The following is a 1153433-nucleotide window of genomic DNA, read 5'->3' as shown; positions in this document are numbered from 1 at the left end:
CTTGCGGACTGGAGTTGGGGAACCCTGTTCTAGAGCACATTCACCACATATTCCCCGACTTCTTCATTGCGCCAGATGAAGAAAAAAAGTGACATAGTGCTGCCCTGAACAGTAACAGGACCTCCCTTTTGTTCCCCCCATGGAAAACAGTATCCTCAAAAGTAAAATATATTACAGTTGTAATAATGTTCTCCATCCTGTAATAATGTCCCAGTTATGGGCCCCTTGTTGCAAAAATGTCCCCCTTGCTGTAATAATATCCTTCATACTGGCCCCTTGTTGTAATAATGTCCTTCATCCTGGGCGCTTTACTGTAATAATATGCACCATCCTTGCACTTTCCTGTAATAATATCTCTCCGTTCTTGGCCCCTTCCTGTAATAATGTCCCCCATCCTGAGATCCTTTATTTAATAATGTCCCCCATCCTGGCTCATTCCTGTAACAATGTCCCCCATCATTGACCCCTTTATTTAATAATTTCCTGAATATTGGGCCATTCTTGTAATTATGTCCCCATCCTTGCCCCTTTATTTTATAATGTCCTCCATCCTGGGCCTCTTTATTTAATAATGTCAGCCACCCTGGGCCTCTTCCTGTAATAATGTCCCTCATCCTGGCCCCTTCTTGTAATAATGAGAACATTCTGGGCCTGTTTATTTAATAATGTCCCTCATCCTGGCCCCTTCCTGTAATAATGAGTCCATCCTGGGCCCCTTTATTTAATAATGTTCCCCATCCTGGCACATTTATTTAATAATGTCCTCCATCCTGGGCCCCTTTATTTAATAATGTCAGCCATCCTGGGTCCTTTCCTGTAATAATGTCCCTCATCCTAGCCCCTTCTTGTAATAATGTCCCCATCTTTGGCCCCATTATTTAATAATGTCCCACATCCTGGCCCTTTCCTGTAATAATGAGCCTATCCTGGGCCCCTTTATTTAATAATGTCCCCCATCCTGGCACATTTATTTAATAATGTCCCCCATCCTGGCTCTTACCTGTAATAATGTCCCCCATCCTGGTACCATTTATTTAAGAATGTCCCCGATCCTGGTGTGGCGCCCCTGCTGCTCATTGGTGCCACAGAACCTAGAAGGGTGCATAGATGGATTTCTCCACAAGAGGCCCTCACTACATGCAAACACCTCCACCTTCCACCTCATACCAGCAGAGGGAGCCCTGATAGGGATATATAAAGGGAAGGTGGAGCCAGGCAGCTCAGTCAGTGTTCAGTCTGCAGAGAGACAGGATGCAGCTGCACGCAGGCTGCTGTGTGAGGCAAGCTAGGCCTCCAGCAGCCATGAAGCCTAGTAAGGGCCCCGAGCGGCCAAAGGCAAGTGGAACTAAGGGGGCAGAGGAGCATAGTAAGCTCACCCCAATTTCTATACCGGACACCGGGTCCGCGCCTACAGGGATCTTTATGACCCGTAGGAACAACCAAAATCCCTGGAGAACTACAAGTCTCAGGTTAACCAACCGCTGACCACAGCAACAGGGTTAGGTACCACTAAGGCTCCAGCGACCAGGAATAGTGGGAACCAGGAGAAAACCCTACCGCCAGGTCAGTAGGTACAAGAAGGAAGCAGTAAGCAAGCCAGGCCTAGCTCCAGGCAGGCCCGAAGCTTAGAGAGTAAAAGACACAGATCAGGAGGCCTTACACCCACTCACTGGGGAGAGTCCAGAAGTGTACCCTTCGCCCTGAGTGCCCTGGACCGTACCTGCATCACCACCAGTAAAGGTATTGAAGTTTGCCCTTGTGTGTGTGATGGTACTTCCTCTGGGACCGTCCTGCCGTCTTTCTCCTGCTTCCACCATCTTTCTACACCTCTACACTGCCCTGAGGCCTGCTCCACCTGTGGGGAGCCGTCCCATCATAGCTGCCCCTAACATCAGCCTCAGTGGACTGCTGCAGTGCTGGTAACCTCTTACCAGAATCCACAGGTGGCGTCATGAATTATTCTAAAACCCCTATAAATATAATCATTCCCCATTTTGTTGACCGCCTTGGTCCACGGACCGGGCCAGCCACCGTGATTTCCCCCAAGCATCTGATGGCCCGGCTGCCGAGTACCCCACGGCCCTGGGGGCGCGTCAACTTCTGGCGTCACGAACAGGATTTCGTTCCCGTCGCAATGAACAGGTTTCCGTGCCCGTTGCCACCTGGTACTGTGCGCCTTTAATAAGAACTGTGTGTTTAACTGTGGCGAAGATCGCCGCCATTACTGTGTTGCAGCGCGGGAAGAAGGGCGGGAAACTGAGAGGCGTACCTGCTGAAGCGCGCGAAGCACAGGACACGTCCCACGCCGCGATGACGAACCAGGAAGCGCAAGGTCCTGAAAGGAGTCCAGTGAGCGCCCTGACGTCAGACGCAAGCGACGCAAGGTCCTGAAAGAAGACCGTCGCCTGCGGAGCTGCGGCCTACCGGAAGAAAAGTAAAGAAGGTAGGCCACGGTTCACTAGGGGGGCGCAGCGATGTCCGAAGCCCAGCAGAACGCCGCGGCCCTCGACAATGCCCCCGCAGGAGTCTCTTCGTCTTGTGCTGCTCAGGCAGGAGCAGTCACCGCACCAGCAGGAGCTGTGGCACGGATGGTGCCCATAGCTCTACAGCATGCCCTAAATGTTCAGAGGGTGAGGGAACTGTTGGAACAGGACACCCTGACTGAACGGGAGGATGACCAGGGCGGATCACCCACCTCCCATAACCAGGCACAGCCCAAGAGGGGGCGCCCTTGAGCTACTAGTTCCACGGTAGCTCTCATGTAACCTGAACTTGGAGTCCGTGAACTATGAGCGGTTCCACCATTGTACATAGTTTGCACCTCCTAAGGTGCCCCCTGGCGGTTTTCACAAGACCACCACCACTAAAACCTGCTTGGCGTGCCCAAACCAGTGGTCCTACACCAGTCCTCCAGCCTGCCCAGGACCTTCGTTGGGGGTTTGGAGCAGGTCCCCCACAAGCCAGTTTACCCGGATGAGAGGGACGCACCCGAGGAGGGATCTCATCAAAACTGGTCATTGCAGAACGTAACGTTGTGTTGCTGCTAATGTGCGTGTGCAGCCCACAAACTGTTTCCATGTACATAATTGCACTCCCTGGAGTGCCTCTAAAGCTACCTATGCAGTGAAATGGACACCCTCTTAGGGGACTCGCTAACATTTGCTCAAAAACTTTAACTATTGTATATCTGTGTATTATTGATTATGTTTTTGCAACGTTCAAGAAAAGTGTCTCCCATAAAGGGAAGAAATGTTATTGTTAACCTGTTATGAAAATTGCTTCAGTCCAGGAGTACTGAGTTTTACTAGGGGGGAATGTGGCGCCCCTCCTGCGCATTGGTGCCACAGAACCTAGAAAGGTGCATAGATGGATTTCTCCACAAGAGGCCCTCACTACATGCAAACACCACCTTCCACCTCATACCAGCAGAGGGAGCCCTGATAGGGATATATAAAGGGAAGGTGGAGCCAGGCAGCTCAGTCAGTGTTCAGTCTGCAGAGAGACATGATGTAGCTGCACGCAGGCTGCTGTGTGAGGCAAGCTAGGCCTCCAGCAGCCCTGAAGCCTAGTGAGGGCCCCGAGCGGCTGAAGGCAAGTGGAACTAAGGGGGCAGAGGAGCATAGTAAGCTCACCCCGATTCCTATACCGGACACCGGGTCCGCGCCTACAGGGATCTTTATGACCCGTAGGAACAACCGAAATCCCTGGAGAACTACAAGTCCTCGGTTAACCAACCGCTGACCACAGCAACAGGGTACCACTAAGGCTCCAGCGACCAGGAATAGTGGGAACCAGGAGAAAACCCTACCGCCAGGTCAGTAGGTACAAGAAGGAAGCAGTAAGCAAGCCAGGCCTAGCTCCAGGCAGGCCCGAAACTTAGAGAGTAAAAGACACAGATCAGGAGGCCTTACACCCGCTCACTGGGGAGAGTCCAGAAGTGTACCCTTCGCCCTGAGTGCCCTGGACCGTACCTGCATCATCACCAGTAAAGGTATTGAAGTTTGCCCTTGTGTGTGTGCCTGTACTTCCTCTGGGACCGTCCTGCCGTCTCTCTCCTGCTTCCACCATCTTTCTACACCTCTACACTGCCCTGAGGCCTGCTCCACCTGTGGGGAGCCATCCCATCATAGCTGCCCCTAACATCAGCCTCAGTGGACTGCCGCAGCGCTGGTAACTTCTTACCAGAATCCACAGGTGGCGTCACGAGTTATTATAAAACCCCTATAAATATAATCATTCCCCATTTTGTTGACCGCCCCGGGCCACGGACCGGGCCAGCCACCGTGATTTCCCCCAAGCATCTGAAGGCCCGGCTGCCGAGTACCCCACGGCCCTGGGGGCGCGTCACTGGCACATTTATTTAATAATGTCCCCCATCCTGGTACCCTTTATTTAATACTGTCCCCCATCGTGACAACTTCCTGTAATTATGTCCCCATCCTTGCCCGTTTAGTTAATAATGTCCCCCCATCTTGGGTGTCATTGTATTCTGAACCTGTGCTGCCTGAACCAACCTCGGACTGTCTGACTACATCTCTACTTGTGCCCTCTGTACTACGTATCCCTGCCTTGACCCATTGGTCAGCTGCTGCAGCTCTAGGCACTGCCTTTGAGTAGCACCTCTTGGCTACCCTATGACCCAAGCTTATCCTCACCACAGGAGGCTCTAGTGAAGACCAGATAGCCACTTAGTCATGCCCCTCCAGGGTAAGCCTGGCCAGTGGCACACTGGGTTCAAACCAGGGCCAGACTGTCAAAAAATCAGCACTGCCACACAAATCACACATACCCTTATAGTATGTGCACACGGTCGGTATTGGCAGCGCTTTGAATGCAGCATACTTTATGCTGCGTCCAAAGCGTTGCACGCAGGTGAATTCGAATGTGTTTATTGAACCATGCAGATTCACCGCATCCTACATTACAGTGATAGAATTTCTCTTGCTAGCATCTCCGCAAGAGAAATTTACATGCTGCGGTCTGGAAAGACGCGCCACATATCCATGTCCGCAGGTGATCCGCAGATGCACAGAGATGCATAGTGGACATGGGATTTCTACAAATCCCATCCACGATGCTGTAACATCTGGCTGCTGCGGATTGCACGCAGCGCAAGTGCGCAAGTGCAATCTGCAGCAATTATTGATCGTGTGCACATACCCTAACACTCATTACCCCCGATCAGTGAATTTTGCTTTACTTTGTCATGCCCCTCACTCTCCTAAAAGGAGTTATTTGAAGAGCCGAATGTGAATGGCGCCACAGTGCATATGATCAGCCACAGCTCCATTTACATGGTGCTCTACAGAGCTCTGATTCTTGGGATCATGGGGGTCCCAACAGTCGGATCTCCAGCGATTGGACAGTTATCCCCTACCCAGAAGAGAGGTGATTACTTGGGATAATCAATTTAAACAGGTTTTCCAATATTTATTTTTATTTGGCCATAGTAATATTGAAAATACTAAACCAATATTGATGTCGCTCCGACAACAGGACTGGAGAAGTGGTACTGTGTAGTGTATATACAGGACAGGAGGACTGGTACTGTGCAGTGCATATATACAGGACAGGAGGAGTGGTACTGTGCAGAGACTCAAGGAGAAGTCATTATTATGGGAGACTTTAACTACCCTGAAATACATTGGGGAACAGAAACCTGTAGTTCAAGCAAAGGTAATAGGTTTTTGACAACTATGAGAGACAATTACCTTTCACAGCTGGTTCAGGACCCAACAAGAAGGGGGGCACTGCTAGATCTAATATTAACCATTAAATTCTAAATAGTTCATTTTTTTCTCATTAATGTACACTGTGCACCCCATCTTGACTGAAAAAAAAACAGAAATGTAGAAATTTTTGCAAATTTATTAAAAAAGAAAAACTGAAATATCACATGGTCATAAGTATTCAGACCCTTTGCTCAGACACTCATATTTAAGTCACATGCTGTCCATTTCCTTGTGATCCTCCTTGAGATGGTTCTACTCCTTCATTGGAGTCCAGCTGTGTTTAATTTAACTGATAGGACTTGATTTGGAAAGGCACACACCTGTCTATATAAGACCTCACAGCTCACAGCGCATGTCAGACCAAATGAGAATCATGAGCTCAAAGGAACTGCCCAAGGAGCTCAGAGACAGAATTGTGGCAAGGCACAGATCTGGCCAAGGTTACAAAAGAATTTCTGCATTACTCAAGGTTCCTAAAAGCACAGTGGCCTCCATAATCCTTAAATGGAAGAAGTTTGGGACCACCAGAAGTCTTCCTAGACCTGGCCGTCCAGCCAAACTGAGCAATCCTGGGAGAAGGGCCTTGGTGAGAGAGGTAAAGGAGAACCCCAAGATCACTGTGGCTGAGCTCCAGAGATGCAGTAGGGAGATGGGAGAAAGTTCCACAAAGTCAACTATCACTGCAGCCCTCCACCAGTCGGGCCTTTATGGCAGAGTGGCCTGACGGAAGCCTCTCCTCAGTGCAAGACATATGAAAGCCCGCGTAAAGTTTGCTCAAAAACACATGAAGGACTCCCAGACTATGAGAAATATGATTCTCTGGTCTGATGAGACGAAGATAGAACTTTTTGGTGTTAATTCTAAGTGGTATGTGTGGAGAAAACCAGGCACTGCTCATCACCTGCCCAATACAATCCCAACAGTGAAACATGGTGGTGGCAGCATCATGCTATGGGGGTGTTTTTAAGCTGCAGGGACAGGACCACTGATTGCAATTGAAGGAAACATGAACGCGGGCAAGTACAGAGATATCCTGGATGAAAACCTCTCCCAGAGTGCTCTGGACCTCAGACTTGGCCAAAGGTTCACCTTCCAACAAGACAATGACCCTAAGCACACAGCTAAAATAACAAAGGAGTGGCTTCAGAACAACTCTGTGACCATTTTTGACTGGCCCAGCCAAAGCCCTGACCTAAACCCAATTGAGCATCTCTGAAGAGACCTGAAAATGGCTGACCACCAACGTTCACCATCCAACCTGACGGAACTAGAGAGGATCTGCAAGGGAGAATGGCAGAGGATCCCCAAATCCAGGTGTGAAAAACTTGTTGCATCATTCCCAAGAAGACTCATGGCTGTACTAGCTCAAAAGGGTGCTTCTACTCAATACTGAGCAAAGGGTCTGAATACTTATGACCATGTGATATTTCCATTTTTCTTTTTTAATAAATTTGCAAAAATTTCTTCATTTCTGTTTTTTTCAGTCAAGATGGGGTGCAGAGTGCACTTTAATGACAAAAAAAAATGAACTTTTTAGAATTTACCAAATGGTTGCAATGAAACAAAGAGTGAAAAATTTAAAGGGATCTGAATACTTTCTGTACCCACTGTATATACCCTATGGGAATAAACATGCTAGAAATAGGAGGAAACCACTATGGCTAAATAGAGCTGTAAGGGGTGCAATAAATGACAAAAAGAAAGCATTTAGAGAACTAAAGCAAGTAGGTAGTGATGATGAGGCATTAAATAAATACAGAAAATTAAATAAATTCTGTATAAAACAAATCAAGGCAGCAAAGATTGAGACAGAGAGACTCATTGCCAGAGAAAGTAAAAATAATCCCAAAATATTCTTTAACTACATAAATAGTAAAAAACTAAAAAATGATAATGTTGGCCCCCTTAAAAATAGTCTGGGTGAAATGGTGGATGAGGATGAGGAAAAAGCCAATATGCTAAATGTTTTTTTTTCAACAGTATTTACACAAGAAAATTGCATGACAGAAAACATGATCAGTGATAACAAAAATTCTCCAGTAAATGTCACTTGCTTAACCCAGCAGGAAGTACGGCGCCGTCTAAAAATCACTAAAGTTGACAAATCCACGGGCCCGGATGGGATACACCCGCGAGTACTGCAGGAATTAAGTAACGTCATAGATAGACCATTATTTTTGATCTTTAAAGATTCCATAATAACAGGGTCTGTACCACAGGACTGGCGTATAGCAAATGTGGTGCCAATATTCAAAAAGGGGACAAAAATTGAACTTGGTCATTATAGGCCAGTAAGCTTAACCTCTACTGTGGGTAAAATCCTGGAGGGTTTCCTAAGAGATGCTATACTAGAGTATCTGAAGAAGAATAACCTCATGACCCAATATCAACATGGGTTTACGAGGGACCGTTCCTGTCAAACTAATCTGATCAGTTTTTATGAGGAGGCAAGTTCCGGACTGGACCAAGGAAATGCAGTAGATGTTGTGTATATGGACTTTTCAAAAGCTTTTGATACGGTTCCACACAAAAGGTTGATACATAAAATGAGAACAATGGGGATAGGTGAAAATATATGTATGTGGGTTAAGAACTGGCTCCGTGATAGGAAACAAAGGGTGGTTATTAATGGAACGCACTCATGCAGGGTCACAGTTAACAGTGGGGTACCACAGGGGTCAGTATTGGGCACGCTTCTTTTTAACATATTTATTAATGACCTTGTACCAAGGTCAGGTTATTACACTTGGGGTTATTTAGTTTGGAAAAATGAAGGCTTAGGGGTGATCTTATTACTATGTACAAGTATATGAGGGGACAGTACAAAGACCTGTCTACTGATCTTTTTACTCTGAGGCCTGAGACGGGGACAAGCGGGCATCTTCTTTGTCTGGAGGAAAGAAGGTTTAATCATAATCACAGACGCGGATTCTTTACTGTAAGAGCAGTGAGACTATGGAACTCTCTGCCACATTGTAATGAGTGATTCACTACTAAAATTTAAGAAGGGCATGGATGCCTTTCTTGAAAAGTATAATATTACAGGTTATATATACTAGATTCCTTGATAGGGCGATGATCCAGGGAACTAGTCTGATTGCCATATGGAGTCAGGAAGGAATTTTTTTCCCCAATGTGGAGCTTAGTGTTTGCCACATGTTTTTTTTTGCCTTCCTCTGGATCAACATGTTAGGCTATGGGTTGAACTAGATGGACTTAGTCTTCCTTCAACCTTAAAAACTATGTTACTATGTTACTATGTATACAGGACAGGAGGAGTGGTACTGTGCAGTGTATATATACAGGACAGGAGGAGTGGTACTGTGCAGTGCATATATACAGGACAGGAGGAGTGGTACTGTGCAGTGCATATATACAGGACAGGAGGAGTGGTACTTTGCAGTGTATATATACAGGACAGGAGGAGTGGTACTGTGCAGTGCATATACAGGACAGGAGAAGTGGTACTGTGCAGTGTATATATACAGGACAATAGGAGTGGTACTGTGCAGTGTATATATACAGGACAAGAGAAGTGGTACTGTGCAGTGCATATATACAGGACAGGAGGAGTGGTACTGTGCAGTGCATATATACAGGACAGGAGAAGTGGTACTGTGCAGTGCATATATACAGGACAGGAGGAGTGGTACTGTGCAGTGTATATATACAGGACAGGAGGAGTGGTACTGTGCAGTGTATATATACAGGCAAGGAGAAGTGGTACTGTGCAGTGTATATACAGGACAGGAGTATATGCAGGACAGGAGAAGTGGTACTGTGCAGTGTATATATACAGGCAAGGAGAAGTGGTACTGTGCAGTGTATATACAGGACAGGAGTATATACAGGACAGGAGAAGTGGTACTGTGCAGTGTATATATACAGGACAGGAGGAGTGGTACTGTGCAGTGTATATATACAGGACAGGAGAAGTGGTACTGCGCAGTGTATGTACACAGGACCGGAGAAGTGGTGACAAACTCTTCAGAGCAAACTCTGCAGTTAGAGGCATTAGAAGCTATTAATTAGTGCACAATATACAAGACCAGCTTTTCAAAGTCAAATCTGTGTCTGGATTGCCCATCCTAAACTCTTAGAACTCTGAGTTGTCCAGTCATTTGCTTATTTACCTACCATAAAGATAAGTAAATAAGCAGATGACTTCAGACTCCACACAGAATGCATGACTCACTGATACACAATGGTACACTGACAACAGTAGCCAGGCAGCCCATTTTATGACCTAACAGACGAGCCCACCGGGCATCTGCCCGATAAGGCAGATTAGCAGTCCTGGCCTGGTTCACACCCACTGTCATCACAGTAAGTTCAGGCCATGGACTCCGCTGGCAAATCAGGACCTAGAGACACCAAGTGTAATATACAAGTCCTGTACGAGGAAGTCCATGCTCAACGTGAATGTCAAGACCAGCTGATGCAGGCAATCAATGTGGTGGCCATTCAGATGCAGGGTTTGTCCTCCTCAGTCTCCACTCTGTCCCACACCTCTACCGTGTCACGCCATCCTTCCTCTTGGACTGGCAGCCTCTCCAGGGGAATCGCGCAAGGCTCCAGTTTCAGGTGGAGCAGCTAAGCTCCAGCTTCCACTCCCATCCCGCTACAATGGAGATCCCAAGAAGAGCCGCGGCTTCATAAACCAGTGTCAAATCCATTTTATGTTCCACGCCCATCTTTCTCCATCAAACCGATTGGGTTTATGGTCTCTCTGCTATCCGAACAAGCCCTGGCTTGTCCAGATAGTTTCTGGTGATGTTCCGTGCCGTGTTCGAGGAACCAGGCCACACCTCCTCATCCACCGCATCCCTTTTGACCTTAAGACAAGGTGCAGACACTGTGACTCAGTATGCTTTATGCTTCTGTACCCAGGCTGCAGAGCTGGCGTGGAATGAAGAAGCTCTTCTAGCAATGTCTGTTCGGCCGTATAGGATGAATTGGCAGGCATAGATCTACCATCTTCCCTGGTTACCCTTATACATCTGGCTACTAGGATCAATCTCCGTTTTCATGAGCGAGCTGTAGAACAAGCTCAAGTATCTTCTTGTGTCAGAAGACCACACAGGCTGGCTCTAACCTTCCAGTACCCCTTGCTCTCGCAAGCCACACCTCCTGCTATAGAGCCAATGCAAGTAGAAATGGCCAGACTTTCTGTAAAGAGCAACATGGAAGGTATAGAGAGAATAAGTGCATATACTGTGGAAGCAAAGGACATTATGTTCATCTGTGCCCAGTGAGGCCGGAAAACTGGTAGGGGTGGTAGGAGAGTTGACCTGAGGTGAGAAAGTTTACTCTCCAAAACTATTAACCGAGGTCAACCTATTTAGACTCCAGATCCACTGCCAACTTCGTCCATCAGGATCTCGTTCTCCAACTTCAGCTTCCTACACAACAACTAGATCAAAATTTTGGAAAGCTCTTTGCAAGCTGCTGAAAGTCCAGCTGGATTTCTCCTCTGCGTACCATCCTCAGACAAATCGGCACGTCGACAAGGTCAATCAGGTTTTTGAGAACTACCTACGTCACTTCATCTCTGCCCATCAGGATGATTGGGTGCAGTTTCTTCCCTGGGGAGATTTTCCTACAACAACCACGTTGGGGAGTCTTCCAGAGCATCTCCATTTTTTGTTGGATACTCCCAGCATCCTCAAGTGTCCTCCCCTATGTCTGCTTCCTCTGGGTAATCGGCAGCTGACCCCTTTTATGGCAAGTTCTTCCAGATTTGGCAGCAAACTCAGGCCTTCTTCCATAAGGCAGTGTCTCAAATGAGGTCTTATGTAGACAAGAAGAGAAGTCCTCCGCCTATCTACCAACCTGGAGATAAAGTCAGATTATCTTCCTGAAACATTCACCTGAAGGTACCCTCCTACAACTTCAACCCTCAGTACCTTGGACCATTCAAAATCATCAAACAAATCAATCCGGTTACTTAGTTCCAGCCCCCAGTGAATCTATGGATTCCGAACTCGTTCCACGTTTTGCTCATGAATCCAGTGGTCTTGAATCATTTCTCTAGACTCCATACTCATGCCTCTACTACTGCTCCTGAGGGTTCCTCAGATGTGTTTGAGGTAAAGGGCATGCTGGATTCTAAGAAGGTTCAGGATAGAGCCTTCTACTTGGTCGATTGGAAGGGCTTTGGTTTTGTGGAGAGATCTTGGGAGCCTGCTGAAAACCTCTATGCCCCTACCATTCTTGAGAGGTTTCTCCATCGGGCTGGCCAGAAAAGGATGGGGTATAAGGAAGGGTGCTATCAAGCTGGTAGCTCGCACACCTTCTCAGTGCCATCCTACTCACTGCGGTCATCATTCTGCTTCTCCCCGTGTCAGGCCGTCTCACTGAATTGCCTCTTGAAGCACTCCCATTACTGCCACAATGAAACTGTGGCAGTTAGGACTGACACCAGACAGTAAGAATATAAGGCCCACATACAGCTAGAGTCATTAAAGATAAAGTGATCAGTACATAGCCCCAGTGCCAGGTTCGAATAGAGTGCCAAAATCAACCATACACCAAAAAAATGGAACTCCATCCAATGGTGAAACATTCCTTGTTAGTCCAAATACCTATATAGCTGGTGGATGGATACAAAATGAGAGTATGGATCAGGATTAACCAGCTTAGCGTCATGTCACCCTGTGTTTCATCACCTGTTTCTTCTGGGGGCACCTTTGGATGAAGTTCTATTTTTCTGTGCATGGTGGATTTTGGCACTCTATTTGATCCTGGCACTGAGGCTGTGAACTGATCACTTGATCTTTGACTCTAGCTGTATGTAGCTTTATATTCTTACTGTTTGGTGTCAGTCCTAGCTGCCCAAATTTCATTTGTCTTCGTATAGGATTTTTTTACCTCTTGGATGTCATACTCTAGGTTCTATGATATATAATTGTTTAGATGGGGGGGGGGGTCACAGGACTCTATTTACTATAGCACCCCAAGTATAATTGTATATCTCTCACTTGGGATACTATACACCTAATGTTGACAGGATTCAGTAGTGTCCCCAAATGGCATTCTGCTTTTTTATTGTTGTTTTTAAATATTACGGTCATTTCTAATAAAGATATTTGATTTTATATTTTCTTCACTACTCAGGCTTTGCATTTTAAGCTGGCGTTTACTTTGAATTAGCCTTTGAGAAGTGCCATTTATGTGGACATTGTGATTAACAGGAATTTAACCCTACTGTGTCCTGCAGAGTTAAGCTTCCCTGGCCTATCCCCTGCCAGCAGGGAATAGTTTAGGCAGCTCCTCCCTCCACTCTTTGCTTGAGCTTAGGTTCCTAGTGCAGTTTGTCTCCTAGTATCCTGTCTATGCGCATGTTTGTATTTATTTTCCTGTTACCAACCCGACTTGTATACCTGTTCTCTCTCACCTCTCAGCTTCTGATCTTGGCTTTGTATTCTGAACTTGTGCTGCCTGCCCAGACTTTGGACTGTCTGACTACGTCTCTGCCTGTGCCCTCTACACCATGTATACCTGCCTTGACCCGTTGGTCAGCTGCTGCAGGTCCAGGCACTGCCCTGGAGTGGCACCTGGTGGCTACCCTACTATCCAAGCCTATCCTCACCATCAGGGGCTCTAGTGAAGACCAAGTAGCACCACTTAGTCATTGCATGGTAAGCTCAGCCAGTGCCGCAGTGGGTCCACACACAACTCTGTCATACTGGGCCCCTTTATGTAACCCCTTCATGACCGGAGCATTTTCCGTTTTTGAGATTTAGTTTTTTTCTCCCTTCTTTCCAGAGCCAGAACTTTTTTAGTTTTTTGTTCAATATGGCCATGTGAGGGCTTATTTTTTGTGGGACGAGTTGTACTTTTAAACGCCATAACTGGTTTTATCATATTGTGTATTAGAAAACAGGAAAAAAATTCCAAGTGCGATGAAATTGCAAAAAAAATGAAGTTCCACAGTTGTTTTTTTTTTCACCACGTTCACTGAATGCTAAAACTGACCTGCCATTATTATTTTCCAGGTCATTACAAGTTCGTAGATACCAAATATATATAGGTTATTTTTTATTTAAGTGGTGAAAAAAAATTCCAAAGTTAGCTAAAAAAAAAAAAAAAATGGTGCCATTTTCCGTAGCGTCTCCATTTTTCGCGCTCTGGGGCTGGGTGAGGGCTTATTTTTTGCGCGCTGGGCTGACGTTTTTATTGATACCATTTTGGGGTAGATCCAAGGTTTTTATCGCCCGTTATTGCATTTTGTTGCAAAAAACTAATTCTGGGAATTTTTTTCTAGTTACACCGTTTACTGATCGGATTAATTATTTTTTTATATTGATAGATCGGGCGATTCTGAATGCGGTGATACCAAATATGTGTATGTGGGATTTATTTTTTATTATTTTATTTTGAATGGGGCGAAAGGGGGGTGATTTAAACTTTTATATATTTTTAATTTTTTAAAATATTTTTAAAAACATTTTTTTTACACTTTTTGCTTGCTTCAATAGTCTCCATAGGAGACTAGAAGCAGCAGCAGTCTGATTGCCTCTGCTACATAGAGGTGATGAGAAGATCACCTCTATGTAGTAGAAATGCTCATGTGCTCGGAGCGCCAACCATTAGGTGGCGCTCATAGCAATCTTTACATGACAACCACAGGGGTTTGCTGCAGACCCCGGGTTGTCATACCCATGCATTGGTGACCCGCGATAACGTGACAGGGTCACCGATGGGCGGGACTAATGTCACACTTCCGGTGCGGCGATGTTAAATGCCGCTGTCAGAGATTGACAGCGGCATTTAACCAGTTAACAGCTGTGGGTGGATCGCGATTCCACCCTCGGCTCTTGCGGGCACATGTCAGCTGTATAAATCAGCTGACATACGCCCGGTTCAGTGCGGGCTCACCGCCGGAGCCCACGCTGAACAGGGGGTGCCGACGTGGTGCGTACTATTACATACCATGTCGGAAAGGGATTAATAAGGTCTCCTATCCTGGGTCCCTTTAATTATGCCCCCCATCTTGGGCCCTTCCTGCAATGTCCCTCATCCTGGCCCCCTTTTTTTTTAATAATGTCCCCCATACTGGCCCCAATGTCCCCATCCCTCCCCTCTTCTACAACAAAGATTCTTCTTACCTGTCTGCACTCAAGTGGCAAGTTGTGTTCTCTTGCTGCTCCATATGCAGCACGGAGGGGGTGATGCATGGCCTTTGACCAGTGGATATTTTAACTATTGCGGTGCAGGAAGCTTGTGACTTTCATCACTACAATACATTTCAACTGATTGTGCATCCGGGGATGCACCTTCAGTTGAAACCAGCGTTGCTACCAGCGGGCCCCTTCTACATCCTGCTCAAAAGCTCACTGAGGACCCGGGGCCCACCAGAGATTCCTCCGGTTTCCCGCCTGGTCAGTGTGACCCTGGGCATAATGATAACCAAGCCCGGGGCCCAGCCACTGGCTGTATGCACCGTAATGGCTATAGATGCTGCTGACCAATTAGAGGACAGCAGCTGACATTGGCGTGCTCGTTGAATGATGTCACTGCTATTCACAGAACTACTCCTCTACATTGGCTATGAAGTAGGAAGAGGAAGTTAGTTTTTTTTTTATGTCTATGTGAAGAGCGTCAGGATAGGGTCCATGGCGGGGTGGGGGGCATTATTACAGGATGGGGTTCAGAACAGAAACATTATTCCAGGATGGAGGCCAGGATTGAGTACTTTATTACAGGATAGGGGGCATTGTCCCTTTGCACTGGCTATGAAGCAGGAAGAGATTGCTGCTTGTCATTACAGGATGGAGGGTATTTTTACAGGATGGGGACAAAACAGAGGACATTATTATAGGATGAGGGCCAAAACACAGGACATTATTACAGAAGGCTGGACATTATTATAGGATAGGTGCCAGAATGGGGGATATTATTACAGAATATGGGCCAGCACTGGGGACATTATTACAGAATGGAGGACATTATTACAGGTTAGAGGCCAGGACAGAGCACCATTACTACATAATGGAGGCCAAGATGGAGGATATTATTACAGGATGGGGTACATTATTACAAAATGGGGGACATTATTACAGGATAGAGGCCAGGACAAAGGACCATTATTACATAATGGAGGCCAAGATGGAGGATATTATTACAGGATGGGGGACATTATTATAGGATAGAAGACAGGAAAGAGGGCATTATTACAGGATAGATTCCAGGATGGGGGACATTATTTCATGATAGGGGCTAGGGCACAAGACAATACTACAATATGGAAGACATTATAACAGGATATGGACCAAGATGGGGACAATATTATTAATTGGAGGACACTATTACTCCACAACGGTGGACATTAATAGTTGCCATGGCAATACGAGGCCGAGTAATGGCCTTCGGTCAGCCAACTACGGTGGCCTTTAAGCACATGCAATAAGCAGGGCCTAACAGGCAAAGTGTCAGTGTAAAACTAACAGATCTAAAATCTTGCAGTAAAAAAGTATTTCAGGATATTAGATTAGCAATCAGACATGTAAAAGGTAAAGCCCCATACTGTATAGCAACTAAGTAAAGAAATTAAAAAAGAAAAAAAAAGTAAAAAAAAAAAAAAAAAATTCAAAACAAAATATGACAAAAAATAAAGGAAAAATATAATACCACTAAAAGCGCTGTTTTATGTAAAAACTAAAGTAAATAAAAAAGTCCGGAATGACCCAAGATATAGAACTGTACTATAACCAATATGATGAAAACCATAAAAAATAAATCAATAAATACGACAAAAATGTAGCTTTTTCATTATACTAATGTGGCACCCCAGGGGTCTGGTTTCCACAGTAACAGCAATGTTATGTCTGAGAGCAGGTGGGAGGTCTCTTGGTCAGGAATCCTATGCATGCCACACCTCCTGCCCAGTCCTGGGAGGGGAAGAACTTCCCCTATATAAACCTGGGGCTGAGGCAGGGTTAGAGAGTTCAGAGGGAGAGTTCAGCCAGGAGGGCTGACAGGGAGCTGTGGCTCCGGCTGGGCCCAGCTCCTGGGCCATGCCAGAAGTAGAGACAGAGAAGAGAAGCAGCTATGGGAAGAAACAACAGGAGCTCTGTGGGAGCAGTGTTACAAGGAGTCAGGGGCTGGCAGCTGCAGAGCTCGCCCTGACTGAGAAGAATTCTTACCGGACCCGGAGTCCGAGGCTGTGGGGACTAACTCCTACCCAGCAGCAGAATCCGTCAGGCAGGGGATTTCAGGTCCTCTGGCCAAGAAACCCGAAGGCACGGTCACACGCATGGGACCAGCACCGCCGTCGTGGAGCGGAAGCTACTAGAAGGCCCCGAGTCACCGGCCATACGGGTGAGCACCACACGGTACACTCAGGGACGTGGGCTACTTATACCCGCCTCTAGCAAGGTAGCCAGAAGAGTACAGTTAGTTTGGGAGGCCTACAACTCCGCCTGGCCAGGGGAGATCCCATCTGCTCAAGGACTGACCAGGCCCCAATCGCTAGCCAGTACTCCGGGAGGGTCTATCTTTGTCACCAGTAAAGACCCTGAACTACACCATACCGTCTCCGAGTGGTTCCTGCTACCCCCATCATCCACGTCGGCTGCCCTGAGGCCATACCCCTCCCATTGGGGGTTATACTATCACGCTGCACAAACCTACCACCGGCCTCAGCGGTCTGCCCTGCAGCAGCAGCTCCTTAGCTGTACTCCAACATCTACCGCTGATACAGCGCCACTTAGTCTGACTCCCTGGGCACGGACCGGATCACCGCCACGAGACTACAACCCTCAACAGATCCGGCTCCGGGTAAGCTCCCGCGTGCGCAACGCTGCGCGACACAGGCCCAGGGGTGCGTCACTAACACACAAGAAATGGAATAAAACGTGATCAAAATGTCGTATAGAAAGAAAAATGATATCACTGAAAACATTTTCCTGTCCTTCAAGGAATGCAGCCCATCAACTTAAAATTTATTGTATATACGGCCCATTTAACTGGCTAAGTTTGAGACCCCTGCTTTAAAATTTAAAGTGATTTACTCTTAGTAAAAAGCATTTTTAAGTGATGGGAGTGAGGAAAGAGGTTGTGTACCATTTAGACATTTTTAATATTTGTTTGTTTTTTTCAAAATGCAGTACCCTTGAGGTATGGTGTATTTTCACTTTTTTCTATTCACAGTGGCATTTAAATTATTATTATTATTATTTATTATTATAGCCATTTATTCCATGGCGCTTTACATGTGAAGAAGGGGTATACATACAAGAACAATTACAATAATCTTGAACACAATGTGACAGCAACTGGTACAGGAGGAGCGAGGACCCTGCCCGCGAGGGCTCACAGTCTACACCACCCTGTGATTCACTGATTAATACCCTCTTCTACCCACAATAAATAAATTGCTGTATGTGACTATGTGATTCCCAAGCTACGCACTCCGGATTCAATCATGATTCAATCGTGCTGAATGGCACATATCACGTGCATTCTGCCACGATACAGACAAGCACACAGAGCACATAAAGCACATAAAGATATGGACAGTCATTTCCACAATCTCTGAGAAATCACAGGCTTAAGTAATTGGCCTTTGAATAATTAAGTTAATTCCTTAATCTTCAAAGCATCGTTTCTAAAACTTAAACGTTGAGATGGGTGAGGTTTTACAAGGAAGGGGTGAGGTCCTCCAGAAGTAGATGGATTGGAATGCGGTTTTGGTTACTTTTGATTCCACAAAACATTATAACATTTGCATAAAATTTACATAAAGTTTACATGAAAGAGGAAGGGAATTCTTTAATGGAATTAGTGTCACCTACTTTTTTGTTTTACTAATTAGAACCAGATACTGATAAAATATTCTTAATTTCTAATGTGTTATCTCTGCATCATAGATTTTTTTATTGGATTTTCTGTAGATATGCTTTATGACTGCCATATGCACCGTAGGAGCCTGTAGTCTGGAGATGACTCATTGACTTCTATGGTAGAGTGTCCTGGGTATGTGACCTTCACAAAGGCGAATGTGCAGGGAGGGGAGCTTTGTCCATCACCTATTGTCAATGGTGGATTCTATGTTGTTATCTGCCTCCAGTTTTATAGTACAGGTGTTTCCTTTTATTGTAATCCTGTCTGTGAGGATAACAAAATAACAGCTAAGAAGGAAGAACAGGAAATAGCCTATGTTCAGGCTCACTAGCCTGAATTAAAACAGATTTTCTTTTTTTCCTGAGATATTTTATTTTCCAAAACATACAAGATAGTAAAGAAACAGTACAAACAACTGGGACCAGGGCCGGCCTTAGGGTATATGGCGCCCTGTGCGAAATCCCTCTTGGCGCCCCCCCCCAAAGAAAAAAAATTAAACTCATGTAGGTGAAAACAACAAGTGCATTTTTTATTAATCAAATGATCAAGTAATAACAAGCAACAAAAGTTGAAAAGTTTTAAAGCCGCCACCACGATAAGGTAGACTCTTCTGGCAGGGCCCTACTCTAACCTATTAAAATTTTCTTAAAATATCCAATACTCTTTTTAGATATATTTTTATTTAGTTTTCTTTAAGGGAATGTGTCATATACATTTTTTTTTAAAAATGACCAATAATACCACATACAGGGAATACTGCCACACCATGACCAGACCACATATTACCACAACATAGTGACCGAATAATACCACACAGAAGGGGGAAAAACTGCCACACCATGACCAGACCACATATTACCACCACATTACTAATATTACCACCACATTACTAATATTACCATAAGTGTCATTATGCACGGGAGCTCTATACATGGTATGTATAATGTAAGTGTCCAGGTAATCTAGTGATCACCAGTGACATTATACACAGGAGCTCTGTATATAGTGTCAGTGTACAGGTAATACAGTGATCATCAGTGACATTATACACAGGAGCTCTGTATATAGTGTCAGTGTACAGGTAATACAGTGATCACCAGTGACATTATACACAGGAGCCCGGTACATAGTATATAGTGTAAGTGTACATGTAATACACTGACTCACTGGTGACGTCTCTAGGTGAAGTCCTTCAGCTACGCTTTTCTCCTTCATCCAGCACAGACCGCCATTACGTCTTCCAGCCAGGACTCGTCTCTGCATAAAATAACACAGTTATCTAGAGCACATTCCCCAACTTCTACATTACGCAGCTGAATACAGACGTGTATCCACCATCAATATATGGTTAGTTATTATACAACCTACCATTCCAAATATAAATTGTAATCCACCACGGTGCCCCCATTAACTGTAAATAGGCACTTAATATATAATTTAATTAGAACCTCTACTCTTTCCGCCAATTTGTTACCAGTTACACTCCTGCATCCGCAACGCCCCCTACTCTATACTTCCTGCTCCCCGCATTCATTATTTACATGCACCCCCTGCCCCAATTCATTATATCATGTCCTGCTCTCCCCACCCCATCATCATTTACTGTCCCCCACCCCACATTCATTATGTGCAGCTCATTATCCCCCTACTCCCAATTCCCCCATGTGCAGCTCATTTTCTCCCAATTCCCCCATGTGCAGCTCTCACCCCCCCATGTGCACATCTCTCATCCCCCTCCCCCACATGTGCCCCTCTCTCATCCCCCTCCCCCACATGTGCACCTCTCTCATCCCACTCCCCCACATGTGCACCTCTCTCATCCCCCTCCCCCACATGTGCACCTCTCTCATCCCCCTCCCCCACATGTGCACCTCTCTCATCCCCCCCATGTGCACATCTCTCATCCCCCTCCCCCACATGTGCACCTCTCTCATCCCCCTCCCCCACATGTGCACCTCTCTCATCCCCCTCCCCCACATGTGCACACCTCTCATCCCCCTCCCCCACATGTGCACCTCTCTCATCCCCCTCCCCCACATGTGCACCTCTCTCATTCCCCTCCCCCACATGTGCACCTCCCATTCCCCCCACTCCTAGTAAATTGTATTTAAAAAAAAAAAAAAACTTGTTATACTTACCCCCATGCGATCCCTGCAGAATCCTCGTCCAAATCGATGACACCAGGTTCTCCTGACTTCCGGTCATGTGACGGTGCCGTCACATGACCGGAAGTCAGAGAAATCATGACAGAGATGTTCCGGCCCCGGCGCTTAGCATGGGGCCGGGGGCCCCATGAGGAGAGAGACACACAAGAGGGGGGCCCCCAAGGGGGCCCCTACCGGCCGGGCCCCATACTGGAGTCAGGGCAGTCATGCCCTGATGGCGGCCCTGCTGGAGGCTGAAGGGGCCCCCTCTCCCTCGGGGCCCCCGTTCAATGAACCGGCTGCACGGGCGGTAGTTCCGCCCCTGTGTGTGAGGAGGAGAGAGTGCAGCGCGCCCGGGTCCCGGCCGGACATTTCAGAGCAGAGAGGGGGCGCCGGCGCCTGAGCACAGAAGAAACGCTGGGCGCTCCCTCTCTGCTCTTCCATAAGAAAAATACCGACGGGGAGGGAGCCAGCGCAGCGCCCCCCTTCACTCTCAAGTTTGAGGCGCCCTGTGCAGTTGCACAGCTGGCACGCCCCAAAGGCCGGCCCTGACTGGGACATAATTATTCAGACATCAATGACATTTTGACAACTACTTCTGCAATTTCTCTCCAGTTTTATGATCAGTAGAATGTAAGCCCGCAAGGGCAGGGTCCTCCTCCCTCTGTACCAGTCTATCATTGTTATTCATTCACTGTAAGTGATATCTGTATTTTGTATGTAACCCCTTCTCATGTACAGCACCATGGAATCACGCCGGGACTGTGTGTGCGGGGAGCAGTGACTTCATGCTCCTTAATAGCCGGCACATAGCGTAGCCGCAGCACGGCTCCTGCTGCTGCCGGGCGATAGTGTGTGCCCGCTATTAAAGGACATGAATATTCACCACCTCCCCACGCCCATAGGCGTGGGGAGCACTGAATATTCATTTTCTTTAGCAGCGAGGACAGTGTAGGCTGCTGCAGATGGCTGCTGCCTCCTGTGCCCCGCTCCTCCGCGGCAACCACTCCCCCCACGCAGTATATATATACCCCCCCAGCAACATTCTGACTATAAGATGCACCCCCCATATTCCTCCAAAATTTTGGAGGAAAAAAAGTGCGTCTTATAGTCCAAAAAATACGGTAATTATGATACTAGTTATGTAATTACTATTACTGTATTAAATGTACTACTCTAGGTGTAATATTTTGACTAATTTAACTGTAGCCCTCAATGTTATGTGTTTCGAAGAAATCGTCCAGCCCTTTTTTGAAAGCGGTTTGTTATAGTGCCTGCTAATGATGATCTCACTGCTCAAGATGCTAGGCGCTCACCGAGTATTTCCGGGATTGCTCGTCGGGAGCTCGGGTCCCCTCCCTGCATGTTTGGCGATCTTTAATGGCACTCATTGTAATGCCGCAGCCATGGTGGTTGTGGCATTACAGTGATTGGATGGCCGCACAGCGTCATCAGGTCTATATCAGGCCTGGCTCCGCTGTGCTCGTCACAGTCACTCCGGAATCAGGCAGAGTAGGGAGAGGTGCTGCTGAGCTAGGGAGAGATTTGCTTGTGTATTAGGTAGTCTAGGGAGAAAAACCGTACATTACACATATTCATCTTAACAAACAGTCCTTCTGAGGACTAATCCATCTGCAGAGATATCAGGCAGGCAGGGTATATAGGCAGGCAGTGTATATAGCAGACAGCAGTGCATATAGCACAAGAGGCTCCATTCCAATTCTGCCTTCTGCTGCTGCTAGATATTTTTAGACAAAGGCCCAGGAATACTTTTTTTTGGATCTTAATCCTCATTATTTGCTTAAAAAGCAATCCAGAGAACACCGATTTTCTGCGCCATTTGCTTGTTGGCACTGCAGGATACAGAAGGGTCCTTTCCATATTACAGCGCTAGAAATCCAGCAATTCAAAACTGTGTTTTCTCCGTCACACGGATCACATATACGGTTTAAGAAAATACTGCCATTTTTGGCCTCCATTCCATTTTTTTTCACTGTGTCAGCGAAGTTTTTGACACCGGTTTGCTGTTCAAACTAGTTACCTACAGGCCAGGTATTTAAAACGGTGCTTTCTCCGTCACACGGATCACATATACGTTATCAGAAAATACTGCCATTTCTGGCCTTCATTAAAAATGTCTTTCAGTGTGTCAGTGAAGCAATTCACACCAGTTTGCTGTGCAAACTACTTACCTACAGGCCAAGTATTCAAAACTCTGTTTTCTCCGTCACTCGCATCACATATACGTTGTCAGAAAATACTGCCATTTCTGGCCTCTATTAAAAATTTCCTTCAGTGTGTCAGTGAAGCAATTCACACCAGTTTGCTGTTCAAACTAGTTACCTATAGGCCAGGCATTTAAAACTCTGTTTTCTCCGTCACACGGATCACATATTAATTCACTCCAAACTCAGTCATTTGTAGTGAGCGTGGAAGACACTGTCCTCTATTTAAAATGGGCAAGGCACGTGGCAAGGGACGGGGAACTGGACTTGATGGTGATGGTGCATGCAGAGGCCGAGGACAAGGCGATGGGCAAGCTGAAATTATGCCACAACAAACACCCACATCTTCTCGCCCGACATTCCTGTCCCAATTCTTAGGGGACCGCAGCACACCACTATTGAACCCAGAGCAGTGTCAAAAGGTTGTTGGTTGGATAGCGGATAATTCTTCCAGTCACTTAGCCACCACCACCACGCTGTCTTCCACATGGTCAAGTCTCAGTAGCTGTGAGTCTGGACCGCATATTCCTCACCCTGATCCTCCTTCCTCCCACCATGCCGAGTACCCGGAGACCACTGATCCCACACTTGGACACTCTGAAGAGCTGTTCACTTTTCCATTTATAGATTCGGGCCTCTCGCCCGGTCCACTTGAAGCGGGGCAAGAGGAGATTGCGTGTAGCGATGCCCAAATATTTGAGCAGCCATGGTCACACGAAGGCGACGGTGGAAAAGTGTCACAAGAGGTGGACGATAATGAGACACAATTGCCAGAAAGTCAGGAGGAGGACCAGGGTGCGGAAGTGGAAGACGAGGTGGTGAATGATATAGTAACTCACCCAACCTGGCAGGAGGACATGCAGAGCGAGGACAGCAGCACACAGGGGGAGGGAGGCAGGGCACCCCAACAGGCAGGAAGAATCAGTGTGGTGGCCGCAGACAGAAGGCAGGCAACCGTTCCCCATAACACCAACACAAAGGAAGTTGCCAGTACAACTCTTAGGTCTTCCCGAGTCTGGTTGTTTTTTAAAGACTCTGCCGATAACCCCAAAAAGGCCATTTGCACCACCTGCCAGGCCAGCATTTGCAGGGGTGGCAAAATAACCAGCCTGACCACCACCAGCATGATCAGGCACATGTCAGCAAAGCACCTGACTTTGTGGGCCAAACCCCAGGGTCCAGGAACAGTGTCTGCAGGTGGCTCCATTGCTTCTTCCACTGTTTGCATGCAAGCCAATCCCCTGTCCATGGTGATTGCGAAGATGCCTCCGGCCCTGCACCTGTCGCTGTGCACTCTCGAGTAGCAGCATCAGGAAGCACATCCATGTCCTTGTCCCAGTGCAGCATTCAGTTGTCCATACCCCAGTCCTTGGAATGCAAGCGCAAATATGCAGCCAACGCCCCACAGGCCACACTACTAAATTCTCACATTTCACTACTGCTTGCGCTCGAAATGTTGCCTTTTAGGCTCGTGGAGATGGAAGCATTCCGCAACTTGATGGTGGCGGCTGTCCCTCGGTACTTGGTTCCCAGCCGCCACTATTTCTCCCGGTGTGCCGTCGCCGCATTACACAAGCACGTGTCCCAAAACATTAGCCATGCCCTCAACAATGCAGTTACCGGGAGAGTCCACCTAACCACGGACACGTGGACAAGTGCTTGTGGGCAGGGACGATACATCTTGCTGACGGCACACTGGGTTAACATAGTGGAAGCCGGGACCCAGTCGGACCTTAGGAAGGAACACGTCCTCCCAATGCCAAGGATTGCGGGACCTAGGTCAATCAGGGTTGACCTCAAGGTCTCCTGCACCTCATCCTCCTCAGCCTGCTCTTCAGCCTCCATCTCCAAAATGACCACATCAGTCACAAGCTGGAAGCACTGCAGCACTGCCTCGGTCAAGCGGCAACAGGCTGTGCTGAAGCTAATATGCATAAGTGACAAAGCGCACAATGCTGAAGAGCTGTGGACAGCTCTGAAAGAGCAGGCAGATCTGTGGCTCACACCACTGAACCTACAGCCAGGCATGGTCGTGTGTGACAATGGCTGGAACCTGGTGGTGGCTCTGGGGCGAGGCGAGCTCACACACGTACCATGCCTGGCCCATGTGCTTAACCACGTGGTTCAGCGGTTTCTCAAATCCTACCCGGAGCTGCCGGATCTGCTTGTTAAAGTACACCACCTGTGTTCCCATTTTAGAAAGTCGGCTACAGCTTCCGCCGCCCTTGACGTGTTTCAGCAGTGTTTGCAGCTTATGGCTTACAGACTGGTGTGTGATGTCCCCACGCATTGGAACTCTACACTGTAGATGTTGGGAAGGATTTGTGAGCAGAAAAGCCAGTTGTTGAGTACCAGCATCAACAAGGCTGTCGGTATTCAGTTCAGACTTCACACATGAGACCTCAGGAGTGGACATGGATGTCAGACATATGTACCATCCTCCAAAACCTTGAGGACTCCACCAAGATGGTGAGCGGCTATGACGCCATAATTAGCATCACCTTCCAGCTTCTCTGTCTTCTGAAATGCTCTCTGCTCACAATCAAAGAGGATGCATTGCAGGAGGAGCACGATGAGATGGAGCAAGAAACCATACAGGGTGATTACACACAGCCCAGCCTCATCTCATCCAAACGTGGATTGGGTGACAATGAGGAAGAGGAGGAGGAGGAGGAAGGACAGGAGCTAGTTTCATGGGCTATAGATGGTACTACCTTCACAGCTGTCATACCGTCTGTTCAGCGTGGATGGCCAGAGGACAGAGTGAAGGAGGAAGAGAGCATGGTCAGTCATCCTCTTTGTGAGGACACAGAAGTTTTGCCTGTTAGGAGTCTGGCACGCATGGCTGAGTTTATGTTACGCTGCCTTTCCCATGACCCTCGCGTTCTCAAAATTTTGGGTGACAGTCATTACTGGTTCGTGACACTTCTAGACCCACGCTACAAGGAGAACTTTATATCTCTTATTCCGGAGGCGGACAGGTCTACAAAAATGGGGCTGTACCAGAATGCCCTTATTTACGAACTATTAAAAAAATTCCCATCTGAAAACGCTGGCGGCAGAGGGCACACTTCGTTGGACAACTAAGGAGTACAGGCGTGAGAGACACAACTTCAATCCAGCAGAGGCAGGGGAACACTGTCAAAGTTCTGGGAGAGTTTTCTCAGCCCCTCCCATCACACAGGCCCTGAGGCGCGGGGTACTCTCACAAGTAGTGCAAAGTTTGGGAAGATGCTGATGGAGTACCTTGCCTACCGTAACAACGTCCTCCGTGATTCCTCTGTGCCTTATAATTATTGAGTATACAAGCTGGATACGTGGAATGAACTGGCTCTCTATGCCTTGGAGGTCCTGGCCTGCCCTGCCGCCAGCGTTTTATCCGAGTGGGTTTTTAGTGCCGCTGGTGGAATTACAACTGATAAGCGCATCCGCCTGTCAACTGAAAATGCTGACAGGCTGACTCTTATAAAAATGAACAGTGGCTGGATTGGGCCAGGCTTCTCAACACCACCAAATGATAGCAACGTAACATAAACTCAAATCCAGTGTCTTTTCTTGGGAGGTGTATTCCCATGCACCTTTTCACAACCAGACATGGGTATACGCTTCCTGATTTTGGCTATTTGCTCTTCTCCTACTCCTTCTCCTCATCCTCAACCACCATATCACCAGGGTGACCGTGGTCCATGATGCAACACCCACATAATTTTTTTAAAGGGTGTTTAGGATGCTGGTAAAAAAAAAAAAATTATACAGTATGTTCATGTATACCCCCCAGGGGTAAATGTTTGTCAGCCCATACACTTAGTGCATGGGCATTACGAGTATAGGAGGCCCGCTCCTTTCCAAGGGGCATTGGAGTGCCTCCAAATTTTTGGCAACCCTTCCATTCACTGCATAGGCCAACACTATGGGAGACCCACTTCCTATTAATGGGAACATTGTTTTGAGGAGGCCCTCTGACCTCCATGTCTCTTCCAAGAGGCATTGAAGTACCTCCAAATTTTTGGCAGCCCTTGCATTCACTGCATAGGCCAACACTATGGGAAACTCTCTCATTTCTAATGGGAATTTGTCGTTACTGTGGCCCTGCTCTATGTGTCTTTAATTTCTTAGTGGGTTTTTTCCTAAATTTGGTCAGCTGTTGGACTCACTGCATACCCTATAACTGTATAGCAGACCCTCTCCTTTCTAATGGGAACATGTCGTACTTGTTACTGTGGCCCTACTCTATGTGTCTTTAAATTTTTAGTGGGGTTTTTCCTAAATTTGGTCAGCCGTTGGACTCACTGCATACCCTATAACTGTATAGCAGACTCTCTCCTTTGTAATGGGTGTAACATACCTGGCGGCGTCCTTGCATAGTGGTCCATCTCTATGCAAGAGCGCGCACTTGATCTTCAGTCTAGACTGCCACTTTGGCTTCTTTCCATGTTGTCTGCTTTGCTTTACTCTTGCTGTTTAGGGCGACGCCCGCCGAACTTCCTGATTCTTGTAGCTGCTGCAGACACACCCCTAATGTGTCCTCAACCTATTGCTGTCTGTCACCTGGTATTTAACTCAGCTCCTCCCTGGAATCCATGCCTAAGCATCTTGTTCTGTCAGTTGGCTTCTGGTCGCTGACATGCCAGGTCCTGTCTATGTTTCCTGCCTTACGGTATCAGTTACCGTGTCTGAACTGTGTCCTGTCTGTGCACTCTAGCCAGCTGTCTCTCTGCCTTCCTGGAGGCTGTATTTCCAGGCCTGTCTGAACACGCTCCTAGCCTGTTTGTCTCGCCCTCTGGGGGCCGCATACCCAGACTCGCCCCTGTATTTGTTGCAGTACAGTTCCTGTCTGAACTGTCTCCTAGCTTCCTACCTGTTTTGTCTTTATGTCCGTTTGTTCCCTTTTTCTGCAGTGTCTGAACCAGCACTTGGCTTTACCTAGGCTCGTTCCGGCATTTTGTTGCAGTAACTGTTCTTGTCTGAACTGTTTCCTAGCTTCTTACCTGTTTTGTCTTTATGTCCGTTTGCTCCCTTTTTCTGTAGAGTCTGAACCTGCACCTAACTTCTACTCGTTGTCATTGTACTTCCGTTTGTGAGTTGGAGTCCTTTCGCTTCTTCTTTGCAAGTACCTTGTGTGTATCTGGTTCTGCTTTTCTTTTCCAGTCTGTTCCATGTGAACAGAGCCCTATCCCTTTTGCTTTGTCTTTGTTTACCTCTTCGGCGATTTATCTCAGCCTTGTCCACCGCGTCTGCGGTTTCGCTCTGCTCAGCCTTGTCCACCGCGTCTGCGGTTTCGCTCTGCTCAGCCTTGTCCACCGCGTCTGCGGTTTCGCTCTGCTCAGCCTTGTCCACCGCGTCTGCGGTTTCGCTCTGCTCAGCCTTGTCCACCGCGTCTGCGGTTTCGCTCTGCTCAGCCTTGTCCACCGCGTCTGCGGTTTCGCTCTGCTCAGCCTTGTCTACCGCGTCTGCGGCTTCGCCTTACTCTGTTTGTTTACCGCATCTGCGGCTCTGAACTCGTCTCCCAGTCTGTACTGGACCCTACCCAGCCTGCGCTCTAGTCTGCCTGTTCCTGTATTCCCTGGTGTGGGTCAACAGCCGTGTCCGGAGTCTGACCTGGAGTAGACCCTGGTCCCTCTGCTCGGTTCCTCCCTGGTGCACTGGCGTCGTATGCCGTCGTGCGACCTTGGTCGGATCGGGCAGATACTTAGTTACGCCCCTCCAGGCACTCTCCGGTTCATGGCACAGTGGAACCACTAAACACGCACACGCCAGTCAGTCCGGGCGTGTGCATTACAATGGGAACATGTCGTACTCGTTACTGTGGCCCTGCTCTATGTTTCATCAATGAAACAGGATGTGTCTGATGATGTGTCACACACCACATTGCCAGGTAAGGTTGTAAAATGTTAAAATGACATTTCCCGGTGAATGCATTTGCCTTAAAAAATAACGTAAAAAAAAAAAAAACAGTAGGATCTTTCTTTAGTATAAAAGCAGAGTCGCCAATGTAACCTCAATGTAATCACATTGTTCAACTCCTGCACCTCCTCCTCCATCACTGAAATGACCACATCAGTCACAAGCTGAAAGCACTGCAGCACTGCCTTGGCCAAACGGCAACAGGCTGTGCTGAAAATAGCATGCTTAAAGCTTAGGTGACAAACCACCCAGGGCTGCAGTGTTGTTGAAAGCTGTAACACAGCAGCTTGATCTGTGGCTCTCACCGATGAACATACAGCCAGGCATGGTCGTGTGTGACAATGGGCGGAACCTGGTGACGTAGAAATGACAGCCGGAGTAGATACGGTTTCCCTCTATGCCAGTCCTTTAACCGAGCTAAAGAATATGGCTGTGGTGAAATACAACTCCCACTGAGAAGCTGTTTCAGATTGAAAAACATTGTGCCCACCAGAGCATTTGATTCTGAGGACTCACCTTTCTCCCCCGCTCAAGAGCCCCATAGTAGCTGCAAAGTTAGCGCTATCATGAACTCTCCTGATGTAGAAGCCAGGGCACACCAGAGGATTCTCTGGTGGGACTGTCCAACCCTGCTGAGAAGCAGTCCTGGCTAAGAAAAGTGTGTGGGAAGGTTCTGGAACCCTGTATGGCTGCTTTTTTACTGGAAAACCCACGCAAACATGGGGAGAACATACAAAGTCCTTGCAGATGTTGTCCTTGCTGGGATTTGAACCCACGATCCCAGCGTTGCAAGGCTTCAGTGCTAACCACTGATCCAATGTGCTGCCGTTCACCCTCTGATATCTAACAGGCTGGAGAAACTTGCACCTACTGCCACTCTATCTTCAGCTCCTTTGTGAGAAACTAATGTATTTGGGCAGCCACTCAGTCTACCAAATAAAATTCCTGAGAAGGAAATTGGGGATGGCTTCGCTACTGTTACTGGGGGCAGTGGTAATACCATGGCGTCGTACCATAGTTTACTAGAAACATTTCAGGCTGGTAGGAGGCAAGCAAATTCCCACAGAAAAGTACCAGCAGTAATGTTCAGGGACCCGCGCTTGTAGAAGGTGGAGACAACACCGGGAGAAATAGTGACGGCTGGGGACCGAGTATGAACACGAGGCATGAGGTTGTGAAAAGCTTCCGCCTCCATGAGCCTAAAAGGCCACATTTACTGTGCAAGCAGCTGCCCAGAAATCTGGCAGTTTAGTTTTGCAGCCTGTCACTGGGTGACTGGCTGTATACTTCCGCTTGCATTCCAAGTAACAGAAAACTAAGCAGATGGTGGCCTCTGTCATCATCATGGCATCACCTCGGCACTATGAACTCTCCTGAAGGAAAAGCCAGGGCCCACCGGAGGAGTCTCCGATTCTCTGGTGGGTCCGTCCAACCCTGCCGAGAAGCAGCCCTGGCTAAGAAAAGTGTGGGGGAAGGTTACCGGACACCCTTTGGCTGTTTTTTTAATGTGGATCGGACATGCTTATGCATGTTACTTCTCAAACCGGATTGCAGATCAGGCCATTGCCCAACTCTGTAGTCATGAAATTAAATGCGCAAAGAAAGATGTTTGTGTGTCAAAGCACCACCAAGAAGTGCGAGTTGATGTTGGATGGGCTGCCATTGCTTCTGCAAAAGCTGCTTTAGAGGACTTCCTGGGAGAAATGACACCCAGAGTAGATACGGTTTCCCTCTATGCCAGTCCTTTTACCGAGCTAAAGAATATGGCTGTGGTGAAATACAACTCAGCAAAAAAGGCTGTGGACTGGCTCTGTACCATCCCTGGCCGCATTCACCTGTCCACGTGTTTGTGGTTAGGTGGTCCTTCCCAGTAAGTGCACTGGGGAGGTCACGGGTAATGTTGTGGGACCCGTGCTTGTGGAAGGCGGAGACGATACCTGGAGAAACAGTGGCGGCTGGGGACCGAGTATGGACACCCGTCCGCCACCGGCATGAGGTTTTAAAAAGCTTCCGCCTCCACGAGCCTAAAAGGCCACATTTCAAGTGAAAGCAGCTTTAGAGGACTTGCTGGGAGAAATGACAGCTGGGTAGATATGGTTTCCCAAGTCCTTTCACCAAGCTGAAGAATATGGCTGTGGTGAAATGCAACTCAGCAAAAAAATCTGTGGACTGGCTCTGTACTGTCCCTGGCCACATTCAACTGTCCACGTGTTTGTGATTAGGCGGTCCTTCCCACTAACTGCACTGGGGAGGGCACGGGTAATGTTATGGGACCCGTGCTTGTGGAAGGCGGAGACAACACTGGGGGAAACAGTGGCGGCTGGGCATTGAGTATGGATACTCGGTCGCCGCCGCCATAAGATTGTGGACAGCTTCCCCCTCCACTAGCCTAAAAGGCCACATTTCAAGTGCAAGCAGCTGTCAAAAATTTGTCAGTATAGTATTGCAGCCTGTGGGTTGGTGGGTGGCTGGCTGCTTACTTGCGCTTGCATCCCAAGTAATGGGGTAGTGACAACTGAACCCTGCACTGGGACAAGGACTTGGACGGTGATTGTTGCAAGTCTGCAACGACAGGTGCATGGCGGGAGGCATCTTCGCATGCGCCAAGGATCACTTATGATGGGCACACTTTTAGGCAGTGACCTGGGAGTCAGAGATGCTTCCAGAGGTCTTCGCCATGCTGTTCCCATGTCTTTTCAGCACTGTATGCATGTGTCTGATGATGTGTCACACACCACATGGCCAGATAAGGTTGTAAAATGTTAAAATGACATTTTCTGGTGAATGCATTTGTCTTGGTTGAAAGCAATGCAAAAGTGCAAAAACACATCAAAAACGCTACGTGTGAACATAGCCCAAGGTGTGGAGGAGTATTTTTGCTTTTGGTTATTTATTTTACCTTATATACAAGGCATTACCCTGGAAAGGATGTTCCTTAACATATTTCCCAGGAAAATCCATTTTGGTTTAGTTTTTGTATGTTTTATTGTGAGTCCGTAAAAGTGGCGTAATACTCTGACAACGTTGTTGATAGCAGTATAGCAGTGATCTCGGAGTCAGAGATGCTTCCAGGGGTTTTCCCCATGCTGTTCCCATGTCATTTGAGCACTGTTCCTATCCATTTGGGCAATTTTTAGGCCCTCTGCAGACTGTCAGGGGGAGCCGCCTGAAAAATGCTTGAGTTTCCCATAGACTTACATTGGGCTTGTTGCTCGGGTCGAGCACCCGAGTATTCCAATGTGCTCGACCTGAGCAACGAGTACCCGAGCATTTTAGTGCTCGCTCATCACTAGTGCCTGCCATTACTACCTCTTGTGGTAGGGCATTCCACAGTCCAACTGCTCTGACTGTAAAGAACCTTTTCCTGTTTAGGTGCCAAAATCGCCTTTCTTCCACCCGTAATGAGTGCCCCCTGGTCCTTAGTATAGTCTTTGGAAGGAATAAGTAATGTGCTAGTCCTTTGTACTGACAACACATATGTTTATACATGTAAATGAGATATCCTCTGAGGCGTCCTTTTTCTAAGCTAAACAGACTCAACTTTTTCAACCTCTCATTTTATGAGAGGCCTTTCATCCCTGTCATAATCGAGTTGCCTGCATTTGAACTGACTTTAACTTCTAAATATCCTTTTTAAAATGTGAAGTCCAAAACTGGATCCCATATTCCAGATGTATCCTTACCAGGGGTAACAGTACATTGGGATCGCGGGATTTTATTTCTCTTTTTATACATTCTAAAATCTTTTTTGCTTTTGCGGCTGCTGCTTTACATTGAGTACTGCTGCTCAGCTGACTTGTAACCAGAATACCCTTCTCCTGTTCTGTAGTCCTGAGTATATTCCCATTTTTATGTGTATGCAGCATTAGGATTACTCTGTCCTAGGTGTATTACACTACATTTATCTACATTAAATCTCATCTGCCAAGTGTTTGCCCATTCAGTCATCTTATCCAGATCGTTCTGCAATATTGTAATGTCAAGATCAAATTTTAATATCCTACATAGTTTGGTGTCCTCAGCAAAAACTTACACTTTACTCTTAATCCCATACCCAAGGTCGTTAATAAAGAGGTTAAAAAGAATCTGTCCTAGCACAGATCCCTACGGCACCCCACGGCTGACTATATCCCTACGGCACCCCACTGCTGACTATATCCCATTTAGAGAATGTACCATTTATGACGACTCTTTGTTTCCTATCATTTAGTCAATTCTTTCCCCATCTGCATATAGTTCCCCCAAGTCCTTGCTTCTGTAACTTCAGTATAAGGCTGCTATGTGGTGCAGTATCAAATGCCTTTGTAAAGTCCAGATAAATCACATCAGCTGCATTACCAACATCCAGATTTGCACTTACCTCCTTATAGACAAAAATAACATCAGAGAAAACTCCTAAGTCAGCTCACCTGCCCGGAGTCCACTGCGCGGAGAATCAGGGATTTAGGAGAGACGAGAGAAATTCCAGCAGCAGGCAGGTCCGGTAAAAATTCCAAAGATTTATTCAAATAATTAATAAAATCCACTGACACTCCTCACCCACCATCACATGTACAGTTAAAAGGTCTGGCAGACACCTGGCAGATTCAGCCTGGGGCATGACAGGCCGAGCCTGCCTCCCAAACAGAGCTCCTGCAGAGCCCCTGCTCCTCTCACTTCTCCTCCTCTGACTCACTGACCTACTCCTCTAAGATGGCTCCCCTTTATATATATCTTCTTTAAGTGCTCCCCTGTACTGCTTCCTCCACCAACACCCACTACTGGTTCCCCCTCACTTTTGGCTCCCCCCACTCCAGCCAGGGACGGGGCAGCAAAAGAAGTGCATAATGCCCCTCCAGCCGGCCTGGAGTAGTGTAGTGTTGAGTGCATTTGTTAGGGTCCCGGGCAGTACTCCATCCTTACCTGAGAGAAGGAGATGTCACACCTCTGGGTGAGATGCAGGGTCGCCACATTCCACCCCGGCAAAACACAGCACGTCCGCGGGCTGGAACAGAGTAAAAACATGGTATATTACAGACATGCAATTTTTAGATGCATCACATATAAGATCATAAACAAATGCTTTCTTCCCTTTATGGGAGGCACTTTTTCTTAAACGTTACTGGTTACTTTTATCAAAACATTATAAAACTTTCTTCAAATATATAAAGCCATTTTTCATATAAGACATTCTTCTTAAAGTTACAGTGAGTCCCATAACCAGGTGTCCATCTCACTGATGAAGGTGCAACATGAGTAGCATGAGGGACCCGTCTGAAAACCCTCAACGTAGGCCCTGGGCGTGGCTACAGGGCATAAGTGATCCAGGTGTTGGACCACGTCTTCGGCAACGCCAAACGGGTTTTTGTTCAGTGGTCTTTTAATATAAAACCAGTAGGGGGCACTTTAATAAGTGCAACTATTTACAATGGACAGTTTTTGGTTGCTCACAGTCCTCAGCCTGCAAGTCTTTATACCCTCACGGGTAACTAAAGGCACACATTTAACTTTTTCAGTTCACACACAACTTTTTCCTACTGTACCCTTACGGGTAACTATTTACACTGTTCAGTCCCACTTACTGTTACTTAGTAGTGGTGTCCCCGCCGGGTGTATGCTTGGTTTTTGCAGGCTGACCCAGCCGGGTCCGCCGCCTCTGACTGCGGGGGCATGTCCCCTTCCTCCTCAACCACGCGGTACACCTGGAGGGCATACCACCCGCGTTCCCCGTGGTGTCTGGTGTAAGTGACACGGTCACCGGGGTAAAGGTTCCTATCGAGATGGCCCTGCTCGAGGTGGGGCTCGACATCTCGCCGATTGACGAAAATATCCCAATCAAATTGTGGATCCCGGATAAAGCCCCATCCGGCCTCCAGGTCAAATTTAACTATTAATCCCTCCACACGGGGATTGGGCCGGACGGATTCTGACTGGCGTACTTGAGCTTTGGTGGCCTTGTTCCGGGACTCCATTTGCTCCCAGTGCACCCACCGGGTGCGCCGTTCCTTCGCCAGCTGCAGGAGTTCTTGTTTTCAGAATTCCTCCCTCTGAAGAGCTTGGGCCTGAGTCTCCTGCGGGAACCCCATGAGGTCCCCCTCCCGGTTTTCCTACCTAAATTCTTCTCCTTCTTGGCGGGCAGCCGGGGGTGCTGGTGCAGGGATTAGAGGGGGTTCTTGCTGGTCCTCATATTTGGCGGACCAGTCAAAGGAGGGGGCTCCGTACACCCACTCGGGTGTCGGGGCTGGCGGTTCTGGGAGGGAGCCGAGCAGCAGGTCCGCTGAGTCAGCGCCCGGGGTTGGAGGTTCTAGGCTCTAGGGCGTACGCACTCGGGGAGGGTTCTGCAGGAGGCCCAGGAGCAGGTCAGCGCTTTCAGCGCCCAGGACAGGGGAACTTCTCCTACCAGCTCCTGTGCTGCACGCGGCCTCCTGGCGCTCATCAGGCTCCGCCGGGGCTGGGGTGCCGCTGGCGACATGCAGCGCTGGCTGCCCCCGGGCTACGATCTTTGCCAGCAGCTCCTCTTTCTACCTTGCATCTGCTGCCTGTTGGGCCTTCTCCACTTGCTGGCTCAGCTCCTGCACTTCGGCTTGGAGGAACTCGGCATCCTCCGGGGACAGTTTGGATATCGCACCCTCCAGGGTGAGGGGGGGTCGCTTGTTGCTGCAGGCCAGGGGCGGAGGCTCGGTCCTGGCTTCCGTCCATGTTGGCTGCCGGGTGCAGTGTGTCTAGACTGGTTAAGACCACACCCTTTCTCCACTGCTTCTCTCCTCCTCCTCTCCCCTTTCGAGGGCGGTTCCATGGCAGCCTGTTGTCGGTCACTCCAGGAGCGGCCCCCCCACTTTGATAGACATATCTACATACATGGTCACTGTTGCTTGGGGCGGGCCTCGCTTTTGGCGCCATTCTGGGAGCTGGCCCACGATGGGAGGCGATTCCTTGTTGTCTTTGATTACGCACATAATGGCGCCCGTTCTTCTGGGGCGGGCGCCACATTCAGTGAAGAAAAACAGTCTCTAGGCGCACAATACCCGGTGATAACGGGTTTGTTTGAATCCTGTTCTTGATGCCAGGAAGATATGGTGGACTCGGTACCCGAGCCTTTACCTTCTTGGGATGTCACGGCGGTCGGCTCCTGGACCCGTACCCTGGGGTCACTCTTTAAAAGGGGTTTTGTTACTTGATGGGATGAATAACAGTTTTTGTCTCGTGACGCCACCTGTGGTTCCTGGTAATGGGTAGCGCCGCTGCTGCAGACCTCTGGAGCAGATGTTAGGGCAGCTGGGTTGGTGCGGCTCTCCACAGGCAGAGCAAAGCTCCAGGGCAGTGTAGGTGAAGATGGTGATGCTGGGCGTTGTAGTGCAGGAGCGATGGCGTGGTAGAAATAACTGACAGAAAGAGTGGGGTGCAGTCATCTGAGTTTACTCACAGTTATTTAAGTTCCTCAGGTGGCACTATTCAGCTGATAGTCTTCCACGTTGTTCTGCGTTTACCAGGTAGGGGTTCAGCACTCCCTCAAGTATCTCAAGAGCACTTAACGGGACCCCTCTCTGTATGTTCCTTTCTTAGCCGACTTCCCGCGCTGGGTCTCTCCCTCCTGCCCTGCCTTGAGATCCCTCTGGGCAACTTGAAGTTCCTGAACCTGGCTTGGTGCCCTTTTCGGCGGCTTAGGTGCGGATGTGGCAACTGTACCTTGAAAGTGCAGAAGCCTCCGGTTTTCCAGCCGAGACTTGAAGTAACTCGGCTAGTCCAGGGACCCGTTCCCTTCTTGTGGCCTGATCCCTCTGACACCTGGCAGATTCGGGCATACGGGTGCCGTCCTGCACTCACCGTACCCCCTGGGATCCCTTCAGTTCCTGGAGCCTTCCTCCCTTGCTCCCACTCCTCTCTCAGCCTGGGGCATGACAGGCCGAGCCTGCCTCCCGAGCAGAGCTCCTGCAGAGCCCCTGCTCCTCTCACTTCTCCTCCTCTGACTCACTGACCTACTCCTCTAAGATGGCTCCCCTTTATATATATCTTCTCTAAGTGCTCCCCTGTACTGCGTCCACTACCCACACCAACTACTGGTTCCCCCTCACTTTTGGTTCCCCCCACTCCAGCCAGGGACGGGGCAGCAAAAGAAGTGCATAATGCCCCTCCAGCCGGCCTGGAGTAGTGTAGTCATGAGTGCAGGTGTTAGGGTCCCGGGCAGTACTCCATCCTTACCTGAGAGAAGGAGATGCCACACCTCTGGGTGAGGTGCAGTACCTCTGTGGTGACTGAACTCTCAGGGGCGCCACAGATACATGGCCTTAATCATTGCACTAGACAAAGTAAAAACACGGCATGTTTTATGATATCCTGGACATACCAGCTGACCTGTTTGAACCAATCCTTAAGGAGACTCAAAGCACAGGTGAAATATAATTAAACTGGGTTTTACTCACAATGGTAGATCAGGTCTTGCCTGACGTTCATACCTAGTGGAGAATGTGTTTTATGGATATACAGTATAGACAAAAAGTTTGGACACACCTTCTCATTTAAAGATTTTTCTGTATTTTCATGACTATGAAAATTGTACATTCACACTGAAGGCATCAAAACTATGAATTAACACATGTCGAATTAGATACTTAACAAAAAGTGTGAAACAACTGAAAATATTTGATGACTGCTTTGCACACTCTTTGCATTCTCTTGATGAGCTTCAAGAGGTAGTCACCGGAAATGGTTTTCACTTCACAGGTGTGCCCTGTCAGGTTTAATAAGTGGGATTTCTTGCCTTATAAATGGGGTTGGGACCATCAGTTGTGTTGTGCAGAAGTCTGGTGGATACACAGCTGATAGTCCTACTGAATAGACTGTTAGAATTTGTATTATGGCAAGAAAGAAGCAGCTAAGTGAAGAAAAGCGAGTGGCCATCAGTACTTTAAGAAATGAAGGTCAGTCATTCTGAAAAATTGGGCAAACTTTGAATGTGTCCCCAAGTGCAGTTGCAATAACCATCAAGTGCTACAAAGAAACTGGCTCACATGAGGACCGCCCCAGGAAAGGAAGACCAAGGGTCACCTCTGCTTCTGAGGATAAGTTTATCCGAGTCACCAGCCTCAGAAATCGCAGGTTAACAGCAGCTCAGATTAGAGACCAGGTCAATGCCACACAGAGTTCTAGCAGCAGTCACATCTCTTCAACAACTGTTAAGAGGAGACTTTGTGCAGCAGGCCTTCATGGTAAAATAGCGGCTAGGAAATCACTGCTAAGGACAGGCAACAAGCAGAAGAGACTTGTTTGGGCTAAAGAACACAAGGAATGGACATTAGACCAGTGGAAATCTGTGCTTTGGACTGATGAGTCCAAATTTGAGATCTTTGGTTCCAACCACCGTGTCTTTGTGCGACGCAGAAAAGGTGAACGGATGGACTCTACATACCTGGTTCCCACCGTGAAGCATGGAGGAGGATGTGTGATGGTGTGGGGGTGCTTTGCTGGTGACACTGTTGGGGATTTATACTGAACCAGCATGGCTACCACAGAATCTTGCAGCGGCATGCTATTCCATCCAGTTTGCGTTTAGTTGGACCATCATTTATTTTTCAACAGGACAATGACCCCAAACACACCTCCAGGCTGTGTAAAGGCTATTTGACCAAGAAGGAGAGTGATGGGGTGCTACGCCAGATGACCTGGCCTCCACAGTCACCAGACCTGAACCCAATCGAGATGGTTTGGGGTGAGCTGGACCGCAGAGTGAAGGCAAAATGGCCAACAAGTGCTAAGCATCTCTGGGAACTCCTTCAAGATTGTTGGAAGACCATTTCCGGTGACTAGCTCTTGAAGCTCATCAAGAGAATGCCAAGAGTGTGCAAAGCAGTCATCAAAGCAAAAGCTGGCTACTTTAAAGAACCTAGAATATAAGACATATTTTCAGTTGTTTCACACTTTTTTGTTAAGTATATAATTCCACATGTGTTAATTCATAGTTTTGATGCCTTCAGTGTGAATGTACAATTTTCATAGTCATGAAAATACAGAAAAATCTTTAAATGAGGTGTGTCCAAACTTTTGGTCTGTACTGTACATCCACCATGTTTCTCTGTTAATGAGTTTTTTCTTGTGATCACCTCCTCTATGGGGTTGGAGGAGTTTATTAAGCATTTAGTCCAGAGCGATTAGCAGCAACATCAGCAGCACCTGCAACAATTACAACAACACCGGGAGCTAAAGCAGCAGCAGATCCTGCAGCAGCAGCAAGTTCAACAGGAGACGACCAAACTGTTACTACAACAGATCCAGTTGCAGCAAACGGCGTAGCAGCAGCACCAGCAACATCAGATACAGCTTCTGGCGGACGCCATCCAGGGAAGAGTGACTGCCCCACCCCCCAGGGCCGACTGATGACTCACACGTCAGGAAGGCTGTAAGACGGGCCATGCAGAAGATGACCCCCGGGGATGATGTAGAAGCATTTCTGACAGTCTTTGAGAGGGGAGCTGATCGGGAGAGACTTCCATCAAAACAGTGGGCAGAGGTTCTGGTGCCATATTTATTGGGTGAACCCCAAAAGGCATATTACGACTTGGCACTGTAGGATGCCAAGGAATATGCCAAGCTAAAGACAGAGATCTAAGCACGTCTAGGAGTGAATAAGGTGGTAAAAGCCCATCGCGTCTACCACTGTGCATGCGCCAGCGACAAACTGTCACGCTGTCTCAACGTACAGGAGGTCAGGGGCCTGAGCTGACCCTAAACAGGGGCCCTGACTAATCCCTCAACCTGGAGGTACTGTTAATGGTACAGAGGTCCAGGCCGCCAGCGTAACCCTAAACTCCTGAATATCCCTGAACCTCTGTAATCTAGTCCTGAGAAGGACCCCGATCACAACAATGGGGAACAGGATAGAAAATGCCCAAACACAGTACTAAACAAACGAGACAGTACAAGGGGAAAACCAAAAACCACCTTGCATACAAAAAACTCACACCACAATTACAGAGGGAACAACAACAGGTTAGGAGATAAATGATAAAGGGAGGAAGGGAAGAAACCACACCGTATACTCTTCACTCCGAACCCCACCAAACAACGATCCGCTCTGTAGGTCTGCAAGAAATGCTTTCACCGACAACTTCCCTATCAGACCAGCAGGTATTTGAAGGAATCCCAATCCAGCAGCATTAACTGCAGCTGGGTGAGGCAGAGCCTCGTCAAGCACAGAGGGAGAGAATTAACTCCCTCACTACCAAAGCACAAAGCACCAAAAACTCAGCTGCGGGAAGTCAGGCTGTGTAGTCGCGACGATCTTCGTGGCGACACACCTGTGACACAAACCCCCTTTCTCGCAGATGTTTGACCTACTGCATCTCGTTCAGAAGTGGTTGCAGCCAGAGTCCTCCACTCCGGCCCAGATGGTCGAGCGGGTGGTGATTGATCGATCCATACACTCTAGTGTTGAGTGAGCACTAAAATGCTCGGGTGCTCGAAGCTCGGACCGAGCTCGCCGTGATACTCGGGTGCTCGACCCGAGCAACGAGCCCAATGTTAGTCTATGGGAGACCCGAGCATTTTTGCAGCGGCACCCCCGGCAGTCTTTTAAAAGCCTAACAAGTGCCCAAAACGATAGTGACAGTGCTCAAATGACATGGGGACAGCATGGGGATCGCCCCAGGAAGCATTTCTGACCCCCAGGTCACTGCTGTCAACAACGTGGTCAGAGGTATTAAGCCACTTTTAAGGGCTCACAATAAAACGTTCAAAAACGAAACTGAAACTGCTTTCCTGTGAAATATGTTAAGGAAGTTCCTTTCCAGGGTAAAGACTTGTGTATAAGGTAAAATAAATAACCCCCAAAAAAATACTCCTCCACACCTTGGGCTATGTTCACAAGTAGCATTTTTTATGCGTTTTTGCACTTTTGTATTGCTTTCAACCGTGACAAATGCATTCACCGGGAAATGTCATTTTAACATTTTACAACCTTATCTGGCCATGTTCTGTGTGACACATGCATACAGTGCTACAAAGACATGGGAACAGCATGGGGAAGACCCCTGGAAGCATCTCTGACACCCAGGTCACTGTCTAAAAGTGTGCCCATCAGAAGCCATACTTGCCGCATCAGAAGATGCAGACTTGCAACTATCCTCGTGCAAGTTCTTGTCCCAGGGCACTGTTCAATTGTACCTCCCCCATTCCTTGCAATGCAAGCGCAAATATGCAGCCAACCACCCACCCACCCCCAGGCTGCAATACCATACTGCTTGCTTGCACTTGAAATTGGGCCTTTTAGGCATGTGGAGGCGGAATCTGGCCACCACCTCGTCATGGCTGCGTTGGCGGCCTGGAATCCATACTCAGTCCCCAGCCGCCAGGGGGCGGCCGGGTGTCCATACTCGGTCTCCAGCCGCCCCGCGGCCGGGTGTCCACACACGGTCCCCAGCCCCCTGGGGGCAGCCGGGTGTCTATAAACGGTCCCCAGCCGCCCCTATTTCTCCTTGGAACATTCCCCCACACACTTTTCTTAGCCCAGCCTGCTTTAGGGCAGCATTGGATGAGCCCACCAGAGAACCAGACTCCTCCGCTGGGCCCTGGCTTCTCCATCAGGGGAGTTGAGAGTGCCAAGGTGAGGACCATGATGATGATGATAGAAGTTAACATCTGCTTTGTTTTCTTGGAATGCAAGCACATGTATGTAGTAGCGGCTAGGCCTGAGGTGGTCAGTGTTTTGGCGCATATCCTACCTCCTCCGAGGATTGCTGGATGTTTTCCTGCTACTATCCCAGTTCTATGACTCCCGTTAAAACAAAGCTTCAGGTGATAAATGATGGATGAAGTAGTGGCAAAGGAGAAAGAGCAGGAGGAACAGGGACCATTCACATCAATATCAGGCCAGTCAACCACATATGTCTTGTAGGATATGTTTCTGTAACAAAATGAGCCGTTCGGCTACACAGTTATAGGGTATACAGTGAGTGCAATGCCTACCAAAAATTTTGAGGCACTCCAATGCCCTTTGGAAATGACATGGAGGTCAGAGGGCCTTAACTAAACCGTTTTTTCCATTTATAGCAACTGGGTCTCCTGTACACTGTTGGCCTAAGCAGTGAATGGAAGGCTTTCCAAAAATTATGAGGAACTGCAATGCCCCTTGAAACAGACGTGGATTACAGCGTACTAAAAACCTTCTACCCATTATTGGGGAGTGGGTCTCCCTTAGTTTTCTCTTTTTCATTGAAAAGCAAAAGCTGACTAAAATTAGGAGTAAATGCAATGCCCGTTGGAAGAGTCGTGGAGGTTAGAGGTAATTAAAAACAACATTTCAATGCCCCTTTGAAGAGCTGTAGAGTTCAGAGCTTAAGAAGACGCTTTTAATGCCCCTCAGAAAAGACGTGGAGGTCCCAATAGCTTAACAAGACGGTTTGAATGCCCCTCAGAAGAGACGTGGAGGTCCTAGTAGCTTAACAAGACGCTTTTAATGCCCCTCGGAAAAGTGGTGGAGGTCCCAGTAGCTTAACAAGACGCTTTTAATGCCCATCAGAAGAGACGTGGAGATCCCAGTAGCTTAACAAGACGCTTTTAATGCCCCTCGGAAAAGTGTTGGAGGTCACAGTAGCTTAACAAGACACTTTTAATGCCCCTCAGAAGAGACGTGGAGGTCCCAGTAGCTTAACAAAACTCTTTAATGCCCCTCAGAAGAGACGTGGAGGTCCCAGTAGCTTAACAAGACGCTTTTAATGCCCCTCAGAAGAGACGAGGAGGTCCCAGTAGCTTAACAAAATGGTTTTAATGCCCCTCGGAATAGTGGTGGAGGTCCCAGTAGCTTAACAAGACGCCTTTAATGCCCCTCAGAAAAGACGTGGAGGTCCCAGTAGCTTAACAAGATGCTTTTAATGCCCCTTGGAAAAGTGGTGGAGGTCACAGTAGCTTAACAAGATGTTTTTAATGCCCCTCGGAAAAGTGGTGGAGGTCGCAGTAACTTAACAAGACGCTTTTAATGCCCCTTACAAGAGCCCTACAGCACATCATCTTAAAAACATTTTTCACATTATTGGGGAGTGTGTCTCCCATAGTATTTGCTTATGCCTTCCAAGCAAAAGCTGCCAAAAATTAGGACGGAGGAACTTGCAATACCCCTTACAAGAGCCATGCGGTACAGCATATTACAAACATTATTCCCATGATTGGGGAGTGGGTCTCCCATAGTATTTGCTTATGCCTTCCAAGCAAAAGCTGCCAAAAATTAGGATGGAGGAACTTGCAATGCCCCTTACAAGAGCCATGCAGTACAGCATATTACAAACATTATTCCCATTATTGGGGACTGGGTCTCCCATAGTCTTTGCTTATGCCTTCCAAGCAAAAGCTGCCAAAAATTAGGATGGAGGAACTTGCAATGCCCCTTACAAGAGCCATGCAGTACAGCATATTACAAACATTATTCCCATGATTGGGGAGTGGGTCTCCCATAGTATTTGCTTATGCCTTCCAAGCAAAATCTGCCAAAAATTAGGATGGAGGAACTTGCAATGCCCCTTACAAGAGACATGCCGTACAGCATATTACAAACATTATTCCCATGATTGGGGAGTGGGTCTCCCATAGTATTTGCTTATGCCTTCCAAGCAAAAGCTGCCAAAAATTAGGACGGAGGAACTTGCAATGCCCCTGACAAGAGCCATGCAGTACAGCATATTACAAACATTATTCCCATTATTGGGGAGTGGGTCTCCCATAGTATTTGATTATGCCTTCCAAGCAAAAGCTGCCAAAAATTAGGACGGAGGAACTTGCAATGCCCCTTACAAGAGCCATACAGCACAGCATTTTAAAAATATTATTCCCATTATTGGGGAGTGGGTCTCCCACAGTCTTTGCTTATGCCTTCCAAGCAAAAGCTGACAAAAATAAGGAAGGAGGAACTTTCAATAATGGCAACACGGACCATGTTCACCCTGTTGGTATAGTGGTGGTGGAGGCTGAGGATAAGGAGAAGAACATAAATCAGCCGAAATGAGGAAGCGTATACCCATGTGTGGGTGTGAAGCGGTGCATGTGAATACACCTCCCGAAAAAACACAGTGGATTTGACTTTATGTTACTCTGCTGTCATTTGGTGGTGATGAGAAGTCTGGCCCAATCCAGCCCTTGTTCATTTTGATAAGGGTCAGCTTGTCAGCATTGTCAGTTGACAGGCGAGTGCGCTTATCATTTATAATTCCCCCAGCGGCACTAAAAACAAGCTCCGATAACAAACTAGCGGCAGGGCAGGCCAGGACCTCCAAGGCGTACAGAGCGAGTTCATTCCAAGTGTCCAGCTTGGATACCCAATAATTAAAAGGCACTGAGGAATCACGGAGGACGCTGGTATGGTCGGCAAGGTACTCCCTCACCATCTTTTGAAACTTTCCACTCCTTGTGAGAGTACCCCGCGCCTCAGGGCCTGTAAGCTGGGCGGGTCTCAGAAAACTGTCCCAGAACGTTAACAGTGTTCCCCTGCCTCTGCTGGATTGGAGTTGCCTCTTTCTCGCTTGTACGCCTTGGTTGGTCAACGAACTTTGACCTCTGCCGCTAGCGTGTTCAGATGGGAACTTTTTTAACAGTTCTGCAGCAAGGGCCTTCTGGTACTGCCCCATTTTTGTAGACCTCACCACCTCAGGAATAAGAGAGTGAAAGTTCTCCTTGTAGCGGGGGTCGAAAAGTGTCACCAACCAGTAATGACTGTCACCCAACATTTTGACAGCGCGAGGGTCACGGTTAAGGCAGCGTAACATAAAGTCAGCCATGCATGCCAGACTGGTAACGGGCAAGACTTCCATGTCCTCACTAAGATGACGACTGACCATGCTCTCCTCCTCTTCCTCCTCCTTCCCCCTGTCCTCAGGCCACCCACGCTGAACCGACGGTATGACAGTTGTACAGGTACTACCGTCTACAGCGCATGATACAAGCTCCTGTTCTTCCTCCTCCTCCTCCTCCTCTCCCTCATTGTCCCCCAATGCATGTTGGGATGAGATGAGGCTGGGCTGTGTGTAAACGACCGCTACGGCTTCTTGATCCATCTCATCATACTCTGGCTGCCTCCTCTTTAATTCTCTGCAGAGAGCGTTGCAAAAGACAGACAAGTGGAATGCTGACGCTAATGATGGCGTCATCACCACTCACCATCTGGGTGGACTCCTCAAAGTTTGTCAAGATGGTACAGATGTCAGACATCTAGGTCCACTCCTGAGGTCTTATGTGTGGAGTCTGACCTGAATATCGACGGCCTTGTTGCAGCTGGTACTCCTCAACTGCTCTCTTCTGCTCACAAATCCTTTGCAACATGTGGAGGGTAGAGTTCCAATGTGTGGGGACATCACACACCAGTCGGTGTGACGGAAGCTGCAAACGCTGCTGCAACACAGCAAGGGCGGCGGAAGCTGTAGCCGACTTGCAAAAATGAGCTGACAGGCGGCGTACTTTGACGAGCAGATTTGGCAACTCGGGGTATGATTTAAGAAACCGCTGAACCACAAGGTTAAGCACATGAGACAGGCATGGTACATGTGTGATCTCGCCTCGCCTCAGAGCCACCACCAGGTTACGGCCATTGTCACACACGACCATGCCTGGATGTAGGTTCAGCTGTCTCAGCCACAGATCTGCCTGCTCTTTCACAGCTGTCCACAACTCACAAGCAGTGTGAGGTTTCTCACCTAAGCTTAGGAGTTTCAGCACAGCCTGTTGCCGCTTGGCGGAGGCAGTACTGCAGTGCTTCTAGCTTGTAACTGATGTAGTGATATCTGAGATGGAGGCTGAACATGAGGAGGAGGAGGAGGATGATGCGCAGGAGCTGTACACTGTGGGGGCAACTCTTACTGACATAGGGCCCGCAATCCTCGGTGTGGGGAGGATGTGTTCCGTCCCAAGGTCCGACTGGGTCCCGGCTTCCACTATGTTTACCCAGTGTGCCGTCAGGGAGATGTACCGTCCCTGGCCACAAGCACTTGTCCACGTGTCCGTTGTCAGTAACTGCGTTGTTGAGGGCACGGCAGATGTTTTGGGACACGTCCTTATGTAGTGCGGGGATGGCACAACGGGCAAAATAGTGTCGGCTGGGGACCGAGTACCGAGGGACGGCCACCGCCATAAGGTTGCGGAAGGATTCCTTCTCCACCAGCCTAAAAGGCAGCATTTCCAACGCAAGCAGTCGTGAAATGTGCGAATTTAGGACTGTGGCCTGTGGGGCGTTAGCTGCGAATTTCCACTTTCGTTCAAAGGTCTGGGATATGGACAATTGAACGCTGCGGTGGGACGTGGACATGGACGTTGATGCTGTTTCTTGAGAAACTGCCATAACAAGTGAAGACTGAGAGGAGGCGGCATCTTTGCATGCAGTATGGACAGGGGATTGCCATGCACACACAACAGGGGGTTCTATTGCACGCACAACAGTGGAAGAAGCAGTGGTGACACCCGCTGACACTGGTCGTGGACCCTGGGGTTCGCCCCACAAAGTCGGGTGCTTTGCTGCCATGTGCCTGATCATGCTGGTGGTGGTCAGGCTGGTAGTTTTGTCACCCCTGCTGATGCTGGCATGGCAGGTGGTACAAATGGCCTTTTTGGGGTTATCAGCAGATTTCGCAACCTTGGGTTTTGTGGTTTTTGCATTTTCGTTTTTTGCCCCCCTTGTTCACAGAGCCATAGCGTTTTTATTTTTTGGTCAATATGGCCATGTGAGGGCTTATTTTTTGCGAGACGAGTTGTACTTTTCAACGCCATCACTGGTTTTACCATATCGTGTACGGGAAAACGGGAAAAAAATTCCAAGTGCGGTGAAATTGCAAAAAAAGTGCAATACCACAGTTGTTTTTTATTTATTTTTTTTACCACGTTCACTGAATGCTAAAACTGACCTGCCATTCATATTCTCCAGGTCATTACGAGTTCGTACACACCAAACATGTATAGGTTCTTTTTTATTTAAGTGGTGAAAAAAATTCCAAAATTTGGTTAAAAAAAAAAAAATAGCGCCATTTTCTAAGACTTGTAGCGTCTCCATTTTTCGGGATCTGGGGCCGGGTGAGGGCTTATTTTTTGCGCGCCGGGCTGACGTTTTTGTTGATACCATTTTGGGGTAGATCTGATGTTTTGATTGCCCGTTATTGCATTTTATTGCAATTTTGCGGCGACCAAAAAACATAGTTCTGGCGTTTAGAATTTTTTTCTCATTACGCCGTTTACCGTTCGGATTAATTCTTTTTTATATTGATAGATCGGGCGATTCTGAACCTCGACGATACCAAATATGTGTATGTAGGTTTTTTTTTTAATATTTTATTTTGAATGGGGCGAAAGGGGGATGATTTAAACTTTTATATTTTTTTATTTTTTTTATATTTTTTAAAAACTTTTTTTTTTCACTTTTTGCATGCTTCTATAGTCTCCATAGGAGACCAGAAGTAGCAACTATCCGATTGCCTCTGCTACATACAGGGGATCAGCAGATCCCCTGTATATAGCAGAATTGGCCCTGTGCTATGAGCGCCGACCACTAGGTGGCGCTCATAGCGACCAGCTCATGACGACAGCCGGCGTCTGCTGCAGACCCTGGGTTGTCATGCCCACCCATCGGTGACCCGCGATCACATGACGGGGTCGCCGATGGGCGGGGCTTAGGACGCACTTCCCGGAAGCACGCGTTAAATGCCGCTGTCGGAGATTGACAGCGGCATTTAACATGTTAACAGCCGCGGGTGGATCGCGATTCGACCCGCGGCTGTTGCGGGCACATGTCAGCTGTAATAATCAGCTGACATGTGCTCGGTTCAGTGCGGGCTCAAGCTGGAGCCCTCGCTGAACCGGGGGAGGTAGCCTGTGACGTACTAAGACGTCACAAGTTGTAAAGGGGTTAAAAAAATTCCAGATTCTGGAAGACCTACCGGTTGTACTGGCAACGTCCCTCGTATTGATGTTACAGGGAACGGTTGCCCGCCTTCTGTCTGCGGCCACCACACTGCTTCTTCCTGCCTGTTGGGGTACTCTGCCTCCCTCCCCCTGTGTGCTGCTGACCTCACTCTGCATGTTCTCCTGCCACGTTGGGTCAGTTACTAGATCATCCACCACCTCCTCCTCTTCCACTTGCACACCACGATCCTCCTCCTCACTTCCTGGCAATTGTGTCTCGTCATCGTCCACCTCTTGTGACAAATTTGCCTGCATCGACTTCCTGTAGCCGTGGCTGTTCAAATATTTGAGCATCGCTACATGGGATCTCCTCTTCCACCACTTCAAGCGGAGCAGGCGAGGGGCACAAATTTGGAAATGGACCAGTGAACAGCTCTTCAGAGTGTCCAAGTGTGGGATCAGTTGCAGTCTGACGACACTCAGCATGGTGGGAGGAAGGAGCATCAGGGTGAGGAGGAGTATGCGGTCGAGACTCAAGGCTACTAAAAGTCAACCATGTGGAAGACAAGCCGGAGGTGGTGGTGCCCAGGTAACTGGAAGTATTATCTGCTATCCAATTAATAACCTGTTCACACTGATCAGTTCGCAATACTGGTGTTGTTCTGTGCTTCCCTAGTAATTCGGTCAAGAAGTGGGAGCGAGAAGATGTGGCTTTTGGTTGTGGCACATTTTCACGGCCCCGTCCTCTGCACGCACCATCACCAGAACGTCCACTTCCACGTCCCTTGCCACGCGCCTTGCCCATTGTAAAGTAAAATAGCTTACACTCGCACTATCAATGGAAAAAGTGTAATAAAAAGTAGATTAGAACCGTGGAAGAGGAAAAACACAGTTCTATTTCTCTGGCCTACACCCGACTCTTTTAAACAATCTGAACAATCAGGGAGAAAATATTACTGTTTTTCTTTACGGAAAAAATACCAAAAGCTGAATAATAGAGATTTTTTACCGTGGAACAGCAAAACCACAGTTATAATTTACTGGTGTATACGAGACTTTTTTAAATATATATATATTTGCGGCTGAACAGTGAGCGACACACTCAAACTGGTTTTTTTAGATTCAAATGGCCCAAAAGTGGATAATACAGAGGTTTGAACCGTGGAACTGCGAAACCACACTTGTATTTCTCGGGCCTACACCAGACTATTTTCAACAGATATATTTGTGTCTGAAAAATCAGGGAGACACTATTATTTTTTTTTTTACGGCAAAAAATGCAAAAAGCAGGATAGTAGAGATTTTTTACCATGGAACAGCAAAGCACACTTCTGTCTCTCTGGCCTACACCAGACTATTTTCAACAGATATATTTGTGTCTGAAAAATCAGGGAGACACTATTATTTTTTTTTTTATGGCAAAAAATGCCAAGAGCAGGATAATAGAGATTTTTTACCGTGGAACAGCAAAAGCTCACTTCTGTCTCTCTGGCCTACACCAGACTATTGTCAACAGATATATTTGTGTCTGAAAAATCAGGGTGACACTATTATTTTTTTTTTTACAGCAAAAAATGCCAAAAACAGGATAATAGAGATTTTTTACTGTGGAACAGCAAAACCACAGTTATAATTTACTGGTGTAACCAGACTTTTTAAAATATATATATTTGCAGCTGAACTGCAAAACCACACTTCTATTTCTCTGGCCTACACCAGACTATTTTCAACAGATATATCTGTGTCTGAAAAATCAGAGACACACTTTTTTTTTTTGGGGGGGGGGGGGAGGGGACACCAAAAGGTTAATAAGACGGGTATTTGTACAGTGTGAAGGAGGAAAAAAAAAGAGGATTTAGATGAAAAAAAAAGGATTTTTCCTGGCCCCTGAGACCTGGAGCTAAGTCCAGCAATTTCAGCAACAGGAGCGCACAGGACTGTAATGCAGCGTTTGCTGGTATAACCACTGCGTCTCCTATACAGCCTGCCTGCCTGCCTGATGTCTGGGATGGATATTAGTCCTGAGAAGGACTGTTTGTTTGATCTGGCAGCCTTTACAGACCCTACACTAACTATTTCGCAGGATATATCTCTCCCTAAATCAGCAGCGCTGTCCCTACACTGTCTGATCCGAAGCGACTGTGTCCAATATGCCGGCGTCCGGTTTTAAATACTCGAGGTGACGCTGTGCGGCCAGCCAAACACTGTAATGCCCACAAACAACATGGCTGCGGCATTACAGTGACTGGCTGGCAATCCCTGCATGTTCATTGGCTCTGTAAAGAGCGCCAAACATGCAGGGCGGAGACCCGAGCTCCCTCCCGAGTAACCCGGAAATGCTCAGTGCTCGCCGAACATCATGAGTAGCGTGATGCTCGGGCGAGTACCAAGCAGTGTCGAGCATGCTTGCGCAACACTAATACACTCCCTTCCCAAATCGGTACAGACTTGGGTTGCCCAGGGCGATTCCCAGAACGCAGATTACTTCATTGGCCTGATAGAGAGGTACCAGGTGGTTGAGAAATCCCTTGGGAAAGTGGATATAATCACTGCCCCTTACTGGGATACCCAAAAGGGGGCGGGTTCACCATGGAAGGGGTTTAGAGTCACCACTGGGGGGGCCGCAAGAACTGTTGTTAAGGATATAGTCTGTTGGTGGTGTCACAACCCTGGACACATAGCCACCCGGTGTCATATGTCCTCTGAACCCATGGACTGCTGCCTAGGCAGACGAGGTTCCTATTATGCTTATCCAGCCTGCAGTGTGGACTGTTGACCCGGCAAGGGGCCGCAGGCATGTGCCGTGTCCATAAATAGAGTAAAGGTGCTTGGGCTGTTAGACTCTGGAAGTCTGGTGACCTTAATCAGAGCTACCTTTCCCCTCCAGTTGGTCCCTTCCAAAACTGTGGGCATTCGGTGCATCCATGGGTACGCCAAGGACTACCCCATGGCCACAATAACAGTGGGAACAGACTGCGGTGACCAGTCCCACAAGGTCGGGGTGGTTAAGGACCTGATACATCCCGTCATACTGGCCCATGATTTTTCTTTGTTTTGGGACTTGTGGGGGAAGGAAACCGGACTAAGTAGCGTGAGCACAAGCCAGGTCCCTGGAGAAGAACCCCCGAAGAAGTCTCAAGTGGATGAGTTCCCACTGTGCGTCCTTGCCGGCGATGAAGGTGAGACGGTGACCGCGGAGGCCAACCTCCCTGAGTTAGATGTGTCCGGAGAGAACTTTGGGACTGCTCAAGTTCGGGACCTGACCTTAAAGTGGGCGTTTGACCAGGTTACTTTATGTAATGGGCTTGTGCAAGAGCCGGGGGGCCGATACCAGGTTCCCCCACTTTGCAGTTCAGGGGGAGTTGTTATATCAGCCAAACTAAGTTGCGGTGAGATAGTGGAACAGCTGCTAGTCTCAAGGCCATACACATGGAGGGTGCTATATATAGCCCATTCACATGTTCTGGGGGGACACCTAGAGGTCAAGAAAACTCAGGAGAGGATATTAAGAAGGTTTTATTGGCCAGGATGTTACTGAGAAATTCTGAACTATTGTAGGTCCTGCCCCATCTGCCAAATAACCGCTCCTTCTTCTCACTTCGGTAATCCACTAGTTCCACTACAAGTGATAGAGGTCTCCTTTGAGAGGATTGCTATGGACCTAGTAGGTTCCTTAGTCAAATCAGCCCGAGGCCACCAATACATTCTAGTAATCATGGACTATGCGACCTGGTATCCAGAAGCGATACCGCTAAGAAACTCTTCGAGCAAATGCAAAGCCAGGGAACTGGTTCATATATTTGCCAGGACCAAGCTGCTGAAGGAAATCCTAATGGATCAAGGGACCCCGTTCATGAGCAAGGTAATGAAGGAGCTGTGCAGGGTCCTTCAGATTACCCAGCTGCGGACATCTGTTTACCATCCGCAGACACATGGCTTACACTGTGTGCAGAATTATTAGGCAAATGAGTATTTTGACCACATGATACTTTTTATACATGTTGTCCTACTCCAAGCTGTATAGGCTTGAGAGCCAATTACCAATTAAGTAAATCTGGTGATGTGCATCTCTGTAATGAGGAGGGGTGTTGACTAATGACATCAACACCTTATATCAGGTGTGCTTAATTATTAGGCAACTTCCTTTCCTTTGGCAAAATGGGTCAGAAGAGAGATTTGACGGGCTCTGAAAAGTCCAAAATTGTGAGATGTCTTGCAGAGGGATGCAGCAGTCTTGAAATTTCCAAACTTTTGAAGCGTGATCACCGAACAATCAAGCGTTTCATAGCAAATAGCCAACAGGGTCGCAAGGAGCGTGTTGGCCAAAAAAGGCGCAAAATAACTGCCCATGAATTGAGGAAAATCAAGTGTGAAGCTGCCAAGATGCCATTCGCCACCAGTTTTGCCATATTTCAGAGCTGCAATGTTACTGGAGTATCAAAAAGCACAAGGTGTGCGATACTCAGGGACATGGCCAAGGTGAGGAAGGCTGAAAAACAAACAGCTTTGAACAAGAAACATAAGATAAAATGTCAAGAATGGGTCAAGAAATATCTTAAGACTGATTTTTCAAAGGTTTTATGGACTGATGAAATGAGAGTGACTCTTGATGGGCAAGATGGATGGGCCAGAGGCTGGATCAGTAAAGGGCAGAGAGCTCCACTCCGACTCAGTCGCCAGCAAGGTGGAGGTGGGGTACTCGTATGGGCTGGTATCATCAAAGATGAACTTGTGGGACCTTTTCGGGTTGAGGATGGAGTGAACCTCAACTCCCAGACCTTCTGCCAGTTTCTGGAAGACAACTTCTTCAAGCAGTGGTACAATAAGAAGTATCGTTCAAGAAAAACATGATTTTCATGCAGGAAAATGCTCCATCACATGCATCCAGCTACTCCACATCGTGGCTGGCCAGTAAAGGTCTAAAAGAAGAAAAAATAATGACATGGCCCCCTTGTTCACCTGATCTGAACCCCATAGAGAACCTGTGGTCCATCATAAAATGTGAGATCTACAGGGAGGGAAAACAGTACACCTTTCGGAACAGTGTCTGGGAGGCTGTGGTGGCTGCTGCACGCAATGTCGATCGAAAACAGATCAAGCAACTGACAGAATCTATGGATGGAAGGCTGTTGAGTGTCATCATAAAGAAAGGTGGCTATATTGATCACTAATTTTTTTGGTGTTTGTTTTTGCATGTCAGAAATGTTTATTTCTAAATTTTGTGCACTGATATTGGTTTACCTGGTGAAAATAAACACGTGAGATGGGATTATATTTGTTTTTTTTTAAGCTGCCTAATAATTCTGCACAGTAATAGTTACCTGCACAAACAGATATCCTCCTAAGATAGCCAAATCTAAAAAAAATCCCACTCCAACTTCCAAAAATATTAAGCTTGGATATTTATGAGTCTTTTGGGTTGATTGAGAACATAGTTGTTGATCAATAATAAAAATAATCCTCTAAAATACAACTTGCCTAATAATTCTGCACACAGTGTAGTAGAGCGCTTTAATAAGACCCTGAAAGCGATGCTCAAGAAAGTCGTAGAGAAGGATGGACGTGAATGGGACTACCTGTTGCCATTCCTGCTCTTCTCGGTAAGGGATGTTCCGCAAGCCCCTACCGGCTTTTCTCCTTGAGCCTCTGTATGGACGATATCTGCAAGGGTTCCTGGACATCGCTAATGAAACTTGAGAAGCCGAGATTACGCCACACCGGAGCATCATTGAACATGTCTCCCAGATACAGGAAAAAATAGCGAGAATGATGCTGATCGTGAAAGCACATCTCCTCCAGGCGCAGGAAGCCCAGGCAAGAGTCTATAACCGATCGGCGAGGCTAAGGCCGTTCTAGCCCGGGGACCGTGTTTTGGTGCTAATCCCTACAGTCGAGAGCAAGTTCCTGGCCAAATGGCAATGTCCATACAAGGTGGTGGAGAAAGTCAACGAGGTTAATTATAAAGTCCACCAGCCGGGCCGAAGAAAGCCACACCAAATATACCATATGAACTGGCTCAAGCCGTGGCGGGATAGGGAAGCGGTGGAAACTCCTTGCCTGCGATCCGCTCCCGAAGGCAAGGTGGAAGAGGTCACTATAGCAGAAACTCTATTTCCGACCCAGAAGCAACAATGTTGAAAACTACTACAGCGGAATCGGGAGCTGTTCTCAGAGTTGCCGGGGCATACTCAAGTGGTAGAGCATGATGTACAAACAGAGACTGCGTTTCAACAGATGAAGCTAGCACTGTGTAAGCAGCCAGTCCTGGTCACACCAGACTTTAAGAAAGAGTTTGTGGTCCAGACAGATGCTTCCAAGGTTGGCCTAGGAGCCATACTCTCTCAAGAGATAAATGGGCACGAGCAACCCATTCTCTATCTGAGCCAAAAACTAAGTAATAATAGAGAAGGAGTGTCTAGCCATAAAGTGGGCTGTAGAAACTCTTAGATATTACCTACAAGGCCGGAAGTTTAAGTTGGTGTCAGACCATGCCTCATTAAGATGGTTGAGGGAAAAGAGGGATAAAAATGCCAGAGTAACTAGATGGTACCTAGGTCTTCAAGACTTTAACTTCCAGGTGGAGCTTAGGCCCGGGAAGTTAGATGGTAACACTGATGCCCTCTCTAGTATTCCCTGTCTGGTATCGGAAGGTGCCCAAACCCCTGGCTTTGGGCAGAGGAGGGGAATATGTGACAGAGTCACTGGTCTGATATACTGTTATGATCTGCTACAAGCACTAAGGAAAGAAAGGAGATCTGTCCCTACAATAGAACTAAGCTAGATCCCTACGATGTAACGGGGAACCTGATCCTGCGATCAGACCCGCTAAAGTCCTTGGCTAGTCCGTACAAAGACCTATAGATGCAAGGGAGGTATCCCTACAAGAACTAGGGACTGGGATAAAGTTGGGCGCCTCCTAGCAGAAATTGTAGCAGTAAAACACAAACACACAACATAGAACATAAACGTCCGAAGACCAAGCTAAACAGACTGAGAAAGGTAGCTAAGCACCAGGCTAACTTAAGAGTAGAAATTACAATGAAGTCCAGCAAGGCCAGGAGGGTGGAGCAGAATTAAATAGGCAAACAAGGTCATGTGACCAGCAAGATAGAAAAAACCTACCAGGAGAGTTCTAACAGTACCCTCTCTTCTATGAGGATCCTCCGGATCCCCTAGGCCCAGGCTTATCAGGAAACCTCTTGTGAAACGCTTTGACAAGTCTGGAAGCAGAAACATCATCCGCCCTCACCCATGAGTTATCCTCGGGTCCGAAACCTTTCCAAGCAATGAGATACTGCAAACTCCCTCTATACCGTCTAGAATTTAGGATGCGGGAAATTTCGTATTCCCCGTCCTCCACCACCGGAGGAACAGTGGCAGAGACGTCTCCATCCGACACACAAGCTCTTTTCAACAGAGAAACATGAAACACCGGATTAATCTTCCAGGAGGTAGGAACCTCCAACCTAACAGCAGATTGGTTAACTACCTGAAGCACCTTAAAGGGCCCTACAAACTTGGGACCCAATTTTTTAGAAGGAATCCTCAACCGCAGATTCTTAGAGGACAACCAAACCATGTCACCAATAGCAAACAAAACCTCTTGCCGTTTCCTATCAAAGTACCTCTTAGATTTTTTGTTAGCCTCCTGCAGATTACCACGCACATCCGTCTAAACTCTCTCCAAGTCACCGGAAAAACTCTCCTCCTCAGGCACAGCCGATACCAATTTGGAGAATGACCCAAAAGACGGATGTCTTCCAGAACAACAAAAAAAGGCGAACAACCAGCAGAAGAGGATGTATGGTTGTTAAGAGCAAACTCAGCAAGTGGCAGAAACTCAGACCACCCCTCCTGATTGTCTGCCACAAAACAACGCAAGAACTGCTCAACATCCTGATTCTTCCTTTCTGTCTGGCCATTAGACTCAGGATGATATCCGGATGAAAACTACAAATGAACTCCCAACCTGTCACAAAAAGCACGCCAAAAACGAGCCACAAACTGAGGTCCCCTATCCGAAACAATGTCAGTAGGAACGCCATGTAGTCTGACAATTTCCTTGACAAAGGCCTTAGCGAGTGTCTTAGCGCAGAGCAGTTTGATGAAAGGAACCAAATGACACATCTTGCTAAAACGGTCCACGACCACCCAGATGACTGTGAAACCCTCAGAGGGGGGAAGATCAGTAATAAAGTCCATAGCCAGATGTGTCCAAGGTGCACTAGGAACCTCCAGAGGGCAAAGCAACCCTGCTGCAGGAGTATGTGAAGACTTAGATCTAGCACACACAGTACATTGACGCACCCGCTTAATGACTTCCTTCTGCCATCCAGGCCACCAAAAACTGCGACCCACAAGTCTCTTGGTCTCAGAAATTCCTGGATGACCTGCCAACCGAGACTCATGACACTCAACAAACAAATCTCTCCTAAAGGTCCTAGGCACAAGCAACCTCCCATGGGTAGTGTTAGATGGGGCATTCTCCTGTGCTTTAAGAATCTCATCTTCCAAAACGGAGCCCAATGCAGCAATCACAACACCTTCTTGTAAAATGCTCCCCTCCTCCTCAGCACCGACCATGGAAGAAAAGCTGCGAGACAAAGCATCAGCTTTAACATTCTTGGTACCCGGGATGTAAGTAACGGAAAAATTAAACCGCGAGAAAAAAAGTGCCCACCTAGCCTGACGGGCATTCAAGCGCTTGGCAGCATCAAGATAGATCAGATTTTTATGATCAGTGAAAACCTGAATGGGAAATTCAGCACCTTCCAAGAGATGACGCCAGTGTTCAAATGCGAGTTTAATAGCCAGCAATTCCCGATTACCAATATCGTAATTAAGTTCAGTCTCAGAAAATTTTTTGAAAAAAAAGCACAGGGATGTACTCCATCCTTGATTTCCAGAGACAACACCGCACCGACCCCCACCGAAGAAGCATCAACCTCAACCAAAAACGGCTTAGTCACATCAGGCTGCATAAGGATAGGAGCAGAGCTGAACCTCTCCTTTAGAAACGCCAAAGCTTCAATGGCCTCAGTAGTCCATTGAACCGCATTAGCACCTTTCCTGGTGAGATCGGTCAGTGGTTTGACAATAATAGAAAATTTTTTAATGAATTTTCTGTAATAATTGGCGAAACCCAAAAATCTCTGTATCGATTTCAAACCAATAGGCCTAGGCCATTCCTGAACCGCCTGAACCTTCACAGGGTCCATCTCAAAGCCTTCGCTGGAGATAATGTAGCCCAAAAAACTAATTCTCTGTACTGCAAACTCACATTTCTCCAGCTTAGCAAAAAGCGAATTGTCAATTAATAACTGTAATACCTCACGTACGCTCCGCCAATGAGACTCCAGATCAGGCAAATAAATCAAAATGTCATCCAAATACACAACCACATTTTTGCCGATCAAAGGTCTAAGGATGTCATTAATAAGATTCTGAAAAAATGCTGGAGCATTGGTAAGACCAAAAGGCATAACCAGATTCTCAAAATGACCCACAGGAGTGTTAAAAGCAGTCTTCCATTCATCACCCTCCTTCATGCGCAACAAATTGTATGCCCCCCGGAGATCAATTTTAGAGAACCACTTGGCCCCCACTAACTGGTTAAACAAATCAGGAATCAATGGCAGTGGGTAAGGATTGCGTACAGTAATTTTATTAATCTCACGAAAGTCCAGACAAGGACGTAAACCGCCGTCCTTTTTTTTGACAAAAAAAATTCCAACAGCCACAGGAGACTTGGAAGGCCTAATGTGACCGGCGGCCAAGCTTGTCTGTATGTATTCCTCCAAAGCCTTTCTCTCAGGAATAGTAAGATTAAATAAACGACTTTTAGGAAGAGTCGCTCCAGGGACAAATTCAATGGTACAATCATAGTCTCTATGGGGAGGCAATATTTGTGACTCCTCCTCAGAGAAAACTCTCCAAAAATCCTGAATAGGTACAGGTAATTCCCCTTTTTCCACCGCAGCAATACATCGGTTATAACACTTGTCATAACACTTAGGACTTCAGGACTTAATTTCTTTGGTAGACCAATCCAGTACAGGATTGTGCAATTTTAACCAGGGTAACCCCAAAATTACTGGAGAAGGCAAATTATTTAATACCACCAAATCCAAATTTTCTTTATGAACACCATTAATAGTGAGGGGAAATTCACAGACCTTGTGAGTAACACTCTTCAAGGGGGAGCCATCGACAGAAACCACAGCAATAGGGGATGACAAAGGTTTGGGTTTTAATTTAAGTTTTTCCAAGAATCCCCCTTCAATCACATTCAGAGTAGAACCACAATCCACAAATATCCAAAATTCAATTAATTCTTCCTGAGCAGTGGTAGTAGCAGAAAGAAATACCCCCTTAGAATTTAAACAGGCAATACGGGCGTAACTGACCTTTTTTTTTTCTTTGTTCATACAAAGTACACAGTTCTTAATAAAATGATCAGATTTTCCGCAATAAAAGCACAAACCTTCAGAAGATCTGCGGTCTTTTTCCTGAGAGCGGGGTGCCATCGCCCCGATCTCCATTGACTCACCAATGTCAGTACAGACCCTCTCAAGACTCGGAGCTGACATCGCAGAGAATTTACTTTCATTAACCCTTGCACGCAGTCTCCTGTCCACCCGTATAGCTAATTGCATAGCCTCCTGCAAGTTTCCAGGTGTGGGATAAGCAATCAGAAAATCCTTAACCCTTTCACCTAGCCCCGCAAGAAACAAACTTTTCAAAGCTGAATCGTTCCACCCCACCTGGGCAGACCACCGACGGAAGTGAGAACAATATTTTTCCACATTACCTGATCCCTGCCTCAAATGTCTTAATTCAGTCTCAGCTGATGAGACACGATCAGGATCATCATACAACAAACCCAAAGCAGAAAAAAAACTATCCACTGATCTACAGCATGGATCACTAGGTTTGAGAGAAAAGGCCCATCCCTGAGGTTCTTTGCACAAAAGCGACATTATGAACCCTATGCACTGTGATTCATCACCAGAGGATCTGGGTCTCAAACGAAAATACAATAAACAAGCATTTTTAAAGGAAAAAAATTCCTGTTGATCACCAAAGAATAAATCAGGCAAACGTACCTTTGGCTCCACAAAATGTGCTCCAGAACAGCTACTCACATGTTGTTGGAGCTCGGCCACCTCCAGAGAGAGTCCCTGCAGGCGTTGAGCCAAATCCTGAACCAACACCATGATGGAAACTGGAAGTCTTTCCTTAGAGATATTTTTGGGCTGGACTTACTGTTATGATCTGCTACAAGCACTAAGGAAAGAAAGGAGATCTGTCCCTACAATAGAACTAAGCTAGATCCCTACGATGTAACGGGGAACCTGATCCTGCGATCAGACCCGCTAAAGTCCTCGGCTAGTCTGTACGAAGACCTATAGATGCAAGGGAGGGATCCCTACAAGAGCTAGGGACTGGGATAAAGTTGGGCGCCTCCTAGCAGAAATTGTAGCAGTAAAAGACAAACACACAACATAGAACTTAAAGGTACAAAGACCAAGCTAAACAGACTGAGAAAGGTAACTAAGCACCAGGCTAACTTAAGAGTAGAAATTACAATGAAGTCCAGCAAGGCCAGGAGGGCGGAGCAGGATTAAATAGGCAAACAAGGTCATATGACCAGCAAGATAGAAAAAACCTAACAGGAGAGTTCTAACATATACAAGGGGAGGTATGTGTCACTCAGGATGCTCGTCTGTGTGAACTGAAACCTACTGAATTCTGACAGCATGTTATATGCTGGGCGGTTAAATCTCTTAAAAGGGTGTGGTTCTATGAGAATGGAAAAGATGATGGGAGGCCATTCCCCTACCTCCCCTCAGGGTGTGGCTGAGGAGGGTTAAATGCTCAGTCAGCTTTGTTTCTCTGGACTGTGTGGTCTGGAGAGGAAAGACTCCAGGCTGTGTTTTGGTGAAAACAGAGAGGACTGGTGTTGACTTCACTGTGCTACATGCAGCGGGCAGAGCCTCACTTACTATTGGACTCTTTCATACCTTATCTTTTTATTTTCTCATTAACCTGGAAAGGTCTGTTTATTTTTATGGGACACTGCTGGAGTTTATTGTGACATACAGAAGTAGTGCTGTTGCTTCAAAAGCATCCAGCAACTATTAGAAGTAACACAGTCACAGGACACAAGGAGTGCTTTAGCAGAGCCCCACGGGGATTGTGGGAAAGCTGTTTACTGTCTGCCTGCAGCCAAATGGAGAGGTGGTGTGTGTGATCTGTATCTCACAGAAGTGCAGGAAATAGAACAGGATTCAAGTCCAGGGTGAAGCTCAACACAGGTCAGATACCCTGCACTGTTAGTTCAGGAAGTCTATCATCAGGCAGGAAGATAAGGACTGGAAGGAATCCTGTTATAGGGATCATCTCCCTCATCAAACCCTCCCACCCTCCATCTCCATGCAGGATAAAGAATGCTGTGTACTATTGAGTCCTTGTGAAGGAAAAGCCTGTAGTTGTGTATGCATTAAAACTGTGCTGTACTGTGCTACTGGATAGACTGTGTACTACTGTGCTGCGAAGGAGATTGTACTGTTGTTACTGGAGCCTGTTGCTCAAAGAGACACTTAAATTGCACTGGCCGTGGCTCATTAAATGTTACTGTTCTACGGTTTCTAAGGACTCTTGTCAAATGTGTCTGGTCAGCAACTGAATCTATCCTGTGCCTGAGAGAAGCTGCAGCCTATGGTCGCCCTGAATAACGGTTCCCCCAGGATTCCAACAAATTCATGTAAACATATCTGAACTTAGGCGGTGTACGTGTAACATTATGCCACAGAATAAACCAGCAGGAAGTTAACCCAAACAGTGTGTCCTGTGTCTGCCTTTGGAGAGACGAGCAAGTCGCTTTACCACAATATATATTGTATTTTTTGCTTGACACTGTGGAAGAAAAACATTTAGTATTCTGCATATACTTGCAACATGTGCAGACGGTGTGTCCACACTTATATGACTCTTTCATTGATAGCCAGGTGTTATTAACATTTGTAGATTCAGTTAAACACGGACTGGGTGAGAGAATGTCTCCAATTGTGGGGGCTTTTTTTGGCCACAAACTGCACAGGTTTAGATAAAATAGATTTGAGTTTTTATCTTGGTATAATATAGGGATATGTTCTGTAATAAGTTTCTAATCGCTCCAAACTGGGGGCTATATGTTGATACGAATGTCATTGGATTATTTTCACATTTTTTATCTGCTACCAGCAATTTATTATCTTTCATCATGTCATCTCGATTTTTTTCATTCACTATACTTTCTGCTCTATCCAGTGTCCATTGTGGATAATGCCACACTCGTAGTCTGTTTTTTAACTAAATACTAAAAACATTTCGTATTCTGCATATACTGGGTGGATGAGGAGTGTCAGTAGATTTTATTAATTATTTGAATACATTTTTGGAATTTTTACCAGACCTGTCTGCTGCTGGAATTTCTATCGTCTCTACCTCCTCATGGAACCCCAACATGTTGGTCAGACACAACCTATTTTTCATGAATCCATGCATATTGTCATTTATTATATTATTCTCTGCAATATAACTGTAATGCACACGCCCGGCTGAGTGGCGTGTGCGTGTGTATGTAGTGATTCCACTGGACCGTGCCGGAGAGTGAATACCTGGAGGGGCGTAACTAAGTATCCACCCGATCCGACCAGGGTCGCACGACGGCATACGACGCCAGTGCACCAAGGAGGAACTGAGCAGAGGGACCAGGTGCTACTCCAGGACAGACCCTGGACACGGCTGTTGACCAACACAGGGGAATACAGGAACAGGCAGGTTAGGCTGGCACACAGACTGCTGGGTATAGGCAGACACGGCTGGTATGCAGACTGGCGGATGCTGGTAAGCACGACTGGTATGCAGGCAGGGAGGTACTGGCAGGTACGACAGGTTGGAGCACCGAGTGGATAGGACCCAGTACAGACTGGGACTCAGGAACAGAACCGCAGATGTGGTGGACAAACAGCAGAGTGAGGCCGCCCAGAGCGGCGAGCAAGAGCAGAACAAGACGAGACCGCCTGGAGCGGTGAGCGAGAGAAGAGCAGGACAAGGCCGCCTGGAGCGGTGAGCGATAGAGGAGCAGGACGAGACTGCCGAAGCAGCGAGCAAAGGGTCAGAGCAGAGCAAGACTGCCGGAGCATCGAGCAAAGGGTCAGAGCAGAGCGAGACTGCCGGAGCAGCGAGCAAAGGGTCAGAGCAGAGCGAGACTGCCGGAGCAGCGAGCAAAGGGTCAGAGCAGAGTGAGACTGCCGGAGCAGCGAGCAAAGGGTCAGAGCAGAGCGAGACTTCCAGAGCAGCGAGCAAAGGGTCAGAGCAGAGCGAGACTGCCGGAGCAGCGAGCAAAGGGTCAGAGCAGAGCAAGACTGCCGGAGCAGCGAGCAATGGGTCAGAGCAGAGCGAGACTGCCGGAGCAGCGAGCAAAGGGTCAGAGCAGAGCGAGACTGCCGGAGCAGCGAGCAAAGGGTCAGAGCAGAGCGAGACTGCCGGAGCAGCGAGCAAAGGGTCAGAGCAGAGCGAGACTGCCGGAGCAGCGAGCAAAGGGTCAGAGCAGAGCAAGAACCACCGGAGCGGTGAGCAAGGCAGAGCAGAGGGGACAGGGCTCTGTTCACACGGAACAGACTGGAAGGGAAAGGCAGAACCAGGTACACACACGATACTTGCAATGAAGTAGCGAGTGGACTCTAAACTCACAAACGGGAGTACAGGGACAACGAGTAGGAGCTAGGTACGGGATCAGATTCTGCAGGAAAAGGGAAGGTACGGACATAGAGAAAAACAGGTAACAGGCTAGGAGAGTATTCAGACAAGAACAGACACAGCAGCAAGATACAGGAGCGGGACTAGGTATGCGGCCCCTAGAAGGTGGAACGAAAAGGCTAGGAGCGTGTTCAGACAGGAACAGGCAAGATACAGGAACGGGTCTAGGTATGCGGCCCCTAGAAGGCGGAAAGAACAGGCTAGGAGCGTGTTCACACTGGCCTGGAAATACAGCCTCCAGGATAGGCAGAAGACAACAGGCTAGAAGATAGTTCAGACAGGACACAGTTCAGACACGGGAACTGATACCGCAAGGCAGGAAGCATAGACAAGACCTGGCACATCAGTGACAGGAAGCCAACTGACAGAACACAATGCTCAGGCATGGATTCCAGGGAGGAGCTGGGTTAAATACCAGGTGACAGACAGCAATAGGCTGAGGACGCACAAGGGGTGTGCCTGCAGCAGCTACAAGAAGCAGGAAGTGATCAGGCGCCGCCCTTAAGCAGCAGAAACAGAGGAAAGCAGACAGCATGGAGGGAAGCCAGGCTAGCAGACTGGACTGGAAATCAAGTGCACACTCTTGCACAGTGGGAGATGGACCACTATGCAAGGACGCCGCCAGGTATGTTACAATAACTCTGCAGGTCATCCCTTATGATTCCCTCTGCACACTACTGATGTCAGACATACCAGACGGTAGTTACCTGGATCCACCTTATTGATGATAATGGCTTCAGATTCACAACTTTTAATTGTGTAAATGGAGAGGTTGCAGTGTCATTCCAGTTCTGAAAGTAATTGGACTAATAGGAGAGCAATAAAGGGCAGCCCTGACGTGTTCCATTTTGTATATGAAAATAAACAGAGAAGAACCCATTTACTTTAATCGCAGCTGTAGTGTTAGAGTAGACGGCACCAATCCATGAGAGCATCAAGTCAATATGCTTCAACATTGTGGTGATAAACTCCCAATCCACTTGATCAAATACCTTCTCGGCATCAGTAGAGAAAAGACACATCGGTGTAGAATGAATGTTAAAACAGATAAATTACCTTTAATCCCTTAACCACCGCCGATACACATTAAAACAGCGTCCATTAAGGGGCCTTATTCCCTCATTGCCGTTTTAAAATGGCAAAAGGGAATAAGTCTATAGCGCCCCCCAGAGTCTGAAAATCTCTGGGGTCTCAGCTAACGGGGGTAGCTGAGACCCTGGAGAACACAATCAGGGCTGGATTTTCCAATGAATTATTCATTCAATAATTATTTATTTTCAATATTATTTATTCAATGAATAACGGCGATTACGTAAAAAAAAAGTGTGCCCACTATTAAAATCATTTCTCTCTCTTCTGACATGATATACATGTCAGAGGAGAGAGAGAGAAATTATGTCCCCCAAGCCACCCCGGTACCTGCGCCGTCCCCGGGTTCCTCCTGCTCCGTCCCCCAGCCCTCCGCCTATTGTTCATGAAAAAAAAAGAGGGTGCATGCGCAGTGTGCCCGCCGAGATCTGCTGGCCAGCAACAGCAGAGAATTTTCTAATTGTTTCCTTTTGATCACTGTGATAGACCCTATCACTGCAATTAAAAGCCAATAATTAGTATGTCAACCCCCACTGTGTCATTCTCTTAGTCAGATTATTTTTTTTTATCTTAGAATTTTTATTTCTTTCTTTCATAGCAGTTAGGGTTAGGATTAGGCTTAGGGTTTTTTTCAAAAGAAAAAAAAAAAGACGATATAATGACTAGTGTTGAGCGCAAGTGCTCGCTATTCGAGTTTGCATCGGGTGTTTGGGTATGCAGCGAGTATCGCGAGCGCTCGAGTGACATGCTCCAGTCTCCGCTACGCATGTTTTGGAGCTGTAATACAGCCAAAAAAAAACATGAAGAGATTGCCTGCCATACACGGGCAATCCCCGCTTGTTTCTTTCAGGTGTCTAACAGCCACAAAACATGCGAGGTGGAGACGCATGTCACTTAAGCACCCGCGATACTCGGTGCATACCCGAGCACCCGATGTAAACTCAAGTAGCAAGCACTTGCGCTCAACACTAATGACGACATATTCAATATGATGACCTAATGTTATCAAATTCTGTTTAGTACCTTTGGGTTCAAAATCCTCATGATACCCCTGGATAAAATACATGAGGGGTGTAGTTTAGAAAATGGGGTCACTCGTGGGGGGTTTCTGCTGTTTGGGCGCTTTAGGGGCCCTTCAAATGTGACATGTCGCACGCAATCTATTTCAAGCAATTTGTTTTCCAAATTCAAATATTGCTCCTTCAATTCTGTGCCCCGCCGTTTGTCTAAACAGAACTTTTTGACTACATGCGGGGTATTGCCGTGCTCATAAGAAATTGAATAACAAACAGTGGGGTCCACTTTTTGGTGTTACTTCTTACAAGTGAGAAATTTGGGGCTAAAGCAAGATTATTGTGAAAAAAATGAACTTTTTAGATATGACGACCTAATGTTATCAAATTTGTGTCGTACCTGTGGATTAAAAATGATCACTATACCCCTGGATAAAATCCTTGAGGGGTGTAGTTTCCAAAAGGGCGTCACTTGTGGGGAGTTTCCACTGTTTAGGCACATCAGGGGCTCTCCAAAAGCGACATGGCGTCCGGTCTCAATTCCAGTTATTTTTGCGTTCAAAAAGTCAAATGGTGCTTCCCTTCCGAGCTCTGCCATGTGCCCAAATAGTAGTTTTCCCCCAAGTATGGTGTATCGGTATACTCAGGAGAAATTGAACAACAATTTTTGTGGTTCATTTTCTCCTGTTACCCTTATGAAAGTAAAAAATTTGGAGTGAAAATCAAAAATTTTTGGAAAAGCAAAAATATTCAATTTTTTCTTTCCACATTCCAATAATTCCTGTGAAGCACCTGAAGAATTAATAAACTTCTTGAATGTGGTTTTGAGGACTTTGAGGGGTGCAGTTTTTAGAATAGTGTCACTTTGGGGTATTTTCTGTCATATATGCCCCTCAAAGTCCCTTCAAATTTATTGTGTATTGGGAAAATGAGAAATTGCTGATCAACTTTGAACCCTTCTAATTTGCTAGCAAAAAAAATGTTTAAAAAATGATGCAGATGTAAAGGATACATGTGGGAAATTGTATTTATTAATTATTTTGTGTGGTATAACTATCTGATTTAAGGGCATAAAAATTAAAAGTTTGAAAATTGCTAAATTATCACATTTTTTGTAAAATGTTTGATATTTCCATAAATAAACTCAAATCATATCGACCAAATTTTACCACTAACATAAAGTACAATATGTCATGTAAAAACAATCTCAGAATCACTGGGATAAGTTGAAGCGTTCCAGAGTTATTACCTCATAAAGTGACACTGGTCAGAATTTTTAAAATTTGGCCTGCTTATTAAGGTCAAAATTAGCTCAGTCACTAAGGGGTTAATATACTTTTCAATATTTGCTTAAAAGAGTAAGACTTTGATAATATTAATACACACACCAAGAGTCACATTACAAAACAAACTCAATTATAAAATAGGACCAGTTACATTTTTATATTTCATAAATACAATCACCTATCAAAAGAAAAACAGGCATAGGACCAATTATTTGCAATAAAAATCAAATGTAATAAATACATAGTAAACAGATTAAAACGACATATAGTGAAGTATTAAAAAAACCCCACTAAGGACAAGTCTAAATTGTCTTATTACAGGTGATCACCATATTTGTAATGTGACTTATACATATATATATGACTATATATATTGTAGCATCGGCGTCTCTGCCTCCTGCCAGGCAGAGACGCCGTCCCTCTCACCTCCTCTCTCCCCGCGCTCCCCGCTCTCCTTCTCTTCCTGCTGTCGGCACGCTCAGTCCCCCGGGCACTGTGCTTAGGGCGCGCACACTCGCCCCCTCTTAAAGGGGCCGCGCGCGCCGTCCTAAGGAGTCCCCGGCCAATAGCCGAGGGTCCTCCCATATATAGGGCACCTCCTCCAAAATGGAGGTGCCCGAGCAAAGTTGTTGCACAGTTACTTATCTCTGCTTCAGCCCTCAGGTTCCGCTGCTAGCCTGACTCCTCGTCCTGCCTGCCAGCCTGTTACCTGCCTGTTACCTGCCGTGTCTGTCTGCCCGCTCACCTGGGAGCGCTCGCCTGTTACTTGCCTGTTACCTGCCGAGTCTGTCTGCCCGTTCACCTGGGAGCGCTCACCTGTTACCTGCCTGTTACCTGCCTTGTCTGTCAGCCCGCTCACCTGGGAGCACCCGCCTGTTACCTGCTGTGTCTGTCAGCCCGCTCACCTGGGAGCGCTCACTTGTTACCAGCCTGTTACCTGCCATGCCTGCCAGCCCGCTCAGCTGGGAGCACTTGCCTGTGACCTGCCTGTTACCTGCCGTCACTCGCCGTGACCACCTGCAGTCCACCTAGAGACTCCTGCCGTCACTTGCCGTGACCACCTAGAGACTCCTGCCTCACTTGCCGTGACCACCTGCAGTCCACCTAGAGACTCCTGCCATCGCTTGCCGTGTCTACCTGATAGCCTACCTGGAGGCTTCCGCTCGCCAGCCTGCCTGCTGTGCCTACCTGCTATTCCGGTCAGTCCCTGCCATCTGTACCATGGGAGTCACCTGCTCCCTTACAAGGTCGTCCCCAGAGTAGCACCTGGTCCCTCGGCTCGGTCCCTCCCTGGTCACGGAGTCGTTAGCCGCCGTACGACCAGGGTCAGTCCGGGTTGATACTTAGTTACGCTCCTCTGGGTCCCTCCTTGCACCGTAGCACAGAGGTTCCACCCCCCGGACCCATTACCGTTTGCTCGAGCCATGGAGCCCGGTGGCCCCCAGACCCCCGCAATCTCCGACCTGCACCAGGAGGTCTTACGTCAGAGGGCTCAACAGGAGTCGGTCCTGTCTTTCCTGCGGTCTGTTAACTCTCGCCTAGGTGCATTGTCCGATCCGTCTGTGTCCATCTCTGGTCAGGCAGCGCCTACTTCTGTGGCACCACAACCTAGTCCTATGATGGCGTCCGGCTATGGACCCTAGCTCTCGGCACCTCCACTTTTTGCTGGCAACCCCGCCTTGGCTCGAGGTTTCATAAACCAGTGCACCCTGCACTTTGAACTCTTGGCACATCAGTTCATCTCCGACCGGGCCAAGGTGGCATTCATCATGTCCCATCTCACTGGGGAAGCACTGGCATGGCTAAATCCCCTGTGGGAGAGAGGGGATCCCCTGGTGTCCGACCTATCGTCTTTCCTCGCTGCTTTCCGGAAAGCCTTCGATGAACCAGGACGAAAATCCTCTTCAGCCTCCTCTCTGCTACGTCTCCGTAAAGAGAGTCTCACCGTGGGCCAATATGCCATACGGTTCCGTACCCTCGCTTCTGAGCTTGCCTGGGACAACGAGGCTCTGGTGTCCATCTTCTGGGAGGGTCTTTCCGGTCGGATTAAGGACGAGTTAGCCGGTCGGGACATTCCTACCACCCTGGAGGACCTAGTGTCACTAGCTACTCGGATTGACATCCGTTTCCAAGAACGTACCAAAGAGACTACCCGGGAGAGAAAGTTTCCTCGCCTTGCTCCTACTTTCCAGAGACCTGCCTCTCAACCAGTCACTCCCCGGGCGAACTCGCCCGAACCTATGCAGATCGACCAGACCAAGATGGTCAAATCTCGCCAAGAGTCACGCCGAGCCGAGGGGAGCTGTTTCTACTGTGGCAGTAAGGTGCACTTTATCCGTTCCAGCCCAGAGAAGCCGGGAAACTCCAGTGTCTAGGACCGCTCGGAGAGGTTCTCCTAGGCATAAGTAAGCCCTATCCGTCCCTGACTTTGTCTGTCTCTATCTCCTGGGGAGAGAACCGTCACTTTGAAATTGCTCACCTGGATTCTGGAGCTGCTGGAAACCTCATTTCCCAGTCCCTGGTAGAGATATACCGGATTCCCACCAAACTTCTGGCTGAACCATTGTCAGTTGCCTCCGTGGATGGAAGACTCCTTCCTGTGACCATCCTGCTCGTCACTGAACCCATAACCCTGCAGGTGGGAATGCTGCATTCTGAGAAGATCTCCTTCCATGTGCTATCCGGACTCTCTTACTCCCTATTGCTAGGTCTAGCCTGGCTCCAGACACATGAACCCGTGCTGAACTGGCAATCCGGTGAAGTACTCCGGTGGGGGCAGGACTGCCATAGGACCTGCCTGGTTCCGGTTCACCCGGCTCGTCCTCCACCTACCCCGGCTAATTTACCTGGTCTGCCGGCACCCTACTGGTCCTATGCAGATGTCTTCGGTAAAAAGGAAGCAGAGACACTGCCACCTCATAGGCCATATGATTGCCCGATCGACCTGGTACCCGGCGCCACTCCACCCCGTGGGCGTATTTACCCGTTGTCGTCGGCCGAAACCCGGGCCATGTCGGAGTACATCGAGGAGAATCTGGCCAGGGGATTCATCCGGAAATCTACCTCCCCTGCTGGAGCCGGATTCTTCTTCGTTAAGAAGAAAGATGGTTCATTACGCCCCTTTATTGACTATAGAGGACTCAACCAAATCACGGTAAAGAACAAATACCCCCTGCCGCTCATCTCCGAGTTGTTTGACCATCTTAAGGGAGCTAGGATCTTTACCAAGCTAGATCTACGTGGGGCGTATAACCTGGTCCGTATCCGTCAAGGAGATGAGTAGAAGACGGCATTCAATACCCAGGACGGTCACTATGAATACCGCGTGATGCCCTTCGGTCTCTGCAATGCTCCTGCCGTCTTCCAAGAATTGGTCAGCGACATCTTCCGTGATCTCCTTTACTCTTGCGTGGTGGTGTACCTGGACGATATCTTGGTCTTCTCTCCGGATCTTCCCAGAGGGATGTTCGTCAGGTCCTGCTTAGGCTCAGGCAGAATCACCTCTATGCTAAGTTCGAGAAGTGCCTCTTCGAGCAGACCTCTCTTCCTTTCCTGGGCTATGGAATCTCCCAGACAGGCCTATGAATGGATCCCGAGAAGCTCTCTGCTGTCCTTAAGTGGCCCCGTCTGGAGGGGTTGAAGGCGATTCAGCGATTCATGGGCTTCGCCAACTACTATCGTCTCTTCATCCCGCTCACCCGTAAGGGAGCAAATCCCAAGGAATGGTCGCCCGAAGCTGAGGAGGCCTTCCTTTCCTTAAAGCAAGCCTTCTCCTCTGCCCCAGTGCTGCACCATCTGGATAGCAATAAACAGTTCTACCTGGAGGTTGATGCTTCCTCCTCCGGAGCCGGAGCGGTGCTCACCCAAAAGTCTTCATCCGGGAGAATGGTAACCTGCGGTTTCCTCTCCAAACTCTTCTCCTTGTCCGAGCGCAACTACTCCATTGGAGATCGAGAACTGTTAGCCGTTAAATTGGCGCTGGAGGAGTAGCGCTATCTGCTTGAAGGGGCTCTATACCCGGTGATCATCTATACGGATCACAAAAATCTGGCATATCTCCAAAATGCCCAAAGACTCAATCCGCGTCAGGCCCGGTGGTCTTTGTTCTTCGCCCGCTTCGACTTCGTTCTACATTTCCGCCCGGCGGACAAGAATGTCAAAGCCGACGCCTTGTCCCGATCCTTCCTGTCCTCCGACAAGAGGAGGAGCCTATGCACATCATCGACACCCTCCAAAGTGATGCATGTGGCCCCCTTGGATCTTGCTCGTCTTCCGCCCGGTAAGAGGTTTGTAGCAGTACCAGATAGTGAGAAGGTTCTTCACTGGGGTCATTCATCTAAACTAGCCGGCCATGCTGGCCAAAAGAAGACCTTCCTGCTCATTACCCGGCATTACTGGTGGCCTACCCTCCGCAAGGATGTGGTGGACTTCGTCTCGGCCTGTTCATCCTGTGCCCGCAACAAAGTTCCCAGACATCTTCCAGCCGGTCGCCTCCTGCCTCTTCCTGTACCTGCTGCCCCGTGGCAGCACATTGCTATGGACTTTATTATTGATCTCCCAGCTTCTGCCGGTTGTACAGTCATTTGGGTGGTCGCCGACCGCTTCTTTAAAATGGCACACTTCATCCCTCTGCCTGGTCTCCCGTTTGCATCTCAGTTGGCCAAGGATTTCTTCCGTCATATCTTCCGTCTCCATGGTCTACCTCTCCACATTGTGTCGGATCGAGGGGTTCAGTTCACCTCACGTTTCTGGAGAGCTACCTGTAAGCTACTGGATGTCACCCTGGATTTCTCCTCCGCCTACCATCCACAGTCCAATGGTCAAGTGGAGCGAATCAACCAAATCCTTACCAGCTACCTCCGGCACTTTGTTAACGCTCACCATACCGACTGGGTGGAGCTCCTACCTTGGGCCAAATTCTCCTACAACAACCATGAGGGCGAATGCACTTCAAAATCCCCGTTCTTCGTGGTCTATGGTCAACTTCCTCGGATTCCGTTTCCCATCTCCGCCTCGGTGGACAACCCTGCCGTGGAGGCTCTTGTCAGCGAATTCTCCACCATTTGGGAGAATACCAGGTCCGCACTTCTTCAGTCCTCCGAGCGGATGAAGAAACATGCTGACAAGAGACGTCTGGAGCCGCCTCAATTCCGCCCAGGAGATAAAGTCTGGCTCTCTTCCAAATATGTCCGACTCAAAATACCCTCCTATAAGTTATGTCCTCGGTTCATCGGTCCATTCGAAATTCTCAAACAGATCAATCCAGTGGCCTACAAGTTAAAACTCCCAGCCACCTTACGGATTCCCAACTCCTTCCATGTATCTCTTCTCAAACCAGTTGTGTTTAACTCGTTTTCCAACTATCCAGGTACTCCTCCTGCTCCGGTTTCCGCTGAGGACATTTTTGAGGTAGAGAATATTCTGGCCACTAAAAGGGTAAGAGGAAATACCCTTTTTCTTGTGGATTGGAAGGGGTTTGGCCCAGAGGAGAGAACTTGGGAACCCAGGGAGAACATTCTTGCCCTGCTTCTCCTCGAAAAATTCCTTTCTGGCCTAAAAAAGAGGGGGCGTAAAGGGGGGGGGGGTACTGTAGCATCGGCGTCTCTGTCTCCTGCCAGGCAGAGACGCCGTCCCTTTCACCTCCTCTCTCCCCGCGCTCCCCACTCTCCTTCTCTTCCTGCTGTCGGTGCACGCAGTCCCCCGGGCACTGTGCTTAGGGTGCGCGCGTGCTCCCCCCCTCTTACAGGGGCCGTGCGCGCCATCCTAAGGAGTCCCCGGCCAATAGCCGAGGGTCCTCCCATATATAGGGCACCTCCTCCAAAATGGAGGTGCCCGAGCAAAGTTGTTGCACAGTTACTTATCTCTGCTTCAGCCCTCAGGTTCCGCTGCTAGCCTGACTCCTCATCCTGCCTGCCAGCCTGTTACCTGCCTGTTACCTGCCGAGTCTGTCTGCCCGCTCACCTGGGAGCGCTTGCCTGTTACCTGCCTGTTACCTGCCGAGTCTGTCTGCCCGCTCACCTGTTACCTGCCTATTACCTGCCTTGTCTGTCAGCCCGCTCACCTGGGAGCACCCGCCTGTTACCTGCCGTGTCTGTCAGCCCGCTCACCTGGGAGCGCTCACCTGTTAGCAGCCTGTTACCTGCCGTGCCTGCCAGCCCGCTCACCTGGGAGCACTTGCCTGTGACCTGCCTGTTACCTGCCGTCACTTGCCGTGACCACCTCCAGTCCACCTAGAGACTCCTGCCGTCACTTGCCGTGACCACCTAGAGACTCCTGCCGTCACTTGCCGTGACCACCTGCAGTCCACCTAGAGACTCCTGCCATCGCTTGCCGTGTCTACCTGATAGCCTACCTGGAGGCTTCCGCTCGCCAGCCTGCCTGCTGTGCCTACCTGCTATTCCGATGCAAAATAGAGAAACTACCGCACTCCTGGAGTAGTGAGGTGCTCAGGTAGGGTTGCAAGCCCGACGTAATATTAAACCAAAAACCTGGCACTCAAATAGACTTGAAGATTTCTTTGAAGATTTTTATAAAAAATAATTGCTTAATGATAATGTAGTACAATAAGCAGACGTTTCGGTCCCACGGACCTTCATCGGTGTACAGAAGAAGTCTAGAAGAGATGAGCTGTGGGGTATAGTGATCAAGGGTGGCTGTGATGGAGGGAGAACGCGGTGTCCACCGCTTGTTCAAGGCTATGAACAAGCGGTGGACACCGCGTTCTCCCTCCATCACAGCCACCCTTGATCACTATACCCCTCATCTCTTCTAGACTTCTTCTGTATACCTGCTATTCCGGTCAGTCCCTGCCATCTGTACAGTGGGAGTCACCTGCTCCCTTACAAGGTCATCCCCAGAGTAGCACCTGGTCCCTCGGCTCGGTCCCTCCCTGGTCCCTGGTCACGGAGTCGTTAGCCGCCGTACGACCAGGGTCAGTCCGGGTTGATACTTAGTTACGCCCCTCTGGGTCCCTCCTTGCACCGTAGCACAGAGGTTCCACCCCCCCGGACCCGTTACATATATATAGACTTACACATATATATATAAAGTATAGTGACAGAGTCACTGATATGATATATGAGGGGAGGTATGTGTTGCGCAGGTTGCTAGCCTGTGTGAACTGAAACAAATTAACTTTCTGCCAGAATGATATATGCTGGGGGTTAACTCACTTAAAGGGTGTGGTTTTATGGGAATGGCAGAGGGTGGGAGGCCTTTTCCCTACCTCCCCTCAGGATGTGGCAGAGCAAGGTTTAAATCCTCAGTCACCATTTTTTTTTCTGTTGTTGAGTTTGAAGTGGCAAGGACTCCAGACTGGAAGGCCACAGCTCAGAGAGGAACTGGAAGCTGGGACTACAACCTGTGTGGGCGAAACCCACATTGCTATTGACTGTGCTATTGTTTATCTTTGGTTTTGTTGTTTTGCCAGTAAGGCTGTGTTTATTTTTGCTGGAGCTGCAGGGCTTTATGCCACATAATAAAGCCTACAGAGAAAACACTGTTCTTGAGTCTACTTCCGGAAGCGGCCGAGTGAGGCGTCTTACCACAGTTGGTGCGAGAGTGGGTGGAAGATTCCAGGAACACATGTACCTGCTACAGAGACCAGTGGGTGTCTTGGGAGAAGGCGGCCAGACAGCAGGAGATGTCCATCAGCATTGATGAGCTAATTAAGTACCTGGTGCAGAGCCAGCAGAGCATGTGTGGCGCCCCTGAGGGTTCAGGCGCCACAGAGGTACTGCACCTCACCCAGAGGTGTGGTGTCTCCTTCTCTCAGGTAAGGAGGGAGTGCTGCCCGGAACCCCAACACCCACATTCATCACTACACTGCTCCAGGCCGGCTGGAAGGGCAAGATGCATGTGCGCAGCTGCTGAGCCCTGTCCCTGGTTGGAGTGGGGGGAACCCAAAGGTAGGGGGAACCAGTAGTGGGCGTGGGTGGAGGAAGCAGTTTAGGGGAGCACCATAGAAGGAGGTATATAATGGGAAGCCATCTTAGGGTGGCAGGTCAGATGAGTGAGGGGAGTGAGTGAAGACAGTCAGGGAGCAGAGGCTCTTTAGGAGCTCTGCTCCACAAGTAGGGCCCAGTCTTAGAGCCCCAGGAGGGGAGCAGAGGAGTAGGCTCTGTTGTATGAAAGGGATCCCAGGGGGTACGGCGAGTGCAGGACGGCACCCGTACGCCCCAAATCTGTCAGAAGACAGAGGAATTGTAGGCCGCAAGAAGGGGACCGGCCCCTGGACCAGCCCTGTTACTTCAAGTCTCGGCTGGGAAAAACGGAGGCTTCTGGCTTATATAGTCCAGTTGCCAAAGCCTCATTCTAATCTCCGTGAGGGTCAAGCAGATCCGGGAACTCCAGTAAGACAGGAGGGACTTCAGAGCACCCGAGCGGGATTGAGAGTGGGGAAACGCAGGGCAGGAGGGAGAAGACTCAGCGTGAAGACGGTCTAGTGAGGTACACAAAAAAGCGGGGTTCCGTCAGGTGCTCCTAATCTGCCTGAGGAAGAGCTGAACCCCTACCTGGTGAACGCAGCGTGACATGGGAGGCTGGCACCCGTACAGTGCACCAGTGGAACTTTCATAAGAACTGTGAGTAAAGAGTTGGATGACTGCACCGCACTGCCTCCGTCCATTATTTCAGCTGCGCCATCTTTCCCCCTGCACTACAATGCCCAGCGCAACCAACAACACCTTCACTGCCCTGGAGCTAGCTCTTCCTGTGGACAGCCATACCATCCCTGCTGCAGTGACATCAGCTTCAGAGGACTGCTCCGCAGTGGCGGCTCCCTTTGGCCACATTCCACAGGTGGCGTCACGATCACTTTACAAATCCCCTATAAATAATTCCCCTTTTTGTTGACCGCCCTGGGCCACGGACCGGGCCAGCCACCGTGATATCCCCCAACAGCAACCATAAGCCCGGCTGCCGAGTACCCCACAGCTCTGGGGGCGCGTCACATGCAGCAGCAGCACTTGCAGAGCCAACAGCAGCAACAAGAGACCACTAAGCTGCTGATACAACAGGTTAAGCTCCAGAAATAACAGCAACAGGATCAGCATCCCCAACAGCAACAGCAGATCGAGTTACTTGCAGAGGCGATCCATGGCAAGGCGACGGCTCCAACAAGTCTAGGTGATGACGCATATGTCAGGAAGACGATAAGGAGAGCGTTACAGAAGATGACCGCAGGCATTCCGGACTATTTTTGAGAGGGTGGCGGAACTGGAGAAATTGCCGCTGGAGCAGTGAGCGAAGGTTCTGGTGAGATACTTGACTGGGGAGCCGCAGAAGGCTTATTACGATCTGACTTTACAGGATGCAAAGGAATATGCCAAATTAAAAACCGAAATATTGGCACGCTCAGGAGTGACTATGTCTGTCAGAGCACAAAGGGTCCACCACTAGGCGTATGCTGGCGACAGACCTCCACACTCACAGATGTTTGACTTGTTACATCTTGTCCAGAAATGGCTGTAGCCAGAGTCTTCTGCTCCTGCCCAGATGGTTGAGCGTGTGGTGATGGACAGGTTCATCCATTTCCTACCCAGGCCGGTGCAGACCTGGGTTGCCCAGGGCGACCCTCGGAACGCAGACGACCTTGTAGGTCTGGTAGAGAGGTACCAAGTGGTCGAAAAATCCCTGGGGAAACCAGACATAGCCACCTACCCTTACTGGAGTGCCCAAAAGGGATGAGTTCACCATAGAAGGGGTTCAGAGCCACAACTGGGGGGCGTCCCACTTCCTCTGAAGGAGTTGCAAGGACTGTTGTGAAGGATGTGATCTGTTGGCGATGTTGCAATCTGGGACACGTAGCTGCCCAGTGTCATACGTCTGCTGAGCCAATGGACTGCAGCCTAGGCAGACGATGTTCATACTATGCTTACCCAGCCAGCAGTGTGGACTGTCATCCCGGCGAGGGGCCACAGGCATGTGTTGTGTCCATTAATGGAGTGATGGTCCTGGGGCTGTTAGACTCTGGGAGTCTGGTGACCTTGATCAGCGCCACCCTTCACCACCAGCTGATCCCCGCCAGATCTGTGGGTGTCCGCTGCATACATGGGGGTGCCAAGAACTACCCGGTGGCCAGAGTGACAGTCTGAACAGACTGTGGCGCTCAATCCCACGAGGTCAGGGTGGTCAAGGACCTGATATATCCCGTCATATTGGGGCGCAATTTTTCCCTTGTTCTGGGACTTGTGGGGGAAGGGATCCAGACTCAATCACAGGAACAAAAGCCAGGACCCTAGAGAAATACTCGACATCGGAAGTTTATGAGTTTCCACTGTGTGTCCTTGTCGGTGACGAGGACGAGACTGTGGCTGAGGAGGCCGACCTCCCTGAATTAGAGGTGCCCGGAGAGAACTCTGGGGCAGCTCAAGTTCGGGACTTGACCTTGAAAGGGCATGGAAACATGTTACTGTCTGCAATGGTGTTGCCCAAGATCCAGGGGCAGACACCAGGTACCCACCAAAATTTGAAAAAAAATTCTTTCCAAATCAGACAATGTGATTTTCAGGATTTGTTCTCTCATCTTGTCTCTCACAGTTGAGGTCTACCTATGATGTCAATTACTGGCCTCTCTCATTTTTCTAAGTGCGAGAACTTGCACAATTGGTGGCTGACTAAATACTTATTTTTCCCCACTGTGTATACTGTATATATATATATACACTACCGTTCAAAAGTTCGGGGTCACCCAGACAATTTTGTGTTTTCCATGAAAACTCATACTTTTATTTATCAAATAAGTTGCAAAATGAATAGAAAATATAGTCCAGACATTGACAAGGTTAGAAATAATGATTTTTATTAGAAAGAATAATTTTCTCCTTCAAACTTTGCTTTCGTCAAAGAATGCTCCCTTTGCAGCAATTACAGCATTGCAGACCTTTGGCATTTTAACTGTTAATTTGCTGAGGTAATCTTGAAAAATTTCACCCCATGCTTCCTGAAGCCCCTCCCACAAGTTGGATTGGCTTGATGGGCACTTTTTGCGTACCATACGGTCAAGCTGCTCTCACAACAGCTCAATGGGGTTGAGATCTGGTGACTGCTCTGGCCACTCCATTACAGATAGAATACCAGCTGCCTGCTTCTTCCCTAAATAGTTCATGCATAATTTGGAGGTGTGCTTTGGGTCATTGTCCTGTTGTAGGATAAAATTGGCTCCAATCAAGCGCTGTCCACAGAGTATGGCATGGCATTGCAAAATGGAGTGATAGCCTTCCTTATTCGAAATCCCATTTACCTTGTACAAATCTCCCACTTTACCAGCACCAAAGCAACCCCAGACCATCACATTACCTCCACCATGCTTGACAGATGGCGTCAGGCACTATTCCAGCATCTTTTCAGTTGTTCTGCGTCTCACAAATGTTCTTCTGTGTGATCCAAACACCTCAAACTTTGATTCGTCTGTCCATAAAACTTTTTTCCAATCTTCCTCTGTCCAATGTCTGTGTTGTTTTGCCCATATTAATCGTTTCCTTTTATTAGTTAGTCTCAGATATGGCTTTTTTTTGACAATTTGCAAAGTGGACAATTACATCTAAAAATGTACCAAAGAAGATAAAAAGAGATTGAAGTGATACATCTAGGGTAGGTGATTCACATATAGAATCATTGCTAAAAGTGTTGATACCCTTGAAATTGTCCCAGAAAATGAAGAATTTCTCCCAGAAAATTATTGCAATTACACATGTTTTGTAATACACATGTTTATTTCCTTTGTGTTTATTGAAACATCACAAAAAAGTGAGAAAAAAAGGTAAATTGGACATAATTTCACACAAAACCCAAAAAATGGGCTGAACTAATTGTTGGCACCCTCAACTTAATATTTGGTTGCACACCCTTTGGAATAAATAACTGCAATCAATCGCTTCCTATAATCATCAACAAGATTCTTACACCTCTCAACTGGAATTTTGGACCACTCTTCTTGTGCAAACTGCTCAGGTCATATATATTTGAAGGGTGCCTTTTTAGCAACAGCAATTTTAAGATTTCTCCACAGGTGTTCAATGAGATTTAGATCTGGGCTGTCCACTTTAGAACTCTCCAGCACTTTGTTTCTATCCATTTCTGAGTGATTCTTGAAGTATGTTTGGGGTCATCATCCTGCTGGAAGACCCATGACCTAGGACGGAAACCCAGCTTTCTGACACTGGGCACTACATTGCGACCCAAAATCCATTGGTAATCTTCAGATTTCATGATGCCTTGCACACAGTCAAGGCACTTAGTGCCAGAACCCACAAAAAAACCCCAAAACATCTCATGACCTCCATCATATTTGACTTTAGGTACTGTGTTCTTTGTAGGCCTAATTTCATTTTCGGTAAACAGTGAAATGATGTGCTTTACTAAACAGCTCTCTCTTGGTCTCATCTGTCCACAAGATGTTTTCCCAGAAGGATTTTGGCTTACTCACGTACATTTTGGCAAACTGCAGTCTAGCTTTTTTATATCTCTGTGTCAGCAGTGGGTTCCTACTGTGTCTCCTGCCATAGCATTTCATTTAATTCAAATGTCGGCATATAGTTCATGTTGACATTGATGCACCCTGAGCCTGCAGGACAGCTTGAATTTCTTTGGAACTTGATTGGGGCTGCTTATCCACCTATCCTATCCTGAGTTGCAACTTTTCATCAATTTTTCTCTACTGTCAACTTCCATGGAAATTCGCTGCAGTGCCATTGGTTGCAAACGTCTTGATTATGTTGCACACTGTGGACAAAGGAACATCAAGATCTCTGGAGATGGACTTGTAACCAGGCTTGGACTGGCCCACTGGGAAGTCGGTGGATACTCCGGTGGGCCTTGACTCTGAAAGTTTCTCTCTTCTCAGCATACAGCACATGCGTTGCATACCCAATTTAAACCCCACCCCTATCCATTCATCAGAAGAGGAGAAAAATGCTGGGGAAAATGCATTTTCCTCACTGTCAGCTTCTCCTGTTTTCCTGTTCAACACATAGCTGAACAGGTGGGGATCAGAGCCTGAGCAAGCTGAGACTGCAGCATCAGTGAACCATCAGCCGGTGAGTCTCCACTCTCCCTCTCTCCCCCTCCCCGGGAGTCTCTGTGTAGGATATGGGGGAAGGAGTCTCAGAACAGCCATCCCCTGAATTACACTCACTATGCTGCTCCCGGAGCCTTATGACAGGAAGCCCTGCCCACCAGCACAGACCTGCTGGAATGCAGATAGGAGAGTTGTGTAATCCGTACTACAGAAATAAGAGAAAGATCTAGAGAGATGTGTCTCCTCTCTCCTGCAGTACTGTTGTAATGACCGTAACGCCAGTCGTATGTGTGTGAGGATGAGATGCGGCGCTGCTATAAATGACTCCGACCACGATATGGTACCAAACAAACTTCTTTTTATAACTTCCAATAAATAACAGTATTTCACTTCCAAACAAAGTATGGGCCACGACAGGCCAAAAAAACACAAGATACAATTTATGCAGCTTGAGAGATCCCAAGTGCCCACTTCACAGACAGGAGAAGGAACTATCCCCAGACTGTACCACTCCCACCCTTATCAGGTACAGGGCCTACCCGTAGTTCTACTGTGACCGTGACACATGGTTCTCTCAGGAATACAATCTTAAACCCTCCTCCCGCCTAAATTACCCTGTTTCCCCTCGATTTATATATATTTACACGATTAATAACTTGTATCAACACAACATTTACACAGTACACTGTCCTCTTTGCGAGCGCTAGGAGCGGACGCCCTGACAGAATATCTTCAAACAGAAAACTGAACTTGTTATTTTGATGTCCTGCCACAAGATTTAATAAGCTTCCTAGGTCACCGAATTCTTTGGTACAGGTGTAGGTGTAGATTCAGATTAGTCCCAGTAATATTTCACGGTACTCTCCTATGGCATTTACGTTCACCAGAGTTTAGAAATACTGGAGCTCACACAGCCTCCATCAGTCCATCTGTAATCTCAGTAACAGGAATGTTCTTTGAGATGCTGCGAATCCTATCTAACTCTCCCTCCCTACCTACTGTATCTAAACAGTAGGTGACCGGTCACACATCAAAGTTTACTCACGGAGCCACTTTCACTGGATCACACCATCCAATTTGGATCACTTCAGGCTCCCAAATCTCCTGTCTCTCTCACGCAGCACGTCTCCACACAAAATCACCTCAGGAAAAAAAAGACCCTTATTTCTCCTTCCTGTTTTCAGTGTTTTCTTCTCTTGTATATCGGTGACCTCGAGTGGCCGAACTAAGTTACTACGGCATCAAATCTTATAACAGAAAACATTAACATACTACACTGTCAGCTAAACTCTGTAGTCGGCACTAGCAGGAGGTTGAGGGGTGGTTAGAGAGTCGCACAATGCTGGACTTGTTACCTGTACTATGTCTCTATCCCCAACACCCTCTCCTGTCCTCCACTCCAACAAAAGCTGCTTTGTCCTATTTGACCCACACAGCTGTATTTTCCTGACTCCCCCTCCCCCACCCCTTCCCACTTCCATCTAGTTGATAATACAGTATAACAATGCTTTCCACCACTGCTGTCCTGTGATGGTGACAGGGGATCCCCATATTTTTCATGGTGCTTGCTGTCAAGAGATTCGACCAATCTCTTTGTGTGTGTATAGCGTACACATAAATGCACACATGTACACTATATAAATATTTATAATTATAGTGCATACAATATGTGTGCAGTTGTGTGAATAAGTGAATGTATATATGTGGGCCATTTTTAGTGATACAATTCAGGCATTAAAAGCATACTTTATACTAAAAGCACCACAAAAAAATGATTAAAAATGCTAAAACACATGTCCCTACTTGTAGCTTTCACCGCTGTAGCATCGGCGTCTCTGCCTCCTGCCAGGCAGAGACGCCGTCCCTCTCACCTCCCCGCTCCCTGCGCGGCGTCCTCCTGCGCTCCTCTTCCTGCTGCGGCCGGCGCGCGTTCTCTCACGGGCACTGTGCTTAGGGCGCGCGCGCGCTCCCTCTCTCTTAAAGGGGCCGCGCGCCGTCCTAAGGAGTCCCCGGCCAATAGCCGGAGGACCTCCCATATTTAAGGCACCTCCTCCAAAATGGAGGTGCCCGAGCAAAAGTTGTTGCACAGTTTCTTATCTCTGCTTCAGCCCTCAGGTCCCGCTGCTAGCCTGACTCCTCGTCCTGCCTGCCAGCCTGTTATCTGCCCGTTACCTGCCGAGCCTGCCAGCCTGCTCACCTGGAGCGCTCACCTGTTACCTGCCTGTTACCTGCCCTGGCTGTCAGTCCACTCACCTGGGAGCACCCGCCTGTTACCTGCTGTGTCTGTCAGCCCGCTCACCTGGGAGCACCCGCCTGTTACCTGCTGTGTCCGTCAGCCCGCTCACCTGGGAGCACCCACCTGTTACCTGCCTGTTACCTGCCTTGTCTGTCTGCCCACTCACCTGGGAGCACCCGCCTGTTTCCTGCTAGCCTACCTGGAGGCTCTGCCGTCACTTGCTGTGACCACCTGCCTGGTAAACCTAGAGACTACTACTTGCTCTGCTGTCACGTACCGTGACCACCTGTCAGTTAACCAGAGACTTCTGCCTGCTTGCTGTGTCCATCCGTCATACCGGTCAGTTCCAGCCATCTGACCCGTGGGAGCCACCTGCTCTCTTACAAGGTCGTCCCCAGAGTAGCACCTGGTCCCTCTGCCCGGATCCTCCCTGGTCACGGAGTCGTTAGCCGCCGTCCAACCAGGGTCAGTTCGGGTTGATACTTAGTTACGCCCCTCTGGGTCCCTCCTTGCACCGCGGCACAGAAGTTCCACCACCCGGACCCGTAACAACCGCTGAGCGATTTTCCGTTATTTGTTTTTGGTTTTCCCTCCCCTTCTGCCAAGAGCCATAACTTTTTTATTTTTCTAGCCATATAGCCGGATGAGGGCTTGTTTTATGTGGGACGAATTGTACTTTTGACTGACACCGAATCAGTGAAATTGCAAAAAAGTGCAATTTCACAATGATTTTTTTTTTCTTTTTATCTACCATGTTCACCATATGGTAAAACTGACCTGGCAATATGATTCCCCATGTCAGTACAAGTACGTAGATACCAAACATGTATACTTATTTTTTTTTATTATTTAAGTGGTGAAACAAAATTCAGAAATTTGTCAAAAATAAAACTTTGATCACCATATTCTGAGACCAATAACATTCTCATTGTTCATGATCTGGGGCTTGATGATGACTTATTTTTTGTGCCATGATGTTTTTATTTATACCATTTTGGGGTAGATACGATGTTTTGATTGCCTTTTATTACATTTTATTGCAATGTTGCGGAGACCAAAAAAAGCTGCCATTTAAAACTTTTTTCTCATTACATTGTTTTACAGATTCGATTCAATTATTTTATATTTTGACACATTGGACATTTCTGAACGCGGCGAAACCAAATGTGTATCTTTTTGTTTGTTTTGTTTTATTTTTAATTGGGCTAAAGGGGAACGATTTGAACTTTTGTGTTTTTTTTATTTTTTTAAATATCTTTTAAAACTTTTTACTTTTTGCTGTATTTAATAATCCACTTAGCAGACTTGAAGCTGCGATCATTTGATCGCTTGTGCTATAGATAGCAGGGCTTCAGCACTGCTATGTATAGCAGAAATCATGATCTCCTATGAACGCCAGCGACAGGCTGGGGTTCACAAGAGTATCGTAATGACAGGCACGGGGGTCTTCATCAGTCCTCTGGCTGTCATGACAACCCATCGGCACTCTGCGATCATGTAACAGACAAGATCAATGACACGTTTCCTGTCTATGTGTGTTAAATGCCGCTGTCATTGATTGACAGTGGCATTTAACTAGTTAACAGCTGCGGCTGGATCTGAGACTGTTAGAGGCACTTGATGGGTAATTAGATTAGCCATCAAGTGAGGGGACAGATGCCAGCTCAGTGTATGAGCCCGCATCAAAGGCAGGGACACGGCCGATGACATAAATATACGTCATCCATCATGAAGGGTTAAAAAATTATAATTTTTACATGCAGAATTAATAAGTTAATATATCTATAATGTTATTTATAGCAAAAATATGGAAGAAAATAATTCACCTACCCAACCCTAAAGAAGTTAATAATCTTTTTTGGGGTTGCCATTTCAACAACTACTTCTTACGGTTTAGGGCAAATAGAAAAACTAACGTTTTACTCTTTCTATGCTCTTTGTTCATTGGTTGCTACACTGTAGTCAATCACTCGACTCATCGTTTGATATAGATGTCACAAAGTACTGAGCTCGGTGATAGCGCTGTAGACATGCAGTCACTAGTGTTGAGCAAGCACTAAAATGCTCGGGTGCTCGAAGCTCAGGCCGAGCTCACCGTGATACTCGGGTGCTCGACCCAAGCAACGAGCCCAATGTTAGTCTTTGGGAGACCCGAGCATTTTTGCGGCGGCACCCCCGGCAGTCTGTAGAAAAGCCTAAAAAGTGCCGGAAACGATAGTGACAGTGTTCAAATGACATGGGGACAGCATGGGGATCGCCCCAGGAAGCATTTCTGACCCCCAGATCACTGCTGTCAACAACGTGGTCAGAGGTATTAAGCCACTTTTACGGGCTCACAATAAAACGTTCAAAAACGAAACTGAAACTGTTTTCCTGTGAAATATGTTAAGGAACATCCTTTCCAGGGTAAAAACTTGTGTATAAGGTAAAATAAATAACCAAAAACAAAAATACTCCTCCACACCTTGGGCTATGATCACAAGTAGCATTTTTTATGTGTTTTTGCACTTTTGTATTGCTTTCAACTGTGACAAATGCATTTACCGGGAAATGTCATTTTAACATTTTACAACCTTATCTGGCCATGTGCTGTGTGACACATACATACAGTGCTGAAAAGACATGGGAACAGCATGGGGAAGACCCCTGGAAGCATCTCTGACACCCAGGTCACTGCCCAAAAGTGTGCCCATCAGAAGTGATCCTTGCCGCATCAGAAGATGCAGACTTGCAACTATCCTCGTGCAAGTCCTTGTCCCAGGGCAGTGTTCAATTGTACCTCCCCCATTCCTTGCAATGCAAGCGCAAGTATGCAGCCTGCAACCCACCCACAAACCCCCAGGCTCCAATGCCATACTGCTTGCTTGCTTGCACTTGAAATTGGGCCTTTTAGGCATGTGGAGGCGGAATCTGGCCACCACGTCATGGCTGCGTCGGCGGCCTGGTATCCATACTCAGTCCCCAGCCGCCTGGCAGCCGGGTGTCCACGCTCGGTCCCCAGCCGCCAGGGGGCGGCCGGGTGTCCATATTCGGTCCCCAGCTGTCCCGTGGCCAGGTGCCCACACACGGTCCCCAGCCGCCTGGGGGCGGCCGGGTGTCCATAAACGGTCCCCAGCCGCCCATATTTGTCCCGGTAACCTTCCCCACACTTTTCTTAGCTTGGCCTGCTTTAGGGCAGCATTGGCCGAGCCCACCAGACAACCAGACTCCTCCGGTGGGCACTTCTTCTCCATCAGGGGAGTTGAGAGTGCCAAGGTGAGGAGCATGATGAAGATAGAAGTTAGCATCTGCTTTGTTTTCTTGGAATGCAAGCGTAAGTGTGCAACCTGCCACCCACCCACCCCCAGGCTGCAATACCATACTGCTTGCTTGCACTTGAAATTGTGCCTTTTAGGCATATGGAGGCAGACGCCGGCCACCATGTCATGGCTGCGTCGGCGGCCTGGTATCCATACTCAGTCCTCAGCCGCCCGGCGGCTGGGTGTCCTTGCTTGGTCCCCAGCCGCCAGGGGGCGGCCGAGTGTCCATAAACGGTCCCCAGCCACCCCGCGGCCGGGTACCCACACACGGTCCCCAGCCGCCTGGGGGTGGCCGGGTGTCCATAAACGGTCCCCAGCCGCCCCTATTTGAAGGACAGCCTAACCACAAACACGTGGACAAGTGAATGTGGCCAGGGATGGTCCATCTGACTGACGCCTTCACACTGGGTTAATATTATGGAAGCCGGGACACAGTTGGACACTGGGATGCAACACGTCCTCCAGACATAGAGGATTGCGGGTCCTGGGTCAATCAGGCTTCAACTCAAAGTTCAGAAGGTAGACAGCAGCAGTAGTCGGCCTCCTACACAACGAGTAAATTATTCATGATCATGAGGCCATCCATCTCCTTAGCTTTCTGCTCCTTGGAATGCAAGCGCATGTATGTAGAAGCGGCTAGGCCTGAGGTGGTCAGCGTTTTGGCGCATATCCTCCGAGGATTGCTGGATGTTTTCCTACTACTATCCCAGTTCTATGACTCCTGTTAAAACAAAGCTTCAGGTGATGAATGATGGATGAGGTGGTGGCAAAGGAGAAAGAGCAGGAGGAACAGGGACCATTCACATCAATATCAGGCCAGTCAACCACACATGTCTTGTAGGATATGTTTCTGTACCAAAAGGAGCGGTTCGGCTACACAGTTATAGGGCACACAGTGAGTGCAATGCCTACCAAAAATTTCGAGGCACTCCAATGCCCCTTGGAAGTGACATGGAGGTCAGAGGGCCTTAACTAAACCGTTTTTTCCATTTATAGCAACTGGGACTCCTGTACACTGTTGGCCTAAGCAGTGAATGGAAGGCTTTCCAAAAATTATGAGGAACTGCAATGCCCCTTGAAACAGACGTGGATTACAGCATACTAAAAACCTTCTACCCATTATTGTGGAGTGGGTCTCCTTGGAAAAGTGGTGGAGGTCGCAGTAGCTTAACAAGACGGTTGTTATGCACACGCCCGGGCTGAGCGGCGTGTGCGTGTGATTGTAGTGATTCCACTGGACCATGAACCGGAGAGTGCCTGGAGGGGCGTGACTAAGTATCTGGCCGATCCGACCAAGATGGCACGACGGCATACGACGCCAGTGCACCAGGGAGAAACCGGGCAGAGGGACCAGGTGCTACTCCAGGTCAAACTCAGGACACGGGGGTTGACCCACACAGGGATTACTGGATCAGGCTGGTTAGGCTGGCGCACAGACTGGAGGGTATAAGCAAACACGGCAGGTATGCAGATGGGTGGATACAGGCGAGTATGCAGGCAGGGAGGTACTGGCCGAAAGGACGGGCTGGAGCACAGAAAGGTTAAGACCCAGTACAGACTGGGTCACAGAACCGCAGATGCGGTAGACAACCACAGCAGAGAGGGAACGCCCGAAGCGGTGGGCAAGAACAGAGCAGGACAGGGCTGCAGGAGCAGCGAGCACAAGCAGGGCAGGACAGGACTGCCGGAGCAGCGGGCAGAAGCAGGGCAGGACAGGACTGCCGGAGCAGCGGACAGAAGCAGGGCAGGACAGGACTGCCGGAGCAGCGGGCAGAAGCAGGGCAGGACAGGACTGCCGGAGCAGCGGGCAGAAGCAGGGCAGGACAGGACTGCCGGAGCAGCGGGCAGAAGCAGGGCAGGACAGGACTGCCGGAGCAGCGGGCAGAAGCAGGGCAGGACAGGACTGCCGGAGCAGCGGGTAGAAGCAGGGCAGGACAGGACTGCCGGAGCAGCGGACAGAAGCAGGGCAGGACAGGACTGCCGGAGCAGCGGGCAGAAGCAGGGCAGGACAGGACTGCCGGAGCAGCGGGCAGAAGCAGGGCAGGACAGGACTGCCGGAGCAGCGGGCAGAAGCAGGGCAGGACAGGACTGCCGGAGCAGCGGGCAGAAGCAGGGCAGGACAGGACTGCCGGAGCAGCGGGCAAAGGAGTCAGAGCAGGCTAGGCTGAGTAGGGGGGACAGGGCTCTGTTCACACGGAACAGACAGGAAGGGAAAGGCAGAGCCAGACACCCACAGGGTACTTGCAGTGAAGTAGCGAGTGGACCACAAACTCACAAACGGGAGTACAGAGACAACAAGCAGGAGTTAGGTACGAGTTCAGACTCTGCAGAAAAAGGAAGGGAACGGACATAGAGGCAAAACAGGTAAAGGATAGGAGAGAGTTCAGACTGGAACTGAGTGTACGGAGGAGACCGACACTGCAGCGGGATACAGGAGCGGGTCTGGGAATACGGCCCCCAGAGAGGCAGGACGAACAGGCAAGGAGCGTGTTCAGACAGGACAGACAAGATACAGAAGCGGGTCTAGGAAATCAGCCCCTAGAAGGCGAGAGGAACAGGCTAGGAGCGTGTTCAGACAGGTCAGACAAGATACAGGAACAGGTCTAGGTAATCGGCCCCTAGAAGGCAGGAGGAACAGGCTAGGAGCGTGTTCAGACAAGATACAGGAACAGGTCTAGGTAATCGGCCCCTAGAAGGCAGGAGGAACAGGCTAGGAGCGTGTTCAGACAGGTCAGACAAGATACAGGAACAGGTCTAGGTAATCGGCCCCTAGAAGGCAGGAGGAACAGGCTAGGAGCGTGTTCAGACAGGCCTGGAAATACAGCCTCCAGGATAGGCAGAAAAGAGAACACAGAATGGGACCTGGCACCTTCAGAGTGCAAGCACAAACTGAAAGAAACACTATGCTCAGGCAGGGATAGATGGGCGCAGCTGAGCTATATACCAGGTGACAGACAGCAATAGGCTGAGGACGCACAAGGGGTGTGACCCACAGCAGGTACAAAAAGCAGGAAGTGATCGGGCGCCGCCCTTAAGTAGCAGAAACAGACACAAACAGACAGCATGGAGGGAAGCCAGAGAGACATTCTGGACAGGAGATCAAGTGCGCGCTCTTGCACAGTGGGAGATGGACCACTATGCAAGGACGCCGCCAGGTATGTTACAGTACCCCCCCCCTTACGCCCCCTCTTCTTCAGGCCTGCCAGAATCTTCCGCACGGAATTCGAGGGCCAATTCTTCACTTCGAAGAGATCACTTCCACTGTCCACCGGAAAAACTGGTCTCCTCTAGGTAGCTAGGATGCTACCTCCCATCCGGCCACCCTTAGCAACAGACGAAACGGGTGGAGTACCAGGAACAGCACACAAGGAAGTCTCTCTCCACATATTTTCAGGTGGCACCCCAGAGGGTACAGGAGACAACTGGAAGTCCTCCACCGGGTTGGAGGGGGACAGAGACTTGGGGGTAATCTCTGCTTCGAGGTACATCTTGACAAGCTCACAGGAAGAAATAGACGGGTTATCAGGTACATAATGAGGAAAAGTCACTGTCTCTTTGTTTTCTGGTGGTACCCCGGAGGATTCAGGAAACAACTGGAGGTCCTCCGCCGGGTCAGAAGAGTGCAGAGGCTCAGAGAAAACATCTGCTTCAGAGTACACTAGGTCGGACTCACTGGACGAAGCAGGCGAGGTATCGGGTACCGAGTATAGGAAAGTCTCTGTCCATTCTCCACCAGGTGGCACCCCGAAGGGTTCTGGAGACAACTGGCGGTCCTCCGCCTGGTCAGAGGAGTGTAGAGACTCGGGAGTAACCACTGCTTCAGAGTACACTAGGTTGGACTCACTGGACGAAGCGAGCGAGGTATCAGGTACAGAGTATAGGAGAGTCTCTGTCCTTTCGCTACCAGGTAGCACCCCGAAGGGTTCAGGAGACAACTGGAGGTCCTCCGCCTGGTCGGAGGGGTGTAGAGACTCGGGGGTAACTACCACTTTGGGGTACCCATTGTCAGGCTCACAGGACGAAGCGGACAAAGTATCGAGTACCGGGTGTAGAGAATTCTCTCTCCATTTGTCATCGAGTGGTATCCCGGAGGATTCAGGAGGCAACAGGGGGTCCTCCGCCAGGTAGTAGAGGTGCACAGACTCTGAGGTAACCACAGCTTTGGAGCATCCTTGGACATGCACACCGGTTAAAGTGGGTGAAGCATCTGATGCCGGGTGCAGGAAGTTCTCCTGTGTGGAGTCTGGATGGGCAGAAGTCTCTTCGGGCAGGAGAACTGGTGCACTACCCACTCACATTACCCGTTGGGGCTTCTCCGGGATACAGGGAGATGAAGCTTCAGTAGGGACTTCAAGGTTGGGGTCAGGAGGTCTCAGGGAGGACAGACCCTGGCGTGACGGCTTGCCTCTACGTCTAGCACGTCTGGACTGCCTCTTGAGGTTGGGAGAAGTATTCCGGAAAGCGTAGTCACCCTGTGAGGATTCTGGGTGGGCAGTAGTCTCATTGGGCTGGAGGACTATTGCGCTACCCACACACATTACCCATTGGGGCTGCTCCGGGATATTGGGAAGTGAAGCTTCAGCAGGAGCCTCCGGGTTAGGATCATCGAAGACCATTAGAAAGGCCACCAGGAAGGCCATTAGGTCCAGGAGGATCGGATCCTGTGTTTCATATAGGGGGTTGATCCATTCCAAGGCATCACCCGCCAGGTAAGACATAATGAATGCCACCTTAACCCGATCGGTGGGAAAACATAGAGGGTAGAACTTGAAGTGTAGCATGCATTGCTCCACAAATGCACGACTTTGTCTAGGATCCCCATAATAACGTAGCGGAACCGCGGGAACGAGAGCAGATAGATCCATCTGGACGGGTGCGTAATTCGCCTGGAACTCAGCTAAAGGAAAAAAAAATATATTTATTTATTTATTTTAATGCATGTATTCGCTGGAAAACTTCTCAGAGAGCGAAGGCCGTGGGGCTCAACGGGAACCATGGCCTGAGCATGCTGTTATGCACACGCCCGGGCTGAGCGGCGTGTGCGTGTGATTGTAGTGATTCCACTGGACCATGAACCGGAGAGTGCCTGGAGGGGCGTGACTAAGTATCTGGCCGATCCGACCAAGATGGCACGACGGCATACGACGCCAGTGCACCAGGGAGAAACCGGGCAGAGGGACCAGGTGCTACTCCAGGTCAAACTCCGGACACGGGGGTTGACCCACACAGGGATTACTGGATCAGGCTGGTTAGGCTGGCGCACAGACTGGAGGGTATAAGCAAACACGGCAGGTATGCAGATGGGTGGATACAGGCGAGTATGCAGGCAGGGAGGTACTGGCCGAAAGGACGGGCTGGAGCACAGAAAGGTTAAGACCCAGTACAGACTGGGTCACAGAACCGCAGATGCGGTAGACAACCACAGCAGAGAGGGAACGCCCGAAGCGGTGGGCAAGAACAGAGCAGGACAGGGCTGCAGGAGCAGCGAGCACAAGCAGGGCAGGACAGGACTGCCGGAGCAGCGGGCAGAAGCAGGGCAGGACAGGACTGCCGGAGCAGCGGACAGAAGCAGGGCAGGACAGGACTGCCGGAGCAGCGGGCAGAAGCAGGGCAGGACAGGACTGCCGGAGCAGCGGGCAGAAGCAGGGCAGGACAGGACTGCCGGAGCAGCGGGCAGAAGCAGGGCAGGACAGGACTGCCGGAGCAGCGGGCAGAAGCAGGGCAGGACAGGACTGCCGGAGCAGCGGGCAGAAGCAGGGCAGGACAGGACTGCCGGAGCAGCGGACAGAAGCAGGGCAGGACAGGACTGCCGGAGCAGCGGGCAGAAGCAGGGCAGGACAGGACTGCCGGAGCAGCAGGCAGAAGCAGGGCAGGACAGGACTGCCGGAGCAGCGGGCAGAAGCAGGGCAGGACAGGACTGCCGGAGCAGCGGGCAGAAGCAGGGCAGGACAGGACTGCCGGAGCAGCGGGCAGAAGCAGGGCAGGACAGGACTGCCGGAGCAGCGGGCAAAGGAGTCAGAGCAGGCTAGGCTGAGTAGGGGGGACAGGGCTCTGTTCACACGGAACAGACAGGAAGGGAAAGGCAGAGCCAGACACCCACAGGGTACTTGCAGTGAAGTAGCGAGTGGACCACAAACTCACAAACGGGAGTACAGAGACAACAAGCAGGAGTTAGGTACGAGTTCAGACTCTGCAGAAAAAGGAAGGGAACGGACATAGAGGCAAAACAGGTAAAGGATAGGAGAGAGTTCAGACTGGAACTGAGTGTACGGAGGAGACCGACACTGCAGCGGGATACAGGAGCGGGTCTGGGAATACGGCCCCCAGAGAGGCAGGACGAACAGGCAAGGAGCGTGTTCAGACAGGACAGACAAGATACAGAAGCAGGTCTAGGAAATCAGCCCCTAGAAGGCGAGAGGAACAGGCTAGGAGCGTGTTCAGACAGGTCAGACAAGATACAGGAACAGGTCTAGGTAATCGGCCCCTAGAAGGCAGGAGGAACAGGCTAGGAGCGTGTTCAGACAAGATACAGGAACAGGTCTAGGTAATCGGCCCCTAGAAGGCAGGAGGAACAGGCTAGGAGCGTGTTCAGACAGGTCAGACAAGATACAGGAACAGGTCTAGGTAATCGGCCCCTAGAAGGCAGGAGGAACAGGCTAGGAGCGTGTTCAGACAGGCCTGGAAATACAGCCTCCAGGATAGGCAGAAAAGAGAACACAGAACGGGACCTGGCACCTTCAGAGTGCAAGCACAAACTGAAAGAAACACTATGCTCAGGCAGGGATAGATGGGCGCAGCTGAGCTATATACCAGGTGACAGACAGCAATAGGCTGAGGACGCACAAGGGGTGTGACCCACAGCAGGTACAAAAAGCAGGAAGTGATCGGGCGCCGCCCTTAAGCAGCAGAAACAGACACAAACAGACAGCATGGAGGGAAGCCAGAGAGACATTCTGGACAGGAGATCAAGTGCGCGCTCTTGCACAGTGGGAGATGGACCACTATGCAAGGACGCCGCCAGGTATGTTACAACGGTTTTAATGCCCCTTGGAAGACATGTGGAGGTCGCAGTAGCTTAACAAGACGGTTTTAATGCCCCTTGGAAGAGACATGGAGGTCGCAGTGGAATAAAAAACAATATCAATGCCCCTTGGAAAAGTGGTGGAGGTTGCAGTAGCTTAACAAGACGGTTTTAATGCGCCTTGGAAGAGACGTGGAGATCGCAGTAGCTTACCAAGACGGTTTTAATGCCCCTTGGAAGAATGGTGGAGGTCGCAATGGAATAAAAAGACAATATCAATGCCCCTTGGAATAGTGGTGGAGGTCGCAGTAGCTTAAAAAGATGGTTTAATGCGACTTGGAAGATTGGTGGAGGTTGCAGTGGAATAAAAAGACAATATCAATGCCCCTTGGAAGAGTGATGGAGGTCGCAGGAGCTTAACAAGACGGTTTTAATGCCCCTTGGAAGAATGGTGGAGGTCGCAGTGGAATAAAAAGACAATATCAGTGCCCCTTGGAAGAGTGGTGGAGATCGCAGTAGCTTAACAAGGCGGTTTTAATGCCCCTTGGAAGAGACGTGGAGGTCACAGTTGCTTCACAAGTCAGTTTTAATGCCCCTTGGAAAAGTGGTGGATGTCGCAGTAGCTTAACAAGATAGTTTTAATGGCCCTTGGAAGAATGGTGGAGGTCGCAGCAGCTTAACAATATGGTTTTAATGCCCCTTGGAAGAATGGTGGAGGTCGCAGTGGAATAAAAAGACAATATCAATGCCCCTTGGAAGAGTGGTGGAGGTCGCAGTAGCTTAACAAGACGGTTTTAATGCCCCTTGGAAGAGACATGGAGGTTGTAGTAGCTTAACAAGACGGTTTTAATGCCCCTTGGAAAAGTAGTGGAGGTCGCAGTAGCTTAACAAGATGATTTTAATGCCCCTTGGAAAAGTGGTGGAGGTCGCAGTAGCTTAACAAGACGGTTTTAATGCCCCTTGGAAGAGACGTGGAGGTCACAGTAGCTTAACAAGTCGGTTTTAATGCCCCTTGGAAAAGTGGTGGAGGCCGCAGTAGCTTAACAAGATGGTTTTAATGGCACTTGGAAGAATGGTGGAGGTCGCAGTAGCTTAACAAGACTGTTTTAATGCCCCTTGGAAGAATGGTGGAGGTCGCAGTGGAATAAAAAGACAATATCAATGCCCCTTGGAAAAGTGGTGGAGGTCGCAGTAGCTTAACAAGACGGTTTTAATGCCCCTTGGAAGAGACATGGAGGTTGTAGTAGCTTAACAAGATGGTTTTAATGCCCCTTGGAAAAGTGGTGGAGGTCGCAGTAGCTTAACAAGATGATTTTAATGCCCCTTGGAAAAGTGGTGGAGGTCGCAGTAGCTTAACAAGACGGTTTTAATGCCCCTTGGAAGAATGGTGGAGGTCGCAGTGGAATAAAAAGACAATATAAATGCCCCTTGGAAAAGTGGTGGAGGTCGCAGTAGCTTAACAATACGGTTTTAATGCCCCTTGGAAGAGACGTGGAGGTCGCAGTAGCTTAACAAGATGATTTTAATGCCCCTTGGAAGAGACGTGGAGGTCGCAGTAGCTTAACAAGACGGTTTTAATGCCCCTTGTAAGAGACGTGGAAGTCGCAGTGGAATAAAAAGACAATATCAATGCCCCTTGAAAAAGTGGTGGAGGTCACAGTAGCTTAACAAGACGGCTTTAATGCCCGTTGGAAGAATGGTGGAGGTCGCAGTGGAATAAAAAGACAATATCAATGCCCCATGGAAAAGTGGTGGAGGTCGCAGTAGCTTAACAAGATGGTTTTAATGCCCCTTGGAAGAATGGTGGAGGTCGCAGTGGAATAAAAAGACAATATCAATGCCTCTTGGAAAAGTGGTGGAGGTCGCAGTAGCTTAACAAAATGGTTTTAATGCCCCTTGGAAGAGACGTGGAGGTCACAGTAGCTTAACAAGATGGTTTTAATGCCCCTTGGAAAAGTGGTGGAGGTCACAGTAGCTTAACAAGACGATTTTAATGCCCCTTGGAAAAGTGGTGGAGGTCGCAGTAGCTTAACAAGACAGTTTTAATGCCCCATGGAAGAGACATGGAAGTCGCAGTAGCTTAACAAGACAGTTTTAATGCCCCTTGTAAGAGACGTGGAGGTCGCAGTGGAATTGTTAGAACCTTGCTCTTAGGTTTTTTCCTTTGCTGGTCACATGACCTTGTTGGCCTATTTAATCCTGCTCCGCCCTTCTGGCTTTGCTGGACTTCATTGTATAACTACTTTCTAGCTAGCCTGTGCTCTGTATCTAACTCTGTTAGTTTGCTTGGTCTACGGACCTCTATGTTCTATATATTTTGTTTGTTCGTCTGTCTGCTACTATTTCTGTTAGGAGGTGTCCCATTTTCCTCCCAGTCCTTAGTACTTGTAGGGATTCCTTCCCCACATCTATAGGTCTCCGTACAGACTAGCTTAGGACTTTAGCAGGTCTGATCGCAGGATCAGGTTCCCTGTTACATCGTAGGGATTCAGCTGAGTTCTATCGTAGGGACAGATCTCCTCTCTTTCCTTAGCTCTGGTAGCAGAACTTAACAGTAAGTCCAGCCTGCAAATTCTCTAAGGAAAGATTTTTCTGTTCCATCATGGTGTCGGTTCAGGATTTGGCTCATCGCCTGCAGGGACTCTCTCTGGAGGTGGCCGAGCTCCGTCAGCACGTTAGTAACTGTCCTGGAGCACATTTCTTGGAGCCTAAGGTATGTTTGCCGGATTTATTTTTTGGTGAACACCGAGAATTTTTTTCATTTAAAAATGCTTGCTTATTGTATTTTCGTTTGAGACCCAAGTCCTCTGGGGATGAATGCCAGCGCATAGGGTTCATAATGTCACTTTTGCGCAAAGAGCCTCAGGAGTGGGCCTTTTCTTTGCAACCTAGTGATACATGCTTCAGATCAGTGGATAGTTTTTTTTCTGCTTTGGGACTATTATATGATGATCCTGACCGTGTCGCATCAGCTGAGACTGAGTTGAGACGTTTGAAACAGGGATCAGGTAATGTGGAAAAATATTGTACTCATTTCCGTCGTTGGTCTACTCAAACAGGGTGGAATGATTCTGCTCTGAAAAGTCTATTTCTTGCTGGGCTCAATGAAAGGGTTAAAGACCTGCTAATTGCTTATCCTACACCTGAAGATTTGCAACAGGCTATGCAATTAGCTATACGGGTGGATAGGAGACTGCGTGCAAGGGTTAATGAGAGCAAATCCTCTGCTATGTCAGTTTCTGGTTATGAGAATGTGTGTACTAACAGTGGTGAACCGATGGAGATTGGATCGGTGGCACCTCGCTCTCAAGAAAAAGACCGTAGATTTTTTGAAGGCTTGTGTTTCTATTGCGGAAAATCTGGTCATTTGATTAAAGGCTGTGAGCTTCGTATGAAGAAAGAAAAAAAAATGGTCAGTCATGCCCGTATTGCCTGTTTAAATTCCAAGGGTGTATTTTTAGCTGCTTCCACGATTGCTCAGGAAAAATTAATGGAATTTCGGGTGTTTGTTGATTGCGGGTCTACTCTGAATGTAATTGATGGGGGATTCTTGGAAAGACTCAATTTAAAACCCGAACCTTTATCATCCCCCATTGCTGTGGTTTCTGTGGATGGTTCCCCTTTGAAGAATATTACTCTCAAGGTCTGTGAATTTCCTCTCACTATTAATGGTGTTCACCATGAGAAATTGGATTTGGTAGTTTTGAATAACTTGCCTTCTCCAGTAATATTGGGATTGCCCTGGTTAAAATTTCACAATCCTGTACTGGATTGGTCTACCAGTGAAATTAAATCCTGGAGCCATAAATGTTATGACAAGTGTTGTAACGGGCGTATTGCAGCTTTGGATAGGGGAGAATTGCCTGTTCCTATTCAGGATTTTTGGAGAGTTTTTTCTGAGAAGGAATCGCAGGTTTTGCCTCCCCATAGAGACTATGATTGTTCTATTGAATTTGTCCCTGGAGCGACTCTTCCTAAAAGTCGTTTATTTAACCTTACTATTCCTGAGAGGAAGGCTTTGGAGGAATACATACAGACAAGTTTGGCCGCCGGTCACATTAGGCCTTCTAAGTCTCCTGTGGCGGTTGGATTTTTTTTTGTAAAAAAAAAGGACGGCGGTTTACGTCCTTGTCTGGATTTTCGTGAGATTAACAAAATTACTGTACGCAATCCTTACCCACTGCCATTGATTCCTGATCTGTTTAACCAGTTAATGGGGGCCAAGTGGTTCTCTAAAATTGACCTTAAGGGGGCATACAATCTGTTGCGCATGAAGGAGGGTGACGAATGGAAGACTGCTTTTAACACTCCTGTGGGTCATTTTGAGAATCTGGTTATGCCTTTTGGTCTTACTAATGCTCCTGCATTTTTTTCAGAATCTTATTAATGACATCCTTAGACCTTTGATCGGCAAAAATGTGGTTGTGTATTTGGATGACATTTTGATTTATTCGCCGGATCTGGAGTCTCATTGGCGAAGCGTACGTGAGGTATTACAGTTATTAATGGACAATTCGCTTTTTGCTAAGCTGGAGAAATGTGAGTTCGCTGTACAGAGAATTAGTTTTTTGGGTTACATTATCTCCAGCGATGGTTTTGAGATGGACCCGGTGAAAGTTCAAGCTGTACAGGAATGGCCTAGGCCTATTGGTTTGAAATCGATACAGAGGTTTTTAGGTTTCGCCAATTATTACAGAAAATTCATAAAAAATGTTTCTAGTATTGTCAAACCTCTGACCGATCTCACCAGGAAGGTGCTGATGCGGTTCAGTGGTCTTCTGAGGCCATTGAAGCTTTTGTGTATCTCAAGGAGAGGTTCACCTCTGCTCCCATCCTTATGCAGCCTGATGTGACTAAGCCGTTTTTGGTTGAGGTTGATGCTTCCTCTGTGGGGGTTGGCGCAGTATTGTCTCAGGATAACGGGGATGGATTACATCCCTGTGCCTTTTTTTCAAAAAAATTTTCGGAGACTGAACTGAATTACGATATTGGTAATCGGGAATTGCTGGCTATTAAACTCGCATTTGAACACTGGCGCCACTTCTTGGAAGGTGTGGAATTTCCCGTTCAGGTTCTTACGGATCATAAAAATCTGATATATCTTGATGCTGCCAAGCGCCTGAATGCCCGTCAGGCTAGGTGGGCACTGTTTTTCTCGCGGTTTAATTTCTCCGTTACTTACATCCCTGGTACTAAGAATGTTAAGGCGGATGCCTTGTCTCGCAGTTTTTCTCCCATAGTCGGTGCTGAGAAAGAGGAGAACATTTTACAAGAAGGTGTTGTGATAGCTGCTTTGGACTCCGTTTTGGAAGATGAGATTCTTAAAGCACAGGAGAATGCCCCATCTAACACTCCTCATGGGAGGTTGTTTGTGCCTGGGACCTTTAGGAGAGATTTGTTTGTTGAGTGTCATGAGTCTCGGTTGGCAGGTCATCCCGGAATCTCTGAGACCAAGAGACTGGTGGGTCGCAGTTTTTGGTGGCCTGGATGGCAGAAGGAGGTCATTAAGTGGGTGCGTCAATGTACTATATGTGCTAGATCTAAGTCCTCACATACTCCTGCTGCGGGGTTGCTTTGTCCTTTGGAGGTTCCCAGTGCTCCTTGGACACATTTGGCTATGGACTTTATAACTGACCTTCCCCCCTCTGAGGGTTTTACTGTTATCTGGGTGGTCGTGGACCGTTTTAGCAAGATGTGTCACTTGGTTCCCTTCGTCAAACTGCCCTGCGCTAAAACTCTCGCTAAGGCCTTTGTCAAGGAAATTGTCAGACTTCATGGCGTTCCTACTGACATTGTTTCTGATAGGGGTCCTCAGTTCGTGGCTCGTTTTTGGCGTGCCTTTTGTGACAGGTTGGGAGTTCATTTGTCGTTCTCGTCCGGATATCATCCTGAATCTAATGGCCAGACAGAAAGGAAGAACCAGGATGTTGAGCAGTTCTTGCGTTGTTTTGTGGCAGACAATCAAGAGGGGTGGTCTGAGTTTCTGCCACTTGCTGAATTTTCTCTGAACAATCATACATCCGTCGTTTGGGTCGTTCTCCAAGTTGGGATCTGCCGTGCCTGAGGAGGAGAATTTTTCCGGTGATTTGGAGAGAGTTTGGACGGATGTGCGTGGTAATCTTCAGGAGGCCAACAGAAAATCTAAAGACTGCTTTGATAGGAAACGACAGGAGGTTTTGTTCGCTGTTGGTGACATGGTTTGGTTGTCCTCTAGGAATCTGTGGTTGAGGATTCCTTCTAAGAAATTGGGTCCCAAGTTTGTAGGGCCCTTTAAGGTGCTTCAGGTTGTCAACCAATCTGCTGTTAGGTTGGAGGTTCCTACCTCCTGGAGAATTAATCCGGTATTTCATGTCTCTCTGTTAAAAAAAGCTGTTGTGTCGGATGGTGACGCCTCTGCCTCTGTTCCTCCGGTGGTGGAGGACGGGGAATATGAAATTTCTCGCATCCTTAACTCTAGACGGTATAGAGGTAGTTTGCAGTATCTTGTGGCCTGGAAAGGTTTCGGACCCGAGGATAACTCTTGGGTGAGGTCAGATGATGTTTCCGCGTCCAGACTTATCAGAGCGTTTCACAGGAGATTTCCTGATAAGCCTGGTCCTAGGGGATCCGGAGGATCCTCTTAGAAGGGGGGGTACTGTTAGAACCTTGCTCTTAGGTTTTTTCCTTTGCTGGTCACATGACCTTGTTGGCCTATTTAATCCTGCTCCGCCCTTCTGGCTTTGCTGGACTTCATTGTATAACTACTTTCTAGCTAGCCTGTGCTCTGTATCTAACTCTGTTAGTTTGCTTGGTCTACGGACCTCTATGTTCTATATATTTTGTTTGTTCGTCTGTCTGTTACTATTTCTGTTAGGAGGTGTCCCATTTTCCTCCCAGTCCTTAGTACTTGTAGGGATTCCTTCCCCACATCTATAGGTCTCCGTACAGACTAGCTTAGGACTTTAGCAGGTCTGATCGCAGGATCAGGTTCCCTGTTACATCGTAGGGATTCAGCTGAGTTCTATCGTAGGGACAGATCTCCTCTCTTTCCTTAGCTCTGGTAGCAGAACTTAACAGGAATAAAAAGATAATATCAATGCCCCTTGGAAAAGTGGTGGAGATCGCAGTAGCTTAACAAGACGGTTTTAATGCCCCTTGGAAGAGACATGGAGGTTGTAGTAGCTTAACAAGACGGTTTTAATGCCCCTTGGAAAAGTGGTGGAGGTCGCAGTAGCTTAACAAGATGGTTTTAATGGCACTTGGAAGAATGGTGGAGGTCGCAGTAGCTTAACAAGACGGTTTTAATGCCCCTTGGAAGAGACATGGAGGTTGTAGTAGCTTAACAAGACGGTTTTAATGCCCCTTGGAAAAGTGGTGGAGGTCGCAGTAGCTTAACAAGATGATTTTAATGCCCCTTGGAAAAGTGGTGGAGGTCGCAGTAGCTTAACAAGACGGTTTTAATGCCCCTTGGAAGAATGGTGGAGGTCGCAGTGGAATAAAAAGACAATATAAATGCCCCTTGGAAAAGTGGTGGAGGTCGCAGTAGCTTAACAATACTGTTTTAATGCCCCTTGGAAGAGACGTGGAGGTCGCAGTAGCTTAACAAGACGGTTTTAATGCCCCTTGTAAGAGACGTGGAGGTCGCAGTGGAATAAAAAGACAATATCAATGCCCCTTGAAAAAGTGGTGGAGGTCGCAGTAGCTTAACAAGATGGTTTTAATGCCCCTTGGAAGAATGGTGGAGGTCGCAGTGGAATAAAAAGACAATATCATTGCCCCTTGGAAAAGTGGTGGAGGTCGCAGTAGCTTAACAAAATGGTTTTAATGCCCCTTGTAAGAGACGTGGAGGTCGCAGTGGAATAAAAAGACAATATCAATGCCCCTTGAAAAAGTGGTGGAGGTCGCAGTAGCTTAACAAAATGGTTTTATTGCCCCTTGGAAGAGACGTGGAGGTCACAGTAGCTTAACAAGATGGTTTTAATGCCCCTTGGAAAAGTGGTGGAGGTCACAGTAGCTTAACAAGACGATTTTAATGCCCCTTGGAAAAGTGGTGGAGGTCGCAGTAGCTTAACAAGACAGTTTTAATGCCCCTTGGAAGAGACATGGAAGTCGCAGTAGCTTAACAAGACCGTTTTAATGCCCCTTGTAAGAGACGTGGAGGTCGCAGTGGAAGAAAAAGATAATATCAATGCCCCTTGGAAAAGTGGTGGAGGTCGCAGTAGCTTAACAAGACAGTTTTAATGCCCCTTGGAAGAGACGTGGAGGTTGCAGTGGCTTAACAAGACAGTTTTAATGCCCCTTGGAAGAATGGTGGAGGTTGCAGTGGAATAAAAAGACAATATCAATGCCCCTTGGAAAAGTGGTGGAGGTCGCAGTAGCTTAACAAGACGGTTTTAATGCCCCTTGGAAGAGATGTGGAGGTCGCAGTAGCTTAACAAAACGGTTTTAATGCCCCTTGGAAGAATGGTGGAGGTCGCAGTGGAATAAAAAGACAATATCACTGCCCCTTGGAAAAGTGGTGGAGGTCGCAGTAGCTTAACAAGATGGTTTTAATGCCCCTTGGAAGAATGGTGGAGGTTGCAGTGGAATAAAAAGACAATATCAATGCCCCTTGGAAAAGTGGTGGAGGTTGCAGTAGCTTAACAAGACAGTTTTAATGCCCCTTGGAAGTGACGTGGAGGTCACAGTAGTTTAACAAGACGATTTGAATGCCCCTTACAAGAGCCATGCAGTACAGCATATTAAAAACATTATTCCCATTATTGGGGAGTGGGTCTCCCATAGTCTTTGCCTATGCCTTCCAAGCAAAAGCTGCCAAAAATTAGTACGGAGGAACTTGCAATGCTGGCAACACGGACCACGGTCTCCCTGGTGGTATAATGGTGGTGGAGGCTGAGGATAAGAAGAAGAGCAAAAAACAGCCGAAATGAGGAAGCATATACCCATGTGTGGGTGTGAAGCGGTGCATTGGAATACACCTCCCAAAATAACACAGTGGATTTGACTTTATGTTACTCTGCTGTCATTTGGCCCAATCCAGCCCTTAATTATTTTGATAAGGGTCAGCTTGTCAGCATTGTCAGTTGACAGGAAAGTGCGCTTATCAGTTATAATTCACCCAACGGCACTAATAACACGCTCCGATAACACGCTAGCGGCAGGGCAGGCCAGGACCTCCAAGGCGTACAGAGCGAGTTCATTCCAAGTGTCCAGCTTGGATACCCAATAATTAAAAGGCACTGAGGAATCACAGAGGACGCTGGTACAGTCGGCAAGGTACTCCCTCACCATCTTTTGAAACTTGCCACTCCTTGTGAGAGTACCCCGTGCCTCAGGGCCTGTAAGCTGGGCGGGTCTCAGAAAACTGTCCCAGAATGTTGACAGTGTTCCCCTGCCTCTGCTGGATTGGAGTTGCGTCTCTCTCGCCTGTACGCCTTGGTTGGTCAACAAACTGTGACCTCTGCCGCTAGCGTGTTCAGATGGGAATTTTTTTAACAGTTCTGCAGCAAGGGCCTTCTGGTACTGCCACATTTTTGTAGACCTCTCCACCTCAGGAGTAAGAGAGTGAAAGTTCTCCTTGTAGCGGTGGTCTAAAAGTGTCACCAACCAGTAATGACTGTCACCCAACATTTTGACAACGCGAGGGTCACGGTTAAGGCAGCGTAACATAATGTCAGCCATGCATGCCAGACTGGCAACGGGCAAGACTTCCGTGTCCTCACCAAGATGACGACTGACCATGCTCTCCTCCTCCTCCTCCTCCCCCCTGTCCTCAGGCCACCCACACTGAACCGACGGTATAACAGTTGTACAGGTACTACCGTCTACAGCGCATGATACCAGCTCCTGTTCTTCCTCCTCCTCCTCCTCCTCTCCCTCATTGTCCCCCAATGCACGTTGGGATGAGATGAGGCTGGGCTGTGTGTAATCGCCTGCTATGGCTTCTTGATCTATCTCATCATACTCTGGCTGCAATGCCTCCTCTTTAATTCTCTGCAGAGAGCGTTGCAAAAGACAGACAAGTGGGATGCTGACGCTAATGATGGCGTCATCGCCACTCACCATCTTGGTGGACTCCTCAAAGTTTGTCAGGATGGTACATATGTCAGACATCCAGGTCCACTCCTGAGGTCTTATGTGTGGAGTCTGACCTGAATATCGATGGCCTGTTGCATCTGGTACTCCACAACTGCTCTCTTCTGCTCACAAATCCTTTGCAACACGTGGAGGGTAGAGTTCCAACGTGTGGGGACATCACACACCAGTCAGTGTGCCGGTAGCTGCAAACGCTGCTGCAACACAGCAAGGGCGGCGGAAGCTGTAGCCAACTTTCGAAAATGAGCTGACAGCTGGCGTACTTTGACGAGATCCCAAAAAGCTCTACTTTTGTCTCATCTGACCAGAGAACATTCTTCCAAAACGTTTTAGGCTTTCTCAGGTAAGTTTTGGCAAACTCCAGCCTGGCTTTTTTATGTCTCGGGGTAAGAAGTGGGGTCTTCCTGGGTATCCTAGCATACAGTCCCTTTTCATTCAGACGCCGACGGATAGTTGACACTGTTGTACCCTCGGACTGCAGGGCAGCTTGAACTTATTTGGATGTTAGTCGAGGTTCTTTATCCACCATCCGCACAATCTTGCATTGAAATCTCTCGTCAATTTTTCTTTTCCGTCCACATCTAGGGAGGTTAGCCACAGTGCCATGGGCTTTAAACTTCTTGATGACACTGCGCACGGAAGACACAGGAACATTCAGGTCTTTGGAGATGGACTTGTAGCCTTGAGATTGCTCATGCTTCCTCACAATTTGGTTTCTCAAGTCCTCAGACAGTTCTTTGGTCTTCTTTCTTTTCTCCGTGCTCAATGTGGTACACACAAGGACACAGGACAGAGGTTGAGTCAACTTTAATCCATGTTAACTGGCTGCAAGTGTGATTTAGTTATTGCCAACACCTGTTAGGTGCCACAGGTAAGTTACAGGTGCTGTTAATTACATGAATTAGAGAAGCATCACATGATTTTTCAAACAGTGACAATACTTTTGTCCACCCCCTTTTCTAGGTTTGGTGTGGAATTATATCCAATTTGGCTTTAGGACAATTCTTTTTGTGTTTTTTTCATTGAAGACAAATTAAATGAAGATAATAATACCAAAGAATTTGTGACTGCAATCATTTTCAGGAAGAAACTGAGTATTATCTGACAGAATTGCAGGGGTGCCAATACTTTTGGCCACCACTGTAGTTGTCAAGCACTTTCCAAGTGATGCTATCGCTTGGAAAGTGCTTGTCAGTCCGCATGCGGAAACACATGCGTTAACGCATGTGGGTACGCATGTGAATCCGCATGTATTCCGCATGTATTCTGCAGGGAAAACGCATGCACAATCTGCATGCGTTTTTTCTGCCAGGGAGATGCAGAAATGCTGCAGAAATTTTCTGCTTCATTTCTTCATCGTGGGCACATAGCCTAACACACACAATAGAAAACAAAAAGATGCCTGTAAAGACGCGCCTCCGTCGTGTTCCTGAAGACTTCTCTGTAGCAAAAATGTGCATAATATCATAGAAACTCATTTCTTCTTTCTTGTGTCCCCGAGCCTACGGAATAATAATCTTTTATACTGGACAACCCATGTAAATAATATGCACCCTCAGTTGATGACATCGAAAAAAATTAAGCCCTTATGTAAACTTAAAAATAAAAATTATATGACTCTGGGAAATAAAAAAAAAAAGCATCCTGAAGGCCTAAAAATGAAATATGATCACATTGGATCTAGGATCATATTAGCGTTCAGGGCTCTTTTTTCTCTCTTGTATTGTTATAGGAACAGAAAAATTGAATTCCTAAAACAAACGGATCTGTCACATGACAAACACAAAGGCTATGTGCCCACGATGCAGAAATGCTCCGGCTCTTTTCCTGAGCGTTTCTGCATCTCCCTGGCAGAAAAAACGCATGCGGATTGTACATGCGGATTGTACATGCGGATTGTACATGCGTTTTTCCTGCCAGGGACATGCGGATATGAAGCGTTCTTCACATCCATTTCCGCATGCGGGTTGTCAAGCTCTTTCCAAGCGATTTTAGCATCACTTGGAAAGTGCTTGTCAACTTGGTCACACTATATAAATCCATGCAAATGGCATGGATTTATATAGTGTGACCCCAAAGAATGGTTAAAAAAAAAATATATATATTATACTTACCTTCTGTCTTTATTCGCTCCGTCCTGGCTTGCCGGCAGCTCGCGGTACACTGAAGGACCTGCTGTCACATGACTAAATGACGTCAGCACAGGTCCTTCAGTCCACCGCGATCTGCCGGCAAGCGAAGACAAGCGCAGCGGGGGCCATCAGAAGGTAAATATAATATTTATTTTTTTATTTTATTCTTTTTTTTACAGGTTCCATGGTACCCGGGTCTGGAGGAGATTCTCCTCTCTTCCAGACCTGGGTACCATCCGCACATTGAAACGCATGGATTCTGCATGTACAGATGTAGTGATGCGGAATCCAAGCGTTCCAATGCAAGTCAATGGCGGCGAAAACGCAGCGCTTCCGCAAAATAATTGGTAATGCTGCGTTTTTTTCCGCAATGATAATCCGCAGTGGAAATTTCCACAACATGTGCACAGCACATGCGGATTATCATTGGGGAACATGGCAGGCCTTCTACCATGCGTTTTTTAAGCATTTCTGCAGCGTTTTTGCCGCTGCGGAAACGCTTAAAAAACGCATTGTGGGCACACAGCCAAATACTGATGGACAGAACCAATTGAATATAATAAGGTCTTTTTTGTTTCTATTAGGGTGTCCATGTTTTTAACGGAAAAAAATGTGGAGCATTGTTGCTCCTGTTCTTCCAGTAAAAATGATGAAACTTACAACTCAGTCTCCTAACAAATCAGTCAACTAGCCTGAGTTTTCAAATTTAGAGTGGGCCCCTAGAGTTAGTTCTACTGGTGGGCCCTAGGTACCCCAGTCCGACACTGCTTGTAACCTTGGAATTGTTGATATTTTTCAACAATTTTGGTTCTCAAGTCCTCAGACAGTTCTCTTCTGCTCTTTCTGTTCTCCATACTTAGTGTGGTACACACAGACAGACAATGCAAAGATTGAGTTAACTTATCCCCTTTTCATCTGGTTTGGAAAGGTGCCAACAATTTTATTGGCCCATTTTTGGGGTTTTGTCTAAAATGATATCAAATTTGCCTTTTTTCTTTGTTTTTTTGTGTTGTTCCAATACACACAAAGGAAATAAACAATTTCAAGGCTTTCAACCATGACTGTATATAGATTTTGTAGTTATGTAAAGAAAGGGGAATTGATGATTCTGATGCATATTCAAATGGTGATGGCTAAAAGCACTATGATGTTCAAGTTATATGTTAACCAGTTATTATTATTATTATTTATTTATATAGCGCCATTGATTCCATGGCAGTTAATGTACAAATATGCAAAGGAAATTCCAATGTCACCAAGGACTGCTTGGAAGATAACTGATATTATACCCACGTGTGGAAAGAAAATACAGTATATATGAAGTCTCAATAGTTTACTTAAATAAGTGAGTTAATGGCAATAAAAACCTTCAAACATTGTTAAGTGTCAATGCATAGGGTATGAACTCCTTAGTCCCTAGTAAAGAGAATACATGTAACATTTTGTAAAAAATAAATCACATCCATCTCATGATATAATACATTGATGTCCGACTCGCATTTTACCATGGCTTCTACCAAGAGGCGATGCTTAATGTGGGAACAGCTGAGGTATAAATATTTTTTGAAGCAATTAAAAGGACTTCTCCCAAACTAGGTGCATCTGGCAATGGTTCACATGCCCAACCATAGACTAGTATGCAGTCTTGGACTGGTCCGCAGGAGAATTCGAGAATCCTCCGGTGGGCCCCTGTGCAAGAGTGGGCCATCACCTTCCTATATGAGCAGTACTTGGCACCATATACTTGAATCATTTTGTACAGACAGAGGCAGCATCTTATTTATTTAACCAGTTCATCTACCCAGTTCATTGTTATATAAATTTGTGATTAACGAGAATATCGTATTTGCATGTAGTTGAAAAGTAGGCCCTGAAGTTGGTTACTGGTGAGCCCTTGGCACCCCAGTCCGATACTGGCAGTTGGTCACATAGGGAGGTGTATCATTAGGCAGAGGTGGGGTATCAAGGTGTGTGCGCCGATAGGATGATGCATTTGACGCACCCCCTGGGCCGTGTGTGCACGTATGTGGGATACCCGGAGCCGGGTCTCTGGGGGTTGTAGTCTCCGTGGCGGCGACCCGGTCCCGTGGCTCAGGGTCGTCAAACCAGTGGCAGTCTTTTATAGGTTTTAGGTTAATTGTCCGACTACGCCACTCGTGGATTGCAGCCAGGGTGTACTGCCGCTGCGAGGCAGACCGCTGAGGCTGGTGTTGTATGCACAGCAGTGAATGGGATGACTCCCCACAGGAGGAGTATAGCCTCAGGGCAGTGAGTGTGGATGATGGGAGTGATGGTGCACGAGTGCAGCAGGAACGACTCAGAGTCTTTGCAGTGCAGTTTAGGGTCTTTACTGATGATAATAAGGCAGACCCTCCCGGGAGTACTGGCTAGCATAAGAGGCCTGGTCAGTCTGTGAGCAAACAGGAGTTCCCCTGGCCAGGTGGAGTTGTAGGCCTCCCCGTCTGTCTGCACTCTTCCTGGCTACCTTGCTGTAAGCGAGTGGAAGTAGCCCACGTCCCTGAGTGTACCGTGTAGTGCTCACTCGTATGGCTGGTGACTTGGGGCCTTCTGATAGCCTCCGCTCCTCGATGGCGGTGCTGGTCCCTTGCTCGTGACTGAGCCTCCGGGCTTCTATGGCCAGAGGACCTGGAATCCCCTGCCGGCTGGTTTCTGCTGCTGGACTTAAAGATCCTTGCAGCCTCGGACTCCGGTGTCCGGTTCTTAGATTCTTCTGCCAGGGCGAGCTCTGCTTAGCTCCAGCCCCTGGTCTTCAGCTCCTGCTCCTACAGAGCTCCTAGCTGTCACTTTCCCTGTGTCTGGAACTAACTCCAGGCTCTGACTGTCTAACCTAACCCCGCCCCAGACCCAGTTTATAAGGGCAGATTCCTCCCCTCCCAGGACTGGGCAGGAGGTGTTGCATGCTTAAGGGCTCCTGACCAGGAAACCTCCCACTTGCTCTCAGACGTAATATTTCTATTACTGTGGTAACCAGACCCCTGGGGTGCCACACATTCATGCTAGTTACGACGACGTGCCAAGAACTCATCCCCGAATAGGATATGCGTCACTGCTCAGTCGAGGTGAAACGCTGAAATGCTGAATGCACATCACCTGACCGGAAAGCACGTCATCAGCTGGAAGTGACATTGCGGTAATTGCGTTCCCACATAATACTTTCGGTCCAGTGATACACACAGGGAGAACGCATCATCAGGCCGGAAGTCATGTGTTTTCGAGGATCACAGTTCATATGGACTACAAATGGAACGCATTTTGAATATAAGTAAGCAATTGGTACTATAACATTGCAACAGATGGAGACAATATACGTGAACAAAGGAGTAAAAGTGAAAAAGGAAAACAACCCAAAAATATATACAGTGGTGTAAAAAAGTGTTTGTCCCCTTCCTGATTTCTTATTCTTTTGCATTTTTGTCTCACGCTTCTGGGCGTGCTCTGGCTCTCCAGCGGGTCACCCATCGCTCTTCACGGGCCATGAGGGGCAGAGTGTCACCTTCGGGTGGCAGAGCTAGCGGGGGTGCTCGCTCAATCCGGATATCACATTCTAGTAGACACACTCCTAGCATCGCTGGGAGGTGGGACGCTGCTATATCCCAGTGATTATGCTGTGCGGGGACCCTGGGACGTCGGGTCCCCTGGTGTTATCTGCTGCCAGCAGATGTGGGACGCCGTACCTGCTGGCGCAGTCAGATGGTGGGAGGTTACCTCTTGTCTTCTCTCTCCTCCCCCGGTGTCTATAGTCTGGGAGTGGAGATTGGGTGTTGCCCCAGCGTGGTCAGGTGACTGCTGGGAGGCATATTTAAACCCTTCACTTCCTCGCTTTTTTGCTGATTATTTTCAGTTCTGGTGGGTGATTAAGGTCGGTGTTTCTGTGTTGGTTCATGCTTTGGTGCCTGTGCTTGGTTTATCATTGTTCACCTTAGTTGATGCTATTGCACTGCGTTTTTTCGGTTCTGGTGTGTTTGCCCTTACTGCTGTTTGTGTGTTCGGTCACCAGCCACCATACTGATCTCCGTCTGGGAAGGGCTCTGGTGAAGTTTCCTCTTGCCAGGACCAGGAGATGGGTGAAGAGTATACCCGGTCCTCAAGGGCATGCAGCAGTGCGGCGGCTAGCGCCAAGTGTGACCGATACACTGCTCTTGCTGGCTAGCAATGGGTCACTTCACCATCACCCAGCATTACATTGTCACACTTAAATGTTTCAGATCACAAAACAAATTTAAATATTAGACAAAGATAACACATGTAAAGACAAAATGCAGTTTTTTAAATGAAGACCTTTATTATTATTAAGGAAAAAAGAAATCCAAACCTACAGGGCCCTGTGTGAAAAAGTGATTGCCCCCACCCTTAAAACATAAATTAACTGTGGTTTATCACATCTTTGGGAAGCTGAGTTCAATTTTCCTAGCCACACACAGACCTGATTACTGCCACACCTGTACTCAATCAAGAAATCACTTAAATAGGACCTGCCTGACAAAGTGAAATAGACCAAAAGATCATCAAAAGCTACAAATTATGCTGCCATCCAAAGAAATTCAGTAACAAATGAGAAACAAAGTAATGAAGATCTATCAGTCTGGAAAAGGTTATAAAGCCATTTCTAAAGATTTGGAACTCCAGCGAACCACAGTGAGAGCCATTATCCACAAATTTTGAAAACATGGAACAGTGGTGAACCTTCCCAAGAGTGGCCGGCCAACCAAAATTACCTCAAGAGTGCAGCGATGATTCATCCAAGAGGTCACAAAAGACCCCACAACAACATCCAAAGAACTGCAAGGCTCGCTTGTCTCAGTTAAGGTCAGTGTTCATGACTCCACCATAGGAATGAGACCAGGCAAAAATGGCATGCATGGCAGAGTTCCAAGACGAAAACCATTGCTGAGCAAAAAGAACATAAAAGCTCATCTCAGTATTGCCAGAAAACATCTTGATGATCGCCAAGACTTTTGGGAGAATACTGTGTGGACTGATGAGACAAAAGTTTAACTTTTTGAAAGGTTCATGTCCCATTACATCTGGCATAGAGGTAAAACAGCATTTCAGAAAAGGAACATCATGCCAATAGTAAAATATTGTGTGGTAGTGTGATGGTCTAGGGATATTTTGCTGCTTCAGGACCTGGAAGACTTGCAGTGGTAAATGGAACCATGAATTCTGATGTCTACCAAAAAATCCTGAAAGAGAATGTCCGGCAATTTGTTCGTGACCTCAAGCTAAAGGGCAATTGGGTTTTGCAGCAGGACAATGATCCAAAACACACCACTACCTCTGAATGGTTTAAGAAAAACAAAATTAAGACTTTGGAGTGGCTTTGTCAAAGTCCTGACCTTAATCCGATTGAGATGCTGTGGCATGACTTTAAAAACGCGGTTCATGCTCGGATACCCTCCAATGTGGCAGTATTACAACAATTTTGCAAAGATGAGTCAAAATTCCTCCAGAACATTGTAAAAGTCCCATTGCAAGTTATCGCAAACGCTTGACTGCAGTTGTTGCTGCTAAGGGTGGCCTAACCAGTTGTTAGATTTAGGGGTCAATCACTTTTTCTCCCAGGGCCCTGTAGGTTTGGATTTCTTTTTCCCTTAATAAAGACCTTCATGTAAAAACTGCATTTTTTGTTCTTACTTGTGTTATCTTTGTCTAATATTTAAATTATTTGTGATCTGAAACATTTAAGTGTGACAAACATACAAAAGAATAAGAAATCAGGAAGGGGACAAACACTTTTTTCACACCATTGTATATAATATTATCATTAAGACAGATGCAAACCATATATAATAAAAAAAAAAGTGGTAAAATGGTATAAGTGCTCCCCATGTGCAAGTGAAAATGCATAAAAACACACACTGTGAGATTATCAGACATAAAAATATAAATAAAATGACTGTAGAATTATGTGATAATAAAAAGGGTTCCATAAGTGATTGGCATTACACATATTGCGTAAGTAATTCCATTCTGTTGGTGCTATATTCATTTGTCCAGTAAGTTAATTGGGAGAACAATCCACTGAAGGCATACATATCAATCTATTTGAATCACATGAACTCATCAAAAAACAATATTAAAATATTAGGAGATTAAAAATGAATACATGAATAAAAACAGAAGAAATACAGCTAAAGGCTGGGCATACTGGTTAGTGGACAAAATCTCACAGAAATGGAACAAAGCTAATATTTTTGTTAAGTCCGTATGGGGCTAATGTTTTTCACATGTCTATCCATTTAGCTTCTTTGTGTGCTAGGATTTTTTTTCCAATTGCCCTCCAGTTACTAATCATTACTCTGTCTATCCCTCAAATCTTCAAAAGTGAAGCGTTGCATTGGTGGTGCGATTTGAAGTGTCACGAAATGGAGGTCAGTTTGGAGGGGTCCTTTTCTTCTTTAGTGACTTTTACAGATAAGACATGTTCTAATGCTCTCCTATGAAATTCACCAGATGCCAGACCAATGTACTTTAGACTACATAGGCAAGAGGCGTGATATATTGCACCTTTGATGTTACAAGTGCTTCTGTGTGTGATTTTATATGCCCTCTGTCCTTTGTAATCAGAAAACTAGTTATATTTTCTATGTTAGGGCAGGGAATGCAGTCTCCACATGGTTTACATCTCGAAGGAACTCATTAACATCGGCACTTCCCCTCACTGCTTACCACACTGCTCCTTCTGCCCTGTCAACTGATTCCTGTGTGCTCAGTGACATCGCCAGTTCTTAATGTTATTCTGTCAGCTGCTGGCTCCTGTGCTGCCTGTGAGATATGGAAATTCCAAGTAAATGTGGCTCAAGACAACCAATAACACTGAGAAGTGCCAATGTCACTAATCACACAGGAACCAGTTGACAGGGCAGAAGGAGCTGTGTGGTAAACACTGAGGGGAACTGCCCATGTTACTGAGCTCCTTCTGCTGTCAGCTGATTGTCTTATGTGTCTGTGCTATACCCTGAGAAAACAGCCGAGGTCTCTGTGCATGCAGGAACCAGCTGACAGAGGAGCTTTGTGCCGAAGAAGTTTTAAATTTCGAAATGCGTTAACAAATAAACTGCATTTCTGGATACCAATGATATTTCATACTTGATCCACTGGCGGCGCAGAATTAACCCTTTCCTTCCATTTTTCCAATCTTGTCAACCAACAGCTGACAGAGCTCAGCGCTATGCCGAAGACTGATGGAAGCTGCCGCTGCACTGATTTACAGGGCATGGGATTCAGCCAGGAGTGTGCACACTGTGTAGTGTCCGCCCCCACCCTTAGAAAGTCATATTTAATGTGTGCGGAGCTGAATACCGATTTGCTTCAGAAACAGTATAGGGGGACATCTTCTAGAAGGTTTTTAAAAGGTTTTCTTTCAGATTTAATTATAAGGTATATTTGAAAGATTATTAAAATCGCTCTACATTATTATTCAATAAAAATTAAAATGACCTTTAAAGTTTTATTTGTTAATACCCCAATACTTGGTTAGTGCCAACTGTATCTCATGTGATCTTGATCTGAATGTTGATATGAAACTAAACATATCTTGTTATTGTTTTGTAGTTCTGTGTAATATTCAGGATTTTTTTCGTTCCATCGATTTAGCATGTCTGTATCCTTTTTTCAATGGTAATATCATGATAGCCTCTTGATTTGAATCGTCACTTTAGATCCAATACCTGTTTTTCAAAAAGAACATCATTAGAACAGATTGATGTACTTTTGATTTCTGAAAAGGCCATTTAAACCTCTGATATACCCACATTAAGCATCACCTCTTGGAAGAAGCCTCAGCGAAACGCTGGTCAGGCGTTAAGGGATGTGAGACTTTATTTATTTATTTTTTACAATATGTTTTGTTTACTCTCTTTACCAACTAGGGACTAATGAGCTCATACACTATGCATTGAAACTTGACTACGAGTTAAAGAGTGTTTTTGTAAATACCTTCTGCTGTGTGTCTTGCCTGTGAGCAGCGCTATTGCTCACTGCTCACAGGCATCACGTGACCACCGGCTGCAGCCGGCTCCGACACCCGCTGATGTCACATCATGTTCCGGCTTCAGCCGTTCGTGACCCAGTGACAGCCCAGCATCCACCGCTTGCTTTCCCCATCCTGCATGAGTAGAGTTTTAATTATCCTCCAAGCAGTCTTCAGTGACATTGAAATCTTCTTTGCATATTTGCACATTGACTTGTTAATATATACAGTGGTGACCAAACGTATTGGCACCCCTGCAATTCTGTCAGATAATACTCAGTTTCTTCCTGAAAATGATTGCAATCACAAATTCTTTGGTATTATTATCTTCATTTAATTTGTCTTCAATGAAAAAACACAAAAAGAATTGTCCTAAAGCCAAATTGGATATAATTCCACACCAAACCTAAAAAAGGGGGTGGACAAAAGTATTGGCACTGTTTGAAAAATCATGTGATGCTTCTCTAATTCGTGTAATTAACAGCACCTGTAACTTACCTGTGGCACCTAACAGGTGTTGGCAATAACTAAATCACACTTGCAGCCAGTTAACATGGATTAAAGTTGACTCAACCTCTGTCCTGTGTCCTTGTGTGTACCACATTGAGCATGGAGAAAAGAAAGAAGACCAAAGAACTGTCTGAGGACTTGAGAAACCAAATTGTGAGGAAGCATGAGCAATCTCAAGGCTACAAGTCCATCTCCAAAGACCTGAATGTTTCTGTGCCTTCCGTGTCATCAAGAAGTTTAAAGCCCATGGAGGCTAACCTCCCTAGATGTGGACGGAAAAGAAAAATTGACGAGAGATTTCAACGCAAGATTGTGCGGATGGTGGATAAAGAACCTCGACTAACATCCAAACAACTTCAAGCTGCCCTGCAGTCCGAGGGTACAGCAGTGTCAACCCGTACTATCCGTCGGCGTCTGAATGAAAAGGGACTGTATGGTAGGATACCCAGGAAGACCCCACTTCTTACCCCGAGACATAAAAAAGCCAGGCTGGAGTTTGCCAAAACTTACCTGAGAAAGCCTAATACGTTTTGGAAGAATGTTCTCTGGTCAGATGAGACAAAAGTAGAGCTTTTTGGGAAAAAGCATCAACATAGAGTGTACAGGAAAAAAAAAGAGGCATTCAAAGAAAAGAACACGGTCCCTACAGTCAAACATGGCGGAGATTCCCTGATGTTTTGGGGTTGCTTTGCTGCCTCCTGCACTGGACTGCTTGACCGTGTGCATGGCTTATGAAGCCTGAAGACTACCAACAAATTTTGCAGCATAATTTAGCGCCCAGTGTGAGAAAGCTGGGTCTCCCTCAGAGGTCATGGGTCTTCCAGCAGGACAATGTCCCAAAACACACTTCCAAAAGCACTATAAAATGGTTTGAGAGAAAGCACTGGAGACTTCTAAGGTGGCCAGCAATGAGTCCAGACCTGAATCCCATAGAACACCTGTGGAGAGATCTCAAAATGGCAGTTTGGAGAAGGCACCCTTCAAATATCAGGGACCTGGAGCAGTTTGCCAAAGAAGAATGGTCTACAATTCCAGCAGAGCATTGTAAGAAACTCATTGATGGTTACCGGAAGCGGGTGTTCGCAGTTATTTTGGCTAAAGGTTGTGCAACCAAGTATTAGGCTGAGGGTGCCAATACTTTTGTCTGGCCCATTTTTGGAGTTTTGAGTGAAATGATCAATGATTTGATTTTTGCTTCATTCTCTTTTGTGTTTTTTCCTTGCAAGCAAATTAAATGAAGATAATAATACCAAAGAATTTGTGATTGGAATCATTTTCAGGAAGAAACTGAGTATTATCTGACAGAATTGCAGGGGTGCCAATACTTTTGGCCACCACTGTAACTAGAACATCATAGTGCTTTTAGCCATTACCATTTGAATATATTTCAGAATCCATAATACCCCTTTCTTTACATAACTACAAAATCCATATGTATGTGAATCGTCTACCCTAGATGTATCACTTCCTTCTCTTTTTATCTCCTTTGGTGCATTTTTAGATGTAATCGTGCACTTTTTAATGCATTTTTATTATGTATACTCTAATATTGTGATTAATAAAGTTTATTGATATTATACATTTTGTATGTAGTTATTTTTGTAGGTTTTGAATGTGAGATTGTGCAAAAATATTGTGACTTTTGGCATTTTCACGCCAGCTGTATGAAAATGGACAGAGCTGAGACCAGTCGTGGTGATGTCCACTCACCTAATTCATGATGAGTTGTGGCAAACCTTACCTTGCTCTGACAGGAGTAAGATTTATGGTCAGGTGCACAAAGGCGCACGCCACTATTAAGATACATCAGGGGGAGAGTGTGAGGGGACAGTATGGGGGAATGCTGTTGACGTCACTCTGGCGCTACACTGGGGATGGAGAGCAAGAAGGTAAGTGTGCCTATGGAGTCGAATAACAAGTGTTTATTGCCGGGAGGAATCTTGTGAGGGGAAAGTTTAGGAGGGAAGTCTGAGGGGACAGTATGGGGGAGAAATGTGCAAGGGGACAGTATAGGGGGGAACAGTTTGAGGGGAGAGAATGGGGGTGTGGCCACAGTATGGGGGTTATGAGGGAACAGTAGGGAGAAAGTCTGAGGGAAACAGTTTGGGGGAAAGTGTGAGGGGACAGTTTGGGAGAATAGTATGAAGGGAGAGAATATGGGGAGAAAAGTGTGATGGGCATAGTACACAGTTTGAGTAGTGTTGGCTGCACAGTGTGAGGGCACAGTATGGAGGAGACAGTATTCAGGGGTAAATGTGAAGAGTGGGCAGAGTAAAGAAAGGCAATATACGTGGAACAGTGTGAACAGGAAGCACAGTATGGAAAAGACAAGTATGGAGGAAATATTTTGTAGGATAGGACTGTGTGAAGGCCATGTAATATAAGATGGACAGTATAGGGCTCATATTTTGTGCAGGTAGCACAGTGAGCGGCAATCACTCATTGAGGGGCACAGTGTAGGGCACATTTTTTTTAACAGCATTGTAATGACACTGTTACTTTTAAGGGCACCATGTCTGAGTGTGCTGCAGAAGACCTGGAGATGATGAAAGTTTTCAGAGACAAGCTGTGAATGTGAAAAGTCATCATGGCATCTGGACAAGATGGAGAAGAAGAAAAAAACAACCCCAATTACAGAAGATTTCACTTATAAGGTACTAGGACGTAAATGTGTATTTGTGATACCGACTGCGTTGACCTGACATTACAATTGATCACTGCACTAAGCTTGCCAATGTCTTCCTTTAGTGATTGTGGTTCTGCTTATGTTTTCATGTATTGATTGTGATTCTGGTGATGCATTTTTATACTGTTGGTGGTTCTGGTGCTGCATTCATGTATTGATGATGGTTCTAATGATGTGTTCATGCACAGATAGTGGTTCTGGTGATATATTCCTTTACTGTTTTTGGTTCTGATCCTGAACACATGTAGAACACATAACTTGTCAGATAACCTGATACATACAGTGTTGGTCACCATTATTGGCACCCCTTCATTTTTGTCATTGACTGTACAATATCTTCAGAAATAAATGGAAATATACCAAAGTTACATGCTCAGGATTTTTTAATTAGTGGTCCAAAGTAATACAACAATAAAACATTGTTTTTCAACTTCCATGTTGCAATTTCAAAGAAGAAACAGAATAAACAGCATATGCAGCAATAAAGGTGTGTCACCCCAGGCCTGGATGCCACAAATATTAAAGGCTGTGTCTGAGAGCAGGAGGGAGGTTCCCTGGTCAGGGACAATTAGCATACAGCACCTCCTGTCCCAGGCCAGTAGGGGGAGCTGGCTGCCCCTATAAAAGCTGGAACTGGGGGCAGGGTTAGAAAGAACTGGACGACCTAGCTCAGGACTGAGACTAGTCCCAGAGAAGGAGGGACAGTTCAGCTGTAGCCGAGGAGTCCGTGAGGCAGCGGAGAAGCTGCGAGCCAGGGACAGAGGCGACGAGAGCCGGTCCTGGCTGAGAGAACTACACTACTGGACATTGGGGTCCGAGGCTGTCAGGGTTGCAAGCCCAGCAACAGAGAACCAACCCGCAAGGGATTTCAGGTCCCTTGGCCTAAGAAGCCTGGAGGCTCCGCCACACAGAGGGACCAGTACAGCACGGAGAAGCAAAAGGTACCTAAGGCCCGAGTCGCAAGCCGTACAGGCGAAGTACACGGCCAGCTCTGGGACATGGGCTATTACACCACGAAAAAGGGGATAGTCAGCAAGGGCAGAGAGAGAACGGTAGGCCTTCACACTCACCCTGACCAGTGGGGCTCGCCCGAATGCTCTCAGATACCCAGGCCCATTCCTAACCGGTACTCCTGTTGGGTCAGTAATAACATCTGCAATAAAGACCCTGGACTGTTTGAAGCGGATTCTGAACTCTTATTATTGCGGCCTGCACTATCACCCCTAGCATTCACATACGCTGCCCTGAGGCTACACTCTTCCCGTGGGGAGTTATCCGACCCCTGTGCTGCACACCAACATCAGCCTCAGCGGTCTGCCTTGCAGCGGCGGTCATCCTTGACCGCAATCCACGGGTGGCGTAGTCGGACATTCATAACTCTACAAATAGACTGCCACAGCATTTGGTCTGACCACCCTGAGCCACGGGATCGGGTTGCCACTACTACCCCCATCATCGCACTGAAGCCCGGTTCCGGGTACCCCACGGCCCAGGGGGCGAGTCAGCTTTGGCGTAGTCGGCAGGATTGTGACCAACCCGCCACAAACGGGTATTGCGCGCCTGAAAAGACTGTATACGTACCTTAAAAAGAGATATCCCGCCATTCGGAGCAGTTTCCCGCCATCTTCAGCCGTTTTCCCGCCATTGGACGCCATCTTCGGGATGCCGCGCGGGAAGAAGAGGGGCGTGGACATCAAAAACGCGCGAGACTTGAAGCTCCGCCCTACGCTGCGACGCTGCGCAAGGTGCTGGAAGGGGAGAGAGCGACGCTGACGTCATCACCCCGCGACGCAAGGTCCTCACCCAGAGCATCGCGAGCGGAGCCGTGGCCTACAGAAGAGGATCGTTGGAAGGTAGGCCATGGTTAACTAGGGGGGAGGAAGATGTCGGACGCGGAGGGGCCCTCTACCACCAGCGTAGCCGCTGCAGCTGTGATGCTGTTTTCCATGCCCTATATCCCCGGAGCGGCCTGGCTGCCACAGTATGCTGGCGAGTCGCATACCTTGGGCGACTTTAAAGAAAGACTGTATAGCTTATTCAAGGTTTATCCCCTGACAGAAGAACAGAAAGTAAGCTTACTAATAGGGCAGTTAACTGGTGCGGCCCAACGGGAGGTAAAGTCTTGGACAGCTGAGGAGAAAAGGACCGTAAAGGGGGTTCTGACCCGTCTGCGGGACACCTTTGACACCCGTACCTCAGCAGAAATCAAAATGCGGTTCTATGGCTGTAAGCAGCGAGCCCAAGATAGTATCAGAGACTATGCCTTAAACCTGTAAGAAGCCCTGGGAGCAATCAAACAAGCTGACCCTGGCAGCGTGCAGGACACCGATAAACTGTTGACTGACCAGTTCATAGAAGGTCTGCTGTCCAGCGCCCACAGGACTCAGCTGCGCCTCATGGCCCTCCAGAACCCCGATTTGACTTTTGCGCAGTTCAAAGATAGGGCCATCCGAGTGCTCCGAGAACCCGCACCAGGTGGCGCTGTAGCTTCCCGGTGCCCTGCCATCACTTACCATCAGGGGGCGGCGCCCTACCCCGCAGACCTTGTGGGGGCTGATGCACAGACCCTAAATCCATCCCAGCCTGCAAACCTGCACCATCAGGTCCAAGAACTAACAAAGAGTGTGGCTGCACTGACCAGGACCGTACAGTCGTTGCAGGTGGAACCGTCAAGACCAATCAAGCTGGCTTCCAGTCCGGAGGATGTCCCATGGCGTCGACAGAGGAGGATCCCGTCGTTCAGAGGGAGGCCCGCCGTCCGTTACACTGAGGATGGACAGCCGGTTTTCCGCCGTTGCAGCCAGCCAGGACACATAGCCAGGTACTGTACTTTAAATGGGTCCGACCTGGGGCAGAGGGCCAACCCCCAGGCATAAGGTCATCAGGCCCGTCTAATTGGCGTGATAAGTACGTGGGGGGACGCCCGGTCTTACCCGTAGTGCTGGACGGTATCCCCATGAGTGCACTGCTGGACACCGGGTCTCAAGTGACTACCATCCCGTACGTACTTTTCAAGCGGTACTGGAGTGACGCTGACATAACCCGCTATCCAGACGATGACTTAAGCATCATCGCCAGCAATGGCCAACCCGTGCCGCAGGTGGGGTTCAGAGAGATGACCATCAAGATTGGTAAGGTTGAACTGTCGGCACAGGGAGTGATCATTGTGGTCACTGACCGTCGTGAAAGTCACCCTAAAATAACCTTGGGCACTAATGTGATTGAAAACTGTCTTTCAGAAGTAATTGTGATTTTGCAGCAGGTGGCGATGAATGCGAGCTCCAGCCAACAGAGGGTCCTCCAGAAAGAGATAAGAGCCCTGAGGAGACGGCAACAGGTAGAACTGTCTGGTGGTGAGATCGGTAGCGTGAGGATGAGCGACCCGTTCCCCATTGCCATGCCTCCCAAAAGCGAAATGATGATCTGGTGTCGGACTGCAATCGGGTTAAGAGGGAGAGACTACCAAGCCATGGTAGAACCCATGTACTCAGACAGCAGGCCCACCATTTTGACAGCCCGGGGGGTGATTGATGTCCGCCATGGAAGGGTGCCCGTCCAGATCTTAAACATCGGGGAAAGGGAAGTACACTTGCCCCGGTACGCTACACTAGCCAAATTGTTCGCCGTCGAGCACAATGCTATCAGGGTCATGGAACCCTTGCCTCCATCTCCCCCAGTGGAGGGTAAGGGCTCCCAGAAACACAAGGAGGACTGGTGCCAGAAACTCCACGTGGGTGCTGACTCTACTCCCCTGCACCAAAAACAAGGAGTCTACCGGGTGGTTCAGGAGTACGAGAGAATTTTTAGTAAGCACCCGCTAGACTTCGGCCGAGTAAAGGGAGTAGAACACCACATCCCCACGGGTAGCCACCCACCAATAAAAGAGAGACACAGGCCTGTACCCCCTGCACATTATCAGAACGTAAAGGGCATGCTGAGAGAAATGAAAGAAGCTGGGGTCATTAGAGATAGCTGTAGCCCCTGGGCAGCTCCCTTAGTTTTGGTAAAAAAGAAAGACGGTACCATGAGAATGTGCGTGGACTATAGAAAGGCCAATCGTATCACCCATAAAGACGTGTACCCGTTACCTAGGATAGAGGAGTCTTTGGCCGCATTAAAATCAGCTAATTTCTTTTCTACTTTGGACCTTACTAGCGGGTACTGGCAGGTTCCTGTGGCAGAGGCTGACAAGGAGAAGACCGCCTTCACCACCCCGATGGGATTGAGCGAATTCAACTATATGCCCTTCGGGCTCTGCAACGCACCAGGGACCGTCCAGAGGCTGATGGAATGCTGTCTAGGGCACCGAAACTTCGAGACGGTCCTACTTTACCTGGACGACGTGATTGTCTATTCGAAGACTTACGAGGACCATCTAAAGCACCTGGCCGAGGTGTTCGAAGCCCTGGCAGGCTATGGCCTGAAGGTGAAATACTCAAAGTGCCACCTGTTAAAACTGAAGGTACAGTACCTAGGGCACGTGGTGAGTGCTGAGGGAGTAGCCCCCGACCCCGACAAAGTTACAGCCATCAAGAGCTGGCCAAACCCCTCAAACATCAAAGAAGTGAGGCAGTTCCTCGGGTTGGTAGGCTACTACCGAAGGTTCATCCCCGGGTTCACTAAGATGGCAGCCCTTATGCAGGACCTCCTGATAGGCCAATCCAAGACCAGAAGCCAAAAGCCACCCTTCAAGTGGGACAAGCCGGAAGAGGAATCCTTCCGCCAGTTGAAGATGGCCCTCACGGGGGATGAGATCCTGGCCTACCCTGATTATGGCCAGCCTTTTATCCTCCACACTGACGCCAGTAATGTGGGGCTGGGAGCCGTACTGTCACAGAACCAACAGGGCAGAGAAAGGGTGATCGCGTACGCCAGCCGGAAGATGAGGCCCACTGAAAGAAACCCGGAGAATTACAGCTCCTTCAAGCTAGAATTCTTGGCAGTGGTGTGGGCCGTCACAGAATGGTTTAAGCATTACCTGGCCTCCGCAAAGTTCACTGTGTACACGGACAACAACCCGCTGACACACCTGAACAATGCAAGACTAGGTGCCTGTCACGCTGTCTCTGTATACTGGAGGTAGGGGGCCTAAGCTGACCCTAAGCTGGGGCCCTGACTAATCCCTCAACCTGGAGGTACTGTTAAAGGTACAGAGGTCCAGGCCGCCAGCGTAACCCCTACCTCCTGAAGATCCCTGCACCTCAGTAATCTAGTCCTGAGAAGGACCCCGATCACAACCAAAGGGAACAAGAAATAATATGCCCAAACACAGTATTTAGACGAACGAGACAGTACAAGGGAAAAACCAAAACCACCTTGCATACAAACAACTACTCAACTACAACAGAGGGAAAACCAACGGGAAAGGAGATAAATGATAAAGCGAGGAAAGGGAAAAAACACTTCCAAATACACTTATCTCAGCAACTCCAAACACCACGATCCGCTCTGTCAGTCTGAATGAAATGCTTTCACCGACACCTCCCAAACAGACCAGCAGGTATATGAAGGAGTCTCACTACAGAAGTATTGATTGCAGCTGGGCGAGGCTGGACCTCATCTAGCCCAGAGAGAGAGAGAGAATTAACTCCCTCACTGCCGAGAAACACAAAGCACCAACAAGTCAGCTGCGAGAAGTCAGGCTGTGTACTCGTGACGATCTTCGTGGCAACACACCCGTGACAGTACCCCCCCCTTCTACGAGGGGCCTCCGGACCCTCAGGGCCAGGTTTATCTGGGTAAGTCGTGTGGAAGGCCCGAACTAATCGGTCTGCGTTGATATCCGACGCAGGAACCCACATCCTCTCCTCAGGACCATACCCCTTCCAATGAACCAGGTACTGAAGGGACCGGCGATTAAAGCGTGAATCAATGACCCTCGATACCTGGAACTCCAAGTTACCATTGACAACCACTGGAGGGGGAGGTAAAGGTGACGGTACCACCGGCGCCACATACCTCTTAAGCAACGATCTGTGGAACACGTTGTGAATTTTAAACGTAGGGGGGAGGTCAAGACGGAATGCCACCGGATTAATAATAGAACTGATTCTGTACGGCCCGATGAACCTGGGACCCAGTTTCCAGGAGGGAACCTTAAGTTTTATATTCCTGGTAGACAACCATACCCGATCGTTCACACTTAGGTCCGGACCAGACACTCTCCTCCTATCAGCCATACGTTTGTATCGGTTCCCCATAGTATTCAGATTCTTCAGCACCCCTCTCCATACTGAAGCGAGTGATGAGGAAAATCGTTCCTCCTCAGGAACCCCCGAAGAGCCCCCCCCACTGAAAGTACAAAACTGGGGGTGAAAACCATATGCCCCAAAAAACGGGGACTTACCAGTGGACTCGCTCCGCCTATTATTAAGAGCAAACTCTGCCAGAGGTAAGAAAGAAGCCCAGTCCTCCTGGTTCTCTGACACAAAACACCGGAGATATGTCTCCAAGCTCTGGTTCATACGTTCCGTCTGACCATTGGTCTGAGGATGAAAAGCCGATGAGAATGACAACTGCATCCCCCGCCGTGCACAAAACGCCTTCCAGAACTTAGACACAAACTGAGACCCCCGATCAGACACCACCTCGGAGGGTACCCCGTGAAGCCTCACAATCTCCCCAATGAACACCTGCGCAAGAGTTTTAGCATTAGGGAGAGCCGGAAGAGCGATAAAATGTGCCATCTTGCTGAACCTGTCCACTACAACGAGTATGACCGTTTTACCCGAAGACGGAGGGAGGTCCGTAATAAAGTCCATAGACAGATGAGTCCAAGGACGCTCCGGGATCTTCAAAGGTAAGAGGGCCCCAGACGGACGGGTATGTGAGGTCTTAGAGCGCGCACAAACCCCACAGGACGCGACAAAAGTTACCACCTTCTTATGTAAATTAGGCCACCAAAACCGACGCGAGAGGAGATCCACAGTAGCTTTACTCCCCGGGTGTCCTGCAAAAACTGAGTTATGGTGTGCCTCGATCACCTTTTGTCGCAACTGATCTGGAACAAACAATCTCCCTGGAGGTCCAACAGGGGCGTCCCCCTGAGCCTCCAATACCTCCTCCTCCAGCTCAGAGCATACTGCCGAAACCACCACCCCCTCCTGAAGGATAGGAATCGGGTCGTCCGTATTCCCGGCCCCCGGGAAACTACGAGATAAGGCATCCGCCTTTACATTTTTTGACCCAGGACGATATGTAACGACAAAATTAAACCTGGTAAAAAACAATGACCACCTAGCTTGTCTGGGATTCAGACGTTTTGCGGACTCCAGATATAGCAGGTTCTTGTGATCGGTGATGACGGTGACCGGATGAACAGCCCCCTCCAGAAAATGGCGCCACTCCTCAAAAGCTAACTTAATGGCCAAGAGTTCCCTATTGCCGACATCGTAATTCCTCTCAGCGGACGACAATTTTTTAGAGAAAAAGGCGCACGGATGCCACTTACCAGGGGACGAACCCTGTGACAATACTGCTCCCACCCCTACCTCGGAAGCGTCTACCTCTACAATGAATGGCTGAGACGCATCAGGTTGAATGAGTATGGGCGCCGAGGCAAAACATTTTTTCAAAGAGGAGAATGCTTGACAAGCCTTGTCAGACCACCTAGAAAAATCCGTCCCCTTTTTAGTCATGTCAGTGAGAGGCTTAACCATGGACGAGAAATTACGAATGAACTTCCGGTAATAATTAGCAAACCCCAGGAAACGTTGTAGTGCCTTAAGATTCTCTGGCCGATCCCACTCAAGAACTGCCCGCACTTTCCCAGGATCCATACGAAAACCGGACGCTGAAACCAGGAAGCCTAAAAACTGGAGTTCCTGTACGGCGAACACACACTTTTCCCACTTGGCATACAGTTTATTATCCCGCAAGATCTGTAACACCTGCCTAACGTGCTCCTGATGAGACACCAGATCCGGCGAGTAAATTAGGATATCATCCAGATATATGACAACAAACTGTCCCACCAAGCGGCGAAAAATGTCATTAACAAAGTGTTGAAACACCGCCGGGGCATTAGTCAGACCGAATGGCATGACAAGGTTCTCATAATGCCCCTCCGGAGTGTTAAACGCCGTCTTCCACTCATCCCCCTCCTTCATCCTAATCAGATTGTACGCCCCCCTGAGATCCAACTTAGAAAACCATTTGGCGCCCACGATCTGATTAAAGAGATCGGGAATAAGTGGGAGCGGATACGGATCTCGGACCGTAATCCGATTAAGTTCACGGAAATCCAGGCAAGGGCGTAGGCCTCCATCTTTCTTCTTAACAAAGAAGAACCCCGCAGCCACCGGTGAAGATGAAGGTCTAATATGCCCCTTAGCCAGACTTTCTGAGATATAATCCTTCATGGCCTGCCTCTCAGGACCAGAAAGGTTATACAACCTAGCTTTAGGTAACTTGGCCTCAGGGAGCAGTTTTACAGAACAGTCATACACGCGATGAGGAGGTAGTTCCTGACACCCTTTCTCCGAGAATACATCCTCAAAGTCCGCCAGAAATGGAGGTAAGACCCAAGGAGTAACCGCACCAATGACCGTGTTCATGCAGTTTTTATTACAGAATTTACTCCATTGGCTTATCTCCCTGGTTTGCCAATTAATAACCGGGTTATGCTTAGCTAACCAAGGAAGGCCCAACACAATAGGAGTGGGAAGATCCTCCAACACATAGCAAGACAACAGTTCTTTATGTATTGCCCCCACTTGAAGTTTTACGTCATGCACAACTTGCAAAAAACTTCCCTGCCCGAGAGGCCTGGCATCGATCGAGAATATGGGGATGGGTTTAGCCAACTCACTCAACCGCATACCTTGAACCCGGGCAAACCGAGCATCAACCAGATTAGCCCCGGCCCCACTATCCAGAAGAACAGATATCCTCTCAGTTCTCGTACCCACCACCACCTCCGCCGGTACGAGAAACTGAGACGAACCTAGGGACGAAATACCTACTCCCAGATTGCCGTCCACCACACAACCTGGGATCAACAGTTTTCCGACGACTCTTCACTCTGCAAGGGACGGGATGGACACCCCCCAATAAAATGTCCCTTTCTCCCGCAGAAGAAACACCTTCCTGCCTTATGGCGCACCACCGGTCCCCTCCCCCGAAATGATGTCCCTCCTAATTGCATAGGCTCTTCTGGACTGACCAGGGGAACCACCATATGAGGGGACCTTGTAGGAGGTGGAGTCATCACAGGGGGTAGAGTTATCCCGCACCTCTCCCGAAGCCGTCTGTCCACGCGAATAGCGAGGGCCATAGCGGCTTCCAGAGACACGGGAGAGTCATACTGTGCCAACACATCCTGTAATTTGTCGGATAAACCATGACAAAACTGGCTCCTAAGAGCCGGGTCATTCCACTGGGTGTCCGTGGCCCACCTACGGAACTCCGAACAGAATTCCTCTGCCGGACGATCTCCCTGCTGGATCCTACGTAACTTAGACTCAGCAAGGGAGATCCGATCTGGGTCATCATATACGAGTCCCAGGGCAGCGAAAAACCTATCCACTGACTGGAGAGCCGGGGAACCCGGGGGAAGAGAGAACGCCCAAGATTGTGGGTCCCCTTGTAGGAGCGAGATGACAATTCCCACCCTTTGTTCTTCACTCCCCGATGACCGAGGCCGCAGCCGAAAGTACAATTTACATGCCTCCCGGAAAACAAAAAACTTGTCCCGCCCCCCAGTGAACCTATCAGGGAGAGCTACTTTAGGTTCTGGTCCGGCTTGCTCCTGAGGATGCAAAACCTTGGACCTAACGTCCGCCAGCTCCATGGACAAACTCTGCAATTGCCGAGCTAGACCGGCTACTGGATCCATAGTAACTGGAGAAAAACTAAGTGGGTCGGTGAAAATGTCACGCTGTCTCTGTATACTGGAGGAAGGGGGCCTAAGCTGACCCTAAGCTGGGGCCCTGACTAATCCCTCAACCTGGAGGTACTGTTAAAGGTACAGAGGTCCAGGCCGCCAGCGTAACCCCTACCTCCTGAAGATCCCTGCACCTCAGTAATCTAGTCCTGAGAAGGACCCCGATCACAACCAAAGGGAACAAGAAATAATATGCCCAAACACAGTATTTAGACGAACGAGACAGTACAAGGGAAAAACCAAAACCACCTTGCATACAAACAACTACTCAACTACAACAGAGGGAAAACCAACGGGAAAGGAGATAAATGATAAAGCGAGGAAAGGGAAAAAACACTTCCAAATACACTTATCTCAGCAACTCCAAACACCACGATCCGCTCTGTCAGTCTGAATGAAATGCTTTCACCGACACCTCCCAAACAGACCAGCAGGTATATGAAGGAGTCTCACTACAGAAGTATTGATTGCAGCTGGGCGAGGCTGGACCTCATCTAGCCCAGAGAGAGAGAGAGAATTAACTCCCTCACTGCCGAGAAACACAAAGCACCAACAAGTCAGCTGCGAGAAGTCAGGCTGTGTACTCGTGACGATCTTCGTGGCAACACACCCGTGACAGTGCCCTAGAACAGCGGTGGATGGCCCGGCTATCCAATTATGACTTCACAATCAAATACCGGGCAGGCAGAACCAATGCCAACGCAGACGCTCTATCAAGAATGCCCCACCTACCTGAAGGAGAAGACGACTCGGAAGAGCTGGAGGAAGTAGAGCTCCCTGCGTTCCACCGGTATGGGGCCACTCAGTACTCTCACCGGGTAAGAGACAAAGACCTAACCACCGTCATGTTCAACCCCTTACCCCACCACGGCTGGGCTGAAACGCAGGATAGTGACCCTGCAATTCGCCTGGTGAAAGACCTGTTAACCCAGGCAGATGCTAGCCCTGGCCCGGACGCTCCAGGGGAAGCCAAGCAGTTATGGAAAGAGAAAAGCAGGCTATTCCTCTACGAGGGTAAACTGTGAAGAAGGCTTGTCAACCACAGGACGCACGAGCTGACCTGGCAGGTAGTGGTCCCAAGGCGAGATGCAGCAATGGTCCTGGAGGCCTACCATGACAGAGCGGGACACTTCGGGTGGAAGAAACTGGAGTTCCTACTGAGAGAGTGGTCCTACTGGGTCGGTATGAGAGGGACCATAGAGAAGTGGAGCAGGGACTGCGGCCCATGCCACCTCAGGAGGAAGGACCGTACCAGCCAGAAGACACACTGGAGGCACATCGTCACCAGGCAGCCTCTTGAGCTAGTAGCTCTGGACCATGTGAAGTTGGCTCCAAGCCGGTCCGGCTACATCTATGCCCTCACAATTGTGGACCATTACTCGCGGTTCCTGGTGGTGGTTCCTGTTAAAGACCTGACAGCCCAAACAGTGGCCAGAGCCTTCCAACAACACTTCTGCCGTCCACACGGGTATCCGGAACAGGTCTTGACAGATCAAGGTCCAGCGTTTGAGGCTGAAGTATTCCAGGAGTTCTGCAACCTCTACGGCTGTAGGAAGATTCGGACAACGCCTTACCACCCGCAAACCAATGGGCTGTGTGAGAAAATGAATAATATCGTGATTGATCTCCTCAAGACGTTGCCCCTGGAAGAACGCAGCCTGTGGCCGGAGAAGCTGCCAGACCTGATTGACTTGTACAACCATATCCCGGTGAATGCTACAAATTGCACCCCGGCTTACCTGATGCGGGCAAGACCAGGTAAGCTGCCGATAGACCTGGAGATGGGAATCCTGACACCCGAGGACACCTCCGCAGACGCAAACTGGGATACGGAGCGGCGGCTACAGTACAAGAAGGTACAGGAGAGTGTGGAGAGGAGTCTGGCTCAAGCGAGAGAAAAGCAAGAGAGGCTCTTCAACCAACACGCCCCTGCTGGTCCCCTGGAACATGGTGAGCAGGTCCTGAAGCGGAAGAGAAGGCTTCACAAGCTGGACAACCAGTGGGAGAGAGACCCGTACACAGTACTGCAGTCCGACCACAACAACCGAAAGGTATGTGTGATTACCAAGGATGGAGGAGAAACCACTAGCACCGTCTCCAGAGACCACCTAAAACGGTGCCCCGAGCAACTGCAGAGTCCAAGTGAAGATCAAGATGACCTTGAGCCCGCAGTGGACAAGGAAGAAATGATCAGCACAGTTCTCGGAGAGTTCCCCCGGACCTGGACTCGAATAAATGACGCGATAGTGGTACCCGTCCTACACTTCCTTCAACCTACCCAGCAGGAGCCTACAGGAGAGCAGGAAGAACAAGAAGAACAAGCAGCCCCAGAGGCAGAAGAACCAACGCCAGCAGCCCAGGAGAGTCAACCCTCTGCTGACAGTGAGCCTGCCATGCCTGCGGTAAGCCAAGGAACCCGCAGACAGCTGCCTGCCCTGCCTGTGAACCCAGCTAGTAGCTGTACCCTAAATGATAGTGGGGAAAGCCAGGTTAGACCACCACCAGACAGTGGGTTACGGAGGTCAACCCAGATCACTAGGGGTCAAATACCAGCTCGCTGGAAGATCTAAATGCACAGTGTATATATTTAATGTTTTTATGTTTGTACCCTGGTTATTAATACTGTTTTCCCAGTTTTCCTAGATACAATGGACTGACAGGTTATGGACGGTGAATAACCGGAACTACCATGTAGATAGTTGCATCTGGTGCCCTCTTTCGAAGATGATCACGGAAGAAAAACCTGTCCGGCGTGGCCTCCTTGTGGTCCAAAGTAGTGAGCTTTTACCTTGCCGCCACGCCCAAGGTCAGGAACTTGGGGTTTGTAGGGACAGGTCCCCACATTGTGGAAAACTACACCTAGTTGGGTGATATGGACACCCGGTCACGGAAGCACCGTGACCTTAAGGACAAAATGCACTTGTAAATATGTTATTGTTTATACCCTGTATTTGTGTTTCCTGTTTAGTCCCGGAGTACTAAATTTTATTAGGGGGGAATGTGTCACCCCAGGCCTGGATGCCACAAATATTAAAGGCTGTGTCTGAGAGCAGGAGGGAGGTTCCCTGGTCAGGGACAATTAGCATACAGCACCCTCTGTCCCAGGCCAGTAGGGGGAGCTGGCTGCCCCTATAAAAGCTGGAACTGGGGGCAGGGTTAGAGAGAACTGGACGACCTAGCTCAGGACTGAGACTAGTCCCAGAGAAGGAGGGACAGTTCAGCTGTAGCCGAGGAGTCCGTGAGGCAGAGGAGAAGCTGCGAGCCAGGGACAGAGGTGATGAGAGGCGGTCCTGGCTGAGAGAACTACACTACCGGACATTGGGGTCCGAGGCTGTCAGGGTTGCAAGCCCAGCAGCAGAGAACCAACCCGCGAGGGATTTCAGGTCCCTTGGCCTAAGAAGCCTGGAGGCTCCGCCACACAGAGGGACCAGTACAGCACGGAGACGCAAAAGGTACCTAAGGCCCGAGTCGCAAGCCGTACAGGCGAAGTACACGGCCAGCTCAGGGACATGGGCTATTACACCACGAAAAGGGGGACAGTCAGCAAGGGCAGAGAGAGAACGGTAGGCCTTCACACTCACCCTGACCAGTGGGGCTCGCCCGAATGCTCTCAGATACCCAGGCCCATTCCTAACCGGTAGTCCTGTTGGGCCAGTAATAACATCTGCAATAAAGACCCTGGACTGTTTGAAGCGGATTCTGAACTCTTATTATTGCGGCCTGCATTATCACCCCCAGCATTCAGATATGCTGCCCTGAGGCTACACTCTTCCCGTGGGAAGTTATCTGACCCCTGTGCTGCACACCAACATCAGCCTCAGCGGTCTGCCTTGCAGCGGCGGTCATCCCTGACCGCAATCCACGGGTGGCGTAGTCGGACATTCATAACTCTACAAATAGACTGCCACAGCATTTGGTCTGACCACCCTGAGCCACGGGATCGGGTTGCCACTACTACCCCCATCATCACACTGAAGCCCGGTTCCGGGTACCCCACGGCCCAGGGGGCGAGTCAAAGGCACCCCTAATTAATACTTGGTTGCACACCCTTTGGAATTGATGACAGCCTCCAAACGTTTCTTGTAGCCACTTATACGGTTCTTGCACTTCTCAGATGGAATTTTTTCCCACTCTTCCTTTGCAGTTTGTTCAAGCTCTTGAATGTGTGCAGGGTTCTTTTTTCCAATGGCAGATTTCAGCTCACCCCAAAGATTTTCAATGGGATTGAGGTCAGGACTCATTTTAAAGCAGTCCATTTTTCTTTTTAAACCATTCCTGTGTACTTTTGGATGTGTGCTTTGTGTCATTGTCTTACTGGAGGACCCATGATCATCGACTCAAACCAAGTTTTCTTACACTGGGTAGAACATTTCGCTCTAAACTCTCTTGATAATTCTCTGATTTCATGATTCCTATGATAAAATCAAGGCCTCCAGTACCATATGCAGCAAAGCAACCCCACAGCATTATGGATCCTCCACCATGCTTAACTGTTGGTAAGGTGTTCTTTTCCTTATAAGCTTCATTGTGCCGTCGGTAAACAAACTGTTGCTTTGCATTGCCAAAAAGCTCTATTTTTGTTACATCTGTCCACCGATCATTTTCCCAGAAGGATTGTGGTTTGTCAAGGTACTCTTTAGCAAAGATCAATTGTTCCTTTTTATGTCATTTCTTCAGCCATGACCCCAGACTGTTCCAGGTTGGCCTTCAAGTCTTTGGATGTTTGGCATGGTGTTTTTTCCATCATTTATACCAACCTTTGAAGACATCTCTTGTCAATTTTCCTCTTTCCCCCCACGTCCAGGGAGGTTCTTGACGGTTCCATGCTTGGCAAACTTCTTATTAACTTTGTGCACTGTTGAAACTGGGATACCAAGGTCTTTGGAAATGGCCTTATACCCTTTGGAAGTCTTATGTTTGCTAATAATAGCAGTTCTGATGTTCTCAGACAGCTCCTTTGTTTTCACTATTGTCACAAAGGAACCGGGCCTACCATGTGGCTTATTAAAACACAAATCATTATTCATATTATTGGCTAATTCATGTCACATGGGCTCTGACAATTAATCACAAGTGAATCTCTTTTGTGATTTACCACAGACGAGTAGAAATGTGTTTCCATACTAAATTAATGTAAAGGGTGCCAATACCAGTGCACAGCAAGCTAGGTTTTTCTCTTTTTCCTTCCCATTGTTTTTTGTTTTAAATTATTAGATTAGAAGAAGACCTATATGGTTGAAACGCGTAGTCTGTTCCTAGACAGCTGTGTCCTCTATACTGCCATAAAGTGCCCACTGTATGTACATACCTGGTCCGTAAAGGAATGATATTTTTTTAAGGATTATTGAAGAATAAAAAGATTTTAAGAAAAATGCCAAAATAAGGGTTCCTCTGCGGGACTTTATTTGTTTTGGTTCCAAGTGATTGCAGGAGGGTGTGCCTCCCTCATTTCCGTGCGGATCCCTGGCAGATGATCGGACCAAGGAGAAACTACGATCTGGGTAAGCTGGCTACTATTTAACTTTTGCAGGTAAGAGGAGTGTATGGCGCCGGAGATCGCGGTATGCGTAGGCACTTAACGCATACCGCGATCTCTGGCGCCATACTTACTTACCTGACCGGGAGGAGTGTTGCCGCGGTGCCTCTGTTCGGTCCGGAGGCTGGGGGAGGAGTGCGGCATCAGAATCGACGCATGCGCATGGCGCTATCCAGCGCCATTTTACTAAAGACACATTTGCAGTGTGTCTTCAGAAAAATGGCGCCAGACAGCGCGGTATGGGTACACGCATACTCCGGCATCACACTCCTATCCTGGCCTCCGGCAGAACAGCACGCAGAGCTGAAGCACAGGGAAGAAAGGAGAGTATAAGTGTTTATTTTTTTTGTATGTGCAGCGTGATAGGGATGAGGGATGGGGTACCATGCATACCTGGATATAGATGAGGGGGTGCCATGCATAGCAGTATGAGGGATGGGGTACCATGCATACTAGGATAGGGATGAGGGGCCACCATGCATACCAGGATAGTGATGAGGGGGTGCCATGCATACCAGGATGAGGGATGGGGTACCATGCATACCAGGATAGGGATGAGGGGCCACCATGCATACCAGGATAGGGATGAGGGGGTACCATGCATACAAGGATGAGGGATGAGGGGTGCCATGCATACCAGGATGAGGGATGCCATGCATACCAGGAGAGGGATGAGGGGGTACCATGCATACCAGGACAGGGATGAGGAGGTACCATGCATACCAGGACAGGGATGAGGGGGTACCATACATGCCAGGATTGGGATGAGGGGGTACCATACATACCAGGATTGGGATGAGGGGGTACCATGCATACCAGGATAAGGATGATGGGTGCCATGCATACCAAGATATGTGTAACATACCTGGCGGCGTCCTTGCATAGTGGTCCATCTCCCACTGTGCAAGAGCGTGCACTTGATCTCCTATCCAGAATGTCTCTCTGGCTCCCCTCCATGCTGTCTGTTTGCTTCTGTTTCTGCTGCTTAAGGGCGGTGCCCGATCACTTCCTGCTTTTTGTACCTGCTGCAGGCACACCCCTTGTGCGTCCTCAGCCTATTGCTGTCTGTCACCTGGTATTTAAACCAGCTGCTCCAATTAACCCATGCCTGAGCATTGTGTTTCATTCAGTGTGCTCTTTCACTCTGAATGTGCCAGGTCCCCTTCTGTGTTTGCTTGCCTGCCCTTCCTGGAGGCTGTATTTCCAGGCCTGTCTGAACTCGCTCCTAGCCTGTTCCTCCCGCCTTCTAGGGGCTGCATACCTAGACCCGCTCCTGTATCTTGCTACTGTGTCTGTTCTTGTCTGTATACTCTTCTAGCCTGTTTCCTGTGTTTCTCTATGTCCGTACCTTTCCTTTTTCTGCAGAGTCTGAACTCGTACCTAACTCCTGCTCGTTGTCACTGTACTTCCGTTTGTGAGTTTGTGGTCCACTCGCTACTTCACTGTAAGTACCCTGTGGGTATCTGGTTCTGCCTTTCCCTTCCTGCCTGTTCCGTGTGTACAGAGCTCTGTCCCCCCTGCTCTGCCTTGCTCACTGCTCCGGCGGTTCTAGCCTGCTCTGCCTTGCTCATCGCTCCGGCGGTTCTAGCCTGCTCTGCCTTGCTCACCGCTCCGGCGGTTCTAGCCTGCTCTGCCTTGCTCACCGTTCCGGCGGTTCTAGCCTGCTCTGCCTTGCTCACCGCTCCGGCAGTTCTAGCCTGCTCTGCCTTTGCTCACCGCTCCGGTGGTTCTAGCCTGCTCTGCCTTTGCTCACCGCTCTGGCGGTTCTGGCCTGCTCTGACCCTTTGCTCACTGCTCCGGTAGTCTTGCTCCGCTCTGACCCTTTGCTCACTGCTCCGGCAGTCTTGCTCCGCTCTGACCCTTTGCTCACTGCTTCGGCAGTCTTGCTCCGCTCTGATCATTTGCTCACTGCTCCGGCAGTCTTGCTCCGCTCTGATCCTTTGCTCACTGCTCCGGCAGTCTCGCTCCGCTCTGACCCTTTGCTCACTGCTCCGGCAGTCTCGCTCCGCTCTGACCCTTTGCTCACTGCTCTGGCAGTCTTGCTCCATACTGACCCTTTGCTCACTGCTCCAGCAGTCTTGCTCCGCTCTGATCCTTTGCTCACTGCTCCGGCAGTCTCGCTCCGCTCTGACCCTTTGCTCACTGCTCCGGCAGTCTCGCTCCGCTCTAACCCTTTGCTCTCTGCTCCGGCAGTCTCGCTCCGCTCTGACCCTTTGCTCACTGCTCCGGCAGTCTCGCTCTGCTCTGACCCTTTGCTCTCTACTCCGGCAGTCTCGCTCTGCTCTGACTACTCTTGCTCACCGCTCCAGGCGGCCTCGTCCTGTTCTACTCTTGCTCACCGCTCCAGACGGCCTCGTCCTGCTCTACTCTTGCTCACCGCTTCAGGCGGCCTCGTCCTGGTCTACTCTCGCTCACCGCTCCAGGCGGCCTCGTCCTGCTCTACTCTCGCTCACCGCTCTAGGCGGCCTCGTCTTGCCCTGCTCTCGCTCACCACTCTGGGCGGCCTTACTCTGCTGTGTTTGTCCGCCACATCTGTGGTTCTGTTCCTGAGTCCCAGTGTGTACTGGGTCCTATCCCGCCTGTGTTCCTACCTGCTAGTGCCTCCCTGTCTGCACTCTAGCCGTGCTTGCCTGTACCCCCCTGCCTGCATACCCGCCTGCCTGCATACCAGTCGTGCCTGCCTATACCCACCAGTCTGTGTGCCAGCCTAACCAGTTTGTTCCTGTATTCCCCTGTGTGGGTCAACAGCCGTGTCCGGGGTCTGTCCTAGAGTAGCACCTGGTCCCTCTGCTCGGTTCCTCCTTGGTGCACTGGCGTCGTATGCCGTCGTGCGACCCTGGTCGGATCGGGTGAATGCCTAGTTAAGCCCCTCCAGGCATTCACTCTCCGGCACGGTCCAGTGGAATCACACGCACACGCCGCTCAGCCCGGGCGTGTGCATTACAGCATGCTCAGGCCATGGTTCCCGTTGAGCCCCACGGCCTTCGCTCTCTGAGACGTTTTCCAGCGAATACGTGCATTAAAAATAAATAAAAAAAAAAAATATATATATTTTTTTTCTTTAGCTGAGTTCCAGGCGAATTACGCACCCGTCCAGATGGATCTTTCTGCACTCGTTCCTACGGATCCGCCACGGTACTATGGGGATCCAAGACAGAGTCGTGGATTTGTGGAGCAATGCATGCTACACTTCAAGTTCTACCCTCTTTGTTTTCCCACCGATCGAGCTAAGGTGGGATTCATGATGTCTTACCTAGCGGGTGATGCCTTGAAATGGATCACCCCACTATGGGACGCACAGGATCCTATCGTCCTGGACATAATGGCCTTCCTGGTGGCCTTTCTAATGGTCTTCGATGATCCTAACCCGGAGGCTCCTGCTGAACCTTCACTTCCCAATATCCCGGAGCAGCCCCGATGGGTAATGTGTGTGGGTAGCGCACTAGTCCTCCTGCCCGAAGAGACTACTGCCCATCCAGAATCCACACAGGTTGACTACGCTCTTCGAAATACTTCTCCCAACCTCAAGAGGCAGTCCAGACGTGCTAGGCATAGAGGCAAGCCATCACGCCTGGGTCTGTCCTCCCAAAGACCTCCTGATCCCAACCCTGAAGTCCCTGCCGAAGCTTTACTTCCCAGTATCCCGGAGCAGCCCCGACGGGTAATGTGCGTGGGTAGCGCAACAGTTCTCCTGCCCGAAGAGACTGCTGCCCACCCAGAATCCACACCGGAGGACCCCCTGTTTCCTCCTGAATCCCCCGGGATACCACTTGATGACAATTGGAGAGAGACTTCCCTATACTCTGCACCTGATACCTCGCCCGCTTCGTCCAGTGAGTCCGACCTAGTGTTTTCTGAAGCAGAGGTTACCCCCGAGTCTCTGCACTCCTCTGATCCGGCAGAGGACCTCCAGGTGTCTCCTGAACCCTTCGGGGTGCTACTTGATAGTGAAAGGACAGAGACTCTCCTATACTCGGTACCTGATACCTCCCCTGCTTCATCTAGTGAGTCTGAACAAGTGTACTCCGAAGCGGAGGTTACCCCCGAGTCTCTGCCCCCCTCCAACCCGGCGGAGGACTTCCAGTTGTCTTCTGTACCCTCTGGGGTGCCACCTGAAAATATGTGGAGAGAGACTTCCTTGTGTGCTGTTCCTGGTACTTCACCAGTTTCGTCTGTTGCTGAGGATGGCTGGATAGGAGGTAGCATCCTAGCTAACCAGATGAGACCAGTTTTTCCTGTGGACAGTGGAAGTGATCTCCTTGAAGTGAAGGATTGGTCCTCGAATTCCCTGCGGAAGATTCTGGCAGGCCTGAAGAAGAGGGGGCGTAAGGGGGGGGGTACTGTAACATACCTGGCGGTGTCCTTGCATAGTGGTCCATCTCCCACTGTGCAAGAGCGCGCACTTGATCTCCTATCCAGAATGTCTCTCTGGCTCCCCTCCATGCTGTCTGTTTGCTTCTGTTTCTGCTGCTTAAGGGCGGCGCCCGATCACTTCCTGCTTTTTGTACCTGCTGCAGGCACACCCCTTGTGCGTCCTCAGCCTATTGCTGTCTGTCACCTGGTATTTAAACCAGCTGCTCCAATTAACCCATGCCTGAGCATTGTGTTTCATTCAGTGTGCTCTTTCACTCTGAATGTGCCAGGTCCCCTTCTGTGTTTGCTTGCCTGCCCTTCCTGGAGGCTGTATTTCCAGGCCTGTCTGAACTCGCTCCTAGCCTGTTCCTCCCGCCTTCTAGGGGCTGCATACCTAGACCCGCTCCTGTATCTTGCTACTGTGTCTGTTCTTGTCTGTATACTCTTCTAGCCTGTTTCCTGTGTTTCTCTATGTCCGTACTTTTCCTTTTTCTGCAGAGTCTGAACTCGTACCTAACTCCTGCTCGTTGTCACTGTACTTCCGTTTGTGAGTTTGTGGTCCACTCGCTACTTCACTGTAAGTACCCTGTGGGTATCTGGTTCTGCCTTTCCCTTCCTGCCTGTTCCATTGGTACAGAGCCCTGTCCCCCCTGCTCTTCCTTGCTCACCGCTCCGGCGGTTCTAGCCTGCTCTGCCTTTGCTCACCACTCCGGCGGTTCTAGCCTGCTCTGCCTTTGCTCACCGCTCCGGCGGTTCTAGCCTGCTCTGCCTTTGCTCACCGCTCCGGCGGTTCTAGCCTGCTCTGCCTTTGCTCACCGCTCCGGCGGTTCTGGCCTGCTCTGACCCTTTGCTCACTGCTCCGGAAGTCTTGCTCCGCTCTGACCCTTTGCTCACTGCTCCGGCAGTCTTGCTCTGCTCTGATCCTTTGCTCACTGCTCTGGCAGTCTCGCTCCGCTCTGACCCTTTGCTCACTGCTCCGGCAGTCTCGCTCCGCTCTGACCCTTTGCTCACTGCTCCGGCAGTCTCGCTCTGCTCTGACCCTTTGCTCACTGCTCCAGCAGTCTCGCTCCGCTCTGACCCTTTGCTCACTGCTCCGGCAGTCTCGCTCCGCTCTGACCCTTTGCTCACTGCTCCGGCAGTCTCGCTCCGCTCTGACCCTTTGCTCACTGCTCCGACAGTCTCGCTCTGCTCTGACCCTTTGCTCACTGCTCCGGCAGTCTCGCTCCGCTCTGACCCTTTGCTCACTGCTCTGACAGTCTCGCTCCGCTCTGACACTTTGCTCTCTGCTCCGGCAGTCTCGCTCCGCTCTGACCCTTTGCTCACTGCTCCGGCAGTCTCGCTCCGCTCTGACCCTTTGCTCACTGCTCCGGCAGTCTCGCTCCGCTCTGACCCTTTGCGCACTGCTCCGGCAGTCTCGCTCCGCTCTGACCCTTTGCTCTCTACTCCGGGAGTCTCGCTCTGCTCTGACTACTCTTGCTCACCGCTCCAGGCGGCCTCGTCCTGCTCTACTCTTGCTCACCGCTCCAGGCGGCCTCGTCCTGCTCTACTCTTGCTCACCGCTCCAGGCGGCCTCGTCCTGCTCTACTCTCGCTCACCGCTCCAGGCGGCCTCGTCCTGCTCTACTCTCGCTCACCGCTCTAGGCGGCCTCGTCTTGCCCTGCTCTCGCTCACCACTCTGGGCGGCCTTACTCTGCTGTGTTTGTCCGCCACATCTGTGGTTCTGTTCCTGAGTCCCAGTGTGTACTGGGTCCTATCCCGCCTGTGTTCCTACCTGCTAGTGCCTCCCTGTCTGCACTCTATCCGTGCTTGCCTGTACCCCCCTGCCTGCATACCCGCCTGCCTGCATACCAGTTGTGCCTGCCTATACCCACCAGTCTGTGTGCCAGTCTAACCAGTCTGTTCCTGTATTCCCCTGTGTGGGTCAACAGCCGTGTCCGGGGTCTGTCCTAGAGTAGCACCTGGTCCCTCTGCTCGGTTCCTCCTTGGTGCACTGGCGTCGTATGCCGTCGTGCGACCCTGGTCGGATCGGGTGAATACCTAGTTACGCCCCTCCAGGCATTCACTCTCCGGCACGGTCCAGTGGAATCACACGCACACGCCGCTCAGCCCGGGCGTGTGCATTACAATATGGATGAGGGGGTACCATGCACATCAGGACAGGGATGAGGGGGTACCATGCATACCAGGACAGGGATGAGGGGGTACCATGCATACCAGGACAGGGATGAGGGGCCACCATGCATACCAGGACAGGGATGAGGGGCCACCATGCATATCAGGATACGGTGAGGGGGTACAATGCATACCAGGATGAGGGATTCGGTACCATGCATACCAGGACAGTGATGAGGGGGTGCCATACATACCAGGATGAGGGATGGGGTACCATGCATACCAGGATAGGGATGAGGGGCCACCATGCATACCAGAATAGTGATGAGGGGGTGCCATGCATACCAGGATGAGGGATGGGGTACCATGCATACCAGGATAGGGATGAGGGGCCACCATGCATACCAGGATAGGGATGAGGGGTATCATGCATACCAGGATGAGGGATGAGGGGTGCCATGCATACCAGGATGAGGGGTGCCATGCATACCAGGATGAGCAATGCCATGCATACCAGGACAGGGATGAGGGGGTACCATGCATACCAGGACAGGGATGAGGGGGTACCATGCATACCAGGACAGGGATGAGGGGGTACCATTCATACCAGGATAAGGATGAGGGGGTACCATGCATACCAGGATTGGGGATGAGGGGTATCATGCATACCAGGATAGGATAGGGATGAGGGGTACCATACATACCAGGATAGAGGTGAGGGGTACCATACATACCAGGATTGGGGGAAGAGGGGTGCCATGCATACCAGGATGAGGGATGGGGTGCCATGCATACCAGGATTGGGGATGAGGGGTGCCACGCATTCCAGGATTGGGATGAGGGGTGCCATGCATACGAGGATTGATATGAGGGGTGCCATGCATACCAGGATTGGGATGAGGGGTGCCATGCATATAAGGATTGATATGAGGGATGCCATACATACCAGGATTGGGGATGAGGGGTGCCATGCATACCAGGATTGGGGATGAGGGGTGCCATGCATACCAGGTTTGGGGATGAAGGGGTACCATGCATACCAGGATTGGGGATGAAGGGGTACCATGCATACCAGGATAGAGATGAAGCGGTACCATGCATACTAGGATACGGATGAGGGGCCATACATACCAGGATATGGATGAGGTGGTACCATGCATACCAGGATAAGGATGAGGGGGTATCATGCATACTAGGATAGGGATGAGGGGATACCATACATACCAAGATAGGGATGAGGGTACCATGCATACCAGGATGAGGGCTACCATACATGCCAAGATAGGGATGAGGGATGGGGTACCATGCATACCAGGATGAGGGAGCCATACATGCCAGAATGAGGGATGAGGTGCCATGCATACCAGGATTGGGGGGTGAGGAGTGCCATGCATACCAGAATGAGGGATGATGTGCCATGCATACCAGGATTGGGTTGTGAGGAGTGCCATGCATAACGGGATAGGGATGAGGGTGCCATACATACCAGGATAGGGATGAGAAGAACCATGCATATCAGGATAGGGATGAGGGCAGAATATAACAGGATGGGGTAACAGGATTGGGAAGCACATAATAAGATGGGGGCAGCACATAACAAGATGGGGCAGCACAAAACAGGATGGGAGCAGCACATAGCAGGATGGGGGCAGCACATAACAGGATGGGGGACCATATACCAATAAGAATGCTCGCCACCCGGGCGTAGAACGGGTTCAATAGCTAGTTATACTATATGGAGGGTTAAAAGTTTAGTAGCAATTTCTCATTTTTTCAAGAAATTTACGAAATCTGTTTCTTTAGGGACCTATTCCGATTTAAACAGACTTTGCGGGACGTGTATATTGGAAATTCCCCAATAGGGATATCATTTTAAAAGTCACACCCCTCAAATACTTTAAAACTGCTGTCATGAAATTTTTTAACCCTTTGGGTGGTACACAGGAATTAATGCAAAGTCGACTGAGAAAATTATTTTTTTAATTTTTGCTATAAAATGTTGCTTTAGCCCCAATTATTTCACGAGAAATAGCACAAGAAAATGGACCCTACAATTTTTTACCTAGTTCCTACTGAGCATGCTGATACCCAACCTGTGGTCAGAAACCACTGTTTGGACAAACGTCAGTGCTCAGAAGGGAAGGAGCGCCATTTGAATTTTGGAACACATATTTGGCTGAAATAGATTGCGAGTGCCATGTCGCATTTGCAAAGCAGCCCCTAAGGCACCCAAACAGCATAAAACCTCCATAAGTGACCAAGCATTTTATCCAGATGTATAGTGAGCATTTTGTACTCACAAGTACTACACAGAATTTGATAACATTAAATCATCATATTGAAAAATTTCATTTTTTTTTCACAAAAATGTTGATTTAGCTCCAAACTTTTCTGTTTTTCAAAGGGCAACATGAAAAAGTGGACCACACAGTTTGTTACCCTCTGTCTTCTGAGCACGGCGATACCCTACATGTAGTCAAAAAGATCTGTTTGGACAAACTACTTTGCTCGGAAGGAAAGAAGCGACATTTGGTATTTCGAATGTAAATTTGGCTGGAACAGATTGCAGACACCATGTCTCATTTGCAGAGCTCCTAAGGTATCAAAACAACAGAAACTCCCATAAGTAATCCCATTTTGGAAACTAGACCCTTCAATAAATTCATCTAGGGAGTTATTGAGCTTGTTTTACCCATAGGTGCTTCACAGAACTGTTTAACATGTGGACGGGAAAATGAAAAAAAAAAAAAAAAAATTCTGCTGAAATGTTGTTTTATCCCCAAATTTGTAATTTTCACAATGGATAATAGGAAAAGAATGAACAACATAATTTGTTATATAATTTCTTCCGAACAAGAAGATACCCCATATGGGGTGTAGTGCACCGGTATTCACACAGTATGGCAATTAGACAGTGACAAAAGAAAGTTCAACTCAAATGTCTATTTTCAAACTCAGAAATTAAAGACAAATGGTATCCTCTGAATCACAGCAGGGTCTACCAAACAGTCCATGTCAAAACTCGTTCCCGTGGGCAACTGCACTGCTGCATCACTCTGAGGTGCGTCAGTGGCTTTGTTTCTCTGGCTCTGACCTGTGTTCAGCTTCACATAGACCTGTTCTGCAGAGAGAGCTCCTGCTCTATGGCTTGCAAACCAAACACTGACACACCCAAAACCTTGCTGCAGGTTTAAATGAAAAGCTGTGGCCATGAGCCACTTGTAAAACTCAGGCTAGGGAGTAACCTGACCCACTACCATTCTGTAGATCACTCCAAAAATAAAAGCCCATGTCAGGTTTTCTTAATCTGACTTGGTCAAATAGCTTTACCCAGTCCACACTTACTTTTATTTTGCACTGCAACCACAGCTGTGTCTGTGGTTGTAATGAACTCCAGTGGGTTCAATAAGCCTCTACGCGCATCCTGGGGAATACATACTGTCCCACGCATATGATTCCCCTTACTGTCTCACAGTGGTCAAAAACTGCGGTTTAGGCACATGGCAGGACTTGGAAAGGAAAGAGCATTGCTTGATTTTTGGAGCGTAAATTTGTCTGGAATAGATTGTGAATGCCATGTCACATTTGTATAGCCCCTGACATGCAAAAACGACCCATAAATGACCCCCTTATAGAAACTAGACCCTTCAATGAATTAATCTAGGGGTGTACTGAGCATTTTTAATCTACAGGTGAGTCATGAAACTTTATAACATTTAGATGTTAAAACAAAAATTTTTATTTTTTCCACTAAAATACTGTTTTAGCACCAAGTTTATAATTTCCACGAGGTGTAATAGAAGAAAATAGACCCCATAATTAGTTATGCCATTTTTATTGAACGTGCCAGTACCCCATATGTGGTTGTACACTACTGTTTGACCACACGGCAGGGATTGGATGGGAAGGAGTGATAATTGGCTTTTAGAACGCAGATTATGCTTGATTGTGGGCACCATTAACTGATCCCCTGAGGTGCCAGACCAGCAGAAACCCCGCCCCTCCAGGTGACCCCTCTTTAGAAACTTTACTGCTTAAAGGGGTTGTCCAGTACTTTTAAAAATATGCCAATGTGTTTTAATGAAAAATAGAAGCTTATTTCTAATTACCTCCTGGTGCTGTTTCTGCCTGTGAGCGGCCCTATCGGTGGCCGCTCACAGGCATCAAGTTGTAAAGGACATATTGCTACTCATGCTAGAGCAACTCCATTTTGTCTGCTTGCTTTAAAATCATGTTATTATCACTCCTTGCATAACATACATTCTTTCTTTCTCTTCCCATACTAACTTTTCAGTTCAAGAACATTTTGTCAGTGTTCGTCTGGGGCTGGATTTGAAATGGGTCCAAGACCTTCTGTGGTCTCCCATTCTGGGCTAGCCAGGGCTGATGCTGCTCAGCATTGTTGTCAGTCCCAACACCTAGCTGTTCCACAAGCCCTGCAGATTGTCTCCCAGGCATTTGTGCCTAGCAGTGTTAAGCATAGGCTGCAGAGGGAGACAGGGCTCGTGGAGTCTAAGTCCAGGATTCGCCGCACTGAGCATGTCCGTGACCTGGCGGATCATGATTGGTGGGTTGGCACCCACCTGACTCAGTGACCTGGCACTCCCTGATTGGTCCACGGGTAACGTCACCAATAACGTCGCTGGGCAGGGCTTAGTCTTTAAAAGGCCCGCCCACAAACATGGCGGCGCGCTCAGATCATTTGAGCTAGCTGTTTGTGGTGTGCACGCTTACTCTGGGCTCCTCGAAGAGCCATAGCTTTAGCTAGGCAGGTAGAGAAAGTAGGCATGTAGCTTCGCCTCGCTGACTGGCTCTAACCAGGGGGTTCGCCTTACACCCCGAGCCTCCTGTGAGCTAAATAGAGCAGGTTTGCTCAGTCCGGTAGCTCGCCAGCTGAGTGCTCGAATACCCGGCGGGAATCACACCCGCACGCTAGCGCCGTCTCCTTTAGCGTAGCGCCTGTACCGAAGACAGGGCTAGTGCTCATAGTCCGGTCACACGTCTCCCTGCGGTTCTTGGAGATTGTGTGAACCGCTTTAGCGCCAATCCCCATAGTGTAGCGCCTGTATCAAAGACAGAGCTACTGCTGTTCCCACGGTCGCACGTCTCCCTGTGGTTCTTGGAGATTGTGCGAACCGTCTTACCCTTCTGTGTGCCTTAAACACGAAGGGCTAAGATAATTGTTAGGTGCGTCGCCGTTCGCTCTCTCCTCCGTGCAGTTAACGGAGATAGAGCGTACCGCTTTACCCGGTCCGGTGTGCTGTTAACACGGACGGGTTATCTGTTTAGTTGTCGCTTTGCCTTTCCACCCGGAGAGTGTTCGGCAGCAGTCCTCTAGGCTGCATCGTGGACCCCGGGGTCGGTTGCGTTCCATTAAATAAAGTTGTCTGCAACCGCTCCCCTTAATAGTATCTGAGCGCCAGGGTCTTGCCGAACATGTCCGACAACAAACAACTGCAGCAGTATATACAGCAACTGGAGGCCAGACTTAAATCTCTGGAACAAACTCCTCCGGTCGCTGATATCACTGCAGTAGCCACCTAGGCGGCTTCTCTAGCGGCTAATATGATAAACTCGGCTGCGACCACTGCAAGTGCCCCATTACCCCGTTTTGCACTCCCGGAAAAATTTTCTGGGGATAGTAAACTTTGCAGGGGTTTTATTAACGTATGCTCCATTCATTTGGAAATGATGGAGGCACGGTTCCCCTCCGAGAGAGCCAAAGTGGGATATATCATTTCATTGCTCTCCCACAGGGCTCTGGAGTGGGCCACTCCTCTATGGGAGCGGAATGACCCGGTTGTAGTAAATGCGGGTCTATTCCTTAGGACCCTGAAAAGTGTTTTCCTGGGTCCTCAGGTTACGCATGACACGGCTCTTAAGCTTCTTGCGTTAATGCAGGGTTCTGCCACCGCCAGTCACTATGCCATCCAGTTCAGAACCCTAGCGGCAGAACTGGATTGGTCTCAGCGGTCGCTTATCCCGGTGTTCTGGAAGTGTCTAGCTGGGCATATTAAAGATGCTTTATCTACCAGAGAGATTCCGACCTCTCTGGAGGAGTTAATATCTCTCGCTGACCGTATTGACCTACGTCATGCGGAACACAAGTTAGAGCTAGAGGTTGCCAGACCTCCGTATCTGTTGACACCGTCCGTCTTTAGACCCGTTTCCAAACCCGAGACCCTGGCCCCGGAACCTGAGGCTATGGATATTTCCCAGACTAAGTCTAATTCCTCTCGTTCCCGACCTGTTCATCTCTTGGAGTGTCCCGTAAATAAGGGTTCCAAGCAGTCGGTAAAACGAGTAGGTCTTACCACCATTGGAGGAAGTGTATTAAAATCCGGGACTTCTTCCTCCAAAGTAGTTTCTAATGTGACACTGTCCTTTGGTAAATCTGCAGTTTCTGCCAAGGCATGGGTGGACTCTGGTGCTGATGGCAATTTTTTATCATCTACGTTTGCCCTGAGGCATGCCATCCCTACTGAGTCACTCTCAAGACCCATGAACATTGGTGTGGTCAATGGTTCTCTCCTGGATGTGCAAATCACCCACCAGTCGATACCCCTCACCATGTCGTTTCCTCAGGGTCACCGGGAGGTCATTTCATTTCTTATTATTCCCGGTGGATCAGACGAGGTGGTATTGGGCCTCCCCTCGCTACGTTGTCATTCTCCACACATTGACTGGAATACGGGGAGAATTTCTTCCTGGAGTGAGAATTGTGCATCTCAGTGTTTGATCAAAGTCACCCGGAGGGTAGTCTCTGATTCTCCTATCATTGCGACATCCGGTACAGATTCTTTGTCTGTCTCCAGGACCCGGGTCTTGTCTGATTATGTTGCAAAGAACTCTCAGAAAGAGAGGGTGGCTGCAGTGTCCTCCAACCCGGTTCCGTCGGGGAGGACGTTTGTTTCCCCTAATCTACGGAGTATGGTGCTCTCCTGGGCTCATGCCCCTAAGACTGGAGCTCACCTGGGGGTCAAACGTACCATTAAGTCCCTTCAACGGTCCTATTGGTGGCCCCGGTGGCGCCAGGTCATCAAGGACTTTGTTCTTGCATGTTCCGTCTGTGCGAGAGATAAATCTTTCCGCCAGAGACCGGCGGGTCTTTTCCATCTGTCACCCGTGAAGGGTTCCACACATAGAGAACCGGTTGTCACCTCTTGTCCTCTTGTCATGCTGCTCTCTTCGCTAAAAAGGGATACCCTGTACACCGGAGGGGTCACGGTCCTGTGAATCCTCTCTGTGACCCGGTTAACCACATTCTTGCCCCCGGCTCATGGTGGAAAATGAGAGTCAAGTGGAGGGGGATGTTAAAGGGGGGGATAATGTTAGGCATCGGTCTGGGACTGGATTCGAAATGGGTCCAAGACCTTGTGTGGTCTCCCATTCCAGGCCAGCTGAGGTTGATGCTGCTCAGCATTGTTGTCAGCCCCAACACCTAGCTGTTCCACGAGCCCTGCAGATTGTCTCCTAGGCATTTGTGCCTAGCAGTGTTAAGCATAGGCTGCAGAGGGAGACAGGGCTCGTGGAGTCTAAGTCCAGGATTCGCCGCACTGAGCATGTCCGTGACCTGGCGGATCATGATTGGTGGGTTGGCACCCACCTGACTCAGTGACCTGGCACTCCCTGATTGGTCCACGGGTAACGTCACCAATAGCGCGTCGCTGGGCAGGGCTTAGTCTTTAAAAGGCCCGCCCACAAACATGGCGGCGCGCTCAGATCATTTGAGCTAGCTGTTTGTGGTGTGCACGCTTACTCTGGGCTCCTCGAAGAGCCATAACTTTAGCTAGGCAGGTAGAGAAAGTAGGCAGGTAGCTTCGCCTCGCTGACTGGCTCTAACCAGGGGGTTCGCCTTACACCCCGAGCCTCCTGTGAGCTAAATAGAGCGGGTTTGCTCAGTCCGGTAGCTCGCCGGCTGAGTGCTCGAATACCCGGCGGGAATCACACCCGCACGCTAGCGCCGTCTCCTTTAGCGTAGCACCTGTACCGAATACAGGGCTACTGCTCATAGTCTGGTCACACGTCTCCCTGCGGTTCTTGGAGATTGTGTGAACCGCTTTAGCGCCAATCCCTATAGCGTAGCACCTGTATCAAAGACAGGGCTACTGCTGTTCCCACGGTCGCACGTCTCCCTGCGGTTCTTGAAGATTGTGCGAACCATCTTACCCTTCTGTGTGCCTTAAACACGAAGGGCTAAGATAATTGTTAGGTGCGTCGCCGGTCGCTCTCTCCTCCGTGCAGTTAACGGAGATAGAGCGTACCGCTTTACCCGGTCCGGTGTGCTGTTAACACGGACGGGTTATCTGTTTAGTTGTCGCTTTGCCTTTCCACCCGGAGAGTGTTCGGCAGCAGTCCTCTGGGCTGCATCGCGGACCCCGGGGTCGGTTGCGTTCCATTAAATAAAGTTGTCTGCAACCGCTCCCCTTAATAGTATCTGAGCGCCAGGGTCTTGCCGAACATGTCCGACAACAAACAACTGCAGCAGTATATACAGCAACTGGAGGCCAGACTTAAATCTCTGGAACAAACTCCTCCGGTCGCTGATATCACTGCAGTAGCCACCTAGGCGGCTTCTCTAGCGGCTAATATGATAAACTCGGCTGCGACCACTGCAAGTGCCCCATTACCCCGTTTTGCGCTCCCGGAAAAATTTTCTGGGGATAGTAAACTTTGCAGGGGTTTTATTAACGTATGCTCCATTCATTTGGAAATGATGGAGGCACGGTTCCCCTCCGAGAGAGCCAAAGTGGGATATATCATTTCATTGCTCTCCCACAGGGCTCTGGAGTGGGCCACTCCTCTATGGGAGCGGAATGACCCGGTTGTAGTAAATGCGGGTCTATTCCTTAGGACCCTGAAAAGTGTTTTCCTGGGTCCTCAGGTTACGCATGACACGGCTCTTAAGCTTCTTGCGTTAATGCAGGGTTCTGCCACCGCCAGTCACTATGCCATCCAGTTCAGAACCCTAGCGGCAGAACTGGATTGGTCTCAGCGGTCGCTTATCCCGGTGTTCTGGAAGTGTCTAGCTGGGCATATTAAAGATGCTTTATCTACCAGAGAGATTCCGACCTCTCTGGAGGAGTTAATATCTCTCGCTGACCGTATTGACCTACGTCATGCGGAACACAAGTTAGAGCTAGAGGTTGCCAGACCTCCGTATCTGTTGACACCGTCCGTCTTTAGACCCGTTTCCAAACCCGAGACCCTGGCCCCGGAACCTGAGGCTATGGATATTTCCCAGACTAAGTCTAATTCCTCTCGTTCCCGACCTGTTCATCTCTTGGAGTGTCCCGTAAATAAGGGTTCCAAGCAGTCGGTAAAACGAGTAGGTCTTACCACCATTGGAGGAAGTGTATTAAAATCCGGGACTTCTTCCTCCAAAGTAGTTTCTAATGTGACACTGTCCTTTGGTAAATCTGCAGTTTCTGCCAAGGCATGGGTGGACTCTGGTGCTGATGGCAATTTTTTATCATCTACGTTTGCCCTGAGGCATGCCATCCCTACTGAGTCACTCTCAAGACCCATGAACATTGGTGTGGTCAATGGTTCTCTCCTGGATGTGCAAATCACCCACCAGTCGATACCCCTCACCATGTCGTTTCCTCAGGGTCACCGGGAGGTCATTTCATTTCTTATTATTCCCGGTGGATCAGACGAGGTGGTATTGGGCCTCCCCTCGCTACGTTGTCATTCTCCACACATTGACTGGAATACGGGGAGAATTTCTTCCTGGAGTGAGAATTGTGCATCTCAGTGTTTGATCAAAGTCACCCGGAGGGTAGTCTCTGATTCTCCTATCATTGCGACATCCGGTACAGATTCTTTGTCTGTCTCCAGGACCCGGGTCTTGTCTGATTATGTTGCAAAGAACTCTCAGAAAGAGAGGGTGGCTGCAGTGTCCTCCAACCCGGTTCCGTCGGGGAGGACGTTTGTTTCCCCTAATCTACGGAGTATGGTGCTCTCCTGGGCTCATGCCCCTAAGACTGGAGCTCACCTGGGGGTCAAACGTACCATTAAGTCCCTTCAACGGTCCTATTGGTGGCCCCGGTGGCGCCAGGACATCAAGGACTTTGTTCTTGCATGTTCCGTCTGTGCGAGAGATAAATCTTTCCGCCAGAGACCGGCGGGTCTTTTCCATCTGTCACCCGTGAAGGGTTCCACACATAGAGAACCGGTTGTCACCTCTTGTCCTCTTGTCATGCTGCTCTCTTCGCTAAAAAGGGATACCCTGTACACCGGAGGGGTCACGGTCCTGTGAATCCTCTCTGTGACCCGGTTAACCACATTCTTGCCCCCGGCTCATGGTGGAAAATGAGAGTCAAGTGGAGGGGGATAATTTTAGGCATCGGTCTGGGACTGGATTCGAAATGGGTCCAAGACCTTGTGTGGTCTCCCATTCCAGGCCAGCTGAGGTTGATGCTGCTCAGCATTGTTGTCAGCCCCAACACCTAGCTGTTCCACGAGCCCTGCAGATTGTCTCCTAGGCATTTGTGCCTAGCAGTGTTAAGCATAGGCTGCAGAGGGAGACAGGGCTCGTGGAGTCTAAGTCCAGGATTCGCCGCACTGAGCATGTCCGTGACCTGGCGGATCATGATTGGTGGGTTGGCACCCACCTGACTCAGTGACCTGGCACTCCCTGATTGGTCCACGGGTAACGTCACCAATAGCGCGTCGCTGGGCAGGGCTTAGTCTTTAAAAGGCCCGCCCACAAACATGGCGGCGCGCTCAGATCATTTGAGCTAGCTGTTTGTGGTGTGCACGCTTACTCTGGGCTCCTCGAAGAGCCATAACTTTAGCTAGGCAGGTAGAGAAAGTAGGCAGGTAGCTTCGCCTCGCTGACTGGCTCTAACCAGGGGGTTCGCCTTACACCCCGAGCCTCCTGTGAGCTAAATAGAGCGGGTTTGCTCAGTCCGGTAGCTCGCCGGCTGAGTGCTCGAATACCCGGCGGGAATCACACCCGCACGCTAGCGCCGTCTCCTTTAGCGTAGCACCTGTACCGAAGACAGGGCTACTGCTCATAGTCTGGTCACACGTCTCCCTGCGGTTCTTGGAGATTGTGTGAACCGCTTTAGCGCCAATCCCCATAGCGTAGCACCTGTATCAAAGACAGGGCTACTGCTGTTCCCACGGTCGCACGTCTCCCTGCGGTTCTTGGAGATTGTGCGAACCGTCTTACCCTTCTGTGTGCCTTAAACATGAAGGGCTAAGAAAATTGTTAGGTGCGTCGCCGGTCGCTCTCTCCTCCGTGCAGTTAACGGAGATAGAGCGTACCGCTTTACCCGGTCCGGTGTGCTGTTAACACGGACGGGTTATCTGTTTAGTTGTCGCTTTGCCTTTCCACCCGGAGAGTGTTCGGCAGCAGTCCTCTAGGCTGCATCGCGGACCCCGGGGTCGGTTGCGTTCCATTTAATAAAGTTGTCTGCAACCGCTCCCCTTAACACCCCGCTCCTGTTATCTAACTAGTTTAGGCCAGGATTGACCTTGTAAAATTTCCATAGTGCTTCGAACTAACGATAATAATATGACCATATATGTGTTTCCGTAATAATTGTACTAACATTGGTTCAAGCCTGTAGTACGGCAGTAGATGATTGGACATTAATAAACTCAAAACAATATAAAATGCTAAGCAAAATAAACAGGATCAGAGATTCTTTGAATCCTCCCAATACAGAGCACGCATTGCCTCCGTTTGGTTTTCTGTGGATTGCACAATCAACATAATTTGACACTCACTTGGTCAACCGTGAAGGGTTATTGCCCTCCCTTAACAGCTGGTGCCGTGACTCGGATCCCTAACCAGGGACGCCCCTCCTCCTCTGGACGTCCACAAAGAGAGACTTGCTTTCAGCCTCCCCCACTGAAATTGGGACTGATCATCCCCACAAAAAGCCACGGTAAGTGCACCAGTTCTTTACTGATGATACTGACCATTTCGCGTGGTTTCCACGTGGTGTGTGGTTGTTTGCAGTATCTCCGGACGTCCTGGTTGGATATAGTCAAAGGTGAGACTATAAGGGGTGTAGTCCCATTAGGGGTCTGATATTATTTACTTTTAAAACAGTATCACCTCGGATTGACAAGTGAATATTGTGTGAATCTTTCTCAACTTCTGACAAAAGTCCTTAGGAGACTGAACATTGTTAGTTTCCGTCACGGCAGGTGATCGAAGATTGAGTAAGACACGCAAGTAGATATACGTATATCGAGTGTCCGGAGCGCTGCAAAGCTGCAGGAGCGCTCCTCCTTTCATCTGGCCGTTCGAGACTCCCCGATGGGAAGGGGTGAAATAAAGTCAGTGGAACAGCAGCTGAGGTCCGGACTCGTGCTGTGCACAAATTAAGGATCTTTTTGTCAGTTGTAGTGATTAATCAATGTTTCCGTGAAGCAGAAAGAATTAGTCTCCCCTGTGAGAGACAGGAGGGAAGAGAGAAAGACAGGAGGGAGAGGATGTGATGAATATCATGATCGGTCGAGAAGGGAAAAGATCTTTTAAGAATGCACCAAAAGTGTTTAAGGTGTTAAATTTTCCTGTGGAGGGGAGGCTTCAGCCTGTGTTGTGGGATGAAGGCATCCGGCAGCAAAGGGGTAGATTAGTTGACTGTAGATTGTTGGAAGACGCTGAGAAGTTCAGGAAAGTCGCACATGAGATTTGTGATGAAGGATACGTTGAAATAGAGGAGGAGATGAAGCCTGGTTATTTCAAATACTTTTATGTCAAGAATAGAGATGAGCGGTGTTCGACTAGAACTGTTCGCCAATCTCAAATTCGAGCTGTTTTGGGCGGTGTTCGAGTTGTTCGACGAACCCGAACGATTTGCAAAAAATTCGGCTGTTCGAGGTTATGTTCGATAACTGTTCGTGCACCAAAAGCTTGTCCTGCATGTCTGGCGCTATTTAGAGCACCAATCATGCAGGGATTGTCTGCCACTCACTGTAATGCCACAGCCATGGTGGTTGTGGCATTAGAGTGATTGCCCAAATCGATGGGAACAGTGCTCACAGTGAAACACGAAAAGCCCGCAATTCATCAGCGGCATACACCGGTACCCGACAATTTAGAACCGAAAGAATAGAGCTTCACACATAGATTAGATAGATAGAAACATGTCAGTCACACATATAAGAAGCACAGTGACATTGTTGCTTACTGTACTTGTCATTTAGTGTAAAGGATTTATCAAAAAAAATAATAGTGTTTTCATGCACCGTCTCTTTAAAAAAACCGGCCGGCAATTCAGCAGCGGTACCCGACAATTTAGAATAGAAGGAATAGAGAATCACACATAGATTAGATAGATAGAAACATGTCAGCCACATATATACGAAGTACAGTGACAGTGTTGCTTACTGTACTTGTCATTTAGTGTAAAGGATTTATTTAAAAAAATAATAGTGTTTTCGTGCACCGTCTCTTTAAAAAAGCCGGCCGGCAATTCAGCAGCGGTACCCGACAATTTATAACAGACAGAATAGAGCTTCACACATAGATTAGATAGATAGAAACATGTCAGTCACATATATATGAAGTACTGTGACAGTGTTGCTTACTGTACTTGTCATTTACTGCAAAGGATTTATTAAAAAAAATAATAGTGTTTTCATGCACTGTCTCTTTAAAAAAGCCGGCCGGCAATTCAGCATCTGTACCCGACAATTTATAACAGAAAGAATAGAGAATCACACATAGATTAGGTAGATAGAAACATGTCAGTCACATATATATGAAGTACTGTGACAGTGTTGCTTACTGTACTTGTCATTTACTGCAAAGGATTTATTAAAAAAAATAATAGTGTTTTCATGCACCGTCTCTTTAAAAAAGCCGGCCGGCAATTCAGCATCTGTACCCGACAATTTATAACAGAAAGAATAGAGAATCACACATAGATTAGATAGATAGAAACATGTCAGTCACATATATAATAAGTACAGTGATAGTGTTGATTACTGTACTCGTCATTTAGTGTTAAAATAAAGGATTTATTATTAAAAAAAATTGGCGTGGGGTTCCCCATAATTTTAGTCTCTAGCGGAGGTTAAGCAGACAGCTGGGGCAGATGTTTGAAGCCTGGGAAGGGGGTAATACCCACGGAGCTTCCCAGGCTACTAATATCAGCCCCCAGCTGAATACCTAGCCTTTACTAGCTATTAAAATGGAGGACCCCCCCCAAAAAATGACGTGGGGTCCCCCCTAATTTAATAGCTAGCAAAGGCTAGGCAGACAGCTGGGGGCTGATATTAATAGCCCAGGAAGGGAGCCATGAATATTGGCCCCCTCCCAGGCTAGAAACACCAGCCGTCAGCCGCCCCAGAAATGGCGCATCCATAGGATGCGCCAATTCTGGCACTTAGCCTCGCTCTTCCACGCTGCCCTGGTGCGGTGGCAGGGGGTAATAGGGTTGGGGTTGATGTCAGCTTATAATGCCAGCTGACATCAAGCCCAGGTTAGTAATGGAGAGGCGTCTATAAGACACCCCCATTACTAACCCCATAGTCAAAGTTAAAAGAAAACACAAACACCCAGAATAAAGTCCTTTAATTGAAATAAAGACACATTCCTTTATTGTTCTAAATTAAACCATACTTACCATCACGCCCATTCCAGCTGAAGCCAACGATCTCCTGCAATAAAAGAAAAATAATAAAGCAACCTCATCCTTACCTTTCCATGGTTCCCACGACAGCTTCAGCTCTGCTACATCGAGATGACAGGCTGGACCGCAGCAGAACGCTGCCATCCAGCCTGTCATCCCGCAGACACTGAGAAGCGCAGGCATGCTTGCGCTCTGCAGTGTCTGGCTGTGACGGCATAAAGATGAGACGAGTTCATGTCCAATGAACTCGGCGCACCTCATGCACGTCACTGACAGCGTGGGAGAATTCTCCTGCACTCAGCACTTCAGCGTGAGAATTCTCCCACGCTGTCAGTGACGTGCATGAGGTCAGCTGAGTTCATTGGACATGAATGAGCTCACCTCATGCACGTCACTGACAGCGTGGGAGAATTCTCACGCTGAAGTGCTGAGTGCAGGAGAATTCTCCCACGCTGTCAGTGACGTGCATGAGGTGCGCCGAGTTCATTGGACATGAGCTTGTCTCATCTTTATGCCGTCACAGCGAGACACTGAGGAGCGCAAGCATGCCTGCGCTTCTCAGTGTCTGCGGGATGACAGGCTGGATGGCAGCGTTCTGCTGCGGTCCAGCCTGTCATCTCGATGTAGCAGAGCTGGAGCTGTCCTGGGAACCATGGAAAGGTAAGGATGAGGTTGCTTTATTATTTTTCTTTTATTGCAGGAGATCATTGGCTTCAGCTGGAATGGGCGTGACTGTAAGTATGGTTTAATTTAGAACAATAAAGAATTGTGTGTTTATTTCAATTAAAGGACTTTATTCTGGGTGTTGTGTTTTTTTAAATACTTTACTAGAAATTCATGGTGGTCATGTCTAATATTGGCGTGACCCCATGAATTTCGGGCTTAGGGCCAGCTGATAATGCCAAGCTGGCCTTAACCCCTTTATTACCCAGTGAGCCACCGCACCAGGGCCCTGGATGAGTTGGGTACAGCGCCAGAAGATGGCGCTTCTATGAACGCGCCATTTTCTGGGGCGGCTGCGGACTGCAATTTGCAGCGGGTGGGGCCCAGAAAGCTTGGGCCTCCCTGCGCTGCGGATTCCAGCTCCCAGCTGCCTAGTTGTACCTGGCTGGGCACAAAAATAGGGCGAAGCCCCACGCATTTTTTTTTTAAATTATTTCATGAAATTCATGGAATAATTAAGAAAAAAAGGGCTTCCCTATATTGTTGTGTCCAACCAGGTACAAATAGGCAGCTGGTGGTTGGGGGCAGCCCGTTCCTGCCTGCTGTACCTGACTGGACACAAATATAGGGCGAAGCCCCACGTCAATTTTTTTAAAATTATTTCAGGAAATTCATGAAATAATGAAAAAAAAATTGATGTGGGGCTTCGCCCTATATTTGTGTCCAGTCAGGTACAGCAGGCAGGAACGGGCTGCCCCCAACCACCAGCTGCCTATTTGTACCTAGCCGGACACAACAATATAGGGAAGCCCTTTTTTTCTTAATTATTCCATGAATTTCATGAATTTAAAAAAAAAATACGTGGAGCTTCGCCCTATTTTTGTGTCCAGCCAGGTACAACTAGGCAGCTGGGGACTGGAATCTGCAGCGCAGGGAGGCCCAAGCTTTCTGGGCCCCACCCGCTGCAAATTGCAGTCCGCAGCCGCCCCGGAAAATGGCGCGTTCATAGAAGCGCCATCTTCTGGCGCTGTACCCAACTCATCCAGGGCCCTGGTGCGGTGGCTCACTGGGTAATAAAGGGGTTAAGGCCAGCTTGGCATTATCAGCTGGCCCTAAGCCCGAAATTCATGGGGTCACGCCAATATTAGACATGACCACCATGAATTTCTAGTAAAGTATTTAAAAAAAACACAAACACCCAGAAAAAAGTCCTTTAATTGAAATAAACACACAATTCTTTATTGTTCTAAATTAAACCATACTTACCGTCACGCCCATTCCAGCTGAAGCCAATGATCTCCTGCAATAAAAGTAAAATAATAAAGCAACATCATCCTTACCTTTCCATGGCTCCCACGACAGCTTCAGCTCTGCTACATCGAGATGACAGGCTGGACGGCAGCAGAACGCTGCCATCCAGCCTGTCATCCCGCGGACACTGAGAAGAGCAGGCATGCTTGCGCTACTCAGTGTCTGGCTGTGACGACATCCAGATGAGCCGAGGTCATGTCCAATGAACTCGGCTCACCTCATGCACGTCACTGACAGCGTGGGAAAATTCTCACGCTGAAGCGCTGAGTGCAGGAGAATTCTCCCACGCTGTCAGTGACGTGCATGAGGTGCGCCGAGTTCATTGGACATGAACTCGTCTCATCTTTATGCCGTCACAGCCAGACACTGCAGAGCGCAAGCATGCCTGCGCTTCTCAGTGTCTGCGGGATGACAGGCTGGATGGCGGCGTTCTGCTGCGGTCCAGCCTGTCATCTCGATGTAGCAGAGCTGAAGCTGTCCTGGGAACCATGGAAAGGTAAGGATTATGTTGCTTTATTATTTTTCTTTTATTGCAGGAGATCGTTGGCTTCAGCTGGAATGGGCGTGACGGTAAGTATGGTTTAATTTAGAACAATAAAGAATTGTGTGTTTATTTCAATTAAAGGACTTTATTCTGGGTGTTTGTGTTTTTTTTTTAACTTTGACTATGGGGTTAGTAATGGGGGTGTCTTATAGACGCCTCTCCATTACTAACCTGGGCTTGATGTCAGCTGGCATTATAAGCTGACATCAACCCCAACCCTATTACCCCCTGCCACCGCACCAGGGCAGCGTGGAAGAGCGAGGCTAAGTGCCAGAATTGGCGCATCCTATGGATGCGCCATTTCTGGAGCGGCTGACGGCTGGTGTTTCTAGCCTGGGAGGGGGCCAATATTCATGGCACCCTTCCTGGGCTATTAATATCAGCCCCCAGCTGTCTGCCTAGCCTTTGCTAGCTATTAAATTAGGGGGGACCCCACGTCATTTTTTTGGGGGGGGTCCTCCATTTTAATAGCTAGTAAAGGCTAGGTATTCAGCTGGGGGCTGATATTAGTAGCCTGGGAAGCTCAGTGGGTATTACCCCCTTCCCAGGCTTCAAACATCTGCCCCAGCTGTCTGCTTAACCTCCGCTAGAGACTAAAATTACGGGGAACCCCACGCCAATTTTTTTTAATAATAAATCCTTTATTTTAATACTAAATGACAAGTACAGTAACCAACACTGTCACTGTACTTCATATATATGTGACTGACATGTTTCTATCTATCTAATCTATGTGTGATGCTCTATTCTTTCTGTTATAAATTGTCGGGTACAGATGCTGAATTGCCGGCCGGCTTTTTTAAAGAGACGGTGCATGAAAACACTATTATTATTTTTAATAAATCCTTTGCAGTAAATGACAAGTACAGTAACCAACACTGTCACAGTACTTCATATATATGTGACTGACATGTTTCTATCTATCTAATCTATGTGTGAAGCTCTATTCTGTCTGTTATAAATTGTCGGGTACCGCTGCTGAATTGCCGGCCGGCTTTTTTAAAGAGACGGTGCACGAAAACACTATTATATTTTTTAATAAATCCTTTACACTAAATGACAAGTACATTAAGCAACACTGTCACTGTACTTCATATATATGTGACTGACATGTTTCTATCTATCTAATCTATGTGTGATGCTCTATTCCTTCATGTCTAAATTGTCGGGTACCGGTGTATGCCGCTGCTGAATTGCCGGCCGGCTTTTTTAAAGAAAGCGTCTTCTGAGCAGTTTGTCAGCTTTTGGACACCTTTGAAGGTGTTTTCTATGTGTTCCTATGTGTTTTTGTTTGCCTGCCATTGGTTTTAACGGTGTTCGACGGTGTTCTAAGGTGTTCGACGAACAGTTCCACGAACAGTTCCTCGAACATCCCGGTGTTCGACGAACCGAACCGAACCCGAACACTACAGGGGTGGCTCAACACTAGTCAAGAAATGAAAATTACCTAGCCCTGTAACGAAGACTGGCTGTTTTGTTTTACAAAATGAAGCTGATTGGAAAAAATAGAGGTGGAAGTAGATTCCCCTTCCCAACTTATGTGTCCACAAACCAACTCCGAAGCCCCTAAAGAAGCATCCCCTACCCCCACAAATGTAGCAGTACCCTAGCCCCCCTGAATCCGGAAACTGAGCAATTTATACCTAAGGAGATTAAATACCCTGCACTTCCCACTGAGAGCCAGCCACCATCATATAACCCAGACGGTTGGCTCTGTAATGTGTGTTGGGTCACTAATCCAGGATGGCGCAAGACGTGCTATAATTGTGGAGCACGTAAACCCGGTGTTGTAGCACCAACCTGCCCATTACTTAACGTTGACGGGGGGTATTATAAATCACTACCCCCACCTGCCCCTGCCATGGTCCATACTCCATTCAGAGAGGTCCTCTGAACTCTTCCCTATTCACCCTCTCCCAAACTGGGGAAATAGAACATGGACACGAGTATCAGGAGGTGGCGTCTGTTTTACTGAATGGTCCTTCGGATTTCTCCACTATACTGAGTATAGGCATGGGGAGTATACCACAACAGCAAGTTGGGATCATTGTAAACGCAGCAAATGCGAAACTGCAGCATGGGTGGGGGCTAGCTGCAGAGATATGTCGTATTGGGGGACCTACAATACAAGCTGCATCTAATGATTACATCCGAGACCATGGTCCGCTAAGAGAAGGAGAGGTGATGGCTACAAGAGCAGGACAGCTATCATGTCAGTTTGTTATACATGTAGACAAAACCAAAAGAGTAACGTGTGTGGGTTATACGTACTGTAAATTACAGTAGAAGATGTTAAATGCAGCAAGGAAGAGATAATGGAATGTTGAAAAATAAAGTGAATGCATGTGAAAAAAAAGGTTGCGCTGAGTTTGTTGACAGAAGGAAAAAGTATGTGGATATGTGGAGGAACTTAAATGGTTAACTGAAATATGCGCGCTGCCAGATAAGCGCCCAGTTACAGCTGCTAGCATAGCAACATGGCCTTGGCTTGATACGGAACAGCAGAGAATTTGTCCAAAAAAAAAAAGGGTGAATGGAGGAAGAAAATACAGACAATAAGGGAAATACGCTATGTTATGTGTATTACAAAGATACTGCTCTCCGATAATGGCGGCGTAATGAATTTTTGGGAATGTTCTAATTGTGGCCAGCAGAATCCATTGTCAGCAGATTATTGTGTTGCATGTCACGTGCCCCGTCCAGGAGCCCCACCCCTCGCTACTACCCAAGCCACTCCTAGTGCCCCATCCTCATCTGTTATACCTATGTCCGCCCAAAGTTCCAACCCTTCCTGCAGCGGCCATGTTGCTACACCCATTGTATCACCTCCGGCCTCTGACCAGATGTCCCTTTGGTGGTGGCCATCTTGGTGCACCCTTCCTGTAGTATGCTTCCTTCTGGTGGCGGCCATCTTGGCACACCCGAAATACAGGCAGCAATACACATTACACCCGGAATGTGTATGAGGAAGATCATCATGATCAGTGTGTGACAGAGCCTTAGACGCCAATACATATTTATGTCCACTTTGACATTAGGGCTAAAATATGGTGATGTAAACTAATTTTCTAGATGGTCATATATCCTTAAGTCTCTAATAGATGCACATACACGTTGTCTGGTTTACAGTAATTGATTTAGCAAACTTTTTTTTTTATTAGCATTCCACTACACAAAGACTGTCAGTTTCTGTTTGCATTTACATATAAGGGCAGGCAAATGACTTGGACGGTCATGCCGCAGGGTGCGCAGAATAGCCCTAATCAGTTTGCAAAGAACATGTCTAGCTGTCTGCTGCCATGGCAGCTGGACAACTCTGAGGTAGTACTTTTACAATACGTGGATGATCTTCTTTTGTGTGCCCCCACGGAACAAGTGTCCATCAGGGCCAGTGTTAGCCTCCTCAAGCATCTAGCAAAACTGAATTGTCGAGTCTCAGCCTCGAGACTTCAGTTCTGCCTCAGTCAAGTGGTCTCCTTAGGCCACTGCCTTACTCAGGGTGCCAGACATCTCACAGAAGAAAGGAAGATGGTCATCTACCTACTACCATTCCCAAAAGATCCCATAGAGCTGCAACGGTTCCTCGGACTATGTACATATTGCAGACAATGGATCCCTGACGCCTCACGTCTGATGCAGCCCCTATATGATGTATTAAAAGAAGACACTCTGGCTGATGTAAACAACAAGGACCACTAAGAACAGCTGCAACAAGCCTTTGAGCAACTAAAGTCAAGGATAATGACAGCCCCTGCCCTTGGAAATCCGGACTATGCTCAACCTTTCCATTTGTATGTCTCTGAGACTGGAGGGCATGCAGCCGGAGTAATCATGCTGAGACACTTTACGAAGCAGCACCCGGTCGGGTATTACTCAGCACATCTGGACCCGGTAGCCAGGGCCTCCCCCAGCTGTCTACGAGCGGTTCACGCCACACAGCAACCTAAACATCTATCTATACAGAGACACCAGAGACTGCAGGTTCTCCAGTGAAAAATGCTGAAAGCGTCAGACAATTGATGGAAGCGGTACCACTACCAAGACAGTTGGCTGTCGTAAAGGTAAAAGCTCATACCCGACCAAATGCCCCTGAAGCAAGAGGTAATGCACTTGCTGATCTCCATGCTAAGCGAGCAGCTCTTCTTCCGACATCCATGTCCATGGCTGTTACGCGGCAAGAGGCCAAACAGCTACATTCTGTGCCAACCCAGGATCAACCTGCAGAAGAGCATCAACCAGTCCCTCCAATCACAAAGCTACGGTCCACACAGCAAAAAGTCTCTAAACAAGAACGCCAGTTGTGGAAGGAGGCGGGTGCTAAGTTGATAGATGGGCTATGGAAGAAGGAACAACTGTATTTTTTGCCTCGACTTCTATATCCAGCCGTTGCGGCCTGGGCCCATGGACCGGTACATCGAGGGAAGAATCAAGCTTTGCTACTGGTACAGAAGCTGTATTGGGCTCCAGGAATTTCCACCGTGTTGAATGCACAGAACAAAGGTTGCACAATATGCCAAACCTGCAACCCAGGTAGATTACAGAATGTACCGACAAAACACCTTGCCAAACCAGAGTATCCGTTCCCACAGCACTCTCCTTAAAGCAGGACGATATGAATACTGCTTAGTGGTAGTGTATATGTTTTCCAGTTGGCCAGAAGCATTCGCCATTCCAAACATGACTACCAAGACTACCGCCAAGAAGCTGATCTCTGAAGTTGTTTGCCGGTATGGAGTCCCAGAAGTTATCAAAACTGATCAAGGACCAGCTTGTTCCTCATGCGTATATCAAGAAATACTTACCATGATTGGATCAACAGTGGCTTTACATACTCCTTACCATCCACAGTCAAGTGGCAAGGTGGAGAGATTGAATGGCACACTGAAAAGGCAATTAACCAAAATGATGCATGAGACTACGGCCCAGTGGCCTGAGCTCCTTCCCATTGCACTGTATCACATACGCACCACACCCATAGGGAAACACAAACTGTCACACTATGAGATACTATTTGGGTCACAACCAGCCATAGCTAGATTTACCCCACAACAATTATCAGAAGAAACAGATTATGTTGTGCAATATGTGATTCAGCTTGCCAAAGCCTTAACTAACACCCATGCGTTAGTATCATCTTCTATTCCAGATCCAGCTGATGCAGAAGGTTGTCATACCCTCAAGCCTGGAGATTATGTGTATGTGAAGAAGCTTGTTCGGAAACACGGACTAGAACCATTGTATGACGGACCATACCAAGTGTTGCTGACAAGCCCAACAGCAGTAAAACATTAATTTTCTGAATATAAGTCTAGTGATCCAACATGTGGCAATCCGAATGTTGGATATTGTAGCCCCCTGGGACAAATGCCTTCATGGTGTATGTTATCAAATAACACCGTTTTTATTGATTTGGTACATAAATTAGTATTACAGCACTCTGCTTTATGGGATCTACCATCAACCACATATTGGGTCTGTGGGAATAATGCGTATAAATGGCTCCCAGTCGGAGTAGGGGGGACTTGTACGTTGGCCCGGCAAACTCCAGCCACTTATCTTATTCCCCATAGTAAAGTAGATATGAGAACCATCCCTCTTCATACCATTTATAAACGTGCTAAGGACAACACCCCACGCCCATCAGGAAGACCTCATTTAGTACAAATGAGTATGCCCAATAATATAGTCAGTACTGTCTTCCTCTACCCTATGGTAACACAAATGTGGGATAAATTAGCGGAGGTCACTGATTACTTAGATGACCAGATTTGGAATATTTTGGAAGCAATTAATACTACTGTTGCAGTGCAGAATCAACTTATTATAGTGGCTAATCAACATACTTTAGTGCTGGACTATTTGACAGCAGCTCAAGGAGGGATGTGTCAGGTTATAGGCCCAGCCTGTTGTTACTATATTGACCCCGACTCTACCATATGGTTAAAGACTAAAATGGAAGACATTACGAAACTCAGGGAAGAGTATAACAAACATAATGAACATAATGAATTGACCAAAGACAGTTGGTGGTCTGATAAATTTTCCTTTTTAAATCCTGCTAATTGGTTTAAAGGGATTGGTGGATGGATTGCTGGAATATTACAAGGAGTGTTGCATATTGCTGCTTGCGTCTTGTTAATATATGTTTTACTAAAACTAGTCTTTTATTGTATCCCATTTTGCATGAGGAAAACCTGCCAGTCATCAGAGATCAAGGAGGACGCTGTCAACCGACATCCAGTGCTACTATACACGGACCTCCCAGATGTAACCAGCATTGAGGACCTGGATGACAAGGGAATGATGACCTTTACCCGCATGCCCCAACCAACCTCACGTCTGAAGATCTGAGCTTTATGATTATGTCAACTAACAAGGGGGGATGGACTTGCCGCGACAGCCTCAATTGGTAACAAGGGCACTAACTGGGTGAAGACCAATGTCCCTCAGGCTCAAAACATGACCCTGGGAAAGCACCTTTATTGTTGATAATAACATAATTTTTAGGGGGGAATGTAAAGGACATATTGCTACTCATTCTAGAGCAACTCCATTTTGTCTGCTTGCTTTAAAATCATGTTATTATCACTCCTTGCATAACATACATTCTTTCTTTCTCTTCCCATGGAACTTTCCCACACTAACTTTTTATCTCAAGAACATTTTGTCAGACACCCCGCTCCTGTTATCTAACTAGTTTAGGCCAGGATTAACCTTGTAAAATTTCCATAGTGCTTCGAACTAACGATGATAATATGACCATATATGTGTTTCCGTAATAATTGTACTAACATTGGTTCAAGCCTGTAGTACGGCAGTAGATGATTGGACATTAATAAACTCAAAACAATATAAAATGCTAAGCAAAATAAACGGGATCAGAGATTCCTCCCAATACAGAGCACGGATTGCCTCCGTTTGGTTTTCTGTGGATTGCGCAATCAACATAATAATTTGACACTCACTTGGTCAACCGTGAAGGGTTATTGCCCTCCCTTAACAGCGTGACCTCCAGCTGCAGCCGGCTCTGACTTCCTCTGACATCACGACAAGTCCAGGCTGCAGTCGAGGGTCGCTCTTCTACGTTCCACCGGTAGATGCTGGGTTGTGGGTGGAGTTACCCTGAGCGTCACACCGGCAACCACCGCGCGTTCTCCCTGTCCCCATTCATAGGGAAAGCGGGCAGTGAATGCTGGGTGTGACGTGAGGAATAACCCCGCCCACAACCCAGCAGCCACCGCGAGGACCCCAGTGCTGAGTCACGCCTCACTTGACGTGACGTCAGCGGGGGGTCACATGCTGCCTGTGAGTAGCCACCGATAGCGCCGCTCACAGGCAGAAACAGCACCAGGGGGTAATTAGAAAGAAGCTTCTATTTATCATTAAAACACATTGGCATAGTTTTAAAAGTACTGGACAACCCTTTTAAGGAATTCAACTGGGGGAGTATTGTTTTCTTTTCAATGTTTTATTTATTGAAGAAATAGACATAGCAGATATAATAACATACACACATTTTTTAATCAGAATCAAATCGTATAAAAAAAGTATACAACAAATTTTAAATATTTGAAATGTAGGTACACAGATTTGTCATGAAGATTGCAGCAAAACATAGTAATACAAATGATGCAATTTGAATATATGATCAATCTATAACATAAAAGAGAGACGTAATTGTCTCTACATATAAGTAATGACAATATAAGAAAAAGCTTTAGTTATTTACCGGTAACGGGATTTTTCGGAGCCCATGACAGCACCACGAGAGAGAGGATCCACCCATGAAGGACAGGAAACCTACAGGTTAAAAAGGGCGGCACCTCTCTCCCGCCTCAGTTTAAGTTAACAGAGCATGAGAGGACCGCCAATGTTAATTACAACAAGACAAAAAACACAAATTCATTTTAAGCCAATGACTTTAACTAACTTCCCCCGGGGTGCAAAAAAGGAAAATACCTTAAGGGGGTGCAAAACACCAGTGTAGGGAGGGAATATAAGGGTGCTGTCATGGGCTCCGAAAAATCCCGTTACCGGTAAGTAACTAAGGCTTTATTCGTACTCCCATGACAGCACCACGAGAGAATTACAGAGACGAAGGAGATTAGGGAGGGACCACAGACTGAAGCACCCTTCTCCCAAAGGTGAGATCAGAGGAATCACCCAAATCTAACCTATAATGCCTATAGAAGGTGAAGGGAGAAGACCAGGTGGCAGCCTTACATATGTCTTCGATGGAAACCCCCGTTTTCTCGGCCCAGGATGTTGCTACTGCTCTGGTGGAGTGTGCCCTCAACCCTTCTGGTACTTCCTTATCTCCCGAAGAGTAGGCGAGGGTGATGGCCTCTCTAATCAACCTCGCAATTGTAGATTTTGAGGCTTTACAACCTTTCCTAGCCCCCTGATGGCATATAAATAGGGAACTATCTTTTCTAAAACTCTGTGAGACCTCCAGATATTTAAGTACGCACCTCCTGACATCTAATGTGTGTAGTTTCTCCTCTTTCTGATTTTTAGGAGGAAAACAAAAAGTTGGAAGATTTACCTCTTCAGTCCTATGAAATCGTGAGACTACTTTTGGAAGAAAAGCCGGGTCAGGCCTTAGTTCAATTCTATCATGCAGAATTTGAGTAAACGTTGGGGATATAGAGAGAGCCTGTATGTCACTTACTCTTCTGGCCGAAGTTAGGGCAACTAACAGGGCTGTTTTAAGAAGAATAATTTTATGGGAGGCTGAATCTAGGGGCTCGAAGGGAGGGTTAGTCAAGGCATTTAAGACCAGGTTTAAATCCCAGGGAGAGGATCTGGATTTAATAATAGGTCTACACCTGAAAGAGGCTTTTATAAACCGTGCTACCCAACAATTAGCTGCTATATCAAAAGAAAATAAGGCTCCTAAAGCCGAAACTTGTACTTTCAATGTACTAGTGGTTAGGCCCTGTTCTAAACCCCGCTGTAGAAATTTTAGTATCTTCCCAATAGGGATCCCATCCTCTGGTTTGAATTCTGAAAAGGACAGGAACTGCCTCCAAGTTCTAGCATAGATGTGGGTAGTAACGGGCTTTCTGCTACATAGGAGAGTGTTTACTAAATTTGTGGAAAACCCTTTGCTGGTTAACAGTGCCCTTTCCAATTCCATGCCGTTAAATGGAGAGTTGAGGCTGGAGGATGGGAAACCAGACCCTGAGTGAGAAGGTCCGGAATCTCCGGAAGGAACCAGGGCTCTGATATTGACATTCTCCGGAGACAAGAGAACCATGGTCTCTTGGGCCAAAAGGGGCATATGAGGATTATTCTGGATTTGTCTGCCTTGATTTTCCTTAGGACTGACGGAAGCAGGACCATGGGAGGGAATGCATATGCCAAAGGAAACTCCCAGGGGATATGAAGGCGTCCACTGCCAGGGGCCTTTCTCTCTGGGGTTTAGAGAACAAAACGTTGACACCATCCGATTGTATTTTGTTGCAAACAAGTCCACTGTTGGAAGACCCCACATTGCAACAATCTTGGAGAATATCTGAGGGTTCAAGGACCATTCTCCTTCTTTTAGGGAATTGCGGCTGAGAAAATCTGCTCTGACGTTTTCTTTTCCTCTTAGATGTACAGCAGAAAGGGAAAAAAAAATGTTCCTCTGCTATCTGAAGAAGTTTGTCTGCTACTCTCATTAAGTCTTTTGAACGGGTACCCCCTTGATGATTTATATATGCCACTGTCATTTGATTGTCCGAGAGTATGCGGACATCCTGGCCCTGTAAATATACAAGGAACCCATTGAGCGCATGATCAACTGCCAAAAGTTCCTTAACATTCGAGGAAAACTGTACCTCATTGGTTGACCAGGTCCCCTGAATTAAGTTACCTTCAAAATGAGTTCCCCAACCTGTAGCACTTGCATCTGTAGTCAAGACTGCAGTAGGTTTACTTTCCCAAGGGACTCCCCTAGAAAGATTAGTGTATACCAACCACCAACGAAGGGATTGTAAGGAGCGAGGGGCCAAGGTGAATTCCCGGTCTAGATGTCCATCTAGAATTGAGTAGTTATTTAATATGTCCCATTGAAGTGCCCTTGAGTGAAATTGGGACCAACGCACCACGGTAAAACTTGAGGTCAGGGTCCCCAATAATGACATGGCTTTACGGAGTTGATTCGGTCGACAGGGTAGGAGTACTCGGATACCGGGATGGATGGGCTACTTCGGTGGGGATCACGGTTGGTCAGTTCCCGGTTCTGTGCCCTGGACCCTCAGTGAAGTGATGGGGGTTAGGATGATGGGAGTACTGTGTCGTGACACCTCCTGTGGTAACTGGTAAAATCGGTTACCAGTGCTGTGAATGGTCGCTGAGGTGATCGGCATATGGCTTGTCCGAACACTATAGGCAATAATCGCAAAGTAGGCACACACACACACACACATTAAGTCTTTGTTTCAGTACCTTTTTTTTTACTGATGTCCGGTAACAAGTACAGTTCAGGAGGGTAACAAGTACAGTTCAGGAGGGTAACCAGGTTTTCGGTGCAGGTAGAGTTATTCACCTTGGGGATTTGTGAGGCCTCCTCTAACACTGTGTGCGTTGTTTGGGGTCAGTCCTGCCTTAAGCTGAACCTGCCACCTTGACTTTCTTTGGGGTCCTTCTCCACAACTGACCATGAGGACCTTTCCTTGGGGCCACCAATTCTCTTTTTGAGCCCCTAGTCCTATACTTGGTCAAGTTTGGCAACTCTTTCCCCTTCTTCTTCGGGGGGAATAGATCCTCCTGATCTGTCCGGGTTTTCTATGCTATTCCTAAATTAATAGCACTCTCGGACTCCGGTGTCCGGGTGAGCTAAAGGGATAATCGTTTTATCTCTTTCTTTCTCCTTCTAGCCTCTGTCCCTCTCTCTAGGGCACTTTGACAACTCAGTCCGGTTTCCTAGTTCAGGGCTTAACTGGTCCCCGGCCAACAGCTCTCTTCTTCATCCTTCCTTCACCCCTGTTTTCCAGACTAACTGCCGCTTTGCTGTCTCCCTGGAAACTGACTCCTCCCCTCAGACCTGGGGTGGAAGGTATTGTGTGTGCCCAAGTGTACATCTCCCCCTTCACCTATGGATCCTGTGGTAATCCCCCTCAGGGGAGCCACATTGTGACATAGAGGGTCTATCCATAGAATGTTTCACAAGGCCCTGGATTTTTGCTATCTTTTCTTCTGATAAATGGCATAACTGTCTTTCTGAATCTAAAATGACCCCCAGAAACTGTTGAGCCTTTTGTGGGGTCAACCTAGATTTTTCCAGATTTAGAAACCAACCTAGGCCTTCTAGGACAGAAATTGTCACTTTAAGGTGGGCTTCGCATTGTTCAAAGGAGTTCCCCACTATCAGGAAATCATCAAGGTAAGGGATTATTAAGATGTCTTTCTCTCTTATATGGGCCATAACTTCTGCCACTAGTTTGGTAAAAACTCTTGGTGCTATAGCCAATCCAAAAGGAAGGGCGGTATACTGGAAGTGTTTAACTACCCCTCTTATTTCAATGGCCACCCTTAAATACTTTTGATAATCCTTATGAATGGGAGCAAGGTAATATGCGTCTTTAAGATCCAGGACTACCATATAACAGTGGGGAAAAAGTAATTTTATTATCGTTTTTAATGATTCCATTTTAAAGGTATCTATTTTAAGAAAGCTATTTAAGGATCTCAAATTTATGATTGTCCTGAAGCACCCATCTGGTTTGGGGACCAGGAAGAGCGGGGAGTAGAATCCGTGTCCCTCTTCTTTTATCGGAACCTCAATCAGGACGTTTTTCTTTATTAGGTCTTGAATCTCCGATACGAGGGCAGTCTGCCGCTCTGGGGAGGAACTAGAGGGAATAATCACAAATCTTCTGTAAGGAAGGGCTTGAAATTGAAATTTATGACCAAATCTAATTAGGTTCAAAATCCAATTGCTATGTGAAATACATTCCCAAGCCGGGAAAAACAATGACAATCTCTCTCCCACCTGGGCCGATTGTGATTCCCCTGGCTTCTGTTCATCTTTGGAAGAAGAACCAAAGAGTAGGCCTCTACCTTTACGACCTCTTTCTTCGAATTTCTCCTGTTCTTGAAAAAATCTTCTTCAGACAAACTTCTTTTTCCGAAATGATTTCTTAAAAGAGGGTAGAGATACAGACGGAAACCCCTTCTTAGGATCTCCAGCTTTTTCCAAAAGTTCGTCCATGGTTTGGCTGAAAAGATATTCCACCTCACAAGGAATTGTACAAAGTCTAGACTTTGTTTGTACATCTCCAGGCCAGCATTTAAGCCATAGGGCTCTCCGAGCAGCATTCGATAGAGCTAATGATTTCGCTGCCAGTCTAACGGAGTCCGCAGACGCGTCAGCAAGAAAGGCCGCTGCGCCCTGGACTAGGGGGAGGGAAGAAATAATCTCCTTCCTGGAGACACCCTCCTTCAATTGGTTGTCCAGCTGTTCCAGCCAGACCATCAGGGTTCTGGATGTGCAGGTGGCTGCTACTGCTGACTTCAGGGCTCCTGCAGCTGTCTCCCATGCACCTTTTAAAAAGGTATCTGCTCGTCTGTCCAGGGGGTCTCTTAATGCTCCCATGTCGTCGAAGGGGAGAGATGACTTTTTTGATGCCTTAGCAATGGCAACATCTAGCTTTGGTGCCTTTGACCAAGAGGAACTTGCGGCATCATCAAACGGATACCTCCTTTTGAAGGAGGGAGGGATGCAGCCCTTCCTGTCTGGCTTTTGCCACTCTCTATCAATGAGATCTTTAATTTTAGTATTCATGGGGAAACATCTCTTCTTTTTCTGACCTAATCCCCCAAACATTACATCCTCCAAAGATTTTTCTGGTCTAGCGTCCACAATGCCCATAGTAGTTCGGACAGCTTTCACCAAGGCACCAACTTCATGCAGAGGAAAACATTGTCTATCAGACTCGCTATTAGATGAAGAGAGTCTGAGCCTGGCTGAGGGTCCTGAGGAGAATGCCTGGGCTCAGAATTCCCTTGCAAAGCTTTGCCTATTTCCTCTTTAATTAAAGTTTTAGACCTAAGGAAAACCCTGGGGTTTCTTCTGTCATCACCTTGTCAATACAAGGTTGGCACAATTTCTTAACATATGCATCAGGGAGCGGATTGCTGCATAGGGCACATTCCTTATGTTTTGATTTAAATGAACATTTCTTGCTCTGAAAAAATTACAGACAGAGAAGTAGAAGAAGAATTAGTAGAACTTTCACAAAGATTCCACTTACCCCCTGGAATACGTGGTACCGTAGAAGCAGAGGAATCCTTCTTAACCAGCGGAGAATCATGCCGAACAATAGGACCTTCCTTCCTGCTTTTTGCGGTGAAATTCCTAGTCAAACGATTGGACCCAGACCGGGAACGACGTTGCACTGCCTGTTGTGAGGGCTCCCCAGAGGGCTGCTCCTGCAGCAGTTGTTCTTGCTGAGGTGATGGCTGCTCTTGTGAGTCCCCCATGTTGAAAAAACAATGTGCTGTGAAGCTCCTCTGTATGCTGCCAGGTCCTTTTTATACTGGCCATACCTGGTACCTGTGTGGTGGGTCCCCAGAAGGAACCTCCCCCCCCCAGGTGGGCTAATCACTGCCTCCCAGCAGCACTGGTGGACGCCCTCCGTCAGCGGTGAACAGGCTTCCGCTCTGGCGTCCTCCTCGCTCGCATGCGGTCCCATACTTCCTGGTCTTGCGCGCGAACCACGCCCCCTTCCGGCAGAGCCTCCGGCGCACCGGAAATACATCACAGGGCCGCGCCTGTCACGTTCCCTGCCGGAGCAGCCCAGATCTCCTGCATAGTGTAGCAGGGGAGGGTTGCCCGCATGCGGACCCACACATAGCGGACCATCCATCTCAGCAAGAGGGGATGTCACGTTCACCGCAACGCACACGGAGGTGCCCCAATGAGCCCTGCCGTGGAGTCTCCAGAAGTCCAGGACCGACTAGGGCAGGAACTTCATCGCCCCCAGCCCTGTCTATTCCATCTGGGGCAAGAGACCTTTTCTTCTTCTGCAGGTAAGCCTGATAGGTCTTCCAGCAAGGACAGGAAACCTAAACTGAGGCGGGAGAGAGGTGCCGCCCTTTTTAACCTGTAGGTTTCCTGTCCTTGATGGGTGGATCCTCTCGCTCGTGGTGCTGTCATGAGAGTACGAATAAAACAAGGATAAGGATGCGTAAAAAAGAAATTAGAGAATCAAAAAATCAACTTGGTAATGAGGAGAGAGAAAACTTGAATATAAAAGGGGGGACCAACAAGGTAGGCGGAAGAGAATGAGAGGGGGAAAGTGAAGGGGGTGGAGGGGGGAAAGGTCCAGTCACTGTATGAAGAGGTTAAAAATAAAAATAGCATATATTAAAATGTTGAGACGGTTTATGTGATAGAGGATAGGTAGGAGGCAGAGTTTCTAAATTTCTGCCAAGGAGTCCAAACCCGATAAAAGGAGGTGAGATTTTGCATTGACAAGGCTGCCAGTTGTTCAGCTTGGAATAATTGGTCGATGTTTAGAAGCAATTGCTTCTTGCTTGGTAAATCAGGTGTAAGCCAAAGAGGTGGTATGAGCAGCTTACCCGCTGATAGAACAAGAGACTAATTTTGATGGAAACTTTTTGTCTGATTTAATGGAGAGATTTAAGAATATGTGTTCAGGGGTTAAGGTCAGGTGTATGTGTAGTAATTCAAATAGGGTTTCAGCTATCATTTTCCAGAATCTTTGAATAACCGGGCAATTCCACCATATGCGTAAGTATGATCCTTTATCTTTTCCACACCTCCAACAAAGGTCTGGGGTAGTAGAAAAACATTTATGAGTCTGAATAGGTGTTGTGTACCATTGAGAGATTATTTTATAGGAATTCTCTTGAACCCAGACACATTGTGAAGGACCATGAGAGAAATTGTATATTTGTTTGATTTGGGAATCAGTAAAAAAGGTACCTAACTCTTTTTCCCATTTTAACAAGAATGCTCTCTTCTGAGAAATATCCTTCAAGAGTAAGATATTATAGAGAGAAGAGAGGATTTTCTTTGGCAGGTTTGTTTGAGATTCATAAGCAGTGAGTGGTCAAGAGGGATCTCCCTTTATTAAGGCTTGATGAATTGCCATTTTTAAGGATTCGTAATGGAGAAAATTAAAGTTAGACATTGTAGGCAAGGTTTTCATTTCTTGGAAAGTGAAGAAGGAGCCATCCTTCAGTAATTGATCTATTAAGGAGGAGGTTTCTATATGTCTTTCTGCATTAAGTGATTTGGGTTTTCCTAAGCTTGGGGTGTGGAAGTCCAATGCTCGAGATAATGGAGATAGGAGAGGAGCTAAAGAGTCAGCGGCTGTTAACCAATGTTTGACCGTCGTGTGGGTTAGTTGGTTGTGAAATGTAATTTTATGTGTCAGAATGAGGTTAGACAGTATTATTGAACGCAGTGGTATAGGTGACATATGTTCTTCTATGGAGAGCCACAGCTTCTCCCCCCGGTTTTCTGATCCAATCCGTAGTTCTGGAGAGTATGGCGGCTTGGTAGTATTTATGGATATTGGGTACTCCCATACCACCCGATCTCTTGGGGAGCGATAAAGTTAGAGAGTTCAATCTTGGTTGGTGTTTGTTCCAAATGTAATTAAAAAAGAGTGAGTTAATTTTGGATAAGTATGTTTTGGAAAGAGAAATGGGAAGCATTTGAAAAAGGTAAATGAATTTGGGTAAAAGAACGCTTTTAATTAGTTTTTTTCTACCAAACCAAGAGAGATAAGGAGCTCTCCATTTCTTGATGTGGTCTGGGACTGTAACAAGAAGAGGTTTATAGTTAAGGTTAAATAAGTCTTTATAAGATGCACTAACCCAAAAAAGTGATGTGACTTTCTGGCCATCTGAACGGGAATTGGGTGTTAAAGCGGTTTATGGTGTGTATTGGTATGTTTTTTCCCAGTGCTTCAGTCTGGGACTGTAACAAGAAGAGGTTTATAGTTAAGGTTAAATAAGTCTTTATAAGATGCACTAACCCAAAAAAGTGATGTGACTTTCTGGCCATCTGAACGGGAATTGGGTGTTAAAGCGGTTTATGGTGTGTATTGGTATGTTTTTTCCCAGTGCTTCAGATTTGGGAAGATTTATTTTGAAGTTGGACAAGGAACCATATTTGTCTAGAATCTGCATAAGGGCCGGGATCCCTTTGTGGGGTTGTGTCATTGAGATGAGAAGGTCATCAGCGAAGGTCATGGTTTTATGCCATCGATATTGACCCCCACTATGTCCTCACATAAATTAATGGATTTAATCAAGGGTTCCATCACCATAATAAATAAAAGTGGTGAAATGGGGCAGTCTTGCCTTGTTCCATTATGAATGGTGAAAGGATTAGAGAGGGAATTGTTGATTTTAATTTTAGCTGAGGGATGGGAGTACATTTGGAGTATGGCCGATGTCACAACTGGAGGAAAATTAAAACTATTAAGTGTCTCTTGTAAGAAGGTCCAGTCTACCTTGTCAAAAGCTCTCTCCACATCGGTGCCTAAGCGCACCAGTGGAAGTTTATGGTGGATAGAGTACTGCAGCAAATGGAGAACTCGCCAGGCATTATCCTTACCCTTCCTTCCCTTAATGAAGCCAGTTTGATCTGGTGATATCAATTTTGGCAAAAGTTCCGCTATACGTTTTGCCAGCATGCTAGCATAAGTTTTGAGATCAACATTTAATAAGGAGATAGGTCTGTAGTTACTACAATATTCAGGATCTTTACTTTCTTTATGTATGAGAGAGATGTGGGCTTCAAGCGTTTGGGGAGGAAAGAATTCACCCTGGAGTACTCCATTGCACATATTAAGAAGGTGGGGTTCAAGTATCTTGGAGAAGGTCTTATAATATGCAAAAGGGAGACCATCAGGGCCCGGTGCCTTCCCTTTTGGGCTATTTGACAGGATAGACCTAACCTCCTTTATATCAAATGGCCTAGAAAGTGCTACTTGTTGGTCCTTAGTAAGTTTTGGTAATTTGAGTTTTGTTAAGAAGGATTGTATGTCTAAACGTTTCCTAGTTTTTTCTTGAGCAGATTCGTCAGGAAAAAGATTATATATACAGTACAGACCAAAAGTTTGGACACACATAATCATTTAAAGATTTTTCTGTATTTTCATGACTATGAAAATTGTGCATTCACACTGAAGGCATCAAAACCATGAATTAACACATGTGGAATTATATACTTAACAAAAAAGTGTGAAACAACTGAAAATATGTCTTATATTCTAGGTTCTTCAAAGTAGCCACCTTTTGCTTTGATGACTGCTTTGCACACTCCACATGTGTTAATTCATAGTTGTTATGCCTTCAGTGTGAATGTACAATTTTCATAGTCATGAAAATACAGAAAAATCTTTAAATGAGAAGGTGTGTCCAAACTTTTGGTCTGTACTGTATTTGAATAGTATTTTAAGAATTCTGATGTAATAATGTTGTGATCTGTTGTACGGTGGCCGCTGGAGGTTTTCAGAGTATGAATAAAGGTTCGGGCTTGCCTAATTTTAATTAAGGACATCATCAATTTGGAAGCCTTATCACCATGTACAAACATGCGATTTTTCCAATTAAGGTATTGTTTAGCAGATTGCTTATTTAATAAGTCTTTTTATTGTTGGCGTTCAGCTGTAAGTGCTTCAAAAGTTTGATGTAGCAGAGTTCTTTTGTGTTTTTTTTCTAGATCTGCTATTTCCTTGTAAAGGGTTTGTGTATGTTTTTTGCGTTGTTTTCTTTATGTAGGACGCCATGGAAATCAGTTATCCTCTGATCACTGATTTGTGATCTTATCATAGGGTTGAGAACTTGATTTCTGTTGTTGTGTTGATTTTGAAGAAATTGGTTAGGGTGGTTTGGATGCGCTTTTTATTGACGTCAGACAGTAAGATTGATTCGTTCAGTCTCCATATGCGGTGGATAGAAGGGGGTTTAGAGAGCGAGAAGCAAACCAAGACTACTGAATGGTCAGAATGAACCGAGGGAAGTATTTCTGATTTAATGGTTGATGAAAGGAGAGACTTGGGTAGGAAAACATAGTCTATCCTATGATAGGAATTATGCGCGTGAGAGAAAAAAGTATAGACTAGCTCAGTGGCATGACAAAATCTCCATATGTCAATGAGTGAGAGTGTATGTAGTGATTTTTTTTATCTTAGCTAGGTCCCTGAGGGAAATATGACTTTTGTTTGAAGATGGAAAAAAAAAATAGAGAAAGGGGCGCAGATGGTGCCGTTACCAAATGACAAATCTATAATATAACCGGGGATGCGTACCTCTGTCTGAAGCCTCGATAGACTGCGCATGCGTGACGCGCAGTCTGGCTCCCAGCAGAATCACGCATCCAGCCGTTACAGGTAAGAGTGTATGGCGCCGGAGATCGCTGTATGCGTAGACACTGAACGCATACCGCGATCTCCGGCGCCATACTTAGATACTTACCTGACCGGGAGGAGCGTTGCAGCAGCGCCTCTCTTCGCTGGAGACCGGGGGCGGAGTGAAGGCGTCGGAGCGGCGCATGCGCATTGCGCTATCCGGCGCCATTTTACTGAAGACACATTTACAGTGTGTCTTCAGCAAAATGGCGCCGGACAGCGCGGTGCTCCAGCGCAACACTCCTCCCCCGGCCTCCGGCAGAAGAGGACGCAGCAGCGCTGGAGTACAGAGAAGAAAGGTGAGTATAACTGTTTATTTTTTTTGTATGTGTGTACAGTGTGAAAGGGATGAGGGGGCCACACATAACAGGATTGTGGGGTGAGGGGACCATGCATATATCAGGATTGGGGGGTGAGGGGTACCACACATACCAGGATTGGGGGGGTGAGGGGTACCACACATACCAGGATTGGGGGATGAGGGGACCATGCATATACCAGGATTGGGGGTGAGAGGTACCACGCATACCAGGATTGGGGGGTGAGGGGTACCACACATACCAGGATTGGGGGGTGAGGGGTACCACACATACCAGGATTGGGGGGTGAGGGGTACCACACATACCAGGATTGGGGGTGAGGGGTACCACGCATACCAGGATTGGGGGGTGAGGGGTACCACACATACCAGGATTGGGGGTGAGGGGTACCACGCATACCAGGATTGGGGGGTGAGGGGTACCACGCATACCAGGATTGGGGGGTGAGGGGTACCACGCATACCAGAATTGGGGGGTGAGGGGTGCCACACATACCAGGATTGGGGGGTGAGGGGTACCACACATACCAGGATTGGGGGTGAGGGGACCATGCATACCAGGATTGAGGGTGAGGGGTGCCACGCATTCCGGGATTGGGGATGAGGGGTGCCATGCATACCGGGATTGGGGATGAGGGGTGCCACGCATGCCGGGATTGGGGATGAGGGTGGCAAGCATGCCGGGATTGGGGATGAGGGGTGCCACGCATGCCGAGATTGGGGATGAGGGGTGCCACGCATGCCGGGATTGGGGATGAGGGGTGCCACTCATACCGGGATTGGGGATGAGGGATGGAGTGCCATGCATACCGGGATGAGGGATGGGGTACCATGCATACCAGGATGAGGGATACCATACACACCAGGATAGTGATGAGGGGTGCCACGCATACCAAGATAGGGATGATGGGTGCCACGCATACCAAGATAGGGATGAGGGGTGCCACGCATACCGGGATTGAGGGTGAGGGGTGCCAAGCATAATGGGATTGGGGGTGAGGGGTGCCACGCATACCGGGATTGGGGGTGAGGAGTGCCACGCATACCGGGATTGGGGGTGAGGGGTGCCACGCATACCGGGATTGGGGGTGAGGGGTGCCACGCATACCGGGATTGGGGGTGAGGGGTACCACGCATATCGGGATTGGGGGTGAGGGGTGTCACGCATACTGGGATTGGGAATGAGGGGTGCCAGGCATACTGGGATTGGGGATGAGAGGTGCCATGCATACCGGGATTGGGGATGAGGGGTGCCACGCATACCGGGATTGGGAATGAGGGATGGGGTGCCATGCATACCAGGATGAAGGATACCATACACACCAGGATAGGGATGAGGGATGGGGTAGCATGCATACCAGGATGAGGGATACCATACACACCAGGATAAGGATGAGGGGTGCCACACATACCGGGATTGGGGGTGAGGGCTGCCACGCATACCGGGATGAGGGGTGCCACGCATACCGGGATTGGGGGTGAGGTGCCACGCATACCGGAATTGGGAGTGAGGGATAGGGTGCCATGCATACCAGGATGAGGGATACCATACACACCAGGATAGGGATGAGGGGTGCCACGTATACCAGGATTGGGGGTGAGGGGTGCCACGCATACCAGGATTGGTGGTGAGGGATGCCACACATACTAGGATTGGGGGTGAGGGGTGCCACGCATACCAGTATTGGGGGTGAAGGGTGCCACGCATACCAGGATTGGGGGTGAGGGGTGCCATGCATACCAGGATTGGATGGTGGGGACAGGATGGGGGCAGCACAAATACAAGGAGGGGGGCAGCACATACCAGCATGGGAGACCATATACCAATAAAAATGCTCGCCACCCGGGCGTAGAACGGGTTCAATAGCTAGTAATAATATATGCAGATAAGTTGCTCACCTCGTAGAGTTGTGTTAATGCACAACACATGTAGAGAGCTGCAGACAACACCAGCCCAAATCAGGGTTCCAAAGTACATTAACAGGTGGATATGGCAGAAGAAAGGTGTATAGATATCTGCGCTCCTCCGTATGAAAAGATGATCCGGTGATCAAAGGGTAAATGGAAATATTTTTTATTAATAAACTACATTCATACGCGTTTCACGGACATCCTGTCCGCTTCCTCAGTGAGCAGCTGATACACAGATGTTCCTAGTATCCCTTATATACAGGTAATCAAGAGAAAAAAAAAAATGTGCCAAGGCACCAATACGTTGCGTTTAGTATAAAAGCAAATCGATATACAGTACAGACCAAAAGTTTGGACACACCTTCTCATTTAAAGATTTTTCTGTATTTTCATGAGTATGAAAATTTTACATTCACACTGAAGGCATCAAAACTATGAATTAACACATGTGGAATTATATACTTAACAAAAAAGTGTGAAACAACTGAAAATATGTCTTATATTCTAGGTTCTTCAAAGTAGCCACCTTTTGCTTTGATGACTGCTTTGCACACTCTTGGCATTCTCTTGATGAGCTTCAAGAGGTAGTCACCGGAAATGGTCTTTCAACAATCTTGAAGGAGTTCCCAAAGATGTTTAGCACTTGTTGGCCCTTTTGCCTTCACTCTGCGGTCCAGCTCACCCCAAACCATATCGATTGAGTTCATGTCTGGTGACTGTGGAGGCCAGGTCATCTGGCGTAGCACCCCATAACTCTCCTTCTTGGTCAAATAGCCCTTACACAGCCTGGAGGTGTGTTTGGGGTCATTGTCCTGTTGAAAAATAAATGATGGTCCAACTAAACACAAACCGGATGGAATAGAATGCCGCTGCAAGATGCTGTGGTAGCCATGCTGGTTCAGTATGCCTTCAATTTTGAATAAATCACCAACAGTGTCACCAGCAAAGCACCCCCACACCATCACAACTTAGCAGTGGTTTCCTAGCAGCTATTTTACCATGAAGTCCTGCTGCACAAAGTCTCCTCTTAACAGTTGTTGAAGTGATGTGTCTGCTGCTAGAACTCTGTGTGGCATTGACCTGGTCTCTAATCTGAGCTGCTGTTAACCTGCGATTTCTGAGGCTGGTGACTCGGATAAACTTATCCTTAGTAGCAGAGGTGACCCTTGGTCTTCCTTTCCTGGGCAGTCCTCATGTGAACCAGTTTCTTTGTAGCGCTTGATGGTTTTTGCAACTGCACTTGGGGACACTTTCAAAGTTTGCCTAATTTTTCGGACTGACTGACCTTCATTTCTTAAAGTAATGATGGCCACTCGTTTTTCTTTACTTATCTGCTTTTTCTTGCCATAATACAAATTCTAAAAGTCTATTCAGTAGGACTATCAGCTGTGTATCCACCTGACTTCTGCACAACACAACTGATGGTCCCAATCGCATTTATAAGGCAAGAAATCCCACTTATTAAACCTGACAGGGCACACCTGTGAAGTGAAAACCATTTCCGGTGACTACCTCTTGAAGCTCATCAAGAGAATGCCAAGAGTGTGCAAAGCAGTCATCAAAGCAAAAGGTGGCTACTTTGCAGAACCTAGAATATAAGACATATTTTCAGTTGTTTCACACTTTTTTGTTAAGTATATAATTCCACATGTGTTAATTCATAGTTTTAATGCCTTCAGTGCGAATGTACAATTTTCAAAGTCATGAAATTACAGAAAAATCTTTAAATGAGAAGGTGTGTCCAAACTTTTGGTCTGTACTGTACATATGTTCAAAAACATGTTAACAAGTCTTATTATGTTATAATCCAATATAAATTAATTAAAATGAATAAAAAATCTGAAAGTTGTTAAACTGTGTCTTCATGCTCGGAGTAGTATGTTAAAAAAAGAAAAAAAAAGAAAATGGTATGACCATCACACAGAGAGAGAAGGATGGGATCTGTTTTTTTGTATATGTGAATTAGTGAAGAGTACCTGCTCCATATGCATGGAACGCATATGCCGCTCACCCATGTGTCAGAGGAGCAAGGGCGGGAGACAGCACGTATAGATAGCATCCCGCATGTATAGCCAGGACGCGAGATGCAGTCATAATCATAATTTTTACATTATTTCTCATTGTGAAAATAAAATAAAAAAATAAATAATAATAAAAAAAAAAATAAATAAATAAATGGGAAAAAAACATTGGAATTAACTTAAAACAAGACTCAATAAGATTTGAACAAATTTAAATAGATCCAGTAAAAACCACACTAAGTGAGGGCTAAAACATTGAAATTGACTAAAAGCAACTTTTAGATGGAATTTAGATAAAAACCTCTGAGACTTCATTAAGTCCACGGGGTTTTAATGTATCTAATTTGTAGATCCAGTATATTTCTTTTCTATTCAACACTTTAATCCTATTAGGTATATTGTTAGAAATGTGTTCAATGGGCATGATACTCAGACAACAAAAGTCCCCATTATGACAATTGATCACATGTCGCGAGAGGCCATGTTTCAAAAAACCGGTATTGATGTTGTGCCTGTGTGAGTTGAGTCTTTTGTGGAGAGGTTGTGTGGTTCTTCTTGTATACTGTTTAGGACATGTGCACTCAGTTAAATAAATTACAAATTCAGTGCTGCATGACATAGTTTTATTAATTTTGAACTCTTCTTTACTAGAGACAGAGGAAAATATTCCTGTTCCATGTTTAATGGAGTTGCAGCATAGGCACTCCTCTTACCACATTTGTGAATTTCCCCTCTATGGGTGCTATTATCAGCAGAATTGTGCTGATTATATATCCTGCTAAGTGCTAGGATATTCCTCAGGGTGGGTGCTCTTTTGAATACAATAGAGGGTTTCTCAGGTAGAACTTTCCGAAGAACGGAATCACAGAGCAAAATGTGCCAGTTTTTTTGTAGAATTTCCCTTATATGTTGAGAGCTAAAGTAGTAATGAATTTTAACGTATGCTCAAAAGAAAAGTCTTCTGGCTTCTTATGTTTGGGAGCAATATTCTGATCATAAGAATCCCTAGCTTTTTCATACGATGCTTTGATTAATTTATTGGGATAGCCTCGCAAAGAGTTTTAGATTGTTCCATGAAATCTGTTTTAGCTGTACAATTCCTTCTAATCCTATGAAATTGGTTGAAAGGTATATTCCTGAGCCATTTTCTATAGTGTCCGCTGCTATAATAGATATAGCTATTTGCGTCCACCTTCTTGAAGAATGTTCTGATGCAAATGGTATTCTCTTTAATAAAAAGTGTAAAATCTAAGAAGTTTATGCAGTCTTTGTTTATGTCTGAGTAAAAAGTAATACCCCATTGATTATCATTCAGATGGTTAACAAAGAAGGTGGGATCGAACTGGTCCCTGTCAAAAATAAAGATCAGGTCATCAATATACCTCTTGTAAAATATAATACCCTTGCGATATAAGCCTTGATACACAAATACTTTCTCAAAGACTCCCATGAACAGGTTAGCGAAGGTCGGCGCAACTTTTGACCCCCATAGCGGTCCCTTTGATCTCGTGGTATCTATGTTGTAAAAAGCAGAAATAATTGTTTTCCAGAATAAAGGATAAGCCTAGAAGGATAAAAGATTTGTGGGAGGACGGCAGACTATTGTCATCCTTTAGGGTATGTTCTATACAAAGCAGTCCAATGTTCCAATCAATATTAGTATAGAGTGAGGTGACATCAAGACTCATAAAAATATAAGAGTATTTCCATTTAATATTTTTTGTTAAGTTGATGAGATGACCTGAATCCCGAAGGTAACTTTCTAGTTTTTTAACAAAAGGCTGGAGGAGATTATCCAAATATTCTGCCAGGTTACTAGTGAGTGAGCCAATCCCCGAAATGATTGGTCTCCCCAGAACATTCTTCAAGAAGGTGGATGCAAATAGCTATATCCATTATAGCAGCAGACACTATAGAAAATGGCTCAGGAATATACCTTTCAACCAATTTCATAGAATTATAAGGAAATGTACAGCTAAAACAGATTTCATGGAACAATCTAAAACTCTAAAAGAAAAATTTTCTTTGCGAGGCTATCCCAAAAAATTAATCAAAGAATCGTATGAAAAAGCTAGGGATTCTTATGATCAGAATATTGCTCCCAAACATAAGAAACCAGAAGACTTTTCTTTTGAGCATACGTTAAAATTCATTACTACTTTAGCTCTCAACATAAACTTATAAGGGAAATTCTACAAAAAAACTGGCACATTTTGCTCAGTGATTCCGTTCTTCGGAAAGTTCTACCTGGGAAACAATCTATTGTATTCAAAAGAGCACCCACCCTGAGGAATATCCTAGCACTTAGCAGGATATATAATCAGCACAATTCTGCTGATAATAGCACCCATAGAGGGGAAATTCACAAATGTGGTAAGAGGAGTGCCTATGCTGCAACTCCATTAAACATGGAAAAGGAATATTTTCCTCTGTCTCTATTAAAGAAGAGTTCAAAATTAATAAAACTATGTCATGCAGCACTGAATTTGTAATTTATTTAACTGAGTGCACATGTCCTAAACAGTATACAAGAAGAACCACACAACCTCTCCACAAAAGACTCAATTCACACAGGCACAACATCAATACCGGTTTTTTGAAACATGGCCTCTTGCGACATGTGATCAATTGTCATAATGGGGACTTTTGTTGTCTGAGTATCATGCCCATTGAACACATTTCGAACAATATACCTAATAGGATTAAAGTGTTGAATAGAAAAGAAATATACTGGATCTACAAATTAGATACATTAAAACCCCATGGGCTTAATGAAGTCTCAGAGGTTTTTATCTAAATTCCATCTAAAAGTTGCTTTTAGTCAGTTTTAATGTTTTAGCCATCACTTAGTGTGGTTTTTACTGGATCTATTTAAATTTGTTCAAATCTTATTGAGTCTTGTTTTAAGTTAATTCCAATGTTTGTTTTTTTTTCCATTTTTTTAAAATTATTTAGTTATTTTCTTTTCACAATGAGAAATAATGTAAAAATTATGATTATGACTGCATCTCGCATCCTGGCGATACATGCGGGATGCTATCTATATGTGCTGTCTCCCGCCCTTGCTCCTCTGACACATGGGTGAGCGATGGAGCAGGTACTCTTCACTAATTCACAAATACAAAAAAACAGATCCCCTCCTTCTCTCTCTGTGTGACGGTCAGATTCTGTGGAGCAGCGGCTCTTACCAGTATCCCTCAGGGTGCAGTACTGCAATACTGACCTGGAAGCATGGATTCTATTCCATGAGAAGTGTTTTAAACCATTTTCTTTTTTTCTTTTTTATTTTTTTACATACTACTCCGAGCATGAAGACTAGTGTTGAGAGAGTATGTTCTATTAACCCTTTCTTACACATTCCTCACATGTAATAAAGCTGTGAAACAGTTGCAAATCATGCACATGGGAGCGATTTAAACACATAACCGAGCAGCTGTAAATACTCGGAGCTCGCCCGATCATACTCGGAACAGAACATACTCGCTCAAAACTAATGAAGACACAATTTAACAACTTTCAGATTTTTTATTCATTTTAATTAATTTATATTGGATTATAACTAGAGATGAGCGTTGTTCTACTCGAACTGTTCGCCAATCTCAAATTCGAGCTGTTTTGGGCGGTGTTCGAGCCGTTCGGCGAACACGAACAATTTGAGAAAAATTCGGCTGTTCGAGGTTATGTTCGATAACTGTTCGTGCACCAAATCATAACTGGATTTTTTCTCAGTAATGATGAAAATTAATGTTAATACGCAGTTTGAGTGTACAGCGGGGTGGGGGGAGGGGCAGGGGATGGATCTCTGCAGGAACAATGAAGATCTCCATTTTTTTTTTCTCTTTCCCGCATTTACAGTGGGGAGGTGCAATCTGTCAGCCTATCAGCAGCGCACACACGGAGCGAAGTGCTTTTTTTCACACAAGCAAGGGCATGTGTCATTGGCAGTGTATGTCACATGTCCTTGCCCTATAAGACCAAGCCATTTTCCCCGTCGCCACCATTTTCTCACTGCTGCAGCTGCGTGTTAGACGGCACCGCTGTTGCTGTGTGCGCTATACCTTGTTAATTTCAAGCCAATTTTCGCACAAATCTACAGATAGCTTGGGAGTAGGGAATAGTTGTGATTGCAGTCCTTTTAAGGACTAGGTTACAGCATTTTCTACGACTTTTATCAGGCAGGTCTGTGCTCTTAAATAGATAGATTGTGGGAGTAAAGACTAATTGTAATTGGAGTCCTTTTCAGGACTAGGTTACATCAGTTCCTATCAGTTTTTGCCAGGCAGGTCTGTGCCAGTGCTGTGCAAGTTTTTTTCACAGCATTTGGCTGAATCTAGCAAAGCTAATACTTTTTGGCCTATTGCAGAGTGTGTTAGTCAGTGGAGTAGCCTATCTGTGTTGCAAGATATACCACCTGTGTATAGAATACCAATTTTTTTACTGCACCTAGTGAAGTAAAATCTTTTGGGCATAGCACCATTCTATTAGTCCATCTATACTGACCTCCATCAGGTTGCAAATTGAATATAATTTTTTTCTGCATCTAGCTCTGAAAAAAAATTGGGCTTCTAGCTGTGTGTGGGACTTGTTGTATTAGTCCATCTATACTGACCTCCATCAGGTTGCAAACTGCATATATTTTTTTCTGCATCTACCTCTGAAAAAATATTGGGTTTCTAGCTGTGTGTGGGACTTGTTCTATTAATCCATCTATACAGACCTCCATCAGGTTGCAAACTGAATATATTTTTTTCTGCATCTACCTCTGAAAAAATATTGGGCTTCTAGCTGTGTGTGGGACTTGTTGTATTAGTCCATCTATACAGACCTCCATCAGGTTGCAAACTGAATATATTTTTTTCTGCATCTACCTCTGAAAAAATATTGGGCTTCTAGCTGTGTGTGGGACTTGTTGTATTAGTCCATCTATACTGACCTCCATCAGGTTGCAAACTGAATATATTTTTTTCTGCATCTACCTCTGAAAAAATATTGGGCTTCTAGCTGTGTGTGGGACTTGTTCTATTAATCCATCTATACAGACCTCCATCAGGTTGCAAACTGAATATATTTTTTTCTGCATCTACCTCTGAAAAAATATTGGGCTTCTAGCTGTGTGTGGGACTTGTTGTATTAGTCCATCTATACTGACCTCCATCAGGTTGCAAACTGAATATATTTTTTTCTGCATCTACCTCTGAAAAAATATTGGGCTTCTAGCTGTGTGTGGGACTTGTTCTATTAATCCATCTATACAGACCTCCATCAGGTTGCAAACTGAATATATTTTTTTCTGCATCTACCTCTGAAAAAATATTGGGCTTCTAGCTGTGTGTGGGACTTGTTCTATTAATCCATCTATACAGACCTCCATCAGGTTGCAAACTGAATATATTTTTTTCTGCATCTACCTCTGAAAAAATATTGGGCTTCTAGCTGTGTGTGGGACTTGTTGTATTAGTCCATCTATACTGACCTCCATCAGGTTGCAAACTGAATATATTTTTTTCTGCATCTACCTCTGAAAAAATATTGGGCTTCTAGCTGTGTGTGGGACTTGTTGTATTAGTCCATCTATACTGACCTCCATCAGGTTGCAAACTGAATATATTTTTTTCTGCATCTACCTCTGAAAAAATATTGGGCTTCTAGCTGTGTGTGGGACTTGTTGTATTAGTCCATCTATACTGACCTCCATCAGGTTGCAAACTGAATATATTTTTTTCTGCATCTACCTCTGAAAAAATATTGGGCTTCTAGCTGTGTGTGGGACTTGTTGTATTAGTCCATCTATACAGACCTCCATCAGGTTGCAAACTGAATATATTTTTTTCTGCATCTACCTCTGAAAAAATATTGGGCTTCTAGCTGTGTGTGGGACTTGTTGTATTAGTCCATCTATACTGACCTCCACCAGGTTGCAAACTGAATATATTTTTTTCTGCATCTTCCTCTGAAAAAATATTGGGCTTCTAGCTGTGTGTGGGACTTGTTCTATTAATCCATCTATACAGACCTCCATCAGGTTGCAAACTGAATATATTTTTTTCTGCATCTACCTCTGAAAAAATATTGGGCTTCTAGCTGTGTGTGGGACTTGTTGTATTAGTCCATCTATACTGACCTCCATCAGGTTTCAAACTGAATATATTTTTTTCTGCATCTACCTCTGAAAAAATATTGGGCTTCTAGCTGTGTGTGGGACTTGTTCTATTAATCCATCTATACAGACCTCCATCAGGTTGCAAACTGAATATATTTTTTTCTGCATCTACCTCTGAAAAAATATTGGGCTTCTAGCTGTGTGTGGGACTTGTTGTATTAGTCCATCTATACTGACCTCCATCAGGTTGCAAACTGAATATATTTTTTTCTGCATCTACCTCTGAAAAAATATTGGGCTTCTAGCTGTGTGTGGGACTTGTTCTATTAATCCATCTATACAGACCTCCATCAGGTTGCAAACTGAATATATTTTTTTCTGCATCTACCTCTGAAAAAATATTGGGCTTCTAGCTGTGTGTGGGACTTGTTCTATTAATCCATCTATACAGACCTCCATCAGGTTGCAAACTGAATATATTTTTTTCTGCATCTACCTCTGAAAAAATATTGGGCTTCTAGCTGTGTGTGGGACTTGTTGTATTAGTCCATCTATACTGACCTCCATCAGGTTGCAAACTGAATATATTTTTTTCTGCATCTACCTCTGAAAAAATATTGGGCTTCTAGCTGTGTGTGGGACTTGTTGTATTAGTCCATCTATACTGACCTCCATCAGGTTGCAAACTGAATATATTTTTTTTTGCATCTACCTCTGAAAAAATATTGGGCTTCTAGCTGTGTGTGGGACTTGTTCTATTAATCCATCTATACAGACCTCCATCAGGTTGCAAACTGAATATATTTTTTTCTGCATCTACCTCTGAAAAAATATTGGGCTTCTAGCTGTGTGTGGGACTTGTTGTATTAGTCCATCTATACTGACCTCCATCAGGTTGCAAACTGAATATATTTTTTTCTGCATCTACCTCTGAAAAAATATTGGGCTTCTAGCTGTGTGTGGGACTTGTTCTATTAATCCATCTATACAGACCTCCATCAGGTTGCAAACTGAATATATTTTTTTCTGCATCTACCTCTGAAAAAATATTTGGCCTTCTAGCAGTGTGTGGGACTTTCTCTATTAGTCCATCTATACTGACCTCCATCAGGTTGCAAATTAAAAATAATTTTTATCTGCATCTAGCTCTGAAAAAATATTTGGCCTTCTTGCAGTGTGTGGGACTTTCTCTATTAGTCCATCTATACTGACTTCCATCAGGTTGCAAATTAAAAATAATTTTTATCTGCATCTAGCTCTGAAAATATATTTGGCCTTCTAGCAGTGTGTGGGAATTTCTCTATTAGTCCATCTATACTGACCTCCATCAGGTTGCAAATTGAATATAATTTTTTTCTGCATCTAACCCAGCCAATAGTTTTGGCCTAATACCACAGTTTGGCCACTCAGCTCTGCTCGGTTCCCATCCATTGTTTTTTTGTGCAAACAACTCCAGAGTTGTTAATTAGTTAACCACCAAAATGAGTGGAAAAAGGCCTGCTGCTGGTGGAAAGGGGAATAGGCGTGTTGGGAAGGGGAAAAAAGGTTGTGTCCGTGGGGTAGGTGTTAAAGCAACAGTAACATCTGCAGAAGAAAGACCATCTTCCAGCCAAACTAAAATGTCTACTTCTTTTAGCGGACAATGTGATAAGATCCCTTTCTTACGGCCACGCCAATCGCTACAAATTCCAGATGAGGCACAAAAACAGCAGGTGCTTCAACGGATATCAAGTGCTCCTTTAAGTGGGCTCTCCTCCACATCAACTTCAACATCACAAATACTCCAGTCCTCAAAGGTGTCACCCCAATCGCACTTGCTTCCTCACAGCTCCCAAATCTCCAGCTGCCCGTCTGAGTATGAGGTAGAACAGATGGTTGAGTCTGCAGAGCTGTTTACTCATACTATAGCCTGGGAATCAGAGGTCGACTCCAGCGCTTCTGTGAATCCAGACGAGGAAATGATCTGCACTGATGCCCAGAATCTTTATGAGTCGCATCCAGGACCAGACGCAGAAGGTTCTAACCATAATGTAGACCCTCATTCCCAAACTGTAACTCCTGTTGGTGGAGACAATGAGGAAGACGATGATAAGACTCAAATACCTGATTGGAGCGACAACTTTAGTTTTTTGTCAGGGCAGGAACAGGTTGGCTCTGAGGACGACGGGTGTGATAACGCACAGAGTGATGATGATGAGGTTGGAGATCCCACTTACTGTCAACCGACAGTCAGCCAAGAGATGAGGTCAGCAGAGGAGGTGGAGGAAGATGCTAGTGACGACGAGGTCAGGTTGCGCCTTCCTGGACAGAGACGTAGTACTGGAAGCACGTCAACAACTGCATCCTCAAACACAACTCTGCCTCTCACCACAAGTCGTGGTGGCTCTTCAGGTCGCATGGGTGCTAAGCCTTGCATAGCTTGGGCATTTTTTCAGATCGATAAAGATGACCCAACTCGTGTTATCTGTAACATTTGTCAGCAAAAGCTAAGTAGAGGCCAAAAAATACATAGTTTGAGTACTTCATGCATGAACCGGCACATGGACATGAAGCATAAGTTGCAGTGGGAAGCTCAGTGTGCTACAATGCGGCCTAGCCGGCTGGACCAACCACCGTCTGCCATATCTTGTGCATCCGCGGCCTTTTCATCTTCTGTGACTGGGGGGACAGCAGTCACACCTGTTTTGGGGCACAGACCTGCCACCTCTTTACCCGCAACAGCCAGCGTGATTGGCAGGTCATCATTTTCTTTGGAGGTGGTAACACCAGCTGGTGTTGAGCGCTGTCCGACATCGATAGCACCACCTTTGGATCAAGGCAACCTAACATGTCCGCCTGCATCTTCCTCACAGACCGGCAGTTTGCCGGGGACACCCTTATCAACCCCGTCTAAGCACAATAGCCAGCCCTCGGTCCCTCAGATGTGGACAAGTAAAAGACCATTTCCTCCTAGCCATGAGAAAGCTAAGAGGTTGAATTTCACCATCTGCAAGCTCTTGGCTACAGAAATGCTGCCTTTCCGCCTGGTGGACACAGAGGATTTTCGAGACCTTATGTCTGTCGCAGTGCCCCAGTACCAGATGCCCAGTCGGCACTACTTCTCAAAGAAAGGTGTGCCTGCGCTCCACCAGCATGTCGCACACAACATCACCGCTTCTTTGAGAAACTCTGTGTGTGAAAGGGTGCATTTCACCACAGACACTTGGACGAGTAGGCATGGACAGGGGCGTTGCATGTCGCTGACTGGGCACTGGGTAACTATGGTGACAGCAGGACAAGGGGCTGCTGTCCAAGTCTTGCCGCCCCCACGAGTTGTGCGTCAATCCTCTTTATCTCAAAGTTCCTCCACTGCTTCTGCCTCCTCAACCTCCTCTCGGTCTTCCACCTGCACCCAAAGCCTGTCTGGTCATGCCACAAGCTTTCTAACTGCGCAGAAGGGATCCTGCACACCTCCTTACTATGCTGGCAGTAGGGCTCAACGTCATCAGGCGGTTTTTACATTGAAATGTCTGGGAAATGTGAGTCACACAGCTGAGGAGTTGTGGTCAGCTCTGGAGAACCAATTTCATGAATGGTTGTCTCCACTGGACCTGAAACCAGGGAAGGCCGTGTGCGACAATGCTGCAAACCTGGGTGCGGCCCTTCGCCGGGGCAATGTCACACACGTGCCTTGTATGGCTCACGTGTTGAACCTGGTTGTCCAGCAATTTTTAGCCCACTATCCCAGAATAGATGGCCTTCTGCAGAGGGCACGGTCGCTGTGTGCTCACTTCCACCGTTCGCATCCCGCAGCTCAGCGACTTACATCTCTACAGAAGTCGTTGGGCCTGCCACTTCACCGGCTAAAATGCGATGTGCCTACCCGGTGGAATTCAACTCTGCACATGTTGCAGCGACTGTGGCAGCACCGACAAGCCCTGGTGCAATACGTTCTGACGTATAGCCTGGGCCAACGAGATCCAGAGGTGGGGCAAATCACGCTGGAGGAGTGGTCTCAGATCAGGGACCTATGCACCCTTCTGCACAGTTTTGAAATGGCGACGAAGATGTTTAGTGCTGACGATGCCATTATCAGCATGACTATTCCGGTGATTTACATGCTGGAGCACATGTTAAACAGAATTCGGAGTCAGGTGGTGGCACAAGAGGAGGTGGAGGAAGTAGAGGAGGAGGAGTTGTATGCGGAAGGGCTAACATCTGCAAGGTCCAGACGGTCGGCAGCACCAAGGCGGCAGGCATGTGAGGGTGGGGGAGATGGTTTTACCAGGGCGCATGGTAGCAGCCAAACTAGTGAGGAAGGTGCAGGAGCCCAGGAAGAAGTGGAGGACGAACTGATGGAAGACTCATCAGATGAGGGAGACCTTGATCACATTTCTGTTGTGCGAGGTTGGGGGGAGAGGACAGAGGAAGGAAGCATGATTGTTACCTCGCCACCAACACAACAGGGACTTGGTGCTCCTGGATGCGCAACACACATGAGTGCCTTCTTGCTGCACTACCTGCAACATGACCCTCGAATTGTGAGAATTAGAAATAATCCTGACTACTGGGTTGCCACACTGTTAGATCCCCGGTACAAAAGTAAATTTGCAGAAATTATTCCTGCCATAGAAAGGGATGCACGCATGCAGGAGTATCAGCAGAGACTGTTGCAGAATCTTACATGTGCTTTTCCACAAAATACCAGTGGTGCACGTAGTGAATCTCACAGTTCCAACTTGCCAACCGTGGGACCGTCAAGTGTTCAGCACTCAAACCGTAACAGAACCACAGTATCTGCTGGTAACATCAATTTTGCGGAATCATTTCACCACTTTTTTAGCCCATCCTTTGCAAGGCCACAGGAGACAAGAAGTCTGACACATAGTCAACGCCTAGAGACGATGGTACAGAAGTATCTCCAAGTAAACATTGAAGCCATGACTGTGTCACTGGACCCTTGCTCTTTTTGGGCTTCCAATCTGGATAAATGGCCGGAGATAGCCACTTACGCCTTGGAGATCTTGTCATGCCCCGCAGCCAGCGTTCTGTCTGAACGTGTGTTCAGCGCTGCTGGTGGTGTGCTGACAGATAAGCGCACGTGGCTCTCCACTGATAATGTAGACAGACTCACGTTCATAAAGATGAACAAATCATGGATCCGAAACGACTTTTCTACCCCTGTGTCATCCTGGGGAGAGTAAAAGCTTGATGATTGGTTAAAATCACCCTACCAACCATTTTAAGCTTTCAAATTACTAATCATGTTTATCTGTATCTTGGCTGGAAAATAATTTGGGCTTTGTAGCAGTGTGCAGCACTGATCCTATTAGGCCATCTATACTAAAGCTTCACCAGATTTAAAATTAATAATAATTTTTAGCTGCATCTAGCCCGGAAAATAATTTTGGGGCTCCGAGATGCGCAAGACACATAAGTGCCTTCTTGCTGCACTACCTGCAGCATGACCCTCATATTGTCAGAATTCGAAGTAATCATGACTACTGGGTTGCCACACTCTTAGATCCCCAAACTTTTCGATCAACCTTTTCATTTTAATAAAGACCAAAAAAATGGTCATTTTTGAAATTATAAGCATTAGCAGGTTGTTAGAAACTGAAATCAAACAGTTTTCAACTCAAAACTTTATTCTAGGTGATGTTACATTTTCACATAGGACCCCTTGTTCGAAAGGAGCTTCTGAACTCTCTCGTCCATTGAATTTGTCAGGTTTTGGATGCTTTCTGCTTCAATTGTTTTGCATGAGGACAGAATACCCTCCCAGAGCTGTTGCTTAGATGTGAACTGCCTCCCGCCATCATAGACACTCCTTTTAATAATGCTCCAAAGGTTCTGAATGGGGTAGAGGTCAGGGGAGCATGGGGGTCACACCATAAGTTTGTCCCCTTTTATGCCCATATCAGCCAGAGATGCAGATGTTTTATGTGCAGCATGAGATGGTGCATTATCATGCAGAAAAATGATCTTGCTGTGAAATACACGGTTCTTCTTCTTGAACCATGGCAGGAAGTGCTGTTTGAGAAAATCCACATACATTATGGAGTTCATCTTTAGCGCCTTCAGGTATCCTAAAGGGGCCGACAATCTCTCTCCCCATGATTCCAGCCCAAAACATTACTCCACCTCCTCCTTGTTGGCGCTGTAGCCGTGTTTGCGTGGGGTGTCCATCAACCAGCCATCCTCCACTCCATCCATCTGGACCATCGAGCGCTGCACGGCACTCATCCGTGAACAAAACAGTTTTGAAATCAGTCTTCATGTAATGTTTGGCCCACTGGAGCCGTTTCTGCTTCTGTGAAGTGGATAGAGGAGGTCGACAGGATGGCGTATGCACAGCTGCAAACCTCTGAAGGACCCTGCATCTTGTTGTTCGGGGGACGTTGGAGGCACAAGCAGCTTCAAAAACTTGTCTGCTGCTATGACAAGGCTTTTTTGCCGCTGCTCTTTCAACCTGACGTAATTGCCTGTAGGAAAGAGTCCTCAATTTGCCCTTATCAGCACGCACACGTGTGTACTATGAATCAGCTACATACTTCTTGATTGCCAAGACACTTCATCCTGATCATCGCACAATGTTGATTGTAGTCATGCCTTGACCTAAACACTCCACAATTTGTTGCTTCTCAGCAGCCGACACATCCTTTTTCTTTCCCATTTTGGCAGAAAATGTAGGCTGCTTAATAATGTGAGACAGCCTTCTTAAGTAGTCTTGCCTTTCATTGGACACACCTGCCAAACTAATTAGCACAGGTGTCTGCAATTGCTTACAGTGATATAAAGAGCCCTGACACACATCACCATCAATGAGTTTAACTGACAAACAAACAAATTCTTCCCTTATCACTCCTAAACACTTTTTGCATAATAATTTGGAACACAGTGTACATGTGCTTTTCCACAAAACACCAGTGGTTCACGTAGTGAATCTTACAGTTCTAACTTGCCAACCGTGGTCTGTATGGAGTTGTTCAATAAAGGGCCCAAAATTAAGATAACATAGATGGGAGAGGTCTCTATGAATAGGAATAGAGATACCCTGTGAGGGCCAGGCAAAGGGAAAGTTGGACTGGATGGAATCCTATATGGATTTGGGGAGGGAGACATCGAGGGCCTCAGACTTCGCTGCATTGATTTTAAAATTTGACCATGTAACAAAGTGATCTATTTCAGCCATAACAGCATGGATGGATATATGTGATTGAGTGATATATACTAGGACATCATCAGCAAATAGAGAGCACTTGTACTCGGTGCCTCCCACCTCAATCCACCTAATATTGGGGTTATGGCGAATTGATGAGAGCAGGTGCTCCGTCACTAGGATGTATAAGAGAGGGGACAGAGAACATCCCTGCCTTGTCCCATTGGTGATTGTGAAAGGTGATGAAAATGTTCTGACGCGCCCCCTGGGCATTGGGACACCCGGAGCCGGACCCTTTTTGGTGGATGCTGGTGCTTGTAGTCTCCGTGGCGGCAACCCGGTTCCGTGGCTCAGGGCGGTCAAACCAGTGGCGGAACTATTTATGTGGTTTTGATTAAATGTCCGACTACGCCACCCGTGGATTGCGGTCAGAGTGAACCGCCGCTCCAGGGCAGACCGCTGAGGCTGGTGTTGTGGGTGCAGCAGAGCGTAGCATAACTCCCCACGGGAGGAGTATAGCCTCAGGGCAGTGTATGCGGAGGATGGGGGTGATGGTGCAGGGCAGCAGCAGTAATGACACGGAGTCAGTGATGCAGTCCAGGGCCTTTACTCACAGTTCTTATTATCCAGACCACGTCTGCAGGTAACGGCTGCCCACGTCGTACTGTGCTCACCAGGTGAGGGGCTCAGACAACTCCCAGATAACTTTGGAGTGCTTCACAGGACCCCCTTTGTGTGTCCTTTGTCTGGCCTTTCTTACCAACCCTTCTGTCTGGCTGCCTCGGGCCTCCTCTTGGTAAACTTGGCGCCAGTTTCCCTGACCCTATGTGGTGCCTTCCTAGCGGGTGTAGCGAGGGGCTGCGCCACATAAAATGTCACAGCCTCCTGTTTCTAGCTGAGGGTCGTTTCCTGCCTCCACTAGTTTCGGGGACCGGTCTCCCCCTTTGGCCTGACCCCTCCACGCAGGTGGATTCGGGCGTGCGGTGGCGACTCGCCCGTCCGTACCCCTGAGATCCCCTCGTTCCTCGTTCCTGGAGCCTTCTCTGCTCCTCTTCCTTCCTTCTCCCTCTTCCAGGCCTGGGCCTCTGTTACTAGGCCCGCCTCCGGAGCAGAGCTCATGCAGAGCCCCTGCTCCCTGCCACTTCTGCTCAGACTTCACTGAACTAAGATGGTGCCCACCTTTTATACTCCCTTCTCAATGCACCCAGGAACTGCTTCCTCCCTGCTCCTGCACTACAGGGTTCCCCTTCCTCAGTGTTCCCTCCCCCCACTCCAGCCAGGGACAGGGACTGTCGTGCCCATCTCAGGGGCATATTGGTCGCCCTGCCCCACGGCAATGTGGTGTAATGCATGCAGGTGTCGGGTCCTGATCCACACTACATCCTTACCTGAGAGTGAGATATCACACCTCTGGGTGAGGAGCAATACCTCTGTAGCAACCGAGCCCTCAGGGTGCTACAGTTCCATTTATCTTCAGCCTAGGTGACGTATTGCGATACAGGGCCGTGATTTTGGCTATAAAAGGGTCCCCTAGACCCCTACCCCAAGCTTTTTAAGAGAATCATATATGGCGTGCCAGGAGACTCTATGGAATGCTTTCTCAGCATCCAACGAGAGTATCTAATTACAAATTTTTAACTGCATCTAGCCCAGGAAATACTTTGTGCCTAGTAGCAGGGTCTGCTAGTCAGCGGATTATCCCGGCTGTTAAGCAAGCTACACCACCTGTAGTTTGGACACTTCATTTTTTCAAAGGAAATGCTTCGGGACCACGGGATACTCAGTGAAGAGCATCAGGAGGCACCCCAAGGCATAGGGGCTGGGACTGGCAGTAGGATGCCTTGCGGTGGACAGCCGAGCTCGATCCTTATAAAAGCTTTTTAACTGCAGCAGCTTTAGTGGACGCTACTGGAGCTGGAATTACGCGGCTGCTGGCATGAGACTTGCCCTCCAATAGATCCTTGTAAATGGATTTAAAGTGTATTTATTCAAATTAGAGAGACAATTTAAATTAAAAAGCTTAGAGCTGCCTCCACCACAGGGGGGCTCGCTCGACCCACCAGCGGACAGGCACCAGTATTGGGAGAGGGGGGCTGGCCGTCAGGGTTCACCGCGGCTCTGGCACAAACCCGGCGACACGGAGGTGGCACGGGCAGGAGCGGACTGAACGTGTCGGCTTCTCACTTTTTGGATTTTAGAAGGGCATGACATGCCTATATCTGTGTCTCCCCCTCCTTTTACTCCTCCACCTCTTTTCTTTTCGCATGACTATATGTACTTGTCACTTTTCCATGTGTTAGTTGTGTCTTCTGAGCAGTTTGTCAGCTTTTGGACACCTTTGAAGGTGTTTTCTATGTGTTTCTATGTGTTTTTGTTTGCCTGCCATTGGTTTTAACGGTGTTCGAAGGTGTTCGACGAACAGTTCGGCGAACACACGGGTGTTCGACGAACCGAACCGAACTCGAACACTACGGGGGTGGCTCAACACCAATTATAACTAGTGTTGAGCGAGCACTAAAATGCTCGGGTGCTCGAAGCTCGGGCCGAGCTCGCCGTGATACTCGGGTGCTCGACCCGAGCAACGAGCCCAATGTTAGTCTATGGGAGACTCGAGCATTTTTGCGGTGGCACCCCCGGCAGTCTTTTAAAAGCCTAACAAGTGCCCAAAACGATAGTGACAGTGCTCAAATGACATGGGGACAGCATGTGGATCACCCCAGGAAGCATTTCTGACCCACAGATCACTGCTGTCAACAACGTGGTCAGAGGTATTAAGCCACTTTTACGGGCTCACAATAAAACGTTCAAAAACGAAAGTGAAACTTTTTTCCTGTGAAATATGTTAAGGAACATCCTTTCCAGGGAAAAGACTTGTGTATAAGTTAAAATAAATGACCAAAAACAAAAATACTCCTCCGCACCTTCGGCTATGTTCACAAGTAGCATTTTTTATGCGTTTTTGCACTTTTGTATTGCTTTCAACTATGACAAATGCATTCACCGGGAAATGTCATTTTAACATTTTACAACCTTATCTGGCCATGTGCTGTGTGACATATGCATAAAGTGCTGAAAAGACATGGGAACAGCATGGGGAAGACCCCTGGAAGCATCTCTGACTCCCAGGTCTCTGTCTAAAAGTGTGCCCATCATAAGTGATCCTTGCTGCATCAGAAGATGCAGACTTGCAACTATCCCCATGCAAGTTCTAGTCCCAGGGCAGTGTTCAATTGTACCTCCCCCATTCCTTGCAATACAAGCGCAAGTATGCAGCCTGACACCCACCCACCCCCAGGCTGCAATACCATACTGCTTGCTTGCTTGCTTGAACTTGAAATTGGGCCTTTTAGGCATGTGGAAGCGGAATCTGGCCACCACGTCATGGCTGTGTTGGCGGCCTGGAATCCATACTCAGTTCTCAGCCGCCCGGCGGCCGGGTGTCCATACTCGGTCCCCAGCCGCCCCGCGGCCGGGTGTCCACACACGGTCCCCAGCCGCCTGAGGGCAGCCGGGTGTCCATAAACGGTCCCCAGCCGCCCCTATTTCTCCTTGGAACATCCCCCCACACACTTTTCTTAGCCCGGCCTGCTTTACGCAGCATTGGACGAGCCCACCAGAGAACCAGACTCCTCCGGTGGGCCCTGACTTCTCCATCTGCTTGCTTGCTTGCACTTGAAATTGGGCATTTTAGGCATGTGGAGGCGGAATCTGGCCACCACGTCATGGCTGTGTTGGCGGCCTGGAATCCATACTCAGTCCTCAGCCGCCTGGTGGCCGGGTGTCCCCGCATGCTCCCCAGCCTCCAGGGGGTGGCCGGGTGTCCATACTCAGTCCCCAGCCACCCCTATTTGTCCCGGTAACCTTTCCCACACTTTTCTTAGCCTGGCCTGCTTTAGGGCAGCATTGGCCGAGCCCACCGGACTATCAGACTCCTCCGGTGGGCCCTGGCTTCTCCATCAGGGGAGTTGAGAGTGCCAAGGTGAGGAGCATGATGAGGATGATAGAAGTTAGCATCTGCTTTGTTTTGTTGGAATGCCAGCGCATGTGTGTAGTAGCGGCTAGGCCTGAGGTGGTCAGCGTTTTGGCGCATATCCTACCTCCTCCGAGGATTGCTGGATGTTTTCCTGCTACTATCCAAGTTCTATGACTCCCGTTAAAACAAAGCTTCAGGTGATAAATGATGGATGAGGTAGTGGCAAAGGAGAAAAAGCAGGAGGAACAGGGACCATTCACATCAATATCAGGCCAGTCAACCACACATGTCTTGTAGGATATGTTTCTGTAACAAAAGGAGCGGTTCGGCTACACAGTTATAGGGCATACAGTGAGTGCAATGCCTACCAAAAATTTTGAGGCACTCCAATGCCCCTTGGAAATGACATGGAGGTCAGAGGGCGTTAACTAAACCTTTTTTTCCATTTATAGCAACTGGGTCTCCTGTGCACTGTTGGCCTAAGCAGTGAATGAAAGGCTTTCCAAAAATTATGAGGAACTGCAATGCCCCTTACAAGAGCCATGTGTGGCACCCCAGGGGTCTGGTCACCACAGTAATAGAGATATTACGTCGGAGAGCAAGTGGGAGGTTTCCTGGTCAGGATCCCTTAAACATGCAACATCCTCCTGCCCCAGTCCTGGGAGGGGAGAATTCTGCCCTTATAAACTGGATCTGGGGCGGGGGAGTCAGAGAACAGTCAGAGTCAGAGTGAGAGCAAGGGAAAGTAACAGCAAGAAGCTCTGTAGGAGCTAGGAGCTAAAGACCAGGGGCTGGAAGCTGAGCAGAGCTTGTCCTGGCAGAAGACAATAGGAACCGGACACAGGAGTCCGAGGCTGTGAGGACTTATATATCCAGCAGCAGAAACCAGCCGGCAGGGGATTTCATGTCCTCTGGCCATAGAAGCCCGGAGGCTCAGTCACAAGCAAGGGACCAGCACCGCCATCGTGGAGCGGAGGCTAACAGAAGGCCCAAAGTCACCAGCCATATGGGTGAGCACTACACGGTACACTCAGGGACGTGGGCTACTTCTACCCGCTTACAGCAAGGTAGCCAGGAAGAGTGCAGACAGACGGGGAGGCCTAAAACTCCACCTGGCCAGGGGAACTCCTGCTTGCTCACAGACTGACCAGGCCTCTTATGCTAGTCAGTACTCCCGGGAGGGTCTACCTTATAATCATCAGTAAAGACCCTGAACTGCACTGCAAAGACTCTGAGTCGTTCCTGCTGCGCTCGTGCACCATCACCCCCATCATCCACACTCACTGCCCTGAGGCTATACTCCTCCCGTGGGGAGTTATCCCATTCTCGGCTGCGCACACAACACCAGCCTCAGCGGTCTGCCTCGCAGTGGTGGTACTCCCTGACCGCAATCCACGGGTGGCGCAGTCGGACAATTAACCTCAAAACCTAAGAAAGACTGCCACTGGTTTGACCAGCCTGAGCCACGGGACCGGGTCACCGCCACGGAGACTACAGACCCCAGAGACCCGGCACCGGGTATCCCACACACGTGTACACACGGCCCAGGGGGCGCGTCACATGCAGTACAGCGTATTACAAACATAAGTCCCATTATTGGGGAGTGGGTGTCCCATAGTATTTGCTTATGCCTTGCAAGCAAAAGCTGCCAAAAATTAGGATGGAGCAACTTACAATGCCCCTTACAAGAGCCATGCAGTACAGCATATTACAAACATAAGTCCCATTATTGGGGAGTGGGTGTCCCATAGTATTTGCTTATGCCTTGCAAGCAAAAGCTGCCAAAAATTAGGACGGAGCAACTTGCAATGCCCCTTACAAGAGCCATGCAGTACAGCATATTACAAACATAAGTCCCATTATTGGGGAGTGGGTCTCCCATAGTATTTGCTTATGCTTTCCAAGCAAAAGCTGCCAAAAATTAGGACGGAGCAACTTGCAATGCCCCTTACAAGAGACATGCAGTACAACATATTACAAACATAAGTCCCATTATTGGGGAGTGGGTCTCCCATAGTATTTGCTTATGCCTTGCAAGCAAAAGCTGCCAAAAATTAGGACGGAGCAACTTGCAATGCCCCTTACAAGAGCCATGCAGTACAGCATATTACAAACATAAGTCCCATTATTGGGGAGTGGGTCTCCCATAGTATTTGCTTATGCTTTCCAAGCAAAAGCTGCCAAAAATTAGGACGGAGCAACTTGCAATGCCCCTTACAAGAGACATGCAGTACAACATATTACAAACATAAGTCCCATTATTGGGGAGTGGGTCTCCCATAGTATTTGCTTATGCCTTGCAAGCAAAAGCTGCCAAAAATTAGGACGGAGCAACTTGCAATGCCCCTTACAAGAGCCATGCAGTACAGCATATTACAAACATAAGTCCCATTATTGGGGAGTGGGTGTCCCATAGTATTTGCTTATGCCTTGCAAGCAAAAGCTGCCAAAAATTAGGACGGAGCAACTTGCAATGCCCCTTACAAGAGCCATGCAGTACAGCATATTACAAACATAAGTCCCATTATTGGGGAGTGGGTCTCCCATAGTATTTGCTTATGCTTTCCAAGCAAAAGCTGCCAAAAATTAGGATAGAGCAACTTGCAATGCCCCTTACAAGAGCCATGCAGTACAGCATATTACAAACATAAGTCCCATTATTGGGGAGTGGGTGTCCCATAGTATTTGCTTATGCCTTGCAAGCAAAAGCTGCCAAAAATAAGGACGGAGGAACTTGCAATGCTGGCACCCTGGTGGTATAGTGGTGGTGGAGGCTGAGGATAAGGAGAAGAAGATAAAATAGCCGAAACGAGGAAGCGTATACCCATGTGTGGGTGTGAAGCGGTGCATGTGAATACACCTCCCGAAATAACACAGTGGATTTGACTTTATGTTACTCTGCTGTCATTTGGTGGTGATGAGAAGTCTGGCCCAATCCAGCCCTTGTTCATTTTGATAAGGGTCAGCTTGTCAGCATTGTCAGTTGACAGGCGAGTGCGCTTATCAGTTATAATTCCCCCAGCAGCACTAAAAACACGCTCCGATAACACGCTAGCGGCAAGGCAGGCCAGGACCTCCAAGGCGCACAGAGCGAGTTCATTCCAAGTGTCAAGCTTGGATACCCAATAATTAAAAGGCACAGAGGAATCACGTAGGACGCTGGTACGGTCGGCAAGGTACTCCCTCACCATCTTTTGAAACTTTCCACTCCTTGTGAGAGTACCCCGCGCCTCAGGGCCTGTAAGCTGGGCGGGTGTCAGAAAACTGTCCCAGAACGTTGACAGTGTTCCCCTGCCTCTGCTGGATTGGAGTTGCATCTCTCTCGCCTGTACGCCTTGGTTGGGCAATGAACTGTGACCTCTGCCGCTAGCGTGTTCAGATGGGAATTTTTTTAAGAGTTCTGCAGCAAGGGCCTTCTGGTACTGCCCCATTTTTGTAGACCTCTCCACCTCAGGAATAAGAGAGTGAAAGTTCTCCTTGTAGCGGGGGTCTACAAGTGTCACCAACCAGTAATGACTGTCACACAACATTTTGACAACGTGAGGGTCACGGTTAAGGCAGCGTAACATAAAGTCAGCCATGCGTGCCAGACTGGTAACGGGCAAGATTTCCGTGTCCTCACCAAGATGACGACTGACCATGCTCTCCTCCTCCTCCTCCTCTTCCTCCTTCCCCCTGTCCTCAGGCCACCCACGCTAAACCGACGGTATGACACTTGTACAGGTACTACCGTCTACAACGCATGATAGCAGCTCCTGTTCTTCCTCCTCCTCCTCCTCCTCTCCCTCATTGTCCCCCAATGCACGTTGGGATGAGATGAGGCTGGCTGTGTGTAATCGCCCGCTACGGCTTCTTGATCCATCTCATCATACTCTGGCTGCAATGCCTCCTCTTTAATTCTCTGCAGAGAGCGTTGCAAAAGACAGACAAGTGGGATGCTGGCACTAATGATGGCGTCATCGCCACTCACCATCTTGGTGGCCTCCTCAAAGTTTGTCAGGATGGTACATATGTCAGACATCCAGGTCCACTCCTGAGGTCTTATGTGTGGAGTCTGACCTGAATATCGACGGCCTTGTTGCAGCTGGTACTCCACAACTGCTCTCTTCTGCTCACAAATCCTTTGCAACATGTGGAGGGTAGAGTTCCAACATGTGGGGACATCACACACCAGTCGGTGTGCCGGAAGCTGCAAACGCTGCTGCAACACAGCAAGGGCGGCGGAAGCTGTAGCCGACTTGCGAAAATGAGTTGACAGGCGGCGTACTTTCACGAGCAGATCTGGCAACTCGGGGTACGATTTAAGAAACCGCTGAACCACGAGGTTAAGCACATGAGCCAGGCATGGTACGTGTGTGATCTCACCTCGCCTCAGAGCCGCCACCAGGTTACGGCCATTGTCACACACGACCATGCCGGGATGTAGGTTCAGCTGTCTCAGCCACAGATCTGCCTGCTCTTTCACAGCTGTCCACAACTCACAAGCAGTGTGAGGTTTATCACCTAAGCTTATGAGTTTCAGCACAGCCTGTTGCCGCTTGGCGGAGGCAGTACTGCAATGCTTCCAGCTTGTAACTGATGTGGTGATATCTGAGATGGAGGCTGAACATGAGGAGGAGGAGGAGGATGCGCAGGAGCTGTACACTGTGGGGGCAACTCTGACTGACATAGGGCCCGCAATCCTCGGTGTGGGGAGGATGTGTTCCGTCCCAAGGTCCGACTGGGTCCCGGCTTCCACTATGTTTACCCAGTGTGCCGTCAGAGAGATGTACCGTCCCTGGCCACAAGCACTTGTCCATGTGTCCGTTGTCAGGTGGACTCTCCCAGTAACTGCGTTGTTGAGGGCACGGCAGATGCTTTGGGACACGTGCTTGTGTAGTGCGGGGATGGCACACCGGGCAAAATAGTGTCGGCTGGGGACCGAGTACCGAGGGACGGCCACCGCCATAAGATTGTGGAAGGATTCCGTCTCCACCAGCCTAAAAGGCAGCCTTTCCAACGCAAGCAGTCGTGAAATGTGCGAATTTAGGACTGTGGCCTGTGGGGCTTTAGCTGCGAATTTCCGCTTTCGTTCAAAGGTCTGGGATATGGACAATTGAACGCTGCGGTGGGACGTGGACGTGGATGCTGTTTCTTCAGAAACTGCCATAAGAAGTGAAGACTGAGAGGAGGGGGCATCTTTACATGCAGTATGGACAGGGGATTGCCTTGCACACACAACAGGGGGTTCTATTGCACGCACAACAGTGGAAGAAGCAGTGGTGACACCCGCTGACACTGGTCGTGGACCCTGGGTTTCGCCCCACAAAGTCGGGTGCTTTGCTGCCATGTGCCTGATCATGCTGGTGGTGGTCAGGCTGGTAGTTTTGTCACCCCTGCTGATGCTGGCATGGCAGGTGGAACATATGGTCTTTTTGGGGTTATCAGCAGAGTCTTTAAAAAAATTCCAGACTCTGGAAGACCTACCGCTTGTACTGGCAACGTCCCTCGTGTTGGTGTTATGGGGAACGGTTGCCTGCCTTCTGTCTGCGGCCACCACACTGCTTCTTCCTGCCTGTTGGGGTACTCTGCCTCCCTCCCCCTGTGTGCTGCTGGCCTCATTCTGCATGTCCTCCTTCCACGTTGGGTCAGTTACTACATCATCCACCACCTCCTCCTCTTCCACTTGCGCACCACGATCCTCCTCCTCACTTCCTGGCAATTGTGTCTCGTCATCGTCCACCTCTTGTGACAGATTGCCAACGTCGACTTCCTGTGGCCGTGGCTGTTCAAATATTTGGGCATCGCAACATGGGATCTCCTCTTCCACCACTTCAAGCGTATCAGGCGAGGGGCCCAAATATGGAAATGGACCAGTGAACAGCTCTTCAGAGTGTCCAAGTGTGGGATCGCTTGCTGTCTGACGACACTCGGCATGGTGGGAGGAAGGAGCATCAGGGTGAGGAGGAGTATGCGGTCGAGACTCACGGCTACTAAGAGTTGACCGTGTGGAAGACAGACCAGAGGTGGTGGTGCCCAGGTAACTGGAAGTATTATCTGCTATCCAATTAATAACCTGTTCACACTGATCAGTTCTCAATACTGGTGTTGTTCTGTGCTTCCCTAGTAGTTCGGTCAAGAAGTGGGAGCGAGAAGATGTGGCTGTTGGTTGTGGCACATTTTCACCTTGGCCACGGCCCCGTCCTCTGCACGAACCATCACCAGAACGTCCACTTCCACGTCCCTTGCCACGCGCCTTGCCCATTGTAAATGAAGTAAAATAGCTTACACTTGCACTATCAATGGAAAAAGGGTAATAAAGAGTAGATTAGAACCGTGGAAGAGGAAAACCACAGTTATTGTTTACTGGGGTATACCACACTTTTTTAAATAGAGATATTTGCGGCTGAACAGTGAGCGACACACTCAAACTGATTTTTTTTTAAATACCAAAGGCCCAAAATTGGATAGTACAGCGATTTGACCCGTGGAACTGCGAAACCCCACTGGGATGTCGGGCCTACACAAGACTATTTTCAACAGATATATTTTTGTGTCACAACAGTCAGGAGACACTACTGTTTTTCTTTACGGAAAATATACCAAAACCTGAATAATAGAGATTTTTTACCGTGGGATGGCAAAACCACAGTTATTGTTTACTGGGGTATACCAGACTTTTTTAAATATATAGATTTGCGGCTGAACAGTGAGCGACACACTCAAAATGGATAAAGAGAGGTTTGAACCGTGGAAGTGCAAAACAACACTTCTGTTTCTCTAGCCTATACCAGACTATTTTCAACAGTTATATTTGTGTCTTAAAAATCAGAGACATGCTTTTTTTTGGGGGGGGGGGGGGGGACACACCAAAAGGTTAATAAGACGGGTATTTGCACAGTGTGAAGGAGGAAAAAAAAAGGAGGATTTAGATGAAAAAAAAGGATTTTTCCTGGCCCCCGACACCTGGTGCTAAGTCCAGCAATTTCAGCAACAGGAGCACACAGGACTGTAATGCAGCGTTTGCTGGTATAACCACTGTGTCTCCTATACAGCCTGCCTGCCTGGTATCTGGGATGGATATTAGTCCTGAAAAGGACTGTTTGTTTGTTCTGGCAGCCTTTACAAACCCTACACTAACTATGTCGCAGTTTATATCTCTCCCTAAATCAGCAGCGCTGTCACTACACTGTCTAATCCGGAGCGACTGTGTCCAAGATGGCGGCGCCCGGTTTTAAATACTCGAGGTGACGCTGTGCGGCCAGCCAATCACTGTAATGCCCACAACCAACATGGCTGCAGCATTACAGTGACTGGCTGGCAATCCCTGCATGTTCATTGGCTCTGTAAAGAGCGCCAAACATGCAGGGCAGAGACCCGAGCTCCCGCCCGAGTAACCCGGAAATGTTCGGTGCTCGCCAAACATCCCGAGTAGCGTGATGCTCGGGTGAGTACCGAGCAGTGTCGAGCATGTTCGCTCAACACTAATTATAACATAATAAGACTTGTTAACATGTTTTTGAACATATGTATATCGATTTGCTTTTATACTAAATGCAACGTATTGGTGCCTTGGAACAATTTTTTTTTCTCTTGGTTACCTGTATATAAGGGATACTAGGAACATCTGTGTATCAGCTACTCACTGAGGAAGCGAACAGGACGTCCGTGAAACGCGTATGAATGTAGTTTATTAATAAAAAATATTTCCATTTACCCTTTGATCACCGGATCATCTTTTCATACGGAGGAAAGCGGATATCTATACACCTTTCTTCTGCCATATCCACCCGTTGATGTTTTTTTTGAAGAGAAATCCAGAGAAGGCTCCAGAGGAGTGTTAAGGACCCCTCCAATAATTGGAGTGCCTTCAATGAAGGCCTGAAATTTGTTTAATTTGGATAATATCCATCTGATTTGCTTCTTGTTAGGGGCGTATAAATTACCAATCGTAACCAAGGATCCTGCTAAGAGGCCCTTCACAAATATAAAGCGTCCCTCAGAGTCAATTAAAGATTCACTTAATAGAAAAGGCGTATCTTTAGCAAAAGCTATCGAAGCACCTCTAGAACCTTTCTGGGGTGAAGTAGCATGGTGCCATTGGTTGAAATGAGCTTTTTCAAAGGAGGGTAGTTCCCCTGTTTGGAAATGGGTTTCTTGAAGAAGAATTATGTCAAAATTTTCTTTTCTGAACCTAGCTAATGTTTAGGATCTTGGAATAGGTGAGTTGAAACCATGTGTGTTGAAATTTGCTAATTTGAATGTTTCTTGTTTAGCTCCCATGGTTAAAGGGAATGTGGTGGGGAAGAATTATACTTATTGTCAGTTGAGTTGGACCAAGGAGTGGGTTGAGTCATTGGGGGAAAAAAAGGGGGAAAAAAGACAGTCATTAGAACAATGGAATTAGTGATAGAACAAAAAACAGTTGTAGTTACGCGTAAGAGCAGCGTTAACCAGTAAAGCTAGAGGGGGAAAAAGGAAGTTTTAAGCATAGAGGGGAACATGATAGTGCCACAGAGGTATACTCTGTAGATCTTATGAAAAATCTGAGTCTCCTATGGGACTAACCGCACCACATCTCTTCAGCGTGAAGGTAACTATGGTGGTAACAAAAAGAGTTCCACAGGTGACAGAGGTCTAATTAGTATGCTGAAATACAGAGTTAGGAATCGAACTAGGCAAATTGCAAATAATTCAATACTTATAATTCAATATTTGTATGACAAAGTAGTGTCTCAGAAACCCTTTCTATTTGAATGGGTAAGAGAAAAAGAACAAATAGACAACAAACTGTTAGGTTAATACCAACAATTTTTTCGATGAAAGGTTGTAATACTAAGGGTATTTTAAATGATAGGAAAAGACCAGATCTTGAAAACCTTGGATCAGCCATATTCACCATCTTTAGGAGCAGACAGATGTCTAGCTGATTTGCGCCTCTGGCGCTGTGATTTAGAAGTTGGAATGGCGCTCCATGGTGGAGAAGGGGAAATGTGCTTTAGAGGAGCTGTATATTGGGATGCTTCTAAATCTGGATATTTTTCCAGAGTGATTCCCAGCTCTTTGCAGGCTTCCTTGATTTCCGTTGAAGATCTGGCTTGGATACGTTTGTCTTTAGTGGTAATTGCTATGCCAAAAGGATACGACCAGCTGCATTGGCATTGGTTTCGCATAGGCCTTCAGTGAAGGGTTTCAACAATCACCTCTTATTTAAAGTTGAGGAGGCCAAGTCCTGAAAAATCGAAATCGATGAGTCTTCAAAAGATATATCAGTTGCTTCTCTCGCTCTTTTTAAAATTAAGTCTTTGGTGCAAAAATCCAAGAAACGACAAATGACATAACGTGGGGGGGTCATTCATTTTAGGTCTGGGTCTTAGTGCTCTATGGGCTCTCACTATTTCAATTTTTGGGTATCTTCTGAATTTAGGATTTTGGAGAAGATCTCGAGAAGTGTTGGAGTGATTATTTCTGATGCTATACTCTCTGGGAGGCCCTTTATGCACAGATTGTTCCGTCCTTCTCTGTTTTCATGGTCCTCCAGGATGGAATATATTTGGTTGATTTGGCTTTCTTGAGACTGAGCACAGGTTACCATGGCATTAGTTTGTTGGATCATCATAGAGGACTGTGTGGATTCTAGAGAGTCACCTCTTTGGCCTATTTGTGATATTTCTTGTTTAATATCATTAAGATCCTTTACAATAGGTTCTAGTGATTTGGCTAAAATCATTTTAATGAAGGAGCGGGATACTGGATGTTCATTTGATGATCGACAGTCTTCTAAATCACTTTCCACTTCAGAGTCTGAGTCATGTGTTGAGAAGTGGTCTGTGGGTGGGGGTGATGTAGACTTTGATGTAGATGTTTTATTCTGTTGTTTTTTAAGAAATTTGCCCATGTCTATTTGTGTGAGAGATGTAGACGATTTAGAAGTGGCCCCCAATTCTTTGTTGCCGATTTTGACCATTGTGAAGAAAAAAAATTAGAATTGCCTAGACTATATTGAAGTAGCACCTGTCACATTCCCCAAAACATGTTAGTGGTGGTAGAGGATTAATACATGTTCAAGATTTGTATTGCCACTCAATTACATCAGGAGAAAATTGGAAGTATGAAGAAACTATTGAGTGGTCATGAAATACAGTTCTTTCCTTTATCCACTAGATGGCAGCCACAGCCTAGTTATGAGATTTATCTCTCTTTGCTTTTTCACTTTTAAGTTGTAGTAGTGATCAGTGTGTAGTTTTACACTGGTATCAAAGCTATTGGGATGAGAGGGGCAGGGGGGGGGGCTGATGCTAGTTATCACCTTACTTTGAGGATTGTATCAAAAATAAAGTGATATTGGTATCAAATGTTGAGCACCCTCTTCATCCCACAGTCTCAAGGGTCTGGGTGGCTTAAATGTCTCTATGGATTCTCTTTACAGAGAATAGGAGGGGGCAGGGGAGGGTGGGTTGTAGCTGTACGGAACTGGAGCGAGGAGTAAGTCTTGCACTATGATGGAAGGGGGTGGGGGAGTACACACCAGGTTTCACTGGGTGTCCCGTTGTCACACCCCACAGTCCCAGCTCCGCAACCACGCGTGGAGGGCCCCGGGAGCGTCAAAAAAATGGATGAAGCGTCCTCAGACCCAATCTCCCTGCCTTGCAGCGTCATGGTACACTGCCACTCGGCGGGTCTGCGGTCATGCCACGTCTCCAGGGCAGGATAGCCTCTGGACTCCCCTTTCTCTCGCCGTCTCCAGGCGTCCGGCGGTCAGTGGTCCGGTGTGTGAGAGAGGCAGAGCCACGTGCAGCATGCAGCGTGCGGCCTCCAAGGAATCCCCAAACACAAGCACCAGCTGGCGCGTGAGGGAGCAGACCACAGGAACCAAACCTCACCTCGCTGTTTTCTCCTCTCCGGTGACCCGGGACAAGCGATGCAGCGGCTCCCGCGTGCGGGTCTTGCAATGCCAGGCTCCAGATCAGGTAAGCGCTGTGTGGCGTGGGTCCGGTGTTCCGGCCTGCAGGATTTTCAAGACCGAGCTGCTACGGGTACGTTCTCAGGGCACGGGTGGTCTCCGCGGCATGATCCCTGCACCGGGAAGGGACGGGTGTGCGGTGGAGAAAAAAATCTAGGCTGAGGCTTCGGGCCTATAGGCCCCGATTAGGCCTTGAGCTCAAATGAGACAAATTGGCTCCAGGGGAGAAAGTCTCAGGGTCATACAGTCTAGAAGATCCTTTTAAAAGGGTATAGGATGCTGGATGGTGAGTAAAATCCCGTGATTTGGAGGGACTTTAAGCAGCAAGGCAGAGAGCTCTCAGATGTGTCAACTGGGGGTGTATTGAATATTATAACATTGAGACGTGGAAACATGACATTTTAGTGGTAAAAATTTAATTTTCTTATTTGCTGCAAATTTGTTAGTTACACAAGGGTTAATAGGTGAAACTGGACCGTTCAATTTATTGCACAATTTCTTCTGAACGCGGTGATACCCCATATGTTGTCAGTAACTACTGTTAGGCTAAGTGTCCACGATGCAGAAATGCTGCATATTTTTTACGCTTTTCCCTGGCAGGAAGAACGCATGCGTAATTTAAATGCGTTTTTCCTGCCAAGTAGAAGCGTTTGTCAAGCGTTTTTGCATGCATTTCATGGAAGGTCCTTTTACACCATCGCGAGCCATCGGGGAGCCAGGACGCATCGGAGAGAAGACCGCGGGCCATCAGAAGGTGAGTATAATGGTTTTTTTTTATTTTAAGTTCTTTTTTTTTACAAGTACCATGGTACCCGGGTCTGGATGAGAGTCTCCTCTTCTCCAGACCCGGGTACCATCCACACATTGAATCACTTAACCCCTTTACCCCCGAGGGTGGTTTGCACGTTGATGACCGGGCCAATTTTTACAATTCTGGCCACTGTCACTTTATGAGGTAATTACTCTGTAATACTTCAACGGATCCCCCTGATTCTGAGATTGTTTTTTCATGACATATTGTTCTTCATGATAGTGGTAAAATTTCTTCGATATCACTTGCTTTTATTTGTGAAAAAAAAAACAGAAATTTGGCAAAAATTTTGAAAATTTTGCAATTTTCAAAATTTTATTTTTTATGCCCTTAAATCAGAGAGATATGTCACACAAAATAGTTAATAAATAACATTTCCCACATGTCTACTTTATATCAGCACAATTTTGGAACCAAAATTTTTTTTTATTAGGGAGCTATAAGAGTTAAAAGATGACCAGCGATTTCTCATTTTTCCAACAAAATTTACAAAACCATTTTTTTAGGGACCACATCACATTTGAAGTCACTTTGAGGGGTCTTTATGACACAAAATACCCAAAAGTGACACCATTCTAAAAACTGCACCCCTCAAGGAGCTCAAAACCACATTCAAGAACTTTATTAACCCTTCAGGTGCTTCACAGGAATTTTCGGAATGTGGAAGAAAAAAATGAACATTTAACTTTTTTCACAAAAATGTTATTTTAGACCCAATTCTTTTTATTTTCGCAGGGGTAACAGGAAAAAATGGACCCCAAAATTTGTTGTGCAATTTCCCCTGAGCACGCAGATACCCCATATGTGGGGAAAAACCACTGTTTGGGCACAGAGCAGAGCTCGGAAGAGAAGGAGCGCCATTTGACTTTTTGAATGAAAAATTTGCTTGAATAATTAGCGGATGCCATGTTGCGTTTGGAGAGCCCCTGATGTGCCTAAACAGTGGAAACCCCCCACAAGTGACACCATTTTGGAAACTAGACTCCTCAGGGAACTTATCTAGATGTGTGGTGAGCACCTTGAACCCCCTGGTGCTTCACAGAAGTTTAGAACATTGAGCCGTAAAAATAAAATTTTCACATTTTTCCCACAAAAATGTTTTTCAGCCCCCAATTTTGCATTTTCATAAGGGTAACAGGAGAAATTGCACCATGAAATTTGCTGTGCAATTTCTCCTGAGTATGCCGATACCCCATATGTGGGGGAAAACCACTGTTTGGGTGCATGGCAGGGTTCGGAAGGAAAGGAGAGCCATTTGACTTTTTGAATGTAAAATTTACTTGAATACTTAGCGGATGTGCCCCTGATGTGCCTAAACTGTGGAAAAACCCCACAAGTGACACCATTTTGGAAACTAGACCCCTCAGGGAACTTATCTAGATGTGTGGTGAGCACCCCGAACCCCCAAGAGCTTTGCAGAAGTTTATAACATGGAGCCGTGAAAATAAAAAAATCAAACTTTTTCCACAAAAATAATGTTTTAGCCCCAATTTTTTTATTTTCACAAGGGTAAGAGGAGAAATTGGACCCCAAAAACTGTTGTGCAATTTCTCTTGAGTACGCCAATACCCCATATGTGGGGAAAATACAGTATTTGGGCACACGGCAGAGTTCAGAAGGGAAGGAGCATTGTGTGACTTTTTGAACGCAAAATTGGCTGGAATTGAGAGCGGACGCCATGTCGCGTTTGGAGAGCCCCTAATGTGCCTAAACAGTGGAAACCCCCCCACAAGTGAACCCATTTTGGAGACTACACCCCTCAGAGGTACGACACAGAATTTGATAACATTAGGTCATCATATTGAATAAGTTGTCATTAGTCGCTACATGAGTTTGCATCGGGTACTCGGGTATGCACCATGTATCGCGTATGCTCGAGTGACATGCTCGAGTCCCCACTCGCATGTTTCATGGTTATTAGACACCCAAAAAACACATGCGGGGATCGCTCGTGCATGGCAGGCAATCCCCGCAAGTTTTTTTTGGCCACGAAGCATATGGGGCAGAGACTTGAGCATGTCACTCGAGCACCCGCGATACTCAGTGCATTCCTGAGCACCCGATGCAAACTCAAGTAGCGAGCACTTGCGCCATATCGTCATCTTTTTTTTTACTTTTGAAAGAAATCCCTAGCGCAACCCTAACCCCACCCTAACACAAACCTAACCCTAGCGCAACCCTAACCCTAACCCTAGAGTTTATTTTTTACGCCGTTCCTCGTGCGGTATAAGTGATTAGACGACTTTATTCTTCGGGTCGGTGCGATTACAGTGATACCAGAATTATATCGAGTTTTTATGATTGACAGCTGTCACACACTAAAAGATGCATTTTTTTGCAAAATCTAGTTTTTGCATCGCCATATTTTGAGAGCTATAATTTTTCCATATTTTGGCCAACAGAGTCATGTGATGACTTGTTTTTTGCGGGATGACTTGACGTTTTTATTGGTGCCATTTTCAGGCACTTGACATTTTTTGATTGCTTTCTATTCTGATTTTTTAGGAGGCAGAATAAACGAAAACCTGCAATTCCAGAATTTTTTTTATGTTTTTTTTTTATGCTGTTCTGCGTGTGGTAAAATTGATAAGGCAGCGTTATTCTTCGGGTCAGTACGTTTACAGCGGTACCACATTTATATCGTTTTTCTATGTTTTTGCACTTTTACACAATAAAAACTATTTTATAGAAAAAAATATTTTTTTGAATCGCTTTATTCCGAGAGCTATAACTTTTTTATTTTTCGGCTGATGGAGCTGTGTGGCGGCTTGTTTTTTGCAGGACAAGATGACGTTTTCAGCGGTACCATTTTATTTATATTCGTCTTTTTGATCGCGTGTTACTTCATTTTTTTGTTTGGCGGTATGATGATAAAGCATTGTTTTTTTGCTTTGTTTTTTATGTTATTTTTTTACCGTATTCACTAAAGGGGTTAACTAGTGGGACAGTTTTATAGGTCAGGTCGTTCCGGACGCAGCGATACCAAATATGTGTACTTTTATTTATTTATTTATTTTTTTCATAATAATATTTATTGATGGGTACATAATATTTTTATTTTTGGTGGATTATTTATTTATTTATTTTTTCATTTTTTAACACTTTTTGGACTTTTATTTTGTGTCCCACTCTGGGACTTTCACTTTTTTTATTCTGATCGCCTGTATAGCACAGGAATGCAGCACCATTCTTGTGCTATACAGGCTGTCAGTGCTGCACAGTGAGAAGATAGTTTGGTCATGCACTGCGCATGACCAAAGAATCTTCCTGCTGTCTGGTGACCCGAATGTTGTCATGACGACATCGGGTCGTCATGGCAACATCCGGGAAGCCGCAGCAGACAGCGCTAGAGGCCGGAAGAGGAGGTGAGTATCCCGATCACCTCCCCTTGTCACCGCAATGCTGCGATCGACTTTGATCGCAGCACTGAGGGGGTTAATGTGCCGGGAGCGGTGCGGCACCGCTCCCTGCACATAGTACCGGGTGTCAGCTGTGACAATCAGCTGACACCCGGCGGCGATCGTCCTGCACCGCTTGTGTGCGGGCGCGATTGCCATATGACCTAATAGTACGTCATTGGTCCAATCGGTCACCAAGACGTACTAGTAGGTCATACGTCAGAAAGGGGTTAATATCCGCATATGCACATGTAGTCATGCGGATATTATGCGATTCAATGCAAGTCAATGGCGGCAATTACGCCGCGTTTCTGCAAAAATAATGGACATGCTGAGGATTTTTCCGCAATGATAATCCGCAGCGGAAATTTCCGCAGCATGTGTACAGCACATGCGGATTATCATTGGGGACCATGGGGAACGTATAACCAAGCGTTTTTAAAGCATTTTCACTGCAGAAATTCCCCAGTAAAAACGCTTGAAAAATGCATAGTGGGCACGCAGCCTTAAGCCACGTGTCAGGGCTCAGAAGGAATGTGCACTATTTGGCTTTGTGGTACAGATTTTTCTACAATAGTTTGCGGGTGAGCCTTTAACCCCTTTAAAGCCCATGACGTACTAATACGCGTCTGTGCCCTGGAACTTAAAAGCCTGACCCGTATTAGTACGTCATCATGATCGCGCACGCACACAGGCTGTGCGGGCGCGATCGCCGCCGGGTGTCAGCTGATTGTCACAGCTGACACCCGATACTATGTGCAGGGAGCAGTCCCGCACCGCTCCCGGCACATTAACTCCCGCAATGCTGCGATTGAAGTCGATAGCAGCATTGCGATGGCTAAGGGGAGGTGATCGCAATAATCACCTCCTCTTCCGGCCTCCAGCGCTGTCTGCCGCGGCTTCCCGGGTGTTGCCATGACGACCCGATGTCGTCATGACAACATCCGGGTCACCAGACAGCAGGAAGATTGTTTGGTCATGCTCAGTGCATGACCAAACAATCTTCTCACTGTGCAGCGCTGACTGCCTGCTTGGCACAGGGATGGTGCTCCATCCCTATGCTATGCAGGCGATCAGAATAAAAAAAAAGTGAAAGTCCCAGAGTGGGACAAAGTAAAAAAGAAAAAAAACTTTCAGAAAGTGAAAAACAAAAAAAAAAAAATTGTAAAAATATTTTAAAAAAAATAAAAATATAATCCACCATAAATAAAAATATAATGTACCCATCAATAAATATTATTATGAAAAAACAAACAAACAATAAAAGTACACATATTTGGTATTGCCGCGTCCGTAACGACCTGACCTATAAAACTGTCCCACTAGTTAACCCCTTCAGTGAACACGGTAAAAAAAAAACGAAGCAAAAAACAATGCTTTATCATCATACCACCAAACAAAAAATGGAATAACACGTGATCAAAAAGACGAATATAAATAAAAATTGTACAGCTGAAAACGTCATCTTGTCCCGCAAAAAACAAGCCACCATACAGCTCCATCATCCGAAAAATCCAAAAGTTATAGCTCTCAGAATAAAGCGATGCAAAAAAATAATTTTTTCCATAAAATAGCTTTTATTGTGTAAAAGCGCCATAAAATGATATAAATGTGGTACCGATGTAAACGTACTGACACGAACAATAAAGCTGCCTTATCAATTTTACCACACGCGGAGTAGAATAAAAAAATTTTTAAAAAAACAATTCCTGAATTGTTGGTTTTTGTTTATTCTGCCTCCCAGAAGCTGGAATAGAAAGCGATCAAAAAATGTCACGTGCCTGAAAATATCACCAATAAAAACGTCAACTCATCCCGCAAAAAACAAACCGTCACATGACTCTGTCGGCCAAAATATGGAAAAATTATAGCTCTCAAAATATGGCGATGCAAAAACTAGATTTTACAAAATATGTGTCTTTTAGTGTGTGACAGCTGTCAATCATAAAAACCCGATATGATTCTGGTATCGCTGTAATCGCACCGACCCAAAGAATAAAGTAATCTCATCACTTATACCGCACGAGGAACGGCGTAAAAAATAAACGCTAGGGCTGGGGTTGGGGTTGTGCTAATGTTAGGGTTGGGGTTGTGTTTTTTTTCAAAAGTAAAAAAAAAAAGATGACGATATGGCAACTAGTGTTGAACGCAAGTGCTCGCTACTTGAGTTTGCATCAGGTGCTCGGGTACGCATTGAGTATCACGGGTGCTCGAGTCTCCGCCCCATATGCTTCGTGGCCAAAAAAACCTTGCGGGGATTGCCTGCCATGTACGAGCGATCCCCGCATGTTCTTTTTGGGGTGTCTAATAACCATGAAACATGCGGGCGGGGACTCGAGCATTTCACTTGAGCACCCGTGATACATGGTGCATACCTGAGTACCCGATGCAAACTCAAGTAGCGAGCACTTGCTCTCAAGACTAATGACAACTTATTCAATATGATGACCTAATGTCATCAAATTCTGTGTCGTACCTCTGGGTTCAAAATGTTCACTATATAAAATCCTTGAGGGGTGTAGTTTCCAAAATGGAGTCACTTGTGGGGGGTTTCAACTATTTAGGCACATCAGGGGCTCTCCAAACGTGACATGGCGCCCGCTCTCGATTCCAGCCGATTTTGCGTTCGAAAAGTCACACAGTGCTCCTTCCCTTCTGAACTCTGCCGTGCGCCCAAACACTGTATTTTCCCCACATATGGGGTATTGGCGTACTCAGAAGAAATTGCACAAAAGTTTTTGGGGTCCATTTTCTCCTCTTACCCTTGTGAAAATAAAAAAAATTGGGCCTAAAACATCATTTTTGTGGAAAAAGTTTGATTTTTTTATTTTCACGGCTCCATGTTATAAACTTCTGTAAAGGACTTGGGGCTTAAAGGTGCTCACCACACATCTAGATAAGTTCCCTGAGGGGTCTAGTTTCCAAAATGGTGTCACTTGTGGGGGGTTTCCACTGTTTAGGCACATCAGGGGCACATCCGCTAATTATTCAAGCAAATTTTACAATCAAAAAGTCAAATGGCACTCCTTCCCTTCCGAACCCTGCCGTGCGCCCAAACAGTAGTTTTCCCCCATATATGGGGTATCTGCTTACTCAGGAGAAAGTGCACAACAAACTGCATGGTGCAATTTCTCCTGTTACCCTTATGAAAATGCAAAAGTGGGGGCTGAAAAACATTTTTGTGGGAAAAATGTAAAAATTTTATTTTTACGGCTCAATGTTATAAACTTCTGCGAGGCACCTGGGGGTTCAAGGTGCTCACCACACATCTAGATATGTTCCCGGAGGGGTCTAGTTTCCAAAATGGTGTCACTTGTGGGGTTTTTCCACTGTTTAGGCACATCAGGGGCTCTCCAAATGCAACATGGCGTCCGCTAATTATTCAAGCAAATTTTACATTCAAAAAGTCAAATGGCGCTCCTTCCCTTCCGAACCCTGCCGTGCGCCCAAACAGTGGTTTTCCCCCACATATGGGGTATCTGCTTACTCAGGAGAAATTGCACAACAAATTTTGGGGTCCATTTTTTCCTGTTACCCCTGCGAAAATAAAAAGAATTGGGTCTAAAGTAACATTTTTGTGAAAAAAGTTAAATGTTAATTTTTTTCTTCCACATTCCAAAAATTCCTGTGAAGCACCTGAAGGGTTAATAAAGTTCTTGAATGTGGTTTTGAGCTCCTTGAGGGGTGCAGTTTTTAGAATGTTGTCACTTTTGGGTATTTTCTGTCATAAAGACCCCTCAAAGTGACTTTAAATATGATGTGGTCCCTAAAAAAATGGTTTTGTAAATTTTGTTGGAAAAATGAGAAATTGCTGGTCAACTTTTAACCCTTATAGCTCCCCAATAAAAAAAAAATTTGGTTCCAGAATTGTGCTGATGTAAAAATTGCAAAATTTTTAAAATTTTAGCCAAATTTCTGTTTTTTTCACAAATAAAAGCAAGTGATATCGAAGAAATTTTACCACTATCATGAAGTACAATATGTCACAAAAAAACAGTCTCAGAATCAGGAGCATCCATTGAAGCATTCCAGAGTAATTACCTCATAAAGTGACAGTGGTCAGAATTGTAAAAATTGGCCTGGTCATTAACGTGCAAACCACCTTGGGTTGTAAAGGGGTTAAGGTGCCACAACAGCAGAAAAACCCCAAAAGTGACCACATAGTAGAAATTGCACCTCTCAATGAATTCATCTATGGCTGCAGTGACTATTTTGTAATGCCACACCATGCTTAATTCTGGAGAATTGCTAATGTACCAGTTTAGTGCCCATACATTGTGCCCCATACAGTGTAGAGCCCTTATATATTGTAGCGCCCTCTTTTAACCACTTAGATACCACTGTCACAATTGACAGCGGTATTTAAGGAGTTAATCTGCCCCGATCGGCTCCAAAGCAGGCAGGGACCCATACCACGGGATGTCAACTGTCATGTAAGGCGATCAGGAATAAAGCCCCTTAACACCCACAGTTTTAATGTGTATTAGTGGTCCTTAAGGGGTTAAATGTATATACTCTCTCCTGGTAGTAGATACTGGAATCAGCATGCAGCACTCATCAATGGTTAACCCCTTCAGCTCGAAGCCTGTTTTCATCTTCCTGACCAGGCCAAATTTTACAATTCTGACCTGTGTCAATTTATGTGGTAATAACTCTGGAACGCTTCAACATATCCCAGTGATTCTGAAACTGTTTTTTCGTTAGACTTTGTACTTTACGTTAGTGGTAAATTTAGATACAGTGCCTACAAGTAGTATTCAACCCCCTGCAGATTTAGCTGGTTTGATAAGATGCAAATAAGTTAGAGCCTTCAAACTGCAAACGAGAGTAGGTTTTATGAACAGAAGCATAAATCTTACAAACCAAAAAGTTATGTTGCTCAGTTGAATTTTATTAAATTTTAAACATAAAAGTGTGGGTCAACTATTATACAACCCCTATGTTTAATATTTTGTGGAATAACCCTTGTTTGCAATTACAGCTAATAATCGTCTTTTATAAGACCTGATCAGGCCGGCATAGGTCTGTGGAGTTATCTTGGCCCACTCCTCCATGCAGATCTTCTCCAAGTTATCTAGGTTCTTTGGGTGTCTCATGTGGACTTTATTCTTGAGCTCCTTCCACAAGTTTTCAATTGGGTTAAGGTCAGGAGACTGACTAGGCCACTCCAACACCTTGACTTTTTCCCTCTTGAACCAGGCCTTGGTTTTCTTGGCTGTGTGCTTTGGGTCGTTGTCTTGTTGGAAGATGAAATTACGACCCATCTTAAGATCCTTGATGGAGGAGCGGAGGTTCTTGGCCAAAATCTCCAGGTAGGCCGTGCTATCCATCTTCCCATGGATGCGGACCAGATGGCCAGGCCCCTTGGCTGAGAAACAGCCCCACATCATGATGCTGCCACCACCATGCTTGACTGTAGGGATGGTATTCTTGGGGTCGTATGCAGTGCCATCCAGTCTCCAAACGTCACGTGTGTGGTTGGCACCAAAGATCTCGATCTTGGTCTCATCAGACCATAGAACCTTGAACCAGTCTGTCTCAGAGTCCTCCAAGTGATCATGAGCAAACTGTAGACGAGCCTTGACATGACGCTTTGAAAGTAAAGGTACCATACAGGCTCGTCTGGAACGGAGACCATTGCGGTGGAGTACGTTACTTATGGTATTGACTGAAACCAATGTCCCCACTGCCATGAGATCTTCCCGGAGCTCCTTCCTTGTTGTCCTTGGGTTAGCCTTGACTCTTCGGACAAGCCTGGCCTCGGCACGGGAGGACACTTTCAAAGGCTGTCCAGGCCGTGGAAGGCTAACAGTAGTTCCATAAGCCTTCCACTTACGGATGATGCTCCCAACAGTGGAGACAGGTAGGCCCAACTCTTTGGAAAGGGTTTTGTACCCCTTGCCAGCCTTGTGACCCTCCACGATCTTGTCTCTGATGGCCTTGGAATGCTCCTTTGTCTTTCCCATGTTGACCATGTCTGAGTGCTGTTCACAAGTTTGGGGAGGGTCTTAAATAGTCAGAAAAGGCTGGCAAAAGAGAACTTTAATCCACACATGTGAAGCTCATTATTCTTGGTGCCTGAACTACTTCTTAATACTTTAGGGGGACCAAACAGAATTCTTGTGGTTTGAGGGGTTGAATAATAAATGACACTCTGAATTAACTTTTAACGTTTTAAAAAAAAAATAAAAAATTTGCTGCAGTGCATTTCCCACTTCCAGGCTGATCTACAGTACAAATGTCGCAATGCCAAGTTAATTCCGCATGTGTCAACCAGCTAAATCTGCAGGGGGTTGAATACTACTTGTAGGCTTTGTACATTTTTTGAGTTTATTTGTGAAAATATCGGAATTTTGGCAAAAAATTTGAAAATTTCACAATTTTCAAACTTTCAATTTTTATATCCTTAAATCAGTTAGCCAGGCTGTACAAAATAATTTATAAATAACATTTTCCCATATGTCTAATGTACATTACCACCATTTTTGAAACATATTTTTTTAGTTAGGAACTTAGAAGGGTTAAAAGTTTATCAGCAATTTCTCATTTTCCAACAAAATTTACAAAACCATTTTTTTATGGACCACATCACGTTTGAAGTGACTTTCAAAGGGCCTGTATGACAGAAAATACCCAAAAGTGACACCATTTTAAAAACTGCACCAATCAAAGTGCTCAAAACCACATTCAAGAAGTTTATTAACCCTTTAGGTGCTTCACAGGAATAAAAGCAATGTGAAAAGATAAAATTAACATTTACATTTTTCCCACAAAAATGTTCAATTAGCCCAAAATTTTGCATCTTTACAAGGGTAACAGGAGAAAATGAACAATGCAATTTGTTATGCAATTTCTCCTGAGTAAGCTGATACCCCATATGTGGAGGAAAACTACTGTTTTGGCGCACAGCAGGGCTTGGAAGGGAATAAGCGCCATTTGATTTTTGGATTGCAAAATTGGCCGGAATAGATAGCGAACACCATGTCGTGTTTAGAGAGCCCCTGATGTGCCTAAACAGCGGAAACCCTCCACAAGTGATCCCATTTTAGAAACAACACCCCTCAAGGAATTCACCTAGAGGTGTGGTGAGCACCTTGAACACACGGGTGCTTCACAATAATCTTATAACGTTGAGCTGTGAAAATGAAAAAAAATATTTTTCCCAAAAACATATTCCTTTTGCCCCAAATTTTTCATTTTCACAAGAATAACATGAAAAAATGGACCATAAAATTTGTTGTGCAATTTCTCTTGAGTATGACGATATGCTATATATGGTGGAAAACTATTGTTTGGGCGCACAACAGGGCTCGGAACCGAAGGAGCATCATGTGACTTTTGGAGTGAAAAATTGGCTGGAATTGATAGCGGATGCCATGTTGCATTTCTAGAGCTCCTGATGTGCGTAAACAATTGAAACCCCTTACAAGAAATTCCATTCTGGAAACTTCAACCCTCAAGGAACTTATGTAAAGGTGTATTGAACACCTTGAACCCACAGGTGCTTCACAGAATTTTATAACGTTGCGCTGTGAAAAAGAGAAAATAAATTTTTCCAACAAAAAATGTTGCTTCAGCCTCAAATTTTATATTTTCACATATGTAACAAGAGAAAATGGACCATACAATTTGTTGTGCAATTTGTCCTGAGTACAGCGTTACCCCATATGTGGTGGAATACTACTGTGTTAGCAAACGGCAGAGAAAAAAGCGCCAATTTAATTCTGGAGCGCAATTTTGGCTGGAATAGATTGCTAATGCCATATCATTTTAAGAGCCCCTGACATGCCAAAACAGTAGAAACCTCCACAAGTGACCCCATTTTGGAAACTACACCTCTTGAGTAGAGATGAGAGAACCTTTCAAGGTTCGATTGGGTTCCAATCAACAAATTTCATGATGTTCGCCGAACATATCCGAGTCCCATTGCATTAATTGGGAGGCAAAACCAAACGCATAGACAACACCTTCAAAGGGGCACAAAAGATGCCAAAGCAGCTCAAATTAGGGGTAGACACCAGGAAAAGTGGCATCAATTGACCCGCAGTAGAAATTTTATAATGGCACAGCAGCAGTCATCCATGGGCCATGCATGAGGTATCGGAGTCTGGGTCAGCATTTACGGCTTTGAATTGAACTTCAAAGTAAGACGAGGTGGGTGAGGGATCGGTGTACGCCTGCTGTGCTGGGAGCCCTGATACCTCATGCAACAGCTCAAGCTGCTTTTCTGCTCAGCCACACTCAGGTGGCACAAACATCAGTTTCATAAAATACTATTGGTATTAAATTTTAAGGATAGTAACACAGGTAGTTGACTGAAAGTAAGTGCCGGCCTGCAGGTATGGGAGCCCTACTGCTAGCGGCAACACACATGAAGGAGACCCAACTTGGGTGGCATCAATTTCACCAGAGTAGAAATAGTATAATGTGGACTGACACCCCTTCTATTACAGGAAACATGCCAAATGGAGACCCAACCAGGAGTCTCCACATGTCAAAAAATTAGGGACAGACACCACCAAAGTGGCATCAATTTCACCAGAGTAGAAATAGTACTGTATAATGGGGTCTGACACCCCTTCCACTACAGAAAACACACCAGATGGAGACCCAACCAGGAGTCTCCACATGTCAAAAAATGATTGATAACATCAACAGCAGTAGCAACAGCAGGCACAGAAGCAATAACCCGAAATCAATGAAGCACACTAAAAACTACACAATCGCCTAGTCTGTACAGTCTGCGATTGGGGTGCAAAAGTAATTGGAGATCCATGACTTGTTAACCTTGATGAAAGTTAGGCTGTCTACACTTTCAGGGGACAGCCGGATGCACTTATCCATCAGGACACCACCAGCAGCGCTGAAGACACGTTCTGCCGGGCATGACAAAACCTCCAAGGCGTGACAGGCGAGCTCAGGCCACTCTTCCATTTTTGAAGACCAAAATGCAAAAGGGTCCAAACCCTCCCTGATGGCATTGATATTGAGCTTGAGATACTCCTGCACCATCCTCTCCAGTCATTCACTACGTGTCAGACTTGGACTCTGTTGTGCTGGTGCATGGGCTGGTCTAAAAAATGTGTGGAGGGACTCACAGAAATTGCTTCTGCCACTTACACTGCTGCTGCTAATGTTTTTTCATTGACGAATTGACGTTCAAAAAGTTGGAAGTCTAAATATGCGATGCACACTGTGTGCCTCACTGATGTCTTGGGGAAAACCTCTCTTTAAGTTGTGTAAAATTGTGTTTCGATACTTACCAGGGCGGGAAGCATCTGGCTAAATTTATTCTTATACCGTGGATCTAACGGAGTGGCAACCCAGTAGTCAGCACTATTTCAATTCCTAACAATACAGGGATTATGTTGCAGATAGTGCAGCAAGGAGGCACTCATGTCTCAGGCTCTTCCATGAGGTCAAAGTCCATGGTGTGTAGGTTGCGGGATAACACTGAAGTTTGCTTCCTCCGACCCCTTCTGCCAACCATGGACAACAGAGACGGGATCATTATCCTCTTCATTTCCTGACTGTTGCACGCCCATCACCTCTTCCCCCTCGTCCTCCTCCATTTGTTCTTTGGTTCCTGCACCTTCACTAACATTTTGTCTGGTACCATGAGCACCCCTCGATCCACCCTCCCTTGGCACCCGCCTGTGCAATGACAGTCTGGAACTTAGAGATATTGTTATCCCTTCCACATCCTCCTCTGCTTCCTCCTGTTCCTCTGGGACTACCACCTCCTCCCACAAACTATTCAAAGTGTGCTCCAGCATGTAGATGACCGGAATAGTGATGTTGATGATGGCATAATCAGTGCTAACCATCTTAGTAGCCATTTCAAAACTGTGCAGAAGGGTGCAGAGGTCCTTAATCTGTGCCTACTCCGCAAACATAATTTGCACCACGTCCGTACAGCGGTGGCCCCGGCTATGCAAAATGAGATATTGCGTCAGGGTTCGTCGCTGCTTCCATAGTCGCTGCAACATGTGCGGAGTGGAATTTTACCATGTTGACACATAGCATATCAACCGGTTTACCGGTATGGCCAAAGACCTCTGTAGTGATGCAAGTTGATGACCTGTGGGGTGTGAACGGCAGAAGTGAGCACACAGCGACCATGCTTTCTGTAGCTGCACATCCAGGCCGGGATAGTGGTGGACTAATTGCTGTACCACCAGGTTGAGGACGTGAGCCAATCAAGGCACATGTGTGAGGTTTCCCTGGCGTAAGCCCACCACCATTTTCGCACCATTATCATACACGGCCTTCCTTGGCTCCAGGTTCAGTGGAAACAGCCATTGCTCAAACTCGGCCTGATTAGCTGTCCACAACTCTTCAGCTGTATGACTGCGATCACCAAGGCATATTAATTTTAAAACTGCCTGATTGCGGTGAGCCCTAGCTGTGCAGTACAGATGTGGGGGGATTCTCTCTGCACTGTTGGAACACGTGTCTCATTAAGGCTCAGGTTGAGGGCGCAGGTGGAGGCCCTAGAGGAGGGGGAGGAGGCAGAAGCAGTGGAGGAAGTGTTACATACAGAGGTTTGGCCCACAAGCCTTGGGGATTCCAAGACTTGTGGAGAAGCCCCTTCCCTGCCTGCTCCCACAGCCACTAGAGTCAACCAGTGCCCAGTCAGCGAGATGTAACACCCCTGGACATGCTTGCTTGATCTGGTGTCTGTGGTGAAATGCACTCTTGCAGACATGTAGCACGGTAGTAACAGAAAAAAAATTGATTTTGTACTGTGGAGCCCTGGATAGAGCAGAATCTCAGCGCAAAACAATTACAAGGTCAGATGTGGCCTGCTTTATGAAGCACGGTAGTACCAGAAAAAAACATAATTTTGTACTGTGGAGCCCTGGATAGAGCAGAATCTCAGCGCAAAACAATTACAAGCTCAGATGTGGCCTGCTTTATGTAGCACGGTAGTACCAGAAAAAAAATTTGAGTTTCAAAAGTGTACTCCTGCTTGAAGCACTATATCAGCACAACAGAGTTCTATGCTAAAATGTGACCTGGTGTCTCTGTCTGGACCACACTATTAGTAAAAACTATTGATCTGCTTAAGGTCGATTTCACAGCCACACAGGATCCTATCTATCTAAACTATCTGACTTACAAGCAACTGCCTAGCTAACTTTCTCACTCTCTCAGTGTCCAGGACCAGCAGCAGGAGCAGCCTCTCTGCACTGTTACACTGACAAAATGGCACCAAAACAACATGTCTGCTCTTTATATGGAGAGGGACAAGTGACATCGGCAACCAATGACACAAGCCCTTGTGTCTGGATGTTGTGCATGGTTCCTGCGCCCTGATTGGTTTGCCGGAATCTCCACACATTAAGTTAAGAAAAAAAAAATTAAGAATAACAGTTCCGCTGCTCCTCTGACCTCACCCCACACCCTCACCTCATCAAACACGGCCCCCCCCACTCATCATACAACATCACTATCCTACTCAAAACGTGGCCAGCAACCATGCTGACATGTTATGAATATTGTGACATATCAACTATCTGATGATATCTTGCACTATTTACACTTTAACCCCTTTAAAGCCCATGACGTACTAATACGCGTCTGTGCCCTGGGACTTAAGAGCCTGACCCGTATTAGTACGTCATCGCGATCGCGCGCGCACACAGGCTGTGCGGGCGCGATCGCAGCCGGGTGTCAGCTGATTGTCACAGCTGACACCCGATACTATGTGCAGGGAGCGGTCCCGCACCGCTCCCAGCACATTAACCCCCGCAATGCTGCGATTAAAATCTATCGCAGCATTGCGGTGGCAAGGGGAGGTGATCGGTATACTCACCTCCTTTTCCGGCCTCCAGTTCTGTCTGCCGCGGCTTCCCGGGTGTTGCCATGACGACCCGATGTCGTCATGACAACATCCGGGTCACCAGACAGCAGTAAGATTGTTTGGACATGCGCAGTGCATCTCCAAACTATCTTCTCCCTGTCCAGCGCTGACTGCCTGCATGGCACAGGGATGGTGCTGCATTCCTGTGCCATGCAGGCGATCAGAATAAAAAAAGTGAAAGTCCCATAGTGGGACAAAGTAAAAAAGTAAAAAAACTCCCATAAAGTGAAAAAAAAACAACAACAAAAAATGTAAAAATATAAAAAAAAAATAAAAAAAATAATCCACTAAAAATAAAAATATAATGTACCCATCAATAAATATTATTCTGAAAAAAAAAAAAACAAACAATGAAAGTACACATATTTGGTATCGCCGCATCCATAACGACCTGGCCTATAAAACTGTTCCACTAGTTAACCCCTTCAGTGAACACGGTAAAAAAAACAACAAAAAAAAACAAAGCAAAAAACAATGCTTTATCATCATACCGCCAAACAATAAATGGAATAACACGCGATAAAAAAGATGAATATAAATAAAAACGTCATCTCGTCCTGCAAAAAACAAGCTGCCATACAGCTCCATCATCCGAAAAATCAAAAAGCTACAGCTCTCAGAATAAAGCGATGCAAAAAAATTATTTTTTCTATAAAATAGCTTTTATTGTGTAAAAGCGTCAAAACATAAAAAACGATATAAATGTGGTACCGCGGTAAACATACTGACCCGAAGAATAAAGCTACCTTATCAATTTTACCACACCTGGAGCAGAATAAAATAATGTAAAAAAACACAATTCCTGAATTGTTGTTTTTTGTTTATTCTGCCTCCCAAAAACTGGAATAGAAATCGATCAAAAAATGTCACATGCCTGAAAATGGCACCAATAAAAACGTCAACTCATCCCGCAAAAAACAAGCCGTCACATCGCGGGTGCTCGAGTCTCCGCCCCATATGCTTTGCGGCCAAAAAAACCTCGCGGGGATTGCCTGCCATGCATGAGCGATCCCCGCATGTTTTTTTGGGGGTGTCTAATAACCGTGAAACATGCGGGCGGGGACTCGAGCATTTCACTTGAGCACCCGTGATACATGGTGCATACCTGAGTACCCGATGCAAACTCAAGTAGCGAGCACTTGCGCTCAAGAGTAATGACAACTTATTCAATATGATGACCTAATGTTATAAAATTCTGTGTCGTACCTCTGGGTTCAAAATGTTCACTATACCGCTTAATAAAATCCTTGAGGGGTATAGTTTCCAAAATCGGGTCACTTGTGGGGGAGCTCCACTGTTTAGGCACACCAGGGGCTCTCCAAATGCGACATGGTGTCCGCTAACAAATTGAATGGAAAATCGGCTCAAATTGTTAGCGGACACCATGTTGCATTTGGAGAGCCCCTGTGTGCCTAAACATTGGAGCTCCCCCATAAGTGACCCCATTTTGGAAACTAGACCACCCAAGGCACCTATCTAGATGCATAGTGAGCACTTGGAACCCCCAGGTGCTTCACAAATTGATTCGTAAAAATGAAAAAGTGTTTTGAGTAAAAACGCTCGGGTGTCCAATCACGAATCCGAATATGCAATGTTTGCTCCGAATTTGAAATTACCGATTGTTTTCCAAACATGTTCGCTCATCTCTAGTGGAGATTTGCTTTTTTTGTGAATTCAGTTGAAGCTTTTATTGGGAACATTTTACATTTATCCGGCGCTCTACACTCAGCACTTACATCGGGGCTTCCTTCTAAATCTACGAATGACGTGATGCAGATGAAGCCCCGATGGATCCATTCACTAAAATGAGGCAGAAGAGTTACTCTGGACTCTGTTCAGCCGTGTCCTTCTTTTCAGAGGTGCACAAATCTGTGGTCGGCCGCGCTGTTATGCACATTTAAACAGAAGGACACTGCCGGATCATACGCAAGAGCATATCCACAGTGCATCCATCTGACTCATTATAGGGAATCTACCACCCGGGGTTCTGTATAAATCACGTATTTCAGAGGTTTACACGGAAACCAAGGTGTAAGCATTTAGTGTAGCACACAGGATGAATGGGAACCGAACCTTACTGTGATCTTTCTGAGGCAGAATGAACAAATCAACAGCAGGTGAAGAATTTGGTCTATTTATTTGTTACGCCGTTCCTTGAGTGATTAGACGACTTTATTCTTCGGGTCAGTGTGATTACAGTGATACCAGATTTATATCGGGTTTTATATGTTTGGCAGCTGTCACACACTAAAAAACGTTTTTTTTTGCAAACCAAAGTTTTTGCATCTCCATATTTTGAGAACTATAATTTTTCTATATTTCTGCTGACAGAGTCATGTGATAGCTTGTTTTTTGCGGGACGAGTTGAGGTTTTTAATGATACTATTTTCGGGCACATAACATCTTTTGATCGCTGTTTATTCCAATTTTTTGGAGGCAGAATGAACAAAAACCAGCAATTCAGGAATTGTTTTTTTTCTTTTATGCAATTCACCGTGTGATAAAAGTGAAGAGACAACTTTATTCTTTGGGTCACTATGATTACAACAATGCCGCATTCATATACTATTTTTATGTTTTGGCACTTTTACACAATAAAATCTATTTTATAAAAAAAAAAATTGTTTTTGCATTGCCCTATTCTGGGAGCTTACGCTAAATAAAGTGGCGGGGTTATTACATCTATAGACCTCAGGAGTGTACAGTACAGACCAAAAGTTTGGACACACCTTCTCATTTAAAGATTTTTCTGTATTTTCACAACTATGAAAATTGTACATTCACACTGAAGGCATCAAAACTATGAATTAACACATATGGAATTATATACTTAACAAAAAAGTGTGAAACAACTGAAAATATGTCTTAAATTCCAAGTTCTTCAAAGTAGCCACCTTTTGCTTTGATGACTGCTTTGCAGACTCTTGGCATTCTCTTGATGAGCTTCAAGAGGTAGTCACCGGAAATGGTCTTCCAACAATCTTGAAGAGATGCTTAGCACTTGTTGGCCCTTTTGCCTTCACTCTGCGGTCCAGTTCACCCCAAATCACCTCGATTGGGTTCATGTCTGGTGACTGTGGAGGCCAGGTCATCTGGCGTAGCACCCCATCACTCTCCTTCTTGGTCAAATAGCCTGGAGGTGTGTTTGGGGTCATTGTCCTGTTGAAAAATAAATGATGCTCCAACTAAATGTAAACCAGATGGAATAGCATGCCGCTGCAAGATACTGTGGTAGCCATGCTGGTTCAGTATGCCTTCAATTTTGAATAAATCCCCAACAGTGTCACCAGCAAAGCACCCCCACACCATCACACCTCCTCCTCCATGCTTCACGGTGGGAACCAGGCATGTAGAGTTCATCCGTTCATCTTTTCTGCGTCGCACAAAGACACGGTGGTTGGAACCAAAGATCTCAAATTTGGACTCATCAGACCAAAGCACAGATTTCCACTAGTCTAATGTCCATTCCTTGTGTTCTTTAGCCCAAACAAGTCTCTTCTGCTTGTTGCCTGTCCTTAGCAGTGGTTTCCAAGCAGCTATTTTACCATGAAGGCCTGCCGCACAAAGTCTCCTCTTAACAGTTGTTGAAGAGATGTGTCTGCTGCTAGAACCCTGTGTGGCATTGACCTGGTCACTAATCTGAGCTGCTGTTAACCTGCGATTTCTGAGGCTGGTGACTCGGATAAACTTATCCTCAGAAGCAGAGGTGACTCTTGGTCTTCCTTTCCTGGGGCGGTCCTCATCTGAGCCAGTTTCTTTGTAGCGCTTGATAGTTTTTGCAACTGCACTTGGGGACACTTTCAAAGTTTTCCCAATTTTTCGCACTGACTGACCTTCATTTCTTAAAGTAATGATGGCCACTCATTTTTCTTTACTTAGCTGCTTTTTTCTTGCCATAATACAAATTCTAACAGTCTATTCAGTAGTAGTAGTCAGTATCCACCTGACTTCTGCACAACACAACTGATGGTCCCAACCCCATTTATAAGGCAAGAAATCCCACTTATTAAACCTGACAGGGCACACCTGTGAAGTGAAAACCATTTCCGGTGACTACCTCTTGAAGCTCATCAAGAGAATGCCAAGAGTGCGCAAAGCAATCATCAAAGCAAAAGGTGGCTACTTTGAAGAACCTAGAATATAAGACATATTTTCAGTTGTTTCACACTTTTTTGTTAAGTATATAATTCCACATGTGTTAATTCATAGTTTTGATGCCTTCAGTGTGAATGTACAATTTTCAAAGTCATGAAAATACAGAAAAATCTTTAAATGAGAAGGTGTGTCCAAACTTTTGGTCTGTACTGTATATATCCAAAAGAAAACCCACACTAGTAAATAAGGTAATTTGGGAGATGAATTACCCCAAATATGCCCAGTGGTTGTAGATATTCACCAATTGTATTGGTTAATAATTGCTATGGTAGCCAATGGACATATGAGTACAGGGTTTTAAATCTGTCAGTGTGCAGACTTGGCAGCGATACTGCAGTAAAATGAACTAATGTTCTTTTCTATAGGTCAATTATCAACCTTTAACTGAATACATCAAAATAGCATGGGCACTTCAAGGGAGTCACCATAGAATAAAACGGCCTTGAAGGCTTTTATCTTATGTACCGGAAAAAGCTCTTGCTATATATTTTATCCAATACTTAGTGTCTCTGTAGTTCAATAGTTGAGTGCAATGCCACCATTGCTGGTCAGTAGTACTTTATCCAACAGTTATGCTCCTGTTATTATGGTAAATACCTGATGATTTGAACTGCCAGTTTGTTAGTCCGCAATCAGGTGGGCCGTAGCATAGGAATCCTATGCGTGCTCCCCCTGTGGCGGCGCTCAGACCGTCAGCGTGCATGAGGAGAGCGCTGATGAACAAGCAGGCAGCCAGAATCCTCTGTCGTTGAAGCACGATGAAGCATGATGTCACGTTCTCCGGTATGGATCGTAATTAGTGTTGAGCCACCCCCGTAGTGTTCGAGTTCGGTTCGGTTCGTCGAACACCCGTGTGTTCGCCGAACTGTTCGTCAAACTGTTAGTCGAACACCTTCGAACACCGTTAAAACCAATGGCAGGCAAACAAAAACACATAGAAACACATAGAAAACACCTTCAAAGGTGTCCAAAAGCTGACAAACTGCTCAGAAGACACAACTAACACATGGAAAAGTGACAAGTACATATAGTCATGCGAAAAGAAAAGAGGTGGAGGAGTAAAAGGAGGGGGAGACACAGATATAGGCATGTCATGCCCTTCTAAAATCCAAAAAGTGTGAAGCCGACACGTTCAATCCGCTCCTGCCCGTGCCACCTCCGTGTCGCCGGGTTTGTGCCAGAGCCGCGGTGAACCCTGACAGCCAGCCCCCCTCTCCCAATACTGGTGCCTGTCCGCTGGTGGGTCGAGCGAGCCCCCCTGTGGTGGAGGCAGCTCTAAGCTTTTTAATTTAAATTGTCTCTCTAATTTGAATGAATACACTTTAAATCCATTTACAAGGATCTATTGGAGGGCAAGTCTCATGCCAGCAGCCGCGTAATTCCAGCTCCAGTAGCGTCCACTAAAGCTGCTGCAGTTAAAAAGCTTTTATAAGGATCGAGCTCGGCTGTCCACCGCAAGGCATCCTACTGCCAGTCCCAGCCCCTATGCCTTGGGGTGCCTCCTGATGCTCTTCACTGAGTATCCCGTGGTCCCGAAGCATTTCCTTTGAAAAAATTAAGTGTCCAAACTACAGGTGGTGTAGCTTGCTTAACAGCCGGGATAATCCGCTGACTAGCAGACACTGCTACTAGGCACAAAGTATTTCCTGGGCTAGATGCAGTTAAAAATTTGTAATTAGATACTCTCGTTGGATGCTGAGAAAGCATTCCATAGAGTCTCCTGGCACGCCATATATGATTCTCTTAAAAAGCTTGGGGTAGGGGTCTAGGGGACCCTTTTATAGCCAAAATCACGGCCCTGTATCGCAATACGTCACCTAGGCTGAAGATAAATGGAACTGTAGCACCCTGAGGGCTCGGTTGCTACAGAGGTATTGCACCTCACCCAGAGGTGTGATATCTCACTCTCAGGTAAGGATGGAGTGTGGATCAGGACCCGACACCTGCATGCATTACACCACATTGCCGTGGGGCAGGGCGACCAATATGCCCCTGAGATGGGCACGACTTTTCCTGTCCCTGGCTGGAGTGGGGGGAGGGAACACTGAGGAAGGGGAACCCTGTAGTGCAGGAGCAGGGAGGAAGCAGTTCCTGGGTGCATTGAGAAGGGAGTATAAAAGGTGGGCACCATCTTAGTTCAGTGCGAGAAGTCTGAGCAGAAGTGGCAGGGAGCAGGGGCTCTGCATGAGCTCTGCTCCGGAGGCGGGCCTAGTAACAGAGGCCCAGGCCTGGAAGAGGGAGAAGGAAGGAAGAGGAGCGGAGAAGGCTCCAGGAACGAGGAACGAAGGGATCCCAGGGGTGCGGACGGGCGAGGCGCCACCGCACGCCTGAATCCACCTGCGTGGAGGGGTCAGGCCAAAGGGGAAGACCGGTCCCCGAAAATAGTGGAGGCAGGAAACGACCCTCAGCTAGAAACCGGAGGCTGTGACATTTTATGTGGCGCAGCCCCTCGCTACACCCGCTAGGAGGGCAGCACATAGGGTCAGGGAAACTGGCGCCAAGTTTACCAAGAGGAGGCCCGAGGCAGCCGGACAGAAGGGTTGGTAAGAAAGGCCAGACAAAGGACACACAAAGGGGGTCCTGTGAAGCGCTCCAAAGTTATCTGGGAGTTGTCTGAGCCCCTCACCTGGTGAGCACAGTACGACGTGGGCAGCCGTTACCTGCAGACGTGGTCTGGATAATAAGAACTGTGAGTAAAGGCCCTGGACTGCATCACTGACTCCGTGTCATTACTGCTGCTGCCCTGCACCATCACCCCCATCCTCCACATACACTGCCCTGAGGCTATACTCCTCCCGTGGGGAGTTATGCTACGCTCTGCTGCACCCACAACACCAGCCTCAGCGGTCTGCCCTGCAGCGGCGGTTCACTCTGACCGCAATCCACGGGTGGCGTAGTCGGACATTTAAACATCAAAACCACATAAATAGTTCCGCCACTGGTTTGACCACCCTGAGCCACGGAACCGGGTCGCCGCCACGAAGACTACAACCACCAGCATCCACCAAAAAGGGTCCGGCTCCGGGTGTCCCAAGGCCCAGGGGGTGCATCAGAACATTTTCATCACCTTTCACAATCACCAATAGGACAAGGCAGGGATGTCCTCTGTCCCCTCTCTTATACATCCTAGTGACGGAGCACCTGCTCTCATCAATTCGCCATAACCCCAATATTAGGTGGATTGAGGTGGGAGGCACCGAGTACAAGTGCTCTCTATTTGCTGATGATGTCCTAGTATATATCACTCAATCACATATATCCATCCATGCTGTTATGGCTGAAATAGATCACTTTGTTACATGGTCAAATTTTAAAATCAATGCAGCGAAGTCTGAGGCCCTCGATGTCTCCCTCCCCAAATCCATATAGGATTCCATCCAGTCCAACTTTCCCTTTGCCTGGCCCTCACAGGGTATCAAATACTTAGGAATTCCTATTCATAGAGACCTCTCCCATCTATGTTATCTTAATTTTGGGCCCTTTATTGAACAACTCCATACAGACCACGGTTGGCAAGTTAGAACTGTAAGATTCACTACGTGAACCACTGGTGTTTTGTGGAAAAGCACATGTACACTGTGTTCCAAATTATTATGCACAAAGTGTTTAGGAGTGATAAGGGAAGAATTTGTTTGTTTGTCAGTTAAACTCATTGATGGTGATGTGTGTCAGGGCTCTTTATATCACTGTAAATGTGACACCCCAGGGGTCTGGTTGCCACAGTGATAGAGATATTACGTCTGAGAGCAGGTGGGAGGTCCTTTGGTCAGGGATCCTGTGCATGCCACACCTCCTGCCCAGTCTTGGGAGGGGAAGAACTTCCCCTAGATAAACCCGGGGCTGAAGCAGGGTTAGCAGTCAAGGAGAGTAGAGACAAGAAACAGTCACAGGAAGAAACAGCAGAAGCTCAGTGGGAGCAATACTACTACAAGTCAGGGGCTGGCAGCTGCAGAGCTCGCCCTGACTGAGAAGATTTCTTACCGGACCCGGAGTCCGAGGCTGTGGGGACTAACTCCTACCCAGCAGCAGAATCCGTCAGGCAGGGGATTTCAGGTCCTCTGGCCAAGAAGCCCGAAGGCACGGTCACACGCGTGGGACCAGCACCGCCATCGTGGAGCGGAAGCCATTAGAAGGCCCCGAGTCACCGGCCATACGGGTGAGCACCACACGGTACACTCAGGGACGTGGGCTACTTATACCCGCTTCTAGCAAGGTAGCCAGAAGAGTACAGTCAGTTTGGGAGGCCTACAACTCCACCTGGCCAGGGGAGATCCCATCTGCTCAAGGACTGACCAGGCCCCAATCGCTAGCCAGTACTCCGGGAGGGTCTATCATTGTCACCAGTAAAGACCCTGAACTACACAGTACCGTCTCCGAGTGGTTCCTGCTACCCCCATCATCCACATCTGCTGCCCTGAGGCCATACCCCTCCCGTTGGGGGTTATACCATTTACGCTGCACCATCCATCCACCGGCCTCAGCGGACTGTTCTGCAGTGGCAGCTCCATAGCTGCATTCAACGGGTGGCGTAGTCGTACAACATCTACCGCCGATACATCGCCGCTCAGATTGACTCCCTGGGCACGGACCGGGTCGCCGCCACGAGACTACAACCCTCAAGAGATCCGGCTCCGGGTAAGCTCCCGCGTGCGCAACGCAGCGCGACACAGGCCCAGGGGCGCGTCAACTTTGGCGTAGTCGGCAGGATTTCGTGCCCGCAACCACCGGGTACTGCGTGCCTGAAAAAGAGACTTTTCAAACTTACCTGTGGTGAAGATTCCCGCCATCCGGCGCCATCTTCAGCCTTCTTCCCGCCATCGGTGAAGTTTCCTGCCATCCGGCGCCATCTTCTGCCTTCTTCCCGCCATCCGTGGAGTTTTCCCGCCATTGGACGCCATCTTGAGGACGCCGCGCGGGAAGAAGAGGGGCGTGGACTCCGAAAGCGCGCGAGAACTGAAGCCCCGCCTCACGTCCGGACGTTGCGTAAGGTCCTGGAAGGAGCCCAGCAGACGCCGACGTCACAGGAGCGCGACGGAAGGTCCTCAACCCTGACGATCCACTGCGGAGCCGCGGCCTACGGAAGAGGATCATCGCAAGGTAGGCCACGGTCCACTAGGGGGGAGGAAGATGTCGGATACGGAGGAGAGCTTCACTGCCTCAACCCCCGCCAGCGCTACCGCTGCTGCAGTTATGCCCTTCACCATGCCCTATATCCCGGGAGCAGCTTGGCTACCCCAGTACTCAGGGGAGTCACATACCCTGCATGACTTTAGAGAAAAGCTGGATAGCCTCTTCCAGGTGTACCCCCTCACAGAAGAGCAAAAAGTGAGCATCCTGGTGGCCCAACTAACCGGGGCAGCCAAAAGGGAAGTAAAATCCTGGCCACCTGGGAGGAAGACTGTCGCAGGGATACTAACCCGGCTGAAGGACACCTTTGATACCCGCACCTCAGCCGAGATTAAGCTTAGATTCTACGGGTGCAAGCAGCGAGCGCATGAGAGTATAAGGGACTATGCACTAAACCTACAAGAGGCCCTGAGGGCCATTAAGCAGACCGACCCTGATGGAGTGGGAAACGAGGACAGGCTGTTGACCGAACAGTTTATAGAGGGACTATATTGTAATACCCACCGAACCCAGTTGCGGGCAATGGCCTTGCAGGATCCCCATCTGGGATTTGCACAGTTCAAGGACAGAGCCATCCGGGTGCTCCGAGAACCGGCACCAGGTGGCGTTGTGACCCACAGGCGCCCCACTACCACTTACCACCAGGAGGCGGCGCCCTTGTCGGCAGGGCCTGTGGGAGCTGATGCGCAGGCTTTGGACAATGACCCGGCTCCAGACCTACACCATCAGGTCCAAGAGCTAGCTAAGAGCGTTGCTGCGCTAACCCGAACTGTGCAGTCTTTACAGGTTTCCACTCCAGGGAAGATCCAGCTGGCATCCGGACCGGAGGACATCCCGTGGCGTCGACCAAGGAGGACCCCACCGGCCAGAGGAAGACCCAGTGACCGATACAGCGAGGACGGACGACCCATCTGCCGCCGCTGCAATCAACCCGGACATATGGCAAGGTACTGTTCTTTAAACGGGCACAACCTGGGGTAGAGGGCCAACCCCCAGGAAAAAGATCACCAGGCCCATCGAACTGGCGCGACAGATATGTGGGAGGACGTCCAGTCTTGCCTGTGGTACTGGATGGCATTCCCATGAGTGCCCTACTGGACACCGGGTCACAGGTCACCACCATCCCGTACGTGCTCTTTAAGCAATACTGGAATGACTCGGATATTACCCGCTACCCTGACGACGACTTGAGTATCATCGCCAGCAATGGCCAGCCCATGCCACAGATCGGATTTAAAGAAGTGACCATCAAAATCGGTAGAGTCGAACTGGCAGCACAGGGACTGATCATTGTAGATATTGACAAACATGAGAGTCACCCAAAAATAACTCTAGGAACTAATGTAATTGAAAATTGTCTTGCAGAGGTGATTTTCCTTCTACAGCAGGTTGCCAAGAACGCCAGTTCCGGCGAGCAGCGGGTGCTCCAGAAAGAGATCCAGGCACTGATGCGACGGCAACAGGTGGAACTCTCCGGCGGTGAGATTGGTAGCGTAAGAATGTGTGACCCTTTTCCTATTGCCATGCCCCCAAAAAGTGAAATGATGATTTGGTGCCGGGCAGCTATTGGTCTGAGAGGTAGAGATTACCAGGCAATGGTAGAACCAGTTTAATCAGACAGTAGGCCCACCATCTTGACAGCACGGGGGGTGGTTAATGTAAGCCATGGGAGGGTGCCCGTTCGCATAATCAATATCGGGAAGAGGGAAGTGTACCTGCCCCGGTATACCACGCTAGCCAAATTATATACCATTAACCAAAATGCTATACAATCTGTGGAACCCTTGCCTCCATCTCACCCGGAGGAAGGTAACGGCTCTAAGAAAACAAAGGAGGACTGGTGTCAGCAACTACATTTGGGTACTGACTCCACTCCCTCACATCAGAAACAGGGAGTCTATCGGGTGGTTCAAGAGTACGAGAGAGTGTTTAGTAAACACCCGTTAGACTTCGGGCGAGTCAAGGGGGTAGAACACCACATCCCCACGGGAGACCATCCTCCCATAAAAGAGAGGTATCGACCCGTACCCCCTGCACACTACCAACACGCCAAGGGGATGCTTAGAGACATGAAGGAGGCTGGGGTGATCAGGGATAGCTGTAGCCCCTGGGCAGCTCCACTAGTTTTAGTCAGAAAAAAAGACAACACCATGAGGATGTGTGTAGATTACCGAAAAATCAACCGTATCACACACAAGGATGCGTACCCCTTACCAAGGATAGAGGAGTCATTGGCTGCTTTAAGATCTGCTAACTTCTTCTCTACCTTGGATCTCACTAGCGGGTACTGGCAGGTTCCTGTAGCAGAGGCGGACCGGGAGAAGACCGCATTCACCACCCCGATGGGACTTAGCGAGTTCACCTGCATGCCGTTCGGACTCTGCAACGCACCAGGAACCTTCCAACGACTAATGGAGTGTTGTCTGGGCCACAGAAACTTCGAGACGGTCCTGTTGTACCTGGACGATGTCATCGTATATTCCAAGACGTATGAGGACCACCTGAAACACCTGGCGGAAGTGTTCGAAGCTCTGGCAAGTTACGGCCTAAAGGTGAAACCCTCCAAGTGTCACCTCCTGAAACCAAAGGTGCAGTACCTGGGACACGTGGTGAGCGCTGACGGAGTGGCTCCCGACCCTGATAAGATCACCGCAATTAAGGAATGGCCAAGCCCCTCCAGCGTAAAAGAAGTGCGGCAGTTCCTCGGGTTGGTAGGCTACTACCGAAGGTTTATTCCCGGTTTCACCAAAAAGGCAGCACCTATGCAGGACCTCCTGATAGGCCAGTCCCGGAAGGCCAAGAACCAGAAGCCGCCCTTCAAAAGGGAGGAGCTGGAAGAAGAGTCCTTCCGCCAGCTGAAGATGGCCCTCACGGGGGACGAAATCCTGGCGTACCCGGATTATAGCCAGCCCTTTATCCTCTACACCGACGCCAGTAACATCGGGCTAGGAGCCGTACTGTCCCAGATCCAGCAGGGGAAGGAACGAGTAATCGCCTACGCCAGCCGAAAACTGCGACCCACCGAAAGGAACCCCGAGAATTACAGCTCATTTAAGTTAGAGTTCCTGGCCGTAGTATGGGCAGTCACCGAGCGCTTTAAGCATTACCTCGCTTCTTCCCGGTTCACCGTGTACACGGATAACAACCCGTTGACACACCTGGACACGGCAAGACTCGGTGCCCTGGAGCAGAGGTGTATGGCCCGTCTGTCCAACTACGAGTTCACAATCAAATACCGGGCAGGACGCTCCAATACCAACGCGGACGCCCTGTCCAGGATGCCCAACCTGCCGGACGGAGGAGAAGATCCGGAGGGACTGGAAGAAGTTGAACTCCCTGCGTTCCACCGTCATGGGACTATCCAGTATTCCCACCGGGTAAGGAGTAAGCAGGCTGCTACGTTGAACCCCTTACCCCACTACAACTGGGCGGAAACGCAAGACAGCGACCCTGCCGTCCGACTGGTGAAGGAGATGCTGACTCGGCCGGAGGCTCGCCTTGAACCAGACGCTCCGGAGGAAGCCAAACAACTATGGGCAGAGAAGAGTCGACTGTTCCTTTACAAAGGGAAGTTGTGCCGCAGAATGGTTAACTCCCGGACGCATGAATTACTCTGGCAAGTAGTGGTGCCACGAAGAGACGCAGCCATGGTGATGGAGGCATACCACGACGGAGCTGGACACTTCGGGTGGAAGAAGCTGGAGTTCCTGCTGCGCGAGCGGTTCCACTGGGTAGGCATGAGGGGAACCATCGAGAAGTGGTGCAGAGACTGTGGCCCGTGCAACCTGAGAAGGAAGGACCGTGCCAGCCAGAAGACTCCCCTGCAGTCCATCGTCACCCGGCAACCGTTGGAACTGGTAGCCTTGGATCATGTAAAACTGACCCCAAGCAGAAGTGGCTACGTCTACGCGTTAACCATCGTGGATCATTACTCCCGGTTTCTGGTTGTCGTCCCCGTCAAGGACTTAACGGCTCAAACAGCAGCTAGAGCCTTCCAGCAGCACTTTTGCCGTCCACACGGGTACCCGGACCAAGTGCTGACGGACCAGGGACCTGCCTTTGAAGCGGAGGTCTTCCAGGAATTCTGCAATCTGTATGGCTGCCGGAAGATAAGGACGACACCCTACCATCCGCAAACTAATGGACTTTGTGAGAAAATGAACCAGGTGGTAATGGATCTTCTAAAAACGTTGCCCCTGGAAGAACGCAGTCTGTGGCCTGAGAAGTTGCCCGATCTGGTGGACCTATACAACCACATCCCGGTAGGTTCCACCAACTGTACCCCGGCTTACCTAATGAGGGCAAGACCTGGTAAGTTACCTGTTGACCTGGAAATGGGAGTCCTGACACCCGAGGACACTTCACCAGAAGCAGACTGGGACACAGAGAGGCAGCAGCAGTACCGGAGAGTACAGGAGAGCGTGGAGCGAAGTCTCTGTCAGGCTAGGGAAAGACAAGAGAAAACTTACAACCAGTATGCTCCCGCTGTTCCCCTGGTACCCGGAGAGCAGGTCTTGAAGAGGAAGAGACGGCTCCACAAGTTGGACGACCAGTGGGAAAAGGACCCGTACACCGTACTGCCCTCAAGCCACGAGAACCCGAAGGTTTGTACCATCAGTAAAGACGGAGGGGAAACCACAGCTATTGTATCCCGGGACCACCTGAAGAAGTGTCCCGAACAACTGAGGAACCCTGAAGAGGAACAAGAAGACCATCGACCCGTAGAGGAAAGGGAAGATATGGTTAGTACTGTGCTCGGGGACTTCCCTCGGTCTTGGACTCAAGTCAATGGTGCAGTTGTGGTACCCGTTCTCACCTTCCTCCAACCAGCATGCCAAGCACCTACGGAGCAACAGGTAGAGCTGGAAGAACAGCCGGTCCAGGAGGCAGAAGACTCCACACAAGCAGAACAGGAGGATCAACCCTCTGCTTATAGTGAGCCTGCCGTACCCCTAGTGAGACAAAGAGCCGGTAGACAGCTGCCCAGTTTACCCTTGACAGCTCCTACACCCTGTAGTTCAGGGCCAGACAGTCAGCTCCGTAGGTCCACTAGGGCCACTAGAGGCCAGTTACCCGCACGCTGGAGGATTTGAAGTGTATAAATTGTTTTATTTATGTTTATCTGTGTATTGTTGCTTGTGTATAATTTTGTGTTTCCAGTTATTTTTAGGAGTCCTTGGTGGATTTACCGGGAATCCTTGTACATAGTTGGAGCGTAACCCAGGATGGACTAGAGACTGTTAAGGACTCGGGGTAGGACAGACCCCTACCTGGTTACGTCTCCCTGTTTTGGTGAAATGGACACCTTGCTTTCTTCAAAGACTGCACCCGGTTGCGGACACGCCGCAACCATCTTATGTGTTTTTCTTATTGTATTGTTATTGTTATACCTTGTTATGTTTTTCTAAAAAATATGTTTAGTCCCGGAGTACTAAATTTCACTAGGGGGGAATGTGACACCCCAGGGGTCTGGTTGCCACAGTGATAGAGATATTACGTCTGAGAGCAGGTGGGAGGTCCTTTGGTCAGGGATCCTGTGCATGCCACACCTCCTGCCCAGTCTTGGGAGGGGAAGAACTTCCCCTAGATAAACCCGGGGCTGAAGCAGGGTTAGCAGTCAAGGAGAGTAGAGACAAGAAACAGTCACAGGAAGAAACAGCAGAAGCTCAGTGGGAGCAATACTACTACAAGTCAGGGGCTGGCAGCTGCAGAGCTCGCCCTGACTGAGAAGATTTCTTACCGGACCCGGAGTCCGAGGCTGTGGGGACTAACTCCTACCCAGCAGCAGAATCCGTCAGGCAGGGGATTTCAGGTCCTCTGGCCAAGAAGCCCGAAGGCACGGTCACACGCGTGGGACCAGCACCGCCATCGTGGAGCGGAAGCCATTAGAAGGCCCCGAGTCACCGGCCATACGGGTGAGCACCACACGGTACACTCAGGGACGTGGGCTACTTATACCCGCTTCTAGCAAGGTAGCCAGAAGAGTACAGTCAGTTTGGGAGGCCTACAACTCCACCTGGCCAGGGGAGATCCCATCTGCTCAAGGACTGACCAGGCCCCAATCGCTAGCCAGTACTCCGGGAGGGTCTATCATTGTCACCAGTAAAGACCCTGAACTACACAGTACCGTCTCCGAGTGGTTCCTGCTACCCCCATCATCCACATCTGCTGCCCTGAGGCCATACCCCTCCCGTTGGGGGTTATACCATCTACGCTGCACCATCCATCCACCGGCCTCAGCGGACTGTTCTGCAGCGGCAGCTCCATAGCTGCATTCAACGGGTGGCGTAGTCGTACAACATCTACCGCCGATACATCGCCGCTCAGTTTGACTCCCTGGGCACGGACCGGGTCGCCGCCACGAGACTACAACCCTCAAGAGATCCGGCTCCGGGTAAGCTCCCGCGTGCGCAACGCAGCGCGACACAGGCCCAGGGGCGCGTCATAAGCAATTACAGACACCTGTGCTAATTAGTTTGGCAGGTGTGTCCAATGAAAGGCAAGACTACTTAAGAAGGCTGTCTCACATTATTAAGCAGCCTACATTTTCTGCCAAAATGGGAAAGAAAAAGGATGTGTCGGCTGCTGAGAAGCAACAAATTGTGGAGTGTTTAGGTCAAGGCATGACTACAATCAACATTGTGCGATGATCAGGATGAAGTGTCTTGGCAATCAAGAAGTATGTAGCTGATTCACAGTACACACGTGTGCGTGCTGATAAGGGCAAATTGAGGACTCTTTCCTACAGGCAATTACGTCAGGTTAAAAGAGCAGCGGCAAAAAAGCCTTGTCATAGCAGCAGACAAGTTTTTGAAGCTGCTGGTGCCTCCAACGTCCCCCGAACAACAAGATGCAGGGTCCTTCAGAGGTTTGCAGCTGTGCATACGCCATCCTGTCGACCTCCTCTATCCACTTCACACAAGCAGAAATGGCTCCAGTGGGCCAAACATTACATGAAGACTGATTTCAAAACTGTTTTGTTCACGGATGAGTGCCGTGCAGCGCTCGATGGTCCAGATGGATGGAGTGGAGGATGGCTGGTTGATGGACACCCCACGCAAACACGGCTACAGCGCCAACAAGGAGGAGGTGGAGTAATGTTTTGGGCTGGAACCATGGGGAGAGAGATTGTCGGCCCCTTTAGGATCCCTGAAGGCGCTAAAGATGAACTCCATAATGTATGTGGATTTTCTCAAACAGCACTTCCTGCCATGGTTCAAGAAGAAGAACCGTGTATTTCACAGCAAGATCATTTTTTTGCATGATAATGCACCATCTCATGCTGCACATAAAACATCTGCATCTCTGGCTGATATGGGCATAAAAGGGGACAAACTTATGGTGTGACCCCCATGCTCCCCTGACCTCTACCCCATTCAGAAGCTCTCGAGCATCATCAAAAGGAGTGTCTATGATGGCGGGAGGCAGTTCACATCTAAGCAACAGCTCTGGGAGGGTATTCTGTCCTCATGCAAAACAATTGAAGCAGAAACCATCCAAAACCTGACAAATTCAATGGACGAGAGAGTTCAGAAGCTCCTTTCGAACAAGGGGTCCTATGTGAAAATGTAACATCACCTAGAATAAAGTTTTGAGTTGAAAACTGTTTGATTTCAGTTTCTAATAACCTGCTAATGCTTATAATTTCAAAAATGACCATTTTTTTGGTCTTTATTAAAATGAAAAGGTTGATCGAAAAGTTTGGGGGATCTAAGAGTGTGGCAACCCAGTAGTCATGATTACTTCGAATTCTGACAATATGAGGGTTATGTTGCAGGTAGTGCAGCAAGAAGGCACTTATGTGTCTTGCGCATCTCGGAGCCCCAAAATTATTTTCCGGGCTAGATGCAGCTAAAAATTATTATTAATTTTAAATCTGGTGGAGCTTAGTATAGATGGCCTAATAGGATCAGTGCTGCACACTGCTACAAAGCTCAAATTATTTTCCAGCCAAGATACAGATAAACATGATTAGTAATTTGAAAGCTTAAAACGGTTGGTAGGGTGATTTTAACCAATCATCAAGCTTTTACTCTCCCCAGGATGACACAGGGGTAGAAAAGTCGTTTCGGATCCATGATTTGTTCATCTTTTTGAACGTGAGTCTGTCTACATTATCAGTGGAGAGCCGCGTGCGCTTATCTGTCAGCACACCACCAGCAGCGCTGAACACACGTTCAGACAGAACGCTGGCTGCGGGGCATGACAAGATCTCCAAGGCGTAAGTGGCTAGCTCCGGCCATTTATCCAGATTGGAAGCCCAAAAAGAGCAAGGGTCCAGTGACACAGTCATGGCTTCAATGTTTACTTGGAGATACTCCTGTACCATCGTCTCTAGGCGTTGACTATGTGTCAGACTTCTTGTCTCCTGTGGCCTTGCAAAGGATGGGCTAAAAAAGTGGTGAAATGATTCCGCAAAATTGATGTTACCAGCAGATACTGTGGTTCTGTTACGGTTTGAGTGCTGAACACTTGACGGTCCCACGGTTGGCAAGTTGGAACTGTGAGATTCACTACGTGCACCACTGGTGTTTTGTGGAAAAGCACATGTAAGATTCTGCAACAGTCTCTGCTGATACTCCTGCATGCGTGCATCCCTTTCTATGGCAGGAATAATTTCTGCAAATTTACTTTTGTACCGGGGATCTAACAGTGTGGCAACCCAGTAGTCAGGATTATTTCTAATTCTCACAATTCGAGGGTCATGTTGCAGGTAGTGCAGCAAGAAGGCACTCATGTGTGTTGCGCATGTGGCACCCCAGGGGTCTGGTTTCCCACAGTAATGTAATGTTATGTCTGAGAGCAGGTGGGAGGTCCTTTGGTCAGGGATCCTGTGCATGCCACACCTCCTGCCCAGTCTTGGGAGGGGAAGAACTTCCCCTATAAAAACCCGGGGCTGAGGCAGGGTGAGGAGTAGAGAAGAAGTAGAGACGAGAAACAGTCATAGGAAGAAACAGCAGAAGCTCAGTGGGAGCAATACTACTACGAGTCAGGGGCTGGCAGCTGCAGAGCTCGCCCTGACTGAGAAGCTTTCTTACCGGACCCGGCGGCCGAGGCTGTGGGGACTAACTCTTACCCAGCAGCAGAAGCCGATCGGCAGGGTATTTCAGGTCCTCAGGCCCAGAAACCCGAAGGCACGGTCACACGCGTGGGACCAGTACCGCCATCGTGGAGCGGAAGCCATTAGAAGGCCCCGAGTCACCGGCCATACGGGTGAGCACCACACGGTACACTCAGGGACGTGGGCTACTTATATCCGCTTCTAGCAAGGTAGCCAGAAGAGTACAGTCAGTTTGGGAGGCCTACAACTCTGCCTGGCCAGGGGAGATCCCATCTGCTCAAGGACTGACCAGGCCCCGTTCGCTAGCAAGTACTCCGGGAGGGTCTATCGTTGTTACCAGTAAAGACCCTGAATTACACCGCACCGTCTCTGAGTGGTTCCTGCTACCCCCATCTTCCACGTCGGCTGCCCTGAGGCCATACCCCTCCCGTTGGGGGTTATACTATCACGCTGCACAATTCTACACCGGCCTCAGCGGTCTGCCCTGCAGCGGCAGCTCCATAGCTGCAAATCAACGGGTGGCGTAGTCGACACTCAAATAACATCTATCAAGACTGCCACACACTGAGTTTGACTCCCTGGGCACGGACCGGGTCCCCGCCACTCGGAGACTACAACCCTCATCTGATCCGGTTCCGGGTAAGCCCCCGTGCGCAGACGCTGCGCGACACAGCAGGCCCAGGGGCGCGTCAACTTTGGCGTAGTCGGCAGGATTTCGTGCCCGCAACCACCGGGTACTGCGTGCCTGAAAAAGAGACTTTTAAAACTTACCATCCGTGAAGTTTTCCCGCCATCGGTGAAGATTCCCGCCATCCGGCGCCATTTTCAGCCTTCTTCCCGCCATCTGTGAAGATTCCCGCCATCCGGCGCCATCTTCAGCCTTCTTCCCGCCATCCGTGGAGTTTTCCCGCCGTTGGACGCCATCTTGAGGACGCCGCGCGGGAAGAAGAGGGGCGTAGACTCCGAAAAGCCCGCGAGAACTGAAGCCCCGCCTCACGTCCGGACGTTGCGTAAGGTCCTGGAAGGAGCCCAGCAGACGCCGACGTCACCGGAGCGCGATGGAAGGTCCTCAACCCTGACGATCCACTGCGGAGCCGCGGCCTACGGAAGAGGATCATCGCAAGGTAGGCCACGGTCCACTAGGGGGGAGAAGGATGTCGGATACGGAGGAGAGCTTCACCGCTTCAACCCCCGCCAGCGCCACCGCTGTCGCGGTCATGCCTTTCACCATGCCCTATATCCCGGGGGCAGCCTGGCTACCCCAGTACTCAGGGGAGTCACATACCCTGCAGGACTTTAGAGAAAGGCTGGATAGCCTCTTCCAGGTGTACCCCCTCACAGAAGAGCAAAAAGTGAGCATCCTGGTGGCCCAATTAACCGGAGCAGCCCGAAGGGAGGTAAAGTCCTGGCCACCTGGGGGGAGGACTGTCGCAGGGATACTAACCCGGCTGAGGGACACCTTTGATACCCGCACCTCAGCCGAGATCAAGCTTAGATTCTACGGGTGCAAACAGCGGGACCATGAAAGTATAAGGGACTATGCCCTGAACCTACAAGAGGCCCTGAGAGCCGTTAAGCAGACCGACCCTGACGGCGTGGGAGACGAGGACAGGCTGTTGACTGAACAATTTATAGAGGGTTTATATTGCAATGCCCACCGAACCCAGTTGCGGGCAATGGCCCTACAGGACCCTCATCTGGGATTTGCACAGTTCAAGGACAGAGCCATCCGGGTGCTCCGAGAACCGGCACCGGATGGCGTTGTGACCCACAGGCGCCCAGCTATCACTTACCACCAGGAGGCGGCGCCCTTGTCGGCAGGGCCTGTAGGGGCTGATGCGCAGGCTTTGAACAATGACCCGGCTCCAGACCTGCACCATCAGGTCCAAGAGCTAGCTAAAAGCGTTGCTGCGTTAACCCGAACTGTGCAGTCTTTACAGGCTTCCACTCCAGGGAAGATCCAGCTGGCATCCGGACCGGAGAACATCCCGTGGCGTCGACCAAGGAGGACCCCACCGGCCAGAGGAAGACCCAGTGACCGGTACAACGAGGACGGACGACCCATCTGCCGCCGCTGCAATCAACCCGGACATATGGCAAGGTACTGTCCTTTAAACTGGCACAACCTGGGGGTAGAGGGCCAACCCCCAGGAAAAAGATCACCAGGCCCATCGAACTGGCGCGACAAATATGTCGGAGGACGTCCAGTCTTGCCTGTGGTACTGGATGGCATCCCTATGAGTGCCCTACTGGACACCGGGTCACAGGTCACCACCATCCCGTACGTGCTCTTCAAGCAGTACTGGAATGACTCGGATATAACCCGCTACCCTGACGACGACTTGAGTATCATCGCCAGCAATGGTCAGCCCGTGCCACAGATCGGATTTAAAGAGGCGACCATTAAAATTGGTAGAGTCGAACTAGCAGCACAGGGACTGATTATTGTAGACATTGACAAACACGAGAGTCACCCAAAGATAACGCTAGGAACTAATGTAATTGAAAATTGTCTTGCAGAGGTGATTTTCCTTTTACAACAGGTTGCCAAGAACGCCAGCTCCAGCGAGCAGCGGGTGCTCCAGAAAGAGATCCGGGCACTGATGCGACGGCAACAGGTGGAACTCTCCGGCGGTGAGATTGGTAGCGTAAGAATGTGTGACCCTTTTCCTATTGCCATTGGCAGCTATTGGTCTGAGAGGTAGAGATTACCAGGCAATGGTAGAACCAGTTTACTCAGACAGTAGGCCCACCATCTTGACAGCACGGGGGGTGGTTAATGTACGCCATGGGAGGGTGCCCGTTCGCATAATCAATATCGGGAAGAGGGAAGTGTACCTGCCCCGGTATGCCATGCTAGCCAAATTATATACCATTAACCAAAATGCTATACAATCTGTAGAACCCTTGCCTCCATCTCACCCGGAGGAAGGTAACGGCTCTAAGAAAACAATGGAGGACTGGTGTCAGCAACTACATTTGGGTACTGACTCCACTCCCTCACATCAGAAACAGGGAGTCTATCGGGTGGTTCAAGAGTACGAGAGAGTGTTTAGTAAACACCCGTTAGACTTCGGGCGAGTCAAGGGGGTAGAACACCACATCCCCACGGGAGACCATCCTCCCATAAAAGAGAGGTATCGACCCGTACCCCCTGCACACTACCAACACGCCAAGGGGATGCTTAGAGACATGAAGGAGGCTGGGGTGATCAGGGATAGCTGTAGCCCCTGGGCAGCTCCACTAGTCTTAGTCAGAAAAAAAGACAACACCATGAGGATGTGTGTAGATTACCGGAAAATCAACCGTATCACACACAAGGATGCGTACCCCTTACCAAGGATAGAGGAGTCATTGGCTGCTTTAAGATCTGCTAACTTCTTCTCTACCTTGGATCTCACTAGCGGGTACTGGCAGGTTCCTGTAGCAGAGGCGGACCGGGAGAAGACTGCATTCACCACCCCGATGGGACTTAGCGAGTTCACCTGCATGCCGTTCGGACTCTGCAACGCACCAGGAACCTTCCAACGACTAATGGAGTGTTGTCTGGGCCACAGAAACTTCGAGACGGTCCTGTTGTACCTGGACGATGTCATCGTATATTCCAAGACGTATGAGGACCACCTGAAACACCTGGCGGAAGTGTTCGAAGCTCTGGCGAGTTACGGCCTAAAGGTGAAACCCTCCAAGTGTCACCTCCTGAAACCAAAGGTGCAGTACCTGGGACACGTGGTGAGCGCTGACGGAGTGGCTCCCGACCCTGATAAGATCACCGCAATTAAGGAATGGCCAAGCCCCTCCAGCGTAAAAGAAGTGCGGCAGTTCCTCGGGTTGGTAGGCTACTACCGAAGGTTTATTCCCGGTTTCACCAAAAAGGCAGCACCTATGCAGGACCTCCTGATAGGCCAGTCCCGGAAGGCCAAGAACCAGAAACCTTCCTTCAAATGGGAGGAGCTGGAAGAAGAGTCCTTCCGCCAGCTGAAGATGGCCCTCACGGGGGACGAAATCCTGGCGTACCCGGATTATAGCCAGCCCTTTATCCTCTACACCGACGCCAGTAACATCGGGCTAGGAGCCGTACTGTCCCAGATCCAGCAGGGGAAGGAACGAGTAATCGCCTACGCCAGCCGAAAGCTGCGACCCACCGAAAGGAACCCCGAGAATTACAGCTCATTTAAGCTGGAGTTCCTGGCCGTAGTATGGGCAGTCACCGAGCGCTTTAAGCATTACCTCGCTTCTTCCCGGTTCACCGTGTACACGGATAACAACCCGTTGACACACCTGGACACGGCAAGACTCGGTGCCCTGGAACAGAGGTGGATGGCCCGTCTGTCCAACTACGAGTTCACAATCAAATACCGGGCCGGACGCTCCAATACCAACGCGGACGCCCTGTCCAGGATGCCCAACCTGCCGGACGAAGGAGAAGATCCGGAGGGACTGGAAGAAGTTGAACTCCCTGCGTTCCACCGTCATGGGACTATCCAGTATTCCCACCGGGTAAGGAGTAAGCAGGCTGCTACGTTGAACCCCTTACCTCACTACAACTGGGCGGAAACGCAAGACAGCGACCCTGCCGTCCGACTGGTGAAGGAGATGCTGACTCGCCCGGAGGCTTGCCTTGAACCAGACGCTCCGGAGGAAGCCAAACAACTATGGGCAGAGAAGAGTCGACTGTTCCTTTACAAGGGGAAGTTGTGCCGCAGAATGGTTAACTCCCGGACGCATGAACTACTCTGGCAAGTAGTGGTGCCACGAAGAGACGCAGCCATGGTGATGGAGGCATACCACGACGGAGCTGGACACTTCGGGTGGAAGAAGCTGGAGTTCCTGCTGCGCGAGCGATTCCACTGGGTAGGCATGAGGGGAACCATTGAGAAGTGGTGCAGAGACTGTGGCCCGTGCAACCTGAGAAGGAAGGACCGTGCCAGCCAGAAGACTCCCCTGCAGTCCATCGTCACCCGGCAACCGTTGGAACTGGTAGCCTTGGATCATGTAAAACTGACCCCAAGCAGAAATGGCTACGTCTACGCGTTAACCATCGTGGATCATTACTCCCGGTTCTTGGTTGTCGTCCCCGTCAAGGACTTAACAGCTCGGACAGCAGCGAGAGCCTTCCAGCAGCATTTCTGCCGTCCACACGGGTACCCGGACCAAGTGTTGGCAGACCAGGGACCTGCCTTTGAAGCGGAGGTCTTCCAAGAATTCTGCACTCTGTATGGCTGCCGGAAGATAAGGACGACACCCTATCATCCGCAAACTAATGGACTTTGTGAGAAAATGAACCAGGTGGTAATGGATCTTCTGAAAACGTTGCCCCTGGAAGAACGCAGTCTGTGGCCTGAGAAGCTGCCCGATCTGGTGGACCTATACAACCACATCCCGGTAGGTTCCACCAACTGTACCCCGGCTTACCTAATGAGGGCAAGACCTGGTAAGTTACCTGTTGACCTGGAAATGGGAGTCCTGACACCTGAGGACACTTCACCAGAAGCAGACTGGGACACAGAGAGGCAGCAGCAGTACCGGAGAGTACAGGAGAGCGTGGAGCGAAGTCTCTGTCAGGCTAGGGAAAGACAAGAGAAAACTTACAACCAGTATGCTCCCGCTGTTCCCCTGGTACCCGGAGAGCAGGTCTTGAAGAGGAAGAGACGGTTCCACAAGTTGGACGACCAGTGGGAGAAGGACCCATACACCGTACTGCCCTCAAGCCACGAGAACCCGAAGGTTTGTACCATCAGTAAAGACGGAGGGGAAACCACAGCCATTGTATCCCGGGACCACCTGAAGAAGTGTCCCGAACAACTGAGGAACCCTGAAGAGGAACCAGAAGACCATCGACCCGTAGAGGAAAGGGAAGATATGGTTAGTACTGTGCTCGGGGACTTCCCTCGGTCTTGGACTCAAGTCAATGGTGCAGTTGTGGTACCCGTACTCACCTTCCTCCAACCAGCATTCCAAGCACCTACGGAGCAACAGGTAGAGCTGGAAGAACAGCCGGTCCAGGAGGCAGAAGACCCCACACCCGCAGACCAGGAGGATCAACCCTCTGCTTGCAGTGAGCCTGCCATATCCCTAGTGAGCCAAAGAGCCGGTAGACAGCTGCCCAGTTTACCCTTGACAGCTCCTACACCCTGTAGTTCAGGGCTAGACAGTCAGCTCCGTAGGTCCACTAGGGCCACTAGAGGCCAGTTACCCGCACGTTGGAGGATTTGAAGTGTATAAATTGTTTTATTTATGTTTACCTGTGTATTGTTGCTTGTGTATAATTTTGTGTTTCTAGTTATTTGTAGGAGTCCTTGGTGGATTTACCGGGAATCCTTTGTACATAGTTGGAGCGTAACCCAGGACGGACTAAAGACTGTTAAGGACTCGGGGCAGGACAAACCCCTACCTGGTTACGTCTCCCTGTTTTGGTGAAATGGACACCTTGCTTTTCTTCAAAGACTACACCCGGTTACGGACATGCCGTGACCACCTTCATGTGTTTCTTCTTATTGTACTATTATTGTTGTTATATCTTGTTATGTTTTTCTAAGATATGTTTAGTCCCGGAGTACTAAATTTCACTAGGGGGGAATGTGGCACCCCAGGGGTCTGGTTTCCCACAGTAATGTAATGTTATGTCTGAGAGCAGGTGGGAGGTCCTTTGGTCAGGGATCCTGTGCATGCCACACCTCCTGCCCAGTCTTGGGAGGGGAAGAACTTCCCCTATAAAAACCCGGGGCTGAGGCAGGGTGAGGAGTAGAGAAGAAGTAGAGACGAGAAACAGTCATAGGAAGAAACAGCAGAAGCTCAGTGGGAGCAATACTACTACGAGTCAGGGGCTGGCAGCTGCAGAGCTCGCCCTGACTGAGAAGCTTTCTTACCGGACCCGGCGTCCGAGGCTGTGGGGACTAACTCTTACCCAGCAGCAGAAGCCGATCGGCAGGGGATTTCAGGTCCTCAGGCCCAGAAACCCGAAGGCACGGTCACACGCGTGGGACCAGCACCGCCATCGTGGAGCGGAAGCCATTAGAAGGCCCCGAGTCACCGGCCATACGGGTGAGCACCACACGGTACACTCAGGGACGTGGGCTACTTATATCCGCTTCTAGCAAGGTAGCCAGAAGAGTACAGTCAGTTTGGGAGGCCTACAACTCTGCCTGGCCAGGGGAGATCCCATCTGCTCAAGGACTGACCAGGCCCCGTTCGCTAGCAAGTACTCCGGGAGGGTCTATCGTTGTTACCAGTAAAGACCCTGAATTATACCGCACCGTCTCTGAGTGGTTCCTGCTACCCCCATCTTCCACGTCGGCTGCCCTGAGGCCATACCCCTCCCGTTGGGGGTTATACTATCACGCTGCACAATTCTACACCGGCCTCAGCGGTCTGCCCTCCAGCGGCAGCTCCATAGCTGCAAATCAACGGGTGGCGTAGTCGACACTCAAATAACATCTATCAAGACTGCCACACACTGAGTTTGACTCCCTGGGCACGGACCGGGTCCCCGCCACTCGGAGACTACAACCCTCATCTGATCCGGTTCCGGGTAAGCCCCCGTGCGCGAGACGCTGCGCGACACAGCAGGCCCAGGGGCGCGTCACGCATCCAGGAGCACCAAGTCCCTGTTGTGTTGGTGGCGAGGTAACAATCATGCTTCCTTCCTCTGTCCTCTCCCCCCAACCTCGCACAACAGAAATGTGATCTAGGTCTCCCTCATCTGATGAGTCTTCCATCAGTTCGTCCTCCACTTCTTCCTGGGCTCCTGCACCTTCCTCACTAGTTTGGCTGCTACCATGCGCCCTGGTAAAACCATCTCCCCCACCCTCACATGCCTGCCGCCTTGGTGCTGCCGACCGTCTGGACCTTGCAGATGTTAGCCCTTCCGCATACAACTCCTCCTCCTCTACTTCCTCCACCTCCTCTTGTGCCACCACCTGACTCCGAATTCTGTTTAACATGTGCTCCAGCATGTAAATCACCGGAATAGTCATGCTGATAATGGCATCTTCAGCACTAAACATCTTCGTCGCCATTTCAAAACTGTGCAGAAGGGTGCATAGGTCCCTGATCTGAGACCACTCCTCCAGCGTGATTTGCCCCACCTCTGGATCTCGTTGGCCCAGGCTATACGTCAGAACGTATTGCACCAGGGCTTGTCGGTGCTGCCACAGTCGCTGCAACATGTGCAGAGTTGAATTCCACCGGGTAGGCACATCGCATTTTAGCCGGTGAAGTGGCAGGCCCAACGACTTCTGTAGAGATGTAAGTCGCTGAGCTGCGGGATGCAAACGGCGGAAGTGAGCACACAGCGACCGTGCCCTCTGCAGAAGGCCATCTAGTCTGGGATAGTGGGCTAAAAATTGCTGGACAACCAGGTTCAACACGTGAGCCATACAAGGCACGTGTGTGACATTGCCCCGGCGAAGGGCCGCACCCAGGTTTGCAGCATTGTCGCACACGGCCTTCCCTGGTTTCAGGTCCAGTGGAGACTACCATTCATGAAATTGGTTCTCCAGAGCTGACCACAACTCCTCAGCTGTGTGACTCACATTTCCCAGACATTTCAAAGTAAAAACCGCCTGATGACGTTGAGCCCTACTGCCAGCATAGTAAGGAGGTGTGCAGGATCCCTTCTGCGCAGTTAGAAAGCTTGTGGCATGACCAGACAGGCTTTGGGTGCAGGTGGAAGACCGAGAGGAGGTTGAGGAGGCAGAAGCAGTGGAGGAACTTTGACATAAAGAGGATTGACGCACAACTCGTGGGGACGGCAAGACTTGGACAGCAGCCCCTTGTCCTGCTGTCACCATAGTTACCCAGTGCCCAGTCAGTGACATGTAACGCCCCTGTCCATGCCTACTCGTCCAAGTGTCTGTGGTGAAATGCACCCTGTCACACACAGAGTTTCTCAAAGAAGCGGTGATGTTGTGTGCGACATGCTGGTGGAGAGCAGGCACACCTTTCTTTGAGAAGTAGTGCCGACTGGGCATCTGGTACTGGGGCACTGCGACGGACATAAGGTCTCGAAAATCCTCTGTGTCCACCAGGCGGAAAGGCAGCATTTCTGTAGCCAAGAGCTTGCAGATGGTGAAATTCAACCTCTTAGCTTTCTCATGGCTAGGAGGAAATGGTCTTTTACTTGTCCACATCTGAGGGACCGAGGGCTGGCTATTGTGCTTAGATGGGGTTGATAAGGGTGTCCCCGTCAAACTGCCGGTCTGTGAGGAAGATGCAGGCGGACATGTTAGGTTGCCTTGATCCAAAGGTGGTGCTATCGATGTCGGACAGCGCTCAACACCAGCTGGTGTTACCACCTCCAAAGAAAATGATGACCTGCCAATCACGCTGGCTGTTGCGGGTAAAGAGGTGGCAGGTCTGCGCCCCAAAACAGGTGTGACTGCTGTCCCCCCAGTCACAGAGGATGAAGAGGCCGCGGATGCACAAGATATGGCAGATGGTGGTTGGCCCGGCCGGCTAGGCCGCATTGTAGCACACTGAGCTACCCACTGCAACTTATGCTTCATGTCCATGTGCCGGTTCATGCATGAAGCACTCAAACTATGTATTTTTTGGCCTCTACTTAGCTTTTGCTGACAAATGTTACAGATAACACGAGTTGGGTCATCTTTATCGATCTGAAAAAATGTATAGGCTATGCAAGGCTTAGCACCCATGCGACCTGAAGAGCCACCACTACTTGTGGTGAGAGGCAGAGTTGTGTTTGAGGATGCAGTTGTTGACGTGCTTCCAGTACTACGCCTCTGTCCAGGAAGGCGCAACCTGACCTCGTCGTCACTAGCATCTTCCTCCACCTCCTCTGCTGACCTCATCTCTTGGCTGACTGTGGGTTGACAGTAAGTGGGATCTCCAACCTCATCATCATCACCCTGTGCGTTATCACACCCGTCGTCCTCAGAGCCAACCTGTTCCTGCCCTGACAAAAAACTAAAGTTGTCGCTCCAATCAGGTATTTGAGTCTCATCATCGTTTTCCTCATTGTCTCCACCGACAGGAGTTACAGTTTGGGAATGAGGGTCTACATTATGGTCAGAACCTTCTGCGTCTGGTCCTGGATCCGACTCATAAAGATTCTGGGCATCAGTGCAGATCATTTCCTCGTCTGGATTCACAGAAGTGCTGGAGTCGACTTCTGATTCCCAGGCTATAGTATGAGTAAACAGCTCTGCAGACTCAACCATCTGTTCTACCTCATACTCAGACGGGCAGCTGGAGATTTGGGAGCTGTGAGGAAGCAAGTGCGATTGGGGTGACACCTTTGAGGACTGGAGTATTTGTGATGTTGAAGTTGATGTGGAGGAGAGCCCACTTAAAGGAGCTCTTGATATCCGTTGAAGCACCTGCTGTTTTTGTGCCTCATCTGGAATTTGTAGCGATTGGCGTGGCCGTAAGAAAGGGATCTTATCACATTGTCCGCTAAAAGAAGTAGACATTTTAGTTTGGCTGGAAGATGGTCTTTCTTCTGCAGATGTTAATGTTGCTTTAACACCTACCCCACGGACACAACCTTTTTTCCCCTTCCCAACACGCCTATTCCCCTTTCCACCAGCAGCAGGCCTTTTTCCACTCATTTTGGTGGTTAACTAATTCACAACTCTGGAGTTGTTTGCACAAAAAAACAATGGATGGGAACCGAGCAGAGCTGAGTGGCCAAACTGTGGTATTAGGCCAAAACTATTGGCTGGGTTAGATGCAGAAAAAAATTATATTCAATTTGCAACCTGATGGAGGTCAGTATAGATGGACTAATAGAACAAGTCCCACACACAGCTAGAAGCCCAAATATTTTTTCAGAGGTAGATGCAGAAAAAAATTGTATTCAGTTTGCAACCTGATGGAGGTCAGTATAGATAGACTAATAGAACAAGTCCTACACACAGCTAGAAGCCCAAATATTTTTTCAGAGGTAGATGCAGAAAAAAATATATTCAGTTTGCAACCTGATGGAGGTCAGTATAGATGGACTAATAGAGAAAGTCCCACACACTGCTAGAAGGCCAAATATTTTTTCAGAGCTAGATGCAGACAAAAAATTATTTTGAATTTGCAACCTGATGGAGGTCAGTATAGATGGACTAATAGAGAAAGTCCCACACACTGCTAGAAGGCCAAATATTTTTTCAGAGCTAGATGCAGATATAAATTATTTTTAATTTGCAACCTGATGGAGGTCAGTATAGATGGACTAATAGAGAAAGTCCCACACACTGCTAGAAGGCCAAATATTTTTTCAGAGCTAGATGCAGACAAAAAATTATTTTGAATTTGCAACCTGATGAAGGTCAGTATAGATGGACAAATAGAGAAAGTCCCACACACTGCTAGAAGGCCAAATATTTTTTCAGAGCTAGATGCAGATATAAATTATTTTTAATTTGCAACCTGATGGAGGTCAGTATAGATGGACTAATAGAGAAAGTCCCACACACTGCTAGAAGGCCAAATATTTTTTCAGAGCTAGATGCAGACAAAAAATTATTTTGAATTTGCAACCTGATGGAGGTCAGTATAGATGGACTAATAGAGAAAGTCCCACACACAGCTAGAAGGCCAAATATTTTTTCAGAGGTAGATGCAGATAAAAATTATTTTTAATTTGCAACCTGATGGAGGTCAGTATAGATGGACTAATAGAGAAAGTCCCACACACTGCTAAAAGGCCAAATATTTTTTCAGAGCTAGATGCAGATATAAATTATTTTTAATTTGCAACCTGATGGAGGTCAGTATAGATGGACTAATAGAGAAAGTCCCATACACTGCTAGAAGGCCAAATATTTTTTCAGAGCTAGATGCAGAAAAAAATTATATTCAGTTTGCAACCTGATGGAGGTCAGTATAGATGGACTAATAGAACAAGTCCCACACACAGCTAGAAGGCCAAATATTTTTTCAGAGGTAGATGCAGATAAAAATTATTTTTAATTTGCAGCCTGATGGAGGTCAGTATAGATGGACTAATAGAGAAAGTCCCACACACTGCTAGAAGGCCATATATTTTTTCAGAGCTAGATGCAGACAAAAAATTATTTTGAATTTGCAACCTGATGGAGGTCAGTTTAGATGGACTAATAGAGAAAGTCCCACACACAGCTAGAAGGCCAAATATTTTTTCAGAGGTAGATGCAGATAAAAATTATTTTTAATTTGCAGCCTGATGGAGGTCAGTATAGATGGACTAATAGAGAAAGTCCCACACACTGCTAGAAGGCCAAATATTTTTTCAGAGCTAGATGCAGACAAAAAATTATTTTGAATTTGCAACCTGATGGAGGTCAGTATAGATGGACTAATAGAGAAAGTCCCACACACTGCTAGAAGGCCAAATATTTTTTCAGAGCTAGATGCAGAAAAAAATTATATTAAGTTTGCAACCTGATGGAGGTCAGTATAGATGGACTAATAGAACAAGTCCCACACACAGCTAGAAGCCCAAATATTTTTTCAGAGGTAGATGCAGAAAAAAATTATTTTTAATTTGCAACCTGATGGAGGTCAGTATAGATGGACTAATAGAGAAAGTCCCACACACTGCTAGAAGGCCAAATATTTTTTCAGAGCTAGATGCAGATAAAAATTATTTTTAATTTGCAACCTGATGGAGGTCAGTATAGATGGACTAATAGAGAAAGTCCCACACACTGCTAGAAGGCCAAATATTTTTTCAGAGCTAGATGCAGAAAAAAATTATATTCAGTTTGCAACCTGATGGAGGTCAGTATAGATGGACTAATAGAACAAGTCCCACACACAGCTAGAAGCCCAAATATTTTTTCAGAGGTAGATGCAGATAAAAATTATTTTTAATTTGCAACCTGATGGAGGTCAGTATAGATGGACTAAAGAGAAAGTCCCACACACAGCTAGAAGGCCAAATATTTTTTCAGTGCTAGATGCAGACAAAAAATTATTTTGAATTTGCAGCGTGATGGAGGTCAGTATAGATGGACTAATAGAACAAAGTCCCACACACTGCTAGAAGGCCAAATATTTTTTCAGAGCTAGATGCAGAAAAAAATTATATTCAGTTTGCAACCTGATGGAGGTCAGTATAGATGGACTAATAGAACAAGTCCCACACACTGCTAGAAGCCCAAATATTTTTTCAGAGCTAGATGCAGAAAAAAGTTATATTCAATTTGCAACCTGATGGAGGTCAGTATAGATGGACTAATAGAATGATGCTATGCCCAAAAGATTTTACTTCACTAGGTGCAGTAAAAAAATTGGTATTCTATACACAGGTGGTATATCTTGCAACACAGATAGGCTACTCCACTGACTAACACACTCTGCAATAGGCCAAAAAGGATTAGCTTTGCTAGATTCAGCCAAATGCTGTGAAAAAAACTTGCACAGCACTGGCACAGACCTGCCTGGCAAAAACTGATAGGAACTGATGTAACCTAGTCCTGAAAAGGACTGCAATTACAATTAGTCTTTACTCCCACAATCTATCTATTTAAGAGCACAGACCTGCCTGATAAAAGTCGTAGGAAATGCTGTAACCTAGTCCTTAAAAGGACTGCAATCACAACTATTCCCTACTCCCAAGCTATCTGTAGATTTGTGCGAAAATTGGCTTGAAATTAACAAGGTACAGCGCACACAGCAACAGCGGTGCCGTCTAACACGCAGCTGCAGCAGTGAGAAAATGGTGGCGACGGGGAAAATGGCTTGGTCTTATAGGGCAAGGACATGTGACATACACTGCCAATGACACATGCCCTTGCTTGTGTGAAAAAAAGCACTTCGCTCCGTGTGTGCGCTGCTGATAGGCTGACAGATTGCACCTCCCCACTGTAAATGCGGGAAAGAGAAAAAAAAATGGAGATCTTCATTATTCCTGCAGAGATCCATCCCCTGCCCCTCCCCCCACCCCGCTGTACACTCAAACTGCGTATTAACATTAATTTTCATCATTACTGAGAAAAAATCCAGTTATGATTTTGGTGCACGAACAGTTATCGAACATAACCTCGAACAGCCAAATTTTTCTCAAATCGTTCGTGTTCGCCGAACGGCTCGAACACCGCCCAAAACAGCTCGAATTTGAGATTGGCGAACAGTTCGAGTAGAACAACGCTCATCTCTAATCGTAATGCAGGCCAAACTTCAGCGACAAGTGGATCTACTGCATTATTTGCTGCTTATATAGTGGGCACCTTGTAGCGCCATTGGGGACAACCAAATAAACTATTCTGAGAGCAACAGTTTTTTTTTATGGAGCCTTATGGTGGCTTGTTTGTTGTGGGACAAGATGACGTTTTCAGCTAAACCATTTTTATTTACATTCGACTTTTTGATCACATTTTATTCCACTTTTTGATCAGCGGTACAACGAAAAAGCATAGTTTTTTCCACCTTTTTTTTACAGTGTGCACTGAATGGGTTAACTAGTGTGGCAGTTTAATAGGTCAGATTGTTCCAAAAAAAAGCGATACCTAATATGTGTTCTTTCTGAACGGAGCTCCATAGACGAGATGAAGAAGACTAAGATCATCGTGGGACCTCCATATTATGGATTACAGCGGATCCTATGGATTATTTATTTTTTATTATTATTATATTTTTTAATTAATGGGGGGAAGATGGGGGAAATTGTTGTGGAGTTTCTTTATCAAATAGAGATTTTTTTCAGTTTGTTTTCTTCTCTTTTTACTTACTAGGTTAGTAATGGGGGAGTCTTATAGATGCCTCTCCCTTACTAAACCTTGGGCTTGATGTCAGTGGACATTACACAGCTGACATCAACCCAAAAATATTACCCCGCTTGCCAACACACCAGGGCAAGCAGGAAGAGCCAGGCAAAGCATCAGAATTGTCGCATCTAATGGATGCGATTGCTGGACTAATGAGTGCCGAACTCGCAGTCACTCATTAGTCCGGCACTTATGAGAACCAGCTGCTGTGAACTGAGGTGACATCAGTAAGGTTACCTCAGTTCACAGCTGCGCTGCCCTCATGAGAAGCAGCCACTGTGAACTGAGATATCATCATGCTTTATATACCAATTTTGAGTTTATCATGTCTGTGTACCCCTGTGTGGAGGAGAATATCTGCCCCAAACAATTTTAATCGGAGATGTAGCCTGCTTTATATGCCAAATTTGAGTTTATCAGGTCTGTGTACCCCTGTGTGGAGAACAATATCTGCCCCAAAGAATTTTAAGCTGAGATGTAGTCTGCTTTATATACCAATTTTGAGTTTATCATGTCTGTTTGCCCCTGTGTGGAGAATATCTGCCCCAAACAATTTTAAGCGGAGATGTAGCCGACTTTATATACCAATTTTGAGTTTATCAGGTCTGTGTACCCCTGTTTAGAGAAAAATATCTGCCCAAAAGAATTTTAAGCTGAGATGTAGCCTGCTTGATATACCAGAAAAAAAAACAATTTCTATTTTATCAAGTGTTCTCCTGTGAGAACAATATCTCAATTTATTTAAATTGAGTATAAGTATTATAATGGGGACCGGCACCTCTTCCACTACAGCCAACCCAGCAGATGGAAACACAATCAGGAGTGTTCACATTTAAAAAAAAATAGGGCCTAACACCACCATTTCCGTGGCCAACAGATTGGAGATGGTAGAGTTCCACCTCTTAGCTTTCTCATGTGTAGGATGAAACAATCTTTTACGTGACCACAACTGCGGGACTGAAGGCTGGCTGCAGTGCAGAGAGAATACAGTGAACTGGACAAACTGCTGGACCGTGAGTGAGGTGCAGGCGGAGATGTTACGGTGGATTGAGAAAGATGTGGTGTGCTCAGTGAAACAAATACAGCATGTATGTCCGCTTCTGTTACAGCTGACGGGCTCTCACTCAGCCTGACTGGAGCATGTAGAGCAGCAGTGGTTCTGCGGTGGGAGACCTGCGTGTCAATACTTGGCACGTTAACAGAGGAGGAGGAAGAAGCAGCGGATGTGATTGATGGGGCAGCTGATAGTTGTTGAGTTCCGCTGGTTCGCATTTTAGTCCAGTGAGATTCCCTGTGTAACGCATGTTGTGTGCGCATGTGAACGTTCATGCATGTAGTAGTCAAATTATTGCACTTTTTCCCTACTAAATTTTTTATCGTAAAGTTTGCAGACAATGTGAGCTGGCTCATCCTTTGCGGTCTCAAAAAAGGCCCAGGCTAGGCAACCCTTGCCGCTCCTGCGAGCTGCAGACCCGCAACCGCTGCTGGTCACTGCCACGGTTTTGGGTAAGGATGCAGTGCTCCTTGTGCTTGCATCACTCCATGTCTGTGCCATAGGATGCAACATAACCTCCTCGTCTTCCTCCTCCTCCACCTCCTCAGATGAGCTACTCAGCTGCGTGCCTCTGGGTTCACACCTAGTTGGATGTACACCCTTATCTTCATCCAATGTGTTATCCCATTCCTCACCCTCACAGTCACCCTCCTCTTCTTCATGCCCTGACAGCACAGTTCAGTCGAGGGTCAGGAAGCTGCTCGGACCCAACCATCCCCCTCCCCCCTGTATGGAGAATAATATCTGCCCCAAACAATTTTAAGCGGAGATGTAGTCTGCTTTATATACCAATTTTGAGTTTATCATATCTGTGTACCCCTGTGTGGAGAACAATATCTACCCCAAACAATTTTAAGCGGAAATGTAGCCTGCTTTATATACTAATTTTGAGTTTATCATGTCTGTGTACTTCTGTGTGGAGAAGAATATCTGCCCCAAAAATTTTAAGGGGAGATGTAGCCTGCTTTATATATCAATTTTGAGTTTTTCATGTCTGTGTACCCCTGTGTGGAGAACAATATCTGCACCAAAAAATTTATTTCACTAGAGTATCAATCAGGAGTGTTCACAGTTGAAAACATTTCAGCCTAAAACCACCAAAGTGGCATCAATTTCACTAGAGTATAAGTAGTATAATGGAGACCAACACCTCTTCCACTACAGCCAACCAAGTAGATGGAGACCCAATCAGGATTCCCCACATTTCCAGACACCAGCAAAGTGGCATCAATTTCAATACAGTAGAAATTATAGAATTAGGAACGACAACTCTTCCACTACAGCCAACCCAATAGATGGAGAACCAATTAGAAGTCTCCACATTTCAAAAAATTTGTGGCAGACACCAGTAAAGTGGCATCAATTTCAGTACAGTAAAAATTGTAGAATTAGTAACGACACCTCTTCCACTACAGCCAACCCAGGAGATAGAGACCTAACCCAGAGTGTTCACGTTTCCCTAAATTAGGGCCTAACACCAGCAAAGTGGCATGAATTTCAGCACAGTAGAAATTGTAGAATTAGGAACGACACCTTTCCACTACAGCCAACCCAATAGATGGAGAGACCCATTCTGGATTCTCCACATTTCAAAAAATGAGGGCCTAAAACCTGTGGCAGCAGCAGCAAGAGCAGGCACACAAGTCATATCACAGACTGCAATTCCGCTAGATCAATGCAGCACACTAAAAACTACAACATCGCCTAGTCTGTACAGTCTGTGATTGAGGTGCAAAAGTCCTTGGAGATCCATGACTTGTTAATCTTGATGAAATTTAGGCAGTTTACACTTTCATGGGACAGCCAGCTGCGCTTATCTGTCAGGACACCGCCAGCAGCGCTGAAGACATGTTCCGAGAGAATGCTGGCTGCCGGGCATGATAAAACCTCCAGGGCATGACAGGTGAGCTCAGGCCATTCATCCATTTTTGAAGATCAAAATGTAAAAGGGTCCAAATCCTCCTTGATGGTACTCATACTGAGCTCTAGATACTCCTCCACCATCCTCTCCAGTCGTTCACCACGTGTCAGACTTGTACTCTGTTGTGTTGGTGCACGAGCTGGTCTAAAAAATGTGTGAAATGACTCACAGAAATTGCTTCTGCCACTTACTCTGCTGCTGCTGGTAATGTTTTGGCATTGATGAACTGACGTGCCGGAGGTTGAAAGACTACAGCTGCGATGCACACTGTATGCCTCACTCCTATCTTGGGAAAAAGCTCTATTAAGGTTGCTTAAAAGCTTGTTTCGATACTCCAACATTAGCGGGTCCCTTTCCAGGGCGGGAAGCATCTGGCAAAATTTACTCTTATAACGTGGATCTAACAGAGTGGTAAACCAATAGTCAGCATTATTTCAAAACTTAACTATACGGGGATCATGTTGCAGATAGTGCATCAAGAAAGCACTCATATGTCGGGCTCTTCCAGGAGGACCAAAGGCAGGCTCTATTGTTGGCTGCGTAACACTGATGCTTGTTTCCTCCGTCCCCTCCTGCCAACCACGTTCTACAAAGAGGGGATGATTATCCTCTTCATCTTCTGACTGTTGCTCGCCCATCACCTCTTCCTCCTCCATTTGTTCCTCGGCTCTTGCACCTTCACTAACAGTATGTCTGGTATCACCAAACTCCCTCGATCGCAGGAATCCACCGTCACTTGGCATCCACCTGTGTGACAACAGTCTGAAACTTTGAGACATCTTATCCCTTCCGCATCCTCCTCTTCTTCTGGGACAACCACCTCGTGCCGCACGCTATTCAAAGTCTGCTCCAGCATGTAGATGACCGGAATAGTGATGCTGATGATGGCAAATTGTGCAGAAGGGTGCAGAGGTCCTTAATCTGTTCCCACTCCGTAAACATGTAATGCCCCACGTCAATACTGCACAGGCTACACAACATGACATACTGCATCAGGGCTTTTTGTTGCTGACACAGTCTCTGCAACATGTGCAGAGTGGAATTCCACCGCGTCAGCACATTGCATATCAACCTGTTAACTGGCATGGAGAAAGAACTCTGTATCGATGCAAGCCAATGACATGAGGGGTGCGAACAGCGGAAGTAAGCACACAGCTTCCATACTTTATGAAGCAACTCATCCAGCCCGGGAGAGTGAGGGAGAAATCGCTGTACCACCAGGTGTAGCATCGGCGTCTCTGCCCTCTGCCAGGCAGAGACGCCGTCCTCCTTACCGCCGCAGTTCTGCTCCGGCGTCTTCCGGCCTCCCTGCAGTTGCTGCTGGTGCACGCAGCTTCCCTGGCTCTGTGCTTAGGGTGCTCGCGCTCCTTCCTCTTAAAGGGCCCGCGCGCACCGTCCTAAAAAGTCCCCGGCCAATGGTCGGAGGACTTTTCCTATAAAAGGCACCTCCTCCAATATGGAGGTGCCCGTGCAAGGTTGTTGCTTTGTGTTACTTACTTTGCTTCAGCCCTCAGGTCCTCTACAAGTCAGTCCTGTCCGCCAGCCTGTTCTACAGTCCAGTCTGCCAGTCTGACTACTATCCAGCCCGCCAGCCTGTCTACAGTCCAGTCTGCCAGTCTGTCTATGGGCTCTGCCCACTCGCTTATCTGGAAGCACCTGCCTGTTACCTGCTATGCCCCCCAGCCTGCTTTACCTGGAAGCACCTGCATGTTACCTGCCGTGCCCGCCAGCCTGCTTTATCCGGAAGCACCTGCCTGTTACCTGCTGAGCCCGCCTGTCTGCTTACCTGAATGCACCTGCCAGCAATCTGTCGTGCCCGCCTGCCTGCTTATCTGGAAGCACCTGCCTGTTACCTGCCGTGCCCACTTACCTGGAAGCACCTGCTGGCTATCTGTTGTGCCCGCCAGCTTGCCTACCCGGAACACTCGCCTGACTATCAGCCTAATCTGCCTGCTTGTCTACCCGGACCACCCGTCAGCCTGCCTTCCGAGCTCATCCGCTGTACCGGTCAGTTCCTGACCCGTGGGAGTCACCTGCTCTCATACAAGGTCGGTCCCAGAGTGGCACCTGGTCCCTCTGCTCGGTTCCTCCCTGGTTCACGGAGTCGACTGAGCCGCCATGCGACCTTGGTCGGGCCGAGTAGATACTTAGTCATGCCCCTCTGGCCCCTCCTTGCACCGCAGCACATAGGTTCCACCACCCGGATCCGTAACACCAGGTTGAGGACGTAAGCCATTCAAGGCACGTGTGTGAGTTCGCCTTGGCGTAGGGCCGCCAACAGGTTTGCACCGTTATTGCACATGGCCTTCCCTAGCTCCAGGTTCAGCGGAGACAGCCATTGCTCAAACTGAGCCTTGAAAGCTGTCCACAACTCTTCAGCTGTATGACTGCGATCTCCAAGGCACATCAATTTGAAGATTGCCTGATTGCGGTGAGCCCTGGCTGCGCAGTACAGAGATGGGGTGGATTCGCTCTGCATTGTTGGAATGCGTGTCTCGTTAAGGCAGAGGTTGAGTACGCAGGTGGAGGCCCTAGAGGAGATGGAGGAGGCAGAAATAGTGGAGGAAGTGGGAAATACAGAGGTTTGTTCTGCACGCCTTGGGGATTCCAAGATTTGTGGAGCAGCCCCTTCCCCGCCTGCCTCAACAGCCACCAGAGTCACCCAGTACCCAGTCAGCGAGATATAACACCCTTGGCCATGCTTACTCGTCCAGGTGTCTGTGGTGAAATGCACCCTGGCAGACATAAATTTAGTCAAGGAACGGGTGATGTCTGCGACATGCTGTTGTAGCGCAGGCACAGCTGTCTTAGAGAAGTAGTGGCGACTGGGCAACTGGTACTGGGGGACTGCGACGCCCATCAGCTTTCGGAAATCGTCTGTATCTACCAGGCGGAAAGGCAGCATTTCCGTGGCCAACAGATTGGAGATGAAGCAATCTTTTATGTGACCACAACTGTGGGACCGAGGGCTGGCTGTCGTGCTGAGAGAGGGCGGAATATGGTGAAACGGACAAACATGTGGTGTGCTCATTGAAACAAACACAGGCATATCCGCTTCAATTACAGCTGACGGGCTCTCACTCAGCCTGACTGGGGTGGGTAGAGAACCAGAGGTACTGTGGTAGGAGACCTGCATGACAATACTTGGCACGGTAACAGAGGAGGAGGAAGAAGCAGCGGAGCGGTTGATGGGGCAGCTGATGGTTGTTGAGGTCCACTGGTCCGCATTTCAGTGCGGTGAGATTCCCAGTGTAAAGCATGTTGTTTGCGCATGTGAAAATTATTGCAGTTTTTCCCTCCACTAAGTTTTTAATCTCAAAGTCTGCAGATAACGTGAGTTGGCTCATCCTTTGTGGTCTCAAAAAAGGCCCAGGCTAGGCAACCCTTGCTGACCCTGCGAGCTGCAGACCCGCGACCGTTGCTGGCCACAGCCACAGTTGTGACTAAGGATGCAGTGCTCCTTGTGTTTGCATCACTGCGTGTCTGCGCCATAAGGCGAATCGTAACCTCCTTGTCTTCCGCCTCCACCTCCTCAAATGAGCTACTCGACTGCGTGACTCTGGGTTCACACCAAGTAGGATCGTCAACCTCATCATCATTCAATGTGTTATCCCATTCCTCACCCTCAGAGTGACCCTTCTCCTCTTGTTGCCTGACAGCACAGTACAGTCCGCATGAGCCTCAGGTATCTGAGTCTCATCAGGATCACCTCCCTCCTGGTGATGAGGATCAGGAACCTGCTTGGACCCTACTTCGGCCTGCCTGGAATCCAACCGAAAAAATTTTGAGCATCGGTGCAGATGCTTTCCTCCTCTTGACTCTGTGACTGTTTGGAGTACACTTCTGATGCCCATGGTATAGAATGGGTCAACAGTTCTACAGACTCGCCCATCTGTGGTTCCCTACAGTCAGTTGGGCAGTTGGACAGTTGTGAAGTGGGGGGAAGCAAGGGTAATTGGGATGTCACCTCTGTGGACTGTACTGTGTGTGATGTTGAGGTGGAAGAAAAAGAGGAGAGGCCACTTGAAGCACCGCTTGCCATCCATTGGAGCACCTGCTCTTTCTGGCACTTATCAACAAGGCATATCACTGTGTGGCTGTCAAAGAAAGGGAGTGGAGTAGCCCGTCCAGTAACAGAAGTTGTCAGTTGTCGGATAGGACATAACGGTGTTAGTTCACTAGTGCTTTCACTAACATTACTACGTATACCTTGAACGCCAAGCCTATTCCCCCTTCCACCACGACCTCTCTTTTTCCCACTCATGTTGCTCAGATACTGTGGTAGGAGCCCGCTATTAGCAAAACAAAATTAGATTTTTTGCTCTGCAACAGCTGTGCACACACCTGAATTTCAGCGTCACTAAATGACAAGGTAAGATATGGCTTGCTGTATAATGTTAGGAACCGAACAAAGTATTTTTTTAGTGTGGATGAGGCCTGTATAACATAGGAGATATTCACCAAACTATTTCAAACTGAGATGTCCCTGCTGTATAATGTTAGGACCCGAACAAAGTATTTTTTAGTGTGGATGAGGCCTGTATAACATAGGAGATATTCTCCAAACGATTTCAAACTGAGATGTCCCTGCTGTATAACGTTAGAAACCGAACAAAGTATTCTTTTAGTGTGGATGACGCCTGTATAACATACGAGATATTCTCTAAACTATTTCAAACTCAAATCTAGCCTGCTGTATCACATTAGGAACAGCAAAAAATATATATTTTTACTCTGCATAAGCTCTGAATACAGCTGAATTTCACCGCCACTAGCGTAGTAGCTGACTTATAGCAGAGTGTATCACCTTTGCCAAGCAAAAAATATTTTTTTGGACTCTGCCTAGCAAGAGAAAAAAAATTATTTTTTTACACTGAAAACAGCTTAACTTCAACGCCACTAAAATAGTAGGTGGCTTTTATCAGAGTGTATCACGTTAGCGACACAAAACAATCTTTGCTGGACCTTTTCTAGCAACAGAAAAAATATATTTTTTTAGTCTGAAAACAGCTGAAGTTCACCGCCACTAACGTAGTAGCTGACTTATAGCAAAGTGTATCACGTTTGCCACACAAAAAAATATTTTTTGGCCTCTGCCTAGCAAGAGAAAAGATCTATTTTTTTACTCTGAAAACAGCTGAACTTCAATGCCACTAAAATAGTAGGTGGCTTTTAGCAGAGTGTATCACGTTTGCGACACAAAACAATCTTTGCTGGACTGTGGCTAGCAACAGAAAAAATATATTTTTTTAGTCTAAAAACAGCTGAAGTTCACCGCCACTAACGTAGTAGCTGACTTATAGCAGAGTTTATCATGTTTGCCACACAAAAAATATTTTTTTGAATTCTGCCTAGCAAGAGAAAAAAAAATATTTTTTTACTCTGAAAACAGCTGAACGTCAACGCCACTAAAATAGTAGGTGGCTTTTAGCAGAGTGTATCACATTTGCGACACAAAACAATCTTTGCTGGACTGTGGCTAGCAACAGAAAAAATATATTTTTTTACTCTGAAAACAGCTGAAGTTCACCGCCACTAACGTAGTAGCTGACTTATAGCAAAGTGTATCACGTTTGCCACACAAAAAATTATTTTTTGGACTCTGCCTAGCAAGAGAAAAAAATCTATTTTTTTACTCTGAAAACAGCTGAACTTCAATGCCACTAAAATAGTAGGTGGCTTTTAGAAGAGTGTATCACGTTTGCGACACAAAACAATCTTTGCTGGACTGTGGCTAGCAACAGAAAAAAAATACAATTTTTTTACTCTGAAAACAGCTGAACATCAACTCCACTAAAATAGTAAGTTGCTTTTAGCAGAGTGTATCACGTTTGCGACACAAAACAATCACGTGAAAAAGCACGTGAACAAAACAAGCACGTGAAAAAATTGATTTAAGTCAGACTCGTGTATGGAACACAACACAACCGGTGCACAACACAGTTCTATGGCATGGGCCCTACTCTTTCTGTCAGAATCTCAGTAATTGCACAGGAAAAAAAAAAGTGCTGCAACGTCGATTTGACAGGTACACAGCACATGACTTATCTACACTATCTGACTTGCAAATAAGCGTCCATCTACCTAGCTAATATCTCTCATTACACAGGAGCTGGGTGCAGGAGCAGCATCTATCACGAGTGACATGCATAAAATGGCGCTGAGGGAACATGTCTGCTCTTTATATAGAGAGGACATGTGATGTCACTTGCCAATGTCTGTACAGTGTGGATGCTTCCTGTGCTCTGATTGGCTAGCCACGCTTTCCTGACTCAAAGTTTCCGCCTACAGGAGAAAAAAGATTACAAGCGTGCCGCTGATCTGACCTGTTCTGAGCTATCACAAGCCCCCCCATTCATCTTACACATCCCCCCGCTCATCATACACAAGCACTATGCTAGCAAAACTGATAAAAATGCTGTAGCTACCCCGCAACAACTGTTAAGAGGAAACTTTGTGCAGCAGGCCTTCATGGTAAAATAGCTGCTAGGAAACCACTGCTAAGGTCAGGCAACAAGCAGAAGAGACTTGTTTGGGCTAAAGAACACACCGAATGGACATTAGACCAGTGGAAATCTGTGCTTTGGTCTGATGAGTCCAAATTTGAGATCTTTGGTTCCAACCACCGTGTCTTTGTGCGATGCAGAAAAGGTGAACGGATGGACACTACATGCCTGGTTCCCACCGTGAAGCATGGAGGAGGAGGTGTGATGGTGTGGGGGTGCTTTGCTGGTGACACTGTTGGGGATTTATTCAAAATTGAAGGCATACTGAACCAGCATGGCTACCACAGCATCTTGCAGCGGCATGCTATTCCATCCAGTTTGCGTTTAGTTGGACCATCATTTATTTTTCAACAGGACAATGACCCCAAACACAGGCTGTGTAAGGGCTATTTGACCAAGAAGAAGAGTGATGGGGTGCTATGCCAGATGACCTGGCCTCCACAGTCACCAGACCTGAACCCAATCGAGATGGTTTGGGGTGAGCTGGACCGCAGAGTGAAGGCAAAAGGGCCAACAAGTGCTAAGCATCTCTGGGAACTCCTTCAAGATTGTTGGAAGACCATTTCCAGTGACTACCACTTGAAGCTCATCAAGAGAATGCAAAGCAGTCATCAAAGCAAAGGGTGGCTACTTTGAAAAACCTAGAATGTAAGACATATTTTCAGTTGTTTCACACTTTTTTTGTTAACTATATAATTCCACATGTGTTAATTCATAGTTTTGATGCCTTCAGTGTGAATGTACAATTTTCATAGTCATGAAAATACAGAAAATATCTTTAAATGAGAAGATGTGTCCAAACTTTTGGTCTGTACGGTACAGAGGACCGGTCAGGCTCCGTTGGGAAAGATGAGCCATTTCCCCGGTGGGGATACCAATTTTGAGCAGCCCCTGGAGATGCGTCTCCCTGTTGTGTGAACTGTTGTGTGAACTGTTCTTTGTTTTCCTTCTACACCCGGATTGAGTTGAGAGAGACATTTGTCCCTGCAGACACTAATCAGTAGACAGACTGACTTTTGCATATAGTTTTGCACCTATTTAAGTGCTCCCTATTGGTTTTATGTAAAACCACTTCTACCTCAGACCTCAGAAGCAAAACCTGTCTGGTGTGGCTCTCCTGGAGGTCCAGCTCAGGATCTCCATGCCCTGCAGCCACCCCAGGGCCTACGTTGAGGGTTTGGGACAGGTCCCTCATGCTGCTGAACTGACACTTTCTACCGTATTTTCTACAGTACTGTCTACATGCATAATGTCTCTTTAATGTTTTCTATACATGCATAATGTCTCTTTAATATTTTCTATATTTATACTATATATATATATATATATATATATATATATATATATATATATATCATGTAACGTTAAAGAATCTGAACCTCCCATAAAGGGAAGATTGTTTCATGTTTACAAAAACTTTTAAAATTTGAATGTCTGTACCGACTCTTTACTCTATTGCAGCCCGCGGACGTGCTGTGTTTCACCGGGGGGGAATGTGGCGCCCCTGAGGGTTCAGTCGCCACAGGGGTACTGCACCTCAGACAGAGGTGTGGTATCTCCTCTTCCAGGTAAGGATGGAGCATCCCTCAGGACCCCACTTCACCACTACACCACTCCTGTCCTGTAGGGGGCCCAAATGCACCAGGGTGCTGCCCCGGCCCGGGATAGAGGAGATGGGGGGAACGAAAGATAGGGGGAACCATGTAGTGGGTGAGGGTGGAGGACACACTTTTAGGAGACACTTATTGATTCATATTTAATCTACGGCCATCTTAAGTTCAAGGTCTTTGATTGAGGGTCTTCTGTTGGGGTCCAGCAAGAGGCTATAGCTGGCGGAAGGTTCGCGGTCCTCGTACTCTGGCCTTGAGACGAGGAGCGGGTCAGAGTTAACCACTGTCTCTACCCGGTCAAGGTCCTGACCTAAGAAGGCCTGGAGGGGAGCAGAGGAGATAGGCTCCACAGGCATCCCAGGGGGATACAGACGGAGCGGAGTCGCCACCTGTATTCTTCATTCTGGCCTAGTTAGAGGGATTCCTGCTGCAAGAGGGGTAACCGGCCCCCGACATCTGACTTCGTTACTTCACATCTCAGTCAGAAAAGCCCGGAGGCTTAGTGGATCCCAGGGGGATACGGACGGAGCGGAGTCGCCACCTGTATCTCTTAAACTGCGTTTATCCAGTGGGACCCGGCCTTACACTACGTTCAAACCACACACAGTCAGGGGGAGACTTAGTGGGAGAACTTACCAAGGAGAGGAACACACACCAGAGGGGTCTCGACAGGTGCTCCTGATCTACCTGGGAAGTGCTGAACCCCCTTCCCGGTGGCCACAGTACGCCGTGTGTAGCAGAGAGAAGCTTTGTGGCTAGAAGTTCATCTAAAGTGAGTAAAGACCCTGGATGACTTCACCCACCGCCTCAGCCTGTTATTTCCTGCGCAGCACTGCACCCACCATTCCTACTCACACTGCCCTGAGGCCTGCTCCGCCTGTCAGGAGACATCCCATCTTAGCTGCCCGTAACACCGGCCTCAATGGACTGCAGCAGCGCTGTTGTCCATCACCGGAAACCGCAGGTGGCGTAGTCGAAATACCACTCTTACTTGAAAGCGCATTATTTTTATGTGACAGCCCTGGGCACGGAATGGGTCCAGGCCACGACTGCATTCCCCCGCGACCCCTACACCGACCCGGCTCCGAGTACCCCAAGAACCCAGGGAGGGCAACAGGTGTCACACACTTACGATTCAGGTATATGCAATATGGTGAATTACAGCTGAAATTCTTTCTGGTGACATCGTTTACTTTTCCTGTCTTTTCCATCAGGCACAGACCAACATGACAATGTCTTCCAGCCAGGACTCATCTGCAGAGATTACAACATACGACGTCTCACATTTCCAGCACTGTCCCCATCTATTCCCAACCTCCATAAACTCCTCATTCTGTCTGCTCTTGCGGCATAAACAGTGACCCCAATAATTAAAAAAAATGTGTCATTAGTATGATTACTCCCTCCTCCAAAAATGCTACAGAGACTGTGTGCCAGATAGAAGGGGCTTCTAAAATAATAGTGTCCTATAGAATGTATTAACTCCCCCATTGTTTAACCTAAAAAGTAGTAATGCTCTGTATGTTATTATGAAGGTTATAATATCCCAAGTGCCCCCTTCAAGCAAGTGTCCCCTTAAAGTAACAATGTCCCCAAAAATGTAATGGTGCTCCCTGAGAGCCCTAATCAAAATTAACAATGCCTCCATTCAAAACACATAATGTCCTGAGTGCCCCCACAGCCCCTTATATACTGTATTATGGCCCTCACAGCCCATTATATACTGTATTACAGAACCCACAACTCCTTATACACTGTATAATGGCCCCCACAGCCCATTATATGATGGCCCCCCAGCTCCCTATATACTGTATTATGTCCCCAACAGCCTCGTATACATTGTATGATGCCCCCACAGCCCACAATACTGCATTATAACCCCCACAACTCCCTAAATATATTATTATGGCCTCCACAGCTACTCATATACTGCTTTATGTCCTCCACAGACCAGTATATATAGTATGATGTCCCCACAGCCCCTCTGCATATAGTATGATGGTCCTCAGCCCTTCTATATATAATATGATGGCCCTTCAGTCCCTTTCTATATAATATGATGACCCCACAACCCCTCTGCATATAGTATGATGGTCCCTCTATATATAGGATGATGGGCCCACAGCCCCACTATATATAATATGATGGCCCCTTTATATATAATAGGATGGCCTTATTGCCCCTGTGCATTTAATATGATGGCCCTCAGCAACACACATATATATATATATATATATATATATATATATATATATATATATATATATACTGTATATATATATATATATAAAATAGGATGGCCCCATAGCCCCTCTGCATATAGTATAACAACCCTTCTATATATAATATGATGACCCCTCAGCCTCCCTATATATAATATGATGACCCTACACACCCTCTATATATAACAGGATGGCACTATAGCCCTTCTATATATAGTATGATGGCCCTCAGCCTCATATATACGGTATAATAGGATGGCCCCTCAGCCGCTCTATATATAATAGTATTTATTTTATTTATTTTACTCACTTATATAGCACCATTAATTCCACAGCGCTTTATAGACATTACTGGCACTGTCCCCATTGGGGCTCACAATCTAGATTCCCTATCAGTATGTCTTTGGAGTGTGTGAGGAAACTGAGGTACCCGGAGGAAACCCACGCAAACACGGGAAGAACATGCAAATTCCTTGCAGATATTGTCCTTGGTGGGATTTGAATCGAGGACCCTAGTGCTGTCTAGCATTACAGCCCCTCTGCATAAAGTATGATCGCCCTCAGCCCATCTATTTACATTATGATGGCTCCTCAGCCCCTCTATATCCCCATTGCCTCTCTGCATATAGTATGATCTCCCTCAGCCCCTTTATATATAGTACAATGGGCCATCAGCCCCTCTATATATAATATGATGGTACCCCATAGCTCTATCATATGAAAAACATTAATTCAATCCTGATTCCCAGCACAGCTGCCTCTGTCTTCTGACTTCTATAGCTGGCCTGCAGGCGGTGCAATGCAATGACATCATCGCGCAGTCTGCATGAGTACACTGATGTCTCGTAAGCTGCACTCTGTGGCTTAGAAGACAAACAGTAATAGAGCAGGAAGCTTGAGTATTGCAGCTCTATCACGGGATTGAACTGTGTGAGCGTCATATAGATGCTGGCCAAGGCCGGCATCACCAACCGGCGCACCCGGGCAAGTGCCAGGGCCCTGAGCAAATGGGGGCGGCCACTCGCCATCGGGAACAACAGCATGCTATGGGGCCCATGAGTAGGGGTGCCTGGTGCCAGCATGGGCGCTGACACAGGGCCCCCTTCCCCACACCCTACTTTAAACTGTTTGAAATACTTACCTCTCCCAGTCCCTCTGCTGCTTCGGTCTCCTCAGAGACTTGTGACTCTCTGTGACATCTCAGCGCAAAGGGCGCGATGACCTCACTACAGCATGCCCTCTTTGCAGAGCAGTGCAGAGAGTCAGAAGACACTGAGGAGACAGGAGCAGCTGAGGAACAGGGAGAGGTGAGTATTTAATAATTTCTATTTTATGTATGGAGAATTATATGGGGCCCATTATTCTGTATGGAACATTAAATGTGGCCCATTCTGTATGGAGCATTATATGGGGCCCATTATTCTGTATGGAACATTATATGGGGCCCATTCTGTATGAAGCATTATATGCGGCCCATTAGTCTGTATGGAGCAATATATGGGGCCTATTATTCTATATGGAGCATTATATGAGGCCCATTCTGTATGGAGCATTATGTAAGACCCATTATTCTGTATGGGGCATTATATGGGGTCCATTATTCTCTGTGGAGCACTATATGGGGCCCATTATTCTGTATGGAGCACTATATGGGGCCCATTATACTATGAGGGGTACTATATGGGACCCATTATACTGTATGGAGCACTAAATAGGGCCTATTATACTGTATGAAGCAATATATGGGGCCCATTATTCTGTATGGAGCAATATATGGGGTCCATTATTCTGTATGGAACATTATATGGGGTCCATTATACTGTATGGAACACTATATGGGGCCCATTATTCTGTATGGAACACTATATGGGGCCTATTATACTATAAGGGGGACTATATGGGACCCATTATACTGTATGGAACACTATATGGGGCCTATTATACTGTATGGAAAAATATATGGGGCCCATTATTCTGTATGGAGCAATATATGGGGTCCAGTATTCTGTATGGAACATTATATGGGGTCCATTATACTGTATGGAGCACTATATGGGGCCCATTATTCTGTATGGAGCATTATATGGGGCTCATTATACTGAATGGAGCAATATATGAGGTCCATTATACTGTATGGAGCATTATATGGGGCCCATAATACTGTATGGATGAATATATGAGGCCTATAACACTGTATAGAGCACTATGTGGTGCCCATAATACTGCATGGAGGACTATGTGTTACCCATAATTCTGTATGAAGGACTATGTGGTGCCCATAATACTGTATGGAGGACTATGTGGTGCCCATAATACCGTATGGATAACTATGTGGTGCTCATAATACTGTATGGAGGACTATGTGGTGCCCATAATACCGTATGGAGCACTATGTGATGCCCATAATACTGTATGGAGGACTATGTGGTGCCCACAATACTGTATTGAGGACTATGTGGTGCCCACAATACTGTATGGAGGACTATGTGGTGCCCATAATACTGTATGGAGGATTATACTGTCTGGTCTAAAATGAAAAATTTTGAATCCCCCCAGTGCATTCACTGTGCGCTATGAAGATTCCCCGTTTTCTGAGCTATTGTAGAATTTACAATAGATATCACTCATGTAATAGCAACTGAAATCTTTGGCATTGTACTATACCTATATTTCTCTGCAGTATCTTTGCATCATTAATCGTATGTGTTAAAGGGATCCACTGAGACTCTTTTTCCCGGGACCCACAAAAACCTAGAGCCGGCACTCATGATGACACAGTTCAATGTGGCGGACAGAGTTCAATGTGGCGGACACAGGAGATCCAGGGCTCCGGGCAAGACATTCAGGAGCTTTGATACTAGCGACACTCGTGACCAAGAGAGATAGAAGGGGGAAACAAAGGCAAAGTCAAAATAGAGCCATGAAGTGAAAACCAGACAGACAGAAAAGAGAAAAATCTTAATGAGAGACAGAAGGCAAAATCCAGGAAGGCTAGGTGAATCAAATACACACAGTAAAGAAGCAGGGTAGAATGATATGCACTGTCACCTACATGTAAGGATGTGGACTGCCGTACCCTGTTCCTGCCCCTGAAGACAACAATCGCACTTTGTGTATGGTTTGTGTATGGCGTCATGTGGTCTTACATATAATAGTGATGTGCGTCTTATATAATGAGTTATGGTAACGTGACGCGCCCCCTGAGCCGTGTGTGGGGGAATACCCGGAGCCAGGTCTCTGTGTAATGTCAGGGGTTGTAGTCTCCGTGGCGGCGACCCGGTCGCGTGGCTCAGGGTGGTCAAACCAGTGGCGGATCTGTTTATTTGGTTTTTAATGTTTAAATGTCCGACTACGCCATCCGTGGATTGCGATCACTGAGAACCGCCGCTGCGGGGCAGACCACTGAGGCTGATGTTGCGTGTGCAGCAGAGGGTAGTATAACTCCTCACGGGAGGAGTATAGCCTCAGGGCAGCGTGTGTAGATGGTGAGGGTTGTGGTGCATGGGCACAGCAGAAATGACTCAGAGTCCGTGCAGTGCAGTTCAGGGTCTTTACTGTTGGTAATGAAGAAGGCCCTGCCGGGAGTACTGGCTAACATTAGAGGCCTGGTCAGTCTGTGAGCGAACAAGAGTCCCCCTGGCCAGGTGGAGGTGTAGGCTGTTATGCACACGCCCGGGCTGAGCGGCGTGTGCGTGTGATTGTAGTGATTCCACTGGACCATGAACCGGAGAGTGCCTGGAGGGGCGTGACTAAGTATCTGGCCGATCCGACCAAGATGGCACGACGGCATACGACGCCAGTGCACCAGGGAGAAACCGGGCAGAGGGACCAGGTGCTACTCCAGGTCAAACTCCGGACACGGGGGTTGACCCACACAGGGATTACTGGATCAGGCTGGTTAGGCTGGCGCACAGACTGGAGGGTATAGGCAGGCACGACTGGTATGCAGGCAGGCGGGTAAAGGCAAGCGCAGCTAGAGTGCAGACAGGGAGGCACTAGCAGGTAGGAACACAGGCGGGATAGGACCCAGTACACACTGGGACTCAGGAACAATACAGGTAGAGGGGTACAGGCAAGCACAGCTAGAGTGCAGACAGGGAGGCACTAGCAGGTAGGAACACAGGCGGGATAGGACCCAGTACACACTGGGACTCAAGAACAGGCAGGTTAGGCTGGCACAGACTGGTGGATATAAGCAAACACGGCAGGTATGCAGATGGGTGGATACAGGCGAGTATGCAGGCAGGGAGGTACTGGCCGAAAGGACGGGCTGGAGCACAGAAAGGTTAAGACCCAGTACAGACTGGGTCACAGAACCGCAGATGCGGTAGACAACCACAGCAGAGAGGGAACGCCCGAAGCGGTGGGCAAGAACAGAGCAGGACGGGGCTGCAGGAGCAGCGAGCACAAGCAGGGCAGGACAGGACTGCCGGAGCAGCGGGCAGAAGCAGGGCAGGACAGGACTGCCGGAGCAGCAGGCAGAAGCAGGGCAGGACAGGACTGCCGGAGCAGCGGGCAGAAGCAGGGCAGGACAGGACTGCCGGAGCAGCGGGCAGAAGCAGGGCAGGACAGGACTGCCGGAGCAGCGGGCAGAAGCAGGGCAGGACAGGACTGCCGGAGCAGCGGGCAGAAGCAGGGCAGGACAGGACTGCCGGAGCAGTGGGCAGAAGCAGGGCAGGACAGGACTGCCGGAGCAGTGGGCAGAAGCAGGGCAGGACAGGACTGCCGGAGCAGTGGGCAGAAGCAGGGCAGGCTAGAACCGCCGGAACGGTAAGCAAAGGAGTCAGAGCAGACTAGAACCGCCGGAGCGGTGAGCAAAGGAGTCAGAGCAGGCTAGGCTGAGTAGGGGGGACAGGGCTCTGTTCACACGGAACAGACAGGAAGGGAAAGGCAGAGCCAGACACCCACAGGGTACTAGCAGAGAAGTAGCGAGTGGACCACAAACTCACAAACGGGAGTACAGAGACAACAAGCAGGAGTTAGGTACGAGTTCAGACTCTGCAGAAAAAGGAAGGGAACGGACATAGAGGCAAAACAGGTAAAGGATAGGAGAGAGTTCAGACTGGAACTGAGTGTACGGAGGAGACCGACACTGCAGCGGAATACAGGAGCGGGTCTGGGAATACGGCCCCCAGAGAGGCAGGACGAACAGGCAAGGTGCGTGTTCAGACAGGACAGACAAGATACAGGAGCAGGTCTAGGTAATCGGCCCCTAGAAGGCAGGAGGAACAGGCTAGGAGCGTGTTCAGACAGGTCAGACAAGATACAGGAACGGGTCTAGGTAATCGGCCCCTAGAAGGCAGGAGGAACAGGCTAGGAGCGTGTTCAGACAGGCCTGGAAATACAGCCTCCAGGATAGGCAGACAAGAGAACACAGAACGGGACCTGGCACCTTCAGAGTGCAAGCACACACTGAATGAAACACTATGCTCAGGCAGGAATAGATGGGAGCAGCTGAGCTATATACCAGGTGACAGACAGCAATAGGCTGAGGACGCACAAGGGGTGTGACCCACAGCAGGTACAAAAAGCAGGAAGTGATCGGGCACCGCCCTTAAGCAGCAGAAACAGACACAAACAGACAGCATGGAGGGAAGCCAGAGAGACATTCTGGACAGGAGATCAAGTGCGCGCTCTTGCACAGTGGGAGATGGACCACTATGCAAGGACGCCGCCAGGTATGTTACATAGGCCTTCCCGTCTGACTGCACTCTTCCTGGCTACCCTGCTGTAGTCGTGTAGTAGCCCACGTCCCTGAGTGTACCGTGTGGTGCTCAGCCGTATGGCTGGTGACTTGGGGCCTTTGGTACCTTCCACTCCTCGATGGCGGTGCCGGTTCCTTGCGTGTGACTGAGCCTCCGGGCTTTCTATGGCCAGAGGACCTGAAATCCCCTGCCAGGTGGTTTCTGCTGCTGGATGTGGATATCCTCACAGCCTCGAACTCCGGTGTCCGGTTCTCTGCGCCTTCGGCCAGGACGAGCTCTGCTAGCTCCAGTCCCTGGCCTTCAGCTCCTGTCTCCTACAGAGCTCCTTGCTGCTCTGTCCCTCTCTCTGGAACTACTCGACTCGACTCTCTAACCCCGCCCCAGATCCAGTTTATAAAGGGCAGGTACCTCCCCTCCCTGGACTGGGGCAGGAGGCGTTGCATGCAATAGTGCTCCTGACCAGGAAAACACATGCTCGCTCTCAGACATGGTATTTCTACCACTGTGGCAACCAGACCCCCTGGGGTGCCACATTCCCCCCTGGTAAACTTTAGTACTCCGGGACTAAACACATTTTATGAAAACATACATAACAGGGTATAAGCAATAACACATCAACATATGTACAAGGAGTTCAGTCTTTATAGGTCACGGCACTTCCGTAACCAGGTGTCCATGTCACCCAAGAGGTATTTTGAGGGACCCGTCCCAAACCCTCCACGTAGGCCCTGGGGTGGGTACAGGGCATAGATGATCCGGCGTTGGACCACATCTTCAGCCACCTCCACAGGTTTTTGTTCTGTGTTCTGGCACAAAAGGGGCACTTAACAGATGCAACTATTTACAAGGTACAGTTCCGGTTATTCATTGTCCATAACCTGTCAGTCCATAAACCCTGTCGGGTAACTTGAGAAACATAATTATTATTCATGCAACAAACATAAAACATTTCAACATTTACAATATACAGGTACAGTACAGACCAAAAGTTTGGACACACCTCATTTAAAGATTTTTCTGTATTTTCATGACTATGAAAATTGTACATTCACACTGAAGGCATCAAAACTATGAATTAACACATGTGGAATTATATACTTAACAAAAAAGTGTGAACCAACTGAAAATATGTCTTATATTCTAGGTTGTTCAAAGTAGCCACCTTTTGCCTTGATGACTGCTTTGCACACTCTTGGCATTCTCTTGATGAGCTTCAAGAGGTAGTCACCGGAAATGGTCTTCCAACAATCTTAAAAGCGTTCCCAGAGATGCTTAGCACTTGTTAGCCCTTTTGCCTACACTCTGCGGTCCAGCTCACCCCAAACGATCTCGATGGGGTTCAGGTCTGGTGACTGTGGAGGCCAGGTCATCTGGCGTAGCACTCCATCACTCCCGCTCTTGGTCAGATAGCCCTTACACAGCCTGGAGGTGTGTTTGGGGTCATTGTCCTGTTGAAAAATAAATGATGGTCCAACTAAACACAAACCGGATGGAATAGCATGCCGCTGCAAGATGCTGTGGTAGTCATGCTGGTTCAGTATGCCTTCAATTTTGAATAAATCCCCAACAGTGTCACCAGCAAAGCACCCCCACACCATCACACCTCCTCCTCCATGCTTCACGGTGGGAACCAGGCATGTAGAGTCCATCCGTTCACCTTTTCTGCATCGCACAAAGACACGGTGGTTGGAACCAAAGATCTCAAATTTGGACTCATCAGACCAAAGCACAGATTTCCACTGGTCTAATGTCCATTCCTTGTGTTCTTTAGCCCAAACAAGTCTCTTCTGCTTGTTGCCTGTCCTTAGCAGTGGTTTCCTAGCAGCTATTTTACCATGAAGGCCTGCTGCACAAAGTCTCCTCTTAACAGTTGTTGAAGAGATGTGTCTGCTGCTAGAACTCTGTGTGGCATTGACCTGGTCTCTAATCTGAGCTGCTGTTAACCTGCGATTTCTGAGGCTGGTGACTTGGATAAACTTATCCTCAGAAGCAGAGGTGACTCTTGGTCTTCCTTTCCTGGGGCAGTCCTCATGTGAGCCAGTTTCTTTGTAGCGCTTGATGGTTTTTGCAACTGCACTTGGGGACACTTTCAAAGTTTTCCCAATTTTTCGCACTGACTGACCTTCATTTCTTAAAGTAATGATGGCCACTCGTTTTTCTTTACTTAGCTGCTTTTTTCTTGCCATAATACAAATTCTAACAGTCTATTCAGTAGGACTATCAGCTGTGTATCCACCTGACTTCTGCACAACACAACTGATGGTCCCAACCCCATTTATAACGCAAGAAACCCCACTTATTAAACCTGACAGGGCACACCTGTGAAGTGAAAACCATTTCCGGTGACTACCTTTTGAAGCTCATCAAGAGAATGCCAAGAGTGTGCAAAGCAGTCATCAAAGCAAAAGGTGGCTACTTTGAAGAACCTAGAATATAAGACATATTTTCAGTTGTTTCACACTTTTTTGGTAAGTATATAATTCCACATGTGTTAATTGATAGTTTTGATGCCTTCAGTGTGAATGTACAATTTTCATAGTCATGAAAATACAGAAAAATCTTTAAATGAGAAGGTGTGTCCAAACTTTTGGTCTGTACTGTATATATCATTTTTTTTCTAGATTCTCCAGCGAGCGGGCTTCTGACCTCTAGTGCTCCTGGTGGACCTACGTAACACACTATCTGGTGGTGTTCTTTCTGGGTCCCCTGTTTCCACCCCTTGTGTAGTGGGCTTGCTAGTGTCTGCACTACAGGTGTTTGGAGATGTTACGGGTAGGTTGGGCAGCTTTCTGCATACTCTTTGGCTTACCACGGGCACGGCAGGCTCACTACTAGCAGAGGGTTGATTCTCCTGGGCTGCTGGTATGGAATCTTCTGCCTCCGGGGCCGGTTGCTCTCCCAACACTACTTGCTCTTCTGTAGGCCCTTGAGGGGCTGGCTGGAGAAAGGTAAGGACTGGTACCACAATAGCATTGTTAATTTGTGTCCAGGACTGGGGAAATTCTCAGAGTACTGTACTGACCATTTCTTCCCTTTCCTCTGCGGGTTGAGGGCTATCTTGGTCTTCATCAGTGCTTTGCAGCTGCTCGGGACACTTCTTCAGGTGGTCTCTGGAGACAGTGGCTGTGGTCTCTCCTCCATCCTTACTGATAATGCATTCTTTCGGATTTTCATGACTTGAGGGCAGTTCTGTGTGCGGGTCTTCCTCCCACTGGTCATCCAACTTATGGAGCCGCCTCTTCCTCTTCAAGACCTGCTCTCCAGGTGCCAGGGGAACAGCGTGAGCATGCTGGTTGTAAGTCCTCTCTTGCCTTTCTCGTGCTTGAGACAGACTTCTCTCAACACTCTCCTGCACTTTCCGGTACTGCTGCTGCCGCTCTGTATCCCAGTCTGCCTCTGGCGAGGTGTCCTCGGGTGTCAGGACTCCCATATCCAGGTCAATAGGCAGATTACCAGGTCTTGCTCTCATTAGGTAAGCCGGAGTGCAGTTGGTGGAATTTACTGGGATGTGGTTATACAAGTCCACCAGATCAGGCAGTTTTTCAGGCCACAGACTGCGTTCTTCCAGGGGCAACGTTTTCAGCAAGTCTATCACCACCTGGTTCATCTTCTCACACAATCCGTTGGTTTGGGGGTGATAGGGCATTGTCCTTATCTTCTTGCAGCCATAGAGGTTGCAGAACTCCTGGAAGACCTCCGCTTCGAAGGCTGGACCTTGGTCAGTCAACACTTGCTCCGGATACCCGTGTGGACGGCAGAAGTGCTGCTCGAAGGCTCTAGCTGCTGTCTGAGCTGTTAAGTCCTTAACTGGGACCACCACCAGGAACCGGGAGTAATGGTCTACGATGGTGAGGGTGTAGACGTACCCGGACCTACTTGGAGCCAGCTTCACATGGTCCAGGGCTACCAGTTCTAGTGACTGCCTGGTGATGATGGGCTGAAGGGGAGTCTTCTGGCTGGCACGGTCCTTTCTCCTCAGGTTGCACGGGCCACAGTCTCTGCACCATCTCTCAATGGCCCCTCTCATGCCTACCCAGAAGAACAGTTCACGCAACAGGAACTCCAACTTCTTCCATCCAAAGTGCCCTGCTCCGTCGTGGTATGCCTCCAGGACCATAGCCGCGTCTCGTCTCGGGACCACTACCTGCCAGGTCAGCTCATGTGCCTGAGAGTTGACAATCCTCTGGCACAGCTTCACCTTGTAGAGAAACAGTTTACTCTTCTCCTTCCACAGCTGTTTGGTCTCTTCCGGAGCGTCTGGGTCAATGCGGGCATCAGCCTGTGTCAGCATCTCTTTTACCAGGCGGACGGCTGGGTCACTGTCTTGCGTCTCCGCCCAGCTGTAGTGGGGTAAGGGATTGAACATGGCAGAGTGCTTGTCCCTTACACAGTGGGAACACTGGGTAATCCCATGACGGTGGAACGCAGTTCTTCTGGATCTTCCCCTCCGTCCGGCAAGTTCGGCATCCTGGACAGGGCGTCTGCATTGGCATTTGTGCGTCCCGCCCGGTATTTGATGGTAAACTCATAGTTGGACAGCCGGGCCATCCATCTTTGCTCCAGGGCACCAAGATTTGCAGTGTCCAGGTGTGTCAACGGGTTGTTGTCCATGTACACAGTGAACTTGCAGAGGCAAGGTAATGTTTGAAACGTTCCGTCACTGCCCACATCACTGCCAGGAACTCTAGCTTGAAGGAGCTATAATTCTCAGGGTTTCTCTCTGTGGGCCGTAGTTTTCGGCTGGCGTAAGCAATTACCCGTTCTCTGCCCTGCTGGATCTTGGAAAGTACGGCTCCTAGCCCCACGTTACTGGCGTCTGTGTGGAGGATGAAAGGCTGGCCGTAATCAGGGTAAGCCAGGACCTCAACCCCCGTGAGGGCCATCTTCAGCTGGCAGAAAGACTCCTCTTCCAGCTTGTCCCACTTGAAGGCTTCTGATTCTTGGTCTTTGACTGACCTAACAGGAGGTCTTGCATAGGGGCTGCCATTTTGGTGAACCCAGAGATGAATCTTCAGTAGTAGCCTACCAACCCGAGGAACTGCCGCACTTCCTTTATGCTGGAGGGTCTTGGCCAGTCCTTAATCACTGTGATCTTATCAGGGTCTGGAGCTACTCCGTCAGCACTCACCACGTGTCCCAGGTACTGTACCTTTGGTTTCAGTAGATGACACTTGGAGGGTTTCACCTTTAGGCCGTAGCCTGCCAGGGCGTCAAACACCTCTACCACGTGTTTCAGATGGTCCTCATATGTTTTGGAATACATGATGATATCGTCCAGGTATAGCAGGACCGTCTCGAAATTCCTGTGCCCCAGGCAGCACTCCACCAACCGCTGGAAGGTTCCTGGTGCATTGCAGAGCCCGAACGGCATACAGTTGAATTCGCTGAGACCCATCGGGGTGGTGAATGCGATCTTCTCCTTGTCTGCCTCTGCTACAGGAACCTGCCAGTACGCGCTAGTAAGATCCAAAGTGGAGAAGAAGTTAGCAGACTTTAATGCAGCTAAAGATTCTTCTATCCTAGGTAACGGGTACGCATCTTTGTGTGTGATACGGTTGACCTTTCTGTAATCTACACACATTCTCATGGTGTCATCTTTCTAGAGAACTAGTGGAGCTGCCCAGGGGCTACAGCTGTCCCTGATTACCCCAGCCTCCTTCATTTCTCGCAACATTCCCTTGGCATTCTGATAGTGTGCAGGGGGTACAGGTCAGTATCTTTCCTTTATGGGTGGATGGTCTCCTGTGGGATGTGGTGTTCTACCCCCTTTACTTGCCCAAAGTCTAGCGGGTGTTTGCTAAAGACCCTTTCGTACTCCTGCACCACCCGGTAGACTCCCTGTTTTTGGTGTAAGGGAGTGGAGTCGGTGCCCATGTGTCACCCTGGCCTGGATGCCACAAATGTATAATAAAGCTGTGTCTGAGAGCAAGGGGGAGGTTCTCTGGTCAGGGACCATTAGCATGCAGTACCTCCTGTCCTGGCCAGTAGGGGGAGCAGGCTGCCCCTATAAAAGCTGGAACTGGGGGCAGGGTTAGGAGAACTGGACGACCTGTCTCTGAAGAAAGAGGTGTCCCAGAACAGGGACAGACAGTTGTGTTGCAGCCTAAGAGGCCGTGTGGCAGTAGGAGAGCCATGAGCCAGGGACAAGAGGCGAAGCGAGCCTGTCCAGGCAGATAGAGAAACTAATCTACCAGACTTTGGTGTCTGAGGCTGTGAGGATTCCAAGTCCTACAGCAGATAACCAGTCCGCAGAGGATTGTACGTCCTTTGGCCTAAGAAGCCCAGAGGTTCCGCCACAGCAGAAGGGACCAAAAAAGCCGTACCAGGCCGGGAGTATAAAGGGGCCCAAGTTGCAAGCCATACGGGCGAGAAGACACGGCGAGCTCAGGAACGTGGGCTATTACACCACGAGGAGGGAAATAGCCAGAAAGAGCGCAGAGAGCACGGTAGGCCTACACCCTCACCCTGATCAGGGCCAGCTTCCCACTTGTTCTCAGACATCCAGGTCCCCTCCTAGCCGGGACTGTTTTTGGGTCATCTCACCTGTTCTAATAAAGACCCTGAACTGTTTAAGAGGCCTCCGTTTCCTGGCTATTGCGGTCTGAATCATCCCCTCCATCATTCATTATATACTGCCCTGGGGCCATACTCCTCCCGTGTGGAGTTGTACTATTCAGTGCTGCACACTTACATCTGCCCCAGCGGTCTGCACTGCAGTGGCGGTTAGCCCTGACCGCAATCCACGGGTGAAGTAGTCGGACATTGCAAAACATATAGAAGACTGCCACTGGTCTGACCACCCTGAGCCACAGACCGGGTTGCCACTACTATCCCCATTATTGCCCTGTTACCCGGATCCGAGTGTTTCACGGCCCAGGGGGCGAGTCAGCTTTGGCGCAGTCGGCAGGATTGTGACCAACCCGCCCCAAACGGGTATTGCGTGCCTGAAAAAGACTGTACACGTACCTTGAAAAAGAGGTTTCCCGCCGTCCAGAGCCGTTTCCCGCCATTTTCAGCCGTCTCCCACCATCTTCAGCAGCTTCCCGCCATCGGACGCCATCTGCAGGACGCCACGCGGGAAGAAGAGGGGCGCGAGACCCGAACCTCCGCCCTACGCACCGACGCTGCGCAAGGTCCTGGAAGGGAGATAGAGCGACGCTGACGTCACCAGGATGCGACGCAAGGTCTTCGTCCGGAGCAGCACCAGCGGAGCCGCGGCCTACAGAAGAGGATCGTCGGAAGGTAGGCTACGCTTAACTAGGGGGAGGAAGATGTCGGACGCGGAGGCGCCCACTACCACCAGTGCAGCTGCAGCAGCGGTGATGCCATTCTCCTTGCCTTACATCCCTGGAGCGGCCTGGCTGCCCAAGTATTCAGGGGAGCCCCATGCACTAACTGACTTTAAGGAAAGGCTGTACAGTTTATTCCAAGTTTACCCCCTGACAGAGGAACAGAAGATCAGCATACTGACAGGGCAGTTAACTGCCGCAGCCCAGCGGGAGGTAAAGTCATGGCCCGCTGAGGAGAAAAGAACTGTAAAGGACATTCTGGCCAGGCTGCGGGGTACCTTTGATACACGTACCTCCGCTGAAATTAAAATGCGGTTCTACGGATGTAAGCAGCAGGCACAGGACAGCATCAGAGACTATGCCCTAAATTTGCAGGAAGCTTTGAGAGCCATCAAACAAGCTGACCCTGGCAGCGTGCAGGATACAGATAAGCTATTAACAGAACAGTTCATAGAAGGTCTGCTGTCTAGCGCCCACAGGACCCAGCTGCGCCTCATGTTCTTTCAGAACCCTGATCTGACCTTTGCCCAATTCAAGGACAGGGCCATAAGGGTGCTCCGTGAACCCGCAACCAGTGGCGCTATAAACCCCCGGCGCCCTGCTCTCACCTACCACCAGGAGGCGGCGCCCTCCTCTATGGACTCTGTGGGGGCCGATGCACAGGCCCTGAACCAAGCCCCATCGAAAGATCTGCACTAAGTCCAGGAGATGACCAGGAGCGTCGCGGCGTTGACCAGGACCGTCCAGGCATTACAAGTGGACCCGTCAAGACCCATCGAGTTGGCTTCAAGTCCGGAGAATGTCCCGTGGCGTCGACAGAGGAGGACCCCGTCGTTCCGAGGGAGGCCCACAGACCACTACGCGGAGGATGGACAGCCCATTTGCCGTCGATGCAACCAGCCCGGACACGTTTCCAGGTACTGTAATTTAAATGGGTCCAACCTGGGGCAGAGGGCCAACCCCCAGGCATAAGATCACCAGGCCCTTACAATTGGCGTAATAAGTACGTTGGGGGGCGCCCGGTTTTACCCGTGGTGCTGGACGGTATCCCCATGAGCGCATTGCTGGATACCGGGTCGCAAGTAACTACTATCCCTTATGTATTTTTTTAAGCAGTATTGGACTGATGCTGATATAACACGGTATCCAGACAATGACTTGAGCATCATCGCCAGCAATGGCTTGCCCGTGCCTCAGATGGGGTTCAAGGAGATGACCATTAAGATTGGTAAAGTTGAACTACCGGCACAGGGAGTGATTATTGTGGACATTGACCGTCGTGAAAGTCACCCTAAAATAACTGTGGGTACTAACGTGATTGAAAATTGTCTTTCAGAGGTAATTGTAATTCTACAACAGGTGGCAGTGAATGCTAGTTCCAGCCAACAGAGAGTCCTCAGCAAAGAGATAAAAGCCCTGATGGGACAGCAGCAGGTAGAACTGTCTGGTGGTGAGATCGGTAGCGTAAGAATGAGTGACCCATTCCCCATTTCCATGCCTCCCAAAAGTGAAATGATGATCTGGTGTCGGACTGCAATTGGGTTGAGAGGTAGAGACTACCAAGCCATGGTAGAAGCCGTGTACTCAGACAGCAGGCCCACCATTTGGACAGGCCGGGGGGTGGTTGATGTCCGTCATGGGAGGGTGCCCGTTCGCATTCTCAACATTGGGGAGAGGGAGGTACACTTACCCAGGTACGCTACACTTGCCAAACTGTTTGCTGTCGAACACAAAGCTATTAGGGCCGTGGAGCCTTTGCCTCCATCTCCACAGGCGGAGGGTAATGGCTCCCAGAAACAAAAGGAGGACTGGTGCCAGAAACTCCATGTGGGTGCTGACTCCACCCCCTGCACCAAAAACAAGGAGTCTACCAGGTGGTTCAGGAGTACGAGAGAATTTTTAGTAAGCACCTGCTAGACTTCGGCCGAGTAAAGGGAGTGGAACACCACATCCCCACGGGGAGCCACCCACTAATAAAGGAGAGGCACAGACCTGTACCCCCTGCACATTATCAGAATGCAAAGGGCATGCTGAGGGAAATGAAAGAAGCCGGGGTCATTAGTGATAGCTGTAGCCCCTGGGCAGCACCCTTGGTTCTGGTAAAAAAGAAAGACGGCACCATGAGAATGTACGTGGACTATAGGCAAATCAACCGTATCACCCACAAAGACGCATATCCGCTGCCTAGAATAGAGGAGTCTTTAGCCGCACTAAAATCAGCTAACTTCTTTTCTACTTTGGACCTTACTAGCGGGTACTGGCAGGTTCCTGTGGCAGAGGCTGACAAGGAGAAGACCGCCTTCACCACCCCGATGGGACTGAGCGAGTTCAACTATATGCCCTTCGGGCTCTGCAACGCACCAGGGACCTTCCAGAGGCTAATGGAATGCTGTCTAGGGCACCGAAACTTCGAGACGGTCCTACTTTACCTGGACGACGTGATCGTCTATTCGAAGACCTACGAGGACCATCTAAAACACCTGGCAGAGGTGTTCGAAGCCCTGGCAGGCTATGGCCTGAAGGTGAAACCATCAAAGTGTCACCTGTTGAAACCGAAGGTCCAGTACCTAGGGCACGTGGTAAGTGCAGAAGGAGTAGCCCCCGACCCTGACAAGGTCACAGTAATCAAGAGCTGGCCAAGCCCCTCAAACATCAAAGAAGTAAGGCAATTTCTCGGGTTGGTAGGCTACTACCAAAGGTTCATTACCGGGTTCACTAAGATGGCAGCCCCTATGCAGGACCTCCTGATAGGACAGTCTAAGTCCAGAAGCCAAAAGCCACCCTTCAAGTGGGACAAGCCGGAAGAGGAGTCCTTCCGCCAGTTTAAGATGGCCCTCACAGTGGATGAGATCCTGGCCTACCCCGATTATGGCCAGCCTTTCATTCTCCACACAGACGCCAGTAATGTGGGGCTGGGAGCCGTACTGTCACAAAACCAACAGGGCAGAGAAAGGGTGATCGCGTATGCCAGCCGGAAGCGGAGGCCCACTGAAAGGAACCCGGAGAATTACAGCTCCTTCAAGCTAGAATTCTTGGCAGTGGTGTGGGCCGTCACAGAACGGTTTAAGCATTACCTGGCCTCCGCAAAGTTCACCGTGTACACGGACAACGACCCGTTGACACACCTGGACAATGCAAGACTAGGTGCCCTAGAGCAGCGGTGGATGGCAAGACTCTCGAATTATGACTTCACGATCAAGTACCGGGCAGGCAGAACCAATGCCAACGCTGACGCCCTATCGAGAATGCCTCACTTACCTGACGGAGGCAAAGACCCAGAAGAGCTGGAGGAGGTAGAACTCCCTGCGTTTTACCGGTATGGAGCCACTCAATACTCCCACCGCATGAAGGAGGAAGACTTAACAACCGTCATGATCAATCCCCTACCTCACCACAGCTGGGCCGAGACCCAAGATAGTGACCCTGCAATCTGCATGGTGAAAGACCTGTTGACCCGAGAAGACGCCCGTCTAGATCCGGATGCTCCAGAGGAAGCCAAGCAGCTATGGAAAGAGAAGAGCAGGCTGTTCCTCTATGAAGGTAAGCTGTGCAGAAGACTCGTCAACCACCGGACGCACGAGCTGACCTGGCAAGTCGTGGTCCCAAGGTGAGATGCAGCTATGGTCCTGGAGGCTTACCATGACAGGGGGGGCATTTCGGCTGGAAGAAACTGGAGTTCCTGATAAGAGGTCGGTTCTTCTGGATCGGCATGAGAGGGGCTGTAGAGAAGTGGTGCAGGGACTGTGGCCCTTGTAATCTAAGGAGAAAGGACCGCACCAGCCAGAAGACACCCTTGAGGCCCATCGTCACCCAGCAGCCTCTTGAGCTGGTAGCTCTGGACCACGTCAAATTGGCTCCAAGCCGGTCAGGATACGTTTATGCCCTGACAATCGTGGACCACTATTCCCGATTTCTAGTGGTGGTCCCTGTAAAAGACTTGACAGCTCAAACGGCAGCCAGAGCCTTCCAGCAATACTTCTGCCGCCCACACGGGTATCCGGAACAAGTCCTGACAGACCAGGGTCCAGCGTTCGAGGCTGAAATCTTCCAAGAGTTCTGCAACCTCTATGGCTGTAAGAAGATTCGGACAACGCCTTGCCACCCACAAACCAACGGGATGTGTGAGAAAATGAACAATATAGTCATTGATCTCCTGAATACGTTGCCCCTGGAGGAACGCAGCCTGTGGCCAGAAAAACTGCCGGACCTGATAGACTTATACAACCATATTCCGGTGAACGCTACAAACTGCACCCCGGCTTACCTGATGCGAGCCAGACCAGGTAAGCTGCCCATAGACCTGGAGATGGGAGTCCTAGTACCCGAGGACACCTCCCCAGATGCGGACTGGGATACGGAAAGGCGGCTTCAGTACAAGAAGGTACAGGAGAGTGTGGAGAAGAGCCTGGCCCAGGTGAGAGAAAGGCAAGAAAGACTCTTCAACCAACACGCCCCTGCTGGTCCCCTAGAACCTGGTGAGCAGGTCCTGAAGCAAAAGAGAAGGCTACACAAGCTGGAGGACCAGTGGGAAAGGGAACTCTACACCGTACTGCAGTCTGATCACGACAACCCAAAGGTGTGCGTGATCACCAAGGATGGAGGAGAAACCACTAGTACCGTCTCCAGAGACTACCTAAAAAGGTGCCCCGAGCAACTACGGAATGCAGAAGAGGATCAAAGTGACCTTGAACCCGCAGAGGACAAGGAAGAAATGATCAGCACCGTTCTTGGGGAGTTCCCTCAGTCCTGGACTCGAATAAACGACGCCATAGTGGTACCCGTCCTGCATTTCCTGCAACCAATTCAGCAACAACCTACACCGGAGCAGGAAAGTGAAGAAGAACAAGCAGTTCCAGAGGCAGAAGAGCCTGTACCAGCAGCCCAGGAGAATCAACCCTCTGCTGACAGTGAGCCTGCCATGCCTGCGGTAAGCCAGAGGACCCGCAGACAGCTGCCTGCCCTGCCTGTAAGTCTAGCCAGTGATTGCACCCCAAGCGCTAGTGAGAAAAACCAGGTTAGACCACCACCAGACAGTGGGTTACATAGGTCAACCCGAAGCACTAAGGGGTAAATACCAGCTCGCTGGAGAGTGTAGAGTGTAATAGCAAATGTAAATAGCCTGCAAAATGTTGCATTGTTTGAAATGTAATTGCATGACCAGTAACTACGCGTTTTCTCAGTTTCTTTCAGTTAAAACATGGACTAACAGGTTATGAACTGTGAGTAACCGAGAATTTCCTGTAAATACGTTTGGAGCTTAACCAACGGAATGAACAAGGACTGTCAAGGACTTGGGGCTACGGCAGACCCCCCCACCTGGTTAAAGCTCCCCGTTGTTGTTGGTGAAATGGACACCCGGTCACAGACCACACTGTGACCTTAAGAACTCAACCTGTGCGTCACTTGCCTAATAATGTTTTTATGGTCATGCATGTTACTCTTGTTTAGGCTTAGTCCCGGAGTGCTAAGTTTTACTAGGGGGGAATGTGTCACCCTGGCCTGGATGCCACAAATGTATAATAAAGCTGTGTCTGAGAGCAAGGGAGAGGTTCTCTGGTCAGGGACCATTAGCATGCAGTACCTCCTGTCCCAGGCCAGTAGGGGGAGCAGGCTGCCCCTATAAAAGCTGGAACTGGGGGCAGGGTTAGGAGAACTGGACGACCTGTCTCTGAAGAAAGAGGTGTCCCAGAGCAGGGACAGACAGTTGTGTTGCAGCCTAAGAGGCCGTGTGGCAGTAGGAGAGCCACGAGCCAGGGACAAGAGGCGAAGCGAGCCTGTCCTGGAAGATAGAGAAACTAATCTAACAGACTTTGGTGTCTGAGGCTGTGAGGATTCCAAGTCCTACAGCAGATAACCAGTCCGCAGGGGATTGTACGTCCATTGGCCTAAGAAGCCCGGAGGTTCCGCCACAGCAGAAGGGACCAGCAAAGCCATACCAGGCCGAGAGTAGAAAGGGGCCCAAGTTGCAAGCCATACGGGCTAGAAGACACGGCGAGCTCAGGAACGTGGGCTATTACACCACGAGGAGGGAAATAGCCAGAAAGAGCGCAGAGAGCACAGTAGGCCTACACCCCCACCCTGATCAGGGCCAGCTTCCCACTTGTTCTCAGACATCCAGGTCCCCTCCTAGCTGGGACTGTTTTTGGGTCGTCTCACCTGTTCTAATAAAGACCCTGAACTGTTTAAGAGGCCTCCATTTCCTGGCTATTGCGGTCTGAATCATCCCCTCCATCATCCATTATATACTGCCCTGGGGCCATACTCCTCCCGTGGGGAGTTGTACTATTCAGTGCTGCACACTTACATCTGCCCCAGCGGTCTGCACTGCAGCGGCGGTTAGCCCTGACCGCAATCCACGGGTGGCGTAGTCGGACATTGCAACGGACCGGGTTGCCACTACTACCCCCATTATTGCCCTGTTGCCCGGATCCGAGTGTCCCACGGCCCAGGGGGCGAGTCACCCACATGCAGCTTCTGACACCAGTCCTCCATTTGTTTCTTGGAGCCGTTACCCTCCTCTGGTTGAGATGGAGGCAAGGGTTCCACGGCCTTTACAGAGTTTTGGTTAACGGTGAACAATTTGGCTGGCGTGGCATACCGGGGCAAGTATACTTCTCTTTCCCCAATATTTAGGATGCGGACGGGTGCCATCCCATGGCGTACATCGACCACCCCCCGTGCTGTCAAAATGGTGGGCCTACTGTCTGAGTAGACGGGTTCTACCATGGTTTGGTAGTCCCTTCCTCTTAACCCGATTGCAGTCTGGCACCAGATCATCATCTCACTTTTTGGGGGCATGGCGATAGGGAACGGGTCACTCATCCTAACACTACCAATCTCACCACCAGACAGTCCTACCTGTTGCCTTTTCATCAGGGCTCTGATCTCTTTTTGTAGGACACGCTGCTGGCTGGAGCTGGCGTTCATCGCAACCTGCTGTAATATGAGAATTATCTCTGCAAGACAATTTTCAATAACATTAGTACCCAAGGTTATCTTAGGGTGGCTTTCACGACGGTCAATGTCCACAATAATCAGTCCTTGCGCTGGCAGTTCAACTTTACCAATTTTGATGGTCACCTCCTTGAATCCCACCTGCGGTACGGGCTGACCATTGCTGGCGACGATGCTCAAATCGTTATCTGGGTAGCGGGTAATATCTGAGTCATTCCAGTACCGCTTAAAAAGCACATAGGGGATGGTGGTTACCTGTGACCCGGTGTCCAGTAGTGCACTCATAGGAATGCCATCCAGCACCAAAGGCAAGACCGGTCGTCCCCCTACATACTTATCACGCCAGGGGGTTGGCCCTCTGCCCCAGGTTGGGCCCATTTAAATGACAGTACCTTGCCATATGTCCTGGTTGGTTGCAGCGGCGGCAGATGGGTTGTCCGTCCTGGTATTAGCGGTCGCTGGGCCTTCCTCTGGACGATGGGATGCTCCTCTGTCGGCGCCAAGGGACGTCCTCCGGACTGGAAGACAGCTGGATCTTTCCTGGGGGGGACACCTGTAAAGACTGCACAGCTCTGGTTAGTGCGGCAACGCTTTTGGTCAGCTCTTGGACCTGATGGTGCAGGTCTGCAGCCGGGGCTTTGTTCAAAGCCTGTGCATCAGCTCCCACAGGCTCTGCAGACAAGGGCGCCGCCTCCTGGTGATAGGTAATAGCAGGGCGCCTGTGGGTTACAGCTCCACCCGGTGCCGGTTCTCGGAGCACCCGGATGGCCCTGTCTTTAAACTGCGCAAAGTCCAAATCAGGGTTCTGCAAGGCCATTACACGCAACTGGGTTCGGTGGGCGCTGGACTGTAGACCCTCAATGAACTGTTCAGTCAACAGCTTATCCTCATTCCGCACGCTGTCAGGGTCTGCCTGCTTAATGGCTCTCAGGGCCTCCTGCAAATTCAAAGCATAGTCCTGTATACTGTCTTGTGCCCGCTGTTTGCATCCATAAAATTTTAGTTTGATCTCTGCTGAGGTGCGGGTATCAAAAGTGTCCTTTAGACGGGCTAGTATTTCCTTTACAGTCCCCTTTTCCCTGGCTGACCAGGACTTCACTTCTCTTTGAGCTGCTCCGATTAACTGGCCTATCAGGATGCTCACTTTTTGTTCCTCGGACAGGGGGTATACTTTGAATAGGCTATTCACTCTTTCTTTAAAGTCGCTCAGGGTATGCAACTCCCCTGAGTACTGGGGTAACCATGCCGCTCCGGGATATACGGCATCGTGAACGGCATCACTGCGGCAGCAGCCGCGCTGGCGGTGAGAGCTCCCTCCATTCCTGGTGTCTTCCTCCCCCCTAGTTAACCGTGGCCTACCTTCCGTTGTTTCTTCTCCGTAGGCCGTGGCTCCGCAGGCGATCGTCGGGGTCGAGGACCTTGCGTCGCGCGCTGGTGACGTCGGCGTCCGCTGGGCTCCTTCCAGGACCTTGCGCAGCATCTGTACGTAAGGCGGGGCTTCAGCTCAACGCGCTTTTGGCATCCACGCCCCTCTTTGTCCCAAAAATGGCGCCCAATGGCGGGAAAATGGCTGCGGATGGCGGAAAACGGCTGCGGATGGCGGGAAAACGGCTGCGGATGGCGGGAAACTTCACCACGGTAAGTATCACAGTCTTTCTTCAGGCACGAAGTACCCGGTGGTTGCGGGCACGAAATCCTGCCGACTACGCCAAAGTTGACGCGCCCCCTGGGCTGTGTGTGGGGGAATACCCGGAGCCGGGTCTCTGTGTAATGTCAGGGGTTGTAGTCTCCGTGGCGGCGACCCGGTCCCGTGGCTCAGGGTGGTCAAACCAGTGGCGGATCTGTTTATTTGGTTTTTAATGTTTAAATGTTCGACTACGCCACCCGTGGATTGCGATCACTGAGAACTGCCGCTGCGGGGCAGACCACTGAGGCAGATGTTGTGTGCGCAGCAGAGGGTAGTATAACTCCCCACGAGAGGAGTATAGCCTCAGGGCAGCGTGTGTAGATGGTGAGGGTTGTGGTGCATGGGCGCAGCAGAAATGACTCAGAGTCCGTGCAGTGCAGTTCAGGGTCTTTACTGTTGGTAATGAAGAAGGCCCTGCCGGGAGTACTGGCTAACATTAGAGGCCTGGTCAGTCTGTGAGCGTACAAGAGTCCCCCTGGCTAGGTGGATGTGTAGGCCTTCCGGTCTGACTGCACTCTTCCTGGCTACCCTGCTGTAGTCGTGTAGTAGCCCACGTCTCTGAGTGTACCGTGTGGTGCTCACCCGTATGGTTGGTGACTTGGGGCCTTTGGTACCTTCCGCTCCTCGATGGCGGTGCAGGTCCCTTGCGTGTGACTGAGCCTCCGGGCTTTCTATGGCCAGAGGACCTGAAATCCCCTGCCAGGTGGTTTCTGCTGCTGGATGTGGATATCCTCACAGCCTCGGACCCCGGTGTCCGGTTCTCTGCGTCTTCGGCCAGCTCTGCTAGCTCCAGTCCCTGGCCTTCAGCTCCTGTCTCCTACAGAGCTCCTTGCTGCTCTGTCCCTCTCTCTGGAACTACTCGACTCGACTCTCTAACCCCGACCCAGATCCAGTTTATAAAGGGCAGGTACCTCCCCTCCCTGGACTGGGGCAGGAGGCGTTGCATGCAATAGTGCTCCTGACCAGGAAAACCCATGCTCGCTCTCAGACATGGTATTTCTACCACTGTGGCAACCAGACCCCCTGGGGTGCCGCAAACATACAGCATATACTCATGTAAAGTGTTAATATACAATATGAGTAGCGTATAGTGCAAAGTAAGCATAAGTGGCACCCCAGGGGTCTGGTTACCACAGTAATAGAAATATTACGTCTGAGAGCAAGTGGGAGGTTTCCTGGTCAGGAGCCCTTAAGCATGCAACACCTCCTGCCCAGACCTGGGAGGGGAGGAATCTGCCCTTATAAACTGGGTCTGGGGTGGGATTAGTCAGCCAGAGCCTGGAGTGAAGTTCCAGACACAGGGCGAGAAACAGCTAGGAGCTCTGTAGGAGCAGGAGCTGAGTGCCAGGGACTGGAAGCAGATATATTGCTCGTCCTGGCTGAAGAGACTACTACCGGACAACGGAGTCCGAGGCTGTGGGAACCTCTAAGTCCAGCAGCAGAACCCAGCCGGCAGGGGATTCCAGGTCCTCTGGCCATAGAAGCCCGGAGGCTCAGTCACAAGGAAGGGACCAGCACCGCCATCGAGGAGCGGAGGCTATCAGAAGGCCCCAAGTCACCAGCCATACGGGTGAGCACCACACGGTATACTCAGGGACGTGGGCTACTTCCACTCGCTTACAGCAAGGTAGCCAGGAAGAGTGCAGATAGACGGGGAGGCCTACAACTCCACCTGGCCAGGGGAACTACTGCTTGCTCGCAGACTGACCAGGCCCCTTATGCTAGCCAGTACTCCCGGGAGGGTCTGCCATAATATCATCAGTAAAGACCCTGAACTGCACTGCAAAGACTCTGAGTCGTTCCTGCTTTCTCACCGCATACAGCACTACTAGTACTGGGACGCCCGCGCACCATCACCCCCATCATCCACATTCCCTGCCCTGAGGCTATACTCTTCCCGTGGGGAGTTATCCCATCTTTAGCTGCGCACACCACACCAGCCTCAGTGGACTGCCTCGCATCGGCGGTACACCCTGACCGCAATCCACGGGTGGCGTAGCCAGACATTAAACCACAAAAACCCTATAAAGACTGCCACTGGTTTGACCACCCTGAGCCACGGGACCAGGTCGCCGCCACGGAGACTACAACCCCCAGAGACCTGGCTCCGGGTATCCCACGCACGTGCACACGCGGCCCAGGGGGCGCGTCAACTTTTGGCGTAGTCGGCAGGATTGTGACCAACCCGCCACAAACGGGTATTGCGTGCCTGAAAAAGACTTTGCACTTACCTGAAAAAGAGTTTTCCCGCCATCCGGAGCCGTTTCCCGCCATCTTCAGTCGACTCCCGCCATCTTCAGAAGTTTCCCGCCATCCGCAGCTGTTTTCCCGCCATCCACAGCCTTTTTCCCGCCATCGGGCGCCATCTTCGGGACGCCGCGCGGGAAGAAGAGGGGCGTGGACGCCGAAGCGCGCGAGACCTGAAGCTCCGCCCTACCCACCGACGCTGCGCAAGGTCCTGGAAGGGAGAGAGAGCGACGCTGACGTCACCAGGACGCGACGCAAGGTCCTCGTCCGGAGCAGCACCAGCAGAGCCGCGGCCTACAGAAGAGGATCGTCGGAAGGTAGGCCACACTTAACTAGTGGGGAGGAAGATGACGGACACGGAGGGACCCTCTACCACCAGCGCGGCCACTGCCGCAGTAATGCCATTTACAATGCCTTACATCCCCGGAGCGGCCTGGCTGCCCCAATACTCAGGGGAGTCGCATACCCTAAGCGACTTTAAAGAGAGACTGCACAGCCTATTTAAGGTATACCCCCTGACGGAGGGCCAGAAAGTGAGCATATTGATAGGCCAGCTAACCGGCGCAGCCCAACGCGAAGTAAAGTCCTGGTCAGTCCGGGACAAGGAGACCGTAAAGGAGATCTTAGCCCGGCTGAAGGACACTTTTGATACCCGGACCTCAGCCGAGATCAAAATGAGATTATATGGGTGCAAGCAGCGGGCCCAAGACAGTATAAGAAACTATGCTTTGAGTTTGCAAGAGGCCCTGGGAGCCATTAAACAGGCAGACCCTGACAGTGTGCGGAATGCAGATGAACTGTTAACTGAGCAATTCATTGAGGGTCTGCTGTCCAACGCCCACCGAACCCAGTTGGTGCAATGTCCTTGCAGAACCCTGGTTTAAACTTTGCAAAGTTCAAAGACAGGGCCATCCAGGTGCTCCGAGAACCGGCACCGGGTAGCGCTGTAACCCACTGGCGCCCTGCTATTACCTATCATCAGGAGGCGGCGCCCTTGTCTGCAGAGCCTATAGGAGCTGGTGTGCAGGCTTTGGACAACAACCCGGCTACAGACCTGCACGATCAGGTCCAAGAGCTAACTAAAAGCGTAGCCGCGCTAACCCGAACTGTGCAGTCTTTAAAGGTCTCTCCTCCAGGAAGGATCAAGCTGGCCACCAGTCCGGAGGATGTCCCGTGGCACCGACAGAGGAGGATCCCATCGTCCAGAGGAAGACCCAGCGACAGATACAACGAGGACGGACAACCCATCTTCCGCCGCTGCAATCAACCCGTGCATATGGCAAGGTACTGTCATTTAAACGGGCACAACCTGGGGCAGAGGGCCAACCCCCAGGCATAAGATCATCAGGCCCATCGAACTGGCATGATAAATACGTAGTGGGATGTCCGGTCTTGCCTGTGCTACTGGATGGCATTCCTATGAGTGCCCTACTAGACACTGGGTCACAGGTGACTACCATCCCGTACGTGCTCTTTAAGCGGTACTGGAATGACTCGGACATAACCCGCTACCCAGATGACGACCTGAGTATCATCGCCAGCAATGGTCAGCCCGTGCCGCAGGTGGGATTCAAAGAGGTGACCATTAAAATCGGTAAAGTCGAACTGGCGGCACAAGAACTGATTATTGTGGACATTGACCGTCATGAGAGTCACCCTAGAATAACCTTGGGAACTAACGTGATTGAAAATTGTCTTGCAGAGGTGATTCTCATTTTACAGCAGGTTGCCAAGAACGCCAGTTCCAGCCAGCAGCGTGTCCTACAAAAAGAGATCCGGGCACTGATGAAATGGCAACAGGTGGAATTATCTGGTGGTGAGATTGGTGGCGTGAGAATGTGTGACCAGTTCCCTATTGCCATGCCCCCGAAAAGTGAGATGATGATATGGTGCCGGGCAGCTATTGGTCTAAGAGGTAGAGACTACCAAGCCATGGTAGAGCCCTTCTACTCAGACAATAGGCCCACCATTTTGACTGCACGGGGAGTGGTCGATGTATGCCATGGGAGGGTACCTGTCCGCATCATAAATATCGGGGAGAGAGAAGTACACCTGCCCCGGTATGCCACGCTAGCCAAATTGTTCACCATAAACCAAAATTCTGTAAAGGCCGTAGAACCCTTGCCTCCATCTCAACCAGAGGAAGGTAACGGCTCTAAGAAACAAATGGAGGACTGGTGTCAGCAACTGCATTTGGGTGCTGACTCCACTCCCTCCCACCAAAAACAGGGAGTCTACCGGGTGGTTCGGGAGTACGAAAGAGTCTTTAGTAAACACCCGCTAGACTTCGGGCGAGTAAAGGGGGTAGAACATCACATCCCCACAGGAGACCATCCACCCATAAAGGAAAGATACCGACCTGTACCCCCTGCACACTATCAGCATGCAAAAGGGATGTTGCGGGACATGAAGGAGGCTGGGGTAATCAGGGACAGCTGTAGCCCCTGGGCAGCTCCACTAGTTCTAGTGAAAAAGAAGGACAACACAATGAGAATGTGTGTGGACTACAGAAAGGTCAACCGTATCACACACAAAGATGCGTACCCGTTACCTAGAATAGAAGAATCTTTAGCTGCATTAAAATCTGCTAACTTCTTCTCCACTTTGGATCTTACTAGCGGGTACTGACAGGTTTCTGTAGCAGAGGCAGACAAGGAGAAGACTGCATTCACCACCCCGATGGGTCTCAGCGAATTCAACTGTATGCCGTTCGGGCTCTGCAACGCACCAGGAACCTTCCAGCGGTTGATGGAATGCTGTCTGGGACACCAGAATTTCGAGAGGGTCCTGTTATACCTGGACGATGTCATCATTTATTCCAAAACCTACGAGGACCATCTGAAACACCTGGCAGAAGTGTTTGACGCCCTGGCAAGCTACGGCCTAAAGGTGAAACCCTCCAAGTTTCACCTGCTGAAACCAAAGGTACAGTACCTGGGACACGTGGTGAGTGCTGACGGAGTGGCTCCCGACCCCGATAAGATCACCGTGATTAAAGACTGGCCAAGACCCTCCAGCATAAAGGAAGTGCGGCAGTTCCTCGGGTTGGTAGGCTACTACCGAAGGTTCATTCCCGGTTTCACCAAAATGGCAGCTCCTATGCAGGACCTCCTGACAGGTCAATCCAGGAAGGCCAAAAACCAGAAGCCGCCCTTCAGGTGGGAAAAGCTGGAAGAGGAGTCCTTCTGCCAGCTGAAGATGGCCCTCACGGGGGATGACATCCTGGCGTACCCTGACTACAGCCAGCCCTTTATCCTCCACACGGACGCGAGCAACATCGGGCTAGGAGCCGTACTGTCCCAGATCCAGCAGGGGATAGAACGGGTAATCGCTTACGCCAGCCGAAAACTACGGCCCACAGAGAGAAACCCTGAGAATTATAGCTCATTCAAGCTAGAGTTCCTGGCAGTGGTGTGGGCAGTGACCGAACGTTTCAAGCATTACCTTGCCTCTTCCAAGTTCACCTTGTACACGTATAACAACCCGTTGACACACCTGGACACTGCAAGACTTGGTGCCCTGGAGCAGAGATGGATGGCCCGCCTGTCCAACTATGAATTCACCATCAAATACCGGGCGGGACGCTCAAATGCCAATGCGGATGCCCTGTCCAGAATGCCAAACTTACCGGACGTAGGGGAAGATCCAGAAGAACTGGAAGAAGTCGAGCTCCCTGCGTTCCACCGTCATGGGATTACCCTGTATTCCCACCGTGTAAGGGACAGGTGCTCTGCTACGTTCAATCCCTTACCCCACTGCAGCTGGGAGGAGACACAAGACAGTGATCCCGCAGTCCGTCTGGTGAAGGAAATGCTGACACAGGCTGATGCCCGTCTTGACCCAGATGCTCCGGAGGAGACCAAGCAACTGTGGAAAGAGAAAAGTAAGCTGTTTCTTTACAAGGAGAAGCTGTGCCGGAGAATGGTCAACTCTAGAACACATGAGCTGACCTGGCAGGTAGTGGTCCCAAGACGAGATGCGGCTATGGTTCTGGAGGCATACCACGACGGAGCAGGACACTTTGGATGGAAGAAGTTGGAGTTCCTGTTGCGTGGACGGTTCTACTGGGTAGGCATGAGAGGAGCCATCGAGAGGTGGTGTAGAGACTGTGGCCCGTGCAACCTAAGAAGGAAGGACCGCGCCAGCCAGAAGACTCATCTGCAGCCCATCATCACCAGACAGCCACTGGAACTGGTAGCCCTGGACCATGTGAAACTGGCTCCAAGCAAATCTGGGTACATCTACGCCCTCACCATCGTAGATCACTAGTCCCAGTTCCTGGTGGGGGTCCCTGTCAAGGACTTCACGGCTCAAACAGCAGCACTTCTGCCGTCCACACGGGTATCCGGAGCAAGTGCTGACGGACCAAGGACCAGCCTTCGAAGCGGAGGTCTTCCAAGAGTTCTGCAATCTGTATGGCTGCAGGAAGATGAGAACAACGCCCTATCACCCTCAGACCAACGGACTATGTGAGAAAATGAACCAGATGGTGATAGACTTGCTAAAAACGTTGCCCCTGGAAGAACGCAGTCTCTGGCCTGAAAAACTGCCTGATCTGGTGGACTTGTATAATCACATCCCCGTAGGTTCCACCAACTGCACCCCGGCTTACCTAATGAGAGCAAGACCTGGTAAGCTGCCTATTGACCTGGATATGGGAGTCCTGACACCTGAGGACACCTCGCCAGAGGCAGACTGGGATACAGAACGGCAGCAGCAGTATCGGAAAGTACAGGAGAGCGTCGAGCGAAGTCTGTCTCAAGCAAGAGAAAGGCAAGAGAAGACTTATAACCAGCATGCTCCCGCTGTTCCCCTGGTACCTGGAGAGCAGGTCTTGAAGAGAAAAAGGCGGCTCCACAAGTTGGATGACCAGTGGGAGAAGGACCCGTACACAGCACTGCCTTCAAGTCATGATAACCCAAAAGTCTGTGTAATCAGTAAGGATGGAGGAGAGACCACAGCCATTGTCTCCAGAAACCATCTGACAAAGTGTCCCGAGCAGCTGCAAAGCCCTGACGAAGATCAAGAGAACCCTCAACCCGCAGAGGAAAGGGAAGAAATGATCAGTACCATACTCTGAGACTTTCCCCGGTCCTGGACTCAAATCAACAACGCAGTCGTGGTACCCGTCCTCACCTTTCTCCATCCAGCCCCTCTAGGGCCTACAGAACAGGTAGTGTCAGAAGAGCAGCCGGCCCAGGAGGCAGAAGAATCCATACCAGCAGCCCAGGAGAATCAACCCTCTGCTAGTAGTGAGCCTGCCGTGCCCCTAGTAAGCCAAAGAGTACGCAGAAAGCTGCCAGGCCTACCCGCAACACCTTCTACACCCTGTAGTGCAGAACCAGATAGTGGGTTACGTAGGTCCACCAGGAGCACTAGAGGACAGATGCCCGCTCGCTGGAGAGTCTAATGCCAAGTATATATTTACCTGTACATACGTAAATGCTGAAAAAGGTTTATGTTTTTGTTGCCTTTTCATTGATTATGTTTCTCTAGTTACCCTGCAGGTTTATTTGGACTGACAGGTTATGGACGCTGAGTAACCGGAACTACATTGTAGATAGTTGCACCTTGGTGCCTCTTGCGAAGATGGCCGCGGAAGAGAAAAACCTGTCTGGCGTGGCCTCCTTGTGGCCCAAAGTAGCTAGCCTCAGCCTTGCAGCCACGCCCAGGGCCAACGTTTGGGGTTTGCTTTGGACAGGTCCCCTACTCTGTTCCAAGACTTCACCTTGTTGGGTGACATGGACACCCGGTTACGGACACGCCGTGACCTCTAAAGACTAAAACTTCTTGTACATATGTTATGCTACTGATATACCCTGTATTTGTGTTTTCTTAAAAATGTGTTTAGTCCCGGAGTACTAAAATTTACTAGGGGGGAATGTGGCACCTCAGGGGTCTGGTTACCACAGTAATAGAAATATTACGTCTGAGAGCAAGTGGGAGGTTTCCTGGTCAGGAGCCCTTAAGCATGCAACACCTCCTGCCCAGACCTGGGAGGGGAGGAATCTTCCCTTATAAACTGGGTCTGGGGCGGGATTAGTCAGTCAGAGCCTGGAGTGAAGTTCCAGACACAGGGCGAGAAACAGCTAGGAGCTCTGTAGGAGCAGGAGCTGGGTGACAGGGACTGGAAGCAGATATATTGCTCGTCCTGGCTGAAGAGACTACTACCGGACAACGGAGTCCGAGGCTGTGGGAACCTCTAAGTCCAGCAGCAGAACCTAGCTGGCAGGGGATTCCAGGTCCTCTGGCCATAGAAGCCCGGAGGCTCAGTCACAAGGAAGGGACCAGCACCGCCATCGAGGAGCGGAGGCTATCAGAAGGCCCCAAGTCACCAGCCATACGGGTGAACACCACACGGTATACTCAGGGACGTGGGCTACTTCCACTCGCTTACAGCAAGGTAGCCCTGCTGAAGTGGACAGAAAATCTCTGAGGCTGATGGAGTCAACGGGCTTAGGGGTAGTCCAGGATGAACGAGTGGCAGGGCTGAAGAGGTACTGTACTAAGGAAGGAAGAAACATGAAATCCTTTAAACGTTAACTTGTTGGAAAGAGCTTAGTCTCCCCTGAATTGTGTGCGGCGGCTCCTGAAGACAGAAACCTGTAGCCTACAAGTGAGTGTGATGCACGCCACACTTAACAGCACACTTGGACTGAGACACCATTTGTCTGTAAAGTGCCAGAGTGTAACCAGATAGCAATTGGTCATGACTACCACTCTCGTGCACTTTACAAACGCACGCCTTAGCATTTTACGTGGGGTGCAACTGCAAGGGTTAATTTATCTGCTCTCACTCAGTCTTGCACTCAGCCTCTATTATAGCCTGTTAAGTGAGCATAAATCACACCCCAACACAATCCAAACACCCCAGATACACAACATGCTGCCACATATCATATGCTACTGTCCAATAGTTTAAAGGCTTTGGATTCTTTACAGCATACAAGAAATAAACTTATTAAAGTTTTAAATTGTAATATAAAAAATGCTTACAAGAAAGGTATAAAAGGAGAAAAATAAAGTGACATGCAAATATGCAAAACAGTTATAAAATAAAACTGATTTACACAACATCATTTTGCTCAAAATGGGACTGAAGATATGACAATTTGATACAATGTAAAGTAGTCAGTGTACAGCTTGTATAACAGTGTAAAATTGGTGTACCCTCTAAATAACTCAACTCACAGGCATTAATGTCTAATCTGCTGGCAATAAAAGTGAGTACACCCCTAAGTGAAAATGGCCAAATTGTGCCCAATTAGCCATTTTCCTTTCCCGGTGTCATGTGACTCATTAGTGTTACAAGGTCTCAGGTGTGAATGGGGAACAGATGTGTTAAATTTGGTGTCATCGCTCTCACACTCTCTCATACTAGTCAATGGAAGTTCAACATGGCACTTCATGGCAAAGAACTCTCTGAGGATCTGAAAAAAAGAATTGTGGCTTTGCATAAAGATGGCGTAGGCTATAAGAAGATTGCTAACACCCTGAAACTGAGCTGCAGCATGGTGGCCAAGACCATACAGCGGTTTAACAAGACAGGTTTCACTCAGAACAGGACTCGCCAAGGTCAACCAAAGAAGTTGAGTGCATGTGCTTAGCGCCATATCCAGAGGCGGTCTGTTCAAAATAGATGTATGAGTGCTGCCAGCGTTGCTGCCGAGGTTAAAGGGTTGGGGTGTTAGCCAACCAGTGCTCAGACCAAACGCCACCACACAGTGCATCAAATTGGTCTGCATGGCTGTTGTCCCAGAAAGAAGCCTCTTCTAAAGATGATGCACAAGAAAGCCCCCAAACAGTTTGTTGAAGACAAGTAGACTAAGGACATGGATTACTGAAACCATGTTCTGTGGTCTGATGAGACCAAGATACACTTATTTGGTTCAGATGGTACTAAGAGTGTGGCGGCAACCAGGTGACGAGTACAAAGACAGGTGTCTCTTGCCTACAGTCAAGCATGGTGGTGGGAGTGTCATGGTTTAGGGCTGCATGAGTGCAACCAGCTGTGTGGAGCTACAGTTCATTGAGGGAACCATGAATGCCAACATGTACTGTGATATACTGAAACAGAGCATGATCCCCTCCCTTCAGAAACTGGGCCACAGGGCAGTATTCCAACATAATGACCCCAAACAGACCTCCAAGATGACCACTGCCTTGCTAAAGAAACTGAGTGTAAAGTTGCTGAACTAGCCAAGCATGGCTCCAGAGCTAAACACCACTTAGCAGCAGCTGTGCGGCATCTTTAAATGGGAGGTGGAGGAGCACAAAATCTCTAACATCCATCAGCTCTGAGTTTGTCATGGAGGAGTGGAAGGGGATTCCAGTGGCAACCTGTGAAGCTCTGGTGAACTCCATGCCCAACAGAGTTAAGGCAGTGCTTGAAAATAATAGTGGCCACACAAAATATTGACACTTTGGGCACAACTTGGCCATTTTCACTTAGGGGTGTATTCACTTTTGTTGCCAGCGGTTTAGACATTAATGGCTGTGTATAACAAGAGAAAAACGTGAGCATCACGGCATAAGATACATTTTATTAAAGAGAAATAATATTAGAATCATAATAGTACAAAATTCATGATGCAAAAAACGGGACATGGAATAAAATGAGTCAGGACCAGCGACAGCGTACCAATCTAGAGGGACCCCAGTGTATCCCATAAGAGTGGCAAAGAATATATACAAATTGCTTACCGCGGGTCACAGGCGTCGGCTGATGAGACTATTCCTCCCATCAGCCAACGCCTGCTGTCACTGTTAACAGCGACAGCAGGTGCCGCTGATGGGAGAATAGTCTGTCATCAGCCAGTGCCTATGCTCAAAGTAAATTAAAAAAAGTTAAAATTAATAAATAAATATTGAAATAAAAATAAAAAACATATTATACTCATCTACACCTAATCCCCAATGCCCTTGTCCCCAGTAAAAAAAATAAAAAATAAAAAAACACCATATACTCACCTTAATGCCTAATTCCTGATGCCCATGTCACCTGTAAAAAATAAAAAATAATAAATAAAGTTGAACTTTTTGGAGGTTGTATGTCCCATTACATCTTGTGTAGACGTAACACAGCATTTCAGAAAAGGAACATGATACCAATAGTAAAATATGGTGGTGGTAGTGTGAGGGTCTGGGGCTGTTTTGCTGCTTCAGGAACTGGAAGACTTGCTGTGGTAAATGGAACCATGAATTTTGCTGTCTACCAAAAAATGTCCGGCAATCTGTTCCTGAGCTCAAGCTGAAGCGCACTTGGGTTATGCAGCAGGACAATGACAATGATCCAAAACACGCCAGCAAGTCCACCTCTGAATGACTTAAGAAAAACAAAATTAAGACTTTGAAGTGGCCTAGTCAAAGTCCGATTGAGATGCTGTGGCATGACCTTAAAAAGGCGGTTCATGCGGTGAAACTTTGTCATTTGCACCTTCTTGTGTATTTGCTGGGAATGTACTATATGTTGTTGACTTTTGGTGATCCAATAAACTATTACCGCAGTGCGTTACCCTCACCCTGTGTTGACTGAGTAGTGTTCTGCCCACAGGGAAGGATTACGAGCGTTCTGTTGGATGAGCCCTGCCCTGGCCTTTCTAAAGACAACCAAGCCAGCGGACGAGAGCACCTACTGATCCTCTTATCTCCACAGTGATTGTATCTCTTGGGTTTAATTAATGTTAACCTAGAAACACATAGTATAGTAGGCTTGATAATGCCAAAAATTCTCTCTATAAAATAAGCCTTACATTGGGAAATAAAACCTGTATCCCTGACAGATAAAAAATCTTTGTTGAATTTTCTTACATAGAATATATACTTTTATTTTTTATAAAATATATATTTTTTAACAGATGAGATTACTTTAATATATTACTTCATGAACTTGTAAGGAAGGTGCTGATCAGAAAAAGGAAACTACTTACATTCAAAAATAGGCAAATGTTTAATGGACTTTTTCGTTTTTCGAAAAGAATCCAGAGGCAGAACATTTCATGATGAACTCAATGCCTCAGTGTATAGTTTACAATATTCAGATCATTTTTGTGTGTGTACTGATGATCTAAATCAAACAGTTCACTTTGCATATCTGATGGTTTCAACAGGAAGCTTTATGTGGTCAGGTAGTCTGCTTCACAGGAAACATGCAATTTGCTTTTTAAAAACTTGCATGAGACTAGCACATATATTTAAACTCTGCAAGAAGAGCAAGAAATACTCATCAAGGGAGCTAACCATTCATATCTGATGAAAGGCATAAAATTGCTTTGACCACTCATCAGTCAGTGGACTCACAGCCGCTATATAACCTATTAAACATCCGGATTAATCCTCATGCTCAAGAATATTATCGACACATATTTAAAGACGTGACTTGTCATTATTCGTACTTTGTTCTCAGAAGCTGACGTGGGATCCTGGTTAAGGTAATACTGCATATTTTGCTAACATAGTACAGTATACAATAATATCATGGAACTAGTCAGCATCTGGTTGTGCTTTTGACATCTGGTTCAGCATTTCAACAGTTGAGTTGACATGTCTGATGATAACAGGTAATAGGCATTAATTGGCTTTCATAAATTCAGTTGCACAATGTATTTAAAGCATCTACAGTATATTTGCCCTAATGAGCATGTTATAGCTGTAATGTTTCCCACTGAGCAATCGACTATCCTGATTATCATTTGTGATGCAGCTTAAACAGCCAGGCTACTAGAAATAATGTGGTCAAGTCATCTGGGTGACTGGATAAAAAATTGCAGACTTTTGTTATATTATTGGGGGAAAAACACGATTGTTCCATGGCCTACACCATTGTGAGGCACGAGTTTGATTTTGCTTTGGTACCCTCCCTCCACAATGTGCTCTGCTGGTCTAAGTTATTGTTTCTCCGTATACCATATTTTTCAGACCATAAGACACACTTTTTTCCCCAAAAATGAGGAAAATGGGGGGTGCGTCTTATGGTCCGAACATAGCTTACCGAGGAGTTGCGGTGGTGGTGGAGCGGGATCGCAGGAAGCAGGGTCCTTCCCACAGCCAGGAACCCGGCGGCAGCAGCAGAAGCGGTGAGATGCTGCGGGGCCAGTGTCGGCGGTGAGACAGAGCGGCATGCATTGTTTTTCCGGCCACCGCAGCCATCTTCTTGAAGCTGTGATCTACAGGTAAATGGCCGCCCGAGCCAGCGCATGTGCAGATTGGGATCTCGGCGGCCATTTCCCTGAGGCCTATGGCTTCAGGAAGATGGCTGCAGCTGCTGGAAAAGCAATGCTCAACGCTCTGCCTGACAGCCGACATCGGCCCCGCAGCAACTCACCTCTTCTGCTGCCACCACCGGGTTCCCCCCGCTGTTGGGGCACCCCCTTCTCCCACCCAGGGTTCACAGCATTACTTCACTTCTGTGTCACACAAGTTGTATTAAAGACCAAGTGAACACAAAGGGAAGGGGGAAACGAGGCCCAGACTCTAGAGAAAGGGGGTAGTCTCCCCTAATGTCCCTATATTGGTTCCGCACCAATCGCCACACAGAAACCTCGCCCTGTCTTTCCCTGAGGTTTGGCCCTGGCTAGGGAAGGGAGGGAATTAGCGCTAGTCGATCACCACTGACAACTAAAGACAACAGGGGGGAACAAACAAGGGAAGATAGCTTAGCTATAGTCGACTTCAGATAGATGAACACACATCCTCTTAGCACCAGAGAGGAAGTAGTAATGCATTAGCTCCAAGCCTTCACAAGGGGTCATGTGAGTATCGCCGGCACCTCCCTCTAGCAAACAGCAGGTATTTATACACCCAGGACAAGTTGTTAATTAGCAAGAAGAAGGTAGACGCTTGGTCCTAGAGACACAGCTTCTAAGAAGGTGTCTGTAATGCCAAACGAAGAGATCTCCTGCAACCAACTGCAGGGCGACTGTCTGTCACTTCTGACACACCCGTGACATTCTCCCGCCGCCGGCTTCCTGAGGGACCATGCCTCCTGTGACCCCTGCTCCACCGCCCCCCAGGTAAGATATCTATTCGAACTATAAGACAGACACCCACACCAAATATTTTTTATCCTATTTTCCACAGTGCATCTTATGGTCTAGTGCGTCTTATAGTCAGAAAGATACGGTAAATCTTCAAGTCTTTTATTGGATTTAACTGAATTGATAGTCCAAGCGGCCTAGTTTTTTCTCTGATGAGATAATTCCTTCAATCAACTTTAACTATGCATTGTATAAATACATATATGTGTGCATACATGAATGTTAGAAATTTATGACATCTTGTAATAAGGAGTGTGCACATAGATAATTTTTCTGTGCATTGTTCTGCCTCAGCTTTGGGCTATATTCACACAGCAGTATTTTGGTCTGTATTTTACCTCAGTATTTGTAAGCCAAAACCAGGAATGGGTGATAAATACAGAAGTGGTGACGTGTTTCTATTATACTTTTCCTCTGATTGTTCTTCCCCTGGTTTTAAATACTATAGATACCCTAAGAAGGTTGACTAACCTGGGAAGGGTATAGTAATATATTCAATTGCCTAAAAGGACAAAGCCCCACTTGATATGACCCCTCACTAACAGGTAATAAAACTTAACCTTTAATTAATTCATTGTCAAAATATATACATTAGAATAAAATAATTCATATTTGCCCTAGGAAAAATGTTTTTGTTTAAATTCGATTCAATAGAAACTGCATATCTGCAATATTATAGATGACACCCCAGGGTGTCAACCAATGATAGTGTCAAATAATGTTTATAAAACCATTAAACATATAGCACATGTCCCCCCAACATGTTTCACTGACTAATCGGCGTCATTAGGGGATGGGACAAAGGTGTGTCCTATCCCCTGATGATGCTGAGTATTCGGTGAAACATGTCGAGGGGACATGTGCTATATGTTTAATGGTTTTATAATCATTATCTGCCACTCTATGATTAAGTTTTATGACCTGTTAATGAGGAGTCATATGTAGTGGGGCTTTGCCCTTTTAGGATCTCCTGGTTTTGGCTTACAAATACTGATGGGAAATACTGACCAAAATACTGCCATGTGAACGTTGCCTTAGAGTTGTTTTGCTGTAGGAAAGGAAATATGTTATCAGAAAATAACTCATTTTCCATGAGATTTTTTTTTTTTTTTTAGAAACGTTTGATAATGTATTTTTTATCCGTTTTTCATATCCCTATCTATATAATGAAAAATCAGAAATCTCTGTTTTTCTCACACTGGCTGCAATCCCTTATGCTAGACTTATTCTTCCTGTTCCGAACAGACACCTTTTCAGCAGTCTCATTGTCACCACAGACAGTATTGCAATGAAATATAGTACCTCTATAGTCAGTAATTACCATTCACAATAGTTAATGCCATAGTTTCATTTCCCCCTTCCTTTACTTGACATTTGCCCAGATTAGTACATTATCAGACCCATGCCCCGGTCCTTTTGATTTTCTTGTGCTCCACATAGGGCTTTGCAAGTCGCCCGGCATGCTCCCATGTAATGAATTTCCTAGGCCTATTTAAGGCTCCCAAGAGTCTGCTGTGCACAGTTCCAGCCCACATTCATCAGGACATCTCCTCCTTGCCTGTGGTTTCCAGTCCATCAGTTACTTGTCAGCAGTTTCCAGTTGTCACGGTTCCACCCCTCACTGTGTCTGGGATGCAGTTACTGACAGCTCAGCCGTCCAATCTTGTACAGGAGCGTGCTGGAGCTGTCAGTACTGTGATTGACATCTCGACCATCCAATCTGGTACAGGGGCGTGCAATAGCTGTCAGACTGGGAGGCACTGGCTATCTTCAGGTGTTTATTATTCCAATTGAATGTCTGGCTACTTAACTGAGCTGTTTCCCCCAGCTGTCTGCCAGACATACATTCAGCTAGTGTGAGGTTTGTTCTCTGTGCCTTGAGTTCTGCTTATTGATCTTCTGTTGCCTGACCTTGGACCTTGTTCTGACCATCCCTCTGTTTAACCCCTTCTGCTCTGTTCTGCTTTCCTCCTGGTATTCTGATCTACGGAACATTACCTGACTATGCCTTTGCTTCTTCCCTCTCTTTATGACGTACCCTCCTGGCTTTGACTTTGGTCTCCTTGACACTCCCTGATGAAGCGGCAGCAAAACGTGCTTTGGAGTGGGTGGAAGGGGATGTGGTGCGCACCACAGGTGGATATCATACCCCTTTCTATCTCCCTGCAGTAAATTCATTCCACGGTGAGTCATGCTGTGCAGACTAAGTGTTTTGGTGGGGGTTTTCTTGTTCCCTACTTCCAACTAGCACTTGGCACTTTAACTTTGGGCATGTTATGCTATTGAATGTATACTTTTGGATTTATTGGGACAGCATAACATCATGCAAGTGATCAATTGCCATAATAAAATGATGTAATGATACCCTCTCTTATGTATGTATTTAAATTCTAATGGAGGACTAGTGCAAAATGTTTAACACATGTTAGGTGTTTTCCCCATGGCTTAATATACTCTTTATACCTATGGTGCTTTTTCATAAATCATGCCATAATTGGTCTTGACCAGTGATGGGTGAGCACTAAAATTCTCGGATGCTCGATGCTCGGGTCGAGCAAATTGGAATACTAGGTGCTCGACCCGGCGGTCAGCAGAGGGCCTAAAAATTGCCCAAATCGATGGGAACAGTGCTCAAATGACATGGGAACAGCATGGGGAAGACCCCTGGAAGCATTTCTGACTCCCAGGTCACAGCTGTCAACAGCGTTGTCAGAGGTATTACGCTACTTTTACAGACTTGCAATAAAACTTACAAAAAAAATCCAAAATGGATTTTCCTGGGAAATATGTTAAGTAACATCCTTTCCAGGGTAATGACTTGTATATAAGGCAAAATAAATAAGCGAAACCAAAAATACTCCTCCACACCTTGGGCTATATTTACACGCAGCGTTTTTGATGCGTTTTTGCACTTTTGCATTGCTTTCAACCAAAACAAATGCATTCACTGGGAAATGTCATTTTAACATTTTACAACCTTATCTGGCCATGTGGCGTGTGACACATCATCAGACACATGCATACAGTGCTGAAAAGACATGGGAACAGCATGAGAAAGACCCCTGGAAGCATCTGACTGCCAGATCACTGCCTAAAAGTGTGCCCATCATAAGTGATCCTTGGCGCATGCGAAGATGCCTCCCGCCATGCACCTGTCATTGCAGACTTGCAACAATCACTGTCCATGTCCTTCTCCCAGTGCAGCGTTCAGTTGTCCCTACCCCATTCCTTGGAATGAAAGCGCAAGTATGCAGCCAGCCACCCACCCACAGGCTGCAGTACTATACTGCCAAATTTTTGACAGCTGCTTGCACTTGAAATGTGGCCTTTTAGGCTCGTGGAGGCAGAAGCTGTCCACAATCTTATGGTGGCGGCGACCGGCTATCCATACTTGGTCCCCAGCCGCCACTATTTGACCTGGTGTTGTCTCCGCCTTCCACAAGCATGGGTCCCACAACATTACCCGTGCCCTCCCTAGTGAACTTACTGGGAAGGACCACCTACCCACAAACACGTGGTCAAGTGAATGTGGCCAGGGACGGTACGTAGCCAGTCCATAGCTTATTTTGCTGAGTTGTATTTCACCACAGCCATATTGTTTAGCTTGGTGAAAGGACTTGGGAAACCATATCTACTCCAGCTGTCATTTCTCCCAGGAAGTCCTCTAAAGCTGCTTTCACTTGAAATGTGGCCTTTTAGGCTCATGGAGGCTGAGGCTTTTCACAACCTCATGCCGGCGTCGGCCGGGTGTCCATACTCGGTCCCCAGCCGCCACTGTTTCTGCCGGTATCGTCTCCGCCTTCGACAAGCACGGGTCCCACAACATTACCCGTGCCCTTACTGGGAAGGACCGCCTAACCACAAACACGTGGACTGGTGAATGTGGCCAGGGACGATACGGAGCCAGTCCACAGCTTTTTTTGCTGAGAGTTGTATTTCACCACAGCCATATTCTTTAGCTCGGTGAAAGGACTGGCATAGAGGGAAACCGTATCTACTCTGGGTGTCATTTCTCCCAGGAAGTCCTCTAATGCAGCTTGTTGCAGAAGCAATGGCAGCCCGTCCAACATCAACTTGCACTTGTCGGTGGTGCTTTGACACACAAACATCTTTCTTTGAGTATTTAATTTCATGACTACAGAGTTGGGCAATGGCCTGATCTGCAATGCTGTTTGAGAAATAACATGCATAAGCACATCAGATCCACATTAAAAAAGCCGCCTTAGAGTGTCCGGGAACCTTCTCCCACACTTTTCTTAGCCAGGGCTGCTTCTCGGCAGGGTTGGACAGGCCCACCAGAAAACCGGAGAATCCTTCGGTGGGCCCTGGCTTCTCCTTCAGGAGAGTTCATAGTGCCGAGGTGAGACCATGATGATGATATAGGCCACCATCTGCTTATTTTTCTGTTACTTGGAATGCAAGCGTAAGTATGCAGCCAGCCAGCCACCCACCCACTTACCCACAGGCCGCAATACTAAACTGCCAGATTTCTGGGCAGCTGCTTGCACTTGAAATGTAGCCTTTTAGGCTTGTGGAGGCAGAAGCTTTTCACAACCTCATGCCTCATGCCTCTTGTCCATACTCGGTCCTCAGCCACCATTATTTCTCCCGGTGTTGTCTCCACCTTCTACAAGCGCGGGTCCCTGAACATTACTGATGGTACTTTTCTGTGGGAACCTGCTTGCCTCCTACCAGCCTGGAATATTTCCAGTAAACAATGGTACGACGCCATGGTATTAGCACTGCCCCAAGTACCAGTAGCGAAGCCATCCCCAATTTCATTCTCAGGAATTTTATTTGGTAGACTGAGTGACTGCCCAAATACATTAGTTTCTCACAAAGGAGCTGAAGATAGAGTGACAGTAGGTGCAAGCTTCTGCAGCCTGTTAGATATCAGAGGGTGAATGGCAGCACATTGGATCAGTGGTTAGCACTGAAGCCTTGCAGCACTGGGATCCTGGGTTCAAATCCCAGCAAGGACAACATCTGCAAGGATTTTGTATGTTCTCCCCGTGTTTGCGTGGGTTTCCACCTCAGTAAAAAAGCAGCCATAGAGTGTCCGGGAACCTTCCCACACACTTTTCTTAGCCAGGACTGCTTCTCGGCAGGGTTGGACGGTCCCACCAGAGAATCCTCTGGTGTGCCCTGGCTTCTACATCTGGAAAGTTCATGATAGCGCTAACTTTGCAGCTGCTATGGGGCTCTTGAGCGGGGGGGAAAGGTGAGCCCTCAGAATCAAATCCTCTGGTGGGCCCAATGTTTTTCAATCTGAAACAGCTTCTCAGTGGGAGTTGTATTTCACCACAGCCATATTCTTTAGCTTGGTGAAAGGACTGGCATAGAGGGAAACCGTATCTACTCCGGCTGTCATTTCTCCGTCACCAGGTTCTGCCCATTGTCACACATGACCATGCCTGGCTGTATGTTCAGCGGTGAGAGCCACAGATCAGGCTACTGTGTTACAGCTTTCAACAACTCTGAAGTGCTGGGCAGTTTTTCACCTAAGAATTAAGCATGTTATTTTCAGCACAGCCTGTTGCCACTTGGCCAAGGCAGTGCTGCAGTGCTTTCAGCTTGTGACTGATGTAGTAATTTCGGAGATGGAGGAGGAGGTGCAGGAGCTGAACAATGTGATTACATTGAGGTTACATTGGCGACTGTTTTTTATACTAAAGAAAGATCCTACTGTTTGTTTTTTACGTTATTTTTTAATACAAATGCATTCACCGGGAAATGTCATTTTAACATTTTACAACCTTATCTGGCCATGTGGTGTGTGACACATCATCAGACACATCCTGTTTCATTTATCATGGAGGGACTCTGAAAGTCACGAAGCCTATTTTTATAGGGCCATCAGGCGGCCCTTACTATTCTTAAAAAGCCAGCAGTCGGCCCTCGCTATTGTTAGAGAACCATCAGCCAGCTATGCTTTGTTGTTCCATTATTAACAAGTGGGTCTCCTATTCTGTTATTGCGTATGCAGTGACTGCAAGGGCTACCAAAAATTCGGACGCAACCCAAGACCCCTTTGAAGAGACATAGAGGAAAGTCTCAGTTAAAAAAAATGTTCCCATTATAAAGGAGCACGTCTCCTATAGTGGTAATGCCCATGCTGTGACTGCAAGGGCTGACCAAAACTTGGGAAAAACCCCACTAAGAAGTTAAAGACACATAGAGCAGGGGCACAGTGATGACATGTTTCCATTACAAAGGAGCGGATGTGCTATACAGTTATAGGGTATGCAGTGAGTCCAACGGCTGACCAAATTTAGGAAAAACCCCACTAACAATTTAAAGACACATAGAGCAGGGCCACAGTAACGAGTACGACATGTTCCCATTAGAAAGGAAAGAGTCTGATGTTAAGGGGACGGTTGCAAACAACTTTATTAAATAATGGAAAGCAACCAAACCCGGGGTCCGCGATGCAGCCTGGTGGACTGCGGCCGAACACCTTCCGGGTGAGAAGGTAAAACAACCAACTTAAATAACAATCCCCTCCGTGTTACTGCACACCGGAACGGGAATAGGGATTCGCACTATCTCCGTTAACTGCACGAGAGATGTGCGATAAATAATGTATCTGTAGCCCTGTTACAGCACAGGGACTACACAGTTGGCGCTAGGATGCATGTGTGACTCACGCCGACAAATACGTGCTCCCAGCCGGCGTGTTATCGGATTAAGGAGTATCTCTCCACGTGTCATTTCTCCCAGGAAGTCCTCTAATTCAGCTTGTTGCAGAAGCAATGGCAGCCCGTACAACATCAACTTGCACTTGTCGGTGGTGCTTTGACACACAAACATCTTTCTTTGAGTATTTAATTTCATGACTACAGAGTTGGGCAATGGCCTGATCTGCAATGCTGTTTGAGAAATAACATGCATAAGCACATCAGATCCACATTAAAAAAGCCGCCTTAGAGTGTCCGGGAACCTTCTCCCACACTTTTCTTAGCCAGGGCTGCTTCTCGGCAGGGTTGGACAGGCCCACCAGAAAACCGGAGAATCCTTCGGTGGGCCCTGGCTTCTCCTTCAGGAGAGTTCATAGTGCCGAGGTGAGACCATGATGATGATATAGGCCACCATCTGCTTATTTTTCTGTTACTTGGAATGCAAGCGCAAGTATGCAGCCAGCCAGCCACCCACCCACTTACCCACAGGCCGCAATACTAAACTGCCAGATTTCTGGGCAGCTGCTTGCACTTGAAATGTAGCCTTTTAGGCTTGTGGAGGCAGAAGCTTTTCACAACCTCATGCCTCATGCCTCTTGTCCATACTCGGTCCTCAGCCACCATTATTTCTCCCGGTGTTGTCTCCACCTTCTACAAGCGCGGGTCCCTGAACATTACTGATGGTACTTTTCTGTGGGAACCTGCTTGCCTCCTACCAGCCTGGAATATTTCCAGTAAACAATGGTACGACGCCATGGTATTAGCACTGCCCCAAGTACCAGTAGCGAAGCCATCCCCAATTTCATTCTCAGGAATTTTATTTGGTAGACTGAGTGACTGCCCAAATACATTAGTTTCTCACAAAGGAGCTGAAGATAGAGTGACAGTAGGTGCAAGCTTCTGCAGCCTGTTAGATATCAGAGGGTGAATGGCAGCACATTGGATCAGTGGTTAGCACTGAAGCCTTGCAGCGCTGGGATCCTGGGTTCAAATCCCAGCAAGGACAACATCTGCAAGGATTTTGTATGTTCTCCCCGTGTTTGCGTGGGTTTCCACCTCAGTAAAAAAGCAGCCATAGAGTGTCCGGGAACCTTCCCACACACTTTTCTTAGCCAGGACTGCTTCTCGGCAGGGTTGGACGGTCCCACCAGAGAATCCTCTGGTGTGCCCTGGCTTCTACATCTGGAAAGTTCATGATAGCGCTAACTTTGCAGCTGCTATGGGGCTCTTGAGCGGGGGGGAAAGGTGAGCCCTCAGAATCAAATCCTCTGGTGGGCCCAATGTTTTTCAATCTGAAACAGCTTCTCAGTGGGAGTTGTATTTCACCACAGCCATATTCTTTAGCTTAGTGAAAGGACTGGCATAGAGGGAAACCGTATCTACTCCGGCTGTCATTTCTCCGTCACCAGGTTCTGCCCATTGTCACACATGACCATGCCTGGCTGTATGTTCAGCGGTGAGAGCCACAGATCAGGCTACTGTGTTACAGCTTTCAACAACTCTGAAGTGCTGGGCGGTTTTTCACCTAAGAATTAAGCATGTTATTTTCAGCACAGCCTGTTGCCACTTGGCCAAGGCAGTGCTGCAGTGCTTTCAGCTTGTGACTGATGTAGTAATTTCGGAGATGGAGGAGGAGGTGCAGGAGCTGAACAATGTGATTACATTGAGGTTACATTGGCGACTCTGTTTTTTATACTAAAGAAAGATCCTACTGTTTGTTTTTTACGTTATTTTTTAATACAAATGCATTCACCGGGAAATGTCATTTTAACATTTTACAACCTTATCTGGCCATGTGGTGTGTGACACATCATCAGACACATCCTGTTTCATTTATCATGGCGGGACTCTGAAAGTCACGAAGCCTATTTTTATAGGGCCATCAGGCGGCCCTTACTATTCTTAAAAAGCCAGCAGTCGGCCCTCGCTATTGTTAGAGAACCATCAGCCAGCTATGCTTTGTTGTTCCATTATTAACAAGTGGGTCTCCTATTCTGTTATTGCGTATGCAGTGACTGCAAGGGCTACCAAAAATTCGGACGTAACCCAAGACCCCTTTGAAGAGACATAGAGGAAAGTCTCAGTTAAAAAAAATGTTCCCATTATAAAGGAGCACGTCTCCTATAGTGGTAATGCCCATGCTGTGACTGCAAGGGCTGACCAAAACTTGGGAAAAACCCCACTAAGAAGTTAAAGACACATAGAGCAGGGCCACAGTGATGACATGTTTCCATTACAAAGGAGCGGATGTGCTATACAGTTATAGGGTATGCAGTGAGTCCAACGGCTGACCAAATTTAGGAAAAACCCCACTAACAATTTAAAGACACATAGAGCAGGGCCACAGTAACGAGTACGACATGTTCCCATTAGAAAGGAAAGAGTCTGATGTTAAGGGGACGGTTGCAAACAACTTTATTAAATAATGGAAAGCAACCAAACCCGGGGTCCGCGATGCAGCCTGGTGGACTGCGGCCGAACACCTTCCGGGTGAGAAGGTAAAACAACCAACTTAAATAACAATCCCCTCCGTGTTACTGCACACCGGAACGGGAATAGGGATTCGCACTATCTCCGTTAACTGCACGAGAGATGTGCGATAAATAATGTATCTGTAGCCCTGTTACAGCACAGGGACTACACAGTTGGCGCTAGGATGCGTGTGTGACTCACGCCGACAAATACGTGCTCCCAGCCGGCGTGCTATCGGATTAAGGAGTATCTCTCCACGTGGCTTACAGGTGGTACCGGGAATAGGGTGTCTGCAGACTGCTCGGGGTGTAAGGCGACCCCTTTGTCGGAGCCAGACTGTCAGATGAAGCTACCTGCCTATTTCAACTAAGCCTGCCTATTTCCACTAAACCTGCCTGCCAGAAACTAAAGCACACGTGGAGCCCAAGAGACCAAGCGTCCACACAACACCATCACAGCTCAATGATCAGAGCGTGCCGCCATGTTTGTGGGTGGGCTTTTTAAAGATTAAGCCCTGCCCACCATCGCACCATTGGTGACGTCACACGCGACCAATCAGGCGGTGCCAGGTCACCGGATCAGCTGACTCCCAAACCACCAATCACGGTCCGCCATGTCACGGGCATGCTCAGTACAGAGAATCCTGGACTTAGGCTTCAACAGCCCTGTCTCCCTCTGCAACCTATCCTTCATGCTGCTAGGAACGAAGACCCCCAAGAGACAACCTGTACATCTCGTGCACCAGCTAGGCGTTGGGATTGATGATGATGCTGAGCAGCATCAGCCCTGGCTGGACTCGTTTGGGAGACCATAGAGTCCACTGATGGTTCTGAACCCATTTCAAATCCAGCAAATGCCTAACAGTCTGCTATACAGTTATAGGGTATGCAGTGAGTCCAACAGCTGACCAATTTTAGGAAAATTCCCACTAAGAATTTAAAGACACATAGAGCAGGGCCACAGTAACAACAAATTCCCATTAGAGAGGAAAGAGTCTCCCATAGTGTTGGCCTATGCAGTGAATGCAAGGGCTGCAAAAAATTGGGAGGCACTCCAATGCCCCTTGAAGAGACTTAGAGGGCCTCATAAAAAAAATGTTCCCATTAGAAAGGAGCGGGTTTGCTATACTTGTAATGCCCATGCACTAAGTGTATGGGCTAACAAAATAACAATGACAGATAGGACCTTGGATGTAATAGGGGGCATACCACTAAACATTATGTAAACCAGAGAGACCATAGGTATTTTCAAAACCCCAAGATAACATAATTAAAACACCATATGTTGACTAAATGAGATAAATGCTTTATTTATGTATTTTTTAAGAAATAACACATAGGTATAAATAACGTGTTAAAAGACATAACATGGGCATGTGAGGCAGCAGGGGGCAGATATAGACACAGCTGGTATCAAATCCACATTGGACCTATAATAGGTCACATAGTCCAACCCATACAATCCATTAGTCACAGACAAGGTGTGCAGAAAAAGTTAAATAACATAGATCAAGGGCCTATAACAAGTCACAGTATAAACAACCATCAGAGGTTTTTTCAGCAACACATAAAAAGTATAAGCATCACATGGAAAGGGTTAAGACATACTTAGAGAAAGTAAACAGGCGACCAGCAGTGCCAGGGGAGGCCCCAACACGTGTTTCCATACTTCCTCAGGGGAAGAGGTGTTCAGTAACTTTGCTATCTGTCTGTGGATTCCAGGACTTTATTAAACTTCTAGTTTGCAGTCTACGTGTCTGTGTTCCGAGTTCTCCATCTGGCTGCTGCACTGATGCCTGTGTGACCACCCAGACCTTAAAGGATCAACCTCACAGTGTGAGCCTGCTGCACGTAACATACATCCTCATATAATGCTTCTATTCCAAGAAATGAACAGAAGCACTAATGACAGTATATTGCGGCTAATGTCCATATGAAGAGCAGCAAGTAGGAGCCTAATATTAGACTTAGTAACTAGTGGGAACAATTGAAGAGTTTTTCTCATAGTGTTTATAGTGATATAAAAATAAATGTATTTTTTAAATATTTAGATAAAATGTTTAAACATAAAAATCTGATTTAAACAATAGGTAATTTTATTATCACACATTCCCTTTAAATTAATCTTTATTTTATATGCCTTTATAGTATATTGACTGGATTATAGCACCCTGACCCTCAGACAAAGAGTATTCAGTCTGTCTTACTTTACTAAAGGGACTGTATGCATGTGGCCAGCTCTTCACCACAGTCAGGAGCCTGTTCAGACCTGTACAGCAGGAGTGTTACTGTTTACCCTTTGATTACTACTTTCAAAACATCATCCCCAGCAGCATTTCAGCAACAACTTGGGTGCATCTCACCTATATTTTGATAAGCACTGATTTCTTCATTATTTTCAAGCCCTGTGCTATAAGTGCACTTACATATTAATATACATTCAGGTTGATAAGCCAAAAAAAAAATTCAGAAGACTCTTAATGATTCAGAGACCATTTTTAGTTTAATTCAAATGAATAAAGAATATTACTTAAAGGGATTGTAGAACCTCAATCCCAAAGAAGTTGGGACGCTGTGTAAAATGTACATAAAACAAGAATGCAATGATTTGGAAATCTCTTATAGCCATATTTTATTCAAAACAAAACATATAACACAGATCAGAAGGTGAAAGTTATAAATTTTTTTCATTTAATTTAAAACAGCATCCCAACTTTTTTGTAATTGGGGTTAAAAAAAAGAAGTTAAAGATAGAGAAGTTAAAAGAAAAACAAACAACACATTTACCTACTAGACTGGTGATGCTCCTCCATTCTGCTGCCAGCATCCCTGCCATGCTCCTCCGTTCTGCTGCCGGCATCCCTGCCATGCTCCTCCATTCTGCTGCCGGCATCCCTGCCATGCTCCTCCATTCTGCTGCCAGCATCCCTGCCATGCTCCTCCGTTCTGCTGCCGGCATCCCTGCCATGCTCCTCCGTTCTGCTGCCGGCATCCCTGCCATGCTCCTCCATTCTGCTGCCGGCATCCCTGCCATGCTCCTCAGTTATGCTGCCGGCATCCCTGCCATGCTCCTCCATTCTGCTGCCGGCATCCCTGCCATGCTCCTCCATTCTGCTGCCGGCATCCCTGCCATGCTCCTTCATTCTGCTGCCGGCATCCCTGCCATGCTCCTCCGTTCTGCTGCCAGCATCCCTGCCATGCTCCTCCATTCTGCTGCCGGCATCCCTGCCATGCTCCTCCATTCTGCTGCCGGCATCCCTGCCATGCTCCTCCATTCTGCTGCCGGCATCCCTGCCATGCTCCTCCATTCTGCTGCCGGCATCCCTGCCATGCTCCTCAGTTATGCTGCCGGCATCCCTGCCATGCTCCTCCATTCTGCTGCCGGCATCCCTGCCATGCTCCTCCGTTATGCTGCCGGCATCCCTGCCATGCTCCTCCATTCTGCTGCCGGCATCCCTGCCATGCTCCTTCATTCTGCTGCCGGCATCCCTGCCATGCTCCTCCGTTCTGCTGCCGGCATCCCTGCCATGCTCCTCCGTTCTGCTGCCGGCATCCCTGCCATGCTCCTCCGTTCTGCTGCCGGCATCCCTGCCATGCTCCTCCGTTATGCTGCCGGCATCCCTGCCATGCTCCTCCGTTATGCTGCCGGCATCCCTGCCATGCTCCTCCATTCTGCTGCCGGCATCCCTGCCATGCTCCTCCATTCTGCTGCCGGCATCCCTGCCATGCTCCTCAGTTATGCTGCCGGCATCCCTGCCATGCTCCTTCATTCTGCTGCCGGCATCCCTGCCATGCTCCTCCGTTCTGCTGCCAGCATCCCTGCCATGCTCCTCCGTTCTGCTGCCGGCATCCCTGCCATGCTCCTCCATTCTGCTGCCGGCATCCCTGCCATGCTCCTCCGTTCTGCTGCCGGCATCCCTGCCATGCTCCTCCATTCTGCTGCCGGCATCCCTGCCATGCTCCTCCGTTATGCTGCCGGCATCCCTGCCATGCTCCTCCATTCTGCTGCCGGCATCCCTGCCATGCTCCTCCGTTCTGCTGCCGGCATCCCTGCCATGCTCCTCCGTTCTGCTGCCGGCATCCCTGCCATGCTCCTCCGTTCTGCTGCCGGCATCCCTGCCATGCTCCTCCGTTCTGCTGCCAGCATCCCTGCCATGCTCCTCCGTTCTGCTGCCGGCATCCCTGCTATGCTCCTCCATTCTGCTGCCGGCATCCCTGCCATGCTCCTCCGTTCTGCTGCCGGCATCCCTGCCATGCTCCTCCGTTCTGCTGCCGGCATCCCTGCCATGCTCCTCCGTTCTGCTGCCGGCATCCCTGCCATGCTCCTCCGTTATGCTGCCGGCATCCCTGCCATGCTCCTCCGTTATGCTGCCGGCATCCCTGCCATGCTCCTCCATTCTGCTGCCGGCATCCCTGCCATGCTCCTCCATTCTGCTGCCGGCATCCCTGCCATGCTCCTCAGTTATGCTGCCGGCATCCCTGCCATGCTCCTTCATTCTGCTGCCGGCATCCCTGCCATGCTCCTCCGTTCTGCTGCCAGCATCCCTGCCATGCTCCTCCGTTCTGCTGCCAGCATCCCTGCCATGCTCCTCCGTTCTGCTGCCGGCATCCCTGCCATGCTCCTCCATTCTGCTGCCGGCATCCCTGCCATGCTCCTCCGTTATGCTGCCGGCATCCCTGCTATGCTCCTCCATTCTGCTGCCGGCATCCCTGCCATGCTCCTCCGTTCTGCTGCCGGCATCCCTGCCATGCTCCTCCGTTCTGCTGCCGGCATCCCTGCCAAGCTCCTCCATTCTGCTGCCGGCATCCCTGCCATACTCCTCCGTTCTGCTGCCGGCATCCCTGCCATGCTCCTCCATTCTGCTGCCGGCATCCCTGCCATGCTCCTGGTTTCTGGAAGAGGAAGTCAGGAGCCCGATGGGAGATGTTGGCCACACATCAGAGAGTATGCATTGTTTTATTTTTGTTTTTTTTAAAAAAAGGTTTACAAGTAGTGTACAACAATTCCAATTGGACCCATTTGACTCTTTTTTACTTTATCTCTCAATTTAAACTCACAGGTTTGGGTTTGAAACACTCAAAGTTTTTTTTTAGAAATACTTTTTTTTATTAATATTTAAGCTGTGGTCCCTTTTGTCCAGTAGAATCCACCATAAATAGAGCAATACGCTTCTCATCAAATTGACAGAACCCAATTGGACCCCATTGTCAGTAGTGTCCACCATTTATCTATGGTGGATCCATCACTGCATCACATTATTCCTTAAAAAAGGACGCCGTGATGCAGACGTGAACAGAGACATAGCTACTTATTAGTCCTCTTGACAAGTTTAATCGTTTGGTGACAGAATCTTGAGCCTTATGCCTCTCCTTCCGATTCTTCAGTCAGAGTTGAACAGGCAGGTTTTTAGTTCTCATACTTTTCTAATGTGTCTATAGGTATGAGCACTTGGTAAGATTTTCTTTTGCTCCATATTAACTGTAACCAAGTCAATGGAAGCAAGTGGAAGAGTGGAAAAAACGTTTAGCAAATGCTCATCTCTATAGACATATCTGAAAGGTGCGAGGACTACAGACCTGCCGGTTCATCTGTGATTCTTAAATAGACACATTTGAAATATTCCAAGACCCACCAGCTTTATTGACCGTAGCACTTAGGACATATTATTATTTTTATATATTCTCTAGTTGGTTTGGTTTTAGACTTATAGTTTTCATACCTTATTTATTAATTAAAAGATCACATCACTTTAGTGTCTTTTAACTTTGTAGTAGAGCATGAAATCGTGGGAGAACACGAGAAAAGGAGTCAGCAGGCTTTGACCTCCCAAAAAAAACTTTTGTAAGGAAATTATTCCTCTGGTGCCATTTAGTACTGTAGAATAATGTTTACATGTAAACTACATGTCAGTCTGAGTGTTCACGTTTAGGTCCTCAGAGCAAAGCATGAGAAATTGTGAAAGTGATTCTATACTCAACTCTGTTGGGGGCTAACTTGGGATGCACAGCAGCTGCCATTTTTGGGAGACACTGTTAAGACCCCCATACACATTAGACTAATGTCAGTTGAACCTGCCAATATCAATAGGTTTGGCCAATGGTCTGATTTGTATGGGGGCTCAGCCGACCAATGGTCAAGGTAGATATCGATCGCGCATGTCTGATTTTGTACTGCTTATCACATTGTTCTCCCAGAGATAAGCCGCTAGCTGACATACCAAATTGACAGCTTTCTTATAGAGAACAAAGGAACGCTCCTTTGACTGAGAGCTGAATGATTGGCTGAAGCATTGTTCAATCAACAGTCATCTAATGTGTATGGCCAGCCTTAGTTAGTATGGAAGTAAACTTTGGTTAGACACACTGTAACTTGCATTGTCAATGACACTGGAAGATGAATGGTGGGCGGTGCAGATCCACAAGGTGCCACGCTCTTAGTCAGGAACCCTCAGGAACAAAGTGGCTGATTCACAGAGTACCACCACAACTGCCTCTTTGTTTAGCTCTATGTTGAGGATGGACCCTAATGAGTACTGTGTCTTTAGCAAGCACACAATGAATTAAATAGTCGTACAGTATTTTGCCCATAAATTTAACAAATTCAATATTTCCACAGATGTCTGGTGAAGATGCCCCTCTGCTGTGCAGTTCACGTTCTTGCAGCTCATACTCTTCTGCCACAGGATCTCTTAAACTGCTTTTATATTCATCGTCCTTGCCATCTACTTCACAGTCTGATCCACAGATGGTCTTCCCTGATGGGCAGTACTCTGCAGAGGAGCTATGCATTGCAGCTGCCAAATCTTGCGGTATGTAGACATAAATAACATTAAAAAGGTCATCCGGTCTAAGAAGCAAAGTCTACAGTCACTCTGTGTGACTGCAGACTGCTGAAAAGAGAAATTTTCTGATGTGCACATACTAACGACTCTCGTAAATGCCCTGAGCAAGTGGGCGATCACGTGATTGCATGTATGTTATTTGCATAATTATGGTCAGGTGCCAAATATTCTCATCTTGATTCTCTCAAAAGAAGAGAATTTAAAGACATGCAGGGGTTAAATCGGCACATGACCACAAGTATGCGAGTCACATACATGTGGTCACATTTCTGCCCTCTCAGATAGAACATACAGGGGAATTTGTGACAGTGGGCGCATCGCATACTCTCAAAATCTCAAGTCTGCAGTCACATAGCATGATTGCAGACTTTTCTTTTTAGCCCAGACAACTCTATTAAGCAGAGGCACAACTAGGGGTTCAGCTCAGGGGGCGAAACACCTGAGTGGGCCCCTAACCAGGTAACCCTGATTACAACTATGGTGGTGCACCCTAATAATAGGTATAGGGGAACCTCAACTGATGACCTGGCTGCTACTGAAAGTAAATCACTATACAAAGACCAACACTGATATTACCGCCAAATGGTGACCATATAGTGGTAGATATCAGTGCTACAGAACATACAAGAGATTACAGTACAGTTATATATAGTAACTTACAGCTGATATTCTTTCTGATGGAGTTGTTCATATTTCACATCTTTTGCATCTGACCCAGACCAACATGACAACTTCTCCAGCCACAACTCATCTGCAGAGATTACAACAAAGACACATATGACTTCTTACATTTCCAGCACTGTTTCCATCTATTCCCAACCTGCACAAACTCCTCATCCTGCTGATACCCCAATTCCTGAGCTGCTGCTGTTTGTGTCTCTATTACTAAGTAAAATGCCTCCTTTGTTCCCTCTAGATGATAAAACAGACCTCTAGAATATATTAATGTCCTGTGCAAGTGCCCTAGAAAACAGTGCCAACATTTTGCCCCCTAGTAAGTAATAATGTCCAGTGTGCCACTTTGACAGTCAAAATGCCTACTTAACAACATTAATAATGTTACATAGTTAGAAAAAAGACCTAGGTCCATCAAGTTCAACCTTTCTCCACCAATTGTACATTTTGTCACTAAATGAACTATAACCTACAATGTTATGTGTATCGAGGAAATCATCCAGCCCGTTTTTAAAAGTTGTTATAGTGTCTTCCATTGCTACCTCTTAGGGCATTCCACCGTCTGACTGCTTTAAATGTAGAGAACCCTTTCCTATTTAGCAGCCGGAATCTCCTTTCTTCCACCCGTAATGAGTGCCCCATGGTCCTTAGTATGGTCTTTGTAAGGAATAAGTCATGTGCCAGTCCTTTGTCCTAACCACACATATATTTATACATGTAAATGAGATCTTCTCTGAGGAGTCTTTTTTCTAAGCTAAACAAGCTCAACTTTTGTAAACCATCATCGTATGAGAGGCCTTCCATCCCTTGTAATATTCTAGTTGCCCGCCTTTGAAGTTACTCTAACTTTTGAATATCCTTTTTAAAATGTGGAGCCCAAAACTGGATTCTATATTCTAGATGTGGCCTCACAAGTGATTTATAAAGGGGTAACAATACGTTGGGATCGCAGGATTTTATCTCTCATTTTATACACTCTAAAATCTTTTTTGCTTTTACGGCTGCAGTTTGACATTGAGTACTGCTGCTCAGCTTACTTGTAACCAGAAAACCCAAGTACTTCTCTTGTTCTGTAGTCCCAAGTATACTACCATTTAATGTATATGTAGCAATAGAATTACTCCGTCCTAGGTGCATTACTCTACATTTATCTACTTTAAACCTCATTTGCCAAGTGTTTACCCATTCAGTCATCTTATCCAGATCGTTTTGCAATATGATAATGTCAAGGACAGATTCTAATATCCTACATAGTTTGGAGGTCATCAGCAAAGACTGACACTTTACTCTCAATCCCATCCACAAGGTCATTAATAAAGAGGTTAAAAAGAATCGGTCCTATCACAAATCCCTGTCCATTGAGACTTCCCCTGTACAGCTCCCCTCTACACAATATGTCACCACAACTCCCTCATACACAATATATTGTCCCTACAGCTCCACTATATAATGCCCCAAAAACGATATGATGCCTCCACAGTAGCCCCCATGTAACGTCCGGAACGCCGGTCGAATGTGTAGAAGGAATACGGCGCTGCTATGAATGACTCCGACCTCATATAGTGGCAAATAACTTTCTTTATACTGGTCACACAAATGACAGGATTAAACGATTCTAAAAAATATGGGCCACAACAGCCACTAACACAAAATACAAGTTATGCAGCCCAAGAGAGCCCAAGTGCCAATCTCGCAGGAATGAGCCAAACTACCCTTGGGCTATGCCGCCCCCACCCTTATTCAACACAGGGCCTACCCAGGATGTTACCGTGGATGTGGCACGTGGTCCTCCCAGGAATATAACCTTACACCCCCCTCCCACACTAATACAATGGGATCTGGGTACCCTTGTTTTCCCCTTAGAGAACAAACTAAACCTTTTATTAGACCCTGATCTCTGGCCACATGGTTTGATCAGCTTCTCCTTCTCACCAAGCTCTTCAGCACATTCAGGTGCAGGCAGGAATTAGAATCAATCTCAGTCTCAAAGTGTAGTTCACAACAGGGCTCCTTTGTAGTATCCACATACACAGAATCTTAGTATGTCAGATCCTTTATAATCTCTGGATCAAGCCTGATCAGTCCATCAGCAGTGATATACACCAGGCAGTTCTCAGCACTACTGGAATCACTAACTAGCTTTCCCTAACTGACTACACAGTTGGTGACCGGTCACATATCTCAGTTACTCACAAGGCACAGCTTCTTCTTGGACACACCGTCTGACTGCAGTCTGTACAAGTTCCAAATGTCCTCCTGGGCATCAGACACATCTCGTCTCCTCGGAGGACTTCCTGGTTCTGCGTTTTCCCGGGCTTTTTTACAGATCCCCGGGCTTTTTCTTTACTTGTTTCTTGCTGACCCCTAATGGTCGGACTAAGTCATTGCAGGATAAATTTATACTGTCAGTAATATGAACTCATTACTAAAAAGACATATCAACATGCTACACCCACACTGTATGATGGCCCAACACTAGCCTCCAAACTGTATAATGGCCACTTAGTAGCTCCCACACTGTTTGATGGCTCTCATACTGTACAATGTCCCCACTGTAACCTCCACACAGTATGATGGCCCCGTCACTGTATCACGGCCCCCACAGTAGTCACTAACCTGTATGATGGCCTCCACAGTAGTGCACACAGTATATTGCCCCCCTTAGTAGCCACCACTCTGTAAGATGGTCCCCTTAATAAATATCACTCTGATGGCTCTACTAGATGCCCCAACTCTGTAGGAGGGCCAGAATTATGTCATAAATCACTTTGAAAAGTTGCCAAATTTTTTCACAACGCAGAGTTACACTCCAAATTTTACAACTTTTGGCATTTTCGTGCAGACTCCAGCACGAATAAGGGCCATATTCTTTCTGGTTTCAGCCAGGTATGTCTTACTCTGAAAGGTCACATCTGTATCGGTCAAGGACTCCAGGTAGAGCTTTAACTAGTCCAGTGCAGCCCCCAGCCGATTTCTCCCTGTCACAACTCCAACTGATTGATAGGTCACTCACCTGTGTGTAAATAGGGAGATGCACGTCAATCACCAGGCGTGTGGCAGGGAGAAGCCGGCCCAATGGCCACACTAGACTAGTCACATCTCTCCCTTTGGTCCCCAGTCAGCTTTTCAAAACATATTTTCTCTGAAACATTTCAGAAAAAGGCATACCTGTCTTCAACTGCGCAGCCAGGCTCTGATTCATGTGCCTGTGGTTTGGGCAACATGAATGGTTCCCATTTTTAGAGGCATGTTGTGATCATCCTTCTGTTTTAGATTATTTTAACATTTTGCCACTTTACTTTGGTTATGTCTGGAGCAAATGTAATATAAACTCAGAACAGTATTGTGTGTTATCTACACACCCTACCACAGTATTCCATATTATCTATGTAAGGATGGTGGATTGTGCTGTTGCATTTATGCCCCTGAAGACATCATGCGTCTGTGAAATATTGTCTCTGAATGTGAATTATATGGTTATGTACAATGTGTACTAGTATTATAAGTAATGTATGATGTACGGTATAGGATGGATAGTGTAAGGCATAGCATTATAGGGCAGGTAGTATAGGGGTGTAGGTAGTTGACTGTAGCATAGGTAGTGACATTAGGGTTAGTTAGGAGACAGTTAATGTTTGGGACTAGCCCATAGGGGGTGGTGTAAGTGTTAGGGAGAGCGGTTGCTTCCTGTTAGTTAGGCACATAGGTTTTAGAGAGTGAAGAGAGCAGTGCTGCTGTTGGGTGATCCACAAAAGGAAAGTAGACTTAAGAGCAGGAATAGCAAGATCCTAAAAAAAAGGTGACTGGCTAGTCACAGCGGCCTTCTGGATGATGCATCCATGGATAGGAGCAGAGTCACGAACCCCCGAGCTTGCAACACCGAAGGTAACGGACCTAAACAGGACTGTGTTCGTTGAACTAGTGCAGGTCCCAAGAGGTAGATCCAGGGCGTCAGTAGTTAAAGAAATAGCCGTTAAGTGAGTAGAGACATTAGCTGATCAGGACTTTAGTGTTCAGGCTGGGTTGTGGTGACATAGCAAGAAACAGATATGCTGCAGAGCCCTGGAGTAGAACCACAGAGTAGGGATGAGCGAACCTGAGCATATTCGGTTCGCCGTGTTCTGCCGAACTAGAGTTGAAAGTTCAGTTCGGTATGAAAACTTGACCCAGAACCTGACTCCAATCCTGAACTCAATAGTAGTCAATGGGGACCCAAACTTTGGTGCTTTAAAATGGCTGTAAACTGGTCATAGTAAGTGCTAGGGGGCTGCAAAAGGAAGCTAAATAGGGGTAATAGCAGGACAATTGCCCTGTAAACAAAATGTGGAAAGGGAAATTACTTAAAATAACAGAATAAAAAAAATTACAAAATTATAATTTTGAAACAGGAGGCGGAGGTCCAAGTGGAAGAGGAGGTTGAGGAGGAGGTGGTGGTGTAGGTGGAAGAGGCACAGGAGGAGGTAGGCAAGACTGTTTTTGTTTTGATTTTTTTTTTTTATTGATTTTTTTGTGGGGTACTCTGAAAACAGGCAGTGTACTGATCTGCTGGTCACTCTCCTTCTGTATACAGGCCATGTAATACTCTACACCATATGGGGATGTGGCCTTGTTGCTGATGGTGGTGTAGCTGCTGCAGGGAGAGAGAGAAGACGTGGTCAATCTGTGCCTGCTACTCGCCCAAATGAAACACCTTCCTCTGGAAGGACGTTCTGTGTAATTTCATAGGACCAAGTACCGCTGGATGAATAATGAGGCCAGTAAAGGTGGTTTGGATTGGTTGACTGAGATTGCCTTTAGTTCCTTCGCTTTGTCTTCCACCTAGACCCCTGCTGAAGGTGTAGATTTTGCACCTGCGACCCATGGGCATCTTTCTTCCACCTCACCCCTTTGCAAATCAGGCAAGCAGTCTGAGCCCCAAGTCATGCAGCACTCACTTCGGCTTTTTGGTGACTCCGCTGGCTGTGGTTCCATGGGTCATCCACCTGGCCCTGCTCCACAATTAGAAGAGATTGAGTGCACTGATGCCCAACCATTTGTTTTGTTGGAGGATGAGTACGAGGGAGAGGTAGTGGAAACGGTCAGCGGACCACCGCAGTACATCTCTGATGATGATGAAACACAGGTGGCAACTGCTGCTGCTTTCTGCTGTGTGTAGTCCGGCAAGGAGGGCAGGTGTGAGGACCAGGTGGAACATCATGTGGAGGATTATTATTTTTTTTTTTTCAAAGCATCATTGATTCCATGGTGAAAATAGTGACAGACAGGTACAGAGGAGAGAGGATCCTACCCTTGCTGCCTTACATTCTTCATTATTAAGGGGAAGGAGACAGTAGGTTCGGGGGTTGCAGCAGCTTTGGTGTTGGTGAGATGACAGCGGCGGTTATTCCAAGCTGTAATCTGTTTTTAAGACATGGGTTTTCAAGTTCCGCTTGAAAGTTCAGAATGTAGTGGATAATCGGATGTGTTGGGCCACAGAATTCTACAGGACGAGGGATACTCTGGAGAAGTCTTGCAGGCGATTGGATGAGGAACGTATGATTATGGAGGAGAGTAGGAGGTTTTGGGAGAACCAGAGATTACGTGGTGGGAGATATCAGGAGATTAGTTCAGAGATATATGGGGGAGACAGATTATGGATGGCTTTGTAGGTCAGTGCTACTAGCTTGAACTGGATACGTTGTGGAATTGGGAGACAGTGAAGGGATTTGCAGAGGGGAGAAGCGGAGGAGTAGTGAGGACAGAAGTGGATTAGTACGGCAGCGGAGTTAAGAACAGACTGGAGAGGGGTGATGATGAAATGGGGGATGATGAGGTAACACATCCCACATGGAGTCAAGGGCATCCAAGTGACATGGGCAGTTCAAAGAAAGAGGTTGTGGTCATGCTGCGCCAGCTGCAGAGCAAACCAGGGAGCAGGGTGCAAAAGTGCCAAAGCCAGCCCCTAGCCACTAAGTTGGCTGCTACTGCGCACCATGGCCGGCCCCTAGCCTTTTCTCTTTCCATGTTACCTCCTCCTTTGCCTCCTCCTCCTACTCCGCTTCCTCCACGTCTCCTCATCCGGTCAGAAAGTGCAAGCTTTTGGCTTTCTCACCCTGCTGCTGCTCGCCTGTCTGCGGTGCAGCATCACTTCTGCCTTCCAGCTCCCCGGCTCATATGCAACCTACCCACAAGGTGGAACTCTAACTTGCATATGTTGAAGAGACTGTGTGAGCAGCAGCACGGGATAGTAGAGTTTTAGCTGCAGCATGCACAAGACAGTTGGTTTGCGGAACAATACCACTTCAAGACCAACGAGTGGGCCTCCATGCGGGACGTGTGTGCCGTGTTGCGCTGCTTCGAGTACGCCATGAACATGGCCAGCGCTGATGACACCATCATCAGCATTACTATCCCACTTGAAATCACACTGCCTGCTTGAAAAAACACTTCAGGCGATGATGGATCGGGTGGTGGCACAGGAGGAAGAGGAGGAGGAAGATTAGTTCAGAGATATATGGGGGAGACAGATTTACGGCTTTGTAGGTCAGTGTAACTAGCTTTCAGTGGATACTTTGTGGAATTGGGAGACAATGAAGGGATTTGCCAAGGAGTAGTGAGGACAGAAGTGGATTACTAGGACAACAGAGTTAACGATAGACTAGAGAAGTGTGATGATGCGATTGGAGATGATGAGGTCCTACACCCCACAAGGAGTCAAAGCCATCCGAGTCACATGGGCAGTTCGAAGGAAGAGGTGGTTGTCAAGCTGACCCAGCAAAAGAGGAAGCAGGGTGCAAAAGCAACGTGGGTGGCCCCTAGCCTGTACATCAGCCGCTACTGGTCACCGTGCCGATAAACTGAGCACACCAGAGTCAGCTCAAAGGAGCTATCTGACAATACACAGGTGGCTTGCAAGCTGTGGTATCAGAGACTGAAACGAGGCAAAAATGTTCTTAACCTGAGCACCACCTGCATGACAAGGTATCTGAATGCAAAGCACGAGCTGCAGTGGAGTAAACACCTAAAAAACTAGGAAAGATCTGAGCCTCCTCCTGCTCCCTCTTCTGCTGCTGTCTCTGCCTCTTCCTCCCCCTCCCGAGTAACAGGGCCATCTGGCTCCCTGTAAAGAGAGGATGTGACAGTATCACCACCAGCAGTGTCAATGAGCATCTCCACACCATTCCACTGAAGCATTAGCTGTACATCACCCAAACACTGGATTCCATATTCTACATATGGCCTCTCAAGTGAGTTCTAAAAGGCTAACAATACATTGGGATCATGGGAACCATAGTACGTGGTTCCCAGATGCCACTACTTTTCCAGGTGGGATATCCCTGCTCTGCAGTAACTTGTTGCGGACAAAATCAGGTGTACACTGTGCAATACCATCAGTGTAAAGGTCCACCGATAACCACCGATACATGGACCAGTAAGCATGGGTAGGGATGTCATATCTCTCTAATTGACCTCTGGGAAAACGTTGTGGCAGCTGGGCCTGAGGCAGAAAGTGTTTTTGTGCATGTCCTACCACCTCAGAGGATTGCTGGATGTTTCTCTGTCCATGTTGCCTCCTCCTACTACGTTTCCTTGAACGCCTCCTCATCCAGTCAACGTACCACCTGCACCACCAACTTCAGCACAGCCAGGGGTAAACTACAGCAGGCTGTTCTGAAACTCATCTGTTTGTGGGAAAAATTCCACATCGAGTAGAACCTGTTGTGACAGTCAATGGTGTTATATGCGAGGGGAAGTATGTGTCACTACGGCTGCTAGCCTGTGTGAACTGAACCTACAACTTTTCCCCAACATGTTATATGTTGGGGGTATAATCATCATTTTGAAGGGAGTGGTTTTGTGTGAATGGCATAGAGATCGGGTGGGAAGTCATTCACTCACCCCTCAGGGTGTGGCTGAGCAAGCCTAAATGCTCAGGCACTATTTTTTTTCTCTGGTGTGATCTGGAGAGTGAAGTTTCCAGGCTGTGTTTGGAAGCTAGAGAGCTCCACAAAATGACTTTTGCCTGAACGGCTTGTGATACCGAGAGTGGGCAGAACGCGCTCACTTATGGACTGTGCTATACTTTATGTTTTTGTCTTTCCGTTACACCAGAAAAGGCCGTGTTTATTTTGTTGAATCTGCAGTGCTGTAGAGGATACCGTGTCCTGAGTCTACTTCTGGAAGCAGCCGAGTGAGTCTTCTTGCGACACTGTGGATAGGGATTAAAGAACAGACAGATGTGTGGTTGGTGTTGATAAACCTCAAGTCCAGCCTGGAGGTGTGCGATAATGGGCGAAATCTCCTTGTAGCTAGCTGCTGAAAGTGCGGGCCGTCTGTTCTCAACCTGCTGTTGCTCACCTATCTGCGCTGCAGCTTCACTTCTGCCTTCCTGCTCACTGCTTCATATGCGACGTATCCACAAGGTGGAACTCCACCTTGCACATGCTGTAGAGACTGTGTGAGCAGCAGCAGGCGATACTGGGGTTTGAGCTATAGCACACACAGGTGAGTCGCTCTGTGGAACAACACCACTTCACGACCAACGAGTGGGCCTCCATGCAGGTCGTGTGTCCCATGTTACACTGCTTCAAGTACTCCACGAACATGGGCAGCGCTGATGATGTTATCATCAGCGTTACTATCCCACTTGTATGCCTTCTAGAAAAACAAAGCTCCAGGCGATGATGGTTGACGTGGTGGCACAGGAGAATGAGGAGGAGAAAGAGGGACCATTCACACCTTTATCAGGCCAGGCCCATTTAGCTTCTGGGTCTCCAAATTAGACACATGGCCTAAGCTTGCCTTTTACATCTTGGAGGTGCTGGCCTGCCCTGCAGAAAAAGTACTGTTGGAACGAGCGTTTAGCATGGCAGGAGGTGTGATCACAGACAGGCACATGAGCTTGTCCACAGCCAACGTGGGCAACCTCACATTCATTAGAATGAACCAGGCGTGGAGCCCTGTCTGTACCTTTGGCTGAATATAGAAAAATACCCAGCTCTTGGTAGACTCCACAGCAGTTGTTTGTTCTATTTTCCATTCACAATGTTTTGGGGACTACCCAAATTAAAAAAACAAAAACACAGAGTGTGTTTTGCAGATTACACCCACACAGGCTGTTTGGCAGAGTACCCCCACAGAGGTTTTTTTCAGAGTGCTCCCACACAGACGCATGCAGAGTATATGCACAGGTTTTTTCCCACAGACACGGTTGCAGAGTAGAAAAATTTGTTTTTACGCACAGTTCTCCCAGACATGGGTGCAGAGTATAACTATTTTTTAGGCCCACAACTCGTACAGACACAGCGACTGAGTCTAATTATTTTTTAGGCACACTACACTTACAGACACAGCTGCAGTGTACACAGAGGCTTTTTGGCTCAGTACTCCCAGAGGCATTGTTGCAGAGTAAACAAAAAGGCTTAAAGGCACAGTACACAGGAAGGCTTTCTGGAACAAATACTCCCAGAGGCTTTTTGAAACAGTACACATAGAGGCTTTTTGGCACAGTACACACAGAGGCTTTTTGGCACAGTACTCCCAGAGGCATTGTTGCAGAGTACACAGAGAGGCTTAAAGGGACAGTACACAAAAATTCTTTCTGGCACAGTACTCCCAGAGGTGTCACGGGGTTACCGTAACGGGGTGGAGCCAGAAGACCGCAGCGTCTGATGGCTCCTACTCCGGCTCCGAAAGAAGAAGCACTTCTCCATCATTTTAAAACATGTTTTATTTCTTCTGGCAGAACAGGGGTTAAACGGCAATGTTGGAGATCCCTGTGCTCACCGCTGAGCTCGGTTAGCCACTTCTTTTCCCTTTATAATCTGGACTCTGATACTAATGCTTGTCAGAGCTAGCATTTTCTGCATGGCTAACGGAGGGAAGGAGAGTTGGAGGAATTATTTGTGACAGTTGTTTGGTTTGTCTATGTAAATTCCTTATACCTTCTCCATTTTGGTTTATCCCCCTACCTTCACTTCCTCTGTTATATGTGAGTGAATATTTTGTGTGCCTGGAGTTTTCTGTTAACCCCTGTCTGTGTTGCCTTGTTTGTCGGGTTGGTGTACTACGGTGCACAGCAGTGCCCCTCTTTCCCCGGCATCCTCACCTTCAGAGGTATCGCGGGGAATAGGGTGAGCTAGCGCGCCCCCTAGTGTTAGGGACAGGGTAGGAGCCCCTGATCCCTGGTCACCCGACAGCTGTGTCATGACAAGAGGCTTTTTGAGGCAGGGTTTCAGAGTATGTAAGAAGCCAGAGTATAGTAATAAAACTTAACTTTTAATTAAATATGATAAAAATTACATCAATAAAGTGCTCATAGTGTCAGTGCTCATTATAAAATCACGATCTAACCCAGGGCTTGATATGTGAGATGAGTTCAGGGTGCCAGGTAAAATATCCAGAATGCCGGGATCCAAAAACAGTGTTCCCAATGTACCCTGTCGTGCCCGGCAAATCTCCTGCTCTCACAAGAGCAGCACCCAAGTGTAGCATATTATAACCAAATTAACCCCTAAAGAAAAATATCCCTCCCAACGCGTTTCTGCCTCAACAGCGAGGCCTCATCAGGGGAGTAAACTTGTATTTAATAAGAGCGGGACCACTGTCCATCCCTGAATGGGGCAGAAGAAATGGAACCTGCCAGAAAGCTCCCAACTACACAAAAAATTCCTAGTGCTGCAGTGGCAGACCCATGGTAAGCATAGACCATGCAGAGTGCTGCACATCTATAGTAACGCTGGCGTGTCACTATCCACCATGGGGTGTGTGTCCGGTCTTACCCGCCCCATTCAAAGTGTCCTGCATTCTTGCCAACCTACTACAGTTGACCTACAGCGGCTTAATACTCGCATGGTGTCCGCCCCAAGACATCCAACGCTCTGCATCTCCCAATGACGCTAGAGCTCCTGGTTAAGGTCGTGCCTCACCCATAGCTGCCGCCCACATCACGGCGTCTCATATCCCTGCCATCCTATTCAAGATTGCTATATGAGCGATAATCCTTTGAGTGCCAGCCGCCCGCACTACGCAGCCCAGATGGTATTAGTTCGGGGCATATCCTATTGGTGGTGCCCTCGGTGACCATGATGACTCAACAGGGGGTTGGGAGTGGTTGTATGCATCATCCCAGGGTTGGGATAGGAAGTGGCATGCACGTGGGAGACGTTGAGGATGGAATTTAATCAGCAGTAATCCCCCCTCCCTTTCACATCCCTTGTTTTTTCTGACCAGGCAGCACTCTGCATGGTCTATGCTTACCATGGGTCTGCCACTGCAGCACTAGGAATTTATTGTGTAGTTGGGAGCTTTCTGGCAGGTTCCATTTTTTCTGCCCCATTCAGGGATGGACAGTGGTCCCGCTCTGATTAAATACAAGTTTACTCCCCTGGTGAGGCCTCGCTGTTGAGGCAGAAACGCGTTGGGAGGGATATTTTTCTTTAGGGGTTAATTTTGTTATAATAGCCTACACTTGGGAACTGCTCTTGTGAGAGTGGGAGACTTGCAGGGCACGACAGGGTACATTGGGAACACTGTTTTTGGATCCCGGCATTCTGGATATTTTACCTGGTACCCTGAACTCGTCTCACATATCAAGCCCTGGGTGAGATTGTGATTTTATAATGAGCACTGGAACCATGAGCACTTTATTATTTATGTCATTTTTATCATATTTAATTAAAAGTTAAGCTTTATTATTATACTCTGGCTTCTTGCATAGGTTAATTGAGGAGTATATAGGGGTTAATTGGTGAGATATTCCTAGCTGTATAGGGTACACACAGATGCTTTTTGGCACTGTACACTCATAGGCTTTTTGGCACAGTACAGACAGGCTTTTTAGCACAGTACAGACAGGCTTTTTGGCACAGTACACACTGAGGCTTTTTGGCACAGTACACACAGAGGCATTTTGGCACAGTACACACAGAGGCATTTTGGCACAGTACTACCAGATGCAGGGTTTCAGAGTACACACAGAGGCTTTTTGGCACAGTACTCCCAGAGGCGTTTTGGCACCCTACATACAGATGCTTTTTGGAACAGTACACACAGATGCTTTTTGGCACAGTACTCCCAGTGGCAGGATTGCAGAGTACACACACACAGGTTTTTTGGCACAGTACTCCCACAGACACAGGTGCAGAGCATAACTATTTTTTTAGGCCAACAACTCGTACAGACACAACGGCAGAGTATAATTATTTTTTAGGCACATTACTCGTAGAGAAACAGCTTCAGTGTACACAAAGGATTTTTGGCACAGTACTCCCAGAGGCACTGTTGCAGAGTGCACACACAGGCTTTTTGGCACAGTACTCCCAAAGGCAGGGCTGCAGATTATACACAAAAGCTTTTTTGCACAATACACCAAGAGGCTTTTTGGCACAGAACACACAGAGGCTTTTTGGCACAGTAGTCCCAGAGGCTTTTTGGCAGAGTACACCCAGAGGCTTTTTGATACAGTACTCCCAGAGGCAGGGTTGCAGAGTACACACAGAGGCTTTTTGGCACAGTACTGATAGAGGAAGGGTTGAGCGTAAACACAGATGCTTTGTGGCACAGTACTCCCAGCGGAAGAGTTGCAGAGTACACACAGAGGCCTTTTAGCACAGTATATAAAGAGGCTTTTAGGCACAGTACACACAGAGGCTTTTTGGCACAGCAGGCACAGCACTCCTAGACACAGAGTTGCAGAGTACACGTAGGTTTAAAAGCAGTTATTTTTTTTTTAGGCACAACCACAACTGATACAGATACAGCATTAGAGTAGAATTCTTTTTTAGACACACTACTGGCAAAAAGATGGCTGCATAGTAGAATTACTTTTTAGACACACTTCTTGTATAGACGTAGCGGTAGAATGAAAAAAAATTTGGCCTAGAAATGGGAAAGAGACAGCTGCAGAGTACAATTATTTGTTAGACACAATAGTCACAAAAAGATGGCTACATAGTAGAATAATTTTTTAGCCACACTACTCGTATAGACACAGCAGTAGAATAAAATTATTTTTTTGGCCCACAAATGGGAAAGAGACGGCTGCAGAGTAGAATTATTGTTTAGAAATAAAACTCACAAAAAGACGGCTGCATAGTAGAATTATTTTTAGACACACTACTTGTATAGACAGAGCAGTAGAATAAAATTATTTTTTGGCCCAGAAATGGGAAAAAGACAGGCCGGGTCACCTGGTGCACCTGTCAATACTTGGCATGCCTGTGATGGCTCAGCAAGTGCCCACAGCCTAAATCTTGTTGATTGGCTGCTCAGCAGCCTTCTAACAAACTTTATTAGCCATCTAGGTGTCCAGTACGAACCCCAAACTTTACAGTTCGGGTTCGCTCATCCCTACTACATAGAAAGATTACGTTGTGAGGGAAAATGCTTTATGCAGTCTTAAGGAAAGGACCATAAGACTTTGAGCCCGCTATCCCTTTTATATATCCTTTGCCAAGTTATCGTTCAGTAAAGACTCTATTGAACTGTGTAACCTATGGTTCTCGCCAGCCCACAGCAGAGGCTACATATGGCCTGCATGGGAATGATGCCCACACAGCACAAGTCCACACACCCAGCCAGGACCTACACTTTCATGTATCGTGCCGGGGCGTGAAAGGAAACCAAGTGCCTCGCCCACGGCTACCATCCCACACTGCGCTACATTTACACAACCCTATCATTGTTTTACATTTATGTTGCATTCATTTTCAAATTTATCTGCTATTTATTATTTTATTTCTACTGCTAAGTGCCCATTCATAAGTCAGTGATTTTTCTTGTATGTAAAAAATGTTCAGAATTTCATCACTGTTTGGTCAGATTGTCAGCTGTTACCATCAGTTTTTTATCAATGATTTTCTCATATGCAAAAAAAACCCCCAAAGATGCAAGGCTTCTCCTATTCATTTCAATGCTAAAAACAGACAGCTCCGTGATTGCACACAGATGGCATTCATGTGCTGTTTGTGATTTTCTTGGATCCATAGATTTGCATGGGTGATTTTGATTTGTGACTCAGATCAAAATAGGACATGTGTCTGATTTTTTTGTGGACATACGTTTTGCAAAAAAACACATACATGTGAATAGTACCATAGACTATAATTGGTATGAGTTATATCCATGAAAAACATTGATAGAGCACATACATGAAAAACAGACATCGGGATGAGGCTTAAAGAGGTTGTTCACTACCCTTACTCTGTTACTGGATTGACCATAAATGCCTAAAAATAGTGCCCCTATAGATCTCCACATTAGTGTTGAGCAAGCACTAAAATGCTCGGGTGCTCGAAGCTCGGGCCGAGCTCACCGTGATACTCGGGTGCTCGACGCAACGAGCCCAGTGTTAGTCTATGGGAGACCCGAGCATTTTTGCGGCAGCACCCCCGGCAGTCTGTAGAAAGCCTAAAAAGTGCCCAAAACGATAGTGACAGTGCTCAAATGACATGGGGACGCATGGGGATCGCCCCAGGAAGCATTTCTGACCCCCAGGTCACTGCTGTCAACAACATGGTCAGAGGTATTAGGCTATGTGCCCACGATGCAGAAATAAAGCAGAAAATTTCTGCAGCATTTCTGCATCTCCCTGGCAGAAAAAACGCATGCAGATTGTGCATGCGTTTTTCCTGCAGAATACATGCAGATCCACATGCGGATTCACATGTGTTTCCGCATGCAGATTGACAAGCGCTTTCCAGGCGATAGCATCACTTGGAAAGTGCTTGACAACTAGGTCACACTATATAAATCCATGCAAACAGCATGGATTTTTACAGTGTGAACCGTAAAAATTAAAACAAATAAAGCTATACTCACCCCCGAGGCCCCGGTGTGTGCTGCAGCGCTGCTTCCTGGCTTGTTCCCGGCTGCTGGCATATCGCGAGACAGAGCGGTGAAGGGCCTGCGGTCACATGACTGTGACGTCACCGCAGGTCCTCAATTGATGCCGGCATTCAGAGAGAAGCCTTCGGAAAGGTGAGTATAAACTTTATTTGTTATTTTATTCTTTTTTTACAGGTACAATGGTACCCAGGTCTGGATGAGAGTCTTCTCTCCTCGAGAACTGGGTACCATCCGCACATAGAGACGCATAGAAGCCGCTTGTAGAAATGTACAGTCGTGGTTTCTATGCGTCTCAATGCAAGTCAATGGCGGGAGTTCCGCTGCGCTTCCGCAAAATTAAATGACATGCTGCGGATTTTTGTACGCAGCATAAACGCTGCGGAAAAATCCGCAGCATGTGCATAGAACATGCGGAATCCCCTTGGTGACCATGGGGTGCGGATTACCTAGTGTTTCACAAGCGTTTATGCTGCGGAAATTCCGCAGCATAAACGCTTGAAAAACGCTACGTGGGCACCCAGCCATAAGCCACTTTTACTGGCTCGCAAGAAAACGTTCAAAAACGAAACTGAAACTGCTTTCCTGTGAAATATGTTAAGGAACATCCTTTCCAGGGTAAAGACTTGTGTATAAGGTAAAATAAATAACCAAAAACAAAAATACTCCTCCACACCTTGGGCTATGTTCACAAGTAGCATTTTTTATGCATTTTTGCACTTTTGTATTGCTTTCAACCGTGACAAATACATTTGTAGAGCCCCGAGGGTTCGGTTGCTACAGAGGTATTGCACCTCAACCAGAGGTGTGATATTCCACTCCCAGGTAAGGATGGAGTGTGGACCAGGGCTCAGTTAGCTGCATACATACACTTACACACACCCTATTTCCGGGGGATAGCTCGACGGTGCTCCCATATAATTGCAGGCACAACTGACCGTGTCCCTGGCTGGAGTGGGGAGGAGGGAGAGAACCCAGTGATGTAGGAGCAGAAAGGGACCGTTTCTGGAGCATAGGAAGGAGATCATTGGGTGCAGGTCACCTGAGCTCAGACACAGGGAAGCAGATAAAAGGTGGGGGCCATCTTAGGAGAGAGCTCAGAGAAGAAGTTTAGTACAGTGGAGAAGTGACAGGGAGCAGGGGCTCTGTAGGAGCTCTGCTCAGAAGGCAGGCCTAGAGAAAAGGCCGGGGCCAGAGAGGAGAAGAGAAGAAGGAGAAGGAAGGAAAGAGGAGAGACAGAGGAGTAGAAAGGCTCCAGAAACAAGAAGGCAGAAGGGACCCTAAGAGAGCAGAACGGACAGCAACCGTTGCAAGCCCGCGTTATATCGGGTGAAGGGTCAGGCCGCAGAAGGGTACCGGATTCCCAAGTTGGTGGAGGTAAATCATCCCTCAGCCAAAAACCGGAGGTCGTGATCATCTATTGGTGCGACCCCCTGCTACACCCGCTAGGAAGGCACCACATAGGGTCATGGAAACTGGCGCCAAGTTTTACCAGAGAAGGCCCGAGGCAGCTGGACAGAAGCGTGGTCACTGGTGGGGCACGAGAGGCCAGAGAAAGGATAGAAGGGGGTCCTGTGCCATACTCCTGAATTGCCTGGGGGTTGACCGAGCCCCTCACCTGGTGGACGCAGCACGGCTTGGGCAGTCATTGCTGACAGAAGTGACTTGGATTTCATCTGTGAGTAAAAGGCCTGAACTGTACCATTGGACTCTGTGTGATCTATGCTGCGCCTGCACCATCACCCCCAGCATCCACCTACATTGCCCTGAGGCTACACTCTTCCCGTGGGGAGTTATCCTATCCCTGTGCTGCACACCAACATCAGCCTCAGCAGTCTGCCTTGCAGTGGCGGTCATTCCTGACCGCAATCCACGGGTGGCATAGTCGGACATTCATAACTCTACAAATAGACTGCCACAGCATTTGGTCTGACCACCCTGAGCCACGGGATCGGGTTGCCACTTCTACCCCCATCATCGCATAGAAGCCCAGTTCCGGGTACCCCACGGCCCAGGGGGCGAGTCAGGTTTGGCGTAGTCGACAGGATTGTGACCAACCCACCACAAACGGGTATTGCGTGCCTGAAAAGAGACTGTTTCACTGTATTGAAAATGGCACCCGCCCCGGCAGAACGGACGCCATAATGTGCTCGCCAAAAGACAACAGGAAGCCACCTCCCATTGTGGGCCAGGTCCCAGAATGGCGCCAAAGAAGGAGCCCACCCCCAACAGCCATGAGTGCGGCTGTAGAGATGTCCATCAAGGTGGGGGGGCTGCCCCTGAGGGTGATTGTCAGCAGATTGCCCCAGGACCACCCCCAACAGGGGCAGAAAGAGAAGAAAACCGAGGGGCAGGGTGTGGTTTGGATCAGTCTCGCCAGATCACACCCGGAGATGGAGAGGAGCGTCAACTCCAGCACCCTGGCAAGCGGCCTGCTGCAGGCCGAGGCGTCCCCGTACAGCCTCACGGAGCTGATGGCTCAGCTCCCCGCAGAAGACCCTGAATTCCTGCGGACAGCGCTGGAGGAGCTGGACCGGAGGATGGTCCGAGCGCAGAGGGATGTCATCGACGGATGGAGGGAGGAGATGGCCCGGCGGGTCGCGACCCAGCAGCAAGAGAAGCTGCCAGCATCCGGCAGCGCGCCTGCCCCGAGGACAGAGAGAGACGTCCGGAGGCCAAGAACAGCGCTGCCGTGGAGGCAGGTAAGGCAGACACCCCTGCCCCGGGTCCTGATGCCGTAGGCTTACCCCTGGATCCCGCCGTGGAGCCAGAAGTCCCGGGAGCCGCTGCAGCTTCCACGCTCCCGCCGCTGGTACGTAGGCCCCAAGCCGCGAACACCACCGCTGAGCCACGCCCCACGTCATGCCCCCTAACCCCGGGTGCGGTTTGAAGCGGCCTGCTCCAGGCCCGGTCGCAAGGCCTGAGCACCTCAGGTGCCTCCGAACCACGTGCGCCCCCGGTCCCGAAGCCACGACCCTTAGGGGCTGACCTGTACAGCCAGCTCACCGGGCCCGATGGAGAGCCGTCCCTGTGCCAGAGGGATGGGTTCACCCCAGTCTGCGGAAAAACCTGCCCACAAAGGCCGAGGCCCCGCTCGCTCCGCTCTTGCCTTTACCACCGCCAGTCGCCGTCTCTCAGCTCCCGGAGGAAGAGGTCCAGGTAGGATGGGACCAAACCGGGGAGGATGTGAAGGGGTTTGCCCAAGAGACACGGACGGCCGCAGTCCGCAGGAGGGAGATCTGTGAGCAGCTGGCGAAGGAGGAGCGGGCACGGCGCCGGAAGAGGGAGCAGCTGCAGGCCCGAAGCGCGGAGGAGAAGACGCGCACCCGCCGAAACCCCCATGCAGCACGCGGTCCTAAAACTGCTGGGACCGTGGTGAAGTTCCACCAGGCGAAAGGGTGGGGGTTCATTCGGGACTCTGCCACCGCCACAGACATCCATGTTGACAGGAGGGATGTGGAGGGTCACCTGCCAGCGGGTCACCCGAAGCGGGAGTTGTTCTCGGGAGATCGGGTAATGTACACCCGGCATCGAGGCCTAAAAGGGTTGTATGCCCTCAACGTCCAGAGGGTGGAGGAGGAGCAGTACCAGGAGTATTTGTAGCGCTGGCGTCCCTGCCCTCTGCTAGGCAGGGACGCTGCTCCCCTCACCGCTCTGCTGTCAGCGCGCGCTCCGTCCCGGCGTCCTCTCCCCGCTCTGCTGTCAGCGCGCGCTCCGTCCCGGCGTCCTCCTCCTGCTCTGCTGTCAGCGCGCGCTCCGTCCCGGCGTCCTCCTCCTGCTCTGCTCTCAGCGCGCGCTCCTTCCCGGCCCCTGTGCTTGGGGCCGCGCGCGCCGCCCTAAAGAGTCCCCGGCCAATGGCCGGAGGACTTCATCATATATAAGGCACCTCCTCCAAAATGGAGGTGCCCGAGCAATGTTGTTTGCACCTGTGTCTCACCTGTGCTTCAGCCCTCAGGTCCCGTTGCCAGTTACCTGCCAGTTTCCTGCTAGTTACCTGCCAGTTACCTGCCTGTTTCCTGCCTGAATACTTGTTACCTGTCTGCCAGTCTGAGGTCCGACGGTCTGCCTACTACTCCTGTCAGTCTGTCTAAAGGACCAGCCTGCCCGCTCACCTGGGAGCGCATATCACCTACCTGCCTGCTTGCCTGAGGTCCGACGGTCTGCCTTACTACTCCGGTCAGTCTGTCTATGGACCAGCTTGCCCGCTCACCTGGGAGCGCTTCTCCGTTATCTGCCTGCTTGCCAGCCCGGAGGCTCCGTTGTCACGTGCTGTGACCACCAGCTATCCCAGAGACTCTTGCCCGCTCACCTGGGAGCGCTTCTCCGTTACCTACCTGCCTGCCAGCCCGGAGGTTCCGCCGTCACGTGCCGTGATCACCTGCTATTCCAGAGACTCTCGCTTGCTCACCTGGGAGCACACATCTACCATCTGCCTGCTAGCCTACCCGGAGGCTCTGCCATCACAGGTCGTACCTACCCCCTACCCAGAGACTGCCCTGATCACTTGCCGTAACTCCCTGTCCGTTCACCCAGAGACTGCCACCCGCTCCCTTACAAGGGCCGCCCCCTTGTATAGTAGCTCAGAGGTTCCGCCTCCCGGACCCGTTACAGTATTGTTACCCAGATGACCCGGACGGGTCTGAAGAATATGGTGAGGAGGAAGAAGGAGCATCAGGAGGATACCACTACTGATGAGCGGCAGCGAGCAAGTGTGAGTAGTTACCCGACAGGGTACAAGGAACTGTTTTTGTTGCCCCCGTTGGGACTGTTGCCCGTTCGAAGTTAACCCCCAAGTCACCTGGCTGAGGCCTGAGAGCAGCCATCCCTCTTCCCCACCTGGCTGAGGACTGAGAGCAGCCATTCCCCTTTCCGATCCGGCCGAGGACTGGGAGCGGCCAAACCCTGTAAATAGTTGTGCTTCCTAAAGCGCCCCCTATTCGTTTTATAAAAGTACTGCAACGTCTACCTCTGGACAAAAACTCGTTTGGTGTGGCCGAAGGTGTGGTCCAACTACCAGATCACCTATGCCCTGCAGCCACGCCCAGGGCATACGTTGAGGGTTTACGAGCGAGTCCCTCATGTTTGAAAGTTTGCTGAAGTTTTGCACCTTATTGAAAAAAATGGACACCTGGTCGCAAGTTGCACAGTGGCCAGTGAAGAAGAGAATTTAAATGTTTTATCTGAAAGATTTATATGCTGCTAAAAGAGTTACATAATAGTGAAAATGTTGTTGGTAAAAGAAGTTCCGGTAATATTAAAAATGCCTTATAATGTCTAGTAAAGAAAAGTGTTGGAAAAGAGAAAAGTTGCCTCCCATAGAGGGAAGAATAATAATGGTTTATGGTTTTGTATATGGATGCATAAAATTGCATGTTTTTGAATTGTCTTTTGCTCTGTTCCAGCCCGAGGACATGCTGTGGTTTACCAGGGGGGAATGTAGCGCCCCGAGGGTTCGGTTGCTACAGGGGTATTGCACCTCAACCAGAGGTGTGATATTCCACTCCCAGGTAAGGATGGAGTGTGGACCAGGGCTCAGTTAGCTGCATACATACACTTACACACACCCCATTTCAGGGGTACAGCTCGACGGTGCTCCCATATAATTGCAGGCACAACTGACCGTGTCCCTGGCTGGAGTGAGGAGGGGGGAGAGAACCCAGTGATGTAGGAGCAGAAGGGGACGGTTTCTGGAGCATAGGAAGGAGCTCATTGGGTGCAGGTCACCTGAGCTCAGACACAGGGAAGCAGATAAAAGGTGGGGGCCATCTTAGGAGAGAGCTCAGAGAAGAAGTTCAGTACAGTGGAGAAGTGACAAGGAGCAGGGGCTCTGTAGGAGCTCTGCTCAGAAGGCAGGCCTAGAGAAAAGGCCGGGGCCAGAGAGGAGAAGAGAAGAAGGAGAAGGAAGGAAAGAGGAGAGACAGAGGAGTAGAAAGGCTCCAGAAACAAGAAGGCAGAAGGGACCCTAAGAGAGCAGAACGGACAGCAACTGTTGCAAGCCCGCGTTATATCGGGTGAAGCGTCAGGCCGCAGAAGGGTACCGGATTCCCAAGTTGGTGGAGGTAAATCATCCCTCAGCCAAAAACCGGAGGTCGTGATCATCTATTGGTGCGACCCCCTGCTACACCCGCTAGGAAGGCACCACATAGGGTCAGGGAAACTGGCGCCAAGTTTTGCCAGAGAAGGCCCGAGGCAGCTGGACAGAAGCGTAGTCACTGGTGGGGCACGAGAGGCCAGAGAAAGGATAGAAGGGGGTCCTGTGCCATACTCCTGAATTGCCTGGGGGTTGACCGAGCCCCTCACCTGGTGGACGCAGCACAGCTTGGGCAGTCATTGCTGACAGAAGTGACTTGGATTTCAACTGTGAGTAAAAGGCCTGAACTGTACCATTAGACTCTGTGTGATCTATGCTGCGCCTGCACCATCACCCCCAGCATCCACCTACATTGCCCTGAGGCTACTCTCTTCCCGTGGGGAATTATCCTATCCCTGTGCTGCACACCAACATCAGCCTCAGCGTAGTCGGACATTCATAACTCTACAAATAGACTGCCACAGCATTTGGTCTGACCACCCTGAGCCACGGGATCGGGCTGCCACTTCTACCCCCATCATCGCATAGAAGCCCGGTTCCGGGTACCCCACGGCCCAGGGGGCGAGTCACATTCACCGGGAAATGTTATTTTAACATTTTACAATCTTATCTGGCCATGTGCTGTGTGACACATGCATACAGTGCTGAAAAGACATGGGAACAGCATGGGGAAGACCCCTGAAAGCATCTCTGACACCCAGGTCACTGCCTAAAAGTGTTCCCATCACAAGTGATCCTTGCCGCATCAGAAGATGCAGACTTGCAACTATCCCCGTGCAAGTCCTTGTCCCAGGACAGTGTTCAATTGTACCTCCCCCATTCCTTGCAATGCAAGCGCAAGTATGCAGCCTGACACCCACCCATCCCCAGGCTGCAATACCATACTGCTTGCTTGCTTACACTTGAAATTGGGCCTTTTAGGCATGTGGAGGCGGAATCTGGCCACCACGTCATGGCTGCGTCTGCGGCCTGGTATCCATACTCGGTCCCGAGCCGCCCCGCGGCCGGGTGCCCACACACGATCCCCAGCCGCCTGGGGGTGGCCGGGTGTCCATAAACGGTCCCCAGCCGCCCCTATTTGTCCCGGTGCGCCTTATACACAAGCGCGCATACCAAAACATTACCTGTGCTCTCCCCAGTGAATGTGGCCAGGGATAGTCCATCTCACTGACTCCTTCACACTGGGTTAATATTGTGGAAGACGCGATACAGTTGGACACTGGGATGCAACACGTCCTCCAGACAGAGAGGATTGCGGGTCCTAGGTCAATCAGGCTTCAACACAAAGTTCAGAAGGTAGACAGCAGCAGTGGTCGGCCTCCTACACAACGAGTAAATTATTCATGATCATGAGGCCATCCATCTCCTTAGCCTTCTGTTCCTTGGAATGCAAGCGCATGTATGTAGTAGCGGCTAGGCCTGAGGTGGTCAGCGTTGTAGCGCATATCCTACCTCCTCCAAGGATTGCTGGATGTTTTCCTGCTACTATCCCAGTTCTATGACTCCCGTTAAAACCAAGCTTCAGGTGATGAATGATGGATGAGGTTGTGGCAAAGGAGAAAGAGCAGGAGGAACAGGGACCATTCACATCAATATCAGGCCAGTCAACCACACATGTCTTGTAGGATATGTTTCTGTACCAAAAGGAGCAGTTCGGCTACACAGTTCTAGGGCATACAGTGAGTGCAATGCCTACCAAAAATTTTGAGGCACTCCAATGCCGCTTGGAAGTGACATGGAGGTCAGAGGGCCTTAACTAAACCGTTTTTTCCATTTATAGCAACTGGGTCTCCTATACACTGTTGGCCTAAGCAGTGAATGCAAGGCTTTCCGAAAATTATGAGGAACTGCAATGCCCCTTGAAACAGACGTGGATTACAGCGTACTAAAAACCTTCTACCCATTATTGGGGAGTGGGTCTCCCTTAGTGTTCGCCTATGCATTGAAAGGCAAAAGCTGACTAAAATTAGGAGGAAATACAATGCCCGTTGGAAGAGTCGTGGAGGTTAGAGGTAATTAAAAACAACATTTCAATGCCCCTTGGAAGAGCTGTGGAGTTCAGAGTGGTTTAACAAGACTGTTTTAATGCCCCTTGGAAGAGACGTGGAGTTCAGAGTGGTTTAACAAGACAGTTTTAAAGCCCCTTGGAAGAGACGTGGAGGTCACAGTAGCTTAACAAGACGGTTTTAAAGCCCCTTGGAAGAGACGTGGAGGTCACAGTAGCTTAACAAGACGGTTTTAATGCCCCTTGGAAGAGACGTGGTCAGAGTGGTTTAACAAGGCGGTTTTAATGCCCCTTGGAAGAGACATGGAGGTCACAGTGGTTTAACAAGGCAGTTTTAATGCCTCTTGGAAGAGACGTGGAGGTCACAGTAGCTTAACAAGACGGTTTCAATGCCCCTTCGAAGAGACGTGGAGGTCACAGTAGCTTAACAAGACGGTTTTAATGCCCCTTGGAAGAGACGTGGAAGTCACAGTAGCTTAACAAAACGGTTTTAATGCCCCTTGGAAGAGACGTGGAGGTCAGAGTGGTTTAACAAGGCGGTTTTAATGCCCTTTGGAAGAGTCGTGGAGGTCACAGTAGCTGAACAAGACGGTTTTAATGCCCCTTGGAAGAGACGTGGAGGTCAGAGTGGTTTAACAAGACAGTTTTAATGCCCCTTACAAGAGCCATGCAGTACAGCATATTAAAAACATTATTCCCATTATTGGGGAGTGGGTCTCCCATAGTCATTGCCTATGCCTTCCAAGCAAAAGCTGCCAAAAATTAGAACGGAGGAACTTGCAATGCTGGCAACACGGACCACCCTGGTGGTATAGTGGTGGTGGAGGCTGAGGATAAGGAGAAGAGCAAAAAACAGCCGAAATGAGTAAGCGTATACCCATGTGTGGGTGTGAAGCGGTGCATGGGAATACACCTCCCGAAATAACACCGTGGATTTGACTTTATGTTACTCTGCTGTCATTTGGTGGTGATGAGAAGTCTGGCCCAATCCAGCCCTTGTTCATTTTGATAAGGGTCATCTTGTCATCATTGTCAGTTGACAGGCAAGTGCGCTTATCAGTTATAATTCCCCCAGCGGCACTAAAAACACGCTCCGATAACACGCTAGCGGCAGGGCAGGCCAGGACCTCCAAGGCATACAGAGCAAGTTCATTCCAAGTGTCCAGCTTGGATACCCAATAATTAAAAGGCACAGAGGAATCACGGAGGACGCTGGTACGGTCGGCAAGGTACTCCCTCACCATCTTTTGAAACTTTCCACTCCTTGTGAGGGTACCCCGTGCCTCAGGGCCTGTAAGCTGGGCGGGTCTCAGAAAACTGTCCCAGAACGTTGACAGTATTCCCCTGCCTCTGCTGGATTTGAATTGCGTCTCTATCGCCTGTACGCCTTGGTTGGGCAACGAACTGTGACCTCTGCCGCTAGCGTGTTCAGATGGGAATTTTTTTAACAGTTCTGCAGCAAGGGCCTTCTGGTGCTGTCACATTTTTGTAGACCTCTCCATCTCAGGAATAAGATAGTGAAAGTTCTCCTTGTAGCGGGAGTCTAAAAGTGTCACCAACCAGTAATGACTGTCACCCAACATTTTGACAACGCGAGGGTCATGGTTAGGGCAGCGTAACATAAAGTCAGCCATGCGTGCCAGACTGGTAACGGGTAAGACTTCCGTTTCCTCACCAAGATGACGACTGACCATGCTCTCCTCCTCCTCTTCCTCCTCCCCCCTGTCCTCAGGCCACCCACGCTGAACCGACGGTATGACAGTTGTACAGGTACTACCGCATGATACCAGCTCCTGTTCTTCCTCCTCCTCCTCCTCCTCTCCCTCATTGTCCCCCAATGCACGTTGGCATGAGATGAGGCTGGGCTGTGTGTAATCGCCCGCTACGGCTTCTTGATCCATCTTATCATACTCTGGCTGCAATGCCTCCTCTTTAATTCTCTGCAGAGAGCGTTGCAAAAGACAGACAAGTGGGATGCTGACGCTAATGATGGCATCATCGCCACTCACCATCTTGGTGGACTCCTCAAAGTTTGTCAGGATGGTACATATGTCAGACATCCAGGTCCACTCCTGAGGTCTTATGTGTGGAGTCTGACCTGAATATCGATGGCCTTGTTGCAGCTGGTACTCCACAACTGCTCTCTTCTGCTCACAAATCCTTTGCAACATGTGGAGGGTAGAGTTCCAACGTGTGGGGACATCACACACCAGTCGGTGTTCCGGAAGCTGCAAACGCTGCTGCAACACAGCAAGGGCGGCGGAAGCTGTAGCCGACTTCCGAAAATGAGCTGACAGGCGGCGTACTTTGACGAGCAGATCTTACAACTCGTAGTACAATTTAAGAAACCGCTGAACCACGAGGTTAAGCACATGAGCCAGGCATGGTACGTGTGTGATCTTGCCTCGCCTCAGAGCCGCCACCAGGTTACGGCCATTGTCACACACGACCATGCCTGGATGTAGGTTCAGCGGTCTCAGCCACAGATCTGCCTGCTCTTTCACAGCTGTCCACAACTCACAAGCAGTGTGAGGTTTATCACCTAAGCTTATGAGTTTCAGCACAGCCTGTTGCCGCTTGGCTGAGGCAGTACTGCAGTGCTTCCAGCTTGTAACTGATGTGATGATATCTGAGATGGAGGCTGAACATGAGGAGGAGGAGGATGATGCGCAGGAGCTGTACATTGTGGGGGCAACTCTGACTGACATAGGGCCCGCAATCCTCGGTGTGGGGAGGATGTGTTCCGTCCCAAGGTCCGACTGGGTCCCGGCTTCCACTATGTTTTCCCAGTGTGCCGTCAGGGAGATGTACCGTCCCTGGCCACAAGCACTTGTCCACGTGTCCGTTGTCAGGTGGACTCTCCCAGTAACTGCATTGTTGAGGGCACTGCACACTGGGCAAAATAGTGTCGGCTGGGGACCGAGTACCAAAGGACGGCCACCGCCATAAGGTTGTGGAAGGATTCCGTCTCCACCAGCCTAAAAGGCAGCATTTCCAACGCAAGCAGTCGTGAACTGAATTTAGGACTGTGGTCTGTGGGGCGTTGGCTGCGTATTTGCGCTTTCGTTCAAAGGTCTGGGATATGGACAATTGAACGCTGCGGTGGGACGTGGACGTGGACGTTGATGCTGTTTCTTGAGAAACTGCCATAATAGGTGAAGACTGAGAGGAGGGGGCATCTTTGCATGCAGTATGGACAGGGGATTGCCTTGCAGGCACAACAGGGGGTTCTCTTACACGCACAACAGCGGAAGAAGCAGTGGTGACACCCGCTGACACTGGTCGTTGACCCTGGGGTTCGCCCCACAAAGTCGGGTGCTTTGCTGACATGTGCCTGATCATGCTGGTGGTGGTCAGGCTGATAGTTTTGTCACCCCTGCTGATGCTGGCCTGGCAGGTGGTACAAATGGCCTTTTTGGGGTTATCAGCATAGTCTTTAAAAAAATTCCAGACTCTGGAAGACCTACCGGTTGTACTGGCAATGTCATGTTGGTGTTACCGGGAACGGTTGCCCGCCTTCTGTCTGCGGCCACCACACTGCTTCTTCCTGCCTGTTGAGGTACTCTGCCTCCCTCCCCCTGTGTGCTGCTGGCCTCGCTCTGCGTGTCCTCCTGCCACGTTAGGTCAGTTACTAGATCATCCACCACCTCCTTCTCTTCCACTTCCGCACCACGGTCCTCCTCCTCACTTCGTGGCAATTGTGTCTCGTCATCGTCCACCTCTTGTGACAAATTGCCAGCGTCGCCTTCCTGTGGCCGTGGCTGTTCAAATATTTGGCCATCGCTACATGGGATCTCCTCTTCCACCACTTCAAGCGGAGCAGGCGAGGGGCCCAAATATGGAAATGGACCAGTGAACAGCTCTTCAGAGTGTCCAACTGTGGGATCAGTTGCTGTCTGATGACACTCGGCATTGTGGGAGGAAGGAGCATCAGGGTGAGGAGGAGTATGCAGTCGAGACTCACGGTTACTAAGGCTATGTGCCCACGATGCAGAAATGAAGCAGAAAATTTCTGCAGCATTTCTGCATCTCCCTGGCAGAAAAAACGCATGCAGATTGTGCATGCGTTTTTCCTGCAGAATACATGCGGATCCACATGCGGATTCACGTGCGTTTCCGCATGCAGATTGACAAGCGCTTTCCAGGCGATAGCATCACTTGGAAAGTGCTTGACAAGTAGGTCACACTGTATAAATCCATGCAAACGGCATGGATTTATACAGTGTGAACCGTAAAAATTAAAACAAATAAAGCTATACTCACCCCCGAGGCCCCGGTGTGTGCAGCAGCGCTCGTTCCCGTCTGGTTCCCGGCTGCCGGCATATCGCGAGACAGAGCGGTGAAGGGCCTGCGGTCACATGACTGTGACGTCACCGCAGGTCCTCAAGCGATGCCAGCATTCAGAGAGAAGATGCCGGACAGGTGAATATAACTTTATTTGTTATTTTATTCTTTTTTTACAGGTACAATGGTACCCAGGTCTGGAGGAGAGTCTCCTCTCCTCCAGAACTGGGTACCATCTGCACATAGAAACGCATAGAAGCCGCTTGTAGAAATGTACAGTCGCGGTTTCTATGCGTTTCAATGCAAGTCAATGGCGGGAGTTCCGCTGCGCTTCCGCAAAATTAAATGACATGCTGCGGATTTTTGTACGCAGCATAAACGCTGCGGAAAAATCCGCAGCATGTGCATAGAACATGCGGAATCCCCTTGGGGACCATGGGGGGCGGATTACCTAGCGTTTAACAAGCGTTTACGCTGCGGAAATTCCGCAGCATAAACGCTTGAAAAACGCTATGTGGGCACGCAGCCTAACACTTGACCGTGTGGAAGACAGACCGGAGGTGGTGGTGCCCAGGTGACTGGAAGTATTATCTGCTATCCAATTAATAACCTGTTCACACTGATCAGTTCGCAATAGTGGTGCTGTTGTGTGCTTCCCTAGTAATTCAGTCAAGAACTGGGAGTGAGAAGATGTGGCTGTTGGTCTTGGCACATTTTCACCTTGGCCACGGCCCCGTCCTCTGCATGCACCATCACCAGAACGTCCAGTTCCACGCCCCTTGCCACGCTCCTTGCCCATTGTAAATGAAGTAAAATAGTTTGCACTCGCACTATCAATGGCAAAAGGGTAACAAAAAGGAGATTTGAACCGTGGAAGAGGAAAATCACAGTTCTAGTTATCTGGCCTACACCAGAATCTTTTAAACAGATATATTTGTGTCTGAACAGTCAGCGAGACACTCAAAATGTTTTTTTTTATTGAATAAAAGCAAAAAAGTGGATAATACAGAGATTTGAACCGTGGAAGAGGAAAACCACAGTTCTAGTTATCTGGCCTACACCAGAATCTTTTAAACAGATATATTTGTGTCTGAACACTCACAAACACACTCAATTTTTTTTTTTTGCGGGGTGGGGGGAAATACTAAATGGTTAATAAGATGGGTATTTGTACAGTCTGACTGAGGAAAAAAAAAAAGAGAATTTAGATGAAAAAAAAAAAGGATTTTTCCTGGCCCCTGAGACCTGGGGCAAAGTCTAGCAATTTGAAAAGCAGCACACAGGACTGTAATGCAGTGTTTTTTGGTATAACCACTGCGTCTCCTATACAGCCTGCCTGCCTGCCTGATATCTGGGATGGATATTAGTCCTGAGAAGGACTGCTTGTTTGATTTTGCAGGCTTTTGAGACCCTACACTACCTATTTCGCAGTATAAATCTCTCCCTAACTCAGCAGCACTCTCCCTACACCGTCTGATTTGGAGCGACTGTGTCCAAGATGGCGGCGTCCGGTTTTAAATACTACAATCATGGGGAAGAATGCTGACTTGACAGATGTCCAGAAGGCAGTAATTGAAACACTCCACAAGGAAGGTAAGCCACAAAAGGTCATTGCTAAAGAAGCTGGTTGTTCACAGAGTGCTGTATCCAAGCAATTAATGGAAAGTTGAGTGGAAGGAAAAAGTGTGGTAGTAAAAGGTGCATAAGCAACCGGGATAACCGCAGCCTTGAAAGGATTGTTAAGAAAAGTCCATTCAAAAATTTGGGGGAGATTCACAAGGAGTAGACTGCTGCTGGAGTCATTGCTTCAAAGAGCCATCACACACAAACGTATCCAGGACATGGGCTACAAGCGTCGCATTCCTTGTGTCAGGCCACTTATGACCAATAGACAATGCCAGAAGCGTCTTACCTGGGCCAAGGAGAAAAAGACTTGGACTGTTGCTCAGTGGTCCAAGGTGTTGTTTTAAGATGAAAGTAAATTTTGCATTTCATTTGGAAATCAAGGACCCAGAGTGTGGAAGAAGAGTGGAGAGGCGCACAATCCAAGCTGCTTGAGGTCTAGTGTGAAGTTTCCACAATCAGTGATGGTTTGGGGAGCTATGTCATCTGCTGGTGTAGGTTCACTGTGTTTCATCAAGACCAAAGTCAGCGAAGCCGTCTACCAGGAAATTTTAGAGCACTTCATGCTTCCCTCTGCCGACAAGCTTTTTGGAGATGGAAATTTCATTCTCCAGCAGAACTTGCCACCTGTCCACACTGCCAAAAGTACCAATACCTGGTTTAAATACAACAATATCACTGTGCTTGATTTGTCCAGCAAACACACCTGACCTTAACCCCATAGAGAATCTATGGGGTATTGTCAAGAGGAAGATGAGAGACACCAGACCCAACAATGCATACGAGCTGAAGGCTGCTATCAAAGCAACCTGTGCTCCATAACACCTCAGCAGTGTCACAGGCTGATCGCCTCCATGCCACGCCGCATTGATGCAGTAATTGATGCAAAAGGAGCCCCGACCAAGTATTGAGTGCATTTACTGGACATAAATTTCAGTAGGCCAACATTTTGGATTGTAAAAACAATTTTCAAGCTGTTGTTATAAAGTATTCTAATTTACTGAGATAATGACTTTTGTATTTTCATTGGCGGTAAGCCATAATCATCAACATTAACAGAAATAAACACTTGAAATAGATCACTCTGTTTGTAATGACTCTATATAATATATGAGTTTCACTTTTTGTATTAAAGAACTGAAATAAATTAACTTTTTCATGATATTCTAACTTAGTGAGAAGCACCTGTATATAACAGAGGGCATATCTATATATACATATATATATATATATACACAATACATACAGTACAGACCAAAAGTTTGGACACACCTTCTCATTTAAAGATTTTTCTGTATTTTCATGACTATGAAAATTGTACATTCACACTAAAGGCATCAAAACTATGAATTAACACATGTGGAATTATATACTTAACAAAAATGTGTGAAACAACTGAAAATATGTCTTATATTCTAGGTTCTTCAAAGTAGCCACCTTTTGCTTTGATGACTGCTTTGCACACTCTTGGCATTCTCTTGATGAGCTTCAAGAGGTAGTCACCGGAAATGGTCTTCCAACAATCTTGAAGGAGTTCCCAGAGATGCTTAGCACTTTGTTGGCCCTTTTGCCTTAACTCTGCGGTCCAGCTCACCCCAAATCATCTCGATTGGGTTCAGGTCTGTTTACTGTGGAGACCAGGTCATCTGGTGAAGCACCACATCACTCTCCTTCTTGGCCAAATAGCCCTTACACAGCCTGGAGGTGTGTTTGGGGTCATTGTCCTGTTGAAAAATAAATGATGGTCAAACTAAATGCAAACCGGATGGAATAGCATGCCACTGCAAGATGCTGTGGTAGCCATGCTGGTTCAGTATGCCTTCAGTTTTGAATAAATCCCCAACAGTGTCACCAGCATAGCACCATCACACCTCCTCCTCCATGCTTCACGGTGGGAACCAGGCATGTAGAGTCCATCCGTTCACCTTTTCTGCGTCGCACAAAGACACGGTGGTTGGAACCAAAGATCTCAAATTTGGACTCATCAGACCAAAGCACAGATTTCCACTGGTCTAATGTCCATTCCTTGTGTTCTTTAGCCCAAACAAGTCTCTTCTGCTTGTTGCCTGTCCTTAGCAGTGGTTTCCTAGCAGCTATTTTACCATGAAGGCCTGCTGCACAAAGTCTCCTCTTAACAGTTGTTGAAGAGATGTGTCTGCTGCTAGAACTCTGTGTGGCATTGACCTGGTCTTTAATCTGAGCTGCTGTTAACCTGCGATTTCTGAGGCTGGTGACTCGGATAAACTTATCCTCAGAAGCAGAGGTGACTCTTAGTCTTCCTTTCCTGGGGCGATCCTCATGTGAGCCAGTTTTTTGTAGCGCTTGATGGTTTTTGCAACTGCACTTGGGGACACTTTCAAAGTTTTCCCAATTTTTCGCACTGACTGACCTTCATTTCTTAAAGTAATGATGGCCACTCGTTTTTCTTTACTTAGCTGCTTTTTCTTGCCATAATACAAATTCTAACAGTCTATTCAGTAGGACTATCAGCTGTGTATCCACCAGACCTCTGCACAACACAACTGATGGTCCCAACCCCATTTATAAGGCAAGAAATCCCACTTATTAAACCTGCCAGGGCACACCTGTGAAGTGAAAACCATTTCCGGTGACTACCTCTTGAAGCTCATCAAGAGAATGCCAAGAGTGTGCAAAGCAGTCATCAAAGCAAAAGGTGGCTACTTTGAAGAACCTAGAATATAAGACATATTTTCAGCTGTTTCACACTTTTTTGTTAAGTATATAATTCCACATGTGTTAATTCATAGATGTGATGCCTTCAGTGTGAATGTACAATTTTCATAGTCATGAAAATACAGAAAAATCTTTAAATGAGAAGGAGTGTCCAAACTTTTGGTCTGTACTGTATATTACAAAGGGTTTAGAGTAGTGTGTGTAAACATACACATACAAGGGAGAGCTCTGGTGGGAGACAGTGCAAGGAGATGAAAGAGCGGTATTTGCAGCTGTATGCACGTAAACAGTGAGTTAGATCTGCTGAGTCTGATTCTAGAGCCAGAAAGTCAGGGATAATCTCATGTGAAATCACAGGAAGTCAGGGGATTCTCAGTGTTACACGCACGCCGCTAGGTTCAGATAGGGGCGAGACAGGTTACATGAATTCTTTGGAATCCTGGGGGAATTGTTACTCAGGGCGACCATAGACCATATGCTGCAGCTTCTCTTAGGCACACAGGGGTATTGACCCTCAGGCACAGACCCGTAGGTTGTTTAACTTGCTGATCAGACACACTTGACAAGAGTCCTCATAAAAGGTAGAACAGTAGAATTTATTGTTGAGCGAGCACTAAAATGCTCGGGTGCTCGAAGCTCGGGCCGAGCTCACGTGATACTCGGGTGCTCGACCCGAGCAACGAGCCCAATGTTAGTCTATGGGAGACCCGAGCATTTTTGCGGCGGCACCCCTGGCAGTCTGTAGAAAGCCTAAAAAGTGCCTAAAACGATAGTGACAGTGCTCAAAAGACATGGGGACAGCATGGGCATCGCCCCAGGAAGCATTTCTGACCCCCAGGTCACTGCTTTCAACAACGTGGTCAGAGGTATTAAGCCACTTTAACGGGCTCACAATAAAAAATTCAAAAACGAAACTGAAACGGTTTTCCGGTGAAATATGTTAAGAAACTTCCTTTCCAGGGTAAAAACTTGTGTAAAAGGTAAAATAAATAACCAAAAACAAAAATACTCCTCCACACCTTGGGATATGTTCACAAGTAGCATTTTTTATGCGTTTTTGCACTTTTGTATTGCTTTCAACCGTGACAAATGCATTCACCGGGAAATGTCATTTTAACAGGGAAAAGACATGGGAACAGCATGGGGAAGACCCCTGGAAGCATCTCTGACACCCAGGTCACTGCCTAAAACTGTGGCCATCAGAAGTGATCATTTCCGGATCAGAAGATGCAGACTTGCAACTATCCCCGTGCAAGTCCTTGTCCCAGGGTAGTGTTCAATTGTACCTCCCCCATTCCTTGCAATGCAAGCGCAAGTATGCAGCCTGCCACCCACCCACCCCCAGGCTGCAATACCATACTGCTAGCTTGCTTGCACTTGAAAAGGGGCCTTTTAGTTTGGAGGAGGCCGAAGCTGGCCACCACGTCATGGCTGCTTCGGCAGTGAGGTATCCATACTCAGTCCCCAGCCGCCCGGTGGCCGGGTGTCCATGCTCGGTCCCCAGCCGCCAGAGGGCGGCCGGGTGTCCATAAACGGTCCCCAGCTGCCCCTATTTCTCCTTGAAATTTCCCCCACACTTTTCTTAGCCCGGCCTGCTTTAGGGCAGCATTGGACGAGCCCACCAGAGAACCAGACTCCTCCGGTGGGCCCTGGCTTCTCCATCAGGGGAGTTGAGAGTGCCAAGGTGAGGAGCATGATGATGATGATAGAAGTTAGCATCTGCTTTGTTTTCTTGGAATGCAAGCATAAGTCTGCAACCTGCCACCCACACACCCTCAGGCTGCAATACCATACTGCTAGCTTGCACTTGAAATGGGGCCTTTTAGTTTGGAGAAGGCCGAAGCTGGCCACTACCTCATGGCTGCTTCGGCAGCGAGGTATCCATACTCAGTCCCCAGCCGCCCGGCGGCCGGGTGTCCACGCTCGGTCCCCAGCCGCCAGGGGGCGGCCGGGTGTCCATACTCGGTCCACAGCCGCCCCTCGGACGGGTGTCCACACACGGTCCCCAGCCGCCTGGGGGCGGCCAGGTGTCCATAAACGGTCCCCAGCCACCCCTATTACTCCTTGAAACTTCCCTCAGACTTTTCTTAGCCCGGCATGCTTTAGGGCAGCATTGGACGAGCCCACCAGAGAACCAGATTCCTTTGGCGGGTCCTGGCTTCTCCATCAGGGGAGGTGAGAGTGCCAAGGTGAGGAGCATGATGATGATGATAGAAGTTAGCATCTGATTTGTTTTCTTGGAATGCAAGCGTAAGTGTGCAACCTGCCACCCACCCACCCCAGGCTGCAATACCATACTGCTATCTTGCACTTGAAATGGGGCCTTTTAGTTTGGAGGAGGCTGAAGCTGGCCACTACCTCATGGCTGCCTCGGCAGCGAGGTATCCATACTCAGTCCCCAGCTGCCCGGCGGCCGGGTGTCCACGCTCGATCCCCAGCCGCCAGGGGGCGGCCGGGTGTCCATAAACGGTCCCCAGCCGCCCCTATTTCTCCTTGAAACTTCCCCCACACTTTTCTTAGCCTGGCCTGCTTTAGGGCAGCATTGGACGAGCCCACCAGAGAACCAAACTCCTCCGGTGGGCCCTGGCTTCTCCATCAGGGAGTTGAGAGTGCCAAGGTGAGGAGCATGATGATGATAGAAGTTAGCGTCTGCTTTGTTTTCTTGGAATGCAAGCGCATGTATGTAGTAGCGGCTAGGCCCGAGGTGGCCAGCGTTTTGGCGCATATACTACCTACTCCGAGGATTGCTGGATGTTTTCCTGCTACTATCCTAGTTCTATGACTCCCGTTAAAAGAAAGCTTCAGGTGATGAATGATGGATGAGGTGGCGGCAAAGGAGAAAGAGCAGGAGGAACAGGGACCATTCACATCAATATCAGGCCAGTCAACCACACATGTCTTGTAGGATATGCTTCTGTACCAAAAGGAGCTGTTTGGCTACACAGTTAAAGGGCATGCAGTGAGTGCAATGCCTATCAAAAATTTCGAGGCACTCCAATGCCCCTTGGAAGTGACATGGAGGTCAGAGGGCCTTAACTAAACCGTTTTTTCCATTTATAGCAACAGGGTCTCCTGTGCACTGTTGGCCTAAGCAGTGAATGGAAGGCTTTCCAAAAATTATGAGGAACTGCAATGCCCTTTGAAACAGATGTGGATTACAGCATACTAAAAACCTTCTACCCATTATTGGGGAGTGGGTCTCCCTTAGTGTTCGCCTATGCATTGAAAGGCAAAAGCTGACTAAAATTAGGAGGAAATGCAATACCCGTTGGAAGAATGGTGGAGGTCACAGTGGAATAAAAAGACAATATCAATGCCCCTTGGAAAAGTGGTGGAGGTCGCAGTAGCTTAACGAGACGCTTTTAATGCCCCTTGGAAGAGACGTGGAGGTCGCAGTAGCTTAACAAGACGGTTTTAATGCCCCTGGGAAGAGACGTGGAGGTCACAGTAGCTTAACAAGACTGTTTTAATGCCCCTTGGAAGAGATGTGGAGGTCGCAGTGGAATAAAAAGACAATATCAATGCCCCTGGGAAAAGTGGTGGAGGTCGCAGTAGCTTAACACGACGGTTTTAATGCCCCTTGGAAGAGACGTGGAGGTCGCAGAAGCTTAACAAGACGATTTTAATGCCCCTTGGAAAAGTGGTGGAGGGCGCAGTTTTAATGCCCCTTGGAAGAGTGGTGGAGGTCACAGTAGCTTAATAAGACGATTTTAATGCCCCTTGAAAGAGTGGTGGAGGTCGCAGTGGAATAAAAAGACAATATCAATGACCCTGGGAAAAGTGGTGGAGGTCACAGTAGCTTAACAAGACGATTTTCATGCCCCTTGGAAAAGTGGTGGAGGTCACAGTAGCATAACAAGACGGTTTTAATGCCCCTTGGAAGAGACGTGGAGGTTGCAGTGGAATAAAAAGACAATATCAATGCCCCTGAGAAAAGTGGTAGAGGTCGCAGTAGCTTAACAAGACGGTTTTAATGCCCCTGGGAAGAGACGTGGCGGTCGCAGTAGCTTAACAAGATGGTGTTAATGCCCCTTAAAAGAGACGTGGAGGTCGCAGTGGAATAAAAAGACAATATCAATGCCCTTGGGAAAAGTGGTGGAGGTCACAGTAGCTTAACAAGACGATTTTAATGCCCCTTGGAAAAGTGGTGGAGGTCGCAGTAGCTTAACAAGACAGTTTTAATGTCCCTTGGAAGAGACGTGGAGGTCACAGTAGCTTAACAAGATGGTTTTAATGCCCCTTGGAAAAATGGCGGAGGCTGCAGTGGAATAAAAAGACAATAAAAATGCCCCTGGGAAAAGTGGTGGAGGTCGCAGTAGCTTAACAAGACGGTTTTAATGCCCCTTGGAAGAGACGTGGAGGTCACAGTAGCTTAACAAGATGGTTTTAATGCCCCTTGGAAAAGTGGTGGAGGTTGCAGTGGAATAAAAAGGCAATATCAATGCCCCTGGGAAAAGTGGTGGAGGTCGCAGGAGCTTAACAAGATGGTTTTAATGCCGCTTGGAAGAGACGTGGAGGTCGCAGTGGAATAAAAAGACAATATCAATGCCCCTGGGAAAAGTGGTGGAGGTCGCAGTAGCTTAACAAGACGGTTTTAATGCCCCTTGGAAGAGACGTGGAGGTCGCAGTGGAATAAAAAGACAATATCAATGCCCCTGGGAAAAGAGGTGGAGGTCGCAGTAGCTTAACAAGACGGTTTAAATGCCCCTTGGAAGAGACGTAGAGGTCGCAGTAGCTTAACAAGACGGTTTTAATGCCCCTTGGAAGAGACGTGGAGGTCGCAGTAGCTTAACAAGACGGTTTTAATGCCCCTGGGAAGAGACGTGGAGGTCGCAGTAGCTTAACAAGACGGTGTTAATGACCCTTGAAAGAGACGTGGAGGTCGCAGTGGAATAAAAAGACAATATCAATGCCCCTGGGAAAAGTGGTGGAGGTCACAGTAGCTTAACAAGACGATTTTAATGCCCCTTGGAAAAGTGGTGGAGGTCGCAGTAGCTTAACAAGACAGTTTTAATGCCCCTTGGAAGAGTGGTGGAGGTCACAGTAGATTATCAACACGGTTTTAATGCCCCTTAGAAGAGTGGTGGAGGTCACAGTAGCTTAATAAGACAATTTTAATGCCCCTTGAAAGAGTGGTGGAGGTCGCAATGGAATAAAAAGACAATATCAATGCCCCTGGGAAAATTGGTGGAGGTCGCAGTAGCTTAACAAGTCGGTTTTAATGCCCCTTGGAAGAGACGTGGAGGTCACAGTAGCTTAACAAGATGGTTTTAATGCCCCTTGGAAAAGTGGTGGAGGTTGCAGTGGAATAAAAAGGCAATATCAATGCCCCTGGGAAAAGTGGTGGAGGTCACAGTAGCTTAACAAGACGGTTATAATACCCCTTGGAAGAGACGTGGAGGGCGCAGTGGAATAAAAAGACAATATCAATGCCCCTGGGAAAAGTGGTGGAGGTCGCAGTAGCTTAACAAGACGGTTTTAATGCCCCTTGGAAGAGACGTGGAGGTTGCAGTAGCTTAACAAGACGGTTTTAATGCCCCTTCGAAGAGACGTAGAGGTCGCAGTAGCTTAACAAGACGGTTTTAATGCCCCTTGGAAGAGACGTGGAGGTTGCAGTAGCTTAACAAGACGGTTTTAATGCCCCTTGGAAGAGACGTGGAGGTCGCAGTAGCTTAACAAGACGGTTTAAATGCCCCTTGGAAGAGACGTGGAGGTCGTAGTAGCTTAACAAGACGGTTTTAATGCCCCTTGGAAGAGACGTGGAGGTCGCTGTGGAATAAATAGACAATATCAATGCCCCTGGGAAAAGTGGTGGAGGTCGCAGTAGCTTAACAAGACTGTTTTAATGCCCCTTGGAAGAGACGTGGAGGTCGCAGTGGAATAAAAAGACAATATGAATGCCCCAGGGAAAAGTGTTGGAGGTCACAGTAGCTCAGCAAGACGGTTTTAATGCCCCTTGGAAGAGACGTGGAGGTTGCATTAGCTTAACAAGACTATTTTAATGCCCCTTGGAAAAGTGGTGGAAGTCGCAGTGGAATAAAAAGCAAATATCAATGCCCCTGGGAAAAGTGGTGGAGGTCGCAGTAGCTTAACAAGATGGTTTTAATGCCCCTTGGAAGAGACGTGGAGGTCGCAGTAGCTTAACAAGACGGTTTTAATGCCCCTTGGAAAAGTGGTGGAGGTCACAGTGGAATAAAAAGCCAATATCAATGCCTCTGGGAAAAGTGGTGGAGGTCGCAGTAGCTTAACAAGACGGTTTTAGTGCCCCTTGGAAGAGACATTGAGGTCGCAGTAGTTTACCAAGACGGTTTTAATGGCCCTTGGAAAAGTGGTGGAGGTCGCAGTTGCTTAAAAAGACGGTTTTAATGCCCCTTGGAAAAGTGGTGGAGGTCGCAGTAGCTTAACAAGATGGTTTTAATGCCCCTTGGAAGAGTGGTGGAGGTTGCAGTGGAATAAAAAGACAATATCAATGCCCCTGGGAAAAGTGGTGGAGGTCGCAGTAGCTTAACAAGACGGTTTTAATGCCCCTTGGAAGAGACGTGGAGGTCGCAGTAGCTTAAAAAGAAGGTTTCAATGCCCCTTGAAAAAGTGGTGGCGGTCGCAGTTGCTTAACAAGACGGTTTTAATGCCCCTTGGAAAAGTGGTGGATGTCGCAGTAGTTTAACAAGACGGTTTTAATGCCCCTTGGAAGAGTGGTGGAGGTCGCAGTGGAATAAAAAGACAATATCAATGCCCCTGGGAAAAGTGGTGGAGGTCGCAGTAGCTTAAGAATACGGTTTTAATGCCCCTTGGAAAAGTTGTGGAGGTCACAGTAGCTTAACAAGACGGTTTTAATGCCCCTTGGAAGAGTGGTGGAGGTCGCAGTGGAATAAAAAGACAATATCAAAGCCCCTGGGAAAAGTGGTGGAGGTCGCAGTAGCTTAACAAGACGGATTTACGCCCCTTGGAAGAGACGTGGAGGTCGCAGAGGAGCTAAAAGACAATTTCAATGCCCCTGGGAAAAGTGGTGGAGGTCGCAGTAGCTTAACAAGATGGTTTTAATGCCCCTTGGAAGAGACGTGGAGGTCGCAGTAGCTTAACAAGAAGGTTTCAATACCCCTTGGAAAAGTGGTGGAGGTCGCAGTAGCTTAACAAGACGGTTTTAATGCCCCTTGGAAGAATGGTGGGTGGTGGAGGTCGCAGTGGAATAAAAAGACAATATCAATGCCCCTGGGAGAAGTGGTGGAGGTCACAGTAGCTTAACAAGACGGCTTTAATGTCCCTTGGAAGAGACGTGGAGGTCGCAGTAGCTTAAAAAGACGGTTTCAATGCCCCTTGGAAAAGTGGTGGCGGTCGCAGTTGCTTAACAAAACGGTTTTAATGTCCCTTGAAAAAGAGGTGGAGGTCGCAGTAGCTTAACAAGACGGTTTTAATGCGCCTTGGAAAAGTGGTGGAGGTTGCAGTGGAATAAAAAGACAATATCAATGCCCCTGGGAAAAGTGGTGGAGGTTCCAGTAGCTTAACAAGACGGTTTTAATGCCCCTTGGAAGAGACGTGGAGGTCGCAGTGGAATAAAAAGACAATATCAATGCCCCTGGGAAAAGTGGTGGAGGTCGCAGTAGCTTAACAAAACGGTTTTAATGCCCCTTGGAAGAGACGTGGAAATCGCAGTAGCTTAACAAGACGGTTTTAATGCCCCTTGGAAAAGTAATGGAGGTCGCAGTAGCTTAACAAGAAGGTTTTAATGCCCCTTGAAAGAGACGCGGAGGTCGCAGTAGGTTAACAAGACGGTTTTAATGCCCCTTGAGAGAGACGTGGAGTTTGCAGTAGCTTAACAAGACGGTTTAAATGCCCCTTGGAAAAGCCATGCAGTACAGCATCTTAAAACCATTATTCCCATAATTGGGGAGTGGGTCTCCCATAGTCTTTGCCTATGCCTTCCAAGCAAAAGCTGCCAAAAATTAGTACGGAGGAACTTACAATAGTGGTGGTGGAGGCTGAGGATAAGGAAAAGAGCAAAATACAGCTGAAATGAGGAAGCGTATACCCATGTGTGGGTGTGAAGTGGTGCATGGGAATACACCTCCCGAAATAACACAGTGGATTTGACTTTATGTTACTCTGCTGTCATTTGGTGGTGATGAGAAGTCTGGCCCAATCCAGCCCTTGTTCATTTTCATAAGGGTCAGCTTGTCAGCATTGTCAGTTGACAGGCGAGTGCGCTTATCTGTTATAATTCCCCCAGTGGCACTAAAAACACGCTCCGATAGCACGCTAGCGGCAGGGCAGGCCAGGACCTCCAAGGCGTACAGAGCGAGTTTATTCCAAGTGTCCAGCTTGGATACCCAAAAATTATAAGGCACAGAGGAATCACGGAGGATGCTGATACGTTCGGTAAGGTACTCCCTCACCATCTTTTGAAACTTTCCACTCCTTGTGAGAGTACCCCGCGCCTCAGGGCCTGTAAGCTGGACGGGTCTCAGAAAGCTGTCCCAGAACTTTGACAGTGTTCCCCTGCCTCTGCTGGATTGGAGTTGCGTCTCTCTCGCCTGTACGCCTTGGTTGGGCAACGAACTGTGACCTCTGCCGCTAGCGTGTTCAGATGGAAAGAGATGTGGAGGTCGCAGTAGCTTAACAAGACGGTTTTAATACCCCTGGGAAGAGACGTGGAGGTCGCAGTAGCTTAACAAGATGGTGTTAATGCCCCTTGAAAGAGACGTGGAGGTCGCAGTGGAATAAAAAGACAATATCAATGCCCCTGGGAAAAGAGGTGGAGGTCACAGTAGCTTAACAAGACGATTTTAATGCCCCTTGGAAAAGTGGTGGAGGTCGCAGTAGCTTAACAAGACAGTTTTAATGCCCCTTGGAAAAGTGGTGGAGGTCACAGTAGATTATCAAGACAGTTTTAATGCCCCTTAGAAGAGTGGTGGAGTTCACAGTAGCTTAATAAGACGATTTTAATGCCCCTTGAAAGAGTGGTGGAGGTCGCAATGGAATAAAAAGACAATATCAATGCCCCTGGGAAAAGTGGTGGAGGTCGCAGTAGCTTAACAAGATGGTTTTAATGCCCCTTGGAAGAGACGTGGTGGTCACAGTAGCTTAACAAGATGGTTTTAATGCCCCTTGGAAAAGTGGTGGAGGTTGCAGTGGAATAAAAAGGCAATATCAATGCCCCTGGGAAAAGTGGTGGAGGTCGCAGTAGCTTAACAAGACGGTTTTAATACCCCTTGGAAGAGACGTGGAGGTCGCAGTGGAATAAAAAGACAATATCAATGCCCCTGGGAAAAGTGGTGGAGGTCGCAGTAGCTTAACAAGACGGTTTTAATGCCCCTTGGAAGAGACGTGGAGGTCGCAGTGGAATAAAAAGACAATATCAATGCCCCTGGGAAAAGTGGTGGAGGTCGCAGTAGCTTAACAAGATGGTTTTAATGCCCCTTCGAAGAGACGTAGAGGTCGCAGTAGCTTAACAAGACGGTTTTAATGCCCCTTGGAAGAGACGTGGAGGTTGCAGTAGCTTAACAAGACAGTTTTAATGCCCCTTGGAAGAGACGTGGAGGTCGCAGTAGCTTAACAAGACGGTTTAAATGCCCCTTGAAAGAGACGTGGAGGTCGTAGTAGCCTAACAAGACGGTTTTAATGCCCCTTGGAAGAGACGTGGAGGTCGCTGTGGAATAAAAAGACAATATCAATGCCCCTGGGAAAAGTGGCGGAGGTCGCAGTAGCTTAACAAGACTGTTTTAATGCCCCTTGGAAGAGACGTGGAGGTCGCAGTGGAATAAAAAGACAAGATGAATGCCCCAGGGAAAAGTGTTGGAGGTCACAGTAGCTTAGCAAGACGGTTTTAATGCCCCTTGGAAGAGACGTGGAGGTTGCATTAGCTTAACAAGACTATTTTAATGCCCCTTGGAAAAGTGTTGGAAGTCGCAGTGGAATAAAAAGCAAATATCAATGCCCCTGGGAAAAGTGGTGGAGGTCGCAGTAGCTTAACAAGATGGTTTTAATGCCCCTTGGAAGAGACGTGGAGGTCGCAGTAGCTTAACAAGACGTTTTAATGCCCCTTGGAAGAGTGGTGGAGGTCGCAGTGGACTAAAAAGACAATATCAATGCCCCTGGGAAAAGTGGTGGAGGTCGCAGTAGCTTAACAAGACGGTTTTAATGCCCCTTGGAAGAGACATTGAGGTCGCAGTTGCTTAACAAGACGGTTTTAATGCCCCTTGGAAAAGTGGTGGAGGTCGCAGTAGCTTAACAAGACGTTTTAATGCCCCTTGGAAGAGTGGTGGAGGTCGCAGTGGACTAAAAAGACAATATCAATGCCCCTGGGAAAAGTGGTGGAGGTCGCAGTAGCTTAACAAGACGGTTTTAATGCCCCTTGGAAGAGACGTGGAGGTCGCAGTAGCTTAAAAAGATGGTTTCAATGCCCCTTGAAAAAGTGGTGGCGGTCGCAGTTGCTTAACAAGACGGTTTTAATGCCCCTTGGAAAAGTGGTGGATGTCGCAGTAGCTTAACAAGACGGTTTTAATGCCCCTTGGAAGAATGGTGGGTGGTGGAGGTCGCAGTGAAATAAAAAGACAATATCAATGCCCCTGGGAAAAGTGGTGGAGCTCGCAGTAGCTTAACAAGACGGTATTAATGCCCCTTGGAAGAGACATTGAGGTCGCAGTAGTTTAACAAGACGGTTTTAATGCCCCTTGGAAAAGTGGTGGAGGTCGCAGTTGCTTAACAAGACGGTTTTAATGCCCCTTGGAAAAGTGGTGGAGGTCGCAGTAGCTTAACAAGACGGTTTTAATGCCCCTTGGAGGAGTGGTGGAGGTCACAGTGGAATAAAAAGACAATATCAATGCCCCTGGGAAAAGTGGCGGAGGTCGCAGTAGCTTAACAAGACTGTTTTAATGCCCCTTGGAAGAGACGTGGAGGTCGCAGTGGAATAAAAAGACAAGATGAATGCCCCAGGGAAAAGTGTTGGAGGTCACAGTAGCTTAGCAAGACGGTTTTAATGCCCCTTGGAAGAGACGTGGAGGTTGCATTAGCTTAACAAGACTATTTTAATGCCCCTTGGAAAAGTGTTGGAAGTCGCAGTGGAATAAAAAGCAAATATCAATGCCCCTGGGAAAAGTGGTGGAGGTCGCAGTAGCTTAACAAGATGGTTTTAATGCCCCTTGGAAGAGACGTGGAGGTCGCAGTAGCTTAACAAGACGTTTTAATGCCCCTTGGAAGAGTGGTGGAGGTCGCAGTGGACTAAAAAGACAATATCAATGCCCCTGGGAAAAGTGGTGGAGGTCGCAGTAGCTTAACAAGACGGTTTTAATGCCCCTTGGAAGAGACATTGAGGTCGCAGTTGCTTAACAAGACGGTTTTAATGCCCCTTGGAAAAGTGGTGGAGGTCGCAGTAGCTTAACAAGACGTTTTAATGCCCCTTGGAAGAGTGGTGGAGGTCGCAGTGGACTAAAAAGACAATATCAATGCCCCTGGGAAAAGTGGTGGAGGTCGCAGTAGCTTAACAAGACGGTTTTAATGCCCCTTGGAAGAGACGTGGAGGTCGCAGTAGCTTAAAAAGATGGTTTCAATGCCCCTTGAAAAAGTGGTGGCAGTCGCAGTTGCTTAACAAGACGGTTTTAATGCCCCTTGGAAAAGTGGTGGATGTCGCAGTAGCTTAACAAGACGGTTTTAATGCCCCTTGGAAGAATGGTGGGTGGTGGAGGTCGCAGTGAAATAAAAAGACAATATCAATGCCCCTGGGAAAAGTGGTGGAGCTCGCAGTAGCTTAACAAGACGGTATTAATGCCCCTTGGAAGAGACATTGAGGTCGCAGTAGTTTAACAAGACGGTTTTAATGCCCCTTGGAAAAGTGGTGGAGGTCGCAGTTGCTTAACAAGACGGTTTTAATGCCCCTTGGAAAAGTGGTGGAGGTCGCAGTAGCTTAACAAGACGGTTTTAATGCCCCTTGGAGGAGTGTTGGAGGTCACAGTGGAATAAAAAGACAATATCAATGCCCCTGGGAAAAGTGGTGGAGGTCACAGTAGCTTAACAAGACGGTTTTAATGCCCCTTGGAAGAGTGGTGGAGGTCGCAGTGGAATAAAAAGACAATATCAATGCCCCTGGGAAAAGTGGTGGAGGTCGCAGTAGCTTAACAAGACGGTTTTATGCCCATTGGAAGAGACGTGGAGGTCGCAGAGGAGCAAAAAGACAATTTCAATGCCCCTGGCAAAAGTGGTGGAGGTCGCAGTAGCTTAACAAGATGGTTTTAATGCCCCTTGGAAGAGACGTGGAGGTCGCAGTAGCTTAACAAGACGGTTTCAATATCCCTTGGAAAAGTGGTGGAGGTCGCAGTAGCTTAACAAGACGGTTTTAATGCCCCTTGGAAGAATGGTGGGTGGTGGAGGTCGCAGTGGAATAAATGACAATATCAATGCCCCTAGGAGAAGTGGTGGAGGTCACAGTAGCTTAACAAGACGGCTTTAATGCCCCCTTGGAAGAGACGTGGAGGTCGCAGTAGCTTAAAAAGACGGTTTCAATGCCCCTTGGAAAAGTGGTGGCGGTCGCAGTTGCTTAACAAGACGGTTTTAATGCGCCTTGGAAAAGTGGTGGAGGTCGCAGTGGAATAAAAAGACAATATCAATGCCCCTGGGAAAAGTGGTGGAGGTTCCAGTAGCTTAACAAGACGGTTCTAATGCCCCTTGGAAGAGACGTGGAGGTCGCAGTGGAATAAAAAGACAATATCAATGCCCCTGGGAAAAGTGGTGGAGGTCGCAGTAGCTTAACAAAACGGTTTTAATGCCCCTTGGAAGAGACGTGGAAATCGCAGTAGCTTAACAAGACGGTTTTAATGCCCCTTGGAAAAGTAATGGAGGTCGCATTAGCTTAACAAAAAGGTTTTAATGCCCCTTGGAAGAGACGCGGAGGTCGCAGTAGGTTAACAAGACGGTTTTAATGCCCCTTGAGAGAGACGTGGAGGTTGCAGTAGCTTAACAAGACGGTTTAAATGCCCCTTGGAAAAGCCATGCAGTACAGCATCTTAAAAACATTATTCCCATTATTGGGGATTGGGTCTCCCATAGTCTTTGCCTATGCCTTCCAAGCAAAAGCTGCCAAAAATTAGTACGGAGGAACTTACAATACTGGTGGTGGAGGCTGAGGATAAGGAAAAGAGCAAAATACAGCTGAAATAAGGAAGCGTATACCCATGTGTGGGTGTGAAGCGGTGCATGGGAATACACCTCCCGAAATAACACAGTGGATTTGACTTTATGTTACTCTGCTGTCATTTGGTGGTGATGAGAAGTCTGGCCCAATCCAGCCCTTGTTCATTTTCATAAGGGTCAGCTTGTCAGCATTGTCAGTTGACAGGCGAGTGCGCTTATCTGTTATAATTCCCCCAGTGGCACTAAAAACACGCTCCGATAGCACGCTAGCGGCAGGGCAGGCCAGGACCTCCAAGGCGTACAGAGCGAGTTCATTCCAAGTGTCCAGCTTGGATACCCAAAAATTAAAAGGCACAGAGGAATCACGGAGGACGCTGGTACGGTCGGTAAGGTACTCCCTCACCATCTTTTGAAACTTTCCACTCCTTGTGAGAGTACCCCGCGCCTCAGGGCCTGTAAGCTGGACGGGTCTCAGAAAGCTGTCCCAGAACTTTGACAGTGTTCCCCTGCCTCTGCTGGATTGGAGTTGCGTCTCTCTCGCCTGTACGCCTTGGTTGGGCAACGAACTGTGACCTCTGCCGCTAGCGTGTTCAGATGGAAAGAGACGTGGAGGTCGCAGTAGCTTAACAAGACGGTTTTAATACCCCTGGGAAGAGACGTGGAGGTCGCAGTAGCTTAACAAGACGGTGTTAATGCCCCTTGAAAGAGACGTGGAGGTCGCAGTGGAATAAAAAGACAATATCAATGCCCCTGGGAAAAGTGGTGGAGGTCACAGTAGCTTAACAAGACGATTTTAATGCCCCTTGGAAAAGTGGTGGAGGTCGCAGTAGCTTAACAAGACAGTTTTAATGCCCCTTGGAAAAGTGGTGGCGGTCACAGTAGATTATCAAGACGGTTTTAATGCCCCTTAGAAGAGTGGTGGAGGTCACAGTAGCTTAATAAGACGATTTTAATGCCCCTTGAAAGAGTGGTAGAGGTCGCAATGGAATAAAAAGACAATATCAATGCCCCTGGGAAAAGTGGTGGAGGTCGCAGTAGCTTAACAAGATGGTTTTAATACCCCTTGGAAGAGACGTGGAGGTCGCAGTGGAATAAAAAGACAGTATCAGTGCCCCTGGGAAAATTGGTGGAGGTCGCAGTAGCTTAACAAGACGGTTTTAATGCCCCTTGGAAGAGACGTGGAGGTCGCAGTGGAATAAAAAGACAATATCAATGCCCCTGGGAAAAGTGGTGGTGGTCGCAGTAGCTTAACAAGACGGTTTTAATGCCCCTTCGAAGAGACGTAGAGGTCGCAGTAGCTTAACAAGACGGTTTTAATGCCCCTTGGAAGAGACGTGGAGGTTGCACTAGCTTAACAAGACGGTTTTAATGCCCCTTGGAAGAGACGTGGAGGTCGCAGTAGCTTAACAAGACGGTTTAAATGCCCCTTGAAAGAGACGTGGAGGTCGTAGTAGCTTAACAATACGGTTTTAATGCCCCTTGGAAGAGACGTGGAGGTCGCTGTGGAATAAAAAGACAATATCAATGCCCCTGGGAAAAGTGGTGGAGGTTGCAGTAGCTTAACAAGACTGTTTTAATGCCCCTTGGAAGAGACGTGGAGGTCGAAGTGGAATAAAAAGACAAGATGAATGCCCCAGGGAAAAGTGTTGGAGGTCACAGTAGCTTAGCAAGATGGTTTTAATGCCCCTTGGAAGAGACGTGGAGGTTGCATTAGCTTAACAAGACTATTTTAATGCCCCTTGGAAAAGTGGTGGAAGTCGCAGTGGAATAAAAAGCAAACATCAATGCCCCTGGGAAAAGTGGTGGAGGTCGCAGTAGCTTAACAAGATGGTTTTAATGCCCCTTGGAAGAGACGTGGAGGTCGCAGTGGCTTAACAAGACGGTTTTAATGCCCCTTGGAAAAGTGGTGGAGGTCACAGTGGAATAAAAAGCCAATATCAATGCCCCTGGGAAAAGTGGTGGAGGTCGCAGTAGCTTAACAAGACGGTTTTAATGCCCCTTGAAAGGGATATTGAGGTCGCAGTAGTTTAACAAGACGGTTTTAATGCCCCTTGGAAAAGTGGTGGAGGTCGCAGTTGCTTAACAAGACGGTTTTAATGCCCCTTGGAAAAGTGGTGGAGGTCGCAGTAGCTTAACAAGACGGTTTTAATGCCCCTTGGAAGAGTGGTGGAGGTCGCAGTGGAATAAAAAGACAATATCAATGCCCCTGGGAAAAGTGGTGGAGGTCGCAGTAGCTTAACAAGATGGTTTTAATGCCCCTTGGAAGAGACGTGGAGGTCGCAGTAGCTTAAAAAGATGGTTTCAATGCCCCTTGAAAAAGTGGTGGAGGTCGCAGTTGCTTAACAAGACGGTTTTAATGCCCCTTGGAAGAGTGGTGGAGGTCGCAGTGGAATAAAAAGACAATATCAATGCCCCTGGGAAAAGTGGTGGAGGTCGCAGTAGCTTAAGAATACGGTTTTAATGCCCCTTGGAAAAGTTGTGGAGGTCGCAGTAGCTTAACAAGACGGTTTTAATGCCCCTTGGAAGAGACGTGGAGGTCGCAGTGGAATAAAAAGACAATATCAATGCCCCTGGGAAAAGTGGTGGAGGTCGCAGTAGCTTAACAAGACGGTTTTATGCCCCTTGGAAGAGACGTGGAGGTCGCAGAGGAGCAAAAAGACAATTTCAATGCCCCTGGCAAAAGTGGTGGAGGTCGCAGTAGTTTAACAACATGGTTTGAATGCCCCTTGGAAGAGACGTGGATTTCGCAGTAGCTTAACAAGACGGTTTCAATACCCCTTGGAAAAGTGGTGGAGGTCGCAGTAGCTTAACAAGACGGTTTTAATGCCCCTTGGAAGAATGGTGGGTGATGGAGGTCGCAGTGGAATAAAAAGACAATATCAATGCCCCTGGGAGAAGTGGTGGAGGTCACAGTAGCTTAACAAGACGGCTTTAATGTCCCTTGGAATAGACGTGGAGGTCGCAGTAGCTTAAAAAGACGGGTTCAATGTCCCTTGGAAAAGTGGTGGCTGTCGCAGTTGCTTAACAAGACGGTTTTAATGTCCCTTGAAAAAGAGGTGGAGGTCGCAGTAGCTTAACAAGACGGTTTTAATGCCCCTTGCAAGAGATGTGGAGGTCGCAGTAGCTTAACAAGACGGTTTTAATGCGCCTTGGAAAAGTGGTAGAGGTCGCAGTGGAATAAAAAGACAATATCAATGCCCCTGGGAAAAGTGGTGGAGGTCGCAGTAGCTTAACAAGATGGTTTTAATGCCCCTTGGAAGAGACGTGGAGGTCGCAGTAGCTTAAAATTACGGTTTCAATGCCCCTTAAAAAAGTGGTGGCGGTCGCAGTTGCTTAACAAGACGGTTTTAATGCCCCTTGGAAAAGTGGTGGATGTCGCAGTAGCTTAACAAGACGGTTTTAATGCCCCTTGGAAGAGTGGTGGAGGTCGCAGTGGAATAAAAAGACAATTTCAATGCCCCTGGGAATAGTGGTGGAGGTCGCAGTAGCTTAAGAATACGGTTTTCATGCCCCTTGGAAAAGTTGTGGAGGTCGCAGTAGCTTAACAAGACGGTTTTAATGGCCCTTCGAAGAGTGGTGGAGGTCGCAGTGCAATAAAAAGACAATATCAATGCCCCTGGGAAAAGTGGTGGAGGTCGCAGTAGCTTAACAAGACGGTTTTATGCCCCTTGGAAGAGACGTGGAGGTCGCAGAGGAGCAAAAAGACAATTTCAATGCCCCTGGCAAAAGTGGTGGAGATCGCAGTAGCTTAACAAGATGGTTTGAATGCCCCTTGGAAGAGACTTGGAGGTCGCAGTAGCTTTACAAGACGGTTTCAATATCCCTTGGAAAAGTGGTGGAGGTCGCAGTAGCTTAACAAGACGGTTTTAATGCCCCTTGGAAGAATGGTGGGTGGTGGAGGTCGCAGTGGAATAAAAAGACAATATCAATGCCCCTGGGAGAAGTGGTGGAGGTCACAGTAGCTTAACAAGACGGCTTTAATGCCCCTTGGAAGAGACGTGGAGGTCGCAGTAGCTTAAAAAGACGGTTTCAATGCCCCTTGGAAAAGTGGTGGCGGTCGCAGTTGCTTAACAAGACGGTTTTAATGTCCCTTGAAAAAGAGGTGGAGGTCGCAGTAGCTTAACAAGACGGCTTTAATGCCCCTTGCAAGAGATGTGGAGGTCGCAGTAGCTTAACAAGACGGTTTTAATGCGCCTTGGAAAAGTGGTGGAGGTCGCAGTGGAATAAAAAGACAATATCAATGCCCCTGGGAAAAGTGGTGGAGGTTGCAGTAGCTTAACAAGACGGTTTTAATGCCCCTTGGAAGAGACGTGGAGGTCGCAGTGGAATAAAAAGACAATATCAATGCCCCTGGGAAAAGTGGTGGAGGTCGAGGTAGCTTAACAAAACGGTTTTAATGCCCCTTGGAAGAGACGTGGAAATCGCAGTAGCTTAACAAGACGGTTTTAATGCCCCTTGGAAAAGTGGTGGAGGTCGCAGTAGCTTAACATGAAGGTTTTATTGCCCCTTGGAAGAGACGCGGAGGTCGCAGTAGCTTAACAAGACGGTTTAAATGCCCCTTGGAAAAGCCATGCAGTACAGCATCTTAAAAACATTATTCCCATTATTGGGGAGTGGGTCTCCCATAGTCTTTGCCTATGCCTTCCAAGCAAAAGCTGCCAAAAATTAGGACGGAGGAAATTACAATAGTGGTGGTGGAGGCTGAGTGTAAGGAAAAGAGCAAAATACAGCTGAAATGAGGAAGCGTATACCCATGTGTGGGTGTGAAGCGGTGCATGGGAATACACCTCCCGAAATAACACAGTGGATTTGACTTTATGTTACTCTGCTGTCATTTGGTGGTGATGAGAAGTCTGGCCCAATCCAGCCCTTGTTCATTTTCATAAGGGTCAGCTTGTCAGCATTGTCAGTTGACAGGCGAGTGCGCTTATCTGTTATAATTCCCCCAGTGGCACTAAAAACACGCTCCGATAGCACGCTAGCGGCAGGGCAGGCCAGGACCTCCAAGGCGTACAGAGCGAGTTCATTCCAAGGGTCCAGCTTGGATACCCAAAAATTAAAAGGCACAGAGGAATCACGGAGGACGCTGGTACGGTCGGTAAGGTACTCCCTCACCATCTTTTGAAACTTTCCACTCCTTGTGAGAGTACCCCGCGCCTCAGGGCCTGTAAGCTGGACGGGTCTCAGAAAGCTGTCCCAGAACTTTGACAGTGTTCCCCTGCCTCTGCTGGATTGGAGTTGCGTCTCTCTCGCCTGTACGCCTTGGTTGGGCAACGAACTGTGACCTCTGCCGCTAGCGTGTTCAGATGGAAAATTTTTTAACAGTTCTGCAGCAAGGGCCTTTTGGTACTGCCCCATTTTTATAGAACTCTCCACCTCAGGAATAAGAGAGTGAAAGTTCTCTTTGTAGCGGGGGTCTAAAAGTGTCACCAACCAGTAATGACTGTCACCCAACATTTTGACAACGCGAGGGTCACGGTTAAGGTAGCGTAGCATAAAGTCAGCCATGCGTGCCAGACTGGTAACGGGCAAGACTTCCGTGTCCTCACCAAGATGACGACTGACCATGCTCTCCTCCTCCTCCTCCTCCTCCCCCCTGTCCTCAGGCCACCCTCGCTGAACTGACTGTATGACAGTTGTACCGGTACTACTGTCTACAGCGCATGATACCAGCTCCTGTTCTTCCTCCTCCTCCTCCTCCTCTCCCTCATTGTCCCTCAATACACGTTGGGATGAGATGAGGCTGGGCTGTGTGTAATCGCCCATTACGGGTTCTTGATCCATCTCATCATACTCTGGCTGCAATGCCTCCTCTTTAATTCTCTGCAGAGAGCGTTGCAAAAGACAGACAAGTGGGATGCTGATGCTAATGATGGCGTCATCGCCAATCACCATCTTGGTGGACTCCTCAAAGTTTGTTAGGATGGTACATATGTCAGACATCCAGGTCCACTCCTGAGGTCTTATGTGTGGAGTCTGACCTGAATATCGACGGCCTTGTTGCAGCTGGTACTCCACAACTGCTCTCTTCTGCTCACAAATCCTTTGCAACATGTGGAGGGTAGAGTTCCAACGTGTGGGAACATCACACACCAGTCGGTGTGCCGGAAGCTGCAAATGCTGCTGCAACACAGCAAGGGTGGCGGAAGCTGTAGCCGACTTGTGAAAATGAGCTGACAGGCGGCGTACTTTGACGAGCAGATCTGGCAACTTGGGGTACGATTTAAGAAACCGCTGAACCACGAGGTTAAGCACATGAGCCAGGCATGGTACGCGTGTGATCTCGCCTTGCCTCAGAGCCGCCACCAGGTTACGGCCATTGTCACTAGTGTTGAGCCACCCCCGTAGTGTTCGAATTCGGTTCGGTTCGTCGAACACCCGTGTGTTCGCCGAACTGTTCGTCGAACTGTTCATCGAACACCTTCGAACACCGTTAAAACCAATGGCAGGCAAACAAAAACACATAGAAACACATAGAAAACACCTTCAAAGGTGTCCAAAAGCTGACAAACTGCTCAGAAGACATAACTAACACATGGAAAAGTGACAAGTACATATAGTCATGCGAAAATAAAAGAGGTGGAGGAGTAAAAGGAGGGGGAGACACAGATATAGGCATGTCATGCCCTTCTAAAATCCAAAAAGTGAGAAGCCGACACGGCCAGTCCGCTCCTGCCCGTGCCACCTCCGTGTCGCCGGGTTTGTGCCAGAGCCGCGGTGAACCCTGATGGCCAGCCTCCCTCTCCCAATACTGGTGCCTGTCCGCTGGTGGGTCGAGCGAGCCCCCCTGTGGTGGAGGCAGCTCTAAGCTTTTTAATTTAAATTGTCTCTCTAATTTGAATGAATACACTTTAAATCCATTTACAAGGATCTATTGGAGGGCAAGTCTCATGCCAGCAGCCGCGTAATTCCAGCTCCAGTAGCGTCCACTAAAGCTGCTGCAGTTAAAAAGCTTTTATAAGGATCGAGCTCGGCTGTTCACCGCAAGGCATCCTACTGCCAGTCCCAGCCCCTATGCCTTGGGGTGCCTCCTGATGCTCTTCACTAAGTATCCCATGGTCCCGAAGCATTTCCTTTGAAAAAATTAAGTGTCTAAACTACAGGTGGTGTAGCTTGCTTAACAGCCGGGATAATCCGCTGACTAGCAGACACTGCTACTAGGCACAAAGTATTTCCTGGGCTAGATGCAGTTAAAAATTTGTAATTAGATACTCTCGTTGGATGCTGAGAAAGCATTCCATAGAGTCTCCTGGCACGCCATATATGATTCTCTTAAAAAGCTTGGGGTAGGGGTCTAGGGGACCCTTTTATAGCCAAAATCACGGCCCTGTATCACAATACGTCACCTAGGCTTAAGATAAATGGAACTGTAGCACCCTGAGGGCTCGGTTGCTACAGACGTATTGCACCTCACCCAGAGGTGTGATATCTCACTCTCAGGTAAGGATGGAGTGTGGATCAGGACCCGACACCTGCATGCATTACACCACATTGCCGTGGGGCAGGGCGACCAATATGCCCCTGAGATGGGCACGACAGTCCCTGTCCCTGGCTGGAGTGGGGGGAGGGAACACTGAGGAAGGGGAACCCTGTAGTGCAGGAGCAGGGAGGAAGCAGTTCCTGGGTGCATTGAGAAGGGAGTATAAAAGGTGGGCACCATCTTAGTTCAGTGCAGAGAAGTCTGAGTAGAAGTGGCAGGGAGCAGGGGCTCTGCATGAGCTCTGCTCCGGAGGCGGGCCTAGTAACAGAGGCCCAGGCCTGGAAGAGGGAGAAGGAAGGAAGAGGAGCGGAGAAGGCTCCAGGAACGAGGAATGAAGGGATCCCAGGGGTGCGGACGGGCAAGTCGCCACCGCACGCCCGAATCCACCTGCGTGGAGGGGTCAGGCCAAAGGGGGAGACCGGTCCCCGAACTAGTGGAGGCAGGAAACGACCCTCAGCTAGAAACCGGAGGCTCTGACATTTTATGTGGCGCAGCCCCTCGCTACACCCGCTAGGAAGGCACCACATAGGGTCAGGGAAACTGGCGCCAAGTTTACCAAGAGGAGGCCCGAGGCAGCCGGACAGAAGTGTTGGTAAGAAAGGTCAGACAAAGGACACACAAAGGGGGTCCTGTGAAGTGCTCCAAAGTTATCTGGGAGTTGTCTGAGCCCCTCACCTGGTGAGCACAGTACGACGTGGGCAGCCGTTACCTGCAGACGTGGTCTGGATAATAAGAACTGTGAGTAAAGGCCCTGAACTGCATCACTGACTCCGTGTCGTTACTGCTGCTGCCCTGCACCATCACCCCCATCCTCCGCATACACTGCCCTGAGGCTATACTCCTCCCGTGGGGAGTTATGCTACGCTCTGCTGCACCCACAACACCAGCCTCAGCGGCCTGCCCTGCAGCGGTGGTTCACTCTGACCGCAATCCACGGGTGGCGTAGTCGTACATTTAAACATCAAAACCACATAAATAGTTCCGCCACTGGTTTGACCGCCCTGAGCCACGGTACCCGGTCGCCGCCACAAAGACTACAACCACCAGCATCCACCAAAAAGAGGTCCGGCTCCGGGTGTCCCAAGGCCCAGGGGGTGCGTCAGAACATTTTCATCACCTTTCACAATCACCAATGGGACAAGGCAGGGATGTCCTCTGTCCCCTCTCTTATACATCCTAGTGACGGAGCACCTGCTCTCATCAATTCGCCATAACCCCAATATTAGGTGGATTGAGGTGGGAGGCACCGAGTACAAGTGCTCTCTATTTGCTGATGATGTCCTAGTATATATCACTGAATCACATATATCCATCCATGCTGTTATGGCTGAAATAGATCACTTTGTTACATGGTCAAATTTTAAAATCAATGCAGCGAAGTCTGAGGCCCTCGATGTCTCCCTCCCCAAATCCATATAGGATTCCATCCAGTCCAACTTTCCCTTTGCCTGGCCCTCACAGGGTATCAAATACTTAGGAATTCCTATTCATAGAGACCTCTCCCATCTATGTTATCTTAATTTTGGGCCCTTTATTGAACAACTCCATACAGACCACGGTTGGCAAGTTAGAACTGTAAGATTCACTACGTGAACCGCTGGTGTTTTGTGGAAAAGCACATGTACACTGCGTTCCAAATTATTATGCAAAAAGTGTTTAGGAGTGATAAGGGAAGAATTTGTTTGTTTGTCAGTTAAACTCATTGATGGTGATGTGTGTCAGGGCTCTTTATGTCACTGTAAGCAATTGCAGACACCTGTGCTAATTAGTTTGGCAGGTGTGTCCAATGAAAGGCAAGACTACTTAAGAAGGCTCTCTCACATTATTAAGCAGCCTACATTTTCTGCCAAAATGGGAAAGAAAAAGGATGTGTCGGCTGCTGAGAAGCAACAAATTGTGGAGTGTTTAGGTCAAGGCATGACTACAATCAACATTGTGCGATGATCAGGATGAAGTGTCTTGGCAATCAAGAAGTATGTAGCTGATTCACAGTACACACGTGTGCGTGCTGATAAGGGCAAATTGAGGACTCTTTCCTACAGGCAATTACGTCAGGTTGAAAGAGCAGCGGCAAAAAAGCCTTGTCATAGCAGCAGACAAGTTTTTGAAGCTGCTTGTGCCTCCAACGTCCCCCGAACAACAAGATGCAGGGTCCTTCAGAGGTTTGCAGCTGTGCATACGCCATCCTGTCGACCTCCTCTATCCACTTCACACAAGCAGAAACGGCTCCAGTGGGCCAAACATTACATGAAGACTGATTTCAAAACAGTTTTGTTCACGGATGAGTGCCGTGCAGCGCTCGATGGTCCAGATGGATGGAGTGGAGGATGGCTGGTTGATGGACACCCCACGCAAACACGGCTACAGCGCCAACAAGGAGGAGGTGGAGTAATGTTTTGGGCTGGAATCATGGGGAGAGAGATTGTCGGCCCCTTTAGGATCCCTGAAGGCGCTAAAGATGAACTCCATAATGTATGTGGATTTTCTCAAACAGCACTTCCTGCCATGGTTCAAGAAGAAGAACCGTGTATTTCACAGCAAGATCATTTTTCTGCATGATAATGCACCATCTCATGTTGCACATAAAACATCTGCATCTCTGGCTGATATGGGCATAAAAGGGGACAAACTTATGGTGTGACCCCCATGCTCCCCTGACCTCTACCCCATTCAGAACCTTTGGAGCATCATTAAAAGGAGTGTCTATGATGGCGGGAGGCAATTCACATCTAAGCAACAGCTCTGGGAGGGTATTCTGTCCTCATGCAAAACAATTGAAGCAGAAACCATCCAAAACCTGACAAATTCAATGGACGAGAGAGTTCAGAAGTTCCTTTCGAACAAGGGGTCCTATGTGAAAATGTAACATCACCTAGAATAAAGTTTTGAGTTGAAAACTGTTTGATTTCAGTTTCTAACAACCTGCTAATGCTTATAATTTCAAAAATGACCATTTTTTTGGTCTTTATTAAAATGAAAAGGTTGATCGAAAAGTTTGGGGGATCTAAGAGTGTGGCAACCCAGTAGTCATGATTACTTCGAATTCTGACAATATGAGGGTCATGCTGCAGGTAGTGCAGCAAGAAGGCACTTATGTGTCTTGCGCATCTCGGAGCCCCAAAATTATTTTCCGGGCTAGATGCAGCTAAAAATTATTTTTAATTTTAAATCTGGTGAAGCTTTAGTATAGATGGCCTAATAGGATCAGTGCTGCACACTGCTACAAAGCCCAAATTATTTTCCAGTCAAGATACAGATAAACATGATTAGTAATTTGAAAGCTTAAAACGGTTGGTAGGGTGATTTTAACCAATCATCAAGCTTTTACTCTCCCCAGGATGACACAGGGGTAGAAAAGTCGTTTCGGATCCATGATTTGTTCATCTTTATGAACGTGAGTCTGTTTACATTATCAGTGGAGAGCCGCGTGCGCTTATCTGTCAGCACACCACCAGCAGCGCTGAACACACGTTCAGACAGAACGCTGGCTGCGGGGCATGACAAGATCTCCAAGGCGTAAGTGGCTAGCTCCGGCCATTTATCCAGATTGGAAGCCCAAAAAGAGCAAGGGTCCAGTGACACAGTCGTGGCTTCATTGTTTACTTGGAGATACTCCTGTACCATCGTCTCTAGGCGTTGACTATGTGTCAGACTTCTTGTCTCCTGTGGCCTTGCAAAGGATGGGCTAAAAAAGTGGTGAAATGATTCCGCAAAATTGATGTTACCAGCAGATACTGTGGTTCTGTTACGGTTTGAGTGCTGAACACTTGACGGTCCCACGGTTGGCAAGTTGGAACTGTGAGATTCACTACGTGCAACACTGGTATTTTGTGGAAAAGCACATGTAAGATTCTGCAACAGTCTCTGCTGATACTCCTGCATGCGTGCATCCCTTTCTATGGCAGGAATAATTTCTGCAAATTTACTTTTGTACCGGGGATCTAACAGTGTGGCAACCCAGTAGTCAGGATTATTTCTAATTCTCACAATTCGAGGGTCATGTTGCAGGTAGTGCAGCAAGAAGGCACTCATGTGTGTTGCGCATCCAGGAGCACCAAGTCCCTGTTGTGTTGGTGGCGAGGTAACAATCATGCTTCCTTCCTCTGTCCTCTCCCCCCAACCTCGCACAACAGAAATGTGATCAAGGTCTCCCTCATCTGATGAGTCTTCCATCAGTTCGTCCTCCACTTCTTCCTGGGCTCCTGCACCTTCCTCACTAATTTGGCTGCTACCATGCGCCCTGGTAAAACCATCTCCCCCACCCTCACATGCCTGCCGCCTTGGTGCTGCCGACCGTCTGGACCTTGCAGATGTTAGCCCTTCCGCATACAACTCCTCCTCCTCTACTTCCTCCACCTCCTCTTGTGCCACCACCTGACTCCGAATTCTGTTTAACATGTGCTCCAGCATGTAAATCACCGGAATAGTCATGCTGATAATGGCATCGTCAGCACTAAACATCTTCGTCGCCATTTCAAAACTGTGCAGAAGGGTGCATAGGTCCCTGATCTGAGACCACTCCTCCAGCGTGATTTGCCCCACCTCTGAATCTCGTTGGCCCAGGCTATACGTCAGAGCGTATTGCACCAGGGCTTGTCGGTGCTGCCACAGTCGCTGCAACATGTGCAGAGTTGAATTCCACTGGGTAGGCACATCGCATTTTAGCCGGTGAAGTGGCAGGCCCAACGACTTCTGTAGAGATGTAAGTCGCTGAGCTGCGGGATGCGAATGGCGGAAGTGAGCACACAGCGACCGTGCCCTCTGCAGAAGGCCATCTAGTCTGGGATAGTGGGCTAAAAATTGCTGGACAACCAGGTTCAACACGTGAGCCATACAAGGCACGTGTGTGACATTGCCCCGGCGAAGGGCCGCACCCAGGTTTGCAGCATTGTCGCACACGGCCTTCCCTGGTTTCAGGTCCAGTGGAGACAACCATTCATGAAATTGGTTCTCCAGAGCTGACCACAACTCCTCAGCTGTGTGACTCACATTTCCCAGACATTTCAATGTAAAAACCGCCTGATGACGTTGAGCCCTACTGCCAGCATAGTAAGGAGGTGTGCAGGATCCCTTCTGCGCAGTTAGAAAGCTTGTGGCATGACCAGACAGGCTTTGGGTGCAGGTGGAAGACCGAGAGGAGGTTGAGGAGGCAGAAGCAGTGGAGGAACTTTGACATAAAGAGGATTGACGCACAACTCGTGGGGACGGCAAGACTTGGACAGCAGCCCCTTGTCCTGCTGTCACCATAGTTACCCAGTGCCCAGTCAGCGACATGTAACGCCCCTGTCCATGCCTACTCGTCCAAGTGTCTGTGGTGAAATGCACCCTGTCACACACAGAGTTTCTCAAAGAAGCGGTGATGTTGTGTGCGACATGCTGGTGGAGCGCAGGCACACCTTTCTTTGAGAAGTAGTGCCGACTGGGCATCTGGTACTGGGGCACTGCGACGGACATAAGGTCTCGAAAATCCTCTGTGTCCACCAGGCGGAAAGGCAGCATTTCTGTAGCCAAGAGCTTGCAGATGGTGAAATTCAACCTCTTAGCTTTCTCATGGCTAGGAGGAAATGGTCTTTTACTTGTCCACACATGAGGGACCGAGGGCTGGCTATTGTGCTTAGACGGGGTTGATAAGGGTGTCCCCGGCAAACTGCCGGTCTGTGAGGAAGATGCAGGCGGACATGTTAGGTTGCCTTGATCCAAAGGTGGTGCTATCGATGTCGGACAGCGCTCAACACCAGCTGGTGTTCCCACCTCCAAAGAAAATGATGACCTGCCAATCACGCTGGCTGTTGCGGGTAAAGAGGTGGCAGGTCTGCGCCCCAAAACAGGTGTGACTGCTGTCCCCCCAGTCACAGAGGATGAAGAGGCCGCGGATGCACAAGATATGGCAGACGGTGGTTGGCCCGGCCGGCTAGGCCGCATTGTAGCACACTGAGCTTCCCACTGCAACTTATGCTTCATGTCCATGTGCCGGTTCATGCATGAAGTACTCAAACTATGTATTTTTTGGCCTCTACTTAGCTTTTGCTGACAAATGTTACAGATAACACGAGTTGGGTCATCTTTATCGATCTGAAAAAATGCCCAGGCTATGCAAGGCTTAGCACCCATGCGACCTGAAGAGCCACCACGACTCGTGGTGAGAGGCAGAGTTGTGTTTGAGGATGCAGTTGTTGACGTGCTTCCAGTACTACGTCTCTGTCCAGGAAGGCGCAACCTGACCTCGTCGTCACTAGCATCTTCCTCCACCTCCTCTGCTGACCTCATCTCTTGGCTGACTGTGGGTTGACAGTAAGTGGGATCTCCAACCTCATCATCATCACCCTGTGCGTTATCACACCCGTCGTCCTCAGAGCCAACCTGTTCCTGCCCTGACAAAAAACTAAAGTTGTCGCTCCAATCAGGTATTTGAGTCTTATCATCGTCTTCCTCATTGTCTCCACCAACAGGAGTTACAGTTTGGGAATGAGGGTCTACATTATGGTCAGAACCTTCTGCGTCTGGTCCTGGATCCGACTCATAAAGATTCTGGGCATCAGTGCAGATCATTTCCTCGTCTGGATTCACAGAAGCGCTGGAGTCGACCTCTGATTCCCAGGCTATAGTATGAGTAAACAGCTCTGCAGACTCAACCATCTGTTCTACCTCATACTCAGACGGGCAGCTGGAGATTTGGGAGCTGTGAGGAAGCAAGTGCGATTGGGGTGACACCTTTGAGGACTGGAGTATTTGTGATGTTGAAGTTGATGTGGAGGAGAGCCCACTTAAAAGAGCACTTGATATCCGTTGAAGCACCTGCTGTTTTTGTGCCTCATCTGGAATTTGTAGCGATTGGCGTGGCCGTAAGAAAGGGATCTTATCACATTGTCCGCTAAAAGAAGTAGACATTTTAGTTTGGCTGGAAGATGGTCTTTCTTCTGCAGATGTTACTGTTGCTTTAACACCTACCCCACGGACACAACCTTTTTTCCCCTTCCCAACACGCCTATTCCCCTTTCCACCAGCAGCAGGCCTTTTTCCACTCATTTTGGTGGTTAACTAATTCACAACTCTGGAGTTGTTTGCACAAAAAAACAATGGATGGGAACCGAGCAGAGCTGAGTGGCCAAACTGTGGTATTAGGCCAAAACTATTGGCTGGGTTAGATGCAGAAAAAAATTATATTCAATTTGCAACCTGATGGAGGTCAGTATAGATGGACTAATACAACAAGTCCCACACACAGCTAGAAGCCCAATATTTTTTCAGAGGTAGATGCAGAAAAAAATATATTCAGTTTGCAACCTGATGGAGGTCAGTATAGATGGACTAATACAACAAGTCCCACACACAGCTAGAAGCCCAATATTTTTTCAGAGGTAGATGCAGAAAAAAATATATTCAGTTTGCAACCTGATGGAGGTCAGTATAGATGGACTAATACAACAAGTCCCACACACAGCTAGAAGCCCAATATTTTTTCAGAGGTAGATGCAGAAAAAAATATATTCAGTTTGCAACCTGATGGAGGTCAGTATAGATGGACTAATACAACAAGTCCCACACACAGCTAGAAGCCCAAATATTTTTTCAGAGGTACTGTAGATGCAGATAAAAATTATTTTTAATTTTCAACCTGATGGAGGTCAGTATAGATGGACTAATAGAGAAAGTCCGACACACTGCTAGAAGGCCAAATATTTTTTCAGAGCTAGATGCAGAAAAAAATTATATTCAGTTTGCAACCTGATGGAGGTCAGTATAGATGGACTAACAGAGAAAGTCCCACACACTGCTAGAAGGCCAAATATTTTTTCAGAGCTAGATGCATACAAAAAATTATTTTGAATTTGCAACCTGATCGAGGTCAGCATAGGTGGACTAATAGAACAAGTCCCACACACAGCTAGAAGCCCAATATTTTTTCAGAGGTAGATGCAGAAAAAAATATATTCAGTTTGCAACCTGATGGAGGTCAGTATAGATGGACTAATACAACAAGTCCCACACACAGCTAGAAGCCCAATATTTTTTCAGAGGTAGATGCAGAAAAAAATATATTCAGTTTGCAACCTGATGGAGGTCAGTATGGATGGACTAATACAACAAGTCCCACACACAGCTAGAAGCCCAATATTTTTTCAGAGGTAGATGCAGAAAAAAATATATTCAGTTTGCAACCTGATGGAGGTCAGTATAGATGGACTAATACAACAAGTCCCACACACAGCTAGAAGCCCAATATTTTTTCAGAGGTAGATGCAGAAAAAAATATATTCAGTTTGCAACCTGATGGAGGTCAGTATAGATGGACTAATACAACAAGTCCCACACACAGCTAGAAGCCCAATATTTTTTCAGAGGTAGATGCAGAAAAAAATATATTCAGTTTGCAACCTGATGGAGGTCAGTATAGATGGACTAATACAACAAGTCCCACACACAGCTAGAAGCCCAATATTTTTTCAGAGGTATATGCAGAAAAAAATATATTCAGTTTGCAACCTGATGGAGGTCAGTATAGATGGACTAATACAACAAGTCCCACACAAAGCTAGAAGCCCAAATATTTTTTCAGAGGTACTGTAGATGCAGATAAAAATTATTTTTAATTTGCAACCTGATGGAGGTCAGTATAGATGGACTAATAGAGAAAGTCCGACACACTGCTAGAAGGCCAAATATTTTTTCAGCGCTAGATGCAGAAAAAAATTATATTCAGTTTGCAACCTGATGGAGGTCAGTATAGATGGACTAATAGAGAAAGTCCGACACACTGCTAGAAGGCCAAATATTTTTTCAGAGCTAGATGCAGAAAAAAATTATATTCAGTTTGCAACCTGATGGAGGTCAGTATAGATGGACTAATAGAATGATGCTATGCCCAAAAGATTTTACTTCACTAGGTGCAGTAAAAAAATTGGTATTCTATACACAGGTGGTATATCTTGCAACACAGATAGGCTACTCCACTGACTAACACACTCTGCAATAGGCCAAAAAGGATTAGCTTTGCTAGATTCAGCCAAATGCTGTGAAAAAAACTTGCACAGCACTGGCACAGACCTGCCTGGCAAAAACTGATAGGAACTGATGTAACCTAGTCCTGAAAAGGACTCCAATTACAATTAGTCTTTACTCCCACAATCTATCTATTTAAGAGCACAGACCTCCCTGATAAAAGTCGTAGGAAATGCTGTAACCTAGTCCTTAAAAGGACTGCAATCACAACTATTCCCTACTCCCAAGCTATCTGTATATTTGTGCGAAAATTGGCTTGAAATTAACAAGGTATAGCGCACACAGCAACAGCGGTGCCGTCTAACACGCAGCTGCAGCAGTGAGAAAATGGTGGCGACGGGGAAAATGGCTTGGTCTTATAGGGCAAGGACATGTGACATACACTGCCAATGACACATGCCCTTGCTTGTGTGAAAAAAAGCACTTCGCTCCGTGTGTGCGCTGCTGATAGGCTGACAGATTGCACCTCCCCACTGCAAATGCGGGAAAGAGAAAAAAAAATGGAGATCTTCATTGTTCCTGCAGAGATCCATCCCCTGCCCCTCCCCCCACCCCGCTGTACACTCAAACTGCGTATTAACATTAATTTTCATCATTACTGAGAAAAAATCCAGTTATGATTTTGGTGCACGAACAGTTATCGAACATAACCTCGAACAGCCGAATTTTTCTCAAATTGTTCGTGTTCGCCGAACGGCTCGAACACCGCCCAAAACAGCTCGAATTTGAGATTGTCGAACAGTTCGAGTAGAACAACGCTCATCTCTAATTGTCACACACGACCATGCCTGGATGTAGGTTCAGCGGTCTCAGCCACAGATCTGCCTGCTCTTTCACAGATGTCCACAACTCACAAGCTGTGTGAGGTTTATCACCTAAGCTTATGAGTTTCAGCACAGCCTGTTGCCGCTTGGCTGAGGCAGTACTACAGTGCTTCCAGCTTGTAACTGATGTGATGATATCTGAGATGGAGGCTGAACATGAGGAGGAGGATGATGCGCAGGAGCTGTACATTGTGGGGGCAACTCTGACTGACATAGGGCCCGCAATCCTCGGTGTGGGGAGGATGTGTTCCGTCCCAAGGTCCGACTGGGTCCCGGCTTCCACTATGTTTACCCAGTGTGCTGTCAGAGAGATGTACCGTCCTTTGTCACAAGCACTTGTCCATGTGTCCGTTGTCAGGTTGACTCTCCCAGTAACTGCGTTGTTGAGGGCACGGCAGATGTTTTGGGACACGTGCTTGTGTAGTGCGGGGATGGCACAAAGGGCAAAATAGTGTCGGCTGGGGACCGAGTACCGCGGGACGGCCACCGCCATAAGGTTGTGGAAGGATTCCGTCTGCACCAGCCTAACAGGCAGCATTTCCAACGCAAGCAGTCGTGAAATGTGCGAATTTAGGACTGTGGCCTGTGGAGGGTTGGCTGCGAATTCGTTAAAAGCTCTGGGATATGGACAATTGAACGCTGAGGTGGGACATGGACGTGGACGTTGATGCTGTTTCTTGAGAAACTGCCATAACAAGTGAAGACTGAGAGGAGGGGGCATCTTTGCATGCAGTATGGACAGGGGATTGCCTTGCACGCACAACAGGGGGTTCTCTTACACGCACAACAGCGGAAGAAGCAGTGGTGACACCCGCTGACACTGGTCGTGGACCCTGGGGTTCTCTGGTGGTGGTCAGGCTGGTAGTTTTGTCACTCCTGCTGATGCTGGCATGGCAGGTGGTACAAATGGCCTTTTTGGGGTTATCAGCAGAGTCTTTAAAAATATTCCAGACTCTGGAAGACCTACCAGTTGTACTGACAACGTCCCTCGTGTAGATGTTACGGGGAACTGTTGCCCGCCTTCTGTGTGCGGCCACCACACTGCTTCTTCCTGCCTGTTGGGGTATCTGCCTCCCTCCCCCTGTGTGCTGCTGGCCTCGCTCTGCGTGTCCTCCTGCCACGTTGGGTCAGTTACTAGATCATCCACCACCTCCTCCTCTTCCACTTGCGCACCACGATCCTCCTCCTCACTTCGTGGCAATTGTGTCTCGTCATCGTCCACCTCTTGTGACAAATTGCCAGCGTCGAGTTCCTGTGGCCATGGCTGTTCAAATATTTGGGCATCGCTACATGGGATCTCCTCTTCCACCACTTCAAGCGGAGCAGGCGAGGGGCACAAATATGGAAATGGACCAGTGAACAGCTCTTCAGAGTGTCCAAGTGTGGGATCAGTTGCTGTCTGACGACACTCGGCATGGTGGGTGGAAGGAGCATCAGGGTGAGGATGAGTATGCGGTCGAGACTCACGGCTACTAAAACTTGACCGTGTGGAAGACAGACCGGAGGTGGTGGTTCCCAGGTAACTGGAAGTATTATCTGCTATCCAATTAATAACCTGTTCACACTGATCAGTTCGCAATACTGGTGTTGTAGTGTGCTTCCCTAGTAATTCGGTCAAGAAGTGGGAGCGAGAAGATGTGGCTGTTGGTTGTGGCACATTTTCACCTTGGCCACGGCCCCGTCGTCTGCACGCACCATCACCAGAACGTCCAGTTCCACGTCCCTTCCCACGCGCCTTGCCCATTCTAAATGAAGTAAAACAGCTTACACTCGCACTATCAATGGAAAAAGAGTAACAAAAAGGAGATTAGAACCGTGGAAGAGGAAAACCACAGTTCTATTTGTCTGGCCAACACCAGAATCTTTTAAACAGATATATTTGTGACTGAACAGACAGGGAGACACTATTACTGTTTTTTTTTTTACGTAAAACAGGCCAAAATCTGGATAATGCAGAGATTTGAACCGTGGAACTGGAAAACCTCAGTTCTAATTTACTGGCGTATACCAGACTTTTTTAAATAGATATATTTGGGGCTGCACAGTCAGCGACACACTCAAACTGTTTTTTTTATGTAAAAAAGACCCAAAAGTGGTTAATACAGAGATTTGACCCGTGGAACTGCAAAACCACAGTTATAGTTATGTGGCGTACATCAGACTCTTTTAAACAGATATATTGGTGTCTGACCAGTCAGGGAGACACTATTACAGTTATTTTTTTACGGCAAAAAATGCAAGAAGCAGAATAATACAGAGATTTGACCCGTGGAACTGCAAAACCACAGTTATAGTTATGTGGCGTACTCCATACTCTTTTAAACAGACACACTCAATTTTTTTTTTTTGGGGGGTGGGATACCAAAAGGTTAATAAAGACACGTATTTGGACAGTATGACTGAGGAAAAAAAAAATACGCCCGGTTTTAAATACTCGAGGTGACGCTGTGCGGCCAGCCAATCACTGTAATGCCCCCAAACAACACTGCTGCGGCATTACAGTGACTGGGTGGCAATCCCTGCATGTTCATTGGCTCTGTAAAGGCGGGGACCCGAGCTCCTGCCCGAGTAACCCGGAAATGCTCGGTGCTCACCGAACATCCCGAGTAGCGTGATGCTCATGCGAGTAACGAGCAGTGTCGAGCATGCTCGCTCAACGCTAGTAGCATTTAATAAGAAGCCGCACAGCCAGTGCAAGATAATTCTTATGAGCAACAGGCTCCAGTGACAAACAGTACAGTTTCCTTAGCAGCACAGCAGTTTTCCCAGTAGTACAGGACAGCACAGTTCTAATGCAAAGGCACATTAACCCCTTCGCAACCTTGGGTTTTGTCGTTTTTGCTTTTTCGTTTTTTGCTCCCCTTGTTCCCAGAGCCATAGCGTTTTTATTTTTTGGACAATATGGCCGTGTGAGGGCTTATTTTTTGTGGGACAAGTTTTACTTTTCAACGCCATTACTAGTTTTACCATATCGTGTACGGGAAAACGGGAAAAAAATTCCAAGTGTGGTAAAATTGCAAAAAAAGTGCAATACCACAGTTGTTTTTTATTTATTTTTTTTACCACGTTCACTGAAAGCTAAAACTGACCTGCCATTCTTATTCTCCAGGTCATTACGAGTTCGTAGACACCAAACATGTATAGGTTATTTTATATTTAAGTGGTGAAAAAAAATTCCAAAATTTGGTAAAAAAAAACTAAAAAAAAATAGCGCCATTTTCCGAGACCTGTAGCGTCTCCATTTTTCATGATCTGGGGCTGGGTGAGGGCTTATTTTTTGCACGCCGGGCTGACGTTTTTATTGATAACATTTTGGGGTAGATCCGATGTTTTGATCGCCCGTTATTGCATTTTATTGCAATTTTGCGGCGACCAAAAAACGTAATTCTGGCGTTTAGAATTTTTTTCTTGTTACGCCGTTTACCGATCGGATTAATTCTTTTTTTATATTGATAGATCGGGCGATTCTGAACGCAGATATACCAAGTATGTGTATGTGGGGTTTATTTTTTATTATTTTATTTTGAAAGGGGCAAAAGGGGGGTGATTTAAACTTTTATATTTTTTTATTTTTTTAAAAACTTTTTTTTTTCACTTACTGCATGCTTCAATAGTCTCCATAGGAGACTAGAAGCAGAAGTTGTCTGATCGTCTCTGCTACATACAGGGGATCAGCAGATCCCCTGCATATAGCAGAAATGGTCCTGTGCTATGAGCGCCGACCACTAGGTGGCGCTCATAGCAACGAGATCATGACAACCACAGGCTGCAGACCCTGGGTTGTCATGCCCACCCATCGGTGACCCGCGATCACGTGACGGGGTTGCCGATGGGCGGGGCTTATGACGCGCAACCTGGAAGCGCACGTTAAATGCCGCGGCTGTTGCGGGCACATGTCAGCTGTAAGAATCAGCTGACATGTGCTCGGTTCAGTGAGGGCTCAGCTCAGCAGCCCTCACTGAACCGGGGGTACGCAAATGTGCATACTAATACGGCAAGGGTTGGAAAGGGGTTAATGAACACAGCATTCTTTACAGCACAGTGAGATTGAGGAGGGGGAGGGTTTGCTGAGGGAGATGATCGCTGTGACACCATTTCTTCCAGTCCTTATCTTTCTCCCTGACAATACTCTGCACTGCTAGTTCAGGCACTCTACCTGACCTGTGCTTAGCTTCACTCTTGACTTGAATCCTTTTCACTTGCAGGGGCGCTTCTGTGAGATACAGAACACACACACCACCTTTATCTTCGGTTCCAGCCAGACAGTAAACAAGTTCCCCACAATCCCCCTGGTGTTCTGGTAAAACACTCCCCTTCTCCTGTGACTGTGTTAACCCCTCTAGTTGCTGGATGCTTCTGGAGCACAACACTTCCTGTCTCATGTGCTTGTGTTACTTCTAATAGTTGCTGAATGCTTTTAAAGCAACAGCACTACTGCTCCATGTCACACTCTGCAACAGCACTACTTTTGCATGTCACATCAGCCAGCGATTATGTGACCAGGAGGGCATTTTAGGTTGCAGAAAGATTATGGAAAACAAAGTATTTACAGAAGAGCTCATCTATGGCAGTTAGTTCTCATGAGAAAGACTTAGAAAGTAATGGGCAACCCCTTTAATCCTGAGTTTCTATCCACTTAAAGGCCATGGCCACCTTTTTATCCATTTTATAGAGTTCTAATGCACCTAAAGTAAAATGCATTTTTACTTAAGTGCATTTTTTTTTTTAACATTTCCTATGTAGACGTATGTGTCTCCATGGTTACGAACCACAAACAAACTCCACATTGTATGCAACAGTGCTTAGCAATAAATCTGTCCGCAGTCATAGTATGTGGAACAATAGCGATTCACTATATTTTTCTGTATTTTCACTGACAAGAAAAGAAGAAAATTGGTCTCTTGGTCTCTACACATCATTGAGAAAAGATCATACTTACCTATGCATGGTTAAAATACCTGTTCACTGCATGAAACAGACAGGCCTCAACGGTGCAGGATGGGAAATAGCACTTTTGGAAAATTCATTTGAGAGTGGTGGATGTTTAGTATTGTAAATGTAGCTTAATTATCCTTTTATGTATAGCGTGACATGCTGGATAAAAGCTTATTGTAACATCTATGTACTACACAAGTACCAACACCTTATTTCCCCACATCAATATAACATGGTTTGGGTGCATCCTGCAAAGATGAAAAACATAAATTAGTGGATATTTTCAAAAAAATGCTCAAGATTACAACCCGTGTCAAGGCTCCTCATAGTCTATGATTAAAAGCAATTCTTTGAGAAGGAAGCCAAAACCACAAGAAATCACTAAGAAAAGACCATATTACCTATGCATGGTCATTTGGAATTGTTTTTATCTTGGTCTCAATGGTCTGGAAAAAGTTTGAAAAAAGCATGGCAACAGAAAAAAAAAAACATTTTGTACACTGATTTGTAGTGCAAAATGATTTGATCTTCTTGCTTATTATTTTACTCATTAAACAATCTAAAATGTGTATTTGCTTCTGTAGACATCAACATAGAAATGTTCTATGTGTTATAAATAAATCCAGGACATAGATTGCTGTACCTAGACAATACGACACCAAGTATGATGTGTTTCATCTTTTAAAATAAGGAAAATGTGTTTGTTTTTACCTTCCGTACAGATCTCTTATATATTTTTTTCTTGTCATCCAGGAATCCTGCCTGTATATCATTCCTTGTTTGCACTGGTATCTCCTGATCTCAAGACCTGGTATAATCCAAATCACATATTTACAGTGGATGAAGGAATATCTTATGTTGTGCTTTATCGAATCAGGTGCTGCATTCCAGTTTTTTTATTTATTACTTAATGGCGTATTCTCTAGCTGTTAAATTGCTTTAATTAGTTACACAGCTTGAAAATGAGCAAGTTTGCAATTGACTTGCTTTCTCTATCTGCTGTAATTCTCCTGTAATAAGAGCTTTTATCTTTCATAATTTACAGATTGCTTCCATGGAGTTTGACCACTAGCATCCAGTTGTCTGATAGTTCTAATGTCCTTCATAAATATCTACCTTTGAAGGGAACATGTCATGTCAGATAATGCTATTAACCTGAAGACATAGGGATTAATCTGCAAGTTAATAGCATTAGAGAGGAACCCGGCCTCTGTACTGAAAGTGCGGCATGTGGGAGAAAATGAACATTATTCCTCCCAGAAGCTGCCAGTTTTCAGTTATGCAGGCATGACAGCACTGTTTCAGACACTGCACACAGTACTGCAAGCTCACCCTGGCATTTTAGACGGACCGACAGCTTTGCAGTGCCTCAGTGAAGTGTCTCTATAGGGTTAATCCGCAGGTTTGCATTAGAAAGGTGTCAACTACTGTGCTGAAAAGGCAGATGCTGGAAGTCATTTCCGCTTTCAGTCATTTCTCACAGTGCTGTTAGTACGCCCCTGCACTTTGATTGACAGCTGGCTGTGCAGTGCATCAGTGCAGAGCAGGCTGTCAGTCAAAGTGCCAATCATGCTTACAGTCTCTACTCACTGTGTACTGAGTGATAACTGGAGTTATGTCAGCACACCTGTATTACTGAAAGTTGGCAGCTCATTGGAGGAGTAAAGTTAATTTTCTCCCAGGAGCTCCACTTTCAGTACGACCGCCAGGCACCTTTCTAATACTATTAACCTGCAGATTAACTTTAGATATGCAGGTTAATAGCCAATTAATTATCCAACGTCACAGGTGCCGTTTAACCCCTTCACGACCTTGTTATTTTCCGTTGTTTTTTTTTGTTTTTTCCTCCTCTTTTTCCAAAAGCCATAACTTTTTTTTCCGTCAATATAGCCGAATGAGGGCTTGTTTTTTGGTTGACAAATTTTACATTTGATTAACATCATTCATTTGATCATGTGATGCACTGGAAAGCGGGAAAAAAATTCCAAGTGAGTTGAAATTGCAAAAAAAGTGCAATTCCACAATTTTTTTTTGTTTTTTTATTTACCATGTTCACTATATGGTAAAACTGACCTGGCAATAAGATTCTTCAGGTCACAAAGAGTATGCAGATACCAAACATGTATAGTTTTTTTTTTACTTAAGTGGTGAAAAAAAATTTGGAAATTTGTAGTAAAAAAATATTTCGCTTGTGTTGCCATTTCCCGAGACCCGTAGCGTTTTCATTTTTCAGCATATGGGGCTGTGTGATGGCTTATTGTTTGCACCCTGAGCTGACGTTTTTACTGATGCCATATTGGGGTGGATACAATGTTTTGATCATCTTGCATTCTATCACAATGTTGCTGCAGCCAAAAAAAACGTAATTCTGGTGTTTTGATATTTTTGTTGTTTTGCCATTTACGGATCAGATAAATTTACTTTTTATTTTGATAGATAAGACTTTTATGAACGCAGCTATACCAAATAAGTGTATTTTTTTATTGTTTTATTTTTAATGGGGCTGATTTGAACTTGTGTTTTTTTTTCCTTTTTTTCATATTTTAATAACTTTTCATTGTATTTAAAAGTCCCCTTGGGGGACTTGAAGTTTCGGATATCAAATCACTTCTGTTATACATAGCAGTGCATTAGCATGGCTAAGTATATCAGAAATCACTATCTCCTATGAACACCAACCATGGCGTTCATAGGAGGATCGTAATGACAGGCACAGGGGTCATCAGCAGACCCCCCGGCTGTCATGTCAACCCATAGCACCCTGCAATCATGTCACGGGCGCACCGATGGGAGCATGGAATGACATGCTCCCATGTTAAATGCCACTGTCAGAGATTGACAGTGGGATTTAACAGGTTAACAGCCACAAGCGGAACTCCACTTCACCTCCGGCTCTTAAAGGCACATGATGGCTGATTAAAACAGTCATCATGTGCAGGGAAAGATGCTGGCTTGGCGTGAGAGCCTATATCAAAGGCAGGGACTCAACTTTTGATGTACAAGTGCGTCTGCATAATAAATTTTGGAAATTGGATACCACTCCGCTGGAAAACTTTTTCTTCATTAGTACAGGACAGCACAGTTCTAATAAAGGCACATTAATGAACACAGCATTCTTTACGGCAAAGTGAGATGGAGGAGGGGGGGTGGTTTGCTGAGGGTGATGATCCCTGTGACACCATTTCTTCCAGTCCTTATCTTTCTGCCTGACAATACTCGGCACTGTTAGTTCAGGAACTCTACATGACCTGTGCTTAGCTTCATTCCTAACTTGAATCTGTTACGGGTGGTGGAATCTCTGTGCTTCGGTGCAAGGAGGGACCAGAGGGGCGCGACTAAGTGCCTACTCGGCCTGACTAAGGTCTCATGGCGGCTCAATCGACTCCGTGAACCAGGGAGGGACCGAGCAGGGGGACCAGGTGCCACTCTGGGACCGACCTTGTATGAGAGCAGGTGACTCCCACAGGTCAGATGGCAGGAACTGACCGGTACAGCACATGAGCACGGCAGGAAGGCTGACGGGTGGTCTGGGTAGATAAGCAGGCTGGTTCAGCAGGTAGCCAGACGGGTGCTCTGGGTAGGTGAGCTGGCAGGCACGACAGGTAACAGGTAGGTGCTCCAGGTAGGCAGGCTGGCGGGCACGACAGGTAACTGGCAGGTGTTCCAGGTAGGCAGGCTGGCGGGTACTACAGGTAACAGACAGGTGCTTCCAGGTAAGCAGGCTGGTGGGCACGGCAGGTAACTGGCAGGTGCTTTCAGGTAAGCAGGCTGGCGGGCAGAGCTATAGACAGGCTGGCGGGCTGGACTGTAGACAGACTGGCGAGCAGGACTGACAGGCAGCGGTACCTGAGGGCTGAAGCAAGTGTTAGCACACAGAACAACAACCTTGCACAGGCACTTCTATTTTGGAGGAGGTGCCTTATATAGGGGCAGTCCTCTGGCCATTGGCCGGGGACTCTCTAGGATGGCGCTCGTGGCGCCTTTAAGAGGGAGGGAGCGCGCGTGCGCGCCCTAAGCACAGAGCCTGGGAAGCTGCGTGCGATGCACTCCACAGCATCAGAGGAACGGAAGGACGCCGGACCTGGACCACGGTGGTGAGGGAACGGTGTCTCTGCCCGGCAGGAGGCAGAGATGGTGATGCTACAGTACCCCCCCCCCCTTTACGCCCCCTCTTCTTAAGGCCCGCAAGAAATTTTTTAAGAAGAAGAGGGGCAAGAATGTTCTCCTTGGGTTCCCAAGACCTCTCCTCCGGGCCAAAACCCTTTCAATCCACAGGAAAGAAAGTCTTTCCTCTTACCCTCTTGGTGGCCAAAATGTTTTTTACCTCAAAGACGCCCTCAGAAGAGACTGGAGCTGGAGCGGTACCTGGATCGTCAGAGAAAGAATTAAGGACAACAGGTTTGAGGAGGGATACATGAAAGGAGTTGGGAATCCGTAAGGTGACCGGGAGTTTCAGCTTGTAATCAACGGGATTAATTTGGTTAAGAACCTCGAACGGACCGATGAACTGCGGACCCAACTTATAGGAAGGTATCTTGAGACGAACATATTTGGAGGAAAGCCAGACCTTGTCTCCCGGACGGAACTGAGGCGGATCCAGACTTCTCTTATCAGCATGTTTCCTCATCTGCTTGGAAGACTGAAGAAGTGCAGATCTAGTGTCTTCCCAAATAGCTGAAAATTTGCTGACCAGAGACTCCGCGGCAGGATTGTCCACAGAAGAGGAGACGGGAAACGGAATCTGGGGGTGTTGACCGTAGACCACAAGGAACGGGGATTGAGAAGAAGACTCGCTCTCATGGTTATTATAGGAGAACTCGGCCCAGGGCAGGAGCTCAACCGAATCGTTATGGTGAGCGTTGACAAAGTGCCGAAGAAAGCTGGTAAGGACCTGGTTGATACGTTCCACTTGACCATTGGACTGAGGATGATAAGCAGAGGAGAAATCCAAGGAGACATCCAGCAGCTTACACGTAGCTCTCCAGAAGCGCAAAGTGAACTGAACACAATGTGGAGTGGTAGGCCGTGGAGATGAAAAATGTGATGGATGAAGTCCCTAGCCAGCACCAATGCAGACGGGAGACCAGTGGGCCATTTTAGAAAAGCGGTCAGCGACCACCCAAATGACAGAACATCTGGCAGAAACAAGAAGATCCGTAATGAAGTCCATTGCAAAGTGTTGCCATGGAGCAGAAGGTACGGGAAGAGGAAGAAGACAGCCGGATGGAAGGGCACAGAATGAATAAGCCGCGACGAAGTCCACAACATCCTTGCATAGAGAAGGCCACCAGTAATGTCGGGTGATGAGCAGAAAGGTCTTCCTCTGGCCAGCATGACCGGCTAGTTTGGATGAATGGCCCCAGAGTAGAACCTTCTTACGATCCGGAACCGCTACAAAGGTCTTACTGGGTGGAAGATGAGACAGGTCAAACGGAGCCACAGTCATTACTTTGGAGGGGTCGATGATATGTAGAGGCTCCTCCTCTTGGTCGGAAGACAGGAATGAGTGGGAAAGAGCGTCAGCTTCAATGTTCTTGTCCGCCGGGCGGTAATGCAGAGTGAAGCAGAATCGGGCAAAGAATAGAGACCACCTGGCCTGACGCGGATTTAATCTTTGAGCGTTCTGCAAATAAGCCAGGTTTTTGTGGTCAGTGTAGATAACCACCGGGTGCAGAGCCCCCTCCAGCAAGTAGCGTCACTTCTCCAGCGCTAATTTGATGGCCATTTGCTCACGATCTCTTATGAAGTAGTTGTGCTCAGATGAGGAGAAGAGTTTGGAGAAGAAACAGCAGGTAACCATTCTCCCAGACGAGGATTTCTGGGTGAGCACCGCTCCGGCTCCAGAGGAGGAAGCATCAACCTCCAGGAAGAACTGCCTGTTGCAATCCTGACGGTGTAGCACAGGAGCGGAGGAGAAGGCTTGTTTTAGGGAGATGAAGGCCTCCTCCGCTTCGGAAGTCCATTTCCTGGGATTTGCTCCTTTACAGGAGAGCGCGGAGATGGGAGCAGTCCGGGAGGAGAAATGAGGAATGAAGAGGTGTTAGTAATTTGCGAAGCCCAGGAATTGCTGAATCGCCTTCAACCCCTCCGGTCGGGACCACTTTAAGACGGCAGAGACCTTCTCAGGATCCATCTGCAGACCAGTTTCAGAGATAATATAGCCCAGGAACGGTAGAGAGGTCTGCTCAAAGAGCCATTTTTCGAACTTAGCATTAGTGTTGAGCCACCCCCGTAGTGTTCGAGTTTGGTTCTGTTCGTCGAACACCCGTGTGTTCGCCGAACTGTTCGTCGAACTGTTCGTCGAACACCTTCGAACACCGTTAAAACCAATGGCAGGCAAACAAAAACACATAGAAACACATAGAAAACACCTTCAAAGGTGTCCAAAAGCTGACAAACTGCTCAGAAGACACAACTAACACATGGAAAAGTGACAAGTACATATAGTCATGCGAAAAGAAAAGAGGTGGAGGAGTAAAAGGAGGGGGAGACACAAATATAGGCATGTCATGCCCTTCTAAAATCCAAAAAGTGAGAAGCCGACACGTTCAGTCCGCTCCTGCCCGTGCCACCTCCGTCTTGCCGGGTTTGTGCCAGAGCCGCGGTGAACCCTGACGGCCAGCCCCCCTCTCCCAATACTGGTGCCTGTCCGCTGGTGGGTCGAGCGAGCCCCCCTGTGGTGGAGGCAGCTCTAAGCTTTTTAATTTAAATTGTCTCTCTAATTTGAATGAATACACTTTAAATCCATTTACAAGGATCTATTGGAGGGCAAGTCTCATGCCAGCAGCCGCGTAATTCCAGCTCCAGTAGCGTCCACTAAAGCTGCTGCAGTTAAAAAGCTTTTATAAGGATCGAGCTCGGCTGTCCACCGCAAGGCATCCTACTGCCAGTCCCAGCCCCTATGCCTTGGGGTGCCTCCTGATGCTCTTCACTGAGTATCCCGTGGTCCCGAAGCATTTCCTTTGAAAAAATTAAGTGTCCAAACTACAGGTGGTGTAGCTTGCTTAACAGCCGGGATAATCCGCTGACTAGCAGACACTGCTACTAGGCACAAAGTATTTCCTGGGCTAGATGCAGTTAAAAATTTGTAATTAGATACTCTCGTTGGATGCTGAGAAAGCATTCCATAGAGTCTCCTGGCACGCCATATATGATTCTCTTAAAAAGCTTGGGGTAGGGGTCTAGGGGACCCTTTTATAGCCAAAATCACGGCCCTGTATCACAATACGTCACCTAGGCTGAAGATAAATGGAACTGTAGCACCCTGAGGGCTCGGTTGCTACAGAGGTATTGCACCTCACCCAGAGGTGTGATATCTCACTCTCAGGTAAGGATGGAGTGTGGATCAGGACCCGACACCTGCATGCATTACACCACATTGCCGTGGGGCAGGGCGACCAATATGCCTCTGAGATGGGCACGACAGTCCCTGTCCCTGGCTGGAGTGGGGGGAGGGAACACTGAGGAAGGGGAACCCTGTAGTGCAGGAGCAGGGAGGAAGCAGTTCCTGGGTGCATTGAGAAGGGAGTATAAAAGGTGGGCACCATCTTAGTTCAGTGCAGAGAAGTGGCAGGGAGCAGGGGCTCTGCAAGAGCTCTGCTCCGGAGGCGGGCCTAGTAACAGAGGCCCAGGCCTGGAAGAGGGAGAAGGAAGGAAGAGGAGCGGAGAAGGCTCCAGGAACGAGGAATGAAGGGATCCCAGGGGTGCGGACGGGCGAGTCGCCACCGCACGCCCGAATTCACCTGCGTGGAGGGGTCAGGCCAAAGGGGGAGACCGGTCCCCGAAACTAGTGGAGGCAGGAAACGACCCTCAGCTAGAAACCGGAGGCTCTGACACTTTATGTGGCGCAGCCCCTCGCTACACCCGCTAGGAAGGCACCACATAGGGTCAGGGAAACTGGCGCCAAGTTTACCAAGAGGAGGCCCGAGGCAGCCGGACAGAAGTGTTGGTAAGAAAGGCCAGACAAAGGACACACAAAGGGGGTCCTGTGAAGCGCTCCAAAGTTATCTGGGAGTTGTCTGAGCCCCTCACCTGGTGAGCACAGTACGACGTGGGCAGCTGTTACCTGCAGACGTGGTCTGGATAATAAGAACTGTGAGTAAAGGCCCTGGACTGCATCACTGACTCCGTGTCGTTACTGCTGCTGCCCTGCACCATCACCCCCATCCTCCGCATACACTGCCCTGAGGCTATACTCCTCCCGTGGGAAGTTATGCTACGCTCTGCTGCACCCACAACACCAGCCTCAGCGGTCTGCCCTGCAGCGGCGGTTCACTCTGACCGCAATCCACGGGTGGCGTAGTCGGACATTTAAACATCAAAACCACATAAATAGTTCCGCCACTGGTTTGACCACCCTGAGCCACGGAACAGGGTCGCCGCCACGAAGACTACAACCACCAGCATCCACCAAAAAGGGTCCGGCTCCGGGTGTCCCAAGGCCCAGGGGGTGCATCAGAACATTTTCATCACCTTTCACAATCACCAATGGGACAAGGCAGGGATGTCCTCTGTCCCCTCTCTTATACATCCTAGTGACGGAGCACCTGCTCTCATCAATTCGCCATAACCCCAATATTAGGTGGATTGAGGTGGGAGGCACCGAGTACAAGTGCTCTCTATTTGCTGATGATGTCCTAGTATATATCACTCAATCACATATATCCATCCATGCTGTTATGGCTGAAATAGATCACTTTGTTACATGGTCAAATTTTAAAATCAATGCAGCGAAGTCTGAGGCCCTCGATGTCTCCCTCCCCAAATCCATATAGAATTCCATCCAGTCCAACTTTCCCTTTGCCTAGCCCTCACAGGGTATCAAATACTTAGGAATTCCTATTCATAGAGACCTCTCCCATCTATGTTATCTTAATTTTGGGCCCTTTATTGAACAACTCCATACAGACCACGGTTGGCAAGTTAGAACTGTAAGATTCACTACGTGAACCACTGGTGTTTTGTGGAAAAGCACATGTACACTGTGTTCCAAATTATTATGCAAAAAGTGTTTAGGAGTGATAAGGGAAGAATTTGTTTGTTTGTCAGTTAAACTCATTGATGGTGATGTGTGTCAGGGCTCTTTATATCACTGTAAGCAATTGCAGACACCTGTGCTAATTAGTTTGGCAGGTGTGTCCAATGAAAGGCAAGACTACTTAAGAAGGCTGTCTCACATTATTAAGCAGCCTACATTTTCTGCCAAAATGGGAAAGAAAAAGGATGTGTCGGCTGCTGAGAAGCAACAAATTGTGGAGTGTTTAGGTCAAGGCATGACTACAATCAACATTGTACGATGATCAGGATGAAGTGTCTTGGCAATCAACAAGTATGTAGCTGATTCACAGTACACACGTGTGCGTGCTGATAAGGGCAAATTGAGGACTCTTTCCTACAGGCAATTACGTCAGGTTAAAAGAGCAGCGGCAAAAAAGCCTTGTCATAGCAGCAGACAAGTGTTTGAAGCTGCTGGTGCCTCCAACGTCCCCCGAACAACAAGATGCAGGGTCCTTCAGAGGTTTGCAGCTGTGCATACGCCATCCTGTCGACCTCCTCTATCCACTTCACACAAGCAGAAACGGCTCCAGTGGGCTAAACATTACATGAAGACTGATTTCAAAACTGTTTTGTTCACGGATGAGTGCCGTGCAGCGCTCGATGGTCCAGATGGATGGAGTGGAGGATGGCTGGTTGATGGACACCCCACGCAAACACGGCTACAGCGCCAACAAGGAGGAGGTGGAGTAATGTTTTGGGCTGGAATCATGGGGAGAGAGATTGTCGGCCCCTTTAGGATCCCTGAAGGCGCTAAAGATGAACTCCATAATGTATGTGGATTTTCTCAAACAGCACTTCCTGCCATGGTTCAAGAAGAAGAACCGTGTATTTCACAGCAAGATCATTTTTCTGCATGATAATGCACCATCTCATGCTGCACATAAAACATCTGCATCTCTGGCTGATATGGGCATAAAAGGGGACAAACTTATGGTGTGACCCCCATGCTCCCCTGACCTCTACCCCATTCAGAACCTCTGGAGCATCATCAAAAGGAGTGTCTATGATGGCGGGAGGCAGTTCACATCTAAGCAACACCTCTGGGAGGGTATTCTGTCCTCATGCAAAACAATTGAAGCAGAAACCATCCAAAACCTGACAAATTCAATGGACGAGAGAGTTCAGAAGCTCCTTTCGAACAAGGGGTCCTATGTGAAAATGTAACATCACCTACAATAAAGTTTTGAGTTGAAAACTGTTTGATTTCAGTTTCTAATAACCTGCTAATGCTTATAATTTCAAAAATGACCATTTTTTTGGTCTTTATTAAAATGAAAAGGTTGATCGAAAAGTTTGGGGGATCTAAGAGTGTGGCAACCCAGTAGTCATGATTACTTCGAATTCTGACAATATGAGGGTCATGTTGCAGGTAGTGCAGCAAAAAGGCACTTATGTGTCTTGCGCATCTCGGAGCCCCAAAATTATTTTCCGGGCTAGATGCAGCTAAAAATTATTATTAATTTTAAATCTGGTGGAGCTTAGTATAGATGGCCTAATAGGATCAGTGCTGCACACTGCTACAAAGCCCAAATTATTTTCCAGCCAAGATACAGATAAACATGATTAGTAATTTTAAATCTGGTGGAGCTTATTATAGATGGCCTAATAGAATCAGTGCTGCACACTGCTACAAAGCCCAAATTATTTTCCAGCCAAGATACAGATAAACATGATTAGTAATTTGAAAGCTTAAAACGGTTGGTAGGGTGATTTTAACCAATCATCAAGCTTTTACTCTCCCCAGGATGACACAGGGGTAGAAAAGTCGTTTCGGATCCATGATTTGTTCATCTTTATGAACGTGAGTCTGTCTACATTATCAGTGGAGAGCCGCGTGCGCTTATCTGTCAGCACACCACCAGCAGCGCTGAACACACGTTCAGACAGAACGCTGGCTGCGGGGCATGACAAGATCTCCAAGGCGTAAGTGGCTAGCTCCGGCCATTTATCCAGATTGGAAGCCCAAAAAGAGCAAGGGTCCAGTGACACAGTCATGGCTTCAATGTTTACTTGGAGATACTCCTGTACCATCGTCTCTAGGCGTTGACTATGTGTCAGACTTCTTGTCTCCTGTGGCCTTGCAAAGGATGGGCTAAAAAAGTGGTGAAATGATTCCGCAAAATTGATGTTATCAGCAGATACTGTGGTTCTGTTACGGTTTGAGTGCTGAACACTTGACGGTCCCACGGTTGGCAAGTTGGAACTGTGAGATTCACTACGTGCACCACTGGTGTTTTGTGGAAAAGCACATGTAAGATTCTGCAACAGTCTCTGCTGATACTCCTGCATGCGTGCATCCCTTTCTATGGCAGGAATAATTTCGGCAAATTTACTTTTGTACCGGGGATCTAACAGTGTGGCAACCCAGTAGTCAGGATTATTTCTAATTCTCACAATTCGAGGGTCATGTTGCAGGTAGTGCAGCAAGAAGGCACTCATGTGTGTTGCGCATCCAGGAGCACCAAGTCCCTGTTGTGTTGGTGGCGAGGTAACAATCATGCTTCCTTCCTCTGTCCTCTCCCCCCAACCTCGCACAACAGAAATGTGATCAAGGTCTCCCTCATCTGATGAGTCTTCCATCAGTTCGTCCTTCACTTCTTCCTGCGCTCCTGCACCTTCCTCACTAGTTTGGCTGCTACCATGCGCCCTGGTAAAACTATCTCCCCCACCCTCACATGCCTGCCGCCTTGGTGCTGCCGACCGTCAGGACCTTGCAGATGTTAGCCCTTCCGCATACAACTCCTCCTCCTCTACTTCCTCCACCTCCTCTTGTGCCACCACCTGACTCCGAATTCTGTTTAACATGTGCTCCAGCATGTAAATCACCGGAATAGTCATGCTGATAATGGCATCGTCAGCACTAAACATCTTCGTCGCCATTTCAAAACTGTGCAGAAGGGTGCATAGGTCCCTGATCTGAGACCACTCCTCCAGCGTGATTTGCCCCACCTCTGGATCTCGTTGGCCCAGGCTATACGTCAGAACGTATTGCACCAGGGCTTGTTGGTGCTGCCACAGTCGCTGCAACATGTGCAGAGTTGAATTCCACCGGGTAGGCACATCGCATTTTAGCCGGTGAAGTGGCAGGCCCAACGACTTCTGTAGAGATGTAAGTCGCTGAGCTGCGGGATGCGAACGGCGGAAGTGAGCACACAGCGACCGTGCCCTCTGCAGAAGGCCATCTAGTCTGGGATAGTGGGCTAAAAATTGCTGGACAACCAGGTTCAACACGTGAGCCATACAAGGCACGTGTGTGACATTGCCCCGGCGAAGGGCCGCACCCAGGTTTGCAGCATTGTCGCACACGGCCTTCCCTGGTTTCAGGTCCAGTGGAGACAACCATTCATGAAATTGGTTCTCCAGAGCTGACCACAACTCCTCAGCTGTGTGACTCACATTTCCCAGACATTTCAAAGTAAAAACCGCCTGATGACGTTGAGCCCTACTGCCAGCATAGTAAGGAGGTGTGCAGGATCCCTTCTGCGCAGTTACAAAGCTTGTGGCATGACCAGACAGGCTTTGGGTGCAGGTGGAAGACCGAGAGGAGGTTGAGGAGGCAGAAGCAGTGGAGGAACTTTGACATAAAGAGGATTGACGCACAACTCGTGGGGACGGCAAGACTTGGACAGCAGCCCCTTGTCCTGCTGTCACCATAGTTACCCAGTGCCCAGTCAGCGACATGTAACGCCCCTGTCCATGCCTACTCGTCCAAGTGTCTGTGGTGAAATGCACCCTGTCACACACAGAGTTTCTCAAAGAAGCGGTGATGTTGTGTGCGACATGCTGGTGGATCGCAGGCACACCTTTCTTTGAGAAGTAGTGCCGACTGGGCATCTGGTACTGGGGCACTGCGACGGACATAAGGTCTCGAAAATCCTCTGTGTCCACCAGGCGGAAAGGCAGCATTTCTGTAGCCAAGAGCTTGCAGATGGTGAAATTCAACCTCTTAGCTTTCTCATGGCTAGGAGGAAATGGTCTTTTACTTGTCCACATCTGAGGGACCGAGGGCTGGCTATTGTGCTTAGACGGGGTTGATAAGGGTGTCCCCGGCAAACTGCCGGTCTGTGAGGAAGATGCAGGCGGACATGTTAGGTTGCCTTGATCCAAAGGTGGTGCTATCGATGTCGGACAGCGCTCAACACCAGCTGGTGTTACCACCTCCAAAGAAAATGATGACCTGCCAATCACGCTGGCTGTTGCGGGTAAAGAGGTGGCAGGTCTGCGCCCCAAAACAGGTGTGACTGCTGTCCCCCCAGTCACAGAGGATGAAGAGGCCGCGGATGCACAAGATATGGCAGACGGTGGTTGGCCCGGCCGGCTAGGCCGCATTGTAGCACACTGAGCTTCCCACTGCAACTTATGCTTCATGTCCATGTGCCGGTTCATGCATGAAGTACTCAAACTATGTATTTTTTGGCCTCTACTTAGCTTTTGCTGACAAATGTTACAGATAACACGAGTTGGGTCATCTTTATCGATCTGAAAAAATGCCCAGGCTATGCAAGGCTTAGCACCCATGCGACCTGAAGAGCCACCACGACTTGTGGTGAGAGGCAGAGTTGTGTTTGAGGATGCAGTTGTTGACGTGCTTCCAGTACTACGTCTCTGTCCAGGAAGGCGCAACCTGACCTCGTCGTCACTAGCATCTTCCTCCACCTCCTCTGCTGACCTCATCTCTTGGCTGACTGTGGGTTGACAGTAAGTGGGATCTCCAACCTCATCATCATCACCCTGTGCATTATCACACCCGTCGTCCTCAGAGCCAACCTGTTCCTGCCCTGACAAAAAACTAAAGTTGTCGCTCCAATCAGGTATTTGAGTCTCATCATCGTCTTCCTCATTGTCTCCACCAACAGGAGTTACAGTTTGGGAATGTGGGTCTACATTATGGTCAGAACCTTCTGCGTCTGGTCCTGGATCCGACTCATAAAGATTCTGGGCATCAGTGCAGATCATTTCCTCGTCTGGATTCACAGAAGCGCTGGAGTCGACCTCTGATTCCCAGGCTATAGTATGAGTAAACAGCTCTGCAGACTCAACCATCTGTTCTACCTCATACTCAGACGGGCAGCTGGAGATTTGGGAGCTGTGAGGAAGCAAGTGCGATTGGGGTGACACCTTTGAGGACTGGAGTATTTGTGATGTTGAAGTTGATGTGGAGGAGAGCCCACTTAAAGGAGCACTTGATATCCGTTGAAGCACCTGCTGTTTTTGTGCCTCATCTGGAATTTGTAGCGATTGGCGTGGCCGTAAGAAAGGGATCTTATCACATTGTCCGCTAAAAGAAGTAGACATTTTAGTTTGGCTGGAAGATGGTCTTTCTTCTGCAGATGTTACTGTTGCTTTAACACCTACCCCACGGACACAACCTTTTTTCCCCTTCCCAACACGCCTATTCCCCTTTCCACCAGCAGCAGGCCTTTTTCCACTCATTTTGGTGGTTAACTAATTCACAACTCTGGAGTTGTTTGCACAAAAAAACAATGGATGGGAACCGAGCAGAGCTGAGTGGCCAAACTGTGGTATTAGGCCAAAACTATTGGCTGGGTTAGATGGAGAAAAAAATTATATTCGATTTGCAACCTGATGGAGGTCAGTATAGATGGACTAATAGAACAAGTCCCACACACAGCTAGAAGCCCAAATATTTTTTCAGAGGTAGATGCAGAAAAAAAATATATTCAGTTTGCAACCTGATGGAGGTCAGTATAGGTGGACTAATAGAGAAAGTCCCACACACTGCAAGAAGGCCAAATATTTTTTCAGAGCTAGATGCAGACAAAAAATTATTTTGAATTTGCAACCTGATGGAGGTCAGTATAGGTGGACTAATAGAACAAGTCCCACACACTGCTAGAAGGCCAAATATTTTTTCAGAGCTAGATGCAGAAAAAAATTATATTCAGTTTGCAACCTGATGGAGGTCAGTATAGATGGACTAATAGAACAAGTCCCACACACAGCTAGAAGCCCAAATATTTTTTCAGAGGTAGATGCAGAAAAAAATTATATTCAGTTTGCAACCTGATGGAGGTCTGTATAGATGGTTTAATAGAACAAGTCCCACACACAGCTAGAAGCCCAATATGTTTTCAGAGGTAGATGCAGAAAAAAAATTATTTTTAATTTGCAACCTGATGGAGGTCAGTATAGATGGACTAATAGAGAAAGTCCCACACACTGCTAGAAGGCCAAATATTTTTTCAGAGATAGATGCAGAAAAAAATTATATTCAGTTTGCAACCTGATGGAGGTCTGTATAGATGGACTAATAGAAAAATTCCCACACACAGCTAGAAGCCCAAATATTTTTTCAGAGGTAGATGCAGATAAAAATTATTTTTAATTTGCAACCTGATGGAGGTCAGTATAGATGGACTAATAGAGAAAGTCCCACACACTACTAGAAGGCCAAATATTTTTTCAGAGCTAGATGCAGAAAAAAATTATATTCAATTTGCAACCTGATGGAGGTCAGTATAGATGGACTAATAGAACAAGTCCCACACACAGCTAGAAGCCCAAATATTTTTTCAGAGGTAGATGCAGAAAAAAAATATATTCAGTTTGCAACTTGATGGAGGTCAGTATAGATGGACTAATAGAGAAAGTCCCACACACTGCTAGAAGGCCAAATATTTTTTCAGAGCTAGATGCAGACAAAAAATTATTTTGAATTTGCAACCTGATGGAGGTCAGTATAGGTGGTCTAATAGAACAAGTCCCACACACTGCTAGAAGGCCAATTATTTTTTCAGAGCTAGATGCAGAAAAAAATTATATTCAGTTTGCAACCTGATGGAGGTCAGTATAGATGGACTAATAGAACAAGTCCCACACACAGCTAGAAGCCCAAATATTTTTTCAGAGGTAGATGCAGAAAAAAATTATATTCAGTTTGCAACCTGATGGAGGTCTGTATAGATGGATTAATAGAACAAGTCCCACACACAGCTAGAAGCCCAATATTTTTTCAGAGGTAGATGCAGAAAAAAAATTATTTTTAATTTGCAACCTGATGGAGGTCAGTATAGATGGACTAATAGAGAAAGTCCCACACACTGCTAGAAGGCCAAATATTTTTTCAGAGATAGATGCAGAAAAAAATTATATTCAGTTTGCAACCTGATGGAGGTCAGTATAGATGGACTAATAGAAAAAGTCACACACACAGCTAGAAGCCCAAATATTTTTTCAGAGGTAGATGCAGATAAAAATTATTTTTAATTTGCAACCTGATGGAGGTCAGTATAGATGGACTAATAGAGAAAGTCCCACACACTACTAGAAGGCCAAATATTTTTTCAGAGCTAGATGCAGAAAAAAATTATATTCAGTTTGCAACCTGATGGAGGTCAGTATAGATGGACTAATAGAACAAGTCCCACACACAGCTAGAAGCCCAAATATTTTTTCAGAGGTAGATGCAGATAAAAATTATTTTTAATTTGCAACCTGATGGAGGTCAGTATAGATGGACTAATAGAGAAAGTCCCACACACTGCTAGAAGGCCAAATATTTTTTCAGAGCTAGATGCAGATAAAAATTATTTTTAATTTGCAACCTGATGGAGGTCAGTATAGATGGACTAATAGAGAAAGTCCCACACACTACTAGAAGGCCAAATATTTTTTCAGAGCTAGATGCAGAAAAAAATTATATTCAGTTTGCAACCTGATGGAGGTCAGTATAGATGGACTAATAGAACAAGTCCCACACACAGCTAGAAGCCCAAATATTTTTTCAGAGGTAGATGCAGATAAAAATTATTTTCAATTTGCAACCTGATGGAGGTCAGTATAGATGGACTGATAGAGAAAGTCCCACACACTGCTAGAAGGCCAAATATTTTTTCAGAGCTAGATGCAGATAAAAATTATTTTTAATTTGCAACCTGATGGAGGTCAGTATAGATGGACTAATAGAACAAGTCCCACACACTGCTAGAAGCCCAAACATTTTTTCAGAGCTAGATGCAGAAAAAAATTATATTCAATTCACACTCTGCAATAGGCCAAAAAGGATTAGGTTTGATAGATTCAGCCAAATGCTGTGAAAAAAACTTGCACAGCACTGGCACAGACCTGCCTGGCAAAAACTGATAGGAACTGATGTAACCTAGTCCTGAAAAGGACTGCAATTACAATTAGTCTTTACTCCCACAATCTATCTATTTAAGAGCACAGACCTGCCTGATAAAAGTCGTAGGAAATGCTGTAACCTAGTCCTTAAAAGGACTGCAATCACAACTATTCCCTACTCCCAAGCTATCTGTAGATTTGTGCGAAAATTGGCTTGAAATGAACAAGGTATAGTGCACACAGCAACAGCGGTGCCGTCTAACACGCAGCTGCAGCAGTGAGAAAATGGTGGCGACGGGGAAAATGGCTTGGTCTTATAGGGCAAGGACATGTGACATACACTGCCAATGACACATGCCCTTGCTTGTGTGAAAAACAGCAGTTCGCTCCGTGTGTGCGCTGCTGATAGGCTGACAGACTGCACCTCCCCACTGCAAATGCGGGAAAGAGAAAAAAAAATGGAGATCTTCATTATTCCTGCAGAGATCCATCCCCTGCCCCTCCCCCCCACCCCGCTGTACACTCAAACTGCGTATTAACATTAATTTTCATCATTACTGAGAAAAAATCCAGTTATGATTTTGGTGCACGAAGAGTTATCGAACATAACCTCGAACAGCCGAATTTTTCTCAAATCGTTCGTGTTCGCCGAACGGCTCGAACACCGCCCAAAACAGCTCGAATTTGAGATTGGCGAACAGTTCGAGTAGAACAACGCTCATCTCTACTTAGCATATAGGCAATTCTGCCGGAGCCTTAGCAAAACCTGACGAACATCCCTCTGGTGTGAGGGTAGATCCGGAGAGAAGACCAAGATATCGTCCAGGTACACCACCACGCAAGAATACAGGAGATCACTGAAGATGTCGTTAACCAGCTCCTGGAAGACGGCTGGAGCATTACAGAGACCAAAGGGCATTACGCGGTATTCCTAGTGACCGTCCCAGGTGTTTAATGCCGTCTTCCACTCGTCTCCAATGGCGAATCCGGACCAAATTGTACTCCCCACGAAGATCAAGCTTGGTGAAGATCTTTGTGCCTTTGAGGCGGTCAAACATCTCCGAGATGAGAGGCAGGGGGTACTTATTTTTGATGGTAATCTGGTTAAGAACCCTGTAATCGATACAGGGACGTAGCGAGCCGTCTTTCTTCTTGACAAGAATCCTGCTCCAGCCGGAGAGGTGGATTTCTGGATAAATCCCCTAGCAAGATTCTCCTCTATATACTCAGACATGGCCCGGGTCTCAGCCAGTGACAAGGGGTAGATACGCCCGTGGGGAGGAGAAGCACCAGGTACCAGGTCGATGGGGCAATCATACGGCCTGAGATGGTAGTGTCTCAGCTATCTTCTTGTCGAAGACATCCGCATAGGACCAGTAGGGTGCCGGCAGACCAGGTAGATTAGCCGGAGTAGATGGGGGTCGAGCAGGACGAACCAGAACCAGACAGGACTCATGGCATTCCTGACCCCAACAGAGCACTTCACCAGATCTCCAATTCAGGATGGGCTCATGTCTTTGTAACCAGGGTAGACCAAGCAAGAGGGGGTGAGATTGACCGGACAGCACATGAAAGGAGATCTTGTCCATGTGCAGCATTCCCACCTGAAGGGTTACAGGCTCTGCGATGAGCAAGATGGTCTCTGGGAGAAGCCTCCCATCCACGGAGGCAACCACCAACGGTTCAGCCAGACGTACAGTAGGATTCTGATACCGCTCCATAACAGCCTGTTGAATGAGATTCCCAGTGGCTCCGGAATCCAGATGGGTCTCACCAATGGAAATAGAAACAAACAGAGTCAAGGACGGAGAGGATTTACTCTTGCCTAGGACGACCTCTCTGAGCGGTCCTAGACACTGGAGTTTCCCGGCTTCACCGGGCAGGAACGGATCTGATGATCTTTACTGCCACAGTAGAAGCAACTCCCCTCGGCTTGGCATGTCTCCTGGTGAGACTTGACCATCTTGGTTTGGTCAATTTGCATGGGCTCAGGCGAACATGCCCGGGAAATTGCTGGTTGAGAGACAGGCTTTTGGAATACAGGAGCGAGACGCGGAAATCTTCTCTCCCAGGTAGTCTCCTTGGCACGTTTCAGAAAACAGATGTCAATCCAGGTAGCTAATAACACCAGGTCATCCTGGGTGGAAGGGATGTCACGACCGGCTAGCTCATCCTTGATCTGACTGGAAAGACCCTCCCAGAAGGTGGACACCAGGGCCTCGTTGTACCAGGCAAGCTCAGATGCGAGAGTTCGGAAACGTATGGCACACTGGCCCATGGAGAGACTCCCTTGGCGGAAACGGAGAAGTGAGGATGCAGTAGGAGATTTTCATCCGGGCTCATCGAAGACCTTCCGGAAGGCAGCGAGAAAAGCCAGAAGATCAGATACCAGGGGATCCCCTCTTTCCCACAGAGGGTTTAACCATGCCAATGCCTCCCCGGTGAGGTGAGACATGATGAACACCACCTTGGTCCGGTAAGAGGGGAACTGATGTGCCCGCAGTTCAAAGTGCAGCGTGCACTGATTTAAGAAGCCCCGACATAAGACAGGGTCACCACCAAAACGTGGAGGCGCAGAGAGCCGGGGTCCAGAGCCGGGTGCCATAGTGCTAGTAGGTTGAGGTGCTGCCGGAGCGGGTGCCGCTCGGCTAGAGACGAACACAGTTGGGGTGGACAATGTGTCCAGGCGAGAGATGACAGACCTCAGATAGGGCAGGATAGTCTCCTGTTGGGATCTCTGACGTGAGACCATGAGACCTCCTGGTACAGGTCAGAGAGTGAAGGAGCCAGGGGGCCACCGGGTTCCATGGCCTGTGCAAACTGTTACAGGTCCGGGTGGTGGAACCTCTGTGCATTGGTGCAAGGAGGAACCAGAGGGGCTTGACTAAGTGCTTACTCGGCCTGACCAAGGTCGCACGGCGGCTCAATTGACTCCGTGAACCAGAGAGGGACCGAGCTGGGGGACCAGGTGCCACTCTGGTACTGACCTTGTGTGAGAGCAGGTGACTCCCACGGGTCAGATGGCAGGAACTGACTGGTACAGCAGATGAGCACGGCAGGAAGGCTGACGGGTGGTCTGGGTAGATAAGCAGGCTGGTTCGGCAGATAGCCAGACGGGTGCTCTGGGTAGGCGAGCTGGCAGGCACGACAGGTAACTTGCAGGTGCTCCAGGTAGGCAGGCTGGCGGGCACTACAGGTAACAGGTGCTTCCTGGTAAGCAGGATGGCGGGCAGAACTATAGAAAGGCTGGCGGGCTGGACTGTAGACAGACTGGCAAGCAGGACTGAAAGGCAGCGGGACCTGAGGGCTGAAGCAAGTGTTTGCACACAGAACAACAACCTTGCACAGGCACCTCCATTTTGGCGGAGGTGCCTTTAAGAGGGAGGGAGCGCGCACGCCCTAAGCACAGAGCCCGGGAAGCTGCGAGCGATGCGCGCCACAGCAGCAGGGGAGCAGGAGGATGCTGGACCTAGACCGCGGCGGTGAGGGGAACGGCGTCTCTGCCCGGCAGGAGGCAGAGACGCTGATGCTACAGAATCCTTTTCACTTGTAACCACTTTGGATACTATGTTGTATGCCTCTGCCATTCCTTCCTTCTATTTCCGAACATACCCCGGGTACATTCTGTAAGTCTCTGACACCGGAGTGTCGAACATGATGTCGATTGGCAGTCTTGGTGATCGTCCATACAATAGGAAAAAGGGTGAGTAACCTGTTGCATCGCTCTTTGTACAATTATAGGCAAGTACCACTTTTGACAGAGAACTCTTCCAGTCTTTCTTCTTGTCAGCTGTTAAAGTGTGCAACATCGACAATAATGTCCGGTTAAAACGTTCCACTTGTCCATTACCCTCTGGGTGATAGGGCGTTGTGTGGGATCTCTGAATTCTACAGTACTTTCCTAGCTTGGCAAAGAGCTGGTTCTCAAATTCTCTTCCTTGGTCGTGTTGTAACCTCGTAAGGAACCCAAACCTCAAAGCAAAATCATTGAAAATCTTCTCTGCTGCCATTTGACATGATTTATTGGTGGTGGCATATGCTTGAGCAAATCGAGTAAAATGGTCCATCACCACCAAGATGTATCCGTAACCACCCTTGCACGTCTCAAGATGTAGAAAGTCTATTGAGACCATCTCAAACGGATACGTAGTTTGGATGTTGCCCATAGATGCACGGGTTGATGTGTTGGGACGTTTATCTTTCAGACACCCACGCTCCCTGGTCACGTACCTCTCAATATCTCTCTGCATGTACGGCCAGAAGAAACATTCACAGATCAAATTTGTTGTCCTTTCCACTCCCAGGTGTCCCATGTTTTCATGGAGTTCTTTGAAGACCAACCTATGGAATACTCTGGGTAGTACCAACTGCCGGTTTTATCCTCCTTTACGATACCGGATACCGTCTTCACTGAGGTAGAGCTTCGTCCATTCTTTAATTAAAACAGATACTGCTGGTGACTGATTGTCTCTCTCCCGTTTACTTGGAAACCGATTTAGGTCCACATAAAGTAGTATTCTACCAATTATCTGATCTTCCCGTTGTGGTCTATGGATTTTCTCTTTTGGTAGTTGTTGAATAGAACAGGGGTGATCTTGTTTGCTCACTTTTATTGTGGTTTCCACCGTCAACGGACACCACAATGGTGTGTCTTCCTCCTGATAAGCTTGTACTGCTTGGGTAGTGCTCTCAATTGCTTCCAGACTGACTTCCTCCGAGCATTCTTGCATCAACTCCTCAGGCTCTAGTGGCATTCTTGACAATCTGTCAGCATCCACATTGCATTTTCCTAGCCTGTACTTGATGCTGAAATTGAAGTCAGCTAGTTCAGCGACCCATCTCTGACCGGTTGCATTCAGTTTGGCTGTAGTAAGGACATAGGTCAAAGGGTTGTTGTCAATGTATACCTCAAACTCTTTGCTGTAGTAGAGATAATCTCTAAATCGTTCACAGATAGCCCATTTCAATGCCAGGAACTCCCATTTTCTGGAATGTAGATGGTAATTCTTCTCGGCGTCTGTCAACATTCTAGAACCGTAACCCATGACTCTCATTTTTCCATCTTGATGCTGATACAGGGCAGCTCCCAGTCCAACTTGAGAGGTGTCACAATGAAGAACAAATGGTAAATAGAAATCAGGATATCCCAAGATGGGTGGTTTTACCAGGTACTCTACTAGTTCTTCCAATACCTCCTGGTGGTCTGCTGTCCAGAGAATGGGCTGTTGGGACGAAATGGCGTTGTTTCTTTTAAGCCCGGTCCTACCCGCGTTCTTCTTTTTCTCTGTGGGTGTTGTTGCCTCTGTCGTCCCCCCCCCAAGAGGAGGTATAGTGGGGCGGCAATCCTGGAAAAGTTCCGAACGCAAGTACGATAATAGGAAAGGAATCCTAAGATCTGCCTCAACTCCACGACCGTAGAGGGCCGCTTGTCTTTTAAGGCCAGTAACGGAGCGATTTCTGCTGGATCCATGGTATATCCTTCTCCAGACACAATTTTCACTAGAAATCGGACTTGTCTTTTGAACAGTTCACACTTCTCTGGGGTCAACTTAACTCCGTGTTGTTGATACCGTTGTAATACGGTCCTCATGTGTTCAACATGCTCCCGGAAGGTTTTGCTTTCTACCACATTGTCATCCAAGTACGGTTGGCAGATATCGTCCCTCAATCCTTCTAAACATGTCTCCATGCTCCTCTGAAATTCTGCTGGAGCTGAACTGAGCCCAAACGGTATGCGGATCCACTCTCATAATCCTCATGGTGTGATGAATGCTGTCAAAGGTCTACTGGACTTTCAACAAACCCTTGATGGTACGCTTTACCCTGATCGAGGACAGAGAGCCAGGGGCTTCCTGATAGGCTATCCAGCATATCTTGGATCTTTGGTATCTGGTGTTGATCAGGTACTGACTTTTAGTTCCTGGTAATCACAACAGAGTACCGTCTTTCTTCCTAACACAGACAATAGGAGAGGAATAAGACGACTTTGACTTTTGGACCCAACCTCTGTTGATGAAATCTTGTAAATATTCTTTCACTTCACAATGTAATGGTTTTGGCATAGAGATGTAACTTCTGGTTACTGGGGTCGTGTCTTTCAATATGGTTTTCAAATGCAACAACGGGATACAGCCTATATCAGGGTCATCTTTGGAGAACGGATGACACTTTTCTTTCAGCAACTGTTTTGCTACCGCTAGATCTTCAGCACACAAGTGTTCCAGGGGTACTGGGGGATCCCAGGTTTCCGAGGTGGGTGGTGCAATTTCTTCCCCTGGGCAACTCCTATTCCTTGGTGGGGAGACTGAATTTGCGGTATACCCCTTGGCAGATCTTACACTAGCTGGATATACTGTTTTAACTGTTTCGATCTGACCTAACACAGTCTTTGGATCCAGTCTAATTTCGTGCTTTGTAGTATTCATCACTTGTACTGTCACTCGGGCAAACCCACCAGTAGGAATCATAAGCAGTCTCACCTTGAACTAGGCCTTCCGGAAGTTCTGAGGAGTCTTTTGGCACGAACAGTCTTTTCTGGACTTTCCTTCCCGGTTCTACCCGGACTCCACACCTCACCCCCTCCATTTGGAATGAGGGGTGAGGTGTGGAATGATGGTTGGGCGCAAGCCTACCTTGACTTTTTTAGGTCCATTGTATTCTGTGCTTTCTTTACTCTATGAATCACATTTTCCACCATGGCGTTGGGTATTGCATCCACCACCAACACCCTTGTCTTGTGTTTCGTGATGACCTCACTGATTACATTATAACACAGGATAGGATCCTCTGCTACGTTCTGATCCCTGGTCACGAGAAAAAGTACCAAAAGCTCGATGGTGTTGCTGTCCTTCGTGGCCCTGAGTTGGAAAGTCACTTCCACCCAGCCTTGAAAGGGATTGCGGTCTGGTTGACGGCTTTGCCGTGGAGTTCCACTGGTCCCAAGAGTTCTTTTAGTGACCAAAGGCAAGTGTGTGGCAGGTAGCGCCTTCTCCATTCTTCATTTAAAAGGTTCGCTTGGGCTCCTGTGTCCACAGTGCTTTTACTAGGAGTCCATCTAGCTGGCACTGTATAAAGCACCTTTCACCGATTAGGTTGATGAGGCTATCTTTACTGACTGAGGAATCCTTCTCCCAGGAGTACATTGTTTGACCACCGCACTGGGCATTAAGTAACTGATGCCCCTGTCTCCCTTTCAGCTGTTGTAGACGGGAACACACTTGGGGATAGTACTGACCAGCCTTTTTACCTCATTCGCCGTTCTGGGGTTTGGTAAGATTTGGATTTGCTTCTGGGGCCTCCTCTGTGTCGCCCCGCACTGGTAACCTCCTGTCTTTTAACCCAAACGACCGTGACCATTGGCATTCCTTGGCATAATGTCCTTCCTCACCACATCTTAGAAAGTGGACACACACCATACTCTGATTTCATGAATGGCACGCTTCACAAGCCAGGTATCTTCTGTTTTCGAAACCACTCCTGGGTCTGAGGGATACTGGTTCTCGCCTGGGATGAATCAACTTTTTCACCTATATCAACTTGGCTCGCAGTTCTCCTATTAATTCCTCCCATTCAGCGCTGGCAGGCCTCTCTTTTGTTGGTGATTTAAGGTTCCCTCTCAGAGGTGGCAATGGAGGGTCTCTATGATGATCTTTGGACTGGCCACCAGGGGTCTCCAACATCAGCTGACTCATTTTGTTGATTTTAGGACAGAGCCTTTCTTTAACTTCTGTTCGCTCTCTGACTCTAAACTAGCGGCCTCATTCATTTCTTCAATTAGGACTTCGTCCAAAATGCCAGGATCTTCTAGGTACTGTTTCAGCTGCAACTTCATATCTTTGCTGATTAATCCCGTTCCCAATGATCTCAAGAACTTCTTCTGGACTAGTCCAGCATCAAACTTCTCTTCTGCTTCTACATTTCTGGATGCAAACAACAGTCTGTCCTTCAGTTCAATTGCTCTGAACAAGAAATTTTGGGATGATTCATTATTTTTCTGTGAGAGGTTAATGAGTCGGTGGAACAATTCTGAAGTACTGAAGTACTCTCTTCTTTATAGTGCTCTTTTAAAATCATCTTCAGCTGTTGCAAGGTCAATTGACTCTTCATTTCTAGCATACTATGGAGGTTCAGTCCTGGGCTGATCACTTTCACCACCCCCTCAATGATCTCATCTGGCTGGTAGCCTTTCTGTAAGCCTGCATCGATCTGATGCAACAAGTTCCTATAAGACAGTCTCTCTTTCTGTTCACACTCTCCAATCTGTCCCCGGATCTTGAATTCTTTCATTATGGTGATTTGTGGTGTTAGCGAGGACTGTCTCCCTGATTTATCTAACCCAAGCAGGTTAAAGGTCCTGTCTGAGTCTATCACCCGTTCAGAGGTTTTTCGAGGGCTGTTGTTAGGGCTTTGAATTGTTCTTTCAATTTGTAGTTTAGTCTGTGGACGGAGATTCCGCTTTTGGTAATTGGTGCCACCCCTCCATCCTCCATCTTCAACCTGGTTAGAAACTGTGTTAGTTCCTGGAGGAATGTCCCTATGACGTCTTCAGATTCTTTTTCCCCCAGCTCATCCATTTTTGCATTAATGGCAGCTAACAGTTGCCTGTGGTTGTGTGCTTTGGAAATCTGTTCTACTGACATCTTTATATGTTCTGCTACTGTTCTCAATTCTTCACAGGTTAACTGAAGAAGCAGCTCACTAATTCTGTCCATTTGTATTTCCACATCCATTGCTGCTAGTGAGTTTTTCTTTAGGGCTGGTCCCCATTAACTGGTGTAGCAGAGTTGAGTTGAGGTGCTGTTCTGTTGTCTTTTTCCAGACACTTTTCCTCTTCTCCCTCTACACGCTAATTCCGGCTCAGGATTCCCCACATGGGCCACCAATGTTACACGCATGCCGCTAGGTTCAGATAGGGGCGAGACAGGTTACATGAATTCTTTGGACTTCTGGGGGAACCGTTACTCAGGGCAACCATAGACCATGTGCTGCAGCTTCTCTTAGGCACACAGGGGTACTGACCCTCAGGCACAGACACGTAGTTGTTTCACTTGCTGATCAGACACACTTGACAAGAGTCCTCATAAACGGTAGAACAGTAGCATTTAAAGAGAAGCCAAACAGCCAATGCAAGTTAAGTCTTATGAGCAACAGGCTCCAGTGACAAACAGTACAGTTTCCTTAGCAGCACAGCAGTTCACAGTCTTCCCAGTAATACAGGACAACACAGTTCTAATGCAAAGGCACATTAATAAACACAGCATTCTTTACAGCGCAGTGAGATGGAGGGGGGGTTTGCTGAGGGAGATGATCCCTGTGACACCATTTCTTCCAGTCCTTATCTTTCTGCCTGACGATACTCTGCACTGTTTGTTCAGGAACTCTAACTGACCTGTGCTTAGCTTCACTCCGGACTTGAATTCTTTTCACTTGCAGGGACGCTTCTGTGAGATACAGAACACACACACACCCTTTCTCTTTGGCTCCAGCCAGACAGTAGACAACTTCCCCACAATGCCCCTGGGGCTCTGCTAAAACACTCCCCTTCTCCTGTGACTGTGTTAACCCCTCTAGTTGTTGGATGCTTCTGGAGTACAACATTCCCTGTCTCCTGTGCTTGTGTTAGTTCTAATAGTTGCTGAAAGCTTTTAAAGCAACAGCACTACTTCTGCATGTCACATTAACTTGTCTTGAACTTTCACCTGATTCCTAAACCGCCAACAAAGAGGCCATCAACCATGCCTAATAAAGCCATCAGCCAGTTCTACATACTCTGGAAAGACTGTGCATAAAAGTAACAAAATTCCAGAGCAATGACAGATTAATTTACACAATGCAACTCTTCCAAATTGTACTGTAACTAAAGCAAAATAACAGTCGCTAAACATCCTGTAATGGGGATCATGTAATGGGGAATGTGGAAAGTAAGCCATAATAAAGGAGGTAGCCACAGTGTGAATACCTGGATAATAACTTCTGCCGTGCTTCAAAAACTATTTTATACTGCAGTCGGTTCTAATAATTCACCGATTCACAGTATTTTGTTCTAGAAACCACTATTATGTACAGTAACTGTGCAGTATTAATTTCTTAAACCCACTTACTACTAACCGAAAAGTGATGCGTATATGTAAAAGAGAAAGATATTATAAAGAGAGAGTACTTAAAAGTTATATATATACAGTGGTGGCCAAAAGTATTGGCACCCCTGCAATTCTGTCAGATAATACTCAGTTTCTTCCTGAAAATGATTGCAATCACAAATTCTTTGGTATTATTATCTTCATTTAATTTGTCTTCAATGAAAAAACACAAAAAGAATTGTCCTAAAGCCAAATTGGATACAATTCCACACCAAACCTAAAAAAGGGGGTGGACAAAAGTATTGGCACTGTTTGAAAAATCATGTGATGCTTCTGTAATTCGTGTAATTAACAGCACCTGTAACTTACCTGTGGCACCTAACAGGTGTTGGCAATGACTAAATCACACTTGCAGCCAGTTAACATGGATTAAAGTTGACTCAACCTCTGTCCTGTGTCCTTGTGTGTACCACATTGAGCATGGAGAAAAGAAAGAAGACCAAAGAACTGTCTGAGGACTTGAGAAACCAAATTGTGAGGAAGCATGAGCAATCTCAAGGCTACAAGTCCATCTCCAAAGACCTGAATGTTCCTGTGTCTTCCGTGCGCAGTGTCATCAAGAAGTTTAAAACCCATGGCACTGTGGCTAACCTCCCTAGATGTGGACGGAAAAGAAAAATTGACGAGAGATTTCAACGCAAGATTGTGCGGATGGTGGATAAAGAACCTTGACTAACATCCAAACAAGTTCAAGCTGCCCTGCAGTCCGAGGGTACAGCAGTGTCAACCCGTACTATCCGTCGGCATCTGAATGAAAAGGGACTGTATGGTAGGATACCCAGGAAGACCCCACTTCTTACCCCGAGACATAAAAAAGCCAGGCTGGAGTTTGCCAAAACTTACCTGAGAAAGCCTAAAACGTTTTGGAAGAATGTTCTCTGGTCAGATGAGACAAAAGTAGAGCTTTTTGGCACAAAGCATCAACATAGAGTGTACAGGAAAAAAAAAGAGGCATTCAAAGAAAAGAACACGGTCCCTACAGTCAAACATGGTGGAGGCTCCCTGATGTTTTGGGGTTGCTTTGCTGCCTCTGGCACTGGACTGCTTGACCGTGTGCATGGCATTATGAAGTCTGAAGACTACCAACAAATTTTGCAGCATAATGTAGGGCCCAGTGTGAGAAAGCTGGGTCTCCCTCAGAGGTCATGGGTCTTCCAGCAGGACAATGACCCAAAACACACTTCCAAAAGCAATATAAAATGGTTTGAGAGAAAGCACTGGAGACTTCTAAGGTGGCCAGCAATGAGTCCAGACCTGAATCCCATAGAACACCTGTGGAGAGATCTCAAAATGGCAGTTTGGAGAAGGCACCCTTCAAATATCAGGGACCTGGAGCAGTTTGCCAAAGAAGAATGGTCTACAATTCCAGCAGAGCATTGTAAGAAACTCATTGATGGTTACCGGAAGCGGGTGTTCACAATTATTTTGGCTAAAGGTTGTGCAACCAAGTATTAGGCTGAGGGTGCCAATACTTTTGTCTGGCCCATTTTTGGAGTTTTGTGTGAAATGATCAATGATTTGATTTTTGCTTCATTCTCTTTTGTGTTTTTTCCTTGCAAGCAAATTAAATGAAGATAATAATACCAAAGAATTTGTGATTGCAATCATTTTCAGGAAGAAACTGAGTATTATCTGACAGAATTGCAGGGGTGCCAATACTTTTGGCCACCACTCTACATATATATATATATATAACATCAATATTAATAACTGACCATTAAATAACTTTCATAATACTGGGAATTTAGACTGTATGCCCCAACGGGGACATCGCCAACAATGCCTGCAAAGCGCCGCTGAATCAATGGCGCCATACAAGTGAGCAAAACAAACAAAATAAATATTTGTACATAGTAATTGAAATAAAACCTATAGCAGAAAAAGTCTACTGAGGTATTATTAATAACTCTGCCACTCCATTGTCACTTGTTGACATTTACCCTTAGCCGCTCCCACCAACTCAAGGACACCCATATTAGACAAATATTGCCCTAAGTTTGTAGTTCACTTGATGACATTTGCTCTTAGCCGCTCCCACTAGCTCAAGGGCATTGGAAATAGGCATATAGCCCTTTGTGTTAATGTACTTGATTACTTTACCCTTAGTTGCTCCCACCAATTCAAGGGCACCTGGGATAGGCATATTGCCCTTCATGTTATTGCACTTGATTACTTTACCCTTAGTCGCTCCCACCAACTCATGGGCACCCAGGATAGGCATACTGCCCTTCAAGCTATTGCACTTGATTACTTTGCCCTTAGTCGCTCCCACAGACTCACAGGCACCAAAATTCAGTAAATTGGTCTTCATTTTAATGCACTAGATTACTGCATGGTCCCGATGACAACCTTGAAAGAAACAGGAGTTGGTCAATATAAACAGTCAAAATCCGTACCTCAGAATTCACAAGTCACATGAAAAAAGATTGGTCTTGAAGCTACTGATTGTATTGAAAAACATGTCTACCTCTTTTTCTTCTCCCCTCCAGCCACTGTTTCTAGCTTTGAGGAGCCAATTCATTCTGTAAGCATGCAAAATATGATTGCCATGACCCCATGGACTTTACCCTAACAGGGTCTTATAAGATATAAATGCTTCTCGAGACCAGGGGGCCTTACCGTGATGTTTACCCCCCCCACGCACACACACACACCAGGGGGCCATACCCGAGATTGTTACCTCTCCACACCAGGGGGCCATACCCGAGATGGTTACCCCTCCACACCAGGGGGCCATATCTAAGATGGTTACCTCTCCACTCCAGGAAGCCATACCTGAGATGGTTACCCCTCCACACCAGGGGACCATACCTGAGATGGTTACCCCTCCATACCAGGGGGCCATACCGTGATGGACACCCCTTCAAACCAGGGGTCCATAGCTGAGATGGTTACCCCTACTGTCAAAATTATAAGTAACTTTAAGGACCCACTAAAAAGTAAAAACAAATAACTGCTCCTTTTTTATATATATTTATTATATAGATACATATAATGACCTGTAACAGTGTACCCACATGACAGCTTATTCTGAAGTTTAATTGAAAATGTAGGTATCTTTCACTAATGAACACAAATGTTAACAACCCTTCACCCCTACAACCATTTACCAAAAACAGTTCCTGAAATGTATGGCATGTGGATAAGTGAGGATCAAACACCATGTACATACTGTGGCAAGACGACTCACTCGGCTGCAGTCGGAAGTAGACACAGGAACGGTTTTGTCTGCAGGTTTATTTTGTCAGCATAAAGCACTGCAGACTTCAGCAAATAAACTCAGCCTTGCTGGCATAAAGGTATAACAAAAGACAAATGGTAACATAGCATCTTCAACTCCTCTCTGAGCTGAAGTTACAGTCATGGCCAAAAGTTTTGAGAATGACACCAAAATTATATTTTCACATGATCTGCTGGCCTCTGGTTTTTATTAGTGTTTGTCTGATGTTTATATCACATACAGAAATATAATTGCAATCATATTATGAGTACCAATAGGTTATATTGACAGTTAGAATGAGTTAATGCAGCAAGTCAATATTTGCAGTGTTGCCCCTTCTTCTTCAAGACCTCTGTAATTCTCCCTGGCATGCTCTCAATCAACTTTTGGACCAAATCCTGACTGATAGCAGTCCATTCTTGCATAATTAATGCTTGCATTTTGCCAGAATTTGTTGGTTTTTGTTTGTCCACCCGTCTCTTGATGATTGACCACAAGTTCTCAATGAGATTAAAATCTGGGGAGTTTCCAGGCCATGGACCCAAAATCTCTATGTTTTGTTCCATGAGCCATTTTGTTATCACCTTTGCTTTATGGCAAGGTGCTCCATCATGCTGGAAAAGGCATTTTTGGGCGCCAAACTGCTCTTGGACGGTTGGGAGAAGTTGCTCTTGGAGGACATTCTGGTACCATTCTTTATTCATGGCTGTGTTTTTAGGCAAGACTGTGAGTAAGCCGATTCCCTTGGCTGAGAAGCAACCCCACACATGAATGGTTTCAGGATGCTTTACAGTTGGCATGAGACAAGACTGGTGGTAGCGCTCACCTCTTCTTCTCCGAATAAGCTGTTTTCCAGATGTCCCAAACAATCGAAAAGGGGATTCATCAGAGAAAATGACTTTGCCCCAGTCCTCAGCAGTCCACTCCCTGTACCTTTTGCAGAATATCAGTCGGTCCCTGATGTTTTTTCTGGAGAGAAGTGGCTTCTTTGCTGCCCTCCTTGAAACCAGCCCTTGCTCAAAGAGTCTCCGCCTCACAGTGCGTGCTGAAGCACTCACACCAGCCTGCTGCCATTCCTGAGCAAGCTCGGCACTGCTGGTAGTCCGATCCCCCAGCTACAACAGTTTTAAGATACGGTCCTGGCGCTTGCTGGTCTTTCTTGGGCGCCCTGGAGCCTTTTTGACAACAATGGAAGCTCTCTCCTTGAAGTTCTTGATGATGCGATAGATTGTTGACTGAGGTGCAATCTTTGTAGCTGCGATACTCTTCCCTGTTAGGCCATTTTTGTGCAGTGCAATGATGGCTGCACGTGTTTCTTTAGAGATAACCATGGTTAACTGAAGAGAAACAATGATACCAAGAACCAGCCTCCTTTTAAAGTGTCCAGTGATGTCATTCTTACTTAATCATGACTGATTGATCGCCAGCCCTGTCCTCATCAACACCCACACCTGTGTTAATGGATCAATCACTAAAACAATGTTAGCTGCTCCTTTTAAGGCAGGACTGCAATGATGTTGAAATGTGTTTTGGGGGTTAAAGTTCATTTTCTGGGCAAATATTGACTTTGCAAGTACAGTAATTGCTGTTAAGCTGATCACTCTTTGACATTCAGGAGTACATGCAAATTGCCATTACAAAAAATGAAGCAGTAAACTTTGGAAAAATTACTATTTGTCTCATTCTCAATACTTTTGGCCATGACTGTACACAGCCTGGAGACTTGTCTCTCCAGACTCACCAACACAGAAAAAAGACCCTGAGGGGTCAGATGTAGTCAGTGATGGACAATGTTGTATTATATGGTGTAACTATAAATGAGAAGAAGCCGCCTGCTCCTCTGGTTACAGAAAGGCTCTGTAATCACCAGCTACACATAAATAGTAAGAAATATAATATGTAGGTCTAGTATTGGCTGCATGCAGCCATAGGTATATATGTGGAAGACTGCAAGGTCGGTACCCCAGTCAGTCACACTACCTACATACAACACCTGAGAGACAGGGCTGAAAACTGGGCCCGTGATGTGTCCTCCAGATCTGGGTGCAGCATCACACTGGCAGTGCCCACTAACTACCCGCCATGTGCTGAGTTATTAGTGCCCACTCACTGACACTCCATGTGCTGAGTTATTAGTGCCCACTCACTGACCCTCCATGTGCTGAGTTATTAGTGCCCACTCACTGACCCTCCATGTGCTGAGTTATTAGTGCCCACTCACTGACCCTCCATGTGCTGAGTTATTAGTGCCCACTCACTGACCCTCCATGTGCTGAGTTATTAGTGCCCACTCACTGACCCTCCATGTGCTGAGTTAATAGTGCCCACTCACTGCTCCTCCATGTGCTGAGTTATTAGTGCCCACTCACGGCCCGCCATGTGCTGAATTATTAGTGCCCACTCACTGCCCCTCCATGTGCTGAGTTATTAGTGCCCACTCACCTTGCTGCCATGTGCTGAGTTATTAGTGCCCACTCACTCACTGACCCTCCATGTGCTGAGTTATTAGTGCCCACCTACTGCCCCACCATGTGCTAAGTTTTTAGTAGTGTTGAGCCACCCCCGTAGTGTTCGAGTTCAGTTCGTCGAACACCTGTATGTTAGCCGAACTGTTCGTCGAACTGTTCGTTGAACACCTTCGAACACCGTTAAAACCAATGGCAGGCAAACTAAAACACAAAGAAACACATAGAAAACACCTTCAAAGGTGTCCAAAAGCTGACAAACTGCTCAGAAGACACAACTAACACATGGAAAAGTGACAAGTACATATAGTCATGCGAAAAGAAAAGAGGTGGAGGAGTAAAAGGAGGGGGAGACACAGATATAGGCATGTCATGCCCTTCTAAAACCAAAAAAGTGCGAAGCCGATACGGCCAGTCCGTTGCTGCCTGTGCGACCTCCGTGTCGCAGGGTTTGTGCCAGAGCTGCGGTGGACCCTGACGGCCAGCCCCCCTCTCCCAATACTGGTGCCTGTCCGCTGGTGGGTCGAGCGAGCCCCCCTGTGGTGGAGGCAGGTCTAAGCTTTTTAATTTAAATTGTCTCTCTAATTTGAATACACTTTAAATCCTTTTACAAGGATCTATTGGAGGGCAAGTCTCATGCCAGCAGCCGCGTAATTCCAGCTCCAGTAGCGTCCACTAAAGCTGCTGCAGTTAAAAAGCTTTTATAAGGATCGAGCTCGGCTGTCCACCGCAAGGCATCCTACTGCCAGTCCCAGCCCCTATGCCTTGGGGTGCCTCCCGATGCTCTTCACTGAGTATCCCGGGGGCCCGAAGCATTTCCTTTGAAAAAATTAAGTGTCCAAACTACAGGTGGTGTAGCTTGCTTAACAGCTGGGATAATCCGCTGACTAGCAGACACTGCTACTAGGCACAAAGTATTTCCTGGGCTAGATGCAGTTAAAAATTTGTAATTAGATACTCTCGTTGGATGCTGAGAAAGCATTCCATAGAGTCTCCTGGCACGCCATATATTATTCTCTTAAAAAGCTTGGGGTAGGGGTCTAGGGGACCCTTTTATAGCCAAAATCACGGCCCTGTATCGCAATACATCACCTAGGCTGAAGATAAATGGAACTGTAGCACCCCGAGGGCTCGGTTGCTACAGAGGTATTGCACCTCACCCAGAGGTGTGATATCTCACTCTCAGGTAAGGATGGAGTGTGGATCAGGACCACGACACCTGCATGCATTACACCACATTGCCGTGGGGCAGGGCGACCAATATGCCCCTGAGATGGGCACGACAGTCCCTGTCCCTGGCTGGAGTGGGGGGAGGGAACACCAAGGAAGGGAAACCCTGTAGTGCAGGAGTAGGGAGGAAGCAGTTCCTGGGTGCATTGAGAAGGGAGTATAAAAGGTGGGCACCATCTTAGTTCAGTGCAGAGAAGTCTGAGCAGAAGTGACAGGGAGCAGGGGTCTGCATGAACTCTGCTCCGGAGGCGGGCCTAGTAACAGAGGCCCAGGCCTGGAAGAGGGAGAAGGAAGGAAGAGGAGCGGAGAAGGCTCCAGGAACGAGGAACGAAGGGATCCCAGGGGTGTCAGGGCTCTTTATATCACTGTAAGCAATTGCAGACAGCTGTGCTAATTAGTTTGGCAGGTGTGTCCAATGAAAGGCAAGACTACTTTAGAAGGCTGTCCCACATTATTAAGCAGCCTACATTTTCTGCCAAAATGGGAAAGAAAAAGGATGTGTCGGCTGCTGAGAAGCAACAAATTGTGGAGTGTTTAGGTCAAGGCATGACTACAATCAACATTGCCAAGACACTTCATCCTGATCATCGCACAATCAAGAAGTATGTAGCTGATTCACAGTACACACGTGTGCGTGCTGATAAGGGAAAATTGAGGACTCTTTCCTACAGGCAATTACGTCAGGTTAAAAGAGCAGCGGCAAAAAAGCCTTGTCATAGCAGCAGACAAGTTTTTGAAGCTGCTGGTGCCTCCAACGTCCCCCGAACAACAAGATGCAGAGTCCTTCAGAGGTTTGCAGCTGTGCGTAAGCCATCCTGTCGACCTCCTCTATCCACTGCACACAAGCAGAAATGGCTCCAGTGGGCCAAACAATACATGAAGACTGACTTCAAAACTGTTTTGTTCACCGATGAGTGCCGTGCAACGCTCGATGGTCCAGATGGATGGAGTGGAGGATGGCTGGTTGATGGACACCCCACGCAAACACGGCTACAGTGCCAACAAGGAGGAGGTGGAGTAATGTTTTGGGCTGGAATCATGGGGAGAGAGATTGTCGGCCCCTTTAGGATCCCTGAAGGGGTAAAGATGAACTCCATAATGTATGTGGAGTTTCTCAAACAGCACTTCCTGCCATGGTTCAAGAAGAAGAACCGTGTATTCCACAGCAAGATAATTTTCATGCATGATAATGCACCGTCTCATGCTGCACATAACACATCTGCATCTCTGGCTGATATGGGCATAAAAGGGGACAAACTTATGGTGTGACCCCCATGCTCCCCTGACCTCAACCTCATTGAGAACCTCTGGAGCATCATCAAAAGGAGTGTCTATGATGGCGGGAGGCAGTCCACATCTAAGCAACAGCTCTGGGAGGGTATTCTGTCCTCATGCAAAACAATTGAAGCAGAAACCATCCAAAACCTGACAAATTCAATGGACGAGACAGTTCAGAAGCTCCTTTCGAACAAGGGGTCCTATGTGCAAATGTAACATCACCTAGAATAAAGTTTTGAGTTGAAAACTGTTTGATTTCAGTTTGTAATAACCTGCTAATGCTTATAATTTCAAAAATGACCATTTTTTTGTTCTTTATTAAAATGAAAAGGTTGATCGAAGAGTGTGGGGGATCTAAGAGTGTGGCAACCCAGTAGTCAGGATTACTTTGAATTCTGACAATCTGAGGGTCATGTTGCAGGTAGTGCAGCAAGAAGGCACTCATGTGTCTTGCGCATCTAGGAGCCCCAAAATTATTTTCCGGGCTAGATGCAGCTAAAAATTATTAATAATTTGAAATCTGGTGGAGCTTAGTATAGATGGCCTAATAGAATCAGTACTGCACACTGCTACAAAGCCCAAATTATTTTCCAGCCAATATACAAATAAACATGATTAGTAATTTTAAAGCTTAAAATGGTTGGTGAGGTGATTTTAACAAATCATCAAGCTTTTACTCTCCCCAGGATGACACAGGGGTAGAAAAGTCGTTTCGGATCCATGATTTGTTCATCTTTATGAACGTGAGTCTGTCTACATTATCAGTGAAGAGCTGCGTGCGCTTATCTGTCAGCACACCACCAGCAGCGCTGAACACACGTTCAGACAGAACGCTGGCTGCGGGGCATGACAAGATCTCCAAGGCGTAAGTGGCGAGCTCCGGCCATTTATCCAGATTGGAAGCCCAAAAAGAGCAAGGGTCTAGTGACATAGTCATGGCTTCAATGTTTACTTGGAGATACTCCTGTACCATCGTCTCTAGGCGTTGACTATGTGTCAGACTTCTTGTCTCCTGTGGCCTTTCTAATTCTCACAATTCGAGGGTCATGTTGCAGGTAGTGCAGCAAGAAGGCACTCATGTGTCTTGCGCATCCAGGAGCACCAAGTCCCTGTTGTGTTGGTGGCGAGGTAACAATCATGCTTCCTTCCTCTGTCCTCTCCCCCCAACCTCGCACAACAGAAATGTGATCAAGGTCTCCCTCATCTGATGAGTCTTCCATCAGTTCGTCCTCCACTTCTTCCTGGGCTCCTGCACCTTCCTCACTAGTTTGGCTGCTACCATGCGCCCTGGTAAAACCATCTCCCCCACCCTCACATGCCTGCCGCCTTGGTGCTGCCGACCGTCTGGACCTTGCAGATGTTAGCCCTTCCGCATACAACTCCTCCTCCTCTACTTCCTCCACCTCCTCTTGTGCCACCACCTGACTCCGAATTCTGTTTAACATGTGCTCCAGCATGTAAGTCACCGGAAAAGTCATGCTGATAATGGCATCGTCAGCAGTAAACATCTTCGTCGCCATTTCAAAACTGTGCAGAAGGGTGCATAGGTCCCTGATCAGAGACCACTCCTCCAGCGTGATTTGCCCCACCTCTGGATCTCGTTGGCCCAGGCTATACGTCAGAACGTATTGCACCAGGGCTTGTCGGTGCTGCCACAGTCGCTGCAACATGTGCAGAGTTGAATTCCACCGGGTAGGCACATCGCATTTTAGCCGGTGAAGTGGGAGGCCCAACGACTTCTGTAGAGATGTAAGTCGCTGAGCTGCGGGATGCGAACGGCGGAAGTGAGCACACAGCGACCGTGCCCTCTGCAGAAGGCCATCTAGTCCGGGATAGTGGGCTAAAAATTGCTGGACAACCAGGTTCAACACGTGAGCCATACAAGGCACGTGTGTGACATTGCCCCGGCGAAGGGCCGCACCCAGGTTTGCAGCATTGTCGCACACGGCCTTCCCTTTTTTCAGGTCCAGTGGAGACAACCATTCATGAAACTGGTTCTCCAGAGCTGACCACTACTCCTCAGCTGTGTGACTCACATTTCCCAGACATTTCAAAGTAAAAACCGCCTGATGACGTTGAGCCCTGCTGCCAGCATAGTAAGGAGGTGTGCAGGATCCCTTCTGCGCAGTTAGAAAGCTTGTGGCATGACCAGACAGGCTTTGGGTGCAGGTGGAGGACCGAGAGGAGGTTGAGGAGGCAGAAGCAGTGGAGGAACTTTGAGATAAAGAGGATTGACGCACAACTCGTGGGGGCGGCAAGACTTGGACAGCAGCCCCTTGTCCTGCTGTCACCATAGTTACCCAGTGCCCAGTCAGCGACATGTAACGCCCCTGTCCATGCCTACTCGTCCAAGTGTCTGTGGTGAAATGCACCCTTTCACACACAGAGTTTCTCAAAGAAGCGGTGATGTTGTGTGCGACATGCTGGTGGAGCGCAGGCACACCTTTCTTTGAGAAGTAGTGCCGACTGGGCATCTGGTACTGGGGCACTGCGACGGACATAAGGTCTCGAAAATCCCCTGTGTCCACCAGGCGGAAAGGAAGCATTTCTGTAGCCAAGAGCTTGCAGATGGTGAAATTCAACCTCTTAGCTTTCTCATGGCTAGGAGGAAATGGTCTTTTACTTGTCCACATCTGAGGGACCGAGGGCTGGCTGTTGTGCTTAGACGGGGTTGAGAAGGGTGTCCCCGGCAAACTGCCGGTCTGTGAGGAAGATGCAGGCGGACATGTTTGGTTGCCTTGATCCAAAGGTGGTGCTATCAATGTCGGACAGCGCTGAACACCAGCTGGTGTTACCACCTCCAAAGAAAATGATGACCTGCCAATCACGCTGGCTGTTGCGGGTAAAGAGGTGGCAGGTCTGCGTCCCAAAACAGGTGTGACTGCTGTCCCCCCAGTCACAGAGGATGAAGAGGCCGCGGATGCACAAGATATGGCAGACGGTGGTTGGCCCGGCCGGCTAGGCCGCATTGTAGCAGAGTGAGCTTCCCACTGCAACTTATGCTTCATGTCCATGTGCCGGTTCATGCATGAAGTACTCAAACTATGTATTTTTTGGCCTCTACTTAGCTTTTGCTGACAAATGTTACAGATAACACGAGTTGGGTCATCTTTATCGATCTGAAAAAATGCCCAGGCTATGCAAGGCTTAGCACCCATGCGACCTGAAGAGCCACCACGACTTGTGGTCAGAGGCAGAGTTGTGTTTGAGGATGCAGTTGTTGACGTGCTTCCAGTACTACGTCTCTGTCCAGGAAGGCGCAACCTGACCTCGTCGTCACTAGTTCCACCTCCTCTGCTGACCTCATCTCTTGGCTGACTGTGGGTTGACAGTAAGTGGGATCTCCAACCTCATCATCATCACCCTGTGTGTTATCACACCCGTCGTCCTCAGAGCCAACCTCTTCCTGCCCTGACAAAAAACTAAAGTTGTCGCTCCAATCAGGTATTTGAGTCTCATCATCGTCTTCCTCATTGTCTCCACCAACAGGAGTTACAGTTTGGGAATGAGGGTCTACATTATGGTCAGAACCTTCTGTGTCTGGTCCTGGATCCGACTCATAAAGATTCTGGGCATCAGTGCAGATCATTTCCTCGTCTGGATTCACAAAAGCTCTGGAGCCGACCTCTGATTCCCAGGCTATAGTATGAGTAAACAGCTCTGCAGACTCAACCATCTGTTCTACCCCATACTCAGATGGGCAGCTGGAGACTTGGGAGCTGTGAGGAAGCAAGTGCGATTGGGGTGACACCTCTGAGGACTGGAGTATTTGTGATGTTGAAATTGAGGTGGAGGAGAGCCCACTTAAAGGATCACTTGATATCCGTTGAAGCACCTGCTGTTTTTGTGCCTCATCTGGAATTTGTAGCGATTGGCGCGGCCATAAGAAAGGGATCTTATCACATTGTCCGCTAAAAGAAGTAGACATTTTAGTTTGGCTGGAAGATGGTCTTTCTTCTGCAGATGTTACTGTTGCTTTAACACCTACTCCACGGACACAACCTTTTTTCCCCTTCCCAACACGCCTATTCCCCTTTCCACCAGCAGCAGGCCTTTTTCCACTCATTTTGGTGATTAACTAATTCACAACTCTGGAGTTGTTTGCACAAAAAAACAATGGATGGGAACCGAGCAGAGCTGAGTGGCCAAACTGTGGTATTAGGCCAAAAGTATTGTCTGGGTTAGATGCAGAAAAAAATTATATTGAATTTGCAACCTGATGGAGGTCAGTATAGATGGACTAATAGACCAAGTCCCACACACTGCTAGAAGCCTAAATATTTTTTCAGAGCTAGATGCAGAAAAAAATTATATTGAATTTGCAACCTGATGGAGGTCAGTATAGATGGACTAATAGACCAAGTCCCACACACTGCTAGAAGCCTAAATATTTTTTCAGAGCTCGATGCAGAAAAAAAATATTTTTAATTTGCAACCTGGTGGAGGTTAGTATAGATGGAGTAATAGACCAAGTCCCATACACTGCTAGAAGCCTAAATATTTTTTCAGAGCTCGATGCAGAAAAAAATTATTTTTAATTTGCAACCTGGTGGAGGTTAGTATAGATGGACTAATAGAACAAGTCCCACACACTGCTAGAAGCCTAAATATTTTTTCAGAGCTAGATGCAGAAAAAAATGATATTGAATTTGCAACCTGATGGAGGTCAGTATAGATGGACTAATAGACCAAGTCCCACACACTGCTAGAAGCCTAAATATTTTTTCAGAGCTAGATGCAGAAAAAAATTATATTGAATTTGCAACCTGATGGAGGTCAGTATAGATGGAGTAATAGACCAAATCCCACACACTGCTAGAAGCCTAAATATTTTTTCAGAGCTCGATGCAGAAAAAAATTATTTTTAATTTGCAACCTGGTGGAGGTTAGTATAGATGGACTAATAGAACAAGTCCCACACACTGCTAGAAGCCTAAATATTGTTTCAGAGCTAGATGCAGAAAAAAATTATATTTGATTTGCAACCTGATGGAGGTCAGTATAGATGGACTAATAGACCAAGTCCCACACACTGCTAGAAGCCTAAATATTTTTTCAGAGCTAGATGCAGAAAAAAATTATATTGAATTTGCAACCTGATGGAGGTCAGTATAGATGGAGTAATAGACCAAGTCCCACACACTGCTAGAAGCCTAAATATTTTTTCAGAGCTCGATGCAGAAAAAAATTATTTTTAATTTGCAACCTGGTGGAGGTTAGTATAGATGGACTAATAGAACAAGTCCCACACACTGCTAGAAGCTGAAATATTTTTTCAGAGCTAGATGCAGAAAAAAAATATTTTTAATTTGCACCCTGGTGGAGGTTAGTATAGATGGACTAATAGAATGATGCTATGCCCAAAAGGTTTTACTTCACTAGGTGCAGTAAAAAAAATTGTATTCTATACACAGGTGGTGTAGCTTGTGACTCGCCCCCTGGGCCGTGGGGCACTCGGATCCGGGCAATAGGGGAACGATGGGGGTTGTAGTGGCGACCCAGTCCGTGGCTCAGGGTGGTCAGGCCAGTGGTAGTCCGTTTATAAGTTTTAAGTGATGTCCGACTACGCCACCCGTGGATTGCGGTCAGTGCGGACCGCCGCTGCCAGGTAGACCGCTGCGGCTGATGATGTATGCAGCTGGGTTAGTGTGACTCCCCACGGGAAGAGTGCGGCCCCAGGGCAGTATAATGGAAGATGGGGGTGATGGTGTAGGGCGTCCCAGTACCGTTAGTGCTGGAGGAGCAAGGAGCACGCAGACAACAGGCTGCAGTCCAGGGTCTTTACTAGAGATGAGCGTTGTTCTACTCGAACTGTTCGCCAATCTCAAATTCGAGCTGTTTTGGGCGGTGTTCGAGCCGTTCGGCGAACACGAACAATTTGAGAAAAATTCGGCTGTTCGAGGTTATGTTCGATAACTGTTCGTGCACCAAAATCATAACTGGATTTTTTCTCAGTAATGATGAAAATTAATGTTAATACGCAGTTTGAGTGTACAGCGGGGTGGGGGGAGGGGCAGGGGATGGATTCTCTGCAGGAACAATGAAGATCTCCATTTTTTTTTCTCTTTCCCGCATTTGCAGTGGGGAGGTGCAGTCTGTCAGCCTATCAGCAGCGCACACACGGAGCGAAGTGCTTTTTTTCACACAAGCAAGGGCATGTGTCATTGGCAGTGTATGTCACATGTCCTTGCCCTATAAGACCAAGCCATTTTCCCCGTCGCCACCATTTTCTCACTGCTGCAGCTGCGTGTTAGACGGCACCGCTGTTGCTGTGTGCGCTATACCTTGTTAATTTCAAGCCAATTTTCGCACAAATCTACAGATAGCTTGGGAGTAGGGAACAGTTGTGATTGCAGTCCTTTTAAGGACTAGGTTACAGCATTTCCTACGACTTTTATCAGGCAGGTCTGTGCTCTTAAATAGATAGATTGTGGGAGTAAAGACTAATTGTAATTGCAGTCCTTTTCAGGACTAGGTTACATCAGTTCCTATCAGTTTTTGCCAGGCAGGTCTGTGCCAGTGCTGTGCAAGTTTTTTTCACAGCATTTGGCTGAATCTAGCAAAGCTAATCCTTTTTGGCCTATTGCAGAGTGTGTTAGTCAGTGGAGTAGCCTATCTGTGTTGCAAGATATACCACCTGTGTATAGAATACCAATTTTTTTACTGCACCTAGTGAAGTAAAATCTTTTGGGCATAGCATCATTCTATTAGTCCATCTATACTGACCTCCATCAGGTTGCAAATTGAATATAATTTTTTTCTGCATCTAGCTCTGAAAAAATATTGGGCTTCTAGCTGTGTGTGGGACTTGTTCTATTAATCCATCTATACAGACCTCCATCAGGTTGAAAACTGAATATATTTTTTTCTGCATCTACCTCTGAAAAAATATTGGGCTTCTAGCTGTGTGTGGGACTTGTTCTATTAATCCATCTATACAGACCTCCATCAGGTTGCAAACTGAATATATTTTTTTCTGCATCTACCTCTGAAAAAATATTGGGCTTCTAGCTGTGTGTGGGACTTGTTGTATTAGTCCATCTATACTGACCTCCATCAGGTTGCAAACTGAATATATTTTTTTCTGCATCTACCTCTGAAAAATTATTGGGCTTCTAGCTGTGTGTGGGACTTGTTCTATTAATCCATCTATACAGACCTCCCTCAGGTTGCAAACTGAATATATTTTTGTCTGCATCTAGCTCCAAAAAAATATTTGGCCTTCTATCTGTGTGTGGGACTTGTTCTATTAGTCCATCTCTACTGACCTCCATCAGGTTGCAAACTGAATATAATTTTTTTCTGCATCTACCTCTGAAAAAATATTGGGCTTCTAGCTGTGTGTGGGACTTGTTCTATTAGTCCATCTATACTGACCTCCATAAGGTTGCAAACTGAATATAATTTTTTTCTGCATCTAGCACTGAAAAAATATTTGGCCTTCTAGCAGTGTGTGGGAGTTGTTCTATTAGTCCATCTATACTGACCTCCATCAGGTTGCAAACTGAATATAATTTTTTTCTGCATCTAACTCTGAAAAAATATTTGGCCTTCTAGCAGTGTGTGGGTCTCATTGTATTAGGCCATCTATACCAAGCTCCACCAGCTTTTCAATTAATAATAATTTTTCGCTGCATCTAGCTCTGAAAATAATTTTTCTTCCCAATAGTGGTAGCAATAGAAATATGGGGCGCGCTCCTGGCTTACAAAAATATACGCTTCATAACAAAAAACACCAGCTTAGCGCACTGCATTAATAAGATGGCATCATCGTCTCTCCCAGTGCTAGGCCTACTACCCAGGCTAGCATTCCTGTGCCTAAAACACAATGTATGGGTCCGCGCTAGCCACTATGCTGAGGGGTCTAAAGCTGCTGCTAACGCTTTATAACAATTCAATTGGCAGATTTTTACAGAGCTCTTCCACAATGCCCACCCATCGGGACAACAGTTGCCCACCTTCCCTATGGGATCTAGTGGCGAATAGTTGATGCCATTAATCAGAGCGTCAGTTGCCCCGTCGACGTGGCAAGCATACGGTAAGGCATGGGAAGAGTGGACACGACTAGTAGCAGGCAGACGGGTTGACCAATGTGAACAAGCCAGATCACAAGTCACCATAGAATTTCTCCACCAGCTAATGATGAGGGGCATATCAGGGGCGTCAGCGCAGCGGTGTCTGACCGGAGTAGCATTTCACTTCCAACTACTGAATTGGGGAGATGTGACAAAGATTCATCATCAGACAATCCATAAAAGGGTGGAAAAGGGGTCAGCCAAGTCAGGAGTGTAGACGTCCCGTCCTGTGTCACTAAAACTGATTTCTCACATCATATCCCTAACACCATTAACATAACACTCACAATTTGAAGCAACACTACTGTCTACTGCATTTGTGATCGCCTTCTTCGGGGCGCTATGCATAAGCGAATTAGTCCCTCAATCCAAAATTAGCACCAGTGGAGGCTTATTACACCAGGACGTAGTCATAGGCAATAATGCAATACGTCTACGCATACACAAATCGAAAATGGTTCCAGCGGGCAGGGGCACTTGGGTACTTCTACAACCCACAAACGGTACACTGAGTCGGGTAACAATAGTAAAACCATATCTAACCATCAGATCACAAAGTAATTTGTTCCTATCACACATTGATGGGACGCCATTATCAAGATACCAGTTCCAAGCTATATTTAATAAATGCATAACATCGGCAGGGAACCACCCCAAAGATTACGGGACACACTCATTCCGCATAGGCGCGGCCACAGAAGCAGCAAGAGCAGGACTGTCAGAAACGGAAGTTCAGAGGATAGAGAGATGGTGATCCACGTGTTTGGCAAGATACATAAGACCGGACTTGTTATCCTAACGTGGTTTGTTTCTTTTACAGGTGACGCTAAGCCAACAGTGTGGGTGATAGGCCACTCGTATATATATTGGGCAGATTAAAGGGCGAAAGTCCGCCCAGGCGGGAGGAAATTAGAGTTTCATAACACATATTTCAACTGGAGAGGTATTAGAGGCCTGCTATGGCCACAGGTACTAATGGAGGTAATCAAGGTAGGGAGAGAGGCAAGATGTCTGGTCATCTTAGTTATACAGGCCGGGGGAAACAACCTAGGTCATCACAAGAGCGCATAACTAATGGCAATAATGAAACTAGACACTGAGCGCTTCAGAGAATTTTTCACAAAACTAGCTATAGTATGGTCAGAGATTGTGCCGATAGCGGTATGGCAAGGTGCGCGAGACATCACGGCCATCGAACGGACAAGGCGGGTAATAAATATTCGGATGGCAAAATTTAGAAGAGACAGAGGCGGTGTAGTGGTACGACACCGACAACTGGAAGGAGATAAAGCAGGCCTCATACGGCCTGACGGTGTTCACTTAATGGATATTGGACTGGACATATTCCTGTCAGGACTCCAGGACGGAGTGGAACAAGCGTTAAGAGTGATGGGTGGGGGTCAGAGTCCTGCATACGAGTACGCAGGATCCTCCGTGGCCTGGAAATAGAAAGGACATGTTGGAGAGTTACACTTGTTGGCCAAGTTGCCGGAGTGGAGACCCAGGGCATGCTGCAACAAGCTGAATTATTTTAGAAATAAAATGTCTTTCTAATGGAATGAGTATAAAGAGTTAATAAAGCTGTGACCGATCCTCACCCATCCAGTTGTAAGAGTTACATTATTGTATTGTCAAGGAAAGGGGGGCGGTAGGGGGGCTGAGCGTCTGGGTTTGGTTGGGGGTCCCCACAGTCTGCCTAGGCTAGATGCATTTAAAAATTCTTATTAGATACACAGGCGGTGCAGCTTGCTTCGCAGCTGGGCTACTACGCCCAAAGTATTGCCTAGGCTAGATGCAGTTAAAAATTCTACGCTGACTAGCAGACACTGAAGATTTGGAGCAGACCTCTGAGTAAACAGCTCTGCAGACTCAATCATCTGTGTTACCCCAAGCCATAGTGTATGTAGTTTCTTACAGTTAAAAGGGGGGGGGGGGGGCGACCCAACCCACCTGGAATTGACGATGCCAACGTCACGTAAGACACAGCAAGGGGACTCCAAAAAGAGTTTCCATTTTTTCCCAAAATTGTGGCACAGACACCACTTAACCCTAGAACGCATACCTGGGGCCTCGCAGTCCCGCCCTGTTAATTGTTTTCTATTTTCTGCAAGATTACTTTAGTTAGAATTTTGAAACTCTAGGTATTCTTCATGTATATAGTTGTTTGTCATTTGAGTTTGAGTTATTCAATGTTATTTGCACACGGGCCTAAAAGGCCCCAGGTATATGAAAGTGTAGATTTTTATGGTCATGCGTTCTAGGGTTAAGTGGCATCAATTGCCCCACAGTTGCTTAAAACGGTTGGTGAGGTGATATTACCAAATCCTCAAGCTTTTAGCCTCCCAAGGAAAACACAGGATTAGAAAAGTCCTTGCGAATCCATGATTTGTTCATCTTTATGAACGTGAGTCTGTCTACATTCTCAGTGGACAGCCGCGTGCGCTTATCTGTCAGCACACCATCAGCAGCGCTGAACACACGTTCAGAGAGAACACTGGCTGCAGGGCATGACAAGATCTCCAAGGCGTGAGTGGCGAGCTCCGGCCATTTTTCCAGATTGGAATACCAAAATGAGCAAGGGTCCAGTGACACAGTCATGGCTTCGATGTTCACTTGGAGATACTCCTGCACCATCCTCTCTAGGCATTGACTATGTGTCAGACTTCTTGTCTCCTGTGGCCTTGCAAAGGATGGTCTAAAAAAGTGGTGAAACGATTTCACAAAATTGCTGTTACCAGCAGATACTGTGTTACTGTTACGGTTTGAGTGATGAAGACTCGACAGTCCCGCGGTTGGCAAGTTAGAACTGTGAGATTCACTTCGTGCACCACTGGTGTTTTGTGGAAAAGCACATGTAAGATTCTGCAACAGCGTCTGCAGATACTCCTGCATGCGTCAATCCCTTTTTATGGCAGGAATTATTTCGGCAAATTTACTTTTGTACCGGGGATCTAAGAGTGTGGCAACCCAGTAGTCGAGATTACTTCGAATTCTGCAATCTGAGGGTCATGTTGCAGGTAGTGCAGCAAGAAGGCACTCATGTGTCTTGCGCATCCAGGAGGACCAAGTCCTTGTTGTGTTGGTAGCGAGGTAAGAATCATGCTTCTTTCCTCTGCCCTCTCCCCCCAACCTCGCACAACAGAAATGTGATCAAGGTCTCCCTCATCTGATGAGTCTTCCATGCCCATCGCCAGTTCATCCTCCACTTCTTCCTCGGCTCCTGCACCTTCCTCAACAGTTTGGCTGCTACCATGCGCCATGTTTAATCCCTCTCCCCCACCCTCCCATGCCTGCCTCCTTGGTGCTGCCAACCGTCTGGACCTTGGAGATGTTATCCCTTCCGCATACGACTCCTCCTCTACTTCCTCCACCTCCTCTTGTCCGACCACCTGACTCTGAATTCTGTTTAATGTGTGCTCCAGCATGTAAATCACCGGAATAGTTATGCTGATAATGGCATCGTCGTCAGCACTAAACATCTTCGTCGCCATTTCAAAACTGTGCAGAAAGGTGTGTGGCGCCCCTGAGGGTGCAGTCACCACAGAGTTACTGCATCTCACCCAGAGGTGTGGTATCTCACCCTCAGGTAAGGAAGGCGTATGGCTCGGGACCCTAACACCTGCATCCAACACATACCCGCAGTGGGGTTAGGGCGAGATTGCTCCTAAGGGAGAGCACAGTCCCAGGTCCCTAGCTGGTGGGAGGATCCTATGTAGTGGGTGCTTAGGGGAGCAGCTTAGGGGAGCACATGACAGGGAGAGTATAAATAGGAAGCCATCTTAGAAAGAGCAAGCCAGTCAGAGGAGGAAAAGTGACAGGAGCAGAGGCTCGGCATGAGCTCTGCTCCGGAGGCGGGCCTAGCCTGGGAGGCCCAGGACTGAAGGAGAGAAGAGAGGAGTGGGAGCAGGAAGGCTCCAGGAACCGAAGGGACCCTAGGGCTACGGGCCGTGCAGAAGGCCACCTGTACTCCCGCTGCTACCAGGAGGTAGAGGGGTCAGGCCAGATAAGGGGAACCGGTCCCTCAACTAGAGGAGAAACAGCAAGGCTCAACTAGAAACCGGAGGCTGCAGCATTTCATGTACTGCAGGCAAAAGTCCACACCAGTCTCACTAAGAAGGTAGCCACATAGGACCCAGGGGACGGAACACAAGTCGCCCGCCAAGGCCCGAGGATACCGGATAGAAGTGTCACTGGGTGTGAGGTGCAGGGAGAAGGCCAGAGAAAGGACACACAGAAGGGGGTCCTGCTAAGTACTCCGGAGCTATCTGGGGGTGGACTGAGCCCCTCACTGAGTACGCACAGCACGACGGGTGAGATAGCTCTGGTACCTGTAATCTGGACTGCAACAACTGTGAGTAAAGATCTTGGGACTGCATCACACGGACTCTGTGTTCATTACTGACTCCCTGCACTACAACCACCATCATCCACCCACACTGCCCTGAAGCTACACTCTTCCTGTGGTGAGTAATAATACCATTGCAGCAAAACCACCAGCTTCAGAGGACTGTTCCGCAGCGGCGGCCCCTTTGGCCGCACTCCACAGGTGGCGTAGTCGGACATTATAAAATCCATATATACAAATTACTGTTGGATTGACCGCCCTGGGTCACGGACCGGGTCACCGCCACAGTGACTACAACCCCCAGCGTCTACCGGCCCGGCTCCGGGTACCCCACGGCCCAGGGGGCGCGTCAACTTCATAGGTCCCTGATCTGAGACCACTCCTGCTGTGTGATTTGCCCCACCTCTGGATCTCGTTGGCCCAGGCTATACGTCAGAAACTATTGCACCAGGGCTTGTCGGTGCTGCCACAGTCGCTGCAACATGTGCAGAGTTGAATTCCACCGTGTCGGCACATCGCATTTCAGCCGGTGAACTGGCAGGCCCAACGACTTCTGTAGAGATGTAAGTCGTTGAGCTGCGGGATGCGAACGGCGGAAGTGAGCACACAGCGACCGTGCCCTCTGCAGAAGGCCATCTAGTCCGGGAGAGTGGGCTAAAAATTTATGGACAACCAGGTTCAACACGTGAGCCATACAAGGCACGTGTGTAACATTGCCCCGGCGAAGGGCCGCACCCAGGTTTGCAGCATTGTCGCACACGGCCTTCCCTGGTTGCAGGTCCAGTGGAGACAACCATTCATGAAACTGGGTCTCCAGAGCTGACCACAAGTCCTCAGCTGTGTGACTCACATTTCCCAGACATTTCAAAGTAAACACTGATGCCGTTGAGCCCTGCTGCCAGCATAGTAAGGAGGTGCGCAGTTAGAAAGCAGGTGGCATTACCAGACAGGCTTTGGGTGCAGGTGGAGGACCGAGAGGAGGTTGAGGAGGCAGAAGCAGTGGAGGAACTTCTAGATAAAGAGGATTGACGTACAACTCGCGGGGACGGCAAGACTTGGACAGCAGCCCCTTGTCCTGCTGTCACCATAGTTACCCAGTGCCCTGTCAGCGACATGTAACGCCCCTGTCCATGCCTACTCGTCCAAGTGTCTGTGGTGAAATGCACCCTGTCACACACAGAGTTTCTCAAAGAAGCGGTGATGTTGTGTGCGACATGCTGGTGGAGCGCAGGCACACCTTTCTTTGAGAAGTAGTGCCGACTGGGCATCTGGTACTGGGGCACTGCGACGGACATAAGGTCTCAAAAATCCACTGTGTCCTCCAGGCGGAAAGGCAGCATTTCTGTAGCCAACAGCTTGCAGATGGTGAAATTCAACCTCTTAGCTTTCTCATGGCTAGGAGGAAATGGTCTTTTACTTGTCCACATCTGAGGGACCGAGGGCTGGCTGTTGTGCTTTGACGGGGTTGAGTAGGGTGTCCCTGGCAAACTGCCGGTCTGTGAGGAAGATGCAGGCGGACATGTTAGGTTGCCTTGATCCAAAGGTGGTGCTCTCGATGTCAGAGAGCTCTCAACACCAGCAGGTGTTTCCACTTCCCAATGAACTGACGACCTGCCAATCACACTGGCTGTTGCAGGTAAAGAGGTGGCAGGTCTGCGTCCAAAAACATGTGTGACTGCTGTCCCCCCAGTCACAGAGGATGAAGAGGCCGCGGATGCACAAGATGGGGCAGACGGTGGTTGGCCCAGCCTGCTAGGCCGCATTGTAGCACAGTGAGCTTCCCACTGCAACTTATGCTTCATATCCATGTGACGGTACATGCATGAAGTACTCAAACTATGGATTTTTTGGCCTCTACTTAGCTTTTGGTGACAAATATTACAGATAACACGAGTTGGGTCATCCTTATCGATCTGAATAAATGCCCAGGCTATGCAAGGCTTAGAGCCCATGCGACCTGAAGAGCCACTACGACTTGTGGTCAGAGGCGGAGTTGTGGTTGAGGATGCAGTTGTTGACGTGCTTCCAGTACTCCGTCTCTGTCCAGGAAGGCGCAACCTAACCTCGTCGTCAATAGCATCTGTGACGCCCCGCTGCGCTTGGTATCACAGATCCTAGAAGAGTGTATTGATGGAATCCTCCACAAGAGGCCCCCATAAACATTCACACATCTCCACCTTCCACCTCAGACCAGCAGAGGGAGCCCGTTAGGGATATAAATAGGGAAGGTGGAGCTAGGCAGTTCAGTTCCTCTGAAGAGTTCCTGCAGTAGAGAAGCCTAAGAGAGGTCAGTCTGCAGTGGAGCTCAGTCTAGTCTAGAGAACTCAGTTAATAGTTCAGCAGTGGAGCACGAGGCTCCTGTTAGCTAGATTCAGGGAGCCCAGATAGAGCTTAAGGTGTGCCGGCGTCATAAGATCGGTGAAGCGCGGCAAGCTGCCGTTAGTGTGTATAGCCTATTGAGGGCCCGAGTAGGCCGAAGGCGAGTGGCGAGTTAGTACATAAGGGGCAGAGGAGCTTAACCAGCTCACCCCGAAGCATTTACCGGACACCGGATCCGAGCTTACCGGGATCTCTATGACCCAGTAAGGCATAACCGGAATCCCTGGAGAACTACAAGTCCCAGGATCGCTAAGGTGCTGATACGTAACAGAGCCAGGAGACGCTTAGGCCCCGCATACTGGGAGCGTGAACTTCAAGAGAAGGCCCTACCACAAGGTCAGCCAGCGCAGGACAGAGACAAAGTTAGGCCTAGCTCCAGGCAGGTCAGAAACTTACTGCGCAGAGGCAAGAAACAGGAGGCCCTACACCCGCTCATTGGGGAGGATCCTGATATGCACCCTTCACCCTACAGTGCTCCAGGATGTGCCTGAATTTCCTCCAGTAAAAGGTACTGAAGTGACTACCGTGTCCGTTTCCGTTCTTGCTCTGACCCAGCTGGGTCTCGCCTGTCCTGCATTCCCCCTGCATACGCTGCCCTGAGACCTAGCTCCACCTGTGGGGAGCTATACCATCGAGCTGCCTTATCACGGGCCTCAGTGGACTGCTGCAGCGCTGGTGCTTCTCACCAGATACCACAGGTGGTGTCACAAACTCTTATAAAATTAACAATTATCCACCCTTTTAAAGAGTGACCCCAGGGTACGGGCCAGGGAGCCGACCACCGCGACATCCCAAAGGCCAGGCAAAGGCCCGGGTGACCTCATCGACTGGCTGACTGTGGGTTGACAGTAAGTGGGATCTCCAACCTTGTCATCATCACCCTGTGTGTTATCACACCCGTCGTCCTCAAAGCCAACCTCTTCCTGCCCTGACCGAAAAGTCAAGTTGTCGCTCCAATCAGGTATTTGAGTCTCATCATCGTCTTCATCATTGTCTCCACCAACAGGAGTTACAGTTTGGGAACGAGGGTCTACATTATGCTCAGAACCTTCTTCATCTGGTCCTGGATCCGACTTATAAAGATTCTGGGCATCAGTGCAGATCATTTCCTCATCTGGATTAACAGAAGCTCTGGAGCAGACCTCCGTTTCCCAGGCTATAGTATGAGTAAACAGCTGTGCAGACTCAACCATCTGTGTTACCCCATACTCAGACGGGCAGCTGGAGACTTGGGAGCTGTGAGGAAGCAAGTGCGATTGGGGTGACACCTCTGAGGACTGGAGTATTTGTGATGTTGAAGTTGAGGTGGAGGAGAGCCCACTTGAAGGAGCACTTGATATCCGCTGAAGCACCTGCTGTTTTTGTGCCTCATCTGGAATTTGTAGCGATGGGCGTGTCCGTAACAAAGGGATCGTATCACATTGTCCACGAAAAGAAGTCGACATGTTAGTTTGGCTGGAAGATGGTCTTTCTTCTGCAGATGTTACTCCCCCCCCACCGCGGGGGGCTCGACCCACCAGCGGACAGGCACCAGTATTAGGAGAGGGGGGCTGGCCATCAGGGTCCACCGCGGCTCTGGCACAAACCCGGCGACACGGAGGTGGCACGGGCAGGAACGGACTGGCCGTGTCGGCTTCTCACTTTTTGGATTTTAGAAGGGCATGACATGCCTATATCTGTGTCTCCCCCTCCTTTTACTCCTCCACCTCTTTTATTTTCGCATGACTATATGTACTTGTCACTTTTCCATGTGTTAGTTATGTCTTCTGAGCAGTTTGTCAGCTTTTGGACACCTTTGAAGGTGTTTTCTATGTGTTTCTATGTGTTTTTGTTTGCCTGCCATTGGTTTTAACGGTGTTCGAAGGTGTTCGACGAACAGTTCGACGAACAGTTCGGCGAACACATGGGTGTTCGACGAACCGAACCGAACTCGAACACTACGGGGGTGGCTCAACACTAGTCTTTACTAGAACAGGTGAACTGACCCACAAACAGTCCCGGCTAGGAGGGGACGTGGATGTCTGAGAGCAATTGGGAAATTGGCCCTGGTCAGGGTGAGGGTGTAGGCCTACCGTGCCCTCTGCGCTCCTTCTGGCTATCTCCTCCTTATAGGGTAACAGCCCACGTTTCCGAGCTCTCCGTGTATTCTCGCCTGTATGGCCTGCAACGTGGGTCCCTTTCTACTCCCGGCCTGGTACGGCTTTGCTGGTCCCTTCTGTTGTGGCAGAGCCTCCGGGCTTCTTAGGCCAAGGAACATACAGTCCCCTGCAGACTGGTTATCTGCTGCAGGACGTGGAATCCTCACAGCCTCAGACACCATAGTCTGGTAAATTGAGTTCTTTGTCTGCCAAGACAGGCTCACTTTGCCTCTTGTCTCTGGCTTGTGGCTCTCCTACTGCCACACTTCCTCTTAGGGTGCAATACAACTGTCCCGCTCTGCTCTGGGACACTTCTCAATCCTGAGACAGGTCGTCCAGTTCTCTCTAACCCTGCCCCCAGTTCCAGCTTTTATAGGGGCAGCCTGCTCCCCCTACTGGCCTGAGACAGGAGGTATTGCATGCTAATGTTCCCCTGACTAGAGAACCTCCCCCTTGCTCTCAGACACAGCTTTATTATATTTGTGGCATCCAGGCCAGGGTGACACACTTGCAACACAGATAGGCTACTCCACTGACTAACACACTCTGCAATAGGCCAAAAAGGATTAGCTTTGCTAGATTTACCCAAATGCTGTGAAAAAAACTTGCACAGCACTGGCACAGACCTGCCTGGCAAAAACTGATAGGAACTGATATAACTTAGTCCTGAAAAGGACTGCAATTACAATTAGTCTTTACTCCCACAACCTATTTATTTAAGAGCACAGACCAGCCTGATAAAAGTCGTAGGAAATTATGTAACCTAGTCCTTAAAAGGACTGCAATCACAACTATTCCCTACTCCCAAGCTATCTGTAGATTTGTGCGAAAATTGGCTTGAAATTAACAAGGTATAGCGCACACAGCAACAGCGGTGCCGTCTAACACGCAGCTGCAGCAGTGAGAAAATGGTGGCGACGGGGAAAATGGCTTGGTCTTATAGGGCAAGGACATGTGACATACACTGCCAATGACACATGCCCTTGCTTGTGTGAAAAAAAGCACTTCGCTCCGTGTGTGCGCTGCTGATAGGCTGACAGACTGCACCGCCCCACTGTAAATGCGGGAAAGAGAAAAAAAAATGGAGATCTTCATTATTCCTGCAGAGATCCATCCCCTGCCTCTCCCCGCCCCGCTGTACACTCAAACTGCATATTAACATTAATTTTCAGCATTACTGAGAAAAAATCCAGTTATGATTTTGGTGCACGAACAGTTATCGAACATAAACTCGAACAGCCGAATTTTTCTCAAATCGTTCGTGTTCGCCGAACGGCTCGAACACCGCCCAAAACAGCTCGAATTTGAGATTGGCGAACAGTTCGAGTCGAACACCGATCATCTCTAGTTGTTAGTGCCCACTCACTGCCCACCATGTGCTGAGTTATTTCCCAAATATTTCATTATTTTATATATGAGAAAACATATATGATAAGGCTCCAGGTAATCCACTGAGGCCTGTGCTATCCACCATCTTAGGTAAAGTAAAATAAGCACATGGTGGATCTACACGGATCCTGCAAACACATGAGGGGACAAGATAAAGAAGCATTATGGATATATCAGGCAGGGCAGCATGTAAAATAGAGGACTAAATGCTGCCATATCTCCAGAGATAAAGCACTGAGATGGAAGTCATGTACAGATTATATATACTGTATAGGAGAATAAACCTGTACCACAGGATCTGTATTTACAGCATGACCCGTATATAGCAGAGATTGAGGTCACATACACATGTCACATATATAATGAGGAATGATAACCTGGATATACTGGATCTGTATACATAATAATTATACAGCACAGGGATGGATCGTTACCCAGATTGCACATATATAGTGAGGAGAATACCCTGGATATACTGGATCTGTAGACACTGCATGATCAGTATGTAGTACATAGAAGAGGTCACATACCGGTCACCAGATTCCATAAATGGGAAGAGGGGGGTTAATTACCACACAGGAGGGGCAGTATACACTGCAATGACATTATGTGCAGCCTCTCCTCATCATACAGTTACTGTAACTTCCCCGGCTGCTCCTCTCTCACCAGTCTCTAGTACGCGTGACTGCTGAGTTCCACCGTAGAGAGCATTGTAATGGCAGACACTGTATGTGTCCATGCTCTGTCCTATCAGAAATATACCATCTTCCGGCCCCGTCTGCTCCTCTCTCACCAGTCTCTAGTAAATGTGACTGCCCAGCTCCACCATAGTAATGGCAGAAACTGTATGCGTCCATGCTCCATCCTCCACTATTCCACAGTAATGGCAGACACTGTATGTGTCCTTGCTCTGTCCTCCACTATTACACAGTGATGGCAGATATCTGCTCACAGCCCTTGTTCCCCATATAACACAGTCACCAGCATCACAGAACTGATGAAGAAACTGTATAATACAGCAGTAATGTGTGATATATCAGCCATGTCTGCAGTGAGGTCACAGAGGAGCTGCATCTGCAGTGTGTGAGATGAGTGGTAGCAGAAACATGAGAAAACATGGTGACTACATGAATTTCTGAGGTAATAGTGATCAGATATATGATGTAGGAGCTGATACTACACTAGTACATGCTGTCTGAGGTGAATGTGGTCATATCATTTGTAATGTGAGGTGATAACCCCAGTATTATACTCCCTGACACGGCAGACATATTTCCTCGAGGTTCATCCGGTGAGAGAAAGAGAGAATGACAAGTCAGAGAGTTACGGGGGGTAGCTGAGACGCTGGAGAATATGATCAGGGCTGGTGTTTCTGGTCCCCGATCACGTGATCGCCGTTATTCACTGAATAACGGCGATCACAAAAAAAAAGTGTGCCCGCAGATACAATCATTTCTCTCTCCTCTGACATGATATACATGTCAGAGGAGAGAGAAATGAAGCCCCCCAAACCCACCTGCTACCTCCGCCATCCCCTGATCACCCCCGGATCTTCCCCCGGCCCACCGGCATCTTGCTGCAGAAAAAAAATGGCGGGCGCATGCGCAGTGCGCCCACCAAGATCTGCTGGCCGGTACCCGGCAACAACAGGGAATTTTCCCAATTGGTTCATTTTGATAACTGTGATAAACCCTATCACAGTGATCAAAATAAAAAAAAAATTATAAATCAAACCCCCCTTTGTCCCCCCCTTAGTGAGATAGAAATTATAAAATATATTTTGTTCCATTCTTTGTAGTTAGGGTTGTGTTAGGGATAGGATTAGGGTTGTGTTAGGGTTAGGGTTAGGATTAGGGTTAGGGTTGTGTTAGGGTTAGGGTTGTGTTAGGGTTAGGATTAGGGTTAGGGTTGTGTTAGAGTTAGTATTAGGGTTGTTAGGGTTATGGTTAGGATTAGGATTAGGGTTGTGTTAGGGTTGGGGTTGAAGTTGGGATTTTTTCAAAAGTAAAGAAAAAAAATAATGACGATATGGCGACTAGTGTTGAGCGCAAGTGCTCGCTACTTGAATTTGCATCGGGTACTCGGGTATGCACCGAGTATCGTGGGTGCTTGAGTGACATGCTCAAGTCTCCGCCCCATATGCATTACGGCCAAAAAAAACTCGCGGGGATTGCCTGCCATGCACGAGCGATCCCCACATGTTTTTTTTGGGGTGTCTAAAAACCGTGAAACATGCGGGCGGGGACTCGAGCATGTCACTTGAGCACCCGCAATACATGGTGCATACCCGATGCAAACTCAAGTAGCGAGCACTTGCGTTCAAGACTAATGACAACTTATTCAATATGATGACCTAATGTTATCAAATTCTGTGTCGTACCTCTGGGTTCAAAATGTTCACTATACCCCTTGATAAAATACTTGAGGGGTCTAGTTTCCAAAATGGGGTCACTTGTGGGGGGTTTCCACTGTTTAGGCACATCAGGGGCTCCCCAAATGCAACATGGTGTCCACTAATTATTCAAGCAAATTTTAGATTCAAAAAGTCAAATGTTGCTCTTTCCCTTCCGAACCCTGTCGTGTGCCCAAACAGTGGTTTTCCCCCACATATGGGGTATCTGCATGCTCAGGAGAAATTGCACAACACATTTTGGGGTCCATTTTTTCCTGTTACCCCTGCAAAAATAAAAAAAATTGGGTCTAAATTAACATTTTTGTGAAAAAAGTTACATGTTCATTTTTTTCTTCCACATTCCAAAAATTCCTGTGAAGCACCTGAAGGGTTAATAAACTTCTTGAATGTGGTTTTGAGCACCTGAAGGGGTGCAGTTTTTAGAATGGTGTCACTTTTGGGTATTTTCTGCCATAAAGGTTGAAGCGTTCCAGAGTTATTACCTCATAAAGTGACAGTGGTCAGAATTGTAAAATTTGGCTTGGTCATCAAGGACATAATTGGCTCCGTCCTTAAGGGGCTAAAGCATAATCACTCTTGCTTAAAGTCTGCACAGCTATACAAACAAAGCTGCAGGAGTTAAAGGTCCACCCCTCCCAAAGTCATGTCCCCCTCTGCTTAGTGCTCCTGGGGTTTCTTTACTTCCTGTGATGTTTCATTTGAGGGGAATTTTAAATGGGAGGATGGCACTGCAATCACTTCTCCCTTCTATGACCCCACCTGGAACAGGACATCATCAGTGGGTGATGCTGCCGTCACTACACACCATAATACAGTCACAAGGGTTAGAAAGTTAGGCATAGACATGTAGCACCCTGAGGATTCGGCTGCTACAGGGGTATTGCACCTCAACCCAGAGGTGTGATATTCCACTCCCGGGTAAGGATGGAGTGTGGGACTGAGCCCAGAAAGCTGCATGCACTACACACATCCCATTTCCGAGGAACAGACCAACGGTACTCCCACTTAGAAATGTGCAGGTACGACCGAGTCTGTTCCTGGCTGGAGTGGGAGGGGGGTGGTACATCCCAAGTAGTGTAGGGGCAGATAGGGGGAGCAGCCTGGGTAAAGATAGGAGCTCATTGGGTGCTGGTCACCTGAGCTCACACATAGAGGGAGTATTTAAGGTGGGCACCATCTAAGATCAGGGTCAGTCAGTCTTTGCAGAGGAGCCAGTTTGCCACAGTCGGTCAGTCTGTGAGGAGTCAGTCAGCCTTTTGCAGAGAAGCCAGAGGAAGAGGAGCAGAGCAGCCCCAGGCCCAGAGAGAGTGAGAGAGGAGAGTCAGAAGGACCCAGAGAAAACAAGCAGGAACTCTGAGAACCCATATACAAACCTAGGGTGAAGAGTTGGCAAAAGGGTACCGGATCCCAAACTGGTGGGGGCTCAAGCACACATCAGCCAGAGACCGGAGGCCGTGGGCAGGATCTGCCACGGCCACCCACCACATCCACCCTGAAGGCAAACCACGTGTAGGGTCAGGGAACCCAAGGCCAAGGGTTTCCCAACAGAAGGCCCGAGGGAGCTGGACCTAGGTGGATCCCTGGTGGGGACGGCCAGAAGACAGGACAGGAAGGAGGGCTCAGGGTCACGCTCCGGACTTGCTTGGGGGTTGGCTGAATCCAGGACCTGGTGGACGCAGCACGGCTCGGGTGGTCACTTGAAGCTGGAGTGACCGGAACATCAGCAGTAAGTAAATACCCTAAACTGCACAACCCGACTCTGTCTTTAATTACCACCTATGCTGCACCACCACAACCCCCATCCTCTGCACCTGACCCCCTGAGGCTATACCCCACCCGTTGGGGGTTATACTATCAAAAGCTGCACCAACACCATCAGCCTCAGCGGACCCTGCTGCAGCGGCGGCCGTAGTGACCGCAATACAACGGGTGGCGTAGTCGACATAAAGAACTTTATAACATCTGTAGGACTGCCACATACTCTGAGCTTGACACCCTGGGCACGGACCGGGTCACAGCCACTCGGAAGACTACAACCCCCATCTGATCCGGCTCCGGGTATTCCCCTAAAGAATATGGCCCAGGGGGTGCGTCAGACATACTAACGCACACACTGCACTACAGCATATGACGGCTAGTAGCAACTAATACTATCATTTGCACATCATATAGAATTTTCTGATATTTACATACCCTATCGGTCATAGCTGTATTGCAATTTTGTAACAGCTTTCCTATTGATTAAAAAAAAAATGTATTCTTCCCTTGTGACACTTTAGTAATATAATAACTAAGTAACCTTGCATAATAATTAGTAATTTACTGTGTTTTTACTGTTTAGAAGAAAAACTTTTACTTAAAAATGTAATAAGATAAAATTTACATAAGAAAATGAAATTACTTATTAAAGCTATAACTAAGGCTCAAAAGACCCTGGTGTAGCTGCTACTTCTACACCCCTTATAGATACACCATGGAGCTCCTGAGCTTCCACAGGTTTTGGTGTCCTTTGACACATTATGATTTCTTCTATATTAAAGGCATTTTCTGAGACATTGCAAATTTTCGGCAAGCACTGTAGCAATCATATAGCTGAATAAATCGGACCGAGATCAGAACTCAGTCGGCTCTCCCGATCTGAGTGTGACAGCTTCATGTATTTCTATGTAGCTGTTTGCTCGGGTGAAAAAGCCTGTGGCCAGTCCATGCACTGTGTTCCAATCTCAGTCCGATTCATACAGCCATCAGACTGTGCCCTAACAGTGAGTAATATACTCACTGTTAGGCCGGGGTCACATTAACGTATAGCATCCAATGCAAGAGCGTGAGCAGAGTATCAGTGCACTTGGATCCGATCTTCTCGCATGCGCACAGGTGAGGAGAAGGAGAGATTAATCTCTCCATCTTCTCCATTGCTTGTCTCGGTGTATATCAGACTGCACTCGGATGGGATCCGAGTGCAGTCTGCTGTTTTGCACGCACCCATTGACTTGAATAGTTGCGCGCCGTGCAAGATACGTTGCCAATCGCAGCATGCTGAGATTTTTTTTCTCACGTCGAATTGGCATGAGAAAAAATTCACAGATCTGCTCTGCCTCGTTGAATAACACTGGTCAGAGTGCAATGTGAGATTTATTCTATTTGCCAGTTAGATGAAATTGAAAGAAGCAGAAAGAGAAACTAGTCAGCACTTGACCGCAAGTAAAGTAAGCAAGTTGCATACTTGGTGTCACATGACGACCGTTTGATGTCAGAGTCGAGTCCATTTTGCACACTGTTAGCGTTCGGAATGCTACAGCTCTGCTGGGTTCACATCACATCTGTATCCCCATTCATGACTGCCATTGATTTCAATGAGGTAAAGAGAGTCCAAAATAAGCCAGACACAATAGTGTAGTATAGTACTCTAAAAGGACAACGTCAAACAGAAGATCAAAGGAGTCCAAAGTTTTACATTGTAGACTCTCTCTGCCTCAATGTAGTCGATGGCTCTGTTACGCCTGAATCCTATTTTTCAAAGATTCAAACTAAAGCCCCAAACAGAGGCATGAATGTTGAGATAGACGGGATGTGAACCTGGCCTTATGTATTACACTATGTCACAATTCTCTTTTAGTACATTCGTAGTACATTTTTATTCATTTAAAAAATGTTTTGTGTTGTATGAAAATGAACAGTACAGCATTTTCTTATGCAAACTACAGAGGATAAGCAACTTTTGTTGAGGTCACAAATCAACCGAAAAATCAGTTTGGATCACTAGTAGTGTTGAGCGAGTATGTTCTATTAACCCTTTCGCCGAGTATGCTCGGGCCGAGCTCCGAGTATTTACAGCTGCTCGGTGATATGGTTAAATCGCTCCTGTGTGCATGATTTGTGACTGTTTGACAGTTTTATTACATGTGAGGAATGTGTAAGAAATAGACATTCCTCACATGTAATAAAGCTGTCAAACAGTCGCAAATCATGGACACGGGAGCGATTTAACCTTATCACCGAGCAGCTGTAAATACTCGGAGCTCGGCCCCGAGCATACTCGGAACAGAACATACTCGCTCAACCCTAATCACTACATTGAAGAACATGTAAAACATGGTTCTGGATGTTATGGCCAATAAGCAGATATGCAGGGTGCTTTAATAGGACAAAGTAAGGTAGCCGCTCACTTATTCAAGAACTGAAATGCAAGAAAAGAGAAGGGAAAGATGAAATTTTCCAGGAAGAGGAGTATAGCCTCAGTTCATACTTTTCTTATAGTACCATTGGATTTACCAATGTATTTCCTCTATACTAATCATTTTTTTTTTTTGCTTGTCTCCACGTATAGATTTTTTTTTCCAGGTTGGATTGGAACCAGTGAACAAAAATCTGCGCGCTGCTGTCTAATGAATTTGGCTCCCGAGCCAGTTCTCAGCTACCAGGTTATAGACTATCTCTTTGCTCAGGTTAGTTAAGAAAAAACAGTATGCTACTATCTCAAGAGCTTAGTAATTAAAGATTAACCAATTTTTTTCTTTTTAATTATTGAGCAGCATTTGTAAAGCTATACATCTTTGTAATATACTTCATTATTATTTATTTTGTTTCCTTCTCGCTTTAACACCATGCTATAAGTGCTGGCATATTTACCTAGTTAGTGCTGTTTTAGTTGCTGATTTGAACTGCATGTCTAGCAAAAGCCGTACTCCTGTATAAGCTCCTCTGCTTTCTTCCCCCATGCTCAGGCAGGGAGAGTGTTTGTAGACAGTATCTTAGCATGGGGGAGAGTAGCTAAGAAGCTCACACAGGACTAAAGTATTTTTCTAGATATGTAGTTTAAATTAGCTACTATAACAGCATGAACTAGGCAGATAATGCAGCACTTTCGGCCTGGTGTTAAACATAGAAGGAAGAAAAAAAGAAAAAAAAAGTAATGGAGTAAATTGCAAAAATTTATAACTGTACAAGGGCTGATAAATAATTACCAGCGGTACATAAAAAAACAACAAAAAAAAAACAGTTACTCTTTTACTGTGAATTGCGGAAGGGATATAACAACTCATTATTTTCATTATTTTCTTATAGAGTAACTTTAATATTTTTTGCAATTTGAATTGCCTAAAATACGTGTTAAAGGAAATCTGTCACCAGGTTTTTGCTACCTCATCTGAGAGTAGCATAATGTAGGAAAAGAGAACCTGATTCCAGTGATATATCACTTAGTTTACTGGGTGCAGCAGTTGTGACACAATCAGAGTTTTTAGATGCAGCATGTAGCAGAGCTCAGAAAGCTACACCACTGAGTCACAGCTTTCTGTGTACATTGTCCACTGACAGCAAGATGCTTATCAGAGGAGGGGGCATGGTCAGACAACTGCTCATGTGACACCAATCTTGGCAGTGGTAATGTCCTTGTGATAAAACCTTATTGTGAGTAAACAGCAGCACACAACCAAAAAAGTGACACATCATTGAAATCTGTGTTTAAGCCCATATCTCCTGCTGTCTTCAGATTATATAGCAAAAAACAGCTGACAGATTCTCTTTACATAGCAAAATGATAACCATTTGCGTAGAATGAGTATAATAGTTTGTGCATCTTTTCTACATTTATGTATCTTTTTAGATCTTAATAACATTTCCCATTCTAATCATATTTTCATATTCTTTGCCATTTAGTATTTGCATATGCCTTACATGGCCAACCTACAAAATTGTAAAGCAGCACTCCAGCTTTTTTTTTGCTATATAGTAAAGAATAGGCTTTTATTAAATAATAATATAAAGGCTCTTTTTTGCTTTCTGTATTCTTGTATTGGTTGATGTCCCATTTCTGAGCGGTCTTTTATGTTGATACTTTATTCTCCTGTGATATGATTCTCCAAGGAATGCTACATTTACCAGCATGCCTCATGCTCTGTAGAGGAGTCTCATCACATTGCATTTTCACTATCTAAAAAGCATCAGCAGTGACATAGGATCACATTACCGTTACTGAAGTTCTCTATCAGTTCCTATGTGATGAAGCTTCTGTCTTTCTTGCCTACTGTGTGTGATAGGTTTCTCCCAGTCAGCTCTCCAAAGCAGGAAGCAGGTTCAAGCTAATTCTGCACACAACTGACACCGAGCAGAAATAGCGTGAGTCACAATTTTGTAACTGCAGCTAATCATTGTAGACTCACCTGCTATAGTACTGCGCTCTTACATAGGACAGAGATTATATCATCAGCTGCATAAGAGGCATACATAGGGCTTGCGAACCAGTTGGATACTACTGCCTTAAAACATCATAACGTCATACTCACCATTCTCATGGATGTTTTTTGACCAAATGAACTCTGCTGCCCATCGATAGGGTGTAGCATGAAAAAGAAAGGTCCAGAGAATATTTACTTACATCAGCGGTATCCCAGCATTCCTCCTTTACTTGTATTAATTATATTTTAGATTGTGCAGTATTGACTCTTGATTTACATTTTTGATACTGCTTTTGATTTTATTGATTTACTTGTAGACAAAATAGTAAGTGGCAGAAAAATATCAGTTAGATGTTTCCCTTTCTTCTTCATTGCAGTATCGGAGTGACTTTATAAATGGCCGAATTCAGCTGCTTATTAGCATTGATGTTCAAGAGCAGTGCTTAGCTCTTGCAGTTTTAGACATGATGAGACTGGCACAAGAAAATGACAAGACCCCAAAACAAATACTTAGCAGTATAAGGTAAGCAAGAAGCATACATTTTAGGATGGTGCATTACATGAAAAATGCCTATGAACTACTATGATGCAGCAGGCATAGCTGTAGGGACTGTTTAAAAGGATGGAATCTTTCATGTATTCACATTTACTACTTTGCTGTAATGGCCCATATAAGAGAACCAAACTCGGCCATTAAACAACCACCGATTACATACAGTGGGGAAAATAAGTATTTGATACACTGCCGATTTTGCAAGTTTTCCAATCTACAAACAATGGAGAGGTCTGCGATTTTTTTTTTTTAATATATAGTTTTTATTAATATTTTCAAAAAGGAACATAACATACCAAATCAAGGTGATATTCAAATACCTGTTTGCAGACAGAGTATAAAGTGATAATTCTCACTTGTTTGATTGGTAAAGCAAAACAATATAAAAACTTAATAACAATGTAACTTACATCAGTTTAATTAACATGTAATCCAGTTGATACTCTGATTTATTGAAGCCATCTTGTTAGATTAGACCACCTATGTTAGTATTATAGACCTTCACCAAATGATCCCTCCATCCCACTCTCTCTCCCCCTCCCCTTAATTTAGGCGTAGTGGTCCTAGGCTAGCCTTAAGATCCTCCAGAATGTACCACGCTGTGGAAGTGAAGGGTTCTACCATTTTCCTTTTTTCATCTAACGAGCAGCAATTTAGAATAAACTGCTTCTATTTCGGAAGAAATTTGCCAGCCTGCGTCTCCTTATTGCTAAGGGCGTCCTGTTGCTCCACTCCCATAAAATATTTCATTTGAGCTGTTAACTCTTCAATGGGGGGGTGGTGTTGGGTTCTAGCCAATATTTAAGTAATTGTTTTTTTGCCAGGGTAAGTAGGGTGTGGATTAATTTGGGAGGGTTTCCCCTCTTTCCCTTAGGGTTCTCTGTGTTGATCCAAAAATGAAACAAGGCTAAATAGGGCGAGAGAGTATACCCGGACCCCAAATGGTGTTGATCATATCTAGTACTTGTCCCCAATATGAAACTGAGGCCGGGCATGACCATAGGCCATGCATGAGGTGCATGAGAATGAAAGGTGGCATTTAGGGCAAGCTGTAAGGGTTAGTGCCCACGATGCAGATTTGATGCAGAGCGTTTTTGCCTTTCTCTGGCAGAAAAAAACACATGCAGATTTACATGCGTTTTTTCTGCCAGGGAGAAGCGTTTGTCAAGCGTTTTTACATGTGTTTTTTCAAGCACTTTTCCAAGCGATTTTAGCATCACTTGGAAAGTCCTTGACAAGTTGGTCACACAATATAAATCCATGCAACCGGCATGGATTTATATAGTGTGACCAACTTAGATGCTTCAAATGCTGCATCTATAGTACAAAAATGAATTAAAAAGTTAAAAATAAAAAAAACCTGTATACTCACCTCTCCGGTGAGAGGCGACCATCAGCTGATTAAATGACGTCACCGCAGGACGCTGAAAGAGAGAGGACGCGGCCGAAAGGAGACGGGAGAGGTGAGTATACAGCTTTTTTTCATTTTTAACTTTTTTATTTCTTTTTTTTCACCGCGTGGTAGCCGGGATGAAGAGGAGTTGTGGTCTCCTATTCATCTTGGGTACCACACGCACCGCGATTACGCCGCAAATTCGTGGCCATTTGCAACGCAATGTGAATTCGACACGCTAATCCGAATTCACATTGCTTTGCATGGCAGACGGGTTTTACAAGCATTTTTGCGGCGTTTTCACGGCCGTAAAAACGCCGCAAAAACTCTACAAGAATGCTATGGGCACTTAGCCTCAGCCTGTTTGAAAGCGGGTCTTTTTTAGGTATGTTAAATGCATAAATGGCGCCATGCATGATTTTATATTATGTTTCTCTCCACGCTTCGTTTATAATGTGTTTTCTTAGTAAATTCCAGCCTGTCCTGATCAGAGATTTTCACATCTTCCATCTGCTGTCTGAAGGGGTACCCATTGGAAACAACAGAATCACATCCAATTCATTTTGGGAGACCTCTAAGGTCACATCTTTTAAATTGGCCATAATAGATAGTTTGATTTGTTCATATTGGAAATAGTGTTGGGGAGGTAGATTGTATCTATCCAAACACTCGGTACATGTCATCCATCTTTGCTCACTTGAGTGGAGAAGATGAGATACGTTGTCTACACCTGCCTGCTGCCATTTCAGAAATAGTTTACTTTCATTACCCTGGGGGAATTCTGGGTTTTGCCATATCGGAAGGTGCTTTGAAGTCCTGAAAGAAAGACTGTATTTTTTCCTGACTGCCTTCCATGCGGAAATTGTGTCCCTAAGGATTGTTGACTATTTAACTGCCAAGGGGAGGGAGGTGAATCGGGAGTGAAGGAGGGCAACCAGGTCAAGGGGGTATGCATAATCTGCTTCCAACGTGTAGTCACAATATGTGCGTCTCTTAAGAAACCAGTCTATTATATACCAGAAAAGGCAAGCAAGATTGTCATTTCTGATGCTTGGGAAATTAATGCCTCCGTCATCTTTGGAAGCCATAAGTTTGCTCAGACTTATCCTGGGACGTTTTCCTTTCCAAATAAAGTGACTGAAGGCTCTATTGAGTGTAGTTACGTCCGTGTGTTTCAGGAGTAATGGTAAGGTTTGTAGTTGATACATAATCCTGGCTGTACTGATCATTTTTACCAAATGTGCCCTACCCATAAAAGATAGGGGCAAATCTTGCCATGACTTAAATTGGTTGATGATTTTTTTTTTAAGAGGGGGTAGTTTAAGGTGTATATAAATGAAGGTAAATAGCCTATTTTAATTCACAGGTAGGTGATATGTGAGGGTGCTAGGCAAAGGCATAGCTAGGGTTTGGGTTCATTGGGGGTGGGGGGCAAAACTTCTGAGTGGGCCCCTTACCAGGTAACCCTGATTACAGCTATGGTGGCGCACCCAGATAGTGGATGTAGGAAAACCTCAGCAGATGACCGCGCTGTTACTAAAAATAATCTCTATACAAAGACCAGCACTGATACTACCGCCATATGGTGACATATATTGATATATGCCAGTCCTGAAGAACATATAAGAGATCACAGCACAGTTCTATACTGTAACTTACGGATGACGTTCTTTCTGATTAAATTGTTCACTTTTCCCGTCTTTTCCATCTGGCCCAGACCGACACAACAACGTCTCCATCCAGGACTCAGAGTCTCAGGTCTGCAGAGATCACAACAAAGACACATTTGACTCCTTACATTTCAGGCAGCGTCCTCATCTATTCCCAACCTGCACAAACGCCTCTTCCTGCTGATACCCCAATGCTGAGCCTCTGTTGCTGTATATGTCCCTATTACTGCACCTACTGTGTGGTACTGTGTGCCCTCTAGATGGTAAAGCAAACCTCTAGAATATAGTAATGCCGTTTGCCAGTTTCCTAGATAACAGTGCCCACATTTTGCCCCCTAGAAAGTAATAATGCCCTCTGTGTGCCCCTTTGACATTCACAATAACCTGAGTTCCCCTACAATGATAACTGCCCACTTAACATTAAAAAATGGCTTGAGTCTCCCCCCATGTACTGCTCCCCTCTACACAGTATGATGCTCTCCTATACACAATATAATGCTCCCTCAACGTATAGTACCCCCCACATTATACTGACCCCTTAGTAGCCTCCAACCTGGTGGCTCCCACACTGTATGATGGCCCCCACACTGTGCAAAGACCCCACATTATTTCCCACACTGAAAATCTGTGCCTCGGAGAAAAGTCTTTGATAATTCCAGAATTACTAGAGCATGGTCCGAAATAGCGATATTGTCTGGGTACAGAGATCAATTTGGCCAACAGGGAAGGGGAGACAAACATATAATCGATTCGAGACCATGAATCATTGGCATGTGAGAAATGCGTAAATTCTCTATTGCCAGGATTAAGGAATCTTCACGTCAACTAAGTGACATGTGGATATGAGAGGTGACAACATCTTGTCATGTGTAGTTGTATGATGCCTGTAGTATTTTTCCTGTCTTCATGTACCGACACTACAGAATTGAAGTCTCCCCCTACTATTTTATTGGAGTTGGGGTCTAGCAAAAGTCTAGTTTCCAACTGTTTGAAAAAGGATTTATTTCCTACGTTAGGTACATAGATATTATAATTGGATAAAACCCCGCAGGGCGTAGATATTGTTAAGTGAGCCAATGTACCCTCACTATCTGTCTGTTGGCTGATAATCTGATGTGAGAGGTGTTTATTAATAAGAATTAGGACCCCAGCCTTTCTATTCACTGAAGAGGAACCATAAACGGCGCCCATCCATAACTTCTTCATCCGGGGGAAATCTGTCTCTGGAAGATGTGTCTCCTGAAGGAGGGCTATGTCAGGTTTTAGGCGTTTTAGATGTTTTAGACTGACCCCTGGGCACAGTAGGTTATTGACAAAAGTTTCGGGTTTGTCTGGAGATATGAATTCGCAGAAGGAGCCATTTGAGTCTTTCAATCGTAGAGTAGCTGGGTAGCGGAGTTGAAAGCGGACCTTTTCTCTATGGAGTCTAGTGCAGATGGAGCTGAATGTCTTACATTTTCTGGTCACCTCAATAGAGTAATCCTTAAAAAGTAAGATTTTATGACCCTGAATGACCAGCGGGTGATTGAGTTGTTTATAAGCTCGTATAATATCTGCTTTGTCGTTGAAATCCAGGAATTTCATGATGACCTGTCTAGGTCTGGATGTATCCTGGTTCACGGATGTTGAGGATGGGGGGCCAATCCTGTCTACTCTTTCCACCTTTTTGCCTTCAGGTAATTTTAGAGCCTTTGGGATATCGTTTTCACACAATGGCTTCAGTATATTTTGTAAAAATTATTCCGGTAATCCCACCAGGCGCACGTTGCTCCGACAGGAGCGATTCTCTAGGTAGTCTATACAGTCTCTCAAGATCATGTTTTCACGAGCAATAGCTGTCACTTTTGCCTGGTCCTCCTTTGAATCATTCTCAATAATCGATACTCGCGATTCTAAATCGGTCAGCTGTTCGGCTTGTTCATCTTGCCTAACCTGTAGGTCAATCAGGGCTGAGTTAAGCGTAGATTGAATAATGGATTTAATTTCCGGTAACAATTTAACCGTGACCTCAGCTGCCAGTTCGGAGGGGTCCATTTGTGTTTCCCCTTTCCTTGCAATAGAGGTGCGGGGTGGTCTAAGGGAGTAGCGTGACTCCTCATCACCCTCTATTTGGGAAAGCTGTTCCTATTGGTCAAGAGTTGGGGCCATCTTGGTAGGATTAGAAATGTCAATATGGCAAGAAGAGGTGGGCTGTTTTTGCCCACTACGAAGGAGATAACGGTCCATATAAACAAGTGTTACTATTTAAAGATAGCCTACAGCTTGGTGTCAGTCACAAAGACCATGAGGATTTTGAATTCGGGGATCAGGTGCCTGGATGAGATACAAGGGGGGAGAACATAAGCGGTAAATTAGGATTCACATGGTCGGAGCCTGAACCGGAAGACTCACAGATTCATATGTGGCGCCCAGCTGCGCTTGGTACCACAGACCCTAGAAGTGTGCATTAATGGAATCCTCCACAAGAGGCCCCCATAAACATTCACACATCTCCACCTTCCACCTCAGACCAGCAGAGGGAGCCCGTTAGGGATATAAATAGGGAAGGTGGAGCTAGGCAGTAAGCAGTTCCTCTGGAGTGTTCAGCAAGTACAGACCTGAATACAGAGTCGAGCTCAGTCTAGTCTGGAGTCTACAGAGAGTCAAGTCTGAGAGAGGTCAGCCTGCAGTGGAGCCCAGTCCAGACGCAGTTGTAGCTCAAGTAAGAGAGCCCAAGGTGTGCCGACGCCTGTAAGAGCGGTGAAGAGCGGTAAGCTGCCGTTAGTGTGAGTAGACTAGTGAGGGCCCGAGCGTGGCCGAAGGTGAGTGGAAAGTGAGTAGCAGTGGGGGCAGAGGAGCTTACCCAGCTCACCCCGAAACATATACCGGACACCGGGTCCGAGCTTATCGGGATCTCTACAACCCAGTAAGGCATAACCGGAATCCCTGGAGAACTACAGGTCCCAGGTTCACCAGAGAGCTGATATGTAAGAGAGCCAGGAGACACATAGTCCCCGTAAACTGGGAGCGTGCACTCCAAGTGAAGGCCCTACCACAACGTCAGCCGGTGCAGGACAGAGATAAAGTTAGGCCTAGCTTCAGGCAGGTCAGAAACTTACTACGCAGAGGCAAGAAACAGGAGGCCCTACACCCACTCATTGGGGAGGATTCTGATATGTACCCTTCACCCTACAGTGCTCCGGGATGTGCCTGAATTACCACCAGTAAAGGTACTGAAGTGACTACTGTGTCTGTCCCCGTTCTTGCTCTGACCCGGCTGGGTCTCGCCTGTCCTGCATCCCCCTCTCCGTACGCTGCCCTGAGGCCTAGCTCCACCTGTGGGGAGCTATACCATCGAGCTGCCTTATCACCGGCCTCAGTGGAGTGCCGCAGCGCTGGTGATTCTCACCAGAAACCACAGGTGGCGTCACGAACTTCCATAAAATTAACAAACAATCCCCTTTTAAAAGCTGACCCCAGAGTACGGGCCCGGGAGCCGACCACCGCGACATCCCCAAAGGCCAGGCAAAGGCCCGGGTACTGAGTCGTCCCCACCCCCCTGGGCTAGTCACATAGTTAGCAAGTTACTTCATGTTTCGCCAAAGCAAACTGCCTATTGTCCGCTTATAAATTTTGATGCAATACCGGGATTAGGAATTGGATGGCTGCAGTAATAGATTTTAGATGCAGTATCAGGTTAAGAATGATTTTGGTGTTGTTCTACATTTATCCACAAGATGTTGCCAGAGTCTTTGTGGTGGTGACGTTAGAAAGTCTCTGAGTGGCTTACATAAAAACAACAAAGAAGTCCCAATATGGCAGCATTAATTTAGCTGTGGGGGGGTTAATGCCTCAGAGAGTTAGGATTATTACCCAAAGGGCTATTATAGCTGAGAAGATGGGGTCTCCAAATAGTATATTTAAATGTATTTTGTTTTGTATTGTTCTTGGAAGATGTCAGAGGGGGGTGATCTTAGATTGAAGTGTGGGCCAACTGTTGTGTGTGAATCAAGAGGACTGTTAAAGAACCTCCCTTTGGACCCTTGTGGTAGGTGATCGTTCCACCTCCTGCTTCTTACCCTCTCAAGATGGCGGAGGTTCTTGCAGTGGGAGAAGTCCCTCAGCGCCACATCCTGGGGAGTTCACGTTGCGCTGTCAGCCCTGCTTCCAGCATCGCACCCGCGATCTTCCTCCTGCGAGGTTCCGGTGTGTTCCAATCGCTATCAGAGGGAACGCTGGCTCAGGCTTGGGTCTGGTAAGTGCGATCCCTGAGCCCTGTGCCGCTTTGCCGAAGCTGCATGCCCGGGTCTCCTCTTACCACCGCCCTCGCTGCAGGATCTCACAGGTTTGCTCCGGTATCCCGGACTGCACAGCTCTTCTCCGGACACCAACTTTCGCTCTTCCTGGTGGGTAGAGACCGGGTATGTTCTGTTTCAAGGCCCCCTCACACCGGCACCTGCAGTTCCCTCCGGGGTTCTCCTGGGCCGCACCACACGCTTGCAGGAAAGGCCGTGGTCTCAATCTTCGTGGTAGGCCCGATCTCCAGATCCGACACCGCAGCTCCGGAAGCACCTCCGCGGGAAGCCCCCCAGTCCTGGGATGTCTTTAGTACCTTTTAGGTGGTGGATGACCGTGTTAAAGTACTTTAATAGCTAAAATTCTGTCTGGGTTCAGGGAGTTCTTCACCAGACGTCTCCCTCGGCTGCTGGACAATCCCCTCTCCATAATTTTTATCATAGGTACACTTTAACTGTGAGAGACAGAATCTAAAAATAAAAAACAGAAAATCACACTGTATGATTTTTAAATAATTCTGTTGCATTTTATTGCATGAAATAAGTGATCACCTACCAACCAGCAAGAATTCTGGCTCTCACAGACCTGTTAGTTTTTCTTTAAAAAGTCCTTCTACTCTGCACTCATTACCTGTATTAATTGCACCTGTTTAAACTCGCTACTTGTATAAAAGACACCTGTCCACACATTCAATCACATTCCAACCTCTCCACCATGGCCAAGACCAAAGAGCTATCTAAGGACACCAGGGACAAAATTGTAGACCTGTATAAGGCTGGGATGGGCTACACGGCAATAGGTAAGCAGCTTGTTGAGAAGGTAACAACAGTTGGCGCAATTATTAGAAAATGGGAGCAACACAAGATGACTGTCCATCTTCCTCGGTCGGAGGCTCCATGCAAGATCTCGCCCCGTGGGGTAAGGATGATTCTGAGAAAGGTCAAAAATCATCCCAGAACTACATGGGAGGACCTGGTCAATGTCCTGAAGAGAGCTGAGACCACAGCCTCAAACATTACCGTTAGTAACACACTATGCGGTCATGGATTAAAATCCTGCAGGGCACCCAAGGATTGCCAGCACATGTCCAGGCACATTTGAAGTTTGCCAATGACCATCTTGATGATCCAGAGGAGGCATGTGAGAAGGTCATGAAGTCAGAGGAGACCAAAATAGAACTTTTTGGTATCAACTCCACTCGTCGTGTTTGGAGGAAGAAGAAGGATGAGTACAACCCCAAGAACACCATCCCAACTGTGAAGCATGGTGGGGGAAACATCATACTTTGGGAATGCTTTTCTGCAAAGGGGACAGGATGACTGCACCGTATTGAAGGAAGGATGGATGGGGTCATGTATCGCAAGATTTTGGCCAACAATCTCCTTCCCTCAGTAAGAGCATTGAAGATGGGTCGTGGCTGATTCTTTCAGCATGACAATGACCAGAAACACACAGCCAGGGCAACTAAGGAGTGGCTCCTTAAGAAGCATTTCAGGGTCCTGGAGTGGCCTAGCCAGTCTCCTGACCTAAACCCAATAGAAAATCTTTCGAGGGAGCTAGAACTCAATGTTGCCCAGCAAGAGACCCGAAACATGAAAGATCTGGAGAAGATCTGTATGGAGGAGTGGACCAAAATCCCTGCTGCAGTGTGTGCAAACTTGTTCTAGAACTACAGTAAACATCTGACCTCTGTAGTAGCAAGCAAAGGTTTCTGTAATAAATACTAATTTCATGCAATAAAATGAAAATTAATTATGTAAAAGTCATACAATGTGATTTTCTGGATATTTTTTTAGATTCTATCTCTCACAATTGGAGTGTGCCTACAATATGAATTACAGACCTCTCCATTCTTTGTAGGTGGGAAAACGTGCAAAATCGGTAGTGTATGAAATGCTTATTTTCCCCACTGTATATGTAACAATTATTGCTGTTTAGACAGCTGGACGAACATTTTATGAAGTCAGAAGATCATTAGTTCTGATTGGTAGCCATCATTGATGTGATTGTTCCGTTGTTCCGTGGGCACACAATATCATGTTATTGGCAGCACATCACCTGTTTACACAGGACAATGTTCTGCCAATAATGGTGATTTTAAAAGCATTTTGCTTGTTTATTGGGTGATTACCAGCCTGTTTGCACTACTTTCCAAATTATTATGCAAATGCTGTTATTCTCTGATTTTCCTAAATGATCAATGCAAATGAGTACAATGTTGAAATCATCAACCGCTAGAGTATAAATCACATTTTATTGGTAAAACTTCCCAATGATAACAGTATTCTTTTCAAAACTAAAAAAAACCCGAAAATGCACAGTTCCAAATTATTATGCGCAACTGAGTTTCCAATCATTTTATTGGTTGTGAAAAACTGAAAATAGTCAATTGTTGAATTTGCAGCATTAAAAAGTACTGAAATCAAAAGCTTTTTCAATCAAAAACATCTTAACAGGCCAAGCTTGTCACGGGTGTGTCGCCACGAAGATCGTCACGATTACACAGCCTGACTTCTCGCAGCTGACTTTTTGGTGCTTTGTGTTTTCGGCAGTGAGGGAGTTAATTCTCTTTCTCTCTGTGCTAGACGAGGTCCAGCCTCGCCCAGCTGCAATCAATGCTGCTGTAGTGAGTCTCCTTCAAATGCCTGCTGGTCTGTTTGGGAAGTGTCGGTGAAAGCTTTTCATACAGAGACAGTGTGACATTTTCACCGACCCACTTAGTCTTTCTCCAGCTACCATGGATCCAGTAGCCGGTCTAGCTCGGCAGTTGCAGAGTTTGTCCATGGAGCTGGCGGACGTTAGGTCCAAGGTTTTGCATCCTCTGGAGCAAGCCGGACCAGAACCTAAAGTAGCTCTCCCTGACAGGTTCACTGGGGGGCGGGACAAGTTTTTTGTTTTCCGGGAGGCATGCAAATTGTACTTTCGGCTGCGGCCTCGGTCATCGGGGAGTGAAGAACAAAGGGTGGGAATTGTCATCTCGCTCCTACAAGGGGACCCACAATCTTGGGCGTTCTCTCTTCCCCCGGGCTCCCCGGCTCTCCAGTCAGTGGATAGGTTTTTCGCTGCTCTGGGACTCGTATATGATGACCCAGATCGGATCTCCCTTGCTGAGTCTAAGTTACGTAGGATCCAGCAGGGAGATCGTCCGGCGGAGGAATTCTGTTCGGAGTTCCGTAGGTGGGCCACGGACACCCAGTGGAATGACCCGGCTCTTAGGAGCCAGTTTTGTCAAGGTTTATCCGACAAATTACAGGATGTGTTGGCACAGTATGACTCTCCCGCGTCACTGGAAGCCACTATGGCCCTGGCTATTCGCGTTGACAGACGGCTTCGGGAGAGGTGCGGGATAACTCGACCCCCTGTGATGACTCCACCTCCTACAAGGTCCCCTCATATGGTGGTTCCCCTGGTCAGTCCAGAGGAGCCTATGCAATTAGGAGGGACATCATTTCGGGGGAGGGGACCGGTGGTGCGCCATAAGACAGGAAGGTGTTTCTTCTGCGGGAGAAAGGGACATTTTATTGGGGGGTGTCCATCCCGTCCCTTGCAGAGTGAAGAGTCGTCGGAAAACTGTTGATCCCAGGTTGTGTGGTGGACGGCAATCTGGGAGTAGGTATTTCGTCCCTAGGTTCGTCTCAGTTTCTCGTACCGGCGGAGGTGGTGGTGGGTACGAGAACTGAGAGGATATCTGTTCTTCTGGATAGTGGGGCCGGGGCTAATCTGGTTGATGCTCGGTTTGCCCGGGTTCAAGGTATGCGATTGAGTGAGTTGGCTAAACCCATCCCCATATTCTCGATCGATGCCAGGCCTCTCGGTCAGGGAAGTTTTTTGCAAGCTGTGCATGACGTAAAACTTCAAGTGGGGGCGATACATAAAGAACTGTTGTCTTGCTACGTGTTGGAGGGTCTTCCCACTCCTATAGTGTTGGGCCTTCCTTGGTTAACTAAGCATAACCCGGTTATTAATTGGCAAACCAGAGAGATAAGCCAATGGAGTAAATTCTGTAATAAAAACTGCATGAACACGGTCATCGGTGAGGTTACTCCTTGGGTCTTACCTCCATTTCTGGCGGACTTTGAGGATGTATTCTCGGAGAAAGGGTGTCAGGAACTACCTCCTCATCGCGAGTATGACTGTTCTGTAAAACTGCTCCCTGAGGCCAAGTTACCTAAAGCTAGGTTGTATAACCTTTCTGGTCCTGAGAGGCAGGCCATGAAGGATTATATTTCAGAAAGTCTGGCTAAGGGGCATATTAGACCTTCATCTTCACCGGTGGCTGCGGGGTTCTTCTTTGTTAAGAAGAAAGATGGAGGCCTACGCCCTTGCCTGGATTTCCGTGAACTTAATCGGATTACGGTCCGAGATCCGTATCCACTCCCACTTATTCCCGATCTCTTTAATCAGATCGTGGGCGCCAAATGGTTCTCTAAGTTGGATCTCAGGGGGGCGTACAATCTGATTAGGATGAAGGAGGGGGATGAGTGGAAGACGGCGTTTAACACTCCGGAGGGGCATTATGAGAACCTTGTCATGCCATTCGGTCTGACTAATGCCCCGGCGGTGTTCCAACACTTTGTTAATGACATTTTTCGCCGCCTGGTGGGACAGTTTGTTGTCATATATCTGGATGATATCTTAATTTACTCGCCGGATCTGGTGTCTCATCAGGAGCACGTTAGGCAGGTGTTACAGATCTTGCGGGATAATAAACTGTATGCCAAATGGGAAAAGTGTGTGTTCGCCGTACAGGAACTCCAGTTTTTAGGCTTCCTGGTTTCAGCGTCCGGTTTTCGTATGGACCCTGGGAAAGTGCGGGCAGTTCTTGAGTGGGATCGGCCAGAGAATCTTAAGGCACTACAACGTTTCCTGGGGTTTGCTAATTATTACCGGAAGTTCATTCGTAATTTCTCGTCCATGGTTAAGCCTCTCACAGACATGACTAAAAAGGGGACGGATTTTTCTAGGTGGTCTGACAAGGCTTGTCAAGCATTCTCCTGCTTGAAAAAATGTTTTGCCTCGGCACCCATACTCATTCAACCTGATGCGTCACAGCCATTCATTGTAGAGGTAGACGCTTCCGAGGTAGGGGTGGGAGCAGTATTGTCACAAGGTTCGTCCCCTGGTAAGTGGCATCCGTGCGCCTTTTTCTCTAAAAAATTGTCGTCCGCTGAGAGGAATTACGATGTCGGCAATAGGGAACTCTTAGCCATTAAGTTAGCTTTTGAGGAGTGGCGCCATTTTTTGGAGGGGGCAGTCCATCCGGTCACCGTCATCACCGATCACAAGAACCTGCTATATCTGGAGTCCGCAAAACGTCTGAATCCCAGACAAGCTAGGTGGTCATTGTTTTTTACCAGGTTTAATTTTGTCGTTACATATCGTCCTGGGTCAAAAAATGTAAAGGCGGATGCCTTATCTCGTAGTTTCCCTGGGGCCGGGAATACGGACGACCCGATTCCTATCCTTCAGGAGGGGGTGGTGGTTTCGGCAGTATGCTCTGAGCTGGAGGAGGAGGTATTGGAGGCTCAGGGGGACGCCCCTGTTGGACCTCCGGGGAGACTGTTTGTTCCAGATCAGTTGCGACAAAAGGTGATCGAGGCACACCATAACTCAGTTTTGGCAGGACACCCGGGGAGTAAAGCAACTGTGGATCTTCTCTCGCGTCGGTTTTGGTGGCCTAACTTACATAAGGAGGTGGTAACTTTTGTCGCGTCCTGTGGGGTTTGTGCGCGCTCTAAGACCTCACATACCCGTCCGTCTGGGGCCCTCTTACCTTTGAAGATCCCGGAGCGTCCTTGGACTCATCTGTCTATGGACTTTATTACGGGCCTCCCTCCGTCTTCGGGTAAAACGGTCATACTCGTTGTAGTGGACAGGTTCAGCAAGATGGCACATTTTATCGCTCTTCCGGCTCTCCCTAATGCTAAAACTCTTGCGCAGGTGTTCATTGGGGAGATTGTGAGGCTTCACGGGGTACCCTCCGATGTGGTGTCTGATCGGGGGTCTCAGTTTGTGTCCAAGTTCTGGAAGGCGTTTTGTGCACGGCGGGGGATGCATTTGTCATTCTCATCGGCTTTTCACCCTCAGACCAACGGTCAGACGGAACGTATGAACCAGAGCTTGGAGACATATCTCCGGTGTTTTGTGTCAGAGAACCAGGAGGACTGGGCTTCTTTCTTACTTCTGGCAGAGTTTGCTCTCAATAATAGGCGGAGCGAGTCCACTGGTAAGTCCCCGTTTTTTGGGGCATATGGTTTTCACCCCCAGTTTTGTACTTTCAGTAGGGGGGGCTCTTCGGGGGTTCCTGAGGAGGAACGATTTTCCTCATCACTCGCTTCAGTATGGAGAGGGGTGCTGAAGAATCTGAATACTATGGGGAACCGATACAAACGTATGGCTGATAGGAGGAGAGTGTCTGGTCCGGACCTAAGTGTGAACGATCGGGTATGGTTGTCTACCAGGAATATTAAACTTAAGGTTCCCTCCTGGAAACTGGGTCCCAGGTTCATCGGGCCGTACAGAATCAGTTCTATTATTAATCCGGTGGCATTCCGTCTTGACCTCCCCCCTACGTTTAAAATTCACAACGTGTTCCACAGATCGTTGCTTAAGAGGTATGTGGCGCCGGTGGTACCGTCACCTTTACCTCCCCCTCCAGTGGTGGTCAATGGTAACTTGGAGTTCCAGGTATCAAGGGTCATCGATTCACGTTTTAATCGCCGGTCCCTTCAGTACCTGGTTCATTGGAAAGGGTATGGTCCTGAGGAGAGGATGTGGGTTCCTGCGTCGGATATTAACGCAGACCGATTAGTTCGGGCCTTCCACACGACTCACCCGGATAAACCTGGCCCTGAGGGTCCGGAGGCCCCTCGTAGAAGGGGGGGTACTGTCACGGGTGTGTCGCCACGAAGATCGTCACGATTACACAGCCTGACTTCTCGCAGCTGACTTTTTGGTGCTTTGTGTTTTCGGCAGTGAGGGAGTTAATTCTCTTTCTCTCTGTGCTAGACGAGGTCCAGCCTCGCCCAGCTGCAATCAATGCTGCTGTAGTGAGTCTCCTTCAAATGCCTGCTGGTCTGTTTGGGAAGTGTCGGTGAAAGCTTTTCATACAGAGACAGTGTGACAAAGCTACATGTTAACATAGGACTTCTTTTTTGATATCACCTTCACAATTTTTTGGATAGTGTCTGCTTGAATTTCTTTGTGGTATGTCAGAATGCCAGAGCTACTGTTTTGATATGAACAGCTGCCTACCCTTATCGATCTTTTGTTTGAGGATACTCCAAAGGTTCTCAATAAAGTTGAGGTCAGGAGAAGATGGCGACCTTACAATTTTTTTTCTCCTTTTATGCCCTTAGCAGCCAATGACTCAGAGGTATTCTTTGCAGCATGAGATGGTGCATTGTCATGCATGAAGATGATTTTGCCACAGATGAAATAGTTCTTCTTTTTGTACCATGGAAGAAAGTAGTTAGCAACAAACTCTATGTACTTTTCCAAAGTCATTTTCACACCTTCAGGACCCAAATCATGACTTCGCCACCTCCTTGCTGACGTCGCAGCCTTGTTGGGACATGGTGGTCATCCAGCAACCATCCACAACTTCACCCATGTGAACCATCAAGGGTTGCACGGCACTCATTAGTAAACAAGACTGTTTTAAAATTAATCTTCATGTACTATATGTTTAGGCTCACTGCAACTGTTTCTGCTTGTAAGCACTGATTAGGGGTGGTCAAATAATAGGTTTATGCACAACTGTAAGCCTCTGGAGGATCCTACAACTTGAGGTTCATGGGCACCAGCAGCTTCAAATACCTCTTTGCTGCTTTGTAATGGTATTTTAACAGCTACTCTCTTGATCTGATAAATTGTCTGGCATAAACCTTCCTCATTATACCTTTTTCTGCACAAACCTGTCGGTGCTCTGTATCAGCTACAAATGTTTTTACAGCACAATGATCACGCTTAAGTTTTCATGAAATATTTAGTGTTTTCATACTTTGTCCAAAACATTGCACTATTTGATCATTTTTGGCAGAGAGATCCTTTTTTTCCCCATTGTTTCCCTTGAAACCTGTGACCTGCTTAAAGGGAGCCTGTCACCAACTTTTTCTCATATGTTGTAGGGCCACTACCTGTAAGCCCTCATGTACAGCATTCTAATATGCTGTATATATGCCTCCAATCCGGCCTGCAAGACAAGAAAAAGACCTTTTATTATACTCACCTATGGGGAGGTCCGGTCCGATGGGTGTCGCTGGTCTGGATCTAGCCCCTCCTCTCTTATTGCGATGCCATCCTCCTTCTCTGCTTCAGGTGGGTGACACGTCCTACTCAGTGTCCAGCATCGTGCTCCTGCACAGGCATACTTCTCTCTGCCCTGTTGCCGGCAGAGTAAAGTACTGCAGTGTGTATGCGCCTTTGGTCTTTGGCCTTTTTGCTGCGCATGCGCACTGCAATACTTTACTCTGCCGTCGAGAGGGCAGAGAGAAGTACACTTGTGCAGGAGCGCGATGCTGAACACTGTGTGGATGACATAGGACGTGTGTATCATTGTTACGCTCAGTTGCTCCGGAACATGCCCACATATGATATGAAGCTGGGACATACACCCAGATTTAGTGTACATGCCCTGAAAGCTGATATTCGTTGTGCAAGCGCAGGATCTGTTGGGAGATTTCGGTGATGTAGGGGGCAGTGAAGGGAAGGAATTATGATGCGATGGACGTGGAGAATTTAAAAAGCCATTTGACTGACAGTGACTGGAAAGCTAGAGACCCCCACCTTTATGACTGAAACAGAAGGTATGTGGCTGTGGCGCCCCTGAGGGTTCGACCGCCACAGGGATGCTGCACTTCTTTAATGGAGTGTAGTGTTCCTCCACTGAGGTAAGAACAGTGTGATGGTCGGGACCCAACCTTTGCATCCAACACCACATTTCTCCACCAGAGGGGGCTAGAATGCACTAGATGCTGCCCTCCTGGTTACAGGAGACTGGGGAACCAAGAGTTAGGGGAACCAGTTAGTGGGTGAGGGCGGAGGACTCACAATTTAGTGACACTTTAAATTTCATATTTAATAAAAAGCCATCTTTGGTTTTGGTCTTTTGTGCTGTCAATTACTGAGTGGTACTGTGATCTCCCACCCTGAACGCGGATCCTGTGTGGGCCTGCATCGGATGGGGACACAGCCCTCGTACACCGGCCTTGGGACGAGGGGCAGGTTGCAGACGAGGAATGTCTCAACCTGGTCAAAGACCATGACCAAGAAGGCCCGGAGCTTAGGAGTGTAGCTCCACAGCAAATGAATCCCGGGGAGGATGCAGACAGAGCGGTGTATGCCACCTGTCCTCACCACCTGATATATTCAGAGGGAGTCCGGCTGCAAGAGGGGTACCGGCCCCCGACACCCGACCTTGCTACTCCATGTCCTGGTCGGGAAAGCCCGGTAGGCCCTGAGGATCCCACCGGGTATCGGAAGGCGCGGAGCTGCCACCCATGCCCTTGTTCTGAGAGGAGCTCAGAGGGAGACCCGGCCTATTCACACACACAGACAGAAGAGGATACGGTCTGTAGTTCAGGAACACTCCGGTGTAGGATCCCGATCGTATGCTGGACTTACTCGGAGGTTGTCGGACCCCCCCCGTCCCTGGTGACCGCAGGACTCCGCGGGGAGCAGGGAGCCACCTTCCTTCTGCCATCTCTAATGTGAGTAAAGCCTTGGAAGTTCACCCCTATGGCCTCCGGACTGTTTATTCTGCGCTACACCGCACGACGCGGCACCCATACTCCTCTACTACTACCCTCTCCATCCTGTCCCTCTGCCCTGAGGCCTCGCTCCGCCTGTGGGGAGTAGTAATAACTTTGGCCGCCATAACACCATGACTCAGCGGACGGCAGCGGCGCTGGTGGCCTTCACCAGGTGCCACAGGTGGCGTAGTCGTAAATCAGCCACTCAACCCGGATAAGCCCACACCATCCTTTTTAAATTGTGACGGCCCTGAGCACGGGTCGGGTCCGGGCCACGGCTGCACACCATCTCTCCATCATAGGACCCGACTCCGAGTCCCCCATCTCCCAGGGTAAAGAAAAGGGCTTTCGAGTAGAGGCGTCACATGGCCAGGTCCCCACTATCAGTATTTGGTCAGTAACTAGGGAGGGAGCCAAAACCAGGAGTGGGTGATAAATGCAGAATTGGTGCACTTGTTTGTATTATACCCTTTCTCTGATTGTTCCTCACCTGGTTTGGGCTCTCACTCCTGAGAAAACATACTGACTGATGTAAGGTGGCTAATAGTCGACGGGAGGTACAGTACAGACCAAAAGTTTGGACACACCTTCTCATTTAAAGATTTTTCTGTATTTTCATGACTATGGAAATTGTACATTCACACTAAAGGCATCAAAACTATGAATTAACACATGTGGAATTATATACTTAACAAAAAAGTGTGAAACAACTGAAAATATGTCTTATGTTCTAGGTTCTTCAAAGTAGCCACCTTTTGCTTTGATGACTGCTTTGCACACTCTTGGCATTCTCTTGATGAGCTTCAAGAGGTAGTCACCGGAAATGGTCTTCCAACAATCTTGAATGAGTTCCCAGAGATGCTTAACACTTGTTGGCCCTTTTGCCTTCATTCTGCGGTCCAGATCACCCCAAACCATCTCAATTGTGTTCAGGTCTGGTGACTGTGGAGGCCAGGTCATCTGGCGTAGCACCCCATCACTCTCCACCTTGGTCAATAGCCCTTACACAGCCTGGAGGTGTGTTTGGGGTCATTGTCCTGTTGAAAAATAAATGATGGTCCAACTAAACGCAAACCGGATGGAATAGCATGCCGCTGCAAGATGCTGTGGTAGCCATGCTGGTTCAGTATGCCTTTAATTTTGAATAAATCCCCAACAGTGTCACCAGCAAAGCACCCCCACACCATCACACCTCCTCCTCCATGCTTCACGGTGGGAACCAGGCATGTAGAGTCCATCCGTTCACCTTTTCTGCGTCGCACAAAGACACGGTGGTTGGAACCAAACGTCTTAAATTTGGACTCATCAGACCAAAGCACAGATTTCCACTGGTCTAATGTCCATTCCTTGTGTTCTTTAGCCCAAACAAGTCTCTTCTGCTTGTTGCCTGTGTGGCGCCCCTGAGGGTTCAGTCGCCACAGGGGTACTGCACCTCAGAATGAGGTGTGGTATCTCCTCTCCAAGGTACGGATGGAGTACCTCACAGGACCCCAACCACACACTCAACACTACACCACTCCAGTTCTGAAGGGGACCAAAAGCACCATAGTGCTGCCCCGGGCCTGAATGGAGGAGTTGGGGGGAACCAAAGTTAGGGGGAACCATGTAGTGAGTGAGGGTGGAGGAAGCACTTTACTTTAGCACTTAATAGATTCATATATACAGTACAGACCAAAAGTTTGGACACACCTTCTCATTTAAAGATTTTTCTGTATTTTCATGATTATGAAAATTGTACATTCGCACTGAAGGCATCAAAACTATGAATTAACACATGTGGAATTATATACTTAACAAAAAAGTGTGAAACAACTGAAAATATGTCTTATATTCTAGGTTCTTCAATGTAGCCACCTTTTGCTTTGATGACTGCTTTGCACACTCTTGGCATTCTCTTGATGAGCTTCGAGAGGTAGTCACCGGAAATGGTCTTCCAACAATCTTGAAGGAGTTCCCAGAGATGCTTAGCACTTGTTGGCCCTTTTGCCTTCACTCTGCGGTCCAGCTCACCCCAAACCATCTCGATTGGGTTCAGGTCTGGAGACTGTGGAGGCCAGGTCAACTGGCATAGCACCCCATCACTCTCCTTTGTGGTCAAATAGCCCTTACACAGCCTGAGGTGTGTTTGGGGTCATTGTCCTGTTGAAAAATAAATGATGGTCCAACTAAACGCAAACCGGATGGAATAGCATGCCGCTGCAAGATGCTGTGGTAGCCATGCTGGTTCAGTATGCCTTCAATTTTGAATAAATCCCCAACAGTGTCACCAGCAATGCACCCCCACACCATCACACCTCCTCCTCCATGCTTCATGGTGGGAACCAGGCATGTAGAATCCATCCGTTCACCTTTTCAGCGTCGCACAAAGACACGGTGGTTGGAACCAAAGATCTCAAATTTGGACTCATCAGACCGAAGTACAGATTTCCAGTGGTTTAATGTCCATTCCTTGTGTTCTTTAGCCCAAACAAGTCTCTTCTGCTTGTTGCCTGTCCTTAGCAGTGGTTTCCTAGCAGCTATTTTACCATGAAGGCCTGCTGCACAAAGTCTCCTCTTAACAGTTGTTGAAGAGATGTGTCTGCTGCTAGAACTCTGTGTGGCATTGACCTGGTCTCTAATCTGAGCTGCTGTTAACCTGCGATTTCTGAGGCTGGTGACTTGGATAAACTTATCCTCAGAAGCAGAGGTGACTCTTGGTCTTCGTTTCCTGGGGCGGTCCTCATGTGAGCCAGTTTCTTTGTAGCGCTTGATGGTTTTTGCAACTGCACTTGGGGACACTTTCAAAGTTTGCCCAAGTTTTCAGACTGACTGACCTTTATTTCTTAAAGTAATGATGGCCACTCGTTTTCTTTACTTAGCTGCTTTTTTCTTGCCATAATACAAATTCTAACAGTCTATTCAGTAGGACTATCAGCTGTGTATCCACCAGACTTCTGCACAACACAACTGATGGTCCCAACCCCATTTATAAGGCAAGAAATCCCACTTATTAAACCTGACAGGGCACACCTGTGAAGCGAAAACCATTTTCGGTGACTACTTCTTGAAGCTCATCAAGAGAATGTCATGAGTGTCCAAAGCAGTCATCAAAGCAAAAGGTGGATTCTTTGAAGAACCTAGAATATAAGACATATTTTCAGTTGTTTCACACTTTTTTGTTAAGTATATAATTCCACATGTGTTAATTCATAGTTTTGATGCCTTCAGTGTGAATGTACAATTTTCATAGTCATGAAAATACAGAAAAATCTTTAAACGAGAAGGTGTGTCCAAACTTTTGGTCTGTACTGTATGTATCACAGAGATGGCTGGTTTCTGTGATGTAACCCGGTGTATTTTCTCTAGTGCACGCCTGCACTAAGAGGTCTAATTGTTGCACCTGGGAGCCGGGGTACGGGTTGCTAGGAGAAATAGGAGGGTCCAGCAACCCACATACCTCACCTCTGGTTGTGGTTTCCAGCCTATATAAGGGAGATTGTTGTTTGTCACATGGTCTGTGTGTGTGGAGGGAGAAGGCCTCCAGTGTATGCTTTGCCTCCAGACCAAGCCAGGACACTGGACGCTACACCAGCCTGTGTGACCACAGCGCTGGCCATCCAGAGGCTTTGCTATAAGGACTGTTATCTTTGTTTTTGCCTGCACAGAAGGCTGTTTTGTTTGCATTTTCCTTTTGAACGGTTTATAAAGCAAATAAACTACTATGGAAATTTCAAGGAACATGCCCCCTGTTTGCCTCAAACCGCACCTGAGTGAGTACCATCCCTACAATTTGTGTTAGATGTGTGGGCAGCGTTTCCAGCAGAGACGAGGGACTGCATGTCCTGGGTCAAGTCTGTCGCAAGCCAGCAAGCTGTTACAGCAGATCCAGCAGCACCAGCAGGAACAACGGCAGCAGATGCAGCTTCTGGCAACCGCCATCCAGGGCAGGACGAGCGCCCCAACCCCGAGTCCGGCTGATGACTCCCACGTCCGGAAGGCGATAAGATGGGCTTTGCAGAAAATGACCCCAGGAGATGACGTTGAGGCCTTCCTAACAGTGTTTGAAAGGGTCGCCGAACCCAATAAACCACTATGGACATTTAAAGGAACATGCCTCCTGTTTGCCTCAAACCGCACCTGAGTGAGTACCATCCCTACTCCGTATACTGACCAAATACTGATAGTGGTGCCTTGTAGTGATGAGCAAGCATGCTCGCTACTGCTCGGTGCTCGCCCGAGCATCTCACTGCTCGAGATGCTCGGCGCTCGCCGAATATTTCCAGGGTTGCTCGGGTCTCCTCCCTGCATGTTTGGCGCTCTTTAGAGTGCCAATGAACATGCAGGGATTGCCTGCCACTCACTGTAATGCAGTAGCCATGTTGGTTGTGGCATTACAGTGATTGGCTGACCGCACAGCGTCATCAGGTCTATATCAGACCTGGCGCCGCCATGCTCGTCACAGTCACTCCGGAATCAGACAGTGTAGGGAGAGCTGCTGCTGAGCTAGGGAGAGATTTGCTTGTTTCTAGTTAGTGCAGGTGTAACAAACTATATTAGAGACACATATCTATCTCAACAAACAGTCCTTCTGAGGACTAATCCATCTGCAGAGATATCAGGCAGGCAGTGTATATAGCAGACTGCAGTGCACATAGCACAAGAGGCTCCATTCCAGTTCTGTCTGCTGCTGCTGTTAGATATTTCTAGAAATAGGCCCAGGTCTCAGGGGCCAGTAATATTTTTTTTGGATCTTAATCCTGATTATTTGCTTAATAAGCAATCCAGAGAACACTGTTTTTCGGCGCCATTTGCTTGTTGCAACTGCAGAATACAGCCAGGTCCTTTCCATATTACAGTGCTAAAAATCCAGCTATTTAAAACTGTGTTTTCTCCGTCACACGGATCACATATATGTTTTCAGAAAATACTGCCATTTCTGACCTCCATTAAAAATTTGTTTCAGTGTGTCAGTGAAGCAATTGACACCAGTTTGCTGTTCAAAATAGTTACCTACAGGCCAGGTATTTAAAACTGTGGTTTCACATTATAATCACATATAAATTTGCTCCAAATTCAGTCATTTGTAGTGAGCGTGGAAGATAATGTCCTCCATTTAAAATGGACAAGGCAAGTGGCAAGGGACGGGGAACTGGACGTGATGGTGATGATGGTTCACGCAGAGGCTGAGGCCGTGGGCAAGCTGAAATTGTGCCACAACAAACACCCACATCTTCCTGTCCCAATTAATAGGGGACCGCAGAACACCACTATTGAACACAGAGCAGTGTGAAAAGGTTATTGGTTGGATAGCAGATAATGCTTCCAGTCACTTAGCAACCACCACCTTGTCTTCCATACGGTCAAGTCTCAGTAGCTGTGAGTCTGGACCGCATATTCCTCACCCTGAACCTCCTTCCTCCCACCATGCCGAGTGCCCGGAGACAACTGATCCCACACTTGGACACTCCGAAGAGCTGTTCACTTTTCCATTTATAGATTCGGGCCTCTCGCCCGGTCCACTTGAAGCGGGGCAAGAGGAGATCGCATGTAGCGATGCCCAAATATTTGAGCAGCCACGGTCACACGAAGGCGACGGTGGGAAAGTATCACAAGAGGTGGACGATGATGAGACACATTTGCCAGAAAGTCAGGAGGAGGACCAGAGTGCGGAAGTGGAAGACGAGGTGGTGGATGATATAGTAACTGACCCAACCTGGCAGGAGGACATGCAGAGCGAGAACAGCAGCACACAGGGGGAGGGAGGCAGAGCACCCCAACAGGCAGGAAGAAGCAGTGTGGTGGCCGCAGAAAGAAGGCAGGCAACCGTTCCCCGTAACACCAACACGAAGGAAGTTGCCAGTACAACTGTTAGGTCTTCCCGAGTATGGTTGTTTTTTAAAGACTCTGCCGATAACCCCAAAAAGGCCATTTGCACCACCTGCCAGGCCAACATCAACAGGGGTGGTAAAACGACCAGCCTTACCACCACCAGCATGATCAGGCACATGGCAGCAAAGCACCCGGCTTTGTGGGCCGAACCCCAGGGTCCAGGAACAGTGTCTGCAGGTGGCACCACTGCTTCTTCCGCTGTTGTGCATGCAAGCCAATCCCCTGTCCATGGTGCATGCGAAGATGCCTCCTGCCTTGCACCTGTCATTGCACACTCTCAAGTAGCAGCATCAGGAAGCATGTCTACGTCCTTGTCCCAGCGCAGCGTTCAGTTGTCCATACCCCAGTCCATGGAATGCAAGCGCAAATATTCAGCCAACGCCCCACAGGCCACACTACTAAATTCCCATATTTCGCCACTGCTTGCACTAGAAATGTTGCCTTTTAGGCTCGTGGAGACGGAAGCATTCCACAACCTGATGGCGGCGGCCGTTCCTCGGTACTCGGTCCCCAGCCACCACTATTTCTCCCTGTGTGCCGTCCCGGCATTACACAAGGCCGTGTCCTCAACATCGCAGTTACTAGGAAAGTCCACCTAACCACGGACATGTAGACAAGTGCTTGTGGGCAGGGACGGTACATCTCGCTGTCGGCACACTGGGTTAACATAGTGGAAGCGGGAACCCAGTCATACCTTGGGATGGAACAGGTCCTCCCGACACCGAGGATTGCGAGCCCTAGGTCAATTAGGATGGCCCCCACAGTTTACAACTTCTGCACCTCATCCTCCTTAGCCTCTTCCTCCTCTTCAGCCTCCATCTCCAAAATGACCACATCAGTCACAAGCTGGAAGCACTGCAGCACTGCCTCAGCCAAGTGCCAACAGCCTCATCTCATCCCAACGTGGATTGGGTGACAATGAGGAAGAAGAGGAGGAAGAAGAGGAGCTAGTTTCATGCATATAGACGGTACTACCCACACAACTCTCATACCGTCTGTTCAGCGTGGATGGCCAGAGGACAGAGAGAAGGAGGAAGAGAGCAAGGTCAGTCATCCTCTTGGTGAGGACACAGAAGTCTTGCCTGTTAGCAGTCTGGCACGCATAGCTGAGTTCAGGTTACGCTACCTTTCCCATGACCCTCGCCTTCTCAAAATTTTGGGTGACAGTCATTACTGGTTGGTGACACTTCTAGACCCATGCTACAAGGAGAATTTTATATCTCTTATTCCTGAGGCAGACAGGTCTACAAAAATGGGGCAGTACCAGAAGGCCCTTGCTGTGGAACTATTAAAAAAAAATTCCCATCTGAAAACGCTGGCGGCAGAGGTCACAGTTCGTTGGACAACCAAGGAGTACAGGAGAGAGAGAGACACAACTTCAATCCAGCAGGGGAACACTGTCAAAGTTCTGGGAGAATTTTCTCAGCCCCACCCATCGAACAGGCCCTGAGGCGCGGGGTACTCTCACAAGGAGTGCAAAGTTTGGGAAGATACTGAGGGAGTACCTTGCCGACCGTACCAACGTTCCCCGTGATTCCTCTGTGACTTATAATTATTGTGTATCCAAGCTGGATATGTGGAATGAACTGGCTTTCTTCGCCTTGGAGGTCCTGGGCTGCCTTGCCACTAGCGTTTTATCAGAGGGGGTTTTTAGTGCCGCTGGTGGAATTATATCTGATAAGCGCATCCGCCTGTCAACTGAAAATGCTGACAGGCTGACTCATATAAAAATGAACAAGGGCTGGATTGGGCCAGACTTCTCAACACCACCGAATGATAGCAGCGTAACATAAACTCCAATCCAGTGTCTTTTCTTGGGAGGTGTATTCCCATGCACCTCTTCACACCCACACATGGGTATACACTTCCTGATTTTGGCTATTTGCTCATGTCATCCTCCTTCTCCTCATCCTCATCCTCCACCACCATATCACCAGGTTGATGCAACACCCACATAATTTTTTGAAAGGGTGTTTATGATGCCCTAAAAAAAATTTTTATACAGTATGTATACCCCCCAGGGGTAAATGTTTGTCAGCCCATACACTTAGTGCATGGGCATTACAAGTATAGGAGACCGCTCCTTTCTAATGGGAACATTTTTTTATGAGTCCCTCTAAGTCTCTTCCACGGGGCATTGGAGAGCCTCTCAATTTTTGGCAGCCCTTGCATTCACTGCATAGGCCAACTCTATGGAAGACCCACTTCCTAATAATGGGAACATTTTGTCATGAGGCCCTGTATGTCTCTTCCAATGAGCATTGGAGTGCCTCTCAATTTTTGGCAGCCCTTGCATTCAATGCATAGGCCAACACTATGGGAGACCCTCTCCTTGCTTTTTTTTTTTTTTAATTCTTTTTATTAACTTTTTTCAAAAGATAACAATACAGCAAAAGACAGTATCTATAATATAACCGGGGATGCGTACCTCTGTCTGAAGCCTCGATAGACTGCGCATGCGTGACGCGCAGTCTGGCTCCAGACAGAAGCAGGCATCCAGCCGTTACAGGTAAGAGGAGGTGTATGGCGCCGGAGATCGAGGTATGCGTAGACACTGAACGCATACCGCGATCTCCGGTGCCATACTTGCATACTTACCTGACCGGGAGCAGCGTTGCCGCGGCGCTTCTCTTCTGGCCGGAGACAGGGGGCAGGAGTGAGGCGTCGGATCGGCGCGTGCGCATGGCGCTATCCTTCGCCATTTTACTGAAGACATATTTACAGTGTGTCTTCAGCAAAATGGTGCTGGACAGCGCGGTGCTCCGGCGCCACTCTCCTCCCCCGGCCTCCAGCAGAACAGGACGCTGCAGCGCTGGAGTACAGAGAAGAAAGGTGAGTATAACTGTTTATTTTTTTTTGTATGTGTGTACAGTGTGAAAGGGAAGAGGGGGCCACACATATCAGGATTGTGGGGTGAGGGGACCATGCATATACCAGGATTGTGGGGTGAGGGGTACCACGCATACCAGGATTGGGGGGTGAGGGGTACCAGGCATACCAGGATTGGGGGTGAGGGGTACCACGCATACCGGGAATGGGGATGAGGGGAGCCACGCATACCGGGAATGGGGATGAGGGGAGCCACGCATACTGGGAATGGGGATGAGGGGAGCCACGCATACCGGGAATGGGGATGAGGGGAGCCACGCACACCGGGATTGGGGATGAGGGGAGCCACGCACACTGGGATTGGGGATGAGGGGAGCCACGCATACCGGGATTGGGGATGAGGGGAGCCACGCATACCGGGATTGGGGATGAGGGGTGCCACGCATACCGGGAATGGGGATGAGGGGAGCCACACATAGAGGGATTGGGGATGAGGGGTGCCACGCATACCGGGAATGGGGATGAGGGGAGCCACACATACAGGGATTGGGGATGAGGTGTGCCACGCATACCGGGATTGGGGATGAGGGGTGCCACGCATACAGGGATTGGGGATGAGGGGTGCCACGCATACAGGGATTGGGAATGAGGGGTGCCACGCATACCAGGATAGGGATGAGGAGTGCCATGCTACCAGGATTCGGATGAGGGGCCATGCATACCAGTATAGAGGAGGGATGGGATAGCATATATACCAGGATAGGGATGAGGGATGGGGTACCATGCATACCAGGATAGGGATGAGGGGTGCCATGCATACCTGGATAGGGGATGAGGGGTGCCATGCATACGGGGATAGGGGATGAGGGGTGCCATGCATACCGGATTGGGGATGAGGGGTGCCATGCATACCGGGATTGGGGATGAGGGGTGCCATGCATACCAGAATAGGGATGAGGGGTGCATGCCTACCAGGATAGGATGGTGGGGACAGGATGGGGGCAGCACAATTTTCCTAGAAGTATTAACGTTCTTTTAATTAGACATATGGTTTACATCTCTGTTTCTGGCTAGGGAAGGAAAGAGAAAAAAAAAACAATTGCAACTTTACTGTGGGCATTTTTGAAAGAAACAGCGCCAGGGGGACCATATCGCCGTAAAGAGATAGTGTTCCTAGTTTCCCATGCTGTTAGTTCCTCCAATCTATATATCTGATCCACCTTCTGTTCCCATTGGTCTAGGATAGGGAGTTGATTTGATTTCCACATTGTGGGTATTAATAATCTAGCAGAAGCCAATAGATGTCTTAGCAGAGAGATTTCTTTTCTGGAGAGGTCATCGGGGAACAGATGAAGCAGACATATCTCCGGCTGGGCAGGTAATTCGATTTTAAGAACCTGCGAGATAACTTTTAGGACATTTTCCCAGTATTTTTGGATAATGTTACAAGACCACCAAAGATGAAAATATGTGCCGGGTTTTGATAGGCATCTCCAGCATCTGTGGTCGTACGAGTTATAAAATTTAAAAAACCTGAAGGTCTGAACTGAAACGTAAGTAGATGTGCATGCAAAATGTAAATGCATGTTCACACAAGGCCATTAAACAGAGAGAAACCAAAGACAAGAAAAATACCCAAATAACTGAAAGTAAATATATAAATCGCACAGTGCAAAAATAATGATAAATAATAAAGGGTATTTAGTTAACATAATTTTGATCAAAATAATGTGAAAGCCATCCCGCCACTTCACGGCAACCCTTATGGGACAGTCCTAACTCTAATATTAAAAACCTTACCATTTGTCAAGTGACATACATATGGACAAGGGCAGAGAGACTGGATCCCTAGTGTGAGCATAAGACCGGGGCAGAATGGGCGTCTCAGCCGAGACAAAGGGCGGCCACACCCTTTTATATGCACTAATCATACTGACTGCAAAGAAAAAAGCTGAAGGTCTGAACTGAAACGTAAGTGGCTGTGCATGCAAAATGTAAATGCATGTTCACACAAGGCCATTAAACAGAGAGAAACCAAAGACAAGAAAAATAACCAAATAACTGAAAGTAAATATAAAAATAGCACAGTGCAAAAATAATGATAAATAATAAAGGGTATTTAGTTAACATAATTTTGATCAAAATAATGTGAAAGCCATCCCGCCACTTCACGGCCTTATGGGACAGTCCTAACTCTAATATTAAAAACCTTACCATTTGTCAAGTTATAAAATTTGTTGAGTTTAATCGGGGTCATGTGCCATCTAGTGAGAATTTTGTAACCACTTTCTTGTAATCTGACACATTTAGGTTTTTTTTTATTTCAATTTCAGAAAATTTTCTATTCATATCTTTTTCCCACTTCTTAATAAAGGGGTGTTTTATTGATACTTCAAGGGAGGTTATCTGTTTGTAAGAGGTAGCTACTATCTTTTTTTGTGGTTTAACTTGGGCTAATAGTGTCTCAAACTACGTAATTTGTCTATCAATATGCCCTTTCAGTATAATATGTTTATAGCGAAGTAAAAACGGTGGTACAGGAGGGGGTTTAGGTTCTCGACATTTAGTCTCTCACTTATTTCTTGAATCGATGGTATCTGATAAGGTTTGTAACATGGCATCAGATTTTTGTATTGCTTGTGGTATTGTTTCGTTCAGATCTGGCGTGCTAGATAAGAAAAGATCTCTGATTCATATCAGCGGAGAGGGTTAAGGAGAACATGTTTTGCTAATATGTTTTAGTGACCATATTTTTTGTGTGACTGGAGTAAAAGGGTTTGATGTTTGTAAATAAGACAACTTCTCTGAATTAGAGAATATAATTTGTCTTAGGGGAAAGGAGACATTTTCTTCCTCTATTTGGACCCACAGTTTATTTTCTGGATTTCTCACCCAGTCAACTATTCTTTGCAAGTGTATGGCTTGCTGGTAGTATGATGGTGATGGAAAGCCAATGCCCCCATCTTGGTGGGTTAAGATAAGCACACGTTGTGAGATTCTAGGTTTCTTCTTGTTTCAAATGAATTGTGAGATAATTCTTTTGGATTCTTTGGAAAAGGAGCCCGGTAGATGTATGGGGAGAGACTGTAGTAAGTACGTGATTTTTGGCCATACTATACATTTCATAAGGTTTTTTCTACCCAACCAGGACATATAGGGAATATTCCAAGGGGACATTTGTTCAGAAATTTTAGATAGTAAGGGTGGAAAATTGTCTTTGTATAGGTCTTTAAGGTTGGGAAAGATCACAATACCTAGGAATCGAACTGAGGAAGACCAGTTAAAGGGGGAATTTTGTCTTATTTTTCCTTTTACATTTTTTTAGGTTAATATCTAAGGCTTGGGAATTGTCCATATTAATTTTAAAAATGGATACCTCTCTAAACCTATCCAGTATATCATATATGATTGGCAGGGCTTTTCGGGGGTTGGTTATAAACAGTAGCAGGTCGCCTGCGTAGGCCGCAGTTTTATGTTCCCTCTCCCCACATTTTACACCTTCAAATCTCACCTCTTCTCTTAATTTATGTAGCAGAAATTCTATTGTGAGAATAAAGAGGAGGGGTGATAGGGGGTATCCTTGACCGGTGCCGTTGGTGATGTTTAGTGGTGGGGATAGTGAACCATTGACTAGGATCCTTGCAAATGGGCCCGCATACATTGAGAAAACAGCAGCGATAAACTGTTCAGGAAAATGAAAAGCTTTCATGGCTTCTTGAATAAATATCCAATGGACCCTGTCAAAAGCCTTTTGGCATCGTTGCTAAGTAGCATAAGTGGTGTAGAGGTAGATTGCGCATAATGTATTAGCTGGATAACTTTATAGATATTGTCTTTGCCTTCTCTGTTGGGTACAAAACCCACTTGGTCGGGGTGAATAATATTAGGCAGAATTTTCCTTAACCTAGAAGCCAGTATTTTTGCATATAATTTGAGATCTGTATTGAGAAGAGAAACAGGTCTATAATTACCACATAAAGAGGGGTCTTTATTTTCTTTTGGGATTATTGGAATGGTGGCTGCCAGGGTTTGAGCATGTAGCGGGGTGCCTGTCATTGCTTCATTATATAATTTTGTCAGGTAAGGTAATAATTTTTCCTTACAAGTTTCATAATAAAAGGGGGTGAGGCCATCAGGTCCCAGACATTTATTTTTTGGGGATGAAGATATGGCTTCTAAAATCTCTTGTTCCGAGATGGGTGTGTTTAAGGTTTTAGCTTGGTTCTCTTAAAGAGTAGGAAGAGAGATATTTTCCAGAAAAGAGGTTATGTTTTGTTTTTTTGAGCTACTGGTAGGGTCTGGAGACTTGGGATCGAGATTGTATAATCCTTCATAGAACTTTTTAAATTCGAGGGCTATATCTTTTGTTTTACATAAGGTGACATTTGGGCTGCTCTTAATTCGGTTGATAAAGGATCTTATCTTATTGTGTTTTAGTTGAGTTGTCATAAATTTAGTAGGTTTATCTCCATGAGCATAATATTTAAACTTTGTGTGGAGATAGTTTTTTGCAGATTGCATGTTCAGAAGGTTGCATAACTTTGTTCTTATTGCAGTTAGTTGGAAAAAGTGATCAGGATCTAAATGTTTTTTATGTAATGTTTCTAGTTTATTTATTTCTTCTAGTAAGGATGACGTTTCTTTTTCTTATACTTTTCTTTGGTAGGCGGATGTTGCTATGATCTCTCCTCGTATATATGGTTTGTGGGCTTCCCAGAGAGTTTGGGACGAGACTTCACCATTATCGTTATTCCGAAAGTATTTGGACAGTTTGTCTTTTATCCTGATTAGATTTTTGTCGGATTTTAATATATCATTCAGTCTCCAACTATTTTCTGTTTTGGGGATAGAGGGAACACAAAACGTAATCTCAGTCAGAGAATGGTCCGAAAATATATGGGTCTTAATTTTTGGGTTTATACAATATTTTAAATATGGTGTTTGGAGCATTAGGTAATCTATTCTTTGATACGTTTTATGTGGGGCCGAGAAGTGCATGTAATCTCTCTCTGTAGGGTGTGCTAGTCTAGTTTCATAAGTGCTTTACGTGATATAACAGATTTACCTGTAGAAGTGTCTATTTCAGGCTCCAGTGCAACATTGAATTCTCCTCCAAGTATTAACATTCCCTCTTAAAACTCAATAAGAAGTTCCAATGTAGCGATCAGCCAAGTAGTTTGGTTTGTGTTTGGTGCATATATATTACCTAACGTGATGCGTGAATTTCCCAGAAATCCTTTGACAAAGAGGATTCTACCCTCTTCATCAGTATAACTATCTGTCAATGTGAAGGGTATTTGAGAATTTATGCCAATACTTACTCCCCTTGAACTCCCAGACGAAGACGGACTGTGAAACAAGGGGGAGAAGCAAGTTCTGGATAGATTAGGAATATGCAACTTCCTGAAATGTGTCTTCTGGAGGAAACAAATGTCAATTTTCTCTTTTCTAAAATATTTAAAGATCTGTCCCCTTTTAGAGGGAGAGTTTAATCCCCTGACATTGTATGAAATGAGTTTAATATGAGCCATAGTAGAGGGGGGGGGGGTTATGTTGATAGCTCTTTTAGCACGTTCACTGATATAGTATACTTGGCAAAATTTAATCTGAAAACTCTGGTAACCCATGTCAGTAGGGAGTGGGGGTATGTATGGAGATTGCAACAGGAAAACCTTTGGATGAGGGGGAAAAAACAAAGAGTTGATTAAGAGAATAACTAGGCATATGAGAGCAAGGTATATGTATGGACGTAACAAGTGTCCTAAAACAAAAACAAATTGCATTTAAAGATTGGTGAACACGAGGTTTCATTATCTGGTAGAACTCTGCTGTATACATAAATAAAGTCTATAAGGGAAGAAGAGGGTTTTCTAAGAAAAAAGAACTTAGTACCCTGTCAGACTTAACATCTTCCTCAACATAGAGACTGTACACCGTATGGTTAAAGTGAGAACTAACTGAAGTTATAATACGAATATTAAGCAAAAAACAGTGTCAAAATTCGTAGTGTAAACTCTTATGGTGTGAGTCCAAATGTCTCTATTAATGAAAAGGTAGAAATGTGAACCGAGCACACTTAGTATAAGGATACATGAATTCAGGTTTGGTCCGGAATTATCCGTTTAGGTGTAAGTTTGCCGACTTTTTTCTTTTGTCTTTCCGCTTAGTTTGAAGGAACCATTTCCCATGGTGCTGGTGGAGTAATCTGTAAAGTGGAAGTTAAGTCCTGTACAGTAGACCAATCATCTATTTGTAGATCTGGGAAGCCAAGTGTAATAAAGACAGATTGAAGATCATGTTTGGTACGAATTTGATGCCTTTGGCCTTCCAGTGTGAAGGCGATCCCAAAAGGAAAAAGCCATGAGTAGATGATCTTTTTTTCTCTTAGTATCTCAGTGAACGGTTTCAAGGTTCTTCTCTTCTGTAGCGTGTGAGGAGAAATGTCTTGGAAAATATTAATTCTGGAATCTTCAAAAAATAACCTTTCGTTGTTTCTGGCTTTTTTGAGAATGTCCTCTTTGGTTCTATAGTTCAGTAGTCGGCAGATAATGTCTCTGGGTCGTTCTAAAGATTTGGGTTTTCTACTTAGCGCCCTGTGTGCTCTCTCAATAGTAATTTCGCCTTGGTAGTTGACCCCTAGAATTCAGATGAACAGGGTTTTAACTGTGGTGAGTAGGGATTCCGCCGGAACCGATTCTGGCATACCTCTTATTCTGAGGTTTTTACGGCGGCTTCTATTTTCCTGGTCCTCTACGGCATCAAAGGCTAGGTTAAGGTGTTGTTGGCACCTTTGAAAGTTCTCAATTACTGCAGAAGGGAAGCTACAGAGTGATTCTTGGGTGCCTTCAAGATATTCGACTCTTGCGCCAATCTGGCCTAAGTCTTGTTTAATGTCTCGAACACCTTTTTACAAGTGGTTCTAAGGCATTTTTAAGAGATCTTTGTATAAAGGAGCAAGAAACTGGGGGCTGATCTCCAGACATGTCCTCTTGGTCACTTTCATCGGTATCTTTCATAAGCACATTTGGACTCTCTGCAGCTCCTCTATTTAAGACGCTTTTGCTAGAGGAAAGTTGTTGTGAAGATTTTTTTATATATTTATCCATTTCTCGCCCGAGCATCACGCTACTGTTCGGCGAGCACCAAGCATTTCTGGGTTACTCGGGCGGGAGCTCGGGTCTCCGCCCTGCACGTTTGGCGCTCTTTACAGAGCCAATGAACATGCAGGGATTGCCAGCCAGTCACTGTAATGCCGCAGCCATGTTGTTTATGGGCATTACAGTGATTGGCTGGCCGCACAGCGTCACCTCGAGTATTTAAAACCGGGCGCCGCCATCTTGGACACAGTCGCTCTGGATCAGCCAGTGTAGGGTCAGTGCTGCTGAGTTAGGGAAAGATATATAGTGTGAAATAGGTAGTGTTCTCAGGGCTAATATCCATCCCAGATATCAGGCAGGCAGGCAGGCTGTATAGGAGACGCTGTGGTTATACCAGCAAACGCTGCATTACAGTCCTGTGTTCACCTGTTGGTCAAATTGCTAGACTTATCACCCCGGTCTCAGGGGCCAGGAAAAATAATTTTTTTTTTCATCTAAATCCTGTATTTTTTTTTTCCTCAGTCAGACTGTCCAAATACGCATCTTATTAACTTTTTGGTATCCCCCCCCAAAAAAAAAAAAAAATTGAGTGTTTGTGACTGTTCAGACACCAATATATCTGTTTAAAAGAGTCTGGTGTAGGCCAGAAAAATAGAACTGTGGTTTTGTAGTTCCACGGGTTAAATCTCTGTATTATCCTGCTTTTGGCATTTTTTGACGTAAAAAAAAACTGTAATAGTGTCTCCCTGACTGGTCAGACACCAATATATCTGTTTAACCACTTCTTGTCAGAGCCCTTTTTTGCCTTCGTGACCAGGCCAATTTTTTCAATTCTGACCACTGTCACTTTATGAAGTAATTACTCTGGAACGCTTCAACGGATTCCCCTGATTCTGAGAATGTTTTTTCGTGACATATTGTACTTCATGATAGTGGTAAAATTTCTTCGATATCACTTGCGCTTATTTGTGAAAAAATCTGAAATTTGGCGAAAATTTTGAAAATTTTGCAATTTTCAAACTTTGAATTTTCATGCCCTTAAATCAGAGAGATATATCACAAAAAATAGTTAATAAAGAACATTTCCCACATGTCTACTTTACATCAGCACAATTTTGGAACCAAATTTTTTTTTTGTTAGGAAGCTATAAGGGTTAAAAGTTGAACAGCGATTTCTCATTTTTCCAACAAAATTTACAAAAACATTTTTTTAGGGACCACATCTTATTTGAAGTGACTTTGAGGGGCCTTTATGACAGAAAATACCCAAAAGTGACACCATTCTAAAAACTGCACCCCTCAAGGTGCTCAAAACCACATTCTAGAAGTTTATTAACCCTTCAGGTGTTTCACGGGAATTTTTGGAATGTGGAAGAAAACAATGAACATTTAACTTTTTTTAACAAAAATGTTACTTTAGACCCAATTTTTTTATTTTCACAGGGGTAACAGGAAAAAATGGAATACACAATTTGTAGTGCAATTTCTCATTAGCGTGCTGATACCCCATATGTGAGGGAAAACCACTGTTTGGGCGCACTGCAGGGTTCGGAAGGGAAGGAGCGCCATTAGACTTTTTGAATGTAAAATTTGTTTGAATAATTAGCAGATGCCATGTTGCATTTGGAGAGCTCCTGATGTGCCTAAACAGTGGAAACCCCCACAAGTGACACCATTTTGGAAACTAGACCCCTTAGGGAACTTATCTAGATGTGTGGTGAGCACCTTGAACCACAAGGTGCTTCACAGAAGTTTATAATATTGAGCTGTAAAAATAAAATATTCACATAGTGTTTCCCTGACTGGTCAGACACCAATATATATGTTTAAAAGAGTCTGGTGTAGGCCAGAAAAATAGAACTGAGGTTTTGCAGTTCCACGGTTCAAATCTCTGTATTATCCAGCTTTTGGCCTGTTTTACGTAAAAAAAAAACAGTAATAGTGTCTCCCTGTCTGTTCAGTCACAAATATATCTGTTTAAAAGATTCTCGTGTAGGCCAGACAAATAGAACTGTGGTTTTCCTCTTCCATGGTTCTAATCTCCTTTTTATTACCCTTTTTCCATTGATAGTGCGAGTGTAAGCTATTTTACTTCGTTTTCAATGGCCAAGGCGGTTGACAAGAGACATGGAACTGGACGTTCTGGTGATGGTGCGTGTAGAGGACGGGGCCGTGGCCAAGGTGAAAATGTGCCACAACCAACAGCCACATCTTCTCGCTCCCACTTCTTGACCGAATTACTAGGGAAGCAAACTACAACACCAGTATTGCGAACTGATCAGTGTGAACAGGTTATTAATTGGATAGCAGATAATACTTCTAGTTACCTGGGCACCACCACCTCCGGTCTGTCTTCCACACGGTCAAGTTTTAGTAGCCGTAAGTCTCGACCGCATACTCCTCCTCACCCTGATGCTCATTCCTCCCACCATGCCGAGTGTCATCAGACAGCAACTGATCCCACACTTGGACACTCTGAAGAGCTGTTCACTGGTCCATTTCCATATTTCTGCCCCTCGCCTGCTCCGCTTGAAGTGGTGGAAGAGGAGATCCCATGTAGCGATGCCCAATTATTTGAACAGCCACGGCCACAGCCACAGGAAGTCGACGCTGGCAATTTGTCACAAGAGGTGGACGATGACGAGACACAATCGCCACAAAGTGAGGAGGAGGATCGTGGTGCGCAAGTCGAAGAGGAGGAGGTGGTGGATGATCTAGTAACTGACCCAACATGGCAGGAGGACACGCAGAGCGAGGCCAGCAGCATACAGGGGGAGGGAGGCAGAGTACCCCAACAGGCAGGAAGAAGCAGTGTGGTGGCCGCACACAGAAGGCCAACACGAGGGACGTTGCCATTACAAACGGTAGGTCTTCCAGAGTCTGGAATTTTTTTAAAGACTCTGCTGATAACCCCAAAAATGCCATTTGTACCACCTGCCATGCCAGCATCAGCAGGGGTGACAAAACTACCAGCCTGACCACTACCAGCATGATCAGGCACATGGCAGCAAAGCACCCGACTTTGTGGGGTGAACGCCAGGGTCCATGACCAGTGTCAGTAGGTGTCACCACTGCTTATTCCGCTGTTGTGCGTGTGATAGAACCCCCTGTTGTGTGTGCAAGGCAATCCCCTGTCCATACTGCATGCAAAGATGCCCCCTTCTCTCAGTCTTCACTTGTTATGGCAGTTTCTCAAGAAACAGCATCAACGTCCACGTCCACGTCCCACCGCAGCGTTCATTTGTCCATATCCCAGAGCTTTGAACGAAAGCGCAAAGTCGCAGCCAACGCCCCACAGGCCACAGTCCTAAATTTGCACATTTCACGACTGCTTGCGTTGGAAATGCTGCCTTTTAGGCTGGTGGAGATGGAATCCTTCTGCAACCTTATGGCGGTGGCCGTCCCTCGGTACTCGGTCCCCAGCCGACACTATTTTGCCCGGTGTGCCATCCCCACACTGCACAAGCACGTGTCCCAAAACATCTGCCGTGCCCTCAACAACGCAGTTACTGGGAGAGTCCACCTGACAACGGACACGTGGACAAGTGCTTGTGGCCAGGGACGGTACATCTCCCTGACGGCATACTGGGTAAGCATAGTGGAAGCCGGTACTCAGTCGGACCATGTGACGGAACACATCCTCCCCACACCGAGTATTGCGGGCCCTATGTCAGTCAGAGTTGCCCCCACAGTGTACAGCTCCTGCGCATCATCCTCCTCCTCATGTTCAGCCTCCATCTCAGATATCACCACATCAGTTACAAGCTGGAAGCACTGCAGTACTGCCTCAGCCAAGCGGCGACAGGCTGTGCTGGAACTCATAAGCTTAGGTGATAAACCTCACACTGCTTGTGAGTTGTGGACAGCTGTGAAAGAGCAGGCAGATCTGTGGCTGAGACCGCTGAACCTACATCCAGGCATGGTCGTGTGTGGCAATGGCCGTAACCTGGTGGCGGCTCTGAGGCGAGGTGAGATCACACGCGTACCATGCCTGGCTCATGTGCTTAACCTCGTGGTTCAGCGGTTTCTTAAATCGTACCCTGAGATGCCAGATCTGCTCGTGAAAGTCCGCCGCCTGTCAGCTCATTTTCACAAGTCGGCTACAGCTTCTGCCGCCCTTGCTGTGTTGCAGCAGCGTTTGCAGATTCCGGCACACCTACTGGTCTGTGATGTCCCCACACGTTGGAACTCTACCCTCCACATGTTGCAAAGGATTTGAGAGCAGAAGAGAGCAGTTGTGGAGTACCAGCTGCAACAAGGCCATCGATATTCAGGTCAGACTCCACACATAAGACCTCAGGAGTGGACCTGGATGTCTGACATATGTACAATCCTGACAAACTTTGAGGAGTCCACCAAGATGGTGAGTGGCGATGACGCCATCATTAGCGTCAGCATCCCACTTGTCTGTCTTTTGCAACGCTCTCTGCAGAGAATTAAAGAGGAGGCATTGCAGCCAGAGTATAATGAGATGGATCAAGAAGCCGTAGCGGGCGATTACACACAGCCCAGCCTCATCTCATCCCAACGTGCATTGGGGGACAATGAGGGAGAGGAGGAGGAGGAGGAGGAAGAACAGGAGCTGGTATCATGCGCTGTAGACGGTAGTACCTGTACAACGGTCATACCGTCGGTTCAGCGTGGGTGGCCTGAGGACAGGGGGGAGGAGGAGGAGGAGGAGAGCATGGTCAGTTGTCATATTGGTGAGGACACGGAAGTCTTGCCCGTTACCAGTCTGGCACGCATGGCTGACTTTATGTTACGCTGCCTTAACTGTGACCCTCGCGTTGTCAAAATGTTGGGTGACAGTCATTACTGGTTGGTGACACTTTTAGACCCCGCTACAAGGAGAACTTTCACTCTCTTATTCCTGAGGTGGAGAGGTCTACAAAAATGGGGCAGTACAAGAAGGCCCTTGCTGCAGAACTGTTAAAAAAAATTCCCATCTGAACACGCTAGCGGCAGAGGTCACAGTTCGTTGCCCAACCAAGGCGTACAGGTGAGAGAGTCGCAACTCCTATCCAGCAGAGGCAGGGGAATACTGTCAACGTTCTGGGACAGTTTTCTGAGACCCACCCAGCTTACAGGCCCTGAGGCGCGGGGTACTCTCACAAGGAGTGGAAAGTTTCAAAAGATGGTGAGGGAATACCTTGCCGACCGTACAAGTGTCCTCCGTGATTCCTCTGTGCCTTTTAATTTTTGGGTATCCAAGCTGGACACTTGGAATGAACTCGCTCTGTACGCCTTGGAGGTCCTGGCCTGCCCTGCCGCTAGCGTGTTATCGGAGCGTGTTTTTCGTGCCGCTGGGGGAATTATAACAGATAAGCGCACTCGCCAGTCAACTGACAATGCTGACAAGCTGACCCTTATCAAAACGAATAAGGGCTGGATTGGGCCAGACTTCTCATCACCACCAAATGAGAGCAGAGTAACATAAAGTCAAATCCACTGTGTTTTTTCGGGAGGTGTATTCCCATGCACCGCTTCACACCCACACATGGGTATACGCTTCCTCATTTCGGCTGTATTTTGCTCTTCTTACTCTCAGCCTCCACCACCACTATACCACCAGGGTGACCTTGGTACGTGTTGCCAGCATTGCAAGTTCCTCCATCCTAATTTTTGGCTGCTTTTGCTTGGAAGGCATAGGCAAAGACTATGGGAGACTCACTCCCCAATAATGGGAATAATGTTTTTAAGATACTGTACTGCCTGGCTCTTCCAAGGGGCATTTAACCGTCTTGTTAAGCTACTGCAACCTCCACGTCTCTTCCAAGGGGCATTAAAACAGTCTTGTTAAGCTACTGCAACCTCCACTACTTTTCCCAGGGGCATTGATATTGTCTTTTTATTCCACTGCGACCTCCACGTCTCTTCCAAGGGGCATTAAACTGTCTTGTTAAGCTACTGCAACCTCCATGTCTCTTCCAAGGGGCATTAAAACCATCTTGTTAAGCTACTGCGACCTGCATCACTTTTCCCAGGGGCATTGATATTGTGTTTTTATTCCACTGCGACCTCCACGTCTCTTCCAAGGGGCATTAAAACCGTCTTGTTATGCTACTGCAACCTCCACGTCTCTTCCAAGGGATTTTAAAACCGTCTTGTTAAGCTACTGCGACCTCCACCACTTTTCCCAGGGGCATTGATATTGTCTTTTTATTCCACTGCGACCTCCACGTCTCTTCCAAGGGGCATTAAAACCGTTTTGTTAAGCTGCTGAGACCTCCACGTCTCTTCCAAGGGGCATTAAAACCGTTTTGTTAAGCTGCTGCGACCTCCACCACTTTTCCCAGGGGCATTGATATTGTCTTTTTATTCCACTGCGACCTCCACGTCTCTTCCAAGGTGCATTAAAACCGTCTTGTTAAGCTACTGCAACCTCCACGTCTCTTCCAAGGGATTTTAAAACCGTCTTGTTAAGCTACTGCGACCTCCACCACTTTTCCCAGGGGCATTGATATTGTCTTTTTATTCCACTGCGACCTCCACGTCTCTTCCAAGGGGCATTAAAACCGTTTTGTTAAGCTGCTGCGACCTCCACCACTTTTCCCAGGGGCATTGATATTGTCTTTTTATTCCACTGCGACCTCCACGTCTTTTCCAAGGGGCATTAAAACCGTCTTGTTAAGCTACTGCAACCTCCATGTCTCTTCCAAGGGGCATTAAAACCGACTTGTTAAGCTACTGCGACCTTCACCACTTTTCCCAGGGGCATTGATATTGTCTTTTTATTCCACTGCGACCTCCACGTCTCTTCCAAGGGGCATTAAAACCGTTTTGTTAAGCTGCTGCGACCTCCACCACTTTTCCCAGGGGCATTGATATTGTCTTTTTATTCCACTGCGACCTCCACGTCTTTTCCAAGGAGCAATAAAACCATCTCGTTAAGCTACTGCGACCTCCACCACTTTTCCAAGGGGCATTGATATTGTCTTTTTATTCCACTGCGACCTCCACCATTCTTCCAACGGGCATTGCATTTCCTCCTAATTTTAGTCAGCTTTTGCTTTTCAATGCATAGGCGAACACTAAGGGAGACCCACTCCCCAATAATGGGTTGAAGGTTTTTAGTATGCTGTAATCCACGTCTGTTTCAAGAGGCATTGCAGTTCCTCATAATTTTTGGAAAGCCTTCCATTCACTGCTTAGGCCAACAGTGCATAGGAGACCCAGTTGCTATAAATGGAAAAAACAGTTTAGTTAAGGCCCTCTGACCTCCATGTCACTTCCAAGGGGCATTGGAGTGCCTCAAAATTTTTGTTAGGCATTGCACTCACTGCATGCCCTATAACTGTGTAGCCGAACCGCTCCTTTTGGTACAGAAACATATCCTACAAGACATGTGTGGTTGACTGGCCTGATATTGATGTGAATGGTCCCTGTTCCTCCTGCTCTTTTTCCTTTGCCACCACCTCATCCATCATTCATCACCTGAAGCTTTGTTTTAATGGGAGTCATAGAACTGGGATAGTAGCAGGAAAACATCCAGCAATCCTCGGAGGAGGTAGGATATGCGCCAAAACGCTGTCCACCTCAGGCCTAGCCGCTACTACATACATGCGCTTGCATTCCAAGAAAACAAAGCAGACGCTAACTTCTATCATCATCATCATGCTCCTCACCTTGGCACTCTCACCTCCCCTGATGGAGAAGCCAGGGCCCACCGGAGGAGTCTAGTTCTCTGGTGGGCTCGTCCAATGCTGGGGACCGTTTATGGACACCCGGCCGCCCCCAGGCGGCTGGGGACCGTGTGTGGTCACCCGGCCGCGGGGCGGCTGGGGACCGAGTATGGACACCCGGCCGCCCCCTGGCGGCTGGGGACCGAGCGTGGACACCCGGCCGCCGGACGGCTGGGGACTGAGTATGGATACCTCGTTGCCGAAGCAGCCATGAGGTAGTGGCCAGCTTCGGCCTCCTCCAAACTAAAAGGCCCCATTTCAAGTGCAAGCTAGCAGTATGGTATTGTAGCCTGGGGGTGGGTGGGTGGCAGGTTGCACACTTACGCTTGCATTCCAAGAAAACAAAGCAGATGCTAACTTCTATCATCATCATCATGCTCCTCACCTTGGCACTCTCAACTCCCCTGATGGAGAAGCCAGGGCCCACTGGAGGAGTCTGGTTCTCTGGTGGGCTCGTCCAATGCTGCCCTAAAGCAGGCCAGGCTAAGAAAAGTGTGGGGGAAGTTCAGCGGAGAAATAGGGGCGGCAGGGGACCGTTTATGGACAACCGGCCGCCCCCTGGTGGCTGGGGACCGAGCGTGGACACCCGGCCGCCAGGCGGCTGGGGACTGAGTATGGATACCAGGCCGCCGACGCAGCCATGACATGGTGGCCGGCGTCTGCCTCCACATGCCTAAAAGGCCCAATTTCAAGTGCAAGCAAGCTAGCAGTATGGTATTGCATCCTGGGGGTGGGTGGGTGGCAGGCTGCATATGACGCGCCACCTGGGCCGTGGGGTACCCGGTGCCGGGCCGGTAGATGCTGGGGGAAATGTCACAGTGGAGGTGACCCGGTCCGTGACCCAGGGCGGTCAATAAAAGGGATTATGTATAGGGGATTTATAGAGTCTTTATAGAATTCGTGACGCCACCTGTGGAATGCGGCTAAAGGGAGCCGCCGCTGCGGAGCAGTCCTCTGGAGCTGATGTTACTGCAACAGGGATGGTGTGGCTCTCCACAGGAAGAGCTAGCTCCAGGGCAGTGTAGAGGGATGTTGCAGGTTGTGCTGGGCATTGTAGTGCAGGGGTTGATGGCGCACAAGAAACACAGAGACAAGGAAGTGCAGTCCTAGGGTCTTTACTGGTGCTGATTAAACAAGCCGGGACTAGGGTACTGGCTAGAAGTGGAAGCCCGGGCAGCCTGGAAGCAAGTAAAGAATCCTCCTTGCCAGGTGAAGTTGGAGGCCTTCCCTTTCCACTAAACTCTTTGGCCCTGCTGCTTGTAGCTGTGCGGTGGCCCTCGTCCCTGAGTGCGGCGTTTCTGTGCTCACCCGTATTGCAGGCAGCTCGAGCCTTGCTGATGCGTTTCTCCTTCGTGGCGGTGCTGGACCCTGCGGTGCTGCTGAGCCTCCGGGCGTCTAATGGGGCCAGGAGACCTGCAATCTCCTGCCCTCCGGTTTCTACTGCTGGGCCTTTCGGCGCCCCACAGTCTCGGACTCCGGTGTCCGGTTCTTCTGTGCGGTACTTCTGGGTTGAACTGCCGCGCAGCTCCAGTCCCCAACTCCTCTCTCCTCGACGTCCTCGCTTCAACTCCTCACACTAAGACTCACTAACCCCGCCCCCAGATCCCAGTTGCCAAGGGGAGGGGACTCCCCTTGCTGGTCTGGAGTCAGGAAAGTTTTGTATGTGTAGTGTACCCGACTAAGGGACCCCTGCTTGCTTCCAGGCATGGCATTACCTCTTTTGAGGGAGGCAATGCCACTGTGGCAACCGGACCCCTGGGGTGCCACATTCCCCCCTAATTAACTTCAGTACTCCCGGACTGAGGATATTTTTCAAAATTAACAAATAACAATTGCAGTTCACATTAGAAGATTATGAATATAACATTTCTTTAACGTTACTGGTTATCAAAACATTATAAAACACTGTTAATAACATTCTTCTTTAGTCAGGAGCAATTTTACGCAACATGAGGGACCCGTCCGAAAACCCTCAACCTAGGCCCTGGGTGTGGCTGCAGGGCATAGATGATCCAGGTGTTGGACCACATCTTCGGCCACGCCAAACGGGTTTTTGTTCTGAGGTCATTTGTTATAATCACAAAACCAATAAGGGGACACTCTAATAAGTGCAACTATTTACAATGGAAAGTTCTTTGGTTATTCACCATCCATAACCTACAAGTCTTTATACCCTTACCGGGTAACTAAATGCACACATGACCAACTTTTGCAATTCACTTTGAAAACACAACTTTTCTGCTTTACCCTTACGGGCAACTATATACAAGAATACATTTTAATACTCTTATACTTTAAACTTTACATTTTAATTTCTCCAACGAGCAGGGAGCTGACCTTTTGTACTCCTGGTTGACCTACGTAGTACACTGGTGGTCACTGCTCTACCCTGGTCCCTTGTGTCTACCCCTGGTGTGGTGGGTTCAGTGTGAACTACTCTATGGGTAGTCTGAGGTAACACTGGTAAGCTGGGTAACCTCCTACGAATTCTTTGGCTCACCATGGGTACGACATGTTCACTGCTAGCAGAGGGTAGATTCTCCTGGTCTGCTGATGATGAAACGTCTGTCTCTGGGGCCGACTGGTCTTCCAGCTGTTCTGGGACTTCTGCAGCTTCCGGTGAGGCCGCTTGGAGAAAGGTAAGGACCGGTACTATAATTGCATTGTTCAACTACGTCCAAGACCTGGGAAATTCTCCGAGTACTGTTTGGACCACTTCCTCCACTCCTTCTGTGGGCTGAGAGTTGTCTTGATCTTCTTCTGTGTGTTTCAACTGTTCAGGACATATCTTCAAGTGATCTCTTGAGACTGCCGCTGAAGTTTCCCCTCCATCTTTGCTGATGAGGCATACTTTGGTGTTATCATAGTTTGAGGGTAGGACTGTGTATGGCTCAACCTCCCACTGGTCATCTAATTTATGGAGTCGTCTCTTTCTCTTAAGTACCTGTTCTCCAGGTGACAAGGGAACGGCAGGTGCGTGCTGATTGTAAGTCTTCTCTGGCTTCTGTCTTGCCTGGGACAAACTTCTTTCAACACACTCTTGCACTTTGCGGTATTGTTGCTGCCGCTCGGTATCCCAATCCGCATCTGGTGAAGTCGTCTCTGGTGTTAGGACGCCCATGTCCAAGTCAATTGGTAGCTTACCCGGTCTTGCTCTCATCAAGTAAGCGGGTGTACAGTTGGTGGAGTTCACCGGGATGTGGTTATATAGGTCCACTAAATCTGGTAACTTCTCTGGCCACAAGCTACGTTCTTCAAGGGGCAACGTCTTCAACAGGTCTATCACCACCTTGTTCATCTTTTCACACAACCCGTTGGTCTGGGTATGATATGGCATTGTCCTGATTTTCTTGCAACCGTACAAGTTACAAAATTCCTGGAACACCTCTGCTTCAAAAGCTGGACCTTGGTCGGTAAGCACTCGTTCAGGGTAACCGTGCGGGCGACAAAAGTGCTGTTGGAATGCTTTGGCTGCCGTCTGGTCTTTTACTGGCACTACTACCAGGAACCGGGAGTAGTGGTCTACTATGGTTAGAGCGTAGACATAGCCTGACCAGCTTGGGGCTAGCTTCACGTGGTCCAAGGCTACCAGTTCTAGTGGCTGTTTGGTGATGATGGGCTGCAGGGGAGCCCTCTGGCTGTTACGGTCTTTTCGTCTCAGGTTGCATGGACCACATTTTCGACACCATCTATCGATTGCTTTCCTCATGCCAGCCCTGTAGAATCGCTCACATAGCAGTACTTCCAACTTCTTCCACCCGAAGTGTCCTGCTCCATCGTGGTACGCATCTAAGACCATTGACGCATCCCGCCTCGGGACTACCTCCTGCCAGACCAGTTCATGTGTCCGGGAGTTGATGCTGCTTCGACACAGCTTTCCTTCGTAGATGAACAGTTTGCCCTTCTCCTTCCATAACTGTTGAGTCTCCTGTGGAGCATCTGGATCAGGGCGCGAGTCAGCTTGCGTCAGCAACTCCTTGACTAGGCGGACAGCTGGGTCGCTATCCTGCGTTTCTGCCCATCCATGGTGGGGCAATGGGTTGAACGTGGCCTCTTTGTTGGCGGAGCGCTTGTCCCTTACACAGTGGGAGCACTGGGTCACCCCATGACGATGGAAAGCGGGTATCTCTATCTCCTCCAGCTCTTCCGGGTCTTCTCCCCCATCTGGCAAGTTGGGCATTCTGGACAACGCATCAGCATTTGCTTTTTTATGCCCCGCCCGATACTTGATGGTGAACTCGTAGTTAGACAGTCGGGCCATCCATCGTTGCTCTAGGGCACCAAGCTTCGCAGTCTCCAGGTGCATCAGCGGGTTGTTATCTGTGAAGACTGTAAATTTTGAGGAGGCGAGATAGTGCTTGAAGCGCTCTGTTACAGCCCAGACTATGGCGAGAAACTCCAACTTGAAGAAACTGTAGTTGTCGGGGTTACTTTCCGTTGGCCGGAGCTTCCTGCTGGCGTAGGCAATCACTCTCTCTCTGCCTTGCTGTACCTGGGACAGCACCGCTCCCAATCCCACGTTGCTGGCATCTGTATGGAGTATAAAGGGTTGGCCATAGTCGGGGTAGGCCAGGACTTCGTCTCCGGTCACAGCCATCTTCAGTCGGGTGAAGGATTCGTCTTCTGGTTTACCCCATTTGAACGGAGGTTTCGGGTTCTTGGCCTTCTTGGACTGGCCTACCAGGAGGTCCTGCATGGGTGCTGCTATCTTGGTGAAACCCTTGATAAATCTTCTGTAGTAGCCTACCAGCCCGAGGAACTGCCGCACTTCCTTAATAGTGGAGGGTCTTGGCCAGTCCTTGATTACGGTGACTTTTTCAGGGTCTGGCGCTACACCTTCGGCGCTTACCACATGACCTAGGTACTGCACCTTGGGCTTCAACAGGTGGCATTTGGACGGCTTTACCTTCAGGCCAAAACCAGATAGGGCTTCGAACACCTCGGCCAGGTGCTCCAGGTGGTCTTCATATGTCTTCGAGTAGACAATTACGTCATCCAGGTACAGCAGGACAGTTTCGAAGTTCTTGTGTCCTAGGCAGCACTCCATTAACCGCTGGAAGGTTCAAGGGGCGTCGCAGAGCCCGAATGGCATGCAGTTGAACTCGCTGAGGCCCATTGGTGTTGTAAACGTGGTCTTTTCTTTGTCCGCCTCTGCCACAGGGACCTGCCAGTACCCACTTGTGAGATCCAAAGTGTAGAAATAATTAGCAGATCTTAATGCAGCTAGTGACTCCTCAATTCAGGGTAATGGGTAGGCATCCTTATGTGTAATGCGGTTAATCTGCCTGTAATCAACACACATCCTCATTGTACCATCCTTCTTTCTCACGAGAACTAATGGAGCTGCCCAGGGGCTACAACTATCTCTGATCACCCCAGCCTCCTTCATCTCCCATAACATTCCTTTGGCACATTGATAGTGAGCTGGAGATACAGGCTGGTACCACTCTTTAATGGGTGGATGATCTCCCATGGGGATATGATGTTGGACCCCTTTTACCTGCCCAAAGTCTAATGGGTGTTTACTGAAGACCCGCTCATACTCTTGGACCACCCGGTATACTCCATGCATTTGGTGCAAAGGGGTGGAGTCAGTGCCCACTTGTAGCTTCTGACACCAATCCTCCATCTGCCCCTTGGAGCCATTATCCTTCGCCGGTTTGGATGCAGGCAAGGGTTCCACTGTCTTTATTGAGTTGTTACTGACAGTGAATAACTTAGCAAGAGTAGCATACCGGGGTAAATGGACCTCTTTCTCCCCACAATTCAGGATGCGGATCGGCACTCTCCCCTTGCGGACATCGACTACCCCCCTGGCTGTCAAGATGGTGGGCCTACTGTCAGAGTATACAGGTTCTACCAGGGCCTGATAATCTTGACCCCTGAGACCAATTGCTGCCCAACACCATATCAACATTTCACTCCTAGGGGGCATTGCAATGGGGAACGGATCACTCATCCTTACACTACCAATTTCTCCACCAGACAGCTCTACCTGTTGTCTTTTCATCAGGGCTCTGATTTCTTTCTGTAGAACCCACTGCTGACTGGAACTGGCAGTCTCTGCGACCTGTTGTAACAAAACAATAATTTCTGCAAGACAATTTTCTATCACATTAGTGCCTAAGGTTATCATGGGATGACTTTCTCGACGATCAATATCAACAATAATCATTCCTTGTGATAGCAATTCGACTTTGCCAACTTTTATGGTCACCTCTTTATACCCCACCTGAGGCAAGGGCTGACCATTGCTGGCATAGATGTTAAGATGTTCATCTGGACTGTGGGTAATGTCTGAGTCAGTCCAGTATCGTTTATAAAGTTCATGCGGCATCATGGTCACCTGGGACCCAGTGTCCAGCCACACGTTCATTGGGATGCCATCAAGCACGACAGGTAGGACCGGCCGTCCTCCCACGTACTTGTCTCACCAACTTTGTGGGCCTGGTCACCTTACTCCTGGGGGTTGGCCCTCTGCCCCAGGTGTTGCTCGTTTAAATTACAGTACCTCGCGTAGTGTCCCGCCTTTTGACAGCGGCGGCAGATGGGCTGTCCGTCCTGGTCGTAGCGATCGCTGTTCCTCCCTCTGATTGGTGGAATTCTTCTCTGTCGTCGCCACGGGACATCATCTGGACTGGAAGCCAGCTCGATCTTTTCCTTTGGAGACACTTGCATGGCCTGCACGGCATTGGTTAACATGGCCATACTTTTGGCAAGCTCCTGGACCTGAAGGCGCAGGTCGGCAGACGGGTCATTGTCTAGAGTCTGCGCGTCAGCCTCCACAGGTTCTGGGGAAAAGGATGCCACCTCCTGGTGGTAGGTGATAGCTGGGCGCCGGTGGGATGCAGCGCCTCCTTGTGTTGATTCCCGCAGCACCCGGATGGCTCTGTCTTTAAATTGTGCAAAGTCCAGATCAGGGTTTTGCAGAGCCATAATGCGCAGCTGTGTCCTTTGAGCGCTGGACAGGAGTCCCTCAATAAACTGTTCAGTTAGCAATCTGTTCTCATCATGCACACTGTCAGGGTCTACCTGTTTGATGGCCCGCAGCGCCTCCTGCAGGTTAAGAGCATAGTCCCGTACACTGTCCTGCACCCTTTGTTTGCACCCGTAAAACTTCATTTTCATTTCTGCTGCGGTGCGGGTGTCAAAGGTATCCTTCAACCGGGCCAGTATTTCTTTTACAGTGGCTTTGTCTCTGCCTGGCCAGGACTTCACTTCTCTCTGGGCTGCACCGATTAGCTGGCCTATGAGGATGCTGACTTTCTGCTCCTCAGACAGGGGGTACACTTTAAACAAACTGCGCAGTCGTTCCTCAAAGTCATTCAGGGTGTGCGACTCCCCTGAGTACTGGGGCAATCACGCCGCCCCCGGTATGTATGGTATCGATAACGGCATCACCGTGGCAGCGGCCGCGCCTGCGGCTGAACCCTCCTCCAAGTTGGGCATCTTCCTCCCCCTAGTGAACCGCGGCCTACCTTCCTGCTTGTTGAGCCAGCTGCGGTCCCTTGGATGGAAAGAGGAGAACTGCTCGACTAGCAGTTCCCGGTGCAGGACTTGGCGTCCCCTTGGCGTCTGATGTCAAGGCGTGCGCTTCCTGGAACGGCGGCCTCCTTCCAGGACCTGACGCCGCGTCAGTGCGTGAGGCGGGGCTTGGGCTTTGCGCGCCTTACCAGCCACGCCTCTCAGGTTCCCGCCGTTACGCCCTTCTTCTTCCCGAGCTGCAGCGCGATAATGGCGGCGATCTTCACCGCAGTTTATTCAGTTCAATAAAGGCGCACAGTACCCGCAGACGGCGGGCTGGTCAAGTATCCTGTTCGTGACGTCAAGTATGACGCGCCCCCTGGGCCGTGTGGTACCCGGTGCCGGGCCGGTAGATGCTGGGGGAAATGTCACAGTGACGGTGACCCGGTCCGTGACCCAGGGCGGTCAATAAAAGGGATTATGTATAGGGGATTTATAGAGTCTTTATAGAGTTCGTGATGCCACCTGTGGAATGCGGCTAAAGGGAGCCGCCGCTGCGGAGCAGTCCTCTGGAGCTGATGTTACTGCAGAAGGGATGGTGTGGCTCTCCACAGGAAGAGCTAGCTCCTGGGCAGAGTAGATGATGTTGCAGGTTGTGCTGGGCATTGTAGTGCAGGGGTTGATGGCGCAGCAAGAAACACAGAGACAAGGAAGTGCAGTCCCAGGGTCTTTACTGGTGCTGATTAAACAAGCCGGGACTAGGGTACTGGCTAGAAGTGGAAGCCCGGGCAGCCTGGAAGCAAGTAAAGAATCCTCCTTTCCAGGTGAAGTTGGAGGCCTTCCCTTTCCACTAAACTCTTTGGCCCTGCTGCTTGTAGCTGTGCGGTGGCCCTCGTCCCTGAGTGCGGCATTTCTGTGCTCACCCGTATGGCCCGCAGCTCGAGCCTTGCTGATGCGTCGCTCCCTCGTGGCGGTGCTGGACCCTGCGGTGCTGCTGAGCCTCCGGGCATCTAATGGGGCCAGGAGACCTGCAATCTCCTGCCCTCCGGTTTCTACTGCTGGGCCTTTCGGCGCCCCACGGTCTCGGACTCTTGTGTCCGGTTCTTCTGTGGGGTACTTCTGGGGTGAGCTGCCGCGCAGCTCCAGTCCCCAGCTCCTCTCTCCTCGACGTCCTCGCTTCAACTCCTCACACTAAGACTCACTAACCCCGCCCCCAGATCCCAGTTGCCAAGGGGAGGGGACTCCCCTTGCTGGTCTGGAGCCAGGAAAGTGTTGTATGTGTAGTGTACCTGACTAAGGGACCCTTGCATGCTTCCAGGCATGGCATTACCTCTTTTGAGGGAGGCAATGCCACTGTGGCAACCGGACCCCTGGAGTGCCACACATACTTGCGCTTGCATTGCAAGGAATGGGGGAGGTACAATTGAACACTGCTCTGGGAGAAGGACTTGCACGGGGATAGTTGCAAGTCTGCATCTTCTGATGCGGCAAGGATCACTTCTGATAGGCACACTTTTAGGCAGTGACCTGGGTGTCAGAGATGCTTCCAGGGGTCTTCCCCATGCTGTTCCCATGTCTTTTCAGCACTGTATGCATGTGTCACACAGCACATGGCCAGATAAGGTTGTAAAATGTTAAAATGACATTTCCCGGTGAATGCATTTGTCACAGTTGAAAGCAATACAAAAGAGCAAAAACGCATAAAAAATGCTACTTGTGAACATAGCCCAAGGTGTGGAGGAGTATTTTTGTTTTTGGTTATTTATTTTACCTTATACACAAGTCTTTACCCTGGAAAGGATGTTCCTTAACATATTTCACAGGAAAGCACTTTTAGTTTCGTTTTTGAGTGTTTTCTTGTGAGCCCGTAAAAGTGGTTTAATACCTCTGACCACGTTGTTGCCAGCAGTGACCTGGGGGTCAGAAATGCTTCCTGGGGCGATCCCCATGCTGTCCCCATGTCATTTGAGCACTGTCACTATCTTTTTAGGCTTTCTACAGACTGCCGGGGGTGTCGCTGCAAAAATGCTCGGGTCTCCCATAGACTAACATTGGGCTCGTTGCTCGGGTCGAGCACTTGAGTATCACGGAGAGCTCGGCCCGAGTTTCGAGCACCCGAGCATTTTAGTGCTTGCTCAACACTAACCACCACCTATTTTGACCATTTTAGTGTATAGAAGAGATATTGATATTCAGTTCGGACTTGTGTGATCTGTCCTCCTCTTCCCTGTTAAGTGTTTTCAGAGTATCTACCATTTTGGTAGTTTTATATTTTATTTGACATCTTGTCCATCAGTTAATGTTGTTAGAGATATATATAGAGATATATAGTAGATGCAGGTTTAAAGACGTTGTGGTGACCAAGAACTTTGTTTCAGATCATAAACATACTTTTGTAATGCATGATAACAGTCACTAGATGTCGCCCTGCAGCTGTGCAACTTATCTTGATGGACAAAATTACTGACAGAAGTCTATTTTTTCTTTTTTCTTTTGAAATAAGCAAAAGTTAGGGGTGAATCACCAAGTCAATCGACACAGCTACTTTCTGTTTAAGTTTTTGTAAGGGATGGACTGCTGTCTGGTTGTTTTTTTTTTTTTTTCCTTTCCCTCTGAAGCAAGAAAAGGTTTTCAACCCTTTACATTCAGGTGAGTCTAAGGAGATGTTAATCCACTCTCCCTTTTCCCCGTCTCTTCCTTGGGGTCTGAGAGGTGTATTGGTAAGGAAATAAGGAAGAAGGGGACACCAGAGAGGCAAAGGGGCAGGGTTTCATTCAGGGCCGTCTTTTTGTGAGAGGGAATGAAAAATGGCCACCGGGGTGCTTAACAATATAGATCCCTCCACCGGCCGGGAGCACTTATTTCTTACACTCACCGGGGTTTTCTGGCATGGATCTCTGGTTTCGGCACCCCCCCTCCAATCAGCAGGGGACTCACAGTCGACTCCCGGTGGATGCACGTTCGGTGCCAGCCACAGAAGAGGGGAAGAAGGACGTCGCCGGCGGGAAAGATGGCCGCCTCCGGCTCCGGCCACAGGAGCCTCGTGGGTGAGTGACTTTCTTCTCTCCATCTCCCCCAGTCTCCAGCAGCCCTCAGTAGTCGTGCGGGCCAACGACCACGTCACATCTCATGCGTCCCTGGCCTTGCAGACACAGGGTAAGGTGAGAGGGGGGGCAGGACGGAGGGGAAAATGGCCGCTGGGGCCTGTTCCTGTCTTCCCCATTCTTCACACTCACCCGATCCCCGTTCTACTTTCGTCTCCAGGAGTCAGAGCGGAGCAGTCCCGACCCGCTGATGATCCGATGAGGCAGCGGGAGAAGGGGTCCTTGTGGAGAGCGAAAAGGGCCGCGGCTTCTTGCGGTCTATAGCTCCGGCGGTACAGTTCAATATACAGGGCCGGGGAGAGGAGAAGAAGAAAAAGGCAGGCGCCTCACGGTATAGTTAGGCTGGGACTTTTAGTGCCAGTAGGGGAGGAAAGGAAAAGAGCCTTTTTAATGTGTCTAGGGCTTTAAAAATCGATAAGCAAGGTTGCTTTTTTGAGGAGCCGAGGTGACACACATCTTCACAGCCTCAGACTCAGGCCACGCCCCTCGAGACCCTCTCCTTTCTAATGGGAACATGTCATACTCGTTACTGTGGCCCTGCTGTATGTGTCTTTAAATTGTTAGTGGGGTTTTTCCTAAATTTGGTCAGTCATTGCAGTCACAGCATGGGCATTACCACTATAGGAGACCCGCTCCTTTATAATGGGAACATTTTCTTTACTGAGACCCTCCTCTATGTCTCTTCAAAGGGGTATTGGGTTGCGTCCAAATTTTTGGCAGCCCTTGCAGTCACTGGATACGCAATAACAGTATAGGAGACCCACTTCTTAATAATGGAACAACAAAGCATAGCCGGCTGATGGCTCTCTAACAATAGCGAGGGCCTCCTGATGGCCCTATAAAAAATAGGCCTTGTGACTTTCAGAGTCCCTCCATCATAAATGAAACAGGATGTATTCTATGATGTGTCACACACCACATGGCCAGATAAGGTTGTAAAATGTTAAAATTACATTTCCCGGTGAATGCATTTGTCTTAAAAAATAATATAAAAAAAACAAACAGTAGGATCTTTCTTTAGTATAAAAAACAGTCACCAATGTAACCTCAATGTAATCACATTGTTCAGCTCCTGCACCTCCTCCTCCATCTCCGAAATGACCACATCAGTCACAAGCTGAAAGCACTGCAGCACTGCCTTGACCAAGCAGCAAAAGGCTGTGCTGAAGATAACACGCTTAATGCTTAGGTGACAAACTGCCCAGTGCTGCAGAGTTGTTGAAAGCTGTAACACAGCAGCCTGATCTGTGGCTCTCACCGCTGAACATACAGCCAGGCATGATCATGTGTGACAGTGGGCGGAACCTGGTGATGGAGAAATGACAGCCGGAGTAGATACGGTTTCCCTCTATGCCAGTCCTTTCACTGAGCTAAAGAATATGGCTGTGGTGAAATACAACTCCCACTGAGAAGCTGTTTCAGATTGAAAAACATTGGGCCCACCAGAGGATTTGATTCTGAGGGCTCACCTTTCTCCCCCGCTCAAGAGCCCCATAACAGCTGCAAAGTTAGCGCTATCATGAACTCTTCTGATGTAGAAGCCAGGGCACACCAGAGCATTCTCTGGTGGGACCGTCCAACCCTGCTGAGAAGCAGTCCTGGCTAAGAAAAGTGTGTGGGAAGTTTCCCGGACACTCTAAGGCTGCTGTTTTAGTCAGGTGGAAACCCACGCAAACACGGGGAGAACATACAAAATCCTTGCAGATGTTGTCCTTGCTGGGATTTGAACCCAGGATCCCAGCGCTGCAAGGCTTCAGTGCTAACCACTGATCCAATGTGCTGCCGTTCACCCTCTGATATCTAACAGGCTGGAGAAACTTGCACCTACTGCCACTCTATCTTCAGCTCCTTTGTGAGATACTAATGTATTTGGGCAGCCACTAAGTCTACCAAATAAAATTCCTGAGAAGGAAATTGGGGATGGCTTCGCTACAGGTACTGGGGGCAGTGCTAATACCATGGCATCGTACCATAGTTTACTGGAAATATTCCAGGCTGGTAGGAGGCAAGCAGATTCCCACAGAAAAGTACCATCAGTAATGTTCAGGGAGCCGCGCTTGTAGAAGGCGGAGACAACACCGGGAGAAATAGTGGCGGCTGTGGACCGAGTATGGACATGAGGCATGAGGTTGTGAAAAGCTTCCACCTCCACGAGCCTAAAAGGCCACATTTCAAGTGCAAGCAGCTGCCCAGAAATCTGGCAGTTTAGTATTGCGGCCTGTGGGTAAGTGGGTGGGTGGCTGGCTGCATACTTGTGCTTGCATTCCAAGTAAAAGAAAACTAAGCAGATGGTGGCCTCTATCATCATCATGGCCTCACCTCGGCACTATGAACTCTCCTGAAGGAGAAGCCAGGGCCCACCGGAGGAGTCTCCGGTTTTCTGGTGGGCCCGTCCAACCCTGCCGAGAAGCTGCCCTGGCTAAGAAAAGTGTAGGGGAAGGTTCCCTGACACTCTATGGCTGCTTTTTTTAATGTGTATCGGACGTGCTTATGCATGTTATTTCTCAAACCACATTGCCAATCAGGCCATTGCCCAACTCTGTAGTCATGAAATTAAATGCGCAAAGAAAGATGTTTGTGTGTCAAAGCACCACCGACAAGTGCGAGTTGATGTTGGACGGGCTGCCATTGCTTCTGCAATAAGCTGAATAAGAGGACTTCCTGGGAGAAATAACACCCAGAGTAGATACGGTTTCCCTCTATGCCAGTCCTTTCACCGAGCTAAAGAATATGGCTGTGGTGAAATACAACTCTCAGCAAAAAATGCTGTGGACTGGGTCCGTACCGTCCCTGGCCACATTCACTTGACCACGTGTTTGTGGGTAGGCGGTCCTTCCCAGTAAGTGCACTGGGGAGGGCATGGGTAATGTTGTGGGACACATGCTTGTGGAAGGCGGAGACGATACCGGGAGAAATAGAGGCGGCTGGGGACTGAGTATGGACACCTGGTCGCCGCCAGCATGAGGTTGTGAAAAGCTTCCGCCTCCACGAGCCTAAAAGGCCACATTTCGAGTGCAAGCAGCTGTCAAAAATTTGGCAGTATAGTATTGCAGCCTGTGGGTGGGTGGGTGGCTGCCTGCATACTTGCGCTTGCATTCCAAGGAATGGGGTAGGGACAACTGAACACTGCACTGGGACAGGGACGTGGACGGTGATTGTTGCAAGTCTGCAACGACAGGTGCATGGCGGGAGGCATCTTCGCATGCGCCAAGGATCACTTATGATGGGTACACTTTTAGGCAGTGACCTGGGAGTCAGAAATGCTTCCAGAGGTCTTCCCCATGCTGTTCCCATGTCTTTTCAGCACTCTATGAATGTGTCTTATGATGTGTCACACACCACATGGCCAGATAAGGTTGTAAAATGTTAAAATGACATTTCCCAGTGAATGCATTTGTCTTGGTTAAAAGCAATGTAAAATTGCAAAAATGCATCAAAAACGCTACGTGTGAACATAGCCCAAGGTGTGGAGGAGTATTTTTGGTTTTGGTTATTTATTTTGCCTTATATACAAGTGATTACCCTGGAAAGGATGTTCCTTAACATATTTCCCTGGAAAATCCATTTTGGACTTGTTTTTGTATGTTTTATTGTTAGTCCGTAAAACGTTGTTGACAGCAGTGACTTGGGAGTCAGAAATGCTTCCAGGGTTCTTCCCCATGCCGTTCCCATGTAATTAGAGCACTGTTCCCATCGATTTCTGCAATTTTTAGGCCCTCTGCAGACTGCCGGGAGAGACTCCTGAAAAATGCTCGAGTTTCCCATAGACTTACATTGGGCTCGATGCTCTGGTCGAGCACCCAAGTATTCCAATTTGCTCGACCTTAGCGTCGAGCACTCGAGCATTTTAGTGCTCGCCCATCACTAGTGCTGTGGCCAAATACTGAGAAGTTGCATCAGTTTATGTAAAGAACTGTGAACATTTGGTTTTCTTTTTATTGTGAAGCAAACAACAAATAGGATAAAATAACTGAAAACTTCAGTGTGCACAATTATTCACCCCCCTAAAGTCAGTACTTTGTACAACCTCCTTTTGCTGCAATTACCGACTCAAGTCGCTTTGCCTAAGTCTCTGAGTTTTCCACATCTTGCCACTGAGATTTTTGCCCATTCTTCAAGGCAAAACTGCTCCAGCTCCTTCAAGTTAGATAGTTTCCTCTGGCGAACAGCAATCTTCAAATCTAACCACAGATTCTCAATTGGATTAAGGTCGGGCTTTTACTAGGCCACTCCAAAACATTTACATGTTACCCCTTAAACCACTTGAGTGTTGCATTAGCAGTATGCTTTGGTCATTATCTTGTTGAAAGGTGAACCTCCATCCCAGTCTCAAATCACTGACAGACTGAAACAGGTTTTGCTCAAGAATATCCCTGTATTTCGCACCATCCATCTTCCCCTCGAAAAGAACCTATTTCCCTGTCCCTATTGCAAAAAACATCCCGCAGCATGATGATGCCACCATTTGTTTCACTGTGGGGATAGTGTTCTTGGGGTGATGAGCTGTGTTGGTTTGGCACCAGACATAGCATTTACCTTGGTGGCCAAAAAGTTCAATTTTGGTCTCATATGTCCACAGCACCTTCCTCCATGTATTTGGGGAGTGTCCCCCATGTCTTTTGGCAAACTCAAAAGAGCCTAACAATTTTTGTGTTTAAGTTACAGGCTTTTTTTCTGCCCAATCTTCCATAACGGCTACCTCTATGGAGTGTACAGCTTATTGTGGTCGTATGGATAGGTACTCTGTGCTGCCTCTCTGATTAATGCTCTCCTTGCCCAGGCTGAGCGTTTGGTGGGTGGCACTCTCTTGGCAGGTTTGTTGTGGTACCCTGTTCTTTCCATTTGATGATAATGGATTTGATGATAATGGATTTGATGGTGCCCTGGGGGATTATCAGAGATTGGGGTATTTTTTTTTTATAACTCAAAACTGACTTCTTCTCAACAACTTTGTCCCTGATTTGTTTGGAGATCTCCTTGGTCTTCATGGTGTTGTTTGGTGTTGTCTCTTGCTTACTGGTGTTGCAGCCTCTGTGGCCTTTCAAAAAAGGTGTGTACATATATACTGACAGATCATGTAACACTTAGATTGCACACAGGTGGACTTCCTTTCACTAAGGATGCGACATAAGAAGGTAATTGCTTGCACCAGAAATTTTTAGGAGCTTCATCTCAAAATGGATGAATACATATGCACATGCTAATTTTTAGGTATTTGTTCCCATAAATTTAATTTATGCTTATATTTTTCTCACTTCACTTCACCGACTTAGACTATTTAGTGCTAATGCATCACACACAAATCAGATTACAAAAATATTTAAACACAGGTTGATGTGACAAAATAGGTAAAAAGTCAAGGGGGTGAACACTTTTGCAAGTCACTGTATGCACCTTCTAAAGAAATAAATTCCCATTTATGCTCACTAGAAAAAATAATACCCCCTTTTCTGGGCCAAATAGTAATACGCCCACCCCGTGTGTCCCAGTATAAAAATATATGCAAAACGCACATAAAAAAATATAAAACTGAAGCTCAACTAACATCAGTTATATGATGAGCAGAGTCTGTGAAGTCAGCGACCTGGCACAGACCATTTGATCAAGTCATCTTGCTTTTGGTGCTTGTATGGTGACGTCCAATGCAATAGGATCCATATAGGCAGATGTTCCTTGTAAGGCAGTGGCTTCAGGTCAGTGCGGTAATGAAGTAGTGACCCAAGATAGGTCAACTTAAATGTCTTTATTTTGCCAATGTCACAGGTGTGTCGGGTGTGACAGATAGTCACTCTGGATCCGGCTGTAGAAGGTCGATGCACTTGGCTTTGCAGACACCTTCTTGATCCTTTCATCATCCTTCCTTCTCTAGGACCCAGCGGTGAGCTCAGCGCCCCTTTCTGCTGCTAATTAACAATCCCATGTTGGACCTTTAAGTAACACCCAGTCTCTCCAGAGAATTGCTGGTAATAGAAGCATTTTCCTCTGTTCAGGCCTGGAGTTCTAGCAGTTGTCTAGTTTCTTCTTGGAGTCCCTTTGTGATCGTTTTCGTGATCGCTCTGGTGTCTTCTCAAAGCTAAGTGTATCTCAGTGTCTGTTTACCTTATTTGTCTTTAGTTGCAGTGGGGCTGACTAGTGCTCACCTTTACCCTTCCTACCTAGGGCCTAGCTCTAGAGTCAGTAGGGATTAGGTATCCTGCTCAGCGATAGGTGAGGAACCTATTTAGGGATGATAGGGGAGCCAGAGTGTTGTAAGATCTACCTAGGGGTCTCCACTCCCTCTTTGTCTAGTTGCTGGGCTTCCCTCCCTTTTCCCCTCATCGTATGCTGGGTCCTTTCCATACCTAACATGACAGCCAACTTACGAAAATAAAGTCAAAATGTTATAATTCAGTTCGCAGCCGGATCATCTGTATCAGTCTGTTCTTTGGACGACTGCACCACGATGTAACTTGTGGGTGCAGTAATGGCTTTGATCTCTCTCACTCTGGTCTGTGCTCAGTCTCACACAGATAGGCATGTACAGAGCCTCCTGCTCTGCTGTCTTCAAGCCAACACTGACAGACCCAATCCTTACCTGAAAGTTTAAATGGCAATCATCGCCATGGACCACTTCCAAGCCCCAGACAGGAAGGAGACATGCGTCCCACTACCTTCCTACAGATCCCTCCAAAAAATAAAAGCCCATGTCAGGTTTTCCTAAACCAAGTCCACACTCCCTTTTATTTTGCATAGTAATCACAGCTGTTGCTGTAATTACAACTCTCTCCAGCGGTTCCATATGTTTCTATACACATCCTGAATACGCCGACGCATATTTCTGATGGGGCTCTAAAACTATGTCCATCAGCCTTTCAAACGCGGCCGGGACCCCGTATAACCCAAAGGCAAGACAACATAGTGATAGAGACCATCCAGCGTTATGAAAGCGATCTTTTCTTTCACCGACTCTGTCAGAGGCACCTGCCAGTATCCTTTGGTAAGATTGAGCATTGTAAAGTACTGGGCCTGCCCCAGTCTCTCAATCAGCTCATATACCGGGGGCATTGGATAAAGGTCAAATTTTGACACTTCATTCAATTTTCGGAAATCGTCTCAAAATCGTAACTATCCGTCCAGCTTTGGAATCAGTACAATGGGACTAGCCCACTTACTCCTGGACTCTTCGATAACTCCTAGCTGGAGCCTTTGTTTCACCTCAGCCGCAATGGCTTGCCTCTGGAACACGGTACAGTTTCATTCGCACCATTACCTGAGTCTCGTGACAATGTCATGGTAGATGTATGGCTGGGCAGATCTGAGAATACGTCCCAATTTTGCTGCACTAATTTCCGAACCTCCGGTCGCTGCTGTTTAGAGAGAGCTTCGCTTATCTTAACCTGATTCCCGGGTCGGTGTCGGAGGGTTCACAGACGATACAACCGGAGTCATGTCTGTAACCATACATTCCCAGTCTTTCCATGCTTTTAATAGATTTACATGACATAGTTTTTCGGGTTTCCTCTTCCCGGGCTGATATACCCTGTAATTCACCTCCCCAACCTTTTCCCGGATTTCATATGGCCCCTGCCACTTGGCCATGAGCTTACTTTCTGTGGTGGGCACCACAATTAATACCTGATCCCCTTTTTTAAAGGACTTTACTGTGGCCTTTCCATTGTACTCTAGGCTCTGAGCTGCCTAGGCATCCATTCATTTACAATAGGCATCACATCCGCGATCTGCATAATCGCAATGTGCTATATTACGCTTGGCTATGTCCAACAGACCCCTGGGAAGTCTGCCGTATAATAGCTTGAGTGGAGAAGACTGCGGTACTTCTCAGACGGCAAACATTAAATAGGGCAGTAACATATCCCAATCCTTCCCATCTTTGGAGAACATTTTTTAGCATAGATTTTAGGTGTTTTGTTAAATCTTTAAACAAGATCATCTGTCTGTGGGTGGTACACTGATGTGAGCAATTGTTTGATCTGGAGAACATGGCAAACAGCTTGTGAGCAATAAGTTTAGCCAAGGTGTGACGAAGCAGAATTGCCTCTGGGTAATGAGTAGCATAGTTTACTACCACTAATATGTGTTGGTGGCCATGGGCTGACTTTACTATGGGCCCTACCAGATCCATGTGAAACCGCTCAAAAGGTAAAGTAATGTTTTTATTTTCATGCATTGGGAACATTGCACACTGTTTTCTAATTCAAAACATGAAGAGAAATGTATATTTTAACTACTTTACAGAAAATAACAAAAAATGAACATTGGGCTGTTCTAAAAAATAGTAGTGTCTGCATTTGTCTTTACAACCCATAATATGTACTGATTTTGAGGATTTCGCATTCCTGTGAATCACTAACCTAATATTTAGTTGTATACCTACAGTTTTTTTAGAACTGCTTCACATCTATGTTGCATAGAGTCAAGCAACTTCCGGCACATGCCAACTGTTATTCCAACCCAGGATGCTTTGACAACATCCCACAAATTTTTGTCTTTTGTTGGCTTTGCCTCAAACGGCATTTTTGATGTCACCCCATAAGTGTTCTATCGGATTAAGGTCCGGGGATTGGGCTGGCCACTCCATAACCTCAATTTTGTTGGACTGGAACCAAGATTTTGTTCATTTACTGGTGGGTTTAGGGTCATTGTCTTGTTGAAGCACCCATTTCAAGGGCATATCCTCTTCAGTGTAAGGCAACATGACCTCTTCAAGTGTTTTAATATATGCAAACTGGTCCATGATACCTGGTATGCGGTAAATAGGTCCAGCACCATAGTTAGAGAAACATACCCATATTATGATGCTTGCACCACCATGCTTCACTGTCTTCAGAGTGTTCTGTGGCTTGAATGCAGAGTTTAGAGGTCATCTGATGAACTGTCTGCGGCCCTTGGACCCAAAAAGAACAATTTTACTTTCATCAGTCCTCAAAATGTTTCTCAATTTCTCTTTAGGCCAGTTGATGTGTTCTTTCGCAAATTGTATCCACTTCAGTACATGTGTTTTTTTTAACAGTGGGACTTTGCAAGGACTTCTTGATAAGAGATTAGCTTCACACAGGCATCTTCTAACTGTCACAGTACTCACAGGTAACTTGAGGCTGTCTTTGATCATCCTGAAGCTGATCATTGGTTGAGCCTTTACCATTCTGGCTATTCTTCGATCCATTCGAATGGTAGTCTTCCGTTTTCTTCCACGTCTCTCTGGTTTTGCTTTCTATTTTAAAGCATTGGAGATCATTTTACCTGAACAGCCTACATTATCTGCACTTCTTAATACGTTTTACCCTCTCCAATCAACTTTTTAATCAAAGTACGCTGTTCTTCTAAACAATGTCTTGAACAACCCATATTTCTCAGGCTTTCAAAGAGAAATGCATGTACAGCATGTGCTGGCTTCACCCTTAAATAAGGGCCACCTGATTCACACCAGTTTCTTCACAGAATGATTGACCTCACTAATTGAACTCCACACTGCTATTATTATTTTGATCACACCCCTTTTAATTAATTATTCAAATACACAGACTCAAAAATATGCGGATCATGAAAGCTGAAACTGTTTATTTTCATAGAATCTACTGCACCAACTGGTAAATTGTTTGACTTGTTGTAATATAATTTATACCAAAAACAGTGATTAATCTGGTTAGTCATATTGGTCTGCTATTATTTTGAACAATACTGTACCTGTATAATAGGCAGATGTACCAATGGACTACTGAAACTTGTGCTGGGTGTGGTCAGCGGACAATGTGGGCAAGACTCACAAAACCTCTGAACCTTGGCATAAATCTAGGCCAAAAGAACCGTTGTAGAATACGCTCTTGTATCTTTTTAACCCCTAGGTGACCACCTAGCATGTGTTTGTGGGCCATCTCGAGTACCGCCCGGCCGTACGATTGAGTCGCTTCCGACTGTTCCACTACTTCGTTCTGGATTTTTCCAACCCTATATAGCAACTCATGGTTTATCACCATACGTATAAAAACCACCTCTGCCCCCAGTTGCTGAGCCACGCCATTTGCCTCTATTACACTTTCCCGTGCCAGGGTCAGTGTGGGATCCTGCAGCTGAGCTGCTGAGCTGTCCCAAAAGTCCTCCAGGATACTTCCAACTCCGGGATTGATGTGGTCTCGTTGACCTCTCCTGCCAACACCTCTAAGGGAAACCTATGAGAGTGATGGCACGTATCCCCGACTCGGGATCTTTGGGTACCGTGCACAGACAAACCTTTACCCTGGGAGAATTAATTTTACTCTCCTATAGCTCGGGACCAGAACAGGTGCAAGTCTCTTTCCAAAACAGTCCCGTAAGGAATGGTCTTTACTACTCCCACCACATGTTTAACCTCCCCACATGGGGTGGAAAAGGTAACCGCCGCCGTCGGATACTCCTGGAGTTCGAAGTGTATATAAATGACCCTGATTTTTTTTCCCTCCAGTGGGTTCTAACTCGGAGATCAATGACCCATGGACGAGTGTCACTAGACTCCAAGAAGTCCAAGAGAGCCTCCACTCTGTGTCCGTTGACATGCACCTGCCACAGTTGGGGTTCACCAGGTTCTGACTGACCCCAGTAGCGGGTCGTGTCCCTTTTGCAGGCTCCTGGGCTTAAAGGAGCCGGCATGATTCCCGCAGTGGAAAGTTGCACAGACATCTTTTGGAGTTTTTGCCACTGTTTTTACTTAAAAAAAACTGCTAGTGGCTTCCTTATCATTCAACAGAGTTAAAAACAACAACCAGAAAACGACAAGAAAAAAGATGTAACAAAAAAAGACACCGGAAAGAACATCCAAGAAAAAGGCCGGTGACCAAAACCGTTGGAAAAATACTCAGCAAACGACTGGAAAAAACAACACAAAAGATGCTTCAGGAAAAAAATTCCAGAATGTCCTGAAGTGTCTACTGCTTGAAAAACTCGCTGTTTTCACTCAAGGTTAAAAGGCATCGTGTGCACACACCCTTAAGCTAAATTCACATATCCGTGTAAGTGTTACTACCTGAGAAAAATGGAACTTTTTTTTTTGAGATTTTATTACATTTTTTTCAGTGAAGCAGGTCTGAACATTTTTATCCAATGACTATTCACAATTAGTGTTGAGCGAGTATGTTCTATTAACCCTTTCGGCGAGTATGCTCGGGCCGAGCTCCGAGTATTTACAGCTGCTCGGTGATATGTTTGAATCGCTCCCGTGTGAATGATTTGCGACCGTTTGACAGTTTTAATACATGTGAGGAATGTCTATTTCTTACACATTCCTCACATGTAATAAAGCTGTCAAACAGTTGCAAATCACGCACACGGGAGCGATTCAAACATATCACCTAACAGCTGTAAATACTCGGAGCTCGGCCCGAGCATACTCTGAACAGAACATACTCGCTCAACACTACTAACAATGTATTCATTAAAAATGGATGAAACTAGGATGGAACTCTGAAGTATAAAGTATGTCTTCCAAGCTATATCCTTGCCCCACGGATCCCAGTAGACTGTAATGACCAAGTCTGATCTGCAAAACTGATGAGAATAGGACATGCACTGAGATTCGCGGACTGGAAACAATTACCTATTTTTAAAACTGATGTGTGTATGGATAAATGAAAGTCAATAGGTCAGTGTGCTGTCCACAAAAAAAAATAAAAAAATGAACAGTACAAGGATGTGTCACACAAATGTGTGAATGCAGACTTTTACAATAACAGGGCATCAACTTCCTACTTCTTGTACCATTGATAGTCCTTTGTCAGCGAACTATTCTATTGAACAGGGCAGCATGGTGGCTCAGTGGTTAGCGTTGCAGCACAGGGGTCCTGGGTTCAAATCCCACCAAGGACAACATCTGCAAGGAGTCTGTATGTTCTCCCTGTGCTTGGGTGGGTTTCCTCCCACACTCCAAAGACAAACTGATAGGGAATTTAGATTGTGAGCCCCAATGGGGACCGCGATGATAATGTATGTAAAGCGCTGCAGAATATGTTGGAGCTATATAAAAATAAAGATTATTTTATCTGTTACATTTATAGATAGCTTGTTCTCACTAAAATTGTTGGCAATTAGGTGTAGGAAGGTCAACAGAACATGAATCTAATGATTTAAGTATTCTTTTTAATAATAAGAGGTCACATACAAATACTGAATACAACCATAACATTTTGTCTGCACTACAGAAGTTAGTCAACAGTATACTTTCATTGTCTAAATATCAAAACTATGTAGTAGGCTACAGCAACTATGTCATCACCTTATAAAGACTGGTTCTTCATAGTCTTCTAGTAATATGTTATTTTTCTTCTTTGTATAGCTACAAGCACTGTGTCCCACAAAGTCTACGGCAAAGCATTGTGAACTTGAACTTCTTCTCCCGCAAGAGATTACGTAGGAATGTTCAAAATTCCCTAAAGAAGATGCGTGCATGCACACTATGTGTTCCCCTCATCAAAATGAAATATCTAGTTGATTTAGAGAAACTGGATCCAGATTTTGGCACAGAGACTTTTTCCGTCAAAAGCACACAGAAAGAAAGTAAAGATTTGCTGCTTAGAGTTTCAAGGTGTGGCGGCATAATTTGGAAAGAGGCAGACAGTGAGGTAAGTGTTCACTTAAAGGTGGGGGACCAAGACAAATAACCCTTTATAGGGTACCTAACAGCAGGTTTTCTACCCCAATCTAATGGCATCTAAGTAAAGTTGATGTAATGCAGAGCAATTGCACCACTTTGTTGTAGAAAAGTGAATCCTTATTTAGAAATCTCTTGCTGAATTTTTATGGTAATGAGCCTCAAATGCAGGGGAGAGGGCATTGCACTTGCAGCTCTCCTGCCTCTCTCACTCTTTCCCCTCCTGGCACAGTCCTCCAGTCACTGACCTACAAGTCCCTCCATCTGAGATCTCATGCATGCGTCGTATTTCCCATTGGGCGGCACATGCGCAGTAAGGTCCTGATGATGTTATTAGAGCTGGACCAAGATCTGTTCATGCGCTGTCCCAGGGAATGACGGCAGGTGCACCAAATCAAAACACAAAAGCGACCTGTCAGTCAGTGCCTGGAGGCTGGTGATAAACGGGTGGAGAGAAAGGCCAGAGAGCAGTAGGTGCAGTGCCAGCCCTGCTGCAGTTGTGGCTAATTACCATGAGGGCCGGCCTTAGCCTGAATGGTGCCCTGTGCAAAACTGCCTCTTGGTGCCCCCGACCTATTGATTTTTTTTACCCAGTTTCCTAGGACACAATCGAGGACAGGAACCATTTTTTCATATCCTACGAAAAATTGATTTCTTCTCATATATTGCACTATATACTACTCAGAATTTTTAGTGAGGAATCTGAACCTCCACATTAATTACACTATGTCTGAACTTACCCTTATAGGGTTATTCTTATGTTGTCTATTAATCGTCCATTATCCAATCTATCTTATTATTGGACATTACATAAAGGATGGTATATGCAGATCTCACAAATGGGACCCACATGTACAGTATATCAAGAATGAGACTCTGTTGATCTTCGTGGAGAGGTGGAATAAATTCCTATACACATGGGTGGGAATTCTACCATCTCTTGGCTGAGAGCGACGCCTGTCATGGCCCAGTTGGTGGGATCCACATCTACTACATAAATTTATACTATACAAGATGAAAGTACTAGATGATGCACGATGGAGCCGGCTCCTGCTCTGCATGTACACAGGGCCAAACAGGCCAAAATACCAATGGTAAAGAGAATCTGTCACCACATTTCACCTAAACTATTACTATGAGCATACAGATTATAGACTGCTGAGTAGAGTGATCCCTGTATGCCTCATATTAGATGCCTTGTTGTGGCGAAATCATCTGTTATCACTTTATGTAAATGACCTCTGCCAGGCTATATGGTGGACGCTGCTCATATTAATAGTTTATGTGTGTCAAATGTGGTGACAGATTACCTGTAACGGGGAATGTACAAAATTAGAAAAAAATCTCTACTTTCCTGCATAATAACGTGTCTTTGGGGTATATGTGATATACAGAAGTAGTGCTGTTGCTTCAAAAGCATCTAGTAACTATTAGAAGTAACACAAGCACAGGAGACAGGAAGTGTTGTGCTCCAGAAGCATCCAGCAACTAGAGAGGTTAACAAAGTCACAGGAGACAGGGAGTGTTTTAGCAGAGCCCCAGGGGGATTGTGGGGAAGTTGTTTACTGTCTGGCTGGAGCCGAAGAGAAAGGTGGTGTGTGATCTGTTACTCACAGAAGGCAAGGGAACAGAATTCAGGTCAGGAGGGAAGCTAAACACAGGTCAGATAGACTCCCTGAGCTAACAGTGTGGAGTATTATCAGGCAGAAAGATAAGGACTGGAAGGAATCGTGTCATAGGGATCTTCTTCCTCATCAAACTCTTCCCCCCTCCATCTCCATGCAGGATAAAGAATTCTGTGTATTATTGAGTCCTTGTGAAGGAAAAGCCTGTGGTTGTGTATGCATAGAAGTGTGCTGCTAAGAGATCTAATCTGTACTAAATTATGCTACTGAAGAGACTGACATTACTGTGCCTGCTTTATTAGACTGTATTGTAATGAAGATTGTTGCTGTAATATCCCTGAATCGCACTGGCTGTGCTTCAGATTAAATTCCACTGTTAAACTGTTGAAAAAGGCTCTTGTCAGATGTATCTGGTCAGCAACTGAATCTATTGTGTGCCTGAGAGAAGCTGCAGCCTATGGTCGCCCTGAGTAACGGTTCCCCCAGGATTCCAACAAATTCATGAAACCCGTCTCGCCTTATGTGAACCTAGCAGCGTGCGTGTAACATTTGTGGCCCATACGGGGAGTCCTGAGCGGGAATTAGCATGTAGAGGGAGAAGAGGAAAAGTGTCTGGAAAAACACAGCAGCACAGCACCTCAACTCAACTCTGCTACACCAATTAAAGGGTGAATAAACGGTGGCCCACCTTATGAAGCTAACCGGTCCGTGGTGTCTGGTCAAGAGTGCCAGACCCTTGGCCGGTTGTTGCCTAGTCATATAACAAATGTTTTTAAAAGAGGAGAAGAAATGAATTTTACAGCATAAAGGACATAGTTTTATTGGGTAAGATTTGCAAAATAGTGCATACAAAATCATTTCATATAAATCACAATGCAGGGGAAGTAAAGTGCATAGTGCCAAGTGTCAGGGAGTCCCACGGAGGATGCAACAGCCGGGCTAAATATATATGAGTTATTGCATACATGGATTAGGGGTGGGTGTGAGGACATACAACCAAAGTGCTAGACTGCTAGTGCAGATAGTAACAGATTGTAATAAAACCTGCAAGCAGTCTCATACGTAGCCCAACCCATCCTACACAAATCGGTACAGCCTCATATATGGAACTCACCCAGCTTCAATGCCCGCACGGTTAGCACATCAATGGAACCCCCACACCACTGGTATAGATGAGAATAACGCGCCCCGACGCGCGTTTCGCAAGACTCTTTCTCAAGAGGCGCGTGTACTGGAGCACCTACAGGACCTTCTATAAATACGCCTCCAACCCCTTATGTGAGCACGAGGGGCGGGGAAGCCCATGGAGGGCACCGGTGCGTGCGCCCGGAATCCCGCCCCCCCGCCGCTCGCGCGCAAGCCGTCATGCCCAAGGGGGCGTGTCCATGGGCGTGCCTGTGAGCACGCCCCCGGAAGCGAGCCGAAGACACTGAGACAGCCGGGTGCTGGCACGGGAAAGCAGAAGACCACTGCGCAAGCGCACAGCTCCCAGGCAGAAATACGGGATAGCAGCCATCTCTTAGAGGTATGTTAAGAGGAGGAGAGACAATCGCACAAAGTGCACAAGAGACTATGAAGTAAAGGGAGAGGGGGACAAAACTCAAGCCCAACACCTCATTACATTAACATTATTCCTGCGGTGCAAACTGTCCATTTACCATACATCTATAAAATCAGCATAACAAAGGAGCACAATTGTGGCACCCCGATACTCAATACAAAAGGAAGAAGAAATAAACACTCGCCAACCACACAGGGTCTCCAAAAGTGCCACCCAACAAAGGGACGCGCAAGAGAATCCCTGTGAGATAGGCCAATCCAATAAAGGTTATGAGAGATGTGCGAAGATTTCATGTAGATGTCAAGTTAGTCCCGGAACAAAATTACACCTCTCCTGGTCCTCCTCAAAAAGAGTAGGATTGACAACTAGAGAAATGAGAATCAGAGTGCGGGAACATGTACGTGACATTGGCGCGGCCAAGTCAGTGATGGACCCACGGGAGCTCAAAACGTTACCACGTCACTTTAAAGCAGTTCATAACTGCGATCCACGCATTCTGCGTGTGCGTGGCATAGACGTGGTACAGTTGGGCTCCCGTGGGAGCAACGCTAAACAGTGTCTGGCACAAAAAGAGGCCTGATGGATTACCGTTTTGGATACCTTGGCTCCGCATGGCCTAAACGAGAGTCTGGGATTTTCATCGTTCTTATAATGATTGGACCTGTGATGCTCCCCCGCTCCTCCCCTGTCCGGGAATTTTTTACCTGGTCATGATGTTGTTTTGGTTTGTTGTTTTATTATTTGTTTTTAACTTTTCTCTTCTTTACTCCCCTTCACTCTTTTCGTTATATAGTGCCTCTATACCAACAAACTTCTGAGTACCTTACCTTGGCCCATCTATAGACTTTGGAATATGCTACATCTCTTTTTGAGGAGGACCAGGAGAGGTATAATTTCGTTCCGAGACTAACTTGACATCTCCTTGAAATCTTCGCACATCTTTCATAACCTTTATTGGATTGGCCTATCTCACAGGGATTCTCTTGCGCATTCCTTTGTGGGGTGGCACTTTTGGAGATTCTGTGTGGTTGGCGAGTGTTCATTTCTTCTTCCTTTTGTATTGAGTATCGGGGTGCCACAATTGTGCTCCTTTGTGATGCTGATTTTATAGATGTATGGTAAATGGACAGTTTGCACCCCAGGAATAATGTTAATGTAATGAGGTGTTGTGCTTGAGTTTTGTCCCCCTCTCCCTTTACTTCATTGTCTCTTGTGCACTTTGTGCGATTGTCTCTCCTCCTCTTAACATACCTCTAAGAGATGGCTGCTATCCCGTATTTCTGCCTGGGAGCTGTGCGCTTGCGCAGTGGTCTCCTGCTTTCCCGTGCCCGCGCCCGGCTGTCTTAGTGTCTTCGGCTCGCCTCCGGGGGAGTGCTCACAGGCACGCCCTGGACACGCCCCCTTGGGCACGACGGCTTGCGCGCGAGCGGCGGGGGGGCGGGATTCCGGGTGCACGCGCCGGTGCGCTCCAATGGGCTTCCCCGCCCATGCTCACATGAGGGGTTGGGGAGCGTATTTATAGAAGGTCCTGTAGGTGCTCCAGTACACGCGCCTCTTGAGAAAGAGTCTTGCGAAATGCGCGTCGGGGCGCGTTATTCTCATTTATACCAGTGGTGTGGGGGTCCCATTGATGTGCTAACCGTGTGGGCATTGAAGCTGGGTGAGTTCCATATATGAGGCTGTACCGATTTGTGTAGGATGGGTTGGGCTACGTATGAGACTGCTTGCAGGTTTTATTACAATGTGTTACTATCTGCACTAGCAGTCTAGCACTTTGGTTGTATGTCCTCACACCCACCCCTAATCCATGTATGCAATAACTCATATATATTTAGACCGGCTGTTGCATCCTCCGTGGGACTCCCTAACACTTGGCACTATGTACTTTACTTCCCCTGCATTGTGATTTATATGAAATGATTTTGTATGCACTATTTTGCAAATCTTACCTAATAAAACTATGTTCTTTATGCTGTAAAACTCACCAATTAAAGGGGACCAACCTTAAAGAAAAACTCACTGGCAGCAATGGATGTGGAAATACAAATGAACAGATTTAGTGAGCTGTTTCTTCAGTTAACGTGTGAAGAATTGAGAACAGTAGCAGAACATATAAAGAAGTCAGAAGAATAGATTTCTAAAGCACACAACCGCAGACAACTGTTAGCTGCCATTAATGCAGAAATGGATGAGCTGAGGGAGAAAGAAGGTGAAGACGACATGAGGACATTCCTCCAGGAGCTAGCACAGTTTCTAGCCAGGTTGAAGTTGGAAGATGGAGGGGCGGCACCAATTACCAAAAGTGTGAATCTCCGCCCGCAGACTGAATTACAGGAATTGAAAGAACAATTCAAAGCCCTAACAGCCCTGCAGGAATCAACCAAAACCTCTGAATGGATGACAGACTCAGACAGAACCTTTAACCTGCTCAGGTTATATACCGTAAATCAGGAAGACAGTCTTCTCTAACACCACTAATCACCATAAGGAAAGCATTCAAGATCCTGGGACAGATTGGAGAGTGTGAGCAGAAGGAGAAACTGTCTTGTATGAACTTGTTGCACCAGATCGATGCAGGCTTACAGAAATGCTACCAGCCAGATGAGATCGTTGAGGGGGTGGTGAAAGCGATCAGCCCAGGACTGAAGCTCCAAAGTATGCTAGAAATGAAGAGTCAATTGACCTTGCAACAGCTGAAGATGATTTTAAAAGGGCACTATATAGAAGAGAGTACTTCAGAATTGTTCCACCGACACATTAACCTCTCACAGAAAAATAATGAATCATCCCAAAGTTTTTTGTTCAGAGCAATTGAACTGAAGGACAGACTGTTGTTTGCATCCAAAGATGTAGAAGCGGAAGAGAAGTTTGATGCTGGACTAGTCCAGAAGAAGTTCTTGAGATCATTGGGAATGGGGTTAATCAGCAAAGACATCAAGTTGAAGCTGAAACAGTACCTAGAAGATCCTGGCATTCTGGACAAAGTCCTAATTGAAAAAATGAATGAGGCAGCTAGTTTGGAGTCAGAGTGCGAACAAAAGTTAAAGAAAGCTTTGCACCTAAAATCACCAAAATGAGTCAGCTGAAGTTCGAGACCCCCAGCGGCCAGTCTGCAGATCATCATGGAGACCCTCCTGTGCCACCTACGAGAGGGAACCTTAAAGCACCAACAAAAGAGAGGACTGCCAGCGCTGACTGGGAGGAAGTAATAGGAGAACTGCGAGCCGAGTTGATTGAGGTGAAAAAGTTGATTCGTTCCAGGCAGGAACCTGTATCCCTCAGACCCAGGAGTGGGTTCCAAAACAGAAGATACCCGGCTTGTGAAGCGTGCCATTCATCAAATCAGAGTACGGTGTGTGTCCACTGTCTAAGATGTGGTGAGGAAGGACATTATGCCAAGGAATGCCAATGGTCGCGGTCTTTTAGGAGGTTGCCGGTGCAGGGCGACTGGTAACCGCAACATGGAGGAGGCCCCAGAAGCAAATCCAAATCTCACCAAACCCCAGAACAGTGCATGAGGTAAAACGGCTGCGTCAGTACTATCCCCAAGTGTGTTCCCGTCTACAGCAGCTGCAAGACTCAGTGCGGAGGTCAAATGATCTACTCCTGGGAGGAGGATTCCTCGGTCAGTAAAGATAGCCTAATCGGTGAAAGGTACTTTGTACAGTGCCTGCCAGATGGACTCCTGGTAAAAGCACTGTGGGACACAGGAGCCCAAGCAAACCTTTTAAATGAAGAATGGAGAAGGCACTATCTGCCACATACCTGCCTTCGGTCGCTAAAAGAACTCTTAGGACCAGTGGAACTCCACGGCAAAGCTGTCAACGAAACCGAAATCCCTTTAATAGGCTGGGTGGAAGTGACTTTCCAACTGAAGGCCACGAAGAACAGCAACACCATTGAGCTTTTGGTACCTTTTCTCGTGACCAGTGACCAGGGATCAGAACGTGGCAGAGGATCCTATCCTGCGTTATAATGTAATCAGTGAGGTCATCACGAAACACAAGTCAGGGGCGCTGGTGGTGGATGCAATTGCCACATTGCTTGCCATATCCAACGCCATGGCAGAAAATGTGATTCATAGAGTAAAGAAAGCACAGAATACAATGGACCTAAAAGAAATCAAGGTAGACTGGTGCCCAACCATCATCCCTGCAAACTAAATGGTGAGGGTGAGGTGTGGAGTCAGGGTAGAACAGGGAAGAAAAGTCCAGAAAAGACTGTTTGTGCCAAAAGACTCCTCAGTACTTCCGGAAGGCCTAGTTCAAGGTGAGACTGTGCTTAAGATTTCTATTGGTGGGTTTGCTCAAGCGACAGTACCGGTGATGAATACTACGAAACACAAATTTAGACTGGATCCAAAGACTGTTAGGTCACATTGAAACCGTTAAAACAGTATATCCAGCCAGTGTGAGACCTGCCCAGGGGTCTACCGTGAATTCAGTCTCAAGGAACAGGAGTTGCCCAGGGGAGGAAATTGCACGACCCACCTTGGGGTCCTGGGATCCCCCAGTACTCCTGGAACACTTCTGCACTGAAGATCTAGCGGTAGCAAAACAGATGCTGAGAGAAGAGTGTCATGCATTCTCCAAATATGACTCTGATATAGGGTGTATCCCATCGTTGCAGTTGAAATCCATTTGAAAGACACGACCCCAGTAACCAGAAGTTACATGTCTGTGCCGAAACCATTACACCATGAAGTGAAAAAGTATTTACAAGACCTAATCAACAGAGGTTGGGTCCAAAAGTCGAAGTCGTCTTATTCCTCTCCTATTGTTTTTGTTAGGAAGAAGGACGGTACATTGAGACTCTGCTGTGATTACCAGGAACTAAACCGAAAGTCCGTACCTAATCGGCACCCAATACCAAAGATTCAAGATATGCTGGATAGCCTATCAGGAAGTACCTGGTTCTCTGTCCTCGATCAGGGTAAAGCGTACCATCAAGGGTTTGTTGAAGAGTCCAGTAGACCTTTGACAGCATTCATCACACCGTGGGGGTTACAGGAGTGGATCCGCATACAGTTTGGGCTCAGTTCAGCTCTAGCAGAATTCTAGAGGAGCATGGAGACATGTTTAGAAGGATTGAGGGACAATATCTGCCAGCCGTACTTGGATGACAATGTGGTACACAGCAAAACCTTCCGGGAGCATGTTGAACACGTGAGGACCGTATTACAGCGGTATCAACAACATGGAGTTAAGTTGACCCCAAAGAAGTGTGAACTGTTCAAAAGACAAATCCGATTTCTAGGGAAAATTTTGTCCGGAGAAGGATATACCATGGACCCAGCAGAAATCGCTCCGGTACTGGCCTTAAAAGACAAGCGGCCCTCTACTGTCGGGGAGTTGAGGCAGATATTAGGATTCCTCTCCTACTATCGTATTTGCGTTTGGAACTTCTCCAGGATTGCCGCCTCACTATACCTCCTCTGGGGGAAACGACAGAATCAACAACACCCACGGAAAAAAAGAAGAACGCGGGTAGGACCTGGCTTAAAAGAAACAACACCATTTTGTCCCAACAGTCCATTCTCTGGACAGCAGACCACCAGGAGGTATTGGAAGAACTAGTAGACTACCTGGTAAAACTACCCATCTTGGGATATCCTGATTTCAACTTACCATTTGTTCTTCATTGTGACGCTTCTCAAGTTGTACTGGAAGCTGCCCAGTATCAGCATCAAGATGGAAAATTGAGAGTCATCGGTTACGGTTCTAGGACGTTGACAGACGCCGAGAAGAATTACCATCTACATTCCAGAAAATTGGAGTTCCTGGCATTGAAATGGGCTGTGAATGATTTAGAGATTATCTCTACTACAGCAAAGAGTTTGAGGTATACACTGACAACAATCCTTTGACCAATTTACCTACGACTGGGCGGTAAATTTATTAGATTATAGTTTATTTAGAAGGGACCGGAAACAGGGGAAAGGCGGAGGAGTCTGCTTATATGTAAAGTCATGTCTAAAACCCAGACTAAGGGAAGATATAGGAGAGGGAGAAGAGGGGGTCGAGTCCATGTGGGTAGAGATAGAGGGAACTAAAAATAATAATAAAATATTACTGGGGGTCTGCTATAAGCCACCAAATATAACAGAGGAGAATGAGAATCTGCTATTAGGACAAATAGACAAAGTAGCAAAACATAATGAAGTGATTGTAATGGGGGATTTCAACTACCCGGATATTGACTGGGAAACAGAAACCTGTAGATCTCAGAAAGGAAAAAGGTTCTTGACAAATATTAAGGATAATTATCTCTCCCAACTAGAGCCGGAACCAACGAGAGGGAAGGCCGTGTTGGACTTAATATTGACTAATAGGCCTGATAGAATAACTGAGGTACAGATAGGGGGGCACCTAGGTAATAGCGACCATAATATTACCGACTTCAAAATGCCCTTCAGTAGGGTTATCAATAAGGGAACAACAAAAACATTAAACTTTAGGAGGGCGAAGTTTGATCCGCTGAAAGAAAGCCTTCAACTTATTGACTGGGACAAAGTTCTTAATCAAAGGAATACGAATAGTAAATGGGAAACCTTCAAAAGAATTCTGAATACTCAGTGCGAGAGGTATATACCGTATGGGAATAAAAGGGCCAGAAATAAGAGGAAACCAATTTGGTTGAACAAGGACGTAAAAGGGGCGTTAAATAGCAAAAAAGAGGCATTCAAGAGATTAAAACAGGAAAACAGTAAGGAGGCACTAATGTGTTACAAGGAAAAAACGAGAACCTGTAAAAAACAAATAAAAATAGCGAAGGAGGAAACAGAGAAACGTATTGCTAGGGAAAGTAGATCAAATCCCAAACTGTTCTTTACGTATATAAATAGTAAAAGGATTAAATCGGATAATATTGGACCGATAAAAAGTGAGGAAGGCAAAATCATAGAGAAAGATGAGGATAAAGCTAATCTATTAAATAATTTTTTTTCGACAACTTTCACAAAGGAAATCGAACTAACAGGAGAAATGAGAAGTGACAAGCTTAATCCTCCACTAAGTATGACTAATCTAACCAAAGTTGGGGTACAGAAACGCCTCAGTAACATTAAAATAAACAAATCACCAGGACCTGATGGCATACACCCACGGGTACTAAGGGAACTAAGTAATGTGATAGACAGACCGTTATATCTTATATTTAAGGACTCTGTTGAGACTGGGTCTGTACCACTTAATTGGCGACAGGCGAATGTAGTGCCAATATTCAAAAAGGGAGCGAAAAGTGACGCTGGAAACTATCGGCCGGTGAGTCTGACGTCCGTTGTGGGCAAAATTTTTGAAAGCTTCATTAAAGAGGCAATTACGGAGCATCTTGATGCTAATAATCTTTTAATCCCGAACCAACATGGATTCATTAGGAATCGCTCCTGCCAAACAAACCTGATTGACTTCTACGAGGAGGTTAGCTCTCGAGTAGATCAGGGGGAACCAGTGGATGTCGTGTATCTCGACTTCTCAAAAGCGTTCGATAGCGTGCCACATAATAGGTTGGTATACAAAATGAGAATGATGGGGCTGGGGGAAAATGTCTGCAAGTGGGTAGCTAACTGGCTAAAGGATAGAAGGCAGAGGGTGGTTATAAATGGAATATACTCAGATTGGGTAAGCGTCACTAGTGGGGTACCACAGGGGTCTGTACTAGGCCCAATGTTATTTAATATCTTTATGAACGACATAGTCAACGGGATAAATAGTAAAATATCAATATTTGCAGATGACACAAAGTTATGTAAAACAATTAATACAAAAGAGGACAGTGCAGACCTACAGAGGGATTTGGATAAGCTGGGTAGGTGGAGCATTAAATGGCAAATGAGGTTTAACGAGGAGAAATGTAAGGTCATACATATGGGAAGGAAAAATGGAAGTCACCAGTACTCACTGAATGGGAAATCATTGGGGAATTCAGAGATGGAGAAGGACTTGGGCATCTTGATTGATAGCAAACTAAATTGGAGTGCCAAAAGTCAGGCCGCTGCTGTAAGGGCAAACAGGGTAATGGGATGTATCAGAAGAGGTATAGCTGCAAAGGATGAGAATATTGTTCTTCCACTGTACAAAGCACTGGTCGGACCACACTTGGAATACTGTGCTCAGTTATGGGCCCCAATATATAGAAAGGATATAAATGAGCTTGAAAAGGTACAAAGGAGGGCAACAAAATTAATAAAGGGAATGGAGGGACTGCAATACCCAGAGAGGTTGGCAAAACTAGAACTATTCAGCCTGGAAAAGAGAAGGTTGAGGGGGGACATAATAAATGTGTACAAATATGTTAGGGGACAGTATAGAGATCTTGCCCGGGATTTGTTCAAAAGGAGGGATATTACAGTAACAAGAGGGCACTCACTAAGACTGGAAGAGAAAAGGTTTCAGCACCAGCATAGGAAGGGGTTCTTTACGGTAAGAGCAGTGAGAATATGGAATTCACTGAGTGAGGAGACGGTAATGTCGGATTCACTACACCAGTTCAAGCGGGGACTGGATGCATTTCTAGATACCAGGCAGATTTCAGCATATACTTAAAAATAAAATAAAATAGTAGGTTGATACAGGGATTTATTCTGACTGCTGGTTTCAGAGTCGGGAGGGAATTTTTCCTCAGGTGAAGATTGGCCAAATCATTTGGGGTTTTTGCCCTCCTCTGGATCAACTTTAGCAATTACAGAACTAACAGGTCGAACTTGATGGACGCAAGTCTTTATTCGGCTTTACAAACTATGTTACTATGTTACTATGTCCTCACTACAGCCAAACTGAATGCAACGGGTCAGAGATGGGTCACTGAATTAGCTGACTTCAATTTCAGCATCAAGTACAGGCCAGGTAAATGCAATGTGGATGCTGACAGATTGTCGAGAATGCCACTAGAGCCTGAGGAGTTCATGCAAGAATGCTCGGAGGAAGTCAGTCTGGAAGCAATTGAGAGCGCTACCCTAGCAGTCCCAAGCTTATCAGGAGGAAGATAAACCATTGTGGTGTCCGTTGATGGTGGAAACCACCATAAAAGCGAGAGAACAAGATCACCCCCTGTCTATTCAACAACTACCAAAAGGAAAAATCCGTAGAGCACAATGGGAAGATCAGATAATTGGTAGAATACTACTTTGTGGACAAAAATCGGTTTCCAAGTAAACGGGAGAGAGATAATGTTAGAACCCTCCTGTTGTTTCCATCATGTGTTTTGCGGTCACATGACCATCTGCCTTTATATTTCAGCTCCGCCTTCTTGGCTGTGCTGGACTTCAGTGTTGTTTGAGTGTTTTGCTAGCCAGGTGCTTCGGTGCCCATATCTCTCTGTTCGCTTGGTCCTTTGGGACCTCTAGTACCTTTTTTCAGTTTTTCTTTTGTTTTCTGCAACAACTTTCTCTGTTCAGGAGGTGTCCCATTTTTGTTCCAGTCCTTAGTTCTTTAAGGGACCCTTTCCCTTTATTCTATAGGTCTTCATTCAGACTAGCCTAGGACTAAGGCGGGTCTGTTCTTGTTTGCAGATTATAACAGATAATGAGACACCAGCAGTATCTGTTTTAGTTAAAGAATGGACGAAGCTCTGCCTCAGGGAATGCGGTATCCTGTATCCTAAAGGAGGACAAAACTGGCAGTTGGTACTATCCAGAGTATTCCGTAGGTTGGTATTCAAAGAACTCCATGAAAACATGGGACACTTAGGAGTGGTATCCCATCTTCCTATTGTATGGACGATTGCCAAGACTGCCAATCAACAGCATGTTCGATACTCCGGTGTCAGAGACTTACAGAACGTATCCGGAGTACGTTTGGAAATGGAAGGAACGGAAGGCAAAGGCATACAACATAGCGTCCACAGTGGTTACACAAGGACAGAGCAAGAGTAAGGAGTACTATGATCGAAAATGTTATGGAGCAGAATTGGCATCTGGAAGCCAGGTGCTAGTCAAGAATGTACGTGAGAAAGGCGGTCCAGGAAAACTTTTTTTCTACTGGGAAGACAAGGTCTATGTGGTTGTAAGGAGGAAAGCTGATGTCAGCCCAGTGTATGAAATTCGATTGGAAACGGGAGACAAGAAAACCAGAATAGTCCATCGGAATTTACTGCTACCCTGGGATTATCTCCCACCACAACAAGACTTCCCATAAGTAGACCGACATCGTCCGAGATTGACTAAGGGACCACCACAGACTGAAGCTCTGAAGGTGGATAGTGACCTTGAAAATTCAGATGAAGAACACACTGTTATATTTCCTGACCGGCAAGGAGAGGAATGTACTATCCTCAGGAGAGTGAGCTAAGTCCCGAGGCTCCAGAGTTTGCACCAAGGAGTACAGATGAAGTCCATTTCAGATCTGATGATCGAACACCGGTCCCTGAAGAGACCAATCGACACTCAGGAGGAGTGGAATTACCAGACCGTGCGGAATCAGGCAATTCAGGAGAAGTACAGGAACTTACAGAGGCAGCTCCAAGAGCATCTGAGGAAGCACGGGAAATGAGTGCAGTGGAAGAAATTCCTGTAACTGAAGAACCCGTGGTATCTCAGGAACAAACCACCAGGGAGATGTCGACTCGAGAAGTGAGGAGGCCCGTGATACTGATGTGCAAGACACTTGGAGAACCGAGTCAAGTGCCAAGGACTGTCAACTGGAAACGGGTATCTCTGCCTGCGGACCAGGTAAGCCCACTGGAGTGGTGTTCACCACCGAGAGGCAGTATGGAAGATGTTAGCTGGTGGAGAGACTTGTTTTCATGCTTTGATTTTCCTTAAAAGACTTTGTAGAAACAAAGAACTGTCAAAGCCTAGTGAGAGAGCTGGTTGAAGGCTTACAAAAAGCTCCAGCTGAAGCGATGCTGTTTGTTTTAATTGTGTTAAATTTTTATTCCTTATAGGCATCCTACAAGAAAAAGGTTGTAAGAATAGGTTATCAATGTTTATGAACGTTATACCAATTTGACAATGTCAATTTGTATATAAAGTTATTCAATTTTTACCACTGTCTCAGAATTGGTCAGTTTGACCAATTAAGACGAATGTCAAGGACGACATTCAAAAAGGAGGGAAGAGTGTGACATGCAGAAGTAGTGTTGCTGCTTTAAAAGCATCCAGCAACTATTAGAAGTAACACAAGCACAGGAGACAGGAAATGTTGTGCTCCAGAAGCATCCAGCAACTAAAGGGGTTAACACAGTCACAGGAGACAGGGAGTGTTTTAGCAGAGCCCCAGGGGGATTGTGGGGAAGTTGTTTACTGTCTGGCTGGAACCGAAGAGAAAGGTGGTGTGTGATCTGTATCACAAAGAAGGCAAGGGAACAGAATTCAGGTCAGGAGGGAAGCTAAACACAGGTCAGAGACTCCCTGAGCTAACAGTGCAGAATATTATCGGGCAGATGCAGAGTATTATCGGGCAGAAAGATAAGGACTGGAAGGAATCATGTCATAGGTATCTTCTCCCTCATCAAACCCTCCCCTCCCTCCATCTCCATGTAGGATAAAGATTGCTATGTACTATTGAGTCCTTGTGAAGGAAAAGCCTGTGGTTGTGTATGCATAGAAGTGTGCTGCTAAGAGATCTAATCTGCACTGAATTATGCTACTGAAGAGTAGAGATGAGCGTTGTTCTACTCGAACTGTTCGCCAATCTCAAATTCGAGCTGTTTTGGGCGGTGTTCGAGCCGTTCGGCGAACACGAACAATTTGAGAAAAATTCGGCTGTTCGAGGTTATGTTCGATAACTGTTCGTGCACCAAAATCATAACTGGATTTTTTCTCAGTAATGATGAAAATTAATGTTAATACGCAGTTTGAGTGTACAGCGGGGTGGGGGGAGGGGCAGGGGATGGATCTCTGCAGGAACAATGAAGATCTCCATTTTTTTTTCTCTTTCCCGCATTTGCAGTGGGGAGGTGCAATCTGTCAGCCTATCAACAGCGCACACACGGAGCGAAGTGCTTTTTTTCACACAAGCAAGGGCATGTGTCATTGGCAGTGTATGTCACATGTCCTTGCCCTATAAGACCAAGCCATTTTCCCCGTCGCCACCATTTTCTCACTGCTGCAGCTGCGTGTTAGACGGCACCGCTGTTGCTGTGTGCGCTATACCTTGTTAATTTCAAGCCAATTTTCGCACAAATATACAGATAGCTTGGGAGTAGGGAATAGTTGTGATTGCAGTCCTTTTAAGGACTAGGTTACAGCATTTCCTACGACTTTTATCAGGGAGGTCTGTGCTCTTAAATAGATAGGTTGTGGGAGTAAAGACTAATTGTAATTGGAGTCCTTTTCAGGACTAGGTTACATGAGTTCCTATCAGTTTTTGCCAGGCAGGTCTGTGCCAGTGCTGTGCAAGTTTTTTTCACAGCATTTGGCTGAATCTAGCAAAGCTAATCCTTTTTGGCCTATTGCAGAGTGTGTTAGTCAGTGGAGTAGCCTATCTGTGTTGCAAGATATAACACCTGTGTATAGAATACCAATTTTTTTACTGCACCTAGTGAAGTAAAATCTTTTGGGCATAGCATCATTCTATTAGTCCATCTATACTGACCTCCATCAGGTTGCAAACTGAATATAATTTTTTTCTGCATCTAGCTCTGAAAAAATATTTGGGCTTCTAGCAGTGTGTGGGACTTGGTCTATTAGTCCATCTATACTGACCTCCATCAGGTTGCAAATTAAAAATAATTTTTTTCTGCATCTAGCTCTGAAAAAATATTTGGGCTTCTAGCAGTGTGTGGGACTTGGTCTATTAGTCCATCTATACTGACCTCCATCAGGTTGCAAATTAAAAATAATTTTTTTCTGCATCTAGCTCTGAAAAAATATTTGGGCTTCTAGCAGTGTGTGGGACTTGGTCTATTAGTCCATCTATACTGACCTCCATCAGGTTGCAAATTAAAAATAATTTTTTTCTGCATCTAGCTCTGAAAAAATATTTGGGCTTCTAGCAGTGTGTGGGACTTGGTCTATTAGTCCATCTATACTGACCTCCATCAGGTTGCAAATTAAAAATAATTTTTTTCTTCATTTAGCTCTGAAAAAATATTTGGGCTTCTAGCAGTGTGTGGGACTTGTTCTATTAGTCCTTCTATACTGACCTCCAGCAGGTTGCAAATTGAATATAATTTTTTTCTGCATCTAGCTCTGAAAAAATAGTTGGGCTTCTAGCGGTGTGTGGGACTTGGTCTATTAGTCCATCTATACTGACCTCCATCAGGTTGCAAATTAAAAATAATTTTTTTCTGCATCTACCTCTGAAAAAATATTTGGGCTTCTAGCGGTGTGTGGGACTTGGTCTATTAGTCCATCTATACTGACCTCCATCAGGTTGCAAATTAAAAATAATTTTTTTCTGCATCTAGCTCTTGAAAAATATTTGGGCTTCTAGCAGTGTGTGGGACTTTGTCTATTAGTCCATCTATACTGACCTCCATCAGGTTGCAAATTAAAAATAATTTTTTTCTGCATCTAGCTCTGAAAAAATATTTGGGCTTCTAGCGGTGTGTGGGACTTGGTCTATTAGTCCATCTATACTGACCTCCATCAGGTTGCAAATTAAAAATATTTTTTTTCTGCATCTAGCTCTGAAAAAATATTTGGGCTTCTAGCAGTGTGTGGGACTTGGTCTATTAGTCCATCTATACTGACCTCCATCAGGTTGCAAATTAAAAATAATTTTTTTCTTCATTTAGCTCTGAAAAAATATTTGGGCTTCTAGCAGTGTGTGGGACTTGTTCTATTAGTCCTTCTATACTGACCTCCAGCAGGTTGCAAATTGAATATAATTTTTTTCTGCATCTAGCTCTGAAAAAATAGTTGGGCTTCTAGCGGTGTGTGGGACTTGGTCTATTAGTCCATCTATACTGACCTCCATCAGGTTGCAAATTAAAAATAATTTTTTTCTGCATCTAGCTCTGAAAAAATATTTGGGCTTCTAGCAGTGTGTGGGACTTGGTCTATTAGTCCATCTATACTGACCTCCATCAGGTTGCAAATTAAAAATAATTTTTATCTGCATCTACAGTACCTCTGAAAAAATATTTGGGCTTCTAGCAGTGTGTGGGACTATTTGTATTAGTCCATCTATACTGACTTCCATCAGGTTGCAAATTCAAAATAATTTTTTTCTGCATCTAACCCAGCCAATAGTTTTGGCCTAATACCACAGTTTGGCCACTCAGCTCTGCTCGGTTACCATCCATTGTTTTTTTGTGCAAACAACTCCAGAGTTGTGAATTAGTTAACCACCAAAATGAGTGGAAAAAGGCCTGCTGCTGGTGGAAAGGGGAATAGGCGTGTTGGGAAGGGGAAAAAAGGTTGTGTCCGTGGGGTAGGTGTTAAAGCAACAGTAACATCTGCAGAAGAAAGACCATCTTCCAGCCAAACTAAAATGTCTACTTCTTTTAGCGGACAATGTGATAAGATCCCTTTCTTACGGCCACGCCAATCGCTACAAATTCCAGATGAGGCACAAAAACAGCAGGTGCTTCAACGGATATCAAGTGCTCCTTTAAGTGGGCTCTCCTCCACATCAACTTCAACATCACAAATACTCCAGTCCTCAAAGGTGTCACCCAAATCGCACTTGCTTCCTCACAGCTCCCAAATCTCCAGCTGCCCGTCTGAGTATGAGGTAGAACAGATGGTTGAGTCTGCAGAGCTGTTTACTCATACTATAGCCTGGGAATCAGAGGTCGACTCCAGCGCTTCTGTGAATCCAGACGAGGAAATGATCTGCACTGATGCCCAGAATCTTTATGAGTCGGATCCAGGACCAGACGCAGAAGGTTCTGACCATAATGTAGACCCTCATTCCCAAACTGTAACTCCTGTTGGTGGAGACAATGAGGAAGACGATGATAAGACTCAAATACCTGATTGGAGCGACAACTTTAGTTTTTTGTCAGGGCAGGAACAGGTTGGCTCTGAGGACGACGGGTGTGATAACGCACAGGGTGATGATGATGAGGTCGGAGATCCCACTTACTGTCAACCCACAGTCAGCCAAGAGATGAGGTCAGCAGAGGAGGTGGAGGAAGATGCTAGTGACGACGAGGTCAGGTTGCGCCTTCCTGGACAGAGACGTAGTACTGGAAGCACGTCAACAACTGCATCCTCAAACACAACTCTGCCTCTCACCACAAGTCGTGGTGGCTCTTCAGGTCGCATGGGTGCTAAGCCTTGCATAGCCTGGGCATTTTTTCAGATCGATAAAGATGACCCAACTCGTGTTATCTGTAACATTTGTCAGCAAAAGCTAAGTAGAGGCCAAAAAATACATAGTTTGAGTACTTCATGCATGAACCGGCACATGGACATGAAGCATAAGTTGCAGTGGGAAGCTCAGTGTGCTACAATGCGGCCTAGCCGGCCGGGCCAATCACCGTCTGCCATATCTTGTGCATCCGCGGCCTCTTCATCCTCTGTGACTGGGGGGACAGCAGTCACACCTGTTTTGGGGCGCAGACCTGCCACCTCTTTACCCGCAACAGCCAGCGTGATTGGCAGGTCATCATTTTCTTTGGAGGTGGTAACACCAGCTGGTGTTGAGCGCTGTCCGACATCGATAGCACCACCTTTGGATCAAGGCAACCTAACATGTCCGCCTGCATCTTCCTCACAGACCGGCAGTTTGCCGGGGACACCCTTATCAACCCCGTCTAAGCACAATAGCCAGCCCTCGGTCCCTCAGATGTGGACAAGTAAAAGACCATTTCCTCCTAGCCATGAGAAAGCTAAGAGGTTGAATTTCACCATCTGCAAGCTCTTGGCTACAGAAATGCTGCCTTTCCGCCTGGTGGACACAGAGGATTTTCGAGACCTTATGTCCGTCGCAGTGCCCCAGTACCAGATGCCCAGTCGGCACTACTTCTCAAAGAAAGGTGTGCCTGCGCTCCACCAGCATGTCGCACACAACATCACCGCTTCTTTGAGAAACTCTGTGTGTGACAGGGTGCATTTCACCACAGACACTTGGACGAGTAGACATGGACAGGGGCGTTACATGTCGCTGACTGGGCACTGGGTAACTATGGTGACAGCAGGACAAGGGGCTGCTGTCCAAGTCTTGCCGTCCCCACGAGTTGTGCGTCAATCCTCTTTATGTCAAAGTTCCTCCACTGCTTCTGCCTCCTCAACCTCCTCTCGGTCTTCCACCTGCACCCAAAGCCTGTCTGGTCATGCCACAAGCTTTCTAACTGCGCAGAAGGGATCCTGCACACCTCCTTACTATGCTGGCAGTAGGGCTCAACGTCATCAGGCGGTTTTTACATTGAAATGTCTGGGAAATGTGAGTCACACAGCTGAGGAGTTGTGGTCAGCTCTGGAGAACCAATTTCATGAATGGTTGTCTCCACTGGACCTGAAACCAGGGAAGGCCGTGTGCGACAATGCTGCAAACCTGGGTGCGGCCCTTCGCCGGGGCAATGTCACACACGTGCCTTGTATGGCTCACGTGTTGAACCTGGTTGTCCAGCAATTTTTAGCCCACTATCCCAGACTAGATGGCCTTCTGCAGAGGGCACGGTCGCTATGTGCTCACTTCCGCCGTTCGCATCCCGCAGCTCAGCGACTTACATCTCTACAGAAGTCGTTGGGCCTGCCACTTCACCGGCTAAAATGCGATGTGCCTACCCGGTGGAATTCAACTCTGCACATGTTGCAGCGACTGTGGCAGCACCGACAAGCCCTGGTGCAATACGTTCTGACGTATAGCCTGGGCCAACGAGATTCAGAGGTGGGGCAAATCACGCTGGAGGAGTGGTCTCAGATCAGTGACCTATGCACCCTTCTGCACAGTTTTGAAATGGCGACGAAGATGTTTAGTGCTGACGATGCCATTATCAGCATGACTATTCCGGTGATTTACATGCTGGAGCACATGTTAAACAGAATTCGGAGTCAGGTGGTGGCACAAGAGGAGGTGGAGGAAGTAGAGGAGGAGGAGTTGTATGCGGAAGGGCTAACATCTGCAAGGTCCAGACGGTCGGCATCACCAAGGCGGCAGGCATGTGAGGGTGGGGGAGATGGTTTTACCAGGGCGCATGGTAGCAGCCAAACTAGTGAGGAAGGTGCAGGAGCCCATGGAAGAAGTGGAGGACGAACTGATGGAAGACTCATCAGATGAGGGAGACCTTGATCACATTTCTGTTGTGCGAGGTTGGGGGGAGAGGACAGAGGAAGGAAGCATGATTGTTACCTCGCCACCAACACAACAGGGACTTGGTGCTCCTGGATGCGCAACACACATGAGTGCCTTCTTGCTGCACTACCTGCAACATGACCCTCGAATTGTGAGAATTAGAAATAATCCTGACTACTGGGTTGCCACACTGTTAGATCCCTGGTACAAAAGTAAATTTGCAGAAATTATTCCTGCCATAGAAAGGGATGCACGCATGCAGGAGTATCAGCAGAGACTGTTGCAGAATCTTACATGTGCTTTTCCACAAAATACCAGTGGTGCACGTAGTGAATCTCACAGTTCCAACTTGCCAACCGTGGGACCGTCAAGTGTTCAGCACTCAAACCGTAACAGAACCACAGTATCTGCTGGTAACATCAATTTTGCGGAATCATTTCACCACTTTTTTAGCCCATCCTTTGCAAGGCCACAGGAGACAAGAAGTCTGACACATAGTCAACGCCTAGAGACGATGGTACAGGAGTATCTCCAAGTAAACATTGAAGCCACGACTGTGTCACTGGACCCTTGCTCTTTTTGGGCTTCCAATCTGGATAAATGGCCGGAGCTAGCCACTTACGCCTTGGAGATCTTGTCATGCCCCGCAGCCAGCGTTCTGTCTGAACGTGTGTTCAGCGTTGCTGGTGGTGTGCTGACAGATAAGCGCACGCGGCTCTCCACTGATAATGTAGACAGACTCACGTTCATAAAGATGAACAAATCATGGATCCGAAACGACTTTTCTACCCCTGTGTCATCCTGGGGAGAGTAAAAGCTTGATGATTGGTTAAAATCACCCTACCAACCGTTTTAAGCTTTCAAATTACTAATCATGTTTATCTGTATCTTGACTGGAAAATAATTTGGGCTTTGTAGCAGTGTGCAGCACTGATCCTATTAGGCCATCTATACTAAAGCTTCACCAGATTTAAAATTAAAAATAATTTTTAGCTGCATCTAGCCCGGAAAATAATTTTGGGGCTCCGAGATGCGCAAGGCACATAAGTGCCTTCTTGCTGCACTACCTGCAGCATGACCCTCATATTGTCAGAATTCGAAGTAATCATGACTACTGGGTTGCCACACTCTTAGATCCCCCAAACTTTTCGATCAACCTTTTCATTTTAATAAAGACCAAAAAAATGGTCATTTTTGAAATTATAAGCATTAGCAGGTTGTTAGAAACTGAAATCAAACAGTTTTCAACTCAAAACTTTATTCTAGGTGATGTTACATTTTCACATAGGACCCCTTGTTTGAAAGGAGCTTCTGAACTCTCTCGTCCATTGAATTTGTCAGGTTTTGGATGGTTTCTGCTTCAATTGTTTTGCATGAGGACAGAATACCCTCCCAGAGCTGTTGCTTAGATGTGAACTGCCTCCCGCCATCATAGACACTCCTTTTAATGATGCTCCAAAGGTTCTGAATGGGGTAGAGGTCAGGGGAGCATGGGGGTCACACCATAAGTTTGTCCCCTTTTATGCCCATATCAGCCAGAGATGCAGATGTTTTATGTGCAGCATGAGATGGTGCATTATCATGCAGAAAAATGATCTTGCTGTGAAATACACGGTTCTTCTTCTTGAACCATGGCAGGAAGTGCTGTTTGAGAAAATCCACATACATTATGGAGTTCATCTTTAGCGCCTTCAGGGATCCTAAAGGGGCCGACAATCTCTCTCCCCATGATTCCAGCCCAAAACATTACTCCACCTCCTCCTTGTTGGCGCTGTAGCCGTGTTTGCGTGGGGTGTCCATCAACCAGCCATCCTCCACTCCATCCATCTGGACCATCGAGCGCTGCACGGCACTCATCCGTGAACAAAACAGTTTTGAAATCAGTCTTCATGTAATGTTTGGCCCACTGGAGCCGTTTCTGCTTGTGTGAAGTGGATAGAGGAGGTCGACAGGATGGCGCATGCACAGCTGCAAACCTCTGAAGGACCCTGCATCTTGTTGTTCGGGGGACGTTGGAGGCACAAGCAGCTTCAAAAACTTGTCTGCTGCTATGACAAGGCTTTTTTGCCGCTGCTCTTTCAACCTGACGTAATTGCCTGTAGGAAAGAGTCCTCAATTTGCCCTTATCAGCACGCACACGTGTGTACTGTGAATCAGCTACATACTTCTTGATTGCCAAGACACTTCATCCTGATCATCGCACAATGTTGATTGTAGTCATGCCTTGACCTAAACACTCCACAATTTGTTGCTTCTCAGCAGCCGACACATCCTTTTTCTTTCCCATTTTGGCAGAAAATGTAGGCTGCTTAATAATGTGAGAGAGCCTTCTTAAGTAGTCTTGCCTTTCATTGGACACACCTGCCAAACTAATTAGCACAGGTGTCTGCAATTGCTTACAGTGATATAAAGAGCCCTGACACACATCACCATCAATGAGTTTAACTGACAAACAAACAAATTCTTCCCTTATCACTCCTAAACACTTTTTGTATAATAATTTGGAACGCAGTGTACATGTGCTTTTCCACAAAACACCAGTGGTTCACGTAGTGAATCTTACAGTTCTAACTTGCCAACCATGGTCTCTATGGAGTTGTTCAATAAAGGGCCCAAAATTAAGATAACATAGATGGGAGAGGTCTCTATGAATAGGAATTCCTAAGTATTTGATACCCTGTGAGGGCCAGGCAAAGGGAAAGTTGGACTGGATGGAATCCTATATGGATTTGGGGAGGGAGACATCGAGGGCCTCAGACTTCGCTGCATTGATTTTAAAATTTTACCATGTAACAAAGTGATCTATTTCAGCCATAACAGCATGGATGGATATATGTGATTGAGTGATATATACTAGGACATCATCAGCAAATAGAGAGCACTTGTACTCGGTGCCTCCCACCTCAATCCACCTAATATTGGGGTTATGGCGAATTGATGAGAGCAGGTGCTCCGTCACTAGGATGTATAAGAGAGGGGACAGAGGACATCACTGCCTTGTCCCATTGGTGATTGTGAAAGGTGATGAAAATGTTCTGACGCACCCCCTGGGCCTTGGGACACCCGGAGCCGGACCCTTTTTGGTGGATGCTGGTGGTTGTAGTCTTCGTGGCGGCGACCCAGTTCCTTGGCTCAGGGCGGTCAAACCAGTGGCGGAACTATTTATGTGGTTTTCATGTTTAAATGTCCGACTACGCCACCCGTGGATTGCGGTCAGAGTGAACCGCCGCTACAGGGCAGACCACTGAGGCTGGTGTTGTGGGTGCAGCAGAGCGTAGCATAACTCCCCATGGGAGGAGTATAGCCTCAGGGCAGTGTATGCGGAGGATGGGGGTGATGGTGCAGGGCAGCAGCAGTAACGACACGGAGTCAGTGATGCAGTTCAGGGCCTTTACTCACAGTTCTTATTATCCAGACCACGTCTGCAGGTAACGGCTGCCCACGTCGTACTGTGCTCACCAGGTGAGGGGCTCAGACAACTCCCAGATAACTTTGGAGCACTTCACAGGACCCCCTTTGTGTGTCCTTTGTCTGGCCTTTCTTACCAACACTTCTGTCCGGCTGCCTCGGGCCTCCTCTTGGTAAACTTGGCGCCAGTTTCCCTGACCCTATGTGGTGCCTTCCTAGCGGGTGTAGCGAGGGGCTGCGCCACATAAAATGTCAGAGCCTCCAGTTTCTAGCTGAGGGTCGTTTCCTGCCTCCACTAGTTCGGGGACCGGTCTCCCCCTTTGGCCTGACCCCGTCCGCACCCCTGGGATCCCTTCATTCCTCGTTCCTGGAGCCTTCTCCGCTCCTCTTCCTTCCTTCTCCCTCTTCCAGGCCTGGGCCTCTGTTACTAGGCCCGCCTCCGGAGCAGAGCTCATGCAGAGCCCCTGCTCCCTGCCACTTCTGCTCAGACTTCTCTGCACTGAACTAAGATGGTGCCCACCTTTTATACTCCCTTCTCAATGCACCCAGGAACTGCTTCCTCCCTGCTCCTGCACTACAGGGTTCCCCTTCCTCAGTGTTCCCTCCCCCCACTCCAGCCAGGGACAGGGACTGTCGTGCCCATCTCAGGGGCATATTGGTCGCCCTGCCCCACGGCAATGTGGTGTAATGCATGCAGGTGTCGGGTCCTGATCCACACTCCATCCTTACCTGAGAGTGAGATATCACACCTCTGGGTGAGGTGCAATACGTCTGTAGCAACCGAGCCCTCAGGGTGCTACAGTTCCATTTATCTTCAGCCTAGGTGACGTATTGCGATACAGGGCCGTGATTTTGGCTATAAAAGGGTCCCCTAGACCCCTACCCCAAGCTTTTTAAGAGAATCATATATGGCGTGCCAGGAGACTCTATGGAATGCTTTCTCAGCATCCAACGAGAGTATCTAATTACAAATTTTTAACTGCATCTAGCCCAGGAAATACTTTGTGCCTAGTAGCAGTGTCTGCTAGTGAGCGGATTATCCCGGCTGTTAAGCAAGCTGCACCACCTGTAGTTTAGACACTTAATTTTTTCAAAGGAAATGCTTCGGGACCATGGGATACTTAGTGAAGAGCATCAGGAGGCACCCCAAGGCATAGGGGCTGGGACTGGCAGTAGGATGCCTTGCGGTGGACAGCCGAGCTCGATCCTTATAAAAGCTTTTTAACTGCAGCAGCTTTAGTGGACGCTACTGGAGCTGGAATTACCGCGGCTGCTGGCATGAGACTTGCCCTCCAATAGATCCTTGTAAATGGATTTAAAGTGTATTCATTCAAATTAGAGAGACAATTTAAATTAAAAAGCTTAGAGCTGCCTCCACCACAGGGGGGCTCGCTCGACCCACCAGCGGACAGGCACCAGTATTGGGAGAGGGGGGCTGGCCGTCAGGGTTCACCGCGGCTCTGGCACAAACCCGGCGACACGGAGGTGGCACGGGCAGGAGCGGACTGGCCGTGTCGGCTTCTCACTTTTTGGATTTTAGAAGGGCATGACATGCCTATATCTGTGTCTCCCCCTCCTTTTACTCCTCCACCTCTTTTATTTTCGCATGACTATATGTACTTGTCACTTTTCCATGTGTTAGTTATGTCTTCTGAGCAGTTTGTCAGCTTTTGGACACCTTTGAAGGTGTTTTCTATGTGTTTCTATGTGTTTTTGTTTGCCTGCCATTGGTTTTAACGGTGTTCGAAGGTGTTCGACGAACAGTTCGACGAACAGTTCGGCGAACACACGGGTGTTCGACGAACCGAACCGAACTCGAACACTACGGGGGTGGCTCAACACTACTGAAGAGACTGACGTTACTGTGCCTGCTTTATTAAACTGTACTGTAGTGAAGATTGTTGCTGTAATATCCCTGAATCGCACTGGCCATGCTTCAGATTAAATTCCACTGTTAAACTGTTGAAAAAGACTCTTGTCAGATGTGTCTGGTCAGCAACTGAATCTATTGTGTGCCTGAGAGAATCTACAGCCTAGGATCGCCCTGAGTAACGGTTCTCCCAGGATTCCAACGAATTCATGAAACCCGTCTCGCCCTATCTGAACCTAGCGGCGTGCATGTAACATATACCTGGTGCTGCCTCTCGGCTCCACTGACCTGACCACGGCTGAAGTGCAGCACTGCACACAACATGAGGACAGGGGGCGCTGTTTTTGGCAGAACACCACCATACATATCCCAAATAACTCCATTATTAACCAGTCTGGGCTCACACACAGTTGACAATGCAGCAAATAATTTTGAGGGTAATCTGTAATACAAATCTATGCCGAATCATGTGGATATTGCTGCAGATTTGCCTCTGATTTTCTTGTGAGTTATGAAAAGAAAAAAATAAGTTAATGATTTTGAAATCCACAGAAAAGATACAATGTAGTGTACATAATACACCTCAGCTGCTGGAGAACCTCATAATACACCTCAGCTGCTGCAGAACCGCATATTAGACACCTCAGCTGCTGCAGAACATTATAATATACACCCCAGCTGCTGCAGAACCTCATAATAGACTCCCCAACCGCTGCTGAACCTCATAATACACACCTCAGCTGCTGCTCAACCTCATAATACACACCTCAACTGCTGCAGAACCTCATGCTACATACCACAGCTGCTGCAGAACCTTATATTAGACACCTCAGCTGCTCAGAACATTATAAGCTATACCCCAGCTGCTGTAGAACCTGATAATACACACCTCAGCTGTTGCAGAACGTTCTAATATACACCTTAGCTGCTGCAGAACATCATAATAGACACCTCAGCTACTGCAGAACCTCACATTAGACACCTCAATTGTTGCAGAACTTCATAATACACCTCATTTGCTATAGAACCTCATAATACACACCTCACCTGCTGCACAACCTCATATTAGACACCTAAGCTGCTGCAGAACATCATAATACACATCTCAGCTACTGCAGAACCTCACATTAGACACCTTAACTGCTAAAGAACTTCATAATACCCACCTCAGCTAATGCAGAACCTCATAATACACACCTCAGCTGCTGTAGAACCTGATAATACACCTCAGCTGCTGCAGAACCACATAATACACATCTCAGCTGCTGTAGAACTTGATAATACACTCCTCAGCTACTGCAGAACCTCATATTACACACCTCAGCTGCTGCAGAACCTCATAATACACACCTCATCTGCTGTAGAACTTAATAATACACACCTCAGCTACTGAAGAACCTCATAATACTCACCTCAGCTGCTGCAGAACCTTATAATACACACCTCAGTTGCTGAAGAACTTGATAATACACAACTCAGCTGCTGCAAAACCTCATATTAGACAACTCATCTGCTGCAGAACCTCTAAATATACACCTCAACTGCTGTAAAACATTATAATACACACATCGGTGCTGCAGAACCTCATACTACACACCTCAGCCTTTGCAGAACTTCATAGTACATACCTTACAGACTGTTGGTATATGCAACAGTTGTGGACTTCTTTGTGTGAAGGAGGACTTTATGCTGATCTGACAGTAGATGGTGATGTTGTGTAAAGTTTTCTTGTTTACTGTATTGTAAAAGAAAAAAGTCTCTCTTGTATTTTCTGTTTTGTTCTTACTTCCTGGTGCAGTGCTGTGTGACTGTGCGTTTTTTCCTTTACCTCATGTTCTCATGTTCTGAGAAGTAAAAGTTTGTTATCCCATGTAATCTGCTCTGTGAAGTTTCTACCACAACTGAGGGTATCCAGAAGCTGTGCAACAGGTTATGGGCCCAGGCACCGAGGACCCCAGATACCCAGGACACCGGAACTCTCAGCATGACCCTGGTGAATGCAGAAGAATTATTCAGTACAATTCTCTTCAAACAAGTAAGACAAGTTAAAGATGACAAGTAGCACAGAGCTAAAACTCACAGTAGCTAAGCTGAATAATGAGAATTATCAGCTATGGAAGTTCAAAGTAGAAATGTTATTGTCTAAAGATGATTTATGGGAAGTAATCACTACAGATAGACCTGATGAGGATAATCAGACATGGGATAAGAAAAATAGACAAGCAAGAGCTACCATCAGCCTATTAGTGGATGATGCTCAATTAATCCACATAAGCAATGAGGATACAGCAAAGGGAATGTGGAAACCACTAAGAAAGCTACATGAAAGACCTATCTTAAATCACAAGTTATTTCTGCTAAGAAAGCTTTACAGTATGAGACTAAGTGCGGACAATGACATGCAGAAGCCTATATTCTCTATTATGGAAGTGATATCACAGCTGAGATCAATTGGTGAAGATATTAAGGAAAGCCATGTAGCAGCAATATTATTGTGCAGTTTACCAGATTCATATACTGCTTTGATAAATGCACTAGAGACAAGACCTGAAACAGACATTACATTAGAGTTTGTGAAGACCAGACTCATAGATGAATATCAAAGAAGGAAAGAACAAACAAATGATTCTTCTACTGAAAAAGATAATTGAAATGCTCTTAAAGCTACAGAATCAAAAAGACCCTATAATAAAGAGACAAGAGAATGTTTCAGATGTAAGAAAAAAGGATATTTAAAGAAGACTGTACTATATGGAAAGCAGAACAGCAGAAATTACATCATAAAGAGAATACACAGAAGGTGAAAAACACAATTTCTGATTCATGTTAAAATAATTGGAGTGGCACATTTAAAGTGACTGATAAGAAATCATCGTTGGGTTGGTTTATTGACTCAGGAGCAACAAGTCACATGACAAGAAATAAAAATGTCTTTACTGAACTTAATTTAAATAAGAAGGAAGCCATTTATCTTGCAGATGGAAACAAAATAACTGCAGAAGGTGTTGGACAAGGAATGCTAAACTGTTCTAACAAGTTTGGGCATGATTCAAAAATACTTGTACAGGATGTGTTATATGTTACAGGATTAGAAGGAGGATTGTTATCTGTAAAACGTCTATCAGATAAAGGACTTACTGTAAAATTCAAAGATGATGAGTGTACAATCCTAGCAGGAAACAAGGTAATAACCAATGTCAAGGCAGATGAGCAATTACATCATCTAGACACATTAAAGGAACAGATGAAGTTGTGTACACATGATCACAAGAATTGTATTCACATGTGGCATAGACGTCTAGGACACAGACATCCTGAAAGTATAATGGAGCTACAAAGGAAAGAATTGACAAAGGATCTATTGATATCTGATTGCTCAATTACCGTAAGATGTGAATGTTGTATAAAATCCAAAGCCACAAGGATATCTATTCCTAAAGAAAGTGAAATGAAAAGCACAAGACCACTTGATTTGGTGAATACTGACCTATGTGGACCCATGAAAATGACTACATCAGGAGGCAATAGATATATGGTGACTTTTATAGATGACTACTCAAGATACACAGTCACATACTTGATCAAGAACAAAAGCGAAGTTTTCAATAAACTAGTAGACTACTTGACAAAGTCGAATAACAAGTTTCAGAGGAAGCCAATTGTCATTAGAAGTGATAATGGAGGTGAATTCACAGGACACCAAATAGAAAACTACTTAAGAGAAAATGGTATAGAGCATTAAAAGACTGTTCATTACACACCTGAACGAAATGGAGTAGCAGAAAGGAGAAACAGAACTCTGACTGAAATGATAAGGTGTATGCTGACAGATTCCAAACTATCAGAGAAATATTGGGATGAAGCAGCCATGACACCTACATATTTACAGAACAGACTTTTTTCTAGAAAACTGAAAAAAACATATGAACTGTGGCAAGGTATGAAACCAAGTGTAAATCATTTAAGAGTATTTGGTTGTAAAGTTTTTGTATTCATTCCAAGAGAAAAATGTTCCAAACTTCAAAATAGGTCCATGGAAGGAATATTTGTTGGATATAGTGAAAATTGCAAAGGATATCAAATCCTAGATCCCAAAACAGACAGAGTTATGGTGAGTAACAGTGTGACATTCGTTGAGGATCTAAATGAAGACACTATGATTTCACTGGAAACAAAAAATGAGAAAAACAGCAATGATATAGCTGAAGGAATATCTGATGAAAAAGAAGTTGAAATTAATAAAAAACAGAATACTGAAAGTGAAGAGATACAACTACAAACAGACACAGAACCAAGATGTTCAATAAGAGAAAACAAAGGAAAACCACCAATACGCCTTTCATACAAGGCAAGTACAAGTAAAATATATGAGCCTAACTCTTGGGAAACATATCTCGACTTCCTGAAGAAGAAGCCAATAAATGAATAGAGGCAACAGAAATAGAAATAAAATCCATGACTCAAAAACATGGACACTAACAGAATTATCAGAAGGAAGAAAAGCTATAGGATGTAAATGGGTTTTTAAAGTAAAGTACTGAACAGATGGCACAGCTGAACGATACCGAGTAAGACTCGTAGCTAAAGGTTATTCTCAAAAATATGGAGAAGATTATGGTGAAACATTTGCTCCAGTTGTCAAACATACTACAAGAAGAACTTTATTTGCAGTTGCAGAAATGAAACAAATGGAACTGAAACATCTGGATGTAAAGACAGCATTTTTGAATGGAAGTTTAACAGAAGATATTTACATGGAACAACCTCCAGGATTCAAAGATGAAAGCAACCCAAACATTGTTTGCAAATTACAGAAAAGTATATACGGTTTAAAATAAGCTGCTAAAGCGTGGAATGATAAAATCACGGAGGTGCTCACAAATGGAAAATTTAAAAGAAGCAAAGCTGATCCTTGCCTGTACACAAAAAGACTAATGGACAGATGGATCTATGTACTCATATATGTTGATGACATTTTAGTTTGTTTTGAAAAAGAAAGTGATAAAGAGGACATACTAAAAATCCTGAATCAACATTTCGAGATCAAAGACTTGGGAAATTTGAAACAGTACTTAGGAATACAGATAGAAAGAGAAGAAGATGGAAGTTTCCTACTTAATCAAAATCACATGATTCAAGACATAACCGAAACATTTGGATTGAAGGATGCAAAACCAGCAAAGTCTCCAATGGAAACTAATTATCTTAAAGAGATGAGTAGTGAGAAAAATGTGTTACCAAATAATGAAGAGTACAGAATGGCAATAGGAAAATTACTGTATCTAGAGACTGTTACAAGGCCAGACATTGCAGCAGCAGTAGAAATTCTGAGTAGAAAAGTGTCCAAGCCAAATAAAGCTGATTGGAATGCTGTGAAGAGAGTAATACGTTATTTGAAAGGAACCAGCAATGTTGAGCTGAAACTGCCTACAAGTGATGAATGCATTTTAACTGGATACGTTGATGCAGATTGGGCTGGAGATCCAACTGGCAGAAAATCTACCAGTGGCTATCTTTTCTTTCTCTCAGGTTGACCAATTAGTTGGACTAGTAAAAAACAATCAATAGTAACTCTGTCATCAACAGAAGCAGAATATGTTGCAGCAGCACATGCGAGTCAAGAAGTTCTATGGTTAAGACAATGGCTAACAGACCTAGGCAAGCACAGTTGGAACCAAACATTGGAGCATGTGCTATCTGATGAAACACCGGATAGAACTCGTCCGAGTTATACGCTGGCTAATCGCCAGGATGTTGCACTACAGAGTGCATATTACACACCTTTAGGATTTGGCATATCAATGTGCTGAATTACAAACATGTAAATTACACCTATACTGTATATTAGACACATACACATTACACACTACACATGGCCTGCACCTACTCTACAGCCAGGGGCCTATCAGATGCCCGCAGCTGCAGAGCTGCAGAGCACATTGGCGTTATGTTGCAGGCTCCACTTGATGTCATTATGTCTGTTAGAGACCCGCAGCTGCAGAGCAAGTGCCAGACAGGCTCTCTGCTCTGCAAGGGCTTTCAACTGGGGGTACAGCCGAGGTAATACACCTGGTTGTTATGCCCTTGCATATATTACACACTTGCATATATTACACCCTACACATGACATTATATGTACATATGTCATGTGCAGGATGTAATACACTGCTCAAAAAAATAAAGGGAACACTCAAATAACACATCCTAGATCTGAATGAATGAAATATTCCCATTGAATACTTTGTTCTGTACAAAGTTGAATGTGCTGACAACAAAATCACACAAAAATCATCAATGGAAATCAAATTTATTAACCAATGGAGGCCTGGATTTGGAGTCACCCCCAAAATTAAAGTGGAAAAACACACTACAGGCTGATCCAACTTTGATGTAATGTCCTTAAAACAAGTCAAAATGAGGCTCAGTATTGTGTGTGGCCTCCACGTGCCTGTATGACCTCCCTACAGCGTCTGGGCATGCTCCTGATGAGGTTGTGCATGGTCTCCTGTGGGTTCTCCTCCCAGACCTGGACTAAAGCATCCGCCAACTCCTGGACAGTCTGTGGTGCAACGTGATGTTGGTGGATGGAGCAAGACATGATGTCCCAGATGTGCTCAATCGGATTCAGGTCAGGGGAACGAGTGGGCCAGTCCATAGCTTCAATGTCTTCATCTTGCAGGAACTGCTGACACACTCCAACCACATGAGGTTTGGCATTGTCCTGCATTAGGAGGAACCCAGGGCCAACCGCACCAGCATATGGTCTCACAAGGGGTCTGAGGATCTCATCTCGCTACCTAATGGCAGTCAGGCTACCTCTGGCGAGCACATGGAGGGCTGTGTTGCCCTCCAAAGAAATGCCACCCCACACCATTACTGACCCACTGCCAAACCGGTCATGCTGAAGGATGTTGCAGGCAGCAGATTGCTCTCCACGGTGTCTCCAGACTCCGTCACCTCTGTCACATGTGCTCAGTGTGAACCTGCTTTAATATGTGAAGAGCACAGGGCGCCAGTGGCGACTTTGCCAATCCTGGTGTTCTGTGGCAAATGCCCAGCATCCTGCATGGTGTTAGGCTGTGATCACAACCCCCATCTGTGGACGTCGGGCCCTCATACCACACTCATGGAGTTTGTGCAGACACATGAACATTTGAGGCCTGCTGGGGGTCATTTTGCAGGGCTCTGGCAGTGCTCCTCCTGTTCCTCCTTGCACAAAGGCGGAGGTAGCGGTCCTGCTGCTGAGTTGTTGCTCTCCTATGGCCTCCTTCACGTCTCCTGGTGTACTGGCCTGTCTCCTGGTAGCACCTCCAGCCTCTGGACGCTACGCTGATAGACACAGCAAACCTTCTTGCCACAGCTCGCATTGATATGCCATCCTGGATGAGCTGCACTACCTAAGCAACTTCTGTGGGTTGTAGAGTCCGTCTCATGCTACCACGAGTGTGAAAGCACAACCAACATTCAAAAGTGACCAAAACATCAGCCAGAAAGCATTGGTACTGAGATGTGGTCTGTGGTCCCCACCTGCAGAACCACTCCTTTATTGAGGGTGTCTTGATAATTGCCAATTATTTCCATCTATTGTCTATTCCTTTTTCACAACAGCATGTGAAATTGATTGTCAATCAGTGTTGCTTCCTAAGTGGACAGTTTGATTTCACAGAAGTTTGATTTACTTGGAGTTATATAATGTTGTTTGTGTTCCCTTTATTTTTTTGAGCAGTGTATATCAGTCTAAAATGACGACTTGTGAATCCTCCCAGTGCACGTACTATAGATAGCACAGATAGATAGATGGATATGGAGTAGATAGATTCCACACAGTACAGGACAGATATATACATATATCTATATATATCTATATATATATATATATATAGATATATATAGATATATACAGTTATATGAAAAAGTTTGGGCACCCCTATTAATCTTAAGCTTAATGTTTGATAAAAATTGGTGTTTTTGCAACAGCTATTTCAGTTTGATATATGTAATAACTGTTGGACACAGTAATGTTTCTGCCTTGAAATGAGGTTTATTGTACTAACAGAAAATGTGTAATCTGCATTCAAACAAAATTTGACAGGTGCATAAGTATGGGCACCTCACCAGAAAAGTGACATTAATATTTAGTAGATCCTCCTTTTGCAAAAATAACAGCCTCTAGTTGCTTCCTGTAGCTTTTAATGAGTTCCTGGATCCTGGATGAAGGTATTTTTGTCCATTCCTCTTTACAAAACAATTCCAGTTCAGTTAAGTTTGATGGTCGCCGAGCATGGAAAGCCCTCTTCAAATGATCCCACAGATGTTCAATGATATTCAGGTCTGGGGACTGGGATGGCCATTCCAGAACATTGTAATTGTTCCTCTGCATGAATGCCTGAGTAGATTTGGAGCGGTGTTTTGGATCATTGTCTTGCTGAAAGATCCATCCCCTGTGTAACTTCAACTTTATCACTGATTCTTGAACATTATTGTCAAGAATCTGCTGATACTGAGTGGAATCCATGCGTCCCTCAACTTTAACAAGATTCCCAGTGCCGGCATTGGCCACACAGCCCCAAATCATGATGGAACCTCCACCAAATTTTACTGTGGGTAGCAAGTGTTTTTCTTGGAATGCTGTGTTTTTTGACGCCATGCATAACGCCTTTTTGTATGACAAAACAACTCAATCTTGGTTTCATCAGTCCACAGGACCTTCTTCCAAAAAGAAATTGGCTTCTCCAAATGTGCTTTTGCATACCTCAGCCGACTCTGTTTGTGGCGTGCTTGCAGAAACGGCTTCTTTCGCATCACTCTCCCATACAGCTTCTCCTTGTGCAAAGTGCGTTGTATAGTTGACCGATGCACAGTGACACCATCTGCAGCAAGTTGATGCTGCAGCTCTCTGGAGGTGGTCTAAGGATTGTCCTTGACTGATCTCACCATTCTTCTTCTCTGCCTTCCTGATGTTTTTCTTGGCCTGCCACTTCTGGCCTTAACAAGAACTGTCCCTGTGTTCTTCCATTTCCTTACTATGTTCCTCACAGTGGAAACTGACAGGTTAAATCTTAGAGACAGCTTTTTGTATCCTTCCCCTTGTAGCATCGGTGTCCCTGCCTCCTGCTAGGCAGGGACGCTGTTCCCCTCACCTCTCCGCTCTGTGCCCGGCGTCTTCCTCCCGCTCTGCTGGCAGCGCGCGCTGCTTCCCGGCCACGGTGCTTAGGGCACGCGCGCGCGCGCTCCCCCTCTCTTAAAGGGGCCGCGCGCGCCGTCCTAAGGAGTCCCCGGCCAATGGCCGGAGGACTTCACCATATATAAGGCACCTCCTCCAAAATGGAGGTGCCCGAGCAATGTTGTTGCAAAGCCTTCACTCTGCTTCAGCCCTCAGGTCCCGTTTCCACTTACCTGCCTGTCACCTGCCAGATTCCTGCCTGTTACCTGCCAGTCACCTGCCAGATTCCTGCTTGATACCAGCCAGATATCCGTTTACCTGCTTGCAAGCCTGCGGTCGGACGGTCTGCCTTCCGACACCTGTCAGTCTGTCTATGGACCAGCCTGCCCGCTCACCTGGGAGCGCTCGTCTGCTACCTGCCTGCTAGTCTACCTGGAGGCTCCGCCGTCACTTGCCGTGACCACCTGCCTGTCCAGAGACTCTTGTCTGCTCACCTGGGAGCGCTCATCTGCTACCTGCCTGCTAGCCTACCTGGAGGCTCCGCCGTCACTTGCCGTGACCACCTGCCTGTCCAGAGACTCTCGCCTGCTCACCTAGGAGCGCTCACCTGCTACCTGCCTGCTAGCCTACCTGGAGGCTCTGCCGTCACTAGCCGTGACCACCTGCCTGTCCAGAGACTGTCCCTGTCACTTGCCGTGAGTACCCGTCCTTCTACCCAGAGACTGTCCCTGTCACTTGCCGTGACTACCTGCCCTTCTACCCAGAGACTGTCCCTGTCACTTGCCGTGACTACCTGCCCTTCTACCCAGAGACTGTCCCTGTCACTTGCCGTGATTACCTGCCCGTCTTCCCTGGGAGCCACCCGCTTCCTTACAAGGACCGCCCCCTTGTATAGTTGCTCAGAGGTTCCGCCTCCCAGACCTGTTACACCCCTGAACAACTATGTTGAATAATCTTTGTTTTCAGATCATTTGACAGTTGTTTTGAGGAGCCCATGATGCCACTCTTCAGAGGAGATTCAAACAGGAGAACAACTTGCAAGTGGACACTTTAAGTAGCTTTTCTCATGATTGCATACACCTGGCTATGAAGTTCAAAGCTCAATGAGGTTACAAAACCAAAAAAAGTGCTTTAGTACGTCAGTAAAAAGTAGATAGGAGTATTTAAAACAAGAAAATGATAAGGGTGCCCATACTTATGCACCTGTCAAATTTTGTTTGAATGCCGATTGCACATTTTCTCTTAGTACAATAAACCTCATTTCAAGGCATAAACATTACTGTGTCCAACAGTTATTACATATATCAAACTGAAATAACTGTTGCAAAAACACCAATTTTTATAAAACATTAAGCTTAAGATTAATAGGGGTGCCCAAACTTTTTCATATAACTGTAGATACTGTAGAGAAATGCAAAAGTTTCTCAAAATAAGTAGTGCTCATGAAAATTCAGTTTGTACAGAAAGGGGCACGCTTTTATTCCTCTGTTGTACCACAGGCTATAATTTTATAGCAGTATTGGTTAGCTTGTGACATGAAAACATACCTTAAAGCACCATTCCAGCATTTATTTTTTTCAGCACTGAAATGGCGCTTTAAATGTAAGTCCCTGCCCCCGTTCTTACACTCAACCTCCAGCGGCTTCACCTTTTACCGACGGCGCTCTGGTCCTGTGGTGCCGTCTTGTGCCCGTAACTTCTGACTGGCCATAAGTCAGAAGTTACGTCACAAGATCTCAATGCAAGTCTATGAGAGCCATAACGAGGCTCTCATAGAGATGTATTGAAAAGTGATCTCCGGCGCACTCAATGAAACACTGAAGCTCCCGGCAGGTCACTTTTCGCAGGAGACCGACGGGAGCTGCACTGGAAAACTATGAAGGCAGTGGCAGGTGAGTATATGACAGGGGGCAGGGGAATTACATTTACAGTACTACTCCAGTGGTGCAATAAAAAAAAAACACTGGAGTGGTGCTTTAAAGCACACCTGTCAGCAGGATTGTGCTTAGTAAACCACATACACTGTCAGGTGGGCGCCGTTACACTGAGTAAAATGATACCTTTGTTGATAAAATCCGTTCAGTGCTTCTTTTATCATCTTTTCTTTAATTTCTAACATAATGATATGCATGTGCTCTGGTGCTCTCATTAAGTATTCATGTATTCCTATCTGTGCCTTGTGACAGGTCACTGCGCTTTCAGTCACCTGCCTACTATTTTACATACTGACTTTATAATTTCTGTGTCACATTGAAATTTACATTTCCCAAGATGGCCACCATGGCCACCAGAGCCGCCAGCGCATGCGCATTACCATTTCTTGTTTGACGAGAGATGCAATTGCGCACGCGCTGGCGCAAATTTTGCTTTTGGAAAAATAATTTGGGTGTGGCAATATGGCGCCGCGCATGCGCAGGAGCATCTCTCGGCAACCGAGAAATGCTACTGAGCAAGCGCAAGATGCGGCGGCCATATTGCTGCAGGTTAATTTCTTTTTCCTCCAGCAACATGGCGGCGCATAGCTACTGCACATGTGCGGACGCCATTTTGCTAGAGGAAAAAGAAATTTGCCTGCAGCAATATGGCCCCGCACTTGCGCAGTAGCATCTCTTGGTTGCCGAGAGATGCTACTGTGCATGCGCAGCGCCATATTGCTGCACCCAAATTTTCCAAAAGTAAAATGGTGCCCGGGCGTGCGCAGTAGCTTCTCTCGGCAAACAAGAGATGCTACTGCGCATGCGCTGGCGGCCATCTGGGGGAATGTAAATTTTAATGTGACACAGAAATTACAAAGTCAGTAAGTAAATAGGAAGCAGGTTACTGAAAGCACAGTGACCTGTCACAAGGCACAGATAGGAATACATGAATACATAATGAGAGCACCAGAGCACATGCATATCATTATGGCAGAATTGAAAATGAAGATTATAAAAGAACCACTGGACGGATTTCATCAACGGAGGTATCACTTTACTCAGTGTAACGGCGCCCACCTGACAGTGTACGTGGTTTACTAAGCACAATCCTGCTGACAGGTGCGCTTTAAAGACCCTAACATGAGAAGCATGACTAAGACGATACATAAATGCAAATGTGCACAAGTTTATTGAAAAATAGATGAAGTATCAAAAATACAGTATGAGGAATGCATACAAGGTTAAGAACCAGACAAAAGAAAAATGGGCAGGGCAGTTAGAGGCTCCAAGGAAAGGCACAATGCGGATGGGCAAGCATGAAGAAATGATGAGTAAGTTAATGAAGTATATAAATAAAAATAAGGTGCAACACTCAAAGGTCAATTATACCAGAAAGTATATACAGTATATAGTGGTGCCAGCTATAATCAATGAATCAATAAATGAAGATAGCATTGCTAGGCATCCAAGATATATAAAGTGGTGACTGGAATCACACACAGCAGAGAAAAGCAACCAAAATATAATTTAATTTAAACACTGTTACAGCATGGTCAAATGCAGGGGTCAGTATGCTACTCCTGATGAAGCATGCTGTGTGAAATGTGCGTTGGGTTGGCAGGGCACTTGGAGTCACCCTCTTCTTTGGTTGGTACCATGCACTTGACCATGCAGTAACATTGTTTAAATTAAATTATATTTTGGGTGCTTTTCTCTGCTGCGTGTGATTCCAGTCACCACTTTAAATATTTTGGATGTCCAGCATTACTATTTCCATTTATGCTTATTGATTATAGCTGGCAACACTCTACAGTAGGGAAAATAAGTATTTGATAGACTGCCGATTTCGCAAGTTTTCCCACCTACAAAGAATACAGTAGAGAGGTCTGTAATTTTTATCATAGGTACACTTCAACTGTGAGAGACAGAATCTAAAAAAAAATCCAGAAAATCACACTGAATGATTTTTACATAATTAATTTGCATTTTATTCCATAAAATAAGTATTTGATACAATAGAAAAACAGAACTTAATGTTTGGTACAGAAATATTTGTTTGCAATTACAGAGGTCAGACGTTTCCTGTAGTTCTTGACCAAGTTTGCACACACTGCAACAGGGATTTTGGCCCTCTCCTCCACACAGATCATCTCCAGATCTTTCAAGTTTCAGGGATGTCGCTGGGCAACATTGAGTTTCAGCTCTCTCCAAAGATTTTCTATTGGGTTCAGGTCTGGAGACTGGCTAGGCCACTTCAGGACCTTGAAATCCTTCTTACAGAGCCACTCCTTAGTTGCCCTGGCTGTGTGTGTTGGGTCATTGTCATGCTGGAAGACCCAGCCACGACCCATCTTCAATGTTCTTACTGAGGGAAGAAGGTTGTTGGCCAAAATCTCATGATACATGACCCCATCCATCCTCCCTTCAATACAGTGCAGTTGTCCTGTCCCCTTTGCGAAAAATCACCCCCAAAGTATGATGTTTCCCCCACCATGCTTCACGGTTGGGACAGTGTTCTTGGGGTTGTACTGCTCCTTCTTCTTCCTCCAAACACAGCGAGTGGAGTTGATACCAAAAAGTTCTATTTTGGTCTTATCTGACCACATGACCTTCTCCCATGCCTCCTCTGGTTCATCCTAATGGTCACTGGCAAACTTCATACAGGCCTGGACACATGCTGGTGTGAGCAGGGGGACCTTGCATTCCATGCAGGATTTTAATCATTACGGCACAATGTTTGAGACTGTGGTCCCATTTCTCTTCAAGTCACTGAGCTGGTCCTCCCTGTAGTTCTGGGCTGATTCCTAACCTTTCTCAGAATCATCCTTACCCCATGGGGCGAGATCTTGCATGTAGCCCCAGACCGAGGAAGATTGACAGTCATCTTGTGTTTCTTCCATTTTCTAATAATTATGCCAACAATTGTTGCTTTCTCACCAAGCTGCTTGACTATTGTCCCAGCCTTGTGCAGGTCTACAATTTTGTCCCCGGTGTCCTTAGACAGCTCTTTTTTATCTTGGCCATGGTGGAGAGGTTGGAGTGTGATTGATTGAGTGTGTTGACAGGTGTCTTTTATGCAGGTAACGAGTTCAAACAGGTGCAATTATTACAAATAATGCAGGTAATGAGTGCAGAGTAGGAGGGCTTCTTAAATAAAAACGAACAGGTGTGCAAGAATTCTTGCTGGTTGGTAGGTGATCAAATACTTATTTTATGCAATAAAATGCAATTTCATTATTTAAAAATCATACAATGTGATTTTCTGTATTTTTTTTAGATTCTGTCTCTCACAGTTGAAGTGTACCTACGATAAAAATTACAGACCGCTCCATTCTTTGTAGGTGGGAAAACTTGCAAAATCGGCAGTGTATCAAATACTTATTTTTATATACAGTTATATGAAAAAGTTTGGGCACCCCTATTAATCTTAAGCTTAATGTTTTATAAAAATTGGTGTTTTTGCAACAGCTATTTCAGTTTGATATATGTAATAACTGTTGGACACAGTAATGTTTCTGCCTTGAAATGAGATTTATTGAACTAACAGAAAATGTGCAATCTGCATTCAAACTAAATTTGACAGGTGCATAAGTATGGGCACCTCACCAGAAAAGTGACATTAATGTTTAGTAGATCCTCCTTTTGCAAAAATAACAGCCTCTAGTCGCTTCCTGTAGCTTTTAATGAGTTCCTGGATCCTGGATGAAGGTATTTTTGACTATTCCTCTTTACAAAACAATTCCAGTTCAGTTAAGTTTGATGGTCGCCGAGCATGGACAGCCCTCTTCAAATGATCCCACAGATGTTCAATGATATTCAGGTATGGGGACTGGGATGGCCATTCCAGAACATTGTAATTGTTCCTCTGCAGGAATGCCTGAGTAGATTTGGAGCGGTGTTTTGGATCATTGTCTTGCTGAAAGATCCATCCCCTGCGTAACTTCAACTTTGTCACTGATTCTTGAACATTATTGTCAAGAATCTGCTGATACTGAGTGGAATCCATGCGTCCCTCAACTTTAACAAGATTCCCGGAGCCGGCATTGGCCACACAGCCCCAAAGCATGATGGAACCTCCACCAAATTTTACTGTGGGTAGCAAGTGTTTTTCTTGGAATGCTGTGTTTTTTTGTCTCCATGCATAACGCCTTTTTGTATGACCAAACAACTCAATCTTGGTTTCATCAGTCCACAGGACCTTCTTCCAAAAAGAAATTGGCTTCTCCAAATGTGCTTTTGCATACCTCAGCCGACTCTGTTTGTGGCGTGCTTGCAGAAACGGCTTCTTTCGCATCACTCTCCCATACAGCTTCTCCTTGTGCAAAGTGCGTTGTATAGTTGACCGATGCACAGTGACACCATCTGCATCAAGTTGATGCTGCATCTCTCTGGAGGTGGTCTGAGGATTGTCCTTGACTGATCTCACCATTCTTCTTCTCTGCCTTTCTGATGTTTTTCTTGGCTTGCCACTTCTGGCCTTAACAAGAACTGTCCCTGTGTTCTTCCATTTCCTTACTATGTTCCTCACAGTGGAAGCTGACAGGTTAAATCTCTGAGATAGCTTTTTGTATCCTTCCCCTGAACAACTATGTTGAATAATCTTTGTTTTCAGATCATTTGACAGTTGTTTTGAGGAGCCCATGATGCCACTCTTCAGAGGAGATTCAAACAGGAGAACAACTTGCAAGTGGCCACTTTAAGTAGCTTTTCTCATGATTGCATACACCTGGCTATGAAGTTCAAAGCTCAATGAGGTTACAAAACAAAAAAAAGTGCTTTAGTAAGTCAGTAAAAAGTAGGTAGGAGTCTTTAAAACAAGAAAATGATAAGGGTGCCCATACTTATACACCTGTCAAATTTTGTTTGAATACAGATTGCACATTTTCTGTTAGTACAATAAACCTCATTTCAAGGCATAAACATTACTGTGTCCAACAGTTATTACATATATCAAACTGAAATAGCTGTTGCAAAAACACCAATTTTTATAAAACATTAAGCTTAAGATTAATAGGGGTGCCCAAACTTTTTCATATAACTGTATTTGTACCTTATCATTATTACTGGTATCATTCACCTTTAACTATTGCACCTTATTTTTATTTATATACACTTCATTGACTTACTCATCACTTCTTAATACATGTCCATCTACATTGTGACATCCTTTGGGGCTCTAACTGCCCTACCCATTTTTCTCTTGGGTCTATAACCTTATATGGATTACTTGTACTATATTTTTTATACGGTTTTTATCTATTTTTTCAATAAAGTTGCTTACTTTTGCATTCATGAATGGTCTCAGTCATGCTTCTCACGTTAGAGTGTATATTAGGGATGAGCGGACCCGTGGACGGTTGGGTTCTGGTACCCGACCCGAACTTTAGTCTAAAGGTACCAGAACTGTATCTAAACCCCATTAAAAGAAATGGAGACCGGAACTTTGGACCTGGAAAATCTCTCTCTCTCGAAATATTTGAAAATAACCCCTTTGTGTTACCCCTCAGTGGTGAGTGTAGCACTATAGGAAACCCGATGGCAAAAGCAAAATTAAAACACTCCCAGGTGGAAGCACATCTAGGTCAAGAGAAAGTGATAGATCATTCGCCTTCCATCCACTCACCTCATTGGTAGAAAACAAAAACAGGGCTACGTGCCCATGAGTATTTGGTAAATTTTTTGATTCCTGCAGCATTTCTGCATCTATTAGGCTATGTTCACATACTGTATTTTTGCTGCGTTCTTTTTTTTTAAAAAAAAAACATCATTTTTATTAAGATTTTCAGAAAAGAAAAAACATATAAAGACAGATGAACAAAGCCAAAATGAGACATTAATCAGGAGCCCGAACGCAGATCAGGCACATTGTATAGGCAATAAGTTGTGATTAGCTGGCACAACAAATAAACAAAGATTAAATATTAACAACTTAAAGTCATCATTGTCAACAATACAAAAGGAATTAGATGCAGATAATTATTTCATTCTGATTTTCTCCCATATTTTAGTTTACGCGTAATAGTCCCAAGTTGTTATTTAGATCCTGTAATGCAGAGGCTTGCTGCATTGATAAAATGTCCAGGGGGAGTGTTCTGGCTGACCATTTACCTCCCCCTCAGGTGACTGATCACGTGACTGTGACATCATCACAGGTCCTGTGTGTACAAAAGGATATATAAATCCTGGTGGCTTTTGAAATGTGGAAAGAGAGGCCTGGTGAGGCAAGAAGCCTGGTCCCTGTGTCTGGGACTCCATTAGCCTGGAAGGCAGAGCCTGGATCCCTTGGTCTAGGATACCAGTAGTCTTGGAAGGCAAGAGGCCTGGTCCCTGTGTGTGGGGCTCCATTAGCCAGGAAGGCAGAGGCTGGATCCCTGTGTCTGGGATACCAGTAGCCTTGGAAGACAAGTGGCCTGGAGACTACGTCTGGGAAACCTTAAAGCCACAGCTGTGGCAGAGCCGAGCTGATAGAAGCAGCTGAGACCCAGCAAAGGTAAATCGGCGCTTTAAGTGAATATTGATGCTGTACCTTGCTGAAGTCTGTATTTGAGGCAAATCGGGCATAGCTGCCACTGAAAAGGCTCTAGGATACATGTGTAACATTCCTGAGAGCCACTGAGATGGACTATGTTATAAGTGGTTTATGATGTGTAATAAACTGCTGGACGTCACATTACCGGAAAACGTTGCATGTGTGATTTAATTGACCCAGTTAAGCGTGATGAATAGCGCTACCTTACATGTGGTTTGAGAATGTGGGCAACTGTAGCCTGGTTGCTAGGGGTAACGGCACAGGACGACGAATGTGGATGCAAGCATCTTGCTGTGGCTCGGCGGGGTCACGAAGATTAAAGCATCTGGTTGTAACTCGGCGGGGTTATGAAAATTGTCGTCGCACTCAAACCTGGCTTGCTGTGGCTCGGTGGGGTCACGAAGATTAAAGCATCGGGCTGTAACTCAGCGGGGTTGCGAAAATTGTCATCGCACTCAAACTTGGTTTGCTGTGGCTTGGTGGAGCCACGAAAATTTTCTGGGGAGAGCGGTGTGAAGTGTCTAGTGTGAACAGTGTACCTCAATGGCTATGAATGGAGCAGTATCCCCAGACTGAATGGAGACGTGGTTAGATGACCGGCTGCAAACGCTCTTCAGCAAAATAGAGTTTTCTTAAGAAATGCAGGAGCAGATAAAGATGGCTGCGAAGGGAGCAGCAGATGAGACTGAAGCTGCTGAGCGGTTAAGGTACCTGTTAAAGTTACAGCAACAGGACATTGTGCAGGAACGGCAGTAGCTGTTGGCACCTTATAGAATGGCGGCAGCGGACCATTCTGGGGTTCTCCTGGGGCGCCAGTATTGTCCCAGAGTGCCCGGGGAGGCAGTAAGAGATGTTGTGAACTGGGTCCTAAGAATATCGCTTCTTTTTAAAAAAAAAATCCCCCTACAGGTGTGGGTGTCCAAAAGGGGCAGAATCTGTTACACCCCTGAACAACTATGTTGAATAATCTTTGTTTTCAGATCATTTGACAGTTGTTTTGAGGAGCCCATGATGCCACTCTTCAGAGGAGATTCAAACAGGAGAACAACTTGCAAGTGGCCACTTTAAGTAGCTTTTCTCATGATTGCATACACCTGGCTATGAAGTTCAAAGCTCAATGAGGTTACAAAACCAAAAAAAAGTGCTTTAGTACGTCAGTAAAAAGTAGATAGGAGTATTTAAAACAAGAAAATGATAAGGGTGCCCATACTTATGCACCTGTCAAATTTTGTTTGAATGCCGATTGCACATTTTCTGTTAGTACAATAAACCTCATTTCAAGGCATAAACATTACTGTGTCCAACAGTTATTACATATATCAAACTGAAATAGCTGTTGCAAAAACACCAATTTTTATAAAACATTAAGCTTAAGATTAATAGGGGTGCCCAAACTTTTTCATATAACTGTAGATACTGTAGAGAAATGCAAAAGTTTCTCAAAATAAGTAGTGCTCATGAAAATTCAGTTTGTACAGAAAGGGGCACGCTTTTATTCCTCTGTTGTACCACAGGCTATAATTTTATAGCAGTATTGGTTAGCTTGTGACATGAAAACATACCTTAAAGCACCATTCCAGCATTTATTTTTTTCAGCACTGAAATGGCGCTTTAAATGTAAGTCCCTGCCCCCGTTCTTACACTCAACCTCCAGCGGCTTCACCTTTTACCGACGGCGCTCTGGTCCTGCGGTGCCGTCTTGTGCCCGTAACTTCTGACTGGCCATAAGTCAGAAGTTACGTCACAAGATCTCAATGCAAGTCTATGAGAGCCATAACGAGGCTCTCATAGAGATGTATTGAAAAGTGATCTCCGGCGCACTCAATGAAACACTGAAGCTCCCGGCAGGTCACTTTTCGCAGGAGACTGACGGGAGCTGCACTGGAAAACTATGAAGGCAGTGGCAGGTGAGTATATGACAGGGGGCAGGGGAATTACATTTACAGTACTACTCCAGTGGTGCAATAAAAAAAAAAACACTGGAGTGGTGCTTTAAAGCACACCTGTCAGCAGGATTGTGCTTAGTAAACCACATACACTGTCAGGTGGGCGCCGTTACACTGAGTAAAATGATACCTTTGTTGATAAAATCCGTTCAGTGCTTCTTTTATCATCTTTTCTTTAATTTCTAACATAATGATATGCATGTGCTCTGGTGCTCTCATTAAGTATTCATGTATTCCTATCTGTGCCTTGTGACAGGTCACTGCGCTTTCAGTCACCTGCCTACTATTTTACATACTGACTTTATAATTTCTGTGTCACATTGAAATTTACATTTCCCAAGATGGCCACCATGGCCACCAGAGCCGCCAGCGCATGCGCATTACCATTTCTTGTTTGACGAGAGATGCAATTGCGCACGCGCTGGCGCCATTTTGCTTTTGGAAAAATAATTTGGGTGCGGCAATATGGCGCCGCGCATGCGCAGGAGCATCTCTCGGCAACCGAGAAATGCTACTGAGCAAGGGCAAGATGCGGCAGCCATATTGCTGCAGGTTAATTTCTTTTTCCTCCAGCAACATGGCGGCGCTTAGCTACTGCGCATGTGCGGACGCCATTTTGCTAGAGGAAAAAGAAATTTGCCTGCAGCAATATGGCCCCGCACTTGCGCAGTAGCATCTCTTGGTTGCCGAGAGATGCTACTGTGCATGCGCAGCGCCATATTGCTGCACCCAAATTTTCCAAAAGTAAAATGGTGCCCGGGCGTGCGCAGTAGCTTCTCTCGGCAAACAAGAGATGCTACTGCGCATGCGCTGGCGGCCATCTGGGGAATGTAAATTTCAATGTGACACAGAAATTACAAAGTCAGTAAGTAAAATAGGAAGCAGGTTACTGAAAGCACAGTGACCTGTCACAAGGCACAGATAGGAATACATGAATACATAATGAGAGCACCAGAGCACATGCATATCATTATGGCAGAATTGAAAATGAAGATTATAAAAGAACCACTGGACGGATTTCATCAACGGAGGTATCACTTTACTCAGTGTAACGGCGCCCACCTGACAGTGTACGTGGTTTACTAAGCACAATCCTGCTGACAGGTGCGCTTTAAAGACCCTAACATGAGAAGCATGACTAAGACGATACATAAATGCAAATGTGCACAAGTTTATTGAAAAATAGATGAAGTATCAAAAATACAGTATGAGGAATGCATACAAGGTTAAGAACCAGACAAAAGAAAAATGGGCAGGGCAGTTAGAGGCTCCAAGGAAAGGCACAATGCGGATGGGCAAGCATGAAGAAATGATGAGTAAGTTAATGAAGTATATAAATAAAAATAAGGTGCAACACTCAAAGGTCAATTATACCAGAAAGTATATACAGTATATAGTGGTGCCAGCTATAATCAATGAATCAATAAATGAAGATAGTATTGCTAGGCATCCAAGATATATAAAGTGGTGACTGGAATCACACACAGCAGAGAAAAGCAACCAAAATATAATTTAATTTAAACACTGTTACAGCATGGTCAAATGCAGGGGTCAGTATGCTACTCCTGATGAAGCATGCTGTGTGAAATGTGCGTTGGGTTGGCAGGGCACTTGGAGTCACCCTCTTCTTTGGTTGGTACCATGCACTTGACCATGCAGTAACATTGTTTAAATTAAATTATATTTTGGGTGCTTTTCTCTGCTGCGTGTGATTCCAGTCACCACTTTAAATATTTTGGATGTCCAGCATTACTATTTCCATTTATGCTTATTGATTATAGCTGGCAACACTCTACAGTAGGGAAAATAAGTATTTGATAGACTGCCGATTTCGCAAGTTTTCCCACCTACAAAGAATACAGTAGAGAGGTCTGTAATTTTTATCATAGGTACACTTCAACTGTGAGAGACAGAATCTAAAAAAAAATCCAGAAAATCACACTGAATGATTTTTACATAATTAATTTGCATTTTATTCCATAAAATAAGTATTTGATACAATAGAAAAACAGAACTTAATGTTTGGTACAGAAATATTTGTTTGCAATTACAGAGGTCAGACGTTTCCTGTAGTTCTTGACCAAGTTTGCACACACTGCAACAGGGATTTTGGCCCTCTCCTCCACACAGATCATCTCCAGATCTTTCAAGTTTCAGGGATGTCGCTGGGCAACATTGAGTTTCAGCTCTCTCCAAAGATTTTCTATTGGGTTCAGGTCTGGAGACTGGCTAGGCCACTTCAGGACCTTGAAATCCTTCTTACAGAGCCACTCCTTAGTTGCCCTGGCTGTGTGTGTTGGGTCATTGTCATGCTGGAAGACCCAGCCACGACCCATCTTCAATGTTCTTACTGAGGGAAGAAGGTTGTTGGCCAAAATCTCATGATACATGACCCCATCCATCCTCCCTTCAATACAGTGCAGTTGTCCTGTCCCCTTTGCGAAAAATCACCCCCAAAGTATGATGTTTCCCCCACCATGCTTCACGGTTGGGACAGTGTTCTTGGGGTTGTACTGATCCTTCTTCTTCCTCCAAACACAGCGAGTGGAGTTGATACCAAAAAGTTCTATTTTGGTCTTATCTGACCACATGACCTTCTCCCATGCCTCCTCTGGTTCATCCTAATTGTCACTGGCAAACTTCATACAGGCCTGGACACGTGCTGGTGTGAGCAGGGGGACCTTGCATTCCATGCAGGATTTTAATCATTACGGCACAATGTTTGAGACTGTGGTCCCATTTCTCTTCAAGTCACTGAGCTGGTCCTCCCTGTAGTTCTGGGCTGATTCCTAACCTTTCTCAGAATCATCCTTACCCCATGGGGCGAGATCTTGCATGTAGCCCCAGACCGAGGAAGATTGACAGTCATCTTGTGTTTCTTCCATTTTCTAATAATTATGCCAACAATTGTTGCTTTCTCACCAAGCTGCTTGACTATTGTCCCAGCCTTGTGCAGGTCTACAATTTTGTCCCCGGTGTCCTTAGACAGCTCTTTTTTATCTTGGCCATGGTGGAGAGGTTGGAGTGTGATTGATTGAGTGTGTTGACAGGTGTCTTTTATGCAGGTAACGAGTTCAAACAGGTGCAATTATTACAAATAATGCAGGTAATGAGTGCAGAGTAGGAGGGCTTCTTAAATAAAAACGAACAGGTGTGCAAGAATTCTTGCTGGTTGGTAGGTGATCAAATACTTATTTTATGCAATAAAATGCAATTTCATTATTTAAAAATCATACAATGTGATTTTATGTATTTTTTTTAGATTCTGTCTCTCACAGTTGAAGTGTACCTACGATAAAAATTACAGACCGCTCCATTCTTTGTAGGTGGGAAAACTTGCAAAATCGGCAGTGTATCAAATACTTATTTTTATATACAGTTATATGAAAAAGTTTGGGCACCCCTATTAATCTTAAGCTTAATGTTTTATAAAAATTGGTGTTTTTGCAACAGCTATTTCAGTTTGATATATGTAATAACTGTTGGACACAGTAATGTTTCTGCCTTGAAATGAGATTTATTGAACTAACAGAAAATGTGCAATCTGCATTCAAACTAAATTTGACAGGTGCATAAGTATGGGCACCTCACCAGAAAAGTGACATTAATGTTTAGTAGATCCTCCTTTTTCAAAAATAACAGCCTCTAGTCGCTTCCTGTAGCTTTTAATGAGTTCCTGGATCCTGGATGAAGGTATTTTTGACCATTCCTCTTTACAAAACAATTCCAGTTCAGTTAAGTTTGATGGTCGCCGAGCATGGACAGCCCTCTTCAAATGATCCCACAGATGTTCAATGATATTCAGGTATGGGGACTGGGATGGCCATTCCAGAACATTGTAATTGTTCCTCTGCATGAATGCCTGAGTAGATTTGGAGCGGTGTTTTGGATCATTGTCTTGCTGAAAGATCCATCCCCTGCGTAACTTCAACTTTGTCACTGATTCTTGAACATTATTGTCAAGAATCTGCTGATACTGAATGGAATCCATGCGTCCCTCAACTTTAACAAGATTCCCGGAGCCGGCATTGGCCACACAGCCCCAAAGCATGATGGAACCTCCACCAAATTTTACTGTGGGTAGCAAGTGTTTTTCTTGGAATGCTGTGTTTTTTTGTCGCCATGCATAACGCCTTTTTGTATGACCAAACAACTCAATCTTGGTTTCATCAGTCCACAGGACCTTCTTCCAAAAAGAAATTGGCTTCTCCAAATGTGCTTTTGCATACCTCAGCCGACTCTGTTTGTGGCGTGCTTGCAGAAACGGCTTCTTTCGCATCACTCTCCCATACAGCTTCTCCTTGTGCAAAGTGCGTTGTATAGTTGACCGATGCACAGTGACACCATCTGCATCAAGTTGATGCTGCATCTCTCTGGAGGTGGTCTGAGGATTGTCCTTGACTGATCTCACCATTCTTCTTCTCTGCCTTTCTGATGTTTTTCTTGGCTTGCCACTTCTGGCCTTAACAAGAACTGTCCCTGTGTTCTTCCATTTCCTTACTATGTTCCTCACAGTGGAAGCTGACAGGTTAAATCTCTGAGATAGCTTTTTGTATCCTTCCCCTGAACAACTATGTTGAATAATCTTTGTTTTCAGATCATTTGACAGTTGTTTTGAGGAGCCCATGATGCCACTCTTCAGAGGAGATTCAAACAGGAGAACAACTTGCAAGTGGCCACTTTAAGTAGCTTTTCTCATGATTGCATACACCTGGCTATGAAGTTCAAAGCTCAATGAGGTTACAAAACAAAAAAAAGTGCTTTAGTAAGTCAGTAAAAAGTAGGTAGGAGTCTTTAAAACAAGAAAATGATAAGGGTGCCCATACTTATACACCTGTCAAATTTTGTTTGAATACAGATTGCACATTTTCTGTTAGTACAATAAACCTCATTTCAGGGCATAAACATTACTGTGTCCAACAGTTATTACATATATCAAACTGAAATAGCTGTTGCAAAAACACCAATTTTTATAAAACATTAAGCTTAAGATTAATAGGGGTGCCCAAACTTTTTCATATAACTGTATTTGTACCTTATCATTATTACTGGTATCATTCACCTTTAACTATTGCACCTTATTTTTATTTATATACACTTCATTGACTTACTCATCACTTCTTAATACATGTCCATCTACATTGTGACATCCTTTGGGGCTCTAACTGCCCTACCCATTTTTCTCTTGGGTCTATAACCTTATATGGATTTCTTGTACTATATTTTTTATACGGTTTTTATCTATTTTTTCAATAAAGTTGCTTACTTTTGCATTCATGAATGGTCTCAGTCATGCTTCTCACGTTAGAGTGTATATTAGGGATGAGCGGACCCGTGGACGGTTGGGTTCTGGTACCCGACCCGAACTTTAGTCTAAAGGTACCAGAACTGTACCTAAACCCCATTAAAAGAAATGGAGACCGGAACTTTGGACCTGGAAAATCTCTCTCTCTCGAAATATTTGAAAATAACCCCTTTGTGTTACCCCTCAGTGGTGAGTGTAGCACTATAGGAAACCCGATGGCAAAAGCAAAATTAAAACACTCCCAGGTGGAAGCACATCTAGGTCAAGAGAAAGTGATGGATCATTCGCCTTCCATCCACTCACCTCATTGGTAGAAAACAAAAACAGGGCTACGTGCCCATGAGTATTTGGTAAATTTTTTGATTCCTGCAGCATTTCTGCATCTATTAGGCTATGTTCACATACTGTATTTTTGCTGCGTTCTTTTTTTTTAAAAAAAAAACATCATTTTTTTTAAGATTTTCAGAAAAGAAAAAACATATAAAGACAGATGAACAAAGCCAAAATGAGACATTAATCAGGAGCCCGAACGCAGATCAGGCACATTGTATAGGCAATAAATTGTGATTAGCTGGCACAACAAATAAACAAAGATTAAATATTAACAACTTAAAGTCATCATTGTCAACAATACAAAAGGAATTAGATGCAGATAATTATTTCATTCTGATTTTCTCCCATATTTTAGTTTACGCGTAATAGTCCCAAGTTGTTATTTAGATCCTGTAATGCAGAGGCTTGCTGCATTGATAAAATGTCCAGGGGGAGTGTTCTGGCTGACCATTTACCTTCCCCTCAGGTGACTGATCACGTGACTGTGACATCATCACAGGTCCTGTGTGTACAAAAGGATATATAAATCCTGGTGGCTTTTGAAATGTGGAAAGAGAGGCCTGGTGAGGCCTGGTGAGGCAAGAAGCCTGGTCCCTGTGTCTGGGACTCCATTAGCCTGGAAGGCAGAGCCTGGATCCCTTGGTCTAGGATACCAGTAGTCTTGGAAGGCAAGAGGCCTGGTCCCTGTGTGTGGGGCTCCATTAGCCAGGAAGGCAGAGGCTGGATCCCTGTGTCTGGGATACCAGTAGCCTTGGAAGACAAGTGGCCTGGAGACTACGTCTGGGAAACCTTAAAGCCACAGCTGTGGCAGAGCCGAGCTGATAGAAGCAGCTGAGACCCAGCAAAGGTAAATCGGCGCTTTAAGTGAATATTGATGCTGTACCTTGCTGAAGTCTGTATTTGAGGCAAATCGGGCATAGCTGCCACTGAAAAGGCTCTAGGATACATGTGTAACATTCCTGAGAGCCACTGAGATGGACTATGTTATAAGTGGTTTATGATGTGTAATAAACTGCTGGACGTCACATTACCGGAAAACGTTGCATGTGTGATTTAATTGACCCAGTTAAGCGTGATGAATAGCGCTACCTTACATGTGGTTTGAGAATGTGGGCAACTGTAGCCTGGTTGCTAGGGGTAACGGCACAGGACGACGAATGTGGATGCAAGCATCTTGCTGTGGCTCGGCGGGGTCACGAAGATTAAAGCATCTGGTTGTAACTCGGCGGGGTTATGAAAATTGTCGTCGCACTCAACCCTGGTTTGCTGTGGCTCTGCGGGGTCACGAAGATTAAAGCATCGGGCTGTAACTCAGCGGGGTTGCGAAAATTGTCATCGCACTCAAACTTGGTTTGCTGTGGCTTGGTGGAGCCACGAAAATTTTCTGGGGAGAGCGGTGTGAAGTGTCTAGTGTGAACAGTGTACCTCAATGGCTATGAATGGAGCAGTATCCCCAGACCGAATGGAGACGTGGTTAGATGACCGGCTGCAAATGCTCTTCAGCAAAATAGAGTTTTCTTAAGAAATGCAGGAGCAGATAAAGATGGCTGCGAAGGGAGCAGCAGATGAGACTGAAGCTGCTGAGCGGTTAAGGTACCTGTTAAAGTTACAGCAACAGGACATTGTGCAGGAACGGCAGTAGCTGTTGGCACCTTATAGAATGGCGGCAGCGGACCATTCTGGGGTTCTCCTGGGGCGCCAGTATTGTCCCAGAGTGCCCGGGGAGGCAGTAAGAGATGCTGTGAACTGGGTCCTAAGAATATCGCTTCTTTTTAAAAAAAAAATCCCCCTACAGGTGTGGGTGTCCAAAAGGGGCAGAATCTCAAAATGGGGCGGGGTTTCAAAAGAGCGTGGAGTATAGAAAACCAAAATTGGTTACTGGTTGTGGGTTGGCACCGCCTAAAAATGACAATTTGACTGTTGATAACAGGGTAGCTCCAGTAGAAGGGGTTGGCGTCAAAGTGGGAGGTGACTTGTTAGTCCACAACACCAGGGGGAGTGACACAGACCCCATGGCTGACGGTGACACTATGAAAGTAGAAAGAGAGTTCAGTCAGAAGGAGTATGGTGAACTCAGTAAGGAACTGCAACAAATTAAGAGAGACTATGAGGGTCTTCTCAAGGTTAAGGAAAAACTAGAGGATGATAAGGCGGATGCAGAACCCATGCGCTGAGTGATTGAGACTACTCTACAGGACACCCGGGATGAGAATGATGATCTCCGCAGAAACATCCCACGACTGGAAGCTCAGGTGAAGGAGCTGCAGACGTTCTGTTGTGATCTCCAGACGGCAGAGACGTGCCTTAAGGATAGAATCTGCAGGATGGAGGAGTCTATCGGAGAAGGGAGGTATGAAGCAAATGCCTCCTCGAATAATGTGAGCTTGGATGATTCGGTGGATGTAAGAGCCGAGATCAAGGAGCTCAAGGAGACGTTACAAGCCCATTTGAAGCAAGAGAAGCTTGAGAGACTGGCTGTCGAGAGCCGAGTGGGCGCATTGGAGACAGAGAGGTCTGAGAGAATTCTGCTGATACAGGAGTAGTTGAAGCAGGAAGAGCTTCAGAGATGGGTTGCTGAAAGGCGAGTAGCTGAGCTAGAGGAAGAAGTTGTTGAGCTCAAAGGTCGCCTGGCAAAGTACCAATCAGTGAACAAAGTACAATCAGTGCCTCCTTGGAGAAGGAGAAGGGCAAACAAATTGTGCTTAATCCTTTAAACCATGAGAAGGTGGACCTGAGGAGAGCTGAGAGAGTGTTAAAAGAAGATAAGTATGGAATGGAAGTGGTCAAGACGAGAATTCTTGAGTTCATAGCTGTGAGTCAGCTCAGGGGAAGCATACAGGGTGAAGAAGCTGAAAGTCAGTTGTCTCTGAAACCTGAGCCAGATGATCATTTGGAGACCACTGGTGAGACAGAAACGTCTCGGTACAAGTGCCTCATGGATGTACCCGAAGATTTGAGAGAAGAATGCACCAGAGAGTCAGTGCATGAAGAGTTTAAGAAGGCCATGGGAGCCTGTAATGTGTACTCGACCTCAGAAGCTAAACAGCTGGTGGTCCTGTCCACAACCGAAGTCACAGTGAAGAGGGTGGCTATCATAAGTGACATGCACTGGCGATGTGTTCGCACTAAGCGGTTTGTCCGGTTGAAGACGGAACAAGCCATTAGACAACTGGAGCTTATGAGAAAAGCTCAAAGTCTGCGGGAAGAAGTCACCCAGGTGCCTCATGCTCTGGTAAGAAAGCTCATTAGGAGAAATGGCCAAGCCATGCAAATGATGTTAAAGAAGTCTGGTGTGATGAAAGTAAGCAGTCCACGTGATCGTCAGGACTGGATACCAGATGAAGACGGCATGGTGTCATTCTCCGCTGTAGGAACGGAAGAAAGTCTTGCATATATACGCATGCTGATGGAGTACCGAGTGACCTACCTGCGAGAGGTGGAACAGTTGAATCTCGCCAAACAGCGAATGGAAAGAGAGCATTGCCTGAGCAGCAGAAGGTGGCAGCTGTCTAGAAATTGTGAGACCAGACAGAAAAAGGGCCCTTCAAATAATAGGACGGCTACAGTAGAAGTTAGAGACCTTTCAAGATGTCCTGAGGATAGTGGGTGTGGGTTTAGAGGTAGTGAGACCTCCAGTAACTCATGTCTGAGAGACCCATACAAACAACCCAATAGAGTATGGGTCAGCACAAAGTCGGACCTGACCTTAGATACAAGGACAAGTGAGTCACACTGTTGTATTGACCGCTGAGAGCGGGGGAGGTCTGATAAGGTTACGACTCGGAAATGTGACTTGACGAAGTTAGTGACAATGACAGATGGTAGGTCCCTAAGGAATGGGCTAATGTGATTGTGTATATTATGTGTTCAACCCCACAAGTTTGAACAGGGGGTGATATGTAATGCAGCGGCTTGCTGCATTGCTAAAATGTCCAGGGGGTGTGTTCTGGCTGACAATTTACCTCCCCCTCAGGTGACTGATCACGTGACTGTGACATCATCACAGGTCCTGTGTGCACAACAGGATATATAAATCCTGGTGGTTTTTGAAATGTGGAGAGAGAGGCCTGGTGAGGCAAGAAGCCTGGTCCCTGTGTCTGGGACTCCATTAGCCTGGAAGGCAGAGCCTGGATCCCTTGGTCTAGGATACCAGTAGTCTTGGAAGGCAAGAGACCTGGTCCCTGTGTGTGGGGCTCCATTAGCCTGGAAGGCAGAGGCTGGATCCCTGTGTTTGGGATACCAGTAGCCTTGGAAGGCATGTGGCCTGGAGACTACGTCTGGGAAGCCTTAAAGCCACAGCTGTAGCAGAGCCGAGCTGATAGAAGCACCTGAGACCCGGCAAAGGTAAATCGGCGCTTTAAGTGAATATTGATGCTGTACCTTGCTGAAGTCTGTACTTGAGGCAAACCGGGCATAGCTGCCACTGAAAAGGCTCTAGGATACATGTGTAACATTCCTGCGAGCCACTGAGATGGACTATGTTATAAGCGGTTTATGATGTGTAATAAACTGCTGGACGTCACATTACCGGAAAACGTTGCATGTGTGCTTTAATTGACCCGGTGAAGCGAGTGACCCTCAGCGTGATGAATAGCGCTACCTTACAATCCTCAAGAATATACCATTCTGTAGAAGTGAATGGTTCGACAATTTTATTTTTTTCAATCAGAGAGCAACATGTTATAATAAACTGTTTCCATTTTGATAAAAATGTGCCAGCTTGTTGTTCCTTGTTACTGAGGGCATCAAGTTGTTCTACTCCCATGAAGTGTTTCAATTGGATTATCAGCTCTGCTATGGGGGGAATGTTAGGGTCTAGCCAATGTTTGAGTAGCTGTTTTTTTTCCAAGAAGAGTAGAGTGTGAAGCAGTTTTGGGGGGCCTTTTGTTTCTTTGTAAGGCTTCTCTGGGTTCCTCCAATAATGTAGTAGGGCTAAGTATGGAGAGAGGGTGTACCCTGGACCCCATATAGTATGAATCAAATCTGAAACCTGATCCCAATATACTGTTGAATCGGTGCAGGACCATAGGCCATGCATAAGGTCAGAGTAAGGATGATGACATTTAGGGCATGCAATTAGTCTATTCGATAATGAATCTTTTTTCTGTATATTAAAGGCATATATGGCTCCATATATTATTTTATATTGAGTTTCTCTCCATATTTCATTTCTAATGTATTTTCTAAATACCTTCCAGCCTGATCTGATCTTAATGGGAATTTCAACGTCTTCTAATTGATGCTTCCAATATTTGAAAAAAATGTCAGGGTGTATCTTTAACAAATTAGATTTCATTACAGAATAGAGATTAGATATTGAGGGGGTAACCGTTGGCGATAGTAGTATGACATCCAATTCATTTTGGGAGGTCTCGAAAGTAACATCCCTTAAGTTTGACATGACGGAAAGTCTGATTTGTTCATATTGGAAGCCATGTTGGAGAGGTAGACCATATTTACCCATACACTCTGGGTATGTCAACCATCTCTGATCGGTAGGGTGGAGGAGATGAGATATGTTATCTATACCCGCTTGCTGCCATTTAAAAAATAATTTGTTTTCAATGCCCTGTGGAAATTCTGGATTCCGCCATAGCGGCAGGTGCTTAGAAATTCGGAAAGAAAGGCCATATTTCTTCCTAACCGCTTTCCAAGCGGAAATGGTGTCTTTAAAAGTTACTGATTTTTTGATTTCTAGGGGTAGGGAAGTATAACGAGAGTGTAGAAGTGCAGTCAAATTGAAGGGGTAAGCATAGTCTGATTCCAAAGAGTAATCAGAGTATGTATGCCTTTTGTGGAGCCAGTCTATTATGTAGCAAAAGAGGTAAGCTAGGTTATAATTCTTGATGCTTGGAAAATTAATGCCACCATCATCTTTGGAAGACATAAGTTTGTCTAGATTAATCCTAGGACGTTTTCCCCTCCATGTAAAATGACTAAAGGCCCTGTTGAGTGTACTTACATCAGAGTGTTTCAGTAGCAATTGTAGAGTTTGGAGTTGATACATAATTTTGGAAGTGTTGATCATCTTGACCAAATGTGCCCTACCCAAAAAAGACAATGGCAAATCCTGCCATGACTTCAGTTGATTAGTGATTTTTTTAATGAGGGGGGATAATTTAACGTGTACAAAGAGGATGGCAAGCGACCTATTTTGATGCCCAAATAGGTGATATGAGAGGGAGCTATAGTAATATCGTTAAAAGATCCTTTTGGATAAAGTTTTATTTCTTTTTCAGTTAATGGTAGTAATTCACATTTTTTAGCATTTATTTTAAACCCAGAGTAAGTACCAAAATTTTTAAGTAAATCCATAACCAGAGGTAAATGCTGAATGGGAGTTGAGCAAAAGTCTAGTCTCCAAATGTTTGAAAAAAGATTTGTTTCCTATATTAGGGGCATATACATTATAGATAGAGACGGTTCCACAAGATGTGGTTAATGTTAATTGTATCGACCTTCCCTCTCCATCTTGTTGTTGGCTTATGATCTGGTGTGTAAATTGTTTATTAATAAGGATTTAGACCCCAGCTTTTCTATCCACAGACGAAGAGCCATAAACGCCACCTACCCATAATTTTTTCATCCGGGGGAAATCTGCTTCCGGTAGATGTGTTTCCTGTAGGAGGGCTATGTTGGGCTTTAAACGTTTTAAATGTCTAAGGACTTTCATTCGTTTTTGGGGATATCTCAAACCTTTAACATTCCATGACATGATAAACATATTCAGTGACTGTAAGAATAAACATGACTGGTGAAATACTTACAAGACAATGATGACATGTAACTAGATTATATAATAAGGAGCAATGCTCGAACATGTGTAACAAACTTAAGTAACAATAAACCAAATTTTAGAAAACTGTCCTAGCAAGAGCGTAGACACTTTGTATCTGCTCGCTAGGAAAACCTTTCCCCTGGGCTTCACTTCTGCCCGACCATGTGTGTAACACTACAAATTACAATTTAACCCCCTTTTTCTATGTTATTTTTCATCAAAATTCTTCTTCCATTTTGATCCCTTATTGATTCCATTCTCCCCTCCCACCACACTCATGGAAAATAATAACTTTAGTCAAAGTTGTAAAAGTCTGAGAGGGGAGACGGACGGAAGCAACTGCCTCCATAATACCTTTACTCTGGAGTCTCCAGGTGTATAAAAGGAGAAGCTCACTGAATCAACGATTGTTACAGCTCTGGCCTCCTTAGTCTCCTCGCCTTGTGGATCCTTTAGGGGACCGTGAGCAAGAAAGAGTTTCATCCTTGGTGGATCCGTTCAGGGCTGGCCCTCGGGTACAGGAGACTGCTGACAAACGTTTCTGCTTTAACAGGTGAAATAAATTCCCGAAAAGAGCCATCTGTGTCCTTCAAATGTAGAATAGCCGGGTAGCAGAGTTGAAAGCAAATTTTTTCTTTGTGAAGTCTGGTGCATATGGAGCTGAAGGACTTCCTTTTTCTGGTTACTTCGATGGAGTAGTCTTCAAAAAGCAAGATTTTATGGCCTTGAATGATCAATGGGTGGTTTAATGGTTTGTATGCTCGAATAATGTCCGCTTTATGATTGAAGTCCAGAAATTTCATGATGACCTGTCTTGGCCTGATTGTACCCTGGGCCCCAGAGGTAGCAGGTGGAGAACCGATTCTGTGAACCCTTTCCACCTTTTTACCTTCAGGTAGTTTTACTGCTCTTGGGACTTCATTTTCACATAGAGGTTTCAAAGTGTTTTGAAGATACGATTCTGGTAGACCCACCGAACGCAGATTGCTTCTACGAGAATGATTCTCCAGGTCATCTATACAGTCTCTCAAAATTATGTTTTCACGAACGATAGCAGATATTTTGGAATGGTCCTCTTTTGAATTATCCTCAATGTTCGATATTCGTGATTCTAATTCGGTAAGCTGTTTGGCTTGTTCGTCCTGTTTGGTTTGTAGATCCAGCAGGGCAGTGTTTAGTGTGGATTGTATTATGGTTTTGATTTCGGGTAATAGCCTAGCAGTGACCTCAGCTGCTAGTTCTGAAGGGTCCATTTGTGTCTCCCCTTTCCTTGAAGTAGAATTGCGGGGCATTTTGGGGGGTTGACGTAAATCCTCTCCACCTTCAGATTGGGCAGGATGTTCCTCTTGGTCAAAAGTAGGAGCCATATTAGGAAGATTGGAGATGTCAGAGTGGTTGGAGAAGGTAGATAGTTTTTGCCCGCTACGGAGAAGGTAGTGGTCCATATAGGCCAGTGATATTGTTTAAAGATGGCCTTCAGCTGTGTGAAAATTTCGAAGATCGCTGAGCTGCAAGAATCAAGAATCAGAAGATCGGAGTAGATGTACAGGGGGGGGTGAACATGAACGGTTGATCAGAACTCACATGGTCGGCGCCTGAACCCGAAGACTCACAGATTCATAGTTCGTAAACTGTAGCTACTGCATGGTAAGAAATGGAAAAATCACTAGAGCAGATTATCTACTGACCATTAATAGGTTGTATATGTGGGGCCAAAGCTGATAATTAAATGGCCATGGCGAATTGGATGGTATCACAAAAGTAGTGAGTGAACAATAATTGTAATAAATTGGGGCTGTAATGTCCTTGTGCTCCACAAGATGGCACTTGAAGTGAATAGTGAAAAGTAGCTGTTATATTACAAATGTCCACTGGATGAACTTTAAGTGTAAAATAGGAATTGCTTTTCAATTATAGTTAAATCCCCTTTTTTCTGATAAGTTGCTCCTTTTATTTCTTGTTAATAAGGACAAAAAGTTCACATTGGGGACTTTAAATGTCAAAAGAGAATCAGCGGAAAAACAAGTGATTTTCTGTGGGGTTAGATCTGTGACTTTCAATACGTGATAGATGAAAATACGGAGGAAGGGAGAAGTGTTTATCTTATTTTGAGTAGATTTAGTAGCGATGCAGTCAATTTGAAGCTCCTGCTTTAGTGTCTCTATATGAGAAGTGCAGGTTTAGCAAGATGGCGGCTGTTCTTGTGGCGGGAAAGCCCCTGATGGCAGGGACAGGGCGGCCGAGTCGGCTCCAGCAGGATTCTCCATGTCACGGGCCCAGCGCCCCTCAGGACCACCGCGGCACCCCTCAGAGAAGACCGCGGTCCCACCAGCAGCAGCTCAACAGACGGTGAGCATGGAGTCCAGGCCGGTAAGCTCTTTGTGTTTGTGTGTGACCGCGACTGGCCCTTCACTCTGCCGCACTAGTACCTGGATCTCCGTTGTTGCCGATCTCCACAGCACGGAGGTGGCGGTGACTCACACAGTGTGTCTCTACGCCGCCGTCTCAGTCTGCAGCCGCAGGTGATCCAGATCGGGACCCCCGCAGTTCGCCATAAGCGCTCCTCCATCTTCACAGCAGGGTACGATCCCACAGGGTGGAGAGGCTGCGGCTTCGGGCCTCCAGGTAGGCCCGGGTTCACCGGGTAGTGAGGCGGCCTCTTCTGTGCACCGGTCTGCAACTGAGGGGTCCGGGGACCTCTACTGTGGCCCTAGCCAATTAAGATGGGGAAGAAAAAAGCCTTTAAATGGGCTAAAATCAGCCTAATTTGCTGCGTTCTTTACTGTGTTTTTTTATGCAAATTAAAACTGCTTTTTACAGTACCATCAAAAGCTATGAGAGTTCAGAAATCTCATACACACGCTTGTTTTTTTTTTTTCCCTTACTGAATTAGAAAACTGCAACGTTTTTTAACCCCTTTAGAGCCCATGACGTCTTAGTACGCACATTTGCGTACTGCCCGTTCAGTGAGGGCTGCTGCGCTGAGCCCTCACTGAACCGAGCACATGTCAGCTGATTCTTACAGCTGACATGTGCCTGCAACAGCCGCGGGTGGAATCGCGATCCACCCGCGGCTGTTAACCTGTTAAATGCCGCTGTCAATCTCCGACAGCGGCATTTAACGCGCGCTTCCTGGAAGCGCGTCCTAAGCCCCGCCCACCGGCAACCCTGTCACGTGATCGCGGGTCGCCGATGGGCGTGCATGACAACCCAGGGTCTGCAGCAGACGCCTGTGGTTGTCATGATCTGGTCGCTATGAGCGCCACCTAGTGGTCGGCGCTCATAGCACAGGACCATTTCTGCTGCATACAGGGGACCTGCTGGTCCCCTGTATGTAGCAGAGCCAATCAGACAACTGCTGCTTCTAGTCTCCTATGGAGACTATTGAAGCATGCAGTAAGTGAAAAAAAAAGTTTTTAAAAAAATAAAAAAAATTAAAAAAATATAAAAGTTTAAATCACCCCCCTTTTGCCCCATTCAAAATAAAATAATAAAAAATAAACTCCACATACACATATTTGGCATCGCCACGTTTAGAATCGCCCCATCTATCAATATAAAAAAAGAATTAATCCGATCGGTAAACGGCGTAACGAGAAAAAAATTCTAAACGCCAGAATTACTTTTTTGGTCGCCGCAAAATTGCAATAAAATGCAATAACGAGCGATCAAAACATCGGATGTACCCCAAAATGTTATCAATAAAAACTTCAGCCCGGCGCGCAAAAAATAAGCCCTCACCCAGCCCCAGATCACGAAAAATGGAGACGCTACAGGTCTCAGAAAATGGCGCTATTTTTTTTTTCTTTTTACCAAATTTTGGAATTTTTTTTCACCACTTAAATATAAAAGAACCTATACAGTACATGTTTGGTGTCTATGAACTCGTAATGACCTGTAGAATAAGAATGGCAGGTATAAAAAACAACTGTGGTATTGCACTTTTTTTGCAATTTTACCGCACTTGGAATTTTTTTCCTGTTTTCCCGTACATGATATGGTAAAACTAGTAATGGCGTTGAAAAGTACAACTCGTCCCGCAAAAAATAAGCCCTCACATGGCCATATTGACCAAGCAATAAAAACGCTATGGCTCTGGGAACAAGGGGGGCAAAAAACGAAAAAGCAAAAACGACAAAACCCAAGGTTGCGAAAGGGTTAAATCTGTGGCATGTCAATTCTTTTAACCTATTTTCAGCAGTTTTGCAGAGTTTTTTCACCAATAGAAAGTAATGAGAAAGTGTTTTTGAAGAGTTTTTGGTGAATAAAGCTAATGTTAAGTAAACATGTACTTTAAACAAATCACACAAGTATCTTTACCAAAAAAGTCGCAAAAAACGCTGAAAAATGGACGTTTTGAACGCATTTTTTAATGTCAAGAGAGCAGGTTTTGGCTGCTGAAAAAAAAACTGCAAAAAATGCAAATGTGAAAATAGACTTGGGTAAATTAGGATACTTGCTACCTCTTGAAGCTCATCAAGAGAATGCCAAGAGTGTGCAAAGCAGTCATCAAAGCAAAAGGTGGCTACTTTGAAGAACCTAGAATATAAGACATATTTTCATTTGTTTCACACTTTTTTGTTAAGTATATAACTCCACACTTTTTTGTTAAGTATATAATTCCACATGTGTTAATTCATAGTTTTGATGCCTTCAGTGTGAATGTACAATTTTCAAAGTCATGAAAGTACAGAAAAATCTTTAAATGAGAAGGTGTGTCCAAACTTTTGGTCTGTTTTGTATATCAGGGCTTCAGCACTCATCGCACAGGGCACTGGGGGAGACACAATGGAGACACTCAGGGACAGAGCAGGGACCAGCTCCTGAAACAAGTCTCACTGATGACACTTTCTTTCAGGGAGGGTGGAGGGGCTGTAACAGTGACTGCAGCCTCTGCCCCCTGATGATTCTTCGTTTCATGGTGGGGTTGGGACTGTGACAGTGACCGCAGCCTCTGCCCCCTGATGATGTTTCGTTTCATGGTGTGGTTGGGACTGTGACAGTGACCGCATCCTCTACCCCCTGATGATGCTTCGTTTCATGGTGGGGTTGGGACTGTAACAGTGACCGCAGCCTCTGCCCCCTGATGATGCTTCGTTTCATGGTGGCGTTGGGACTGTGACAGTGACCGCAGCCTCTGCCCCCTGATGATGCTTCGTTTCATGGTGGGGTTGGGGCTGTAACAGTGACCGCAGCCTCTGCCCCCTGATGATGCTTCGTTTCATGGTGGGGTTGGGACTGTGACAGTGACCGCAGCCTCTGCCCCCTGATGATGTTTCGTTTCATGGTGTGGTTGGGACTGTGACAGTGACCGCAGCCTCTGCCCCCTGATGATGATTCGTTTCATGGTGGGGTTGGGGCTGTAACCGTGACCGCATCCTCTGCCCCCTGATGATGCTTCGTTTCATGGTGGGGTTGGGGTTGTAACAGTGACCTCATCCTCTGCCCCCTGATGATGCTTCGTTTCATGGTGGGGTTTGGGCTGTGACCGTGACTACATCCTCTGTTCCCTGATGATGCTTCGTTTCATGCTGGGGTTGGGGCTGTGACAGTGACCGGAGCCTCTGCCCCCTGATGATGCTTCGTTTCATGGTGGGGTTGGGGCTGTGACCGTGACCGTATCCTCTGCCCCCTGATGATGCTTCGTTTCATGGTGGGGTTGGGGCTGTGACAGTGACCGGAGCCTCTGCCCCCTGATGATGCTTCGTTTCATGGTGGGGTTGGGACTGTAACCGTGACCGCATCCTCTGCCCCCTGATGATGCTTCGTTTCATGGTGGGGTTGGGGCTGTGACCGTGACTGCATCCTCTGCCCCCTGATGATGCTTCGTTTCATGGTGGGGTTGGGGCTGTGACCGTGACTGCATCCTCTGCCCCCTGATGATGCTTCGTTTCATGGTGGGGTTGAGGCTGTGACTGTGACTGCATCCTCTGCCCCCTGATGATGCTTCGTTTCATGCTGGGGTTGGGACTGTGACAGTGACCGCATCCTCGGCCCCCTGATGATGCTTCGTTTCATGGTGGGGTTGGGGCTGTGACAGTGACCGGAGCCTCTGCCCCCTGATGATGCTTCCTTTGAGTATCCCAGCATGCAATGTGATAATCATCATCAGACCGGAAATAGGAAAAAAAAATACAATAGCTGTTAGACAGTGTAGTTTGGGAACGGAAGGGAATTTTTGAAGAAAAAATATTACAAAATAGCTTAGAATTATGGTACTAAATAAAAAGGGAGTTAGGAGAAAAATGCTTTGCCTTCGATCCACCCCTTTAACCTAAGTATATTCATATTGCTCATAGGGTAGAAGGAGTAGATTAACCTGTCCTCCTTCCAGCACACACCACAGAAACTTCCTTAGCTGCCTACATGGTATGTTTGTTATTTGCTCACCTTTCTTTGTTTGTGCTATGCTTATGAAGGGCAGCTTATGTAATAACTATTGAATTGCAACATTAACAACTCCAATTACAAAAGCCTATTTCTTTACATTACTCCACATGAATTGAATTTATTATTTATTTTCAATCAACCCCATGTAGTAAACTCTGAGGTGGGGATAAGACATACAATTACCATTGATTTAAGGCTGTGTAATTCAAAGTGCAGGATGTTTGCCACAATTTCTAAAAAAAAAAACCTAGTGGAAACGCAATGATTGTGTGGGCACATCTTAACACTTCTATTTTTCTGCAGTTTTTATATACGGAATGTTTTTTTTTACCCATGTCATTACATGAGATTAATGAAATGAATATTTCTTTTGCAGTTATGGCAGCCATTTAGTGACTTTGAGGATATTGTGGATATTAGAATAACACAGTATAACTCTGATCAAACAAGTGGAGAAGGTCGTATAGTGACAATTACCAAGCAAAACAACAAAGTCCTGGTAAGTGGATTTACTATTTTGCTTTCATCTGAAATGCAATGTACTTACAGTGACACAGAAAACGCTATGTGCCCACGATGCAGAAATGCTCCGGATTTTTTCCTGAGCGTTTCTGCATCTTCCTGGCAGAAAAAAACGCATGCGGATTGTACATGCGGATTGTACATGCGGATTGTACATGCATTTTTTCAGCCAGGGACAAGCGTTTGTGAAGCGTTTTGAACATGCAATTTCGCATGCAGGTTATCAAGCGCTTTTCCAAACGATTTTAGCATCATTTGGAAAAGTGCTTGACAACTTGGTCACACTATATAAATCCATGCAACCGGCATGGATTTATGTTGTGTGACCAAATTACGATGCTGCAAATGCAGCATCAATAGTAAAAAAAAGAATTAAAATGTTGAAAAATAAAAACAAAACATTATACTCACCTTCCGATGGCCTCCGGTCTCCTTCTCCATTGCTTCCGGTGTCTTCGGCTGCTCGTGGTGGTAAAAGGACCTTCCATGATGTTATTTAGTCATGTGACAGGTCACGCGACCGCTGACGTCGGCAGTCGCGTGACCTGTCACATGTCTAAATGACATCATGGAAGGTCCTTTTACCACCACGAGCAGCCGAAGACACCGGAAGCAATGGAGAAGGAGACCGGGGGCCATCGGAAGGTGAGTATAATGTTTTTTTTTATTTTAATTATTTTTTAACTACAGGTACTATGGTACCCAGGTCTGGAGGAGAGTCTCCTCTTCTCCAGACCCGGGTGCATTAAATCGCATAATATCCGCATGTGTACGTTTAGTCATGCGGATGTTATGCGGTCCAATGCAAGTCAATGGCGGCGATTTTGCCACGATTCCGCAAAATTAATGGTAGTGCTGCGGATTTTTCCGCAATGTTAATCCGCAGCAGAAATGTCCGCAGCATTTGCACAGCACATGCAGATTATCATTGGGAAACATGGCAGACAACTTAACATGCGTTTTTAATGCGTTTTTGTGGCGGAAATGCATCGTGGGCACGCAGCATTTTAGAAACATGTTCAGTTCAAGGAAAAAGAGCATTATGTCTTAAAAATAATATGTCCTCCAGTTTAGCCAAACTTTTTCAGTGAATTATCAGATGTCAAACTGCTGTATACTGCGTACAACATATTTCACAACAGTCTGACAACGGCCACAGCATATAAATGTGCACCGGCAGATTACTTTTAACACTACAAGTGTGCTGGCCTACTTCATGCTGCTCTCAGATGAGGTAGCAAAAACTTGCTGACAGATTTTCTTAAATCGATAAAAATTAACTATTCATGCTTCTATTTTTAAAGCATTCTTACTTTGCAGCATTTTTTCCACCCCTAAAATGTTTACTGTGCTGTAGCAATACTGTAAGTTGGGAGCTTTACTCTGTGTATTTGTTCATAACCTAAACAAATTTAATCCACTATCCACAGCACAACCAATGCCTGATACCTGCCAATCCACTATAAAGTGACCGAGGGCAGTAGCCATGGACGAGATGCTGCTCCACATCGCCCTGGCATTTTACAACAGTTCTGGGTCCTATCACTATGGACGCCCTGGATCTACCACTCGGGACTCCCACTAGTCCCATGCTCTCAGTCCTCTTTAGGTCCGTTACCATCAGGGTTTCTTGTGACTTGGCGTCTTATCCGATAACGCCTTCTGGAAGGTCTCTTAGTCTCGTCAGTAACTCTCTTTAGGATCTTGCTATTCCTCCCTCCAGTCTATTCTAGCTGTGGATCTCCCATCTGACTAACTATCAGGAAGTAGTCTGATTTCCCGGGCACTAGCCCCTCCCATTGTGGGCTAGTCCCAACTCTTAACTCTCACTTACCCTGCTGGACAGAACTTCCCTACAAAATACTATTTTACAGTCAACTATCTACATCCTATACGAGGGGTGGACAATTAATTTTCCAGATAGTCCACATGAGAGACCGTGACTGTTGTGGAGGGCCGTATCAATAGGCTGAAATTAATTCTGCTCAATATTAATATTCTAAGCTGATTTCAACAAATTAAGGGAAGAGCTTAATTGTGTAGACTGGGAGCATGTCATGGTAACTGGGGATACCGAAAATAAATGGGGCATGTTTAAGGAAATACTACTAAAATCCTGTAGAAAATTTATACCCTCTGGTAATAAAATGTCCAGGAATAAAAGGAAACCATTATGGATAAATAAGACAGTGCAAAGTTTAATAAGACAAAAACAAAGGGCATTCAAAAAGAGCTCAATTTTTGTCTCATCTGACCAGAGGACCTTCTCCCAATAACTCACAGAATCATCCAGGTGTTCATTGGCAAACTTCAGACGGGCCTGCAAATGTGCCTTCTTGAGCAGGGGGACCTTGTGGGCACGGCAGGATTTTAAACCTTTAAGGCGTAATGTGTTACCAATGGTTTTCTTGGTGACTGTGGTCCCAGCTGCCTTGAGATCATTAACAAGTTCCCACCGTGTAGTTTTAGGCTGATCTCTTACCTTCCTCATGGTTAAGGATACCCCACGAGGTGAGATTTTGCATGGTGCCCCAGATCGATGTCGATTGACAGTCATTTTGTATTTCTTCCATTTTTTTTACTATTGCACCAACAGTTGTCTCCTTCTCACCCAACGTCTTACTTATGGTTTTGCAGCCCATTCCAGCTTTGTGCTGGTCTATGAACTTGTCCCTGACATCCTTAGAGAGCTTTCTGGTCTTGCCCATGGTGTAGAGGTTAGAGTCTGACTAATTAATTGAGTCTGTGGACAGGAATCTTTTATACAGATGACTATGTCAGACAGCTGTCTTTAATGCAGGTAACAAGTTGATTAGGAGCATCTAACTGGTCTGTAGGAGCCAGAACTCAATGGTTTTGTAGGGGATCAAATACTTATTTCTCACTGCAAAATGCAAATAAATGTATCTAATTTTTACAATGTGATTTTCTTGATTTTTTTTGGGGATATTCTATCTCTCAATGTTAAAATTAACCTACCATTAAAATTATAGACTGTGCATGTCTTTGTCCATGGGCAAACTTACAAAAACAGCAAGGGATCAAATAATTATTTTATTCACTGTACATATAAAAGTTAAAAAACAACTTTTTTTAAGTCCTTGTTCTCAGGCACTGATTTATTGGCTGAAATTTTATTTTTACTGAAGTATACAATCAGGATCAAACACACACGCACACACATGCAAAAACAGACACAAAGGCAGACAATCACACAGATAGATACAACCCCTGGCAAAAATTATGGAATCACCGGGCTCGGAGGATGTTCATTCAGTTGTTTAATGTTGTTGGAAAAAAAAGCAGATCACAGACATGGCACAAAACTAAAGTAATTTCAAATGGCAACTTTATGGCTTTAAGAAACACTAAAAGAAATCAAAATAAAAAATGTGGTACTTAGTAAGAGTAATTTTTTTCAGACCAAGCAGAGGGAAAAAAATTATGGAATCATTCAATGCTGAGGAAAAAATTATGGAATCATGAAAAACAAACACACAAAAGAACACTCCAATACATCACTAGTATTTTGTTGCACCACCTCTGGCTTTAATAACAGCTTGCTGTCTCTGAGGCATGGACTTAATGAGTGACAAACAGTACTCTTCATCAATCTGGCTCTAATTTTCTCTAATTGCTGTTGCCAGATCAGCTTTGCAGGTTGGAGCCTTGTCATGGACCATTTTCTTCAACTTCCACCAAAGATTTTCAATTGTATTGAGATGCGGACTATTCGCAGGCCATGACATTGACCTTATGTGTCTTCTTTCAAGGAATGTTTTCACCAATTTTCCTCTATGGCAGGATGCATTATCATCTTGAAAAATGATGTCATCATCCACAAACATCCTTTCAATTGATGGGATAAGAAAACTGTCCAAAATATCAATGTAAACTTGGGCATTTATTGAAGATGTAATGACAGCCATCTCCCCAGTGCCTTTATCTGACATGCAGCCCCATATCATCAATGACTGTGGAAATTTGCATGTTCTCTTCATGCAGTCATCTGTATAAATCTCATTGGAACGGCACCAAACAAAAGTTCCAGCATCATCACCTTGCCCAATGCTGATTCGCGATTCATCACTGAATATGACTTTCATCCAGTCATCTATAGTCCACGAATGCTTTTCCTTAGCTCATTGTAACCTTGTTTTTTTCTGTTTAGGTTAATGATGGCTTTTGTTTAGCATTTCTGTATGTAAATCCCATTTCCTTTAGGCGGTTTCTTACAGTTCGGTCACAGACATTGACTCCAGTTTCCTCCCATTCGTTCCTCATTTGTTTTGTTGTGCATTTCCTGTTTTAGAGACATATTGCTTTAAGTTTCCTGTCTTGATGCTTTGATGTCTTCCTTGGTCTACCAGTATGTTTGCCTTTAACAACCTTCCCATGTTGTTTGTATTTGGTCCAGATTTTAGACACAGCTGACTGTGAACAACCAACATCTTTTGCAACATTGCGTGATGATTTACCTTCTTTTAAGAGTTTGATAATCCTCTCCTTTGTTTCAATTGACATCTCTCGTGTTGGAGCCATGATTCATGTCAGTCCACTTGGTGCAACAGCTCTCCAAGGTGTGATCACTCCTTTTTAGATGCAGACTAACGAGCACATCTAATTTGATGCAGGTCTTAGTTTTGGAAATTAAAATTGAAAATGATCCCATAATTTTTTCCTCAGAATTGAGTGATTCCATAATTTTTTTCCCTCTGCTTGGTCTGAAAAAAATTACCCTTACTGAGTACCACATTTTTTTTCTTGATTTCATTTAGTGTTTCTTAAATCCATAAAGTTGCCATTTGAAATGACTTTAGCTTTGTGCCATGTCTGTGATCTGCTTTTTTTCAACAACATTAAACAACTGAATGAACATCCTCCGAGCCCGGTGATTCCAGAATTTTTGCCAGGGGTTGTACAAAGAGAGATAGAGACATACACACACAGATGCAAAGACAGACAGACACAAAAACAGACAGAAGCACACACAAATAGATACAAAGACAGAGAGACAGACACACAGATACAAAGAAAAGGACCTGTGGTGACAACAGTCACATGACCAGTCACATGATCATAATGTCACCAAAGGGCCTGAAGGCCCACAGAGTACAAGACCTGTGGTGACATAACTGTCATATGACCAGTCACATTATCATGATGTCACCAAAGGTCCTGAAGCAGTCTCCACATAAGAAGCTACACTGAAAATGCTATTATCAGTGCAGCTCCTGCTGTAGACACTGAGGGCTCCAAGGGTGTGGGGACCCTGTGCAATTGCCCAGTTTCTACCTAACGCCGCCTCTGAACAGCTGAATTCCAAGTGTAGTGGCGGTGCCAAGTACTGCACATCAGACCCAAATCAAGAGAATATGACCTGATCTGCAGAATCCAAGTGTCAAACTTGAACTAATCTGATATTGCTGACCTATCCTGTCAATTTACAGTAAATTTATAATAATATTTTATTATTTGGCGCTAGTGGGCAGGCTTGGACTGGCCTATAGGGAAACAAAGGAATCCCCTGGTCGGCCCCTGTGCAGATATGGGCCCCCAACCTCACTGTATGGACAGTACTTGGCATAATTCACTTTATTCACGCTGTACAGAAAAAAAGCAGAATCTCATCATTCGTTAACCAAACTACCATGTTTATTATTATATAGAGTGTAGTACTCACTTGAGTTGAGTGTCCACCCTTTATACCCTCCCCAGGCACGTCTAGACCTGCAAAAGACATACCAGGTACTTCTTGCCCAACTAGACATCGGATCCACAACACCCATACCATTTTATTATCTTGCCTCTCATATATAATTTTTGGATTCTCCCACAGGTACCCCTCTCCCCCCCCCCCCCGCCTGTTTATAAACCCTCACATACAAAGCCTCTCTAAAAGTGAGCAAGAAGCATTTTATGATTTTTTATACGGATATAAGCACTTTATCGTCAAATAAATAAACTATATTTATTTTTATACCTACCTGGTATCTTAGTCCATTCTTTTCATCACCTCAGGCACTTTATCCAGCGCAAATTTATAATAATACAGGCAAAAGCTGCTATGACTTTTATTAAGCAGCCCCATCACTCCTGCACCCTGGTCTTGCATCAAATAGGCGCTCACTGATATATGGGACCCTACCCCAATGTTAGGCACATTGGATTTCTAAATTAATAAATCCATGTGCTTAAGATTCATGGTAAGTAACTTCATCATGTATCTTACATTAGTAGCTCCAATATGCCTTGCATAAAAGTTACTATTATGTGAGGCACATGGAGATACTAAAGCACCTCTATTTATCTGAAATAAACAGTATTTATGTATTAATATGATATACATTTGGCTATGGCAATAAGGGGAAAACTATGGTGAGTGCAGCGGTTGCAGTTGCACCTGGGTCTTGGAGCTGGTTGCCCAGAGAAGAAGACCAATGGTATTAAAGACAATGATAATATGGGGTCCGGTTGGAAATTTTGCATTGGGGTCCACAAGTTTCAAGTTTCGCCAATGGAGGGAAACTGTTAGTCCCATGTGTAGATAGTAAAGCTTGTAGATGGTAAAGCATTACAGGTTGCCAGCATTTAAACAGCTTTTCATATAAAAAATACTGGATGTAGTGATTCACATCACTGAATTAATTCTATCCCTTTCTATCTTATGCTGATAGGCTAGCAGATCAGTTTTAAGCCAACATGTAAGAAGTATGAGAAAAGCACCATTTGTAATCTGTATTACATACAAATAGACACACTAGTAATTGATTAGAGATCAATTTGCCACTTTCAATTACAAGTTTTTGTCACTAGTTCTTTAATACCTGCTTATTTATTCCTAAGGAGTCACGGTTCCGAATGTTAAGAGATGCTCTTTCTTTTGTGTCTCTGGTCGATGGATATTACCGGTTAACTACAGACTCACAACATTATTTTTGTGAGGAAGTTGCTCCCCCAAGATTGAGGTGGAACTTGGATAATCAGTGTCATGGTCCAATCACGTGAGTTATTTATTGATGATGAACATTTATTTCCTCATTCAGATTTACTTATGAATATTGGAGTTGCATTTAAAGTCCTGTCTACAATACCTACCTTTAATGTTTACTGTATTTTCAAACACTAATATCATTAAACTGATAATGTGATAAATAGTCGATCTGCAAATCACTTGATTTAATAGTAATTGTTGCTAGGTTTAACACTGTTTTATCTGCTGCAGATCTACCAGTCATTTGATTGCTTTGTATAACTCTGCCCACACCACTGATTGACAGCTTTCTGTGTACACTGTGCATAGGCAGAAAGCTGCCAATGAGTGATGTAGATGGGTTGTACAGAGCTCATAAATATGAAGAACTACATGACAGCAGGTTTACTAGTGTTAGGCTATGTGCCCACGATGCAGAAATGAAGCAGAAAATTTCTGCAGCGTTTCTGCATGTAAAAACGCTTGCGGATTTTACACGCGTTTTTGACGCTTTTTTGCAGCGTTTTTACATGCGGGTTTGGCTTGCGTTTTTCAAGTGCATTGGGACCTCAAATCCGCACAAATAATGGACATGCTGCGGATTTTTCCGCAAGGAAAATCCGCTGTGGAAAATTCCGCAGCATGGGCACAGGACATGCAGATTTTCATTGGGGATCATGGGGCATGGATTGCCAAGCATTTTGCAAGCATTTGCGTTGCGGAAAATCCGCATAAAAAACGCTTGAAAAACGCATAGTGGGCACACAGCCTTAATCTCCTGCTGATAAACAGTGATTTATGAAAATTACAACAAGCAACTCAGTAAGTGACACATTGCTGGAATCAAAGTCACTGTATTTACATTATGCTGCTCTCTCAATAGGTGACAAAAACCTGGTGACAGATTCTCTTTAAAGGGAACCTGTCACGTCCTAGCTGCCCTCTACACTGCCCTCATAGCATTGTTAGTGATGCAATGTGCATCACTAACAAGCTTTTTCCATGAAAATTGGTGCAGCTATAATGATTTTATAACGTTTAATATACTTAGATCGTACCTGCTCGTTCAGTCATAGGAGCGTGCTTGTCATATTCAGTCATGGGGGGGGTGCAGCATTCACTCTTTGCTGACGCCACCCATATATTTGAATACTGCTCCCGGAAAGTGCTGATATTGTGGGGCGCAAGCGCACTTGTATATGTCTGGCCACCTGCGCAGTGAGGCTGTGTGATTACCAGCTTCACTGCCTTTTGCTATGACGCGCCATGTTCCCCGCGTGTGCGCAGTGAAGCTGGTAATCACACAGCCTCACTGCGCAAGCTCGAGGAATAGAGCGTCATAGCGCATGTGCAGTGAAGCTGCGAACTACACAGCTTCACTGCGCATACACGGGGAACATAGCACGTCATAGCAAAAGGCAGTGAAGCTGGTAATCACACAGCCTCTCTGCGCAGGCGGCCGGACATGTACAAGTGCGCCTGCGCCCCACAATATCAGCGCTTGCCGGGAGCAGGATTCAAATCCATGGGCGGCGCCAGCAGTGAGTGAATGCTGCGCCCGCCCATGACTGAATATGACAAGCACACCCCTATGACTGAATGAGCCGGTATTATCTAAGTATATTAAAGATTATAAAATCATTATAGCGGAACCAATTTTAATGGAAAAAGCTTGTTAGTGATGCACATTGCATCACTAACAATGCTATGAGGGCAGTGTAGAGGGTAGCTAGGATGTGACAGGTACCCTTTAAAAACTACTGTATTTTGTTTCATCCTCAAAAAAAATCCAAGATATCTCTTATTTTTGTCTAACTTGCTGTACCCTGTCTGTTGTCTGTTGTCAGCGAAGACATTCACATAAGTTACAGAAAAGAGGAAGATCTTTTTCTTGGTGTTCCTGTTCTTCTGTCTGCCAAACTGCATTAAAACAAAATGGGGAGGTGAATATTCCATTCAGGGCAGGTCATTGGACAAAAGTGGAGAGTATAATTGAGTCACAATGCTCCTCTGCGAAATATGCAAATTGTCTCTTCAGAGAGGAAGAGGACTAGAACATGTCACTCTCCGCAAGGAGAAACATTACCCTTTGGATCCCGGTCAGATCCCTCTCACTGAGCTAAACCAGATCTTACACTTTGCACTGACGAGGGGCAGTATACCGAAACACAGTGTCTACAAACTGAGATTCTGGTTCTGGCTTTTATCCTAAGTTATGTGACAATGCTCGTTAGAGAATCGATATTGACTTTTAGGATTGCTACTTCCTATAAATGACACTAGACTTCTAGTCTTCATCCTCTCTTAAGAGACAATTTGCATATTTCCCAGAGTAGCATTGCAGCTCAAAAGTCTCCTCACCTTGACATACTTAACATGTCACTCTCCGCAAGGAGGATCTTTGCAATAAAAATTTAATTTTTAGCATATTAGGCCTTTATATTTTTGCATCCACTTTGGGCTTCATATACTCCATCTTTTGTATTTGTATTCTCTATCAGTACATAATTACAGCACTAGAACCAACATTTGTATATGAATACATCACCAGAACTATTATTAGTACATGAATACACCACCATAACCATTATTACTATTTAACAAATACAGCACCAGAACTACCATCCGTACATGAATACCTCACTAGAACACTATGAGTACATGAATACTGCACTAGCACCTCCATTGGTACATGAATACTGTACGAGAACCATCCACAGCACATGAATACAACACTAGAACCACCATGAGTGCACAAATAATATACCAGAAATACCATGAGTACATGAATACATTACCACAACCACCATAAGTAAACAAATACATCATCAGAACCATCATCGGTACATGAATACAGCACCACAGCCACCCTATGTGCATGAATACATCACCAGAACATCATCAGTACATGAATACAGCACCAGATCCATTATCAATACATGAATACATCACCAGAACCATCAGTCCATGAATGCAGAACCATCGTCAGTACATGCATACAGCACCACAACCATCATCAGTATATGAGCGCAGCACCAGAGTCACCATGAGTGCACAAATACAACACCAGGATCATTCTCAGTACATTAATATAGTACCAGAACCATGAACAGTACATGAATACTGCACTAGAGCCACCATCAGCTCATGAATACAGCACTAAAACAACCATCTGCAAATTAATACATTACAAGAACCATCATCAGTACATGAATACATCACTAGAACCATCATCAGTACATGAATACAGGACCCAGAACCACCATCGATACTTATATTTAGCACCAGATTCACCATCAGTACATGTACATATCACCAGTGCCATCATAAGTACATGAATACAGAACCATTATCAGTACATATATACTGCACTAGAACCAGCTCATTACAAGAATATAGCATCACCATCAGCACTTGGCTACAGATCCACCATCAGTACATGAATTCAGAACCAGAACTGCCATCAGTACATGAATTAAGCACTAGAGCCATTATCAGTACATGAATACAAAAAGAGAACCATCATCAGTACATGTATACATCACCAGAATCATCATCAGTACAGGTATGCATCACCAAGCTTAACCCCTTTCTGACATGAGGTGTATTAATACGTTTACGTGCCCTGGGCCTTTTGGGCCAGATACGTAATAATACACCCTGGAGACTGCTCCCACACACAGGCTTTGCAGGCATGATCACCGCTGGGTGTCAGCTGATTGTCACAGCTGACCCTTGGTACTATGTGCAAGGAGCTGTTCCGCACTGCTCCCTGCACATTAACCCCCAAAATGCTTCAATCAAAGTTGATCGCAGCATTCCGGGAGCAAGGGGAGGTAAGCACCGATACTTACCTGCTCTCCGCGTCCCTTTCTATCTGAGCCAGGTCCCGGTGGTTGTCATGGTGACCCGGATGTCGTCATGACGACATCCGGGTCACCAGACAGGAGGAAGTTACTTTAATCATGCGCAGTGCGCGATCAAAGTACCTTCTCCTTGTGCAGCGCTGACAGGCTGAATAGCACAGGAATGCTGCTGCATCTCTATGCTATACAGTCGATCAGACTGTAAAAAGTGAAAGTCCCATAGTGGGACAATGTGTAAAAGTAAGAAAAGTGTCAGAAAGTGAAAAAAAAATTGTAAAAATATTAAAAAATATATAAAAAAAATAATAAAAAAAAATTTGCCTGCCATGCACGAGCGATCCCCACATGTTTTTTTTTTGGGTGTCTAGCAACCGTGAAACATGCGGGCGGGGACTCGAGCATGTCACTTGAGCACCCGCGATACTTGGTGCATACCCGAGTATCCGATGCAAACTAAAGTAGCGAGCACTTGCGCTCAAGACTAATGACAAGTTCAACTTATTCAATATGATGACCTAATGTTATCAAATTCTGTGTCATACCTCTGGGTTCAAAATGTTCACTATACCTCTTGATAAAATCCTTGAGGGATGTAGTTTCCAAAATGGTCTCTCTTGTGAGGGGTTTCCACTGTTTAGGCACATCAGGGGCTCCCCAAACGCAACATGGCGTCCGCTAATTATTCAAGAAAATTTTACATTCAAAAAATCAAATGGTGCTCCTTCCTTTCCGAATCCTTCCGTGCGCCCAAACAGTTGTTTTCCCCTACATATGGGTATCGGGTTACTCAAGAGAAATTGCACAACAAATTGCATGGTGAAATTTCTCCTGTTACCTTTATGAAAATGCAAAATTGGAGGCTGAAAAACATTTTTGTGGGGAAAATGTGAAAATTTGATTTTTATGGCTCAATGTTCTAAACTTCTGTGAAGCACCTGGGGGTTCAAGGTGCTCACCACAAACCTAGATAAGTTCCCTGAGGGGTCTAGTTTTCAAAATGGTGTCACTTGTGGGGGGTCTCCACTGTTTAGGCACATCAAATACAAACGCAACATTGCGTCTTTTAATTATTTAAGCAAATTTTACATTCAAAAAGTCAAATGGCGCTCCTTGCCTTTCGAAATCTGCTGTGTGCCCATAGAGTGGTTTTCCTCCACATATGGGGTATTGGCGTGCTCAGGAGAAATTGCACAACCAATTTTGGGGTCCATTTTTTTCCTGATACCCTTGCGAAAATAAAAAAATTGGGGTCTAAAGACACATTTTTGGGAAAAAAGTTAAATGTTCATTTTTTTTCCACATTCCCAAAATTGAAGGTGTGAAGCACCTGAAGGGTTAATAAACTTCTTGAATGTGGTTTTGAGCATCTTGAGGGGTGCAGTTTTTAGAATTGTGTCATTTTTGGGTATTTTCTGTCATAAAGGCCCCTCAAAGTCACTTAAAATGTGATGTGGTCCCAAAAAAAATGTTTTTGTAAATTTTGTTGGAAAAATGAGAAATCGCTGGTTAACTTTTAACCCTTATAACCTCCTAACAAAAACTATTTTGGTTCCAAAATTGTGCTGATGTAAAGTAGACATGTGGGAAATGTTATTTATTAACTATTTTGTGTGACATACGTATCTCTCTGATTTAAGGGCATGACAATTCAAATTTTGAAAATTGCAAAATTTTCTAAATTTTCACCAAATTTCAGATTTTTTCACAAATAAACGCAATACATATCGAAGAAGTTTTACCATTATCATGAAGTACAATATGTCACGAAAAAACAGTCTCACAATCAGTGGGATCCGTTGAAGCATTCCAGAGTTATTACCTCATAAAGTGACAGTGGTCAGAATTGTAAAAATTGTCCCAGTCATTAATGTGAGTCGAGCAAATTGGAATGCTCGAGTGCTCGACCCGAGCAACGAGCCCAATGTAAGTCTATGGGAAACTCTTGCATTTTTCCGGCGCCCCCTCCCCGCCCCCGGAGGTCTGCAGAGGGCCTAAAAATTGCCAAAATCTATGGGAGCAGTACTCAAATTACATGGGAACTGCATGGGGAAGACCCCTGGAAGCATCACTGACTGCTAGGTCCCAGTGTTTTCAGAGTATTATGCCACTTTTACGGACTCACAATAAAACATACAAAAACGAAACCAAAATGGATTTTCCTAGGAAAAATATTAAGGAACATCGTTTCCAGGGTATTGACTTGTGTATATAAGGCAAAATAAATAACCAAAAACAAAAATTCTCCTCCACATCTTGGGCTATGTTCACACGTAGCGTTTTTGATGCATTTTTGCACCTTTGCATTGCTTTCAACCGTGACATTTGCCAGTAAATGTTATTTTAACATTTTACTACCTTATCTTCCCATGTGGTGTGTGAGACATGATCAGACACATCCATACAGTACTGAAAAGACATGGCAACAGCATGGGTAAGACCCCTGGAAGCATCTCTGACTCCCAGGTCAATGCCTAAAACTGTGGTCATCAGACGTGATCCTATATTACTGGGGAAATAATACAGACATTTTGGGCAATGTGACAAATATTAAACTCCATTTAAAATGGGCAAGGTGAGTGGCAACTGGCAAGGGACTGGGAAGTAGATGTTATGGTGATAGTGCACGCAGAGGTCTAGGCCGTGGGCAAGATGAAATTTTTCCTGCTGAGGGAGCACAACAAATACCCACGTCATGTTGAACTACCTTCCTGTCCCAATTTCTAGGGGGCCGCAGAACACCACTATTGAAGCCGGAGCAGTGTGAAAAGGTTGTTGGTTGGATAGCAGATAATACTTCCAGTCAGATTGCCACCACTACCACCCTGTCTTCCACATGGTCCAGTCTCAGTAGCCGTGAGTCAGGACCACATTATTATTATTACTTTATCGCCATTTATTCCATGGCGCTTTACATGTGAAAAAGGGGTATACATTGCAAAAACAATTACAATAATCTTGAACAAAAATATGACAGTGACTGGTAAAGGAGAGGAGAGGACCCAGCCTGCGAGGGCTCACAGTCTGCAAGGGATGGATGGGAATACAGTAGGTGAGGATAGAGCTGGTCGTGCAGCGGTATGATTGAGCGAGGGTTACTGCAGATTGTACACTTGTCATAAGAGGTGGGTCTTCAGGTGCCTTTTGAAGGTTTCAATTGTAGACGAGAGTCAGAAATGTTGGGGTAGAGAGTTCCAGAGAAGGGGGGATGCATGGGAGAAATCTTGTATGCGATTGTGGGAAGAGGAGATAAGAGTGGTGTAGAGAAGGAGATCTTGTGAGGATCGGAGGTTGCGTGCAGGTAAGTACTGGGAGACTAGGTCACAGATGTATGGAGGAGTCAAGTTGTGGATGGCTTTGCATGCCAAGGTTAGGGTTTTGAACTGGAGTCTCTGGGCAATGGGGCCAGTGAAGGGATTGACAGAGAGGAGAGGCCAGGGAATAACGAGGGGACAGGTGGATTAGTCGGGCAACAGAGTTTAGGATAGATTGGTGGAATGTGAGAGTGTTAGAAGGGAGTCCACAGAGCAGGAAGTTGCAGTCGTCAAGACAGGAGATGATGAGGGCGTACACTAGTGTTTTTGTAGATTTGTGGTTGAAGAATGTGGGGATCCGGGAGATTTTTTTTTACTTGGAGTTGGCATCTTCCTTACCCTGATCCTCCTTCCTCCCACCATTCTGAGTGCCCTGAGACAATAGATCCCACACTTGGACTCTCCAAAGAGCTGTTTTGTTCATCTTTCCATTTATAGATTCTGGCCTTTCGCTCAGTCTGCTCGGAAGTGGAAAGTGCTTGTATATGTGGTTTGAAGGAGAGATTAGAGTCCAGGGTTACCCCAAGAGCTGTTTACATTTCCATTGATAGCTTCGGGCCTCTCATCTGGCCAGCTTCAAGTAGGGCAACAGAAGATCGCATGTAGCGATTTGAGCAGCCATGGTCACCTGAAGGTGATGGTGGGAAAGTGCAATTACTGTCGCAAGAGGTGGATAATGATAAGACACTATGGACAGAAAGTCAGGAGGAGGACCAGGGTGCAGAAGTGGAAGACGAAGCGGTGGACGATGAAGTCACTAACCCAACCTGGCAAGGGGACATGCAGAGCGAGGACAGCAGCACACAGGCCCCAATTCTAAACTGCCACATTTCTAGACTGCTTGCACTTGAAATGTTGGTTTTTAGGCTCATGGAGGTGGAAGCCTTCCACAACCTCATGGCGGCGGCCGGGGCTCTGTACTTGGTCCACAGCCACCACTATTTCTCCCGGTGTCGTCCCCACCTTACACAAGCACGGGTCCCAGAACATTACCCATGCCCCCCCAAGTGCACTTAGTGGGAAGGACCACTTAATCACAAACACGTGGACAAATGAATGTGGCCAGGGACGGTACATCTCACTGACGCATTTCACTAGGTTAATATTGTGGAAGCAGGGACTCAGTGGGACCCTGGGACGGAATTGCGGGTCCTGGGTCAATCAGGATTGCCCCCACATTCTACAGCACCTCCTCCTCTTCCTCTTTAGCCTCCATCTCCATCACTTGATTCTTTTTTTTTCAGAAGATATTACAGATTATGTATTTAAACTTCGTGGGTACCAATAACAATAAGCAGGACTGTACGCTTAGGCGACAAACCACACACTGTTGCAGAGTTGTTGAAAGCTGTATCATAGAACCTGGTGGAGGCTCTGAAGCTAGGCAAGCTCCCACACATACCATGCCTGGTCCATGTGCTCAACTTAGTGATTCAGCGGTTTCTCAAACCTACCCGGATCTGCCAGAGCGGCTTGTGAAAGTACGCCGCATGTGTGCCCATTTCAGAAAGTCAGCTACAGCTCCCACCGCCCTGGCAGGGCTTCAGCAGCATTTGCAGCTTCCAGCTCACTGACTGATGTGCAATGTGACCACGCGTTGGAAATCAACATTGCAGATGTTTGGAATGATTTTGAGCAGCAGAGAGCAGTTGTTGAGTACCAGCTTCAACACGCCCGTCGGCATTCAGGTCAGCCTCCGCACATAAGAACTGATGAGTGGGCATGGATGTCTGACATCTGTGCTGTCCTCCAAAACTTTGAGGACTTCCCCAAGATGGTGAGGGGCGATGATGCCATAATTAGCGTCACCATCCTGCTTCTCTGACTACTGAAACGCTCGCTGCTCACAAAGAGGAGGCATTGCAGGTGGAGGAAGGAACTATACAGGGTGATGCTACTCAGCCCAGCCTCATCTCATCTCAACGCAGAATGGATGATAATGAGGAGGAGGAGGAAGAGAACATGGACAGTCATCCTCTTGGTGAGAACAGGGAAGTCTTGGCTGTTGGCAGTCTGGCACACATGGCCGACTTTATGTTCCACTGCCTTTACCATGACCATCGCATTGTACGCATTTTGGCCATTACAGAAAACTGGCATGGCTCAAGAGAATTCTTGGTGATGGCGGTGTGAGGTTCTGATTAAGGAGCATGTCAGTCTTAGATAAGTTGCAGAACAGAGGGCACGGGAGGGGTGATAGACAAAAATGAGGGATGAGATATAGGGCGGTGCAGAACTGTGGACAGCTTGGCGGCTGAGAGAAATGAGTTTGTATTGTATTCTGTAGTGATTGTTTAACTTAACCCGTGCAGTGACTGGCACAAGGTAGAGGCATCGGTGAAGCTGCTTGATAGAAATACGACCCTGGCTGCTGCATTCAGAAGGGATTGGAGAGGAGACAATTTGTTTAGATGGAGAGCGATTAGAAGAGAGTTGCAGTAGTAAATAAGAGCGACAGAGTTTTTGCAGTATCAAAAGTGAGAAAAGGTCAAATTCTGGAGATGTTTTTAAAGTGAAGGTGACATGAGCGAGTGAGTGATTTTCCACATTAAATAAAGGAAAGTTGTATGTCAAATATGACTCCAAGACAGCAGGCATGCAGAGTGGAAGTTATGGTGGCACCACCTAAAGGAAATTGCAAAGTCAGGTATAGGTAGGTTAGTAAAAGTCAGGCAAAGGAAAGGTAGGTTAGTAATAGTCAGAGATAGGTAGGTTAGTAAATGTTCATTTTTAGAGATATTAAGTTCAGGCTCTTGTTGAAGAATTATAACAAAAAAAAATTCCCATCTGACAATGCTGGTGGCAGAGGTCACAGACAGTTCATTGGACAACCAAGGAGTACATGCGAGGGAGACACAAACCAGATGAGGCAGGGGAACGCTGTCAAAGGTCTGGGACAGTTTTCTCAGACCCTCCCAGCGCCTAGGCCCTGAAACACGGTGCACTCTAACAAGGAGGGAAAAGTTTTGGAAGATGCTGAAGGACTACCTTGGCGACCGTACCAGCGTCCTCCATGATTTTTCTCTGTGCCTTACAACTGTTGGGTATCCAAGCTGGACACGTGGCATGAACTGTCTCTCTATGCCTTGGAGGTCCTGAGCGCTAGCGTTTTGTCTGAGATGGTTTTTAGTGCCGCCGGGGGCATTATAACTGATATAACTGATAGGTGCATCCGCCTGTCAACTGAAAATGCTGACAGGCTGACATCAAAATGAACAAGTGCTGGATTGGGCTAGGTTTCTCAACACCACCAGATGATAGCATCAAACATAAACTCAAATCCAGTGATTATTTTTTTGGAGGTCTATATTTCCATGCACCCCTTCACACTCAGACATGGGTATACGCTTCAGGAATTGTTCTATTTTATGTAGCCTTCCTCCTTCTCCGCATCCTCCACCACCATATCACCAGGGTGACCATCATGCCATGCCCACATAATTTTTTTAAGGGTGTTTCTGATTAGAGACGAGCGAATATTTCAATATTCAGTTCGGATTACGATCGCCGTTTTTGCAATATTCGCCAATGTAATTGTCGAATATTCGCCGAACATTGCCGAATATTCGCCAAACATTGCCGAACGCCATTGGATTGAATGGGAACAAAAGCAAACGCATACATAACACCTTCAAACGGGACCAAAAGCTGCCAAAACACATCAATTTAGGGGCAGACACCAGGAAAGTGCCATCAATTGAACCAGGGTACAAGCAGTATAATTATTATTATTTATTATTATAGTGTCATTTATTCCATGGCGCTTTACATGTGAAAAGAGGTCACCGACTGGTACAAGAAGAGAGAGGACCCTGCCTGTGAGGGCGCACAAACAGTCTATAAGGGATGAGTGAGGATACAGTAGATGAGGGTACAGCTGATCGTGCAGCGGTATGGTGGAGCGAGGGATACTGCAGGTTGTAGGCTTGTCGGAAGAGGTGGGTCTTCAGATTCCTTTTAAAAGTTTCAATAGTAGGTGAGAGTCTGATATGTTTGGGTACAGAGTTTAAGAGTGGGGGGGTGCACAGGAGAAATCTTGCATGCGATTGCGGGAAGAGGAGATAAGACGGGAGTAGAGAAGGAGATCTTGTGAGGATCAGAGGTTGCGTGCAGGTATGTACTGGGAGACTAGGTCACAGATATATGGACGAGATAGGTTGTGAATGGCTTTGCATGTCATGGTTAGGGTTTTGAACTGGAGTCTCTGGGCAATGGGGGCCAGTGAAGGGATATTATAGATTGCAATCTTATAGATTGCTGGAGGCAGTCCACAGTAAAAAAAAAAGCAGCCATAGTGTGTCTGGGAACCTTCCCGCAGACTTTTCTTAGCCAGGGCTGCTTCAAGTCAGGGTTAGATGGGCCCACCAGAGAACCGGAGACTCCTCCGGTGGGCCCTGGCTTCTCCTTCAGGAGAGTTCATAGTGCAAACCTTGCAGCTCGTGATGATGATAGAGGCCACCATCTCCTTAGCTTTCTGCTGATACTTTTCTGTGGGAATCAGCTTGGCTCCTACCAGCCTGGAATATTTCCAGTGAACTATGGCACGACGCCATGGTATTAGCAGGGCCCCCAGTGCCAGTAGCAAAGCCATCCACAATTTCCTTCTCAGGAATTTTATTTAGTAGACTGAGTTGCTGCCCAAATACATTAGTTTCTCACAAAGGAGCTGAAGATACTGAGAGGCAGAAGGTGCAAGTTTCTCCAGCATGTTAGATATCAGTAGGAGAACAGAGAGGGCAGCACAATGGGTCAGTAGTTAGCACTGAAGCCTTGCAGTGCTGGAGTCCTGGGTTCAAATCCCACCAATGACAACATCTGCAAGGATTTTGTATCTCCTCTCTGTATTTGCATGGGTTTTCCCCTCAGTAAAAAAGCAGCCATAGAGTGTCCAAGAACCTTCACACAGACTTGCCTTGGCTGTTTCTCAGCAGGGTTGGACGGGCGCACCAGAGAATCCTCTGGTGGGCCCTGGCTTCTCCATCAAGAGACTTCATATGGCGCAAACTTTTCAGCTGCTATGGGGCTCTTGAGCAGGGGAGAAAGGTGGGCCCTCAGAATCAAATTCTCTGCTGGGCCCAATGTTCTTCAGTCTGACAGTGCTTCTCGTTGAGAGTTGTATTTCACCACAGCCATATTCTTTAGCTCGGTGAAAGGACTTGCCTATAGGGAAACCGTATCTACTCCGGCTGTCATTTCTCCAAGGAAGTCCTCTAATTCAGCTTGTTGCATAAGCAATGTCTGCACGTCCAACATCAGCTCACACTTCTCGGTGGCGCTTCGACACACAAAGATCTTTCTTTGCGCCTTGAATTTCATAACTACATAGTTGGGCAATGGCCTGATCTGCAATGTGGTTTGAGAAATAACATGCATAAGCAGCACATCCAATCCACAGTTAAAAAAAGCAGCCATACAGTAGAGTGTCCGGGAACCTTCACACAGACTTTTCTTAGCCAGGGCTGCTTCTTGGAGAGAGTTGTATTTCACCACAGCCATATTCTTTAGGTCGGATGAAAGGACTGGCATACAGGGAATCCGTATCTACTATGGCTGTCATTTCTTCGCCACCAGGTTCTGGACATTTTCACACATGACCATGCCAGGCTTTAAATTCAGTGGTGAGAGCCACAGGTCTGCCTGCTTTGTTACTGCTTTCAACAACTCTGCAACGGTGTGCGGTTTGCCACTTAAGCATTAAGCATATTAGCTTCAGCACAGCCTGTTGCTGCTTGGCCAAGGCAGTGCTACAGTGCTTCCTGCTTGTGACTGATGTGGTCATTTCGGAGATGGAGGCCAAACGAGAGGAGGAGGAGGTGCAGGAGCTGAACAATGTGATTACATTGAGGTTACATTGGCGAGTCTGGTTTTTATACTAAAGAAAGATCTTACTGTGTTCATTTTTTTTTTTTTTACGTCTCTTCACATGTGTATTGAAGTGCATCCTAATTTTTGGCAGCCCTTGAAATTGCTGCATATGCAATAACAGTATAGGAGACCCTCTCCTTAATAATGGGAAGGACAATTCAAATAGTTTCTATATTTTAGAATATTAACTGTCTGATCTGAAATTTGTGAGGCATGGCAGTATGGATAGCGTATTACACCGATCCAGCCAGGTATTATTGCCTTATACTACATGCTGCTGGTGCTATTCTATTTCCTATTGATAACTCTGTTAGATGCATTTACAATAAGGACAGGTGCTGCTAGGTGGTATCATCAGCTCCAGATGAGTGTTCATGTTCATTCTGGTCACATAAATGTCTTCCACAGTCTATAACTTTTTTTTGTATTTCTTTGGCCTTATGTCCAAGTCATTACCCTGAAAAGAATGTTTCTTAACATTTTTTCCATTTTAGCTTGTTTTTTGTATGTTTTTTTTGTCAGTCCGTAAAAGTGGCGTAATACTCTGACAACATTGTTCACAGATATGCTATTTGTTACCGACCAACTGTGAATCGGTTTGAACCCACAACTGTAATACTTTAAATGGAGTGTAATATTTGACTTGCTCACAAAACTTGCTGGATTATAACGGCAGTCATACAGGATCACGTCTGATGGCCACCTTTTCAGTCAGTCGCCTAATAGTTTGGTATTTGTCAGCTACCAAGTGTCAATTGGTTCAACAAAACACAGCTGGCTGACTTTAAATTCAGTGGAATATTTGGCACCCTCCACAAAATTTCTGTATTATTACGGCAGTCATATGGGATCACGTCTGATCATTGAAAAAAGTTTCTCTGCTTCCACAATACAGTAATGTGAATAAAATAAAAAAAATCTGGCTGTATTCTGTGAACAAGCAAATGGAGCGGTAAAATGGTGTACACAGACACTGCTACAAACTCTAAATGGAGGACAATATTTTCCACATTCACTACAAATGGCTGGATTTGTACCGCAGTTACTGTATATGTGATACATCCCACGGTTTTAAATAGCGGGCTTTTAGTTTACTATTCCTCACAGTGACCACGTGTAAATAGCTTCACTGACACACTGGTGCTGAACTCTAAATTGAGGACAATATTTTCCACGTTCAGTACAAATTTCTGGATTTTTATCGCTGTAATATGGGATCACATCTGATGATGGAAAAGATCTGGCTGTATTCTGAAGTGCTAACAAGCAAATGGTCTTAAAATTGTGTACCCTGTATTGCTTTTTAAGCAAATAATCAGGATTAAGATTAAAAAAAAATTAGCCCTGGCCCCTGATATCTGGAGCTATGTCTTCGGATATCTGTAAGAGCAGGAGCAGACAGAACGTGCAATGGACCCTCTTGTGCTCTATACACTGCCACAAACCCCGCCTGCCCGCCCGCCTACCTAACTCCTGCTATCAGAATTAATATATGCAGCTGGATTAGTCCTCAGAAGGACTGTTAGTTCAGATGGATATATACACTGCTCAAAAAAATAAAGGGAACACTCAAATAACACATCCTAGATCTGAATGAATGAAATATTCTCATTGAATACTTTGTTCTGTGCAAAGTTTAATGTGCTGACAACAAAATCACACAAAAATCATCAATGGAAATCAAATGTATTAACCAATGGAGGCCTGGATTTGGAGTCACCCCCAAAATTAAAGTGGAAAAACACACTACAGGCTGATCCAACTTTGATGTAATGTCCTTAAAACAAGTCAAAATGAGGCTCTGTATTGTGTGTAGCATAAACCTGCCTGTATGACCTCCCTACAACGCCTGGGCATGCTCCTGATGAGGTTGCGGATGGTCTCCTCCCAGACCTGGACTAAAGCATCCGCCAACTCCTGGAAAGTCTGTGGTACAACGTGACGTTGGTGGATGAAGTGAGACATAATGTCCCAGATGTGCTCAATCGGATTCCGGTCTGGGGAACGGGCGGGCCAGTCCATAGCTTCAATGCCTTCATCTTGCAGGAACTGCTGACACACTCCAGCCACATGAGGTCTGGCATTGTCCTGCATTAGGAGGAACCCAGGGCCAACCGCACAAGCATATGGTCTCACAAAGGGTCTGAGGATCTCATCTCGGTACCTAATGGCAGTCAGGTTACCTCTGGCGAGCACATGGAGGGCTCTGTGGCCCTCCAAAGAAATGCCACCCCACACCATTACTGACCCACTGCCAAACCTGTCATGCTGAAGGATGCTGCAGGCAGCAGATCACTCTCCATGGCATCTCCAGCCTCTGTCACGTCTGTCACATGTGCTCAGTGTGAACATGCTTTCATCTGTGAAGAGCACAGGGCGTCAGTGGCGACTTTGCCAATCCTGTGTTCTGTGACCAAGAAGGAGAGTGATGGGGAGCTATGATGATCTGGCCTCCACAGTCACCAGACCTGAACCCAATCGAGATGGTTTGGGGTGAGCTGGACCGCAGAGTGAAGGCAAAAGGGCCAACAAGTGCTAAGCATCTCTGGGAACTCCTTCAAGATTGTTGGAAGACCATTTCCGGTGACTACCTCTTGAAGCTCATCAAATGAATGCCAAGAGTGTGCAAAGCAGTCATCAAAGCAAAAGGTGGCTACTTTGAAGAACCTAGAATATAAGACATATTTTCAGTTGTTTCACACTTTTTTGTTAAGTATATAATTCCACATGTGTTAATTCATAGTTTTGATGCCTTCATAGTTAATAAATAACATTTCCCACATGTCTACTTTACATCAGCACAATTTTGGAATCAAATTTTTTTTTTTTTAGGACGCTATAAGGGTTAAAAGTTGACCAGCGATTTCTCATTTTTCCAACAAAATTTACAAAACCATTTGAAGTCGCTTTGAGGGGTCTTTATGACAGAAAATACCTAAAAGTGACACCGTTCTAAAAAATGCACCCCTCAAGGTGCTCAAAGCGACATTCAAGAACTTTAGTAACGCTTCAGGTGCTTCACAGAAATTTTTGGAATGTGGAAGAAAAAAATGAACATGTAACTTTTTTCACAAAAATGTTACTTTAGACCCAATTTTTTTATTTTTGCAGGGGTAACACGAAAAAATAGACCCCAAAATTTGTTGTGCAATTTCCCCTGAGCATGCCGATATCCCTTATGTGGGGGAAAACCACTGTTTGGGTGCACGGCAGGGTTCGGAAGGGAAGGAGTGCCATTTGACTTTTTGATTGTAAAATTTGCTTGAATAATTAGCGGACCCCATGTTGTGTTTGGAGCGCCCCTGATGTGCGTACACAGTGGAAACCCCCCACATGTGACACCATTTTGGAAACTAGACCCTTCAGGGAACTTATCTAGATGTGTGGTGAGCACCTTGAACCCCCAGGTGCTTTACAGAAGTTTATAACATTGAGCCGTAAAAATAAAATTTTCACATTTTTCCTACAAAAATGTTTTTCAGCCCCAGTTTTGCATTTTCAGAAGCATAACAGGAAAAATTGCACCATGCAACTTGCTGTGCAATCTCTCCTGAATAAGCCGATACCCCATATGTGGGGGGAAAACCACTGCTTGGACATACGGCAGGGTTTGGAAGGGAAGGAGCACCATTTGACTTTTTGAATGTAAAATTTGCTTGAATAATTAGCGGATGTGCCTAAATAGTGGAAACCCCCCACAAGTGAACCCATTTTGGAAACTACACCCTTCAAGGATTTTTTCAAGGGGTATAGTGAACATTTTGAACCCAGAGGTACGACACATTATTTGATAACATTAGGTCATCATATTGAATAAGTTGTTATTAGTCTTGAACGCAAGTGCTCGCTACTTGAGTTTGCATGGGGTACTCAGGTATGCACCATGTATCGCGGGTGCTCGAGTGACATGCTTGAGTCCCCGCCCACATGTTTCATGGTTATTAGACACCCCAAAAAAACAAACGTGCGGGGATCGCTCGTGCATGGCAGGCAATCCCCGGGAGTTTTTTTTGGCCGCAAAGCATATGGGGTGGAGACTCGAGCATGTCACTTGAGCACCCGCGATGCTCAGTGCATACCCGAGCACCCAATACAAACTCAAGTAGCGAGCACTTGCGCTCAACACTAGTCGCCATATCGTCATCTTTTTTTTTTTACTTTTGAAAAAAATCTTAACCCTAACCCCAACCCTAACCCTAGCCCAGCCCTAACCCCAACCCCAACCCTAACCCTAGCCCCAACCCTAACCCTAACCCTAGAGTTTATTTTTTACGCCGTTCCTCATGTGGTATAAGTGATTAGACGACTTTATTCTTCGGGTCGGTGCGATTACAACGATACCAGAATCATATTGGGTTTTTATGACTGACAGCTATCACACACTAAAAGACGCATTTTTTTGTAAAATCTAGTTTTTGCATCGCCATATTTTGAGAGCTATAATTTTTCCATATTTTGGCCGACAGTCATGTGACGGCTTGTTTTTTGCGAGATGATTTGACGTTTTTATTGGTGCCATTTTCAGGCATGTGACATTTTTGATCGCTTTCTACTCCGATTTTTGGGAGGCAGAATAAACAAAAAACAACAATTCAGGAATTGTTTTTTTTTACGTTTTTTATTCTGTTCCGCGTGTGGCAAAATTGATAGGGTAGCTTTATTCTTCGGGTCAGTACTTTTACAGCGGTACCACATTTATATAGTTTTTCTATGTTTTGGTGCTTTTACACAATAAAAGCTATTTTATAAAAAAAAATATTTTTTTGCATCGCTTTATTCTGAGAGCTATAGTTTTTTTATTTTTCCGTTGATGGAGCTGTATTGCAGCTTGGTTTTTGTGGGACAAGATGATGTTTTCAGCGGTACCATTTTTATTTTTATTCTTCTTTTTGATCTCGTGTTATTCCATTTTTTGTTTGGCGGTATGATGATAAAGCATTGTTTTTTGCTTTGTTTTTTTTTTTATTTTTACCGTGTTCACTAAAGGAGTTAACTAGTGGGACAGTTTTATAGGTCAGGTCATTCCGGACGCAGCGATACCAAATATGTGTACTTTTATTGTTTTGTTTTGTTTTTTTTTCAGAATAATATTTATTGATGGGTACATTATACAGTATTTTTATTTTTGGTGGATTATTTTTTTTATTATTTTTTAACACTTTTTTTTACTTTTATTCTTTGTCCCACTATGGGACTTTCACTTTTTTTATTCTGATCGCCTGTATAGCATAGGAATGGAGCACCATCCCTATGCTATACAGGGTGTCAACGCTGCAGATACAGAAGATACTTTGGTCATGCACTGCGCATTACCAAAGTATCTTTCTGCTGTCTGGTGACCCGGATGTTGTCATGACGACATCGGGTCGTCATGGCAAAATCCGGGAAGCCGCGGCAGACAGCTTTGGACACCGGCAAGAGAGGTGAGTAACGCGATCACCTCCCCTTGCCACCGCAATGCTGCGATCGACTTCAATCGCAGCATTGCAGGGGTTAATGTGCCGGGAGTGGTGCGAGACCGCTCCCAGCACATAGCACCAGGTGTCAGCTGTGACAATCAGCTGACACCCGGTGGTGATCGCGCCCGCACAGTTTGTGTGCGGGCGCGATCGCCATGACGTACTAATACGTATCAGGCTCTTAAGTCCCAGGGCGCAGATACGTATTAGTACATTTTGGGCTTTAAAGCGGTTAAGGGAAGGTGCCATCAAAAATATTTTTTTTACAACAGTTGAAAAAATATACATAGTTTCATTTTTTTCAAATATCATTTGTATTTAATGAAGTAAAATATGAAAAAATTTAAAAGGTTTGGTATTTCCACTTTTAAACACTAGTGGTGGCAGCTGCTGAAATTTTCCATGAAAACCTAGCGTATATCTAGCTTGCATTATGACTGCAGTAAATGTGGGCTGAATCGGCTCACATATCTGTTGCGTCACTCCTCTCCTCCCCTTCTGGGTGTTTGCAAAAGGATAAGAAAGGATGAAGTTTAGGATCACAGTGCAGAGCCATTTTGTTGGTGACTGCAAAGTGTTACTGACAAGTAGACTTGTCAATGAGGATGGCCGCAGTTCTGATTCTGTTAGTTCGTGCTGCCCGCTGTATCATAAGCTGGGGCTAGATATGTGAAGTGTATCATGTTCGCGATTAGATAAGCTTAGAGTAACACATGGTGGGATTAGATACAGGGCTAAGTGTAGTTTATCACATCTTGGGATTAAATATTGAGCTCAGCGGAGTGTTTCACACAGGATGGGATTAGATACGCAGTATCTAATGTAAGTAATATGTGACCCTGCTCCATCTACTTCTATAGGATCAGTGGTGTAATGCGTGACCCCTCTCCTTCCACTTCAAAGAGAGCAGAAGTGTAATGTGTGACTCTGCTCTGTCCACTTCTGTGGGAGCAGCAGTGTAATGTGTGACCCCAATCCATCCACTATATTACTACTTCCACAGAAGTAGACAAAGAGGGGTCACGCATTACACCACTGCTCTCATAAAAGTGAACAGAACGGGGTCACGCATTACACCACTGCTCCCATAGAAGTGGACTGAGCAGGGTCACATATTACACCACTGCTCTCTTAGAAATGTGTGACCCTGCTCGGTCCACTTCTATGGGATCAGTGGTGTAATGTGTGACCCCAATCCGTCCACTTCTATGGGAATAGTGGTGTAATGTGTGACCTAGCTCCGTCCGCTACATTACTACTCCCATAGAAGTAGACAGAGCAGGGTCACACAATACACCACTGCTCCCATAGAACTCAGGGTCACACATTAATTGCCCCATCCACCCCCCCTAAAAAAAATAATATTCAGCGGGGTCACAAAGGAGCATATCTTATAACTTTCCAGCCCTTACAAAGGAATTTTTGTCCTATTGAACCCCCTAGATTCCCCATATAGTCCTCCATATAGTAAAATGGGTCCCACAGTATTATGGCCCCACATAGATAGAATATATACTGTAGATATCCTGTAGATATATAATAACCTTGCACCCTTAAGTGCCTTTAATGTGGCACTAAAGGGTGTTTAGCCTTGTTTACCCTAATAAATAAATGAAAAATATTACGTTGGTCCCCCCTATTTTTGATGATCAGCCAAGATAAAGCAGACAGCTTTGAGCTGATATTATCAGGCTGGGAAGGTCTATGGTTATTGGGCCCTTCCCAGCCTAAAAATACAAGCCCGCAGATTCTGGCACTTTGCCCTTCTCTTCCCAGTTGCCCTGGTGCGGTGGTAATGGTAGTTTGAGTTGATGACAGATGTGAATTGTCAAAAATCACATCTGTCATCAAGCCCTGGTGTTAGTTATGGAGATGTGTTTATCAAACACCCTCATTACTGACCCACTAATGAAAAAAAAACCACACGGACAGAAAAATAAATTTTATTTGAAACAACACTCCCCGACACTTTCCATAGTTCACCAATTTATTAAAAAAAAAAAAAAAAACATGCAGGTCCGCTGTAGTCCACAAATGGAAACCTGAAAAACATAAACAGGGAGAAATAAAGACAAGACACTGTCCCTCGTTCTCAAATTTATTAGAAAACAAAAAGTTCCCATGCAGGTCTGACGTAGTCCATGGCGCTCCACGATGATCTCTGAATCTGATGTCCAAAGGCTATGGAGCCTCGTTCAGAGAACGAAGCTGCATAGGCTTAAGCAGCAGTCACTTCGGGTCCCGCTGCATTTCACAAGACCCGGTGGCTGTGATGAGCGGTGACGTCAGTAACTACACCGCTCATCAGAGTCACCGAGTCACGCTACCCTCTATTTAGTGGCCCAACATAATGCTCCTCAGTATAATGATCCCATATAGTTCTCCACAGTAAAATGGCCCCATATAGTGTACCACAGTATAATGGCCCCATATAGTGCTCCACAGTGTAATGGCCCCATATAGTGCCCCACAGTATAATGGCCCCATATTGTGCCCCACAGTATAATGGTCCCATATACTGCCCCACAGTATAATGGCCCCACAGTATAATGGCCTCACGGTATAATGGCCTCATATAGTGCACCACACTATAATGTGCCCCACAATATAATGGCCTCATATAGTGCCCCACATTATAATGGCCCCTTATAGTGCACCACACTATAATGTGCCCCACAGTATAATGGCCTCATATAGTGCCCCACATTATAATGGCCCCTTATAGTGCACCACACTATAATGTGCCCCACAGTATAATGGCCCCATATAGTGCCCCACAGTATAATGGCCCCATATAGTGCCCCACAGTATAATGGCCCCACAGTATAATGGCCTCACAGTATAATGGCCTCATATAGTGCCCCACAGTATAATGACCCCTTATAGTGCACCACACTATAATGTGCCCCACAGTATAATGGCCTCATATAGTGCCCCACATTATAATTTGCTCCACAGTATGATGGCCTCATATAGTGCCCGACAGTATAATGTGCCCCATATAGTGCCGCACACTATAATGTGCCTCACAGTGCTCCACAGTTTAATGGCCCCATATAGTGCACCACAGAATAATGCGCCCCGCAGTATAATGTGCCCCATTTAGTGCCCCACAGTACAATGTGCCCCACAGTATAATGTACCCCACATAGTGTATCCTGGTATATGTTCTCCCATCCTGGGATCTGTTCCATCATCCTGGTATATGTCTCCATATATTCAATCCATAGAACAAAAAACAGATTCTACTCACCTTCCCTCCACTTCGATGTAGCGCGACGTCCACTTCTGTGTCAGTTTGTTCAGAGCACAGCAGCGTGATGATTTCCCTGTTGTGCTTTGAACAGGTCGGTGGTGAGTGGTGATCGCAGCCTGTACTGTAATACTGACAGGCTGTGATCCCCTCTCCCCAAAGCAGCCAATACTCACCTTACCCCAGAACTCCGCTCACTGGCACCTCCTCTTCCCGGCAACTCATGTCATCGCATGCACAGAGCAGTGTGGGCGATGACATGGGCAAAGTGGAGGCCGCAGCATACACTGCAGGCTACACAACGATGGTGCCAATCTTCTCCCACAGCTGTGACCTGGACAGCCCAGGGGGCATGTCAAGGTCACAGCTAGAGGCAAGAGGAGCAGCTTCAATACAAGAGATGCAGTCGGACAGTGACCGAAGTCTCTTATGCCCAGGAGCTGCCGTATTTGAGGTGTGTAAGTGTCGTCCTCAGACTCTTACACCCCCCAAAATGTAAATGGAAGCCCACAGTGGCTGAAGTAAAAATTAATAAATACAAAACTATTAAAGCATTACATTTAATTTTGTATTAAAATAATTGATTATATAATCAATAATTACTAATAAAAAAATAAAAACCGTGGCACCTTCCCTAAAGTACAACAATCAACTGCAATGTGAGGTCAGCCCCTGCCACATTTGTAACACATAACCCTACAACAAACAGTAATGTCCTTAAAAATGGTAAGGAGATACCGGGAGTTGTTACCAGTCATCATCAGACTGTGGACCATTCAGGAAGCATAGTACTGGATAAATGGAGTCAGTATCACAAATATTTACATACATCCTGATAGGTGACATCTTCTCTAATTTGAGTCGTTATCATCCATTGTCTGCATCTGATCCTGATGAGCATGTTGACATTCATAGATCAATAATGCAGACTTCCCGCTTCGCTGGACTTCTGCAAAACATCTAAAAACAGTGCCCTTAAACGTAGCAATGTCATTATAATGCCCCTTGTATAAAAATATGTTCCCAATCTGTTCCCCCGAATAAATAATTACCTCTCTCAGTGCTCCCTGCACAAAATTTGACCCCCGAATTGTCCTTCTTATGGTACTTTGCCTCCAGATTATCCTCTCCTATAATATATTACCTACGCACTATCCTGTCCTACAAAATATTGTCTCCACGCTGCAACCTTTATGAACGAGAATCGACATACTGTCCCCACATATGAACTATAACCACCACACTGTCCGCTCTTATGAACTATAACCACCACACTGTCCGCTCTTATGAACTATAACCAACACACTGTCTATTTTTATAAGCTATAACCACCACACTGTCTGCCCTTATAAGCTATGACTGTCACACTGTCCTCCCTTATGAACTGTGGACTGCACACCATCTCCACTCCATGCTGTCCTCTCTACTCTATTTTCTCTCATGCTGTCCCTATCTACATTGCACCTCCACGCTGCCCCCTGACACACTGTGCTTTAATACTGTTCCCTCCTTATGCTGACACCTCTCCCTACTGTCTCTCAGCATTATCATCCCCACACTGCCCTGTCAATATTGTGCCTTTTTTACACAATTTCCCTCCTCATGTTACCTCTATTTCCACAATGTCCCCCCCCATTATGCCCGCTCCCATACAGAGCCCTCATGCTGCCTCCTCTATACTGTAGCCCCTTCTCACACTTCCCTCTCGCTGTACTGTGCCCCTCCTCCCACTGCCCCCTCTCCATAATGTGTCCTCACACAGCCCCCCCATTCTGACCCTTCTCTGCACTGTGTCACCTGCACATACTGCCCAATCTCTGTACTGTGTAAGGGATTAATTTTTACAAGGGGCCCCATGAGAGACTGACTGGCAAAACTTAATTCTGCTTATTATTATTATTATTATATAGTTTTATTACTTAATATTGAGCACAAGTAGGTATGATTATTAGCTGCTACTGCTAATGTATGCTACGATAGGGCTTATTATGATATGTAGTCTTATCAGTACCATCTAATCAATACCATATAATTTACTGTTATTTATAAAGTTTATAAAAAGCAGTAAATCATGCTACTACTGTCTTCCAACCCTTGTACCTTGAGCAACAGCTCCCGCCACACAGTATGATTCCTCCATAGTTCCTCACACTGTATGATACCCCCAGTCACCTCCACATACTATGATGCCGTCACAATTCCCCCATCACAGTGATACCCCCACTGCCCCTTACACACAGTATGATACCCCACAGTTAACCACACACAGTATGATGTTCCCCACAGCTTTCTCACACACACAATATGATGTCCCCCACAGCTTTCTCAATCACACAGCATGATGCCCCCACATACAATATGATGACCCAAACACAATAAGAGGCCTCAGGTAACCACCACACAATATGATGACCCCACAGTTCCCCACGCAGTATACTACCCCCACTGTCCCAACACACACAGTATGATACCCATATTGTCCTCACATACACAGCGTGATTCCCTCAAAGCCACCAACACATAGTATTTTGGACCCCACAGTTCCGCACCCACACAAAGTATGATTCAACTATTCAACTACAGCTCCCCACAATATTGATGATCCAAAGTTCCCCATACAGTATAATACCCCAACACTCCCACATGCAGTATGATATATTAACACTGCCACACACACACAGATTGATGGATGAGTCATAGCCCCCCCCCCCCCCCACAAACACAGTATGATGCCTCCTCTACCTCCCACATGCATTATGATACTGCCATGGCCACCCACAAACAGTGTCATGGACCCCACAACTTACCAAACCGTATGATAGATGTCACAGCACCTCACACACAGTATGATGGACCCAACAGCCTCCCACACATAGTATGATGGCCACCATGGCCACCACAGCCCCAACGCACTGTATGATGGACCAAATCATTCCTCACAGTATGATGGACCCTACAGTCCTCTGCACACAGTATGATGGATTCTACAGCCCCCCCACACACAGCCTCCCAAATACAGTATGATATCCCCACAGACAACCACACACAATATAATTTATCTCACACCTTTCCATATACATAGTTCATATTATTATTCATTCATTCATTCATTCATTACTTCTTACTAGATGCGATGCTCTAAAGAAAATATCACGATAATTAAAAAAGGTAGTAGTTTATTTGTAATGTCCTCAAAAAGAATGATTGCAGCAAAATATGTGAATTAGTCATATGGTTAGTTCATGAAATTGATTGCAGTTTATTCATCCATCTCTGGATCCTCTGTAGAAGTTTAATCAGCTGCTTGTCCATGAGTATCCATCCAAGTTATAGTAGGCTGCAGAAGCACATGTCAGCTGCTTATCCATAATCATCAAAGTTCAGGATATAGTAGGCCCCAGGAGCACATGTCAGCTCCAGAGCATCGATACACCCGAATGGCGAGAATGTCAAGTAAAGAGTGGCAATCCCTCCCTGAGTGTCCTGTAGCAATATATATGTCTCACATAACACCTGTTGTGTCCATTCATGGAAGTTCACATGGCATACATTCACTTACGCTAAGTGTACAAGAATAACCTAAATGTCATGTCAGCAAATATACCCAGTATAGAGTGGAGAGTCAAAATGAATAACCATAATTAATAGTTAACATACATACAGTGTAATGAACCCCTCATCCGCTCATCAAACAAAGTACAGACAGTATGATGGACCTAAAGCTCCTCACACAGTATGATGGCACCCACAGCCCCCACAGATGTGTTATGTCCCACAGCCCTCACACACAGTATGATGGCCCCCACATCCCACACTCAACTATGATGTCCCACAGCCCCCCCCCACACAGTATCATGACCCCCACACAAAAATGATGGCCCCACAGTACCCCCACCCCACACATTATGATGGCCCCACAGTTTCCTAAAGTACTGACTGACAAAAATAAAAAACAGAACTACTCACCTTGCTTGTTCCTCCGATGTGCTGTCTTGCTCTGTGCAGTGACGTCATCGCACCTGCTCCGCTGAGACTCAGTTGGACGTTTTTAATGATGGAAGAGGGAGCCCACATCTCCTTGCGGCACCATTCTGTTCAACAGTATTTGCAACTTGATGTTGCAGATATCAGTGAAATTGAGATGCTGCTTGAGGCATGAAGCCACCATGTAGTGTATGCCACTGTTGCCGGCCATTTGGCTCCCCCCCAGTACGCAGGTTGCACTTTGCCCAGGTCTGCTTTAAATAAATGTGTTCGCACATATGGTACATACACTGTACTGAAATTATTCTTGAAATTGAATACTTGATGAACTTGAATATTTGATGAACTTACTTACATTATCATTTCTACATAAGCCTATATTATTAAAATTATTTATACTACTGTTTACCATAAAAAAACTACTTTTTTTTCTAGCTCAGAGTTTGCTATCAACAAGCTGAAAGTAAATGGAGGCATTGGAGGAAGCTATATACTTCGTAGTTCTCCGCAGGACTATGACAAGTTTCTATTAACTATATGTTTAGAGGTATGTCATTACTTCGCTCAAAATTACATTATATCAACTGCTTTGTTATTCAGAAAGAGCTGAGGATACAATTTTAATTGACATATTCCTATATGCATAGGTTTTCAATCTGTTTTAACACTATTTCTTACTTTACATTCTGATTTCTCATAGTCATGGCCAAAAGTGTTGACACCCTTGAAATTATTACACAAAATGAAGTATTTTCCCCAGAAAATTATTGCAATTACACATGTTTTGTTATACACATTAGGGTGACAATGCGTTCTATAGAAAAAATAAAAATTAGCTTTATTCAAAGTCTCACCCCCTATAATTGTTACACATAATGATCTGTAATATCCTTTAAAAAATTGTTTCTTTTGGTTGTGTTTAAAAGGTGGCTCAATGTCCTCAATGTCCTCCCTTGAACACTTAATAGTCGTTAAAATGGGATTTGGGTAGTTTTAATATATAGCAGCAATAAGGGCCCCATCACTCCTTGAAACTCTCTCCAATTTACTTATTTGTAATTTGTAAAGAACATTTAATATTATTATTAGTTTATATTTCCTGTTTTAAAGTAAACTTGTCAGATGACAGACAGCATTCAGTATTATTCACTGTTTTAGGTAAATCTAATCTCTAAATATTACCACAGCAGCCTACACCACTCCCATTGTGTCTTTTACTGTCTAATAAATTTTTTTCCTGAAATGCACTTACTTTAATTTATAATAGTAATTTGCAAGTGTTGATGAGTGATATTAGGGTGATTTTCAGCATCTAGGGTAAAGTGAAATATGTCATTCGGCACGACCTGTAGTAACACTGGTACAATGGCCGGTGTGCGTCCTCCTGCAACAGAAACTGCAGAAAGAACTACTTAGTTTGCCGTGTAGGCGCCACATTCACCTGCTAATTATTGAGAGCGTGTTTGATATATTGTGGCCGGCATCAACAGGTCCAAATATAAAGTTGTTTGAGAGATTTTTGGCTGCCTGGAATTAACTGGATAAAACCAAATTTTGGGCTGGAATGGAGGATGACAGTTTCAACTGAGCTAGGTCCACTTAAAGAGTAACCCCTTGCACAATGCCATCCCAGAGATGATTACAAGGAATTGTTAAGACTGGCACTCCTGTTCCTTGGTTCGTCAGCAAACCGTGATGTACACATCAACACTCCAGGATCCTACCATCAGGCCCGATGGATGGCCAAAGTGATATACGCTCTGAAGATCTTCATGTTTCGTCACCAATTTCATGTAACTTTGACAGAGTTAAAAAATCTCCGTCAATTTTGCACTTTTACTGTCCGCTTATACTTGAAGGCTTGGTACTTCTATCAGATCTCAGCCACATCGCCGCAAAATGACTTGACATTACTGCAAGAACTCGTAGCATACTAAGGAATCAATGTGCCTGTTGCTGAGGCAGCAATAAAAACTATCAACAGACACCTGTGGTACCTCAGTGAGATTCTGCTGGGTCTGGCTTTTTTTGACATATATTTAATGGGAAAAATTAATGAAGTACAATAAACGGACTTTTCGGTCCCAATGGATCTTCATCGGTATACTACAAAATAATTAACAAAAAAATTATCATCTAGTCATACAAAAAATAATAAGTCACATAACAAAATCATGCATTGTACATATAGTGTGGTAAACAACATCAAGGAGGGGAGATTTGTTTAAGAAGGAGGGTACGGGATGAGAGAAAAGACGAAATGGAAAACAGAAAAATAGTAAACCTACCAGAATGGTTTGGTAAGGAGGCATAGAGGGCAAGTGCCAGGAAGGTGCAGTAGCTGTTGAGATAATAGATAGTGTGAGCTCAAAGAAAACACCAAAGGCCCAATGGAGTACAGAAGGAAGTAGCAGTACATAGCTATGCAGTGGAGTAACAAGGATGAGAATTCTAGCCAAGGGAACGCTGTGTCCACCGCTTGTTCCGAGTGGTGTCAGTGGAGTGTGGATTGGAGAGGATATAAATAGGAAGTGGGCAGGACTAGCAGGAGTGTGCAAGCCCGCTCACAGGTGACAGTGGAGAGGGTGTATTCGGAGGTTGGTACCACGCAGGACCTGCGCAACCAAAACTGACGTCATGATAATGTCGCCAGGTCCTGCAACGTGATAGCCGGTCACATGTCAGGAAGTGACGCGGCTAATGCGTTCCACTGTCAGCCTAATGCGTTCCACTGCGGGGTGAAAGTGATGTAGAGCCAGAAGCTTTAATAGAAACTTTGATAGAGTGGACAAGTAGTAAGATGGACCCATGGAGAGGATGCCAGGAGGATGCGACTTAGGAATGGGAATGGATTTTTTCATCATGACGTCACTTCCGGTCGCGCAGGTCCTGCGTAATACCAACCTCTGAATACACCCTCTCCACTGTCACCTATGAGTGGGCTTGTACACTCCTGCTAGTCCTGCCCACTTCCTATTCATATCCTCTCCTCTCCACACTCCACTGACACCACTCGGAACAAGCGGTGGACACAGCGTTCCCTCTGCCAGAATTCTCATCCTTGTTACTCCACTGCATAGGTATGTACTGCTACTTCCCTCTGTACTCCATTGGGCCTTTGGTGCTTTCTTTGAGCTCTCACTATCTAATATCTCAACAGCTACTGCACCTTCCTGGCACTTGCCCTGTATGCCTCCTTACCAAACCATTCTGGTAGGTTTACTATTTTTCTGTTTTCCCTTTTGTCTTTTCCCTCATCCCATACCCTCCTTCTCATACAAATCTCCCCTCCTTGATGTTGTTTACCACACTATATGTACAATGCATGATTTTGTTATGTCACTTATTATTTTTTGTATGACTATCTATATGATAATTTTTTTGTTTATTATTTTGTAGTACACCGATGAAGGTCCATTGGGATCGAAACGTCTGTTTGTTTATTGCACTTCATTAATTTTTCCCAATAAATATATTTCAAATACAGTATATACTCTCTGAGTCACTTAAGTGCCAAGTTATTATCTACATAGTTACGGGTTTGGACCCTACTTGAGCACCTTGGTACCCCAGGAGTGCGGTAGTTTTTTACGTACTATCTGGCTTTTTTGACAGTGAGGTTCCAACCACAGAAAAGGTTGAGATGGTACTGACTCTACAGGAGGAAGGCAATGATGTCTGCTCAACTCGCGGGCAGCTTGCCAAAGAACTTGTGTCACACAAGAAGCTTCATCACTTCATGTCGTCTGACGCGCCCCCTTGGGTGGCTACAGGGCATTGATGATCCGGCATTGGACCACGTCTTCAGCCACCTCCACGGGTTTTTGTTCTGTGGTCTGGCACAAAAAGGCACTTAACAGGTGCAACTATTTACAAGGTACAGTTCCAGTTATTCACTGTCCATAACCTGTCAGTCCATGAACCCTGTCGGGTAACTAGAAAAACACAATTAATATGCAGGCAACAAACATTAAACGTTTCAACAGTTGCAATATACTGGTATATATACACTGCATTTAGATTCTCCAGCGAGCGGGCATCTGACCTCTAGTGCTCCTGGTGGACCTACGTAACACATTATCTGGTGGTGTTCTTTCTGGGTCCCCTGTCTCCACCCCTTGTGTAGTGGGCTCGCTAGTGTCTGCACTACAGGTGTTTGGAGCTGCTATGGGTAGGTTGGGCAGCTTTCTGCGTACTCTTGGCTTACTACGGGCACGGCAGGCTCACTACTAGCAGAGGGTTGATTCTCCTGGGCTGCTGGTATGGAATCTTCTGCCTACAGGGCCGGTTGCTCTCCCAACTCTACTTGCTCTTCTGTAGGCCCTTGAGGGGCTGGCTGGATAAAGGTAAGGACGGGTACCACAACAGCATTGTTAATTTGTGTCCAGGACCGGGGAAATTCTCCGAGTACTGTACTGACCATTTCTTCCCTTTCCTCTGCGGGTTGAGGGCTATCTTGGTCTTCATCAGTGCTTTGCAGCTGCTCGGGACACTTCTTCAGGTGGTCTCTGGAGACAGTGGCTGTGGTCTCTCCTCCATCCTTACTGATAATGCATACTTTCGGATTTTCATGACTTGAGGGCAGTACTGTGTACGGTTCGTTCTCCCACTGGTCATCCAACTTATGGAGCCGCCTCTTCCTCTTGAAGACCTGCTCTCCAGGTGCCAGGGGAACAGCGGGAGCATGCTGGTTGTAAGTCCTCTCTTGCCTTTCTCTTGCTTGAGACAGACTTCTCTCAACACTCTCCTGCACTTTCCGGTACTGCTGCTGCCGTTCTGTATCCCAGTCTGCCTCTGGCGAGGTGTCCTCGGGCGTCAGGACTCCCATATCCAGGTCAATAGGCAGCTTACCAGGTCTTGCTCTCATTAGGTAAGCCGGGGTGCAGTTGGTGGAATTTACTGGGATGTGGTTATACAAGTCCACCAGATCAGGGAGTTTTTCAGGCCACAGACTGCGCTCCTCCAGGGGCAACGTTTTTAGCAAGTCTATCACCACCTGGTTCAACTTCTCGCATAATCCGTTGGTTTGGGGGTGATAGGGCGTTGTCCTTATCTTCTTGCAGCCATAGAGGTTGCAGAACTCCTGGAAGACCTCCGCTTCAAAGGCTGGACCTTGGTCAGTCAACACTTGCTCCGGATACCCGTGTGGACGGCAGAAGTGCTGCTGGAAGGCTCTAGCTGCTGTCTGAGCTGTTAAGTCCTTAACTGGGACCACAACCAGGAACCGGGAGTAATGGTCTACGATGGTGAGGGCGTAGACGTACCCGGACCTACTTGGAGACAGCTTCACATGGTCCAGGGCTACCAGTTCTAGTGCCTGCTTGGTGATGATGGACTGCAGGGGAGTCTTCTGGCTGGCACGGTCCTTCCTTCTCAGGTTGCACGGGCCGCAGTCTCTGCACCATCTCTCAATGGCCCCTCTCAAGCCCACCCAGAAGAAACATTCACGCAACAGGAACTCCAACTTCTTCCATCCAAAGTGCCCTGCTCCGTCGTGATATGCCTCCTGGACCATAGCCGCATCTCGTCTCGGGACCACTACCTGCCAGGTCAGCTCATGTGTCCGGGAGTTGACAATTCTCCGGCACAGCTTCCCCTTGTAGAGAAACAGTTTACTCTTCTCCTTCCACAGCTGTTTAGTTTCTTCCGGAGCATCTGGGTCAAGGCGGGCATCAGCCTGTGTCTGCATCTCTTTTACCAGGGGGACGACTGGGTCACTGTCTTGCGTCTCCGCCCAGTTGTAGTGGGGTAAGGGATTGAACGTGGCAGAGTGCCTGTCCCTTACACGGTGGGAACACTGGGTAATCCCACGACGGTGGAACACAGGGAGTTCAATCTCTTCCAGTTCTTCTGGATCTTCCCCTCTGTCCGGCAAGTTCGGCATCCTAGACAGGGCGTCTGCGTTGGCATTTGTGCGTCCCGCCCGGTATTTGATGGTGAACTCATAGTTGGATAGGCGGGCCATCCATCTCTGCTCCAGGGCACCAAGTTTTGCAGTGTCTAGGTGTGTCAACGGGTTGTTGTCCGTGTACACGGTGAACTTGGAAGAGGCAAGGTAATGTTTAAAGCGCTCTGTCACTGCCCATACCACTGCGAGGAACTCTAGCTTGAAGGAGCTGTAATTTTCAGGATTCCTTTCTGTGGGCCAGAGCTTCCTGCTGGCATAAGCAATCACCCGTTCTCTGCCCTGTTGGATCTGGGACAGCACCGCCCCTAGCCCGATGTTGCTCGCGTCTGTGTGGAGAATAAAAGGCTGGTCGTAATCAGGGTACGCCAGGATTTCATCCCCCGTGAGGGCCATCTTCAGCTGGTGGAAAGACTCATCCTCCAGCTTGTCCCATTTGAAGGGCGGCTTCTGGTTTTTGGCCTTCCTGGACTGGCCTATCAGGAGGTCTTGCATAGGAGCTGCCATTTTGGTGAACCCGGAGATGAATCTTCGGTAGTAGCCTACCAACCCGAGGAACTGCCGCACTTCCTTTATGCTGGAGGGTCTTGGCCAGTCCTTAATCACTGTGATCTTATCAGGGTCTGGAGCTACTCCGTCAGCACTCACCACGTGTCCCAGGTACTGTACCTTTGGTTTCAGTAGATGACACTTGGAGGGTTTCACCTTTAGGCCGTAGCCTGCCAGGGCGTCAAACACCTCTACCACATGTTTCAGATGGTCCTCATATGTTTTGGAATACACGATGATATCGTCCAGGTATAGCAGGACCGTCTCGAAATTCCTGTGCCCCAGACAGCACTCCATCAACCGCTGGAAGGTTCCTGGTGCGTTGCAGAGCCCGAACGGCATACAGATGAATTCGCTGAGACCCATCGGGGTGGTGAACGCGGTCTTCTCCTTGTCGGCCTCTGCTACAGGAACCTGCCAGTACCCGCTAGTAAGATCCAAAGTGGAGAAGAAGTTAGCAGATTTTAATGCAGCTAAAGATTCTTCTATCCTAGGTAATGGGTACGCATCTTTGTGTGTGATACGGTTGACCTTCCTGTAAGCTACACACATTCTCATGGTGCCATCTTTCTTTTTCACAAGAACTAGTGGAGCTGCCCAGGGGCTACAGCTGTCCCTGATTATCCCAGCCTCCTTCATTTCTCACAACATTCCCTTGGCATTCTGATAGTGTGCAGGGGGTACAGGTCGCTATCTTTCCTTTATGGGTAGATGGTCTCCCGTGGGGATGTGGTGTTCTACCCCCTTTACTTGCCCAAAGTCTAGCGGGTGTTTACTAAAAACTCTTTCGTACTCCTGAACCACCCGGTAGACTCCCTGTTTGTGGTGTGAGGGAGTGGAGTTGGTGCCCACATGCAGCTTCTGACACCAGTCCTCCATTTGTTTCTTGGAGCCGTTACCCTCCTCTGGTTGAGATGGAAGCAAGGGTTCCACGGCCTTTACAGAGTTTTGGTTAATGGTGAACAATTTGGCTAGAGTGGCATACCAGGGCAAGTATTCTTCTCTTTCCCCAATGTTTAGGATGCGGACGGGTACCCTCCCATGGCGTACATTGACCACCCCCCGTGCTGTCAAAATGCTGGGCCTACTGTCTGATTAGACGGGTTCTACCATGGCTTGGTAGTCCCTTCCTCTTAACCCGATTGCAGTCCGGCACCAGATCATCATCTCACTTTTTGGGGGCATGGCGATAGGGAACGGGTCACTCATCCAAACGCTACCAATCTCACCACCAGACAGTTCTACCTGTTGCCTTTTCATCAGGGCTCTGATCTCTTTTTGTAGGACACGCTGCTGGCTGGAGCTGGCATTCACTGCAACCTGCTGTAATATGACAATTATCTCTGCAAGACCATTTTCAATAACATTAGTACCCAAGGTTATCTTAGGGTGGCTTTCACGATGGTCAATGTCCACAATAATCAGTCCTTGCGCTGGCAATTCAACTTTACCAATTTTGATGGTCACCTCCTTGAATCCTACCTGCGGTACGGGCTGACCATTGCTGGCGATGATGCTCAAATCGTCATCTGGGTAGCGGGTAATATCTGAGTCATTCCAGTACCGCTTAAAGAGCACATAGGGGATGGTGGTTACCTGTGACCCGTTGTCCAGTAGTGCACTCATAGGAATGCCATCCAGCACCACAGGCAAGACCGGTCGTCCCCCTACGTACTTGTCACTCCAGCTCGATGGGCCTGATGGTCTTATGCCTGGGGGTCGGCCCTCTGCCCCAGGTTGGGCCCGTTTAAATGACAGTACCTTGCCATATGTCCTGGTTGGTTACAGTGGCGGCAGATGGGTTGTCCGTCCTGGTCATAGCGGTCGCTGGGCCTTCCTCTGGACGATGGGATCCTCCTCCGTCGGCTCCAAGGGACGTCCTCCGGACTGGAAGCCAGCTGGATCTTTCCTGGGGAAGACACCTGTAAAGACTGCACAGTTCTGGTTAGCGCGGCAACGCTTTTGGTCAGTTCTTGGACCTGATGGTGCAGTTCTACAGCCGGGTCTTTGTCCAAAGCCTGCGAATCAGCTCCCACAGGCTCTGCAGACAAGGGCGCCGCCTCCTGGTGATAGGTAATAGCAGGGCGCCTGTGGGTTACAGCGCCACCTGGTGCCGGTTCTCGGAGCACCCGGATGGCCCTGTCTTTGAACTGCGCAAAGTCCAAATCAGGGTTCTGCAAGGCCATTACACGCAACTGGGTTCGGTGGGCGCTGGACTGTAGACCCTCAATGAACTGTTCAGTCAACAGCTTATCCTCATCCCGCACGCTGTCAGGGTCTGCCTGCTTAATGGCTCTCAGGGCCTCCTGCAAATTCAAAGCATAGTCCCGAATACTGTCTTGTGTCCGCTGTTTGCATCCATAATATTTTAGCTTGATCTCTGCTGAGGTGCGGGTATCAAAAGTGTCCTTTAGAACAGAGGTCCCCAACCGCCGGTCCGCGGACCAGGACCGGGCCGTTGGGGTTTTTCAGCCGGTCCGCGGCACCGCCACAGACGATCACTAAACATTGACAGTGTGCTCTGGTCTGCGGTGGCTCAGAGCACACTGTGTGGGGTGGATGCTGCCCGCTATTCTAGACTCCCGCAGGGTAGACCTGTAGAGGACCTGTGATGACATCAAGGTACATAACTGTGATGTCACCACAGGTCCTGAAGCAGGATGAAGCAGGGGCGGAACTACCGCCCGTGCAGCCGGTTCATTGAACGGGGGCCCCGAGGGAGAGGGGGTCCCTCCAGCCTCCAGCAGGGCCGCCATCAGGGCATGACTGCCCTGACTCCAGTATGGGGCCCGGCCGGTAGGAGCCCCCTCGGAGCCCCCCTCTTGTGCGTCTCTCTCCTCATGGGGCCCCCGGCCCCATGCAAAGCGCCGGGTCCAGGACATCTCATAATTCCTCTGACTTCCGGTCATGTGACGGCGCCATCACATGACCGGAAGGCAGGAGAACCTGGTGTCAGCGATTTGGACGAGCGCCAGGATTCTGCAGGGATCGCATGGGGGTAAGTATAACAAGTTTTATTTTTTTTTAAATACAATTATCTAGTTATCTAGGAGTGGGGGGAATGGGAGATGCACATGGGGGGAGGGGAGAGATGAGAGATGCACATGGGGGAGGGGAGAGATGAGAGATCCACATGGGGGGGAGGGGAGAGATGAGAGATCCACATGGGGGGGAGGGGAGAGATGAGAGATGCACATGGGGGGGAGGGGAGAGATGAGAGATGCACATGGGGGGGAGAGATGAGAGATGCACATGGGGGAGGGGAGAGATGAGAGATGCACATGGGGGAGGGGAGAGATGAGAGATGCACATGGGGGAGGGGAGAGATGAGAGATGCACATGGGGGGGAGGGGAGAGATGAGAGATGCACATGGGGGGGAGGGGAGAGATGAGAGATGCACATGGGGGGGAGGGGAGATGCACGGGGGGATGAGAGATGCACGGGGGGATGAGAAATGCACGGGGGGGATGAGAGATGCACGGGGGGGATGAGAGATGCACGGAGGGGATGAGAGATGCACGGGGGGTGGATGAGAGATGCACGGGGGGGTGACAGATGCACGGAGGGGGATGAGAGATGCACGGAGGGGGATGAGAGATGCACGGGGGGTGAGCTGCACATGGGGGGGTGAGAGATGCACATGGGGGGGGGTTATGTTTACATAACTTTGTTGCCTTATGAAGGGCGGGGGGGGGCCCCCAAAAATTTCTTGCACAGGGGCCCACTACAGTCTGTGTCCGCCCCTGGGATGAAGTAAATGCAGCTGAAAAGCAGCTGTCAGGACAGCTGCCCTGTCCTGCTGCAGGGCGTGATGGAGCCTCAGTGATGCGGCTCCTGGCACAGCACATTATGTGGGGCTCCTGGCATAGCTCCTGGCGGGGACCTGGTCTACACTATATGATAAGTATGCACTAAACTCCAAATCCTTCCATTACCCTGCCCCCATATTACGAAAGCCCCGCCCACCCCACCCCCTCCTTGCTGGGCCATGGAAAAATGATCTTGCTTCAAGCCAGTCCCTGGTGCAAAAAAGGTTGGGGACCACTGCTTTAGAAGGGCCAGTATTTCCTTTACAGTCCCCTTTTCCCTGGCTGACCAGGACTTCACTTCTCTTTGGGCTGCCCCGATTAACTGGCCTGTCAGGATGCTCACTTTTTGTTCCTCGGACAGGGGGTATACTTTGAATAGGCTATACAGTCTTTCTTTAAAGTCGCTCAGAGTATGCGACTCCCCTGAGTACTGGGGTAACCATGCCGCTCCGGGGATATACGGCATCGTGAACGGCATCACTGCGGCAGCAGCCGCGCTGGCGGTGGGAGCTCCCTCCATTCCTGGTGTCTTCCTCCCCCCCTAGTTAACCGTGGCCTACCTTCCGTTGCTTCTTCTCCATAGGCCGTGGCTCCGCAGGCGATCGTCGGGGTCGAGGACCTTGCGTCGCGCTCTGGTGACGTCGACGTCTGTTGGGCTCCTTCCAGGACCTTGCGCAGCGTCAGTACGTAAGGCGGGGCTTCAGCTCTCATGCGCTTTTGGCATCCACGCCCCTCTTCTTCTCATGCGGCGTCCCAGAAATGGCGCCCAATGGCGGGAAAATGGTGGCGGGTGGCGGGAAAATGGCTGCGGATGTCGGGAAACTTCACCACGGTAAGTATCACAGTCTTTCTTCAGGCACGCAGTACCCGGTGGTTGCTGGCACGAAATCCTGCCGACTACGCCAAAGTTGACGCGCCCCCTGGGCCGTGTGTGTAGGGGAATACCCGGAGCCGGGTCTCTGTGTAATGCTGGGGGTTGTAGTCTCCGTGGCGGCGACCCGCTCCCGTGACTCAGGGTGGTCAAACCTGTGTCGGACCTCTTTATTTGGTTTTGCAATGTTTAAATGTACGACTACGCCACCCGTGGATTGCGGTCACTGAGAACCGCCGCTGCGGGGCAGACCGCTGAGGCTGATGTTGTGTGTGCAGCAGAGGGTAGTATAACTCCCCACGGGAGGAGTATAGCCTCAGGGCAGCATCTATAGATGGTGAGGGTTGTGGTGCGTGGGCGCAGCAGAAATGACTCAGAGTCCGTGCGGTGCAGTTCAGGGTCTTTACTGTTGGTAATGAAGAAGGCCCTGCCAGGAGTACTGGCTAACATTAGAGGCCTGGTCAGTCTGTGAGCGAACAAGAGTCCCCCTGGCCAGGTGGAGGTATAGGCCTTCCCGTCTGACTGCACTCTTCCTGGCTACCCTGCTGTAGTCGTGTAGTAGCCCACGTCCCTGAGTGTACCGTGTGGTGCTCACCCATATGGCTGGTGACTTGGGGCCTTTGGTGCCTTCCGCTCCTCGATGGCGGTGACGGTCCCTTGCGTGTGACTGAGCCTCCGGGCTTTCTACGGCCAGAGGACCTGAAATCCCCTGCCAGGTGGTTTCTGCTGCTGGGCTTGAAGGGTCCCACAGCCTCGGACTCCAGTGTCCGGTTCTCTGCGTCTTCTGCCAGGACGAGCTCTGCTAGCTTCCAGTCCCTGGCCTTCAGCTCCTGGCTCCTACAGAGCTCCTAGCTGCTGCTCTGTCCCTTCCTCTGGAACTAGACTCGACTAACCCCGCCCCAGATCCAGTTTATAAAGGGCAGGTTCCTCCACTCCCTGGACTGGGGCAGGAGGTGTGGCATGCAATATTGCTCCTGACCAGGAAAACCCATGCTCGCTCTCAGACATGGTATTTCTACCACTGGGCAACCAGACCCCTGGGGTGCCACACGTCCAACACAAAAAAGATGTTTGTTGCACTGGAAACAAACCAAGATTTTCTTCATCAAGATCCTTGTCTGTGGCACTAATGCAAGTTACATTGATACATTCTCAAGAGTCGCCGGATTGAAAATAGTGAACGATGTCACCGAACGCTCCATCATTTGAATGAATTCGCTCCATCAGAAGAATGAATACATTCAATTCATCACTGAGCACTCAGGAATACAAGAAACAGTTTATTCTCCAGTTTGTGGAGAAGCATTGCTATGACTATCCTGAACCAAATAAAGTGTGTTTTATTAAAAAAAGTGAAACTGTGAAACTACTGTAAAAATGTACACTACATTTACTTTGCTTTAAGACATTTATTACAAATAATTGTTAGTTTTGTGATTGAGCCACCAGTAAACAATGTTGCAATATTACAAAACTTTGTGTATGTTACAATCACACCAAAGGGAATTATTCCCAGAGGTGAGAACTAAAAATTTACACAAAAATTTTTTGACTGTCACTCTAATACACATGTTTATTTCCTTTTGTGAGTATTGAAACAAAACCAAAACAAACAAAACAAATAGAGAAACAATGGGAAATTGGACATAATTTCACACAAAACCCCCAAAATGGGCCTGACAAAATGTTGGCACCTTTCCAAAATTGTGGGCAAACAACTTTGTTTGAAGCATGCGATGCTCGTTCAAACTCACTTGTGGCAAGTAACAGGTGTGGGCAATATTAAAATCACATCTGAAACCAGATAAAAAAGGGGAGAAGTTTACTCAATTTTTGCATTGTGTGTCTGTGTGTGCCACACTAAGCATGTAGAACAGAAAAAGAAGAAGAGAACTGTCTAAGGACTTGAGAACCAAAATTGTTGAAAAGTATCAAAAATCTGAAGGTTACAAGTCCATCTCCAGAGATCTTGATGTTCCTTTGTCCATGGTGCGCAACATAATCAAGAAGTTTATAACCCATGACACTGTAGCTGATCCCCCTGGACGTTGACAGCAGAGAAAAACTGATGAAAGGTTGCAATGCAGGATGGTCCAGATGGTGGATAAGCAGCCCCAATCAAGTTCCTAAGTGATTCAACCTGTCCTGCAGGCTCAGTTTGCGCTGACACTGATGCACCCTATCTGTCGACATTTGAATGAAATTAAACGCAATGGCAGGAGACCCAGGAGGACACCACACAGAGACATAAAAAAATCTAGTCTGCAGTTTGCCAAAATGTACGTGAGTAAGCCAAAATCCTTCTGGGAAAGCATCTTGTGGACAGATGAGACCAAGACATAGCTTTTTGGTAAAGCTCATCATTCTGTTTACCAAAAATGTAATGAGGCCTACAAAGAAAAGAACACAGTACCTACAGTCAAATATGGTGGAGGTTCAAAGATGTTTTTGGGTTGTTTTGCTGTCTCTGGCACTTGGTGCCTTAACTGTGTGCAAGGAATCATGAAATCTGAAGATTACCAAAGGATTTTGGGTCGCAATGTAGTGCCCAGTGTCAGAAAACTGGGTTTGTGTCCTAGGTCATGGGTCTTCCTACAAGAAAATTTCCCCAAAGATACTTCAAGAAGCACCCAGAAATGGTTGGAAATAAAGCACTGGAGAGTTCTGAAGTGGCCAGCAATGAGTACTGATCTAAATCCCATTGAACACCAGTGGAGAGATCTTAAAATTGCTGTTGGGAGAAGGCACCCTTCAAATATGAGAGACCTGGAGCAGTTTGCAGAAGATGAGTGATCCAAAATTCCAGTTGAGAGGTGTAATATGCTTGTTGATGGTCAGAGGAAGTGATTGATTGCAGCTCTTTATTCCAAAGGGTGTGCAACCAAATATTAAGTTGAGGGTGCCAACAATTTTGTCTGGCTCATTTTTGGGGTTTTGTGTGAAATTTATTTCCAATTTGCCTTTTTTTCTCTTTTTTGTGTTGTTCCAATTAACACAAAGGAAATAAACATACGTATAACCAAAAGATGTGTAATTGCAATAATTTTCAGGGAAAAATACTTCATTTTGTTTAACAATTTCAAGGGTGCCAACTTTTTGGCCATGACTATATCTAACTTTTCTTTGGTTCTGTTTTCTTTTCTTATAAATGTATTTATAGCCATTTTTTTGCATCTATCTCTACAGAATACTTTGGGTAAGGAATTTCAGGGATGTTCCATTCAGTGTAAGAATGACACATTTTGTTTGGCGGGTGTCTCCCGTTACTTCACCAGTTTGCGGACTCTCTTGGAGTATTACCAGTATAATAATCTGCGTCTCGGTGGTGTCTCCACGCGTCTGACATCTTGCTGTCCTCCAAGAGCCAAAGGTAGAGAACCCCACTTATTCATGGTTTATTTAAAGTAAGATGAAAATATCTCCTAATATGCTAAAAATCAGATCCTTATGAATAAAATTCTATAAAATTGGACTTAATTTATTTTATACCTTGAAGATCTCTTTGAGTTGAAGGTAGAATATTGTACTTTGTTGGTCCATCCATCCTTCCATTCATCCATATAACCAGTTATAGAAATCTACTTGAGTTTATTGTGATAAATAATAATAACAGAATAACACAACTGAGAGATTTAATTTATTTTCCAGAGAAATCAAACCTTCTAATTCTACATGACAGTTGCCCTCAGCAACTTATGTCACCAGGAAGACAAAGAAAAAACATCCCATTATTGACTTTTCAAAAGATTGATTTAAAAGATATCACCTTTGTAAGTAGAATGGACGAACACATATGTCAATAAATGTATTAAAAATTGAATGATACGTGGTAGCTGGGCTGCTTTTAAACTGGTTCCCTGCTGGTGCTGTGTTGCAGAAGCATTTTTCACCATTATGTACTGCAACTCAAAGTAGGTAGGTACTCACAAGAAATTGCCCTAAAATAGCAACGGGGTTTATAAAATTTGATGATAAAAAAAACTGTAATTTGGTTTAAAAATATCATTGTAAAAATTTGATGTATTGTACAGTATAAAGTTTGGAAAACACCCAAAAATTGGATAACAAGGGCAAAAACTCTTGTTTTGTTTACACTGATTTTCATACATGGTACACATAATGGGTGCTGATTCATCAAGACTAGCAGTTCATATCCCAGATTTGAAAAAAAAAGCAGCAGGAATGAATTTGGTATCTCCTAGATAGATACCATGAGCCATATTTAGAAAGATTTCTGCTACAATTTATGCCGCTCTCTGTTATAAAATGCATTCAATTATTTTTGCTGCGATTTGCCCCAGCCTGTGACCTAAGTCCTTCTACCCCTTCCCTATACCCTTCCCCTGCTTCATCCCCACACACAATTTTTCCTACAACTGTAGTGTGCTGTCGTAAAAATGCAAGTGTTGCAAAGTTTTTTGTGTTTTGCCAAAGTTTGTGACTTCTTAAACCTGAATAGTGGTGCAAACAGAACAATGAATTCCTCCCTATGGGTTTAGGTTATAATTTATTGTTGTAATAGTAGCATAGCAAGGTAGAATGGTGATGGAAATGATACAGAATGTCATACAATTCTTTTCTAGTTAGAAAGCCAGGGAAAAGGGTCGTTCACCAAAATATTTCATGGATTACACAGAAATACACATGGCGAAGAAGAGCATGAAGTTGATGTTCTACTGAAAATTCTGGATGCCACTCACCAACACTACCAAGAGGTAAAGCTTTTATGGATATCTTACATACTATGAAACAGACAATTCATAACGTCACTTTCCTTTTAGATTTTGGAGAAGGAGGAAAGAAAACTACAGGAAAAAAATATAAAATGTATGCCAAACAATTATCTTTTTCTGGATCATCTAATATTATTTTACAATTTATGCCTTGGTAGTGATAGCATTTACTGTACTCTCTTTTACTTCATATTCACTTAGTGAATTTGCTGTTCCTCAATAATGTTTTTTTAGCTTAGAAATCTAAAATGTTTGATTCATTTTGTCATGTAGACTGTATCCATATTTTACGCTTTACAGACATGACCATTTTTCTTTCTTTTGCTTTAGTTTTTTTCCCCTCTCAAGAGCCATAACTTTTTGTCAGGACGAGTTGCAGTTCTGAATGACACAATTTTATTTTACCATCTATTGAAGATGGGAAAAAAATTCCAAGTGGGGTGGAATTAAAGATAACCTGACAGCTGATACATGCTGCCCAAACCATGGGCAGCATGTATCAGTGTCACATTAGCTACTCGCATGAGCAGTAAGTGCTGCCCTACTCACTGACGTCACCACTCTGCTCCTCCCAGTCTCGGGTCATTTCACTGAGCTGCCTCTTGCAGCATTTCCAGCTCTGCTACATCTGGCCAGACTTTGCAGGAACTTAACCACCAGTGTTCTGCTAAGTTTAGTTTCCCTAGACAGCAGAGCATTTATTAGTCAGCTCCTCCCATCACTCCTTGCCTGAGCATGAGTCTAGTGGTTTGTCTCTAGTTCCTGTTTGCACATATTCGTTCCTTCTTTTCTGTTATTGACCCGAATCGTTGACCGTTTATCCTAATTTTTCCGCTCCTGGATTGTCTGACCATGTCTTTGCCTTCGTCTACATGTACCTCGTACCCATGTCTCTGACCCTCAGGTCAGCTGCTGCAGACCCGGTAAATGCCCTGCAGTAGTACCTGGTGACTACCTGCAGCTAAGCCAATCCTCACCATCAAAGGCTCTAGCTAGAGATGGGCGAAACCGAACAGTAAAGTTCGGGGTCTGTACCAAACACTTAGTGTTCGGGCACGGACCCCGAACACAGACTTCCTGAGAAAGTCCGTGTTACTGTTCGGGTTTGGGTATTTCCCGCTCTGTCATCTGTGTGACAGTGCGGGAAACAGGGGATCATGCAGTTAGATGTCAGCGTGATCCCGCAGCGGTCACTGTGACCCGCGTTAAAAAGCTTACCATGGGTCACTGGCGCCGGCTAATGAGACTACTTCTCCCATCAGCCGACTCCTGCTGTCACTGTTAACAGCGAGAGCAGGTGCCACTGTATGGGAAAAGTAGTCTCTCATCAGCCGGCGCCTGTGCTTAAAGTAAAAAAAAAAAGTTAAAATTAATAAATATTGAAATAAAAATAAAAAACACATTATACTCACCTACACCTAATCCCTGATGCCCTTGTCCCCTGTAAATAGTAAAAAGTAGTCAACATCCACCTTGTACATTAGGTGTAAAATAAAGAATTAAAAAACAACGTGGGCTCCCTTTTAATTTTCATAACCACCAGAGGGAAAGTCGACCACTGGAGGCTGATATTTATTACACAGACTCCTTTATTAAGGCTATGTGCCCACGATGCAGATATGAAGCAGAAAATTTCTGCAGCGTTTCTGCATCTCCCTTGCCAGAAAAAACGCATGCAGATTGTGCATGCGTTTTTCCTGCAGAATACACGCGTATTCACATGTTTTATGCATGCGTTTATGCATGCGGACTACAAGCACTTTCCAGGCGATAGCATCACTTGGAAAGTGCTTGACAACTAGGTCACACTATATAAATCCATGCAAACGGCATGGATTTATATAGTGTGACCGTAAAAAATAAAGCTATACTTACCGATCCCCCGCCGCGTGTGCTGCCGCGTGTGTTGTCGCGCTCCTTCCGGGTTGCCGACATATAGCGAGACAGCCTGCGGTCACATGACCGCGACGTCATCTCAGGTCCTGGAAGATAAACGCTGCCGGGACCGCCGGACAGGTGAATATAAACATTATTTTATTCTTTTTTTCACAGGTACAATGGTACCCAGGTCTGGATGAGAGTCTCCTCTCCTCCAGACTTGGGTACCATACGCACATTGAAACGCATATTATCCGCGTGTACAAATATACAGACACGGATATTATGCGTCTCAATGCAAGTCAATGGCGGCAATTCCGCTGCGCTTCCGCAAAATTAATGAACATGCTGCAGATTTATGAGCGCTGCAGAAACGCTGCGGAAAAATCCGCAGCATGTGCATTGACATTGCGGAATGCCATTGGGGACCATGGGGTGCGGATTAACATGCGTTTTTGATGCGTTTCCGCTGTGGAAATTCCGCAGCGGAAACGCATGAAAAGCGCTTCGTGGGCACGCAGCCTTAATCTACATTTACATCTACATACATAGATAGATAGATAGATATGGATAGATAGATATGGATAGATAGATGAATGGATAGATAAATGGATAGATAGATGGATGGATAGATACAGTGGGGAAAATAATTATTTGATACACTGCCGATTTTGCAAGTTTTTATACCTACAAAGAATGGAGAAGTTTGTAATTTGTATCATGGGTACACTTCAACTATGAGAGACAGAATCTTGAAAAAAAAATCTAGAAAATCACATTGTATGATTTTTACATAATTAATTAGTATTTTATTACATGAAATAAGTATTTGATACAATAGAAAAACAGAACTTAATATTTGGTACAGAAACCTTTGTTTGCAATTACAGAGGTCAGACGTTTCCTGTAGTTCTTGACCAAGTTTGCACACACCGCAGCAGGGATTTTGGCCCACTCATCCTTACAGATGTTCGTGAGATTTTTCAGGTTTCGGGGCTGTTGCTGGGCAACATTGAGTTTCAACTCCATTTCTAGATTCAAGTCTGGAGACTGGCTAGACCACTCCGGGACCTTGAAATGCTATGGAGCCAATCCTTAGTTGCCTCGCTGTGTGCTTTGGGTCATTGTTATGCTGGAAGACCCAGCAATGACCCATCTTCAATGCTCTTACTGAGGGAAAGAGGTTGTTGGCCAAAATCTCGCAATACATGACCCCATCCATCCTCCATTCAATGCGTTGCAGTCATCCTGTCCCCTTTGCAAAAAAGTACCACCAAAGTATGATGTTTCCCCCACCATACTTCACTGTTGGGATGGTGTTCTTGGGGTTGTACTCATTGTTTTTCTTCCTCCACACAGCAAGTGGAGTTGATACCAAAAAGTTCTATTTTGGTCTCATCTGACCACATGACCTTCTCCTATGACTCCCCTGGATCATCCAGATGGCTATTGGTGAACTTCAAACAGGCCTGGACATGAGCAGCGGGACCTTGCGTGCCCTGAAGGATTTTAATCCATGATGGCGGAGTGTGTTACTAGCGGTAATGTTTGAGTCTGTGGTCCCAGTTCTCTTCAGGTCATTGACCAAGTCCTCTCGTGTAGTTTTGGACTGATTCCTGACCTTTCTTAGAATCACTCTTACACCATGAGGGTAGATCTTGCATGAAGCCCCAGACTGAGGAAGATTGACAGTCCTCTTGTGTTTCTTCCATTTTCTAATAATTGTGTCAACAGTTGTTGCCTTCTCACCAAGTTGTTTGTCAACAGAAATATAGAAAAATTATAGCTCTCAAAATATGGCGATGCAAAAACTTGTTTTTGCAAAAAAAAGCGTCATTTAGTGTGTGATAGTAGCTAAGCATAAATAACTATATAAGTCTGATATAACTGTAATCGCACCGACCCGAAGAATAAAGCCGTATAATCACTTATACCGCTAGTAGAACGGCGTAAAAAAATTAATAAAACCCATTCTTAACATGCTGTTGATTTGGTCAATCTGCCTCACAAAGATCGCAGTAAGTCTCGGCTCACACTTATCCTGTGCTGTATGCCGAGTGCTTACACCGGGGTTTCCATGTAAATCTCTGAAATACGTGATTCAGATGGAACCCCCGGTGTAAAATTCCCTATAATGAGGTAGATGGAGACACTGTGGACTGTCTTATGATTTGTCGGTGTCTTTCTTCTTAAGTGTTCATAAAAGCGCGCTCGGCACACAGTTTTGTGCACCTCTAAAATGAAAGACAATGCTGAACAGAGGTCAGATGGAGTTCAAAGTAACTCTGCTGCCTTATTATAGTAAATGGATCTGTTTGAGGTTTCATCTGAATCATGTCATTTGGAGTTGGAAACCCTGATGTAAATGCTCAGTGTAGAGCACAGGATAAATATGATCCAAAATGTTATGTAAAATGTTCCCAATAAAAGTTTCAACTCAATCCACAAAAAAAACAAGTCCTCACGCAGGTCCGTCATCTGGAAATATATGGGGCTTCCATGTTACTGGTAGCACAAGGACTCTGGAAAAGCGCTATGGCTCCTCGTCCCAAATCCAAATGTTCCCCTTCCTTCTGAGACCCACAGTGTGCCTAAACCACATTTAAAGTCCACATGTTTGCCATTTCTGTAGCAATGAGAGCCCGCTTAATTTACAGGGTACATATCTCCAGAAGCATGATCTTGGCATAATGTACTGGGCACTACATTATATGGTCACTACAATGTATAGGGCACTACAATTTTCGGGCACCACAATGGCAGATTTGCAATTTTCACTCGGCAACATTCACTACTACTTGTTTCTGGAAAACACCCATGGAGTCAAAATCGTCACTACACCAGTATATAAATTCCATGAGGGGAGTAATTTTCAAAATGGGGTCACTTAAGGGGTGATTCTACTCTTCTGGCACTTAGGGGCTCTGTATATGAAGTCTGCAAACTATTCTACAAAAATTTGTTCACCAAGACTCTGTCCGTCCCGAGTCTCACTGTGTGGCTAAGCAGTACTGTGCATATGGGGTGTTACCACGTTCAGCAGAAATTGTGTGACGAATTTTGGTGTCATTTTACTCATTTCCCGATGTGAAAATGTAAAATCTGGGGCTAAAACAATTTTTTTGGTGGTAAAAATTTAATTATTTTTTCTTCACTGACAATTGTATAAAATTCTGTGAGACACCCATGGTGTCAATATGATCACTGCACCCTTAGATAAATTTATTGAGAAGTGTAGTTTGTAAAATGGAGTCACTTATGGGGAATTTCTGCTGTTCTGGTGCCTCATGGGTTGTTCCAGTCGATCATGGCACCCTCAAACCATATGGCACTTCTTCCCATCTGAACTATCCACTGTGTCTCAAAAGTAGTTTTTGACCATATATGGGGTATTCAAGAGAAATTGCATAACAAAATGTACTATTCATTTTCTCCTTTTATCCCTTTTAAAAAGGAAAAACTTGGGCCCATAGCAACATTTTAGTGGAAACAGTGGTAATTTTCCCTTTACGCAGCCCAATGTTATACAATTCTGTAAAACGCCTTAGGGTAAAAAATGCTAAACTACTAAATTCGTCAAGAGGTGTAGTTTCCAGAATGGAGTCACTTGTGGGGGTTTCTGCTGTTTTGGGATGTCAGGGGCTCTTCAAATGTGACATGGCATCCGCAATCTATTCCAGCCAAAATTGCGCTCCAGAACTCAATTGTCGCTTCTTCCCTTCCGAGCCCTGCTGTGTGCAGAAACAGTAGTTTTCCACCACATATGGGGTATTGGTGGACTCTGGAGAAATTGCACAACAAATTATTACTATTGTTCAAAAGAAAAATTGGGAGCTAAAGGAACAATTTGCGAGAAAAATGTATTTTTTAATTTTTACGGCTGAACGTTATAAAATTCTGTGAAGCAACTGTGAGTTCAAGGTGCTCACCACACCGCTAGGTGAATTCCTTGATTCTGGAGGAAACCCAAACAAATATTATGAGAACATACAAACTCCTTCCAGATGTTGTCCTTGGTGGGATTTGAACCCAGGGCCCCAGCACTGCAGTGCGAACCACTGAGTCACTGTCACCATTTTGCCTGTGTCAATAGTTTTCTACCACATATGGGGTATTGGTGTACTCAGGAGAATTTTTATGGTCCATTTTCTCCTGTTAACCTTGTGAAAATGAAAAATTTGAGCCTAAAGCAACATTTTTTGTGGGAAAAATGGATTTTTTCATTTTTAAGGTTCAACATTATAAAATTCTGAGAAGCACCTGTAGGTTCAAGATGCTCACCACACATCTTGATCAATTCCTCGAGAGGTTTACTTTCCAAAAGTACCACATCTTCTAAGCATGAAATGAACAAGTTGGCGACATATTGCAACATCTTTCCTTTTCCATACTTCAAGAACGACCTCTTTTAGAGCCTGGATGCTGGTTGGAGAGTGATGCTTAACTTGTCTCTTCAGAATTCCCCATAAGTGTTCAGTTGGGTTCAGATCAGGAGACCTACTTGGCCTCTGAATCACTTTCACTCTGTTTTTCTTCAAAAATTTAACAGTGGCCTTAGATGTGTATTTTGGATCATTGTCATGTTGGAAAAGTGAACGTCTGCCAAGGGCATGGATTTATGGCAGCATCTTCACTTTCACTATAGAGCAGTACATTTGTGAATTCATGATACCATCAATGAAATGTAACTCCCTGACACCAGGAGCACTCATGCAGTTGACGCGCCCCCTGGGCCGTGGGGTACTCAGTAGCCGGGCCGGTTATTGCTAGGGGAGATGTCACAGTGGCGGAGACCCAGTCTGTGACCCAGGGCGGTCAATAAAAGGGTTTTTTATAGTTTTTATGAAGTGTTCGTGACGCCACCTATGGTATGCGGCTAAAGGGAGACGCCGCTGCAGAGCAGGTCCTCTGGAGCTGTTCTTAATGCAGCAAAGTTGGTTTAGCTCTCCACAGGTAGAGCTTAGCTCCAGGGCAGTGTAGATGTTGTATGAGGTAGATGATGCTGGGCAGTGTAGTGCAGGGGGTGATGGCGCAGCAATAATTCACAGAGACAGTGGGGTGCAATCTTCCGAGTTTACTCACAGTTCTCTCTTCGCTCCTGGTTACAACTGCAGATCATAACTTCCAACGTCGTGCTGCGTTCACCGGGCAGGGGTTCAGCAGTCCCTCAGGTAATTCCAGAGTGCCTGACAGGACCCCGTTCTAGATGTCTTTCTCAGCCGTCTTCCTACGCTGGCTCTCACCCTTCCTGCCCTGCGCCTCACAAACAGTGTCCCAAGCCTGTATCCTCGGATCTTTCTGGGCAACCTGGAGTTCCCTGGATCCTATGTGGCTACCTTTTTAGAGAATGAGTGTGGATGTGGCAACTGCGCCCTGAAATTACAGAAGCCTCTGGTTTCTAGTTGAACTTTGTAATTCTCACTAGTTAGGGGCCGGTCCCCTCTGCGGTTCGATCCCTCCACCGCCTGGTAGATTCGGGCGCACGGGTGGCCTCCATCACTGCCTGTACCCCTGGGATCCTTCCTTCACTCCTGGAGCCTTTCTTCCTGCTCCTTCCCTCTTTAGTCTCTCTCTCCTTCTTTCCTTCTCCTGGCCCTCTCTCACTCAGGCCCGCGCCTCCCAGAGCAGAGCTCCCGCAGAGCTCTTGCTCCCAACTCTTCCTCTGACTCAATCTCCTCAGACTCCCTCTTGAATGTTCCACCCTCTCTTTTTATATCGCTTCTTACTGAGCTCCCCTGAACTACTTCCTCCACCCACACCCACTACATGGTTCCCCCTACTTTGGTTCCCTCCACTCCAGCCAGGTGCAGGGCTCAGCAGAGGAGCGACGCATCTTGCCCCTCCTGCCGGTCTGGAGTAGTGTAGTGTTGGATGCAGGTGTTAGGGTCCCGGGCAGCACTCTATCCTTACCTGAGAGTGAGATACCACACCTCTGGGTGAGATGCAGTACCTCTGTGGCGTCTGAACCCGCAGGGGCGCCACATACTCCCCTGGTAAAACACAGCACGTCCGCGGGCTGGAGCTGAGTAAAACAAGGTTTTAGACATACAATTTTTAGAATGCATTCACATAGAAGAATAATACACAACTTTTTCTTCCCTTTATGGGAGGCACATTACTTGAACGTTACATGTTTCTTATCAAGACTCTTTAAAACATTATAAAACTTTTTCAATACAATTTTCTTCACATTTATAAAACATTCCTCATATAAAACATTTTTCAGCTCAATACAGTGAGATCCATAACTGGGTGTCCATCTCACTGAAGAAGGTGCAATTTTGAGCAACATGAGGGACCCGTCCGAAAACCCTCAACGTAGGCCCTGGGCGTGGCTGCAGGGCATAGATGATCCAGTCGTTGGACCACGTCTTAGGCCACGCCAAAAGGGTTTTTGTTCTGAGGTCTTTGTATATAAAACCAATAACAGGCACTTTAATAAGTGCAAACTATTTACAGGTAAAGTTTTTGGCTGCTCACAGTCCTCAGCCTGTCAGTTTTTGGTACCCTTACCGGGTAGTTAAGTAGATACACACAAACTTCTTCAGTTCACTCAACAATGATGTACCCTTCCGGGTAACTATATACAGTTCAACTTTCAAACAGGGAGTTCAATAGTGGTGCTCCCTCCTGGGAAACACCTGGTTGCTGCAGGCTGACCCAGCCGGGTCATCAGCCTCAGACTGCAGGGGCATATCCTCCACTACCCTGTGTATATTCAGGGCATACCATCCCCGCTCAACCTCGGTGCCTGGTGTAGGTGACGTGGTCACCAGGGTACAGGTCTCTGTCTGGATGTCCTTCCTTGAGGTGGGACTCCACGTCCATGCTGTTGACGAAGAGATCCTTCTCGGCCTGTGGCTCCCTGATGAAGCCCCAGCCGGCTTCCAGGTTACATTTTACAACAGTCCCCTCTGTACGGGGACTGGTTGTGGCTGCTCTTGTCTTGCCGGCCAGAGTCTTCTCTAGGTTACTGGTCTCCATTTTTTGCCAGCGCACCCGCCAGATGCACTGCTCTTTTTCCAGCTGCAGGAGCTCCCACCGGCAATGCCAATGCTCCTCCCGACGTGCAGCCTCCTTCCGGGTATCCCAGGGAAAAACCATGAGGCCCCCCCGGGTTATCCCACAGGAATTGGTCTTCCTCTTCCTGGTGGGCAACTGGGGACTCAGGAGCGGGCAGTAACGGGATGCTCTGGTCTCCCACCTCCGCGGACCTGTCCCAGGCCGTGCGCCCATACACCCATTCGGGTGTGGGAGCAGGCGGCTCTTGAAGGGGGCCTAGGAGCAGGTCCGCCTCACCAGCGCCCAGGGTTGATGGTTCCGGGCCCAGGAGCAGATCTGGGGCGTGAGCGCCCAGGGATGGGGGTTCCGGCAGGGGGACCAAGGATGGGGCAGGGTCAGCCGCGTCCGGGACAGGGACTTGACTCCTACCTGCTCCCGCGACTGACACCTCCTGGTCTGTGTGAGGCTCCGCCGGGGCTGGGGCGCTGCTGATGGAATGCAGCGCTGGCTGCTGCTGGGTCACGATCTTCCCCAGCAGCTCCTCCTTCCAGATAGCAATGGCAGCCTGCTGGGCCTTCTCCATTCTCCGCCTAGCTTCTGTACCTCGGCGTGGAGGAACTCCGTATCCTCCAGGGATAATTTGGAGATCGCCTCCTCCAGGGTGAGGGGCATCTCGGGTTGCTGTAGGCCACGGGTGGGAGCTCGGTCCTGACTCCTCTCCATGTTGCCTGCCGGGTGCGGTCTGTCTGGTCTGCTGGAGACCACACCTTGCCTCCACTGTTTCTCTTATCTTCTCCCCTTTCGGGGGCTTTTCCATGGCTGCTTGCTGTCGGCCACACCTAAGGGCGGCCCCCCCACCTTGATGGACACATCTACATACATGGCCACTGCTGCTTGGGGCGAGCCCCGCTTTTGGCGCCATTCTGGAACCCGGCCCACGATGGGAGGTGGTTTCTTGTTGTCTTTGATCACGCACATAATGGCGCCCGTTCTTCTGGGGCTGGTGCCACATTCAGTATAGAACAGTCTCTAGGCGCACAATACCCGGTGATAACAGGTGTGTTCATATCCTGTTCGTGGCGCCAAAATATGACGCGCCCCCTGGGCCGTGGGGTACTCGGTAGCTGGGCCGGTTGTTGCTAGGGGAGATGTCACAGTGGCGATGACCCAGTCCGTGACCCAGGGCGGTCAATTAAAGGGGTTTTTATAGTTTTTATGAAGTGTTCGTGACACCACCTGTGGTATGCGGCAAAAGGGAGCCGCCGCTGCGGAGCAGGTCCCCTGGAGCTGTTGTTAATGCAGCAAAGTTGGTTTAGCTCTCCACAGGTAGAGCTTAGCTCCAGGGCAGTGTAGATGTTGTATGAGGTAGATGATGCTGGGCAGTGTAGTGCAGGGGGTGATGGCGCAGCAATAATTCACAGAGACAGTGGGGTGCAATCTTCCGAGTTTACTCACAGTTCTCTCTTCGCTCCTGGTTACAACTGCAGATCATAACTTCCCATGTCGTGCTGCGTTCACCGGGCAGGGGTTCAGCAATCCCTCAGGTAATTCCAGAGTGCCTGACTGGACACTGTTCTAGATGTATTTCTCAGCCGTCTTCCTACGCTGGCTCTCACCCTTCCTGCCCTGCGGCTCAAAAACAGTGTGCCAAGCCGGTATCCTCGGATCTTTCTGGCCAACCGGGAGTTCCCTGGATCCTATGTGGCTACCTTTTTAGAGAATGAGTGCAGATGTGGCAACTGCGCCCTGAAAGTACAGAAGCCTCCGGTTTCTAGTTGAACTTTGTAATTCTCACTAGTTAGGGGCCGGTCCCCTCTGTGGCTCGATCCCTCCACTGTCTGGTAGATTCGGGTGCACAGGGGGGCCTCCAGCATTGCCTGTACCCCTGGGATCCCTTCTTCACTCCTGGAGCCTTTCTTCCTGCTCCTTTCCTCTTCATTCTCTCTTTCCTTCTTTCCTTCTCCTGGGCCTCTCTCACTCAGGCCTGCGCCTCCCTGAGCAGAGCTCCCGCAGAGCTCCTGCTCGAAACTCTTCCTCTGACTCAATCTCCTCAGACTCCCTCTAGAATGTTCCACCCTCTCGTTTTATATCGCTTCTTACTGAGCTCCCCTGAACTACTTCCTCCACCCACACCCACTACATGGTTCCCCCTACTTAGGTTCCCCCCACTCCAGCCAGGGACAGAGCTCAGCAGAGGAGCAGCGCATCTTGCCCCTCCTGCTGGTCTGGAGTAGTGTAGTGTTGGATGCAGGTGTTAGGGTCCTGGGCAGCACTCTATCCTTACCTGAGAGTGAGATACCACACTTCTGGGTGAGATGCAGTACCTCTGTGGCAACTGAACCCGCAGGGGCAGCACACAGTCCCAGATGAGGTCACTGTCACCACCATGTTTCACTATATGGACCACTGTGGGTTGGTACCAGTGAACTGCTTGGTTGAGTGATAGCGGTCTCAAAATAGCCCGAGTACATTTCTTGCTGGAATTAAAGGGATTGCCCAGTCCAAATTGATAAGTCTGCAGTCACTATGTGTGACTGCAGACTTATGAATCACCCCCCCAGCGCATGCCCTGTGCATTGTGGGGATTCGCCAGTTTCTGAGCTGGGACAGGCAGGCACGTATGGGTTATACATACTTACGGCTAGAGCCCGTCCAGTGGGCGGGGCCTTGCTCCATACACTTGTATTGAGTGAGGCCACGCCCACTGGCTGGGAGCATGTATAACGCATACATACCCTCCAGTCCCGGCTTAGAGACTGGCGTATCCCAGTGCGTGCTCTGGGGTGATTCATAAGTTTGAAGTCACACACAGTGACTGCAGAGTTATCGATTTGGACCGGAAAACCCCTTTAAACATAATTTTTACATATACTGCTGTAATGCTTAGCTATAATAATGGGATCATTGGAAGTGACCCACTCCTAATACAGTACAGACCAAAAGTTTGGACACACCTCATTTTAAGATTTTTCTGTATTTTCATGACTATGAAAATTGTACATTCACAATGAAGGCATCAAAACTATGAATTAACATGTGTGGAATTATATACTTAACAAAAAAGTGTGAAACAACTGAAAATATGTCTTATATTCTAGGTTCTTTAAAGTAGCCACCTTTTGCTTTGATGACTGCTTTGCACACTCTTGGCATTCTCTTGATGAGCTTCAATAGGTAGTCACCGGAAATGGTCTTCCAACAATCTTGAAGGAGTTCCCAGAGATGATTAGCACTTGTTGGCCCTTTTGCCTTCACTCTGCGGTCCAGCTCACCCCAAACCATCTCGATTGGGTTCAGGTCTGATGACTGTGGAGGCCAGGTCATCTGGCGTAGAACCCCATCACTCTACTTCTTGGTCAAATAGCCCTTACACAGCCTGGAGGTGTGTTTGGGGTCACTGTCCTGTTGAAAAATAAATGATGGTCCAACTAAACTCAAACCGGATGGAATAGCTTGCCGCTGCAAGATGCTGTGGTAGCCATGCTGGTTCAGTATGCCTTCAATTTTGAATAAATCCCCAACAGTGCCACCAGCAAAGCACCCACACACCATCACACCTCCTCCTCCATGCTTCACGGTGGGAACCAGGCATGTAGAGTCCATCCATTCACCTTTTCTGCGTCGCACAAAGACACGGTGGTTGAAATCAAAGATCTCAAATTTGAACTCATCAGACCAAAGCACAGATTTCCACTGGTCTAATGTCCATTCCTTGTGTTGTTTAGCCCAAACAAGTCTCTTCTGCTTATTGCCTGTCCTTAGCAGTGGTTTCCTAGCAGCTATTTTACCATGAAGGCCTGCTGCACAAAGTCTCCTCTTAACAGTTGTTGTAGAGATGTGTATGCTGCTAGAACTATGTGTGGCATTGACCTGGTCTCTAATCTGAGCTGCTGTTAACCTGCAATTTCTGAGGCTGGTGACTCGGATAAACTTATCCTCAGAAGCAGAGGTGACTCTTGGTCTTCCTTTCCTGGGGCGGTCCTCATGTGAGCCAGTTTCTTTGTAGCACTTGATGGTTTTTGCAACTGCACTTGGGGACACTTTCAAAGTTTTCCCAATTTTTCGCACTGACTGACCTTCATTTCTTAAAGTAATGATGGCCACTCATTTTTCTTTACTTAGCTGCTTTTTTCTTGCCATAATACAAATTCTAACAGTCTATTCAGTAGGACTATCAGCTGTGTATCCACCAGACTTCTGCACAACACAACTGATGGTCCCAACCCCATTTATAAGGCAAGAAATCCCACTTATTAAACCTGACAGGGCACACCTGTGAAGTGAAAACCATTTCCGGTGACTACCTCTTGAAGCTCATCAAGAGAATGCCAAGAGTGTGCAAAGCAGTCATCAAAGCAAAAGGAGGCTACTTTGAAGAATCTAGAATATAAGACATATTTTCAGTTGTTTCACACTTTTTTGTTAAGTCCACATGTCTTAATTCATAGTTTTGATGCCTTTAGTGTGAATGTACAATTTTCATAGTCATGAAAATACAGAAATTTCTTTAAATGAGGTGTGTCCAAACTTTTGGTCTGTACTGTATATTAATGGATTGAATCCATTTGATTGGTTCCCTTTAAAGGGAACCTGTTACCCGGTTTTCCCAATATAAAGTACTGCCATCACCTTTACCGCCTGTTTTACAGTATTCTAGGAAGCTGTATATGAGGTTCCAACCACCTCTTCATAGCCCCAAAAATATCTTTTATAATGCCCCCACACGGCGAGGTCTTGTCTGATGGCCGTCTCTGGTCTTAATCCAACACAAAATAGAATCCTACACTCGCAAATATGTGAAGAAGAAAACTTGGATTTATTTGAACTGCTTTCCACAATAAATAATTAAATTGCAGTTCAAATAAAACCATGTTTTCTTCTTTACACATTTGCCAGATTATCTTTTGCATTGAATATATAGAGTGGAATCCTTTCAGGGCACCCACCATTACAGATTGACGTATATTTTTGTTCTTCTGATCTTAATCTGGCGCCTCTTTTCTGGTTGCATATGCAGTCTTTTTCCCTGCTTCATTTGGATTATGCATCCTACATCATCCACATATTGTCCCCCAATCATGCAGGTGTACTTTGGCTCAGAAGGGCAGAGCAAAGTACTGTAATGCGCATGCGCTGGGAGAGGCCAAAGAGAGCTGATAACCCAGAAGTAAAGCCGGCGTATGTAGATTATAGCACTTTGGATATGCAGTGGGGGTTGGGGTTGGAAACTCATATAAATTTTCCTAGAATACTGTAAAACAGGTGGTAAAGGTGGTGGTAGTACTTTATATTGGTAAAACCTGATGACAGATTCCCTTTTAGATACTTTTTAGATATTTTGACATTCTTCATACAGCCCGTCCTACTCCTAATGCATGTGATATGTAGGCTGGGCTGTGATTGATGGTAGATACCATATTGAAATCCTGACAGGGTGCAGTAGATAAATCATACCTTTTTGCTATTTAAATATTGTGGTAGGACGACTCGCTCTGCCACCTCCGGAAGTAGACTCAGGAGCCCGGGTTTTCTTTGCAGGCTTTATTAACAGCATAAAGCTTTGCACTCCAGCCTTACTTGGCTAAACAACAAAACAAAAGATAAACTATAGGACAGTCCATATATGTGCGTGCGGGTCGCTCACACAAGTTATGTCCAGCCTTCAGCTCCCTCCTGAGCTATGGCTGTCCAGTCTGGAGACCTTGCCTCTCCAAACACAACTCAAAGAACAAAAAACAGGACTGAACATTTAAACGTTGCTCAGCCACACCCGAGTTCCTGGAATCTTGCCAGCACTCTCACACCAACTGTGGTAGGACAACTCGCTCGGCCACCCCAGGAAGTAAACATTGCCCAGCCACACCCAGAGGTGGAGGTATGGGGAATGATGTCCCTCCCATCACTATGTCATTCCCCTAAAACCACGCCCTTTAAGTGAGTTAACCCACCAGCATATAACATGCTGGCAGAAAATCCATTGGTTTCAGTTCACACAGGCTAGCAACCTGTGTGACACATACCTCCCCTCATAAATCATACCAGTGACTCTGTTACATATTCCCCCCTCTGCCCAAAGCCGGGGGTTGGGGCACCTTCCGATACCAGAAAGGGAGTTCTAGAAAGGGCATTAGCTTTCCCGTGTTACTTTCCGGGCCTATGCTCTACGTGAAAGTTGAAGTCCTGAAGAGCTAGGAACCATCTAGTTACCCTGGCATTTTTACCCCTCTTTTCTCTCAACCATCTCAGTGGGGCATGGTCTGATACCAACTTAAACTTCTGACCTAGCAGGTAGTATCTATGGCCCACTTTATGGCTAAACACTCTTTTTCTACTATTGCGTAGTTTTTCTCAGAAGATGAAAGCTTCTGGCTCAGATAGAGAATGGGATGTTCTTCCCCATTTATCTCTTGAGAGAGTACGGCTCCTAGACCAACCTCTGAAGCGTCTGTCTGAACCACAAACTCTTTCTTGAAGTCTTGTTCGACCAGGACCGGCTGTTTACACAGAGCTGACTTCAACAGTAGAAACGCGGTTTCCTCCGTCCACTTCACCATGGTTGACCTGGTGCCTTTTAGGAGATCCGTCAGTGGCGCGGCCATCATGGCAAAATTTGGGATAAACCACCATTCCCAGGAATGCTCTCACTTGCTTCTTGGAGAGCCGTTTCGGACAGCAGGTCTGGATTGCCTCTACTTTATTAACTTGCGGCTTTATTTCGCCTCTCCCGACGACATAGCCCAAGTACTTGGCCTCCTCTTTTCCGACGGCACATTTTTTCGGATTTATAGTCAATCCCGCCTTCCTTAGAGCATCCAGAACAGCCTGTAGCTTAGGTAGATGACTAGCCCAGTCTGGGCTAAAGACTACAATGTCGTCAAAATAGGCAGCTGCATACTTCTTATGTGGGGCTAGGATCCGATCCATAGCCCTCTGGAAGGTGGCTGGGGACCCCTGTAGTCCAAACGGCATCCGAGTATATTGAAAGCACCCTTCAGGTGTCGAGAAAGCTGTCTTCTCCTTGGCTGTCTGGGACATGGAGATCTGCCAGTAGCCCTTCGTCAGGTCAAGAGTGGTGATGTACCTCGCCAGTCCAAGCCTCTCCATGAATTCGGAAATAGTAGCAAGAGGTTAAAAATATCAATGTTTTATTTAATCCTGATAAAAAACATATAGAATTATCACCCAGAAGAAAGAGCACTGTGCATATATAAAAATCAGATATGCATATATGCACTCTGAAGAAGAGAACAGACAAAATTCCTGGATTTATACCATTATGAAACCAAGTTTTAAATTTGACTGCGCAATTACAGTTCATATACCCTGTTTCCTACAGGAGGCTCAGAAAAAGCTTAATGATAGTTGTTCCATCACCATGCCACAGTTCAAGCTCTTTTAAATGGGGGGTCCTTTATGCATTATAAATCATCAGACACTCCTATTAAACCACTTATTCAGGGGATAAGAGTGAATATTGTACCCCCTTTTTTTCCTTAACACAGACAAAAATTTACAAGACACAAAATTACCATAATCCTCGATTATAATGTCATGATTGTTGCTTTTTCATAACCTATACATCATCCTGCTTGTCAAACTTTCTTAGCAGCCCATAGATTCTGTCATAATTAATAGGTTTGGCACCGTTTAAACCATTTCAACAATTCTAATATATATAGGCAGATTTATCTGTCCACAGTGTCATATCTTGTACGTCATCTTGCTGCTTATCAAACTCTCTTAGCAGCCCATAGATGCTGTTAGAATTAAATAGTTTGGCACAATTTAAACCTCATAACTTGTACATCATCTTGCTGCTTATCAAACTCTCTTAGCAGCCCATATACACTGTGTGCAGAATTATTAGGCAAGTTGTATTTTAGAGGATTATTTTTATTATTGATCAACAACTATGTTCTCAATCAACCTAAAAGACTCATAAATATCCAAGCTTAATATTTTTGGAAGTTGGAGTGGTTTTTTTTAGATTTGGCTATCTTAGGAGGATATCTGTTTGTGCAGGTAACTATTACTGTGCACAATTATTAGGCAACTTAATAAAAAACAAATATAATCCCATCTCACTTGTTTATTTTCACCAGGTTAACCAATATCAGTGCACAAAATTTAGAAATAAACATTTCTGACATGCAAAAACAAAAACAAAAAAAATTAGTGATGAATATAGCCACCTTTCTTTATGATGACACTCAACAGCCTTCCATCCATAGATTCTGTCAGTTCCTTGATCTGTTTTCGATCAACATTGCGTGCAGCAGCCACCACAGCCTCCCAGACACTGTTCCAAGAGGTGTACTGTTTTCCCTCCCTGTAGATCTCACATTTTATGATGGACCACAGGTTCTCTATGGGGTTCAGATCAGGTGAACAAGGGGGCCATGTCATTATTTTTTCTTCTTTTAGACCTTTACTGGCCAGCCACGCTGTGGAATAGTTGGATGCATGTGATGGAGCATTGTCCTGCATGAAAATCATGTTATTCTTGAACGATACGGACTTCTTCCTGTACCACTGCTTGAAGAAGTTGTCTTCCAGAAACTGGCAGTAGGTCTGGGAGTTGAGCTTCACTCCATCCTCAACTCGAAAAGGTCCCACAAGTTCATCTTTGATGATACCAGCCCATACCAGTACCCCACATCCACCTTGCTGGCATCTGAGTCGGAGTGGAGCTCTCTGCCCTTTACTGATCCAGCCTCTGGCCCATCCATCTGGCCCATCAAGAGTCACGCTCATTTCATCAGTCCATAAAACCTTTGAAAAATCAGTCTTAATATATTTCTTGGCCCATTCTTGACGTTTTATCTTATGTTTCTTGTTCAAAGGTGGTTGTGTTTCAGCCTTCCTTACCTTGGCCATGTCCTTCAGTATCGCACACCTTGTGCTTTTTGATACTCCAGTAATGTTGCAGCTCTGAAATATGGCAAAACTGGTGGCGAATGGCATCTTGGCAGCTTCACGCTTGATTTTCCTCAATTCATGGGCACTTATTTTGCGCCTTTTTTGGCGAACACGCTTCTTGCGACCCTGTTGGCTATTTGCCATGAAACGCTTGATTGTTCCGTGATCACGCTTCAAAATTTTGGAAATTTCAAGACTGCTGCATCCCTCTGCAAGACATCTCACAATTTTGGACTTTTCAGAGCCCGTCAAATCTCTCTTCTGACCCATTTTGCCAAAGGAAAGGAAGTTGCCTAATAATTAAGCACACCTTATATAGGGTGTTGATGTTGACGCGCCCCCTGGGCCACGTTGGGAACCCGGAACCGGGCCTTTCGTGGGACGCTGGGGGTTGTAGTCACCGTGGCGGTGACCCGGTCCCGTGGCTCAGGGTGGTCAAACCAGTGGCAGTCTATTTGTAAGGTTTTAGGTTAATTGTCCGACTACTCCACCCCAAAAGTATGTAGTGTCACATGTGTGAGTCCTGCATCCAACGCGCGTTTCGCTGTCGCTTTCTCAAGGATACTGGAAACGCGCGTTGGATGCAGGACTCACACATGAGACACTATATACTTTTGGGTTAGTACCTATTTCTCTATTTACCTTTCACCTTGCGAGTTTTACTATCTTAGTGCAATATCCTTAATATGTTTATACATATAGTTATATTGATTCATTATTTAGCCACTTGGATTTATTTATTATGAATATGATGATAATTATATTTATTTATTTATATATTTACCCTTTATGCAATAGCACAGTGCACTTTTTTGTGGATGTATACACGTGAGATACATATGATTTTTTCGCATGTGATACCTGTCCAATTAATAGGTTAATAATATTTTACCCCAAGTGTTCTCTGTATGTGAGTGTCTTTATCACCTTTCCCTTTTGTTACTGTTTTTGTGTGTTTTAACTATGTTTTTATTATCAAGTATTGAATAAAGGTGATACATTTTACTATTATTTTTGGTGGATGTGTCTATCTTTTGGTTACTTGTTTGGTATTGACACAATCATCGTATTTACTTATATGTATTTGTTGTGACTTCCTGTTCTTCTGTAGGCCCTTGAGGGGCTGGCTGGAGAAAGGTGAGGACGGGTACCACGACTGCGTTGTTGATTTGAGTCCAGGACCAGGGAAAGTCTCCGAGTACGGTACTGATCATTTCTTCCCTTTCCTCTGCGGGTTGAGGGTTCTCTTGATCTTCGTCTGGGCTTTGCAGCTGCTCGGGACACTTTTTCAGGTGGTCTCTGGAAACAATGGCTGTGGTCTCTCCTCCATCCTTACTGATTACACAGACTTTTGGGTTATCATGACTTGAAGGCAGTACTGTGTACGGGTCCTTCTCCCACTGGTCGTCCAACTTGTGGAGCCGCCTTTTTCTCTTCAAGACCTGCTCTCCAGGTACCAGGGGAACAGCGGGATCACGCTGGTTATAAGTCTTCTCTTGCCTTTCTCTTGCTTGAGACAGACTTCGCTCGACGCTCTCCTGTACTTTCCGATACTGCTGCTGCCGTTCTGTATCCCAGTCTGCCTCTGGCGAGGTGTCCTCAGGTGTCAGGACTCCCATATCCAGGTCAATAGGCAGCTTACCAGGTCTTGCTCTCATTAGGTTAGCCGGGGTACAGTTGGTGGAACCTACGGGGATGTGATTATACAAGTCCACCAGATCAGGCAGTTTTTCAGGCCACAGACTGCGTTCTTCCAGGGGCAACGTTTTTAGCAAGTCTATCACCACCTGGTTCATTTTCTCACATAGTCCGCTGGTCTGAGGGTGATAGGGCGTTGTTCTTATCTTCCTGCAGCCATACAGATTGCAGAACTCTTGGAAGACCTCCGCTTCGAAGGCTGGCCCTTGGTCAGTCAACACTTGCTCCGGATACCCGTGTGGATGGCAGAAGTGCTGCTGGAAGGCTCTAGCTGCTGTTTGAGCCATTAAGTCCTTGACAGGGACCACCACCAGGAATCGGGAGTAGTGATCTACGATGGTGAGGGCGTAGACGTACCCAGATTTGCTTGGAGCCAGTTTCACATGGTCCAGGGCTACCAGTTCCAGTGGCTGCCTGGTGATGATGGGCTGCAGGGAAGTCTTCTGGCTGGCACGGTCTCTTCTTCTTAGGCTGCATGGGCCACAGTCTCTGCACAACCTCTCGATGGCTCTTCTACCCAGTAGAATCGTCCACGCAACAAGAACTCCAGCTTCTTCCATCCGAAGTGTCCTGCTCCGTCGTGGTATGCCTCCAGAACCATAGCCGCTTCTCGTCTTGGGACCACTACCTGCCAGGTCAGCTCATGTGTTCTAGAGTTGACCATTCTCCGGCACAGCTTTTCCTTGTAAAGAAACAGTCTACTTTTCTCCTTCCACAGTTGCTTGGTCTCCTCCGGAGCATCTGGGCCAAGACGGGCATTAGCCTGTGTCAGCATTTCCTTCACCAGACGGACTGCGGGATCACTGTCTTGTGTCTCCGCCAAGCTGTAGTGGGGTAAGGGATTGAACGTAGCAGAGCGCCTGTCCCTTACACGGTGGGAATACAGGGTAATCCCATGACGGTGGAACGCAGGGAGTTCGGCTTCTTCCAGTTCTTCTGGATCTTCCCCTACGTCCGGTAAGTTTGGCATTCTGGACAGGGCATCCGCGTTCGCATTTGAGCGTCCCGCCCGGTATTTGATGGTGAATTCATAGTTGGACAGGCGGGCCATCCATCTCTGCTCCAGGGCACCAAGTCTTGCAGTGTCCAGGTGTGTCAACGGGTTGTTATCCGTGTACACAGTGAACTTGGAAGAGGCAAGGTAATGCTTGAAACGTTCGGTCACTGCCAGGAATTCTAGCTTGAATGAGCTATAATTCTCAGGGTTTCTCTCTGTGGGCCATAGTTTTCGGCTGGCGTAAGCGATTACCCGTTCTTTCCCCTGCTGAATCTGGGACAGTACGGCTCCTAGCCCGATGTTGCTCGCGTCCGTGTGGAAGATAAAGGGCTGGCTGTAGTCAGGGTATGCCAGGATTTCATCCCCCGTGAGGGCCATCTTCAGCTGGCGGAAGGACTCCTCTTCCAGCTTTTCCCACCTGAAGGGTGGATTCTGGTTTTTGGCCTTCCTGGATTGACCTATCAGGAGGTCCTGCATAGGAGCTGCCATTTTGGTGAAACCGGGAATGAATCTTCGGTAGTAGCCTACCAACCCGAGGAACTGCCGCACTTCCTTTATGCTGGAGGGTCTTGGCCAGTCTTTAATCACGATGATCTTATCGGGGTCGGGAGCCACACCGTCAGCACTCACCACATGTCCCAGGTACTGCACCTTTGGTTTCAGCAGGTGACACTTGGAGGGTTTCACCTTTAGGCCGTAGCTTGCCAGGGCGTCAAACACTTCTGCCAGGTGTTTCAGATGGTCCTCGTAGGTTTTGGAATAAACGATGACATCGTCCAGGTATAACAGGACCGTCTCTAAATTCCGGTGTCCCAGACAGAATTCCATCAACCGCTGGAAGGTTCCTGGTGCGTTGCAGAGCCCGAACGGCATACAGTTCAATTCGCTGAGACCCATCGGGGTGGTGAATGCAGTCTTCTCCTTGTCTGCCTCTGCTACAGGAACCTGCCAGTACCCGCTAGTAAGATCCAAAGTGGAGAAGAAGTTAGCAGATTTTAATGCAGCTAAAGATTCTTCTATTCTAGGTAACGGGTACGCATCTTTGTGTGTGATACGGTTGACCTTTCTGTAGTCTACACACCTTCTCATTGTGTTGTCCTTCTTTTTCACTAGAACTAGTGGAGCTGCCCAGGGGCTACAGCTGTCCCTGATTACCCCAGCCTCCTTCATGTCCCGCAACATCCCCTTTGCATGCTGATAGTGTGCAGGGGGTACAGGTCGGTATCTTTCCTTTATGGGTGGATGGTCTCCTGTGGGGATGTGATGTTCTACCCCCTTTACTCGCCCGAAGTCTAGCGGGTGTTTACTAAAGATTCTTTCGTACTCCTGAACCACCCGGTAGACTTCCTGTTTTTGGTGTGAGGGAGTGGTGTCAGTACCCAAATGCAGTTGCTGACACCAGTCCTCCATTTGTTTCTTAGAGCCGTTACCTTCCTCTGGTTGAGATGGAGGCAAGGGTTCTACGGCCTTTACAGAATTTTGGTTTATGGTGAACAATTTGGCTAGCGTGGCATACCGGGGCAGGTGTACTTCTCTCTCCCCGATATTTACGATTCGGACAGGTACCCTCCCATGACGTACATCGACCACTCCCCGTGCTGTCAAAATGGTGGGCCTACTGTCTGAGTAGACGGGCTCTACCATGGCTTGGTAGTCTCTACCTCTTAGACCAATAGCTGCCCGGCACCATATCATCATCTCAATTTTCGGGGGCATGGCAATAGTGAACGGGTCACACATTCTCACGCTACCAATCTCACCACCAGATAATTCCACCTGTTGCTTTTCATCAGTGCCCGGATCTCTTTTTGGAGGACACGCTGCTGGCTGGAACTGGCGTTCTTGGCAACCTGCGGTAATATGAGAATCACCTCTGCAAGACAATTTTCAATCACGTTAGTTCCCAAGGTTATTCTAGGGTGACTCTCATGACGGTCAATGTCCACAATGATCAGTCCTTGTGCAGCCAGTTCGACTTTACCGATTTTAATGGTCACCTCTTTGAATCCCACCTGCGGCACGGGTTGACCATTGCTGGCGATGATACTCAGGTCGTCATCTGGGTAGCGGGTTATGTCCGAGTCATTCCAGTACCGCTTAAAGAGCACGTACGGGATGGTAGTTACCTGTGACCCGGTGTCTAGTAGGGCACTCATTGGAATGCCATCCAGTACCACATTATCATGAGGGTAATATTATAAATTGCACCATGAAATTTGTTGTGCTATGATGAAAAAGCATAGTTTTTTGCTCCGTTTTTTATTTATTTTTATTACGGTGTGCACAGAAGGAGTTAATTAGTGTGACAGTTTTATAGATCGGGTTGTTTCGGACGTAGTGATACCAAATATGTGTACTCTTTTTGTTTTTGCATAAATATACGGATTTATTGGTTTAATATTTTATTTATTTATTTTTATTTATTTTGTGATTTTTTTTTAACAGTTTGAAAACATTTTTTAGAGTTTTTTTTTACTTAGTCCCTGTATGGGACATAAATTTTTATTTTTCGAATCACTGTTCTCATGCAATCTAATAGACATGTATTGCATTGCATGAGAAGTTTGCTGACAGTTTCACACTGTCTGTCTCCTACTGGACTCAGCTGCAGCCTGAGCTCAGCAGGACACCATATATGGCAGATCTGGTGGCGGTCATGTGACCTCCAGCTGCCATAACAACGGCAGGTCCTGGAAGGCATCAGGGGGCCGTCGGAGAGGTAAGTGGACGACCCCCTCTCCTCTCACTATCTTCTATATGCCGCGATCACTATAGATCGTGGCATATAGAAGATAGCAAAGGGTTAACATCATTGGGACCTGATCCAATCAGGTCCCGATGATGTCACCTGTCAGAGCTGTCGCTCTGATCCGCAACCACAGCACTTGCAGGACCCTGGGGGTCCTGAGGGCTGCGGGACCACCGACCGTTCATAAACGTCGGCGCTGCACAGAGCCCAGGCAGCGCCGACGTTTATGTACAGTGGGCGGTCGGGAAGTGGTTAAAAGAGAAGACAAAAAATCTTGTCTGGATCTGGGCATAACTGAAGACCTTTTACAAGATGTGAGATTTCTTTATCATTTGGATGAAAATATACCTATGATCGATGGAAATGGGCCCTTTACAAATTTAAAAAATAAAGGCAACAAAATGCCACCTCCTTCAGGTGATTTGAGCTCCATTGATGTGTTTCTTAATCTGGTCTCTGAAGATATTATGAACCTTGAGTCACAAAACACGAGAGTGCATTACAACTTAACTAGACAACAGATGGTGAGTCTACATAGACTGGAGCTAGACATGAATATAGTTATAAAACCATCTGACAAAGGTAGGAATCTAGTCATTATGGATATAAAGGACTATAAACATCTCTGTATGGGCATTCTGGATGACAATTTGGGTTATGAGAGATTAGGAAAAAATCCCATAAAAGACCTAATTGGAGGTTTGAGAGAGATTGTGGACGAGGGTTTCAAAAATGGTGTTATAACAAAAGAGGAAAAAAATTTTTTGGTTCCAACACACCCAACTTTTTATAGTTTGCCAAAAATACATAAAAGGACGAACCCCTTAAAGGCTAGACCTATCATATCTGGAGTGGGAAGTCTCACACAGAACATGGGTATCTACCTAGATGAAGTTTTGAGATCATTCATGGTGTCCCTGAGTTCGCATGTCCGAGATACAACCGATTTTCTAAGTAAAATTGACGATATACATCTTGAAGAAGGTATGATCTTGGGAAGTATAGATGTTGAAGCACTCTATTCTATTCTTCTATTCCACATGAAAAAGGATTTAAAGCTGTTGACTATTTTCTCCAAACCAGGGGATGTCAGTATAATAGACATAATGCTTTTGTTTTGAAGGCCCTTCACTTTTGCCTAACGTATAATGTCTTTCTCTTCCACAACCAGTACTTCCACCAGCTCAGGGGCACAGCGATGGGGAGCTCTTGTGCCCCCTCGTATGCAAATCTGCTTCTGGGCTGGTGGGAAGAAACCCAGATATTTAGTAACCCCCCTATCCCAGGGATTGAGAGGGTGGTCATTTGGTTAAGATACATTGATGACATTTTTGTGATATGGAAAGGAACTGAGAATGACTTTGTGAGCTTTGTGGAAGGGCTTAATGTGAACGATATAGGTCTACGATTCACATATGAAGTGAATCGAGAAAAACTAGCATTCCTTGATGTCCGCATCCAAAAAGGGGAAAACGGCGAACTAATCACAAGCACGTTTAGAAAACCCATTGCAACTAATTCCCTTTTGAGATGGAACAGTGGACATCCTGCCCCACTCAAGAAGGGTATCCCAAAGGGACAGTACTTGAGGATACGCAGGAATTGTTCTAATATCAACAAATTCAAAGAACAAGCGGATGATTTGAGACAGCGTTTTTTAGAAAGAGGTTACCCCAGGGGGATTTTGACAGAGGCATACAAATCCTCCTTGATGAAAGATAGAAAAGATCTCCTCAGACCAGCTGTAAATAACAAACTGGAAAATAAGTCTAGATTTATTACTAGATTCTCAAACCGTGCAAATGACATTAGAGAAATTCTCAAACGTCATTGGCCAATTCTGCTAATGGATGCGGACATCAATGAAAATATACATGACATCCCCCAAATTACCTTCGATCATTAAGAGATAGACTAGTCATTATAAACAGTCCCCTCAGACAACATAGTTGGAAGCAAAAATGAAGGGTTGCTATAAATGTGGAGATTGTATGGCATGCAGATCGGTAAAACAAACAAAAGTTTTCATGAGTAACAACATAAAAAGGGAATACAACATTAGGCATTTCATCAATTGTCGAAGTGTAGGTATAATCTATAAAGCAACGTGCGAATGTGGGGCCGAATATGTTGGAAAGACGAAAAGGAAATTTAGGAAAAGAATCAGGGAACACATTCGTGACACCATAAATAAGAGAAACACCCTCATCGCCAATCATTTAAACAACTTTCATGGAGGAAACACTGATAAAATAACATTTGTGGGGATTGATAAGGTTCCTTCCCCCCAGAGAGGGGGCGATTGGGATAGAATGATCCTACAAAAAGAATCCAAGTGGATCTTTTAGTTAAAAAGAGTACACCCAACTTGACTCAACGAACAACTATCCTTCATCCCTTTTCTCTGAGATTATAGGTGAGAGAATAGGAGTGAAATTTAGGGACAGCCGCCGTTGAGTGAGGGCGCCACTGCGTAGGTCCCTTAGGGTGCCAACCTCCGCGTGAGGTAGGTGACAGTATAGGAAAGGAACCACAAGTAAGGGAATATTTAGACCACCTTATCTTATTTCCAAGAAGATCTCCCTCACTGTATTTTCCTCTGTTTTACACTAGCCCCTCATTGTTGTTCGGACATGCGAACTCAGGGCCCCCACCTTCTATATTTTTCAAATTGCTATAACTGACTTTTGACAAATTATCGGTCTAGAACTTTACTTTGGTCCTATATTCATGTGTGTATGATTGTTGCTATTGACAGGAACTGGCACATGCTTATATAGATGAGATCTTCTTTGGAAGAACAGTTTCCAATGACCTTTAAGTACTACTTTATATATTGGGGATAGGGAAACACCTTGAGGGTGGACTACACCCCATAATATGCCCCCTCAGTGCATTCTGCAATATAATTGTGCCCTTTGAGGTGGTAGGTATGACCCTAACCCCGCAAACGCAGGCTCCGAGATGTATGTGACGGTTCTGGAACGTGGTGCGTTCCACTTCGGAGCTTGCGTTCGATGGGCCGGATATACGTCACGGAGAAACCGGAAGTGACTCGAAATACCGGCCGCGAGTGCATGCGCAATAGGAGACTTTGCGCTCCAGCGTGCGTGTCAGGATACAGGCATGACTATGGAACGCAACTCTATAGGGACACTTAATACTGGAAATGCATACCATATGGCAGATTGGGTGGTCAGCATATAAAATGTACACAGCTCACTAACAGTGTCAGACATTCTTGGAAGATGGCATAAGGCTCTTAGCTCCCCTGATGAATAATGAAACGCGTCAGGAGCCGCAGCACTGCATAATCTGCACGGACACTAATGAAGGCGACTTCAGGACGGATAAGTCTGCCTAGATATATTAGAATTGGTGAAATGGTTTAAATTGTGCCAAACTATTTAATTGTAACAACATCTATGGGCTGCTAAGAGAGTTTGATAAGCAGCAAGATGACGTACAAGTTATGACACTGTGGACAGATAAACCTGCCTATATATATTAGAATTGTTGAAATGGTTTAAACGGTGCCAAACCTATTAATTATGACAGAATCTATGGGCTGCTAAGAAAGTTTGAAAAGCAGCATGATGTATAGGTTATGAAAAAGCAACAATCATGACATTATAATCGAGGATTATGGTAATTTTGTGTCTTGTAAATTTTTGTCTGTGTTAAGGAAAAAAAAGGGGGTACAATATTCACTCTTATCCCCTGAATAATTGGTTTAATAGGAGTGTCTGATGATTTATAATGCAAAAAGGACCCCCCATTTAAAAGAGCTCGAACTGTGGCATGGTGATGGAACAACTATCATTAAGCTTTTTCTGAGCCTCCTGTAGGAAACAGGGTATATGAATTGTAATTGCACAGTCAAATTTAAAACTTGGTTTCATAATGGTATAAATCCAGGAGTTTTGTCTGTTCTCTTTTTCAGAGTGCATATATGCATATCTGATTTTTATATATGCACAGTGCACTTTCTTCTGGGTGATAATTCTATATGTTTTTTATCAGAATTAAATTAAACATTGATATTTTTAACCTCTTGCTACTATTTCCTGATTGATAATTGAGGTTATCCATACTAGCTGTATTGTTGTTCTCCATGAGTTCGTTGACGCAGGGCATCGGGTATGCGTCACAATTGAATACCTCATTCAGCTGGCGGTAGTCATTACAAGATCTCCATTCTCCATTGGGTTTTGGCACAAGGACGATTGGGCTCGACCACCCACTCTTTGACTCCTCTATTACCCCGAGGTCTAGCATCCTCTTTACCTCGTTGGAGATCACCTTCCGGCGTGCTCCCGGCATCCGGTATGGCTTCACATTCACTCTTACATGTGGCTCTGTAAGTACGTCATGCTCTACCACCTGAGTTTGCCCCGGCAACTCTGAGAACAACTCCCGATTTCCCTGTAGTAGTTCTCGACATTGTTGCTTCTGGGCCGGCGATAGAGTCTCTGCTATAGTGACGTCTTCCACTTTGCCTTCAGGAGCGGCTCCCAGGCAAGGAGTCTCCACCGGTTCCCAGTCCCACCACGGCTTGAGCAAGTTCACATGGTATACTTGGTGTGGCTTTCTTCGGCCAGGCTGGTGGACTCGGTAGTTCACTTCATTGAGTTTCTCCACTACCTCATACGGGCCTTGCCACTTGGCCAAGAATTTACTTTCGACAGTGGGAATGAGACCCAGAATGCGATCCCCAGGCTGGAACTGTCTCAGCCTTTCTGACCGGTTATACACCCTCGCCTGGGCTTCCTGCGCCCAGAGGAGATGTTCCTTCACGATGGGCATCACTTTCGCCATTCTCTCCTGTAACTGGGCGACATGTTCGATGATGCTCCGGTGGGGGATGACCTGGCCTCCCAGGTTTCCTTGGCGATATCTAGGAGACCCCTTGGATGCCGACCAAGCTCAAACGGAGAGAAGCCAGTGGAGACTTGGGGAACTTCCCTGATGAAAAACAGTAGAAACGGAAACAGGTAGTTGTAGCATCGGCGTCTCTGCCTCCTGCCAGACAGAGATGCCGTTCCCCTCACCGCCATGGTCCCGGTCCGGCATCCTCCAGTTCCCCTGCTCCTGCTGCTGTTGCACGCACCACTCACAGCTTCCTGGGCACTGTGCTTAGGACGCGCGCGCCTTCCTAATGAGTCCCTGGCCAATGGCCGGAGGACCACTCCTATATTAAGCACCTCCTCCAAAATGGAGGTGCCTGTGCAAGGTTGTTGTTTGTGTGCCAACACTCTCCTCAGCCCTCAGGTTCCAGTACCTGCCAGCATGTCTGTTAGCCGTGCCTGCCAGCCTGTCTATCAGTCGTGCCCGCCAGCCTGTCTATCAGCCGTGCTCGCCAGCCTGTCAGCCGTGCCCGCCTGCCTGACTACCCGGATCACCTGTCAGGCCACCTGCCGTGACCACCTGCTTGCCTACCTGGATCACCTGTCTGGGCACCTGCCGAGCCCGCCTGCCTGCCTACTCGGATCACCCGTCAAGCTACCTGCTCTGCTCATTCGCTGTACCAGTCAACTTCAGCCATCTGACGCTGGGAATCGCCTGCTCTCACACAAGGTCGGTCCCAGAGTGGCACCTGGTCCACCTGCCTGGTCCCTCCCTGGTTCACGGAGTCGATTAAGCCGCTGTGTGGTCAGGGTCGGTACGAGTTGGCACTTAGTTACGCCCCTCTGGTCCCTCCTTGCATCTCAGCACAGAGGTTCCACCACCCGGACCTGTAACAGTAGTCCTAGTCTCAACCATCCTTCTCGACAACCTTTTTGAGCATTGCTTTCAGAGTCTTATTAAAGCACTCCACCAGGCCATCGGTCTGCGGATGGTAAACGGGGGTTCGCAGCTGGGTAATTCTAAGCACTTTACACAGCTCCTTCATCATCTTGCTCATGAATGGGGTTCCTTGGTCCATCAGGATTTCCTTTGGCAGGCCGTTCCTGGCAAAGATGTGGACAAGTTCCCGAGCTATGCTCCTACTGGAACGAGTTCCTTAAGTGTACCGTGATGCATAGTCCATGATGACCAAGATATATTGAGACCCCGGGCCGATTTAACTAAGAGGCCCACTAGGTCCATGGAAATCCTCTCAAATTGAACTTCTATCACAGGTAGGGGATCAAAGGGGCTACGGAAGTGGCAGGTGGGCGCGGTTATCTGGCAGGTGGGGCAGGACCTACAATAGTTTAAGATCTCCCAGTAACATCCTGGCCAATAAAACCTCCTCACTATTCTCTCCTGAGTTTTTTCCACCCCTAGGTATCCCCCCAGAATATGTGAGTGTGCCATATCCAGTACCCTCCGTTGATATGGTCCCAGCACTAACAGCTGTTCCACTGTCTCACCGCCCCTTAGTTTAGCCACTCGATATAGCAACTCCCCCTGAACTGCAAAGTGGTGGAACCTGGTATCGGTCCCCAGCTCTTGGGCAACCCCATTACATACAGTTACCTGGTCAAACGCCCCCTTTAAGGTCAGGTCCCGAACTTGCTCAGTCCCAAAGTTTTTTCCAGTAACATCTAAGTCAGGGAGGTCGGCCTCCTCGGTCACCGTCTGGCCCATGCACTGGCAAGGACGCACAGTGGGAACTCATCCACTTGAGACTTTGTCAGGGGTTCTTCTCCAGGGACCTGGCTTTTCCCCATGCTACTTAGTCCGGTTCCCTTCCCCCACAAGTCCCAAAATAAAGAAAAATCACGGCCCAGTATGACGGGATGTATCAGGTCCTTAACCACCCCAAACTCATGGGACTGGGCACCACTGTCTGTTCCCACTGTCACTGCGGCCACGGGATAGTCCTTGGCGTCGCCACGGATGCACCAAACGCCCACAGTTTTGGAAGGGATCAACTGGTGAGGAAGGGTAGCTCTTATTAAGGTTACCAGTCTCCCAGAGTCCAACAGTCCAAGCACCTTTGCTCCATTAATGGATACGGCACATGCCTGCGGCCCCTCGCCGGGTCGACAGTCCGCACTGCAGGCTGGATAAGCATAGTAGGAACCCCATCTTCCTAGACTGCAGTCCATGGGCTCAGGGGACATATGACACCGGGTGGCTACGTGTCCAGGGTTGTGACACCACCAACAAACTATATCTTTAACAACAGTTCTTGTGGCACCTTCAGTGGGAGTGGGACGCCCCCCAGTGGTGGCTCTAGACCCCTTCCGTGGTGAAACCGCCCCCTTTTGGGTATCCCAGTACGGAGAAGTGACTATATCCGTTTTCCGGAGGGATTTCTCAACCACCTGATACCTCTCTACCAGGCCGATGAAGTCATCTGCATTCTGGGGATCGCCTTGGGCAACCCAAGTCTGTACCGACCTGGGAAGGGAGTGCACGAATCTATCAATCACCACCCGCTCAACCATCTGGGCCGGAGTGGAGGACTCTGGCTGCAACCACTTCTGAACGAGATGCAGTAGGTCAAACATCTGCGAGCGAGGGGGTTTGTCGCTGGCATACGCCCAGTGGTGAACTCGTTGGGCTCTCACCACCATATTCACTCCCAGGCGTGTTAAGATCTCTGTCTTTAGCTTGGCATATTCCTTGCCATCCTGCAGTGCCAAGTCGTAATATGCCTTTTGGAGTTCACCCGACAAATATGGCGTCAGAACCTCTGTCCACTGTTCTGGTGGAAGTCTCTCCCGATCAGCCACCCTCCCAAAGACTGTCAGAAAGGCTTCAACATCATCCCCAGGGGTCATCTTCTGCATGGCCCGTCTTACCGCCTTCCTGACGTGTGAGTCATCAGTCGGCCCTGGGGGTCGGGCGGTTGCTCTGCTTTGGATGGCATCCGCCAGAAACTGTATCTGCTGTTGCTGCTCCTGCTGGTGCTTTTGGTGCTCCTGCTGGTACTGCTGCTGCTACTTTTGCTGCAACTGCATGCTCTGCTGGCTCTGCACCAGGTGCTTAATGAGCTCCTCCATGCTGCCGGACATCTCTGGCTGGCTTGCGGCCCTCACCCAGGACATCCACCAGTCTCTGTGGCAGGTACACGAGTTCCTGGAATCTTGCCAGCACTCTCACACCAACTGTGGTAGGACAACTCGCTGGGCCACCTCAGAAAGTAAATATTGCTCAGCCACACCCGGAGGTGGAGGTATGGGGAATGACGTCCCTCCCATCACTATGTCATTCCCCTAAAACCACGCCCTTTAAGTGAGTTAACCCACCAGCATATAACATGCTGGCAGAAAGTCCATTGGTTTCAGTTCACACAGGCTAGCAACCTGTGCGACACATACCTCCCCTCATAAATCATACCAGTGACTGTGTCACAATATATTTAGAAAACTGTTTAATATTTAAATGTCTATTATTTATTTTATTTTAGTACATTTCTCGGAGAATCCCTTTAAAGGGAACCTGTCACCAGAAAAATGCAGTCCAATCTGTAGACATCATGTTATACAGCAAGGGTAGCTGAGCAGATTGATATATAGTTTTGTGAAAAAAAGGTTCAGTATGACCTATGTTTTCATCATTTAACCCTCTGCTCTTTCTCGGATTTTGGGTCCACTGGGTGGTCAAATCAGAGACTCACTACTTTCTTTGTATAAGAGTGCATAGAAAGAAAGTTGTCAGTCACTGATATGACCACCCAATGGACCCAAAATCCAAGAAAGAGCAAAGGTGTAAATGATGAAAACACTGGTTATACTAGTGAATCTTTTCTCACAGAGCGATATATCAATCTGCTCAGCTCCTCCACCTCTATAACTTGGTGTCTGCAGATTGGACTGTATTTTTGTTGTGACAAGTTCACTTTGAAAATAATGAAAAACGAAATTTGGCTATGGAATATTTCAATTTAAGAGGGAAAAGTGCCCAAGTTACTATTACATGTTCTTGTTACTTGTTTTCTAGCATATTTCTAATATACCAGTGTTAATATTAGAAAATAAAGGAAATAGATGACATTGTTAATTTATATTTATTACTTTTAGTCTTTTCTAGAAGCAGCAAGCTTAATGAATCAACTCTCACACAAACACCAAGTCCTCCTTCATGGCGTATGTGTTGGAAAGCAGAGTAAGTGTTTGGTTCACATTGTCCTGTTGCTATATGTTGAATGGAAATGCACCGGTATTCTGCCTTAATTTGAGAAAGTTTTTTGCTGTATGTTAGTAAGTTTTCCCCAGTGTCTTTTGTTACCTGTCACAGCATGGACTCCCTTTTACTTCTCCACTCTTCTTACCCAATAGTCACAGTAGAATCTTTTTTTCCCAGTAAGCATGGCAGTGCTCTTTTCCACGGTTGTCACAGATCACTTCCGCTAGCTCTTCCTGAAGCAGGGCCACCCACAGACACATTTCAAGGGAAACCTGTCCCTTTCCAAAATATAACTGTGTGCTAATACAACTACTGCTCCCTACAATCCCACTTTATTATTCTGGTACATTATAGGCCCTCTTGTCCTATACATAGAAATATTTCTCAGCTTCCAGCAGCTCTTTCTAACTTTTCTGTGTGACTTGCTTCATAGGTATTTTTAATCCGCTAATTTGTCTTTATTCTTTCTCTTATTTTGCCAGGGTTATTTTTGGGGCTTCAAAGCATTTTTTTAATATAGTGTTATGGTTAAGTTACAATATTTTTAACTTACAGTAGTTGTCCTAGAAAATATTAATATTTTAATTTGATAAACCACTGTTTTGCAATGCAAAATGACAGCCATTTCTGTGTATATATTATTTTTCAGTTGTAATGGTTCAGGAATTCGCCTTTCTGGGTGCTCTAGATCTTTATCTGAAACGAAGGCAACAGAAAGGCCCTATACCTATCAGCTGGAAGCTAGAAGTTGTCAAGCAACTTGCATATGCCCTTTGCTACATGGTAAGGCTCTGACAGCGACAACCAATAAATCTGTGTGTGGATGCATATACGACTCGTATATACAGTGGCATGTAAAAGTTTGGGCACTCCTGGTCAAAATTACTGTTATTGTGAACAGTTAAGCAACTTTAAGATTAAATAATCTCTAAAAGGCCTAAAGTTAAAGATGACACATTTCCTTTGTATTTTAGGCAAAAAAATATATATTTTCATCTTTTACATTTTAAAAATTACAAAAAGGAAAATGGGCTGATTCAAAAGTTTGGGCATCCTGCATGTTTAGTACTTAGTAGCACCCCCTTTTGAAAGTATCACAGCTTGTAAACACTTCAATTCTTGTTTGAGGGATTTTCATCCATTCTTCCTTGGAATATTCTGCCAGTTCTATGAGATTTCTGGGTCATCTTGCATGCACTATTTTGAAGTCTAGCCACAGATTTGTGTTGTTGTTCAGATCAAGGGTCTGAGAGGGCCATTGTAAAGCCTTCAGCTTGCACCTTTTGAAGTATTTGTATTTTGAGGTGTGTTTAGAATCATTATCCATTTGTAGAAGTCATCCTCTTTTCAACTTCAGCTTTTTTACAGATATTGTTATGTTGGCATCAAGAATTTGTTGAAATTTAATTCAATCCATTCTTCCCTCTACCAGTGAAATGTTCCCCATGCCATTGCCTGCAACACAACTCCAAATCATGATTGATCCACCCCCATGTTTAATGGTTGGTGAGATGTTTTTTTCCCGAAATTCTGTGCTTTTTTCTCCACACATACAGTACAGACCAAAAGTTTGGACACACCTTCTCATTTAAAGATTTTTCTGTATTTTCATGACTATGAAAATTGTACATTCACACTGAAGGCATCAAAATTATGAATTAACACATGTGGAATTACATACTTAACAAAAAAGTGTGAAACAACTGAAAATATGTCTTATATTCTAGGTTCTTCAAAGTAGCCACCTTTTGCTTTGATGACTGCTTTGCACACTCTTGGCATTCTCTTGATGAGCTTCAAAAGGTAGACACTGGAAATGGTTTTCACTTCACAGGTGTGCCCTGTCAGGTTTATTAAGTGGGATTTCTTGCCTTATAAATGGAGTTGGGACCATCAGTTGTGTTGTGCAGAAGTCTGGTGGATACACAGCTGATAGTCCTACTGAATAGACTGTTAGAATTTGTATTATGGCAAGAAAAAAGCAGCTAAGTAAAGAAAAACGAGTGGCCATCATTACTTTAAAAAATGATGGTCAGTCAGTGCGAAAAATTGGGAAAACTTTGAAAGTGTCCCCAAGTGTAGTTGCAAAAACCATCAAGCGCTACAAAGAAACTGGCTCACATGAGGACCGCCTCAGAAAAGGAAGACCAAGAGTCACCTCTGCTTCTGAGGATAAGTTTATCCAAGTCACCAGCCTCAGAAATCGCAGGTTAACAGCAGCTCAGATTAGAGACCAGGTCAATGCCACACAGAGTTCTAGCAGCAGACACATCTCTTCAACAACTGTTAAGAGGAGACTTTGTGCAGCAGGCCTTCATGGTAAAATAGCTGCTAGGAAACCACTGCTAAGGACAGGCAACAAGCAGAAGAAACTTGTTTGTGCTAAAGAACACAAGGAATGGACATTAGACCAGTGGAAATCTGTGCTTTGGTCTGATGAGTCCAAATTTAAGATCGTTGGTTCCAACCACCGTGGCTTTGTGCGACGCAGAAAAGGTGAACGGATGGGCTCTACATGCCTGGTTCCCACCGTAAAGCATGGAGGAGGAGGTGTGATGGTGTGGGGGTGCTTTGCTGGTGACACTGTTGGAGATTTGTTCAAAATTGAAGGCATACTGAACCAGCATGGCTACCACAGCATCTTGCAGCGGCATGCTATTCCATCCTGTTTGCGTTTAGTTGGACCATCATTTATTTTTCAACAGGACAATGACCACAAACACACCTCCAGGCTTTTTAAGGGCTATTTGACCAAGAAGGAGAGTGATGGGGTGCTACGCCAGATGACCTGGCCTCCACAGTCACCAGACCTGAACCCAATCGAGATGGTTTGGGTGGGCTGGACCGCAGAGTGAAGGCAAAATGGCCAGCAAGTGCTAAGCATCTCTGGGAACTCCTTCAAGATTGTTGGAAGACCATTTCCGGTGACTACCTCTTGAAGCTCATCAAGAGAATGCCAAGAGTGTGCAAAGCAGTTATCAAAGCAAAAGGTGGCTACTTTGAGGAACCTAGAATATAAGACATATTTTTAGTTGTTTCACCCTTTTTTGTTAGGTATATAATTCCACATGTGTTAATTCATAGTTCTTATGCCTTCAGTGTGAATTAGTGTTGAGCCACCCCCGTAGTGTTCGAGTTCGGTTCTGTTCATCGAACACCCGTGTGTTCGCCGAACTGTTCGTCGAACTGTTCGTCGAACACCTTCGAACACCGTTAAAACCAATGGCAGGCAAACAAAAACACATAGAAACACATAGAAAACACCTTCAAAGGTGTCCAAAAGCTGACAAACTGCTCAGAAGACACAACTAACACATGGAAAAGTGACAAGTACATATAGTCATGCGAAAAGAAAAGAGGTGGAGGAGTAAAAGGAGGGGGAGACACAGATATAGGCATGTCATGCCCTTCTAAAATCCAAAAAGTGAGAAGCCGACATGTTCAGTCCGCTCCTGCCCGTGCCACCTCCGTGTCGCCGGGTTTGTGCCAGAGCCGCGGTGAACCCTGACGGCCAGCCCCCCTCTCCCAATACTGGTGCCTGTCCGCTGGTGGGTCGAGCGAGCCCCCCTGTGGTGGAGGCAGCTCTAAGCTTTTTAATTTAAATTGTCTCTCTAATTTGAATGAATACACTTTAAATCCATTTACAAGGATCTATTGGAGGGCAAGTCTCATGCCAGCAGCCGCGTAATTCCAGCTCCAGTAGCGTCCACTAAAGCTGCTGCAGTTAAAAAGCTTTTATAAGGATCGAGCTCGGCTGTCCACCGCAAGGCATCCTACTGCCAGTCCCAGCCCCTATGCCTTGGGGTGCCTCCTGATGCTCTTCACTGAGTATCCCGTGGTCCCGAAGCATTTCCTTTGAAAAAATTAAGTGTCCAAACTACAGGTGGTGTAGCTTGCTTAACAGCCGGGATAATCCGCTGACTAGCAGACACTGCTACTAGGCACAAAGTATTTCCTGGGCTAGATGCAGTTAAAAATTTGTAATTAGATACTCTCGTTGGATGCTGAGAAAGCATTCCATAGAGTCTCCTGGCACGCCATATATGATTCTCTTAAAAAGCTTGGGGTAGGGGTCTAGGGGACCCTTTTATAGCCAAAATCACGGCCCTGTATCACAATACGTCACCTAGGCTGAAGATAAATGGAACTGTAGCACCCTGAGGGCTCGGTTGCTACAGAGGTATTGCACCTCACCCAGAGGTGTGATATCTCACTCTCAGGTAAGGATGGAGTGTGGATCAGGACCCGACACCTGCATGCATTACACCACATTGCCGTGGGGCAGGGCGACCAATATGCCTCTGAGATGGGCACGACAGTCCCTGTCCCTGGCTGGAGTGGGGGGAGGGAACACTGAGGAAGGGGAACCCTGTAATGCAGGAGCAGGGAGGAAGCAGTTCCTGGGTGCATTGAGAAGGGAGTATAAAAGGTGGGCACCATCTTAGTTCAGTGCAGAGAAGTCTGAGCAGAAGTGGCAGGGAGCAGGGGCTCTGCATGAGCTCTGCTCCGGAGGCGGGCCTAGTAACAGAGGCCCAGGCCTGGAAGAGGGAGAAGGAAGGAAGAGGAGCGGAGAAGGCTCCAGGAACGAGGAATGAAGGGATCCCAGGGGTGCGGACGGGCGAGTCGCCACCGCACGCCCGAATCCACCTGCGTGGAGGGGTCAGGCCAAAGGGGGAGACCGGTCCCCGAAACTAGTGGAGGCAGGAAACGACCCTCAGCTAGAAACCGGAGGCTGTGACATATTATGTGGCGCAGCCCCTCGCTACACCCGCTAGGAAGGCACCACATAGGGTCAGGGAAACTGGCGCCAAGTTTACCAAGAGGAGGCCCGAGGCAGCCGGACAGAAGGGTTGGTAAGAAAGGCCAGACAAAGGACACACAAAGGGGGTCCTGTGAAGCGCTCCAAAGTTATCTGGGAGTTGTCTGAGCCCCTCACCTGGTGAGCACAGTACGACGTGGGCAGCCGTTACCTGCAGACGTGGTCTGGATAATAAGAACTGTGAGTAAAGGCCCTGGACTGCATCACTGACTCCGTGTCGTTACTGCTGCTGCCCTGCACCATCACCCCCATCCTCCGCATACACTGCCCTGAGGCTATACTCCTCCCGTGGGGAGTTATGCTACGCTCTGCTGCACCCACAACACCAGCCTCAGCTGTCTGCCCTGCAGCGGCGGTTCACTCTGACCGCAATCCACGGGTGGCGTAGTCGGACATTTAAACATCAAAACCACATAAATAGTTCCGCCACTGGTTTGACCACCCTGAGCCACGGAACCGGGTCGCCGCCACGAAGACTACAACCGCCAGCATCCACCAAAAAGGGTCCGGCTCCGGGTGTCCCAAGGCCCAGGGGGTGCATCAGAACATTTTCATCACCTTTCACAATCACCAATGGGACAAGGCAGGGATGTCCTCTGTCCCCTCTCTTATACATCCTAGTGACGGAGCACCTGCTCTCATCAATTCGCCATAACCCCAATATTAGGTGGATTGAGGTGGGAGGCACCGAGTACAAGTGCTCTCTATTTGCTGATGATGTCCTAGTATATATCACTCAATCACATATATCCATCCATGCTGTTATGGCTGAAATAGATCACTTTGTTACATGGTCAAATTTTAAAATCAATGCAGCGAAGTCTGAGGCCCTCGATGTCTCCCTCCCCAAATCCATATAGGATTCCATCCAGTCCAACTTTCCCTTTGCCTGGCCCTCACAGGGTATCAAATACTTAGGAATTCCTATTCATAGAGACCTCTCCCATCTATGTTATCTTAATTTTGGGCCCTTTATTGAACAACTCCATACAGACCACGGTTGGCAAGTTAGAACTGTAAGATTCACTACATGAACCACTGGTGTTTTGTGGAAAAGCACATGTACACTGTGTTCCAAATTATTATGCAAAAAGTGTTTAGGAGTGATAAGGGAAGAATTTGTTTGTTTGTCAGTTAAACTTATTGATGGTGATATGTGTCAGGGCTCTTTATATCACTGTAAGCAATTGCAGACACCTGTGCTAATTAGTTTGGCAGGTGTGTCCAATGAAAGGCAAGACTACTTAAGAAGGCTGTCTCACATTATTAAGCAGCCTACATTTTCTGCCAAAATGGGAAAGAAAAAGGATGTGTCGGCTGCTGAGAAGCAACAAATTGTGGCGTGTTTAGGTCAAGGCATGACTACAATCAACATTGTGCGATGATCAGGATGAAGTGTCTTGGCAATCAAGAAGTATGTAGCTGATTCACAGTACACACGTGTGCGTGCTGATAAGGGCAAATTGAGGACTCTTTCCTACAGGCAATTACATCAGGTTAAAAGAGCAGCGGCAAAAAAGCCTTGTCATAGCAGCAGACAAGTTTTTGAAGCTGCTGGTGCCTCCAACATCCCCCGAACAACAAGATGCAGGGTCCTTCAGAGGTTTGCAGCTGTGCATACGCCATCCTGTCGACCTCCTCTATCCACTTCACACAAGCAGAAACGGCTCCAGTGGGCCAAACATTACATGAAGACTGATTTCAAAACTGTTTTGTTCACGGATGAGTGCCGTGCAGCGCTCGATGGTCCAGATGGATGGAGTGGAGGATGGCTGGTTGATGGACACCCCACGCAAACACGGCTACAGCGCCAACAAGGAGGAGGTGGAGTAATGTTTTGGGCTGGAATCATGGGGAGAGAGATTGTCGGCCCCTTTAGGATCCCTGAAGGCGCTAAAGATGAACTCCATAATGTATGTGGATTTTCTCAAACAGCACTCCCTGCCATGGTTCAAGAAGAAGAACCGTGTATTTCACAGCAAGATCATTTTTTTGCATGATAATGCACCATCTCATGCTGCACATAAAACATCTGCATCTCTGGCTGATATGGGCATAAAAGGGGACAAACTTATGGTGTGACCCCCATGCTCCCCTGACCTCTACCCCATTCAGAACCTCTGGAGCATCATCAAAAGGAGTGTCTATGATGGCGGGAGGCAGTTCACATCTAAGCAACAGCTCTGGGAGGGTATTCTGTCCTCATGCAAAACAATTGAAGCAGAAACCATCCAAAACCTGACAAATTCAATGGACGAGAGAGTTCAGAAGCTCCTTTCGAACAAGGGGTCCTATGTGAAAATGTAACATCACCTAGAATAAAGTTTTGAGTTGAAAACTGTTTGATTTCAGTTTCTAATAACCTGCTAATGCTTATAATTTCAAAAATGACCATTTTTTTGGTCTTTATTAAAATGAAAAGGTTGATCGAAAAGTTTGGGGGATCTAAGAGTGTGGCAACCCAGTAGTCATGATTACTTCGAATTCTGACAATATGAGGGTCATGTTGCAGGTAGTGCAGCAAGAAGGCACTTATGTGTCTTGCGCATCTCGGAGCCCCAAAATTATTTTCCGGGCTAGATGCAGCTAAAAATTATTATTAATTTTAAATCTGGTGGAGCTTAGTATAGATGGCCTAATAGGTTCAGTGCTGCACACTGCTACAAAGCCCAAATTATTTTCCAGTCAAGATACAGATAAACATGATTAGTAATTTTAAATCTGGTGGAGCTTATTATAGATGGCCTAATAGAATCAGTGCTGCACACTGCTACAAAGCCCAAATTATTTTCCAGCCAAGATACAGATAAACATGATTAGTAATTTGAAAGCTTAAAACGGTTGGTAGGGTGATTTTAATCAATCATCAAGCTTTTACTCTCCCCAGGATGACACAGGGGTAGAAAAGTCGTTTCGGATCCATGATTTGTTCATCTTTATGAACGTGAGTCTGTCTACATTATCAGTGGAGAGCCGCGTGCGCTTATCTGTCAGCACACCACCAGCAGCGCTGAACACACGTTCAGACAGAACGCTGGCTGCGGGGCATGACAAGATCTCCAAGGCGTAAGTGGCTAGCTCCGGCCATTTATCCAGATTGGAAGCCCAAAAAGAGCAAGGGTCCAGTGACACAGTCATGGCTTCAATGTTTACTTGGAGATACTCCTGTACCATCATCTCTAGGCGTTGACTATGTGTCAGACTTCTTGTCTCCTGTGGCCTTGCAAAGGATGGGCTAAAAAAGTGGTGAAATGATTCCGCAAAATTGATGTTACCAGCAGATACTGTGGTTCTGTTACGGTTTGAGTGCTGAACACTTGACGGTCCCACGGTTGGCAAGTTGGAACTGTGAGATTCACTACGTGCACCACTGGTGTTTTGTGGAAAAGCACATGTAAGATTCTGCAACAGTCTCTGCTGATACTCCTGCATGCGTGCATCCCTTTCTATGGCAGGAATAATTTCTGCAAATTTACTTTTGTACCGGGGATCTAACAGTGTGGCAACCCAGTAGTCAGGATTATTTCTAATTCTCACAATTCGAGGGTCATGTTGCAGGTAGTGCAGCAAGAAGGCACTCATGTGTGTTGCGCATCCAGGAGCACCAAGTCCCTGTTGTGTTGGTGGCGAGGTAACAATCATGCTTCCTTCCTCTGTCCTCTCCCCCCAACCTCGCACAACAGAAATGTGATCAAGGTCTCCCTCATCTGATGAGTCTTCCATCAGTTCGTCCTCCACTTCTTCCTGGGCTCCTGCACCTTCCTCACTAGTTTGGCTGCTACCATGCGCCCTGGTAAAACCATCTCCCCCACCCTCACATGCCTGCCGCCTTGGTGCTGCCGACCGTCTGGACCTTGCAGATGTTAGCCCTTCCGCATACAACTCCTCCTCCTCTACTTCCTCCACCTCCTCTTGTGCCACCACCTGACTCCGAATTCTGTTTAACATGTGCTCCAGCATGTAAATCACCGGAATAGTCATGCTGATAATGGCATCGTCAGCACTAAACATCTTCGTCGCCATTTCAAAACTGTGCAGAAGGGTGCATAGGTCCCTGATCTGAGACCACTCCTCCAGCGTGATTTGCCCCACCTCTGGATCTCGTTGGCCCAGGCTATACGTCAGAACGTATTGCACCAGGGCTTGTCGGTGCTGCCACAGTCGCTGCAACATGTGCAGAGTTGAATTCCACCGGGTAGGCACATCGCATTTTAGCCGGTGAAGTGGCAGGCCCAACGACTTCTGTAGAGATGTAAGTCGCTGAGCTGCGGGATGCGAACGGCGGAAGTGAGCACACAGCGACCGTGCCCTCTGCAGAAGGCCATCTAGTCTGGGATAGTGGGCTAAAAATTGCTGGACAACCAGGTTCAACACGTGAGCCATACAAGGCACGTGTGTGACATTGCCCCGGCAAAGGGCCGCACCCAGGTTTGCAGCATTGTCGCACACGGCCTTCCCTGGTTTCAGGTCCAGTGGAGACAACCATTCATGAAATTGGTTCTCCAGAGCTGACCACAACTCCTCAGCTGTGTGACTCACATTTCCCAGACATTTCAAAGTAAAAACCGCCTGATGACGTTGAGCCCTACTGCCAGCATAGTAAGGAGGTGTGCAGGATCCCTTCTGCGCAGTTAGAAAGCTTGTGGCATGACCAGACAGGCTTTGGGTGCAGGTGGAAGACCGAGAGGAGGTTGAGGAGGCAGAAGCAGTGGAGGAACTTTGACATAAAGAGGATTGGCGCACAACTCGTGGGGACGGCAAGACTTGGACAGCAGCCCCTTGTCCTGCTGTCACCATAGTTACCCAGTGCCCAGTCAGCGACATGTAACGCCCCTGTCCATGCCTACTCGTCCAAGTGTCTGTGGTGAAATGCACCCTGTCACACACAGAGTTTCTCAAAGAAGCGGTGATGTTGTGTGCGACATGCTGGTGGAGCGCAGTCACACCTTTCTTTGAGAAGTAGTGCCGACTGGGCATCTGGTACTGGGGCACTGCGACGGACATAAGGTCTCGAAAATCCTCTGTGTCCACCAGGCGGAAAGGCAGCATTTCTGTAGCAAGAGCTTGCAGATGGTGAAATTCAACCTCTTAGCTTTCTCATGGCTAGGAGGAAATGGTCTTTTACTTGTCCACATCTGAGGGACCGAGGGCTGGCTATTGTGCTTAGACGGGGTTGATAAGGGTGTCCCCGGCAAACTGCCGGTCTGTGAGGAAGATGCAGGCGGACATGTTAGGTTGCCTTGATCCAAAGGTGGTGCTATCGATGTCGGACAGCGCTCAACACCAGCTGGTGTTACCACATCCAAAGAAAATGATGACCCGCCAATCACGCTGGCTGTTGCGGGTAAAGAGGTGGCAGGTCTGCTCCCCAAAACAGGTGTGACTGCTGTCCCCCCAGTCACAGAGGATGAAGAGGCCACGGATGCACAAGATATGGCAGACGGTGGTCGGCCCGGCCGGCTAGGCCGCATTGTAGCACACTGAGCTTCCCACTGCAACTTATGCTTCATGTCCATGTGCCGGTTCATGCATGAAGTACTCAAACTATGTATTTTTTGGCCTCTACTTAGCTTTTGCTGACAAATGTTACAGATAACACGAGTTGGGTCATCTTTATCGATCTGAAAAAATGCCCAAGCTATGCAAGGCTTAGCACCCATGCGACCTGAAGAGCCACCACGACTTGTGGTGAGAGGCAGAGTTGTGTTTGAGGATGCAGTTGTTGACGTGCTTCCAGTACTACGTCTCTGTCCAGGAAGGCGCAACCTGACCTCGTCGTCACTAGCATCTTCCTCCACCTCCTCTGCTGACCTCATCTCTTGGCTGACTGTGGGTTGACAGTAAGTGGGATCTCCAACCTCATCATCATCACCCTGTGCGTTATCACACCCATCGTCCTCAGAGCCAACCTGTTCCTGCCCTGACAAAAAACTAAAGTTGTCGCTTCAATCAGGTATTTGAGTCTCATCATCGTCTTCCTCATTGTCTCCACCAACAGGAGTTACAGTTTGGGAATGAGGGTCTACATTATGGTCAGAACCTTCTGCGTCTGGTCCTGGATCCGACTCATAAAGATTCTGGGCATCAGTGCCGATCATTTCCTCGTCTGGATTCACAGAAGCGCTAGAGTCGACCTCTGATTCCCAGGCTATAGTATGAGTAAACAGCTCTGCAGACTCAACCATCTGTTCTACCTCATACTCAGACGCGCAGCTGGAGATTTGGGAGCTGTGAGGAAGCAAGTGCGATTGGGGTGACACCTTTGAGGACTGGAGTATTTGTGATGCTGAAGTTGATGTGGAGGAGAGCCCACTTAAAGGAGCACTTGATATCCGTTGAAGCACCTGCTGTTTTTGTGCCTCATCTGGAATTTGTAGCGATTGGCGTGGCCGTAAGAAAGGGATCTTATCACATTGTCCGCTAAAAGAAGTAGACATTTTAGTTTGGCTGGAAGATGGTCTTTCTTCTGCAGATGTTACTGTTGCTTTAACACCTACCCCACGGACACAACCTTTTTTCCCCTTCCCAACACGCCTATTCCCATTTCCACCAGCAGCAGGCCTTTTTCCACTCATTTTGGTGGTTAACTAATTCACAACTCTGGAGTTGTTTGCACAAAAAAACAATGGATGGGAACAGAGCAGAGCTGAGTGGCCAAACTGTGGTATTAGGCCAAAACTATTGGCTGGGTTAGATGCAGAAAAAAATTATGTTCAATTTGCAACCTGATGGAGGTCAGTATAGATGGACTAATAGAACAAGTCCCACACACAGCTAGAAGCCCAAATATTTTTTCAGAGGTAGATGCAGAAAAAAATTGTATTCAGTTTGCAACCTGATGGAGGTCAGTATAGATGGACTAATAGAACAAGTCCTACACACAGCTAGAAGCCCAAATATTTTTTCAGAGGTAGATGCAGAAAAAAAATATATTCAGTTTGCAACCTGATGGACGTCAGTATAGATGGACTAATAGAGAAAGTCCCACACACTGCTAGAAGGCTAAATATTTTTTCAGAGCTAGATGCAGACAAAAAATTATTTTTAATTTGCAACCTGATGGAGGTCAGTATAGATGGACTAATAGAGAAAGTCCCACACACTGCTAGAAGGCCAAATATTTTTTCAGAGCTAGATGCAGACAAAAAATTATTTTTAATTTGCAACCTGATGGAGATCAGTATAGATGGACTAATAGAGAAAGTCCCACACACTGCTAGAAGGCCAAATATTTTTTCAGAGCTAGATGCAGACATAAATTATTTTTAATTTGCAACCTGATGGAGGTCAGTATAGATGGACTAATAGAGAAAGTCCCACACACTGCTAGAAGGCCAAATATTTTTTCAGAGCTAGATGCAGATATAAATTATTTTTAATTTGCAACCTGATGGAGGTCAGTATAGATGAACTAATAGAGAAAGTCCCACACACTGCTAGAAGGCCAAATATTTTTTCAGAGCTAGATGCAGAAAAAAATTATATTCAGTTTGCAACCTGATGGAGGTCAGTATAGATGGACTAATAGAACAAGTCCCACACACAGCTAGAAGCCCAAATATTTTTTCAGAGGTAGATGCAGATAAAAATTATTTTTAATTTGCAACCTGATGGAGGTCAGTATAGATGGACTAATAGAGAAAGTCCCACACACTGCTAGAAGGCCAAATATTTTTTCAGAGCTAGATGCAGACAAAAAATTATTTTGAATTTGCAGCGTGATGGAGGTCAGTATAGATGGACTAATAGAACAAGTCCCACACACTGCTAGAAGGCCAAATATTTTTTCAGAGCTAGATGCAGAAAAAATTATATTCAGTTTGCAACCTGATGGAGGTCAGTATAAATGGACTAATAGAACAAGTCCCACACACTGCTAGAAGCCCAAATATTTTTTCAGAGCTAGATGTAGAAAAACATTATATTCAATTTGCAACCTGATGGAGGTCAGTATAGATGGACTAATAGAATGATGCTATGCCCAAAAGATTTTACTTCACTAGGTGCAGTAAAAAAATTGGTATTCTATACACAGGTGGTATATCTTGCAACACAGATAGGCTACTCCACTGACTAACACACTCTGCAATAGGCCAAAAAGGATTAGCTTTGCTAGATTCAGCCAAATGCTGTGAAAAAAACTTGCACAGCACTGGCACAGACCTGCCTGGCAAAAACTGATAGGAACTGATGTAACCTAGTCCTGAAAAGGACTGCAATTACAATTAGTCTTTACTCCCACAATCTATCTATTTAAGAGCACAGACCTGCCTGATAAAAGTCGTAGGAAATGCTGTAACCTAGTCCTTAAAAGGACTGCAATCACAACTATTCCCTACTCCCAAGCTATCTGTAGATTTGTGCGAAAATTGGCTTGAAATTAACAAGGTATAGCGCACACAGCAACAGCGGTGCCGTCTAACATGCAGCTGCAGCAGTGAGAAAATGGTGGCGACGGGGAAAATCGCTTGGTCTTATAGGGCAAGAACATGTGACATACACTGCCAATGACACATGCCCTTGCTTGTGTGAAAAAAAGCACTTCGCTCCGTGTGTGCGCTGCTGATAGGCTGACAGATTGCACCTCCCCACTGTAAATGTGGGAAAGAGAAAAAAAAATGGAGATCTTCATTATTCCTGCAGAGATCCATCCCCTGCCCCTCCCCCCACCCCGCTGTACACTCAAACTGCGTATTAACATTAATTTTCATCATTACTGAGAAAAAATCCAGTTATGATTTTGGTGCACGAACAGTTATCGAACATAACCTCGAACAGCCGAATTTTTCTCAAATCGTTCGTGTTCGCCGAGCGGCTCGAACACCGCCCAAAACAGCTCGAATTTGAGATTGGCGAACAGTTCGAGTCGAACAACGCTCATCTCTAGTGTGAATGTACAATTTTCATAGTCATGAAAATACAGAAAAATCTTTAAATAAGAAGGTGTGTCCAAAGTTTTGGTCTGTACTGTACCTTTGATCATTGTGGCCAAAGAGTTCTATTTTAACCTCATTGGTCCACAGGACTTGTTTCCAAACTGCATCTGGCTTGTTTAGATGTTCTTTTGCATACTTCTGATGCTGAATTTTATGGTGAGGACTCAGGAGAGTTTTTTTCTGATGACTCTTCCATTAAGGCCATATTTGTGCAGGTATCTCTGAACAGTAGAACAATGTACTACAACTCCAGAGTCTGCTAAATCCTTCTGAAGGTCTTTTGCAGTCAAGCGGGGGTTCTGATTTGCCTCTCTAGCAATCCTACGAGCAGCTGTCACTGAAATTTTGCTTGGTCTTTCAGACCTTATCTTGACCTCCACTGTTCCTGTTAAATGCCATATCTTAATTACATGTTGAACTGAGGAAGGGGCAACTGGAAAATGCTTTGCTATCTTCTTATAGCCTTCTCCTGCTTTGTGGGCCTCTACCATTTTCATTTTCAGAGTGCTAGACAGCTGCTTAAAATAACCCATGGCTGTGTTTTTTGGCACAAGGTTAGAGGAAGCTTGGTTTTAAAAAGTTGGGAAATTTGCATCAACTAGCCTTTCCTAATGATGACAGTGAACAAGCCATAACCCTAACAGGCTAATTAAGGTCTGAAACCTTGTTCAAAGTTATCTGAGCACACAAATCTCCATGAGTGCTGAAACTTTTGCATCAGCTTGCTTAACTTCACAGTAACAATAATATATATATATATATATATATATATATATATATATATATATATATATATATATATATATATATATATACAGTGCATTGTGAAAGTATTTAGCCCCCTTGAACTTTTCTACCTTTTGCCACATTTCTGGCTTCAAACATAAAGATATAAAATTCTATTTTTTTGGGGAAGAATCAACAACAAGTGGGACAGAATCGTGAAGTGGAACGAAATTTATTGGATATTTTAAACTTTTTTTATCAAATTAAACAAATTAAAAACTGAAAAGTGGGGTGTGCAATATTATTCAACCCCTTTACTTTCAGTGCAGCAAAATCACTCCAGAAGTTCAGTGAGGATCTATGAATGATCCAATATTGTCCTAAATTACTGGTAATAATAAATAGAATCCACCTGTGTGTAATCAAGTCTCCATATAAATGCACCTGCTCTGTGATAGTCTCAGGGTTCTGTTTCAAGTGCAGAGAGCATCATGAAGACCAAGGAACACACCAGGCAGGTCCGTGATACTGTTGTGGCGAAGTTTAAAGGCAAAGATTTCCCAAGTTTTAAACATGTCAAGGAGCACTGTGCAAGCGATCATATTGAAATGGAAGGAGTATCAGACCACTGCAGATCTACCAAGACCCGGCCGTCCCTCTAAACTTTCATCTCGAACAAGGAGAAGACTGATCAGAGATGTAGCCAAAAGGCCCATGATCGCTCTGGATGAACTGCAGAGATCTACAGCTGAGGTGGAAGAGTCTGTCCATAGGACAACAATCAGTCGTACACTGCACAAATCTGGCCTTTATGGAAGAGTGGCAAGAAGAAAGCCATTTCTCAAAGATATCCTTAAAAAGTCTTGCTTGAAGTTTGAAGCCACCTGGGAGACACACCAAACATGTGGAATAAGGTGCTCTGGTCAGATGAAACCAAAATCGAACTTTTTGGCCACAATGCAAAACGATATGTTTGGCGTAAAAGCAACACAGCTCATCACCCTCAAAACACCATCCCCACTGTAAAACATGGTGGTGGCAGCATCATGGTTTGGGCCTGCTTTTCTTCAGCAGGGACAGGGAAGATGGTTAAAATTGATGGGAAGATGAACGGAGCCAAATACAGGAGCATTTTGGAAGAAAACCTGTTGGAGCCTCCAAAAGACCTGAGACTGGGACGGAGATTTATCTTCCAACAAGACAATGATTTCAAATATAAAACAAAATCTAAAATGGAATGGTTCAAAAATAAACGTATCCAGGTGTTAGAATGGCCAAGTCAAAGTCCAGACCTGAATCCAATCAAGAATCTGTGGAAATAACTGAAAACTGCTGTTCACAAATGCCCTCCATCCAACCTCAATGAGCTCGAGCTGTTTTTCAAGGAAGAATAAGCAAAAATTTCAGCCTCTCGATGTGCAAAACTGATAGAGACATACCCCAAGGAACTTGCAGCTGTAATCGCTGCAAAAGGTGGCGCTACAAAGTATAAACTCAAGGGGGCCGAATAATATTGCACACCCCACTTTTCAGTTTTTAATTTGTTAAAAAAGTTTAAAATATCCAATAAATTTCGTTCCACTTCATGATTGTGTCCCACTTGTTGTTGATTCTTCCCAAAAAAAATAGAATTTTATATCTTTATGTTTGAAGCCAGAAATGTGGCAAAAGGTAGAAAAGTTCAAGGGGGCCAAATACTTTCACAATGCACTGTATATATATTATATACAGTCAATGTCGAAGTTGTTGGTACCTTTGAAATTGTTCCAGAAAATGAAGTATTTCTCCCAGAAAATGATTGCAATTACACATGTTTTGTTATACACATGTTTATTTCCTTTGTGTATATTGGAACAGCAAAAAAAAACAGAGCAAAAAAGACAAATTGGAGATAATTTCACATAAAAACCCCAAAATGGGCAGGACAAAATTGTTGGCTCCCTCAACTTAATATTTTGTTGCACATCCTTTGGAATAAATAACTTCAATCAATCACTTCCTTTAATGATCAACAAGCTTCTTACACCTCTCAACTGGAATTTTGGGCCACTGTTCTTTTGCAAACTGTTCCAGGTCCCTCATATTTGAAGGGTCCCATCTGATTTTTACACTCACATCTAAAAGGAACCATGAAATTTCATCAGCAAAGTACAGTAAATTCACAGCCAGAACCCTTAGGATAGATAGATGAGATGTTCTGTAGATATGTAACTTCACAAGCCACCCTACATATAATAAACTTGTACCCTTTAGTGCCTTTCATGTGGCACCAAAGAGTGTTTAGCTTTGTTAAACCAAAACAATAAATCAATAATTTAAAAAAATTACCTGGGATCCTCTATTTTTGATAACCAGGAAAGGTAAAGCAGACAGCTGTGGACTGATATTATCAGTCTGGGAAGGCGCATGGGTCTTGGGCCCTTCCCAGCCTAAAAATACAAGCGCGGAGCCGCCCCAAAAGTGGCGCATCACATTAGATGCGCCAATTCTGCCGCTTTGCTCGGTAATGATAGTTGGGGTTGATGTCAGCTGTGATTTGTCACACAGAAAAAAAAAACAATACACTCTCCCTCGTTCATCAATTTATTCCAAAAAATGTTCCCAGATCCGACGTAGTTCAACGTTCCCGAATCCTGCTCCGGCGATTGTGAAGAGTGGTAAGTAACGTTACTAATATTCAAAGTCGCCGGGTACTGATTTCACCGCTGTTCAGATCTGCTGGGCTTCGCTATTCCGCGAGACTCAGCGGCTCTGAACAGCGGCGACGTCAGTAACTACATCGCTCATGAGAGTTGTCGAGTCACGCTGCCATCTATGAGACTCTGCGACTCTGATGAGCGATGTAGTTACTGACGTCACCACTGTTCAGAGCCGCTGGGTTTGGCAAAGTGCTGCAGGACCCAGAGTGGCTGCTGCTACAGCTTATGGAGCTTCGTTCTCTGAACAAGGCTCCATAGCCTTTGGACGTTGGATTCAGGGATTGTCGTGGGAACATCAAGGACTATGTCGGACCTGCATGGCTTTTTTTTTAATAAAATGGGGAACCAGGGAAAGTGTCGAGGAGTGTTTTTCAAATAAAGTATTTTTATGTGTGTTTATTTTTTCATTACTGGGTTAGTAATGGGGTAGTCTGATAGAGACCTCTCCATTACTAACCCCAGGGCTTGCTGCCAGCTTTGATTTTAGACAAATCTCAGGTGACATCAAGCCCAACTACTATTACCCGGATTGCCACCGCACCAGGGCAATCGGGAAGAACCGGGCAAAGCATCAGGATTGGCTCAATTAAAGTCATGCGCCTCCTCTGAGGCGGCTGCAGGCTGGTGTTTTTTGGCTGGGTAGGGCCCAATAACCAGAGACCTCCCCAGCCTGATAATATCAGCCTGCAGCTGTGTGCTTTACCTATTCTGGTTATCAAAAATAGGGGGGACCCATTGTCGCTTTTTTAAATTATTTATTAACTTAAAAAAAGTTAAACACCCTTTAATGCCACATAAAAGGCACTAAAGGGTGCAAGCTTAGTATATATAAGGGCTTGTGATATTATGTGCAGGATATCTGTCTATCTATCTATATAATATCTTTCTATATCTTAATGTCAGAATGCTTTATTATTTTTTTAAACTAGCTTTAATTTACATAGAGTATTTACAGTATATAAAAGATGATGTTAAAAACACATTGCATATGGATGGCATACGCCATGCATGTGGGGAAAAAAATCGCATACTTGGATTGCACTCGCATTACACACACAACATACAAATTTCAGTCTGACAACTCTCGGGGGTGAAAGTCGGAGTGATTTTTTATACAATCTTATGACTTCAGCCTAATAATCACACTTAATCCTGATAGTAGAGTAAAATTCTATGAAATCTCTTTAGTGAGAAAGTCAAGTTTTACATACTTGTAGTATTGTGATGTACTTTACTTTTGAAAATAAATAATAATAAATAAAACCCATGAAGCTCTTTGCAATCAGTGTAACAGGATCATCAAAAGATTACTACGTAAATATATCAGATAATAAGAATAGCTTATAGACAGTGCACATGGAACAACACAGTAAGCTAATGAATCCAATTTAATTTCAGCAATTTTATTGATAAATAAGTCTTAAAAAAATCAATGTACCGTATTTTTTGGACTATATAGCGCACTGGACCATAAGACGCACCTAGGTTTTAGAGGAGGAAAATAGAAAAAAAATGTAAGCAAAAAATGTGGTCATGATGCACTGTTAAGGGGGAGGGGGTCTGTCCCCCAATTCTGTTAATATCCCTCATCCTGGTATATATGGCCCCCTCCTTCCTGTTATACGTGGCCCCCATCTTCATCCTGGTATGCATGGCACCCCTCATCCTGGTATACATGGCCCCCTCATCCTGGTATACATGGTACCCATCATCCTAGTATGCATGGCAGCCCTCATCCCTCTTCCTGGTATGCATGGCCCCCCATCCCAATTCCTGGTATGCATGGCCCCCCCCATCCCTCTTCCTGGTATGCATGACTCCCTCATCCCTCTTCCTGGTATACATGGCACCCTTCATCCCTCTTCCTGGTATGCATGGCACCCTTTATCCCTCATCCTGGTATGCATGGCCCCCATCATCCGTCTTCCTAGTATGCATGGCACCCCTCATCCTTCTTTCTGGTATGCATGGCACTCCTCATCCCTCTTCCTGGTATGCATTGCCTCCCTCATCCTTGTATGCATGGACCCCCTCATTGCTCTTCCTGTTATGCATGGCCCCCCTCATCTCTCTTCCTGGTATGCATGACACCCCTCATGCCTCTTCCTGGTATGCTTGGCACCCCCCCATCCTGGCATAAATGGCACCTCCATCTCCATTATGCTGCACACAAAACAATAAACAATTATACTCACCTTCCTTCCCTCTGCTCCAGCACTGCGTCCTGCTCTGCTACCATACGCATCACTGCCATGCGCCCTCACACTGTGTGATTGTCTGCCCGAATAGTCACTGCTCCCCACTCCAGGACTATGGACGCGGGAAGCAGTGACTTCACTCTCCTTAATAGCACACACACTGTACCCGCAGTGTGGCTCCTTCTGCGGCTCGGCGGGCGATCTCGTTTGCCCGCTATTAAAGACCATGAATATTCACTACTCCTCACACTCATGGGAGTGGGTTGTAGTGAATATTCATGGTCTTTAATAGCGGGCACACGTGACCGCCGAAGCGGAGCAGGAGCCGCGGTGCCCGTACAGTGTTCGTGCTATTAAGGAGAATGAATATTCACTGCTCCCCACGCCCATGGGTGTACAGTGTAAGCTGCAACAGGCGGCTCCTGCCTCCTGTGCCCCACTCCTCTGCCACTCCCCCCACAGCCACAGTATATATATACATTCAACCATAAGATGCACCCCCCATTTTCCTCCAACATTAGACTAATAGTCTGAAAAATGCGGTATCTATATACATATATCTGTACATATAGGTACATATACAGTATATGTACATATGTATATGTGTTATTATGTATACATATAGTATATATACAGTTGAAACCAGGAGTTTACATACACTATAAAAAAAGACACATATTCATTTTTTCTCAATATCTGACATGAAATCAGAATAAACCTTTCCTATTTTAGGTCAATTAGGATTACCATAATTTTTAATATTTGCCAAATGCCAGAATAATGAGAGAGAATATTTTAAGACATTTTTATTACTTACTGCAAAGTTAAAAGTTTACATACACTAAGATTACTATACCTTTAAACAATTCTGGACTGCCTATATGGTGATGTCATGTGTTTGGAAGTTTTTTTGGCAACATCTGAGTTAGAGACACATCTGCGGATGTATTTTAATGCGCACCTGAAACACACTGCTTCTTTGTGTAGCATCATGGGAAAGTCTAAAGAAATCAGCCAAGATACCAGGAAGAGAGTTGTGGACTTGCACAAGTATGGCTCATCCATGGGTGCAATTTCAATATACCTAAAGGTGCCTCGTTCATCTTTTTATACAGTGTATGTAAACTTCTAGTTTCAACTGTACATATACATACATATGTACATATACTATACATATAATGTTTAGAATAAACAAAATCAAATACATTTATAAACTAGCACAAAATACTGTGCTGTTGATGAATCCATCACTTTACTTCATTTGGGAATGATATAAAAGAAGTTTCTTGTATAATCATCAAGGTAGGTTACCTCAATTGTGCTGTGGTCCATATTTTATCACTGTTCTCCAAAATTGATGCAATTTTACAAAACACAATTAAATTTTGGTGTAATTTTGGAAAACTGCTACAACGAAACATTGTGCAGATGCAATATGTAAACCCACCCTGACACTTTCTAATTAACTATTAATTAACCCCTTTGCGACATATGACGTACATTTACTTCACATGTCGTGTCCCTGTCTTTGATGCAGGCTCTCACGACGAACCCGCATTTTTTCCCGCCCATGACAACTGATTGAATAATCCATCATGTGCCTTTAACAGTCTCGGGTGGAACGGAGTTCTGACAGCGGCATTTAACATGCGCCAACAGGGAGCATGTCGTTCCACGCTTCCATCGCCACCCCAATGATGCTTTTGCAGGGCGCTGATGAGTTGTCATGACAGATGGGGGTCTGCGGATGATGACCTGTCATTATGATCCTCCTGTGAAAGCCAGCCTGTGGCTGATGTTCATAGGAGGTTGTGATTTTAGCTATACATAGCATAGCTGATACACTGATCAGACGATCATAGCTTCAAGTTCCCTAAGGAGACTATTAAATACAGTTTTTAAAAATATAAAAAAAAAAAAAAAAATTCAAATCAACCTACTTTTTCCCCACTGAAAATAAAACAATTTAAAAAGAATTAAAAAATACACATATTGGTATCGCTGCAATCGTAAAAGTCTGATCTATCAAAATATAAAGTCAGTTAATCCAATCAGTAAATGGCGTAGCAAGAGAAAAAAATCAAAATGCGAAAAATTACGGGTTTTTTGGCTACTGCAACATTGCAATAAGATGCAAAAAGAGGTGATCAAAATAAACCTCACACAGCCCGAAAATGAAAAACGTTAAGGATCTCAGAAAACTGCGACAAAGCCAAAATAATTTTTTATTTTTGTTTACAAATTTACGAATCTTTTTTCACCACTTAATTAAAAAAAAAAAAAACAACTATGCATGTTTGCCATGTGCATACTCATACTGACCTGGGGAATGATATTGCTAGGTCAGTTTTAGCAAAAACTGATCGTGGAATTGCATTTTTTTGCAATTTTAACGACCTTGGAATTTTTTTTCCGTTTTCCAGTACACAATGTGGTAGAAAGTGTTATTTAAAAGTTTTCCGACCTGCAAAGAATGGAGAGGTCTGTAATTTTTATCATAGGTACACTACAACTGTGAGAGATATAATCTAAAATCCAGAAAATCACATTGTATGATTTCTAAATAATGAAATTGCATTTTATTGCATGAAATAAGTATTTGATCACCTACCAACCAGCAAGAATTCTGGCTCTCCCAGGCCTGTTAGTATTTCTTTAAGAAGCTATCCTACTCTCCACTCATTACCTGTATTAATTGCACCTGTTTTAACTTGTTATCTGTATGAAATACACCTGTCGACGCACTCATTCAATCACACTACAACCTCTCCACCATGACTAAGACCAAAGAGCTGTCTATGGACACCAGTGACAAAATTGTAGATCTGCACACGGCTGGGATGGGCTACAGGCCAATAGGCAAGCCGCTTGCTGGGAAGACAACAACTGTTGGCATAATTATAAGGAAATGGAAGAAACACAAGATGACTGTCAATCTTCCTCGGTCTGGGGCTCCATGCAGGTTCTCGCCTCAAGGAGTAAGGATGATTCAGAGAAAGGTCAGGGATCATCCCAGAAGTGTATGGAAGGACCTGGTCGATGACCTAGAGAGAGCTGTAACCACAGACTCAAACATTACCATTAGTAACACACTACGCCGTCATGGATTAAAATCCTGCAGGGCACGCAAGGTCCCCCTGCTCACACCAGCAGATGTGTGCTGCTTGAAGTTCACCAATGATCATCTGGATGATTCAGAGGAGGCATGGGAGAAGGTCATGTGGTCAAATGAGACTAAAGTAGAACTTTTTAGTATTAACTCCACTCTCCGTGTTTGGAGGAAGAAGAAGGACGAGTACAAACCCCAAGAACACCATCGCAACCCTGAAGCATTGTGGGGGAAACATCATACTGTGGGGGTGCTTTTCTGCAAAGGGGATAGGATGACTCCACCGTATTCAAGGGAGGATGGATGGGGTCATGTATCAAGATTTTGGCCAACAACCTCCTTCCCTCAGTAAGAGCATTGAAGATGGGTCATGGTTGGGTCTTCCAGCATGACAATGACCCGAAACACAGCCAAGACAACTAAGGAGTGTCTCCATAAGAAGCATTTCATGGTCCTGGAGTGGCCTAGCCAGAAATGATAGAACCTCACTACAATGCAACAGAAACCATAACTAGGATCACAAGCACATAGAATTATAATTACCACTGACCTATAGGACTTTTAAATTCTATTAAGAACCGACACATCCATGTTTTACAGTCCAATTATGAACCAAGATGAATGGACTGACCTCTGGTTTCCTGACCCAAAATTCACAACCTCATAATCATATATGAAGCTGTTGAGTTTGGGTCAGGAGACCTGCAGCCAGTCAGTGCATCGCGGGCTGTATTCAGACATGGAAACACAGTTGTGTGAATTCAGCCTGAATTTCATGAATCAAAGGTCTCTCTAGTCTAGACCTAATAATAGCTACAAGCAATTATAATGTGCAAACAAAGCATTGAGTATAAAATGACACAAAGTGCATACAGACCTCACATATTGACAGCGTGGATGCCTGACATACTTTTCGCTGTATCTTCTTCTGGGGCGTGTATTGATTTCTGATGCATATTTGACGTAAGAGTGGTGTATTGACTAAAGGAGCAAAGAACACTCCTTAAGTTCATGTATAAAAAAACCTAATAGTGACGTGAAAACTTCAGGTGTTTTCCATTCAGTTTTCAACACACATAAAAATGCAATGGTAAGCACCCGTGGAGGTAAGTATATAGTGTTTAAAAGCATATTTCTCAAGTTAAAAATCCTAGAAATGATCCTTGAATGTATAGTAATAAGCTGAAGTTTTGCTGGCCGCAAATCTAGAAGGAACATCAGTTTCATGTCTGCCCTGTGTAAACACCACCTTTAAACATAATTTTTTGGTCCTTAGCAGGAATTTTACTTTGCTTCTCCATTTTTCCATAACAGCAATCACTGTCCTGTGCTCTTTTTAACACTAACACAACTCCTTAAGGCTGCGTGCCCACGTTGCGTATTACAAGCGTATATGCTGCGGAATTTCCGCAGCGTAAACGCTTGTAAAACGCATGTATATCCGCACCCCATGGTCCCCAATGGCATTCCGCAATGTCAATGCCCATGCTGCGGATTTTTCCGCAGCGTATATGCTGCAGTCAAAAATCCGCAGCATGTTCATTAATTTTGCGTTTCCGCATGCGGATGGTACCCAAGTCTGGAGGAGAGGAGACTCTCATCCAGACCTGGGTACCAAAGAACCTGTAAAAAAAAAGAATAAAATAAAGTTTATACTTATCTTCTGATGTCTTCCCGGTGTTTTCCCGCCGTCGCGAGGTGTGTGAAGGACCCATCACATGACTCAATGACGTCACCGAAGGTCCTGCACACAACAGCGTGAGCCGCTCAAGACTCCGGACGGGGCACAGAATGCATCAGAAGGTGAGTATAAACTTTATTTTTTTATTTTTTACCATTCTGATTCTTTTTTTTAACTATTACTTGGTCACACTATATAAATCCATGCCGGTTGCATGGATTTATATAGTGTGAACAAGTTGTCAAGCACTTTTCCAAGTGATGCTTGAATCACTTGGAGAAGTGCTTGATAACCCGCATGCGGAAATGCATGCAAAGACGCTGCAAAGACGCCTCACATACGCTTCTACCTGGCGGGAAAACCGCATGTAAAATCCGCATGCGATTTTCCCGCCAGGGAGAAGCGTAAAAAATATGCTTCATTTCCGCAACGTGGGCACATAGCCTAAAGAGAATTTGTCACAAGGGGTGTCATATACAAGGCCACATTGCCTAGAATACGTAGGGAAGACCAATCGTGAATTGAGAAGGAGAATTGGGGAACATCTTAGAGATATCACCAATAAGAGAAATATCCCTCTAGCGCTATATGAGCGCCATACATCTGAGCGGTGGGCACCGCAGTTATCCTTACAGCGCTGCAGCACTATATGAAGGACTGATGAAGGTCTAATTGACCGAAACGTCTCATTTATTCTGCATTTTCTATAAGCAATTAAAATTAATTTATTTGAATGAAGAATATGAGTGCCAAGTTTTTCTTATACTACTTACGGATTGGGGTCCTACTTGTGCACCGGAGAATACCCAGAAGTGCAGTGTTTGCTTTCATATGCCTCTAGCGAGGCATATGAATACCACCCATGGGGGTGACATCTCTCTGTTAATGTTTATGGGAATTGATAAGGTAAACATTTCAAAGTGGAAACTGGGAAAAACGGGTCCTACAATGTGAGACCAAATGGATTTATTATCTTAGAACATAGTCCCCGTTAGGTTTAAATGAAACCCTCACATTTAGCTGTTTCCTTTAGTAAAGGGACCTGTAGGGAAATGGAGGGACAGTGTAACGCAAGGTGTGGGAAAGACTAAGTGCAACATGACGGCATGAGAGAAAGGGAGCCCAGACACTATGGAAAGGGGGAGTGGAGACCTCCTAGGCTCACCTGATATCACCCTATCTCCTCTATCGTCCCTATATTGGTTCCTCACCAATTGCCGCACAGGAACCTAAAACCCTGTATTTCCCTAGAGCTAGGCCCTGGCTAGGGAAGGGGGGATGAGTGCTAGTCAGTCCCCTTTAACAACTAAAGACAACAAGGTACACAGACATGGGGGAAAGTAACCCTGCTTGAGCCGACTTCAGAGAGATTTCACACTTGTCCTCTTAGAGCAAGATAGGATGTAAGAACTGCACTTGCTCCAAGCTTTCATAAGGAAACATATGAATATCACCGACGCCGCCCTAAAGCAGACTGAAAGTATTTAAGCACCCAGGCCAACGTGTTAATTAGAGCAGGAGGGAGGTGGCCGCTGGGTCTTAGAGTGAGACAGCTTCTAAGAAGGTGTCTGTAATGCCAAACGAAGAGATTTCCTGCAGGATGACTTTCTGTCACATCTGACACACCCGTGACAGACAGCTGCAGTGGAACAGGGGCGCCATTTTGTGTCCCCTAGGGTGCCAACCTCCGCAGTTAGGTAGGTCTATAATAATAGTATTGATAGGGGCAAACTAGGGTTTTCCTTTTTGCTTCCCCCCTCATCCTCATAACCATCTCCCCAATGTCCCATTTTTGTACCTTGCCTATACTTACCAGGATTGTTTAATGCCTCTGGTTGGTTTAGCCACTAAAGCCAGTTTTTGGTTCCCCCTCTGTATTGGTTCTGGGGTTGAAGGAACGAATATTCTAAATTCTGGGATTTTTTTTAAGTATTTTATCTCCTCTTCTCCTCACCCATCTAATTTCTCTTTTTTTGTGGAATTATCTAATAATGTTGAATCCTTTATTCTTCATGCTGTGTATATTGACACCTATTGATGATTTGCTTTTAGTCTTGAACAATGGTCACCATCAGCTTATTGATAACCTATATGTCTTACCATGTATTTCTGGAACGGGCGCAGGATTACCGACACTTGCAGTGCAGACATACTTTTCTAGAAAATAATACAGACTGGCTATTGCATCTTCCAGTCTATACCAGAAGTGATGCATGTGTGCCACCAGTGCGTTCCAACGTGGGCCTCATAGGAAGTGATGCGTGCGTGTCACCAGTGCGTTTCAATATTGGACGTACAGGAAGTGACGTGTCTCCAACCTGGGCGCCATAATATTTAAAGGACTCCGGGTGTCTCTTTTCCTTACCAGGTATTCTAATCACAACATGTTTGTGTGGGAAATACAAGCCCCAGCCAATACAGCTGTCATCTCGACCTAATCTCTCCCCTGATGAGCATGTCAAGAAAGGGAGCATCACGGGGCACTTCTCCTAACCATTTAATGGTCCCTAAGGGAATAATTTGTGAGGCACTGTGTGGTCTTTTGATAATATTGCGCCCTCCCCCCATTTCCCTGTATCCAGGATTTGGAAGTTGTTTCATCCGATATTAAGGATCTGACATGGACTCGATTTTATAAGACAACACCTCAATGCACAGTGAGATTGCTCCTAACTAGTGATGAGCGAGCACTAAAATGCTTGGGTACTCGTTACTCTGGTCGAGCAAATCGTAACGCTCAGGTGCTTTTACCCGAGTAACGGATATAATGGAAGTCAATGGGAAACTCGAGCATTTTTCCGTCGGCCCCCACAGAGGTCTGGGGAGGGTCTAAAAATTGGTCAAATCGATGGAAAAAGCACTGAAATGGCATGGTAACAGCATGGGGAAGACCCCAGGAAGCATCTCTGAATCCCAGGTCAGAGTATTTACGCCACTTTTACGGACTGACAATAAAAGATACAAAAACGAAGATAACATTTTTTTCAGGAAAATCCATTTTAAGAAACATTCTTTCCAGGATAATGACTTGTTTATAAGGCAAAATAAATAACATAAAAAAATGGTCCTCCACACCTTGGGCTATGTTCACACGTAGTGTTTTTTCTGTGTTTTTGCACGTTCCCATTGCTTTCAACTGTGAAAAATACATTCACCAGTAAATGTAATTTTAACATTTTACTACCTTATCTGGCCATGTGGTGTGAGACATATTCAGACACATCCTGTTTAATTTATGAAGGAGTCACAAAGCCTATTTTTACAGAGCCGTCAGGCGGCCCTCACCATCAGATGGCCCTTACTATTGTTAGAGGGCCAGCAGCCAGCTATCCTTTGCATAGCCGTATATTGCTACTGCAATATAATCCATCTGAGGTGGGCAAATTTTCTTTTTCATATTAATACTGTAAAGTCAGAAACTTGGAGGGCCAGCAGGTGGCTATTCTTTGCATGGCCATATATTGCAACTGCAACATAACGTATTCATCTGAGGTGGCCAAATTTTCTTTTGCGTTTATATTGTGTAAAGTTTGAAACTTGGAGGTCCAGCAGTCGACCCTAACAATTTATAGAGTGCCAGCAGGTGGCCTCCACTATTTTTGGAAGTCCAGCAGGCTTCTTGGGGACAGATGAGACCAAGTACATCATTCAACTGTATAACTGTAAATGGAATGAGGCCTACAAATAAACGAACACAGTACTTACTGTCAAATATGGTGGAGGTTCAAAGATATTTAGGGGTTGTTTTTCTGTCTCTTGCACTGGGTGCCTTGACTGTGTGCAAGGCATCATAAAATGTGAAGATTTTCAAAGGATTTTAGGTCGCAATGTAGTGTCATAAAGCTGGATTTGCATCCTGGGTCATGAGTCTTCCAGCAGAACAATGACCCCAAACATACTTCAAGAAGCACTCAGAAATGGATGGAAACAAAGCACTGGAGAGTTCTGACGTGGTAATTCCAGCTCCAGTAGCGTCAAGTCTCCCACCACTACCTCTTATATACACAAGCTACAGAGAAACTGTGAATGGACACATTAAATCCGTACATTTTGTTGATAAATTTCTGTCAAATCTTATAAATGTGTGTCAACTTTGATGAATTTCTGGCAACTATGATGAATTTCTGTTAACTTTGATAAGTTTCTGCAAACTTTGATGAATTTTTGAGTGCAGATTATATTAAAAAACATGAATCTGTCTATGATTTTTTGAAAAAAGCAATTTAGTTATAGGCAGTGTAAGAGATGTATGCGACGACAATGAACACTCATTTCCAGCTGATGATACCTAGCACCTGTCCTTATTCTAAATGCAGCTAATAGCGGTATCAATAGAGAATAGAGAATGGAATAGTTTTTTTTTGTTTGGTTACAGCAGCAAGGAGTATAAGGCAATAATCCCTAGCTAGATTCATGTAATACGTTAGTCATAGTGTGATAGCTCACCTGTACACGAATTGCAGTTAAGAGAGGTAATATTGTAGAATATAGATTCGATTTGAATTGGCCCTCGCATTATAAGGAGTGGGTCTCCTATACTGTTAATGCGTATGCAGTAAGTGCAAGGGCTGCTAAAAATTAGGACGCACTCCAATACCACTTTGAAGCGACGTAGTGAAGGGCCTCAGAAAAATTGTATTAAAAATTAAGGAGTGGGTCTCCTATACAGTAAATGCGTATATAGTATGTGCAAGGGCTGCCAAAAATTAGTACACACTCCAATACACTTTTGAAGAGACGTAGTGGAGGGTCTCGGTAAAAAAAAGTTCCCATTATTAAGGAGTGGGTGTCCTAGACTGGTAATGCCCATGCACTAAGTGGATGGGCTGAAAAACATTTACCCCTGGGGGGTATACATATATATTTTATAGACTGTTAGAGGTAGGCCTCCAAAAATTGTTTCTACGGGCATCATAAACACCCTTAAAAAAAATGAATGTGGGTGTTGCATGATGGTGACCCTGTTGATATGATGGTGGAGGATGAGGAGAAGGCGAAGGAAGAGGATGACATAAAAAAGATGAAATCCTGAAGTATATACCCATGTCTGGGTGTGAAGGGGTGCATGGGAATAGACCCGGAAAAACAAACAAACACTGGATTTGAGTTTATGTTTCCGCTGCTGTCATCTGGTGGTGTTGAGAAGTCTGGGCCAATCCAGCCCTTGTTCATTTTGTTAAGAGTCAGCCTGTCAGCATTTTCAGTTGACAGGTGGATGCTCCTACCAGTTATAATATCCCTGGCGGCACTAAAAAGCCGCTCTGACAAAACGCTAGCAGCAGGGCAGGCCAGGACCTCCAAGGCGTAGAGAGACAGTTCATGTCATGTGTCCAGCTTGGATTCTCAATAGTTGTAAGGCACAGAGGAATCACAGAGGACACTGGTACGGTCACCAAGGTACTCCTTCAGAATTTTATAAAATGTTTCCATCCTTGTCAGAGTACCCCACGCATCAAGGGCTGGGCGCTGGGAGGGTCTGAGAATACTGTCCCAGACCTTTGACAGTGTTCCCCTGCCTTTATTGCATCTGGTTTGTGTCTCCCTCGCCTGTACTCCTTGGTTGTCCAAGGAACTGTGACCTCTGTCGCCAGCATAACCAAATGGGAATTTTTTAAATAATTTTTCAGCAAGAGCCTTCTGGTACTGCAACATTTTATTAGGCTTCTCCACCAAAGGAAGGAGAAATAGAATGTTCTACTTGTAGCGTGGGTCTAGAAGGGTGACCAACCAGTAATTACTGGTGCCCAAGATGCATACAACTAAGCCATGTGTGCCAAACTGCCAACAGCCAAGACTTTCCTGTCCCCACCAAGAGGATGACTGTCCAAGAACAGATGAGACTGAACAGGTGAGATGAAGGTGATGTGGGTAGTACCATCTGTAGTGAAGGAAACCAGCTCCTGTTTCTCCTCCTCCTCCTCATTATCACCCAATCTGCGTTGAGAATATGAGATGAGGCTGGCTGTGTAGCATCACCCTGTATAGCTTCTTGCTCTATTTTCTTGCCCCATCTCATCGTGCTTCGCTTGCAAAGCCTCCTTTTTAATTGTGGGCAGCAAGCATTTCAGTAGACAGAAAAGCAGAATGGTGATGCTAACTATGCCGTCATCGCTGCTCACCATCTTGTTGAGAGTCCTCAAAGTTTTGGAGAACCGCATAGATGTCAGACATCTATGCGCACTTATCAGCTCTTATGTGCAGAGGATGACCAGAATACCAACGGGCGTGTTGGAGCTGGTACTCAACAACTGCCCTTTGCTCCTCACAAAGCCTTGTCAACATATTCAACTTTGAGTCCTAACATGTGGTGGCATCGCACACCAGTCAGTGAGCTGGAAGCTGCAAACGCTGCTGCAGCACTGCCAGGGTGGCGGAAGCTGTAGCTGACTTGCGGAAATGGGCATACACGCGGCGTACTTTCACAAGCAGCTCAGGGTAGGTTTTCAGAAACCGTTGACCAACTAAGTTGAGCACATGGGCCAAGCATGGTACGTGTGCAAGGTTGCCAAGCTTCAGAGCCACCACCAGGTTCTGGCCATTGTCACACACAATCATGCCTGGTTGTAGGTTCCATGGTGAGAGCCACAGAGCTGTCTGTGCTGTTACAGCTTTCAACAACTCTGCAGCGGTGTGCGGTTTGTCACCTAAGCAGATTAGCTTCAGCAAAGCCTGTTGCCACTTGGCCAAGGCAGTGCTGCAGTGCTTCCTGCTTGCAGCTGATGTTGACATTCCAGAGATGGAGGGTGAGGAGGAGGAGGTGCAGGAACTGCTGTCGAAGGTGGGGGCAACCCTGATTGAACCAGGGTCCGCAAACCTCGGCGTCGGTAGCACCTGTTCTGTTCTAGGGTCCGACTGGGTCCCGGCTTCCACAGTATTTACCCATTGTGCCATCAGAGAAATGTAGCATCCCTGGCCACAAGCAATTGTCCACGTGTCCGTGGTTAGGTGGACCTTCTCAGTAACTGTGTTGGTGATGGCACAGGTAATGTTATGGGACACGTGGTTATGTAAGGCGGGGAAAGCACACCAGGAGAAATAGTGGTGGCTGGGGACTGTGTACCGAAGGACAGCCGCCGCCATGTGGTTGCGGACAGCTTCCGTCTCCACAAGCCTAAAAAGCAACATTTCCAGTGCAAGCAGTTTGGAAATGTGGCAGTTTAGAATTGTGGCCTGTGGGTGGGTGGCTGCATATTTGCCCTTGCGTTCCAAGGATTGGGGTAAGGACAACTGAACACTGCACTGGGACAAGGATGTGGACGTAGTTGGCAACAGTGGTTGCAAGTGTGCAAAGACAGGTGCAGGGTGGGAGGCATCTTCGCCTGCGTCATGGACAGAGGATGGGTGTGCATGTACAACAGTGGAAGAGGCAGTGGTGTCACCCACAGACACTGTTTTTGGACCCTGGCATTCGGCCCAACTAGTCGGGTGCTTTTCTGTCATGTGCCTGAGCATGCTGGTGGTGGTCAGGCTGGTAGTTTTTCTGCCCCTGCTGATGCTGGCATGGCAGATGTTGCAAATGGTCTTTTTTGGGTTAACTGGACAGCCTTTAAAAAAGTGTCAGACTCGGGAAGAGCTAACAGTTGGACTGGCAACTTCCCTCGTGTTGGTGTTCTAGGGTTGCCCACTGCCTCTTCCTGTCTGTTATGGTGCTACAGATCCCTCCCCCTTTGGACTGCTGTCATCGCTCTGCATGTCACCTTCCGAGGTTGGGTTAGTGACTTCATCGTCCACCACCGCTTCTTGCCTGCACCCTGGTCCTCCTCCTGATCCCCACTGTCAAACATGGTGGTGGCAGCATCATGGTTTGGGCCTGCTTTTCTTCAGCAGGGACAGGGAAGATGGTTAAAATTGATGGGACAATGGACGGAGCCAAATACAGGACCATTCTGGAACAAAACCTGTTGGAGTCTGCAAAAGACCTGAGACTGGGATGGAGATTTATCTTCCAACAAGACAATGATCCCAAACATAAAGCAAAATCTACAATGGAATGGTTCAAAAATAACCGTATCCAGGTGTTAGAATGGTCAAGTCAAAGTCCAGACCTGCATCCAATCGAGAATCTGTGGAAAGAGCTGAAAACTGCTGTTCACAAACGCCCTCCATCGAACCTCAATGAGCTCGAGCTGTTTTGCAAGGAAGAATGGGCAAGAATTTCAGCCTCTCGATGTGCAAAACTGATAGAGACATACCCCAAGCGACTTGCAGCTGTAATCGCAGCAAAAGGTGGCGCTACAAAGTATTAACTCAAGGGGGCCGAATAATATTGCACGCCCCACTTTTCATTTTTTTTTTTTTTTTAAAGTTTAAAATATCCAATAAATTTCGTTCTACTTCACGATTGTGTTCCACTTGTTGTTGATTCTTCCCCAAAAAATTAGAACTTTATATCTTTATGTTTGAAGCCAGAAATGTGGCAAAAGGTAGAAAAATTCAAGGGGGCCAAATACTTTCACAGTGCATTGTATATGAACATCAATACATACAAAGCATTTTTTTTATTGTTCTTTTTCGGGATGGGTGGTTTTAGCAGTTAGTGGCAGTTTTTTCAACACAATACATGCTCTAATCTAGATATCACTTTTTGCATGTTGCTTTATCTGCATAGACTATAATCCCTTCCAATACATCTAAACAATACTTAAAAGTTCATGTACGGAAAAAAACAAATAGTGACATGAAAACTTCAGGTGTTTTCCATTCAGTCTTCAACACACATAAACATGCAATGGTAAGCACCAGGGGAGGTAAGTATAATGTTTAAAAGCATATTTCTCAAGTTACAAATCCTAGAAATGAGCTTTGAAAGTATAGTAATAAGCTGAAGTTTTGCTGGCCGCAAATCTAGAAGGAACATCAGTATCATGTCTGCCCTGTGTAAACTTCCCCTTTAAACATAATTTTTTGGTCCTTAGCAGGAATTTTACTTTACTTCTTCATTTTCCCTTAGCAACAATCACTGTCCTGTGCTTTGTTTAACACTAACACAACTCCTTAATTTGTCGCCAGATTTGTGCTATCCCATCTAAAAGGAGCATGAAGTAAGGGCAAAACCCTGATTCTAACCATGTGTCACTTACTGGTTTTATACAATACAGATCGGAAAATAGGGACATGATTTCAGCAATATGTTACTTAGTAGGCATCTTACTGTAGTTTTATGTGCTGCAGCTCTGTTACTCTTCTCAATGATAAGCTTCTGCTATTTAGTCTCAAAACTCATATGCTCTGGTTATCCCCTCTCTGTACCATTGATTGTCAGCTTTCTGCCTTTGTCCGGTGTAGACATTAAACTGTCAATCAATAGTGGAGTGTGGGGATAAACAGAGCTCATCAGTGAGAGAACTAGCAGAGCTGCAGCAGATAAAACTACAGTAAGATGCCTACTAAGTAACATATTGCTGGAATCATGTCCCTATTTTCTGATCTGTATTGTATAAATCTGGTGGCAGATGCCATATAAAATGAAGCTGGCTTATCACAATGGATACAGCTTCCCTGACTCAGCAACACTACACTGATATCTCCAGGAATATAGTAATAAACTTTTTCTGGTTATTATAAATGGCATTTTTAGCATCTATTCTGTAGAGATTCTATAAATATTGCTTTTTATTGTTGCGTATAATACTATAATCCATAAGACAGATTGTTTAACTTTTACCTTAATCCAATATATATCAGGAGGATAAACAATTGGTTCATGGGAACATATCAGCTAAGAAAATACTTTTGAGCCGTGAAGGGGACAAGGGCACTCCTCCATTTATAAAACTCAGTGACTGTGGTGTAAGCATCAAAATCTTGGAAAAAGGAAGTAAGTACATTGAAAGAGAGATAATTTAAGAATTATTCTATACATTTCCCTTAATGGGGTTGTTTAGGGTTACTATTTTTTTTGCATTGTTGGCATTATGTAAACAACCAGAAATAAATAAAATGACATTTTGCTAGAATTTAAAAAAAAAATCATAGCTCTGGCAATGTTGGATGAAGCAACCATTTTAAAAGGTCAGAGTACAGGAGCTAGAAATGTATGAGCTGAGCCTAGTCAGAAATGTTTACATGCACCACAGCCAAAATGGTGTGCATCATTTATGTAATTATAGAAATAAGACACCTTTATTTCTAACAAAAATACACACGTCTGATATATCAAAACATAAGGGTGCGTGCACATGGTCAGTAAACGCTGCGGATTGCAAACCTCAGCGGCCAGATGTTAGAGCATAGTGGATGGGATTTCAAGAAATCCCATGCCCACTATTCGTTCCCGTGCTCTTGCGGATCACCCACGGACACGGACATGTGGCGCGTCGTCACAGACCGCATCATGTCAATTTCTCTTGCGGAGTCGCTCGTCTCCGCAAGAGAAATTCTATCAGTGTAATGTATAGGATGCGGTGAACCCACATGGTTCAATGCACACATGCGGATTTACCTGCGTGCAGCGCTTTGGACACATCATAAAGTATGCTGCATTCAAAGCGCTGCCAGAAAGGATCGTGTGCACATACCTAGAGCCCTGCACAAACCCTTCAAATCCTCAAAGTTGTAATTATTGACTTTGCCTTATAATTTGGTCAAAATTGTATGCCCCGTCTAGTAACGTGGACCGCCAGTGGGAGCGTTCGACTAGAAGGCCTCACTCAATACAAGTGTATGGAGATCGAGGCCACTGGCTGGGGGTATGTATAACTCATACATACCCTTCGGTCCCAGGTCTGAAACCGGAGAATACCCGCAGCGCACTGTGTGTGCACTGGGGGATTCATAAGTCTGCAGTCATTCAGACTTATCACATTTGACCGTACAACCCCTTTAAGCAAGATTAAATGATCTCTAAAAGACCTAACGTTAAAGATGATACATTTCCTTTGTATTTTAGACAAAGAATATATATATATATTTTCATCTTTTACATTTAAAAAATTACTATTAGTAAGGATTTGTCTGGTATTGCAGCTCATTCTCTTCTCTTACACTTAAAGGGAATCTGTCAGCCCCCTGGAACGTATATGACCTACTAATATGGGCATATAGATGACAGAAATGTTAAACTAGTACTACCTGTATGTCTCATATTAGTGGTCTTGTTGTGAAATCGTCTTTTATTTCATTATGTTAATAATTTCTTCCAGACCCTGAGTCTGGAAGAAATCCCCGCCTCCTCTCTTCATTATAATAGCACCCGCTTTACCTGCATGTCACAGTGCCCTGAGACGTGCAGTTGTGGCGCCGTAATCCCACGCCTGCACCCTGGACTCCCTCCACAATCTGTACCTCTTTCTGTCTTATACACTTTTCAGTGATCTTCTGCGCAGCCGCCAGCGAGTCACTGCGACTTCCTCCCATAGAAGAGGTACGGATAGCGGAGGGAGTCCAGGGCGTAAGTGCCGGATTACGGCGCCACAACTGCACGTCACAGGGCACTGTGACATGCAGGGGAGGCAGGTGGCATTATAATGAAGAGAGGAGGCAGGGATTTCTTTCAAGCCCCCTATGGTCCGGGGCTTGGAAGAAATCATTAGCATAATGAAATAAAAGATGATTTCACAACAATGACCACTAATATGAGGTGTGAAGACACGGGGATCTACTGTGGGCATAATACTACTCAGACAACACAGGGTGAGGGAAAAACAGTGTGGCAATACTTTATTGAACCACCAAACAGACAATAAACGTATAGAACAGTTCCAACAGATACCTAAGATGGTGCAAATTACAGAGTCTCACCCTTCCGCTGACTCGCCGGGATTAAAGCAGCTGCAACTACAAGGTGCTTCCAGGGCCGACTACCCACACCAGTTGCACCCCGCTTTTGCTGGGAACCCACAGTGAGGTGATAACGGCAAGCTTAGGAAGCTGACAGTCCATTGAGGTACGTGGCCAGGAGACCCAAGGGTCCCAACCTGGCTTCTACGAACATAACTATGGAACCAGGTGTTCGAATGGTCCCAACCTGGTTTCCTCAAATATATCCATGGGTTCTTTAATAGTCAATGGAGTAGATCTGTATTCCTCCAGCCAGGGCTGGGGTCCCTTAAGCTAGTATCCTGTAGAATCTAAATCTGTGTCCCTCTTGATTGAGCTATGTGTCCTAGCTGTTGCTCTGGCAATTCACTCGGATTCTGAAGAGTCTCTCTGATTCTACTTGCAGCACAATAGAAATCCCTTTATATTTACATCTGTGGCTCAGGTCATCATTCACAGGTCAGGGGGGATGGTGGCAGGGGCTCATGTCTCATTGTTTGAGCATTTAATCAATTTGCATAGTTTGTCCTTCATTGCTCTGCAGATCAACAAACTATCTGGCCTGGAACGATATGTAATCAGCATATTAGCAAACATCATTGTTCCATGACCCTGCGTCTCTGTCCTCCAGAGATAACAGACAAAAAGTTGCGGGAGCTGATATAAAATGTAAATAACAGCCATTCATCAAGTAACAAATATCAGCTCAAGTGTCAACATTCAGACAATCCTGACCAACTGAAAATAAATGTCTGGATAATTAAGATTAAATTCTGTGTCGTCACATGAGGCATTCAGGTAGGACTTAACATTTCTGTCACCTGAATGCCCATATTAGTAGGTCATATACGTCCCAGGGGGTCAAAGATTAAACAAAATATAAGTTGCAATGCTAGACACATCCCATCGACAGAAGTGATGCTGGTTCTGAAAAAAGTTAGTCACTTTTTTATCATTTTTTATTTTAAGCAGCCAGACATTATAACTTTTATAATTATGGAAAAAATAAATATAAAATAATCCTGACAATATATGAAACTATGAACTGAACATTCTCCATTCTCTAAGTGCTGGTAGAGAGAATCCCATGGCTGGCTCCTGAATGTGTATCTGATGTGAGGAATTTGGCACTGGAGTCTGACTGCTGGAGTTTTGGGGTCACAATGTGGGAAATCTTTAATGATGGTATTGTACCCCTGAATGCAGAGGAACCTGAAAAAGTAAGTGATGACTGCCACTTAGAGTTCAAATATTGAGTTTCAATGTTCTGCTTACCTTAATTTCCTGTATTTGTATCTTTTATGATCATGTACTGTATCTTCAATATTATTTGCTCCATTATTTTTCCTGTCAAAATGAAATACCCAAATTGAACTAAATGGGGTCTATTTTTGCCTCTGATGTCCGACGTGCAGTAAACCTGACACTGTATTTTGGCTTCTATCATTACAAATGGAAGCCACAAAACAGATGTGAACAGAGCCTTACGTATGCCTCTAAGTAAAGTTAGATGCCATAAAATCATAGAAAAATTTACTTATGTAACAAGCAAGCCATAACTAAGGCACTGTTTAAATAATAATTACTCATACATATCCTGAGCATTAATAGGCTTTAGAAAGAAACAGTCAGAAAACATATTGTTTCGGTTGTGTTAAAACAGACTTGTTTCATAGTTACATATATAGTTAAATAGGTTTAAAAAAGACCTAGTTCCATCAAGTTCAACCTTCCACTAATTATACATTTTGTCACTAAGTTATCTATAAACCACAATGTTATGTGTACTGAGAAAATCATCCAGACCTTTTTTAAAAGCTGTTAGTGTCAGCCATTACTACCTCTTGTGGTAGTGCATTCCACAGTTTGACTGCTCTAACTGTAGAGAACCCTTTCCTGTTTAGCTGCTGGAATCGCTTTCCTTGCACCCATAATGAGTGCCCCTGATCCTTTGCATGGTATTGGAAGGATTAAGTCATGTGCCAGTCCATTGTATTGACTACACATGTATTTATACATATAAATGAGATCTCCTCTGAGAAGTCTTTTTTCTAAGCTAAACAAGCCCAACTTTGCCAACCTCTCATCATATCAGAGGCCTTCCATCCCTTTTAAAGGGAATCTGTCACCCCCCTGGGACTTATCAGACCTCTAATATGGGCATACAGGTTGTAGAAATGTGAATCTATACTTACCTGTATGTCCCATATTAGAGATCTGATTGCTTTGAAAATGCTTTTTATAAAATAATTTTACTTATGCTTGGCATCCAGGGGATGCCAAGAAATCCCCGCCTACTTAATTAATTTCAATATTCCCCCCTCCCCTGCACGTCACAGTGCCCTGTGACGTGCAGTTCCCGTGCCGGATCCCGCGCCTACACAATTTACCTGGTATGCAAGGTGCGGTAATTTCAGCAGTCTGTGTATCTTTGTGGAGCAGGGATCTTCCGCGCAGGTGCCGGAGTCACTCTGCCTGGGGGTGACAGATTCCCTTTAATAATCTAGTTGCCCGCCATTGAACTGACTCTAACTTCTGAATATCCTTTTTAAAATGTGGAGCCCAAAACTGGATCCCATATTCTAGATGTGGCCTTAAAAGTGATTTATAGAGGAGTAACAATACGTTGGGATCACAGGATTTTCTCTCTCTTTTTATACATCCTAAAATCTTTTTTGTTTTTGCGGCTGCTGCTTGACATTGAGTACTGCTGCTCAGGTTACTTGTAACCAGAAAACCCAAGTCCCGGGGAAGTTTGGGTTCTGGTACCCGAACTGTACTCGAACTTGAACCACAACCCGAACCACATTGAAAACAATGAGGACCCGAACTCTTGAGCTAAAAAAATCTCTCTCTCTCTTATACTTCCATTTAATCTAAATGCAGTAATAGGTGCATTTTTCTACATTTATCAACATTAAATCTCATTTTCCAGATGTTTGTCCATTCAGATATCTTATCCAGATAATTTTGTAAAATTGTACTGTTTCAAATTTTTTAACTTAATACCTACCACAGATGGATCCTACTCCAGTAATATTTGTGGCGGAATGCACGCCACAACTCATCATGAATTAGACGAACGGGCGTAACCATGCCCTGTCCCACCCAAGCTCTACCCATTTTGGTGTACTCTGCTGAAATTGTAGTGAAAACACCAAATGTTGAAAAATTTTTGCACAACCTCATGTTGCGCACAAATTTTGCAACTTTTCAAAGATTTTTACACAACAATTCTGGCATAAACACATTGATGAATTGGGGCATATATTCTTATGTCAAAGGCTAGAATATTGCAGTTCGCTAATTTCACAACTCACCAGCTTGTTACTGTGCAGACTGTATCAAGCTCATTGTGTTAGAGTTATCCATTTCTGATGGATGGACTACAGTGAAAACTTGATGCCTAAATGCTGCCTTGTCTTTAAGCTTTGGCAAGTCTGCAGTCAAGTGGTAGCGGTTAGCTACCACAAGGGCCTGGCTCATAAGTAGTGTTGAGCCACCCCCGTAGTGTTCGAGTTCGGTTCGGTTCGTCGAACACCCGTGTGTTCGCCGAACTGTTCGTCGAACTGTTCGTCGAACACCTTCGAACACCGTTAAAACCAATGGCAGGCAAACAAAAACACATAGAAACACATAGAAAACACCTTCAAAGGTGTCCAAAAGCTGACAAACTGCTCAGAAGACACAACTAACACATGGAAAAGTGACAAGTACATATAGTCATGCGAACAGAAAAGAGGTGGAGGAGTAAAAGGAGGGGGAGACACAGATATAGGCATGTCATGCCCTTCTAAAATCCAAAAAGTGAGAAGCCGACACGTTCAGTCCGCTCCTGCCCGTGCCCCCTCCGTGTCGCCGGGTTTGTGCCAGAGACGCGGTGAACCCTGATGGCCAGCCCCCCTCTCCCAATACTGGTGCCTGTCCCCTGTGGTGGAGGCAGCTCTAAGCTTTTTAATTTAAATTGTCTCTCTAATTTGAATGAATACACTTTAAATCCATTTACAAGGATCTATTGGAGGGCAAGTCTCATGCCAGCAGCCGCGTAATTCCAGCTCCAGTAGCGTCCACTAAAGCTGCTGCAGTTAAAAAGCTTTTATAAGGATCGAGCTCGGCTGTCCACCGCAAGGCATCCTACTGCCAGTCCCAGCCCCTATGCCTTGGGGTGCCTCCTGATGCTCTTCACTGAGTATCCCGTGGTCCCGAAGCATTTCCTTTGAAAAAATTAAGTGTCCAAACTACAGGTGGTGTAGCTTGCTTAACAGCCGGGATAATCCGCTGACTAGCAGACACTGCTACTAGGCACAAAGTATTTCCTGGGCTAGATGCAGTTAAAAATTTGTAATTAGATACTCTCGTTGGATGCTGAGAAAGCCAAAGGGAGAGACCGGTCCCCGAAACTAGTGGAGGCAGGAAACGACCCTCAGCTAGAAACCGGAGGCTCTGACATTTTATGTGGCGCAGCCCCTCGCTACACCCGCTAGGAAGGCACCACATAGGGTCAGGGAAACTGGCGCCAAGTTTACCAAGAGGAGGCCCGAGGCAGCCGGACAGAAGGGTTGGTAAGAAAGGCCAGACAAAGGACACACAAAGGGGGTCCTGTGAAGCGCTCCAAAGTTATCTGGGAGTTGTCTGAGCCCCTCACCTGGTGAGCACAGTACGACGTGGGCAGCTGTTACCTGCAGACGTGGTCTGGATAATAAGAACTGTGAGTAAAGGCCCTGGACTGCATCACTGACTCCGTGTCGTTACTGCTGCTGCCCTGCACCATCACCCCCATCCTCCGCATACACTGCCCTAAGGCTATACTCCTCCCGTGGGAAGTTATGCTACGCTCTGCTGCACCCACAACTCCAGCCTCAGCGGTCTGCCCTGCAGCGGCGGTTCACTCTGACCGCAATCCACGGGTGGCGTAGTCGGACATTTAAACATCAAAACCACATAAATAGTTCCGCCACTGGTTTGACCACCCTGAGCCACGGAACAGGGTCGCCGCCACGAAGACTACAACCACCAGCATCCACCAAAAAGGGTCCGGCTCCGGGTGTCCCAAGGCCCAGGGGGTGCATCAGAACATTTTCATCACCTTTCACAATCACCAATGGGACAAGGCAGGGATGTCCTCTGTCCCCTCTCTTATACATCCTAGTGACGGAGCACCTGCTCTCATCAATTCGCCATAACCCCAATATTAGGTGGATTGAGGTGGGAGGCACCGAGTACAAGTGCTCTCTATTTGCTGATGATGTCCTAGTATATATCACTCAATCACATATATCCATCCATGCTGTTATGGCTGAAATAGATCACTTTGTTACATGGTCAAATTTTAAAATCAATGCAGCGAAGTCTGAGGCCCTCGATGTCTCCCTCCCCAAATCCATATAGGATTCCATCCAGCCCAACTTTCGCTTTGCCTGGCCCTCACAGGGTATCAAATACTTAGGAATTCCTATTCATAGAGACCTCTCCCATCTATGTTATCTTAATTTTGGGCCCTTTATTGAACAACTCCATACAGACCACGGTTGGCAAGTTAGAACTGTAAGATTCACTACGTGAACCACTGGTGTTTTGTGGAAAAGCACATGTACACTGTGTTCCAAATTATTATGCAAAAAGTGTTTAGGAGTGATAAGGGAAGAATTTGTTTGTTTGTCAGTTAAACTCATTGATGGTGATGTGTGTCAGGGCTCTTTATATCACTGTAAGCAATTGCAGACACCTGTGCTAATTAGTTTGGCAGGTGTGTCCAATGAAAGGCAAGACTACTTAAGAAGGCTGTCTCACATTATTAAGCAGCCTACATTTTCTGCCAAAATGGGAAAGAAAAAGGATGTGTCGGCTGCTGAGAAGCAACAAATTGTGGAGTGTTTAGGTCAAGGCATGACTACAATCAACATTGTGCGATGATCAGGATGAAGTGTCTTGGCAATCAAGAAGTATGTAGCTGATTCACAGTACACACGTGTGCGTGCTGATAAGGGCAAATTGAGGACTCTTTCCTACAGGCAATTACGTCAGGTTAAAAGAGCAGCGGCAAAAAAGCCTTGTCATAGCAGCAGACAAGTTTTTGAAGCTGCTGGTGCCTCCAACGTCCCCCGAACAACAAGATGCAGGGTCCTTCAGAGGTTTGCAGCTGTGCATACGCCATCCTGTCGACCTCCTCTATCCACTTCACACAAGCAGAAACGGCTCCAGTGGGCTAAACATTACATGAAGACTGATTTCAAAACTGTTTTGTTCACGGATGAGTGCCGTGCAGCGCTCGATGGTCCAGATGGGTGGAGTGGAGGATGGCTGTTTGATGGACACCCCACGCAAACACGGCTACAGCGCCAACAAGGAGGAGGTGGAGTAATGTTTTGGGCTGGAATCATGGGGAGAGAGATTGTCGGCCCCTTTAGGATCCCTGAAGGCGCTAAAGATGAACTCCATAATGTATGTGGATTTTCTCAAACAGCACTTCCTGCCATGGTTCAAGAAGAAGAACCGTGTATTTCACAGCAAAATCATTTTTTTGCATGATAATGCACCATCTCATGCTGCACATAAAACATCTGCATCTCTGGCTGATATGGGCATAAAAGGGGACAAACTTATGGTGTGACCCCCATGCTCCCCTGACCTCTACCCCATTCAGAACCTCTGGAGCATCATCAAAAGGAGTGTCTATGATGGCGGGAGGCAGTTCACATCTAAGCAACACCTCTGGGAGGGTATTCTGTCCTCATGCAAAACAATTGAAGCAGAAACCATCCAAAACCTGACAAATTCAATGGACGAGAGAGTTCAGAAGCTCCTTTCGAACAAGGGGTCCTATGTGAAAATGTAACATCACCTAGAATAAAGTTTTGAGTTGAAAACTGTTTGATTTCAGTTTCTAATAACCTGCTAATGCTTATAATTTCAAAAATGACCATTTTTTTGGTCTTTAGTAAAATGAAAAGGTTGATCGAAAAGTTTGGGGGATCTAAGAGTGTGGCAACCCAGTAGTCATGATTACTTCGAATTCTGACAATATGAGGGTCATGTTGCAGGTAGTGCAGCAAGAAGGCACTTATGTGTCTTGCGCATCTCGGAGCCCCAAAATTATTTTCCGGGCTAGATGCAGCTAAAAATTATTATTAATTTTAAATCTGGTGGAGCTTAGTATAGATGGCCTAATAGGATCAGTGCTGCACACTGCTACAAAGCCCAAATTATTTTCCAGCCAAGATACAGATAAACATGATTAGTAATTTTAAATCTGGTGGAGCTTATTATAGATGGCCTAATAGAATCAGTGCTGCACACTGCTACAAAGCCCAAATTATTTTCCAGCCAAGATACAGATAAACATGATTAGTAATTTGAAAGCTTAAAACGGTTGGTAGGGTGATTTTAACCAATCATCAAGCTTTTACTCTCCCCAGGATGACACAGGGGTAGAAAAGTCGTTTCGGATCCATGATTTGTTCATCTTTATGAACGTGAGTCTGTCTACATTATCAGTGGAGAGCCGCGTGCGCTTATCTGTCAGCACACCACCAGCAGCGCTGAACACACGTTCAGACAGAACGCTGGCTGCGGGGCATGACAAGATCTCCAAGGCGTAAGTGGCTAGCTCCGGCCATTTATCCAGATTGGAAGCCCAAAAAGAGCAAGGGTCCAGTGACACAGTCATGGCTTCAATGTTTACTTGGAGATACTCCTGTACCATCGTCTCTAGGCGTTGACTATGTGTCAGACTTCTTGTCTCCTGTGGCCTTGCAAAGGATGGGCTAAAAAAGTGGTGAAATGATTCCGCAAAATTGATGTTACCAGCAGATACTGTGGTTCTGTTACGGTTTGAGTGCTGAACACTTGACGGTCCCACGGTTGGCAAGTTGGAACTGTGAGATTCACTACGTGCACCACTGGTGTTTTGTGGAAAAGCACATGTAAGATTCTGCAACAGTCTCTGCTGATACTCCTGCATGCGTGCATCCCTTTCTATGGCAGGAATAATTTCGGCAAATTTACTTTTGTACCGGGGATCTAACAGTGTGGCAACCCAGTAGTCAGGATTATTTCTAATTCTCACAATTCGAGGGTCATGTTGCAGGTAGTGCAGCAAGAAGGCACTCATGTGTGTTGCGCATCCAGGAGCACCAAGTCCCTGTTGTGTTGGTGGCGAGGTAACAATCATGCTTCCTTCCTCTGTCCTCTCCCCCCAACCTCGCACAACAGAAATGTGATCAAGGTCTCCCTCATCTGATGAGTCTTCCATCAGTTCGTCCTCCACTTCTTCCTGGGCTCCTGCACCTTCCTCACTAGTTTGGCTGCTACCATGCGCCCTGGTAAAACCATCTCCCCCACCCTCACATGCCTGCCGCCTTGGTGCTGCCGACCGTCTGGACCTTGCAGATGTTAGCCCTTCCGCATACAACTCCTCCTCCTCTACTTCCTCCACCTCCTCTTGTGCCACCACCTGACTCCGAATTCTGTTTAACATGTGCTCCAGCATGTAAATCACTGGAATAGTCATGCTGATAATGGCATCGTCAGCACTAAACATCTTCGTCGCCATTTCAAAACTGTGCAGAAGGGTGCATAGGTCCCTGATCTGAGACCACTCCTCCAGCGTGATTTGCCCCACCTCTGGATCTCGTTGGCCCAGGCTATACGTCAGAACGTATTGCACCAGGGCTTGTCGGTGCTGCCACAGTCGCTGCAACATGTGCAGAGTTGAATTCCACCGGGTAGGCACATCGCATTTTAGCCGGTGAAGTGGCAGGCCCAACGACTTCTGTAGAGATGTAAGTCGCTGTGCTGCGGGATGCGAACGGCGGAAGTGAGCACACAGCGACCGTGCCCTCTGCAGAAGGCCATCTAGTCTGGGATAGTGGGCTAAAAATTGCTGGACAACCAGGTTCAACACGTGAGCCATACAAGGCACGTGTGTGACATTGCCCCGGCGAAGGGCCGCACCCAGGTTTGCAGCATTGTCGCACACGGCCTTCCCTGGTTTCAGGTCCAGTGGAGACAACCATTCATGAAATTGGTTCTCCAGAGCTGACCACAACTCCTCAGCTGTGTGACTCACATTTCCCAGACATTTCAAAGTAAAAACCGCCTGATGACGTTGAGCCCTACTGCCAGCATAGTAAGGAGGTGTGCAGGATCCCTTCTGCGCAGTTAGAAAGCTTGTGGCATGACCAGACAGGCTTTGGGTGCAGGTGGAAGACCGAGAGGAGGTTGAGGAGGCAGAAGCAGTGGAGGAACTTTGACATAAAGAGGATTGACGCACAACTCGTGGGGACGGCAAGACTTGGACAGCAGCCCCTTGTCCTGCTGTCACCATAGTTACCCAGTGCCCAGTCAGCGACATGTAACGCCCCTGTCCATGCCTACTCGTCCAAGTGTCTGTGGTGAAATGCACCCTGTCACACACAGAGTTTCTCAAAGAAGCGGTGATGTTGTGTGCGACATGCTGGTGGAGCGCAGGCACACCTTTCTTTGAGAAGTAGTGCCGACTGGGCATCTGGTACTGGGGCACTGCGACGGACATAAGGTCTCGAAAATCCTCTGTGTCCACCAGGCGGAAAGGCAGCATTTCTGTAGCCAAGAGCTTGCAGATGGTGAAATTCAACCTCTTAGCTTTCTCATGGCTAGGAGGAAATGGTCTTTTACTTGTCCACATCTGAGGGACCGAGGGCTGGCTATTGTGCTTAGACGGGGTTGATAAGGGTGTCCCCGGCAAACTGCCGGTCTGTGAGGAAGATGCAGGCGGACATGTTAGGTTGCCTTGATCCAAAGGTGGTGCTATCGATGTCGGACAGCGCTCAACACCAGCTGGTGTTACCACCTCCAAAGAAAATGATGACCTGCCAATCACGCTGGCTGTTGCGGGTAAAGAGGTGGCAGGTCTGCGCCCCAAAACAGGTGTGACTGCTGTCCCCCCAGTCACAGAGGATGAAGAGGCCGCGGATGCACAAGATATGGCAGACGGTGGTTGGCCCGGCCGGCTAGGCCGCATTGTAGCACACTGAGCTTCCCACTGCAACTTATGCTTCATGTCCATGTGCCGGTTCATGCATGAAGTACTCAAACTATGTATTTTTTGGCCTCTACTTAGCTTTTGCTGACAAATGTTACAGATAACACGAGTTGGGTCATCTTTATCGATCTGAAAAAATGCCCAGGCTATGCAAGGCTTAGCACCCATGCGACCTGAAGAGCCACCACGACTTGTGGTGAGAGGCAGAGTTGTGTTTGAGGATGCAGTTGTTGACGTGCTTCCAGTACTACGTCTCTGTCCAGGAAGGCGCAACCTGACCTCGTCGTCACTAGCATCTTCCTCCACCTCCTCTGCTGACCTCATCTCTTGGCTGACTGTGGGTTGACAGTAAGTGGGATCTCCAACCTCATCATCATCACCCTGTGCATTATCACACCCGTCGTCCTCAGAGCCAACCTGTTCCTGCCCTGACAAACAACTAAAGTTGTCGCTCCAATCAGGTATTTGAGTCTCATCATCGTCTTCCTCATTGTCTCCACCAACAGGAGTTACAGTTTGGGAATGAGGGTCTACAATATGGTCAGAACCTTCTGCGTCTGGTCCTGGATCCGACTCATAAAGATTCTGGGCATCAGTGCAGATCATTTCCTCGTCTGGATTCACAGAAGCGCTGGAGTCGACCTCTGATTCCTAGGCTATAGTATGAGTAAACAGCTCTGCAGACTCAACCATCTGTTCTACCTCATACTCAGACGGGCAGCTGGAGATTTGGGAGCTGTGAGGAAGCAAGTGCGATTGGGGTGACACCTTTGAGGACTGGAGTATTTGTGATGTTGAAGTTGATGTGGAGGAGAGCCCACTTAAAGGAGCACTTGATATCCGTTGAAGCATCTGCTGTTTTTGTGCCTCATTTGGAATTTGTAGCGATTGGCGTGGCCGTAAGAAAGGGATCTTATCACATTGTCCGCTAAAAGAAGTAGACATTTTAGTTTGGCTGGAAGATGGTCTTTCTTCTGCAGATGTTACTGTTGCTTTAACACCTACCCCACGGACACAACCTTTTTTCCCCTTCCCAACACGCCTATTCCCCTTTCCACCAGCAGCAGGCCTTTTTCCACTCATTTTGGTGGTTAACTAATTCACAACTCTGGAGTTGTTTGCACAAAAAAACAATGGATGGGAACCGAGCAGAGCTGAGTGGCCAAACTGTGGTATTAGGCCAAAACTATTGGCTGGGTTAGATGGAGAAAAAAATTATATTCGATTTGCAACCTGATGGAGGTCAGTATAGATGGACTAATAGAACAAGTCCCACACACAGCTAGAAGCCCAAATATTTTTTCAGAGGTAGATGCAGAAAAAAAATATATTCAGTTTGCAACCTGATGGAGGTCAGTATAGATGGACTAATAGAGAAAGTCCCACACACTGCTAGAAGGCCAAATATTTTTTTAGAGCTAGATGCAGACAAAAAATTATTTTGAATTTGCAACCTGATGGAGGTCAGTATAGGTGGACTAATAGAACAAGTCCCACACACTGCTAGAAGGCCAAATATTTTTTCAGAGCTAGATGCAGATAAAAATTATTTTCAATTTGCAACCTGATGGAGGTCAGTATAGATGGACTAATAGAGAAAGTCCCACACACTACTAGAAGGCCAAATATTTTTTCAGAGCTAGATGCAGAAAAAAATTATATTCAGTTTGCAACCTGATGGAGGTCAGTATAGATGGACTAATAGAACAAGTCCCACACACAGCTAGAAGCCCAAATATTTTTTCAGAGGTAGATGCAGATAAAAATTATTTTCAATTTGCAACCTGATGGAGGTCAGTATAGATGGACTAATAGAGAAAGTCCCACACACTGCTAGAAGGCCAAATATTTTTTCAGAGCTAGATGCAGATAAAAATTATTTTTAATTTGCAACCTGATGGAGGTCAGTATAGATGGACTAATAGAACAAGTCACACACACTGCTAGAAGCCCAAATATTTTTTCAGAGCTAGATGCAGAAAAAAATTATATTCAATTTGCAACCTGATGGAGGTCAGTATAGATGGACTAATATAATGATGCTATGCCCAAAAGATTTTACTTCACTAGGTGCAGTAAAAAAATTGGTATTCTATACACAGGTGGTATATCTTGCAACACAGATAGGCTACTCCACTGACTAACACACTCTGCAATAGGCCAAAAAGGATTAGCTTTGCTAGATTCAGCCAAATGCTGTGAAAAAAACTTGCACAGCACTGGCACAGACCTGCCTGGCAAAAACTGATAGGAACTGATGTAACCTAGTCCTGAAAAGGACTCCAATTACAATTAGTCTTTACTCCCACAATCTATCTATTTAAGAGCACAGACCTGCCTGATAAAAGTCGTAGGAAATGCTGTAACCTAGTCCTTAAAAGGACTGCAATCACAACTATTCCCTACTCCCAAGCTATCTGTAGATTTGTGCGAAAATTGGCTTGAAATTAACAAGGTATAGTGCACACAGCAACAGCGGTGCCGTCTAACACGCAGCTGCAGCAGTGAGAAAATGGTGGCGACGGGGAAAATGGCTTGGTCTTATAGGGCAAGGACATGTGACATACACTGCCAATGACACATGCCCTTGCTTGTGTGAAAAAAAGCACTTCGCTCCGTGTGTGCGCTGCTGATAGGCTGACAGATTGCACCTCCCCACTGTAAATGCGGGAAAGAGAAAAAAAAATGGAGATCTTCATTATTCCTGCAGAGATCCATCCCCTGCCCCTCCCCCCACCCCGCTGTACACTCAAACTGCGTATTAACATTAATTTTCATCATTACTGAGAAAAAATCCAGTTATGATTTTGGTGCACGAACAGTTATCGAACATAACCTCGAACAGCCGAATTTTTCTCAAATCGTTCGTGTTCGCCGAACGGCTCGAACACCGCCCAAAACAGCTCGAATTTGAGATTGTCGAACAGTTCGAGTAGAACAACGCTCATCTCTACTCATAAGCACATATTGGTGTTAGACCTCGAGAAATCCAGTGCAATATGGCTGGGAGTGTTTGTATACTATGCTGACAAAGGCTGGCACCTCCATGCCACAAAGGTAATTAGTGAGTGACAGGTGGAGTCTGGGTGCTGTAAACTATGCAGGGATGTCCTATAATAGTCAAGGTCTACAAGGCTTTGCTGTACCCATAAGTTAAAATTGCCAATGTGAGTTTAATAAAAAGTTTGTTCAGCACAACCGGAACATGCACTGATTCAAGCCAAAGCCATCTTGTGTTATATCTGTTTGCCTGTATGACTCTTGAAACCATTCTGAGCTCCAGCACCCAGCCATTTACCACTACAGACATTTGAGTAGTTTTATCATTACTGTTTTAAATTTAGACAAGTAAAAACCGAGAAAGGCAGATGATGCTCCAAGCTTATCACAGATACACATGCTGCATGATTAATTTGGCCCCACTAGCAAGACACAATAGACACTTTTCTTCTTACACCAACACTAAGCTAACTTACTTTAATCTAGCAAATTTTATGACTCCTCTTAGCAACAGCCCCTTTTCTAGACATTTTTCAGAACTATTGTCAAGGGTTTACTGCAACAGAGAGGGGCCAGAAGAACGCAGTGTCTGATTTCACATACTCCTGCACTGATTAGAAGCACTTCACCATCATATTAAATAGTGCAGGTTTCTGCTAGCAGTGCAAGGGTTAATCTGTTTAGTTAAGAGCTTCTGGAGCTTTCCTCCTTTGATGGTCTCAACTGTTCAGTGTTGGCCACTCCCTTCTGCTATATATACTTGGCTTTGGCAATCCGGGATCGCCAGTGTTAGTTCATACTGCCTGGCTGTGGAGTTGGTGTTGGTTTTTGGAGGTGGTATTTAGAGAGTTGTTCAGAAGACTGTTGCTTGGTATTTACCTGTGTGAATGTTCTCATTCTCTACTATTTGATTTCTCCTTCCTTAACTCCCCAGTGTTCCTCTCTGTTGTTTGTGAATGCATTTTTGTATCATTTGTATTTTCATTTGACCCTGTCTGTCTTCCCTTGTTTATCTGGTTGGTGTATTCTTATACACTTGTACTCCTCACTTCCCTGGGTGGTGGAGGGGACAGATAAGGCTTGATCTATGAACACAGCAAGGCACATGGTCCCGGCATCTTCACTATCAGAAGAAATCCATAGAGCAGGGATAGACTACAGTGCCCCCTAGCTTGAGGTATAGGGAAGGAGCCCCTAACCCCAGAATATCCTGCAACAGTGCCATGACAACTATCTTGTGAGTGTAATAAATCTGGTGCACAACATTTACCCAGTGTTTTGTCTTACAGAATTCGAACCAGAATTTTGGATCATTTTGTGTTGTAAATTTACATTATAGTGTTCACTCCCTGTTTTTTGTCTAATACTCCACTGTAAATGCTTAAAGGGATTGTCTGGCCTTAGGGTATAAGCTTGCAATCACTCTATGTGACTGCAAACTTGTGAATCCTCACAGTGTGCGCACTGTCAGGATTCTCCTGTGATGGCAGCTGCAGGTTGTGTGACCGCAAGTATGTGATTGCATACATACTGTCACATGACAATTAAATGTGCACAGCCTCGCTCGCTACATTTGTATTGAGTGAGGCCAGACACATGTAGTCAGAATGTGGCCGAAAGTATGCAAATCGCATATTTTCAGTCACATGAGTCGCTCCTGGCATCGGGGAATGCTCACAGCATAGTAACATAGAGTGACTCCAGGCTTGTACCCTAAGGCTGGACAATGCCTTTAACAGTTAGGGAAACTTTGTATGTGGCAGAAATATTGCAGAAATTTCTGCAACTGGAAATCCATTCCAATTATGAGAATGTGGCTGCTTTCTGCAAACATCTGTATTTCTGCAAACCCCATTCAAATGCAACAAATCTGCAATTTGTGAATTCCCTCCCGCTTGCTCGCACCGCAGCTTCACACTCATCATCTAATGGTCAAATGGTTTACCCAGTCCTGGTTACTACCTGAATATCATTACAGTTCTGATGTTTTTATTGATGTGATGAACCTGAGTTATATTCTATATCACTTATATTCTATATCACTTAGTTATATTCTATATCACTTATTTATTTAGAAATTGCAGTTTTATAAAGACGAAATGCAACTTCCGGCTCCACACTGGATTGAACTGGCAAGTTTAGAGCAACAGTGCATGTCTTATAACCCAGCCTTAAGACTTCCCTTTCGTTCTATCATTCGTGAGCTCAATAATCTTATTGCATCTGGTAAGAAGGAAGGAGCTAAAAAAAAACTTCAAGTATTTCTGGCTGAAGATGTATAATTTATAACAGCTCTGTTGCTATTTGTTGCAGATTATGAACTATTAGTGGATTCTAAAGGGCAGCAAATGAAAGATGGATTCAGAGCCTGTGACCGTGTCTGGGAATATCAGGACCCAAGTGTTTATGAAGAAAGACATCTTAAATATATATCAGTTATCGGCAAGGTACAGAGCAATCAGTGCTGTGTTCTTTTTAATATTGCTAGTTACTCAGCCACACATTAGAAGGGTTGTATTCACTTCATGCCCTAGGGAGATCAATGACCTCTTGTAAGAATAATAACCATAATATTGTATCTGTATATTCCAAAGGAGATATGGCAAATAACACACCGAGCTCAGATGTAATATTATAATGTTTACGGACAATGGTCACTGTTTCCATAAATCAATGGTATAAGTGAATGTAAGAAACTTTGTAATCTATTTTATCATTGAAATCGTCTAAATATGTCACTCTGTCCCACACCTCCCAAACTTACTATTTATGCTGAAAAAACACCTTGAAGACGACCTGTAAACAGGTCAAACGTGGCCAGTTTTTGCTTCTACTTTATTCCTGCTGCTACCTTCAGTATTGTATTTCTTTTTTGTTTGTTTGTTCTTTTTAAATCTGAAATATGGTTCCAGAGATATGAGCCTTTTAATTTAGTGTTCATTTTTATGGTGTTTACCAAGGGGGCAATGCTCACAGGGTAAAAGTGTAGACCAGCCTAAATACACGCCCCTAGAGAATCCTGTGAGCAACACCCCCTTGGCAAAAAACATGAAAATTAGCAATAAATAAAGAGCCCCATATCTCTGGCTCCGATTGGCGTTTTTTTTTAAAAAAAACTGAAACATCAGAGGAGCAGCAAGAATAAAATAACAGCAGAAACTGTTCATTTTTGACCTGGTGACAGGTCCTCTTTGAATCTATCTTGGTCAAAGACTGGTCGCGCACTGCTAACATCTTTTAAAGAGTATCCCTGAAATAGGGACAGAGACCCTGATCCCATGAAGGTATCACTTAGTTTACACAGTTTACTCTGCTGCATACAGTGCAGACCAAAAGTTTGGACACACCTTCTCATTTAAAGATTTTTCTGTATTTTCATGACTTTGAAAATTGTACATTCACACTGAAGGCATCAAAACTATGAATTAACACATGTGGAATTATATACTTAACAAAAAAGTGTGAAACAACTGAAAATATGTCTTATATTCTAGGTTCTTCAAAGTAGCCACCTTTTGCTTTGATGACTGCTTTGCACACTCTTGGCATTCTCTTGATGAGCTTCAAGAGGTAGTCACCGGAAATGGTTTTCACTTCCCAGGTGTGCTCTGTCAGGTTTAATAAGTGGGATTTCTTGCCTTATAAATGGGGTTGGGACCATCAGTTGTGTTGTGCAGAAGTCTGGTGGGTACACAGCTGATAGTCCTACTGAATAGACTGTTAGCTGCTTTTTACTTTCCATAATACAAATTCTAAGTAAAGAAAAATTAGTGGCCATCATTACTTTAAGAAATGAAGGTCAGTCAGTGCGAAAAATTGGGAAAACTTTGGGAAAAAGTGCAGTTGCAAAAACAATCAAGCGCTACAAAGAAACTGGCTCACATGAGGACCGCCCCAGGAAAGGAAGACCAAGAGTCACCTCTGCTTCTGAGGATAAGTTTATCCGAGTCATCAGCCTCAGAAATCGCAGGTTAACAGCAGCTCAGATTAGAGACCAGGTCAATGCCAGACAGAGATCTAGCAGCACACACATCTCTTCAACAACTGTTAAGAGGAGACTTTGTGCAGCAGGCCTTCATGGTAAAATAGCTGCTAGGAAACCACTGCTAAGGACAGGCAACAAGCAGAAGAGACTTGTTTGTGCTAAAGAACACAAGAAATGGACATTAGACCAGTGGAAATCTGTTCTTTGGTCTGATGAGTCCAAATTTGAGATCTTTGGTTCCAACCACCGTGCCTTTGTGCGACGCAGAAAAGGTGAACGGATGGACTCTACATGCCTGGTTCCCACCGTGAAGCATGGAGGAGAAGGTGTGATGGTGTGGGGGTGCTTTGCTGGTGACACTGTTGGGGATTTATTCACAGTTGAAGGCATACTGAACCAGCATGGCTACCACAGCATCTTGCAGCGGCATGCTATTCCATCCAGTTTGCGTTTAGTTGGACCATCAATTATTTTTCAACAGGACAATGACCCCAAACACACCTCCAGGCTGTGTAAGGGCTATTTGACCAAGAAGGAGAGTGATGGGGTGCTACGCCAGATGACCTGGCCTCCACAGTCACCAGACCTGAACCCAATCGAGATGGTTTGGGGTGAGCTGGATCGCAGAGTGAAGGCAAAAGGGCCAACAAGTGCTAAGCATCTCTGGGAACTCCTTCAAGATTGTTGGAAGACCATTTCCGGTGACTACCTATTGAAGCTCATCAAGAGAATTCCAAGAGTGTGCAAAGCAGTCATCAAAGGAAAAGGTGGCTACTTTGAAGAACCTAGAATATAAGACATATTTTCAGTTGTTTCACACTTTTTTGTTAAGTATATATTTCCACATGTGTTAATTCATAGTTTTGATGCCTTCAGTGTGAATGTACAATTTCCATAGTCATGAAAATACAGAAAAATCTTTAAATGAGAAGGTGTGTCCAAACTTTTGGTCTGTACTGTATCTGTTTAAAAGAGTCTGGTGTAGGCCAGATAACTAGAACTGTGGTTTTGCAGTTCCATGGTTCAAATCTCTGTATTATCCACTTTTTTGCCTTTTTTTCCATAAAAAAAAACATTTTGAGTGTCTCGCTGACTGTTCAGACACAAATATATCTGTTTAAAAGATTCTGGTGTAGGCCAGAGAACTAGAACTGTGGTTTTCCTCTTCCACAGTTCAAACCTCCTTTTTATTACCCTTTTGCCATTGATAGAGCGAGTGTAAGCTATTTTACTTCCTTTACAATGGGCAAGGCGCGTGGCAAGGGACGTGGAACTGGACGTTCTGGTGATGGTGCGTGCAGAGGACGGGGCCGTGGCCAAGGTGAAAATGTGCCACAACCAACAGCCACATCTTCTCGCTCCCAGTTCTTGACTGAATTACTAGGGAAGCACACAACAGCACCACTATTGCGAACTGATCAGTGTGAACAGGTTATTAATTGGATAGCAGATAATACTTCCACTCACCTGGGCACCACCACCTCCGGTCTGTCTTCCACACGGTCAAGTGTTAGTAGCCATGAGTCTCGACCGCATATTTCTCCTCATCCTGATGCTCCTTCCTCCCACCATGCCGAGTGTCGTCAGACAGCAACTGATCCAACTATTGGACACTCTGAAGAGCCGTTCACTGGTCCATTTCCATATTTGGGCCCCTCGCCTGCTCCGCTTGAAGTGGTGGAAGAGGAGATCCCATGTAGCGATGCCCAAATATTTGAACAGCCACGGCCACAGGAAGGCGACGCTGGCAATTTGTCACAAGAGGTGGACGATGACGAGACACAATTGCCACAAAGGGAGGAGGAGGACCGTGGTGCGGAAGTGGAAGAAGAGGAGGTGGTGGATGATCTAGTAACTGACCCAACGTGGCAGGAGGACACGCAGAGCAAGGCCAGCAGCACACAGGGGGAGGGAGGCAGAGTACCCCAACAGGCAGGAAGAAACAGTCTGGTGGCCGCGGGCTACCATTCCCAGTAACACCAACACGAGGGACGTTGCCAGTACAACCGGTAGGTATTCCAGAGTCTGGAATTTTTTTAAAGACTCTGCTGATAACCCCAAAAAGACCATTTGTACCACCTCCCAGGCCAGCATCAGCAGGGGTGACAAAACTACCAGCCTGACCACCACCAGCATGATCAGGCACATGTCAGCAAAGCACCCGACTTTGTGGGGCGAACCCCAAGGTCCACGACCAGTGTCAGTGGGTGTCACCACTGCTTCTTCCGCTGTTGTGCGTGTAAGAGAACCCCCTGTTGTGCGTGCAAGGCAATCCCCTGTCCATACTGCATACAAAGATGCCCCCTCCTCTCAGTCTTCACTTGTTATGGCAGTTTCTCAAGAAACAGCATCAACGTCCACGTCCACGTCCCACCGCAGCATTGTCCATATCCCAGACCTTTGAACGAAAGCGCAAATTTGCAGCCAACGCCCCACAGGCCACAGTCCTAAATTCGCACATTTCACGACTGCTTGCGTTGGAAATGCTGCCTTTTAGGCTGGTGGAGACGGAATCCTTCCGCTACCTTATGGCGGTGGCCGTCCCTCGGTACTCGGACCCCAGCCGACACTATTTTGCCCGGTGTGCCATCCCCGCACTACACAAGCACGTGTCCCAAAACATCAGCCGTGCCCTCAACAACGCAGTTACTGGGAGAGTCCACCTGACAACGGACACGTGGACAAGTGCTTGTGGTCAGGGATGGTACATCTCCCTGACGGCACACTAGGTAAACATAGTGGAAGCCGGGACCCAGTCGGACCTTGGGACGGAACACATCCTCCCCACACCGAGGATTGCGGGCCCTATGTCAGTCAGAGTTGCCCCCACAGTGTACAGCTCCTGCGCATTATCCTCCTCCTCCTCCTCATGTTCAGCCTCCATCTCAGATATTACCACATAAGTTACAAGCTGGAAGCACTGCAGTACAGTACTGCCTCAGCCAAGCGGAAACAGGCTGTGCTGAAACTCATAAGCTTAGGTGATAAACCTCACACTGCTTGTGAGTTGTGGACAGCTGTGAAAGAGCAGGCAGATCTGTGGCTGAGACTGCTGAACCTACATCCAGGCATGGTCGTGTGTGACAATGGCCGTACTCTGGTGGCTGCTCTGAGGCGAGGCGAGGCGAGATCACACATGTACCATGCCTGGCTCATGTGCTTAACCTCGTGGTTCAGCGGTTTCTTAAATCGTACCCTGAGTTGCCAGATCTGCTCGTCAAAGTACGCCGCCTGTCAGCTCATTTTCGCAAGTTGGCTACAGCTTCCGCCGCCCTTGCTGTGTTGCAGCAGCGTTTTCAGCTTCCGGCGCACCAACTGGTGTGTGATGTCCCCACATGTTGGAACGCTACCCTCCACATGTTGCAAAGGATTTGTGAGCAGAAGAGAGCAGTTGTGGAGTACCAGCTGCAACAAGGCCGTCGATATTCAGGTCAGACTCCACACATAAGACCTCAGGAGTGGACCTGGATGGCTGACATATGTACCATCCTGACAAACTTTGAGGAGTCCACCAAGATGGTTAGTGGCGATGACGCCATCATTAGCATCAGCATCCCACTTGTCTGTCTTTTGCAACACTCTCTGCAGAGAATTAAAGAGGAGGCATTGCAGCCAGAGTATGATGAGATGGATCAAGAAGCCGTAGCGGGCGATTACACACAGCCCAGCCTCATCTCATCCCAACGTGCATTGGGGGACAATGAGGGAGAGGAGGAGGAGGAGGAGGAGGAAGAACAGGAGCTGGTATCATGCTGTAGACGGTAGTACCTGTACAACTGTCATACCGTCGGTTCAGCGTGGGTGGCCTGAGGACAGGGGGGAGGAGGAGGAGGAGGAGGAGAGCATGGTCAGTCGTCATCTTGGTGAGGACACGGAAGTCTTGCCCGTTTCCAGTCTGGCACGCATGGCTGACTTTATGTTACGCTGCCTTAACCGTGACCCACGCGTTGTCAAAATGTTGGGTGACAGTCATTAGGGGTTGGTGACACTTTTAGACCCCCGCTACAAGGAGGACTTTCACTCTCTTATTCCTGAGGTGGAGAGGTCTACAAAAATGGGGCAGTACCAGAAGGCCCTTGCTGCAGAACTGTTAAAAAAAATTCCCATCTGAACACCCTAGAGGCCGAGGTCACAGTTCGTTGCCCAACCAAGGCGTACAGGTGAGAGAGACGCAACTCCCATCCAGCAGAGGCAGGGGAACACTGTCAACGTTCTGGGACAGTTTTCTGAGACCCGCCCAGCTTACAGGCCCTGAGGCGCGGGGTACTCTCACAAGGAGTGGAAAGTTTCAAATGATGGTGAGGGAGTACCTTGCCGACCATACCAGCGTCCTCCGTGATTCCTCTGTGCCTTTTAATTATTGGGTATCCAAGCTGGACACTTGGAATGAACTCGCTCTGTACACCTTGGAGGTCCTGACCTGCCCTTCCGCTAGCGTGTTATCGGAGCGTGTTATCGGAGCGTGTATTTAGTGCCGCTGGGGGAATTATAACTGATAAGTGCACTCACCTGTCAACTGACAATGCTGACAAGCTGACCCTTATCAAAATGAACAAGGGCTGGATTGGGCCAGACTTCTCATCACCACCAAATGACAGCAGAGTAACATAAAGTCAAATCCACTGTGTTATTTCTGGAGGCGTATTCCCATGCACCGCTTCACACCCACACATGGGTATACACTTCCTCATTTCGGCTGTTTTTTGCTCTTCTCCTTATCCTCAGCCACCACCACTATACCACCAGGGTGAACGTGGTCCGTGTTGCCAGCATTGCAAGTTCCTCCATTCTATTTTTTGGCAGCTTTTGCTTGGAAGGCATAGGCAAAGACTATGGGAGACCCACTCCCCAATAATGGGAATAATGTTTTTAATATGCTGTACTGCATGGCTCTTGTATAGGGCATTAAAACCATCTTGTTAGGCTACTGTGACCTCCACGTCTCTTCCAAGGGGCATTAAAACCTTCTTGTTAAACCACTCTGACCTCCACGTCTCTTCCAAGGGGCATTAAAACCGTCTTGTTAAGCCACTCTGAACTCCACGTCTCTTCCAAGGGCATTAGAAACGTCTTGTTAAGCTACTGTGACCTCCACATCTCTTCCAAGGGGCATTAAAACCGTCTTGTTAAGCTACTGTGACCTCCATGTCTCTACCAAGGGGCATTGAAACCATCTTGTTAAACCACTCTGACCTCCACGTCTCTTCCAAGGGGCATTAAAACCGTCTTAATAAGCTACTGTGACCTCCACGTCTCTTCCAAGGGGCATTAAAACCGTCTTGTTAACCCACTCTGACCTCCACGTCTCTTCCAAGGGGCATTAAAACCTTCTTAATAAGCTACTGTGACCTCCACGTCTTTTCCAAGGGGCATTAAAACCATCTTGTTAAGCTACTGTGACCTCCACGTCTCTTTCAAGGGGCATTTAAACCGTCATGTTAAACCACTCTGAACTCCACGTCTCTTTCAAGGGGCATTAAAACCGTCTTGTTAAACCACTCTGAACTCCACTTCTCTTGCAAGGGGCATTAAAACCGTCTTGTTAAGCTACTGTGACCTCCACGTATATTCCAAGGGGCATTAAAACAGTCTTGTTAAACCACTCTGACCTCCACATGTCTTCCAAGGGGCATTAAAACTGTCTTGTTAAGCTACTGTGACCTCCACGTCTCTTCCAAGGGGCATTAAAACCGTCTTGTTAAACCACTATGAACTCCACGTCTCTTCTAAGGGGCATTAATACCGTCTTGTTAATCCACTCTGAACTCCACGTGTCTTCCAAGGGGCATTAAAACCGTCTTGTTAAGCTACTGTGACCTCCACGTCTCTTCCAAGGGGCATTAAAACCGTTTTGTTAAACCACTGTGAACTCCACGTCTCTTCCAAGGGGCATTAAAACTGTCTTGTTAAGCTACTGTGACCTCCACGTCTCTTCCAAGGGGCATTAAAACCATCTTGTTAAACCACTATGAACTCCACGTCTCTTCCAAGGGGCATTAATACCGTCTTGTTAATCCACTCTGAACTCCACGTCTCTTCCAAGGGGCATTAAAACTGTCTTGTTAAGCTACTGTGAACTCCACGTCTCTTCCAAGGGGCATTAAAACCGTCTTGTTAAACCACTCTGAACTCCACGTCTCTTCCAAGGGGCTTTTAAACCGTCTTGTTAAGCTACTGTGACCTCAACGTCTCTTCCAAGGGGCATTAAAACCGTCTTGTTAAACCACTCTGACCTCCACGTCTCTTCCAAGGGGCATTAAAACCATCTTGTTAAACCACTCTGAACTCCAGGTCTCTTCCAAGGGGCATTAAAACCTTCTTGTTAAACCACTCTGAACTCCACAGCTCTTCCAAGGGGCATTGAAATGTTGTTTTTAATTAACTCTAACCTCCACGACTCTTCCAACGGGCATTGCATTTCCTCCTAATTTTAGTCAGCTTTTGCTTTTCAATGCAAAGGCGACCACTAAGGGAGACCCACTCCCTAAAAATGAGTAGAAGGTTTTTAGTACGCTGTAATCCACGTCTATTTCAAGGGGCATTGCAGTTCCTCATAATTTTTGGAAAGCCTTGCATTCACTGCTTAGGCCAACAGTGTATAGGAGACCCAGTTGCTATAAATGGATAAAACAGTTTAGTTAAGCCCCTCTCACCTCCATGTCACTTCCAAGGGGCATTGGAGTGCCTCGAAATTTTTGTTAGGCATTGCACTCACTGTATTCCCTATAACTGTGTAGTCGAGCCGCTCCTTTTGGTACAGAAACATATCCTACAAGACATGTGTGGTTGACTGGCCTGATATTGATGTGAATCGTCCCTGTTCCTCCTGCTCTTTCTCCTTTGCCACCACCTGATCCATCATTCATCACCTGATGCTTTGTTTTAACGGGAGTCATAGAACTGGGATAGTAGCAGGAAAACATCCAGCAATCCTCGGAGGAGGTAGGATATGCGCCAAAACGCTGACCACCTCAGGCCTAGCCGCTACTATATACATGCTCTTGCATTCCAAGGAACAGAAAGCTAAGGAGATGGATGGCCTCATGATCATGAATAATTTACTCGTTGTGTAGGAGGCTGACCACTGCTGCTGTCTACCTTCTGAACTTTGTTTTGAAGCCTGATTGACCCAGGACCCGCAATCCTCTATGTCTGGAGGACGTGTTGCATCCCAGTGTCCAACTGTGTCCCGGCTTCCACAATATTAACCCAGTGTGAAGTCGTCAGTCAGATGGACCATCCCTGGCCACATTCACTTGTCCACGTGTTTGTGGTTAGGCTGTCCTTCCCACTAAATGCACTGGGGAGGGCACAGGTAATGTTTTGGTATGCGCGCTTGTGTATAAGCCGCATCGGAACAAATAGGGGCGGCTGGGGATCGTTTATGGACACCCGGCCGCCCCCAGGTGGCTAGGGACCAAGCGTGGACACCCAGCCGCCACGCGGCTGGGGACTGAATATGGATACCAGGCCGCCGATGCAGCCATGATGTGGTGGCCAGATTCTGCCTCCACATGCCTAAAAGGCCCAATTTCAAGTGCAAGCAAGCAGTATAGTATTGCAGCCTGCGGGTGGGTGGGTGGTAGGCTGCATACTTGCGCTTGCATTGCAAGGAATGGGGGAGGTACAATTGAACACTGCCCTGGGACAAGGACTTGCACAGGGATAGTTGCAAGTCTGCATCTTCTGATGCGGCAAGGATCACTTTTGATGGGCACACTTTTAGGCAGTGACCTGGGTGTCAGAGATGCTTCCAGGGGTCTTCCCCATGCTGTTCCCATGTCTTTTCAGCACTGTATGCATGTGTAACACAGCACATGGCCAGATAAGGTTGTAAAATGTTAAAATGACATTTCCCGGTGAATGCATTCGTCACGGTTGAAAGCAATACAAAAGTGCAAAAACGCATAAAAAATCCTACTTGTGAACATAGCCCAAGGTGTGGAGGAGTATTTTTGTTTTTGGTTATTTATTTTACCTTATACACAAGTCTTTACCCTGGAAAGGATGTTCCTTAACATATTTCACAGGAAAGCCGTTTCAGTTTCGATTTTGAACGTTTTATTGTGAGCCCGTAAAAGTGGCTTAATACCTCTGACCACGTTGTTGACAGCAGTGACCTGGGGGTCAGAAATGTTTCCTGGGGCGATCCCCTTGCTGTCCCCATGTCATTTGAGCACTGTCACTATCGTTTTGGGCACTTTTTAGGCTTTCTACAGACTGCCTGGGGTGCCGCCACAAAAATGCTCAGGTCTCCCATAGACTAACATTGGGCTCGTTGCTCGAGTCGAGCACCCAAGTATCACGGTGAGCTCGGCCCAAGCTTCGAGCACCCGAGCATTTTAGTGCTCGCTCAACACTAGGTACAATACCTGCTCTCTCTCGTTCTGGGGCATACATGTCAAACTGTGGCCCGTGGGCCAAATCTGGCCCTCAGGGTGATTATATTTGGCACCGCAACACCAGAATACCCACCCCTATGTGGGTCCATTATACTGTATGGAGGACTATGTGGGGCCCATTATACTGTATGAAGGACTATGTGGGACTCATTATTCTTTATGGAGGACTATGTGGGGCCCATTATTTTGTATGGAGGACTATGTAAGACCCATTATACTATATACAGGTTGGCCCGTGACTTTGACAAAGTGCCTACACACTCCTTCTAGGCTGCAAGTCTCACACTGTAGGTCACAGACAGTTCCTTTCTGCCACTGATCAACTCCTGTTTCCTTCAGTACCTGGAGAGATTACTCATGCTCCTCTCCACTCACACAAACAAATTTCCATTTCTTCGATCAGGTCTCTGCTCACACAATCGAAGTTCTGCTTCTCCAACCGGGTCTCCGCTCACACGATCGAAGTTCTGTTTCTCCAACCAGGTCTCCGCTCACACAATCTAAGTTCCGTTATCTTAGCCTTGATAATCAATATCTCCTGTCCTCCATAAGGACTATGCACCCCTTGCTTCATCCACATCCGATGATGGCCTAGTGTTTCTGAACACGTCTTTATAGGATTTGGCTGTAAGCCAGTGCTGGCCTTGCTCTCACAGGTGACTAGTTACAAGTCTTTGAGACAACTTACTCTTGTCCTGGCCCCTGTGGACCTTTGTATTTTTCTGCTGCGTCACAGCAGATCACATGTCTCTTGTGTCAGAAGCTGCTACTTTCCTCCCATTCAACCTGTCTCCCTTTTCCTTGGTTCCAATATTCTTTCAGGTTCCTACATCTATCTTCTCTGATCAATTGATAGCAGCATCTGCACAAAAATGCTTTACAGTACATTCCGATTATATGAGTCATTCCAGTTCAGATCCTGACAGTGAGAGCCATAAATAGAAGACCAGTATTGGAAACTGCCGATACTGGGTGCTTGAGATTTTACAAGATTTACAACCTTTCCTTAAAGCAATGGAAGTATGTGTCTAAAAAAAAAAAAAGCCCCAGAGGCCTGTGTGAAAATTGCAAGATTACTAATTTAGTTTTTTTTTTTTAAATAAAGATGGTAATATGAAAAAAAATTGCTATATTTTAAAAAAATCACCTATAACACAAAAATCTGATTTAAACAATGGATCATTTTCTGTGGGTAGCCTCTCTTTAAAGAAGCAACTTAGTAAATGGGGATTGTCCAGTGGTATCAGGAGAAGTCCATTAGAGTCTTATACCTGACATTCCACACTAGACAACCGTATCAAAGGATACATATGATACAGAACAAAACTCTATATCAAAGCCATTATTTACTAACAACTGGATTTATTACAATTATATGTCTTCTTTTCAGGGGAACTTTGGCAGTGTGGAGCTCTGCAGATATGATCCTTTAGGCGACAATACGGGAGAGCTGGTTGCAGTAAAAAAACTTCAGCACAGTACAGCTGAGCATGTCCGTGATTTTCACAGGGAGAGTCTCATTCTACGTGCTCTCCATAGTGACTACATTGTAAAGTACAAAGGGATATGCTATAGTGCAGGTGAGTTTTTATATAGTACCTACCTATTGCCTGAACGTTATCTCTGGTGTTCTAAAAAAAAATGTTTTGCAAGGTCAGAAGCTTGCTCCATTACGCCATCTCATCAAGACTGGTGAGAAAAAAAAGATGGTTTTGAAGAATTGTGGCCTTAATAGTGTCTGAAATAACATATATTAAACCAAGTAGAAAATATAGCCACAGAGTTTCAGGTGCGTGAAAACAACAGAACCCAATAGATCACACTGTAAGTCAATAAGGCGCTGGTGGTAACTGATGTGAATGATCTGATTGTGCAATGTGGTTTCTATAAACAGAAACCTTACATATGTCACTGCGCCAATGTAATGTAATGTAATTATGGGAAAATGTAGGTAATCAGCCATGATTAAGACACAAATTAGCTGGACATAAATTTTTCGTACAACACCCACATGTTTTGATAAGTCATTAGCATTCTGAAATTAATTAACTTGACCCTACTATAAAATGTGAGCCCAGAATCAGAAAGAATAATTTATGATGTGTTCAAACAATAGAACCTGACTAACCAGAGTTGCTCAATTGGATCTGTCTTGCAACAGATCCAGATATACTTTGTAGTCTCCGTTAGTAGTTCAACCCAGTTGTGAATAGAGCTATAGATAAACATATGAACAACAGCAATCCAACCATTGTCAGATTAAGTTAATAACATGCATTTTCTTGTTACAATAGACAGGGCCGGCTCCAGGTTTTTGTGGGCCCTGGGCGAAAGAGTCTCAGTGGGCCCCTTTAACACATATCACGTTTCATGATGCACAGATACCGCAGAGAAATATATATATAGTACAATGCCGAAGATTTCACTTCTTACATTACATGAGTGATATCTATTGTAAATTCTATAATAGCTCAGAACCCGGCAAATTCTCTCAATGCACAGTGCATACCGGACAGTATAGTCCTCCATGCAGTATTATGGGCCCCATATATTGCTCCATGCAGAATACTGGTCCCCATATAAGGCTCCATACAGGATACTGGTCCCCATATAACGCTCCATGCAGGATACTGGTCCCCATATAATGCTTCATGCAGGATACTGGTCCCCATATAACGTTCCATTCAGGATACTGGTCCCCAAATAATGCTCCATACACGATACTGGCCCCCATATAGCGCTCCATACAGAATACTGGCCCCCACATAATGCAACATGCAGGATGTCACCCCCCCCCATATAATGCCCCATGCAGGATGTCACCCCCCCATATAATGCCCCATGCAGGATGTCACCCCCCCCCACATAATACCCCATGCAGGATGTCACCTCCCCGCCCCCATATAATACCCCATGCAGGATGTAACTTCTCCCCCCATATAATGCCCCATGCAGGATGTCACCTCTCCCCCCATATAATGCCCCATGCAGGATGTCACCCCCCCCAAATAATGCCCCATGCAGGATGTTACCTCTTCCCCCATATAATGCCCAATGCAGGATGTCACCCCCCCATATAATGCCCCATGCAGAAATTCACCTCTTCCCCCATATAATGCCCCTGCAGAATGTCACCTCTCCCCTCATATAATGCCCTTGCAGGATGTCACCTCTCCCCCCCATATAATGCCCCATGCAGGATGTCACCTCTCCCCCCCCATATAATGCCCCATGCATGATGTCACCTCTTCCCCCCATATAATGCCCCAAGCAGGATGTCACCTCTCCCCCCATATAATGCCCAATGCAGAATGTCACTACCCTCCCATATAATGCACTATGCAGGATACTGGCCCCCATATGATGCTCCAAAGAGGATACTGGCTCCTTTAAAACGCTCCATACAGAATACTGGCCCCCACATAATGCCCCATGCAGGATGTCACCTCTCCCCCCCCATATAATGTCCCATGCAAGATGTCACTTGTCCCCCCCCCACCATATAATGCCCCATGCAGGATGTCGCTTGTCCCCCCCCTATATAATGCCCCATGCCTCCATACATATAAAAAAAAAAAATCAAATACTCACCTCACTTCTCACCTGTTGCTGCTGCTCCGGACCCCTCACCCGCGCCAGCGTCTTCCCGCTTTGAGCTGCCTGTGACGGCTCAGGAGAGAGCGCGGAGTAAAGACGTCACCGCACCCTCTGATCTGAAACGTCACAGTGCAGCAGCCGCGGAAGAGACCGGAGCTGCTGCGGAGGCACGGGGAGAGGTAAGTATTGTATCGGGGCTCTGAGCAAGCGGGGGGAGCAGGCGCTGACACCGGCCCTGCACTGCTCACGGGTCCCATAGCGCGCCGGGGTGCCCGACGGTGAGTGGGCCCCCCGCCTGCTCAGGGCCCCGCAACTTGCCCGGATGCGCCGGGTGCTGACGTCGGGTCTGACAATAGTACTTGTCAACATGCAGAATGTATTAGGCATCAGATGAACATTGGGATCTTGAAGTTGATGTATTTCTAACAGGAAGAATGAGAAGGTGGCATGCTCCGATAAACCATGTTTTCATTAAACCCTTTCAAGACATGGTGATTTTTCATTTTTGCACCTTTGTTTTTTCCTCCTGTTTTATCAAGAGTCATATTTTTTTTATCTTTTGGTCAACTTTGCCGTTTAAATTCTTTATTTTTTTTTGCGACATGAGTTGTGGTTTTGATCAACAACATTTATTTTCCCATAATATATACTGAAAATGGGGAAAAAAATCCAAGTGGGATGAAATGGTGAATACACATATAGTTTTTGAGGCATTGTTTTTACAGCGTTCGCTGTGCACTAAAAATGACCAGACAATATTTTCCAGGTCAGTGCAATTACAATGATACCAAACATCTAAAGGCTTTTTTTATATATATTTTAGCTGTTAAAAATTGTATGAACTTAGTAAGAAAAGAAATTGTTTGTGTTGCATTTTCTGAGATCCTTAACTATTTTATTTTTCCATCGATTAAGCTGCTTGAGCTTGGTTTTTATGCTCACTGAACTGTAATTTTTATTGATAAAATTTTGGGATACATACAGTACAGGCCAAAAGTTTGGACACACCTTCTCATTTAAAGACATTTCTGTATTTTCATGACTATGAAAATTGTACATTCACACTGAAGGCATCAAAACTATGAATTAACACATGTGGAATTATATACTTAACAAAAAAGTGTGAAACAACTGAAAATATGTCTTATATTCTAGGTTCTTCAAAGTAGCCACCTTTTGCTTTGATGACTGCTTTGCACACTCTTGGCATTCTCTTGATGAGCTTCAATAGGTAGTCACCGGAAATGGTCTTCCATTTGGGGTGAGCTGGACCGCAGAGTGAAGGCAAAAGGGCCAACAAGTGCTAAGCATCTCTGGGAACTCCTTCAAGATTGTTGGAAGACCATTTCCGGTGACTACCTATTGAAGCTCATCAAGAGAATGCCAAGAGTGTACAAAGCAGTCATCAAAGCAAAAGGTGGCTACTTTGAAGAACCTAGAATATAAGACATATTTTCAGTTGTTTCGCACTTTTTTTTAAGTATATAATTCCACATGTGTTAATTCATAGTTTTGATGCCTTCACTGTGAATGTACAATTTTCATAGTCATGAAAATACAGAAAAATCTTTAAATGAGAAGGTGTGTCCAAACTTTTGGTCTGTACTGTATATGAGTTTCACTTTTTGTATTGAAGAACTGAAATAAATTAACTTTTTGATGATATTCTAATGTTGTGAGATGCACCTGTATATGCTAAAAAGAATGAGCTTTTTAACCACTTCAGGTTTGCTAAGACATGAAGTGGCTAAAAGAAGTGACTGGTCCATTTAACAAAATAAATAAAAACTGATGGCTCAGAGATGTCGGAAAAGACGACCAAAAATAAGCAAAAAAAAAAGTTACTTCAGGACAAAATGTAGACTGTGTCCTGAAGCGTCATCTGTCTCAAAACTCCACAGATTTGCAGAAGTCTAAAAAGTCGTGCACACATGCTCTGAGAGTGCTCATACTCTTCAGATAGTAGTTAACACCCCCATACACATTAGACTAAAGTTGGCCAAACCCGTTGATACCAACAGGTTCTGCTGACAGTCCAATGTGTATTGGTGGCTCTGACTAATGATTGACAAGAGAGATAAGAATCCAGCATGTCCGATTTTGGAAAGTAGATACTTTTGTTCTCTAAGTGATAAGCTGCTGCTAGAGATGTCTAACAGCAGCTCTCACAGAGAACACAGGAGTGCGCGGCAGAGTGAGCAATCCTGTATATGGGAGAGCCGGGCAAGATAACTGCCGGCTGAACAATTGAACAGCTACTGTATCTATAGTGTATGGGGGCTCTAGTCAATTTCTTGTTCAGCTGACAGACATTCAGACATCTGTATTTTTAGTTCAGCACACTGATCTTATGTTATAGTATCAAGTCTCATAAATTAAAGATTATAACATTTACATCACTACATCACCAGAACCAATGTCAGTGCAGTAATACATCACCAGAACCACCGTCAGTGCAGTAATACATCACCAGAACCACCGTCAGTGCAGTAATACATCACCAGAACCACCGTCAGTGTAGTCATACATCACCAGAACCTCTGTCAGTACAGCAAGACATCACCAGGACCTCCATCTTACATGAATTGCCAAGTTTAGAACAGCAATCAATTGCAGTTTCAGGTCAGCCCCAAATATAATTGTAAGCAGACATCTCAAGTTTCAAAGTTATTCCCTATCCACGGGATAAAGAATTATTTTCCAATCACTGGTGATCCAACCTCTGTGGTTCCCACCGATCCTGAGAACAGGGGATCTGAAGAGCCCCAGTTGAATGGAGCAGAGACATCTGCACTACTGCTCCATTCATTCTAGGGGGAGCGCCAAGGGTCAGCAGAGTGCTGCGATTGGTAATCTCCGGGACTGCCATTAAGAATGAATGGAGCGGTAGTGCGGATGATCAATCTCTGCTCCGGTTTTCGAAAACACTGGGGGTCCAACCACATGCGGATAGGGGATAATTTTCCAGCTTGAAACAACCCCTTTAAGGAGCAATAAAGGGGTTGTACGGTTTAAAACTACAAATCTGCAGTCACTATGTGACTGCAGAATTGTGAATCCACCCAGTGCACACACTGCTTGCTGTGAGTATCTTCCGGTGTCAGTGCCGGGAACGGTGGTCATATGATAGCAAGTATGTGATATGCATACTCCCGGCCACAATCCGCCTAGATGGGCGCATCCTCACTCATTTTACTTGCACTAGATGGTGGCCCGATTCTAATGCATCGGGTATTCTAGAATAGGTATGCGGCCTACCGGGTGCAATCAGCAGAGCTGTGTTTAAATTTGGGGCCAAAATCGCTGATTGGTCGCGTTCGGCAACTGTGACCAATCAGCAAAGCGGTGTTTAAATTTGGCGGCAATATCGATGATTGGTCGCAGGCGGCGGCCGTGACCAATCAGCGAACCGTGTTAGTGAGGACTGGAGAGCGTGTTTAAATTTGGCACCAAAATCACTGATTAGTCGCGACCAATCAGCAGAGCGGTGTTTAAATTTGGCGCCAATACTGCTGACTGGTCGCGGCCGCCGACCGCGACCAATCAGCAGAGCGATGCAGAGCGGGGTTTAAATTTGGCGCCAAAATCACTGATTAGTCGCGACCAATCAGCAGAGCGGTGTTTAAATTTGGCGCCAATACTGCTGACTGGTCGCGGCCGCCGACCGCGACCAATCAGCAGAGCGATGCAGAGCGGGGTTTAAATTTGGCGCCAAAATCGCTGATTGGTCACGGCCGACAACCGCGACCAATCAGCAGAGAGGTGTTTAAATTTGGCGCCAATCTCGCTGATTGTTCGCAGCTGGCGGACGCGACCAATCATCAGAGCAGGGTTTAAATTTGGCACCAATAATGCTGATGGGTCGCGGCCGGCGACCGCGACCAATCAGCAGAGCGGGGTTTACATTTGGCCCCAATGCTGCCGATTGGTCGCGGCCGGCGACCGTGACCAATCAGCAGAGCGTTGTTTAATTTTGGCACAAAAAACGCAGATTGGTCGCGGCCGGTGGTTGCGACCAATCAGCAGAGTGAGGTTTAAATTTGGCGCCAATACTGCTCACTGGTCACGGCCGACAACCGCGACCAATCAGCAGAGCGGTGTTTAAATTTTGCGCCAATACTGCTGATTGATCTCGGCCAGCGACCGCGATCAATCAGCAGAGCGTTGCTTAATTTTGGCGCCAATCTCATTGATTGGTTGCGGCTGGAGTCCGCAACCAATCAGCAGAGCGTTGTTTAAATTTGGCACCAATCTCGCTGATTGGACGCGTCCTGCATCCGCGTCCAATCAGCACAGCAGTGTTTAAATGTGGCGGCAAGATCGGTGATTGGTCGCGGCCGCTATTTAAATGTGGCGCCCAAATCGGTGATTGGTTGCGGGCAGCGGCCGCGACCAATCAGCAGAGCGGTGTTTAACTTTAGCGCCAAGATCACTGATTGGTCGGGTGTGGAGAGCGCGACCAATCAGCGAATCGTATTGGTGAGGAGCGGGGAGCGGAATCGTATTAGTGAGGACCGGGGAGCGCCGCTGCCTTTGCGGCTACTTCCGCTGCGAGAAGCCGGGACATGAGCGACTGCTCGCAGGAGAAGTATCCCGACCCGCAGCGCCGCTCCCCGGTCCTCTCTTCACACCCTAGCCGCTGATGTCCCCACAGTATCTGCATGGTGTTACAAAGGTCCGGACATTTGTGTTAAAAATCGCTGATTGGTCACTGGCGCTGCTCGCGGCGCCAAATTTAAATATCGGCCGCGACCAATCACCGATCTTGGCTCCACATTTAAACACCGCTGTGCTGATTGGTCGCCGACGCTGTGTGCGACCAATCACCGATTTTGGCGGCACATTTAAATAGCGTCCGCGACTAATCAGTACAGCGGTGTTTAAATGTGGAGCCAAGATCGGTGATTGGTCGCGGCCAATATTTAAATTTGACGCCCAAATCGGTGATTGGTCGCGGGCAGCGCCCGCGACCAATCAGCGATTTTTAACACAAATGTCCGGGTCTTTGTAACACCATGCGGATACTGTGGGGCCATCAGCGGCTAGGGTGTGAAGGGAGGACCGGGGAGCGGCGCTGCGGGTCGGGATACTTCTGCTCCGAGCGCCCGCTCATGTCCCGGGTTCTCGGAGCGGAAGTATCCGCACAGGCAGCGGCGCTGACATCCATGCAGCTAGGGTGTGAAGGGAGGACCGGGGAGCGGCGCTGACATCCAATTGGTCGCGGCCGCTATTTAAATGTGCCACACAAATCGGTGATTGGTCGCCGACTTGGCCCGCGACCAATCACTGATCTTGCGGCCAAAGTTAAACAGTACTGTGCTGATTGGTCGCGGACGCTGCCCGCGACCAATCACCGATTTGGGCGCCAAATTTAAATATCGGCCGCGACCAATCACCGATCTTGGCTCCACATTTAAACATCGCTGTGCTGATTGGTCGCCGACACTGGGCGCGACCAATCACCGATTTTGGCGCCACATTTAAATAGCGCCCGCGACCAATCCGCACAGCGGTGTTTAAATGTGGCGCCCAAATCGGTGATTGGTCGCGGGCAGCGTCCGCGACCAATCAGCACCTTAGTGTTTAACTTTTGCGGCAAGATCAGTCATTGGTCGTGGGTCAAGACTGCGACCAATCACCGATTTGTGCGGCAGATTTAAATAGCGGCCGCGACCAATTGGATGTCAGCGCCGCTCCCCCGTCCTCTCTTCACACCCTAGCCGCATGGATGTTAGCGGCGCTGCCTGTGCGGATACTTCCGCTGCGAGAACCCGGGACATGAGCGGGCGCTCGCAGCAGAAGTATCTCGACCCGCAGTGCCGCTCCCCGGTCCTCCCTTCACACCCTAGCCGCTGATGTCCCCACAGTATCCGCATGGTGTTACAAAGGTCCGGACATTTGTGTTAAAAATCGCTGATTGGTCGATGGCGCTGCCCGCGACCAATCACCGATTTGGGCGCCAAATTTAAATATCGGCCACGACCAATCACCGATCTTGGCTCCACATTTAAACACCGCTGTACTGATTGGTCGCGGCCGATATTTAAATTTGGCGCCCAAATAGGTGATCGGATACAGTGGGGACATCAGCGGCTAGGGTGTGAAGGGAGGACCGGGGAGCGGCGCTGCGAGTCCGGATACTTCTGCTGCGAGCGCCCACTCATGTCCCGGGTTCTTCCAGCGGAAGTATCCGCACAGGCAGCGGCGCTGACATCCAATTGGTCGCGGACGCTATTTAAAATTGCCGCACAAATCGGTGATTGGTCGCTGTCTTGGCCCGCGACCAATGACTGATCTTGGCGCCAAAGTTAAACACTATTGTGCTGATTGGTTGCGGACGCTGACCGCGACCAATCACCGATTTGGGCGCCAAATTTAAATATCAGCCGCGACCAATCACCGATTTGGGCACCAAATTTAAATATCGGCCGCGACCAATCACCGATCTTAGCTCCACATTTAAACACCGCTGTGGTGATTGGTCGCGGCCGATATTTAAATTTGGCGCCCAAATCGGTGATTGGTCGCGGGCAGCGTTGGCGACCAATCAGCACAGCGGTGTTTAAGTTTTGCGCTAAGATCAGTGATTGGTCGGGTCCAAAGACCGCGATCAATCATCAAATCGTCTTGGTGAGGACCGGGGAGCGGCGCTGCCTGTGCGGCTACTTACTCTGCGAGAACCCGGGACATCGCGGGCGCTCGCAGCAGAAGTATCCCGACCCACAGCGCCGCTCCCCGGTCCTCCCTTCCGCATGGAGGTCAGCGGCGCCGGCGGTCCTTCCGCTGATACCGGCTGGGAGATGAGCGCCTCGCGCCGCTCATCTCCCGGCTGCATCTCCGTCCCGCAGATGGGTCCGGCGGTCGGGTTCCTTCTGCTGTTGCCGGCCGGGAGATGAGCGCCTCGCGGCGCTCATCTCCTGGCTGCATCGCCGCTCAGCTCCGTCCCGCAGATGAGCCGCTAACGGCCGCCATCTTTTTTTAGAAATCCCCCGGCGCTGATTGGCCGCTGCCGGACCAATGAGCGACGCGGGATTTCCTGGACAGACAGACAGACAGACGGGATAAGACGATTATATATATAGATAGTCTGATTGTGGCCGGAAGTATGTAAATCACTTAATGCAGTCACCGTTCCCAAAGAAAAATCCTCATAGCAAGCAGTGCGTGATATGAGGATTCACAAGTCTGCAATCACATAGAGTGACTGCAGATTTGTAGTTTTAGACCAGACAACCCCTTTAACACTGTAGCCGATAATGGGAAAATGATTATCGATCTATCTAAAGAGGCTGTCAATCACCCGATGCACAAGTAAAACTTTCTTCGTTGGGCAAAATTAATTTTAAGCTTACTGAAAGGGAGTCTGTCATCCCAAAAGAACAATTAGACTGCATAAAGATTCATATAGGGGCCATAGCCCCTACTAAAATAATACCATATATAGTTTAGCATAATATCTCCTGAAAAAACGACATATAATATGCTAATGCACCAACTAAGCCTTGGTGTACTGTTATGACCTAACATTTGAAAAATTAAAGGGAACCTGTCACCTGTCCCCATATAAATATACTAGAATGCTGTATATCTGTCGTCAATTTCCTATGCAAGGCACAGACGGCAAGGTCCAGTCCGATGGGCGCCTCTGATCTTGATCCAGCGGCTCCTCTCCTTTTACAATCGTCATCCTCCTTCCGTGCTTTATGTGGATGACGCGTCCAACTTCATCATGGTGTCACCCCATCACGTTCCTGCTCAGGCGCACTTCTTTCTGCCCATGCTGAGGGCAGAGCGAAGTACTGTAGTGTGCATGAGTCAGGAAAGTCAAAAGACCACTGATAACACATAGGTAAATCTGGCGCATGCGTACTACGGAACTTTGCTCTGCCCTCGGCATGGGCAGAGAGAAGTGCACCTGTGCAGGAGAACAATGGGGGACACTGTGATGATGATGTAGGTCGCGTCATCCACACGAAGCAAAGAAGGAAGACAGCGCTCATAAGAAGAGATCAAGACCAGAGACGCCCAACAGATCAGACCGTGCCATCTGTGGGTGTAACAAAAGCTATTTTTTGTGCCTTGCATAGGGGATTGGGCACATACAGACAGCATAGCAGTATGCTGTATCAGAGGGCTTATAGGCACTGACCGTACTTTATATGGGGAAAACCTGGTGGCAGGTTCTCTTTAAAGCAAGTGCCTTGCTTTATAGTGATCCGTTGGTAAGAACGAGCACACTCTAACATCAGTTCACCAGTCTGCGCTGGAGGAGCACAGTAGCACGCTCCAAGTGTCAGTGTGCACACTATGTGGCTGCTTTCTGACGCCTGGTTCCTGTCTGTCTGCGGCTGCCACTCGGTGCTTCACACCCCCCTTCATGTTCTCCATACTGTAATTCACACCCCTCCTTCATGTTCTCCATACTGTAATTCACACCCCTCCTTCATGTTCTCCATACTGTGCTTCACACTCCCTTCATGTTCTCCATACTGTGCTTCACACTCCCCCCTTCATGTTTTCCATACTGTGCTTCACACCCCTCTTCATGTTTTCCATACTGTGCTTCACACCCCCTTCATGTTTTCCATACTGTGCTTCACACCCCCCTTCATGCTTTCCATACTGTGCTTCACACCCCCCTTCATGTTTTCCATACTGTGCTTCACACCGCCTTCATGTTTTCCATACTATGCTACACACCGCCTTCATGTTTTCCATACTGTGCTACACTCCCCCCTTTATGTTTTCCATACTGTGCTTCACACCCCCTTCATGTTTTCCATACTGTGCTTCACACCCCTCTTCATGTTTTCCATACTGTGCTTCACACCCCCTTTCATGTTTTCCATACTGTGCTTCACACCCCCCCTTCATGTTTTCCACACTGTGCTTCACACCCCTCTTCATGTTTTCCATACTGTGCTTCACACGCCCTTCATGTTTTCCATACTGTGCTTTACACCCCCTTCATGTTTTCCATACTGTGGTTCACACCCCCCTTCATGTTTTCCATACTGTGCTTCACACCCCCCTTCATGTTTTCCATACTGTGGTTCACACCCCCCTTCATGTTTTCCATACTGTGCTTCACACCCCCCTTCATGTTTTCCACACTGTGCTTCACACCCCTCTTCATGTTTTCCATACTGTGCTTCACACGCCCTTCATGTTTTCCATACTGTGCTTTACACCCCCCTTCATGTTTTCCATACTGTGCTTCACACCCCCCTTCATGTTTTCCATACTGTGCTTCACACTCCCTTCATGTTTTCCATACTGTGCTTCACACCCCCCTTCATGTTTTCCATACTGTGCTTCACACCGCCTTCATGTTTTCCATACTGTGCTACACACCCCCCTTCATGTTTTCCATACTGTGCTTCACACCGCCTTCATGTTTTCCATACTGTGCTTCACACCCCCCTTCATGTTTTCCATACTGTGCTTCACACCGCCTTCATGTTTTCCATACTGTGCTACACACCCCCCTTCATGTTTTCCATACTGTGCTTCACACCCCCTTCATGTTTTCCATACTGTGCTTCACACCCCCTTTCATGTTTTCCATACTGTGCTTCACACCCCCCTTCATGTTTTCCACACTGTGCTTCACACCCCCCTTCATGTTTTCCATACTGTGCTTCACACCCCCTTTCATGTTTTCCATACTGTGGTTCACACCCCCCTTCATGTTTTCCATACTGTGCTTCACACCCCCCTTCATGTTTTCCACACTGTGCTTCACACCCCCTTTCATGTTTTCCATACTGTGGTTCACACCCCCCTTCATGTTTTCCATACTGTGGTTCACACCCCCCTTCATGTTTTCCATACTGTGCTTCACACCCCCCTTCATGTTTTCCATACTGTGCTTCACACCCCCCTTCATGTTTTCCATACTGTGCTTCACACCCCCCTTCATGTTTTCCATACTGTGCTTCACACCCCCTTTCATGTTTTCCATACTGTGCTTCACACCCCCCTTCATGTTTTCCATACTGTGCTTCACACCCCCCTTCATGTTTTCCATACTGTGCTTCACACCCCCCTTCATGTTTTCCATACTGTGCTTCACACCCCCCTTCATGTTTTCCACACTGTGCTTCACACCCCCTTTCATGTTTTCCATACTGTGGTTCACACCCCCCTTCATGTTTTCCATACTGTGGTTCACACCCCCCTTCATGTTTTCCATACTGTGGTTCACACCCCCCTTCATGTTTTCCATACTGTGCTTCACACCCCCCTTCATGTTTTCCATACTGTGCTTCACACCCCCCTTCATGTTTTCCATACTGTGCTTCACACCCCCTTTCATGTTTTCCATACTGTGCTTCACACCCCCCTTCATGTTTTCCATACTGTGCTTCACACCCCCCTTCATGTTTTCCATACTGTGCTTCACACCCCCCTTCATGTTTTCCATACTGTGCTTCACACCCCCCTTCATGTTTTCCATACTGTGGTTCACACCCCCCTTCATGTTTTCCATACTGTGCTTCACACCCCCCTTCATGTTTTCCACACTGTGCTTCACACCCCCCTTCATGTTTTCCATACTGTGCTTCACACCCCCTTTCATGTTTTCCATACTGTGCTTCACACCCCTCTTCATGTTTTCCACACTGTGCTTCACACCCCCCTTCATGTTTTCCATACTGTGCTTCACACCCCCTTCATGTTTTCCATACTGTGCTTTACACCCCCCTTCATGTTTTCCATACTGTGGTTCACACCCCCCTTCATGTTTTCCATACTGTGGTTCACACCCCCCCTTCATGTTTTCCATACTGTGCTTCACACCCTCCATACTTCACTCCCCGCACCCGCTGCATCTTCGGCTCTGTGAGCGCTTACCTGCTCCAGGTTTCAACTTGTCCTCCATGGCACTCTGTACAGAGGTCTCCTCATCACTCTGCCGTGACGTCAGCAGCGTGCACACACTGCTGTCATTACGCTGCCATGACGTCAGCAGCGTGCACACACTGCTGCAGCTCGCCAGGTCAGGGAGCTGATTGGAGCTCCCCTCCCCCTGGATGTGCTGGCATGCGGGAGGATCATTTGTATTCGCGTCTTAATGCAGAAAGACGCTGGTTTTCTTAAAGAGCCTGGAGGAGGGAGGGAGATTAAAAAAAAAATGTTTTTTAAATCTCAACCCAGTCCCCGCCCACTGCAACCCGCCGCCCTAGGCACCGGACCCCCGGCAAATATGGGCCTGCCCACACTATAAACCCCCGCACGCAACCTGTGACAAAAATGTACATCACAGGTCATTAAGCAGTTAAATCAAGTAAATTGATGGATGCATTGCATTCTTGAGCAAGAGTTTGGCAACAGATTAGACTATTGAAAAAAAAAGGCGAGCCAAGCTGAGTCAGTGTGATGTTCTGGGCAATATTCTATTGAGAAATATTAATTCTAGTGTTCATGTGGATAGTACAGGGCTCACTCACTATTTTACCTGGAAAAATTACCACAACTTCTAAAAGAGATGATCTATCGTATTGAAATTTGGACATACCATGGTTCATGAAAAACTGATCTTTTAAAGCAGGTAGTGATGAGCGAGCATGCTCGCTACTGCTCGTTGCTCGCCCGAACATCTCACTGCTCGAAATGCTTGGTGCTCGCCGAGTATTTCCGGGGTTGCTCGGCGGGAGCCCGGGTCCCCTCCCTGCATGTTTGGCGCTCTTTAGAGTGCCAATCAACATGCAGGGATTGCCTGCCACTCACTATAATGCTGTAGCCATGTTGGTTGAGGCATTACAGTGATTGGCTGGCCGCATAGCGTCATTTGGTCTATATCAGACCTGGCGCCGCCATGTTCGTCACAGTCACTCCGGAATCAGACAGTGTAGGGAGAGGTGCTGCTGCGTCAGGGAGAGATTTGCTTGTGTATTAGGTAGTGTAGGGAGAAAAACCGTACATTACACATATCCATCTTAACAAACAGTCCTTTTGAGGACTAACTAATTCATCTGCAGAGATATCAGGCAGGCAGTGTATATATAGTAACATAGTTTGTAAAGCCGAATAAAGACTTGCGTCCATCAAGTTCGACCTGTTAGTTCTGTAATTGCTAAAGTTGATCCAGAGGAGGGCAAAAACTCCAAATGATTTGGCCAATCTTCACCTGAGGAAAAATTCCCTCCCGACTCTGAAACCAGCAGTCAGAATAAATCCCTGTATCAACCTACTATTTTATTTTATTTTTAAGTATATGCTGAAATCTGCCTGGTATCTAGAAATGCATCCAGTCCCCGCTTGAACTGGTGTAGTGAATCCGACATTACCGTCTCCTCACTCAGTGAATTCCATATTCTCACTGCTCTTACCGTAAAGAACCCCTTCCTATGCTGGTGCTGAAACCTTTTCTCTTCCAGTCTTAGTGAGTGCCCTCTTGTTACTGTAATATCCCTCCTTTTGAACAAATCCCGGGCAAGATCTCTATACTGTCCCCTAACATATTTGTACACATTTATTATGTCCCCCCTCAACCTTCTCTTTTCCAGGCTGAATAGTCCTAATTTTGCCAACCTCTCTGGGTATTGCAGTCCCTCCATTCCCTTTATTAATTTTGTTGCCCTCCTTTGTACCTTTTCAAGCTCATTTATATCCTTTCTATATATTGGGGCCCATAACTGAGCACAGTATTCCAAGTGTGGTCTGACCAGTGCTTTGTACAGTGGAAGAACAATGTTCTCATCCTTTGCAGCTATACCTCTTCTGATACATCCCATTACCCTGTTTGCCCTTACAGCAGCGGCCTGACTTTGGGCACTCCAATTTAGTTTGCTATCAATCAAGATGCCCAAGTCCTTCTCCATCTCTGAATTCCCCAATGATTTCCCATTCAGTGAGTACTGGTGACTTCCGTTTTTCATTCCCATATGTATGACCTTACATTTCTCCTCATTAAACCTCATTTGCCATTTAATGCTCCACCTACCCAGCTTATCCAAATCCCTCTGTAGGTCTGCACTGTCCTCTTTTGTATTAATTGTTTTGCATAACTTTGTGTCATCTGCAAATATTGATATTTTACTATTTATCCCGTTGACTATGTCGTTAATAAAGATATTAAATAACATTGGGCCTAGTACAGACCCCTGTGGTACCCCACTAGTGACGCTTACCCAATCTGAGTATATTCCATTTATAACCACCCTCTGCCTTCTATCCTTTAGCCAGTTAGCTACCCACTTGCAGACATTTTCCCCCAGCCCCATCATTCTCATTTTGTATACCAACCTATTATGTGGCACGCTATCGAACGCTTTTGAGAAGTCGAGATACACGACATCCACTGGTTCCCCCTGATCTACTCGAGAGCTAACCTCCTCGTAGAAGTCAATCAGGTTTGTTTGGCAGGAGCGATTCCTCATGAATCCATGTTGGTTCGGGATTAAAAGATTATTAGCATCAAGATGCTCCGTAATTGCCTCTTTAATGAAGCTTTCAAAAATTTTGCCCACAACGGACGTCAGACTCACCGGCCGATAGTTTCCGGCGTCACTTTTCGCTCCCTTTTTGAATATTGGCACTACATTCGCCTGTCGCCAATCAAGTGGCACAGACCCAGTTTCAACAGAGTCCTTAAATATAAGATATAACGGTCTGTCTATCACATTACTTAGTTCCCTTAGTACCCGTGGGTGTATGCCATCAGGTCCTGGTGATTTGTTTATTTTAACCGGTTCCCGACCGCCCACTGTAGATAAACGTCGGCGCTTGCCGGGCTCTGTGCAGTGCCGACGTTTAAAAACGGTGGGTGGTCTCGCAGTGCTCAGGACCCCCAGGGTCCTGCAAGCACTGCGATTCCGGTGCAGAGCGTTAGCTCTGACAGGGTACATCATCGGGACCTGATTAGATCAGGTCCCAGTGATGTTAACCCTTTGCTGTCTTCTATATGCTGTGATCTATAGTGATCGCGGCATATAGGAGACAGCAGGAAGAGAGGGGGTCATCTTACCTCCGAAGACCTCCGTTTCGTTTGAGGACCTGGGGTTGCTATGGCAGCTGGAGGTCACATGACCGCCTCCAGCTCTGCCATATATGGTGTCCTTCCTGTCTGACTTCAGCCTGTATGTAGCTGAAGTCAGACAGGAGACTCTGACTGAAACAGTCAGTGAAGATCTCATATAATGTAATATATGTGTATTACATTACATGAGATCAGTGATCAGAAAAATAAAAATTAATGTCCCATACAGGGACTAAGTAAAAATGTAAAAAAAAGTAAAAAAAAAGTTTTTAAACTATTAAAAAAAAAATCACAAAATAAATTAAAATAAATAAATAAAATATTAAACCAATAAATCCGTAAATTATTACAAAACCAAAAAAGTACACATATTTGGTATCGCCGCGTCCGAAACAACCCGAGCTATAAAACTGTCACACTAATTAACTCCTTCTGTGCACACCGTAATAAAAATAAATAAAAAACGGAGCAAAAAAATATGCTTTTTCATCATATCGCCAAACAAAAAGTGGAAAAAAATGCGATCAAAAAGCAGAATAGAAATAAAAATGGTACCACTGAAAACGTCATCTTGTTCCGCAAAAAAAAGCCGCCATACAGCTCCATCAGCCAAAAAATAAAAAAGTTATAGCGCTCAGAATAAAGCAATGCAAAAAAAATATTTTTTTTTCTATAAAATTGTTTTATTGTGTAAAAGCGCCAAAACATAAAAAAAATACAGTAAGTGTAGTATCGCTGTAAACGTACTGACCCGAAGAATAACGCTGCCTGATCACTTTTACCACACGCAGAACGGCATAAAAAAAAACTCAAAAAACAATTCCTGAAGTGTTTGTTTTTGTTAACTTTACCTCCCAAAAAACGGAATAGAAAGCGATCAAAAAATGTCACGTGCCCAGAAATGGTTCCAATAAAAATTTCAACTCGTCCCGCAAAAAACAAGCCGTCACATGACTCTATCGGCCGAAATATGGAAAAATTATAGCTCTCAAAATATGGTGATGCAAAAACTAGATTTTGCAAAAAAAGCGTATTTTAGTGTGTGACAGCTGTCAGTCATAAAAACTCGATATAAATCTGGTATCTCTGTAATCGCACCGACCCGAAGAATAAAGTAATCTAATCAGTTATATCACACTAGGAACGGCATAAAAAATAAATAAAACAAATATTATTCACCTGCTACTGATTTGTTTATTATGTCTCCCAAAGATCCCAGTAAGGCTCTGCTCACATTTATCCTGTGCTCTGCGCTGAGCACTTACACCAGAGTTTCCGTGTAAATCTCTGAAATACGTGATTCAGCCAGAACCCATGATGGAAGATTCCCTGTAATGAGGCAGATATAGGCCACTGTGGATGCCGTCTAGCCTGGGATCCCACGGTGTCATTTGTTTTAGGCGTGCATAAAAGTGCAGTTGGCCACAGTTTTGTACACTTCTGAAAAAAAGGACACCACTAAACAGAGGCCAGACGGAGTCCAGAGTAACTCTGCTGCCTCATTACAGTGAATGGATCCTGCAGGGGTTTCATCTGAATTACATCACTTGGAAAATTAGATGGAAACCCCGATGTAAGTGCTCAGCCTAGAGCGCCGGATAAATGTTACGTAAAATGTTCCCAATAAAAGCTTCAACTCAGTCCTCAAAAAAAGCTAGTCCCCACTCAGGTCCATCATCTGTTAAAAATATAAGGGACTTCCAAGTTACTGGTAGCAGAAAGGCTCTGGAAAAGCAAAATGGTCCTTGCCCCCCAAAAGAAATTCAGAAAATTTTGTGCTCCCAAATCCAAATGCCTATTCTACAATAATTTGCTCTCCAATTGTCAAATAGCGCTCCTTCCCCCTCAAATCTCACCGTATGGCTAAGTGGTATGATACAGCCACATATGGGGTATTGACACTTTTAGAAGAAATTGTGTGACACATTTCGGCACCATTTTTACCCATTGCCCTGTGTGAAAATGTAAAATCTGAGGGTAAAACATTTTTTTGTGGTAAAAATATAATTATGCTTTTTTCACTGCCCAATGGTATAAATTAAAAAATTAAAAAATGCTCACTACTTCCCTAGATGAATTCCTTGAGAGGTGTAGTTTACAAAATGGGGTCACTTGTGGGGGTTTCTGCTGTTTTGGCATGTCAGCGACTCTTCAAATGTGACATGGTGTCTGCTTCCTATCCCAGCCAACATAGCGCTTCTTTCTCTTCCGAACCCTGCCGTACACCAAAGCAGTGGTTTTCCCCCACATATGGGGTATCGGCGTACTCAGGAGAAATTGTACAACAAATTTCATGGTGCAATTTATCCTGTTACCCTTATGATAATGCAAAATTAGGGAATGAAAAACATTTTTTATGGGAAAAATTGGAAAATTTTATTTTTACGGCTCAATATTATAAACTTCTGTGAAGCAGCTGGGGGTGCAAGGTGCTCACCACACATCTAGATAAGTTCCCTAAGGGGTATAGTTTCCAAAATGGTGGCACTTGTGGGGGGTTTCCACTGTTTAGGCACATTAGGGGCTCCCCAAATGTGACATGGCGTCCGCTAATTATTCAAACAAATTTTACATTCAAAAAGTCAAATGGCTCTCCTTCCCTTTCAAACCCTGCCATGTGCCCAAACAGTAATTTGCCTCCACATATGGGGTATCGGCGTGTTCAGGAGAAATTGCACAACAAATTTCATGGTGCAATTTATCCTGTTACCCTTATGATAATACAAAATTAGGGAATGAAAAACATTTTTTGAGGGAAAAATGTGAAAATTTTATTTTTACGGCTCAATATTATAAACTTCTGTGAAGCAGCTGGGGGTGCAAGGTGCTCACCACACATCTAGATAAGTTCCCTAAGGGGTCTAGTTTCCAAAATGGTGGCACTTGTGGGGGGTTTCCACTGTTTAGGCACATTAGGGGCTCCCCAAATGTGACATGGCGTCCGCTAATTATTCAAACAAATTTTACATTCAAAAAGTCAAATGGCGCTCCTTCCCTTTCAAACCCTGCCATGTGCCCAAACAGTAATTTGCCTCCACATATGGGGTATCAGCGTGTTCAGGAGAAATTGCATAACAAATTTCATGGTGCAATTTATCCTATTACCCTTATGATAATGCAAAATTAAGGGATGAAAAACGGTTTTGTGGGAAAAATGTGAAAATTTAATTTTTACAGCTCAATATTATAAACTTCTGTGAAGCACCTTGGGGTTCAAGGTGCTCACCACACATCTAGATAAGTTCCCTAAGGGGTCTAGTTTCCAAAATGGTGTCACTTGTGGGGGGTTTCCACTGTTTAGGCACATCAGGAGCTCTCCAAATGCAACATGGCGTCCGCTAATTATTCAGACAAATTTTACATTCAAAAAGTCTAATGGCGCTCCTTCCCTTCCGAACCCTGCCGTGCGCCCAAACAGTGGTTATCCCTCACATATGGGGTATCAGCACGCTCAAGAGAAATTGCACAAAAAAATTTGGGGTCCATTTTTTCATGTTACCCCTGTGAAAATAAAAAAATTGGGTCTAAAGTAACATTTTTGTGAAAAAAGTTAAATGTTAATTTTTTTCTTCCACATTCCAAAAATTCCTGTGAAGCACCTGAAGGGTTAATAAAGTTCTTGAATGTGGTTTTGAGCACCTTGAGGGGTGCAGTTTTTAGAATGGTGTCACTTTTGGGTATTTTCTGTCATAAAGACCCCTCAAAGTGACTTCAAATATGATGTGGTCCCTAAAAAAATGTTTTTGTAAATTTTGTTGGAAAAATGAGAAATCGCTGGTCAACTTTTAACCCTTATAGCTCCCTAACAAAAAAAAATTTGGGTTCCAAAATTGTGCTGATGTAAAGTAGACATGTGGGAAATGTTATTTATTAACTATTTTGTGTGACATATCTCTCTGATTTAAGGGCATGAAAATTCAAAGTTTGAAAATTGCAAAATTTTCAAAATTTTTGCCAAATTTCCGATTTTTTCACAAATAAACGCAAGTGATATCGAAGAAATTTTACCACTATCATGAAGTACAATATATCACGAAAAAACAACCTCAGAATCAGGGGAATACGTTGAAGCGTTCCAGGGTAATTACTTCATAAACTGGCAGTGGTCAGAATTGAAAAAATTGGCCTGGTCACGAAGGCAAAAACAGGCTCTGGCGCGAAGTGGTTAATGTTACTGAGGCGTTTCTGTACCCCAGCTTGGGTTAGATTTGTCATACTTAGTGGAGGATTAAGTTTGTCACTTCTCATTTCTCCTGTTAGTTCTATTTCCTTTGTGAAAGTTGTCGAAAAAAAAATATTTAATAGATTAGCTTTTGTTATGTTCTGCTACCAAAGCTAAGGAAAGAGAGGAGATCTGTCCCTACTATAGGACTCAGCTGAATCCCTACGATGTAACAGGGAACCTGATCCTGCGATCAGACCTGCTAAAGTCCTAATCTAGTCTGTACGAAGACCTATAGATGTGGGGAGGGAATCCCTACAAGTACTAAGGACTGGGAGGAATATGGGACACCTCCTAACAGAAATAGTAGCAGACAGAAGAACAAACAAAATAGATAGAACATAGAGGTCCGTAGACCAAGCAAACTAACAGAGTAGATACAGAGCACAGGCTAGCTAGAAAGTAGATATACAATGAAGTCCAGCAAAGCCAGAAGGGCGGAGCAGGATTAAATAGGCCAACAAGGTCATGTGACCAGCAAAGGAAAAAAAAACCTAACAGCAAGTTCTAACAGTACCCCCCCTTCTAAGAGGATCCTCCGGATCCCCTAGGACCAGGCTTATCAGGAAATCTCCTGTGAAACGCTCTGATAAGTCTGGACGCGGAAACATCATCTGACCTCACCCAAGAGTTATCCTCGGGTCCGAAACCTTTCCAGGCCACAAGATACTGCAAACTACCTCTATACCGTCTAGAGTCAAGGATGCGAGAAATTTCATATTCCCCGTCCTCCACCACCGGAGGAACAGAGGCAGAGGCGTCACCATCCGACACAACAGCTTTTTTTAACAGAGAGACATGAAAGACCGGATTAATTCTCCAGGAGGTAGGAACCTCCAACCTAACAGCAGATTGGTTGACAACCTGAAGCACCTTAAAGGGCCCTACAAACTTGGGACCCAATTTCTTAGAAGGAATCCTTAACCGCAGATTCCTAGAGGACAACCAAACCATGTCACCAACAGCGAACAAAACCTCCTGTCGTTTCCTATCAAAGTAGTCTTTAGATTTTCTGTTGGCCTCCTGAAGATTACCACGCACATCCGTCCAAACTCTTTCCAAATCACCGGAAAAATTCTCCTCCTCAGGCACGGCAGATCCCAACTTGGAGAACGACCCAAACGACGGATGTCTCCCAGAACAACAAAAAAAAGGCGAACAACCAGCAGAAGAAGATGTATGATTGTTCAGAGCAAATTCGGCAAGTGGCAGAAACTCAGACCACCCCTCTTGATTGTCTGCCACAAAACAACGCAAGAACTGCTCAACATCCTGGTTTTTCCTTTCTGTCTGGCCATTAGATTCAGGATGATATCCGGACGAAAACGACAAATGAAATCCCAACCTGTCACAAAAGGCACGCCAAAAACGAGCCACGAACTGAGGACCCCTATCAGAAACAATGTCAGTCGGAACGCCATGAAGTCTGACAATTTCCTTGACAAAGGCCTTAGCGAGAGTTTTAGCGCAGGGCAGTTTGACGAAGGGAACCAAGTGACACATCTTGCTAAAACGGTCCACGACCACCCAGATGACAGTAAAACCCTCAGAGGGGGGAAGGTCAGTTATAAAGTCCATAGCCAAATGTGTCCAAGGAGCACTGGGGACCTCCAAAGGACAAAGCAACCCCGCAGCAGGAGTATGTGAGGACTTAGATCTAGCACATATAGTACATTGGCGCACCCACTTAATGACTTCCTTCTGCCATCCAGGCCACCAAAAACTGCGACCCACCAGTCTCTTGGTCTCAGAGATTCCGGGATGACCTGCCAACCGAGATTCGTGACACTCAACAAACAAATCTCTCCTAAAGGTCCCAGGCACAAACAACCTCCCATGAGGAGTGTTAGATGGGGCATTCTCCTGAGCTTTAAGAATCTCATCTTCCAAAACGGAGTCTAAAGCAGCTATCACAACACCTTCTTGTAAAATGTTTTCCTCTTTCTCAGCACCGACTATGGGAGAAAAACTGCGAGACAAGGCATCCGCCTTAACATTCTTAGTACCAGGGATGTAAGTAACGGAGAAATTAAACCGCGAGAAAAACAGTGCCCACCTAGCCTGACGGGCATTCAGGCGCTTGGCAGCGTCAAGATATATCAGATTTTTATGATCCGTAAGAACCTGAACGGGAAATTCCGCACCTTCCAAGAAGTGGCGCCAGTGTTCAAATGCGAGTTTAATAGCCAATAATTCCCGATTACCAATATCGTAATTCAATTCAGTCTCCGAAAATTTTTTTGAAAAAAAGGCACAGGGATGTAATCCATCCCCGTTATCCTGAGACAATACTGCGCCAACCCCCACAGAGGAAGCATCAACCTCAACCAAAAACGGCCTAGTAACATCAGGCTGCATAAGGATGGGAGCAGAGGTGAACCTCTCCTTGAGATACACAGAAGCTTCAATGGCCTCAGAAGACCACTGAACCGCATCAGCACCTTTCCTGGTGAGATCAGTCAGAGGTTTGACAATACTAGAAAAATTTTTTATGAATTTTCTATAGTAATTGGCGAAACCCAAAAACCTCTGTATCGATTTCAAACCAATAGGCCTAGGCCATTCCTGCACAGCCTGAACCTTAACCGGATCCATCTCAAAACCTTTGCTGGAGATAATGTAGCCCAAAAAACTAATTCTCTGTACAGCGAACTCACATTTCTCCAGCTTAGCAAAAAGCGAATTGTCCATTAATAACTGTAATACCTCACGCACGCTCCGCCAATGAGACTCCAGATCTGGCGAATAAATCAAAATGTCATCCAAATACACAACCACATTTTTACCGATCAAAGGTCTAAGGATGTCATTAATCAGATTCTGAAAAAATGCAGGAGCATTAGTAAGACCAAAAGGCATAACCAGATTCTCAAAATGACCCACAGGAGTGTTAAAAGCAGTCTTCCATTCATCACCCTCCTTCATGCGCAACAGATTGTATGCCCCCTTAAGGTCAATTTTAGAGAACCACTTGGCCCCCAATAACTGGTTAAACAGATCAGGAATCAATGGCAGTGGGTAAGGATTGCGTACCGTAATTTTGTTAATCTCACGAAAATCCAGACAAGGACGTAAACCGCCGTCCTTTTTTTTTACAAAAAAAAATCCAACCGCCACAGGAGACTTAGAGGGCCTAATGTGACCGGCGGCCAAACTTGTCTGTATGTATTCCTCCAAAGCCTTCCTCTCAGGAATAGTAAGGTTAAATAAACGACTTTTAGGAAGAGTCGCTCCAGGGACAAATTCAATAGAACAATCATAGTCTCTATGGGGAGGCAAAACCTGCGATTCTTTCTCAGAAAAAACTCTCCAAAAATCCTGAATAGGAACAGGCAATTCTCCCCTATCCAAAGCTGCAATACGCCCGTTACAACACTTGTCATAACATTTATGGCTCCAGGATTTAATTTCACTGGTAGACCAATCCAGTACAGGATTGTGAAATTTTAACCAGGGCAAACCCAATATTACTGGAGAAGGCAAGTTATTCAACACTACCAAATCCAATTTCTCATGGTGAACACCATTAATAGTGAGAGGAAATTCACAGACCTTGAGAGTAATATTCTTCAAAGGGGAGCCATCCACAGAAACCACAGCAATGGGGGATGATAAAGGTTCAGGTTTTAAATTGAGTTTTTCCACGAATCCCCCATCAATTACATTCAGTGTAGACCCGCAATCAACAAACACCCGAAATTCCATTAATTTTTCCTGAGCAATCGTGGAAGCAGCTAAAAATATACCCTTGGAATTTAAACAGGCAATACGGGCGTGACTGACCATTTTTTTTTCTTTCTTCATACGAAGCTCACAGCCTTTAATCAAATGACCAGATTTCCCGCAATAGAAACACAAGCCTTCTGAAAAACGACGGTGTTTTTCTTGAGAGCGAGGTGCCACCGATCCAATCTCCATCGGTTCACCACTGTTAGTACACACATTATCATAACCAGAAACTGACATAGCAGAGGATTTGCTCTCATTAACCCTAGCACGCAGTCTTCTATCCACCCGTATAGCTAATTGCATAGCCTGTTGCAAATCCTCAGGTGTAGGATAAGCAATTAGCAGGTCTTTAACCCTTTCACTGAGCCCAGCAAGAAATAGACTTTTCAGAGCAGAATCGTTCCACCCTGTTTGAGTGGACCAACGACGAAAATGTGTACAATATTTTTCCATATTACCTGATCCTTGTTTTAAACATCTCAACTCAGTCTCAGCTGATGCCACACGGTCAGGATCATCATATAATAGTCCTAAAGCAGAAAAAAAACTATCCACTGATCTGAAGCATGTATCACTAGGTTGCAAAGAAAAGGCCCACTCCTGAGGCTCTTTGCGCAAAAGTGACATTATGAACCCTACGCGCTGGGATTCATCCCCAGAGGACTTGGGTCTCAAACGAAAATACAATAAGCAAGCATTTTTAAATGAAAAAAATTCTCGATGTTCACCAAAAAATAAATCCGGCAAACATACCTTAGGCTCCAAGAAATATGCTCCAGGACAGTTACTCACGTGCTGACGGAGCTCGGCCACTTCCAGAGAGAGTCCCTGCAGGTGTTTAGCCAAATCCTGAACCGACACCATGATGGAACAAAAAAAATCTTTCCTTAGAGAATTTGCTGGCTGGACTTACTGTTATGTTCTGCTACCAAAGCTAAGGAAAGAGAGGAGATCTGTCCCTACTATAGGACTCAGCTGAATCCCTACGATGTAACAGGGAACCTGATCCTGCGATCAGACCTGCTAAAGTCCTAATCTAGTCTGTACGAAGACCTATAGATGTGGGGAGGGAATCCCTACAAGTACTAAGGACTGGGAGGAATATGGGACACCTCCTAACAGAAATAGTAGCAGACAGAAGAACAAACAAAATAGATAGAACATAGAGGTCCGTAGACCAAGCAAACTAACAGAGTAGATACAGAGCACAGGCTAGCTAGAAAGTAGATATACAATGAAGTCCAGCAAAGCCAGAAGGGCGGAGCAGGATTAAATAGGCCAACAAGGTCATGTGACCAGCAAAGGAAAAAAAAACCTAACAGCAAGTTCTAACAGCTTTATCCTCATCTTTCTCTATGATTTTGCCTTCCTCACTTTTTATCGGTCCAATATTATCCGATTTAATCCTTTTACTATTTATATACGTAAAGAACAGTTTGGGATTTGATCTACTTTCCCTAGCAATACGTCTCTCTGTTTCCTCCTTCGCTATTTTTATTTGTTTTTTACAGGTTCTCGTTTTTTCCTTGTAACACATTAGTGCTTCCTTACCGTTTTCCTGTTTTAATCTCTTGAATGCCTCTTTTTTGCTATTTAACGCCCCTTTTACGTTCTTGTTCAACCATATTGGTTTCCTCTTATTTCTGGCCCTTTTATTCCCATACGGTATATATCTCTCGCACTGAGTATTCAGAATTCTTTTGAAGGTTTCCCATTTACTATTCGTATTCCTTTGATTAAGAACTTTGTCCCAGTCAATAAGTTGAAGGCTTTCTTTCAGCTGATCAAACTTCGCCCTCCTAAAGTTTAATGTTTTTGTTGTTCCCTTATTGATAACCCTACTGAAGGGCATTTTGAAGTCGATAATATTATGGTCACTATTACCTAGGTGCCCCCCTATCTGTACCTCAGTTATTCTATCAGGCCTATTAGTCAATATTAAGTCCAACACGGCCTTCCCTCTCGTTGGTTCCTGCACTAGTTGGGAGAGATAATTATCCTTAATATTTGTCAAGAACCTTTTTCCTTTCTGAGATCTACAGGTTTCTGTTTCCCAGTCAATATCCGGGTAGTTGAAATCCCCCATTACAATCACTTCATTATGTTTTGCTACTTTGTCTATTTGTCCTAATAGCAGATTCTCATTCTCCTCTGTTATATTTGGTGGCTTATAGCAGACCCCCAGTAATATTTTATTATTATTTTTAGTTCCCTCTATCTCTACCCACATGGACTCGACCCCCTCTTCTCCCTCTCCTATATCTTCCCTTAGTCTGGGTTTTAGACATGACTTTACATATAAGCAGACTCCTCCGCCTTTCCCCTGTTTCCGGTCCCTTCTAAATAAACTATAATCTAATAAATTTACCGCCCAGTCGTAGCTATCGTCTAGCCAAGTCTCTGTTATACCTACAATGTCATACCTCTCCTCCGATATAAGCGCCTGCAGCTCATCCGCCTTATTGGTCAGGCTTCTTGCGTTGGTCAGCATGCAAGATAAAACTTTGGGGTTATTTAGCATCCTATTCTTCTCTAACGATCTAACTGTACTATCCCCACCCCCCTCTCCACCCTCATTATATTCACTTCTCCCCTTCCCCCTTGCTTGCCTCACATCCCACCTATTTCCTTGGTTCCCCCCCCCGTCTCTAGTTTAAAAACTCCTCCAACTTATTAGCCATCTTCTTCCCCAGCACCGCTGCACCCTCCCCATTGAGGTGCAGCCCGTCCCTACGGTAGAGCCTGTAGCCGACCGCGAAGTCGGCCCAGTTCTCCATGAACCCAAACCCTTCTGCCTTGCACCAACTCTTTAGCCACTTATTCACCTCCCTAACTTCCCGTTGGCGCTCCTGTGTGGCTCGCGGGATTGGTAGTATTTCTGAGAAAACTACCTTGAAATCATTTTTAAGGACCCTCCATCTACCACTCACTTTGTCATTGGTGCCGATGTGGACCATGACCGCTGGGTCTTCGCCAGCCCCACCCAGTAACCTGTCAACCCGATCCGTGATGTGCCGGACTCGAGCGCCAGGGAGGCAGCACACCGTTCGGCGATCCCGGTCTTTGTGACAGATTGCCCTGTCTGTCCCCCTAATAATAGAGTCACCCACTACCAGAACCTGTCTTGCCTGCCCTACACTTCCCCCTCCCCCTCATTACTGGAGCATACACTCCCCCGGTGGTCAGAGGATCTGTCGTGCTCCAATAATGCCGGTTCTGAACCAGCCTTCCTATACTTCTTCCCTCTATCCCTCCTAACTGTTATCCAGCTCCCTGCCTGTTCAGCCTGCACTTCCCCTCTATGCTCCACCCCCAGTATTGACCCATTGAGTGTCTGCTCGGTGAGCAGCAAACTCCGTTCCATGTTGTCGATGCTCCTCAGTACCGCTATCTGAGCACTTAGATCCAGAATTTGGGCTTCCAAGTGCACGATATGCTCACATCTCTCGCAGCAGTATGGATCCTCGAGCGGTTGCTCACGGAATGCATACATTGCGCAAGATGTACACTGCATGGCTCCGGCCAACATGGACGTCATTCTAAATATGGGGATACAGTCAGTATATATATACAAGTACAAAACACAATTATTTATATATAGGTGTATGGACGGGGATCAATTAGTGATGTGCAAGTGTATCAATTAGATATCGGCGGGGGATCAGTTAAGTATCAAGTATGGACGGGGGAATCAGATAAGTAGGTCAGGTGGATTAATTAAGTAAAAAGTAAAGTAAAGAAAGAATAAAATACAGTCAGCAATTCAGTCCTAAGTCCTCCCTTCCAAACTCCCTGAATCCAAAGTCACTGAAAAACAAGTCACACACTTACTTTCATTCGCACTTACGCTCCGGACACACGCAGCTCGTTCACACTCGCAAACTAAGAGATTTAAAGAGTTTTTTTTTTTTTTTTTTTTCTCTTCCTTTTCCAGCAATGTACCCTTCACCTCAATGCACTTCCAAAGGCAGGCAGGCAGGGTATATAGCAGACTGCAGTACATATAACACAAGAGGCTCCATTCCAATTCTGTCTTCTGCTGCTGTTAGATATTTCTATACAAAGGCCCAGGTCTCAGGGGCCAGGAATACTTTTCTTTGGATCTTAAACCTCATTATTTGCTTAAAAAGCATTCCAGAGAAAACCGATTTTCTGCACCATTTGCTTGTTGGCACTGCAGAATACAGCCAGGTCCTTTCCATATTACAGCGCTAGAAATCCAGCTATTTAAAACTGTGTTTTCTCCGTCACACGGATCACATATACGTTTTCAGAAGATAATGCCATTTCTGGCCCCCATTAAAAATTTCCTTTAGTGTGTCAGTGAAGCAATTCACAGCAGTTTGCTGTTCAAACTACTTACCTACAGGCCAGGTATTTAAAACTCTGTTTTCTCCGTCACACGGATCACATATACATTGTCAGAAAATACTGCCATTTCTGGCCTCCATTAAAAATTTCTTTCAGTGTGTCAGTGAAGCAATTCACAGCAGTTTGCTGTTCAAACTACTTACCTACAGGCCAGGTATTTAAAACTCTGTTTTTTCCGTCACACGGATCACATATAAGTTCGCTCCAAACTCAGTCATTTGTAGTGAGCGTAGAAGATTCTGTCCTCCATTTAAAATGGGCAAGGCATGTGGCAAGGGACGGGGAACTGGACGTGATGGTAATGGTGCATGCAGAGGCTGATGACAAGGCCGTGGGCAAGCTGAAATTGTGCCACAACAAACACCCACATCTTCTCGCCTGACCTTCCTGTCCCAATTTCTAGGGGACCGCAGCACACCACTATTGAACCCAGAGCAGTGTCAAAAGGTTGTTGGTTGGATAGCGGATAATGGTTCCAGTCACTTAGCCACCACCACCACCGATTTTCTGCACCATTTGCTTGTTGGCACTGCAGAATACAACCAGGTCCTTTCCATATTACAGCGCTAGAAATCCAGCTATTTAAAACTGTGTTTTCTCCGTCACACGGATCACATATACGTTTTCAGAAGATAGTGCCTTTTCTGGCCTCCATTAAAAATTTCCTTTAGTGTGTCAGTGAAGCAATTCACATCAGTGTGCTGTTCAAACTACTTACCTACAGGCCAGGTATTTAAAACTCTGTTTTCTCCGTCACACGGATCACATATACATTGTCAGAAAATACTGCCATTTCTGGCCTCCATTAAAAATTTCTTTCAGTGTGTCAGTGAAGCAATTCACAGCAGTTTGCTGTTCAAACTACTTACCTACAGGCCAGGTATTTAAAACTGTGTTTTATCTGTCACACGGATCACATATACATTGTCAGAAAATGCTGCCATTTCTGGCTTCCATTAAAAATTTCTTTCAGTGTGTCAGTGAAGCAATTCACAGCAGTTTGCTGTTCAAACTACTTACCTACAGGCCAGGTATTTAAAACTCAGTTTTTTCCGTCACACGGATCACATATAAGTTCGCTCCAAACTCAGTCATTTGTAGTGAGCGTAGAAGATTCTGTCCTCCATTTAAAATGGGCAAGGCATGTGGCAAGGGACGGGGAACTGGGCTTGATGGTAATGGTGCATGCAGAGGCCGATGACAAGGCCGTGGGCAAGCTGAAATTGTGCCACAACAAACACCCACATCTTCTAGCCTGACCTTCCTGTCCCAATTTCTAGGGGACCGCAGCACACCACTATTGAACCCAGAGCAGTGTCAAAAGGTTGTTGGTTGGATAGCGGATAATGGTTCCAGTCACTTAGCCACCACCACCACCACCACCCTGTCTTCCACACGGTCAAGTCTCAGTAGCCGTGAGTCTGGACCGCATATTCCTCACCCTGATCCTCCTTCCTCCCACCATGCCGAGTGCCCAGAGACAACTGATCCCACACTTGGACACTCTGAAGAGCTGTTCACTTTTCCATTTATAGATTCGGGCCTCTCGCCCGGTCCACTTGAAGCAGGGCAAGAGGAGATCGCATGTAGAGATGCCCAAATATTTGAGCAGCCACGGTCATACGAAGGCGACGGTGGGAAAGTGTCACAAGAGGTGGACGATGATGAGACACAATTGCCAGAAAGTCAGGAGGAGGACCAGGGTGCGGAAGTGGAAGACGAGGTGGTGGATGATATAGTAACTGACCCAACCTGGCAGGAGGACATGCAGAGCGAGGACAGCAGCACACAGGGGGAGGGAGGCAGAGCACCCCAACAGGCAGGAAGAAATAGTGTGGTGGCCACAGACAGAAGGCAGGCAACCATTCCCCATAACACCAACATGAAGGAAGTTGCCAGTACAACTGTTAGGTCTTCCCAAGTCTGGTTGTTATTAAAAGACTCTGCCGATAGGCCATTTGCACTACCAGCCAGGCCAGCATCAGTAGGGGTGGCAAAACGACCAGCCTGACCACCACCAGCATGATCAGGCACATGGTAGCAAAGCACCCGACTTTGTGGGCCAAGCCCCAGGGTCCTGGAACAGTGTCTGCAAGGGGCACCATTGCTTCTTCCGCTGTTGTGCATGCAAGCCAATCCCCTGTCCATGGTGCATGCGAAGATGCCTCCTGCCCTGCACCTGTCGTTGCGCACTCTCAAGTAGCAGCATCAGGAAGCACATCCATGTCCTTGTCCCAGTGCAGTGTTCAGTTGTCCATACCCCAGTCCTTGGAATGCAAGCGCAAATATGCCGCCAACGCCCCACAGGCCACACTACTAAATTCTCACATTTCACGACTGCTTGTGCTCGAAATGTTGCCTTTTAGGCTCGTGGAGACGGAAGCATTCTGCAACCTGATGGTGGCGGCCATTCCTCGGTACTCGGACCCTAGCCGCCACTATTTCTCCCGTTATGCCGTCCCCGCATTACACAACCACGTGTCCCAAAACATTAGCCGTGCCCTCAACAATGTAGTTACCGGGAAAGTCCACCTAACCACGGACACGTGGACAAGTGCTTGTGGGCAGGGACGGTACATCTCACTGACGGCACACTGGGTTAACATAGTGAAAGCCGGGACCCAGTCAGACCTTGGGACGGGACTCGTCCTCCCGACGCCAAGGATTGCGGGCCCTAGGTAAATTAGGGTTGCCCCCATGGTCTACAGCTCCTGCACCTCAGCCTCCTCCTCCTCTTCAGCCTCCATCTTCGAAATGACCACATCAGTCACAAGCTGGAAGCACTCCAGCACTGCCTCAGCCAAGCGGCAACAGGCTGTGCTGAAGCTAATATGCTTGGGTGACAAACCGCACAATGCTGAAGAGTTGTGGACAGCGCTGAAAGAGCCGGCAGATCAGTGGCTCACACCGCTGAACCTACAGCCAGCCATGGTCGTGTGTGACAATGGCCGGAACATGGTGGCAGCTCTGAGGCGAGGCGAGCTCACACACGTACCATGCCTGGCCCATGTGCTTAACCTCGTGGTTCAGCGGTTTCTCAAATTCTACCTGGAGCTGCCGGATCTGCTTGTTAAAGTACGCCGCCTGTGTGCCCATTTTAGAAAGTCAGCTATAGGTCCGCCGCCCTTGCCGTGTTTCAGCAGCGTGTGCAGCTTCCGGCTCACAGACTGGTGTGTGATGTCCCCACGCTTTGGAACTCTACACTGCAGATGTTAGGAAGGATTTGTGAGTAGAAGAGGGCAGTTGTTGAGTACCAGCATCAACAAGGCTGTTGGTATTCAGTTCAGACTCCACACATAAGACCTCAGGAGTGGACATGGATGTCAGACATATGTACCATCCTCCAAAACTTTGAGGACTCCACCAAGATGGTGAGCGGCGATGACGCCATAATTAGCGTCACCATCCCGCTTCTCTGTCTTCTGAAATGCTCTCTGCTCACAATCAAAGAGGATGCATTGCAGGCGGAGCACAATGAGATGGAACAAGAAACCATACAGGGTGATTACACACAGCCCAGCCTCATCTCATCCCAATGTGGATTGGGTGACAATGAGGAAAATGAGGAGGAGGAGGAAGAACAGGAGCTAGTTTCATGCGCTATAGATGGTACTACCTGCATAACTGTCATACCGTCTGTTCAGCGTGGATGGTCAGAGGACATAGAGGAGGAGGAGGAGGAGGAGAGCATGGTCAGTCATCCTCTTGGTGAGGACGCGGAAGTCTTGCCTGTTAGCAGTCTGGCATGCATGGCTGAGTTTATGTTATGCTTCCTTTCCCATGACCCTCGCGTTCTCAAAATTTTGGGTGACAGCCATTACTGGTTGGTGACACTTCTAGACCCATGCTACAAGGAGAACTTTATATCTCTTATTCCTGAGGCGGACAGGTCTACAAAAATGGGGCAGTACCAGAAGGATCTTGTTGCGGAACTATTAAAAAAATTCTCATCTGAAAACGCTTGCGGCAGAGGTCATAGTTCGTTGGACAACCAAGGAGTACAGGCTAGAGAGACACAGCTTCAATCCAGCTGAGACGCGGGGTACTCTCAGAAGGAGTCCAAAGTTTGGGAAGATGCTGAGGGAGTACCTTGCCGACCGTACCAACATCCTCTGTGATTCCTCTGTGCTTTATAATTATTGAGTATCCAAGCTGGATACGTGGAATGAACTGGCTCTCTACGCCTTGGAGGTCCTGGCCTGCCCTGCCGCCAGCGTTTTATCACAGCAAGTTTTTAGTGCCGCTGATGGAATTATAACTGTTAAGCGCATCCGCCTGTCAACTGAAAATGTTGACAGACTGACTCTTATAAAAATGAACAAGGGCTGGATTGGGCCAGACTTCTCAACACCACCGAATGATAGCAGCGTAACATAAACTCAAATCCAGTGTATTTTTTTGGGAGGTGTATTCCCATGCACCTCTTCACACCCACACATGGGTATACGCTTTCTGATTTTGGCTATTTGCTCTTTTCCTCCTCCTTCTCCTCATCCTCATCCTCCACCTCAATATCACCAGGGTGACCGTGGTCTGTGATGCAACACCCACATAATTTTTTTAAAGGGTGTTTATTATGCCCGTAAAAACATTTTTTTATACAATTTGTTCATGTATACCCCCCAGGGGTAAATTTTTGTCAGCCCATACACTTAGTGCATGGGCATTACAAGTATAGGATGCCCGCTCCTTTCTAATGGGAACATTTTTTATGAGGCCCTCCTCTACGTCTCTTCCAAGGGGCATTGGAGTGCCTCCAAATTTTTTGGCAACCCTTGCATTCACTGCATAGGCAAACACAATTGGAGACACACTTCTTAATAATGGGAACATTGTTTTCAGGAGGCCCTCTGAACTCCACGTCTCTTCCAAGGGGTATTGGAGTGCCTCCAAATTTTGGCAACCCTTGCATTCACTGCATAGGCAAACAAAATGGGAGACCTACTTCCTAATAATGGGAACATTGTTTTCAGGAGGCCCTCCTCTAAGTCACTTCAAAGGGGTATTGGGGTGCATCCAAATTTTGGGCTGCCCTGCCACTCATTGCATATGCAATAACAGTATAGGAGACCCACTCTTTAGTAATGGGAACAATAAAACAGCCGGCTGTTGGCTCTCTAAGAATGGCGAGGGCCGACTGCTGGCCCTTTAAGAATAGTAAAGGCTGCCTGATGGCCCTATAAAAATAGGCTTTGTGACTTTCAAAGTCCCTCCTTCATAAATGAAACACGATGTGTCTGATGATATCTCACACACCACATGGCCAGATAAGGTTGTAAAATGTTAAAATGACATTTCCTGGTGAATGCATTTGTCTCGGTTGAAAGCAATGCAAAAGTTCAAAAACGCTAAGTGTGAACATAGCCCAAGGTGTGGAGGAGTATTTTGTTTTTGGTTATTTATTTTGCTTTCTATACAAGTCATTACCCTGGAAAGGATGTTGCTTAACATATTTCCCTGGAAAATCCACTTTGGTTTCGTTTTTGTATGTTTTATTGTGAGTCCGTAAAAGTGGCGTAATACCTCTGACAACGTTGTTGACAGAAGTGACCTGGGAGTCAGAAATGCTTTTAGGGGTCTTCCCCATGCTCTTCCCATGTCATTTGAGCAGTGTTCCCATCGATTTGGGCAATTTTTAAGTCCTCTGCAGATCGCCGGGGGGAGCCGCTTGAAAAATGCTCGAGTTTCCCATAGACTTACATTGGGCTCGTTGCTCGGATCGAGCACCCGAGTATTCCAATGTGCTCTACCCGAGCATCGAGCACCCGAGCATTTTAGTGCTCGCCCATCTCTAAAGGTGAACCTTCGGCCAAGTCTGAGGTCCAGAGCACTCTGGAAGAGGTTTTCATCCAGGATATCTCTGTATTTGGCCGCATTCATGTTTCCTTCAATTGCAACCGGTCGTCCTGTCCCTGCAGCTGAAAAACACCCCCATATTATGATGCTGCCACCACAATTTCACTGTTGTTATTGTATTGGGCAGGTGATGAGCAGTTGCTGGTTTTCTCCACACATAGCGCTTAGAATTATCACCAAAAAGTTCTATCGTCGTCTCATCAGACCACAGAATCTTATTTCTCATAGTCTGGGAATCCTTCATGTCTTTTTGAGCAAACTCTATGTGGGCTTTCATATGTCTTGCACTGAGGAGAGGCTTCTGTCAGGCCACTCTGCCATAAAGGCCTGACTGTTGGAGGGCTGCAGTGACAGTTGACTTTGTGGAACTTTCTCCCATCTCCCTACTGCAACTCTGGAGCACAGCGACAGTGATCTTGGGGTTTTTCTTTACCTCTCTCACCAAGGCTCTTCTCCCACGATTGCTCAGTTTGGCTGGACTTTCAGGTCTAGGAAGACTTCTGGTGGTCCCAAACTTCTTCCATTTAAGGATTATGGAGGCCACTGTGCTCTTGGGAACCTTGAGTAATGCAGAAATTCTTTTGTAACCTTGGCCAGATCTGTACCTTGCCACAATTCTGTCTCTGAGCTCCTTGGGCAGTTCCTTTGAGCTCATGATTCTCATTTGGTCTGGCATGCACTATGAGCTGTGAGGTCTTATATAGACAGGTGTGTGCCTATCCAAATCAAGTCCTATCAGTTTAATTAAACACAGCTAGATTCCAATGAAAGAGTAGAACCATCTCAAGGAGGATCACAAGGAAATGGACAGCAAGTGACTTAAATGTGAATGTCTGAGCAAAAGGTCTGAATACTTATGACCATGTCATATTTCAGATTTTATTTTTTAATAAATTTGCAAAAAGTTCTACATTTCTGTTTCTTTTCAGTCAAGATGGGGCGCAGAGTGTACTTTAATGAGAAAAAAAAATGAACTTTTTAGAATTTACCAAATGGCTGCAATGAAACAAAGAGTGAAAAATTTAAAGGGGTCTGAATACTTTCCGTACCCACTGTATTAGCTGTGTCTGCCACCACCAGCCGCTCTAGTCTGTATACCAGCCGTACCTCCCTGCACCTGCCGTGTCTCCCAGTATTCCTGTCGTGCCTGCCTGTACTTATCAAGTCCATCTAGCCTTAGCCGTTCCATCTACCTGCCCCTTTGGGGGTCAGCTGCCGTGCATCCGAGGTCTGTCCTGGAGAAGTACCTGGATTCCATCTGGAGCCAAGTCTAACCCCACCATCAGTGGCTCTAGCGAAAAGTCAGGTGTTCGTCTAGTCACGCCCCTCCAGGGTCTCGGCATCACGGCACAATGGTTCCACCAATACCGTTACAGTATATTCCTATACATCACAGTTAAAATATATACACTGCTCAAAAAAATAAAGGGAACACTTAAACAGAATATAACTCCAAGCAAATCAAACTTCTGTGAAATCAAACTGTCCACTTAGGAAGCAACACTGATTGACAATTAATTTCACATGCTGTTGTGCAAATGGAATAGACAATAGATGGAAATTATTGGCAATTATCAAGACCCACTCAATAAAGGAGTGGTTCTGCAGGTGGGGACCATGGACCACATCTCAGTACCAATGTTTTCTGGCTGATGTTTTGGTCACTTTTGAATGTTGGTTGTGCTTTCACACTCGTGGTAGCATGAGATGGACTCTACAACCCACAGAAGTTGCTCAGGTAGTGCAGCTCATCCAGGATGGCACATCAATGAGAGCTGTGGCAAGAAGGTTTGCTGTGTCTGTCAGCGTAGTGTCCAGAGGCTGTAGGTGCTACCACGAGACAGACCAGTACACCAGGAGACGTGGAGGGGGCCGTAGGAGGGCAACAACCCAGCAGCAGGACCGCTACTCCGCCTTTGTGCAAGGAGGAACAGGAAGAGCACTGCCAGAGCCCTGCAAAATTACCTCCAGCAGGCCACAAATGTGCATGTGTCTGCGCAAACGATTAGAAACCGACTCCATGAGGTTGGTATGAGGGCCCGACATCCACAGATGGGGGTTGTGCTAACAGCCCAACACCGTGCAGGACGCTTGGCATTTGCCACAGAATACCAGGATTGGCAAAGTCGCCATTGGCACCCTGTTCTCCTCACAGATGAAAGCAGGTTCACACTGAGCACATGTGACAGACGTGACAGAGTCTAGAGACGCCATGGAGAGCAATCTGCTGCCTGCAACATCCTTCAGCATGACCGGTTTGGCAGTGGGTCAGTAATGGTGTGGGGTAGCATTTCTTTGGAGGGCCGCACAGCCCTCCATGTGCTCACCAGAGGTAGCCTGACTGCCATTAGGTACCTAGATGAGATCCTCAGACCCCTTGTGAGACCATATGCTTGTGCGGTTGGCCCTGATAATGCCAGACCTCAGGTGGCTGGAGTGTGTCAGCAGTTCCTGCAAGATGAAGGCATTGAAGCTATGGACTGGCCCGCCAGTTCCCAAGACCGGATTCATTGAGCACATCTGGGACATCATGTCTCGCTCCATCAACCAACGTCACGTTGCACCACAGACTGTCCTGGAGTTGGCGGATGCTTTAGTCCAGGTTTTGGAGGAGATCCCACAGGAGACCATCCGCAACCTCATCAGGAGCACGCCCAGGCATTGTAGGGAGGTCATACAGGCATATGGAGGCTACACACAATACTGAGCCTCATTTTGACTTGTTTTAAGGACATTACATCAAAGTTGGATCAGCCTGTAGTGTGTTTTTCCATTTTAATTTTGGGGGTGACTCCAAATCCAGGCCTCCATTGGTTAATAAATTTGATTTCCATTGATGATTTTTGTGTGATTTTGTTGTCCGCACATTCAACTTTGTACAGAACAAAGTACTCAATGAGAATATTTCATTCGTTCAGATCTAGGATGTGTTATTTGAGTGTTCCCTTTATTTTTTTGAGCAGTGTATATAAATTAACAATTTTTCTTGAAGGATTGAACAAGAACAGTAATGTACTCCTATTAACAAATCTCCAAAAATGTTACTGTTTGCCCTTTGGTCATTGTTCTTGGTTGCACACTTCTAGTCTTGTCCTCAACATAGGGCTGGGTGATTCTGCAAAAAAAATAGAATGTTGATTTTTTTTAATACAGATGACTTTCAATTTCCATCTGGATTTTCCTTTCAAAATTATTGTTATTGTGATCAGTTAAGCAAGTTAAAGATGAAATGATCTCTAAAACGCTTAAAGTTAAAATGACATATTGCCTTTGTATTTTAGGGAAAAAAATATATTTTCATAATTTACATTTTAAAAATTACAAAAAGGAATACGGGCACCCTTCATGGTTAGTACCTAGTAGCTACAGATGAGCGTTGTTCTACTCGAACTGTTCGCCAATCTCAAATTCGAGCTGTTTTGGGCGGTGTTCGAGCCGTTCGGCGAACACGAACAATTTGAGAAAAATTCGGCTGTTCGAGGTTATGTTCGATAACTGTTCGTGCACCAAAATCATAACTGGATTTTTTCTCAGTAATGATGAAAATTAATGTTAATACGCAGTTTGAGTGTACAGCGGGGTGGGGGAGGGGCAGGGGATGGATCTCTGCAGGAACAATGAAGATCTCCATTTTTTTTCCTCTTTCCCGCATTTACAGTGGGGAGGTGCAATCTGTCAGCCTATCAGCAGCGCACACACGGAGCGAAGTGCTTTTTTTCACACAAGCAAGGGCATGTGTCATTGGCAGTGTATGTCACATGTCCTTGCCCTATAAGACCAAGCCATTTTCCCCGTCGCCACCATTTTCTCACTGCTGCAGCTGCGTGTTAGACGGCACCGCTGTTGCTGTGTGCGCTATACCTTGTTAATTTCAAGCCAATTTTCGCACAAATCTACAGATAGCTTGGGAGTAGGGAATAGTTGTGATTGCAGTCCTTTTAAGGACTAGGTTACAGCATTTCCTACGACTTTTATCAGGCAGGTCTGTGCTCTTAAATAGATAGATTGTGGGAGTAAAGACTAATTGTAATTGGAGTCCTTTTCAGGACTAGGTTACATCAGTTCCTATCCGTTTTTGCCAGGCAGGTCTGTGCCAGTGCTGTGCAAGTTTTTTTCACAGCATTTGGCTGAATCTAGCAAAGCTAATCCTTTTTGGCCTATTGCAGAGTGTGTTAGTCAGTGGAGTAGCCTATCTGTGTTGCAAGATATACCACCTGTGTATAGAATACCAATTTTTTTACAGCACCTAGTGAAGTAAAATCTTTTGGGCATAGTATCATTCTATTAGTCCATCTATACTGACCTCCATCAGGTTGCAAATTGAATATAATTTTTTTCTGCATCTAGCTCTGAAAAAATATTGGGCTTCTAGCTGTGTGTGGGACTTGTTGTATTAGTCCATCTATACTGACCTCCATCAGGTTGCAAACTGCATATATTTTTTTCTTCATCTACCTCTGAAAAAATATTGGGCTTCTAGCTGTGTGTGGGACTTGTTCTATTAATCCATCTATACAGACCTCCATCAGGTTGCAAACTGAATATATTTTTTTCTGCATCTACCTCTGAAAAAATATTGGGCTTCTAGCTGTGTGTGGGACTTGTTCTATTAATCCATCTATACAGACCTCCATCAGGTTGCAAACTGAATATATTTTTTTCTGCATCTACCTCTGAAAAAATATTGGGCTTCTAGCTGTGTGTGGGACTTGTTGTATTAGTCCATCTATACTGACCTCCATCAGGTTGCAAACTGAATATATTTTTTTCTGCATCTACCTCTGAAAAAATATTGGGCTTCTAGCTGTTTGTGGGACTTGTTCTATTAATCCATCTATACAGACCTCCATCAGGTTGCAAACTGAATATATTTTTTTCTGCATCTACCTCTGAAAAAATATTGGGCTTCTAGCTGTGTGTGGGACTTGTTCTATTAATCCATCTATACAGACCTCCATCAGGTTGCAAACTGAATATATTTTTTTCTGCATCTACCTCTGAAAAAATATTGGGCTTCTAGCTGTGTGTGGGACTTGTTCTATTAATCCATCTATACAGACCTCCATCAGGTTGCAAACTGAATATATTTTTTTCTGCATCTACCTCTGAAAAAATATTGGGCTTCTAGCTGTGTGTGGGACTTGTTCTATTAATCCATCTATACAGACCTCCATCAGGTTGCAAACTGAATATATTTTTTTCTGCATCTACCTCTGAAAAAATATTGGGCTTCTAGCTGTGTGTGGGACTTGTTCTATTAATCCATCTATACAGACCTCCATCAGGTTGCAAACTGAATATATTTTTTTCTGCATCTAGCTCTGAAAAAATATTTGGCCTTCTAGCAGTGTGTGAGACTTTCTCTATTAGTCCATCTATACTGACCTCCATCAGGTTGCAAATTGAATATAATTTTTTTATGCATCTAACCCAGCCAATAGTTTTGGCCTAATACCACAGTTTGGCCACTCAGCTCTGCTCGGTTCCCATCCATTGTTTTTTTGTGCAAACAACTCCAGAGTTGTTAATTAGTTAACCACCAAAATGAGTGGAAAAAGGCCTGCTGCTGGTGGAAAGGGGAATAGGCGTGTTGGGAAGGGGAAAAAAGGTTGTGTCCGTGGGGTAGGTGTTAAAGCAACAGTAACATCTGCAGAAGAAAGACCATCTTCCAGCCAAACAAAAATGTCTACTTCTTTTAGCGGACAATGTGATAAGATCCCTTTGTTACGGCCACGCCAATCGCTACAAATTCCAGATGAGGCACAAAAACAGCAGGTGCTTCAACGGATATCAAGTGCTCCTTTAAGTGGGCTCTCCTCCACATCAACTTCAACATCACAAATACTCCAGTCCTCAAAGGTGTCACCCCAATCGCACTTGCTTCCTCACAGCTCCCAAATCTCCAGCTGCCCTGATGATGAGGTTGGAGATCCCACTTACTGTCAACGCACAGTCAGCCAAGAGATGAGGTCAGCAGAGGAGGTGGAGGAAGATGCTAGTGACGACGAGGTCAGGTTGCGCCTTCCTGGACAGAGACGTAGTACTGGAAGCACGTCAACAACTGCATCCTCAAACACAACTCTGCCTCTCACCACAAGTCGTGGTGGCTCTTCAGATCGCATGGGTGCTAAGCCTTGCATAGCCTGGGCATTTTTTCAGATCGATAAAGATGACCCAACTCGTGTTATCTGTAACATTTGTCAGCAAAAGCTAAGTAGAGGCCAAAAAATACATAGTTTGAGTACTTCATGCATGAACCGGCACATGGACATGAAGCATAAGTTGCAGTGGGAAGCTCAGTGTGCTACAATGCGGCCTAGCCGGCCGGGCCAACCACCGTCTGCCATATCTTGTGCATCCGCGGCCTCTTCATCCTCTGTGACTGGGGGGACAGCAGTCACACCTGTTTTGGGGCGCAGACCTGCCACCTCTTTACCCGCAACAGCCAGCGTGATTGGCAGGTCATCATTTTCTTTGGAGGTGGTAACACCAGCTGGTGTTGAGCGCTGTCCGACATCGATAGCACCACCTTTGGATCAAGGCAACCTAACATGTCCGCCTGCATCTTCCTCACAGACCGACAGTTTGCCGGGGACACCCTTATCAACCCCGTCTAAGCACAATAGCCAGCCCTCGGTCCCTCAGATGTGGACAACTAAAAGACCATTTCCTCCTAGCCATGAGAAAGCTAAGAGGTTGAATTTCACCATCTGCAAGTTCTTGGCTACAGAAATGCTGCCTTTCCGCCTGGTGGACACAGAGGATTTTTGAGACCTTATGTCTGTCGCAGTGCCCCAGTACCAGATGCCCAGTCGGCACTACTTCTCAAAGAAAGGTGTGCCTGCGCTCCACCAGCATGTCGCACACAACATCACCGCTTCTTTGAGAAACTCTGTGTGTGACAGGGTGCATTTCACCACAGACAATTGGACGAGTAGGCATGGACAGGGGCGTTACATGTCGCTGACTGGGCACTGGGTAACTATGGTGACAGCAGGACAAGGGGCTGCTGTCCAAGTCTTGCCGTCCCCACGAGTTGTGCGTCAGTCCTCTTTATGTCAAAGTTCCTCCACTGCTTCTGCCTCCTCAACCTCCTCTCGGTCTTCCACCTGCACCCAAAGCCTGTCTGGTCATGCCACAAGCTTTCTAACTGCGCAGAAGGGATCCTGCACACCTCCTTACTATGCTGGCAGTAGGGCTCAACGTCATCAGGCGGTTTTTACATTGAAATGTCTGGGAAATGTGAGTCACACAGCTGAGGAGTTGTGGTCAGCTCTGGAGAACCAATTTCATGAATGGTTGTCTCCACTGGACCTGAAACCAGGGAAGGCCGTGTGCGACAATGCTGCAAACCTGGGTGCGGCCCTTCGCCGGGGCAATGTCACACACGTGCCTTGTATGGCTCACGTGTTGAACCTGGTTGTCCAGCAATTTTTAGCCCACTATCCCAGACCAGATGGCCTTCTGCAGAGGGCACGGTCGCTGTGTGCTCACTTTCGCCGTTCGCATCCCGCAGCTCAGCGACTTACATCTCTACAGAAGTCGTTGGGCCTGCCACTTCACCGGCTAAAATGCGATGTGCCTACCCGGTGGAATTCAACTCTGCACATGTTGCAGCGACTGTGGCAGCACCGACAAGCCCTGGTGCAATACGTTCTGACGTATAGCCTGGGCCAACGAGATCCAGAGGTGGGGCAAATCACGCTGGAGGAGTGGTCTCAGATCAGGGACCTATGCACCCTTCTGCACAGTTTTGAAATGGCGACGAAGATGTTTAGTGCTGATGACGCGCCCCTGGGCCTGTGTCGCGCTGCGTTGCGCACGCGGGAGCTTACCCGGAGCCGGATCTCTTGAGGGTTGTAGTCTCGTGGCGGTGACCCGGTCCGTGCCCAGGGAGTCAAACTGAGCGGCGATGTAACAGCGGTAGATGTAGGACGACTACGCCACCCGTTGAATGCAGCTATGGAGCTGCCGCTGCAGGACAGTCCGCTGAGGCCGGTGGATGGATGGTGCAGCGTAGATGGTATAACCCCCAACGGGAGGGGTATGGCCTCAGGGCAGCAGGTGTGGATGATGGGGGTAGCAGGAACCACTCAGAGACGGTGCGGTGTAATTCAGGGTCTTTACTGGTAACAACGATAGACCCTCCCGGAGTACTTGCTAGTGAACGGGGCCTGGTCAGTCCTTGAGCAGATGGGATCTCCCCTGGCCAGGCGGAGTTGTAGGCCTCCCAAACTGACTGTACTCTTCTGGCTACCTTGCTAGAAGCGGGTATAAGTAGCCCACGTCCCTGAGTGTACCGTGTGGTGCTCACCCGTATGGCCGGTGACTCGGGGCCTTCTAATGGCTTCCGCTCCACGATGGCGGTGCTGGTCCCACGCGTGTGACCGTGCCTTCGGGTTTCTGGGCCTGAGGACCTGAAATCCCCTGCCGGTCGGCTTCTGCTGCTGGGTAAGAGTTAGTCCCCACAGCCTCGGACGCCGGGTCCGGTAAGAAAGCTTCTCAGTCAGGGCGAGCTCTGCAGCTGCCAGCCCCTGACTCGTAGTAGTATTGCTTCTGCTGTTTCTTGTCTCTACTCTCCTTGACTGCTCACCCTGCTTCAGCCCCGGGTTTATATAGGGGAAGTTCTTCCCCTCCCAAGACTGGGCAGGAGGTGTGGCATGCGCAGGATCCCTGACCAAAGGACCTCCCACCTGCTCTCAGACATAATATCTCTCTCACTGTGGCAACCAGACCCCTGGGGTGTCACATTCCCCCCTAGTGAAATTTAGTACTCCGGGACTAAACATATTTTAGAAAAACATAACAAGATATAACAATAACAATACAATAAAGAAACACATAAAGGTGGTCACGGCATGTCCGTAACCGGGTGCAGTCTTTGAAGAAAGCAAGGTGTCCATTTCACCAAAACAGGGAGACGTAACCAGGTAGGGGTCTGTCCTACCCCGAGTCCTTAACAGTCTCTAGTCCATCCTGGGTTACGCTCCAACTATGTACAAGGATTCCCGGTAAATCCACCAAGGATTCCTAAAAATAACTGGAAACACAAAATTATACACAAGCAACAATACACAGATAAACATAAATAAAACAATTTATACACTTCAAATCCTCCAGCGTGCGGGTAACTGGCCCTTAGTGGCCCTAGTGGACCTACGGAGCTGACTGTCTGGCCCTGAACTACAGGGTGTAGGAGCTGTCAAGGGTAAACTGGGCAGCTGTCTACCGGCTCTTTGTCTCACTAGGGGTACGGCAGGCTCACTATAAGCAGAGGGTTGATCCTCCTGTTCTGCTTGTGTGGAGTCTTCTGCCTCCTGGACCGGCTGTTCTTCCAGCTCTACCTGTTGCTCCGTAGGTGCTTGGGATGCTGGTTGGAGGAAGGTGAGTACGGGTACCACAACTGCACCATTGACTTGAGTCCAAGACCGAGGGAAGTCCCCGAGCACAGTACTAACCATATCTTCCCTTTCCTCTACGGGTCGATGGTCTTCTTGTTCCTCTTCAGGGTTCCTCAGTTGTTCGGGACACTTCTTCAGGTGGTCCCGGGATACAATGGCTGTGGTTTCCCCTCCGTCTTTACTGATGGTACAAACCTTCGGGTTCTCGTGGCTTGAGGGCAGTACGGTGTACGGGTCCTTCTCCCACTGGTCATCCAACTTGTGGAGCCGTCTCTTCCTCTTCAAGACCTGCTCTCCGGGTACCAGGGGAACAGCGGGAGCATACTGGTTGTAAGTTTTCTCTTGTCTTTCCCTAGCCTGACAGAGACTTCGCTCCACGCTCTCCTGTACTCTCCGGTACTGCTGCTGCCTCTCTGTGTCCCAGTCTGCTTCTGGTGAAGTGTCCTCGGGTGTCAGGACTCCCATTTCCAGGTCAACAGGTAACTTACCAGGTCTTGCCCTCATTAGGTAAGCCGGGGTACAGTTGGTGGAACCTACCGGGATGTGGTTGTATAGGTCCACCAGATCGGGCAGCTTCTCAGGCCACAGACTGCGTTCTTCCAGGGGCAACGTTTTCAGAAGATCCATTACCACCTGGTTCATTTTCTCACAAAGTCCATTAGTTTGCGGATGATAGGGTGTCGTCCTTATCTTCCGGCAGCCATACAGAGTGCAGAATTCTTGGAAGACCTCCGCTTCAAAGGCAGGACCCTGGTCTGTCAACACTTGGTCCGGGTACCCGTGTGGACGGCAGAAATGCTGCTGGAAGGCTCTCGCTGCTGTTCGAGCTGTTAAGTCCTTGACGGGGACGACAACCAAGAACCGGGAGTAGTGATCCACGATGGTTAGTGCGTAGACGTAGCCACTTCTGCTTGGGGTCAGTTTTACATGATCCAAGGCTACCAGTTCCAACGGCTGCCGGGTGACGATGGACTGCAGGGGAGTCTTCTGGCTGGCACGATCCTTCCTTCTTAGGTTGCACGGGCCACAGTCTCTGCACCACTTCTCAATGGTTCCCCTCATGCCTACCCAGTGGAATCGCTTGCGCAGCAGGAACTCCAGCTTCTTCCACCCGAAGTGTCCAGCTCCGTCGTGGTATGCCTCCATCACCATGGCTGCGTCTCTTCGTGGCACCACTACTTGCCAGAGTAGTTCATGCATCCGGGAGTTAACCATTCTGCGGCACAACTTCCCCTTGTAAAGGAACAGTCGACTCCTCTCCGCCCATAGTTGTTTGGCTTCTTCCGGAGCGTCTGGTTCAAGGCAAGCCTCCGGGCGAGTCAGCATCTCCTTCACCAGTCGGACGGCAGGGTCGCTGTCTTGCGTTTCCGCCCAGTTGTGTAGTGAGGTAAGGGGTTCAACGTAGCAGCCTGCTTGCTCCTTACCCGGTGGGAGTACTGGATAGTCCCATGACGGTGGAACGCAGGGAGTTCAACTTCTTCCAGTCCCTCCGGATCTTCTCCTTCGTCCGGCAGGTTGGGCATCCTGGACAGGGCGTCTGCGTTGGTATTGGAGCGTCCGGCCCGGTATTTGATTGTGAACTCGTAGTTGGACAGACGGGCCATCCACCTCTGCTCCAGGGCACCGAGTCTTGCCGTGTCCAGGTGTGTCAACGGGTTGTTATCCGTGTACACGGTGAACCGGGAAGAAGCGAGGTAATGCTTAAAGCGCTCGGTGACTGCCCATACTACGGCCAGGAACTCTAGCTTAAATGAGCTGTAATTCTCAGGATTCCTTTCGGTGGGTCGCAGCTTTCGGCTGGTGTAGGCGATTACTCGTTCCTTCCCCTGCTGGATCTGGGACAGTACGGCTCCTAGCCCGATGTTACTGGCGTCGGTGTAGAGGATAAAGGGCTGGCTATAATCCGGGTACGCCAGGATTTCGTCCCCCGTGAGGGCCATCTTCAGCTGGCGGAAGGACTCTTCTTCCAGCTCCTCCCATTTGAAGGGCGGCTTCTGGTTCTTGGCCTTCCGGGACTGGCCTATCAGGAGGTCCTGCATAGGTGCTGCCTTTTTGGTGAAACCAGGAATAAACCTTCGGTAGTAGCCTACCAACCCGAGGAACTGCCGCACTTCTTTTACGCTGGAGGGGCTTGGCCATTCCTTAATTGCGGTGATCTTATCAGGGTCGGGAGCCACTCCGTCAGCGCTCACCACGTGTCCCAGGTACTGCACCTTTGGCTTCAGGAGGTGACACTTGGAGGGTTTCACCTTTAGGCCGTAACTCGCCAGAGCTTCGAACACTTCCGCCAGGTGTTTCAGGTGGTCCTCATACGTCTTGGAATATACGATGACATCGTCCAGGTACAACAGGACCGTCTCGAAGTTTCTGTGGCCCAGACAACACTCCATTAGTCGTTGGAAGGTTCCTGGTGCGTTGCAGAGTCCGAACGGCATGCAGGTGAACTCGCTAAGTCCCATCGGGGTGGTGAATGCGGTCTTCTCCCGGTCCGCCTCTGCTACAGGAACCTGCCAGTACCCGCTAGTGAGATCCAAGGTAGAGAAGAAGTTAGCAGATCTTAAAGCAGCCAATGACTCCTCTATCCTTGGTAAGGGGTACGCATCCTTGTGTGTGATACGGTTGATTTTCCGGTAATCTACACACATCCTCATGGTGTTGTCTTTTTTTCTGACTAAGACTAGTGGAGCTGCCCAGGGGCTACAGCTATCCCTCATCACCCCAGCCTCCTTCATGTCTCTAAGCATCCCCTTGGCATGTTGGTAGTGTGCAGGGGGTACGGGTCGATACCTCTCTTTTATGGGAGGATGGTCTCCCGTGGGGATGTGGTGTTCTACCCCCTTGACTCGCCCGAAGTCTAACGGGTGTTTACTAAACACTCTCTCGTACTCTTGAACCACCCGATAGACTCCCTGTTTCTGATGTGAGGGAGTGGAGTCAGTACCCAAATGTAGTTGCTGACACCAGTCCTCCTTTGTTTTCTTAGAGCCATTACCTTCCTCCGGGTGAGATGGAGGCAAGGGTTCCACAGATTGTATAGCATTTTGGTTAATGGTATATAATTTGGCTAGCGTGGCATACCGGGGCAAGTACACTTCCCTCTTCCCGATATTGATTATGCGAACGGGCACCCTCCCATGGCGTACATTAACCACCCCCCGTGCTGTCAAGATGGTGGGCCTACTCTCTGAGTAAACTGGTTCTACCATTGCCTGGTAATCTCTACCTCTCAGACCAATAGCTGCCCGGCACCAAATCATCATTTCACTTTTTGGGGGCATGGCAATAGGAAAAGGGTCACACATTCTTACGCTACCAATCTCACCGCCGGAGAGTTCCACCTGTTGCCGTCGCATCAGTGCCCGGATCTCTTTCTGGAGCACCCGCTGCTCGCCGGAGCTGGCGTTCTTGGCAACCTGCTGTAAAAGGAAAATCACCTCTGCAAGACAATTTTCAATTACATTAGTTCCTAGAGTTATTTTTGGGTGACTCTCATGTTTGTCAATATCTACAATGATCAGTCCCTGTGCTGCCAGTTCGACTCTACCGATTTTGATGGTCACCTCTTTAAATCCGATCTGTGGCACGGGCTGGCCATTGCTGGCGATGATACTCAAGTCGTCGTCAGGGTAGCGGGTAATATCCGAGTCATTCCAGTACTGCTTAAAGAGCACGTACGGGATGGTGGTGACCTGTGACCCGGTGTCCAGTAGGGCACTCATGGGAATGCCATCCAGTACCACAGGCAAGACTGGACGTCCTCCCACATATCTGTCGCGCCAGTTCGATGGGCCTGGTGATCTTTTTCCTGGGGGTTGGCCCTCTACCCCAGGTTGTGCCCGTTTAAAGAACAGTACCTTGCCATATGTCCGGGTTGATTGCAGCGGCGGCAGATGGGTCGTCCGTCTTCGCTGTATCGGTCACTGGGTCTTCCTCTGGCCGGTGGGGTCCTCCTTGGTCGACGCCACGGGATGTCCTCCGGTCCGGATGCCAGCTGGATCTTCCCTGGGGTGGAAACCTGTAAAGACTGCACAGTTCGGGTTAGCGCAGCAACGCTCTTAGCTAGCTCTTGGACCTGATGGTGTAGGTCTGGAGCCGGGTCATTGTCCAAAGCCTGCGCATTAGCTCCCACAGGCCCTGCCGACAAGGGCGCCGCCTCCTGGTGGTAAGTGATAGCTGGGCGCCTGTGGGTCACAACGCCACCCGGTGCCGGTTCTCGGAGCACCTGGATGGCTCTGTCCTTGAACTGTGCAAAGCCCAGATGGGGATCCTGTAAGGCCATCGCCCGCAACTGGGTTCGGTGGGCATTACAATATAGTCCCTCTATAAATTGTTCGGTCAAGAGCCTGTCCTCGTTTCCCACTCCATCAGGGTCGGTCTGCTTAATGGCCCTCAGGGCCTCTTGTAGGTTTAGTGCATAGTCCCTTATACTCTCATGCGCTCGCTGCTTGCACCCGTAGAATCTAAGCTTAATCTCGGCTGAGGTGCGGGTATCAAAGGTGTCCTTCAGCCGGGTTAGTATCCCTGCGACAGTCTTCCTCCCAGGTGGCCAGGATTTTACTTCCCTTTTGGCTGCCCCGGTTAGTTGGGCCACCAGGATGCTCACTTTTTGCTCTTCTGTGAGGGGGTACACCTGGAAGAGGCTATCCAGCTTTTCTCTAAAGTCATGCAGGGTATGTGACTCCCCTGAGTACTGGGGTAGCCAAGCTGCTCCCGGGATATAGGGCATGGTGAAGGGCATAACTGCAGCAGCGGTAGCGCTGGCGGGGGTTGAGGCAGTGAAGCTCTCCTCCGTATCCGACATCTTCCTCCCCCCTAGTGGACCGTGGCCTACCTTGCGATGATCCTGTTCCGTAGGCCGCGGCTCCGCAGTGGATCGTCAGGGTTGAGGACCTTCCGTCGCGCTCCTGTGACGTCGGCGTCTGCTGGGCTCCTTCCAGGACCTTACGCAACGTCCGGACGTGAGGCGGGGCTTCAGTTCTCGCGCGCTTTCGGAGTCCACGCCCCTCTTCTTCCCGCGCGGCGTCCTCAAGATGGCGTCCAATGGCGGGAAAACTCCACGGATGGCGGGAAGAAGGCAGAAGATGGCGCCGGATGGCGGGAAACTTCACAGATGGCGGGAAGAAGGCTGAAGATGGCGCCGGATGGCGGGAATCTTCACCACAGGTAAGTTTGAAAAGTCTATTTTTCAGGCACGCAGTACCCGGTGGTTTCGGGCACGAAATCCTGCCGACTACGCCAAAGTTGACGCGCCCCTGGGCCTGTGTCGCGCTGCGTTGCGCACGCGGGAGCTTATCCGGAGCCGGATCTCTTGAGGGTTGTAGTCTCGTGGCGGTGACCCGGTCCGTGCCCAGGGAGTCAAACTGAGCGGCGATGTAACAGCGGTAGATGTAGGACGACTACGCCACCCGTTGAATGCAGCTATGGAGCTGCCGCTGCAGGACAGTCCGCTGAGGCCGGTGGATGGATGGTGCAGCGTAGATGGTATAACCCCCAACGGGAGGGGTATGGCCTCAGGGCAGCAGGTGTGGATGATGGGGGTAGCAGGAACCACTCAGAGACGGTGCGGTGTAATTCAGGGTCTTTACTGGTAACAACGATAGACCCTCCCGGAGTACTTGCTAGTGAACGGGGCCTGGTCAGTCCTTGAGCAGATGGGATCTCCCCTGGCCAGGCGGAGTTGTAGGCCTCCCAAACTGACTGTACTCTTCTGGCTACCTTGCTAGAAGCGGGTATAAGTAGCCCACGTCCCTGAGTGTACCGTGTGGTGCTCACCCGTATGGCCGGTGACTCGGGGCCTTCTAATGGCTTCCGCTCCACGATGGCGGTGCTGGTCCCACGCGTGTGACCGTGCCTTCGGGTTTCTGGGCCTGAGGACCTGAAATCCCCTGCCGGTCGGCTTCTGCTGCTGGGTAAGAGTTAGTCCCCACAGCCTCGGACGCCGGGTCCGGTAAGAAAGCTTCTCAGTCAGGGCGAGCTCTGCAGCTGCCAGCCCCTGACTCGTAGTAGTATTGCTTCTGCTGTTTCTTGTCTCTACTCTCCTTGACTGCTCACCCTGCTTCAGCCCCGGGTTTATATAGGGGAAGTTCTTCCCCTCCCAAGACTGGGCAGGAGGTGTGGCATGCGCAGGATCCCTGACCAAAGGACCTCCCACCTGCTCTCAGACATAATATCTCTCTCACTGTGGCAACCAGACCCCTGGGGTGTCACACTGACGATGCCATTATCAGCATGACTATTCCGGTGATTTACATGCTGGAGCACATGTTAAACAGAATTCGGAGTCAGGTGGTGGCACAAGAGGAGGTGGAGGAAGTAGAGGAGGAGGAGTTGTATGCGGAAGGGCTAACATCTGCAAGGTCCAGACGGTCGGCAGCACCAAGGCAGCAGGCATGTGAGGGTGGGGGAGATGGTTTTACCAGGGCGCATGGTAGCAGCCAAACTAGTGAGGAAGGTGCAGGAGCCCAGGAAGAAGTGGAGGACGAACTGATGGAAGAGTCATCAGATGAGGGAGACCTTGATCACATTTCTGTTGTGCGAGGTTGGGGGGAGAGGACAGAGGAAGGAAGCATGATTGTTACCTCGCCACCAACACAACAGGGACTTGGTGCTCCTGGATGCGCAACACACATGAGTGCCTTCTTGCTGCACTACCTGCAACATGACCCTCGAATTGTGAGAATTAGAAATAATCCTGACTACTGGGTTGCCACACTGTTAGATCCCCGGTACAAAAGTAAATTTGCAGAAATTATTCCTGCCATAGAAAGGGATGCACGCATGCAGGAGTATCAGCAGAGACTGTTGCAGAATCTTACATGTGCTTTTCCACAAAACACCAGTGGTGCACGTAGTGAATCTCACAGTTCCAACTTGCCAACCGTGGGACCGTCAAGTGTTCAGCACTCAAACCGTAACAGAACCACAGTATCTGCTGGTAACATCAATTTTGCGGAATTATTTCACCACTTTTTTAGCCCATCCTTTGCAAGGCCACAGGAGACAAGAAGTCTGACACATAGTCAACGCCTAGAGACGATGGTACAGGAGTATCGCCAAGTAAACATTGAAGCCATGACTGTGTCACTGGACCCTTGCTCTTTTTGGGCTTCCAATCTGGATAAATGGCCGGAGCTAGCCACTTACGCCTTGGAGATCTTGTCATGCCCCGCAGCCAGCGTTCTGTCTGAACGTGTGTTCAGCGCTGCTGGTGGTGTGCTGACAGATGAGCGCACGCGGCTCTCCACTGATAATGTAGACAGACTCACGTTCATAAAGATGAACAAATCATGGATCCGAAACGACTTTTCTACCCCTGTGTCATCCTGGGGAGAGTAAAAGCTTGATGATTGGTTAAAATCACCCTACCAACCGTTTTAAGCTTTCAAATTACTAATCATGTTTATCTGTATCTTGGCTGGAAAATAATTTGGGCTTTGTAGCAGTGTGCAGCACTGATTCTATTAGGCAATCTATAATAAGCTCCACCAGATTTAAAATTACTAATCATGTTTATCTGTATCTTGACTGGAAAATAATTTGGGCTTTGTAGCAGTGTGCAGCACTGATCCTATTAGGCCATCTATACTAAAGCTTCACCAGATTTAAAATTAATAATAATTTTTAGCTGCATCTAGCCCGGAAAATAATTTTGGGGCTCCGAGATGCGCAAGACACATAAGTGCCTTCTTGCTGCACTACCTGCAGCATGACCCTCATATTGTCAGAATTCGAAGTAATCATGACTAGTGTTGAGCCACCCCCGTAGTGTTCGAGTTCGGTTCGGTTCGTCGAACACCCGTGTGTTCGCCGAACTGTTCGTCGAACTGTTCGTCGAACACCTTCGAACACCGTTAAAACCAATGGCAGGCAAACAAAAACACATAGAAACACATAGAAAACACCTTCAAAGGTGTCCAAAAGCTGACAAACTGCTCAGAAGACACAACTAACACATGGAAAAGTGACAAGTACATATAGTCATGCGAAAAGAAAAGAGGTGGAGGAGTAAAAGGAGGGGGAGACACAGATATAGGCATGTCATGCCCTTCTAAAATCCAAAAAGTGAGAAGCCGAGACGGCCAGTCCGCTCCTGCCCGTGCCACCTCCGTGTCGCCGGGTTTGTGCCAGAGCCGCGGTGAACCCTGACGGCCAGCCCCCCTCTCCCAATACTGGTGCCTGTCCGCTGGTGGGTCGAGAGAGCCCCCCTGTGGTGGAGGCAGCTCTAAGCTTTTAAATTTAAATTGTCCCTCTAATTTGAATGAATACACTTTAAATCCATTTACAAGGATCTATTGGAGGGCAAGTCTCATGCCAGCAGCCGCGTAATTCCAGCTCCAGTAGCGTCCACTAAAGCTGCTGCAGTTAAAAAGCTTTTATAAGGATCGAGCTCGGCTGTCCACCGCAAGGCATCCTAGTGCCAGTCCCAGCCCCTATGCCTTGGGGTGCCTCCTGATGCTCTTCACTAAGTATCCCGTGGTCCCGAAGCATTTCCTTTGAAAAAATTAAGTGTCCAAACTACAGGTGGTGTAGCTTGCTTAACAGCCGGGATAATCCGCTGACTAGCAGACACTGCTACTAGGCACAAAGTATTTCCTGGGCTAGATGCAGTTAAAAATTTGTAAGTAGATACTCTCGTTGGATGCTGAGAAAGCATTCCATAGAGTCTCCTGGCACGCCATATATGATTCTCTTAAAAAGCTTGGGGTAGGGGTCTAGGGGACCCTTTTATAGCCAAAATCACGGCCCTGTATCACAATACGTCACCTAGGCTGAAGATAAATGGAACTGTAGCACCGAGGGCTCGGTTGCTACAGACGTATTGCACCTCACCCAGAGGTGTGATATCTCACTCTCAGATAAGGATGGAGTGTGGATCAGGACCCGACACCTGCATGCATTACACCACATTGCCGTGGGGCAGGGCGACCAATATGCCCCTGAGATGGGCACGACAGTCCCTGTCCCTGGCTGGAGTGGGGGGAGGGAACACTGAGGAAGGGGAACCCTGCAGTGCAGGAGCAGGGAGGAAGCAGTTCCTGGGTGCATTGAGAAGGGAGTATAAAAGGTGGGCACCATCTTAGTTCAGTGCAGAGAAGTCTGAGCAGAAGTGGCAGGGAGCAGGGGCTCTGCATGAGCTCTGCTCCGGAGGCGGGCCTAGTAACAGAGGCCCAGGCCTGCAAGAGGGAGAAGGAAGGAAGAGGAGCGGAGAAGGCTCCAGGAACGAGGAATGAAGGGATCCCAGGGGTGCGGACGGGCGAGTCGCCACCGCACGCCCGAATCCACCTGCGTGGAGGGGTCAGGCCAAAGGGGGAGACCGGTCCCCGAACTAGTGGAGGCAGGAAACGACCCTCAGCTGGAAACCGGAGGCTCTGACATTTTATGTGGCGCAGCCCCTTGCTCCACCCGCTAGGAAGGCACCACATAGGGTCAGGGAAACTGGCGCCAAGTTTACCAAGAGGAGGCCCGAGGCAGCCGGACAGAAGTGTTGGTAAGAAAGGCCAGACAAAGGACACACAAAGGGGGTCCTGTGAAGCGCTCCAAAGTTATCTGGGAGTTGTCTGAGCCCCTCACCTGGTGAGCACAGTACGACGTGGGCAGCCGTTACCTGCAGACGTGGTCTGGATAATAAGAACTGTGAGTAAAGGCCCTGAACTGCATCACTGACTCCGTGTCGTTACTGCTGCTGCCCTGCACCATCACCCCCATCCTCCGCATACACTGCCCTGAGGCTATACTCCTCCCGTGGGGAGTTATGCTACGCTCTGCTGCACCCACAACACCAGCCTTAGCGGTCTGCCCTGTAGCGGCGGTTCACTCTGACCGCAATCCACGGGTGGCGTAGTCGGACATTTAAACATCAAAACCACATAAATAGTTCCGCCACTGGTTTGACCGCCCTGAGCCACGGAACCGGATCGCCGCCACGAAGACTACAACCACCAGCATCCACCAAAAAGGGTCCGGCTCCGGGTGTCCCAAGGCCCAGGGGGTGCGTCAGAACATTTTCATCACCTTTCACAATCACCAATGGGACAAGGCAGGGATGTCCTCTGTCCCCTCTCTTATACATCCTAGTGACGGAGCACCTGCTCTCATCAATTCGCCATAACCCCAATATTAGGTGGATTGAGGTGGGAGGCACCGAGTACAAGTGCTCTCTATTTGCTGATGATGTCCTAGTATATATCACTCAATCACATATATCCATCCCTGCTGTTATGGCTGAAATAGATCACTTTGTTACATGGTAAAATTTTAAAATCAATGCAGCGAAGTCTGAGGCCCTCGATGTCTCCCTCCCTAAATCCATATAGGATTCCATCCAGTCCAACTTTCCCTTTGCCTGGCCCTCACAGGGTATCAAATACTTAGGAATTCCTATTCATAGAGACCTCTCCCATCTATGTTATCTTAATTTTGGGCCCTTTATTGAACAATTCCATACAGACCACGGTTGGCAAGTTAGAACTGTAAGATTCACTACGTGAACCACTGGTGTTTTGTGGAAAAGCACATGTACACCGCGTTCCAAATTATTATGCAAAAAGTGTTTAGGAGTGATAAGGGAAGAATTTGTTTGTTTGTCAGTTAAACTCATTGATGGTGATGTGTGTCAGGGCTCTTTATATCACTGTAAGCAATTGCAAATTGAGGACTCTTTCCTACAGGCAATTACGTCAGGTTGAAAGAGCAGCGGCAAAAAAGCCTTGTCATAGCAGCAGACAAGTTTTTGAAGCTGCTTGTGCCTCCAACGTCCCCCGAACAACAAGATGCAGGGTCCTTCAGAGGTTTGCAGCTGTGCATACGCCATCCTGTCGACCTCCTCTATCCACTTCACACAAGCAGAAACGGCTCCAGTGGGCCAAACATTACATGAAGACTGATTTCAAAACTGTTTTGTTCACGGATGAGTGCCGTGCAGCGCTCGATGGTCCAGATGAATGGAGTGGAGGATGGCTGGTTGATGGACACCCCACGCAAACACGGCTACAGCGCCAACAAGGAGGAGGTGGAGTAATGTTTTGGGCTGGAATCATGGGGAGAGAGATTGTCGGCCCCTTTAGGATCCCTGAAGGCGCTAAAGATGAACTCCATAATGTATGTGGATTTTCTCAAACAGCACTTCCTGCCATGGTTCAAGAAGAAGAACCGTGTATTTCACAGCAAGATCATTTTTCTGCATGATAATGCACCATCTCATGCTGCACATAAAACATCTGCATCTCTGGCTGATATGGGCATAAAAGGGGACAAACTTATGGTGTGACCCCCATGCTCCCCTGACCTCTACCCCATTCAGAACCTTTGGAGCATCATTAAAAGGAGTGTCTATGATGGCGGGAGGCAGTTCACATCTAAGCAACAGCTCTGGGAGGGTATTCTGTCCTCATGCAAAACAATTGAAGCAGAAACCATCCAAAACCTGACAAATTCAATGGACGAGAGAGTTCAGAAGCTCCTTTCGAACAAGGGGTCCTATGTGAAAATGTAACATCACCTATAATAAAGTTTTGAGTTGAAAACTGTTTGATTTCAGTTTCTAACAACCTGCTAATGCTTATAATTTCAAAAATGACCATTTTTTTGGTCTTTATTAAAATGAAAAGGTTGATCGAAAAGTTTGGGGTATCTAAGAGTGTGGCAACCCAGTAGTCATGATTACTTCGAATTCTGACAATATGAGGGTCATGCTGCAGGTAGTGCAGCAAGAAGGCACTTATGTGTCTTGCGCATCTCGGAGCCCCAAAATTATTTTCCGGGCTAGATGCAGCTAAAAATTATTTTTAATTTTAAATCTGGTGAAGCTTATTATAGATGGCCTAATAGGATCAGTGCTGCACACTGCTACAAAGCCCAAATTATTTTCCAGTCAAGATACAGATAAACATGATTAGTAATTTGAAAGCTTAAAACGGTTGGTAGGGTGATTTTAACCAATCATCAAGCTTTTACTCTCCCCAGGATGACACAGGGGTAGAAAAGTCGTTTCGGATCCATGATTTGTTCATCTTTATGAACGTGAGTCTGTCTACATTATCAGTGGAGAGCCGCGTGCGCTTATCTGTCAGCACACCACCAGCAGCGCTGAACACACGTTCAGACAGAACGCTAGCTGCGGGGCATGACAAGATCTCCAAGGCGTAAGTGGCTAGCTCCGGCCATTTATCCAGATTGGAAGCCCAAAAAGAGCAAGGGTCCAGTGACACAGTCGTGGCTTCAATGTTTACTTGGAGATACTCCTGTACCATCGTCTCTAGGCGTTGACTATGTGTCAGACTTCTTGTCTCCTGTGGCCTTGCAAAGGATGGGCTAAAAAAGTGGTGAAATGATTCCGCAAAATTGATGTTACCAGCAGATACTGTGGTTCTGTTACGGTTTGAGTGCTGAACACTTGACGGTCCCACGGTTGGCAAGTTGGAACTGTGAGATTCACTACGTGCACCACTGGTATTTTGTGGAAAAGCACATGTAAGATTCTGCAACAGTCTCTGCTGATACTCCTGCATGCGTGCATCCCTTTCTATGGCAGGAATAATTTCTGCAAATTTACTTTTGTACCGGGGATCTAACAGTGTGGCAACCCAGTAGTCAGGATTATTTCTAATTCTCACAATTCGAGGGTCATGTTGCAGGTAGTGCAGCAAGAAGGCACTCATGTGTGTTGCGCATCCAGGAGCACCAAGTCCCTGTTGTGTTGGTGGCGAGGTAACAATCATGCTTCCTTCCTCTGTCCTCTCCCCCCAACCTCGCACAACAGAAATGTGATCAAGGTCTCCCTCATCTGATGAGTCTTCCATCAGTTCGTCCTCCACTTCTTCCTGGGCTCCTGCACCTTCCTCACTAGTTTGGCTGCTACCATGCGCCCTGGTTAAACCATCTCCCCCACCCTCACATGCCTGCCGCCTTGGTGCTGCCGACCGTCTGGACCTTGCAGATGTTAGCCCTTCCGCATACAACTCCTCCTCCTCTACTTCCTCCACCTCCTCTTGTGCCACCACCTGACTCCGAATTCTGTTTAACATGTGCTCCAGCATGTAAATCACCGGAATAGTCATGCTGATAATGGCATCGTCAGCACTAAACATCTTCGTCGCCATTTCAAAACTGTGCAGAAGGGTGCATAGGTCCCTGATCTGAGACCACTCCTCCAGCGTGATTTGCCCCACCTCTGAATCTCGTTGGCCCAGGCTATACGTCAGAACGTATTGCACCAGGGCTTGTCGGTGCTGCCACAGTCGCTGCAACATGTGCAGAGTTGAATTCCACCGGGTAGGCACATCGCATTTTAGCCGGTGAAGTGGCAGGCCCAACGACTTCTGTAGAGATGTAAGTCGCTGAGCTGCGGGATGCGAACGGCGGAAGTGAGCACACAGCGACCGTGCCCTCTGCAGAAGGCCATCTAGTCTGGGATAGTGGGCTAAAAATTGCTGGACAACCAGGTTCAACACGTGAGCCATACAAGGCACGTGTGTGACATTGCCCCGGCGAAGGGCCGCACCCAGGTTTGCAGCATTGTCGCACACGGCCTTCCCTGGTTTCAGGTCCAGTGGAGACAACCATTCATGAAATTGGTTCTCCAGAGCTGACCACAACTCCTCAGCTGTGTGACTCACATTTCCCAGACATTTCAATGTAAAAACCGCCTGATGACGTTGAGCCCTACTGCCAGCATAGTAAGGAGGTGTGCAGGATCCCTACTGCGCAGTTAGAAAGCTTGTGGCATGACCAGACAGGCTTTGGGTGCAGGTGGAAGACCGAGAGGAGGTTGAGGAGGCAGAAGCAGTGGAGGAAAAATGACATAAAGAGGATTGACGCACAACTCGTGGGGACGGCAAGACTTGGACAGCAGCCCCTTGTCCTGCTGTCACCATAGTTACCCAGTGCCCAGTCAGCGACATGTAACGCCCCTGTCCATGCCTACTCGTCCAAGTGTCTGTGGTGAAATGCACCCTGTCACACACAGAGTTTCTCAAAGAAGCGGTGATGTTGTGTGCGACATGCTGGTGGAGCGCAGGCACACCTTTCTTTGAGAAGTAGTGCCGACTGGGCATCTGGTACTGGGGCACTGCGACGGACATAAGGTCTCGAAAATCCTCTGTGTCCACCAGGCAGAAAGGCAGCATTTCTGTAGCCAAGAGCTTGCAGATGGTGAAATTCAACCTCTTAGCTTTCTCATGGCTAGGAGGAAATGGTCTTTTACTTGTCCACATCTGAGGGACCGAGGGCTGGCTATTGTGCTTAGACGGGGTTGATAAGGGTGTCCCCGGCAAACTGCCGGTCTGTGAGGAAGATGCAGGCGGACATGTTAGGTTGCCTTGATCCAAAGGTGGTGCTATCGATGTCGGACAGCGCTCAAGACCAGCTGGTGTTACCACCTCCAAAGAAAATGATGACCTGCCAATCACGCTGGCTGTTGCGGGTAAAGAGGTGGCAGGTCTGCGCCCCAAAACAGGTGTGACTGCTGTCCCCCCAGTCACAGAGGATGAAGAGGCCGCGGATGCACAAGATATGGCAGACGGTGGTTGGCCCGGCCGGCTAGACCGCATTGTAGCACACTGAGCTTCCCACTGCAACTTATGCTTCATGTCCATGTGCCGGTTCATGCATGAAGTACTCAAACTATGTATTTTTTGGCCTCTACTTAGCTTTTGCTGACAAATGTTACAGATAACACGAGTTGGGTCATCTTTATCGATCTGAAAAAATGCCCAGGCTATGCAAGGCTTAGCACCCATGCGACCTGAAGAGCCACCACGACTTGTGGTGAGAGGCAGAGTTGTGTTTGAGGATGCAGTTGTTGACGTGCTTATAGTACTACGTCTCTGTCCAGGAAGGCGCAACCTGACCTCGTCGTCACTAGCATCTTCCTCCACCTCCTCTGCTGACCTCATCTCTTGGCTGACTGTGGGTTGACAGTAAGTGGGATCTCCGACCTCATCATCATCACCCTGTGCGTTATCACACCCGTCGTCCTCAGAGCCAACCTGTTCCTGCCCTGACAAAAAACTAAAGTTGTCGCTCCAATCAGGTATTTGAGTCTTATCATCGTCTTCCTCATTGTCTCCACCAACAGGAGTTACAGTTTGGGAATGAGGGTCTACATTATGGTCAGAACCTTCTGCGTCTGGTCCTGGATCCGACTCATAAAGATTCTGGGCATCAGTGCAGATCATTTCCTCGTCTGGATTCACATAAGCGCTGGAGTCGACCTCTGATTCCCAGGCTATAGTATGAGTAAACAGCTCTGCAGACTCAACCATCTGTTCTACCTCATACTCAGACGGGCAGCTGGAGATTTGGGAGCTGTGAGGAAGCAAGTGCGATTTGGGTGACACCTTTGAGGACTGGAGTATTTGTGATGTTGAAGTTGATGTGGAGGAGAGCCCACTTAAAGGAGCACTTGATATCCGTTGAAGCACCTGCTGTTTTTGTGCCTCATCTGGAATTTGTAGCGATTGGCGTGGCCGTAAGAAAGGGATCTTATCACATTGTCCGCTAAAAGAAGTAGACATTTTAGTTTGGCTGGAAGATGGTCTTTCTTCTGCACCTACCCCACGGACACAACCTTTTTTCCCCTTCCCAACACGCCTATTCCCCTTTCCACCAGCAGCAGGCCTTTTTCCACTCATTTTGGTGGTTAACTAATTCACAACTCTGGAGTTGTTTGCACAAAAAAACAATGGATGGTAACCGAGCAGAGCTGAGTGGCCAAACTGTGGTATTAGGCCAAAACTATTGGCTGGGTTAGATGCAGAAAAAAATTATTTTTAATTTGCAACCTGATGGAGGTCAGTATAGATGGACTAATAGACCAAGTCCCACACACCGCTAGAAGCCCAAATATTTTTTCAGAGCTAGATGCAGAAAATTTTTTTATTCAATTTGCAACCTGATGGAGGTCAGTATAGATGGACTAATAGACCAAGTCCCACACACTGCTAGAAGCCCAAATATTTTTTCAGAGCTAGATGCAGAAAAAAATTATTTTTAATTTGCAACCTGATGGTGGTCAGTATAGATGGACTAATAGACCAAGTCCCACACACTGCTAGAAGCCCAAATATTTTTTCAGAGCTAGATGCAGAAAAAAATTATTTTTAATTTGCAACCTGATGGAGGTCAGTATAGATGGACTAATAGACCAAGTCCCACACACCGCTAGAAGCCCAAATATTTTTTCAGAGCTAGATGCAGAAAAAAATTATATTCAATTTGCAACCTGCTGGACGTCAGTATAGAAGGACTAATAGAACAAGTCCCACACACTGCTAGAAACCCAAATATTTTTTCAGAGCTAAATGAAGAAAAAAATTATTTTTAATTTGCAACCTGATGGAGGTCAGTATAGATGGACTAATAGACCAAGTCCCACACACTGCTAGAAGCCCAAATATTTTTTCAGAGCTAGATGCAGAAAAAAATTATTTTTAATTTGCAACCTGATGGAGGTCAGTATAGATGGACTAATAGACCAAGTCCCACACACCGCTAGAAGCCCAAATATTTTTTCAGAGCTAGATGCAGAAAATTTTTTTATTCAATTTGCAACCTGATGGAGGTCAGTATAGATGGACTAATAGACCAAGTCCCACACACTGCTAGAAGCCCAAATATTTTTTCAGAGCTAGATGCAGAAAAAAATTATTTTTAATTTGCAACCTGATGGAGGTCAGTATAGATGGACTAATAGACCAAGTCCCACACACTGCTAGAAGCCCAAATATTTTTTCAGAGCTAGATGCAGAAAAAAATTATTTTTAATTTGCAACCTGATGGAGGTCAGTATAGATGGACTAATAGAACAAGTCCCACACGCTGCTAGAAGCCCAAATATTTTTTCAGAGATAAATGAAGAAAAAAACTATTTTTAATTTACAACCTGATGGAGGTCAGTATAGATGGACTAATAGACCAAGTCCCACACACTGCTAGAAGCCCAAATATTTTTTCAGAGCTAGATGCAGAAAAAAATTATTTTTAATTTGCAACCTGATGGAGGTCAGTATAGATGGACTAATAGACCAAGTCCCACACACCGCTAGAAGCCCAAATATTTTTTCAGAGCTAGATGCAGAAAAAAATTATATTCAGTTTGCAACCTGATGGAGGTCAGTATAGATGGACTAATAGAATGATGCTATGCCCAAAAGATTTTACTTCACTAGGTGCAGTAAAAAAATTGGTATTCTATACACAGGTGGTATATCTTGCAACACAGATAGGCTACTCCACTGACTAACACACTCTGCAATAGGCCAAAAAGGATTAGCTTTGCTAGATTCAGCCAAATGCTGTGAAAAAAACTTGCACAGCACTGGCACAGACCTGCCTGGCAAAAACTGATAGGAACTGATGTAACCTAGTCCTGAAAAGGACTCCAATTACAATTAGTCTTTACTCCCACAATCTATCTATTTAAGAGCACAGACCTGCCTGATAAAAGTCGTAGGAAATGCTGTAACCTAGTCCTTAAAAGGACTGCAATCACAACTATTCCCTACTCCCAAGCTATCTGTATATTTGTGCGAAAATTGGCTTGAAATTAACAAGGTATAGCGCACACAGCAACAGCGGTGCCGTCTAACACGCAGCTGCAGCAGTGAGAAAATGGTGGCGACGGGGAAAATGGCTTGGTCTTATAGGGCAAGGATATGTGACATACACTGCCAATCACACATGCCCTTGCTTGTGTGAAAAAAAGCACTTCGCTCCGTGTGTGCGCTGCTGATAGGCTGACAGATTGCACCTCCCCACTGCAAATGCGGGAAAGAGAAAAAAAAATGGAGATCTTCATTGTTCCTGCAGAGATCCATCCCCTGCCCCTCCCCCCGCCCCGCTGTACACTCAAACTGCGTATTAACATTAATTTTCATCATTACTGAGAAAAAATCCAGTTATGATTTTGGTGCACGAACAGTTATCGAACATAACCTCGAACAGCCGAATTTTTCTCAAATTGTTCGTGTTCGCCGACCGGCTCGAACACCGCCCAAAACAGCTCGAATTTGAGATTGGCGAACAGTTCGAGTAGAACAACGCTCATCTCTAATCATGACTACTGGGTTGCCACACTCTTAGATCCCCCAAACTTTTCGATCAACCTTTTCATTTTAATAAAGACCAAAAAAATGGTCATTTTTGAAATTATAAGCATTAGCAGGTTGTTAGAAACTGAAATCAAACAGTTTTCAACTCAAAACTTTATTCTAGGTGATGTTACATTTTCACATAGGACCCCTTGTTCGAAAGGAGCTTCTGAACTCTCTCGTCCATTGAATTTGTCAGGTTTTGGATGGTTTCTGCTTTAATTGTTTTGCATGAGGACAGAATACCCTCCCAGAGCTGTTGCTTAGATGTGAACTGCCTCCCGCCATCATAGACACTCCTTTTAATGATGCTCCAAAGGTTCTGAATGGGGTAGAGGTCAGGGGAGCATGGGGGTCACACCATAAGTTTGTCCCCTTTTATGCCCATATCAGCCAGAGATGCAGATGTTTTATGTGCAGCATGAGATGGTGCATTATCATGCAGAAAAATGATCTTGCTGTGAAATACACGGTTCTTCTTCTTGAACCATGGCAGGAAGTGCTGTTTGAGAAAATCCACATACATTATGGAGTTCATCTTTAGCGCCTTCAGGGATCCTAAAGGGGCCGACAATCTCTCTCCCCATGATTCCAGCCCAAAACATTACTCCACCTCCTCCTTGTTGGCGCTGTAGCCGTGTTTGCGTGGGGTGTCCATCAATCAGCCATCCTCCACTCCATCCATCTGGACCATCGAGCGCTGCACGGCACTCATCCGTGAACAAAACAGTTTTGAAATCAGTCTTCATGTAATGTTTGGCCCACTGGAGCCGTTTCTGCTTGTGTGAAGTGGATAGAGGAGGTCGACAGGATGGCGTATGCACAGCTGCAAACCTCTGAAGGACCCTGCATCTTGTTGTTCGGGGGACGTTGGAGGCACAAGCAGCTTCAAAAACTTGTCTGCTGCTATGACAAGGCTTTTTTGCCGCTGCTCTTTCAACCTGACGTAATTGCCTGTAGGAAAGAGTCCTCAATTTGCCCTTATCAGCACGCACACGTGTGTACTGTGAATCAGCTACATACTTCTTGATTGCCAAGACACTTCATCCTGATCATCGCACAATGTTGATTGTAGTCATGCCTTGACCTAAACACTCCACAATTTGTTGCTTCTCAGCAGCCGACACATCCTTTTTCTTTCCCATTTTGGCAGAAAATGTAGGCTGCTTAATAATGTGAGACAGCCTTCTTAAGTAGTCTTGCCTTTCATTGGACACACCTGCCAAACTAATTAGCACAGGTGTCTGCAATTGCTTACAGTGATATAAAGAGCCCTGACACACATCACCATCAATGAGTTTAACTGACAAACAAACAAATTCTTCCCTTATCACTCCTAAACACTTTTTGCATAATAATTTGGAACACAGTGTACATGTGCTTTTCCACAAAACACCAGTGGTTCACGTAGTGAATCTTACAGTTCTAACTTGCCAACCGTGGTCTGTATGGAGTTGTTCAATAAAGGGCCCAAAATTAAGATAACATAGATGGGAGAGGTCTCTATGAATAGGAATTCCTAAGTATTTGATACCCTGTGAGGGCCAGGCAAAGGGAAAGTTGGACTGGATGGAATCCTATATGGATTTGGGGAGGGAGACATCGAGGGCCTCAGACTTCGCTGCATTGATTTTAAAATTTGACCATGTAACAAAGTGATTTATTTCAGCCATAACAGCATGGATGGATATATGTGATTGAGTGATATATACTAGGACATCATCAGCAAATAGAGAGCACTTGTACTCGGTGCCTCCCACCTCAATCCACCTAATATTGGGGTTATGGCGAATTGATGAGAGCAGGTGCTCCGTCACTAGGATGTATAAGAGAGGGGACAGAGAACATCCCTGCCTTGTCCCATTGGTGATTGTGAAAGGTGATGAAAATGTTCTGACGCGCCCCCTGGGCCTTGGGACACCCGGAGCCGGACCCTTTTTGGTGGATGCTGGTGGTTGTAGTCTCCGTGGCGGCAACCCTGTTCCGTGGCTCAGGGCGGTCAAACCAGTGGCGGAACTATTTATGTGGTTTTGATGTTTAAATGTCCGACTACGCCACCCGTGGATTGCGGTCAGAGTGAACCGCCGCTCCAGGGCAGACCGCTGAGGCTGGTGTTGTGGGTGCAGCAGAGCGTAGCATAACTCCCCACGGGAGGAGTATAGCCTCAGGGCAGTGTATGCGGAGGATGGGGGTGATGGTGCAGGGCAGCAGCAGTAATGACACGGAGTCAGTGATGCAGTCCAGGGCCCTTACTCACAGTTCTTATTATCCAGACCACGTCTGCAGGTAACGGCTGCCCACGTCGTACTGTGCTCACCAGGTGAGGGGCTCAGACAACTCCCAGATAACTTTGGAGTGCTTCACAGGACCCCCTTTGTGTGTCCTTTGTCTGGCCTTTCTTACCAACCCTTCTGTCCGGCTGCCTCGGGCCTCCTCTTGGTAAACTTGGCGCCAGTTTCCCTGACCCTATGTGGTGCCTTCCTAGCGGGTGTAGCGAGGGGCTGCGCCACATAAAATGTCACAGCCTCCTGTTTCTAGCTGAGGGTCGTTTCCTGCCTCCACTAGTTTCGGGGACCGGTCTCCCCCTTTGGCCTGACCCCTCCACGCAGGTGGATTCGGGCGTGCGGTGGCGACTCGCCCATCCGCACCCCTGAGATCCCTTCGTTCCTCGTTCCTGGAGCCTTCTCCGCTCCTCTTCCTTCCTTCTCCCTCTTCCAGGCCTGGGCCTCTGTTACTAGGCCCGCCTCCGGAGCAGAGCTCATGCAGAGCCCCTGCTCCCTGCCACTTCTGCTCAGACTTCTCTGCACTGAACTAAGATGGTGCCCACCTTTTATACTCCCTTCTCAATGCACCCAGGAACTGCTTCCTCCCTGCTCCTGCACTACAGGGTTCCCCTTCCTCAGTGTTCCCTCCCCCCACTCCAGCCAGGGACAGGGACTGTCGTGCCCATCTCAGGGGCATATTGGTCGCCCTGCCCCACGGCAATGTGGTGTAATGCATGCAGGTGTCGGGTCCTGATCCACACTACATCCTTACCTGAGAGTGAGATATCACACCTCTGGGTGAGGTGCAATACCTCTGTAGCAACCGAGCCCTCAGGGTGCTACAGTTCCATTTATCTTCAGCCTAGGTGACATATTGCGATACAGGTCCGTGATTTTGGCTATAAAAGGGTCCCCTAGACCCCTACCCCAAGCTTTTTAAGAGAATCATATATGGCGTGCCAGGAGACTCTATGGAATGCTTTCTCAGCATCCAACGAGAGTATCTAATTACAAATTTTTAACTGCATCTAGCCCAGGAAATACTTTGTGCCTAGTAGCAGGGTCTGCTAGTCAGCAGATTATCCCGGCTGTTAAGCAAGCTACACCACCTGTAGTTTGGACACTTCATTTTTTCAAAGGAAATGCTTCGGGACCACGGGATACTCAGTGAAGAGCATCAGGAGGCACCCCAAGGCATAGGGGCTCGGACTGGCAGTAGGATGCCTTGCGGTGGACAGCCGAGCTCGATCCTTATAAAAGCTTTTTAACTGCAGCAGCTTTAGTGGACGCTACTGGAGCTGGAATTACGCGGCTGCTGGCATGAGACTTGCCCTCCAATAGATCCTTGTAAATGGATTTAAAGTGTATTTATTCAAATTAGAGAGACAATTTAAATTAAAAAGCTTAGAGCTGCCTCCACCACAGGGGGGCTCGCTTGACCCACCAGCGGACAGGCACCAGTATTGGGAGAGGGGGGCTGGCCGTCAGGGTTCACCGCGGCTCTGGCACAAACCCGGCGACACGGAGGTGGCACGGGCAGGAGCGGACTGAACGTGTCGGCTTCTCACTTTTTGGATTTTAGAAGGGCATGACATGCCTATATCTGTGTCTCCCCCTCCTTTTACTCCTCCACCTCTTTTCTTTTCGCATGACTATATGTACTTGTCACTTTTCCATGTGTTAGTTGTGTCTTCTGAGCAGTTTGTCAGCTTTTGGACACCTTTGAAGGTGTTTTCTATGTGTTTCTATGTGTTTTTGTTTGCCTGCCATTGGTTTTAACGGTGTTCGAAGGTGTTCGACGAACAGTTCGGCGAACACACGGGTGTTCGACGAACCGAACTCGAACACTACGGGGGTGGCTCAACACTACTAGTAGCACCCCCTTTTGAAAGTATCACAGCTTGTAAACTAGTCTTTCAATTTTTGTTTGAGGGATTTTCATCCATTCTTCCTTGGAAAATTCTTCCAGTTCTGTCAGATTCCTAGGTCATCTTGCATGCACTGCTATTTTGAGGTCTAGCCATTGATTTTCAATGAAGTTCAGATCAGGGCACTGTGAGGGCCATTGTAAAACCATCAGCTTGTGCTTTTTGAGGTAGTCAATTGTGGATTTTGATGTGTGTTTAGGATCATTATCTATGTGTAGAAGCCATCCTCTTTTCAACTTCAGCTTTTTTACAGATGGTGTTACGTTTTGCATCAAGAATGTGTTGAAATTTCATTGAATTCATTCTTCCCCTTACCTGTGAAATATTCCCCGTGCCATTGACTGCAACACAACCCCAAAGCTTGACTGATCCGCCCCCATGGTTAAAGAAGTTGTCAACTACTTGGACAACTCCTTGTCACACGCTTGGCCCCGATAAAAAAAAAAAAAGGTTATACAACCTCCCCCCGTTCCAGCGGTGTCGACACTTGTGGTCCAGTGAGCCTGACGCCCAATCAGCACTGGCGTCACTGTCTCCGCCTTAGGACAAACTGAACATGAAGAGTAAGTCAGAGATCAGCTGCAACCCGAACTTCCTATTCATGTTCTGTTCGACAGAAGGCAGGGACAGAAGGGACAGAGACACCAGCGTTGGTTGAGCGCCTTGCTCACATGTCACAACAGCTGCACCGGAGCTCCTGCCGCCCAACACCACTTGAACGGCGCTGGTACGGGGGGGTGAGTATAATCTTTTTTATTTCAACACTGCCAAGAGTGAGGTATGAGAAGGGTTTGTCCTAGTAGTGAACAACCCCTTTAATGGTTGGCAAGATGTTTTTTTTCTGAAATGTTGTGCCTTTTTTCTCCACACATTGCTTTGATCATTGTGGCCAAAGAGTTCTATTTTAACCTCATCAATCCACAGGACTTGTTCCCAAACTGCATCAGGCTTGTTTAGATGTTCTCTTGCATACTTCTGATGCTAATTTTTTTGGTGAGGATGCAGGAGAGGTTTTCTTCTGATGACTCTTCCATGAAGGCCATTGTGACGATACAACTTAAAATCTTAATAAGATGATTAGATTTGTTAATCCAAGAGAAATACCCTATTATCTTTGTGTATTTGTGTCTGGTCAATAAGAACAGACCAGTATTTGTATAACCCTGAATGTTGAATTCTATTCCTTTGGAAACAATCATGTTTACTATGCTAATGACAAATTGTACTAGGGGTCAGCTAGATGTCTGTTTGCAACAGCCCCTGTCATACCAACTATGTAAATAGATTAGCTAAAACAATGATAGCTGAGCCCTGCACCTTTACCTCTGACATGTGACTGGGGCACTGGTTGAGGTACAGTTATATGAAAAAGTTTGGGCACCCCTATTAATCTTAAGCTTAATGTTTTATAAAAATTGGTATTTTTGCAACAGCTATTTCAGTTTGATATATGTAATAACTGTTGGACACAGTAATGTTTCTGCCTTGAAATGAGGTTTATTGTACTAACAGAAAATGTGCAATCTGCATTCAAACAAAATTTGACAGGTGCATAAGTATGGGCACCTCACCAGAAAAGTGACATTAATATTTAGTAGATCCTCCTTTTGCAAAAATAACAGCCTCTAGTCACTTCCTGTAGCTTTTAATGAGTTCCTGGATCCTGGATGAAGGTATTTTTGACCATTCCTCTTTACAAAACAATTCCAGTTCATTTAAGCTTGACGGTCGCCGAGCATGGACAGCCCTCTTCAAATGATCCCACAGATGTTCAATGATATTCAGGTCTGGGGACTGGGATGGCCATTCCAGAACATTGTAATTGTTCCTCTGCATGAATGCCTGAGTAGATTTGGAGCGGTGTTTTGGATCATTGTCTTGCTGAAAGATCCATCCCCTGCGTAACTTCAACTTTATCACTGATTCTTGAATATTATTGTCAAGAATCTGCTGATACTGAGTGGAATCCATGCGTCCCTCAACCTTAACAAGATTCCCGGTGCCGGCATTGGCTACACAGCCCCAAAGCATGATGGAACCTCCACCAAATTTTACTGTGGGTAGCAAGTGTTTTTCTTGGAATTCTGTTTTTTTGCCGCCATGCATAACGCCTTTTTGTATGACCAAACAACTCAATGTTGGTTTCATCAGTCTACAGGACCTTCTTCCAAAAAGAAATTGAATTCTCCAAATGTGCTTTTGCATACCTCAGCCGACTCTGTTTGTGGCGTACTTGCAGAAACGGCTTCTTTCGCATCACTCTCCCATACAGCTTCTCCTTGTGCAAAGTGCGTTGTATAGTTGACCGATGCACAGTGACACCATCTGCAGCAAGTTGATGCTGCAGCTCTCTAGAGGTGGTCTGAGGATTGTCCTTGACTGATCTCACCATTCTTCTTCTCTGCCTTTCTGATGTTTTTCTTGGCCTGCAACTTCAGGCCTTAACAAGAACTGTCCCTGTGTTCTTCCAATTCCTTACTATGTTCCTCACAGTGGAAACTGACAGGTTAAATCTCTGAGACAGCTTTTTGTATCCTTCCCCTGAACAACTATGTTGAATAATCTTTGTTTTCAGATCATTTGACAGTTGTTTTGAGGAGCCCATGATGCCACTCTTCAGAGGAGATTCAAACAGGAGAACAACTTGCAAGTGGCCACTTTAAGTAGCTTTTCTCATGATTGCATACACCTGGCTATAAAGTTCAAAGCTCAATGAGGTTACAAAACCAAAAAAAGTGCTTTAGTACGTCAGTAAAAAGTAGGTAGGAGTATTTAAAACAAGAAAATGATAAGGGTGCCCATACTTATGCACATGTCAAATTTAGTTTGAATGCAGATTGCACATTTTCTGTTAGTACAATAAACCTCATTTCAAGGCAGAAACATTACTGTGTCCAACAGTTATTACATATATCAAACTGAAATAGCTGTTGCAAAAACACCAATTTTTATAAAACATTAAGCTTAAGATTAATAGGGGTGCCCAAACTTTTTCATATAACTGTACTTGGCCCTGGAAGTCTCCAAAGTCGCAGATGTTCTATCCCAGGTGGGCAGAGATGGAAGGGTGAGATTGTGTAATTTTGTTCCATCTTTGGATATTTTCTGGGACTGTTCTATGTGTTTATTCACCGCTTTGTGGTTCAATAAAGTATTGCCACGCTGTTTTACCCTCACCCTGTGTTGTCTGAATAGCGTTATGTCCACCAGCCATATTTGTGCAGGTTTCTCTGAACAGTAAAACAGTGTACCACAACTCTAGAGTCTGCTAAATCTTTCTGAAGGTCTTTTGCAGTCAAGCAGGAGCTCTGATTTGCCTCTCTAGCAATCCTACGAGCTCTTACCGAAACTTTGCTTGGTCTTCCAGACCTTATCTTGACCTCTACTGTTCCTGTTAACTATAGATGAGCGAATATGTTTGAAAAACGATCGCCAATTTCAAATTCGCCACGAATATGGCACATTCGCGATCAGAAACACGAGCACTTTTTCTTAAAAAATCTGCAAAAATCGGTGACAGTCGGTAAAAGTCCGGGAAATTATTGCATTGCCACTAAAGTATTTTTAGCACTTTGGCTAGGATAGTGGTGGAGTATGATGAGCGTGGTGGACACATTTGATGAGGGGAGGGGGTGTGGAGAGCTCAGAGGAGCTGCGTGCTTGTGATCTTTTTTTTTTTTCCTAACTTTATGTTTGCTAATTGCGGCTGGCCAATCAGGGCGCAGGAAGCATCCACACTGTCCAGACACCAGGGCTTGTGTCATTGGCTGCTGAAATCACATGTCCCTCTCTATATAAAGAGCGGACATGTTGTTATAGTGCCATTTTGTCAGTATGGCTGGGTGCCCACGTAGCGTTTTTCAAGCGTTTATGCTGCGGAATTTCCGCAGCGTAAACGCTTGTTAAACGCTAGGTAATCCGCACCCCATGGTCCCCAAGGGGATTCCGCATGTTCTATACACATGCTGCGGATTTTTCCGCAGCGTTTATGCTGCGTACAAAAATCCGCAGCATGTCATTTAATTTTGCGGTAGGGCAGCGGAACTCCCGCCATTGACTTGCATTGAAACGCATAGAAACCACGACTGTACATTTCTACAAGCGGCTTCTATGCGTTTCTATGTGCGTGTGGCACCCCAGGGGTCTGGTTTTCCACAGTAATGTAATGTTATGTCTGAGAGCAGGTGGGAGGTCCTTTGGTCAGGGATCCTGTGCATGCCACACCTCCTGCCCAGTCTTGGGAGGGGAAGAACTTCCCCTGTATAAACCCTGGGCTGAGGCAGGGTTAGTCAGTCAAGGAGAGTAGAGACAAGAAACAGCAGAAGCAATACTACTACGAGTCAGGGGCTGGCAGCTGCAGAGCTCGCCCTGACTGAGAAGCTTTCTTACCGGACCCGGCGTCCGAGGCTGTGGGGACTAACTCTTACCCAGCAGCAGAAGCCGACCGGCAGGGGATTTCAGGTCCTCAGGCCCAGAAACCCGAAGGCACGGTCACACGCGTGGGACCAGCACCGCCATCGTGGAGCGGAAGCCATTAGAAGGCCCCGAGTCACCGGCCATACGGGTGAGCACCACACGGTACACTCAGGGACGTGGGCTACTTATATCCGCTTCTAGCAAGGTAGCCAGAAGAGTACAGTCAGTTTGGGAGGCCTACAACTCCGCCTGGCCAGGGGAGATCCCATCTGCTCAAGGACTGACCAGGCCCCGTTCACTAGCAAGTACTCCGGGAGGGTCTATCGTTGTTACCAGTAAAGACCCTGAATTACACCGCACCGTCTCTGAGTGGTTCCTGCTACCCCCATCATCCACATCTGCTGCCCTGAGGCCATACCCCTCCCGTTGGGGGTTATACCATCTACGCTGCACCATCCATCCACCGGCCTCAGCGGACTGTCCTGCAGCGGCAGCTCCATAGCTGCATTCAACGGGTGGCGTAGTCGTCCTACATCTACCGCTGTTACATCGCCGCTCAGTTTGACTCCCTGGGCACGGACCGGGTCACCGCCACGAGACTACAACCCTCAAGAGATCCGGCTCCGGGTAAGCTCCCGCGTGCGCAACGCAGCGCGACACTGGCCCAGGGGCGCGTCAACTTTGGCGTAGTCGGCAGGATTTCGTGCCCGCAACCACCGGGTACTGCGTGCCTGAAAAAGAGACTTTTCAAACTTACCTGTGGTCAAGATTCCCGCCATCCGGCGCCATCTTCAGCCTTCTTCCCGCCATCGGTGAAGTTTCCCGCCATCCGGCGCCATCTTTTGCCTTCTTCCCGCCATCCGTGGAGTTTTCCCGCCATTGGACGCCATCTTGAGGACGCCGCGCGGGAAGAAGAGGGGCGTGGACTCCGAAAGCGCGCGAGAACTGAAGCCCCGCCTCACGTCCGGACGTTGCGTAAGGTCCTGGAAGGAGCCCAGCAGACGCCGACGTCACAGGAGCGCGACGGAAGGTCCTCAACCCTGATGATCCACTGCGGAGCCGCGGCCTACGGAACAGGATCATCGCAAGGTAGGCCACGGTCCACTAGGGGGGAGGAAGATGTCGGATACGGAGGAGAGCTTCACTGCCTCAACCCCCGCCAGCGCTACCGCTGCTGCAGTTATGCCCTTCACCATGCCCTATATCCCGGGAGCAGCTTGGCTACCTCAGTACTCAGGGGAGTCACATACCCTGCATGACTTTAGAGAAAAGCTGGATAGCCTCTTCCAGGTGTACCCCCTCACAGAAGAGCAAAAAGTGAGCATCCTGGTGGCCCAACTAACCGGGGCAGCCAAAAGGGAAGTAAAATCCTGGCCACCTGGGAGGAAGACTGTCGCAGGGATACTAACCCGGCTGAAGGACACCTTTGATACCCGCACCTCAGCCGAGATTAAGCTTAGATTCTACGGGTGCAAGCAGCGAGCGCATGAGAGTATAAGGGACTATGCACTAAACCTACAAGAGGCCCTGAGGGCCATTAAGCAGACCGACCCTGATGGAGTGGGAAACGAGGACAGGCTGTTGACCGAACAGTTTATAGAGGGACTGTATTGTAATACCCACCGAACCCAGTTGCGGGCAATGGCCTTACAGGATCCCCATCTGGGCTTTGCACAGTTCAAGGACAGAGCCATCCGGGTGCTCCGAGAACCGGCACCGGGTGGCGTTGTGACCCACAAGCGCCCTGCTATCACTTACCACCAGGAGGCGGCGCCCTTGTCGGCAGGGCCTGTGGGAGCTGATGCGCAGGCTTTGGACAATGACCCGGCTCCAGACCTACACCATCAGGTCCAAGAGCTAGCTAAGAGCGTTGCTGCGCTAACCCGAACTGTGCAGTCTTTACAGGCTTCCACCCCAGGGAAGATCCAGCTGGCATCCGGACCGGAGGACATCCCGTGGCGTCGACCAAGGAGGACCCCACCGGCCAGAGGAAGACCCAGTGACCGATACAGCGAGGACGGACGACCCATCTGCCGCCGCTGCAATCAACCTGGACATATGGCAAGGTACTGTTCTTTAAACGGGCACAACCTGGGGTAGAGGGCCAACCCCCAGGAAAAAGATCACCAGGCCCATCGAACTGGCGCGACAGATATGTGGGAGGACGTCCAGTCTTGCCTGTGGTACTGGATGGCATTCCCATGAGTGCCCTACTGGACACCGGGTCACAGGTCACCACCATCCCGTACGTGCTCTTTAAGCAGTACTGGAATGACTCGGATATTACCCGCTACCCTGACGACGACTTGAGTATCATCGCCAGCAATGGCCAGCCCGTGCCACAGATCGGATTTAAAGAGGTGACCATCAAAATCGGTAGAGTCGAACTGGCAGCACAGGGACTGATCATTGTAGATATTGACAAACATGAGAGTCACCCAAAAATAACTCTAGGAACTAATGTAATTGAAAATTGTCTTGCAGAGGTGATTTTCCTTTTACAGCAGGTTGCCAAGAACGCCAGCTCCGGCGAGCAGCAGGTGCTCCAGAAAGAGATCCGGGCACTGATGCGACGGCAACAGGTGGAACTCTCCGGCGGTGAGATTGGTAGCGTAAGAATGTGTGACCCTTTTCCTATTGCCATGCCCCCAAAAAGTGAAATGATGATTTGGTGCCGGGCAGCTATTGGTCTGAGAGGTAGAGATTACCAGGCAATGGTAGAACCAGTTTACTCGGACAGTAGGCCCACCATTTTGACAGCACGGGGGGTGGTTGATGTACGCCATGGGAGGGTGCCCGTTCGCATAATAAATATCGGGGAGAGGGAAGTGTACCTGCCCCGGTATGCCACGCTAGCCAAATTATATACCATTAACCAAAATTCTATACAATCTGTGGAACCCTTGCCTCCATCTCACCCGGAGGAAGGTAACGGCTCTAAGAAAAACATGGAGGACTGGTGTCAGCAACTACATCTGGGTACTGACTCCACTCCCGCACACCAGAAACAAGGAGTCTATCGGGTGGTTCAGGAGTACGAGAGAGTGTTCAGTAAACACCCGTTAGACTTCGGGCGAGTCAAGGGGGTAGAACACCACATCCCCACGGGAGACCATCCTCCTATAAAAGAGAGGTATCGACCCGTACCCCCTGCCCACTACCAACACGCCAAGGGGATGCTTAGAGACATGAAGGAGGCTGGAGTGATCAGGAATAGCTGTAGCCCCTGGGCAGCTCCACTAGTCTTAGTCCGAAAGAAAGACAACACCATGAGGATGTGTGTAGATTACCGGAAAATCAATCGTATCACACACAAGGATGCGTACCCCTTACCAAGGATAGAGGAGTCATTGGCTGCTTTAAGATCTGCTAACTTCTTCTCTACCTTGGATCTCACTAGCGGGTACTGGCAGGTTCCTGTAGCAGAGGCGGACCGGGAGAAGACCGCATTCACCACCCCGATGGGACTTAGCGAGTTCACCTGCATGCCGTTCGGACTCTGCAACGCACCGGGAACCTTCCAACGACTAATGGAGTGTTGTCTGGGCCACAGAAACTTCGAGACGGTCCTGTTGTACCTGGACGATGTCATCGTATATTCCAAGACGTATGAGGACCACCTGAAACACCTGGCGGAAGTGTTCGAAGCTCTGGCAAGTTACGGCCTAAAGGTGAAACCCTCCAAGTGTCACCTCCTGAAACCAAAGGTGCAGTACCTGGGACACGTGGTGAGCGCTGACGGAGTGGCTCCCGACCCTGATAAGATCACCGCAATTAAGGAATGGCCAAGCCCCTCCAGCGTAAAAGAAGTGCGGCAGTTCCTCGGGTTGGTAGGCTACTACCGAAGGTTTATTCCCGGTTTCACCAAAAAGGCAGCACCTATGCAGGACCTCCTGATAGGCCAGTCCCGGAAGGCCAAGAACCAGAAGCCGCCCTTCAAATGGGAGGAGCTGGAAGAAGAGTCCTTCCGCCAGCTGAAGATGGCCCTCACGGGGGACGAAATCCTGGCGTACCCGGATTATAGCCAGCCCTTTATCCTCTACACCGACGCCAGTAACATCGGGCTAGGAGCCGTACTGTCCCAGATCCAGCAGGGGAAGGAACGAGTAATTGCCTACGCCAGCCGAAAACTGCGACCCACCGAAAGGAACCCCGAGAATTACAGCTCATTTAAGTTAGAGTTCCTGGCCGTAGTATGGGCAGTCACCGAGCGCTTTAAGCATTACCTCGCTTCTTCCCGGTTCACCGTGTACACGGATAACAACCCGTTGACACACCTGGACACGGCAAGACTCGGTGCCCTGGAGCAGAGGTGGATGGCCCGTCTGTCCAACTACGAGTTCACAATCAAATACCGGGCAGGACGCTCCAATACCAACGCGGACGCCCTGTCCAGGATGCCCAACCTGCCGGACGGAGGAGAAGATCCGGAGGGACTGGAAGAAGTTGAACTCCCTGCATTCCACCGTCATGGGACTATCCAGTATTCCCACCGGGTAAGGAGTAAGCAGACTGCTACGTTGAACCCCTTACCCCACTACAACTGGGCGGAAACGCAAGACAGCGACCCTGCCGTCCGACTGGTGAAGGAGATGCTGACTCGGCCGGAGGCTCGCCTTGAACCAGACGCTCCGGAGGAAGCCAAACAACTATGGGCAGAGAAGAGTCGACTGTTCCTTTACAAAGGGAAGTTGTGCCGCAGAATGGTTAACTCCCGGACGCATGAATTACTCTGGCAAGTAGTGGTGCCACGAAGAGACGCAGCCATGGTGATGGAGGCATACCACGACGGAGCTGGACACTTCGGGTGGAAGAAGCTGGAGTTCCTGCTGCGCGAGCGGTTCCACTGGGTAGGCATGAGGGGAACCATCGAGAAGTGGTGCAGAGACTGTGGCCCGTGCAGCCTGAGAAGGAAGGACCGTGCCAGCCAGAAGACTCCCCTGCAGTCCATCGTCACCCGGCAACCGTTGGAACTGGTAGCCTTGGATCATGTAAAACTGACCCCAAGCAGAAGTGGCTACGTCTACGCGTTAACCATCGTGGATCATTACTCCCGGTTTCTGGTTGTCGTCCCCGTCAAGGACTTAACGGCTCAAACAGCAGCTAGAGCCTTCCAGCAGCACTTTTGCCGTCCACACGGGTACCCGGACCAAGTGCTGACGGACCAGGGACCTGCCTTTGAAGCGGAGGTCTTCCAGGAATTCTGCAATCTGTATGGCTGCCGGAAGATAAGGACGACACCCTACCATCCGCAAACTAATGGACTTTGTGAGAAAATGAACCAGGTGGTAATGGATCTTCTAAAAACGTTGCCCCTGGAAGAACGCAGTCTGTGGCCTGAGAAGTTGCCCGATCTGGTGGACCTATACAACCACATCCCGGTAGGTTCCACCAACTGTACCCCGGCTTACCTAATGAGGGCAAGACCTGGTAAGTTACCTGTTGACCTGGAAATGGGAGTCCTGACACCCGAGGACACTTCACCAGAACAGACTGGGACACAGAGAGGCAGCAGCAGTACCGGAGAGTACAGGAGAGCGTGGAGCGAAGTCTCTGTCAGGCTAGGGAAAGACAAGAGAAAACTTACAACCAGTATGCTCCCGCTGTTCCCCTGGTACCCGGAGAGCAGGTCTTGAAGAGGAAGAGACGGCTCCACAAGTTGGATGACCAGTGGGAGAAGGACCCGTACACCGTACTGCCCTCAAGCCACGAGAACCCGAAGGTTTGTACCATCAGTAAAGACGGAGGGGAAACCACAGCCATTGTATCCCGGGACCACCTGAAGAAGTGTCCCGAACAACTGAGGAACCCTGAAGAGGAACAAGAAGACCATCGACCCGTAGAGGAAAGGGAAGATATGGTTAGTACTGTGCTCGGGGACTTCCCTCGGTCTTGGACTCAAGTCAATGGTGCAGTTGTGGTACCCGTACTCACCTTCCTCCAACCAGCATCCCAAGCACCTACGGATCAACAGGTAGAGCTGGAAGAACAGCCGGTCCAGGAGGCAGAAGACTCCACACAAGCAGAACAGGAGGATCAACCCTCTGCTTATAGTGAGCCTGCCGTACCCCTAGTGAGACAAAGAGCCGGTAGACAGCTGCCCAGTTTACCCTTGACAGCTCCTACACCCTGTAGTTCAGGGCCAGACAGTCAGCTCCGTAGGTCCACTAGGGCCACTAGAGGCCAGTTACCCGCACGCTGGAGGATTTGAAGTGTATAAATTGTTTTATTTATGTTTATCTGTGTATTGTTGCTTGTGTATAATTTTGTGTTTCCAGTTATTTTTAGGAATCCTTGGTGGATTTACCGGGAATCCTTGTACATAGTTGGAGCGTAACCCAGGATGGACTAGAGACTGTTAAGGACTCGGGGTAGGACAGACCCCTACCTGGTTACGTCTCCCTGTTTTGCTTTCTTCAAAGACTACACCCGGTTACGGACATGCCGTGACCACCTTTATGTGTTTCTTCTTATTGTACTATTATTGTTGTTATATCTTGTTATGTTTTTTCTAAAATATGTTTAGTCCCGGAGTACTAAATTTCACTAGGGGGGAATGTGGCACCCCAGGGGTCTGGTTTTCCACAGTAATGTAATGTTATGTCTGAGAGCAGGTGGGAGGTCCTTTGGTCAGGGATCCTGTGCATGCCACACCTCCTGCCCAGTCTTGGGAGGGGAAGAACTTCCCCTGTATAAACCCTGGGCTGAGGCAGGGTTAGTCAGTCAAGGAGAGTAGAGACAAGAAACAGCAGAAGCAATACTACTACGAGTCAGGGGCTGGCAGCTGCAGAGCTCGCCCTGACTGAGAAGCTTTCTTACCGGACCCGGCGTCCGAGGCTGTGGGGACTAACTCTTACCCAGCAGCAGAAGCCGACCGGCAGGGGATTTCAGGTCCTCAGGCCCAGAAACCCGAAGGCACGGTCACACGCGTGGGACCAGCACCGCCATCGTGGAGCGGAAGCCATTAGAAGGCCCCGAGTCACCGGCCATACGGGTGAGCACCACACGGTACACTCAGGGACGTGGGCTACTTATATCCGCTTCTAGCAAGGTAGCCAGAAGAGTACAGTCAGTTTGGGAGGCCTACAACTCCGCCTGGCCAGGGGAGATCCCATCTGCTCAAGGACTGACCAGGCCCCGTTCACTAGCAAGTACTCCGGGAGGGTCTATCGTTGTTACCAGTAAAGACCCTGAATTACACCGCACCGTCTCTGAGTGGTTCCTGCTACCCCCATCATCCACATCTGCTGCCCTGAGGCCATACCCCTCCCGTTGGGGGTTATACCATCTACGCTGCACCATCCATCCACCGGCCTCAGCGGACTGTCCTGCAGCGGCAGCTCCATAGCTGCATTCAACGGGTGGCGTAGTCGTCCTACATCTACCGCTGTTACATCGCCGCTCAGTTTGACTCCCTGGGCACGGACCGGGTCACCGCCACGAGACTACAACCCTCAAGAGATCCGGCTCCGGGTAAGCTCCCGCGTGCGCAACGCAGCGCGACACTGGCCCAGGGGCGCGTCATGCGGATGGTACCCAGTTCTGGAGGAGAGGAGACTCTCCTCCAGACCTGGGTACCATTGTACCTGTAAAAAAAGAATAAAATAACAAATAAAGTTATATTCACCTGTCCGGCGTCTTCTCTCTGAATGCCGGCATCGCTTGAGGACCTGCGGTGACGTCACAGTCATGTGACCGCAGGCCCTTCACCGCTCTGTCTCACGATATGCCGGCAGCCGGGAACCAGACAGGAACGAGCGCTGCTGCACACACCGGGGCCTCGGGGGTGAGTATAGCTTTATTTGTTTTAATTTTTACGGTTCACACTGTATAAATCCATGCTGTTTGCATGGATTTATACAGTGTGACCTAGTTGTCAAGCACTTTCCAAGTGATGCTATCGCCTGGAAAGCGCTTGTCAATCTGCATGCGGAAACGCATGTGAATCCGCATGTGGATCCGCATGTATTCTGCAGGAAAAACGCATGCACAATCTGCATGCGTTTTTTCTGCCAGGGAGATGCAGAAATGCTGCAGAAATTTTCTGCTTCATTTCTGCATCGTGGGCACATAGCCTATCACAGCACAGAGGATTCTCCTGACGCTGCTTCTGCATACTGAGAGATTTTAGCTAGTTAGCTAGGCGGTTGCTTCTAAGTCAGACAGTTTAGGTACCTATTGTCTTGTGTGGCTGTGAAATCAACCTTCCAGCAGAATTTTTTTTCTTGTGCCATTGCTGAGGTCCAGACAAAGACAGCAGGGCACATTTCATAGATGTCTGTTGTGCACTGCTTCTATTGTGCTCCATGCATGAGTACACCTTTAAAGATAAATTTTTTTCAGTTGCTAACGTGATACAGCAAGCCATCTCTCAGTTTGTCATTTTGTGGCATTGAAATTCAGCTGTATGCAGAGCTCATGCAGAGTAAAAAAATCTACTTTTTTCTGTGACTAATGTGATGCAGCATGCCGTAGCCCATCTTGTCATTTCGTGGCGTTGAAATTCATCTGTATGCACAGCTCATGCAGAGTAAAAAAAAATCTTTTTTCTTCTGTGACAAATATGACACAGCAGGCTAGATCAGAGTTTGAAATTTATAGGAGCATATATTCTATTGTATACAGGCCTCATCCACAGTAAAAAAAATGCTTTCTTCTGTTACTAATGTGATACAGTGGGGGAGATCTCAGTTTGAAATAGTTTGAAGCATATCTTCTATGTTATACAGGCCTCATCCACAGTAAAAAAATACTTTCTTCTCTTACTATCGTGATACAGTAGGGGAGATATCAGTTTGAAATTGTTTGGAGCATATCTCCTATGTTATACAGGCCTCATCCACACTAAAAAAATACTTTCTTCTGTTACTAACGTGATACAGTAGGGGAGATGTCAGTTTGAAATTGTTTCGAGCATAACCTCTATGTTATACAGGCCTCATAAACACAGAAAATTACTTTCTTCTGTTACTAACGTGATACAGTAGGGGACATCTCAGGGTGCCAAGGGAGGGTGGATTACTGCGATCGAGGGGGGCTAGTGATGGCAGACAAACTGTTAGTGAAGGTGCAAAGGCCGAGGAACAAATGTAGGAGGAAGAGGTGATGGGCGAGCAACTGTCAGGAGATGAAGAGGATAATCATCCCCTCTCTGTTGTTCGTGGTTGGCGTTAGGGAACGGAGGAAATAAGCATCAGAGTTACTCAGCCACCATCACAGCATGGGCTTGGACCTCATGGAAGAACCCGACATATGAGTGCCTTCTTCAACATGATCTCCGTATAGTTGTGATTCGAAATAGTGCTGACTACTGGGTTGCCACTCTGTTAGATCCACGTTATAAGAGTAAATTTTGCCAGATGCTTCCCGCCCTGGAAAGGGACCCGTGAATGCTGGAATATCGAAACACTTTTACACAACCGTAACCCCTTTCCGACAACGTCATTTATAGTACGTAGCTGTACCCTGGGACTTATGGACCAGGACCCAAGCGGTGTGGGGCGATCGCCGCCGGGTGTCAGCTGATTGTCACAGCTGACACCCGGTGCTATGTGCCAGGAGCAGTCCTGCACCTCTCCCTGCACATTAACCCCCGCAATCCTGCGATCGAAGTCGATCGCAGCATTGCGGTGCCAAGGGGGGAGGTGATCGCTATACTCACCTCTCCTGCCGGCGTCCCGCGGTGTCTGCGGCTGCTTCCGGATGTTGTCATGACGACCCGATGTTGTCATGACAACATCCGGGTCACCAGGAGGCAGGACGTTACTTTGGTCATGCGCAGTGCATGACTAAAGTAATGTCTCCCCTGTGTGTAGCGCTGACAGACTGCATAGCATAGGGAGCTGCTGCTCTCTATGCCATGCAGCCGATCAGGCTGCAAAAAGTGAAAGTCCCATAGTGGGACAAAGTGTAAAAGTGAAAAAAAAGTAGAAAAGTGAAAAAAAAAATGTAAAAATATTTTAAAAAAAAATGAAAAAAATAATCCCCAAAAAATAAAAATATATTGAACCCATAATATTTATTTATTATGAAAAAAAGAAAATAATAAACCAATAAAAGTATACATTTGGTATCGCCGCATCCGGAACGACCTGACCTATAAAACTGTCCCACTAGTTAACCCCTTTAGTGAACACGGTAAAAAAATAAAATAAAAAACAAATCAAAAAACAATGCTTTCTCATCACACCGCCAAACAAAAGATGGAATAACACTCGATCAAAAAGACAAATGTAAATAAAAATGGTACCGCTGAAAATGTCATCTTGTCCTGCAAAAAACAAGCCACCATACAGCTCCATAATCCGAAAAATAAAAAAGTTATAGCTCTCAAAATAAAGCGATACAAAAAAATTATTTTTTCTAGAAAATAGTTTTTATTGTGTAAAAGCGTCAAAACATAAAAAAACTATATAAATGCGGTACCGCTGTAAACGTACTGACCCGAAGAATAAATCTGCCTCACCAATTTTACCACACGCAGAGCGGCATAAAAAAAAACCCCATAAAAACAATTCCAGAATTGCTGTTTTTTGTTTATTCTGCCTCCCAAAAATCTAAATAGAAAGAGATCAAAAAAGTCACATGCCCATAAATGGTACCAATAAAAACATCAACTTGTCCCAAAAAAAACAAGCCATCACATGACTCCATTGGCCAAAATATGGAAAAATTATAGCTCTCAAAATATGGCGATGCAAAAACTAGTCTTTGCAAAAAAAAAGCGTCTTTTAGTGTGTGACAGCTGTCAATCATAAAAACCCAATATGAATCTGGCATCGCTGTAATCGCACCGACCCGAAGAATAAAGTCGTCCAATCACTTATACCACACGAGGAACGGTGTAAAAAAATAAACTTTAGGGTTAGGGTTGTATCAGGGTTGGGGTTAGGGTTGTGCTAGGGTTAGGGTTGGGCTAGGGTTGGGCTAGGGTTAGGGTTGGGCTAGGGTTAGGCTTGGGCTAGGGTTAGGCTAGGGTTAGGGTTGGGCTAGGGTTAGGGTTGGGGTTAGGGTTGGGGATGGTGTTAGGGTTGGGGTAGGGTAGGGTTAGGGTTGGGCTAGGGTTAGGGTTGGGCTAGGGTTAGGGTTAGGTTTGGGCTAGGGTTAGGGTTGGGGTTGGGTTTGGAGTTAGGGTTGGGGTTGGGGCTAGGGCTAGGGTTGGGGTTGTATTAGGGTTGGGGTTAGGGTTGGGATTTTTTCAAAAGTAAAAAGAAAAAATGATGACGATATGGCGACCAGTGTCAAGCGCAAGTGCTCGCAAATTGAGTTTGCATCAGGTGCTCGTATATGCACAGAGTATCGTGGGTGTTCGAGTGACATGCTTGAATCTCTGCCCCATATGCTTCGCGGCCAAAAATCTGGGATCGCCTGCCATGCACAAGCAATCCCCGCATGTTTTTTTTTGGGTGTCTAACAACCGTGAAACATGAGGGGCAAGGACCCGAGCATGTCACTCGAACACCCGTGATACATGGTGCATACCTGAGTAACCGATACAAACTCAAGTAGAGTGCACTTGCGCTCAAGACTAATGACAACTTATTCAATATGATGACCTAATGTTATCAAAGTCTTACTTCTGGGTTCAAAATGTACACTATACCCCTTGATAAAATCCTTGAGGGGTCTAGTTTCCAAAATGGAGTCAATTGTGGGGGGTTTCCACTATTTAGGCACATCAGGGGCTCCCAAAATGCGATATTGCGTCTGCTCTTGATTCCAGCTAATTTTGCATTCAAAAAGTCACACAGTGCTCCTTCCCTTTTGAACCCTGATGGGCGCCCAAACAGTGTATTTTCCCCACATATGGGGTATTGGCATACACAGGAGTAATTGCACAACAGTTTTTAGGTTCCAGTTTCTCCTCTTACCCTTGTGAAACTAAAAAAATTGGGGCTCAAAGATTATTTTTGTGGAAAAAGTTAGATTTTTTTATTTTCACGGCTTCATGTTATAAACTTCTGTTAAGCACCTGGGGGTTCAGGATGCTCACCACACAACTAGATAAGTTCCCTGAGGGGTCTAGTTTGCAAAGTGGTGTCACTTGTGGGGGGGTTTCCACTGTTTAGGCACATCAGGGGCACATCCGCTAATTATTCAAGCAAATTTTACATTCAAAAAGTCAAATGGCACTCCTTCCCTTCCAAACCCTGCTGTGCGCCCAAGCAGTGGTTTTCTCCCACATATGGGGTATCGGCTTACTCAGGAGAGATTGCACAACAAGTTGCATGGTGCAATTTCTCCTGTTACCCTTATAAAATGCAAAACTGGGGGCTAAAAAACATTTTTGTGGGAAAAATGTGAAAATGTTATTTTCACGGCTCCATGTTTTAAACTTCTGTGAAGCACCTGGGGGTTCAAGGTGCCTACCATATGTCTAGATAAGTTCCCTGAGGGGTCTAGTTTCCAAACTGGTGTCACTTGTGGGGGGTTTCCACTGTTTAGGCACATCAGGGGCTCTCCAAGCACAACATGGCATTCTCTAATTATTCAAGCAAATTTTACATTCAAAAAGTCAAATGGCACTCCTTCCCTTCTGAGCCATGTCAAATTTTGGGGTCCAATTTTTCCTGTTACCCCTGCAAAAATAAAAAAAAAATTGGGGTCTAAAGTAACATTTTTGTGAAAAAAGTTAAATGTTCATTTTTTTCTTCCCCATTCCAAAAATTCCTGTGAAGCATTTGAAGGGTTAATAAACTTCTTGAATGTGGTTTTGAGCACCTTGAGGGGTACAGTTTTTAGAATGGTGTCACTTTTGGGTATTTTCTGTCATAAAGGCCCCTCAAAGTCACTTCAAATGTGATGTGGTCCCTAAAAAAATGGTTTTGCAAATTTTGTTGTAAAAATAAGAAATCGCTGGTCAACTTTTAACCCTTATAGCTCCCTAACAAAAAATGTTGGTTCCAAAATTGTGCTGATGTAAAGTAGATATGTGGGAAATGTTATTTATTAACTATTTTGTGTGATATATCTCTCTGATTTAAAGACATAAGAATTAAAATTTTGAAAATTGCTAAATTTTCCAAATTTTTGCCAAATTTCCGATTTTTTCACAAGTAAACACAAGTGACATCAAAGAAATTTTACCACTATCATGAAGTACAATATGTCATGAAAAAACAGTCTCAGAATAAGCGGGATCCATTGAAGCGTTCCAGATGTATTACCTCATAAAGTGACGGTGGTCAGAATTGAAAAAATTGGCCCGGTCATTAACGTGCAAACCACCCTCGGGGGCAAAGGGGTTAAGAGAGGTTTTCCCCAAGACCGCTCTACACTTCCAACCTTCGACATGTCAATTTGTCAACACCAAACAATTATCAGCACCAGTGTAAGTGGCAGAAGCAATTTCTGTGAGTTCTTTCACACATTTTTTAGACCAGCTTGTGCAGCAGCACAACAGAGTACAAGTCTGACATGTGGTGAACGACTGGAGAGGATGGTGCAGGAGAATCTAGAACTCAATATCAATACCATCAGGGAGGGTTTGGACCTTTTGACATTTTGATCTTCAAAAATGGATGAGTGACCTGAGCTCGCCTGTCATGCCTTGGAGGTTTTGACATGCCCGGCAGCCTGCGTTCTCTCAGAACGTGTCTTCAGCTCTGCTGGTGGTGTTCTGACGGATAAGCACAGCCGGCTGTCCCCTGAAAGTGTAGACCGCCTAACTTTCATCAAGATGAACAAGTCATGGATCTCCAAGGACTTTTGCACTCCAATTGCAGATTGTATAGACTAGCGATGTTATAGTTTTTAGTGTGCTGCGTTGATCTCATTTAATTTCAGTCTATGATAGCTTTAGTGTGACTTCTGTGCCTGCTGTTGCTGCTGCTGCAGATGTTAACACTAATTTTTGGAAATGTGAACACTCCTGGTTGGGTCTCCATCTGCTGGGTTGCCTGTAGTGGAAGAGGTGTTGGTCCCCATTATGCTATTTCTACTCTGGTGAAATTGATGCCACTTCGGTAGTGTCAGACCCTGATTTAGGAAAATATGAACACTCTTGGTTGGGTCTCCATCTGCTGGGTTGGCTGTAGTGGAAGAAGTGTCGGTCCCCATTATACTAGTTCTACTCTAGTGAAATTGATGCCACTTCGGTGGTGTCAGGCCCTAATTTAGGGAAATATGAACATTCCTGGTTGAGTCTCCATCTGCTGGGTTGGCTGTATCATAGAATCATAGAATCATAGAATGGTAGAGTTGGAAGGGACCTCCTGGGTCATCTGGTCCAACCCCCTGCTCAAAGCAGGATTCACTAAATCATCTCAGACAGATGTCTGTCCAGCCTCTGTTTGAAGACGTCCATTGAAGGGGAACTCACCACCTCTCGTGGCAGCCTGTTCCACTCATTAATCACCCTAACTGTCAAAAAGTTTTTTCTAATATCTAATCTGTGTCTCCTCCCATTTAGTTTCATCCCGTTGCTTCTAGTCTTTCCCTGTGCAAATGAGAATAAAGATGATCCTTCTACAATGTGACAGCCCTTGACATATTTGTAGACAGCTATTAAGTCTCCTCTCAGTCTTCTTTTTTGCAAGCTAAACATTCCCAAATCCTGCAACCGTTCCTCATAGGACATGGTTTGCAGACCAGTCACCATTCTGGTCGCTCTTCTCTGAACTTGTTCCAGTTTGTCTATGTCTTTTTTAAAATGTGGTGCCCAAAACTGTACACAGTATTCCAGATGAGGTCTGACCAAAGAGGAGTAAAGACCGATAATGACTTCACGTGATCTAGACTGTATGCTTCTGTTAATACATCCCAGAATTGTATTTGCCTTTTTTGCTGCTGCATCACACTGTTGACTCATGTTCAGTCTATGATCTATTAGTATACCTAAGTCTTTTTCACATGTACTGTTGCTTAGCTCTATTCCTCCCATTCTGTTATGCTTTTTTCATTTTTATTGCCCAGATGTAGTACTTTGCATTTTTCTCTGTTAAAAACCATTCTGTTGGTTGCTGCCCACTGCTCCAGTTTATTTAGGTCTTTTTGAATCCTCTCTCTCTCTTCTCTAGTATTAGCTATCCCTCCTAGCTGTAGTGGAAGAGGTGTCGGTTCCCATTATAATAGTTATACTCTAGTGAAATTAATTCTTTGGTGCAGATATTGTTCTTTACACAGGGGTACACATGATAAAATCGAAATTTTCTTACTACTGTGTTATATAAAGCAGGCTACATTTCATCTTTAAATTCTTTGGTGCAGATATTGTTCTCCACACAGGGGTACACATTAGTGATGAGCGAGTACTAAATGTGCTCAACTTAGTGGTTCAGCGGTTTCTCAAAACCTACCCAGATCTGCCAGAGCTGCTTATGAAAGTACGCCATGTGTGTGCCCATTTCCCACCCTGGCAGTGCTTCAGCAGCGTTTGCAGCTTCCAGCTCACTGACTGGTGTGCGATGTCCCCACACGTTGGAAATCAACGTTGCAGATGTTGGGAAGGATTTATGAGCAGCAGAGGGAAATTGTTGATTACCATCTTCAATACGCCCGTTGGAATTCAGGTCAGCCTCCGCACATAAGAGGTGATGAGTGAGTATGGATGTCTGACATCTGAGCCGTCCTCCAAAACTTTGAGGACTCCACCAAGATGGTGAGCGGCGATGATGCCATAATTAGCATCACCACACTGCTTCTCTGTTTACTGAAATGCTCGCTGCTCACAATTAAAGAGGAGGCATTCCAAGCGGAGCAAGGAACTATACAAGGTGATGCTACACAGCCCAGCCTCATCTCATCTCAACACGGATTGGGTGATAATGAGGAGGAGGAGGATGAGGAGGAGAACATGGACAGTCGTCGTCTTGGTGAGGACAGGGAAGTCTTGACTGTCTTGGAAGTCTTGATACCCCTCTTTCAGTCTGTGACAAAGCTGTATGAGTTTCGCTTAATGATGACCTTCAGTGGCCTAAACCATGGCTTTGCTTATGCACGCTATTTCTCAAAACGCATTGCAGATCAGGCCATTGCCCAACTCTGTAGTCATGAAATTCAAGGCATAAAGATCTTTGTATGTCGAAGCACCACCGAGAAGTGCGAGCTGACGTTAGACGGGCTGCCATTGCTTATGGAACAAGCTGCATTAGAGGTCTTCCTCGAAGAAATGACAGCCGGAGTAGATACGGTTTCCCTCTGTGCCAGTCCTTTCACCAAGCTAAAGAATATGGCTGTGGTGAAATATAACTCTCACCGAGAAGCAACCCTGGCTAAGTTTAGTCTGTGTGAAGGTTCCCGGACACTCTATGGCTGCTTATTTACTGTGGACTGGCTCCAGCAATCTATAAGATGCACTCTGGCACCTTGGCAAAGCCCAATTCACTTCTCCCTATGATATCTAACTGTCACAGGTGTGTCAGGTTTGACAGACAGTCATACGGGATCCGGCTGTAGAAGGTCTCTGCGTTTGGCCTTGCAAACATGTTCCTGATCCTTTCATTATCCCTCTCTCTCCAGGACCCAGCGGTGATTTTCACCTTGCTTGGGGATTATACTTTTAGGACCCAGTGGTGATCCTCACCTTCTGCTGCTAATTACCACACCATTGCTGGATCCTTAAATACACTCAGTTTCTCCAGAAATCTGCTGGTGATAGCATTTCCTCATCTATTCAGGCCTGGAATTCTAGTAGTTGCCTTGAATTTCTTTGGAATTCCTTTGTGGATTGTAGACTTGTTCTCTCCAGTGTCATCTTAAAGCTAAGTGTATTCCCTTGTATGTTTCCCAGGTTTGCACTTTTGTTTGCAGTGGGGCTGACTAGTGCTCATCCCTTCCCCTCCTTACCAAAGGCCAAGCTCTAGGGTCAGCTAGGGCTAAGGTATCATGCTCGGCGATAGGTGTGGAACCTATGTAGGGTCAATAGGAGAGTCAGGGTGTCATTAGATCTGCTTAGTGGTCGCCACTCTCCCTTTCCCTAGTTGTAGGGCTCCCTCTCCTGTTTGCATCGTTATAAGCTGGCTTCTCCCCATACCTAGCTGGCTTATGGCCAAACAGGTCATGCTGGAGAAACTTTCACCTACTGCCACTTAGTGTCTTCAGCTCCTTTGTGAGAAACTAATGTTTGGGCAGCCAGTCTACCAAATAAAATTCCGGAGATATGAAAATTGTGAGTGCTAATACCAAACCATGGCATGCCATAATTCACTGGATATTCCTGACTGGTTGGAGACAAGCTCATTCCAACAGAAAAGTACCAGCAAGGTAAAGAGATGGTGGCCTCTATCATCATGAAGGAGTTAGCTCGTTGTCTAGGAGACCGACCACCACTGCTGTCTACCTTGTGAACATTGGGTTGAAGCTTGCCAGGTGTCACGGGTTTCCCGCGACAGAGAGAAGACCCCAGCGTCTGATTACTCCCACTCCTGCACTCATTAGAAGCCTTTCGCCTTCATATTAATCGGTGCAGGTTTCTTTTAGCAGTGCAGGGGTTAATCTGCTCAGTTGTGAGCTTCTGGAATCTGACCTTCATTTAGGCTTTCAGCTGTCCAGTGTTAGCCACTCCCCGCTCCTATATATACTGGGCTTTGGCAGGCTATCATTGCCCGAGCTAGCTTAGGCTGCATGGTGCTAGGAATGTGGAGGAGAGTTGTTGTTTGCGAAAGCATTTGGAGAATGAATTCTAAGACTGTTGTGTGGTTTAGGTTGTGTTTAACCCCTTAAGGACCGAGCCACTTTGTAGGTTAATGACCGGGCCAATTTTTTCAGTTCTGACCACTGTCACTTTATGAGGTCATTACTCTGGAACGCTTCAACAGATCCCCCTGATTCTGAGAGAGTTTTTTTGTGACATATTGTACTTCATGATAGTGGTAAAATTTATTCAATAACTCTTGCGTTTATTTGTGAAAAAAACGGAAATTTGGCAAAAATTTTGCAATTTTCTAAATTTGAATTGTTATGCCCTGAAATCAGAGAGATATGTCACCAAAATAGTTAATAAATAACATTTCTCACATGTCTACTTTACATCAGCACAATTTTGGAACCAAAATTTTTTTTTGTTAGGGAGCTATAAGGGTTAAAAGTTGACCAGCGATTTCTCATTTTTCCAGCAAAATATACAAAACCATTTTTTTTAGGCACCACATCACATTTGAAGTGACTTTGAGGTGTCTATATGACAGAAAGTACCCAAAAGTGACACCACTCTAACAACTGCACCCCTCAAGGAACTCAAAACCACATTCAAGAAGTTTATTAACCCTTCGGGTGCTTCACAGGAACTGAAGCAATGAGGAAGAAAAAAATTAACATTTAACTTTTTTTCACAAAATACTAAGTTTAGACCAATTTTTTTTTATTTTCACAAGGGTAACAGATAAAAATGGACCCCGAAATGTATTGTGCAATTTCTCCTGAGCATGCTGATACCAAACATGTGATGGAAAACCACTGTTTGGCCGCTCGGCAGGGTTCGGAAGTGAAGGAGCGCCATTTGACTTTTTGAATTCAAAATTTGCTGGAATAATCAGCGAAAGCCATGTTGCGTTTGGAGAGCCCCTGATGTGCTTAAACAGTGGAAACCCCCCACAAGTGACATTCATTTTGCAAACCAGACCTCTCAATGAACTTATCTCGATGTGTGATGAGCACTTTGAACCTCCAGGTGCTTCACAAAAAATTATAAGACTTGAAAAAAAAAATCACATAAGTTTTCTTTTAGCCCCCAATTTTTAATTTTCAAAAGGGTAATAGGAGAAAATGGACCGCAAAAGTTGTTGTGCAATTTCTCCTGAGCACGCCGATACCCTATATGTGGCAGAAAACTACTGTTTGGGGCGCACGGCAGGGTTCGGAAGGGAAGGAGCGCCATTTGACTTTTTGAGTTCAAAATTTGCTGGAATAATTAGCGGATGCCATGTTGCGCTTGGGGAGCCCCTGATGTGCCTAAACAGCGGAAACCCCCAACAAGTGACCACATTTTGGAAACTACACCCCTCAATGAACTTATCTAGATGTGTGATGAGTAGTGTTGAGCGAGCACTAAAATGCTCGGGTGCTCGAAGCTCGGGCTGAGCTCACCGTGATACTCGGGTGCTCGACCGGAGCAACGAGCCCAATGTTATTCTATGGGAGACCCGAGCATTTTTGCGGCGGCACCCCCGGCAGTCTGTAGAAAGCCTAAAAAGTGCCCAAAACGATAGTGACAGTGCTCAAAAGACATGGGGGCGGCATGGGGATCGCCCCTGGAAGCATTTCTGACCCCCAGGTTACTGCTATCAACAACGTGGTCAGAGGTATTAAGCCACTTTTACGGGCTCACAATAAAACGTTCAAAAACGAAACTGAAACGGTTTTCCTGTGAAATATGTTAAAGAATTTCTTTTCCAGGGTAAAGACTTGTGTATGAGGTAAAATAAATAACCAAAAACAAAAATACTCCTCCACACCTTGGGCTATGTTCACAAGTAGGATTTTTCATGCGTTTTTGCACTTTTGTATTGCTTTCAACCGTGACAAATGCATTCACCGGGAAATGTCATTTTAACATTTTACAACCTTTTCTGGCCATGTGCTGTGTGACACATGCATACAGTGCTGAAAAGACATTGGAACAGCATGGGGAAGACCCCTGGAAGCATCTCTGACTCCCAGGTCACTGCCTAAAAGTGTGCCCATCAGAGGTGATCCTTGCCGCATCAGAAGATGCAGACTTGCAACTATCCCCGTGCAAGTCCTTGTCCCAGGACAGTGTTCAATTGTACCTCCCCCATTCCTTGCAATGCAAGCGCAAATATGCAGCCAACCACCCACCCACCTGCAGGCTGCAATACCATACTGCTAGCTTTCACTTGAAATGGGACCTTTTAGTTTGGAGGAGGCCGAAGCTGGCCACTACCTCATGGCTGCTTCGGCAGCGAGGTATCCATACTCAGTCCCCAGCCGCCCGGCGGCCGGGTGTCCACACACGGTCCCCAGCCGCCTGGGGGCGGCCGGGTGTCCATAAACGGTCCCCAGCCGCCCCTATTTCTCCTGTCACCTTCCCCCACACTTTTCTTAGCTTGGCCTGCTTTAGGGCAGCATTGGACGAGCCCACCAGAGAACCAGACTCCTCCGGTGGGCCCTGGCTTCTCCATCAGGGGAGTTGAGAGTGCCAAGGTGAGGAGCATGATGATGATGATAGAAGTTAGCATCTGCTTTGTTTTCTTTTAATGCAAGCGTAAGTGTGCAGCCTGCCACCCACCCACCCCCAGACTGCAATGCCATACTGCTAGCTTGCACTTGAAATGGGGCCTTTTAGTTTGGAGTAGGCCGAAACTGGCCACTACCTCATGGTAGCCCCCTATATTTCCATTAACACATGACAGACCTGAGTGGGGGCTTTTATGTGAAGCTTTTATTGGAAACATTTTACATAACATTTTAGATCACATTTATCCAGCGCTCTACGCTGAGCACTTACTTTGGGGTTTCCATCTAAATCTCCGAATGACGTGATTCAGATGAAACCCCTGAGGGATCTATTCACTATAATGAGATGAGGCAGCAGAGTTACTCTGGACTCCGTCTGGCCTCTGTTCAGCTTTATCCTTCTTTTCAGAGGTGCACAAAACTGTGGCTGACAGCGCTTTTATTTATGCCTAAAAAGATGGACACTGCCAAATCATAGGTCAGACGGCATCCACAGTGGCTCCATCTGTCTCATTACAGGGAATCTTCCGTCAGGGGTTTCCATCTGAATCACTTATTTCAGAGATTTACACGGAAACCCCGGTGTAAGCACTCAGCGGAGAGTGCGGGATAAATGTGTGCCGAGTCATACTGCGATCTTTGGGAGGCAGAATGAACAAATCAACAGCAGGTGAAGAATTGGTTTTATTTATCTTTTACGCTGTTCCTCGTGCAGTATAAAAGTGATGAGGCGACTTTATTCTTCGGGTTGGTGCGATTACGGCGATGCCAGATTCATATCCGGTTTTTATGATTGACAGCTGTCAATCACTAAAAGACGCTTGTTTTTTGCAAAAGCTAATGTTTGAATCGCCATATTTAGAGAGCTATAATTTTTCCATATTTCGACCAACAGAGTCATGTGACAGCTTGTTTTTTGTTGGACGAGTTGACGTTTTTATTGGTACCATTTTCTGGCAAATTACATTTTTTGATCGCTTTCTATTCTGATTTTTGGGAGGCAGAATGAACAAAAACCATCAATTCAGGATTTTTTGTTGTTGTTACGTGTGTGGTAAAATTGATAAGGCAGCTTTATTCTTCGGGTCAGTCCGTTTACAGTGGTACCACATTTATGTAGTTTTTTTATGTTTTTGCGCTTTTACATAATAAAACTTTTATAGAAAAAATAATTATCTTTGCATCGCTTTATTCTGAGCGCTGTAACTTTTTAATTTTTTGGCTGATGGAGCTGTATGGCAGCTTGATTTTTGCAGGACAAGATGACGTTTTCAGTGGTACCATTTTTATTTACATCAGTCTTTTTGATCGTGACACAAGGATTAAGAGGTTACATTGGCGAGTCTGGTTTTTATACTAAAGATCCTGCTGTGTTTTTATAGTTTTAAGTGAGCATACAGAGACCATGGTTTCTGCAGCAACGCATCCTGGCCGGGATAGTGGCGGAGAAATTGCAGTACCATCAGGTTGAGGATGCGAGCCATGCAAGGCACGTGTGTGAGGTTTCCCCGGCATAGGGCCGCAACCGTGCACCATTATCGCACATGGCCTTCACTTGCTCCAGGTTTAGTGGAAACAGCCATTGCTCAAACTCGGCATGTATAGCTGTCCACAACTGATTGCAGTGAGCCTTGGCTGCGCAGTACGGAGGTGGTGGGATTCTATCTGCACTGTTGGAACGTGTGTCTCGTTAAGGCAGAGGTTGAGGGCACAGGTGGAGGCCCTAGAGGAGGTGGAGGAGGCAGAAGCACCGGAGGAAGTGTTAGATATAGAAGTTTGTCCCGCAAGCCTTGGGGATTCCAACACTTGCTGTCTAGTGACACCTTGTTGTCTAGTGATTTAGTTCTCCATCCCCTGGTGTGTAGTAGTTTAGTTCTCCAATCCTAGCTGTTTAGTAGTTTAGTTTTCCAACCCCTGTTGTCTTAGTTTTGTTCTCCATGTTCTGGTTGGTATTTGTTTCGTTCTCCAACTCTAGCTGTTTAGTAGTTTAGTTTTCCAACCCCTGTTGTCTTTTAGTTTAGTTCTCCATGTTCTAGTGTGTATTTGTTTTGTTCTCCAACCCTAGCTGTTTAGTAGTTTAGCCACAGTGTTGGCAGATCGCATATCAACCGGTTAACCAGTAGTCCGAAAGACCTCTGTAACGATGTCAATAACTCGTGGGGTAAGAATGGCGGAAGTGAGCACACAGCGACCGTGCAGCGGTACATCCAGGCCAAGATAGTGGCAGAGAAATTGCTGTACCACCAGGTTGAGGATGTGAGCCATGAAAGGCACGTGTGTGAGGTTTCCCTGGCGTAGGGCCGCTACCAGGTTCGCACCATTATCGCACACGGCCTTCCCTGGCTCCAGATTCAGGAGAGACTGCCATTTCTTAAAATCTGCCTGGATAGCTGTCCACAACTCTTGAGCTGTGTGATGGCGATCTTCAAGGCATATTAATTTAAGTACTATTGCACTGTTGAGACGCATGTCTCATTAAGGGAGAGATTGAGGGCACAGGTAGAGGCCCTAGGGGAGGTGGAGGAAGCAGGAGCAGTGAAGGAAGGGTTATATACAGAGGTTTGTCCCGCAAGCCTTGGGGATTCAAGACTTGGTGTCTAGTGACACCTTGGTGTCTAGTGGTTTAGTTCTCCACCCCCTGGTGTGTTGTGGTTTAGTTTTCCAATCCTAGGTGTTTAGTAATTTAGTTCTCCAACCCCTGTTGTCTGTTAGTTTGGTTCTCCATCTTCTAGTGTGTATTTGTTTCATTCTCCAACCCTAGGTGTTTTGTAGTTTAGTTCTCCAACCCCTGTTGTCTAATAGTTTAGTTCTCCATCGTCTGGTGGGTAGTGATTTAGTTCTGCATCCCCAAGCGCCCTGCAAGCCTTGGGGGTTCCAAGACTAGTGGAGCAGCCCATTCCCCGCCTGCTGCCACAGCCACCAGAGTCACTCACTGCCCAGTCAGCTAGATGTAACGCCCCTGACCATGCTTGCTTGTCCAGGTGTCAGTGGTGAAATGCACTCTGTTAGACCTAGATTTTTTCCAAGAACAGGTGATATTGTCTGTAACATGCTGGTGTAGCACAGGCACAGCTTTCTTAGCGAAGTAATGGCGACTGGGCCACTGGTAGTGGGGGAATGTGATGACCATCAGCTTTCGGAAACCATCTGTATCCACCAGGCGGAAAGGCAGCATTTCCGTGTCCAACATATTGGAGATGGTGAAGTTGAAGCTCTTTGCTTTGGCATATGTAGGAGGAAACTATCTTTTACGTGACCACAACTGTGAGATTGAGGGCTGGCTGCATACTGAGGGAAGGTGGGGTAGGGTGAACACGACAAGCTACTGGACTGTGAGAGAGGTGTAGACGGAGATGTTACATTGGATTGAGAAAGATGGAGTGTGCTTGGTGTCTGAGATCAGTCAAAAACAGCAGGCTTGTCCATAACAGCTGATGGCCTCTCACTCCCTCCGATTTTAGCAGGTAAACAAGTGGAGGTTATGCGTCCCGAGACCTATGTGAGAACACTTGTGACGAAGGAGGAAGAAGCAGAAGAATGGAGCGGCCGGTGGTTGGCGAGGCCCACTAGTCTGCATTTTAGCACAGTGAGACAATGAAATTCCCAGATTAACGCATGTTGATAGCACATGTGCCAGTTCATGCATGTAGTAGTCAAATTATTGCATTTTTTTTTTTTTTACTCTACTCTGTCGTTTTTAACAAAGTTGTCAGATAACGTGAGTTGTCATTTTTTGAGCGAACGCTGCTGGCTGCAGCCAGAGCTGGGGCTGAGGATACAGTGCTTGTCATGGTTGCATAACTCTGTGTCTGTGTGGGAAGCTCTAATGTAACCTCCTCGTCTTCCTCCTCCTCCACCTCCTCTGCTGAGCTACTCAGCTGCATGCCTCTGGGTTCACACCAAGTGGGATCCACAACCTCATCGTCAGCCTCTCTGTTCTTCCACTCCCTGAGAGTCACCCTCCTCCTCTTCCTGACCTGACAGCACAGTAGAGTCCACGTGCACCTCAATTATCTGAGTCTTATCATGATCACCTCCACCCCTATGGGTTGACGACTGGTGACGAGGGTTTGGAGTCTGCTCGGACCCTACTTCGTCTGGCCCCGGTCAACTGAAAAAAATTTTGGGCATTGCTGCACATGCTTTCCCCCTCTTGAGTCTGTGAAGCTTTGGATCAGACCTCTGATGCCCTGGAATAGAATGTGTGAACAGCTCTGCAGACTCGACCATCTTTGGTTCCCCACAGTCAGTTTGGCTGTTGGAAAGTTGTGACGCGGGGGGAGACGAGGGTAATTGGTGGTGCCACCTCTGAGGACTGTACTGTGTGTGATGCTGAGGTGGAGGAAGAGGAGCAGAGGCCACTTGATGCAGCGCTTGTCATCTACTGGAGCACATGTTCTTTCTGGCCCTCATCTACAAAGCGTACTCCTGTTTCAGCATCACAGACTTGGCCCTATCTTGGATCTCTTCATGCCTAACCGACCGGACATTCAGTGTCTCCCACTCACACACCACCTCGTCATCTCACCCCCTATGTGTCCCCCAAGGCTCAGTTCTAGGACCCCTGCTCTTCTCCATCTACATCTTCAGCCTGGCACAGCTCATAGAGTCTCACGGCTTTCAGTATCACCTCTATGCTGATGACACACAGATCTACCTCTCTGGACCTGATGTCACCTCCTTACTAACCAGAATCCCACAATGTCTGTCCAGTATTTCATCTTTCTTGGCTAGATTTGTAAAACTTAACATGGATAAAATAGAATTCATCATCTTTATACCATCCAATTCATCCCCCCCAACTGACCACCCAAACACATCAGACTCTCGCCTACCGTGGAAACCTTCAAAAGAAAGCTGAAGACCCACTTCCTCTGACAAGTGAACAATCTGCAGTAAACCTCGCTCCACCATACTGCTGCACGACCAGCTGTACCCTCACCTACTGTGTCCTCACCCATCCCTTGTAGATTGTTTGTGTGCCTTCGCGGGCAGTGTCCTCTCCTCTTGTGCCAGTCGGTGACCCCTTTTCACATGTGAAGCGCCATGGAATAAATGGTGCTATGATAAATATTAATAATTATACTACTTGTACTCTGTCAATTGATGGCACTTTCCTGGTGTCTGCCCCTAATTTGATGTGTTTTGGCAGCTTTTGGGCCCTTTTGAAGTTGTTGTGTATGCGTTTCGTTTTGCCCCCTATTGAATCCAATGGCGTTCGGCAATATTCGACGACTAAATCAGCTATCATAATCCAAACAGAATATTGAAATATTCGCTCATTTCTACTGTTAACTGCCATTTCTTAATTACATTTCAAACTGAGGAAAGGGCAACTTGTAAAACTCTTTTCTATCTTCTTATAGCCTTTTCCTGCGTTATGGCCCTTCCCCATTTTCATTTTCAGAGTGCTAGGCAGCTGATTAGAAGAACCCATGGCTGCTGTTTTTTGGCACAAGGCTAGTGGAGGCTGGGTTTTTATAAAGCTGGGAAATTTGCATCACCTGACCTTTCCTAATGATGATAGTGAACAAGCCATAACCCTAGCAAGCTAATTAAGTTCTGAAACCTTTGTCAAAGTTATCTGAGCACACAAATTTCCAAGGGTGCCTAAACTTTTGTATCAGCCCATTTTCCTTTTTGTAATTTTGAAAATGTAAAAAATTACAACATATATTTTGCCTAAAATACTAAGGAAATGTATCATCTTTAACTTTAGGCCCTTTAGAGATCATTTCATCTTCAACTTGCTTAACGCCTTCACCCGTGGGCCATTTTCCTTTTTTGCGCTTTTGTTTTTTGCTCCCTCTCTACCCCAGAGACATAACTTTTTTATTTTTCAGTTAGTATGGCCATGCGAGGGCTTGTTTTTTGCGGAACGAGTTGTACTTTTGAACCACACTATTCATTTTACCATATAATGTACTGGAAAAAAAGTGCAATTTCAGAATTGTTTTCTTTTTTTTTTTTTTTTTACCATGTTCACTAAATACTAAAACTGACCTACTATTATGATTCTCCATGTCATTGTGAGATTGCAGCTACCAAACATGTATTGGTTCTTTTTTTATTTAAATGGTGATAAAAAATCCAAAGTTTGTAAAAAAAAAAAAAGGCACCATTTTCCAAGACCCATAGCATCTCTATTTTTCGGGATCTAGGGCCGGGTGAGGGCTTATTTTTTGCGCGCCAAGCTGACATTTATTTATACCATTTTGGAGTAAATACAATGTTTTGATCGCCTGTTATTGCATTTTATTGCAATGTTGTGGTGACCAAAAAACTAATTCTGGCGTTTTGATTTTTTTTCTCATTACACCCTATACCGATCAGATTAATTATTTCTATATTTGGATAGATCAGGCATTTCTGAACACGGAGGTACCAAATATGTATATTTTTTATTGTTTTATTTTGAATGCGGCGAAAGGGAGGTGATTTGAACTTTTATATTTTTTTATTTTTTTTATATTTTTAAAAACATTTTTTTCATTTTTTACTGGCTTCAATAGTCCCCTTAGAAGACTTGAACCTGTGATGGTCTGATCTCTTATGTTACACATAGCTGGGCTTCAGCCCTGCTTTGTGTAACAAAAATGCTCATCAGCTATGAACCACAGGGGTTTTTTGTGCTGTTAATTTTGTGTAACAAAAATGCTCATCTACTATGAACCACAGGGGTCTTTTGTCCTGCTAATTTTGTGCTTCAGCCAGGAGTCCACATTTCAGAATAGAAATTCTTTGTGCTAATGGTGTGCTCCAGAAAGCAGGCCACATTTCAGCATATAATTATTTTGGGCTCATATTATTTCTCCATCCAGGAGTCCACATTTCAGAATCTAAATTGATTGTGCTAATAGTTTGGTCCACAAAGCAGGCCACATTTCAGCTTATAAATATTTTGTGCTAATATTTTTGCTCCATTCAGGAGTCCACATTTGAGAATCTAAATTGTTTGTGCTAATAGCGTGGTCAAGAAAGCATGCTACAGTTCAGTATATGAATATTTTTGCTCACAGCCAGGAGTCTACAATTCTGAATCTAAATTGTTTGTGCTTATAGCGTGCTCCAGAAAACAGGCCACATTTCAGCATAGAAATATTTTGTTCTGATATTTTTGCTCCAGCCAGGAGTCTACATTTCTGAGTCTAAATATTGTCATCCTCTCTGTCCTCCTTGCCCTGAGAGTCACCCTCCTCTTTTTGCCCTGACAGCACAGTACAGTCCGCGTGCGTCTCAAGTATCTGAGTCTCATCAGGATCACCTCAACCCCGGGGGTTAACGTCTGGTGATGAGGGGCTGGATTCTGCTCACACCCTACTTCATCTAGCCTCAGATCCAACTGAAAAAAATTTTGGCCATCGGTGGAGATATTTTCCTCCTCTTAAGCCTTTGAGTCTTTGAAGCATACCTCTGAGGTCCATGGAATAGAATGTGTGAACAGCTCTGCAGATTCGCCCATCTCTGGTTCCCCACAGTCAGTTGGACGGTTGGAGAGTTGTGACGCGAGGGCAAAACAATGGTTATTGGGGTGTGACCTCAGAGGACTGTTGTGTGTGATGTTAAGGTATAGGAAAAGGAGGAGTGGCGCTTGATGAAGTGCTTGCCATCCACTGGATCACTTGGTCTTTCTGGCCCTCATCTACAAGGCGTACTGCTGTGTGGCTACCAAAGAAAGTTAGTCAAGTAACCCGTCCAGTAACAGAAGATGTCAAAATGCTGCGCAATTACTCACTGCAGCAAAACAAACCTACTTCTCATCTTTCATATCCCTGTCTCACAACCCTAAACAGCTATTCAGTACTTTCAATTCTCTCCTCCGTCTCCCAGCTCATCTCCCTCTCCTCTCATCTCGGCTGAAGACTTTGCCTCATTCTTCAAGCAGAAGATTGACAACATAAGGCAAAGCTTTTGCCTCAAATCCCCACAGCCCCTCCTCATAACTACTCAACTCTCCTCCTCCAAAACCAGCTTCTCCACCATCATGGAAGATCAACTTCCCTCTTAACTCTCCAAATCAGATCTCACCACCTGTGAACTTGACCCAATCCCATCCCACCTCATTCCAGGCCTTACCACAGTCTTCATCCCAAAATGAACTCACCTGTTCAACCTGTCACTAACAACTGGTGTCATCCCATCATGCTTCAAAAATACCTCGATCACACTCATTCTCCAAAAGGCCTCCCTTGACCCATCCTTTGTGTCTAGCTGTCGAGCCATATCACTTCTCCTCTATGCCTCAAAACTACTGGAACAGCACGTCCATTTTGAACTGTCCTACCACCTCTCCTCCTGCTCCCTCTTTGACTGCTTACAAACTGGCTTCCGATTGCACCATTCCACTAAAACTGCCCTGACTAAAGTCAACAACGACCTACTAACCGCCAAATCCAAGCGACACTACTTTGTCCTCCTCCTCCTGCACCTGTCATCTGCCTTCGACACAGTGGACCATTCCCTCTTATTACTATTATTATTCCATGGTGCTGTACATGAGAAGGGTTTACATACAAAATACATATATCACTTGGGGGGTTGCAGAGCTCTGCTGGTGGTGAGGCGCAGGTCTGGTATTCGTAAGGCAGCAGCTCCAGTAGTTTTGAGGAGGCAGCGTGGTCATTGCAGGTTGTAAGCTTTCTTGAAGAGGTAGGTTTTCAGGTTCCGTCTGAAGGATCCGAATGTGGCGGATAATCGGACGTGTTGAGGCACAGAATTCCAGAGGATGGAGGATATTCGGGAGAAGTCTTGGAGATGACTGGGTGAGGAACGAATAAGTGTGGAGGAAAGGAGGTGGTCTTGGGAGGACCGGAGAGTACGTGAGGGAATAGATCAGGATATTAGTTCACAGATGTATGGAGAAGAAAGGTTATGGATGGCTTTGAAGGTCAGTGTTAGTAGTTTGAACTGGATACGCTGGCCAATTGGGAGCCAGTGAAGAGATTTGCAGAGGGGGATAGCAGAGGAATAGCGAGGAGAGAGATGAACTAGTCGGGCGGCAGAGCTATGGACAGACTGTAGAGTTGCAAGAGTGTTAGCAGGTAGGCCACAGAGGATGTTGCAGTAGTCGAGGCGGGAGATGATGATGGCATCCATAAGCACTTTAGTAGATTGAGTGTTGAGGATAGGACGGATTCTGGAAATATTTTTGAGCTGGAGGCGACAAGAAGTGGCGAGGGCTTAGATGTGTGGTTTGAAAGACAGAGTAGAGTCGAAGATTACACCGAGGCAGCGGATTTCTGGTGCAGGGGAAAGAGTGATGTAATTTATTGTGATAGATCAGATGGGGAAGATATGCGAAATTGAGGAAAGATGATGAGTTCAGATTTTTCCACATTAAGTAGTGTTGAGCCACCCCCGTAGTGTTCGAGTTCGGTTCGTCGAACACCCGTGTGTTCGCCGAACTGTTCGTCGAACTGTTCTTCGAACAACTTCGAACACCGTTAAAACCAATGGCAGGCAAACAAAAACACATAGAAACACATAGAAAACACCTTCAAAGGTGTCCAAAAGCTGACAAACTGCTCAGAAGACACAACTAACACATGGAAAAGTGACAAGTACATATAGTCATGCAAAAAGAAAAGAGGTGGAGGAGTAAAAGGAGGGGGAGACACAGATATAGGCATGTCATGCCCTTCTAAAATCCAAAAAGTGAGAAGCCGACACGTTCAGTCCGCTCCTGCCCGTGCCACCTCCGTGTCGCCGGGTTTGTGCCAGAGCCGCGGTGAACCCTGACGGCCAGCCCCCCTCTCCCAATACTGGTGCCTGTCCGCTGGTGGGTCAAGCGAGCCCCCCTGTGGTGGAGGCAGCTCTAAGCTTTTTAATTTAAATTGTCTCTCTAATTTGAATAAATACACTTTAAATCCATTTACAAGGATCTATTGGAGGGCAAGTCTCATGCCAGCAGCCGCGTAATTCCAGCTCCAGTAGCGTCCACTAAAGCTGCTGCAGTTAAAAAGCTTTTATAAGGATCGAGCTCGTCTGTCCACCGCAAGGCATCCTACTGCCAGTCCGAGCCCCTATGCCTTGGGGTGCCTCCTGATGCTCTTCACTGAGTATCCCGTGGTCCCGAAGCATTTCCTTTGAAAAAATGAAGTGTCCAAACTACAGGTGGTGTAGCTTGCTTAACAGCCGGGATAATCCGCTGACTAGCAGACCCTGCTACTAGGCACAAAGTATTTCCTGGGCTAGATGCAGTTAAAAATTTGTAATTAGATACTCTCGTTGGATGCTGAGAAAGCATTCCATAGAGTCTCCTGGCCCTTTTATAGCCAAAATCACGGCCCTGTATCGCAATACGTCACCTAGGCTGAAGATAAATGGAACTGTAGCACCCTGAGGGCTCGGTTGCTACAGAGGTATTGCACCTCACCCAGAGGTGTGATATCTCACTCTCAGGTAAGGATGTAGTGTGGATCAGGACCCGACACCTGCATGCATTACAGCACATTGCCGTGGGGCAGGGCGACCAATATGCCCCTGAGATGGGCACGACAGTCCCTGTCCCTGGCTGGAGTGGGGGGAGGGAACACTGAGGAAGGGGAACCCTGTAGTGCAGGAGCAGGGAGGAAGCAGTTCCTGGGTGCATTGAGAAGGGAGTATAAAAGGTGGGCACCATCTTAGTTCAGTGCAGAGAAGTCTGAGCAGAAGTGGCAGGGAGCAGGGGCTCTGCATGAGCTCTGCTCCGGAGGCGGGCCTAGTAACAGAGGCCCAGGCCTGGAAGAGGGAGAAGGAAGGAAGAGGAGCGGAGAAGGCTCCAGGAACGAGGAACGAAGGGATCTCAGGGGTGCGGACGGGCGAGTCGCCACCGCACGCCCGAATCCACCTGCGTGGAGGGGTCAGGCCAAAGGGGGAGACCGGTCCCCGAAACTAGTGGAGGCAGGAAACGACCCTCAGCTAGAAACAGGAGGCTGTGACATTTTATGTGGCGCAGCCCCTCGCTACACCCGCTAGGAAGGCACCACATAGGGTCAGGGAAACTGGCGCCAAGTTTACCAAGAGGAGGCCCGAGGCAGCCGGACAGAAGGGTTGGTAAGAAAGGCCAGACAAAGGACACACAAAGGGGGTCCTGTGAAGCACTCCAAAGTTATCTGGGAGTTGTCTGAGCCCCTCACCTGGTGAGCACAGTACGACGTGGGCAGCCGTTACCTGCAGACGTGGTCTGGATAATAAGAACTGTGAGTAAAGGCCCTGGACTGCATCACTGACTCCGTGTCATTACTGCTGCTGCCCTGCACCATCACCCCCATCCTCCGCATACACTGCCCTGAGGCTATACTCCTCCCGTGGGGAGTTATGCTACGCTCTGCTGCACCCACAACACCAGCCTCAGCGGTCTGCCCTGGAGCGGCGGTTCACTCTGACCGCAATCCACGGGTGGCGTAGTCTGACATTTAAACATCAAAACCACATAAATAGTTCCGCCACTGGTTTGACCGCCCTGAGCCACGGAACCGGGTTGCCGCCACGGAGACTACAACCACCAGCATCCACCAAAAAGGGTCCGGCTCCGGGTGTCCCAAGGCCCAGGGGGTGCGTCAGAACATTTTCATCACCTTTCACAATCACCAATGGGACAAGGCAGGGATGTTCTCTGTCCCCTCTCTTATACATCCTAGTGACGGAGCACCTGCTCTCATCAATTCGCCATAACCCCAATATTAGGTGGATTGAGGTGGGAGGCACCGAGTACAAGTGCTCTCTATTTGCTGATGATGTCATAGTATATATCACTCAATCACATATATCCATCCATGCTGTTATGGCTGAAATAGATCACTTTGTTACATGGTCAAATTTTAAAATCAATGCAGCGAAGTCTGAGGCCCTCGATGTCTCCCTCCCCAAATCCATATAGGATTCCATCCAGTCCAACTTTCCCTTTGCCTGGCCCTCACAGGGTATCAAATACTTAGGAATTCCTATTCATAGAGACCTCTCCCATCTATGTTATCTTAATTTTGGGCCCTTTATTGAACAGCTCCATACAGACCACGGTTGGCAAGTTAGAACTGTAAGATTCACTACGTGAACCACTGGTGTTTTGTGGAAAAGCACATGTACACTGTGTTCCAAATTATTATGCAAAAAGTGTTTAGGAGTGATAAGGGAAGAATTTGTTTGTTTGTCAGTTAAACTCATTGATGGTGATGTGTGTCAGGGCTCTTTATATCACTGTAAGCAATTGCAGACACCTGTGCTAATTAGTTTGGCAGGTGTGTCCAATGAAAGGCAAGACTACTTAAGAAGGCTGTCTCACATTATTAAGCAGCCTACATTTTCTGCCAAAATGGGAAAGAAAAAGGATGTGTCGGCTGCTGAGAAGCAACAAATTGTGGAGTGTTTAGGTCAAGGAATGACTACAATCAACATTGTGCGATGATCAGGATGAAGTGTCTTGGCAATCAAGAAGTATGTAGCTGATTCACAGTACACACGTGTGCGTGCTGATAAGGGCAAATTGAGGACTCTTTCCTACAGGCAATTACGTCAGGTTGAAAGAGCAGCGGCAAAAAAGCCTTGTCATAGCAGCAGACAAGTTTTTGAAGCTGCTTGTGCCTCCAACGTCCCCCGAACAACAAGATGCAGGGTCCTTCAGAGGTTTGCAGCTGTGCATACGCCATCCTGTCGACCTCCTCTATCCACTTCACACAAGCAGAAACGGCTCCAGTGGGCCAAACATTACATGAAGACTGATTTCAAAACTGTTTTGTTCACGGATGAGTGCCGTGCAGCGCTCGATGGTCCAGATGGATGGAGTGGAGGATGGCTGGTTGATGGACACCCCACGCAAACACGGCTACAGCGCCAACAAGGAGGAGGTGGAGTAATGTTTTGGGCTGGAATCATGGGGAGAGAGATTGTCGGCCCCTTTAGGATCCCTGAAAGCGCTAAAGATGAACTCCATAATGTATGTGGATTTTCTCAAACAGCACTCCCTGCCATGGTTCAAGAAGAAGAACCGTGTATTTCACAGCAAGATCATTTTTCTGCATGATAATGCACCATCTCATGCTGCACATAAAACATCTGCATCTCTGGCTGATATGGGCATAAAAGGGGACAAACTTATGGTGTGACCCCCATGCTCCCCTGACCTCTACCCCATTCAGAACCTTTGGAGCATCATTAAAAGGAGTGTCTATGATGGCGGGAGGCAGTTCATATCTAAGCAACAGCTCTGGGAGGGTATTCTGTCCTCATGCAAAACAATTGAAGCAGAAACCATCCAAAACCTGACAAATTCAATGGACGAGAGAGTTCAGAAGCTCCCTTCGAACAAGGGGTCCTATGTGAAAATGTAACATCACCTAGAATAAAGTTTTGAGTTGAAAACTGTTTGATTTCAGTTTCTAACAACCTGCTAATGCTTATAATTTCAAAAATGACCATTTTTTGGTCTTTATTAAAATGAAAAGGTTGATCGAAAAGTTTGGGGGATCTAAGAGTGTGGCAACCCAGTAGTCATGATTACTTCGAATTCTGACAATATGAGGGTCATGCTGCAGGTAGTGCAGCAAGAAGGCACTTATGTGTCTTGCGCATCTCGGAGCCCCAAAATTATTTTCCGGGCTAGATGCAGCTAAAAATTATTATTAATTTTAAATCTGGTGAAGCTTTAGTATAGATGGCCTAATAGGATCAGTGCTGCACACTGCTACAAAGCCCAAATTATTTTCCAGTCAAGATACAGATAAACATGATTAGTAATTTTAAATCTGGTGGAGCTTATTATAGATGGCCTAATAGAATCAGTGCTGCACACTGCTACAAAGCCCAAATTATTTTCCAGCCAAGATACAGATAAACATGATTAGTAATTTGAAAGCTTAAAACGGTTGGTAGGGTGATTTTAACCAATCATCAAGCTTTTACTCTCACCAGGATGACACAGGGGTAGAAAAGTCGTTTCTGATCCATGATTTGTTCATCTTTATGAACGTGAGTCTGTCTACATTATCAGTGGAGAGCCGCGTGCGCTTATCTGTCAGCACACCACCAGCAGCGCTGAACACACGTTCAGACAGAACGCTGGCTGCGGGGCATGACAAGATCTCCAAGGCGTAAGTGGCTAGCTCCGGCCATTTATCCAGATTGGAAGCCCAAAAAGAGCAAGGGTCCAGTGACACAGTCGTGGCTTCAATGTTTACTTGGAGATACTCCTGTACCATCGTCTCTAGGCGTTGACTATGTGTCAGACTTCTTGTCTCCTGTGGCCTTGCAAAGGATGGGCTAAAAAAGTGGTGAAATGATTCCGCAAAATTGATGTTACCAGCAGATACTGTGGTTCTGTTACGGTTTGAGTGCTGAACACTTGACGGTCCCACGGTTGGCAAGTTGGAACTGTGAGATTCACTACGTGCACCACTGGTATTTTGTGGAAAAGCACATGTAAGATTCTGCAACAGTCTCTGCTGATACTCCTGCATGCGTGCATCCCTTTCTATGGCAGGAATAATTTCTGCAAATTTACTTTTGTACAGGGGATCTAACAGTGTGGCAACCCAGTAGTCAGGATTATTTCTAATTCTCACAATTCGAGGGTCATGTTGCAGGTAGTGCAGCAAAAAGGCACTCATGTGTGTTGCGCATCCAGGAGCACCAAGTCCCTGTTGTGTTGGTGGCGAGGTAACAATCATGCTTCCTTCCTCTGTCCTCTCCCCCCAACCTCACACAACAGAAATGTGATCAAGGTCTCCCTCATCTGATGAGTCTTCCATCAGTTCGTCCTCCACTTCTTCCTGGGCTCCTGCACCTTCCTCACTAGTTTGGCTGCTACCATGCGCCCTGGTAAAACCATCTCCCCCACCCTCACATGCCTGCCGCCTTGGTGCTGCCGACCGTCTGGACCTTGCAGATGTTAGCCCTTCCGCATACAACTCCTCCTCCTCTACTTCCTCCACCTCCTCTTGTGCCACCACCTGACTCCGAATTCTGTTTAACATGTGCTCCAGAATGTAAATCACCGGAATAGTCATGCTGATAATGGCATCGTCAGCATTAAACATCTTCGTCGCCATTTCAAAACTGTGCAGAAGGGTGCATAGGTCCCTGATCTGAGACCACTCCTCCAGCGTGATTTGCCCCACCTCTGGATCTCGTTGGCCCAGGCTATACGTCAGAACGTATTGCACCAGGGCTTGTCGGTGCTGCCACAGTCGCTGCAACATGTGCAGAGTTGAATTCCACCGGGTAGGCACATCGCATTTTAGCCGGTGAAGTGGCCGGCCCAACGACTTCTGTAGAGATGTAAGTCACTGAGCTGCGGGATGCGAACGGCGAAAGTGAGCACAAAGCGACCGTGCCCTCTGCAGAAGGCCATCTAGTCTGGGATAGTGGGCTAAAAATTGCTGGACAACCAGGTTCAACACGTGAGCCATACAAGGCACGTGTGTGACATTGCCCCGGCGAAGGGCCGCACCCAGGTTTGCAGCATTGTCGCACACGGCCTTCCCTGGTTTCAGGTCCAGTGGAGACAACCATTCATGAAATTGGTTCTCCAGAGCTGACCACAACTCCTCAGCTGTGTGACTCACATTTCCCAGACATTTCAAAGTAAAAACCGCCTGATGACGTTGAGCCCTACTGCCAGCATAGTAAGGAGGTGTGCAGGATCCCTTCTGCGCAGTTAGAAAGCTTGTGGCATGACCAGACAGGCTTTGGGTGCAGGTGGAAGACCGAGAGGAGGTTGAGGAGGCAGAAGCAGTGGAGGAACTTTGACATAAAGAGGATTGACGCACAACTCGTGGGGACGGCAAGACTTGGACAGCAGCCCCTTGTCCTGCTGTCACCATAGTTACCCAGTGCCCAGTCAGCGACATGTAACGCCCCTGTCCATGCCTACTCGTCCAAGTGTTTGTGGTGAAATGCACCCTGTCACACATAGAGTTTCTCAAAGAAGCGGTGATGTTGTGTGCGACATGCTGGTGGAGCGCAGGCACACCTTTCTTTGAGAAGTAGTGCCGACTGGGCATCTGGTACTGGGGCACTGCGACGGACATAAGGTCTCGAAAATCCTCTGTGTCCACCAGGCGGAAAGGCAGCATTTCTGTAGCCAAGAACTTGCAGATGGTGAAATTCAACCTCTTAGCTTTCTCATGGCTAGGAGGAAATGGTCTTTTACTTGTCCACATCTGAGGGACCGAGGGCTGGCTATTGTGCTTAGACGGGGTTGATAAGGGTGTCCCCGGCAAACTGCCGGTCTGTGAGGAAGATGCAGGCGGACATGTTAGGTTGCCTTGATCCAAAGGTGGTGCTATCGATGTCGGACAGCGCTCAACACCAGCTGGTGTTACCACCTCCAAAGAAAATGATGACCTGCCAATCACGCTGGCTGTTGCGGGTAAAGAGGTGGCAGGTCTGCGCCCCAAAACAGGTGTGACTGCTGTCCCCCCAGTCACAGAGGATGAAGAGGCCGCGGATGCACAAGATATGGCAGACGGTGGTTGGCCCGGCCGGCTAGGCCGCATTGTAGCACACTGAGCTTCCCACTGCAACTTATGCTTCATGTCCATGTGCCGGTTCATGCATGAAGTACTCAAACTATGTATTTTTTGGCCTCTACTTAGCTTTTGCTGACAAATGTTACAGATAACACGAGTTGGGTCATCTTTATCGATCTGAAAAAATGCCCAGGCTATGCAAGGCTTAGCACCCATGCGACCTGAAGAGCCACCACGACTTGTGGTGAGAGGCAGAGTTGTGTTTGAGGATGCAGTTGTTGACGTGCTTCCAGTACTACGTCTCTGTCCAGGAAGGCGCAACCTGACCTCGTCGTCACTAGCATCTTCCTCCACCTCCTCTGCTGACCTCATCTCTTGGCTGACTGTGGGTTGACAGTAAGTGGGATCTCCAACCTCATCATCATCACCCTGTGCGTTATCACACCCGTCGTCCTCAGAGCCAACCTGTTCCTGCCCTGACAAAAAACTAAAGTTGTCGCTCCAATCAGGTATTTGAGTCTTATCATCGTCTTCCTCATTGTCTCCACCAACAGGAGTTACAGTTTGGGAATGAGGGTCTACATTATGGTCAGAACCTTCTGCGTCTGGTCCTGGATCCGACTCATAAAGATTCTGGGCATCAGTGCAGATCATTTCCTCGTCTGGATTCACAGAAGCGCTGGAGTCGACCTCTGATTCCCAGGCTATAGTATGAGTAAACAGCTCTGCAGACTCAACCATCTGTTCTACCTCATACTCAGACGGGCAGCTGGAGATTTGGGAGCTGTGAGGAAGCAAGTGCGATTGGGGTGACACCTTTGAGGACTGGAGTATTTGTGATGTTGAAGTTGATGTGGAGGAGAGCCCACTTAAAGGAGCACTTGATATCCGTTGAAGCACCTGCTGTTTTTGTGCCTCATCTGGAATTTGTAGCGATTGGCGTGGCCGTAAGAAAGGGATCTTATCACATTGTCCGCTAAAAGAAGTAGACATTTTAGTTTGGCTGGAAGATGGTCTTTCTTCTGCAGATGTTACTGTTGCTTTAACACCTACCCCACGGACACAACCTTTTTTCCCCTTCCCAACACGCCTATTCCCCTTTCCACCAGCAGCAGGCCTTTTTCCACTCATTTTGGTGGTTAACTAATTCACAACTCTGGAGTTGTTTGCACAAAAAAACAATGGATGGGAACCGAGCAGAGCTGAGTGGCCAAACTGTGGTATTAGGCCAAAACTATTGGCTGGGTTAGATGCTGAAAAAAATTATATTCAATTTGCAACCTGATTGAGGTCAGTATAGATGGACTAATAGATAAAGTCCCACAAACTGCTAGAAGGCCAAATATTTTTTCAGAGCTAGATGCAGATAAAAATTATTTTTAATTTGCAACCTGATGGAGGTCAGTATAGATGGACTAATAGAGAAAGTCCCACACACTGCTAGAAGGCCAAATATTTTTTCAGAGCTAGATGCAGATAAAAATTATTTTTAATTTGCAACCTGATGGAGGTCAGTATAGATGGACTAATACAACAAGTCCCACACACAGCTAGAAGCCCAATATTTTTTCAGAGGTAGATGCAGAAAAAAATATATTCAGTTTGCAACCTGATGGAGGTCAGTATAGATGGACTAATACAACAAGTCCCACACACAGCTAGAAGCCCAATATTTTTTCAGAGGTAGATGCAGAAAAAAATATATTCAGTTTGCAACCTGATGGAGGTCTGTATAGATGGATTAATAGAACAAGTCCCACACACAGCTAGAAGCCCAATATTTTTTCAGAGGTAGATGCAGAAAAAAATATATTCAGTTTGCAACCTGATGGAGGTCAGTATAGATGGACTAATACAACAAGTCCCACACACAGCTAGAAGCCCAATATTTTTTCAGAGGTAGATGCAGAAAAAAATATATTCAGTTTGCAACCTGATGGAGGTCTGTATAGATGGACTAATACAACAAGTCCCACACACAGCTAGAAGCCCAATATTTTTTCAGAGGTAGATGCAGAAAAAAATATATTCAGTTTGCAACCTGATGGAGGTCAGTATAGATGGACTAATACAACAAGTCCCACACACAGCTAGAAGCCCAATATTTTTTTAGAGGTAGATGCAGAAAAAAATATATTCAGTTTGCAACCTGATGGAGGTCTGTATAGATGGATTAATAGAACAAGTCCCACACACAGCTAGAAGCCCAATATTTTTTCAGAGGTAGATGAAGAAAAAAATATATGCAGTTTGCAACCTGATGGAGGTCAGTATAGATGGACTAATACAACAAGTCCCACACACAGCTAGAAGCCCAATATTTTTTCAGAGCTAGATGCAGAAAAAAATTATATTCAATTTGCAACCTGATGGAGGTCAATATAGATGGACTAATAGAATGATGCTATGCCCAAAAGATTTTACTTCACTAGGTGCAGTAAAAAAATTGGTATTCTATACACAGGTGGTATATCTTGCAACACAGATAGGCTACTCCACTGACTAACACACTCTGCAATAGGCCAAAAAGGATTAGCTTTGCTAGATTCAGCCAAATGCTGTGAAAAAAACTTGCACAGCACTGGCACAGACCTGCCTGGCAAAAACTGATAGGAACTGATGTAACCTAGTCCTGAAAAGGACTCCAATTACAATTAGTCTTTACTCCCACAATCTATCTATTTAAGAGCACAGACCTGCCTGATAAAAGTCGTAGGAAATGCTGTAACCTAGTCCTTAAAAGGACTGCAATCACAACTATTCCCTACTCCCAAGCTATCTGTAGATTTGTGCGAAAATTGGCTTGAAATTAACAAGGTATAGCGCACACAGCAACAGCGGTGCCGTCTAACATGCAGCTGCAGCAGTGAGAAAATGGTGGCGACGGGGAAAATGGCTTGGTCTTATAGGGCAAGGACATGTGACATACACTGCCAATGACACATGCCCTTGCTTGTGTGAAAGAAAGCACTTCGCTCCGTGTGTGCGCTGCTGATAGGCTGACAGATTGCACCTCCCCACTGTAAATGCGGGAAAGAGAAAAAAAAATGGAGATCTTCATTGTTCCTGCAGAGATCCATCCCCTGCCCCTCCCCCCACCCCGCTGTACACTCAAACTGCGTATTAACATTAATTTTCATCATTACTGAGAAAAAATCCAGTTATGAGTTTGGTGCACGAACAGTTATCGAACATAACCTCGAACAGCCGAATTTTTCTCAAATTGTTCGTGTTCGCCGAACGGCTCGAACACCGCCCAAAACAGCTCGAATTTGAGATTGGCGAACAGTTCGAGTAGAACAACGCTCATCTCTAACATTAAGTTTGAGGAAGCGAGGGGAAAGGGAGGATATGGCTGATAGACACGCTGGGATTCTGGACGGCAGAGAGGTGACGTCTGGGCCAGAGAGGTAGATCTGGGTGTCATTGGTGTACCATGGGACTTTATGAGCTGTCCCAGGCCAAGCGTATAGATGGAGAAGAGTAGGTGTCCTAGAACGGAGCCTTGAGGGACTCCAGAGAGAGGGCGGGATGTGGAGGTAGTGTGGGAGTGGGAGATGCTAAATGTGCGGTTGGAAAGCTATGAGGATATCCAGGATAGGGCAAGGTCTTAGATGCCAAAGGAAGAGAGAATCTGTAGTAGGAGGAAGTGGTCACTTCAGTGATGTTGGAGAGGGAGGCTATGGGGGAAAGGCAATGGTATGGAAAACAAAGGGGTTGTGGTGGTCGGACAATGAAGGTTTGCCTTGTTTGGTCAATCTTGTTTTTGAAGTGTGTTTCAAAGTCCTCAACAGTGATGAGGGAGGTCGGAGGGGGCAGTGGAGGGCAGAGGAGGGAATTAAAAGTGCTGAATAGTTGTTTGGGGTTGTAGGATAAGGAAGATATGAGGGTTGTGAAGTAGGCCTGTTTAACGGAGGTGAGGGCTGATTTGAATGCGAGTGTTGCTTGTTTGAATACAGTGAAGTCATCTTGCGAGTGTGTTTTCTTCCAGCGCCGCTCTGCAACCCTGCATGCTTGCCAAAGCTGTGTGCCCACGATGTGTTTTTAATGCGTTTCTGCAGCGTTTTTGCAGCTGCGGAAACGCATTAAAAACGCATGGTAGAAGGGCAACAATGTTCCCCAATGATAATCCGCATGTGCTATGCACATGCTGCGGAAATTTCCGCTGCGGATTATCACTGCAGAAAAAAAAGCAGCACTACCAATTATTTTGCGGAAGTGCTGCGTTTTCGCCGCCATTGACTTGCATTAGAACTAGAGATGAGCGTTGTTCTACTCGAACTGTTCGCCAATCTCAAATTCGAGCTGTTTTGGGCGGTGTTCGAGCCGTTCGGCGAACACGAACAATTTGAGAAAAATTCGGCTGTTCGAGGTTATGTTCGATAACTGTTCGTGCACCAAAATCATAACTGGATTTTTTCTCAGTAATGATGAAAATTAATGTTAATACGCAGTTTGAGTGTACAGTGGGGTGGGGGGAGGGGCAGGGGATGGATCTCTGCAGGAACAATGAAGATCTCCATTTTTTTTTCTCTTTCCCGCATTTACAGTGGGGAGGTGCAGTCTGTCAGCCTATCAGCAGCGCACACACGGAGCGAAGTGCTTTTTTTCACACAAGCAAGGGCATGTGTCATTGGCAGTGTATGTCACATGTCCTTGCCCTATAAGACCAAGCCATTTTCCCCGTCGCCACCATTTTCTCACTGCTGCAGCTGCGTGTTAGACGGCACCGCTGTTGCTGTGTGCGCTATACCTTGTTAATTTCAAGCCAATTTTCGCACAAATCTACAGATAGCTTGGGAGTAGGGAATAGTTGTGATTGCAGTCCTTTTAAGGACTAGGTTACAGCATTTCCTATGACTTTTATCAGGCAGGTCTGTGCTCTTAAATACATAGGTTGTGGGAGTAAAGACTAATTGTAATTGGAGTCCTTTTCAGGACTAGGTTACATCAGTTCCTATCAGTTTTTGCCAGGCAGGTCTGTGCCAGTGCTGTGCAAGTTTTTTTCACAGCATTTGGCTGAATCTAGCAAAGCTAATCCTTTTTGGCCTATTGCAGAGTGTGTTAGTCAGTGGAGTAGCCTATCTGTGTTGCAAGATATACCACCTGTGTATAGAATACCAATTTTTTTACTGCACCTAGTGAAGTAAAATCTTTTGGGCATAGCATCATTCTATTAGTCCATCTATACTGACCTCCATCAGGTTGCAAATTGAATATAATTTTTTTCTGCATCTAGCTCTGAAAAAATATTGGGCTTCTAGCTGTGTGTGGGACTTGTTCTATTAGTCCATCTATACTGACCTCCATCAGGTTGCAAACTGAATATATTTTTTTCTGCATCTACCTCTGAAAAAATATTGGGCTTCTAGCTGTGTGTGGGACTTGTTCTATTAATCCATCTATACAGACCTCCATCAGGTTGCAAACTGAATATATTTTTTTCTGCATCTAGCTCTGAAAAAATATTGGGCTTCTAGCTGTGTGTGGGACTTGTTGTATTAGTCCATCTATACTGACCTCCATCAGGTTGCAAATTAAAAATAATTTTTATCTGCATCTACAGTACCTCTGAAAAAATATTTGGGCTTCTAGCTGTGTGTGGGACTTGTTCTATTATTCCATCTATAGTGACCTCCATCAGGTTGCAAATTGAATATAATTTTTATCTGCATCTAGCTCTGAAAAAATATTTGGCCTTCTAGCAGTGTGTGGGACTTTCTCTATTAGTCCATCTATACTGACCTCCATCAGGTTGCAAATTGAATATAATTTTTATCTGCATCTAGCTCTGAAAAAATATTTGGCCTTCTAGCAGTGTGTGGGACTTTCTCTATTAGTCCATCTATACTGACCTCCATCAGGTTGCAAATTAAAAATAATTTTTATCTGCATCTACCTCTGAAAAAATATTTGGGCTTCTAGCAGTGTGTGGGACTCATTGTATTAGGCCATCTATACCAAGCTCCACCAGCTTTGAAATTAATAATAATTTTTAGCTGCATCTAGCCCTGAAAATAATTTTTCTTCCCAATAGTGGTAGCAATAGAAATATGGGGCGCGCGCCTGGCTAACAAAAATATACGCTTCATAACACAAAACACCAGCCTAGCGCACTGCATTAATAAGATGGCATCATCGTCTCTCCCATTGCTAGGCCTACTACGCAGGCTAGTATTCCTGTGCCTAAAACACAATGTATGGGTCCGCGCTAGCCACTATGCTGAGGGGTATAAAGCTGCTGCTAACGCTTTATAACAATTCAATTGGCAGATTTTCACAGAGCTCTTCCACAACGCCCACCCATCGGGCAACAGTTGCCCACCCTCCCTATGGGATCTAGTGGCGAATAGTTGATGCCATTAATCAGAGCGTCAGTTGCCCCGTCAACGTGGCAAGCATACGGTAAGGCATGGGAAGAGTGGACACGACTAGTAGCAGGCAGACGGGTTGACCAATGTGAACAAGCCAGATCACAAGTCACCATAGAATTTCTCCACCAGCTAATGATGAGGGGCATATCAGGGGCGTCAGCGCAGCGGTGTCTGACCGGAGTAGCATTTCACTTCCAACTACTGAATTGGGGAGATGTGACAAAGATTCATCATCAGACAATCCATAAAAGGGTGGAAAAGGGGTCAGCCAAGTCAGGAATGTAGACGTCCCGTCCCGTGTCACTAAAACTGATTTCTCACATCTTATCCCTAACACCATTAACATGACACTCACAATTTGAAGCAACACTAATGTCTACTGCATTTGTGATCGCCTTCTTCGGGGCGCTATGTATAAGCAAATTAGTCCCTCAATCCAAAATTACCACCAGTGGACGCTTATTACACCAGGAAGTAGTCATAGCCAATAATGCAATACGTGTACGCATACACCAATCGAAAACGGTTCCAGCGGGCAGGGGTACTTGGGTACTTCTACAACCCACAAACAGTACACTGAGTCGGGTAACAATAGTAAAAACATATCTAACCATCAGATCACAAAGTAATTTCTTCGTATCACACATTGATGGAACGCCATTATCAAGAAACCTGTTCCAAGCTATATTTAATAAATGCATAACATCGGCAGGGAACCACCCCAAAGATTACGGGACACACTCATTCCGCATAGGTGCGGCCACGGAAGCAGCAAGAGCAGGACTGTCAGAAACGGAAGTTCAGAGGATAGGGAGATGGCGATCCACGTGTTTGGCGAGATACATAAGACCGGACTTGTTATCCTAACGTGGTTTGTTTCTTTTACAGGTGACGCTAAGCCAACAGTGTGAGTGATAGGCCACTCGTATATATATTGGGCACAAAAAAGGGCGAAAGTCCGCCCAGTCGGGAGGAAATTAGAGTTTCATAACACATATTTCAACTGGAGAGGTATTAGAGGCCTGCTATGGCCACAGGTACTAATGGAGGTAATCAAGGTAGGGAGAGAGGCAAGAGGTCCGGTCATCTTAGTTATACAGGCCGGGGGAAACAACCTAGGTCATCACAAGAGCGCATAACTAATGGCAATAATGAAACTAGACACTGAGCGCTTCAGAGAATTTTTCACAAAATTAGCTATAGTATGGTCAGAGATTGTGCCGATAGCGGTATGGCAAGGTGCGCGAGACATCACGGCCATCGAATGGACAAGGCGGGTAATAAATATTCGGATGGCAAAATTTAGAAGAGACAGAGGCGGTGTAGTGATGCGACACCGACAACTGGAAGGAGATAAAGCAGGCTTCATACGGCCCGACGGTGTTCACTTAATAGATATTGGACTGGACATATTCCTGTCAGGACTCCAGGACGGAGTGGAACAAGCGTTAAGAGTGATGGGTGGGGGTCAGAGTCCTGCATACGAGTACGCTGGATCCTCCGTGGCCTGGAAATAGAAAGGACATGTTGGAGAGTTACACTTGTTGGCCAACTTGCCGGAGTGGGGACCCAGGGCATGCTGCAACAAGCTGAATTATTTTAGAAATAAAATGCCTTTCTAATGGAATGAGTATAAAGAGTTAATAAAGCTGTGACCGATCCTCACCCATCCAGTTGTAAGAGTTACATTATTGGGTTGTCCATGAAAGGGGGGCGGTAGGGGGGCTGAGCATCTGGGTTTGGTTGGGGGTCCCCACAGTCTGCCTAGGCTAGATTAATTTAAAAATTCTTATTAGATACACAGGCGGTGCAGCTTGCTTCGCAGCTGGGCTACTACGCCCAAAGTATTGCCTAGGCTAGATGCATTTAAAAATTCTACGCTGACTAGCAGACACTAAAGATTTGGAGCAGACCTCTGAGTAAACAGCTCTTCAGACTCAACCATCTGTGTTACCCCAAGCCATAGTGTATGTAGTTTCTTACAGTTAAAAGGGGGGAGGGTGCGACCCAACCCACCTGGAATTGACGATGCCAACGTCACGTAAGACACAGCAAGGGGACTCCCAAAATTGTGGCACAGACACCACTTAACCCTAGAACGCATACCTGTGGCCTTGCAGGCCCGCCCAGTTAATTGTTTTCTATTTTCTGCAAGATTGCTTTAGTTAGAATTTTGAAACTCTAGGTATTCTTCATGTATATAGTTGTTTGTCATTTGAGTTTGAGTTATTCCATGTTATTTGCACACGGGCCTAAAGGGCCCCAGGTATGTGAAAGTGTAGATTTTTATGGTCATGCGTTCTAGGGTTAAGTGGCATCAATTGCCCCACTGTTGCTTAAAACGGTTGGTGAGGTGATTTTACCAAATCCCCAAGCTTTTAGTCTCCCAAGGATGACACAGGGGTAGAAATGTCCTTGCGAATCCATGATTTGATCATCTTTATGAACGTGAGTCTGTCTACATTCTCAGTGGACAGCCGCGTGCGCTTATCTGTCAGCACACCACCAGCAGCGCTGAACACACGTTCAGAGAGAACGCTGGCTGCATGGCATGACAAGATCTCCAAGGCGTGAGTGGCGAGCTCCGGCGATTTTTCAAGATTGGAATACCAAAATGAGCAAGGGTCCAGTGACACAGTCATGGCTTCGATGTTCACTTGGAGATTCTCCTGTACCATCCTCTCTAGGCATTGACTATGTGTCAGACTTCTTGTCTCCTGTGGCCTTGCAAAGGATGGTCTAAAAAAGTGGTGAAACGATTCCACAAAATTGCTGTTACCAGCAGATACTGTGTTACTGTTACTGTTTGAGTGATGAAGACTCGACAGTCCCACCGTTGGCAAGTTAGAACTGTGAGATTCACTACGTGCACCACTGGTGTTTTGTAGAAAAGCACATGTAAGATTCTGCAACAGATACTCCTGCATTCATCAATACCTTTTTATGGCAGGAATTATTTCGGCAAATATACTTTTGTACCGGGGATCTAAGAGTGTGGCAACCCAGTAGTCGGGATAACTTCGAATTCTGACAATCCGGGGGTCATGTTGCAGGTAGTGCAGCAAGAAGGCACTCATGTGTCTTGCGCATCCAGAAGGACCAAGTCCTTGTTGTGTTGGTAGCGAGGTAAGAATCATGCTTCCTTCCTCTGCCCTCTCCCTCCAACCTCGCACAACAGAAATGTGATCAAGGTCTCCCTCATCTGATGAGTCTTCCATGCCCATTGCCAGTTCGTCCTCCACTTCTTCCTCGGCTCCTGCACCTTCCTCAACAGTTTGGCTGCTACCATGCGCCCTGGTTAATCCCTCTCCCCCACCCTCCCATGCCTGCCGCCTTGGTGCTGCCAACCGTCTCGACCTTGGAGATGTTATCCCTTCCGCATACGACTCCTCCTCTACTTCCTCCACCTCCTCTTGTCCCACCACCTGACTCCGAATTCTGTTTAACATGTGCTCCAGCATGTAAATCACCGTAATAGTCATGCTGATAATGGCATCGTCAGCACTAAACATCTTCGTCGCCATTTCAAGACTGTGCAGAAGGGTGCATAGGTCCCTGATCTGAGACCACTCCTCCAGCGTGATTTGCCCCACCTCTGGATCTCGTTGGCCCAGGCTATACGTCAGAACGTATTGCACCAGGGCTTGTCGGTGCTGCCACAGTCGCTGCAACATGTGCAGAGTTGAATTCCACCGTGTCGGCACATCGCATTTCAGCCGGTGAACTGGCAGGCCCAACGACTTCTGTAGAGATGTAAGTCGTTGAACTGCGGGATGCGAACGGCGGAAGTGAGCACACAGCGACCGTGCACTCTGCAGAAGGCCATCTAGTCTGGGATAGTGGGCTAAAAATTGCTGGACAACCAGGTTCAACACGTGAGCCATACAAGGCACGTGTGTGACATTGCCCCGGCGAAGTGCTGCACCCAGGTTTGCAGCATTGTCGCACATGGCCTTCCCTGGTTGCAGGTCCAGTGGAGACAACCTTTCATGAAACTGGGTCTCCAGAGCTGACCAAAACTCCTCAGCTGTGTGACTCACATTTCCCAGACATTTCAAAGTAAACACTGATGCGTTGAGCCCTGCTGCCAGCATAGTAAGGAGGTGTGCAGGATTCCTTCTGCGCAGTTAGAAAGCAGGTGGCATTACCAGACAGGCTTTGGGTGCAGGTGGAGGACCGAGAGGAGGTTGAGGAGGCAGAAGCAGTGGAGGAAGTTCGAGATAAAGAGGATTAACACACAACTCGTGGGGACGGTAAGACTTGGACAGCAGCCCCTTGTCCTGCTGTCACCATAGTTACCCAGTGCCCAGTCAGCGTCATGTAACGCCCCTGTCCATGCCTTCTCGTCCAAGTGTCTGTGGTGAAGTGCACCCTGTCACACACAGAGTTTCTCAAAGAAGCGGTGATGTTGTGTGCGACATGCTAGTGGAGCGCAGGCACACCTTTCTTTGAGAAGTAGTGCCGACTGGGCATCTGGTACTGGGGCACTGTGACGGACATAAGGTCTTGAAAATCCTCTGTGTCCTCCAGGTGGAAAGGCAGCATTTCTGTAGCCAACAGCTTGCAGATGGTGAAATTCAACCTCTTAGCTTTCTCATGGCTAGGAGGAAATAGTCTTTTACTTTTCCACATCTGAGGGACCGAGGGCTGGCTGTTGTGCTTAGACGGTGTTGAGTAGGGTGTCCCCGGCAACTGCCGGTCTGTGAGGAAGATGCAGGCGGACATGTTAGGTTGCCTTGATCCAAAGGTGGTGCTCTCGATGTCGGAGAGCGCTCAACACTAGCAGGTGTTTCCACTTCACAATGAACTGACGACCTGCCAATCACACTGGCTGTTGCGGGTAAAGAGGTGGCAGGTTTGCGTCCAAAAACATGTGTGACTGCTGTCCCCCCAGTCACAGAGGATGAAGAGGCTGCGGATGCACAAGATGGGGCAGACGGTGGTTGGCCCAGCCGGCTAGGCCGCATTGTAGCACAGTGAGCTTCCCACTGCAACTTATGCTTCATATCCATGTGACGGTACATGCATGAAGTACTCAAACTATGTATTTTTTGGCCTCTACTTAGCTTTTGCTGACAAATATTACAGATAACACGAGTTGGGTCATCCTTATCGATCTGAATAAATGCCCAGGCTATGCAAGGCTTAGAGCCCATGTGACCTGAAGAGCCACTACGACTTGTGGTCAGAGGCAGAGTTATGGTTGAGGATGCAGTTGTTGACGTGCTTCCAGTACTCCGTCTCTGTTCAAGAAGGCGCAACCTAACCTCGTCGTCAATAGCATCTGTGATGCCCCGCTGCGCTTGGTATCACAGATCCTACAAGAGTGCATTGATGGAATCCTCCACAAGAGGCCCCCATAAACATTCACACATCTCCACCTTCCACCTCAGACCAGCAGAGGGAGCCCGTTAGGGATATAAATAGGGAAGGTGGAGCTAGGCAGTTCAGTTCCTCTGAAGAGTTCCTGCAGTAGAGAAGCCTAAGAGAGGTCAGTCTGCAGTGGAGCTCAGTCTAGTCTAGAGAACGCAGTTAATAGTTCAGCAGTGGAGCACGAGGCTCCTGCTTGCTAGATTCAGGGAGCCCAGATAGAGCTTAAGGTGTTCCGGTGCCGTAAGATCAGTGAAGCGCGGCAAGCTGCCGTTAGTGTGTATAGCCTAGTGAGGGCCCGAGTAGGCCGAAGGCGAGTGGCGAGTTAGTACATAAGGGGCAGAGGAGCTTAACCAGCTCACCCCGAAGCATTTACCGGACACAGGATCCGAGCTTACCGGTATCTCTATGACCCAGTAAGGCATAACCGGAATCCCTGGAGAACTACAAGTCCCAGGATCGCTAAGGTGCTGATATGTAACAGAGCCAGGAGACGCTTAGGCCCCGCATACTGGGAGCGTGAACTCCAAGAGAAGGCCCTACCACAAGGTCAGCCAGCGCAGGACAGAGACAAAGTTAGGCCTAGCTCCAGGCAGGTCAGAAACTTACTACGCAGAGGCAAGAAACAGGAGGCCCTACACCCGCTCATTGGGGAGGATCCTGATATGCACCCTTCACCTGACAGTGCTCCGGGATGTGCCTGAATTTCCACCAGTAAAAGGTACTGAAGTGACTACCGTGTCCGTTCCCGTTCTTGCTCTGACCCAGCTGGGTCTCGCCTGTCCTGCATTCCCCCTGCATACGCTGCCCTGAGACCTAGCTCCACCTGTGGGGAGCTATACCATCGAGCTGCCTTATCACCGGCCTCAGTGGACTGCTGCAGCGCTGGTGCTTGTCACCAGATACCACAGGTGGCGTCATGAACTCTTATAAAATTAACAATTATCCACCCTTTTAAAGAGAGACCCCAGGGTACGGGCCAGGGAGCCGACCACCGCGACATCCCCAAGGCCAGGCAAATGCCCGGGTACCGAGTCATCCCCATCCCCAGGGCTAGTCACATCCTCCTCCACCTCCTCTGCTGACCTCATCGACTGTCTGACTGTGGGTTGACAGTAAGTGGGATCTCCAACCTCGTCATCATCACCCTGTGTGTTATCACACCCGTCGCCCTCAGAGCCAACCTCTTCCTGCCCTGACCGAAAAGTCAAGTTGTCGCTCCAATCAGGTATTTGAGTCTCATCATCGTCTTCATCATTGTCTCCACCAACAGGAGTTACAGTTTGGGAACAAGGGTCTACATTATGCTCAGAACCTTCTTCATCTGGTCCTGGATCCAACTTATAAAGATTCTGGGCATCGGATCAGATCATTTCCTCATCTGGATTAACAGAAGCTCTGGAGCAGACCTCCGTTTCCCAGGCTATAGTATGAGTAAACAGCTGGGCAGACTCAGCCATCTGTGTTACCCCATACTCAGACGGGCAGCTGGAGACTTGGGAGCTGTGAGGAAGCAAATGCGATTGGGGTGACACCTCTGAGGACTGGAGTATTTGTGATGTTGAAATTGAGGTGATGGAGAGCCCACTTGAAGGAGCACTTGATATCCGTTGAAGCACCTGCTGTTTTTGTGCCTCATCTAGAATTTGTAGCGATGGGCGTGTCCGTAAGAATGGGATCGTATCACATTGTCCACGAAAAGAAGTCGACATCTTAGTTTGGCTGGAAGATGGTCGTTCTTCTGCAGATGTTACTCCCCCCCCCACCGTGGGGGGCCTCGACCCACCGGCGGACAGGCACCAGTATTGGGATAGGGGGGCTGGCCGTCAGGGTCCACCGCGGCTCTGGCACAAACCCGGCGACACAGAGGTGGCACAGGCAGGAACGGACTGGCCGTGTCGGCTTCTCACTTTTTGGATTTTAGAAGGGCATGACATGCCTATATCTGTGTCTCCCCCTCCTTTTACTCCTCCACCTCTTTTCTTTTCGCATGACTATATGTACTTGTCACTTTTCCATGTGTTAGTTGTGTCTTCTGAGCAGTTTGTCAGCTTTTGGACACCTTTGAAGGTGTTTTCTATGTGTTTCTATGTGTTTTTGTTTGTCTGCCATTGGTTTTAAGGGTGTTCGAAGGTGTTCGACGAACAGTTCGGCGAACACACGGGTGTTCGACGAACCGAACCAAACTCGAACACTACGGGGGTGGCTCAACACTAATTAGAACGCACCAATTCCGCAAGACTGCATCTGTACTTGCGTAATTGGCGCGTTCTAATGTGCGCATGGTACCCGGGTGTAGAGGAGAGGAGACTCTCATCCACACCCAGGTACCATTAAAAAATCTGTAAAAAAAGAATAAAATAAAAAATAAATGTATATTTACCTTCCGGTGGCCCGCGGTGCGCTCCTACTTGCTTCCCGGCACTTTGCAGTGGATTGAAGGACCTGCGCTGATGTCAGAGTCATGTGACGGGTCATGCGACGCTGACGTCTGCAGGTCTTTCAATCCACTGCTGCCGGCACGGAGCAAAGCAAGCCAGCGCGGGCCATCGGAGGGTAAGTATATATTTATTTTTTTATTTTTAACCACTCTCTCGGGTCACACTATATAAATCCATGCAGTTTGCATGGATTTATATAGTGTGACCTAGTTGTCACAAGCACTTTCAAAGTGATGCTAATCGCTTGGAAAGCGCTTGTCAATCCGCATGCGGAAATGTCAGTGAATAATGCTCCCTTTCCGCATGTCCCTGGCAGGAAAACACATGTACAATCCGCATGCGTTATTTTCTGCCAGGGAGATGCAGAAACGCTCAGGAAAAAATCCTGAGCATTTCTGCATCGTGGGCACATAGCCTAACACTGATATTCAAACTCATGATGTTTGTAGTGTCCATTGTGCATGATGTAGGAATAAAGGATACCGTCTGTACTATTGTCATAGGATAAGGAAGATGGGTAGGATAAAAAGGAAAATAATCCCTTTATTAGTGGGGGAGGTTTTTTTTTATGTTCACTATACACTGTGTTCCAAATTATTATGCAAATAATATTTTCTCAGATTTTCCCAAATTACTGTGATAACAGTATGATAACAGTATATTTAAAAAAAAATAAAAAACTCAAGCTGCACTCAAAATGCATGTTCCAAATTATTATGCACAGCAGAGTTTTCAACCTTTCCATTTTAATAAAGAACAAAAAAATTGTCATTTTTGAAATTATAAGCATTGGCAGGTTATTACAAACTGAAATCAAACAGTTTTCAACTCAAAACTTTATTCTAGGTGATGTTACATTTGCACATAGGACCCCTTGTTCGAAAGGAGCTTCTGAACTCTCTCGTCCATTGAATTTGTTAGGTTTTGGATGGTTTCTGCTTCAATTGTTTTGCATGAGGACAGAATACCCTCCCAGAGCTGTTGCTTAGATGTGAACTGCCTCCCGCCATCATAGACACTCCTTTTGATGATGCTCCAGAGGTTCTCAATGGGGTTGAGGTCAGGGGAGCCACACCATAAGTTTGTCCCCTTTTATGCCCATAGCAGCCAGAGATGCAGATGTGTTATGTGCAGCATGAGACGGGTATATACACTGTGTGCAGAATTATTAAGCAAGTTGTATTTTAAAGGATTATTTTTATTATTGATCAACAACTATGTGCTCAATCAACCCAAAAGACTCATAAATATCCAAGCTTAATATTTTTGGAAGTTGGAGTGTTTTTTTTAGATTTGGCTATCTTAGGAGGATATCTGTTTGTGCAGGTAACTATTACTGTGCAGAATTATTAGGCAACTTAATAAAAACAAAATATAATCCCATCTCACTTGTTTATTTTCACCAGGTAAACCAATATCAGTGCACAAAATTTAAAAATAAACATTTCTGACATGCAAAAACAAAAACCAAAAAAATTAGTGATGAATATAGCCACCTTTCTTTATGATGACACTCAACAGCCTTCCATCCATAGATTCTGTCAGTTGCTTGATCTGTTTTCAATCAACATTGCATGCAGCAGCCACCACAGCCTCCCAGACACTGTTCCGAGAGGTGTACTGTTTTCCCTCCCTGTAGATCTCACATTTTATGATGGACTACAGGTTCTCTATGGGGTTCAGATCAGGTGAACAAGGGCGCCATGTCATTATTTTTTCTTCTTTTAGACCTTTACTGGCCACGCGTGCTGTGGAATAGTGATGGAGCATTGTCCTGCATGAAAATCATGTTTTTCTTGAACGATACTGACTTCTTCCTGTACCACTGCTTGAAGAAGTTGTCTTCCAGAAACTGGCAGTAGGTCTGGGAGTTGAGCTTCACTCCATCCTCAACCCAAAAAGGTCCCACAAGTTCATCTTTGATGATACCAGCCCATTCCAGTACCCCACCTCCACCTTGCTGGTGTCTGAGTCGGAGTGGAGCTCTCTGCCCTTTACTGATCCAGCCTCTGGCCCATCCATCTGGCCCATCAAGAGTCACTCTCATTTCATCAGTCCATAAAACCTTTGAAAAATCAGTCTTAAGATATTTCTTGGCCCATTCTTGACGTTTTATCTTATGTTTATTCGGTCGTCCATGACAGCACCACGTGAGAGAGAGGATCCGCCCATCAAGGACAGGAAACCTACAGGTTAAAAAGGGCGGCCCTCTCTTTCTGCCTCAGTTTAGGTTTCCTGTCCATGATGGGGGACCTTGCAGGCTTACCTGCAGAAGATGAACTCCTGCCCCAGAGAGGGCCACAGCAGGTGGTTGGAGCCGGTCCGTCCCGGTCCTCTGGAGACGCCACGGCAGGGCTCATGGGGGCGCCTCCGTCAGCGTTGCGGCAGGCGCGACATCGCCTCACGGGAGGTAGATGTCCGCCAGGTGTGGGGCCGCTAGCGGGCTTCCCCCCCCCCCCGCTACCGCTTGCAGGAGATCCAGGTCGCGCCGGCGGCGCACGTGACGGGCGCGACCTTCTGACGCGACTTCCAGTGCGCCGGGCAGGAAGCCCTGTGACGTCACCGGAAGGGGCGGGGCTCGTTTGAATTTTTTGGCGCGAGCAGCTGAACGCCGGGGGATTGAGGACCTGGCGGCGAGTAGCCCACCTGAATCCCACCTGGACCTGGGGAGGAAGACCAAGGAGCAGGTAACGCCCTCCTGGGTAAAAAAAAAAAAAAAAAAAAAAAAAGGAAACACACACCCACACATGGTACCGGTTTGGCCAGTATATAAAGGGTCTGGTAGCATACAGAGGTGCTTCCCAGCCCATTCTTACATTGTAAGCTATGGAAGATTCACAGGAGCTGTCACCTAGGCAACAACATCTGCTGCAGGAGCAGCCCTCTGGGGAGCCCTCACAACTAGTGGCGCAGCGTCATTCCCGGCTAGGGTCTGGTCGTACAACTAGAAGAGCTACCACTAAGAGCAGGAAGAACGGTCCGGTGCGGCGTGATTCCTCGCCATGCATGCTGGATTCTTCTGCTTCTACGGTACCGAAGGTTCTGTGGGGTGAGTGGAATCTTCGTGAAAGTTCTACTAATGTTTCCTCCTTCTTTCTATCTATGACTTTCTTTTAGAGCAAGAAATGTTCCTCGAAGTCCAAGCACAGAGAGTGTGCCTTATGCAGCTGTCCACTCCCTGATTCATATAGCAAAAGGTTGTGTCAGCTTTGTATCAGCAAAATGATATCGGAGGAGACCCCAGATTTTTCCCTAGGCCTAAGAACTTTAATAAGGGAAGAAATAGGCTAAGCATTGCAAGGTTCAGAGTCTGGGCATATTCCTCAAGAAACCCAGCCGGGTTCAGACTCTGAGCTATCGGTCGCTTCCTCCTCCGCCTTCTCTTCCTCTGATAGTGAGCCAGACAGACAGTGCTTTCCCCTGAAGGAGGTCGATGCCCTAGTAAAAGCCGTCCGATCTACAATGGGGATAGTGGACTCGAGGGTAGAGAAGTCAGCTGAGGATGTTATGTTTGGTGGTCTGGGGCTAAAGAAGAGAAGGGTCTTTCCAGTAAATTCAAGGGTGAAAGACCTCATTGATAAGGAGTGGAGAAAGCCTGACAAGAAGGGTAGTGTTCCTCCATCCTTTAAAAGGAAATATCCGTTTGAGGATGCTATGTGTTCCTCCTGGTTAAAAGCACCCAAGCTGGATGTTGCTGTTACTAAAGCAGCGAAAAGAACTTCCCTCCCGTTCGATGATATGGGTGCATTGAGAGATCCCCTAGACAGACGGGCTGATACTTTCCTGAAAGGGGCATGGGAGACAGCTGCGGGAGCACTGAGACCAACAGTAGCAGCTACCTGTACGTCCAGAGCCCTGATGGTGTGGCTTGAACAGCTAGACAGTCAGTTGAAGGATGGGACTTCTAGGAAAGACATTATTTCTTCCCTTCCACTGGTTCAGGGGGCGGCAGCTTTTCTTGCTGATGCATCTGTGGACTCGGTGAGGTTGGCAGCAAAGTCAGCAGCACTGTCAAATGCGGCTCGGCGAGCCTTGTGGATTAAAAGCTGGCCAGGGGATTTACAGACTAAGTCCAGACTGTGTACAATCCCGTGTGAAGGGGAATACCTCTTTGGTCAGACCATGGACGACTTATTGGAGAAAGCGGGGGACCCTAAGAAGGGGTTTCCATCAGTACCTCTACCCTCCTTTAAGAGATCGTTCCGGAAGAGGAAATTTTTCCGGAAGAGATATTTCAGGGAGCAAGACAAGTCTGATGAAAGAGGTCGAAAAGTTCTTCCCCAGAACGCCAGGCTGCCCTCGTTTCGGAAGTACAAACCCTAATAAGAAAGCACGTCCTGATTGAGGTTCCGGAAGCTGAAAAGGGTCTTGGTTTCTACTCCTCGCTCTTCTTGATTCCGAAACCGGATGGAAGTTTCTGGACAATTATAAATCTGAAATCCCTGAATAATTTCCTTAAAATACACACCTTTAAAATGGAGTCTTTAAAATCCGTAATAAAGTTACTTTTTCCCCACTGCTATATGGTAGTGCTCGATCTCAAAGATGCGTATTACCATATCCCAATTCATAGTGATTACCAGAAATACTTGAGGCTGGCCATTGAAATAGACGGGGTGGTTAAACACTTCCAATACACTGCAGTCCCCTTCGGTTTAGCTATAGCCCCACGGGTTTTTACTAAAGTAATGGCGGAAGTTATGGCCCATATAAGAGAAAGGGACATTCTAATTATCCCTTACCTGGATGATCTCCTGATAGTGGGGAATTCGTTGGTTCAATGCGAGGCCCACCTGCAGGGGACCATGTCGGTCTTAAAGAGTTTGGGGTGGTTTCTAAATTTAGAAAAATCTAGACTATCTCCACTCAAGGTACAACAATATCTGGGGGTTATATTAGATTCCAGGAAACAGCTATGTTGTCTTCCAGAAGAGAAAATTAATAGAATCCGGGAGTTGGTAGAACAATGTATACGTAAACCTTCTATGTCACTCCGTAAGGCCATGTCACTATTGGGAACCTTCACCTCCACTTTTCCTGCGGTTCGTTGGTCACAATTGCATTCAAGAGCCTTTCAGTGGGATGTGTTGTACAATAACGCAGCTTTAGAGGGGCATCTAGACCGTAAGTTTACGCTAGGTCCTCATGCCATATGGTCCCTTCGTTGGTGGTTACGACAAGAAATTCTTGCTAAAGGGGTTCCCTGGGAATGTAGTCCAACTGCAGTCTTGTCCACTGATGCAAGTGCTACAGGTTGGGGAGCTCACTTTGAAGGGAAATTAGTGCAGGGAACCTGGTCAAGCAGTGAGCAACAGTTGTCATCAAATGTTAAGGAGCTTCTGGCGGTGAAGCATGCGTTCAACGAGTTCCTTATATATTTTCAGGACCAGCATGTCCGTGTACTCTCGGACAATCAAGTCACGGAAGCTTACATAAACCACCAAGGGGAACCCGCTCAAGAAACTTGATGAGGGTAGCGAACGCACTTCTGCTGAAAGCCGAAGATCACTGTCTCTCTCTTTCGGCTACTCATCTAAAAGGCAAGGAAAACATCACAGCGGATTTCCTCAGCCGTACTTCTGTAAAAGAAGGAGAGTGGTCCCTAAATACACAAATATTCTCCAGAATCGTACAAATGTGGGGCCTTCCGACTGTGGACTTATTCGCAACAAGAGCCAATCGGAAAGTGGAAAATTTTTGTTCCTTAGACCCCAGAGAAGGACCCCTGGCAGTGGACGCCTTTATGGTTCCCTGGAGGTTTCCTCTGGCATATGCCTTCCCTCCCATGATCCTGCTCCCAGCGGTGATAAAAAAGATCAGGGCAGACCGGGCCAGAGTGATACTCGTATGTCCCTTTTGGCCCAAAAGACCGTGGTTCCCTTGTCTCCGGAAGATGTCCATATCAGATCCCTGGGTTCTTCCGGAGATTCCGGACCTCCTCACTCAAGGGCCACTTTCCCATCCTCCAACCCCGAGTCTACATTTGACGGCGTGGAATTTGAGAGGGTGTTATTGACCAACAAAGGATTCCCCGCAAATGTAGTGAATACTCTCCTGGCTAGCAGAAAACCTGTTACCACCCGTATTTATGCCAGGACCTGGAGGAAGTTTCTGTCCTTTGCAGAAGTTAAGGTGGAGGAGGGGCCCCCTATTGGGAAAATTCTGGAATTTCTGCAGCGAGGCTTAGAATTAGGTCTCACTACCAGTACCTTGAAAGTACAGGTGTCGGCGTTGGGAGCTTTATTTTCTTCCAATATTGCAGATAACTATTGGATAGGCCGTTTTATAAAAGCTTCCTTTAGGTGTAGACCCATTACCAAAGTAAAGATGTCTCCCTGGGATTTGAATTTTGTCTTAGATGCCTTGACCAGTCCTCCTTTTGAGCCACTAGATTTAGTCTCCCCCAAAATTATTTTCCTAAAGACGGTCCTGTTAGTAGCCCTAACTTCAGCCAGGAGAGTCAGTGACCTACAAGCCCTTTCAATATGCCCTCCATTCACGCAAATTCTGGACGATAGGATTATATTAAAACCTGATCCAGCCTTTCTTCCTAAAGTGGCCACTCGATTCCATAGAACCCAGGAAATAGTTCTCCCAACTTTTTGCTTTCCGCCCAAAAATCAAAAAGAGGAGAGACTTCACACTTTAGACGTTAGGAGGTGCGTACTAAGGTACTTAGAAGTATCACATGGCTTTAGAAAGGATAAGACCCTATTTATTTGCTATCAGGGGGCTAGGAAGGGTTGTAAGGCCTCAAAGGCTACAATCGCTAGATGGATCAAGGAGGCCATTTCCCTCGCATACTCCTCAGGGGATAAAGAGATACCGGAGGGATTGAGGGCGCATTCTACCAGAGCGGTGTCAACCTCCTGGGCGGAGAAGACAGGGCTTTCCATTGAGGAGATTTGTAAGGCTGCCACTTGGTCTTCTCCCTCTACTTTCTATAGGCACTATAGATTGGATCTGGGTGGCTCTGCAGATCTCACTTTCGGGAGAAGGGTACTTCAAGCTGTGGTCCCTCCCTAATTTCCTTCGTCTCTGTAATTCTCTCACGTGGTGCTGTCATGGACGACCGAATAAAGCCTTAGTTACTTACCGGTAACGGGATTTTTAGGAGCCCATGACAGCACCCGTATATTCCCTCCCTTCACTGGTGTTGTGCACTCCTGTAGATTTGATTTCTTTTTGTGCACCCTTGTGGGAAATTGATGAAAAGTAATGTACTTAATGTGATTATGTTTTGTTATAACTAACCTTGGCGGTACTCTCATGCTCTGTTAACTAAACTGAGGCGGAAAGAGAGGGCCGCCCTTTTTAACCTGTAGGTTTCCTGTCCTTGATGGGCGGATCCTCTCTCTCACGTGGTGCTATCATGGGCTCCGAAAAATCCCGTTACCGGTGAGTAACTAAGGCTTTCTTGTTCAAAGGTGGTCTTTTTTCAGCCTTCCTTACCTTGGCCATGTCCCTGAGTATCGCACACCTTGTACTTTTTGATACTCCAGTAACGTTGCAGCTCTGAAATATGGCAAAACTGGTGGCGAATGGCATCTTGGCAGCTTCACGCTTGATTTTCCTCAATTCATGGGCAGTTATTTTGTGCCTTTTTTTAGCCAACACGCTTCTTGCGACCCTGTTGGCTATTTGCCATGAAACGCTTGATTGTTCGGTGATCACGCTTCAAAAGTTTGGAAATTTCAAGACTGCTGCATCCTTCTGCAAGACATCTCACAATTTTGGACTTTTCAGAGCCCGTCAAATCTCTCTTCTGACCCATTTTGCCAAAGGAAAGGAAGTTGCCTAATAATTAAGCACACCTTATATAGGGTGTTGATGTCATTAGTCAACACCCCTCCTCATTACAGAGATGCACATCACCAGATTTACTTAATTGGTAGTTGGCTCTCAAGCCTATGCAGCTTGGAGTAGGACAATATGTATAAAAAGTATCAAAGTGATCAAAATATGCATTTGCCTAATAATTCTGCACGCGGTGTACAATATAGCGTATCATTAAAAGAGTGGTATTTAGGCAAGTATTCAGAAGACAAATTGAGCCCATAGCTTTTTACAGATAAATCAGACATCATATAGAGACAGTTTTACACAAAGCATCCAAATGTCAACTGTTCATTGAGGCCATGAGGGGATACTGTTTTAAGCCGAAATATCCATCTCGTCTCCTTTTGTAAGATAAGACGATCCCAATCGCTACCCCTCTGTGGTCTAGAGACCTTTTCAATGCCCATAAACTTGACTACGTTTTTGTCTCCCTATGGACTTCATTAAAATGTCTTGCAATTGGGGTTTCTCTTTTATACTCAATGTCACCCAGGTGCTCACCTATCCTCCGTCTGAGCTCCTGTTTGGTCTTGCCGATGTATTCAAGACCACTATAGATAGGCCATTATAGATAACCCCCTGCGTATGACAGTTGATGAAGTCCAACACCTGGAATTCTCTATCAAGGTTAGTTCCCCTAAAGCTTTTACCACACTGGATAGAAGAACAAGCAACACATTTACGGCATCTGTAATACCCCTTTACATCTGACTTTAGCCAGGATTCGTGTTTCGAGGCAGAGAAATGACTGTGCACCAGTCTGTCCTGGAGAGCGCGACCCCTCTTATAGGTCACATGAGGGTAACCCCCCCAAGAACGGGGAGATATCACTGTCCATCTCCAGGATTGGCCAGTATTTACCAAGGATATCCTTTGCTTCCTTAGCACCGTTCCCGAAGGTCGTTATGAACCTCACCACTTCTCCATCACCATTCTTTACTCCTGGAGCCAAAAGAGTGGACCGTCTTCTAGATTTACTCCTGTTATAGGCCCTATATATTATCTTATTAGGGTAACCCCTTTCGCGGAACCTGTTCTTAAGGTCAGTGGCTTGCTCCTCAAAGGTCTGATTATTACACATTCTGCAGTATTGATCTGCATCCAGGACCACCACATTGCCTCCTTTGTCTGAGGGTTTTATGACAATGTGGTCGTCCCGCTCCAGACGTCTAATTGCCATCATTTCATTCTTACTGCAGTTATAACGGGAAAAGGTACCCATCTTTTCAGAAGCCAGCAGATCTCTAGTTACCATATTAACAAATACGTCAATGGACGACAAGTCCCCTTGAGTGGGCGGCATTTTTGTGCTCCATTTTTTTCAAATTGGAGAAGGGTCCCAATCCCATTGAGTTTGGCCCTAGAGTTTCCATACTATTAAGGAGACGTACATCCGAGAGTATATCAAAAGGAATACCCAATTCATCCTTTATGGTCCTGCCACATAAAGGATTTGCGCCACCTCAATTTCCTCGCGAAGAGGTGCAAATCTTTTACGTATTCAAAATGGTCAAAATCAGACGTGGAGACAAAGGAGAGTCCCTTATTAAACACAGTTAGCTTGGTGGGGCTCAATACCCTAGATCAGGGTTCCCCAACTCCAGTCCTCAAGGCCCACCAACAGGTCATGTTTTCAGGATTTCCTTAGTATTGCACAGGTGATGGAATTATTGCCTGTGCAGGTGATGCAATTATCACCTGTGTAATACTAAGGAAATCCTAAAAACATGACCTGTTGGTGGGCCTTGAGGACTGGAGTTGGGGAACCCTGCCCTAGATGACAAGTTGAGGACCCTTGAATCTAATTTGGGTATTGCGTTCTCGACAGATTGATCCTGTTCCTCAGGGGATACATAGAGTCTAAAAAATGTGTATTTTGTCCTGTATATTGTTGTCTCCCCCTTCCTGAGCCACGGGCCCATCCCCTCCCTCTATGTCTACCCCTTTTGGATTTGCTTATATTGTTGGTATCTGAGAAGTCAGTATCAGAGAAGAGATATCAGTCTCCTTTTCGGCTGAAAGGGATTTATTGTTTAGGAATAGGTACGCTTTATTATCCTTCAAGTCTTGTGAGTCTCTTAAGTATTGTTTATGTTTCCGTTCCTTTATATGGTACTGGAAACGTTCAATGTCGGCCTAGAGCTTGGTTTCCCTTGTCCCGAAGTCAGTCTCCTGTGAGAATTTTTTAGTTATGTCTATTTGTTCGCTTAGTTTTTCATTTAGAGCCATCAGCGTCTGCCTTTCCTCCTCAAGTAATAATGTCGTTAGCAGTAAAGAGCTGGCTGTTGCTTCCTTTTCCCACCTTGAGATAAAACCTGGGTTCCTATGTCCAAACTTTGCATCTCCCAACATTAGGATATTTTGTCCTTATACACTTTGGTTAGCTCTTTAACCCCTTTACCCCCCAAGGTGGTTTGCACGTTAATGACCAGGCCAATTTTTACAATTCTGACCACTGTCACTTTATGAGATAATTACTCTGGAACGCTTCAACGGATCTCCCTGATTCTGAGAATTTTTTTTCATGACATATTGTACTTCATGATAGTGATAAAATTTCTTCCATATCACTTACATTTATTTGTGAAAAAAATGGAAATTTGGCAAAAATTTTGAAAATTTTGCAATTTTCAAACTTTGAATTTTCATGCCCTTAAACCAGAGAGATATATCACACAAAATAGTTAATAAATAACATTTCCCACATGTCTATTTTACATCAGCACAATTTTGGAACAAAATTTTTTTTTGTTAGGGAGTTATAACGGTTAAAAGTTGACTAGTGATTTCTCATTTTTACAACAACATTTACAAAACCATTTTTTTAGGGACCATATCACATTTGAAGTGACTTTGAGGGGCCTTTATGACAGAAAATACCCAAAAGTGACACCATTCTAAAAACTGCACCCCTCAAGGTGCTCAAAACCACATTCAAGAAGTGTATTAACCCTTCGTGTGCTTCACACCAATTGATTGAACGTTAAAGGAAAAAATGAACATTTAACTTTTTTTCGCTAAAATTTTAGTTTGGACCCCAATTTTTTTATTTTTACAAGGGTACCAGGAGAAATTAGATGCCAAAAGTTATTGTGCAATTTCTACTGAGTACCCTGATACCTCATATGTGAGGGAAAGCCATTGTTTGGGTGCATGGCAGGGCTCGGAAATGAAGGAGCGCCATTTGACGTTTTCAATTAAAAATAAGCTGGAATTGACAGCGGACCCCATGTCAGGTTTGGAGAGCCCCTGATGTGCCTAAACATTGGAATCCCCCCACAAGTGACCCCATTTTGGAAACTAGACCCCTCAGGGAACTTATTTAGATGTGTGGTGAGCGCTTTGAACCTTCAAGTGTTTTGCAAAGGTTTATGACGTTGATCCAAAATCTTTTTTTTTCACAAAAATTATCTTTTAGCCGCAATATTTTTTATTTTCACGAGGGTACTAGGAGAAATTGGACCCCAGAAGTTGTTGTACAATTTCTCCTGAGTATGCTGATACCTCATATGTGGGGGAAAGCCATTGTTTGGGCGCACAGCAGGGCTCGTAAGGGAAGAAGCGCCAATTGACGTTTTGAATGTAAAACTCGCTGGAATTGACAGCGGACCCCATGTCGCGTTTGGAGAGCCCCTGATGTGCCTAAACAGTGGTAATGCCCAATAAGTGCCCCCTTTTTTTATACTAGACCCCCAATGAATTTATCTAGATGTGTGGTGAGCCCATTGAACCCCCAGGTGCTTCACAGAAAAGTATAATGTTGACTTGTGAAAATAAAAAAAAAACATTTTTTCCACAAAAAAAAGCTAAAGAAAATATTTTCACAAGGGTACCAGGAGAAATTTCACCCCATAATTTGTTGTGCAATTTCTCCTGAGTACGTTGATACCCCATGTGGTTGAGAAAACTACTGTTTGGGCGCATGTCAGGACCCGGAAGGGAAGGAGTGACTCTTTGGAATTCAGACTTTGATGGAACGGCCTGCGGGCCTCATATCACGTTCTCAGAGCCCCTGATGTGCCTAAACAGTGGAAATGCCCAATAAGTGCCCCCTTTTTGAAAGCGATAGCTGATTTTTGAATTTTATAATGTAGTGTCATACGTCAGTTGTGTAGGACAACCTGACGAACACTACACAACTAACGTATGACAACCTGACAAACACTACACAACTGACCTATGACAACCTGACGAACACTACGTCAGCTGTGTAGTGTTCATCAGGTTGTTATACGTCAGAAATTAATTTAGTAGTCCATGGAAGTATGGTACCTTTTGAAGCAGTCTTTCATGCACAGGCCAGGTTTGTCGGGGCAGTTGTCACATTGATAAATTGTGTCCTTGCGTATTTCCCTTTTATAACACACTCGGCACCTCTTTTATGACTTACCTTTTTTTCCGCTGGGAGGGATCTCCCCTGGGAAATGCTGGCCTGGTACAATTCGAGGTCCTTCAGTTCTGGAAGTACTGGGGCCTGGTCCGTCACCGCTGCCAAATATTAGGGCCTTGATAACTGTCTCCTGGAAGTGAAGGTACGACGTAGAAGTAAACTCTAAACTTGTGAGTGTTCCCTGTGTACACAGTTTATACAGCTTGATTCCGTACCTGGCCCTCTTACTGGGCAAGTACTGCCGGAATCCAAGCCGCCCCTTAAAAGCGATTAAGGACTCATCCACACAGATGTCCCTTTGGGGCATGGACACTTCAGAAAACTTGTTGTTGAAGTGTTCGATGACCGGCCGAACTTTGAAAAGATCAAAGTTCGGGTCATCACGTGCAGGACAGTTTGCATTATCTTAGTAATGCAAGAAGTTGTGGACGGCCTGAAAACGTTTCCGGATCATGACCATTCAGAACACTGGAGTGTTATTCAAAGGGTCAACACTCCAGTATTGACGAAGTTCTGGCTTCTTCAGGATCCCCATATGAAGGACCAGGCCCCAAAACTTCATCATTTCTACTGCATCTACAGGAGACCAGTTCCAAAAATTGATGAGCATTTAAATTAGTTTGGCCCACCATGAGGTTTACAAAATCCTCAGAGAAAAAGACTTTGAAAAAGTCTATTTCTGTGTGGCTGGTGGTGTCAAACTTGATTCCTGATTCCACGAAATCAGGAATCAGTGGCTCATAATTTTCGAGGGGCAAGGTCCATATGGGATCAGTAGTGGGAGGCGCTGGATCATCTTCTCTCCTGCGACGACTGCAGGGCGGTCCAGCAGCACCTGAGGAGGAAGAGGAGGAGGAGGAAGAAGAAGAGGAGGAGGAGGAAGACGACGAGGAGTCGGAAAAATAAAGAAATGTGGGATCCTCGCCCTCGCTGTCAGTGTCGGAGGTAAGAAAAGCGTATGCCTCCTCCGCTGAATAGTGAGTTTTGGATGAGCGGGACATTTTTTGTTATGTATGTGGTGCGTGTGTGTTAGTACTTTATTTAGAGTGTGTGGAAAAAGGAACTACTGTATGTGGTGCAAACAGCGAGCATGAGTGTGGATTGGTGAACTATGTCACCGATCAACACTCGGTGGCTGCTGCATGTGCGCACGGATGTGTGGGGAGTGGGAAGAGGGGAATTGAGGTGGATGAGAGGAGATCAGAGATGGACTTACCAAAGTCTTCTCTGTTCTTCTTTCAGCAGCAGGACCGGAGCAGGAGACGTATTAGTACGTCATATCTTTAATGCGGCACGGCGACCGAAGTCGCGGTCATCGCAATAAATTTCCGGCGCAATCTTACCTCTGGGTAGATGGCGCCGTCATCCCAGGGGGTGTCACCGCCCCCCCGCACCAGCAATCGCTGTGATTGGATGTTCAAATCCAATCACAGCATTTGTCACTGTTTCCGGCAATGTGATTGCCGAAACCGTGATCTGCAGCCTAGGATCGGTGTTCCTAAGAGCAACCCCAATTGCAAGACATGTTAATGAAGTCCATGGGGGAGACAAAAACGTGATCAAGTTTATGGGCATTGAAAAGGTCCCTAGACCACAGAGGGGCGTCTTATCTCACAAAAGGAGGCGAGATGGATATTTCGGCTTAAAACAGTATCCCCTCATGGCCTCAATGAACAGTTGACATTTGGATGCTTTGTGTAATACTATGTCAACCTGTCTCTATATGATGTCTGATTTTTCTGTAAAAAGCTATGGGCTCTAGGCACTCTTCTTGTCTTCTGAATACTTGTCTAAATACCACTCTTTTAATGATACGCTAAATTGTATATATAGTGAACATAAAAAAACCCTCCCCCACTCCTAATAAAGGGATTATTTTCCTTTTTATCTTACCCATCACCCCCTTCCTTATCCTATGACGATACTACAGACAGTATCCTTTATTCCTACATCATGCACAATGGACACTACATACATCATGAGTTTTAATATCAGTGTTATGATTGGGTTTGGGATGCCCTCATCATCTCCCACCTCGACTACTGCAACCTCCTGTTCTGTGGCCTCCCTTCTAACACTCGTGCACCCCTCCAATCTATCCTAAATAGTGTTGAGCGAGTATGTTCTATTAACCCTTTCGGCGAGTATGCTCGGGCCGAGCTCCGAGTATTTATAGCTGCTCAGTGACATGGTTGAATCGCTGTGTGCATGATTTGCGACTGTTTGACAGTTTTATTACATGTGAGGAATGTCTATTTCTTACACATTCCTCACATGTAATAAAGCTGTCAAACAGTTGCAAATCATGCACACGGGAGCGATTCAACCACATCACCGAGCAGCTATAAATACTCGAAACTCGGACAGAACATACTCGCTCAACCCTAACCCTAAACTCTGCTGGCCAACTAATGCACCTGTCACCCTGGTATTCCCCGGCTTCTTTCCTCTGTCAATCTCTGCACTGGCTCCCCATTGCCCAGAGACTCCAGTTCAAAACCCTAACTTTGGCATACAAAGCCATCCAAAACCTGTCTCCTACATACATCTGTGACCTAGTCTCCCGGCACTTACCTGCACGCAACCTCCGATCCTCACAAGATCTCCTTCTCTTCTCTTCTCTCCTCTTACTACTTCTTCCCACAATCGCATACATTTCTCCTGTGCATCTCCCCTACTTTGGAACTCTCTACCCCAACATATCAAACTCTTGCCTACCATGGAAACCTTCAAAAGGAACCTGAAGACCCACCTCTCCCAACAAGTGTACAATCTGCAGTAACCCTAGCTCCACCATATCGCTGCACAACCATCTCTACCCTCACCTACTGTATCATCACCCATCCCTCGCGGGCAGAGTCCTCTCTCCTCCTGTACCAGTCGGTGACTCGTTTTTGTTCAAGATTATTGTACTTGTTGTTTTCTATGTGTACTCTTTTTCACATGTAAAGCACCATGGAATAAATGGCGCTATAATAATAACTAATAATAATTATGCTATTTGTACTCTGGATCAAAAAAGCTGTATTGGCAGCTTTTGGCATCCCCTGAGGGCAGGACCGCCATCAGGGCATTACTGCCCTTACTGCCACGGGGCCCCTCCAGCTGCTTACTGGGCCCCAGGGAACTGAACTTGCATCCTCGCTCGGACGCAGGTTCACTTTAAAGCTATTGCCATGCGGGAGTCTTCCCGCACAGCAATAGTTAACGGCCACCAGCCAGTCACAGGCCGGCAGCTGACGTCACGCGCACGTCGCTAGCGTATGACATGAGTTCCGGCCTGTGACTGGCTAGTGACGCTCTTCACAACAGGAGGAAGGAGTGTCGTCGCTGGAGCAGCAGTGTAACATACCTGGCGGCGTCCTTGCATGGTGGTCCATCTCCCACTGTGCAAGAGGGCGCACTTGATCTCCTGTCCAGAATGTCTCTCTGGCTTCCCTCCATGCTGTCTGTTTGTGTCTGTTTCTGCTGCTTAAGGGCGGCGCCCGATCACTTCCTGCCTTTTGTACCTGCTGTGGGTCACACCCCTTGTGCGTCCTCAGCCTATTGCTGTCTGTCACTTGGTATATAGCTCAGCAGCTCCCTTCTATCCCTGCCTGAGCATAGTGTTTCCTTCAGTGTGTGCTTGCACTCTGAAGGTGCCAGGTCCCGTCTCTTGTCTCCTGCTTTTTTATCAGTTCCCGTGTCTGAACTGAGTCCTGTATGTCTCCTGCTTTGCGGTATCAGCTCCCGTGTCTGAACTGTGTCCTGTATGTCTCCTGCTTTGCGGTATCAGCTCCCGTGTCTGAACTGAGTCCTGTATGTCTCCTGCTTTGCGGTATCAGCTCCCGTGTCTGAACTGAGTCCTGTATGTCTCCTGCTTTGCGGTATCAGCTCCCGTGTCTGAACTGACTCCTTTCTGTGTTCTCTTGTCTGTCCTGTCTGAACACGCTCCTAGCCTGTTCCTCTCGCCTTCTAGTGGCCGATTTCCTAGACCCGCTCCTGTGTCTGGTCTGTCCTGTCTGAACACGCTCCTTGCCCGTTCGTTCCGCCTCTCTGGGGGCCGTATTCCCAGACCCGCTCCTGTATCCCTCTGCAGTGTCGGTCTCCTCCGTACACTCAGTTCCAGTCTGAACTCTCTCCTGTCCTTTACCTGTTTTGCCTCTATGTCCGTTCCCTTCCTTTTTCTGCAGAGTCTGAACTCGTACCTAACTCCTGCTTGTTGTCTCTGCAAGTACTGTGTGAGTATCTGGCTTTGTCTTTCCCTTCCTGTCTGTTCCGTGTGTACAGAGCCCTGTCCTCCCTGCTCAGCCTTGTCTGCACTCTAGCTGTGCTTGCCTGTAACCCTCTGCCTGTATTGTTCCTGAGTCCCGGTGTGTACTGGGTCCTATCCCGCCTGTGTTCCTACCTGCTAGTGCCTCCCTGTCTGCACTCTAGCTGTGCTTGCCTTTACCCCCCTGCCTGCATACCCGCCTGCCTGCATACCAGTCGTGCCTGCCTATACCCACCAGTCTGTGTGCCAGCCTACCAGCCTGTTCCTGTATTCCCCTGTGTGGGTCAACAGCCGTGTCCGGGGTCTGTCCTGGAGTAGCACCTGGTCCCTCTGCTCGGTTCCTCCTTGGTGCACTGGCGTCGTATGCCGTCGTGCGACCCTGGTCGGATCGGGTGAATACTTAGTCACGCCCCTCCAGGCATTCACTCTCCGGCACGGTCCAGTGGAATCACTACCAATCACACGCACACGCCGCTTAGCCCGGGCGTGTGCATAACAGCATGCTCAGGCCATGGTTCCCGTTGAGCCCCACGGCCTTCGCTCTTTGAGAAGTTTTTCCAGCGAATACATGCATTAAAATAAATAAATAAATTTTTTCCCCCCTTTAGCTGAGTTCCAGGCGAATTACGCACCCGTCCAGGTGGATCTATCAGCTCTCGTTCCTGCGGATCCGCCACGTTACTATGGGGATCCAAGACAGTGTCGTGCATTTGTGGAGCAATGCATGCTACACTTTAAGGCCTACCCTCTCTATTTTCCTTCCGATTGGGCTAAAGTGGCCTTTATGATTGACTACCTAGCGGGTGATGCCTTGAAATGGGTCACCCCCCTATGGGAAGCATGGGATCCTGTCATCCTTGACCTGCAGGCCTTCCTGGTGGCCTTTCGTATGGTCTTCGAGGACCCTAACTCTGAAGCCCCTGCTGAAGCTTCACTTCCCAATATCCCGGAGCAGCCCCGACGGGTAATGTGTGTGGGTAGCGCAATAGTCCTCCAGCCCAATGAGACTACTGCCCACCCAGAATCCTCACAGGGTGACTACGCTTTCCGGAATACTTCTCTCAACCTCAAGAGGCAGTCCAGACGTGCTAGACTTAGAGGCAAGCCGTCACGCCAGGGTCTGTCCTCCCTGAGACCTCCTGACCCCAACCTTGAAGTCCCTACTGAAGCTTCATCTCCCTGTATCCCGGAGAAACCCCAATGGGTAATGTGCGTGGGTAGTGCACCAGTTCTCCTGGCCGAAGAGACTTCTGCCCATCCAGACTCCACACAGGAGAACTTCCTGCACCCGGCATCAGATGCTTCTTTCTCTTTAACCGGTGTGCATGTCCAAGGATGCTCCAAAGCTGTGGTTACCTCAGAGTCTGTGCACCTCTACTACCTGGCGGAGGATCCCCTGTTGCCTCCTGAACCCTCCGGGATACCACTCGATGACAAATGGAGAGAGACTTCTCTACACCCGGTACTCAATACTTTGTCCGCTTCGTCCTGTGAGCCTGACAATGGGTACCCCAAAGTGGTAGTTACCTCCGAGTCTCTACACCCCTCCGACCAGGCGGAGGACCTCCAGTTGTCTCCTGAACCCTTCGGGGTGCTACCTGGTAGCGAAAGGACAGAGACTCTCCTATACTCTGTACCTGATACCTCGCTCGCTTCGTCCAGTGAGTCCAACTTAGTGTACTCCGAAGCAGAGGTTACTCCTGAGTCTCTACACCCCTCCGACCAGGCGGAGGACCTCCAGTTGTGTTCAGAATCCTTCGGGGTGCCACCTGGTGGTGAATGGACAGAGACTTTCCTATATCCTGGATCTGATACCTCGCTTGCTTCGTCCAGTGAGTCCGACCTAGTGTACTCTGAAGCAGAGGTTACCCGTGAGTCTCTACACCCCTCTGACCAGGCGGAGGACCGCCAGCTGTCTCCAGAACCCTTCGGGGTGCCACCTGGTGGTGAATGGACAGAGACTTTCCTATACTCGGTACCCGATACCTCGCCTGCTTCCTCCAGTGAGTCCGACCTAGTGTACTCTGAAGCAAAGGTTACCCGTGAGTCTCTACACCCCTCTGACCAGGCGGAGGTCCGCCAGCTGTCTCCAGAACCCTTCGGGGTGCCACCTGGTGGTGAATGGACAGAGACTTTCCTATACTCGGTACCCGATACCTCGCCTGCTTCCTCCAGTGAGTCCGACCTAGTGTACTCTGAAGCAGTTGTTTTCTCTGAGCCTCTGCACTCTTCTGACCCGGCGGAGGACCTCCAGTTGTTTCCTGAATCCTCCGGGATATCACCAGATAACAAAGAGACAGTGACTTTTCCTCATTATGTACCTGATAACCCGTCTATTTCTTCCTGTGAGCTTGACAAGATGTACGTCGAAGCAGAGATTACCCTTAAGTCTCTGTCCCCCTCCAACCCAGTGAACGACTGGCCCTCGAATTCCCTGCGGAAGATTCTGGCAGGCCTGAAGAAGAGGGGGCGTAAGGGGGGAGGTACTGTAACATACCTGGCGGCGTCCTTGCATGGTGGTCCATCTCCCACTGTGCAAGAGGGCGCACTTGATCTCCTGTCCAGAATGTCTCTCTGGCTTCCCTCCATGCTGTCTGTTTGTGTCTGTTTCTGCTGCTTAAGGGCGGCGCCTGATCACTTCCTGCCTTTTGTACCTGCTGTGGGTCACACCCCTTGTGCGTCCTCAGCCTATTGCTGTCTGTCACTTGGTATATAGCTCAGCAGCTCCCTTCTATCCCTGCCTGAGCATAGTGTTTCCTTCAGTGTGTGCTTGCACTCTGAAGGTGCCAGGTCCTGTCTCTTGTCTCCTGCTTTTTTTATCAGTTCCCGTGTCTGAACTGAGTCCTGTATGTCTCCTGCTTTGCGGTATCAGCTCCCGTGTCTGAACTGTGTCCTGTATGTCTCCTGCTTTGCGGTATCAGCTCCCGTGTCTGAACTGAGTCCTGTATGTCTCCTGCTTTGCGGTATCAGCTCCCGTGTCTGAACTGAGTCCTGTATGTCTCCTGCTTTGCGGTATCAGCTCCCGTGTCTGAACTGACTCCTTTCTGTGTTCTCTTGTCTGTCCTGTCTGAACACGCTCCTAGCCTGTTCCTCTCGCCTTCTAGTGGCCGATTTCCTAGACCCGCTCCTGTGTCTGGTCTGTCCTGTCTGAACACGCTCCTTGCCCGTTCGTTCCGCCTCTCTGGGGGCCGTATTCCCAGACCCGCTCCTGTATCCCTCTGCAGTGTCGGTCTCCTCCGTACACTCAGTTCCAGTCTGAACTCTCTCCTGTCCTTTACCTGTTTTGCCTCTATGTCCGTTCCCTTCCTTTTTCTGCAGAGTCTGAACTCGTACCTAACTCCTGCTTGTTGTCTCTGCAAGTACTGTGTGAGTATCTGGCTCTGTCTTTCCCTTCCTGTCTGTTCCGTGTGTACAGAGCCCTGTCCTCCCTGCTCAGCCTTGTCTGCACTCTAGCTGTGCTTGCCTGTAACCCTCTGCCTGTATTGTTCCTGAGTCCCGGTGTGTACTGGGTCCTATCCCGCCTGTGTTCCTACCTGCTAGTGCCTCCCTGTCTGCACTCTAGCTGTGCTTGCCTTTACCCCCCTGCCTGCATACCCGCCTGCCTGCATACCAGTCGTGCCTGCCTATACCCACCAGTCTGTGTGCCAGCCTACCAGCCTGTTCCTGTATTCCCCTGTGTGGGTCAACAGCCGTGTCCGGGGTCTGTCCTGGAGTAGCACCTGGTCCCTCTGCTCGGTTCCTCCTTGGTGCACTGGCGTCGTATGCCGTCGTGCGACCCTGGTCGGATCGGGTGAATACTTAGTCACGCCCCTCCAGGCATTCACTCTCCGGCACGGTCCAGTGGAATCACTACCAATCACACGCACACGCCGCTTAGCCCGGGCGTGTGCATAACAAGCAGCAAGGTAAGGAGGAATGTTTTTTCTTTTTGGAGATATGGGGTGCAGAGCTATGATGTGGGGGTGTGAGCTGAGACATGGGGGGTGTGAGGTGAAACACTGGGCGGTGAGCTGAGACATGGGGGGGTGAACTGAGACATGGGGGGTAAGATGAGACATGGGGTGCAGAGCTGAGACATGGGGGTGAGCTGAGACATGGGGGGTAAGATGAGACATGGGGTGCAGAGCTGAGACATGGGGGTGAGCTGAGACATGGGGTGCAGAGCTGAGACACGGAGGGGTGAGCTGAGACACGGAGGGGTGAGCTGAGACATGGGGGGTGAGCTGAGACATGGGGGGTGAGATGAGACATGGGGTGCAGAGCTGAGACACGGAGGGGTGAGCTGAGACACGGAGGGGTGAGCTGAGACATGGGGGGGTGAGCTGAGACATGGAGGGTGAGATGAGACATGGGGTGCAGAGCTCTTCACAACAGGAGGAAGGCGTGTCGTCGCTGGAGCAGCAGCAAGGTAAGGAGGAATGGTTTTTTTTTTGGAGATGGGTGCAGAGCTATGACGTGGGGGTGTGAGCTGAGACATGGGGGGTGTGAGGTGAAACACTGGGGGGTGAGCTGAGACATGGGGGGGTGAACTGAGACATGGGGGGTAAGATGAGACATGGGGTGCAGAGCTGAGACATGGGGGTGAGCTGAGACATGGGGTGCAGAGCTCAGACATGGGGTGCAAAGCTGAGACACGGAGGAGTGAGCTGAGACACGGAGGGGTGAGCTGAGACATGGAGGGCAGAGCGGAGACATGGGGTGCAGAGCGGAGACATGGGGTGAGATGAGACATGGGGTGCAGAGTGGAGACATGGGGTGCAGAGCGGAGACATGGGGGGGAGAGCGGAGACATGACATGAGGGCAGGATGAAATAAAATGGGGGCAGGATGTGGGACATTATTACTGTAAGGGATATTTAAGGGATATTATTACTGCTGTGATGTATTTTATTTTTGAGGATACTGTTTTCAGTGGGGAGGGGGGTCATGTTACTGTGCAGGGCGACACTATGTCACTTTTTTTCTTTATCTGGTGTAGTATAGAAATTGGGGAAAAAGTGGGGAATGTGGTCTGGAAACTGCTGTAGATACAGTACAGACAAAAAGTTTGGACACACCTTCTCATTTAAAGATTTTTCTGTATTTTCATGACTATGAAAATTGTACATTCACACTGAAGGCATCAAAACTATGAATTAACACATGTGGAATTATATACTTAACAAAAAAGTGTGAAACAACTGAAAATATGTCTTACATTCTAGGTTCTTCAAAGTAGCCACCTTTTGCTTTGATGACTGCTTTGCACACTCTTGGCATTCTCTTGATGAGCTTCAAGAGGTAGTCACCGGAAATGGTTTTCACTTCACATGTGTGCCCTGTCAGGTTTAATAATTGGGATTTCTTGCCTTATAAATGGAGTTGGGACCATCAGTTGTGTTGTGCAGAAGTCAGGTGGATACACAGCTGATAGTCCTACTGAATAAACTGTTAGAATTTGTATTATGGCAAGAAAAAAGCAGCTAAGTAAAGAAAAATGAGTGACCATCATTACTTTAAGAAATGAAGGTCAGTCAGTCCGAAAAATTGGGCAAACTTTGAAAATGTCCCCAAGTGCAGTTGCAAAAACCATCAAGCGCTACAAAGAAACTGGCTCACATGAGGACCGCCCCAGGAAAGGAAGACCAAGAGGCACCTCTGCTTCTGAGGATAAGTTTATCTGAGTCACAAGCCTCAGAAATCACAGGTTAACAGCAGCTCCGATTAGAGACCAGGTCAATGCCACACAGAGTTCTAGCAGCAGACACATCTCTACAACAACTGTTAAGAGGAGACTTTGTGCAGCAGGCCTTAATGGTAAAATAGCTGCTAGTAAACCACTGCTAAGGACAGGCAACAAGCAGAAGAGACTTGTTTTTGGCTAAAGAACACAAGAAATGGACATTAGACCAGTGGAAATCTGTGCTTTGGTCTGATGAGTCCAAATTTGAGATCTTTGGTTCCAATCTTTGTGCGACGCAGAAAAGGTGTACGGATGGACTCTACATGCCTGGTTCCCACCGTGAAGCATGGAGGAGGAGGTGTGATGGTGTGGGGGTGCTTTGCTGGTGACACTGTTGGGGATTTATTCAAAATTGAAGGCATACTGAACCAGCATGGCTACCACAGCATCTTGCAGCGGCATGCTATTCCATCCGGTTTGCGTTTAGTTGGACCATCATTTATTTTTCAACAGGACAATGACCCCAAACACACCTCCAGGCTGTGTAAGGGCTATTTGACCAAGAAGGAGAGTGATGGGGTGCTACGCCAGATGACCTGGCCTCCACAGTCACCAGACCTGAACCCAATCGAGATGGTTTGGGGTGAGCTGGACCGCAGAGTGTAGGCAAAAGGGCCAACAAGTGCTAAGCATCTCTGGGAACTCCTTCAAGATTGTTGGAAGACCATTTCCGGTGACTACCTCTTGAAGCTCATCAAGAGAATGCCAAGAGTGTGCAAAGGAGTCATCAAAGCAAAAGGTGGCTACTTTGAAGAACCTAGAATATAAGACTTATTTTCAGTTGTTTCACACTTTTTTGTTAAGTATATAATTCCACATGTGTTAATTCATAGTTTTGATGCCTTCAGTGTGAATGTACAATTTTCATAGTCATGAATATACAGAAAAATCTTTAAATGAGAAGGTGTGTCCAAACTTTTGGTCTGTACTGTAACTGTATGTTATTTTCTGCAGACAAGTGTCCTGGATTGAAGAGATGATGGCGGTCTGTGTTGGATGCACAAGAAAAGCGAAGATGAAGGACTTCATCTAGAAGATGTCACCTGTGAGTCAGTGTGTTACCTGTACACTGACACTATACACTCTGTACAGAGCTTCTGTATAATGTCACTGGTGTTCCCTGTATTACCTGTACACTGACACTATACACAGAGCTCCTGTGTATAATGTCACTGGTGATCATTGTATTACATGTACACTGACACTATATACAGAGCACCTGTGTATAATGTCACTGGTGATCATTGTATTACCTGTACACTGACACTATACACTGTATATTATGTGCAGAGCTCATGTGTATAATGGCACTTATGGTAATATTAGTATTTTTTTTTTTTATTAATGATCAGTATTGTAGTAGTCAGTCACTATGTGACGGTAATATGTGGTCCGGCCATGGTGTGGCGGTATTTGTTCCTTGTATGTGACATTATTCAGTCACTACGTGGTGGTAATACATGGTCTGGTTATGGTATGGCTGTATTTGTTCCTTGTATGTGGTGTTATTTGGTCACTATGTGGTGGTAATATATGGTCTGGTCATGGTGTGGTGGTATTCCTTGTATGTGGAATTATTCGGTCACTATGTGGTCTGGTAATGGTGTCGTAGTATTTGTCCCTTGTACGTGGTATTATTGGTCATTTTTAAAAAATTTATGTGACACATTCCCTTAAAGAAATATATACTTAAAAAGAGTATTGGGTATTATAAGAAATGTTTAAGAGGTTAGAGTAGAGTAGAATCCGGCAAGAAGAGTCTACCTTGTCCTGGTAGCGGCTTAAGAAATCTTTTGGCCAAAACAAAAGCTGCTGGCTATGTATGTGATATGATGTTTGATGGAAACTGTTTAATGTGTGATTGGTGAGGACGTGGTGCAGAAGTGGAGTTTTTCCAAGACTCAGCGGTGGGGCTCTGGAAGGTTTAAGGGATGGAGGCGGAGTGGGGTGGAGCCTGGAGCGGAATCTCAGGGGGGCCCAAAAATTTTGCCAGTATGGGGCCCTGAAATTCCTAGTGGCAGCCCTGCCTGAGGGTATTGTCTTTGCTTTTGGTTTTGCCTCCCATTGAATTCAATGAGGTTCGGATATGTTCGGCAAACATCAGGAAAGGTTCGCTCATCTCTAGTTATCACTTATCCATAGCATACGTGATATCTTATTAACCACTCTGACCACTGAGACCTGCACCACTCAGCAAAAAATGGCACCTTTATCACCTTTAGATGAAGCGGTAATACACATTCTTGACCGCTGTTCCATTCATTCTCTATGGGGATGCTGAGCCCCATAGAGACTGAATGGAGCAACAGTTGGGTGTCTCACCTGCCACTCCATTTTGAATCTGTGACAAAAGTGCCTCATCAGTGATAAAAATTACTTGTTCTGCAGATTTTGTGTGGGTCCCCACGGTGAGACACCTACAAATCAGCAAGGAATCACCTTTCCGGTAGGTAGGTGCTAACTTATTTTCACTGAACTCTTAACTACTTGGGTAATATAACAACATTGGACTACAGCATACAGTAAACACATTTTATACAGGCAAATAAGTATACACTAAGTGGCATTAGTGATGAGCAAGCACTAAAATGTTCGGGTACTCGTTGCTCGGGTCGAGCAAATTGGAATACTCGGGTGCTCGACCCGAGCAACGAGCCCAATGTAAGTCTATGGGAAACTCGAGCATTTTTCAGGCGGCTCCCCCCGGCGGTCTGCAGAGGGCCTAAAAATTGCCCAAATCGATGTGAACAGTGCCCAAATGACATGGGAACAGCATGGGGAACACCCCTGGAAGCATCTCTGACTCCCAGATCACTGCTGTCAGCAACGTTGTCAGAGTATTACGCCACTTTTACGGACTCACAATAAAACATACAAAAACAAAACCAAAATGGATTTTCCTGGGAAATATGTTAAGGAACATCCTTTCTAGGGTAATGACTTGTATATAAGGCAAAATAAATAACCAAAAACAAAAATACTCCTCCACAACTTGGGCTATGTTCACACGTAGCGTTTTTGATGCTTTTTTGCACTTTTGAATTGCTTTCAACAAAGACAAATGCATTCACCAGGAAATGTCATTTTAACATTTTACAACCTTATCTGGCCATGGGGTGTGTGACACATCATCAGACACATGCATACAGTGCTGAAAAGACATGGGAACAGCATGGGGAAGACCTCTGGAAGCATCTCTGACTCCCAGGTCACTGCCTAAAAGTGTGCCCATCATAAGTGATCCTTGGCGCATGTGAAGATGCCTCCCGCCATGCACCTGTCATTGCAGACTTGCAACAATCGCCGTCCACGCCTTGTCCCACTGCAGGGTTCAGTTGTCCCTACCCCATTCCTTGGAATGCAAACGCAAGTATGCAGGCAGCCACCCACAGGCTGCAATACTATACTGCCAAATTTTTGACAGCTGCTTTCACTTCAGATGTGGCCTTTTAGGCTCGTGGAGGCTGAAGCTTTTCACAACCTCATGCTGGCGGCAGCCGGATGTCCATACTCGGTCCCCAGCCACCACTATATTTCCCGGTATCGCCTCCGCCTTCCACAAGCATGTGTCCCACAACATTACCTGTGCCCTCCCCAGTGCACTTACTGGGAAGGACCGCCTAACCACAAACACGTGGACAGGTGAATGTGGCCAGGGACGGTATGGAGCCAGTCCACAACTTTTTTTGCTAAGAGTTGTATTTAGCACGGTGAAAGGACTGGCATAGAGGGAAACCATATCTACCCTGTGTGTCATTTCTCTCAGGAAGTCCTGTAATTGAGCTTGTTGCAGAAGCAATGGCAGCCCATCCAACATCAACTTGCAATTGTCGGTGGTGCTTTGACACACACACAATCTTTCTTTGCGCATTTAATTTCTTGAGTACAGAGTTGGACAATGGCCTGATCTGTAATGCGTTTTGAAAAATAACATGCATAAACATGGCCAATCCACATTAAAAAAGCAGCCATAGATTGTCTGGGAACCTTCCCCCACACTTTTCTTAGCCAGGGCTGCTTTTCGGCAGGGTTGGACGGGCTCACCAGAGAACCGGAGACTCCACCGGCGGGCCCTGGCTTTTCCTTCAGGATAGTTCAAAGTGCCAGGGTGAGGCCATGATGATGATAGAGGCCACCATCTGCTTAGTTTTCTGTTACTTGGAATGCAAGTGCAAGTATGCAGCCTGCCACCCACCCACCCACAGGCCGCAACACTAAACTGCCAGATTTCTGAGCAGTTCTTTGCACTTGAAATATGGCCTTTTAAGCTCGTGGAGGCGGAAGCTTTTCACAACCTTATGCCGGAGGCGGCCTGGTGTCCATACTCGGTCCCTAGCGGCCACTACATTTCCCGGTATCGCCTCTGCCTTCCACAAGCATGGGTCCCACAACATTACCCGTGCCCTCCCCAGTGCACTCACTGGGAAGGACCGCCTAACCACAAACACGTGGACAGGTGAATATGGCCAGGGACGGTACGGAGCCAGTCCACAACTTTTTTTGCCCACAACTTTTTTTGCTAAGAGTTGTATTTAGCTCGGTGAAAGGACTGGCATAGAGGGAAACCGTATCTACCCGGCATGTCATTTCTCCCAGGAAGTCCTGTAATTGAGCTTGTTGCAGAAGCAATGGCAGCCGTCCAACATCAACTCGCACTTGTCAGTGGTGCTTTGACACACACACATCTTTCTTTGCGCATTTAATTTCTTGAATACAGAGTTGGACAATGGCCTGATCTGTAATGCGTTTTGAGAAATAACATACATAAGCATGGCCGATCCACATTAAAAAAGCTGCCATAGAGCGTCCGGGAACCTTCCCCCACACTTTTCTTAGCCAGGGCTGCTTTTCAGCAGGTTTGGACGGGCTCACCAGAGAACCGGAGACTCCTCCGGCGGGCCCTGGCTTCTCCTTCAGGAGAGTTCATAGTGCCGAGGTGAGGCCATGATGATGATAGAGGCCACCATCTGCTTAGTTTTCTGTTACTTGGAATGCAAGTGCAAGTATGCAGAGCCTGCCACCCACCCACCCACCCACAGGCCACAACACTAAACTGCCAGATTTCTGAGCAGCTCTTTGCACTTGAAATAAGGCTTTTTAAGCTCGTGGAGGCGGAAGCTTTTCACAATCTCATGCCGGCGGCGGCGGGTGTCCTTATTCGGACCCCAGCCGCCACTATATTTCCCGGTATCGCCTCCGCCTTCCACAAGCACGGGTCCCACAGCATTACCCGTGCCCTCCCCAGTGCACTTACTGGGAAGGACCGCCTAACCACAAACACGTGGACAGTTGAATGTGGCCAGGGACGTTACGGAGCCAGTCCACAACTTTTTTTGCTGAGAGTTGTATTTAGCTCAGTGAAAGGACTGGCATAGAGGGAAACCGTACCTACCCTGCGTGTCATTTCTCCCAGGAAGTCCTCTAAAGCTGCTTGCACTTGAAATGTGACCTGAACATTACTGCTGGTACTTTTTTGTGGGAATTTGCTTGCCTCCTACCAGCCTAGAATATTTCCAGCAAACTATGGTACGACGCCATGGTATTAGCACTGCCCCCATTACCAGTAGCGAAGCCATCTCCAATTTCCTTCTCAGGAATTTTATTTGGTAGACTGAGTGGCTGCACAAATACATTTTCTCACAAAGGAGCTGAAGATAGAGTGGCAGTAGGTGCAAGTTTCTCCAGCCTGTTAGATATTAGAGGGTGAACGGCAGCACATTGGATCAGTGGTTAGCACTAGTGTTGAGCCACCCCTGTAGTGTTCGGGTTCGGTTCGGTTCGTCGAACACCGGGATGTTCGAGGAACTGTTCGTCGAACACCTTAGAACACCGTCGAACACCGTTAAAACCAATGGCAGGCAAACAAAAACACATAGAAACACATAGAAAACACCTGCAAAGGTGTCCAAAAGCTGACAAACTGCTCAGAAGACACTCTCTTTAAAAAAGCCGGCCGGTAAATTCAGCAGCGGCATACACCGGTACCCGACAATTTAGACAAGAAGGAATAGAGCTTCACACATAGATTAGATAGATAGAAACATGTCAGTCACACATATAAGAAGCACAGTGACAGTGTTGGTTACTGCACTTGTCATTTAGTGTAAAGGATTTATTAAAAAAAATATTAGTGTTTTCATGCACCGTCTCTTTAAAAAAGCCGGCCGGCAATTCAGCATCTGTACCCGACAATTTAGAACAGAAAGAATAGAGCTTCACACATAGATTAGATAGATAGAAACATGTCAGTCACATATATAATAAGTACAGTGATAGTGTTGCTTACTGTACTTGTCATTTAGTGTAAAGGATTTATTTAAAAAAATAATAGTGTTTTCATGCACTGTCTCTTTAAAAAAGCCGGCCGGCAATTCAGCAGCGGTACCCGACAATTTAGAACAGAAAGATAGAGCATCACACATAGATTAGATAGATAGAAACATGTCAGTCACATATATATGAAGTACAGTGATAGTGTTGGTTACTGTACTTGTCATTTAGTATTAAAATAAAGGATTTATTATTAAAAAAATTGGCGTGGGGTTCCCCTTAATTTTAGGCTCTAGCGGAGGTTAAGCAGACGGCTGGGGCAGATGTTTGAAGCCTGGGAAGGGGGTAATACCCACGGAGCTTCCCAGGCTACTAATATCAGCCCCCAGCTGAATACATAGCCTTTACTAGCTATTAAAATGGGGGACCCCCCAAAAAAAATGACGTGGGGTCCCCCCTAATTTAATAGCTAGCAAAGGCTAGGCAGACAGCTGGGGGCTGATATTAATAGCCCAGGAAGGGAGCCATGAATATTGGCCCCCTCCCAGGCTAGAAACACCAGCCGTCAGCCGCCCCAGAAATGGCGCATTCATAGGATGCGCCAATTCTGGCACTTAGCCTCGCTCTTCCACGCTGCCCTGGTGCGGTGGCAGGGGGTAATAGGGTTGGGGTTGATGTCAGCTTATAATGCCAGCTGACATCAAGCCCAGGTTAGTAATGGAGAGGCGTCTATAAGACACCCCCATTACTAACCCCATAGTCAAAGTTAAAAAAAACACAAACACCCAGAATAAAGTCCTTTAATTGAAATAAAGACACAATCCTTTATTGTTCTAAATTAAACCATACTTACCATCACGCCCATTCCAGCTGAAGCCAACGATCTCCTGCAATAAAAGAAAAATAATAAAGCAACCTCATCCTTACCTTTCCATGGTTCCCACGACAGCTTCAGCTCTGCTACATCGAGATGACAGGCTGGACCGCAGCAGAACGCTGCCATCCAGCCTGTCATCCCGCAGACACTGAGAAGCGCAGGCTTGCTTGCGCTGCTCAGCGTTTCTCTGTGACGACATCCAGATGAGCCGAGTTCATGTCCAATGAACTCGGCTCACCTCATGCACGTCACTGACAGCGTGGGAAAATTCTCACGCTGAAGCGCTGATTGCAGGAGAATTTTCCCACGCTGTCAGTGACGTGCAGGAGGTGAGCTGAGTTCATTGGACATGAGCTCACCTCATGCACATCACTGACAGCGTGGGAGAATTCTCCTGCACTCAGCACTTCAGCGTGAGAATTTTCCCACGCTGTCAGTGACGTGCATGAGGTGAGCCGAGTTCATTGGACATGACCTCGGCTCATCTGGATGCAGTCACAGCGAGACAGTGAGGAGCGCAAGCATGCCTGCGCTTCTCAGTGTCTGCGGGATGACAGACTGGATGGCAGCGTTCTGCTGCGGTCCAGCCAGTCATCTCGATGTAGCAGAGCTGAAGCTGTCGTGGGAACCATGGAAAGGTAAGGATGAGGTTGGTTTATTATTTTTCTTTTATTGCAGGAGATCGTTGGCTTCAGCTGGAATGGGTGTGATGGTAAGTATGGTTTAATTTAGAACAATAAAGAATTGTGTCTTTATTTCAATTAAAGGACTTTATTCTGGGTGTTGTGTTTTTTTTAAATACTTTACTAGAAATTCATGGCGGTCATGTCTAATACTGGCGTGACCCCATGAATTTTGGGCTTGGGGCCAGCTGATAATACCAAGCTGGCCCTAACCCCTTTATTACCCAGTGAGCCACCGCACCAGGGCCCTGGATGAGTTGGGTACAGCGCCAGAAGATGGCGCTTCTATGAACGCGCCATTTTCCGGGGTGGCTGCGGACTGCAATTTGTAGCGGGGGGGGGCCCAGAAAGCTTGGGCCTCCCTGCGCTGCAGATTCCAGCCCCCAGCTGCCTAGTTGTACCTGGCTGGACACAAAAATAGGGCGAAGCCCCACGTACTTTTTTTTTAATTATTTCATGAAATTCATGAAATAATTAAGAAAAAAAGGCCTTCCCTATATTGTTGTGTCCGGCCAGGTACAAATAGGCAGCTGGTGGATGGGGGCAGCCCGTTCCTGCCTGCTGTACCTGGCTGGACACAAATATAGTGCGAAGCCCCACTTCAATTTTTTTTAAATTATTTCAGGAAATTCATGAAATAATTTAAAAAAAATTGACGTGGGGCTTCGCACTATATTTGTGTCCAGCCAGGTACAGCAGGCAGGAACGGGCTGCCCCCAACCACCAGCTGCCTATTTGTACCTGGCCGGACACAACAATATAGGGAAGCCCTTTTTTTCTTAATTATTTCATGAAATAATTTAAAGAAAATTGACGTGGGGCTTCGCCCTGTTTTTGTGTCCAGCCAGGTACAACTAGGCAGCTGGGGGCTGGAATCCGCAGCGCAGGGAGGCCCAAGCTTTCTGGGCCACCCCCGCTGCAAATTGCAGTCCGCAGCCACCCCGGAAAATGGCGCGTTCATAGAAGCGCCATCTTCTGGCGCTGTACCCAACTCATCCAGGGCCCTGATGCGGTGGCTCACTGGGTAATAAAGGGGTTAGGGCCAGCTTGGCATTATCAGCTGGCCCTAAGCCCGAAATTCATGGGGTCACGCCAATATTAGACATGACCACCATGAATTTCTAGTAAAGTATTTAAAAAAAACACAACACCCAGAAAAAAGTCCTTTAATTGAAATAAACACACAATTCTTTATTGTTCTAAATTAAACCATACTTACCATCACGCCCATTCCAGCTGAAGCCAACGATCTCCTGAAATAAAAGAAAAATAATAAAGCAACATCATCCTTACCTTTCCATGGTTCCCATGACAGCTTCAGCTCTGCTACATCGAGATGACAGGCTGGACCGCAGCAGAACGCTGCCATCCAGCCTGTCATCCCGCAGACACTGAGAAGCGCAGGCTTGCTTGCGCTCCACAGTGTCTCTCTGTGAGGGCATCCAGATGAGCCGAGTTAATGTCCAATGAACTCGGCTCACCTCATGCACGTCACTGACAGCGTGGGAAAATTCTCCTGCACTCAGCGCTTCAGCGTGGGAGAATTCTCACACTGAAGCGCTGAGTGCAGGAGAATTCTCCCACGCTGTCAGTGACGTGCAGGAGGTGAGCTGAGTTCATTGGACATGAGCTCACCTTATGCACGTCACTGACAGCGTGGGAGAATTCTCCTGCACTCACCGCTTCAGCGTGAGAATTTTCCCACGCTGTCAGTGACGTGCATGAGGTGAGCCGAGTTCATTGGACATGGAACTCGGCTCATCTGGATGTCGTCACAGAGAGACGCTGAGCAGCGCAAGCAAGCCTGCGCTTCTCAGTGTCTGCGGGATGAGAGGCTGGATGGCAGCGTTCTGCTGCGGTCCAGCCTGTCATCTCGATGTAGCAGAGCTGAAGCTGTCGTGGGAACCATGGAAAGGTAAGGATGAGGTTGCTTTATTATTTTTCTTTTATAAGATAAGATAAGATAAGATAAGATATACTTTATTTATCCCGTAGGAAATTGCGGTATCACAGCAGCAGAACACAGATCTCGAACATGACACATATGATAACATAACATTTGGAATACTTTAGACATTGCTTTTCAGACATTTGTTAAACACCCCCATAGCTGTTGGAACAAACGATCTCCTGTATTTTTCCTTTTTACACCTTAGTTGTATTAGGCGATTGCTGAATGTGCTCTTCTGTTTCGCAAACAGTTCATAAAGCGGGTGTGTGTTGTTGCCCATTATAGCTCTGCACTTCTTCTTAATCCTTTCCTCTACCACCTCTTCAAAAGTCCCAAGCTGTAGGCCCACCGTCGCGCTAGCCTTCTTTATAAGTTTGTTGAGCTTGTTGGCGTCAGCAACACGCACACTGTTACCCCAGCAAATTATTGCCGCAAAGGTGGCACTAGCCACAATGGATTGGTAGAACACCTCAAGCATTTTGCCACACACATTAAAAGACCTTAACTTCCTTAGTAAGTACAATCTACTCATCCCCTTCTTGTAGACCTTCTCCACGTGGCACTTCCAGTCTAGCTTGCTATCCAGGTAAACCCCCAAATATTTGAAACTGTCCACCATCTCCACATCCTGACCGTCAATGGTAACAGGTAGGCATACCTTCTTGCACCTTCCATAGCTCATCACCAACTCCCTGGTTTTCTTAACATTTAGTTCTAGATGGTTAGCCTGGCACCATACTACAAAGTCCGCAACCACCCTTCTATATTCCTCTTCATCCTGGTCCTTCCCAATACCGCCAACTATCACAGAGTCATCCGAGTACTTCTGGAGGTAACAACGGTCTGATTTATACTGAAAGTCAGCTGTGTACAATGTAAAGAGGAATGGCGACAGCACTGTTCCCTGCGGGGCTCCGACACTGCTCAGTACACTATCTGATGTAGCCGTCCCCCACCTAACAAACTGTGGCCTATCCGACAGGTAGTCAATTATCCAATTCACAAGTCCCTCATCCACCGCCATTTTAATCAACTTTCCACGCAGTAAGAGTGGCTGTAATGTGTTGAACGCACTAGAGAAATCAAAGAACAAAGCACGCACTGTGGTTCCATCATTGTCCAAAAAGGAATGTACTGTTTGTAGCAGAGACGCTACAGCATCGTCCACCCCCAGTCCCTGCCGGTACGCAAACTGAAGAGCATCAGTATGCGCCATCACCCTCGGACACAAGTGAGCAAGTACTATTCTCTCCAAGGACTTCATCGCATGCGATGTTAAGGCCACCGGTCTATAGTCCCCCGGGGAAGTCGGGAAGGTAGTCTTGGGAACCGGCACCAGGCAGGAAGTCTTCCATAGCACTGGTACTCTCTTTGATTGTAAGCTCTGGTTAAAGAGATGCTGGAAGACAGTACACAACTCATTTGCACACACTCTGAGGACACGTGGACTGAGACCGTCAGGCCCTGCTGCTTTGCCAATGGCCAGCTTACTAAACTGGTCCCTCACGTCATTTTTGGAGACCGAGAAATGATCTATTTCACCCCCTGTTAATTTAGCTAGTTGTTCCCCGGCCTCCTCCCCCTTCCCTGCTGCTACCGCACCTTTATTGCTGAATCTATTGAAGAACTCATTCATTTCATTAGCCATTCTAAGTCCACCACCCACCTGCTCCGACCTTGCCTTAAACCCAGTCACTAGCTTCATTCCAGCCCACACCTCTCTGGAGCTTTTTCGTGCAAATTGATTTTCTAATTTAACTCTGAATGCCTCACGGGCAATCTTAATTTTCCCCTTTAGGTCTCGCTGTATAATTTTCAATGCCTCCTTGTCCTTCCTTTTAAAAGCCAGTTTTTTCATGTTTAGTAAATGTTTCAACTCTTTTGTAATCCATGGCTTATTGTTTGCATAACACCGAATCTCTTGAACAGGTACTACAATGTCCATACAGAAGTTGATGTAATCAGTAACTCTGCCAGTAATCTCATTAACATCACAATTCTCTTTCATGGTACACAACACCTCCCAGTCTGTACAATCAAAGCAGTCTTGTAACGCCTCCTCTGCTGCTGGACACAACTTCCTTATCTTTTTAATTGTCACTGGTTGTTTGCGGACGTCTGGTTGGTAAGCAGGAGACAATAGTATGAGGTTGTGGTCAGATTTCCCCAGGGGGGGTAATGCAGCCGATGAATAAGCATTCTTAACATTAGCAAAGAGGAGATCCAGTGTGTTGTTGTCCCGTGTAGGACATTTGACATATTGATAGAACTTTGGTATTGCAGATGAGATCTTTACTCGATTGAAATCCCCAGAAATTACAGTTAGAGAGTTTGGGTGTTTAGTCTGAAGCCGGGCCATCACCCCTGACAACACATCCCCAGCAGCCTCTGGGTTCGCACATGGTGGTATATACATCACAACTACAATAACAAGAGTGAATTCTCTAGGCAGATAGTAAGGCCTGAGGCCCACTGCTAACAGTTCAATATTTGGACAGCAATGTTTCTCCTTAACAGTTACATGCCCCTGATTGCACCATCTGTTGTTAATGTAGAGTATCACTCCTCCACCTTTTTTCTTGCCGCATCTAACTCTCTCTCTATCAGCCCGAACCATTTGAAACCCTGGTACCGAGACACATGAATCTGGGACCTCCTCATGCAGCCAGGTTTCTGTAAAGCACATGAGACTGCATTCCCTAAACTCCTTCTGGGTCTTACTTATTGCAGGAGATCGTTGGCTTCAGCTGGAATGGGCGTGACGGTAAGTATGGTTTAATTTAGAACAATAAAGGATTGTGTCTTTATTTCAATTAAAGGACTTTATTCTGGGTGTTTGTGTTTTTTTTAACTTTGACTATGGGGTTAGTAATGGGGGTGTCTTATAGACGCCTCTCCATTACTAACCTGGGCTTGATGTCAGCTGGCATTATAAGCTGACATCAACCCCAACCCTATTACCCCCTGCCACCGCACCAGGGCAGCGTGGAAGAGCGAGGCTAAGTGCCAGAATTGGCGCATCCTATGAATGCGCCATTTCTGGGGCGGCTGACGGCTGGTGTTTCTAGCCTGGGAGGGGGCCAATATTCATGGCTCCCTTCCTGGGCTATTAATATCAGCCCCCAGCTGTCTGCCTAGCCTTTGCTAGCTATTAAATTAGGGGGGACCCCACGTCATTTTTTTGGGGGGTCCCCCATTTTAATAGCTAGTAAAGGCTATGTATTCAGCTGGGGGCTCATATTAGTAGCCTGGGAAGCTCCGTGGGTATTACCCCCTTCCCAGGCTTCAAACATCTGCCCCAGCCGTCTGCTTAACCTCCGCTAGAGCCTAAAATTAAGGGGAACCCCACGCCAATTTTTTTAATAATAAATCCTTTATTTTAACACTAAATGACAAGTACAGTAATCAACACTATCACTGTACTTCATATATATGTGACTGACATGTTTCTATCTATCTAATCTATGTGTGAAGCTCTATTCTGTCTGTTATAAATTGTCGGGTACCGCTGCTGAATTGCCGGCCGGCTTTTTTAAAGAGACGGTGCATGAAAACACTATTATTTTTTTTGATAAATCCTTTACGCTAAATGACAAGTACAGTAAGCAACACTGTCACTGTACTTCTTATATATGTGGCTGACATGTTTCTATCTATCTAATCTATGTGTGATGCTCTATTCTTTCTGTTATAAATTGTCGGGTACCGCTGCTGAATTGCCGGCCGGCTTTTTTAAAGAGACGGTGCATGAAAACACTATTATTTTTTTTGATAAATCCTTTACACTAAATGACAAGTACAGTAAGCAGCACTTTCACTGTACTTCGTATATATGTGGCTGACTTGTTTCTATCTATCTAATCTACGTGTGAAGCTCTATTCTTTCGGTTCTAAATTGTCGGGTACAGGTGTATGCCGCTGCTGAATTGCCGGCTTTTCATGTTTCACTGTTGGCACTGTTCCCATCGATTTGGGCAATCACTGTAATGCCACAGCCACCATGGCTGTGGCATTACAGTGAGTGGCAGACAATCCCTGCATGATTGGTGCTCTAAATAGCGCCAGACATGCAGGACACGCTTTTGGTGCACGAACAGTTATCGAACAGCCGAATTTTTTGCAAATCGTTCGGGTTCGTCGAACAACTCGAACACCGCCCAAAACAGCTCGAATTTGAGATTGGCGAACAGTTCTAGTCGAACACCGCTCATCTCTAGTTAGCACTGAAGCTTTGCAGCGCTGGGATCCTGGGTTCAAATCCCAGCAAGGACAACATCTGCAAGGACTTTGTATGTTTTCCCTGTGTTTGCGCGCGTTTCCTCCTCAGTAAAAAAGCAGCCATAGAGTGTCCGGGAACCTTCCCACACACTTTTCTTAGCCAGGACTGCTTCTCGGCAGGGTTGGACGGTCCCACCAGAGAATCCTTTGGTGTGCCTTGGTTTCTACTGAGTCTCTTGAGCGGGTGAGAAATGTTAGCCCTCAGGATCAAATCCTCTGGTGGGCACAATGTTTTTCAATCTGAAACAGCTTCTCAGTGGGAGTTGTATTTCACCACAGCCATATTCTTTAGCTTGGTGAAAGGACTGGCATAGAGGGAAACCGTATCTACCCCGGCTGTCATTTCTCCGTCACCAGGTTCCGCCCATTGTCACACACGACCATGCCTGGCTGTATGTTCAGCGGTGAGAGCCACAGATCAGGCTGCTGTGTTACAGCTTTCAACAACTCTGCAGCGCTGGGCGGTTTGTCAATTAAGCATTAAGCATGTTATCTTCAGCACAGCCTGTTGCCGCTTGGCCAAGGCAGTGCTGTCAGCTTGTGACCGATGTGGTCATTTCGGAGATGGAGGAGGAGGTGCATGAGCTGAACAATGTGATTACATTGTTGTTAAATTGGTGACGCTGTTTTTTATACTAAAGAAAGATCCTATTGTTTTGTTATTTTACGTTATTTTTTAAGACAAATGCATTCACCGGGAAATGTCATTTCAACATCTTACAACCTTATCTGGCAATGTGGTGTGTGACACATCATCAGACACATCCTTTTTTATTTATGATGGAGGGACTCTGAAAGTCATAAAGCCTATTTTTACAGGGATATCATACGGCCCTTACTATTCTTAAAATGCCATCAGCCGGCTATGCTTTGTTGTTCCCATTATTAACAAGTGGGTCTCCTATACTGTTATTGCGTATCCAGTGACTGCAAGGGGCTGCCAAAAATTTGGACGCAACCCAATACCTCTTTGAAGAGACATAGAGGAGGGTCTCAGTAAAAAAAAATGTTCCCATTATAAAGGAGCGGGTCTCCTATAGTGTTAATGCCCATGCTGTGACTGCAAGGGCTGCCAAAATTTGAGAAAAACCCCACTAAGAATTTAACCCCTTAACAACATCTGACGTACTAATACGCGTCTGTGTCCTGGGACTTAAGAGCCAGACCCGTATTAGTACGTCATGGCGATCGCGCGCGCACACAGGCTGTGCGGGCGCGATCGCCGCCGGGTGTCAGCTGATAGTATCGGGTGTCAGCTGTGACAATGTGCAGGGAGTGGTCCTGCACCGCTCCCAGCACATTAACCCCCGCGATGCTGCGATCGAAGTCGAACGCAGCATTGCGGGGGCAAGGGGAGGTGATCGCCGATACTCACCTCCTCTTCCGGCTTCCAGCGCTGTCTGCAAAGGCTTCCCGGGTGTTGCCATGACGACCCTATGTCGTCATGACAACATCCGGGTCACCAGACAGCAGGAAGATTGTTTGGACATGCGCAGTGCATCTTCAAACAATCTTCTCCCTGTCCAGCGCTGTCAGCCTGCATGACACAGGGATGGTGCTGCATTCCTGTGCCATGCAGGCGATCAGAGAAAAAAAAGTGAAAGTCCCAGAATGGGACAAAGTAATAAAGTATATAAACATTCAGAAAGTGAAAAAAAAAAATAATAAATTAAAAAAAATAATAATAATCCACCAAAAATAAAAATATAATGTACCCATCAATAAATATTATTATAAAAAAAAAAAAAAAACAATAAAAGTACACATATTTGGTATCGCCGCGTCCGGAACAAACTGACCTATAAAACTGTCCCACTAGTTAACCCCTTCAGTGAACACGGTTAAAAAAAAAAAAAAAAAACGAAGCAAAAAACAATGCTTTATCACCATACTGCCAAACAAAAAATGGAATAACACGCGATCAAAAAGACAAATATAAATAAAAATGGTACCGCTGAAAACATCATCACGTCCCGCAAAAAACAAGCCAACATACAGCTCCATCAGCCGAAAAATAAAAAAGTTAGAGCTCTCAGAATAAAGCTATGCTAAAAAATATTTTTTTCTATAAAATTGCTTTTATTATGCAAAAGTGCAAAACATAGAAAAACGATATAAATGTGGTACCACTGTAAACGTACTGACCCGAAGAATAAAGCTGCCTTATCAATTTTACCACACGCGGAACAGAATAAAAAAAAGCAAAAAAAACAATTCCTGAATTGTTGGTTTTTGTTTATTCTGCCTCCCAAAAATCGGAATAGAAAGCGATCAAAAAATGTCACGTGCCTGAAAATGGCACCAATAACAACGTCAACTCATCCCGCAAAAAACGAGCTGTCACATGACTATCTGCCAAAATCTGGAAAAATTATAGCTCTCAAAATATGGCGGTGCAAAAACTATATTTTACAAACAATGCGTCTTTTAGTGTGTGACAGCTGTCAGTCATAAAAACCCCATATGATTCTGGTATTGCTGTAATCACACCGACCCGAAGAATAAAGTCGTCTAATCACTTATACCGCACGAGGAACGGCGTCAAAAATAAACTCTTGGGTTAGGATTGGGCTAGGGTTAGGGCTGGGTTTGGGGTTAGGGTTGTGCTAGGGTTAGGGTTGTGCTAGGGTTAGGGTTGTGCTAGGGTTAGGGTTGTGCTAGGGTTAGGGTTGTGCTAGGGTTAGGGTTAGGGTTGGGGTTAGGGTTGTGATGGGGTTGGGATTTTTTTCAAAAGTAAGAAAAAAAGATGACGATATGGCGACTAGTGTTGAGCGCAAGTGCTCGCTACTTGAGTTTGCATCGGGTGCTCTGGTATGCATTGAGTATTGTGGGTATTTGAGTGACATGCTCGAGTCTCTGCCCCATATGATTCACGGCCAAAAAAACTTTACGGGGATTGCCTACCATGCATGAGCGTAAAAATGAAAAAGTGAAAAAAAAAAACACTTTTTCATTTTTACAAATCAATTTGTGAAGCACCTGGGGGTTCCAAGTGCTCACTATGCATCTAGATAGGTGCCTTGGGGGGTATAGTTTCCAAAATGGGGTCACTTGTGGGGGAGCTCCAATGTTTGGGCACACAGGGGCTCTCCAAATACAACATGGTGTCCGCTAATTATTCAAGCAAATTTTACAATCAAGTCAAATGGCGCTCCTTCCCTTCCGAGCCCTGCCGTGCGCCCAAACAGTGTTTTTTCCCCACATATTGGGTATCTGCGTGCCCAGGGGAAATTGCACACCAAATTTTGGGGTCCATTTTTTCTTGTTACCCCTGTGAAAATAAAAAAATTGGGTCTAAAGTAACATTTTTGTGAAAAAAGTTAAATGTTCATTTTTTTCTTCCACATTCAAAAAATTCCTGTGAAGCACCTGAAGGGTTAATAAAGTTCTTGAATGTGGTTTTCAGCACCTTGAGGGGTGCAGTTTTTAGAATGGTGTCACTTTTTGGTATTTTCTGTCATAAAGACCTCTCAAATTGACTTCAAATGTGATGTGGTCCCTAAAAAAATGGTTTTGTAAATTTTGTTGGAAAAATGAGAAATCGCTGGTCAACTTTTAACCCTTATAGTTCCCTAACAAAAAAAATTTGGGTTCCAAAATTGTGCTGATGTAAAGTAGACATGTGGGAAATGTTATTTATTAACTCTTTTGTGTGACATATCTCTCTGATTTAAGGGCATAACAATTCAAATTTTAAAAATTGCAAAATGTTCAAAATTTTCGCCAAATTTCCGTTTTTTTCACAAATAAACGCAAGTGGTATCGAAGAAATTTTACCACAATCATGAAGTACAATATGTCACGAAAAAACAGTCTCAGAATCAGGGGGATCCGTTGAAGCGTTCCAGAGTAATTACCTCATAAAGTGACAGTGGTCAGAATTGTAAAAATTGGCCTGGTCATTAACGTGCAAACCACCCTCGGGGCTTAAGGGGTTAAAGACACAGAGCAGAACAGTAGCAAGGTACGACATGTTCCCATTAGAAAGGAGAGGGTCTGCTATACAGTTATAGGGTATGCAGTGAGTCCAACGGCTGACCAATTTTAGGAAAAACCCCACTAAGAATTTAAAGACACACGGAGCAGGGCCGCAGTAGCAAGTACGACATGTTCCCATTAGAAAGGAGAGGGTCTGCTATACAGTTATAGGGTATGCAGTGAGTCCAACGGCTGACCAATTTTAGGAAAAACCCCACTAAGAATTTAAAGACACACAGAGCTGGGCCACAGTAACGACAAATTCCCATTAGAAAGGAGAGAGTCTCCCATAGTGTTGGCCTATGCAGTGAATGCAAGGGCTGCCAAAAATTTGGAGGCACTTCAATGCCCCTTGGAAGAGACGTGGAGGAGGGCCTCATAAAAAAATGTTCCCATTAGAAAGGAGCGGGCATCCTATACTTGTAATGCCCATGGACTAAGTGTATGGGCTGACAAACATTTACCCCTGGGGGGTATACATGAACATACTGTATAAAAAATGTTTTTATGGGCATCATAACCAGCCTTTAAAAAAATTATGTGGGTGTTGCATCACGGACCACGGTCACCCTGGTGATATGGTGGTGGAGGATGAGGAGAAGGAGGAGGACAAGCGCAAATAGACAAAATCAGGAAGCGTATACCCATGTGTGGGTGTGAAAAGGTGCATGGGAATACACCTCCCAAGAAAAGACACTGGATTTGAGTTTATGTTACTGACATCATTCGGTGGTGTTGAGAAGTCTGGACCAATCCAGCCCTTGTTCATTTTTATAAGAAAAGCCTGTCAGCATTTTCAGTTGACAGGCGGATGCGCTTATCAGGTATAATTCCACCAGCGGCACTAAAAACCCGCTCTGATAAAACGTTGGCGGCAGGGCAGGACCTCCAAGGCATAGAGAGGTAGTTAATTCCTCGTATCCAGCTTGGATACCCAATAATTATAAGGCACAGAGGAATTACGGAGGACGTTGGTATGGTTGGTAAGGTACTCCCTCAGCATCTCCCCAAACATTGCACTCCTTGTGAGAGTACCCCGCCCCTCAGGGCCTGTGTGATGGGAGGGTCTGAGAAAACTCTCCAAGAACTTTGACAGTGTTCCCCTGCCTCTGCTGGATTGAAGTTGTGTCTCTCTCGCCTGTACTCCCTGGTTGTCCAACGAAGTGTGCCCTCTGCTGCCAGAGTTTTCAGATGGGAATTTTTTTAATAGTTCCGCAACAAGGGCCTTCTGGTACTGCCCCATTTTTGTAGACCTGTCCGCCTCAGGAATAAGAGATATAAATTTCTCCTTGTAGCGTGGGTCTAGAAGTGTCACCAACCAGTAATGACTGTCACCCAAAATTTTGAGAACGCGAGGGTCATGGGAAAGGCAGCGTAACATAAACTCAGCCATGTGTGTCAGACTACTAACAGGCAAGACTTCCGTGTCCTCACCAAGAGGATGACTGACCATGCTCTCCTCCTCCTCCTCTGTGTCCTCTGGCCATCTATGCTGAACAGACGGTATGACAGCTGTGCATGTAGTACCGTCCATAGTGCTTGAAACTAGCTCCTGTCTTTCCTCCTCCTCCTCCTCTTCCTCATTGTCACCCAATCCACGTTGGGATGAGATGAGGCTGGGCTGTGTGTAATCACCTTGTATGGTTCCTTTCTCCATCTTATCGTGCTTCGCCTGCAATGCATCCGCTTTGATTGTGAGCAGAGAGCGTTTCAGAAGACAGAGATGCGGGATGGTGACGCTAATTATGACGTCATCGCCGCTCACCATCTTGGTGGAGTCCTCAAAGTTTTGGAGGATGGTACATACAGTACAGACCAAAAGTTTGGACACACCTTCTCTTTTAAAGATTTTTCTGTATTTTCATGACTATAAAAATTGTACATTCACACTGAAGGCATCAAAACTATGAATTAACACATGTGGAATTATATACTTAACAAAAAAATGTGAAACAACTGAAAATATGTCTTGTATTCTAGGTTCTTCAATGTAGCCACCTTTTGCTTTGATGACGGCTTTGCACACTCTTGGCATTCTCTTGATGAGTTTCAAGAGGTAGTCACCGGAAATGGTTTTCACTTCACAGGTGTGCCCTGTCAGGTTTAATAAGTGGGATTTCTTGCCTTATAAATGGGGTTGGGACCATCAGTTGTGTTGTGCAGAAGTCTGGTGGATACACAGCTGATAGTCCTACTGAGTAGACTGTTAGAATTTGTATTATGGCAAGAAAAAAGCAGCTAAGTAAAGAAAAACGAGTGGCCATCATTACTTTAAGAAATGAAGGTCAGTTAGTCCGAAAAATTGGGCAAACTTTGAAAGTGTCCCCAAGTGCAGTTGCAAAAACCATCCAGCGCTACAAAGAAACTGGCTCACAAAGGACTGCCCCAGGAAAGGAAGACCAAGAGTCACCTCTGCTTCTGAGGATAAGTTTATCCGAGTCACCAGTCTCAGAAATCACAGGTTAACAGCAGCTCAGATTAGAGACCAGGTCAATGCCACACAGAGTTCTAGCAGCAGACACATCTCTACAACAATTGTTAAGAGGAGACTTTGTGCAGCAGGCCTTCATGGTAAAATAGCTGCTAGGAAACCACTGCTAAGGACAGGAAACAAGCAGAAGAGACTTGTTTAGGCTAAAGAACACAAGGAATGGGCTGCAAACGCTGCTGAAACACTGCAAGGGTGGCGGAAGCTGTAGCTGACTTTCTAAAATGGGAAAACAGGCGGCGTACTATAACAAGCAGATCCGGCAGCTTCGGGTAGGATTTGAGAAACCGCTGAACCATGAGGTTAAGCACATGGGCCAGGCATGGTACGTGTGTGAGTTCTCCTCGCCTCAGAGCCGCCACCAGGTTCCGGCCATTGTCACACACGACCATGCCTGGCTGTAGGTTCAGCGGTGTGAGCCACAGATCTGCCTGCTCTTTCAGAGCTGTCCACAACTCTTCAGCATTGTGCGTTTTTTCATCTAAGCATATTAGCTTCAGCACAGCCTGTTGCCGCTTGGCCGAGGCAGTGCTGCAGAGCTTCCAGCTTGTGACTAATGTGGTCATTTTGGAGATGGAGGCTGAAGAGGAGGAGGAGGCTGAAGAGGATGAGGTGCAGGAGCTGTAGACCGTGGGGGCAACCCTGATTGGCCTAGGGCCCGCAATCCTTGGCGTCGGGAGGACGTGTTCCGTCCCAAGGTCCGACTGGGTCTCGGCTTCCACTATGTTTACCCAGTGTGCCGTCAGCGAGATGTACCGTCCCTACCCACAAGCACTTGTCCACGTGTCCATGGTTAGGTGGACTTTACCGGTAATTGCGTTGTTGAGAGCACGACTAATGTTTTGGGACACGTGCTTGTCTAATGCAGGGACGGCACACTGGGAGAAATAGTGGCGGCTGGGGACCGAGTACCGAGGGATGGCCGCCGTCACCAGGTTGCGGAATGCTTCCGTCTCCACGAGCCTAAAAGGCAACATTTCGAGCGCAAGCAGTCGTGAAATGTGAGAATTTAGTAGTGAGGCCTGTGGGGCGTTGGCTGCATATTTGCGCTTGCGTTCCAAGGACTGGGGTATGGACAACTGAACGCTGCGCTGGGACAAGGACATGGATATGCTTCCTGATGCTGCTACTCGAGAGTCTGCAACGACAGGTGCAGGGCAGGAGGCGTCTTTGCATGCACCATGGACAGGGGATTGGCTTGCATGCACAACAGCGGAAGAAGCAATGGTGCCACCCGCAGACACTGTTCCTGGACCCTGGGGTTCGGCCCACAAAGTCAGGTGCTTTGCTGCCATGTGCCTGATCAGATCATGCTGGTGGTGGTCAAGCTGCTAGTTTTTCCACCCCTGCTGATGCTGGCCTGGCAGGTGGTGCCAATGGCCTTTTTAGGGTTATTGGCAGAGTCTTTTAAAAACAACCAGACTCGGGAAGACCTAAAAGTTGTACTGGCAACTTCCTTCGTGTTGGTGTTACGGGGAACGTTTGCCTGCCTTCTGTATGCGGCCACCACACTGCTTCTTCCTGCCTGTTGGGGTGCTCTGCCTCCCTCCCCCTGTGTGCTGCTGTCCTCGCTCTGCATGTTCTCCTGCCAGGTTGGGTCAGTTACTATATTATCCACCACCTCGTCTTCCACTACCGCACCCTGGTCCTCCTCCTGACTTTCTGGCAATTGTGTCTCATCATCATCCACCTCTTGTGACGCTTTCCAACCGTCGCCTTCGCGTGACCATGTCTGCTCAAATATTTGGGCATCGCTACACGCGATCTCCTCTTGCCCCTCTTCAAGTGGACAGGGCGAGAGGCCCGAATCTATAAATGGAAAAGTGGACAGCTCTTCACAGTGTCCAAGTGTGAAATCGGTTTTCTCTGGGTACTCGGCATGGTGGGAGGAAGGAGGATCAGGATGAGGAATATGCAGTCCAGACTCACGGCTACTGAGACTTGACCATGTGGAAGACAGGGTGGTGGTGGCTAAGTGACTGGAAGCATTATCCGCTATCCAACCAACAACCTTTTGACACTTCTCTGTGTTCAATAGTGGTGTGTGGTGGTTCCCTAGAAATTGGGGCAGGAAGGTCAGGCGAGAAGATGTGGGTGTTTGTTGTGGCACAATATCGGCTTGCCCACGGCCTTGTCCTCGACCTCTGCATTACAGTCACGTCCAGTTCCCCATCCCTTGCCACGTGCCTTGCCCATTTTAAATGGAGGACAGTATCTTCCACGTTCACTACAAATGACTGAGTTTGGAGCGAACTTATATGTGATCCATTTGACGGAGAAAACAGAGTTTTAAATACCTGGCCTGTAGGTAAGTAGTTTGAACAGCAAACTGGTGGGAATTGCTTCACTGACACACTAAAGGACATTTTTAATGGAGGCCATAAATGGCAGTATTTTCTGACAACGTATATGTGATCCGTTTGATGGAGAAAACAGAGTTTTAAATAGCTGGATTTCTAGCGCTGTATTATGGAAAGGACCTGGCTGTATTCTTCAGTGCCAACAAGTAAATGGCACAGAAAAAATGGTGTTCTCTGGATTGCTTTTTAAGCAAATAATGAAGATTAAGATCCAAAGAAAAGTATTCCTGGCCCCTGAGACCTGTGCCTTTGTATAGAAATATCTAACAGCAGCAGAAGGCAGAATTGGAATGGAGCCTCTTGTGCTATATGCACTGCAGTCTGCTATATACCTTGCCTGCCTATACACCGTGCCTGCCTGATATCTCTGCGGATAGATTAGTCCTCAGAAGGACTATTTGTTAAGATGGATATGTGTAATGTATGTTTTTTCTCCCTACACTACCTAATACATGATCAAATCTCTCCCTGACACAGCAGCAGCTCTCCCTACACTGTCTGATCCGGAGTGACTGTGACGAGCATGGCGGCGCCAGGTCTGATACAGACCTGATGAAGCTGTGCGGCCAGCCAATCACTGTAATGCCCACAGCCAACATGGCTACGGCATTACAGTGCATGGTAGGCAATCCCTGCATGTTCATTGGCTCTCTAAAGAGCGCCAAACATGCAGGGAGGGGACCCGAGTTCCCGCCCGAGCAACCCGGAAATACTCGGCGAGCGCCGAGCATCTCGAGCAGTGAGATGCTCGGGCGAGCACCGAGCAGTAGCGAGCATGCTCGCTCATCACTAAGTGGCATAGCTACTTGAACGGAAATCTTTAACTTGGATCCCTTTCATGGCGGGGGGGTGTCTGATTACAGGAAAAACTATACATTTTCTATACTACATGGATTATCCAATTTTAATATTTGCCACATGGTGTAGCTTCTTTAGTTCTGACTTAATTTACTCACTTTTGTATTGGTGATGTCAACCAGGGGCTTTCTGTCTGGACTCACCTCATTAGCTTAGTCAGCCCCCTTCTGTATCTCTTAGAATCCGATCCTATGAAACATATTTGCTGCTGACCTGTCCGAGGCAGCAGCTGGAGCGGACACAGACAGAAGAGGGCCCCTGTGCATTCCTCATTTTGAAGATTCGTGCGGGCCCCAGCTGTTGGACTCCTACCGATCATTACCTTATCACTTTTCCTATGGATAGGTGATAACTTGTTTTCATCTTGTAACCATTTTAAATATTTGAAGATTGAAGACTATGGAAAAAAGTCATTGTCATCAAGACTACAGGCATTAGTCAAAAAAATACATCTGCTGATTTTGAGATGTTTTTTGCTCAGTAATGGGATTAATTTCTTTTTTTTACTGCTTTCTTTGTTTTCAGGTCGACGTAGTTTCCAATTGGTCATGGAATATCTGCCTAATGGAAGTCTGCAGGAATTTCTTCCTAAGAATCAGGATGGGCTTGGGTTCCATCATCTTCTTCTCTATGCATCTCAAATTTGCAAGGTTTGTTCTTTTTTTGTAGTTCCATGGTGTCATAAGCAACTATTAATTTTATTACATTATATTGTAAATATTAGGCTAGGAGAGTAACTAGAATCTAGTGAGGTGGTCCAATACTCGGACCACCCCTACTTAATCCCTATGTCCCCCCCAGTAAAAAAAATAACACCTATACTCACCTCAGACCAAACCTGTGTTCCAAAAAGAGCAAACCCTTATATTGATAATTTGATAGAGAAGACACAGAGTCTCAGATTGTGGAGATAAAAATAAAAAAAGCTTGGAGTTTAAGAGTTTAAAGGGATAGTCTACTACTCAAATAACCCTGTCTCAATCTCTGTTTCCCCCCAATAATATAATAACCCCTTTAGTTACCTGTAGTGCTGATGCCATTCCAGCATTGTTGGCTCTCCCAGGGTTTGCATGACATTTTTATGTCACACAATCCCTGAAGCCAATTAGCACTGGCTTCACTGCCCCACCCTACAGACAAAACAGACATCCAGAAGAAGTGAGAGAGCAGCGGCAGCTCTGACTTCCTTATGTTGTCTGACTTGTCTGAAGGAAGGTAGAGTGAAGCCAGCGCTGATTCACTGCAGGGATTGCATGATATTAGCCCCAGGAGAGCCAGTGCTGACACCACTAAAACAAAGCCTGCACCAGGAGGAGAATATAAGGCTGCGGTCAGACGTCCGTATGTTCTCTCATGCGAGAGAATCGGGCCGATTATACTAATGACACTTTGTTCAAACTCTGTCAGAGTTTGAGCCAAGTGTCACCTTAGTGTGATCCGATTCTCTTGCATGAGAGAATCACAACACAGGTGTGGAGAAGATGAAGAACTTAATTTCTCCATCTTCTCCATTGTCTCTGTCCGCATATATCGGACTATACTTGGATGACATCCAAGTACAGTCTGATGTTTTACACACACCCATAGACTTTGATGGGTGTGCATGGTCTAATTAAAGGATGCACTCGCAGCATGCTGTGATTGTTTTCTCATGCCAAATTGGTACATCGGAAAGCACTCAGCCATGTTAAAAGCTCATGTGAGCAAGCCCTAAGTGTTATTATTATACTGGAGGGAAACAAAGAGATTGAGAAGGGGTTGTCTGAGTAGTGGGCAACCCCTTTAAAGTCTTAAGCTCCCAGCTTTTTTTTTTCTCATGTCCACAATCTGAGACTAAACTTAATTTTCCCTATTAATGTATCCATGAGAGGGCTTGTTATTTTTGGAACCTATGATTTTCCTACATACCTGAAGTATATAGAACAAGCGACCATGGATTCAAACTCCCTGTGGGGACTAAAGATAATGAGAAGAATAAAGAACATATAAAATACATTTTATCCACTTTGAATATAAAAAATAATACAAAAAAATTGTCTGTATTACCGTGTGCACAAAAGTTCAATCTATCAAAATAAAAAATGATATAACCTATACAATAAAAGCCATAAAGCATTAGAGTCAGCTGTCAGTCAGGGCCGGGGGCATGGTTACAGCTGCCGCCCACTCTGCACTGAGCAGTGACTGAAGCCGCGCCTGCACACCCCTATGACTGAAAGCCCAAGACTGCCAGGAGGAATAAAGTTAATTTCCTCGAGGCAGTGGGCTCTCAGTGCGAGTGCTAGGTGGCTTCAGAATGCTATTTACCTGCAAATTAACCTTATATCTGCAGGTTAATAGCGCTTTTTTATATGACAAGTTCACTGTAAGAAAAAAGCAACAGCACACAAACCAATGTTATTCAATAAGGCAGTGCAGATGAGGAATATTTTTTCACTTACCAAATTTGATTGTAAAAAAAATTGCAACATGCACTAGTTTTTTTGTCAGGTCATACTCGCCCATTCAACTATATGTGTGTGTAGATAAAAATGGATCCGATACGGACCATCTATATTGCATCTGCTGTATTATGGATATGTAGCACCCTGAGGATTCGGCTGCTACAGGGGTATTGCACCTCAACCCAGAGGTGTGATATTCCACTCCCGGGTAAGGAAGGAGTGTGGAACTGAGCTCAGATAGACTGCATGCACTACATACATCCCATTCCAGAGGAGCAGGCCGACGGTACTCCCACTTAGAAATGTGCAGGTACAACCGAGCCTGTTCCTGGCTGGAGTGGGAGGGGGGTGGTACATCCCATGTAGTGTAGGGGCAGATAGGGGGAGCAGTCTGGGTAGTGATAGGAGCTCATTGGGTGCTGGTCACCTGAGCTCACACATAGAGGGATATATAAGGAGGGCACCAACTTAGATCAGGGTCAGACGCTGAGAACAAGTCAGTTGGAGAGGAGAGAGAAGGAAACAGCAGCCCTGGAGAGAGAGAGAGTGGAGCAGAGAAAGACCCAGAGGGGGAAGACTGAAGGGACCCAAGAACCCAAATTAGAGCACCGGGTGAGGAGTCAGCAAGAGGGTACCGGAACCCAAGCTGGTGGGGGCAAAGACATTCCCCAGCCAGAGACCGGAGACCGTGGGCAGTGTCTGTCACGGTCACCCACCACATTCACCCCGAAGGCACACCACGTGGAGGGTCAGGGAACCCAAGGCCAAGGGTGTCCCAAAAGAAGGCCCGAGGGAGCTGGACCTAGGTGAATCCCTGGTGGGGACGGCTGAAGAAAGGACAGAGGGAGAGCTCAGGGCCACGCTCCGGACTTGTTTGGGGGTTGGCTGGATCCAGGACCTGGTGGACGCAGCACGGCTCGGGTGGTCACTAGCAGCTGGAGTGACCGAAACATCAGCAGTAAGTAAACACCCTTAACTGCACAACCCGAGTCTGTCTTCATTGCCTGCTGCATCGCACCACCACAACCCCCATCCTCTGCGCCTGTCCCCTCTGAGGCTATACCCCTCCCGTTGGGGGTTATCCCACCAAGCTGCGCATCCACCATCAGCCTCAGCGGACCCTGCTGCAGCGGCGGCCACAGTGACCGCATCACAACGGGTGGCGTAGTCGACACAAAAGAACTTTAGTAACATCTGTAAAGCTGCCACATAACACTGAGCTTGACGCCCTGGGCACGGGACCGGGTCACAGCCGCTCGGAGACTACAACCCCCCCATCTGATCCGGTGCCGGGTATTCCCCTCAAAAAGGAATATGTCCCAGGGGGCGCGTATACTTTGGCGTAGTCGGCAGGATTACGTGCCCGCAACACCCGGGTACTGCGTGCCTGAAGAAAAGTGCAAGTTTACCTCAGAAAGAAGTCTCCCGCCGGTTCCGGAGGGTCCACGCCATCGGACTCCATCACCGGTCGTTTCCCGCCGATTGTCCGCCATTTCCAACTTGTTCCCGCCATCTGCAGAGTTTCCCGCCACTGGGAAGCGATTCCCGCCAAAACCGCAGATTTCCCGCCTTGGAAGAGCAGCGGACGCCATTATGGGCGTGCCAAAGGAGGGCAAGAGGCCACCTCCCATCGTGGGCCGGGACAGAAAATGGCGCCAAAAGTGGAAACCGCCCCCACCAACAGAGACTGTGATGCTGGAGGTGTCTGTCAGCGTGAAAGAACTCCCCCTGGAGCTGACAGTCACCGAGTTGCCCCGGGACCGCCCTCGAAGTGGGAGCAGACGAAAGAGAAGAACAAAGATGGGTGTCGCTTGGAGGAGTCTGGAGCGAGCGCACCCGGAGGCAAGAGGTCTAACAAGGAGTAGCGGAGAAGCTCACCCGGAGATGGAAAGAAAGCAGAACAGCACCGGCCCGCTGGCCAGGAGTCTGCTAGAGACCGAGGAAGGAGGGCAGAGCAGCACCGGCCCGCTGGCCAGGAGCCTGCCGGAAGCCGAGCAGAGCAGCACCGACCCGATGGTCAGGAGCCTGCTAGAGTCCACAACCCCGCTAGGTCTAGCGGAGATCCTAGCGCAGCTCCCCCGAGACCGGGAGTGTGCACAAACTGCCCTGGAGGGCCTCGCAAGGAGGATGGCCCGGGTACAGCGCGAGATACTGGCGGAGTGGAGTCGGGAGATGGCCCAGCAAGCAGAGACCAGTCAACGGAGCACGCTACCCTGGAAGAGGAAGCAGACCGCCTCTGAGGATGGCACGGGAGGACCCAAGGCCGGAGACGGCGCCGAGAAGGGAGCCGAACGCATGGAGGCAGGTAAAGGGGACGCCTATACCCCAAGCCGTGAAACCGCCCACCTGCCCCAGCTCCCCGTCGCAGAGCCCGAAAGTCCCCCTGCTGTGCCCGTAGCCGCCTTGTCACCGCCATGGACTAGGCCCCGACCGGAAGCCGCCGCAGCGACCCCTGTGACGTCACGCGCCTCGACCCGGAGCGTGACAAAGCAGGAATTACCACCAGCCTGGTCGCAAGGCCTAGTACCCCCGGGCGCCGCACCACCAACAGCGCCCCCTACCTCCGCGGAGCCTCCGGCCTGGCCGCAAGGCCAGGTAGCCCAGGGCGCCGCCGTCCTAACGGTGCCCTTCACCTTCCAGGTGCCCCAGGCCTGGCCGCAAGGCCTGGGCAACCCGGGCGCCACCACCACCGCGCCCGCGCCCGCAATACCTAGGGTGCCACACCTGGGGGAGGACCTCTTCGGCCAGCTCACATGGCCGGACGGGCGGCCCTTCATCTGGCCCGAAGGGTACCCTGAGCTGGAGCGGCAGCAAAGACTAGGGCCCTTGTGTGAGCCCCTAATCCCGGCTCCGAAGCCCGTGGCTCGGGTCTCGCCTCCTCTAGCAGAAGCCCAATTCGTGTGGGACCCCACGGGAGAAGATTTGATGGGGTTCACCGGAGAAACTCGGGCAGCCGCAGCTGAACGTACAGAGTGTTGCCGTCAACAGCTGGCAGAGTTTAAGAGAGAACGGGAGGAGAGGCGGGTCAGAGAACAACAGGCCCAAATCCAGAGCGCGGAGCAGAAGAGCCGGACTAGGAGGAACCCCCGTGCAGCGCATTGTCCCCGCACCATCGGGACAGTGATAAAGTTCAACCCGCAGCATGGGTGGGGCTTTATTCGGGACCGTAACAACCGCGGTGACGTTTTTGTGACCCGCAGAGACGTCGAGTCCCACCTGCCGGAAGGTCACAAAGGCCGTGACCTCTACGTCGGAGACGAGGTCACTTTCACCCGGCACAAGTGTGCCAAAGGACCTTACGCCCTCCACGTACACCGCTTGACGGAGGAGGAGTTGCGGTACGGAGAGGAGGAGCCAGAGGACCCGGACGGGTCTGAAGAAACATCATATCAAGAAAGAGCAGGAGGAAGACGCCGTTGAGTGCGGCAGAGCAGGAGCTGTAAATAGTTACCCAATCGGGGTATATAGAAACTGAAACTGAAACTGGAACTGTTGCTGCTGCTAAAATAGTCCCCGTTGGGACCAGGGAACTGTTTACCCGTTAACCCCTTCATCCTACAGGCTGAGGACTGTGAGCAGCCATTCCCTACCCTCTACCTGGCCGAGGACTGAGAGCGGCCAACTTTCAACTTCCCCTGTATATAGTTGCGCTTCCTAAAGCGCCCCCTACCGGTTTTATAGGAAAACCAGTTTTTCTAAGAGACTGTCGCACTTTTCCCGGACACACGTTGCACAGTGTCCGGAGGAGGAACCAGAGACAAGAGAAGTCTACGAGAATGTTTATATAAAAAGTTTTATATATATATAATGTTGATATGTTTTATATGTTCATATAAAAATTTTGTATGTTTTGGTGTTTTATGTCTTACAGCCCGAGGACGTGCTGTGATTTACCAGGGGGGAATGTAGCACCCTGAGGATTCGGCTGCTACAGGGGAATTGCACCTCAACCCAGAGGTGTGATATTCCACTCCCGGGTAAGGAAGGAGTGTGGAACTGAGCTCAGATAGACTGCATGCACTACATACATCCCATTCCAGAGGAGCAGGCCGACGGTACTCCCACTTAGAAATGTGCAGGTACAACCGAGCCTGTTCCTGGCTGGAGTGGGAGGGGGGTGGTACATCCCATGTAGTGTAGGGGCAGATAGGGGGAGCAGTCTGGGTAGTGATAGGAGCTCATTGGGTGCTGGTCACCTGAGCTCACACATAGAGGGATATATAAGGAGGGCACCAACTTAGATCAGGGTCAGACGCTGAGAACAAGTCAGTTGGAGAGGAGAGAGAAGGAAACAGCAGCCCTGGAGAGAGAGAGAGTGGAGCAGAGAAAGACCCAGAGGGGGAAGACTGAAGGGACCCAAGAACCCAAATTAGAGCACCGGGTGAGGAGTCAGCAAGAGGGTACCGGAACCCAAGCTGGTGGGGGCAAAGACATTCCCCAGCCAGAGACCGGAGACCGTGGGCAGTGTCTGTCACGGTCACCCACCACATTCACCCCGAAGGCACACCACGTGGAGGGTCAGGGAACCCAAGGCCAAGGGTGTCCCAAAAGAAGGCCCGAGGGAGCTGGACCTAGGTGAATCCCTGGTGGGGACGGCTGAAGAAAGGACAGAGGGAGAGCTCAGGGCCACGCTCCGGACTTGTTTGGGGGTTGGCTGGATCCAGGACCTGGTGGACGCAGCACGGCTCGGGTGGTCACTAGCAGCTGGAGTGACCGAAACATCAGCAGTAAGTAAACACCCTTAACTGCACAACCCGAGTCTGTCTTCATTGCCTGCTGCATCGCACCACCACAACCCCCATCCTCTGCGCCTGTCCCCTCTGAGGCTATACCCCTCCCGTTGGGGGTTATCCCACCAAGCTGCGCATCCACCATCAGCCTCAGCGGACCCTGCTGCAGCGGCGGCCACAGTGACCGCATCACAACGGGTGGCGTAGTCGACACAAAAGAACTTTAGTAACATCTGTAAAGCTGCCACATAACACTGAGCTTGACGCCCTGGGCACGGGACCGGGTCACAGCCGCTCGGAGACTACAACCCCCCCATCTGATCCGGTGCCGGGTATTCCCCTCAAAAAGGAATATGTCCCAGGGGGCGCGTCAGATACATTCCAATTCTGTAACTAGGAAACTGTAAATGGTCCTGTAAATTATTACTAACTGCTGCTGTTTGAAAAAAAAAAAAAAACAGACAGCATGCGGACAGAACACGAATGACAAGTGAGAAAAAAATTGGATGAAACTGACAATTTTGTAAACTGACATGTGAACCCTACATAACGGGATTAAAAGTTCCCCGTTCTGCAGATTAATTTAGTTCCCAGAGGTCACACCCCCCACTTATCAATAGGTTATTATGACCTTTCTTATTACTTAGTTTTCACACTAAGGCAATATTTTTGCAGCGTTTCTTTTTTTCTGACAAAAGCAAAAGCTATGGGATTTCAGATTTTTTTTTCCCTGACTGAATTGTAGAACTGTAGCATTTTTGAAATCTGCAGCATGTCACCCCTAGAAAGAAAGTTTGACCCATAGAAAACAGTTAGTCATTCGTTTATGGTGAATAAAACAAATTTTATTAAATATGTGCTGTAGAAAAATCACTCGTAAGCTGCATCAAAAGAGCAGCAAAAATGCAGCAAATCTTGCATTTTAAATGCAGCATTTTTACTGCCAAGAGAACCGGTTTTGGCTGCAGATAAAAACACTGCAAAATTGCTGTGTATGAACATAGCCTTAAACCCATTTAGGCTGCGTGCCCACTATGTGTTTTTCAAGCGTTTTTGCCGCGGAATTTCCGCAGCGAAAAGGCTTAAAAAACGCTTGGTAATATGTGCCCCATGGTCCCCAATGATAATCCGCATGTGCTGTGCACATGCCGCGAAAAATACACGACATGTCCATTAATTTTGCGGACACGCAGCGTAATTGCCGCCATTGATTTGCATTGAACCGCATATTATCCGTGTGAGCACATGTGCACATGCGGATATCATACTGTTCAATGTGCGGATGGTACCCGGGTTTGGAGAAGAGGAGAATCTCTTCCGGACTCGGCTACCATAGAACCTGTTAAAAAAAGAATTTAAAATAAAAAATAAAGATTATACTTACCTTCTGATGGCCCCAAGTGTTTTCTCCTCTCCGCCTTAGGCCTAGTGCCCACGATGCAGAAATGCTGCATATTTTTTCTGCATCTCCCTGGCAGGAAAAACGCATGCGGATTTTACATGCGTTTTTCCTGCCAGGTAGAAGCGTTTGTCAAGCGTTTCTGCATGCGGGTTATCAAGCGCTTTTCCAAGCGATTTTAGCATCACTTGGAAAAGTGCTTGACAACTTGGTCAAACTATATAAATCCATGCAACCGGCATGGATTTATATAGTGTGACCAAGTAATAGTTAAAAAAAAGAATAAGAATGGTAAAAAATAAAAACTAAAGATTATACTTACCTTCCGATGGCCCTCAGTGTTTTCTCCAGTGTCCGGTCTGTTGTTTCGGTCGTGGTGGTGTTTAAGGACCTGCCATGACGTCATTTAGTCATGTGACAGGTCACGCGACCGCCGACGTTAGCGGTTGCGTGACCTGTCACATGACTAAATGACATCATGGCAGGTCATTTCACACCACCGCGACCCATACAACTCACCGCACGCATCGCTATGGAGACCGGGGGCCATCGGAAGGTAAGTATAATCTTTATTTTTTATTTTAAATTCTTTTTTTAACAGGTTCTATGGTAACTGGGTCTGGAGGAGAGTCTCCTCTTCTCCAAACCCGGGTACCATCCGTACATTGAACCGTATGATATGCGGATGTCACGCGGTCCAATGCAAGTCAATGGGGGCAATTACGCTGCGTGTCCGCAAAATTAATGGACATGCTGCATATTTTTCCACAATGATAATCATTGTGGACCATGGGGCACGTATTACCGGGCATTTTTTAAGCATTTTCGCTGCGGAAATTCCGCGGCAAAAACGCTTGAAAAACGCATAGTGGGCACGCAGCCTTAAACCAAACTGAACACTTAAAATACAAACACAAGCAGAAAGCTTTGTTCACATCTGAGTTGTTGCTCCTTTTTCGAACGGAAGCCACAACTCTCTGAAAGATCCATTGTGGAAATTACCAATGGCCAATGGACACCATAGGTTTAAATTCATGTCAGTTGGGTTGCGCCATAGTTTCTGCTGTTTTTCTGCTTTGTCTGGAGTGAATTCTGGTACAATTCTGGTTACATGACTTACTGCCTTTACATCCATAGATGGTGCTGTTATCCATCTTTGCTATGAAGCAACAAAAAGACAAGAGGAAGATTGCTTAAAACAATGAAATCTTTCTAGCAGAGTTTTAAGTGCCCGGGAGATTTCCTGGCACAAAACATGATGATTAAATTGGCACATTTCCTCATTCCTTTGCTTAAAACTCATGTTTGTTGGCAGATCTCACCTCCTTTTATTAACTGGGTTGTGCTCAATTAATGTGGCAAGTAATTATTTCTATCTCAGAGGCTGGGTTCACACAAGTGTATCTTCGGTCAGTGTGATGTCTGTGAAAGAACAGTAGATAGACAGCAATTAGTGATGAGCGAGTATGCTCGCTACTGCTCGGTGCTCGCCCGAGCATCTCACTGCCATTTCTGGCCTCTATTGAAAATTTATTTCAGTGTGTCAGTGAAGCCATTCCCACCAGTTTGCTGTTCAAACTACTTACCTACAGACCAGGTATTTAAAACTCTGTTTTCTCCGTCACACGGATCACATATAAGTTCGCTCGAAACTCAGTCATTTGTAATGAGCGTGGAAGATACTGTCCTCCATTTAAAATGGTCAAGGCACGTGGCAAGGGACGGGGAACTGGATGTGATGGTAATGGTGCATGCAGAGGCCAAGGACAAGGCTGTGGGCAAGCTGAAATTGTGCCACAACAAACACCCACATCTTCTGGCCTGACCCTCCTGTCCCAATTCCTAGGGGACCGCAGCACACCACTACTGAACCCAGAGCAGTGTCAAAAGGTTGTTGGGTGGATAGCGGATAATGCTTCCAGTCACTTAGCCCCCAACACCACCACCACCCTGTCTTCCACACGATCAAGTCTCAGTAGCCGTCAGTCTGGACCGCATATTCCTCACCCTGATCCTCCTTCCTCCCACCATGCCGAGTGCCCGGAGACAACTGATCCCACACTTGGACACTCTGAAGAGCTGTTCACTTTTTCATTTATAGATTCGGGCCTCTTGCCCGGCCCACTTGAAGCGGGGAAAGAGGAGATCGCGTATAGCGATGCCCAAATATTTGAGCAGCCACGGTCACACGAATGCGACGGTTGGAAAGTGTCACAAGAGGTGGACGATGATGAGACACAATTGCCAGAAAGTCAGGAGGAGGACCAGGGTGCGGAAGTGGAAGACGAGGTGGTGGATGATATAGTAACTGACCCAACCTGGCAGGAGGACATGCAGAGCGAGGACAGCAGCACACAGGGGGAGGGAGGCAGAGCACCCCAACAGGCAGGAAGAAGCAGTGTGGTGGCCGCAGACAGAAGGCAGGCAATCGTTCCCCGTAACACCAACATGAAGGAAGTTGCCAGTACAACTGTTAGGTCTTCCCGAGTCTGGTTGTTTTTCAAAGACTCTGCCAATAACCCCAAAAAGGCCATTGGCACCACCTGCCAGGCCAGCATCAGCAGGGGTGGCAAAACGACCAGCCTGACCGCCACCAGCATAATCAGGCACATGGCAGCAAAGCACCCGACTTTGTGGGCCGAACCCCAGGGTCCAGGAACAGTGTCTGTAGGTGGCACCATTGCTTCTTCCACTGTTGTGCATGCAAGCCAATCCCCTGTCCATGGTGCATGCAAAGGTGCCTCCTGCCCTGCACCTGTTGTTGCGCACTCTAAAGTAGCAGCATCAGAAAGCAAGTCCATGTCCTTGTCCAGCGCAGCATTCAGTTGTCCATACCCCAGTCCTTGGAATGCAAGAGCAAATATGCAGCCAACGCCCCACAGGCCACACTACTAAATTCTCACATTTCACGACTGCTTGCGCTCAAAATATTGCCTTTTAGGCTCGTGGAGACTGAAGCATTCCGCAACCTGATGGCGGCCGTCCCTCGGTACTCAGTCCCCAGGCGCCACGATTTCTCCCAGTGTGCGGTCCCCGTATTACTCAAGCACATGTCCCAAAAAAATAGCCGTGCCCTCAACAACGCAGTTACTGGGAAAGTCCACCTAACCACGGACACGTGGACAAGTGCTTTTGGGCAGGGACGGTACATCTCACTGACGGCACACTGTGTACACATAGTGGAAGTCGGGACCCAGTCGGACCTTGGAATGGAACACGTCCTCCCGACTCCAAGGATTGTGTGCCCTAGGTCAATCAGGGTTGCCCCCACAGTCTACAGCTCCTGCACCTCATCCTCCTCAGCCTCCTCCTCCTCTTCAGCCAAAATGACCACATCAGTCACAAGCTGGAAGCACTGCAGCACTGCCTCGGCCAAGCAGCAACAGGCTGTGCTGAAGCTAATATGCTTAAGTGACAAACCGCACAATGCTGAAGAGTTGTGAACAGCTCTGAAAGAGCAGGCAAATCTGTGGCTCACACCGCTGAACCTACAGCCAGGCATGGTCATGTGTGACAATGGCCGGAACCTGGTGGCGGCTCTGAGGCAAGGCGAGCTCACACACATACCATGCCTGGCCCATGTGCTTAACCTCAGCGGTTTCTCAAATCCTACCCGGAGCTGCTGGATCTGCTTGTTAAAGTACGCCGCCTGTGTGCCCATTTTAGAAAGTCAGCTACAGCTTCTGCTGCGCTTGCCATGTTTCAGCAGCGTTTGCAGCTTCCGGCTCACAGACTGGTGTGTGATATCCCCACGTGTTGGAACTCTACACTGCAGATGTTGGGAAGGATTTGTGAGCAGAAGAGGGCAGTTGCTGAGTACTAGCATCAATAAGGCCATCGGTATTCAGTTCAGACTCCACACACAAGACCTCAGGAGTGAACATGGATGTCAGACATATGTACCATCCTCCAAAATTTTGAGGACTCAACCAAGATGTTGAGCGGCGATGATGCCATAATTAGCGTCACCATCCCGCTTCTCTGTCTTCTGAAACTCTCTCTGCTCACAATTAAAGAGGATGCATTGCAGGCGCAGCACGATGAGATGGAGCAAGGAACCATAAAGGGTGATTACACACAGCCCAGCCTCATCTCATTCCAAGGTGAAATGGGTGACAATGAGGAAGAGGAGGAGGAGGAAGGACAGGAGCTAGTTTCATGCACAGCTGTCATACCGTCTGTTCAGCGTGGATGGCCAGAGGACCGAGAGGAGGAGGAGGAGGAGGAGGAGAGCATGGTCAGTCATCCTCTTGGTGAGGACACTGAAGTCTTGCCTGTTAGTAGTCTGGCACGCATGGCTGAGTTTATGTTACGCTGCCTTTCTCAAATTTTTGGGTGACAGTCATTACTGGTTGGTGACACTTCTAGACCCATGCTACAAGGAGAACTTTATATCTCTTATTCCTGAGGAGGACAAGTCTACAAAATTGGGCCTGTACCAGAAGGCCCTTGTTGCGGAACTATTAAAAAAATTCCCATCTGAAAACGCTGGCGGCAGAGGGCACACTTTGTTGGACAACCAAGCAGTACAGGCGAGAGAGACACAACTTCAATCCAGCAGAGGCAGGAGAAAATTGTCAAAGTTCTGGGAGAGTTTTCTCTGACCCTCCCATCGCACAGGCCCTGAGGCACGGGGTACTCTAACAAGGAGTGCAAAGTTTGGGAAGGTGCTGAGGGAGTAACTTGCCGACTGTACCAACATCCTCCGTGATTCCGCTGTGCCATAGAATTATTGGGTATCCAAGCTGGATACGTGGAATGAACTGGCTCTCTATGCTTTGGAGGTCCTAGCCTGCCCTGCCACCAGCGTTTTATCAGAGCGGGTTTTTAGTGCCGCTGGTGGAATTATAACTGATACAGTATTTGCATCCGCCTGTCAACTGAAAATGCTGACAGGCTGACTCTTATAAAAATGAACAAGGGCTGGATTGGGCCAGACTTCTCAACACCACCGAATGATAGCCGCGTAGCATAAACTCAAATCCAGTGTCTTTTCTTGGGAGGTGTATTCCCATTCATCTTTTCACTCCCACACATGGGTATACGCTTCCTGATTTTGGCTATTTGCTCTTGTCCTCCTCCTTCTCCTCATCCTGCGCCACCATATCACCAGGGTGACCGTGGTCCGTGATGCAACACCCACATCATTTTTTTAAAGGGTGTTTATGAAGCCCATAAAAAAAAAAAAATTATACAGTATGTTCATGTATACCCCCAATGGGTAAATGTTTGTCAGCCCATACACTTAGTGCATGGGCATTACAAGTATAGGAGGCCCACTCCTTTCTAATGGGAACATTTTTTTATGAGGCCCTCCTCCACGTCTCTTCCAAGGGGCATTGAAGTGCCTCCAAATTTTTGGCAGCCCTTGCATTCACTGCATAGGCTAACACTATGGGAAACGCTCTCCTTTCTAATGGGAATTTGTCGTTACTGTGGCCCTGCTCTGTGTGTCTTTAATTTCTTAGTGGGGTTTTTCCTAAATTTGGTCAGCCGTTGTACTCACTGCATACCCTATAACTGTATAGCAGACCCTCTCCTTTCTAATGGGAACATATCGTACTTGTTACTGTGGCCCTGCTCTATGTGTCTTTAAATTCTTAGTGAGGTTTTTCCTAAATTTGGTCAGCCGTTGGACTCACTGCATACCCTATAACTGTATAGCAGACTCTCTCCTTTCTAATGGGAATTTGTCTTTACTGTGGCCCTGCTCTATGTGTTTTTAATTTCTTAGTGGGGTTTTTCTTAAATTTGGTCAGCCGTTGGACTCACTGCATACCTTATAACTGTATAGCAGACTCTCTCCTTTCTAATGGGAACATGTCGTACTCTTTACTGTGGCCCTGCTCTATGTGTCTTTCAGAGTCCCTCCATCAATGAAACAGGATGTGTCACACACCACATTGCCAGATAAGGTTGTAAAATGTTAAAATGACATTTCCCAGTGAATACATTTGCCTTAAAAAAACAGTAGGATCTTTCTTTAGTATAAAAAAGAGTGGCCAATGTAACCTCAATGTAATCATATTGTTCAGCTCTTCACCTCCTCCTCCATCTCCGAAATGACCACATTAGTCACAAGCTGACAGCACTGCAGCACTGCCTTGGCCAAGCGGCAACAGGCTGTGCTGAAGATAACATGCTTAATGCTTAGGTTACAAACCGCCCAGCGCTGCAGAGTTGTTAAAAGCGATAACACAGCAGCTTGATCTGTGGCTCTCACCGCTGAACATACAGCCAGGCATGATCGTGTATGACAATGGGCGGAACCTGGTAACGGAAAAATGACAGCCGGAGTAGATACGATTTCCCTCTATGCCACTCCTTTCACCAAGCTAAAGAATATGGCTGTGGTGAAATACAACTCCCACTGAGAAGCTGTTTCAGATTGAAAAACTTTGGGCCCACCAGAGGATTTGATTCTGAGGGCTCACCTTTCTCCCCCGATCAAGAGCCCCATAGTAGCTGCAAAGTTAGCGCTATCATGAACTCTCCTGCTGTAGAAGCCAGGGCACACCAGAGGATTCTCTGGTGGGACCGTCCAACCCTGCTGAGAAGCAGTCCTGGCTAAGAAAAGTGTGTGGGAAGGTTCCCGGACACTCTATGGCTGCTTTTTTTACTGAGGTGGAAACCCACGCAAACACGGGGAGAACATACAAAATCCTTGCAGATGTTGTCCTTGCTGGGATTTGAACCCAGGATTCCAGCACTGCAAGGCTTCAGTGCTAACCACTGATCCAATGTGATGCCGTTCACCATCTGATATTTAAGAGGCTGGAGGAACTTGCACCTACTGCCACTCTATCTTCAGCTCCTTTGTGAGAAACCAATGTATTTGGGCAGCCACTCAGTCTACCAAATAAAATTCCTGAGAAGGAAATTGGGGATGGCTTCGCTACTGTTACTGTACCATAGTTTACTGGAAATATTCCAGGCTGGTAGGAAGCAAGCACATTCCCACAGAAAAGTACCAGCAGTAATGTTCAGGGACCCGCGCTTGTAGAAGGCAGAGACAACACCGGGAGAAATAGTGGCAGCTGGGAACCAAGTATGGACACGAGGCATGAGGTTGTGAAAAGCTTCCGCCTCCACGAGCCTAAAAGGCCACATTTCAAGTGAAAGCAGCTTTAGAGGACTTCCTGGGAGAAATCACAGCTGGAGTAGATATGGTTTCCCAAGTCCTTTCACTAAGCTAAAGAATATGGCTGTGGTGAAATACATCTAAGCAAAAAAGCTGTGGACTGGCTCCGTACCGTCCCTGGCCACATTCACTTGACCACGTGTTTGTGGGTAGACGGTCCTTCCCAGTAAGTTCACTGGGGAGGGCACGGGTAATGTTGTGGGACCCGTGCTTGTGGAAGGCGGAGATGACACCAGAAGAAACAGTGACGGCTGGGGACTGAGTATGGACAACCAGCCGCCGCCGGCATGAGGTTATGGAAAGCTTCTGCCTCCACAAGCCTAAAAGGCCACATTTCAAGTGAAAGCAGCTTTAGAGGACTTCCTGGGAGAAAATACAGCTGGGTAGATATGGTTTCCCAAGTACTTTCACCAAGTTAAAAAATATGGCTGTGGTGAAATACAGCTCAGCAAAAAAAGCTGTGTACTGGCTCTGTACCGTCCCTGGCCACATTCACCTGTCCATGTGTTTGTGGTTAGGCGGTCCTTCCCAGTAAGTGCACTGGGGAGGGCACGGGTAGTGTTGTGGGACCCGTGCTTGTGGAAGGCGGAGACGACACCGGAAGAAATAGTGGCGGCTGGGGACCGAGTATTGACACCCGGCTGCCGCCGGCATGAGGCTGTGAAAAGCTTCTGCCTCCATGAGCCTGAAAGGCCCCATTTCAAGTGCAAGCAGCTGCCCAGAAATCTGGCAGTTTAGTATTGCAGCCTGTGGGTGGGTGGCTGGCTGCATACTTGCACTTGCATTCCAAGTAACAGAAAACTAAGCAGATGGTGGCCTCTATCATCATCATGGCCTCACCTCAGCACTATGAACTCTCCTGAAGGAGAAGCCAGGGCCCACCGGAGGAGTCTCCGGTTTTCTGGTGGGGCCGTCCAACCCTGCCGAGAAGCAGCCCTGGCTAAGAAAAGTGTGGGGGAAGGTTCCCGGACACTCTGTGGCTGTTTTTTTAATGTGGATCGGACGTGCTTATGCATGTTATTTCTCAAACCGGATTGCAGATCAGGCCATTGCCCAACTCTGTAGTCATGAAATTAAATGTGCAAAGAAAGATGTTTGTGTGTCAAAGCACCACCGAGAAGTGCGAGTTGATGTTGGACAGGCTGCCATTGCTTCTGCAAAAGCTGCTTTAGAGGACTTCCTGGGAGAAATGACACCCAGAGTAGATACGGTTTCCCTCTATGCCAGTCCTTTCACCGAACTAAAGAATATGGCTGTGGTGAAATACAACTCAGCAAAAAAAGCTGTGGACTGGCTCCGTACCGTCCCTGGCCACATTAACGTTATGGAAAGCTTCCGCCTCCACGAGCCTAAAAGGCCACATTTCAAGTGCAAGCAGCTGCCAAAAATTGGGCAGTATAGTATTGCAGCCTGTGGGTTGGTGGGTGGCTGGCTGCTTACTTGCGCTTGCATTCCAAGGAATGGGCTAGGGACAACTGAACCCTGCACTGGGACAAGGACTTGGACGGTGATTGCTGCAAGTCTGCAACGACAGGTGCATGGCGGGAGGCATCTTCGCATGCGCCAAGGATCACTTATGATGGGCACACTTTTAGGCAGTGACCTGGGAGTCAGAGATGCTTCCAGAGGTCTTCCCCTTGCTGTTCCCATGTCTTTTCAGCACTGTATGCATGTGTCTGATGATGTGTCACACACCACATGGCCAGATAAGGTTGTAAAATGTTAAAATGACATTTCCTGGTGAATGCATTTGTCTTGGTTGAAAGCAATGCAAAAGTGCAAAAACGCATCAAAAACGCTACGTGTGAACATAGCCCAAGGTGTGGAAGAGTATTTTTGTTTTTGGTTATTTAGGATGTTCCTTAACATATTTCCCAGGAAAATCCATTTTGGTTTTGTTTTTGTATGTTTTCTCGTGAGTCCGTAAAAGTGGCGTAATACTCTGACAACGTTGTTGACATCAGTGATCTTGGAGTCAGAAATGCTTCCAGGGTTCTTTCCCATGCTGTTCCCATGTCATTTGAGTACTGTTCCCATTGATTTGGGCAATTTTTAGGCCCTCTGCGGACCGCCGAGGGGATCTGACGTGCCCCCTGGGCTGTGGGCTACCCGGTGCCGGGCTGGTAGATGCTGGGGGAATGTCACAGTGGCGGTGACCCGGTCCGTGACCCAGGGCGGTCAATAAAAGGGGTTATGTATAGGGATTTATAGAGTTTTTATAGAGTTCGTCACGCCACCTGTGGAATGCGGCTAAAGGGAACCGCCGCTGCAGAGCAGTCCTCTGAAGCTGATGTTACTGCAGCAGGGATGGTGTGGCTCTCCACAGGAAGAGCTAGCTCCAGGACAGTGTAGATGATGTTGCAGGTTGTGCTGGGCGTTGTAGTGCAGGGGTTGATGGCGCAGCAAGAAACACAGAGACAAGGAAGTGCAGTCCCAGGGTCTTTACTCACGGTTATTGCAGTCCAAGTTACAGATGTCAAAGTAACTTCCCATGCCTTGCTGCGTTTACTCAGTGAGGGGCTCAGTCCACCCCCAGGTAACTCCGGAGTACATAGCAGGACCCCCTTCTGTGTCTTCTCTCTGGCCTTTTCCCTGCACCTCACACCTAGTATCTCCAATCCGGTACCCGCGGGCCTTTGCGGGCGACGTCTGTTCCGTCCCCTGGGTCCTATATGGCTACCTTCTCGGTGAGACTGGCTTGGACTTGTGGCTACAGGATATAAAGTACTGCAGCCTCCGGTTTCTAGCTGAGACTTGCAATCTTCTACTAGTTGAGGGACCGGTTCCCCTTAGATTGCCTGACCCCTCCACCACCGGGCAGATGCGGGCGTACGGGTGGCCTTCTGCATGGCCCGTACCCCTAGGGTCCTTTCTTCTGGTTCCTGGAGCCTTCCTGCTCCCTTTCCTCTCTTCTCCTTCCTCTCAGACTTGGGCCTCACTGCCTAGGCCCGCCTCTGGAGCAGAGCTCCTGCAGAGCCTCTGCTCCTGTCACTTTCCTCCTCTGACTAATCTGTCTTTCTAAGATGGCTTCTCTACTTATATCTTCCTTCTATGTGCTCCCCTTAACTACTTCCTCCACCCACACCCACTATGTGGTTCCCCCTCTCTGGGTTCCCCCCACTCCAGCCAGGAAAGGTGCTCAGCAAGTACGTGGGAGGCATCTTGCCCCTCCTGCTGGCCTGGAGTGGTGAGTTGGATGCAGGTGTTAGGGTCCTGAGCTGTACTCCTTCCTTACCTGGGAGAGATGCCACATCTCTGGCTGAGATGCAACACCTCTGTGGCGACCGAGCCCTCAGGGGTGCCACATACCCCCCTGGTAAAACACAGCACGTCCGCGGGCTGGAACAGAGTAAAAGACAAAGTATTTTTAAAGACATGCAAAATTTTTGAATGCATTCGCATAGAAGATTACCAACATAACATCTCTTCCCTTTATGGGAGGCTCTTTTTCTTTAACGTTACTGGTTACGTTTCCTTACCAAAAACATTATAAAACTTTTTAAATAACATTTTTCTCTCACTTATAAAACATTTTCCAGACAAAGCATTTGCATATTAACTGTTCCTTAACAGGTTACAGCACGATCTGCAACCAGGTGTCCGTTCTTCAGTAAGGTGCAAAATAGCAAACACGAACATGAGGGACCCGTCCGAAAACCCTCAACGTAGGCCCTGGCCGTGGCTGCAGGGCATAGGTGATCCAGGTGGTGGACCACATCTTTGGCCACGCCAAACGGGTTTTTGTTCTGAGGTCATTTGTTGTACAGATATAAAACCAATAAGGGGCACTTTAAGAAGTGCAACTATTTACAAGGGACAGTTCTTTGGTTATTCACCGTCCATAACCTGACAGTTTTTGTACCCTTTCCGGGTAACTGGATAAACACACTCACATCTCAAACTTGCAGTGTCTCTATACCCTTCCGGGCAACTATATACAGTCCACAGTTCCAGCTACTGTCGTTAGTAGTGGTGCTCCCTCCGGGGAAGCTCTTGTCCACTGTAGGCTAGCCCAGCTGGGTCTTCAGCGCTGTAGGGTGAGGAACTGCTCCCTTTCCCGACCCGGTGGACATTCAGGGCATACCAGCCCCTCTCACCTCTGTGTCTGGTGTAGGTGACATAATCACCCGGATACAGGTTCCGGTCCGGGTGACCTTCTTTTAGGTGGGACTCCACGTCCCTCCGGTTCACAAAGAGGTCGGTATCGGACTGCGGGTCCCAGATGAAGCCCCAACCTCCTTCCAGGTTGAACTTTACTATGGTCCCCTCAGCACGGGGACCAGAAGCTGCCCTACTGTTTCTCCGGGCCCGGGCCTTCTCCTCCATGTTGCGGGCTTTCAGCTTCTCCCACCACACCCGCCGGATGTGTCGCTCCCTCTCGAGCTGCTCCAGCTCCCTCCTGCAGTGCTCTTTTCTGCAGGCCGCCTCTGCCTTGGTTTCTTTGAAAAACCCCATGAGATCCTCCTCGAGGTTGTCCCACTTGAACTGATCTTCCTCACCTCGGGAGTCGGCAGGGGAGCTGGCATGAGTGGGAGCCGCTGGTCCTCCACCTCCGCGGACCAATCCCAAGGACGGCGTTTGCACACCCATTCGAGTGTCGGAGGGGGCGGTTCCTGCATGGGGCCCAGGAGCGGGCCGGTGTTGCTGGTGCCCGGAGGTGACGGTTCCGGGGCCTGAAGAACATCTAGGGCGGGCGTGCCCGGGGACAGATGTCCTGGGAGGAGGGTCCGGAATGGGTCCGCGTCTTCCGCGCCCGGGGGCAGAGGGCCTTGCTGGGGTGTTAGGAGCGGGCCGGTGTTAGTAGCGCCCGGGATCGACGGTTCCACCAGGGGGCCCAGGAGCAGGTCAGCGGCTCTAGCGCCTGGGACAGAGAGACTCCTCTTACCTGCTCCCGTGGTCGCTCTTGCGCTGCACTCCGCTTCCTGGCGCTTGTCCGGATCCGCCAAGGCTGGGGCGCTGCGGGTGCTTTGTAGCGTCGTCTGCTGCCGGCTTGCCATCTTCTCCACCATCTCCTTCTTACAGCTGGTGATGGCCTCTTGCTGGGCCCTCTCCATCCTCCGGTTCAGTTCTTCCATCCCGGCGTAGAGGAACTCTGAATCCTCCCGGGACAGCCTGGCAACTAACTCCTCCAGGGTGAGGGGCGCCTCCGGTGGTATCAGGCCGCTGGCAGGGATTCCGGTCTCTCTTCGTTCCATGTTCCCTGCCGGGTGTGATCTGTCTGGAAGGATCCAGACCACACCCCGTCTCCCAGTTTTATTCTTCCCTCTCCCCTTTTTGGGGCGGTCCCATGTCTGCTTGCTGTCGGTCACATCTGGGGGCGTCTCCTCCAGACCGATGGACAGGTCCAGGGTTATGGCCACAGTTGCAGTGGGTGGGCCGTGCTTTTGGCGCCATTCTGGGACCCGGCCCACAATGGGAGGCGATCTCTTGTTGTTCTTTGGCTCGCACATAATGGCGACCGTTCTTCAGGGGCGGGCGCCACATTCAGTAGAAAACACAGTCTTTAGGCGCACAATACCCGGTGATAATGGGTGTGTTTCATATCCTGTTCGTGACGCCAAGTATGACGTACCCCCTGGGCCGTGGGGTACCCGGTGCCCGGCCGGTAGATGCTGGGGCAATGTCACAGTGGCGGTGACCCGGTCTGTGACCCAGGGCGGTCAATAAAAGGGGTTATGTATAGGGGATTTATAGAGTTTTTATAGAGTTCGTGACGCCACCTGTGGAATGTGGCTAAAGGGAGCCGCAGCTGCGGAGCAGTCCTCTGAAGCTGATGTTACTGCAGCAGGGATGGTGTGGCTCTCCACAGGAAGAGCTAGCTCCAGGACAGTGTAGATGATGTTGCAGGTTGTGCTGGGCGTTGTAGTGCAGAGGTTGATGGCGCAGCAAGAAACACAGAGACAAGGAAGTGCAGTCCCAGGGTCTTTACTCACGGTTATTGCAGTCCAAGTTACAGACGTCAAAGTAACTTCCCATGCCTTGCTGCGTTTACTCAGTGAGGGGCTCAGTCCACCCCCAGGTAACTCCGGAGTACATAGCAGGACCCCCTTCTGTGTCTTCTCTCTGGCCTTTTCCCTGCACCTCACACCTAGTATCTCCAATCCGGTACCCATGGGCCTTGGCGGGTGACGTCTGTTCCGTCCCCTGGGTCCTATATGGCTACCTTCTCGGTGAGACTGGCGTGGACTTGTGGCTACAGGATATAAAGTACTGCAGCCTCCGGTTTCTAGCTGAGACTTGCAATCTTCTACTAGTTGAGGTACCGGTTCCCCTTAGATGGCCTGACCCCTCCACCACCGGGCCGATGTGGGCGTACAGGTGGCCTTCTGCACTGCCCGTACCCCTAGGGTCCTTTCTTCTGGTTCCTGGAGCCTTCCTGCTCCCTCTCCTCTCTTCTCTCCTTCCTCTCAGACTTGGGCCTCACTGTCTAGGCCCTCTTCTGGAGCAGAGCTCCTGCAGAGCCTCTGCTCCTGTCACTTTCCTCCTCTGACTAATCTGTCTTTCTAAGATGGCTTCTCTACTTATATCTTCCTTCTATGTGCTCCCCTTAACTACTTCCTCCACCCATACCCACTATGTGGTTTCCCCTCTCTGGATTCCCCTCCACTACAGCCAGGAAAGGGGCTCAGCAAGTATGTGGGAGGCATCTTGCCCCTCCTGCTGGCCTGGAGTGGTGTATTGGATGCAGGTGTTAGGGTCCTGACCTGTACTCCTTCCTTACCTGAGAGTGAAATGCCACATCTCTGGCTGAGATGCAACACCTCTGTGGCGACTGAACCCTCAGGGGCGCCACAGATCTGCCTGAAAAATGCTAGAGTTTCCCATTTACTTACATTGGGCTCGTTGCTCGGGCCGAGCACACCAATATTCCAGTGTGCTCGACCCGAGCAACGAGTACCCGAGCATTTTAGTGCTCGCTCATCACTAACTGCAATTAAATCAATGTAATTTAATTGCGCGAAGCAGATGAGCTTTTTTATTTTATGACTGACCGAATTTGTGCCAGAACAAATATAGCAGCATGCACTAGTTTCTTCCATGTGTTGGATGACACGCATCTATTCAAGTCTATGGGTGCACAAGTAAAAATCAGATTCCATATGGGGCCACAGTATAGCATCTGATTTTTACAAGTACATTGCAGTTCTGTAGCATAGTAAACTGTAAATGGTCCTGTAAATGATTAATAGATACTGCTGTAAAAAAAAAAAAAAAAAAAAAAAAAAAAATTGCACAGTGATGACACATGAGGAAAAAAATCGTCCGAGACTTCTGGATAAAAAAACTTTTTTTTCCATGTTTATTTTTTTTATATTATTTTACTTTACTCACTTATATAGCGCCATTATTTCCAAAGCACTTCACGTTCACATGAACCCGGCCAAATTATGTGTGGTTTGGTTTACATGAGGTGAAAACTGATCTAATTTACATGGTATTAGAGTCTCGTATCTAAAATTCAATTCTTTTTTTTTAATGGAAGATTACAGGGTTTGTTATCATACATGCATAATATAAAATATTAACCATTAACATAAGAGAATGTTAAATATTTTACCCTAAACTGATCAGTGAACTACATAAAATAAACTATCCCATGAACAAAGCATATCCCAATGTGCTATATACTTCTAGGATTCTTGTGACTAGAAGTATTCAGATTAAGAGTAGCCAGGCCCCCAGGCAGTTTAGAAGGCAGTGCCCCCAGCACCTGATGATTCACATGACATGCCACCTGATTACCTTTATAGATCATGTGATAGGTCATGAGATTAACACACAAGTGCTCTGGTGCTTATCCGCAGATGCAAAACGACCAAGACAAAACACTAATTTTTGTCCCTTATGTACAGCGCTGTACATAACATAGTGCTATACATTATACAACAAGGGTGGGGCCGTGACTGTTGTGGAGGGCCGAACTAATAGGCTCAAATTAATTCTACTCAATATTAATATTAACTACAATTATTATTTTATATCAATATTAATTTTAGCACTTAATATTGAGCAGAATTAAGTATGCTGACATCCTCCTATATACCGTATAAACCCACACACAGCCAATATATATCCAGTATGAGCCCACACACAGCCCCCTATATCAAGTGTGAGCCCTTACATAGCACCCAATAGAGAGTATGAGCCCCACATAGTCTCCTATATACAGCATGAGCCCACACAACTCCCTACATACAGCATAAGCCCCCACATAGCCCCCTATGTACAGCATGAGCCCCCACATAGCTCCCTATATACAGCATGAGCCCTCATATAGCCTACTATATGCAGCATGTTCCCCCACATAGCCTCCTATATACAGTGTGAGCCCCCACATGCCTTCTATTTACTGTATGAGCCCCCATATAGTCTCAAATATGCAATATGAGCCCCCACATAGCCTCCTATATACAGTTTGAGCTTCATATAACCTCCCAGATACAGTATGAGCCTCCACATAGCGTCCTATATACAGTATGAACCCCTACATGGCCTCCTATATACATGCACACACTAATATATATACTGAATATATATATATATATATATATATATATATATATATATATATATATATATATATACAGTACAGACCAAAAGTTTGGACACACCTTCTTATTTAAAGATTTTTCTGCATTTTCATGACTTTGAAAATTGTACATTCACACTGAAGGCATCAAAACTATGAATTAACACATGTGGAATTATATACTTAACAAAAAAGTGTGAAACAACTGAAAATATGTCTTATATTCTAGGTTCTTCAAAGTAGCCACCTTTTGCTTTGATGACTGCTTTGCACACTCTTGGCATTCTCTTGATGAGCTTCAATAGGTAGTCACCGGAAATGGTCTTCCAACAATCTTGAAGGAGTTCCCAGAGATGCTTAGCACTTGTTGGCCCTTTTGCCTTCACTCTGCGATCCAGCTCACCCCAAACCATCTCGATTGGGTTCAGGTCTGGTGACTGTGGAGGCCAGGTCATCTGGCGTAGCACCCCATCACTCTCCTTCTTGGTCAAATAGCCCTTACACAGCCTTGAGGTGTGTTTGGGGTCATTGGGGTGTGTTATATATATATATATATAAATATAATACATATAGTATAACCAGGGATGTGTCCGTCTGTCCAAAGCCTCTATAGATTGGGCATGCTCAGTGTGGAGCAATAACGACATTATGTCCAGGATGAGAGAGAGACAAATTTGTGCGTACACCCCCATATTATCAGTACACAATATATACAGCGCTCAGCATAAGTTAGTACACCCCCTCTATTCTCAGTACGTCATATATACAGTGTTTACCGTAAGTGAATACACCCCGCTGTATTCTCAGTACGTTATATATACAACACTCAGCGTAAGTGAGTACACCCCCTTGTATTCTCAGTACATTATATATACAGCGCTCAGTGTAAGTGAGTACACCCCCAGTATTCTCAGTTGGTTTTACATACATCGCTCAGCCTAAGTGAGTACACCCACTGTATTCTCATTACGTTATACATACAGCGCTCAGCGTAAGTGAGTCCACCCCCCTGTATTCTCAGTATGTTATACATAGAGCGCTCAGCATAAGTGAGTCCACCCCCTGTATTCTCAGTACGTTATACATACAGCGCTCAGCGTGAGTACACCCCTGTATTATCAGTACATTATATACACAGAGCTCAGCATAAGTGAGTACACCCCTGTATTATCAGTACATTATATATACAGTGCTCAGCGTACGTGAGTACACCCCCCTGTATTCTCAGTATGTTATACATAGAGCGCTCAGCATAAGTGAGTCCACCCCCTGTATTCTCAGTACGTTATACATACAGCGCTCAGCGTGAGTACACCCACTGTATTCTCAGTACGTTATATATACAGCGCTCAGCATGAGTGAGTACACCCCCTGTATTCTCAGTACGTTATACATACATCGCTCAGCCTATGGGAGTCCACCCCCCTGTATTCTCAGTACGTTATACATACATCGCTCAACCTAAGTGAATCCACCCCCCTGTATTCTCAGTACGTTATACATACATCGCTCAACCTAAGTGAGCACTCCCCCCTGTATTCTCAGTACGTTATACATACAGCGCTCAGCTTAAGTGAGCACTCCCCCCTGTATTCTCAGTACATTATATATACAGCGCTCAGCGTGAGTACACCGCCCTGTATTCTCAGTACGTTATATATACAGCGCTCAGCGTAAGTGAGTCCACCCCCCTGTATTCTCAGTACGTTATATATACAGCGCTCAGCGTAAGTGAGTCCACCCCCCTGTATTCTCAGTACATTATATATACAGCGCCCAGCATAAGTGAGTACACCCCCTGTATTCTCAGTACGTTATACATACAGCGCTCAGCGTAAGTGAGCACTCCCCCCTGTATTCTCAGTACATTATATATACAGCACTCAGCATAAGTGAGTCCACCCCCCTGTATTCTCACTACATTATATATACAGTGCCCAGCATAAGTGAGTACACCCCCTGTATTCTCAGTACGTTATATATACAGCGCTCAGCGTAAGTGAGCACTCCCCCCTGTATTCTCAGTACGTTATACATACAGCGCTCAGCATAAGCGAGTACACCCCCTCTATTCTCAGTACGTTATACATACAGCGCTCAGCGTAAGTGAGTCCACCCCCCTGTATTCTCGGTACGTTATACATACAGTGCTCAGCATAAGTGAGTACACCCCCCTGTATTCTCAGTACGTTATATATACACTCAGCGTAAGTGAGTACACCCCCTTGTATTCTCAGTACATTATATATACAGCACTCAGCATAAGTGAGTACACCCCCTGTATTCTCAGTATGTTATACATACAGCGCTCAGCGTAAATTAATACACCCCCCTGTATTCTCAGTACGTTATACATACAGCGCTCAGTGTAAGTGAGTATACCCCCTGTATTCTTAGTACGTTATATATACAGCACTCAGCATAAGTGAGTACACCCCCTGTATTCTCAGTATGTTATACATACAGCGCTCAGCGTAAATTAATAAACCCCTTTGTATTCTCAGTACGTTATACATACAGCGCTCAGTGTAAGTGAGTATACCCCCTGTATTCTCAGTACGTTATATATACAGCGCTCAGTGTAAGTGAGTACACCCCCAGTATTCTCAGTTGGTTTTACATACATCGCTCAGCCTAAGTGAGTACACCCACTGTATTCTCATTCCGTTATACATACAGCGCTCAGCGTAAGTGAGTATACCCCCTGTATTCTCAGTATGTTATATATATGGCGCTCAGCATAAGTGAGTACACCCCTGTATTATCAGTACATTATATATACAGTGCTCAGCGTACGTGTGTAAACCCCCCTGTATTCTCAGTATGTTATACATACAGCGCTCAGCATAAGTGAGTCCACCCCCTGTATTCTCAGTACGTTATACATACAGCGCTCAGGGTGAGTGAGTACACCCCCTGTATTCTCAGTACGTTATACATACATCGCTCAACCTAAGTGAGTCCACCCCCCTGTATTCTCAGTACGTTATACATACATCGCTCAGCCTAAGTGAGCACTCCCCCCTGTATTCTCAGTACGCTATACATACAGCGCTCAGCTTAAGTGAGCACTCCCCGCTGTATTCTCAGTACGTTATATATACAGCGCTCAGCGTGAGTACACCGCCCTGTATTCTCAGTACGTTATATATACAGCGCTGAGCCTAATTGAGTACACCCCCTGTATTCTCAGTACGTTATACATACATCGCTCAACCTAAGTGAGCACTCCCCCCTGTATTCTCAGTACGTTATACATACAGCGCTCAGCTTAAGTGAGCACTCCCCCCTGTATTCTCAGTACGTTATATATACAGCGCTCAGCGTGAGTACACCGCCCTGTATTCTCAGTACGTTATATATACAGCGCTCAGCGTAAGTGAGTCCACCCCCCTGTATTCTCAGTACGTTATATATACAGCGCTCAGCGTAAGTGAGTCCACCCCCCTGTATTCTCAGTACATTATATATACAGCGCCCAGCATAAGTGAGTACACCCCCTGTATTCTCAGTACGTTATACATACAGCGCTCAGCGTAAGTGAGCACTCCCCCCTGTATTCTCAGTACATTATATATACAGCACTCAGCATAAGTGAGTCCACCCCCCTGTATTCTCACTACATTATATATACAGTGCCCAGCATAAGTGAGTACACCCCCTGTATTCTCAGTACATTATATATACAGCGCTCAGCGTAAGTGAGCACTCCCCCCTGTATTCTCAGTACGTTATACATACAGCACTCAGCATAAGTGAGTGCACCCCCTCTATTCTCAGTACGTTATACATACAGCGCTCAGCGTGAGTCCACCCCCCTGTATTCTCAGTACGTTATACATACAGTGCTCAGCATAAGTGAGTACACCCCCCTGTATTCTCAGTACGTTATATATACAGCGCTCAACGTAAGTGAGTCCACCCCCTGTATTCTCAGTACGTTATATATACAGCGCCCAGCATAAGCGAGTCCACCCCCCTGTATTCTCAGTATGTTATATATACAGCTCTCAGCATAAGTGAGTCCACCCCCCTGTGTTTTCAGTACGTTATATATACAGCGCCCAGCATAAGTGAGTACACCTCCTGTATCCTCAGTACGTTATATATACAGCGCTCAGCATAAGTGAGTACACCACCTGTATTATCAGTACCTTACATATACAGCGCTCAGTATAAGTGAGTACACCCCCTGTATTCTCAGTACGTTATATATACAGCGTTCAGCATAAGTGAGTACACCCCCCTGTATTCTCAGTACATTATATATACAGCACTCAGCATAAGTGAGTCCACCCCCCTGTATTCTCAGTACATTATATATACAGCGCCCAGCATAAGTGAGTACACCCCCTGTATTCTCAGTACATTATATATACAGCGCCCAGCATAAGTGAGTCCACCCCCCTGTATTCTCAGTACATTATATATACAGCGCCCAGCATAAGTGAGTACACCCCCCTGTATTCTCAGTACACTATATATACAGCGCCCAGCATAAGTGAGTACACCCCCTGTATTCTCAGTACATTATATATACAGCACTCAGCATAAGTGAGTCCACCCCCCTGTATTCTCAGTACATTATATATACAGCGCTCAGTATAAGTGAGTACACCCCCTGTATTCTCAGTACGTTATATATACAGCGTTCAGCATAAGTGAGTACACCCCCCTGTATTCTCAGTACATTATATATACAGCACTCAGCATAAGTGAGTCCACCCCCCTGTATTCTCAGTACATTATATATACAGCGCTCAGTATAAGTGAGTACACCCCCTGTATTCTCAGTACGTTATATATACAGCGTTCAGCATAAGTGAGTACACCCCCCTGTATTCTCAGTACATTATATATACAGCACTCAGCATAAGTGAGTCCACCCCCCTGTATTCTCAGTACATTATATATACAGTGCTCAGCATAAGTGAGTACACCCCTGTATTATCAGTACATTATATATACAGTGCTCAGCATAAGTGAGTCCACCCCCCTGTATTCTCAGTACATTATATATACAGCGCTCAGCATAAGTGAGTACACACCCCTGTATTCTCAGTACACTATATATACAGCGCTCAGCATAAGTGAGTACACCCCCTCTATTCTCAGTACGTTATACATACAGCGCTCAGCGTAAGCGAGTCCACCCCCCTGTATTCTCAGTACGTTATACATACAGTGCTCAGCATAAGTGAGTACACCCCCCTGTATTCTCAGTACGTTATATATACAGCGCTCAACGTAAGCGAGTACACCACTGTATTATCAGTACATTATATATACAGGGCTCAGCATAAGTGAGTACACCCCCTGTATTCTCAGTACGTTATATATACACAGCGCCCAGCATAAGTGAGTACACCCCCCTGTATTCTCAGTACGTTATATATACAACACTCAGCGTAAGCGAGTACACCCCCTTGTATTCTCAGTACATTATATATACAGCACTCAGCATAAGTGAGTACACCCCCTGTATTCTCAGTATGTTATACATACAGCGCTCAGCGTAAATTAATACACCCCCCTGTATTCTCAGTACGTTATACATACAGCGCTCAGTGTAAGTGAGTATACCCCCTGTATTCTCAGTACGTTATACATACAGCGCTCAGTGTAAGTGAGTACACCCCCTGTATTCTCAGTATGTTATACATACAGCGCAAATTAATACACCCCTTTGTATTCTCAGTACGTTATACATACAGCGCTCAGTGTAAGTGAGTATACCCCCTGTATTCTCAGTACGTTATATATACAGCGCTCAGTGTGAGTACACCCCCAGTATTCTCAGTTGGTTTTACATACATCACCCAGCCTAAGTGAGTACACCCACTGTATTCTCATTACGTTATACATACAGCGCTCAGCATAAGTGAGTACACCCCCCTGTATTCTCAGTACGTTATATATACAGCGCTCAGCGTAAGTGAGTATACCCCCTGTATTCTCAGTATGCTATATATATGGCGCTCAGCGTAAGTGAGTAAACCCCTGTATTATCAGTACATTATATACACAGAGCTCAGCATAAGTGAGTACACCCCTGTATTATCAGTACATTATATATACAGTGCTTAGCGTACGCGAGTACACCCCCCTGTATTCTCAGTATGTTATACATACAGCGCTCAGCATTAGTGAGTCCATCCCCTGTATTCTCAGTACGTTATATATACAGCGCTCAGCGTAAGTGAGCACTCCCCCCTGTATTCTCAGTACGTTATACATACAGCGCTCAGCATAAGTGAGTACACCCCCTCTATTCTCAGTACGTTATACATACAGCGCTCAGCCTAAGTGAGTCCACCCCCCTGTATTCTCAGTACGTTATACATACAGTGCTCAGCATGAGTACACCCACTGTATTCTCAGTACGTTATATATACAGCGCTCAACCTAAGTGAGTACACCCCCTATATTCTCAGTACGTTATACATACAGCGCTCAGCTTAAGTGAGCACTCCCCCCTGTATTCTCAGTACGTTATATATACAGCGCTCAGATTGAGTACACCGCCCTGTATTCTCAGTACGTTATATATACAGCGCTGAGCCTAAGTGAGTACACCCCCTGTATTCTCAGTACGTTATATATACAGCGCTCAGCGTAAGTGAGTCCACCCCCCTGTATTCTCAGTACATTATATATACAGCGCCCAGCATAAGTGAGTACATCCCCTGTATTCTCAGTACGTTATACATACAGCGCTCAGCGAAAGTGAGCACTCCCCCCTGTATTCTCAGTACATTATATATACAGCACTCAGCATAAGTGAGTCCACCCCCCTGTATTCTCAGTACGTTATACATACAACGCTCAGCATAAGTGAGTCCACCCCCCTGTATTCTCAGTACATTATACATACAGCGCTCAGCGTAAGTGAGTCCACCCCCCTGTATTCTCAGTACGTTATACATACAGTGCTCAGCATAAGTGAGTCCACCCCCCTGTATTCTCAGTACGTTATACATACAGTGCTCATCATAAGTGAGTCCACCCCTCTGTATTCTCAGTACGTTATATATACAGCGCTCAGCATAAGTGAGTCCACCCCCCTGTGTTTTCAGTACGTTATATATACAGCGCCCAGCATAAGTGAGTACACCTCCTGTATCCTCAGTATGTTATATATACAGCGCTCAGCATAAGTGAGTACACCCCCTGTATTATCAGTACATTATATATACAGTGCTCAGCATAAGTAAGTACACCCCCTGTATTCTCAGTACGTTATATATACAGCGTTCAGCATAAGAGAGTACACCCCCCTGTATTCTCAGTACACTATATATACAGCGCCCAGCATAAGTGAGTCCACCCTCCTGTATTCTCAGTACATTATTTATACAGCGCCCAGCGTAAGTGAGTACTCCCCACTGTATTCTCAGTACATTATATATACAGCGCCCAGCATAAGTGAGTACACCCCCTGTATTCTCAGTACATTATATATACAGCGCCCAGCATAAGTGAGTCCACCCCCCTGTATTCTCAGTACATTATATATACAGCGCCCAGCATAAGTGAGTACACCCCCCTGTATTCTCAGTACACTATATATACAGCGCCCAGCATAAGTGAGTACACCCCCTGTATTCTCAGTACATTATATATACAGCACTCAGCATAAGTGAGTACACCCCCTGTATTATCAGTACATTATATATACAGGGCTCAGCATAAGAGAGTACACCCCTGTATTATCAGTACATTATATATACAGGGCTCAGCATAAGTGAGTCCACCCCCCTGTATTCTCAGTACATTATATATACAGCGCCCAGCATAAGTGAGTACACCCCCCTGTATTCTCAGTACGTTATATATACAACACTCAGCGTAAGTGAGTACACCCCCTTGTATTCTCAGTACATTATATATACAGCACTCAGCATAAGTGAGTACATCCCCTGTATTCTCAGTATGTTATACATACAGCGCTCAGCGTAAATTAATACACCCCCCTGTATTCTCAGTACGTTATACATACAGCGCTCAGTGTAAGTGAGTATACCCCCTGTATTCTTAGTACGTTATATATACAGCACTCAGCATAATTGAGTACACCCTCTGTATTCTCAGTATGTTATACATACAGCGCTCAGCGTAAATTAATACACCCCTTTGTATTCTCAGTACGTTATACATACAGCGCTCAGTGTAAGTGAGTATACCCCCTGTATTATCAGTACATTATATACACAGAGCTCAGCATAAGTGAGTACACCCCTGTATTATCAATACATTATATATACAGAGCTCAACGTACGTGAGTACACCCCCCTGTATTCTCAGTATGTTATACATACAGCGCTCAGCATAAGTGAGTCCACCCCCTGTATTCTCAGTACGTTATATATACAGCGCTCAGCGTAAGTGAACACTCCCCCCTGTATTCTCAGTACGTTATATATACAGCGCTCAGCGTAAGTGAGTCCACCCCCCTATATTCTCAGTACATTATATATACAGCACCCAGCATAAGTGAGTACACCCCCTGTATTCTCAGTACGTTATACATACAGCGCTCAGCGTAAGTGAGCACTCCCCCCTGTATTCTCAGTACATTATATATACAGCACTCAGCATAAGTGAGTCCACCCCCCTGTATTCTCACTACATTATATATACAGTGCCCAGCATAAGTGAGTACACCCCCCTGTATTCTCAGTACGTTATATATACAACCGCTCAGCGTAAGTGAGCACTCCCCCCTGTATTCTCAGTACGTTATACATACAGCGCTCAGCATAAGTGAGTACACCCCCTCTATTCTCAGTACGTTATACATACAGCGCTCAGCGTGAGTCCACCCCCCTGTATTCCCAGTACGTTATACATACAGTGCTCAGCATAAGTGAGTACACCCCCCTGTATTCTCAGTATGTTATACATACAGCGCTCAGCATAAGCGAGTCCACCCCCTGTATTCTCAGTACGTTATTTATACAGCACTCAGCGTAAGTGAGCACTCCCCCCTGTATTCTCAGTACAATATATATACAGAGCTCAGCATAAGTGAGTACACCCCCTGTATTCTCAGTACGTTATACATACAGCACTCAGCATAAGTGAGTACACCCCCTCTATTCTCAGTACGTTATACGTACAGCGCTCAGCGTGAGTCCACCCCCCTGTATTCTCAGTACGTTATACATACAGTGCTCAGCATAAGTGAGTACACCCCCCTGTATTCTCAGTACGTTATATATACAACACTCAGCGTAAGTGAGTACACCCCCTTGTATTCTCAGTACATTATATATACAGCACTCAGTATAAGTGAGTACACCCCCTGTATTCTCAGTATGTTATACATACAGCGCTCAGCGTAAATTAATACACCCCTTTGTATTCTCAGTACGTTATACATACAGCGCTCAGTGTAAGTGAGTACACCCCCAGTATTCTTAGTTGGTTTTACAAACATCGCTCAGCCTAAGTGAGTACACCCACTGTATTCTCATTCCGTTATACATACAGCGCTCAGCGTAAGTGAGTATACCCCCTGTATTCTCAGTATGCTATATATATGGCGCTCAGCGTAAGTGAGTAAACCCATGTATTATCAGTACATTATATACACAGAGCTCAGCATAAGTGAGTACACCCCTGTATTATCAGTACATTATATATACAGTGCTCAGCGTACGCGTGTACACCCCCCTGTATTCTCAGTATGTTATACATACAGCGCTCAGCATAAGTGAGTCCACCCCCTGTATTCTCAGTACGTTATACATACAGCGCTCAGCGTGAGTACACCCACTGTATTCTCAGTACGTTATATATACAGCGCTCAGCATGAGTGAGTACACCCCCTGTATTCTCAGTACGTTATACATACATCGCTCAACCTAAGTGAGTCCACCCCCTGTATTCTCAGTACATTATATATACAGCACTCAGCATAAGTGAGTACACCCCCTGTATTCTCAGTATGTTATACATACAGCGCTCAGCGTAAATTAATACACCCCCCTGTATTCTCAGTACGTTATACATACAGCGCTCAGTGTAAGTGAGTATACCCCCTGTATTCTTAGTACGTTATATATACAGCGCTCAGTGTAAGTGAGTACACCCACTGTATTCTCATTACGTTATACATACAGCGCTCAGCGTAAGTGAGTATACTCCCTGTATTCTCAGTATGCTATATATATGGCGCTCAGCCTAAGTGAGTACACCCCCTGTATTCTCAGTACGTTATATATACAGCGCTGAGCCTAAGTGAGTACACCCCCTGTATTCTCAGTACGTTATACATACATCGCTCAACCTAAGTGAGCACTCCCCCCTGTATTCTCAGTACGTTATACATACAGCGCTCAGCTTAAGTGAACACTCCCCCCTGTATTCTCAGTACGTTATATATACAGCGCTCAGCGTGAGTACACCACCCTGTATTCTCAGTACGTTATACATACAGCGCTCAGCTTAAGTGAACACTCCCCCCTGTATTCTCAGTACGTTATATATACAGCGCTCAGCGTAAGTGAGTCCACCCCCCTGTATTCTCAGTACGTTATACATACAGCGCTCAGCGTAAGCGAGTCCACCCCCCTGTATTCTCAGTACGTTATACATACAGTGCTCAGCATAAGTGAGTACACCCCCCTATATTCTCAGTACATTATATATACAGCGCCCAGCATAAGTGAGTACACCCCCTGTATTCTCAGTACATTATATATACAGCGCCCAGCATAAGTGAGTCCACCCCCCTGTATTCTCAGTACGTTATATATACAGCGCTCAGCATAAGTGAGTACACCCCCTGTATTATCAGTACATTATATATACAGTGCTCAGCATAAGTGAGTACACCCCCTGTATTCTCAGTACGTTATATATACAGCGTTCAGCATAAGTGAGTGCACCCCCCTGTATTCTCAGTACACTATATATACAGCGCCCAGCATAAGTGAGTCCACCCTCCTGTATTCTCAGTACATTATATATACAGCGCCCAGCGTAAGTGAGTACACCCCACTGTATTCTCAGTACATTATATATACAGCGCCCAGCATAAGTGAGTACACCCCCTGTATTCTCAGTACATTATATATACAGCGCCCAGCATAAGTGAGTCCACCCCCCTGTATTCTCAGTACATTATATATACAGCGCCCAGCATAAGTGAGTACACCCCCCTGTATTCTCAATACACTATATATACAGCGCCCAGCATAAGTGAGTACACCCCCTGTATTCTCAGTACATTATATATACAGCACTCAGCATAAGTGAGTCCACCCCCCTGTATTCTCAGTACATTATATATACAGCGCCCAGCATACGCGAGTACACCCCCTGTATTCTCAGTACATTATATATACAGCGCCCAGCATAAGTGAGTCCAACCCCCTGTATTCTCAGTACATTATATATACAGCGCCCAGCATAAGTGAGTACACCCCCCTGTATTCTCAGTACACTATATATACAGCGCTCAGCATAAGTGAGTACACCCCCTCTATTCTCAGTACGTTATACATACAGCGCTCAGCCTAAGTGAGTCCACCCCCCTGTATTCTCAGTACATTATACATACAGTGCTCAGCATAAGTGAGTACACCCCCCTGTATTCTCAGTACGTTATATATACAGCGCTCAACGTAAGTGAGTCCACCCCATGTATTCTCAGTACATTATATATACAGCACTCAGCATAAGTGAGTACACCCCCTGTATTCTCAGTATGTTATACATACAGCGCTCAGCGTAAATTAATACACCCCCCTGTATTCTCAGTACGTTATACATACAGCGCTCAGTGTAAGTGAGTATACCCCCTGTATTCTTAGTACGTTATATATACAGCGCTCAGTGTAAGTGAGTACACCCACTGTATTCTCATTACGTTATACATACAGCGCTCAGCGTAAGTGAGTATACTCCCTGTATTCTCAGTATGCTATATATATGGCGCTCAGCGTAAGTGAGTAAACCCCTGTATTATAAGTACATTATATACACAGAGCTCAGCATAAGTGAGTACACCCCTGTATTATCAGTACATTATATATACAGTGCTCAGCGTGAGTACACCCACTGTATTCTCAGTATGTTATACATACAGCGCTCAGCATAAGTGAGTCCACCCCCTGTATTCTCAGTACGTTATACATACATCTCTCAGCCTATGTGAGTCCACCCCCCTGTATTCTCAGTACGTTATACATACATCGCTCAGCCTAAGTGAGTACACCCCCTGTATTCTCAGTACGTTATACATACATCGCTCAACCTAAGTGAGTCCACCCCCCTGTATTCTCAGTACGTTATACATACATCGCTCAGCCTAAGTGAGCACTCCCCCCTGTATTCTCAGTACGTTATACATACAGCGCTCAGCTAAAGTGAGCACTCCCCCCTGTATTCTCAGTACGTTATACATACAGCGCTCAGCTTAAGTGAGCACTCCCCCCAGTATTCTCAGTACGTTATATATACAGCGCTCAGCGTGAGTACACCGCCCTGTATTCTCAGTACGTTATACATACAGCGCTCAGCATGATTGAGTACACCCCCTGTATTCTCAGTACGTTATACATACAGTGCTCAGCATAAGTGAGTACACCCCCCTGTATTCTCAGTACGTTATATATACAGCGCTCAACGTAAGTGAGTCCACCCCCTGTATTCTCAGTACATTATATATACAGCACTCAGCATAAGTGAGTACACCCCCTGTATTCTCAGTATGTTATACATACAGCGCTCAGCGTAAATTAATACACCCCTTTGTATTCTCAGTACGTTATACATACAGCGCTCAATGTAAGCGAGTATACCCCCTGTATTCTCAGTACGTTATATATACAGCGCTCAGTGTAAGTGAGTACACCCCCAGTATTCTCAGTTGGTTTTACATACATCGCTCAGCCTAAGTGAGTACACCCACTGTATTCTCATTACGTTATACATACAGCGCTCAGCGTAAGTGAGTATACTCCCTGTATTCTCAGTATGCTATATATATGGCGCTCAGCGTAAGTGAGTAAACCCCTGTATTATCAGTACATTATATACACAGAGCTCAGCATAAGTGAGTACACCCCTGTATTATCAGTACATTATATATACAGTGCTCAGCGTGAGTACACCCACTGTATTCTCAGTATGTTATACATACAGCGCTCAGCATAAGTGAGTCCACCCCCTGTATTCTCAGTACGTTATACATACAGCGCTCAGCGTGAGTACACCCACTGTATTCTCAGTACGTTATACATACATCTCTCAGCCTATGTGAGTCTACCCCCCTGTATTCTCAGTACGTTATACATACATCGCTAAGCCTAAGTGAGTACACCCCCTGTATTCTCAGTACGTTATACATACATCGCTCAACCTAAGTGAGTCCACCCCCCTGTATTCTCAGTACGTTATACATACAGCGCTCAGCCTAAGTGAGCACTCCCCCCTGTATTCTCAGTACGTTATACATACAGCGCTCAGCTTAAGTGAGCACTCCCCCCTGTATTCTCAGTACGTTATATATACAGCGCTCAGCGTGAGTACACCGCCCTGTATTCTCAGTACGTTATATATACAGCGCTCAGCATGAGTGAGTACAGCCCCTGTATTCTCAGTACGTTATACATACATCGCTCAGCCTATGTGAGCCCACCCCCCTGTATTCTCAGTACGTTATACATACATCGCTCAGCCTAAGTGAGTACACCCCCTGTATTCTCAGTACGTTATACATACAGCGCTCAGCTTAAGTGAGCACTCCCCCCTGTATTCTTAGTACGTTATATATACAACACTCAGCATAAGTGAGTCCACTCCCCTGTATTCTCACTACATTATATATACAGTGCCCAGCATAAGTGAGTACACCCCCTGTATTCTCAGTACGTTATATATACAGCGCTCAGCGTAAGTGAGCACTCCCCCCTGTATTCTCAGTACGTTATACATACAGCGCTCAGCATAAGTGAGTACACCCCCTCTATTCTCAGTACGTTATATATACAGCGCTCAACGTAAGTGAGTCCACCAACTGTATTCTCAGTACGTTATATATATACAGCGCCCAGCATAAGTGAGTCCACCCCCCTGTATTCTCAGTACGTTATACATACAGTGCTCAGCATAAGTGAGTCCACCCCTCTGTATTCTCAGTACGTTATATATACAGAGCCCAGCATAAGTGAGTCCACCCCTCTGTATTCTCAGTACGTTATATATACAGCGCTCAGCATAAGTGAGTCCACCCCCCTGTGTTTTCAGTACGTTATATATACAGCGCCCAGCATAAGTAAGTACACCTCCTGTATTATCAGTACCTTATATATACAGCGCTCAGCATAAGTGAGTACACCCCCTGTATTCTCAGAACGTTATATATACAGCGTTCAGCATAAGTGAGTACACCCCCCTGTATTCTCAGTACACTATATATACAGCGCCCAGCATAAGTGAGTCCACCCTCCTGTTTTCTCAGTACATTATATATACAGCGCCCAGCGTAAGTGAGTACACCCCACTGTATTCTCATTACATTATATATACAGCGCCCAGCATAAGTGAGTACACCCCCTGTATTCTCAGTACATTATATATACAGCACTCAGCATAAGTGAGTCCACCCCCCTGTATTCTCAGTACATTATATATACAGCGCCCAGCATAAGTGAGTACACCCCCTGTATTCTCAGTACATTATATATACAGCGCCCAGCATAAGTGAGTCCACCCCCCTGTATTCTCAGTACATTATATATACAGCGCCCAGCATAAGTGAGTACACCCCCCTGTATTCTCAGTACACTATATATACAGCGCCCATTATAAGTGAGTACACCCCCTGTATTCTCAGTACATTATATATACAGCGCCCAGCATAAGTGAGTACACCCAATGTATTCTCAGTACATTATATATACAGCGCCCAGCATAAGTGAGTCCACCCTCCTGTATTCTCCGTACATTATATATACAGCGCCCAGCATAAGTGAGTACACCCCCCTGTATTCTCAGTATGTTATACATACAGCGCTCAGCATAAGTGAGTCCACCCCCTCTATTCTCAGTACGTTATACATACAGCGCTCAGCATGAGTACACCCACTGTATTCTCAGTACGTTATATATACAGCGCTCAGCATGAGTGAGTACACCCCTTGTATTCTCAGTACGTTATACATACATCGCTCAGCCTAAGTGAGTACACCCCCTGTATTCTCAGTATGTTATACATACATCGCTCAACCTAAGTGAGTCCACCCCCTGTATTCTCAGTACGTTATATATACAGAGACCAGCATAAGGGAGTCCACCCCCCTGTATTCTCAGTACGTTATACATACAGTGCTCAGCATAAGTGAGTCCACCCCTCTGTATTCTCAGTACGTTATATATACAGCGCTCAGCGTAAGTGAACACTCCCCCCTGTATTCTCAGTACGTTATATATACAGCGCTCAGCGTAAGTGAGTCCACCCCCCTGTATTCTCAGTACATTATATATACAGCACCCAGCATAAGTGAGTACACCCCCTGTATTCTCAGTACGTTATACATACAGCGCTCAGCGTAAGTGAGCACTCCCCCCTGTATTCTCAGTACATTATATATACAGCACTCAGCATAAGTGAGTCCACCCCCCTGTATTCTCACTACATTATATATACAGTGCCCAGCATAAGTGAGTACACCCCCCTGTATTCTCAGTACGTTATATATACAAACGCTCAGCGTAAGTGAGCACTCCCCCCTGTATTCTCAGTACGTTATACATACAGCGCTCAGCATAAGTGAGTACACCCCCTCTATTCTCAGTACGTTATACATACAGCGCTCAGCGTGAGTCCACCCCCCTGTATTCCCAGTACGTTATACATACAGTGCTCAGCATAAGTGAGTACACCCCCCTGTATTCTCAGTATGTTATACATACAGCGCTCAGCATAAGCGAGTCCACCCCCTGTATTTTCAGTACGTTATTTATACAGCACTCAGCGTAAGTGAGCACTCCCCCCTGTATTCTCAGTACAATATATATACAGAGCTCAGCATAAGTGAGTACACCCCCTGTATTCTCAGTACGTTATACATACAGCACTCAGCATAAGTGAGTACACCCCCTCTATTCTCAGTACGTTATACGTACAGCGCTCAGCGTGAGTCCACCCCCCTGTATTCTCAGTACGTTATACATACAGTGCTCAGCATAAGTGAGTACACCCCCCTGTATTCTCAGTACGTTATATATACAACACTCAGCGTAAGTGAGTACACCCCCTTGTATTCTCAGTACATTATATATACAGCACTCAGTATAAGTGAGTACACCCCCTGTATTCTCAGTATGTTATACATACAGCGCTCAGCGTAAATTAATACACCCCTTTGTATTCTCAGTACGTTATACATACAGCGCTCAGTGTAAGTGAGTACACCCCCAGTATTCTTAGTTGGTTTTACAAACATCGCTCAGCCTAAGTGAGTACACCCACTGTATTCTCATTCCGTTATACATACAGCGCTCAGCGTAAGTGAGTATACCCCCTGTATTCTCAGTATGTTATATATATGGCGCTCAGCGTAAGTGAGTAAACCCATGTATTATCAGTACATTATATACACAGAGCTCAGCATAAGTGAGTACACCCCTGTATTATCAGTACATTATATATACAGTGCTCAGCGTACGCGTGTACACCCCCCTGTATTCTCAGTATGTTATACATACAGCGCTCAGCATAAGTGAGTCCACCCCCTGTATTCTCAGTACGTTATACATACAGCGCTCAGCGTGAGTACACCCACTGTATTCTCAGTACGTTATATATACAGCGCTCAGCATGAGTGAGTACACCCCCTGTATTCTCAGTACGTTATACATACATCGCTCAACCTAAGTGAGTCCACCCCCTGTATTCTCAGTACATTATATATACAGCACTCAGCATAAGTGAGTACACCCCCTGTATTCTCAGTATGTTATACATACAGCGCTCAGCGTAAATTAATACACCCCCCTGTATTCTCAGTACGTTATACATACAGCGCTCAGTGTAAGTGAGTATACCCCCTGTATTCTTAGTACGTTATATATACAGCGCTCAGTGTAAGTGAGTACACCCACTGTATTCTCATTACGTTATACATACAGCGCTCAGCGTAAGTGAGTATACTCCCTGTATTCTCAGTATGCTATATATATGGCGCTCAGCCTAAGTGAGTACACCCCCTGTATTCTCAGTACGTTATATATACAGCGCTGAGCCTAAGTGAGTACACCCCCTGTATTCTCAGTACGTTATACATACATCGCTCAACCTAAGTGAGCACTCCCCCCTGTATTCTCAGTACGTTATACATACAGCGCTCAGCTTAAGTGAACACTCCCCCCTGTATTCTCAGTACGTTATATATACAGCGCTCAGCGTGAGTACACCACCCTGTATTCTCAGTACGTTATACATACAGCGCTCAGCTTAAGTGAACACTCCCCCCTGTATTCTCAGTACGTTATATATACAGCGCTCAGCGTAAGTGAGTCCACCCCCCTGTATTCTCAGTACGTTATACATACAGCGCTCAGCGTAAGCGAGTCCACCCCCCTGTATTCTCAGTACGTTATACATACAGTGCTCAGCATAAGTGAGTACACCCCCCTGTATTCTCAGTACATTATATATACAGCGCCCAGCATAAGTGAGTACACCCCCTGTATTCTCAGTACATTATATATACAGCGCCCAGCATAAGTGAGTCCACCCCCCTGTATTCTCAGTACGTTATATATACAGCGCTCAGCATAAGTGAGTACACCCCCTGTATTATCAGTACATTATATATACAGTGCTCAGCATAAGTGAGTACACCCCCTGTATTCTCAGTACGTTATATATACAGCGTTCAGCATAAGTGAGTGCACCCCCCTGTATTCTCAGTACACTATATATACAGCGCCCAGCATAAGTGAGTCCACCCTCCTGTATTCTCAGTACATTATATATACAGCGCCCAGCGTAAGTGAGTACACCCCACTGTATTCTCAGTACATTATATATACAGCGCCCAGCATAAGTGAGTACACCCCCTGTATTCTCAGTACATTATATATACAGCGCCCAGCATAAGTGAGTCCACCCCCCTGTATTGTCAGTACATTATATATACAGCGCCCAGCATAAGTGAGTACACCCCCCTGTATTCTCAATACACTATATATACAGCGCCCAGCATAAGTGAGTACACCCCCTGTATTCTCAGTACATTATATATACAGCACTCAGCATAAGTGAGTCCACCCCCCTGTATTCTCAGTACATTATATATACAGCGCCCAGCATACGCGAGTACACCCCCTGTATTCTCAGTACATTATATATACAGCGCCCAGCATAAGTGAGTCCACCCCCCTGTATTCTCAGTACATTATATATACAGCGCCCAGCATAAGTGAGTACACCCCCCTGTATTCTCAGTACACTATATATACAGCGCTCAGCATAAGTGAGTACACCCCCTCTATTCTCAGTACGTTATACATACAGCGCTCAGCCTAAGTGAGTACACCCCCCTGTATTCTCAGTACACTATATATACAGCGCCCATTATAAGTGAGTACACCCCCTGTATTCTCAGTACATTATATATACAGCACTCAGCATAATTGAGTCCACCCCCCTTTATTCTCAGTACATTATATATACAGCGCCCAGCATAAGTGAGTACACCCAATGTATTCTCAGTACATTATATATACAGCGCCCAGCATAAGTGAGTCCACCCTCCTGTATTCTCCGTACATTATATATACAGCGCCCAGCATAAGTGAGTACACCCCCCTGTATTCTCAGTATGTTATACATACAGCGCTCAGCATAAGTGAGTCCACCCCCTCTATTCTCAGTACGTTATACATACAGCGCTCAGCATGAGTACACCCACTGTATTCTCAGTACGTTATATATACAGCGCTCAGCATGAGTGAGTACACCCCTTGTATTCTCAGTACGTTATACATACATCGCTCAGCCTAAGTGAGTACACCCCCTGTATTCTCAGTACGTTATACATACATCGCTCAACCTAAGTGAGTCCACCCCCTGTATTCTCAGTACGTTATATATACAGAGACCAGCATAAGGGAGTCCACCCCCCTGTATTCTCAGTACGTTATACATACAGTGCTCAGCATAAGTGAGTCCACCCCTCTGTATTCTCAGTACGTTATATATACAGCGCTCAGCGTAAGTGAACACTCCCCCCTGTATTCTCAGTACGTTATATATACAGCGCTCAGCGTAAGTGAGTCCACCCCCCTGTATTCTCAGTACATTATATATACAGCACCCAGCATAAGTGAGTACACCCCCTGTATTCTCAGTACGTTATACATACAGCGCTCAGCGTAAGTGAGCACTCCCCCCTGTATTCTCAGTACATTATATATACAGCACTCAGCATAAGTGAGTCCACCCCCCTGTATTCTCACTACATTATATATACAGTGCCCAGCATAAGTGAGTACACCCCCCTGTATTCTCAGTACGTTATATATACAACCGCTCAGCGTAAGTGAGCACTCCCCCCTGTATTCTCAGTACGTTATACATACAGCGCTCAGCATAAGTGAGTACACCCCCTCTATTCTCAGTACGTTATACATACAGCGCTCAGCGTGAGTCCACCCCCCTGTATTCCCAGTACGTTATACATACAGTGCTCAGCATAAGTGAGTACACCCCCCTGTATTCTCAGTATGTTATACATACAGCGCTCAGCATAAGCGAGTCCACCCCCTGTATTCTCAGTACGTTATTTATACAGCACTCAGCGTAAGTGAGCACTCCCCCCTGTATTCTCAGTACAATATATATACAGAGCTCAGCATAAGTGAGTACACCCCCTGTATTCTCAGTACGTTATACATACAGCACTCAGCATAAGTGAGTACACCCCCTCTATTCTCAGTACGTTATACGTACAGCGCTCAGCGTGAGTCCACCCCCCTGTATTCTCAGTACGTTATACATACAGTGCTCAGCATAAGTGAGTACACCCCCCTGTATTCTCAGTACGTTATATATACAACACTCAGCGTAAGTGAGTACACCCCCTTGTATTCTCAGTACATTATATATACAGCACTCAGTATAAGTGAGTACACCCCCTGTATTCTCAGTATGTTATACATACAGCGCTCAGCGTAAATTAATACACCCCTTTGTATTCTCAGTACGTTATACATACAGCGCTCAGTGTAAGTGAGTACACCCCCAGTATTCTTAGTTGGTTTTACAAACATCGCTCAGCCTAAGTGAGTACACCCACTGTATTCTCATTCCGTTATACATACAGCGCTCAGCGTAAGTGAGTATACCCCCTGTATTCTCAGTATGTTATATATATGGCGCTCAGCGTAAGTGAGTAAACCCATGTATTATCAGTACATTATATACACAGAGCTCAGCATAAGTGAGTACACCCCTGTATTATCAGTACATTATATATACAGTGCTCAGCGTACGCGTGTACACCCCCCTGTATTCTCAGTATGTTATACATACAGCGCTCAGCATAAGTGAGTCCACCCCCTGTATTCTCAGTACGTTATACATACAGCGCTCAGCGTGAGTACACCCACTGTATTCTCAGTACGTTATATATACAGCGCTCAGCATGAGTGAGTACACCCCCTGTATTCTCAGTACGTTATACATACATCGCTCAACCTAAGTGAGTCCACCCCCTGTATTCTCAGTACATTATATATACAGCACTCAGCATAAGTGAGTACACCCCCTGTATTCTCAGTATGTTATACATACAGCGCTCAGCGTAAATTAATACACCCCCCTGTATTCTCAGTACGTTATACATACAGCGCTCAGTGTAAGTGAGTATACCCCCTGTATTCTTAGTACGTTATATATACAGCGCTCAGTGTAAGTGAGTACACCCACTGTATTCTCATTACGTTATACATACAGCGCTCAGCGTAAGTGAGTATACTCCCTGTATTCTCAGTATGCTATATATATGGCGCTCAGCCTAAGTGAGTACACCCCCTGTATTCTCAGTACGTTATATATACAGCGCTGAGCCTAAGTGAGTACACCCCCTGTATTCTCAGTACGTTATACATACATCGCTCAACCTAAGTGAGCACTCCCCCCTGTATTCTCAGTACGTTATACATACAGCGCTCAGCTTAAGTGAACACTCCCCCCTGTATTCTCAGTACGTTATATATACAGCGCTCAGCGTGAGTACACCACCCTGTATTCTCAGTACGTTATACATACAGCGCTCAGCTTAAGTGAACACTCCCCCCTGTATTCTCAGTACGTTATATATACAGCGCTCAGCGTAATTGAGTCCACCCCCCTGTATTCTCAGTACGTTATACATACAGCGCTCAGCGTAAGCGAGTCCACCCCCCTGTATTCTCAGTACGTTATACATACAGTGCTCAGCATAAGTGAGTACACCCCCCTGTATTCTCAGTACATTATATATACAGCGCCCAGCATAAGTGAGTACACCCCCTGTATTCTCAGTACATTATATATACAGCGCCCAGCATAAGTGAGTCCACCCCCCTGTATTCTCAGTACGTTATATATACAGCGCTCAGCATAAGTGAGTACACCCCCTGTATTATCAGTACATTATATATACAGTGCTCAGCATAAGTGAGTACACCCCCTGTATTCTCAGTACGTTATATATACAGCGTTCAGCATAAGTGAGTGCACCCCCCTGTATTCTCAGTACACTATATATACAGCGCCCAGCATAAGTGAGTCCACCCTCCTGTATTCTCAGTACATTATATATACAGCGCCCAGCGTAAGTGAGTACACCCCACTGTATTCTCAGTACATTATATATACAGCGCCCAGCATAAGTGAGTACACCCCCTGTATTCTCAGTACATTATATATACAGCGCCCAGCATAAGTGAGTCCACCCCCCTGTATTCTCAGTACATTATATATACAGCGCCCAGCATAAGTGAGTACACCCCCCTGTATTCTCAATACACTATATATACAGCGCCCAGCATAAGTGAGTACACCCCCTGTATTCTCAGTACATTATATATACAGCACTCAGCATAAGTGAGTCCACCCCCCTGTATTCTCAGTACATTATATATACAGCGCCCAGCATACGCGAGTACACCCCCTGTATTCTCAGTACATTATATATACAGCGCCCAGCATAAGTGAGTCCACCCCCCTGTATTCTCAGTACATTATATATACAGCGCCCAGCATAAGTGAGTACACCCCCCTGTATTCTCAGTACACTATATATACAGAGCTCAGCATAAGTGAGTACACCCCCTCTATTCTCAGTACGTTATACATACAGCGCTCAGCCTAAGTGAGTCCACCCCCCTGTATTCTCAGTACATTATACATACAGTGCTCAGCATAAGTGAGTACACCCCCCTGTATTCTCAGTACGTTATATATACAGCGCTCAACGTAAGTGAGTCCACCCCCTGTATTCTCAGTACATTATATATACAGCACTCAGCATAAGTGAGTACACCCCCTGTATTCTCAGTATGTTATACATACAGCGCTCAGCGTAAATTAATACACCCCCCTGTATTCTCAGTACGTTATACATACAGCGCTCAGTGTAAGTGAGTATACCCCCTGTATTCTTAGTACGTTATATATACAGCGCTCAGTGTAAGTGAGTACACCCACTGTATTCTCATTACGTTATACATACAGCGCTCAGCGTAAGTGAGTATACTCCCTGTATTCTCAGTATGCTATATATATGGCGCTCAGCGTAAGTGAGTAAACCCCTGTATTATAAGTACATTATATACACAGAGCTCAGCATAAGTGAGTACACCCCTGTATTATCAGTACATTATATATACAGTGCTCAGCGTGAGTACACCCACTGTATTCTCAGTATGTTATACATACAGCGCTCAGCATAAGTGAGTCCACCCCCTGTATTCTCAGTACGTTATACATACATCTCTCAGCCTATGTGAGTCCACCCCCCTGTATTCTCAGTACGTTATACATACATCGCTCAGCCTAAGTGAGTACACCCCCTGTATTCTCAGTACGTTATACATACATCGCTCAACCTAAGTGAGTCCACCCCCCTGTATTCTCAGTACGTTATACATACATCGCTCAGCCTAAGTGAGCACTCCCCCCTGTATTCTCAGTACGTTATACATACAGCGCTCAGCTTAAGTGAGCACTCCCCCCAGTATTCTCAGTACGTTATATATACAGCGCTCAGCGTGAGTACACCGCCCTGTATTCTCAGTACGTTATACATACAGCGCTCAGCATGATTGAGTACACCCCCTGTATTCTCAGTACGTTATACATACAGTGCTCAGCATAAGTGAGTACACCCCCCTGTATTCTCAGTACGTTATATATACAGCGCTCAACGTAAGTGAGTCCACCCCCTGTATTCTCAGTACATTATATATACAGCACTCAGCATAAGTGAGTACACCCCCTGTATTCTCAGTATGTTATACATACAGCGCTCAGCGTAAATTAATACACCCCTTTGTATTCTCAGTACGTTATACATACAGCGCTCAATGTAAGCGAGTATACCCCCTGTATTCTCAGTACGTTATATATACAGCGCTCAGTGTAAGTGAGTACACCCCCAGTATTCTCAGTTGGTTTTACATACATCGCTCAGCCTAAGTGAGTACACCCACTGTATTCTCATTACGTTATACATACAGCGCTCAGCGTAAGTGAGTATACTCCCTGTATTCTCAGTATGCTATATATATGGCGCTCAGCGTAAGTGAGTAAACCCCTGTATTATCAGTACATTATATACACAGAGCTCAGCATAAGTGAGTACACCCCTGTATTATCAGTACATTATATATACAGTGCTCAGCGTGAGTACACCCACTGTATTCTCAGTATGTTATACATACAGCGCTCAGCATAAGTGAGTCCACCCCCTGTATTCTCAGTACGTTATACATACAGCGCTCAGCGTGAGTACACCCACTGTATTCTCAGTACGTTATACATACATCTCTCAGCCTATGTGAGTCTACCCCCCTGTATTCTCAGTACGTTATACATACATCGCTCAGCCTAAGTGAGTACACCCCCTGTATTCTCAGTACGTTATACATACATCGCTCAACCTAAGTGAGTCCACCCCCCTGTATTCTCAGTACGTTATACATACAGCGCTCAGCCTAAGTGAGCACTCCCCCCTGTATTCTCAGTACGTTATACATACAGCGCTCAGCTTAAGTGAGCACTCCCCCCTGTATTCTCAGTACGTTATATATACAGCGCTCAGCGTGAGTACACCGCCCTGTATTCTCAGTACGTTATATATACAGCGCTCAGCATGAGTGAGTACACCCCCTGTATTCTCAGTACGTTATACATACATCGCTCAGCCTATGTGAGTCCACCCCCCTGTATTCTCAGTACGTTATACATACATCGCTCAGCCTAAGTGAGTACACCCCCTGTATTCTCAGTACGTTATACATACAGCGCTCAGCTTAAGTGAGCACTCCCCCCTGTATTCTTAGTACGTTATATATACAACACTCAGCATAAGTGAGTCCACTCCCCTGTATTCTCACTACATTATATATACAGTGCCCAGCATAAGTGAGTACACCCCCTGTATTCTCAGTACATTATATATACAGCGCTCAGCGTAAGTGAGCACTCCCCCCTGTATTCTCAGTACGTTATACATACAGCGCTCAGCATAAGTGAGTACACCCCCTCTATTCTCAGTACGTTATATATACAGCGCTCAACGTAAGTGAGTCCACCCCCTGTATTCTCAGTACGTTATATATATACAGCGCCCAGCATAAGTGAGTCCACCCCCCTGTATTCTCAGTACGTTAAACATACAGTGCTCAGCATAAGTGAGTCCACCCCTCTGTATTCTCAGTACGTTATATATACAGAGCCCAGCATAAGTGAGTCCACCCCTCTGTATTCTCAGTACGTTATATATACAGCGCTCAGCATAAGTGAGTCCACCCCCCTGTGTTTTCAGTACGTTATATATACAGCGCCCAGCATAAGTAAGTACACCTCCTGTATTATCAGTACCTTATATATACAGCGCTCAGCATAAGTGAGTACACCCCCTGTATTCTCAGAACGTTATATATACAGCGTTCAGCATAAGTGAGTACACCCCCCTGTATTCTCAGTACACTATATATACAGCGCCCAGCATAAGTGAGTCCACCCTCCTGTATTCTCAGTACATTATATATACAGCGCCCAGCGTAAGTGAGTACACCCCACTGTATTCTCATTACATTATATATACAGCGCCCAGCATAAGTGAGTACACCCCCTGTATTCTCAGTACATTATATATACAGCACTCAGCATAAGTGAGTCCACCCCCCTGTATTCTCAGTACATTATATATACAGCGCCCAGCATAAGTGAGTACACCCCCTGTATTCTCAGTACATTATATATACAGCGCCCAGCATAAGTGAGTCCACCCCCCTGTATTCTCAGTACATTATATATACAGCGCCCAGCATAAGTGAGTACACCCCCCTGTATTCTCAGTACACTATATATACAGCGCCCATTATAAGTGAGTACACCCCCTGTATTCTCAGTACATTATATATACAGCACTCAGCATAATTGAGTCCACCCCCCTGTATTCTCAGTACATTATATATACAGCGCCCAGCATAAGTGAGTACACCCAATGTATTCTCAGTACATTATATATACAGCGCCCAGCATAAGTGAGTCCACCCTCCTGTATTCTCCGTACATTATATATACAGCGCCCAGCATAAGTGAGTACACCCCCCTGTATTCTCAGTATGTTATACATACAGCGCTCAGCATAAGTGAGTCCACCCCCTCTATTCTCAGTACGTTATACATACAGCGCTCAGCATGAGTACACCCACTGTATTCTCAGTACGTTATATATACAGCGCTCAGCATGAGTGAGTACACCCCTTGTATTCTCAGTACGTTATACATACATCGCTCAGCCTAAGTGAGTACACCCCCTGTATTCTCAGTACGTTATACATACATCGCTCAACCTAAGTGAGTCCACCCCCTGTATTCTCAGTACGTTATATATACAGAGACCAGCATAAGGGAGTCCACCCCCCTGTATTCTCAGTACGTTATACATACAGTGCTCAGCATAAGTGAGTCCACCCCTCTGTATTCTCAGTACGTTATACATACAGCGCTCAGCTTAAGTGAGCACTCCCCCCTGTATTCTCAGTACGTTATATATACAGCGCTCAGCGTGCGTACACCGCCCTGTATTCTCAGTACGTTATATATACAGCGCTCAGCATGAGTGAGTACACCCCCTGTATTCTCAGTACGTTATACATACATCGCTCAGCCTATGTGAGTCCACCCCCCTGTATTCTCAGTACGTTATACATACATCGCTCAGCCTAAGTGAGTACACCCCCTGTATTCTCAGTATGTTATACATACATCGCTCAACCTAAGTGAGTCCACCCCCCTGTATTCTCAGTACGTTATATATACAGCGCTCAACGTAAGTGAGTCCACCCCCTGTATTCTCAGTACGTTATATATACAGAGCCCAGCATAAGTGAGTCCACCCCCCTGTATTCTCAGTACGTTATACATACAGTGCTCATCATAAGTGAGTCCACCCCTCTGTATTCTCAGTACGTTATATATACAGCGCTCAGCATAAGTGAGTCCACCCCCCTGTATTTTCAGTACGTTATAAATACAGCGCCCAGCATAAGTGAGTACACCTCCTGTATCCTCAGTACGTTATATATACAGCGCTCAGCATAAGTGAGTACACCCCCTGTATTATTAATACCTTATATATACAGCGCTCAGCATAAGTGAGTACACCCCCTGTATTATCAGTACATTATATATACAGTGCTCAGCATAAGTGAGTACACCCCCTGTATTCTCAGTACGTTATATATACAGCGTTCAGCATAAGTGAGTACACCCCCCTGTATTCTCAATACACTATATATACAGCTCCCAGCATAAGCGAGTCCACCCTCCTGTATTCTCAGTACATTATATATACAGCGCCCAGCGTGAGTACACCCCACTGTATTCTCAGTACATTATATACACAGCGCCCAGCATAAGTGAGTACACCCCCTGTATTCTCAGTACATTATATATACAGCATTCAGCATAAGTGAGTACACCCCCTGTATTCTCAGTACGTTATATATACAGCGCTCAACGTAACTGAGTCCACCCCCTGTATTCTCAGTACGTTATATATACAGCGCCCAGCATAAGCGAGTCCACCCCCCTGTATTCTCAGTACGTTATACATACATCGCTCAGCCTAAGTGAGCACTCCCCCCTGTATTCTCAGTACGTTATACATACAGCGCTCAGCTTAAGTGAGCACTCCCCCCTGTATTCTCAGTACGTTATATATACAGCGCTCAGCATAAGTGAGTACACCCCCTCTATTCTCAGTACGTTATACATACAGCGCTGAGCCTAAGTGAGTACACCCCCTGTATTCTCAGTACGTTATACATACATCGCTCAACCTAAGTGAGCACTCCCCCCTGTATTCTCAGTACGTTATACATACAGCGCTCAGCTTAAGTGAGCACTCCCCCCTGTATTCTCAGTACGTTATATATACAGCGCTCAGCGTGAGTACACCGCCCTGTATTCTCAGTACGTTATATATACAGCGCTCAGCGTAAGTGAGTCCACCCCCTGTATTCTCAGTACGTTATATATACAGCGCTCAGCGTAAGTCAGTCCACCCCCCTGTATTCTCAGTACATTATATATACAGCGCCCAGCATAAGTGAGTACACCCCCTGTATTCTCAGTACGTTATACATACAGCGTTCAGCGTAAGTGAGCACTCCCCCCTGTATTCTCAGTACATTATATATACAGCACTCAGCATAAGTGAGTCCACCCCCCTGTATTCTCACTACATTATATATACAGTGCCCAGCATAAGTGAGTACACCCCCTGTATTCTCAGTACGTTATATATACAGCGCTCAGCGTAAGTGAGCACTCCCCCCTGTATTCTCAGTACGTTATACATACAGTGCTCAGCATAAGTGAGTACACCCCCCTGTATTCTCAGTACGTTATATATACAGCGCCCAGCATAAGTGAGTACACCTCCTGTATCCTCAGTACGTTATATATACAGCGCTCAGCATGAGTGAGTACACCACCTGTATTATCAATACCTTATATATACAGCGCTCAGCATAAGTGAGTACACCCCCTGTATTATCAGTACATTATATATACATACATTGCTCAGCATAAGTGAGTACACCCCCTGTATTCTCAGTACGTTATATATACAGCGTTCAGCATAAGTGAGTACACCCCCCTGTATTCTCAGTACACTATATATACAGCGCCCAGCATAAGTGAGTCCACCGTCCTGTATTCTCAGCACATTATATATACAGCGCCCAGCGTTAAGCGAGTACACCCCACTGTATTCTCAGTACATTATATATACAGCGCCCAGCATAAGTGAGTACACCCCCTGTATTCTCAGTACATTATATATACAGCACTCAGCATAAGTGAGTCCACCCCCCTGTATTCTCAGTACATTATATATACAGCGCCCAGCATAAGTGAGTCCACCCCCCTGTATTCTAAGTACATTATATATACAGCGCCCAGCATAAGTGAGTACACCCCCGTGTATTCTCAATACACTATATATACAGCGCCCAGCATAAGTGAGTACACCCCCTGTATTCTCAGTACATTATATATACAGGACTCAGCATAAGTGAGTCCACCCCCCTGTATTCTCAGTACATTATATATACAGCGCCCAGCATAAGTGAGTACACCCCCTGTATTCTCAGTACATTATATATACAGCGCCCAGCATAAGTGAGTCCACCCCCCTGTATTCTCAGTACATTATATATACAGCGCTCAGCATAAGTGAGTACACCCCCCTGTATTCTCAGTATACTATATATACAGCGCTCAGCATAAGTGAGTACACCCCCTCTATTCTCAGTACGTTATACATACAGCGCTCAGTGTAAGTGAGTACACCCCCAGTATTCTCAGTTGGTTTTACATACATCGCTCAGCCTAAGTGAGTACACCCACTGTATTCTTATTACGTTATACATACAGCGCTCAGCGTAAGTGAGTATACCCCCTGTATTCTCAGTATGCTATATATATGGCGCTCAGCGTGAGTAAACCCCTGTATTATCAGTACATTATATACACAGAGCTCAGCATAAGTGAGTACACCCTTGTATTATCAGTACATTATATATACAGTGCTCAGCGTACGTGAGTACACCCCCCTGTATTCTCAGTACGTTATACATACAGCGCTCAGCATAAGTGAGTACACCCCCTCTATTCTCAGTACGTTATACATACAGCGCTCAGCGTGAGTCCACCCCCCTGTATTCTCAGTACGTTATACATACAGTGCTCAGCATAAGTGAGTACACCCCCCTGTATTCTCAGTACGTTATATATACAACACTCAGCATAAGTGAGTACACCCGCTTGTATTCTCAGTACATTATATATACACAGCACTCAGCATAAGTGAGTACACCCCCTGTATTCTCAGTATGTTATACATACAGCGCTCAGCGTAAATTAATACACCCCCCTGTATTCTCAGTACGTTATACATACATCGCTCAGTGTAAGTGAGTATACCCCCTGTATTCTCAGTATGTTATACATACAGCGCTCAGCCTAAGTGAGTACACCCACTGTATTCTCATTCCGTTATACATACAGTGCTCAGCGTAAGTGAGTATACCCCCTGTATTCTCAGTATGTTATATATATGGCGCTCAGCGTAAGTGAGTAAACCCCTGTATTATCAGTACATTATATACACAGAGCTCAGCATAAGTGAGTACACCCCTGTATTATCAGTACATTATATATACAGTGCTCAGCGTACGTGTGTACACCCCCCTGTATTCTCAGTATGTTATACATACAGCGCTCAGCGTGAGTACACCCACTGTATTCTCAGTACGTTATATATACAGCGCTCAGCATGCGTGAGTACACCCCCTGTATTCTCAGTACGTTATACATACATCGCTCAACCTAAGTGAGTCCACCCCCCTGTATTCTCAGTACGTTATACATACATCGCTCAACCTAAGTGAGCACTCCCCCCTGTATTCTCAGTACGTTATATATACGGCGCTCAGCTTAAGTGAGCACTCCCCCCTGTATTCTCAGTACGTTATATATACAGCGCTCAGCGTGAGTACACCGCCCTGTATTCTCAGTACGTTATATATACAGCGCTCAGCGTAAGTGAGTCCACCCCCCTGTACTCTCAGTACGTTATATATACAGCGCTCAGCGTAAGTGAGTCCACCCCCCTGTATTCTCAGTACATTATATATACAGCGCCCAGCATAAGTGAGTACACCCCCTGTATTCTCAGTACGTTATACATACAGCGCTCAGCGTAAGTGAGCACTCCCCCCTGTATTCTCAGTACATTATATATACAGCACTCAGCATAAGTGAGTCCACCCCCCTGTATTCTCACTACATTATATATACAGTGCCCAGCATAAGTGAGTACACCCCCTGTATTCTCAGTACGTTATATATACAGCGCTCAGCGTAAGTGAGCACTCCCCCCTGTATTCTCAGTACGTTATACATACAGCGCTCAGCATAAGTGAGTACACCCCCTCTATTCTCAGTACGCTATACATACAGCACTCAGCGTAAGTGAGTCCACCCCCCTGTATTCTCAGTACGTTATACATACAGCGCTCAGCTTAAGTGAGCACTCCCCCCTGTATTCTCAGTACGTTATATATACAGCGCTCATCGTGAGTACACCGCCCTGTATTCTCAGTACGTTATATATACAGCGCTCAGCGTAAGCGAGTCCACCCCCCTGTATTCTCAGTACATTATATATACAGCGCCCAGCATAAGTGAGTACACCCCCTGTATTCTCAGTACGTTATACATACAGCGCTCAGCGTAAGTGAGCACTCCCCCCTGTATTCTCAGTACATTATATATACAGCACTCAGCATAAGTGAGTACACCCCCCTGTATTATCAGTACCTTATATATACAGCGCTCAACGTAAGTGAGTTCACCCCCTGTATTCTCAGTACGTTATACATAAAGCGCCCAGCATAAGTGAGTCCACCCCCCTGTATTATCAGTACGTTATACATACAGTGCTCAGCATAAGTGAGTCCACCCCTCTGTATTGTCAGTACATTATATATACAGCGCTCAGCATAAGCGAGTCCACCCCCCTGTGTTTTCAGTACGTTATATATACAGCGCCCAGCATCAGTGAGTACACCTCCTGTATCCTCAGTACGTTATATACACAGCGCTCAGCATAAGTGAGTACACAACCTGTATTATCAGTACCTTATATATACAGCGCTCAGCATTAGTGAGTACACCCCCTGTATTATCAGTACATTATATATACAGTGCTCAGCATAAGTGAGTACACCCCCTGTATTCTCAGTACGTTATATATACAGCGTTCAGCATAAGTGAGTGCACCCCCCTGTATTCTCAGTACACTATATATACAGCGCCCAGCATAAGTGAGTCCACCCTCCTGTATTCTCAGTACATTATATATACAGCGCCCAGCGTAATTGAGTACACCCCAATGTATTCTCAGTACATTATATATACAGCGCCCAGCATAAGTGAGTACACCCCCCTGTATTCTCAGTACACTATATATACAGCGCCCAGCATAAGTGAGTCCACCCCCTGTATTCTCAGTACATTATATATACAGCACTCAGCATAAGTGAGTCCACCCCCCTGTATTCTCAGTACATTATATATACAGCGCCCAGCATAAGTGAGTACACCCCCTGTATTCTCAGTACATTATATATACAGCGCCCAGCATAAGTGAGTCCACCCCCCTGTATTCTCAGTACATTATATATACAGCACTCAGCATAAGTGAGTACACCCCCTGTATTCTCAGTATGTTATACATACAGCGCTCAGTGTAAGTGACTATACCCACTGTATTCTCATTCCGTTATACATACAGCTCTCAGCGTAAGTGAGTATACCCCCTGTATTCTCAGTATGTTATATATATGGCGCTCAGCGTAAGTGAGTAAACCCCTGTATTATCAGTACATTATATACACAAAGCTCAGCATAAGTGAGTACACCCCTGTATTATCAGTACATTATATATACAGTGCTCAGCGTACGTGTGTACACCCCCCTGTATTCTCAGTATGTTATACATACAGCGCTCAGCATAAGTGAGTCCACCCCCTGTATTCTCAGTACGTTATACATACAGCGCTCAGCGTGAGTACACCCACTGTATTCTCAGTACGTTATATATACAGCGCTCAGCATGAGTGAGTACACCCCCTGTATTCTCAGTACGTTATACATACATCGCTCAGCCTAAGTGAGCACTCCCCCCTGTATTCTCAGTACGTTATACATACAGCGCTCAGCTTAAGTGAGCACTCCCCCCTGTATTCTCAGTACGTTATATATACAGCGCTCAGCGCGAGTACACCGCCCTGTATTCTCAGTACGTTATATATACAGCGCTGAGCCTAAGTGAGTACACCCCCTGTATTCTCAGTTCGTTATACATACAACGCTCAACCTAAGTGAGCACTCCCCCATGTATTCTCAGTACGTTATACATACAGCGCTCAGCTTAAGTGAGCACTCCCCCCTGTATTCTCAGTACGTTATATATACAGCGCTCAGCGTGAGTACACCGCCCTGTATTCTCAGTACGTTATATATACAGCGCTCAGCGTAAGTGAGTCCACCCCCCTGTATTCTCAGTACGTTATATATACAGCGCTCAGCGTAAGTGAGTCCAACCCCCTGTATTCTCAGTACATTATATAAACAGCGCCCAGCATAAGTGAGTACACCCCCTGTATTCTCAGTACGTTATACATACAGCGCTCAGCGTAAGTGAGCACTCCCCCCTGTATTCTCAGTACATTATATATACAGCACTCAGCATAAGTGAGTCCACCCCCCTGTATTCTCACTACATTATATATACAGTGCCCAGCATAAGTGAATACACCCCCTGTATTCTCAGTACGTTATATATACAGCGCTCAGCGTAAGTGAGCACTCCCCCCTGTATTCTCAGTACGTTATACATACAGCGCTCAGCATAAGTGAGTAAACCCCCTCTATTCTCAGTACGTTATACATACAGCGCTCAGCGTAAGTGAGTCCACCCCCCTGTATTCTCAGTACGTTATACATACAGTGCTCAGCATAAGTGAGTACACCCCCCTGTATTCTCAGTACGTTATATATACAGCGCTCAACGTAAGTGAGTCCACCCCCTGTATTTTCAGTACGTTATATATACAGCGCCCAGCATAAGTGAGTCCACCCCCCTGTATTCTCAGTAAGTTATACATACAGTGCTCAGCATAAGTGAGTCCACCCCTCTGTATTCTCAGTACGTTATATATACAGCGCTCAGCATAAGTGAGTCCACCCCCCTGTGTTTTCAGTACGTTATATATACAGCGCCCAGCATAAGTGAGTACACCTCCTGTATCCTCAGTACGTTATATATACAGCGCTCAGCATAAGTGAGTACACAACCTGTATTATCAGTACCTTATATATACAGCGCTCAGCATAAGTGAGTACACCCCCTGTATTATCAGTACATTATATATACAGTGCTCAGCATAAGTGAGTACACCCCCTGTATTCTCAGTACGTTATTTATACAGCGTTCAGCATAAGTGAGTACACCCCTCTGTATTCTCAGTACACTATATATACAGCGCCCAGCGTAAGTGAGTACACCCCACTGTATTCTCAGTACACTATATATACAGCGCCCAGCATAAGTGAGTACACCCCCTGTATTCTCAGTACATTATATATACAGCACTCAGCATAAGTGAGTCCACCCCCCTGTATTCTCAGTACATTATATATACAGCGCCCAGCATAAGTGAGTACACCCCCTGTATTCTCAGTACATTATATATACAGCGCCCAGCATAAGTGAGTCCACCCCCCTGTATTCTCAGTACATTATATATACAGCGCTCAGCATAAGTGAGTACAACCCCCTGTCCCCCTGTATTCTCAGTACACTATATATACAGCGCTCAGCATAAGTGAGTACACCCCCTCTATTCTCAGTACGTTATACATACAGCGCTCAGCGTGAGTCCACCCCCCTGTATTCTCAGTACGTTATACATACAGTGCTCAGCATAAGTGAGTACACCCCCCTGTATTCTCAGTACTTTATATATACAGCGTTCAGCATAAGTGAGTCCACCCCCTGTATTCTCAGTACGTTATATATACAGCGCCCAGCATAAGTGAGTACACCCCCCTGTATTCTCAGTACGTTATATATACAACACTCAGCGTAAGTGAGTGCACCCCCTTGTATTCTCAGTACATTATATATACAGCACTCAGCATAAGTGAGTACACCCCCTGTATTCTCAGTATGTTATACATACAGCGCTCAGCGTAAATTAATACACCCCCCTGTATTCTCAGTACGTTATACATACAGCGCTCAGTGTAAGTGAGTATACCCCCTGTATTCTTAGTACGTTATATATACAGCGCTCAGTGTAAGTGAGTACACCCCCAGTATTCTCAGTTGGTTTTACATACAGTGCTCAGCCTAAGTGAGTACACTCACTGTATTTTCAGTATGCTATATATATGGCGCTCAGCGTAAGTGAGTAAACCCCTGTATTATCAGTACATTATATACAAAGAGCTCAGCATAAGTGAGTACACCCCTGTATTATCAGTACATTATATATACAGTGCTCAGCGTACGTGTGTACACCCCCATGTATTCTCAGTATGTTATACATACAGCGCTCAGCATAAGTGAGTCCACCCCCTGTATTCTCAGTACGTTATACATACAGCGCTCAGCGTGAGTACACCCACTGTATTCTCAGTACGTTATATATACAGCGCTCAGCATGAGTGAGTACACCCCCTGTATTGTCAGTACGTTATACATACATCGCTCAGCCTAAGTGAGTACACCCCCTGTATTCTCAGTACGTTATATATACAGCCCTCAGCATAAGTGAGTACACCCCCCTGTATTCTCAGTACATTATATATACAGCGCCCAGAATAAGTGAGTCCACCCCCCTGTATTCTCACTACACTATATATACAGTGCCCAGCATAAGTGAGTACACCCCCTGTATTCTCAGTACGTTATATATACAGCGCTCAGCGTAAGTGAGCACTCCCCCCTGTATTCTCAGTACGTTATACATACAGCGCTCAGCATAAGTGAGTACACCCCCTCTATTCTCAGTACGTTATACATACAGCGCTCAGCGTAAGTGAGTCCACCCCCCTGTATTCTCAGTACGTTATACATACAGTGCTCAACCTAAGTGAGTACACCCCCCTGTATTCTCAGTACGTTATATATACAGCGCTCAGCTTAAGTGAGCACTCCCCCCTGTATTCTCAGTACGTTATATATACAGCGCTCAGCGTGAGTACACCGCCCTGTATTCTCAGTACGTTATATATACAGCGCTGAGCCTAAGTGAGTACACCCCCTGTATTCTCAGTATGTTATATATACAGCACTCAGCGTAAGTGAGTCCACCCCCCTGTATTCTCAGTACATTATATATACAGCGCCCAGCATAAGTGAGTACACCCCCTGTATTCTCAGTACGTTATACATACAGCGCTCAGCGTAAGTGAGCACTCCCCCCTGTATTCTCAGTACATTATATATACAGCACTCAGCATAAGTGAGTACACCCCCCTGTATTCTCAGTACATTATATATACAGCGCCCAGAATAAGTGAGTCCACCCCCCTGTATTCTCACTACACTATATATACAGTGCCCAGCATAAGTGAGTACACCCCCTGTATTCTCAGTACGTTATATATACAGCGCTCAGCGTAAGTGAGCACTCCCCCCTGTATTCTCAGTACGTTATACATACAGCGCTCAGCATAAGTGAGTACACCCCCTCTATTCTCAGTACGTTATACATACAGCGCTCAGCGTAAGTGAGTCCACCCCCCTGTATTCTCAGTACGTTATACATACAGTGCTCAGCATAAGTGAGTACACCCCCCTGTATTCTCAGTACGTTATATATACAGCGCTCAACGTAAGTGAGTCCACCCCCTGTATTCTCAGTACGTTATATATACAGCGCCCAGCATAAGTGAGTCCACCCCCCTGTATTCTCAGTACGTTATACATACAGTGCTCAGCATAAGTGAGTCCACCCCTCTGTATTCTCAGTACGTTATATATACAACGCTCAGCATAAGTGAGTCCACCCCCCTGTGTTTTCAGTACGTTATATATACAGCGCCCAGCATAAGTGAGTACACCTCCTGTATCCTCAGTACGTTATATATACAGCGCTCAGCATAAGTGAGTACACCCCCTGTATTATCAGTACATTATATATACAGTGCTCAGCATGAGTCAGTACACCCCCTGTATTCTCAGTACGTTATATATACAGCGTTCAGCATAAGTGAGTGCACCCCCCTGTATTCTCAGTACACTATATATACAGCGCCCAGCATAAGTGAGTCCACCCTCCTGTATTCTCAGTACATTATATATACAGCGCCCAGCGTAAATGAGTACACCCCACTGTATTCTCAGTACATTATATATACAGCGCCCAGCATAAGTGAGTACACCCCCTGTATTCTCAGTACATTATATATACAGCACTCAGCATAAGTGAGTCCACCCCCTGTATTCTCAGTACATTATATATACAGCGCCCAGCATAAGTGAGTACACCCCCTGTATTCTCAGTACATTATATATACAGCGCCCACCATAAGTGAGTCCACCCCCCTGCATTCTCAGTACATTATATATACAGCGCCCAGCATAAGTGAGTACACCCCCCTGTATTCTCAGTACACTATATATACAGCGCCCAGCATAAGTGAGTACACCCCCTGTATTCTCAGTACATTATATATACAGGACTCAGCATAAGTGTGTCCACCCCCCTGTATTCTCAGTACATTATATATACAGCGCCCAGCATAAGTGAGTACACCCCCTGTATTCTCAGTACATTATATATACAGCACCCAGCATAAGTGAGTCCACCCCCCTGTATTCTCAGTACATTATATATACAGCGCCCAGCATAAGTGAGTACACCCCCCCTGTATTCTCAGTACACTATATATACAGCGCTCAGCATAAGTGAGTACACCCCCTCTATTCTCAGTACGTTATACATACAGCGCTCAGCGTAAGTGAGTCCACCCCCCTGTATTCTCAGTACGTTATACATACAGTACTCAGCATAAGTGAGTACACCCCCCTGTATTCTCAGTACGTTATATATACAGTGCTCAACGTAAGTGAGTCCACCCCCTGTATTCTCAGTACGTTATATATACAACACTCAGCGTAAGTGAGTACACCCCCTTGTATTCTCAGTACATTATATATACAGCACTCAGCATAAGTGAGTACACCCCCTGTATTCTGATTATGTTATACATACAGCGCTCAGCGTAAATTAATACACCCCCCTGTATTCTCAGTACGTTATACATACAGCGCTCAGTGTAAGTGAGTATACCCCCTGTATTCTTAGTACGTTATATATACAGCACTCAGCATAAGTGAGTACACCCCCTGTATTCTCAGTATGTTATACATACAGCGCTCAGCGTAAATTAATACACCCCTTTGTATTCTCAGTACGTTATACATACAGCGCTCAGTGTAAGTGAGTATACCCCCTGTATTCTCAGTACGTTATATATACAGCGCTCAGTGTAAGTGAGTACACCCCCAGTATTCTCAGTTGGTTTTACATACATCGCTCAGCCTAAGTGAGTACACCCACTGTATTCTCATTACGTTATACATACAGCGCTCAGCGTAATGAGTATACCCCCTGTATTCTCAGTATGCTATATATATGGCGCTCAGCGTAAGTGAGTAAACCCCTGTATTATCAGTACATTATATACACAGAGCTCAGCATAAGTGAGTACACCCCTGTATTATCAGTACATTATATATACAGTGCTCAGCGTATGTGAGTACACCCCCCTATATTCTCAGTATGTTATACATACAGCGCTCAGCATAAGTGAGTCCACCCCCTGTATTCTCAGTACGTTATACATACAGCGCTCAGCGTGAGTACACCCACTGTATTCTCAGTACGTTATATATACAGCGCTCAGCATGAGTGAGTACACCCCCTGTATTCTCAGTACGTTATACATACATCTCTCAGCCTAAGTGAGCACTCCCCCCTGTATTCTCAGTACGTTATAAATACAGCGCCCAGCATAAGTGAGTACACCTCCTGTATCCTCAGTACGTTATATATACAGCGCTCAGCATAAGTGAGTACACCCCCTGTATTATCAGTACCTTATATATACAGCGCTCAGCATAAGTGAGTACACCCCCTGTATTATCAGTACCTTATATATACAGCGCTCAGCATAAGTGAGTACACCCCCTGTATTATCAGTACATTATATATACAGTGCTCAGCATAAGTGAGTACACCCCCTGTATTCTCAGTACGTTATATATACAGCGCTCAGCATAAGTGAGTACACCCCCTGTATTATCAGTACATTATATATACAGTGCTCAGCATAAGTGAGTACACCCCCCTGTATTCTCAGTACACTATATATACAGCGCCCAGCATAAGTGAGTCCACCCTCCTGTATTCTCAGTACATTATATATACAGCGCCCAGCGTGAGTACACCCCACTGTATTCTCAGTACATTATATATACAGCGCCCAGCATAAGTGAGTACACCCCCTGTATTCTCAGTACATTATATATACAGCGCCCAGCATAAGTGAGTACACCCCCTGTATTCTCAGAACGTTATACATACTGTACAGCGCTCAGCGTAAGTGAGTACACCGCCCTGTATTCTCAGTACGTCTTATATATGCTGGACGCATCCTTCTCTCTGAAGCCGGGTTGGGTGACGCCTGCGCAGTGAGGTGCCGGAGTCAGCACGTGTACAGACCACACTACGGCGCCATTTTATTGAAGACACTGTATATGCAAATTCGCATACAATGTCTTTAAAAAAATGCGCACATGCTGACTCCGGCGTCATTAATAAAATTAAAAATGTACCAATAAAAATGCTCGCCACCCGGGTGTAGAAGGGGTTCAATAGCTAGTATATAAATATATATACACACACATGAAAAAAAACAACAACACACATTCACTTCATTCCTGTTCCTAACGCGCTATGCTCTATTTCTATTTCTTCTTGTAGCGCCGGCACATCACATAAAAGGCGATGGGAGTTTTCCTGGAGCTTTGCTGCCATTCTGTATTGCAGGCTACAGAGCTTCAGGAAAACTCCCTGACTGGGGATTAGCGCATAAAACATTATAGTGAGGGCAATCTGGCCCTGCCCCCTCCCCAAAGCTGGTAGAACAGATTGCCCTTATTATAATTTTATTATATTTGTACAATCCCCTTGTCTAAGCTGCTCTGTTTTTATCTGCTGGCATGACAAGGGGAAGTTGCAGGTGGCAGCACATTTCGCCTCTTGAAATGTGATATTGCATAGTGCCTATTCAAATGAATGGGCTAACTATGTAATAAATGTTTTCCTTTAGAGCAGAGACACACTGCCGTATTTCTCGTGTGAGGATCGCATCATAAACCTCGTACTGGCCGGCACCTCTCCTGACCTGAGCTTGACAGCTTCATAGAAATCCATCACGCTGTCATGCTCAGGTCAGGAGAGGTGCCGGCCAGTCCATTCAGTGCAATGCATCATCCTACTAGTGATACAGCAGTGTTTCCCTGCCCTTAAGGAAATAATCTCTGGAAAGACTATCTGTTCTAGCCAAAGTGTCAATAACCTTTTTGTGGAAACCTAGTGACGCACCCCTGGGCCTGTGTCGCGCTGCGTTGCGCACGCGGGAGCTTACCCGGAGCCGGATCTGTTGGGGGTAGTAGTCTCGTGGCGGTGACCCGGTCCGTGCCCAGGGAGTCAGACTAAGTGGCGCTGTATCAGCGGTAGATGATGGACGACTACGCCACCCGTTGAATGCAGCTATGGAGCTGCCGCTGCAGGGCAGGCCGCTGAGGCCGGTGGAAGGATGGTGCAGCGTGGATGGTATAACCCCCAACGGGAGGGGTATGGCCTCAGGGCAGCCGACGTGGATGATGGGGGTAGCAGGAACCACTCGGAGACGGTACGGTGTAGTTCAGGGTCTTTACTGGTGACAAAGATAGACCCTCCCGGAGTACTGGCTAGCGATTGGGGCCTGGTCAGTCCTTGAGCAGATGGGAACTCCCCTGGCCAGGTGGAGTTGTAGGCCTCCCAAACTAACTGTACTCTTCTGGCTACCTTGCTAGAGGCGGGTATAAGTAGCCCACGTCCCTGAGTGTACCGTGTGGTGCTCACCCGTATGGCCGGTGACTCGGGGCCTTCTAGTAGCTTCCGCTCCACGACGGCGGTGCTGGTCCCATGCGTGTGACCGTGCCTTCGGGTTTCTTGGCCAGAGGACCTGAAATCCCCTGCCTGACGGATTCTGCTGCTGGGTAGGAGTTAGTCCCCACAGCCTCGGACTCCGGGTCCGGTAAGAAATCTTCTCAGTCAGGGCGAGCTCTGCAGCTGCCAGCCCCTGACTCCTTGTAACACTGCTCCCACAGAGCTCCTGATGTTCTGTTCCTATATTTGCTTCTTTTCTCTGTCTCTACTTCTTTTCTACTCTCTAACCCTGACTCAGCCCTAGGTTTATATAGGGGAAGTTCTTCCCCTCCCAGGACTGGGCAGGAGGTGTGGCATGCACAGGATTCCTGACCAAGAGACCTCCCACCTGCTCTCAGACATAACATTGCTGTTACTGTGGAAACCAGATCCCTGGGGTGCCACACTAGCACATGCAGGATTTTTGTGTTCATTCCTTATCTGTGTCTCACATGTCTTTTTTCTCTAGTGTATTACACTTCTTTTCTATTCGCTCAGTACATCCTTTTCTTTTGCAAAAGGCAATATTATTAGTAAACCACAAATTACAGCTACCACAGATTTCAAGGTATGTATGGTGCAGGGGCATACATAGAAATCATGGTGACCCATCAATTCCTTAAAAATAAAGATATTCGGTGGAGTAGGAGAGGTCACGGCGCATAGGCGCTGTCACAGAAGAGTGACATTTATTGTGGCACATACACAAAAATAGTGTCCCTACTAATGTTGAGCGAGTATGTTCTGTCCAAGTATTTATAGATGCTCGGTGATATGTTTGAATCACTCCCGTGTGCATGATTTGTGACTGTTTGACAGCTTTATTACATGTGAGGAATGTCTTTTTCTTACACATTCCTCACATGTAATAAAGCTGTCAAACAGTCGCAAATCATGCACACGGGAGTGATTCAAACATATCACCGAGCAGCTGTAACTACTCTGTGCTCGCCCGAGCATACTCGGCGAAAGGGTTAATAGAACATACTCGCTCAACACTAGTCCCTACTGAAGCCACTTAGCGTCCTCACCCACTATGATATTCCTACCATGGCGCCATGGAGAAAAATGTCTTCCATATACAATATGACAACCCCACAGTGAACTCCTCCACACAGTTTTCCCCCACATATATGGTATCTGCATCATGAAGATACAAATAACGTTAAAATCCAAATGTAAGGAGTGTGAGTGCCATTCGATGCCAGCTTCCTCCTGAGTTGGGCCCCATAGCTGGGTGCATGGTCTGCCATCATTAGCATTACACTCCTAGTAGGGTGTCATGCTTCTGACTAATAGAACTCTGCTGGAACTTATTTATAATATACTTTTATTTTTATTGTGTTTTAGTCACCAACTTCCTTATATTATCTATTTTACAGGGTATGTTGTACTTGGGATCTCAAAGATACCTTCATCGAGATTTAGCTAGTAGGAACATTCTTGTAGAAAGTCCTAACCATGTTAAAATTGGAGACTTTGGCCTGACAAAAATTCTGCCACAAGATAAAGAATACTATGTAGTGAGAGAACAAGGACAGAGCCCTATCTTCTGGTAAGTGGGAGTTAAAGGAATAATCCAGCTGTAAAAAATATTGTTTTTCCACTAGATAGAAGTTAAATTCAAGATTGTTTGGGGGCTTGTCACCATCAACGATCTCCAGAACATGGAAGCAGGTGCCCTATTCAAACTTACGGACAATAGCACCGATGTCCCGTAAATAACTGAGCACTTATTTGGGGTATTCTGTGCAGTGGTCATTGTACAGGGAGGAGGAGGTGAACTGTGGCCATGTTCTATACAAATGCTGTAATAGTGTATAATCTGCTTTCAAGTTTGGTATTAACTGTCATTATAAATCTGATTGTGAGGACAATGAGATGACTGCTGTGAAGTGATCTGACAAATCTGGAATTGTCAACCTATTTTCATACTCAATGGATTGTGTGAAAACTGCAACATTTCAGGATTTTTTTTCATATAAGTCATAACATGGGAAATTTGAAAAAAAAAACACAAGTATTAAATTAAAATACATTTAACCTAAAAACTTGATTTAAACAATATCTGATGATACATTTTTTAAGGGCCTTGCAAGCGTGCACAATTAGCCGAGCTGATTGTAAATGTTTATTGGAGGTTTGAGGAAGGCAGCTGTGGGCCGAATAATAAATCAGCAGGCAATAATAAAATCAATGAATAATAAATCTTAGACCTCATTCACAGGTCCATATTTAAACAAGTACGTGAAAAAAAATGTACCGGTGTGATCAGTGTTTTGCATCACTGTGTCATCCATGTGTCTGTTTTTACCATCAGTGTGTCATCTGTGTACATGTCTTTACTAGTGTTGAGCGAGTATGTTCTATTAACCCTTTCGCCGAGTACGCTCGGGCCGAGCTCCGAGTATTTACAGCTGCTCGGTGATATGGTTGAATCGCTCCCGTGTGCATGATTTGCGACTGTTTGACAGTTTTATTACATGTAAGGAATGACTATTTCTTACACATTCCTCACATGTAATAAAGCTGTCAAACAGTCGCAAATCATGCACACGGGAGCGATTTAACCATATCACCGAGCAGCTATAAATACTCGGAGCTCGGCCCGAGCGTACTCGGACAGAACATACTCGCTCAACCCTAGTCTTTACCATCAGTGTGTCTTCAGTGTGTTCACCTTTACCATTAGTGTGTATTCAGTGTGTCTGTCTTTACCATCAGTGTGTCATCCGTGTGTCTGTATTTACCATCAGTGTCACCAGTGTTTTTCACGGACGGATTAATAAATAAATAAATTACAAAGCTTCTATCCTTTTCAATGTTAAATATGTACAGCATACAGATAACACACAGTGCCACAGTGTGATGTACTTGTTTTTCACAGACCCATAGACTTGTATTGGCCGTTTTCATCCATGCTGCTGTGAAAAAAAAACGGACATGTACGTAGCACCATAATTATAACGGGTACATGTTGTATTCGTGAAAAAAACGAATGCAACATGTACATGAAACCAGGGCTGTGGAGTTGGAGTCGTGGAGACAGTGTCCATTTTGGTGGAGTCGGAGTCGGTATAAAATGGACCGACTCCAACTCCTAAAATATATAATAAATTGGGTACAGTAGGTCAATGCAGTTTGTGGGGAATATTTTTCATAAGAATTTGGGAAAGTTATGAAATGTCCTATAAATGTCTGTCCTAGTCCTGATCTAAGGGTCTAGACTTTTAGTTGAGATGAATCTGTGCTACAGTAAATTTATCACTTAAACATGAGCCGTGTATGAGGGAGTCGGAGTTGTGGAGTCGAAGTCAGAGTTGAAGTCGGTGTCATGGAAATTGAGGAGTCGGAGGTTTGGCTTACCGACTCCACAGCCCTGCATGAAACACAGACATCTGAGGCCTTACACTGTATGTATGGCCTGTTGAAAAGAGTAAAGAAAACTTTGATGTATATCTCTGCTGTTTCCATTGTTCATCAAAAGTATAGATGACTGTATAATAATTTGTGATATTACAACCAGAGCTGGATCCGGGTTTATGTGAGTGTCCCAATGGGACACTTCAAGGTTTCAATTTTTCCTCCTTACCTTCCAAAAGCTACAACTTTTTGTTGTTCAATTTTATCATAACTTATTTTTTTCGGTAAATTTTGTAGTTATTATGATCACCATTTTGGGTCCATACATCTTTCAGATTCATTTTAATCCTCTTTTTGGGAAGCAAAATGAACAAAAGAGAGCCACTGGGATGATAAAATATAATATTTATCCTATATTCAATGAGTTCAAACAGTAACACACACATCAAGATTTTCGGTACATTTGGGGAAAAGAGGGGTGAACTTTATGAACTTACCAGTAAATATTTTTATATTTGAAAAATATTTCTTTTTTTACATTTTGATTGATTTCCCTTGGGAACATGTACCTGATCACTTCATTGCATGTACAATACACTACAATATTGTAATATTGCAGTGTAGTGTTAAATTACCCATCACCTATGAAGCCCAGCCAGGGGCTGCTCTTCACAGGTATACAAGATAGCAGACAATGGGGCCTCCTGTAGGCCCCACTATCTGTAATGACAGTGCCATCAACACCAAGCAGTCATGGTGCGAGGGGATCTTTCCCCCTTTTTAAGTGTTGCTGTACTCATTGCCATCGGCATCTAAGAGGTTAAACTTCTGCCATTTTAGCTACACACGGGGTCAAAATTGTTGGTACCCCTCGTTTAATGAAAGAAAAACCCACAATGGTCACAGAAATAACTTGAATCTGACAAAAGTAATAATAAATTAAAAATCTTTGAAATGAACAAATGAAAGTCAGACATTGCTTTTCAACCCTGCTTCCACAGAATTTTTTAAAAAATTACTCCTGAAATAGGCCTGGACAGAAATGATAGTACCCTTAACTTAATATTTTGTTGAACAAGCTTTTGAGGCAATTACTGCAATGAAACAATTCCTATAACTGTCAATGAGACTTCTGCACCTCTCAACAGGTATTTTGGCCCACTCTTCATGAGCAAACAGCTCCAGTTGTCTCGTGTTTGAAGGTTGCCTTTTCCAGACGGCATGCTTCAGCTCTTTCCAAAGATGCTCAATAGGTTTTTGGTCAGGGCTCATAGAACGCCACTTCAGAATAGTCCAATGTTTTCCTCTTAGCCATTCTTGGGTGTTTTTAGCTGTGTGTTTTGGGTCATTATCCTGTTGCAAGATCCATGACCTGCGACTGAGACCAAGCTTTCTGACACTGGGCAGCACATTTCTCTCTAGAATCCCTTGATAGTTTTGAGATTTCATTGTACCCTGCACAGATTCAAGACACCCTGTGCCAGATGTAGTAAAGCAGCCCCAGAACATAACAGAGCCTCCACCATGTTTCACAGTAGGGACAGTGTTCTTTTCTTGATATGCTTCTGACGCACCCCTGGGCCTGTGTCGCGCAGCGTTGCGCACGCGGGAGCTTACCCGGAGCCGGATCTGTTGAGGGTTGTAGTCTCGTGGCGGTGACCCGGTCCGTGCCCAGGGAGTCAGACTAAGTGGCGCTGTATTAGCGGTAGATGTTGTACGACTACGCCACCCGTTGAATGCAGCGAAGGAGCTGCCGCTGCAGGGCAGACCGCTGAGGCCGGTGGTAGGATTGTGCAGCGTGATAGTATCACCCCCAACGGGAGGGGTATGGCCTCAGGGCAGCCGACGTGGATGATGGGGGTAGCAGGAACCACTCGGAGACGGTACGGTGTAGTTCAGGGTCTTTACTGGTGACAAAGATAGACCCTCCCGGAGTACTGGCTAGCGATTGGGGCCTGGTCAGTCCTTGAGCAGATGGGATCTCCCCTGGCCAGGCGGAGTTGTAGGCCTCCCAAACTAACTGTACTCTTCTGGCTACCTTGCTAGAGGCGGGTATAAGTAGCCCACGTCCCTGAGTGTACCGTGTGGTGCTCACCCGTATGGCCGGTGACTCGGGGCCTTCTAGTAGCTTCCGCTCCACAACGGCGGTGCTGGTCCCACGCGTGTGACCGTGCCTTCGGGTTTCTTGGCCAGAGGACCTGAAATCCCCTGCCGGTCGGTTTCTGCTGCTGGATAGGAGTTAGTCCCCACAGCCTCGGACTCCGGGTCCGGTGATAGCTTCTCAGTCAGGGCGAGCTCTGCAGCTGCCAGCCCCTGACTCCTTGTAGTACTGCTCCCACAGAGCTCCTGTTGTTTCTTCCTATGCTGCTTCTCTTCTCTGTCTCTACTTCTTCTCTACTCACTAACCCTGCCTCAGCCCTAGGTTTATATAGGGGAAGTTCTTCCCCTCCCAGGACTGGGCAGGAGGTGTGGCATGCACAGGATCCCTGACCAAGAGACCTCCCACCTGCTCTCAGACATAACATTGCCGTTACTGTGGAAACCAGACCCCTGGGGTGCCACACTTCATTTTTCCATCTGTGAACATAGAGCTGATGAGCCTTGCCAAAAACTTCCATTGTTGTCAAATCTGTCCATAGGACATTCTCCCAGAAGCTTTGTGGCTTGTCATCATGTAGTTTGGCAAATTCCAGTCTGGCTTTTTTATGATTTTTTTTCAACAATGGTGTTCTCCTTGGTCGTCTCCCATGAAGTCCACTTTCGATCAAACAACGACGCATGGTGTGATCTGACACTGATGTTCCTTGAGCTTGAAGTTCACCTGTAATCTCTTTAGAAGTTTTCCTGGGCTCTTTTGTTACCATTCGTGTTATCCGTATCTTTGATTTCTCATCAATTTTCCTCCTGCGGCCACGTCCAGGGAGGTTGGCTACAGTCCTATTGATCTTAAATTTCTGAATAATATGTGCAACTGTAGTCACAGGAACATCAAGCTGCTTGGAGATGGTCTCATAACCTTTACCTTTAACATGCTTGTCTACAATTTTCTTTCTAATCTCCTGAGACAACTCTTTCCTTTGCTTCCTCTGGTCCATGTTGAGTGTGGTACACACCATGTCACCAAACAGCACAGTGAGTATCTGTAGCCCTATATACAGGCCCACTGACTGATTACAAGATAGTAGACACCTGTGATGCTAATTAGTGGACACAACTTGATTTAACATGTCCCTATTGTCACAGAATTTTCAGGGGTACCATCATTTCTGTCCAGGCCTATTTCATGAGTTTCATTTTTTCTTTAAATTCTGTGGAAGCAGGGTTGAAAAGCAATGTCTGACTTTCATTTGTTCATTTTCATAGATTTTTAATTTATTATTACTTTTGTCAGATTCAAGTTATTTCTGTGATCATTTTGGGTTTTTCTTTCATTAAACGAGGGGTACCAACAATTTTGACCATGTGTGTATCTCTGTGCCCAGTAGTTAGGCTCAGGTACCATATAACACAGCCAGTACCTGTGCTGTATGGAGTTCCTGAGCCTGCTCTATACATGACAAGTTGAAACCTGGGCAGAGTGGGCACCTCAGGCGCCGTGGGCGCATCAGTCAAATTCACATGCTACTGTCATTGTGTTCCAGCAGCTGTGCTGAGCGGTCACATTACTGTTGTCACCGCTCAGCACTGCATCTGGATGTAGCAGATGTTGGGGATCATTGTGGGAAGGATTTATGTCGGACCCTTTGGATTATTTTATTTTTTAAAGGTATTAAATGGGTACAATTAAAGGTCTTTTCTCCTTGTGTTTTTATTACTTTTGACTACGGGGTTAGTAATGGTGGTGTCTTATAGACACCTCTGCATTACTAACCCCTGGGCTTGATGTCACCGGACATAACACAGCTGACATCAACCCCAAAACTATTACCCCACTTTCCAATGCACAAGAGCAAGCGGGAAGAGCCGAGGCTAAGCGTCAGAATTGCTGTGTTTAATTGATGCATCATTTCTGGAGTTGCGGAGGGCTGGTGTTATTAGTCTGGGAAGGGGGCCATTATCCATGGCCCCTTCCCAGCCTATTAATATCATCCCACAGGTGTGTGCTTAGCCTTTGCTGATTATTAAAAATAGGGGGGACCCCGCATCATTTTTTCGTGGATCCCCTCTTTTTAATAACCAGTAAAGGCTAAACAGGCAGCTGTGAGCTGATATTAAAAGCCTGGGAAGCTCTTTGTTTATTGCCCCCTTCCCAGAATATTAACACCAGCCCCCCATCTGTCTGCTTTCCCTCAGCTGGGTATTAAAAATAAGGGGGACCCCACGCCATTTTTCTCCTTCTCCCATGACAGCACCACGGAGAGAGGGGATCCGCCCTTCAAGGAAAGGAAACCTACAGATAAAAAGGGCGGTACCTCTCTCCCGCATCAGTTGGTTTCCTGTCGTTGATGGGGAACCTGTAGTACCTGAAGAAAGAAGACATACCTGAAAACAGAAGATCACAAGAGGATACGTCAGGAGTTCCAGACCAGGTCAGTCCGATCCATGCAGCGGGGGTTCCCTGCCTCGGCTAATGCAGAAGCACCATGAGGCTATGCCAGCAGCAGGGCCTGCATTAGCTTTAGCAGTACGGTGTGGAGCAATCCACAGTGAGATATCGCTCTCTCCTGTAGTCCCAACACGCCGCCGCCCTATGGATCACTGGACTTCCGGGATCCACTGCGCAGGCTCGGGGACACACCGGTCGCATCATGATGACAGCGCATGCATGAGGACGCTCCGGCGATCCTCTTTGCAAGGAGAGGCACATGACCGGATCTGCACGTGGCAGAAGCAGATCTGGAGGAAGAAGGGGGGGGGGGGGTGCCAGGGGTTTTAAAAAAAAGCACCAAAAACGTGGAGGAAGTGCTTCCGTCAGCACTCTGGTGGCTCCCTTTCAGCAATGAGCAACCAGGAGCATGCGGAGGCACATACTCCACAACAGCAGCATCCACAACAGCTGCGGCGGCAGTAGAAGCAGCGGAAGCAGCAAGTGAACCCTTCCCATCATCACAGTTGTGGCAGCAGTGAAAGTGGACGTTATGCCAGGTCTTCCCAGCACAGCAGTGACTCCAGTGTGTCCTCGACCTCCAGAGGAAATCCATCTACGGATATGGTTTCTGCTCCTAACCCGGTACCCCTTCTGCCGTCAGATTGGTAAGTGATCTTCGTGAAAGTTCACTTTGTAATTAGGGTCCCCCCCTTTTTCTTCTCCTATGCAGGGAAAGAAAAGTGTGTGCAAGACCAAGCCTAGAACCTGTGCACTTTGCACAGAAGAGCTTCCCGCTACATGATAAAAAAGGCTCTGCAGCTCTTGCATATAGCAAACAATTTGTGTGGAAACCCCAAAGCTTGAGTCCGAGCTTAGGTCCATAATAAAAACAGAGGTAGTTCTTTTCAGGACATGGGGGAGTTGAAGGACCCCATGGATAAGAAGGCTGACACTTCCTTGAAAGTCTCCTGGGAAGGAGGAGGACTAAAGCCTGCTGTAGCGGCTACCTATACCGCCAGGTCACTAATGGTTTGGCTAGACCAGCTGGAAACTCAGCTTAAAGAAAAAACGTCCAGAGAAAAAATGTTGGCTACCATTCCTTTAATGAAAGGGGCTGCTGCCTTTTTGGCTGACCCATCTGCCGACTCAGTCAGCTTGGCAACCAGATTGGCAGTTTTTTTCAGTGCAGCTCGGTGAGCTCTCTGGCTTAAGTGTTGGCCAGGGGATCACTAGACAAAATCCAGATTATGCTCCATCCCCTGTGAGGGTGAATTCTTATTTGGGCCGTCGCTAGGTGAGATACTTGACAAAACGAGTTTCCCCGCCCTTCCCACTACCTGCTATAAAAAGTCCTTTCGGAGTAGAAGAATTATTCGTAGGAAACCCTTCAGGGATCATGATAAGTGGGAAAACAGGAGAAAGAAGAACAATGGGTCTATTTTCAGTGGGCCCTCCAATGATAACAGAAAGCCTTCCCAATAAGGGTTTTCCCCAGGTGGGGAGAAAGTTGTCCTTCTTTCTCCCGGCCTGGAAAAAATTCTCCAACAGCAGTTGGATATTAGACCTAATAAAATTGGGTCTAAAGCTACAATTTCATTCAATCCCCAACCCAAGTTTCATAGTGACTCCCCAGCGGTTCTCAAACGAGGAGCAGTTAGTCTTGGAACAGGAGGTTCTAGGCTTAGTAACAAAGACAAAGTCCTACAGGAGGTCCCTCCCCACTGTTTCTGAGGAGGAAACCCGATGGATCATTCAGGACAATTATAAATCTAAAGAAACTGAACAAATATCTGAAGATCCAGACCTTCAAGATGGAAATAATAAAAACATCGGTAAAAATTGTGTTTCCGGACTGTTTTATGACCTTTCTGGACCTAAAGGACGCATATTATCATGTGCACATTCACAAGGACTACCAAAAATTCCTCAGAGTAGCAGTGTCAATAGGAGGAATAATCAAACACTACCAATACACCGCTCTCCTGTTCGGTCTAGCCGTTGCTCCACAAGTATTCACCAAGATAATTGCTGAGGCACTGGCACATGTGAGGAAGCAAGATGTTACGGGTCCGGGTGGTGGAACCTCTGTGCCGCGGTGCAAGGAGGGACCCAGAGGGGCGTAACTAAGTATCAACCCGGACCGACCCTGGTCGGACGGCGGCAAACGACACCGTAACCAGGGAGGGACCGAGCAGAGAGACCAGGTGCTACTCTGGGGACGACCTTGTAAGATAGCAGGTGGCTCCCACAGGTCAGACAGCAGGGACTGACCGGTATAGCGGATGGACACAACAGGTAGGCAGCAGTCTCTGGGTTAGCTGACGGGTGGTCACGGTACGTGACGGAAGAAGTCTCTTGGCAAGCGGGTAGGTGGTCACGGCAAGTGACAGTGGGAGCCTCCAGGTAGGCTAGCAGGTGGTCACGGCAAGTGACGGCAAGCAGGCTGTAGTCTCTAGGCTGACAGGCAGGTGGTCACGGCATGTGACGGCAGAGCCTCCAGGTAGGCTAGCAGATAACAGGCGGGTAGCAGACGTGCGCTCCCAGGTGAGCGGGTTTAGCAGGCACGACAGGTAGCAGGCAGGTAACTGGCAGGTGCTTCCTGGAACGAAGGTGGACTTGCCCATAGACAGACTGGCGGAAGACCGGAGGCAGACTGTCGGGCAAGAGGGAAGAGAAACTGGCAGACAGGACTGGTAGTCAGGCTGGCAACGGGACCTGAGGGCTGAAGCAGAGGTAAGTATTCTGTGCAACAACTTTGCTCGGGCACCTCCATTTTGGAGGAGGTGCCTTATATATGGGAGGTCCTCCGACTATTGGCCGGGGACTCCTTAGGATGGCGCGCGCGGTCCCTTAAAGAGAGGGGGAGCGCGCGCGCGCCCTAAGCACAGTGCCGGGGAGGGAGCGCGCGCCAGCAGCAGCGGGGAGAGGAGCGCTGGAGGACGCCGCGCCAGGAGCGGGAAGGTGAGAGGGACGGCGTCTCTGCCTAGCAGGGGGCAGAGACGCCGATGCTACGCAAGATATCTTGATTGTCCCATACCTAGACGATTTCCTGATAATAGGCAGCTCCTCCCAACATTGGAAGAACCAGCTGGGGAAGGTTATGAGTTCCTTGACAGACTTAGGTTGGCTTTTAAATCTAAAAAAAAATCAAAAACCGAACCAAGACAGATGCAGGAGTTTCTAGGTACACTGTGTTCCAAATTATTATGCAAATAATATTTTCTCAGATTTTCCCAAATTACCTATATGAATTGCAGTCATTGTAATTTTCCAGTCAAATAACTATTAGAGTACAATTGAAAGGTTTTTGTACAAACTGCCTATGATAACAGTATATTTAAAAAAAAAAATAAAAAACTCAAACTGCACTCAAAATGCATTTTCCAAATTATTATGCGCAGCAGAGTTTTCAACCTTTTCATTTTAATAAAGAACAAAAAAAATGGTCATTTTTGAAATTATAAGAATTAGCAGGTTATTACAAACTGAAATCAAACAGTTTTCAACTCAAAACTTTATTCTAGGTGATGTTACACATAGGTAATCGATGCACATAGGACCCCTTGTTTGAAAGGAGCTTCTGAACTCTCTCGTCCATTGAATTGGTCAGGTTTTGGATGGTTTCTGCTTCAATTGTTTTGCATGAGGACAGAATACCCTCCCAGAGCTGTTGCTTAGATGTGAACTGCCTCCCGCCATCATAGACACTCCTTTTGATGATGCTCCAGAGGTTCTCAATGGGGTTGAGGTCAGGGGAGCATGGGTGCCACACCATAAGTTTGTCCCCTTTTATGCCCATAGCAGCCAGAGATGCAGATGTGTTATGTGTAGCATGAGACGGGGCATTATCATGCATGAAAATTATCTTGCTGCGGAATACACGGTTCTTCTTCTTGAACCATGGAAGGAAGTGCTGTTTGAGAAACTCCACATATATTATGGAGTTCATCTTTACCCCTTCAGGGATCCTAAAAGGGCCGACAATCTCTCTCCCCATGATTCCAGCCCAAAACATTACTCCACCTCCTCCTTGTTAGCGCCGTAGCCGTGTTTGCATGGGGTGTCCATCAACCAGCCATCCTCCACTCCATCCACCTGGACCATCGAGATCATTTCATGCATGATAATGCCCCGTCTCATGCTCCACATAACACATCTGCATCTCTGGCTGCTATGGGCATAAAAGGGGACAAACTTATGGTGTGGCACCCATGCTCCCCTGAACTCAACCCCATTGAGAACCTCTGGAGCATCATCAAAAGGAGTGTCTATGATGGCGGGAGGCAGTTCACATCTAAGCAACAGCTCTGGGAGGGTATTCTGTCCTCATGCAAAACAATTAAAGCAGAAACCATCCAAAACCTGACAAATTCAATGGACGAGAGAGTTCACAAGCTCCTTTCGAACAAGGGGTCCTATGTGCAAATGTAACATCACCTAGAATAAAGTTTTGAGTTGAAAACTGTTTGATTTCAGTTTGTAATAACCTGCTAATGCTTATAATTTCAAAAATGACCATTTTTTTGTTCTTTATTAAAATGAAAAGGTTGAAAACTCTGCTGTGCATAATAATTTGGAACATGCATTTTGAGTGCAGTTTGAGTTTTTTATTTTTTTAAAGATATACTGTTATCATAGGCATTTTGTACAAAAACCTTTCAATTGTACTCTAATAGTTATTTAACTGGAAAATTACCATGACTGCAATTCATATAGGTAATTTGGGAAAATCTGAGAAAATATTATTTGCATAATAATTTGGAACACAGTGTATCTTACTAGATTAAAAAAAAACAGGAGTGCTGCCTTCCAGGGAAAAAAGTACAGAAGAATATGGATAAGGTATCTCGGATGGTGGACCATCCTTCTATGACTCTGCAGAAGGCTATGTCCCTCCTAGGCTTCATGATGGCCTGTATGCTAGTGGTTCAATGGGCACACAGATGCATACCAGGGATCTACAGTGGGAAATTTTAGGAGCAGAAATTTCTCTAGGAGGGCATTTAGAAGGTCAGCTACCTTTGTCGCCAAAAACTGTCCTGTCCTTTCTCTAGGGTGGTGGATGAGAGTAGACAAGTTAACCCAGAGTATTATGTGAGTGAACACAATCTCTCAAATACTGACCACGGACGCAACCCCAAAGGGTTGGGGGGCACATTTGAAGGACAAAATAGCGCAAGGAGTCTGGTCAGAGGACCTAAGGTCAGTATCCTCAAATATGAAGGAGCTGCTAGCGGTAAAATTTGCTCTTATGGAATTTTTGGATACTCTTCAGAGTAATCACGTAAGAGTATTCTCAGGCTACCGAGTTATAGTGGCATATTTGAATCACCAGAGAGGAACCCGGTTCCATCCTTTGATGGAGGTGACAGACCTCATCTTCCAGATAGCCGAAAACAATTTGGGGTCTCTGTCAGCACTACACATAAAAGGGACAGAAAATCACAGAGCAGACTTCCTGATCAGGACCTAGCTAAGACAGGGCGAGTGGGAACTGAAACGACCATATTCAACCAGATTTCGGAAATGTGGGGATGTCCTACAGTAGATCTGTTAGCCAACAATCAGAACAAAAAACTAGATGAATTCTGCTCAATAGATCCCAAAGGGAACCCTGTAACGTTAGATGCCTTCATGATCCAATGGAACCATAACTCGCCCCCTGGGCCGTGGGGCACCCGGAACAGGGCTTCTGTGCGATGCTGGGGGTAGTAGTGGCAACCCAATCCCGTGGCTCAGGGTGGTCAGACCAAATGCTGTGGCAGTCTATTTGTAGAGTTATGAATGTCCTACTACGCCACCCGTGGATTGCGGTCAGGGATGACCGCCGCTGCAAGGCAGACCGCTGAGGCAGGTGTTGGTGTGCAGCACAGGGATAGGATAACTCCCCACGGGAAGAGTATAGCCTCGGGGCAATGTAGGTGGATGCTGGGGGTGATGGTGCAGACGCAGCATAAATCATACAGAGTCCAATGGTGCAGTTCAGGCCTTTTACTCACAGTTGTTATCCAAGTCACTTCCGTCGGCAAGGACTGCCTGAGCCGTGCTGCGTCCACCAGGTGAGGAGCTCGGTCAACCCCACAGGCAATTCAGGAGTATGGCACAGGACCCCCTTCTATCCTTTCTCTGGCCTCTCGTGCCCCACCAGTGACCACGCTTCTGTCCAGCTGCCTCGGGCCTTCTCTTGTAAAACTTGGTGCCAGTTTCCCTGACCCTATGTGGTGCCTTCCTAGCGGGTGTAGCTAGGGGGTCGCACCAATAAATGATCACGACTTCCGGTTCTTGGCTGAGGGATGATTTACCTCCACCAACTTGGGAATCCGGTACCCTTCCGCGGCCTGACCCTTCACCCGATATAACGCGGGCTTGCAACGGTTGCTGTCCGTTCTGCTCTCTTAGGGTCCCTTCTGCCTTCTTGTTTCTGGAGCCTTTCTACTCCTCTGTCTCTCCTCTTCCCTTCCTTCTCCTCTTCTCCTCTCTGGCCCCGGCCTCTTCTCTAGGCCTGCCTCGTGGAGCTGAGCTCAGGCTGAGCCACAGCTCCCTGTCAGCTCTCTCTCTCTCTGCTGCTCTGACTGACTGAACTCCCTCCTAAGATGGCCCCCACCTTTTATCGGCTTCTCTGTGTCTGAGCTCAGGTGACCTGCACCCAATGAGCTCGTTCCTATGCTCCAGAAACCGTCCCCTACATCACTGGGTTCTCTCCCCCCTCCCCACTCCAGCCAGGGACATAGTCAGTTGTGCCTGCAATAAATGGGAGCACCGTCGAGCCTAGTCAGTCGTGCCTGCATAAATGGGAGCACCGTCAAGCTGTCCCCCGGAAATGGGGTGAGTATGTGTATGCAGCTAACTGAGCCCTGGTCCACACTCCATCCTTACCTGAGAGTGGAATAGCACACCTCTGGTTGAGGTGCAATACCCCTGTGGCAACCGAACCCTCGGGGCGCCACAACCACACCCTAGCCTATGCTTTTCTTCTGATTGCCTTGATACCCGCAGTTCTGAGAAAGATCAGGGAAGACAGAGCAAAAGTAATCCTGATTGCTCCCTTCTGGCCAAAAAGGGCATGGTTTTCTTGGCTGAGGCTGATGTCCATCTCCGACCACTGGGTACACCCGGAAATTCCAGACCTTCTTTCCCAGGGAACAGTTTATCATCCTCAGGTAACAAACTTACACATGACAGCCTGAAATTTGAGAGGGCTCTCCTGAGGGATAAAGGTTTTTCCCCAAATCTAATCTCCACATTACTACAAAGTAGGAAACTCGTCACCACCAAAGTTTATGGGAAAACTTGGAGAAGGTTCCTTTCCTCTTCAGGTTCCAAGTTAGAGGAAGGGCTACCACTGACAGCCATACTAGAATAACTGCAGAAGGGGTTAGAGCAAGGTCTAGCTACAAGCACCCTCAAGTCCAAGTCGTAGCATTAGGGGCATTATACAATTGTGACTTGGCCAGGAATCGCTGGATATCTAGATTCGTCAAAGCTTCGGCTAGATCTAGACCCATCTCTAGTCAGAGCTCCTTGGGATTTAAACTTGGTTCTTACGGCTTTAACTAAATGTCCTTTTGAACCCTTAGACGATACATCTCTAAAAGTTTTATCCCTCAAGACATCACTTTTGGTAGCAATCACATCAGATTGTAGGATCAGCGACATCCAGGCCCTGTCTGCAGGGCTCCCCTTTAGACAGATCTTGAAGGATAGAGTTGTCCTTACACCTGACCCAGCCAACTTGCCCAAAGTAGCATCATGATTCCACAGATCCTAGGAGGTCATCCTTCCTTCCTTTTGCCCCAATCCCAAAAACAGGGGGGAAAGAGATCTCCATACGTTAGATGTCAGGAGATGTCTAATCCAGTACCTAGCTGCCACACAAGAGTGTAGGAAGGATAGAGCTTTCTTTGTGTACTTTCAGGGACCTCGGAAGCGTCTAAAAGCTTCCAAGGGTACGTTAGCAAGATGGATAAGAGACGCCATCTCTCTGGCACTCATCAACTGGAGAAGCCACTCCGGAGAGATTAAAAGCTCACTCGACAAGGGCTGTGGCAACCTCCTGAGTAGAAAAAGCCGGCGTTTCAATTGAACAGATATGTAGAGCTGTGACATGGTCATCCCCCTCTACTTTCTTTAAGCATTATTGGCTGGACCTAGCCTCTTCTTCAGATCTCACTTTTGGGAGAAGGGTTCTGGAAGCGGTGGTCCCTCCCTAATGGTACATTTCTCTGAAATTCTCTCCATGGTGCTGTCATGGGGGAAGGAGAAAGACGTAGTTACTTACCGATAACGGGATTTCTCAGAGCCCATGACAGCACCCGTATATTCTCTCCCTTCATGTGTGGGTGTGCACACTTATTTGTTATTTATGCATAGACACAGGGTGTTCCTGATAAGCATTATAATGATGATATACCTTGTGTTAATAACCTGGAGGTCCTCTTGTGTTCTGTAAACAACTGATGCGGGAGAGAGGTACCGCCCCTTTATCTGTAGGTTTCCTGTCCTTGAAGGGCGGATCCCCTCTCTCTGTGGTGCTGTCATGGGCTCTGAGAAATCCCATTACCGGTAAGTAACTACGTCTTTTTCTTTTATTTCTTTATTTATTAGTTAAATAAATTTACAGTAAGCTTCACATGCACTGCTCTAATTATATATCTCATTGACATAGTAAGAGATATGCACAGGCACTGGCTGGTGAATACTCTCATCAGCAAGACCAGGCGCACGATAAGGAGAGTAGTAGTCATTAGCCGATGCCTGACCGGCGGTAACCTTTTTACCGCTAGTCACAGTCTCCGCTCACACGCTGTCCTCTGTGAGACAGCATGGGAACCTACAATGATCCACGATAACCAGTGGCTGTGAGCGGCGGTGACTTCAGTAAAAATCAGAGCCAGTGTTTCCCACACTGTCACACAGATGATAGCGTGGGAGCCGCCGGATGTTTGTTCGGGATCAAGTTCGGGTACCCGAACCAAACTTTTTTATGAAGTTCGTCCGAACCCAACGGCCCATCTCTATAATACAATGTTCAATTAACTACTGTACATAGAAAAGAGAAAAATTATATAAGAATTTATAGCAAAATTTTATAATCATAAATCATAAAATCTACAATGATTATAGTATGTGCAAAGTCTTTGGGTTCGCTTATATTTGCCTATAAATCGGACGAGTGCAACCCCGATAAAAAAATCGAATTTCACTTAGACCAACATTATTCAATGAGGCAGTGCAGATCTGTATACTTTTTCTCAGCTGTATTCAGCATGAGAAAAAAATTGCAGCATTCATTCCGAAATCGGACAGTGCAAGGAAAAAAATACATGCCATACAACCATCAGTATGGCATCCGATTTTTACGGATACATTACAATTCTGTAGCATAGGAACCTGTAGATGGTCCTTGTAAAGATTAAAAGCTGTTGAGAAAAAAAAACTGATTTAATACTGACAGCACAAGGGTGAGAAGTGAGAAAAAAATCGTACCACTTTTCTGGATGAAAATGGGACAGATTTTTTATACGCTAGTGTGAGCGAACCCTTTTACATGCGGGCAAACCAACCAAGGTTTCCAAAGGGAAATGCTCTAAAATACCTATTCCAGGCATCTTTTAAGCTTTCACATTGAATTATATTGTAAATATGGAGCGTCTGCTCACTTCTTTTAACCACTTTTAATCTTTTGAAACTTGAAACAGTTAAAAGATGCTCAAAAGCATTAACATATGAATAGCAAGTAGTTTTCACATAGAAACGCTTATGTTCATTCTTTTGAACGTTTTCTGAATGCTTTTCTAGTGGGTTTCGGAGCATATTTACCTGAAAAAGACGATGTGTGCATATACTGTACCTTTATGGACATTTTAGAAAAAGGAAGTGCAGACTCAAAAAGGCCTCTCTGATGTGCTCTTCCAGTGGAATGGGCGACAGGTGACGGATGCTGGAAGATGAAGCGGGCACTCTGGGGTCATCGGTGCATGGACTTGTGGTATTGTATTAGGTACTCTTTTGCCCTAGGCTGTGCAGACCAATCCGACAGAGGCTGAAATATGACACACCATGCAGTAGTAATTCACTTCTACAGAGAGGACTCACATAAGGCCATGGCCTTTTTGGCAGGAGTTCTGGTCCCTCTGCTTAAATTGGAGCTCTGACGAGGAGGAGCAGGTGACTCCCAGTTCATGCATGTCTACCAGCTTGTACCTGACAGAGGAAGCTGAAACAACCGGTGAGTGGGGCGGTAACCAAATGGACTGGTAAAATACGGAATGGGTATACACGGGTGCGCCTCCTACCACCCGGCCAGTTGAGAACCCTGTGCCGCCCACTGTACGTCCTCCTGCGGCACCTCGCCAGGCTGCAACCGATACCTCTCCCACCAGGTCGGTCACAGGCCCACTGCCAGTGGCCCTGTCTCCTGCATCAGCTTCGAAAATGCAAACGCGCCCCCTACTGTCCAGCCGGTTCTCAGCCCATGACCTGTTCACTAGGTTCAACTAAACCCCAGATGGAGTCAGGAAGAACTCAGCAGGGGCTCTACAGGCTACTACCAGAAATTACCTAGGAAGAACCCAATCTGTCTCATTGACGAACAACTGTATGTGGAAGCTGAGGAAAAAAAATGCAAGCCGGAGAGTTTCGCTAGAGAGTAGCTAGTTGGCCCTCATGCAGGGTCCATGGAGAAGGATTTCACCAGTGGGCATGTCCATAGCTTCGACAAGAAAAATAATAATTTTATTTATATTTACATATTCCGCAGCACTTTACAATTAAGCGGGGACATGACAAGAAAAAGAACTACGGATTTATCATAGTTTCCCACACATGACACCAATTGTTTGTGAACCGTATGTCGGTCAACAAGACTATCTCCCTCAGCGGCTACACAATCTACAACCTGGTGAAGTTGTGCAGTTCCTCAAGCTGCCCAAGTGGAGGGAATGTTATGCAGTTGCGGTGTCCAGATCCTGCTTCGCCTCTGATTTGGAGGTTTGGCAGGAGGAAAGGGAACAGGAGAAGGAAGCTCAATTCTTGTACCTGGAAAGGAGGGATGCTGGCCAACACCCCATTAAGCCACCAGAGGGAGCCAGACAGGAGGAGCAGTCCACCTCAGCACTCCCGTTATCCGCCTCAGCCACTTCAACTGGCGCAATAGCTACTCTTGCAACACCTACCTACCCAACCATAAAAGGTACTGTAAAGATCTGAGGTTTTGGGTTGTAAGTAATCACCTAGGCAGGTTAACAATGCAGCAATATTTTATTAATCACCTCCATGGTAACGCAGCAATTCCAAGTAAATGGCCAAAATACAGTTCTCTCAGTCCTTAAGTTCACAACCTGGGTTCAGTAGTTCCACTGGCTTTGTATCAGGTGATACCCCCTGTCTCCCAACTTTTGGTTGGCCCACAGATTTCGTATCTCCAGCCAGTATGGTCTGTAGCCACAGTCCATGATCCTCCAGATGACAGATAAAACTATGAAAGCACAGGTATCCAGTAGCAGCAGTCCTTCAATAAAGTTTAAATCCAAATGACATATCCACAACTGAAGTGACGCGCCCCCTGGGACATATTCCTTTTTGAGGGGAATACCCGGCACCGGATCAGATGGGGGGGGTTGTAGTCTCCGAGCGGCTGTGACCCGGCCCGTGCCCAGGGCGTCAAACTCAGTGTTATGTGGCAGTCCTACAGATGTTATTAAGAGTTCTTTTGTGTCGACTACGCCACCCGTTGTGATGCGGTCACTGTGGCCGCCGCTGCAGCAGGGTCCGCTGAGGCTGATGGTGGGTGCGCAGCTTGGTGGGATAACCCCCAACGGGAGGGGTATAGCCTCAGGGGGGACAGGTGCAGAGGATGGGGGTTGTGGTGGTGCAGTGCAGACGGCAATGAAGACAGAGTCGGGTTGTGCAGTTAAGGGTGTTTACTTACTGCAGATGTTGTACTGGTCACTCCAGCTTCGAGTGACCACCCGAGCCGTGCTGCGTCCACCAGGTCCTGGATCCAGCCAACCCCCAAACAAGTCCGGAGCGTGGCCCTGAGCTCTCCTTCTGTCCCGTTCTCTGGCCGTCCCCACCAGTGATCCACCTAGGTCCAGCTCCCTCGGGCCTTCTGTTGGGACACCCTTGGCCTTGGGTTCCCTGACCCTTCATGTGGTGTGCCTTCGGGGTGGATGTGATGGGTGGCCGTGGCAGATGCTGCCCACGGCCTCCGGTCTCTGGCTAGGGTGTGTTTTCTGCCCCCGCCAGTTTGGGATCCGGTACCCTGTGCCGACTCTTCACCCGGGGATTTAATTTGGGTTCTTGGAGTCCTCTTTTCTGTTTCCCCCTCTGGGTCTCTCTTCTCCTCTGCTTGCTGACTTGTTCTCTGCATCTGACCCTGATCTTAGTTGGTGCCCTCCTTTTATACACCCTCTATGTGTGAGCTCAGGTGACCAGCACCCAATGAGCTCCTATCTTTACCCAGGCTGCTCCCCCTATCTGCCCCTACACTACTTGGGATGTACCACCCCCCTCCCACTCCAGCCAGGAACAGACTCGGTCGTACCTGCACATTTCTAAGTGGGAGTACCGTCGGCCTGTTCCTCGGAAATGGGGTGTATGTAGTGCATGCAGCCTACCGAGCTCAGTCCCACACTCCATCCTTACCCGGGAGTGGAATATCACACCTCTGGGTTGAGGTGCAATACTCCTGTAGCAGCCGAATCCTCAGGGTGCTACAGAAGCACGTTTATCCACTTTAGTTGTTAACAGATCTTCAACACTCCATAAGTCATCCATCCAACAGCTCCAGGTCCACAGCCACAGATCCTAACCCTCCGGCATCCTTCCACCAACTCCTAGACTAAAACATGTCTCTCCTCTACTTCCCTGGGGTCAGCCCCCTCCCTGCTCAGAATTGCTGACACCCTTCCCCTTAAGCATTTACTGGTCGCTAAAACAATGAAGAATATTCTAGAAGCCTTCATCTGAGACTGCCTGTAAGACCTCCTGTGGTGATGGCTCCACTGTGTCTCAATCTACACTCACCTAATGAGATTATTGGCTGTTGAAACAATGGACTCCTGAGATAAAGATGAGATTAGTGGAATGCTGGACATTTTACAAGTGAATCTTACATACTGACAAGTAAGCAGAACTATATAAAACATAACAAGTAAATCACTAATAAACACACAATAATAATATTGACAAAAATGGTGGTCCGTTGCTGGAAAAGTATCATAGCCTTTAATAAGTGGGCAGCTCCTCACAGGTACTAACAACCACATTTCCATGGTGTACTTCCTTGGCCCCACGCATCCTAATCCAGTCGTGATTGATATGGCCCCTGCCAAACCGACCAGTAAAGAGGAAGAGGAATAACCTGTCACCAAGTGAGCCACCATTGTAATTCTGATTTAATGCTGAGTAAATCCTTACCTTTCTTGAAGAATTTCAGTTTTCCATTTAAGAGAAATCTAGCATTTAAATTTCCTGTTAATGAGCTGCAAGTGCAACAGGTTGGACACTGTATTTACAGCTCTCCTGCCTCTCTACTTATTCACCTGCCACCTGCCTCTGGTCTCCGACAAGTCATTTTTGCTTTAAAGAACTGTCTTCCCTGACCAAGCATCATCATTGCCTGTGGTTATCTCCTCAGAGGGGGTGACACTTGCGGTGATTGATAGTTCGGCTCTCGCAATGTCATCAGGACGCATGTACAATTCCAGGCAATGACACCACTTGTGCAAAATCTCAGACAGCGAGAGGCAGGTCACTGAAACAAGAGTGACCTGTCCTTCAGAATGAAGACAGGTGGCGGGAAATAGGACAAGAGGCAGGAGAGCTGTAAGTTCAATGTCCACCCCACTGCATAACATTTAAACAATGGATTTCTCTACAGCAGAAACATGAAATTCTTCAAGTAAGATTTAATCAGCATTAAAGCACATTTACAGACATGCCATTAGTTAGGGTTATAAAATCCTAATGATAGGTTCTCTAAATGGACAATGTTCTTCCAGACAGATTATTCTCATTTGACAGAGCTGCATACAGGCATGCTTTCAGTTTAAGGCAGGCCAGCAATTGACAATAGCAGATGCAATGCATGCTTTAGACAAAGAGTTCCCAACCTAGGGCTCAGGAGCCACATGTGGCTGGCGGGCCCATGAAGTGTCGCTTGCGGTGGTCTGCCAGGTTGTTGAACGAGGTCTAGAAAGCAACTATGAAGAAAAGGTGTCCAGATGTTGACTTTTATGAGTAGCCCTGCACAGAGCACAAGAGTTGATCTGGATGAACATATACTGGTGTGGTGGAGGGATAAATATGGTAAGCTGGAAGTAGGATGATAGGCTATTAGGCTATAGTCAATTAGGCTACGCTCACACATTAAGTATTTGGTCAGTATTTTACATCAGTATCTGTAAGCTAAAATCAGGAGTGGAAACAATCAAAGGAAAAGTTTAGTAGAAACACGTGCACCAATTCTGCATTTTTTACCCACTCCTGATTTTGGCCTACAAGTACTGCTGTAAAATACTGACCAAATACTGAACATGTGAATGTGGCCATATAGGGGTGCTGGAAGCCATATAGGGGCTCGCTCACATTAGCGTATAAATCGGACGAGTGCAATGTGAGAAAACATCACATTGCACTCTGACTAATGTTATACAATGATTCAGTGCTCATCTGCGAGGTTTTTCTTAGCTTGGATCGGACTGAGAAAAAAAATGCAGCATGCTACTATTGTCTGCGAGAATCGGATCGCACTTGCCAATGCAAGTCAATGGGTGAGAGAGAAAAAAAATCGCACAACACACGGACCATGCGTATGCCGTCCAATTTTTACGCACACATCTCAAAGGAAACCCCCTACTCTCAATGTGTTCCGGCGGCCATGGTGAATGGTCATTTTACTGAAGTTACCGCTCATCACAGACTCCGGGTGTAGTCAGGGATCGTCGTGGGACGTTTATATTATGGATTTACGGCAGACCATATGGATTATTTTTTTATGCTAATAAATGGGTAAAAGAGGGTAACTGTCGGGAAATGCTTTCTACAGTTAAAGGACTTTTGTATGTGGGTGTTTATTTCTTTTGACTATGTGGGTTAGTAATGGGGGTGTCTGACAGACGCCTCTCCATTATTAACCCCTGGGCTTACACAGCTGGCATCAACTCTAATACCATTACCCAAATTGCCACCGTACCAGGGTAATCGGGAAGAGCCGAGGCTAAGCGCCAATTGCATTTAGTGGATGCACCATTTCTGGGGAGGCTGAGGGCTGGTGTTATTAGTCTGGAAAGGGGCCAATATCCACGGCCCTACCCAGTCTATTAATATCAGCCTCAGCTGTCTGCTTAGCCTTTGCTGGTCAGTAAAAATAGGGGGACCTCACATCATTTTTTTGGGTCCCCCCTTTTTAATAACCAGTAAAGGCTACGCAGAGAGCTGTGAGCTGATATTAGTAGGCTGGGAAGATCCATGGATATTGGCCCCTTCCCAGAATAATAACATCAGCTCAAAACTGTCTGCTTTCCCTTAGTTGGTTATTAAAAAAGGAGGACCACGTGCCATTTTTTTATAATAATTATTTTATTTAATAGGTTAAATAAGGCTAAGCATACTTTAGTGCCACATGAAAGGCACTAAAGGGTGCTAGTTTATTATATGTAGGGGGCTTGTGACATTAAATATCTACAGGATATCTATCCTATTTATTCTATCTAAATCTATATATAAGATTGCTTTATTTGTTTCTAAACTAGCTTTAAATGACATAGAGAATTACTGAATGTAAAAGCTGATGTTAAAAACGCATTGCATACTCATGTCATACAGATGCTAAGTGAGAAAAAACACATTATACTCCCATGGCACTCATCCTACTTTTCTGAATCAACATTAGACCGATTTTTTATACGCTACTGTGACTCCAGTCTAATAGTGTGTTCAGTGTGCTTGATGCAAGATATTATACCCGGATTCATCAGGTCTGTCCCAAATTGAGGGCTCAGTCCCGCTACATCGGAGCTTTGTCCCAACTTCTACTACTCACCTCTCTCCAACGTTGTTGCTTCTCTTCCTCGGGGATGAGGCCTTATTGCTCTGTTCTGATATAAATTAAATATTCCCTTCTCTTGTGATCCAAGGTTCAAACTCATGATTTCATGCTTGCAGGCACCAGCTCTAGCTATGAGCCACATCCCACAACAATAAACATAGGAGAATTTGGTAATCTTGAGCTGTTTTGCAGGCAGTGAACCCAGTAGCAGATTTTACAGGTGCATAGAGATACATTTTATATATCAGTATTCTAGAGGTGAAGAAAATGTCAGATATTTTTTTTGTTCTTATAAAATTACAAAAATTTAATTTTTCTTTTTCTGTGGGTCTCCCTGGGACTTGAACTTGTTTTTGGAGCAATGAAATAAAAGAGAAATTATTCATTGAACACGTGAGTGCCAGGAATTACTTCCGTTCTGTATAATTTACTCCATGTGCACCATGCTAACAGAGTGCTGATCCATTATTCCTGTGTCCTTGGGACTTGAACCCACAGCCTCTATAATTGCAGGCAGGAGCTAAAGCTATTGAGCCACTGGCTCCAGTGAAGAATTTTGTGTACTTGATCTGTTTTACAGCCACTAACCCAACTGGCAGAATATACTCATACATAGAGATACATTGTACATTACAGTGTATTTCTATTTCCCTGCATTCTAGAGCGGTGAATGAAACATATTTTTCTTCTTTTAAAATTGCTACAAAAATAAGGAAAAACAATTACAATAATGTCATCTTCTATTTTTGTGAGTCTCCCTGGGACTTGAACCCACAACCTGCAACATTGCAGGCAGGAGTTAAAGATATTGAGCTACAGGCTCTGCTGATATCAGTGGAAAAATTTTGTATACTTGATCTGTTTTGCAGGCAGTGACCAACAGGCAGAGCATGCTGATACCACACGACACAATAACAATCTTCTCTGATTATTGCTTGTTTGCTGCCTTTTTATGTTTATCCCTTTATTTGAAGGGTTTTTGGTGCAGATGTGAAAACCATGTTTTTAATGCTTTTTTTTATACTAAACAAAAGCTTTGTATCTGCACTTATAAATGCAACGGAGTTCTTTTTTCCCTTGCGTTGTTTTCAGGCTCCACATAAAAGCCTATCGAGAAAAAAAGCACCAAAACTGCAGAGTTCAGCAGTGACTTTAGGCACACCAAGGACGGAGTTTTCCTGAAATCACATCCACTGTGCTTGGAAAATTAGACCATGCTCACATGTAGCATAAATGCTGCATATTTTCTGCTGCTTTTTTGCACAGAAATTCAGCTGTGTTTAACTGTCCAAGCAAAGTGGATGTGATTTCATGAAAACTGCGCTCCTATGGTCTAAAGACGCTGCTGAACTGTGCTTTTTTTCTCTAGAGGGCTCTATGTGGAGCCTAAAAAAACACATGTAAAAACTGCAGATACTTTTTTAAATGTAGAATCAAAGCTTTTCTGTACCATAAAAAACACATTAGAAAAATGGCTTCACATCTGCACCAAATAAGCATCAAATACGAGGTAAAAGACATAAAAAATGCAGCAAAAATGAAATACTCAGAGAAGATTGTTATTGTGTTGTTTGGTGCAGACACCTGTAGAAAACAAAAAAACACAGTATTTTCGCTATTTGTGAACATGGCCTTACAGACACAAGAAAGCCAGATGTCATATAGTGAAGCTACATGAAGAAGAGAAAGTCCTGGCTGATATGACTGTGAACGAAGGAACAAAAAATAAATCCACAGGACCCAACTAGAGATGAGCATGACGCCCAGATGACATCGAACCAGCCCTGGCTAATCAAAAGCTGTATTGGGGACACCGGAAGGTAAGAAATTCATGACCTCCCATCCAGCTGCCAGGTACCACTGACCTGCACGCTGAATCGTAGTCCTGTGAATCGGTCCACTCATATTTAGTCGCAACTGTCCTGGATACAGCGGACAGTCCCGGATTGGGGTCTACACCCTGCAGTCTCGGGCATCTGCTGAATGTCCCTCACTACCACGACACCCCTGAAATCTTCTCCTGCCAGGGTAGAAAGAAATGAAAAATGGGCATGGATTGGGATGTGGATAGGGGCATGATCAAAATTTGCTGCATAGTTTGTCCCTCTTTCTGTTCTTCAATAGTTGGGAGATATGGCTGTGAGTGCCACTACTGTAGGGCAGGGAAAGAGGCATTTGAGGTGGCTTATGACTATCTCTCAGAGCTGAATGTGGCTCTCCCCAGATAAGAAGGTTGAGATCCCCACCCCCAAAATACTGGCAGAACTAGGACAGTTCCTGGACATTATAGAATAGTATATACACCAAAAGCAGTTTTAACTAGTTTTGGAGGATGAGAACACAAAGATCATGCCGTGCTACAAGTTTTGTATGAAAAAAACAGGTGCTTAATAACCTAAATGAAGACCTATCACTATGGAGCACACTAGAAGTTTTTTATGCTATATTACAGTAGGCAATGGTGAATCTAAGTAACCATGAAATGGTCATGGAGGCACAGTGACAATGAATCCAGTCATTATGTGATGTGAAGACTTGTAATCAAGAGGGGCCATATTGTTCCCGGCAGATCAGCACACTATGTACATGAAGGACGTGTCCTCGGATTCCAGGCTTGTAGATACTGCAGTGACAGCAGTCATATATCAGAAGCAGTGTCACAATTATTATCTTTTTATGTTTATTGCTGTGCCTGTGTGTATTACTACCTGATAAATCACAAAGGCTTAGAATGCAGAATAGTAGCACTTTCAAGATATTGTGCTAATGAACCAATGTACTGTAGCTAATCTCATGATGCTTAAAGGGAACCTGTCAGGCGATTCCTACTACTCAAATTGTAGGCATAATGAATCACAGCCTGGCTACACGCTTCAAACAAGTGTATTATAGTCTGAAACACTCCGGCATTTCAGAGAAAATATATTTGAAGACCAGACTCGTCCGCCTCAGCCCCTGGCCAGCTATTCTCAGCACCAGCTGCAGGGGAATGACAGATCTGCCCCTATGTATACGCGAGGGATAGACCTGTCAGTTACCTGCAGCGGCACTGGCAAGAGCCAACTGACGCTGTACTAGCTAGTCTCTGGCTAATGTGCCCTGTTGGATTTTTGCCCAGATTGTTTCAGAGAATTTCCTGACAAGTACATGTTAGTATGAACCACAGGCAGCATGTACCATACACTGCCTGTATAATTTCATCCATGTATGTCATGCAAGGTGTGGGAAAGACTAAGTGCAACACGAAGGGAAGAGGGGGAGAAAGCCCAAACACTAGGGAATCTCCCTGGATTTCCAATCCACCAATGGACTATGTTTCACCAACCCAGGTAGACCCAAAACAATTGGGATGGGAAGGCCGTCCAGGACATAGCAAGGAATTATCTCACAATGCACTGACCCCACCCACAGTTGTACAATCTGAGTCAGAGCTCTCTGTGCAAGTAGCGCTGAGTCAATGGCGATGATGGGAATGGGCTTAGCTAAAGTACAGCAAGCAAGACCATGTGTTCTCACAAACTCAGCATCAACCATGCTGTCTCCAGCTCCACTGTTAACAAACACAGAAATTTTCTCAGTCTTGCTCTCTAGCACCACCTCTGCTGTCAGGACAAACCGAGAACTGCAGGTTGATGATAAACACACCCGTTAATTATCCAACTCCAGACTACCAAGGGTTAATCAAGTTTCCTTTTGCTTAGGAATCGAGTGACAGGCCCTAATAAAATGTCCCTTTTTTCAACAAAAAGAACCACACGCCCTTTATTTTGCGGATCTCCGGGGAAACGTACGATGCAGGGGCATCCCCTAACTGCATCTACTATCAACACATATGGCCGAAGACATGGCAGCCTCCAAGGACTCTCAAGTTTCATAAACTGCCAAAGCATCTTTCAACCTTTCAGTAAGGCCCTGACAAAATTGGCTTCTAAGAGCTGGGTTATTCCATTTTGTATCAGTTGCCCATCTGCGGAATTTGGAGCTGTATGTTTCTACTGACCGATTTCCCTGCTGAAGGCAATGCAGTCTGAACTTAGCCACGGAAATTCAGTCAGGGTCATCATAGATGAGGGCTAGAGCCCCGAGAAAACCCTCCACAGACTGGAGACAAAACGAACCCTGTGGCAAAGAGAAAGCCCAGGATTGAGGATCTCCTTGCAGTAGTGAGGTCACAATTCCCACTCGCTGCTCCTCATCTCCAGAGGAGTAAGGATGAAGTTTAAAATACAGTTTGCAAGCTTCCTTGAACACAAAAAAACTTGTTCTCACCTCCTGAAAACCTGTCCGGGAGGTTAGGGACCTGCAGCCACTTTTGCTGCTGCTGAACCTCATAGCAGAGGTCAGTCACCTCCAAATACAGCATGCGCAGCTGCTCTTCCAGCTCTGCAACTGGATCCATGAACCAAGGGAGAAAGGAAAAAAAAAAAACACACCCGAAAAAAAACACACTAATAAAACCACGTGTCAGTTTTTTTCTCTATTTATGCACGACCGGTGATAATGTCATGCAAGGTGTGGGAAAGACCATATTTGAAGACCAGACTAGTCCGCCTCAGCCCCTGGCCAGCTATTCCCAGCACCTGCTCCACGGGAGTCTATCCCTCGTGTATGCCCCTATGCATACGCGAGGGATAGACCTGTCAGTTACCTGCAGCGGCACTGGCAAGAACCAACTGGCGCTGTACTAGTCTAGTCTCTGGCTAATGTTCCCTGTTGGATTTTTATGTATTTTCTCTGAAACGCCCAGATCATTTCAGAGAATAATATATCTGGCTGCAATCATTCAGCCAGAATTTCCTGGCAGGTCACATTAGTATGAACCACAGGCAGCATGTACCATACACTGCCTGTATAATTTCATCCATGTATGTCATGCATGGTGTGGGAAAGACTAAGTGCAACACGAAGGGAAGAGGAGAAGGAAGCCCAAACATTAGGGAAATGGGGAGTGGAGACCCCTATGCAGATCTAATATGACCATGCCTACCCTACCGTTCTTATATATGTTACACACCTATCGCCGAGCAGGACCCTAAACCCTGAGTGACCTTAGAGCTTGGCCCTAGATAGGGAGGGGGAGGGGTGAGCACTAGTCAGGCCCCACTGCAAACTAAAGACATCAAGGTAAACAAACAAAGGGGATCAACTTAGCTTAAGCAGACACCAGAGTAGTAATGCCAACTTTCCTCCAAGGGCACCAGAGAAGAAGCTATCGGACTGCTAGTGCTCCAAGCCTGTACATAGAAGTATCACCGGCGATTCCCTGGAGCAAACTGAGTGTTCTTAACTCCCAGACAAGGGTGTGACAAACGGCAGCAGGGTCCTAAAGGCAGAAGGATTAAGAAGGAGTCTGTAATGCCAAGCGCAGTGGCCTTCTACAGCCAGATCCAGAGCGACTGTCTATTACACCTGACACACCCGTGACAATGTATTTTTGACTCTGCAGTGCTGCGGGGTTTCAGAGAAAAACATACTTTTAAAAACCAGCTTGGGTCCAAGCCACAGGGGTGAATAGTTGGAAAGGCAGGTGCCTGGCAGCTTCTCCCCTCCTGCTGCCAATGATTGACAGGTTTCTCCCTATAAACACATGCAGGAAGAGATCTGTAACTCCAGGGGAGATAACAGGGATAAGCTGCCGAGAACCAGCCTTTTTGAATAGTCTCCTGTGCGCCTTGGTCCCTGGCAGCTGTTAAAGTATGTTTTTGCAGCATGTATCAGATGTCAGATACCCTTTAAATTCACTGGGCTATCTTAATCCACATCATAGGTTAAGATAGGCAGTGACACACACAGTAGGCTCAGTGTATTTAAGCCTACATTTTTTGAGACTGTTTCGTTGCGTCCATGCTACTGTACACATATTTCTGTGGGTATCTAATCTAATCATGTGTGATACTATGCCACTGAGCCAATGCATCTAAACCTGTCATGTGTGATACTGCCTGCTGCTCTTGTGTATTCATCATACAGCATGTGTAATGCTTTCTGCTAAGCCACTGTATCTAATCCTGTAATTTGTAATATTGTCTGTGATGGTATATAAATCCCCAACAGAATACATATCATTCCATTCTATTATTCCATTCAGTGTTCCCTATTGCATGAACAGAATGTATACAGTATTATACTTCATCTTGGGGCTAGTCACCTTTTAAATACTAAAGTTTAGGCTTTGTTGACACCTAAATCCATCCATCTTCCTGTTTTTTCTCGTTGTCTACATTATTTTTCCAGAAAAAATAAAATATAGGGCAATATGTATTCTGTTTCTCTGTTCATAGAATGGAACACAGAACCATCATGACACAAGATGGATGTGAATAGAGCCTTATAAATTGGTGAAAATGAGAAGACTGTCTAAACAAGTTGGAAAAATGCTGCATAAGTAAAATACATATTAGTGCCAAATATATAGTTTGTGGCTCTAGTGCATAGATCAATGAATATGCATGATTATACTTACAATTATACTACTATGTCAAATCTCTATATATACATTAAACAATGGCTTGCAAAAGTATTCACCCCCTTGGCTTTTTACCTATTTTGTTACATTACAACCTGTGGTTAAATATTTTTGTAATCCGATTTGCGTGTGATACATCAGCACTAAATAGTCTAAGTTGGTGAAGTGAGAAAAATATAGGCATAAATTACATTTATGGGATCAAATAACTAAAAATTTGGCATTTGCATATGTATTCACCCCTTTTGCTATGAAGCACCTAAAAAATTCTGGTGCAAGTGACGCACCCCCTGGGCCATATTCTTTAGGGGAATACCCGGAGCCGGATCAGATGGGGGTTGTAGTCTCCGAGTGGCTGTGACCCGGTCCGTGCCCAGGGTGTCAAGCTCAGAGTATGTGGCAGTCCTACAGATGTTACAAAGTTCTTTATGTCGACTACGCCACCCGTTGGATTGCGGTCACTACGGCCGCCGCTGCAGCAGGGTCCGCTGAGGCTGATGGTGTTGGTGCAGCTTTAGATAGTATAACCCCCAACGGGAGGGGTATGGCCTCAGGGGGTCAGGTGCAGAGGATGGGGGTTGTGGTGGTGCAGCGTAGATGATAATTAAAGACAGAGTCGGGTTGTGCAGTTCAGGGTGTTTACTTACTGCAGATATTCCGGTCACTCCGGCCTTGAGTGACCACCCGAGCCGTGCTGCGTCCACCAGGTCCTGGATTCAGCCAACCCCCAAGCAAGTCCGGAGCGTGTCCCTGAGCCCTCCTTCTTGTCCTTTCTTCTGGCCGTCCCCACCAGGGATCCACCTAGGTCCAGCTCCCTCGGGCCTTCTGTTGGGAGACCCTTGGCCTTGGGTTCCCTGACCCTACACGTGGTTTGCCTTCAGGGTGGATGTGGTGGGTGGCCGTGGCAGATCCTGCCCACGGCCTCCGGTCTCTGGCTGAGGTATGCTTTAGCCCCCACCAGTTTGGGATCCGGTACCCTATTGCCAACTCTTCACCCTAGGGTTGTACTCGGGTTCTCAGAGTTCCTTCTGTCTCCCCCTCTGGGTCTTTCTTGTTCTCCGCTCTCACTCTCTCTGGGGCTGCTCTGCTCTTCTGCTCTCTTCCTCTGGCTTCTCTGCAAAAGGCTGACTTCTCTCAGACTGACCCTGATCTTAGATGGTGCCCACCTTAAATACTCCCTCTATGTGTGAGCTCAGGTGACCAGCACCCAATGAGCTCCTATCTTTACCCAGGCTGCTCCCCCTATCTGCCCCTACACTACTGGGATGTACCACCCCCCTCCCACTCCAGCCAGGAACAGACTCGGTCGTACCTGCACATTTCTAAGTGGGAGTACCGTTGGTCTGTTCCTCGGAAATGGGATGTGTGTAGTGCATGCAGCTTTCTGAGCTCAGTTCCACACTCCATCCTTACCCGGGAGTGGAATATCACACCTCTGGTTGAGGTGCAATACCCCTGTAGCAGCCGAATCCTCAGGGTGCTACATTCCCCCCTGGTAAATCACAGCACGTCCTCGGGCTGTAAGAGATAAAAACACCAAAACATACAATTTTTGCATAAACAACATAATAAAAACATATAAAACATATATATCAGCAATAAAACTTTTTTTTTCATAAATAACATTCTCGTAGACTTCTCTTGCTTCTAGCTCCTCCTCCGGACACTGTGCAACGTGTGCCCGGGAAAAATGCAACAGTTTCTCTAGAAAAATGGTTTTCCTATAAAACCGGTAGGGGGCGCTTTAGGAAGCGCAACTATATACAATGGGAGGTATGGCCGCTCTCAGTCCTCGGCCAGGTATTTAGGAAAGGGATGACCGCTCTCAGTCCTCGGTCAGAGGGATTAAGGGAAATACGGGTAACAGTTCAATTCGCTGGTCCCAACGGGGACTATAATAGCAGCAACAGTTCACTGTGCCCCGACGGGCAACTATATACAGCTTCTACTCCGCTGTACTCAACGACGACGTCCTCCTGCTCTTTCTTTGTGGACAGTTTCAGTTTCAGACCCGTCCGGGCACGTATGCTGGGCGAACAGGTCCTCACCCAGGTGCGGTACTTTAGGTGTTATGGGCGCAGTGGTGGTAGCGGCGCCCGGGTTGCCCAGGCCTTGCGGCCAGGCCTGGGGCACCTGGAAAGTAAAGGGCACCGTAAGGACGGCGGCGCCCTGTGTTACTTGGCCCTGCGACCAGGCCGGTGGCTCCGCGGAGGTAGGGGGCGCTGTTGGTATTGCGGCGCCCGGGGGTACTAGGCCTTGCGACCAGGCCGGTGGTACTTCCTGCTTGGTCACGCTCGGGGTCGAGGCGTGTGATGTCACAGGGGTCGCGGCTCCCGTTTGAGGCCTAGTCTGCGGCGGTGACGTTGCAGCGACGGGCACGGCAGGGGGTACTTCGGGCTCTGCGACGGGGAGCTGGGGCAGGCACGCGGTTTCCCGGCTCGGGGTAGAGACGTCCCCTTTACCTGCCTCCTTTCGTTCGGCTCCCTTCTCGGCGCCGTCTCCGGCCTTCAGTCCTCCTGCGCCATCCTCAGAGGCGGTCTGTCTCCTCGTCTCGGGTGGCGTGCTCCGCTGACGAGTTCTTGTCTGCTGGACCATCTCACGGCTCCATTCTGCTAACGTCTCTCGCTGCACCCGGGCCATCCTCCGTACGAGGCCCTCCAGCGCAGTCTGTGCACACTCCCGATCTCGGGGGAGCTGTGCCAGGACCTCCACTAAGCCTAGTGGGGTCGTTGCTTCTAGCAGGCTCCTGACCAACGGGTCGGTGCTGCTCTGCTCTCTTCCCGTTGTCTCCAGCAGGCCTTCTGGAGTGGCGACCGGCAACAGGCTCCTGACCACTGGGTCGGTGCTGCCTGGAGTGGCGGCCCGCATCAGGCTCCTGACCACTGGGTCGGTGCTGCCTGGCTCTCCCTCCATCTCCGGGTAGGCTCTTTCTGGACTCTGCTCCAGGCTTCTTGTCTCCGGGTGCGCTCTCTCCAGACTACTCCAGGCGACACCCATCTTTGCTCTCTCCTTCTCAGTCCTCCCACTTCGAGGGCGGTCCCGGGGCCACTTGGTGATTGTCAGCTCCAGGGGCAGTTCTTTCGCGCTGACAGACACCTCTAGCATCACAGTCTCTGTTGGTGGGGGCGGTTTCCACTTTTGGCGCCATTTTCGGTCCTGGCCCACGATGGGAGGTGGCCTCTTGCCACCCTCTGGCACGCCCATAATGGCGTCCGCTCTTCCAAGGCGGGAAACCTTTGGAAATGGCGGGAATCGTCTCCCAGTGGCGGGAAACTCTGCAGATGGCGGGAAAAAGCTGTTAATGGCGGACAACCGGCGGGAAACGACCTGTGATGGAGTCCGATGGCGGGGACCCTCCGGAACCGGCAGGAGACTTCTTTTTGAGGTAAACTCGTTCTTTTCTTCAGGCACGCAGTACCCGGTTGTTGTGGGCACGTAATCCTGCCGACTACGCCAAAGTTGACGCACCCCCTGGGCCATATTCTTTAGGGGAATACCCGGAGCCGGATCAGATGGGGGTTGTAGTCTCCGAGTGGCTGTGACCCGGTCCGTGCCCAGGGTGTCAAGCTCAGAGTATGTGGCAGTCCTACAGATGTTACAAAGTTCTTTATGTCGACTACGCCACCCGTTGGATTGCGGTCACTACGGCCGCCGCTGCAGCAGGGTCCGCTGAGGCTGATGGTGTTGGTGCAGCTTTAGATAGTATAACCCCCAACGGGAGGGGTATGGCCTCAGGGGGTCAGGTGCAGAGGATGGGGGTTGTGGTGGTGCAGCGTAGATGATAATTAAAGACAGAGTCGGGTTGTGCAGTTCAGGGTGTTTACTTACTGCAGATATTCCGGTCACTCCGGCCTTGAGTGACCACCCGAGCCGTGCTGCGTCCACCAGGTCCTGGATTCAGCCAACCCCCAAGCAAGTCCGGAGCGTGTCCCTGAGCCCTCCTTCTTGTCCTTTCTTCTGGCCGTCCCCACCAGGGATCCACCTAGGTCCAGCTCCCTCGGGCCTTCTGTTGGGAGACCCTTGGCCTTGGGTTCCCTGACCCTACACGTGGTTTGCCTTCAGGGTGGATGTGGTGGGTGGCCGTGGCAGATCCTGCCCACGGCCTCCGGTCTCTGGCTGAGGTATGCTTTAGCCCCCACCAGTTTGGGATCCGGTACCCTATTGCCAACTCTTCACCCTAGGGTTGTACTCGGGTTCTCAGAGTTCCTTCTGTCTCCCCCTCTGGGTCTTTCTTGTTCTCCGCTCTCACTCTCTCTGGGGCTGCTCTGCTCTTCTGCTCTCTTCCTCTGGCTTCTCTGCAAAAGGCTGACTTCTCTCAGACTGACCCTGATCTTAGATGGTGCCCACCTTAAATACTCCCTCTATGTGTGAGCTCAGGTGACCAGCACCCAATGAGCTCCTATCTTTACCCAGGCTGCTCCCCCTATCTGCCCCTACACTACTGGGATGTACCACCCCCCTCCCACTCCAGCCAGGAACAGACTCGGTCGTACCTGCACATTTCTAAGTGGGAGTACCGTTGGTCTGTTCCTCGGAAATGGGATGTGTGTAGTGCATGCAGCTTTCTGAGCTCAGTTCCACACTCCATCCTTACCCGGGAGTGGAATATCACACCTCTGGTTGAGGTGCAATACCCCTGTAGCAGCCGAATCCTCAGGGTGCTACACAAGCAAATACCTTCATAAGTCACATGCTTAGTGAAAGGAAGTTCACCTGTGTGCAATCACACGGTCTGTCAGTATATGCCTTTTCTGAAGGGCCACAGAGGCTGCAACACCATTAAGAGGCACCGCTAACCAAGCAACACCATGGAGATCAAGGAGATCTCCAAACAAGTCAGAGACAAAGTTGTTGAGAAGTACAAGTCAGGGTCAGGTTATAAAAAAAACAACCCAATCTCTGACGATTCCCTGGAGCACCATCAAATTCATTATCAACAAATGGAAAGAACATGGTACCACAACAAATCTACCAAGAGAAGACCACCCACCAAAACTCTCAGCCCGAGCAAGGAGGGCATTAATCAGAGTGGCAGCAGAGAGACCAAAGGTAACCCTGAAGGAGCTGCAGTTCCTAAACAGAGACTGGTGTTCAGGAATTTAGTCCATGCGACCACAATAAGCCCTACACTCCATTTCTTATTTTTAATTATACAGTATTTCCTAATAAAAATTTGTATTATATGCATTTACGCTTGTCCTAGCACTGTTTCTTTTTTTGTTCCTTACATCTTCTATGCAAATGGGACATTTACCCTGCTTGGGGCCACAATTTTATTTACTTTGAAAAGTCAGCAAAATTTTGCACAACACGAAGTTGCCAAAATTGTAGCCCCTTTTGGCATTTTCATGCCGATCCCGGCTAGCTCCACCATAATGCGTGGAGATTGGGGCAGGACGAGCTTGGCAATGCCCAGACATCCTATTCATTACCAGACGTGGCATACCTTACCCAAGAAGTCTTACTCCTGTACCTGACTGGACTAAGATTTTTGGTGAGGTCCACCAAAGTACACGCCACTTATAAGATGTGGCTGAATCATTAAGTGATGTGCGCCTCTTTATGAATCAGGCTCTTCTTACTCTGCCACACACCTTCATCAAAACTGTGTCACGGGTATGTCAGAGGTGACAGACAGTCGCCCTGCGGTTGGTTGCAGGAGATCTTTATGTTTGGCATTGCAGACAGCTTCTTAGATGAGAGGCTGTCTTTAGGACCTAGCGGCTACCTCCCTCTGGCTAATTAGCCTGGGTGTATATATACCTGGTGTGTCTGAGAGGTAGTTACCGGCTATATTAATTTCTACTTGTGAGGCTTAGCAGGAGCAGTACTTCGTCCTCTCTGGAGCTTGAGGCCGTGTGCATATTTTGAGTCATCTAAAGCTAAGCTATTCCCCCCTGTTTTGTCTACCCTTGTTGTCTATAGTGTTTAGTGGAGGTTGACTAGTGCTCATCTCCTCCCATCCCTAGCCGTAGCCATAAGCCAGGGAAAGTAGGGCGAGGAACGCATGCGGTGATTGCTGAAAAGGCAATATAGGGACGGTAGTTGAGACAGGGTGACGCTAGACCAGACTAGGAGGTCTCCATTTCCCCCTTCCCCTAGTGTCTGGGCTCCCTTTCCCTTTTACCTCTGTGTTGCACTAACACCTGGCATGACAAACTGGTACATACAACCCCAGTCTTAACGAATCGGGGCCGTAAATTTTTTAGTTGGAACAGTTTAACATAAATGAACTCTAACGTGGAGACTTCCTCTTTAACGCCATTATGGTTATCAAGCAGTTATCACAGCATTGAAGCGAGGCTCTGTTCTTCCATCAGTCTGGTCTCAATATCAAAATGTAAGGAGAGTATTTTGTCACTTGCCATAGACTCCTAGCACAGAGAGCCTCTTGGTTCAGACCCTGTAGGAATAATGCTATTATTGTATATATTGCATCAACTACTATTTACTACTGTTTAATAGTACACGAGTTTCTGTCTCCAGCAATAGTGTTATATTGCCAATAATTCACTGTTAAAAAAAAAAAAACAGGAAGTTCCCGTTTACTTTGCAAGCTGACAGACAAGATGCTAACATCCTAATCTATAAGAAATACCGGATGTAAGCTGTGTTATCTCTGTTCCTGAATAAAATATATATTCACTGTTGAATGGCTGGACAGTACAGAGATTAATCCACTGCCAGGTTGTGTGCCCAGAAACCCAAAGACCCAATGAACAGCCCAGAAGAGAGAGAACAACATTAACACTAAGAAGAAGAAGAAGCAAAGGTGATTGCCAGCAGCAGAAGTTCATAGTGCCAAATCTGACTAACCAGAACTATCAATCCTTGAAATTCAAGGTAAAGATGCTGCTCATAAGCGAAGGCACATGGAAATAAACACAGGAGTCTAGACCTTACCCACTACCAGAAGACTAGGTAGAGAAGGATCAAATAACAAAGCCCTATCTCTCTCAGTATAGATGATGATCAGATTGTGCATGTATGTAAATGTGAAACTGCAAAAGATATGTGGGAACAGCTGCATAAAGTGCATGAAAGGATAAATATCGGTAATAAGCTCTATTTAATGAGAAATCTAGATCTAGAGCTAAGCTAAATAAAGGCCAAGATATGTAGGATTACATAAGAAATATTCTAGAAGTTGTGTACCTCCTGCAGGGCATTGGGGAAGATCTAAAGGATTTCCATGTTGCTGCACTACTACTAAGTAGTCTACTAGAAAATTATGACACACTTGTAACTGCACTAAATACTCACCCAGATTATGAGCTTATATTGGAATATGTCAGAGGAAAGCTTGTAGATGAGTATAACCAAAAGACAGAAAGTGTAAGAAGTAGTGGGGTATCTATAGCAGAATTTGCTTTAAAAACACAAGATCTACCACAAAATAAAAGTCATTTGAAGGAAACACGTGAGTGTTTTGTCTGCAAGAAATTAGGGCACCTAAAAGCTGACCGCAGAGTCTGGAAAGCTAGAGTGAATCAACTGAAAGAGCAAAATAATCATCAAAGGGTTAAAAGTGTCATTACTGAAGAATATGACACTTCAAGTGCTGAAGCTGCGTTTACTGTTAATGCAAGTACATCAAAGCATGCATGGTGTATAGACTCTGGGGCAACTAGTCATAGGACTAATGACAGAAGCTTCTTCTCTAACCTTGACCAAAGAAAGTCAGAGAAAGTGATCTTGGTCAATGGTCAGTATATGAATTCAGAGTGAATAGCCCTCTCTCCTCATCTGTTGATTTATATGATTATTGTTATTCTGTAATGTCTTTTATTGTCTGTACAAGTCCCCTCTAAAATGTAAAGTGCTGTGAAATATGTTGGCGCTATAGAAATAAAAAAATATTATTATTAATAGGAGTTGGTTACATTAATTGTCAAGTCTGCAAAGCAGGAGAAATCCCAGTAAAGGACGTGCTTTATGTCTCTAGTCTTGTTATCTGTGAAGAATCTCACAAGACAAGGAAATGAAGTTACATTTAAAGATGACAGCTGTATCATCTCAAAAGAAGGTAAAGCACTAGCAGAAGGAAAAATCAAAGATGAGTTGTACCAGCTAAAATGCAAGGAAAGTGTATACACTGCTAAACATGTACAGCACAAGAATTGTATCCATGTATGGCACAGGCGTCTTGCACATAGACCGAGAAACAATAAGAAAGTTAGTTCAAAAACAGCATGCTTATGGCTTGCATTTGATCTGTGGAATCAAACAATGAAATGTACTAGCTGTCTTAAAGGGAAAATATCAAGAAGCAACAACAATCTCAGTCACAATTTCAAAATAACAAGAAAAAGGATGCAAAAGTTTGGTTAGGTTCTTCAACCACTGAAGCAACAGAAAAATCAGGTGAAATTGAAGTCAGGAGATTATCGAGATCAAACAAGGGTATACCAGCTAAGCATCTATCCTTCTTTCTAAAAAAAAAACACTACCTGAGTCAGAGCTGCAGTCATGGGATGAGATGCAATAACAACCAAAGACAACATCTGCAAGGAGTTTGTATGTTCTCCCCGTGTTTGCGTGGGTTTCCTCCGGGTTCTCCGGTTTCCTCCCACACTCCAAAGACATACTGATAGGGAATCTAGATTGTGAGCCCCAATGGGGACAGTGCCCATAATGTCTGTAAAGCGCTGTGGAATTAATGGCGCTATATAAGTGAGTAAAATAAATAAATAAACTACCTGTCCATGAAAGACTGAAGTGGATTAATGCAGCTAATGAGGAAATTAAGTACCTTCATCGACTTCAAACTTGGAAACCCACCAAACTACAACAAGACAAGAAAGCAATCAAATGTAAATGGGTTTTTAAGACCAAGTCTGACTCTAAAGGCAAGGTTCACAGATTTAAAACAATATTAACATATTTTCAGAAATATGGTGAAGATTATGATGGCACATTTTCTCCAGTTGCTAAGCAGACCACATTTAGGACTCCAATGGCTATAGCTGCTGTACAAAAAATGTTTGTCAGACATTTGGACATCAAAACTACCTATGGTGACATTGAAGAGGTCTTGTTCATGACTCAACTTGAGGGTTGTATCAAAGAGGGTGAACAGAATCTCATTTGCAAACTACAAAAATCTCTCTATGGTCTTAAGCAATCGGCAAGAGCATGGAACATCAAAATGAACAGTCTTATTGGAAGAAGGATTTGGAAGAGGTCAAGCAGATCCATGTTTATACACAAAATGTACAGACGGAAAGTGGATGTATATTCTTTTATATGTGGACGATGTGAAGCAGAAATTGCAAAGATGACTAAAATTCTGAATCAGCATTTTAAAACTAAAGACCTTGGAAATTTGACATATTATCTAGGAATCCAGGTCCAAAGAGAAGAAGATGGAAGTTTCCTTCTAAACCAAAGTGCAAAAATCAACTCAATTCTGAAACAGTGTGGAATGTCCGAAGCCAAAGGTATATCAACCCCAATGGAACCATCCTACTTAAAGTTGGAAAGTGAAGATGATCTGTTACCCAACAATGAAAAATACAGGCAGTGGAGGCACTTCCATACATAGCAATTATGACTCGACTGGATATCGCAGCAACAATTGGAATTTTTCAAAAAGACTGGAATGCTGTAAAGAGAGTTCTTTGATATTTGAAAGAGACTCAAGACATAAATTTAAGGATATCTGCAACAGGAGATTTAAAACTCACAGGCAAAGTGGATGTACAGTGGCTTGCGAAAGTATTCACCACCTTGGTATTTTTTGTGTTTTGCTACCTCACAACCTGTAGTTCTTGTCCACCCAGTTTTGTGTAGATTACAGGAAATTGAATTTGCTTACAACATTTGATGCCTACCCCATGCCGAGGATAGAGGAGCTGTTAGAACAGTTGGCTAATTCGTCTTACCTGACATAATGGACATAAATAGGGGATATTGGCAGATAGCCATGACAGAAGAGGCATAAGAGAGGTCTGCCTTGAGGAATGCCCCTCCGACCTTTCAGCAGTTGGTTAATCAGATATTGGAAGGATATGATGGTTTTGCAGCTGCTTATCTTGATGATATAGCAATTTTTAACTCTAGCAAAATGGCGCCCACGCATGCGCAGTAGCAGCTACCAGATGGAGCCTGATTTTGCAGCAATATGATTTTACAATTCAACGTAACAAAGGAATTGATTATGGCAATGCTGAAGGTTTATCTCGCCAAAGGGGCCAGAACTGGAGACGTGCTCAGTAGTGTTGAGCCACCCCCGTAGTGTTCGAGTTCGGTTCGGTTCGTCGAACACCCGTGTGTTCGCCGAACTGTTCGTCGAACTGTTCGTCGAACACCTTCGAACACCGTTAAAACCAATGGCAGGCAAACAAAAACACATAGAAACACATAGAAAACACCTTCAAAAGTGTCCAAAAGCTGACAAACTGCTCAGAAGACACAACTAACACATGGAAAAGTGACAAGTACATATAGTCATGCGAAAAGAAAAGAGGTGGAGGAGTAAAAGGAGGGGGAGACACAGATATAGGCATGTCATGCCCTTCTAAAATCCAAAAAGTGAGAAGCCGACACGTTCAGTCTGCTCCTGCCCGTGCCACCTCCGTGTCGCCGGGTTTGTGCCAGAGCCGCGGTGAACCCTGACGGCCAGCCCCCCTCTCCCAATACTGGTGCCTGTCCGCTGGTGGGTCGAGCGAGCCCCCCTGTGGTGGAGGCAGCTCTAAGCTTTTTAATTTAAATTGTCTCTCTAATTTGAATGAATACACTTTAAATCCATTTACAAGGATCTATTGGAGGGCAAGTCTCATGCCAGCAGCCGCATAATTCCAGCTCCAGTAGCGTCCACTAAAGCTGCTGCAGTTAAAAAGCTTTTATAAGGATCGAGCTCGGCTGTCCACCGCAAGGCATCCTACTGCCAGTCCCAGCCCCTATGCCTTGGGGTGCCTCCTGATGCTCTTCACTGAGTATCCCGTGGTCCCGAAGCATTTCCTTTGAACAAATTAAGTGTCCAAACTACAGGTGGTGTAGCTTGCTTAACAGCCGGGATAATCCGCTGACTAGCAGACACTGCTACTAGGCACAAAGTATTTCCTGGGCTAGATGCAGTTAAAAATTTGTAATTAGATACTCTCGTTGGATGCTGAGAAAGCATTCCATAGAGTCTCCTGGCACGCCATATATGATTCTCTTAAAAAGCTTGGGGTAGGGGTCTAGGGGACCCTTTTATAGCCAAAATCACGGCCCTGTATCACAATACGTCACCTAGGCTGAAGATAAATGGAACTGTAGCACCCTGAGGGCTCGGTTGCTACAGAGGTATTGCACCTCACCCAGAGGTGTGATATCTCACTCTCAGGTAAGGATGGAGTGTGGATCAGGACCCGACACCTGCATGCATTACACCACATTGCCGTGGGGCAGGGCGACCATTATGCCTTTGAGATGGGCACGACAGTCCCTGTCCCTGGCTGGAGTGGGGGGAGGGAACACTGAGGAAGGGGAACCCTGTAGTGCAGGAGCAGGTAGGAAGCAGTTCCTGGGTGCATTGAGAAGGGAGTATAAAAGGTGGGCACCATCTTAGTTCAGTGCAGAGAAGTCTGAGCAGAAGTGGCAGGGAGCAGGGGCTCTGCATGAGCTCTGCTCCGGAGGCGGGCCTAGTAACAGAGACCCAGGCCTGGAAGAGGGAGAAGGAAGGAAGAGGAGCGGAGAAGGCTCCAGGAACGAGGAATGAAGGGATCCCAGGGGTGCGGACGGGCGAGTCGCCACAGCACGCCCGAATCCACCTGTGTGGAGGGGTCAGGCCAAAGGGGGGACCGGTCCCCGAAACTAGTGGAGGCAAGAAACGACCCTCAGCTAGAAACCGGAGGCTGTGACATTTTATGTGGCGCAGCCCCTCGCTACACCTGCTAGGAAGGCACCACATAGGGTCAGGGAAACTGGCGCCAAGATTACCAAGAGGAGGCCCGAGGCAGCCGGACAGAAGGGTTGGTAAGAAAGGCCAGACAAAGGACACACAAAGGGGGTCCTGTGAAGCGCTCCAAAGTAATCTGGGAGTTGTCTGAGCCCCTCACCTGGTGAGCACAGTACGACGTGGGCAGCCGTTACCTGCAGACGTGGTCTGGATAATAAGAACTGTGAGCAAAGGCCCTGGACTGCATCACTGACTCCGTGTCGTTACTGCTGCTGCCCTGCACCATCACCCCCATCCTCCGCATACACTGCCCTGAGGCTATACTCCTCCCGTGGGGAGTTATGCTACGCTCTGCTGCACCCACAACACCAGCCTCAGCGGTCTGCCCTGCAGCGGGGTTCACTCTGACCGCAATCCACGGGTGGCATAGTCGGACATTTAAACATCAAAACCACATAAATAGTTCCGCCACTGGTTTGACCACCCTGAGCCACGGAACCGGGTCGCCGCCACGAAGACTACAACCACCAGCATCCACCAAAAAGGGTCCGGCTCCGGGTGTCCCAAGGCCCAGGGGGTGCATCAGAACATTTTCATCACCTTTCACAATCACCAATGGGACAAGGCAGGGATGTCCTCTGTCCCCTCTCTTATACATCCTAGTGACGGAGCACCTGCTCTCATCAATTCGCCATAACCCCAATATTAGGTGGATTGTGGTGGGAGGCACCGAGTACAAGTGCTCTCTATTTGCTGATGATGTCCTAGTATATATCACTCAATCACATATATCCATCCATGCTGTTATGGCTGAAATAGATCACTTTGTTACATGGTCAAATTTTAAAATCAATGCAGCGAAGTCTGAGGCCCTCGATGTCTCCCTTCCCAAATCCATATAGGATTCCATCCAGTCCAACTTTCCCTTTGCCTGGCCCTCACAGGGTATCAAATACTTAGGAATTCCTATTCATAGAGACCTCTCCCATCTATGTTATCTTAATTTTGGGCCCTTTATTGAACAACTCCATACAGACCACGGTTGGCAAGTTAGAACTGTAAGATTCACTACGTGAACCACTGGTGTTTTGTGGAAAAGCACATGTACACTGTGTTCCAAATTATTATGCAAAAAGTGTTTAGGAGTGATAAGGGAAGAATTTGTTTGTTTGTCAGTTAAACTCATTGATGGTGATGTGTGTCAGGGCTCTTTATATCACTGTAAGCAATTGCAGACACCTGTGCTAATTAGTTTGGCAGGTGTGTCCAATGAAAGGCAAGACTACTTAAAAAGGCTGTCTCACATTATTAAGCAGCCTACATTTTCTGCCAAAATGGGAAAGAAAAAGGATGTGTCGGCTGCTGAGAAGCAACAAATTGTGGAGTGTTTAGGTCAAGGCATGACTACAATCAACATTGTGCGATGATCAGGATGAAGTGTCTTGGCAATCAAGAAGTATGTAGCTGATTCACAGTACACACGTGTGCGTGCTGATAAGGGCAAATTGAGGACTCTTTCCTACAGGCAATTACGTCAGGTTAAAAGAGCAGCGGCAAAAAAGCCTTGTCATAGCAGCAGACAAGTTTTTGAAGCTGCTGGTGCCTCCAACATCCCCCGAACAACAAGATGCAGGGTCCTTCAGAGGTTTGCAGCTGTGCATACGCCATCCTGTCGACCTCCTCTATCCACTTCACACAAGCAGAAACGGCTCCAGTGGGCCAAACATTACATGAAGACTGATTTCAAAACTGTTTTGTTCACGGATGAGTGCCGTGCAGCGCTCGATGGTCCAGATGGATGGAGTGGAGGATGGCTGGTTGATGGACACCCCACGCAAACACGGCTACAGCGCCAACAAGGAGGAGGTGGAGTACTGTTTTGGGCTGGAATCATGGGGAGAGAGATTGTCGGCCCCTTTAGGATCCCTGAAGGCGCTAAAGATGAACTCCATAATGTATGTGGATTTTCTCAAACAGCACTTCCTGCCATGGTTCAAGAAGAAGAACCGTGTATTTCACAGCAAGATCATTTTTTTGCATGATAATGCACCATCTCATGCTGCACATAAAACATCTGCATCTCTGGCTGATATGGGCATAAATGGGGACAAACTTATGGTGTGACGCCCATGCTCCCCTGACCTCTACCCCATTCAGAACCTCGGGAGCATCATCAAAAGGAGTGTCTATGATGGCGGGAGGCAGTTCACATCTAAGCAACAGCTCTGGGAGGGTATTCTGTCCTCATGCAAAACAATTGAAGCAGAAACCATCCAAAACCTGACAAATTCAATGGACGAGAGTGTTAGAACCTTGCTCTTAGGTTTTTTCCTTTGCTGGTCACATGACCTTGTTGGCCTATTTAATCCTGCTCCGCCCTTCTGGCTTTGCTGGACTTCATTGTATAACTACTTTTTAGCTAGCCTGTGCTCTGTATCTAACTCTGTTAGTTTGCTTGGTCTACGGACCTCTATGTTCTATATATTTTGTTTGTTCGTCTGTCTGCTACTATTTCTGTTAGGAGGTGTCCCATTTTCCTCCCAGTCCTTAGTACTTGTAGGGATTCCTTCCCCACATCTATAGGTCTCCGTACAGACTAGCTTAGGACTTTAGCAGGTCTGATCGCAGGATCAGGTTCCCTGTTACATCGTAGGGATTCAGCTGAGTTCTATCGTAGGGACAGATCTCCTCTCTTTCCTTAGCTCTGGTAGCAGAACATAACAGTAAGTCCAGCCTGCAAATTCTCTAAGGAAAGATTTTTCTGTTCCATCATGGTGTCGGTTCAGGATTTGGCTCATCGCCTGCAGGGACTCTCTCTGGAGGTGGCCGAGCTGCGTCAGCACGTGAGTAACTGTCCTGGAGCACATTTCTTGGAGCCTAAGGTATGTTTGCCGGATTTATTTTTTGGTGAACACCGAGAATTTTTTTCATTTAAAAATGCTTGCTTATTGTATTTTCGTTTGAGACCCAAGTCCTCTGGGGATGAATCCCAGCGCATAGGGTTCATAATGTCACTTTTGCGCAAAGAGCCTCAGGAGTGGGCCTTTTCTTTGCAACCTAGTGATACATGCTTCAGATCAGTGGATAGTTTTTTTTCTGCTTTGGGACTATTATATGATGATCCTGACCGTGTCGCATCAGCTGAGACTGAGTTGAGACGTTTGAAACAGGGATCAGGTAATGTGGAAAAATATTGTACTCATTTCCGTCGATGGTCTACTCAAACAGGGTGGAACGATTCTGCTCTGAAAAGTCTATTTCTTGCTGGGCTCAATGAAAGGGTTAAAGACCTGCTAATTGCTTATCCTACACCTGAAGATTTGCAACAGGCTATGCAATTAGCTATACGGGTGGATAGGAGACTGCGTGCAAGGGTTAATGAGAGCAAATCCTCTGCTATGTCAGTTTCTGGTTATGAGAATGTGTGTACTAACAGTGGTGAACCGATGGAGATTGGATCGGTGGCACCTCGCTCTCAAGAAAAAGACCGTCGATTTTCTGAAGGCTTGTGTTTCTATTGCGGAAAATCTGGTCATTTGATTAAAGGCTGTGAGCTTCGTATGAAGAAAGAAAAAAAAAAAAGGTCAGTCATGCCCGTATTGCCTGTTTAAATTCCAAGGGTGTATTTTTAGCGGCTTCCACGATTGCTCAGGAAAAATTAATGGAATTTCGGGTGTTTGTTGATTGTGGGTCTACTCTGAATGTAATTGATGGGGGATTCTTGGAAAGACTCAATTTAAAACCCGAACCTTTATCATCCCCCATTGCTGTGGTTTCTGTGGATGGTTCCCCTTTGAAGAATATTACTCTCAAGGTCTGTGAATTTCCTCTCACTATTAATGGTGTTCACCATGAGAAATTGGATTTGGTAGTTTTGAATAACTTGCCTTCTCCAGTAATATTGGGATTGCCCTGGTTAAAATTTCACAATCCTGTACTGGATTGGTCTACCAGTGAAATTAAATCCTGGAGCCATAAATGTTATGACAAGTGTTGTAACGGGCGTATTGCAGCTTTGGATAGGGGAGAATTGCCTGTTCCTATTCAGGATTTTTGGAGAGTTTTTTCTGAGAAGGAATCGCAGGTTTTGCCTCCCCATAGAGACTATGATTGTTCTATTGAATTTGTCCCTGGAGCGACTCTTCCTAAAAGTCGTTTATTTAACCTTACTATTCCTGAGAGGAAGGCTTTGGAGGAATACATACAGACAAGTTTGGCCGTCGGTCACATTAGGCCCTCTAAGTCTCCTGTGGCGGTTGGATTTTTTTTTGTAAAAAAAAAGGACGGCGGTTTACGTCCTTGTCTGGATTTTCGTGAGATTAACAAAATTACTGTACGCAATCCTTACCCACTGCCATTGATTCCTGATCTGTTTAACCAGTTAATGGGGGCCAAGTGGTTCTCTAAAATTGACCTTAAGGGGGCATACAATCTGTTGCGCATGAAAGAGGGTGATGAATGGAAGACTGCTTTTAACACTCCTGTGGGTCATTTTGAGAACCTGGTTATGCCTTTTGGTCTTACTAATGCTCCTGCATTTTTTCAGAATCTTATTAATGACATCCTTAGACCTTTGATCGGCAAAAATGTGGTTGTGTATTTGGATGACATTTTGATTTATTCGCCGGATCTGGAGTCTCATTGGCGGAGCGTACGTGAGGTATTACAGTTATTAATAGAGATGAGCGTTGTTCTACTCGAACTGTTCGCCAATCTCAAATTCGAGCTGTTTTGGGCGGTGTTCGAGCGGTTCGGCGAACACGAACAATTTGAGAAAAATTCGGCTGTTCGAGGTTATGTTCGATAACTGTTCGTGCACCAAAATCATAACTGGATTTTTTCTCAGTAATGATGAAAATTAATGTTAATACGCAGTTTGAGTGTACAGCGGGGTGGGGGGAGGGGCAGGGGATGGATCTCTGCAGGAACAATGAAGATCTCCATTTTTTTTTCTCTTTCCCGCATTTGCAGTGGGGAGGTGCAATCTGTCAGCCTATCAGCAGCGCACACACGGAGCGAAGTGCTTTTTTTCACACAAGCAAGGGCATGTGTCATTGGCAGTGTATGTCACATGTCCTTGCCCTATAAGACCAAGCCATTTTCCCCGTCGCCACCATTTTCTCACTGCTGCAGCTGCGTGTTAGACGGCACCGCTGTTGCTGTGTGCGCTATACCTTGTTAATTTCAAGCCAATTTTCGCACAAATATACAGATAGCTTGGGAGTAGGGAATAGTTGTGATTGCAGTCCTTTTAAGGACTAGGTTACAGCATTTCCTACGACTTTTATCAGGGAGGTCTGTGCTCTTAAATAGATAGGTTGTGGGAGTAAAGAATAATTGTAATTGGAGTCCTTTTCAGGACTAGGTTACATGAGTTCCTATCAGTTTTTGCCAGGCAGGTCTGTGCCAGTGCTGTGCAAGTTTTTTTCACAGCATTTGGCTGAATCTAGCAAAGCTAATCCTTTTTGGCCTATTGCAGAGTGTGTTAGTCAGTGGAGTAGCCTATCTGTGTTGCAAGATATAACACCTGTGTATAGAATACCAATTTTTTTACTGCACCTAGTGAAGTAAAATCTTTTGGGCATAGCATCATTCTATTAGTCCATCTATACTGACCTCCATCAGGTTGCAAATTAAAAATAATTTTTTTCTGCATCTAGCTCTGAAAAAATATTTGGGCTTCTAGCAGTGTGTGGGACTTGGTCTATTAGTCCATCTATACTGACCTCCATCAGGTTGCAAATTAAAAATATTTTTTTTCTTCATTTAGCTCTGAAAAAATATTTGGGCTTCTAGCAGTGTGTGGGACTTGTTCTATTAGTCCTTCTATACTGACCTCCAGCAGGTTGCAAATTGAATATAATTTTTTTCTGCATCTAGCTCTGAAAAAATAGTTGGGCTTCTAGCGGTGTGTGGGACTTGGTCTATTAGTCCATCTATACTGACCTCCATCAGGTTGCAAATTAAAAATAATTTTTTTCTGCATCTAGCTCTGAAAAAATATTTGGGCTTCTAGCAGTGTGTGGGACTTGGTCTATTAGTCCATCTATACTGACCTCCATCAGGTTGCAAATTAAAAATAATTTTTTTCTTCATTTAGCTCTGAAAAAATATTTGGGCTTCTAGCAGTGTGTGGGACTTGTTCTATTAGTCCTTCTATACTGACCTCCAGCAGGTTGCAAATTAAAAATAATTTTTTTCTGCATCTAGCTCTGAAAAAATATTTGGGCTTCTAGCAGTGTGTGGGACTTGGTCTATTAGTCCATCTATACTGACCTCCATCAGGTTGCAAATTAAAAATATTTTTTTTCTTCATTTAGCTCTGAAAAAATATTTGGGCTTCTAGCAGTGTGTGGGACTTGTTCTATTAGTCCTTCTATACTGACCTCCAGCAGGTTGCAAATTGAATATAATTTTTTTCTGCATCTAGCTCTGAAAAAATAGTTGGGCTTCTAGCGGTGTGTGGGACTTGGTCTATTAGTCCATCTATACTGACCTCCATCAGGTTGCAAATTAAAAATAATTTTTTTCTGCATCTAGCTCTGAAAAAATATTTGGGCTTCTAGCAGTGTGTGGGACTTGGTCTATTAGTCCATCTATACTGACCTCCATCAGGTTGCAAATTAAAAATAATTTTTTTCTTCATTTAGCTCTGAAAAAATATTTGGGCTTCTAGCAGTGTGTGGGACTTGTTCTATTAGTCCTTCTATACTGACCTCCAGCAGGTTGCAAATTGAATATAATTTTTTTCTGCATCTAGCTCTGAAAAAATATTTGGGCTTCTAGCAGTGTGTGGTACTTGGTCTATTAGTCCATCTATACTGACCTCCATCAGGTTGCAAATTAAAAATAATTTTTTTCTGCATCTAGCTCTGAAAAAATATTTGGGCTTCTAGCGGTGTGTGGGACTTGGTCTATTAGTCCATCTATACTGACCTCCATCAGGTTGCAAATTAAAAATAATTTTTATCTGCATCTACAGTACCTCTGAAAAAATATTTGGGCTTCTAGCAGTGTGTGGGACTATTTGTATTAGTCCATCTATACTGACCTCCATCAGGTTGCAAATTCAAAATAATTTTTTTCTGCATCTAACCCAGCCAATAGTTTTGGCATAATACCACAGTTTGGCCACTCAGCTCTGCTCGGTTACCATCCATTGTTTTTTTGTGCAAACAACTCCAGAGTTGTGAATTAGTTAACCACCAAAATGAGTGGAAAAAGGCCTGCTGCTGGTGGAAAGGGGAATAGGCGTGTTGGGAAGGGGAAAAAAGGTTGTGTCCGTGGGGTAGGTGTTAAAGCAACAGTAACATCTGCAGAAGAAAGACCATCTTCCAGCCAAACTAAAATGTCTACTTCTTTTAGCGGACAATGTGATAAGATCCCTTTCTTACGGCCACGCCAATCGCTACAAATTCCAGATGAGGCACAAAAACAGCAGGTGCTTCAACGGATATCAAGTGCTCCTTTAAGTGGGCTCTCCTCCACATCAACTTCAACATCACAAATACTTCAGTCCTCAAAGGTGTCACCCAAATCGCACTTGCTTCCTCACAGCTCCCAAATCTCCAGCTGCCCGTCTGAGTATGAGGTAGAACAGATGGTTGAGTCTGCAGAGCTGTTTACTCATACTATAGCCTGGGAATCAGAGGTCGACTCCAGCGCTTCTGTGAATCCAGACGAGGAAATGATCTGCACTGATGCCCAGAATCTTTATGAGTCGGATCCAGGACCAGACGCAGAAGGTTCTGACCATAATGTAGACCCTCATTCCCAAACTGTAACTCCTGTTGGTGGAGACAATGAGGAAGACGATGATAAGACTCAAATACCTGATTGGAGCGACAACTTTAGTTTTTTGTCAGGGCAGGAACAGGTTGGCTCTGAGGACGACGGGTGTGATAACGCACAGGGTGATGATGATGAGGTCGGAGATCCCACTTACTGTCAACCCACAGTCAGCCAAGAGATGAGGTCAGCAGAGGAGGTGGAGGAAGATGCTAGTGACGACGAGGTCAGGTTGCGCCTTCCTGGACAGAGACGTAGTACTGGAAGCACGTCAACAACTGCATCCTCAAACACAACTCTGCCTCTCACCACAAGTCGTGGTGGCTCTTCAGGTCGCATGGGTGCTAAGCCTTGCATAGCCTGGGCATTTTTTCAGATCGATAAAGATGACCCAACTCATGTTATCTGTAACATTTGTCAGCAAAAGCTAAGTAGAGGCCAAAAAATACATAGTTTGAGTACTTCATGCATGAACCGGCACATGGACATGAAGCATAAGTTGCAGTGGGAAGCTCAGTGTGCTACAATGCGGCCTAGCCGGCCGGGCCAATCACCGTCTGCCATATCTTGTGCATCCGCGGCCTCTTCATCCTCTGTGACTGGGGGCACAGCAGTCACACCTGTTTTGGGGCGCAGACCTGCCACCTCTTTACCCGCAACAGCCAGCGTGATTGGCAGGTCATCATTTTCTTTGGAGGTGGTAACACCAGCTGGTGTTGAGCGCTGTCCGACATCGATAGCACCACCTTTGGATCAAGGCAACCTAACATGTCCGCCTGCATCTTCCTCACAGACCGGCAGTTTGCCGGGGACACCCTTATCAACCCCGTCTAAGCACAATAGCCAGCCCTCGGTCCCTCAGATGTGGACAAGTAAAAGACCATTTCCTCCTAGCCATGAGAAAGCTAAGAGGTTGAATTTCACCATCTGCAAGCTCTTGGCTACAGAAATGCTGCCTTTCCGCCTGGTGGACACAGAGGATTTTCGAGACCTTATGTCCGTCGCAGTGCCCCAGTACCAGATGCCCAGTCGGCACTACTTCTCAAAGAAAGGTGTGCCTGCGCTCCACCAGCATGTCGCACACAACATCACCGCTTCTTTGAGAAACTCTGTGTGTGACAGGGTGCATTTCACCACAGACACTTGGACGAGTAGGCATGGACAGGGGCGTTACATGTCGCTGACTGGGCACTGGGTAACTATGGTGACAGCAGGACAAGGGGCTGCTGTCCAAGTCTTGCCGTCCCCACGAGTTGTGCGTCAATCCTCTTTATGTCAAAGTTCCTCCACTGCTTCTGCCTCCTCAACCTCCTCTCGGTCTTCCACCTGCACCCAAAGCCTGTCTGGTCATGCCACAAGCTTTCTAACTGCGCAGAAGGGATCCTGCACACCTCCTTACTATGCTGGCAGTAGGGCTCAACGTCATCAGGCGGTTTTTACATTGAAATGTCTGGGAAATGTGAGTCACACAGCTGAGGAGTTGTGGTCAGCTCTGGAGAACCAATTTCATGAATGGTTGTCTCCACTGGACCTGAAACCAGGGAAGGCCGTGTGCGACAATGCTGCAAACCTGGGTGCGGCCCTTCGCCGGGGCAATGTCACACACGTGCCTTGTATGGCTCACGTGTTGAACCTGGTTGTCCAGCAATTTTTAGCCCACTATCCCAGACTAGATGGCCTTCTGCAGAGGGCACGGTCGCTGTGTGCTCACTTCCGCCGTTCGCATCCCGCAGCTCAGCGACTTACATCTCTACAGAAGTCGTTGGGCCTGCCACTTCACCGGCTAAAATGCGATGTGCCTACCCAGTGGAATTCAACTCTGCACATGTTGCAGCGACTGTGGCAGCACCGACAAGCCCTGGTGCAATACGTTCTGACGTATAGCCTGGGCCAACGAGATTCAGAGGTGGGGCAAATCACGCTGGAGGAGTGGTCTCAGATCAGGGACCTATGCACCCTTCTGCACAGTTTTGAAATGGCGACGAAGATGTTTAGTGCTGACGATGCCATTATCAGCATGACTATTCCTGTGATTTACATGCTGGAGCACATGTTAAACAGAATTCGGAGTCAGGTGGTGGCACAAGAGGAGGTGGAGGAAGTAGAGGAGGAGGAGTTGTATGCAGAAGGGCTAACATCTGCAAGGTCCAGACGGTCGGCAGCACCAAGGCGGCAGGCATGTGAGGGTGGGGGAGATGGTTTTACCAGGGCGCATGGTAGCAGCCAAACTAGTGAGGAAGGTGCAGGAGCCCAGGAAGAAGTGGAGGACGAACTGATGGAAGACTCATCAGATGAGGGAGACCTTGATCACATTTCTGTTGTGCGAGGTTGGGGGGAGAGGACAGAGGAAGGAAGCATGATTGTTACCTCGCCACCAACACAACAGGGACTTGGTGCTCCTGGATGCGCAACACACATGAGTGCCTTCTTGCTGCACTACCTGCAACATGACCCTCGAATTGTGAGAATTAGAAATAATCCTGACTACTGGGTTGCCACACTGTTAGATCCCCGGTACAAAAGTAAATTTGCAGAAATTATTCCTGCCATAGAAAGGGATGCACGCATGCAGGAGTATCAGCAGAGACTGTTGCAGAATCTTACATGTGCTTTTCCACAAAATACCAGTGGTGCACGTAGTGAATCTCACAGTTCCAACTTGCCAACCGTGGGACCGTCAAGTGTTCAGCACTCAAACCGTAACAGAACCACAGTATCTGCTGGTAACATCAATTTTGCGGAATCATTTCACCACTATTTTAGCCCATCCTTTGCAAGGCCACAGGAGACAAGAAGTCTGACACATAGTCAACGCCTAGAGACGATGGTACAGGAGTATCTCCAAGTAAACATTGAAGCCACGACTGTGTCACTGGACCCTTGCTCTTTTTGGGCTTCCAATCTGGATAAATGGCCGGAGCTAGCCACTTACGCCTTGGAGATCTTGTCATGCCCCGCAGCCAGCGTTCTGTCTGAACGTGTGTTCAGTGCTGCTGGTGGTGTGCTGACAGATAAGCGCACGCGGCTCTCCACTGATAATGTAGACAGACTCACGTTCATAAAGATGAACAAATCATGGATCCGAAACGACTTTTCTACCCCTGTGTCATCCTGGGGAGAGTAAAAGCTTGATGATTGGTTAAAATCACCCTACCAACCGTTTTAAGCTTTCAAATTACTAATCATGTTTATCTGTATCTTGACTGGAAAATAATTTGGGCTTTGTAGCAGTGTGCAGCACTGATCCTATTAGGCCATCTATACTAAAGCTTCACCAGATTTAAAATTAAAAATAATTTTTAGCTGCATCTAGCCCGGAAAATAATTTTGGGGCTCCGAGATGCGCAAGGCACATAAGTGCCTTCTTGCTGCACTACCTGCAGCATGACCCTCATATTGTCAGAATTCGAAGTAATCATGACTACTGGGTTGCCACACTCTTAGATCCCCCAAACTTTTCGATCAACCTTTTCATTTTAATAAAGACCAAAAAATGGTCATTTTTGAAATTATAAGCATTAGCAGGTTGTTAGAAACTGAAATCAAACAGTTTTCAACTCAAAACTTTATTCTAGGTGATGTTACATTTTCACATAGGACCCCTTGTTCGAAAGGAGCTTCTGAACTCTCTCGTCCATTGAATTTGTCAGGTTTTGGATGGTTTCTGCTTCAATTGTTTTGCATGAGGACAGAATACCCTCCCAGAGCTGTTGCTTAGATGTGAACTGCCTCCCGCCATCATAGACACTCCTTTTAATGATGCTCCAAAGGTTCTGAATGGGGTAGAGGTCAGGGGAGCATGGGGGTCACACCATAAGTTTGTCCCCTTTTATGCCCATATCAGCCAGAGATGCAGATGTTTTATGTGCAGCATGAGATGGTGCATTATCATGCAGAAAAATGATCTTGCTGTGAAATACACGGTTCTTCTTCTTGAACCATGGCAGGAAGTGCTGTTTGAGAAAATCCACATACATTATGGAGTTCATCTTTAGCGCCTTCAGGGATCCTAAAGGGGCCGACAATCTCTCTCCCCATGATTCCAGCCCAAAACATTACTCCACCTCCTCCTTGTTGGCGCTGTAGCCGTGTTTGCGTGGGGTGTCCATCAACCAGCCATCCTCCACTCCATCCATCTGGACCATCGAGCGCTGCACGGCACTCATCCGTGAACAAAACAGTTTTGAAATCAGTCTTCATGTAATGTTTGGCCCACTGGAGCCGTTTCTGCTTGTGTGAAGTGGATAGAGGAGGTCAACAGGATGGCGCATGCACAGCTGCAAACCTCTGAAGGACCCTGCATCTTGTTGTTCGGGGGACGTTGGAGGCACAAGCAGCTTCAAAAACTTGTCTGCTGCTATGACAAGGCTTTTTTGCCGCTGCTCTTTCAACCTGACGTAATTGCCTGTAGGAAAGAGTCCTCAATTTGCCCTTATCAGCACGCACACGTGTATACTGTGAATCAGCTACATACTTCTTGATTGCCAAGACACTTCATCCTGATCATCACACAATGTTGATTGTAGTCATGCCTTGACCTAAACACTCCACAATTTGTTGCTTCTCAGCAGCCGACACATCCTTTTTCTTTCCCATTTTGGCAGAAAATGTAGGCTGCTTAATAATGTGAGAGAGCCTTCTTAAGTAGTCTTGCCTTTCATTGGACACACCTGCCAAACTAATTAGCACAGGTGTCTGCAATTGCTTACAGTGATATAAAGAGCCCTGACACACATCACCATCAATGAGTTTAACTGACAAACAAACAAATTCTTCCCTTATCACTCCTAAACACTTTTTGCATAATAATTTGGAACGCAGTGTACATGTGCTTTTCCACAAAACACCAGTGGTTCACGTAGTGAATCTTACAGTTCTAACTTGCCAACCGTGGTCTGTATGGAGTTGTTCAATAAAGGGCCCAAAATTAAGATAACATAGATGGGAGAGGTCTCTATGAATAGGAATTCCTAAGTATTTGATACCCTGTGAGGGCCAGGCAAAGGGAAAGTTGGACTGGATGGAATCCTATATGGATTTGGGGAGGGAGACATCGAGGGCCTCAGACTTCGCTGCATTGATTTTAAAATTTTACCATGTAACAAAGTGATCTATTTCAGCCATAACAGCATGGATGGATATATGTGATTGAGTGATATATACTAGGACATCATCAGCAAATAGAGAGCACTTGTACTCGGTGCCTCCCACCTCAGTCCACCTAATATTGGGGTTATGGCGAATTGATGAGAGCAGGTGCTCCGTCACTAGGATGTATAAGAGAGGGGACAGAGGACATCACTGCCTTGTCCCATTGGTGATTGTGAAAGGTGATGAAAATGTTCTGACGCACCCCCTGGGCCTTGGGACACCCGGAGGCGGACCCTTTTTGGTGGATGCTGGTGGTTGTAGTCTTCGTGGCGGCGACCCAGTTCCGTGGCTCAGGGCGGTCAAACCAGTGGCGGAACTATTTATGTGGTTTTCATGTTTAAATGTCCGACTACGCCACCCGTGGATTGCGGTCAGAGTGAACCGCCGCTACAGGGCAGACCACTGAGGCTGGTGTTGTGGGTGCAGCAGAGCGTAGCATAACTCCCCACGGGAGGAGTATAGCCTCAGGGCAGTGTATGCGGAGGATGGGGGTGATGGTGCAGGGCAGCAGCAGTAACGACACGGAGTCAGTGATGCAGTTCAGGGCCTTTACTCACAGTTCTTATTATCCAGACCACGTCTGCAGGTAACGGCTGCCCACGTCGTACTGTGCTCACCAGGTGAGGGGCTCAGACAACTCCCAGATAACTTTGGAGTACTTCACAGGACCCCCTTTGTGTGTCCTTTGTCTGGCCTTTCTTACCAACACTTCTGTCCGGCTGCCTCGGGCCTCCTCTTGGTAAACTTGGCGCCAGTTTCCCTGACCCTATGTGGTGCCTTCCTAGCGGGTGTAGCGAGGGGCTGCGCCACATAAAATGTCAGAGCCGCTGGTTTCTAGCTGAGGGTCGTTTCCTGCCTCCACTAGTTCGGGGACCGGTCTCCCCCTTTGGCCTGACCCCTCCACGCAGGTGGATTCGGGCGTGCGGTGGCGACTCGCCCGTCCGCACCCCTGGGATCCCTTCATTCCTCGTTCCTGGAGCCTTCTCCGCTCCTCTTCCTTCCTTCTCCCTCTTCCAGGCCTGGGCCTCTGTTACTAGGCCCGCCTCCGGAGCAGAGCTCATGCAGAGCCCCTGCTCCCTGCCACTTCTGCTCAGACTTCTCTGCACTGAACTAAGATGGTGCCCACCTTTTATACTCCCTTCTCAATGCACCCAGGAACTGCTTCCTCCCTGCTCCTGCACTACAGGGTTCCCCTTCCTCAGTGTTCCCTCCCCCCACTCCAGCCAGGGACAGGGACTGTCGTGCCCATCTCAGGGGCATATTGGTCGCCCTGCCCCACGGCAATGTGGTGTAATGCATGCAGGTGTCGGGTCCTGATCCACACTCCATCCTTACCTGAGAGTGAGATATCACACCTCTGGGTGAGGTGCAATACGTCTGTAGCAACCGAGCCCTCAGGGTGCTACAGTTCCATTTATCTTCAGCCTAGGTGACGTATTGCGATACAGGGCCGTGATTTTGGCTATAAAAGGGTCCCCTAGACCCCTACCCCAAGCTTTTTAAGAGAATCATATATGGCGTGCCAGGAGACTCTATGGAATGCTTTCTCAGCATCCAACGAGAGTATCTAATTACAAATTTTTAACTGCATCTAGCCCAGGAAATACTTTGTGCCTAGTAGCAGTGTCTGCTAGTGAGCGGATTATCCCGGCTGTTAAGCAAGCTGCACCACCTGTAGTTTAGACACTTAATTTTTTCAAAGGAAATGCTTCGGGACCATGGGATACTTAGTGAAGAGCATCAGGAGGCACCCCAAGGCATAGGGGCTGGGACTGGCAGTAGGATGCCTTGCGGTGGACAGCCGAGCTCGATCCTTATAAAAGCTTTTTAACTGCAGCAGCTTTAGTGGACGCTACTGGAGCTGGAATTACCGCGGCTGCTGGCATGAGACTTGCCCTCCAATAGATCCTTGTAAATGGATTTAAAGTGTATTCATTCAAATTAGAGAGACAATTTAAATTAAAAAGCTTAGAGCTGCCTCCACCACAGGGGGGCTCGCTCGACCCACCAGCGGACAGGCACCAGTATTGGGAGAGGGGGGCTGGCCGTCAGGATTCACCGCGGCTCTGGCACAAACCCGGCGACACGGAGGTGGCACGGGCAGGAGCGGACTGGCCGTGTCGGCTTCTCACTTTTTGGATTTTAGAAGGGCATGACATGCCTATATCTGTGTCTCCCCCTCCTTTTACTCCTCCACCTCTTTTATTTTCGCATGACTATATATACTTGTCACTTTTCCATGTGTTAGTTATGTCTTCTGAGCAGTTTGTCAGCTTTTGGACACCTTTGAAGGTGTTTTCTATGTGTTTCTATGTGTTTTTGTTTGCCTGCCATTGGTTTTAACGGTGTTCGAAGGTGTTCGACGAACAGTTCGGCGAACACACGGGTGTTCGACGAACCGAACCGAACTCGAACACTACGGGGGTGGCTCAACACTAGTTATTAATGGACAATTCGCTTTTTGCTAAGCTGGAGAAATGTGAGTTCGCTGTACAGAGAATTAGTTTTTTGGGTTACATTATCTCCAGCGAAGGTTTTGAGATGGACCCGGTTAAAGTTCAAGCTGTACAGGAATGGCCTAGGCCTATTGGTTTGAAATCGATACAGAGGTTTTTGGGTTTCGCCAATTATTACAGAAAATTCATAAAAAATTTTTCTAGTATTGTCAAACCTCTGACCGATCTCACCAGGAAAGGTGCTGATGCGGTTCAGTGGTCTTCTGAGGCCATTGAAGCTTTTGTGTATCTCAAGGAGAGGTTCACCTCTGCTCCCATCCTTATGCAGCCTGATGTGACTAAGCCGTTTTTGGTTGAGGTTGATGCTTCCTCTGTGGGGGTTGGCGCAGTATTGTCTCAGGATAACGGGGATGGATTACATCCCTGTGCCTTTTTTTCAAAAAAATTTTCGGAGACTGAACTGAATTACGATATTGGTAATCGGGAATTATTGGCTATTAAACTCGCATTTGAACACTGGCGCCACTTCTTGGAAGGTGCGGAATTTCCCGTTCAGGTTCTTACGGATCATAAAAATCTGATATATCTTGATGCTGCCAAGCGCCTGAATGCCCGTCAGGCTAGGTGGGCACTGTTTTTCTCGCGGTTTAATTTCTCCGTTACTTATATCCCTGGTACTTAGAATGTTAAGGCGGATGCCTTGTCTCGCAGTTTTTCTCCCATAGTCGGTGCTGAGAAAGAGGAGAACATTTTACAAGAAGGTGTTGTGATAGCTGCTTTGGACTCCGTTTTGGAAGATGAGATTCTTAAAGCACAGGAGAATGCCCCATCTAACACTCCTCATGGGAGGTTGTTTGTGCCTGGGACCTTTAGGAGAGATTTGTTTGTGGAGTGTCACGAATCTCGGTTGGCAGGTCATCCCGGAATCTCTGAGACCAAGAGACTGGTGGGTCGCAGTTTTTGGTGGCCTGGATGGCAGAAGGAAGTCATTAAGTGGGTGCGTCAATGTACTATATGTGCTAGATCTAAGTCCTCACATACTCCTGCTGCGGGGTTGCTTTGTCCTTTGGAGGTTCCCAGTGCTCCTTGGACACATTTGGCTATGGACTTTATAACTGACCTTCCCCCCTCTGAGGGTTTTACTGTCATCTGGGTGGTCGTGGACCGTTTTAGCAAGATGTGTCACTTGGTTCCCTTCGTCAAACTGCCCTGCGCTAAAACTCTCGCTAAGGCCTTTGTCAAGGAAATTGTCAGACTTCATGGCGTTCCTACTGACATTGTTTCTGATAGGGGTCCTCAGTTCGTGGCTCGTTTTTGGCGTGCCTTTTGTGACAGGTTGGGAGTTCATTTGTCGTTCTCGTCCCGATATCATCCTGAATCTAATGGCCAGACAGAAAGGAAAAACCAGGATGTTGAGCAGTTCTTGCGTTGTTTTGTGGCAGACAATCAAGAGGGGTGGTCTGAGTTTCTGCCACTTGCTGAATTTGCTCTGAGCAATCATACATCTTCTTCTGCTGGTTGTTCGCCTTTTTTTTGTTGTTCTGGGAGACATCCGTCGTTTGGGTCGTTCTCCAAGTTGGGATCTGCCGTGCCTGAGGAGGAGAATTTTTCCGGTGATTTGGAGAGAGTTTGGACGGATGTGCGTGGTAATCTTCAGGAGGCCAACAGAAAATCTAAAGACTACTTTGATAGGAAACGACAGGAGGTTTTGTTCGCTGTTGGTGACATGGTCTGGTTGTCCTCTAGGAATCTGCGGTTGAGGATTCCTTCTAAGAAATTGGGTCCCAAGTTTGTAGGGCCCTTTAAGGTGCTTCAGGTTGTCAACCAATCTGCTGTTAGGTTGGAGGTTCCTACCTCCTGGAGAATTAATCCGGTATTTCATGTCTCTCTGTTAAAAAAAGCTGTTGTGTCGGATGGTGACGCCTCTGCCTCTATTCCTCCGGTGGTGGAGGACGGGGAATATGAAATTTCTCGCATCCTTGACTCTAGACGGTATAGAGGTAGTTTGCAGTATCTTGTGGCCTGGAAAGGTTTCGGACCCGAGGATAACTCTTGGGTGAGGTCAGATGATGTTTCCGCGTCCAGACTTATCAGAGCGTTTCACAGGAGATTTCCTGATAAGCCTGGTCCTAGGGGATCCGGAGGATCCTCTTAGAAGGGGGGGTACTGTTAGAACCTTGCTCTTAGGTTTTTTCCTTTGCTGGTCACATGACCTTGTTGGCCTATTTAATCCTGCTCCGCCCTTCTGGCTTTGCTGGACTTCATTGTATAACTACTTTCTAGCTAGCCTGTGCTCTGTATCTAACTCTGTTAGTTTGCTTGGTCTACGGACCTCTATGTTCTATATATTTTGTTTGTTCGTCTGTCTGCTACTATTTCTGTTAGGAGGTGTCCCATTTTCCTCCCAGTCCTTAGTACTTGTAGGGATTCCTTCCCCACATCTATAGGTCTCCGTACAGACTAGCTTAGGACTTTAGCAGGTCTGATCGCAGGATCAGGTTCCCTGTTACATCGTAGGGATTCAGCTGAGTTCTATCGTAGGGACAGATCTCCTCTCTTTCCTTAGCTCTGGTAGCAGAACATAACAGAGAGAGTTCAGAAGCTCCTTTCGAACAAGGGGTCCTATGTGAAAATGTAACATCACCTAGAATAAAGTTTTGAGTTGAAAACTGTTTGATTTCAGTTTCTAATAACCTGCTAATGCTTATAATTTCAAAAATGACCATTTTTTTGGTCTTTATTAAAATGAAAAGGTTGATCGAAAAGTTTGGGGGATCTAAGAGTGTGGCAACCCAGTAGTCATGATTACTTTGAATTCTGACAATATGAGGGTCATGTTGCAGGTAGTGCAGCAAGAAGGCACTTATGTGTCTTGCGCATCTCGGAGCCCCAAAATTATTTTCCGGGCTAGATGCAGCTAAAAATTATTATTAATTTTAAATCTGGTGGAGCTTATTATAGATGGCCTAATAGAATCAGTGCTGCACACTGCTACAAAGCCCAAATTATTTTCCAGCCAAGATACAGATAAACATGATTAGTAATTTGAAAGCTTAAAACGGTTGGTAGGGTGATTTTAACCAATTATCAAGCTTTTACTCTCCCCAGGATGACACAGGGGTAGAAAAGTCGTTTCGGATCCATGATTTGTTCATCTTTATGAACGTGAGTCTGTCTACATTATCAGTGGAGAGCCGCGTGCGCTTATCTGTCAGCACACTACCAGCAGCGCTGAACACACGTTCAGACAGAACGCTGGCTGTGGGGCATGACAAGATCTCCAAGGCGTAAGTGGCTAGCTCCGGCCATTTATCCAGATTGGAAGCCCAAAAAGAGCAAGGGTCCAGTGACACAGTCATGGCTTCAATGTTTACTTGGAGATACTCCTGTACCATTGTCTCTAGGCGTTGACTATGTGTCAGACTTCTTGTCTCCTGTGGCCTTGCAAAGGATGGGCTAAAAAAGTGGTGAAATGATTCCGCAAAATTGATGTTACCAGCAGATACTGTGGTTCTGTTACGGTTTGAGTGCTGAACACTTGACGGTCCCACGGTTGGCAAGTTGGAACTGTGAGATTCACTACGTGCACCACTGGTGTTTTGTGGAAAAGCACATGTAAGATTCTGCAACAGTCGCTGCTGATACTCCTGCATGCGTGCATCCCTTTCTATGGCAGGAATAATTTCTGCAAATTTACTTTTGTACCGGGGATCTAACAGTGTGGCAACCCAGTAGTCAGGATTATTTCTAATTCTCACAATTCGAGGGTCATGTTGCAGGTAGTGCAGCAAGAAGGCACTCATGTGTGTTGCGCATCCAGGAGCACCAAGTCCCTGTTGTGTTGGTGGCGAGGTAACAATCATGCTTCCTTCCTCTGTCCTCTCCCCCCAACCTCGCACAACAGAAATGTGATCAAGGTCTCCCTCATCTGGTGAGTCTTCCATCAGTTCGTCCTCCACTTCTTCCTGGGCTCCTGCACCTTCCTCACTAGTTTGGCTGCTACCATGCGCCCTGGTAAAACCATCTCCCCCACCCTCACATGCCTGCCGCCTTGGTGCTGCCGACCGTCTGGACCTTGCAGATGTTAACCCTTCCGCATACAACTCCTCCTCCTCTACTTCCTCCACCTCCTCTTGTGCCACCACCTGACTCCGAATTCTGTTTAACATGTGCTCCAGCATATAAATCACCGGAATAGTCATGCTGATAATGGCATCGTCAGCACTAAACATCTTCGTCGCCATTTCAAAACTGTGCAGAAGGGTGCATAGGTCCCTGATCTGAGACTACTCCTCCAGCGTGATTTGCCCCACCTCTGGATCTCGTTGGCCCAGGCTATACGTCAGAACGTATTGCACCAGGGCTTGTCGGTGCTGCCACAGTCGCTGCAACATGTGCAGAGTTGAATTCCACCGGGTAGGCACATCGCATTTTAGCCGGTGAAGTGGCAGGCCCAACGACTTCTGTAGAGATGTAAGTCGCTGAGCTGCGGGATGCGAACGGCGGAAGTGAGCACACAGCGACCGTGCCATCTAGTCTGGGATAGTGGGCTAAAAATTGCTGGACAACCAGGTTCAACACGTGAGCCATACAAGGCACGTGTGTGACATTGCCCCGGCGAAGGGCCGCACCCAGGTTTGCAGCATTGTCACACATGGCCTTCCCTGGTTTCAGGTCCAGTGGAGACAACCATTCATGAAATTGGTTCTCCAGAGCTGACCACAACTCCTCAGCTGTGTGACTCACATTTCCTAGACATTTCAAAGTAAAAACCGCCTGATGACGTTGAGCCCTACTGCCAGCATAGTACGGAGGTGTGCAGGATCCCTTCTGCGCAGTTAGAAAGCTTGTGGCATGACCAGACAGGCTTTGGGTGCAGGTGGAAGACCGAGAGGAGGTTGAGGAGGCAGAAGCAGTGGAGGAACTTTGACATAAAGAGGATTGACGCACAACTCGTGGGGACGGCAAGACTTGGACAGCAGCCCCTTGTCCTGCTGTCACCATAGTTACCCAGTGCCCAGTCAGCGACATGTAACGCCCCTGTCCATGCCTACTCGTCCAAGTGTCTGTGGTGAAATGCACCCTGTCACACACAGAGTTTCTCAAAGAAGCGGTGATGTTGTGTGCGACATGCTGGTGGAGCGCAGGCACACCTTTCTTTGAGAAGTAGTGCCGACTGGGCATCTGGTACTGGGGCACTGCGACGGACATAAGGTCTTGAAAATCCTCTGTGTCCACCAGGCGGAAAGGCAGCATTTCTGTAGCCAAGAGCTTGCAGATGGTGAAATTCAACCTCTTAGCTTTCTCATGGCTAGGAGGAAATGGTCTTTTACTTGTCCACATCTGAGAGACCGAGGGCTGGCTATTGTGCTTACACGGGGTTGATAAGGGTGTCCCCGGCAAACTGCCGGTCTGTGAGGAAGATGCAGGCGGACATGTTAGGTTGCCTTGATCAAAAGGTGGTGCTATCGATGTCGGACAGCGCTCAACACCAGCTGGTGTTACCACCTCCAAAGAAAATGATGACCTGCCAATCACGCTGGCTGTTGCGGGTAAAGAGGTGGCAGGTCTGCACCCCAAAACAGGTGTGACTGCTGTCCCCCCAGTCACAGAGGATGAAGAGGCCGCGGATGCACAAGATATGGCAGGCGGTGGTTGGCCCGGCCGGCTAGGCCGCATTGTAGCACACTGAGCTTCCCACTGCAACTTATGCTTCATGTCCATGTGCCGGTTCATGCATGAAGTACTCAAACTATGTATTTTTTGGCCTCTACTTAGCTTTTGCTGACAAATGTTACAGATAACACGAGTTGGGTCATCTTTATCGATCTGAAAAAATGCCCAGGCTATGCAAGGCTTAGCACCCATGCGACCTGAAGAGCCACCACGACTTGTGGTGAGAGGCAGAGTTGTGTTTGAGGATGCAGTTGTTGACGTGCTTCCAGTACTACGTCTCTGTCCAGGAAGGCGCAACCTGAGCACGTCGTCACTAGCATCTTCCTCCACCTCCTCTGCTGACCTCATCTCTTGGCTGACTGTGGGTTGACAGTAAGTGGGATCTCCAACCTCATCATCATCACCCTGTGCGTTATCACACCCGTCGTCCTCAGAGCCAACCTGTTCCTGCCCTGACAAAAAACTAAAGTTGTCGCTCCAATCAGGTATTTGAGTCTCATCATCGTCTTCCTCATTGTCTCCACCAACAGGAGTTACAGTTTGGGAATGAGGGTCTACATTATGGTCAGAACCTTCTGCGTCTGGTCCTGGATCCGACTCATAAAGATTCTGGGCATCAGTGCAGATCATTTCCTCATCTGGATTCACAGAAGCGCTGGAGTCGACCTCTGATTCCCAGGCTATAGTATGAGTAAACAGCTCTGCAGACTCAACCATCTGTTCTACCTCATACTCAGACGGGCAGCTGGAGATTTGGGAGCTGTGAGGAAGCAAGTGCGATTGGGGTGACACCTTTGAGGACTGGAGTATTTGTGATGTTGAAGTTGATGTGGAGGAGAGCCCACTTAAAGGAGCACTTCATATCCGTTGAAGCACCTGCTGTTTTTGTGCCTCATCTGGAATTTGTAGCGATTGGCGTGGCCGTAAGAAAGGGATCTTATCACATTGTCCGCTAAAAGAAGTAGACATTTTAGTTTGGCTGGAAGATGGTCTTTCTTCTGCAGATGTTACTGTTGCTTTAACACCTACCCCACGGACACAACCTTTTTTCCCCTTCCCAACACGCCTATTCCCCTTTCCACCAGCAGCAGGCCTTTTTCCACTCATTTTCGTGGTTAACTAATTCACAACTCTGGAGTTGTTTGCACAAAAAAACAATGGATGGGAACCGAGCAGAGCTGAGTGGCCAAACTGTGGTATTAGGCCAAAACTATTGGCTGGGTTAGATGCTGACAAAAAATTATATTCAATTTGCAACCTGATGGAGGTCAGTATAGATGGACTAATAGAACAAGTCCCACACACAGCTAGAAGCCCAAATATTTTTTCAGAGGTAGATGCAGAAAAAAATTGTATTCAGTTTGCAACCTGATGGAGGTCAGTATAGATGGACTAATAGAACAAGTCCTACACACAGCTAGAAGCCCAAATATTTATTCAGAGGTAGATGCAGAAAAAATATATATTCAGTTTGCAACCTGATGGAGGTCAGTATAGATGGACTAATAGAGAAAGTCCCACACACTGCTAGAAGGCCAAATATTTTTTCAGAGCTAGATGCAGAAAAAAATTATATTCAGTTTGCAACCTGATGGAGGTCAGTATAGATGGACTAATATAACAAGTCCCACACACAGCTAGAAGGCCAAATATTTTTTCAGAGGTAGATGCAGATAAAAATTATTTTTAATTTGCAGCCTGATGGAGGTCAGGATAGATGGACTAATAGAGAAAGTCTCACACACTGCTAGAAGGCCAAATATTTTTTCAGAGCTAGATGCAGACAAAAAATTATTTTGAATTTGCAACCTGATGGAGGTCTGTATAGATGGACTAATAGAGAAAGTCCCACACACTGCTAGAAGGCCAAATATTTTTTCAGAGCTAGATGCAGACAAAAAATTATTTTTAATTTGCAACCTGATAGAGGTCAGTATAGATGGACTAATAGAGAAAGTCCCACACACTGCTAGAAGGCCAAATATTTTTTCAGAGCTAGATGCAGATAAAAATTATTTTTAATTTGCAACCTGATGGAGGTCAGTATAGATGGACTAATAGAGAAAGTCCCACACACTGCTAGAAGGCCAAATATTTTTTCAGAGCTAGATGTAGAAAAAAATTATATTCAGTTTGCAACCTGATGGAGGTCAGTATAGATGGACTAATAGAACAAGTCCCACACACAGCTAGAAGCCCAAATATTTTTTCAGAGGTAGATGCAGAAAAAAATTATATTCAGTTTGCAACCTGATGGAGGTCTGTATAGATGTATTAATAGAACAAGTCCCACACACAGCTAGAAGCCCAAATATTTTTTCAGAGGTAGATGCAGAAAAAAATTATATTCAGTTTGCAACCTGATGGAGGTCTGTATAGATGGATTAATAGAACAAGTCCCACACACAGCTAGAAGCCCAAATATTTTTTCAGAGGTAGATGCAGAAAAAAATTATATTCAGTTTGCAACCTGATGGAGGTCTGTATAGATGGATTAATAGAACAAGTCCCACACACAGCTAGAAGCCCAATATTTTTTCAGAGGTAGATGCAGAAAAAAAATATATTCAGTTTGCAACCTGATGGAGGTCTGTATAGATGGATTAATAGAACAAGTCCCACACACTGCTAGAAGGCCAAATATTTTTTCAGAGCTAGATGCAGACAAAAAATTATTTTTAATTTGCAACCTGATGGAGGTCAGTATAGATGGACTAATAGAGAAAGTCCCACACACTGCTAGAAGGCCAAATATTTTTTCAGAGCTAGATGCAGATATAAATTATTTTTAATTTGCAACCTGATGGAGGTCAGTATAGATGGACTAATAGAGAGTCCCACACACTGCTAGAAGGCCAAATATTTTTTCAGAGCTAGATGCAGAAAAAAATTATATTCAGTTTGCAACCTGATGGAGGTCAGTATAGATGGACTAATAGAACATGTCCCACACACTGCTAGAAGCCAAAATATTTTTTCAGAGCTAGATGCAGAAAAAAATTATATTCATTTTGCAACCTGATGGAGGTCAGTATAGATGGACTAATAGAATGATGCTATGCCCAAAAGATTTTACTTCACTAGGTGCAGTAAAAAAATTGGTATTCTATACACAGGTGGTATATCTTGCAACACAGATAGGCTACTCCACTGACTAACACACTCTGCAATAGGCCAAAAAGGATTAGCTTTGCTAGATTCAGCCAAATGCTGTGAAAAAAACTTGCACAGCACTGGCATAGACCTGCCTGGCAAAAACTGATAGGAACTGATGTAACCTAGTCCTGAAAAGGACTCCAATTACAATTAGTCTTTACTCCCACAATCTATCTATTTAAGAGCACAGACCTGCCTGATAAAAGTCGTAGGAAATGCTGTAACCTAGTCCTTAAAAGGACTGCAATCACAACTATTCCCTACTCCCAAGCTATCTGTAGATTTGTGCGAAAATTGGCTTGAAATTAACAAGGTATAGCGCACACAGCAACAGCGGTGCCGTCTAACACGCAGCTGCAGCAGTGAGAAAATGGTGGCGACGGGGAAAATGGCTTGGTCTTATAGGGCAAGGACATGTGACATACACTGCCAATGACACATGTCCTTGCTTGTGTGAAAAAAAGCACTTCGCTCCGTGTGTGCGCTGCTGATAGGCTGACAGATTGCACCTCCCCACTGTAAATGCGGGAAAGAGAAAAAAAAATGGAGATCTTCATTATTCCTGCAGAGATCCATCCCCTGCCCCTCCCCCCACCCCGCTGTACACTCAAACTGCGTATTAACATTAATTTTCATCATTACTGAGAAAAAATCCAGTTATGATTTTGGTGCACGAACAGTTATCGAACATAACCTCGAACAGCCGAATTTTTCTCAAATCGTTCGTGTTCGCCAAACGGCTCGAACACCGCCCAAAACAGCTCGAATTTGCGATTGGCGAACAGTTCGAGTCGAACAACGCTCATCTCTAGTGCTCAGGAGCTGACGAGTACATCAATCTCCTATGCATGTCCAGAAGGGGGAGGTGTGAAGTAAATATATAATTGTAAAGTAAACTATAATATCAGTAAAATAACTAGTTAAGGCTGTATCCCAATGACTGTCTCTACACAATGGACTTAACATCTGCCCTACTCTTATTGTAGGATCTCAGAACATCAGGGGGGGGGTCACTTGGGAGAATGCTGAGAGTGTCACAGGTTCACCGCGGCAGAGAGGGGCCAGAAGACCGCAGCGTCTTATTTCACGTACTCCTGCATGCTCTTCTCCTTCATATTAAACCGTGCAGTTGTCTGCTAGTAGTGCAGGGGTTAAACTGTTCAGCTTAGAGTCTAGAGTCTCTGAAGCTTTCCTGCTTGGATGATCTCAGCTGTTGAGTATTGGCCACTCACCTCTCCTATATATACTCACCTCTGGCATTCTGGATTGCCAGTGTTAGTTTAATACTGCCTGGTATGGAGTGGAGGTGTCGGTTTTGGTAGAGGCGTTTGGAGTGTTGATAAATGACTGCTGCTTAGTGTTCCAGCTGTGGGCAAATCCTCATCCTCTCCTATTTGGTTTTCCTTCCTTTTCTCCCTGGTGATCATCTCTGTTGTCGGTGAGTGCATATTTGTATGATTGGTATTTTCATTTATCCCTGTACGCCCTCCCTTGTTATAGTTTAGTTTGTGTATATTCATAGGCTATTACTCCCCACTTCCCTGGGTGGGGGAGAGGGGCAGATATAGGGCTGATTCAGGAGTTCAGCAAGGTACGTGGCCCCAGTGTCTTCACCATCAGAAGTCATCCAAGGAGCAGAGATAGATAGCTAGGGCTCCCCTAGCGTTAAGGACAGGGAAGGAGTCCCTGGCCCCAGGTAATCCAACAGAGTTGTGACATTAACACCGGCCCATACTAGTTTTTGATCCATCATGGAACCTATTACTGCTCTGGCAGAGTAACTGCAGCAACTCAGCCTGCAGGTGGCAGACCTTCGCTCTGTTGTTTTACAACACTCGTCTGGGGACCACTACTGCCAGGCAACCCCAGGTGAAGCCCAAGATTGCTTTGCCTGACAAGTTCTCTGGGGGGTGAGACAAGTTTGTTGTGTTCAGGAAGGCCTGTAAGCTATACTTTAAATTATATCCTCAGTCCTCTGGAGCTGAGGAGGAATGGGTGGAGATCGTAATTTTGCTCCTTCCGAGTGACTCTCAAGCCTGGGCATTTTCTCTTCCACATATACAATGACTCTGTCAGCATCTCCCTGGCTGAGTCTATGCTACATCAGCTTCAGCAGGGAGACCGTCCGGCAGAGGAGTATCGGTCCGAGTTTCGGATCTGGTCCACCGATACGAAGTGGAATGACTCTGCACTCCGTAGCCAGTTCCATCAAGGGTTATCCGTAAGGGTAAAGGATGCCTTTGCCCTGCATGAGATTCCGGTCTCCCGTGAGTTAGCCTTGTCTCTGGCAATCCATGTGGACCGCTCTCTTTGTCAGAGACATAAGGAGACACTCTAATTTGCGGGGGGCCCGGGGTCAAGTTAACCTGGGTCCGAGTCAACCGAGGAACCAATACAGTTGCGTAGGGTGGCACGTTCTTTTGGTCCAACAGTAGTTCTGCATAAAAGGGGAGTGTGTTTTTTCTGTGGTGGAAAAGGTCATTTTGTAGGTGCTTGTCCATCTATATCCCACCATAAACAGCAATCGGAAAACTAAGGAGCCCGGGTTGCGGGGAAGTTGGCAACCCAGGTGTACTTATTTCCTCCGTTGGTAGATCTCAATTTTTTCTACCGGTTGAGATCCATCTTGGCAAAGATGAGGTGGTCATTTCTGCCTTTCTGAACAGTAGGCCAGGGTTTAATTTTATCAACGTTAAGTTCATCCAGGCTCATGGCCTCAAACCACAAAAATTGCCTAGATCAATACCCATTATCGTTATTGACTCTGCACTCTTGAGCCAGGGGTATTTTACTCAGGTCATTTGTATGTTGCATTTACGGGTAGACTGTTATGTGCTAGAGGGCTTGCCCTCTCCTGTGGCTTTTGGACTACCTTGGCTTTCGCTGCACAACCCTATGGTAGACTGGCAGACTTGGGAGGTGGTAAAATGGAGCGATTATTGCCAAGAACATTGTTTGAGCACCCGGCTAGCCAGTGTGGGTACCCAATCTGTGACTGAATACCTGTCTGACTTTGGGGATATGTTTTAGGAACAGAGGTATCAAGAACTTCCTCCACGTCATCCTTATGATTGCGCCGTTAATCTGATTCCTGGGGCAAGCTGCCAAAGAGCATATCTCTGGTCCAGAGAGGCAGGCCATGAAGGATTATATCGCTGAAAGTCTGGCAAAGGGTCATATCAGATCTTATTCATCTCCCGTTGCTGCAGGGTTTTTCTTTGTTAAGAAAAAAGACGGGGGGGGGGGGGTTACACCCTTGCCTAGACTTTTGCAAACTCAATTGTAACACGGTCCGGGATCCATACCCTCTCCCTCTTATCCCGGACGTCTTTAATCAGATCGTGGGAGCTAAGTGGTTATCTAAACTGGATCTCGGGGTGGGGAGGGGGGCTAATAATCTCATTTGCATCAAAGAGGGGCATGAGTGGAAGACAGCCTTCAATACTCCTGAGGGACACTATGAAAATCTTGTGATACCATTTGGGTTGACAAATGCTCCTGCCGTCTTTCAACACTGTAATTACATTTTTAGTCACCTGGCAGGTAGGTTTGTTGTGATCTACCTTCATGACATTTTGATTTATTCACCTGACCTCAAGTCACATCAGGTACATGTTAGGCAGGTCCTTCAGATACTCAGACAATAAATTATTTGTCAAACCAGAGAAATGCATGTTCTCGGTTCAGGATATCCCTTTCTGGGTTATTTTTTATTGTCCACCGGTTTTCGCATGGATCCAGCTAAAGTCCGGGTGGTACTGGATTGGTATTGTCCTGCAGACCTAAAGACCTTACAAAAGTTTTTGGGTTTCGTCATCTGCTATCCGTAAGTTCATCAAAAACTCTTCAGTAGTGGCCAAAAGACTGACGATATGACCAGGAAAGGGATGGACTTTTCCAAATGGTGAAGTCCAGCCCAAGAGGCTTTTGATTCCTTGAAAAGATGTTTTGCAACTGTACCAATCCTTATACAGCCTGATGTCACTCAGCCATTTATTGAAGAAGTTGACGCATCTGAAGTGGGGGTGGGGCCTGTACTATCGCAGGGTGCATCTCCTATTAAATGTGCATATTTTTCTAAGAAACTATCGTCCGCTGAGAAAAACTATGACATTGGTAACAGGGAACCCTTGGCAATTAAATGGGCTTTTGAAGAGTGGCGTCATTTTCTGGAAGGGGCAGTTCATCCGGTCATGGTAATATGGTAATCACTGATCATAAAAATCTTTTATATTTAGAATCTTCTAGGCATCTGAAGCCTAGACAGGCATGGTGGTCATTGTTCTTCACCAGATTCAACTTTTTTTGTGACATATAGGTTTCACCATGTCAAAGAGGGGCCAGAAGACCGCAGCGTCTGATTTCACGTACTCCTGCACTGATCGGAATCACTTCTCCTCCATATTAAATGGTGCAGGTTTCTGTTAGCGGTGCAGGGGTTAAAATGTTCAGCTTAGAGTCTCTGAAGCTTTCTTGCTTGGATGATATCAGCTGTTCAGTATTGGCCACTCACCTCTCCTATATATTCTCGCCTCTGGCAACATGGATTGCCAGTGCTAGCTTCATACTGCCTGGTGTGGAGTGGAGGTGTCGGTTGTTGGTAGAGGCGTTTGGAGTGTTGATCTGTGACTGTTGCTTGGTGTTTCGGCTGTGTGCTAAGCCTCATCCTCTCCTATTTAGTTTTTTTTCCTTTTCTTCCTTTTCCTTTCGGATGTCTGTGAGTGCATATTTGTATGATGGATATCTTCATTTATCCCTGTACGTCTCTCCTTGTTAGTGTGCTTTGTGTATATTCATATACTATTACTCCCCTCTTCCCTGGGTGGGGAAGAGGGACAGGTTTAGGGCTGATTCAGGAGTTCAGCAAGGTATGTGGCCCCAGCGTCTTCACCATCAGAAGTAATCCAGGGAACAGGGATTGCTAGGATGCCCCTAGCGTTAGGGACAGGGAAGGAGCCCCTGGCCCCAGGTAATCCAACAACAGAGTTGTGACATTAACACTGGCCCATACTAGTTTTTGATCCATCATGGTCAGAGTTGTGACAGAGAGGTGTCAAACATGGCACCTCAGCTCCTGGACCCTTAGCTTCAAAGGAGCTAGCAGATGGTTTGTTACTAGGCAGAATATTTCCTATTGACTATATAGAGAGGAGTGGCAGAAACACAGGATATTTGAAATGCAAGGCCACAACCTAGCCCATCTTCCAGTCACCAACAGCAACTTTTAAATGGGCCACTCTGGGTCATCTTGGAAATATGAGCCTATGGTCGGGACTATAAAAAGCTGACTGTCACAAAACAAAAGTTGTTCATATGTGGGGGCTGCTGATGCCGCTTGTGATCCATAATTCACGCTCTCCTTACACCAAGGAAACAGAAGTACAATAGGTATTTCTGTTATTTCTCCCTTTTTATTTTATAACTGTTTTGCATATTTGTGTGTCGTTTTCTTTATATCTTTTTATATCTTTGATAGTAAGCACTGTATATTTTTATATTAAAGCTTAAAATCTTAAATAAGTTTAATCCTTGTATGCTCTAAAGAATTCATAGCCTTTCAGAGAGTGTATGACCTTTTGATTGTCTGACAGTAATATATTTTGGGGACTCCTCTCCCTGTATGTTTGATGAGTGGTGGCAGCACATTAAGAAATCGGGGTGTGCTGAATGTGTTGGGGTGTGATTTATGCTCACTTTATAGCCTAGAAAAGAGGTGAAGTGTTGAATTGGATGTGAGGAGATAAATTAACCTGTGCAGGAGCACCCCACGTCATTTGCTGAGAAGCGTGTACGTGACAGAAATAAGGATAACCTTGCACAAGTTACCATAGGGCTCATCGCAGATATTCTCATTGTTCTGTCATGTATTCACTAGCATAGGGTTCACCCAGAGATCCAACACAGCCAATAGTCATTTGTTTATTAGTATGTATAGGGCACAGCTATTGCTTGTTACTCAGCATTGTAGAGACACCAGGGGAGGATCCATCTTTCAAAAAAATGTGTCAAAACTATGTACAGGTTGTTTGAACAGTGAGTAATGTTGATGTTGTACTGGCCATTTTTTCTTGTGTGTTTACACCAATGTCAATAAAGTCTTTTTGAAGGAGATTTCTCAGTGCCTTGGATCCTTGGATTGAATGCAGTTTTTACAACTTTGTAGAGAACTGTACCAAACCTGCGCATGGAATATATTTATACAAACGTATTGACCAAACAATGGTTGGTTACTGATCTTATTTTATTCCCATTGCTCCTCTAGGTTTTCTGATTTTTTTTTTTAATCAGCTATATGGTTCCACATACAGTACAGACCAAAAGTTTGGACACACCTTCTCATTTAAAGATTTTTCTGTATTTTCATGACTATGAAAATTGTACATTCACACTGAAGGCATCAAAACTATGAATTAACACATGTGGAATTATACACTTAACAAAAAAGTGTGAAACAACTGAAAATATCTAATATATATATAATCGTCTTATCCTGTCTGTCTGTCTGTCTGTCTGTCTCTGTCTGTCTGTCCAGGAAATCCCACGTCGCTGATTGGTCAGGCCGCGGCCAATCAGCGATGCGGGATTTGAGAACAAGATGTCGGCCGTTAGTGGCTTACCCTCACCCGCTCAACCTCACACCCTCAGACGCTCACCCTCAGACGCTCACGCTCAGACGCTCACGCTCTGACGCTCAAGCTCTGACGCTCACGCTCGGACGCTCACACACTGACGCTCACGCTCTGACGCTCATGTTCACGCTCTGACGCTCACGCTCTGACGCTCACGCTCTGATGCTCATGTTCACGCTCTGACGCTCACGCTCGGACGCTCACCTTCGGACGCGCACGCTCGGACGCTCAAGCTCGGACGCTCACGCTCGGACGCTCACACACTGACGCTCACGCTCACACTCACGCTCTGACGCTCACGCTCGGACGCTCACGCTGATGCTCTGACGCTCACGCTCGGACGCTCACGCTGATGCTCTGATGCTCACGCTCGGACGCTCACGTTCACGCTATGAAGCTCACGCTCTGACGCTCACGCTCGGACGCTCACGCTGATGCTCTGACGCTCACGCTCGGACGCTCACGCTGATGCTCTGATGCTCACGCTCGGACGCTCATGTTCACGCTCTGACGCTCACGCTCTGACGCTCACGCTCTGATGCTCATGTTCACGCTCTGACGCTCACGCTCGGACGCTCACCTTCGGACGCGCACGCTCGGACGCTCAAGCTCGGACGCTCACGCTCGGACGCTCACGCTCTGACGCTCACGCTCACACTCACGCTCTGACGCTCACGCTCGGACGCTCACGCTGATGCTCTGACGCTCACGCTCGGACGCTCACGCTGATGCTCTGATGCTCACGCTCGGACGCTCACGTTCACGCTATGAAGCTCACGCTCTGACGCTCTGACGCTCACGTTCACGCTCTGACGCTCACGCTCTGAAGCTCACGCTCACGCTCTGAAGCTCACGCTCTGACGCTCACGCTCTGAAGCTCACGTTCACGCTCTGACGCTCACGCTCTGACGCTCACACTGATGCTCTGACGCTCACGCTCTGACGCTCACGCAAGGACGCTCACGCTGATGCTCTGACGCTGATGCTCTGACGCTCACGCTCTGACGCTCACGCTGATGCTCTGACGCTCACGCTCTGACGCTCACGCTGATGCTCTGACGCTCACGCTCTGACACTCACGTTCACGCTCTGACGCTCACGCTCTGACGCTCACGCTCACGCTCTGACTCTCACGCTCTGACGCTCACGTTCACGCTCTGACGCTCACGCTCTGAAGCTCACGCTCTGACGCTCACGCTGATGCTCTCGCTGATGCTCTGACGCTCACGCTGATGCTCGGACGCTCACGCTCACGCTCGGACGTTCACGCTCGGACGCTCACGCTCGGACGCTCACGCTCGGACGCTCACGCTCCGACGTTCACGCTCTGACGCTCACGCTCTGACGCTCACGCTCTGACTCTCACGCTCACACTCACGCTCTGACGCTCACGCTCTGACGCTCACGTTCACGCTCTGACGCTCACGCTCTGACGCTCACGTTCACGCTCTGAAGCTCACGTTCACGCTCTGATGCTCACGCTCTGACGCTCACGCTCACGCTCTGACGCTCACGCTCGGACGCTCACGCTCGGACGCTCACGCTCGGACGCTCACGTTCACGCTCTGACGCTCACGCTCTGAAGCTCACGTTCACGCTCTGACGCTCACGCTCGGACGCTCACGCTCACACTCACGCTCCGACGTTCACGCTCTGACGCTCACGCTCTGACGCTCACGCTCACACTCACGCTCTGACGCTCACGTTCACGCTCTGACGCTCACGCTCTGACGCTCACGCTCTGACGCTCACATTCACGCTCTGAAGCTCACGTTCACGCTCTGACGCTCACGCTCTGACGCTCACGCTCACACTCACGCTCTGACGCTCACGCTCACGCTCTGAAGCTCACGCTCTGACGCTCACGCTCTGACGCTCACGCTCTGAAGCTCACGTTCACGCTCTGACGCTCACGCTCTGACGCTCACACTGATGCTCTGACGCTCACGCTCTGACGCTCACGCAAGGACGCTCACGCTGATGCTCTGACGCTGATGCTCTGACGCTCACGCTCTGACGCTCACGCTGATGCTCTGACGCTCACGCTCTGACGCTCACGCTGATGCTCTGACGCTCACGCTCTGACACTCACGTTCACGCTCTGACGCTCACGCTCTGACGCTCACGCTCACGCTCTGACTCTCACGCTCTGACGCTCACGTTCACGCTCTGACGCTCACGCTCTGAAGCTCACGCTCTGACGCTCACGCTGATGCTCTCGCTGATGCTCTGACGCTCACGCTGATGCTCGGACGCTCACGCTCACGCTCGGACGTTCACGCTCAGACGTTCACGCTCGGACGCTCACGCTCGGACGCTCACGCTCGGACGCTCACGCTCCGACGTTCACGCTCTGACGCTCACGCTCTGACTCTCACGCTCACACTCACGCTCTGACGCTCACGCTCTGACGCTCACGTTCACGCTCTGACGCTCACGCTCTGACGCTCACGTTCACGCTCTGAAGCTCACGTTCACGCTCTGATGCTCACGCTCTGACGCTCACGCTCACACTCACGCTCTGACGCTCACGCTCGGACGCTCACGCTCGGACGCTCACGCTCGGACGCTCACGTTCACGCTCTGACGCTCACGCTCTGAAGCTCACGTTCACGCTCTGACGCTCACGCTCGGACGCTCACGCTCACACTCACGCTCCGACGTTCACGCTCTGACGCTCACGCTCTGACGCTCACGCTCACACTCACGCTCTGACGCTCACGTTCACGCTCTGACGCTCACGCTCTGACGCTCACGCTCTGACGCTCACATTCACGCTCTGAAGCTCACGTTCACGCTCTGACGCTCACGCTCTGACGCTCACGCTCACACTCACGCTCTGACGCTCACGCTCGGACGCTCACGCTCACACTCACGCTCTGACGCTCACGCTCTGACGCTCACGCTCACACTCACGCTCTGACGCTCACGTTCACGCTCTGACGCTCACGCTGATGCTCTGACGCTCACGTTCACGCTCTGACGCTCTGACGCTCACGCTCTGACGCTGACGCTCTGACGCTCATGCTCACGCTCTGATGCTCACGCTCTGGCGCTCACGCTCACGCTCTGACGCTCACGCTCACGTTCTGACGCTCACATGCTCACGCTCGGACGCTCACGCTCTGACGCTCACGCTATGAAGCTCACGCTCTGACGCACACACACTGACGCTCACACTGACGCTCACACTGACGCTCACACTGACGCTCACACTCTGACGCTCACGCTAGGATGCTCACGCTCTGACGCTCACGCTCTGACGCTCACGCTCACGCTCTGACGCTCACGCTGATGCTCTGACGCTCTGACGCTCACGTTCTGACGCTCACACTCTGGCGCTCACGCTCACGCTCTGACGCTCACGCTCACGCTCTGACGCTCACGCTCTGACGCTCACGCTCTGATGCTCACGCTCTGACGCTCACATGCTCATGCTCGGACGCTCACGCTATGAAGCTCACGCTCGGACGCTCACGCTCGGACGCTCACGCTCGGACGCTCACGCCCGGACGCACACACACTGACGCTCACGCTCTGGCGCTCACGCTCTGGCGCTCATGTTCACGCTCTGACACTCACGCTCTGACGCTCACGTTCACGCTCTGACACTCACGCTCTGACGCTCACGCTCTGAAGCTCACGCTCAGACGCTCACGCTCGGACGCACACACACTGACGCTCACGCTCTGGCGCTCACGCTCTGGCGCTCATGTTCACGCTCTGACACTCACGCTCTGAGGCTCACGCTCTGAAGCTCACGCTCTGACGCTCACGTTCACGCTCTGACACTCACGCTCTGACGCTCATGCTCTGATGCTCACGCTCGGACGCTCACGCTCGGACGCTCATGCTCTGATGCTCACGCTCGGACGCTCACGCTCTGACGCTCGGACGCTCACGCTCGGACGTTCACGCTCTGACACTCACGCTCTGACGCTCACGCTCTGACGCTCACGCTCTGACGCTCACGCTCGGACGCTCACGCTCTGACGCTCACGCTCTGACGTTCACGTTCACGCTCTGACACTCACGCTCTGACGCTCATGCTCTGACGCTCACACTCACGCTCTGATGCTCACGCTCTGACGCTCCCGCTCGGATGCTCACGCTCTGACGCTCACGTTCACGCTCTGACGCTCATTCTCTGGCGCTCACGCTCACACTCTGAAGCTCACGCTCTGACGCTCACGCTCTCACGCTCACACTCACGCTGACGCTCACGCTCTAAGGCTCACGCTCTCACGCTCACGCTCTGACGCTCACACTCACGCTCTGACGCTCACACTCTGACGCTCATGCTAGGACGCTCACGCTCTGACGCTCACGCTCACGCTCTGACGCTCACATGCTCACGCTCGGACGCTCACGCTATGAAGCTCACGCTCACGCTCACACGCTCACGCTCTGACGCTCACGCTCTGACGCTCATGCTAGGATGCTCACGCTCTGACGCTCACACTGACGCTCTGACGCTCACGCTCTGACGCTCATGCTAGGATGCTCACGCTCTGACGCTCACACTGACGCTCTGACGCTCACGCTCTGACGCTCATGCTAGGATGCTCACGCTCTGACGCTCACACTCTAACGCTCACACTCGCGCTCTGACGCTCACGCTCGGACGCTCACGCTGATGCTCTGACGCTCTGACGCTCACGTTCACGCTCTGATGCTCACGCTCTGGCGCTCATGCTCACGCTCTGACGCTCACGCTCGGACGCTCACGCTCTGACGTTCACGCTATGAAGCTCACGCTCTGACGCTCACACTCACGCTCTGACGCTCACGCTCACGCTCTGATGCTCTGACGCTCACGCTCTGACGCTCACGCTGATGCTCTGACGCTCACGCTCGGACGCTCACGCTCGGACGCTCTGACGCTCACGCTCTCACGCTCACACTCACGCTCTGACGCTCACGCTCTAAGGCTCACGCTCTCACGCTCACGCTCTGACGCTCACACTCACGCTCTGACGCTCACACTCACGCTCTGATGCTCACACTCACGCTCTGACGCTCACACTCACGCTCTGACGCTCACACTCTGACGCTCATGCTAGGACGCTCACGCTCTGACGCTCACACTCACGCTCTGACGCTCACGCTGACACTCACGCTCTGACGCTCACGCTGAAGCTCACGCTCTGACGCTCACGCTCTGACGCTGACACTCACGCTCACGCTCTGACGCTCACGCTCACACTCACGCTCTGATGCTCACGCTCGGACGCTCACGCTGATGCTCTGACGCTCACGCTCTGACGCTCACGCTCTGACGCTCATGCTCACGCTCTGATGCTCACGCTCTGGCGCTCACGCTCTGATGCTCACGCTCTGACGCTCATGCTCACGCTCTGATGCTCACGCTCTGGCGCTCACGCTCACGCTCTGACGCTCACATGCTCACGCTCTGACGCTCACGCTCTGACGCTCATGCTCACGCTCTGATGCTCACGCTCTGATGCTCACGCTCTGGCGCTCACGCTCTGGCGCTCATGCTCACGCTCTGATGCTCACGCTCTGGCGCTCACGCTCACGCTCTGACGCTCACATGCTCACGCTCGGACGCTCACGCTATGAAGCTCACGCTCACGCTCACGCTCACACGCTCACGCTCTGACGCTCACGCTCTGACGCTCATGCTAGGATGCTCACGCTCTGACGCTCACACTGACGCTCTGACGCTCACGCTCTGACGCTCATGCTAGGATGCTCACGCTCTGACGCTCACGCTCTAACGCTCACACTCGCGCTCTGACGCTCACGCTCGGACGCTCACGCTGATGCTCTGACGCTCTGACGCTCACGTTCACGCTCTGATGCTCACGCTCTGGCGCTCATGCTCACGCTCTGACGCTCACGCTCGGACGCTCACGCTCTGACGTTCACGCTATGAAGCTCACGCTCTGACGCTCACACTCACGCTCTGACGCTCACGCTCACGCTCTGATGCTCTGACGCTCACGCTGATGCTCTGACGCTCACGCTCGGACGCTCACGCTCGGACGCTCTGACGCTCACGCTCGGACGCTCTGACGCTCACGCTCAGAAGCTCACGTTCACGCTCTGACGCTCACACGCTCACGCTCTGACGCTCAAGCTCTGATGCTCACGCTCTGACGCTCAAGCTCTGATGCTCAAGCTCTGATGCTCTGACGCTCATGCTCACGCTCTGACGCTCACGCTCTGACGCTCGCGCTCTGACGCCCACGCTCACGCTCTGACGCTCACTCTCTGAAGCTCACGCTCTGACGCTCTGACGCTTATGCTCTGACGCTCACGATCTGATGCTCTGACGCTCACGCTCTGATGCTCTGACGCTCACGCTCTGACGCTCACGCTCACGCTCGGACGCTCACGTTCACGCTCGGACGCTCATGTTCACGCTCTGACGCTCACGCTCTGACGCCCACGCTCTGACGCTCTGATGCTCTGACGCTCACGCTCTGATGCTCACGCTCGGACGCTCACGCTCTGACGCTCACGCTCTGACGCTCACGCTCGGAAGCTCACGTTCACGCTCTGACGCGCACGCTCTGACGCGCACGCTCTGATGCTCTGACGCTCATGCTCACGTTCTGATGCTCTGACGCTCACGCTCTGACGCTCGCGCTCTGACGCCCACGCTCACGCTCTGACGCTCACGCTCTGAAGCTCACGCTCTGAAGCTCTGATGCTCTGACGCTCACGCTCGGACGCTCACGTTCATGCTCTGACGCTCACGCTCTGACGCTCACACTCAGACTCTGACGCTCACGCTCGGATGCTCACGTTCACGCTCTGATGCTCACGCTCACACGCTCACGCTCTGACGCTCACGCTCTGATGCTCTGACGCTCAAGCTCTGATGCTCTGACGTTCACACTCTGATGCTCTCGCTCTGACGCTCGCGCTCGGACGCTCACGCTCTGACGCTCACGCTCTGACTCTGACGCTCACGCTCTGACGCTCACGTTCTGACGCTCAAGCTCTGATGCTCTGACGCTCACGATCTGATGCTCTGACGATCACGCTCTGACGCTCACGCTCTGAAGCTCTGACGCTCACGCTCAGACGCTCCTGCTCTGACGCTCACGCTCGGACGCTCACGCTCAGATTCTGACGCTCTGACGCTCACGCTCTGACGCTCACACTCGGACACTCACGCTCGGACGCACACGCTCGGACGCACACGCTCGGACGCACACGCTCGGACGCACACGCTCGGACGCACACGCTCGGACGCTCACACTCTGACGCTCCCACGCTCACACGCTCACCCTCACACGCTCACACCCTCACATTCTCACCCGCTCCCACGCTCACCCTCCCACGCTCACCCGCTCCCACGCTCACCCGCTCCCACGCTCACCCTCCCACGCTCACCCGCTCCCACGCTCACCCGCACCCACGCTCACGCGCTCCCACGCTCACGCGCTCCCACGCTCACCCGCTCCCACGCTCACCCTGTGCTAGCCGGTCATCTCCCGGCTGCTCGCAGCAGAAGTACCCAGACCGGCGGCCTCGCTCCCCGGTCCTCCAAAATTCATTAGGGGCCCCAGGGGGATACATTGGGGGGTTAATTTAAAGTAGTGCGCAACCCATTTAAACACTGCTTTGCTGATTAGTTGCGCCCGGTCGGCCGCATACATATTCTAGAATACCCAATGCGTTAGAATCGGGCCACCATCTAGTGTCTTATATTCTAGGTTCTTCAAAGTAGCCACCTTTTGCTTTGATGACTGCTTTGCACACTCTTGGCATTCTCTTGATGAGCTTCAAGAGGTAGTCACCGGAAATGGTTTTCACTTCCCAGGTGTGCCCTGTCAGGTTTAATAAGTGGGATTTCTTGCCTTATAAATGGGGTTGGGACCATCAGTTGTGTTGTGCAGGAGTCTGGTGGATACACAGCTGATAGTCCTACTGAATAGACTGTTAGAATTTGTATTATGGCAAGAAAAAAGCAGCTAACTAAAGAAAAACGAGTGGCCATCATTACTTTAAGGAATGAAGGCCAGTCAGTCCAAAAAATTGGGAAAACTTTGAATGTGTCCCCAAGTGCAGTTGCAAAAACCATCAAGCGCTACAAATAAACTGGCTCACATGAGGACCGCCCCAGGAAAGGAAGACCAAGAATCACCTCTGCTTCTAAGGATAAGTTTATCCGAGTCACCAGCCTCAGAAATTGCAGGTTAACAGCAGCTCAGATTAGAGACCAGCTCAATGCCACACAGAGTTCTAGCAGCAGAAACATCTCTTCAACAACTGTTAAGAGGAGACTTTGTGCAGCAGGCCTTCATGGTAAAATAGCTGCTAGGATACCACTGCTAAGGACAGGCAACAAGCAGAAGAGACTTGTTTGGAATGGACATTAGTCCAGTGGAAATCTGTGCTTTGGTCTGATGAGTCCAAATTTGAGATCTTTGGTTCCAACCACCGTGTCTTTGTGCGACGCAGAAACGGATGGACTCTACATGCCTGGTTCCCACCATGAAGCATGGAGGAGGAGGTGTGATGGTGTGGGGGTGCTTTTCTGGTGACACTGTTGGGGATTTATTCAAAATTGAAGGCATACTGAACCAGCATGGCTACCACAGCATCTTGCAGCGGCATGCTATTCCATCCGGTTTGCGTTTAGTTGGACCATCATTTATTTTTCAACAGGACAATGACCCCAAACACACCTCCAGGGTGTGTAAGGGCTATTTGACCAAGAAGGAAAGTGATGGGGTGCTACGCCAGATGACCTGGCCTCCACAGTCACCAGACCTGAACCCAATCAAGATGGTTTGGGGTGAGCTGGACCGCAGAGTGAAGGCAAAAGGGCCAACAAGTGCTAAGCATCTCTGGGAACTCCTTCAAGATTGTTGGAAGACCATTTCCGGTGACTACCTCTTGAAGCTCATCAAGAGAATGCCAAGAGTGTGCAAAGCAGTCATCAAAGCAAAAGGTGGCTACTTTGAAGAACCTAGAATATAAGACATATTTTCAGTTGTTTCACACTTTTTTGTTAAGTATATAATTCCACATGTGTTAATTCATAGTTTTGATGCCTTCAGTGTGAATGTACAATTTTCATGAAAACACAAAAAATCTTTAAATGAGAAGGTGTGCCCAAACTTTTGGTCTGTACTGTATATGGACCTGTTTATTTAATGCTTTTATAGTCTTTATCAAGAAGGCATTGTTCACAATGTAATAATGCAGAGCAGCCTAAGAACATGCCCCAGAGATTCCTGTGAGACCCGTCCCCTTGGTAAATACCATAAAAATTAGCACTAAATAAAAAGACCCATATCTCTGGAACTGTATGGCGAATTAAAAAAAAATCAGAATAATCAGGTGAGCAGAAGGAATAAAACAAGAGCAAACATTGGCCACTTTTGACCTAGTGACGGGTCCTTTTTTATTTTATTAACTTTACATGCTAGACATAATACTCTATCATGGTCTGGATTTATAGGACTATCCAATAGGATTTGAGACTATCTTTACCTGAATTTGGGGTGATTTTAATATTCACAGGTGATTGCTGTGTACATTTCTGGATGCTAGATTATACATACAGGAATACTTATTTGTTATATTGAATCAGGAACATTTTAACAGATTATAAATAAAAGTTATGTTTTAATATAGGATTCACATTATTCAACAAAAAGATGATGGGAAAATAATTTTTATGCTAGAAGAAAAACTATAAATTACTTAACCAGCTATTAGTAAATGTTTCATAGAAGAATGATGAATTATCCTCATAGGGATGAAAGGACCATTGTTAAAGGATATTTATAGTGGGTGTGTCTGGCTCTGGCACAATAAGCAGATACACATCAGATTACTGCCAAAAATAAGACATTTAAAAGTAGGTAATTGCCATCTATCCAGAAGGCTCGTTCTAATATTCTATTCAAATATGACTTGGTATGTTGACAAATAAGCCACTAAAACCATGTCATTTTTTCTTCTTTTCAGGCATGCACCTGAATCACTTTCAGATAATATGTATTCCCGAGAATCAGATGTCTGGAGTTTTGGAGTCCTGCTCTATGAACTGTTTACATATTGTGAAAGAAGCTGCAGTCCCTCAGCTGTAAGACACTGACATTAAACAAAGCTAAAAGATAATCCCAATAAAGCAATTTTAATTTTAAAATAATTTTTATAACATGTTTCTTCATTTTTATAGCAATACCGTCATATGATGGGACCTCACAATTCCCAGCAAACTGTTTGTGGACTTGTGGAACTGTTACGAACCGATAGAAGACTGTGTTCTCCGTGCAGATGCCCAGTGGAGGTAAGCACAATCACAACACTTTTTTATTTAGGCAAGGACTCTTTTTGTTGCCTTGTCCTTTTGGTATCAGGTGTGTTGTCATAAGGCTGCTTAGTGATCCCTGTCATTACTGAATGCCAGAACTCAGACTGACAATAAACAATGGTTGTAGCCTGTACTTATAATTACAGTGTCATTGTTAGTCACTGTAATTAGCATTAATTACAGTTTATTGTTAGTAACTGAAATCAGCATTGCTTACAGTGTCATTGTTAGTCCACTTACATTATTTAGTTAGTGTAATGCTATGTGACACATCCCTCAGACAGGCAGAGGTAACTTATCGCTACAAGTTTCTTCAATCATCAGGGGTGTGTAAGACCCTCAATTCATCAAGTCCGGCAATTTTCAACTTGATGAGTGGGTGCTGTGGAGTTAGAAGATTCACTAAGAGACATAAGCCACTGGCAACTGGCATGCACCTCCACGCATCTTGCCACTGGAGTAAGATTTGTGGCTTAAGAAATGCCACAGTACGTCATGAACTAGATGAGCTGTGGCGTCACACCCCCATCCCACCCCAGCTTTGTGAATTTTGAAAACATCAAAAGTCCCAAAATGTTTGCACAACTCTGAGCCCGGTTTAAAAGTTTTGATGAATCGGCGCGAATGTAATTTTTTTATGTACTAAAAGATTGGATAGAAGCCAAACCAGAATCCCAATTGCAGACACGTTGTTTTGGGGTATTGCCCCTCGTCAGTGCAAAGTATGAGATCTGATTTGGCTAGGTGAGAGGCTTAAGAATGGGATCTAAGAGGTAAGGTTTCTCCTTGTGGAGAGTGACAAGCGAGGTCTGGCATGCCTGGTCAAATAAGCAATCCTTGTTTGGCTTTTATCCTAATTCATATTGCATGGCTCGTTAAAGGGTTGATACTGACCTGTAGGATTGTTACTTCCAATAGATGTCACTAAAGTTCAAGTCCTCTTCCTCTCTGAAGAGACAATTTGCAAATTTAATTTCCCAGAGGAGCATACAAGTCATTTAACTCTCCTCATGATGGCATAACAGGCCTAGCTTGTCACTCTCCACAAGGAGAAACCTTACCCCTTGGGAAAATAGCAAAATTTGAGAGTCCTCAGTGGCTGATACCTTTTAATGGCTAACTGAAAAGATGGTAATAAATAGCAAGTTTTCCAGACTACTCGGGTCTCATCATCAGGCTCTGTATGACACGAAATCTGAAAAGTCACATATTTGTATGCAACATGACACAGGAATAATGACATAAATAAGACAACTAGCGTGAAGCAGAAGGGGAGAAACAGTTGTGGCAATAAATATTGGAGCAGTTCATAGATAAGAAGTGTGAAAGTTTTTTTGTCCCCTGATTGAGGTCTGGTCCTGGGTTTTAATGCCTCCAAAACTTCTGAGAAGCACATTCCTTAATTGATGTTGTTACGCTCACGCCCGGACTGACTGGCGTGAGCATGGTTAGTGATCCCACTGGACCATGAACCGAGGAGTGCCTGGAGGGGCGTAACTAAGTATCAACTCGGTCCGACCAAGGTCGCACGGTGGCTCAGTCGACTCCGTGAACCAGGGAGGAACCGAGCAGAGGGACCAGGTGCTACTCCAGGTCAGACCCCGGTCACAGCTGTTGACCCACACCGGGGAATGCAGGAACGGGCAGACACGGCTGGTGTGTAGACAGGTGGGTACTGGCAGGCACAGCTGGTATGCAGACAGGTTGGTACTGACAGGCATGGCTGGTATGCAGACAGGCGGGTACTGGCAGGCACAGCTGGTAAGTAGACAGGCAGGTACTGGCAGGCATGGCTGGAATGCAGACTGGCAGATAGTGGCAGGTATGAACGCAGGCTGGATAGGGACCAGTACAGACTGGGATACAGGAACAGAGCCGCGGGTGTGGTGGACTAGCAGAGCAGAACCGCAGGCGCGGAGGACAAGCGGGGCAGAGCAGAGTGAAACCGCAGGTGCGGTGGACAAGCAGAGCAGAGCGAAACCGCAGATGCGGTGAACAAGCAAAACGAAACCGCAGATGCGGTGAATAAGCAGAGCAGAGCGAAACCGCAGGTGCGGTGAACAAGCAGAGCGGAGCAAAACCGCAGATGCAGTTTCGCTCTGCTCTGCTTGTTCACCGCATCTGCGGTTTTGCTCCGCTCTGCTTGTCCACTGCACCTGCAGTTTCGCTCTGCTCTGCTTGTTCACCGCAGGTGCAGTGGACAAGCAGAGCGGAGCGAAACCGCAGGTGCGGTGAACAAGCAGAGCGGAGCGAAACCGCAGGTGCAGTGGACAAGCAGAGCAGAACGAAACCGCAGGTGCGGTGGACAAGCAGAGCAGAGCAAAACCGCAGGTGCGGTGAACAAGCAGAGCTGAGCGAAACCGCAGGTGCGGTGGACAAGCAGAGCGGAGCGAAACCGCAGGTGCGCTGAACAAGCAGAGCAGAGCGAAACCGCAGGTGCGGTGAACAAGCAGAGTGAAACTGCATGTGCGGTGAACAAGCAGAGCAGAGCGAAATCGCAGGTGCAGTGAACAAGCAGAGCAGAGCGAAACTGCAGATGCGGTGGACAAGCAGAGCAAAACCACAGATGCGGTGGACAAGCAGAGCAGAGCAAAACCGCAGGTGCAGTGGACAAGCAGAGCAGAACAGAGCAGAAAGTGCAGGCAGACAGGACTGGGCTCTGTTCACATGGAACAGACTGGAAAATACAGGAAGATAGTTAGAACACAGGAGGTAGATACGGAGGCAGGGAAATGGGACAAGCAGAACCAGATACACACAAGGTACATACAATGAAGTAGCGAGTGGACACAAAACTCACAAACAGAAGTACAGAGACAACGAGTTGGAGTTAGGTGCAGCTTCAGACACTGCAGGAAAAGGGAAGGTTCGGACATAGAGTCAAACAAGTAACGGGCTAGGACACAGTTCAGACAGGAACTGAACCAGGAAGAAGATACAGGAATGAGCCTGGATATACAGCCCCCAGGGTGGCGGGAACAGACTAGAAGTCACAGATACAGGTAACAGACCTGGGTATACAGCCCCCAGGGTGGCAGAAACAGACAAGATACAGGACAGGACCTGGCAACTCAGTTGCAAGGAACACACTGAAGGAAAGTGTTGCTCAGGCACCTCCTATTGGGTGGAGGGGGTTTAAGTATCCTGTGACTTACAACAATAGGCTGGGGAGGCATTAGGAGTGGGCATACAGTAACTATAAGAATCAGGCAGTAACCGCGCCGCCACCCTAAGCAATCAGACAAGAGACACAGCAGGTACTGGAGCAAAGTGTGCAGCCTGGCCTGATAGGTAAGATGGCGGTCTTGCATGGTGGGAGGTGGTAAGCCATGCCAGCACGCCGCCAGGGATGTTACAGATGTAGAAAGACATAAATCCAAGTGACACATTCATTCCTGCTCTGAGAGTGTCAAAGGTTGTCACACATTTGTATTCCTAGACATTTGTCTCTCTGGGGTTTGAAGTTACATTTTAGTACCAGCAATTTCATGTCCATGATGCTGTGATCAGGGCTACAAAAATGTTTGGGCACAGGTAGATCTATTATTTTTTATTTTATTGTGTGATGATGAGAATTCATCCTTGTTCTAAATTTTTGTTCTATCTCCTCTTCATACAGACTCCCAGTCAAGACATTTGGTGTATATAATTAGCTACACTACATTATTAGTGGTGCAACTGAAAGTACTTGGGGTATTTTTTTAAGCAGTTTCAGTTTTGTTGTTTGGAAAATGAAGAAGAAAAGACTTTTTAACAAGCTTTTTTTTGGAGTTGCTAGCAATAGGTTTGTTGTTTTGAAAATGAAAAAGCTGTAGCTTTTTAATAAGCATTCCAAAAATGATCTCTTCTTTGAAAACAGCAATAGGTTTGCAGTTTGGAAAGTGATGAAGCAATGACTTTTTAAGAAGCCATCCAAAAATGATCTTTCTTTTTGGGATCAGCAACAGGTTTGCTTTTAAGAAAATGAAGAAGCAATGGCTTTTTGGAAAGCCATGCAAAAAATGATCCCTTTATCGGAGCAGATTCAGGTTTACTTACTCTGCACAGTGTAGACTTCCCGTCAGAAGTGCAATATATCTATAGAACACAATGCACAAGCATGACCCGGTACGGCCAATATGGTTTCTTAACTGATGGCTTACCTTCTCCCACCTTACCCCAAGGATCCCGTGATCCTGTCCCAAAAATAAAAACACTACAACCAGTTATTCTTTTGGATAATTTGGGCCACAGCGGCCATTTTATTAACAAACAACAATAACATTCAAATTAACAATAAAATAAATATAAATATGGAGGGAGGGTTCTTGAAGCTAAAAGATCTGGCTTTAAAATAAACTATAAGAAATCAACCGCCATGTTACCCTCAGCCGTGCCGCACCAGCTCAAGGGCACCAAACTTCCACAGTCCGTGAAAGACCAACCAACTAAAAGCTCCCAGGGTAAAACCCCGTCCAGAGCCCAGAGCCGACTGCCAGATCACCCCCCACTTAATTTAAACGACCTGGAATTTTCCCAATTCCTTCAACCGACAATTCGGTACCAACTCCAAGAACCCCACCCCCCGCCAACCACGAACAGCCCTGAAACCTTAGGCTCGTGAGTGCCCCAAAGCCACCAATGCCATTTCAATCCCCTCCTGTATTGCCATGGCCCAAAGATCGATACCGATTGCATTCAGATGAACACCGTCCTCCAACCAGAAATTACCAATCCCAGATTCCAACTCAAAGTGCCTAACACTGATCCCCCCATTCCTTGACACAAAACTGGACACGGCCATATTTAACTTAACTCATGCCCTATTTATACCTTTTACCAATCTGGCCACCCGCCATTTTTTCCTAGGCACTATATCTGACCAAACCGTCAGTACCCCCGGAAACGAAGTCCACAACCTCAAAAAATCAAAACATATAACCCGAATAAACTCTCTCACGGGCCTAGCCCCCAAATCGTTCCCTCCCATATGTACGACCAAAATATCAGGTGTTCTGTTTAATCTAGCCGCCTTGTGAAACTCCGACATAACCCGGCTCCATACCATCCCCCTAAAACCTAGCCAACGGATAATCACCTGTTCCCTCGGTAATACCTGCGGTATTTAACGCCGAACATACGTCAAATAACGATCCGAACTCCACCTGCCAATTCGCTTTATCACCTCTGCCCCCAAGCAGCGCCTATCAATCCTAAAAGAATGTGAACCATACACATCTGGGCTAAGGCCCAACTCCGGCACCCCCTTTTTAAGGACGGCTATAAACTGAAACCTGGACAGGAATGTCCCGTCACAGTGACATAAAAGTGGGCTTGCTCTCCCTGACCACACTTGCCAATATGCCTCCAAGCACCTTCTTGGACACATCAACGCCCCGTCCACTCTACCTAACACAATGCACTTACCTCTGCCCAACTGATCAGTCTTTGCACGTCTAATCCAAAAATCGATACCCCCGGTCCAGCAGCTCATGTCTTCAGCTAATAAACCTCCCGCCCTGTTCCTACTGGGGGCGACCAATTCACCTACTCTCATTGCCCCGAAAAAAGCTAAGGAAAAAGCTAACTTAAATAGTGCCACCTCGAAAGTAAAACTACAAATCCTTTCCAAAACAACACCTAACCTTTCCAACATACATACCAAACGAGACTGGCCTACGCTTATCCAAAATCCTGCTACCTTTACGAAAACCTCTAAGTGCCTGCTTAACTAAAAAGGATTTTGTAACATCACACAATCCCTGCAATTTAAAACCGAATGCAAGCCTGGCAATAAATTTACTGATTCTAGATGCCGACCACTCTAACTCTGCAGCCTTACCAACTAAAAACAAAACCGCCCGGGTTCTATCCTCATCACTCTCTACCGCCCCCCAATGGGACACCCAGCTTAGCCATACTCGCCACAATGCCTCGTAAGAAGACCAGGTCGAACTCGAAACTGAATCCTGGATCAATATTCCAGCTCGTCCGTAACCAGCAGCCGCAACTGCCAAGGGCATTCCACTCCTGCGACTTCTGCCTCTGGTACCAGAGCCCGAAAATGCTCCCACTGGAAACGAGACAAAGCATCCGCTATGGAATTTTGCACACCTGGCACATGGACCGCCGAAATCCACGCATTTAACTCCAAACACCGGAGTACCAGTTCCCTGACCAGCTTAATAACCGGAGGAGACGAAGCCAACAAGCTGTTAATCACCGCCACCACACCCATGTTACCGCAGTGAAACCTGACTCTCCAATTCAAGAAAAACTCACCCCAAATCGAAACCGCGACTACAATTGGGATTAATTCCAGAAGAGCAAGATTCTTTGCAAGACACCTCTCCTTCCACGAATCAGGCCATTTTCCCTTACAAAAGGCCCCGTAGCCAAAACCGCCAGCAGCGTCCGAGTAAATCTCGCAATCAAAGCTGTCCAAAAACTCCTGCTGAATCAATGACTTGCCATTGTAATTGACCAAAAAACGCTTCCACACCAACAAATCCTCTCTGTGCTCTCTATTCAAACGAATAAAATGATGCGATGCCCGCACACCTGCTGTTGCCCTTGACAACCTGCGACAAAATATTCTGCCCATAGGTATAATCCTACAGGCAAAGTTCAATCTCCCTAACAGCAACTGCAGCTCCTTCAATGTCACCTTGCGCAATTTACTGATTCGCTCGACCTCCTGCTGGAGCAATGACAATTTATCCTCGGGCAATCGACACTCCATTCTATCCGCATCAATCAGTATTCCCAAAAAACTCAATACAGTACAAGGACCTTCCATTTTTTCTTTTGCCAATGGAACACCAAAACGTTCTGCCACCCACACCATGGCTGCTAACAAATTATGACAAACCAAAGAGTCTGGAGGACCTATGAACAAAAGTCATCCAGGTAATGAATAACGGACTGCACACCTGCAACCTCTCTGACCACCCATTCCAGAAAAGTACTAAAAGTTTCAAACAATGAACATGAAATCGAACAACCCATAGGCAAACACCTATCCAGATAATAACCTTTGTTCCAAAAACAACCCAACAACGGAATACTAGCCGGGTGAACCGGGAATAACCTAAAAGCTGATTCAATGACGGTTTTAGCTAACAATGACCCAGGCCCATACCTGCGCACCTATGACACCGCCGTATCGAATGAAGTATATTCTACCGAACATAATTCTGGCGCGATCCCATCATTGACCGAAAAACCTTTCGGATACGACAAATGCTGTATCAAGCAAAATTTGTTCGGCTCCTTCTTAGGCACTACCCCTAAAGGAGAAATGATCACCCCTTCAACCGGCAGATTCTCAAATGGCCCAGCCATACAACCTAACTCGACTTCCTTTGACAACTTAGCACTGACCACCTCCGGATGCAACAAAGCAGACCTCAAATTTTTAACGGAGAAAGGAACTTTAAGATCAGGTGGCGGGATCCTGAAATCTTCCAGAAAACCATTACCAATAACCGCAGCCTTCAATTTATCTGGATATCTACTTAGAAAGGGGGCCATCTCTAGCAGATTCACTGGAGTCACCCCCTTGACCATTACCCACTGACAGCTTTCCTTTTCCTTTCCTGAAGCATTTGGAGGCCACGTGGGAGCTCCCATTGCAATGGGAACACACATGTTTAAACTTACAGCTGTTTCCGTATTTGCACTGGCCGTCATTAAATTGTCAGCACGTTCCCAACTTCTCTTTTCCTCCCTGTGCTCCCTGACTACCGCCCCCTTGTCCTGCCAGTTGACTCCCGCTCCCTCCGCTCCCATGAAAGGACTGCCCGTACCTAGCCGGGGCCATCACTTTCAACCAAAGGCCAATATCTTTCTGATCCCACTTGATCTCCGGCTACACTGCCTTCCTCTGCCTGAATTGCTCTTTATACCTCAGCCATGTCTGACCCCCGTAAGTACGATGTGCTTCCCCAATCACATCTAAGTAACAAAATAAACCCGAGCAATTCTCAGGAAACTTCTCCCCAATGACACTAGCTAATATAGCAAAAGCTTGAAGCCAATTTACAAAAGTCTGAGGGATCAAGCACCACCTGTGCTTCTCCTCCTCCTCCTTTTTGCTATCATCCTTCTTCCCTTTATCCAAATTAAACTTCTCCAAGGAAAGGAGTGAGAAAATTTCGACATATTCATCACGCCAAATTTTCTCTTTCACCTCTTTTTTTAAATGCGCCCCCAATGGCCCCTCAAAGCACACATACACCTCACCCTTAGCCCTGTCATCCAACTTCACCGTATCCCCTTTGTCCTTTTCCGTCTGAACAGACACTGATACATCCGTAGATGCTACCTCTGTGCCCGCCGCAGACCCGACTACACCATAACTAGACTGTGGCAACACATCCTGACCTGGTAACCAGGCTCCTACGGGGGATGCCCTTGACCCACCGGCTGTTCCACCCTCCATTCTTCACAAAATCTGTGACATACTGTTCTGGATATCCCTAATCCCCGCTACTCGACGACCCCGGGACCACCTAAAGTCCCCCTACCTTGTACTACAAACTGACCACTACCTTCCCCACGAAAATACGGCCCCTGCGGGCGACAAACCAGACATAGAGTCATACTTACGCAGCTGCGCAGGTGCTGTGTCCCCGCCAGCCGGAAATCCTGAGTCCTGACGATCCCTTCCTCCGTCACGGTCGCCGCTGGAATCCGATCCCTCAGAATCCGTTCGCTGCTCAAGCCCGTGCCCCTGGCCTCCATGTCACCAGGGGGGACCTGAACAGTCACGGATGAGGAAGCCGTGCTTCTCACCAAGGATCGCCTCCCGCTGGACCTCTTTGCACTCCTGGACGCACCTCTGGGCCTTCTCCGACTTCCAGACCCAGGCACCCGGGCCTGGTCCGCACTGCCGGGACGAACGCTGCTGGGCAACGCGGTGTCGCTGCCCGCCTCTTCCTCCGCCCCGTGTCCTCCAAATGAGCCAGGCAGCAGGGGTTCCCTGGCCTGCTGCCTGCCCGCTGATGCCTGCCGTCCTGAACTCTTGGTCCTCCTCCCAGCAGGCACCCCGACAGGAGCATCACCAGTGGTGCCTGCCGCCTTGTGTGCGCCTCCTCCGTCCCTCCTGGCCCCTCTCCTGCCATTTTGGCCCCCTCTGTGGTTCAAATCGGGCCGGCCCGGCCCGGCTGCAGCGCGCATGCGCCGGTCTGCTGGGGCCCGGACCCCTGGCACGGGCAGCGCTGTTCCCGCAGGCTGCACATTCGGTGCGGCCCTCACTTCCGGCGCGGCCCCGACTTCCGGGCGGGCTGCAATCCCTGCTGTGCTGCGCCAACAGGCCGGCTGGACAGATTCCTGCCAGGGCGAGCGCGGCGGGAAGGGACCGCGCCGTCACTCTCTCTCCCCGCAGGGTCCCCGGAGGGGCTCCGGAGCCTGCGTCTGCTGCTCGCTGATACCTCCGGCAACAGTTTCTCCGGGGGCCGGGTCCTCCTGCTCCTACTCCCCGCTCCTGACGGCGGATCCTAGTTCCCGGCTGCTCCAAGCAGAGCAGACAGCTGGGCCTGGAGCCATCCATCGCTGCATGACCGGGCGACATCTCTCAGCTGGACCACCACTCCATCTTCAGGTAATTCCTCGTCTGCTGCTCCTCCAGGGATGGCGGTTTTCCCGCATTTTTCCTTTTATATCCTCCTCTCCCACTGCCCGCCCCCCAAACTTCCCACTAGCCAATCCCCATAACTGCCACTTTTAAAATGGGAACCTCCAGGCCAATCCTGGTCATGGGGGGCTTCCCTCTAGCTGTGCCTGTCTCCAGCCCCCTCCTGGAGATGTGTGGTTGTCTGTCCGCAGTGGCAGTGCCAGCAACTACATAGAATAGAATATGATGAGATAGGAGATGTGTAAGGCCAGCACTGGTATTTCCGACAGCAGTACAGTATAGCTATAAGTGTATAAGCAGTTGTATTGGCAGTGGCAGCAGCACATTACAGAACATGATGGAATATGAAGGCACAGGATAGAATATTATTGGACAGGCCAGGAGATGACCAGCTGTGTAGGCCCAGCACTGGCAGCGGGAGAAAATGTGGTAAAGAAAGGTCATTTTGACATCTATTTTCTAACAAGTATGAAACTCACTCTAAACTAGAGCATTCTCTCATGCTAGAGTATTGCACTACTATTGTAACCTCTATAATCTTAAAAATAATCACTCTTTAACACAACCCTTTCCCCAACGTATTGAAGGACATTTTCGACTATTTAAACCTCCCTCAAATCACTAAGAAAGAGTTTGAAACTTTAAGCAAACGCTTTACCTTAATAGAAATACTTTGAAGTCATTAATTAAAGAATAATAAATCTCTACGCCCAGATTGGCTGACTAATGAATTTTTATTAGTCCATACATTAGCACAGTGGTCCCCAACCTTTTTTGCACCAGGGACCGGCTTGAAGCAAGATCATTTTTCCATGGCCCAGCAAGGAGGGGGTGGGGTGGGCGGGGCTTTGGTCATATGGGGGCGGGGTAATGGAGGGATTTGGAGTTTAGTGCATACTTATCATATAGTGTAGACCAGGTCCCCGCCAGGAGCTATGCCAGGAGCCCCACATAATGTGCTGTGCCAGGAGCCGCATCACTGAGGCCCCATCACGCCCTGCAGCAGGACAGGGCAGCTGTCCTGACAGCTGCTGTTCAGCTGCATTTACTTCATCCCAGGGGCGGACACAGACTGTAGTGGGCCCCTGTGCAAGAAATTTTGGGGGGCCCCCCCCGCCCTTCATAAGGCAACAAAGTTATGTAAACATAACCCCCCCATGTGCATCTCTCACCCCCCCATCTGCAGCTCACCCCCCGTGCATCTCTCATCCCCCCCCCGTGCATCTCTCATCCCCCTCCGTGCATCTCTCACCCCCCCCCGTGCATCTCTCATCCCCTCCGTGCATCTCTCACCCCCCCGTGCATCTCTCATCCACCCCCCGTGCATCTCTCATCCACCCCCCGTGCATCTCTCCTCTCCCCTCCCCCCATGTGCATCTTTCATCTGTCCCCTCCCCCCATGTGCATCTCTCATCTCTCCCCTCCCCCCCATGTGCATCTCTCATATCTCCCCTCCCCCCCATGTGCATCTCTCCCCTGCCCCCCATGTGCATCTCTCATCTCTCCCCTCCCCCCCATGTGCATCTCTCATCTCTCCCCTCCCCCCCATGTGCATCTCTCATCTCTCCCCTCCCCCCATGTGCATCTCTCATCTCTCCCCTCCCCCCCATGTGCATCTCTCATCTCTCCCCTCCCCCATGTGCATCTCTCATCTCTCCCCTCCCCCCATGTGCATCTCCCATTCCCCCCACTCCTAGATAATTGTATTTAAAAAAAAATAAAACTTGTTATACTTACCCCCATGCGATCCCTGCAGAACCCTGGCGCTCGTCCAAATCGCTGACACCAGGTTCTCCTGCCTTCCGGTCATGTGACGGCGCCGTCACATGACCGGAAGTCAGAGGAATTATGAGATGTCCTGGACCCGGCGCTTTGCATGGGGCCGGGGGCCCCATGAGGAGAGAGACGCACAAGAGGGGGGCTCCGAGGGGGCTCCTACCGGCCGGGCCCCATACTGGAGTCAGGGCAGTCATGCCCTGATGGCGGCCCTGCTGGAGGCTGGAGGGGCCCCCTCGGGGCCCCCGTTCAATGAACCGGCTGCACGGGCGGTAGTTCCGCCCCTGCTTCATCCTGCTTCAGGACCTGTGGTGACATCACAGTTATGTACCTTGATGTCATCACAGGTCCTCTACAGGTCTACCCTGCGGGAGTCTAGAATAGCGGGCAGCATCCACCCCACACAGTGTGCTCTGAGCCACCGCAGACCAGAGCACACTGTCAATGTTTAGTGATTGTCTGTGGCGGTGCCGCGGACCGGCTGAAAAACCCCAACGGCCCGGTCCTGGTCCGCGGACCGGCGGTTGGGGACCTCTGCATTAGCACACTGTCTACTTAAAGTCTGACAACCAAGAAGAGGTCAGATTGGACACCTCCACCTGGACACAACCCTCATTTGGATACATATATAGACTCCTTCAGACATGTGATAAAATCCACCATCCTAGACACAAACAGGAGACAAGCATCCAACATCAGTGCCCAGGAGAGAAAGGCCATACAATCTTTGAAAACCAACAAAGAAATCATCATTAAACCTGCTGACAAGGGCGGTGCAATAGTGATGATGAACACATCAGACTACCTGAAGGAAGCAAACAGACAACTGATGGACACACGCTACTACAAAAAATTGCAGTCTGAGCCTACACAGGACTATTACAAGGAACTAAACAAGTTGGTATCTTGTCTGCCTGATTAATCCATAAGACCTGATGACCTGATACCAGAGAGTCCAAGAATAGGGACATTCTATATGCTTCCCAAAATCCACAAATCTGATAATCCAGGAAGACCAATAATTTCATGTGTGGGCACCCTTACTGAGCAAGTTTATGGATGGCTAGAGTGTGTTCTTAAACCACTGGTAAAGATTACACCCAGCTACATTCAGGACACGTGGAGAAATACAAGAGAAAATATGCGATATAAAGGCCCACAATGTACTTCAAAGAGTAAAAAATGCAATCTTTATTAGTTATAGGTCGATAAAAGATCAATAAGGTTACATACGGAGTACAACACACAAAAGTTCATGTACAGGATTGAAAAAAGGGGTAACTCAAGCCCCAGCATAAAAGGCCCCACAAAAAATAGTGAAGGTTCATTTACTGAAACATGGTCTTCAATTTTGAAAAAACGGACATAAAAAGCAATGTATATAAGACCAGTTAGAGACAAAGTACAAGTACATAGATAGTAGACTAGTCAGCCCAACTAGCTATCATGTATAATAATATATATAAAGCCAATATAGGCAATCACACAACAATATCTTCATGTAATTTTTATGAGAAATTTTAGCGCATAAATTGGCCAATTCATGTGTACCTGATAGCCGCGGTAAGGCGTTTCTCGATGTCAGGACCTAACAATGTGAATACCTCTCTAAGAGACCTCCGTCTGCTTATGTGTGGGAAAGTCAGATCCTGATGCAAAAATGTTTTCATTTATTTCTATTTTTTACAGCAGTTATGCTATTCATATTTCATACTTCATATTTACATACTCAGTATTACAGTGTGCTACGTTATTTGTTCATTGTATATGGAGGTAGCTCCTCTTAGTAGGCACCTGTTCACACCTATTTCTTGTAGTGGAAGTGCCGTCATTTTCTTTGTTACTAGATTTAGCGTTGACTGAGCACTCCACCCCCACCCCCATGCCGCAGGTGGTTTTAAATGCATCAGGATCTGTCTTTCCCACACATAAGCAGACGGCGGTCTCTTAGAGAGGTATTCACATTGTTAGGTCCTGACATCGAGAAACACCTTACCGTGGCTGTCAGGTACACATGAATTGGCCAATTTATGCGCTAAGATTTCTCATTTATTTCTACAGCAGCAATGCTATTCATATTTCATACTTCATATTTACATGCGCTAAAAATTTTTCAAAATTTTTTTTCATTTATTTCTATTTTTACAGCAGTTATGCTATTCATATTTCATACTTCATATTTACATACTCAGTATTACAGTGTGCTACGTTATTCGTTCATTGTATATGGAGGTAGCTCCTCTTAGTAGGCACCTGTTCACACCTATTTCTTGAAGTGGAAGTGCCGTCATTTTCTTTGTTACTCCCATATACAGTGGTGTGAAAAAATGTTTGCCCCCTTCCTGATTTCTTATTCTTTTGCATGTTTGTCACTCATAAATGTGTGAGATCGCAAAACAAATTTATATATAAGAGAAAGATAACACAAGTAAACACAGAATGCAGTTTTTAAATTAAGGTTTTTATTATTAAGGGAAAAATAAATCAAACCTATAGCACTGTGTGAAAGAGTGGTTGCTTCCTAAATCTAATAACTGGTTGGGCCACCCTTAACAGCAACAACTGCAATAAAGCATTTGCGATAGCTGGCAATTAGTTTTTTACAACGTTCAGGAGGAATTTTGGCCCACTCATCTTTGCAAAATTGTTGTAATTCAGCCACATTGGAGGATTTCCGAGCATGAACCGCCTTTTTAAGGCATCTCAATCAAATTAAGGTCAGGACTTTGACTAGGCCACTCCAAAGTCTTAATTTTGTTTTTCTTAAGCCATTCAGAGGTGGACTTGCTGGTGTGTTTTGAATCATTGTCCTGCTACATAACCCAAGTACGCTTCAACTTGAGGTCACGAACAGATGGCTGGACATTCTCCTTCAGGATTTTGTGGTAGACAGCAGAATTCATGGTTCCATTTACCACAACAAGTCTTCCAGGTCCTGAAGCAGCAAAACCGCCTCAGACCATTACACTACCACCACCATATTTTACTGTTGGCATGATGTTCCTTTTCTGAAATGCTGTGTTACTTCTATGCCAGATGTAATGGGACATACACCTTCCAAACAGTTAAACTTTTGTCTAGTCAGTCCACAGAATATTCTCCCAAAAGTCTTGGCGATCATCAAGATGTTTTATGGCAAAACTGAGAAGAGCCTTTATGTTCTTTTTGCTCAGCAGGTGTTTTTGTCTTGGAACTCTACCATGAATGCCATTTTTGCCCAGTCTCTTTCTTATGGTGGAGTCATGAACACTGACCTTAACTGAGGCAAGTAAGGGATGCAATGCTTTGGATGTTGTTGTGGGGTCTTTTGTGGTAATTTTGGTCAACTGGCCACTCCTGGGAAGGTTCACCACTGTTCCATGTTTTGGCCATGTGTGTACAATGGCTCTCACTGTAGTTTGCTGGAGTTACAAAGCATTAGAAATGGCTTTATAACCTTTTCCAGACTGATAGATTTTAATTACTTTGTTTCTCATTTGTTCCTGAATTTCTTTGGATCGCAGCATGATGTATAGCTTTTGAGGATCGTTTGGTCTTACTTCACTTTGTCAGGCAGGCAGGTCCTATTTAAGTGATTTCTTGATTGAGAACAGGCGTGTCAGTAGTCAAGCCTGTGTGTGGCTAGGGAAATTGAACTCAGCTTCCCAAAGATGTGATAAACCACAGTTAATTTATGTTTTAAGGGGTGGGGGGGTGCAATCACTTTTTCACACAGGGCCCTGTAGGTTTGGATTTATTTTTTGCTTAATAATAAAGACTTTAATTTAAAAATTGCATTCTGTGTTTACCTGTGTTATCTTTGTCTAATATTTACATTTGTTTTGTGATCTGAAACATTTAAGTCTGACAAACATGCAAAAGAATAAGAAATCAGGAAGGGGGCAAAGAGTTTTTCACACCACTGTAATAAAAGGACTCAGAAGTGGAAAAGATGGCCAATCATGTTGAATTATTTGTTAACATTTTTACAGCCGTATCTTCTCCAAAAGAATCACTCCAACCAATTTCATTAAAATCTATACAGTATTTAGGAAAATATGTCCCAAATGCTTAACCTTGGAGAATACCAACTCTACCTACAAGCAAAATTCACTTTTAAATTGGTGTAAGACTCGTTTGAATAGTTAGGTATTCACTTCACATATCGAATTCCTAAGTTATTTGATAAAAAGCCTACATGCCACAATTAAATGAAGTATGAAAATACATACATATTGTAATTGCAAAGCACAAGTTTTATCATAGCTAGTAAGAATAGCAACCTTTAAATAACTATTAAATAGTGATGAGCGAGCACTAAAATGCTCGGGTACTCATTGCTAGGGTCGAACAAATTGGAATACTTGGGTGCACGACCCGAGCAACAAACCCAATGTAAGTCTATGGGAAACATGAGCATTTTTCAGGCAGCTCCCCCCGGCGGTCTGCAGAGGGCCTAAAAATTGCCCAAATCGATGGGAACAGTGCTCAAATGACATGGGAACAGCATGTGGAAGACCCCTGGTAGCATTTCTGACTCCCAGGTCACTGTTGTCAACAACGTTGTCAGAGGTATTAAGCCACTTTTACGGACTCACAATAAAACATACAAAAACGAAACCAAAATGGATTTTCCTGTGAAATATGTTAGGGAACATCCTTTCCAGGGTAATGACTTGTATATAAGGCAAAATAAATAACCAAAACCAAAAATACTCACACCTTTGGCTATGCTCACACGTAGCGTTTTTGATGCGTTTTTGCACTTTTGCATTGCTTTCATCAAAGACAAATGCATTCACTGGGAAATGTCATTTTAACATTTTACAACCTTATCTGGCCATGTGGTGTGTGACGCATCATCAGACACATGCATACAGTGCTGAAAAGACATGGGAACAGCATTGGGAAGACCTCTGGAAGCATTTATGACTCCCAGGTCACTGCCTAAAAGTGTACCCATCATAAGTGATCCTTGGCGCATGCAAAGATGCCTCCTGCCATGCACCTGTCGTTGCAGACTTGCAACAATCACCATCCACGTCCTTGTCCCAGTGCAGCGTTCAGTTGTCCCTACCCCATTCCTTGGAATGCAAGCGCAAGTATGCAGCCAGCCACCCACCCTCCCACAGGCTGCAATATTATACTGCCAAATTTTGACAGCTGCTTTCACTTGAAATGTGGCCTTTTAGGCTAGTGGTGACGGAAGCTGTCCACAATCTTATGGCGGCGGCGAGTGGGTATCCATACTCGGTCCCCAGCCACCACTATTTTTCCCGGTATCGTCTCCGCCTTCCACAAGCACAGATCCCACAACAATACCTGTGCCCTCCCCAGTGCACTTACTGGAAAGGACCGTCTAACCTCAAACACGTGGACAGGTGAATGTGGCCAGGGACAGTACGAAGCCAGTCCACTACTTTTTTTGCTGAGTTGTATTTCACCACAGCCATATTCTTTAGCTTGGTGAAAGGACTTGGGAAACCATATCTACCCAGCTGTCATTTCTCCCAGGAAGTCCTCTAAAGCTGCTTTCACTTGAAATGTGGCCTTTTAGGCTCGTGGAGGCTGAAGCTTTTCATAACCTCATGCCGGCGGCGGCCGGGTGCCCATACTCGGTCCCCAGCCGCCACTATTTCTCCCGGTATCGTCTCCGCCTTTCACAAGCACGGGTCCCACAACATTACCTGTGCCCTCCCCAGTGCACTTACTGGGAAGGACCGCCTACCCACAAACACGTGGACAGGTGAAAGTGGCCAGGGACGGTACGGAGCCAGTCCACAGTTTTTTTTGCTGAGAGTTGTATTTAGCTCGGTGAAAGGACTGGCATAGAGGGAAACCGTATCTACTCTGGGTGTCATTCATCCCAGGAAGTCCTCTAATGCAGCTTGTTGCAGAAGCAATGGCAGCCCGTCCAACATCAACTCGCACTTGTCGATGGTGCTTTCACAAACACACATCTTTCTTTGTGCATTTAATTTCATGACTACAGAGTTAGACAATGGCCTGATCTGCAATGCGGTTTGAGAAATAACATGGATAAGCACATCCGATCCACATTAAAAAAGCAGCCATAGAGTGTCCGGGAACCTTTCCACACACTTTTCTTAGGCAGGACTGCTTCTCGGCAGGGTTGGACTGTCCCACCAGAGAATCTTCTGGTGTGCCTTGGCTTCTACCTCAGGAGAGTTCATGATATCACTAACTTTGCAGCTGCTATGGGAATCTTGAGCGGAGGAGAAAGGTGAAGCCTCAGAATCAAATCCTCGGATGGCACAATGTTTTTCAATCTGAAACAGCTTCTCAGTGGAAGTTGTATTTCACCACAGCTATATTCTTTAGCTCGGTGAAAGGACTGGCATAGAGGGAAACCGTATCTACTCTGGCTGTCATTTCTCCGTCACCAGGTTCCTCCCATTGTCACACCTGAACATGCCTGGCTGTATATTCAGCGATGAGAGCCACAGATCAGGCTGCTGTGTTATAGCTTTCAACAACTCTGCAGCGCTGGGCGGTTTGTCACCTAAGCATTAAGCATGTTATCTTCAGCACAGCCTGTTGCCACTTGGCCAAGGCAGTGCTGCAGTGCTGTCAGCTTGTGACTAATGTGGTCATTTCGGAGATGGAGGAGGAGGAGGTGCAGGAGCTGAACAATGTGATTACACTGATGTTAAATTGGTGACGTTGTTTTTAATACTAAAGAAAGATCCTATTGTTTGGGGTTTTTACGTTATTTTTTAAGACAAATGCATTCACCGGGAAATGTCATTTTAACATTTTACAACCTTATCTGGCAATGTGGTCTGTGACACATTATCAGACACATCCTGTTTTATTTATGATGGAGGGACTCTGAAAGTCATAAAGCCTATTTTTATAGGGCCATCATACGGCCCTTACTATTCTTAAAAGGCCTGCAGTCGGCCCTCTCTATTGTTAGAGAGCCATCAGCCGGCTATGTTTTGTTGTTCCCATTATTAACAAGTGGGTCTCCTATACTGTTATTGCGTATCCAGTGACTGCAAGGGCTGCCAAAAATTCGAACGCAACCCAATACCCCTTTGAAGAGACATAGAGGAGGGTCTCCGTAAAAAAATGTTCCGATTATAAAGGAGCGGGTCTCCTATAGTGGTAACGCCCATGCTGTGACTGCAAGGGCTGCCAAAATTTGGGAAAAACCCCACTAAGATTTTAAAGACACATAGAGCAGGGCCACAGTAACAAGTACGACATGTTCCCATTAGAAAGGAGAGAGTCTGCTATACAGTTATAGGGTATGCAGTGAGTCCAACGGGTGACCAATTTTAGGAAAAACCCCACTAAGAATTTAAAGACACATAGAGCAGTGCCATAGTAACAAGTACGTCATGTACCCATCAGAAAGCAGAGGATCTGCTATACAGTTATAAGGTATGCAGTGAGTCCAAAGGCTGACCAATTTTAGGAAAAACCCCACTAAGAATTTAAAGACATATAGAGCAGGGCCACAGTAACGACAAATTCCCATTAGAAAGTAAAGAGTCTGCTATACAATTATAGGGTATGCAGTGAGTCCAACGGCTGACCAATTTTAGGAAAAACCTGACTAAGAATTTAAAGACACATAGAGCAGGGCCACAGTAACAACAAATTCCCATTAGAAAGGAGAGAGTCTGCTATAAAGTTATAGGGTATGCAGTGAGTCCAAAGGCTGACCAATTTTAGGAAAAACCCCACTAAGACTTTAAAGACACATAGCGCAGGGCCACAGTAACAAGGTACGTGTTAGAACCCTCCTGTTAGTTTTTTCTATCTTGTGTTTTGCTGTCACGTCACCATCTGCCTTTATATTCCAGCTCCGCCCTTCTGGCTGTGCTGGGCTTCAGTGTTCTACGGTCTCTCTAGCCTGGTGCTTCTGTGCCTTTCTTTGTCCAGTTCGCTTGGTCCTCTGGGACCTCTAGTACTTTTTGTCAGTTTATTTTTTTGTGTTCTGCAACAACTTCTGTTTAGGAGGTGTCCCTTTTTGTCCCAGTCCTTAGTTCTTTTAGGGACCCCTTCCCTTAATTCTATAGGTCTTCGTTCAGACTAGCCGAGGACTAAGGTGGGTCTGTTCACTAGGAACAGGCAGCCCGCTACATCGTAGGGATTCAGCTTGGTCTTACTGTAGGGACAGCTTTCCCCTATCTTTCCTTAGTACATGTTGCAGATTATAACAGTAAGTCCAGCCCAAAAAACTTAAAGGAAAGAAATTTGGGGATCAGTATGGTTTCCATCCAGGATTTGGCTCAGAGATTTAATCCATCCAGGATACAAAAAGCTGTCTCAGAGATTTAACCTGTCAGTTTCCACTGTGAGGAACATAGTAAGGAAATGGAAGAACACAGGGACAGTTCTTGTTAAGGCCAGAAGTGGCAGGCCAAGAAAAACATCAGAAAGGCAGAGAAGAAGAATGGTGAGATCAGTCAAGGACAATCCTCAGACCACCTCCAGAGAGCTGCAGCTTCAACTTGCTGCAGATGGTGTCACTGTGCATCGGTCAACTATACAACGCACTTTGCACAAGGAGAAGCTGTATGGGAGAGTGATGCGAAAGAAGCCGTTTCTGCAAGCACGCCACAAACAGAGTCGGCTGAGGTATGCAAAAGCACATTTGGAGAAGCCAATTTCTTTTTGGAAGAAGGTCCTGTGGACTGATGAAACCAAGATTGAGCTGTTTGGTCATACAAAAAGGCGTTATGGATGGCAGCAAAAAAACACAGCATTCCAAGAAAAACACTTGCTACCCACAGTAAAATTTGGTGGAGGTTCCATCATTCTTTGGGGCTGTGTGGCCAATGCCGGCACCGGGAATCTTGTTAAAGTTGAGGGACGCATGGATTCCACTCAGTATCAGCAGATTCTTGACAATAATGTTCAAGAATCAGTGATAAAGTTGAAGTTACGCAGGGGATGGATCTTTCAGCAAGACAATGATCCAAAACACCGCTCCAAATCTACTCAGGCATTCATGCAGAGGAACAATTACAATGTTCTGGAATGGCCATCCCAGTTCCCAGACCTGAATATCATTGAACATCTGTGGGATCATTTGAAGAGGGCTGTCCATGCTCGGCGACCATCAAACTTTACTGAACTGGAATTGTTTTGTAAAGAGGAATGGTCAAAAATACCTTCATCCAGGATCCAGGAACTCATTAAAAGCTACAGGAAGCGACTAGAGGCTGTTATTTTTGCAAAAGGAGGATCTACTAAATATTAATGTCACTTTTCTGGTGAGGTGCCCATACTTATGCACCTGTCAAATTTTGTTTGAATGCAGATTGCACATTTTCTGTTAGTACAATAAACCTCATTTCAAGGCAGAAACATTACTGTGTCCAACAGTTATTACATATATCAAACTGAAATAGCTGTTCCAAAAACACCAATTTTTATAAAACATTAAGCTTAAGATTAATAGGGGTGCCCAAACTTTTTCATATAACTGTATATCCCTGGTACTAAGAATGTTAAAGCCGATGCTTTATCTCACAGCTTCTCTCCTACGGTCGGTGCTGAGGAGGAGGAGAGCATTTTACAGAAAGGAGTTGTGGTGGCGGCTTTGGACTCCGTTTTGGAGAATGGAATTCTGAATGCTCAAGATGATGCTCCATCTAACACTCCCCATGGGGGAGGTTGTTCATGCCTAGAGCCTTTAGGAGAGATTTGTTTGCGGAGTGTCATGAGTCTCGGATGGCAGGTCATCCAGGAGTTTCGGAGACTAAGAGACTTATCAGTCGCAGTTTTTGGTGGCCTGGATGGCAGAAGGAAGTCATCAAGTGGGTGCGTCAGTGTACTGTGTGTGCTAGGTCAAAGGCTTCACATACTCCTGCTGCGGGGTTGCTTTGCCCTCTGGAGGTTCCTAGTGCGCCTTGGACACATCTCACTATGGATTTTATTACTGATCTTCCTGTGTCCGAGGGTTTTACTGTCATCTGGGTGGTCATGGACCGTTTTAGTAAGATGTGTCATTTGGTTCCATTCATTAAGTTGCCCTGCGCCAAGACACTCGCTAAGGCGTTTGTTAAAGAGATTGTCAAGCTCCATGGCGTTCCCACGGATATTGTTTCTGATAGAGGACCTCAGTTTGTGGCTCGCTTTTGGCGTGCTTTTTGTGACAGGCTGGGAGTCCATTTGTCATTCTCGTCTGGTTATCATCCTGAGTCGAATGGACAGACTGAAAGAAAGAACCAGGATGTTGAACAGTTTTTGCGTTGTTTTGTGGCGGACAATCAAGAGGTGTGGTCTGAGTTTCTGCCTCTCGCAGAATTTGCTCTTAACAATCATACATCCTCCTCTGCTGGGTGTTCTCCTTTTTTTTCTTGTACTGGGAGACATCCGTCTTTTGGTTCATTCTCCAAATTGGGGTCGGCGGTGCCGGAGGAGGAGAATTTTTCTGGTGATTTGGAGAGAGTTTGGACTAATGTACGTTGCAACCTTCAAGAGGCTAACAAGAAGTCCAAGAAGTATTTTGACAGGAAAAGTAAAGAGGTTTTGTTTACTGTGGGTGACATGGTTTGGTTGTCCTCGAAGAACCTGCGGTTGAGGATTTCCTCTAAAAAACTGGGTCCTTAGTTTGTGGGTCCATTTAAAGTGCTTCAGGTTGTTAACCTGTCTGCTGTTAGGTTGTATGTCCCTACTTCCTGGAAGATTAATCCTGTGTTTCATGTTTCCTTGTTGAAAAAGGCTGATTTATCTGATAGGGATGCCACTGTCACAGTTCCTCCTGTGGTGGAAGACGGCGAATTTGAAATTTCGCGTATCTTGAATTCTAGATGGCATAGAGGGAGATTACAGTATCTTGTCTCCAGGAAGGGTTTCGGTCCCGAAGACAATTCCTGGGTAAAGACGGATGATGTCTCTGCTCCTAGGCTTGTTAAAGCTTTCCACAGAAGGTTTCCGGATAGGCCTGGGCCTGGAGGATCCGGAGGATCCTCATAAAAGAGGGGATACTGTTAGAATCCTCCTGTTAGTTTTTTCTAACTTGTGTTTTGCGGTCACGTGACCATCTGCCTATATATTCCAGCTCCGCCCTTCTGGCTGTGCTGGACTTCAGTGTTCTACTGTCTCTCTAGCCTGGTACTTCTGTGCCTTTCTTTGTCAAGTTTGCTTGGTCCTCTGGGACCTCTAGTACTTTTTGTCAGTTTGTCTTTTTGTGTTCTGCAACAACTTCTGTTTAGGAGGTGTCCCTTTTTGTCCCAGTCCTTAGTTCTTTTAGGGACCCCTCCCCTTAATTCTATAGGTCTTCGTTCAGACTAGCCGAGAACTAAGGCGGGTCTGTTCACTAGGAACAGGCAGCCTGCCACATCGTAGGGATTCAGCTTAGTCTCACTGTAGGGACAGCTTTCCCCTATCTTTCCTTAGTACATGTTGCAGATCATAACAGTACGACATGTTCACATTAGAAAGGCTATACAGTTATAGGGTATGCAGTGAGTCCAACGGCTGACCAATTTTAGGAAAAACCCTGCTAAGAATTTAAAGACACATAGAGCAGGGCCACAGTAACGACAAATTCCCATTAGAAAGGAGAGAGTCCGTTATACAGTTATAGGGTATGCAGTGAGTCCAACGACTGACTAATTTTAGGAAAAACCCCACTAAAACTTTAAAGACACATAGAGCAGGGCCACAGTAACGACAAATTCTCATTAGAATGGAGAGGGTCTCCCATAGTGTTGGCCTATGCAATGAATGCAAGGGCTGCCAAAAATTTAGGGGCACTCCAATGCCCTTTGGATGAGACTTAGAGGGCCTCATAAAAAATGTTCCCATTAGAAAGGAGCGGGTCTCCTATACTTGTAATGCCCATGCACTAAGTGTATGGGCTGACAAACATTTACCTCTGGGGGGGTATACATGAGCATACTGTAAAATTATTATTTTTTTTACGGGCATCATAAACACCCTTTAAAAAAATTATGTGGGTGTTGCATCATGGACCACGGTCACCCTTGTGATATGGGGGTGGAGGATGAGGAGAAGGAGGAGGACAAGAGCAAATAGCCAAAATCAGGAAGCGTATACCCATGTGTGGGTGTGAAGAAGTACATGGGAATACACCTCCCAAAAAAAGACACTGGATTTGAGTTTATGTTACGCTGCTATCATTCGGTAGTGTTGACAAGTCTGGCCCAATCCAGCCCTTATTCATTTTTTTAAGAGTCAGCCTGTCAGCATTTTTAGTTGAGAGGTGGATGCGCTTAGCAGTTATAATTCCACCAGCGGCACTAAAAACCCGCTCTGATAAAACGCTAGCGGCAGGGCAGGCCAGGACCTCCAAGGCATAGAGAGCCAGTTCATTCCACATATCCAGCTTGTATACCCAATAATTAAAAGGCACAGAGGAATCATGGAGGACGTTGGTACGGTCGGCAAGGTACTCTTTCAGCATCTTCCCAAACTTTGCACTCCTTGTGAGAGTACCCCGCACTTCAGGGCCTGTACGATGGGAGGGTCTGAGAAAACTGTCCCAGAACTTTGACAGTGTCCCCCTGCCTCTGCTGGATTGTATTAGTATCTGTCTCGCCTGTACTCCTTAGTTGTCCAATGAACTGTGAACTCTGCCGCCAGCGTTTTCAGATGGGAATTTTTTTAATAGTTTCACAACAAGGGCCTTCTGGTACTGCACCCATTCTTGTAGACATGTCCGCCTCAGGAATAAGAGATGTAAAGTTCTCCTTGTAGCGTGGGTCTAGAAGTGTCACCAACCAGTAATGACTGTCACCCAAAATTTTGAGAATGCGAGGGTCATGGGAAAGGCAGTGTAACATAAACTCAGCCATGTGTGCCAGACTGCTAACAGGCAAGACTTCCGTGTCCTCACCAAGAGGATGACTGACCATGCTCTCCTCATCCTCCCCTCTGTCCTCTGGCCATCCACGCTGAACAAACGGTATGACAGTTGTGCAGGTAGTACCGTCTATAGCGCATGAAACTAGCTCCTGTCCTTCCTCCTCCTCCTCCTCTTCCTCATTGGCACCCAATCCACGTTGGGATGAGATGAGGCTGGGCTGTGTGTAATCACCCTGTATGGTTCCTTGCTCCATCTCATCGTGCTCCACAATGCATCCTCTTTGATGGTGAGCAGAGAGTGTTTCAGAAGACAGAGAAGCGGGATGGTGATGCTAATTATGGCGTCATCGCCGCTCACCATCTTGGTGGAATCCTCAAAGTTTTGGAGGATGGTACATATGTCTGACATCCTGAGGTCTTATGTGTGGAGTCTGAACTGAATACCGACGGCCTTGTTGATGCTGGTACTCAACAACTGCCCTCTTCTGCTCACAAATCCTTCCCAACATCTGCAGTGTAGAGTTCCAATGCGTGGGGACATCACATACCAGTCTGTGAGCCGGAAGCTGCAAACGCTGCTGAAACACGGCAAGGGCGGAGGAAGCTGTAGTTGACTTTCTAAAATGGGCACACACAGGTGTACTTTAACAAGCAGATCCGGCAGCTCCAGGTAGAATTTGAGAAACCTCTGAACCACGAGGTTAAGCACATGGGCCAGGCATGGTACATGTGTGAGCTCGCCTCACCTTAGAGCCGCCACCAGGTTCCGGCAATTGTCACACACGACCATACCTGGTTGTAGGTTCAGCGGTGTGAGCCACAGATCTGCCTGATCTTTCAGAGCTGTAAACAACTCTTCAGCATTGTGTGGTTTGTCGCCTAAGCATATTAGCTTCAGCACAGCCTGTTGCCGCTTGGTCGAGGCAGTGCTGCAGTGCTTCCAGCTTTTGACTGATGTGGTCATTTCGGAGATGGAGGCTGAAGAGGAGGAGGATGAGGTTCAGGAGCTGTAGACTGTGGGGGCAACCCTGATTGACATAGGGCACGCAATCCTCGGCGTCGGGGGGACGTGTTCCATCCCAAGGTCAGTCTGAGTTCCGGCCTCCACTATGTTAACCCAGTGTACCGTCAGCGAGATGTATCGTCCCTGCCCACAAGCACTTGTCTACATGTCCGTGGTTAGGTGGACTTTCCCGGTAACTGCGTTTTTGAGGGCACGACTAATGTTTTGGGACACGTGCTTGTGTAATGTGCGGACGGCACACCGCGATAAATAGTGGCGGCTGGGGACGGAATGCTTCCTTCTCCACGAGCCTAAAAGGCAACATTTCGAGCGCAAGCAGTCGTGAAATGTAGGAATTTAGTAGTGTGGCCTGTGGGGCGTTGGCTGCGTATTTGCACTTTCTTTCCAAGGACTGGGGTATGGACAACTGAACGCTGCGCTTGGACAAGGACATGGACGTGCTTCCTGATGCTGCTACTCGAGAGTGTGCAACGACAGGTGCAGGGCAGAAGGCGTCTTCGCATGCACCATGGACAGGGGATTGGCTTGCATGCACAACAGCGGAAGAAGCAATGGTGCCACCTGAAGACACTGTTCCTGGACCCTGAGGTTCGGCCCACAAAGTCGAGTGCTTTGCTGCCATGTGCCTGATCATGCTGGTGGTGGTCAGGCTGGTCATTTTGCCACCCCTGCTGATGCTGGCCTGGCAGGTGGTGCAAATGGCCTTTTTGGGGTTATCGGCAGAGTCTTTAAAAAACAACCATACTCGGGAAGACCTAACAGTTGTACTGGCAACTTCTTTCGTGTTGGTGTTACGGGGAACGGTTGCCTGCCTTCTTTCTGCGGCCACCGCACTGCTTCTTCCTGCCAGTTGGGGTGCTCTGCCTCCCTCCCCCTGTGTGCTGCTGTCCTCGCTCTGCATGTCCTCCTGCCAGGTTGGGTCAGTTACTATATCATCCACCACCTCGTCTTCCACTTCCGCACTCTGGTCCTCCTTCTGACTTTCTGGCAATTGTGTCTCATCATCGTCCACCTCTTGGGACACTTTCCCACCGTCGCCTTCGTGTGACCGTGGCTGCTTAAATATTTGGGCATCGCTACATGCGATCTCCTCTTGCCCCGCTTCAAGTGGACCGGGTGAGAGGCCCGAATCTATAAATGGGAAAGTAAACAGCTCTTCAGAGTGTCCAAGTGTGAAATCAGTTGTCTCTGGGCACTCAGCATGGTGGGAGGAAGGAGGTTCAGGGTGAGGAATATGCGGTCCAGACTCACAGCCACTGAGACTTGACCGTGTGGAAGACAAGGTGGTGGTGGTGGTGGCTAAGTGACTGGAAGCATTATCTGCTATCCAACCAATAACCTTTTGACACTGCTCTTTGTTCAATAGTGGTGTTCTGCGGTCCCCTATTAATTCCAGCAGGAAGGTCGAGCGAGAAGATGTGGGTGTTTGTTGTGGCACAATTTCAGCTTGCCCACGGCCTCGGCCTCTGCATGCACCATCATCACCATCTCGTCCAGTTCCCCGTCCCTTGCCACGTGCTTTACCCATCTTAAATGGAGGACAATATCTTCCACGCTCACAACAAATGACTGAATTTGGAGTGAACTTATATGTGATCCGTGTGACGGACAAACCACAGTTTTAAATACCTGACCTGTAGGTAACTATTTTAAACAGCAAACTGGTGTCAATTGCTTCACTGACACACTGAAACAAATTTGTAATGGAGGCCAGAAATGGCAGTATTTTCTGAAAACATATGTGATCCATGTGACGCGGAAAACACAGTTTTACATTCCTGGCCTGTAGGTAACTGTTTTGAACAGCAAACCGGTGTCAAAAACTTTGCTGACACACTGAAATGTTTATTTAATGGAGGCCAGAAATGGCAGTATTTTCTAAAAACGTATATGTGATCCGTGTGACGCAGAAAACACAGTTTTAAATACCTGGCCTGTAGATAACTATTTTGAACAGCAATCCGGTGTCAATTGTTTCACTGACACTGCAACAAATTTTTAATGAAGATCCGAAATGGCAGTATTTTCTGAAAACGTATATGTGATCCGTGTGACGCAGAATACACAGTTTTAAATACCTGGCCTGTAGGTAACTATTTTGAACAGCAAACCGGTGTCAAAAACTTTGCTGACACACTGAAAATTTTTTTAATGGAGCCCAGTTTTAAGTAGCTGGATTTTTAGTGCTGTAATATGGAAAGGACCTGGCTGTATTCTGCAGTGCCAACAGGCAAATGGCGCAGAAAAACGAGGTCCTCTGGATTGCTTTTTAAGCAAATAATGAGGATTAATATCCCCAAAAAATTATTCCTGGCCCCTGAGACCTGGGCCTTTGTCTAGAAATATCTAACAGCAGCAGGAGATAGAACTGGAATGGAGCCTCTTGTGCTATGTGCACTGCAGTCTGCTATATACCCTGCCTGCCTATATACACTGCCTGATATCTCTGCAGATGGATTAGTCCTCAGAAGGACTGTTTTTTTTAGATGGATATGTGTCTCTAATATAGTCTGTACACCTACACTAACTAGAAACAAGCGATTCTCTCCCTAGCTCAGCAGCAGCACTCCCTACACTGTCTGGTTCCGAAGTGACTGTCACAAGCATGGCGGCGCCAGGTCTGATATAGACCCGATGATGATATGCAGCCAGCCAATCACTGTAATGCCACAACTAACATGGCTGCGGCATTACAGTGAGTGGCAGGCGATCCCTGCATGTTCATTGGCTCTCTAAAGAGAGCCAAACATGCAGGGAGGAGACCCGAGCTCCAGCCGAGCAACTCCCGAAATACTCGGCAAGCTCCGAGCATGTCGAGCAGTGAGATGCTCGGGCGAGCACCGAGCAGTAGCGAACATGCTCGCTCATCACTACTATTAAATGCTAAATATTTCTGAAGTGTTCCTATCTATTTTCCTATGCGTCATAAAAAAAAGACATAAGTCGCTATTCATTAAAACTGGAGTTTTTTACAACAGTTTTAATTATGGACATGCAGGAATAAGATTAATTAATGAACTTGGCGCATCCTATCAATGGAGTGCACCTCTGTGCACAACGCCCCACCACAAATGTTACTCCAGACAGAGACTGGAATAACAACATTTCTGCCATAAGAAATGAATGAATTTGACAGGCAAGAGCACATTTTGGTGGACCTGCTTGAAACTGGCGTAAAGAAACCAAAAGTTTAAAAAAATTTGCACAACTCCGTGTTCTGTATACATTTTTGGGACTTTTCAAAGTGTTTTACAACAGTTTTCCGGTGTTAACACTTTGATGAATCAGACCCATAATTTACATCAATGTGTTATGTATGGAGCAAAAAGAAGTCTAAAATAAAAGATGAAATATTGTACAAACCAATTACTAAGGGAGGAATATTATAGAGCTCAAATTTCAACCACTAATTTCTATTATCCCACAAACTGTCCTATAATGAAAGCTATTACAAAAATTTGTCAAGTAATAGCTAATAATAAAGAAATTCCATCAATGGACCTTTAGCAAAAAAAACATAACAATTTTTCAGACCTCAACATATCTCAATAAAGTGATCCATCAAGTTTCCAACATATGAGACAAAAATTCCTTACTGTCCATTGAAAATCAAATAGATAACCATGACTTGCACAAATGCCCGCAGCTAATGCATGCCCTGGGCTTCAATAAGCTGTTATTATATACCAGAACTTCACCCATTAAAATGTGGCCTATTTCAGATCTAAATATAAATAGGACAAAAGGAATTCCAATATGATATTAAATTCTAGTAGATACTTTTCCAGATTGCCTTGTCATGTTACGCAAATAATGGGGACAAGACCTGTGCACTAATATAGTCCTGAATAGTCGGAGGTCTTTCTCTGCATTTGCCAAAGTTTGCTGTGATCTCTGTCCATAGAAATGCATTAGTTTACAGCAGGGGCGGACACATACTGCTGAGGCCCCCTGTATAAGGAATATGTTTCCACCCCCATACCATCATCCATACCGCAACAACCCCTGAAAGAAGCTAGCGCAAAACACGCGCTTGGGTTCTGGTTCTATTCCTTCCAGTTTTTTTCAGGTTTCTATTGTCTTTTACTGTATTTATTGCTGTGTCTTTTATCCATATCATTTTGTCACTACTGGACACTAATATTTTCTATACTTACCTTCATCCATTCTTTGGATAGACATTGGTCTACGTCGTCCTCTGTCAATGCTGATATTCTGATTGCAATGCACAGCATTTGTATTGTTATGACCTGTCGCCTGGTTAGAAGGGATCTTTGTGTCCCGCACTCCCTTTTTGATTTTCTTCATTTTATCAGGTGTGTTACATTGTGTTATCAATAAAGGTTGTTTATTTCTATTTGTGCTTCTTTGCTTCTAACTTTGTCTGGACAAACCGCAACAAAGTATGGTCCATGTGAAAAAAAATTGAGCATTCAGCAGTCTCACATTGTACAGACCAGGCTAGTGTATGTGACTAGCAGGCCACTGTTGTGCTCATTTGCTATGCACAAAAAGCCAATCAGGTATGCAATTTGCGGACATGACTGGAACTTTCCTCAGGTGACAACTACTGCTACTAACTAGTGTTGAGCGAGTATGTTCTATTAACCCTTTCGCCGAGTATGCTCGGGCCGAGCTCCGAGTATTTACAGCTGCTCGGTGATATGTTTGAATCGCTCACGTGTGCATGATGTGCAACTGTTTGACAGTTTTATTACATGTGAGGAATGTCTATTTCTTACACATTCCTCACATGTAATAAAGCTGTCAAACAGTCACAAATCATGCACACGGGAGCGATTCAAACATATCACCGAGCAGCTATAAATACTCGGACAGAACATACTCGCTCAACTCTACAGTACTAACATATTAAAGGGGATGTCCAATACATAAAATGTCTTGTATAAATATCTTTTTTAAGCACTAACCACTTCTGTAATTTGCTTTATTTGAAAATTCCTTACCGTAATTTCTATACAGCTAATACTTATATTTGTTTTTCTTTACTTCTTGTAACATCTCGTTTGTGGTGAGTCTCAAATGGGGTGTCATTAGGAGGATGGGCCTACAGTCACTTTCCACAGCTTCATTCAATACTGGCCTATGATGACATCTAGAATCAATGATGGTGATAGAAGCAGGGGGAAGTGACCGCAGCGCCATAGCTTCTATCACCGCCTCCCTGCAGCTTCTTTTACCACCACCACATAGCTTTTTCACTGAAACAATGTTATCAGGGGCATGAAACATCACAGGGAGCAAAGTAAAAAAAAATACAAACAACAGATATAGGGATAAGTTGTATAGGGAGAACAGTATTGAATTTTCAAATAAAGCAAATTGCAAATGTGTTATGGGTTTAAAAATAGATATTTTTCAAGGGAATTTTATGCATTGGACTACCTTTTAACTAACATTTATTAAATCTTACTTTGTAAAGCAAGATTCGTACAAACACTCCACTAAAGAGGTTACACTTCTTCCCGTTTCTTAATCAGACTTGTCCACAGTCCTCTTCTGCTGCAGCTTCCTGCTCCTAACTGTGACTTAAAGAGAACCTGTCAGTATAATTTTGTAATGTAAGTAAAGATATAGCAATAATGGTGTTGTAATACTGATTACATTGATACATTTGATGAAGAAATCCGCTTTGTTGTTCTTCTTTAATCACGTTTTTCTGCTAACTCGATTTCAGTGCACAGGAGCCGGACTGTACAATTAGTCTTCTCCTCCCTGTCTGTGATTTCACGGCCCCTCCACCTGTCCCTGGTCTGTGAATGACAGGTCACTGCTGAGATGTCAAACAGAGGAGACCGGTCATTCACAGACTGGTGGCTCTGGAATCACAGACAGGGAGGAGAAGACCCAGTGTACAGTCTGTCCCCTGTGCACTGAAATCTAATTAGTAGAAAATTTCAAATAGTGATTAAAAAGAACCACAAAGCAGATTTCTTCACCAAAGATATCAATGTAATTAGTATTACAGTGCAATTACAACCATGTTTTTACTTTAAATTAAAAAACAATGCAGACAGGTTCTCTTTAACCACATTCTGACGTGGGGCGTAATAATACGTCCCTGTGCCCTGGGCCTTAATGACCAGGTACGGATTATTACGCCTCAGCGATCGCGCCCGCACAGAATCTGTGCGGGCGCGATCGCCGCCGGGTGTCAGCTGATTCTAACAGGTGACACCCAGGACTATGTGCCACGAGGGGTCCTGCACTGCTTCCAGCACATTAACCCCAAAAATGCTGCGATCGAAGTCGATCGCAGCATTTCTGGGGCAAGCAGAGGTAAGAGCGCCCTTCTTACCTTGGATTGGAGACTCTGCGCTGTGTACACGGGGTCCTGATCGTAGCCATGGTGACCAGATGTCGTCATGACGACATCCGGGTGACCAGGCATCAGGAAGCTAGATAGATCGGGCGCAGTGCACGATCTATCTAACTTGTGCTAGTGCAGAGCTGACAGCCTGCATAGCACAGGGATGCTGCTGCATCTCTATGCTGTGCAAGCGATCAGCCTGCAAAAAATGAAAGTCCCATAGTGGGACAAAGTATAAAAGTGAAAAAATATGTTTTCAAAATTGTAAAAATATTTTATAAAAATAAAAAAAAGAATCCAAAAAAATATATATATATATATATATACTGTACCCATAAATAAATATTATGAAAAAAAACAATAGTACACATATTTGGAATCGCCGCATGTGAAACAACCTGACCTATAAACCTTTCCCACTAGTTAACCCCTTTAGTGAACACGGTAAAAAAAAAGCAAGCTTTATCATCATACTGCCAGTCAAAAAATGGAATAAAACGCAATCAAACAGACAAATGTAAATAAAAATGGTACCGCTGAAAACATCATCTTGTCCCACAAAAAATAAGCCGCCATACAGCTCCATCAGCTGAAAAATATAAAAGTTATAGCTCTCATAATAAAGCTATGCAAAGAAAATAATTTTTTCTATAAAATAGTTTTTATTGTGTAAAAGCGGCAAAACATAAAAAAACAATGGATATGTAGTATCGCTGCAAAAATACTGGCCCGAAGAATAAAGTTGCCTTATCAATTTTACAACACGTGGAACGGCATAAAAAAAAATAAAATCCTGAGTAGTGTTGAGCCACCCCCGTAGTGTTCGGGTTCGGTTCGGTTCGTCGAACACCGGGATGTTCGAGGAACTGTTCGTCGAACTGTTCGTCGAACACCTTAGAACACCGTCGAACACCGTTAAAACCAATGGCAGGCAAACAAAAACACATAGAAACACATGGAAAACACCTGCAAAGGTGTCCAAAAGCTGACAAACTGCTCAGAAGACACTCTCTTTAAAAAAGCCGGCCGGCAAATTCAGCAGCGGCATACACCGGTACCCGACAATTTAGACAAGAAGGAATAGAGCATCACACATAGATTAGATAGATAGAAACATGTCAGTCACACATATAAGAAGCACAGTGACAGTGTTGGTTACTGTACTTGTCATTTAGTGTAAAGGATTTATTTAAAAAAATAATAGTGTTTTCATGCACTGTCTCTTTAAAAAAGCCGGCCGGCAATTCAGCAGCGGTACCCGACAATTTAGAACAGAAAGATAGAGCATCACACATAGATTAGATAGATAGAAACATGTCAGTCACATATATATGAAGTACAGTGATAGTGTTGGTTACTGTACTTGTCATTTAGTATTAAAATAAAGGATTTATTATTAAAAAAATTGGCGTGGGGTTCCCCTTAATTTTAGGCTCTAGCGGAGGTTAAGCAGACGGCTGGGGCAGATGTTTGAAGCCTGGGAAGGGGGTAATACCCACGGAGCTTCCCAGGCTACTAATATCAGCCCCCAGCTGAATACATAGCCTTTACTAGCTATTAAAATGGGGGACCCCCCCAAAAAAATGACGTGGGGTCCCCCCTAATTTAATAGCTAGCAAAGGCTAGGCAGACAGCTGGGGGCTGATATTAATAGCCCAGGAAGGGAGCCATGAATATTGGCCCCCTCCCAGGCTAGAAACACCAGCCGTCAGCCGCCCCAGAAATGGCGCATTCATAGGATGCGCCAATTCTGGCACTTAGCCTCGCTCTTCCACGCTGCCCTGGTGCGGTGGCAGGGGGTAATAGGGTTGGGGTTGATGTCAGCTTATAATGCCAGCTGACATCAAGCCCAGGTTAGTAATGGAGAGGCGTCTATAAGACACCCCCATTACTAACCCCATAGTCAAAGTTAAAAAAAAACACAAACACCCAGAATAAAGTCCTTTAATTGAAATAAAGACACAATCCTTTATTGTTCTAAATTAAACCATACTTACCATCACGCCCATTCCAGCTGAAGCCAACGATCTCCTGCAATAAAAGAAAAATAATAAAGCAACCTCATCCTTACCTTTCCATGGTTCCCACGACAGCTGCAGCTCTGCTACATCGAGATGACAGGCTGGACCGCAGCAGAACGCTGCCATCCAGCCTGTCATCCTGCAGACACTGAGAAGCGCAGGCTTGCTTGCGCTGCTCAGCGTCTCTCTGTGACGACATCCAGATGAGCCGAGTTCATGTCCAATGAACTCGGCTCACCTCATGCACGTCACTGACAGCGTGGGAAAATTCTCACGCTGAAGCGCTGATTGCAGGAGAATTTTCCCACGCTGTCAGTGACGTGCAGGAGGTGAGCTCAGTTCATTGGACATGAGCTCACCTCATGCACATCACTGACAGCGTGGGAGAATTCTCCTGCACTCAGCACTTCAGCGTGAGAATTTTCCCACGCTGTCAGTGACGTGCATGAGGTGAGCCGAGTTCATTGGACATGACCTCGGCTCATCTGGATGCCGTCACAGCGAGACAGTGAGGAGCGCAAGCATGCCTGCGCTTCTCAGTGTCTGCGGGATGACAGACTGGATGGCAGCGTTCTGCTGCGGTCCAGCCAGTCATCTCGATGTAGCAGAGCTGGAGCCGTCGTGGGAGCCATGGAAAGGTAAGGATGAGGTTGGTTTATTATTTTTCTTTTATTGCAGGAGATCGTTGGCTTCAGCTGGAATGGGTGTGATGGTAAGTATGGTTTAATTTAGAACAATAAAGAATTGTGTCTTTATTTCAATTAAAGGACTTTATTCTGGGTGTTGTGTTTTTTTTAAATACTTTACTAGAAATTCATGGCGGTCATGTCTAATACTGGCGTGACCCCATGAATTTTGGGCTTGGGGCCAGCTGATAATACCAAGCTGGCCCTAACCCCTTTATTACCCAGTGAGCCACCGCACCAGGGCCCTGGATGAGTTGGGTACAGCGCCAGAAGATGGCGCTTCTATGAACGCGCCATTTTCCGGGGTGGCTGCGGACTGCAATTTGCAGCGGGGGGGGCCCAGAAAGCTTGGGCCTCCCTGCGCTGCAGATTCCAGCCCCCAGCTGCCTAGTTGTACCTGGCTGGACACAAAAATAGGGCGAAGCCCCACGTACTTTTTTTTTTAATTATTTCATGAAATTCATGAAATAATTAAGAAAAAAAGGGCTTCCCTATATTGTTGTATCCGGCCAGGTACAAATAGGCAGCTGGTGGTTGGGGGCAGCCCGTTCCTGCCTGCTGTACCTGGCTGGACACAAATATAGTGCGAAGCCCCACTTCAATTTTTTTTAATTATTTCATGAAATTCATGAAATAATTAAGAAAAAAAGGGCTTCCCTATATTGTTGTGTCCGGCCAGGTACAAATAGGCAGCTGGTGGATGGGGGCAGCCCGTTCCTGCCTGCTTTACCTGGCTGGACACAAATATAGTGCGAAGCCCCACTTCAATTTTTTTAAATTATTTCAGGAAATTCATGAAATAATTTAAAAAAAATTGACGTGGGGCTTCGCACTATATTTGTGTCCAGCCAGGTACAGCAGGCAGGAACGGGCTGCCCCCAACCACCAGCTGCCTATTTGTACCTGGCCGGACACAACAATATAGGGAAGCCCTTTTTTTCTTAATTATTTCATGAAATAATTTAAAGAAAATTGACGTGGGGCTTCGCCCTGTTTTTGTGTCCAGCCAGGTACAACTAGGCAGCTGGGGGCTGGAATCCGCAGCGCAGGGAGGCCCAAGCTTTCTGGGCCACCCCCGCTGCAAATTGCAGTCCGCAGCCACCCCGGAAAATGGCGCGTTCATAGAAGCGCCATCTTCTGGCGCTGTACCCAACTCATCCAGGGCCCTGGTGCGGTGGCTCACTGGGTAATAAAGGGGTTAGGGCCAGCTTGGCATTATCAGCTGGCCCTAAGCCCGAAATTCATGGGGTCACGCCAATATTAGACATGACCACCATGAATTTCTAGTAAAGTATTTAAAAAAAACACAACACCCAGAAAAAAGTCCTTTAATTGAAATAAACACACAATTCTTTATTGTTCTAAATTAAACCATACTTACCATCACGCCCATTCCAGCTGAAGCCAACGATCTCCTGAAATAAAAGAAAAATAATAAAGCAACATCATCCTTACCTTTCCATGGTTCCCAGGACCGGTCCAGCTCTGCTACATCGAGATGACAGGCTGGACCGCAGCAGAACGCTGCCATCCAGCCTCTCATCCCGCAGACACTAAGAAGCGCAGGCTTGCTTGCGCTCCACAGTGTCTCTCTGTGAGGGCATCCAGATGAGCCGAGTTCATGTCCAATGAACTCGGCTCACCTCATGCACGTCACTGACAGCGTGGGAAAATTCTCACTCTGAAGCGCTGAGTGCAGGAGAATTCTCCCACGCTGTCAGTGACGTGCAGGAGGTGAGCTGAGTTCATTGGACATGAGCTCACCTTATGCACGTCACTGACAGCGTGGGAGAATTCTCCTGCACTCACCGCTTCAGCGTGAGAATTTTCCCACGCTGTCAGTGACGTGCATGAGGTGAGCCGAGTTCATTGGACATGAACTCGGCTCATCTGGATGTCGTCACAGAGAGACGCTGAGCAGCGCAAGCATGCCTGCGCTTCTCAGTGTCTGCGGGATGAGAGGCTGGATGGCAGCGTTCTGCTGCGGTCCAGCCTGTCATCTCGATGTAGCAGAGCTGAAGCTGTCGTGGGAACCATGGAAAGGTAAGGATGAGGTTGCTTTATTATTTTTCTTTTATTGCAGGAGATCGTTGGCTTCAGCTGGAATGGGCGTGACAGTAAGTATGGTTTAATTTAGAACAATAAAGGATTGTGTCTTTATTTCAATTAAAGGACTTTATTCTGGGTGTTTGTGTTTTTTTTAACTTTGACTATGGGGTTAGTAATGGGGGTGTCTTATAGACGCCTCTCCATTACTAACCTGGGCTTGATGTCAGCTGGCATTATAAGCTGACATCAACCCCAACCCTATTACCCCCTGCCACCGCACCAGGGCAGCGTGGAAGAGCGAGGCTAAGTGCCAGAATTGGCGCATCCTATGAATGCGCCATTTCTGGGGCGGCTGACGGCTGGTGTTTCTAGCCTGGGAGGGGGCCAATATTCATGGCTCCCTTCCTGGGCTATTAATATCAGCCCCCAGCTGTCTGCCTAGCCTTTGCTAGCTATTAAATTAGGGGGGACCCCACGTCATTTTTTTTGGGGTGTCCCCCATTTTAATAGCTAGTAAAGGCTATGTATTCAGCTGGGGGCTGATATTAGTAGCCTGGGAAGCTCCGTGGGTATTACCCCCTTCCCAGGCTTCAAACATCAGCCCCAGCCGTCTGCTTAACCTCCGCTAGAGCCTAAAATTAAGGGGAACCCCACGCCAATTTTTTTAATAATAAATCCTTTATTTTAATACTAAATGACAAGTACAGTAACCAACACTATCACTGTACTTCATATATATGTGACTGACATGTTTCTATCTATCTAATCTATGTGTGAAGCTCTATTCTGTCTGTTATAAATTGTCGGGTACAGATGCTGAATTGCCGGCCGGCTTTTTTAAAGAGACGGTGCATGAAAACACTATTATTTTTTTTGATAAATCCTTTACGCTAAATGACAAGTACAGTAAGCAACACTGTCACTGTACTTCGTATATATGTGGCGGACATGTTTCTATCTATCTAATCTATGTGTGAAGCTCTATTCTGTCTGTTATAAATTGTCGGGTACCGCTGCTGAATTGCCGGCCGGCTTTTTTAAAGAGACGGTGCATGAAAACACTATTATTTTTTTTGATAAATCCTTTACGCTAAATGACAAGTACAGTAAGCAGCACTTTCACTGTACTTCGTATATATGTGGCTGACATGTTTATATCTATCTAATCTATGTGTGAAGCTCTATTCTTTCGGTTCTAAATTGTCGGGTACAGGTGTATGCCGCTGCTGAATTGCCGGCTTTTCATGTTTCACTGTTGGCACTGTTCCCATCGATTTGGGCAATCACTGTAATGCCACAACCACCATGGCTGTGACATTACAGTGAGTGGCAGACAATCCCTGCATGATTGGTGCTCTAAATAGCGCCAGACATGCAGGACACGCTTTTGGTGCACGAACAGTTATCGAACATAACCTCGAACAGCCGAATTTTTTGCAAATCGTTCGGGTTCGTCGAACAACTCGAACACCGCCCAAAACAGCTCGAATTTGAGATTGGCGAACAGTTCTAGTCGAACACCGCTCATCTCTAATCCTGAGTTGTTGGTTTTTGTTTATGCTGTCTCCCAAAAATCGGAATAGAAAGCGATCAAAACATGTCATGTGCTCAAAAATGGTACCAATAAAAACCTCAACTTGTCCCACAAAAAATAAGCCCTTACATGACTCTGTTGGACGAAATATGGAAAAATGATTGCAAAAACGAGTCTTTGTAAAAAAAATGCGTCTTTTAGTGTGTGACAGCTGCCAAACATAAAAACCCGATATGAATCTGGTATCGCTGTAATCGCACCGACCCGAAAAATAAAGTCATCTAATCACTTATACTGCACGAGGAACGGCGTAAAAAATAAAAGCTATGTAAAAAATAAACGCTATGATGACGATATAGCGACTAGTGGGTACTCGGGTATGCATCATGTATCGCAGGTGCTCGAGTGACGTGCTCGAGTCCCCACCCCGCATGTTTCACAGTTGTTAGACACCCAAAAAAAACCATGCAGGGATCGCTCGTACATGGCAGGCAATCCCCGCGTGTTTTTTTGGCTGTATAACAGCCGCGAAACATATGGGGCGGAGACTTAAGCATGTCACTCGAGCACCCACTCGGTGCATACCCGAGCACCCGATGCAAACTCAAGTAGCGAGCAGCTAATGACAACTTATTCAATATTATGACCAAATGTTATCAAATTCTGTGTTGTACCTCTGGGTTCAAAATTTTCACCATACCCCTTGATAAAATCCTTGAGGGGTCTAGTTTCCAAAATGGGGTCAGTTTTGGGCAACTTCCACTGTTTAGGCACATCAGGGGCTCTCCAAACGCGACATGGTGTCCGCTCTCGATTCCAGCCAATTTTGCGTTCAAAAATTCACACAGTGCTCCTTCCCTTGTGAACCCTGCCGTGCATCCAAACAGTGCATTTTCCCCACCTATAGGGTATCGGCGTACTCAGGAGAAATTGCACAACAATTTTTTGGGTCCATTTTCTCCTCTTACCTTTGTGAAAATAAAAAAATTTGGGCTAAAAGTTCATTTTTGTGGAAAAAGTTTGATTTCTTTATTTTCACTTTTATTTAAACTTCTGTGAAGCACCTGGGGGTTCAGGGTGCTCACCACACATCTAGAGAAGTTCCTTGAGGGGTCTAGTTTCCAAAATGGGGTCAGTTTTGGGCAACTTCCACTGTTTAGGCACATCAGGGGCTCTCCAAACGCGACATGGCATCCGCTAATTATTCAAGCAAATTTTACATTCAAAAAGTCAAATGGCGCTCCTTCCCTGCCATGCGCACAAACAGTAGTTTTCCCCCACATATTGGGTATCAGCTTACTCAGGAGAAATAGCACAACCAATGATATGGTGCAATTTATCCTGTTACCCTTATGAAAATGCAAAAGTGGGGGCAGAAAAACAATTTTTGTGGTAAAAATGTGAAAATGTTATTTTTACGGCTCAATGTTATAAACTTTTGTGAAGCACATGGCGGTTCAAGTTGCTCACCACACATCTAGATAAGTTCGCTCAGGAGTGTAGTTTCCAAAATGTTGTCACTTGTGGGTGGTTTCCACTGTTTAGGCACATCAGGGGATCCCCAAAAGTGACATGGCGTCCGCTAATTATTCAAGAAAATTTTACATTCAAAAAGTCAAATGACGCTCCTTCCCTTCTGAGCCCTACCGTGTGCCCAAACAGTGGTTTTCCCCAACATATGGGGTATCAGCGCGCTCATGAGAAACTGCACAACAAATTTTGGGGGCCATTTTTTCCTGTTACCCTTGCGAAAATAAAAAAATTGGGTCAAAAAGTAACATTTTTTGTGAAAAAAAGTTAAATGTTCATTGTTTTCTTCCACATTCCAAAAATTCCTGTGAAGCACCTGAATGGTTAATAAGCTGCTTTAATGTGGTTTTGAGCATCTTGAGGGGTGCAGTTTTTAGAATGGTGTCACTTTTTGGTATTTTCTGTCATAAAGGCCCCTCAAAGTCACTTCAAATGTGATGTGGTCCCTAAAAAAATGGTTTTGTAAATTTTGTTGGAAAAATGAAAAATCGCTGGTCAACTTTTAACCCTTATAACTTCCTAACAAAAAAAATTGTGCTGATGTAAAGCAGACATGTGGGAAATGTTATATATTAACTATTTTGTGCGACATAACTGATTTAAGGCATAAAAATTCAAAGTTTGAAAATTCTAATTTCTAAATTTTTGTCAAATTTCTGATTTTTTCGCAAAGTAACGCATGTCATATCAAAGAAATTTTCTCACTATCATGAAGTACAATATGTCACGAAAAAGCAGTCTCAGAATTAGGGGGATCCGTTGAAGCCTTCCAGAGTTATTACCTCATAAAGTGACAGTGGTCAGAATTGTAAAAATTGGCCTAGTCATTAATGTGCAAACCACATTAAAGGGGTTAAGGACAAATCAGACACTCTTTCATCGTCAAGTGTCATCCAATCACAGATGCACCTAAAAAGAGGAGTCTATGATTAGCTGAGAGGATGAGGCACAAGTGTCACTTTGTGCAGTGCTGTACTGCATAATTGTACAACCTTATAACTTGTAGGGCTCTATACAGACCCCTTGTAGTGGCTATGGCTAATGCAATAATGTACACTCTAAGCACCATTCTATCTTCTTCCCTAAAACACACTCCCCACAACTCCTTAGATCGACATGAGAGGAGAATGCAACCCCTCTGTGAAGGCTGTTGTCCATGGCACAAACTCATCACTCCCCTGCAGGGTTGCCAACCTACTATTCAATTTTTCCTGGACAACTGTACCAAAATTCACGGACGGCTCAAATTTTTTACGGACATATGCCATGTCCCTTAATAAAGACCATGCCCATTTGCAATGCCCCAAATAATACAGAATAATGCAGATACTGAAAATTACATCCGATAAAGGTGAGTATCCATCAACATGTCCAGGAGAGCGTGATTAAAAACAAAAAAAAATTATGATAAATTTATTAAAAGGCTAAAAGTAAAAACTGGGACAGTCCCCAGAAACTTTACCAAGCCACTCCAGTAGATCTGACGCTTTTTGACCTTGTGAAAGAAGATGTCATCAGTGGAGATATAGAAGCATTGAATGACACTAGCGCCGCCCCACACCTTCTAGCTTTGTTTGAGGGGCAACTCTGGTGTTACTCAATACTTCTATCTCTGCCCCTGATGACATCTTAGTTAGAAGCAGAGTGCATGCCCTGCACTCACCACTCCCACAGATCCTATTACCATAGATCAATTGCAGCGTTGCCTCCTGTTGATGATCTGTCCCAGAAGGGGAGATAGATACTGCAGGAAAGTCAGTGCAGCCCCAGCCTCCTGTGACATCCCATTGTGAGACTCCTCTCAAAGAAAACATCACAGGAAGTGCAGTAAAAAAGCACATTTAGGGATTAGATAGATAGTGAGAAGTGTAGGGTATTTTATAATAAAATACAAAAAAGTAGCAGTTCAGCTCACCAGCTTAGTGCACGGTCAAAAAAAGCTCAAAGCAGAAAGTCCAGGAAGAGACCAGCACTCCCTTCATTCATAAAAAAAGGCTTTTAATCCAATAAAGATAAAATTAGGAACAGTTCACACAGCAGTACTCCATGAGGCATAGAGGGAAACCATAAAAAGATAAGGTAAGCCGTTTCTGACCTTTCTGGTTTTTAATCATTGCCAGTTTCTGACCTTTGGGGTCCTTAATCACTGCCAGTTTCAGACATTTGTGGTCCTTAATCATTGCGAGTTTCTGACCTTTGTGGTACTTAAAGAAGATATCCATTACTTTTTGTTATCCCCCCAATGTATTCCCCAGGGGCTCATAAGGGTTTTTGTAATTACCTTGCGTTGCAGTTACTGCCTGTGAGCGGCGCTCACAGGCAGTCCAGCATCCACAGCCCAGCATCCACCGTGGGACACAGAAGTAAGTCACCCTCGGCTGCAGCCGGAACTTGACGTGACATTAGTGGATGTCAGAGCCGGCTGCAGCCGGGGGTCACGTGATGCCTGTGAGCGGCCAGTGATAGCACCGCTCACAGGCAGTAACTGCAATGCAAGGTATTTACAAAACACTTATGGGCCCCGGAGGGAATACATTAGGGGGATAATAAAAAGTAGTGGACAACACCTTTAACCACTGCCAGTGATTAAGGACCACAAAGGTCAGAAACGTGTTGCCTTTTCTTTTTATAGTTTCCCTCTGTCTCATGGAGTACTGCTGTGTGAACTGTTCCTTATTTTATCTTTATTGGAATAAAAGCCTTTTTATGGATGAAGCAAGTGCTGTTCTCTTCCTGGACTTTTTATTTTATAATAAAACTCATTACAAAACTGCTTAGTGCAACATCTGTGCCAATTCGTGCCTCCTGTGTATCTGCTTTGGCTGCTGTGAAGCAGCGTGTCTTTGTTGCTTGTGATGAGTGACAGTGACGCGCCCAAGGGATGGGGACTCGGCGCCCGGGCTTTGCTGTTTGGTTTTGGGGGATGCCGTGGTGGCCGGCTCCCGGGCCCATACCCTGGGGTCACTCTTTAAAAGGAAGAAGGAATGGTGGGGAAAAGGTGTATGGGATAGGAAAGAGTTCGTGACGCCACCCGTGGTGTCTGGTGAGGATCACCAGCGCTGCTACAGTCCTCTGAGGCCGGTGGTCAGGCAGCTTAGTTGGTGCGGCTCCCCACAGGTGGAGCGGGCCCTCAGGGCAGCATAGGAGAAGGGGTGCAGGACAGAGGGGACCCAGTCGGGTCGGAAGAAGAATAGGCACACTCACAACAGTTCACTTCAGTACCTTTACTGGTGGTGTTTCAGGCACGATCCAGGGCACTGTAGGGTGAAGGGTGCACTTCAGGACTCTCCCCAGAGAGCGGGTGTGGGGCCTCCTGTTTCTTGCCTTTTCCTGATAAGTTTATGACCTGCCTGAAGCTAGGCCTAACTTGGTCTCTGTCTTGCACCTGCTGACCTGGTGGTAGGGCCTTCTGTTGGAGATCACACTCCCTGGTCTCTTGGGCCTCAGTGATTCCTGACCCTGGTATATCAGTCAGCTTTTGGTGTTCCTGGGACATGTAGTTCGCCAGGGGTTCCGGTTGTTTCTGCTGGTCCTAGAGATCCTTGCAGGCACAGACCCGGTGTCCGGTAAATGGTCTTGGGGTGAGCTGGCTAAGCTCCTCTGCCCCCTACGTAGCTCGCTGCTCCACTTGCCTTCGACCACGCTCGGGGCCCTCACTAGGCTTCACACTGGCAGTAGGCCTCGCTACTCTTCACCGCTCTTATGGCGTCGGCACGCCTTAGGCTCAATGACTGAGCTTTATGAGTCTGAACTCTCTCTAGAGGGACTGGAACTACCTCTGTCCCCTGAGGAAACTGTTCTCTAGACTGCACTGCCTAGCTCCACCTTCCCTTTTTATATACCTATCGGGCTCCCTCTGCTGGTCTGAGGTGGAAGGTGGAGGTGTGTGTATGCTACGAGGGCCTCTTGTGGAGGAATCCGTCCATGCACCCCTCTAGGATCTGTGGCACCAACGCACAGCAGGGCGCCACATTCCCCCCTACCAAAGCTCAGTACTCCCGGACTGAAGTACTTTTTATAACAACAATAATAACAATCTTCCCTTTATGGGAGGCACTTGCTTGAACGTTACATAATAAAACATTATAAATAATAAATAAATATGTACAATTTGATAAACAATCACAGAATTCAAGTCTCTTCCGGTGAGGTTCCCACAGGATGTCCATCTCACAGGGTAGAGTACTTGGTAGCTTGAGGGACCTGTCCCAAACCCTCCACGTAGGCCCTGGGGTGGCTGCAAGGCATGGCGATCCTGAGTTGGACCTCAGTTAGTGCCACACCAGACAGGTTTTTCTTCTGAGGTCACCTAAAGGGGCACTCCAGGGAGTGCAATCATTTACAAAAAGCAGTTTTTGGGCTGCACATAGTCCTCAGCAACAAAGTTCTGAATATACGCTGACGGGTAGTTAGAGGTAAACAAGAAAAGTGTCCATTTCACTTAAATTGTCCATTACAAGGCAAAACACAAGTTAATAAATACATACATGAAAATACACAATATAATACCCCAGGGGCAACTATTTACACTGTCAGAGTTTCCTTCTTTACTTTCTGTATCTGACAGGGGTCTGACCTCGTGTGCTACGTGTCGACCTACGTGGTACTGGGATGCGTAGTATTTGCACTACCTCCCATGCTGTCAGTTCTAAGTGTTGGGGAACTGCAGGGTTGCCTTAACCTCTCTACAGGACTGGCAAGTATACCATTGGCTGGGCCTTCTTGCTCTGCTCCAACCGGGGATCCTTCTTCTGGGGATTCTTCTTGAGCAGGCTCTTCTGAAGCACTTATAGGCTCTACTTGCTGTGGAGGGTCTTCTGGCTGTTGAAAGAAGTGGATCACAGGTATTATTACTGCTCCTCCTAGTTGAGGCCAATCTGCCGGGATATCTCCTAAGTCAGTATGGAGTACAGCTTCTTTAGGCTCCTCCGGTACGGTGAGAGGCACTTCTTCTTGTGGCTTTAGCAGGTCTGGACACAACTTCAGATGGTCACTAGATACCGTTGCAGTCGTTATTCCTCCGTCTTTGCTAATCAAACAGGTCTTCTTGTTATCAAATCTTGAATTTAACACAGTGTAGGGTTCTCTCTCCCACTGGTCATCAAGTTTGTGGTTTCTCCTCTTCCTTTTTAACACCACTTCTCCTGGTGTGAAGGGTTCTGCGGGAGCACTTTTATTGTAGTGGGCTTCCTGCTTGTCCCTTACCCGAGTGAGATTGTCTTCGACACAGGCCTGTACTCTTCTGTACTGCTCCTGTCTGGTCGTGTCCCAGTCCTCAGTGGACATATCTCCTTCTGGTTCTACTACACCAAGCTCCAGGTCCATGAGCAACTTCCCAGGTCTTGCTCACATGAGATATGCTGGAGTGCAATTGGTGGAACTCACAGGTATGTGGTTGTACAGATCTACCAGGTCAGGTAGTAGGTCTGGCCACTGATTTCTCTCCTCTAGTGGTAAGGTCTTCAGCAGGTCGTTGACGATGTTATTCATCTTTTCACAGAGACCGTTGGTTTGGGGGTGGTACGGTGTAGTCCGGATCTTTTTACACCCGTACAAATGGCAGAACTCCTTGAACAGTTCGGCTTCAAAGGCTGGGCCTTGATCCGTCAGCACCTGCTCCGGGTATCCATGGGGTCTGCAGAAGTACGCTTGAAACATCTTCGCCGCAGTTTCTGCCGTCAGATCCTTGACGGGGCGACCACCAGGAACCGGGAGTAGTGATCCACCATGGTCAGGGCATAGGAATATCCTGACCTGCTGGGTGACAGCTTGACATGATCCAGGGCCACGATCTCTAAAGGTCGAGTTGTCTTGATGGGTTGCAGGGGTGCCTTCTGGCTGCTGTAGTTTTTTCTTCTGAGGCTACAGGGTCCACAATTCCGGCATCACCTCTCAATGGAACTGCGCATTCCTAACCAATAAAACCGACACTTCAGCAGGGTTTCTAGCTTCTTCCAGCCAAAGTGCCCCACCTGATCGTGGTAGGCTTCCAACACCATCTGGATGTCTGTCTTGGGCACCACTATCTGCTATACCATCTCATGGGTTTTGGGGTTGACGTACCTCCGGCACAGTTTCTCTCTATAGATGAACAACCGGCTCTTCTCATTCCACAGCTGCTTGGCTTGTAGAGACGCTTCCTTCTCCAGGGAGGAACCTTCCTGGGTTATCAGCTCTTTGATACGGCTGACAACCGGGTCGCTGTCCTGGGTCTCCTTCCAGCTGTGGTGAGGCAGGGGGTTTAACGTTTTACCGCGAAGCCTCCTGGAGGCTCGTTGCTCGTGGACCATCCCATTCCGATGAAAGGCAGGTAGTTCAATCTCCTCCAGGTCATCCACTTTTTCAGTGTCTGACTGGTGAGGCATCCTGGACAGGGCATCGGCGTTGGCGTTCTTGCGGCCCGCCCGGTACTTAATAGTGAATTGGTAGTTTGACAGCCGAGCCATCCATCGTTGTTCCATGGCTTCTCGCTTGGCTGTTTCTAGATAGGTCAAGGGGTTGTTGTCAGTGAAGGCAGTGAACTTACTGGAGGCTAGGTAGTGCTTGAACCGCTCGGTGATGGCCCAGACCAGGGCCAGGAACTCCAACTTGAAGCTGCTATAGTTCTCTGGGTTCCTCTCGGTCGGTCGGAGCTTCCGGCTTGCATAGGCGATCACCTTCTCTTTGCCATTCTGCTTCTGACTCAGTACAGCTCCTAATCCTTCGTTGCTGGCATCAGTGTACAGCAGGAACGGTTGGCTGTAGTCAGGGTAGGCTAGGATCACTTTGCCGGTCAGGATCTCCTTCATCACATTAAAGGATTCAGCTTGCTCCTTACCCCACTGGAACGGGGGATTTCTGCCTCTGGGGGACTGTCCTACCAGGAGGTCTTGCAGAGGCGCCGCTTTCTTAGTATAGTCCTTCACAAACCTCCGGTAATACCCGACTAGTCCCAGGAACTGATGTACCTACTTGAGGCTCTTCGGCTCCGGCCATTTCTGGATGGCAGTGACCTTCTCCGGGTCTGGTGCTACTCCCTCTGGACTAACGATGTGCCCCAGGTACTGTACCTTTCGCTTGAGCAGGTGGCACTTTGAGGGCTTCAGCTTCATCCCATACCGAGACAGCGACTCAAATACCTCCGCCATGTGCTTTAAGTGGTCCTCATACGTTTTGGAGTACACTATCACGTCGTCCAGGTATAGTAGTACAGTCTCGAAGTTGCGGTGTCCCAGACAGCACTCCATCAATCTCTGGAACATTCCGGGGGCGTTGCAGAGTCCAAACGGCATACTATTGAACTCGCAGAGTCCCATCGGGGTGGTGAAGGCCGTCTTCTCCCGATCCTCCTCAGCAACAGCTACTTGCCTGTACCCACTAGTGAGGTCAAGGGTGGAGAAGTAATTTGCATACTTTAAGGCAGCCAGGGATTCCTCTATACATGGTAAAGGGTATGCATCTTTATGTGTAATGTGATTTACTTGCCTGTAATCTACACACATTCTCATGCTTCCGTCCTTTTTCTGGACTAGAACTAGGGGAGCTGCCCAGGGACTACAACTATCCCTTACTACCCCTGCCTTCTTCATGTCGTGCAACATCTCCTTCGCCTTCTGGTAGTGTGATGGTGGTATAGGCCTGTAACGTTCTTTGATGGGTGAATGGTCACCTGTGGGGATATGGTGTTAAACCCCCTTAATCCTCCCAAAGTCAAGTGGGTGCTTACCGAATACTTGCTCGTATTCCTGAACCACCCGGTGTATACCCTGCTTCTGATGGGCAGGAGTGGTGTCTGTCCCAACATGGAGCTGTTGACACCAATCCTCCACCTGGGTTGCCGGGCCATTATCCTCTACTTTGTCTGGTGAGGTTAAGGACTCCGCCGTGTGTATGGAGTTGTTATTTACTGTGTACAGTTTGGCAACAGTGGCATAGCGTGGTAATCTAACCTCGTCCTCCCCATAGTTTAGGAGGCGTACGGGCACCCTCCCATTGCATACATCCACTACCCCTCTGGCAGTCAAGAGTGTAGGCCTATGTTCCGAGCTAAGGGGCTCTACTACCACCTGGTAGCTCCGTCCTTTGAGACCTATTGCTGTTCTACACCAAATCAGCATTTCACTCATCGGGGGAATCACAATGGGTACCGGGTCTGTCACCCGTACATTACCAATTTCACCGCCTGTTAGCTTTACCTGTTGCTGGTACATAAGGGCTCGGATCTCTTTCTGAAGCGCCCTTCTCTGCCCTGGTCTGGCAGTGTCAGCTATCTGTTGGAGCAAGAACACCACTTCTCCCAAACAGTTACTAACAATATTAGTGCCAAGTACCATATACAAGTTTGTATCATCAGGATTAGTCTCTACTACAATTAGTCCCTGGTCCTTCAGTTCCACTCTTCCCACCTTTACTGCCACATCCTTAACCCCGACTAGGTTAAGGGGGAGGCCGTTTAAGGCATAAACGGAAAGGTTTGGAGCTGGTGGGCTTAGGTCATCCATGGACCAGAACCTTTTGTAGAGGACGTCAGGCATGATGGTTACCTGAGATCCTGTGTCCAGCAGAGCGGATGTTGTGATGCCGTCCAGCACAACGGACAGGAAAGGTCTTCCTCCCACGAACCTGCTGTACTTGTTAGAACTCTCCTGTTAGGTTTTTTTTAGTTTGCTGGTCACATGACCTTTTTTGCCTATTTAATCCTGCTCCGCCCTTCTGGCCTTGCTGGACTTCATTGTAATTTCAACTCTTAAGCTAGCCTGGTGCTTTGTTACCTTTCTCCGTCAGTTTAGCTAGGTCTCTTGACCTCTATTTTCTATGTTGTTTCTTTGTCCTTTTCTGCTACAATTTCTGCTAGGAGGTTTCCATCTTACTCCCAGTCCCTAGTTCTTGTAGGGATCCCTCCCTCACATCTATAGGTCTTCGTACAGACTAGCTTAGGACTTTAGCGGGTCTGATCGCAGGATCAGGTTCCCCGTTACATCGTAGGGATCAAGCTTAGTTCTATTGTAGGGACAGATCTCCTGTCTTTCCTTAGTGCTTGTAGCAGATCATAACAGTAAGTCCAGCCCAAAAATTTCTCTAAGGAAAGACCTCCAGTTTCCATCATGGTGTCAGTTCAGGATTTGGCTCAACGCTTGCAGGGACTCTCTCTGATGGTGGCTGAGCTCCAACAACACGTGAGTAGCTGTGCTGGAGCGCATTTTGTAGAGCCAAAGGTACGTTTGCCTGATTTATTTTTTGGTGAACAACAAGATTTTTTTTCCTTTAAAAATGCTTGTTTATTGTATTTTCGTTTAAGACCCAGATCCTCTGGTGATGAATCACAGCGCATAGGGTTCATAATGTCACTTTTGCGCAAGGAACCTCAGGGATGGGTCTTTTCTCTCCAACCTAGTGATCCGTGCTTTAGATCAGTGGATAGTTTTTTTTCTGCTTTGGGGTTGTTGTATGATGATCCTGATCGTGTCTCATCAGCTGAGACGCAATTGAGACATTTGAGGCAGGGATCAGGTAATGTGGAAAATTATTGTACTCACTTCCGTCGGTGGTCTGCTCAGGTGGGGTGGAACGATTCTGCTCTGAAAAGTTTGTTTCTTGCAGGGCTAGGTGAAAGGGTTAAGGATCTGCTGATTGCTTATCCTACACCTGGAAACTTGCAGGAGGCAATGCAATTAGCTATACGGGTGGACAGGAGACTGCGTGCAAGGGTTAATTAGAGTAAATCCTCTGCCATGTCAGCTCCGAGTTCTGAGAGGGTCTGTACTGACATTGGAGAGCCGATGGAGATTGGGGCGATGTCACCCCGCTCTCAGGAAAAAGACCGCAGGTTTTCTGAAGGTTTGTGCTTTTATTGCAGAAAATCTGACCATTTCATTAAGAACTGTGTGCTTCTTATGAACAAAGAAAGAAAAAAGGTCAGTTACGCCCGTATAGCCTGTTTAAATACTAAGGGGGTATTTCTTTCTGCTACTACCGCTGCTCAGGAAGAATTAATTGAATTTCGGGTATTTGTGGATTGTGGTTCTACTCTGAATGTGATTGATGGGGGATTCTTGGAAAAACTTAAATTAAAACCCAAACCTTTGTCATCCCCTATTGCCGTGGTTTCTGTCGATGGCTCTCCCTTGAAATGTGTTACTCACAAGGTTTATGAATTTCCCCTCACTATTAATGGTATTCACCAAGAAAATTTGGATTTGGTGGTATTAAATAATTTGCCTTCTCCAGTAGTTTTGGGTTTGCCCTGGTTAAAATTGCACAATCCTGTACTGGATTGGTCTACCAATGAAATTAAGTCCTGGAGCCCTAAGTGTTATGACAAGTGTTGTAACGGGCGCATTGCTGCTGTGGATAAAGGGGAATTACCTGTACCTATTCAGGATTTTTGGAAAGTTTTTTCTGAGGAGGAGTCGCAAATTTTGCCTCCTCATAGAGACTATGATTGTACCATTGAATTTGTCCCTGGAGCGACTCTCCCTAAAAGTCGTTTATTTAATCTTACTATTCCTGAGAGAAAGGCTTTGGAGGAATACATACAGACGAGCTTGGCCGCCGGTCATATCAGACCCTCTAAGTCACCTGTGGCTGTTGGATTTTTTTTTGTTAAAAAAAAGGACGGCGGTTTACGTCCTTGTCTGGACTTTTGCGAGATTAATAAAATTACTGTACGCAATCCTTACCCACTGCCATTGATTCCTGATTTGTTTAACCAGTTAGTGGGGGCCAAGTGGTTCTCTAAAATTAATCTGCGGGGGGCATACAATCTGTTGCGCATGAAGGAGGGTGACGAATGGAAGACTGCTTTTAACACTCCTGTGGGTCATTTTGAGAATCTGGTGATGCCTTTTGGTCTTACCAATGCACCAGCATTTTTTCAGAATCTTATTAATGACCTTTGATCGGCAAAAATGTGGTTGTGTATTTGGATGACATTTTGATTTATTCGCCTGATCTGGAGTCTCATTGGCGGAGCGTACGTGAGGTATTACAGTTATTGATTGACAATTCGCTTTTTGCTAAGCTGGAGAAGTGTGAGTTCGCTGTACAGAGAATTCGTTTTTTGGGCTACATTATCTCCAGCGAGGGTTTTGAGATGGACCCGGTGAAAGTTCAAGCTTTGCAGGAATGGCCTAGGCCTATTGGTTTGAAATCGATACAGAGGTTTTTGGGTTTCGCCAATTACTACAGAAAATTCATTAAAAATTTTTCTATTATTGTTAAACCACTGACCGATCTCACCAGGAAAGGTGCTAATACGGTTCAGTGGACTACTGAGGCCATTGAAGCTTTTGTGTTTCTAAAGGAGAGGTTCAGCTCTGCCCCCATCCTTATGCAGCCTAATATGACTAAGCCGTTTTTGGTTGAGGTTGATGCTTCTTCTGTGGGGGTCGGTGCGGTGTTGTCTCAGGAAATCAAGGATGGAGTACATCCCTGTGCCTTTTTTTCAAAAAAATTTTCTGAGACGGAACTTAATTACGATATTGGTAATCGGGAATTTCTGGCTATTAAACTCGCATTTGAACACTGGCGTCATCTCTTGGAAGGTGCTGAATTTCCCATTCAGGTTTTCACTGATCATAAAAATCTGATCTATCTTGATGCTGCCAAGCGCTTGAATGCCCGTCAGGCTAGGTGGGCACTTTTTTTTTCGCGGTTTAATTTTTCTGTTACTTACATCCCGGGTACCAAGAATGTTAAAGCTGATGCTTTGTCTCGCAGCTTTTCTCCCATGGTCGGTGCTGAGGAGGAGGAGAGCATTTTACAAGAAGGTGTTGTGATTGCTGCATTGGACTCCGTTTTGGAAGATGAGATTCTTAAAGCCCAGGAGAATGCCCCATCTAACACTCCCCATGGGAGGTTGTTTGTGCCTAGGACCTTTAGGAGAGATTTGTTTGTTGAGTGTCATGAGTCCCGAACACTGTCCTCCAGTTGCTGAGAGCAGTTGTAGAGCCTCATCCGGAGGTCTGTCTCAGTACGATTCTCAAAGACAGTTTGTAACTTTTTAAAGATTGCGGACACTGACTCCTGGTCTGCGGCCAACCAGGTTTCTACTTCTCGCTTCGCAGCACCAGTCAGTTGTCCTAATACAACAGCGGCTCTTTGCTTGTCTGTCATAGAGTACATGTCCAGTATACCGCATATTTTCCGTTTAACTCCAGACAGGGTATCTGGTTTGCCGCTGTACTGGGGGAGCCACTTCGCTCCAGGGATGTACGGTAGGTGCCTTGGGTATGACAGGGGTTACAGGCCCTGCTGGTGGAGCGGCTGCTTCGGCCTGCTCGGCGCCGAGCACGGGTTGAACTTCAGGGCGGTTAACCGGTACTCCGGCGTTGTGCTGTTCTTCGGACATTCTGGTGCCCCCCTAGCGAACCGTGGCCTACCTTCTTTTCTTTTCTTCCGGTAGGCTGCAGCTCTGCAGGTGACGGTCTTCTTCAGGACCTTGCGTCGCTTGCGTCCTAGGTCAGAGCGTTCAATGGCGCTCCTTCCAGGACCTGGTGCTTCCTGGTTTGACGTCGAGGCGTGGGGCGTGTCCGGGGCTTCATGCGCTTTAGCAGGTACGCCTCTCAGTTTCCCGCGGTTACGCCCTTCTTCCCGCTCGGCGACTCAACAATGGCGGCGATCTTCGCCACAGTTAAATACACAGTTCAGAATAAAGGCGCACAGTACCCGGTGGCAACAGGCACAACACTCCATCGTTGCAGCGGCACGGAATCCTGTTCGTGACGCCAGGAAGAGATGACGCGCCCAAGGGTTCGGGACTCGGCGCTCGGGCCTTGCTGTTTGGTTTTGGGGGATGCTGTGGTGGCCGGCTCCCAGGCCTGTACCCTGGGGTCACTCTTTAAAAGGAAGAAGGAATGGTGGGGAAAAGGTGTATGGGATAGGAAAGAGTTTGTGACGCCACCCGTGGTGTCTGGTGAGGATCACCAGCGCTGCTACAGTTCTCTGAGGCCGGTGGTCAGGCAGCTTAGTTGGTGCGGCTCCCCACAGGTGGAGCGGGGCCTCAGGGCAGCGTAGGAGAAGGGGTGCAGGACAGAGGGGACCCATCCGGGTCGGAAGAAGAATAGGCACACTCACAACAGTTCACTTCAGTACCTTTACTGGTGGTGTTTCAGGCACAATCCAGGGCACTGTAGGGTGAACGGTGCACTTCAGGACTCTCCCCAGTGAGTGGGTGTGGGGCCTCCTGTTTCTTGCCTTTTCCTGATAAGTTTATGACCTGCCTGAAGCTAGGCCTAACTTGGTCTCTGTCTTGCACCTGCTGACCTGGTGGTAGGGCCTTCTGTTGGAGATCACACTCCCTGGTCTCTTGAGCTTCAGTGATTCCTGACCCTGGTATATCAGTCAGCTTTTGGTGTTCCTGGGACATGTAGTTCGCCAGGGGTTACGGTTGTTTCTGCTGGTCCTAGAGATCCTTGCAGACACGGACACGGTGTCCGGTAAATGGTCTTGGGGTGAGCTGGCTAAGCTCCTCTGCCCCCTACGTAGCTCGCTACTCCACTTGCCTTCAGCCACGCTCGGTGCCCTCACTAGGCTTCACACTGGCAGTAGGCCTCGCTACTCTTCACCGCTCTTATGGCGTCGGCATGCCTTAGGCTCACTGACTGAGCTTTATGAGTCTGAACTCTCTCTAGAGGGACTGGAACTACCTTTGTCCCCTGGGGAAACTGTTCTCTAGACTGCACTGCCTAGCTCCACCTTCCCTTTTTATATCCCTATTGGGCTCCCTCTGCTGGTCTGAGGTGGAAGGTGGAGGTGTGTGTATGCTACGAGGGCCTCTTGTGGAAGAATCCGTCCATGCACACCTCTAGGATCTGTGGCACCAATGCACAGCAGGGCGCCACAACAGCACCAGTCCTGGGACTTTCGGTGCTTCTTTATTAGAGAGCTATTGCTTTCATTTGATATAGGTTTTGAACACTCCTTCCTGAGAGCTCTGGGTATGGCAGTCAGCTATTTAAACCCCTGACGCTTTGACTCCACTGTCAGTCAATAGCATTGTTGTCTTGGTGAATACTGCTGTGCTCTGATACTGTTTGTTGTTCTGATTATTGCTCTGCTCTTTGATCTCAGCTTGACTTTTGACTACCCACTTGCTTTACGATTTTGTCTCTCAGGTGACCTCTTAGCTTTGACCCTGCTTGATGGTCCTTCTTTCTAGTTTGTGCCACTGAACAGCAGCTGACTCTGTAGCCCTTGTCCTGGTCCCCATACAGCAGTTAACAGGTGAAGGCCAGGGCGACCCCTCAGCTCTGAGAAACTGAGTATCTTGCACTAAGCCTGTTCATGGTAGCCATTTTGGAGCTGCCAGGTGACTACGAACAATGCCCGTGTGACGCTTAGGGTGTAAAGATAGAAGTTAAGAAAGGATATATTAGCTTTCAGAACACCCCTTTAAAGTGAACTTGTCATGTAGAAAATTGCTATTAATCTGCAGGTTAATAGCATTCTGAAGTTTAACGACGCCCACAATGTGAGCCCTGCTGCCTGGAGAAAATGAACTTTTATGTTCCCGGAAAGCTTGGGCTTTCAATCATATGGATGGGATGGCACGGCTTCAGTCACTGCTCATTGCATAGTGAGTGGTGGCTTTAACGGCACTCCGGCAATGACTGACAGCCAACTCTGCATTAAAGTCGGCTGTCAGTCAGTGCTGGGGGGTGGTTACAGCCGCTGCTCACTGTACTGAGCGATAACTTAAGCTGTGCTGGCCACATCTCTATGACTGAAAGCCTGACTGAAAGTTAATTTTCTCCCTGTAGCCAGGCTTTCGGTGCAGCAGCCGCACAGCTTCAGAACTCTAGTAACCTGCAGATTAATCCCATATGTGCAGGTTAATAGTGTTTTTTTACAGGACAGGTTCTCTTTAATTTTTCAGGCGAGTATAGAGCAAAATAAAAACAAGCGGCAGAGCCCTTGCAAGAACGATAGCAGAGAAGCCTAACGGAAACAACAACTGCCATTTTTCCTGAAGTTGCTTAGCCGGTGAGAATCAGCGTCCATATGCACATTGCCTCACAAGTAGTAAGTCAGTGAACAAATCCGCTAAATAGTAAAGATCTCAAAACGCATCTTAATATACCACAGGGACAAGCCCCCACTAATGCTAAACTAACAAATACAGACCTTTAGACATACATTATTCAGGACCCCAGAAAAGAACAGAACCTTATTGAAGACCCCTCTCACTACAGAAAACCTTCAGAGGAAAACTCCCTTTAAACACTCCCCAAACCCTTCTTAAACATTACTTCTTTGTAATTCTATATTGTCTGCAAATTCCACCACAGGCATCACCCGCAGCAATGCAGCCCCCCAAACCACACCACAGGCACCCCCCCAGTATTACAGTCCCTCCAAATCCCAAGCTTCCTCTCAGCATTGTACACCCTTCAAATCTCAAAACGCATACATCCCCCCAGCATTGCATGCCTCCCAAATCCCACCACAGGAATCACACCATCATTGCACACATCCCAAAGCGCACCAGAGGCATCACCCAGCATTATAGACCCTCAAAATGCCACCACAGTCATTACCCAGCATTTTAAAGCCTCAAAATCTCACCACAAGCATCCCCCAGCATTAAACACCCCCAAAAATCCCACCACAGATGTCCCTCCATCATCGCACACTCCCCAAAATCCCACCATAGACATCCCCAGAGCATTGCACACACCCCAAATCCCAACACAGGCATCTCCACAACATTGCACACACCCAAAATCTCATTACAGACATCCTCCAGCATTATAGATCCCCAAAATTTCACCACAGGCATCCCCCAAGAATTGCACACCCCTCAAATCCCACCACAGGAATCCCCACAGCATTGCACACACCCCAAATGCCACCACAGACATCCCCCAGCATTATTGACCCCCAAAATCTCACCACAGACATCCCCACAGCATTTCACACATCCCAGAACCATCCACAGGGATCCCGAGCATTATAGTCCCCCCAAATCACACCACAAGCATCCCCCAGCATTACAGTCCCCCCACAAATCCCACTGCAGGCATTCGCCAGCATTATAGACCCCCAAAATCCCACCACAAGCATTCCCTAGCATTACTGACCCCCAAATCCCAGCACAGGAACATTCGAGGAGACGGTAGTAAACTGTGTCGAAGGCAGAGGACAGTTGTAGAAGGAGAAGTATAGAGAATTGTCTGTTAGCTTTGGCTGTAAGTAAGTCATTAGTAATTTTGGTCAGGGTAGTTTCAGTGGAATGGTGGGGATAGAAGCCAGATTGTCGGTTGTCGAAGATAGAGTTAGATAAGGGGAAAGTTCAGCGTGAACATGTTGCTAAAGGAAAAAAAAAAGGAGCATGGACCCCACCTCCAAAAATCATACATTTGATCTAATGCCTCTCGGCAAAAATATATATAACTGAACATGAGGTTCTTAGTTTAACATTCTGATCAGACTGTATGAAGCCCACTGCCACGTCATGGCAAACCTCGTAGTGGGTCCTAACATTTCCTACCTGAACGGGAGCGGAGCCGTGCGCCAACCACCGCCACAGTGACAATGCACCAGCAGGGTGGGCGGCCTGGTGCCTCACAGCACCTATGCTGCAAGACCGAGTCCCCATGACTCCAGGCCACGCCGCCCCACAAGCGCAAAACCACAGCAACAATGGGCGACACACTGCACCAACACCACATGAAAGGAACAAAAAAAAAAACACTCACCTTCCTCAAGCTCTCAAGTGAGAGCAAAAATAGGCTGGACCCTCTTTGCAGTCTCCTGCTAATTAAAATCACCTGTGCCAAATGGGAGGAGTGCTGGTCCAAGAAAGGGGAAAGAATATGCAATGCAAAAAAAAGGAGCATGGACCGCACCTCCAAAAATCATACATTTGATCTAATGCCTCTCGGCAAAAATATATAACTGAACATGAGGTTCTTAGTTTAACATTCTGATCAGACTGCATGAAGCCCACTGCCACGTCACGAGCTGGAGGAAGGTGAGTCACAATGCTCCTTTCTTGTGGTGTTGGTGCAGTGTGTCGGCCATTGTTGCTGTGGCTTTGTGCTTTGGGGGCGGCGTGGCCTGGAGTCATGGGGATTTGGTCTTGCAGCATAGGTGCTGTGAGGCACCAGGCCGCCCACCCATCTGGTGCATTGTCGCTGTGGCGGTGGTTGGCGCACGGCTCCGCTCCCGTTCAGGTAGAAAATGTTAGGACCCACTACGAGGTTTGCCGTGACTACCTCTTGAAGCTCATCAAGAGAATGCCAAGAGTGTGCAAAGCAGTCATCAAAGCAAAAGGTGGCTACTTTGAAGAACCTAGAATATAAGACATATTTTCAGTTGTTTCACACTTTTTTTTTAAGTATATAATTCCACATGTGTTAATTCATAGTTTTGATGCCTTCAGTGTGAATGTACAATTTTCATAGTCATGAAAATGCAGAAAAATCTTTAAATGAGAAGGTGTGTCCAAACTTTTGGTTTGTACTGTATATGAGTAAAATAAATAAATATAGGATCTAGAACGCTACAAAGGCCGTGACTAATATGGAGGTGGGGGCCCAGCCCTGAGCTAATGCATCTCTAAAGAAAACATTTTTTGTAGTAATCGATAAAAAATATGTGTAGCCCTAAACATAAAGTATGAAAGTTATTCCCAAGACATTAGCAATTGAACAAGTGTTGACAGCTGGGACCAAGACAGGAACATGTTGGAAGGGGCAACAAGCTGAGATTGTGATGTTCAATTTATGTGTATTTAGCCACTTTGTAATGTGCTGTTTAAACATAACATCTCTCTTAATTGCAGGTATATAAGATGATGCTGTCTTGCTGGTCATTCCAACCATCTGAGCGGCCAACATTTAGTGTGCTAGAGAATCAGTGTGAACAGCTCCGCCGAGTATATCAGAGCGAGCCCTGCAATCTACACAGCAACATGTATGAAGATCAGTTTCAGTTCCGTTAAAATTGAATGCATATATTCTTATCAAATTGTGTCAATTTACAATGAAGGCAACTATAAAGACACATGTATTCCTCCTGAAATCTATGAAGTCTATTTTTTTCATTCCATTTAGTTACATTTTACAGTTAACTGTTAAATAGTTTGCATGTTAAAGATGAAGTCTAATAAATGTTTTAAAAATGATAAAAAGTGACACCCTATTGACCCTAATGACTTCTGAGCATCTACTTATATTGCTTTAGATCTTTCCCACAACTAATTCCAGGCTGTGCCCTCTTGTTCTCATGTTTAGTATTTATTACAACTGTAAGTACTGCTGCATCATGGCATTAGTTTAATGAACACTCTGCTGACAGGTTCCCAAACACACACACACTAGACACATACACACACTACATAAACACAGACAGATTACACACATACTACATAATACACCACAAAAACACACACAAACTACACAAATCCACTTACATACAAACACACACAACACTCACCAGTACTGTGTCTCTTCAACTAAGTTAAACTAAGTGTCTCTTCAGTACAGGTTTCTTCAACTAAGTTAAAAGCTCAGTGTTTATTGCACTGACTTCTGGACACAGAATTTTGGGTTCAAGTTCCATCAGCGAAAGGTTACTAATTTTTTTTTTATATTATTATTACAGTTGTCAAAGTCACTTGTCAGGATCACTTGTCAGAATCACTCATTAGAATCACTGGTCAGGATCACTCGTCAGGATCACTCGTCAGAATCACTCGTCAAGATCACTCGTCAGGATTATTGTTGAGCGAGTATGTTCTATTAACCCTTTCGCCAAGTATGCTCGGGCCGAGCTCCAAGTATTTATAGCTGCTCGGTGATGAGGTTAAATCGCTCCTGTGTGCATGATTTGCGACTGTGTGACAGTTTTATTACATGTGAGGAATGTCTATTTCTTACACATTCCTCTCATGTAATAAAACTGTCAAACAGTCACAAATCATGCACACGGGAGCGATTTAACCATATCACCGAGCAGCTATAAATACTCGAAGCTCGGCCCGAGCATACTCGAACAGAACATACTCGCTCAACCCTAGTCAGGATCTCTCGTCAGGATCTCTCGTCAGGATCTCTCGTCAGGATCTCTCGTCAGAATCTCTCGTCAGAATCTCTCGTCAGAATCTCTCGTCAGAATCTCTCGTCAGAATCTCTCGTCAGAATCTCTCGTCAGAATCTCTCGTCAGAATCTCTCGTCAGAATCTCTCGTCAGAATCTCTCGTCAGAATCTCTCGTCAGAATCAGTTCTCAGACAGGGTATTTAGCCTCAAACTGACATCATTCTGATGTTTGATTTTGATATCTAATCATGTCCTAAAATGGACACTGTACACCAGTCCCCTGTTGAGATCAAGATGTCACAGTAGATACTGTACCTATTTTAGTTTTGTTTTTGTAGTTTCACCAAGATTTATGCAGACCCTCATTAGAAACAGCTTGGCTCTTTGTAAATCATATTAAAGGGACTCTTGTCAGCACAGAATGACTGTTCATACCAATTACAGACACTCAGTGCACCCTTGGCATGACTAAACATTTAGGCCGGGATCCCATCAGCGTATAGCATCCCTCTGCCTTCAGATCGGTGCCTCCACGACATCATTGCAGGGGTCCGATCGTTGCCATGGTGACGAGGGGTCGTGATTATGACCCCTGGGTCACCAAGCTACGGTAAGCTGCTTAGACCAAGTTCGGAGCATGGTCTAAGAAGCTTTCAGTACAGGTATAATGCATTGCAATGCTGGTGCACTGCAATGCATTACTCCTGACATCAAAGTGAAAAAAGTGAAATTCCCATAGAGAGACTAAGTAAAAAAAAAAGTACCAAAAAGTTGTAAAAATATAACAAAAAATAATTGTAAAATAATAACAAAAATATAAAAAATATAACATCAATAAATACTAGTGATGAGCAAGCACTAAAATGCTCAGGTGCTCGATGCTCGGGTCGAGCACATTGGAATACTCGGGTGCTCGACCCGAGCAACGAGCCCAATGTAAGTCTATGGGAAACTCGAGCATTTTTCAGGAGGCTCCCCCTTGGCGGTCTGCAGAGGGCCTAAAAATTGCCCAAATCGATGGGAACAGTGCTCAAATGACATGGGGACAGCATGGGGAAGACCCCTGGAAGCATTTCTGACTCCCAGGTCACTTCTGTCGACAACGTTGTCAGAGGTATTACGCCACATTTACGGACTCACAATAAAACATACCAAAACAAAACCAAAATGGATTTTCCTGGGAAATACTGTATGTTAAAGAACATCCTTTCCAGGGTAATGACTTGTATATAAAACATAATAAATAACCAAAAACAAAAATGCTCCTCCACACCTTAGGCTATGTTCACACGTAGCGTTTTTGATGCGTTTTTTTCACTTTTGCATTGCTTTCAACCGTGACAAATGCATTTACCAGGAAATGTAATTTTAACATTTTACCACCTTATCTGGCCATGTGGTGTGTGAGATATCATCAGACACATCGTGTTTCATTTTTGAAGGAGGGACTCTGAAAGTCACAAAGCCTATTTTTATAGGGCCATCAGGCGGCCTTTACTATTCTTAAAGGGCCAGCAGTCGGCCCTTACTATTCTTAGAGAGCCATCAGCCGCCTATGTTTTATTGTTCCCATTACTAAAGAGTGGGTCTCCTATAATGTTATTGCGTATGCAGTGAGTGGCAGGGCTGCCCAAAATTTTGTATGCACCCCAATACCACTTTGAAAATTTGGATGCTCCCCAATACCCCTTTGAAGAGACTTAGAGGAGGGCCTCCTGAAAACAATGTTCCCATTATTAGGAAGTGGGTCTCTCATTCTGTTTGCCTATGCAGTGAATGCAAGGGTTGCCAAAAATTTGGAGGCTCTCCAATGCCCCTTGGAAGAGACGTGGAGGAGGGCCTCATAAAAAAATGTTCCCATTAGAAAGGAGCGGGCCTCCTATATTTGTAATGCCCATGCACTAAGTGTATGGGCTGACAAACATTTACCCCTGGGGGGTATACATGAACATACTGTATAAATTTTTTTTTTACGGACATCATAAACAGCCTTTAAAAAAATTATGTGGGTGTTGCATCACGGACCACGGTCACCCTGGTGATATGGTGGTGGAGGATGAGAAGAAGGAGGAGGACAAGAGCAAATGGCCACAATCAGGAAGCGTATACCCATGTCTGGGAGTGAAAAGGTGCATGGGAATACACCTCCCAAGAAAAGACACTGGATTTGAGTTTATGTTACGCTGCTATCATTCGGTGGTGTTGAGAAGTCTGGCCCAATCCAGCCCTTGTTCATTTTTATAAGAGTCAGCCTGTCAGCATTTTCAGTTGACAGGCGGATGTGCTTATCAGTTATACTTCCACCAGCGGCACTAAAAACCCGCTCTGATAAAACGCTGGCGGCAGGGCAGGCCAGGACCTCCAAGGCATAGAGAGCCAGTTCATTCCACGTATCCAGCTTAGATACCCAATAATTATAAGGCACAGAGGAATCACGGAGGACGTTGGTACGGTCGGCAAGGTACTCCCTCAGCATCTTCCCAAACTTTGCACTCCTTGTGAGAGTACCCCGCGCCTCAGGGCTTGTGCGATGGGAGGGGCTGAGAAAATTCTCCCAGAACTTTGACAGTGTCCCCCTGCCTCTGCTGGATTACATTTGTGTCTCTGTCGCCTGTACTCCTTGGTTGTCCATCGAAGTGTGACCTCTACTGCCAGCGTTTTCAGATGGGAATTTTTTGAATAGTTCCGCAACAAGGGCCTTCTGGTACAGCCCCATTTTTGTAGACCTGTCCGCCTCAGGAATAAGAGATATAAAGTTCGCCTTGTAGCGTGGGTCTAGAAGTGTCACCAACCAGTGTCACCCAAAATTTTGAGAACGCGAGGGTCATGGGAAAGGCAGCGTAACATAAACCAAGGAGATGGTCTATTCTCATCAGATCTATATCCACAGGTGTACACCACCAAAAATAATCATGTTAGATAGGGGGAAGGGGAAGTAGGAGAAGTGTGGATATATAGAAAAATTTAAAATTCATAACCTTTATTAATTTATTAAATCTTTAAAATACAAAATATCTAATGCATCTATAGATGCATATAAGGTAACCATCTATTAGAGTATAAAGATGGTACCCACTAATAAGTCTGGCTAGATGCAGTGTAGGGCAGATTAGGGACACCTCTGTCCAGTCCCTCTAATATAGGACCGAGGTTATATGTAAATGATATCCCCATATATTGGAATAGCCTCAATGCTAATATCAGGTGGAGCAGTTATACAAATCCAATGAATAGGAAAATTAATTGTTATCTTGGCAAATTATTTCACTGTCATGTATAAATCTGCCTTGGGACACAACTGTACACCCCCTGATTATCCCATAAAAATGAGATGACATTAGTCTAGCGGTTTGTAATATTATGGTAGTGATAGATGTCAGCTATAATCACTAACTCTGCCCAATACCGCAGTAGTCCATAATGAAGTGCACTGTGTGTGTATTAGTGCTTGTAATAACTGAGCCGGCACCACTTGAAATCTTTGGCAGGAGGAAAACCTCACTGCCAAGCGATCATAAATCTTATGACACTGAGGAGCAGCCCGCTGTGCCGAACGACTCCTCACATGTCAGGTACTAATGATCACACTAATGTTCAGCGTGCCTGGCTGAAAAGTTAATCACTGGGGTGAGGGGCAGTCTATTGTCCCCTATCTCACTCCCCGCACATGTGCTCAGCGTCCCGGCTTCAAACAGCTGATCGCTGCAGTGAGGAGCGATACACTGTCTCCTTGCTCTCTCGCTGCACACGTGCGTCGCGTGCCGGCTACAACAGCTGATCACTGCAGACCTGGACTCTCTGTTGTCCGCTGCAGCTTGGAGTACTGATGCGGTTCTCCCTTGTCAGAGTACCGCAATTGTGTGCATATTCCTAGGGCTTAATCTCATTCCCCCCTACACTATCAAATAGCTCAGATATAATCCCTGACGCACGTTTCACCGGTATACCGGCTTTTTCTAAGGGTGGGGTCGGCCTCCAACTCCGAATCTTTATACCCTCTAACTAGATTGACAGGAGGATCGACCAATCAGATTGTGTTAATCAAAAGAGAAAGATTTCTTTTCTCTAAATTACAAGTAGCTCTTATATGTGTGAATCATACTACTTGAGCAATATTAAAACAAACAGATTATCCATTTGCATAGCCCACATCATGGTTTATAAATATAACATGAGAAAGGAAGCAAAGGTGACTCAAGAAAAACATTTTCATATACCTATACTCATATTTTACAACTGATTGATCTTTCAGTGTTCAGATATATTTGAATTAATACCTCTAAATAGGTTTTCAGAGAGATAAAGGGAGAGAGAATTGATATAAAGGAAGGGATAAAGGAGAAAAGAAAAGAGAGAAGGAGAGGGAAAAAAGGGGAAATTATTCTTCACTTAAATCTCATCACGAAATGTTTTTATTATTATTTGGATTTTAATTTTTAGCCACAAATAGCCCCATTATCATATATTCCCAATCATATTAATACGTACAGGGGCCATGGTATATCCGTCTCATATGCCCACAGGATAGGGAATGGCAATTACAAAAAACATCCGAAATTGAAGCTCTCATTCAGTCCATGTGGATTCACAGAGTTACATCTAAAAATCCATTCGCTCTCTCTCTTCAGAAGCATGGAATCCAGATCTCTTGTTCTTGTAGACACATTGTCCCTCCTAAAGTGACGAGATACTAAAAAGCTTGAGACTGGAGTATTTTTTCTATATCCAGAGGAAGCTTCTCTCCAAGAGTCTGAGTTTAATCTATACCTAGGATGGTGGGAGGAGGAGATAGTCTTTGCTGAAAATATGTCAACATACGTGGATTGCATTGTAACCTGGAAACGTTACATTGATGACGTGTTGATATTGTGGAGGGGTATGGAAGACAAACTACATGAATTTATAAATATATTGAATAACAACTCCCTCAACCTAAAACTTACACTGGCTTTCCATAGGCAAATGATCCCCTTCCTGGATATAATGATACAAAGAGACGAAAATAACTCGGTACAAACTGACCTGCACAGGAAAGAGACTTCCACCAATAGCATCCTAGATGCCAAAAGTGCTCACTCAACCAGTACTATTAGAGGAATTCCAAAAGGAGAATTTTTATGTTTACGACGGAATTGTTCAACTTTTGAGCTTTTTAAAGAACGGGCTCGAGAACTTAAACTCAGACTCTTGGAGAGAAGTTACTCAGGGAGAATGATTAAAAAGGCATATAACTATGCCCTAAGGGTTGAGAGAAGAGAGCTTTTGGTCCCTAAGAAGAAGAATAGAGATGACAACAATGTCGTGAGATTCATAACAGAATTTCACGAGGAATGGCAAACGATGCTGGATATTCTGAACAAACATTGGGATATTTATTCGATCAGATGTGAACCTTAGGAATTGTGTAACATCACGAGCTTCCTCTGGATATAGAAAAAATACTCCAGTCTCAAGCTTTTTAGTATCTAGTCACTTTAGGAGGGACAATGTGTCTACAAAAACAAGAGATCCCGTTTTTTTCCCATGCAAAATGTGCAAGGCATGTCGGATTTTAGTTCCTAGAAAATCGTTTATGGACGCCTTTGGGAAAAAATGTATAATCCACCAACATATTAATTGTACCACTAGTGGGGTAGTTTACTGCCTTGAATGCACATGTGGGCTTAAATATGTTGGGAAAACAATAAGGGATCTGAGAACTCGTATAAGGGAACACATTCAAAGTATTGTTAACTATGATAGGGATGAGAGAAGGAGTCAGGAGCAGGGAAAAATATTTACCCCAACACCGATTGCTAGACATTTTAAGATTAAACATCAATCACAATGGAAGGACTTGAAGGGTTGGGCAATCTGTCAAATAAAATTGGATAACAGAGGAGGAGATCTGGATTCCATGCTTCTGAAGAGAGAGAGCGAATGGATTTTTAGATGTAACTCTGTGAATCCACATGGACTGAATGAGAGCTTCAATTTCGGATGTTTTTTGTAATTGCCATTCCCTATCCTGTGGGCATATGAGATGGATATACCATGGCCCCTGTACGTATTAATATGATTGGGAATATATGATAATGGGGCTATTTGTGGCTAAAAATTAAAATCCAAATAATAATAAAAACATTTCGTGATGAGATTTAAGTGAAGAATAATTTCCCCTTTTTTCCCTCTCCTTCTCTCTTTTCTTTTCTCCTTTATCCCTTCCTTTATATCAATTCTCTCTCCCTTTATCTCTCTGAAAACCTATTTAGAGGTATTAATTCAAATATATCTGAACACTGAAAGATCAATCAGTTGTAAAATATGAGTATAGGTATATGAAAATGTTTTTCTTGAGTCACCTTTGCTTCCTTTCTCATGTTATATTTATAAACCATGATGTGGGCTATGCAAATGGATAATCTGTTTGTTTAATATTGCTCAAGTAGTATGATTCACACATATAAGAGCTACTTGTAATTTAGAGAAAAGAAATCTTTCTCTTTTGATTAACATAATCTGATTGGTCGATCCTCCTGTCAATCTAGTTAGAGGGTATAAAGATTCGGAGTTGGAGGCCGACCCCACCCTTAGAAACGCGCGTCAGGGATTATATCTGAGCGATTTGATAGTGTAGGGGGGAATGAGATTAAGCCCTAGGAATATGCACACAATTGCGGTACTCTGACAAGGGAGAACCGCATCAGTACTCCAAGCTGCAGCGGACAACAGAGAGTCCAGGTCTGCAGTGATCAGCTGTTGTAGCCGGCACGCGACGCACGTGTGCAGCGAGAGAGCAAGGAGACAGTGTATCGCTCCTCACTGCAGCGATCAGCTGTTTGAAGCCGGGACGCTGAGCACATGTGCGGGGAGTGAGATAGGGGACAATAGACTGCCCCTCATCCCAGTGATTAACTTTTCAGCCAGGCACGCTGAACATTAGTGTGATCATTAGTACCTGACATGTGAGGAGTCGTTCGGCACAGCGGGCTGCTCCTCAGTGTCATAAGATTTATGATCGCTTGGCAGTGAGGTTTTCCTCCTGCCAAAGATTTCAAGTGGTGCCGGCTCAGTTATTACAAGCACTAATACACACACAGTGCACTTCATTATGGACTACTGCGGTATTGGGCAGAGTTAGTGATTATAGCTGACATCTATCACTACCATAATATTACAAACCGCTAGACTAATGTCATCTCATTTTTATGGGATAATCAGGGGGTGTACAGTTGTGTCCCAAGGCAGATTTATACATGACAGTGAAATAATTTGCCAAGATAACAATTAATTTTCCTATTCATTGGATTTGTATAACTGCTCCACCTGATATTAGCATTGAGGCTATTCCAATATATGGGGATATCATTTACATATAACCTCGGTCCTATATTAGAGGGACTGGACAGAGGTGTCCCTAATTTGCCCTACACTGCATCTAGCCAGACTTATTAGTGGGTACCATCTTTATACTCTAATAGATGGTTACCTTATATGCATCTATAGATGCATTAGATATTTTGTATTTTAAAGATTTAATAAATTAATAAAGGTTATGAATTTTAAATTTTTCTATATATCCACACTTCTCCTACTTTCCCTTCCCCCTATCTAACAGCGTAACATAAACTCAGCCATGCGTGCCAGACTACTAACAGGCAAGACTTCCGTGTCCTCACCAAGAGGATGACTGACCATGCTCTCCTCCTCCTCCTCTCTGTCCTCTGGCCATCCACGCTGAACAGACGGTATGACAGGTGTGCAGGTAGTACCGTCTATAGCGCATGAAATTAGCTCCTGTTCTTCCTCCTCCTCCTGTTCCTCACTGTCCCCCAATCCACATTGGGATGAGATGAGGCTTGGCTGTGTGTAATCAACCTGTACGGTTCCTTGCTCCATCTCATCGTGCTCCGCCTGCAATGCATCCTCTTTGATTGTGAGCAGAAAGCATTTCAGAAGACAGAGAAGCGGGATAGCGTCATGGATAATGGATAATTATGGCGTCATCGCCGCTCACCATCTTGGTGGAGTCCTCAAAGTTTTGGAGGATGGTACATATGTCTGATATCCATGTCCACTCCTGAGGTCTTATGTGTGGAGTCTGAACCGAATACCAACAGCTTGTTGATGCTGGTACTCAACAACTGCCCTCTTCTGCTCACAAATCCTTCCCAACATCTGCAGTGTAGAGTTCCAATGCGTGGGGACATCACACACCAGTCTGTGAGCTGCAAGCTGCAAACCCTGCTGAAGCACGGCAAGGGCGGCGAAAGCTGTAGGTGACTTTCTAAAATGGGCACACAGGCGGCATACTTTAACAAGCAGATCCAGCAGCTCCAGGTAGGATTTGAGAAACCGCTGAACCACGAGGTTAAGCACATGGGCCAGGCATGGTTCGTGTGTGAGCTCATCTCTCCACAGAGCCGCCACCAGGTTCCGGCCATTGTCACACATGACCATGTCTGGCTGTAGGCTCAGCGGTGTGAGCCACAGATCTGCCTGCACTTTCAGAGCTGTCCACAACTCTTCAGCATTGTGCGGTTTGTCACCTAAGCATATTAGCTTCAGCACAGCCTGTTGCTGCTTGGCCGAGGCAGTGCTGCTGTGCTTCCAGCTTGTGACTGATATGGTCATTTTGAAGATGGAGGCTGAAGAGGAGGAGGAGGCTGAGGAGGATAAGGTGCAAGAGCTGTAGACCGTGGGGGCAATCCTGATTGACCTAGGGCCCACAATCCTTGGCGTTGGCTGAGTCCCGGCTTCCACTATGTTAACCCAGTGTGCTGTCAGCGAGATGTACCGTCCCTGCCCACAAGCAGTTGTCCATGTGTCTGTGGTTAGGAGGAATTTCCCGGTAACTGCGTTGTTGAGGGCACGGCTAGTGTTTTGGGACATGTGCTTGTGTAATGCGGGGACGGCACACCGGGAGAAATAGTGGCGGCTGGGGACTGAGTATGGAGAGACGGCCGCCGCCATCAGGTTGCGGAATGCTTCCGTCTCCACGAGCCTAAAAGGCAACATTTCGAGTGCAAGCAGTCGTGAAATGTGAGAATTTAAAAGTGGTAATTAGAATAGAGCACTATGTTACATATAGCAATTAACAATGTCAAATAGTATGAAATAAACATAATACCATATTGTAACCTGCCCATCGGATTTATGTTATCATCCAAAAAATACTAGCAAGGGGGTGCCAAAAGGCAGAAAGAAGACGTTCAAATGGTCCATCATAGTGAAAAAGATGAAAAAAACTTTATTATAAATACTACACAGAGTGTATGGGGAGGAGGGGAGAAAAATGCATACATATATATAAAAATAATTTTAAAAGCAGATACGCAACGTGTCAAATGCAGGTATAGGACCCCTCTATGTTCATACTAAGCCATAGCTATTGATAGAATGGGATATAGTGGTGCTAGAGCATAAAAGAAGGAGACATATTACGTAATAAATAGCGTACTAGTGTGCATATACATCAATGTCCCTCACATCAAATATGGCCACCACAAGCCGCAATTACCTTAGTAGGTATGAAAAAACACCACCTCAACCTGCATCTGCACGTGTTTCCCCGACGCGCGTTTCGGCGCTTGTGCCTTTCTCAAGAGGACTACTCTAGCTGAACAGCTGATGCCTTAAATACATTTGTGCGCGGGCCGCAGACCAAAAAGGACGCGGCACTGCCTCCAACGAAAGTTGCACCCTATGTGTCATTGTTGCCCTGGTACCAACAAATGCTACCCAGTACACCACCGCGACAGCCCAGAAATGAGGCAAGGCACGTCACCGTAACTAAGCTACCCGATAACGTCGTCATCGCGGCAGCCAGGACCACCCTGGGATGCCAAAAGGAACCAGGTATGTAACGACGGCGACACCCCTGCGTACTGAATCACGGGGTGATATGTTCGGGGATATCTAGATCCTAACACCAATTACTAGGACACAATATGTAAAGTGCATGGATATATCCATCATACAAAATCTGAAAAAGGTCAGGAAATAGTCTATTCAGAGCATAAAGAGTTCTGATATTACTCATACTGGTGGACAACTGTATCAGAACAAGACTATAAAAAGAATAAAGATAAAAAGAAAAAAACAAGTACTACATAAGTACTTCAAATATACATATATGTGGAATATATAGGACAGTATAAATACAACTGTTCATAACACGGTTCATGTATAAAATATCATTAGATAGGCATATAATGACCAGATCACATAAATTAATAGAACATCGCCACCAATATTAATCCCATAATACTGTGCTATATGTCCATTCAGTGGTGATCCAAAGAGGGCCCCTAGCTGAAATATGGACATGTACCACCAAAATACTCCCCGTGATCCCTAAAACCCACACAGTAAGTACATATAAACAGTCACTGCATAGAAAACCATCACAGATTAGTCATATTTAATGGGAGGTATTGCCAAAAAGAAGTGGGATCCAGAAATCCCATGATGTAGGATTGTGGAAATCCCACTGTATACACATTTTCCGAATGGCAGCCGTCAAAGATGGATCGGGTCAGATGACACAAAGATGACCTTATGTTCAGCCAGAGTATAGAAGTCATTAAACATGCTAAGATGAATACAATTAAAATCACAAGAACACATAATACTTAAAAAACAATACGTATATTGCCCCAATGGCGCAAAACACAAACCTCCAGGACTGCATCATAGGAATGGGGCAAAACTATTGTTCTCAGTTAGACCGCTCAGATGTAGTGTTTTCAAGGTCCAAATCCACCTTGTTTCGATCTGAGCAAGTCTCTGGGATATAGGGCCACCATGTATCCCTGTTACAACCATGTCTATCCCTTTTACCCTTAACAGCTTCGCATTACAATCATGATATAATTTGAAGTGCTTCGGGATGGTTTTTAACATTGATATATCATTTTGGTCCACAGCTGCCAAAATCCCCAACACATGTTCTCTAATGCGTGTCTTGAGGCAGCGCGTGGTCATCCCAACGTAGATAAGTCCACACGGGCATGTGGCATAGTATATCACATTACGTGATGTACATGTAATATGTTTTTTAATATCAAAAGTTTCCTGCCCGTAGAGTCAATAAATGTGGTACTTTTCACCACGTTGGGACAGGCCACGCACCGTCCACACGACGTGCATCCATGTCTGGCCTTAGCCTTATCCATAAATGTGTGTGTCAAACCTCCCTCATAGTGGCTACAGACCAGATGGTCACGAAGATTCTTAGCACGGCGAAATACAATTGTAGGTTTATCCGAGACGTATTTAGCCAATATTGGATCTGCTCTCAAGACGGGCCAAGCTTTTGTAAGGGCCATTCTTACAGCTGGAATTTGAGTATAGAATGTGGTGAAGAATGTCACCGCATCACTCTGCTTCTTTTCCTGAGATTTATAGAGTAAATCCTGTCAGGATGAATGCTTAGCCCGATTATGTGCCCTTTTTATCATCCTATGGCTATATCCATGTTCATAGAAACGTTCCTTCAATTCCACTGACTGTACCTCAAAATACCGATCGGTGGAGCAGATTCTGCAAAGATGCAGAAACTGCCCCACAGGAACAGATTGAACCATATGTGATGGGTGGGAGGAAGAGGCATGGAGGAGTGTATTGGTTGATGTGGGTTTCCTATAGATTTATTGACTCTACGGGCAGGAAAACTTTTGATGTGATATACTATGCCACATGCCCATGTGGACTTATCTACGTTGGTATGACCACGCGCTGCCTCAAAACACGCATTAGAGAACATATGTTGGGGATTTTGGCAGCTGTGGACCAAAATGATATATCAATGTTAAAAACCATCCCGAAGCACTTCAAATTATATCATAATTGTAATGCGAAGTTGTTAAGGGTAAAAGGGATAGACATGGTTGTAACAGGGATTAGTGTTGAGCCACCCCCGTAGTGTTCGAGTTCGGTTCGGTTCGTCGAACACCCGTGTGTTCGCCGAACTGTTCGTCGAACTGTTCGTCGAACACCTTCGAACACCGTTAAAACCAATGGCAGGCAAACAAAAACACATAGAAACACATAGAAAACACCTTCAAAGGTGTCCAAAAGCTGACAAACTGCTCAGAAGACACAACTAACACATGGAAAAGTGACAAGTACATATAGTCATGCGAAAAGAAAAGAGGTGGAGGAGTAAAAGGAGGGGGAGACACAGATATAGGCATGTCATGCCCTTCTAAAATCCAAAAAGTGAGAAGCCGACACGTGCCTGTCCGCTGGTGGGTCGAGCGAGCCCCCCTGTGGTGGAGGCAGCTCTAAGCTTTTTAATTTAAATTGTCTCTCTAATTTGAATGAATACACTTTAAATCCATTTACAAGGATCTATTGGAGGGCAAGTCTCATGCCAGCAGCCGCGTAATTCCAGCTCCAGTAGCGTCCACTAAAGCTGCTGCAGTTAAAAAGCTTTTATAAGGATCGAGCTCGGCTGTCCACCGCAAGGCATCCTACTGCCAGTCCCAGCCCCTATGCCTTGGGGTGCCTCATGATGCTCTTCACTGAGTATCCAGTGGTCCCGAAGCATTTCCTTTGAAAAAATTAAGTGTCCAAACTACAGGTGGTGTAGCTTGCTTAACAGCCGGGATAATCCGCTGACTAGCAGACACTGCTACTAGGCACAAAGTATTTCCTGGGCTAGATGCAGTTAAAAATTTGTAATTAGATACTCTCGTTGGATGCTGAGAAAGCATTCCATAGAGTCTCCTGGCACGCCATATATGATTCTCTTAAAAAGCTTGGGGTAGGGGTCTAGGGGACCCTTTTATAGCCAAAATCACGGCCCTGTATCGCAATACGTCACCTAGGCTGAAGATAAATGGAACTGTAGCACCCTGAGGGCTCGGTTGCTACAGAGGTATTGCACCTCACCCAGAGGTGTGATATCTCACTCTCAGGTAAGGATGTAGTGTGGATCAGGACCCGACACCTGCATGCATTACACCACATTGCCGTGGGGCAGGGCGACCAATATGCCCCTGAGATGGGCACGACAGTCCCTGTCCCTGGCTGGAGTGGGGGGAGGGAACACTGAGGAAGGGGAACCCTGTAGTGCAGGAGCAGGGAGGAAGCAGTTCCTGGGTGCATTGAGAAGGGAGTATAAAAGGTGAGCGCCATCTTAGTTCAGTGCAGAGAAGTCTGAGCAGAAGTGGCAGGGAGCAGGGGCTCTGCATGAGCTCTGCTCCGGAGGCGGGCCTAGTAACAGAGGCCCAGGCCTGGAAGAGGGAGAAGGAAGGAAGAGGAGCGGAGAAGGCTCCAGGAACGAGGAACGAAGGGATCCCAGGGGTGCGGACGGGCGAGTCGCCACCGCACGCCCGAATCTGTTAGAACCTTGCTGTTAGGTTTTTTTTCCTTTGCTGGTCACATGACCTTGTTGGCCTATTTAATCCTGCTCCGCCCTTCTGGCTTTGCTGGACTTCATTGTATATCTACTTTCTAGCTAGCCTGTGCTCTGTATCTATCTCTGTTAGTTTGCTTGGTCTACGGACCTCTATGTTCTATCTATTTTGTTTGTTCGTCTGTCTGCTACTATTTCTGTTAGGAGGTGTCCCATATTCCTTCCAATCCTTAGTACTTGTAGGGATTCCCTCCCCACATCTATAGGTCTTCGTACAGACTAGATTAGGACTTTAGCAGGTCTGATCGCAGGATCAGGTTCCCTGTTACATCGTAGGGATTCAGCTGAGTCCTATAGTAGGGACAGATCTCCTCTCTTTCCTTAGCTTTGGTAGCAGAACATAACAGTAAGTCCAGCCTGCAAATTCTCTAAGGAAAGATTTTTTTTTGTTCCATCATGGTGTCGGTTCAGGATTTGGCTAAACACCTGCAGGGACTCTCTCTGGAAGTGGCCGAGCTCCGTTAGCACGTGAGTAACTGGCCTGGATGGCAGAAGGAAGTCATTAAGTGGGTGCGCCAATGTACTATATGTGCTAGATCTAAGTCCTCACATACTCCTGCTGCGGGGTTGCTTTGTCCTTTGGAGGTCCCCAGTGCTCCTTGGACACATTTGGCTATGGACTTTATAACTGACCTTCCCCCCTCTGAGGGTTTTACTGTCATCTGGGTGGTCGTGGACCGTTTTAGCAAGATGTGTCACTTGGTTCCCTTCGTCAAACTGCCCTGCGCTAAAACTCTCGCTAAGACCTTTGTCAAAGAAATTGTCAGACTTCATGGCGTTCCTACTGACATTGTTTCTGATAGGGGTCCTCAGTTCGTGGCTCGTTTTTGGCGTGCCTTTTGTGACAGGTTGGGAATTCATTTGTCGTTTTCGTCCGGATATCATCCTGAATCTAATGGCCAGACAGAAAGGAAAAACCAGGATGTTGAGCAGTTCTTGCGTTGTTTTGTGGCAGACAATCAAGAGGGGTGGTCTGAGTTTCTGCCACTTGCCGAATTTGCTCTGAACAATCATACATCTTCTTCTGCTGGTTGTTCGCCTTTTTTTTGTTGTTCTGGGAGACATCCGTCGTTTGGGTCGTTCTCCAAGTTGGGATCTGCCGTGCCTGAGGAGGAGAATTTTTCCGGTGATTTGGAAAGAGTTTGGACGGATGTGCGTGGTAATCTTCAGGAGGCCAACAGAAAATCTAAAGACTACTTTGATAGGAAACGACAGGAGGTTTTGTTCGCTGTTGGTGACATGGTTTGGTTGTCCTCTAGGAATCTGCGGTTGAGGATTCCTTCTAAGAAATTGGGTCCCAAGTTTGTAGGGCCCTTTAAGGTGCTTCAGGTTGTCAACCAATCTGCTGTTAGGTTGGAGGTTCCTACCTCCTGGAGAATTAATCCGGTCTTTCATGTCTCTCTGTTAAAAAAGCTGTTGTGTCGGATGGTGACGCCTCTGCCTCTGTTCCTCCGGTGGTGGAGGACGGGGAATATGAAATTTCTCGCATCCTTGACTCTAGACGGTATAGAGGTAGTTTGCAGTATCTTGTGGCCTGGAAAGGTTTCGGACCCGAGGATAACTCTTGGGTGAGGTCAGATGATGTTTCCGCGTCCAGACTTATCAGAGCGTTTCACAGGAGATTTCCTGATAAGCCTGGTCCTAGGGGATCCGGAGGATCCTCTTAGAAGGGGGGGTACTGTTAGAACCTTGCTGTTAGGTTTTTTTTCCTTTGCTGGTCACATGACCTTGTTGGCCTATTTAATCCTGCTCTGCCCTTCTGGCTTTGCTGGACTTCATTGTATATCTACTTTCTAGCTAGCCTGTGCTCTGTATCTATCTCTGTTAGTTTGCTTGGTCTACAGACCTCTATGTTCTATCTATTTTGTTTGTTCGTCTGTCTGCTACTATTTCTGTTAGGAGGTGTCCCATATTCCTTCCAGTCCTTAGTACTTGTAGGGATTCCCTCCCCACATCTATAGGTCTTCGTACAGACTAGATTAGGACTTTAGCAGGTCTGATCGCAGGATCAGGTTCCCTGTTACATCGTAGGGATTCAGCTGAGTCCTATAGTAGGGACAGATCTCCTCTCTTTCCTTAGCTTTGGTAGCAGAACATAACAGAATCCACCTGCGTGGAGGGGTCAGGCCAAAGGGGGAGACCGGTCCCCGAAACTAGTGGAGGCAGGAAACGACCCTCAGCTAGAAACAGGAGGCTGTGACATTTTATGTGGCGCAGCCCCTCGCTACACCCGCTAGGAAGGCACCACATAGGGTCAGGGAAACTGGCGCCAAGTTTACCAAGAGGAGGCCCGAGGCAGCCGGACAGAAGGGTTGGTAAGAAAGGCCAGACAAAGGACACACACGAAGCGCTCCAAAGTTATCTGGGAGTTGTCTGAGCCCCTCACCTGGTGAGCACAGTACGACGTGGGCAGCCGTTACCTGCAGACGTGGTCTGGATAATAAGAACTGTGAGTAAAGGCCCTGGACTGCATCACTGACTCCGTGTCGTTACTGCTGCTGCCCTGCACCATCACCCCCATCCTCCGCATACACTGCCCTGAGGCTATACTCCTCCCGTGGGGAGTTATGCTACGCTCTGCTGCACCCACAACACCAGCCTCAGCGGTCTGCCCTGGAGCAGCGGTTCACTCTGACCGCAATCCACGGGTGGCGTAGTCGGACATTTAAACATCAAAACCACATAAATAGTTCCGCCACTGCTTTGACCACCCTGAGCCACGGAACCAGGTCGCCGCCACGGAGACTACAACCACCAGCATCCACCAAAAAGGGTCCGGCTCCGGGTGTCCCAAGGCCCAGGGGGCGCGTCAGAACATTTTCATCACCTTTCACAATCACCAATGGGACAAGGCAGGAATGTTCTCTGTCCCCTCTCTTATACATCCTAGTGACGGAGCACCTGCTCTCATCAATTCGCCATAACCCCAATATTAGGTGGATTGAGGTGGGAGGCACCGAGTACAAGTGCTCTCTATTTGCTGATGATGTCCTAGTATATATCACTCAATCACATATATCCATCCATGCTGTTATGGCTGAAATAGATCACTTTGTTACATGGTCAAATTTTAAAATCAATGCAGCGAAGTCTGAGGCCCTCGATGTCTCCCTCCCCAAATCCATATAGGATTCCATCCAGTCCAACTTTCCCTTTGCCTGGCCCTCACAGGGTATCAAATACTTAGGAATTCATATTCATAGAGACCTCTCCCATCTATGTTATCTTAATTTTGGGCCCTTTATTGAACAGCTCCATACAGACCACGGTTGGCAAGTTAGAACTGTAAGATTCACTACGTGAACCACTGGTGTTTTGTGGAAAAGCACATGTACACTGTGTTCCAAATTATTATGCAAAAAGTGTCTAGGAGTGATAAGGGAAGAATTTGTTTGTTTGTCAGTTAAACTCATTGATGGTGATGTGTGTCAGGGCTCTTTATATCACTGTAAGCAATTGCAGACACCTGTGCTAATTAGTTTGGCAGGTGTGTCCAATGAAAGGCAAGACTACTTAAGAAGGCTGTCTCACATTATTAAGCAGCCTACATTTTCTGCCAAAATGGGAAAGAAAAAGGATGTGTCGGCTGCTGAGAAGCAACAAATTGTGGAGTGTTTAGGTCAAGGCATGACTACAATCAACATTGTGCGATGATCAGGATGAAGTGTCTTGGCAATCAAGAAGTATGCAGCTGATTCACAGTACACACGTGTGCGAGCTGATAAGGGCAAATTGAGGACTCTTTCCTACAGGCAATTACGTCAGGTTGAAAGAGCAGCGGCAAAAAAGCCTTGTCATAGCAGCAGACAAGTTTTTGAAGCTGCTGGTGCCTCCAACGTCCCCCGAACAACAAGATGCAGGGTCCTTCAGAGGTTTGCAGCTGTGCATACGCCATCCTGTCGACCTCCTCTATCCACTTCACACAAGCAGAAACGGCTCCAGTGGGCCAAACATTACATGAAGACTGATTTCAAAACTGTTTTGTTCACGGATGAGTGCCGTGCAGCGCTCGATGGTCCAGATGGATGGAGTGGAGGATGGCTGGTTGATGGACACCCCCGCAAACACGGCTACAGCACCAACAAGGAGGAGGTGGAGTAATGTTTTGGGCTGGAATCATGGGGAGAGAGATTGTCGGCCCCTTTAGGATCCCTGAAGGCGCTAAAGATGAACTCCATAATGTATGTGGATTTTCTCAAACAGCACTTCCTGCCATGGTTCAAGAAGAAGAACCGTGTATTTCACAGCAAGATCATTTTTCTGCATGATAATGCACCATCTCATGCTGCACATAAAACATCTGCATCTCTGGCTGATATGGGCATAAAAGGGGACAAACTTATGGTGTGACCCCCATGCTCCCCTGACCTCTACCCCATTCAGAACCTTTGGAGCATCATTAAAAGGAGTGTCTATGATGGCGGGAGGCAGTTCACATCTAAGCAACAGCTCTGGGAGGGTATTCTGTCCTCATGCAAAACAATTGAAGCAGAAACCATCCAAAACCTGACAAATTCAATGGACGAGAGAGTTCAGAAGCTCCTTTCGAACAAGGGGTCCTATGTGAAAATGTAACATCACCTAGAATAAAGTTTTGAGTTGAAAACGGTTTGATTTCAGTTTCTAACAACCTGCTAATGCTTATAATTTCAAAAATGACCATTTTTTTGGTCTTTATTAAAATGAAAAGGTTGATTGAAAAGTTTGGGGGATCTAAGAGTGTGGCAACCCAGTAGTCATGATTACTTCGAATTTTGACAATATGAGGGTCATGCTGCAGGTAGTGCAGCAAGAAGGCACTTATGTGTCTTGCGCATCTCGGAGCCCCCAAATTATTTTCTGGGCTAGATGCAGCTAAAAATTATTATTAATTTTAAATCTGGTGAAGCTTTAGTATAGATGGCCTAATAGGATCAGTGCTGCACACTGCTACAAAGCCCAAATTATTTTCCAGTCAAGATACAGATAAACATGATTAGTAATTTTAAATCTGGTGGACCTTATTATAGATGGCCTAATAGAATCAGTGCTGCACACTGCTACAAAGCCCAAATTATTTTCCAGCCAAGATACAGATAAACATGATTAGTAATTTGAAAGCTTAAAACGGTTGATAGGGTGATTTTAACCAATCATCAAGCTTTTACTCTCCCCAGGATGACACAGGGGTAGAAAAGTAGTTTCGGATCCATGATTTGTTCATCTTTATGAACGTGAGTCTGTCTACATTATCAGTGGAGAGCCGCGTGCGCTTATCTGTCAGCACACCACCAACAGCGCTGAACACACGTTCAGACAGAACGCTGGCTGCGGGGCATGACAAGATCTCCAAGGCGTAAGTGGCTAGCTCCGGCCATTTATCCAGATTGGAAGCCCAAAAAGAGCAAGGGTCCAGTGACACAGTCGTGGCTTCAATGTTTACTTGGAGATACTCCTGTACCATCGTCTCTAGGCGTTGATTATGTGTCAGACTTCTTGTCTCCTGTGGCCTTGCAAAGGATGGGCTAAAAAAGTGGTGAAATGATTCCGCAAAATTGATGTTACCAGCAGATACTGTGGTTCTGTTACGGTTTGAGTGCTGAACACTTGACGGTCCCACGGTTGGCAAGTTGGAACTGTGAGATTCACTACGTGCACCACTGGTATTTTGTGGAAAAGCACATGTAAGATTCTGCAACAGTCTCTGCTGATACTCCTGCATGCGTGCATCCCTTTCTATGGCAGGAATAATTTCTGCAAATTTACTTTTGTACCGGGGATCTAACAGTGTGGCAACCCAGTAGTCAGGATTATTTCTAATTCTCACAATTCGAGGGTCATGTTGCAGGTAGTGCAGCAAGAAGGCACTCATGTGTGTTGCGCATCCAGGAGCACCAAGTCCCTGTTGTGTTGGTGGCGAGGTAACAATCATGCTTCCTTCCTCTGTCCTCTCCCCCCAACCTCGCACAACAGAAATGTGATCAAGGTCTCCCTCATCTGATGAGTCTTCCATCAGTTCGTCCTCCACTTCTTCCTGGGCTCCTGCACCTTCCTCACTAGTTTGGCTGCTACCATGCGCCCTGGTAAAACCATCTCCCCCACCCTCACATGCCTGCCGCCTTGGTGCTGCCGACCGTCTGGACCTTGCAGATGTTAGCCCTTCCGCATACAACTCCTCCTCCTCTACTTCCTCCACCTCCTCTTGTGCCACCACCTGACTCCGAATTCTGTTTAACATGTGCTCCAGCATGTAAATCACCTGAATAGTCATGCTGATAATGGCATCGTCAGCACTAAACATCTTCGTCGCCATTTCAAAACTGTGCAGAAGGGTGCATAGGTCCCTGATCTGAGACCACTCCTCCAGCGTGATTTGCCCCACCTCTGAATCTCGTTGGCCCAGGCTATACGTCAGAACGTATTGCACCAGGGCTTGTCGGTGCTGCCACAGTCGCTGCAACATGTGCAGAGTTGAATTCCACCGGGTAGGCACATCGCATTTTAGCCGGTGACGTGGCAGGCCCAACGACTTCTGTAGAGATGTAAGTCGCTGAGCTGCGGGATGCGAACGGCGGAAGTGAGCACACAGCGACCGTGCCCTCTGCAGAAGGCCATCTAGTCTGGGATAGTGGGCTAAAAATTGCTGGACAACCAGGTTCAACACGTGAGCCATACAAGGCACGTGTGTGACATTGCCCCGGCGAAGGGCCGCACCCAGGTTTGCAGCATTGTCGCACACGGCCTTCCCTGGTTTCAGGTCCAGTGGAGACAACCATTCATGAAATTGGTTCTCCAGAGCTGACCACAACTCCTCAGCTGTGTGACTCACATTTCCCAGACATTTCAATGTAAAAACCGCCTGATGATGTTGAGCCCTACTGCCAGCATAGTAAGGAGGTGTGCAGGATCCCTTCTGCGCAGTTAGAAAGCTTGTGGCATGACCAGACAGGCTTTGGGTGCAGGTGGAAGACCGAGAGGAGGTTGAGGAGGCAGAAGCAGTGGAGGAACTTTGACATAAAGAGGATTGACGCACAACTCGTGGGGACGGCAAGACTTGGACAGCAGCCCCTTGTCCTGCTGTCACCATAGTTACCCAGTGCCCAGTTAGCGACATGTAACGCCCCTGTCCATGCCTACTCGTCCAAGTGTCTGTGGTGAAATGCACCCTGTCACACACAGAGTTTCTCAAAGAAGCGGTGATGTTGTGTGCGACATGCTGGTGGAGCGCAGGCACACCTTTCTTTGAGAAGTAGTGCCGACTGGGCATCTGGTACTGGGGCACTGCGACGGACATAAGGTCTCGAAAATCCTCTGTGTCCACCAGGCGGAAAGGCAGCATTTCTGTAGCCAAAAGCTTGCAGATGGTGAAATTCAACCTCTTAGCTTTCTCATGGCTAGGAGGAAATGGTCTTTTACTTGTCCACATCTGAGGGACCGAGGGCTGGCTATTGTGCTTAGACGGGGTTGATAAGGGTGTCCCCGGCAAACTGCCGGTCTGTGAGGAAGATGCAGGCGGACATGTTAGGTTGCCTTGATCGAAAGGTGGTGCTATCGATGTCGGACAGCGCTCAACACCAGCTGGTGTTCCCACCTCCAAAGAAAATGATGACCTGCCAATCACGCTGGCTGTTGCGGGTAAAGAGGTGGCAGGTCTGCGCCCCAAAACAGGTGTGACTGCTGTCCCCCCAGTCACAGAGGGTGAAGAGGCCGCGGATGCACAAGATATGGCAGACGGTGGTTGGCCCGGCCGGCTAGGCCGCATTGTAGCACACTGAGCTTCCCACTGCAACTTATGCTTCATGTCCATGTGCCGGTTCATGCATGAAGTACTCAAACTATGTATTTTTTGGCCTCTACTTAGCTTTTGCTGACAAATGTTACAGATAACACGAGTTGGGTCATCTTTATCGATCTGAAAAAATGCCCAGACTATGCAAGGCTTAGCACCCATGCGACCTGAAGAGCCACCACGACTTGTGGTGAGAGGCAGAGTTGTGTTTGAGGATGCAGTTGTTGACGTGCTTCCAGTACTACGTCTCTGTCCAGGAAGGCGCAACCTGACCTCGTCGTCACTAGCATCTTCCTCCACCTCCTCTGCTGACCTCATCTCTTGGCTGACTGTGGGTTGACAGTAAGTGGGATCTCCAACCTCATCATCATCACCCTATGTGTTATCACACCCGTCGTCCTCAGAGCCAACCTGTTCCTGCCCTGACAAAAAACTAAAGTTGTCGCTCCAATCAGGTATTTGAGTCTTATCATCGTCTTCCTCATTGTCTCCACCAACAGGAGTTACAGTTTGGGAATGAGGGTCTACATTATGGTCAGAACCTTCTGCGTCTGGTCCTGGATCCGACTCATAAAGATTCTGGGCATCAGTGCAGATCATTTCCTCATCTGGATTCACAGAAGCGCTGGAGTCGACCTCTGATTCCCAGGCTATAGTATGAGTAAACAGCTCTGCAGACTCAACCATCTGTTCTACCTCGTACTCAGACGGGCAGCTGGAGATTTGGGAGCTGTGAGGAAGCAAGTGCGATTTGGGTGACACCTTTGAGGACTGGAGTATTTGTGATGTTGAAGTTGATGTGGAGGAGAGCCCACTTAAAGGAGCACTTCATATCCGTTGAAGCACCTGCTGTTTTTGTGCCTCATCTGGAATTTGTAGCGATTGGCGTGGCCGTAAGAAAGGGATCTTATCACATTGTCCGCTAAAAGAAGTAGACATTTTAGTTTGGCTGGAAGATGATCTTTCTTCTGCAGATGTTACTGTTGCTTTAACACCTACCCCACGGACACAACCTTTTTTCCCCTTCCCAACACGCCTATTCCCCTTTCCACCAGCAGCAGGCCTTTTTCCACTCATTTTGGTGGTTAACTAATTCACAACTCTGGAGTTGTTTGCACAAAAAAACAATGGATGGTAACCGAGCAGAGCTGAGTGGCCAAACTGTGGTATTAGGCCAAAACTATTGGCTGGGTTAGATGCAGAAAAAAATTATATTCAATTTGCAACCTGATGGAGGTCAGTATAGATGGACTAATACAACAAGTCCCACACACAGCTAGAAGCCCAATATTTTTTCAGAGGTAGATGCAGAAAAAAATATATTCAGTTTGCAACCTGATGGAGGTCAGTATAGATGGACTAACAGAGAAAGTCCCACACACTACTAGAAGGCCAAATATTTTTTCAGAGCTAGATGCAGAAAAAAATTATATTCAGTTTGCAACCTGATGGAGGTCTGTATAGATGGATTAATAGAACAAGACCCACACACAGCTAGAAGCCCAATATTTTTTCAGAGGTAGATGCAGAAAAAAATATATTCAGTTTGCAACCTGATGGAGGTCAGTATAGATGGACTAATACAACAAGTCCCACACACAGCTAGAAGCCCAATATTTTTTCAGAGGTAGATGCAGAAAAAAATATATTCAGTTTGCAACCTGATGGAGGTCAGTATAGATGGACTAATACAACAAGTCCCACACACAGCTAGAAGCCCAAATATTTTTTCAGAGGTACTGTAGATGCAGATAAAAATTATTTTTAATTTGCAACCTGATGGAGGTCAGTATAGATGGACTAATAGAGAAAGTCCAACACACTACTAGAAGGCCAAATATTTTTTCAGAGCTAGATGCAGAAAAAAATTATATTCAGTTTGCAACCTGATGGAGGTCAGTATAGATGGATTAATAGAACAAGACCCACACACAGCTAGAAGCCCAATATTTTTTCAGAGGTAGATGTAGAAAAAAATATATTCAGTTTGCAACCTGATGGAGGTCAGTATAGATGGACTAACAGAGAAAGTCCCACACACTACTAGAAGGCCAAATATTTTTTCAGAGCTAGATGCAGAAAAAAATTATATTCAGTTTGCAACCTGATGGAGGTCAGTATAGATGGACTAATACAACAAGTCCCACACACAGCTAGAAGCCCAATATTTTTTCAGAGGTAGATGCAGAAAAAAATATATTCAGTTTGCAACCTGATGGAGGTCAGTATAGATGGACTAATACAACAAGTCCCACACACAGCTAGAAGCCCAATATTTTTTCAGAGGTAGATGCAGAAAAAAATATATTCAGTTTGCAACCTGATGGAGGTCAGTATAGGTGGACTAATAGAACAAGTCCCACACACTGCTAGAAGGCCAAATATTTTTTCAGAGCTAGATGCAGAAAAAATTATATTCAGTTTGCAACCTGATGGAGGTCAGTATAGATGGATTAATAGAACAAGACCCACACACAGCTAGAAGCCCAATATTTTTTCAGAGGTAGATGCAGAAAAAAATTATATTCAGTTTGCAACCTGATGGAGGTCAGTATAGATGGATTAATAGAACAAGACCCACACACAGCTAGAAGCCCAATATTTTTTCAGAGGTAGATGCAGAAAAAAATATATTCAGTTTGCAACCTGATGGAGGTCAGTATAGATGGACTAACAGAGAAAGTCCCACACACTACTAGAAGGCCAAATATTTTTTCAGAGCTAGATGCAGAAAAAAATTATATTCAGTTTGCAACCTGATGAAGGTCTGTATAGATGGATTAATAGAACAAGACCCACACACAGCTAGAAGCCCAATATTTTTTCAGAGGTAGATGCAGAAAAAAATATATTCAGTTTGCAACCTGATGGAGGTCAGTATAGATGGACTAATACAACAAGTCCCACACACAGCTAGAAGCCCAATATTTTTTCAGAGGTAGATGCAGAAAAAAATATATTCAGTTTGCAACCTGATGGAGGTCAGTATAGGTGGACTAATAGAACAAGTCCCACACACTGCTAGAAGGCCAAATATTTTTTCAGAGCTAGATGCAGAAAAAAATTATGTTCAGTTTGCAACCTGATGGAGGTCAGTATAGATGGATTAATAGAACAAGACCCACACACAGCTAGAAGCCCAATATTTTTTCAGAGGTAGATGCAGAAAAAAATTATATTCAGTTTGCAACCTGATGGAGGTCAGTATAGATGGATTAATAGAACAAGACCCACACACAGCTAGAAGCCCAATATTTTTTCAGAGCTAGATGCAGAAAAAAATTATATTCAGTTTGCAACCTGATGGAGGTCAGTATAGATGGATTAATAGAACAAGACCCACACACAGCTAGAAGCCCAATATTTTTTCAGAGCTAGATGCAGAAAAAAATTAGATTCAGTTTGCAACCTGATGGAGGTCAGTATAGATGGACTAATAGAATGATGCTATCCCCAAAAGATTTTACTTCACTAGGTGCAGTAAAAAAATTGGTATTCTATACCAGGTGGTATATCTTGCAACACAGATAGGCTACTCCACTGACTAACACACTCTGCAATAGGCCAAAAAGGATTAGCTTTGCTAGATTCAGCCAAATGCTGTGAAAAAAACTTGCACAGCACTGGCACAGACCTGCCTGGCAAAAACTGATAGGAACTGATGTAACCTAGTCCTGAAAAGGACTGCAATTACAATTAGTCTTTACTCCCACAATCTATCTATTTAAGAGCACAGACCTACCTGATAAAAGTCGTAGGAAATGCTGTAACCTAGTCCTTAAAAGGACTGGAATCACAACTATTCCCTACTCCCAAGCTATCTGTATATTTGTGCGAAAATTGGCTTGAAATTAACAAGGTATAGCGCACACAGCAACAGCGGTGCCGTCTAACACGCAGCTGCAGCAGTGAGAAAATGGTGGCGACGGGGAAAATGGCTTGGTCTTATAGGGCAAGGACATGTGACATACACTGCCAATGACACATGCCCTTGCTTGTGTGAAAAAAAGCACTTCGCTCCGTGTGTGCGCTGCTGATAGGCTGACAGATTGCACCTCCCCACTGTAAATGCGGGAAAGAGAAAAAAAATGGAGATCTTCATTGTTCCTGCAGAGATCCATCCCCTGCCCCTCCCCCCACCCCGCTGTACACTCAAACTGCGTATTAACATTAATTTTCATCATTACTGAGAAAAAATCCAGTTATGATTTTGGTGCACAAACAGTTATCGAACATAACCTCGAACAGCCGAATTTTTCTCAAATTGTTCGTGTTCGCCGAACGGCTCGAACACCGCCCAAAACAGCTCGAATTTGAGATTGGCGAACAGTTCGAGTAGAACAACGCTCATCTCTAACAGGGATATGTGGTGGCCCTATATCCCAGAGACTTGCTCAGATCGAAACAAGGTGGATTTGGACCTTGAAAACACTACATCTGAGCGGTCTAAATGAGAACAATAGTTTTGCCCCATTCCTATGATGCAGTCCTGGAGGTGTGTGTTTTGCGCCATTGGGGCAATATACGTATTGTTTTTTAAGTATTATGTGTTCTTGTGATTTTAATTGTATTCATCTTAGCAGGTTTAACGACTTCTATACTCTGGCTGAACATAAGGTCATCTTTGTGTCATCTGACCCGATCCATCTTTCACAGCTGCCATTCGTAAAATGTTTATACAGTGGGATTTCCACCATCCTTCATCATGGGGTTTCATTTATGGATCCCCCCTTCTTTTTGGCAATACCTCACATTAAATAAGACTAATCTGTGATGGTTTTCTATGCAGTGACTGTTTATATGTACTTACTGTGTGGGTTTTAGGGATCACGGGGAGTATTTTGGTGGTACATGTCCATATTTCAGCTAGGGGCCCTCTTTGGATCACCACTGAATGGACATATAACACATTATTATGTGTTAGAACCCTCCTGTTTTTTTTTTTCCATTTTGTGTTTTGCGGTCACGTGACCAACTGCCTATATATTCCAGCTCCGCCCTTTTGGCTGTTCTGGACTTCAGTGTTGTCCAGCCCAAAAAAACTAAAAGGAAAGAAATTCGGGGATCAGTATGGTTTCCATCCAGGATTTGGCTCAACGCTTGCAGGGATTGTCTCTGGAGATGGCCGAGCTACAGCAACATAGTAGCTGTTCTGGAGCACATTTTGTGGAACCCAAGGTAGGACTGCCGGATGTTTTTTATGGTAAACACCAAGATTTTTTTTCCTTTAAAAATGCTTGTTTGTTATATTTTCGTTTGAGACCAAGGTCCTCTGGGAATGAATCACAGCTCATTGGTTTTATTATGTCACTTTTTCGCAATGAACCACAGGGGTGGGCCTTTTCTCTCCAACCTAATGATCCATGCTTAAGGTCGGTAGAAGAATTTTTTTCTGCTATGGGTCTATTATATGACGATCCTGATCGAATCTCATCTGCTGAGGCAGAACTCAGGCGTTTGAATCAGGGGTCAGGTGATGTTGAAAATTATTGCACACACTTTAGAAGATGGGCTTCAGAAGTCAAATGGAATGATCCTGCTCTGAAAAGTCTATTTGTTGCTGGTCTGAGTGAAAGGGTTAAAGGTTAGCTAATTGCATTCCCTGCACCTGAGACTCTGCAGGATGCCATGCAATTAGCTGTTCGTGTGGATAGGAGGCTGAGATCTAGGCAGAATGAGGTAAAGACTCCTGTAATGCCAGGTCCTAGTCCCCAGAAAATCTGCTCAGACAGCGGAGAACCGATGGAGGTTGGGGCGATGTCGCTCCACTCTTTGGAAAGAGACCGGAGGTTCGCCGAGGGATTGTGTCTTTATTGTGGTAAAGCTGACCATTTGATTAAGTTTTGTGAGCTTCGTTTAAGTAAAGAAAAAAAAAAGGTCAGTTACACCCATATAGCTGGTTTACGCTCTGCAGGAGTATTTCTTTCAGGGAGTACTACTTTGCATGTAAATGCGATTGAATTTCAGGTATTTGTGGATTGTGGTTCAACACTTAATGTGATTGATAAAGGGTTTTTGGAAAACCTTAAATTGAAATCCAAACCTTTGTCATCAACTATTTCTGTGATTGCAATTGATAACACTCCCTTGAAATGTATTACTCACATGGTTGCTGCATTTCCCCTCTCTATCAATGGACTTCACCAAGAAATTTTGGACTTGGTTGTATTAAATAATTTACCCTCTCCAGTCGTTCTAGGATTGCCTTGGCTAAAACTGCACAATCCTTTGCTGGACTGGTCTACTAATATGATAAAGTCTTGGAGTCCGAAGTGCTATGATAAATGTTGTAATGGTCGCGTTGCGGCTGTGGAAAAAGGGGAATTACCTGTACTTATTCAAGATTTTAAGATTTTTGGAGGGTTTTTTTGGAGGAGGAGTAGCAAGTTTTACCTCCTCATAGGGATTATGATTGCGCCATTAAGTTTATTCCGGGAGCTACTCTTCCCAAGAGTCGCTTGTTTAATCTGACTATCCCTGAAAGAAAGGCCTTGGAAGAGTACATACAGACTAGCCTGGCTGCTGGTCACATTAGACCGTCTAAGTCGCCTGTGGCAGTTGGATTTTTCTTTGTTAAAAAATAGGACGGGGGTTTACGTCCATGTCTGGATTTTCGAGAAATGAATAAGATTACCGTACGCAATTCCTACCCATTGCCGTTAATTCCTGACTTGTTTAACCAGTTAGTGGGGGCCAAGTGGTTCTCTAAGTTTGATCTCCGGGGGGCATACAATTTGTTACGAGTGAAGGAGGGTGATGAATGGAAAACTGCTTTTAACACTCCGGTAGGTCATTTTGAGAATCTGGTGATGCCTTTTGGTCTTACCAATGCACCTGCATTTTTTCAGAACCTTATTAAAGACATCCTGAGACCTTTGATTGGTAAGAATGTGGTTGTGTATTTGGATGACATTTTGATTTATTCGCCAGATCTGGAGTCCCATTGTAAAGTGTACGTGAAGTTTTGCAGTTATTGAGTGATAATTCACTGTTTGCTAAGCTGGAGAAATGTGAGTTCGCTGTGCAGAAAATTAGTTTTTTGGGCTACATTGTCTCCAGCGAGGGCTTTGAGATGGATCCGGTGAAGGTTCAGGCTGTGCAGGAATGGCCTAGGCCTATTGGTTTGAAATCTATACAGAGATTTTTGTGTTTTGCCAATTCATTAAGAATTTTTCTGTAATTGTTAAGCCTCTTACTGATCTCACCAGGAAAGGTGCGAATACGGTCCAGTGGACTACTGAGGCCATTGAAGCGTTTACGTATCTCAAAGAGAGGTTCAGTTCTGCCCCTATCCTTATGCAGCCTGATGAGACCAAGCCTTTTTTGGTCGAGGTCGATGCTTCATCGCTGGGGGCCGGAGCAGTCTTGTCTCAGGAGAACAGGGATAGAGTACATCCTTGTGCCTTCTTTTCGAAAAATTTTTCGGAAACCAAACTGAATTATGATGTTGGAAATCGGGAGTTGCTGGCTATTAAACTTGCGTTTGAACATTGGCGTCATTTTTTGGAAGGCGCTAGATTTCCTTTTCAGGTTTTCACAAATCATAAGAATTTGATCTATCTGGATGCTGCCAACTGCTTGAATGCCCATCAAGCTAGGTGGGCACTTTTTTTTTCTCTGTTTCATTTTTCTGTTACCTATATCCCTGGTACTAAGAATGTTAAAGCCAATGCTTTATCTCGCATTTTACAGAAAGGAGTTGTGCTGGCGGCATTGGACTCCGTTTTGGAGAATGGGATTCTGAAAGCTCAAGATGATGCTCCATCTAACACTCCCCATGGGAGGTTGTTTGTGCCTAGAACCTTTAGGAGAGACTTGTTTGTGGAGTGTCATGAGTCTCGGTTGGCAGGTCATCCAGGAATTTCTGAGACTAAGAGACTTATCAGTCACAGTTTTTGATGGCGTGGATGGCAGAAGGAAGTCGTCAAGTGGGTGCATCAATGTACTGTGTGTGCTAGGTCAAAGGTTTCACATACTCCTGCTGCGGGGTTGCTTTGCCCTCTGGAGGTTCCTAGTGCGCCTTGGACGCATCTCACAATGGATTTTATTACTGATCTGCCTGTGTCCGAGGGTATTACTGTCATCTGGGTGGTCGAGGACCGTTTTAGTAAGATGTGTCATTTGGTTCCATTCATTAAGTTGCCCTGCGCCAAGACACTCGCTAAGGCGTTTGTTAAGGAGATTGTCAAGCTTCATGGCATTCCCACGGATATTGTTTCTGATAGAGGACCTCAGTTTGTGGCTCGCTTTTGGCGTGCTTTTTGTGACAGGTTGGGAGTCCATTTGTCATTTTCGGCTGTGTATCATCCTGAGTCTAATGGACAGACTGAAGAAAGAACCAGGATGTAGAACAGGTTTTGCGTTGTTTTGTAGCGGACAATCAAGAGGTGTGGTCTGAGTTTCTGCTTCTAGCAGAATTTGCGCTTAACAATCATACATCCTCCTCAGCTGGGTGTTCTCCTTTTTTTTGTAGTACTGGGAGACATCCATCTTTTGATTCGTTCTCCAAATAGGGGTCGGCGTTGCCAGAAGAGGAGAATTTTTCCGGTGATTTGGAGAGAGTTTGGACTAATGTACGTTGCAACCTTCAAGAGGCTAACAAGAAGTCCAAGAAGTATTTTGACAGGAAACGTAACGAGGTTTTGTTTACTGTGGGTGACATGGTTTGGTTGTCCTCAAGGAACTTGCGGTTGAGGATTCCCTCTAAAAAACTGGGTCCTAAGTTTGTGGGTCCATTTAAAGTGTTTCAGGTTGTTAACCCGTCTGCGGTTAGGTTGGATGTCCCTACTTCCTGGAAGATTAATCCTGTGTTTCATGTTTCCTTGTTGAAAAAGGCTGATGTGTCAGATAGGGACGCCACTGTCACAGTTCCTCCTGTGGTAGAAGATGGCGAATATGAAATTTCTCGTATCTTGAATTCTAGATGGCATAGAGGGAGATTACAGTATCTCGTCTCCTGGAAGGGTTTCTGTCCCGAAGATAACTCCTGGGTAAGGGCGGATGATGTTTCTGCTCCTAGGCTTGTCAGAGCTTTCCACAAGAGGTTTCCGGATAGGCCTGGTCCTGGAGGATCCGGAGGGTCCTCAAAAAAGAGGGGGTACTCTTACAACCCTCCTGTTTGTTTTTTCCATCTTGTGTTTTGCGGACCATCTAGCTATATAATCCAGCTCCGCCCTTTTGGCTGTGCTGGACTTCAGTGTTGTTTGTCTGCTTTGCTAGCCAGGTGCTTCTGTGCCTATCTCTGTCAGTTTGCTTGGTCCTTCTGGGACCTCTAGTACCTTTTTGTCAGTTTATCTTTTTGTGTTCTGCAACAACCTTCTCTGTTCAGGAGGTGTCCCATTTTTGTTCCAGTCCTTAATAGTGTTGAGCCACCCCCGTAGTGTTCAGGTTCGGTTCGTCGAACACCCGTGTGTTCGCCGAACTGTTCGTCGAACTGTTCGTCGAACACCTTCGAACACCGTTAAAACCAATTGCAGGCAAACAAAAACACATAGAAACACATAGAAAACACCTTCAAAGGTGTCCAAAAGCTGACAAACTGCTCAGAAGACACAACTAACACATGGAAAAGTGACAAGTACATATAGTCATGCGAAAAGAAAAGAGGTGGAGGAGTAAAAGGAGGGGGAGACACAGATATAGGCATGTCAAGCCCTTCTAAAATCCAAAAAGTGAGAAGCCGACACGGCCAGTCCGCTCCTGCCCGTGCCACCTCCGTGTCGCCGGGTTTGTGCCAGAGCCGCGGTGAACCCTGAAGGCCAGCCCCCCTCTCCCAATACTGGTGCCTGTCCGCTGGTGGGTCGAGCGAGCCCCCCTGTGGTGGAGGCAGCTCTAAGCTTTTTAATTTAAATTGTCTCTCTAATTTGAATGAATACACTTTAAATCCATTTACAAGGATCTATTGGAGGGCAAGTCTCATGCCAGCAGCCGCGTAATTCCAGCTCCAGTAGCGTCCACTAAAGCTGCTGCAGTTAAAAAGCTTTTATAAGGATCGAGCTCGGCTGTCCATCGCAAGGCATCCTACTGCCAGTCCCAGCCCCTACGCCTTGGGGTGCCTCCTGATGCTCTTCACTGAGTATCCAGTGGTCCCGAAGCATTTCCTTTGAAAAAATTAAGTGTCCAAACTACAGGTGGTGTAGCTTGCTTAACAGCCGGGATAATCCGCTGACTAGCAGACACTGCTACTAGGCACAAAGTATTTCCTGGGCTAGATGCAGTTAAAAATTTGTAATTAGATACTCTCGTTGGATGCTGAGAAAGCATTCCATAGAGTCTCCTGGCACGCCATATATGATTCTCTTAAAAAGCTTGGGGTAGGGGTCTAGGGGACCCTTTTATAGCCAAAATCACGGCCCTGTATCACAATACGTCACCTAGGCTGAAGATAAATGGAACTGTAGCACCCTGAGGGCTCGGTTGCTACAGAGGTATTGCACCTCACCCAGAGGTGTGATATCTCACTCTCAGGTAAGGATGGAGTGTGGATCAGGACCCGACACCTGCATGCATTACACCACATTGCCGTGGGGCAGGGCGACCAATATGCCTCTGAGATGGGCACGACAGTCCCTGTCCCTGGCTGGAGTGGGGGGAGGGAACACTGAGGAAGGGGAACCCTGTAGTGCAGGAGCAGGGAGGAAGCAGTTCCTGGGTGCATTGAGAAGGGAGTATAAAAGGTGGGCACCATCTTAGTTCAGTGCAGAGAAGTCTGAGCAGAAGTGGCAGGGAGCAGGGGCTCTGCATGAGCTCTGCTCCGGAGGCGGGCCTAGTAACAGAGGCCCAGGCCTGGAAGAGGGAGAAGGAAGGAAGAGGAGCGGAGAAGGCTCCAGGAACGAGGAATGAAGGGATCCCAGGGGTGCGGATGGGCGAGTCGCCACCGCACGCCCGAATCCACCTGCGTGGAGGGGTCAGGCCAAAGGGGGAGACCGGTCCCCAAAACTAGTGGAGGCAGGAAACGACCCTCAGCTAGAAACCGGAGGCTGTGACATTTTATGTGGCGCAGCCCCTCGCTACACCCGCTAGGAAGGCACCACATAGGGTCAGGGAAACTGGCGCCAAGTTTACCAAGAGGAGGCCCGAGGCAGCCGGACAGAAGGGTTGGTAAGAAAGGCCAGACAAAGGACACACAAAGGGGGTCCTGTGAAGCGCTCCAAAGTTATCTGGGAGTTGTCTGAGCCCCTCACCTGGTGAGCACAGTACGACGTGCTCAGCCGTTACCTGCAGACGTGGTCTGGATAATAAGAACTGTGAGTAAAGGCCCTGGACTGCATCACTGACTCCGTGTCGTTACTGCTGCTGCCCTGCACCATCACCCCCATCCTCCGCATACACTGCCCTGAGGCTATACTCCTCCCGTGGGGAGTTATGCTACGCTCTGCTGCACCCACAACACCAGCCTCAGCGGTCTGCCCTGCAGCGGCGGTTCACTCTGACCGCAATCCACGGGTGGCGTAGTCGAACATTTAAACATCAAAACCACATAAATAGTTCCGCCACTGGTTTGACCACCCTGAGCCACGGAACCGGGTCGCCGCCACGAAGACTACAACCACCAGCATCCACCAAAAAGGGTCCGGCTCCGGGTGTCCCAAGGCCCAGGGGGTGCATCAGAACATTTTCATCACCTTTCACAATCACCAATGGGACAAGGCAGGGATGTCCTCTGTCCCCTCTCTTATACATCCTAGTGACGGAGCACCTGCTCTCATCAATTCGCCATAACCCCAATATTAGGTGGATTGAGGTGGGAGGCACCGAGTACAAGTGCTCTCTATTTGCTGATGATGTCCTAGTATATATCACTCAATCACATATATCCATCCATGCTGTTATGGCTGAAATAGATCACTTTGTTACATGGTCAAATTTTAAAATCAATGCAGCGAAGTCTGAGGCCCTCGATGTCTCCCTCCCCAAATCCATATAGGATTCCATCCAGTCCAACTTTCCCTTTGCCTGGCCCTCACAGGGTATCAAATACTTAGGAATTCCTATTCATAGAGACCTCTCCCATCTATGTTATCTTAATTTTGGGCCCTTTATTGAACAACTCCATACAGACCACAGTTGGCAAGTTAGAACTGTAAGATTTACTACGTGAACCACTGGTGTTTTGTGGAAAAGCACATGTACACTGCGTTCCAAATTATATGCAAAAAGTGTTTAGGAGTGATAAGGGAAGAATTTGTTTCTTTGTCAGTTAAACTCATTGATGGTGATGTGTGTCAGGGCTCTTTATATCACTGTAAGCATTTGCAGACACCTGTGCTTATTAGTTTGGCAGGTGTGTCCAATGAAAGGCAAGACTACTTAAGAAGGCTGTCTCACATTATTAAGCAGCCTACATTTTCTGCCAAAATGGGAAAGAAAAAGGATGTGTCGGCTGCTGAGAAGCAACAAATTGTGGAGTGTTTAGGTCAAGGCATGACTACAATCAACATTGTGCGATGATCAGGATGAAGTGTCTTGGCAATCAAGAAGTATGTAGCTGATTCACAGTACACACATGTGCGTGCTGATAAGGGCAAATTGAGGACTCTTTCCTACAGGCAATTACGTCAGGTTGAAAGAGCAGCGGCAAAAAAGCCTTGTCATAGCAGCAGACAAGTTTTTGAAGCTGCTTGTGCCTCCAACGTCCCCCGAACAACAAGATGCAGGGTCCTTCAGAGGTTTGCAGCTGTGCATACGCCATCCTGTCGACCTCCTCTATCCACTTCACACAAGCAGAAACGGCTCCAGTGGGCCAAACATTACATGAAGACTGATTTCAAAACTGTTTTGTTCACGGATGAGTGCCGTGCAGCGCTCGATGGTCCAGATGGATGGAGTGGAGGATGGCTGGTTGATGGACACCCCACGCAAACACGGCTACAGCGCCAACAAGGAGGAGGTGGAGTAATGTTTTGGGCTGGAATCATGGGGAGAGAGATTGTCGGCCCCTTTAGGATCCCTGAAGGCGCTAAAGATGAACTCCATAATGTATGTGGATTTTCTCAAACAGCACTTCCTGCCATGGTTCAAGAAGAAGAACCGTGTATTTCACAGCAAGATCATTTTTCTGCATGATAATGCACCATCTCATGCTGCACATAAAACATCTGCATCTCTGGCTGATATGGGCATAAAAGAGGACAAACTTATGGTGTGATCCCCATGCTCCCCTGACCTCTACCCCATTCAGAACCTCTGGAGCATCATCAAAAGGAGTGTCTATGATGGCGGGAGGCAGTTCACATCTAAGCAACAGCTCTGGGAGGGTATTCTGTCCTCATGCAAAACAATTGAAGCAGAAACCATCCAAAACCTGACAAATTCAATGGACGAGAGAGTTCAGAAGCTCCTTTCGAACAAGGGGTCCTATGTGAAAATGTAACATCACCTAGAATAAAGTTTTGAGTTGAAAACTGTTTGATTTCAGTTTCTAACAACCTGCTAATGCTTATAATTTCAAAAATGACCATTTTTTTGGTCTTTATTAAAATGAAAAGGTTGATCGAAAAGTTTGGGGGATCTAAGAGTGTGGCAACCCAGTAGTCATGATTACTTCGAATTCTGACAATATGAGGGTCATGCTGCAGGTAGTGCAGCAAGAAGGCACTTATGTGTCTTGCGCATCTCGGAGCCCCAAAATTATTTTCCGGGCTAGATGCAGCTAAATATTATTATTAATTTTAAATCTGGTGAAGCTTTAGTATAGATGGCCTAATAGGATCAGTGCTGCACACTGCTACAAAGCCCAAATTATTTTCCAGTCAAGATACAGATAAACATGATTAGTAATTTTAAATCTGGTGGAGCTTTTTATAGATGGCCTAATAGAATCAGTGCTGCACACTGCTACAAAGCCCAAATTATTTTCCAGCCAAGATACAGATAAACATGATTAGTAATTTGAAAGCTTAAAACGGTTGGTAGGGTGATTTTAACCAATCATCAAGCTTTTACTCTCCCCAGGATGACACAGGGGTAGAAAAGTCGTTTCGGATCCATGATTTGTTCATCTTTATGAACGTGAGTCTGTCTACATTATCAGTGGAGAGCCGCGTGCGCTTATCTGTCAGCACACCACCAGCAGCGCTGAACACACGTTCAGACAGAACGCTGGCTGCGGGGCATGACAAGATCTCCAAGGCGTAAGTGGCTAGCTCCGGCCATTTATCCAGATTGGAAGCCCAAAAAGAGCAAGGGTCCAGTGACACAGTCGTGGCTTCAATGTTTACTTGGAGATACTCCTGTACCATCGTCTCTAGGCGTTGACTATGTGTCAGACTTCTTGTCTCCTGTGGCCTTGCAAAGGATGGGCTAAAAAAGTGGTGAAATGATTCCGCAAGATTGATGTTACCAGCAGATACTGTGGTTCTGTTACGGTTTGAGTGCTGAACACTTGACGGTCCCACGGTTGGCAAGTTGGAACTGTGAGATTCACTACGTGCACCACTGGTATTTTGTGGAAAAGCACATGTAAGATTCTGCAACAGTCTCTGCTGATACTCCTGCATGCGTGCATCCCTTTCTATGGCAGGAATAATTTCTGCAAATTTACTTTTGTACCGGGGATCTAACAGTGTGGCAACCCAGTAGTCAGGATTATTTCTAATTCTCACAATTCGAGGGTCATGTTGCAGGTAGTGCAGCAAGAAGGCTCTCATGTGTGTTGCGCATCCAGGAGCACCAAGTCCCTGTTCTGTTGGTGGCGAGGTAACAATCATGCTTCCTTCCTCTGTCCTCTCCCCTCAACCTCGCACAACAGAAATGTGATCAAGGTCTCCCTCATCTGATGAGTCTTCCATCAGTTCGTCCTCCACTTCTTCCTGGGCTCCTGCACCTTCTTCACTAGTTTGGCTGCTACCATGCGCCCTGGTAAAACCATCTCCCCCACCCTCACATGCCTGCCGCCTTGGTGCTGCCGACCGTCTGGACCTTGCAGATGTTAGCCCTTCCGCATACAACTCCTCCTCCTCTACTTCCTCCACCTCCTCTTGTGCCACCACCTGACTCCGAATTCTGTTTAACATGTGCTCCAGCATGTAAATCACCGGAATAGTCATGCTGATAATGGCATCGTCAGCACTAAACATCTTCGTCGCCATTTCAAAACTGTGCAGAAGGGTGCATAGGTCCCTGATCTGAGACCACTCCTCCAGCGTGATTTGCCCCACCTCTGGATCTCGTTGGCCCAGGCTATACGTCAGAACGTATTGCACCAGGGCTTGTCGGTGCTGCCACAGTCGCTGCAACATGTGCAGAGTTGAATTCCACCGGGTAGGCACATCGCATTTTAGCCGGTGAAGTGGCAGGCCCAACGACTTCTGTAGAGATGTAAGTCGCTGAGCTGCGGGATGCGAACGGCGGAAGTGAGCACACAGCGACCGTGCCCTCTGCAGAAGGCCATCTAGTCCGGGATAGTGGGCTAAAAATTTCTGGACAACCAGGTTCAACACGTGAGCCATACAAGGCACGTGTGTGACATTGCCCCGGCGAAGGGCCGCACCCAGGTTTGCAGCATTGTCGCACACGGCCTTCCCTGGTTTCAGGTCCAGTGGAGACAACCATTCATGAAATTGGTTCTCCAGAGCTGACCACAACTCCTCAGCTGTGTGACTCACATTTCCCAGACATTTCAAAGTAAAAACCGCCTGATGACGTTGAGCCCTACTGCCAGCATAGTAAGGAGGTGTGCAGGATCCCTTCTGCACAGTTAGAAAGCTTGTGGCATGACCAGACAGGCTTTGGGTGCAGGTGGAGGACCGAGAGGAGGTTGAGGAGGCAGAAGCAGTGGAGGAACTTTGAGATAAAGAGGATTGACGCACAACTCGTGGGGGCGGCAAGACTTGGACAGCAGCCCCTTGTCCTGCTGTCACCATAGTTACCCAGTGCCCAGTCAGCGACATGTAACGCCCCTGTCCATGCCTACTCGTCCAAGTGTCTGTGGTGAAATGCACCCTGTCACACACCGAGTTTCTCAAAGAAGCGGTGATGTTGTGTGCGACATGCTGGTGGAGCGCAGGCACACCTTTCTTTGAGAAGTAGTGCCGACTGGGCATCTGGTACTGGGGCACTGCGACGGACATAAGGTCTCGAAAATCCTCTGTGTCCACCAGGCAGAAAGGCAGCATTTCTGTAGCCAAGAGCTTGCAGATGGTGAAATTCAACCTCTTAGCTTTCTCATGGCTAGGAGGAAATGGTCTTTTACTTGTCCACATCTGAGGGACCGAGGGCTGGCTATTGTGCTTACACGGGGTTGATAAGGGTGTCCCCGGCAAACTGCCGGTCTGTGAGGAAGATGCAGGCGGACATGTTAGGTTGCCTTGATCCAAAGGTGGTGCTATCGATGTCGGACAGCGCTCAACACAAGCTGGTGTTACCACCTCCAAAGAAAATGATGACCTGCCAATCACGCTAGCTGTTGCGAGTAAAGAGGTGGCAGGTCTGCGCCCCAAAACAGGTGTGACTGCTGTCCCCCCAGTCACAGAGGATGAAGAGGCCGCGGATGCACAAGATATGGCAGACGGTGGTTGGCCCGGCCGGCTAGGCCGCATTGTAGCACAGTGAGCTTCCCACTGCAACTTATGCTTCATGTCCATGTGCCGGTTCATGCATGAAGTACTCAAACTATGTATTTTTTGGCCTCTACTTAGCTTTTGCTGACAAATGTTACAGATAACACGAGTTGGGTCATCTTTATCGATCTGAAAAAATGCCCAGACTATGCAAGGCTTAGCACCCATGCGACCTGAAGAGCCACCACGACTTGTGGTCAGAGGCAGAGTTGTGTGTGAGGATGCAGTTGTTGACGTGCTTCCAATACTACGTCTCTGTCCAGGAAGGCGCAACCTGACCTCGTCGTCACTAGCATCCTCCTCCACCTCCTCTGCTGACCTCATCTCTTGGCTGACTGTGGGTTGACAGTAAGTGGGATCTCCAACCTCATCATCATCACCCTGTGTGTTATCACACCCGTCGGCCTCAGAGCCAACCTGTTCCTGCCCTGACAAAAAACTAAAGTTGTCGCTCCAATCAGGTATTTGAGTCTCATCATCGTCTTCCTCATTGTCTCCACCAACAGGAGTTACAGTTTGGGAATGAGGGTCTACATTATGGTCAGAACCTTCTGCGTCTGGTCCTGGATCCGACTCATAAAGATTCTGGGCATCAGTGCAGATCATTTCCTCGTCTGGATTCACAGAAGCGCTGGAGTCGACCTCTGATTCCCAGGCTATAATATGAGTAAACAGCTCTGCAGACTCAACCATCTGTTCTACCTCATACTCAGACGGGCAGCTGGAGATTTGGGAGCTGTGAGGAAGCAAGTGCGATTGGGGTGACACCTTTGAGGACTGGAGTATTTGTGATGTTGAAGTTGATGTGGAGGAGAGCCCACTTAAAGGAGCACTTGATATCCGTTGAAGCACCTGCTGTTTTTGTGCCTCATCTGGAATTTGTAGCGATTGGCGTGGCCGTAAGAAAGGGATCTTATCACATTGTCCGCTAAAAGAAGTAGACATTTTAGTTTGGCTGGAAGATGGTCTTTCTTCTGCAGATGTTACTGTTGCTTTAACACCTACCCCACAGACACAACCTTTTTTCCCCTTCCCAACACGCCTATTCCCCTTTCCACCAGCAGCAGGCCTTTTTCCACTCATTTTGGTGGTTAACTAATTCACAACTCTGGAGTTGTTTGCACAAAAAAACAATGGATGGGAACCGAGCAGAGCTGAGTGGCCAAACTGTGGTATTAGGCCAAAACTATTGGCTGGGTTAGATGCAGAAAAAAATTATATTCAATTTGCAACCTGATGGAGGTCAGTATAGATGGACTAATAGAACAAGTCCCACACACAGCTAGAAGCCCAAATATTTTTTCAGAGCTAGATGCAGAAAAAAATTGTATTCAGTTTGCAACCTGATGGAGGTCAGTATAGATGGACTAATAGAACAAGTCCTACACACAGCTAGAAGCCCAAATATTTTTTCAGAGGTAGATGCAGAAAAAAAATATATTCAGTTTGCAACCTGATGGAGGTCAGTATAGATGGACTAATAGAGAAAGTCCCACACACTGCTAGAAGGCCAAATATTTTTTCAGAGCTAGATGCAGACAAAAAATTATTTTGAATTTGCAACCTGATGGAGGTCAGTATAGATGGACTAATAGAGAAAGTCCCACACACTGCTAGAAGGCCAAATATTTTTTCAGAGCTAGATGCAGAAAAAAATTATATTCAGTTTGCAACCTGATGGAGGTCAGTATAGATGGACTAATAGAACAAGTCCCACACACAGCTAGAAGCCCAAATATTTTTTCAGAGGTAGATGCAGATAAAAATTATTTTTAATTTGCAACCTGATGGAGGTCAGTATAGATGGACTAATAGAGAAAGTCCCACACACTGCTAGAAGGCCAAATATTTTTTCAGAGCTAGATGCAGATATAAATTATTTTGAATTTGCAACCTGATGGAGGTCAGTATAGATGGACTAATAGAGAAAGTCCCACACACTGCTAGAAGGCCAAATATTTTTTCAGAGCTAGATGCAGAAAAAAATTATATTCAGTTTGCAACCTGATGGAGGTCAGTATAGATGGACTAATAGAACAAGTCCCACACACAGCTAGAAGGCCAAATATTTTTTCAGAGGTAGATGCAGATAAAAATTATTTTTAATTTGCAGCCTGATGGAGGTCAGTATAGATGGACTAATAGAGAAAGTCCCACACACTGCTAGAAGGCCAAATATTTTTTCAGAGCTAGATGCAGATATAAATTATTTTTAATTTGCAACCTGATGAAGGTCAGTATAGATGGACTAATAGAGAAAGTCCCACACACTGAGAGAAGGCCAAATATTTTTTCAGAGCTAGATGCAGAAAAAAATTATATTCAGTTTGCAACCTGATGGAGGTCAGTATAGATGGACTAATAGAACAAGTCCCACACAGAGCTAGAAGGCCAAATATTTTTTCAGAGGTAGATGCAGATAAAAATTATTTTTAATTTGCAGCCTGATGGAGGTCTGTATAGATGGACTAATAGAGAAAGTCCCACACACTGCTAGAAGGCCAAATATTTTTTCAGAGCTAGATGCAGACAAAAAATTATTTTGAATTTGCTACCTGATGGAGGTCAGTATAGATGGACTAATAGAGAAAGTCCCACACACTGCTAGAAGGCCAAATATTTTTTCAGAGCTAGATGCAGATATAAATTATTTTTAATTTGCAACCTGATGGAGGTCAGTATAGATGGACTAATAGAGAAAGTCCCACACACTGCTAGAAGGCCAAATATTTTTTCAGAGCTAGATGCAGATAAAAATTATTTTTAATTTGCAACCTGATGGAGGTCAGTATAGATGGACTAATAGAGAAAATCCCACACACTGCTAGAAGGCCAAATATTTTTTCAGAGCTAGATGCAGAAAAAAATTATATTCAGTTTGCAACCTGATGGAGGTCAGTATAGATGGACTAATAGAACAAGTCCCACACACAGCTAGAAGCCCAAATATTTTTTCAGAGGTAGATGCAGATAAAAATTATTTTTAATTTGCAACCTGATGGAGGTCAGTATAGATGGACTAATAGAGAAAGTCCCACACACTGCTAGAAGGCCAAATATTTTTTCAGAGCTAGATGCAGACAAAAAATTATTTTGAATTTGCAACGTGATGGAGGTCAGTATACATGGACTAATAGAACAAGTCCCACACACTGCTAGAAGGCCAAATATTTTTTCAGAGCTAGATGCAGAAAAAAATTATATTCAGTTTGCAACCTGATGGAGGTCAGTATAGATGGACTAATAGAACAAGTCCCACACACTGCTAGAAGCCCAAATATTTTTTCAGAGCTAGATGCAGAAAAAAATTATATTCAATTTGCAACCTGATGGAGGTCAGTATAGATGGACTAATAGAATGATGCTATGCCCAAAAGATTTTACTTCACTAGGTGCAGTAAAAAAATTGGTATTCTATACACAGGTGGTATATCTTGCCACACAGATAGGCTACTTCACTGACTAACACACTCTGCAATAGGCTTTGCTAGATTCAGCCAAATGCTGTGAAAAAAACTTGCACAGCATTGGCACAGACCTGCCTGGCAAAAACTGATAGGAACTGATGTAACCTAGTCCTGAAAAGGACTGCAATTACAATTAGTCTTTACTCCCACAATCTATCTATTTAAGAGCACAGACCTGCCTGATAAAAGTCGTAGGAAATGCTGTAACCTAGTCCTTAAAAGGACTGCAATCACAACTATTCCCTACTCCCAAGCTATCTGTAGATTTGTGCGAAAATTGGCTTGAAATTAACAAGGTATAGCGCACACAGCAACAGCGGTGCCGTCTAACACGCAGCTGCAGAAGTGAGAAAATGGTGGCGACGGGGAAAATGGCTTGGTCTTATAGGGCAAGGACATGTGACATACACTGCCAATGACACATGCCCTTGCTTGTGTGAAAAAAAGCACTTCGCTCCGTGTGTGCGCTGCTGATAGGCTGACAGATTGCACCTCCCCACTGTAAATGCGGGAAAGAGAAAAAAAAATGGAGATCTTCATTATTCCTGCAGAGATCCATCCCCTGCCCCTCCCCCCGCCCCGCTGTACACTCAAACTGCGTATTAACATTAATTTTCATCATTACTGAGAAAAAATCCAGTTATGATTTTGGTGCACGAACAGTTATCGAACATAACCTCGAACAGCTGAATTTTTCTCAAATCGTTCGTGTTCGCCGAACGGCACGAACACCGCCCAAAACAGCTCGAATTTGAGATTGTCGAACAGTTCGAGTCGAACAACACTCATCTCTAATTTATACTGTCCTATATATTCCACATATATGTATATTTGAAGTACTTATGTAGTACTTGTTTTTTTCTTTTTTTCTTTTTTATTTTTATAGTCGTGTTCTGATACAGTAGTCCACCAGTATGAGTAATATCAGAACTCTTTATGCTCTGAATAGACTATTTCCTGACCTTTTTCAGATTTTGCATGATGGATATTTCCATGCACTTTACATATTGTGTCTTAGTAATTGATGTTAGGATCTAGATATCCCTGCACATATCACCCCGTGATTCAGTACACAGGGGTGTCGCCGTCCTTACATACCCGGTTCCTTTCGGCATCCCAGGGTGGTTCTGGCCGCCGCAATGCCGACGTTATCAGGTATCTTAGTTACGGTGACGCGCTTTGCGTCATTTCCGGGCACTCGCGGTGGTGTACTGGGTAGCATTTGTTGCTACCAGGGCAACGATGACACATAATGTGTAACTTTCGTTGGAGGCGGTGCCGCGTCCTCTTTGGTCTGCAGTCCATGCACAAATGTATTTAAGGCATCAACTGTTCAGCCAGAGTAGTCCTCTTGAGAAAGGTACAAGCGCCGAAACACGCGTCGGGGAAACACGTGCAGATGCAGGTTGAGGTGGTGGTTTTTCATTCCCACGAAGGTAATTACGGCCTATGGTGGCCATATTTGATGTGAGGGACATTGATGTATATGCACACTAGTACGCTATTTATTATGTAATATGTCTCCTTCCTTTATGCTCTAGCACCACTATATCCCTTTCTATCAAAAGCTATGGCTTAGTATGAACATAGAGGGGTCCTATACCTGCATTTGACATGTTGCATATCTGCTTTTAAAATTATTTTTATATATATGTATGCATTTTTCTCCCCTCCTCCCCATACACTCTGTGTAGTATTTATAATAAAGTTTTTTTCATCTTTTTCACTATGATGGACCATTTGATCGTTTTCTTTCCTCTTTTTGGCACCCCCTTGCTAATGTGAGAATTTAGTAGTGTGGCCTGTGGGGCGTTGGCTGCGTATTTGCGCAGTTCCAAGGACTGGGGTATGGACAACTGAACGTTGCGCTGGGACAAGGACGTGGATGTGCTTCCTGATGCTGCTACTTGAGAGTGTGCAATGACAGGTGCAGGGCAGGAGGCATCTTCGCATGCATCATGGACAGGGGATTGGCTTGCAGGCAATACAGCGGAAGAAGCAATGGTGCCACCCGCAGATACTGTTCTTGGACCCTGGGGTTCAGCCCACAAAGTCGGGTGCTTTGCTGCCATGTGCCTGATCATGCTGGTGGTGGTCAGGCTGGTCGTTTTCCCACCCCTGCTGATGCTGGCCTGGCAGGTGGTGCAAATGGCCTTTTTGGTGTTATCGGCAGAGTCTTTAAAAAACAACCAGACTCGGGAAGACCTAACAGTTGTACTGGCAACTTCCTTCGTGTTGGTGCTACGGGGAACGGTTGCCTGCCTTCTGTCTGCGGCCACCACACTGCTTCTTCCTGCTTGTTGGGGTATTCTGCCTCCCTCACCCTGTGTGCTGCTATCCTCGCTCTGTATATCCTCCTGCCAGGTAGGGTCAGTTACTATATCATCCACCACCTCGTCTTCCACTTCCACACCCTGGTCCTCCTCCTGACTTTCTGGCAATTGTGTCTCATCATTGTCCACCTCTTGTGGCACTTTCCCACCGTCGCCTTCGTGTGACTGTGGCTGCTCAAATATTTGGGCATCGCTACATGTGATCTCCTCTTGCACCGCTTCAAGTGGACCGGGCGAGAGGCCCAAATCTATAAATGGAAAGGTGAACAGCTCTTCAGAGTGTCCAAGTGTGGGATCAGTTGTCTTCGGGCACTCAGCATGGTGGGAGGAAGGAGGATCAGGGTGAGGAATATGCGGTCCAGGCTCACAGCTACTGAGACTTGACCGTGTGGAAGACAGGGTGGTTGTTGTTGTGGTGGCTAAGTGACTGGAAGCATTATCCGCTATCCAACTAACAACCTTTTGACACTGCTCTGGGTTCAATAGTGGTGTGCTGTGGTCCCCTAGGAATTGGGACAGGAAGGTCGGGCGAGAAGATGTGGGTGTTTGTTGTGGCACAATTTTAGCTTGCCCACGGCCTTGTCCTCGGCCTCTGCATGCACCATCACCATCACGTCCAGTTCCCCGTCCCTTGCCACGTGCCTTGCCCATTTTAAATGGAGGACAATATCTTCCACGCTCACTACAAATGACTGAATTTGGGGCAAACTTATATGTGATCCGTGTGACGGAGAAACCACAGTTTTAAATACCTGGCCTGTAGGTAACTTTTGAACAGCAAACTGGTGTCAATTGCTTCACTGACACACTGAAACAAATTTTTCATGGAAGCCAGAAATGGCAGTATTTTCTGAAAACGTATATCTGTTCCGTGTGATGGAGAAAACACAGTTTTAAATACCTGGCCTGTAGGTAACTATTTTGAACAGCAAATCGGTGTCAAAAACTTCACTGACACAGTGAAAAAAAATTTGAATGGAGGCCAAAAATGGCAGTATTTTCTGAAAAACTGTATGTGATCCGTGTGATGGAGAAAACACAGTTTTAAATACCTGGCCTGTAGTTAACTATTTTGAACAGCAAACTAGTGTCAATTGCTTCACTGACACACTGAAACTAATTTTTAATGGAGGCCAGAAATGGCAGTATTTTCTGAAAACGTACATGTGATCCGTGTGATGGAGAAAACACAGTTTTAAATACCTGGCCTGTAGGTAATTATTTTAAACAGCAAACCAGTGTCAAAAACTTCGCTGACACACTGAAAAAAAATTTGAATGGAGGCCAAAAATGGCAGTATTTTCTGAAAACGTATGTGATCCGTCTGACGGAGAAAACACAGTTTTAAATAGCTGGATTTTTAGCGCTGTAATATGGAAAGGACCTGGCTGTATTCTGCAGTTGGAATGGAGCCTCTTGTGCTATATGCACTGCAGTCTGCTATATACACTGCCTGTCTATATACACTGCCTGTCTATATACACTGCCTGCCTGATATCTCTGCAGATGGATTAGTCCTCAAAAGGACTGTTTGTTAAGATGGATATGTGTAATGTACGGGTTTTCTCCCTACACTACCTAATACACAAGCAAATCTCTCCCTAGCTCAGCAGCAGCTCTCCCTACTCTGCCTGATTCCAGAATGACTGTGACGAGCATGGCGGCGCCAGGTCTGATATAGACCTGATGACGCTGTGCGGCCAGCCAATCACTGTAATGCTAAAACCACCATAGCTGCGGCATTACAATGAGTGGCAGGCAATCCCTGCTTGTTGACTGGCGCCAAACATGCACGGAGGGGAGTACAGAGTATTTGCGAGTATGCTCGCTCATCATTAATAAATACACATTTTTTATGTATAAAGAAAAAAATAAGCAAAAAAAGTATACATATTTGGTATCGCTGCTTCCGGAACGACTTGATCTATAAAACTGTCACGCTAGTTAACTCCTTCAGTGAACACCGTAAAAAAAGAAAATGTGGCAAACTATGGTTTTTCATCATACTGCTGGAAAAAAAGTGTTATAAAATGCAATCAAAAAGACAAATGTAAATAAAAATGGTATCACTGAAAACTTCATCATGTCCCGCAAAAAACAAGAAGCCATATGGCTCCATCAGTGGAAAAATTAAAAAGTTAGAGCTTTGAGAATACAGTGATGCAAAAATAATTATTTTTTCTATAAAAGTTTTTAATATGCAAAAGTACCAAAACATAAAAATTGACATAAATGAGGTATCACTGCAATGTTACTGACCCCAAGAATAAAGTTGCATTTTCAATTTTACCACATGCAAAATGGCATAAAACAATTCCTGAATTGTTGGTTTTGCTTATTCTGCCTCCCAAAAATTAGAATAGGAAGGCATCAAAAATGTCAATATGATCACTATATCCCTAGATGAATTCATTGAGAGGTGTAGTTAGTAAAATGGGGTCACTTATGGGGGGATTCTGCTATTCTGTCACCTCAGGGGCTCTTCCAGTGGGTCATGGCACCCAAATAGCAAAATCTGCACTATAATATGGCGCTCCTTACCTTCTGAGCTTTGCACTGTGCCTGAGAAGTAGTTCCCTATTACATGTAGGATATTGGCGCAATCAGCAGAAATTACACAACAAATTAAGAGGTCCATTTTTTCCTATTAACCCTTATAAAAATGTAAAATTTGGAGTTAAAACAACATTTTAGCTGTAAAAATGTAATCATTCTTTCTTCACCGCCCAATGGTATAAATTTCTGTGAGGCACATGTGGTGTCAACATGCTCACTGCACCCTTAGATGAATTCATTGAGAGGTTTAGTAGGTAAAATGATTAGAGATGAGCGTTGTTCTACTCGAACTGTTCGCCAATCTCAAATTCGAGCTGTTTTGGGCGGTGTTCGAGCCGTTCGGCGAACACGAACAATTTGAGAAAAATTCGGCTGTTCGAGGTTATGTTCGATAACTGTTCGTGCACCAAAATCATAACTGGATTTTTTCTCAGTAATGATGAAAATTAATGTTAATACGCAGTTTGAGTGTACAGCGGGGTGGGGGGAGGGGCAGGGGATGGATCTCTGCAGGAACAATGAAGATCTCCATTTTTTTTTCTCTTTCCCGCATTTACAGTGGGGAGGTGCAATCTGTCAGCCTATCAGCAGCGCACACACGGAGCGAAGTGCTTTTTTTCACACAAGCAAGGGCATGTGTCATTGGCAGTGTATGTCACATGTCCTTGCCCTATAAGACCAAGCCATTTTCCCCGTCGCCACCATTTTCTCACTGCTGCAGCTGCGTGTTAGACGGCACCGCTGTTGCTGTGTGCGCTATACCTTGTTAATTTCAAGCCAATTTTCGCACAAATATACAGATAGCTTGGGAGTAGGGAATAGTTGTGATTGCAGTCCTTTTAAGGACTAGGTTACAGCATTTCCTACGACTTTTATCAGGCAGGTCTGTGCTCTTAAATAGATAGGTTGTGGGAGTAAAGACTAATTGTAATTGGAGTCCTTTTCAGGACTAGGTTACATCAGTTCCTATCAGTTTTTGCCAGGCAGGTCTGTGCCAGTGCTGTGCAAGTTTTTTTCACAGCATTTGGCTGAATCTAGCAAAGCTAATCCTTTTTGGCCTATTGCAGAGTGTGTTAGTCAGTGGAGTAGCCTATCTGTGTTGCAAGATATACCACCTGTGTATAGAATACCAATTTTTTTACTGCACCTAGTGAAGTAAAATCTTTTGGGCATAGCATTATTCTATTAGTCCATCTATACTGACCTCCATCAGGTTGCAAACTGAATCTAATTTTTTTCTGCATCTAGCTCTGAAAAAATATTGGGCTTCTAGCTGTGTGTGGGTCTTGTTCTATTAATCCATCTATACTGACCTCCATCAGGTTGCAAACTGAATATAATTTTTTTCTGCATCTAGCTCTGAAAAAATATTGGGCTTCTAGCTGTGTGTGGGTCTTGTTCTATTAATCCATCTATACTGACCTCCATCAGGTTGCAAACTGAATATAATTTTTTTCTGCATCTACCTCTGAAAAAATATTGGGCTTCTAGCTGTGTGTGGGTCTTGTTCTATTAATCCATCTATAATGACCTCCATCAGGTTGCAAACTGAATATAATTTTTTTCTGCATCTAGCTCTGAAAAAATATTTGGCCTTCTAGCAGTGTGTGGGACTTGTTCTATTAGTCCACCTATACTGACCTCCATCAGGTTGCAAACTGAATATATTTTTTTCTGCATCTACCTCTGAAAAAATATTGGGCTTCTAGCTGTGTGTGGGTCTTGTTCTATTAATCCATCTATACTGACCTCCATCAGGTTGCAAACTGAATATAATTTTTTTCTGCATCTAGCTCTGAAAAAATATTTGGCCTTCTAGTAGTGTGTCGGACTTTCTCTATTAGTCCATCTATACTGACCTCCATCAGGTTGCAAATTAAAAATAATTTTTATCTGCATCTACAGTACCTCTGAAAAAATATTTGGGCTTCTAGCTGTGTGTGGGACTTGTTGTATTAGTCCATCTATACTGACCTCCATCAGGTTGCAAACTGAATATATTTTTTTCTGCATCTACCTCTGAAAAAATATTGGGCTTCTAGCTGTGTGTGGGACTTGTTGTATTAGTCCATCTATACTGACCTCCATCAGGTTGCAAACTGAATATATTTTTTTCTGCATCTACCTCTGAAAAAATATTGGGCTTCTAGCTGTGTGTGGGACTTGTTGTATTAGTCCATCTATACTGACCTCCATCAGGTTGCAAACTGAATATATTTTTTTCTGCATCTACCTCTGAAAAAATATTGGGCTTCTAGCTGTGTGTGGGTCTTGTTCTATTAATCCATCTATACAGACCTCCATCAGGTTGCAAACTGAATATAATTTTTTTCTGCATCTAGCTCTGAAAAAATATTTGGCCTTCTAGTAGTGTGTGCGACTTTCTCTGTTAGTCCATCTATACTGACCTCCATCAGGTTGCAAACTGAATATATTTTTTTCTGCATCTACCTCTGAAAAAATATTGGGCTTCTAGCTGTGTGTGGGTCTTGTTCTATTAATCCATCTATACTGACCTCCATCAGGTTGCAAACTGAATATAATTTTTTTCTGCATCTAGCTCTGAAAAAATATTTGGCCTTCTAGTAGTGTGTCGGACTTTCTCTATTAGTCCATCTATACTGACCTCCATCAGGTTGCAAATTAAAAATAATTTTTATCTGCATCTACAGTACCTCTGAAAAAATATTTGGGCTTCTAGCTGTGTGTGGGACTTGTTGTATTAGTCCATCTATACTGACCTCCATCAGGTTGCAAACTGAATATATTTTTTTCTGCATCTACCGCTGAAAAAATATTGGGCTTCTAGCTGTGTGTGGGACTTGTTGTATTAGTCCATCTATACTGACCTCCATCAGGTTGCAAACTGAATATATTTTTTTCTGCATCTACCTCTGAAAAAATATTGGGCTTCTAGCTGTGTGTGGGTCTTGTTCTATTAATCCATCTATACAGACCTCCATCAGGTTGCAAACTGAATATAATTTTTTTCTGCATCTAGCTCTGAAAAAATATTTGGCCTTCTAGTAGTGTGTGGGACTTTCTCTGTTAATCCATCTATACTGACCTCCATCAGGTTGCAAATTGAATATAATTTTTTTCTGCATCTAACCCAGCCAATAGTTTTGGCCTAATACCACAGTTTGGCCACTCAGCTCTGCTCGGTTCCCATCCATTGTTTTTTTGTGCAAACAACTCCAGAGTTGTGAATTAGTTAACCACCAAAATGAGTGGAAAAAGGCCTGCTGCTGGTGGAAAGGGGAATAGGCGTGTTGGGAAGGGGAAAAAAGGTTGTGTCCGTGGGGTACGTGTTAAAGCAACAGTAACATCTGCAGAAGAAAGACCATCTTCCAGCCAAACTAAAATGTCTACTTCTTTTAGCGGACAATGTGATAAGATCCCTTTCTTACGGCCACGCCAATCGCTACAAATTCCAGATGAGGCACAAAAACAGCAGGTGCTTCAACGGATATCAAGTGCTCCTTTAAGTGGGCTCTCCTCCACATCAACTTCAACATCACAAATACTCCAGTCCTCAAAGGTGTCACCCAAATCGCACTTGCTTCCTCACAGCTCCCAAATCTCCAGCTGCCCGTCTGAGTATGAGGTAGAACAGATGGTTGAGTCTGCAGAGCTGTTTACTCATACTATAGCCTGGGAATCAGAGGTCGACTCCAGCGCTTCTGTGAATCCAGACGAGGAAATGATCTGCACTGATGCCCAGAATCTTTATGAGTCGGATCCAGGACCAGACGCAGAAGGTTCTGACCATAATGTAGACCCTCATTCCCAAACTGTAACTCCTGTTGATGGAGACAATGAGGAAGACGATGATAAGACTCAAATACCTGATTGGAGCGACAACTTTAGTTTTTTGTCAGGGCAGGAACAGGTTGGCTCTGAGGACGACGGGTGTGATAACACACAGGGTGATGATGATGAGGTTGGAGATCCCACTTACTGTCAACCCACAGTCAGCCAAGAGATGAGGTCAGCAGAGGAGGTGGAGGAAGATGCTAGTGACGACGAGGTCAGGTTGCGCCTTCCTGGACAGAGACGTAGTACTGGAAGCACGTCAACAACTGCATCCTCAAACACAAATCTGCCTCTCACCACAAGTCGTGGTGGCTCTTCAGGTCGCATGGGTGCTAAGCCTTGCATAGCCTGGGCATTTTTTCAGATCGATAAAGATGACCCAACTCGTGTTATCTGTAACATTTGTCAGCAAAAGCTAAGTAGAGGCCAAAAAATACATAGTTTGAGTACTTCATGCATGAACCGGCACATGGACATGAAGCATAAGTTGCAGTGGGAAGCTCAGTGTGCTACAATGCGGCCTAGCCGGCCGGGCCAACCACCGTCTGCCATATCTTGTGCATCCGCGGCCTCTTCATCCTCTGTGACTGGGGGGACAGCAGTCACACCTGTTTTGGGGCGCAGACCTGCCACCTCTTTACCCGCAACAGCCAGCGTGATTGGCAGGTCATCATTTTCTTTGGAGGTGGGAACACCAGCTGGTGTTGAGCGCTGTCCGACATCGATAGCACCACCTTTGGATCAAGGCAACCTAACATGTCCGCCTGCATCTTCCTCACAGACCGGCAGTTTGCCGGGGACACCCTTATCAACCCCGTCTAAGCACAATAGCCAGCCCTCGGTCCCTCAGATGTGGACAAGTAAAAGACCATTTCCTCCTAGCCATGAGAAAGCTAAGAGGTTGAATTTCACCATCTGCAAGCTCTTGGCTACAGAAATGCTGCCTTTCCGCCTGGTGGACACAGAGGATTTTCGAGACCTTATGTCCGTCGCAGTGCCCCAGTACCAGATGCCCAGTCGGCACTACTTCTCAAAGAAAGGTGTGCCTGCGCTCCACCAGCATGTCGCACACAACATCACCGCTTCTTTGAGAAACTCTGTGTGTGACAGGGTGCATTTCACCACAGACACTTGGACGAGTAGGCATGGACAGGGGCGTTACATGTCACTGACTGGGCACTGGGTAACTATGGTGACAGCAGGACAAGGGGCTGCTGTCCAAGTCTTGCCGTCCCCACGAGTTGTGCGTCAATCCTCTTTATGTCAAAGTTTCTCCACTGCTTCTGCCTCCTCAACCTCCTCTCGGTCTTCCACCTGCACCCAAAGCCTGTCTGGTCATGCCACAAGCTTTCTAACTGCGCAGAAGGGATCCTGCACACCTCCTTACTTTGCTGGCAGTAGGGCTCAACGTCATCAGGCGGTTTTTACATTGAAATGTCTGGGAAATGTGAGTCACACAGCTGAGGAGTTGTGGTCAGCTCTGGAGAACCAATTTCATGAATGGTTGTCTCCACTGGACCTGAAACCAGGGAAGGCCGTGTGCGACAATGCTGCAAACCTGGGTGCGGCCCTTCGCCGGGGCAATGTCACACACGTGCCTTGTATGGCTCACGTGTTGAACCTGGTTGTCCAGCAATTTTTAGCCCACTATCCCAGACTAGATGGCCTTCTGCAGAGGGCACGGTCGCTGTGTGCTCACTTCCGCCGTTCGCATCCCGCAGCTCAGCGACTTACATCTCTACAGAAGTCGTTGGGCCTGCCACTTCACCGGCTAAAATGCGATGTGTCTACCCGGTGGAATTCAACTCTGCACATGTTGCAGCGACTGTGGCAGCACCGACAAGCCCTGGTGCAATACGTTCTGACGTATAGCCTGGGCCAACGAGATTCAGAGGTGGGGCAAATCACGCTGGAGGAGTGGTCTCAGATCAGGGACCTATGCACCCTTCTGCACAGTTTTGAAATGGCGACGAAGATGTTTAGTGCTGACGATGCCATTATCAGCATGACTATTCCGGTGATTTACATGCTGGAGCACATGTTAAACAGAATTCGGAGTCAGGTGGTGGCACAAGAGGAGGTGGAGGAAGTAGAGGAGGAGGAGTTGTATGCGGAAGGGCTAACATCTGCAAGGTCCAGACGGTCGGCAGCACCAAGGCGGCAGGCATGTGAGGGTGGGGGAGATGGTTTTACCAGGGCGCATGGTAGCAGCCAAACTAGTGAGGAAGGTGCAGGAGCCCAGGAAGAAGTGGAGGACGAACTGATGGAAGACTCATCAGATGAGGGAGACCTTGATCACATTTCTGTTGTGCGAGGTTGGGGGGAGAGGACAGAGGAAGGAAGCATGATTGTTACCTCGCCACCAACACAACAGGGACTTGGTGCTCCTGGATGCGCAACACACATGAGTGCCTTCTTGCTGCACTACCTGCAACATGACCCTCGAATTGTGAGAATTAGAAATAATCCTGACTACTGGGTTGCCACACTGTTAGATCCCCGGTACAAAAGTAAATTTGCAGAAATTATTCCTGCCATAGAAAGGGATGCACGCATGCAGGAGTATCAGCAGAGACTGTTGCAGAATCTTACATGTGCTTTTCCACAAAATACCAGTGGTGCACGTAGTGAATCTCACAGTTCCAACTTGCCAACCGTGGGACCGTCAAGTGTTCAGCACTCAAACCGTAACAGAACCACAGTATCTGCTGGTAACATCAATTTTGCGGAATCATTTCACCACTTTTTTAGCCCATCCTTTGCAAGGCCACAGGAGACAAGAAGTCTGACACATAGTCAACGCCTAGAGACGATGGTACAGGAGTATCTCCAAGTAAACATTGAAGCCACGACTGTGTCACTGGACCCTTGCTCTTTTTGGGCTTCCAATCTGGATAAATGGCCGGAGCTAGCCACTTACGCCTTGGAGATCTTGTCATGCCCCGCAGCCAGCGTTCTGTCTGAACGTGTGTTCAGCGCTGTTGGTGGTGTGCTGACAGATAAGCGCACGCGGCTCTCCACTGATAATGTAGACAGACTCACGTTCATAAAGATGAACAAATCATGGATCCGAAATGACTTTTCTACCCCTGTGTCATCCTGGGGAGAGTAAAAGCTTGATGATTGGTTAAAATCACCCTACCAACCGTTTTAAGCTTTCAAATTACTAATCATGTTTATCTGTATCTTGACTGGAAAATAATTTGGGCTTTGTAGCAGTGTGCAGCACTGATCCTATTAGGCCATCTATACTAAAGCTTCACCAGATTTAAAATTAAAAATAATTTTTAGCTGCATCTAGCCCGGAAAATAATTTTGGGGCTCCGAGATGCGCAAGACACATAAGTGCCTTCTTGCTGCACTACCTGCAGCATGACCCTCATATTGTCAGAATTCGAAGTAATCATGACTACTGGGTTGCCACACTCTTAGATCCCCCAAACTTTTCGATCAACCTTTTCATTTTAATAAAGACCAAAAAAATGGTCATTTTTGAAATTATAAGCATTAGCAGGTTGTTAGAAACTGAAATCAAACAGTTTTCAACTCAAAACGTTATTCTAGGTGATGTTACATTTTCACATAGGACCCCTTGTTCGAAAGGAGCTTCTGAACTCTCTCGTCCATTGAATTTGTCAGGTTTTGGATGGTTTCTGCTTCAATTGTTTTGCATGAGGACAGAATACCCTCCCAGAGCTGTTGCTTAGATGTGAACTGCCTCCCGCCATCATAGACACTCCTTTTAATGATGCTCCAAAGGTTCTGAATGGGGTAGAGGTCAGGGGAGCATGGGGGTCACACCATAAGTTTGTCCCCTTTTATGCCCATATCAGCCAGAGATGCAGATGTTTTATGTGCAGCATGAGATGGTGCATTATCATGCAGAAAAATGATCTTGCTGTGAAATACACGGTTCTTCTTCTTGAACCATGGCAGGAAGTGCTGTTTGAGAAAATCCACATACATTATGGAGTTCATCTTTAGCGCCTTCAGGGATCCTAAAGGGGCCGACAATCTCTCTCCCCATGATTCCAGCCCAAAACATTACTCCACCTCCTCCTTGTTGGCGCTGTAGCCGTGTTTGCGTGGGGTGTCCATCAACCAGCCATCCTCCACTCCATCCATCTGGACCATCGAGCGCTGCACGGCACTCATCCGTGAACAAAACTGTTTTGAAATCAGTCTTCATGTAATGTTTGGCCCACTGGAGCCGTTTCTGCTTGTGTGAAGTGGATAGAGGAGGTCGACAGGATGGCGTATGCACAGCTGCAAACCTCTGAAGGACCCTGCATCTTGTTGTTCGGGGGACGTTGGAGGCACAAGCAGCTTCAAAAACTTGTCTGCTGCTCTGACAAGGCTTTTTTGCCGCTGCTCTTTCAACCTGACGTAATTGCCTGTAGGAAAGAGTCCTCAATTTGCCCTTATCAGCACGCACACGTGTGTACTGTGAATCAGCTACATACTTCTTGATTGCCAAGACACTTCATCCTGATCATCGCACAATTTGATTGTAGTCATGCCTTGACCTAAACACTCCACAATTTGTTGCTTCTCAGCAGCCGACACATCCTTTTTCTTTCCCATTTTGGCAGAAAATGTAGGCTGCTTAATAATGTGAGAGAGCCTTCTTAAGTAGTCTTGCCTTTCATTGGACACACCTGCCAAACTAATTAGCACAGGTGTCTGCAATTGCTTACAGTGATATAAAGAGCCCTGACACACATCACCATCAATGAGTTTAACTGACAAACAAACAAATTCTTCCCTTATCACTCCTAAACACTTTTTGCATAATAATTTGGAACGCAGTGTACATGTGCTTTTCCACAAAACACCAGCGGTTCACGTAGTGAATCTTACAGTTCTAACTTGCCAACCATGGTCTGTATGGAGTTGTTCAATAAAGGGCCCAAAATTAAGATAACATAGATGGGAGAGGTCTCTATGAATAGGAATTCCTAAGTATTTGATACCCTGTGAGGGGCAGGCAAAGGGAAAGTTGGACTGGATGGAATCCTATATGGATTTGGGGAGGGAGACATCGAGGGCCTCAGACTTCGCTGCATTGATTTTAAAATTTTACCATGTAACAAAGTGATCTATTTCAGCCATAACAGCAGGGATGGATATATGTGATTGAGTGATATATACTAGGACATCATCACCAAATAGAGAGCACTTGTACTCGGTGCCTCCCACCTCAATCCACCTAATATTGGGGTTATGGCGAATTGATGAGAGCAGGTGCTCCGTCACTAGGATGTATAAGAGAGGGGACAGAGGACATCCCTGCCTTGTCCCATTGGTGATTGTGAAAGGTGATGAAAATGTTCTGACGCACCCCCTGGGCCTTGGGACACCCGGAGCCGGACCCTTTTTGGTGGATGCTGGTGGTTGTAGTCTTCGTGGCGGCGACCCGGTTCCGTGGCTCAGGGCGGTCAAACCAGTGGCGGAACTATTTATGTGGTTTTGATGTTTAAATGTCCGACTACGCCACCCGTGGATTGCGGTCAGAGTGAACCGCCGCTACAGGGCAGACCGCTGAGGCTGGTGTTGTGGGTGCAGCAGAGCGTAGCATAACTCCCCAGGAGTATAGCCTCAGGGCAGTGTATGCGGAGGATGGGGGTGATGGTGCAGGGCAGCAGCAGTAACGACACGGAGTCAGTGATGCAGTCCAGGGCCTTTACTCACAGTTCTTATTATCCAGACCACGTCTGCAGGTAACGGCTGCCCACGTCGTACTGTGCTCACCAGGTGAGGGGCTCAGACAACTCCCAGATAACTTTGGAGCACTTCACAGGACCCCCTTTGTGTGTCCTTTGTCTGGCCTTTCTTACCAACACTTCTGTCCGGCTGCCTCGGGCCTCCTCTTGGTAAACTTGGCGCCAGTTTCCCTGACCCTATGTGGTGCCTTCCTAGCGGGTGTAGCGAGGGGCTGCGCCACATAAAATGTCAGAGCCTCCGGTTTCTAGCTGAGGGTCGTTTCCTGCCTCCACTAGTTCGGGGACCGGTCTCCCCCTTTGGCCTGACCCCTCCACGCAGGTGGATTCGGGCGTGCGGTGGCGACTCGCCCGTCCGCACGCCTGGGATCCCTTCATTCCTCGTTCCTGGAGCCTTCTCCGCTCCTCTTCCTTCCTTCTCCCTCTTCCAGGCCTGGGCCTCTGTTACTAGGCCCGCCTCCGGAGCAGAGCTCATGCAGAGCCCCTGCTCCCTGCCACTTCTGCTCAGACTTCTCTGCACTGAACTAAGATGGTGCCCACCTTTTATACTCCCTTCTCAATGCACCCAGGAACTGCTTCCTCCCTGCTCCTGCACTACAGGGTTCCCCTTTCTCAGTGTTCCCTCCCCCCACTCCAGCCAGGGACAGGGACTGTCGTGCCCATCTCAGGGGCATATTGGTCGCCCTGCCCCACGGCAATGTGGTGTAATGCATGCAGGTGTCGGGTCCTGATCCACACTCCATCCTTACCTGAGAGTGAGATATCACACCTCTGGGTGAGGTGCAATACGTCTGTAGCAACCGAGCCCTCAGGGTGCTACAGTTCCATTTATCTTCAGCCTAGGTGACGTATTGCGATACAGGGCCGTGATTTTGGCTATAAAAGGGTCCCCTAGACCCCTACCCCAAGCTTTTTAAGAGAATCATATATGGCGTGCCAGGAGACTCTATGGAATGCTTTCTCAGCATCCAACGAGAGTATCTAATTACAAATTTTTAACTGCATCTAGCCCAGGAAATACTTTGTGCCTAGTAGCAGTGTCTGCTAGTCAGCGGATTATCCCGGCTGTTAAGCAAGCTACACCACCTGTAGTTTAGACACTTAATTTTTTCAAAGGAAATGATTCGGGACCATGGGATACTTAGTGAAGAGCATCAGGAGGCACCCCAAGGCATAGGGGCTGGGACTGGCAGTAGGATGCCTTGCGGTGGACAGCCGAGCTCGATCCTTATAAAAGCTTTTTAACTGCAGCAGATTTAGTGGACGCTACTGGAGCTGGAATTACGCGGCTGCTGGCATGAGACTTGCCCTCCAATAGATCCTTGTAAATGGATTTAAAGTGTATTCATTCAAATTAGAGAGACAATTTAAATTAAAAAGCTTAGAGCTGCCTCCACCACAGGGGGGCTCGCTCGACCCACCAGCGGACAGGCACCAGTAGTGGGAGAGGGGGGCTGGCCGTCAGGGTTCACCGCGGCTCTGGCACAAACCCGGCGACGCGGAGGTGGCACGGGCAGGAGCGGACTGGCCGTGTCGGCTTCTCACTTTTTGGATTTTAGAAGGGCATGACATGCCTATATCTGTGTCTCCCCCTCCTTTTACTCCTCCACCTCTTTTATTTTCGCATGACTATATGTACTTGTCACTTTTCCATGTGTTAGTTATGTCTTCTGTGCAGTTTGTTAGCTTTTGGACACCTTTGAAGGTGTTTTCTATGTGTTTCTATGTGTTTTTTTTGCCTGCCATTGGTTTTAACGGTGTTCGAAGGTGTTCGACAAACAGTTCGACGAACAGTTCGGCGAACACACGGGTGTTCGACGAACCGAACCGAACTCGAACACTACGGGGGTGGCTCAACACTAAAAATGATGTCACTCATGGGGTGTTTTTGCTGTTCTGGCACATTAGGGGCTCTGCCAATGTGACATTGCACCCTCAAGCCAATATGGCGCTTCTTCCCTTCTGAGCTTTACGCTATGCCTCAAAAGTAGTTTTCAACCACATATGGGGTATTGGCGCACTCAGGGGAAATTGCACAAAAAATTGTACAGTGTATTCTCTTCAGTTACCCTTGTGAAAATAAAAAAATTGGGGCTAAAAGAACATTTTTGTGGGAAAATGTGATTTTTTTTATTTTCACTGCTCTATCTTATAAACATCTGTGAAGCAACTGGGGTTTCAAGATGCTCACCACACATCTGGATGCATTCTTTGAGTGGTCTAGTTTCCAAAATGGGGTCACTTGTGGGGGGTTTCCACTATTTAGGCACATCAGGGGCTCTCCAAACGCAACATGGCGTCCCCTCTTGATTCTAGACATTTTTACATTTCAAAAGTCAAGCGGTGCTCCTTACCTTCCAAGCCATGCCATGCACCCAAACAGTAGTTTTCCCCAACATATGGGGTATGGGCATTCTCAGTAGAAATTGCATAACAAATTTTGGGATCCATTTTCTCCTGTTACCCTTGTGAAAATAAAAAAATTGGGGCTGAATTAAAATTGTGAAAAAAAGTAAAATGTTCATTTTTTCTTTCAACATTGCATTAATTCCTGTGAAGCACATGAAGGGTTAATAAACTTCTTGAATGTGGTTTTGAAGACTTTGAGGGGTGCAGGTTTTAGGCTGTGTACCCACTATGCGGTTTTTAAGCGTTTCTGCAGAGGCAATTCCGCTGCAG

General features: G+C 46.8%; 1 protein-coding gene across 1 annotated transcript; it reads left to right on the top strand.

Annotated features, from left to right (window-relative positions):
* The first annotated feature begins 301142 nt into the window (after positions 1-301142).
* On the top strand, positions 301143-1094135 carry JAK3 (Janus kinase 3). Its single transcript, XM_073658556.1, has 24 exons — positions 301143-301384; positions 318754-318946; positions 387286-387409; positions 447070-447187; positions 449296-449441; positions 512907-513192; positions 577548-577670; positions 584540-584697; positions 610840-610951; positions 624726-624909; positions 625188-625309; positions 626123-626254; positions 658473-658557; positions 659228-659361; positions 692431-692563; positions 695572-695723; positions 709600-709750; positions 709838-709971; positions 721302-721491; positions 889000-889124; positions 954682-954854; positions 1036405-1036522; positions 1036619-1036729; positions 1093877-1094135. Exons 2-24 carry the CDS (start codon positions 318754-318756, stop codon positions 1094033-1094035), a joined length of 3363 nt encoding a protein of 1120 aa, XP_073514657.1. The 5' UTR covers positions 301143-301384; the 3' UTR covers positions 1094036-1094135.
* Positions 1094136-1153433: the final 59298 nt, after the last annotated feature.

This window comes from Phyllobates terribilis, unplaced genomic scaffold (assembly GCF_046119375.1).
Source record: "Phyllobates terribilis strain yellow unplaced genomic scaffold, ASM4611937v1 Scaffold_1__5_contigs__length_1240528914, whole genome shotgun sequence".
NCBI lineage: Eukaryota > Metazoa > Chordata > Amphibia > Anura > Dendrobatidae > Phyllobates > Phyllobates terribilis.
Note: the sequence above shows the minus strand (reverse complement) of the source record. Positions and strands in the feature narration are given on the sequence as shown.

Excerpts from the sequence above, each read along its gene's own strand:
- JAK3 (XM_073658556.1), top strand. The coding sequence starts at position 318,754 with ATGTCTGGTGAAGATGCCCCTCTGCTGTGCAGTTCACGTTCTTGCAGC. Across the intron at positions 584,698-610,839 it reads CAGTGTCATGGTCCAATCAC|CTCAGAGTTTGCTATCAACA; the intron begins GTGAGTTATTTA and ends TTTTTTTTCTAG. Across the intron at positions 659,362-692,430 it reads CATATGCCCTTTGCTACATG|GAGGATAAACAATTGGTTCA; the intron begins GTAAGGCTCTGA and ends AATATATATCAG.